General features: G+C 41.3%; 5 protein-coding genes across 21 annotated transcripts; 2 read left to right on the forward strand and 3 right to left on the reverse strand.

Moving 5' to 3' along the window:
* Nucleotides 1–104,202: 104,202 nt before the first annotated feature.
* Nucleotides 104,203–132,135, forward strand: chrd (chordin). Its single transcript, XM_048542327.1, has 23 exons — nt 104,203–104,344; nt 104,673–104,776; nt 106,045–106,193; nt 106,280–106,410; nt 106,699–106,810; nt 113,306–113,402; nt 113,487–113,628; nt 113,742–113,882; nt 114,213–114,295; nt 115,875–116,022; nt 117,547–117,653; nt 117,912–118,028; nt 118,110–118,266; nt 121,392–121,633; nt 123,294–123,407; nt 123,851–124,057; nt 124,169–124,262; nt 125,142–125,192; nt 127,970–128,073; nt 128,818–128,920; nt 129,289–129,443; nt 130,650–130,743; nt 131,727–132,135. The coding sequence occupies exons 1-23, from the start codon at nt 104,203–104,205 to the stop codon at nt 131,807–131,809; spliced, it is 2,877 nt and encodes a 958-aa protein (XP_048398284.1). The 3' UTR covers nt 131,810–132,135.
* A 59,548-nt stretch (nt 132,136–191,683) lies between these two features.
* Nucleotides 191,684–756,994, forward strand: clcn2c (chloride channel 2c). 4 transcript variants are annotated; one of them, XM_048542200.2, is made up of 24 exons: nt 191,684–191,955; nt 301,968–302,124; nt 429,116–429,247; nt 456,651–456,779; nt 477,053–477,186; nt 495,556–495,633; nt 510,342–510,420; nt 519,093–519,218; nt 519,342–519,426; nt 550,991–551,092; nt 552,486–552,570; nt 557,009–557,164; nt 622,735–622,804; nt 638,680–638,790; nt 638,916–639,129; nt 670,713–670,846; nt 679,310–679,500; nt 686,032–686,143; nt 696,808–696,878; nt 698,574–698,627; nt 728,635–728,673; nt 740,509–740,613; nt 747,296–747,382; nt 750,397–756,994. In XM_048542200.2, exons 1-24 carry the CDS (start codon nt 191,905–191,907, stop codon nt 750,589–750,591), a joined length of 2,697 nt encoding a protein of 898 aa, XP_048398157.1. In that variant the 5' UTR covers nt 191,684–191,904; the 3' UTR covers nt 750,592–756,994. The 4 variants fall into 4 exon arrangements, with proteins under 4 accessions (XP_048398157.1, XP_048398158.1, XP_048398159.1 ...); XM_048542203.2 differs by lacking the exons at nt 191,684–191,955; nt 301,968–302,124 and adding exons at nt 328,194–328,254; nt 328,356–328,410; XM_048542201.2 differs by lacking the exon at nt 698,574–698,627.
* Nucleotides 756,995–773,360: 16,366 nt separating this feature from the next.
* LOC125457401 (heat shock protein beta-7-like) lies at nt 773,361–786,772 on the reverse strand. Its single transcript, XM_048541560.2, has 3 exons — nt 786,469–786,772; nt 777,680–777,825; nt 773,361–774,650 (listed from the first exon to the last, which is right to left on the reverse strand). The coding sequence occupies exons 1-3, from the start codon at nt 786,662–786,664 to the stop codon at nt 774,465–774,467; spliced, it is 528 nt and encodes a 175-aa protein (XP_048397517.1). The 5' UTR covers nt 786,665–786,772; the 3' UTR covers nt 773,361–774,464.
* Nucleotides 786,773–805,632: 18,860 nt separating this feature from the next.
* On the reverse strand, nt 805,633–865,941 carry LOC125457999 (protein FAM131A-like). Of its 7 annotated transcripts, none has more exons than XM_048542837.2 (7): nt 861,053–861,139; nt 856,650–857,198; nt 856,306–856,445; nt 819,325–819,418; nt 814,175–814,357; nt 810,048–810,176; nt 805,633–808,255 (listed from the first exon to the last, which is right to left on the reverse strand). In XM_048542837.2, exons 4-7 carry the CDS (start codon nt 819,392–819,394, stop codon nt 807,756–807,758), a joined length of 882 nt encoding a protein of 293 aa, XP_048398794.1. In that variant the 5' UTR covers nt 819,395–819,418; nt 856,306–856,445; nt 856,650–857,198; nt 861,053–861,139; the 3' UTR covers nt 805,633–807,755. The 7 variants fall into 7 exon arrangements, with proteins under 7 accessions (XP_048398794.1, XP_048398796.1, XP_048398795.1 ...); XM_048542839.2 differs by lacking the exon at nt 861,053–861,139 and adding an exon at nt 859,517–860,677; XM_048542838.2 differs by lacking the exon at nt 861,053–861,139 and adding an exon at nt 858,393–858,915.
* Nucleotides 865,942–952,760: 86,819 nt separating this feature from the next.
* eif4g1a (eukaryotic translation initiation factor 4 gamma, 1a) lies at nt 952,761–1,080,623 on the reverse strand. 8 transcript variants are annotated; one of them, XM_048541978.2, is made up of 37 exons: nt 1,080,541–1,080,623; nt 1,080,339–1,080,402; nt 1,069,233–1,069,378; nt 1,060,735–1,060,797; nt 1,057,635–1,057,734; nt 1,056,543–1,056,656; nt 1,056,355–1,056,444; nt 1,048,641–1,048,670; nt 1,043,285–1,043,464; nt 1,041,104–1,041,197; nt 1,029,408–1,029,523; nt 1,019,889–1,019,981; nt 1,014,934–1,015,021; nt 1,011,028–1,011,801; nt 1,006,205–1,006,296; nt 1,004,687–1,004,879; nt 998,697–998,830; nt 995,170–995,286; nt 992,465–992,638; nt 986,290–986,487; nt 985,634–985,780; nt 981,202–981,438; nt 980,981–981,085; nt 980,227–980,386; nt 979,624–979,727; nt 979,414–979,519; nt 977,927–978,023; nt 976,959–977,269; nt 974,100–974,218; nt 973,427–973,599; nt 967,986–968,111; nt 965,793–965,874; nt 965,605–965,703; nt 956,549–956,692; nt 955,395–955,476; nt 955,131–955,274; nt 952,761–953,759 (listed from the first exon to the last, which is right to left on the reverse strand). In XM_048541978.2, exons 6-37 carry the CDS (start codon nt 1,056,612–1,056,614, stop codon nt 953,578–953,580), a joined length of 4,863 nt encoding a protein of 1,620 aa, XP_048397935.2. In that variant the 5' UTR covers nt 1,056,615–1,056,656; nt 1,057,635–1,057,734; nt 1,060,735–1,060,797; nt 1,069,233–1,069,378; nt 1,080,339–1,080,402; nt 1,080,541–1,080,623; the 3' UTR covers nt 952,761–953,577. The 8 variants fall into 8 exon arrangements, with proteins under 8 accessions (XP_048397935.2, XP_048397937.2, XP_048397938.2 ...); XM_048541980.2 differs by lacking the exon at nt 1,069,233–1,069,378; XM_048541981.2 differs by lacking the exon at nt 1,057,635–1,057,734 and having other exon boundaries at nt 1,014,934–1,015,018.
* Nucleotides 1,080,624–1,138,256: the final 57,633 nt, after the last annotated feature.

Genomic DNA, 1,138,256 nt, shown 5'->3' on the forward strand with positions numbered 1-1,138,256 from the left:
GGTGCTGTTTAAGAGTTTTTGATGAATTTCTGCAGTGAACCTTGTAGATAGTACACAATACTGATACTCAGCATTGATATGGAAGAAGTGAATCTCTGTAGATGTGGAGTCAATCCGCAGGCTGCTTTGTCCTGGATGGTGTCGAGCATCTTAACTGTTGCTGGACCTGGACTCATCCAGGCAAGTGGGGCATATTCCATAACAATCCTGACTTTTGCCTTGTAGCTTGTGGACAGGCTTTGGGAAGTCAAGAGGTGAATTACTCACTGCCGAGTTTCTGGCCTCTGACTGCCCTTGTAGCCAAGGTACTTACGTAAGTGTTCCAGTTTGAGTTTCTATTCAATGGTATCTCCCAGAATTTTGATTTTGAGAGATTCAGCAATGCTAATGCTATTGATAGTGAGGTGTTGATGAACAAAGGCCAAAGAATAATACAGCATGGGAATAGGACCTTTGGTCCTCTAAGCCTGTGCCAACACATTTTGCCCTTCCATACGAAAACTGTCTTCATTTGCAAGATCCATATCTCTCTAATCCCTTCCTAGTCATGTATTCATCCAGATGTTTCTTGAATTCTGCTATAGTGTCTGCCTCCACTATTTTCTCTGGCCACGCGTTCCAGGCCCTCACCATACTTTGTGTGAAAAACTTGCCTTGTACATCTCTTTTAAACTGTTCCCCACTCCACCTCCTGCACCTTGAACCGGTGTCCCCGCATAATTTGCCCCTCCACCCAGGGAAAAAGTCTCATACTAACCACTCTAACCGTGCCATTCCCAACTTTATAAATTTCTACCAGGTTGCCCCTCAACCTTCTGTGTTCCAGTGAAAACAAACCCAGTCTATACACCCTTTATTCACAGGTAAAATCCCCTCTACCAGACAACGCCATGGTAAACCTTTTCTGTGCTTTCTCCAAAGCATCCACATCCTTCACGTGGTGTGGTAACCAGAACTGAACTCAAAATTCCAAGTGTGATCTAACTAAAGTTCTATAAACCTGCAGTATAACTTGTCTATCTTTGTACTCAATGCTCCTTGCAATGCAGGCAAGTATGTCATACGCCTTTTTTACTATCTTATCTAACTGCACTGCCACCCTCCGTGATCCGTGGACCTGTACACCCAGATCTCTCTGCATATCAATGCTCCTACAGATACAGTTATTCAGTGTATAATTTCCAACCGGTACGTGACCTTCCAGAATGTATCATCTCACATTTGTCTGGATTAAACTCCATCTGCCATTTTTCTACCAATGCCTCCAACTGATTTATATCCTGCTCTATCCTCTGATAATCCTTCTCGCTATCAACAACTCCACCAACTTTTGTGTCATCTGCAAACTTACTAATTAAACATGCTAACGTTTTCATCCAAACCATTTATGTAGACCATGAACAGCACAGATCCCTGTGGAAGACCACTAATCACAACCCTCCATTCTGAAAAGCATCCTTCCACTGCTACCCTCTGTTTCCTCTGGCTAAGCCAGTTCTGTATCCACCTTGCCAGCTCGCTCTGGATACCATGTGACTTCACTTTATATACCACTCTGCCACGTGGGACCTTGTCAAAGGATTTACTGAAGTCCATGTGGACATCAACCACTTTTCCTTCATCAATCATGTTTGTCGCCTCCGCAAAAAACTCAGCCAAGTTAGTGGGGCACAACCTCCCCCCACAGAAAACCATATTGTCTGTCACTAATGAGTCCATTTGCTTCTAAATGTTTTCAGATGGTTACATTCTCTCTTGTTGGAGATCGTCATTGCCTGTCACTTGTTTGGTACATGTGTTACTCACAATCTATTGTTCAAAACCTAGACATTGCTCAGGTCTTGCTGCATTTGCACAAGGACTACTTCAATCTCTGAGGGGTTGAAAATGATGCTGACATTATGCAATTCTCAGTCAACATCTCACTTCTGACTTGATGACGAAGGGAAGGGTCTTAGATGATTGAGAGTAGACTGATGGGGTGGTAATTGGCCACTTGGATTTATCCTGTATTTCATGTACAGGGCGTACTTGGACAATTTTCTATGTTGTCAGGTAGACACCAATGCTGTAGTTGTATTGGAACAGCTTACATAGTTGTCCCCTGATTCCCATTGACTCGGGTTTCTCTCGGGATCTTCAATGCTGCAATCAGTTAAACACAGCCTTGATGACAACTTTTATTGCACCTCCGGATTTCAGCTCTTTTGTCCAAGTTTGACTCAATGTGGTGATGAGATCAGAAGCTGAGTGGCCCTGGCAGAATACAACCTGACAGTCAGTGAACATGCTATTGCTGCCTGATAGGATTGGTGATGACACATTCCATCACTTTACTAATGAATGAGTGGGTTGACTGAGGCAATGAGTGGCTGGATATAATTTGACCTGCCTTTTGTTTACAGAACATATTTTTCCACAGTGTTGGGTAGATACCAATGCTTGAACTGTATTGGAATGTCTTGGCTAATTGTGCAGCAAATTCTGAAGCACAATGTTCAGTACTGTTGCCCGAAAGTCATCAGGGCCCAAAGAATTCAGTGTCTAGTGCCTTCAGTAGTTTTTTGATATCTCATCGAGTGAAGCAAATTGGCTGAAAATTGGCAGCTGTGATGTTGGGAACCTCTGGAGTAGTTGGAGATGGATTATCTACTTGACACTTCTGGCTGAAGATTGTTGTGAATGCTTCAGCCTTATCTCTTTGTTCTGGGCTCCCCCCTTGCTGAGGTGGCGATATTTGTGGAACTTCCTCCTTCAGTGAGTTGTTTAATTGTCCACCACCATTCACAACTGGATATGGCAGGACAGCAGAGCTTATATCTGACCCATTAGTCATGGAACTGTTTCACATTTACACTTCCTGCTTATGCTGTTTAGCACACAAGCTGTTGTAGCTTCACCAGGTTGGCACCTCATTTTTACAAATGGCTTGTGCTGGTCCTGGCATACCCTCTTCCACTCTCCATTGAGTCAGGGTTGATTCCCTGGCATAATGGCAATGGTTGAATGGGGAGTATTGTGGGCTGTGAGTTTGCAGGTTATGCTAGAGTACAATTCTGCTACTGCTAATGATCCATGACAGCTCATGGATGCCCAGACTTGAGTTAATAAATTGGTGGGGAGAAAGTAGAGTTAATGTTTCATGACCAGTAACCCTTTCTCAGAGTGTTCTGAAGAAGGATCAATCGACACAAAACATTAACTCTCATATATCTCTTTGCAGATGCTGTCAGACCTGCTGACTGTTTCCAGCAGTGTTCTGTTTTTGTTTCTGACTTCCAGCATCTGCAGTTTTTTTCCCTATAATATCTCTATTCATCATTGAAACTTCAGTATTCAAACAAATTAAAAGAAAAGACTAAATCAGGAATTGACTGAATTGTAGCATTTACATGTAGTCTGCTCATTTAGTCATGGCACCTTAACAATAAAACAAAATTTCTGTGAAGCTCGGAGAACTGACTATTTTGTTTTGCTGATTTGTTTTTTTTTAGTTTGGCTGTTAATTTATATGGAGCTTGATGATGTATACAGATCTTAGATAATGTGTTACATCTGCTGAGATGTTTTGATTGATGGTCTTACCTTTGAGTCCCTAGGACTCAATATTGAGTCCCACACCATCAGAAAATGTCACCTCTCCTCTATTTTTATTACAATCCCCTCTGCTCTGCAACCCACCAACCCCACCCCAGTCAAGTCTGCGTCTTGTGGACTTTGCCCTCAGCTTTTCTTTTCACACCTACAGTTTATACCTATTTTACATCTGCAACACTCCCTTACCACCATTAGCATCCCTTGTCTTTCGCTCTTGGCACCCTCACCATCAGTTCTACTCTCTTTCTGTCTACACCATAAACCTCGCCACTTTATAGCCCCTTTTAATTCTGAAGAAGCCAAATTGGATTCAAAATGTTAGCTTTGATTCTGTCTCCACAGACACTGCCATGCTTGTTGAGCTTGATCAGCCATTTCATTTTTTATTTTGTGAGCTGATTATCCATCAGTTGGAAACTGATGAAGGTTGGGATCTTCAAGAATCAAATTTACAAGCAAGATGATCTATTAGATGCTTGTGAGGTTTGGTCAGATTTGAAATACAGATGTTAATCCGCAGAGGAATACATCATGGATTTTAACAGACAGTATAAAAGATTACAGAAATTCAACGCAGTATCTCCTCTATCAGTACTAACATTCAAATGGATTGTGCTAAAGTATTGCATATGGACAGACTCTTTTTAACTGACATCACACTTTCAGGAGACGCCTTTAGGATGGGTGAGCTGAAACTTTTTAAAAATGTTCTGGAGAAAGTAGCCATTTCCAGCAGCTTTGATGGTATAGATCAGACAGTCTATGGTGACACATCGATTGAGAGATTCAATGATTACCCCCTTCTGAAGTTACTCACATATGGAGTACAATTGTCTGAATAACAGTAGAGGCAGATGGAATGATTCTGAATCTCACAGCAGGTGATAAGATTAATGTAATAACAATGAATGACTGAAATATACAGTTGCCTCATATAAGTCTCAAGATCAAAATCTTTATGTGGTGAACTGCTCAATGCAAAACAACAGAAGTTGAAGATTATAATCAGTAAAACTTTATTTTAACCAGCATCTCATCAACCGGCCGTCTTGATGAACCAGCAAAAATTATATGCCCCAAGTACTGCAATGCAACTCGATGCCCAAGTATTTATGCAGTGAGTAAAGCATATCAGTGACACGTACACCCCCTGGATTACATTCCTATTACTTACTGTGTGTTTCAAAATTGATTTGAGGAAGTGTTTTGATGTTTTTACGTAGACTTTTTAAGGCATGTCGATGTCTTGAAGCGCCGCTTGGTGACGGTTTAGTGCTGTTACACATATCTCTTGCTTAGTCGGATTGGTTGATTAACCGGTGCACTCCTGGTCCCATGTGTGCTGGTTAAGAAAATGTTTGCTACTGTTGCAAGAAGCTTTAATTTTGCCATGATTGTATTAGATGCAGAATCATTTAATTTTACCATGTTATTACATAGTGTTTGCATCTTGACAGAGCAGAACAGATTGGTTAATGTGTTATTTAGATGCATTTACTTTTAAGGATTGAAGTAAAGTCAGGGAGAATGAATGTCCTTGGGTAGCAGGAATTGCAGATGCTGGAGAATCTGAGATAACAAGGTGTAGCGCTGGATGAAAACAGCAGGCCAAGCAGCATCAGAGGAGCAGGAAGGCTGACATTTCGGGCCTAGGCTCTTCTTTAGAAAAATTTTTCTGAAGAAGGGTCTAGGCCCGAAACGTCAGCCTTCCTGCTCCTCTGATGCTGCTTGGCCTGCTGTGTTCATCCAGCTCTACACCTTGTTATCTCAGAATGAATGTTCTTCCTGGTTCAGGAGTGAGAATGCATTGAGATTACTAAAGAATGGCGATTCCATGCAAAATAGCAGAGGAAAGGGACTTTTTTTAATACTGATGCAGCCTCCAATGAGATTTGCTACAGAGCAAGACTTCTATGAAAAATACACAATCAAAACTAGACATGGATCATGATAATGAAGCTGTTTTCTGGAAGGTCCATGCATCAACAGATATCTGCAATGTCAGATCTACAGATCTACACTATCAACCAGACAAAATGAGGATACTCACATTAATTTTGATTGATGTACTAATCACAATTTTATTCCAGATAAACTGAGGTGAGGTTGGGAGGACCTGTGTAGTGGTTCAGTGGTATTGTCACTAAACTGGTAATCCAGGGGCCCAGGGTAATGCTGACGCATTGTGGAAACTTGTTTAAATTCACATCAGGTAATACTGTATAACTACTTCTAATTGCAGTATAAAACCCATCTGATTACTTCTATCTATTAACGAGGAAATCTGCCATCCTTTTTGGCTCTATGAGGCCTATATGTGGCCTACCTGTGACTCCAGGTTCACAGTAATGAGGTTGTCTCCTAAACTCCCTCCAAAATGAATCAGCAAGCCATTTAGTTCAAAAGGAATAGGAATAGGCAACAATTGTTAGCCTTTTCCATAACATGGGAAAGTGGGTGAGACTATGTATATGAACAATATAAATAAAACTGATATAGAATGGCCAGGCAGCTCAAGACCAGAGCATGTGGGAGATTTTGTATACGATTGTGTCTCAGAGTAGACTATGGTCTCAGTGGGCTGAATGGCCTGCTTCCACACCGTAGGGATTCTATGATTCTGCTTGCAATAAATGTTTGAGGTTCAAGCAGTTTCAACTCAAAGTTTGAGCTGTAGGCTGAAGACCAGGCATGGTGATGTATCAGATGCAGAGAAATTTACTTGGGTTTTTTTTGTCCCAGTAAACCATTTAACTCCTTAAGAAAAAGTACTTCAGATTTGGGTTGGTGGTCACAGACAGGAGAGTATGACTGTAAGTGAGGTGGTAAGAAGACCAAAACAGCAGGAGTGTCAGATTCTGCATTGTCCAACAGGTTTGAGATGTTCTGTGCCTCATTTGAATGCTATCCAGGACTGCAGCGTGGATGAACAAAATGACCATGCAACAGGGGCACAAGAAGCCATTCAAGTGGAAGGAGCAACAAGCAATGTAGCATGAGGAGATAGTATGAGGAGTGGGATTCACATCATTCTCTGCAGCAAAGAGCAAGATTCCAAATAGCTATGTTGTCTGCCTAGTGCTAGAGTTCAGGACATTTGCTCAGGACTGGAAAGGAACTTGCAATGGGAGGGAAAGGATCAAGTGACTATGTTCTATGTAGGTACCAACAACATACATTGAACTAGGAAAGAGAGTCTATATAGATATTATGAGGAACTATGCACTAAATTGAAAAACAGAATCCCAAAAGGTGATCATCTAAGGATTATCACCTTAGTCATGTGCAAATTGGTATGGACTACATAAAATTAGAGAGATATGAAACTTTGGAATTCTGCATCATAGGTGAGGTAGGTGGTATCATTAAATATTTAAAAGTCTGAGATAGTTAGGTTCTTGCTAAACAGGGAATCAAAGGTTCTTGGAGGTGGATGTGAATTTGAAAAATAATACACAAACAGATCACCCCTGACCATCCTAAGTGGTAGAATAGGCTTGAGGTCTACTTCTGTTTCTTTTTTGTATATCCATATGTGAAATTTCACTGACTGCAAATTTAACTGAAGATATGAAGCTGTTCAAAAATGAAAACAGTTAATAAAACAGTCAATATCTTTATTCACATCAGAGCACAAATTCATTCTGTTCAAGGAACTGGATTACACATTTAATCTCCTAATGGACTACTATTTTAATGCAGGTAACTATTAAACATTTTTCCTCAGTAGCCTTTGCTGTACACTTTAGGTAAAAGATGAAAGTGAGGGGTCTTATTTGCTTAGTTGGCTGGATGGCTGGCTTATGAAATAGAGTGATACCAAGAGCATGGATTCAATTCCCATTCTGACTGAGGTTATCATGAAGGTCCTAACTTCTCAACATCATCTCTCACATGAGGTGTGGTGACTCTCAGATTAAACTCACCTCCAATTATATCTCTCAAATGAGAGAGTGGGACAATGATCACTCTACATTTTTACATTGTAACGAAAGAGACATAACAGTTCACTTTTGCACCAGCCTTCCTTCACTGCACTGCAGTCAATTCTGCTGTTTGGCTACATACACTCTGAAACTGAAATTATGATGTGACTCATAAGGCTACGTCTGAGCAGTTTGTGTGTTTTTCATGGAGATTAACTTCTGTTTTTAATCATTGATCAGTGGGGCATGTCTTTGGTTGCTGGATGTTAAGCTTCCCTCTGCAGATGGCTGGAGTGTTCCAAACCCAAGTGTCTTGATATTATTAGTGTCTTGTGTCTCGTATGACATCCCAGATCTTCATGAGCAAATAAATTCATCCTTTCCGCTAAATAAAATCTTACAATACATTGTAAACATTGTCAACAACTTCAATGAGTAATTTGATAGTTGATCAATATGCACACTTGCTGCCCAGTGGTGAACTTTACAAATTCCAATTTCACATGTTGTTTTACCGTGGTGATATGATGACTCACATTCAGATGGTAGTTAAAATTATTCAAAGTTAAGCTTTTAGCAAGAACAAGCTAAGGAGTCGAAATTTGCTGTGAAGATGATGTTTTAAATTGGGCCGAAATACTACAATTGTGTTATAAGGTGCTTTCAGAGAAAAGCATCAGGATGCAGTGTTAGGAGTGAATAGTGAAAGATTGACTGTAATTAGCTGTGCTGTACCTTACTTAGGTGTTTTAATACTGGAAAATGTCAAAATAAGAACTTGCACTTTTATGACCTTTTACTGTGAAGCACATCACAGGAATTTATTCCTGAGAATTAGTCAATATTGTAATGTAGAGAAATGCAACAGCTAATTTGCACACAGAAATGTCTATCAAACGGTGCAGTGAAAAATTTAGATAACTTGTGCTGTTTGTGGGCTAAATGTTAAGAAAAATAGTGAGAGCATTCCACTGTTCTTCTTCAAATAGTGCCAAGAATTTTTTTACATCTACCTAATCCAACTTGCATTTACGATCTTTGCTGAAAGTCACAGCTCTGACTGTGTCATTTTTGGACAGTAATGACAGACGCATCATCTTAGACTACCTATTGAAAACTGTCCTGCAGACTGAAACAAGACCTTCAAGAAGTGATAGTTCCAACACTGATAGATACCAAGAGAAAAATGTGTTGTTATCATTCATTTTAATGTTATAATAATGTAAATACTTCCATTCAAAATAAATTATGTTTTTTATTTTACAAATATTTAATAATTCTACCGTTCTACAAGCAGTCCATATGAATACTCGCACTAGTTCATGTTAATTTTATTTATTTATACAGAGTTAAAGGGAAATTTTAAAATTAACAGAAGCATTAACGTACAGAGGGATCAAGTTATAAAGGTCTTCAGTTCCGTAAATGTGGCAACTGAAGTGGATAAAGTGGTCAAGAAGGCGTATGGCATGCTTGCCTCCATCTGACAGGGTATAGAATATAAAAGTTGGCAACCTTAGTCAGGGCACATTCAGAATTTTGTGCACCGTCCTGGTTGCTGCTCGACCAGAATGATGTGGAGGCTTTGGAGAGGATACAAATATTGTTGCCTGGTTTGGATGGTACTAGCTATGAGGAGAGATCGGACTAATATGGTCTACTTTCACTTGAAAGTTGAAGGATGAGGGGCGACCTGATAGAAATTGACAAAAATATGACAGACATGAATAGAATGGATAGTTAGAGTTTTTTTTTTCCAGGGTAGAAACATCAATTACTTGGGAACATTAGTTTAAGGTAAAAGTGGGTAAGTTGAAAGGAGATGTTAGACACAGGTTTTTACAGAGAGTAAATGCCTGGAATGCACTGCCAGAGAAGGTAGTGGAGGCGGATACAATAACAATGTTTATGAGATGTCTTGACAGATATGTGAATTGGCACGGAATGGAGGGATATGGACCACAAAAGATTCTTAGTTTAGAAAGGCATCATATGTTAGTGCAGGTTTGGTGGGCTGAAAGACCTGTTCCTATGCTGCCATGTTCTCTATTCTTAGTGCTTTTTTAAATTGAGTGTAGGTAAGATCCACATTATTCCTTGAGAATCAGAGTTTCCAGCTGAATGCTAATTTGAACCAATCAGCCATTCTTTCCTCATCTTCTCACGTTTTAATGTGGAAGATTATGATCAATACCTGGCAGTGAATAAAATCATCCTGCAATAAATTGTATTTGATGATCTGGCATACAAAACTACCGCATGCTTCCAACATGCTCGCAATTTACCAGCAAATAACTGTAACATTACAAATTCAGTCATTTTTGGAATGCAAAATGCAACAAGTATATTTGTGGCTTTCATTGTAATTTGCGGTATGTGACCAGTCAAAATCTTTTCAAAATAAATGGAAAAGCAAGTACCATAGTGCCATTATCATTTAAGTAATAACATCAATTAAGAAAGTTAAGGCACAAAGAGAATTTTGGCAAGAATTCCAAAGCTATGCAAAGGATTAGAGAAATTGAAACTGGAGTGTCACTTTACTAGATAAGAAAATGTTAAATCCATCTGTTTATACATTCCCAGGAAAATCCCTTCTCCTTTGATGGGAAAAATAAAATCTCAGTCAGTATAATGGAAAGACGGGTCATGCTGCCAATGACAGACTATCACAGTGGTGCACAGGGCTAGTAACTGTCCCCAAGATAATTAAGCTTAAATCTGGATCTCACTCAGTCAAACAAAGGAGCAAGGAAAGAAATTCATCCTGTTTGGCTTGATAATGATAGTTTGAGAAAATTGACTATAAATAAGTTTTTTGTAAAACTGTATACAAACAATAGATTCTAATGGATATGCTTAGACTAAATGTCAAGATTGCTGACTGCATTTATTACACCATTTTGGTGTAATGCTTCAGCTGTCTAGCATGTGGGATCTCCTCTGAATCAATGATTTTCAAAAAGGCAATGTCTAGAATTCTATAATGGAAACCAATAGCCATGTGGATTGGAATCATGAATAGCCAGGAACTAGAAAGAACTAAAGAATAACTATTTTCTACTGATATTTTAGCATATTACAATTCAGCTTATTCTTGAAAGTAGCTACAGATACATCATTCAAGTCAGTTGAAATATAATCCAACCAATCAAGTCGCGAAAAACAATCATAACTCGAAATAACATGACAGAAGTGGAAAGTTTTCTGGGGCAAGGTTGAAAAATAATTATATCAAAGTTGATGCATTGAGTAATCCAACAGAAACTCAACAGGTGTCATCTAGCTATCAGTGCAGAAGTGGCCAGCATTTCTAAAACATACAAAGTTGTATTCTGTTCTGAAGATGTCATTTTGGATTCAAAACGATGACACTGTTGCTCTCTTCACAGGTGCTGCAGCCTTGCAGAATTTCTCCCAGATATTCTGATTTATTTCAGATCTCCAGCATCCAGAGTACTTTGCTTCTATTACAGTGTTACATTCCATCATGTCAAACATGTGCAATACACTGCCAAGTGCCTGCCAATGATTTCAAAAAGACTTCCTGAAAGGCCTGGGAAAGGCTAGCAATGGATTTGTTCAATTTTTAGTGGGAAAATGTATTTAATCGTAATCAACTATTATTTAAGATGGATTGACATGGGCAGAACTTCATTCAAGCACAGCAGAATCAATGATCTCCACACTGAAAAGGATCTTTGTGAGACACAGTTTCCCAGAAGAATTAGAATTGGACAATGGGCATCAATTCATGAGTGCAGATTTCAGGAAGTTCACTTTGGAGGCAAGCATTAACCAGCTGACAAGTTCTCAATTCTATGTTCAGTTAAATGGAGAAGGAGAAAATGCAGTCGAGACTGTGAAGATACTGGTTCACAAGAACCCAGACTATGAATTAGTTCTACTCAGTTACTGAGCAACACCATGACCTAGAATACACCTCCTCCCACCCACCCTCCTGCAAAAATTCCATCCCCTATTCCCAATTCCTCCGCCTCCGCCGCATCTGCTCCCACGATAAGACATTCCACTCCCGCACATCCCAGATGTCCAAGTTCTTTCAGGGCCGCAACTTTCCCCCCACAGTGATCGAGAACGCCCTTGACCGCGTCTCCCGTATTTCCCGCAACACATCCCTCACACCCCGCCCCCGCCACAACCGCCCTAAGAGGATCCCCCTCGTTCTCACACACCACCCTACCAACCTCCGGATACAACGCATCATCCTCCGACACTTCCGCCATTTACAATCCGACCCCACCACCCAAGACATTTTTCCATCCCCACCCCTGTCTGCTTTCCGCAGAGACCACTCTCTCCGTGACTCCCTTGTTCACTCCACACTGCCCTCCAACCCCACCACACCCGGCACCTTCCCCTGCAACCGCAGGAAATGCTACACTTGCCCCCACACCTCCTCCCTCACCCCTATCCCAGGCCCCAAGATGACATTCCACATTAAGCAGAGGTTCACCTGCACATCTGCCAATGTGGTATACTGCATCCACTGTACCCGGTGCGGCTTCCTCCACATTGGGGAAACTAAGCGGAGGCTTGGGGACCGCTTTGCAGAACACCTCCGCTCAGTTCGCAACAAACAACTGCACCTCCCAGTCGCAAACCATTTCCACTCCCCCTCCCATTCTCTAGATGACATGTCCATCGTGGGCCTCCTGCACTGCCACAATGATGCCACCTGAAGGTTGCAGGAACAGCAACTCATATTCCGCCTGGGAACCCTGCACCCTAATGGTATCAATGTGGACTTCACCAGTTTCAAAATCTCCCCTTCCCGTACTGCATCCCTAAACCAGCCCAGTTCGTCCCCTCCGCCCACTGCACCACACAACCAGCCCAGCTCTTCCCCCCCACCCACTGCATCCCAAAACCAGTCCAACCTGTCTCTGCCTCCCTAACCGGTTCTTCCTCTCACCCATCCCTTCCTCCCACCCCAAGCCGCACCCCCATCTACCTACTAACCTCATCCCACCTCCTTGACCTGTCCGTCTTCCCTGGACTGACCTATCCCCTCCCTACCTCCCCACCTATACTCTCTCCACCTATCTTCTTTACTCTCCATCTTCGGTCCGCCTCCCCCTCTCTCCCTATTTATTCCAGTTCCCTCTCCCCATCCCCCTCTCTGATGAAGGGTCTAGGCCCGAAACGTCAGCTTTTGTGCTCCTGAGATGCTGCTGGGCCTGCTGTGTTCATCCAGCCTCACATTTTGTTATCTTGGAATTCTCCAGCATCTGCAGTTCCCATTATCTCTGATACCATGAAATAATGAGTACTTTCTAGTAGAACTGTTGCTGAGAAGGAGATTGACAACATATGTTTGGCTTGTGGTTGTGTTGTAATCTCTAAAGACAAGAAAAAACCAAAGTAACTATAGAAAAGCCACTGCAAAAAAAATGACATAGGTGGTGCAACTGTAGGCATGGTGAAGAGTCTGACAAATGGGGTAGTATGTCTATAAGTTACAGAAAGCCAGAAGCCCCAATCATCAGAGAAGTAGATCAACCGAGATCATATATTGTTAGAATGCCAGGAACAAGAAGGAATTGAACTTGCCATGGTTAACTGAACTGATCCCTGAATTTTTACATAAGCTAGAGCAAATTGACATAAGACAAACAAGGTTAAAGAACTTAATGTGTGGTTTGAAGAGCGGTTTTTGAGAAGTGGACTCTGGTTTGTTGGTCTCTGGTACTAGTACAGGGAAAGTGGAATTTAATATGTGGGACAGTCTATACCTGAGCCCTAATGGGAATGGCATTCTGGCACAGTGTGTAACCAGAAAGTAGGCAGGGCTTTCAACTAAACAGTGGGGGCAAGGAATCAAATTTGGAATGATGTGGCAAATCAAAGAATAGAGACAAGGTAAAGCAGAAAAATATTAATGTGGGAAATGATAAACAGGCCATGACAGGAAGAGATAGAGAAACCAAATCTAAGACTAGCAGACAAGGCAGACAAGGCTAATGGCTTACAATAAGAATGAAAGGATAAAATGCAAGACTGTATTTGAATGCACAAATAAATGAAGGATGGAAGATGCTTAGGAAGGACAGGAATCTTGTGATGGTGGAGAGGGTGGCTCTGTTAATTAGTTTGCATGTTAGTACAGAAGAGAAGGATCATCTAAATTAGGAAACCAGGAATTAGGATTAGTTTTGATCCATATCTGGAATGAAAGGGTCAATAATTCATCTGTAGGAATTGCGTACAGTGTCCATAAGAGTAATCACAGAGAAGGATGAAATATATAGGAAGGAATATTGGGAACTTGTCAGAAGGGTGCAGCAATAATTATGAGAAATTTGGATCCACAAGTAGACTTGGAAAAATTAGATAGGAAATGGGAGGAAGGAACAAAAGAAAATTACAATCACCAAAAGTGATTCTGAGCAAGTTGTTACAGACATGGGCTGACAAGACCCTGGAACCCGATGAACTTCATCCTGGCATCTTAAAGGAAGTGGTTAGTAAGTTAGTTAATGCATTGGTCTAATTTTCTGAAAATTCCAGTGAAAGTGCCATTAGATTGAATGGACACAGAAAGCAGGAAACTGCGGGTGAATTGGCTTAGCATCTGTCATAGGGAAAATGTTAGGAGCTATAACTGAAGTTGTAATAGGACATTTACAAAATTCAAATTAATCAAGAAGTGTTGGCATGGTTTTCTAAAAGGAAAATCAGGCAGTAAAAAATCTCAAGAAAGGGAATTTGAGAGATGTCTACAGGAATTATTTTTGGATTAGTTTGCAGTAAAGCCCATTAGGGAACAGGAAATTCTGATGGAAATTGGTGATGTGTAATGAGGCAGACTTGTTTAGGGATGTTAAAGTGAAGGAGCCTTTAGGGGCAGTGACCACAATATGATAGAATTCACCTGCTATTTGAGAGGGAGAAGCTGGAATCAGATATAATGGTATTACATTTGAATAAAAGCAGGAGGGAGGAGCTGATCAGAGTTGATTGGAAGGGGATCCAAGCAGGGAAGAAGGTAGAAGGGATCACAACTATTCATGTTATACATTAATGATCTGGACGTAAGGACTGAGAGTAGAAGGCACAAAGATAGGTGAAGGAACAGGTAGTAAGGAGCAAGGGGAAAGCTTCAGAAGGAAAAAATTCATTGTTTGCTCCCTCCTTGGCTCCTGGGTTTGTGGAGTGGTTATGGGACATTGTCACTGAAGCTGCCCAAGGCCACCAAAGCAAGGATTTCTGAACCTGGCCCATGACACTTTCACTACCAAAGCCAGCACCGAAGCAGCTGCATTGCCACCATAGCAAGGCAGGACAGACCAGACCCATCATTTCAATACTTGCCCGTTATTCCAATTAGTTTTTCCTACCACTTAATCAATTTCCTATCCATTCAATAATTTTCCCTCAATTCTGTGGGCTTGCAGCTTAGCTGTCTGTCTCTTATATGGAACCTTATCAAAGTGCTTTTGGAAGTCCATGTGAATAACATTCATTGATGTACCTCTGCCACAACTTCTGTCACCTCTTCAAAAAACTCTATCAGGTCTATCAGGCATGACCTACCCTTTGTGGACACATGTAGATTGCCTTTGGTTCACTGACATTTTTCAAGGTGATCAGTTACCTTGTCCTTGATTCTAGACTTCAATAATTTCCCTGTTATAGATTTCAGGTTGATTGGTCTGTAATCCTCTGGTTTCCCTCTGTCTACCTTCTTAAAGAGTGGAGTGACATGAGAAAATTTCCAACCCAGAGGTACATCTCCTGAAAGCAGAGAACTCCGAAAGATTATGGTTAGACCATTGGCAATGTGTTCTTCTTTAACATTGTTGAATGGAATCCATTGGATCCTGGGGATTTGTCACTCTTCAGATCCATTTATTTCCCCACTATTAATAATTTACATTGGCAAATTTTATTTTGACCCTGTCCCTGTTCTTCAGGTAATTTCTTTGGGACTTCTGACAAAATATCCTCCTTTTCTACAGATGTTGTTTACCTGAGCTTCCAGAAGGCACTTAGTAAGATCTCACCTTAGAGACTGTTGACGAAGATAGAAGCCAACAGAATTGTTTATATTGTATGTTTTTGTTCTCACTTATATTATCAATATGACATCAACATAAATAGTGCCTTCTGCTTCATCTTACTCTCTATCTTTTTCATCTTACAAAGAGCACTGGTCTTGCCTGCCCTACCTTTTCCTGGTATTAATGCTCAACAGTTAATCCAGAGACCCAGATAATGCTCTGGCAACTCAGGTTCGAATCCCAAAGTGACAGATGGTAGAGGGTGATTTCAACAAAAGAACCTGTAATTAAGAGTCTAATGATGACCATGAAATCATTGTCAATTGCCAGGAAAAATCCTCCTGGTTCACTAATATCCTTTAGGGAAAGAAACTGCTATCTTTACCTAGTCTGGACTACACATGACTCCAGATCCATAGTATTGAAAGGGTAATAAATGCTAATCTAGCCAGTGATGCCCTCATCCTGTGAATGAATAAGAAAATGTGAAGTGCCTTTCACTTGATAGGTGCAGCTGGTTGAACTGACAATGTCCCGATTGATACATGCACAGTCTATGGTTCTCTGGACCTACGGGAATTCAGTCATTGCAAGCCTGAGGGCCTCATAAGTAGCAAGGTGGACACTCCTGGTAAACATGGTTTCAGTTAAACAGGGCAAGAGAATATGTGATGAGCAATTGGAACCTGGGAAGTACTGAAGATCAGAGTGACCTTATTGTGCATTCTCACCAGTCCCTTAAGGCAGATAAAGTAGTTAAGAAAATATATGGGACCACTGACTTTATTAGCAGAGAGATAAAATTTAAGAGCAGGGAGGTAGTGCTGGAATTGTACAAAATGTTGACTAGGCCTCAGCTAGCCAACATAGACGCGTTGGGCTGAAGTGCCTGCTTCTACACTGTAAGGTTTGTATGATTTGTGCTCTATGGAACCTCACATGATGGTATTCCTTCCTTGATTTTGAACTTGTGTCCACCCTCTCTGTCCTGTCAATTGGCCAATGACAGGGAAGACAGCTCAGGCTCTGTTGCTGCTATTCCTGAAACTCTTGAAAAAAACTGAAAGAACTGCAGGTGCTGTCCTGAGGAAGGGTCACCAGACCCGAAGCATTAACTCTGATTTCTTTTCACAGATGCTGCCAGACCTGCTGGGCTTTTTAAGCAACTTCTGTTTTTGTTCCTGAAACTGATGGTGCTGCTTTATTGGTGCTGGGATCTGTTAACTCAGTTGGCTGAATGGCTGGCTTGTGATGCCAACAATGCGAGTTCAATTGCTGTAATGGCTGTAGTTACCATAAACCTCTCTCCTTGCTTGAGGCATTGTGAACTCCCAGGTTAAAATCACACCAGTCATCTTTCTCCAATAAGAGAGTAGCCCTGTGGTCTGGATCTGTGAGACTTTACTTACTACTGGTGCTGTTCCTTTCCCCCCTTATCAGAAGTACCAAATAGAGTGGCATAAACTGTTCCTGGGCTGTAGTGAAGGCTGACAGCTGGGAAGAGCAGATTAAAATTGCAAAAAATGTCAGGACTGCTGAAATGACTTCAAGTGTTGGGAATCACTCCCAAAGCAGTGAAATTTCACTCTCAAAACAAGTCCTGTGAACAAATACCATTCGCTTAGGCAAACAAGCACTTCTCACAGTTCAGTAATTAAGGCTAATCGGTTCGTCAATTTGCAACCCCACCAATCCCTGTGTATCTTTCATTGCATTAACTCAGTGATATTTCACATTGGCTGTTCAAACCAAAAAGCATTGATAAAACTTCAGTCAGTTGCCACGTTTCTCACTATAATCACTAACAAGTCCACCTCCAATCAAGTACTGATTAAATATAAAAGGCAGCATGATTGTGTGGGGCTTCTCATGTAGTTTTTGATGATTCAAACCCTCACATGGGCTGACACCTATTACCTATGCCTCTGTGTCCCTCCCCCATTTCTGGATTAGGTAAAAAAATACATATTTCTGAAACAAAATACTCGTGCATTTTCATTTGAACCAATTACTCTCGATGTGTCCTATAAAATTTCTAATATATAACGAACCCCATATAATTTTTGTTAGATTTGTTCCTTTTTTTAAATAACAATGCACTTTTTAAATATAGCTTGAGACTATTTCTCGTCTAGAGTGAAAGCATAAACTGTCAAGTTTACTTTTACTGAATCCATAAAAATTCTGATTTCTTGGCTTCATACAAATTCTGGCATAAAACAGAAAGATTGTAAAAGTATCTATGAAGTGAGAGTTTTAAAATGGCACTTTTATTTCAAAAGGAAGTAAGTTCTGGCATAGAAAATAATGTGACATTTGCTTTATGTGATCCAAACACTAATCCACTAACAACAGAGTTTAGAACTATCACAACAATCCAAACATGTTTTGCTCCCTTATTCTGCAAATTCCGCCATTTGAAAGTTGTGACGGTAGAAAAAGCTAAAGGAGCAATTTTTCAATTCCTGTGGCCCCCCCGCCGGCCCCTACACCCCAGGGTAAAACTTGGAAATTTGGACACACAATTTTACAGTCCTTGTAAGTGCAATGCCATAAAACTTTCCCGTTCTGTCTTTTGATTCAGCTGCACAGCCTATTGATACACAAATGATTGCCTGCTAAAAATGTCTTTAGCATAAGAAACAATAGATAATTAGGCCCTCTATCATGATTCACTGAAGTTATGGCTGATGTGGTAACTCTGAACTCCACTTTCCAGCCTTATCCCCATGACCTTTCATTCCCTTACTGATTCAAAATCCATCTCAGCCTCTAATACACTTAATGAGCCAACCTCTATAGTCCTATGTGGTAAAAAAAAATTCCGTGTATTGAGTATGTTTCAGAGAAGCAATTCCACCTTATCCCTGTTTTAAATGGATTGCCCCTTACTCTGAGATTATGCCCTTTGGTTCTAAATTCTCCCAGATTAGGAAACAACCTCTCTGTATCTAATCTGTCAAACCCCTTGGAAATCCCATATGCTTCAAAAAGATTGGTTCTCATTTTAACAAAGTGTGGAGCTGGATGAACACAGCAGGCCAAGCAGCATCTCAGTGGACTTCACAAGCTTCCCCCCGCAGTGGTCGAGAACGCCCTTGACCGCGTCTCCTGCATTTCCCGCAACACATCCCTCACACCCCGCCCCCGCCACAATCGCCCAAAGAGGAACCCCCTCGTTCTCACTTACCACCCCACCAACCTCCGGATACAACGTACCATCCTCCGACACTTCCGCCATCTACAATCCGACCCCACCACTCAAGCTATTTTTCATCCCCACCCTTGTCTGCCTTCCGAAGAGACCACTCTCTCTGCGACTCCCTTGTCCGCTCCACACTCCCCTCCAACCCCACCACACCCTGCACCTTCCCCTGCAACCACAGGAAGTGCTACACTTGGCTCCACACCTCCTCCCTCACCCCATCCCAGGCCGCAAGATGACCTTCCATATCAAGCAGATGTTCACCTGCATGTCTGCCAATGTGGTATATTGTATCCATTGCACCCGGTGTAGCTTCCTCTACATTGGGGAAACCAAGCGAAGGCTTGGGGACCGCTTTGAAGAACACCTCCGCTCAGTTCGCAACAAACAACTGCACCTCCCAGTCGCGAACCATTTCCACTCCCCCTCCCTTTCCTCAGACGACATGTCCATCATGGGCCTCCTGCAGTGCCACAATGATGCCACCCGAAGGTTGCAGGAACAGCAACTCATATTCCGCTTGGGAACCCTGCAGCCCAATGGTATCAATGTGGACTTCACAAGCTTCAAAATCTCCCCTTCTCCCACCGCATCCCAAAACCAGCCCAGCCTGTCTCTGCTTTCCTAACCTGTTCTTCCTCTCACCCATCCCTTCCTTCCACCTCAAGCTGTACCTCCATTTCCTACCCACCACCTCATCCCACCTCCTTGACCTGTCCATTTTCCCTGGACTGACCTATTCCCTCCCTACCTCCTCACCTACACTCTCCTCTCTACCTATTTTGTTTTCTCTCCATCTTTGGTCCGCCTCCCCCTCTCTCCCTATTTATTCCAGTTCCCTCTCCCCATCCCCCTCTCTGATGAAGGGTCTAGGCCTGAAACATCAGCTTTTGTGTTCCTGAGATGCTGCTTGGCCTGCTGTGTTCATCCAGCTCCACACTTTGTTATCTTGGATTCTCCAGCATCTGTATTTCCCATTATCACTGGATCTCATTTTTATGTTTTTAAATTATCCTAAACTCCAAGAATACAAGTACAACCATACCCCTTAATAAAAATCTCTCAGAATTCTTTAAGGAGGTAATGAACAAGTTAGACAAAGGAGAACCAGCAGACGTGGTCTATTTGGATTTCCAGAAGGCCTTTGACAAGGTGCCGCACTGGAGACTGTTAAATCAGAGCCCATGGCATCAGGAACAAGGTACTGGCATGGAGAGAGATTGGCTGATCGGCAGAAGGCAGAGAGTGAGGTAAAGGGGTCTTTTTCAGAATGGTGGCTGGTGACTAGCAGGGTTCTGCAGTGGTCACTGTTTGAACCATAACTATTCACGCTATACATTAATGGTCTGGATGAAGGAACTGAGGGCATTGTTGCTAAGTTTGCAGATTACACAAAGGTAGGTGGAAGGAAAGGTATCTGTGTCATCCTGTAGAAGGGGATGTCAGGAATAGCGTCAGGCATACCTGAAAATGATGTGTCAACCCAGAGAAGCTGCAACCCAGGATTACTTGACTACAACGAACAGATCAGAGCTAAGCTCTGCAGTCCTGCCACATCTAGCTGTGAATGGTGGTGAAACATGCAAACGCCTCAGTGGAGGAAAGTGAGGCTCCACAAATATCCTCAATTTCAATGAGGGGAAGCACAGCACATCAGTACCAAAGATAAGGCAGAAGCATTCACAACAATCTTCAGCTAGATGTACCGAGTGGGTAATCTCCATATCATTCTCTTCTGATAGTTCCCAACATCACAAATGCCAGACTTCAGCCAATTTGATTTTCTTGACACAGCTAAAGGTGTTGGATACTGCAAAGGCAATGGGCGCTGAAAACATTCCAGCAATTGAAGTGAAGACTTATACTCCAGAACTTGCTGTGCCCAAGCTATTCCACTACAGCTATAACACTAGTATTGACCTGACAATGTGGAAATTGCCCACATATGTTATATATATGAGAAAACAGGACAAATCTAGCCACGCCAAATCCCACCCCATCAGCTGACTGTTGACTATCAGGAGAGGGAGCATCGACAGGGCTATCAAACAGCACTTGCTTCATAAAAACCTGATGCTGCCATTCAGTTTTGATTCCAGCCAGGCTCCTCACCTCCTGATCTCATTACAGATTTGGTTCAAACATGGACAAAGAAGCTGAACTCCAGAGGTGAGGTGAGGATTGACTGCCCTTGATATCAAGGCTACAATTGAGAAGAGCATTGTCTTAAGGAGTTCGAAGAGACCTTGAGTCAATTTGAATCAGGAGGAAATGTCTACACTAATGAGCTAGCAAAAGGGAAGATGGCTATCATTGTTAGTCAGTTATCTCAGCTTCAAAACAACATTATCAAAATTCCTCAGGGTAATTTTCTCGGCCCAATCTCCTTCAGCAACTTCATCAATAACCATCATAAGTTCAGAAGTAAGGCTGCTTATTCATGATTATCCATGTTTAGGGCCATTCTTGACTCCTCAGAGACTGAGGAATTCCATGTCCAAATGCAGCAAGACCTGGGACAATATCCTGGCCTGGGTTTACAAGTGGTACATTCATTCACATTCATTTCACACAGTACCAGGCAATGATCATCTTTTAAAAAGAGAGAATCTAGCCTTCACCCCTAGACAGTCTATAAATTGTCATTGCTGAATCCCCCAATTTTAACAGCTTAGGTGTTACCATTGACCAGAAACTGAACTGAAAAAAATCCATATAGCGTCATAGAGTCCTATATTATGGAGACAGGTCCTTTGGTCCAAATGGGTACATGGTGACCAAAACGTCCATCCACACTAACCCCATTTTCCTGCACTTAGCCCATATCTGTCTAAATCATTCCTATCCATGTATTCATCCAAATGCCCTTTAAATGTTGTTAATGTACCCACCGCATCCACTTCCACTGGCAGCTTATTACAAATGCATACCACACTCTGTATAAAGAAGTTGCCTCTCAGTTTCCCATGTATTCTTTCCTCTCTTACCTTAAACTGATGCCTTTTTCACCTCAATTCCCCAACCCTGGGAAAAAAAACTGAGTGCATTCACCCTATCCATGTCTCTCATGATCTTATATACTTCAAAAAGATCCCCCCTCAGTCTTGAGGCTCTCAAGAAAAAATATCCTAGCTTATTCAACTTCTCCCTGTAACTCAAGCTCTTGAGTCCTGTCAACATCCTTGTATATTTCTTCTGCACTCATTCCAGTTTAATAACACCCTTCCTACAGCAAGGTGACTAAAACTGAACACAATACTGCTAAGGCAACCTCACCAACATCCTGTACAACTGCAGCATAACTTCCCAATTTCTATACTCAATACCCTGAGTGATGAAGGCCAATGCACCAAAAGCCTTCTTCACTGCCCTATCTATCTGTGACTCCACTTTTAGAGGATTGTGCACTTACACTCCAAGGTCCCTCTGTTCCACTACACTCCTTAAGGCTCTACCATTCAGCATGAAACTAAAGCCTTAATTTGACTTTCCAAAATGTAATGTCTTACACTTATCTATATTAAACTCCGTTTGCCATTTCTCGGCCCACTTCTCCAGTTGATCAAGATAGTGCGGCAATTTTTGATGACCTTCCTCACTGTCCATAATATAAATACTGCAGATATGAGACCAGGCCAGAAACTAAGAATCCCACAGTGACTAACTCACTTCCTGAATCCCCAAAGACTGTTCACATCTAGCAAGGTACATATCAGGAATGTGATGTAATACCGTCCACTTACCTGGATGAGTGCAGCTCCAACATTTCTCAAGAAGTTAGACAGAAACCAGGACAACACCGTTAAGGACATAATTACTGATATGTTGGCAGCAGTGTATATTATTTTGAAGGTGCAGAAACTCATTAAAGCTCCTTCCAAGCGAATTAGCATCTGCAAGGACAAGTACAGCAGATTGTAGGAGAACACCACCAACTGTTGATTTTCTTCCAAGCCACTCACAACCCTGACTGGGAAATATATCATTGTTCCCTCACTATTGCTGGTTCAAAATCCTGGAACTTCCTACCTGTGGATTTACCAACAGCAACGAACTACAGTTCACTTGTCAAGTGCAATTAGAGACGACTGATAAATGATGACATAGCCAGTAATGCCCTTATCCCTGACTCAATGAAATAAACTGTATTCTAATTTGAAGGGCTAAAATTGCCTATTTAAAACTAATTGGAAACAGTTAATGTAGATGCAAAGGTGGAATGTTGTCAATGCATTATCGACACATCAAATAGATACTTGTGTTTCAAGAAATTAACCACAACGCTGCTAGAAAATTGTTAGCGAACACATTGACACTCATAATTTGCATGAGCATGAGCAGTTGTGTGTGTGTGTGTGTGTGTGTGTGTGTGTGTGTGTGTGTGTGTGTGTGTGTGTGTGTGTGTGTGTGTGTGTAGGAATTCTGGAGGTAACTGTGTGCCCAACGGACAGAAAGCATTTTCCATGTATAGCATAAGCTTTAATAACTTCCCTCTGTTACTGCCGGCAATGATACCATCAAGTAAGTAAAAACAGATGAAGTTGGAAAAAGCCTTTTTTTTTATGGAGAACAGATGTCAACTGCAAATGTTTTATCATTATATCATTAATTACAGCCCCAGTGCAGTATTGAAATATGCTCTAGAACTGAGAAGAATATTAATGAGGGTGGGATCTTTCGTTAACATTTCCTGCTACATTTGGAGTACCTAGCACTATTTGTAGCTTTCAAACTCCTCATAACAGATGTGAAAATGTTTGCATGATACCATGATGAGAGAAATAGTAGTTTTTTAACAGTTGATAGCAATCTTGCCTCTGAGCCAGAGGGTTGTGGTCTCAGGCACTCCTCTAGGAGTTAAACATATAAATCTAAGCTGACAATTCAGTGCTTACCAATCGAGTGCTCCAATGTTGGATATTGCTGTCTTTTCACTGTGATGTTAAACTGAGGCCCTGTCTCCCTATTTAGGTTGACATGAAAGATTCCAGAGCACTTATTCAAATAAGAGCAAGGAACTTTCCCAATGATCTAGCTAACTTTTAATTCTCAACCAGCACCCATTGATTCATTGATTGTTATTCGGGAGACTTTAGCTCATAAAGTGCCGTGTTGGGTTAGTTAATTAATGTTAACATTAGTTAATGCCAAGACCCATTTTTTGTTTCAGATCATCTCATGTGCACTTCTCCCCACTGAGAAGTAGTGGGCAAATGATGATAGGATTATGTTGATAGTGATGATCATTTTGTTGTACTGCATCATGACCCACAAGTCTCTGAAGTGAGAGTCCTGAGTGTTTCAAGCTTATTGAACGACAGCTACTTGGGCTAGGGCCAGGGATGCTACCAACTGGGCCTCTGTCCTATGTCCACTTAATCTCCATGATAGCAACTTTCTGAGATTGCAAGATTGAAACAGCGGGTACCCTTTACAACACAGCCATGATTTCTGTGATTAGAACAGGCTCCAGTATATAGATATTTTCTAATCATTCTGTTCATAGATGTTATTGCAAACCTCTGGAGCATGTGGAACTTGAACCCAGGCCTCCTGATCCAAGAGTAGGGACAATACTACTGTGCTATAAGAGTCCAAGCTCAGGCATATAGTGACAAAATGTTTCTTCAGAAGAATTTGTTCTGTCCTGTTTCTCTTGAAGGGAGGTGTTGTGAATTTGGAGCCAAGCTGTTTGTTCCACAGCTTTAGATTTTTTGTTAACAAAGCAAAAAAACATAAGTGGGTAGAATCAGGCTCACACAGACCCAGGATTTTTGTTTTGCTTTTGTTGTTGATTTGGGGTTTTGGAGTTGAAGGCAATAGATACAGTTCACTCACTGCAGATGCAATAGCTTGAGTTCCCTCTCTCACTGCTGCTAGATTGATACTTTCAGTTTCTTTTACCTTCACCTGGACAGGAGCAGATTGCTAGTGAGGGAAACCTGTTTTGCTGAATTAGTTTTTGCCATGGGTGTGTTTATGGGTTACTGCAAGAATGGGACTATTGATGAGTAGTATTTAATCAATATATTCTTTTGTTAAGTATTTTAATAGAGTTAAAGCTTTTCAAATTCTTTTTCTTTGGTCTGTATTTTAACTGTGATATAAGGATAAAATGCCTTTTTCTTAAAGCCTAGTAGTTTAACTAATCAAATCACATCTGGAATGCAGTACTGTAAACTTGCCTTTAAATAAGATAAAATTTAGGGCCAAGGCTATCTCCTTGCTATGTTTTGAATGAGTTTGGTCTGCCTCATTGTGATATATCCTTTACCAAAAGAAAAGGCTTACAAACTGCATCACAAGCAAGTGTCCACTTCACAAAAAAAAATCAAAGAGATAGTAAGAACTGCTGATTCTGGAGTCAACAATACCACAATGTGGAACTGGAGGAAGACAACAGGCCAGGCAGCATCAGAGGAGCAGGAAAGTTGACATTTCGCATCAGGATCCTTCTTCAGAGAAACAAAGAACTGTCGATGCTGGAAATCAGAGACAAAATCATAAATTTCTGGAAAAACTGAACAGGTCTGGCAGCATCGGTGGAGAGAAATCAGAGTTAATGTTTCCATGGTATTCACTATTCACTAAGAAGGATAGAATCAAGGTTAGAGATAATGGGAATTGCAGATGCTGGAGAATCCGAGATAACAAAGTGTGGAGCTGGATGAACACAGCAGGCCAAGCAGCATCTTAGGAGCATAAAAGCTGACGTTTCGGGCCTAGACCCTTTATCAGAAAAGTCATCTCCGGCATTTCCAGCAACTCATCCCTCACACCCCGTCCCTGCAATAACCGCCAAAAGAGGATCCCTCTCGTCCCCACATACGACCCCACCAACCTCCAGATACAAAGCATCATTCTCTGACACTTCTGCCATCTACAATCCGACCCCACCACCAAAGCCATTTTTCCATCCCCACCCTTGTCTGCCTTCCTGAGGGACCACTCTCTCCGTGACTCCCTTGTCTGCTCCACACTGCCCTCCAACCCCATCACACCTGGCACTTTCCCCTGCAACCACAGGAAGTGCTACACTTGCCCCCACACCTCCTCCCTCACCCCCATCCCAGGCCCCAAAAAGGCTTTCCACATCAAGCAGATGTTCACCTGCACATCTCCCAATGTGGTATACTGCATCCACTGTACCCATTGTGGCTTCTTGTATATTGGGGAAACCAAGTGGAAGTTTGGGGACCGCTTTGCAGAACACCTCCGCTCAGTTTGCAATAAACCACTGCACTTCCCAGTCGCGAACCATTTCAACTCTCCCTCACATTCCTTAGACGACATGTCCATTCTGGGCCTCCTGCACTGCCACAATGATGCCACCCGAAGGTTGCAGGAACAGCAACTCATATCCCGCTTGGGAACCCTGCAGCCCAATGGTATCAATGTGGATTTCACAAGCTTCAAAATACCCCCTCCTCCCCAATGCATCCCAAAACCAGCCCAGCAAGTCCCTACCTCCCTAACCTGTTCTTCCCCTCACCTATCCCCTCCTCCCACCTCAAGCCACACCTCCATTTCCTACCTACTAACCTCATCCCGCTCCCTTATTAAGTTCTTTGAGAAGGTGACCAAACAGGTAGATGAGAGTAAACCAGTTGATCTGGTGTATATGGATTTCAGCAAGGCGTTCAGTAAGGTTCCCCACAGTAGGAGGAATGGGATTGTGGGAGATATAGCAGTTTGGATCGGAAATTGGCTTGCTGAAAGAAGACAGAGGGTGGTAGTTGATGGGAAATGTTCATCCTGGAGACCAGTTACTAGTGGTGTACCACAAGGGCCGGTGTTGGGTCCACTGCTGTTTGTCATTTATATAAATGACCTGGATGAGGGCGTAGAAGGATGGGTTAGTAAATTTGCAGATGACACTAAGGTCGGTGGAGTTGTGGATAGTGACGAAGGATGCTGTAGGTTGCAGAGAGACATAGATAAACTGCAGAGCTGGGCTGAGAGGTGGCAAATGGAGTTTAATGCAGACAAGTGTGAGGTGATGCACTTTGGTAGGAGTAATCGGAAGGCAAAGTACAGGGCTAATGGTAAGATTCTTGGTAGTGTAGATGAGCAGAGAGATCTCGGTGTCCGTGTACACAGATCCTTGAAAGTTGTCACCCAGGTTGACAGGGCTGTTAAGAAGGCGTACAGTGTTTTAGCTTTTATTAATAGAGGGATCGAGTTCCGGAACCAAGAGGTTATGGCGAAGCTGTTCAAAACTCTGGTGCAGCTGCACTTGGAGTATTGTGTACAGTTCTGGTCACCGCATTATAAGAAGGATGTGGAAGCTTTGGAAAGGGAGCAGAGGAGATTTACTAGGATGTTGCCTGGTATGGAGGGAAGGTCTTACGAGGAAAGGCTGAGGGACTTGAGGCTGTTTTTATTAGAGAGAAGAAGGTTGAGAGGTGACTTAATTGAAACATATAAAATTATCAGAGGGTTAGATAGGGTGGATAGGGAGAGCCTTTTTCCTAGGATGGTGATGGCGAGCACGAGGGGGCACAGCTTTAAATTGAGGGGGAAAGATATAGGACAGATGTCAGAGGTAGTTTCTTTACTCAGAGAGTAGTAAGGGAATGTAACGCTTTGCCTGCAACAGTAGCAGATTCGCCAACTTTGGGTACATTTAAGTTGTCATTGGATAAGCATATGGACGTACATGGAATAGTGTATGTTAGATGGGCTTGAGATCGGTATGACAGGTCGGCACAACATCGAGGGCCGAAGGGCCTGTACTGTGCTGTAATGTTCTATGTTCTCCTCTATCCATCTTTGATCCACCTCACCCTCTCTCCGTATTTATTTCAGAACCCTCTCCCCATCCCCCTTTTCTGATGAAGGGTCTAGGCCCGAAACATCAGCTTTTGTGCTCCTGAGATGTTGCTTGGCCTGTTGTGTTCATCCAGCTCCAAACTTTGTTATCTTAGAATCAAGGTTAAATCAATTACAGAAAGAAATGATCAGGAAGAAATGAAGATTAGATTAAGAGGGAAAGAGGATCGAAAAAAAATTATTTCCTTTTTTAAATTATTTCCATCTTCAATAATTAAAACCTGAAGCACTGAGTTTCCATGTTTGTAATAGTTAACTTGAAACTTCATTTTCACAGTTTAACAGCAGAACAGCACATTTATGATAGAGTCATCTTAACTTCTACAGTCAATCATTTATCTGAACTCATGAAATAATTGTATGTTGGACTTAAACATTAGTGAGTGCTATTAGCTTACCATTATTTTGACTGCAAACTTTGGGCCCCAGTGTATTTTTGGGCTGCTTCCTTAATCTGCACAGAAATAGTGGTTACTCTGAAAACGTCATTAATTGAGTGTGCAATGTTGTGACATATCTGGAGGATGTAAATATTGTTGTGAAACACAAAAACATTAAATGTTGAGTGAGTGCAGAATAAAATGGCATAGAACTTTATTTATTGACAGCTAATGTATAAGCATTTGTTCCGTTGTTGTATGCACTAGTGCTTCGAAGGGTGGATTGTTGGCTGTAACTGTGTGAGAAGGGAAGATAAATTGATATATGATGCTCTTGACCAGTTTTTCCTCCCTTAGGGCTTGAAGCAGGCTGCTGTTCATTCCATTACTCTCATTGTGCAGGTTATAACACTTTACCAGAGAGCTCTGGGTGATTGCACTAAAATTCTCCAATCAGATGTGACTGGCAAGTGTTTCGAAAAATCATTCCTCAAGTCTTCGGGAAGGGCTCAATTAGTTTGCTAAGTGTCTAGCTCCAAGCAGAGCTGCTGATGGTGTTTGGGAAGGAATGCATTCCAAAGGTATTTTATACAAGTTTCAATGAGCAGATGCACTTTGCTGCAGAATGCATATATAGGAACAGCTGCTATTAAAATGGAGCAAGATGCAGTGTTATGTTAGCTCAGTTAAAGTTTCAGTATTGTTTTTCAAATGCTGCAATCATAGTTAAAGCTTCACGTTCAATAAAAATAAGACTTTAATTTAGATTTAGTATCCACAATGTTTATCAGTAAAACACCTGGCAGAAAGCCTCTTTTCAAATAACAAAGTATGTGCGTTTAATCAGCAGTATTCTTAAATTTGCAAATGCTATGAAAATCTATGCAGAGATTTGAAAATTGGTCTCGATACATTCCTGAGGGTAAACACCCATGCCTGCAGCAATACCTGCCCAACATCACTGCTAAAAATGTGAAAAGGCACACTGCTACTTATAGAGGGGAGGCAGTGCCAATCTGGCAACAGTTTTAACATTTCCCCCGAGGGAACAAAGAGGCACCTGGGATTGAGGACGGAAGGTATTAAGGACAGCAACATGGTAGTTCTGAATCTTAACTTAATTTGCATTTCTCATTACTTGACTTTATGTCAGAATTATGCCAATTCTCATGCCCGACTTGGAACTTCTGTCTTCATTGTGATAATGGAAGCTTTAAGATACACAACTAGGTAAAGCTACAAAAAGTCATTAGATTCCCAACAGACCCAGCAGCAGTAGTGGCTAGAATTAGGGCTGCAAACAATCCATCAGATTCCAAGACCAGGATCCTGGGACCAGGCAATGCAGAGGAGGGGTTAGACTCATGGCAGCAAGGAGCAGTAAGACCCAGGAATGATGTCAGGCAAGCAGGAATAGGGAACTTGTTGGAAATGCTGGGTGAAGTGATCATCTTCCAGAGATTAGATATTGGAGCAATGTCTCATGTGAAAAGGAGATTGTTGAGGGAGATGCTTTCCTTCCCACAGAAGTCTGAACAGGGTGACCTCCTGGGCATCCTCCGTACCCCTCAATTCCTCCTGCAAACATCAGGGTTGAGGCTGGGTGGGGGAGCTCCATATGTATCAATTGGTGTGAAGGCACTGGTCTGTCCCAGGTCTTGCTCATCCCATGTAAAAATGCCCAGAATATTGGGGGTAAGTGGCAGCAATGCTCCCTGGTCTCTCTTTATGGGTCTTCCACAGCAGCAAACTCACCAGTGGGGCACCATAGCATTCAGTCGAGTGCTTCGGCTTAATGATCTTGCTTAAAAACAGCAACGTCAGAGTTAATAAGGAAGGTAAAGTGTTCACACGACTGAAGGAATTATGGAAACAAAGCAAAAGATGCTGAAAAAACACAATTTTCCATCAGTCCTCCAGAAATACAAAATACAACAGATTAAAATCCTGAGAATACATTCTCCTCTGATATCTTCCATACTAGTTGTATCCAAACTCAGAATATTGGCCTGCACAATGAAAAGTTGAAAATCTGTGATACAGCTCACGTTGAAGTTACTGAAATTACTATTTAGATTAAAGACCGTGGAATGTGCCAGAAGAAGAGAAGATGCTTGGGCCAGTTATTACAGAATTGCTTTGCCAGAGACTTGGATGTTTTATTGCATTAAAGGCATTGCAAGGTATTATATAAATACCTGTTTCGGTTGTGATATTGAGATACCTTCTATGAGTATGATTTAGCAGATCTACTGTTCAGGAAATGTTTCCAGAACAGAATTGCAATAGCATATAACAGACAGATTTCACAAATTGAAAGGGAGGGGAGTAAATGTTGAATCATAAGGAGGTCCGGGGGGTGGGGGGGGGGTCACAGATGGAGAGACAAGAGTGAATTGCAGCAAAGTAAGCATCTAGCCTACTCTGAGAGACGTAGAATTGTTATCATGCAGGAGGATGCCTTGTTTGGCTTTCCTGCATTGAGGCTTCAATGTGTGAGTTGTTACATATACTTAATCTAAAGAAACAAAACTGAGAGTAAAATGAATTCCAGTCTGAGATTTCCATTGTCCTAAATTTTTTGGCCATTTATACTCTGGAGAACTCTCTGTAATAGATAATAATTGGTAATGTGGACTCTTCTTCATGCAATCATAAGATGTGGAAACAATGAGGATATCTGGCCCATTCAGTCTGTTCTGCCCTTCAATGAGATCATGCTAATCCTCAATTCCACTTTGTTACCTTTTCACAATTACCCTTGATTTCCTTAATGATTAAAGGCCTGTCTAGCATGAAGGGACACAATTCTTTGAGAACAACCATTGGTAAGAGGAAGTATAGAAAAGAAACCAGATAAAGGAATGCCCACAATCTCAAGACCAATCTCAGGGTCTGATGCTTGCCAAACTGTGGTTGGAGTTACAACTCTAGGTTTGGGCTTTTCAGCCAGGCAAGGCCACAGAGCCCATGACCAGTGACATTGAGTGTTCTAGGTGGACAATCATATGTGTTCGAAAGTGATTATTACCACTGCTGAAAGATCTGTTTATCTGTTTTGAATATACTTAATGATCCGGTTGTGACAGTCCGCTGCAATTTAGACTTCCACAGATTGATTGCCCTCTGAGAGAAGAAATTCACCTTCACTTCTGTCTTAAATGGGTGACCTCTTACTCTGAGATTAAGCTCTCTGGTCACAGGCTCTCCCACAAGAGGAAACAACCTCTCAGCATCTACCTTGTCCAGTTCTCTAAGACTCTATGCATTTCAATAAAATCTCTTCTCATTCTTCTAAATTCCAACGAGTACAAACGCAACCAACTGCAGAATCTCCTTCCAAGAAAATCCTTTCATATTTATGATCAATCTGGTAAACCTTTTCTGGGCTGCTTCCGTGCCAATACATCTTTCTTTAGATAAGAGGACTAAATCTGTTCACAATAATGTGGATATGGTCTAACTAGCATCTTGTGCTAATTTAGCAAGATATCACTACTTTTAAACATCGATCTCTTTGAAATAATGGCAAGATTCCATTGGCCTTCCCTACTGGCTGCCAAACTAAAATGCCTTCTTTTGATTTATGTATGAGGACTTCCAAATCCTTTTGTGATGTACCTTTCTGCCGTTGTATTACATAACATTTTCAGCTCCTCAATTTTTCCTGCTGAACTGCATTACCTCACATCTTCTCAGATTATATTCCATCTGCTAAATGTTTTCTCACCCACTTAACATGTCTATATCTCACTGCAGACTCCTTTCATGGAATCATATAGGGGTTTAAGTGATATATGTGGCAGAATCAGACAAGACGTCTGGAAGGTCCACCTCGACAGTGGGAGCATCTCGTTCCATCTTCTATGCTTTGAACCAAACAGTGAGTTTCTCACTAGGCTGTGATGAGTTGCAATTAATGGGGAATATTATGTGCTGAACAGTTTTTTGATGGACCAATTCACCCCAATAATATTCAGTTTCTATCTTACCGAACGCACCAAAAAAGCTAGATATCAAGAAAATTCAACATGTAAATCAGAAGGGTACCTGGAAAATTCAGCTCAACAGTTTACAGAAGAACCTCTGTATTGGGCACTTGGCCCCAACATTTCAAGGCATGTACCATAGGCACTGGTCATACAGGCCCCACCCCTACAGAAATTGGCATCTGACATGTGCCAGCCTCTAAGAAATCTTATGGCACATCTTTGATCCATTCACAGAACATTTCTGCATTATAGTCGTGCACTATAAAGAGACTGTGTGCTTAGGGACATGCACCCAGCTCATGGACCGGTCCGATTTGCATTTTGGAGCTTGTTTTTATTCACTCTGAGCCTACCTGGATGCTCACATCGCCTCTGCCTTGTCTTGCCTTTTTGCGCTTTGCCCTCTCAACCCAAGTCACTATGTTCATGATATTTCTGTCTAGTCTTGCCATTTAGTGCAGACTCAAAGCCAGGAAGCTTGTCATGGTTGTCAGCTGTCCTCAGTGAAGTTACGAGGGATAGGCTTTGGTCAGAATGTCCCAGCACAGTAAGTCAAGGGCAGCCTCAGGTAGCAGTCCAGGGTCATTAGCTACTTAGGGCAGTCAGAATCAGATTCCCCTCCCCATAGGGGAGCGTGTAGAGCAGCAGGTCACCACCCATCTCGACTCTTTCTACCCTATTCTGAGCTGTTTTCCTAATGGGATCAGAAAAAGGTGGCTATTAAGGGAGACAGAAGTGGGTGGCACAGCTGTTACTGCTGGAACAGGTGGAGGTTGAATGGGTAGAGTACAGGAGATTCAGGGTTAGTGATGCCAGGGATCGACAGTGAGTAAGAGAAGATGTTGTATGCAATAGTAAGAATGGTAGAGCATGAGCTTTGGTGGAAGCTGGTTACAGGAGCAGAGAAGGAGTGATTGTGAGCTATAAGAGAGAAGATGGTGCTACTTATGCTGATGAAGTGGAGAAGGACATTAACCTACTTCTTACAGTGCTGTTCTTTGCTTCAGATGGCTGAGATTACATTAACTCATGCATGCACCATCCTATCCAGCAGGACCTCCAGGTCCCCATCCAGAAAGCAATGAGCCTATTTTCACTTTATGCCATGCTAGGGAAAGATGTCAGGAACTATTAGGGCAGCTCCAGACTGACAGTGTTTGTTTGGGTGCACAACAAGATTTTAAATATGGCCCGAGTGAAGAGGATTCTGGGGTATCTACCGAGTGACGAGTTGTTCCAGGAATAGTGCATGATAAGATGGGGTTAGAATGTGACTTGAGAGGTTTCGTAGGGGTGGGTTATACAGTTAACAGGGTGAGTTTGGTAAGATACAATAAGAAACCTTGCATGGTGGAAATCCCTTGAGAAAATTTGAAGCAACTTGGATTTAGCTAAAACAAGATCCAGCCGCTTATGTCATCCTCTCCGTTTGCCTTTCTGCCTATTGTTGCTTCATCTGCAAACTTGTCAACAGCATATTCACTCATTTCATTCATGTTACTAACGTATATTGTAAATAATTGTAGCCTAGCACTGACTCTTGTGCCAATCCATCCATTACAGGTCTCCCCCAACTTATTCCAGCTCATTGTCTTCTGATAGTAGCCAATCCACTGTACATGCCAATAATCACAACACACCCACACCCACCACCCCCAACACCATGGGGTCTTTTATTATTAATAGCCTAATATCTAGTACGTTATCAAAATCACTGACTGCAAATTCAAACTTGAGAGGCAACTTTTTCACACAGAGGGTGGTGTGTATATAGAACGAGCTGCCAGAGAAAGTGGTAGAGTCAGGAATATATACGACATTAAAAGACATTTGGATAGGAAAGACATGGATAGGAAAGGTTCAGAAGAATGCAGGCCAATGGGACTAGTTCAATTTAGGAAACCTGGTCTGCATGGGGGAGTTGGGCTGAAGGGCCTCTTTTCATGCTGTGTACCTCTACCTCTAAATATACTACAAATACTAGTTCCCATTACCTAACTTTCTTATTGCTTCCTTAAAGAATTTGGCAGACATGATTCCCCTTCAAGAAGCCATGCTTAGTTGTACTATATACCTCTAAATGTTCTGCTGTATCCTTCACAAAAGACTACAAGGTTTTCCCAATCATAGGTGTTAATCTAACTGGCCAATAGATATCTGAATCATAGAACCCCTACATTATGTAAACAGGCCCATTGGCCCAACAAGTCCACACCATCCCTCAGAGTATCCCACCTAGACATTATGGGTAATTTATCACGGCCAATCCATCTCGCCTGCACATCTTTGGATTGTGGGAGAAAACTAGAGCACCCAAAGGAAACCCACAGAGACACAGGGAGAATGTGCAAAGTCTAAACAGACAGCTGCCCAAGGGTGGAATTGAGCCTGGGTCCCTAGCTCTGGGAGGCAGCAGCGCTAACCACTGAACCATTGTGCCACTTTTGTCTCCTTCCCTTTTCAAGTGAAGGCATTACAATAGGAATTTTCCCAATTCTTTGAAACTTTTTCAGAATCAAAGGATTCCTGTAAGGTTTCTACCACTACATCTGCTATCTCTGTAACAACTTCCTTTAATATCCTAGTATCATTCCCATTAGGACCACAGGACGTATCAGATTTGAACTCCATTGGTTTCCCTAGGACCTTTTCTCCACTGATAATTGTATTTATTTCCTCTCCTCCTTTTGCCCCTTGACTATTTGGTAAATTTGGAATGCTATTAGTGTCTTCCACTGAGATGACTAATGTAAGGTATTTGTTCAACTCCTCTGTTATTTCCTGGTTTTCCTTTATTATTTTCCCAGCCTCATTCTCTAAGGGACCTATGTTCATTTTCCTCTCTTTTCCTTCTTATACATTTAAAGACGCTTTTGCCATGTGCCTTCCAAGTTCACACTAGTTTACTGCTTGCAAGTTTACCCTCAGAGTTGTTTCTCTCCTTATTTATTATTATATGGTCATTTTTTGTTGGTCTGCTGGTTTGTTGATCTTCTGGCTTGGCATGAATCTTTGTAACGTTGTGTAACAATTTGATGCTGTCTTTAACTTTCCTGGTGACTATGGTTGGCTTATTCCTTCCTTGGAATCCTGGAGTATATCTTTGTAGTCATGAACTCTTTTGTTAAACATCTGCAATTGTTCAGGAACCATCTTTGTTGCTAATGTTTTTCAGGTCCACTCCAGCTGACTTTACCCTCATTCCTTTGTACTTCCCTTTAATTAAGTTCATCACAGCTCTTACCTACCAAATTTTCTCACTCTCACTCTGAAAGTTAAATTCTCCTGTGTTATGGTCAGTGTGTTCTTGGGGATATTTAACTCTGTGATCATTTATTAAACCTTCCTCATTATACATTAGCAGAATCAAAATAGCTTAACTAGTGACTGGATTCACAAAAAAGTCGAGTCATAGCATCATACAGCATACAAACAGACCCTTCGGTCTAACTAATACACACTGACCACATTCCCAAATGAAACTAGCCCTATTTGCCTACATTTGGCCCATATCCCTCCAACCTTTCCTTTTCGTGTACTTGTCTAAATGTCGTTTAAATGTCGTGACTGTACCTGCATCCAACAATTCCTTTGGCAGCTCATTCCACACATGATCAACACCGTCAAAATACATTCTATGAATGCTTCCCTGAGAGTACTTCTGCCAATTTGACTTTCCAAACTATGTGAACTCATCCGTGATTAATGTGCAATTTTTTTTTGCATTCTGTGCTTATTTCCTGATGGTACATGTCACACACACACTGTTAGGCAGTTTTGACACGGACTAGAAATTTGGCTGAAACTATTCAAAACTTATTTCAGATAGATATGTTGAAGCCAGAATGAATTATATTCTGGCATTCTGGTCCAGACTCCTATTGAGAAATAACCACATTTAGATAAGCAAAAGTCTTGGATGAACCTTTTGAGAGGTAGCTTCAAGTAATCCTTTCAAGGCTTAGTGTTCAGTTGTTTTATATCTGAAACTAGCTAATTCAGAAACAAAAACAGAAATTGCTAGGAAAACTCAGCAGGTCTGGCAGCATCTGTGAGAGAAAGCAGAGTTAACGTTTTGGGCCTAGTGACCCTTCTTCTGAGCATTGTATGCAGTTATTGTTTCGCCTGTGATTGAGGTTTAGAGACATTCAAAATATTTTATTTGATAAAATAAAGCTCAAAAATTTTTGCGATTGCTAGAATTGACATTCAATGGCATTACAATTTCTGAATTTGTCAATCAAACACAACAATGCAACAGTATCCTTACAATTTTAACAATAAGCATTTTCAGCAGGTTAGCCACTGTGAATTTTGCACGAAGTTATAGTTTTCTTTCGGACAGGCATGAAAGATGTGCAAGAGTTTGAAAAATTAGTCATGTCAGTATTACTTGTGTTTGCAGCAATTTCACTCCCAGCAATTTTCTGACCAACTCAAACTGTGTGCCAGCATAATTATCCATGTCTCATGTCGTAACCTCAATTAACATGCAGAAGTCTTGTAAAATTATTCAAATGAATACTTTGAATGAACTCCTCATTTTGCATTGGTTTGGGCTTATCTTCGGGTCAAGTGCCTTTAAGTCTCATTCTTATACTTTACATAGAACATACAGCAAATAAACAATTGGCTTAAACATAAGTCTTTCTAACCTACTTCATTCTTTAATCATAATCTTATGTTCAAACCTCCCTCATGCATTTGTCTAGGTTCCTGTATTTGCATCAATGCTGTTTGACTCAACTGCTCTGTGTGGTAGCATGGTCTATATTCCAAACATTCTCTGCATGATTTTTAATTGCCAGAGGGTAGTATCACATGCTGTGGAGTTAATAAGTGTGAAAAAGCTTGGATTTATAGTGTTTTCAATTTCATGTCTTTTTTATTTCTGTATTTTTTTAATAATATGATAAATTATTTTTTATTTGCTCATAAAACCTCACCTTTTACAAGAAGGAACAGAAGAATTCTTGCACAAGTTTGGAAAGTGAGCTGAACATCAATAATTAGCATAAACACATGCAAAAAATACTTGTTTTCATATAGGACTTTTAACATATGGTAAATAGATTTCAGGCAACTGATGAATTTGTAAGGTAAAATGAATGCTACCAAATCAGATCTTATTGGAAGAGATGGCCCTTGCATAAGGAGTTGGAACTTCAGCAGCATCTTAGAGGGGAAAGAGAGGGAGAGATAAAGAGTCTAGGGAAGGTATTACAGGGCAAGAAGGCCAGGTATAGCAAAGGATGCAGAAGAACCAGCATCAGACGAACCAAAGGGAGTTACTTAGAGGTGAGTAGGGAGGAAATTGCATTGCATCCTATATTGGATGTCTGATCAACAATATAAAATCATTGGCAGGGATAAAAGAGGTGTGAAAGGAGAGTTGGGTGTCATCAGGAAAAATGGGAAAGTTGGTCTTATTTCCACAAACCAATATGAGTAATTGGGGAAGAGGCCAGGATTGGATTTTTGAGGGACATTGTGGTCTAGAACAGGGAAGAAAGCTCTGGAGATTTTCTGCTTACAATCAGAGAATTGGAATGAAATGTGGATGATTCCATTGAGCTGGAAATGGAGGAGATACATTGAAGGAGATGGTTGACCTTGTCAGAGGGAGCAAAGAGGATAAGGCAGGATAATCAGAAATGATACTGACGGACAATTGGGACATAAGAAGAGTGGTTCTTCCAATACCGACTTATTATTATTCCACCAACCAATTATGCAGAAACGTAAAGATGAATTAGAACATGAGATAGCATCCAATTATAACATTTGATACAATTTTTGACCTCACTGCAATATTTAACTTCATTTCTTCAACATGTACTGCTGATTGTGATTGACTGTAGGAGGAACTCACCAGCGGTGCTATTTAAAGGAATACGTCCATTTTGCAAGTTAGATTTTAAGAGTAATAGGTTGTTGGAAAGGCTGTGACAAGTTGCATAAATCATTGTGGACAATGGTAAGGTGCTTTTTGCTTTTGAATAGGATTTTGTTTATTCATTCATGGGATGTGGGCTTTGCTGGCTGGGACATTTATGGCCTATCCCTAGGCACCTGTGAGAAGCTGTTGTAGTCCATCTGGTAGAGGTTTACCCACATTACTACGAGGGAAGCAGTTCCTGGATTTTGATGTAGTGACAATGAAGGAACAGCAATACATTTCCAAGTCAGGATAGTGAGTGGCTTGGAGAGGAATTTGTAGGTGGCAGTGATTCCATGTATCTGCTGCCTTTATCCTTCTAAACAGAAGCGGTCATGGGTTTCAAAGATGCTGTCTAAGGATCTTTGATGAATTTCTGCAGTACATCTTGTAGATAGTACACATTACTGCTACTGAGCATCAGTTATAGAGTCATAGAGTCATATAGCATGGAAACAGACATTGGTCCAAACAGTCCATGCCGACCATAATCCCAAACAAACTAATGCCACCGAAATAAAAATTGAAAGAACTGCAGATGCTGTGAATCAGAAACAAAAACAAAGTTGCTGGAAAATCTCAGCAGTTCTGGCAGCATCTGTGAAGAAAAAAGCAGCGGTAAAAATAACAGTGGACGAGTCACCAGACCTGAAACGTTAACTCTGCTTATTTCCTTCACTGATGCTGCCAGAACTGCTGAGATTTTCCAGCAACGTTGTTTTTGAAACTAATCCCACCTGACTGTGCTTAGCCCATACCCCTCCAAATATTTCTTATTTGTATACTTACCTAAATGCTGCAGAAGAAGTGCATGTTTAGGAATGTAGTACCAATCAGCAGGCTGTTTTGTCCTCAATGATGTCAAGCTTCTTGGATGTTCTTGGAGCTGTACTCATCCAGGCAAGTGGGGAGTATTCCTTCACACTCCTGACTTGTGCCTTGTAGGTGGCGAACAGGCTTTGGAGAGTCAGGAGTTGATTTACTTGCTGCATGATTCCTTTTCAGACCTGCTCTTGTAACCACTGTACTCAATGACGGGTCCAGTTCAGTTGTTATTGATATGACAATATGAGCTAGTGATTGCCTAGCACTTGTGTCATGTAAATTTTGTTTTTGCCACTTGTCAGCCCAAGCCTGAACATTGCCCAGATCTTGCTGTGTGGACTGGACACTGGGCAGTATCTAAGGACTCGTGAATGGTGATGAACATTGTGCAATCATTAGTGAACATTCCTACTTCTGATGTCATGATGGAGGGAAGATCATTAATGAAGCAGCTGAAGATGGTTGGACCTAGGATGATACCCTGAGGACCTCCTGCAGCGATGCCCCGAGCTGAGATGATTGATAGTTAACAACCACAATCATCGCAGAACCACAGAATACCTACTGTACTGAAAGAGCCCATTCAATCCATCATGTCCATACTGGCTCTCAAGCATTTTAACTCATCACCAATCTCCTGCCTTTTCCTTCCAACACTGCACACTGTTTCTATTGAAATAAACATCCAATGTCCTCTTGAATGTTTGAGGTGAATGCACCTGTAGCATTCTTCCAAACAGTTCATTCTAGATTTTAACTATTCAATACGTGAAAAGCCTTTTCACCTCATACTTGATTCTTTTGTTAAACAGTTTAAAACTGTGCCCACTTGTTCTTGATACATTTCTCAGCAAGGATATCTCCCTACCCACTTAGTACAGATTACTTGAACACTTGTATTAAATCTCCTCTCAGACTTTTTCTCTTCAAGGAAAGCAATCATCCTTTAGAACTAAAGTACCTCAAACTCTCAATCATTCTCATAAACCTCTCTTGCACTCTAGAATGATAAAGTCCCTACAGTGCCGAAGGAAGCCATTCAGCCCATTGTTGTGTTTTCTCTAACTCTCTGAAGAGCATTCCACCCACATCCTATCCCTTTTATCACTGCATTGCCCATGGCCAATTCACCTAGATTGCACATCCCTGGGCACTATGGAGTTATTTAGCCTGGTCAATTCATCTAGCCTGCACATCTTTGGACTGTGTGAGGAAACTGGAGCATTCGGAGGAAACCCATATAGACATCGGGAGAACATGCAAACTCCACACAGTCACCCAAGGCTGGAATCAAACCCTGAAATGGATACCTGGCACTGTGAGGCCACAGTACCAACCACTGAGCTACCATGCTGCCCTCCAACATGTTCACCTCCTTTCTATAATGTAGCACCCAGAAGAGCACACAACAGTCCAACTGAGGTCCAACTGGTACCTTATATATGTGTGGCCTATTACTCTGTACTAAATACCTTTTTACTGTATGCTTTGTTAAAAGTGCTCTAATGTCCTGCCATGTTAAAAACTATTTCTATTTACTGATATAGGTTTTGATGACCAGCCAGCATTTATTGTTGGTCCCTAGTTGCCCTTAAAAAAGTAATGGTAAGCTGTCTTCTTGAACCACTGCATCCATTTTCTGTAGCTAGACGCATTAAGCCCTTGGGGGGGATTTTGACCCAGCAACAATGAAAGAATGATGATATATTTCCAAGTCAGGGATGGTGAGTGGCTTGGAGGGCAACTTGCAGGTGATGGTGTTCCCTTGTATCTGCTGCCCTTGACCTTCTAAATAGTCGTTGTTGTGGATTTAGAAACTGCTGTCCAAGGATCTTTGATTCATACTCCCGGATCTCTCTGCTCCTGTACACTCTTTAGAATAGTGCCATTTATTTGACTTGACTCATCTCTGCATTTAACTTCATCTGCCACATATCTCCCCGCTCCCATAATGTCTCATAGTTCTTTTTGAAGTTTTACCCTGTCCTCCTCACAGTTCACAATTCTCCCAAGTTTTCTATCATCAAAACCTTTGAAATTATCGCCTGCATTCCAAGATTTAGATCACTTACAGATGTCAGGAAAAGCAAGGATCTCAATCCTAATCCCTGGGCAACTCCTCCACAAAACTACTCCTAGTGGCTTTTGTAACAGCAACTACGTTGCTGATATGGAGATATTTTCTAATTCTTTGTTCATAACTAGGTATAAAGTTATAAAGTTTTTGAACTGCATGATTGCCGTTGAGGTGTAATTGTGCTGTGAGCATACTTCTTTGCAATAGGAGTTAATCCTATTAAAGATTTGTCCATGAAAATATGCTAATTACCAGACTGCTCAAATTATATCAGCCACATATAAACATGGATAGTTAAATACACGTGTAGCCTGACAAATGGGATATGACTCACAATGTGATTCACTCTAGAGTTGGAGTTTATAAATAAAATACTGAGTAATCATGAAAATATTGGTTAACCCATTTGTCATGAGTCAAGCCTGCAAGAGCTGCTGGCTGCTTCATAGAGCTACAAAGGAAATGCCACATGGTATCTTTTCATGAACTGGAACTGCATTTGAAATTATTCCACATGGAGTCTTTTAAAGGAAAATGAGAACTGATAATTTAAAAGAAAAATCTTAAATTATACATTATTAAGAAAATAAATTAGGGCATAGTGTTTTTTTGTAAACCTCCGATCCATGGCATTTATTTTTACTGGCTTCTCTTCTCCACTTAGTGTGGTATTGAAATAAGAGGGGATTCAATGCAATCTTTTGTAAAGATCATTGCTAATTGGCATGACTCTAATACGGACTTTTGATGCTTTCCATCGGTGAAAAGCTGATACTATTGCATTGATGAAACTGGTGAAAATTGGATTGAATTGGTTTGGAGTGACCCTTGTACAGCAGACATGGTGAAAGTAAAATCAGATTTTATCATTTATTTTAAGCAACAATATTCCGGTCCAATTGAGTTTATCAGGCAGTGGCACATGGATAATGCCTAAAGGTGATGAAGCATAAATCCGCAGAAGTTCTGGAGTGCCATCTGCTGGAGGAATAGTATTGCACAGCCAACACAAGAGTTATGTGATAATGAAAAACATTTCATTATCTTGGATTCTCCAGCATCTGCAGTTCCCATTATCACTGATACAAGAATTATGTGGTTTGCCCAATGATGGAATGTATTTTGAAATCTGTTTGACTTAAACTGAAGTTGTTTCTTTTCGCTAAGAAATTGAGTGAGTTTTCTGCATCCACTAGAGTTCTGCAGTTCTCTCTTCATTTCACGAACTTGAGCTCCTTCTCAGGACAGAATCCTGAATTCTACCAGAACAATAAATGTCAGATTGCATATGCACTTGGTCAGTAAATTGTTCAGTAAAACGCTTATGCAATTGAAGCAGAAAATATATTTTCCACTCACGATTAAAAAAATTAGATCAAAAATGAGGATAGATGATTTCAAGAACTGGAAAACATGCAGTCTTTATGTCACATCCCTCTGAGATGGTTTGACCTGCTGAATTAATTTGCACGGCCTCGATTCTGACAAGCAGCTCCTGTTTGTAGATCATCCCGATCTTCATAACTTATGGGAGTTGCCTGTCTTTTACAAGGACTGGTCCAAGTTTGGCATATGTTCACCTCACAACAGAGCTCTCCCTCATCAGCAGTAGTAGCTGTAGATGGGGTGCTGCTGCTCATGAATCTATATGTCCCCTTATACAGCTTGGTGGCTGGCTCATGCTGCAGTGGTGACTAAACATGTGGGCATACCGAGTGATGGAGGTGTGGACTGGATGACATTGCCAGAACTTTCCGAGTGGCTATTTGTTAACATTTGACAAAAGCCATCCAGATTTGTGCAAGGGCATTCATGGTGTTGTGATGGGTTAAGTGTGTGGTAGGTTTCCATCTGTACTGATGTCTGTACAGGTGGAATTTCACATTGGCCCCCAGCCCCTGAAAACACCCTTCAGAACATGCACCCACAATTTGACCCATCTTGGACAATTTCCTTCCTTGTTGTTCTGTTTGGTTCAGAGGGGGCTTCTGTATCATGGATACCTTTCGCTTCATTACCTTTGTCCATCATCCATACACACCTTGCCATTCCATCTTCCTGTGTAGGACTGATGGAGGCCTCGAGTGGAGGGCCCTCTATAAAGGAGCCCTCTCCCTTTCTATCGGAGATGCCAGCTAGAGGATGTTGCATGCGGTTGCCCTGTTCAATCTTAGGTTAAAAAGGTTCAGAGACTCTGAGGCTACCTGTAATCTCTGGAGTCAATGAGTCATGTATGTATCAGGTCATTACAGGCTAAACCGCTCTTCTATTTTTAAAAGGAGTTTGTTTCTTAATTTTTGGCTGCCCTTCAGCCCCGTTCTCCTGAGCTTAGGGAGCCAGTCTGGAGACAGGCAGGTAAAATAGAGGATCTTCCTGCAGGTCTGCTCGAAGACCTAGCCAAGATAGCCATTATCAGATCCTTGCCCTTGACATGCTTGGAACATATGGATGGCCTGAGTCAAGCTGAAAAGTCAAAAAACTAATGTTCTAGGTTCAGAAAATGCAAAACTCCTTAGGATGAATAAAAATAAAAGGAACAGGTGCTTCTCTATACCATATTGCAATGGCACAGTCAACATATTGGTCAGAAGGAATTATCGAAGAAACATGAGATATGAAAACATTATAAATGCAATTGATACATATCTCACCCTTTGAAGAAACAAAGTTATAGAAGGGGGTATTTAATAGACTGGGAGAAAGCCCAGATTCCATCATTAATGATTTCTATCGACTTGCTGAGACTTATGAAGTCAAAGCGCTGAAAGATGACTTAATTGGGGATTGCATTGTCGTAGGAGTCTTCAAGACTATCAGATTTTCTACTGTCGAGGGAATAGTTAACACTATGAAAAAGGCATGCAATCAGTAACATAATCAGAATGGGAAAGCAAAACTGTGCATTTATTCAAGGCAACAGAAAGTTGTAGTAGAGAAAACAGATCGTCACAGTGCAGCTCATGGGGCACAGAAGATATCCCAAGGGGAAAGCACAGCAGATTTGGTAGCCATTACTACACAGTATTCTACCTATGGCAGGAAGAGGTTGTACCAAAGTGAAGGTCGTCCAGCTAAACATGCAGAGTGCCTTTCCTGTAAGGAGGCAATTTAAACCTACGTGCCACAGAAAATGCTATCTCTGCAGAATTGGAAAGAGAAACCTATTAAAGCAAATAACATTTAAGAATTCAAATTTTCTTACAGGCAATGAAGTGTGATTCTTGGGAGAAATTACAGTATCTAATAGCAAGTATAATCAACGAACAAACCAAACTTCAAACTTGACATAGGAAAAGGAGATCCAGTCGTAAAAGACAATGAAAGACTAAAAAGACACTGCTAAAGCAAGACTTTCTCCAGCCAGCAATAATGCAACTTCATGGAGCAGGGGGCATTCTGTTCAAAGTGAAGGAGCTGCTACATTTCAGCACAAAGGGAACGAAATCATAGAAGACTTGTGGTGATCCAAAGCAAGACTGTCCGCTATTAATCTGATAAAGCTTGCACAAATCTGCACCCAAAGAATTAAAAAGCTAAGGAAAAGAAAAGAAAGAATTCAGGACAGAAGTTCAAAAATTATTGAGAGATCTTGGACAACCGGACATCAGCATGTTTGATCACATCCTGGAAAATTCCACAACCCTTTATACAGAAGATGAAACAATAAATTGAATCAATGCTGCATCCAGATGTAACCTCACCCATAGTGAACCCTACAGGGTGATGCTTGGGTTTGGTTCCAAGCAGATGACTGTGAATCTGTCATGATCTCAATCAGTTAAACAAAGCTATGGAAAGGGAGATCCACTCAGTGCAGTTTGTGGATGAGAATCTGTCAAAGCTAACAAAATGCATAATTATTACCAAACTAGATACTAATTACTGCTTGTGGCAACTATCTTTAGATGAGCGATCCAAACTGCTGACAACATGCATTTCACCATTTGGGAGATACTGTTTCAACTTTCTACATTTTGACATTACATTAGCACAAATAATCTTCAAAGGGACAATGATGGGTATTCTGGAAGGATTTCAGGGAGTCTTCTGCCACATGAATGACATGCTGATTCATGGTTCCAGCATATCAGACCATGATGCCAGAGTGAGAGCTATGTTGCAACATTCACAAGAAGCAGCACGTACCCTTAATAACAAGTACAAGTTCCTGCAATCGGCTAATACATTTTTAGGCTACATCTTTCATGCATCAGGCATGGGGCTCATAATGAAACAACTAAAACAATCAGAGAATTTACACCACCTCACAATGTCTCAGAGATTCAATGAATTATAAGGATGGTAGACAATGTTAAAAATGTTCCTTATCCAATGAGGCAAATAAACCGGTTTGACAATTGCTTGGACAAGACCAGGTGTAATACTGGAGAGAAAATCAACATATTTCATTTGAAAGAATAAAGAAGATACTTATTTCACTATATTGGCTCAATATGAGCCAAAACTAATACAATTGTTGCTGCAGATACATCACTAACTGAACTAGGAGGAGTAATTTTCAAATTCCAAGTGATGATATACATTGGGCAGTATACTATGCATTCAGGTCTTCAGGTGAAACACTGCAAAGACGTGCAGTAATTGAAAAGGAAGCTTTAGCAGCTACATGGGATTGTGAGAAGTTTGCTTATTATTTCTAAGGTGTAAAGCTTATCTTTGAGGCACATCACCAACCATTGCATAGATCATTAAATGCTAGAATAAACTGGCAGGGATGCCAGCAAGAGTGCAAAGATTCCAGTTAAGATTGATGAAAATTGATGTTGCAATCAAGTTTGTCAAAAGAGAAATAACAACAGTCACAGGTGTATTGTCATGTGTTCCTATTGAGAAACCACAAAAAGAGGCTATAAATTTTGTCAAAGGTTGGAGTCCTATACTTCAAAAATGCCAAAATATCTTTGAGTAACAACATTAGTTAAATGACATTCAAAAGCCATTAAAAACAAATGAACAAAGTGCTCAAATCCATGAATACTTTATCAATAGGTGATCAAATAATTCTGTCCTAAATATGAGAACATAAGATCTAGGAGCAGGAGTTGGCCACTCAGCCCCTTGAGCCTGCTCTGCCATTTAATACGACCATTGGCTGATTTAATCTCAGACTAAACTCCACTCTCCGGCCTGGTCCCCATAATCTTTAATAATCCCATCGCTAATTAAAAATCTGCCTGTCCTCATCTTAAATTTACTCAATGTCCCGGCATCCGCCATACTTTGGGGTAGTGATTCCAGAGATTCAGGACCCTTTCAGAGAAATCATTTTTCCTCATCTCTGTTTTAAACTCACTATCACTTATTCTAAAACTGTGACCTCTCATTCTGGATTGCCCAACATGAGGAAGCATCCTTTTTACGTTTACTTTGTCAATCCCCTTTAGCATCTTATACATGTTAATTAGATCTCTTCCTATTCTTTAACCTCCAGAGGGTATCGGCCTAAACTGCTCAATATCTATTTGTAAGACGTACCCCTCATCGCTAGAATCAATCGAGTGAACCTTTTTTTTAAAGTCATTCCCAGGGCATCACTGGCTAGGCAGCATTCATTGCACATCCCTAATTACCCAGAGGGAAGCTAAGAGTCAACCACATTGCTGTGGGTCTGGAGTCATATGTAGGCCAGACCAGGTAAGGATGGCAATTTCCTTCCCTAAAAGGGATTAATGAGCCAGGTTGGCTTTTCCCCAACAATTGGTTCATGTTCATCATTATATTCTTAATTCCAGATATATATTGAATTCAAATTCCTCTATCTGCTCTGGTGGGATTCGGACACAGGTCTCCAGAATATTAGCTGCATCTCTGGACTAACAGTCCAGTGATAATATCACTAGGCCATCATGCCTCCTGTCGCCTGTTAACTGCCTCTAATACTACATCCCTCCTCAGGTAAAGGGGCCAAAATTCTACACAATACTTCAGGTGAAAACAAAAACAAAGTTGCTGCGAAAGCTCAGCAGATCTGGCAGCATCTGTGACGAAAAAACCAGAGTTATGTTTCGTGTCCAGTGACCCTTCCTCAGAACTGAGATAATGGGAACTGCAGATGCTGGAGAATCCAAGATAACAAAGTGTGGAACTGGATGAACACAGCAGGCCAAGCAGCATCTTAGGAGCACAAAAGCTGACATTTCGGGCCTAGACCTTTCATCTGCTGAAGGGCCTGGGCCTGAAACATCAGCTTTTGTGCTCCTAAGATGCTGCTTGGCCTGCTGTGTTCATCCAGCTCCACACTTTGTTATCTTCCTCAGAACTGAGTTCTGTTTCTCCCTCCAAAGATGCTGCCAGGCCTGCTGAGCTTTTCCAGCAACTTTGTTTGTGATCCTGATTTATAGCATTTGCAGTTCTTTTGGTTTTTACTTCAGGTGAAGTCTCACTGATGCCTTATACAGTTGCAAGAATGCTTCCCTACTTTTACATTCCTTTAACAACGAATTTCATTGTCTTCTGGTAGCTGGTTCAATATGAAGCTGGCTATGTGTTGATCTTAAGTTCGAAGAATCAGTTGTGGTCAATGATTGCTAGCTGGGTGTACCTGGGCTTAAATATAGTTGGTATTGTAATGGTGGATGTGGCAAGCTCATTTTGGTGTCTGCTAAAGGCTCTATAGTTCATTCCTTCCAAGTGTTTTTATGAGTTTTCCATAGTCAGTGTTAGGTTGTCCCACTAACTGTTGTGAGGCTCTCGAAAACAGTAAGCTAACTCATCGTTTACTCAACTGGAGCAATATCCTATATTGTAAATCTCCCTTTAAATGTATGCGATTCTTTCATTGTTTTTTAACCCATCTAGCACCATCTATGAGCTTGTATTTTTCATTGTTTCCTGTAGTTTTACTCCTGTTCACTTACCACCCCTCTACTTACAGATGTACATTGGCTTCCTTTCCACCAAAGCCTTGATTTTAAAATGATCTTACTTTAGTTCAAGTCACTCTCCATGGTCACATTTATCCTGATTGCTAGAATCTCCTAAATTCTCATAACCATCCAAGAACTGTGTGCTTCCCATTCTGAATCTTTCACTTCATTTGTTGCACTATGGCAATTGTGCATAAGTAATCTGGAACTTAAAGTCTTGAACCCCCTTCTTAAACCATTTTTGTCTCTCCATCTCTTTGCTTCCTCCTTCAAAATCCTCCTTTAAAACATACTTCCTTAAATAAATACAGGAACAAAAATAGAAATTGCTGGAAAAGCTCAGCAGGTCTGACAGCATCTATGAAGAAAGGTCAAAGTTAACGTTTCATATCTGGTGACACTTCCTCAGAACAGATTTCCTACATAAATGTCTGGTCTCTGGTCCGAATACATCTATGGTGCCATCGACAGGGTTTATTTTCACCGGTAGTCATAGCAAACAGAAAAAATATTCATCCTCCTCACTTTCAGTCTGAATCTGTTTTTCTTTACCGTTTCATACTACTTGTAATTCTGGAATTCACTATCCCAAACTCTTAATTTCTGTATTGTAGTATTCTGTGAGTAGGGCTGGTTAGAACCTGATATAGCTCTCGCCCCATCCCACCTCCTTGACCTGTCCGTCTTCCCTGGACTGACCTATCCCCTCCCTACCTCCCCACCTATACTCTCCTCTCCACCTATCTTCTTTTCTCTCCATCTTCGGTCCGCCTCCCCCTCTCTCCCTATTTTATTCCAGAACCCTCACCCCATCCCCCTCTCTGATGAAGGGTCTAGGCCCGAAACGTCAGCTTTTGTGCTCCTGAGATGCTGCTGGGCCTGCTGTGTTCCAGCCTCACATTTTATTATCATATCTCTCTACATGTCCATATAGGCATCAATTTATACCATTCACTGTCTGATTTAAAAGGAGCTAGACTAAAAAAAAATCCAGTGAAATGACACCATGAAAAGAATGAATGAATACAGATGCATCGAATAGCCCAAAAATCTAATGCACATGACATGGAGTTATTCACACCAAGTTTATTGCATTAAAGATCAAACTGGCAAAATTATATTAATTTTTGACCCAGCAAGAAGAAAATCATAATGTAGAACTAACTCTTAGTGAAGTATGGTAATGGTATTAAATGTATTTCTTTATTTTATCCAGAAATTCATCATAATTGATCTGCTCTGGGTTCTTCTGCACAGATAAAAAAGTTTGCCTTTTTAAGGTACATTTGATTCAACAATGGACCATGTCAGTTATATAACTCACATCCCCCATTCTACTGTCAGCTCCAAAGGAAACACAGACAAGATGCAAGAAAGTTGTGGTGAAGCTAAATCCATCTGTTTTTCTTGTGCTTTTATCCAAACAGCACATGATGACAGGACAAGAAACTTCCAGACGTTTTACAGTCTGGTCCAGGATTTCAAATAATTTTCAAGGCTGATCTTCAACATGCAAGGAAAACATTTGCAAAGCTAACGCTGCAGCAACTCGCTTTAACATTCCGCCTCATGAATTTTTGTTTTTAGTTTTGCATCAGCTTATACTCCAAAAGTGAATTTCAGCCCAACTAAATGTACCAAAGGTTGACATAAATTCAGGAAGTGAAAATTATACATGTTACAGCATAGGAAAAAACTGTTCAGTCTTATCATGTCAATGCCAACTCATTGTTAGGTCAAACCATAGTTAACCTGTTTGCACCTCTGTAGCTGGCATTCTTCAAACATTTGCCACATTTTCCTTAAATAATATAATGGCCTCTACCTTAACCAAAACCGTGATGAAATATTCCACACTTTAACAAAATGCTATATAATTTAAATTTCTTCTATATTCATTCACAATGTGAGTCACATTGAATTGATTTTGAATTGATGACTGCTCATCATTGACTCCCCAACCTTAGCAGATAATCTTCCAAGTTCATGCTATTGAAATCCTTCATAAATTTTAAATCTACTATTACATTTTCTTAGCCCTCTCTGAGCAATAGAAATAGTCCTAGTTTTGTGAAATGTCTCATAACTAATCTCCAATACCTGGCAAATCTACACAATATGTATGTTGCGGTTTTAGTTTACCTCCTTTAACAGGGTACAGATCTTTACCTGTGACCCAACCAATGCTTGGTATAAAATGTCCATTACTTCTTAACTCTTGTTGTCACTGTGATCAGAGATAATGGGAACTACAGATGCTGGAGAATCCAAGATAACAAAGTGTGGAGCTGGATGAATGCAGCAGGCCAAGCAGCATCTCAGGAGCACAAAAGCTAATGTTTCAGGCCTAGACCCTTCATCAGTAAAGCAGGGAAATAAGACCACAAAGCTATTTGAATTATTCCTAGTGGAAATACTTAAATGTTACTGGCGACTTCAAGCCCTATGGATCCTGTCAAAATGTGGGAAAAGAGGAGAGGATGCCTCATAAAAAATAGCAATGATGCATGTCTTTACCAGCAAGATTGTCCTGAATGCCTGCCAGTCAGGAATGGTTAGAAATCTCTGCAAAGGATTCCTGTTTCAAAGGCAGTTCACCAGATTCCACACCATTAAAACAAATCCCTTTTGTAAAGAAACAAAAGTCCTCACAGTTGTTTGTATAGGTATAAACAGCACTCTGGTCTAATGATTTACAAATTAACTCATTTCAGTTTAATCTGATATTAATCATGGGTCCAGTAGGTCAGTCTTTGTATAAAAATTCATCTACTGTTCAAAAATGTTTTTAAATTGTATGGAACAAAGTATAAACAGTGGTTGAGCACATAAAGTGACACTTCTGAAACCACAATTCAAAATATTTTAGCCACAAAGTCCAATATTTCAACAGCAATGATTGAAAATTTAAAAACATAGTATTTGTTGCAATATGAGTTTTCTGTTTAATCTATACCTTTTAAACAATTGTTCAACTATTTTTTAAAATCATCTCCAGGATACCCAAAGTAACTAGGTTGGAATGGAATACTCAAACATTTGGTATCCACTAGAAAAACAAAATAAAATCAAGACAGCATTAAAATACAATAGATTTTATAAAAGTTCAAAAGGATTAATATAAAAATATGAATGACATGATGAAATATTTTGGTTACAAATTTGTAATCTTAAAATTAATGAAGTAGGAGCAAAATTATCCAACAACGTTGTCAAATAGCAATATTGTGATGGCAGTTTGACAGAGCGGCTGGAACAATTATCTGGCTTGAAGAAGGAAGGAATGGACACTTAACTCAATAAACAGTGGAGGTCTACCATCCATCTGCAATAACTGTTGATCCTCCCTAGTTTGAAGGATGATGTCCACTCATTTTTTTGCGTTGTTGTCATGGGTTTCATTTGAATGATCTGGCTGATCCTTGACTTAAATGCATAAGACATAGGAACAGGAGTAGTCCATTTGGCCCCTTGAACCATTCAATTATATTATGGCTAAACCATGCAGATCTTTCAGCATGTACAGCAGATATCCTGTGAGTTAGTGAAATTGAGAGTGCTCAACTCTCTTCCTTTCCTTTCTTTCCCTGGGATTGCTCAGCATCATTAAGTCAATGCCATTCTGAACGATTGGGAGCAAGATTCTCCCAGCCACTAATGAGAATGGTGTCATGCTCCAGGAGAGCTTCGTAGTATCTTTGAATAATTTTCTTTGTTCCCCGCACCCCCATAAAATGTTGGCCATTTGAGAGTAAAATAAAACAAGACCTTGTGAGGGAGATAGTGGAGAACTGCAGATGCTGGAGAATCTGAGATAACAAGGTGTAGAGCTGGATGAACCCAACAGGCCAAGCAGCGTCTTCTGATACTGCTTGGCTTGCTGTGTTCATCCAGCTGTACACCTTGTTACCTTGTGAGGGAGAGAGTTTGCAGCTATCTGAATATGTCATTCCTTGTGATTTTGCAGGAATTTTGCTGGATTCTCTTGGCACTGGCTTCAAGAAGTACAGCCCTACTACTGTATCCAGAAGATGTGGAGGAGGCATTGTTGATGGAATTTCTGTATGTTTTATATGCCACTGATACGCAATGTAGGTCTCATTGCAGTATGAGATTGTGGTGATGCTGACTGCTGTATACAGAAGAACTTTCGTTGACTTTTGGGTGCGTTTGTTGGCAAACATTTGCTGTCCTACATGTGGGGTGAAATTTCCCTGGTTGCATGTAGACTGCAATGGTACAAGGTATTCTGCCTGCAGTAATAGCAAGTAAATAAATTTGGATGCATACTGCCACAGGTGAGGAAATTAGGTGTATGCGTTCTACCACAGGAGGTGCCCTGACATTGACTAATGGTATTAGTGCAAGAGCATTATTAATCTCGCCCTTTAATCTTTATCTGGCTATGAGTTTTGTTTTGGTTGTAACGCAGGGTAGACTGAGAGGTTACTGTTGACTGTATCTGCTTCTCTGTCCACAAGGAAGAGGGCAGGAAGAAACAAAAGCAAAGGATTAAGATATGCACTTGCACGCTGTTTATTCCATTTGTGCAAACATTTTGAAGAATCCTCAGTAACAGACTCGAATTTGCCCTTATGATTCTAGCTGAAGTCTCAACTCCTGGTCTACTACTTCAAATTTAGGCCATTCTGGTGAAATGTGTGGGCTGGAAGAATTAGTACCAAATTCAATTTACAGTTAAAAAATTTTCTGTAACCTAACCATGAAGGGTAAGGAAATTACATAATACCATGTCCTTTCGACATCCTGAAATCTCATTATATGACAAAGTGACTTTTATCTAACAAAGTAATTCCTTAGCTCCAAAGTCTGCTGAAGGATCATGCACAAGAATGGGGAAGCATGTGCTAGAGACATTTACTATGGAATTTTCCATCCTTTTATTTGCTTGAGTAGATTGATTTGTAAAAATAACATTGATTTTCTGTCACAAAATGTATGACTATACCATATACAGGCACAGATAAGTTTTTTCACTAGCCACTGTATGATTTACTGATTATATAATATCAACTAATTAACTATTTCAGCACTGTTTGTTTCTGCAAGATCTGTCAATGCTTTGCCTTTTAAATTTTCCTTGTAGGTCAATGGGCTATTATGACAGCATCATGTGTATCTGTTACCCATGGAGTGTATAAGCTATTGCATTTAAACCTTGGATACGTGACAATCCCTGTCATAGTTGTATAACTGCATGAGTACATTTACTGAATTTGCTAAGTCTGTTTTGTGGCAGGTGGTTTAACAATGAGCTGAAACAAGCCTTTGCTAACAGCTTAGTGATGACTTGTGAGTAGAACTTTGAGTTGTATGGAAGTCATGCAATGAATTTCCTCCTGTTTTTGACAGTTTAAGGGCACAAACTTAAAATTCTTCCACATATATGGCACCATTGGTACTATGGGAATCAAACAACTGTTTCCAATCCAGATGCCTACTAGGAAACTTTCCCATACTTGGCAAATGCATAAAAGATACAGCAAGATGCACCTGCTGTGATGATAGGCTGCGCTAAACTTCTCATCTGCTTCTGCCACAAATCTTGCTGTAGCTCATGTTTAAATGGACATTTATAAGGTTCTACCCTAAAGAGCGAATGACTGAGATATAGTTTTCACACTTTAGAAACTCTTGCTAGATCACTCGCCATGTATTACAACGAGACAGTGTTTGCACATTTGCTCTATGCATTAATGTGACCACACATTCCGCACCTGACAGTGAAGTTTCAGTGTTGTGTGACAGAACACCACACAAGAGATCATGTACCCACACACACTCTGAATTGTCACAGAGGTTCTCTAGCAGGCAGTACAATGAAATTAGAAATTAGTGGTCCAACCTTTACAGACTGAATTCAAAGGAAAGTTAACTTCCTTGCACTGGTGAAATGAGTTGATGTGAGCCATTATAATATTGATATTCATTTGAAAAAATTGAGAATTTTGATAATTTCAAATTGACAGCTCTATCTAAAGTCACTATTTTAGTTTGGAAAACTTGTCATATTTAGCCTTTTAGCCAGCTTCTATCAAACTACTCTGGAAAAGGCAACCAGAAATCATCATTTCAGTGTCTGTCTGGTGTTAACTGTGAAACTATTCACCTTTTTCCAACTGAGCTGCTGGTTTTCCCATTTATTGATTCTGCTGTTATCGCAGTCATTCAAAAAACTGATGCTGTATATCAACAACAAGCAAGTCATTTAATTGCTGTTTTATGGAGATATGGATAGAAAATTGTATTAATTCCTCAGACTGCCAATCTGTACTTTTTCATTATAATCATCTACTGTAAAATTATGCATGGAAAACTACTGTACAAGTGGTACAAGTTGCCGCTTAAGATTTTAGTGGATGAGTTTCTTAATAGTGATTTAAGCTGAGCGCTCATATTTTAGTATCCTGTATGGTCTTAAGTTAATCATGTTAAATTTTTAGTGAATAGTACAGAGTTTCTTTGTGCCTGTTTAATGGCACTAAAATCTCAAATAATTGCTACCTAGTGATTAATGCCATTATAGCTTTCCATTATTACCTGGACTTTTGAACTACCATAGTGTTAGAGTTGCTGAAAAATATAATTAAAGTCATTATCGTAGTTCCACGTTTTCTGAATGACAGTTTATTTTCTCACAGTTAGATTCCTGGCAGAATTATGATCCACTACTCCAAGACTGGTTCACATATTTGGGTCAGCTAACTAAATAAGCAAATCTACATTGTTCATCATAAGATCAAAAAATTCATCTGTCTGACCGTTGACTATTGAGATGCTTTTGGATCATGCATTTTGTGTGGCCAAGAGAGAAAATAATTGGAACCATGGATAAGATAATTCATTGCACATGCTTCATGTGAGAATTTCAGCATGTCATTGTATCTGAGTTGCTTCAGATTCGCTGCCATGTTTACTGCAACATTACCTAAAACATGCTGCACTGTACTTTGGCATAAAATCATCTCTGGAGCATCAGGGAGCACAAATACCTGATATTGCCCCAGCAGTGAACTCTCAGTCAATATTTCAATTCATTTACAAGCATGAAATTTCTTTCTTTACTCAGTCTACGTGAGTTAAAATATTGCACACCAGCAATCAATGAATCTGCACAACTGATTGACTTGGACCTGCAAAATACCCAAAATACCTTTACAAAATTTTTAAAGGGATAGACAGGGTAGAGGCAATTAAGATGATTTCCCTAATTGGGACAGAAGCTGGGGACACAGGGTAAAAATAAAACGGATGTCATTTTGGCCTAAGGTGAAGAGATTGTGTTTTACTCGGAGAAAAGTGGAGGTTTGGAATTTAGTACCATGGAACACTGTGGAAGCTGAGACTTTCAGTACGTGTAAGGTACAGATTAATAGATTTCTAATGGTCAGTGATGCATAAGGCTATGGGGATGGGGTAGATGGAAAACATTGAAATGTTTGATCAGCCATGATCACATGGAATGATCGTGCAGGCTCAATGGGCTGAATGGGTTTTGCCTGCCCCAATATTCCAAATTAGTACAAAACAATTTATATTTATATCTCAGCAAAAGAATTCTATTTGCATTATGGCAGGATATAATTAAATCTTTGGTTGTAAGTAAAAAAAACATGCTGGTAGCAGCACTTCAATCTCTAAATTAATCACTCATCCATGATTTCAGCATTTGAGTCAAGATAAAGCAGGAGAAAAAGGCCTTGATATCTGTCAAAGTGGTGCCAAATGGCTGACCTTGAACATTGGTGGTCACAGTTGGGGTGTGTGTGTGTGAGAGAGAAAAAGAAAGTGTGTTTGTGTGTGAGAGAGAGAAGGGGTGTGTGTGTGTATATGCGTGCGTGTGTGTGTGTTTGTGTGTGTGCAAGAAAGGATTAGACCAAGGCCTGTCCTGTGCATCAGCAAGTGTTATAAATCTCTGCTACCTGTGGAGCTCAAGGAGATTGCCCTCAGACTGATCTGATTAACATTAATAAGATTTTCCTGGATTCTTGCCATTCCAACTTCCTGTTAAACAAAAATATAAATGACAATTAGTTAGAGGGTTCCTGATGAGAGTTGACACATGGGATTTGCGACTGAGCATGTTAGTTTAGGTATTACTGAGAGCTGGAATGAGTATCTCAAACGTTACTACTGGAATGGGATATCTGAGAGCTAAAAACAAACATTTTAGAGATTACAATGACTGCAAAGACAAAAAGGGTATATTTCAATAAAACAAGGCTTCAGATCCTACTTTCTCGACTTGCAGTTAAGAAATCTTTGAGCTGTTTTGCATCTGCAGAATGTGTGTACAATTTCTAGCACAGCTTTACTCTGATGTCTTTGGGCAATAATTACCTCAATAGACTCATTTTTAAGGAAAGCATAGGTGTAGATATTTCCAAGAACAATATAAGTTACCAAAACTGTTGGCAAGCTATTCCTCTGATTTTGCTCTAAGGTGGAAAAATGTTTCCCTATAAAAAGTTGCCTGGTTCACAACAAGGCCTTAAAAATCATAACAGTCTCCAGCTGAATGGTTCAGCATAAACAAGAAAAATTCACTGAACTCGCAAGCAAATCCAAGGTTAGGTTCATCAAGTCCTTACTTAAAGTTGGAATAGTGCTCCTGAAGACCATGGCTTTAAGCAAAAATGCACTAATTGAATCAGGGGTTTTCTGAGGGGCCAGTGATAACCTGGAGTTTGATTCCTTCAGAAATTCCTCACCTGGAAGAATCAAAGCCTTGGTTGAGATGCCGTCGAGTACATGTACAGTACTGTGCATTCCAAGCTGAAATAGTTTGCAAACTAAACTAGATCGCTGAATAAGAAATGAAGATTGTATAGCTCCAAATTAGATAACACTCATCAGTCTGTTTTTCTGCTTAGACAGTCTCTCAGGTCTGGGGATGAATTGCTTCCTCTCTGGTTCAACAGATTTGGTGATTACTGATAAGTCTAAAGCACAGTCTCCAAACCACACCTTTTTTTATTCATTCTCGGGACGAGGGTGTCACTGACTAGTCAGCATTTATTAACTATCCCTAACTGCCCAGAGGCAGTTAAGAGTCAACCACATTGCTATGGGTGTGGAGTCTCATGCAGGCCAGACCAGGTAAAGATGGGAGATTTCTTCCCTAAGGGGCATTAATGAAACTGATGGGTTTTTACAATAGTAAACAATTTTTCTCACTGGTTGGGCAGGTGTTGCTAGGTAGATTAATTAGATGAGTTCTTTAGAGGATTTTGCACACACTGCGCCACTTTGACTTCACTTCAGCATGCTCCCATGATTGGTGCCAAAATGAATTAACATCTCATTTCGGCCAGTTACCACGAGTCAGGAGTGTTTGATCTCTTCAAAAAGTTTGAGCTTTTCACTAGAGATGTGTTTGAGTGATTAGTGCTTGAATACAGATGGTGACTGGGCAGATGGTAAAAGATGGGATTAAGGCCCATGCTGTGTATCAGAAGGTACTGTAAGTCTCTGTGTGAGAAAGACCTAACTCACCTGTGGCACAGTTTGATGAAAGCCAGACGTGGGAGATCTGAAATGTAGCCTGGATTGCAGAGTCAGCTTCCTTGTATTCATCAGCTTACAGTTGCATTTTTCACTCAATAAGCCCCATGACAAGGAAAGCAAATTTATCCATTTGTTAGACTTTAAAATGGCTGCTTCGCCTCACCTGGTCCTGCAACTTGCAAAATCCAAAAATAGGCCTTTTCTTCACAGAAAAGTGCAGCCCAATCATCAACTTTGTTATTGCAAACAAATCATCCTGTTGGTTTAGATATTCTTTCTTGAAGAGTTTGCTTCTCAGCTTTTAGAAAGTGGTTTCATTGAAGGTAAAAAATTTTGAGAAGATTTGTAGCTCAGGTTGAGGTTTTGGATGTGAGTTTGCTCGCTGAGCTGGAAGGTTAGTTTTCAGATGTTTCGTCACTTTTTTTTATTTAAAACAAATATACTTTATTCATAGAATGTACAAAAAATAAAACATATTTACACACCTACCCAGTCATGCAAGCCACTCCGGGTTACCCAGGAGGTACGTACACCAACTAAAGGAAAAAACAAAGCAAAGAAACCGCCCCGGCAGTCGTCACCCGGCACAGTCCCAGTTGGCCCCCTGACCAGTTGGGGAAGGCGCCAGCTGGGCCCAGTTACCAGATAGGGTTCTTTTTCCTTTTCTGGATGAGGGGGCTCATACGGTGGTCTTTCCCCACCGCGCCGTGGCGGCGGCTGCCCCAAGCTTTAGCGCGTCCCTCAGCACGTAGTCCTGGACCTTGGAGTGCGCCAGTCTACAACACTCGGTCGGGGTCAGTTCTTTCAGCTGGCAGACCAGCAAGTTGCGGGCAGACCAAAGAGCGTCTTTCACCGCATTGATGGTCCTCCAGGCGCAGTTGATGTTGGTCTCGGGGTGCGTCCCCGGAAACAGCCCATAGAGCACGGAGTCCCGCGTCACGGAGCTGCTCGGGACGAACCTCGACAAATACCACTGCATCCCCCTCCAGACCTTCTGCGCATAGGCACACTCCAGAAGGAGGTGATCGACAGTCTCGTCCCCCCCGCAGCCACCTCGAGGGCAGCGTGCGGTGGTGCAGAGATTCCGGGCATGGATAAAGGATCTCACTGGCAGAGCCCCTCTCACCGCCAGCCAAGCAATGTCCTTGTGCTTGTTTGAAAGTTCTGGTGATGAGGCATTCTGCAAAATGACTTTGGCAGTCTGCGTGGGGAACCACACGACGGGATCCACCCTCTCCTTTTCCTGAAGGGTCCCGAGGATACTACGTGCTGACCACTGCCTGACGGCCTTGTGGTCAAAGGTGTTTCCTTTGAAAAATGTCTCCACGAAGGACAGGTGGTACGGAACGGTCCAACTACTCGGAGCGTTCCGCGGCAATGAGGCCAGGCCCATCCTTCGCAACGCCGGGGACAGGTAGAACCTCAGTAAGTAGTGACACTTGGTGTTTGCGTACTGAGGATCTACGCACAGCTTGATGCAGCCGCACACAAAGGTAGCCGTCAGGGCGAGGGTGGCGTTCGGTACGCCCTCTCCCCCATTTCCCAGGTCTTTGTACATGGTGTCTCTGCGGACCCGGTCCATCCTCGACCCCCAAATGAAGTGGAAGATGGCCCGGGTGACCGCAGCGGTGCAGGTCCAGGGAATAGGCCAGGCCTGCGCCACATACAACAGTACCGAAACCCCTCACAGCTGACAACCAGGTTCTTACCCGCGATGGAGAGGGACCGGAGCGTGCACCTGCCCAGCTTCTGCTTCAATGTGGCGATACGCTCCTCCTAAGTCTTAGTGCATGCCCCAGCTCCACCAAACCAAACACCCAGCACCTTCAGGTAGTCTGTCCTGACAGTGAAGGGGATGAAGGAGCGGTCGTCCCAGTTCCCGAAGAACATGACCTCGCTCTTACCCCTATTGACTTTGGCACCCGAGGCCAGTTCAAACTGGCCACAGATGTCCAATAGTCTACGCACCGACCGACGATCGGTGCATAAGACGGCGACATCGTCCATGTACAGGGAGGTCTTGACCTGAAGGCCTCCGCTGCCTGGGATAGTCACACCCTTCAGGCTCACGTCCTTCCTGATGGAGGCGGCGAAGGGCTCCACACAGCACACGAACAAGGCAGGAGAGAGTGGGCAGCCCTGCCTGACTCCAGATCTAACAGGAAAACTGTCTGATTCCCTCCCGTTGATCGAGACTGCGCTAACGATGTTGGCATAGAGCAGCCGGATCCAATTGCGGATGCCCTCCCCGAACCCAAATTTGGAGAGGGCGTCCCTCATGTAAGCATGAGAGACCCTGTCGAAGGCCTTCTCCTGGTCCAGGCTGACGAGGCAGGTGTCCACCCGCCTGTCCTGTACGTAGGCAATCGTATCCCTGATGAGCGCGAGGCTCTCAGCGATCTTCCTGCCCGGCACAGCACAGGTTTGATCAGGGTGAATCACTGACTCCAGGACAGACCTGACCCGGTTGGCTATGACCTTGGCCAAGATTTTGTAGTCCACGTTCAAAAGTGAAATGGGACGCCAATTCTTAATTTCTTCCCTCTCCCCCTTCCTCTTGTAAATGAGGGTGATGATGCCCTTCCTCATGGACTTGCGCATTTCCCCTGCCCGAAGCACACTATCGTACACCTCCAGCAGGTCCTGGCCGACCAGGCCCCACAGAGCGGAATACAGCTTGACCGGTAAGCCGTCGCTTCCGGGAGTCCTATACCTCTGCAAGGACTTGAGGACTCTGGCCAGCTCGTCCAGGGATATCGGCCGGTCCAGCCACTCCCTTGTGCCGTCGTCTAAGACCTCCGTGATAGACGACAGGAACGACTCGGAGGCCGTGCTGTCCGTGGGCTTCGTGTCGTACAGTCCGGCATAGAAGGATCTGCTGATCCTCAAAATGTCGGGCCGAGACGACGTCACCGAGCTGTCGTCCTCCGTCAGCCGGCTAAGCACAGAGCTCTCTTTGTGCACCTTCTGAAAGAAGAAACGCGAGCACGTCTCGTCCTGCTCCACGGAGCGGACCCTGGACCGGAAGATTATCCTGGAGGCCTCCGCGGCGAAGAGCGAGGCTTGCTGGCCCCTCACCTCGCGGAGGTCCTCCGTGACATCGACCCCCATCAACTGCAGAAGGAGCAGGTTCTGCACCCTTTTCTGGAGTCGCGACAGCTTTCCCCGCCTCTCTCTTGCCTTCTGAACACCCTTGAGAACAAAGTACCTCTTGATGTTCTCCTTCACCGTCTCCCACCAGTCGCCTGGAGACTCAAAAGGGGTTTCATGGTTCTCCAACCGGCGTACTCCCTCTTAAGCTCCTCGACGTTCTCTGCGGTCAACAGAGTCGTGTTGAGCTTCCACGTCCCCTTGCCGGCCGGCTGGTCGTCCTGTAAGTGACAATCTTTCAGCAGGAGGCAGTGGTCAGAGAAGAACACCGGCTCGACGCCGGTGGACCTGACCGAGAACGTCCGTGACACAAACAGGAAGTCTATCCTTGAGTGGATAGACCCGTCTGGCCGCGACCAGGTGTACCTCTGCTGCGCTCCGTCTGCAGGGGTGCTGAAGACGTCGACCAGCTTGGCGTCCTTCACCGTGCCCATCAGGAATCTGGACGTGACGTCCAGTTGACTCCCCCCACCCGCTGTCCCCACGCCAGATCTTCCATCTGCATCAATGATGCAGTTGAAGTCTCCGCCTAGGATGTCCGGCCTGGACGTAGCCAGCAGGGGTGGAAGCCGCTGCAGGACGGCCAACCGCTCACTCCGTACCGCTGGGGCGTACACGTTGATCAGCCTCAGGGGAGCATTCCTGTAGGTGATGTCAGCCACTAGGAGGCGCCCCCCCCACCACCTCCTGAACTTGAGAGATGGTGAAGTCGCGCCCCCGCAGCAGAATAGCCAGGCCCGAGGAGCGACAGTCGTTAACCCCCGACCAGATCGAAGGCCCACAGGTCCGGGCACCGGACCATTTCCCGTACCTGCCGAGGTGCGGTATCCCGCACTCCTGCAGAAACAGGAGGTCCGCCTCGATGGTGGTCAGGTAGGCCAATGTGGATACACATCTTGCGGTTGACTTGACGCTGCGCACATTAATGCTCGCAATTCGTACCCCCATTGTGGGCAGTGACCGCAGTACCCTTCCCAAGTCCAAGGACCAGCCCCTCCATCTGTCCCTTCATGCCCATTGCCCGGGCTAACTGCTGGATGCTCTCCGGGCTCAGGAAACCGTCCGTGCTGCCTTCCGGGTGGCATCCCCCCGTCAGGGGAACGGAGGCAGGAGGGTCCGGCTCCGGGTCAGGCTGGGGATGCGCTGTTTCCCCCTTCCCGCCTGGAAGTCCCGGGGGGCCCTCCAGTGCTCCAGCGGCACTTGACTGGGTGTCGGAGGGAGCCTCAGGACGCCTCCCGTCACCTGGAAGCGGGGTGCTGCTTTCCTTCCCCCTCGAGATCTTTAACTTCTGCTTCGGGTGGCCCTCTACGAATCCCCATCATCAGAGGAGCTCTTATAGCGCCCCTGTAGCTGCCTCTTCCCGCCTGATGGTTGCGGTTCCTGGGCCCGTCGACGCACCTTCCTCCTTGCTTTCCGGACTGTTGTCCACTCCCCTGGGTCGCCAGTCGCCACCTCCATCGACTCCGGGTTGTCGGGGGGGAATCGGAGCCTGCAGGGGCGCTTTGCTGGCCTCGGGCCCATCCTGCGGGGCTGGGCCCTCCTGCACGGCCTGGCCCTCCTGCACATTAGTGGGGTCCTTGCTGGGCCCTGGTGCTTTCCTCTCCTCCGGGGGGTGCTGGCCCCGCATTGCCCCTGCCGGCGACCTGGGTGTAGGTGGTGGCCCGCTTCCCCGCAAAGTTTGTAGCTTTCCTCTTGGCGGCAATCCTTTGCAAGGTGTCCCTCCTCCCTGCAGTTCCTGCAGATGGTGGCTTTGCAGTCGGCTGCCACGTGATCTGACCTACCACAGGCATGGCAGACTTTAGGTTGCCCTGCATAGGTCAGGTAGCCCCTGCTCCCGCCGATCGCGAAACTGGACGGTGCGTGTATGACATTCCCGTCCACGCCCATCCTCAGCGTCACCTTGACCTGCCTCTTACTCGTCCAGATGCCAAAGGGGTCCACGATGTCAGTTAGGTCCCCTTCCACCTTCACGTACCTTCCGAGGAAGGTCAGGACATCAACTGCTGGCACATGCGGGCTGTACATGTGTACAGTCACCATACGGCTCCTCTGTGCTGGCATCACAAACAGCGGGACAGCGGTCAATACAGAGAGGGGGCCCTCACCTCCTTTCTCCTTGAAAACCTCCAGGAAGCGCTCGCAAAGCTTGGCACTCCGGACGGTCACGTTGTAAAAACCTCCTCCGGGGAAATCCTGCAGGCAGTAAATGTCCGCAGCAGCGAACCCACAACAGTCCAACAGGACCCTCTTCACGAAGAACGTGCGGTCCACAGGTGCACCTTCATGCACCTTCTTTTCAGAAACACGGATGGTGTTCCGGACCCCCTGACCTGGGGCACGAGCACTTGCCGCAGCCATCGTTGCAGGTTGGCTGCTCCCCTGAACCAGCGTTAGGCCGAAGCCAGCATTAAGATCCACTGGTCGCAAGGGTGCACAGCCAACCCGACGTCCTCCTTTCACCTCCAAGACAGCACTCTCCTCCTCTCAGTCCACAAGAGAGTGGGTCTTTATTGTGTTCCAAATGTAAGCTGGTTCACTGAGCTGTAAGGTTTGTTCCCAGATGTTTCGTCACCATTCTAGGTAACATCAACACTGAGCCTCCGACGAAGCGCTGGTGTTATGTCCCGCTTTCTATTAATCTGGTTAGGTTTCCTTGGGTTGGTGATGTCATTTCCTGTGTTGGTGATGTCATTTCCTGTTCTTTTTCTCAGGGGATGGTAGATTGGCTCCAAATCAATGTGGTTGTTGATGGAGTTCCGGTTGGAATGCCATGCTTCTAGGAATTCTTGTGCGTGTCTCTGTTTGGCTTGTCCTAGGATGGATGTGTTGTCCCAATCAAAGTGGTGTCCTTCCTCAACTGTATGTAAGGATACGAGTGATAGTGGGTCATGTCGTTTTGTGGCTCGTTGATGTTCATGTATCCTGGTGGCTAGCTTTCTGCCAGTTTGTCCAATGTAGTGTTTGTGACAGTTCTTGCAAGGTATTTTGTAGATGACGTTCGTTTTGCTTGTTGTCTGTATAGGGTCTTTTAAGTTCATTAAGTTCACTTTGATTGGGACAACACAACCATCCTAGGACAAGCCAAACAAAGACACGCACGAGAATTCCTAGAAGCATGGCATTCCATCCGGAACTCCATCAACAAACACATTGATTTGGAGCCAATCTACCATCCCCTGAGAAAAAGAACAGGAAATGACATCACCAACCCAAGGAAACCTAAACAGATAAATAGAAAGCGGGACATAACACCAGCGCTTCATCGGAGGCTCACTGATGATGTTACCTAGAATGGTGACGAAACATCTGGGAACAAACCGGCAAGCTCAGTGAACTAGCTTACGTCTCGAACACAATAAAGACCCACTCTCTTGTGGACTGAGAGGACGAGAGTGCTATCTTGGAGGTGAAAGGAGGACGTCGGGTTGGCTGTGCACCCTTGCGACCAGTGGATCTTAATGCTGGCTTCGGCCTAACGCTGGTTCAGGGGAGCAGCCAACCTGCAACGATGGCTGCGGCAAGTGCTCGTGCCCCAGGTCAGGGGGTCCGGAACACCATCCGTGTTTCTGAAAAGAAGGTGCATGAATGTGCACCTGTGGAACGCACGTTCTTCGTGAAGAGGGTCCTGTTGGACTGTTGTGGGTTCGCTGCTGCGGACATTTACTGCCTGCAGAATTTCCCCTGAGGAGGTTTTTATGACGTGACCTTCCGGAGTGCCAAGCTTTGCGAGCGCTTCTGGAGGTTTTCAAGGAGAAAGGAGGTGAGGGCCCCCTCTCTGTATTGACCGCTGTCCCACTGTTTGTGATGCCAGCGCAGAGGAGCCGTATGGTGACTGTCCACATGTACAACCCGCATGTGCCAGCAGTTGATGTCCTGACCTTCCTCGGAAAGTATGTGAAGGTGGAAGGGGACCTAACTGACATCGTGGACCCCTTTGGCATCAGGACGAGTAAGAGGCAGGTCAAGGTGACGCTGAGGATGGGCGCAGACGGGAATGTCGCACACCCACCATCCAGCTTCGCGATCGGCGGGAGCAGGGGCTACCTGACCTATGCAGGGCAACCTAAAGTCTGCCATGCCTGTGGTAGGTCAGGTCACATGGCGGCTGACTGCAAAGCCACCATCTGCAGGAACTGCAGGGAGGTGGGACACCTTGCAAAGGATTGCCCAAGAGAGAGAAGCTGCAACCTTTGCGGGGAAGCGGGCCACTTCTATAGGGCATGCCCGCGGCGGGGTACAACCTACGCCCAGGTCGCCGGCAGGGGAAATGCGGGGCCAGCCCCGCCCGGAGGAGAGGAAGGCACCAGGGCCCAGCAAGGACCCCACTAATGTGCAGGAGGGCCAGGCCGTGCAGGAGGGCCCAGCCCTGCAGGATGAGCCCGAGGCCAGCAAAGCGCCCTTGCAGGCTCCGATCCCCCCCGACAACTCGGAGCCGATGGAGGCGTCGACAGGCGACCCAGGGGAGTGGACAACAGTCTGGAAAGCGAGGAGGAAGGTGCGTCGACGGGCCCAGGAACCGCAACCATCAGGCGGGAAGAGGCAGCTACAGGGAGGCTATAAGAGCTCCTCTGACGAGGAGGATTCGGAGAGGGCCCACCCGAAGCAGAAGTTAAAGGTCTCGAGGGGGAAGGAAAGCAGCACCCCGCTTCCAGGTGACGGGAGGCGTCCTGAGGCTCCCTCCGACACCCAGTCAAGTGCCGCTGGAGCACTGGAGGGCCCCCCGGAACTTCCAGGCGGGAAGGAGGAAACAGCGCATCCCCAGCCTGACCCGGAGCCGGACCCTCCTGCCTCCGCACCCCTGATGGGGGGATGCCACCCGGAAGGCAGCACGGACGGTTTCCTGAGCCCGGAGAGCATCCAGCAGTTAGCCCGGGCAATGGGCATGAAGGAACAGATGGAGGGGCTGGACCTTGGACTTGGGGAGGGTACTGCGGTCACTGCCCACAATGGGGGTACGAGTTGCGAGCATTAATGTGCGCAGCATCAAGTCAACCGCGAGATGTGTGTCCACGTTGGCCTACCTGACCACCATCGAGGCGAACCTCCTGTTTTTGCAGGAGTGCGGGATATCGCAACTCGGCAGGTCCGGGAAATGGTCCGGTGCCTGGACCTGTGGGCCTTCGATCTGGTCGGGGGGTAACGACTGTCGCTCCTCGGGCCTGGCTATTCTGCTGTGGGGGCGCGACTTCACCATCTCTCAAGTTCAGGAGGTGGTGGGGGGGGCGCCTCCTAGTGGCTGACATCACCTACAGGAATGCTCCCCTGAGGCTGATCAACGTGTACGCCCCAGCGGTACGGAGTGAGCGGTTGGCCGTCCTGCAGCGGCTTCCACCCCTGCTGGCTACGTCCAGGCCGGTCATCCTAGGCGGAGACTTCAACTGCATCATCGATGCAGATGGAAGATCTGGTGTGGGGACAGCGGGTGGGGGGAGTCAACTGGACGTCACGTCCAGATTCCTGATGGGCATGGTGAAGGACGCCAAGCCGCTCGACGTCTTCAGCACCCCTGCAGACGGAGCGCAGCAGAGGTACACCTGGTCGCAGCCAGACGGGTCTATCCGCTCAAGGATAGACTTCCTGTTTGTGTCACGGACGTTCTCGGTCAGGTCCACCGGCGTCGAGCCGGTGTTCTTCTCTGACCACTGCCTCCTGCTGGCCGACTGTCACTTACAGGGCGACCAGCCGGCCGGCAGGGGGACGTGGGAGCTCAACACGACTCTGTTGACCGCAGAGAACGTCGAGGAGCTTAAGAGGGAGTACGCCGGTTGGAGAACCGTGAAACCCCTTTTGAGTCTCCAGGCGACTGGTGGGAGACGGTGAAGGAGAACATCAAGAGGTTCTTTGTTCTCAAGGGTGTTCAGAAGGCAAGAGAGAGGCGGGGAAAGCTGTCGCGACTCCAGAAAAGGGTGCAGAACCTGCTCCTTCTGCAGTTGATGGGGGTCGATGTCACGGAGGACCTCCGTGAGGTGAGGGGCCAGCAAGCCTCGCTCTTCGCCGCGGAGGCCTCCAGGATAATCTTCCGGTCCAGGGTCCGCTCCGTGGAGCAGGATGAGACGTGCTCGCGTTTCTTCTTTTAGAAGGTGCACAAAGAGAGCTCTGTGCTTAGCCGGCTGACGGAGGACGACGGCTCGGTGACGTCGTCTCGGCCCGACATTTTGAGGATCAGCAGATCCTTCTATGCCGGACTGTACGACACGAAGCCCACAGACAGCACGGCCTCCGAGTCGTTCCTGTCGTCTATCATGGAGGTCTTAGACGGCGGCACAAGGGAGTGGCTGGACCGGCCGATATCCCTGGACGAGCTGGCCAGAGTCCTCAAGTCCTTGCAGAGTATAGGACTCCCGGAAGCGACGGCTTACCGGTCGAGCTGTATTCCGCTCTGTGGGGCCTGGTCAGCCAGGACATGCTGGAGGTGTACGATAGTGTGCTTCGGGCAGGGGAAATGCGCAAGTCCATGAGGAAGGGCATCATCACCCTCATTTACAAGAGGAAGGGGGAGAGGGAAGAAATTAAGAATTGGCGTCCCATTTCACTTTTGAACGTGGACTACAAAATCCTGGCCAAGGTCATAGCCAACCGGGTCAGGTCTGTCCTGGAGTCAGTGATTCACCCTGATCAAACCTGTGCTGTGCCGGGCAGGAAGATCGCTGAGAGCCTCGCGCTCATCAGGGATACGATTGCCTACGTACAGGTCAGGTGGGTGGACACCTGCCTCGTCAGCCTGGACCAGGAGAAGGCCTTCGACAGGGTCTCTCATGCTTACATGAGGGACGCCCTCTCCAAATTTGGGTTCGGGGAGGGCATCCGCAATTGGATCCGGCTGCTCTATGCCAACATCGTTAGCGCAGTCTCGATCAACGGGTGGGAATCAGACAGTTTTCCTGTTAGATCTGGAGTCAAGCAGTGCTGCCCACTCTCTCCTGCCTTGTTCGTGTGCTGTGTGGAGCCCTTCGCCGCCTCCATCAGGAAGGACGTGAGCCTGAAGGGCGTGACTATCCCAGGCAGCGGAGGCCTTCAGGTCAAGACCTCCCTGTACATGGACGATGTCGCCGTCTTCTGCACCTATCGTCGGTCGGTGAGTAGGCTGTTGGACATCTGCGGCCAGTTTGAACTGGTCTCGGGTGCCAAAGTCAATAGGGGTAAGAGTGAGGTCATGTTCTTCGGGAACTGGGACGACCGCTCCTTCATCCCCTTCACTGTCAGGACAGACTACCTGAAGGTGCTGGGTGTTTGGTTTGGTGGAGCTGGGGCATGCACTAAGACTTGGGAGGAGCGTATCGCCAAATTGAAGCAGAAGCTGGGCAGATGGACGCTCCGGTCCCTCTCCATCGCGGGTAAGAACCTGGTTGTCAGGTACGAGGGGCTTTCGGTACTGTTGTATGTGGCGCGGGCCTGGCCTATTCCCTGGACCTGCGCCGCTGCGGTCACCCGGGCCATCTTCCACTTCATTTGGGGGTCGAGGATGGACTGGGTCCGCAGGGACACCATGTACAAAGACCTGGGAAATGGGGTAAAGGGCGTACCAAACGCCACCCTCACCCTGACGGCTACCTTTGTGTGCGGCCGCATCAAGCTGTGCGTAGATCCTCAGTACGCAAACACCAAGTGTCACTACTTACTGAGGTTCTACCTGTCCCCGGTGTTGCGAAGGATGGGCCTGGCCTCATTGCCGCGGAACGCTAAGAGTAGTTGGACCGTTCCGTACCACCTGTCCTTCGTGGAGAAATTTTTGAAGGGAAACACCTTTGACCACAAGGCCGTCAGGCAGTGGTCAGCACGTAGTATCCTCAGGACCCTTCGGGAAAAGGAGAGGGTGGATCCCGTCGTGTGGTTCCCCACGCCGACTGCCAAAGTCGTTTGGCAGAATGCCTCATCGCCAGAACTTTCAAACAAGCACAAGGACATTGCTTGGCTGGCGGTGAGAGGGGCTCTGCCAGTGAGATCCTTTATGCATGCCCGGAATCTCTGCGCCACCACACGCAGCCCTCGAGGTGGCTATGGGGGGGACGAGACTGTCGATCACCTCCTTCTGGAGTGTGCCTATGCGCAGAAGGTCTGGAGGGGGATGCAGTGGTATTTGTCGAGGTTCGTCCCGAGCAGCTCCGTGACGCGGGACTCCGTGCTCTACGGGCTGTTTCCGGGGATGCACACCGAGACCAACATCAACTGCGCCTGGAGGGCCATCAATGCGGTGAAAGATGCTCTTTGGTCTGCCCGCAACTTGCTGGTCTGCCAGCTGAAAGAACTGACCCCGACCAAGTGTTGTAGACTGGCGCACTCCAAGGTCCAGGGCTACGTGCTGAGGGACGCGCTAAAGCTTGGGGCAGCCGCCGCCAAGGCGCGGTGGGGAAAGACCACGGTATGAAACCCCTCGTCCAGAAAAGGGAAAAGAATCCTATCTGGTAACTTGGCCCAACTGGTGCCTTCCCCCACTGGTCAGGGGGCCAACTAGGACTGTGCGGGGTGACGACTGCCGGGGCGGTTTCTTTGCTTTGTTTTTTTTCTCTGTTTTGTTTTTTCCCTTTAGTTGGTGTACGTACCCCCTGGGTAACCCGGAGTGGCTTGCATGACTGGGTAGGTGTGTAAATGTTTTATTTTTTGTACATTCTATGAATAAAGTATATTTTTTCAAATAAAAATAAAGGTGACGAAACGTCTGAAAACGAACCTTCCAGATCAGCGAGCAAACTCACATCCAGAATGTCAAAAATCTCCAATTTCTCGCTCGCCCCATTGCATATTGCAAAAAGTAAGCATGTTGTGTTGTGATTACAGTAAGAGTATCTCTGTTCTATTAGTATCATCACTGGTTGCCACAAACTGAAGGCTTTTGAGATAGATGGGCTGAATCTTACCTCGTTTTGATGAAGTCCAAGTCAAATTGAACTTTTCAAAGTCGTTTTCACCAGGAAGCCAAGTGAGGTCTCTCACTGCACCTTGCCAAACCCACCGCATTAATGGCCTATCTTACCACTATTGTGTCTCTCATCTCTGATTTCCACTTCATCTTGTCATATGCCATTCCCAGAACAACTCCCCACTCAGTGAAACACCAGCATTCCTTGCCTACACCTTATTTAAAAGACATTGTGTACCTGCACTAATGTTTTGGAAGCCACTCTGCTCGGTGAAGGACTGGGTCTGAACAGTTGGAGAAAGGGCAGATGGGCATTGTGATTCCAAGTACTCAGGTCAGTGCCATCTCCAGGCTGTAAAAGAATGGCCAGTGGTGCAGAAAATGGGTCAATGACTTGTTGCACTGTTCTCCCTAGCACCAAGGTAAATGCTACTCTCTTTTCTCTTTGTCACTTCACACTTGTTCTATCTCTGCTGTTGTGCATACCGCATTTCGGAGAGCATGCTCCACCAGTCTCACTATTGCCTGCACATTTTCCCTCACCCAAGTTCCCCCTACACCCCCAACCTCCCACACCATTTATTCTGCATATGCTCTGTGCTGCATCCTCAATCCTTTGGTACATCTCACCACCTTCCCCATGCCAAGCACCCACACCACCAGCTGTGCCAACCAATTTCATTTCACTCATTTTCCCCTTTGTTCTCATTACAGGATAGGTCAGCTCACAATAGGGCAAAGAGAGCGAGCCTGTATGGGTATAGGTGTACCCCTGACATTAATGCCCACACCTCATACAAGGGGAGAACCCTGATCCTTGAGGGAGAAGTCTGGACTGTTCCAGTGGGGATGTCGAAATATCCATACCAAATTCCACCGCTGCTCTCCCGTTAACCCCACTGTCACTCTCAATCATGGCACACCAGGTCTGACCACTAGCCACAATGTCTTCCCTCTCTCTCTCTCTTATCCTGCAGGTTCTGCCAGCCTCATGAGGTCTGCAGAGAAATGCCTGGCTCCAGCAGTAGACACGTTCTCCTGGGCCTCTGAGGACAAGCATACTAAGAGGAAGCATCAGCAAAGCCCCCATTGCAAGGCTGCAGCAAGAACACCCTTCACACAGGGATCCAGCTCACCAGTTAGACCAGGCTGCATTTCAGGGCTGTTAGTTTGCTCTCTTAGCGTTCACTCACTTAGCACTTAACCTTCATGTTTGCAGTGTCCCTGCTTTGCCTTTGCCTTGACACACTGTGCTAATTAGCACAGTTGTATAACCAGTCACAGAGGCAGAAATTGCTGGAGAAATTCAGCAGGACTGGCAGCATCTGTGAAGAGAAAGCAGAGTTAACATCTCGAGGCCAATCACTCTTTTTCAGTACTAGCCATGCTCAGGCGCCCAGGCATCTTGCCTTGTTGGTCAGCAATCCTCAGTCTAGGGGATGGACATCTTGTTGTTAAAAAGTGTACCTCATCAATACCTTAGCTGCCTCATATCGAGGAGTTAAGTGGCAAACTCATGAGGCATACTCAGCAAGCAGGCAGCCATGTCTCAATGTCTTAGGGAAGTTGTTGTTGATGAGGTCCATGGAAGATTCCATGGGGTGTCCCAGCACAGTAAGTCAAGGTAGCTTCTGATACCACTCTATGAGATGGATCATACTCAGGTGTCCAGTCAGCATCCGGGGAGCAGATCACAGTCAGCCCTCTGGTTCTGTAGTGGCCAGACACTTGGGTTAAGGTCAGCATGGTAGGAGAGATATATAGGCGTCAGTTAAGGCTTGTGCACTTCTCGTCTGGAGATGTCTGGTTAGGCAACTCAGGGGAATGGTCATAGTCAGTTTGTTTGGTCTATTCATAGAAACTCGGGGGAAAAGGTGACACAGGAGGCAGCTGCCATGAGTAAAAGGCACTAATCATTGAGATTAGGGGCTGCAGGCTGAGGAAGGGGCAATGATAATTCTGAAAGGGGGCAACAGAATTTACAAGGGTTGAAATATGCTAAAGCACAGATGGGGATGAAACCTCACAAAAGGATGGGAGGTACTTTGACTGCAGACAGGAACGCCGTGGTCACAGAAGGCGGCAGTGTATGACTGCAACTGCCATCGCCACTATATCTGCCAGAGGCTATTGCAAACTCATGGGTAGGGACTTGGGGAGGTGCAAAGCCAAGTTTGTGGGAAGGGTTATCAGGAAAGCGATGTGGATACAACACGTTGAGGCAGAGACTGGAAGCTACTGACCAAAGAGCGTCACTGTCACCTTCCTTTGTGCTGGAAATCAAATAACACAATGGGGCGGAGCGTGGCTGCAAGTACACTTGGAGTGGGCAGGGTAGAGTCTCGAGCTGTGAGGGAGAGGCCTGCAGGAACCACCGATGTAAGGACACTTCAAGGGAAATGTCATTACACGCAGGCCAATCAACTGGGCGGTATACAGGTCAGCAGAGTCCCTAATCCATAACTATCCTCATTCTTCTTGTTTGCTGTACAATTCTCTGCCCTAAATATTATTGACCACCTCAATCACACTACCACACTACCACCACATTACCACTGGACACAGAGGCCAGGGAAAGAATAGTGATATTGTGTGATATGGGGTAATGGTGCCAGCATGACCCATTGCCTGGTTTATACCTTGTTCCTCCTGCTTCCACATGCTGCAGCAGGGTCTCAAAACAAGCATTGATCTATGGTACATCCTGTGTGCCCAGGAAGTTAGGCATCACGCTAGCACAGTTACATTTGTATCTAGGCAGAAAGGCAAACTCACAGATATAAGGACAAAACAGTGCAATTTCTAGAAATGCCCCATACAATGTATATTGCATTGTCACCTGTGATACCAAAGTGCCTTCAGTAAGTTTCTTGTTCCTTTCCTTTTCACTAAGTCTAGTGTAGTCCCTGGTTTCAGAGAGCCTGCTCAGCAGTGGAGCCCATTGGCCCTGGATATTTGGTCAGGCAATGCTGGGGAAATTTGTGTCTGGATGGGCCACACATGCTGATGGCCATCTTGCCAGAGGCCGTACAGACTTGGTTATGTTGGAGATTGGTGGTTGAGGGGAATGAAGCTCTTTTTCTGCCATCCTCTGGTGTTACTGCCCTGACTGAGGGAAGGAGACCTGTTCTGGGGTTCTGGAATCTGAAATAGGATCTGCCTGACTATCCAGATGAAGCTGATGGTGGATAATCATAGTCTGAATGTTTATTGTGCCCACTTAGAGAGGACACTGATGATTGTGTGCCTGTCTTCCTACTTGTTATGTTGGATCTTCCACAGGCAGCCTTATGGCATGACTTTAGTATTTTGTGGTGCGTCCTGTACATTTTCAATGTTTCAGCCCCATACTGTAAGATAGGGAATCGAGACTCCATGGGAGACTCTGAACTTGGTATCTGTTTTGAAATTGCAATCTCCAACACTCATTTCCTCAGGTGGGCAAACGTTGCATCAGCTGGTTTTCTTCGTTAACGTCAGCCTCCTGTGAAAGATGACTTCCAAGGTATTGGAAAGTGTGCCATGCAGGCTGGAGGACAACATCTTCTAAATGTGCTGGGACTTCTGAAATATTTGTGGCCGACAACATTACATACGTGTTCATACCTGTCACTGACCTCAATTGGATGTTGAATTAATCAATCAAGAGAGGACTGCTGCTAACCGCCAACTAGGAGGAATGTTGACTGTAAAGAGAAAACAAAATAAGAATTGGTCCTGACTGGGTTTGGCAGGAGACACTGTGATGTTGAAAACTTCTGGAAACTGTCTTTGTTTTGGTTTGCTCTCTCTCTCAAGTTTCTCTCCAGTTATCAAATGGTTGAATGTTCCAAGGAAAGAATTCCAGATCTGTAATGAATTGACAAATACTTCTAGAAGTCTGATGAAACTTTGTATCAACCAGTGATTTGGAATTCAAGCAAGTAAACAGTTCTACTTTCCTGTGAATAACCCATTGTTCAAGGATTTCATGAAGACTTTGGATGCATCATTTGATACTGTTTATTAAACTGGCAAATTACAATTATTTTATTTTCTTTCTATTTTGTTTCTAAACTGTACCTGTCTTTCTGTATGTGAGAAGGAATAATGATCAAAGAAGGTTGGGTTTTGGATCGTAGATATTGTTTAGATTACCTTGTTTTTTTATCTGTGTTTTGCTAAAGTTATGTTATAAATAATAAATTATTAATTTTTGTTCATTATAATTTTGATGTCTGTGATTAAGAATCACAGGGAAGTTTGGAGGGTCACTGAGAGTTTTAATTTCACTGGGTTTTGAATCCTGTGGTAGTGAGGCTGATTTGATTTGGCTTGCTATCCCTGTGTCAGGATAAAAGGCTTGTAACAACTGTGAGAGCTCAGGCATCGTCAGTGCTAACAGTGCACACTGCACAAGATAGCAAATAGCTGGGAAAGGCTTATTCATTCTTTTAAAGGTGAAATGAAACTACTTGGCTGGTCTTAATATTCATTCTATAACTGTTAGTGGTAATGCTGCAGAGCTGATAGGAGATTTCTGCTTTTCCTGGTTGGTTCCACAGATGCATGTGAAAGAAGTATCAGTCTCCATGCCACAGTGATTTGTAACGGCTGAAAATTCTGAACAATTCTAAAGCTGTAGCTATATTTCAAAAGAGGCCAGTTCATACTATCCTGAGAGAGGAAGATTTTATCATATAACGTTCTTTTATTTGGCTTCTGTCAAATTAGCCAGAGAAAAGGGATCAGAAATCAGCATGTGACTAAGGTGTCTGATAATTCCAGTGAAATCTTTCAGCCTTTTCAAACTGAGCTCTTTGTATTACTGCTCAGGTGACTTACACCATAGTGCCACAATAGTTCAAGAAGTTGATGACATATATCAACTGCAGGCTACTCATTGAATTGTTGTTTTATGCAGATATGACAATAGCTCTGGTTTCAATTATCATGAAGTGCTTTGAAAGGCTGGTCATGGTCCACATCAACTCCAGTCTCCCAACCTGCCTCAATCTCCGACAAGATAACAAAGTGGATGAACATAGCAGGCCAAGCAGCATCTCAGGAGCACAAAAGCTAATGTTTCGGGCCTAGACCCTTCTCTGATGAAGGGTCTAGGCCCGAAACATTAGCTTTTGTGCTCCTGAGATGTTGCTTGGCCTGCTGTGTTCATCCAGCTCCACACTTTGTTATCTTGGATTCTCCAGCATCTGCAGTTCCCATTATCACTGATTCAATCTCCTACAACTTGCCTACCGAGGTAACAGGTCCACAGAGGATGCCATATCCCTAGCCCTGCACTCATCCCTGGAACATCTGGACAACAAGGACATCTACGTCAGACTCCTGTTCATTGACTACAGCTCCGCCTTCAGCACCATTCCCCCATCCAGACTGATCTCAAAAGTGCGTGACCTTGGTCTCGGCTTTGTCCTCTGCAACTGGATCTGTAGCTTTTTGACCCACGGACTGCAATCAGTGAGGGCAGGTAACTGCACCTCCTCTACAATAACACTCAACACTGAAGCACACTGCCCACACCCCCCACCCCCCCCCCCCCACCCCCCAAGGATATGTCCTCAGCTCCCTTCTGTACTCCCTGTACACCTACAGCTGTGCTGCCAAATTCCAAACGAATGCCATTTACAAGTTCACCGACAACACCACTATAGTGAGAAGGCTATCTAACAATGACGAGTCAAAATACAGAAGGGACGCAGAGGGCTTGGTGACATGGTATAATGACAATAATCTGTCTCTCAACATCAGCAAAAGTAAAGAGCTGATCGTCGGCTTCAGAAAGAAAGGATAACATGCTCCATCTATATCAACGGAACCGATGCTGTAGGAGTGAAGAGCATCAAGTTCCTTGGAGTGACGATAACCGCTGACCTATCCTGGCATTCCCACGTAAATTTGACAGTCACGAAGGCACAACAATGCCTCTTCTTCCTCAGGCGGCTCAGGAAATTTGGCATGTCCATAAGGTCCCTCACCAACCTCCTCAGATGAACCACAGAAAGCATGATGTCCGGGTGCATAATGACCTGGTGTGGCAACTGCTCTGCCCAGGGCCGTAACAAATTACAGAAAGTTGTGTACACAGCCCAGACCATCACAAGTCAACCTTCCATTCATGGGCTCCATTTACATGGCTCGCTGCCGCAGAAAGGCGGCCAAAATCATCAAAGACCCACCGCACCGTGGTAGTGGTCTCCTACAATCTCTTCCATCAGGCAGAAGATACAGAAGCCTGAACACATGCAACAGCAGGTTCAGGAACAGCTTCTTTCCAGCCGTAAACATACTGGCAAATGGACTCTGACCTCAAATACTGTAACCAGCAATGTAACCTGAATGCCTCTGAGTCTTTTTGATCTGTACACCCTTTGCTTGCTGTGGCCTGCCTTACCACTCATAAACAAAGCTTTTCATGGTAGTTCAGTACATGTGACAATAAATCAATCAATCAAATAATGTGGGCAGAAGATCTGTACTTATTTTATTCTTTCCTTAGACTCGTAATGCAGCAACAAACATATAGAATTGGACCCCATATACAAACCCATACAGAACAAAACCAGAAATGACACTACTCACCATAACGGGCCAGACAATTCCAAGTGGAGTAGAACAACATCGCTTCATCAGAGGCCTCACTGATGATGTCACCTAGCACGGTGACAAAACGTCTGAGCGAGAAAAAGCCAGCTCGGTGAGCAAGTCAACAACCTCATCCACAACCTGAGCTATAGATCTTTGCCAAAACTTTTCCTTAGACTGTCACAGCTTGAGTAGAATTTTATTGAAACAATTACTAAACTTATAAGAATCCAATGAGACAGCTTATTCTTCGAAGCTATTTAAATGACACAGCTTAGTAATATTGAACAGCTCTTTTTCTGATCTTAAGGAATGTAGGACTGAGAGACATTTCTGGGGCAATGTTAACCAGGACATTGTGGCTGCCATCAACTCATTCTATTCACTTCTATGAAGTTGTCACCTGTTGAAATTATCTGAATCAGAAAAAAGGAATTCATGTTGGTTTTAGTGGCTATTTTCTACCGTATTGTTCAGCAATCTGCCTACACGACAGAATGAATCTGAGTTCATTCCGATATTTCTGACTATTCTCAGAAGCGTGTCAATAAAATGCTTCCTAACTTCTTTCTAAACAAGAAATTCAAGATAAAATTTCAAGTATAGACTGAGACATTGAATGCTTTTAATTTATGGCAGAGGAGAGCAGGTAGTACTTATAATTTCCAGGCCAGACTGAGTGTACATGGTGACTGGGGAAATGACAAAAAGGACAGGAATATCAGTGCATCAAAAGATACTGTAAACCTCCACTACCTGTGGAACTCAAGAAGCTAGCTCTTGGACAAGCTTGACACATATTAATGCAATTTTCCTGCATTTTTGCCTGTAACATCATCTAACTTGCTGTGAGCTGAGAATAATAATGGCAATAAAAATTTTCCCACAATCACCACTCATGTTTAGTTGATGAAATTTGAATTTCAATCAGCATGAGTCCTTTAATACATTGAATACTCAGCATTTCAGAAACACATATCTCTTCAGCCTCCTGTTTTTGTGTCGGTTCATTTGTTTCTCTAAACGATATTGTTCTAAAACTTAAGGGAAGGAAGGATGTTGTATAATGGCAGCTGCAGGAACAGAGGTAAACACATGATGATTAGTGCAGAGACCCAAAGGAAAATACACTGTTCTAGACATAATAATGACAATATGGTCATAAGCAAGCAAAACTGAAAAGATAAACAAGAAAAATCAGGTCTAAAATGTTACAGCTCCCCTGAGCAGTACTACAAGCACAGAATATCTGAAACAACAGCAATGAGAAGCCTCAAGTTATGGGAGCAAAGGGACATTTGGAACAGAACAAGTAAAAAAGAGAAATCATGGACACAACAGGCTAAAAACCCTGAAAAGAAAAACAAGTGAAACTGGGAAAGGCCCTACAGCCTTTATCCTTACAATTGTTCACTGTGGGTTGACTGAAGAAGCAACAGCCAATGAGACCTGTCAGTGTACTGCTCCCTTTTATAGGGGTTTCCCTGGAGAGCAAAGTAAGGTACACCACAGGCCAAGGGTCGATGTAGATATGAATTGGAAAGACGTATTTCTGGATATCGTGTTTCACTTTCTGGTCTGTGTCTTAGAGAGGTGCACAAATGGACTCGGGGGTAGAGAGGCCGGACAGGATTTTGGGGTTTGTACCTCAAGCTCTACAGAACAGCTGAGTGATGGATATCAGGCAGTCACACAAATGAGAATCAAAGGCACTTGTTCTTTTTTTTTGCAAAAGTCTTTGCCATATTAGCTAACATGCTCTGGGTGCAGGGCATTATAGACTGTACATATATTATGTTGAAAGCACCATATCATAACACAGCAGGCTTCTTTCACAGAAAAGGGTTCCGTTCAGTGGATGCACTAGTCATCTTTGATCATCAGTACCACATCATAGATGTCTGAGCCGAGCACCCTGAAAGCTGCTTTTTTACCTATCATCTTGATAACTCTCAAGTTCCTGCTTCATTTCAGGTGCCTTACAAGAATAGTTGTTGTGACACAAGGGCTACATTCTGTAAGCAGTGTTGAGTCTTAGTTGCCTAATCCTCTGGTTGAGGCCAAATGTAGATTCAATGCAGCTATTCTTCCAGCAGGGCCATGGTGGCACAGATGATAAGCTCTTGAGGAAGAGGCTCCAATGCTTGGATCAGCCTTGGAGGTTTGCAGCAAAGTCTAGACAGACTGAATTGCATATTGTTCTCATGTTGTGCTATGCAAAACTTCAGAAAGCAAAGAGTGGACATGATGGATGCCAATGAGCTGGGAGAGTGGCAACAGACTTCTGAGGAGTTAGGTGGCAGGCAGTCATCACCTCCATAATGATAGAGGCTTGCAGAGTTGAACACAAAAAAGTCAGCCAGGCCTTGATTAACAATAGTATCTCATTGATGTGAAATGGGTGAGGTCATCCTTCAATGACTGTAAATTTGTTTGAAAGGCAAGAAGCTGCTCTTTATTCATAGAAGCAAATGCAGCTCTTTTGTCATGCCTGACTTAAATGCTATAGACAATTCCGTTGTACTTCTAAACTGTTTCTGAAAATTCAAGCTTAATTGTGCTGGTATCTTGTTCGTTTGAATCTTTGAAGTGCTTGTGGCGCAGTGGTGGTGCCCCTACTGCTGAGCCTGGAGACCTGGGTCTCCAATGGTTCCAGAGGTGTGCAATAACATCTCTGAACTGGTTGATTTGAAAATAAAGCAGTTTCTTTGCCTTTCCTGGTGTTCAATAAAAGTTGGTGTTTTCAACTTTTCGAAGGTTTTCCAATGTATGATTCTCCCACATTGAGTAATGACAAAATGTTATGGTATACTGGGCATTATGGAAAGCATAGCATTCCCTTAAACCAAGTTCTAATGTGGTTCAGTGCTGAGGACAGTAATCTGTGCAGCTTGATTCTTACAGCTGCAGTTACAACAACAGTCAATCAGACAGGTGATGATGAAAAGATGCAATGCATTTACAATTGTGAAATTCTATTTCTAATGATGTGGTCACCTGTTCCACCTCCGTGCCCTCAGAAGCTGTCCTTTTTTGCTTCCATCCCAGCGTAAGTGCTGTGAAGAAGTATTCCGCGCCAGAAGTGACTGATCTGCTGGAGAACTGAGCTGTAATTATGGTGCCGATGATAGGAATATCAGAAGGCCCCAGCAGTGGCACGTACTGTTGAGCACAAGACAGTGTGCATACTATACTGTAGAGGTGAAGTGCATGTATAATGAGGTGAGTAGCAGACAATTGCTGTCAGATAACTTGCTAGAGCTCACGGAAAGAAACTCTCCATTAAACTCCCCAAAATTATTAGCTGATAATTTGTAAAATTCAGCTCTTGGGTTCAACTAATAATTTTTTTATGGGGGACTTCATCAAATGCCTTTTTGAAGCTTAGGTACACTTCACTGTCAAGCATTTTAATGTCTACTTAAGGTTTTACTTCCTTAAAGAAATTATCGAAGCTGTTCAGCCATGATCTGTCCATTCTGCCAGCTGTGTGCCCAGCATGAGACCCTGACTGTGATCAGAAGCAGAATGTTGGTTAATTACATGCACAGCACATTTTACTAATAGATACAGCAGCATAAGCATTACACTTCTGCAGCTAAATTGGATAGGCATAAATGACTGAATGTAATTGATTTATTCAGCTTTTAGATAGGCTAATTAAAATTATCAATAGTTTCTGTTACAGAATATTGTCTTTACTATGTCTTCAGAGTTCATGCAAAACAGTTCACAGCAAACTTCCAACATTATAATATTTCAAAGAGAATTTTGTGTGATATTTAGTCAATAGTATGATGTCCTGAGATGAGCATTATCATGTATTTCAGTTTTAGCTAATTTGATTATTTCATGTGATATCAAGAAACCACTGAACACAATGAATACAACAAAGTCTGTCAGTCTGAAAGCTTCCCAGTCACGGCACTGAACACTTGTGCTGCAGGATTAACCATTCCCCTACCCAAACTGCTCCAGTACAGCTGCAACATTACTATCCATATGGCAATGTGAAAAGTTTTTGTAACATGTACTGTCCACAAAAAGCAGGGCAAATCTAATCAGACGAAAGTGGTGATTTTTCTTTTAATCAATGATATAAAGTGGCACATATACAGCAACGAACTGCTCAGTTTGTGTCCTGCCAGGCCTATACAACTCCAGACCTCATTCCAACCTGGTTCAAACATAGATCAACAAGCTATTGAATTCATTTGAGATGAGGAGAGAACTTTCCATTGTCTGGAATCACAGCCAGCTCAAAAAACAATGAACAAAGAAAGAACAAAGAGCAATACATCACAGGAATTAACCCCTTCGACCCTCCAAACCTGTGCTAACACATTTTGCCCTACCATATTTCAACTGCATTCAATTACAGAATCCATATCCCCTAATTCCCTTCCTATTCAAGCATTCATCCAGGTCCTTGTTGAATTCTGCTACTGTGTCTGCTCCCACCGACTCCTCTGGCAGCTCGTTTCAGGCACCTACTAACCATTGTATGGAAAACATACATTGCACACCTCTCTTAAACTTCCCTCCTTTCACCTTGAACCTGTGTCACCTAATAATTGACACCTCTAACCTGGGAAAAAGCCTCATTCCAGCCAAAAAAAACCCAATCTATCCAAACTTTCTTCATAGCTGAAATCCCCACACCAGGCAACATCCTGGTAAACATTTTCTGTGATAACAAGACGTGGAGCTGGATGAAAACAGCAGGCCAAGCAGCATCTTAGGAGCAGGAAAGCTGACATTTTGGGCCTAGACCCTTCATCAGGAAACATTTTCTGTACCCTCTCCAAAGCATCCACATCATTCTGGTAGTGTGGTGACCAGAACTGTATGCAATATTCCAAGTGTGGCCTAACTAAAGTTCTATAAAGCTGTGGCATAACTTGTCTATCTTTATACTCAACGCCCGTTTCAATGAGGACAAACATGCCATAAGTCCTTTTTTATGATCTTATCTACGTGTACTGCCACCTTCAGTGATCTGTGGCCCTGCACACCCAGATCTCTCTCCATATCAACGCTCCTAAGGGTTCTGCCATTCACTGTTTAATTTCCACCAGTGGGTGACCTTCCAAAATGTATCACCTCTCATTTGTCTGGATTAAACACCATCTGCCATTTCTCTGTTCATGCCTCCAAATGGCCTATAACCTGCTGTATCCCCAGTGTCCACAACTCCACCAATCTTTGTATTGTCTGCAAACTTACTAATTAGGCCAGCTATATTTTCCTCCAAATCATTTATGTAGACCACAAACAACAGAGATCCCAGCACTGATCCCTGTGGAACACCACTACACACAACCCTCCATTCTGAAAAACATCCTTCCACCACTACCCTCTGTTGCCTATGACCAAGCCTGTTCTGTATCTAGCTTGTCAGCTGACCCCAAATGATTGTTGGAGATCAACAGAAATAACTGCAGGAGTTCTAAAGGTAGAGGTCCGGACTTAAGTATCTTCAGTTGCTTCATCACCGACTTTATATCTAGCAATAGGTTTGAAGTGGGGATGTTCAAATAATGTTCAGTTTCATTTCCATTTCTCAAATACCGATATAGTTGAAACAGTCCACGAAGTCTGACCTTAACAACTTTCAATCTTGTTTACAAATGGCAAAACAACATTTATGTCCTGCCAGTGTGAAACAATGTCCATCTTTAAATAGACAGTCTAGCCATCTTTCCTTGGCTTTCAATGACATTACTAACACCATCCAGAGGCTAACATTGACCAGAAACTGCAAGTATAAGACAACTCTGCCAAGCCAGATGCTCCCTCGAAGGAACCAGGAGGAAGCAAGTTAATTCACTGATACACAGGGAGAAGGAGTTCAACACTTCATCACCTTGCCTGAGGTATTGAAAGTACAAACAAAACATGTACCCAATCCAATCATGAAGATGTGGGATGCAGCAAACATTGTTGGTAAAGTTGAGATTCCAAGGGAAGATGAATCATTGATATCAAAGCTGGTTAGCAAATAAGAAGGAAAGAAGAGTCCATATTTACATAGAACTTAGAACAGTACAGCACAGTACGGGCCCTTCAGCCCACGATGTTGTGCTGACCTATTATCCTACTCTAAGATCAAACTACCCTGCATACCCTACATTTTACTATTATCCATTTGCCTATCCAAACGTCGGTTAAATTTCCCAAATGTTGATGTATAACTGAAAGCAGAAAAGATCATCAGCAATGCTAACAACATTGTTAACCAGCAAGATAATATTGTGGCACAATGTGAACAGCCAGAAAGTAGCACAACATGAACAACATCAAACACAATTCGAACAAACATCAGGAGCATATAACATCACTGGGCGGTGAGCCTACTCACCATTGAACAGTGATAAATACGAAACTTCGAGAAGGAGGCACAGCATTTTACCACCTGGCGATGTGAACAATACTTTTAGGAAAGGAAGTGACAAATAAAAGACAGTCAGAGCAGTCAGCATATTGATTATAAATCCTTTGTTAATTTTTAGGTAATGATTATACTGATGTAGGCGTGTTGTTGTTAAAGAAAGATTGCTGTTATATGGTGATATTTATAAAGAAATTAGAAATAATGTAACACATTTCATTTTGGCACTGTAGTGTAACACTATCAATTATACTGCCAATTACATGGAGTACGAAAAGAAATACCTTCAATAAAGCTGCATATTTTGAGTTGAAAGTAGATTTTTTTTTACTTATGGGAATCAGAAGGTGTAGAAGGGAATTATAGAACATAGAACACTGAACAATACAGCGCAGAACAGGCCCTTCGATGTTGTGCCAACCTGTGATCTAATCTAAGCCCCTCCCCCTAGACTATCCCATCATCATCCATATGCTTATCCAAGGGCTGTTTAAATGCCCCTAATGTGGCTGAATTAACTACATTGGCAGGCAGGGCGTTCCACGCCCTTACCACTCTCTGAGTAAAGAGCCTGCCTCTGACATCTGTCTTAAATCTGTCACTCCTCAATTTGTAGCTATGCCTCCTCGTACAAGCTGACGTCATCCTCTTCGGAAAAAGACTCTCACTATCCACCCTATCTAATCCTCTGATCATCTTGTATGTCTCTATTAAATCCCCTCTTAGCCTTCTTCTCTCCAATGAGAACAGACCCAAGCCCCTCAATCTTTCTTCATAAGGCCTTTGCTCCAGACCAGGCAATATCCTGGTAAATCTCCTCTGCACCTTTTCCGATGCTTCCACATTCTTCCTGTAGTGTGGCGACCAGAACTGCACACAATATTCCAGGTGAGGCCGCACTAGCGTTTTGTACAGTTGCAGCACGACATCATGGCTCTGGAACGCAATCCCTCTACAAATAAAAACTAACACACCATAAGCCTTCTTATCAGCACTATCAATCTGGGTGGCAACTTTCAGCGATCTATGTACATGGACACCAAGATCCCTCTGTACATCCACACTACCAAGAATCTTTCCATTGACCCAGTATTCTGCCTTCCTATTATTCTTCCCAAAGTGAATCACGTCACATTTATCCACATTGAACTCCATTTGCCACCTTTCAGCCCAATTCTGCAGTTTATCCAAGTCTTCCTGCAACCTGCAACATTCTTCCACGCTGTCCACCACTCCACTGACTTTAGTGTCGTCTGCAAACTTACTAACCCATCCACCTATGCCAGCATCCAAGTCATTTATAAAAATGACAAACAGCAGTGATCTCAAAACAGACCCTTGAGGCACACTAGTAACTGGTCTCCAGGCTGAATATTTTCCATCAGTCACCACTCGTTGCCTTCTTACAGAAAGCCAGTTTCTAATCCAATATTTTCAACAAATACAGAGCTTGTTCAAAATTGCACTAACATGACACCATTAATAGGTACTTGGAGGTGTGAAATTAGGGGTAGGGCCATACCCCAAGGTTTATGATTCAAAGGTAAGCATGATGTCAACTAGCTGGAGTGAGATTTTGAAAGATGAGAAAATATAATTGTAAATCATTCCATTATTCCATTAACCAGCTTTGATATCAATGATGCATCTTCACTTGGAATCTCAACTTTACTAACAATGTTTGGAGTTTGATAGCGGACACCTTCTGGCATTGTTACTGTTGCTGTTACGTAAAGGATTGAGATTTACACTGTTCTGAAAAAGAGGACTTGAAAAATTAAGATAGCAAGAACTGCAGATGCTGAAGTCAGAGATAACAAAGTCTGGGACTGGAGGAACGCAACAGGCCAGGTAGCATCAGAGGAGCAGGAGAGCTGACATTTTGTGTCAGGACCCTTCTCCATTTCTGAATTCTGAAAGAGGGTCCTGACCCGAAACTTGAAACATTAACTTGGCTTCTTATCCACAGATACTGCTAGACCTGCTGAGTTTCTCCAGAATTCTGTGTGCATATTTGAAATTCACAGTTGTTTATTACTTGACTGAACCTTTTAAAAATTACTTGATCTGTTTCACATTTACTATCTTGATGTGCAGATGTAACATTTGATTACTTTCCTGTGCCAACAATAATGCCGAAACATACTAGGGACATTTTGTTCCAGCCTTTATAGTAGATAACATTGTCTAGAAAATAATCTAAGTAATTTACATTAGAAAATACAACATAAGGGGGACAAAACGGAAAGTTGTAATTGCAGGAAATTCTAACGCCACCAGAGAAATTGTCTAGTCCTGAACAACTAAATATAACATAGATTCATTTTTAGAAAGAAATGTAGTTTTGGATTTGACTTTACTGAACTTGATGCTCAGAAATCAGCAACCATATTAGCAATTAGATCAAGGTTGAAGGAGGGTGATCAATGTAGTCAAAGGAAATTAGATCTAGTTTTTGTTTTAAATTTGGGTGAACAATAAATGTTGACAATTAAGGATAGAATATCTTCCAAACGTAAACTTAGTTAAGCCACAATAATTAAAGATTCCACATATTAGATATTCCAAGCCAAAAACCTACAGTTCTGTTAACAGGAGTTTGGTTTATCTTGCCTCACCCCCCGGAACATAGTTAAAAGAGGCAGCAAGATGCTCTCAGTGTACAGATATTCCTCACCAGGCTTCTCATGAAATTCTGTCACATTTGTCACCAATGCTCACATTGTTCAGGCCCCTGAATATTTTCTAATCAACTTTTCCTGAGATGTTGCTACACATCTCTGAAGTGAGTGGGACTTGATCTTGGGTCTTCTAGCCCAGAGTTAGGACACCATCACTTCACCACAAAAGCCTGTTGTTCAGGTCCCTATAAGATTCCACCCAAGCGATTCATCATAGATCATCATAGAATTGCTACAGTGTGAAAACAGGCCCCTTGGCCCAACAGTCCACACCAGCTCTTGGAACATTCCACCCAGACCCATCCCCCTAATCTACTCATCCCTGAACACTAGGGGCAGTTTAGCATGGCTAATCCACCTAGCCTGTGCATCTTTGGACTGTGGGAGGAAACCAGAGCACCCAGAGGAAACCCACACTGACACAGGGAGAATGTGCAAACTCCACACAGACAGCTGCCCAAGAGTGGAATTGAACCTGGGTCCTTGGTTTTGTGAGGCAGAGTGCTAACCACTGAGTCACTGTGCTGCCCCATTGGCAGAGATATTCTTAAATATTGGATTGCATCCATGGTAACAAAGTGATGTGTGGTAAAATTACAACCTGATTCTTATGTTGCACAAATCTCTCTCAGTTCTCTGATCAATGTTCAGGTTTACAAAAAACATTTTTCTCTATTGAGTACCATTGTGGTTGAGGTATACCAATCATAGTATGTTAGATATTGAGGTTGTATGGAGTTCTGATTTTTAAAGAGAATGGATATGATTCTCAGGAGCAGGAGTTGATCAAATTTGGGGAGAAGAGTTTTCAAGGGCTAAGGAGTTGATCCAAGTGGAAGGAATTCAACTCCCTCTGTGAGGACCCTGTCAAGTGGCAGTAATAGTTACCTTAGAAGGTGCTATCATTTCCATGCTAGTCACATCTCGCACGGGTTCCTGCACTTCCTCTCAGAGCCATTCAGTGGGTCCTTGGAGGCAAGACCATCTGAGGATCTGGCTGATGACATGTGAGGACCCCGTGGAATGATGCACTGAAAAGCTACACTAAGGATCAAATGACCGCAACGGGGATTCTTGGACAAGCCATTGCAGGGTTTGGACTGATCGGGGGGCAAGTCCTTCGGCAACTATGTTATCAGGATTTGCTGTGCTTTACACAACAGGGTGCTGCAGAGTGAAATAGAGCTGCAGGATGAAGAACGTGCTAAACAGCCAGCACCCTCCATAAGAAGGAGGAAGAGAAACAAAGGGAGAAGAAGTCCAATATGATCTAACTGTCTGGAACCATTCATCAGACTAGTCAAAGTAGCTCATGACATTCTTTTACAAGCAAGCTTCAGATGAATTCAATGCATGTAAATATATGACCTTGTGATGCTGAATACTAGGCACTTTGGCCCATCTCCCACAATACAAATCACTCCCAAAGTCATCAAACCCTCTTTCATTACCAGTCTTCTATTCTGTGGTCTTAACCATTGTCTTAAAGGCTGTTGTTTTTTGTAATTTGGAAGGTAACCCTGGAGATAGCAGGATAAAGTGCTCAACTCATTCACAATCCCACATGCATAATGACTTCGACATTGTTATGAACACTCCAGTCAATCTAATAGTCACACTTGGTGCTAGCCTGTGGCATCATAAGAGCTGGGACAGACTGATAGATCCCCTACTCTGACAGCAGAGATATTCTTAGTGGACATCCTCTGGGACTTGGAGCCTGTGATAACATGACCAAAGAATTTCCCAACTTCACCTGGGCAAGGTAAACCTAATTATTAAGTTAGGAGACTGCTTTGGGATTCTTTCTGCGAAGGTGCAGGGCTGAACAATGAGGCCTTGAAGAGACTCACCACTTTCATTTTTCCTTTCTCCATATCCTGTCTATTGGCTTCTTAACTCATCCCTTGTAGCCATGAGTGGTGGAGCATTTTGCTGCATTTCAGTGAAGCATTCAGTGACTGAGACATTCTGAAGTCATTCTGAGCCCTGTCAGATCATGTCAAATCTGCTAACGTGATATGGATTTTTGCCTCTAGCTGGGCATGTGTGACTAACAGACAGATTATGTTAGTTCCTATAACAAAAAAGTTAGATGTGAATAATGCAGTACTGAAAAATTTAGGACACATTTATTTACAATTTGTGGAATATTCCTATATTATAGGCACATCAGTGTCTGGGTTAATACTGAACTATTTGGTTACACACAGTTGCATGCTTTTCTCAGCCTATCATTCTGAAGAAACACACCTCATATTCCACTTTGGAAGCCTACATGCCAATGACCTAAATATAGAATTCACCAGTTACAAAATCTCCCCAACTCCGCTTCATTCCATGTCCAACCCTTCCTCTCATCACCGCCTCCTTGACCTGACACTACATGTCCATTTTCTTCTCCACCCATCTGCCCCACCCTTCACAGTGACCAATCCCCACTACTTCTACATGCATCTACCTATCACCAGCCCACCTACCTTCCCCTAGACCCACCCCTCTTTCCTCTATTTATTTCCCAGCCCTCCCTGCCCGCTCGCCAGTCCTGATGAAGAACCTAGGTCTGAAACATCCACTCTCCGGCTCCACTGATGCTGCCCGACCTGCTGTGTTCCTCCAGCTCCACGCTGCATTGACTCTGACTCCAGCATCTGCAGTTCTTGCTATTTCTATTCTTTGAGTGGTGCCAGTTAAGATGGAGTTTGAGACCTTCATGGTATCAGGTCACATGGCATCCTACAGTGGTAATACAATGAGCATGGCTCTTAAAGTCATGCAAGGTATTAGCTGTGAGACAACTACAGAACAGATAAGTGTAGGTCATCTCCCCATCTGTACCCTGTGATGGGTCAGGAAACCAGGAAGCCCTATGCTACTGCCATAGGGAGTTAAGGAGTCACAGACATGTCGATTGCTGACTTCCCTCTATCAGCTGAAGGAAGATAACAGCCAAAGTCTGACAATGCACAAATAATGCCAATTTCATAAGTATTTTCCTCAATTCAGAACCAGAAAACAGCAGTAGTGGGATGTCAAACATTTTGTCAATATCCAAGTAACTTGCTCAGTTGAAATGTGATTGAATTTTTCTGTTTCTGTTTCATTTTCATGTAGCACTTTTAGAGCTCTAGCAGAAACCTTGCACTGCATTGAATTGGCTTGACTCAAACCTAGTCCACCTAATAAAATTTTATGTAAAGTGTAAAGCCTGATACTTTATAGAAGTTGTTTAAATGTATTAGAACATATGTTTTGTGTTTACTTTCATTTTATTGTGCTTTTTCCACTGGAGGCTTCAATCATGTTACATCTAGAATTAACTCTTGCACTATTTGCTGAACAGGGACCATATCTTACTAAGTATTCTTATCTAACTGATTTCAGACAGTGGCTAGCTTGCTGAATGTAATTTCATTCTGATCCAGAATTGTAATCTCTTCCTACAGGATTACATATCATCCATGTCGACATATTAGTTATCAACTTGATAGCAATTTAGTGGCTGTTTTTGTCTGGTTGTCCAATTAATCAGCAAGCATTTATTCCTTTCACTGAATTATTCTTTTTCATTTTACACGCTTACAATATTTTGGCAATTTTGTTATTTTATATGCAACTGCCCTCTAGTGGAAATAGATATGCAGATTGAGTTTAAATTCACAATAAAGAGTATAACTCTATCAACGTCTGATAAACTCCCTCGGGGTGGAGTACAGCAAAACGACTCCAAAACGGGCCTGGAACTGAATACAATGAGTCTCAAGCTGCTATTACTTTGAGGCTTTGCAATGGCTTTGAAACTTTTCTACCACATTTGTCAAAATAGAAAGAGCTCCATGACCAAAACCTCTCAGACATTTAGTTTCGTGTTGGATACACCTGATAAATAAAAGGAAGACTTATTTTCCCAAACGTATGCTTTATTCATAAAATTTGTAAACAAATACAATTTACCTTGCACATTACAGAACTCGCAAGGAAGTTCAACAGGTCCCATGATACAATGTCCCACTCAATTCGATTATAACAATCTTAATATTTACGAAATGCATTCCATACATTAGTTACACATCCCAAGCTGAAACAATTCAACTTAAAATTATCTGAATGTGCAACAGATACAACATTCTTTACACACCACATTTCAGTTTGAGATATCTCAATACATTTTCAATATTCTTGGTTTACCACATACATTCTTTTTAAGGCCCAATGACTTCTACATTTTCCAGATTCATGGTGTACCGTGGCTGAAAGGCAGGGACCTTGCCCCAAAGCACCAGCTGCCTCAAACATTAGTGCATCCCCCAGTGCGTTGTCCTAGACCTGAGAATGTATCAGTTTGCAGCACTCAGTTGAGGACAATTCCTTGCACTGGAAGACCATTGAATCTTGGGCTGACCAAAGAACATCTTTTACTGAGTTCATGGTCCACCAGGTGCAGTTGATGTTTCTCTTACTTTGGTTCCTGGGGACAATCCATACAGCACAGGGTCCTGCAACGACAGAACTGTTTATGATGAACAAAAACCATTGCATGTCTCCCTGGTGATAAGGTATTCTGCCAAGTGACTTTGGCAGTCTGCTCAACAAAACATCTGATAGAAACAGTTATTTTGTTTTCCTGCATGACCTCAAGGATGTTACATGCTGACCATTACCTGATGGACTTGTGGCCAAAGATGTTTTTCTGCATAAACTTCTCCATAAGGGACAACTAATATAGTCGAACTACATGGATCATTGCATGACATTGTGAGCAGATCTATCTTTTGTAACACTGGGGCAAGTAGAACCTTAGCATATAATGACACTTGTTGTACGTTTGCTAAAAGTAAGATCAGCCTCAGGATCTGTTGTGTGAATGATGACCTGGGGAATCTAGGTCAGGGAAAAGGCCAGCTCTTCAAAAGCACTGCTTTTTAATTGGTAGCGATCCAACGGGACACCAGATTAATTCCTTGCATTGTATGACAGCAACACTATGCATAATTTGGCAACAAATCTGACATTTATGGAGTCCCCAAATTGATGGGTGCTTATGATATATCCTTCATGAGTTTCACACTTCTCAACTGTGTACTAATTGGGGTTCCTTCATTTACCCCCAGTCTGAGTGTGCAACAGATATTATGTTCTTGACACACCACGTGTCAATCTCAGGTATCTCAGTACGTTTTCTATATTCTTGAATGTACTGAGATATCTGAGATTGAAACGTGGTGTGTAAAGAACATTATATCTGTGGCACATTCAGACTCAGTGGAGTCCACAGCATAGAGTATGAGCAGATGGAATGTCAGCAGAAGTGCCAAGATTGTTGGCGCACACTTCACATTCAATGCTTTGTCACCCACTTTAAATTTACAGCCACAGTTTTGTTAGTAAGTAAAGTTTTGAGCTCATTGCAGTTTCCAAAAAGATTTTATGCTGTTTCTGAAAATGTAGAGATTGAAGTTCCAGTGCAGTGGTGAATGAATGCTGCATTTTTGAAAGTACCAACAGCTTTTGGTTGAAACATTAACCCATGATCCCAGCTGAATGTTAAAATCCCGGAATAATTTTCAAAGGTGAGTGGGCAGGCTCCCTGAGGTCAAAAAAACGGCTCAGAATTTGCACTTCTAATGATAATAGAACTGTTGGCACTCGTCATAACTTTGACAATAGGTTCTGTTGTTTGTGCACACATAGTTAAATGTGGAATAAACATAGGCAATGTATCAAAATGGTCTAGGTTAGACTTGCTGGATCTGTCTGCCATTCTTTATATCTAGTTAAGCATTGTAACTGGTAAGAAATGGTTAGCAAAGTTAATTTTGGGAGACTGCTGCTGCAAAAGGTTATGCACAATGTGAATGCATCCTTTGTATTTAAAGACCATGCTTAGTTGTTATATTGGCATATATTATGACACTTTTGTGTCTCTCTAAGGCTATAAAACAATAAATATTCAATTACTGGCCTTGTGCCTCTTCAAATCATCTGATATTAGTGAATTTTTCTCCAGAACAATGCTTATTTTATGGCATTCCTGAAAATCGTGCACCTCAGTACAGTATAACTTTTTAACCTGCTTTTTTGATACTAGTAGCAAGTTATCAATTTCATTACAGTTTGATCTTTACTGCATTAATCTTTTCCGTATGGAATCTAGTTTCATTTGTGTTCACATCACAGTTAGGTGTATATATTTGTTATGGTCACTTGTAAATTGTAATCAATTAGTTTAAAGCTCTGTATTCAAACAGTTCCCTTTCTAAACCAATGTAACATTTTGAAATGTTGCTTCTGGAAACTTTTGATCATCTACATAACTTTCTCTTCCTTTTTTGAGAGCTGAGTTATTATAATTGATGCTCCTGCACCTATTTTAGAATGAGTAAAGGTAGTGATATTCTTTTCCATGTCTCACCACCATACCACACCCCCATTCTTCCTTGCCATCCAATAGGGGTGGGAGGCATTTCAATGAATATTGTAGCTCATACAGCCCATTCCTGCTGGCATCTGAACCAGCATGATTTTTGTGAATGCCTTGAAATGGACATTGTAAGTCCCTGCCAGGAAGTGGTGTAAATCTCACAATTCATGTAGTATCAATAACCCTGTCACATATCACGTACAAAAGGTGCCAGCAGCTTGCCAATGAAATTTTAATTGAGTCAGATTATGAAAATGGACTGGGCCATAAGGCCATAACATGTTGGAGCAGAATTAAACAACTCAGTTCCTGAGGCTGCTCTACTATTCAATTGGCCAATATGCTTCTTCACCACATTCTCCTGCCTTCTCTGCATAACCTTTGATGCCCTTCAAAATCAAGAACCTATCTATCTCTGTCCTAAAAGTGCTCAATGATTTGGCCTTTACAGTCTTCTGCAGCAATGAATTCCACAGATTCACCACGCTCTGGCTGAAGAAATTCCTCCTCATTTCACTTCTAAAGGGTTGTCCGTTCAGTCTGAGACTGTCCCATCAGGTCCTGGTCTTTCCTACCAGTAGAAACATCTTCTGCATATCCACTCTATCGAGGCCTGTCAGTATTCTGTAAGTTTTGATGAGATTCTTCCTCATCTTTCTAAACTCCATTGAATACAGACCCAGGGTCCTCTACCACTCCTCAACTAACAAATCCTTTGTCTCCAGGATCATTCTTGTAAAACAACCTCAGCATCCTCTCCAAGGCCAGCACATCCTTCCTTAGAAAATGAGCCCAAAACTACCCACAATAATCCAGATATGGTCTGACCAGAGCCTTAAACAGCCTCATCAATACATCTCTGTTGATGTATTCTTGCCCTCTTGAAATGAATGCTAACTTTGCATTCGCCCTCCTAGCTTGCGAGTTAACCTTAAGAGAATACTGAACTAGGACTCCTAAGTCCCTTTGTATTTTAGATTTCCAAAGCCTTTCCCTGGATAGAAAATAGTCTATGCCTCTATTCTCCTTATGAAAGTGCATAGCCTCATACTTTTTCAAAATGTATTAAATTTGCCACTTCTTTGTCCACTCCCCTAGCCTGTGCATGTCCCTTTGCAGCCTTCCCACTTCCTTAACAATACCTATTCCTCCACCTGGCTGTGTGTCATCTGCAAGCTTAACAGCAATTCTCTCAGCTCCTTCATCCAGATTGTTGATGTATGGCATGAATAACTGTGGTCCCAACACTCACCCCTGCAGAAGTCCACTAGTCACCTGCTGCCATTCTTTGTCCCCACTGTCTTCCTTCTGCCAGTCAGTCAATTCTCTATCCATGGCAGTACCTAGCCCCTACCACCATGGGCTATTATCTTATTTCGCAGCCTCCTGTGCAGCATCTTATCAAAGGCCTTCTGGAAATCCAAAGAGATAAAATCCACTGGCTCATTTTTGTCTCAACTGCTTGATTAGGTGTCTAAATGTGACGCTGGGCTGACAGCAGGTTTGCTTCCCTTGCTTCTCATCTTATGAAAACAGCAACTTTAAAACTGAGCACTATTAACCCCAGTGTAAATCTCTTGTACTTGGAAATCATTGTTTTGATTTGGGCAATATTACAGAGGCACACAATGCTGTTTCCCAGTTGCAATTCAGAACCTATACAGCTCCTGAAGCCATACAGGCTGGATTGTTTCTCTAGACAGAAAAAAAGAAGCCCTCCAAAAAGAAATTGGAACTCAAAATAAATCTTCAGTTTTGTCGCCAATTTTTCATTGTTTATTTTAACTTTTTTTTTCATTTCTTTTCTTTTTTCTTCCCTGGATGCCCCCAGTGTGTCCAAAATATCAATTATACACAAAGGTAAGACTGCTTCACAAATTTGGCAATATTGTTGATTGAATTTACGGCTGGAGGTTTTCCACGCTGCTGCTTTCACTTTGGCAGTTCTGTGGAAACCTCACTTACGTAGATATCCTACAAACGACATTTCCATCACATTCTGGAAAAGTTTCAGTGATGAAACAGGAGAATCCTGAAGAACGTTCCTGGCTAAAATGTTCCAAACACTGTGAATGATATATTACATCAGGCTAGTTCTCAAACACCTAGTTGTAACAAATATCTATGTCCAACTCCTAATATTGCCGCGGCTTCTAGGGATTTCCAAGTCTGAAATGATAAATTACATTTGCAGGAAGTTGTCCAAACATTTCCAAAATAATTACTTTTGTTAGACTGAGGGAAAAATTTATAGTATAGTACAGGCAAACAGTGATTTACTGGCAGGTTTTTTACAACTTTCTACATTTACTGGCAACATACTCCAGAATAGTTTCTCTCCAGATATCTGCAAATTCTCATTCTTAATTCTGATCGGCATAACTTCCATTTGGGAAAATTTCTGGCCAGTCTTTTGTTGGCCAGAACATGATTCCCATGCAGTTTCAACAACCATCAATTTAATCAATTATTCAGGATATACCATCAACTTTATGGTTGTCATTATCCAGCATAACGAACAACAGCCCTTAACCGGGTTTGTAATCAATCTTTGGCAGTTCTCTTTACTGGCGTGATTTATTCTCCCTCAGCTAGCAATTGCTGACTAAAATGGATTTTGACTTGATTGCTACATTACTAAGTGAAGCATAGGTACTGGTGTAACAATGAATTATTTGGCAATGAGGAATAACTTGATTACTTAACAACTTATGTACCTGAAACATTTAAAATTAAATTGTATGCAACTTATTTCTGCCTCCCTGTCTTCTTTTTCTCTCCTACTCCAAGTCATAATTTTAAAGATGTTAATTCGTTAATTTTTATCAGAAGCCCAATTTTAACTGGCATTGAAATTACAGGGAGGTTCTGTTGGATATCTGTAGGAATTACAGTGAGAGCTGCAAAAATCTTAGTGAAACGGTTTAGATGACTTTATGCCATGTCTTTTTAATTTCTGCCAAAATTCCACTGAAGCTGTGGTGGACAAATGGGAAGATCCTGTGAAAAGTCAACTCCATTCTCTTATGAAAACTTAAAGATCTGTTTTCCATTTTTGGCTTTTAAAGCAAAAATATACATGCTGTTGAAATCCAAGAAATGTTAACATTTTAGACTAATTTTACTGAATTGGGAAAAAAATGGGATTATACACTAACTTAGTATCAGAGATAATGGGAACTGCAGATGCTGGAGATTCCAAGATAATAAAATGTGAGGCTATTCTAGGCCCGAAACGTCAGCTTTTGTGCTCCTGAGATGCTGCTTGGCCTGCTGTGTTCGTCCAGCCTCACATTTTATTATCTTATACACTAACTTGTCTGTTTCATTGCAAAATATGGTTTAATAGCAATACTGATTTCAGTGCTACACAAGAACCTAAAGGATCAGAGAACTGCTGTGGGACTTGCTCCTGACAAAATCAAGCATGTCTCGGATTCATTGCATTTTGAGAAGGGTAAGACCGTTGGCATTTCATCTGTTCACCAGAAACATGTAGAATGGGAAGATTGTAACCCTGTCAAAATGTAACATTGACTTGTCTATGCTATTTTAGACCCTAAATGTCCTGTTACTACCCTCTCTTAATTATTCATAGCCAAACATGCATGGAGCTGCACAAGGGTGATCCCTACTAGTGCCAGCATGGGACTTTCAGGTGAAGTGTTTTTGACTTTTTGTTATTCTTGCAGGGCTGGTATTGGCATTGTGTACTCTGATGTTGGAGTTCACACAAGCTTTTTAAGTTAGAAGTGAGTGCTATTGGACATTTGAAATGAGTGCAGTGATTTTGAAACAAAAAAGATATTCTCAGTTGTGAAGGGCTTGTTTTTAGTTCATCTTGGCAGTATGTCATTGACATGGAGATTAATGGCAGCAATATCTACATCTCAGGATCGTTCCAGGTCAGAGACAGCACCATCATCAACTTTTCTCATTTAACTGCCTCTGGTTAGTAACTGAACCTCTGCACACTAGATCAATGCCTTCTTTCTAAGTGGAGATTTGCCGGTCAAGCAGAAATATAGGTTTGCTAAAGTTTTGGGATTCCCAAATGGTGCAAATGACTGCACTCATCATGTACTGTGAGTGCCATAGATCAAAGGGAAGATATTACAGAATTCAAAAGGGTTCAAGCCTTTGAATGTGTGACTATGCACTCAACATCATGTTAATAAATGCTTGGGAACTGTCATGTTGCTTTATTTCAAGGCTGTTCCTACCATGCACAAGCCAGGGACTACTCTATAACTAGGACTACCTGCTGTACAATTGACTCAAGGCTCTCCACTACCCGACCAGACATCTGTAATGTTCCTACCAGATGGTTATGCTCTATAGAGCAGACCACTGGTTTTCTGAAACAATTATTCCAGTTCCTTGAACCATTTGGGGAGAACACTCCAACACTCACTGAAACACAGAGATTCTTTGCAATTTACTATATCTTCAAAAACTTGGCAGTCATGAGGGCATGGTCCTAACTATCAAACCTTTAGAAACTACCTGAGAGGGAGGAAGAATCTGGAAATTTATTTCTCTGGAGAAGCTGAAAGTAAGCATTTCCTCAAACTCCAGATTCCCAGGAAAAAAAGTCCCCAGGTGGTCATGTTCCACACTTTCCCCAGCTTGCATCCCGCTGCCAATGACTATTGGTCACAATCATGAACTAAAAAGTAATTCAAAATGACCATTTCATGCCATCTTTATCTAATAACACTTCCTATGATATCTATGAATTAACTATTCATTTTGAACCCTCAGAGCCAGTTTTGCTGGTGTCTTTGCCTAGCCTAGTGCTACTGCAGAATGCTACCCACAATTGCCTGAAACAAATTTGCTGAAATCATACAGATAGCCTTGCAGGATCTTCATAACCAACTCTGACCCTCGAACACCTCACTTCAGAATGTTTAGTCTCAGGACAGGCAGCAATAACCTGAAACAAAAACAGAAACTGCTGGAAAGGCTCAGCAGGTCTGGCAGCATCTGAAGAGGAATCAGAGTTAATGTTTTGGGGCTGGTGACCCTTCCTCACAAGTCTGATTTTGTTTCTGATTTACAACATTGCAGTTCTTTTGGTTTTGAAGCAGTAATCTGAATTGGTTGACTGAGAGGTCGCAGCTGTGCCAGGTCCCAGATGGCAAGGGCTCAGGACAGGGATCACAGCAAGTTGGGCAGTAAATGAATGCACAACAATAATGTTGATGGGGGAGGGTTTAGAAACTGCATATGTGTTGGTGGATTGAATAGCTTTTGAGTATGACAGTCACAACTGTTCCTGTGAAACAACATGAGTTACAGTCTTTTAGACTGAAACAAAAACTATCATGGAGAAATTAGGCTGAATGTTTGATATAGATTTTAAATTTCGGGAGAGATTGTAAATGAGATGCACAATGATGCAGAAGCCATTTTGCACTAACACAATGTGCAATACAAGTAAAGAAAGCATGCATTAAAGGACAAACTTCCCACTGTTTCATGTTAATTCAATCTTACTCTAAATTGCATCTCTTGTTTGAAGCTTTCTCTACCTGACTTATGCTCTGTGACAACAAAGCCAAGAAAATAAATCCTATTATTAAGAGTTTCACTCTCACCAAGGAGCCTTCAGGCCAACCCACATCCCACAACCTGCTGTGAAAAATCTGCTCACAATTTGACAGCTGTTGAAAATCAGTGACAGCAGCCGAGACAACTCATAACACTCAGTGTGGAAATACTGCCTTTTCACTCTCTCTCCCATTGGTAACAAATCCTCCAAAAGAATCTAGGATTTGGATTCATATTTATTTCTTTGTCAAAAATGAATTAGTCTTTCCTTAATCCATATGCTATCTGAACACTAGGTTTTATTGAAATCCTTTTTTAAGATATATTGGTTAAAGACGGGAAGACTAGGAAAGAAGTGAAAACAATCACCCTACCCATCTTTACTGATGGAAGTAATAACTGGAGATTCTTGGAATCATTTCTAGTGATTACTATGAAATTACAAGGAGGAAATAGATTGACAGCCCCTTCTATTTTGCACGAGTGATGAAATGATGCAACTAGTTCAAAGCAAACTTTTTAAAGTTCCATGGATAGCCAAAAAATCTGTGTTAATTGTGCACAAGGGTATGAGTGCTTATACATTGACTATCATTGCCCTGTACTGAACAGTAATATTAGTTGGCCATGTTCTCAATATTGAACTTCCTCTTTTTTAAAACTACAGTATTTTAAAGAGTTTTCTGGGTGGTTAGAAGAGGAAAATAGATCGGTGACATGATTGGCATTGATTGCTGGCTGTCAATAGGCAAAGTGATATTTCACTTTGATAATTTACTAAAAGCTTTATTGTTGAAAGTTTTGTTCTCTGTCAGTTTAGCGTATGAATTTTGAGTGATAGTTGCAAACCTTCCGACTCTAGAGTTTAGAATTAAGAGTCATCATCTCAGGATAAGGGGCCAGCCATTTATGATTGAGATTAGAAAATCTACAAAGGTTTTGAACCTCTGAGAAGGCTGTGAATGCTCATTTGTTGGCTATAGTGGGGTTCAGTTATTTCAGTTAGTTCAGTTGGCTGGACAGCTGGTTTGTGGTGTAGAGTGATAACAACCTCACACATTCAATTCCTGCACCAGCTGAGGTTATCTTGAAGGCACCAACTCTTAACGCCCTCTTTTGCCTGACCTTCAGGTTAAACTCACCATCATGACTCTCTAAAAATGACAGAGCAATCCTCTGGGACTAGGGCTATTTAACTTTATTTAAGACTGACAGTGATAGACTTTTGAGAACTAAGGGTTAGGATCAAAATGTATTGATATAAACATTGGGTTATTATCATTGAGAATGGGCTAACGATGGCATAATGTCTATTAGTTAATTCAGAGACTCAGGTGGTGTTCTGGGCTCAAATCCTGCCATGACATATGGTCGAATTTGAATTAAATGAAAATCTGGAATTAAGTGTTTAATAATGACCATGGAACTGTTGTCAATTGTTGGGATAAGGTCATCTAGGTTCATGAATATCCTTACCTACTCTGTGATTCCAGACCCTCAGCAATGATTTTCCAAGTACTTATTGAGGCAACACCTTGATGTACACAGACTTAATCTTGCATTGCTGGAAATGCTGTCTTTCCCCTGGAGTGATGAACTAAGGTGCTATTTGTCTGAGTGTGACATATTCCACAGCACTTTTGAAGAAGAACTAGAATTCTTCCAGTGAAAACATCCATCCATTAAACTTCCCATGTACAAATAAATTAATCATTCATTTGCCCCATTGTTATCCATCAGTACATTGTTATCTTTGTCTAATAAGCAGTTAGACTATTTTCAAAACAGTTTGTGAACTATGAAGGGTAATTGAAACATTATGGTAACATGAAAAGTTCTCTGTAAACCACATTACTTCTTTTTAATGGCTGGGAACATGTCCTTTAATCAAGACTTAATTTTCAGTTTCATCATTGTTTCTCCTTCGCACCTACCTTCAGTCCTTTCCTCAGTGTCTCTACTGTTCAGAAAAAGCTAATGGTGAGTATGTAGAATTGAGAGAAGATCAGGCAGTATGAGTCAGTTGGCTCCTAATGTTCAGGAAAGATGTTCTGATCTGAGCCACTGTCAGTGCTGATGTACCATGAAGCTCTTGTGGAGTTGTACCAGATTATAGTTTTATTCCTGTTAAATGTTGGAAGGAGCTACCTGTGAGACATTGAGGGAACGTTCCAGCTACTAAACAAGCAAACATGTGAACCAGGTATTCGACAGTCTGAACAAGGTCTTGGATACACATTTTTAACATGTTTCCTTCCCCTATACTCGTTTCACATTGGATCTTATCTGTGGTCATTACACTCCAAATGGATACCTGAAATGTAATTGTAACAGACAGGTCATAAAGTCTTTGGCCTTAATGGAAATATTTAGACAGAATATGATTACATTGTTTCCTTTGAATGTGATTTTGACAGAATGTTTTGTGTCTTCCTCTCTCCCTTCCTGAATTTCGGATGCGAACCAAACACAAATTACTCTTAATTAGAATCAATCTACACCTCGTTACCCTGAGGAAAGTGTCGGCAGTGTGGCTGTTCACATGGAAGGGCAGCTGTAGGAAATTAATTCGGAGGCTGTGTAATTGGCAATTGTATGTCAGCGATTCTCACGTTTTACTAATACGAGCCGCGTTTAGCATTTGCAAATTAATAATAAACATCGATTTATTAGGCGAGCATATTTGCTCTTGAACAAGTTTGACATTTAATTTGCAAGTTTAAGCCAAGTCCACACACTTCCCCTTCAAGCAGAGAACTTGGCAAAATAGAAATGAATCTGCACGTTAGATGTTACAGGTTAACACTTTTTAAATTGTGAATGTAAAACAAATGTGTTTTAAAGCTTGCTAATCGATTGGGACTCGTTCCTGTCAGTCTTTTCGAAGTTAGCAGATACCCTCTTGTAACAAACTCACAGAATGCGGAAAAAATAGAAAACGACTACAGAATCCGGTTAATTGTATCGAAATACACCCAGTGGCATGTTAAATCATATTTGTAATAAAATAACTAATTTAAGGAAATACGTTATGCGTTGTTGCAAATATTCTGTTCCGATCCTTAAACAAAATAATTTTTTTCGCAATTGAGATGTAGATTCATCATTTTTGTTTGTACTGATTATTGCAGTTGGATTATCGTTGTGAAAATAACCTGGAGCAGGTCTGGGAAGTGAGTACTGACTTAGCCGGAGCCGCAGGCAGGGTTAGCTCAAGTGTGAATGTGGTTCATCGGCGAATCACTCATTGCTGCCAGTTTAATTTTCGAGCTCTCATTTTTAAAAACATCAAATTTTAAAAGTTAGTGGAAAATACAAATCTCATGTCGACTTACTGAAATGCTTACCAATTGGTCTTAATTCCAGAAAGCACCGAAGCACTGCTTGTGAGGATGTATTTACCTGCAGATCTTTATAATATGCAGGTATGTTTGAATGTATAAATATGTAGAGAGAAAATAAACGGAACTAAACATGTTGTCCCTAAGGAATGGAAATAAAGGTATTCAAAAGGTAACCAATCCCACGAAAAAACATTCCTGTTACGTCTTCGATCTTTGTAACAAATAACAAAGTAACTGTTTGCAGATCAGCGATGATACAATATCAGCACCTTAATTGTGAAATCGTTTCTAATAGTTTTTGTGTAATGTTTTGTGTCTGACAGGATGCCACTGTACATTATACAGATGCTACCGCCCTTTTATTGTATGAGCAGGGACAGCACCCGTCTTAGGAGCCTTTACTGAATTTTTTAAAAATGTTAATTCTTCGTTTCAAACACCTCCTTGTGTTGCCCTGGAGCAATTTAGAAATGCAGTTAGATACTCGCTCTGATGCACACTTGATCAATAATATTGAAAAAGTTGAAAGCTTTTTCAGGAACTGCAAGTTGAAAGTGGCAACAACTTATTGACAGTGAAGTGGTAGCGCCTAACTGATTTGCTGTCTTTTCTTGACCTTCTAATTCGAAGAGGTTTGAGGCCTTTTTGTAAAGCAGTGTGCGAGTTGAATTGCACTCAGTGGTGAGCCGGTATTATTTATTATCAGCTCCTTACAAACAGCTATGGAGCTTCAGAACTGCATTTCAAAGAACGCTGGCTGAGTTTGCAGTTCCTTGAGCTAAAGAAACATTTCTTTCCAAATTCAACAGAAAAAAAAGATCAAGCCAGGTTCTGTTGTTGTCAGGAATTCCTGCCACTGCCCTGTGAACAAATATTTGCTTCTCCGCTCTGTGTATTTGTGTGGCGCTCTGTTCACCACATCTAGGGCTCACAGCTGGTCTCCAACATCACTGAACCTCTTCAAACCATCTCTCACCAGCACAGCTCGGCTCGTACCTTTTTACATTTAACAGCCGGGCAGAGCGGTCTAACTAACCTGAAAATAAAACAAAGAACTGGAGGTCTGGCACAAAACAGAAATTGCTACAGAAACAGAACTGGTGGAGAGTCACTGGATTCGAAAGGTCTACTCTGCTTTTCTCTCCACAGATGCAGTTAGAACTGCTGAGTTTCTCCAGCACATACTGTTTTTGTAACTAAACAGACTGTTTGAGAAGAACTTCCACAGGGACCAAGTCTACCAAACGCCAGAAGTGACACCGAATTAAAATCAGTGCAAACTTTAAAGTGAACCGTCCAATTTTGAGCCTAATCCCACTGACTGCGCCTGCAAATTTACTCAGCGCAACACGGTCGCTTCACAAGCCCGCGGTCAATGTTAGATTTCTGACTGTGCGTTTGTCTTGTGGTCCTTCTTAACCTTCAGTTTCGCTGATGTACATGAACAGTTTTAATTATTTTTAAAATCAATATAAATCTGTTTTAGAAAAGCAGAATCGGACGGGGTTCCCTGTTTAATATGTTGGTATTGGGAAGATCTACTTTTAGGATCATCCCAACTAAATGATTGGTGTTTGCTATTCTTCGATCCCAGAAGCTGAATGGTATCCGGAATTCTCCCCGAGAAACGGTGTCTCTGCTCGGTTCCGCCGTCCCGCTGTTCTACAGGATATAGTAAGAACTGCTAATGCTGGAGTCAGAAATAACAGTATGGAGCTCGAGGAACACAGAGGCCAGGCAGCATCAGAGGATAGAAAAATTGATCCAAAACATCAACTTTCCGGCTCCTCTGATGCTACCTGGCCTGCTGTGTTCCTCGAGCTCCACACTGTGTTATCTCTTCTGCAGGAGACGTGATCGTTCTCTGGGATCGTCCTCAGTTCCCTCTGCCCGGATCCCTTTCTGATTTCTGCATTGGTATGGCAGCAAAGCCCGTAACTGCAACCAGCGAGGATCAGCGTTGCCATTTCCTGCCTGGCGGGTGAAGTGGTACTCCCTTGACACGGCCCACTTGATTTTAGATTATTCTGAATGCTGCACCTATCAAATTACATGTATTTCAAAATATGATACTGAGGATGCCGGAAATTTGAAACAAACAGAAAATGCTGGAGAACTATATCCTTTTCCACCATAAGACATTACAATTAAGCTTATGGGATAACTCACAAACTGCCCTTACAAACTGTGCTTCTTTCGTTGGTGAAGTACAGTGATATAGGTTGAGGCAACGCAGCATTTAAAGATCGCACACAAATTTTCCAGAATGTGCAGGGTTCATGTGAGACAAGGCAGACCAATCTGTGTAGGCCGCAACATCTTCCATTGAAGAACTGTCTGCCGAAATACAGTTTATGAGTTTACGTTCAATTTCAGTATTGTACATGAAAATGCCATGGGATCTCACAGATTACGGGGGAGGGGGAGAGGTAATTAGTCGAGTTTCTGTTGGGTTCTGATGTAGAATTTAGCTCGGAGAGTGCTCTGAGATTGCTGCATGTCAGACTGGTCTAAACTTTCTTTCTAGATCTCCCAATTCCACTACTTCAGAGTGTGAGCATTAGTGAGCTGAGGAGAGATGTGAACAATATTACAATTCCACGCAGACGTATTGAAGTGAATAAATTGTACTAAATTTAGGCCACTTATGCAATGAGAATTCTGGAAGTGATATTTTTAAAAATCGTTGGGAAAGAGTAATTAAATATAAACTTATAGCCCAGTAGTTGGCAGTCCTAGAATGATTATGCAGTCTATCATTGGGTTAGTTATTTGATTGGCGGAGGGACTCATCTCCCCGAAATGGCCCGTAGAATTTCTTCGCGATATTACCCAATACATTTCGCATTAGAACCAACTTCATCGGCTGCCTACTCGTTTAAATAAATCAAACAGATGTGTTTCTTTGAGACCGGATGATGGACCATTCCTGTAGCCAGAAATCTTAGTAAGATATGTCTGGAATATTGGATTCGGGAAGAATCTGAGCTCATCATTATTTGGGATAGTCTCAGATTCACTTGTGCTTCAGGAAATATTCTCCTTGGCAATATTTATTCCTGTTTTATCCCAATCTAGATGATGCTACAACATTATATGCATTACATGCTTACAACACATTGTGCAGGCGAAACGAAATTGATTAAAATTTCGCGAACAAAGGCGGCCGCTTGTATAATGCATGAATCTGAGATTTCTCTCAAATTGGTGGGAGTGAAATCTCCCACAGCGTCGGCATCACACGATTCACTTAAATTCAAGGCAAATAAAGAGGACCGAGGAAACGAGATCCTGAACTCCGATCCATGTGTAATACACGTTGGATAAACTGTAAATACAATGGACCAGTCCCAGAAATGGAGCTGACCATTTCGATTGGAAATGTATACGGACAGGCCATCAGGGTACTCCGATACCTAGACAGTTTACAGGTACATTGCAAAAGCTACAAGGAAAGGCGTTGGCGCTCTAGACAGTAACACAATCAAGCAGAGTGTACTTTGCAGCTTTCTGGACTTGATTTTACAGACAATTTCCCCCCGTCTTGTTCTGCTTTGGACAAATGCAAATACCGCCCCGGGCTTTATAAAAGTGTATTTCACTGTTCAATTAACTCAATTTCGTAGTGGCAGTTCTCTGTTTTAAAATACACAACTAGATTCTCGGCTCCGAGTCGAGCCACGTCTGGTTTTCATTGTTTTAACACTTTCCCATTGAGTTTGAAGAGGATCCCACGCTGTGCCTGCTAATCATCTTTCTATGAGTCGATTTGAATATTCCACTGATTAAGGCTTTATTGACTTGGATGCATATTCAGGGCTTTGTTTGGAAGTATATAAAAACAAGGAGTTCGAGCACAGGGAACTATTGGAGTGCTTGCATTTCTTGTAGCCACAACAAACCGACACAGCTTTCAAAAGCTCCTCAAGGCCTCTCGGCTGACTGTGGTTAGTTGGAGCAAACCGTTGCCCAGTGAGAAAGTGAATCGTTGGACTCGATTGACACAATGAAAACAGAAGAGCTGGTTTCTGTGCTGCACCTTGTTTTTATTTTGAAATTGATAGATGAAGCAACCAGCTTGCGACTGAAGGTGCCTTCTCTACCCATTCAGGCAGAAGATGACCCCGTCCTTGGGAAAGAAGCTGCAGGTAACTCCGGTCGCCAAGACTGGTTTGTCATCTTACCATGTTTCAGGACTCTGCGGGAATGGGCTGCAACAATAACAGACTGATTGCAGTTTGTTCTCCAATTTACCCTGTCTCTCTCTCTCTCTCTTCAGAAGTGGCTCTTTTGTTGTAGAAATGTAACTCTGGGAAGTTTTTTAATCGAAAAATGCTCAAGTGTTTCTCTCCTTAGCAAATCGAATTCGAACTCCTAACTGTTGAGAAGAGGAGTGAGGATAATATTGGATTTGGGGGTGGGCACGTCGGCCAGAGAAAGGCCGAGCCCTCACATGTTCGCCTTATATCTCTGTAGGCTGCTCTTTCGGTGACAAGCTGTACGCGCTCCGGGATACCTGGCACCCTGACTTGGGACAACCCTTTGGAATCATGCACTGCGTCGTTTGCCATTGCGAGCCGGTATGTTTCTAATGGCCATCGGATGGTTTTGTTTTATTTGGGACAAAGAACTCAATGCCACTCATTTTATACATTATTTACCTGTGTGTTGTGGGGGGCGGGGGAGGATCAAATGCATCCCTTTGCTTCCTGGGTTTCTATTGTGCCAACCGAGAATTCAGTTAACTTATTTTACTGTCTCCAAATGTAATCTCCCTAGTCCATTCAGTATTGTCAGTAGATCAAATGTAATAATTCTTTGCTATATTCGCACCATCATATCTCCCTGGAACGCACACAATCTGTGGCATCTTCTGTACATCCCTTAACCAATAAGATCTACTTTACTGCTGTAGGGTCACCTTACAATATTCTTTACAACATAGCAGGTTTCCTAGTCTAGAATCTCCGTTATGGTCTTCATATAATACGATTTTCTTCTCCTTTATGATATGTGAGCTCTTTTCCCATAGCCTTGGCGGTATTCATTCGTTGTGGCCTAGAGTCTGCTTCACAGAATTCGTGGTATGGGGTATAGTCAGAAGTCAATGCCTGGCTTGCGTTTTCTGTGAATCAATAGAAGGAAATGTGCAGCGGCTCTGAACTATTCGACAAGTTCCCCTGTAGGGTTTTTTTTCCAGTAACCAGGGAGCTGAGCCACACACTGCATGCCCCATGAGGCCACGAATTAACAAATCCTAATTTTCCACTACATTTAACATAAACCAATTCTACTCGGCAACCTTTCTGACCACCGTCTGCAAATTACCTACAATTATCTGAGGTATTACTTCCGCATTAACAAGAGATTGGGAGCTCTAAGGAGACCAGTACACATTTCAGATTTTAGTAAAATGCCCACCTCCTCATTTTTAATCGTGTAGGTACAGTCTGATTGGATTCCAACCCCCCCACCCCGCCACACCCCCTCCCCAACCACCACCGTCCCTCCTCCCGGATACGTGTGTATTTGAATAACAAACGTGTTAACTATATTGCTATTAATCAGGATTGAGTTGTTTATTGGGTAAATCTTGTTATCAGGAATTATGGAACCGGACAGCAAATAAATCGATGCAAGGATATCCTTTCGGTAAATAAGGCGGTTTTCTCCTTTTGAATATGAGTGGCATCATCACTTCGTATGTGAGATCTCCCTAGACCATTCGGTGTTGTCAGTAGATCCAATATTGGGAGGCGTTAGATTCCATTGTTTGCAATCGGGTTATTTTTTGGCTATTTCAAACAACAAAAATATGATTTGTGTTTCAAATCTTTACCTTTTAAAGCAAATAAATCGAAGAGGCAAAGTTAATGGCAAAGTAAACTGCAGAAATATTAAACACGACTGTCCCGAGCTGCCCTGTCGTGCCCCTGTTTTATTGCCCGGACACTGCTGCAGAACCTGCCTGAAAGGTGAGCTTTTTAACCCTGATCAGTTGACAAGATCTTACCTTACAGAGCGTTTCCAGACAGCGCCAACAACCCTCCCTTTCTATCGGCAGACAACGCCAGCAGCTTCAGGAAGAAACCAGAGGAGATATTCGATGGATTTGAACATGTTCCTCTTGAAAAAGAGGACAATCTGCAAAAAAGCCCCAATGATCGTTCCTACATCACCTCTGAGGATATTTCAATGGACGACAGTAGAACAGGTAAAATACTAAACACCCAAACTAAAGCAGAAAACTGCAGATGCTGGAGATCTGGAAGATAAACTGTAGGGGAAGCTCAGCAGGTCTGGCAGCACCTATGGAGAGTTCATACCGGACTGGAAACACTCATTCTGTTTCTCCCCTCTGCTGCCAGACCTGCTGAGTTTCTCCAGCACTTTCGGTTTTTGTGATAATAGTAAATACTCTTTGTTTGGACAATAACCCAAGTGTGTAGTAATAGTGTGATGCTTGTGCTGGAGAATTCATTCAGCTTGTTGCCCTCTGTAGATTTTGTAGCCTTGCTCACAACATCTGGACGATCGCCAGCATCCAAAGGAGTGGCTAAGGCTCGACTTACTCTGGTCAGATCGAACCTCATCTTCGCCATTCATTATGAAAGGTATTTTCAATAGGGGAGAGGGTGTGAGGGAGGGGATATTATGGAAAGGGAGAGGAAGGAGGTCATACTGTTCTCCAGCAGCTCTAACAGCTTCTCACAACATTTGTGGATGCCCACCCTGTCAATATAAACATAAAAACGGGCTGTACTTGGGCCTATCTAGGTACTTTATGTACCCTTTTTAAAAAGTTGGTCGGATATCTTTTGAATGTTAGCAATGAGTCGTTGCTCCCCTTCCTCCACCCTGTAGTATTAAACTGAGCTGAGTAATGGGGATATACTTAAAGCCTCATGTACCAAGCTCCTTTGATTGTATCCAGAGGTGACCTGGTTGACACTCTGTAGATAGCCCAATACAGTTTCCAGTGTCAGTTAAAATAACTGAAGGAACACATAGAATCTGAGAGTCAGCATATATTCTTTCACTTCACACAACCCTCTGAAAATATGGAAAGACAACCACAACCCATCTCCCTTGCTCAATAACAGATTCTGCTTTTGCCAACAACTCTAACCTCTCACTGGCCAAATGCAGCTGAATTGTACCTGCTCATTGTTTTTCCTTTAAAATTATCTTGACAATTATCACTTTGTCCATCACCAAAATTTCCTCTTCCCATCTCTATGACATTAAGTGTCTCTGGGGCCAGGGAAAGCTGAGCAAAGTAGAATGGTCAAAACTTGAGATGAGTTGGTAAAATAGGCCGTAATAAAGATTTAACTCTTAATGGGAGTGAGAAAGGAAAATCACCATAGAACAGCATTTAGAACTGCTTCTCATTGTGCTGGTCTCCAATTACAATGGCACTGTTTCCATCCATGGCAAAGATTAACATGGTGGGACAGTGATAATACAAGAGCTGTATACACAAGCTCACATCAGGGGGTAAAATGCTAATTTTTTGCTGAAATTAAGAATTGTTATCTTCACGAAGAATTTCTTACAAGCAGGGCATCATTTGCGAGTTAAGTATTTTGGGCTTTACAATCTGTAAAAAGATAAGATTGGAATAGGAGGGTGACATGTGACATTAATGAAAGACACAATTACAGTTGGAGAAAAGGGATTCGGGAAGGTGGTTTTAATTTTCACCTGAACTGGGAGAGTCAAAACAGTTTAAGTAATAAAGGCAACGGATTTCTAAAAGGTACTAGCCAGTTTTCTAGAACAAAAGCAAAATATTGTGTATGTTGGAAATCTAAAATAAAAACAGAAGATCCTTGAAAGTCGCTTGAGGCACAAATGGAGAGCAAAACAGGGTTAATGTTTTAGGCTGGTGACCTTTTCCATGTTCTATCAATGGGTCATCCACCCAAAACATTAACTTTATTTCCATTTCCACAGATCCTGGCAATGTTGCTGAATGTTGCAGTTGCTCAGCCTTCTAGATCTACATTAAACTGCACAAGGAAACAGGTCATACTACATTCAGTGATGAGTAACAAAACAAATTAACTAACAATGAGACCATAATGTGACTGAATTTAATGTGAAATGGAGAAATAGGAGTCACAAACAGATATTAAATTTAAGTGAGACAAACTTCAAAGTGATTTGAAATGCACAGAGAGCAGTTACATGTGCAACTTTTAATGAGTAAACCTCTAGACAAGCAGTGGAATGTATTCAAGTAAGTATTTGCTATGATATAAAATGGACATGCCCTAAAAGATATTTCTCTGTGCAGTTAAGCAATCATCATGAACAAATTTATCAAATTAAAAGAAAAGACTTACAGGCAGATTAGAAATTCAACAGGGAGAATTATAAAAATTAGCAAAGGAGTTAAAAAGAAAGTAATATGAGATATAAAAAAACAAAAATAAATAAGATGCAACTCAAAATCAAAACTAACAACAAAAGCATTAGAAATATATTAAATGAAAACTGTGGATGGGAAGTTTGAAAATAAAGTTGAATTATAATGGACAATAATGAAACTGTCAAAATGAACACTTTGTATCCACTTTCACAGTGAGGAAGAACATGAGGAAAATTCTGGTGGATCTAACAAATATTTTTATATGTGAGAATGGGAAAATCAGACTCTTTATGATAGACAAGTCAGCAGGACCCGATGAGCCCTAACCCGTCATAACAAAAAAAAGGAATTTAAAGATGTTTTAGTCACAATTCTCTAAAATTGCTTTGATTTAGGAATAGTGCCATTGCATTGGAAAATTGCAATTGTCACTTCAATATTTTAGAAGGGCGAAAGGGAGGGAGAAACCAACTACTTGCAGATGCAACAATTTAACACGTCTGTGGAAGTTTACTGGACTCTATCCTCAGGGGTAGAGCAAATGAGTATTTGAACAAATATAAGTTGATCAAGAAGAAACTAGTTTTATGAAGAGTAGGTCATCTTTGATTGAAGGACTTTCTGACTAGGGAATTCAGGTGAGCATGTCACTCACATGTGCATTGGGAAATACCACAAATTATTGGTTAAATGGATTCACAGAACATATTTGATAAGGTTTTACACATGTGATTACTAGCTATTGTAAGTAATCATGTGTCAAGGATTGGCAATTGGGTGGGGATAAGAGATAGAATGTAGAGTTAAAGGCTTTTGCCCTTGTTGACAGGATGAGTGAATTTCGTATAAAGCCTCAATAATGCACTAATGTAGCCTCAATTTCTGTATTAATTTTTTGGATGAAGGACTAGTGTTGCCAATCCAAGTTTTCAGATGCCACTGAATTAGACAGCAGAGTAAGAGATTTGAATAGTTGCAAAAAGTTGTGCATGACCATCAACAGAGTAAGTCAGTAGATGAAAATATGACAGATGCAAAAAAAAAATGAGAGGCTTCCTATTTTGGATTTGTGAAAGACAAATCAAAACATTTTCTTAAAACATCTCTTAATATGTGTTACGTACGAACACAAGAATTTAACTATTTTTTACACAAATCACTAGCAGCTAATGTGCAATAACAACTTAAAAGGCACAGAGTATGTCATGGAATGCAGACTTTACCTGACTTGAAGTAGCTGGGTTGTCTTGTAAGGAAATGTTGGACAGGCAATGCTGGAGGTAGAGAACTAAGAGCCGAGTTGATTGAAACACATCCAATCGTAGGCATCATAACATGGTAGACATTGAAAGGATTTTCCTCTTGTCAGAGACACATGAACTAAGACCACTGTTTAAAAATAGGAGGTCACCATTAAGAGAAACTTTCTCACTGAGAGTTAGGTGTCTTTAGATCTCTTGTTCTGAAAAGGTGGTGGAAGCAGACACTTCGAATATTTTTAAGTTGGGGGTAGTTAGATTCTTGGTAAGCAAGAGAAGGAAAGCTTGTTGGGAGTGGGAGGTGGGGGTGCGGGTTGGTGAGTGTAGGTGGACATGCGGAGGAATAAGATCAGCTATAATCTTATTGAATAACAGAGCAAGCTTGAGGGGCTAAGTGCCCTCTTTCTGTTCTTCAATTGTATGTTGGTGTGTTCATAATGTTATCTCAAGGGGGAAAGATTACAAAAGTGAAGTTATTCTTTCATTATATAGAACCTTAATTAGATGTTAAGTAAGGTGGTGCATTCTGTTCTCAGGACTGCACATTAAGAAAGATATAACATACTTGCAGAAGGTATATCATGTTTTGATCAGAATATATAAATAGTTTAAAAGAAAAATGGAAGACTTGCATTTTACAGTGTCTTTCATAACCTTAGGTCATCCCAAAATGCTTTTGAGTCATTTAAATACCATTTGAAGTATAACCACAGTTGTGATAAAGAATTGAATTCCGAGAACAGGTCGCATCAATTTGGTTTGTAAATATTTTCCAGTCAACCTGTTTGGAAAAGTTATGACACACCACTGGAGCAGATCCACGAACACAAAAATATCTTATTTATGAATTTGTCACCCCTAAACTCAATTTCTTCGATGTCTCTCTTATCAGCCTCCCATATCCTGCAAATTTTGACACTTACTTGCCCATGTTCCATACTGCTTTCTATTTACTCATTGCTGTAAGTCTCATTGACATTCCATCCCAGAATCTGAAAATTAAAATACTCACCCTTCCCTATTTGAACTATATTACATTCCCTTTCACACCCTTCAGCACCCCTGCTTTACATTTTTGTCCATCTGTCCTTCATCCTAGCACTGAACACAGTGTCTTTAACTGTCTTTGGAATTACTCCATAAATCACTTTCCCCTGTCTACTAAATTTAAATACCTTCTCAAAACTTACTTTTCAAAAATGATTTTTTTGCTTAACTCTCCACTCAATACCACAACCCAAATTCTTCAATTCCCCTTTGTTCCTTTCGTTCCCCCTCATGCAAAGTACTGTCAAAACTTTTTGATGTTAAAAGTTTCTTTCTGTTCTGGCTATAAGTGTTTTCTGCAAAATTAGCTTCAACAGTCTTTAATAAGCTCCCTATGGAGCCAAATCAACCAGATTTTGCAGAAGAATGATCAATCTTATAAAATCAGATTAGGACAGTAGTTATGCCAATTTCCTTTTACAGCCTTAGTCCAGTCTATTTGTAGTCGTGAAATCTCACTCATATTGTTTATCTTACTGTGCCCATCCAGCTACTTTTTCCATGATGCAAGGATTCATTCTTCACCTGCTTTAATTATTCACTCACTCCACAATGACACCATCCTGAGTAGAATCTCAGTTTCAATGTGTGCCAATGAAATTCAACTCCATTCCAGTCTTCTTGTCATTGATACTAAGACTATCGCTATCCTTTTTTGATTGCTTGTTTGACATCAATTTCTTGTTGAGTCAAATGACGAGAACATAGCTTTTTATCCCATGCCCAGTTTGTGACTAAAGATTCATTCACTTCGAGAACAGTGCTTGCTTATGCCCCTGCCTTTTCATCCTGCCCTATCATTTAGGTGAGGTGATGGCCTAATGGTATTATCGCAGGACTGTTGTTCCAGAGATCCAGGTAGCATTCTGGGGACCTGTGTTTGAACTCACCATAGCAGATGGTAGAACTTGAATTCAATAACAATCTGGACTTAAGAGTCTAATGATGACCAAGAATCCATTGTCGATAATTGGGAAAATCCATTTGGTTCACGAGTGTCCATTAGAAAAGGAATCTGCCAACCTTACCTGCTCTGGACTACATGTGACTCCAGACCTAAAGCAATGTGCTTGACTCTTAACTGCCTTTGGCATGAGCAGTAAATGCTTGCCCAGCCAGCAATGCCCTCATCATGTGAATGAGTGAGAAAAAGATCCTAATCCATTCTTCCATCACCATCAGGATCTATTTATCTGTTTTCTTCATTAATATCCTCAAATCCAGTTTAGACAAATGTTTCAACTGAATGAGGCCTCCATGATTTCTGCTGTCTTTGTATTAAATCACACATGCCTATTATCCCTGTTTTTGCCAAGTTCTGTTCTGTCCTTGCATGCTATCAAATTGAGTTTAATAATTTGGTTCTCATTTTTATATTCTGCATTGTCTTGCATCCCATTACTTGAGTTATTCTCTACAGCCAAATGTCCCTATCTGAGAACCATGGTGATTTACAGACAGGAGGAAGTCAATCTCTTACCCATGTTGGCTCTACATTGACTGATTCAAAAATAATCTTAATGCTCTGCATAATGCCCATAGCTCTGTATTTTAAACTCTTCAAATGATTTGTACAATTTTCACTTAAAAATTACTGATACCTAGGTCAAAACATACCATTTTCAATTAAATCTCAGGTTAAAGAAATGTCTCTTAACCATTAGTCTCAATTTCTTCATTATGTTTTAATAGATTAAATATCACTACCCTATTAAAGGAAATCAACCTTTCCTTTTTGTTCTATCAAAACCTCATTGTTTACTTCCTTTGGATGTGAAGTAGCACCTGTTGCAAACATTGTTTGATTCTAATTTTTCTGGTTGCCCGCTGTCGGAGCCTTCAGCGTATTTAAACAGAAAATGACCCACAGTAGCACAGCAAGGTCCACAAAGAAAATAGTTTAATGAGAACTGTGAAATTGTCACAGTTCTACATGCACAGATTTTGTATTTGTTCTAATTTTATTTTAGTACAAACTGATGAAGCAACAGAACATAAATTAGCCACTATGCAAACTTGGTACTGAGGCTATTTGAATTGTGCTATAACGTGTATGTTTTATATTTCTATTTAATAAAACTAACCTCTCAATAAGGACTTCAGCACATTCCCATCCTACAAATGTTCCACCAGTATGTATCTGTTAATTTTATTAGCATTAACCCAAGTATTGAACCAACTGGAGGATTACAATGTGTTATTAATACATATCCACCAAGAAGGACTAAAAGTTGTGCACCTGGCACTATTGATGGATACAAGTTTTAATTTCTAAAGCATTGACTCACTGTTTCATACCAAAAGGAAGATGATAAGAATTAAGGGAACCATGTCAATATGGTCTGCTATTAACTAATAAATAGAAAAGTGGTCATTAAAGAAATCTATCTGAATAATCTAAAAATTACCCATTCTCTGTTCATTAGACTCAGCTGTCCTATCAGGGTTAGCTTTCGGGATCGTGATGGTAATGTTTTATTTGAACATCCTGTCCACAAGACATCTTCTCCACAAAACAATCTGGTAAGCTACATGTCAGTGTTCATCAAGACCAAATAGATGTTCTAATGTTTATGCTCTGATTCACGTATCTGGCTGTGTTTGTAGATCTGTGGCATGTGGAGGAATGTGCATAAACCTTACATCAGGCTCCTCAAATCTGATCAGCTCCATGTTGCACTGATGACACAACTCCAATCAGATGTTAGCATCCAAGGCAAGATTGTCAAACACAGAGCACTTTTCGCCGGTAGGTTGTAACACTCAAACAAAAGCCCAAAAACAACCTTTTCCATCCTAGTTAATTGAATGATGGACAGAATTGTGCAACTTGATATACTGAACCAGATTTTATTTCCTCAGAAACATTTAGCTCTGTTCTGGCTTCACCGAACCTCGATCGCTCAGGACTGGGTGGGATTGCCATGCTGACACTGAGTGACATTGAGAATAACTTACACTTCATCATCATGTTTGAGGGTTTGTTGAGGAGGAGTACAAAAGGTAAAAGCATTTACCTAAATTTTGGGTGATATATTGAATTCAAATTTTAGCTCAAAATACTGGTAGGAGCTTTATAACTTCCCATCATGGTATAATCCTACATCAAAGCATCCAAAATTGTATGAAATGCAGAAGATACCTGTCAATATGTTTTTCTGTACAAATTGGAGATTTTGCACTATCATGTTTAGGTTTTGGTAGCTATGTCTGATTTACTACTTCTCCATGTTGTGACTTTGTCTAATTGATAAAGCGAACTGCAAGCACCCACTTTATCACTACTTAACCTTGTGGACATTTTTTGCTCACGGTTCTGTTGATCCCTTGCAGATCATAGCATGGTGCCCGTGCGAGTGCAGCTGCTTTACAGAAACCAACCACTGAGAGAAGTCAGAGCCAACATAACAACTCGTGTAAGACTTTACCAAATATTCACAGCGTACGTTTGAAACAAAACATGCCAGGTTTAGGCTGAAGTGTAGGAATTATAGTCTGGAAATTCTGAATCCATTATCCAATTTCCAGAAAGCCTTTGACAAGGTGCTGCACAGGAGGCTTTTAAATAAGATAAGAGCCCATTGTATTAGAGGCAACTTACTGGCATGGATAGTGGATTGACTGCCTGACAGAAGGCAGAGAGTTGGAATAAAGCATCATTTTCAGGATGGCAGTGATGACCAGTGGGGTTCTACAGGAGTCTGTGTGAGGACCACAACTATTCATTTTATACATTAACAATCTGGATAAATGAAATGAAGGCATTGTTACTAAGTTTGCAGATGACAGAAAGGTGGAGGGACAGGTAGTGTTGAGGAAGTGAGGAGACTGCAGAAGGACATGGGCACGGTAGGAGAGTGGGCCAAGAAGTGGCAGATTCAATACGATGTGACACAAGGTGAGGTTATACATTTGGTAGGAAGAATAGAGGTGTAGACCATATTCTAAACAAGGGACGGCTTTGGAGATCTGAAGTACAAAGGGACCTTGGAGTCCTAACTTAGGATTTTCTTAAGGTTAACTTGCAGGTTCATTTGGGAGTCAAATGCAATGTTAGCATTAATTTTGAGAGATCGATAATACTTGGACAGGGATGTACTGTTAAGTCTGTATAAGACTCTGGTCAGATTGCATTTGGAATATTGCGAGTGTTTTAGGCCCCATAATCTAAGGAAGGATGTCCAGGATTTTGAGGGGCTACAAGAATGATCCCATGGATGAAGGGCTTATTATATGAGGGGATGGTTGAGGACTTAGGATCTGTACTTGACGGAGTTTAGAAGGATGGGGTGGGGGGTGTGATCTGATTAAAACTTATAGAATACTGACAGGCTAGGTAGCGTAGATGTGGAGAATATGTTTCCACTAGTAGGAGAGACTATGACCTGAGGACACAGCCTTATCTTGAAAGGACAACACTTTAGAACTGAGAAGAGGTGGACTGTTTTCAGTCAAAGGGGAGTTAAAGCTGTGGAACTCATTGCCACAGAGGGCTGTGAAGGGCAAGTCAGTGAGTAAGACAGAGACAGATAGGTTCTTGATTAGTAAGGAAATCAAAGGTTACAGAGAGGAGACAGGAGAATGGGGTGAAGAAACATATCGGCCACAATGGAATAGTGATGAAGACTCAATGTTAAATGGCCTAATTCTGTTCCTATATCTTATAGCCTTATTATGTGAGTGGTAATACATACACAATGCTTTTCATTGTACTTGCATGTCCATCAGACACATCACTGATTTATGGTGAGAATCAAAAGTCTAATTATGTTACATAAAAATCTATCCTTAGATTCAACCTGGTCCTGGTGCTGCATTGAACTAACTTTGGTAATAAATCTGAGGTCATTTTTGGTATGAATGTTTACTTGAATAATACTTAAGACTGTTCTATCAATGCTTTCAATAAGCTCCATTTTTATTACAAGACCTCAATCACAATAATGTCATTATTTTATACAAAATTCAGAAAAATATCTTTCTCCTTTCATCCAGGACTCTGATTTTGCTGAAGTGCTGACTGATCTCAGTGACAAAGAGATGTTCTTGCTTTCACGTGGCCAGCTAGAAATTGCCCTAGAGACTGAGGGCAGAAATCCAGATCGTATTTCAGGATTCATCACAGGCAAGAAAACGTGTGATAGTAAGTGGAAAATCTAGTTATATGGAAACTACTTAATACTTGAAATTCTGCAGTAGGTGACCCACTGAATTCTACAGTAGCTTGAAAGAAAAAGTTTTGGAAGTGCTGCTAAAATTGTACAAAGGCCAGTCGCATAGTTTTGCCAGATTTGCTGAGGCTCTCCAGTCAAAGTTACAGCAGCCAAGCATAGAATTCCCCTTGCTCTTAGACACTATTTATTTTACAGATGTGATATCATGTTACATCACGTTATAACTATATAATAATAGTTACTTATTATAAATGATGTATCATTTTCATGTCTTATAAATTTGGAGACAGAATTGTAACAATTGCTCACTATGTTCCAGGGCACTAGATATAGAAATGATTCTTGACACATAACCTAATTTATTGCCTATGGTCTTATTGGACAAGAAATATCATTCTGTCATCTCTATTCATCCCAAATAATGTCCCTAGTCGAATGAACTAATCCAATTAATAAGCCACAATCAAAACTCGCAATCTGAACCTTTCCGGAGTAAGTAACAGAATGTCTTGGAATGTATCAAAATAATGAAGATCAGCACCATTTCATATAATTCTCATCACCATCTTCTATTCACTCTTCAGAGTTTTAACTTTTTCAATTTAATATATGAATGTCCTGCAGTGGAGAGATACTTTCACAACTTTCCATTGGAACTAGCTTGGGTCCTGACTCTAGGTTTTCACTGTTATCATTAGTTGCTTTGATATTGCACTTTGAAAAATATTAGAGAATACAACTCTTGATGTGTCTGCCCCATGGGCTGGCATTATTGGGTGTCCTATCAGTAGTCCCAAAATAAAGTAACAGTTTTGCCATTCTTTAATGTAAATATGTCCTTGAAGAAGTTAAGACAAGAGACTGTACGCCTACCACGCGGAAAGTTCGAGTTAACTTTTCAGAAGGGTATAATCTCCTGAAGAAGAATCACTGGCTCTAAAACATTAACTCTGATTTCTCTGCATAGATGCTGCCAGACCCAGTGAGTTTTTCTGCAATTTCTGTTTTTGTTTCTGATTTCCAGCATCCACAATTCTTTCTTTATTTTTGCTTGTGTTTATATAGTGTTTTTCATATTCTAATGCATTTTGTAATAGTAAATCAGTACTGAAATATAACAATTCTTGTTTGTAAACAAACTGGCAATCAATGCAAAAATGAATCCTAACTTTGATTATTTTTCAAAATCTCTCTCCTTTCATGGGAGAAAGTCTGGAGAATTTTTTGGCCATACTGCAGGATGGATCTCTCCATCAAAACCAAAATTAAGTAATGGATGGAGGTTCACAGAAGAACAATGAACAGGAAAAATAACTTGCAGTCACAGAAGTTTACCCCCAATTAATTTAAAAATTCTTGCATGATCCAAATTAGTTCAATGCTTTTAAACAATCTTCAACTGTAGTACACTTCTGTATGTTTGTACATCAATCTTTGAATATACTCAGTATGATTTAAATAAAACAAAACTGATTTTAAATTCTTTCCACTAGCTATTCAGAGTGTACTATCGGGTGGAAATGCTCTTACACCAACCAAAACTGGTGCTGTTGGCTCAGCAAAATTTACTTTGCATGATAACGGTACTCTAGAATTCCAGGTAAAAACAAAATTCTGTGTTTTGTTCCTTTTTATTGTCTAAGAAGCGGCATTTTAAAAAACTGAAAAGAGAGTTTTCTAATGACGTGGATTCTCCCTTTAATTTTGTAATGTATTTCCTGTGTTGTTTATAGAAAGATCATTAGCATTCACTTTATTTATTCTTTCAAATTTAATTGAAGATGTTTCTAAGTATTTGAATATAACTAAGTAAAAGCGTCACAGGAAATAATCATGACAAGCTGTTGTTCCACGATAGGTACAAGTAGCTGGTACAACCAGTGAAGTCATAGGACTCACAATTGAAACTAAACCACGGCGGAAGAACAAACGCAATATTTTGCATGACATAACTTCTGACTACAGGAATAGTTTTGTAAGTACTTTTGAAAAGGTGCAGCCATTGATTAACAATTGTTGGTGCTTCAAATTCTAACTTCCTCTTTTGTGATTTTAGGCAAGTGGAGTTAGCAACAGGCTGAATGCTAGAGACATACATATGCTGTTGCAGAATGAACTTTTTATCAATATTGCAACAAAGGACTATGAAGAAGGAGAGTTAAGAGGACAAATCAATTCTTTACTCTACAGTGGTCTTCAAGCAAGATACCATGGTAAAGAAAATGAAATCTTACCTTATAAACATCTCCAGCTGTTCAATTGAGAGCAGACAACTGGGAGGCACTTACTAGCAGCCATGAATTCAAAGCAATGAATATAATCAGTTTGAAATTTTATACAAAGGTACATTTATTACAGGAATCCTGTGATATAAGATTTTTTAAAAACTGCAAATGCTGTAATCAGGAATACTCTGCATTTGATTCATGTTGCTTTAACAAAAGTAACAAAAAATGTAACCTCGAATGAGACAGCCTTTCCTTGATTGCGGGAAATAATATTAAAAGCTTTGATAAGGCATCATGTGGAAGTGCAGAAGCTGGTTAGCATCTGTTCAGAAAGGTTAAACCGCACTTAACTAAATTACTGGATTTCTAATGAGAAAGTTACAATTCTGCTGAATAAAAGACTATTATTTTTATCATTATGATCAATTTGGATTCTGTAAAGGCATTTTATATAGTCCCACATGACACACTCTGATTCATTTTATGCTACATGGTTAAGCATTGTGCTGCACTGAGAATGGGCAAAAGTTAGCCAACAAATGGAAGGTGGTATATACAGGGAAATGAAATTACTAACCAGCTTTCGCTGGAGTCCCACAGATCTGTGTCACTGTTCTTGCTGTTTAAAGCTTTTATTGAAAAATGTGGAAATGGATGGTTATGGAAGCCTATCGATGTCAATGTTAAAAGCCAATATGCAATAATCCAAAAAAGATCTCAGCAGACTGGTAAATAGGCAGAAGGTGGCAGAAGCATTCAACATAAGAAAGTGCACTATAATGAGTTTGAGTAAAAGAAGTGCAGGACATTGATGAGAAAACTTTTAGAATACCACATCAGCTCTGGTTGCCCTTCTATAGGAAGGATGTAAACTCGAGAGGGTGCAGAAAGATTTACAAGGATGTGCCTGGGACTGGAGGGTTTGCATTATGGCAAGGGGCTGAATAGGCTATGGCTTTTTTCCCAGAGCGTCGGAGGTGGAGGGATGACCCTATAGAAGATCATAAAATCATACGGGGCATGGATAGGGTGAATATCCAGGGTCTTTTCCCAAGGCTGGGGGAGTCCAAAACTGGAGTGCATAGATTTAAGGTGACAGCAGAAAGATTTAAAAGAGACCAGAGAGGTAACTTTATCACACAGAGGGTGGTGCGTGTATGGAAAAGGCAGCCAGAGGAAGTGGTGGACGTGGGTACAATTACAACATTTAAAAGGCATCTGGATGAGTGCATGAATAGGAAGGATTTAGGCAGATATAGGACAAATGCTGGTAAGTGGGAGTAGGTCAGACTGGGATGTCTGGTTATCATAGACAGTTGGATTGAAATGTCTGTTTCCATGCTGTATGACTTTATGGTTCTATGATTCAAATAAGAATGTTGACAACATATTAAATGGTAAAATAGAACAAAAATCTGGGGATGCTGGAATTCTGAAACAAGAACAGAAATTGCTGGAGCACCTGTTGGGCGAAAACAGAGTTAATGTTTTGAGTCCGGTGACTCTTCATCAGAGCTCTATCTCGAGTAATTTCTGTTTTGTAATTAAATAGTAATATGTTTTAAGTAACAGATCAAAAAATAGAACCTAGTACTTTTGTGAATGGATCATTGAAGCAAAAACAGTAACACGTATTTGTCTCGTCTTTTTAGCAAAAATAAACAGATCATTTGACCATCAGCAGTTCAAAGACAACCTGGTAATTAAAGAAAACATTCAGTTATGGAATTGGGAAGTCAAAAGAGATTATTTTGCAGTTATATTTTATTTTAATGAGAAGGCACCTGGAGTGCAATGTTCAGTTTTTGTTTCTGTATTACACAAAGAACTTCAAATTATAGTATTACTTTATTCTAGCAAAGGCCTACAAGTTGTGTTCCTAAATTTAGGGTTAAGTTACAAGAAAAGATTATCTACCTTGAGTCTTGATTTTCTTGAGAAGAACACGAAGACTCCTTTGAAACTTTAGACATTTTCACATTAATGTAGAATTAAATTCAGGAAAATTACCATTTTGTGGTACAGCTCAAAGTTGAGGGTGTCAGAAGGAAACAAAGGATTTCAGCAAAACATTTTCAATGGAAGATGATAGAAACATGGAATAGATTATCAGCAGGGAGAGGTGAAATAGAGCAATATGACATTTTAAAAAATGGGCTGGATGAATTTCTGTTCGTAAGGATGTTTCAGAGCTACTATTTCACAGTCAGAAACCAGATGGTAGGTTTCAGCAACTTGTTGAATATATTGACTTTTTTGTTGAAATTGTCTTGCATCATGCACAGTTAACTCTTAAAGAAAGCAGATTTGTGTGTTCTGACAAAAGGCTTAATCAGAATGCATATAGTTATGGAAGTCTTTTAATGAGCCTGTAATGGGTTCTCTTTAGCAATCAGTTTTGATGTGGTCATAAACCTTAACATTACTATGCTTTTCTTTCAGATACTACAAAATCTATGCTGTTTTTATAGAATGTAGCATCATTATAGCACAGAAGAAAGTCCTGCGGCCCACTGAGATTGGGCTCGCTCTCTGCAAGAACAACTTAGCTAACCTCAGTCTCCTGCTGGTTTCCTTTGCGCTTTAGGCTTCTTCACTTCAAGTGCTTATCCTATTCTATTTTAAAAGCTAACATTGAATCTCTTTAACATTGTGTTCCTGATTCTAAGCACCCTTTGTGTAAAAATCTATTCCCTCTTGTTATTTTTGGGGTTTTTATGCCAATCACTTTTAAGTCAATGTCCTCTGATTCCTTGTCCTTCTGCTAATGGGAACAGTTTCTCCCTATCTTCTCTGTCTGGACCCTTCATCATTTTGAACACGCCTATTAAAAATTCTCTTTTTTTTTGTCTTCTCTAAGGGGAACAACCCCAGTTTCTCCAATCAAATCATGTAACTGAAGTTTCCTCATTGCAGGAACCATTCTTGTAAACCCTTTTGGCATTTTGTGTTTCTTTATTTGGTGTCTTTCTTTTTGTGCTTACTGATTGTGTGCCCTGATTTTAGTTCTGGTGACAGGCCCTAGCCTCCACAATAGAAGCTGCAAAGTTCAATGTGCTGGTGATCAGACTCAACGTGAAATACTAATATAAGGAACCTGTCCTTTGCAGAGCTTCCAGTTCCTCTGGCTGGGCAATTTGTGGTGCCCCCTATAAAGACTGCCTCGGCAGGACATGCGTGGGTATCCTTGGATGAACATTGCCACCTGCATTATGAGATACTTGTGGCAGGGCTCAGCAAAGCTGAAGATATTACAATTAATGCACATCTCCATGGATTTGCTGAGATTGGGGAAATGGATGATAACAGTGGGGAACACAAACGCCTCCTTAAAGGCTTTTATGGATCAGAGGTACAGCACTGTTTAAATATTATTTTAAATTTTTGAAGGAAAATACCATGTAATTGGGAGAGAGGAGATTTGACTAGAGTTGGAACTCTCATAGGTTCAGAACGTTATTCAACAACAGTAACAGAGTGCAATTAATATTTTAAATTATTCTTTTGATTCTTGATCAGTTCTAATTTTGCTGATCTCAGTTTGGGCAGTGGTTCAGATGTTAATATTGACTAAGCATCCATAAAAGAGCCAAATTTGCTCAAGTTCCAAATCTAGATCCAGCACAGTGCAAGAAAAATCAGTCGTAGATAACTGTTGAGAACGGATTCGAGCCATGAAACACTTGCCAGGACTCTTAATTCTCACATTAGTAAACAAAGATCTTTAGGTTCTTGAAGAATCATACCAAGCCCAGGTGAACAGCTTCAGAAGAGGATAAAAGAAATATGAATGAGAAAGCAGAAACTGTTCTATTTCAACAGTAAATTAATGTGTTTCTCATTTGTCTTATGATACTAACGATAATTCTAATTCTGTTATAAAGTGACTGGGCCTTTGGTTCTGATCATCTACATATATACTTTAGCCTCTGCAAATAGAATGGCCTGGATTTATGCCACTTAGGTAGGTCCATCAAAAAATTTCCCAACCTGGCCATCCAACCTTTAAACCAATGGTTTAAAGGGCTCCAGTAGACAAAATCTTCATTCTCAGGTGATATGGATAGGATCAAGTCAGCTACATGACCTTAGAAGCAGATCCTAGGGAGCTCATTGGGCAGGCAAGTTGGTTACAAGGCCTGCCTTGGTTTTATGGGTTTTTCTTCCCCCAGTTGTTTTAACAGCTGTTAGGCCTTCGACTTCTCACCCTTCATACCCCTGCACATCCTAAGCCATCTCTCATAGCCTCTCCATGCCAAGGAATGTTCCTCTCCAATGATCCAGCATGCTCCTGTGCCACCACCATTGCCACTCACTCAGTACCTGTTGTGGACAGACTTCAAGAGCCATGTAGAGATGAACCTAATAAACTAATACAGCTATTATTCATACACACTTGACGGTGAAAACATCTTAACTTCATGAAACCCATTCAAAGCTATTGTGCTCAATCCCTATAACAACAAATTCCAAACTCACAAAGAGATTGAGCCTTAAACTGTCCATTTAACCCAGGGCCCTGTGCAAAAATAATTGTAGATTTTTTAAATTCAGCCAAGTATTCATAGTGACATAATACCCCATGGAAAATGTCAGCAAAGGACTTACTCACCTTATATCAACGGATGGGAATTTTTTTGTAGCCCACAGTGTTGATCTGGCAATCAAAGTAGTCTAGCAGATGTTTTACTAACTCTCAGTGACAACATAACCCTGATTGATTCAACCTTTCCCAAAAGACCATATTTACTCCATCTCACACCTCATTTTAATGACCACAGCTCTTACCTTTATATGATCATGTTCAAATGAGACATGTATGATTCCTAAATAGGGCAATTGTTTTTCACGTTTCCTTTCTGCAAAATCATTTACATCAACCTAGGATTTGGAATAATTAATTTGTGACAGTTCTAAATTTCAAAGTACCACAACTAATCATTGGTCATGCTTTGACATGCTGATATTTTTCTCAATTGACCTAATGAATTTACTTCGTTATGGTTATTTAGGCTCAAGGAATCTTAAAGGATATCAGCACTGACCTTCTAAGACATCTTAACAGAGGAACTGCATTTATACAAGTTAGCACGAAGCTTAATCCCAAAGGAGAAATACGAGGCCCGGTATGTAAAAAAAAATTGCCTGTATTCTTCAAAATGTGAACAATGTATAGAAGAACATTGTTACGGCAGATTAAAGAAACATCAGCTTAAAGAAGTATCCACAATGTTTAACAAGTCATTGACTCTTCCTCAAATTTTAGTACAATCTTCAGTAATTCAGTAAAATCCTAGCTAATGACTCTTGCAAAAGTCACTCATTTATGTATAATTGATAATAAGGTAATGTAGATATATTTTACAAAGGCTCTGTTCTGTAATACGATCACTGAAATATCTTACCATGAAAATCTATATTTAAATAAAGCAAGCAGCTGGATAAAGTCACTTTTTCCAAGTGATTGAATAAGCTCATTTTGATCATGATATATATTGTGAATCTTCTACTGATAGGGTTCAAATTTCAAAATTATTGTTGGTCTTATTGAAACTATCATTCTCTTCAGGTGCTAATTCAAAACGAGTGTGAATCGAAAGGATTTGTTATACCTAAAGAAACTGATTATGAAGAAAGCCTCTTTCAGGAAATTAAACCTGATCCAGAGGAGTTGAAGAAGGATCCAAATTCATGTTTTTTTGAAGGGCAGCAGCGAGCACATGGGTCTCAATGGACACCAAACTATGACCGGAAGTGCTCCATCTGTAGTTGCCAGGTGACAATGAAAGTCAGCTTGAGTGATGCAAAGAATTAGTTCTTATTTATTTTGATTCATTTTAGCCAAACCCAATTCATTCAACTTGTGCGCATTTTGCTTCTATTTCAGAAAAGGACTGTAATATGTGACCCTATCATCTGTGTTCCTCTGAACTGTTCAGAAATCATTCATGTTGAAGATAAATGTTGTCCTGTTTGCAAAGGTATAATTTACACTGGTTGGAAGTGACATGCTAGGCATGATAACAGTAACTGTCAATGCTGAGTACAACAGAGAAAAAGAAATATCTGGACTCTTGTAATTTATCTATTTATTTAAATATTAATCAATACTCCACAATCAATTACATTTTGGATTTTTTTCATTAGTTATTCCATGAGTTTCTCCTGCAATCGATTATTTAGTCCTTCTACGAAATTAAAATGCAAGTATTTTAGAAACTGTGTCTGCCAACATTATATTTTTAGCCTGTATAATCTTACTAAAAATTGGAGCATATTTATGTCCAGTAGCAGAATTTGTGTACTTGTAGCGAAGCAGTCATGTGACTTGTAACATCAAATAGAAAGTCACTGAAAGGAGTGGTTTGTCAAACAAATGGTGGTGTTCAAATGGTAGTTCTGACGAAGGGTCACTGGTCCCAAAACGTTAACTCTGATTTTTTTCTTCACAGATGCTGCCAGACCTGCTGAGCTTTTCCAGCAAATTACGTTTTCTTTCCCCCTGATTTACAGCATCCGCAGTTCTTTTGGTTTTTATTTAGGTGGTATTCATAGATTTAAAATCATGATTTAGTTTAATTACTTTGCATATCTACATAGTATAACTTAATTAAGTACTTTATCTTGCACACTATTGCGACTTTAGTATTCAAAGTTCAACTGCGATGTGTGCTGCCACATAATATGCTGACTTAGTGAACACTCACTGGGGAATAAAAATAGAATCTATATTAACACAAAATGATATGACAACCAGGGGATGCAATTCATTTCATAGCTCTCCAAATCGTTTTTATTAGACTACAGTAATAAGATTGATATTTATTTGGTTTTGATATTGTTTAATGTCATCCTGACAGATAAAGCAGAAACAAAAGTTTTAAAGAAAACACAAGTCGAGCAGGTTGAAGGTAAACTGCTAATATAATTTGATTATAAAATTAATGTATTAATTTTAATCAAGGTTATGCTGGTGTTAAGTAAACAATTAATATTTATTGAGGCAACAGCAGAAAACTGCAAAGTAATTAGGACTAATATGGGGAATTAATGTTTGAAGCAGTGAAAGGTATAGGGCTCTTGGACAGTGAACTAGTGGAATTGTCTTTTTTAAGAAAGTAAGAATCATGCAGGACCATGCAGTCTCTCAGGGCTACTCTGATATTCTATAAAATCACAGCTTTTTTTTTAACTTCGATTCCATTATTCCTCTTCTTCCATCAGAGTCTCCATGTCCTCTTCTTCCATCAGAGTCTCCATGTCCCTCAGAGTCCAAAAATCGAATTGCCTTAGCTTCGGGTATACTCAGTGAACATTCCTAGTCCTCTATGGTGGAAAATTCCAAAACTATGCCATCTACTGAATGACAAACCTTTTCTTAAATGTCAGAAATCTCATGACACCAATTTATAGTGCAATAGGTTTATTTGAAAACACAAGCTTTCAAACCCTCACTCCTTCTTCAGTCTAACATGATGATCTGTATCCTAAAATTATGCTCCCATGATCTAGACTCACCACTATGGAAACCAACTTCTCAGTGCCCTATCCTTTCAAGCTCCGTCCTCAGAATCTTATAAATTTTAATTAAATCACCTCCCATTCTTTTATACTCCAAAGACGATAGGCCCAATCAACTCATTCATTGATCTCAAAAAACCTTTGCATTGCAGGGATCAATCTAGTGAACTTGCATTGAACCTCAATACAAGCATAACTCCTTAGCTAAGGAAACCAAAACTGTACACAGTACCCCAAATATGGTCTCACTAAAGCCCTGTATAATCCTACCAAGTCTTCCATACTCTGGTACTCTATCCCCTTGGAACAAAGGACAACTCTTCCCCTTCCTAACTGTTTATCATTCCTGCATTCTAACTTGTACATATGCATTAACACCCAAATCTCTCCGAACATTGGCAAAAATTTGCTTTCCCACTCTTCCATCAGAGTGAATTAACTGACGTTTCTCTATATTATATGCTGACTGTCAATTCTTTGCCTACTCACTGAACCCTGTTCATATCATTTCACAGCCTCATTGTGTCCTCTGCCCATTTCCAATCCAACCTAGTTTATGTTCTCAGTAATCTTAAATACATTACTCAGCATTTCCATCCAAGTCATTCGTACAGATTGTGAATAACAGAGGTTGTTGGCAATTCACTAATTACAATTTGCCAGCTTGAAACTGCTTATTTCTTTCTAGTGTTTGCTTTCTGACAATTAGCCAGTCCTCCATCCAATGTAATAAATTACTTAAACTCCATGAGTCCTTATCTTGTGTAATAACATTTATGTAGTACTGAATGTCTTTTGAAAATCCAGATAAATTCCATTCACTGCCTCTCCTTTATTTAACCTGTTATCCATATCATCACCTCCTTAATAATAACTTTTATCATTTCTCTAACGACTGATATCAGGCTAAGAGTCTGTAGGTCCTTATTTTACTATCTCCCAACATTCTTGAATACTCTTGTTTGCGATCATCCAATCACTGTGGCTGCTCTATATCCTAGTGATACTACCAAAATGCTTGTCATGAAGCATTCCATGGGCAAGATTTCATTGGTGATGGTGGGAGAGCAGCATGTCGACAGCCAAGGTCAAACCAGCCTCACTAGCTTAGAAGCTCTGATCCTGTTCTGTGACCCTAGCCAATTAACTACTTGGCACTCAGGCTCCTATCCTTTCAGCTCCTAGAGCAGCCAACCAATCAAAGGGCTAGCTGCTCTTCTGTTCTAGCAGGAGCAGTGGTCATTCTGAGATTGTGCCTGGCCTAATCCTGCAACCTCGATCTGAGAGATAAAAGTCACTGGGACTTGTTAGATAAGGCCCATTGAGGGTGTGTTCATTGGTTAGGATGGGTGGAATGAAGTATTTACAAACAGCAACTGTTACTACAAGGGGGCTGTCTGTGGCCCATATGGAGCCTGCAGGGTGGCCCTCAGTTTCACTGAGAAGTTTCCCCTTATGCCAATAGGAAGAGTTCCTTAAGTAGCTTTTAAGTTGGATCAGTGTGGGAAGACTGTCCTGGAAATACTGTTCTCGTCATTGAAACAATTCCGTTGCGCCATGAAGCAATGGGCCAAATTCTTCCTACTTCATCTTTTGCTTTGTTTCAGTCAATATTTTTTCCATCATATGTTTTAGTTTGTTGATTAATAAACAGGTCAACATTTGCAAGTCCCAAAGGATGGTGCAATGGACAGGTAGCAAATGGGCAAAGTTAGTCTGTAGTACCTACATGGTGAATCTCTAAACTACACCTTAGGGGAAGGTGGAGTATAAATGCCAGCCTCCTCTCTTCTTCTTGATCCCATCTGGGCAGAATCAAGCCAGTCTCCAATGGCAAAATACTCTTGTTATTCACATATATTTTCCCAATGACCCAAACATTAGCACAGGGATGGGAACAGGTTACAAAGCTGATGTTATGTTCAAAGAGCAATGCTTTATCATCCTGGGATTACTTTACAGGAAGGCAAAATAAATACATTTCCAAATTGTGAGAAGACTCTGAAATTAATTCTAGAAAGTTTCAGCAACAACTTCTAGGAGTTTTATTTTATAGACCTACGCAAAAAGAATAGTAAAAGCCTCTACTGTAGTTTTGCAGTGATCCGAGAGAGACCAAATAAAGCTTCAGTTCTTCTGATAAACTATCCAACTCATTATATTTCAGGTTGCTATTTTGATGGGGACAAGAAATGGCATCCTGCTGGGACTACCTGGCACCCATTTGTGCCACCCTTTGGCTATGTGAAGTGTGCAGTGTGCACTTGTAAGGTAGGGAGCCCTCTTCTGACTCTTACAAGCTTTTATAAACCTGATGAGGATTTGGCCAATAAAAAAGAGAACTCTATCTTTAGAATATTTTGAAAGATTAAGTCAATGACCTTACTAATTATTCTGACTTCAGCAGCGTCTACCTGGTGAACATAATGATGATGTCATTCTTCTGAGCTGCTCCTGCTCAGCTGCTATCACGTTAAAGAAAGTATGGCAGGAACTCCTTTTACATTTGTCATCAGCATTCAAGTGTTCTACTAAAGTGCAGGATATTGGTGATATAATGAAATGTGAAGACGTTTGGACGTACAATGTGCAATGTTGCAGTGGTTAAAAAACCTATAAATTAAGCTAAGGGGAGACAACACACCAGGACCCTGAGGCTATATTACGCTATTACTCTACAACCTGGGATTCTGAAGTAATTAAAGGAAATGCAGAAGCCCTGGGAAATATATCCCAGTACTCCATTAAGTGTATGTCTTTGGGAGTATTGAAGAGTAGCAATGTATTTTAATTTTTCAGAAAATAAAATTGGACTATTCCAGGTAAATTGTGGTAAGTAGTTATTTGAATATATTAATTCGAAATGAAATGAACAAGCGTGTAGATTGTGAGAGTAATAATTTTATGAAAAAAAAGCAAAATAATTCAAATTATGTCTGAACGTTTTTGATATATGTGGCAATTATCATAAAGGTTATGTTTACTTTGATAATTTTTCTTATATTTCATTCATAGGGTGCTACTGGGGAAGTTCACTGTGAGAAGGTTCAATGCCCTCATCTACCATGTAGTCAACCTGTTAGAAAGAATGCATCAGATTGCTGCAAAGAGTGCCCAGGTTATTAATTTATTCAGATTTAATTTTCTACCATCTTTTATGTAACTTAGAAAAAGACTTGCATTTAAGTAGAAAATTTTCCAACCACAGGAGATCTCAAAATGTTTTGTAGCTGATAAGTTACTTTTGAACTGTCGTTACTGTTTCAATAAAAGAATTTTAAAGGGCCTATCAACTGAGATTTGAATTAATTAAGTAAAACTGTTTAATGGTTACTGAATGAACATTTGCTCAAATATGATTGACAGGCAACATCAGCAACATAATAAAACGTACCCCAAAGTACCCACATACATTGCCCATCTTGAATAAACTGTACATTTTTGTGGACCCTGAACTTTCTTCTGAAATTTGCTTTTTTACCACAGTTACAGAGGTTACCCCTTTTGACCATACAGACATGATGCAGGCTGATGGGCCCAGGCCCTGCAAATTTGGGCGTCATACATATACGAGCAATAATAAATGGCATCCTGAAGTTCCTCCGTTTGGGGAAATGAAATGCATTACTTGCTGGTGTGATGTAGGTATTCTATTTAACATTAAGAATTGTATACCTCAGACCACATCAAAAGTGCTGATATTGCTTGAAATGTTGATTTACTATCAGAGAATTTATGAAAATGGTATTTTGTATCAAAGGCATATATTTGTTCAATTTGTTTGAAGAGTAAGATAATGAATTATATAGTTCTACAATTTTCTGTGAGATGTCTAAGTATAATGCAAGTTCTATGCAATAAGCTCTTCAAGAATGCTTTTTGCTAGTTCTGTAAGTTAGTTCAATAATCAGAAACAATTGGTAGAAATAATAACTGGACAAAGATATATTACAGCTTCAGTGCACAGTGTCAATCTGAAAAGGAAGGGCATTGTTTCAGTTCCCACTTTATTCAGTTCCTGAGATTAGCCAAACTAGTTTCTGAAGACACAAAATAACACACCATCCTCGCTGAAAAAGAGAGGAAATCAAAAACAGAACCACTCTTGTACCTTTTTCTAGCTGTATTGGTAGAAACCCTGGAGAGGACTGACTCATAACTTTAGCTGGTATCTATCTTCAACTAACAGGAAAAAGAAAACCAGAGGGTAATGATGCTCTAAAAATTTCACTGTTTCTAAGCTAGTTGAAATGCAGTATTTTTGTACATTATTTTTGACATTTATTGAGAAAAGGTTCAGAAAAAAGTCTTTCAATAGACATTTCATGCTACAGTTCACAGTCAATGAAGTGCTTTTGAAGTGTAATCATTGTTGTAAAGAGAAATGTAGGAACTAATTAATGCAGAGCACAATTCCACAAAAAGCAAAGAGCAGGATCATTTGTCTTGGTAAAAATCAGGGGAGAAATCAGTAAATCTTGTCACAATAAATTGCACAGTATGTGCACAAATCTTGCACAGTAAATCAATAAGTAATGCCATGGTGTCAGTTAAATTCAGTTGAGAAGATAAACAGATCCTAGATTAACAATTTATCTGAAAGACAGCTTGTGGAAAAATTCAGCGCTCTTTCAGTACTGCACTTACAATGCACTTAAGTCTCTGGAGCCAGATTTAAATCAACAATTCTCTGATTCCATTGCAATAGTGCTACTGCTGAGCCAAAATTGTTAATGATTTTGTTAGACATGCAACTAAGAATAAAAGTGGAACCACTTAATGTAACTTATTAAACAGTGCAAGGATACAGCAAAACCCAATAATTGTGTTTTGTTTTGACATTTTAGGAAGGATCCACAAAGTGCCAACGAGAGAAGTGCCCAGTACTAACATGTGAGAACATTGTAAAGCAACGACACAAGTGTTGTCCAGAGTGTGAAGGTAAAGTTCAGCTTATTTGAAGCCAATTGTATTCCGTTAAACACTTCTGAAGCCACATTATGGGAGCTTGAGTCAGAAAAGTGCCGGACTGATAATTGAGAGCATGCAAGACAACATGGGCTCAGTCCACTTCACTTTGCACCCAGAGGAAGTTTGCAATAGATACAAAGGCTGGTGAGCTCTGGTATTGCTTGTTCACTTCATGTATGGAGAATATAATATAGTGATTCTTCCTGGTATTGAACCTTTGTTCAATAACTTTCTGTCACAATAATGGACTACAAATTGTGAGACACCACTGATCACACTGACTGTAACTTGGGAAGGCCAGTTGTGTAAAAGAATGAGTCACAATGACCTTGAAAGTCATAGGTAGTACTGCCTATGCCTTTGTAGAGATTTAAGTTGTACATGATGCAGGTCACATGACTCTGCCATAATCCTTTGCTTTGGCACTTGTGGAGCAACAACATATTAAATGTATTTCAGAATATTCTATGTACATTATTCATCAGAGATAAACAGAGAACCAATGACTTTGGCTATAAATCAAAGGATCCAGTGAATAGATAGTCTTTAATCTTTCTAATTGCTGAATTTATCATATTTTATTTTTCAAGGGGTAGGAATAATGTCACAGGAAGAAATGGAACTTGTGGTTTACTTTGCATAACTGCCTGCAGGATAAACCACATTGCTATTTCTCAGATCTATCTATGAGCTATCTAAGCTGTTAGAAGACAGGCCAAGACATACCATTCATCTAATTCATAAATGCCTTTGAAGTAGTACAGGAGCCAAGAGTTTCTCTTGATGAGGTGTTGGAAGAACAACTCCGGAAGAGTTGAAATGCGAGCACTGAAATTAGTCTGTTTCTCAATCTGTCATTAATAATGGTCTGCTTAATGTTTTTGGCTAGGTACCTTTAAATATTACCTACAGCACTCCTTTTCCAGTACATTAAGTACCTATTGTATCTTTAGATCTGACTTCATATTATGATGAAGATGGAGAGAAGTTAAAAAGCCGAAAGAAGGGGAAAAATAGCTGGGGTTCCAAACCATAGTTGGACTCATCTTTTCTGAAGGCCTTGCACACATCAATGGACAGAGTATGCATGTGATATGCAGTACGCAATGATGTCTTCTTCATTTGCTCAATCTGGGGCTTTAAGAACTTCATTTGAAAGCCCAATGAAGAAAAATGGTTAATTTAAACACACCCAGCAGATTCAGTGTTTGGTGCAGTTAATCAAAGGAAAACCAAGATGTTGAACACCATCAGCAAGTCTGTGATTTGCCCTTCATACGGAATTCATAATTGTTTACCTCATTCTCTGGTCCTTGTTTGAAGGAACATTGTCACAACCTGCAAGAATCCTATTAGTTACATGAAGCTCAGTTTGGAAGAGCTTTCAGATGTTGCATAGATGGGCTAAAGATGACATATCCATCTCGAAAGCAGCTCAGTGACCCATGATCAATCATTCATCCATCTGTTCAAGTGACATTGATAAATAAGGAATAGATTTTTTGGTATATTGTTAGCCATTTTTATTTTCAAATGAGAAAATTTTGTGCTTCTCACCTGTATGTTAAATGTTTCTTGAATTGCAAATAGACAATCATACTATTAAAGCCAAGAGAATCACATGGGAGTGTGAACTCCATCCAATGATGGATTTCCTGGGAAGGAGGCTCAGAACACAATGAGTCAAAGAAAGTGATTTTTTTGTGCTTTTAACAATTTGCTGATAAGTTTCTGTTGCAAATTCCAAGTGGAAGAAGCTGTTTCATTCACATGACTTGATCTCCATTACAATTGATCCTCTTTGCCTTCACTGTAGATGAGATATGCCTCTGTGAAAGCCAAGGGATGAAAGTGTCAGATAATTGATGTGTTAGTTTACGTGTACGAGGTGATTCACATGCACACCGTCAGCAAGCACCAGCTGCATTCTTCATAAATTCCTCATAAAGACTTCATTTGTAAACCTCAGGAAGGAGGCTTTTGTTGAGAGTGTTAAGTCTAACTATGAAATAGATTGAGTGTGGTGAAAATAAAGAAGGATTAGTGAAGGACTGTGCCTGAGGGCCACCTACTAACATTCAGTGTAAATCACAGCATTAAAATGGAAGTGTACCCTCCCTGCCTGTGCTGTATGTAACTGTATCAATGCGAATAATGACTGGACACTGCTGTAGGTGAAGCCACAGAATGTAAATAATATTAGTGCTTCAATTTTCGTTGTTTTCCTCAATATATTTCTATTTAATGAAAGAATGCCATAATTTACTTGCTGATAAAATAGAAAGAAAATCACCTCAGTGCTGGAGTATATTTGAAGTCTTGTTTTCTGTTTGTTGACTTTTCAGTTAATCATGCATAATAAAAAAGAGCCAACCTTCAGTTTTGAAACAGAGGCTGTCCATGAAGAAAACAGAGTATCAATAAAGAATAAAACAACAAATGGACAATTGAAAAAATAGTGATAAACAGAAACTCAGATTAAACAGACCAATTGCCCTATCCCGTTCCCAACCACTTCAGCCACCACTCACCCCACCCCATCCCTCCAGTAGTCGATATGCATACACAATGGTATAGTGCTAAGCCACAGGGAAGTTGCAAGTTCCAGATTTTAAAGGAAAGCTCGGTCTCTGAGTTAACCTATAGTATACAGACAACTAGCTGGCCACCTAACTCATACCTATGTGCAGGATCTTGCTCTGCAAATTAAATGTCATTTTGGCATATGCGACAACTTCAACATATCAGTTTGTTCCCTGGCCAACAGTGACTACATTTCAAAAACAATTAAATGGCAGGATTACATTTTGTTTCATTCTGAATGTGAAAGGTGTAACATAAATGCAATTTCTTTTATTTAAAATGTTTGAACCTCGATGGTCTTCCTTTAAACTCCTTTCTCAGCTTCTCTGTCAGAGGAGCTAGCCTGCTTAAGGTAAACTCTTCAATTAAAATATCATAAAGTGAAATTTTAGACAGGCTCTATAAGGGGCTGTGTTCTATAATCCCACTGATTAATCTTGGAATCCAAGGGTATAGAAGAGAATTGGACCTAACTTGAGCTATTTTTAACCTTTGACACTAGTAGTCAATATCCACTATCAAATTAACTAAAATCCACTCAATAAAGTTGAGATAACCTTTTTTGTGTAAAAGCATTTGCAAATCTTCAATGTGGCTTTCAGAAAGTTTCATGCTTTAATATCTTTATAACAAATGTGGTTTACTGGAGTGTGGGAGGTTGAGGGGTGACTTTATAGAGGTTTATAAAATCCGGAGGGACGTAGATAAGGTGAATAGCAAAGTTCTTTTCTCAAAAGTAGGGGAATTCAAAATTAGAGGGCATAATTTTAAGGTGAGAGAAGAATGTTTTAGAAGGAATCTGAGGGGCAACATTTTCACACAGCGGGTGGTTCTTATGAGAAATGAGCTGCCAGAGGAAGTGGTAGATACAGGTGGAGTTATAACATTTAAATGGACCGGTAAATAAATAGGAAAGTTTGGAGGAATATGGGCCAAACGCAGGCACATAGGACTAGAGATAATGGGAACTGCAGATGCTGGAGAATCCAAGATAATAAAATGTGAGGCTGGATGAACACAGCAGGCCAAGCAGCATCTCAGGAGCACAAAAGCTGACGTTTCGGGCCTAGACCCTTCATCAGAGAGGGGGATGGGGTGAGGGTTCTGGAATAAATAGGGGGAGAGGGGGAGGCGGACCGAAGATGGAGAGAAAAGAAGATAGGTGGAGAGGAGAGTATAGGTGGGGAGGTAGGGAGGCGATAGGTCAGTCCAGGGAAGACGGACAGGTCAAGGAGGTGGGATGAGGTTAGTAGGTAGATGGGGTGCGACTTGGGGTGGGAGGAAGGGATGAGTGAGAGGAAGAACAGGTTAGGGAGGCAGAGACAGGTTGGACTGGTTTTGGGATGCAGTGGGTGGAGGGGAAGAGCTGGGCTGGTTGTGTGGTGCAGTGGGGGGAGGGGACGAACTGGGCTGGTTTAGGGATGCGGTGGGGGAAGGGGAGATTTTGAAACTGGTGAAGTCCACATTGATACCATTAGGGTGCAGGGTTCCCAGGCGGAATATGAGTTGCTGTTCCTGCAACCTTTGGGTGGCATCATTGTGGCACTGCAGGAGGCACATGATGGACATGTCATCTAAAGAATGGGAGGGGGAGTGGAAATGGTTTGCGACTGGGAGGTGCAGTTGTTTGTTGCGAACTGAGCGGAGGTGTTCTGCAAAGCGGTCCCCAAGCCTCCGCTTGGTTTCCCGAATGTACAGGAAGCCACACTGGGTACAGTGGATGCAGTATACCACATTGGCAGATGTGCAGGTGAACCTCTGCTTAATGTGGAATGTCATCTTGGGGCCTGGGATAGGGGTGAGGGAGGAGATGTGGGGGCAAGTGTAGCATTTCCTGTGGTTGCAGGGGAAGGTGCCAGGTGTGGTGGGGTTGGAGGGCAGTGTGGAGCGAACAAGGGAGTCACGGAGAGAGTGGTCTCTCCGGAAAGCAGACAGGGGTGGGGATGGAAAAATGTCTTGGGTGGTGGGGTCGGATTGTAGATGGCGGAAGTGTCGGAGGATGATGCGTTGTATCCGGAGGTTGGTGGGGTGGTGTGTGAGAACGAGGGGGATCCTCTTTGTGCGGTTGTGGCGGGGGCGGGGTGTGAGGGATGTGTTGCGGGAAATACGGGAGACGCGGTCAAGGGCGTTCTCGATCACTGTGGGGGGTAAGTTGCAGTCCTTGAAGAACTTGGACATCTGGGATGTGCGGGAGTGGAATGTCTTATCGTGGGAGCAGATGCGGCCGAGGCGGAGGAATTGGGAATAGGGGATGGAATTTTTGCAGTAGGGTGGGTGGGAGGAGGTGTATTCTAGGTAGCTGTGGGAGTCGGTGGGCTTGAAATGGACATCAGTTACAAGCTGGTTGCCTGAGATGGAGACTGAGAGGCCCAGGAAGGTGAGGGATGTGCTGGAGATGGCCCAGGTGAACTGAAGGTTGGAGTGGAAGGTGTTGGTGAAGTGGATGAACTGTTCAAGCTCCTCTGGGGAGCAAGAGGTGGCGCTGATACAGTCATCAATGTAACGGAGAAAGAGGTGGGGTTTGGGGCCTGTGTAGGTGCGGAAGTGGGACTGTTCCACGTAACCTACAAAGAGGCAGGCATAGCTGGGGCCCATGCGGGTGCCCATGGCCACCCCCTTAGCCTGTAGGAAGTGGGAGGAGTCAAAAGAGAAGTTGTTGAGGGTGAGGACGAGTTCGGCTAGGCGGATGAGGGTGTCGGTGGAGGGGGACTGATCGGGCCTGCGGGACAGGAAGAAGCGGAGGGCCTTGAGGCCATCTGCATGCGGAATGCAGGTGTATAGGGACTGGATGTCCATGGTGAAGATAAGGTGTTGGGGGCCAGGGAATTGGAAGTCCTGGAGGAGGTGGAGAGCGTGGGTGGTGTCATGGACGTAGGCAGGGAGTTCCTGGACCAAAGGGGAGAAAATGGAGTCCAGATAGGTGGAGATGAGTTCGGTGGGGCAGGAGCAGGCTGAGACGATGGGTCGACCAGGGCAGGCAGGTTTGTGGATTTTGGGAAGGAGATTTTGTGGATTTTGTTTGGGAAGGCACATAGGACTAGTTTAGTTTGGGGAACCTGGTCAGCATAGACAAGTTGGACTAAAGTGTCTTTTTCTATCCTGGATGACTCTATTAAATCGGTCTTATTAAACTGACTAGAATTTAACCTTCAGCCATGTAATACAGTCTAGGGGATCAATTAGCTCAGTTGGCTGGACGGTTAGTTTGTAATGCAGAGTGATACAACAGTGTAGTTTCTATTCTATAGTGGCTCAGCCACCATGAATGCTTTGTCCTAATCAACATTGCTCCTCCCTCAAGGCATGGAGACCCTCACTGCCTACTACTCTGCCTTTGCTGGGACTATAGTGACTTTACATTTATAAATTGAAAAGTAATCAGAGCTCTAGATATTTATTTTGAAACATTCCGTGTGGTAATTTTGCTAAGCAAGTGAATTATATAGTTACAAGTTCAATATATTTTACGCTTAATATTCTGACAGTGATAATCATGCTTGTTAGCCATCGACACAATCAGAAAAATTGCTGGAAAATCTCAGCAGGTCTGGCAGCATCTGTGCACGGAGAAACTGAGTCAAATAAAAACTGCAAGAACTGTGGGATGCTGGAAATCAAAAAAGCTCTGCAACCTGGTTGCATCTTTGGAGAGAAAGCAGAGTTAACTTTCAGGCCCAGTGACCCTTCCTCAGAACTGATAGTAGCTAGGAAAAAGTTGTTTTTTTATATAGAAGGTAGGGTGGGGGAAGGGGTAAGGAGTAAAAGAAAGGTGGAGATAGAGCCCAAAGAGGAAGAAGAACAGTTGGACAGACAAAGAAGTGGCACTTCAACATATCAGTTTGTTCCCTGGCCAACATCTCTGTCTCAAGTTTGCTGCAGCACTGCAGCAAAGCTCAGTGCAACAGACACGGGCAGCATCTCATTTTCCACTTGGGAACTCTCCAGCCTTCTGGACTCAATATTGAGTTCAAGAATTTTAGGGCTTGAGGCACCTTCTCCAGTGTCTTTATCCAACCCCGAAATATAAGGCCTTGTTCTCACATTGTCTCCTATTACACACTGCAATAACCCCACAGAGGCCAGTAACCCATCTTCAAGTCACCCTTTATTTCCAAATGCATAGTGCTTGACATTGGTCCAACTTCCTCAGAGCCACCTCTTAGAGTGAACAAAACCTCTGATACTCCTGTTAATATCTATCAGCTAGGGCTCCCTGATTAAACCAGACTAACAGCCCCAGTCAGGGAATTCATATTCTATGAGGTCCACTTGGCTGATTTTGTTGCAATCACTACACCCACAGCCCATTTTTAGCTGTTAGTATTCCCATTCCTCTATTTATCCAATTGTTCTTCTCTCTCTTTGGGCTCTATCTCCACCTATTGTTTACTCCTTAACCCTTCCTTGCATCCTATCTTCTGCATAAAAAAAACCCTAACATTTTCCTAGCTACGAGATAACAAGGTGTAGAGCTGGATGAACACAGCATGTCAAACAACATCATTGGAGCAGGAAGGCTGGCATTTTGGGCCGAGAAGCATTTCTGATGAAGGGTCGAGGCCCAAAACATCAGCTTTCCTGCTCCTCTGATGTTGCTTGGCCTGCTGTGTTCATCCAGCTCCACACCTTGTTATCTTGGATTTTCCAGCATCTGCAGTTCCTATTATCTCTGATACTCTTCTTCCCAGCTACCATCAGTTCTGAGGAGGGAGTCACTGACCCAAAACATTAACTGTGATTTCTCTCCAGAGCTGCTGCCAGGCCTGCTGAGCTTTTTGAAAAACAGAGCCAACTCAGTTCTGAAGGAGAATCACATCTGACTCAAAATGTTTACTCTGTTTCTCTTTATTTTGGATTTTCAACTTTTGTAGTACTTTGCTTTAATACAAATACAATTAGGTTTGTTTTGTTAACTGCAGATGTCAACTATAATTCAACTTGAGTTTGCCAAACAGTATTTATGGACCACACCAGATCAAAATAGAACATCTGAACACATAATAAATATCACCCCATTCCAAACATTATGCACTTTATTTTTGATTATGTCAGGCACAGAAAGAAAGAAGTATGCGGATAATTGCCTCTGAGAATGCATCTACAGCTATATTTGTTACACTTGCATCAAGTATGTCACTTGAAATAGCTTTGGAGAAGATTAACAGCCAGGCATTCCAATTACTGTTCTGTACTGTAGTCTTCCTGATGAAATGTAAAAGACAGTTGGAGTAATTACTCAGAATTGAATGGACTGTCACAATTCTGAGCAGTTTGTTTCAACCTGAGGCACTTGGGGAGGGGAATGAAGTTGGTGGCAGTGGATGAAAACCATAATTACAGTCTTCCGAATGTTTAACTGGAGGAAATCACACAGGAATGGACATTGAACAAGCAGTCATGCATCACAGGGAAAATCATGTAGCTGCCAGGTTTTCTAGTTACGTGGGATAGATAAATATTGGCGATGAAACTGAGATGAATCTGATGATGAGATTTAATGAATATCTCCCTTATTTTCACATATTTAGACTGGCTTCATGTTCAACAGTGAACTTTCATGTCAAAATCCTTGCTCTTATTTAAAATGTCTCTGTAGTTTCACTCTGTCCTATGCCTGTACCTTCCCCACCTCTGCATCTCAGTTCCCATTCTCTCGCCACCTTTGACTCTACCATCAGTGACAGTTCCATACTGCTTTACATGCCTTTATGATGGAATTATTTCATTCAATTTCTTGGTTTTGTCTCTCCTACTTCCTAAGCCTGGCCAAAGGCTACTTGTTCATTTGATGGCATTGGTCATTGCTCATCAGTCTTCTCTGTTCAGCACAAACTAGTGTTTGCTTATGTTCCTTCTTTATGCACTCCTCTTCTCAGGTGAAATGACTTGGCATATTTGCAACTTTAAAAACTTGCAACTTCATCATTGATGGCTGTTGGTGTGTGTGTTGCAGGAAAATATTACTATTGACAAGAAAGCCTTATTGTTAAACAAGGCTTGTATATTGGGAAAGGAGGCTGTTGGTCACAATGGACTGGATTTTCCCAAAAACAGGCTGGGTGTAAGTTTTGGGGAATTACATGGAAGATTTCTATCCATGAGCTCTAGTGAGATTCCTCCCACACTTCTCTGTTGCTCACCTCATTAACTTTGCACCAGCCCTCAAAGCTGTCACCCTCATGTGATCCTGCTGTCACTCACAGTGGAAGTGCTCACCATTGCTTGCTATAGTTGTGAAGGGAGCAGCATATGACCATAAGACCAAAAGACATAGGAGTGGAAGTAAGGCCATTTAGCCCATCGAGTCCACTCCGCCATTTATTCATGGCTGGTGGGCATTTCAACTCCACTTACCCGCACTCTCCACGTAGCCCTTGATTCCTTCTGAGATCAAGAATTTATCAATCTCTGCCTTGAAGGCATTTAATGTCTCGGCCTCCACTGCACACCATGGCAAAGAATTCACACAGGCACCACTCTCCAGGAGAAGAAATGTCTCCTCATTTCCATTTTAAATTGACCCCCGCTAATTCTAAGGCTGTGCCCACGGGTCCTAGCCTCCCCACCTAACAGAAACAACTTCCCAGCGTCCACCCTTTCTAAGCCATGCATTATCTTGTAAGTTTCTATTAGATCTCCCCTCAACCTTCTAAATTCTAATGAATACAGTCCAGGATCCTTAGCCATTCGTCGTACGTTAAACCTGCCATTCCAGAGATCATCCCTGTGAATCTCCGCTGGATACGCTCCAGTTCCAGTATGTCCTTCCTGAGGTGTGGGGCCCAAATTGGACACAGTATTCTAAATGGGGCCAGACTAGAGCTTTATAAAGACTAGAAGCACATCGCTGCTTTTATATTCCAACCCTCTTGAGATAAGCGACAACATTACATTCGCTTTCTTAATTACGGACTCTGCCTGCAAGTTAACTTTTAGAGAATCCAGGACTAACACTCCCAGATCCCTTTGTACGTCTGCTTTATGAATTTTCTCACCGTTTAAAAAATAGTCCATGCCTGCATTATTTTTTCCAAAGTGCAAAACCTCGCATTTGCTCATGCTGAATTTCATCAGCGATTTCCTGGACCACTCTCCTAAGCTGTCTAAATCTTTCTGCAGCTTCCCCACCACCTCAGTACTACCTGCCTGTCCACCTAACTTCGTATCATTGGCAAACTTTGCCAGAATGCCCCCAGTCCCTTCATCCAGATCATTAATATATAAGGTGAGCAGCTGCGGCTCCAACACTGAACCCTGCGGGACACTACTCGTCACCAGTTGCCATTCCAAAAAAGAGCCTTTTATCCCAATTCTCTGCCTTCTGTCAGACAGCCAATCCTCAATCCATGCCAGTAGGTCACCTTGACCACCTTACTCAGCAGCCTCCCGTGAGGTACCTTATCAAAGGCCTTTTGGAAGTCTAGATAGATAACATCCACTGGGTTTCCCTGGTCTAACCTACTTGTTACCTCTTCAAAGAATTCTAACAGGTTTGTCAGTCAATGACCTCCCCTTACTAAATCCATGCTGACTTGTTCTAATCTGACCCTACACTTCCAAGAATTTAGAAAACTCATCCTTAACGATGGATTCTAGAATTTTACCAACAACCGAGGTTAGGCTAATCGGCCTATAATTTTCCATCTTTTGTCTTGATCCTTTCTTGAACAAGGGGGTTACAACAGCAATTTTCCAATCATCTGGGACTCTCCCTGACTCCAGTGACTTTTGAAAGATCACAACCAACACCTCCCCTATTTCCTCTGCCACCTCCCTCGGAACTCTAGGATGTAGCCCATCAGGGCCAGGAGATTTATCAATTTTTAGACCTTTTAGCTTTTCTAGCACTTTCTCTTTTGTAATGCCTACCATACTCAAATCTGCCCCCTGACTCTCCTTAATTGTCAGTAACACACACTGTCTAGAGAGCACTAAAATGTTGCCCCAGGCCGATTGGAGCATTGGGACCACATCTTGAGGAGGCCTTTCATCTGCTCCATCATGGCCCTGGTGGAACAAAGGGCAACACTGTATCTGTGCCCACCCTCATTCAAGGAGCTGCATAATGGAGTCATCAGCCATTGATTCTCAACAGCCATCCTTGAAAGGGACCTGGTCCTTTAAAAGAATCAGGGGCCTGAGATTTATCATGATTATAGATATTGTGGTAGCTTCTCTGGTACCTCATGAGCTCAGCTAAGATATGATATTGATTACAAGCGATGACTATGCACATCAGATGCACATTGATGAGATGAACACTTTTCTACTGATGACGTCGACCATGCTATGACATGGTGCTCTTAACCTGACCTGTGAACATCCTATCGCCCTTGTACCTGGGGATGCCAGCTACGTTGGCAAAACCCAATGCCTATGCTGCAGCACTGGCCTTGTCATCGGGAACTGAGACGATGCAGTGTGACCCGTTGCAAATTGCATTGGTAACTTACACATTTGTGAGTTGAGAATTGACAGAACACACACAGATCTCCAGTGGCATAGGAATTTAGTACAGCTGTCATCTTGATGCCACTGGATAGGAAAGCCACCCACTTCTTTTGGTGACAGGTCCGGCTACAGCTGTTAACATCATTCTGTGACAATGTCCCAGGCCAGTCACAGCAGCAGCAGCAATGCATCTTGCTCATTTGGAGAAAATGGCATCAAGTACAATAGGCTCTGAACCTCCTGTACCTTTTCTATACCCAGGGAGCACCTTCAGCTGTGAGGCTGAAGGCTGTTACATAAATTATCTGCTCTAATCATAGCCATCAACTCTATTTCTGATTATTCCGCTTTATTAAAGTAACTAAAGTAATCATCCCCTCCATAATGCTCAGTAAATGTTAATTTTCTTTGTGACCTTGAATTGGAAAGGAAAATCCTTGCTCACTCATCAAAAAAAATTAGCTTTGATATTTTTACCTTTAGTTCTTGCTAAATAATCAATTTCTTCATCTTGGAATTGTCTCTAATGCAGCTTGTGCATCTCGTCTAATGCTGAAACTACCCCCAAGAGGCTTGGTTTTAGACAGATAGTGTTTATTTCTCGGGTCCTTCCTTCTCACTGCAAGTTTCAAGCCAAAATTAAATTGTATCATAACGTAGCAACCACTTCACATTTTTCAACATTCAACAACTGAACATATGCACACATGTTGCAGTAATTTTTATATAGTTGTCAGGTTGTCATCAAAGATGCAGAAATGAGTCTGACTTCAGTCCTGAAGTATGAACTTTGCAATGATTTTGACAGCAATGTTGCTTATTCCTAAACCTGCAGCTGACGTTTTTCTGTGTTCCCAAGATTAATTGTCATGAGGTATTCTACATAATTACCGAGTGCCGCTAGAATCAATCACTATAATTCTCTCTGGCTGATCTGTTAGGCAGCTGTGGAAATTTTAAGTCATGGAAACTTTCGAAAAGTATTCATCTTAAATGCTGCACTACATTGTGATTTTAACCCTTTCGGGAATTTCAATTTTCCTGAGCCAGATAGCTTTCTAAACATTTCCAGCACATAATGTAAAACTGAAACTAGTGCAATCATTACATTTATAAAATTATATCATGTTGGCAGTTATAACACATTAATTGTATGCTGCTAAAATACTTGAGAAATGTACTTTGATTGAGAATTATATTATAGACAATAGACAATAGGTGCAGGAGTAGGCCATTCAGCCCTTCGAGCCAGCACTACCATTCATTATGATCATGGCTGATCATCCACAATCAGTATCCTGTTCCTGCCTTATCCACATAACCCTTGATTCCACTGTCTTTAAGACCTCTATCCATGTCTTTCTTGAAAGTACCCAGAGAGTTGGCCTCCACTGCCTTCTGGGGCAGAGCATTCCATATATCCACCACTCTCTGGGTGAAGGAGTTTCTCTTCAACTCTGTTCTAAATGGCCTACCCCTTATTTTTAAACTGTGTCCTCTGGTTCTGGACTCCCCCATCAGCGGAAACATGCCTCCTGCCTCTAGAGTGTCCATTCCCTTAATAATCTTATACGCCTCAATCAGATCCCCTCTCATCCTTCTAAACTTAAGTGTATACAAGCCCAGTCGCTCCAATCTTTCAACATATGATAGTCCCACCATTCCAGGAATTGACCTCGTGAACCTACGCTGCACTCCCTCAATAGCAAGAATGTCCTTCCTCAAATTTGGAGACCAAAACTGCACACAATACTCCAGGTGCGGTCTCACTAGGGCCTGTACAGCTGCAGAAGGACCTCTTTGCTCCTATATTGAACCTACTTGTTCAGATTCTTCAACTGGAAGATCTCTGTGGCAGTAAAATGCACTGAAAGATGCTTTAAGTGTTCACTTGGAATTTCCAATGCACGGAATTCTGGGGAATTGCTCTCTGACTTTAGCCCTCTGATGGGTAACTACTTCATGTTAGGCACCCTCAGAAAATGTCTTCAATTCTGAGTTAGAGTTGCAGACACCAGAATGTTACTTACCTAGGTAGTTATCCAGGGAAATTAGAGGGCTTAAAACCTGCCCGAATTTCTGCGTCACTTTAAAACTGATATTCCTCATTGATCACTGACCTCCTACAACCCAGCCACTCGACCACCTTTCTGCTGCCATAATCGCTCAGCTATTTAACTTACACAATAACCTTCTCTCATAGCTTGTCAAAATGCATTTGGGATTGTTCAACCCAAGAATATGGCAATTAGTGCTGTGAAAAGGGGGCTTGATTTAGCCTCAAAATGCTGATCCTGGATCAAGTCTGTGTTTCTGAAGAGACATGAATTGTGAGTTAAGGCCAGGAGGATGGAGTATCAGAACAGTGTAAAACTGAACAAGCAGAGCTGCATTCCAACTCTGACTGACAATTGAAAAGATTTGATACCTTATGAACTAACACTTATAAAAGTGTGAAGACTAGAAATAAAAAAAAGGTAATTTTCAAAATGCCTGCTTCAGGAACATACTGTGTGTAAAGAGATAGCAGCATCATTGAAATCAATTTGATATGGAAACAATTCTGAATAAAAGAATTGTAGTGCTTGGTATTTTTCAATAAAAAAGTTGCAATTAGAATCTCAATATACATAATAAATACTCCCATTAGTGTTTGCAGAATTTAGAATCCCTATAGTGTGGAAGCAGGTCATTCAGCCCAACAAGTCCACACCAACCCTCAGAGCATCCTACCCACACCTATCCCCCTATAACCCACTAATCTACACATCCCTGAACACTACAGGCAATTTAGCATAGCCAATCCACCCAGACTGCGCATCTTTGGACAGTGGGAGGAAACCCACACAGACACAGAGAGAATATGCAAACTCCACACAGACAATTGCCCAAGGATAGAATTGAACCCAGGTCCCTGGTGCTGTGAGGTAGCAGTGCTACCCACTGAGCCACCATTTAGATAAATAGACATTCGTTCTCGTCAAATGGTAGCTGTTAGACAGCTAATGCTATAGTTTGTACTAGGCAAATGCAAATGCCTCTGATTTATCATCCTGCCACGACTCAATCAAAACTTGACTGAATTAACGTCTTGTTAGAAATGAAAGAATTTAATATATTACAGGCAGATGGGATATGGAATAAGTGTTTAACTGGTTGTCATGTCCATGAATCCAAAAGGACATTTGGCACCTTCATTTAGAAGGAGATCATTATAAAGGCATGGCAATGACAGATGACTGAAACCTGCTGACAGGCAATCAGAGTTCCTTAACTTGTACTGAGATAACAAGATCTGGAGCTGGATAAACACAGCAGGCCAAGCAGCATCAGAGGAGCAGGAAAGCTGACGTTTTGGGCCTAGACCCTTCTTCTAGGCCCAGCTTTCCTGCACCTCTGATACTGCTTGGCCTGCTGTGTTCATCCAGCTGTACACCTTTTATCTCAGATTCTCCAGCATTTGCAGGTCCTACCATCTCCTTAGTTTGTATTAATAGCTAGAGGAGGCGATCACCCAACCGCACTTTGTCCAGTTCTTCAGTTCTGTTATTATTCTGAAAGTTAGTTTCATCTGAGATGACCACATGCCATTTTTAAAAACATGTTTTTGCTAATAACTATGTTCCTAAATTGCATACTTGTTAAGCTTCTCTGTTCTGATCATTCTCCTTCAATTTTGATTTTATCACTGTGTGTAGATTGGATGTGACCACTAGATGGTGCTCCACAGAAATTAGTTGGAATTGTTTCTGGGAATGTATAGTCATCTTTGTTGAAATATTTCATTACAGTTGGTTGCATCAATCTTTGTTTAATGGCACTTGTATAAAACAAACAAGCAGGACATAATTCTCTGTAATGAATTTCAGTCAATATTTTGGTGACCGGTGTTGTTTTAAGAATTAAGTGAGCTGTGCCAAAGAATTTGCTATTGAATGCTGGACTTGTGGATCAGGTTGAGCAGGTTTTGGGAGGTGTTATTGACATTTGATCTCACCTCTTGTTGCTTATATTCCTTTCTGCAGAATCTGTAAAATCTATAGTTGAACCAATCTCTCCTTATTGGACAGTCCTGCCATCCCATCACCCCAGTAAACATCCAAGTTCTGCTCACAAAAAAGATCCTGAACTATCTGTTGCCTGCCACTTTAACGCACCACCCCGTTCCCTGGTCAACATCTCTATCTCTGGCTTGCTACAGTGTTGCAGCGAAGCTCAACGTAAGCTGGAAGAACAACAGCACGTTTTTCCGCCTGGGGACGCTGCAGCCCTGCGGACTCAATATTGAGTTCAATAATTTTACGGCCTAAACTCTCCCATGTCCCAGCACCCCCACCCCACACACCAGCCCCACACCAGGCCTTATTACCACATAGCCTGTCATTACACACTGCCTATTGTTAGTCACTAACAGTCCCTATTAACAACTTAGTTCTGAGGAAGGGTCACTGGACCCGAAATGTTAACTCTTTTTTCCTTCACAGATGCTGCCAGACCTACTGAGTTTTTCAGCAACTTTGTTTTTGTTCCTGATTTACAGCATCTGCAGTTCTTTCGGTTCCCATTAACAGCAATTCAACCTCCTAGCCAGTTTGTTACAACTTTCTTCGTCTATCTAACTGCTGTTCTCTCTCTTTGGACTCCCGCTATGGTAAATACATTCTTCCCAGGAAAATGAGAAAAGCACACAATACTCAAGGTGTGATCTTACCATGGTTTTGTATAATTGCAGTGAAAGATCCCTACTTCTGAACACAAATCTTCCTGCAGTAAACACCAATAAATTATTTGTCTTCCTGATCATTTCAGGTAGCTCCACATTTCTGTAGGAGTCATGACTAGAGCCACCTGCTAGAAATTGTGGAGCTCTGTCTAAATGGTCAAATGTAGAAAAAGTAGAAGTGAATTGGCAATCTGTTGCAAAATCCAGCACGTGCAAACTAGAATATTGTGCAAGCTTCCATTTATGCATGGATACGGGGGTCATTGATCTCTACAATTTTGGTCAATCTAATTTGACGACCTACCATCCCACCAGCATCTACATCCAGAAGATCATCACATGCCGTTTCTATCACCTCCAGTGAGATGCCACTAATAGACACATTTTCCCCCTCCCTTCCTTGTCTCCCTTCCGCAGGGACCGTTCCATCTGGGACACTCTGGTCCACTCTTCCTTCACACCCAACAGCGCCCCACAGCTTCATGGCACCTTCTCCTGCGACCGGTGAAGGTATAATACCTGCCCATTTACCTCCTCCCTTCCTGATATCCAAGGGCCCAAACATACCTTCCCGGTGAAGCAACACTTCACCTGCACTTCCCAGAATCTAGTCGACTGCATTCGCTGCTCACAATGTAGTCTCCTCTACGTTGGGGAAACGAAGCGTAGACTGGGTGACTGCTTCATAGAACATCAAAGTTCTGCTCACAAAAAAGACCCTGAGCTACCTGTTGTCTGCCACTTTAACGCACCACCCTGTTCCCTGGCCAACATCTCTGTCTCTGGCTTGCTGCAGTGTTCGAGCGAAGCTCATTGCAAGCTGGAAGAACAACGCCTAATTTACCGCTTGGGGACCCTGCAGCCCTCCAAGCTTAATATCGAGTTTAATAATTTTAGGACCTAAATTCTCCTATGTCCTAGCCCCTTAAACACACACCAGGCTTTGTTACCACATGGCCTGCCATTGCACACCCCCTGCTGTTAGTCACTGACAGTCCCCATTAACAACTATTCACCCTCGCCGGCAGTTCGTTATCAACTTCTTTGCCTATCCAACTGTTGTCTCCCTTCGGGCTCTATCCTATTGTTTACTCCCTACCACAACCCCCACCCTATTTTCTGTACATAAACCAACATTTTCCAAGCTACTATCACATCTGAGGAAGGGTCACCAGAACTGAAACATTAACTCTGATTTTTTTCTTCACAGTTGCTGCCAGACCTGCCAAGCCTTTTCAGCAATTTCTGTTTTTGTTCCTGATTTACAGCATCCACAGTTCTTTCAGGTTTTATTTGGTTTGACTAAAGAATTAATACTAATATTATCCATTCTGCATGGCTATTAGGTACTGCATGTTAGCTTATTTCACATCAATACTTCCCAGAAGGCCTCAACCATTTGGTTCTCCTCGGAATCATTGATGTGATGAGATGTATTGTCAATATGTCAATATCATGCCTCCATGATGTGCCAGCAGCTTATGTGGCTAATGCCCTGCATGTGCTTTAGTCAAATGACTGTCTGAATGATTAAGACAAGCAGTCCCTAGTTTTGTAAAGGAGCAACAACTTCAGCCAGAGGTTGTCATTGCAGTCAGCCAGGAGGTATTGCCATAGTCTGTCACAGGGTACTGTCCCAGTCAGTCAGAGGGTACTGTCCCAGTCAGTCACAGGGTACTGTCCCAGTCAGTCAGAGGGTACTGTCCCAGTCAGTCACAGGGTACTGTCCCAGTCAGTCACAGAGTACTGCCCCACTCAGTCAGAGGGTACCACCACGTCAGTCAGAGGGTATTGTCCCAGTCCCAGTCAGAGGGTAGTGCCCCAGTCAGTCAGAGGGTACTGTCCCACTCAGTCAGAGGGTACTGTCCCACTCAGTCAGAGGGTACTGCCCCAGTCAGTCAGAGGGTACTGTCCCAGTCCCAGTCAGAGAGTACTGTCCCACTCAGTCAGAGGGTACTGTCCCAGTCAGTCAGAGAGTACTGCCCCAGTCAGTCATAGGGTACTGTCTCAGTCAGTCACAGGGTACTGTCCCAGTCAGTCACAGGGTACTGTCCCAGTCAGTCAGAGGGTACTGCCCCACTCAGTCAGAGGGTACCACCACATCAGTCAGAGGGTACTGTCCCAGTCCCAGTCCCAGTCAGAGGGTACTGCCCCAGTCAGTCAGAGGGTACTGCTGCAGTCAGTCACAGGGTATTGTCCCAGTCAGTCAAAGGGTACTGTCCCAGTCAGTCACAGGGTACTGCCCCAGTCAGTCAGAGGGTACTGCCGCAGTCAGTCAGAGGGTACTGTCCCAGTCAGTCAGAGAGTACTGTCCCAGTCAGTCAAAGGGTACTGTCCCAGTCAGTCAGAGAGTACTGCCCCAGTCAGTCATAGGGTACTGTCCCAGTCAGTCAGAGGGTACTGCCCCACTCAGTCAGAGGGTACTGCCGCAGTCAGGCACAGGGTACTGCCCCAGTCAGTCAGAGGGTACTGTCCCACTCAGTCAGAGGGTACTGTCCCAGTCAGTCAGATGGTACTGCCCCACTCAGTCAGAGGGTACCACCACGTCAGTCAGAGGGTACTGTCCCAGTCCCAGTCAGAGGGTACTGCCCCAGTCAGTCAGAGGGTACTGCCGCAGTCAGTCACAGGGTATTGTCCCAGTCAGTCACAGGGTACAGCCCCAGTCAGTCAGAGGGTACTGCCGCAGTCAGTCAGAGGGTACTGTACTAGTCAGTCAGAGGGTACTGTCCCACTCAGTCAGAGGGTACTGCCCCAGTCAGTCAGAGGGTACTGTCCCACTCAGTCAGAGGGTATTGCCCCAGTCAGTCAGAGGGTACTGTCCCAGTCCCAGTCAGAGGGTACTGCCCCAGTCAGTCAGAGAGTACTGTCCCACTCAGTCAGAGGGTACTGCCCCAGTCAGTCAGAGGCTACTGTCCCAGTCAGTCAGAGGGTACTGTCCCAGTCCCAGTCAGAGGGTATTGCCCCAGTCAGTCAGAGGGTACTGCCGCAGTCAGTCAGGGTACTGCCCCAGTCAGTCAGAGGGTACTGTCCCAGTCAGTCAGAGAGTACTGCCCCAGTCAGTCATAGGGTACTGTCCCAGTCAGTCAGAGGGTACTGTCCCAGTCAGTCAGAGAGTACTGCCCCAGTCAGTCATACGGTACTGTCCCAGTCAGTCAGAGGGTACTGTCCCAGTCAGTCAGAGGGTACTGCCCCAGTCAGTCAGAGGGTACTGTCCCAGTCAGTCAGAGGGTACTGTCCCAGTCAGTCATAGGGTACTGTCCCAGTCAGTCAGAGAGTACTGCCCCAGTCAGTGATAGGGTTCTGTCCCACTCAGTCAGAGGGTACTGTCCCAGTCAGTCAGAGGGTACTGTCCCACTCAGTCAGAGGGTACTGCCCCAGTCAGTCAGAGGCTACTGTCCCAGTCAGTCATAGGGTACTGTCCCAGTCAGTCAGAGGGTACTGCCCCACTCAGTCAGAGGGTACTGTCCCAGTCTGTCAGAGGGTACTGTCCCAGTCCCAGTCAGAGGGTATTGCCCCATTCAGTCAGAGGGTACTGCCGCAGTCAGTCAGGGTACTGCCCCAGTCAGTCAGAGGGTACTGTCCCAGTCAGTCACAGAGTACTGCCCCACTCAGTCAGAGGGTACCACCACGTCAGTCAGAGGGTATTGTCCCAGTCCCAGTCAGAGGGTAGTGCCCCAGTCAGTCAGAGGGTACTGTCCCACTCAGTCAGAGGGTACTATCCCACTCAGTCAGAGGGTACTGCCCCAGTCAGTCAGAGGGTACTGTCCCAGTCAGTCAGAGAGTACTGTCCCAGTCAGTCGGAGGGTACTGTCCCACTCAGTCAGAGGGTACTGCCCCAGTCAGTCAGAGGGTACTGTCCCAGTCAGTCAGAGAGTACTGCCCCAGTCAGTCATAGGGTACTGCCGCAGTCAGTCAGAGGGTACTGTCCCAGTCAGTCAGAGGGTACTGTCCCAGTCAGTCAGAGGGTACTGTCCCAGTCAGTCACAGGGTACTGTCCTAGTCAGTCAGAGGATACTGTCCCAGTCAATCAGAGTGTACTGCCCCACTCAGTCAGAGGGTACCACCACGTCAGTCAGAGGGTACTGTCCCAGTCCCAGTCCCAGTCCCAGTCAGAGGGTACTGCCCCAGTCAGTCAGAGGGTACTTCCCCAGTCAGTCAGAGGGTACTGTCTCAGTCCCAGTCAGAGGGTACTGCCCCAGTCAGTCAGAGGGTACTGTCCCACTCAGTCAGAGGGTACTGTCCCAGTCAGTCAGAGGGTACTGCCCCACTCAGTCAGAGTGTACCACCACGTCAGTCAGAGGGTACTGTCCCAGTCAGAGGGTACTGCCCCAGTCAGTCACAGGGTATTGTCCCAGTCAGTCACAGGGTACTGCCCCAGTCAGTCAGAGGGTACTGTCCCAGTCAGTCAGAGGGTACTGCCCCACTCAGTCAGAGGGTACTGTCCCAGTCCCAGTCAGAGGGTACTGTCCCAGTCAGTCAGAGGGTACTGCCCCAGTCAGTCAGAGGGTACTGTCCCAGTTCCAGTCAGAGGGTACTGCCCCATTCAGTCAGAGGGTACTGTCCCACTCAGTCAGAGGGTACTGCCCCAGTCAGTCAGAGGATACTGTCCCAGTCAGTCAGAGGGTACTGTCCCAGTCCCAGTCCGAGGTACTGCCCCAGTCAGTCAGAGGGTACTGCCGCAGTCAGTCAGGGTACTGCCCCACTCAGTCAGTGGGTACTGTCCCAGTCAGTCACAGAGTACTGCCCCACTCAGTCAGAGGGTACCACCACGTCAGTCAGAGGGTATTGTCCCAGTCCCAGTCAGAGGGTACTGCCCCAGTCAGTCAGAGGGTACTGTCCCACTCAGTCAAAGGGTACTGCCCCAGTCAGTCAGAGGGTACTGTCCCAGTCAGTCAGAGAGTACTGTCCCAGTCAGTCAGAGGGTACTGTCCCACTCAGTCAGAGAGTACTGCCCCAGTCTGTCATAGGGTACTGTCCCAGTCAGTCAGAGGGTACTGCCCCACTCAGTCAGAGGGTACTGTCCCAGTCCCAGTCAGAGGGTACCACCACGTCAGTCAGAGAATAGTGCTATAATTAGTCAGGGGCTGTCCAGTGCAGAGGTTGGTCACACTCAGGTTTTTGACGTTCCCAGTGTGTGAGGATCCATGTCTTTGCAGCCCAGAGACTGGGTTACAGTCAGTCCCGAACATAAAAGTCCTGGGATTACAAGTACATCAGTTGAGGTGCTGTGGAGACATCTGTCCTAGGTTGGACTGTTCCCCATCAAGCCTGGCCTCACAACTCAGTTTGGAGAGTGATGCCATGGTGTGCCCTCGGATTTGGTCCGTAACGCTCAGAGCTTTGTCAGGGAGCAATCCATGTAGTCTTTGGGAAAGTAAGTCCAACTCTACACCTTGTTAATTCAAATTGTAGATTGGGTTTCATTGGACTCGGTTGCTGAATGAATGGTTGTAGTGAAAGAGGACATTTCAACATAAAAGGGAGAAAATTCATAGAAAGATAGAAACATAAAAATCAGGAGCAGAATTATTTTATTTGCCCCTGCGAGCCTTTACCACAATTCAAAATAATCATTTCTAATCCTTTATTTTAATGCCATTTTCCCATTTTCTCCGCAAAAACATAGATGTTTTAGAATCTAAAAAGTTTTTTGTAGCAGAGAATTCCATAGGTTCACTGCCCTAAGTGTGAAGAGTACTGATCTCAGTGCTAAATATTCTACCCCTAAGACTGTGAACCCTGGCTCTAGACTCCCCAGCCAGGGAACATATCCTCTCTGCATCTAGCGTGTCCTACCCTGCTAGAATTTTATATATTTCAATCAGATCCCCTCTCATCCTTCTAAAGTCTAATGATTACAGGGCCAGTTTAACCCATCTCCCCTCAAAAGACAGTCCTGCCATCTAGGTATTAACCTAGTAAACCTCTGCTACACTCCCTCTATGGTAAATATACCTTTTCTAGGGAAACAAGAACAGCACACAATGCTCAAGATGTGACCTGTATAGCTATGTATGGACACAAATCCTCCCACAATAAAGACCAATGTACCAATAGCCTTCTTAGTCATTTGCTATGCAAAGGTCAGCTGATACTAACTTAAGAGTGACACTAGGCTTGGCATTTCCAAACCGTATTCCACCGCCACAACTGTAAGGCATTCACTTACTAAACTATTAGTGCACAAGCTTATGATATGCAAGTGTATTTTCTGGGGAAGGGGGAGCTATCATGGTGGCTAACTGCCAAAACTTTACTCCTCCATGTGGCATGCACAGTTTGGTTGTGAAACATACAACTGGATAAGGTTACCTACCAGAGTTCCATACCAAGAAATAATACCAAGAAATCTCCTTGTGAAACCTCCATGTCACTGTGTCAGAACAGAAGAAAGTGAGGCTTCATTGTGATTGATGTGCAGGCTCAAGAGAAATGAAACACTGCTCTCTAGAACATAGAACATAGAGCAGAGAATATTACAGCACAGTACAGGCCCGTCGACCCTCAATGTTGTGCCGACCTGTGAAACCAATCTGAAGCCCATCTAATCTGCACTGTTCCATTATCATTCATATGTTTATCCAATGATGATTTAAATGCCCTTAAAGTTGGCGAATCTACTACCGTTGCAGGCAAAGCGTTCCATTCCCTTACTACTCTCTGAGTAAAGAAACTACCTCTGACATCTGTCCTATATCTTTCACCCCTCAATTTAAAGCTTTGCCCCCTCGTGCTCGCTGTCACCATCCTAGGAAAAAGGCTCTCCCTATCCACCCTATCTAACCCTCTGATTATTTTATATGTCTCTATTAAGTAACCTCTTAACCTTCTCTCTAACGAAAACAGCCTCAAGTCCCTCAGCCTTTCCTCGTAAGACCTTCCATCCATAGCAGGCAACATCCTGGTAAATCTCCTCTGCACCCTTTCCAATGCTTCCACATCCTTCCTATAATGCAGCAACCAGAACTGTATGCATTGCTCCAAGTGCAGCCGTACCAGAGTTTTGTACAGCTGCAACATGACTTCATGGCTCCAAAACTCAATCCCTCTACTAATAAAACCTAGCACACCGTATGCCTTCTTAACAACCCTATCAACCTGGGTCGCAACTTTCAGGGATCTATGCACATGGACACAGAGATCTCTCTGCTCATCCACGCTATCAAGAGTCTTACCATTAGCCCAGTACTCTGTATTCCTGTTACTCCTTCCGAAGTGAATCACCTCACACTTTTCTGCATTAAACTCCATTTGCCACCTCTCAGCCCAGCTCTGCAGCTTATCTAAGACCCTCTGTAACCTGCAATATCCTTCCGCACTATCCCAACTTCACCAACTTTAGTGTCATCTGCAAATTTACTAACCCATCCTTCTACGCCCTCATCCAGGTCATTTATAAAAATGATAAACAGCAGTGGCCCCAAAACAGATCCTTGTGGTACACCACTAGTAGCTGCACTCCAGGATGAACATTTCCCATCAACCACCACCCTCTGTCTTCTTACAGCTAGCCAATTCATGATCCAAGCCGCTAAATCACCCTCAATCCCATGCCTCCATATTTTCTACAACAGCCTACCGTGGGGAACCTTATCAAACACTTCACTGAAATCCATATACACCACATCAAATGCTTTACCCTCATCCAGATTATCAGCTCATGAGTCTGACTTGGATATTTCTGTGGCTGGAATCTGTATGGTCATCCTTGAAGTGTAAAGGCAAAGTTGAAGGAAAAAGTGATTCCAATGCCATCAGTAAGCCTAACAGGAGGAGCAGCCTCCAGTGGCTGCCACTCAGGCTCCAGAGGGAGAAACAATGTGAGTGGTTCTCCCATGGAAAATAATCCAACTCCACATTTACAGATCTAGCTGTTATTTTGTACAGCTTTTAGATCAGAGTATAGTTACAGAGTCCGGATGTTGCCACCAAACTGTATGAGCAGTTGGACTAGGTCTTGTGTTCACAAGGGTAGGTGTCAAGCCCATTTTAGGGGCCATCAAGTGACAACTGCCATCAATTTTAATACCAGTCGCTCATGGCAAAAAACAGCATTGGCAAGGACTTTGTGGCATTGCCTAATCCTTGACCCGCAATGCATATGGTCCTTAATTGATGCCATTCTCTCCAGGTCCTAGCTTTTCATATCCATCACCTGGGGATGAGGAGTGTCCACCACCTCAGTCTTCTTCAAAGTACAGGGTGCAATAGATGGCATCCATATTATTTCAAGAGCACTTTATCACCAAATTGCAATACTTGTTAACCGAAAAATTCCACTCCATCATTGTTTAAGTTATCTGTGACCATTGATACTAAATTTTGGGTTGCATATCCTAGGACCTGCCATGATGTGCATATACTAGAAAACTCCCAGGTACCTGACTCCTGCTCAGGTCCTCAGGCCATACAGGGATGGCACTGGGAGAAAAAGGCTTAGATAACAAGGCGTGGAGCTGGATGAACATAGCAGGCCAAGCAGCATCAGTGGAAGCAGGAAAGCTGATGTTTCGGGTCTGGACCCTTCCTCATTTTCTGAAGAAGGGTCCAGACCTGAAATGTCAGATTTCCTGCTCCACTGATGCTGCCTGGCCTGCTGTGTTCATCCAGCTCTACACCTTGCTATGTCAGACTCCAATATCAGCCGTTCCTACTATCTCTGAGGGAGAAAAAGTCTTCCCTTCCGAACATCGCTCATGACAGCTTTACAAATGCTCAGACTTACACAAAACACAGATACAATTGTATCCATGTTTCTATCAGGGATTTAATGGAACAGACAAAAGATTGTACTGAAAATTTTGCTCCAGCCATGACGAATCAGGTGCCATGAGTCTCACTTGTAAAGACACTTTTAAATCAAAATGGGTAAATTCATTTGAATTCATGTTCAAGATCTTTGTTGTATGGTGAGGTGTGTGTATCATTGGTAAGGCTAGTATTTATTGCCTAATTACCCTTGAAATGAATGGCTTTCTGGGCATTTCAGAGGGATGTTAAGAGTCAACCATATTGCTGTCAGAGTGAAGTCACATGTAGTTCAGACCAGGAAAAGAATGGCAGATTTTCTTTCCTAAAAGGGTATTAATGACCAATTACTGATGACTATCATGGTCACCATCACTGAAACTAGTTTTCTATCCTTGGTTTATTAACTGAGTTTAAATTCCAGCAGCTGCTATTTCACCAGAGCATAAGACTGGGCTTCTGAATTACAAGTTCAATGATACCACCACTTCCTTGATGCAGGGATGTGACCTGTAAGGAATTACAATGCCTGCTTTATGACATGCCACATGGCGAATGTGCCTTGCCAAGATTTGAAAACGTGTTTACATCACAGGAAAAACGGCAGTTACCACCTCCATTTATTTTTCAATCACTTCAGTGAACCCCATGAAAAAATGTCAGATGGACCTATTGATCAAACAGCCTACTGGCACTAACTGATTAAACTCACGCAAGAACATTAGTCAACTGGGTAAATGCTGGACAACATACAGTGTCTATCAAATTATATCTAAGTCACCAGGTGAGATCAAGCCAAGAGGAGAGGAGAGAATTTGAATAAAAATTGCATGTTGTACCCTGAAGCAGGTTGTTCATCAATCTTTTCCTCTGTCCTGCTGATAAATCTGCAGCATTTGTAGCAATAATATTAAAATGCTGACTTATTGCAGAGCACATTAAGCCAAATCTAAAAACTATTTGCCTTGTGGTAAATTGAAATGTTCATATCCCATCACATTCATGTGTTGCAATGCCTCACAATAATCACAACACAGATATTTAGGGGTACTGAAGTACAAAGAGGTTACAATTTGTTAGGGTAAAATGTCTCTGATAGGACCTAAGAGAAAATAAGCAAGAATAATTAAAAGGCACAGTGTGATTTATTGAAACTGGAAGTTGCTGATTGGATTTTTAAATACAGCAGTTTACAGTTCAATAAACCTGATCAATACTAGCCATGGTGTGGACGCGCCGGTGTCAGACTGGTGGCCTCCAAGGTCAGTAGTCAGACGGCAGCAAATTATAGCCCAACAGGTCTATTTGAAATCACAAGCTTTTGGAGCGTTGCCAGTGAAGTGACAAGCGGACAACACTCTGAAAGCTTGTGACCTCGAATAAACTGTTGAACTGTAACTTGGTGTCATCTGAATTTTGATCTGATCAAGAGTATTAGTAACTATAAATCGTGTGAGTCCTCATTGGAAATATTACTGACCTTTAATACATGGAATCCATCGACATTGTTTCACAATATCTTGCAAGAATGGGTAACTGATAAACTCTAAGCATAAGGGTATATTGTACATGTTCATGAATGGTAGCACTATTGGTGGAGTTAAAAATGTGGCTCAAATCCTTTTAAGACAATCTTCCATAATGTTTTAGATTGACTTGTAGCGACCTTGCAAAAAAATTGCTTCATTGAAATAAGAAATTTAAATGCAGTGGGGTAACTTATTTGCTTTGGAAAAGAATGAGTCTCAACTTACTGTGTCCATCTGGAAAAAGACTTAAGGAAAGATCAATGGACCACAGAACTCTGAAAGAATGAGAAGAGTTTCAACTAATTTTGGACTTGCTAATTTTTCAGCATGTTCTTTATAATTCTTCTGAGTATTTCTGATTGAATATTTGAGAATTTTTTCTGCTAACAATATTGTGTTTACGTAGAGCCAAAATTAGCTAAATTGTTTGCAAGTGCACCAGAAAGCCTGATGGAATTGGAACATTGACAAGGATTCGGTAGAACAGGAAGAGCTTCCAACAGTAGGCATGAATTCAATACAAATACGTGCACAAACTCAAGGAGAAATGAGGCATTTTTGAGATGAGCCCAGCGACAATAAACTGTTGAGATAAAATTGATGATGGGCTTTGTTTGCACGCTGTATGTCAATGCTGAAACCGAATGATACAAACTGAAGAAAGACATATGCATCAGCCACAATCTTACTGCAGATCCCGTCTCCTTGAACTGAAAAGGCTTAGCAGTTGTCTAACTTTGCCTAAAATAAATACATCACACAATCTTTGCTTGCTGGCGTGAAATATGAACAATGGATAATTTGTTGTACACTGTGGCACTGTTGTTTTGGATTCACATGCTCATATCTGGAAACAGGCACCGAAATTAAGAAGTTGGTCCATGTTCCACATATTCCTATGCTTCCAACTTTCATATATTACCTCTATCATTTTTTATTTTGTATTAGTATAAGTGTTTAACTCCAGAATGTTTCTGTGAAATCCTTTCAGCAGTTTTTATTGTAGCTTTTTATGATGCAGATTTAATGCATTTGTTTTTAAAATAAGCACGCCGAATGTTAGTTTTGAACAGAAAAAAATAAACATTAAGCACATTAGAAAATAATTAATTTCAATATTCCACAGTACTCAGTTTGATGATTCCTGGCAAACTGCAATTTACAGATAATTATCTACACTGATGAAAGTAAATTTGTTTTGCATTTTAAAAATAGAGTGATAGCTACTAATTATTCATATTGTGCATTTTTAAAGTGTATCAGATTCGTGAAACTAGTATCTGACTTTATTTCAGTTAGCTAAGCAGGATGAGGATCAGATAGTAAATTAAAAACAGTTTTTGATGTTTACTTTTGATGTTAAAAGAAATATTGGCCAGGAAGATTGGTTATGTCACCCAATTATTAAACATGGCATGACTGTCTTGTGAGTTGAGCAAGATATTTTCCTTGGATCATCTGTGCAACTTATTATCAGGGTTTATCAAGTCATTAAAAAAAAATTCATTCAATGTGGTCACCTGTAACCTAATTTTCACAGCACATTCAATTTGCACTGCATGACCTGTACATGGATTATCACAATCATCACATGCTAATAGATTGAAGCAGTATTTTTGGCTGAGGCCCGCTCATTTAGCAGATGAGACACAATTTGGATATGTGTCTTTCTATCCTATCAACTAAGTTATTATCAGGTAACGTGCATGATTGAAACTCCAAATCAGATTCATCCAGGACAACAATAGTCAAATTCTACCAATTTGTTTACGTTTCCATTATTCCTACTCCATGTTTCCTGCTGCTATCAATTTAGATGATAATCTTTCTTAGATGTAAATGAATCAATATTTTCACAAATGAAGTACTTTGCTGTTTAGCTTAGACCAGTTCAAACATTTATTCCAGTTCCTCAAAGCAGTTTTCTGTATGCAAAACCATTGCATTGGTTTAATGGCCACTGGAAAGTTTTTTATATCACCAAGTGAAACTTTTTGGACTTGCCTCTGATGACAAAGTTGCCTCTTAGTAATCTAGTGCCATCAAAGGTGATCACACTTCACCTATTGATTAAAGCTCTTGTGCGTTTGTTTCCACGCCATTCATTTCATTCATGTTCATGCATACAACACAAAATAGCTTTCCTGATGAAAATATTCACAAACAGTAGGCTTAGCCTCTCCATCCTGATGAATACCCAAACATGAACATGCTCTTGCCTTCTTATAGCCCTGCCTGTCAATCCCATTGTCTTTGCGCTTCCCCATGACCCTACTCAATCTGTCTGTCTAAGTTGTCAACTGTCCATTTTACACTCCAGGCATACAATTAAACATGGGCAGTCTGCTACGAATTTATTTGCAAGGCTGGCAGGATATTCATGAAGTTGGACATAGGCCATGCATACTTCCAATTGCAGCTAGATGATGATTCCCAGAAGTACACTACAATTAATACCCATAGGGGCTTGTACCAATATATGAGACTACCGTCTGGGGTATCATCAGCCTATGCAATTTTTCAGCGAACAATGGGGATCATTTTACAAGGTCTACTTCAGGTCGCCATTTATCTGGATGACATGCCAATAATAGGGAAGACCAATAAGGAGCACTCAGAGAACTTGGACATAGTCCTTAAAAGTTTCTCCCAGGTGGGTGTATACCATAGAATGGAAAAATGTGTGTTTTGGGCACTCTAAGTGATCAACTTTGGCTTGAGAATCAACAAAATCAGATTACACCCTTTGGAAAATAAAGTGACGGGCGATCAAATGTGCCCCAGGTCCCACATCCGTGCTGTAGCTTAGGTCTTTTCTTGGGCTGGTGAATTATTATGGAAATTTTGTACATAGCCTGACCTCCATCCTGACACTTTTTTACAATTCTTTGGAAAATGTCAATGTTGGAAATAGTCGCATACTAAGCCATTGCTTTTAGGGAAATGAAAAAACAGCTATCATCCCCTAAGACGTTGGCATATTATAACCCCAAGTGGGATCTGGTATTGACATTCACTGCCTCCGGTGTGGGATTGGGGTAGTATTACCTCATAGGTGGCCCAGTGGAGAGTAATGTCTAACAGCATATGGATCCAATACTTAGGCTAATGCAGAGTGTAAATATGTCCAGAAGGAGAAGGAAGCTTTGGCAGTCATATTTGGGTTCAGAAGGTTCCACTAATACCTTTACAGATATAAATTTGTAATAATAACGGACCATGAATCCCTGCTACATTGACTTAAAGAGGTTAAGGCAAGGCCTCCCAGAGCTTCAGGCCAAATTCAGTGGTGACCTCTAATACTAAGTGCATATAATCACAATTTGGAATATCGTCCAGGAGGCCAAGTAGCAAATGTAGATGCATTGAGCTGCCTCCCGCTGGCAGATACATCACCGGTAGTACTTCTGCTGGAACAGTCTGTAATGGTTTTAAACTTTCTGGAGACACTTTGAGTCACAGCTGACAGTATCAGACTTTGGGCACAGAAAGATCCGGTCCTGGCAGAACTCAAACAGTTGGCAGTGAGGGGGAAACCAAAGGGCCCTTACAACCAGAATTGAAACCTTTTTGACTCCAGCTCATCACAAGGGACGACTCACGAGCGAGAGTGATTGTCCCGAGCAAAGTTGCTGCCAATGTCAGATGCAAGAGTTTGCAAAGCAAGAAAGACAGTTTACTTAGGGAGTGAAGTTTGGTATAGGACCCACAGGAATGGCCCTGCATGGGTAAGAGGCAGAGGGGACCGCGAGGTCACATCCAATGACATATAAAGTTTGGGTAGGCGCAACAGCCCTGAACAAGCACATGGATCACATGAAAGCTTCAAACTTGCAAATGTGCTCTGCAAAATGTGCTTAGCTGCTGGACAGCCTTTCTGACTGTTCCGGAACCTGTGATAGGGTTAGGGTTAGGGTTGGGGTTAGGATTAGGATTAGGGTTAACCCTAACCTTAACCCTAACCCTAACCCTCTCCATCAAGCTTTGAAGATACTTCAGAATCTGAGGTGGAAGCAACGGACGTTGCCACCTCGATGCCTTTGCTGCCTGAAGAAAGAGAATTAATTTTTTCCGAGCTGCTCCAGGTGCAGGAAGTGAGCTACAGTGTGTTACATGCTGCTGTATCTGAGGCAGAGTTTGAGAAACCTGACCCGGTGTGAAAAGGCCCCAAGAGAACCCATGAGAAAATAACCTGCCTATGTCCTCAGGTCTGGGGGAGGGTGGGATGGAATGATTGCAACAAGGTCAGGCAAGTAGATATCATAGGATATGAACTCACTGAATGGGGCTGTTAATCTGGCCCAATCAGTAAGCCCTGGTTGACCATTATAAACACGAAAGTCAGGTTCTGGTCACACTGAAAGCTGGCTCTGGGGAAATTGGACAAATGTCAAAGGCTTTCCGTGTACAGAAAGGGTTCCTGGGTGATAGACTACCAGCCTACAGAATTGTTTCATCTTGGAAGATTCAGCCCAGACTGCTTTTACTTGAAGACCAAGCAGGTTTATCAATGCAAGAAATACAAGAAAGGCCACAATCAGTACTATAAATTCTAATAGGGAATTCAGTTGATACTTCATTACCCTGTTAATGGTGACAATATGGAGTAGCTGATGTGAACTGTATGCATTTAAGTTGAGATCATAAACGTATGAGGGAGAAGGGAATACAAGGTAAGTTGAAAGAGTTCAATCTAGAGAGTTGAAGTGGGAAGTCATAGGAAGGTAGAACCGAATGGTCAGCTTCTGTGCTGTATATTCAGTGCAGTTCTGTACGGTTACAGGGAGCCTTGAAGTTGCAAAAACTTTGAAAGAATAACTCTGAACTGTTTGAACCATCAGACAGAAAGCTTTTTATATGCAAATCCTATTTTTTCCAAAATTTTCCTCTGTCCAGCTGTGACTGATTCTTTCCAGAATCCCAAGTGCCAATGTTTCTCAATGATTGACAATAAACAGAGAGATATCACATTTCCTTCCCCATTCAATATTTTTCATTTCCTTTGACTATAATATTGAAATTCCTCAGCTATCTATTCAGCATTTCTGAGCCTGCCTACAGTGTTCTTCTATCTGTTTCATAGTAATCACTAACATATTCTTCCATTCAATTGTAAACGGTCTCTGTGCAGACCCCCCAAGGCAGAACTCTCTCAAATTTAGCATAGATTGAAATTCTCACTGAGAACAGATACAGGATGACTTGCTGTGGGAAATACAAAAATTTACTCTGTTGAGCTAAGGACAGAGAATAAGTTCATTCTGCATTTAACTTTGCTTGAGTATAACTTATTGTAATACAGGAACTTATAGTATAACTTATCCAGTATAACTTATACTTATATAACTTATAGTAACTTATAATAATAACTTATAATAACTTGAGAATACCTATTTTGATGCAAAACGCTAGAATTTCCTCTTTTGAAATGGCTTCGAGCCAGGCAACCCTTCACAGAAAAATGAAGGCAGATTTTCCGTCAGGATCTGAATGCTCTAAAATGATTGACATCACAGCCCCAAGATACTGACAAAGCAGCAGTAAACTCATAAATATATTTGTTCCTCACAAAATATTTTCGTTCCACACACACAAAAGGCATTTGAATGCATTGAAAGTGTATTGCCTGGGTGCATAATAGCCTGGTATGGCTACTGCTCCACCCAGGACCGTAAGAAACTATAGAAGGTGGTGTATGCAACCCAGATCATCACGGAAGCCAACCTTCCATCCATGGATTTCATTTACATGGCTCACTCTGGTGGAAAAGTTGCCAACATCGTCAAAGATCCATCGCACCCTGGTAATGACCTCCTACAACCTCTTCCATCAGGCAGAAGACATAGAAGCTTGAATACAGCCACTAGCAAGTTTGAGCCTTGAGTTTGAATTCCACTTGGTTCACTAATGTCCCTTAGGGAAGGATATTATCATCTATATCTGGTCTGACTCCGGATCCTCAGCAATGTGGTTGGCTCTTAACAACCTTCTGAAATGGCTGACCAAGCCATTTAGCAATAATAATTGGTCATAAGTCTGAAAAAAAGGAATGCAATCGATGGACCACCTGGCATAGACCTATGTACCAGGAACGACAATGGCAAACACAACTCTGTCAATCCTGCAGAGTCCTCCTTTCTATCAGCTGGGTGCTAGTGCCACAGCTGGGAGAGCTATCTCACAGACTACAGAAAGAACAGCTTGACTTCATCATACTCACAGAATCATACCTCATAGATAACATATCAGACACAACCATCACAGTCCTGGGATGCGTCCTGTCCCATCACAGGACAGAACTAGCAGGGGTGGTATTGTAATAATTTACAGTAGGGATGGAGTTGCACTGGGAGTCCTCAGCATTGACTCGGGACATCATGAAGTTTCAAGGCATCAGTGCAAATGTGGGCAAGGCAACATCCTGCTGATTATCTTCAATCACAGCCCTTCAGCTGATGTATTCATGCTCCTCCCTGTTGCACAGCACTTGGGAAAAGCACTGAGAGTGGCAAGGACATGAAATGTACCCTGGGTGGGGGATTTCGATATAACAACAAGAGGGAAAAATATACTTGGCCTAACCCTTACTAACCTGCCAGCTACAGATGCATCTATCCATGACAGTATTGGTAAAGGTGACTACCTTACAATCCTTTTGGATATGCAGTCTCGCCCTCACATTGATAATACCCTCCACCATGTTGCACTATCATCGAGTTAAACAAGACAGATTTCAAACATGTCTAGCAGCTGAAGACTGGGTATCCATGAGGTGCTGTGAGCCATCAACAGCAACAAACCCGTTCCCCCAACCAAGGGTTCAATGGGGAGTGCTGGAGGGCATGCTAGGTATAGCTAAAATTGAGGTGTCAACCTGGTGAAATGACCAAACAGGGTATGCCAAGCAGCATGAGCAGCAAGTGATTTCACAACCAATGGATCATACTTAAGCTCTGCTGTCCTGCTACATCCAGTTGTAAATGGTCAGAGACAATTAAACAAATTAGTGGAGGAGGAGGATCCACAAATACGTCAACCCTCAATAACAGAGTAGATCAGCACTTTAGTGCATAATGTTAGGCTGAAGCATTCATAGCAACCTTCAACCAAAAGTGCCAAGAGGATGATACATCCCAACCTCCTCCAATGGTCCTAAGCATCATAGATGGAGTCTTCAGCCACTTCAATTTATTCCACATGATATTAAAAATCTACAAGGGATGCTGGATGTTGCAAAGGCTGTGAGCCCTGATAACATTCCAGCAATAATGCTGAAGACTAATACTTCAGAACTTGCCACTCCTCTAGCCAAACTCTTCCAGTACAATTACAACTCTGGCAACCCCAGACAATTTCACAGGTAGGTATTTCAAAAGTGGGATAAATCCAACCTGGCCACTTATCACTCCATCAGTCTACTCTCAATCATCAGTAAAGTTGTCATCAACAGTGCTATCAAACAGCTCTTGCTCAGCAATAACCTGCTCAGTGACACCCAGTTTGGATTCTGCCAGGCCACTCAGCTCCTGACCTCATTACAATTACAGATAAAAAGCTGAATTCCAGAGGTGAGGTGAAAGTGACTATCCTGGAAATCAAGGCCACATTTGACTGAATGTGAAAGAGCTCTACTATCAAAGATCCCTTGTAAACTGGATGCAAATGCGAGGGAGGGGAATACATTTCTGCAGGTTGGAATCATGGCACAGAGAAAGATGGTTGTGGTTGTTGGAGGTCAGTCATATCAGTTCCAGGCTATCTCTGCAGGAGTTCCTCAGGGTAGTATTTTATACTGAACCATCTGTTGCTGCTTCATCGTGATTTTCCCTCGAATGCAAGGTCAGAAGTGGGGATGTTCTTGATGATTGCACAATGTTCAATACTATTCACAACTTCTCAGATGCTGAAGCTCTCCATGGTCAGATGCTGCAGGACCTCACTATAGCCACACTTGGACTGACAATGGTAATTAACATTTGCACGGAACAAATACCAGGCAATGACCATTTCTAATAGCAGAGAATTTAACCAAAATCCCTTGACATTTAATGGTATTACCATCACTGAATCCCCCACTATCAACATCCTGGAGGTTACCATTGACAAGAAACTCAACTGGACTTGGCATACAGATAAAATGGTTACAAGAGAAAATCATAGGCTAGGACTCATGCAGCAAGCATGTCATCTCCTGACACCCCAAAGCCTGTCCACCATCTACAAGGCACAAGCCAGGAATGAGATAGAATACTCCCAGCTTGCCTGGATGAGTGCAGATCCAACATTACTCAAGAAGCTTTACAACATTGGCACCACATTTAAAAACATCGACAAAGGTCCACTACTTCCACTACTGCTGATCAATTGCAGTAGCATGTACTATCTACAAGATACACTGCAGAAATTCACCAAGGCTCTTTAGATTGCAGCTTCCAAACTCACGACCACTTCCATCTCGTCGGTCAGGGGCAGCTGTTACATGGGAACTACCACTTGTAAGTTTTCCACTAAACCATTCATCATACTGACTCAGAAATATTCCCTTACGTCCAACCAGTCCATGCCAACCATGAACCCAAACTAAAACTAGTCTCACTTTCCTGCACTTAGTTCATATTGCTCCAAACATTTTTATTCATGTACTTACCTAAATGTCTTTTAAATGTTATAATATACCTATGTGTTCACTGTCATTCAGTCAAAATCCCAGAAATCTCTTCCTTGTGGCATTGTAGGGGTATCTACAACACACGGACTACAGCACTTCAAGGAAACAGCTCGATACCACCATGTGAAGGCAACTGGGTACAGCAATAATTGCTGACCCAGCCAGTGATGCCCATGCCCCTATGAATAAATAAGAAATGTCTTGGGCAGACATTTAACTGTATTTATATCTGGAAATATGTTGAAGTGACAAAGACATGGAGACTGACTCTATATAAGTGAGGAAGGAGAGCGTGTGTTTTTAATGAGTCAATGTTTCCAAAACTAGCATGGTATGAGATTGTTAATGAGGTCAACACTATCTGAAGCACGTGAGAGAAATGACAGTTCTTAAGAAATGTGCCAAGGTAAAGCTGCAGAACAATTTGCCAAATATCTGGCTGAAGTTTGCAAACTGCATCATGGTTTCTTGGCAACACGCTATTTACTTTCTGTCACTTGATACAAAGACTTCATGCAATCAGAACCCGCTGAATGTTCATCATGCATGACCTTATTGAAGAATAATACAAGTTGTAATTTAAATGCTAAGTTTCTTCAAGCTGCAAAATGCATATTCATTCATAGACAAGCAGGATGTACTCCTTAAACCTGCAATCTCTCAGGACTCTTTCTCTGCTTGATTTAATCAGTAATTACCTAAAGTACTTCTACCTTTCCTAGCCTTAAAACCGTATTGTGTTTTCAAGTTTTCACCTCAGCCACCAGGAATTTCAACTAATTTGAGGAGCCTCTGATGAAGAGTCTAGGCCCGAAACATCAGCTTTTGTGCTCCTGAGATGCTGCTTGGCCTGCTGTGTTCATCCAGCTCCACACTTTGTTATCTTAGCCTCTGATGTCTGTTCAGTCTCTCCTGCTGAACCTTGACTCAGGACTGCTGCTATAGTTCAGCAGCACCTGGTTCAATCTGTAACTACATCAGTGTAACTAATGTTCCAACAGCATAGAGTTCTTAGCTCAGTCTTGTTGCTGCACATCTCTTACCAGGTCTGAAATGCTTTTTACTATTGACTGTAAATGCTGCCTTCTTCAATTTTGCTATGAGTTTCTCCTGTAGGGCTCTCAAATGCTCAATTTTTTCAGCTGCTGATTGTTTGCATGACACCATTATCCTAAAGCTGTGTCTGAAGAAGTGCTCAGATACCCAGCGAGTAAGAGGCAGTTAAATAGAGACTGTACCAATTGTTACCTTGTTGTAAAATGAACTTTTACCACTGCTCATCATGTTATATCAGCTATTTGATAGATTTGCTGCCACCATCCTCCTTCCTGGTAACAATCTACAGGGCAGTGGCCTAGTGTGGTAGAGAAAAACACTTGGTAAGGTAATCTAACAAGAAGATGCAGTTTATTGCATGATAACATCTATGACTGACATTGTTGTAGAGACTCGGAGAAAGACCCAAATGGTATGTCTGACTCCTTTGAGATGCTAAGCTGTTGTTCCTCAGAAGCCCATATGACACCATCATAATGGATGGTACATAAGGTGCGCCTCACTACTAACCCTTTCAGATGTTAACCCTCTTATACAACAGAAATCAACTTCAATTTTTAAAAATTCACACATGGAATGTCAGCATTACTGGCTGGACTAGCATTTTATTATCCATTTCTAGTTGCTCTTGAGAAAATGGTTGTGAGCTGCCTTGGCAGTCTGTGTGCTGTAGGTAGATCTATAATACCATTAGGGAGGGAATTCCAGGATTTTACTGCAGTGGTTTTGAAGGTAAAAGTCCAAGACATTTCCAAGTCAGCATTGTGTGTGACATGCAGAGGAACTTGCAGGTTGTGGTGATCCCATGTAGCTGCTGCTATAAGAAAAATAGGGAAAATTTCTTTAAAAATTGTAGTTTAAAGGAATTGTCCTGCTGGTACTGCCAATGGCTTTGAGCAAACCAATATCTTATGGCACTGAGTGTCATAACAACTTTCATTAGCACTATTACTAATACATAGGTGATGTAGATGTTAAGCTCAAATAAGAAAACAGAAGCACACAGGTAAAAAGGAACAAGTGAGAGAACAGGCCTTGCTGCCTGCAAGATAGCCCAGTTCCTTTCTCAGCAACATTGCCTGCAAATCTCGGCCTCCCAAATCCTGCCTTTAAAGTGAGATGGCTATCGTTTAAGTAGTTTGTTATGAGACTGTAGGTGACAGTGGAAAAGCCATATTAATTCTACCCCTGTGATAATGGGAACTGCAGATGCTGGAGAATCCAAGACAATAAAATGTGAGGCTGGATGAACACAGCAGGCCCAGCAGCATCTCAGGAGCACAAAAGCTGATGTTTCGGGCCTAGACCCTTCATCAGAGAGGGCGATGGGGAGAGGGTTCTGGAATAAATAGGGAGAGAGGGGGACGCGGACCGAAGATGGAGAGAAAAGAAGATAGGTGGAGAGGAGAGTATAGGTGGGGAGGTTTCCCACAACACATCCCTCACACCCCGCCCCCGCCACAACCGCCCAAAGAGGATCCCCCTCGTTCTCACACACCACCCCACCAACCTCCGGATACAACGCATCATCCTCCGACACTTCCGCCATCTACAATCCGACCCCATCACCCAAGACATTTTTCCATCCCCACCCTTGTCTGCTTTCCGGAGAGACCACTCTCTCCGTGACTCCCTTGTTCACTCCACACTGCCCTCCAACCCCACCACACCCAGCACCTTCCCCTGCAACCGCAGGAAATGCTACACTTGCCCCCACACCTCCTCCCTCACCCCTATCCCAGGCCCCAAGATGACTTTCCATATTAAGTAGAGGTTCACCTGCACATCTGCCAATGTGGTATACTGCATCCATTGTACCTGGTGTGGCTTCCTCTACATTGGGGAAACCAAGTGGAGGCTTGGGGACCGCTTTGCAGAACACCTCCGCTCGGTTCGCAATAAACAACTGCACCTTCCAGTCGCAAACCATTTCCAGTCCCCCTCCCATTCTTTAGATGACATGTCCATCATGGGCCTCCTGCAGTGCCACAATGATGCCACTCGAAGGTTGCAGGAACAGCAACTCATATTCCGCTTGGGAACCCTGCAGCTTAATGGTATCAATGTGGACTTCACCAGCTTCAAAATCTCCCCTTCCCCCACCGCATCCCAAAACTAGCCCAGTTCGTCCCCTCCCCACTGCACCACACAACCAGCCCAGCTCTTCCCCTCCACCCACTGCATCCCAAAACCAGTCCAATCTGTCTCTGCTTCCCTAACCTGTTCTTCCTATCACCTATCCCTTCCTCCCACCCCAAGCCGCACCTCCATCTCCTACCTACTAACCTCATCCCACCTCCTTAACCTGTCCGTCTTCCCTGGACTGACCTATCCCCTCCCAACCTCCCCACCTATACTCTCCTCTCCACCTATCTTATTTTCTCTCCATCTTCGGTCCGCCTCCCCCTCTCTCCCTATCTATTCCAGAACCCTCACCCCATCCCCCTCTCTGATGAAGGGTCTAGGCCCGAAACGTCAGCTTTTGTGCTCCTGAGATGCTGCTTGGCCTGCTATGTTCATCCAGCCTCACATTTTATTGTCTTTAATTCTAACCCTGTTTGTAGGGTAAAAGGGGTTAAGCCTGACTTTGGCAAGATGTACTTCCCTTATTTCAGTAGTTATTGTAAATATTCTGTAGTAGAATAAGATCAAGAATTTCGTTATTTGTGTGCGGTCTACCATGGCATCCATGGCAACACCATGGTATCTTCAGCACAGTCTATAATAATGTACATCCTAAACACAGCATATCTCCTTATGAATGCATGAACTGCTGTTATAGAATCACATCACTGCCATTTTCATCGAATGCATCAATGTGTCTGTATCAACAGGTCTATATGACAGTATACTGCAAATTCTCACCACCTCTGTAGATTAATTCCTCTTAAATAATTTATTTGGAGAGTTAATGGCTATTGCGTGTTCATTCTTCATCCCTCTGGACTCCCTGTGAGTAGAAGCATCCACTATATTAAATAACTTCATACTTTTCAAATCCTCTATCTGGTCCTTTCTTAATTTCTTTTTTAAGAGAAAGAAATACCACTCTATTCACTTCTTAACTAATGGTTTCATTGCTGCCAATTCCACTAACATTTTTGTTAGCCTTGATTGCATCTTTACAAAGTTTCAGTGTACATTGTGTGCAATGGAGTGCATAATTATATACAGTAGTACAGGTGCAATATTAACGTCATATTACTTCCTTGAATAATATTTTATGACTCTAGAAACAAACCATAGTGTTTTGTTACATCATGTATCAATGTGGAGCTTCATTCTAGAGCACACATTGACCATTTATGTTCATACATATCAGGTATGAAACCCAATACCAACTCTGTTCCTTACAGAATGGTAGCACAATTGCCAAAAACATAGAACTTTGCCATCATCTTTTCTTAAGCTGTCATCTGGTGAATGTCAACTGAAGTTGTCAATGTAAAAAATACATGCCAAAAGGAAGATAAACCTTGACTTTTTCAAAGGCAAATTTTTCAAAGACAATGACAAATCTGAGCTATTAGTGTGCTTCCATTTATAAAGGAATGATGAAAGGAATGTTAATTATCAGGCCTTCACCAGAAAAAATTTTAACGCTTGACCTTCACCACGAACTGAAAAATACCTGCATTGCTTGTTATTCACAGGCACGGAATAAGATGAGTCTAGCTACAATTCATGAAAAAAAAGTTGCCTTGCAGGAATGTACCAGAACCTTAAAATCTATTTTGTGTTTGGTTTTAAATCAATTATATTCCAACAGTTATTTTAATGCCACACTGTCCAGAGTAAAACTAATATCACTGCTACTGCAGGATCCAGACAAATTTTCGCTCCTTGCTTGCTCACATGCAATGGATATTTAACAAAGAGAATTCATCATATATTGCTAAATACACTTAATTCTTTGTTTTCCACTTAGCACTAATGATTTCTTATGATCAAAATGGCAGCCGGCTCTGCATTCCCAACCAATCACAAATGACTAACTTAGTTGTCATCACAAGGCAAAATAGATCACTGGTGCAAAATTAAATTGTAAGCACCAAATTTAACACTAAGACTATGAAAAGAGAAATTGCGCTTCACATTAAATTGCAGCATAGTGCCTTATATGATCAGTGATCTCTTCTCACTGTATATTCCATTTCTTTGAAATACTTCCCTCATTTTCAGTAGATGAAAATACATATAATATTTTGCTCAATAATGAAGGAAAAATATTATTGAATGATAACCAGCTAGAACATTCCTACTTCATCATTAAAGAAGAAAAGGTTTACACAGAAAGATAGGAAGATTTCTGGCACAGAAGCAAGTTGTTTGACTTCCATGCTATTTAATCAAATTTCACCTTCCAACTTCAGTCTGTAGGTGACAGCATGTCAAGGGTGTATCCAAATGTTTCTCAAATGTAACAAAGGTTTCTTTTATGATCCTATCAAGCAATAAGTTCCAGATGCCCAGTTCCTGTTGGTGAAAAGATTCATCCTCAACTTCCATCCACCAAATATTTTAAATCAATGACCCCTGGTAATTGACCTCTCTGCTAGAGGAATTGCATCCTTCCCACCCATTTTATTTTGATGCTTCATGATTTATACATCTCAATTAAATGTTTTCTAGCCTCCACTGTTCCAATTTATCCAATTTTTCTTATACTTGGAATTCACCTTTCCTGGAAATATGCTCATCTGTAGCTTTTCTCTGTTACATAGTACTATGCATAATGCACACCAGTTTCAGCCTAACTAGTGTGAGCAACAGTCTGAGCATAAACCCTCTCTCTTACATTCTAAGCTTCAGCAAAGAAGTGATAGTATTCCATATGCTTTTTTATCATGTTATTCAGCTGTACAAGTGAGCTGTGGACATGCACTTCACTATCACTTTGCTCCTCCACACTTTGCAAAATCGTGAAATCACTTGATTTGCTTGTCCTCCTCAAATGCATTACCTTGCACTTATCCAGATTTAGTTCAATTCCATTTGTCACTTTTCTCTCTTCTGGCCCTTCCATTGATTTAATCCCTTTATCTATAACTTTCTTTCTCAAAGATCAATAATATGACCGATTTTTATTCCATCACACACCCTTCCTTATCATGCCTCTACATTTAAATCTAAATCATGCAGTTACACTATGAATAGAAGGGACCGAGAACTGAGCCCTGTAGCATACAACTGGAATCAGCCTTCCACAGTCACAAATTTCTGTTGATCATAAGCCTCTGCTTCTTGCCAGGAGTAAGGTCAGCAAACACAGGCCCCAGTGCAGCTCAGGCCTACACACCTTGTTCCTGGCCTGAGAACAGTGTAAACCTTTGAGCACTGGCCCCTGGTTATTGGACCCTGATGCACCCTTCTGTCCTGGGCCCTGTTTCCTGTTACAGAGTCAATTTTGGATTCAATTTTTCAACTTTACTGTAGAATGTTTTGACAAATAATCTTTAACTTACTTTATTTAGTACAAAGCTACAGTGTTTAAACAGAAGAGGGCTTAGATCCCTCAGCCATTCTACCAGACACCTGTTTGGTATTTCATAAGCAGCGAGCTTCCATCTGGAAACAGTAAGGGCTGCAGATGCTGGAAGCCAGAGTGAATAGATGTGAAGCTGGAAAAGCACAGCAGGTCAGAAAGCATCCAGCCTTGATGAAGGGTTTTGTTTCGAATCATTGGCTTTCCTGCTCCTCGGATGCTTGTGATAGTTAAATACAATTGTGGGAATGTGAGCAGCTTGATTTAGCTTCAAGCATTTCAGGGAACAGTAGGAAGTCCTTGGCAAAAGAATGGATTTGGTGTCATGGGCAATGGCAATCAGCTTAGTCTTTTCAATAGTAAACTGGAGAACACCTTTGCTCATCTAGTGCTAGATGTTGGGCACATAGCCAGAGAATTTTGAAGAAAGGAGATGGATTAAGAGAGTTAGGGAGAGGGTGAAGCCACATGTCATCAGCATACATGGTGCAAACTGATGCCATGGTTTCAGGTGATGTTGCCAAGGACAGACAACAGAAGAGAAATTGTAAAGGGAAGGCTCTTGGGCAGATACCAGAAGTAACAATGTAAAAGCATGAAGAAAACCCAATGTAAGTGATTCAGTGGCTACGACAGGACAGGCTGGTCCTGAAACCAGGCAAACACAGTCACTGCATGATCAGTGGTGTCAAAGGTTGCAGATATGTTGAACAGGGTGGGGATGGAAAATTTGTCTTTGCCAAAGTGCCTAGAACGTCATTTATGACCTTTGGTAATATTAAAACGTAGAAGTATAACTGGAGGCATTTAGATGTGAAATTCCAAGAAAGACATCACTAATTCAGAAGACCACACACATTCAGTAAGTTTGGAGATGAAAAGGCATTACAAGACAGAACAAGAGTTTTCATGGGAAGATGGTCAAGTGTGGATTGTTTTAAGGAAAGGGATGGGTGACAGAAAATTTGAAGCTGAGGGGGCCAGTACTCTGAATATAGTTCATGTCAACTAATATCAAAGGCAAAAAGCAAAGCTGAATGTTAAGCAAATAGAGCTTCTAGGGAGAAAGAGATCCATCCCATCAACATAATAGAAAGCAGGAGGGAAACAAGAGAGAAACTAAAGAAAGGAGCAAATTCATTGCGAGGAATTTTTAGAAGGAAAACAGGCTTGGGGGCTGCTACTGGCAGGGAGGGAAGTATCAGAACCAGCTGATGAGATGGCAATAAAACAATCGTGGAGCTATTGCATGAAGGTAAAAATGGAAGGGATGTGATGGCTTAAGAAGCTAATTAATGGCTGTTAAGAGAAGCCCTGAGTTATCGTTTTCCTCTGGATGATCATTAAATAGCAAACAACTTTAATGATGGAAATCCTTCTCTACTAATGTCTCAAATTGACCAGCTAAAAATAGTAGCGAGATTGTTCATAAAGGATGTTCAAATTAGTATTCCTTGGTTTTAAGGAGCAGGGATGAAGCACTTACTCTGTGATTGACTAGAGTGGGCAAGAGTGACATTTCCATTGGAGAAAAGGATCAAAAGTGTTGGAGATAGTGTGATTTAGAAAATCTATAGCTACCAAATTGCCATGAACCAAATAAGAAAGATTACACAGTTGGAATTGGAGAACACAAAGGAAATTGACTTGGTGAGAAATATTTCCCCCGATCAGTCGTAGAAGGTGGAGGGGAATATGGATAAGGAGTGATACGAGATAATAATCAATGACTGCCATAACAATAATTGTCATGATGGGGATAGCAAGACTACATGAGATGATAGGATTAACAAGGATACCAGTTCTGGTCACCACTGTGCAAAGAAGATTATGCAGTCGTTGAGAGGACATAGGAGATAACACCCAGAATGTTTGAGAAGATAAAATGATTAAATTATGAGTGTGATTACTCCAATTGGCATGCTTTCACTGAAAAGTTAGAGCACCAGAAAGTTAAGGTGATATAATTGCTTCTCCAGGGATTATAAAGGGACAAGATAACATAGATCATCGCAAGCTGTTACATTTTGTACAGAACTGTGGAACCAGAGGACACTGCATGCAATCAGTGATTCAAACCTAACCAATGGTAAAATAATTTAACTGAATGCATGGTAAGTCTAGAGGACACCATCGACTAGCAGAGGATAAAAGTGGAATGTGTTGAATCATTCAAATTGAATTGGTCTCTTTCAGAAACTAATTTTCTGAGGCACAGTACAATAACTTGAGTTGGGACTTACTGTATGTTTTGTAATAGTCTCAGCGGCAGCATAAGCAATATTGTGTTTATAGTCTGTATGTGTCTGTACCTACCATAATAGAACCATTAAGCACAGCTATTTAAGTCACTTTGATCTCCCAGGAGCATTAGCATCATGATCCAGTAGAAATGGAAGCCCAGAAACCTTGGGAGAAGTAGATACTCTCTTTTGCTGTATGCTAAATGCGATGACTAATATGCCTATCAGACCTTGTTGCATTCATGGCAGTAAACTTATGAATGCCACAATTATTTCTCACACTTATCAGAAAAGCCAAATAAGATAAATGAAGGGCATGGTGACTCTGACATGCTGACTGAAAGTGCAGATCAAATTGTAGATATCAGGGCGTGATCCTTTAATCAGACAGTCCTAGTTAAAACTAATGAGTAGGAAACAATGTGTTCGGAATCAATGCAGCACAGTTTCTCATTTCCTATTTATTAATTTCAGTGAATTCAAATAATCATGGCTGGTTCTCTGAACTTTTCTGATACATGCTCCTTATGAATGCCTCTTCTTACTGATAGCAACAACACTTGGAAGCTCACCTCTTGTTTCTAGTTCTTCCTGTAAAAGTCAGCATACTTGTATGACTGACATCGACTTAAACATAGCATCCTAAGGCACTATTCTTCTATGAATTACTTGACCATCCTGGGATTGAGCAGAGAATTTAGTTTGTATGTCTTTGTCATCACATTCTGTCAACCTTTCCCATTGGTCCTGCTTGGTCAAGTCAGGAACATTTTGTCTTCTGAAACTGCACATTAGTATCATCATCAATTTATCCCAAACAATATGCTGGTTCATCTGTAATACCTGATTGACAGGACCAAAAGGAATGTAATGTATGTGCAATGTAACCGCATTACAACTTAAGACAAATTCCCCATTCACCATACTGTATGTTGGCAACAGCAAGTTAAGTTACACCAATGCACCAGTAGTGCGTACTTATGCATGGAAGAATCTTCCACTTTGAAGCAATTTGGTAAGGATCCCAAATTGATCAAATTATCATTACTCTAAAAGTTAGCAGTAAAGGAATTTACATATCGCCTTTCATAAGTTCTAACTAGATGCATTTAGTTGTAATGAGTGCTATGCCAATCATTTCTGGACACCTAACCAAGGAATGTTTATTTTTAGCTTGATAAAAATCAAGCCCAATAATTGTTTGTACACAAATAGGTAGGAATTTAGCTGTTTGGTGCTACACATGAAAGTGTGCTTTGAGTATTTTGAATAATTTGGAACCTTTTTCCATGTAACCACATTCAGAAACCATTTATATTATGACTATCAAAAATAAGTTGTCACTTTTTTTCTCCCCTTTTACCTAAGGAAAGCCCAGGAAATAGAATGTCACTTTGAGTTTACCTATGCTGTGTAGCTATTAATAGCAATATATTCAGAGATAATTAGGGACCCAATAACCATAAACATAAGGTATTACACAGCATATTCTTGCAATGATAAAACCAATGACACTGTTAATGTGACTGAATAGTACTAGACTTTGTTACATGAAAGCAGGTAACAAATTTGGTAAAGATCAAAGGGCTATTTTAGTTTGTGCTTTCCACCCAAGCCTTTGCTTGCTTTAATTTCAAACTTTTCTGTTTCTCCCAGTTGTCCAGAATTAATCTTGGCATCAAGAACTGAATAATTCCAGATTGTGCACCTTTATCCAGACAGAATAAGATAAAACTTAGGAAAGCAATGCTTTCTAGAAACTGTTGAAAGAGAATATTCAGCAGGAACAAAATTGCACTTTATGGTAAAATATCTAGTTACACACTGGAATACAACACATACTATGTTAATTTTAGATTCTGTTAGCTGTTTCTAAAAGATGTAGGAATACACTTTTCCCCCATGCAAACTATAACTTATTAATGTACACATGAATGTTGAGCCCTTTTGGATAATCAATAGGTCACTACTGTCAATGGACATGACTTTTATTTGGAAGCTCCTGGTGTGAGAGGGATCTAGGTAGTGCAGAAGCATTGTCTGTGTTTGCAAACTGCAAAATGACTATTAATCTATCTAACCCAAGAACTTAACTTGTTAATACATTTTCTCCAATGTCTGAAATTCTTATAGTGAAGTAACACACTCTGAAAACAGAACAAAACAAAATAAGGAAGTAAAACTACAGGTCGTGCAAAAGGAAATTTTTAAAAAAGTTGGAAATGCAGTCAGTAAGGCAGCATTTGTGAAGAGACTTGATAGTTATAATCAATATTTTCTGTAAGCTATCACAACTCAAATATTCTCATATTGACTTCACACATGTCAGTTGATTTAAGCAATTGCAAGAAAATAAATTGAAGGGGCTTTGTATTTAAGTAAGTCATTGTTGCCTTCCAAAAATAAATTTGAGGATTCCTCATACATGCTCATTTTAACGGAATAGATATGATGTGCACAAAGGGCTATTTTTCCCCAGATACAAATGGATTCGTTGGGCATTTCCAGCATTACCTGTGTTTTGTCCCCTGAACTAATACTGCAAATACTTTGTAGTAACTTTAATCTCATATGCAGTGAATATAAAATAGCAAAATTAATATAAAGCAATAATAAATAAATAGCAGAGATAGTAGGAACTGCAGATGCTGGAGAATCTGAGATAATAAGCTGTAGAGCTGGATGAACACAACAGGCCAAGCAGCATCAGAGGAGCAGGAAAGCTAACATTTTGGGCCTAGACCCTTTTTCAGAAATGGGGGAGGAGAAGTAGAGTTCCAAAATAAATGGGGGGGGGCACGGATAGAAGATGGATAGAGGAGAAGAAAGATGGAGAGGAGACAGACAGGCCAAAGAGGCGGCGATAGAGCCAGTAAAGGTGAGTGTAGTTAGGGAGGAAATAGGTCAGTCCAGGGAGGACAGACAGGTCACGGGGGTGGGATGAGGTTAGTGGGTATGAGATGCGGGTGGGGCTTGAGGTGGGAGTAGGGGATAGGTGGGAGAAAGGTCAGGTTAGGGAGGTAGGGACAAGATGGGCTAGCTTTAGGATGCGATAGGGGGAGGGGAGATTTTGAAGATTGTGAAGTCCACATTGATACCATTGGGCTGCAGGGCTCCCAAGTGGAATATGAGTTACTCTTCCTGCAACCTTTGGGCAGCATAGTTGTGGCACTGCAGGAGGCCCAGGATGGACATGTTGTCTGAGGAATGGAAGGGGGAGTTGAAATGGTTCGGGACTGAGAGGTGCAGTTGTTTATTGCGAACCGAGCGTAGGTGTTCTGCAAAGCGGTCCCCAAGCCTCCTCTTGGTTTCCCTGATGTAGAGGAGGCCACAATGGGAACAGCAGATGCAGTATATCACATTAGCTGATGTGCAGGTGGACATCTGCTGGATGCGGAAAGTCTTCTTGGGACCTGGGATGGGGGTGAAGGAGGAGGTGTGGGGCAGGTGTAGCACTTCCTGCGGTTGCAGGGAAAAGTGCTGGATGTGTTGGGGCTGGAGGAGAGTATGGAATGGATAAGGGAGTCACAGAGAGAGTGGTCCCTCTGGAAAGCAGATTAGGGTGGGGAGGGAAAAATGTCTTTGGTGGTGGGTTCGGATTGCAGATGGCGGAAGTGTCAGAGGATGATGCATTGAATCCGGAGGTTGATGGGGTGGTACTTGAGGATGAGGGGGATTCTGTTTTGGTTGTTATTGTGGGGAGGGGGTGTGAGGGATGAGTTGCAGGAAATGCAGAAGACACGGCCAAGGGTGTTCTCGACTACTGAGCGGGGGAAATTGCGGTCCTTGAAAAACGAGGACATCTGAGATGTACAGGAGTGGAATGCCTCATCCTGGAAGCAGATGCAGAGGAGATGAAGGAATTGGAAATGGGGGGTGGCACTTTTGCAGGAAGGTGGGTGGGAGGAGGCGTACTCTCAGTAGCTGTGGGAGTTGGTGAGCTTGAAATGGATATTAATTTCTAGGTGGTTGCCTAAGATGGAGACAGAGAGGCCCAGGAAGGAAAGAGAGGTATTAGAGATGGTCCAGTTGAACTTAAGGTTGGGTTGGAAGGTGTTGGTGAAGTGAATGAACTGTTCGAGCTCCTCATGGGAGCACGAGGTGGTGCCAATACAGTCATCAATGTAATGGAGGAAGAGGTGGGGTTTTGGTCCAGTGTAGGTGCGGAAGAGGGATCATTCCACGTAATGTACAAAGAGGCATGCACAGCTTGGGACCGTGCGGGTACCCACGGCCATCCCCTTTGTCTGTAGGAAGTGGGAAGAATTGAAAGAGAAGTTGTTGAGGGTGAGGACGGGCTTGGCTAAGTGGATGGGAGTGTCAGTGGAGGGGGACTGGTTAGGCCTGTGGGACAGGAAGAAGTGGATGGCCTTTAGGCCTTCTGTGTGGGGAATGCAGGTGTATAGGGACTGGACAAATAAACAGCATTTTAGATGTGATCAGAGTTACAAATTTGAACTATCTGGAATGTAACACAATGTAATTCTGGAGGCCTTTCACCCACAGTAGTTCACAGATAACTCCACAAAAATTTCTATTGATTTACTTATGGGATGTGGGTATCGCTGGCTGAGCCAGCATTTACTTCCTGTTCCTGGTTATCTTTGAGGAAGTGGCAGAAAGCTGCCCTCTTGAACCACATTTGGTGTAGACTCACCAACAATCTATTAAGGGGGGAGTTCCAGGAATTTGACCCAGTGACAGTGAAATAATGGCAGTAAGTGTCAAAGCCAAGATGGTGAGTAGGTTGAAGAGAAACTTGCAAGTAGTGATGTTCCCATATATCTGCTGTCCTTACCCTTCGAGATGATAATGATCATAAGTTCGGGATTACTAAGGACGTTTGGTGAATTTCTGCTGTGTATCTTGTAGTTGTGCACATTGCTGTTACCAAGAGTCAGTAGTGGAGTGATGGAATTTTTGTGGATGTGGTGGCAATCAAGTGGGCTGCTTTGTCCTGAACTGTGTCAGGTTTCTTGAGTGTTGTTGAAACTGCACTCGTTCAGGTAAATGGGAGTACTTCATTACACACCTGACTTGTGCCTTGTACAATCTGGACAGGCTTTGGGGAATCAGAAGGTGAGTTATTCATTGCAGGATTCCTACATTCTGACCTACTTTTGGAGCCACTCTAATATCTCTCTTTTCTTCCTGGGCCTCTCTGTCTCCATCTTAGGCAGCCACCTAGAAATTTGTGCGGTGATTCCACTTGAATTTCTGGCCTCTGGTAACCAGATATTCATAGGATAGTCATAGTGAGGGAATCATGATGGCAATGTCATTGAAAGTCATGGGGCAATGGCTAGATCATCCCTTGTTGAAGATGGTCATTGCCTGGCACATGTGTGGTGTGAATACTACAGGCCACATTGAGCCCAAGCCAGAATGGTATCCTGAATAGTGCAATTATCAGTAAGTGACATTATGATGGAGGGAAGGTCATTGTTGAAGCAGGTGAAGATGACCTAGAGCTGAGATGACTGACCTCCAACAACCATAACCATTTTCCTTTGTTCCAGGTGTGATGCCAACCAGTGGAGAGCTTTGCTTCGATTCCCATTCTTCACAGTTTTTCTGGGGCTCCATGCTGCCAAACTCAATCAAATGCAGCCTTAATGTGAAGGTTTGTCACTCTCATCTCACCTATGGAATTCAGCTCTTTTGTCCATGTTTGAACCAGGGCTGCAATGAGGTCAGGATCTAAATGGCCCTGGTGGAACCCAATCTCAGTGTCACTGAGCAAGTCTTCACTTAGCAGCTTCTGTTTCATACCAATGTTGATGACACTTTCCATTATGTTACTAATGATGAAGAGTAGATTGATGGGGCAGTATTTGGCTGGGTTGAATTTGTCCTGCTTTTTGTGAGCAAGTCACACCAGGATGATTGTCAGGTAGATGCCAGTGTTGTAATTATATTGGAACTATTTGATTAGGGTTTCAGCATATTATGAAGCACAAGTCTTCAGTGTTATTCCAGAATATTGTCAGACCTTATAGCCTTTGCAGTATTAAATGCCTCTAACCATTGTTTGATATCATGTGGAATGAATTGAATTGGTTCAAGAGTGTCATCGATGATGCTGGGATCTTTAGAGGGAGATAAAATTGATCCACTTGGCACTTCTGGTTGCAGGTTGTTGCACGGGCCTTGGCCTTAGCTGTTGTAATGATGTGTTGGGGTCACCATTATTGAGAATGGTGATGTTTATGGAAACACCTCCTGTAGCGAGATGTTTGATTGTCCACCGCCATTCCTGACTGGATGTGACAAGACTGCAGGGCTCAGATATGATCTTTTGTTTATGGAATCGCTAAGTTTAACCTGCCACTTGTTGCTCACACTTTTTGGCACGCATGTAGACATGTGCTGTAGCTTCATTTAGTCGCTGCCTTATTTTTAGATATACCTGGTGTTGTTCTGGGCATGCTTTCCTCTCCATTGAACCAACATGAATGCTGCCAACATAAACAGGGTGATGCATTTGGGGAGATATGACAGTATTGTCAAATTGGTTGAAAGGTGGCACACCTGACAACAGAAGATTTCCGTTCTTTTTCGGGAATTGTGGCTATGCAATCTAACACCAACGACAATACCACCCCTTAAACAAAAACTTAAAATAACCTTATCAAAAGATCAGATTTCAACAAGTGACTAAAGAAAAATGCTAATTTAGTCAAATTTCAAATTTTTAGCATTTAACAAAGTTTTGTATAACACCTTAAAATTCAAAAATTGCATGTTATTGTGTTTGCAACAATAATAATTGTCGAGAAAGTGGTTTGAACACAGAAATCATTTACATAGCATGTGATCAATTGGGTGTGATAAATGAATGCGTGGATTCTTATTGCAATAGTTTCACGGATCTGCTAACAAATGCATTTTTCACCCTCTATTTGGCTGATAGGATTTTACAAAAGGATATGTCTCTTCAGGAGGAACTCTTCAATGGACACCAGTGCTCCTCCTGTGGGCACTTGGGTTTTCAGATGCTCCTAACTATTCAATAAAGTGATTGTTTGCTAATGGCTAATTGTAACTTTCACATCTGAAGTATCAATGTCATAATCGGTGAAACTACCAGCTATGCTTAATGGAATATTCAAAGCAGGTCAACGTGTCCATTTGTGACACTAATAGGTAGCTTTGTCTACATTTCTCTTTAGCATACCCATGAAAACAAATAATTGACTACGCAATCTAACACACTGGAGGAAGAGACTTAACACTGCATTAAATAGAACTCCTCTGATGAAAAAGAATTTTACTCGTAAGATCTGTTACAAATGGATGATTTTAATCAACAGTGTCAGAAGGTTGTGCCAGATTTCACAATAGAGTTCTCAACTCTCAGTCAGAAGTATATGTGCTCAACAATCCCTTCAAGAGGCTGGAGCACAACATCTAGGCTGACATGTTAGTGCATTTGAAGACAGTAAGGACTGCAGATGCTGCAGAGTCAATAAATGTGAAGCTGGAAAAGCATTGCAGGTCAGACAACATCCGAGGAGCAGGAAAGTCAAAGTTTCGGGCCGAAACCTTTGTCAGGACTAGGGAGGGGGAAGGGATCCCCGAAGTATACAGAGGGAGTGGGGCGGGGCTGGGGTAAGGTTATGTGGAATGGTAGTAGGTGAATGCAGGTAGGTTATTGTGATTGGTCTGTGGGAAAGGTGGAGTGGATAGGTGAGTATGAAGATGGAGAGGTTAGGTCAGGTAAGATAGATGAAGAGGATGGGGAGGCTGAACATGGGATAAGGCTGGGGGCGGAGGGATTTTGAATCTGGTGAAGTCAAAATTGAGGCCATTGGGCTGTAAGCTCACAAGGTGCCACGGAGCGCAGTAGAGGCCGGGACGTTAAATGCCTTCAAGGCAGAGGTCGATAAATTCTTGATCTCACAAGGAATCAAGTGCTACGGGGAGAGTGCAGGGAAGTGGAGTTGAAATGCCCATCAGCCATGATTAAATGGCGGAGTGGACTTGATGGGCCGAATGGCCTTACTTCCACTCCTATGTCTTATGGTCTTATGGTCCTAAGGTGAAATAGCAAGTGTTGTTCCTCCAATTTACGTATGGCCTCACTGTGTCAGAGAGTACAGCATAAACAATCCTATTGTATTAGACAAAGAAAAGCGGAGTTTGTAAAGATTGTCACTTACCTGATTGCCAAACATGGGATTTTGTTTTGTTTTCAAATTGTCTGCTATATTTTCTGATATTTGAATTGCATCTACAACTCAAAAGTACTTAGTTGCCTCTGAGGTGCTTTGGAACTGTCGAGGACTTTAAAAGCATTATGTTGATGCACATCCTTCAGTCTCTGAATTATCCTCCTTGTTGATGGTTTTTACGATCCCAATTACGTGTTTGTGAAATAATAATGAAAAAGAAATGTCATTATTGTTTAGTAATCTCACATGTCATGGTCAGCTACAGTTTTCTGGTCCAATGTTGCCAATCTGTTAGCAATTCAAAGGTACACAAAAATGAAAATGATTGAGATCATTGATTTATGGGATTTGATTAAATTTACCGTGTTTAATGCATAACAAATTATGGGCTCAATTGATTGTATCTTACTCACGTAATCACAATTTGTTTCAATTTAACTTATAATGGCTGATCATGGGTTCAGTTTCAGTTACCAGTTCTTTTCTTTTTTGTGGTTTTAAACGGGTAAAGTTCTTGCCCTTTTTCTATGTGAACTATGTTTCAGCATGTTTAATTGATACACATGTTTGTTTTTCTCCATTGCTGCTCCAGTCTTAGATGGGCCAATTCAAGCTCACATTCTTGGCTCCTTGTAATAAACTTTAACGTTTATTCTGAAATTGAACAGTGTCAGTGATATATGGCTAAAGGCAAAATTGATACTCCCCACCTATGTCCGTGACACCACCCACGCCCTCCACCTCCTCCAGGACTTCCAATTCCCTGGCCCCCAACACCTCATATTCACCATGGACGTCCAGTCCCTGTACACCTGCATTCCGCATGGAGATGGCCTCAAGGCCCTCCGCTTCTTCCTGTCCCGCAGGCCCGACCAGTCCCCCTCCACCGACACTCTCATCCGCCTAGCTGAACTCGACCTCACACTCAACAACTTCTCTTTTGACTCCTCCCACTTCCTACAGACTAAGGGGGTGGCCATGGGCACCTGCATGGGCCCCAGCTATGCCTGCCTCTTTGTAGGTTACGTGGAACAGTCCCTCTTCCGCACCTACACAGGCCCCAAACCCCACCTCTTCCTCCGGTACATTGATGACTGTATCGGCGCCGCCTCTTGCTCCCCAGAGGAGCTCGAACAGTTCATCCGCTTCACCAACACCTTCCACTCCAACCTTCAGTTCACCTGGGCCATCTCCAGCACATCCCTCACCTTCCTGGACCTCTCAGTCTCCATCTCAGGCAACCAGCTTGTAACTGATGTCCATTTCAAGCCCACCGACTCCCACAGCTACCTAGAATACACATCCTCCCACCCACCCTCCTGCAAAAATTCCATCCCCTATCCCCAATTCCTCCGCCTCTGCCGCATCTGCTCCCACGATAAGACATTCCACTCCCGCACATCCCAGATGTCCAAGTTCATTAAGGACCGCAACTTTCCCCCCACAGTGATCGAGAACGCCCTTGACCGCGTCTCCCGTATTTCCCGCAACACATCCCTCACACCCCGCCCCCGCCACAACCGCCCGAAGAGGATCCCCCTCGTTCTCACACACCACCCCACCAACCTCCGGATACAACGCATCATCCTCCAACACTTCCGCCATTTACAATCCGACCCCACCACCCAAGACATTTTTCCATCCCCACCCCTGTCTGCTTTCCGGAGAGACCACTCTCTCCGTGACACCCTTGTTCGCTCCACACTGCCCTCCAACCCCACCACACCCGGCACCTTCCCCTGCAACCGCAGGAAATGCTACACTTGTCCCCACACCTCCTCCCTCACCCCCATCCCAGGCCCCAAGATGACATTCCACATTAAGCAGAGGTTCACCTGCATATCTGCCAATGTGGTATACTGCATCCACTGTACCCGGTGCGGCTTCCTCTACATTGGGGAAACCAAGCGGAGGCTTGGGGACAGCTTTGCAGAACACCTCCGCTCAGTTCGCAACAAACAACTGCACCTCCCAGTCGCAAACCATTTCCACTCCCCCTCCCATTCTCTAGATGACATGTCCATCATGGACCTCCTGCACTGCCACAATGATGCCACCCGAAGGTTGCAGGAACAGCAACTCATATTTCGCCTGGGAACCCTGCAGCCATATGGTATCAATGTGGACTTCACCAGTTTCAAAATCTCCCCTTCCCCTACTGCATCCCTAAACCAGCCCAGTTCGTCCCCTCCCCCCACTGCACCACACAACCAGCCCAGCTCTTCCCCTCCACCCACTGCATCCCAAAACCAGTCCAACCTGTCTCTGCCTCCCTAACCGGTTCTTCCTATCACCCATCCCTTCCTCCCACCCCAAGCCGCACCCCCATCTACCTACTAACCTCATCCCACCTCCTTGACCTGTCCATCTTCCCTGGACTGACCTATCCCCTCCCTACCTCCCCACCTATACTCTCTCCACCTATCTTCTTTTCTCTCCATCTTCGGTCCGCCTCCCCCTCTCTCCCTATTTATTCCAGTTCCCTATCCCCATCCCCCTCTCTGATGAAGGGTCTAGGCCCGAAACGTCAGCTTTTGTGCTCCTGAGATGCTGCTTGGCCTGCTGTGTTCATCCAGCCTCACATTTTATTATCTTGGAAACTGAAACAGTCCATTTACAAATGCAGCAACATCTGGACAATATCCAGATTTAAGCTGACAAGTGATAAGTAATACCCACATGACACATTTGTCAGGTAATTGCCATATCCAACACGAGAGGAATTAACCAGCACCCCATGACATCTAATGGCATTTTAATTTCTGAGTTCTCTTTCAAAAATATCCTGGAGGTCAGCAGTGACAGGAAACTGGACTAGATTCACCATGTGAATACAATGGCTACAAGAGCAAATCAGACATTAGGGATCATGCAGCAAATAGCTCACCTCTTGACTCCCGACAACCTGACCATCATCTATGTGACACAAATAAGGGATGTAATGGAATAGTCCTTACTTGCACTTGCCTGGATTATTGCAGCTCCATCAACACTCAAGAACCTTGATACTACCCAGGACAAAACAGTCCATTTGATTGGCACCTCACCCACAAACATCCACTCCCCCCACAGCCGCTGCTGAGCAATAATACTGTGTAGCATTTTCAATTTGCAGCAATTCAGCAAGTCTCTTTAGATAGTACATTCCAAACCCATGATCATTACCATTTTAAAGGACAAGGACAGCAAATACCATTAGAACACCATTACCTATTAGTTCCACTCCAAGCCACACGATCCTAATTTTGACATATATTTTTCAGTGTCTGAAAATCTAAATTGCTCAAAATCCTAGAACCCCCTCCCTGATAGCACTGTGAGTGTATCTACATCAAATGGTTGTAGTGGTTCAAGAGGGCAGCTCACCGCTACCGTCTCCAGTACAAGTAGGGATTGACAATACCTGCTGACCAGTCAGTGAAGCCCACACTCCCTGACTTATATTTTAAAGAAAAGTCTTGAGGGATTTTTTTTTTCCATTTTGAAAGGAGTCTCTCTCTGTTGAGTTTATTGTTTATTTTCGAGCACGCATTTTTCGCTCGGTGAAGAGAGGTTTGAAGAGAGGTTATTTGATGTGTGGGTGTCCTGGGTTTGCTGCATGGACTATCATTGCATCAACAAGTGAAATTACAAGTGTAATAGTTACAACGTGCCAGCAGAATTTTGTCAGGATGAAAATGCTGATATAAAATACCGCGCAAAAACAAAACATTATTTATTCATTTCATAGGATTGGACATTTGCTGGACACTGACTCCCCTGTGCGGTCCATCAAACGGAAAGACATTCGGCCCAGATTTTGCGGTAGACGTTGCTATTGGGAGTCAGAGCTGCACAGCAAAGTCCAATAACCACACGGATCAAAGTGTGGAGCAATCTTTGATGATGGTCCCTTTTGTGAGACATTAGGGACTCTGTCCTTGAAGTGGGGCTGGTTCCCCACAGTCACTGAATGGAACGTTGATTTACGCCGAGCTGCTTATTCTCAGCCACAGAACTTCCACCTGTTAACGTCAACAAAATTATAGCCAAGTATGTACTGCACTTGCGTTTCACATTCGAGGCAACTTTTAAACGATTTTGATTCAAACCAAAAGTAAATTGCTGTGAATCCTGAATTTTCAAACAGCGACTTTTAACCGTGAAAGCTTGTTTGACATCGAAGAGAGGCTGTAGCCAGCAAAACAGTGTCCTGACGTAGAGCACCACCCCGTATTCAGGGATTTTTTTCAGTCATATTAACAGCTTTGCCAATTTGGCCTTTGTAGTCAAAGATAAGTGAGACACACATAGAATTAATAGAACTCAGTATCAAATCCGATTTGGGGTTCGCGTGGTAGTGTCCCTAGTTTTGAGCCAGGAGGCCCGGGTTCAAGTCACGGGGTTTATAGTAACTGCTCTGAACAGGTAGATTAGGAAAATATCGATGCTGGGGCAGGAGGCTAAGTCCACGGGAGCGGGAAATATCCTTCTCATTCACAGCCCCCTGTGAGAAAGTGACTGTCATTCAGCACTTTATATTTTGTTTGGCACTTTATTTTCTATTTCAGAAACACTTTAGGACTACTAAAGAAAGGGGGGGCTGTACTTTAAAGTACACACCACTTTCAAAGATTTGATATTCATGTGTTAGGAACAATCAGAATGACGAGGAAAAGCCTAAACTCACTGAGCAGGAGATTTACATTTATCCGCCCGCATAGCACAAAATCCGGGCCGATGAAATGACATGTCCTTTGATGAACTGTGAGGAAATGTAAAAAAAAGTAGAAACTATAGACTGGGGGAATGCCAGGCCTGAATCCTTATCGTTCACCTGGCAATAGTGTATCCCGGTGGTCACAGGTTGCAGTAATATTGGGCCGAATTTTACATTCAACCGTAGAGCAGCGAAAATAGCCCCAGACCGTGCTGAAAAACGCGGAGGTACTTGGTTTGCTAGTCCTTTCACCAGACTACCTACATCAGTGAGAATCATTCCCAGTGCTACCACGTCCTTTAATGGCGGAGGGGCCAAAGGTATGTCCATTAGTTAGCCTTCAGAACAACCGAGTGCTTTAAAATGTTTATAGTAAACACTTGTATTTAAAACACATCTAAATCGTTTCAAATTTTGAAATACTTAAAAATACCAGAGAAATGAACAAAATGCTTTCATAAATTAAATTCAGACCCACCACATCAATTTCCCACGCCTTTTTCTCCTAGTTTGAAAACACACTGAAACTGACTAGCGTGTTTCACCAACCTCCTTCACTCCCACCGTTCACATGGGTGGCAACAAAAATATAGAATTTATAACCCTTATTAATAAGTTAATAAAAAGTACTTTCAGAAATAAAATATTAAATTTATAATCCTTTGATTTGGATTTTTTGATTCCTATGTTCAAATTTGATGTCTTGACCTTAAAAATGAATGGTACCCATTCATATTGACATAACAAACTTTTCATAGATTATATCCAGCTTTAATACTTTGAAGCCCAGTTATTTGTTGAGCTCAGATAAGAATTCCCTTTGTTAATTCACCAGCACAACATGAACGAACAATTCCTCTCTCCTGGCCGAAAATGAAATTGATTTCTGCCTTCACCTTGTCTCAGGATGGACACAGAGCTGGATTTAATATAGCCTGCTGAGCTGGAACCATGGTCTCTGAGCCCACTTAATCATGGGTGAGACCCTGTATCAGTCTAACAAGGGTGAGAAAACCACTCACCATTATATCACAGGACTCAATGAACACAAGTGGGAATTCTAAGCCAGTGGTGGGATGTCAACTAGAATAATTAATGAACTAAGTGAACCATAAGCTGTCAGCTCTTTACAAATTGCAAGTGATTCATGCGGGCAGCACAGTTTTCCGTGGAAGGATGTCCAGCAAAACCTGTCAGAATTGCCAGAGATCTTGTGGAGGTCCACTCACTATCAGGGACTTGGTGCCCAATCAAGAGACTTTCCATTGGATGTAGGGGTGGTGCTAGAAGCCATTCCTCATCAATTAGACTGACTCAAAACTCTGGGATACCCACTTAGTGCCATTCTGGGTCCATCTACAACCTATGGACTGCAACTGTTGAAGATTGCAGCTCCCCACCACCTTCTCAAGGGCAATTAGGGACAGGCAATAGATACTTCCCACATGACACCCACTTCCCACATGAATAAAAACAGGTTCTTTGAACCCACTTACCATTTCCACATTGGATTTGATTGTTTCTATACTTTTGGAGTTTAAATATGCATGTCCGCATCAAAGTATATGACTCTTTTGGGACAATTTCACATTTATCTGATTTTTACTCAGTGTTGATAATGTCCTGAATAGCAGTGATTCATTTCCTCATGGTTTTAAAGTTCATATCTCATGCAAATAACTTTGAAATCATGATCAGAACTTACCTTTAAAACTAACATGACTGAATATCTGTAAATATCGGGCTTGTTTCATTTCCCTTTGTTTGGAGCTAACAGAGAACAACTGCCCCACCAATTTTGTGATTAATTCTAATTTCTATAGTAACATTTCATCAAAGGTTTATTCTTTTGATTAAATATGATTTACCTTTGGTGTGACTCTGAATACATTACTAGTATGCTATAATCAACAGTCATTTCACAAAGAACTAGACATGCTGGATTTTCTTCATTTAAGCACAGAAAGCTTGGTGTGGCGTGGTGGCTCAGCAATTATAACACTAAGTGTGGAGATGATGGCCCAGTGATATTAATGCCAGTCCATTAACCCAGAAACTCAGCTAATGTTCTAGAGAGATACAGTAGATAGTGAAACTGGATGTCAATAAAAAAAATCTGCAATTAAGGATCTGCTGATGACCATGAAACCATTATCAATTGTCAGAAAAACCAATCTGGATCACCAGTGTCCTTCAAGAAAGGAAATCTGCCATCTTCACCCGGGCTGGCCTATATGTGGAGTCACTATGTGGTTGACTTTCAACTGCCTTCTGAAATAGCCTAGCAAGCCACTCAGCTGTAATGAAAACAAAAAATGCTGGAGATCACAATGGGTCAGGCAGCATCCATGGAGAGAAAGCAAGCCAACACCTTGAACCTGGTTGACTCTTCAATTGTTACAACAGAGAAATGAAACTGGATGGGCCATCTGGCATCGACCTATGCAACAGAACAAACAACAGCAGAAACAGCCCCAGGGATAGGTAATAAATGCTGGCCCTGTCCAGCAAAACCCACACATGAAAATGAATAAAAAATAGCATGAGTTATTCTCTTTATTGTTTCATAAAGATCTTAACATAGCACTAATAAATATAACCTCTGGACGCCCCAACAGTGTTATGACTTATCCACAGCACAGCAAATGAAAGACAAACAGTCAAGTTCAGTATCAGTGTTCAAGACTTCAGCATTCATAGTCATTTACTTTTGGTACAATTTAAATGAAAACTGTTGATAAATTGTCTTCCATTGTGAATTCAAGAAAGAAGATGATGAAAATGAGGAGCTACACATCAGTTAGCTTACGTTTTTCGTGATTGAATCTGAATTACATCTGTAAAATGATTCTGATTGTGCTGACAACCCGTTGAGGATTGTCATTTGGGCTCGCTGTGCAATATGTGTGCACTTGTACACAGGGCCCTATTCTTTGCAAAGATATTTTTAATCAACTTGTACAGAAATGATACTACACAACTGTGGAGCAAGAAGCACATGTACATTCTGCACCTGTTCTAATTCAACAAAGCTAATGATAACATTCTCTGGTTCATTTCTCAAGGCAATGCCCTTAAACAATCAGAATCCACCTGCCTAGTTTACTTTTAAACAAAGCTTGGTAGTTAACTGTTGGTCATTACCTAACTGGTATCAGTCAGGATCCACTTGCCAACCAAGCAGCACTCTCTTCTCATACAGCATAAAAGAGATTGTTTCCCCTTTACCTTGGTATTTCTTGTGAATTGTCCAGATGGGTGTAAGATGAAAAGCTTTGATAATTTTTTTTTCCAGGAATACTTCAGAATGTCTTAATGCACTTAGAAAATGATTGTGTGATCAGACAATGTCAATATGGTTTTATGAAAGAAAAACTATAGTTGAAAAATTTGATGATGGTTCAGTGGTTAGCATTGCTGCCTCACAGCCACTAGACAGGCTTGATTCCACCCTTGGATGACTGTCTGGGATTTGTACATTCTTCCTGAGTCTGTGTGGGTTTCCCTCTGGGTGTTCCAGTTTTCTCCCACACTCCAAAGATGTGCAGGTAGGGTGGATTGGCCGTGACAATTGCCCATAATGTCCAGGGGTGTGCAGGGTAAATGCATTGGCCATGGGAAAGGCAGAGTTACAGGGATAGTATGGTGGGGGTACTGGGTGGAATGATCTTTGGAGGATTGCCATGGATTTAAAGGCTTTCTTTTACACTATAGGGATATTTTTTTGAAATGGAGTTGAATGGAAGGATTTGTCTTGTGCTGTTCAACCCTATGATTCTATTTGAAGATGTAACTACTAGAGTGGATAAAGGAAAACCAGTAAATGTGGCATACCCGGATTTCCCAAAGTTATTCGATAAGATGTAACACAAAGGATCAAGTGACAAATGAAATTGGCATAATGAACAGAGGGTTGGTTAGTAGTCATGGAGCAAATTGTAAATAGTTGCAGAACGAGAAAATGTCTGTTTTTGTGACTGTAGAGAAGAAATGTCAAAATTCCAAATGGTCTGTTTTAAAGAACTGATTTAGAACCATTATATAAACGTATAGATGATTTTAATGAATAAAGTGTATTTTTGAAATAAAAACACAAGTTTGAAGCTGTCACAAGGATTGACTTTAAATCCAGCGCTTGTGGTCAATCAGCTCAATTTGACGAAATACGGATGTGTGCTGCTTTACACAGCAGCCTGTCGGATCATGATTGGAGGCGCCTCAGCAACACACTAAGACACTGCAATTCAGGACTTAAGCACAAGAGCGAGTGGTACAAATCGCGGTGCCGTCCCCGCTCTCTATAGAGGCAGTGGATCACATTTTTGTTTAAAAAAAAATTGTTTAACAATCCATGCACTGGTATCATGACAATGTGATGACAAGCATATTGTATTGCCCAGGAACATGCGCTGCTTCAATCCGCCACAAAGTGCTCAGCAAGTCCCTCCTGCAATGCTGCTTATAAATATCCGGAACTCGGTTGCTGTCGTGTTTCATTTCATGATAAGAGACTAGGGGTGAGCTAGGCTCAATCCGGATTGCTTAATCACACTGCTGGCAGTGGTAACGGCGGCAGCTCCTTGCGGCGGACTGTTGTGATGGGAGCTGACTGTGAAGGAGGAGCTATGGCCCGGGGCTGACCGCCCTCTCCCACCGGACTGTGTTGAGGGGGATTGTCAAGGCAGCGTTTCCCCTCTCCTTCCCCGGCAAGTGGTGCGCTCCGCAGGGCAGCTGAAATTGACGGAGTGCGAGTTTCCCTGGCAGATTCAGACATGGCTGGAGCCGAGGCGAACAGGGGGGCGCTCCAATACGAGCAAACTTTGGTAAGCACTTGTATTTTAACCGTTTTGGTCCCGTAAGCCAGTGTGTTTTTAGCATCACGCCGTCACGGTTAGCGGCGATCCCCTTCAGACTGTGGTTTTAGTGTTTCGCTGTCGATGTGGTTTTCCTTTAGCTTCCCCGGCCAGCCGGTCCAATCCTACCCACTGGCTGGGAGTCTCACTGACACCGTCTTCACGCCGTAGACGGGACATTATCAATGAAAGAACAGCTGTATTGCCAGATATAAACGCCAGCCCAACGCGCACTTTTTCTCCATTGAAAGTCCGGCCTTGATCATGTGTAAGGAATTAAAATATATCAAACCCACATAGTAAAACACAATGTTGTGTTATTCTGGAGTCAGCTCCTTTAGTGAAGTATAGATGAATAACCTTGCCATTCACAAAAGCTTTCTTTCAGCTCTGTTTCTCATTCATAACAAGATTGTTTTGAGATCAAAAAAAATATAATTGAAGCTCCCAAACAACATTCTTTCTTAAAATTGGAGTTTGTTTGCCTCAAAGGCCTTGTCGAATACTATCAACTACTGGTGTCACAAGGCTGAATTGATGGGACATCTTCTGAGCTATTCATTTGAAGGCGCAATCCCAGGACTGAACTGGGTTGAAACTCTCCGACCAGACTTTCGATTTATTTGCTGTGCACCCATGGTCATTCGTGAGAAGCGACCATTTCAAATGCTATCCAGTATTGTGATCTAGTAAAATGACATATTACCTGGGGAAAGTACTATTATAGTAGCAGACACTGCACGGAAGTCTGTACTTCGATCGTGTCGATCAAGAAGCCCAGGCAGTGTTTTACAAAATATAAGCTTTGGACTGCCCCAGAAAGACTCTTCAACTAAACGATGCCAAGATAGGAAGGACATTAGTTGAATTGTATTTGTACTTTGGCTCTATCAGTATGTCATAAATTATATTCAACAATAAACAAGTTGCATAGTGTATTGAAGTTGAGCACAACAGTTGTGTTTGCCCATGGGGTCCGGGTAGTAGAACTAGTACATGCTGCTGGATTGCTGTCCCTGCCAATGTTTAGTGTATTAACTAGGGTCTTAGATAATGTTTCTTCTATTTTGGTTAAGTATATCCCAGATATTGAATATTTAATTGTAAACAAAACTATGCAACTGGTCTCTGGATCTAATTCAGAGCCAATACTGCCAGGATGTACACAGTGCAAGTTGGGTTTTCAGTTGTTGGATCAAGAAGAGATATAGATGTGATTTGGAAATTACATTTGTTGGAGGGTTGCTGAGGTTTAATATTTTCTGCTGAGTCTGTTAGGGGTCTTGTTGCCTGATGATGGCGCAGACGTATATTTTCTTAACTTTCAAAAAAATCTTCAAAACACATATACTGTTGCTACGAGGCCATAGACCAAAAGCTGGAAAATGGAATTAAAGTGACTAACTTATTTTTGGCCAACTGAATCCTGCTCGGCCAAATGCTGAGCATCTATGTTGTAATTTTTCTGACGCTATATGCTTTATTTGCAAACCAGAACTGGGAACCTAATTATTTCCAGGTCCTGACCCCATGACACTAAATGCCATCTTCAAATGTGATGTGCCCTAATTGGGCCTGAGGTGAGCTCAGTGTCCCATTACTTTGAGACACTGCCAAAGCCAGTAATATCTGCCTGCAGAGTCGGAGTAGTAAGTAGGACAGCAGTGGTGGTGTAGTTTTCATAGATATCATAGAATCCTGACAGTGTGGAAACAGGCCCTTTGGCCTAACAGGTCCACACTGACCCTCAGACCATTCCCCCTGCACCCCCCCCCCCCCAACCTAGGCATCCTTGAACACTATGGGTAATTTAACATGGCCAATCCACCTAGCCTGCACGTCTTTGGATTTTTGTTTCAGAGAAAGACAGCCTTATCAAGGCCAACAATCTAATGGAAGCACATATTCCTGTGCATGATTCCTTGACCCCTGGAACTTCTCAATATCAAAAACAAGTTTTATCTTCCACCTGCGTTGATGTCAACAACACACATTTCAGTTTTATTTTGAATTTCACCATTTGAAAATTACACTCTTACCCACTCTGGGCATTAACAAATTCCTCAGAAAGTTTCATGCACCGTTTCTTGGGTGTGGTCGGTTTCCTATTTACTCTTTCTCCTTCTCCTCCCACCCCTGCCACATTTTAAAAATTATGTCATGTTCTAAGGTTAGGAGATCCAGTACCTTTGCCTGGCAATATAATTTCCAAATCACATCTGTATCTCTTCCTGGACCAGCAACAACTGAAAACCCAGCTTGTGCCGCATACATCCTGGCAGCATTAGCTCTGAATTAGATCCCGAGACCAGTTACATAGTTTTGTTTACAATCATGGTGTTGGGAGTTTAATGTAAATTTGTCTCTCTCTTTGCCTCCAGTCGTGATTCTCCTATGAACTGAGGTTCAATCGCTGATGGCACAGAGTGTCTGACCATGGTTCATTCTTGCTTTAACTTCGAATTCTTCTTTTGCAGTATAGTAAAGAATTTTTCTATGCTGATGAAATCTTATTTTTATGTACCAATTATTGCTCCCTTTTGGAAATGTACTTATTTAGTGTTTAGTATTTTGTAGTGAGTCAAAATAATAGAGAAAAATGCAGCAAAATTTCTGCCATTCCCAATTCTTCATTGACTTGACCAACATTAGACAGTTTCTAACAAGTCCCACTGTTCAAGGGCAGGGACAACCCCAGTATGTGTATGTCCAGCGTTCTTCCCCAAGCTATTGTAGTAGATGTTACCAGTCTAGCAAGTTTCAGCTGAATGGGTACATTTGGAAGATGGAAGTATAATATTCTTTTTCTGTATGGCTCATTGCCACACCAATATAATACCTTTACCCACTTCATCATGTGGAGTTGCTGGTGGTGGAATGGGGTTGACAAGGCCAGAAGTTAGACAACACCAGGTTATAAGTCCAGTAGGTTTATGTGAAATCACGAGCTTTTGAAGTATTGCCCCTTTGTCAGGTGCAGTGAGAGGGAAGCAAACAGGCACAGAATTTCTAAGTGCAGAGGTCAAAGATCATATGGATAGTATGAGTGGAGTGTCAACAGGCCAAATACTAGGTCTCTGCAGATGGTGTGAGTAAAGCAGCAACAGCTGAATAACAAGGAAAGGGATGACCTATAATTCGATTAAATGAGCCAGAGAGAGAATTATAAAAAAATTAAAAATAAGGTGGTGCTGGAGACAAACCAAATGACTGGAATAACATAGTAAGTATAAGAGTCTCAAGCTGAGGGTCTAACCAAATTAAGAAGTAATTGGCCGTGAATGCTCTTCCTTTAAATTTAAAAAAAAAATTCAAATTGTCAGATTTTTTTACAAAAATGCTTGGGGTTACTTTCTGGACAATGTCTTGTTTCACTAAGTCACATGTCTGTCAACCTTTTAATAGTTGGTTTTCATAAACAGCTATGGGTGTACAGCTAATGAATAGAAAGTACTTGTGAAAGTTTCAAACCCAGTTCAGGCCTCAGGTTATGTAGATAAATTAATTGCTCAGAAGATACCCTACTGGTTGTTCCTAGGAATACTCATTGTTACTGATACTGGGTGAGACTTTTGATGCAAACATCAAACAATTCTGAGTGCCTTTGAGAGTTTCAGTTGACTACTTTGATCACCAAATAATGGTGCTATGAAAGAAAAACACTTGCATGGCTTCTCACCAACTGTTAATGTTTTCTCTGTACCTTTTCCTTCCTCTGTTCTCACTTTTTCTTTTGCTCCTCATCTTTTATACCTTCTTTCTCCCTTTAATCTCTACTTTATCTCTTTTCTGTCTTTGAAAATGGTTGGTAATGATAATTGATGGCTGCAAATGGAGAAGAGAAGAACAAGAGGCCAGAAATGACTAGCAAGCAGGAAAGTGTTGTAATTGAGACAGGTTTAGGGCATTACAACTTAAGCATGCTGTGTTATGAAGGTAAGGGCATCAGTTTGCATGTGCAGCTTACTTTCTGGTGACTTCTTATTCATGACCTCGTCATCATGTGGATGTGTCTCTTCAAAGAAATGCAAAAGTTGGATTTGATTTTGCACTTGATTGTGACTTTTATAGAGAAAGCAAAATTCTGTAAGTAAACTGTTTGCTGGCCTTTAGCAGGTCGGTAATGGCACAGGATGTCCAATATTTATGGGAAGTGTAGCTTTTTTGGACAACTGTTGAGGATGCGAATACACTGAATTAGAGATTGTCCAAACTAAACTGAAAGAAAATGGATGTAATGGGTACATTTATCTTATTGGCTAAAAGTGTCAAGTGATGTTTTCCAGAGGCTGCTTCTGAGATTTCACATTTGCTTAATATTTTTAACAAGTCACCTTAAGGAACGGAGTCAGTAATTCATTTTTGTAACACCACTTCTTGTGCTGTCTCCTCCAGTGAGGTGAGGTGAGGTAAGTTTGTGTGGTGTTGCTAGAAAGGCACTATGTTAATAAGGATTCAAATATCCAAAGTGTGTATATGAGGAAAAACTTCTTCACCCAGAGAGTGGTGGATATATGGAATGCTCTGCCCCAGAAGGTGGTGGAGACCAACTCTCTGGATACTTTCAAGAAAGAGATGGATAGTGCTCTTAAAGATACTGGAATCAAGGATTATGGGGATAAGGCAGGAACAGGATACTGATTGTGGATGATCAGCCATGATCATAATGAATGGTAGTGCTGGCTCGAAGGGCTGAATAGCCTAGTCCAGCACCTATTGTCTATTGTCTATTGTCTACATATAAAATACTGTAGATGGGACCAGAAGGTTGCATAAAACAAAGCTGAGTAGAGTTCAATGACAGCAAGTATGAAGTCATTTACATTGGACTCGAAGATAAATCACAGCTTTCCTGAACTGGTGAGAAACTGGAAGTGAACCAGTTTCTCTATTAATTCAGCTGTGGTGTATGAGCAATGTTGGCTAGGTCAGCATTAGTTTCTCCTTTCTAATTGCCCTTGAAAGCTGCCTTTTTGAATTGCTACTGGTCATGTGGTGTAGAGACCCCATGAAACTCTTGGGAAAGGAGTTGCAAGATTTTAACCAGCAACAGTGAAGGGATAACAATATAATTTCAAGTCAAGATAGTGTGTGGCTTTGAGGGGACCTTGCAGGTTGTGGTGCTCCTTTGCATCCAAGCACATAAATCACTAAGACCTAACAGATATTCCATTGTCTTGATTTTTATAAAAGAAAAGCAGCCTTTATCTCGAGAGCTGGAATACAAGGCGAAAGATGTGCTTCGGGTGTGAGCAGTCATGGTCAGGCTCAGTCTGGTGTTGCATTCAGTTTGTACCTCACTTCGGAAGGAATGTATTGCACCATGAATATGATGCAGCGCAGATTTGCTAGAAATATATTAGAGCAAAGAGGGTTTAATATGAGTATGAAAACTGAAGGAGGCGATCTTGAGGTGTTTTAAAAGTACTCTAGTCTAGCTGATAGCGCATATCCCAGGGACTATAAACTAGTTAGCTCAATGTGTACCAGTAGAAAAGATAACGGAATCTTTTCTCAAAGATGCAATGGAAGAACAATCCAGAGATTAAAAATATCAATAGTCAGCATTGATTTTGAAAAAAGAGGCCAGGCTTGGCAAGCCTTATTGAAGAAATAAGAGTGCTCAAGGTTAATATAGTAATCTAAATATATTTTTAAAAAGTCTTCGATATGGCATAGCATCATAGACCCATGACTAAGGCCAACAAGGGAGTCAGGGGACTTGCGGCAGAAAGGATAACAACAGCAAACTGGCTACAAAACAAGCACCACACAACCAGCCCAGCTCTTCCCCCTCCACCCACTGCATCCCAAAACCAGTCCAACCTGTCTCTGCCTCCCTAACCTGTTCTTCCTATCACCCATCCCTTCCTCCCACCCCAAGCCGCACCTCCATCTCCTACCTACTAACCTCATCCCACCTCCTTGACCTGTCCGTCTTCCCTGGACTGACCTATCCCCTCCCTACCTCCCCACCTATACTCTCCTCTCCACCTATCTTCTTTTCTCTCCATCTTCGGTCCGCCTCCCCCCTCTCCCTATTTATTCCAGAACCCTCACCCCATCCCCCTGTCTGATGAAGGGTCTAGGCCTGAAATGTCAGCTTTTGTGCTCCTGAGATGCTGCTGGGCCTGCTGTTTTCATCCAGCCTCGCATTTCATTACTGTGTTAAATTGTTTGCTTACACCGTAAAAGGAGTGACATTTCACAGGGATCAGGATTGGGGCTGCTGCACTATATACATCAATGATGTGGGCTTTAATCAAAAGTATAGTTTAAAAATTAGTGGATGGTATGAAATTGAATTGTACCATTAATACAAAAGAATGTGCCATGACCAGGACATTTTAATAGGCTTATAAGAGATGTTAATTGGCAAATATGTTAGAATGTATTGATTTTTTTTCAAACAAATTACTTGTTATTTTTGAAAATTGCCAGCTACTTGCTGCTTCAAGCTGAAATGCTTATATCCTTCCCAGTGGTCTCAGCAAAAGTATTCTATACAACCCATGAAAACAATAGGGGAAAGACGATAGCTCTGCTTGACTCCAAATTTGATTAGAAAGCTTTCTGATTCTCGCCCATTGAGAAGAGTTTGTGTAGAGCAGTTTTAACCATTTGCCGATTATCTCCAAAAACCCTATTTATGAGAATACAACTGTCATGAAGGTGAGCAATATTCCGTCAAAGGCCATCCCCTGGTCCAGGCTGATGAGGCAGGTACCTACCCACCTTTCTTGCCCATTGACTATTGTGCTAGTGAGTAGGGTGAGCCTCTCAGATCTTCCTGCTGGGTACAGGTCAGGGCTGGTCAGGATGAATCGCCACCACCAGAGTCGACTCCACCTGATTGGCAGTGATTTCAGACAAAAGTTTGTAGTCCTCATTCGGCACTCAGGTGGGTCTCCAATTTCTAATTTTACCCTCCTCCCCTTCTACCTGCAGATGAGGATGATGGTGTCTTTCCTCATAGATTTGGATATGCTACCAACCAGAAGCATATTTTTGTACATCTCCAGCAGTTCTTGGCCAATCAAGCCCCTTGGAGATTAATGCAAATTGGCCAGTAAGCCTTTGCTTCTAAGAGTTTTGCTCATCTCAAAGGACTTCACACCGATCATCAGCTCCTTCAGGGTTAGCAGCTTGACTAGACTCTCCTACACACATTTATCTAAGACCTAGAACATGAGTAGTAGCACTTTCAGCCCCTCAAGTCTACGCTGCCATTCAATAAGATCAAGGCTGAGCTATGGACTAATTCCATGGCTGCCATGGACCAATATACCTTGATACCCTTGCTAAATATATTTATCTATCTCAGATTTAAATCTAACAATTGAAATAGCATTGAATGCTGCTTTGAGGAAGCATTCCAAAACTCTACTTATTTTTGCATCTAGAAGTGCTTTCTACCATCTCTTCCAGGTGGTCTGGTCCTAATTCTTGGACTATGCCTCCTGGTTCTAGAATCCTCAACCAGTGGGAATTATTTATCTTACCTACCCTGTCTTTCCTTGTTAATATCCTGAAGACATCAATTAGATCACCCCTTGGCCTTCTAAATTCTAGAGAATAAAGGCCTAGTTTGACTAATTTCCCCTTGTAACTTAACCCCTCAAATCCAGGTATCATCCTTGTAAAGCTGTGCTGAACTCTATCCAGGGCCAAAACATCCAGATGTGCTCACAGTGCTCTAAGAGAGTCTAACTAGGTCTTTGTATGACTGCAGCACAATGTCTGCATCCTTGTACTCCAGTCCTTTAGATATGAAGGTTGGCATTCTATTAGTCTTGATTATTTTCTGGCATTTTAAAGAACTATGCACTGGAATGCCAAATCTCATTAGACATCCGCTATAATTTAACTTTGTGCTTTCTGGAAAATACTCCAATCTATCCTTTCTCATTCTGAAATAGCCTCACACTTGCTTCTGTTAAAATCCATCTGCCACAGTTTTGCCCATTAACCTAACCTAACCTATCAGTATCCTGTTGTAATTTTATTTTGTTGTCAACACTGTCAACAATGCTGCCCACCTTTGTGTCATCAGACATTGAAAACAGGAACAACTAGAAGGCTAGGATAATAAAATGTGAGGCTGGATGAACACAGCAGGCCAAGCAGCATCCCAGGAGCACAGAAGCTGACGTTAGGCCCGAAACGTCAGCTTTTGTACTCCTGGGATGCTGCTTGGCCTGCTGTGTTCATCCAGCCTCACATTTTATTATCTTGGATTCTCCAGCATCTGCAGTTTCCATTATCACTCACAACTAGAAGGCTGTGTTGCTTGTTGGCTTCATGTTTTACAGTCAGGTATAAAAGTGTTTGTTGGTCCTCAATATCAGATTGCAGTGGCTGTATTGAGCTACCTTCTTCCTTCAGGCTCTGGATCAGCTCTTTTTGCGTACTTTCTGGAGAAAGAAATGAGCCCATCACATTATGCTCCACAGGCTGGGCTCTGGACTGGAAGGTAATACTAAATCATCTGAAGCCAAAGAGTGGGGCTTGATGGCTTTTTTTCTGCTTCTAGTAAAATGGTGCCCTTCAGTTGAACAATTCAAATGCAGCTTATTTAAATAAATGGGGTAGAGGGACTCAATGATTTGAGGGTACAATTTTGAATGAATGAGAGCTAACCTAATTGGAAAAGAGGATTCTTCAGGGGCTTGACAGGGTAAATACAGAGAGGATGTCTCTCTTAACGGGATCTTAACGAATCTAGGATATGGTCTCAGAAGATGAATACCAATTTAAGACTGATATGAGGAACTTCTTCCCTGAGGGTTGAGTCTTTAGAACTCTTTGACATAGAAAACTGTCGTAGCAGTATCTTAAGGCTGATATCGATTGAGTGATAGATTCTTGATCAGCAGGGGAATCCAGTAGAAAATGCAGGAAAGTGGATGTGAGCAATGTCTGATTAGCCATGAGCCTATCAAATGGCAGAGTAAGCTTGAAAGTCCAAGCTACTCATTCTATTTCTTGGCTTTAAATTGCTAACAGCACTGATTTAGTTTAATAAGTTAATTTTTGAAAACATCAATCAAGCATTGAGTTTAATTTCCAGAGGAAAAGGATTGAAAAATAGTTTAGAATTGCACTGTATCTTTGTTCGATTGCTTTGACAAGCTATGGACCATTCTCTTCATACAATAAAAAGGAAATAGTAGCAATGCTATAAGTACTGGAAAAACAGCTAATGCTGGAGGAGTGGTATTAAAACTAAGAGGAAGCAGGCTTATATATATTTTGCAAAAGTGCTGAATATGCTGGAGATGTCCTTTTCAGAAAAGAGAAGATTGAGTGGTCACCTGATTAAGATTATGATGAAATAGTGAGGCAAGCAGTATAGATCCAGTCGAGGGAAACCTCGATGAGCACGTGCATGAGAAAGGAATATACTGATGTGGCTAGATGAAGTTGATTTTGAAAAGGCTTCTGTGAATTCTACACAGACATAAATTAACTGGTCCAACAAGGACCATTCCTGTGCTCTACACTCTGCACGGTGCAAAGGGAAGGTGCTTTATAGTGTATGCATCAAGAGCAAGGAATGTAATCTCGTTCTTGAAACGAGAATGAAGTTATTCAGGAGTAAAATCAGGAAGCTCTTCTGCACAAGTTGTAATTGTAACCTGGAATTTTCTTCCTAAATGATGTGGATGTTGGAAAAATTAGCTTTCCAAATTGTGATAGTCCTTATAGTGATATGTATCACGGGAAATGGAGTGAAAGTTAGTAAAAGGAACTGAACCATGATGTACTTGAAGAGTGAAGCAGACCCAAAAGATGTAATCACATTTCCAATGTTCAAATGAAGTGGGCTTAGGGTTCTGAAAATAAATTGCTGAAGTTTAATTCCAAGCTTCTGATTTTTTTCAGAATGCCAGTAATATGTCTCTGTTACAGTTATCTTATTCTTTGCCAAATGGTCATCTGTTTCCAACATTGTTTAAGCTTCTACACATTTATTTTTATCGTTTTATTTTCATGCTATCATTTTGCAACTTGAAGACCACTATTGTTCAATTTCAAATTAATTTAGTAAGTGATAGACATAACTTAAAGACCAATTTGAGCACTTCAGTTCTTTGATAAATTTTTAGCAGATCTCTTCATGTCTGTAATATGATCACAACTGTATTTGGAGAATTGGGACAACAATTTCAATTGACTTCTGATGGCTCAGCGTAATCTGACTAACACCTATTTATCTGGTATTGTTTTGAGCCTACCTATTATAATTTGGATTCACTCCCAACATATTTTGTAAACTTAAAATTGTAGAAAAAAAAGTATTTTTCCATAAAAGGCGCTGATGCTTCTTTGATCTTAAGTTTATTCTTTCTGCAGACAATCCATCTTGATTGTAAATATGGACTTGCCCATTTACAAAGGCAGAAACGCCACAGTCTGCCTCTGTGTACATTCAATTTCAAACAGAATGATTACACTGATGCAAAAGAATGTGATGCACATAATACTTTAACCATCCTGAAAAGAAATTGGAACCTGTGTTTTAGAATATTTTCACTGAAACTGCAAATCGTTCAAATCCATGGAGCATGTCCTATACAAAAACTGTCAGCCAAACTAGTACTGATCTAAATACGCTGCACCTGTTTTCCACATATATTGTCAGATTTGTATTTGTGTCAAAGGGTGCTTTCTTTTCTGAAACTCCAGCTAATAACAATCCTGTCTCCATTAGACCTACAGTTGGGTAACTAGAGTACAAACAACAATCCCTGGCTGTCTGAGTCACCCACTTCAGCATGTTCCAGAACAGAGCATTTTAGAATTATTTCAGTTACATGCAGCAATTATAACCATGCAAATTTTCAGTTTTGCTGGATCTTAGAACAGGCAATACCAGATTGGCCATGCATTACACACCCTGTCTAATTTTGTCTTTTAATTGCCTGCTGAAGTCAATATAATAGGAAATCAGGTGTGGGGCAACAAGAGTCAATTGGTTGTCTATTTGTCCCATCAAAGTTCCACCCAACAACCATATCACAGAAACTTCACAATGTGGAAAGAGGCTATTTGAATCCACATTGAAGAGCGTTGCATCAAGACTCAGCCCCTTACTCTTTCTCCACAACCTCTTTTTTTTTTCATGGCTAACCCACCAAGGCTGCAGATCCCTGGACACTATGGACAATTTACCATGGCCAGTCCACCTAACCTGCTCATCTTTTAGGCTGTGGGATGAAACCGGAGCACCCAGAGGAAATGCACGCAGATGTGGGGAGTATGTTCAAACGCCCCACAGTCACCAAGGCTGGTATTGAACCCAGGCTCCTGGCACTGAGATAGCAGTGCTAACCACTGAACCATCATGCTGCCTTAAACCAAATGTACTTCTTAAATAAAGATGACCTCTTTTGAGGGTCTGATTACAGGTAATGAAAATGGCAGAGTGTCCCCTCTGAAATCAATGATTATCAAGAGACAAAGACCTCATTTAAAATGACAAAGGAACTGTTCTGAAGAATGGGGCTAATTTAAGTCCCATTTCAAAGTTAGTAATGTATTGCTCTGTTTAAACTTTCTTGTGGAAAGATATTTAGAAAATATTGTTGAAGATGAGATGGAGTGCTTGACACCTTTTTTATGACCATTTTAATCTCAATGCAAGGCACGTGGAAAAGCAATACAACTGCATTTAGTCAGTATCAGGGTTTAAATGTCAGGTTTATTTTAATAAAGGTCAGTCTAAACTTGACCTTAACCTGTGAGTTAGGAAGGAGCATTAAATATTTTTGTCATTAGCAGAGTTTGACTTTTTTTAAAATCAGAGCAATGTATTACCTTTAGTCTAGCAATGGAGTCAAACCTGAAGAAACAGTAATCAAAATTTTGGCTACTAATGAAGTACTACAGAACTTTTTAAAATCATGTTATCTTGGAATTTATTTCCAATTCCATGCCAGTACTTTTTAGGTTTTTGGTTGCTCTGTTGTATTGTTTGAATGGGGTGTTTTGCACCGAAGTAAAATTCTATGAACACAGTTGTATAGAAAAATGTATTCTGTGAATAATTTACAGAAATGTTTTTCCAAATCATTGCATGCTACAATTGAAGATAACCTAGATTTTAAAAAGTAACTTTGCATGAAATGATAATGCTAAAAGAGTTTTGACATAAGAGACATTATTGAAGCATATAAATCATGAGGGGCACATATATGGTGAATGACAAGGGCCTTTTCCCTAGGGTGGGGGGAGTTTAAAAACTAGGAGACATGTTTTAAAATGACAGGTGGAAGTTTTAAAAAGGAAGTGGGGAGCAGAGAGTTGTTCCTGTGTGGAATGAACTGACAAAGTGGTGGATGCAGGTACAGTTACAATATTTGAAAGACTTTTGGATAAGTTCATGAATGGGAAAGGTTTGCAGGGATATAGGCCAAGCGTAGGGAGGTGGATTTAGTTTTGTTTGGGAACATGGTCGTCATGGATTGATTGGATGAAAGCATCTGCTTCCATGATGTATGACTCTATACAAGATAAATTTAACCTAGTTCGTTGTGAATAATTAAAATTTAAGGGAAATATTACAATAATGAGGAATAAGTGTGGGGGTGCAGATGACTTTCAGTCGAACACAGAACCAAATGTTAGTTGAAAGCAAATGACGGGAGAGAAATAAAAAGGCTTGTAACATGGCTTAATTCTTCTAAACTGCTGACAACTGTAGTCTAATTTAGGTTTTGCTCATACTACGAGTCATAACTTTTTACTACGTTTCAATGATAGAAACCAAACACTAGTGGAAATGAATACACTGACAATGGAATTGTCCTTTTTCTTTTATATGTATATAGTACTTAATTACACTTAAACTTTAAACCTTAACAAGGCAATAACTCTTGATTTAAAGCACTTGAACCATTTTCACTGCAGCAATAAAGTTTTCATCAGCGCTTTTTAATGTATTGTCTATTCCTTTTACACTGTACTCATTTTATTTCTTTAAATTGCACATCTTGTCAGATTTCAGCTTTCAGTCTCCAATTGTTTTAATTATTGATCGAGCAAGGAGCACTTTTATTGTTCTAAAGGGACCAATAGCGCAGGTCTCTGATCTAAACCTATATTTATTTGTGGAAATTGATCCTCTGGACTTCAGCACTCATTCTTTTCGGATTAATTTACTACCGCACATGAGTTTAATTGTGTTCTGGCCTTGATGTTTGTTTGAGAGATTCTTCAACTCACATCATCAATACAAATAAAAGTTAATACTTAATAAATTTATTTATATTAAATATACTGATTTAGAGTAGATTTTATTGCTCAGTTTGAACTTAGGAGAGCACCGTGTTCAGAGATGCTGAGTCTTATTCATCGTGGCTGAGTGGCAACAAAACTGAGAAATGCATCTCCTTTTATTTTCATCTTACATTTTGAATACCTAGTAAATACTATATGAATCATTTTAACTATCAAGTACCTTGTTTTGATTATTTTTTTCAATCTCCTTCCATGTTTATCATAGTTTCAAACACATCAGGAGGTAAATGCAGCTGTAGATCTACAAAGTCTTATTGCTCACAACAAAATGGTGGAACTCTTCATTAATGCTGATTTTTGCTTAGCACAAGTGGCATGTCTGCACAAAATACACCTTACATATATATTACATCTTTGCATTTCTGAACTCTAACTGTATTAAACATTAACTCCTATCAATCTTAAAACTTTTAATGTATTGCAGCTCTTAAAACACTTTTGTTTGGACTTTATCTCAGAATAATTTAGCTGACATTAAGCTAGTGTTCCCATGATAACCAACAAATACTGAACTTTTCAGTAGTTCTGCCAACTATTATTTCAAAATTGTCTTTTATGCATCAATAGCTTTTAATGGGGTAGCAGCAGCTTAATGAAGCTCATGCATATCTGGCAATGATAGTAAGCTTGTGGGATATTTTAAGACTTTTATGTGTTTTCTTGACCTGCCTCCTAAGGCAAGTGAATGTATTATTCCAGTGTCAACAGCACAATATCACAGTGATATCATTATGTAACATAAAACTGTTAATACAAATTCACACTCTATTATAGTAATGTCCTCAAAACTTTGCAAGGGGACTGGCTAAAACATCACTGTCAATCTACCTCACAGTAAGTCTCTCAGTACTGTTCACTTACAGGAAGATCAGTGCCACAGATAAGTGTGGTAATAACATGGTGAATTACTTCCTTCAATTAAATATTGAGTAGGCTGAAACCAATGTTTTCCATCCCCATTCCACAATTCATCACCCACTGTCTATATCTTCCACCTTTCTACAATCTGAGCTTCACCCAGTCTATTGGTGACCTTGGTGTCAAATTTGGTATTCAGATGAGCTCTGACCAGGCAGCTGTGCCATCACTGAAACTGCCTATTTTCGCCTTCATGGCCTCACCCTGCCTTCACCTGTTGGCTGCTTAAGGTGATCTTAATGCTTTTGAGTCAGCTGTACCATTCCAACGCACACTCATGGTTGACCTCCCACATTTTATCATCTGAAAACTTAAGGTTGTCCAAAGTCTCCTGCCTGGCCCTTAACTTCCACCAAACTCTATCACCCGTCGCCCTGATTATGCTAATCTACAATGCCTACCAATCAGGCAATATTTTGATTTTGAAGATTCTCGTCTTGTTTTTAAATTCTACCCATTTCCTCTCCCCTCAGGCTCTGTCTCTCCCTCTCTGCCTCTAATCTTCTGTAGCCCCATAACTCTCCAAAACATCTGGACTCTTGAATGTCCCCAATTTCAGTCTTCCACTATTGGTGGCTGCATTCTCACCTGCCTAGGCCCAAAGTTCTGGATTTCCCTCTCCCTAACCTGTTGACCTTGCTTTCTCTTTTTGGACACTCCTTAAAACATCTAACAATGCTTATTGTCACTTTTCCTAAAATATCCTTAGGCTTGCTGACAGGTTCTGTTCTATATTGAAGCAAAATGCCACACGTGCTGGAGATCTGAATTTAAAAACAAAGTGCTGAAGAAACTCAGTAGGTCTGGCAGCACCTGTGGAGAAACAGCGAAAGTTTTAAAGGTTTTGAGTCCGATCAGTATCTTCTTCAGAATTGATCAGTTCTGAACCTTTTCTGAAGGAGTCATACTGGACTTGAAAAGTTAACTGTTTCTGTCTCTCTGCAGATGCCATCACAACAGCTCTAGCAATTTGTCTTTTATCAATATTCTATATTAGTTTGGTAAGGCACCTTTTGGGCTTTTTTAAAATTGCTTCTTAAAGCACAATATTAAAAACTTTTAAAAAAAATGTTTATTCTCAAGAATTAATCTTCCATCTATATACAAGTGGCCTCGTTCTTATTTTATGCGTGATTTATATAATGCTATAACCAAAAGGAACATTATGGTTTTCCAGACCTGGCAGTGACAAGCTGGCTAAATATTAAACATAAACAAAAAGCACTCACTGACAAACTATTGTGTTCATACTATGTAGATAGGATGGGGTTGTAGTACCCTATTGTCGTTAACAGCAGGAACACCTCTTTTAAAATCTCCTGGACTTTTGCATGACTCCTTGCCAATGGGCAAGAAAAGGAATTTGGTTGGTGGAACTTTTCCTGGGTCCTTGGGCACGGTACCTGCTCTTGATAGAGAGGTTCCTGGATGATTCTAATTGAATTCGGATATGGTGGTGGTTTCCCTATTATAATATTGGGGTTGGCTGCAGATAGAAAAGCTCAAAGACCTCCTTTTGAACATTACTGGTCTTCCTAACCCACGAATAGTTTAAAGAGAAGAAAATTTTGAAAGCTTATCTTTGTCTTCTCTGACAGTTGGCTATCCTTTCTAAGTCTTTGTTGCCAGGCAGCATGTAATACATGCTGCTCTCTGATGAAGGGTCTAGGCCCGAAACGTCAGATTTTGTGCTCCTGAGATGCTGCTTGGTCTGCATGTTCATCCAGCTCCACACTTTGTTATTATGTAATACATACACCCTTGATGTTGCTGTCTTGTTTTGTTGTGGATGATCAGCTAAGCTTTTAGCTCATGCTTAATGCAACATTTTAATTTGCAAGAGATATTTAAATACCCTCCTTTTATGATAATCCTTTTAGAATGTCAGCATTGTACATGTGACATAGAGTCGTACAACATGGAAACAGACCCTTCAGCCCAACCAGTCCATGCCAATCATGTTCCCAAACTAGACTAGTCCATCCTGCCTGCATTTGGCCCATACCCCTCTAAACCTTTCCTTATGCAAAATGTCTCTTAAATGTTATAATTTTAACTGCATTCACAACTTTCTATGGTAGTTCATCCCATACATGAACTGTACAAAAAATAAACAGCTTGTGCCATGTCCTTTTTTTAAAAATTAAAATTTCTCCTCTCATCTTTAAAAATATGCCGCCTAGTTTTGAACTCCCCCATCCAAGGGAAAAGACCCTTGCTATTCACCCTATCCATGCCCATTATAATTTTTATAAACCTCTGTAAGGTCATCCCTCCAAACTCCAGTGGAAAACATCCCAGCCGATTTCTAGAAGTCAAACACTCCATTCCCGGCAACATCCTGATAAATCTTTTCTGAATACGCTCCAATTTAAATATATCCTTCCTATAGCAGGACAACCAGAACTACACACAATACTTCGGAAGAGACCTCACCGATGCCCTGTACCATCTCAATATGACATCCCAACTCCCGTATTTCAAAAGGGCTGAATAATGAAGGCGAGTGTGCTAAATGCCTTCTTAACCACCCTGTGATATAAATTTCAAAGAATTATTTACCTGAACCCCAAGTCTCTCTGTTCTCAACACTACCCAGGGCCCCATCATTTGATGTACAAGTCCTGTCCTTGTTTGTTTTACCAAAATGCAATACCTCACATCGATCCAAATGAAGTCCATCTGCCACTCCTCAGCCTGTTGACCCAGTTGATGAAGAACTCTTTGTAATCTTAGCCTTCTTCACTGTCCACTGTACCACTAATTTTAGGGTCACCTGGGGTGGGGTGGGGGGCGTGCGTGCCTATTGGCTCTTCTGTACACTACATCACGGGTTGAATGTCTGTTTCACGTCTCGCTGATCAGAACTGACACAGTGCTGGAGGTGCCATCTAACCGAGGAGCTACTGACTTTGTTTTAAAAATGGTTTTACAAGTTGCTGCAATTGTTAAATTCCTATTGGGCTTCATTGGTTGTGGCTCTGAATTGGAAAGGCATGTTGATTATTGTGTTTAGCAAGACCTCTTGATGTCTTTCAATGGACTTACTTCAATACCATTCATTACTTTGGCGGGCCTGAGGCACTTTCTACAGTAAAATAACTGGAAGCTCCTTCAGGATGGTGGTGCCCCAGTAGGGGTTGTAACAAACAAAGACAAAGACATTATTGCATTTTGTAAAATGGCTGTTTCAACATTGTTTTATTTGTGATGTATAATGAAAGGTAGGCGGCAGCTTGTATGGACAATACAGTTTGGTATAGGTTTGGTGGTCCCAAATGACCTGTTTCTCTGCTATAGAATTTACAAAATTCTGATGAGTCATCTAGAAATCCTTCCTGACATTAATGATTTGGCAAAGCTTATTATTTATCAGACAAGACATTTTATTTCATATTCAATCAATATGTACTCAGGCCAGTATCCTTTTGAGATTTGATTACACAAAGTACAGAAATGAGCTGAAACATAATTCATTGAATCCTGACCAGAAATAATATTTCCTTCTGTTAAGCCTTTCCCTTGTGTGAAGAAAGGATCTAGTGTGAGCAATTAGACTTGGCCTAGGATAGGTAATGAGCCGTACCCCTATCTTGTTAGCTGTTATGTTCTCTGTACCACTTTTAGTTTCATTGATTTCCATCAAACTCCGTATTAGGTGTGGCCTGTAACAGGTCCAAAATCCACTTTGGGATGTTTTGCTTCTCCACTTGTGCCTAACTTCATCCCCATTTTGTATGAGGTTTTTAAATCTATTTTTATGACTGGATGGAATTTGATCACATCTATTTAAGGAAAGACATGAAAAGTTGATTGTTATCACAAGTTAAAGTTTATGTCCTATCTTTTGCGAGCTGACTACATCTAAACATTGGTTTAAGAGCTTACTGGATATGTTCCAGGAAACGCCAGAGGGTAAATTCCTGAGTAAGTAGCTATAAACATACTGATGAGATCTCAGAGATGCTTGATGGTTTAGTTTGGTTTGCTTTTTGATTTATTGGAACGGTTGCGGGGGGGGAAGAATGCACTGTTCCACAGGCTGTGGCTTCAGGAGATCAAAAACTATTTCTAATGAAGTGGTATGCTATTTTGTGCACCAGCTTATTTAGTATTTGATTTTTAAAGGGACACTGAAATAATGAAAATACATTTGAGTGACTATTACTGATGTTTTAGTTGCAGAATGTGTATAGGCTGGCTTTTCTCCTGAGAAGGTATCATAGCTGAACATTTATCTTGCTAGTGTCTGGAGAGTGGAAATTACTGGACAATTTTTAGGGATTGGAATCTAAGTATTCTCCTCTCCTGCCTCCATCCAATGGTTCCTCCCTTTCTGGAGCACTAGGACAAGGTGAACTCTGAATCTCTGCCATTCATGACAAATGCTGCATTTGCTTATTGCATTGTTTTGCAGTCTTGGCAATAACTTCAGATCAGCCAAGGAATTTTTTTCACACTTTAAGAAGCTTTTCACAATATCAGTTTAAAGTATCGGCAATATCCTCGACCTTATTTCCAGATGGGTTTGGCAATATGTTCTGTTCATCCATAATTAAACAGAATCTATGCAGGCTTATTGAAACTTACTGAGTGAAATGCAGGCATTTCATTGGAGAAGAGGGATAATCGCTGGTATAACACTTTAAATGGCTGTAACTTCCTGAAGTGTAGATCAAAAATTAACATACACGCTGATATACGTCCCAACCTGAGGTTTGGAGTAAATCTTCCATGCAGTATCAACACTTGGGCCTCCTCAGCACAGCAGAGGTATTCTTCCTTCAGGATTGAAATCATGTGCACTGAAGCCAGTTAACTCGCTAGGAGAGGAATTGGGTGACTGAATATACATAGAACATAGAACATAGAACAGTACAGCACAGAACAGGCCCTTCAGCCCACGATGTTGTGCCAACCATTGATCCTCATGTATGCACCCTCAAATTTCTGTGACCATATGCATGTCCAGCAGTCTCTTAAATGTCCCCAATGACCTTGCTTCCACAACTGCTGCTGGCAACGCATTCCATGCTCTCACAACTCTCTGTGTAAAGAACCCGCCTCTGACGTCCCCTCTATACTTGCCTCCAACCAGCTTAAAACTATGACCCCTTGTGTTAGCCATTTCTGCCCTGGGAAATAGTCTCTGGCTATCAACTCTATCTATGCCTCTCATTATCTTGTATACCTCAATTAGGTCCCCTCTCCTCCTCCTCCTTTTCTCCAATGAAAAAAGTCTGAGCTCAGTCAACCTCTCTTCATAAGATAAGCCCTCCAGTCCAGGCAGCATCCTGGTAAACCTCCTCTGAACCCTCTCCAAAGCATCCACATCTTTCCTATAATAGGGCGCCCAGAACTGGACGCAGTACTCCAAGTGCGGTCTAACCAAAGTTTTAGAGCTGCAACAAGATCTCACGACTCTTAAACTCAATCCCCCTGCTAATGAAAGCCAAAACACCATATGCTTTCTTAGCAACCCTGTCCACTTGGGTGGCCATTTTAAGGGATCTATGTATCTGCACACCAAGGTCCCTCTGTTCCTCCACACTGCCAAGAATCCTATCCTTAATCCTGTACTCAGCTTTCAAATTCGACCTTCCAAAATGCATCACCTCGCATTTATCCAGGTTGAAATCCATCTGCCACCTCTCAGCCCATCTCTGCATCCTGTCAATGTCCCGCTGTAGCCTACAACAGCCGTCTATACTGTCAACGACACCTCCAACCTTTGTGTCATCTGCAAACTTGCTGACCCATCCTTCAATCCCCTCATCCAAGTCATTAATAAAAATTACAAACAGTAGAGGCCCAAGGACAGAGCCCTGTGGAACACCACTCACCACTGACTTCCAGGCAGAATATTTTCCTTCTACTACCACTCGCTGTCTTCTGTTGGCCAGCCAATTCTGTATCCAGACAGCTAAGTTCCCCTGTATCCCATTCCTCCTGACCTTCTGAATGAGCCTACCATGGGGAACCTTATCAAATGCCTTGCTGAAGTCCATATACATCACATCCACAGCTCGACCCTCATCAACTTTTCTAGTCACATCCTCAAAGAACTCGATAAGGTTTGTGAGGCATGACCTGCCCCTCACAAAGCCGTGTTGACTGCATTTAATCAAGCCATGCTCTTCCAGATGGTCATAAATCCTATCCCTCAGAATCCTTTCTGACACCTTGCAGACGACAGACGTGAGACTTACTGGTCTGTAATTGCCAGGGATTTCCCTATTTCCTTTCTTGAAGAGAGGAATTACATTTGCCTCTCTCCAGTCCTCAGGTACGACTCCAGTGGAGAGCGAGGATGAAAAGATCTTCACAAGTGGCGAAGCAATTGCATTTCTCGTTTCCCAAAGCAGCCGAGGACAAATCTGGCGACTTGTCAATCTTAATGTTTGACAAAATTTTCATCACATCAGCTTCCTCTATCTCTATCCATTCCAGCATGCACACCTGCTCTTCAAAGGTTTTATTCACTACAAAGTTCGTTTCTTTCGTAAACACAGAAGCAATAAACTCATTTAGGGCTTCCCCTACCTCCTTAGACTCCACACACAAGTTCCCTATGCTATCCCTGATCGGCCCTACTCTTTCTTTGACCATTCTCTTATTCCTCACGTAAGTGTAAAATGCCTTTGTGTTCTCCCTAATCCGTTCTGCCAAGCCTTTCTCGTGCCCCCTCCTCGCTCTCCTCAGACCTTTTTTGAGCGCCTTCCTCGCCTGCCTGTAATCCTCTAGAGCTGAGCTTGACCCTAGCTTCCTCCACCTTATGTAAGCTACCTTCTTCCTTTTGACGAGAAGCTCCACCGCTCTCATCATCCGAGGTTCCTTTATCTTACCCCTTCTTGCCTGTCTCAGAGGGACATATTTATTCATCACTTGCAACAACTGTTCCTTAAACAGTCTCCACATGTCTATAGTGCCTTTACCATGGAACAATTGCTCCCAGTCCATGCTTCCTAACTCGTGTCCAATTGCATCATAGTTTCCTCTTCCCCAATTAAATATCCTCCCATTTTGCCTCATTCTCTCCTTCTCCATAGCTATGTAGAATGTGAGGCAGTTATGGTCACTATCACCAGAATGATCTCCCACCACAAGATCTGATACCTGCCCCGGCTTGTTTCCGAGCACCAAGTCTAGAATGGCCTCTCCCCTCATCGGCCTGTCAACATACTGAGTTAGGAAACCCTCCTGAACACACCTTACAAAAACAGCTCCATTCAAATCTTCTGCTCGAAGGAGGTTCCAATCAATATTGGGAAAGTTAAAGTCACCCATTACAACAACCCTACTGCGTCCACACTTTTCCAAAATCTGCCGACCTATGCTTTCTTCAATCTCCCTGCTGCTATTGGGGAGCCTGTAGTAAACCCCTAACAAGGTAACTACTCCCTTGCTGTTCCTAATTTCCACCCACACTGACTCGGTAGGCAGATCTTCCACGACAATGGAAGCTTCTGTAGCTGTGATACCCTCTCTGATTAGTAGTGCTACACCCCCTCCTCTTTTTCCCCCCTCCCTATTCTTTTTAAATGCTCTAAACCCTGGAACATCCAGCAACCATTCCTGCCCCTGAGAAACCCATGTCTCTGTTATGGCCACAACTTCATAGCACCAGGTACTGATCCATACTCTAAGTTCATCACTTTTATTCCTGATACTCCTTGCGTTAAAGCAAACACACTTTAACTGATCCCTTGGTTCCTTCCCACGAAAATCCTTCCCACTAGCTGGTCTATCTCTTGCTATTGCCTCACCTGCGTCAACTCTCACCTCCGGTATACAGCTCAGGTTCCCAGCCCCCTGCCATACTAGTTTAAACACTCTCTCGAACTACTCGAGCAAACCTTCCACCCAGGACATTGGTCCCCTTCCAGTTCAGATGCAACCCACCCTTCTTGTACAGGTCCCACCTTCCCCAGAAGGCATCCCAATTGTCTACATATCGGAAGCCCTCCCTCCGACACCAGCTGCGCAGCCACGTGTTAAGCTGCGCCCGCTCCCTGTTCCTCACCTCGCTATCTCGTGGCACCGGTAGTAAACTAGAGAACACTACTCTGTTCGTCCTGCTTTGCAGCTTCCATCCTAACTCCCTGAAATCACTTTTTATATCCTCAATCCTTTTTCTGGCTATATCATTAGTGCCAATATGTAACACAATTTCTGGCTGTTCGTCCTCCCCTTTTAGAACCTTATACACCCGATTGGAGACGTCCCGGACCCTGGCACCAGGGAGGCAACATACCTTACGGGAATCCCGATCCTGACCACAAAATCTCCTGTTGATTCCCCTAACTGTCGAGTCCCCTACCACGAGTACTTTTCTATTCTGCCTCCTTCCCTTCTTTGCCACAGTGTCAGGCTCAGTGCCAGAGAACTGACTACTATGGCTTTCCTCTGGTAGGTCATCGCCCCCAGCAGTATCCAAAACGGTATACTTATTGCTGAGGGGAATGCCCACAGTGGATCTCTGCACTGTCTGTCTGTCTGTCCCCTTTCCTCCCCCTAACTGTAACCCATCTATCCTTGTCCTGCTGAATTCTGGCTTTCTGATGAAGGGTCTAGGCCCGAAACGTCAGCTTTTGTGCTCCTGGGATGCTGCTTGGCCTGCTGTGTTCATCCAGCTCCACACTTTGTTATCTTGGGTTCTACAGCATCTGCAGTTCCCATTATCACTTTCTGGCTCCAAAGTGTTTGGTTCAGAACTTGACAGTTTCTGGCATGAGTTTGTGTTGATAATTTGGGCTGTTTTAATGTCACAATAATAGATTAGATTGAGCTCAAATGATCACAGAATTTATATACTATTTTATTTGTTGGCTTTTGGTACGCTCAATGATGCTATTTAGAACTTTGAGGTATTGCTGTGATCACATAACATTATAACCATGAATCCTCCAGTGAAGCTTTTTGGTTGTGTGGAACAGCCTCACTGGTGACGCTTGCTTCTATACCAGCTGATTCACATCATTTAGCGTTGGCTAATGCAAATAGTGTTGAAACTAAGTTAATTTATAAGCATTGTGCTGATCTCTTAGCAATAAGCAAGCAGATGTGAATTTGGATGGTTGCTGCAGCCTGTTGATGACCTTATGAGGATCTAGAACACTTGTCCTTTCAGCCATTCCTTATGAATAACTAGAAAGGGAACAATAGACTGGTGTGCCTGACATTGGTAGTGGACAAGTTGTTGAAAGGGAATCCTGTGGGACAGGATTTACAGTATTTGGAAAAGCAATGACTGATTAGTGATAGTCAACATGGCTTGATGCATAGGAAATGGTGTCTCACGAGTGTGATTGTTACTTCTTTCAAAAAAAACTCAGAGGATTGAGGGCAGAGCAGTGGGCGTGATCTATGTGTGGATTTCAGTAAGACATTCAAAAAGGTTCCTCTTGGTAGACTGGTTAGCAAAGTTAGGTCACATGGAATACAGGGAGAACTAGCCATTCAGATACAGAGATAATAAAATGTGAGGCTGGATGAACACAGCAGGCCAAGCAGCATCTCAGGAGCACAAAAGCTGACGTTTCGGGCCTAGACCCTTCATCAGAGAGGGGGATGGGGGGAGGAACTGGAATAAATAGGGAGAGAGGGGGAGGCGGACGGAAGATGGAGAGTAAAGAAGATAGGTGGAGAGAGTGTAGGTGGGGAGGTAGGGAGGGGATAGGTCAGTCCAGGGAAGACGGACAGGTCAAGGAGGTGGGATGAGGTTAGTAGGTAGCTGGGGGTGCGGCTTGGGGTGGGAGGAAGGGATGGGTGAGAGGAAGAACCGGTTAGGGAGGCAGAGACAGGTTGGACTGGTTTTGGGATGCAGTGGGTGGGGGGGAAGAGCTGGGCTGGTTGTGTGGTGCAGTGGGGGGAGGGGATGAACTGGGCTGGTTTAGGGATGCAGTAGGGGAAGGGGAGATTTTGAAACTGGTGAAGTCCACATTGATACCATATGGCTGCAGGGTTCCCAGGCGGAATATGAGTTGCTGTTCCTGCAACCTTCGGGTGGCATCATTGTGGCAGTGCAGGAGGCCCATGATGGACATGTAGATACAGATACAGATACAGAACTAGCTTGAAGGTAGAGGATGGTGGTAGAGGGTTGCTTTTCTGTCCGGGGGCCTGTGACCAACAGTGTGCCACGAGGCTCAGAGCTGGGTTCACTGCTTTTTGCCACTTAGGTAAATGATTTGCATGTAAATGTAGTAAGTTTGCAGCTGACACCAAAATTGGAGGTGTTGTGGACAGTGAAGAAGGTTACCTCTGCGTATAACAGGATCTTGATCAGGTGGGCTGATGGGCTGCGGAGTGGTAGATAGAGTTTAACGTAGATAAATGTGAGGTGCTGCATTTTGGAAAGGCGAATCAAGGCAGGACTAAGACACACTTTTTTAATGGCAAGGTCCTGGGGAGTGTTGCTGAATAAAGAGATCTTGAAGTGCAGGTTCATAGTTGCTTGACAGTGGAGACACAGGTAGATAGGATAGTGAAGAAGGCGTTAGGTATGCTTGCCTTTATTGGTCAGTGCAATGAGTATAGGAGGTAGGTGGTGATGTTGTGATTGCACAAGACATTGGTTAGACATCTATTGGAATATTGTGAAACTTGAATGGGTTCAGAAAAGATTTACAAGGATGTCATCGGAGTTGGAGGGTTTGAGGTATAGGGAGAGGCTGTATAGACTGGGATAACACCAGTGTGAAGAAAGATCCCAACCCAAAACATCAACTTTCCTGCTCCTGTGCTACCTGGCCTGCTGTGTTTCTTCAGCTCCACATTGTGTTATCTCTGACTCTAGCGTCGGCAATTCTTAGTTTCTCACTATAGACTGGGGCTATTTTCTTTGGAGTGTTGGAGGCTGAGCGGTGACCTTTATAGGGGTTTATAAAATCATGAGGGGCATGGATAGCGTAAACGGACTAGGTCTTTTCCCTGGAGTGGGGGACTCCAAAACTAGAGGGTGTATGTTTTAAGGCAAGAGGGGAAAAATTTAAAAGGGACCTAAGGGACAACTTTTTCACCCAGAGGGTGGTGCGTGTATGGAATGTGCTGCCAGAGGAAGTGGTGGAGGCTGGTACAATTACAACAGTTAAAAAGCATCTGAATTGGAGGGATTTAGAGGGATATGGGCCCAATGCTGGCAAATAGGATTAGATTAATTTAGATTATCTGGTCTGCATGGACAACTTGGTCGTAAGGGTCTGTTTCCATGCTGTACAGCTCTATGACTCTAACATGTTGATTTTAATCTGCTGCTCTGGTTGCATCAGATTTCTGTCAGAAAGGAATAAAATCTCCAAATGATCTTTTGGTTGTTCACTGCAAGCCCTTTGAGATGATGATTTGCCATTTTACTGTTTGCTGCAATTGCATTTGTTGTTCCAACAATTTTTGTTTTCTATTTGTGTGATCTTGAATGCGGGAAAGCTGATTGCTATGGGAGATAGTGGGAACTGCCAATGCTAGAGAAGCTGAGATAACAAGGTGTAGAGCTGGATGAACACAGGCCAAGCAGCATCACAGGAGCAGGAAAGCGGATGTTTTGGGTCTGGACCCTACTTCAGAAATGGGGGAGGGGAAGGGAATTCTGAAATAAAGAGAGAGGGGTGGGGGGAGGCAGATGGAAGAAGGATAAAGGAGCAGATAGGTGGAGGGGAGGTGAACAGGTCAAAGAGGCAGGGATGGAGCCAGTAAAGGTGAGTGTAGGTGCGGTGTTAGGGTATAAGTAGACCAGTCCAGAGAAGATGGGCATGTCAAGGAGGTGGGATGAGGCTGGTAGGTAGGAGGTGAGGCAGGGGCTTGAGGTGGGAGGAATGGATAGGTGGGAGGAAGGAGAGGTTAGGGAGGCGGGGATGAGCTGGGCTGATGGGGGGAGGGGAGATTTTGAATCTAGTGAAGTCCACATTGATACCATTGGGCTGCAGGGTTCCCCAGCAGAATGTGAGGTGCTGTTCCTGCAACCTGGTGGCATCGTTGTGGCACTGCAGGAGGCCCAGGATGGACATGTCATCTAAGGAATGAGAGGGGGAGTTGAAGTGGCTCATAACTGGGTGGTGCAGTCATTTGTCGTGAACCAAGCATCGGCTTTCCACAAAGCAGCCTCCAAGCCTCCACTTGGTTTCCCTGATGTAGAGGAGGCCACAAAGGGAACAGCGGATGCAGTATACCACATTAGCAGATGTGCAGGTGATCATCTGTTTGATGTGGAAGGTCTTTTTGGGGCCTGGGATGGGGATGAGAGGGGGGAGGTGTAGGGTAGGTGTAGCACTTCCTGCGTTGCAGGAAAAAGTGCTGGGGGTAATGGAGCTGGTGGGAGTGTGGAGTGGACAAGGGAGTCATGAAGAGAGTGTTCCGTCTGGAAAGCAGATAAGGGTGGGGAGGGAAAAATGTCTTTGGTGGTGGGGTTAGATTGCAGGTGCTGGAGTGGTGGAGGATGATGCATTGGATCTGGTGGTTGGTGGGGTGGTATGGGAGGATGAGGGGGATTCTGTTTTGTTTGTTATTGTGGGGTGGGGGTGTGAGGGATGAGTAGTGGGAAATGTGAGAGACGTGGCCGAGGGCATTTTCGACCACTGTGGAGGATAAGTTGTTGTCCTTGAAAAACGAAGACATCTGGAATGCTTGGGAGTTGAATGCATCACCTTGGGAGCAGATGCGGCGGAGGCGAAGGAATTGGGGATAAGGGATGGGGTAATGGAATATGGGAGAATGCTTTTGCACATGAATGGAGAAATCTTGAGCTTAATGACTTGCATGTTTCACAGGTTCAATGATTTGGAACTTGTTGATTCTGAAAATCAAAGCTGAAGCTCACATTTTAGAATTTTAATTATGGCTTATTTTTCTTAGTAACATTTGAATTTGACTTTGAATTAAAAACAAATCTCCTTACCACGAGTCTGTGGCAGAATATCAGTAAGCATTTTCCTTTCTGAAGCTCATCTGCCTATACACCAGATCCTTACAGTATTGTAACTGGAGGTCACTTTAAAGACAACTTTTAATAGACTAGCTTGGTACTTTCTGCCTCAGCGGTTTTTTTCCTTTGGATCAACAGATGTAATCTGTTTCTGTTGCAGACTTGTTTTACCACAGTGGTTTCATGGTTGACCAACAAATCTGATTGCATTATTCAACAAGCTTGACAATGTCAGTTATCAGCACTATTTCACTGCCCTTCCCCCTCAAAGCTGGTTGAAGTTTCAGCCAAGAATTGACTAACTCTCCTGACTCCGACATCCAGTGCCAAATAGCCCTGGAAATCAAGGCCTTGACCTTCTGGTTAGAAGTGTATTGCTTGAGCTGGTATACTTCTAGTGAGATCTGTGAAACTTGGAATAAGTATCTATTTGACTTGGGTCGATAGGTTAATGCTGTTTGGATTCCAGCATTGGAAACATTTCTTTGTTAACTTCAAATGAACTCCCTCATTTTGCTTCTAAGACCATGGCTAAACGTAAAGCTAAAAACAATTGCAAAATCTATTCTCAAAATATGAATTTACTGCACTGGGGCTAATATCGAAGACTTTATTAATGAGAATGTCCAAACCATTTGAATCCTTTAAGATTCTTATTCTAGATTTTTTAACACCTTTTTTCATCATTGTTATTTCCTCTTCAAATTGTCTAACAATGAATTTGATGCAAATGTACGAGCTCCACTTTTTAAATTACTTTTATTTCAGAAGTAGGATGAATTATTTTAATAATGAGATTTCAATAAATTTACTGGAAGTAATCAATTAAAAAGCAAAATAAAGACCATGCTGATTAATTGTAGATTTTTGCAAATGGGAAATTAATGGAGAGTAAATAGGTAGGCAGTTACATGTTGAATACCTCGTGAAATTATGGAAGAAAATCCTTGTAACTGGTCACAATTTTGATAATTGCCTTCAAAGCTTGTACATGTTAATTTTTTTTTGCAATACTTGGCTATTTTTTGCAGTTGTTTTTGTTTTTAAGGATTTCACTTTACTGCATCACCGTAGAAGAAGTCTTTTTTTGCTTTGGTTTAAAAAGGCTTCCTGTGAATATCTTGGCACAGAAGGTTGCACTAAATGCAGATTAATGCTGTATGTTGGTGGAAATGCAGAGCCAACAGAGCCCCTTCAGCATGTTGAAAGATGGCTTCAGATTAATGGGTGGTGTTGAAGCCACACAGAGGTTCCCTTTGTTTTCTAAAGCCATGTGATTACAAAGTAAGATTTGTTTAAGAAATTTCCCCCATGCATTGTATATGCAATATCTGTTTAAATTATTAAATTCATGAGGCATTTGAAAAAATCTGGAAGTCAGTAAAATTGCAAATAACAAAATAACAAAAGCCAAGATAAAAGAAAAACATGTTTCACCTTTTTAGGTTTAAATTTTGTACATTTGACCGAAAACAGTCCTGCCTGCTGTTTTATTTTCCATGAAATGGTCACTGCTTTTACATGCCTACACTGTGAAACTTTTGAGACCTAAATATGTTCATTTGAGATGTTTGTAATGAAGTAACAACTATGTATTGGAGAAGGGGTCTGTTTGCAGAAATATAGATATAAACCAGATATGTTCTTGCCAACTAGCAATTGAGATATGTCTAACAAAGTTGCTTATCAGTTTAAAAAGATGCACAATTTAATCTTCAGTTCCATTCCTAATTTACTTGTTTGCTATAATCCTTGAATGTTCCTCACATGTCCATCAGACAATCAATAAAAGAGCTGGAGAATTACGATCTAGTAATGAGATCATGTACTTTTTTTTTCTGTGGCAATACTGGGTGAGTTACAAGAATGATATCTGCCAAAAATCATAAATTAATCCTCAGTGCATCACAATCCTCAATATTCTCTTCTTCAATCGTCTACAGGTCATAATGGCTTAGTGGTTAGCACTGCGGCCTCACTGTGCTAGAGACACGGGTTTGATTCCATCCTTGGGCAACTGTGCAAACTCCACATGCACATTCTCCCTGTGTCTGTGAATTTTGTCTGGGTGCTCTGGTGTCCTCCCACGTCCAACGATGTGCGGGTTAGAGTGGATTGGCCATGCTAAATTGTCCGTAGTGTCCAGGAATGTGCGGGCTAGGTAGGTTAGTCATGGTAAATGCAGGGTAGGATGTGGGTCTGGGTGAGACGTTCTTCAGAGAGAGTCGCTGTGGGCTCGATGAGCCAAATGGCCTGCTTCTACACCGTAAAGGAATCATGCAGAGAATCATAGAATGCCTAATTCCTCCCTTCTGTTGTTCACCTGAGGTGGGACTGATCTAATTTGATGATGGTAACAGTCCATTCCAGCCCTCTAAGCCTGTTCTGCCACTCGGTTAGATCCTGCCAGGTCTGTGTTGCTATTCCAATTGACTAGCTCGTGTTCTTTTTATTTGTTAATGCCCTTTCTTTGTAAAAATGTATCCATTTTAGCCTTCAATTTGATTTGATGCTGTGCCCATAACTTCTGAGGGGGAAAATCCCAGATTTCTACTGGGCTTTTGTGACAATGCTTCCTGGTAAGCTTCTAATTGCTTATTTTTAATTTTTCAAATAATTCCCCTTGTTTTGCATTGCCCCACCAAAGTCATAGTTTATCTGTAGCCTTCCTATAAAATCTCTTAGCAGTCTGTTAGTACTAACCATTTTCTTATTACATTTTCATGCACTTGGTCAATAGACTTGCAGCTTACAGCTCTTTAGGAGCAGGGTTTCCCTTTTTAAATAAGTTGAGGGTTTTAGCCTCCAGCATCAAACCAGGCAGTGAAGTTCAATCACCCACCACCTTCTGGTGCAAAGTTTTTTGATTTTTCTTTTGAGTCTCCTCTAATCCTTCCACCAATTGCCTTAAACCTATGACCCTGGTAATTGATGTCTCCACTAGGCAATGTGGATCATTTCCATCTAGTAGCCCCTTAATAATAATTTTGATTAACTTCCATTGAGACACTCCTCAGCCTCCTCTGTTTTTATAAATACAACCCAAGCCTATGTGTTTCTGTGTGTCTCTCCATTTCTTCCTTTGGTGTGTCTCCATTTCTTCCTTTGTTTTCTTTTAATTTTCACATCTTGAAGCATTCCTGTAAATCAGTTGTGGAGTCTTTCCAGAGAAATTACATCCCTCTTGTACTGCAGTGACCAGAATCGTGTACGTAGTTCCACCTGTAGCCTCACCAACATTTTATACTGTTTCAACAGTACACCCTGTTTTTTTAAAATTCTCTTTCTCATCCACGAGAGGAAAACATTCTGAATGCTTTCCTTTCCCCTTTATCTGCTTGTCCTGCTACCTTTTAGGAACTTGTGGACAAGATCTCTCTCTTCCTCCCCCAACCTTCTCAATTTCCTCCCATTTACTGGGCATTTCTTTGCCCTCCACAAATACATTTCATTCACTCACTGGAATTAATTCCATTTGCCACTCTTCCAGCCACTTAACCAACTATTTTTGTTGTCTGTAGTCAACAGCCATCCTCTTATCTGTCAACTGTGTAGCCAATTTCTCAATTCCGTTGACTATTTTCAGTCCAAGTCAGTAATGTGCACAAAGAACAGCAAGGGATTCATGCTGATTCCTTTGACACTCCAGTGAAATCCAGCCTCCATTTACAAAAGCATTGACTGTTGCCATTTGTTTTTTCACTGAACCAAATTGCATCCAACCAATCCTGTTCCATGTATCTCAATCCATGCAGACAACATCCACAGCACTATTATCATCACTGTTCTGTTGTTTCCAGCTCAAGATCCAATTGTTACTAAGAACTTCCCTTTACAAAATCACAATAACTGTCCTGGATTTTAATCCATGCCATCTAAGTGACAGTTTATTATGTTTTTTCAGAATTGATTCTGATAATTTGCCCATCAAGAACACCAGATTGGCTGGCTTATAATAATATGGCCTATCTTTTATACCCTTTGTTTAAACAATGGTACAATGTTCTCTGATCTCCAATCCTCTAGTACCTCAGATGTACTTAGTAAGGATTCGAAAATGATCCTACCTAGTTTCATTTAACAACTTGGGATTCAATCCATCCAGTGCTGATGATTTATCTATCTTCAAAATTTTGGTGCCTCCAGTGCTTTTTCTGACATTCTGCTTATTGTATCAAATATTCCATATACCTTTTTTAAACTACAATTTCTGCATTTTCCCTTTCCTTTGTGAAGACAGATGTGAAACATTCATTTAAGAACCCTGTTTATATCTTCATACATCTGTGATAGGTCATAATACGTTGCAGGTGGTATGCGTCCCATGCCAACTTGGGTGCATTGGGAGATGGGGGAAGATGCAGCTGGTCACCGCCCATAAAAAAGTGTATGTGGTGATGTTGGAGATTGCTAGCTCCCCTCTTGCTCCCATCTTCAAGAGCAATGAGCTGGAGCACCTAGGCCCCATTCTGAGTTTCATGTTGGGAATCATTGCTGTTTAGCTGTTTTCCACTACATGGGACAACAGCAAACAACATGTAAAGGAGGTGAGAATAGGTAGATGTTCATGTATGCAAATAAGTGTCTCACTGCCCACTAGCGAGATTCGCACCTCGCCACTAAAACTTGCATGAAAATGACACACAACAGTGTTTTGCTGGAGGCGCACAGCATGCCACGCAGCATCACAGGAGCATGAAAGTTGACATTTTGGATTGGGACCCTTCTTCAGAAATGGGGAGGGGGTAGGGAACTCTGAAATAAATGGGGGGGGTGGGGAAGGAGAGAGCGAGAGAGAGAGAGGAGAGAAAGAGAGAGAATACGAGGTGTTGCTCCTCCAGACCTATCTTCAATTTCCTCTCGCTTTTGATGTCCTGATTAAAACATCTTTGGGATTTCCTTTAATTTATCTGTTAATGCTGTTTTATATCATCTTTGCTTCCCTAATTTTCTTTTTACTTCCAGTTTCTATAGTCTTCTAGGCTTTCTACAGCATTAATTCTTTTGTGACTATATTGTAAGCTATCTTTTGTAAGATGCATAACCTGTGTGGTTCTACAGTTTCCAGCTCCTCAACATACTGTAGCTGAGATAACAAGGTGTAGAGCTGGATGAGCACAGCAGGCCAAGCAGCATCACAGGAGCAGGAAAGCTGATGTTTCAGACCTAGACCCTCCTTGGGTTTTTTGAGATTTATTGCTAGAATTGTAGGTCAGGCAATTGAACAAAATTGACTCGGGGTTTTTAATTTGTAAAATGCTGAAAGACCAATTAGAACACAATGATCAATTGCTAACCCCCTGAATGAACATACAAAATTAAGGATAGAGCAAGGTCACCTAGCCCACTAAACCTGTCCTTCCCAATCACCCTGCAAATACCATCGAACCCCATGTCATCCTCATCGGGCAATTTCCTGGGAAAATCAGGGGAGGAAAAAACATAAAGCCGATTTAGGAAAGAAAATCTCTGAGAAATCTTCATTTGTCCACTGAAAGTAAGGTCACTGCAACTATTTTAAAAAAAAGGTCAAATCAGAAAGCATTGTCCACAAATGTGACACATTGAGGAATGTCTTCCTTCATCCTGTGTCACAACTTGAATTGATAGAAAGAAAAGCAAACATGTCTGCAATAACGTGATTTTAACAATCAATCCAAACTTGAAAATAATTTTCAAAAAGCCCTGTGATTTCTAATCCATGTACGAGTCCTATTCCTGTCCATCTCCTGGTCCACTGCCTTTCACACGACCCTCCTTAATCACAATGCTGCCTGAGCACCAATCCTGGATTTAAAAACACCTGAATTTATTCAAATTTGTTTGATCCAATTCAACTGCAAGTAGACAAGAATAAAATGTGATATTCTGTACTCGCGCAGTGATGATCCTAAACATTCACAACAAATGAGAAGGCTACAAACAATTCACTGGCACAGGATGAAATCTTCACAAGTCCTGAACAACATTGCGATTCAGTTGGGAAAATGCAGTGAGATCAGGAAAATAAGATTGTCAATTTTAACGACAAAGAAGTCTGATTTTCATGAAAATAGCAAGAACTGCAAATGCTGGAGTCAGACAACGCAGTGTGGAGCTGGAGAGCATCTGCGCTCTGTATGTGACAAATGACAGCACCCTTCTGGCCACCAACAATTTTAACTGCCCCCATCCCTGGGTGACATGTCCATCCTTGGCCTCCTCCAGCATCACAATGATACCACATACAAGCTGGAGGAGCAACACCTCGTATTCTCTCTCTTTCTCTCTGCTCTCTCTCTTGCTCTCTCCTTCCTCACCACCCCCTCATTTATTTGAGTTCCCTACCCCCTCCCCATTTCTGAAGAAGGGTCCCAATCCAAAATGTCAACTTTCATGCTCCTGTGATGCTGCGTGGCATGCTGTGCGCCTCCAGCAAAACACTTGTGTGTCATTTTCATGCAAGTTTTAGTGGTGAGGTGCGAATCTTGCTAGTGGGCAGTGAGACACTTATTTGCATACATGAACATCTACCTATTCTCACCTCCTTTACATGTTGTTTGCTGTTGTCCCATGTAGTGGAAAACAGCTAAACAGCAATGATTCCCAACATGAAACTCAGAATGGGGCCTAGGTGCTCCAGCTCATTGCTAGCTCCCCTCTTGCTCCCATCTTCAAGAGCAATCTCCAACATCACCACATACACTTTTTTTATGGGCGGTGACCAGCTGCATCTTCCCCCATCTCCCAATGCACCCAAGTTGGCATGGGACACATACCACCTGCAACATATTATCATGGCATATCTCTGGCTGTTACAGGATACAGGTCTCTGCCTCAAAGCTGCACTTTGGAGTGTACCAACAGTTTTCATTGTAATGCTGCATCTAGGCAAGAGAGAGAGCAATAACAGGTGGTATAGTGGAAAGCATTCTTCTTCTGAGGAAGGTTCAATATTTCAAGCATTAATTGATATGAGGGAAGCCATGCTCATAGAGGATGCTTACTGTAAACATCAGTCCTCCCCTGATACAGCAGTGTGACTTGCAAAAGAATGAACATTCTGACTTGTTTTTATTTTTCTCCCAACGAATGAAGGAAGAACTTTCTTAACTGAAGGACTATGAATTTATTTATTTATTTTTATTTATAAATGGTCTTATTAGAGTCAAGTCAATGCATCACTTGCATCTTTTTGACTGAATGTTGTGTAAACAGAATGTGACTGCTATTTGTGCCGACAACAAACAAAGTGCAGTAACGGATGAGGATGACCCATCTCATTCCAGGTTTTGGTCTGGTAAACCTTCCCTGAACTACTTCCAATACATTTTCATCTTTCCTTTAGATAAGGTGACCAATGCTTTGTACGTTACTCTTACCAGTGCCTGTACTGTATAGAGCATAAATAGCCACCTCCTCTTTTTATATTTAATTCCCCTGCTATAAACAATAACATTCAGTTTTAAATTTCCTAATTACTTGCTGTACCTGCATACTAATCTCTGTGATTTATGTACTGGTGCACCCACCATTCAGATAATATGCTTTTTAAAAAATTTTTTGCGTTTCTGGCATTAGACTCCATTTGTCAGAATTTTGCCTACTCACTTGGCCTATCTAAATATTTTTTGTATCCTCTCTAGTCCTCTTTACAAATTACTTTCCTGCTGATCTTCACGTTTTCATCAAATTTGACAACCATACCTTTTGTCACTTTTTATATAAGCTATTTATATAAATTCTAAACCGTTACGGTCCTAGTATTGATTTCTGTGACACATTGTGCCAACTTTTTTTTTTCCAAAAAAAGTGCTTTTATGTCTACCCTTAGCATCTTGTTAGGCAGCCAAACTTCTGCTTATGCCAATAAGGTACTCATTATATCGCAAGCTTTTTATTTTCCACAGTTCCCTTTTGATGGGGCACCCGATCAATTGCTTTCTGGAGATAGAGTGCACTCTATCAATATCCCTTCACTGACAACGTGTTACTACCTCCAAAGAACTCCAGAAGATTTGTGAAACTTAATTACCTTTCACAAAACCACGCAGACTCAACCTAAATACCTTGAACTTACCGAAGTGCCTTGCTATTACTTCTTTTTATAATAGCTTCTTATAATTTCCTGATGCTGATGTTGAGTGATCTGGCCTGTAATTTTCTGATTTCTTCTTCATTATCTTTTCCGAATAAATGAGTTACATCCACTATCTTCCCAACTAACATTTTCATCCCCAAATCTAGGGAGTTTTGGTTTTAATTTTCCAATGTGTCGATATCTTACTTGCCACGACCACCAGGACAGGGCAATTGTCACCCACAGATCCAATACTTTACTCAATACCACTTTACTGAATGTGTTTTTCCTCACTTTCTTTTTCTTCCTTTCCTGATTTTATTGCTGCCTCTGAGATTTTGCTTTTATTTCCTACAGTGAAGACAATGCAAATTGCCTGTTCAATTGATCTGCCATATCCTTTATTTTTCATTATTTTCTAGTTTTGTCTCATGAACTCTTAACATGCTAGAAGCTTGGTTGCTAATGACCAAGGCTGCTGTCCTTTTACCACTTGGCATTTTTTTTATTATAATGTTCAGGGTTGCATTTATATCTGAACCTTATAGTTTAATCTTTGCATGTGAGCAGCTGGAGCAAATTTCCTCTCCAGAATAAACCTCACTTTTATTCTGTAAGAATATTATTTACAATTATTTACGTTATTATATTACCATAGAAACAGGGCATTGATTCTGTCTGATTACTTTCATAGTCTATGGTCACACTTTAAGTGACTGGATATGCCGCGTGATTCATAATAACGCAGGCACTGAATTGCACAATATCTTGAGCTATCGTCTGGGGAGTGTGGAAGGCGGCGACAACAACAAGCAACATAGTTACACTTTAAATGTTACCACCGTTGGGCCTGTTTAGTTGTGGAGATCCTGATCATGGATTGAGTACAGTCTGTGTACGTAAAACAATAATCATTTGTGATACCGACTGTGTAACTTAATCAGCTAGTAATCAAAGCAGAGAGCTGCAATCTGCATATGTTGCCTTATCTTTGGCATTCTCATTGGGGAATGGGGATGAACTGTGTGGGAAAGACAAGACAACCACACCCATGCTTAGTTGATTCCATTAGTTTCATTTTGCTTAGAATCTTGAAAATAGTCTGGCAGTTGATTTTGACCACTCCTCGCCTGACTGACCGAGTGTGTGTGGTGGACTGGAGGGGTAGGCATGATTTTAACATTCATTAATTTGATTCCAGCTCTTTCAAGTAAGCAACGTATCACAAAAGCTTCGCTGCCATGTGGAATGTGACGGAGCTGAAATGACCCCCTCCCCTGCTCTGAGCATTGTGGAGGAACTCTGCAGTATTTGACAGAAACTGAACTGGCCTCAATGGGCAGAATGCAGATGTTTAAAACAATCATGCCATCCTAAGGGTATATCCCATGTCACAAGTGCATAATGCCAGCTAGAGAGGATGAATTATTTTGGAAGGGATGGCCATGCACGATCCATTCGACTGTGGGAGGGTGAAGGTAACTTTAATTCTTCATTCCCCAGTAGCCCCTTATTTTTGCCTTCACTCTGTCAGTAACCATTAGTGTTCCTGACTTTAATGTTGAAATGAAAGTGTCGCTGGAAATCACAAACTCAATCTGACTGACGGAATCAAAGCATCAATATTTTATATGAATGAGTCTCCCTTGAGTTAGATCTATCTAGTGCCTGTATTCTGTGTGCCTTTACTGATCCTAGTATTGCTGTGCAATGCTGCCTTGGCATCTACAACATGACTGGCTTTAATCCAGTAACTTTCAAGGAGGAGACTGCAGCTTACCTTGCTGGATCACCCTGAGCAACTCTAGGCCTTAAAATGCCTGGCTTTGAACTGCATAACATTGGAGGCGGGGGGGGGGGAGGCTGCAGTCTGGACTTTCTGTCTGATGAGCAACAGGGAAGTCACTGGTGATTGGGGTGATGAGAGGAGAAATGATGCTATCATTGACAGGACCGTGGGTGAATCGTGGTGACGCTGCTACTTGCCCAGGGGTGTACAGATTGGAGTACAGATTGCTGGATTGCTGTGACCTAAGACCTCCTTTTCTTAAAAAAAACATAAGAACAGGAGTAGACCATTCAGCCCCTCCAGTCTGTGCTGCCATTCAATAGGAATGTAGCTCATCTGACAATCCTCACGTCCACTTTCCTGCCCTTGATTCCCCTACTGACCAAGAATCTATCTGTCTCAGCACGAGACAGGTAGAGGAACGAGGTGGACAGCTTGGTGGCATGGTCTAAATATAGTAAAGTGAAGGAACTGGTCACTGACTTCAGGAAGTAGGGTGGAGAACATGCCCTTGCCTGTATCAATGGTGCTTACGTGGAGGTGTTTGAGAGCTTCAGGTTCTTGGGAGTAAACATCACCAGTATCCCTGATTCATTCATATCGGTGCTATGGTCAAGAAAGCACACCAATGCTTCTACTTCCTCAGAAGGCGAAGGAAATCCGGCATATCCATGATGACTCTTAGCAATTTCTTTCAATGCGGTCTACAAAGCATCCTATCCAGGAGCAACACAACTTGGTATGGCAACTGCTGTGCCCAAGACCGCAAGATATTACAGACAGTTGCGAACACAGCCCAGTCCATCATGAAAACCAGCCTTCATCGATGTCAATTACTGGCCTTCTCAAAAAGACGAAGGTAGGTGAGGACCCAGAAACAATCATCATTACAGAAGAGGTAGTGTTGGGCAAGCTAATGGAGCTAAGGGTTGATAAGTCTCCTGGCCCTGATGGAATGCATCCCAGGATACTAAAAGAGATAGCGGGAGAAATAACAGGTGCACTGGTGGTAATTTTCCAAAATTCGCTGGAATCTGGGGCCGTCTCAGCAGATAGCAAAACAGCAAATGTGATGCCACTATTTAAAAAAGGAGGTAGAAAAACGATGGGGAATTATGGACTGGTTAGCTTAACCTCTGTAGTGGGGAAGATGCTTGAGTCTATTATCAAGGAAGAAATAGCAAAGCATCCCAATAGAAATTGCCCCATTGGGCAGATGCAGCATGGATTCATGAAGGGCAGGCCATGCCTGACAAATCTTTTGGAATTCTATGAAAACATTACGAGCAAGGTGGATAATGGGGACCCAGTGGATGTGGTGTACCTAGATTTCCAAAAGGCTTTCGACAAGGTGCCGCTCAAGAGGCTGCTGCATAAGATAAGGGTGCATGGTGTCAGGGTAAAGTATGAGCATAGATAGAGGATTGGTTGACTAACAGGCAGCAAAGAGTGGGGATAAATGAGTGCTATACTGGCTGGCAATCAGTGACTAGTGGTGTGCCTCAGGGATTGGTGTTGGGACCGCACTTATTTACAATTTATATAGATGACTTGGAGTTGGGGACCATGTGTAGGGTGTCAAAGTTTGCAGATGACACTAAGATGAGTGGCAGAGCAAAGTGTGCAGAGGACTGTGAAACGTTGCAGAGGAACATAGATACAATGAGTGAGTGGGCGAAGGTCTGGCCGATGGAATACAATGTAAATAAATGCCAAGTCATACATTTTGGTAGGAGTAATAGTAAAAGGGATTATTACTTGACTGGTGAATTGTTGCAGCATGCTGCAATGCAGAGGGATCTGGGTGTCCTTGTCCATGAATCAGAGAAGGTTGGTCTGCAGGTACAACAAGTAATTAGGAAGGCAAATGGAATTTTGTCCTTCATTGCTAAAGGGATTGAGTTTAAAAGCAGAGAGGTTATGTTGCAGCTGTATAAGGTGCTGGTGAGGCCATACCTGGAGCACTGTGCAGTTTTGGGCTCCTTACTTGAGGAAGGATGTACTGGCACTGGAGGGGGCGCAGCGGAGGTTCACTCAGTTGATTCCAGCGTAGACTAGGATTATATTCATTGGAATTCAGAAGATTGCTGGGGAATCTTTTAGAAACATATCTATTCCCTTCATAATTTTATAAGATCGAAGTAGAGAGGACATTCCCACTGGCAGGTGAAGCTAGGACAAGAGGGCATAGCCTCAGGATTAGAGGGAGCAGATTTAGGACTGAATTGAGAAGGAACTTCTTCACTCAGAGGGTTGTTAATCTATGGAATTCCTTGCCCAGTGAAGTAGATGATGCTACTTCAGTAAAGGTTTTTAAAGTTAAGTTAGATTTTTTTTGAAGAATAAAGGAATTAAGGGATCCGGTAAGAATGGGGGTAAGTGGATCTAAGTCCACGAAAAGATCAGCCATGAATGGTGGAGCAGGCTCAAAGGGCCAAATGGCCTACTCCTGCTCCTAGCTCTTGTGTTTACGTTCTAATACAGGGGACATGGTTGGTAAGTTTGCAGATGATGCCAAATTAGTGATATAGTGGACAGTGAAGAAGTTGATTTGAAGATGACAAAGGGATCTTGATTAATTGGATTAATAGGCTGAAGAGTGGCAGATGGATTTCAAATTGATACTTGGGGTTCAGGTATATCATTCTTTGAAATTTGTGTCACAGGTAAACAGGATGGTTAAGAAGGCATTTAGCATGCTTGCCTTCATTGCTCAGACCTTTTGAATAGAGGAGTTGGGACATCATGTTGAGGTTGTACAGTACATTGGTGACCCTTCTGGAATACTGTATGCAGTTCTGGTTGCCCTGTTGCAGTTATTAAGCTGGAGATGGTTCAGAAAAGATTTACCAGGGCATCGCTGGAAATGGAGAGTTTGAGATATAATTAGACTAGAAAGGCTGGGACTTCTTTCACTGGAGTGTAGAAGCTTGAAGTGTAATCTTGTTGAGACTTATAAAGTCATAACCTTATTGACAAGCATCTGTTCTCTAGGGTTGGGGTAGTCAAAATTAGGAGGCATATTTTTAAGCTGACAGGAGCAAGATTTTAAAAAGGAAATCAGAGACAACATTTTTAGAATGGTTTGTGTGGAATGAACTGCTAGACAAAGTGGTAGATGCAGATGCATGTACAGTTTTAATGTTTAAACGACACTTGGATAAGTTCATGAATAAGAAGGGTTTGGAGGGATATGGGCCAAGCAAAGGCAGGTGGGACTAGTATAGTTTGGGAACATTGGAGTGGACTGGTTGGACTGAAAGGTCTGTTTCTATGCCATATGACTGATTCCATCTACACCTGCCTTGTGAAAACAGCCAACATAACCAAAGACCCCTCCCACCCTGGTTATACTCTCTCCCACTATCTTCCATCAAGCAGAAGATATCAAAATTTGAAAACATGCACCAACAAATTTATACCAGCGGGGAAGAAGCCGTTCTTAAGAGTTATGAACAGACCTCTCACACATTGAGTTGATCTTTCTCTGTACCTTCTCTGTCACTGTAACACTATATTCTGCATTCGGTTCTATTACCTCGAGATACTTGTGTAAGGTATGATTTGTCTGGTTTGCACGCAGAACAGTACTTGTCACTATATTGGTATGTGTGACGATAATAAATCTAATCAATCAAATCATTAAAAAGGAGGTTCCTTGCATACATTTAAACATTCCTTGGAACAGCGATACCTTCAACTCTGACCACAATCAAAGCTCATATGACTTAAATCTGAACTTCCATTGTAGTGTTAGGGTATAGGGTGCCACAAACAGTAGCTTAGTGATGGTGTTACTTGGCTCACTGTCCAGATGTATGAGTTCAGATCCCAACATAGCAGTGGAAATTGAAAATCAATTAATTTAAACAGGTATTAAATTAAAACTGATATTAATAATTGTGATCGTGAAATAACAAGATTACATCCTCTTCTTCAATATCTTTTCAGGTAGAAAATCTGCTATACTTATCCAGACTGACTGACTGCTTATGTGCCTTTTAGGGAAGAGGGTTGAGGGTCTATGTTTTGAAATAGTTTAGCAAACCACTATGTTGAATTTGCGAGGTTATCATTCAAAATCTGTTGCTTGTCCAGTGCAAGAGTTGCCCTTGACAGTCCACTGCAGACTGGCACATTCTAAGGTGTAGGACTACATGCTGAGGAATGCACCAAGGCTGTGGGCAGCTGCCACAGAGACACATTGGGGAATGTTCTCTATTTAAGGCTTTTCAGCAATGATATACACTGCAGGGTTGGAAACTATCGAACCCTCAGGCCCTGTGTATTGTGATAATTAATAGTATTGAAATGGTCTTGAGGCATCTTGGAGAGGAATATGTTGTTAGAGAATATTGATGTCAATTGCACTTTCTGTAAATCCCAATTTGAAATGCTTTTCCCTTGGGCTGCATACCTGACATGTATAGTATACAGACTATTATAATTGTTTTGAGTGGAACATGGGTTATGGAAATGTTGAATTTTACTTCAAATTCTCTAATGTTCAAGTTTGAAATCTTTTACAATTTTTATAAGTATATTTTCAGGAAAAAAAGTTAGTTACTACCACCTTGTGTAAAACGAGGGTTGGACAGAAATAGATATCAGCAACAACCCAATCTGTGAATGCATCTTGTTTCGGAAACACAGGTTTCAGCCTTCTTACTAACACTACCTTCCTGGTGGCCATTCTGATAATGAGTTGATGTGAAAACATACAGCAATGCCTGTCCCTTGCAGTTAGGTGCTGCTGCCTGCAGTCATCTGCTACTATATCCCACAAGGAAGAAGGGAGTGTAGCAGTAAGTGTGATCCAGTCGGTTTGGCTGATGCATCTTTCATGGCTGAATAGCTATCTTTGCAATGCTTGTCTGAGGGGCCTTCTGGCCTTATGTGGGTAGAGGACTTCTCTTGTTGCCACCAGTTCCAGTGCTGTGTCAAATTCTTAGAGTTCATTCTCTGAAGCCCCGCACCATTGTTCCATACTTTACCTGCTTCAAGCTTTTTGTAGGGTTTGCTCAGTTTTGGAATTGATGAAGACAAATGAAATGTGAACACAAGTGGCTAATGGTGCTTTTCCTCAAATGCTGTCAGCAGCTGCTATAACCAGTGTGAGGCTCCTTTATATTTTCTAAAGGATCGGATGACTTCGAGTGCCGCTGGCTTTGGATAAACTTGAAGGCCGCATACTGAACTGTGTTCAGTCGTTTTTCATTCATGGAATTAGGGCATTTGCTGGCTAGGCAGCGTTTGTTGTCCATCCCTAATTGCCTAGAGGGTAGTTATGAATCAACCACATTGCTGTGGGCCTGGAGTTACATTGTAGGCCAGACCAGAAAAGGGTGGTAGTTTCCTCCCCTAAGGGACATGAGTGAACTAGATGGGTTTTTTTCTGACAATTGACAATGGATTCATGGTCATCACTAGATTCTTAGTTCCAGATATTTAGTGAATTCAAATTCCACCATCTGCTGCGACAGGATTCAAACCCAGGTCCTGCCAATGTTATTGTACCACTAGGCCATCACCTCCCATATGCTGGCTTCATAGTACAATAATGATAAGTAATAAGCAGCATGAAGTTTGCCTGCTGTTTACATTTACATTTACAAAGAGCTCAGGCTAATAATGCATCACCATCCATGCATACGTTTTCAAGACTGTAAGATTGTGTACCAACTTCAGCTGAAGAGACCATTGTGCTGGAGGTGATGAGGAGAAAGGTAAGCAGCCTAGTTTGCAGCACAAAAGACCTTTTGGCCCATCAAGCCCGACTACATTAATCTCATTTTCCAGCATTTGATCCATGACCTTGAATGTTTTGACCCTTCAAGAGCTCATCTGCATGCTCTTAAGAGTTAAGGTTTCCTGTCTCAACTACCCTCCTGGCAAGAGAGATCAATGTCAGTAGAACAGTTCTATTTCTCCTTGTGTGATAAGCTAAGCAAACTTGCTGTATATTATTGGATCGTGTTGCCACTTTTCATTATTTCCTTAATCCTGCATTGAAGAAGCTTTGAAACATTGAAGGTGCCACTGAAAGTTTTAGAATACTCCTGGACTTGAAAACCAGGTCAGCGAGTGTGGTTTGATTTTTGTAGCCTAATTGCTCCTTCAGAGCTTTGTGGTACATGGACCAGGAGATGAGGACTATAGAGAAAATAGCAATTTTAATGATGTTCCCCAAAGCCTGAAAAATACCAGACATGCCAGATATCTGATTAACTGACCGACTGCATTCGCAACATCCATTGTATGTCATTTGAGAAAGTGTTCGGAAAAGGCTGGACAAGTTGAGTCAAAATGATCTAACAAATGAATTACAGTTGGCTAGCTGGTAAGAATTTTTGCAAAGTACTGCTTTACGTTTAATCAATTGTTAGACCTTGGTCATGGTCTTTTCAATGGTTTCTTTTTGATAACTGAACCAACAGCAATGTTCCAGAAATGATAAATTTAATAATAAACTTATGTCTGAGCAAGGTTCCACAAACAACAGTGAGATAAGGGATGATGGGATAATCTATTTTGTGATACAAATAGAAAATGCTGGAGAAACTCAGCAGATCTGGCAACATCTATGGAGAGAGAATGTGAGTTAATGAAGGATAGTTTCCTACTACCATCAAACATATATCTTCCACCTCCCCTTCACTGTCAGCATTCTGCAGTCATTGTTCCTTCCTTGACATACCAATCCATGCCACCATCACTCTTAACACTTCCTCGCTCTCTCATGGCATTTTCGCATGCAATCACAAAAGGTGTAACATTTGCCCAATGCCCGCCCTCCCTCACTGTCTATGGTGCTAAGCATGCTTTCCAGATGAAGCAGAGTTTCACTTGTACTTCTTTGAAACTAGTCTACTGCATTCAGTGTTCATAATGTAGTCTCCTTCATGCTGACAAGACCAAATGTAAACTGCGTGACTGCTTTGTGAAAAACCTACAGTTTGTCGACAGGAATAACACTGACCTCCCAGTTGCTTACCACTTTAATAAACCATCTTGCTGTCCTGATATTTCTATCTTTTGGCCTGCTGCAACTTTTCAACACAGCACAACACAAGCTTGAGGAACAACATATCAATTTTCTAGAATCAAACACTACAGGCCATTGAGCCACTTAAACATTTTACAACCTTGAGGTCTCATTATTGAATTCACTAACTTCAGAAACTGACTGACTGCATTATGTCTGTTCTCGATTTTACTTGTATTTCCCCCTCACTCACCAAAAAAAGCCTTGTCTTGTTTACATTGGTCTTTAATTGAGTTCTTTCTCACAACTTAATTTATACACATTTTACATTTTTTTGTCTTTTTTTTTCTCCACCATTCAATCCGTTTGTCTTTGCATTGGACCTCTGCTGTTGTCAAGTATATTTTATAAAAATAATTTGACAACACCCTTTCAATTCTGAAGAAGTCCTGTCAGATTCAAATGATTAACTTTGTTTCTCTCCCCACAGATGTTGCCACGCATGCTGAGGTTCTCCAGCATTCTATCTTTGTTTCAGATTTCCGGTACCCGCAGTATTTTCGCTTTAAATTTGCTTTGTGATGTTGGCTGGGGTGCAGTGAGGCCTTTGCTGTTCTTTGAAACCTAAAGCTCCCATCGCATTCTACAGAGAGGTCTGACTGACTCTCCATTTAACATTTTATCTTGGGAGCTTTGAATTTTGAGATTCACTGATTACCTGACCGGATCCAAGTCTGATATCAACATGACATGATGGCATGCTCTCCATTCAATTGGATGAGTGAAGCTTCAATGACCCTCGAACCTTGACACCTTCCAAGGTGAAACAAGCGATTTAACCAACACCCCATCAATTACCTTGAAATTTCACTCATTTGCCTCAGCATTAATAAGATACACTGCTGTAACTCAACAAGGTTCTTTTTTGACAGCTTTTCCTAACCTTTTGACTTCATTCAACAAGAAGGCCAAGGGCAACGGGCACATGAGATCACCACCACCTCTCAGCTCCACCTATTCTGATTTGGAAGTACATTGTCATGCCTTTTATTATCAGCGGGCTAAAATCCAGAAGCTGCCTCCCTAACTATACTGTGGGAGTACTTTCATGAGCCGGACTGCAATGGTTTTGAATTAGCTTGCTTACCGTCAGCTTATCAAAGACCTTTTGGAATGAGCAATTAGCACTGGCCTTGCCAGCAACACCCACATATTGTGAATGAACAAAATACATGCAAGTAATTTTTCAAACCTTCTTTTGAAGGACTGTTCCCTTTCCTATTGTCCGATTAGTTAAATTATTTAACACAAACAGCGCTATCACATTTTTTTATTGAACATCATATCAGAGACATTTGCTGAATCAACAGCTACAGATAAGTTAAAAAATGTAATGACCTTGTAGAGTCTCTTGGGTACAGGACCTCCAAGTGGGAACCTGCATTATTTAACTAAATAGAGAGCATTTGTTCTTTGCTGTACCTTCCCCCTTGCTCTGCCAGTAAATTGACTAATAACTGAATGTCTTGAAATGCTACCACTGCAAGCTGCTATCTTTAAACAATTGTATGATCTGGCCCATGTTCACAGAATATCAACCACCATGCACCAACCTATAATTACTGATCTTGCTACTTTTTGTCCCCCTAGGTGTTTTTCAACAATAATCTATGGTTAAATGATTATTACAAAGATTGTAATATATCTGGATGTGAGTTTGCTCGCTGAGCTGGAAGGTTAGTTTTCAGACGTTTCGTCACCATTCTAGGTAACATCATCAGTGAACCTCCGACGAAGCGCTGGTGTTATGTCCCGCTTTCTATTTATCTGTTTAGGTTTCCTTGGCTTGGTGATGTCATTTCCTGTTCTTTTTCTCAGGGGATGGTAGATTGATTTGGAGCCAATCTACCATCCCCTGAGAAAAAGAACAGGAAATGACATCACCAACACAGGAAATGACATCACCAACCCAAGAAAACCTAAACAGATAAACAGAAAGTGGGACATAACACCAGCGCTTCGGCGGAGGCTCACTGATGATGTTACCTAGAATGGTGACGAATCGTCTGAAAACTAACCTTCCAGCTCAGCGAGCAAACTCACATCCGGAACCTCAACCTGAGCTACAAATCTTCTCAAAACTCACTGCAATATATAAACTGATAACTTTAGCACACTGCATTTGTGTTAGTTCTGTTTAATTGGAACTGTCTATTCTAATCTTACTACAGTGTCTAGTCCCCATTTTCTCATTTTTCAGTTTCATTTAATTTTCATTCCCTTTAAATGATATGGCTTCTCACTTATTAGACACTTTTGTAAAGAATTGCATTTTCAAGTGGAGTATGAAAATATTGTTCTAGATGTTCTAATAATAATTCTTAGCCTAACAACCTTGTTACTGAATCACCAAAAAGTAGGAATAATATGTTAATATTTACATTCTGAAAAACTTTATTTTGAAATATTTGTTCACAGTGACTGACTGATTTGCAGCCTTGGGTGAAAAAAAAGGCTTTCTTGAAGATCCTTGAAACTTGATCTGTAATTAATTAATTAAATTGTTTCTCAATTTAAAGATTTAATCTCTCTTCAACTTAGATTGATATTGCTGGAAGGTAATGTATAACATTTTCAGACATGCATAATGAAACTGCCAAGCACTCAAATTGTTTTGTTAATGATGTGGTTTAGAATGGAAGCTCAGCTATGTGCCACATAGAGGACCGTCTGATAGGTAATTAGACATTGTTGGATCAACAACAGGCTTCTCCAGTATTTGTTCTCCCTTTTTTTAAAGCTTCTATTTGGTCTACTTTTTTAAATTACCAAATAGGGCTCGTGATACAGGACTAAATTACTGAACTTTGCATTTCAAAAATAAAGTGCTTCTAAAAATTGAAGGCAGTCACACAGCTATTCGTATTCTGGAATTCAAGGAACATTATACTCATGACTTGAAGCCCTTCATTAATTACAGATTATCCAGATAATGAATACCCTTTTTCATATCTTTCTGGATCAAGGATTCAGAATTGTGGGGGTAATCTTTCCTATGTGAATAATCCAGTAAAGATGGTTAAAATCCTATTTGTATACAATATTTTTTACATCCTTGTGACTTTGGAAAATGCTAAATAACATTATAGTGCAGCTCTTGCTGATGGATTTGCGCACGGTGATTTGTTTTTTTTTGCAAAAGAAGACCACATAACAGAGATAAAATGAGTGACTGACTAAATTACTTGTCATTCACTGAGGGCTGAATCCTCACCAGGTTCTCCTGAACTTGTTCAAAAAGGTCGATGTTTGTTTGAATTTGTTTTTCATTTACAGTTTCAAAACAGATATGTGGATCCTTTCATAATCCTTGTACCAGAAAAGAGACCTCTACTATTGTCCCGGCAACGCTTGATAACAGTGATAAAGAAATAATTCCTTCATTCAGCTGCCTCATTCTTAACACTAAATAAAAATGATTTACTTGTGAAGTGATATTGTGTAGCAGAAGCACTTTTTTTTAAAAAGGAAAAGCATTTTGAGAATTGTTTTTTTTAAAGAAAAAGGTTAAACTATATTTTAAATGCCGTTGGTAGAATGCCATAGCATTCTGAGCAATGTGGGCTATAATAACACGGCAGGACAAGTGCAATTGGGCCCATATTGACATCAGAAGCAACTTATGCTTTCTTTTAATATACTTTCATAAGTGGCTTGGTGAGATTCGTACTGGGGAGAGGGGAGATACCTGTTGATGGTCATTAACAAAGTGTGGAGCTGGATGAACACAGCAGGCCCAGCAGCATCTCAGGAGCACAAAAACTGACGTTTTGGGCCTAGACCCTTCATCAGAGAGGGGGATGGAGAGAGGGAACTGGAATAAATAGGGAGAGAGGGGGAGGCGGACCAAAGATGGAGAGAAAAGAAGATAGGTGGAGAGGAGAGTATAGGTGGGGAGGTAGGGAGGGGATAGGTCAGTCCAGGGAAGACTGACAGGTCAAGGAGGCGGGATGAGGTGGTAGGTAGGAAATGGAGGTGCAGCTTGAGGTGGGAGGAAGGGATGGATGAGAGGAAGAACAGGTTAGGGAAGCAGAGACAGGCTGGGCTGGTTTTGGGATGCAGTGGGGGAAGGGGAGATTTTGAAGCTTGTGAAGTCCACATTGATACCATTGGGTAGCAGGGTTCCCAAGCGGAATATGAGTTGCTGTTCTTGCAACCTTCGGGTGGCATCATTGTGGCACTGCAGGAGGCCCATGATGGACATGTCGTCTGAGGAATGGGAGTGGGAGTTGAAATGGTTTGCGACTGGGAGGTGCAGCTGTTTGTTGCGAACCGAGCGGAGGTGTTCTGCTTACTCTGAGCACTGATATCTTAGTGTGCCCTTTGTGGGCAATGGCCAAACATATCCCACGTTGGCATCTGAAATGTGCCAGCCCCTAAGAACCCGAGTTACATTTCTAGGATGCTCCTACACTTCACTGCTGCAAGTTCATTGTGAGTTCAGGGACATGAGCCATGCACATTTTTAATTCACTCACGGGACATCGGGGTTGCTGGCTGATTCTTGATTCCAGATTTTTTTTAAAAGTGAATTCAAATTCCACCATCTGTCTTGACAGGGTTTGACCCTATGTCAGCAGAACACTGGCTGAGTTTCTGAAATTAAACCAATAGACCATTGCCTCAAGCACTTTATCTATTGTCATAGTGTTGACTCACTCTGGGCCCACCATCATATCATATATCCCTGTTCTGCATTGCTTTTTTGTACTTTGCCCCCTCAACTAGAGATACAAATCTAATGTTACTGCTGTCTTGCCTTGCTATTTAGTGTAAGACACAAAGGTAGGAAGTTTGACACAGTTGTTAGTAGTCCTCAGTCATGCCAGGGGAATAGTGTTGACTTAGGGACTCTGGCACCATAAGTTAACTTAAGGGCAGCCTCTCTCTGATATCATTTCATGCCCTGCCTGAGGCAGCCAGAGTCAGATGCCTCTCCTCAAAGGGGTGAGCAGCCAAATGATGGACAGCCCACTGAGCAACTTGCACCTCTCTCATTCCATGAGCAAAATAGCCCACAATAGGGAAAGAGTGAGGCATGATGGGAGAAGAAAATGAATGGCCCAGCTATTATTGTTGGTACATGTGAGGAGATAACCTGAATAAATGAGTAGGCAGCCCACAGCGCATGCCAGATTAGTTTTGTCATGGGTTGGAGTTGGTGAGAGAAATTGATGCTGCAGGTAGTACTTGGGGTGATAGGGCATGTGTCTTGGCAGGAGATGGGTACAGTGGCATGGAGAGAGTGAATGTGAGGTATCAGATGATAATGGCAGTTACTCTGGCAGAGTGAAGATGGACATTGATGTTCTTATGTTGCTGAACATTCCTCCAGATGGCTGAAACTCCTTTAACCCAGGTGGCGACTTTGAACCAGGCTGGCTTGGCCTGGTGCTGTGGCCTCCAGTGCTGGCCCTGGTGGTGGTGGGGAAGTGGGGGGAGAGAAGAAGGAAATCATGTGTTAGCACCACCACGTCCAGCAAGAGGCCCAGGTACTTGTCTGAATGGCGGATGCACTTTCATTTTAATTCTCTTCTATTTTTCATTCTCCTGTTCCACTCCTCTCCCCCAACATCAGCCTGCCAAGGTTTTTTTTTAAATCTAATTCGCTCATTGTGTGTGTGTCTATTGCTGATTAGGCCAACATTTACTGCCTCTCTCTATTGCCCTTCAGAAGACAGCGGTGAGCTGCCTTCTTGAAATTCCTGCATTTTCTGTAGATAGATTCCCAATGTGATTTATGGAGGGAATTTCAGGATTTAGACCCAGGAAGGAACGGCAATATATTTCCATGACAGGATGATGAGTGGTTTGGAGGGGAAGAGTGGTCAGTGTTCCCATGTATCTGTCCTTGTCCTTCTAGATGTAAGTTGCTGTGGGATTGGATTGCGCTATCTAAGGATCTTTGGTGAAATTGTGTTGTAGATACTGCTACAACTTAATGATGGTGAATTCACTGTCTGTGAATGTGGTCAGTCATACAGCTGGGATTTTTTTTTGTCCTTGAATCTAAAGTTTTTTTTTGAACTGCATTCATCTAGGCAAGTAGGGAGCATTCCATCACACTGGTGACTTGTACATTGTAGATGGCCAAGCACTGGGGAGTCGGGGTGAGTTACTTACTGCAGTATTTCTAGCTTCTGACTAGCTGTTGGAACCACTTGTTAATATGTTGAGTCCATTTCGGTGTCTGGTTAATGTTACATCTTGCTCCAGGGTGATGGTGGTATATAAGTTGATGAGAGGCATGGACAGGATGAATAGGAAGCGGCTGTTCTCCTTAGTCTGGGAGTCAGCAACAAGGAGGCATAATTTAAAGTGGAAGGCAAGAGGTGTAGAGGGGATTTGAGGACAAACTTCTTCACCAAGAGGGTTGGAGTTGTCTGGGAGGGTATTTTGCAATGGAGAAACCGCAATATTTAATGAGTACTTAGATGAGCACTTGAAGTGACATAATATTCAAGACTATGGCCCTATTGTGGAAATGTGGGATGGTGTAGGCAGTAGTATTTTTTTGGTGGTACAGACTTGCTAGGCCAAAGGGCCTCTTCTGTACCATATGATTCTGGTAATAGAGGATTCAGGATGGCAACATCATCAAATATCTGGAGGCAGTGGTTAGATTGTCTGCTCCTTATTGGAGACCACTATTGCCTGGCATTTGTGTGGTGCAAATGTTACTTGCCACTTTTCAGCCCAAGCATGGATATTATCCAGGTCTTTCTGCATTTGAACATGGACTGCTTCAGTGTGTGAGGAGTTGTGAGTGGTGCCAAATATAGGGTAATCATTGAATATCCCCATTTCTGACCTTTTCGGAGGGAAGGTCAGTGATGAAGCAGCTGAACGTGTTTGGGCTAAGCATACGACCCTGAGGAATTCCTGCAGAGATGTGCTGGAGCTGAGATGACAGACCTTCAACTACCACATCCATCTTCCTCTGTACCTGGTATGAGTCCAACCAATGGAGAGTTTTCTGCCAATCCCCATTGACTCCAGTTTTACTTGGGTACCTTGATGCCAACTTGGTCAAATAAAGCCTTGATGTCAAGGGCTGTCACTCTCACTTGATCTGTGGAACTCAGCTGTTTCGTGCATGTTTGAATCAGGGCTGTAATGAGGTCCGGAGCCGAGTCGCCCTGGCGGAACACAAACTGGACATCACTGAGTAGATTATTACTGAGCAGGATCTGCTTTGATAGCATTATTGATGACACAGATCATCATTTTTGCTGATGGTTGATTGAGAAGAAACTTGACGGGCCAGTAAATGGCTGGGTTGGTTGTACACTTACAGAGCATGTGTCACGAACCGCACAGGCTGACTGTGTGCTTTTCCCAGTGCACAACTGGGGGCATTTAAAGATGGCACAAGTGTTTCCAGTTAACTCCAAGATGCCTGCTGGTTGAGTGGTGAGTTGTTCTGGCAACTGTGTGTGATAAAATTGGATGTGAGAATGAAGCGAGTGTGATGAGAAGCAGCGAGACATCCTCTTTGTTTAAAAAAAACCAACACCTTTTCTCAGAGATAATGGGAACTGCAGATGCTGGAGAATCCAAGATAACGAAATGTGAGGCTGGATGAACACAGCAGGCCAAGCAGCATACGATGAAGCGTCTAGGCCCGAAACGTCAGCTTTTGTGCTCCTGAGATGCTGCTTGGCCTGCTGTGTTCATCCAGCCTCACATTTCGTCAACGCCTTTTCTCAGTTAAGTTTGAGTTAATATTCAGCCCTGTTTCCATGATATTTTTGCGACAATAAATTTCCTGTGTGTGATGAGACTATGTTTCCTTCTCAGCTTGCAGGCATAAGTAAATCTGCAACAAAGTGATCTTTCTATTAGGGGAATAGAAGTTTGTCCTTTGTTTGGTTGAATATTAAATACCTGATTGTACAAATTCAAAATTAGAAAAAAAAGGCATGTTGGATATTTGAAACATAAAAAAGCTGAAGTTGTATTGTTAGTCTTCTCCATAGACAGACAATCAATTGAATTGATATTTAAGGGACAGACCTTTGTTTATTTAGAACAAAAAACTGTTACTGTGCCTAGGGTCCCAAATGTTATTCTTGGGTAAATACTAAACAAATTGTCTCCTTGATGATATAGTGGAGAAAGAATGTTAATTTGAGCTGGAGTCTGATATGACTACAGGCCTCTGTTTTCTCATCTGCACATGTTCTCTCACACACTTCTGCATAAAGAGTACAGACAGTCAAGAATAGAAAAGCACCACTTTTAAGATCATCATTTGTAGCAGAATGAGTTGACCCCATGAGTAGCGGGTATGTAAATGTGAGGGGCTTTAGATCCAATCACTGGGCTGTGCAGATTTTGTATCATTGGTGCGGTATAAGCACTGGTATAATTTTCCTTTTGATTAGAGAAGGTGAAATTGTCCAGGGTTGGGATTGTTGTGATCATGGATTTTCAGTAAAAACAAAAGTAAACATGATTTTGATGCTTGCTGGAATTGAACAGACCTTGGCAGCCTCTGGTTGAACAGTAAGTGATGCTTCAATATGTGAATAGGCAAGTCACAGAATCAGAATCCCTACAGTGCAGAAAGAGACCATTTGGCTCATCCAGTCAGCACTGAACCTCTGCGGAGCATCCTACCCAGACTCCACTCCTTACCCTATTGCCATAATGCCACACTTACCATGGCTAAGCCTCCTAACCTACACAATTTAGACTCCCCCTCCCACTCCCTGGACAAAATGTCCATCCTGAGCCGCCTCTAGTGTCACAGTGAGGCCACTGGGAAACTGGAAGAGCAGCGCCTCCTATTCTGCCTCTGGAGCCTAACAGCCCAATGGTCACAATGTGGACTTTACCAGTTTCAATATCTCCCCACCTCCGGCTTCATCCCATGACCAACCCTCCCTCTCATCCCCACCTTCCTGACCTGACATAACCTGTCTGTCTTCTCTCCCACCTCACTGACCAATCCCCACCACTGCCTACCTGCGTTCTCCTATCACCAGCCCACCTACCTTCCCAGCCCCACCCCCTCTTTATTTCAGAGTTCCCTTCCCCTCCCCCATTTCTGAAGAAGAGTCCTGACTCAAAGCGTCAGCTTTCCTGCTCCTTTGCTGTGTGACCTGCTGTATTCCTCCAGCTCCACATTGCGTTATCTCTGACTTTGAAGGCAAATTGTGTTGAACTGGCTTAGTATGACACACCAAATTGACAGCTTCTAAGCTCATTTTATCTGTAACTTGACCTTTTGGTTAGAAGTGTGTGGGATTGATGCAGGACACTGATTGCAGTGTATGTTCTTGCAATGTCATTGTATCACTTGAATGCATGTGAAAGCTGAAAAAAATTTTATTTTGCCAGCATAATAGTTTTCTTGTTTTAGTTTTAAATAAAACAACAATTTTGTGACAAGTTGAGTGCTCAGTTGGACAAAAAGAAACTGTACTAACTGTGACATTGTCAGGACAAAAAGGGTTAGGAATGAATACTAAAATCTGTATGCAATGCTTAACCTTTGGATAATTCCAGTTTAGTTAAACTGGGTATTATCAATGTATTGGTTTCTCTTTTTATCACAGACTCCTTTTAGTTATTAATTAGTTCACTTAAGCTGATTAATAACTAATTGAACTACCAAAAACATGGGGAAGGAACCATTGTTTAATTCTCATTCTTCCATTTAGTTGAAAGTTGTTATTAATAAAATACGAGAGTCCAGATTTAGGAGTATATTTTAAGGCTAGAATTGCTTTAACAGCATCCCCATCTTCCCAAATAATAAACAGTAACTTGTTAGGAAAAAGTTGTGGAGTTACTAAGACCAAAGTGGGCTCAGCACACTGTGTCAACAATGTTTTTAGTCACTTGGGTATTGAGCCACAATGACTTGCGTGTTCTGCTTCAATCTATAATTGCATCTTTTAACAGATGTCACTAGATGCTGATCAGGAATGGAACCTCAGGCTAATTCTGTATTCTTAAGGCAGAAACCTGAGACCAGCTAAACACACTCACTCTTGGCAAATGAAAGTTGCATGTTTGAGAGGAAATAATAATTGTGATGTATGTAATATTTTGCCTCTAATTCATAAAGTTAGCAAGCAGCTCATTCAGGCAGTGTAGAATTCAAATGTTTAATAAAATGTTTGTCAACTACAGTGAATAGCATGAGTAAAAGTACTGGAAAGCTAAATTCTTATACATTCTAAAATTGTATTCATCATGCTCACTTAGTGGGTAATATAAAACACTTGTGTGTGGTTTTTTTCTCTATCCGGTCTCTCTCGAACAAGGCAACTCATGATGGCAACATGTCAAACTATCAAATGTAATCCAATAAATTTTGGAGCTCAGTATATCTGGTAACTTAACATCTAAATCCAGAGCAGAATAATTGAGAGCCACTGGATTGCTGTAAAAGCTGAACTGGTTCAAAAATCCCATTAACAGAAGTAAAAATGTGGACTGAAATGGGCTAGATACTTCAGTTCGTGCATTCCTGATGACTCAAAATCTTTTATCCCTGGTGTATGTAATCTATCATCTGTGATCTTCTCCACCACCCCATTCCTCCCATCACTCCGTCCATATGTGGAGCTGACCCCTGCAAAATTATTACCCTGACTGCATCCCAGCATGCTGCCTTCAATCCCCTTATTCAAGATCCCCAGCTTCACTCCTATGGAAGAGATCTCCGATAAACACTTTTTTTTTAAACCCCCTTGGCTTTTCCAGGGCAGACCGCAAAGACTGACCATGGCTCACTCCCTTGACTGACTTGAACGGATATCCCTGGCTGCTCTCAGCAGCACTCTACCTGAGGTTGCACTGAGCTGGCTGTTTGCCAGTCTCTCCAGTCTGTAGAGTAATGGAACCCTCCCCATCCCTAACTGCGCTCAAATGCGCAAATGGTCATGGCCCAATCCCCAGGAGTAATATTGACACTAGCCTTGACTGACTGATTAGTGGGATCCCGTGATTGAAGGGTGTGTCTCCTTTTTTTTTGACCGAGGCCTGCTCCTGTCAGGCTTCGAGACATGGCTGCCTGCTTACTGCACATGTGTTTGCTGTACATGCTGCGGGCAGGTGCTGCAGTGTCAGATTGATACAGCACAGTGCCGTACAGTATCATGTTCAACCCTTTGCCTGTTCACTGCTGGCAACGATGACAAGCTGCCTGGATTTTTGTCTGCATGTTTTGAACCTGTAAACTCTGGCTGAGGGGTAAAATGCAAAATAAAAAGACGCAAGGCAAGGCAGTATGCAGTGAGCATCCAAGCAGGTATAAAATTTGTGAGATTAAGAAAGTGAGGCATTGCAAGATGTCCTCTGGTCTGATCCATGAGTTGGATCCCTATCACTGCACACAATTTCCTGCAGCATCAACTCAATGAATGATGCTGGTGTGTTTCAAAGTGCAGAAACAGCTGGGTGTACTGTGTGGCTTCCGTCTGTATTATAGGATTCAATTGAAATTCACAATTTAAAAATCACTTGGGTGTTCTGCCAAAAGAAGGTGGTGATAAAGGGACATTGGAGAATCAGAAATATATCATTCTTTGAGGTACATTGGTTTGGAAAGCAAATGGATTGGAAATGTGCCAAAAGGTGTGGTGAGACTGGTATGTGTCTATTACGAATCGCTGTGGACAGGGGTGTGTGTGCCACTAACCATGGAGTGTGCCTTGAGAGGTTGGTGATTGGTGTCCAAGATGGAGCTCTGGAGGAGAAAGCAACAAAATGGAGTCATCAGTTAAACCCTGACTTCCATGTCAGAAATTGTCACTGCCACTGCAACTGTCTACTTTTCATCAAACACCTGAAATCTGCCCTCTAGGTTGTGGACAGGCTTTGGTGAGTGATGAGATGAGTTACTCAGTGCAGGATTCTTGGTCTCTGACCAACTGGCAGTTGTATGTATGGCCTGTTCACTGTCTGGTCAATGGTAACCTCAGGATATTGTTTTTAGTGGGAGATTCAGTGATGGTAATGCCACTGAATGTCAAGAGGCTGTGGTTAGATTCTTTTGTTAGAGCTGGTCATTGCCCGGCACATGTGGTGCGAATGTGACTTGTCAGCAGTACTTGCTGCATCTGAACACAGACTGTTTTAACTTCTGAGTATTACAAATGATGTGGAACATTGTATGCTCATCAGTGAACATCCTCACTTCTAACCTTATGGGGAAAGGTTATCGATGGAGATATTTAGGGCTAAGACACTTAGCTGAGGAACGTGCTGAGATGACTGACCTCCAACAAGCACAGTTGTCTTCCTTTCTGTGCCAGGTATGACTCCAATCAGTGGAGAGTTTCCCCCCCGCCCCCGATTCCCACTTAGTGTAACTTTGCCAGGGCTTCTTGATGCTAAGCAGGGTACTCCCATGTCTCTGATATTAAGAAGAATAATGTTTGGCTTTGGTAGTATTTTGGCTACCTTCCAAATTTGTGTGCCTCAAAGAAGGATGTATTTCTGACTTTCCAATGATCTCCAGCTACCCCCACCCCCGCACCCCCCACTGCCTGAATATGCGGGCAATTTTCAAATTCTGTGAATTGCAATTGCAGAACTATCCAATTGCACAATATAGAAGTGAACCATGCAGTGTGCCCAGTTCCTTTTGAAGTGTCATGTGAAAACTTTAGATGCAAAATTAGCCATAAATATACTGTGAAAAGTATTTCACTTTTATTAGTCATATTGTTGTGGTACAGTTGGTCTTTGTTTCTCATTCCTAGTTGCTCTGTGATAAATACGTGGTTAGGTGTAAGGTGAGGTCATCACAGACTACAGACTGCTCTCTCATTAGAGAGAGACAACTGGTGGTGGTCTAACCTGAGGGTCATCACACCTCACGCTATACGAGAGCTTGAGCTGAGAGTCTGCATGGTAACCTCAGCTGGTATGGGAGTTGAACCTACGCTGTTGACATCATTCTGCATTGGAAACTGGCTTTCTAGTTATCTGAGCTAAAAGTCACTGAGTATGGAAACAACTGAAGCTCCATTAAAACTCTGGATGCACCAAAACCAGAATATTGGAACCAATTCTGCTTACTGCACTTGAGTAATGATGTAACGATCTTTTGATAAGGAGCAGAGATGATTTAACAATGGTTTCAAGGATTGCAGATTCCTAATTAAGGTCAGAACTTAGAGTCATTAAGTTATATGGCACAGAAACAGATCCGACCAGATATCCTAAACTGATCCAGTCACATTTGCCTGCATTCGGAGGATATTCCTCCAAACTTTTTCCTATTCATGTACCCATCCAGATGCCTTTTAAATGTTGTAATTGTATTAGCCTCCACCACTTGCTCTGGTAGCTCATTTCATACACACACCACACTTTAAAAGTGAAAATGCTGCCTCTTTTAACGATTCCTTTGTAAATCTTTCCCCTCTCACCTTACACCTAAGCCCTCTACTTTTGGACTTGCCTACCTTGGGAAGGAGACCTTGGCTATTCACATGATTTTTGTAGACTTCTGCAAGGTCACATCTCAGCCTCAGATGCTCCAGGGAAATGTCCAAGCCTCTCCCTGTAGCTCAAACCATCCAATTCTGGCAAACCCCTTATAAATCTTTTCTGAACCCTTTCAAATTTAACATCTTTCCTAGAGCAGTGAGAGCAGAATTGAATGCAGTGTTCTAAAGGTGGCCTCATCAATATCCTGAACAGCTGTAACATGACATTGCAACTCTTGTGTCCAATGTACTGACTAATGAAAGCAATCATACAAAACACCTTCTTCACTACCCTGTCTACCTGCAACTCCACTTCCAAGGAAATATGTGCCTGCACTCTTAAATCTGTTTGTTCTGCAATGCTCCCCAAAGTGCAATCATTAACTGTGTAAGTCCTGCTCTGATCTGCCTTACCAAAATGCAACACCTCACATTTATCTAAATTAAACTCCATCTACCACTCCTCAGCCTATTGGCCCATCTGGTCAAGGTCCTTTTGCACTCTGAGATAACCGTTTTGAGATTAATGTCCACTACACCACCTATTATACCTCCTATATTCGCTTCAAAATCATTTAAATAAATGACGAAAAGCAGTGGACTTGTCACAGGCCTCCAGTCTGCAAAATAATCCTCCACCACTGCCCTATGTCTGCGACGTTCAAGCCAATTTTGTATCCAATTAGCTAGCTTCCCCAGACCCCATGTGGTCTAACCTTGTTGACCATGTGGAACCTTGTTGAGTGCCTTGTTGAAGTCCATATTGACAACGTATTGGCAATCAGAACAAGTAACAGAATAGCAAGGTAAAAAATAAATCAGGGGTTAAAAGTAGCTATTCAGAGTGGTAAGAGAGATAATGGGAACTGCAGATGCTGGAGAATTCCAAGATAAAGGGTCTAGGCCCGAAACGTCAGCTTTTGTGCTCCTGAGATGCTGCTTGGCCTGCTGTGTTTATCCAGCCTCACATTTTATTATGCAGAGTGGTAAATTGTGTTTCACTGGGATGTATGTGGGATTGCTTTTATTCAATATTTAAATAGCTGATTTATTAATAATACATGAATAAATAACTCTGGGAAAATCAACTTGAATGTGGTGAGAATGGATTGGACCCAAATCGTATAGAATGGAAGGTTGGCTGGCAATATGGTATCTGAACAATGACCTTTTAGAAAAGAGATTCTCTCTGTGTCTGTGTCTCTGTCTCTCTGTACTCAAACGGGCAAGATATATTCCCACAAATTAGAAGGACAAGGCATAAAGATCCAGAGCACTCTAGATGACGATAGAGATTTAAGATGGAAAAAACAGTTATTGACAGATGTCAGGTGACAGTACAGTGAGAATCATGCTGATAGAAATTTCCAAGAGGAAGTGAAAGTGTAAGAATACTAAAGAGAGACTATGAAAAGAGACCAGCAGCTATAAGGGAAATTAAAGTAATCCCTAGTGCTCCACAAGCTGAAAGGGTAGAAAGGTACAATGGGGTTGGTTAGAGAGGAAGTATATGCATGGAGGTAGGGGCATGGCTGTCATTTAATTAATACTTTGCATGCGTGTTTACCTAGGAAGATGATGCTGTGTGAATCCCTTGAAGCATCTAAAATTGATAAGGGGGAGGTATGGAATAGATTGACTGTACCTATAATTGACCGCACAGGATCTAGACAAGGTGAGACCAATGATACTGAGAAGAGAGAATGGAATTTGCAGAACAGCTGCTATAATTTTCCAGTCTTTAGACTCAAGATGGTGCTAGACCACTTGAGAATAACAAACATTATACCCTTGTGTTGTTAATGTTCCTGTAAATATTTTAATCATAAAGGCATTACACTAAATGTTACCCGTTGTTCACTGGGTAAACCATAGTTTGCACTTGTAAAAGGAAGCACAATAAAATTCTATGTTGAAAGCTAAACTGGTCAGCATGCGTGTTGAATCAGGATTACAGTCCCTGAGTTCAGAATGCCATTCAGTGCTGGTGCTGATGTGATTTGGGCTCTTTCAGAAATCCAGCACCAACTGACACCTGGATGCGAAGGAGAAACATCAACTTTATTTTGGAAAAAACCAAAAACGAATGATACAAAACAGTAGACAAAATTGTTTTTGTAAAGTGAAGCAGAAAATAGAACTGATCTGATGTATATCAACGATGTTAATTTTCTGTAATGACGTACATCTGGAGAACGAAAGAACCGTTTTATATGAATATCCAAGTCTTAAAGTCATACAGTTTTGAAAATGATGTGACTTTCTTGTACAAAAAAAACCTCTTTAGCCTGCTAACATCTTTAATAAATCCTGTTTTGCATTGAACAGTTGTACCTGTTCAGTGAGGAAAGTATTGAGATTCCCAAAGACTAACTAAAGCCATGGAATTATTGTGGGCAAATAGATAGCATTGGATTCAGTAATTGACTTGTGACTTCACAAAGTCTAAGCCATGTCTAGACCTGAAGCCAAACCACCAGACAGTGGAGACCAGGATAAATAGCCTTCTGCTGTGTAGATAAGTGGAGGTTAAAATCTTAGAATCAATTGAATGTTGCGATAGGAGAAATATAATGTGCCTGTGGGTGGTCATCCTTATGTGGCATTTTTTTTTGATTTTATAAATATAGAATATTTTCTGCCTCCTTGGTAGTGAATGGAAAGTTCAGCTTTTATTGTCCAGAAGTACAAAAATTGAATCAACTGCATCATGGCTGTTTAAATGTAGAATTCTTCAAATTACTTTGTAAACTTTTTAGTCTCTATGTTTAGAGATAATGGGAACTGCAGATGCTGGAGAATCTGAGATAACAAAGTGTGGGGCTGGATGAACACAACAGGCCAAGCAGCATCTTAGGGTCTAGGCCCGAAACAACGTCAGCGTTTATGCTCCTGAGATGCTGCGTGGCCTGCTGTGTTCATCCAGCTCCACACTTTGTTATCTTAGTCTCTGTTTGTTTTGTTATCAGTATGTAATCTTATCTGAGCTTTTGTAATATCTGCTGCCATCACTTATCCGTTTACTCATCCATCCCAAGCTACTATGGCGACGAGGGGAGAGGCCATTCTAGACTTGGTGCTCGGAAACGAGCCGGGGCAGGTATCAGATCTTGTGGTGGGAGAGCATTTTGGTGATAGTGACCATAACACTCTCTCATTCTACATAGCTATGGAGAAGGAGAGGATTAGGCAGAATGGGAGGATATTTAATTGGGGAAGAGGAAACTATGATGCGATTAGACACGAGTTAGGAAGCATGGACTGGGAGCAGTTGTTCCATGGTAAGGGAACTATAGACATGTGGAGATGGTTTAAGGAACAGTTGTTGGGAGTGATGAGTAAATATGTCCCTCTGAGACAGGCAAGAAGGGGTAAGATAAAGGAACCTTGGATGACGAGAGCGGTGGAGCTTCTAGTGAAAAGGAAGAAGGTAGCTTACATAAGGTGGAGGAAGCTAGGGTCAAGTTCAGCTAGAGAGGATTACATGCAGGCAAGGAAGGAGCTCAAAAATGGTCTGAGGAGAGCCAGGAGGGGGCACGAGAAAGGCTTGGCAGAAGGAATCCGGGAAAACACAAAGGCATTTTACACTTACGTGAGGAATAAGAGAATGGTCAAAGAAAGAGTAGGGCCGATCAGGGATAGCATAGGGAACTTGTGTGTGGAGCCTGAGGAGGTAGGGGAAGCCCTAAATGAGTTTTTTGCTTCTGTCTTTACGAAAGAATCGAACTGTGTAGTGAATGAAACCTTTGAAGAGCAGGTGTGCATGCTGGAATGGATAGAGATAGAGGAAGCTGATGTACTGAAAATTTTGTCAAACATTAAGATTGACAAGTCGCCAGGCCCGGATCAGATTTGTCCTCGGCTGCTTTGGGAAGCGAGAAATGCAATTGCTTCGCCACTTGCGAAGATCTTTGCATCCTCGCTCTCCACTGGAGTCGTACCTGAGGACTGGAGAGAGGCAAATGTAATTCCTCTCTTCAAGAAAGGAAATAGGGAAATCCCCGGCAATTATAGACCGGTAAGTCTCACGTCTGTCGTCTGCAAGGTGTTAGAATGGATTCTGGGGGATAAGATTTATGACCATCTGGAAGAGCATGGCTTGATCAAATACAGTCAACACGGCTTTGTGAGGGGTAGGTCATGCCTTACAAACCTTATCGAGTTTTTTGAGGATGTGACTAGTAAGGTTGATGAGGGTCGAGCTGTGGATGTGGTGTATATGGACTTCAGTAAGGCATTTGATAAGGTTCCCCATGGAAGGCTCATTCAGAAGGTCAGGAGGAATGGGATACAGGGGAACTTAGCTGCTTGGATACAGAATTGGCTGGCCAACAGAAGACAGCGTGTGGTAGTAGAAGGAAAATATTCTGCCTGGAAGTCAGTGGTGAGTGGGGTTCCACAGGGCTCTGTCCTTGGGCCTCTACTGTTTGTAATTTTTATTAATGACTTGGACGAGGGAATTGAAGGATGGGTCAGCAAGTTTGCAGACGACACAAAGGTCGGAGGTGTCGTTGACAGTGTAGAGGGCTGTTGTAGGCTGCAGCGGGACATTGACAGGATGCAGAGATGGGCTGAGAGGTGGCAGATGGAGTTCAACCTGGATAAATGCGAGGTGATGCATTTTGGAAGGTCGAATTTGAAAGCTGAGTACAGGATTAAGGATAGGATTCTTGGCAGCGTGGAGGAACAGAGGGATCTTGGTGTGCAGATACATAGATCCCTTAAAATGGCCACCCAAGTGGACAGGGTTGTTAAGAAAGCATATGGTGTTTTGGCTTTCATTAACAGGGGGATTGAGTTTAAGAGTCGTGAGATCTTGTTGCAGCTCTATAAAACTTTGGTTAGACCGCACTTGGAATACTGCGTCCAGTTCTGGGCGCCCTATTATAGGAAAGATGTGGATGCTTTGGAGAGGGTTCAGAGGAGGTTTACCAGGATGCTGCCTGGACTGGAGGGCTTATCTTATGAAGAGAGGTTGACTGAGCTCGGTCTCTTTTCATTGGAGAAAAGGAGGAGGAGAGGGGACCTAATTGAGGTATACAAGATAATGAGAGGCATAGATAGAGTCGATAGCCAGAGACTATTTCCCAGGGCAGAAATGGCTAGCACGAGGGGTCATAGTTTTAAGCTGGTTGGTGGAAAGTATAGAGGGGATGTCAGAGGCAGGTTCTTTACGCAGAGAGTTGTGAGAGCATGGAATGCGTTGCCAGCAGCAGTTGTGGAAGCAAGGTCATTGGGGTCATTTAAGAGACTGCTGGACATGTATATGGTCACAGAAATTTGAGGGTGCATCCATGAGGATCAATGGTCGGCACAACATTGTGGGCTGAAGGGCCTGTTCTGTGCTGTACTGTTCTATGTTCTCTATGTTCTACTGATTGTTGGTGTAATCTTTTATCTCTTTATCATATCACCCATTTCCAAATTATTTTAGCTATTGATTTATGGTTTTCCAGATTACTATTTTGATTACGACTCTGCCATTTAATTTTTAAATGGTTGGAATGATTTGATATTGAATTGGAAATCTGGTGAAAACTTTGTAACTAACTTTCCATTGAAGCTTCATTCAATCTTAGAGCCCAGCAGGCTTTTCGTAACTTTGAAAGAGGGCAGACCAAGAACCTAGAAAGAAATTATGCCCTTTTATAATCTACTGCTATTTCAAACTGCTTCATGGGCATCAAAGTACTTTTGAAATGTTATCACTGTTGTAATGTAAGACAAAATGTTTACATACAGTGAGGTCCCATAAACATAAATGAGATAACTGACTAGATAGACGAACACGGCAGGCCAAGCTGCATCAGAGGAGCAGCAAGGCTGACGTTTCAGGCCTAGACCCTGCAGCATTTTTCTGAAGAAGGGTCCAGACCCGAAATGTCAGCCTTCCTGCTCCTCTGCTGCTTGGCCTGCTGTGTTCATCCAACGCTACACCTTTGTTATCTCAGATTCTCCAGCATCTGCAGTTCCTATTATAACTGACCAGATAATTTGGTTGACTTCTGAGTTTTAGTCAGAACACCATGTAACCTGTCCCACTGATGTCAAGGCATACAAATGCATTGTAACCTGACAAATGTAGAAACTTACGTGCATCATTACCCGTTGAGACTGAGCCTTATTAAATGAAATTTTTTGTCATAAATTAGAAAGAGATGGGAGTGTATGCTTAAGTACATTGCTAGACTTGATTATGTGAAAATCTTTACCTGCCAGAAGAATTCGAGTTAATAAAATGTGAGGCTGGATGAACACAGCAGGCCAAGCAGCATCTCAGGAGCTCAAAAAAACCCCTCTCTGATGAAGGGTCTAGGCCCGAAACGTCAAAAAAAACACACCACCAGCCCAGCTCTTCCCCCTCCACCCACTGCATCCCAAAACCAGTCCAACCTGTCTCTGCCTCCCTAACCGGTTCTTCCTCTCACCCATCCCTTCCTCCCACCCCAAGCCGCACCCCCCGCCACCTACTAACCTCATCCCACCTCCTTGACCTGTCCGTCTTCCCTGGACTGACCTATCCCCTCCCTACCTCCCCACCTACACACTCTCCACCTATCTTCTTTACTCTCCATCCTCGGTCCGCCTCCCCCTCTCTCCCTATTTATTCCAGTTCCCTCCCCCCATCCCCCTCTCTGATGAAGGGTCTAGGCCCAAAACGTCAAAAAGCTTTTGTGCTCCTGAGATGCTGCTTGGCCTGCTGTGTTCATCCAGCCTCACATTTTATTATCTTGGAATCTCCAGCATCTGCAGTCCCCATTATCTCAGAAGAATTCGAGTGTTGTTTGAGTTCTTACTATTCATTAATTCATGGTAAAAAGCCACAGAGCAGGCTTGAGGCTTTTTTTTTGTTGAACGATTTAGCGTGTTGAGTACCTTTTGTGATCTGACTGCCTTATTAGGAGTATTATTAAAAGTTCGGTTTTCATTCCAGCAACAGGGGCTGAGGCAGATGGGGGCATAGTTTCCCTACAGCATCCATCATGCAGACTTCCCAGTGTTGTTCTGGTTGTCAGTGATGTTTGTTTGTGCTCTGGCAAGGTGAGGAGGTATAATTGATTTGGAGTAATGACCAGTTAAACCTGTTAGAGTTTATCTGCTTGCCAAGGACTAGTCCATTAATTTTTGAGGCAAGGTGGAGGATCTGGAATCAATTCGGCCATTGGCCCACAGTTACCTTTTGGATGTGCAGAACTGGAAGAAGGTGGTTTCGGTTCACTTGCTGAACAGAGAAAGTTATGGCCCTTCAGGAATAAGCCATATTTAGAAGATATGGGGGAGGGGGTATCATGAGCATGAAGTGAAGCTGACCACAAACCATGCGCCTGTTGCAAATGGGGTTAAGGGACCGAGGAGTTAAGTGAATTTCTGGATTAATAAAATCCAGACAGATGCAGTGGGCAGAATAAGGACAGGAAAGCAACAGGGGCCCCATAGAAAATATTGGTCTTGCTAATGATATGGACATCCCATGAAAACATTTTTAAAAAAATTCTACACTGAGTGTAACACTGACAAATAGCTACTTAGATATGCAAGAGAATCAATGTTACAAGTGATTGCCCATCTCCCAGCTAAGTGCAATGGGATTTGTGCCCTCATTAAGGACGCATCTGCGAGCATTGCTCATCCTCAGCGGCCATGCCAGTCACTGTGACTCCAAGCATGTCTGCCCACTCCAGCTGTGGAACTTGCTGGTGTCTTCCAAGTGGCAGCATATCACTGCTGGTCACTGATCCCTGATTTGTAAAGGCTGTATAGCTCTATTTCATTTCAAACAGGTGTCTTCCAGCATAAAGCATAGTGGAATTTGACTCCATTGCAGAATTCCATCACATGTAGGACACCATCAATTTATGCACCTCATTGAAGTGTTGTGTGAGGAGCTAGTGAGCTTCATTAAAACATACGGCTTCTACTTCCTCCACTTTCAGCTACTCTGTGACCTAATAGGAATTTCCTGCACGGTGCATGCTTCCTTTCATTTGTAGGTACCTTGAGCCCCTCATTCTGTGCCAGTTGAAGGTGTTCTTGCAATTATGTCTTACCATCAAACCTCTGGATTCTAGAAGACAGAATTATGCCTTGAACATATGATAAATTGCAGCTTTTGCATGATCCTGAGACAGGGGCTTTACAATGAAAGGGATCTCTCGCAAGGGCCTCCATTGGGCAGGCCATCCATTTTGAAGATGCATTACCTTTGTCTGGACTAGTTGGATGGTGCTCTGTGGTCCATTTCTGCAAGGTCAGTAACTACCTGACATGTATTTCTACCATGCTTAGGAGCACCATTAGGCCACATGTTGCTCAGTTGGTGTGTCTGACTGTGGTGTGAAGCCTGTTATCTGGGTGTTGTATTCTCCTTGCTTTGCCAGATGTGTGAACCACTTCTGGCACTGCACACAGTGTCTCTTCACAGTGCTGTGGCTGCTTGTTTAACCACCTGTAGCCAGGTTTGTTTAGTCCAACTGCATAGCCTTCTAAGGAATCAAATAACCTTGCCAATACCCTCCATGTTTAGAGTGTTTATTTGTTTTTATTTTTAAACTCCATCATGGGCTATGGACATTGCTGGCTGGGCCATTCCGAGCTAAAAAGGTGGTGATGGTGAGCTGGCTTTTTGTACAACTAGTTTATTTAGTGTTGGTAGACCCAAGATGCCATCTGTTTTTGGTATTTGTAGGTTTGTTCTCAATACTTCTCCCTTTTGAGCATCTTTTGACTTCTCAAACTTGCTAATTCCTCTGATTTACTGGTAATCTTTGCCAAATATCTTCTTTCCTTTGAATTTGATAATGGCTTCTTTATTTACCTGGTTACCGCAGTCAGTTTATTGCTTTCCTGGAATTTTTGTTTTGTTCACTGGGCTAATATCTTTGTTCTGAGTCATGAACTATTCCAAAATCTGATGACTGTGCAAACTCCACAGAGACAATCTCCTCACGTCTGCCTGGGTTTCCTCTGAGTACTCTGATTTCCTCCCACGATCCAAAGATGTACAGGTTCGGTGGATTGGCCATGGGGGGAGAAATGCCAGGTTACAGAGATAGGGTAGAGGATACACCTGGGTTGGATGTTCTTTGAAGAGTTGGCCTCGACTTGATAGGCTGAATGAATTCCTACAGCATAGGAGCAGGCCAATGATTAAACATCTATCATTCTTAATCAACCATCTTTTCTGCTAAATTCCCTCCCCAGTCCACTCCAGTCAACTCTACCCGTCTTCCCATGTAATTACTCTTATTTAGGCACATTGTTTCTGACCCATGTTTCTCACACTCAAACTGAATGCTAAATTCTACCATGTTATGGTCACTGTCCCCGAGGGGATTGCTTGTGATCATCAATTGTATTGTGTATTAATTATTTTTTAAAGACTGCTTTATTACATGCCACCAAGTCCAAAATAGCTTGATCTCTGGTCATACCCATAATAACATAGGGCAATCATTTTCAACTCCTCTCTGTAATTCTTCACTGAGTGTCACTGAGCAGGTTGTTGCTAAGCAAGTGCTGCTTAATAGCACTGATGATGACACTTTCATCGCTTTACTCATGATCAAGAAGAGACTGATAAGGCGGTAAGAGTCCTCTTCTTGTGTACTGGACATACCTTGGAAATTCTTCGCATTGTTGAGTAGTTGACAGTATAGCTGTACTGCAACAACTTGGCTAGGGGAGCGGCAGGTTTTTGAGCACAAGTCTTCGGTAATATTGCCAGAATGTTGTCAGGGTCTACAGCCTTTGCAATATCCAGTGTCTTCACGCATTTCTTGTAATATGGAGTGAATCAAGTTGTTTGAAGCCTGGCAACTATAATGTTGGGGATCTCTGCAGGAGACTGATATGGATCGTCTACTGAGGACCTCCAGCCAGAGATTGTTGCAACTGTAAGGTTTTGCGTATATTTGTAGTTTGGGTAGTGGGTGTTGAGGCTGGTTGGCTTGTTGAGCTGGTTTCTTGTTTCGTAGACGTTTTGTCCCCATGCTTGGTGACATCCTCAGTGCAGCACTCACAACCCAAGCTACAAATCTACTCCAAAACCTTAGAGTCCAACAGGCGCAACACACTCAAATTGGCAAGAAAATGGGAAAACTACACCAAATGAGACAGCGTAACCCGCAACCAACTCTACTTCCTACAGCTGCACTGAGGGTGTTACCAGGCGTGATGACGAAATGTTTGTGAAACAAGAAACGAGCTTGGCGAGCTGACCAACCTTAACATTGTTACAACTGCTTTCATCTTGTCTTTTTGAGCTGATGTACTGGTTTCTCCATCATTTGAGGATTTTTTTTTTGGACCTCCTGATCCAGTGAGTTGTTTGATTGTCTATCACCATTCCTGACCTAGATGTGACAGGATTGCAGAGCTTAGACCTGACCCTTGGTTGTGGAAGCACTTGGCTCTGTGTTTCTTGCTGTTTTGGCATGAACGCAGCCATGAGTTGAATCTTCAACACATGAATGCCTTTTTTTTAAGGTATATCTGGTGATCATGGCATGTTGTCTTGCACTCCTCTTTGAATCAGGTGTGATCCCCTGGCTTGGTGGGAAAGGTAGGATAGGAAAAATCCAGACCATGAGGTTACAGGTTATGCTGGAGTCCAAATCTGCTGCTGTTAATGGCCCACAGCACCTCATGGGTGCCCAGTCTTAAGCTGTTAGATCTGCTGATGTCCATTTGATTTAGCATGGTGATAGTGCTGGATTAGATGGTGAACAGCATCCTCAAGGTTAAGGGAGGACTCCGTCTCCACAATGACAGTGTTCATCACACCTACCTATACTGCCATAGTGTTGTTGAATGTTGGAACTGCCCTTCCAAGAGTGCCTGACCTCTGCTCATCCTGCTTCTTGCCTCCTGCCACAGCATTTCAAAATCCCTGCTATTATCCTTTTAAACTGGGTTGGCAGTTTTAGTCACCCACACCTCTCACCCCCACCACACCTCCCCCCCCCCCCCCCCACCCCTTTCCATCCCCATTCTTCCTAACTTCCTAATTGCACCTCATGACTGCTTACTCCTTGTGCAGGGGTGGGACTTAGAGATGATACAGAGGCTAAGATCCCCTGTTTTATCTCATAGTTTGAGACTCTTGTCTGATAATGTTTCACCAGTACCTTTGGTAAATTGAGATGCAGATGACTGTCCAGCTGTATTCTTTACTAAGAACTGGCAGGGTTGGGCTTGACTTCAGTACCCACATTGAGTTTTTAAAATTTATTCACAGGATATGGGCATTAGTGGCTCAGCCAGCATTTAGTACCCATTTCTAATTGCCCTGGAGAGGTGTTGATGAGTTGCCACCTTAACTTATTGCAGGCCTTGGGATATAGGTAGACCCACTATGCTGTTAGGGGGTGATTTCCAGGATTTTGACACTGACACTGAGGAACTGTGTCAAAGTTCCAAGCAGGGATGGTGTGGTTTGGAAGGGGAGCTTGCAGATGGTGGTGTTCCTGTGAATCTGTTGCCATTATCGTTTTGAGGTGGTGGATGTTGTCAGTTTCTCAGATGCTGATGAAGATACCTTTTGTCAGTACGGCAGTGCACCTTCTAGATGGTGCTCACACTACTACTGTGGATTAGTAGTGAAGGGAGTGAATATTGAAGGTGGTGAATGAGGTGCCAATCAGGCAGGTTGTCTTGTCCTTGATGGTGTCAAGCTGCGAGTGTTGTTGGAGGCAAGTGGGGAACATTCCATCACACTCCTGACTTCTGCATTGTAGGTAGACAGACTCTGGGAGGTGGGAGTGAATGACTGCTGTAGAATTGCTAGCCTCTGACTTGTTCATGTAGTCACAGTGTTGACATGGCTGGCTTGGTTCAGTTCTCGTCAATGATAATTGTCAGGATGTTGATAATGGGCATCATATAGAACACTTGAGTTTAAGAGGATGGTGGATTATTGTTGACACTTTTTGTGCTTTAGTACAAATCCAGCCCAAGTTAATACATCCACAAATGCCCTGTTAAATTAATAAAAGCTTTTTGCTGTGTCTTGCAGTTTGTTATTTATTGTGCAGTGAGGTCAAATAGCCCTTATACCCGGGCCGAAGCAAAACACTTGCTGACTGGTTGATATAACAAATACCAACTTGAAAAACATAACTTATGCTGGTAGCTCTAAACTGTGACATTGACTTGGATGCCTGAGCTTGGCTCCATCTAAAGAGCTTGCCCTTTGCAAATTAGTGCCTTTTTTTTGTGTTGGAGTACCATTTATAGAGACGGTGCCAAATAATTTCCATTCAGTTTTTGTGTTGTAATGTTGGTTCACTGCTCTGTGTAACTGAGTCCTCAACAATTTAATTGTGCAGACACTAAAGATCCTGTGACACTATTTAGTTTTTGCTTTCTGTGTCTGTTTCTTTCCTGATTCTCCTTACATCATTTTCTCTTCCTCTTCTGTTTTTCTTTTCTCTCGGGCTGATTACTCACTTTTTTCGTAATTCTGAATTGAGAATATGATTGGTATCATATTTAAGGAAAACCAGATGGCCCCCTGGTGGCACTAAGTATATTGTAGCAATAACATTTGAAAGTGCCTTTATTTCATTTATTTGTTATTCTTTGGAAAAAAAGTTTGGAACGTGTGGAAACAATAGTTAATGCCACACCAATACCAATGCTATCTACCCACTTTTATGCATGTAACACCTCCCAGCACCCCTTCTCAATATCCTTCATTCTCTCGTGCTCTCTTTTTTTTAATCCCCATTCTTTCTTGAACACTTGCCCTTATTTAATTTTTCCCTGTTTCTCTCTACACCCTGATTTCACACTTGTAGAATATCGATTGAATATGTCCTTATTATTTAACTAGGATTAAACAAAGTTGCTTTCCACTGTGATCACAACTTTTTGGTTTTGATGGAAATGACCCAGTTTGGGTGCTTTAGATTTGACACTGTTGGAATGAATTTGCCTTCTAAAAGAAAACTTTGAACTGAGCCTGAAAAAGTGTCTTTAACCAAGTTAATTCTTCTCCCAACAGCAGTTGCAGTTTATCTTGATATGTGTCTTGGAACAGTCTCTGATTCTGATACAAAGGTTTAAACACACAAACCAACAAATTCAAAAACTGCTTCTTCCTCACTATTATTAGACTTCTAAATGGACCTCCTGAAATTTTAAATTTAATGCTGACCTTGCAGTTAGTGGACCTTCTCTGCAGCCGTAACATTATATTCCTTGCTCTGTTCTATTATGCGTATGAACTATATGTGGTATGAGCTGCCTGTACTGCAGGCAAAACAAAATTTTTCATTTTACCCAGGTCCTGGCAATAATAAGTGAAATCAAAAACTTGACTCGGAATTTGTAGCAGTTTATTTATGCAACCTAATTTTGAATGGATTAAGCAGGAAATTTCTGTCAATACAGCAAGTGACACTGAGATGTCTTGTGTCAATACACTGTGGAGCTGGGGGCACACAGCAGGTCAGGCAGCATTAGAGGAGCAGGAAAGTCGACGTTTTGGGTTGGGATCCTTCTTTTGGAACTGGGGAGGGGGAAGGGAGCTGGCAAATAAATAGAGGGAGGAGGTGTCAGGTTGGGGGAAGGTACAGAGGAAGAGGTGAGGGATGGTACCAGTATAACAGCAGAAAAGGGACTGTTCCACATAACCTACGAAGAGGTAGGCATAGCTCAGATCCATACAGGTGCCCAAAGCCACCCCCTTAGTTTGAAGGAAGTTGGAGGGCTTAAGGGAGAAGTCGGTCAGGGTAAGGATAAGTTCTGTTCGGTGAATGATTGTGTCGATGGAGGGGGACTGGTTGGGCCTGCAAGAGAGAAAGAAGTTGAGGGCTTGTAGGCTATCCACATGGGAGATACAAGTGTACAGGGATGGGATGCCCATGGTGAAGATGAGGTTTTGGGGGGCCAGGGAATTGGAAGTCTTGGAGGTGGTGGAGGGCATGTGTGGTGTCCTGAATGTGGGTGGGGAGTTCCTGGACCAGGGAGGAAAATACAGAGTCAAGGCAAGTGAAGAGGAGTTCAGTGGGGCAGGAGCAAGTAGAGACAATAGGTCACTCGGGACTTTATGGGCACTGCCTCGTGCTCCAATGAGGAGCTTGAACAGTCCATCAACTTTACCGACACCAATCACCACAAACTCAAATTCACCTGGGCCATCTCCGATACCTCCCTCCCCTTCCTGGACCTCCCTGTCTCCATCTCCGTCAGCTGCCTCAACACTGACATCTATTTCAAACCCACTGATACCCGTAGCTCCCTGAACTATACTTCCTCTCACCCACACTCCCGCAAGAATGCAAGCCTGTACTCCCAATTCTTACACCTCCCACCGCAGCCACTCCCAAGATAAAGCATTCCAAACTTCAATCCCATCAGCTCTTGCTGTTTTGACCTTCTAGTGAAAATAAACCCAATCTTTCCTCCTAAGGTAACCCCCAGTCATTCCAGGTATGGATCTTGTAAACCTCCTTTGAACCACCCATAACACATTTACAAGCTTCTTTTAAAAATAGTGTCCACACAGAATTTGAGATACGGTTTCACCATTTATCCATATGACTTCACTTCTATCTGAACTACATCCTTACTTTCATGTTCAAGTCCACTTGTAAATAAATGTTACTATCCCATTAGCCTTCCAGATTACCCACTGTGCCTTCATGCTAACTATGCACAGGAGGACTGTGTAACAGAGACCTGTGTCAACCTGGGTGACAGTGAGAGTGCCTTGTATCAAATGACCAGGTTCTTGTGAACAGTGGGGAAGGACTGTCTCTGCTAAGATGTGTTTTAGTTTCACCATGGCTGCATCATCCTATCAGACCAAAAGCTTCATCCACTTAACAGTGAAACTCAACTCAAGTAACTGTACTATAAAGTGACTGTTGATATGCCAATTTTTTTAGAATGTCAGACTGTCAAACTGTTAACATGCTGTCATCTTCCTTCAACCTGTTAATCCCAAGAGTTTTTGCGCATACACTTTAGGAAGAATCAGTATTAGCATATCTCATGTTGTTTCACAGAGTGTACTCGGACCTGGAATATGATTTGGAAGGCCTCTATATCAGAGAGTGTAGCCTGCTGGCTTTTCAACTCTTTGAGGTCTTCTTTGACATTTTGAAACCCTACAGTCTTGCACTCCTCGGCTCAGAGCTAGCTTTTGGCTGTAGTCATTGTTTAAAGCTTTCACAAAACCAGTGCCATGACTCCAGCCAGGAAGAAAACAACAGTCTTTGGTGAGCTCTAACCCCAGTATAGTAAAAGCTAGCAGTGAGGTGTTCCCTGCCACCAGTCTTCTACTGCCCAATCTCCACACAACTTGGAAATAAATCATATCTGTCAGTCATCTAGGGAGTACCATTGAGGATTCTTGCTTGCTAGATGAGTATGTGACGGCTATTTGCTGTAAAATTCCTAGAAATCCAGAATTCGGAAGCCAACTGTTGCGAGGACTTGTGTGAAGGATAACTTCCCTTCACTTCTTTTTCCACCTTCTTTTATTCTAGCATATTTTACAAACTATTGTTCCACTGATTTATTTCTGCAAACCTTTTATGTACTAAAGTCTTAGAAAAGCCATCTCAAATCTAAATAGATGACTGTTCGTAAGAACATGCACTTTTCCAGCCTTTACTGTTCTCTCACCCTTTCTCCATCTCTCACCCCTCACTTCTCTGAATGTGTAAAAGGAAGCCTGGTGACATCATTAGCTACCTTTTAAAATAACTTGAAGGCCCACAGTAAAACTTGGGAGATAGTACTTGAAAGTGAGTTTGAGTGAAACCAGTCAAGTTTGTGTCCTACCCGACAATAAAAATCTCTCCTTTTTCTGAAAGCAAACAATTTTGAGATTCCATCTACTAAAGTTAGCTTTTCAATTTTCCTTTTTGACAAAGTGCAATCGTATTTCACACGCGCACTGAATACATTTAAAGATTGATCTGGTCATACCTATTTCATAATTGAACCATTAAATTTTTCTCTTTTTTTTAAACTTCTTGGGTAAATGAGAATGGAAGAAGTCATCTGTGTATCAGTCAGCACCATCAGAGTTCGCAATTAGATTTAGTGAGGTGACTTCTTTTATTTTTGTGAACATGTCATATTATATCTCCGATAAAACCGATTCTGTAGGGTGGGGGAGAAGGTAAGGGTGTTATGTTCAAAGCTGTTACCACTGATGTATCTAACATGATGAAAGGATTGGAGCAAGCACAATGAAGGGATTCTTCCCAGCAGATGCACCTAACTGCCACTTCAAGGAAAACACTGACAGACAGCAATTTTCATTTATATAGTAACTAATACAATAAAGCATCTCAATTGAGACCTGTGCTTGGAGAATCATCAGATAAAGTTTCATATACAACCATGTGAAGAAATATTAGAGGAGATGGCAGTTCCTAGGTAAAATTTTAGAGAGTTATGGACAGTTCGAGCAGTTTGAAGTGGCATTCTGGAGCTTGGAGTCTACAGGCTGGAAGTAATGTCAGGGCAAAAGAAACCAGAATCTTTTTAAGCTGAGGAAACTTTCCTGAAACCATCTCCAGGTCTGAGATGATGCACACACATAAATAGTATATATATTTCTGGTTTGAGAACTTTTGACAAAATAATTATTGGGCCAATGCAAATTGTTTATTCACAAAGACTGAACCTCAGTAAGATGCTGAGTGAGGTTGGTAATTGTACAGAAAAGTGATTTTGTTCCCCCACCATACCACTAATGAGCAGTCTCCTATCTCCCATACCCCAGGGATTTATGCTGTGCCCTGTCAGATTATCAGAACCCTCCCCTTATTCTAACTACTGGGACTCTAAACAACTACTGTTGCAGTAGCTCAGACATGTATGGTAATCTTTTTGGAAAGGGATGTTATTCTACAGGATACCAAATTGATTGGCAAATTTTGTTTTCTTGTGTAACTGCTGATTATTTTTAAAAGTGTAGCTGGAGCTGTGCGTTTAAATCCCAGAAAGTCTAAATTGGCCAAATTTCTGGTTTGAATTTGATTTGACTATTTGGCTTGTTAAATGCTTGCAATATAATGATCCCCTCATCCAGGGGCAGTCAAATGAACACCTTTGAAATAAGGATGAGACTGTTGCAATATTTATTTTCTTTAGTTAGCACAAGCTTCCAGCAAGTACTTTCTTCCTTGATATACATTATTCATAATGTATGCAACAATGGTATTTTTTTGAGTAAAACAGCCCAAATTGATGCTTTTTGCATAGATCTTATAATACTGTACACACCTCTGCAGGCAAAATGCCGAATAGGAGAACAAGACTTCCCTCTCTCGCGTTGTGTCGGGATGAGGCAAATATTCAGGTGAATTTGCATGAGGGAGACACACGAGTCGTTTTTGTTACCTTAGCAATTCCATCTGAGTCGGGATGATTATTGACCCACCACCAATTTAACCCCTTAATTGGTTAATTAACAAAGTATTAAGTGCCTGAATCAACCTGAGATCCACCACACCCTCAGTTGGGGGAAAAACAATCACCTTTTGCTGGTCCCAGTCAGGTCACCACTGCCTATGCCTGCTACTAGCTCCAATTGTCGTGGAGCTTCGGGTAGACCTGATTTACTGATGTCTACCGGTCTCCCAAGTGTCTGGTCACCACTTGATCTGGCCGGTTTTATTGCTGGTAAATCAGGGAGATGTCGTTCTCGCCCTTAAAGATGTTTGTCTCAACACTGTCAGAAAAATGGAAAATCTTGGGCTCAGTGCTTCACTATTTACAACCTTATGTTCAGAAACTTCTACCAGCCATTTGAAAGCACTTTAGCTGATAAATAAAATTGTAAAAGAAGTCTTCATGCAGGCATATATTGTCTTTAGAGAGTATTAAATGCGACATGAGTTTGGAAAATAACAAGTCTCATTTAGCATTTATTTCACTGTCTATTTGGTCCTTGTTTGCATTTCTGATTATCAATATTTAATTTTGGCCATACTTGTAGTTCAGTAGTGTATTTGAAATTAAGATTTTGGTTAATTTGATCTGTGATAATGCCTTCCCTTGACAATCTTGCTAGTTGTTTAAATAGTGAGAACTTCACCTCCTGTTCAATGTTGATTGTAAATTTACAGTGTCACTCCAGGAACTTGTAGAAATTGAGTTTTTAATGTTGTAAGGTCTTGAGTATCAGCACACTATTTGGCCTGGGAAATAGGGTACAGAATTTGGAAAATACAGCTGTTTTGATTTTAAGTGTCTTTCTGTGGAAATGACCGGAAATGTAAAAACATGGAATTACAAAGTGTATTTGTGCATTGAACATGGTCAAAACAGATTTGTTTTTAATTTGTACTCCTGTTCTCAAATTATTTCATTTCCTGAGGGAGATGACTAGGCGCAGATAAAACTATAAAAATGAATAAAGCCAGCTGTAATTACTCCCTGATCTCTAGCACAATATTGTGAAACCCTCGGGTTAACAACCTAACTTTGTTTTCAACAGTTTCACTTCCACAATTGTTATTTTCCATGACTTCATGTATACAAGATTTAACAGAACATCTGATCAGCTGCATCTCAACTTCAATCTAAACCTGATCCTGTACAAATTTTGCACAATTTTATTTCTTTTTTTTATTTAAGAAATATATCTATAATAGCTGCCTGTGATGGAAGCTAGTTAGACATTAATTATTTGGCTAATTGGAGTCAACATTTCTTTTGATTGAAATCACTCCACTACTGGCAATTTGTGCCTTCATTTGCTTAGACCCTAAGCTCTCACTACACCTCTTCACCTCACCATCCTTTCAATTAAAGTATTCTCAAAACCTACTTCTTTAAATAAATTGTAATCACTGGCCCAATTTGATCTTCTGTGGCTCAGTGTCATATTCTTGTTTAACTTTTTAAGTACATAGGTCTTTGCATATGGTTAAGGCAAAATGTCAATTTAAAAAAAAGTTAATTGTCTCATTTAAGGCTTGTCAATGTTGCTGTAGTGTGTCTATTTAAATGTAATCAACTCTGGTATTTTCTTTGCTGTGACAGATTACACCATCAGCCCATCAATTTGCTTGGGTATGACTGGTGTGAAAAACAGAAAAAAAATTACAAATGCATCTGCAAATGTTTGCATAGGGGCTTAATTCTGAATAGTCTAAATGAGAGATTTTTACCCGGAAGATGCTGATTATTATTGTTGCGGATGTTCCGTGTTGATTTTGTCAGCCAAGACTTGCTTGAATGAAAGATTGCAATCACTCAATGACAAGCTCCCTCTAATGGATACCAGTACAACTGCTCCATGTAGTCTTTTGAGTATTATTATGTCTCTGCTTACCTGAAAAAGGCTAAAAAACGGATTCGTCATCTTATGAAGAATGATTATTAGTTATATCTCTCAAGATAAATTTTCATTCTCCCTGATTGCAGCATTTAGCTGAGCATGCCATTCCCACTTGGCTGACTGAAAATTCTGAACTAGGCCCCGAATCACATGTGGTGTGGCTAGCATGTGTTCCAGCTTGTTAATGTCTCATAAAGACAACTTGTCCCTGATAAAGCCGGGTCTTTTGTTGTCATAATCAAGCTACTGCTTTCTGGCGACAAGGACACGAAGTGAAATTAAGCACTAAAGAATGGAGTCTTCCAGGCTAAACAGAAAAAAAAACCCCAAGAACTGCAGATGTGGGAAATCCAGAACAAAAACAGAAATAGCTGGAGAAACTCAGCAGATCGGACAGCGTTTCTGGAGATAAAGCAGAGCTAAAGTTTCATGTTCAGTGGCTGCTCTTTGGAACTGATCATAGCTAGACAAAGATGGAATAGTGGGGGAAGAGCAAGAAGTGAATGATAGGTGGAGACGGCAAAAACCAGGAGCGACGATGAAAGTAATGATGGTCATCCAGATTCTTGGGTATGGTGTTGGACAATGTTTGTCCAAGGAACTGATTTGGGGGAGAGATGTTAACCTGGAAGTACTCTCCAAAGAATGAGGATAGGGAGATCAATCTCAGAGTCTCAGCCGAAGCTGCAATGGCAGGTGAAATTCATTGGCCTCATGTGATTAAGTTTTTAGTAGTCACGTGACATCCCCATCCCACTAGACCACCAACTGCGCAACGTGCCTCACTCCATCTCAATTATCTGTCTTCAATTTTGTAGCATTAACAACACAGATCTGGATTCAGATGCTCCACCTCACTCTTATATCAACACTAAGGCTGTCAGCCTTGCAACTACATTCCACAACCTCCATTTAACCCGAGCTGTTCAGTTGCAGGCTTTCATTGGCTTTCAACAAGACCATTGCAATGTTGATAACTTTGAGGATGATGTGTATCCCCGGGCCTTTACTCCAAATGTGCCTTCCCCTATAATCACCATCTGCTATGAAGTATGACCTGCCCATTGTGTGACCATGGGTCTCTTACATTACACCCCAACACCTTCCTTCACCCTGACATTTTCCTTGTTATTCTACTGTCTGATACCCATTGATCAGCTCCATCAACAGCCAATGCCAAGGGACTTGGAGGGGCCTGGCTCCAACAATGCACAGGGTGTCCTGCAGAGTCTGGAGTCCATCCTTTCCCCTGTGGAAGTGGTATCCAACTTCATGGCAGCAAAGCAGACAAAACCCCCGTGATGTAGTGTTTAGCCTGCCAGGTTTCACTGCAGGACTTGGAAGAGCCCCAGTGCTACATTGGATACTCCTGATGGCTAATGAGATGGGTATATCCTATTGCTCAGCAGGCTCCAAGATGTGCTATTGTGGTTGTGAATCTTGGTGCTTGAAGGAACATGTTGGCACATTTCTCTCATGTACTGCTAGGATTGCTGAGGTACAAGTGGCTTTGTGCTGTGTGAAATTGCTGTCCTCATTTGGGGTGGTGCAATTATTCTCCAGTCACTGACATTCCCCCCGGGTCCTTGCGATTGCCTGGCAGCCTGCTTCAGCCCATCACATGATAGAGGAGACCAGAGCAGGGCCTAGAGTAGTGCGGGTTCAACCTACAAGGCTTTCCACAGATCCCTTCACTATGGGCCAGCAGTCACTGGCATGGAATGGTGTTGGGAAATGCAAACAAGCAAATGCCAGCATTGCACAATGCACAAGGTGGATTTGTTCAATTTTAAAACATAAGATTGGAACAGAAATAGTCCATTTGGCCCACTGTGTCTGTTTTGCTATGCTATTTGCTCATGGCTGATCATCCAGCTCAATACCCTGTACCCACTTTTGCTCCTATCCTTTTAGCTCTAAGGAGCATATCTGTCTCTTTTTCTTAAAAACATTCAATATTTTAGCCTCAACTACTTTCTGGGGCAGAGAATTGTGCCTATGCTGGACAAAGATTTTTATTCTAATGGTTTTTTTCTTCCTGTTGGTGGCTGCTTTGTTTCAGCCACATTTGGCTAAGAGGACTCTGGGATGGGACAAAGAACCTGGATTGAAATGTGGGGGGATTGTGGAGAAGTGTTGATGATGGGCTGGGCTTTGTTAGTAAACCAGGGTCCAGTAGTTACTCGTGGACTGCAAAGCCTGACTTAGAGGTTCTACCTCTTTGGCTGACGTGGCTCCCGTGTGCTTAGTGCAGTGCCTTCATAATGGCAAAGTTGGGGCGAATGCAACAGGTCATGATGAATTTAGTGATATGCTACAGCCAGTGATATGGGACACACCTGAACAGTCTGCAGCATTGAGCCATTGCCTGAAAAAAGACGAACTTCATTTTCTCACCTCAGCAGATGAAAGAGATGGCTCATGGACAAGGTGTAGTGAAGAAGGACCCCCTCAACTCCAATCAGAATCCCCTACTTTATCATGGTGACCTAGGACAGCAGGAAAAGCATAGTGCCTTTGAAATGAATGAAGATGATGTGGCTACTGTCAGAGGAGTGGATAATCACTGATATAATGGACTGACCATTGTCACTCCAACTAACCAGTAATGAAGCACTAACCCTTGTGGTTCAGGTGCATCTCACCATTTGCCAGGAGAATCTACAGAAGCATGGGTGTAGTCAAGGGCTTCCTGCACCATACAGAATCCCATTATCCTGACAAATTCACCTCTTCACTTCTGTTTCTTTCTTGGTTACAGAGAAGACAATTAACTCTCCTGTCTGGGCACAGAGAGCCTCTAAATGGATGCCAAACTGGGAAAAACGTTCATAATATTGCCCACATCCTTTCCACTGGTGAAGATCTGATTGTGTAAAAGTGTTTTATATTTGCTCATGGGATATGAGCCAGCATTTGTTACCCATCCCTCAATGTTAAGAGTCAACCTTGCTACTGGTTTGAATTTTCATGTGGGTCGGACCAGATAAGGACAATAGATTTCCTTCCCTAAAGGACGCTAACAAACAAGATGGGTTTTTAAAATATAATTAATAATGGTTACAGATTTTTAGTTAATTCAAATTTCATTTGCTGCCATGGTAGAATTCAAACCCGTGTCCCCAGAACAATAACCTGGGGTTCTGGAAGATGAATGATGTTACCATCGTACCACCACAGTGGTTAGTTTATATTTGTCTGCTTATTAGTTGAAAATGATGATTACCATGATGGCTGTAATGAGAGCTCTTATAAAGGCACACCCCAATACAACCTCAAACTTTGTGACAGCTAAGTGTATTTAAAGGCAACTAGTTAGACGACTGAATCTTCAAATAACGGGATTGAAGGTGGTTCCTTCAGGAGTGAATTGTGCAGCTGAATGAGATTTTGGGCAAGTTTACAGAAGGTACATCAAAGGGGCTTTTGCACTCCAGTGGAAATGTCCCTCCCTCTGAACCAGGGGGCCTAGGTTCCAGTCCGTCCTGCTCCAGGGCTGTTAATAACATCTCTAGACAGGTTAATTGGAAATTATTAGAAGGTGCATCAAGTTGACCTTTTGTAAGGTTCTTGTGGCAGAGTGGTACTGTTCTTACCACTGAGCCAGAGACTTAGATCCAAGTCCCACCCACTCCAGAAGGGTGTCACGTCACACATTTGAACTGATTGATTAAAAATATCAAAGAGGCTGTTTGACAGGGACAGATTGCGATGTCAAAGTTTCTGGCATGTACACTCTATGCCTCCTCTTACTTGCCTTTCCTGTATGGGTCACTCTCTTGGATCATACCAAAATGTAAGTGCTCTTTTTTCTAATTTGAAGAAATCTAGGTTCCAATTCCAATGCAGTGATGCCAAATTATGCCACTTACATATCTGAGAGATATTTCTAATTTTGACAATGTTGATGATGCTCAAAGCCAGTGACACATATATAAACTACAGAGGAGCAGAAAGACTTAGTTACCTTTTTGCATGTTGCCGAATACATGAGGAAAGGCTCAAAAATATAACTGTGAACAGCACCTTCTGGAATGTTGCCCTTTGTCTCATTGGACTAACATTTAAACTGGTGGCAGTTGTAAGAGTTATTGCAAGTTGTGAATTAATCTGATGTGATCAGATGTGAGGATTGTCTCAGGGAAGAAATATTTATTGATCTTTTTGTGGGATTGCAATGTAGATTCTTGAGAATTGTATCCGAAGTTAAAGGGTTGGTTTTTGAGAACAGCTTGAGAACAGTGGTGTTGTCTTCTTGTACATTGAACACTTTAAGGGAATATTTAATAGAGTGTTTCAAATGATGTAAGGATTCGATAATGGAGATATAGAGGAACATAGAACAGTACAGCACAGAACAGGCCCTTCAGCCCACAATGTTGTGCCGACCATTGATCCTCATGGATGCACCCTCAAATTTCTGTGACCATATGCATGTCCAGCAGTCTCTTAAATGACCCCAATGACCTTGCTTCCACAACTGCTGCTGGCAACGCATTCCATGCTCTCACAACTCTCTGCGTAAAGAACCTGCCTCTGACATCCCCTCTATACTTTCCACCAACCAGCTTAAAACTATGACCCCTCGTGCTTCTTTTTCAAAACGATTTAAAACAGTACTGTCTGGTTCTTGCTCAGTTTCTGAGCAGGAACAGTTTCTCCTTGTTTACTCTGTTCAAATTACTTATGATCTGGGGACCTCTATCAATTCACCTTTTAATCATCTCCAAGGAAGACAGTCCTAACTTCTCCAGTGTTTTCTCATAACTGAAATGTCTCACTTCTGGAATTATTCTCATCAGCCTCTTCCATAGTCTCTCCATTGCATTCACATTATTCCAATAGTATGGAGCACGGGTAAGTACACACTGCTTCAATTGAATTCTGACCAATCTTACAAAAGTTGGTGCAAAAGTTGGGAGTTACACTTTGCCCTCTTGTTCAGGATTATCCACCATTTAGGCCATTTAGAAGTGAAATTAGGATTCACCGCTTCACATGAAGTGGTGGAAATCAGGAACTCTTTCACCCAAAAGACAGTTGAAGATCTAATGAGAGTTATTTTTATTGGTCGAGACTATGAATGTAAATGCAACAAATGCAGGTAAAAGCAATTGGGCTTCATTTCAAGATAATAAAATGTGAGGCTGGATGAACACAGCAGGCCAAGCAGCATCTCAGGAGCACAAAAGCTGACGTTTCGGGCCTAGACCCTTCATCAGAGAGGATGCCTTCATTGCCTTCATTTCAGCCAAGTTCAATCCCTATCCATCGTACCTCTATGCCGAAAGAATAAGACTATGTCTGAGGATTTTTCTATATTATGACTTTCTGACCTATTTGTGGTTGAAATCATGTTTCTTATTCTTGCTTAACCATGTGTGTTTTTTAAAAATTGACTTCAACCAAATCAGAATACTCTGTATCAATGCTGTTGTATGTCACTTGCATAGGTAGAGAAGACGGAAAACCATGTCTCTGACTCCTTGTTTTATTGTGGCTTTGGCAGCACATGTAAGGAATCAGATGGCTTCTTTGATTTTATTATAATCACATGCATCTACGTGCAGTGAAAAGATTTTGTTTGTTTTGCATGCAGCACAGGCAGATCATACCATACAAAGTTCATAGGGTGATTGAACAGTTACAAAGTTACAGCTGCAAAGAAGGCGAACAAAAGCAAGATCAACGTTGGATTTGACATTTGAGAGGTCCATTCAGAAGTCTAATAACAGTGAGGAAGAAGCTGTTCTTGAACCTGTTGGTACACGTGTGTAGGCTTTTTTGTTCCATCAGGCAGACGACAGAGGTTGAAAGAGATTCTGACTGGGTGGAAGGGGCCTGAAGTGATGTTGGCTGCCTTTGAGGCAGTCAGAAGTGAAGATGGAGTCAATGGATGGAAGGTTGGCTTGCGTGATGACCTGGGCTGTGTTTACAACTCTCCTGTAGTTTCTTACAGTCCTGCACTGAGCAGTTACCATATCAAGCCATGATGCATCCAGATAGAATACTTTCTATGGGGTGCGTCAATAAAAGTTGGTGATCTTCTTTATGGACATGTCGAATTTCCTAAGCCACCTGAGGAAGAACAGGTATGATTGTGCCGCCTTGACCTCCACATCAATGTGGCTGGACCCAGGACAGATTGTTGGTGATCACTGCTTCTTGGGAATTTGATGCTTTCAACCATCTCCACCTCAACACCGTTGATGTAGATAGGGGAATTCCCTCCTCTCTGCCTCCTGAAATCAATGATCAGCTCCTTATTTTTCATTATTTCAAGGAAAGGATTGCTACACACCATGCACCAAGCACACCATCTCTTTCTTGTATTCTGACCTGTCATTGTATGATCACTAGCCTACAGAGGTGGTAGATGGAGTTCAGATGAAATTTTGCCCCACAGTCATGAGTACCCACCCCAGCCCCTACTTACAGCAGCAGTGGTGGACAAACTGTTTAACAATTAGAGCCTTGGAGCAAATAGTTTGACTCTGTGATACAATGTCTGCTCATTTTACATACAATCCAAGGCATCAAAATGCTCCCTCCACCACCCCATTCTATTCGCTGAGTCAAATTTAGGGCTGATTGTGTTGCTACACCAGAATGCTGATGTGAAATCCTTGCAGAGTAAATCAAATCAGACAAGAATAAAAGACTGAACTTGTCTGAAAGCAGACACCTAAATCCTTTATTGCATGAGGTAATTAACAAGACAGAGGGACATTTAGAACTTAAATTCCGTGGGCATCATCAAACTATATCAGCCCTCAAACAAGTACTGAAATGTTGCAGGCAGTAAAACAGTGAAATTGTTTCCAATGAATACATATACATTTTATGTGGTTGTAGCACTAACAACCGTGCCATAAAATTGGTTTACAAAATGGGAGATATATTTTTTAAAAAACACTTTTATAATTACATCAGAACGTTTGTTTGTTTTTTTTTTCGGTTTTTCCACACAGATTCTCCAAAGTATAATGGGGGAAACATAATCACAGAAATATTAAGGTGCAGAAGGAGGCCATTTGGTCCATCTTGTCTGCACCAGCTCTCTGAGCATTTCAATCTAGTCCCAACCTCCTACATTTCATCCCCATATCCCTGCGCATTGATTCTATTTAAGTGCTATCGAGCTACCTGCACTGCTCTTCCAGGGAGTGCACTCATCTCTGAGCGAAACAATCCTTTTTTTTGTTCTTAGCTCACATTTGCTTCTTTTTCAAAACGATTTAAAACAGTACTGTCTGGTTCTTGCTCAGTTTCTGAGCAGGAACAGTTTCTCCTTGTTTACTCTGTTCAAATTACTTATGATCTGGGGACCTCTATCAATTCACCTTTTAATCATCTCCAAGGAAGACAGTCCTAACTTCTCCAGTGTTTTCTCATAACTGAAATGTCTCACTTCTGGAATTATTCTCATCAGCCTCTTCCATAGTCTCTCCATTGCATTCACATTATTCCAATAGTATGGAGCACGGGTAAGTACACACTGCTTCAATTGAATTCTGACCAATCTTACAAAAGTTCATCGTAAATTCCCTGCTGTTCTACTATTTGTCCCTACCAAATTTAATGACTTGTACATCCAAATCTCTCTGCTTAAGCTTATCCATTTACAGCTAACAACATGGAGAATAACCTCTCACTCAATTCACCACATTTAAACTTCATCTACCTCCTATCTGCCCACCCCACCAATAGGTCAATGACCTTTTGAAGTTCCACGCTGCCTGTCAATTTACCATTCTCCCAAGTTTTGTTATCTGTATATTGTTTTGAAAGTCATCTCACACCAAGATCTAGATCATTTATGTATGTCAAGGAAAGCAAGAGCCTCCAGACTAATCCCTTGGTAATGCCATTACAAAGTTACTTGCAGTCCAAAAATGAAATGCCCATTAACCATTACTGTTCCCTATTCCTCATCCACTTTGTATCAGCAGTACTACTGTCCCTTTCGTTGTATCAACTACAACTTTGCCTCACAACTGTTTGATGCTCTTCATGTCTTTTGGAAATCCGGGCACACTACTTTACTTTAAACAGCCTTGCCACTTCAACTGTCTTTGTTCCTCTTCTATCCTGAATAATTGTTTCCAGAAGTTTTCCCAGCATTGAATTTGAATTTAAATGGACTGGTCGGTAATCGCTGAACTGACCTTTACAACCTTTTTTGAACTGGGGCATAATATTTGCAATTCTCCAATCCTCCAGCACACCCTAAAATAAAGGGAAGATTGAAGGTTGTTGGCATTGACTCAAATTTTCGCACTCTTCCTTCTCTATCCTTGGATGTATCTCAGAGGACTTTGTTATCAACTTCTAAGTACCAAAGCTTATCCAACCCAACTTCCTTTTCAATTTTAGACCCTTCTAATAACTGACTGTCCTCCTTTGTCACCCTGGCCTAAGCAGTAGTTAAATGAATATTTTGCTTCTTTAATGCCTTCAGCCCTGCATCTTGCTTCTGTCTGAATCTCCTTAGTTCCTAATGGGCCTTATTCCTCCTGTTTGTCACCCTTTTACTATTGATAGGTTTATAGAAACTTTGGGAATTCCTTTTTATGTTAACGCCCAGACCTTTTTCATCATCCTCCTTTGCTTTTCACATTTTCTTTTCATCTCCTGTCTGAATCTTCAATATTCACCTTAGTTTTCAGCTGTGTTTAATGCCTGACACCTGTAAGCACACCTTTCTTTCCTCCTTTGTGTCCTTTGTCATTCAACGAGCTCTGGATTATCCTACCTTTCGCTTTTGAGGGGCTAAATCTTCACTTGTGCTCAAACCATCTCCTCTTTGAAGAGCACTCAATGCTCAGCTATTGATTTTCCTGTCAACCTTTGTTTCCATCTAGCCAACCCCGCTCTTATTATGCCCCATTGATTGTTCGCCTTGTGGGTGACCAATCATCTCATTTCTACCGTTATCTGGAACATTATGGTGCAAAGATCAAATGTCCCCTAAGTGTTTTCCCATTGTCACTTGTTCTATTTGGACCTCCTCATCCTTAAGAACCAGGTATGGCAGTGTCTCCTTTCTCATCAGATTGGATGTTTAATATTGGAAATTCTCCCAAAACCGTTGAGAAATGCTTGTTCCTCATTACTCTTGCCTCTACTGCTATCCCAGTAGTTTATGTTCTCCGTTGTAACTACTCTGATGTTTACACATATCTAATCCCCTTGCAGATTTGTTCCTTTATATCCTTTCTACTAGCTGTTGGTCTAACCAAGCAGTATAATTGCACTTTCCTTATTCCTTAGCTCTGGCCAAGACTGATTTCTGTCCTTAAGCTCTCTGAATATTCTTCTTCTAGTACAGTAATGCAATTCTTAACCAAAAAAGGCCACTTTCTTCCTGTTGCTTTAGTTCTTGCTAATTTTTTTTTCTGAACACCTTTCTACCAGGAATACTTAACACACAGTTCAGCCCTTAATGTCTCTCTTATCGCCATAAACACTAGAATGTCACAAGGCTATCTATACCTATAACTCTCCAACCTTTTATAAACCAAACTTTGTGCTTTCACATAAATCACAGAATCCCAACAGTGTGGAAGAAGGCCATTTGGCCCATTGAATCCATAATGACTGTCTGAAAAAAAAATCCCACCAAGACCCAACCCCCTACCCTATCCATGCATTTCCCATGGTTAGTCCACCTAGCCTGCATACTAAAGGCGATTTAGCATGACTGATCCACCTCAACTGCATATCTTCTGGAGGAAATTGGAGTACATGGAGGAAACCCATGCACACACAGGGGAAATGTGCAAACTCCACACGCACAATCACCTGAGGCTAGAATATAACCCGGGATCCTGGTGCTGAGGTAGCAGTGCTAATCACTGAGCCAACATGCTGTCCTTCAAGTGACTGTGTTTAGTTTAACTTAGCTTAGTGTAAACTTACTCTTGGACCAATGACTGTAAGGTCAGATTAGTATAAAATATAAATTCTTTGCTTTTGCTCACAAATCAGACCTTACCCTATGCTTATAAATTTTTACTTTCACTGTGCTAGTTTAGAAATTGATGTTTTGAGTCAAAGCACAATCCATAAGAGGAGCTACTCAACAAGTAACCAACTCCTGACTTTTCTGTGATATCACTTAGACGCTTGCTCAAACTTAGGCAAACCCCTGTAATGTAACCCCTTGCAGGTCTGACTCTTCTCACCCTTGAGAGTGAGTAACCTTTAACAGAATGAAAGAAATGGCTGTACAAGTAAAGCAGGTTTTACATTGAGCCATTCAATTAAATTTATAAACATGAAAACACATGAATTAAGAGCAGGAATGGACCACTTGTCCAGTATAACCTGCTCAGTCAAGAATAAAATCCTGGCTGATCTGGTTGTCATTTCAACTCCACATTCCATCCTCACTCTGGCTCCCTTTATTGGTCAGTAATCTATATACACCTCTGCATTAAAAATGTTTGATGACTTGGACTTTTCTCTCATCGCTCTGGAGAAGTGAGTTCTGAAGATTCTAAGAGACGACTTCTCCTCCTCCTCTACTTTTTAAATGGGAGAAACCCCTGACTGTTGAAGTGTATCCCTTAGTTCTACTCTCTCCCAGGGGATGAAACATCCTTTCATCATCTGCCATGCCATCTCAGGATCTTTATACTTCTAAATAAAATTACTTCTCATTCATCTAAACTCCAATGGATACAGGCCATGCCTAAGCAATCTTTCCTCACGAGAAAAACTCATTTCCACATTCCCTAGTATCAGTCAAGTGAAACTTCTAAAAAAATCTTTTTTTTTAATTTTCCTTTCTAACCTGATAGAATTTTGATCAATGGGTTAATATTTTGGCTTTTAAATTGATGGTTTTGAGTTCTAGGGTTAAAGACGTAGTTTCTGAGAATGCTAAATTATAAATTTTATTAAATTACCCCAAAGTAAAGTTATTTGCATTTCAGAAATTCTAATTAAGCAACATCATTTTTGGAGAGTTGCAAGCGTCAATTCTTGCTTTCCGATTAAATTGTTGGAGATCTTCCCACATTACAGTTATTAGACAGTCATTAAGCTTTATTGCTGTCTTAGACTCCAGGCCATAATCACCAAAGCATAAAGGTGCATTTAATAATCAGTTTTTCACACTGGCATCTATAGCTTTTCAAAGCAGAAAGTTTTAGGAATTCTTCATTACATTGCACTGTCTCTTATCAGTTTCTGTATTGTTCCTGAGTAAAAGGATGGGGTAAGGTGGATTGAAGGAGACAGGACTTTGTGTGACATATAAACACTATTATGAACTAGTTGGACTGAATGTACTGTGTGTGTGATGATTATTCTGGTGAATGTAATTCTGTCACTTATTAGTCAGGTCCTGCACCCAGTGAACATTGGTGTTTTCTTATCCTTTCTTTTAATCTTTCTTGAAATCCAACCTTGTGTGCACATCATGTGAGCAGTAAGCAAGTATAAATATCAGAGGCTGGAATTTTAGGTTATCTGTTTGAAAGATTAGCTCTCTTATGTTCAAGTTGACAAGCTGGTGTTGTTGCACATAATGGAGTAGATTTTGTGCAATGGTCTAAAATACACCACAGCAAATGAGCAGGCATTTTTAATGCTCCTTCTTTCTTGGTGTAATTATAAATGGCAATTGGGAGAGATAATTTATTATCATCCATCTTATGTGATTGCACAAATTTATCTGTTTTTGTCATAATCTAATGAGACTTTTCATTGGATGATTACCATTTATCCTTAAAATTTTGAAAGTGTGTTCTAAGAAATTGATCCATCAGTCCCCAGTGCAATCTGATTTGTAATCAGGAATTATGTGTACCAGTTGAATGCCATTTCATGCTTAAATATCTGTCAATTTATTATCTAAAGCAACAGATAAATTGACTCCATTTGGATTTTCACATTGATTTCGCTGCTGTTATTTCTTTTGCTGCATGGTGAGCCCTAATGTCAGCATATATGAATGTTTTGTAAATCCTGTGCCCTGGCGTGCAAACTGGAAATCTCTGACACATGATCTTTAACCCTTTTGAGTATTAAACAGACAATGCAGTGTAAATAATTGCTTCCTGGGCTGTTTGGATTTAATTCTCCTTTCATGTAATGACATATTTAGACTTTTATATGAATCAGATGGGACATTGTTTAACTGTTACTAATGTCATATGTAACAAATGTAGTTAAAAGACCACCATAATTTTTAGAAGTAAAAGGAAGATTTCTAACATTTACGGTGCAACCTCTACCTTTTTTTAGTATTATTGGTGTTAATTCAAAAGGTCAAGAACTTCAAAGATACTGAGGATGTTCTTCTCCCTCAAAATTGTTCTGTGTGGTGAGAGCAAGTAATTAAGTTCAATGCCTTGTCACCTACAGTTTGAAAATGTTCTCTACTTTCTCTAAATAAAGTGTAACTTTGCTAGATGGAAGAAAGGATGGGATCAGAAATCTGAACTGGTCCTGGTTTCTGCATTTACTTTTTCCCTAATATTCATTTTGAAAGTACTGACTCTTTTTTGCAGAGCATTCCATAATCATGATCAGTCCTTGATCAATTAAATGACTATTCTTCAGGTAAATACATATAATTAATTGCCTGGTTTTTTTGCAGTCAATAAATGATGTCTGGTGTACTGCCATTTCCTCTTCCAAGATCTTGACCCTGAAATTCATTCCATGGCGAAATAACTCTTCAGAGGCTAGTATGTTGTAACAAAGTTGTTTGTTATTTACATATAAGAGTTCCTTGACTCTAGTACAGCCTCAGACTGTCAGAATCTCTTATCTGTCAGCCAGGGCTCACAGATTGGACCAGATTAACAACCTCATTAAGGGAACTCATATTCAGTGAGGTCCAGCTGGCTGACCTTGTTTACAATCACTGCACAAGGCAAGATTGGTAAGCTAGTGATGAAATTCAATCCTCGGATTCTGGGCAAGAAAGTGCAACTTACAATGTTTTATTTACTTCAAACAAATCACAAAAAGAACAAAATAACAATTGAATTATGAGAGGGATATGATACAGAAAGGAAGAATAAAATATTAATTCTTTGAAAATCTCTCAAATCCACAGGGATGGAAATTCACTTCGTCAGAATAATTTTCATTGCTAGAGTGGTTGTTTGGCAATGATGCCTAAAAGTTCACTTTCACCCAAGTTGAGAAGCCCTAGCATTTTCTAGTGATAGTAGGAACTGCAGATGCTGGAGAATCGGAGACAACAAAGTGTAGAGCTGGATGAACACAGCAGGCCAAGCAGCATCAGAGGAGCAGGAAAGCTGACGTTTCGGGCCTAGACCCTTCTTCAGAAATGAAGAAGAAGGGTCTAGCCCAAAATGTCAGCTTTCCTGCTCATCTGATGCAGCTTGGCCTGCTGTTCATCCAGGTCAACACCTTGTTGACTCATTTTCCAGTGAATTCACTGTGTACTTATTATGCATGAATAGCAGCTTCACACCCTTCCAATGTGTTTCAATGTTGCCATGCTCACCAAGGTGGTGGTATAGCAAAGTTTCTGAAGGAATAAAGCAACCCTGACAGCAGCTCTCTGATCTTCATATTTAACCACGTACAAGAAGTTGCCAAAAGAAGCAGCTTTAGTGATGATGGTCACTGATAACCTCACTGTAATTTCTAGAATCCAGGTCATCAACTTTTAAGTTCTCATCCACACATACTTCAATCCATTTTTCATTAAAAATTCTTGATTCCTTCATCACCGCGGAAACTGCTTATGTAAATTGTGAATAGGGTAACCGAACTGTTTCACCAGTGACGAGACTAAAATATCTACATGGGGTGGGAGAGGAAAAGTGTAATTATAATCTTATAAGCTTATTTATGGGTTTTCTATTATAACTGTGATCATGGGTGTTTGTAAAATTTACAGTATATGTTTGCATATGTAAGATTTTTAAAAATAAGATACTGTTTGATTATCCAGGCATTGTATCCAGGAAGTCAAGACCATGTGCATACTTTGGGTGGGGTGCGATTAGACAGGAATAATTAGACCTCACCAAGCAAGTGCAAATTTTCCTTTTTTTTACAATTATGCCTTTTGTCCTGAATGTTTATACGTGTACTTCCATTTTAATATATTTTCCCATGGTTTGTTTATTGTCATTTTACATGTCAGTTGGCACTATAAGTTAAACATAAAGGGGCAGATTTTAAAGCCCTGTGTAGTCTGATGCAGGCACTTTTTAATATCAAGACTGTACATTATTCATAAAAATTTTTTGTTTGTATATAGATTTTTAAATAAAGTCACTTGAGTAGTTCAATTCTTTACACACTCTTTTTACAATGTAGGCAAGCAAATCCAAGGCTTTTCTTACTTAAACAGGACTGTCCTTTCCTACAGTGATAATGGGAACTGCGGATGCTGGAGAATCTGACATAACAAAGTGTGGAGCTGGATGAACACAGCAGGCCAAGCAGTATCTCGGGACCACAAAAGCTGACATTCCAGGCCTAGACCCTTCATCGTTTTGGGTCCGGTGACCCTTCCTCAGTTCTGAGTAAAGGTCACCGGACCTGAAATGTTAACTCTGTTTTGTCCTCCACAGATGCTGCCAGACCTGCTGAGCATTTCCAGCAATTTTGTTTTTGTTCCTGATTTACAGCATCTGCAGTTCTTTTGCTTTTTCACAAACATTAGTGTTTGAATCTACCCAACAAACAAACCCAAATTGCTGGAAAAGCTCAGCAGGTCTGGCAGCATCTGTGGAGGACAAAACAGAGTTAACATTTCAGGTCCGGTGACCTTTACTCAGAACTGAGGACTATATTTACATATGTTTGAGGCACTGGGAAGGTTTTGTAACTAATTGGGACCCCATTGAACTTTGGCAGAAAGATCTTGGATGGTAGTCTTGCCTCACTGCGCCTTGTCAGCAGCTGCCCCAAGCTTTGGTGCGTCCCTTGGCATGTAGTCCATGACCTTGGAATTTGCTAGACTGCAACACTTCGGTCAAGGTCAACTTGTTGATCTTCTAGACCAACAAGTTTCGGGCAGACTATATAGTGTCTTTCGTCATCCAGGCATAGTTGAAGTTTGTTTCTGTGTGCACCTTGGGAACAGAGTGCTCTTGGATGGTTATTAATATTAATGCAGAGTATTATTGTCTGTGATGCTGGATTACCACAGTCCACTTCCTAGTTAATGTTATCCACTAAAATCTAATGTTTTAGCTGTGCTTCTCCTGTGGAAATATGCTGTTATTGTTTTACTCCTTTATATTCAAGTTATATTTGGTCTGTGTGGTAGTCACTTGGTTCGTACCCATTACCAGTTTTGCTGCTGGAGATATGTTTATTAAAGTGACATATTTCAATTTCCTGCCACGACCACAGAATTGCCCTTTTTAACATATTCCGATTTCAGATTTGTCCTTGTTGAATTTATTTGGTGAGTTGTTTGCACTAAGTTTAGAACTTTAAGTAAGTAAGTTCCTTTAAATTCTTGTTTTGTGGTGGAGCAATTGATTACAATCATCTATTGTTACTGCAGTATGTTAAAAGTTCACTTAGGTAGATATAATCTTTTAAAAACAATTGAGCATTTCACAATACCTATACTTCTAGGAGAACTTCACAAACTGATAGAGCTAATTCCTGCAAAAGTAATTCCTTCAGTTGGAAAAGGCTTTGTTTGATGACCTGGTGCTGTTTTGTAGCAAAACTTTCTGAATTGAATCAATAACTGAGTATTATTTTAGGCATTTTGATAATGAGATTACAATATTATTTACTCCTCTTGGTGTCCCTTCAAGTTTATTAAAAATGTGATCACAGCATACAATTTTGCATTCTTTGGCGATAAAGTGGCATTAAGCAAGTCAGAATGGGAAAAGCCAAACCTGATGCATTTGAAATTTGAACAATATTTGGGGGATTTATCCTGTTTCCTAGTGACCAAAGAACAAACTTGCTTTTACACATTCCAGGACAGACATATCATTAACAGCTAATGACATTTTAAAGTGCAGTCACCATTTGCTAATTAGAAAAATGCTGCAGCCAGTTTTGGCACAGGAAGGTATCAGACAACACTGAGATGAATGACCAACTGGCCTGTGGGTATTAGTGAAGACTTGGAAAGATTTTTGAATAGTGCTTTGTGACCCAAGTTTAACTTAAAATCCCTTCTATTACTGAGTTAAAATGTGAACTGTTTTTAATTAGAGGCCAGTTGAGAGAATTTCAATTCATTTCAAAGACTCTAGACTAGAATGTTAACCTCATTAACGATAATCATAAAATTATAAAATATCACGAAATGCAGAGAATGGGTATCATACCACCATCTTGTAATGTTAACAATGTGACACCTGGGAGTTGTTGAAAGCTTCAGTATTTAGGCTCCACAATCGCCAAAATCTTTCACTTGATACAGAAACCAAACCCATCATAAAAGCAAGAACTTTTATTTCCAAGATGAGTAAAGACAGTAAGACTGAAAACACCAAACTATGACACTACCAAGCTTGCATCCACAGTGCACCACTCTTACAGCAATGAGACCTGGGCAAGGGAAAAGGCTGAAGAGTTTCCACATTCACTGTCTCCGATTGCATCCTAAGTGCATAGTCACCAACTCTCAGGGCCTGGATAGTACAAATTCCATCAAACACTGATTGCTAAACCAATGATGTTTGTATGGCTCAGTCACATTCTTCGGGTTGATGACAGCTGTATGACCAAAGATCTTTAGTATGGTGACCTGAATCATGACCTCCTGGGCAGTTGTATCTCTCTACAAGGCTAGAAAGTGAAATATGCAGGTGGAAGACCTGCTGACCAATTAGGACATGGTTGATAATGGCTGTGATCTCTGGAGACACCATTTGGATGGATAAACAGAAACACAAACCTCAACCAGTTAAGAAGACCTAACGGAAACAAGAGACTAACAATTCTAGATTAAAAACAAAGCAACTCTTTATCCTCTTAAGCGGAAGAGACTGTTATGCTAGGATGCCTGAACTTAGCATCGCCACAGTATTGACCACTCTTCTGAAGCACAAGGCTTGCCACTGTGTGAAAATACTGCTCTACAAATCTCCTTCACGGGAGAAAATCCTCCACTCCTGTCTGTAACTTTGGATTCATAGCAATATGTTTGACTCTTATAACTGACTTACAAATAATTCTCTGGTGGTTTCATAATTGTAAATGTACCTACACCACTTTAACTGCAGTAAAGGTGGATCACAGCCACCTTGACCAACCTGGGGATTGGCAATAAAATCTGGCTGTGCCAGTGATGTGTCCATATGAAGAATTAATTTTTTAAAATCTGTATAAAACTTATTAATGAGATCACAAACAAATACTGCAGTTCCCATCTCTTCAATAAAGGTTAGATATTGAAGCAATAGAGAGATACAGCACAGATTTGTTAGAATATTACTGGCACGAAGAAATGCAATTGAGAGGAAATAATTGGACTGTTTTTGTGAAAGCAGGACATGGTTCAAGATTGAGACTTGGTAGAGAGAAACAGTTCCCTGAGGATATGATTGTAAGATTAAATATAAGAACTTTGGAGAGAGCAGTACAAACAGAGGGCTGGAATTTGCACAATTTCTGTTGGTGGGTTTAAAGATTGGGGGAACATATAAAATTCGGTAGATGGGTCTGGCAACGGCTACTGCTCCCACCTGCTGCTGTTGGGGCTACAGACCTACTCTCTAAACTCAACTTCCTCTTGAGAAAAGGCTGGAAATCTCCCTAATAAAACACTTATTTTTGCTTCACAGTCAAATTGCTGTAGGGCGATCATTTGAATTATGGGCTGATACACTCTGACATTTCAGCCTTGGGGAGGGCATTGTGGGAAACCTCTGCTCCCAGTTAAATTGAACAGATTTTACACACCAGATTTTGTAGAGTGTAATACTTGATTTAATGATTGAGGCACAGACCAGCTGAATATTTTAACAGTGCCCTAGATACATGGTTGAACAAAGGGTAAGCTGATGATAAATATGAAGTGGGTGGTCATTTGGCCATTAGGTTCATGTTAACATTTAACATGGAGCGAGAACAGAAAATGGTGCAAAAACAGCAAGTCGGGCAGTATGTGGAGAGAATTTCTTAACATTCCAGGTCAATGTCTTATTTGTTTGTCAGAGCTAAAGCAAAGTAGAAATGTAATTTTTATTCAGTGGCAGGGGTAGGGACATGAGGGGGTGAAGAAAAAACAGAGGTCTGTTACTGACTGGAGGCCAGTGGAGATTAAATAAAGAAAAAAAACACGCCAAGCAGTTTATTTCTCTACTTTCTCCCAAAATCTATAAATGAGACTGCCCTGGTTGACCCATTGTTTCAGCCTTTCCTGCTGTACTGAGCTTGTTTCTTCCTACCTCAACTTCTTTTGTTTTCCCCTTGTTCAGTCTTTTCCGAACCACATCCATGATTCTTCTGATTGGCTTATGGTTTTTTTTAAATCAGTTTCCAGTTTCTTCTTTCTTTAAACACCTTCTCTTCATTACAAATGTCCAGTTCTCCATCAAGCAACACAAAGTTGTCTGGCTCTTCCTCAAAGGGAGGCCCAAACAGTTCCTGTCCTCCAACACCCTCCTTTGCCTATCCTCAGTCTGACTCTGTTTCAAGTCCACTTGCTTTCTCAGGCATGACTTTGGGTACCCACAGGGGTCCCTGTCACCTGCCTTTTTGAGGAATATGTGGAAGCTTCTGGTCCTACTCTGATTCTTTCCTTCTCCCCTTTGTCATTACGTTGGCTCTCTGGCCCCTCCTGCTTTCGCTGTGACCTTGAAAATCTCATTGACATTTTTCCAATTTTCACCATTTCCACTTCTTCACCTGGCCCAACCCTGACTTGTCTCTTTCTTTTAATTTATCTGTCTCCTTTTCTAGATATAGGTGATTTACTAATATTCAGTACAAATCCGTGGATTCTCTCAAACTAGCTCCACTGCAGTTCCTCATACCCTGCTACCTGTAAGGATTCCATTTCCATCTCTGTTTCTCAATCTATTGTATTTGTTCTGATGATGTGACTTTTCACACCAACGCTTCTGACATATCTTCCCTTTTCCCCATCTGTGGATTCCCAACCCAGTTTAGTAGACAGGTCCCTCCAAAGTATCTGGTCCATTTCAAGCAGCTCTGCTCGGACTCTTTCACACTCTGTCCCAGAACTTTTTATCCTCACTTTCCACCCCAAAAACCTCTTTATTAAATTAATCAGCCTCCACTATATCTGCCACATCCAGCATGATGTCGCTATCAAACACATGTTTGCTGTCCTCTCCACACGGGCAATTTCCTCCACAATACCCTACTCCACTCCTCAGTCACCCCTAACACTCTGTCCCCCAAGCCAGTTTTTCATGATAGCATAGGAGATGCCACAACTGTTCTTTCATCTCCTCCATGCACACTCTCAAAGGCTGCAAAGATTCCAATGAAATAGTCATTTATATAAAACAAGACAAAGAACATGTGAATGTTGGAAATCAGAAAGAAAAAACAGAAATTGATGGAAAAACTCATCCGTTTTGGCAACATCTGTGGAAAGAAAGCAGCATTAAATGTTTGAAATGCAGTGACCCTTCTTCAGGTGCAGCCAGACCTGCTGAATGTCTCCAACTATCTTTTTTTGCTTTTGCAGCGATTTTTCAGGTACTTGTTTCAATTTAGTTTATTATATTCATTGCTCATGAAGTGGTCCTTCCTGCATTGTCAACACCAGGCATCAATTGGATAACGGCTTTGTGGAGCACCTTCAGAGGCAGAGGCAGAATCCCAAGCTCTTGTTTTTACTTTTCAGTATAATTGTCTGTCTTGATCCCCTGCTGACCATTCTGCCCAGAATCTCCCACCGTTTTCCAGTGAAACTCAACGAGCAGCACATTTATGTCTTTTTCAAGTTGGCACCTTGCAACCTTTTGAACTTTGCTGGAGAATGTGCAACTATCATAGATTTCATGGGACGCCCTTTTATATTCTGGAGGATTGTCTAGAGCCAATGGTTGCTCCCTGTATTCCTGCCCCCACTTCCCCTCCCACGCACCCGACCCCGCTTCGCTCCCCTTGTCAATCTCATCCCTGTTCAGCCTAACAGTACCGAACCCCTACCTTCCCTTATGCTGTGACAGGTATGTGCCCACACTCCCCTGTATTGTTCACCCTGCTCAATATTACGAATTAAACAATTTTAGTTCATTATCTCTGCCTTCACTTTTTGTGTTGTTGCTGTTTTGTTTTTTTTTTAAGTTTTACTGGGTTGATCTTGTCTGGATGCTTTCATGTACATAATCCCTTCATGTTGCATTCAGATGGTTTATTTGTAGCAATTCACGTATCATTTGGACACCAACTTTGTTTCTTCATTATATCTATTATCAGTTGATTTGGCTGTTCCATTGTGAAATATTTTGTTGTTTAATCTCCCCTGGCCTCCATCCTATCGCACATCTCTCCCGTTGCCAATCCTATACCCCTTCCCTTTTCCACCACCTAAAAACTCTTGCATCAGAACTGAAGGGAACCAGAAATGTAAGTTCATCAAATTGAATTGTTAACTCCAATTCTTTCCACAAATGCTGCCTGATCTTCTGTGTTTTTTTCCAGTTGTTTTTGTTCTTATTTCATATTTCCAGCATTTGCAATTGCTTTTAAAGTAATTACCTACTGTTCAATTTTTGCAATTCCTCACCAATGACATATAATGAATGTATGATAAGGTGAGGTGTTACAATTTTGGAATGTTTGTACATTGCTTTGTGTACCGTGCTGATCTGAAGAATGTATTTTGTGAAATCTTAAAGTATAAGTTGTAAAGGTAACATCGGTGAGAATGAGGCAAAGATGCCATTTTCTTTGGTCAATACATGCTGTTTGAGAACCAACATTTTAGGGTCTGGAATGCTTCCTTCTGATATTCCTGATGAGCATTAGCTGGATCTTTGAACCAAGCTATCTAGAAAATAGGAGCAAATCTCTGCAGATGCTGGAATCTACACTGAAAATAAGTGCTGGAAGTCCCATCGGGTCAGGCAGCTGATGAAGAGTCATTTAGACCTGAAACGTTAGCTTGCTCTCTCTCCATGATGATGCTTGGCCCATTGTGATTTCCATATTTAGAAAATACAGTCTTTTACTGTACACCTATGAGCCGAACTCTGAATAGTCTCGGCATCCACATTATCCTTCAGTTTCTGGAATATGTTTCCTATCAACATGAACAACTACCAATCACTGTGAAGCCCCTATAACTAGTAGGAAAAGAGAAAAATAAATATTGGATAAAAGCTAAACAATTCCAGATAATGCCTGTCTCAAAGTAAAATTAAAAAAACTTAAAATTGCAAAAACTAGGCAGATATAGCTTTGGACTAGGAAATCCGTTCCAATGACCTTTGTATTTATTGAGTGGCACCATGCTCTTGTTTATACAGAAGTACTTGCCAACTTCATGCTGGTAGAACAACCCACTGGAAATCGTGTGACTGGGAAGCTATCACTTCACTTAATTTGTTTTTGGAACCTTAATGAGGCTCATGCCATCAAGCAGCAAACCTGCTCCTTCAGCTATGCCCAGCCAGAAATCTCAAGAACATGTTCAGAAGTAGATACCTCAAAGTTTTACCACAGTGTTTTATTTCTCAGCTCCTGTTGTGAATGTGTTTCATTGAGGGACTGGTGTAGAATTTTTAACTAAAAGTGCCCTTGAAGATGAGTGCTTGACATGGCCAATATATAGTTTTTTTGTTAAATGAAATCCCTGATTTAGACAGAATTAGCTGTTACTTTGTTTGAGGCTCAGAAAGGAGCACTGGGAAAGTGTACTCTTGTGAGTTTTCTTCAGGGTCTTGCCTTTCTGAGACTTATTCATATTTTTGTCGTCATTCATTCTTTTGATTGCATTATTGGTTAGGCCAGTTTTTGTTGCCCATCTCTAAGTTTGAGCAACCAGGGATGTCCTGCTTTCTTGAGTCCTTTCACTCCATATGGTGCGCTGGTGAGGAAGGCCAATCCAGGATTTTGACACAGCAATGAGGAAGGAACCATGAAATATCTTTAAGCCATAGTGATGTGTCACTTGGAAGGTTCGCGTGCCTACTGCCATTCTAAAGAAGTGCTCCGAAAAGAGTCACATTGGACTCAAAGTTTTAACTTTACTTCTCTCTCCACAGATGCTGCCACACCTGCTGGCTTTCTCCAGCACTTTTAATTGCTATTTCAATTGCTGTTTTTCTTCTTCTAGATCCTAGCGTTCATGGGTTTAGAAGGTGATGTGGATGGGGCCTTCGAGTTGTTGCAGTACACCATGTAGATGGTGCACACAGCTGCTACTATGTGCCTGTGATGAAAAGTGAATGCTTGATGTGGCACTTAGGGTGTTAATCTATTGGGTTACATTATGCTGGATAGCATAAGGTCTTTGTGTGTTTTTGGACTACAGTCTTCTAGACATGTCAAGAGTAGTCAGTCACTCTTTTAACTTGTGTTGTGAGGATGGAGGAGAGGCTTTCGTGTCAGGAGGTGAGTAATTTCCTACAGTGCTAGCCTCAGATCCAGTCTTGTAGCCACAGTTTTTATATGGCTGCTGAAGGTCAGTCACTGCTTATCTGTTAATTATTGGGGGTTTCATCGATGCTAATACCAGTCAATATCAAGGGGAGGTGGTTGATCTTTTTGTTAGTGAATGACAGTTGTGTGATACAGATGTTACTTTGCACTTAACAAACCCAGCTTGAATGTTGTTCAGGCTGTGTTGCTTGGGGGCACTGATTTAACTTCAGTGTCTGAGGAGTTGCAAATGTACTGAATTCTGTGGAATAAACAAACATCACCACATCTGATGTTATAGGAGGGAAGATCATTGAGGGAGCAGCTAAAGATGGCTGGGCCTAGGACGTGTCCCTGAGGCCCTCCTACAGCACCACTTTGGGCTGAAATTATTGGCATCCAACCACAACTGTCTTTTTTGCGAGGTACAAACCAGTGTGGAGGTTTCCATCATTCCAATGGGCTTCAGTATTGCTAGGGCTCTTTGATCCCAGATCCTCGCAAATGCTGCCCTGAAATCAAAGTTAGTCACTCTTTTTCATTTAATCTGCAATTCAGCTCTTATGTCCATATTTGGACTAAGGCTGAATTGTGTCCTGGATCAGAGTGATCTTGCTGAAACTCAAACTGAGGGTAAATTAGTAGATTATTGGTGACTAAGTATTGCTTAATGGAACTGTCAGCATCTTCTGTCAATTTGTCTGATCTAAAATAGGCAGATGTGTCAGTAATTGGCTGAATGAGATTTGTCCTGCTTTTAGTGGACAGGTTCTGCCTAGGCATTTTTGCACATTATCGGGATGATGCCATTGTTGTATCTGTAGTGGTATAGCTTGGCTGTTGTGGAGCAGAAACCTTTTAGACTACACGGGTGAAGTTGGAAGTCTATATAGCTCCTTTTGTGATTTCATTGATGCAAAAGTATTCTGGGATAACTTGAGGATTTGAACTGCATATCAATTTTTTTGTATCTGCTTTGTGTCTGCTGATACTCCCTACCATTTATTTCCACTTCACTGTTCACTCTTTTTTTTAAGCATTTCCTACAACTGAAATGAAAAATGAATCAGGAACAATATAAGAGAAGAATTTGATACCATCTCATTAATCTTAAAGAATTTCAAGTGTAAATGTATATCCTTAAGGACAGGATATAGGTGAGCATAATGCATAGACAATTGACAAATGGAACTTAGTTTGGGACGATGTGAGATGATGCGTTTCGACAGGAAGAATAAGAGGAGGCAGTGTAGACTTAATGGCACAGTTCTAGAGTGTTCAGGATCACAGGGACCTGGGGGATACATGAGCACTGATCATTAAAGGTGACTGGGCATACTGAGAGTGTAGTTATTAAAGTATATGGAATCTTGGACTTCATAAATAGAGGCTTTCAGTACAAATGCAAGGAGGGTATGCTGAATCGATTATAAAGCTCTGGCAAGACCATAACTAGTGCATTAGATCTAGCTCTTATCAGCACACTTTAAGTAGGATGTAATGGTCCTCAAGAAGGTGCAGAGAGGCAGTAGGAATGGATGATTTTTGTTATAGGATAGATTTCTCCAGGGAGAACACTCAACTTCTGTCAAAGTAGATTGAGGAAAGAATTGAGAGAGTAGTGAAATGTTAAAACAGTTATAGATAAGGTTGACCAAAAATAAAAAATGGTTTCTATCAGCTGATGGGACAAAGATATTACAGATTTAAGGCTTTGGGCAAGTGATGCAGAGGGTATTTGAGGAAGAAACTCCTTAGTGTGTCGTATTGACCTGGAACAAAATATCTCTGAAATGGGCAGGAGGCCTTACTGACATGGATTTCAAATGGAAATTGGTAGGTCACTTGGATGAAGAAAACATTCAGGATTATGGGGAATGGGTCTGATCAGATCACTCGATGGAGAGCTGCATTGACTCCAAATGACTCCTCCTAAGCTGTAAACCCCCCTGTGAATCTTGGACAGTAAATGTGCCAGCTGAAGTCTAATGCCTTTACAATTATGACCTTGAACCTTAAGGTAATGGTAGGGGGGGGGGGGGGGAGGCGCATGCAGAATCTGGAGTGACTGGAAAAGTGTCTGCCTCTTCATCCATGATATGATTATACTTTTAAGTAACCTTTAGAAAAATATGTCATGCCAAGTAACCGTAATTGTTTTATTTTTGCTCATGGTTGTATAATACAGGGCAGTAGGTTAATTGTGGGTGGACCTTTTTTCTGATCTCTGGAGTCTTTTTTATTATTTAAGCCAAAGCGTTTCAAACCAGGGGCTTAAATTTCAGATAAATATATTGCCCTTGGGACTGAGTGTACCTTCATTGTTCTTAGGCCAAAGTAAATTGCTCCATACAAAAGGCTGTATTTCATTTAGAATTATAAACGTGCACTAGGAAATGAGATTAGTGATTATCATTGCTCACGCACTATCTACAGGAAGTAACCAAACGCATTGCCGTCTAGGTTTGATTTGTTAATCATTTGAACATAATAGTAATTCAAACTATTCATGGTTGGAAATCCCTTATGATGTCCTCACTGTTGTAAATGTATTCCATTAACCATGGTGTTTTTCTCCCCCCCCCCCCCCCCCGCCACACAGTCAGCCTTGTCTGTTGGCTCTCCGCAGTGGCTTTGTAGCATGTAATAAGATATGTGGATTGAATATTTGTGGACATATGGTTTTCTGGGATGTAGTTGTCAACTGCCGCAGTGGGTGTAATCAGGGTAAGTAATGACTGGAGAAAATAACTAGAACGGTGTACTGTAAAGGTGCTGCGTAATCCCAAGAATTCCATGAGTGTATAAATCTGGGAAAGCAAGGAGCGATCCAATTGAGCAGTTGCCAGAATGCTCATATTGTAGGTCACATGTGGTGGCCATGCCATGTTTATCTTGTGATGTTATATGCATGAGGAATGTTTTTTAATGACTTTCCTCCAAATGATCGGTAATAGTCAAAATGTTTTCATTTGGTGACAAGGTCTTTGAAATACTTTCAGAATCAAATTAATCTTTCTGGATTAGACGCAACGTGTTTTGTAGCCACATTTACTTCATAGTTAGCAAATCTTTTCTGTCTTCTGAATGTGTCTGTAGTCTATTTGAAACTATTGTAGGATTATTTGAATAATTTTTCTGGCATTTAACAGCAGTGGTGATGGTCTACCTATTCTATTATGACATAAATAGGCAAAGAATATCTATTGTTTTAACAGTGCAATTTTTAAAAAAATCCAGATTCTGAAGTAAATTATTACTGCCAGTTTACTTCCTTTTAACCTCTTGATTTTATTGACTCTTAAATGTACGATTCAAAGAATAGATGGGTTAAGAGAACGGTTTGACTTAGTGTAGTAATAAATTGTTAGAGAGCAATATTCTTGGAGGTATATAATCTGGAACACACGTTATCAACATACAATGAAACAAAAGCAAAATACTGCAATTGCTGGAAATCTGAAATAAAAACAAAAATTGCTGACAAAATTCAGCAGATCAAGCAACATCCATGAAGAGAGAATCACAACTAATGTTTTAGGTCCAAGTGACCACTCATCAGAACTGATTAAAGATGGAAACTTAAGAAATTTTAAGTCGGTGAAGAGGGAAGTGAGCAGGAATAACAAAATGGAAGCTCTGCAACAGGTTGGACGACAGTGGTAATGAGTATAGTCAAGAAGCAGGTCATTTCCGTAGATGTATTCGTGGTTTTACAGTGAACAAATTGTGATGGCAAGGGAGCTGCTAGAATGCCAAGGCAACTGAATTCAACAATTGTTTAGTCAAACCATCAGTCAGTAAATATGACCCCCAATATCAGCAGGAGTCAGAGATGAAATAACTGAGGGATCATCCAGTGAGGCTTTGTGGGTGGAGCTAAGAAATAAGGGCTAGTGGTTTTATTGGGGTTGTACTATGGGCCCCCAAGTCAATGGGAATTGGAAGAACAAATATGCAGGGAGATTGCAGAGACTTACAGGAGCAAGAGGGTTGTCATTGTGGGGGATTTTAACTTTCCTAATTTAGACTGGGACTACCATAGAGTCAAGGGTTTAGGGTGGAATTTGTTAAATGTATTCAGGAAAGTTTCCTCAGGCAGTACATAGAGAGTCCTACTTGGGAAGGGGCAAAACTCAATGTACTGTTCAGAAGTAAGACACGACAGGTGACTGAGGTACCAGTGGGGGAGCACTTTGGGACCAGTGACAATTGTTCCATTAATTTTAAAATAGCTATGGAGAGGGACAAAACTGGTCCACAGGTTCACATTCTAAATTGGGGCGAGGCGAATTTTGAAATTAGACAGGAGCTTTTGCAGGGTTTGATTGGAGTACGTTTTTTTTGTAGGCAAAGGAACCTCTGGCAAGTGGGAGGCCTTTAAAGGTGTGATAGTTAGAGGCCTAGATGAACCAGTGAGGGTGAAGGGAAAGATTGACAGGAGTAAGGAATCCTGGATGACAAGAGATATTGAGACTTTGATCAGAAAACTGAAGGACGCATGGCTCAGCTACAGGCAACTGAGAACAAGGGAATCACTGGAGGTTTATAGATGTTACATGAGTTTACTGAAGAAGATAAGGAGAGCGAAAAGGGGCATGAGATAGTATTGGCTGTGAAGATTAAGGTGAAATTGAAGACCTTTTTTAAGTATATTAACGGAAAAAGAATAACTAGAGCGTGAATAGGACCCCTCAAGGATCAAAGTGAACATGTATGTGTGGAACCACAAGAGATGGGCGAGGTCCTCAGTGAATATTTTGTCCGCTGTGTTTGCCATGGAGAAAGACATGAAGACTTGGGGAAGTTAGTGGCAATATTTTGGGGACAGTCCATCTCACAGTAAAGGAAGTGTTGGGAGTATTAGAATACATGAAGGTGGATAAATCTCCTGGTCCTGATCTGATATATCCAAGAGCCCTGCAAGAGGCTAGAGAAGAAATTGTGGGGGCCCTGGATGTTATATTTGCGTCATAGTTAGCCATGGATGAGGTCCCGGAAGATTGGAGGGTAGTGCATGTCGTGCCTTTATTCAAGAAGGGCTGCAAAGAAAAACCTGGAAAGTATAGACCAATAAGCCTAGCGTCTGTGGTAGGTACGTTTACTTGAGAAGATTCTAAGGGATAAGATATACATGCATTTGGAAAGGCAGGGTTTGATTAGGAGTAGTCAGTATGGCTTTGTATGTGAAAGATCATGCCTCTCAAATTTGTTCGAGTTCTTTGAAGTGACCAGCAAGATTGATAAGGGCAGGGTGGTAGACATTGTCTATATGTATTTCAGTAAGGCCTTTGATAAGATTCCACATGGTAAGCTGCTCCAGAAGGTTAAACGTCATGGGATTATGGAAGAGCTGGTAAATTGGATACATGATTGGTTTGATGGTAGGAAGCAGAGGGTAATAGTGGAAGGATACTTGTCGGACTGGAGGCTGTGACTAGTGGTGTGCCTCTGGTCAGTGCTGGGCCTATTGGTGCTTGTTATCTAATCAATGATTTGGGTGAGAATGTACAAGGCATGATTAGTAAGTTTGCAGATGACACTAAAATAGATGGTATGTGGATAGTAAGGAAGGTTATCAAAATTGCAGCAGGATTTGATCAGCTGGGAAAGTAGGCCAAGAATGGCAAATGGACTTTAATATAGATAAGCGTGAGGTGTTGCATTTTAGAAGGGCAAATCAAGGTAGGAGTTTCATGCTGAGTGGTAGGGCCTTAAGGAATGCTGTGGAACAGAGGGGCCTTGGAATTCAGATGCACAGTTCTCTGAAAGTGTAGTCACAGGTAGATTTGGCAGTGAAGAAACATCAACTTTCCTGCTGTTCTGATACTGCCTGTCCTGCTGTGTTCCTCTAGCTTCACACTGTTGTACCAGGGATAACTCCCTGTTCCTTTGAAATAGGGCCACTGGATCATTTCAGTTCACTCAAGCAAACTGATGTGGTCACGGTTTAAAACATCATCCAAAATACGGCATCTTTAACAGTGCAGTGCTCCGTCAGTACTACAGTGGTGTGTCACCCTTGACATTTTGTCATATATCTCAGAAGATGGAATTGGACCCACAACCTAATGACTTAAGGGCAAGAGTGAGACCAACTACATTCTAGCTGATAATTATTCATTCACAGTATTTACAGTTTCTGGGCAAGACAACACTTGTCCAAAAAATATAGGCCACTAGGTAAGACAGAGTGTATCTGTGTGGCATCACAACTGCTGATCTGCAGACATGAGCAACTCCACACAAGTTGTGTACACAGATACCATTCGTAATACACTTAATTAATAAGATTAAATTAAACTCCACTACATATTAAGTTCCAGAAACATAGACAGATGTTTAATCAAATCTTAAAATACTCTGTATCACTTTTCTAGCTTGTTTGGGTTGTCTGGTAATCCAGTATTACACGTAACCTCAGAATGATACGATACTATTTCTGAAATAGTTGCTTGGACAGCATGGCGCTAAAGTGTTTACTTACTAATGTTAAGGAGCGAGAAAAAGATAATTTATCCAGGATAACTGCACAAGCTGAACGTATCAAACTTCAATGCATTCAAGCACATTCAAATGATGCTTTACAACCAAACTGTAGCATTAGTGGCATAAATACATTGCAGGTGATCTTGCTAAAAATAGCACTCTGAAGAGTGGTCATCTGTTAAATGTTTAGATGCTCTTGAACTGTAGTTTGATATACAAGATTGTACTTTAAACATCTACATGCCATAAGCTTCAATTATGTCATTAGAATGTGCACTGTCAAACGTGAATGCACTCCAGTCAGTGGGCTGTGCCTAAAAGGGTCATTACTTTCACCCCTCTTACAAATGATACAAAGCAAAATACTGCAGATGCTGAAAATCTAAAATCTAAACATAAGAGTTAGAAATGTTCAGAGTCATAGACTCCTACAGCACAGAGACAGGTCCTTTGGCCCAAACTGGTCCATGCCAATCAAAATGTCCATCCATGCTAACCCCATTTCCCTGCACTTGGCCCATCTCCTCCTTAACCTTTCCGTGTATTTGTCTAAAGCCTTTTAGATGTTGTTAATATACCTGCCTAAACCACTTCTGCTAGCAGTTCATTCCATATGCGTACCACCCTCTGTGTTAAAAAGGTTGCCCCTCAGGATCCCATTTATTCTTTCCCCTTTCAGCTTAAATGCCCTCTGATCCTTGATTTCCTAACCATGGATAAACGGCAGAGTGCATTCAACCATTTCCATGCCTCTCGGGATCTTGTATATGTCTACAAGGCACCCCTCAGTCTCTTACGCTGTAAAGAAAAATGTACTAGCTTGTCCATCCTTTCCCTATAACTCAGTCACTTGAGTGCTGGCAACATCCTTGTAAATGTCTTCTGCACTCTTTCCAGTTTAATAACATCCTTCCTATATCAAGGTAACCAAAATTGAACACAATATTCCAAGTGCATCCTCACCAACATCCTGCACAACTGCAACATTACTTCCCAACTGCTATACTCAGTGGCCAGACTAATGAAGGCAGTGAGGACTCTTCTGAAGGGTCCTCACCCGAAAGGTCAACTCTTCTGCTCTGTTCGCCCAGCTCCACACTGTCCCTCTGACTCCAGCATCTGCAGTTCTTGCAATCTGAGTTATCCCTGGTGCCTGGATGATATCTATCAATATCATTATCACATTGCTCTTTGTGGGAATTTGCAGTGCTGTGTCACCTACAGTACACTTCAAAAGCACTTCATTGGCTGTAAACTCTTTGGCTGTGTAAAGTGCTTTATAATTGCTTTTTTAAAATATTATTTTTCACTTGTATAATTAAATACATTCAAGGCTCTTTTCTAATGTGCAGATCTTTGAATTATGAATGAGTGCGCATTTTCTACCACTTTCTATATATTTCATAATTAGTCCTTTTTTAAAGCTGTTTCATTTGCTTCTCATGGAGGCTGGGTTTTAACTTTTTCCTCAGAGTCGTGTGATTTGGTAGAATGGCTTGTCACTGTTGATTTTGTAAAACATATACCTGCTTACTTCAATGGAATAATTTATACAATCTATAAAGGCTTGCATTTGAAAACTGCCTTTCACTTCCAGGAGTCTCAAAGTGCTTTGCAGCTTCTGACATGTTGCCACTATTGTAATACAGGAAAAGCAGCAGTCAATTTTGCACACTGTGGTCTCAGTACTGCAAGGGCTTGTCAGCTAAGCTTAAGCTTTGACAGCCCTGGTCTCTGCAGTAGGAATTCAAACGTCAGCCTGCTGATGCTGAGGTGACAGCCCCTACCACTGAACCGTGGTTGACACTAATGTAGAGGTGCCAGTATTGGACTGGGCTGGACAAAGTCAGAAGTGCCACTGCAAATCTTCCTTTTGTTTAGCCAGGAAAAGGAATTGTTTCTCCATATAAGGTCAATCTAATTTGATGGAACATAGTTAAATCCATAATTAGTTATCCTACGGATAGAATTCTGCCTTAAATAGGGGACTTCATGGCTATGTCTATATCTGTGAACTTTTGACCCCACCTATCTCCACCTTAGAGGCCACACTTTGGCATCTGGGTTTCTAACTTCCAGCCTTTATGAATGATTTGGTTAGAGAGGATCAGTTGTGTTTTTTTAAGCAATTTTAGTGTATATTGATTTCTGGGGGTATTCTGAACTTGAAAGAGATTTGGACAGTCATTCTGAATTGTGTGATTTTTTTTTAAACTGAGGATTGGAAGGCTCTTCTGCTTACAGTTCTTAGGCTAGCAGCCAGCAACATCCTACAGGAGAGATGTTTGAAATTCTACTTCACACTGCTGTATTTGAGAATTCAATTATATTTGACATCTGGAAATTATGAGCTAATCTTGAGAGTATTGAGTAATAAGTTCCCATGTTTCTGGATATCATCTGGACAGTCCAGTCTGTTCAGACCTTCAAAATAAATCCACCCCACAATATAAGAAGTCAAATCAATCCTTAGTACCTCTTGTCACAAGCAAGTTATTGGGGAGTTTGGTAAAGGGCATTCGATTGGCCCCTGTTCGTCCTCATTCCAGTTCAGCAAGAATGGGTAGTAAATGTAGAAAGTTGCTCTCGACATCTTATTTTTGACTATACCCATTCCAGAAAGAGATCTAGAGATAAACTGTGGCAGTTTACTTTGCCAGACATAATACAGTTTGTTTTGAAAAAGTAAAATTTTTGGATTCAATGCCTTGGTCTGACTAGAATATAAATGGGTAACGAAAAATTGATATATTTTTCCGATTTTTCAGTAAGTCTTTGTTCAATTAGTTGTTACCGCATAGAATGTGGCCATTCAGTGCATCGAATCCCTACAGGCGCTCTCTCATGGAGTCCAGTCAGTCCCATTGCCCAGTTATAACCCCAAAGCCCTATGAGGTTATGCCTTCTAATAGTTGCCTTTTTTTTTATTATTCTGCACTTTGGGAGGCAAAGAGTTCCACATCATTGCCATTTGCAGGGTTTAAAAAAAAAGTTCTTCCTGACATCCCATGGCCTTTAATTTGTATACCATACCTTTTGTGCAACCAACTAATAGAAACAAGTCTTTTATTCTGCTTGTGCTAAACTTGTCTTAATGCTCTAACATGATGGTGCAGATCACATTGAACCGTATTATTATATGGTGGAAATGTTATCCAGCCACTTACATATGACATCATAGGATTGAAAATAATCTACTGCTCCATTCTCCTATTTTCCCTCTTTCCCATAGCAAAGATAGTAATCTTTAAAAGAAACAAAATCCTATTTTAAAAAAACCTTGAGTCCAGAAATCAGCAGATTTGATTGTATAACTTATCTCACGAAAAGAAAGGGTTTGTGTTTATATCCTGTGTTTTAGGTGCTTGGGACTTCACAAGGTGCATCAAGTATTTTGTTGAAATAATACTGTCGGAAGTGTCATCATGGTTTTAGTTCAGGGCATTGCAATAGCCAATTTTCATGTGTCAAGATTCCATAACCTGCACAGTGGTGAATGACAGGTAATCTGTGATGGCCCGGATTGCATCTTCACATGGTCTGGATTGGGAATCCATGACCTTGTGACCCAGGTCAGAATTATTACCGCTGAGTCAGTGTAGCACTGTGAGTATCACCGGTACTCCCCTCAGCTTCCCCTCCTCACACATTGTCTGGCATTGATTGCAACATAATACTTTTCTTGTGTGCTGAGCACTCTCCGCCTCTATAAAACCATTTTATTATTTGTAGTTCCCACCCATTAACTTGTTTATTCGTAACAGCTAGGGTATGCATTTTTATTGAGTAAATGAGAATTAAAACTGGGTTTGTCCTTGTAGCTAACTGGTGTTTTGTCACAAAAAGTGATAATTTTACTCCATAAAATGTGCCAAAAGTGCAGTGGTAAAGTAACTATAATCATGCATCTCAGCAGCATCTGTCAACAGCAAATGCAATAATTCTAGACATCCCTCTTTGGAAAACCTGTCTGCAGTTGGTTCCGTTGTAGAAGAGAGTTGACCTGGTTGAATGCTTACCAAATCAACAGAGGTGAAGATAAACAGAAGCTTGAATTGGGATGGAAACATGGCCCTTCATTATTTTCATGTTAATAATGCTGTTTAGGTTTATGTTTTTACTTGATTCTGTTTTTCCATTTTCTTGTTAGATGTATGGCAGGTATACCCAAGACTTGGGTGTATTTGCCAAAGAAGAAGCAGCTCGTTTGCGCCAAGAAAAGGACCATGCAAGAATATTTTCAAGAGATCATGTCAAGCGTGCTGAGCTGATAGAGTATGATCGGAGCCGTTGTTCTAAATGTAGAAGTAAGTCATTTTGCAACAATATACATGTGGCCATGCAATGATATAGCTGAAATGTAGCAGCAAATACTAATATTTGGAATAGGTTATTTGACTGGTGACTATGTAATAGAAAGAAAATTATTAAATTGAACTACCGTTTTCATGATGTTAATTGCAAATGGATTGAACAATAATGGCCTCGTTGACTTTGTTGAATATTTAAGTTAAGACGACGCTGTGGACAATGGTTGATTTGTTACGCTTTTTCATTAGATGAGGACTTTGCGTTTGGGAAGTAAATTTTCTTTTATGTCTATGCCAGCATTGATCTTTTGGTCTTGATGCCATCATGAAGAATTCATTGTATCATGTTTTTAATAGGCAGATTGTATGTCTTACCTGACCTTCAATGCAATGAGGTAAATGTTTACTGGAAGATCACATTCCTATTTCTAAACAGACCCCTGTTATTAGTAATAACTTAAATCTGTCCTGAACGGAAAAAAGTGATGTTTTGAGAAAAACTTGTGTTGAAACATTTAATGGATTTGTTGGGAGTGGGGCAAGACAATTTACTTGTTGTTTAATCTGGCCAAGGACCACTTTGTTTGGAAAAGGGAAATGGGAAAGGAAGGAAAGTGATTTTATTCATCCTACGAGAAAGTTTTTATAATTGATAATCAGGAAATCCAAACAGGAAGGATGGGACAATCCCTGTAAGGGGATGGGCTTTTCCCTCCACAGTGGTGGTTATGCTTCTTGTTAAGTGGTTTTTTTCTTTAAAGGACCTTCTTGTAATCTATAATTATTTATTCTTAAGCTCAACTTTAAAAATAAAATTTTGAATTTTATGATGGCCATGTATTAGCTATATACACCTTGGGTGCATTCCAAAATATTCTGATTTAGTTCAGTGCATTCTAGCCAAAATTGCTGTACAGTAATCTGTTTAGCAAATAAAATTGAGAATGAGTTTCATCTTTGGGTGCAATAATCAGTCTGAATGTAAGGAAGAGAGGCAGGCTTTAACATTTATTGAATTCTTTTTATTTCATCGGTTAGTTCCGGATGCTTTACAGCCATTACAGTACATTGGAAGTAGAATCTCTGTTGTAAACTGGTGCAGATTGCAATCAAAATCGCATTAGCTTTGGACAGGGACTTTTCATGACTTTTTTTTCTCAAACTCCTTTACAAATTAGCCTCTGAACATAGAACATCAAGTAGCATATTATTACAGAATTTTAGAAGAAATATACTGTACTTTGGAAGTATTCAGAGTTACATTTGAGGTGGCAATAAGGCACAGTTTTGTTAAATACTTATTGTGACATGTTCAGCTGTGTTATGTCATCTGCAAATTTAGCAACAACGCCCTCAGTTCCTTCACCAAGATCTTTAATGTTGAATGTGAATTGTTGTGATCCCATCACCGACCCTTGCTGAAGTCCAGTAGTCACCAGCTACCATTCATGAAAAAAACCTCTATCCCCACTCTCTGCCTTCTGCCAGTCAGCCAATCCTTGATCCATGCCTGTACCTTGCTCCTGACACTATGGGCTCTTATATAGCAGTCTCCTGTGTGGCACCTTGTCAAAGGCCTCTAAAAAACCAAATAGATCATGTCCACTGGCTCTCCTTTTGTTTGACTTGCTCATTGCCTCCTCAAAGAATTCTAACAGATTTTTTTGGACATGATTTCCCTGGTGATGAAACTGTACTGATTCAGCCCTTTTTACCATACACTGCTACGTTGGGTGGCAGGGTGGCTTAGTGGTTAGCACTGCTGCCTCATAGCACCAGGGATCTGGGTTTGATTCCCACCCCCAGGAGGAGCTTGTGTGTTCTCCCTGTGCCTGCATGGGTTTTGTTCCACAGTCCCAGGATGCGCAGGTTAGCTGGGTTGGTAATCTGTAGTGCCCTGGGGGTGGGTTAGCGATGGTAATTTGTGGGATTACAAGAATAGTATGTGGGGCTAGGTGAGATGTTCTTTGGAGGCTTGGTGTGGACCTGATGGGCTGAATAACCTCTTTGCACACTGCAGAGAGTCTATGATTCAACTATATTCTGCAATTTCATCCCTAATAGTGGACTCTTAAAATCTTGCCAATGACTGAGGTCAGGCTAACGGTCAACAGTTTCCTGTCTTGTGCCTTGCTCCCTTCTTAGAAATGGCTACGATAATACCAATGTTTTAGTCCTTTTGGGACCCTCCATGATTCCTGAATGATAGCCACTGACGTCTATGCAATCTCCTCAGCTGTCTCCTTTCGAACTCTTGGGTGTAATTCTTCTGGTCCGGATGATTTATCCACTTTCAGACCTTTCAACTTCCCAAGTACTTTTTTCCTTCACGATGACCACTATACTCATTTCTGCCCCCTGGCTATCTTGTTATTCTGCTATGCTACTGGTGTCTTCCAGTATGAAAATTGATGTAGAAACCTATAAAATTCTAACAAGACTGGACAGGCTAGATGCTGAAAGGATGTTCCTGATGGTAGGGTAGTCCAGACCAAGGTTTATAGTTTACGGATAAGGGCAAGGGCAAGGGCTGAGATGAGAAGAAATTTCTTTGTCTAGAGAATGGTGACCCTATGGAATTCATTATCACAGAAAGAGATTTAGGCCAGAACATTGTGTTTTGAAGAAGGGCACTGATACAGCTCTTGTGGCTAAAGGAATATTGTGGGAGGGTGGGATTAGGGTATTAAATTTGATGATCAACCATGATCATATTGAATGGTGGAGCAGTCTCAGTGTCAAAGGCCTACCCCTAACTCCCACCTTCTGCTCTGTTTCTATGACTAGACTCATGGTTTAATCTGTTAATCTCCAGATTATCCAGGAGATTTTGTAAACTTTAAGTAAATGCTCTTCATTAAAGTGCATCTTGTATGTGATCAAAACAGAGTGATTGTGCAAGTCTGTACTCCGATTCCAGACAGTTGTCAAGACACAGTCTAACCTACAACTTGGCTGGGCATGTTTGAGGATGACTGCTTGATCTAAAGTGGGGGTTGGAAATGAGCACAATAACAATTACTAAAGGAAAAGCACTAGGGAAACTAATGGGCCTAAAGGTTTAACTTCCCTGGACCTGAAGGGTTGCGTCCTAAGATTTTAAAGGAAGCGGATGCAGAGACAGCAGATGCAATGGTAAAAATCTTCCCAGAATCCCTAAATTCTGGCCAAGTCATCATGTCTTGGAAATCTGTCAATGTAACACCCTTATTCAAAACTAATAGAGACAAGCAGCTAACTGTAAGCCAGTTAACTTAATGTCTGTCATTGGGAAAATGTTAGCGCCAGTTATAAAGGATGTAATAGTAGAGCATTTAGAAATACATAATATAATCAGATGGAGTCCGTTTGGCTTCATGAAGACAAAGTCATGCCTGACAAACTTATTACAGTTCTTTGAAGAGGGAACAAGCAGGATTCTTAAAGTAGATATCATTTATATGGATTTCCAAAAGACAATTGATAAGCTATCACATATTTAGGCCACTTTTAATAAAAGCCATGGAGTTGGGGATAGTATATTAGCATTGATAGAGACTTTGCTAATGAACAGAAGTCAGATTTGGGACAAAGGGGATATTTTCAGGATAGCAACCAGGGCCCAGTGGGGTACCAGAAGAATTAGTGTTGGCGAAACAATTGTTTACAACATATATTAATGACTTGGCTAATGAAAATGGATGTATTATCACCATGTTTGCAGACAACACAAATAAGCGGTAAAGCCATGGTGATGAAGACAGCTTCTCCAGAGGGATCTGGAGGAAGGTATAGATGGTCTGATGAGCAAGTTTGAAGATGACACTAAGGTTGGTGGAGTAGCAGATAGTAAAGGGGACTGTCAGCGAATGCAGCAGAATATAGATAGATTGGAGAGATGGGCGGAGAAATGGCAGATGAAATTCAATCCAGGCAAATGCAAGGTGATTCATTTTGGAAGATCCAATTCAAGATCAAACTATACAGTAAATGGAAAAGCCCTGGGAAAATGGATGCACAGAGAGATCCGAGTGTTCAGGTCCATTGTACCCTGAAGGTGGCAACACCGGTCAATAGAGTGGTTAAGAAGGCACACGGCATGCTCTCATTCATCGGATGGGCTATTGAGTACAAGAGTTGGCAGGTCATGTTACAGTTGTATAGGACTTTGGTTCAACCACATTTGGAATACTGCGTACAGTTCTGGTTGCCACATTACCAAAAGGGTATGGATGCTTTGGAGAGAGTGCAGAGGAGGTTCACCAGGATGTTGCCTGGTATGGAGGGTGCTAGCTATGAAGAGAGGTTGAGTAGATTAGGATTATTTACGTTAGAAAGATGGAGATTGAAGGGGGAACCTGATTGAGGCCTATAAAATCATGAGAGGTATAGACAGGGTGGATAGCAAGAAGCTTTTTCCCCAGAGTGGAGTACTCAATTACTAGCTGTCACGATTTCAAGGTGAGAGGGGAAAAGTTTATAGGAGATACGCGTGGAAAGTTCTTTATGCAGAGGGTCGTGGGTGCCTGGAACGCATTGCCAGTGGAGGCGGTAGGAGTGGGCACAATAGCATCATTTAAGATGTATTGAGACAGATACATGAATGGGTAGGGAGCAGAGGGATACACATCCTTGGAAAGTAGGCGACAGGTTTAGATAGAGGATCTGGATCAGCACAGGCTTGGAAGGCCGAAGGGCCTGTTCCTGTACTGTAATTTTCTTTGTTCTTTGTTCTAGTGGTAGAGATAAGTTATGCACACCCCATCTGCTAAATGTTAGAAAATGTAAGGTTCTGTACTTTGACAGGAAGAATAGAAAAACTGAGTGTTGTATAAATGAGCAAAGACTGCAGAAAGCTACAAAGAGTTGGATTTGCGAATTGCACTTGCATAATTGCCAAAAGCTAGCAACCAAGTTCAGCAGGTCATAGGGAAGGAAAATGGATTGTTAGCCTTTATTTCAAACGGAATGGTGTATAATTATAATTTTTTTTAAAAAAAGGAGATCTTGTGAAAAATTATACAAGACACTAGTCAAATCACAGCTGGAATACTATCAACAGTTTTGGTCCCCTTATCTAGGGAAAGATATACTGGTGTTGGAGCCAGCCCAGAAAAGGGTCACTTGGTTGATCCTGGGCATGGAGGACTTCTTTTATGAACAGAGGTTGAGTATGTTGAGCTTGTTCTCACTGGAGTTTAGATGAATGGGAGCTGACCTTTATTGAAAGATAATATTCTTGGGGGCTTGACAGGGTAGGTGCTGAGAGGTTGTTTCTGCTCATGAGAGAGTCTAAGACCAGAGATATAATCTCAGAGTAAGGAGTTCATTCATCTAAGACAAGTGAGGGTTTTCTGAGAGTTATGAATCTGTGGAATTCTTTACCACAAAGGGATATGAGTATTCAAAGTTGTGAAAATAAAGCTTTAATTAGTAAGAATGAATGATAATTGGAATAAGGCAGGAAACTGAAATTGTGGTGTATCAGATCAGCCATGGTCGAGCAAAGTCAATAGACTGAATGGCCTACTTCTGCCCCATGTCTTACAGTCTTATGGATAATAAAGATAGCTGTGCACATACGTAACACTTTTCACAACTATTGTGGGTGACAAAGTATATTCTAGCCAAAGAAGCACTTTTTGAAATGTAATCACTGTTATTGTTTAGAAAGCACAACTGACTTTGTGGACAGTATAGTCAACAAACAGTGATGGGATGATGACCCAACGATAGATGTTGGCCAGCACAATGCAGGTTTTTGTTTTGGAAGCGTGTCATGATCTCTCCTACGTCCATGGGAGGTGTAGGATGATATAATGATAGCATGGGGCTAGTGGTCATGTCACTGGGTTAGTAATCCAGAGCCCCAGGCTAATGTTCTGGAGGCATGGGCATGAATGTCCGTGAGGCTGATGGAGAAATTAGAATTCAATAAAAAATAAATCTGTAATTAAAAAGCTAGCTTAATGATAACCATGTAACCACAGCCAAATGTCATTTAAAACCTATCTAATGCCTTTTAGGGCAGGAAATCTGCCAGACTTGCATGTTTTGGGCCTATATGTCACTCCAGCCTCAGAGGATGACTCTAAATGCCCTTTGAAATGGTTGAACAAGCTACTTAGTTGAATGACGCAACAATGAAGTTTAAAAAAATGAAATCAAATTAGCATTGACCGTGGCACTGGAAATTACAGAATCCTCCTTATTAACGTGGGGGTTTGTCCCTGCCCCCTCGAAGCAGTACTCCTCCATGTTGTGCATCAGTCAGAGAAAGCAATGAGGGTGGTGAGGACACAGAATGTACTCTGGGTGATGGACTTAAATATCCTTCACATGTGGCTTGATGCTGACCAAGCTGGTCCCATCCAAAAGGGGATATAGCTGCTCATTTGGGTTTGTGGCAGGCGGTGAGGGCACCAATAAGCAGGAGAACCTTGCTTGACCTTGTCCTCCAAATCTACCTGTTAGTGTCTGTATCAGCAGGAGTGACTGCTGCACAGTCATTGTCTTTGAGGATACCCTCCATTGTGTGTACAAAATGGGACATTTATCAGACACATCTAGCAACTCCAGGCTGGGTAGCCATGATGCACTGTGGCCCATTAGTGGCAGCAGAGAAGCATTTGAGTATAATCTGTGATCACATGATTCAGCATATCTCTCATTCTGTTGTTACTATCAAATCATGGGCCAGCCCTGGTTTAATGAAGAGGGTGGGAGCGTATACCAGGAACAGCACTGGGCACAACTTTTGAAAAAGCAATGGCAACCTGTTGCAGCCATAACACCGGTCCACTTCATATCAAACAGTGGAAGCATCATACAAGAGATAGGGCTATGAAATCCTACAGCCATTGGATCAGATCTGAACTTTCCTGCCACATCAGCCATGAATGGTGCAGGACAATTAACCAACACACTGGAGGAAGTAGCCCCACAAATATTCCCCTCTTAATAGGGGAGGCCAAAAGAAAAGGTTGAAGCATGGACCATCTATAACATGGCTACAAGAGTAGGTCAGAGGCTGGAAGTCTGTCATGCCTAACTCACCTCTCACCTTTGCAGGGTCTGCCCACCATCGACAAGGATCACAGAATACATTCTAGTTGCATATATTTGTGCAGCTCCAATATCTCTCAAAGCTTGACTCGCACCACCTTCAACATTCACCCCTTTCAGCACTGACATGCAGTAGCAGCAAAGTGTGCCAGCCACAATATCCACTTTAGTAACTGGCCCAAACTCTTTCTAACACCTTCCAACCCTGTGTCTTTTAACATCTAGAAAAGGAAAAGGCAGCAGATGCACAGGGACGCCATCACCTGCAAGTTCCCCTCAAAGTCCTGACTAGGAATTAAATTGGATCAAAAATTTCAAACTCCTTCCTAACCCCCACACCTCTTCCTCTCCCACCACCCCTCCACCCCGTTCAAGACAGAAGTAGAACTGCTGCAGTTCAACAAGGCAGCTCATCACCACATTTCCCGGTGTAATTAGGGACGTGCAAATAAATGCTGGCCAAGGCTGTAATGTCCTTATCTCATGAACAAATTTTAAAAAAAGCCTGAGCGAATACATGGGAGCTCAGCTTAAAGTGAGAAAGTCACTTAGCATGCAGAAATCAAAGTAATAATTTAATTGTGTGGCTGGAAAAAGCCGGTACGTAAGGAATTTTCATTTTAATGAGAGAAAGATGAGCGAAGAAGTGGAGGAAGCTGAGGAAGGTAGGTCACTGCAGTTACTTATTGATTTTTGCCTGCATTTTAATTGCTCAACACTTCAGATGATGTGTCTTGCATCATACTGTGCAAACTCCGACCAAATTGGTAACAGTCATTGTTACCAAAGTTACTGTTCATTTGATTGCCTGGTTATTAATGATTGCTTGGATTTTTTTCATAACTCCTTGATCACTGTTCCCAGATTGTGTGCCAATCTTTTGGTTGCAACATTTGTAACATAGTATACCAGTCATAAATTTGTTTTGCATTCCTGAGAATGCAAGCATTTTTCAAAGTCCGTTTAAAACTCCATCATATCACCTATTCAGTAGTTATTTCCTTAGAATCTATATCATGGTCTCCAAATTATTAGTATTTGGAATAATCCCTTTACAAGTTTATTAACATATTCTCCTGTCCAGACTCTCTTTTTTTCAAAACAGATTTGATGTGATGGCAGGTATTGTAGAATTTTTTAACAGTTGCTTGTGTCTTGCTGAATTTTTGTGATATTTTTGGTGTTCAGCAATCAACATTTGGCTTTGAAAGAACGCAATTTCAAGCTAACTTTAGTCATTGGGTTCCTGTGTGTGTGTGCACGCACGTGTGTGTGTCTGCATTATCACTTTGAAATTAAGCTCCAGGTCTTTGCTGAAGTCTTTAAAGCAATTTTTTAACTCTTTCCCAGTATGAGTGCATCGCTGGCTAGGTCAGTATTTATTGTCCAGAGGGCAGTTAAGAGTCAACCACATTGCTGGGGGTCTGGAGTCATGTAAGCCAGACCAGGCAAGGATAGCAGCTTCTCTCCCTAAAGGACTTTGTGAACCAGATGGATTTTTCTGACAATTGACAATGGATTCATGGTCATTGTTAGAGTCTTAATTCAAGATTTATTTTTTCATTGAATTCCAATTCCATCATCTGCTGTGGTAGGAAGCGAACTGGGGTCCTCAGAACATTACCTGGGTCTCCGGGTTAACAACCAGGGTTGCCTCCCCCTACTGGGAAAATATTTATTTGACTAAACACCGTGCAAAACAAAGTCATCCTTACAACTAACTTTCTGCATTTCTGCATCAGTTAAGATCAATGGTGATATCCTTTAAATGTGGACCATTTTCCATATCTTAGGAATCTCCTCTCAATGAAAGCAGATGTAGAGTCATGCGGCACAGAATCTCAGATCGTTCTGCCCATGCTGACAGGATTTCCTAAACTGAACTAGTCCCCTTTGCCTGTGTATCCGTCTAAACCTTTCCTATCCATGTACCTGCCGTAGATGATGACAATTCATCATTGGCTCCAACGTTCCTGCTTAGTCTTCAACTGAGTAAAAATTTCTTTGCAGACTGGGATCTGAAGGCTGTAATTTACTAGGTAACAGCTCTCCCTTTGCTTCGATGCTCTTCAAACACTCGGTCAACACCGAAGCAGCTACCTCAGTACTGGAGAAGTACCATCAGTGGAATCCACACAAGATCCTCCACCAACATTCCCTGCATTGAGACATGAAAATCTCAAATTCAGCTCTCCCAGGTGGGATATGCCATTTGAATGTCTAACACCAGACTCCCAAAGCAAATGTAGTACGGAGGACTCCAGCATGGTATGCGATTCCTACGAAGACTGTAGAAATGTCTTAGGGATATTTTCATAACTTGTACCTAGGATGGCACTTTGTGTGGCGACATGATGCACCTTTCATTGTATTTCTGTAATTTTGGACTTGAGGACACATGGACAATAAAATCAAAATCAAATCATAGTACTGTAGAAGAGGTCAAATGTCCCTGCTGAATCTTGGCTCCTGACTGACAAATATGGAGAACAATTTTTTTGGGAAGGTCATCATCGGTAAATACTGAGGCCAAGTTGAGGTTTCAGAGAGTGCAGAAACATCTTAAAAAGATTAATCTGTCCAACCCTCCTAAACTGACCTGAACGTGGTCGAGTCCACAGATTGTGCATTGGATTCAGGCATGACTGATGATCACATCAAAGCTGAGTGGAAACAAATTGCTGTTGATCCTGAGTGACTGCCTAAGGATAGTTTTGTGTTCTTCTAAGATATGCAAAGGAGGCTTCACCGAAGAGACAGATTGATCCTGGATTTTCTATTGATCTATTGTAAAGTAGCCTTCAGTCTTTGACATGTCCGACACACAGGAATTCCAGCCACCTGTCCCCTCAGGCCATGCAGCAGGACATCGGTATGCACCAAAGCATTTATCACCAGGTCCAATTTAGGTTACAAGTAGTGCATCAGTTCAAAATTTATTTTGTTGTAACCAAAATAACCTGGTATGATAACTCTGACTCTTGTACGGACTGGAATAGGAAATCATTTGTGGATCTACAAAGAAAAGCAGACTTTGCATTTGCGAAGAAACTTATCACTCATCTGCAGTGTCTCACATTTTCACATGCACTCATATGCTGTTTCCCTAAAACTGGTCAAGGTAAGCCATATTGCGTGTGCCATGGATGCATATAAGAATCAAGGTGCTACAAGATACAATGAATAATTTGACTTTATGAAGCTTATGTTCTGACTTTAACATTGGGTGGAGTGCCTGTGAGGGAAAGGATGATTGATGCAAGAGGCTGAGAGATATAAATACTAGGGCCTCACTTCAAAGTTTACGAAGCAGGAGATTGCTGCTCGGGAGAAGCAAAAATGTACGGGGATGAGAAGAGGAATTCAACCCAACTTATCCATGTAGACATGATTTCATAAACTGAACTACTCCCATTTGTCTGCATTTGGCTCCTATTCCTCTAAATTTTTCCTGTCTGTGCACCTGTCCAAATGTCTTTTAAATGTAATCATACTCTCCTCTACTACTACTTTTGGCAGCTTATTCCATATACGCACCACCCTCTCTGTGGAAAAAGTTGCCCATCAGGATCCTTTTAAATTTTTCCCCTCTCAAATTAAAACTATGTCCCTTAGTTTTACACTGCCCTACTCTGGGGGAAAAAGATTCTTCTCAGTCACTTTATTTGTGCTCCTCATGATTTTATAAACTGCTATAAGATCACCCCTCCAATCTCCTATGCTCCAGAGGAAAAAGTCCCAGGCTGTCCCGTCTCTCCTTTGATAACTCAGACCCTCTGGTCTTGATAAAATCCTTGCAAATCTTTTTTGCACCCTTTGCCATTTGATTGCCCTGCTGTACGAGGACATAATCAGAACTGATCTCAAACCAAGGGAAGCTCAAGGTTTATTTTTTGTGGATCCCACATTTGACACTGTTGCTCTATTCAACAAGGAGACAGCACAATGTAGTCTTTTGTTTAGAATGCTGCTTTGGATTATACCGTTGAATTCTGCACAGTGCATGATGGTGGGTTTGACAATTCCAGTTGTATTGCAGCCCTTAATACACCAAAGAGCTTTGATGTTTTGGATGTTACCAATTCCCATGCCTCCTTGTGGTAGTTACTAAACATGTAATGGTGTGTTTCACTGATTTTAAATTTGAGGAGTATGAAGCTGGTGTTTGCTTGATTTCCAATCTGGTGGTGGTTGGCATAAACAAACAGATACCTGAATAAATTGAATTTTTCCAAAGAAAATAAATGCTCCCTGCGTTCAGGCCTGGTAATGTGTCAAGTTGTCACTGGGAGAGACAATAGCATGGTGCAGCCATTTGGCTTTTAAAATAACTAATGACAATCAGCATGTTGCGGGTTAAAAAGAATTGTCTAGGACCAAACAATCAACAGCAGCGACCTACATTTATCTATCACCAAATATCCTAAAGCACTTTTACAGAGGAGTGGATGCAGGGTCCAAAAGTAATGATTATGAGGGATAGTCACAAAAGCTTGGTTTGAAGGATGGTCTTCAAGATGTGGATAGGATAGAGGGATTTGTGTCATGAATTCCAGAATGCACATACAAGAAGCTGAAACAATGGAAGTACAGTCAGGATGCACTAAAATCCAGTGTTTTAGAAATGAGACATTCGTATGGCATGATGAACAGCAAGCCCTAACTTGGTGCAGGGTGAAATTTGAGCAGCAACATTTTGGATGACTAGAAGATGGAAAGGAAACTAGGACAGTTTTGGATTAAGTGAATCTAAAGGTGCTGAAGCCACAAGACAGTTTAGAAACATAGGAACAGGAGGAAGCCATTTGGGCCCTTCAAGCCTGCTCTGCCATTCATCACAATCATGGCTGATCAACAAACTCAATAGCCTCATCCTACTTTCTCCCCATAACCTTTGATCCCATTCACCTCAAGTGCTATATCTAGTCACCTCTTGAATGCATTCAAATGTTTGAACAGTAGATGAGATTAGACTGGGCAGAAACAGGTAATCTGAGGCAGAAAGTAATGGAGAAGATACAGAGACAAAAATCTAATTCTAAGTCAATTAGAAATCAACGATGCGCATCCTCTGATTCGAGCTAAGGCAGTCTTTAAAAGGGGAATGAAACCTGAGGTAGTGACTAATGTGGCTTATGTCTCCATTAAGTTTAAGTGAACAATGTTAAGGGTCAGAAAGATGATAGCCAGAAAAGTAATTGAGCAGGGGTTGGGAGTGGTAAAGCTGTATGTGTAGAATTTGACACAATGGTTTTTAGAAGAAGTCATCAAAAAGCAACATAAAAATGAGGACAAGTGGGGTCAAGCATACATCTTTTTAAAGTTATAAGTACAGACATAAAAAGACAGCCCATTGCTTGAGATCACTGCAATTGGATCAGTGGGGGTGGAAATAGACAATGGCAATACGGCTGATCAAGACAATGGAAGGAATGGGGCAGAATTGTTGGCCACACCAAAGACAACTGAAAGGTCAAGGAGAGCAAGAAATGATGATGTGCCTTGGAGACTCACATGGAGATTTCACAGATAACTACATTTTACAATAGCTTGTTTATACATGGAATTCCGAGTCGAATGCCTCTCATCTAAAAATTACTTAACTAGTTGCTGACAAGCCAAGTTAGTTATCTGCTTTGGATAGCTCTGATCAATAATTTCAGTTACCTACGAGCATGTCCAACTGATTGCTGAAGCACGTGGGGTCGATCTCCCTTCAACCATCATTCAATTAGTGGGAATTGTGTCTTGTAGGATGGATTGGGATTTTCCCCACTGAAGATGTTAGACCATCACAGTAATTCTTGTTCAGTTCCCTGCTTTTGAAAGATCAGAGTTATATTGTTCTCTCCACTCGTCCTTTATTTTTACTGACCCTAATTCTGGATTGGGAGGCTCGGGTTCAAGTTCCTCTTGCTCCAGAGGTGTGTAATAACGCCACAGAGTGATTAGAAAAATAAGTTAAATATAAAAAGATTAAAAACGGATGTGTTTTGTACCTTCAATTATGAAGAAGTCAAAATAAGATTTCTCATTTTCCGCTGACTCTCAAAGCGACTGTTTTTACTGGTAGTTTTTGGCATTTTAGAAATTGAACCTGCTGCTCGAAAATACTTACCATCCTTTTTCCATACCAGTGCAGGATCATCTTTGTGATACCTGATTAAAGGAGAAACGGTGTGAATTAACTTTCCTTGTTTATTAACATGTCTGCTTTTGGTAAACCGTGCCGCATCTTTTTTGTTCAAGCTGTGTGTAGAGCCTGCCACCTTCTGACTCACTGTTACTATAGCAGCATTAAATAGCCTTTCGGTGAACTTTCGGGTGTAAGATATTTACAATGGTTATTCTTGTGTGCTTAGCATGCTGAATATTCAAGACGATAAACAACATTGATGTCTAATTTTTAATTTGTTCATGGAATGAGGTGTCACTGAGAAGGCCGTCACTTTTTGCCCATACCTCATTGCCCTAGAGAAGGCAGTTTGTGGAACCACTGCTGTCCTTGTCGTGCACCAGCTCATGTGAAGGTACTGCCAGCGTGATGTGTAACTTGAAGTGGAGCTTGCAGGAAGGGCTGTTTCTAAGACAGTGGAATTGTTATTGAACTAATGCAGAGTGTCAGATAATGCTCTCGGGACCTGGGTTCAAATCCCTGTATGGAAAATAATGGAACATTAATTCAAATAAACTCGGAATTCAAAAGTCTGATAATGAGATTCCTGAAACCATTCTCAATCTGTTATAAGTGCCCACCCGACAGCTATATGTTGAATAAGTCAAGCAGCAGCCTAACACAATTGTACTCACAGAATTGTACCGTTAAATACCATGTTGTAGACTCTACTCACGACTACTAGTCTCATGGCACCAGGTCAAATGGGGGCAAAGAACCCTGTGCTTACCATATACTGCACCCCCAGCTGATGAAGTGTGTTGACCACCACATGGAGGGATGTATGGGCAGTGACAAAGGCACAGAATACACCCTGTTGGAGCACTTCAATGACCATTACCGAAATATGCTGACAGCACTATACTGACCAAGCTGGTTGGGTCCTAAAGGGCTTAGCTGTTAGACTGAGTCTGTTCAAGGTGGTGAGGACCCCAGCAAGAGAAAAATAAACTTGATCACATCCTTTCCAACCTGCCTGCCATGATTCATCTGTACATGATCGTATTAGTGGGGGTGACCATTGCACATTGCTGACGGAGACAAAGTCCCATTTTCATATTGAGGATAACCCCTATTTGTGCTCTGTGGCGCGATTCTCATACCAAATGGGGCGTGGATTTCGAACCGATCCAGCAACACATGGGGTGGTGTTGGCCATCAGCAGCAGAATTGAAATCAAACACAGTGTACAAACATCTGGCTTGGCATGTCCTCCACACTGTCACTTGACCGGCACCATACCCTCAAATACTTACCCCGTCCTTGACCAACACTCAAACAGTGATGTGTGCCACTCAGGAGATATAGTGTAGAAATTCATCACAGATCTATTGAAAGCACCCTCCAAACCTATAGCCCTTTTCATCTAGAAGGACAAGAGCTGCAGATAAATAGGAACACCACCACCGACAGGTTCCTGTACATACTGACTTTGAGATATATTGCCATTCCTTTCATGTTGCTGGGTCAAAATCTTGGTACTCCCTTCTTAACAGCATGTGGGTAACCTATACCAATGGACTGCAGTGTTCAAGGGGGTACCACCTTTTCCATGACAATTATTATGAATAAACCAGAGAAGCCCACATTTCCAGAATAAGCGTTTTTTTTTATCTAACCTCATTCTTCTAGCTGTTAGAGTTTGCAGGTGTGGAACAAGTATTGAAGGAGCTTTGTATTGTCCCAGTGTATTTTGTAGATGGTACGCACGACTGTCACGGTGTGCTGGTGGGGCTGGTGTGCATATTGATGGTAGATGAGATGCTGGTCAGGTGGGATGCTTTGTCTTAAAAGGTGTCAAACATTTTGTGTTGCGGGAGCTGTACTCACATCCAGGCAAGTGAGGAGTATTGCGTCACACTTCTGATTTATGTGGCACGGGTGGTATCTGACACCCTTCAGCTGAAGTTGAATGGGATGGTACACTGTGTAACCATCCATGAAGATTCTTGCAGCTGACCTTAATGATTTTGGATAGCTCACTGATGAAGTTGTCTTGGTGGGATCGAAACAAAACAGCGGTGAGTAACTGCCCACTTGATATCACTGTCAGCGTCACCTTACATCACTTCACTGTTGAGTTGAGAGTAGAATGATGAGGCAATAATTGATGCTGTCCTACATTTTGTAGACAGGACCAGTGTTATAGCTATACAAGAACAGTTGGTATGTGTAGTTCTGGAGCACAAATCATCTGTACTACTGCTGAAATATTAGTAGGGCCCATGCCTTTCTAGTATCCAGTGCCTTTGGCCATTTCTTGTTGTCACGTGGAGTGCATCGAAATGGCTGAAGCCGGACACTGTTAGCACTTGGGGATGGCTAGTTTAGAACCGCAAGACCTTTTCTGGCATGGTGACATCCTCCTGCCATGTCGTGTAGCAGTATCCTCAAAGCGAAGAAGGAACTTTTACTCCACAAGATCTGTGTAGTGGTCACTCCTCCTAGATTGGTCATGGATGGGTATGTATGCAATATCTAATATGGGTGAGGATGTGATTAAATGGGATTCTCTCTCTCACTTTTTAGTTCTCTCACCATCTGCCATAGTCTGTGCCCGAGAGGAATATCCTTTCTGCCTCAGCTAGTTCAGCCAAATCACTTTTTTTTGAGTATTTAAACCTCCTGTTCTGAGTACGTTCAGTGCTGTTGGCATCCTCACAAGTAAATGGCATGGAGGAGGACTGATTAATTGTTGGAGGGGAAGTAGTCAGTGGAAACCAGGAGTTTCCTTGCCCATGATTGACCCAGTGGTTCAAAACTTCATGGGATCCAGTGTCAATGTTGTAGACTGCCTACTATCTGTGTATGTACAGTGCATGTGTACATAAGAAAAAAGCTCTGGTATTTTACTGCTATTTTCTTGATCGTTTGAAATATTTGAATGGTTTTATATTATCAGCTATTCAATGATCTCCAGTTGAGTATAAATCTGTGTTCTGGTTACTAGAAAATCCTATTTCTAATGGAAAGTGCAGTAAGAATAAAAGATTAAACTCCTCATCTCTTTGTCATGCAATTGATAGGATTATAATCACTTATTTACTATTTTAATTTTGTACATGGTATTACGCATTGCTTTGAATGGATAAGGTGTAAGTTGATGAAAGCTTGTTGCTCTTGTGGGCAGCTAATGAAGGGTATTGCTGATCCATGGTCTGATACCAAGGCTATTTTTTTCGTTGAAGCAATATGATTAACTAAATGGACTAATAACGAATGCTTACGCTTCTCTTGAATTAAGAACAATAGAGTTGCACATGTCTACTTAAATATAGACTCTAAACTCTGTTCACTTGAACCCAACTTTTAGTGAAATGTTATTTAAATAAGAGAAACGTGGATAATGTACTGTTGACTCCTGCTACAATCATAATCTTGATTTTTTAAAAATTCAGCAAATTGTCCAAACTTTTTGCTATTACAAATGGTAAACTTTGATTTATTGCAGTAGTGGCCATGCTTCATATCACTTCAAACAAATGATTTCTTACAGTTACTTTAATTTTGGCTAGGTAATGCTGAGCTGCAAGTCTGTCTGGTAAGTTTGTTCCTGCTTGACAAGATTTGGCAATGCTGGTGACCGACTACTAGCAAGAAATAAAAGATCCAATTCTGGAATCATCATTTTATTTGGGCATCCTGTTCAAAATATGCTTAGGTTTGTAGGATATATTTTGAATGTCTGTAACAGCTAATACAGTCAAGTAAGATGCTTATTATTAAAGTGACTAGAGAGGGTGACTGGGAAGGATCATTTTTAATTTTTAATAATTAAGTGATCAAAAAGTGATCAACTCTTCGAGTCCAAATAAATTTGATGCACAGTTCACCAGGAGCTGATGTGTAATAGAATTTCTCCATGCTGACAGAGTCTCTGGGAGCATTGAGGTGGAAAACTTTTAATGCTGACTGAATACAGGTTTGTGGCATTGAAAATCTCAGTGCAAGGTTGAAGTCACCCACAGTCTCAGGAACAAGAGTCAATAATAGCACTAATTCAGTTGGTTTTGAGTAGCCAGCAAGAAAGTTACCCAACTGCTCTTTGTAAGTAATGGAACTTGTACAATTCAGTACGTGTTGATGTAAAACCACTCTTTTGTCTTTGAAAGAAAGAAATGTAATTTTAATTTGGGTTAAATTTTTGAATCCATTTTTGGGGGACATCTGCCTTTTACACCTCCAACCCAGATTGATTTTTAGTCAGGTTTACTTCAGAAAATAGAACAAGCAAGTGAATATTCTGCAAGAAAACACAAATTTGTTATCCCAAAGACCACAGGCCAAGGAATTGGATGAATTCTTAATTTTACGCTGTAAAACTTATAGAATCTCTATAGGGTGGAAACAGGCCCTTTGCCCCAACAAGTCGACACCGACTCTCACAGCATCCCAACCAGACACATCCCCCTAAAACTGACCTAACCTACACATCCCTGAACACTACGGGCAATTTAGCTTGGCCAGTCCACCTGGCCTGCACATCTTTGGACTGTGGGAGGAAACCGGAGCATGTGGAGGAAACCCACTTTGACACAGGGCGAATGTGCAAACTTCACACAGGCTTTCTGATAAACCACCGTGGGATTTTCCCTCCTGTTGTAGATTTATAAATAAATGAAGTCTGGCTGTTCTTACCAAATTGTCTTCTAAGTTACCCAATTTTAGACCAAAATTAATTGAAGCTGCGCATCCTTGGTTAAGGTTATCTCAAGCCGCAGAATGAAATAATTCTTGCCAAATCATCAAGGAAGAAACCAAAATAAGTCATGCATTAAACGCTATTTCAGCTACAATTCACAATTCAAGTTAGCTACACAACATTTTAATAAAATGCATCAATATATAGTCACCATTTGAGAGTTTGGTAGCAAATCGCTAATGGGTGTAATTTCACAGCAAAACTAATAGCAAAGGTTATATGAACTGTAATCATTTAGATTAGCTGATTACAGATGAGTGTGAGCTTGTAAATCTAGAGGTTATTTTAAGATTATTTAGCTGATAAGTTAATAACTTTTTATGCTTCGGCTATCTTATAGCTGAGCTCATTGTTTGTGTGAGTGGCAATATTCGGACTTCATGTAACTTGAGCGGTTGGCGATTTGATTTGTATTGACATGGGTCTTTGATTATGATTAACCTGCATTGTACATGAGTGATGAAATGTGAGGCTGGATGAACACAGCAGGCCTAGCAGCATCTCAGGACATTGACTTGGAGCCAATCTACCACCCCCTGAGAAAAAGAACAGGAAATGACATCACCAACCAGATAAATAGAAAGCGGGACATAACACCAGTGCTTCGTCGGAGGCTCACTGATGTTACCTAGAATGGTGACGAAACGTCTGAAAACTAACCTTCCAGCTCAGCGAGCAAACTCACATCCAGAACCTCAACCTGAGCTACAAATCTTCTCAAAACTCGCTAGCATCTCAGGAGCACAAAAGCTGACGTTTCGGGCCTAGACCCTTCATCAGAGGGGGATGGGGTGAGGGTTCTGGAATAAATAGGGAGAGAGGGGGAGGCGGACCGAAGATGGAGAGAAAAGAAGATAGTTGGAGAGGAGAGTATAGGTCGGGAGGTAGGGAGGGGATAGGTCAGTCCAGGGAAGACTGACAGGCCAAGGAGGTGGGATGAGGTTAGTAGGTAGGAGATGGAGGTGTGGCTTGGGGTGGGAGGAAGGGATGGGTGAGAGGAAGAACAGGTTAGGGAGGCAGAGACAGGCTGGGCTGGTTTTGGGATGCAGTGGGTGGAGGGGAAGAGCTGGGCTGGTTGTGTGGTGCAGTGGAGGGAGGGGCGAACTGGGCTGGTTTTGGGATGCGGTGGGGGAAGTCGTCCCCTCCCCCCACTGCACCACACAACCAGACCAGCTCTTCCCCTCCACCCGCTGCATCCCAAAACCAGTCCAACCTGTCTCTGCCTCCCTAACCTGTTCTTCCTCTCACCCATCCCTTCCTCCCACCCCAAGCCACACCTCCATCTCCTACCTACTAACCTCATCCCACCTCCTTGACCTGTCCGTCTTCCCTGGACTGACCTATCCCCTCCCTACCTCCCCACCTATACTCTCCTCTCCACCTATCTTCTTTTCTCTCCATCTTCGGTCCGCCTCCCCCTCTCTCCCTATTTATTCCAGAACCCTCACCCCATCCCCCTCTCTGATGAAGGGTCTTGGCCCGAAACATCAGCTTTTGTGCTCCAGAGATGCTGCTGGGCCTGCTGTGTTCATCCAGCCTCACATTTCATTATCTTGGATTCTCCAGCATCTGCAGTTCCCATTATCACTTGTACATGAGTGATTATCTGAAGCAGGTTAAGACTGGCCTTGTCTGAGCTAATGGCAACTATACTCTTATGGTATTACAACTTTAGCTTTCCCCCATGCCTAAGTAGTCCTTCAAGCATGAACTAGAAGTGTTATGACTTTTTTGTCCTTTTTCTTTTTGGCAAAAACGGTAGTCTTTTTGTATTAGCCATTTATCCCTTTTCTTTCTTTACTGTCTAATGCATTTCTGCCTAATGTGCTTGCCCCTATTTCAGTGTATGTAAGCATGGGTTTTGGATCCTTTCTTTGCAGGAATGATGTTGGAAAGAAAAAGAACTGTCTCTTGTACTCCTTTCTGTAACTAGTCCATACAAAAAAACTTGTATAGATCGCTTTGTCACAAATTAACTTCCTTTTGAGAAGAATTCACTGAGTGACTCCATCTAGCTGCTCAATATGTGTAGCTGAAATATTATTTGTAGGAACTGTACTGCAGAGTTCTTGTTGTGGTTCGGCATTTCATCAAACCAAGGTGGTAGGTGGACTTTCTTTTCATAGATATACAAAATCATACATCATCTTAATCTCTAACTGATGAACACTAAATTAAAGAAATGCATCCTAAGTTATTGTGCATCCTTTTGGGGCTCAGTTGGTGGAAGTTAAACTAGCCAGACACCTTTTGTTAAGATTCAAAAGGAAATTTTCAAAACTGCATCAACTGTCCAGAGATAGGGTTCCCTTGAAGTGAAGACTTTATTGATTGTAATGCATTTCACCACCACTGAATGTCTCAAAACTCTTAAAAGAAAATTGAATGCCTTTTGAAGTACTGTCGAAAATATGGGACTCGATTTGTGCGCAGCCACTCCCGGAAACAATCATTGGTGATGATCAACAAATTTTGTTTTTTGTTTGTGATTTTGATTGACAGATAATTATAGGGTAGGACACTTCTGATCACTCCTGTGCTCCTTTCTGAAATACTGCCGTAAAATTGTGTACATCCACCCAATTAGTTAGATGTCTCGTTGGAATTATAGCAACACTCCCTCAGTACTTTTTTGGGGTTTCAGTTTGAATTTTGTGCTCAGGCAGTGGAGAAGAGCTTAACCCCACAACCTGAGGGAAGTGTACTGCCCACCAAACATGGCTGACATTCCCAACTTTGAAGTTAAAATTTAACTCTTCTTAAGAGGCCACCATTAGCACCACTTCGCATGCTTCACCTAGGTACAAATAGTCTCATGATTGCAATTCTGAATTTGGTCCGAGTCGGTGAAAATGTGTCTAATTTGTGCTGCATACTTTTGTCTTAATTTATTTACATCACTGCGAGAAGGTCCTTTTCTTGTTCTAGACAGCCTTTCCCCTGCTCTTCTTGCAACCCACAGTTTTCCAAAACAAAGGCTGATCTATCTTAATGCCTCCCAGACAAGAGCACAGTTAAAATTGCACCATAGTTCCCAAAATGGTCAAGCTATGTTGTGTTGATGTGCTGATCATAGTTTCAGCTCTCTTGGGTATTCCTGTGTTTTGTTGCAACTGCAGTAGCATCCGATTACCCACACACTAACTAAAGTTGGGTAATTAATTGGTCATTTCTAATCCTTCCTAATGTGAAAATATAGATTAATGCCTTTTTAATTGACCATGGTGATGTTAATCATGTACACCATGATGCAATTACTACTAGTCCCTGTTCTATGTCAGTTTATTTTTCTTGTTTACCACTTAAACATCACAAAGTTTTGACAGAATTACCTTTATAAACCTTAGTATAGAAAAGAAAACTAAAAGTAAGAATAACTTTCTTGCTATGTTACAGTTAGTAATCTATGCTGACATTTAACCAAGGAATAATATCGTTACACATATTAACCACATTTCAATAATCAGTTCTAAAAATGTTTGAGTGTGTTTTAAAAATTATGCTTATTCAGTTTTTATTTTATTTTTCATTTGTCTTTTGTTGACCAAACATTGTCCTTTCAACCCTTCTGCCATAAATCATACTCTGCTGTGTCATACAAAGGTCAGACAAAAGTGAGGCATCGTTTCGAGAGCAGAAGTAGATGTTGCATCTGGGTTGATTGTAAAGCCTGTCCTTTTAGGTGAACTTGTTATGCATTCGCTTGAACAGTCTGAAGAGAAATTGCCACTAAACATACCCATAATCTCTCAAGAAAATTGCATGGGTTCACCCAGAGAATGCTAACCTGGAATGGCTTTAATATGTTCTGGCCTTGTCTAAGTTACACTGCTGTGCACCCAACAGCAAGCATGTATAAATTCTAGCAACTCACAAGGATAGTAATTCCTGTAGAGAGGCTAATCAAACAATGGTGACCATTAGTTCTAACAAATCACAAGACAATGTAAACAGCTCTGAACTTTTCAATGAGAGCAGTGATCGGTCATATTGTTGACTTGGGGAATGTGGAGGGAAGAAATACAGTGGAGGGAAGAAGTCCTCTAGATGAAACGAAATGATGCATAAGGAGGAATAAAAGTAAAAGCTCCAAAGGAAAATCTGTTGCATTAAGCATTTTAGCACTGTTTATTTGTATGCTAGCATTTTGTGTCACAGTGTGTTGGAGCATGTTTTTATGTCTTTGAATTTCTACAAAGTGATCTTGATCTCTCAGATATATTCTAAGATATGCTGAAGACATCTTCTGTCCTAAAGATGCTGGAACAAATAAGTTAAAAGATGTCATCTATAGGCATTACCAACCTTTACTAAGAAACCGATTGGTTGCTTATCAACTCTCTTGGTCACCATGGGATAAATTTTAAAAAAAGAATAATTTTGTTTTAAATCATACTCGAAAGTAGCAAGATATTCCACTGGAAGACGGAAGTGTTTGGTGTGATTTAGTCGTTCTCCTGGTTCATGGTGTAATGATACTTCTCCATAACGTTTCAGTCTGACCCCTTCGAACTTATGGAATTGAGGAAGAGGACCCACAAATCGATTTTGAATACCTGGATGAGACAACAGAATAAAGGGGAAGCTTTTAGTGACAATTATTTAATTCCTGTGTAGCCCAGCCCAATATTACAGTTCCCTACTGGTCAGTGCAGCTGTTCCTTGTTCAGCTTCCAAAACTCAGCAGTAAAACCTGTTCTAAAGATATGCTGTTTTGTGATTTTGAGAGAATCTGTTGCATTGCAAGACAATATTCTACTCTCATAACACTGGATGAGGTGTGAGAACCAGACCACAAAATACTTTATTCTCGTCTTAAGCAAATAAGCTTCCATTTTAGATATTTTAATTAGCCCATTCATAACATGTTACAACACACCTCTGCAGAAGTAGGACTTGAGCTCAGGCCTTCTGACCCACAGGTGCATTGCCATTATGCCATAAGAGCCCTTGAATCTTCCGTTTTAGATACTTAACTGTGCTAATCACATGTATTTGCTTCCCTAAGGACCTGTCAAGCAACCCACTGTTCCAAAAGCCAAGCACACAGTATAACAATCTCAGGAAGCTAGCTTTGTTCAGTTGTATCTTGCCTTTTGCATTGTCAGAGGTTTTATTTTGAGCATCCTGTGTCAGCATTTTGAGAACTGTTTATTAGCCTTTCTAAATTTGTGGGCATTTTGTTGGCACCTTTTTGGCACCAGATGAATGTACTATTGCTTGCTGAAGCATTTGTGAAAAGAAGTGTAGTGGTACAGGCCTTTTTACAATGAGATATACCAGAAAAAGGGGTACATTTGTGATTAATTAGAAGATCCCATAATTCATACAAAAGGGGATGGAAATGAATACTGGGAATTTCTGGGTTCTCAATTATTGCAGCAGTTCGAACCTCTAATGCTGCCCATGAGATAAAAAAAATTCTAACCATCTCTCAATACTGTTGATTATTGCCTGCAACTATCATACTGAAATGCGATTTTCATTGTAAGTTAAAATTTTAAGCAAATATGGAGTTTAGACTTTGGTTACATGATTCTTACACAGACCAATTTTTAACTTTTCTAAATTGAACAAATTTCCACAGTGCTACCAGAAAGGAAACTGCTGTAGAAGATTTAAAACTTTTCCTTATCACATCAAATGACTTGCAGATTAATTTAACGGGTGAAAGATCTTTTGAATAAAAAGAATACCTTTTGCTTTAATTGTGACTAACCTCTCTATTCCTTGCAAGACTTTTTTTTATCAATGAGCTTTTGTTTGCCATAGATTAAACATTATGAGCAAATAAGACCTTATTCAAAAATTATTTAGTGCTCTGCTGACAACTGTAATGGTTCTTTGTCACGTGTGCAAAAGTTCAAAGCAGAACATTCATTTTGAAGACCAGGCCTTAAGCATTATTAGTTTTCATTCATATTGTGTTTGTTCTCATTGATTCTTTGCTGTGAGTGTTTTTAGCCTTGGATAGCCATGCTAAATCATGAAATTTATAATGCAGCAAATGGTTCTAACATACCACACAATTATTATCACATCTGAAGCAACGTACTTAAACATGTGTTCAATGACTGTCGGACTATACAACATTTACTCTCACAATAAACACCATCTGATTTGTATTTAATTATGATATCTTTTACGAAAACGCACTCCTGAACATTAAAACTGTGGATAATTGAAAATAAGTTACCTTAGTTTTAACTTAGTTTTTCAGGTATTTGGCTGCAGTATTTAAGCAAAATGTTAATAGTTTGAGCAAGGATCCTTGTATAATCCCTCTGATGGAGCAGCATTCATTTTTAGGCAATAAATAGTACTAGATCCCACAGGACCTATGAGCAATGTGCGTGCACGAAGCCTGCCACATGTTATATTAATAATAATGCTCTCCTGAATCCAGTATTAGGTACTTTATTTGCATAAATTAAGGAGATGGAGTCAGAGTCTTGGAGTTAACTGTGCTTTAGGCCTTTCTGTGAATTTGGCCAAAACACTGATCCTTAAGACTTGGTGTTTTTACTTGTCTGAATGTGGAGTTGAGAGGAATGAAGTATTTTCGCTGCCTACACCCAGACACTCTTACCCACCCAGTCCTGGCATCAACCTGAAAGTCATGTAATGGATGGGGATAAAGAATTTGACATCTTTAATATGCTAAATATTACATCTATATCAAACTCTAATCTAGTACCACCTTTATAGAAGATAAATATATTATCTTCAACAGTACACGCAATTTTGTACTTAACATACAGCATACATGATCGAATGGACAATGCAGAAGCATTCTGTTATAAACAATGCAGTGAGGGAGATTGAGGAGGAGGGGTGTGTGCGCGCGTGCGGAGAGAGAGATACGCATTTATACACAGATTATTCCTATATCAATTTCTGCTAGTAAGATGAATCAAAGGTGAGAAATATCCACAACACATGAAATCCTCATTTGGTTAAACTTTCCAGGAGCGCATCTTCCAAATTTCTTTCAAAATCCTTTCAGCTGTAACATAAATGCTCACTCATTTCCATGCTCCAGAACTCCCCATTGCTGTGTCATAGTCTCCACACTCACTACAAGGTGAACTTTGAAAGATCAGTCTAAGTTACAAAATGCTGCAAACACACAATGTTGGAAAAAATAGTCCTTAATGTGAAGAAGCTTTTATAATTTAATTGAGTTTGGCCTGTAGCTGCTTTGGAACAATTCTTCATTTGAATCTTGGTGACAGTACAATGCATTGTTTCAATATTAATATTAGCTGAAATGAATTATGTTTTCTCTAAAATAGTATTTTATGTTTTCTAACCAAAGCTAAGTATATTGACAGCATTGATCTAGCTGTGTTCAAGTAGACTAGTGAAAGTAGCAGTCTTAGAACTGTTTTCCCCTCTGTCATCTGTTTGCCTATTGAAAAGACTCTCTTTTATGCTGCATGACTAGGGTATTGATAATGTTGGTTTCAGTTCCCTTTGGCAGATATTATCAAATTGCCATGAAAAGAATCTTCTGACATTTTTTAGTATTTTCCAGTCTCTATTTATAATTATGTCCTTTGGACTAAAGTTTTAAGAATATACAGAATGGGGAAATGTACAGCTTAAGATTTTCAGTCCAACATTTGACTATATTGATTAACTTTAACATTCAGTTGACCTTTCTTAAGCTAACACTCAAAACACTGTAAGAATCTGGTGCTCCAATGACAACATTGTAAACACTGGCTGCTTGAAATTCAAATTGGGAAATTACTTTAACTTGAATGTGCAGTTTCTTTAACTGATAGCGAGTAAGCAAGAAACATAAACCTGCATTAAGCATTTATTTATGGAACAGAATTCTTCTGGAATTTGGTGTGCAAGAAAAATACATAAATATGATATTAACTGAAGGTGTATAGAAATTGTTATGTTGTTTGATACTCAATTTTAACTTTTGGTCTCCACGGTATATTCCATGCTTACAATTTGATAGGCAATCTATTATTTCTGGTTGGTGTTAATGGTCACAGGTTCTGCGTATACTTAGTATTCATTTGTGAAGAGATGCACTCGTTGACGTCATGTGAAGTGGTCTTGCTTGTTTTCTTGGTGTCGGTTTGAACAGAAGTTTGAACAGTGAGTTTGCAGCACATGAGAGAGTACACGGAAAATAAAATGATGTCCTATTTGAAGAAATGTCACTTTTTTAAAGTTTGCCCAAGTAAGTAGGAACAAAACTCCAAATGAACAGGAATTTTATTGTTTTATTTTAATTCTTCTCCTGCTTTTTTTGTTTTTTTTTGCGTTTTTTCTTTTCCATAGTTTTTTTCTTAGCTATCCATAAGAATTTGGCAAATGAGATTTTTGACCTTAGAAGGTATGTACTCTTTATTTTTGGATGTTTGGTTAGAGTTATAGATCCATGCGCAAAGCATTTCCTCAGTGATGATATAATTGGAAATAATTTGATCCTGCTAAGTTCAAGCTGTTTCATGTTTACCAGGTAGTCAGGTTATCCAAAAAGTATATTTATCTTTGCTTTATTTGTGTAATGCTTTTACATTTTATAAATGCTAGTGTCCAGTAATCTGAACAATTTGCACAAAAGAACTTTTTGATTTGCATTTTGAGTTTGTTATTAATGTCTTTGATAATTTATTATTGGCATTTATTCTGTTCAATATGTTATTGTCTTGTGCCATCACTGTTCAGGCTAAAGATTTTAGGACTTGAAATTAAAACTGATTACAGCCTCAAAAAGCTCACTGCATTGATCACTGTTATGTAGAGATTTGTCTCTTGCGCAAAGACTAAACAGGTTGGGACTTGATTCACGGGAGTTTAGAAAAATCAGAGGCAATCTCATTGAAACATATTTGATTCTTAGGGGCTTGACAGTGTAAATACTGGAAGGATTTTCCCCTCAGGAAAGTCTAGGATCAGAGGGGATGGTCACAGAATGACAGGGTGCTAATTTAAAACTGAGATAAAGCGGATTTTTTTTTGTGTTGAGAGTCTTTTGGAACTCCTAACCACAGAGCACTGTGGAGAAGAGTCCTTTATTTATGTTTTAAAGCTCAGACAGATTCTTGATCAGTAGGGAAATCGAGAGTTATGGGGAAAATACAAAGTGGGTGTGAGGAGTGTTGGACCAGCCATGATCCTTTTGAATGGTGGAGCAGGCTCAAGGAGCTGAACAGCTTACTGCTGTTCCTATTATGGCCTTATGATATTATGGTCTGATTTATTTGCAAGTTTTGTAGAATGTTGAAGAACGTTGCTTTGTTCTGGACTGAAGCTTGAAACACAGCAAGATATTTTCAAGGAATGAGCAATTGGTCATTTTGTTGTACAGAACTTGAGTATTGTTGAAAAAAGACAGTTTGCTGAAGCTTTTTTTAATCTTGTACTCATGAGGACAGTTGACAAAAATATCAATAGCCACATTCATTAAACATGAGAGGAGAGTGCTGGTGGGTTGGTCTTGGACTCTGGTAAAGGTGTTGCCAGAGTGAATCTAACACTTAATGATGGGTGCCAGTTAACAGCCAGGCTTGTTTAAATTTTAAACCAGGCAGGTTGGCTCTGATTTTGGCCAGGGCTGTGTATTGAGAAAAACACTCAGTGAATGGCTATTATCTTCTGTCTCCACAGGGCCCTGTGTATTAATCTATATAGCTTCCAGTACACACAAGTGCACCACACTGTCAGTGTAATTCCTTGCAGCATCAGGATTGTCCAGCAAATATTGTCCAATTGCAGAACCACATCTGCTATTAGACACTCTGTCATGAATTTTACAAGTGCAAGCTGGTTGGTTATATTTTTTATGAGCAGCTTTAGGGATTTGGTGTTTTACTAGTCTGTGGGACAATTAGCCTTCATACCTGGCACTTCACTGATAATGAAATTCATGTACCATGTTACATATGGTCTAATAGGCAGAATACCCTTTTATGGTTTGATGGCAGCATTGTTTTAGTGGTGAACACCAGTTGTGCTAGTTTCATGTGTTGCTCAACCATTTAGGATACCTTTCTTTCCAGCATAATCTGAGACAGAATGGGAACTTCTCAGTGTCAAGAGTGACAACCTTCAGACCCTTTCATGAATTTGTATGATATACAAGAGAAACAATCTGGGCAGCTGTTACCCTGTGGGATGGTTTTGATGTGCCTGATTCAGCATCAAGATAGCATGTGACCAAACCGTCTGGGCTTTAATTAAAAGCTTGCTGGGAAGGCCAGTGAAGGTAGACGGTAGTAGAAGAGAATCCTTGCCAATCTTCACAACTAGGACATCAAGGAATAGGAACTCATTTGACTGTTCCTCAGATAGTGGGACTGTCCTGTGCTGAGAGATTAAGTGAACTGGGTCTGTATTCTAGATAATAAAGTGTGAAGCTGGATGAACACAGCAGGCCAAGCAGCATCTCAGGAGCACAAAAGCTGACGTTTCGGGCCTAGACCCTTCATCAGAGAGGGGGATGGGGTGAGGGTTCTGGAATAAATTGGGAGAGAGGGGAAGGCGGACCGAAGATGGAGAGAAAAGAAGATAGGTGGAGAGGTAGGGAGGGGATAGGTCAGTCCAGGGAAGACTGACCGGTCAAGGAGGTGGGATGAGGATAGTAGGTAGGAAATGGAGGTGCGGCTTGGGGTAGGAGGAAGGGATGGGTGATAGGAAGAACAGGTTAGGGAGGCAGACAGGCTGGGCTGGTTTTGGGATGCAGTGGGGGGACGGGATGAGCTGGGTTGGTTGTGTGATGCAGTGGGGGAAGGGGAGATTTTGAAGCTTGTGAAGTCCACATTGATACCATTGGGCTGCAGGGTTCCCAAGCGGAATATGAGTTGCTGTTCCTACAACCTTCGGGGTGGCATCATTGTGGCACTGCAGGAGGCCCATGATGGACATGTCATCTAAAGAATGGGAGGGGGAGTTGAAATAGTTTGCAACTGGGAGGTGCAGTTGTTTATTGCGAACCGAGCGGAGGTGTTCTGCAAAGCGGTCCTCAAGCCTCCGCTTGGTTTCCCCAATGTAGAGGAAGCCACACCGGAAGCCACATCCTCTCACCCATCCCTTCCTCCTACCACAAGCCGCACCTCCATTTCCTACCTACTAACCTCATCCCACCTCCTTGACCTGTCCGTCTTCCCTGGATGGACCTATCCCCACCTATATGCTCCTCTCCACCTATCTTCTTTTCTCTCCATCTTCGGTCCACCTCCCCCTCTCTCCGTATTTATTCCAGAACCCTCACCCCAACCCCCTCTCTGATGAAGGGTCTAGGCCCGAAACGTCAGCTTTTGTGCTCCTGAGATGCTGCTGGGCCTGCTGTGTTCATCCGGCTTCACACTTTATTATCTTTGATTCTCCAGCATCTGCAGTTCCCATTATCTCTGCCCCTGTATTCTCCAGAGTTTCAAAGAATGAGCTCAAAGAAATATAAAATCTTTAAAGAGAAAGACAGGGTGGATGCAGGTACGATGACTCGCGTGGCTGGGGAGTATAGAACCAGGAGGCATGATTTCAAAATGAGAGGATGCAACTTGGGTCTGAGATTTGGAGAATTTTGTTTCGACTGAGGACTGTGAATCTTTGCAGTTGTCTACCACAGATGGCTGTGGAAGCTCAACCTTTGAGTAAGGTAGAGATAGTTTTCTGTTTACCAGTGATTATGGGGATATGGTAAGTAAAAGGCATTTGAATTGTGCAATCAGTCATGATCATATTGAACAGCAGGACAAACTCAATGGGCTGAATGCCTCCCCCTGTCATGTCCCATTTCCAACATGAATTTGAGTGCAGGATGGAGCCCATTAAGACATGTTGAGAAATCATGGCTGTGGATTCAAGAATAGCAAATGTATCTTCTAAATATCGTAAATGTGCAAGGAATAGACCATAATATCCTAAGACCATAAGGAGTAGGCCATTCGCCCCCTCAACTTTCAGCTGGGTCATGTTGGATCCCACATATCTCATATCCACTTTCCTGTATTTTCTCCATAACCCTCTATTTTCCCCTATAGATCAATAATCTATCTATCTCGATCTTAAATCTACACAAGGACTCTGACCCCACAGCACTTGGTGAGCAGGAATTCCAAAGACATTGAACCCTTTGAGAGAAGAAAGTCCTCCTCATTTCGGTCTTAAATTGGTGCCCCTTTATGCCCTCTGATCCTAGACTCTCCTAATAGAGGAAACATCCTCTCAGCACTTACCCTGTCAAGTCCCTTAAGAATCCTATACGTTTCAATGAGATCACCACCTCTCATTCTTCTAAACACCAGTGAGGAGAGTTCCAACCTGTTTAGACTTTGCTCATAAAACAATACCTCCATACCAGGGGTCATCATAGTGAACAAAAACAAAGTTGCTGGAAAAGCTCAGCAGGTCTAGCAGCATCTGTGAAGGAAAAAAAAATCAGCGTTAACGTTTCGGGTCCAGTGACCCTTCATCGGAACCCAAAACGTTAACTCTGACTTTTTCTTCACAGATGCTGCCAGACTTGCTGAGCTTTTCCAGCAACTTTTGTTTTTGTTCTTGATTTACAGCATCCGCAGTTCTTTTGGTTTTCATTTGGTTGTCATTATAGTAAATGTTCTCTAAACTGCTTTTCTTTCGGGGATAAAAACTGTTCACCGTATTCCAGACGTGGTCTCACCAGCACTATGACTTCCCAACTGTAGTACTCCAACCCTGATTACCTGCTGCAACTGTGTGCTGGCTTTCAGTGTTTCACCCGCAAGTGCCCACAAGTTCCTTTTGTGTTGCAGCTTTCCGCAGTTTCCTCTCCATTTAAATGATATTCTGTTCTTCATTAGTTCTCCCTTCCAAAATAAACAACTTCACGTTTTCCCACATAATACTCCATTTTCCAATGTTTTGTTCACTTAACCTGTCTCTCCATAATCCGTTTGTATCCCTCTTGCTTACTTGTCTTTCCACCAGATTTGGTGCCGACTGCAAATACGGTAAAGTGAGAGGGAGGCAATGGCCTAGTGGTGTTATCGTTGGGCTGTTAATCCAGAGACCCAGGTAACATTCTGGGGATGCAGGTTCGAATCCCTCCACAACAGATGGAGGAATTTGAATTTTAAAAAAAAGAAATCTGGAATTAAGAGTCTAATGATGACCATGAATCCACTGTCAGTTGTTGGAAAATCCCATCTCGCTCACTAATATCCTTTTAAGGAAGGAAACTGCCTTTCCTGCCTGGTCTGGACTATATGTAACTCCAGAACCACAGCAATGTGGTTGACTCTTAACTGTCCTGTGGGCAATTAAGGATGGGCATTAAATGTTGCCTGGCCAGCGATGCCCATATCCCGTGACAAAAAGAGAACTGGTAAATGTCAAAGTAGAGGCATAGCCAAGCAATGGGTATGAAGAACATCGCTAATTTTAAAGGGAAATTAGTATCCAAATGCTAGAAACATTTTCAGTTTTAGACCATGAAAATTTGAGGGAAATTGGAGTAGAATTAGAAAAAGTGTGCAGTACGCCTGCCCTGTGTTACCTGTACCTACTCCTCCCAGGAGATCTGATGCCATTCCTGTTCTTCTCTGTGATGGAATCCTTTCACATTCAATGGAGCTCAGTGGCAACCACTCTGTGACATCCACTGCACCGATGTCAACTCCTTTTTCTGCCACCATCCACTTTTAAGAAGCGTCTCAGTAGCTTTTCAGCTCTGATTGAATGGCTAAAATACTGCCTTTTTCTTTGTTTTTCACTTTAAGTTCTTAGTAGGGAGAAAGAAATTCTTAATGCTCTTGCAATCTTCAGCGCCTCTACATTTACCTTACGGCGTGGAAATTGTACTTTTAACATCTGCCTTAACACGCACATTTCAAAGCTCTCTACTACTTCCATAGATTTCTGCCTTTTATCCAGGTTTCTGAGGCAGACAGGAAAGTGGGCTGACTATGACATCTTAAAAAGCTTTTTCTCCTTTTCAAGTATGTTTTGTTTTCATGAGACAGCCAAAATCTTCAAAACAAATTATTTCTGGCATGTCTTTTGCTCTTTTGACTTCAGCTTTGCACCCACTATCTTGCCGATTATCTGTCCTAAGTATATAAACGTATCCATTTGTTCCAGTTTGACACCTTCCACTTCAATATTTCCAGTTTCTCCTCATGCCTTATAGTATTGCGACTTTATAGCATTACTGTCTGATAGCCACTGAGCTTTTAAAACTTGAAGCTGGAATCCGTTGACTGGAAATAGCAGTTTCAAAGATGGCTAAGACATTTGTCCAATTGTACCCGATGCATTCCAAAGCCATTTAAATGGCATCAACCACAGCAGACACCTTACCTTGAAGATATGTGATTGGGATTGTCTCCTAATCTATTTAGAGAACATCAAAACATTCACACGGGTAGAGTTTATGGATTAGTTGTAACGAAATCATCTCAGACAATGAACTAGAGATAACAAATTGTAGAGCTGGATGAACACAGCAGGCCAAGCAGCATCTTAGGAGCAGAAAAGGCTCTCTGGTTGAGAAAGAAATTCACCAAGCTGTAGATTATTTTTTAATCAACCTGTTCAGACATATTATATATTTCTGGAGCACTTGGGATTTGAATCCTGGCCTCCTGATTCAGAGGTAGGAGCACTATCACTATCCCACAACTGCCCTATCACCCAGCCATAATCTAATCCAAGAACCTGGAATCTATTACCATTCCCATACTTGGATGACTGTTCAGTTTGGAGAGAAAACCATGTGAGAAGCCAGCAAGCTTTCTCTTGTGTTTCAGAAACTGTGTTTTTTCTCTTTTGAGCAGAAGTTAGAACATAAGGAGAGGGCAGGAATAGGGACCCTTGATGGCCCCCTCTCTCTTCCAATGCAGGTTTGAGCTTTATGTGCTACAGGCAGATTTTTTTTTTAAGGATTCTTGGAGAAATTGTAAGAAACAAGTGTATTTGTGCGCGTGCAAGTTAGATCATTTTTACTATTTTAGTTTGATAAGGTACAATAGTTTTATTTTCAAGAGAACTTGCAAATAAGGACTGTGTAGAATATAACGTAGGAAACTGTGAACTTCTCCACTTTAGGAAACTATTATTTAATGGGAAGAGGTTAATGAACAGACGAACCTGGGTGTGTCAGTACATGATGCCCATAAAGTTAGTAAGTAGATACAGCAGGTGATTTAAGAAAATAAATGTTGTACTTTATTACAAGGTGAATGAGACCTGGGTTGGGTGTTAATTTAGGAGGTGTGTTTAGACAGATTGGGCCTGTAATTGCTGGACTTTAGAAGAATGAAAGATGATCTTATTAAGAAATGCAAGGTCCATGGAGAACTTGTCAAGAGATAGTGAAAAATGGTGCTTTTTGTGGGAGAAACTAGAATCGGAGGCACTAAATTGTTTAAGAATGAGGGGTGTTCCAATTAAGGCAGATGAGGACAACATCTTTCTCTGAGAGTCATGAATCTTTGGAACTCTAGGGAGTGGTGGGGGCAGTTGTAGAATATTTTTAAAGCAGTATTTAGGTAACTTTTTTGACTTCTTTGTTAGATAGGAATCTATTAATGTAGGCTGGAATGTTGGGTGAGACCAGTGTCCAATCACCACGAACATCCTGAATGATTGGTTGATTGATTGAGTGTACAATGGAGCAGGCCTGAGGGACTAATTTGGCCCACTCCTGCTTCTAATTTTATGTTCAGAAGTGTAACTTCTTTTGGAAAACCCTGTTGTGTTCATGCATGAAATGGAAAAGGTGAGGAGACATCCTACCCTTCCCCACCTGATTGTCACAATTCCTCCAGGAGTATATTCATGCATAACCAAAGTTGTGAAGTGTTACTCTCCATTGTACAACTGCACAAAGGAGAAAGAGTGTGACTGATGCTGCTTGGCCTGCTGTGTTCATCCAGCTCCACACTTTGTTACCTAAGAGTGTGACACACACAGTTATAGTCTTTCTATAATAAATTGCGGGACAAGGCACAAGCAGAGGGAGGCCGATACTTAATTTGCATATCTGTTGCACGTTTGCAGTTACAATCTACTTCGAAAAGAGAATCAATAACTTGTTTAAAAAAAAATAAAATAAGTTGGTGATGTTCATTACTCTGTAGTAAAGAAACTATTGTTGGAAAGTGTTGTCATGTTTTCTGAGCTAAAATATAGGAGTTGTTGATTCTGCTGCAATAGGTTATCGACTGTTGTGCTGTCTCTGTTCTACTTCTATAATGCCTTATAATGATGATTAGATCAGAAACAAACTCCAAAGCTGAGCCTTGTTGCATTTAAAGTTGTTCGCAGTGTTAGAATTCCCAGTGTTTAAAATTGTGCCGCTTTTCCAAAGGGAAATTTTCCTTTTACATTTTTATCCAGACATATTTACATAATTACAAATGCAAAATTGTCCATGAGTCAGCATAGTCAATAGATTATAAAATTGTTTTTTAAACTCAAATCATGAAGTATTTAAGTGGTAACCTGGTATAAATTTAGTATTATTACTGGAAATAGTTTATTTGCTTAAAAAAAATCATAAGAATGTTTTGTTTCATCTTCCATCTGTAAAAATCACCAAAAAATGATTGGGCCAAAAATTGGTGTACATCAGTAATTTTCTTAATTGTCTTTCTTAAAAGAAAAATGCTAAAATCTTTTAAAACATGCTGACAGATTCCCAAGTCCCCAGTTAAACTAGTTCCATTTGAAGGTTTTGTTGAGTAAATGTGATTGGAAGAAACTCTCCAGGCTCATTGTTTCTGCCAAGGACACAGACAGTTTAGAGACTAATTGCAGTTTAATATTTGTCAATCAGTGTTAAAAATCACAGAACCTTGATTTTACGCTTGGTGTAGCTTGTGTTTTAAATTCCACAATCGTGCCTGCTGATTTGATTTGTGTTCAGCTCTAAAAGTCCACAGACAGACCATTGTGTTACGAAACCATTCTTAGTCCATAGTTCCTACTGATTTGCGTGATGTAGCTCTTGGAGAAAACTGAGAAATTTACTTTTGAAATGTAGACAGAAATCCCAACAAAGTAACCATTTATACTTAATAGTCTAAGCATATCAGGATATTTACATCTGTCTGCATATGAAGGTTTTGCTTATAAAGGTTACAGTTTTACTCAAGGAAAAAGCAAAAGGTGCAATTTGGTCCCCCATCCGCCCAAAATCCCATTCACTTGCACAGTTATAGTTATTGCACTTTAATATCTATGCAAAGGCAGCCATTCATCTTCAAGGCCAGATGGCCTGGATTGTACCTGAGTGAGCTTATTAATCCATATTTCAATCTCACAACCTGTCAACAGGAAAAGATTGCACTCTTAAATTGCAGCATATCTGCCACTTACATATGCTGTGAGGTGCTGACTGTGTCCAATGCACAGTGACCTCCTCAGAAGCCTCTTGGAGAGGAAGAGAATTTGCAGTCTTGCCCTGATGAGAGTTTGCATCTAAATCAACAAAAAAAACAGTGATCTGAGAGATTCAAAATCTTTTTCCTTAGGTAGTTTTGAAAGAATAGGACAAAGAGGAAATGAAGCAAAAGTTTATCATGAATCTATGGCATGTCTTCCTATATTGTCTGACTCTAACATCACGCAGTCACCCATCCTTCTTGAGATCGATGTTTCTTCCTCATTGGCTGAAAGCCCAGAGATTGGAATGCTTCAGCCCCTGACTGCGCCCTTGCTCAGGAATTATGTGCTTGGATTCAAATATTGTTTTATATGCAGGTTTTTAAAAATATTTTATACAATAGGAAATGCCCAGATCAATTTCATTAATTCGCATATGCAAGGATAAGAAGAGACAAATTACTTGTTTGAATGCATGTTGTAATCATTATTTGCTTAAATGTTAGGTGTCTGGTGATGTCTGTAGTGACTTATCAAAGGTCACAAAAAATCTGCATCAAAACTTGGCAACTTTGATTCTGTCTGCCCATGCAAATTAATATATTACTTTAACGTAAGAGTATTTATTCCCAATGCTCAACTGATTTTTAAAAATGGGATTCCTTGGAATTGTTCCTATTTCTTTTTCACATGAGAAACCAAAGTCATCTCAGGGAATTTCTGGAAGTCAAAGCCTGAAGCAATCTGCTTTGTTGAATGACCTTTTCTATCTAAATGCAGTCTGCCTAACTCACTGAGAGAACAGGTTTGCCGTTTTCTTGCACTGTACCATCTAGCAGGACCTCCAGGTCCCTGTTGGTTGAGCAGGGCTATTCCCTGGACAAAGTTTACAAGCTCTATCGCACAACTCTGGAATGGTGCGTGGTTGTGTTTTTAGTATAGCGTTGGTGGTAGGAATCTTGAAGGGTCTCAACATTAGTATGTGCTTCCCTCTGTGGTAAGAGGAAACTCTGCACTAGGTAAAGAAGTTTTGGAAGACATTGAGAAACCCTGACTGGGTCCACAGACACAAACCCTCCAAAATTGACAACGTAGATGATTTCTGATAAAATTCAGCCCAATAATTTTTTTTTTGCAGATTAAGTTCAGTAATGGCTTTGTCACTAACTTCTGTTTTCCTGCAACACAACCACCATCTTGGAATAATTCCAAACATTATTTCCCAATTTGCTTTGACAACGTCAGCGTTTTCTTTTGTTGAATGTATTTGGTCATTGCAAACCTTACTGCTTTCTGTTCAGATTTGTTAGACGTGCCAGTGGCCTTTGTGTGACAAAGCACAGAATCTCTCTTCTTGTTCCCATGCTACCAATGTGCAGTCTAAAGAATTTGACGGAAGAAAGTGGGAATAGTACTAAATTAATGAATCACTGAAGCAGTGATAGTTCATTAAACAACTGTTACATCTTGTGAAGGAAGCAGATTAGTACAAAACTGTTGGCTGTACCTATTTTTCCAACTAGATCCTTTTCAAGGAACTAGTAAGCAGCACAAACCATTTAATCCCCATGCTGTATTGGCAAGTAACACAGTAACAAACAGAAATACCATGGGTAAACGAGCTAACAAACTTTGTTTAAGTGTGTTATGTAATTTCATTTTTAAAATTTTTGGATATTCAATGGAATTTGAAAATTGCATGCGATATGAAAACCGACATGTGCAATGAGATTTCAATTTGTGATGCAATTGCCAACTAATATACTGTTAATCTGTTGAACAGGAAATCTCTTGACCAGAACAAGATTGGGCAATCTCAAAGTCTTTATTCAGCTTGAAGCAAACGGTTTAAGATGTATTTATGGAATTCACATACTTCGTAAAAATATATTTGTACGTGTGTAATTTTGCTTTTGAGAATTTACTCATTAGAGGTAGGTAGATGTAATGTAAGTTGGGGCAAACTTGCTTGATCAAAACTAATTCAACGAAAGGAGATAAGAGAGCAGAGATAGATTCTCCAGCATCTGCAGTTCCTAAGATAACGAGGTGTAGAGCTGGATGAACACAGCAGGCCAAGCAGCATCAGAGGAGCAGGAAGGCTGACGTTTCAGGCCGAGACCCTCCTTCAGAAAAGGGGGAGGGGAAGGGGTTTCTGAAATAAATAGGGAGAGAAGGGGAGGCGGATAGAAGATGGATAAAGGAGGAGATAGGTGAAGAGGAGACAGACAGGTCAAAGAGGTGGGGATGGAGCCAGTAAAGGTGAGTGTCACTGGGGAGTTAGGGAGGGGATAGGTCAGTCCAAGTAGGATGCGCAGGTCTAGGGGGCAGGATGAGGCTAGTAGGTAGAAGATGGTGGTGGGGCTTGAGGTAGGAGGAGAGGATAGGTGGGAGGAAGGACAGGATAGGGAGGTGGGGACAAGCTGGTTTGGTTTTGGGATGCTTTAGGGGGAGGGGAGATTTTGAAGCTTGTGAAGTTCACATCGATACCATTGGGCTGCAGGGTTGCCAAGCGGAATATGAGGTACTATGCCTGCAACCTTCAGGTGACATCATTGTGGCTCTGCAGGAGGCCCAGGATGGACATGTTGTCTAAGGAATGGGAGGGGGAGTAGAAATGGTTCACGACTGGGAGGTGCAGTTGTTGAGTGTGAATCAAGCGTAGGCGATCCGCAAAGCGGTCCCCAAGCCTCTGTTTGGTTTCCCCGATGTAGAGGAGGCCACAATGGGAACAGCTGATACAGTATACCACATTGGCAGATGTGCAGATGAACATTTGCTTGATGTGGAAGGTCTTCTTGAGGCCTGGGATGGGAGTGAGGGAGGAGGTGTAGGGGCAGGTGTAGCACTTCCTGCGGTTGCAGGGAAAAGTGCCTGGGGTGGTGGGGCTGGAGGGGAGTGTGGAGCAGACAAGGGGGTCATGGAGAGAGTGTTCCCTCCAGAAAGCAGATAAGGGTGGGGAGGGAAAAATGTCTTTGGTGGTGGGGTCGGATTGCAGATGGCGGAAATGTCGGAGGATGATGCATTGTATCCGGAGGTTGGTGGGGTGATATGTGAGGACGAGGGGGATTCTGTTTTGGTTGTTATTGTGGGGAGGGGCGATGTGAGGGATAAGTTGCATGAAATGCAGGAGACACAGTCAAGGGCGTTCTCGACTCCTGGGTGGAGGGGGCCGGTGGAGTTGGGAAGTTGCAGTCCTTGAAAAACGAGGACACCGGAGATGTTCGGGAGTGGAATGCCTCATCCTGGGAGCAGATGTGGAGGAGGTGAACAAATTGGGAATGGGGATGGCATTTTTGCAGGAAGGTGAGTGGGAGGAGGTGTATTCTAGATAGCTGTGGGAGTTGGTGGGCTTGAAATGGATATCGGTTTCCAGGTGGTTGCCAGAGATGGAGACAGAGAGGTCCAGGAAGGAGACAGAGGTATCAGATGTTTCAGGTGAACTTAAGGTTGGGGTGGAAGGTCTTGGTCAAGTGGACAAACTGTTTGAGCTCCTCATGGGAGCACGAGGCAGCGCCAATACAGTCATTATCACCCCACTTCAAAAATTGGGCTTGTTGCTTATTTATCCTCTTGCCTCTACTGGTGATTTTGTAGCTCTGGATGTAATGGGTGAGTATTTAAGAAGCGTATTTTTCTCTAGCTGGGAGGGGTTGAAAATAAGGAGACACAGGCTCTGCATAAAGATCCAGCATTTAGAACTGAGTTGAAGAGGACTTCCCTCACTCGGGGTCATAAAGCCTTAGAAATTGCTGCCCCAAAAGGTTGCAGAAGCTCAGTTATTGAGTATGTTCAAGACTGAGAAAGGTTCATATTAAAACAGCAAGAGTTACAGGGTGTTTCAGGAAAATGATGATTGATGCAGAAGATGAGCCTTAGTCATATTGAATGGCAGAGTGGGCTGTAAAGGCTGGACGAACTATTCCTGCTCATATTTCTTTGGTTCCCACGTATGTATCATAATGCATAGAATGGCGTAATTAAATGGGACCTGTTAGATAGACTTGTTTACATTTTAGTATATCATATTATAGTCAGTGGTGAGCTCCAAAGTATATTGTGCATATATTTATACTTCAACACTGCTTTACAGCATCATTCCAATACACTACTTATTTTTCAGCCTGACTTGGAGTTGTACATAATGGCATTAAAATAAAGATTTTGCATGTTTTAAGATGCTTTTTTTAAGTATGAATAGATATTCTATCTGTTCCTTAAATTCAAAAGTTTAATTACTGTGGTCAAGTGCCCGTGGCTTTTTAATACAACATTACAGAGGCATACACTTCAAAATGCAATACAATGCATCCGAAAGATGGGTACTCCAAAGTACTGTGTAATATTGAGTTCAGTATTCTGTTTGACCAAAGCTTGCAAATCCAAAACTCATTACAGTTTGCTGCATATTAAGTATTTTATGACCTATGAGTTCCTTATGAAAATGTCACCAGATGGGAAGCTACAGAGATATGATTGCATTTTGTTCACATTGTAGATTCGCATTCTTAAACTGTGGAGTTATGAGTGATGAGTACTTTTACAATTATTCTAATGATTGATAAGGGTGATGATGTAAACCTGCTGCTTTCAATTTTGTCAGGCTCTTGTGTCACCTTCACCATGTGGCAGTTTCATCCTTTCTTCGGTTTTCTGTAAATTGCTTTTCTAGCCATTTGGCAAGATCAGTGGAATCTACTTACAGTATTATCTTACACATTTTTCTCATATAACTTCTATTAATTGACACATTTATTTATAAATCTGTCCTTAATTCTATACTATTCAGCATCTGCTTGATTTTGCGTGCACTTCCACCCTCTGCAAATGCAGAAACCTTTATTGACCAAATCCCATTTAATAGCTTTCCATTTACACAGCTGATTGTTACCATCACATCCTATTGTCTAGCGCTCCCCGAAACATAGGAAGCCAGTATGCATCATTTCTGTTTGACTTGCTTCTGTGTGGGTCCGATATCATCCATCAATCTTGGTGGATGGAAGCATTATTCAACTTTAAACCAATCAGTTCCTAGGCTTTATAATCACATCATTATAATAAAAGTAAACTTTGAACATGGTTACAAATGTTGATGATGGAAGAGATTCACTAAAGTTTCTCATCTCACAAACAAATCAACTCTGTGTCCCTATCTTCAATATAGACTTCTGACTAGCACTATCAAAGCGACAGCATAGACTTTTTTGAAAAAATATTGTTTGCGGAACGTGGATGTCGCTGGCTGGCCAGCATTTATTGCCCATCTCTAATTGCCTTCAAGAAGATGGTAAGCTGCCGCCTTGAACTGCTGCAGACCACCTGCTATGGGTTGACCCACAATACCCTCAGGGAGGGAATTGCAGGATTTTGCCCCAGTGACAGTGAAGGAATAGTGATATATTTCCAAGTAAGGCTTTGAGGGGAACTTGCAGATGATGATGTTCCCATATATTTGCTGCCCTTGTCTTTCCAGATGGAAATGGTCATGGGTTTCGAAGGTGCTGAGGATCATTGATGAATTTCAGCAGTATACTACACACTACTATTACTGAGCATCGGTGGTGGAGAGACCGAATGTTTGAGGATGTGGTGCCAATCAAAATAGTTCTATATTCTTCCTAGAATCTGCCCACTGTTTACTGCCCACTGACTTATTAAAAGGGAGCATGGAACCTGTGTAAATGTATGTAAAATTCAACATAATATGTATTGTCAAAATAAAAGGATAACTGTGTAAGAATGGAAATTCATGAAATTAGCATTTCATAAAAGCCATGAACTTTCTTTTAAAATTATTCATGGCCAGCACTTGTTGCCCATTCCTAATTGCCCAGAGGGAGTTTAGAGTCAACAATGTATTTTGTGGGTCTGGAGTCACATGTAGGCCAGACCAGAAGTGGATTGCAACTTCCTTCCTTAAAGAACCTTAGCCTACCAGTTGGGTTTCTACCGACAATTGGCAATGGATTCAAATCCGGGTGCCCAGAACATTACTTGGGGTCTCTGGATGAACAGACCAGCAATAATATCATTAGGCCACCACCTCTCCATACTTTCAAATTCATTCCTCTGGTATGGTGAGACTGAAAACTAGTCAAGAAGCAAGTGGAAAGAGCGGTGGTTGGAGTATAAACCAAGCTGCTGACTCACCATCACCCAGTTTGCACTGAGATCAAAGATGATGTCACCCTCATTAATTGCTTAGAATCTCAGAGAGGTGGCAGTTACTATTTCTATTAATGTTGCTCTATTTTAAAACTTGGCAATTCAGTGAAATGTCTAGTATTATCCTTGAAGAGTGTTTATTTAGCCTGTAATTGTAATCTTTATTAGATATGTCACATTGTCCTTTCACCAGCAGGAGATGTGTTGCAATATAAAATGACTGCTTACGGGATACACGTCCGTTGGTGGGACTGATTTCAATGTTTACTGGAAAGTTAGTAACAGACGGTCTTTCCCTCTTGAAGGAAACAGCATGGTAATAGCTAAACACTGGAAAGTCAATACTGCCCTTTTTTATAAACATCAAAATTGGAAAATTGACTCTGCAGTTTGTCTAATGCTGGAATTGGTGACGTGGTGCGTGACCATACACAGAGCATTGAATTAGTGAATGCCCATACGATGGGAGCATTCTTAAACTGACTGCCTTTCCTACTGTGAATGGGTCACCATATTAAAATGGAGCTGATAGTTTTGAGAAAAGGAATGTCCTCTAGTCACCTAGTACAGACTCCACTCCACTATTTGACCATGTGTACAACAAGAGCCACACAAGCATAACGAATGTCTGGTGAAATTGCCCTGAAGCAATTTTTGGTTTTGTCTGGATTGCTGATGGGGGGCACTCCAGTTTTCCCAGAGTGAGTGTCAAAGGTTGTGGTAGTTGACTGCATTCTTCACAACCATTGCTATTGTGAGGGAACAGCTGTAGCCACCAGGAATTAGGAGGCCACCCCACAGGAACAGGAGGAGGAGATTGCATTCAGGACCCCATTGCTTTAGATAGGTTAGAATGTTCACGAACAAGATTTCATCCCACTGTCACCGTTGCTTTACAGTTCCACATCTTTCAATCTAATTGCCATGTCCTATTCTACACACTAATCAATGAATTAAAGGCTTAGTATAACTCTGTCATTTTGATGAGATCATGGCTGATCTCACAGCTTCTCCTACCTGCTGGCGCTTTACTTTCATTCCTTTGATTGCCAGGAATCTGTCTCCCCGCCTCCAAAATATTCAGAGTCGGCTTCCACCTCCTTTCAGGAAGAGAGTTCTAAAGATGTGTTACTTCCTCAATGAACTCCAGAAGATTAATAAACTTGATTTCCCTTTCCCAAAAGTGTGTTGACTCTGCCTGGTTGCCTTGTACTTTTTAAGTGCCCTGTTGTAATGTCTTTATTAAAACTTCAAATGTCTTTCCTATAACAGCTGTTAAGCTAACTGACATGTAGTTTACTGCTTCTGTTGTACTGTCTTTTGAATAAAGGAATTACTTTCATTATGTTTCAATTTGCTGAAGCTGCCCCTGAATCTAGTGAACCTTGGAAAGTTAAAACCAACATATCATAGTGATGGCAACGTATCACAGTGATGCTCTAGTGGTGTTATTGCTGGACTATTGATCAAGAAACCAAGGTAGTGTTCTGGGACCCAGCTTTGAATCCTGCCATGGCAGATGATGGAATTGGAATTCAGCTAAAACCTGGGGTTAACAGTCTAATGGTGTCCGTTAAACTACTGCTAAATGTTGGAAAAACCCATCTAGCTCACTAAAGCTATTTAAGCAAAGAAATTATCATTCTTACGTGGTCTGGACCACACATGACTCTAGACCCTTGACTAACATCTAGAATGGGCGATAAATGCTGGCCAAGTTAGTGATGCCCTCATCCTGTGAATGAATTTTTAAAAATTCAGCTGCCACTCCCTTGAAGACCCTAGGAGGAAGTCCAGTGGGAGCTAGGGATTTGTCACCCCACAGTTCCAGAAATTTGCACAGTACCACTTCCCTTCTGTCTGTAGTTTCCATTTCCTAATTCCAGGATGTTGCTAGTCTATCAATGAGAAATATCTGTTCAATTTATCTGCCATCTCTTTACATTATCAATTCCCCGTACTCGCGTTCTATTTGACCAGTTTTAACTTTTAATGCTTACTGTCTGCTTTTGTATTATTAGCTTGTTTTCTAATTTCCCCATAATAATCTTTTAATTAGTCTTAGTTACTTTAAATTATCTCAAACCACCTGACCAATATTTACACTATTAATATGTTTTCTTTTAAGTTAGATGCTTTCTTTAACCTTTTAGTTAACCATAGATGGTAGCTCCTCCCTTTGAAATTTCTGTTTTGTTAGAATGCATCTATTTGGAGATATCCCCTTAAATTATGACTACTGCATTTCTATTGGCTCATCCTTTCTCCTAATTAGCCAATGCGTTTTAGCTAGTTCTGGTTTCATGCAATCGTATTTGTACTGATTTAAGTTTTAACTTGCTAGTCTTGAACTCTCTCCTTCACGCTGAATGTAAAATTCAGTGCTGTCTGATTGTTGCTTCTGTAGATGACTTCATTGTATTTATTTATCAATCCTATATCTTGCCAAATATTCAGTACAGTTTAGCCTCCTTCTGGTTGATTCCTATATATACTATTTTAAGAAATTATCCAGAAAAGGTTCTTCTAACTTTTCACCCAGGTTCACTTTGTCTATCTGATTTTTCCCATCTCTATGTAAATTAGTCCCCACAATTATAACTCATCCGTTTTGTTTTTGTCAAGCTCTCAATATTTCTTCTTTTAAATACTATCCTGCTGTCTGATCACTGATGTCTGTAAACACTTCCACAACTGCCATCTTGCTTTTATCGCTTCACACCTCTAACTGTATTGCTTCTGGTTTCCTGAACTTGGTTCATCCTGCTCTTTGGCCTAATACCATTGCCAATATACAGAACAACACACTTCCACCTTTTCCTAGTTTCATGTCGTTCCTAATTGTTATGTACCCTTCAATGTTTAGGTGCTAATCTATATCATCCTGCAACCTCTAGCTCTGCGATGGTTGTCAGATTGTGCTTAATTACTTCTGCATTCTCTTGGCCAAAAAGATACTGAAATAAAAGGTGCAGGTAAAGAAAGAACCTCTACCTTACAACTGCAGGTAGCAGACTGCGCTGCTTTGTTAAGAGGTAACAGCAAAGATACAAGATGGATGCTGCCGAGCTAAAGTTTTATACAGCTGCAACATGATTGAGCAAGGTGACTAGCAGGTTCTGCTGCAGAGGACTCCCATAAGGATTTAAGAGATCTCATGCACCAGACACAGATGTCAATGCAAACAGAGATGCTTGGCACATCTGAAGTCCTGAAGAACAGTCTCCAGGTGGATAAGGTGATAAAGAATACATACAGCATGCTTACACTTAATGTCAAAAACAAAGTTGCTGGAAAAGCTCAGCAGGTCTAGCAGCATCTGTGAAGGATAAAACAGTTAACATTTCTGGTTCGGTGACCCTTCCTCAGAAGCGGAAAGGTCCTGAAACGAAATAAAACATTAATTCTGTTTTTTCTTTCACAGATGCTGCTAGATCCGCTGAGCTTTTCCAGCAACTTTGTTTTTATTCCTGATTTACAGCATCTGCAGTTCTTTCGGTTTTATTTTATACTCAATGCCCTGACTGATGTTCGCAAGCATGCTGTATGTATTCTTTATCACCTTATCCACCTGGAGACTGTTCTTCAGGACTTCAGATGCACCAAGCATTTCTGTTTGCATTGACATCTGTGTCTGGTGCATGAGATCTCTTTTAAATCCTTATGCGTCCTCTGCAGCAAAACCTGCTAGTCACCTTGCTGTTCTGTGAGCTGATGCACAAACTATTCTTTTCTCTTAGATAATGAAATGTGAGGCTGGATGAACACAGCAGGTCCAGCAGCATCTCAGGAGCACAAAAGCTGACGTTTCGGGCCTAGACCCTTCATCATTCTCTTGCCTGTCCAGTGATTCACCACTTGTAGATCCAACTCTATATTAGTCTCTAGCATGGCCAACTAGCTGGAGATATGTGGGACGGGAATCAATCAAAGATGTGTGAGGGTGCATGAAGTAACTGAATATTAGCTATGAGACCTGATTCCTAAGGATTGCTGATGTTGAGTGATCGGGGTTTGGTGTCTTGAGAAACATGAGCTGATGGTAATAGGTATCCTTTTGAAGATTGAATCTAGGCAGGGTCAAACCAGCAATCACAAGTTTAAACTTTTATACAAGTACAGTGAAATTCTATGTATTGGCAGGTGTATTAGCAACCTAAGTATGGATGTTTGCCATTTCCCATATCTGAAAATTCAGGCTAAGTTATAGAAAATTATCCAGTTTGAAGGATTTGGTTGCAATGTGAGGTATGAGAAATAGTACACCAGGCAAAAGAGATGAATCATAAGTATTCTGATTGGCACTGAATGGAGACACTTATACCCAAGGTAGAAAACAGGAGGGAAGCAATGTTTTTGTGGAGAACCAGGAGGTCTTGAAAATATAGCTGGAGAAGATAATTGGAAGGCCTGGTCAGGCAAGGTCAGCTCCCAAAATCTGGTCCCAAGGACCTGGCAACGATATTACAAGAGGTTTAATGAGCCGCACAAGGCTGCTCAAGGTAAGTGGAGTTGGAGTGTGCAAGTTTGGTGATTGACAAGTCCACTAAAAAAAAATTACTGGAAGCCAGTGAACTGAATCTGAACAAAAGAGGCATGTCTTCAGTTGGTGATAATGGGAACTGCAGATGCTGGAGATTCCAAGATAATAAAATGTGAGGCTGGATGAACACAGCAGGCCAAGCAGCATCTCAGGAGCACAAAAGCTGACGTTTCGGGCCTAGACCCTTCATCAGAGAGGGGGATGGGGGGAGGGAACTGGAATAAATAGGGAGAGAGGGGGAGGCGGACCGAAGATGGAGAGTAAAGAAGATAGGTGGAGAGGGTGTAGGTGGGGAGGTAGGGAGGGGATAGGTCAGTCCAGGGAAGACGGACAGGTCAAGGAGGTGGGATGAGGTTAGTAGGTAGCTGGGGGTGCGGCTTGGGGTGGGAGGAAGGGATGGGTGAGAGGAAGAACCGGTTAGGGAGGCAGAGACAGGTTGGACTGGTTTTGGGATGCAGTGGGTGGGGGGGAAGAGCTGGGCTGGTTGTGTGGTGCAGTGGGGGGAGGGGATGAACTGGGCTGGTTTAGGGATGCGGTGGGGGAAGGGGAGATTTTGAAACTGGTGAAGTCCACATTGATACCATATGGCTGCAGGGTTCCCAGGCGGAATATGAGTTGCTGTTCCTGCAACCTTCGGGTGGCATCATTGTGGCAGTGCAGGAGGCCCATGATGGACATGTCATCAAGAGAATGGGAGGGGGAGTGGAAATGGTTTGCGACTGGGAGGTACAGTTGTTTGTTGCGAACTGAACGGAGGTGTTCAGCAATTACTTCTGCACCTTTCCAAAAGCTGCTTCCCAATCTGTTCCTCTGTTGAAGATCTTTATAAGTAAGATTTTCAAAAAGGTGAAGCGTGCAGAGAAAGGCTGGATTGAATCTGCTTTCATTCACAAATCTCTTATTAAAGTATGTAAGGATCAACTGAATTTTGTATGCTGATCTTTTTGGTTATTTGTACTAAATATTTCCTACCATGTTTTATTTATTTTAAATTTATTGACTGTAGGACAGAATATTGATATATTACCCATTCAGAAGTGATAGCATTGTCATTCATACAACACTACTATGAGAAAAGTCATTGAGTGTTTCTGCATTCAGAATCATAGGAACATGACAAAATAGGAGAAAATATAAGCTTTTGGCCCCTGCCCCTGTCATCTTGGGGCCTGGGATGGGGGTGAGGGAGGAGGTGTGGGGACAAGTGTAGCATTTCCTGCGGTTGCAGGGGAAGGTGCCGGGTGTGGTGGGGTTGGAGGGCAGTGTTACAATCCGACCCCACCACCCAAGACATTTTTCCATCCCCTCCCCTGTCTGCTTTCCGGAGAGACCACTCTCTCCGTGACTCCCTTGTTCGCTCCACACTGCCCTCCAACCCCACCACACCCGGCACCTTCCCCTGCAACCGCAGGAAATGCTACACTTGTCCCCACACCTCCTCCCTCACCCCCATCCCAGGCCCCAAGATGACATTCCACATTAAGCAGAGGTTCACCTGCACATCTGCCAATGTGGTATACTGCATCCACTGTACCCGGTGCGGCTTCCTCTACATTGGGGAAACCAAGCAGAGACTTGGGGACCGCTTTGCAGAACACCTCCGCTCAGTTCGCAACAAACAACTGCACCTCCCAGTCGCAAACCATTTCCACTCCCCCTCCCATTCTCTTGATGACATGTCCATCATGGGCCTCCTGCACTGCCACAATGATGCCACCCGAAGGTTGCAGGAACAGCAACTCATATTCCGCCTGGGAACCCTGCAGCCATATGGTATCAATGTGGACTTCACCAGTTTCAAAATCTCCCCTTCCCCCACTGCATCCCTAAACCAGCCCAGTTCATCCCCTCCCCCCACTGCACCACACAACCAGCCCAGCTCTTCCCCCCCCACCCACTGCATCCCAAAACCAGTCCAACCTGTCTCTGCCTCCCTAACCGGTTCTTCCTCTCACCCATCCCTTCCTCCCACCCCAAGCCGCACCCCCAGCTACCTACTAACCTCATCCCACCTCCTTGACCTGTCCGTCTTCCCTGGACTGACCTATCCCCTCCCTACCTCCCCACCTACACCCTCTCCACCTATCTTCTTTACTCTCCATCTTCGGTCCGCCTCCCCCTCTCTCCCTATTTATTCCAGTTCCCTCCCCCCATCCCCCTCTCTGATGAAGGGTCTAGGCCCGAAACGTCAGCTTTTGTGCTCCTGAGATGCTGCTTGGCCTGCTGTGTTCATCCAGCCTCACATTTTATTATCTTGTCTTCAGTTGGTGATGAGAAAAGGGGACATGTCTTCATTGGAAATGCCACTTGGCCTTCTAGCTCCATCTGGATTCAAATTGAAGCTGGGACTGGAAAAGTGCAAAAGTCCCACTGTAAGATGGTTAAGTGGTCAGTTGAAATGAGGCAGTGATCGGTGTACCCACTCTGCTGCCGACTGGAAGATCTGGACCAATAAGTACAGTTGCCTTTATAGGGGATTTGGGTCGTGGAAGGTTGGATTTGGGACGTGTAGGTGGCTGAAATGTGCACTGGCACTCCAACTGCATTTCCCCTATGTGTGTGCAGTGGGGCGGTAGCACAGTTTGTGCTGAGCTGCATGCTAGAATTGCTCATTCCCTGTCTAAATGGCATGAGGCAAGAGGTAATCATTAATCATAGGTCCTGCAGCAAAAAAAAACAAATGTACTTTGCTCAAAATTACATCCAAGATCTCATGATTCACACCGGCAAAAAAACAAGTGGAAATAAATTTGTGGTTCTATATTCAATAGTAGCACCCTTTCTCACTACCACATTAGAATGGGTGAAATTGTAGCATGCAAAGAAGCCACATGGCTTATTGTGTCTATGCCAGCAAAACACAAGCCATCCAGCCTCCTCCTACTCTGCAGCATTTGGTCTGTAGCCCAGCAGGTAAAGTGCATTTCCAGACACCTTGTAAACAAGTTGAGGGTTTCTGCTTCTACTACCCTTTGTCATGTCGCTTGTCCCAGATCCCCACCACTCTGGATGAAAAACAGTTTTCCTTACCTTCCCTTTAACCTTTCTATCAGTCACTTCTAAATCTGTGCCCTCTGGCCACTGACTCCTCTGCTAAAGTAAGTAGGCCCTTCCAATCAAATCTGTCCAGGTGTCTCTAATTTGTACGTCTTAATCAAATCTCACATCAGCTCCATAACAAGCTCCAGTCTGTCCAATCATTCTTCATAGCTGCATTTTTCCTGTCCTGACAAAATTCTTTTAAACCGCCCCTGCACACTCTCTATTGCAATTACATCTTTCCTATAATGTGATTGCTAGAATTACACACAGTACTCAAGTTGTGGCCTAACTAATGATATTTATATAGTTCCAGCGTAACCTCCCTGCACTTGTATTATATACTTTGGTTAACAAAGGAAAGGATTCCATATGCCTTTGCTAGTTTATCAATCTGACCTGCTATGTCCCAGGACCTGCGGTCATTTACTCCAACGTCCCTAATTTCCTGCCAATCTCTCCATATTTTTCCATTCATTTGTGTATTCCCTTTGCTCTTGTTTGACCTCCCCAAATACATTGCCTCACATTCTCTGGGTTAGACTCCCTTTGACTCTTTCCTGCCCACTTGGCCAGTGATATCATGGTGAGAGACAATGGAGTATTATCACTGGACTGTTAATCCAGTGATCCAGGTAATGTTCCGGGGACTCGAGTTCAAATCCCACCACAACAGATGATGGAATTTTAATTCAGTAAAAATCTGGAATCAAGAGTCCAGATAATTATTAGAGATGTCCATCTGGCTCACTAATGTCCTTGGGGAAGGGAACTGCCACCTTTACCTGCCTTGGGCTGTATGTGACTCCATGTGTGGTTGACTATTAACTGCCCTCATGGCTTTTAGGGATAGGTGATCAATTCTGGCCTAGCCAGTGATGCTGTCATCTTGTGAATGAATATTTAAAAAATACTTGTGCAGCCTACAGCTTCCCTCCTCAAAACCAACCGCACGGCCTATTTTTGTTTTGTCTGCAAACTTCTTAATCGTGCTCACTACATTTGTACCCAAGTCATTTAATATATATCACCGAAGCAGAGGAGCTGGTGTTGATTCTAGTTGAACCCCACTGGAAACCGCCTTTCAGTTGCAAGATACTAATCAACAATTATCCTTTACTGCCTGCCACTGAGGCAATTTCGTAGTCAAATTGATAAATTCCCTGGATCTCATTGGCTTTTATTTTTTAACCACTGTATCATGTGGGACTTTTTCAAAACTCTTCTGAAATCCGCTTAGACCACATCAAATGCATGACCCCCATCAATCCTCCTTGTTACTTTCTCAATAAGTGCCATCATGCGTGGTGGGTCAGTACTGCCTCTCAACACTAGGGACACTGGTTCGATTCCATCCTCGAGTGACTGTCTGTGTGGAGTTTGCACATTCTCCCCATGTCTGTGTGGGTTTCCTCCAGGTGCTCCATTTTCCTCTCATAGTCCAAAGATGCGCAGGTTAGGTGAATTGACCATCCTAAATTTCCTGTAGTGTCCAGGGATGTGCAGGTGAGGCAGATTGCCATGGAAAATGCAGGGTTAAGGGAGTGTGTCTGGGTAGGATGCACTTCCGAGGGCCAGTGTGGCCTGCTCCCAAACTGCTTACTTCTCTTCACTCTTTTCAAATTTGGTGACTTTTGCAATTTAACTCACTCTGAATTCGAGCATACATTTTCACACTTGGGTCTGAAATGTGAGTGAATGATTTGAGTGTTACTGTAAGGGCACCACACTATTCTCATCAGGAGAAAGTTGCAAATATGTACAATGCATGATCAAAAATATGAAAATAAGTTGTGTGTAATTGCTTGCCAAACAATCACTGAGTATATTTAAAACTACAATACTGTGTATATTTTAAGTGGATTGTGTAAGACTAATAAAGTCAAACTCAAACTATTGCAGAATACTTGCTGTGAATTAGTACTGGATTATACATGCAGTGATCTTTCAACATTTACTACATAATTTAGAATCTTAGTATAATTATATTCACATGGTCATTTAAAAAAAAACTTTCATTATTTGTCACGAGAAATTGCATGATTAAGAATATTGAATGTATTGGCAATTAATTTAAAAAGTGAGCAAAATAAACTGTCAAATAAAATAGAATTTTGACTTTTTAATATCTTAGTATTGAGTATACGCAATTAGAAATAACATTAAGCAGTCAGCTGTTATCAGCACGGATGAAAAGTCACCGCACTGAAAACGTTAACTCTGGTTTCTTCCCACAGATGCTGCCAGTCCTGCTGAGTTTCTCCAGCAACTTCTGTTTTTGTTTCAGATTGCCAGGATCTGCAGTTCTTTGCTTTGTTGTATTATCATTAGTGTGATGGAATCTGCAGATACATTAATATAATCTACATTGGACCCAGCTAGATTCAATACTTCATGTTAAGTAAATTCACTTTATCCTGTTGCATGATTATAGGCGGTCCTGCTTAACTTGTTGAACCTGTGTAACTTATTTGGACCTCAAATTACGAGGTGTTCAAAATAAAGTGGCTGGCTTACTCATAAGTTGTCAGGCCTTTGACCAGGACCTGAACACATACAACTTAATTTGCATGCTGAATTTCTGTACCATCTATTCTTGATCATTAAAAGTTCCTTTACTGTCCCAAAATGATGAATTTCCAAAATAAACTATGCACATTAGGCAGAAAGCTGAAGATTAGTGTTTAAAATGTCTGAATAAAATGAAATGAGTTTGACCTCAAAATGACACTGTTTAATTACCTGTTTTACTTGTTCAAAAATTTATGTGACACAGGATGAAAATGATTTACATGTGTTTTTTTTCTTGCATCGTGCATATGGCACTTAGCAACCAGAGTATTAGAATGAATCACAATTTTTGCTCTGTGGGAGCGTGTTAGCCTGAGATGTGTCTCTTTTGAGTTATGACACTTTCAATTCATGCTGCCCAAAAGATATAATGCATCAAGATAAGAGAAAAGCAGGATGTAGGTAGAATGAAACTTCAATATAAGTTAGGAATCCTTACACATTTTCAGCGTATTCCACGTTGGAGTTATTGATCAGTTGCTTCTTGAAAGTTGCAGTAATCCTCTTCCTAGGCATCACTTTTTTTTTAAAACCAGATATTGCCATCACAAGTGGTTTGATTTTTGATTAATGAAAGTAGTTGGAAATCCAATATGGACAGTATGTCAGTGCCACCTTAACCTATTGCTATCAAAGAACAAATGTGAATAATTGATCTATATTCAAGTAACACCATTTTATTTAAGAATTAGCATACTTTGGAAATTTTGAAATCATTCACTATTATTAATTTCTGCATTTCTATTTAACCTTGACAAATATACATTATAACCTCGCATTTCAAAAATACCCATCTTTTCCACCAGGAGGTGTAATTAGGTTTTAATACATTACATGCGAAGAAGTAATTGATCCTACAGTATTTTCTCCAGAGGTCCAATTTATTTTCCACGCCTGCCAACATAAATCTCTTGCAGATATTTGTTATTATTTAAGTATTATCTTAGATTTCCATTCTGGGAGGAAAGACAAGAATCTTCGTAGTGTTTTATGTTAGCTTTATGATAGCATGGAGACATTTATTAGTTTGTTTCGTTTCCTATGATAGAAATCGTACATAATTCACATTTGACTTAAACTTATACAGTAATTAATATTTATTAGATTTATTTACCACCATCTTCAGCTTTGTGCCCAAACTTGCTGCAAGTGTGAGCTAATAATATTATGGCAATGATAATAGGATATCTGGAACAGCAGGATAAATAGTATAACTCCTTTAACCAATTAGATAGTATTGAAAATTTAACAAGGGAATAACTGAGAACAGGGTGAATTAGAGTCAAATCAGGTGTGGAAGGACTGAAAGGAATAATGACTTGCATCTTAAGTAGTGTGTTTCACAATCACGTGATGCCTGACTGCACTTTACAGTCAGTTAAGTACTTTTGACATAGTAACTATTGTAATGCTGGAAACGTTTTGCTCATAGTGAGTTCCTGTAACCAGCAATGGCCAGAATTTGTTTTTGTAATGAAACAACAGATTGCTGGAAAATCTGAGCAGTCTGGCAACATCTATGGAGAAAAATCAGTGTTAATGCTTTGATCTGTTAAGTTCTGTTTTGTTTCAGATTTCCAGTATCTGCAGTTCTTTCAGTTTTTAATCTGTATTTGTAATATTGATGAAGGATAAATGTTGTCTGTTCTTCAGATAGATCTTTTTTCCACCACATAACTCATTTAATGTTTTGTCGGTAAGGTGGCATCTCTAACAGTGCAGCATATCTTCTATACTGCATTTGAGGGTCTGGCTTGATCTTAGTACATAGCTCTTAAACCTAGCGCTTTCTGATACCAAAGTTCCAAATGCGACCAACTGAGCAACCGACTTGGAATGAATGATTTGATTAAGAGTGAAAGATACAAAAGTGTGGAGGAAAAAAAAATTGTTTTTAAGATCTCCAGAAACAATTTACTGCATGAAGGAAAGAGACTCCAAAGTTTAAATTGGTAGTTTTCAGCACCAGGAAAGTTGATTGAAATCATTAAAACGATTATATCATTCAAAAGAGTACTTGTACTGTGCATTAGTTTGCTTTAATCACCCAGTAAGGTCAAAATTGTGCACAAATGCAACAAGCTCTTCAAAGCAAAGGCAGACTAAGGGTAAGATGATGCCCAGAAATTCTGGAGCAGGTGTATCAAGCAACAGGTCCCGAAAATTCTTAATTCATCATTTCTTAATTCCCTTTGTATGCTATTAACTATGCATCTTGCCAGTGTAACTTTTTGGACAAGCTTTGTATCATTATGTCTCTGCAGAAAGAAACCTGAAATCTTTGTGCGGATTTTGTGGTAAATTTTGTTTTAACTTTTCATTATTTTATTTATTTATTTATTGTCTAAGTAGGTGTCTTTTTACATTTTTCATAACTGTTGTGGTTTGCTGTTAGCATCATTCTGTCTCCATTGCTAGAATTACCCTCTTGGAAATAATTTGAAATTCCGAAACCTAATGGTTGTTAAGCATTTTACAAAAAGAATGTCTATCTCTGTCTTAGGGAATAGAGGTAGATTTCATATTTTCTGACGAATATAAAACAGACCTTGCTGTTTGGCTGTCCAATACAGAGAACCATTGTGATTTTTGTTTCCAAGATCAAGCCCGTTGCATTAATTCACAGCATTAGATGATGCAAAGAAATTATGAAAAGGATACTATGCACAAAACAATCAAACATGGAAGTAAAGGAATTGAATTGTATTATTAGAGCCAAAAAGGAGTATATGTTCCATTTACCAGTGCTTTTTTTCCAGTCATAAGGTTTCAGGTTCAAGTCCCACATTTGAATTTAAGTGTGCAAACCAAAGCTGATGCATTAGTGCAGTGCCACATCTAAACCGCACTAAGTGCCATCAGGTGACTGACCTTTCAGGCGAGAGAGCTTGTTTCCAAAAATGATCATAACTCTTTAAAGTTTTAAGATAGCTATGAATAAGGATAAGTCAGGACCTTATGGCAAGGTACTAAATTAGGGGACAGCAAATTATGTCAATGTTAGGCAGGAGCTGGGGAGTGTTAATTGGGAGGAGCTGTTATCAGGCAAATCCACATTTGACATGTGGGAATTGTTTAAAGACCTACTGATGAGAGTTCAATCCCAGCCTGTTCCAGTAAGGAGGAAGGTCAAGGATAGCAAGATGAGGGACCCTTTCACAATGAGGGGGTTTGTGAATTTCGTCAAATGATAAAAAGAGGCATATGTAAACGTTAGGAAGCTAAAATTGGACAAGGCCCATAAGGAATATAAAGAAATCGGGAAAGAACTCCAGCATGGAATTAAGAGAATAAGAAGGTGCCATGAAATGATCTTGGCAAGTAAGCATTCTATATACACATTTAAAACGAGGATGTCTATGGAGGAGGAAACTTGTGCTTGGAGGCAGAGGATGTGGGTGAGATCCTAAATAAGTACTTTGCATCAGTATTCACCCAGGGGAAGGACATGGAAAATATCAAGGTTGGTGTGGAGCATGCTAATATGCTACGGCATTTTTGAGATCAGGAAAGAAGTAGTATTAAGTCTCTTAATGAGCATTAAGCTGGATAAGTCCCCAAAGCCTGATGGTATCTATCCCAGGCTATTGAGGGAGGCAAGAAAGGAGATTGATGGGGCCTTAACCAAGATCTTTGTATCCTCATTAGCCACTGGAGAGGTTCTGGAGGACTGCCAAGTAACTAATGTTGTTTCTCTGTTGAAGGAGGGAAATAGGGACAATCTAGGAAACTATAGACCAGTGAGTTTCTCATCAGTGGTTAGAACATAGAACATAGAACATAGAACAGTACAGCACAGAACAGGCCCTTCAGCCCACAATGTTGTGCCGACCATTGATCCTCATGGATGCACCCTCAAATTTCTGTGACCATATGCATGTCCAGCAGTCTCTTAAATGACCCCAATGACCTTGCTTCCACAACTGCTGCTGGCAACGCATTCCATGCTCTCACAACTCTCTGCGTAAAGAACCCGCCTCTGACATCCCCTCTATACTTTCCACCAACCAGCTTAAAACTATGACCCCTCGTGCTAGCCATTTCTGCCCTGGGAAATAGTCTCTGGCTATCAACTCTATCTATGCCTCTCATTATCTTGTATACCTCAATTAGGTCCCCTCTCCTCCTCCTTTTCTCCAATGAAAAGAGACCGAGCTCAGTCAACCTCTCTTCATAAGATAAGCCCTCCAGTCCAGGCAGCATCCTGGTAAACCTCCTCTGAACCCTCTCCAAAGCATCCACATCTTTCCTATAATAGGGCGCCCAGAACTGGACGCAGTACTCCAAGTGCGGTCTAACCAAAGTTTTATAGAGCTGCAACAAGATCTCACGACTCTTAAACTCAATCCCCCTGTTAATGAAAGCCAAAACACCATATGCTTTCTTAACAACCCTGTCCACTTGGGTGGCCATTTTAAGGGATCTATGTATCTGCACACCAAGATCCCTCTGTTCCTCCACGCTGCCAAGAATCCTATCCTTAATCCTGTACTCAGCTTTCAAATTCGACCTTCCAAAATGCATCACCTCGCATTTATCCAGGTTGAACTCCATCTGCCACCTCTCAGCCCATCTCTGCATCCTGTCAATGTCCCGCTGCAGCCTACAACAGCCCTCTACACTGTCAACGACACCTCCGACCTTTGTGTCGTCTGCAAACTTGCTGACCCATCCTTCAATTCCCTCGTCCAAGTCATTAATAAAAATTACAAACAGTAGAGGCCCAAGGACAGAGCCCTGTGGAACCCCACTCACCACTGACTTCCAGGCAGAATATTTTCCTTCTACTACCACTCGCTGTCTTCTGTTGGCCAGCCAATTCTGTATCCAAGCAGCTAAGTTCCCCTGTATCCCATTCCTCCTGACCTTCTGAATGAGCCTTCCATGGGGAACCTTATCAAATGCCTTACTGAAGTCCATATACACCACATCCACAGCTTGACCCTCATCAACCTTACTAGTCACATCCTCAAAAAACTCGATAAGGTTTGTAAGGCATGACCTACCCCTCTCAAAGCCATGTTGACTGTATTTGATCAAGCCATGCTCTTCCAGATGGTCATAAATCTTATCCCTCAGAATCCTTTCTAACACCTTGCAGACGACAGACGTGAGACTTACCGGTCTATAATTGCCGGGGATTTCCCTATTTCCTTTCTTGAAGAGAGGAATTACATTTGCCTCTCTCCAGTCCTCAGGTACGACTCCAGTGGAGAGCGAGGATGCAAAGATCTTCGCAAGTGGCGAAGCAATTGCATTTCTCGCTTCCCAAAGCAGCCGAGGACAAATCTGATCCGGGCCTGGCGACTTGTCAATCTTAATGTTTGACAAAATTTTCAGTACATCAGCTTCCTCTATCTCTATCCATTCCAGCATGCACACCTGCTCTTCAAAGGTTTCATTCACTACACAGGTCGTTTCTTTCGTAAAGACAGAAGCAAAAAACTCATTTAGGGCTTCCCCTACCTCCTCAGGCTCCACACACAAGTTCCCTATGCTATCCCTGATCGGCCCTACTCTTTCTTTGACCATTCTCTTATTCCTCACGGAAGTGTAAAATGCCTTTGTGTTTTCCCGGATTCCTTCTGCCAAGCCTTTCTCGTGCCCCCTCCTGGCTCTCCTCAGACCATTTTTGAGCTCCTTCCTTGCCTGCATGTAATCCTCTCTAGCTGAACTTGACCCTAGCTTCCTCCACCTTATGTAAGCTACCTTCTTCCTTTTCACTAGAAGCTCCACCGCTCTCGTCATCCAAGGTTCCTTTATCTTACCCCGTCTTGCCTGTCTCAGAGGGACATATTTACTCATCACTCCCAACAACTGTTCCTTAAACCATCTCCACATGTCTATAGTTCCCTTACCATGGAACAACTGCTCCCAGTCCATGCTTCCTAACTCGTGTCTAATCGCATCATAGTTTCCTCTTCCCCAATTAAATATCCTCCCATTCTGCCTAATCCTCTCCTTCTCCATAGCTATGTAGAATGAGAGAGTGTTATGGTCACTATCACCAAAATGCTCTCCCACCACAAGATCTGATACCTGCCCCGGCTCGTTTCCGAGCACCAAGTCTAGAATGGCCTCTCCCCTCGTTGGCCTGTCAACGTACTGCGTTAGGAAACCCTCCTGAACACACCTTACAAAAACAGCTCCATTCAAATCTTCTGCTCGAAGGAGGTTCCAATCAATATTAGGAAAGTTAAAGTCACCCATTACAACAACCCTACTGCGTCCACACTTTTCCAAAATCTGTCGACCTATGCTTTCTACAATCTCCCTGCTGCTATTGGGGGGCCTGTAGTAAACCCCTAACGAGGTGACTACTCCCTTGCTGTTCCTAATTTCCACCCATACTGACTCAGTAGGCAGATCTTCCTCGACAATGGAAGCTTCTGTAGCTGTGATACCCTCTCTGATTAGTAGTGCTACACCCCCTCCTCTTTTTCCCCCCTCCCTATTCTTTTTAAATGTTCTAAACCCTGGAATATCCAGCAACCATTCCAGCCCATGAGAAACCCATGTCTCTGTTATGGCCACAACATCATAGCACCAGGTACTGATCCATGCTCTAAGTTCATCACTTTTATTCCTGATACTCCTTGCATTAAAGCAAACACACTTTAACCGATCCCTTGGTTCCTTCCCAGGAAAATCCTTCCCACTAGCTGGTCTACCTCTTGCTACTGCCTCACCTGCATCAACGCTCACCTCTGGTATACAGCTCAGGTTCCCACCCCCCTGCCATACTAGTTTAAACCCTCTCGAACTACTCGAGCAAACCTTCCACCCAGGACATTGGTCCCCTTCCAGTTCAGATGCAACCCGTCCTTCTTGTACAGGTCCCACCTTCCCCAGAAGGCATCCCAATTATCAACATATCTGAAACCCTCCCTCCTACACCAGCTGCGTAGCCACGTGTTCAGCTGCGCCCGCTCCCTGTTCCTCACCTCGCTATCTCGTGGCACCGGTAGTAAACCAGAGAACACTACTCTGTTCGTCCTGCTCTGCAGCTTCCATCCTAACTCCCTGAAATCACTTTTTATATCCTCAAACCTATTTCTGGCTATATCATTTGTGCCAATATGTAACACGATTTCTGGCTGTTCACCCTCCCCTTTCAGAACTTTATACACTTTTTATATATTTGGTTGTGAAGCCATTGGAGAGAATTCTTAGGGATAGGATTTATGCGCATTTGGAAAAGCACGGCCTAATTTGGGACAGTCAGTGTGGCTTCGTGTAGGGGAGATCGTGTTTTACTAACTTGGTTTGAATTTTCCCAGGAGGTGACAAAGGTGATTGAGGGTAGGGCAATGAATGTTGGCTACATGGATTTTTGTAAAACTTTTGACCCTCATGGTAGCCTCATCCAGGAGATTAAGATGCATGTGATCGACGGTGACTTGACCACGGGGATTCAGATTTAGTTCACCCATAGAAGACAGAGTAGTGGTGGAAGGATTTTCTTGGGCTGGATCTCTGTGACTATTAGAGTTCCACAGGAGCCTGTACTGGGACCTCCTATTGCTTGTGATGTATGTAAATGAAATGGATGAAAATGTGGATGGGTGGGCTAATAAGTTTGCAGACAGTACAAAGATTGGTGAAGTTGTGGATAGTGTAGATGATTGTCAAAGAGTTACAGTGAGATCTAGATCAGTTGCAGATATTGGCAGAGAAATGGTACATGGTACAAAAAATCCAGTAAATGAGGTGCTGCACTTTTGGAGATCAAATAATAAGGAAATGCATTCAGTTAATGGCAGGACCTGGAACAGCATTGATGTACAAAGATATCTTGGGTTCAAGTCCATAGCTGCTGAAAGTGGCCACACAATTAGATAGGGTGGTAAAGAAGGCATATGGCATACTTACCTTTATTGGTCAGGGAACTAAGTACAAGAGTAAGATGTCATGTGGCAGCTTTAGAAGACTTTGGTTAGGTCACACTTAGAGTGTTGCATTCAATTTTAATTGCCATATGACAGGAAGGTTGTGGAACTTTGGAGAGGGTGCAGAAGAGGTTGACCAGGATGCTGCCTTGATTAGAGGGTATGAGCTGTAAATAGAGGCTAGAAAAACTGGATTGTTTTCTCTGGAGTGGCAGAGGCTGAGCGGAGACTTGACAGAAGTCTGTAAAATTATGAGTTGCTTAAGGAGGGTTGATGGTCAGAACCTTCTTCCTGGAGTTGAAATGCCAAGAACTAAGGGACGTGCACTTAAGGTGAGGTGGGTGGGGTGGGGGTTGGAGTTCAAAGGAGATGTGAGAGGCAAGTTTTACTTTACACAGAGGAAGGAGTCTGCAACACACTGCCAATGGAGTGCCGAAGATAGATGTGATAGGGGCAATTTAAGTCTGAGATGAGGAGCACTTTCTATGAGGGATATGAGCCTTTGGAATCCCTTGCCACAGGGAGCTGTCAGTGCAAGGCTGAGAGTTTTTTTTTTATCAGTAGGGAAACCTAAGATATATAGGGAAAATGCAGGAAAGTGGTTATGAGGAATGTAGGATTAGCCATGATCCTATTGAATGTTGGAGCTGGGATCAAGGGGCCGAATGGACTACTCCTGTTTTTTGTGGTGCCAATGTCACTGGAGATGTCGTTTCTCAGAAGAGACAGTAAATCAAAGCCCATTGGTTGCTTGGTACATGTAAAAGATCCCATGGCACTATAAAGAAGAATGTTGGATTGTTGCTGGTGTCTGCTGGCTATTATTTTCATGTTCAGTCAACACCACAGAAAAACAGCCTGTCTGGTCATTTACATATTGTTCGTGGGGGTTTGATTCATAAATTGCAAAATTGTCTGCCATGTTTCCTGAATTACAGCAGGGGCGACATTCCAAAAAGATAGTACTTCATTGATTGTAAAAATGCTTAGAAATGTGCATTGGTTTTCATAACCAGCAGACATCTTTGTTTTAGAATCAACCATATTAAAAAAGGCTACAGACTTGGTTCATGCATTCTTGAACCTTTCCACCTCATTTGATGCTGACAATGCTCACCAATCACCTTCAGTCACATAATGGAACTTTTGTTGTGAATAGTATGTTGGATGGAATCAGTTTGGAAATACTGGAAGAAATGAATTTTTGTCAGTTTGAGGCTGTTATTCACTGAGGAGCAATTTTTAGTATGTGTGCTTCAGGAATTGTCAGCATGAAGCGTGTGTTGCATTATTTATTTGTTGTGTTCCTTCATTGCTTCTATGTCTAGAGAGGGGTTTCATTTCATGCTCTGTGGGTTTTTCCAAATGTATTTCCCAAGTGAGAACAATGGATATCTTTACAATTGAAACACATGTTAATGGCCATCTGTAATTTACACCAGAGCCAAAATTAGTTTAATACGAAGTGTTAATTATTCTGTGACAAGCAGTATTCTCTTTCTATTATTTAGGTTTGCAAAATCTGCATTGTAAATTGCATGAAAAGAAGTGCTGATTTTGAAGAATCTGAAGTTCCAAAATGGTTATATATGGCAACAGATAATTGTTCAAAGCCAGAACTGTAAAAGATTCTATCTTTCTGAAGGGAAAAATATTGACAGGCTTCCCATGACAGGGAGGAAAATCTATCTCTCACTGGAGATTCCAGCACAGGGGCAATTTAAGTCTGAGATGAGGAGCACTTTCTATGAGGGATATGAGCCTTTGGAATCCCTTGCCACAGGGAGCTGTCAGTGCAAGGCTGAGAGTTTTTTTTTATCAGTAGGGAAACCTAAGATATATAGGGAAAATGCAGGAAAGTGGTTATGAGGAATGTAGGATTAGCCATGATCCTATTGAATGTTGGAGCTGGGATCAAGGGGCCGAATGGACTACTCCTGTTTTTTGTGGTGCCAATGTCACTGGAGATGTCGTTTCTCAGAAGAGACAGTAAATCAAAGCCGATGCAGATAGATGAGCCAAGTCCTAATCGAGCATCAGCAACTAACTTTATTTTAATTCTCTAAAGCTGTAGATCTTAATTAATAACATTATTAACTGCATTCAGGGCAAAGTGAGGCAAATAACATTTATTTCTCTGGGAAATTTTGTAATGGCAATAATATTTTCACAATAACGTGTGAAGATTGTGTATCTAGAAAGATACAGCAGAAATTCACAGTCTTAAATATATCAAGGGATTTGGGGACACTGCAGGAAAATGGTTTTTGAGGTAGACAGTTGGCTATGATAAGGGTTGAATGGAAGTGTAGCTTGAGGGGTTATCAAATTTTAATGTACTCGTAATTTCAACGGGTACACCGTAATTAGAATCTGAATTGATCTCAGGCCTTTGGGTGCACAAGTTGTGCCCTAGTTCTCAGAAAATCAGTGCATTCAGATTATAACCCAGCGTGAACATGATTAACGACTTGTCAAAATGGCATGGTTCATGTTGGGTTTCCAATTGAATTGGTTTGTAATTATTGACTTATCAGCTTGCATGTTATATTCCAGTCACAGCAAAGCTGAAGTGGTGTGAGGCTGCCTTCTAATGGATAGTCCCAAAATCACTTCTTCTGAATGGTTTACTTTCAGGCTGCTTGCTCTAAACTGCAATTGTACAACAGATTTCATGCGACATTAAAGCCACCTTGATTCAATATAAGTTTATGCTGTAGTTGGCCGATTGTAGGGACAGTGTATCTTATAATTAAACAGATCAGCATTATTTAAGTAGTACATAATTGGGTAGACAAGAAATTGAAGGTTATTTTCCAAAATCTTGATCTCTTGATGTAAGCACCAGAACTGACAATAGCAAACACTCTGGAGTAAACCTGTGAAGTCCTTCTTACTAACATCGATGACCTTGTGCAAAATTTTGGAGACCTGACTTGTAGACAGCTTAATGTTGTTACACTCATCGATCATAGCTTACAGTGAATGTCCTTCTACTCCTCTATCAGCATTCTTGTGTATAACTTGACCCAGAAGTTCGGCACAGTGATAAACAGTCATGGGGACTAATCAAGATTGACACTGACCCATGTAATCTCACAGCACCAGGCAAAACGTGAGCTAGGGAAATTCTTGCTGATTAACACCGCTGATGAATCGGAGTTCATTATTGCTAATGGTGTTTTTCTTCACTGCATTGATGATCGAGAGTAGACTAGGTAGAAGAAAAACCTGAAGGTAGTAAGTCCATAGAGTGGACATGAGGGCCTCCAATACCCATCAGCAAAAGTGATTCAGTGGCATGACTAATCACTAGTGGCCAAATTCTTAAGGATGCATTGTTCAAACTGGTGCCTGCAATTGGTAATGAAGGAACAAGTGGGAAAAGCCTGCCTGGCCTAACTCTCTCCAGTCTATTTACTGCAATTGCATCTGCCCATGTTAGTATTCATAGGAGTTAAAGATCAATGGTAGCCATGAATTTAAGTCAGGTGTTGCAAATTTTACAAAATAACTTTTTGTCTCTAGATTCTCATTAATACAACACACAAAATTTCAACAGAATGTGTCTTTTGTTTAGCTACAGCATCTTTAATATTTGAAGAAATGTGACTCATGCTGATCTATTATTTGGCCCGTTGCCCATATGAATGGGTTCTTCGACAAGTGTAACTTTTTTCTGAGGCTTGAAAACATTACTAAGGCACCGTGGGATCTGATGCAACCATGGCAACTTCTGTTTCCCACCGTTAATTGTTAAATGCCTCAAGGTGACAAAGTCACTTTAGGGGGGATAAAAAATCTCTCACACTAAATGGTTCCCGTAGCAACTAAAAGGAGATGATAACAAGGTCCAAGTTTGATTAATTCGTCAGCTGCCAATTTGTTAAAAAAGAATGTTGCTGGGAAGCCATTATTTTCATATGAGTTGGGAATATTGATGATTTGTTTCCTTTGGCTCAGTGCGGTAGGCAGTGTGTCAATCAGTGTGTTGCGCTTTAGAATTTTGAAATAGGCAATGTGAACATGTCTGTCACAGCAAGTATCAGCATTGGATTTTTTAGGGGTTTGGAAGATCTGAGAGAACATAGGTATTAACTCATTTGATTTGTCTATGACTAATCAGCGTCTGGATTCAGTTATTAAAGTATACTGGAATGACTTAATTTGAAAGTGTATAAATTCCATTCTCGCAACAAAACCTGTCTGGCACAGGGGCTGATGTTGAAATCAAATTTATCCTTCACCTTGGACTGATGTGATCACAAATCTACTGTAGTGGGATCTTTTATTATCTATTTGTGCAATTACATTTAAAGCACTTTCAACTGGTATTTTCCTGCTCTTGCTTAATTGGATAATTTTAATATCCTTTTAGGTAAGTATAAAATTTCCATTAAGCAATATAATTTCTTTTCATTTTTGCTGCTAGAGTCAAGGAATAGAGTTTTTTTGCCCAGGTTCGGACAAAATGAAATGGAAGCCAAGCCGCTTAAAACTGCAAATAAAAATAAACTTAAAAAACATCTCGAGCTCCTCTGGCACAATATCTCAACCTCATGTTTTCTTTATTGAAGTGAGATCAGCAGCAATATCTTCAACCAGAGAGTGGTGAGCCTTTTGGAATTCTATGCCGTAGAAACATTTTGAGGCATCCAAGGAGGAGATAAACTTGGACTCAGTTCTTAGGGCTAAGGGGATAGGGTGAAAACAGGAACAGGGTGACCGGCTATACTCGTAAAATGGCAGAGCAGGCTTGAAGGGCCAAACGGCTCTATCCTGCACCTATTGTTCTATAAGAAAATTATTTCTGTCCTTATAATTGACTTAGATTAAAATCTTGAGCCAGAGCAGCTAGGCTTCCAGAACTTCCTTTCCAAAAAAAGGGTAGAAATAATAATTCTCCAAGGCTGCCTCAAAGTCATCCAATGTGTAAATAAGGGGCTGCCTTTGCATCGATAAATGACTGAATACAGTTTTAGATACTGTCTGGGATGGAGCAGATGTTATACCAGTAATGTTTAATTGCTCTGGGCATGAATGCATCCTTGCAAGTCATTGACATGACAGAGGTAGGCAAACATTTCAGCTTAACTTTGTGAAAGCTAGTGTTGCATGCCTTCCACTTTGCACCCAGGGCTACTGTCGGCTCTCCACCATCCCCTCGTGGACAAGCCACTACTGCTGAATCAAGTGGTTGGTGTTCAGCTGCTGAAATGGGGGGGCTACCGGTGCAGATGTGACAGGTACCTCAACTTTCCCCAATTTTTCTTTTGAAGTTACTGTTAGTTACTTAATTGACCGACTCTGGTCCAGGTTAATTTTGCTCAAATATGCTTGAGCCTGTGGGTGTGAAATTCAGATCTGTGACACCACTCGCATGACTGTCCAAAAGCCAGCGCCTTCCGTGTGGATCCTACTCCATCTCCTGTCCCCTCTGGCACAGGCTGAGATGCTCTGTGGGAGGGGGAGGGTAGGGCCTTTCGCAGTTGGTGGATTGATGGAATCTAAGTGAAACTTGCAGATGGGGACATCTCAGGTATGTTTGTGTGCCACCTCTGGTACACTGACTGCATCACAGTTTGGTTTCTGCTCCTTAGAAATGTCTGCAGAAGCTCCATGCTCTGTCCTTTGATCTTCCTGTAGGGCTATGTCCCAGTGCCATAGAATGGTGTACACAGTGCAGTACGCTGCCGTTATTTTGGAAGCCCTGTGAAAGGAAGGCTCCATCTGGACCTGTCCAGGCACCTGGTGCGTCTTCAGCATGTCGAAAGATGCATCTGGGTTGTCATGTGGGTTGTTATTAGTCTTGGCCTCACTGAGTTGATTCCAACCTCTGCCTCCCCACGAGGTGCAATCACATTAAAATGCCTCAGAGTAGCCAGCCAGTGAGTCTGCTTCCAGGTAAGAAGAGAACAGGGAGACTTACCTGCCCCGTAGTGGAAACGTCATGACTATGCACACCACAATAAATATTATCTTACGGTTGCACTTAGCTAGACATTGATGGAGTGAAATGAAAACCATACATATTGGCAAAGACTTCTGAATGGTTAGGTGCTTCATATATGCTTTGTGCCTGAGCTGCGCACATGCAAAGGCTCCTATTCTTACTGACTGATGTCACCAGTGGCCAAGTGGACAGAAGTAACTGCACCGGGAAAGCAGGCTTCAGTCACTCATCTTGTGCCTCAATTGCAAATTCCAGCTCATGTCCTTGGCAGAGCCCTGGAAGGAGCTGGATAACAAGAGGTTGATGCTGATTGCAACTGACTAACACTTAATGGAAATGCATGGCCACCAGTCCCACTTGGCCATCAGATCTCTGTTCTGATAGGTTGCAAACATCTGCTATTACCTGACACAACACCTCCACATCCTAAGATACTAATGTTCCAACAAGTTGAGGAAAAGTGTCCCCTGCTGGTACTCCGTGTTGTGAGCATGGCCTCCTGTGAGCTGTACCACTCTGTTTGTCCCCTATCTCCTCAGAGCTGCAGGTCTGTGGGAAACAACATGTTCTTGCTCCTGCTGGTGCACTTCCTGCAACCTCTCCTCCAGTTGGTCCTCATCTGAGATCTAAAGTGATACAGTGTAAGTGGTACTCATCTGATGGGATCAATCAGAACTCTAGTGTGGAGAATGGATGTATAACCTTCCATAATTGTCACTAATCCCTCAGCACAGATACTGTGGAAAAGATATTTTACACAAGGAGCAGAAAGGCATTTTTGAAGTTATGATACCTATTGCCACAATTTGTTTTCCTATATTCAGTAGCCTTAATTGCCTTTGTGTTCTTGTACTGCTTTAAGCAGCAAATTCCTGGAAGCCTGGGAAACCCACGGATCCACAGTTAAATTAGCTAAAAAGCTATGTTAATACCACAGTAATTAAGTCATTAACATATTGAAATTGACAACCTGCCTCTCCTGAATGCGTTGTTTGCATGCAGATTAATGAGGTGCCGTTAGATGTGGGAGTTGGTGGGTTCCAGCCAGTTTGTTGACATGCTGTCAGTTTTCTGGCATTTAATCCCCCACCCACTCTGAAACCCACATGCTCCTGCACATTAAAATCCAGCCCCAACTGTCTTGGGATTTTGTGAAAACAGTACTTTAATGAAATCTGTTATTGGCGTAATCCATGAAGAGTTCTCCTAAGTTTTTTTTGGAAGAAATTCTGTCCTTCCATTTCAACACACATGTTTAGTGAGTTTAAAAGGGATTTTATTTGAAATTGAAAAGAGGTTGCTGATTGATCTGATTTACAGAAAACCTGATATTTAAGTGGCGATCAGTATAAAATATGTTTACTTTAATTCTTTGGTGTGCTGCAATAATTAGTGCCTTAATTTCAGGAATTTCACTCATGGAATGATTTAAGGCTCATTTTATGAATGACCAATATCCTCTCATTTATCAGTTTTGATTAATAAAAGATTTTAATCATTGGCAACATTGCACAGATTAACTAAAGCAACAATTTGCATTTGTATACCTTCTTTAATATAGAAGCAAGTTACAAAATAATTTAGAGGTTTTTATTTCAAACAAAAATGGACCCCACCCAAAGAATGAAATGTTTGGGTGTCTGGCTGAAAGCTTGGTTGAGATGGCTTTAGGGAAGGTCTTAACAGACAAGAGGGAATTAGAGATCTTAAGCAGTAAAATTCAAGAGTAAGGAATCTAGATACTAAAGGAACCACTACTAATGAGGGGAGGAAGTGATAGAGTGAAAGAGCTAGAGACAGTTTAGAGGAAGGTGTTGTGGGAAATTGGTGAGAGCTGAGTATCAAATTGAGACAGGAAAGGAGCAAAAAAAAAATGCCCAAAGGGAAGAGAGACTAGGACGAGAGACTGGCAGTTATCATAGGAAGTACATCGGTCATTTGTAGACCTATAAATAGTGAAATGAGGAATGGGGATCAAATAGGGAGAGAAAAAGTGGTTTGTGTATGGAGCTAGAGGTTATAGCTGAAGTTATAAGTGAATATTTGAATCTGTCTTTACAAAAGAGGAAATGCTGAGGCCATCTTGAAAGAGGAAGTATTTGTGGCACAGGAAGAGCGAAGACATAAAGAGGAGGTATTAAAGACATTGGTTAGAGCCCAATGGTACTGAGGAAAATAAGAATCAAACTTGCAGAATCACTAATCATACTCTCAAGTACTCCCTCCTTTTGGAAGAAAGTGAAGATATAAGAAAATGAGTAGTAAATATTTGGAGAATATTGTATGGATGAGGGACTAACATCAATAGATCTGACAAGCCGGTCCTATTCTCCTCGAAGAGAAGCTTTAGAGCTGATTTGAGATATCTGTCACTGTATCTGATTTGGATGCTGTTTAAAAAGTCTTCACAATCATGGATGTGAGTTTGCTCACTGAGCTGGAAGGTTAGTTTTCAGACGTTTCGTCACCATTCTAGGTAACATCATCAGTGCGCCTCCGACGAAGCGCTGGTGTTATGTCCCGCTTTCTATTTATCGGGTTAGGTTTCCTTGGGTTGGTGATGTCATTTCCTGTTCTTTTTCTCAGGGGATGGTAGATTGATTTGGAGCCAATGTGTTTGTTGATGGAATTCTGGTTGGAATGCCATGCTTCTAGGAATTCTCGTGCATGTCTCTGTTTGGCTTGTCCGAGGATGGATGTGTTGTCCCAATCAAAGTGGTGGCCTTCCTCATCTGTATGTAAGGATACTAGACATGACACACTATCACTAGTATCCTTACATACAGATAAGGAAGAACACCACTTTGATTGGGACAACACATCCATCCTAGGACAAACCAAACAGAGACATGCACGAGAATTCCTAGAAGCATGACATTCCAACCGGAACTCCATCAACAAACACATTGATTTGGAGCCAATCTACCATCCCCTGAGAAAAAGAACAGGAAATGACATCACCAACCCAAGGAAACCTAACCAGATAAATAGAAAGCGGGACATAACACCAGCACTTCGTCGGAGGCTCACTGATGATGTTACCTAGAATGGTGACGAAACGTCTGAAAACTAACCTTCCAGCTCAGCGAGCAAACTCACATCCAGAACCTCAACCTGAGCTACAAATCTTCTCAAAACCCGCTCTTCACAATCATGATTGACCTGAACAGAATAGATGGGAAAAAGGGTTGAGAATGAACAAATAATTTGATGTAAATGATTTTTCATGCAGCATCAGGAAAGAAGATGGAGGAAGTCAGAGCAATTTATTTTTTGGGCCTTCAAAAGGCATTTTGATAATTATCTGAAGAGAAAAACAAATGAGGGCTATGAGAAAGGATGAGAGTGTGGAACTATCCGAGTTATTCTTGCTGGAAGCCAGCATGGACAGATGGTCCAAATGGCCTCCTGTTCTGTAACTATTCCATGATTTTATGATAAAGGGAGGGCTGTGATCATATGAGGTTGATCTCCGAACACAGTTAAGTGGGAAGCAAGATAGCTTTAGAGCTGAGGAGAATAGCCGTGCTTCTCCTCATCCATAGCCACTGCTGGAAAAGCACTTGCGTCTTCCACGTGGCAATTCCCACTTTGCTTTTAACTGTTGAGATCAAACCAGCCAGGGTAAAAGACAAAAGAGAAAAAAAATTGAGACAGACAACCTCATTAAGATACTTAAATGAGGACCTGTCTCCTGAGAGTGAACCGGTCGTTTGCATACATTTTCTAAATTTAAAATAATCCCCATCATATCTGTCGTGTGTATGAGCCACTTTATTCAAATTACCTTGGAATGGTTTTTAAATGACTAGTCTGTGCACTGTAGTTGCTTCTCTACCAATCACATCACACATTATCTGACTGTCATTTCTGAATTGTCTACAAGTGATTTGTGAAAATACTGTGTAGAAATGTGGAGATTTGAATCAGTAATTTTAGATTTGCACACATTCGTTTCAAGCAAATTATTGACTTTTTCTTGTTCCTTGGGAAATTGCAACAATGTACACCCCTGCTCAATTATATTACAAAACAATTATAAATCACTCCCTCCAAATTGCTAGGTACTGTTCTTTATCTGAAATGAGACAATTTTCCCATTCCTTAGATAGTCCTGTTTCTCTAATATTCTATGCTCATGTGTTAAGACACAACCATGTGCAAAGACTGTACTGAAATGCCTCCATAATGGTTAATGTAAATAAAGTATATTCTAGCAATTTTTTAAAAAATGTGTTAACACACAACTGCCCTAAATTTTTCAGATGAAGGGTCTAGGCCCAAAACGTCAGCCTTCCTGCTCCTATGATGCTGCTAAGCCTGCTACGTTCATCCAGCTCTACACCTTGTTATCTCGGATTCTCCAGCATCTGCAGTTCCTAATATCTCTGCCCTAAACTGATTGAATAGAAAATTGGTATTCTCATTCTGGCATTTCTACAGACAAGAGACTCCTGAAATGCATGGCATAATGTAATTAGACAGTCAATACCCTTGCTTAAACCTTTCAGCCACAAAAGATAGAAATCCAATATTTTAACATGGGTAAAAAATAACTGATCATTCAGATTAGATATCTTGCCCTGTACCTGATAAAGATGCTGTTTAAAATATCTTCCGAGTGTTAGTTGTAAGTTTAAGCATTTTGAAAATTACTTTGATGATTGGTATTGATTTGATTTATTGTCATGTGTACCTACATACAGTGAAAAGCTTTGTTTGTTTGTACGCAGTACAGGCAATCATTGTGAGCAATGACATACAGATCATAGGGTGCTGAGAGTGAGACATACAGGTTACACTGCACATGGAGGTGCGCAAAGCGAGATCAACAGAATATGAAGTTAGAGAGTCCATTCATCAGTATAATAACGGCAGGGAAGAACTGTTCTTGAACTCATTGGTGCATGTGTTCAAGCTTCTGTATCTTCTGCCTAATGGAAGCAGTTGTAGAAGAGCATCATCGGGGTGGGAGGGCTGTTTGATGTTGGCACTCTTTTCTGCGGCAGTGAAGTGTAAATGGAGTGCGTGGATGGGAGGTTGGCTTCTGCAATGATTTGGACTATGCACACAACTTTCTGTACTTTGTTACCGTCCTGGGCAGAGCAGTTCCTGTATCAGGCCATTATGCACCATATAAAGCATTCATTATGGACATGCTGAATTTCCTGAGGTGCCCGAGGAAGAGGATGCATTGCTGTGCCACCTTGATCATCTGCATCTGTGTGGGATATCCAGGAAGATTATCAGTTATGGTCATTCCGAGGAACTTGATGCTGTCAACCCTCTCAACATCTGCTCCATTGATATAAGTGGGGGTGTGTTCTCCTCCTTTCTTCCTGAAGTTAATGATCAGCTCTTTAGTTTTGCTGACATTGAGAGAGAGGTTGTTATCATTGCACCACAACGCTAAGCCCTCTATCTCCTTTCATTTTCAGGAATGTTGAGAGATAATGAGGATGTGCAGATCATGAAATGCATTTCACTGTCTACAGATGATGCCAGAGCTGTTGAGTTTCTCCAGTAACTTCGGTTTTTGTAAGGTGCAGATCGTGGTGAGATGTTAATGGGATAATATCCCATCAATATTTATTAGATTAGATTAGATTACCAACAGTGTGGGAACAGGCCCTTCAGCCCTACAAGTCCACACCGCCCCTTGAAGTGTCCCACTCAGACCCATCCCCCATAACCCCCACACCCCAGGCAATTTAGCATGGCCGATCCACCTAGCCTACACATCTTTAGACCGTGGAAGGAAACCGGAGCACCCGGAGGAAACCCACGCAGACATGGGGAGAATGTGCAAACTCCACACAGACAGTCGCCCGAGGTTGGAATCGAACCCCGGCCCCTGATGTTGTGAGGCTGCAGTGCTAACCACTGAGCCACCGTGCCGCCCAATCTTCCTTATGCTCCTTATCTTCCTACACGGGGGTGTGTCAAAACTGTCTTAAACTTCCTGCCTGAATAGGATTGGGTGGGAAACGTTTGTAAAGGGGTGAGACATACGTAATTCTGTAAGAGGGTGAAACTTCTGTAAAGGAATGAAACTTCTGTTTATACTGAAGTGGCCAGGCCAGTGACCTTTTGTTCAAGCCAGACACTTTGGTGGCTTGAGAGATAATGGGAACTGCAGATGCTGGAGAATCCACGATAACAAAGTGTGAAGCTGGATGAACACAGTAGGTCAAGCAGCATCTCAGGAGCATAAAAAACTCTCTGATGAAGGGTGTAGGCCCGAAACGTCAGCTTTAATGCTCCTGAGGTGCTGCTTGGCCTGCTGTGTTTATCCAGCTTCACACTTTGTTATCTTACTTCAGTGGCTTGAAATCGCATTCTGTCACTTCGGCAACTTGAAAACGCATCCTGCCGTTAACAGTCACATTGCGAATGATCAATGCTGTATCCTGCTCTCTTTATGTTCCGAATGTAGTAATTGTTTTTTTGTTTTAGCCAATTCATACATAGAGTATAAAAAGCAGGGACTGTCCGCTGTTCGGGGAGAATCACTTATGAAACTCCTAGCTCTGTGCTAGGTTGAGTACAGCGACCCTCCACAGCTTGTACTTGCTAAATAATAAAGACTTGTGTTTTTGCAGCCAGATCAGTGTCTTGCTAATGCATCAAGCCAGTGAGGGTCTCCAAAAACAAACCTGACATCGGTTGTTTGAAATGTTTGATGAAACATGTTTTCTACATGGGTGTGAGATCTATGTCCTTTCTGTGACTAAATTGTATTTGACTTGGTAACTTTACAAAACAAATGTGCCTATTCTTGAATAAAGCTACATGTTCCAGCAAGGCTTATTCCCTCTTGAATTTGTGATTTGGTAATACAGCATTTAACTAGATGTTCACTGTTCCACATTGGAAGAACGATTGCTTCACAGTTCTAATTACTTCACATACTTTGGATTTTGGTTATTTCTGTCTTGGAGATCAGAATAGGTTTCCAGATATCTGCCTTCTCAATCATATTTTTGTCTGATTACTTTATGACCAATGCCTTAAAAGCGGAAAACTGTCAGGAATCCATGAACCAGTCTGTAACAGTGACAAGGTAGCAGTGTTTGCTTGAAAGGCTTAGTTCTTGTTCTCCCTCAACCACCTCAGTCTTTTTTAAAAACCTGTGTTACATCTAAAATGATGCAATACTTATTTCCTCGCACCAGTAGATGGAGTACTAACAAAATAATATTGTGGCACCATACAAATCTCCAAATGCCTGTGCACTAGGTGTAAGTGGTAACACTGCTAATGTGATAATAAGGATCAGAACATCTTTTATCCCCACATTGCATCATCTTATATTTTATATCTTATAGCTCATGATTAGGTTTACCTCAGAATTAATTCAGTACCTTAATTTTTATAAAAGAACAGTGAAATCTAAGCATGATATTAGGGTGAAAATCATACATGCTGTAAATGTGTAACCAAAACCTTCTGTATCTGAATTTTAAATCTTTATCCACTGGTGTTTGATATTTTATAATCCACACGTTTAGGGTTTCTTTCCTCTCCAAACAAATAATGAATGAACCAGTTCTTATAAATGTAAAAGTATATATATTTCTGCATTCATTCACTGGGAATAGGTCTCCTGTTAACTTGAGCATTAAGTATGTAAGGAAAGAACTTTCCTACTGAAATGTGTTCTACTGTGCTTTCTTTCCACTGTGTGTGTGTGTGTGTGTGTGTGTGTGTGCGCGCGCGCGTGCGCGAGTGCGTGAGAGAGAGATCGTTCCATGTGTCAGGATTGAGCCAACTGCTGATTTTGGAAACTGAAGTAAAACCTCTGAATGAAGTTAGTTTCAATTAATTTTCCTACTTTGTGAGAAGAGTGCCTGAATACCCGATAAAACTGTTGTGCTGCTTAGCATGGCCAGCCATCAGACCAATAACATCATCTTTCCGAATTCTTGGGAACATTTCTCCCTGCCTGAGAGAGTCCGATGACATGAATAGTTACAATTGTTTATGCAGAAGCCAAGCTGATCACTTTTAAGACAAAATAATTAATTGGCCCAGTGAGAGCTTCTCAAAGACTGCTTATTACCAGATGTTTAACAGCGATAGCTGTGTGCGTTGTTAATGTCCTGTTGGAAATGTTTCTCAATAATTAGAATTTTAATAGCTTTCTGATCAATTAAAAATCTTACAGTAGTTTTTGTTAATTTCCATTTCTACTAAAGTGTTATTATTTATTTTCTTTCAAAAGAAAAAGTCTATGGAGATAGTAGGTACTGCAGGTGCTGAAGAATCTGAGATAACAAGGTATAGATCTGGATGAACACAGCAGGCCAAGCAGCATCAGAGGAGCAGGAAGGCTGACGTTTCGGGCCTAGACCCTTCTCCAGAAAGAAGAATGATTTCTGAAGAAGGCTCTAGGCCCGAAACGTCAGCATTCCTGCTCCTCTGATGCTGCTTGGCCTGCTGTGTTCATCCAGATCTATACCTTGTTATCTCAAATTGTGTATATCTAGGAATGAAAGGACAATATATTGTGTATAAGTTGCATGATTATAATTCCATTATTTCCACCCCCACAAAAAAAGGGCTTAATTCCAATATTAGAGTAGGACTAAAATGATGTTTGCACGCTGGCCCAGTTATCCATTGCACTCTAAAGTTGGTTTTCTTTAAGATCACACATAGTTTTCACTTATGATAATATCACAGGAGATTAACTAATCCTGTGTACAAATAAAATATTGGAAATTGCACCATATACTTGCAGGTATTCTGAAAATGTTTTTTGATCTTTCAGCTTTTTTGTTCAGGCTGTTTCAATTCGGACCATAAAAGGGGAGGAACAGAAGTAGGCTATTTGGTCCATCGAGTCTGTTCCATTATTTAGTGAGATCATTGCTGATCTGAAAATCCTCAACTCCACTTTCTTACCAATTCCCCATAACTCTTGTTTCCCTGACTGATTAAAGCTGTAAAAGCTGTCTACCTCAGACTTAAATTTTCTTTTGTACCCATTCACGAAGCTTTTTGAATATTGTAGTTTGTCATGTATTAATGACTTCTTTGCCGTAAGTTTACAGTCACCTTCAGGTCAATCCAAAATCTCTTCGACCTTCTTGTCACCAGGGCATGTCATGTAGACATTACCTCAAAACATGTGATGGTTTTAGATTAGATTCCCTACAGTGTGGAAACAGGCCTTCGGCCCAACAAGTCCACACCGCCCCTTGAAGCATCCCACCCAGACCCATCCCCCTATAACCCACACATCCCTGAACACTATGGGCAATTTTAGCATGGCCAGTCCAGCTAGCCTGCACATCTTTGGATTGTGGGAGGAAACACAGTCCTCCAGCACCTGGAGGAAACCCATGCAGACGCGGGGAGAATGTGTAAACTCCACACAGACAGTCGCCCGAGGTTAGAATTGAACACTGGTCCCTGGTGCTGTGAGGCTGCAGTGCTAACCACTGAGCCACCGTTCCCCCAAACATTTTCCATTAGTGTAGTAAAGATGTTCAAAGCTCTGTTCAAACGTTGCTGTCAACTTCACTGTCATTATGCTTTCTGACTGCTTATCAAATACCACGTCATCTATTATTTGACCCTGACCTACTTTGCAACACACATTATAGTCCAACTTTAGCCCTTGCCATAGATTCTAGAATGATTATGCTTTCCTATGCCTCTTCATTTTGAAGAACTTCCTCAATCAGTATCTGTTTGAATGTTTCATCAGTCACTTCCTCTCATACTTTGCCTCAACATCTGCTTTCACCTCTGAACTGCTTTGGAATGTTTTACGACATTGAGTCTTGTCCTTACTCTTACCTTTGTGCCGCAATGCAGAAATACTTTGTCTTGGAATTGAACAAACAGTAAGGTCATATTCAAAAGTTGAACATTTTCTGCCATGAATATTTAACTTTACTCAGGAGCAGCTTGAAAAGAAAAAGAAAGTACATTTATTAACTCTGATGAAGGGTCTAGGCCCGAAACGTCAGCTTTTGCGCTCCTGAGATGCTGCTTGGCCTGCTGTGTTCATCCAGCTTCACACTTTGTTATCCTACATTTATTAACTTTTTGTTTTTAGAAGCTGTGCTGCACAATTCATAAAATCAGCAGATCTGTTCATGATCAAAAGCTAAGATATGTCATCATTATTAGGATGGCTTTCGCAATTCTGTCAATACCTTGAAGATGTGCTGTGAAAATTGCATGTTGTATTGATCCACACAGGCTGTAGATTTCTCACTAATGCTTCTTTACCTTGGTGTGGTTCCTAATGAGGCTTCTGACCTTTATCTGCCTCAGAGGAACATTGTGCAGCAGTCAAAAATTCAAATCATACACTGATAGATGACCCATCTTAGCTCAGCATTGTATAGTTTGCTCAATTTTTTTTGATGTAACGTTTCAAGAAAACCTCCTATATTTTTTAGCTTTGTACATTTGCTTGGCTGAAAGAATCTTTCTAGCAAACTAACATTGCAACAAAGAGCCAGGTTCAAGTTCTTTGAACATATTCCTCCATTAGTTATATCATGGCTGATCTATCAACATCATATCCCAGCCTTTACCCCATGCCCTTGTTATCTCTGCTTAACAAGCCTCTATCAATACCAGACTTTGAAATTTGTGGTTGCCATTCATGGAAGAGATTTTTAAAACTCCTACCATCTTTTGTGATTAGCTTTGTTTTCTAATTGCACTCACAGAATCACAGAGCTGTTGAAGTGCAGAAGGGAGCTATTTGGCCCATGTCTGTACTGGCTTTCCAAATGAACGTTTCAACCAGTGTCAATCTCCTGCCTTCTCCCCCAATGCATTTTCAGATAGCCATCTAATTGCCTTTTGAAAACCTTGGTTTAGCATGCCTCGACCACACACTCAGGCAAGTGCATTCCAGACATGAACAAATCCTCACAGGAAAGTGATTTTTCCTTTTATGACTTTTTTGCTACTTTTAATAATTTGCTTCAACTCTCTCCTCTTTTTGTTTTTGTTCATTTCACGAGTGGTAATTTTTTTCTTCCTATGTACTCTGTCCACACTTCTCATGGTTTTGAATTTTCCAATCAGATCTCCTCTTGGCTTTCTTTCCTCCAAGGAAAATAACTCCAACTTTTCCCGTCCATCTTCGTTACTAAATGTCCTCATTCGTGAAAGCATTCTCAAGCTTTTCTGTACTTGTCTCCAATGTCTGCACATTCTTTTTAAAGTGTGATGCCAGAGTTGAACATCTTACTCAAACTGAGGACAAACTAATCTGATACACAAGTTTTAACATACCTTGTACTCTGTGCCTCTATTAATAAACCCCAGGATTCTGATTGCTTTATTAACTGTTTTTTCAACTTGTCATGCCACCTTAAATCACTTACAAGGGTATTTTTGTTCCTGTGTCCTCTTTGTAGTTATACTCTTTGTTTTACATTGTCTGTCCATGCTCTATCTATTCTGTGTTGTCCCTGAATATGTTTCAATTCCAGGGATTTCTAAATTCCCTTCTTTGTGTCACGTCTCCTTGTAAGTTAACCCTTGAGACCCAGATATTGTTTTGCTAAAGCAAAAGGAATTGCTTTTATGAAAGAAAAGGATAGTGAATTTGACCCAGAAACCAAGTGTGGCTTAACAAAGGTTTTAGATGGTTGAAGCATGACTCCTATCCTTTTCTATTCCAGTCCCTGACATGAAATGTGGTAATTCACTATCATGTTCTCGTGAATATACAATGATTGATCATCCATGTATGATCCTTGATTGGGAAAAAAAGTAGGCTGTTTCACTCTGCAGTCTTGAATTTTATCCTCCAATGAACCTTCGTTACTTATCTATGGTTTTTAAACCCTAATGACCAAATGCATATTTGGACCGATTACATGCCCATTGAGCTCTATCAAACAAAAAGAAAGGCATTGAAAAAATGTTTGTTATACATTCGTCCTGGAAGAAAAACGGCATAAGTTATTCAAGGCTTTTACGAAAATTTTCTCCAACACTGTTTGTGAAAGAGAGTTCTTGATAATGCATAGTAGTGACGACGTTAGTTGGATATCCGAATATCATCAGGTGCTAACGTAAATATTTAATGCAAAAGGAAACACAATCTAATTGAATTACTTGGGAGGTTGCATTCTGACATATATATTTAGTTTTAATGATGCGGTACTTCGTTGCCTGCTTTTGGGGGTGTTATGCTTGGCCCCTAGATGAAATTCCCACGTTATAATGGGTTCAGACAGAATACCTTCACTATTAAACTCCTGGGTGAGGAGAAATTATTAACCCCCCTCCTTCCTTCATCAGTTGCCTCAACTGGGCACGCACGCTAATCCAGAAACATGCGTCCGCCCAATTCCAGACACACGTCAGCACGTGCAATATGTGATGTCATATGCAAAGGATACAGTGCAGAGAAGAAGTGTGCGTGACTTCAAACAGGGTTCAGGAGATTAGGAGGAATGTGAGGACTTTTTACTTGAACATGCAGTATCTTACGTGGATTTCTTGTTTACCGATATAAGATGCAACGTGTTACAGCTATTTGAAAATACAGCTGTTAATGGTAAATGATCGGAAGTATAAAAATGTTCCTTAATGCCGTTATATCTGCACTCTCTCCATGCTCCATGATCGAATGGAGATGAGAAGTGAAGATTGAGCATCTCTGTCAGAGAAAGACAAGTCAGAAATGCCTGTGTTCAACCAAAATACTTATTTAAACTAACATCAGGCTTTGTATTCTGTGGGAAACACCACGCTGAAAAGATTCTGTTTCAACAGTTCACAAAACTGTGTCCATGAGACTGAAGGTAGTATCATGCTTTTAGTTTGGTCAGATTATATGAATTTTAATTTTCGGAGAAATAACCTAACTTTTCCCATCAAGGAATATAATATCAAAATGTTGCTTGAAAGCATTGCAATGTACTTACAAGACAAGAATTGCTATTGTTTAAAAGCTTTCATTGAAAATGAGAGTCGGAGAAAAGCAAATGATGCAGATGCTGGAAATATGACATAAATCCATTGTCAAAATCCTGTGCTGATAAAAGATCATTGACCTGAAACGTTAAACCAGTTTCTCTTTTCACAGATGTTGCATTGACTTGCTGAGCATTTCCAGCATACTTGTTTACTATCCTGAGTTTATCTGACCATGAATAGAAAGTTGTGATGGATGCAGATCTCCTACCTGAAAATATCCAAGTGGGCACCATAATGACATTTCAAACATTTTTGACCATTTTTTCTTCACAAGGAGTTAATCTTTTCAGCAATATGTGTACTCAAAGTTTTCATCCTGTGCATTTTTCTTTAAAAGTGGTTAAAATTGTATTTTTGTATATTAATCTACATGGTCTTAATGGATCTTTAATCAATTAGAAAATGCTTACAAATGACCAATGTATTCAATCATTGTATTCAAAGGTGGCTGTTGAGTAGGCTGACAGTACCTCTTACAAATGCTTTCCTGAGAAAAATATTAATATCATTTAACTAAACAAAGTTGAAGGAATGGCAAAGGTTAATGAAGCAGAAAGAATGTCTAAATGTTGGATAGAAATGCTGTGTTTGTCTCAGTATCCTTCAATGTTTTAAAAGTCTGGGGCTGAAAATAAGAAACTCACTCACTTAGATTTGAAACTATAATAATTAATGTTCCTTATCAAAAAACCTCCTTCCTAACTGAGAAATACAACTGGCTTATGTTAGTGTGTCATTATTGGTGAGGATGTGGGTGGCAAAGTGATGATTTCAGTTATTTCCCTTGTACTTGGCTCTATTAGAAGTAACTGTGTTTTCATCTGGGGAAAATAAGGTGTAGAGTTGGATGAACACAGCAGGCCAAGCAGCAGGAAAGCTGCTGTTTCGGATCTGGACACTTCATCAAAAAATGTTTTTTTTCTAGTCAACTCAAAACAAAGAAGGCACGGGAAAATTGACCAATGAGCAACACCTCTTGTAGAATAGCAAAGAAAAAAATCTGCCAGAACACAAATCATAATATTCAAAACCAAGTTAAGAAAAAAATCTGTCATTTCCTTGGCTTAGCAATGCTTTCTGACCCCATGCAGCCACAAAATGGTTTTTAAAAAAAGCAAAAATGGGAAATATTCTTTCCTTGTGATTATTGGTAAATTTCAGATGTAAATCTAAGATATCATCACTACCTCAAACCCTGGACAAGGCAATCCTGAATATGTAAATAAAAGCCGAAGTGCTTAACTAAACTTGCATTGATATCCGGAGACACTTACTTGAAAACAAATGTTTGACAATTCTGTTATATTGTGGCTGCCTTGTCCAAATATGTTACTAGTGATTTATGATCTTTATCCTTGTTAGCTGTTGTAATGCAGAAAACCTGGAGTACAAAATGATTAACCGCTGGAAAATCTCAGCACACCCATCCAGTTCCCTGAAGCTGTTGTTTTTATGAAAATCATCAGAGCCCCTCGTGCTTATATGAATTCTAAGGCTGCCGGACAACATGCATTTCAATGCCTATCTGTGTGTCAAAACTGAGTCATTTCAGCACCACTATAAATCCTGTTTGGTTTAAGTTTGAAAGATTTGCTCAAATTAGGCTCAATTTTAGAATTCTTCAACCCAGGCAGAGCAGGTTGGAGATAAAAGCTTCACAAATATTGATACTTTTATTATTGAAAGCTGATGAATGGCTATTATAGAAATGCAGGTATCGAATTGCAACCATTCAATCTGAAATAATTAGAAGTTTTAAAATTGCTAGGTAGACTTCTTTTGGGGAAAGAAAAGGACAAAGACTCCAAGTGATGTTGGTGAAAGACCACTTCATATTTTCCTAGGATATTACTTGTCTTTTATTTCAGTTGAGGTGTCAATCCATTTATATGGCTTAATGACTGAATTAAATCGCTATTGTTGTAATTTTCAAAACACCCACTACCATTCAATCATCTTGTGACTGTTCTGAATCCTCTATTCCTGTAGGATGAGGAGAGAATGATTGATTCAAATATAGCCTGGCCTTCCTCTAATTACAGCAGGTCATAGACCTGAGTGATTGTATTCCTCAATGATGCAAATTTCTCAGTCACTCCCTATATATAAAAGTAGCTGAAATCTCAGGGATAGAACAGACCATTGGCTCTGCCAACTTCAGGGAGAATTTTGGGTGCTCCGCCACTGAGCTCCTATATTTTGAAAGGAACTTGAAATAAAAGGCTCTCCTCATGTAAATGTTGGAGTGATCCTCACTCTCGTTGTTTGGCTTGGCCCGTAGTGATTTAACAACTATCAGGCTATTAGTTTTCTTGATTGCAAGATCCATCGTCACTTCCTGAAGTGGTCCCTAGCATTACAGATATCAGTATTTGTCCAATTCGATTCACTCCCATGATATCAAGAAATGGTTGGAGGTACTGGATACTGCAAAGGCTATGAGGCGTGACAACATTCTGGCAACAGTAGTGAAGACTTGTGCTCTAGAACTTGCTCATGTTCTATGCACACAAAGCAGAACAAATGCAAATCAGCCAATTACAGCCTTATTATTTCTACTGTTGATCATAAATTGATGGAAGGTGTCATCAACAGTCCAATCAGACAGTACCTGCTCAGCAGTAACTTGTTCCGTGACACCCATTGGGATCACTCAGCTCCTGACCTAATGACAGCTTTGGTTCAAACATGGACGAAAGAGCAGGATGCCAGAGGTGAGAGTGAGAAAGCCACATTTGACCAATGTAGTATCAAGGAGCCCTAACAAAACTGGAATCAATGGGTATTGTAGATAAACTGTCCACGGGCTGCAGTCCTCCCTAGCACATAAGAAGATGGTTGAGTTGTTGGAGGTCTGTCTTCTCAGCTCAAGGATCTCCCTGCAGGAATTCCTCAGGGTAGTGCCCTAGGCCCAACCATCGTCAGCTGCTTCATCTACCCATCATAAGGTCAGAAGTGGGGATGTTCGTCGATGATTTCCACGACCTTCAGCACCGTTCACAAGAGATAGAGGTTCAAATGCAACAAGATCTGGACAATACCCAGGCTTGGCCTGACGAATGGCAAGTAACATTCATGCCACAGAAAGGTCAGGTTATAAACATCTCCAATGAGAGACCATCCCTTGATATTCAATGGCGTTACCAATACCAAATTTCCCCACTATCAACATCCTGGGGGCTACCATTGACCAGAAACTCGGCTGGACTTGTCATATAAACAAGTGACAGAGTAGATCGAAGGCAAGGAATAATGCGGCGAGTGACGCACTTCCTGACTCCCCACAGCCTGTCCACCATCTACAAGGCACAAGTCAGGGGTGTGGTGGAATACTCTCCACTTGCCTGGATGAGTGCAGCCCTAACAACTCTCAAGAAACTTGACACCATCCAGACAAAGCCGCTCACTTGGTTGGCACCAATTCACGAGCATTTACTCCCTCCACCACCAACATTCAGTAGCAGCAGTGTGTACTGTCTACAAGATGCACTGCCGAAATTGACCAAAGGTCTTTAGACAGAACCTTCTCAACCTACAACCACTTCCACCTGGAAGGACAAGGGCAGCAGATATGTGGGAACATTACCACCTACAGGTTCCCCTTGAAGTCACTCACTATCCTGACTTGGAAATATATCACCTTTCCTTCTCTGTCATTGGGTCAAAATCCTGGAATTCCCTCCCTAAGGGAATTATGGGCATACCTACAGCACATGGACTGCAGCGGTTCTAGGTGGCAGCTCACCATCAGTTTCTCAAGGGCAAATAGTGACCGGCAATGAGTGCTGGCCTAGCCAGCAACAGCCACATCCCATGTGAATAGAAAAGTTGAGCCTTTCACTCCAACTGGGGAGGAAGTCCCATCTTTGTGCACCACCGTCCAATCAAGCCAGTATGCTGGTCCCCGCAGTGCCACAGGGAGCAGTGGCCTCTGCAGAGTCTCCTGAAGAGGAGTGTGTGAAACCCAAACTTCAGGGTACATCATTGTTCTTCCTGGGGTCAGGCTGGCAGGCCCTGGTGAGAGGGGAGAGATCTGGCATTGTCTAGGCAAAGAGGGAAAAGTGCCCACTGTCCTACTTAAAGAGGTCATTGAATTCAAGCCAGCTTTCAGCTAATGGGAGTTGTGTCTACCTGTGGAAATAGACATTATGCAATGAATCTAAAACAAAGAAACAAACAAAATTGAAATAGTGGGATCATTGTACTATTTCTGCCTCTTTGTCAGTTTATGCTGAAACTTCAATAAAATTAAATTCCACTCACATCAAACTGATTCCAATGGGATATCACCTCTTGGGATTGACACTAAGATGGCACATAAGAGTGCACACTGTGCATTGCGTTCTGCTGTTGGCCTGACTCAGCAATTTATATTTGCTATGCCTACAGAAAAAAGGCTGAAAATTCACATCAGCCGATCTGTTTGATGTGAATTCCCCAGTTCGCTCTGTTGCTCAGCTATGACTTCAGCTAGCAGGAGATTTTGTTTTGTCAGAATAAGATGAAGCTGAATATTTACACCACAACACACAAGTATAATGTCATCGTAGATTCAATATACTGAAGGTATAAATTGAACGTAAACTTGGCTGAGACGAAGAACAGTTATACAAGTGACAAATGCAAATATGCTTGTAGATGTGGGTCAGCCACCAAATGGAACTGGTCCAGGATTTAGGAGGTAACTAACTCCTAATTTAGCATCTACATGGATCAGTAATTACAACAACAACTTAGTGTATTTAATTAGCACCTTTTAACTCTGGACAATGTCCTGAGGAATTCATGAGGCAGAAGCTGCCTTACTAAGATGAAGAAGGGACCATTCAGATAGGCAAGAGAAGATTTTAAAGAAACCTAGATGGCGAATAGGCAATGAGGTTTAGGGAGGAAATAGAATTTTAAAAAATGCATTTCAGCTATTTTGGATTTAATTAGTAGGATGTAGATATCACTGGCTGGTATGAGTGGCTTGGATGGAATTTCCAGGTAGTGGTGTTCCCTTGTAAGTAAAATCATAAAATCCCTACAGTGCAGCAGGTGGCCATTCAGCCCATAGGGTATTCTCTGACCCTCCCAAAGACCATGCTACCCCACTGTGGAATCAAACCCAGGTCCCTGGCGCTGTGAGGCAGCAGTGCTAACCACAGTGCCACCAAGTTGCCAACTGTTTACCTTTGATTAATTATTAAAATCATAGAATCCATACAGTGTAGGAAGAGGCCGTTTGGCCCATTGAGTCTACACTGATTCTGCGAAGAGCACCCCATTCTATCTCTGTTACCTTGTGTTTGCTATGGCTAGCCCACCTAACTGGCACATCCCTGGACACACTGCGGCACTTTTGTCCTGGCTAACCTGCTGTTCCTGTGCTTCCATGTGGTGGCGGTGGTTGTGGGTCTGGAAGTCATTAGTTGTGTTAGAAATTAGTTCAGTTCTCACCTTGTTGGCCACCTGCCCATTCAGATCTCAGTCCTGCTCCAGCAGACTACACATTTCTGTAATGGTTTCCGAAGATATTCTCAGTCTGCAGTGGCAATATGCCATGCTCCTGTGGAGGAAGCAGCATTGAGGAAAATAGATTCTTGGCCCGTCGTATCACATCCACGTTGCGATGGGACTTTCAGCTGTGACCTTTTCCATGTGGAGGCCCCTGAGGCTACTGCTGTTCCTGGGCCTTCTGAAGCATCTGTTCCTCCTCTATTTCTCTGCCACCACAGTGATGATAACCCTTGCTGTGGCTGGATTCATCATTCACCGTTCTAATGAAACTGCACGGGGAATACCATTAACAGAATGGCTCCATAGTAATGTGAAGTCAGTGTTCACATTCAGCATGTTCCCACTTAACTCCTACTTCATCATTTAGACCATGTCTTTGTCTCCTAACATTACCCACAAGCCCTCAGGCTGCAGTTTACTGATGCCGGCCATTATTATTCATTTTACATCCCCAAGGGTTGGAGGTGAGTTGGGGCGGGGTTTAGGGGGTGTCCATCAGTTCCCCTGTCTCGCCTGCAATAATCATGTCCCCCAGTGCTAATGGGAACTGCAGATGCTGGAGAATCCAAGATAATAGAATGTTAGGCTGGATGAACACAGCAGGCCCAGCAGCATCTCAGGAGCACAAAAGCTGACGTTTGAAGGACCTAGGCCCAAAACGTCAGCTTTTGTGCTCCTGAGATGCTGCTGGGCCTGCTGTGTTCATCCAGCCTCACATTTTATTATCTTGGATGTCCCCCAGTGCACTAGCTTTTCTCACACTTACCCTGATTTACATTCTGTTACTCAGGCATTGGACATGAGCGGACTGACTATGACCCATTCTCCGGCCTGTAATGAAGCAGAACTCCTGAGCTTGGACATCCCAAGTGGCTGACCACCAGTGTCCGAGCCCCTGGTTTGTGACCAGGCTATGGTCTTGACTGACTCTGTCAGTGCTCCCTGACTAACAATAATTCCCCTGATGCTTTGTAAAACTTTTTAGACTTGCCCATTTGGTTGAAGCACATTCATTGTGTTTGCTGATGTGCTGGTACAGACTTTGGGTGTGACAGTAGGGCCTGTTTCCATGCTGTGTGACTCTTATTGGCTGTAAATGATTTGATCTCTTTCTCAGATGCCATGGTACTGTAAATTGCAATAACAAACAATTATGTGATTCTTTAATGTGTCAATCTTTATTGTCAAAAGAAATTCTTAAGAGTGTAAATACCTAAAACTGCATCCTTTGACTTAGCCCCTACAGTTAACCAGCTGGAAAAGTTGACAAGCGAATAAACAAACTCATTTAGAAAGGGATAACAAGGTGTAGAGCTGGGTGAACACAGCAGGCCGAGCAGCAGGAAAGCTGATATTTCAGGCCTAGACCCTCCTTCAGATTTTTTTGAGATTTATTGCTCGAATTGTAGATCAGGCAATTGAACAAAATTGACTCGGGGTTTTTCATTTGCAAAATGCTGAAAGACCAATTAGAACACCAATGATCAATTGCTAACCCTCTGAATGAACATACAAAATTAAGGATTAGATTAGATTAGATTCCCCACAGTGTGGAAACAGGCCCTTTGGCCCAACAAGTTCACACCGCCCCTTGAAGCATCCCACCCAGATCCATCCCCCTATAACCTACACAGCCCTGAACTCTGTGGACAATTTAGCACGGCCAATCCACCTAGCCTGCACATCCCATGTCCAACCCTCCCTCCCATCCCAGCTCCTTGACCTAATACCTGTCCATTTTCTCTCAGACCCCTCCCAGTGATCTATCCCCACTACCCCCTACCTGCATTCACCTATCAACATCCCGCCTATCTTCCCCAGCCCCACCTCCCCTCTCTCTATTTATTTCAGAGTTCCCTACCCTCTCCCCATTTCTGAAGAAGGGTCCCAACCCAAAATGTCAACTTTCATGCTCCTGTGATGCTGTGTGGCATGCTGTGCACCTCCAGCAAAACACTGTTGTGTGTCATTTTCATGCAAGTTTTAGTGGCGAGGTGTGAATCTCGCTAGTGGGCAGTGAGACACTTATTTGCATACATGAACATCTACCTATTCTCACCTCCTTTACATGTTGTTTGCTGTTGTCCCATGTAGTGGAAAACGGCTAAACAGCAATGATTCCCAACATGAAACTCAGAATGGGGCCTAGGTGCTCCAGCTCATTGCTAGCTCCCCTCTTGCTCCCATCTTCAAGAGCAATCCCCAACATCACCACATACACTTTTTTATGGATGGTGACCAGCTGCATCTTCCCCCATCTCCCAATGCACCCAAGTTGGCATGGGACACATACCACCTGCAACATATTATCATGGCATATCTCTGGCTGTTACAGGATACAGGTCTTCGCCTCAAAGCTGCACTTTGGAGTGTACCAACAGTTTTCATTGTAATGCTGCATCTAGGCTACTTTGTGTGGAGGAACAGGTACTCATTTCCTGGCTCTTCGCTTGCTGTCTTAACATTTGTACACTTGGTGTTTACTTGGATATTGTTTGCCTCTCTACCTTGCCCTTTTGTGCTTTGATGCCTCACTCCAAACTTACTAGCGCACAGTAGTTCTGTGTTAGTTTGCCTTGATCACATGCAAAACCAGGCAGCTTCTCATGTTGACCAGCTGGGATCACACAGGAGGTTAACATTGGGCTGTATTGCCCAATGTTAGGCTTTAACATGGCACCAGTGGCACAACCCACAAAGTGCCACAGTGGTGAGCACTTCCATTGCTCGTGAGCTCATGGTAGTGAGAGTACAGTGGTATAGAAGCCTGGTGTGGACCTAATGAGATGAACAATGGAGAATTGCCTGAGAGAATTCACCAGAGCCCATCCAAAATCCACATTGAAAGTGGCCAATTTTTTTCAAAATTTCCCATGTGATATTCCACAATAATCTTAGAGTTGAACCGCACGTGGACCAATCTGAGTGAGGAGAAGAGGGTGATGGTGGTGGTGCAAGTGGGGTTGAAGGAAGGACATGGGTTTTAAGGGTGGGTTGACTTGTATCTCCTTGGTATACTGACAGCTTTGTGGCAACCAAAGCACAAAAGTGCATGTTTTGAAAAGTGTAAACATGTCTTCTTGCAGTTGAGGGGCCATAGTCATTTTCAGACAAAACCTTGCTTTGTGGTGAGGCAAAGAAACTTTTCAGATTGTTTTCTATTTTGCTGTTTGTCTAAGTTTGGATGTTTCAGTAGATTTGGTTATCTGAATGATCTGATTCAATGCTGCCCACTCAACACGAAACCCGACATCTAACGCTCTGGAGCTGATCCAACATTTCTTTCTTGCTCAGTAGTGGGGAGAAGTAGAGCAACAACTTTTCTTTTAATTTGTTTTACACTAGCATGAGGTGGAACTCAACACCACCAAATGATTAATTAAGTTTTATTAAAGTTACACTTCTGTTCCATTTTAGTGATTTTCTTGCTGCTCTAAAGTGCTGATAAGAAATGGGAATGCTAATTAACTAGGATTCTTTTTGTAGAAGAGCGAGATCCATTTATAGAAGGACTCAGCATGGATTATTTTTGCATTTCCACCCAATCCTGAAGTTATTTCAATTCATGGATCTGTTACAATTGAGTGTCATCATTGTGCTATCCTTGGAGTGAGGTTTTGAGTGTTGATAGTGAAAGCCAGTTCTGCAGATGCTGATGTCACAGTCGCTCTTAAACTGGATTCATGAACACTTAGAAGAGATCTGTAAAATAATGATGGCTGCAATTAAAGCTTCCAAGCGTGCAGTACAAATTGAACTTGGTGCCTCGACTGAAGGGAATGTGCACATGGAGCTTAAAAACAATATCCTTCAAGCGCTACATGTGAAATCCAGAACTCTTTACTTGTAACACTACAAATGTAATGTGCAAGTATAATTCAGATGGAGAATCCATACTTACTAATCCATTTGAAAAGGGTCCTTCAATCAAAACATTTGAGAAACACTGCTGTTAAATTGAAAAGGACCTGTCCCTGCTCCCTAGGGATGATGTGCCATGTTAACTCACAGATTGTGATTAGATTTCTGTGTACAATCTCAGACTGAACCAGGTGGAGGCAATTTATGCCATCTGCAGTTCTATAGCTGACTCACCCTACCCCTTTAATAGAGGCTCAGTGTGAAATTCCTGTGTTGTTGCCAATGAGGGAAGCAGAAGGATGAAATAAATTGCTTTTTGCATGTTGCTAAACAACATTAGCAACAGATAGTTTTGTTTTAATGTATTTCAGATGGCATAACAGCAGGGTGCATACGGAAGTAACTGTAACCAGGACAGATGTCTGATACATTTGACCCTCTTGGTCACTGAGACTGAAGAGACATTTAGAGGAATTGTGCAGGGAGGTGTAACTGGCAAGCCTCTTTCCTCATACCCTTGTTCATGATGATGAGGTTGATTCCAGTATTTTAATTTCTGCAACAAACATCACAGCTGCAGGAGCCTGAAATTTTAATGCTTCTGTTCTTTTTGCAATGATTTAAAAATCTTGAAGTATAACTTTAGTCAAACTGTTTTGCTCTTGGCAGAAAATTTGGATGTTTTTTGTCATTGTAGAGAATTAATCATCTACATCTCAATCTTATGGCACTGTAATGGGTAGATAGTGGCATATTATGACTGCACACACCAGGTGCATGAAAAAGTTTGATTTTGGTTTGTATTGAATGTAGGAGAAAACAACCTATTAAACAGTGTTCCAATATTAGTCACTGGCCAGAAGTATAGTTCTGTACAGTCCTGACATTTATGATGCTGACCAGCAATGTAACTCATTTAAAGGATTCTTACTAACATTTTATCGGTTCCAGTTTCCTTTTGCAAAGGAGCTGAATGTTTATAATTTGGGAAGAAAAAAGTGCAGCTTTGGAGAACAGAGGCTGGCACTTTCTATCATCAATGGCTGTAATCACATTTGTATACATTATGTAATTGTATTGGATGTGACGAACATCTTAACCTGATATAAATGAAGCAATGCTTTCATGGAAGGCTTTCATTGGACTTTTGAATGTAATATTCACAATAATGTATTTTCCCTGATTGTTCCTACCTTGTAGCATTTACAATCTCTACCAGTGTGTGATACTGAGCAAGGTTTGTTTCAATTAACAAAGTGTGGAGCTGGATGAACACAGCAGGCCAAGCAGCATCTCGGGAGCACAAAAGCTGATGTTTCGGGCCTAGACCCTTCATCAGAGAGGCTGATGCTGCTTGGCCTGCTGTGTTCATCCAGCTACACACTTTGTTATCTTGGATTCTCCAGCATCTGCAGTTCCCATTGTCTTTGTTTCAATTAGTTCACTGCTGCTAATTCTCCATTGCCTTGTCCTGTCTTGGGCCCATCCAGTGATTAATGGTAGAAGATACCCCACCATTGACTATATCAGCAGAAGAAGCAGTGTTCTTGATCACAGAACTGTTTATTACAGTAACAATAAGTATGATTACATTTGATCAGTCATTATTATTAGGACATTCGGGAGCTGGTACAGATTTATCTGTTCCTTCTGAAAACTTTAAAAAAAAGCTTAGAAATAATTAAACCAAGTGTGAGGTTACACTGAAGTGTTGCTCAGAAGTGTTTTCTTTTACCTTCAATTAGGTCACTAAACCACGTGAGACTTTCCTTCCACGTACATAGTATATTCCGATTGACATGCACACTTATTATGATTGAATTTATTGATTAGCTTAATAAAAACCGAAAGAACTGCGGATTCAGTAAATCAGGAACAAAAACAAAGTTGGTAGAAAAGCTCAGCAGGTCTGGCAGCACCTGTGAAGAACAAAACAGAGTTAATGTTTTGGGTCTGGTGACCCTTCCTCAGAACTCAGTGTTACTGAGCAGCTTGCCTGGAGACCTATATGTTCTGTTCCAAAGAAAGGCTTTTTCCTGGGCCCCCCATTTTGAGTCAGACTTGTCATATCCTGTTAGAGAGGTAGGATATTCTGAAATGTTTGCAGCCATATTTCCAAATGCAGTGAGACCACTTTTACTAATCACAATGCCTCCCCCTTTAAACTACTATAATAAAATTTGAATTACTGCTTACCAATGGGCATTGTTCGCATTGAGAGTTTGCCTTTATTATGTGAACAATGGTGACTTCAGAATCTGAATGGGTGGAGCAGATTCTCAATTCAAACCATTCTGATTCTGGTTTGGCTCAGCCCAAATTTGTGTAAGAACAAAAGTAGATCTGAAAGCAATGACTCAAGATCTAGATGATTTTTCATTTGAATTTTGCACCTGTAATCTTCCACCATGTTTAAACTTTGTGTATGTTAATAGCATATGATTAACTTTAGAAAGCTGAGGATTCTTTTGCCACGGACAGTTATGATGTCCACAACCATTCTACTCTGACCATACTGATCTCGGAAATTAAACAAAAATCGATAGAACTGCGGATGCTGTAAATTAGGAACGAAAATAGAAGTTGCTGGAAAAGCACAGCAGGTCTGGCAGTATCTATGAAGAAGAAAATCAGAGTTAATATTTTGGGTTAAAACTGACTCAGAGATAGTAGGAGCTGCTGATGCTGGAGAATCTGAGATAGCAAGGTGTAGAGCTGGAGGAACACGGCAGGCCAAGCAGCATCAGAGGAGCAGGAAAGCTGACATTTTGAGTTAGATCCTTCATCAGAAAATCAGCTTGACTGAAAATACTTATTGGACAGCAATAATTAGCATAAAATGATGAGCCATTTTGACTCATTTTCTGAAGAGTCCAGACCTGAAACATCAGCTTTCCTGCTCCTCTGATGCTGCTTGGCCTGCTGCGTTCATCCAGCTCTACACCTTGTTATCGCTTAACATTTTGGGTCCAGTGTTCTGAAGAAGGGTCACTGAACCCGAAATGTTAACTGATTTTTTTTTCTTCATGGATATTGTTGGAAATTAAAGTGACTTTTTAGGCCTGATTAGTACTTGGATGGTCGTCCACCTGTGAATACCGTGTGCAGGTTGTACGGTGCAATGGTAGTGTCCCCATTTCTGGCCCAGAAGATCTGGGTTCCTTTCCAAACTGGGGCTTGAGATGTGTCACAAAGGGTTGATTGAAAATACTTTTTGGACAGCAATAATTAGCATACAATGATGAGCCATTTTGACTCATTGTGTTAATACGAACAGATGAAATTATTTTTTGGCTGTAGTTTAGGAGTTACATTCCACAGAAGGAAGTTGACTGTGAAATCACAGCAATCTCAATGGTTCTTAATGAAATTACTTAGTACTTTTTTTAATAGATAAACCATATGCTTCCAAGGCAAATTAACATTCAAATGTTTCTCAGAATTATTTTAACTGGTGAAAAGAAATTGAGGAATAGATCATGCCCAGTAATCACATTTTGGAGTTATTCACTTGCAACGTAAGTGGGTGGACTTTTATTTATATTTATTTGTTCTGGCAACATAGGTGATGCTGGCAAAGTATTTATTGTCTATCCAAAGTTGTCCTTAGAATTTGGAGATGGGCTTTATTGAATTAATGTAGTTCTTCTGGCATTGGTGCTTCTACAGTTTTGTTACATGGGGAATTCCAGAATTCCGACACAGCCACAACATAGGAATGTAACATATCTCAAGGTCAAGCGTGGTATAAAATGGGTTTTCCCATAATGCTGCTGATCTTGTCTATCTTTCTGGTAGTAGTCACGTAGGATGGAGTTTTTGTTGATGTTAACTTGGTGACAACCTATTGTGTATCCCTTCAGGGTTGAATATTTGTCCTGAGGCAGGAGAATTAATCAAGCAATACCTTCCTGCTGTTCACATATTGACCAAAGATTTTTTTAACACGTCAGAAGAGAGAAATGGAGACTTTGTTTGCTGTTTTGTCAGGAGCATAGCATCTTTAGCAGTAAAGTACTTTCAATCAAATCTGAAGTGGCAGGTTGGAGTCTTCAGCTCAAGCCAAGAATGTTTTCACAAGATCCATGTTGACCCCTCTATTACTGAAGTCAATCTTTGAAGTATGGCCAACAGCATCTTGCTGGGAGAACACTTCACATTGACTAGTTTTGAAGATGCTTAAAATAACCCAACACTCACTTGTGATGATAAGTTTAAATTATTCCAAACACCAACTTGGAGCAGCAGTTATATTTGGTATCAAGTTAGTTTCCATCTAGAATTTAAATGTAATAAAGATAGTCTTTGTGATTCACAGTATGCTGGGGCCATGCTGACATACTGCCAAGCAACAGAGTTTATGAAATCTATTGAAATAAGATAATTACATTGAAATTATTCTTCTGCTGAATCAGAATTTTCAGTTTTTAAAACTTCTAACAAACTTCTTTTGTTTCTTTATGCGATTTTTGTATATTTGCAGTGTCTGGGAGAGTGGCGTAAAGACATAAGTTGGACTTTTGGGTGGGATGGCTGGGTGGATAATCATCAAAGGTTCTGACAGGATGGTGTAGGTGTGAGAACCTTGGTGGATAACATCTTGACAAGCATGGCACTTTTATCTACCTACTTATGTGAGATGCCCTGCATCAGTCTCCTGGTGCCAGGAGAGTATCCCACTGCCACCTACCCTGGGCCTGTGAAAAGAGCTGACAAATAATTTCCAGGTACTGGCTATAGGGTATCAGAGAGGCTTATTAATGAGTCAGTTATGCCCCTTATCCCTGAGCCCATTGCAATTTTGGTGGTGGTTTAATGATTACATGGGCATTTCACAGCTTTCCTGTGCCCTCAGAAGGCTACCCAGCAAAACTTCAGGGTTTACCAGCGGCCTCCATGTCCTTCATATTTGGTCTCACTGCCACTGATCAAAGCACCTGGGATTGGGCAGAGACCGCCTCTGACCTCTTTCCTTCTGTCTTTCCCGTAATGTCCAGCCTATGACCCCATCCTGCCCTCAGCCGTGTGTTCTCTAACATTCCTGAGTGTTGGACGTGTGCATTACCCCAAGCATACATCTCTCCTGACAGCAATGGTCAGCTGCTGGCCGCTGCTCTGTCAGGGCTCTTGGTTGTTGGGTGACCATTTGCCTCTGGCTTCTCCCATGGAACTGTCTGTGAGACTCCCTGCCAGGTGTCTGACTGGAGGACAAAACCCTGACCAAATTCTGGTTCTTTCTCTGCTAATGAGAGTTGTGAATGGTATATACTTGGATTTTCAGAAGGCTTTTGATTAGGTCCTCCACAGGAAGCTGGATAGCAAACTTAAAACACATGAGTTAAGCTATTATTTACTGGCACGGATTGAGAATTGGCTCATAGACTAGAGTAGGACTAAATAGGTCCTTCTTGTGTTGACATCTGGGGCACCACAAAAATATAGTAAATGTGAACAGTTGGGGTCCAGTCTAATATCAGTGATTTAGGTGTGAGGATCAAATGTAAAATTCCATGGACAACACAAAGTCAGGTGAGTTTGCAACTTTCAGGATGATAGAACATGGCTTCATTGTGATTTGGAAAATAACATAGCAGATAGCATATAATGTGGAAAAACATAAAGGATGTCCACTTTTGTAAGAAGAACAAATGTGCAACATGTGTCTTAAATAATAAGAGCTTCAAAAAGTGCAGAAATACAACTTAGAAAAACCTGTCAAATATGAATGTGCACACAGTTGTCTTTCATGTAACAGCTGCATCACTCCGGTCAGTGAGATTCCAATATTTAGGGGGAAGTGATGGCCTGGTGGTATAATTGATGGACTGTTAATCCAGAGACATAGAAAATGTTCTGGGGGACCTGGGTTTGAATCCAGTCACAGCAGATGGTGAAATTTGAATTCAATAAATATCTGGAATTAAGAATCTAATAATGAATATGAATCCATCGTCGATTTTCAGAAAAACCTATCTGGTTCATTAATGCCCTTTCGGGAAGGAAACTGCCATCCTTACCTGGTCTGGTCAACAAGTGACTCCAGACCCACAGCAAAGTGATTGACTCTTAACTGCCCTCTGGACAATAGGGGATGGGTAATAAATGCTGCCTAGCTAGCGACACCCTCATCCCATGAATGAATAAAGAAATGAATAAAAGAAATTACATTGTGAAGATAGAACTATACATTTGTAGAATCATCCAAATTAATCCTTCATTTGAAATCTTTGGACAAACTGCAGTCTTGCAGTTGTTATTGATTTCTAAGTGGGATACAACATTTGAAAGTGTCTCTATCAAAGATGATGAAGATTTGACTTTGTATGACATAAGCTAGCTACTTCCCTTATTTCCTCTTTCCTGGAAAGCAGATGTGAAAGAGTCAGGACATTGTAGACTGTTGTGGTTTACAATAAGATACATGTTTCTCATTGTACTTGTTTGAACTGAAATCAGAATGGTGTAATTCATCACGTTATCCCTGCCTCCTGCAAAACACTCTAATGTACCTATTGACCTGAAGAGTTCAATCAATGAACATCAGCTGAACAGATTGCTGCCACTCTAATGTGTCATGTGACTCTGACCTGCCTCTCTACTATGCAAATTCTATAATGAAAAGTGATTGCAATCTAGGCTAGTTCAAGTCCTGCAGAGAAATTCATGCAAAATAAGCCTTTTATGACGTAAGCTTGCAAAAGGTGACATTAATTTTCAATCAGGATTTTGTCTATATGTGCAAAGTAGCATGTGCCATTCAGTTACATCTTTTAATTTCCTCAGTTCATTCCTCCCTATTTGTTTATTTGTGCTATTGTCTTGGCAGAGAAGTGAACCGCAAGTTACAGACATCAATACGTTAATGGCAAGGTTTAACATGTTTTTATTGAAAGGTCATTCCTATAGCAACCAAAGTAGTTGCCAGGGTGAGGGATGTCCATTGGCGCTGTTTCCTTTTAGGGATGGAGAAGAATAATTGTACTCTGCCACACTTGAGTTCAGGTGATTGTGGCAACTTAAGAGTTGATGTCTGCTGCTACTATGGAAATTGGAGTCTACGCGAAGATTAATGCTAAGCAATAGATGTTCAGTCTCCATGACAACACAAGCAAATGCTCCAGGGAAATCAGGCTAATCACAGTCGACTGTTTTTCATGCTTGAGCTCAGTAGATAAAAGGGTTGCTGCGTTTATAAATTTGCTGAGAATTACAATCACAATTTCTAATTTTATGTGATATTTGGGTGAACAGTGTTATGAGGTCCATGTGAAGTATTAAGTTCACAACTATTGGTTTGATGAGTTAATACATTGTGTTTACATGTGGTAAATTTCCACTCCTGGTGGTCTTGCAGTTATTGGTATTTTTAATATACAGTGATACACATTGTGAAACAATGCATAGTTGTTTTGAAGACTAAATTATAATAAAATACTAGTGCCATGTGCAACTTGAACCTTTTTCACGATTCACCTCTACAGAAATGCAGTGTACAGAATGTCAGTTGATCTGCAAATATGTTATGCTGTATTCTGCAACTGCAAGAACAGAAAAGCTTGCTGTTATAATTCTGGTCATATCAAGCCAAATACTGTTAGATTTTTAACTTTTATCCATGCTGTTCCAATCATCTACATGGTTTATTGGTTTCATTCTGCAATTGGGGACAAAGCCTGCCGTGACAAAAGATAGGTAGATTTATTAGCATTGTCTGATTAATATTATAGAGGACAACACATGTCTAGTAGACATTACGACTATTTGTATTCCTCTAAAAATTGCTACCATTATTCTGAAATAAGAACAAATTGCTGGAAATACCTACCAGGTCTGGCAGTATCAGTGGAGAGAAAGCAAAGTTAACGTTTTGGGGCCCAAAGACCCTTCCTTGAAACTGATTTGTGGTTAGGAAAAGGTTAGTATATAGTGTACATATATGAAGATAGTGGGGAGAGAGTAAACATTAAGTGGAGATGGAGCAGAGTGAAAACAGTGGTTTGGACAGACAAAGGTAAAGGGCAGCCTGGGAGAATGAATAAATGTTAATGAGGACCATTGGTGGCTGATAATGGGTTGTTTGTGGTAGCTAAGTCTGAATTGTTTCATAAACTGTTAGATCACAGCCCAATAACAATCTGTTGGCATGCATCAGGAGTTCTGAATACACTTATCTTGTTTGGTCCTAAAATTTGATCTAACCATTCTTTCTTCAGGCTTTTCTGGCATCTCTTTTGGTCATGTTGGTCAATGCTAAGAGTACAAATGAAAGGATGCTAGAAAAGAAACATTAAAGCCAGATCCATTTTTATACTGTATCTGCCATGAAACAATTTTTGACAGTGTAAAACTCGTTAACCTGCGTATGTTGATTCTGACACCTCCTATGTTTGGAGCTTGTGTGCACCAATGAATTTGTTTGCCTGCCATAGTGCTTAACATTTTCGTATTGTGCTGTCTTAGTGCATTGTTTCATTTGATTGAATGAATGAATGAATGAATGAATGAATGAATGAATTTTGATTGAATGTAGTGGCCTGAAGACAAGTTTGCACGTCTCTACCAATTTTTGTATTTGAGAAATTAATGAGATAGAAGACCCAATTTGTTTCATTAAATTTTGTTCTATTACTGTGTTTTTCACTTGTTTAATTAACAAGGATTTGCTTTAAGTTATGTTTTATCACCCTGGCCTCCTTTGTAATTTATGTAGAGATCTGAAACTGACATATCTTGCACGTCAAAAAAGACAATGACTGGCAGAATCATTGCAAACCACATGGACACTTTATTTCTTTAAACCACACTGGTGTTGGTTGAGTGCAGCAAGTCCAGCTAATTCACAGTGGCTCAGATTCTGTCATGAAAGTAATAGCCTGCCTCATTGCTATTAAAGTGACTTCAGGCAACTGCACATGCAAAGTATGGAAACCATAAAGTTGTTAACTTAAACATTAAGAACTGTGGATGCTGGAAATCTGAAACAAAAGTGGAGAATGCTGAAGAAATTCAGCAGGTCTGGCAACATCTTTTGAAAAAAGCAGTTAACATTTGGAGTTAAGTGACCCTTCACCAGAACTGAAGATGGCTGGAAAAGGCTGGTATTTACGCAAATGAAAAGTGGTGGAAGGTGTGCAGTGGATGAATGGAGTGCATGGGAACAGGGCCCAGACAGGGGTGGGTGATGGTGGTGGAGACAACAAAAAGACAGAATAAAGGAATAGGCAAAAAAAGTAACAACTGATGATGAGCTGACAGTGCAATAAATGTTGGATCGGGTGCTAACAAAATGTTGTGAATAGTTTAAAATGGGTTGGCTCAGCAGGGAGCACTGATACACCAATGGACTTAGGGCTGTGGAGGGAGGGTCACCAGCACAGAGGAGGGTGGTTATATTCTGCAAATGTTAACCTCAATATTGAGTCTGAAGGCTGTAGTGTACCTAGGCAGAAGATGAGGTGGTGTTCCTCTAACTCACAGTGAACTTTGTTGAAACACTGCAGCAAGCCTGAGACAGAAATGTTGGCATTGAAATGCTGTGGTGTGTTGAAGTGGCAGGCAACTGGAAGTTCAAGGTCATTTTTACAGACTGAGCATCGTCATTCAGCAAAGCAGTCACACAGTCTGCATTTTGTCTCCCCAAGTTACAGGAATCCATGTCGTGAAAGTGAATGCAGTAAACTAGATTGGGTGAACTGCAGGTAAATTATTGCTTCACCTGGAAGGTCTGTCTATTGGCCTTGGGTTGTGCCTTAGTTTCACCTTCACCTGGTCCATCTGGCTTCTCCCAAAAAAAGTCTGAACGAACTGCACTCCGGGTGCTAATTTGTGGAGATGACACCAGCCTCACCTACTTGCTAACGAACCAACAGGAACACTGTTTTCCCTGTTGTACGGAAGGCTTGCTGAACTAAATGCCACTACAGCATTTATAAGGCTAGCCGCACGTCTTCACCAGAAGTCATGGTGACTGAGGACATTTGTGAGACTTCTGAAGCAGATTTATTCCTATATTTCAAACATCAAAGTGTCCTGTATTTTAACATGCGCTCTTAGTGTCATTTGTGATCACATTTTGGCAAACCCATCATCAGTTTCAATAGTCTTGGCAAAATATAAATGCTTAATAACTAAGCTGAAAATTTAAGGAACATGGAGCCCTTTTATGAAGGAGGAGGAATGGGCGTTGAAGAGTACGCAGTAAATGAAATTGTGCAGATGCCATGTCCCCAAATACTTTTGAGAATATTATTGCAAATTAAATTCTGCAGGTGAACTAGTGGGATTTTTTTAAAAAATTTCTTTCTCTGATGTAACATGTTTCGATTAAACCAAAACGGCTCAGCATTGGTCCCAGTTGCTACATGCTCAATTTATCTTTGCATGGGATCAAATGTATGTTTGATAGGTTTCAAATGAAACGTAAGTAATTTCTGAAAAAGGCACTGTCATATTTTCTTGGTAGTGATGTCGGACAGTGTAAGTTGAGGTCTATGCTCAGTTGAGTCAACTTGAACAGGATGTATTGAGCACACTTTATACAGCAGAGGATGAGGGGGATGTCACTGAAACCCCACTGACTCATGTTCCAAGTCTCTGCAATTGCATACGTACAGATACATCTTGGCTCTAAATTATTTTGTTTGTTAACCAAATGACTAATGAGCCCTAATTTCTCCATCATCTCAACTTGATAACCTAAAACTAGACTTTGTCCTTGGGGCTTTTCTGTGCATCACCTGCCAGGGTGGTATTAATGTTTCTGTTGTATCTTTATGATCAAAATTGGACATAATGCTTTGTCATTCTGATCTGAGCACTGTTCATATTTAGCACCACATTCTCCAATGAGTTATAAAGATTTGGCAATCCCTTTAGCATTCAGTTCATTTCCCTGTTGCTGCTCTGCAAGGACTTGGCATGTAAAGCTTTGTCTATTGCCCACGGATCTCTTTCAATTAGATTTAAACCATCCATAATATGCATGTGACACTCAATTTCACTTGCAGTTTGTGTAACCTTGCACTTGGCTGCATCAAATTCCATCTGCCACTATTCTGCTCTTTTACAGATTTAGCAAAAAGACATTGGTGAAAGTTGTAAATTCCAAACTGAGCACAACTTCAGTGGAAAACAGAATCAAGTAGAAACAAAATGTTCTAAAGAATATTTTTATGCAAAACAAGCTGTGAAAACTTCAAATAAGTTGAAATGCTATGGATCAAAAGAAAATTTCTCATTCATGTATCACCAATAATTATACATATCTTGAATCTGGCCATTTTGCAAGGTTTGGTGCAGAGTCTAAAAGTACAAACTGCCATTTTTAGTTAGGTAAACGCTGCACGAGTTATATTAGCAGAAATAGAATATTGTGACTTTGCAATGAAATCAATCGTATCAGGTAGTCTTCAAACACTGATTTTCAGATCCATGAAGTAAGTCTTGGAACTTTAACTGAAAAATTAATTGATTCTGTAGTTCTGACTTCTTTCCTTTATAGTTACTAGAAGTGCCTGTGCAGGTAATCCCCTTACTGGGAACAACATAATGGATCAAATGTATTCTGAGCAGCTGACTGTTTAATAGTGTTGCTGGGATAATCTACCAAACAAGGCAATAGAGGAAAGCAAATTCAGTTCATATTTAAGAACGATGAGCTTTGATGGGCTGAATGGCTTACCATTCCACCACCTACCCTTGATAAGCTTGAAGGTTTCTGAACATCTGATGTTCTACTTACCTGTGATCCCTAACCTACACTGGCCCCCTGTTCAGCAAAGTCTTGTCCTTTAAAGGCATCATTCTTGTTTTCAAGTTCCGCCATTGTGTCAACCCCTCTCATGCTCTTGCTCTCAGCCCTCAGCCATTAGTGCACTTCTGTGTGGTCTCTTGATTTCCTGGTTTTAATGTGTGTGTTAAAGGAAGAAAGACTAGTGGGAGAAAGGCTTTGAGAGGAAATGCAAGACTTTAGGGTCTAAGCACTGCTACCAACATTGTTGGTTACTTAGCTAATGTGACTTCTAAATTATACTGTTGCTGTCAAGTGTCACAAGCTACTCCTTATGTTGATGGGGCTGTATAAGTGCAAACTGTTCTTGTTAAATGATGTTCTCACACCTGACATTTATGGGCTGGATTTTCAGGGCCAGGGACACCCCTTGGGTAGGTAGGAGATATTGACAGCTAAGACCTTATTGTGGGCTTCCTGACCCTATTGCAGGAACTTTCTATTTTCTATTTTAAGGGTGTGGGCTGGTTCAGATTGTGAGTCTGTACTTTGCACTACCGACATCGTCAGCTCCGTTGTGGAAATAGACATGCCCTGGTCACGTGCAATTTTCATTGAGTCCGGCCACCTCTTAAATGACTGCTAATTCACAGCACCTCAGAAGCGTTGTGAACCCTAGTCTGCATCATGATCAAAGTAAATTCAAAGAACCTTACCAGAGACCTATTAGCCAAGCTGTTGGCACCCATGCCAAACTATGCATATCCACCCATTCCCCATGTCCTTTCCTCTATGCCAGGCAATGACATTTCCTTGTACATTCACCCACTGTATAGAACCACTGAACCCTATGGTGACCATGTGTTCAAAAACAAAACTGCAAAATTACCAGCCATTAACTTGTAACTTTTCGCCTGCTTTTTCCTTTTTTTAAAAAAAAACTGATTTTAGTACATGTCAATCATCCAGGTCATTTTAAAGTATTAATAACAAAAACTGCAGCAATAGAAGCCTTTTGTAAATAAATGCTGTTCAACAGACAGAATAGATCAAAGAACCAGAACTGTAATTGATGATTTATTTGGGGCTTAGCTATTTTAACACTCTAGTGGATGTCTGGTCTCTCAGTCAAGAAGGCACAACAAGATTTTACTGAGAACTTTTGTATTCATTTGAATGTTGATACAACTGAGCCTCCGAGTAGCTTGTTTGATTGGCAGTTCTGGTTGTGATCTATTCTATCAATTGTACGTTGTTTATTTACACAAGATCTAGTGGTGCCAGTTGCTTGTGGTTTCCCATTGACACTTTAAAGATTTTGGGTAAATGACCCAATTTAATTAGTCTGTCGTAAAAGTCACTTTTATAAAGAGATTTTCAAGTTACAAGTAAATGACTTTTTTTAAAGAAACATTGTTAACATATTCTATCTTTGCCAGAAGGCTCATTTGTGTTTATGGGGGATGAATTGGTGTAGAAGTGTCACAGCTTGGCATGGAGGGTATGAAGATCCATGAAGGAGGGCTACGTGAGGGCATAGCATGGCATGCAGGATGTGAGAGAATGTAGAGGTGGGCAGAAGGGCATGAGTTAGCATTGGTGAGTACGTGGGGATGAGTGAACGTGTGAGGTAAGGACGAGAGAGTTTCACTGTTTTTATTGTAATAGGGAAAAGGCACCACAACACTGAACTGAGCCTGTCCTGGCACCTGCCTGTGGCCCCTGTGGCTGCCTCCTTTCTCATGTCAACTAACCCACAGGTGACAGCTCCCACCTCTGTTGGGAATTAAATTTCTGTTCCTGTGGGCTCCGCCTCCAGAGTTCGATGTGCCAAATCAGGAAGTGTCCTGACTCCTGTTCTCCAACTTGAGCGTGAAAACATGGCCCATTCTTTACATTTACATGTTCGAAACAAAGTTCTGCATTTTCACTTCTTAAATGATTACATAGTTTGGATTCAGGATTTCAATAACTCTGAGGTGCCAAGATGAGAACATGGACAGAAATGCTGCTGCCTGTTGGATGTGATATAAATTATAAAATTTACTTCTGATCATTAAACCTCCAGCTAAATGGAAATGTGCTGCGTAGTTTCACAGTCATTTTGAAAGCATGTATATTTCCACCGTTAGTATTTATTTAATCTACTGAATAGCTATTATAATTATACATTCTTCATAAAGGATTCTATTAAATCCCACAAATAATATCCTTTTGTTTTAGTTTTTGTTACTTAAAAATATTCACACATTATGATTTTTGCATCTATAATTTATATCTTTCTTTGCTTATGTTGCATACTGGAAATATCCTTCCTCAGCTGTTGTTGTTTTTGAAAGCCTTCATTATTCAGGTGATTTTATTCTGATGTTTAACATGCCTGTCTCCCTCATATTTAATTCCTGAAACCAATTTCTTTTACCTGAAACTAGCTTCTCACCCACCTAACCCTCCAGTGGGATTCTCTGCTCCTGTTTGTTCCTATTGATGTTATAAAAATGTCTTGAGGTGGAAGTTATTTGATGTGTTTGTGAGAAGGATACAAGGGCTTCAAACCTATCAGAGCAATTGCTTTTGGCAGTTTGCATGAACAAAAATAAGTGATTTCATTTGGCTGACGATATGGCAGTCAGAGATGGGATTTTTTTTCCACTAATAATTGCATAAAATTACGTGGTCTACTATCAGTTGGCCTTGAGGCAAACCATATCACACATTCATTGTCAGAAGAGAAGCATGACAGATAGGAAAGGTCCGATGCAACAGCAAAGCGCAAGAAAGAAGGCGAAATATAGTTTCATCAAAACACAAATGCACAACAGATGTCCGGATATCCAAGAGTGTAATTTCTGACCTTTTAAGGCAGCTGATTCTTTTTTTAAAAAAGTAGTTTTAATCTCTAAATAAAAACCAAAAGAACTGTGAATGCTGTAAAGATCAGAAACGAAAATAGTAGTTGCTGGAAAACTTAGCAGTTCTGACAGCATCTGTCCCTTCACAGATGCTGCTAGACCTGCTGAGTTTTCTTGGCAACTTCTGTTTTTGTTTCTGTATTTTTAATCAACCTGTTCAGACATGTTACAAGATAGCTGCAGGGGTATTGGGCCTTGAATCCAGACCTTCCTCCCAGAGGCAGGGTCACTACCATGGCACCACAGCACATTAGCCAGCTGATTCTATTTGGGTATTTTCATTGTTGAATCAGGCCTGTTGGAACCTGCAGATAATGGGTGATTGCTTCATTTAAGCAAATATTCCCACTTGTTGATTGCTGTTACAAGGCAAGTAAAACTCTTTTTTAACTCTTTGAATGGAATTCAGTGGTTAGCCACTAAAACTTACTTGGCAAATTTATAAAGATAGTCTGGTGCACTAATTTATGTGTAGCATCGGTGTTTAAAAAATTGCAAAACTACAGAATGTTAACATTGCTGCTTGCAATGTGGTGATATCACATTGCTTATCATTCCAGGCCAAAATGGTATTAGTTTTTTACGGAGCTTCCATAGTTTTCTTAACTAAAGTACTGCATCTCTAACCTATTAAAATGAATCACATGGATGATTCATTTGTTTCTAGATTTACTTTTCACTTAAGATCAATCTTATCTGTGCAATCCAATCGAGTTTAGGTTCTGCACGGTTAAGCACTGCCAGCAAGTGGCACTGTAGAGCACTTGAATTTTCTTTCTAACAGCATGGGCTGTGAAAGAAGTTTTATATTAACAGAAATTATTGACTGCAGTGCATTAGGGAATTATTCAGAATGCAGTGCAGTTGTTGACAAAGCATTGTTGAGTTGTGTATAATGGGACTTTGAAACACAATACTATTGTGTAAATTAATACCAGAAAATAGATGTGGTTTGACAGTAGCCATCTCCTGAAAGCTTCTATGTCATCTGTCGACAAATGCAAAAACCATTGCTTGGATTTTACAAATGCCTGATAACAACTTCTACAGCATAAATGGGAGCATGGGGACAGTGCAGAATGCCTGATGTAGCAGACTCTTGGAAACTGCTCAGGAAATTGAAGATTCTAATGGGTAATTCTTTACACCTGGAACTCTTCCCCCCGCCCCCTTGAAACGCGCTCAAAATGTATACTTTTTAAATTAGAGTTTGGTAGGTTACAGTGAAGTTAAATAATTAACGACTCAGGATATGTTAGACTATCAAATACCTGGTGTAACTCCTGAGTAACCAACAAACTGACCTCTCCCACCACTAAGAGACACAGAGACACTCTCTCTAGACTGAGCCCTCCCTAGACTGCACCCCACCTTCCTTGCCCTAATTGGACCCCCTCCCACCCTGCCTCCAGAAGCTGAAGACGCCTTCCTCTCTTCCCAAGACCTGACACCTCCCCACTCTCCCACTGCAGGATACAATTTCTCCTGCTGCTAGACCGGGTGAACCCCACCTAAAATCTGAAGCATCTTGTTGCAACATCCCTTCGCAGCCTCCTGACACCCCCCCAACTGGATCTGCTACCTCCCAGGACTGAAGAAGGGTAATATCAGAAACATTGACTGCTGCCTTCCTCCAGATGCCTGGTCTGCTGTGCTCTTCCAGCCTCCTGTTTGTCCACCTGGATTTCAGCATCTGCAGTTTTTTTGTCTCTAACTGTGGAAGTCCATGTGGTTGCCTGGCAATAACAGCTCTCTGCTTGCTTCTTTGGGCCTTCTTGCATCTCCATCCTCACCACACATCTCTCCATCCTCCATACACCATTCTCCTTGACCCTTCATCCAGACATTGGCAATCTGGCAGCATCACCATATTTGTTGTTGGCCCAATATTCTCATCATTTCAGTCCTTCTGGACTTCACTTTGAAACTTCGGGCACCTGTGGCATGCATGCTTCTGCCAGGTTGCTTTGCATTTAAGGACATCTGTGGCTCATGCATCAACACAAGAAATATCTTACAGCTCTTAACTTTATTTCTTATCATTCGCACACTCTCCGCTTACTTAAAGGTTGCCACCCCTGTGGCTAGCCTTGCTTTTTGGCAAAGGGAAAAGGCAAGCAGTCTGAAATGGCCGGAGCACTGAACGGTCACAGATGCATGCTATAGTGTACAACACTGTGCCACATCAGTTTGACCAGAACAGCATGTGCCAACAACAGAATGCGTGTGCACTGGTCATGTTTGTAAGTAAAAGGGGAGCAGTCCTTAGTGGGGTCATGGAGTGCCAAGATATTTGACCGTGGTCAGTCTGGAGCTTGGGCTTACCCGGAGTTTGGCGATCTTGCTAGTGTCGGTCCTACAGGTCAAATACAGCTACTCTGGAGATTACAGGTACGTCTGTTAGGCTGCTGCAAAGACATCAGTCCAGGAGCTGGGATAATATTTCCTGCACTGAGACAAAGGGAGTGATTGAGTGTGATCAAAGTGGCAGAGTCATTAGTGGTGATATAAGAGGAGTAGAGCGAGTGAGCTGTCCTGAGTAGGTGAGCAGGAACTGCAGGAACAGGAAGACTATTGACTTGGAAGGATGTTGACAGGGGGTAGGGGCTGAGAGAGGGCCATTAAGTGAACATGATAGATGCAAAAGTGAGTATTATAATCCATGAGCCTTGGTGAGACACATGTGCAGCGGTAAAGTCCGAGTGAGTGTTGATCCCTTTACTGGGAGATAGCAGAGTAAAGATGGTGGCACATCCTCTTGAAGAGTGCAGCAGATTGTTGATCTTTCTCACCTGGAACACAGCATTGACCCAGGCTGCATGCTAAGTCTAGATGGCTCGGTCTGTTGGCATAGGATCCTATGCCAGTCAGCAGGATGCAGCACTGCCCTGTCTCCACCATACCCTCCACCAGCTTCTCCAGGTTCCTATCAGTGAATTGAGGAACTAGCTTCTCTTTCTGGTTTGAGTTAAGATAACAAAGTGTGGAGCTGGATGAACATAGCAGGCCAAGCAACATCTCAGGAGCACAAAAGCTGATGTTTCAGGCCTCGACCCTTCATCAGAGATTGTGCTCCTGAGATGTTGCCTGGCCTGCTGTGTTCATCCAGCTTCACACTTTGTTATCTTGGATTCTCCAGCATCCGCAGTTCCCATTATCTCTACTGGTTTGAGCTAGTTGTGTCTGAAGTAGTGGGCAGCTGGGCTTTAAATATGGCAGCATGATTACCAGAAACTCTGAGTGGCGAGCTCTTGATATGGCTACCGTGGATCCTGGGTGTTGAATTTAATGAAGTGATTCACAGGAGATTACATGAGAAAGGTCACCCCAGACGTGGGGGCGCGAAGCTCCCTTGACAAACCACTTTGTCGGAAAATGGGGAAAATTCATTCTTAAGTGCCCAAACCATCTCTTCTAGGCTCAGAGACAAGTTGAGTGTGTTGGTTAAGGAAGAGGTAGGGAGGCAGTGTGGCGGATGGAGTAGTGTGCCAGTTGGGTGGCTGTTTGTCATGGGTCAAATGGCAGATGTGTGAGAGGCAAGAATGAGTGGATGATAAGTGAAGGTGAGTAGCTGGGTGAGGTTTTGGGGTTAAGGTGGCACATGTGGCAGTGTTGAGGATGGTCGGACGATAGGATTGGAATTCAGCTGGTTGGTCATGCTCAGTAGGGGAGGGGAGTGTGGGCGATTGGGGATCGGAGATGAAGGAGGTCGGAGATATGTATTTAGCTGGGGGTTAGAGCAGGTTGAAGTCCTCTCACTTATTTTGGAACTATTGTCTGGGTGAATGAACTGGAATCCCCTAATGTCTGCAAATGGAACTTAGAGGTCAAGCTATTTTTGGAGGATTCCAAAAGGCCAGGTGATTGCCCATTATACATGTAAAATTTCCAGGTAATTGTCAGTACATCAGCACTTTGGAGGTGTTCTGACATGCATCTGTTGGTTTTGTCCAGTCTCTCTCCGTCTGCAGAGCAGAATATCTAGATGTCCATTAGACACTGCGTATTTAATGATTATAAGATACACAATTACAGTGATTCAAAAGAATATGATCCCAAACAACTGGTGCAAAGAAGGTGGAAGACAATAAAACTAAAAGAAAAAACAAGCATAGAGTGGGGACTGTACAGTCAGAGTGATAAGCAATTCTTGTTTGAGGCAAATCAGATTATTGGAGTAGATATTGTCACAAAGCATAAAGTAACTCAGCATCATTGTTGGAACTAAAATTGGAAACTATAATTGAAGAAAAAAATATTTTGAAGTTGCTCATAAATCTGCTGCAGCGTAAATGTGGGATAGCAACTGAACTGTCAAATTTAGAGGTGTTTTTGTCAACAATTGTTGTGTGAACTAAAGTCCATGAAATTTCATTGTTGTTCTTTTAGCACTAAATAGTGCTTGATTAATTGAAGTAAGCAAATACCAAATGAGAAATTGAGGCTAAGGCAATTAGTTTAATCAGTTGACATATGTATTTAAAGAGACAGAAGGAGAAACTAGGAAGAGGGAAACGATGAGAAATGAACATGAAGACCGTGCTCAGAGATAATATTATTCTTTTAATTGAAAGTGTCTGAGGCCATTTCTACCATGCAGTGGTGGTTCCATGTTTCTGAGGAACACTTGGTTGATGATAATAAATTAATGTTGATGGCTGATAGTTGCCTGCATAGTTGCTCCAAGTTCAGTCTAACTATAATGTCCAAATTAAAATTACAACATCTAGTAGCCATTTATTGGATTGAGCAGAGAGGTACTGGATCATTCATTTATGTGTGAATTTGAATCAATTTAACTAGTGAACTAGGAGGGGTTTCGGGTTAAAGTGAGGGAGGGAAGTTGCAGATTTACGAGCAACTTCAACATTTTTTTTCTTCAATTATAGTTTCCAATTTTAGTTCCAACAATGATGCTGAGTTACTTTATGCTTTGTGACAATATCTACTTGTAGATTTTAACCTGCAGTTTTACAGAGGTTTATGATGTTTGGGACAGCAACAAATATGAAGATAGAATGGGCAACGATGGTTATGTTGCAACCTCCCTGGTCCCACTAACTCCCACAATCTTGCACTCCCATCATTGCTCCGTCCACTAAACAAAGCCCATATACTGACATCTAGCCTCTCTTGGAACGCCATTGACCATTGTATGCTCAAAACGTATCATCGGGTGCAGCATCCCTGATTGTTTCCTACCAGCAGCCTGCCTGTGTCCTCCTCAGTCTGTTCTAGGCATAAACTGTACCGGTAACACTTAAGTGAGGTGCAGGAGTTAAATATCGCAAGTTTTATATCAGTTTTATATTATTTCAAAATTCCCCTGAGCCCCCTCACCTGCAATTCACATTCTGAGTATTCATGAGGTCAGTTTTAATTTTCCCTCCCCCTCATGAACAACACTAACTCTACCAGTGATTGAGACATGTCATAGCTGGAACTCGTAATGCTCCACCATTGTGCATTTGGCTAAGTTTTTTTTCTCTGATTTTGCTCTGGTTAGCGGCATTTGTTTTCTTCAAAATGGATTCTTTGTATTTTTATTACTCTTTACCATCTTGCAGAGATTAAGTTTTCCCACGAGTTTCAGAGACAACAAGCAGATTTTTCTCTGTTTGCAGGAAACAAAGCTTTGAAACAAATGTTATAGAAACATAGAAATTAGATGCAGAGGTAGGTCATTTGGCCCTTTTCGTCTGCACCACTGTTCATGGCTGATCATGCAATTCCAGTATCCCACTCCTGCTTTCTCTCCATACCCCCGATTCCTTGAACCACAAGGGCCACATCCAGCTCCCTCTTGAATATATCTAATGAACTGGCCTCAAAGCTTCATGTGGGAGAGGTTCATAAATCTTTGAGTGAAGAGATTCTTCCTCATCTCAGTCCTTAAAAGCGTACCCTTTATTCTTAGATTGTGAACCTTAGTTCTAGACTTCCCCAACATGGTGACCATTCATCCTGCATGTAGCCTGTCCAGTCCCATCATGATATTGTGTGTTTCTATGAGATCACCCTTCATTCTTCAAAATTCCAATGAGTATAGACCCAGTTAATCCAGTCTTCCTTCATATTATCAATCCTGCCATCCTGGGGATCTGCCTGGTGAGCCTTCACTGGATTCCTTCAGTAGCAAGAATGTCCTTCCTCAGACCGGAAGACCAAAACTACACACAATGCTCAAGGTGTGGCCTCAACAAGGTCCTGTATAACTGCAGCAAGACATCCTTACTCCTATAATCAAATCCGCTTGTGATGAAGAAGAGCATACCATTAGCTTTCCTCACTGCCTGCTGCACCTGCATGCCAACCTTCAGTGGCTGTTCACCCAGGTCTTGTTACACCTCAGCTTTTCCTAAACTGCCACCAGCTATCTTTTTCATTTGGATTTTTATTTGAAAGTTTAGAACATTTAGTAAGCAGATAGAAGAGGAGCATTTGGAAACCAATAAATTGCTGAAATGAGAAATAATGTTATATGCTGTAATTTCTATCCTTAGTATTCCAGAGAGGCCAAACACTAACCAAGTCTTCAGTAGTTGCTACGTTCAACAAAATGGAGAAATATTAAAAATAATTATGCTTTTAATAAAATCAGTGTGTGTCTCTTCTGATAAATTAGTAGAATGAAATTGAGCATAATGCAATAATAATTTTTACAGCCTTGCTCCCTTTTAAGTTTATCATGCTGAATATTCTAGTGTAAATCATGGAAGCAAAATGAATGGATTACCCACAATAAAAAATACAACAGACAAGAGGGAAATTTGCAATATTTTGATGTACAAAACCAGTTCCTATCCGTGAATCACTTTTTCAAAAAAACCTACTTTTCAAGTCATTAAAAAGATATTGACCTGAAAAGATGTAAAGTAGCCTTGACTCCATGCGGGTAGATTGCTTTTGAAAACACCAAACTTGCTATTTCTAAAACAAATAGCCAGAAAAACTGCTTTACAGAATGAAAAGCAAGAATAAGGAAGCCAAATAAAATACTTTATTAAGATAAATGTGAAAAATTAAGCATAACAGTGGGTTCAAGGTAATATTACAAAAGTGTGAGAGAGACAATGGCCTAGAATTTCCAATGTAGGAAACTCATTTCTGCAGTGTCGATGGGAGTTGCATATTCTGGACCCTGTAGAATCCCTGATGTAGCAGAATCAGAGTGAATTGCCCAGAAAATTGAAAATTCTGCTGTGGAAGTCGATTGTGCCTGAAACCTTCTGAGTGTATCTATTTCTATTGGAGATTCAGACAGTTCAACTGCAGTTAATAGTGCCCCAGGAAAAGTTAGACTATTCAAGACCCAAATAAAATCAAGAAAACATAGACGTCTGAAAAAAAACACAAGATGCTGGAGAAACTCAAATGTGTCTGACAGCATCTGTAAACCGAGAAACAGATTAACATTTTAAATCTAATATGATGTCTTCACAGCTAAGAAAAGCTGGAAAATGGTATGGCCAGGACAGAAGTGTTAGCATGGGAAAGATATTTGATTTAAGTGGCAAGCAATTGGAAGGTCAGGGTCAATCTTATGACAGAATATACTGGTTCAACAAAATTGTCACCCAGTCTGTGCCTGGTCTTGTCAATGTAAAGGAGATCAAACGGTAAGTCACAAATATGGTAATAAAGTGTGAGGCTGGATGAACACAGAAGGCCAAGCAGCATCTCAGGAGCACAAAAGCTGACGTTTTGGGCCTAGACCCTTCATCAGAGAGGGGGATGGGGTGAGGGTTCTGGAATAAATAGGGAGAGAGGGGGAGGCAGACCGAAGATGGAGAGAAAAGAAGATAGGTGAAGAGGAGAGTATAGGTGAGGAGGTAGGGAGGGGATAGGTCAGTCCAGGGAAGACGGACAGGTCAAGGAGGTGGGATGAGGTTAGTAGGTTGGAAATGGAGGTGCGGCTTGGGGTGGGAGGAAGGGATGGGTGAGACGAAGAACAGGTTAGGGAGGCAGAGACAGTCTGGGCTGGTTGTGTGGTGCAGTGGGGGGAGGGGGCGAACTGGGCTGGTTTTGGGATGCGGTGGGGGAAGGGGAGATTTTGAAGCTGGTGAAGTCCACATTGATACCATTGAGCTGCAGGGTTCCCAAGTGGAATATGAGTTGCTGTTCCTGCAACCTTCGGGTGGCATCATTGTGGCACTGCAGGAGGCCCGTGATGGACATGTCATCTAAAGAATGGGTGGGGGAGTTGAAATGGTTCACGACTGGGAGGTGCAGTTGTTTATTGCGAAACGAGCGGAGGTGTTCTGCAAAGCGGTCCCCAAGCCTCTGCTTGGTTTCCCCAATGTAGAGGAAGCCACATCGGGTACAATGGATACAGTATACCACATCGGCAGATGTGCAGGTGAACCTCTGCTTAATATGGAAAGTCATCTTGGGGCCTGGGATAGGGGTGAGGGAGGAGGTGTGGGGGCAAGTGTAGCACTTCCTGCGGTTGCAGGGGATGGTGCCGGGTGTGGTGGGGTTGGAGGGCAGTGTGGAGCGAACAAGGGAGTCACGGAGAGAGTGGTCTCTCGGGAAAGCAGACAAGGGTGGGGGATGGAAAAATGTCTTGGGTGGTGGGGTCGGACCAATGGTATCAATGTGGACTTCACCAGCTTCAAAATCTACCCTTTCACCCACCGCATCCCAAAACCAGCCCAGTTCGTCCCCTCCCTCCACTGCACCACACAACCAGCCCAGCTCTTCCCCTCCACCCACTGCATCCCAAAACCAGTCCAACCAGTCTCCGCCTCCCTAACCTGTTCTTCCTCTCACCCATCCCTTCCTCCCACCCCAAGCCGCACCCCCATCTACCTACTAACCTCATCCCACCTCCTTGACCTGTCCGTCTTCCCTGGACTGACCTATCCCCTCCCCACCTATACTCTCTCCACCTATCTTCTTTTCTCTCCATCTTCGGTCCGCCTCCCCCTCTCTCCCTATTTATTCCAGAACCCTCACCCCATCCCCCTCTCTGATGAAGGGTCTAGGCCCGAAACGTCAGCTTGTGTGCTCCTGAGATGCTGCTTGGCCTGCTGTGTTCATCCAGCCTCACATTTTGTTGTCTTGGATTCTCCAGCATCTGCAGTTCCCATTATCTTTGCTTAGATTGTATGTTTGGGTCTTGGACAGTGAGGAGAGAGGAGGTGAAAAGGAAAGAGGATTTCCCCATACTTCCCTCTCCCCATCATCACAATTGACAAGATCCTCAACCATGTCCAGCCCATTTCCTACAATTCTATCCTCCTCTACAAGGGCACAATTACATTTAATGTGCATTGCATTTCTGTGGGGTCCGTGATTGGAATCACCAGCCAGAAATGCAGAGCTCACTGTTCCTGTTATAACTAGCATCTAATTATGATTGCCACATCTCTCAAATTTAGTCCCATTTATGAGATACTGAAAAATAAATGAATACGAGTGGAGTGTTTATCTTTATGCAAGATTGTGACCCAGATATTACTTGGTAATTCAGGTTTAGAAATAATTGATATTGCAGTAAAAATCTGTTAGTGTCTCTGGTTGTAATTTTGATTTAGTGTCTGAACTGCAAACAACAACAATCCATCAAAGGGGATGGGAGTTTTCAGAACCAGCCTTTATTGTGGTCGTTAAAAGTGTAATTCTGTGATGTTTGAGTTCTTGAGAACATAGGATATAGAACAGTACTGCACAATGCAGGCCCTTCAGCCCGCGATGTTGTGCCAACCTATTATCCTACTCTAAGATCAAACTACCCTGCATACCCTTCATTTTACTATCATCCATGTGCCTATCCAAGAGCCGCTTAAATGTCCCTCATGTATCTGACTCTGCTACCACCACTGACAGTGCATTCCACGTACCCAACACTCTGTGTAAAGAACCTACCTCTGACATCTCCCCTATTCCTTCCTCCAATTACATTAAAATTATGCCCCCGTGTAACAGTCATTTCCGCCCTGGGAAAAAGTCTGACTATCCACTCTGTCTATGCCTCTCATCATCTTGTAAAATTCTATCAAGTCAACTCTCATCCTCCTTCGCTTCAATGAGAAAAACCCTAGCTCCCTCAACCTTTCTGCATAAGATCTGCCCTCCAGTCCAGGCAGTGTTCTGGTAAATCTCCTCTGCGCCGTCTCTAAAGCTTCCGCATCCTTCCTATAATAAGGCGACCAGAGTGAATACACTATTCCAAGTGTGGTCTAAACAGAGTTTTATAGAGTTACAGCATAACCTTGTGGCTCTTAAATTCAACCCCCCTGCCAATGACAGCCAACACACCATACGCCTTCTTAACAACTCTATCAGCTTGGGTGGCAACATTGAGGGATCTATGGATGTGGACCCCAAGATCTCTCTTTCCTCCACACTGCCATTAATCCTGTATTCTGCATTCAAATTTTACCTTCCAGAATGAATCGCTTCACACTTTTCTGGGTTGAATGTCATCTGCCACTTTGCCCAGCTCTGCATCCAGTCAATATCCTATTGCAACCCGCAACAGCCCTCCACACTATCCGCAGCTCCACCAACTTTTATGTCATTAGCAAACTTACTAAACCACCCTTCCATTTCCTGATCCAAGTCACTTATAAAAATCACAAAGAGCAGAGGTCCCACAACAGATCCCTGTGGAACACCACTGGTCACCAAGCTCCAAGCTGAATACTTCCCATCTACTACCACCCTCCGTCTTCTGTTGGACAGCCAGTTCTCTATCCAGACAGCCAAGGTTCCCTGAATTCCATGCCTCCTTACTTTCTGAATGAGCCTACCATGGGGAACCTTATTAGATGCCTTTCTAAAATCCATATGTACCACATCCACTGCTCAACCTTCGTCAATGTATTTTGTCACATCCTCAGAATTCAATAACACTTGTGAGGCATGTCCTGCCCCTCACAGAGCCATGCTGACTATTTCCAATCAAACAATGCTTTTCCAAGTAATCATAAATAATATCTCTCAGAATCCTCTCCAATAATTTCCCCACCACAAAAGTAAGAATGCTCTGTAATTCCCAAGGGTTATCCAAATTCTCTCTCTCGAACAAGGGAATGACATTTGCCACCCTCCAGTCATTTGGTACTACTCCAGTGGGCAGTGAGGATGCAAAGATCATTGCCAAAGGCGCAGCACTCTCTTTCCTCCCTTCCCATGGTAACCTTGGGTATATCCTGTCCGGCCCTTCTATCCTTATGTATTTCAAAATTTCTGGCACATCCTCCGTCCTAACATCAACCTGTTCGAGCATATCAGCCTGTTTCATAGATAATAAAATGTGAGGCTGGATGAACACAGCAGGCCCAGCAGCATCTCAGGAGCACAAAAGCTGACATTTCGGGCCTAGACCCTTCATCAGAGATGGGGATGGGCTAAGGGTTCTGGAATAAATAGGGAGAGAGGGGGAGGCGGACTGAAGATGGAGAGAAAAGAAGATAGGTGAAGAGGAGAGTATAGGTGGGGAGGTAGGGAGGGGATAGGTCAGTCCAGGGAAGACAGACAGGTCAAGGAGGTGGGATGAGGTTAGTAGATAGGAAATTGAGGTGCGGCTTGGGGTGGGAGAAAGGGATGGGTGAGAGGAAGAACAGGTTAGGGAAGCAGAGACAGGTTGGACTGGTTTTGGGATGCAGTGGGTGGAGGGGAAGAGCTGGGCTGGTTGTGTGGTGCAGTGGGGGGAGGGGACGAACTGGGCTGGTTGTGGGATGCGATAGGGAAGGGTAGATTTTGAAGCTGGTGAATTCCACATTGATACCATTGGGCTGCAGGGTTCCCAAGCAAAATATGAGTTGCTGTTCCTGCAACCTTCGCGTGGCATCATTGTGGCACTGCAGGAGGCCCATGATGGACATGTCATCTGAAGAATGGGTGGGGGAGTTAAAATGGTTTGCAACTGGGAGGTGCAGTTGTTTATTGCGAACCGAGCGGAGGTGTTCCGCAAAGCGGTCCCCAAGCCTTTGCTTGGTTTCCCCAATGTAGAGGAAGCCACACTGGGTACAGTGGATGCAGTATACCACATTGGCAGATGTGCAGGTGAACCTCTGCTTAATATGGAAAGTCATCTTGGGGCCTGGGATAGGCGTGAGGGAGGATGCCCTTGTCTGCTTTCCGGAGAGACCACTGTCTCCGTGACTCCCTTGTTCGCTCCACGCTGCCCTCCAACCCCACCACACCTGGCACCTTCCCCTGCAACCGCAGGAAATGCTACACCTGCCCCCACACCTCCTTCCTCACCCCTATCCCAGGCCCCAAGATGACTTTCCATATTAAGCAGAGGTTCACCTGCACATCTGCCAATGTGGTATACTGTATCCACTGTACCCGGTGTGGCTTCCTCTACATTGGGGAAACCAAGCGGAAGCTTGGGGACCGCTTTGCAGAACACCTCCGCTCGTTTCGCAACAAACAACTGCAGCTCCCAGTCGCAAACCATTTCCACTCCCCCTCCCATTCTCTAGATGACATGTCCATCATGGGCCTCCTACAGTGCCACAATGATGCCACCCGAAGGTTGCAGGAACAGCAACTCATATTCCGCTTGGGAACCCTGCAGCCCAATGGTATCAATGTGAACTTCACCAGCTTCAAAATCTCCCCTTTCCCCCACCGCATCCCACAACCAGCCCAGTTCGTCCCCTTCCCCCACTGCACCACACAACCAGCCCAGCTCTTCCCCACCACCCACTGCATCCCAAAACCAGTCCAACCTGTCTCTGCCTCCCTAACCGGTTCTTCCTCTCACCCATCCCTTCCTCCCACCCCAAGCCGCACCTCCATCTCCTACTACTAACCTCATCCCACCTCCTTGACCTGTCCGTCTTCCCTGGACTGACCTATATTCTCCCCACCTATACTCTCCTTTCCACCTATCTTCTTTTCTCTCCATCTTCAGTTTGCGTCCCCCTCTCTCCGTATTTATTCCAGAACCCTCACCCCATCCCCATCTCTGATGAAGGGTCTAGGCCCGAAACGTCAGCTTTTGTGCTCCTGAGATGCTGCTGGGCCTGCTGTGTTCATCCAGCCTCACATTTTATTACCTCAGATTCTCCAGCATCTGCAGTTCCCATTATATCTCTCTCTCTCTCTCTCTCTCTCTCTCTCTCTCTCTCTCTGTCTCTCTCTCTCTTTCTCTCTCACACTCACACTCACACTCACACTCACACTCACTCTCAGCCTGTTTCATGCTGTCCTCACAAATGTCCAGGTCCCTCTCACTGGTGAATACTGAAGCAAAATATTCATTAAGGACCTCCTCACCCTTCTCCGACTCCAGGCACAAGCTCCCTCCACTATCCCTGATCGGCCCTACTCTCACTCTGGCTATCCTCTTGTTCCTCACTTAAGCATAGAATGCCTTGGGGTTTATTTTAATCCTACCTGCCAAAGTTTTTCATGCCCCCTTCTAGGTCTCCTAAGTCCATTCCTCAATTCTTTCCTGGCTACCTTTGTAAACTTCAAGACCCCTGTCTGATCCTTGTTTCTGCAACCTTAAGTTTCTTCCCGTTGACTGTTCCATCTGTCTTGTCATCTAAGGTTCCTTCACCTTATCATCTCTTCCTTGCCTCAGTGGGACAAACCTATCCAGAACTTGTAGCAAGTGCTCCCTAAACAACCTCCACGTTTCTGTTGTGCATTTCCCTGAGAACATCTGTTCCCAATTTATGCTCCACAGCTCCTGCCTACTAACATTGTAATTCCCCCTCCCCCAATTAAATACTTTCCCATACCATCTGCTCCTATCCCTCTCCATGATTATAATAAAGGTCAGTCAGTTGTGATTTCTATCGCCATAATGCTCTCCCACCGACAGATCTGACACCTGGCCTGGTTTATTGCCAAGCACCAAACCTAATATGGCCTCCCCTCTAGTTGGCCTATCTACATATTGAGTCAGAAATCCTTCCTGGACACACCTGACAAAATCTTCTCCATCCAAACTGTTTGCACTTCGGAGGTTCGAGTTGATGTTAGGGAAGTTGAAGTCACCCATGACAACAACGCTATTACTTGATAATAAAATGTGAGGCTGGATGAACACAGCAGGCCAAGCAGCATCTCAGGAGCACAAAAGCTGACGTTTCGGGCCTAGACCCTTCATCAGAGAGGGGGATGGGGGGAGGGAACTGGAATAAATAGGGAGAGAGGGGGAGGCGGACCGAAGATGGAGAGTAAAGAAGATAGGTGGAGAGGGTGTAGGTGGGGAGGTAGGGAGGGGATAGGTCAGTCCAGGGAAGACGGACAGGTCAAGGAGGTGGGATGAGGTTAGTAGGTAGCTGGGGGTGCGGCTTGGGGTGGGAGGAAGGGATGGGTGAGAGGAAGAACCGGTTAGGGAGGCAGAGACAGGTTGGACTGGTTTTGGGATGCAGTGGGTGGGGGGGGAAGAGCTGGGCTGGTTGTGTGGTGCAGTGGGGGGAGGGGATGAACTGGGCTGGTTTAGGGATGCAGTGGGGGAAGGGGAGATTTTGAAACTGGTGAAGTCCACATTGATACCATATGGCTGCAGGGTTCCCAGGCGGAATATGAGTTGCTGTTCCTGCAACCTTCGGGTGGCATCATTGTGGCAGTGCAGGAGGCCCATGATGGACATGTCATCAAGAGAATGGGAGGGGGAGTGGAAATGGTTTGCGACTGGGAGGTACAGTTGTTTGTTGCGAACTGAACGGAGGTGTTCAGCAATTACTTCTGCACCTTTCCAAAAGCTGCTTCCCAATCTGTTCCTCTGTTGAAGATCTTTATAAGTAAGATTTTCAAAAAGGTGAAGCGTGCAGAGAAAGGCTGGATTGAATCTGCTTTCATTCACAAATCTCTTATTAAAGTATGTAAGGATCAACTGAATTTTGTATGCTGATCTTTTTGGTTATTTGTACTAAATATTTCCTACCATGTTTTATTTATTTTAAATTTATTGACTGTAGGACAGAATATTGATATATTACCCATTCAGAAGTGATAGCATTGTCATTCATACAACACTACTATGAGAAAAGTCATTGAGTGTTTCTGCATTCAGAATCATAGGAACATGACAAAATAGGAGAAAATATAAGCTTTTGGCCCCTGCAGCCTGATTTATCATTCAACCAGATCATGCTGATCCCGTATCACAACATTATTTTCTTGCACTATTCCCATGTCCTGTTGTTTTCTTTGAAGTCTGGAAATCTTTTGATCTCTGTCTTTAACCGAATGATGGAATTCTCCAGAAAGAAATTGCAATGATTCACCACTGCCTATACTGAAGAAGTTCCTACTCATTGTTCCAAAATAGCTGTCTCATAGTTCCAGAATATGTGCCCTGGTCCTAGTCTCCCAGTCAGGCAAAACATCTTTCCTGTCGAGGTCTGTAAGAATTTTACATGGATTAACGAGACCCTCCCTCTTTCTTACAAGGCTTAGAAAATATACATGTTGTATTCTTAAACTCTTCTCATGGGAGTATCCTACCATCCCAGTAATTGTTCTGATAAATCATTGTTTCACTCCCTCTATGGCATGAATTTCCTTCCTTTGACAAGCAGACTTACTTCATACACTGCAAACACTACTTCATACATGGCTTCTAAACAATTAGAGCAATATCTCTTCTGTACTCAAATCATTTTACAACAAAGGGCAACATATCACTTGTTGAATCTCACCCTACCATTACTGCATCCAATTCAGTTTTTATTTAAATGTTTCTAGGGTTGTCTTGCAATTCCCTGCAATCCATTTGAAGTGTTGATCACTTATGGACCCAGAATCTGATGAAAAATAACTGTACACTCATTATCACTGTACAAATAATAACCATGTAAATCACATACCTCATTACTGTACAAACCTCACAGATTTCTGTAGAAATCAGATATTACTGTACAAATAATGACTAAGGTTTACACTGATCACAATTAATGAGACTTATTGCATTTTGTGCTGTTAATTAGACTTGCTCATGTATGCTTATGTTTGAAATATTGTACAAACAGTCCTGTATGAAGTATGAACTGTTAATGACACCGTGAGGGAGACACTATAACTGGAGTCTAGGTGGATAACCACCCTGCGTGATCGTCACATATCTAAACTGCAACTACATTTTGAAAAATGAACTCAAATCTAGATTATTCTAAGTCTGCTTTCTGTGTTGTCTTCTGTGAAGTCAGACAGACACAAATACTAATGTTCAAACTCTCTGCTATCTCCGAGCTTCTCACTATCAAATTCCCCAGTCTTGTCCCCAAAGGGGCCAATGCTAACTTTAGTTGCTCTCAAAAGTGAACTATTTGGAGTGCAATTTATATTTCTGCATGTATTGAATTCTTGGTGATACCAATTTTTAAAAGAATATGTTTGCTTTTTTTCCTCTCTCTAAATTCAATATTATCTCCCCCTTTCTGTTTTATCTTTCTGTATCTGATTTGACTCTGAATTATCCATTTTAATTCCCACCCCTTTCTTTGCCATTCCTACCTATTTTTTTGTCATCTACTGATCATTGATTCAAAAGCAATGCACTGATAGTGTTGTCGTCCACCGAGACTCTGGATGTAGTGATGCCATTAACAGTTTGGCAGCTAACCGATTGGCAATGTGACAAAAAACAGATGATGCAATGTTTGTAGACTAGCAAGACCACCTTGGTACAGTCCCTGGGAACACTATGCAAGGAGAACTGTAACTAGAGAAGTAAGGATGGAAATAATTTTGAGAAGAAAAGAGCACCCGGGGTTTACAGCAAGAGAATGGTCTCCAGAAATGCCTGGGATATAGATAATTGATCTTTCAGCTGTGGTTTGAAGTACCTTTTACATCATGGACTGATTCTGAGAGTATAATACAGTAATCTAAACTAAATATGAAGTGGAAAATTCAGGGAGAAAAATTGAATTATGAGCCAAAGGAAGGATATTCTTTTGATAACAAACAAGACATTCAGTGATTAATGCATTACTGGATGAATCTGCCAACATGCAGTGTTAGACAATGGACGCATGTTTAGCGTGTATGGAACAGACTGGCGAAAATGCTGTCTAGACTGAGTAATAAAACAAAGTTAAGGAATTTGAAAATTCCACCAGTTTGAGATTTTGTGATGACTATACATTAAGACATTGTAAAATACTGTCATGACTTGAAAATTGGTCTGAATCAATCACTTTGAGTATGGATAATAAAATGTGAGGCTGGATGAACACAGCAGGCCAAGCAGCATCTCAGGAGCACAAAAGCTGACGTTTCGGGCCTAGACCCCTCTCTGATGAAGGGTCTAGGCCCGAAACGTCAGCTTTTGTGCTCCTGAGATGCTGCTTGGCCTGCTGTGTTCATCCAGCCTCACATTTTATTATCTTGGAATCTCCAGCATCTGCAGTTCCCATTATCTCTGATACTACTTTGAGTATGGATGTAGTTTACTGTGAAACGTCGCTGTTATGAAATAGGTCGTAAATGAAGGAAGCATAGATAATATTGGCCAGAGCAAATTAGAAAGTTACTGTTTTTGGACAATGCATGAATTTTTAATTTACACAATCAGAACAATATTTTATTCCTTTAATGGAATATGCCCTCTGAGCTAAAGAAATGGAAAAAAAAGTGTTATAGACATCAGCGAGCAAATATTTAGAAGATGAAGCAAGTCAGCTGTGTTTAAACTGCATTTGTGAGATTTGTAAGAAATGCCAAAACGTACCATCATAGCCTATAATAAGTATTTTTGTAGCAAATGATTTCAGTGAGGTAATGCAATGAATTTAAAGGTTTGCGATAAAGAAAAGCATGAGATTTTTCCAGTCAACAATAATAAATAGTTAAGACGAGAAAATAATTATGGGTAATGCAATGGAAATGTGGATGGGGACTGGACGTGGATCACCAACAAAATTTCTACTGATAAATTGGGGGTGGGGGAGATACAGAATGGGTGAAATTTGCTAAGAATGAATTTAGAGATGTGTGCACAAATATGAACCAAATAATTATGAATACAACAGCAGAAAACCTTTTTAGCAGTGGGCTGTGTGAAAGAAATCACATAGTAATAGATAAATGGTTCATAAAATTTTGGCAGATCAGACAAAATGTACATTATCATCTGCACTAGTATGGATTGTCCATGCAAAAAAACTCATTGCAGATGGTCATTGGATACAGTCTGAATCAATTAGTTTTTATCAGAAATCATAGGGATTTCAATTAGCTGTACTTTATCAGAGCTTTTGAATGCAATGCATATAAGTAGAAAGGCTTTAATGAAAGCTTAAATCTCAGGAAGAATTCAGGTGAGCCTTGAGAAACTTGGGTAAAGCCATTCAAAACTGTTTTGAATCAGGGAGGCATGGCTCATTGTGTGTGAGAGAGAGGACAGTTGAAAGAGAGGAGAGGCTCAGCAAAGGTAATTGGTAAAGACTGAAAGATAATAATTGTACAGCTTAGGAATCAAATTGATTGGGTATATCCTCGATATGGATTACAAATTTACAGATTGCAAAGGAGTTTCAAAAAGTAGTGAGGAGCCAGGTACCCCTCAGCCACAGCTAGCACAGTGATGAGGCTCAGACTGTCCCAGTCACCAGTTTGTCTGTGATGGACAGATCAGTTCTGATGATCAAAATGAAGCCATTGGTACCAAAGGTCAATTACCAAAAGTGGATAATAAAGTCCATTCTTTTGCTGGATGGGGCTAATCAATGGAGAAATATGACTTTAACAAGTTGAGCAGGGAAAGCCACTATACAATGTAAAAGCCAGATGAATGCATAGGACCAGGCCATAGCCCATAAGAAACAGGAACAGGAGTAGGCTATTCAGCCTTTGAGCCTGCTGCACCGTTCAGTAGCATCATGGCTGATCCAACTTTCCTCATGTCCACTTTTCTTTCCCCATAAACCTTGATTCCATTACTGATCAAAAATCTATCAATCTCAGCCTTAAATATACCCGATCTCTGACCTACTGCTCTCGGTGGCAAGGAGTTCCAAAGACACTCAACTCTTTGTGAGAAGAGAATCTTCTCATCACAGACTTAAATTGCTATCCCTTATTCTGGAGATTATGCCCTTCTGGTCTCTCACAAGAGAGGAAACACACTCTCAGCATTTACCCTGTCAAGCCCCTTTGGAATTCCAAATGTTTCTCATTCATCTAAAGTCCAGTAGGCAGAGTCCCAATCTGTTCAGCTTTTACTAAATCACAAGTTCTCCATAGCAGGGATTTTCCTAGTGAACGGTCTGAACTGCCTCCAATGAACTATTAATATCTTTCCTGGAGCCACACTGGCTTAGGCTGATGATGGATTGAGTACATGAAATACAGGAATAAAAGGCTAGAAAATACAGTTTAAGTTCATTCAAAGGGCTTAGGAACAGACATGCCCTGTAAAGAGATTGCATAATGGTAACAGGAAGGCGGGGGGTGGGGGGGGTGTCAAACAACAGCAGTCCAGAAAGAGCGAGAAAGCAAGTTCAAGAGCATAGTTTAACAAGCTCAAGAAATATTGCACGACCTCAATGTGTATATAGAGGTGCCAGATAAGAGCAGCCAGCCCGACTGCATGTATATGGAAAAGGCTTCCATGTTCTGACTTATGCCTCTTTATTGTCCTGTGGCCCCTTTTACAGTGTTTCTATATCAGATCTCTTCACTGGTGACTTCCAACACTTCAGATTAAATAGTATTTATTCTGAGGGGTTTTTTTGTTTCATAGATGTTGGGCTTATCTAACGCTTCCATATTATATGTGTCAATTACATGACCTGGGTACTTTAATTTTATGAACTATTTTATGGAACAAAAAGTTGAAGTTATTGAGGGGTGATAGATTTAAGACAGATGTCAGAGGTAGGTTCTTTACTCAGAGTGGTAAGGGCATGGAACACCCTGCCTGCCAATGTAGTTAACTCAGCCACATTAGGGGCATTTAAACAGTCCTTGGATAAGCATATGGATAATGATGGGATTGTGTAGGGGAAGAGGCTTAGATTAGATCTCAGGTCAGCGCAACATTGAGGGCCGAATGGCCTGTTCTGCGCTGTATTGTTCTATGTTCTATGTTTCTTCCTGACTACACATATAACTCTGTCCTGAGATGCCAGTGGATCCTTTCTTGATTTCATGATTGTTGCTTTTTGAATATACCACAAACGATTACATTCAGCGTACGGACAGAAATGGCACTGTGCTGAAACATTAGCAGAGCAATTCTTACAAGTGGATAAAGTATTGGGCTTGCAAGGTAGGGTAATAATAATTTGCACTAAAATTGTTGCAAAATGATAGCAGCATCCGACCTTTTGCTATTTAAGTATAGGATAATCTTGCTCATTTCTGCAATTGGTCACAGAGCATAATACTGCTAAGCCAAACACTTGTTGGCATCCTACAGTAAGCCCATATAATATTTCAGACATAGTTCAGCATGTCACACAGAACTAGACGTATAACAAGACAAAACTGACATAAACAAGAATCTCTTATGTGTGGTGGTTGAAATAAGTGGAATTCAAGATTTACTTGTGAAAACTTTACCATGTTGACAACAGTATCATTTGAAAATCTCTTCCCACTTTAACAATCCATTCCCGTCAATTTCCAGCAAGTAGCAATTATTGCCTAAAAAAGTGATCAATTTTGTCACTCAACGTAACTACTGAAAGTGCAAAAGAAATAGACCGGAAACTTGTCTGGGCTGTATTGCATTTTTGTTTTACTGCTGTTAGTTATGTAAAGCCTGACAATATTCTTTTTTATTTCACACTTTTGGATATTTAGATTCAAAACCTCTGTCTCTTCCTGATAAATGGTTCAGTTTAGAGTGTCATTATTATAATTTCTTGTAAATAAATACAAAATGTTGAAGAGGCATCAACAATATGAATTCAGAAGCAGGAAAACAGGGATGATTTTTGGACAATGATGTTAACATCAATTTTAAAACAAGCTTGAATGATATGGATGCAACAATCACATCAATTAGTGTACAATTAAAGCAGTGATTAACTGATTAAAATGTAATCATGAAGTTAATCAGACTTTAAAAACACTTGACAAGCCTAATTATATAATTCACTCAATTGGTGCTAAATTTTGTAATTTATTAATTTGGTCATTTAGATTTTTAAAATTCAGCTCAGTGATTGCATTCAGTCATGACATTACAGCATATTATTAACCAAGTTGCTTATTACACTTATTAAATAAATGCCTGCATTTGATAATTAAATTACCAAGGTATGTTTTCATAAATTGGAGACAATTCACAAAAGAATTGAAAATAAATTCCATCTGAATTTACTAATTTATAACGTCAGGTCTGTTTTCTGATCTTGTACATTTGGTCCATGGGGATCAATTAGTTTTGAAGGCAATGGAGAAAGAAGTTTCTCATTTACATTTACATATACAATGGCTGCTTTGTTTTACTGTTTTAACTCAAATTTTTCATTATGCATTAATGAAGTGGACGCTGGTAGATTTCCACTTTAGTTGTTGAATAATGGTTAAAGTGGCCAAATTGAGCATCAATTAGTTGTAAGTACATGTTAACGTGCTTTCCTAGACAACATTGATCGCAAGACCTTTGTTTCTAGTTTCCCACATATACTTGCCAAATGACTTGAGCACTTATTAACTCTTCTGGTTTATCAGGAATTAGCAAAATGCAATTTCTAATATTGTATACTAAACTGTTTTTTCTTGTGGCCATCCTAAAGCAGGACTGGGCACTGTACATGTGTAAATGACAACACTTGCTGTCTGACCCTTTGACTACATGGACCCTTCGGTTCAACCAGTCCATGCCAAACCTAATCCCAAAATACAGTAGCCCCGCCTGCCTGCTCCTGACCCATATCCCTCGAAACAATTTCTTATTCATACATTGATCCAAATTTCTTTTAACCGTTGAAATTATACCCACATCTACCACGTCATCAGGAAGTTCATTCCGCACCAGAATCACCCTCTGTGTAAAATATTTGCCCCTCAAGTCTTTTTTGGATCTCACTCCTCTCACCTTAAAAATGTGCACCCTAGTGTTGAAATTCCCAATCTTAGGGAAAAGACAACTACCATCAACTCTATACCTCTCATTATCTTACAAACTTCTCGCAAGTGAACTCCCAACCTCCTACACTCCAATGAAGAAACTCCCAGCTTTGCCATCCTTCCCTTATAATTCAAACCTTCCGTACCCAGCAACATCCTGATAAATCTCTTCCAAACCCTCTCCAGCTTGGTAATGTTTTAAATTGATCAATCCTCATTGGAAAACATACTCTTGCTTCCTCAATTCAAGAATCTTAAACGCTTTGTGGTTCACCACCAACAAAGCAATAATCCTGAGGGTCACTGATGACCAATCAGCAGCCAGCATCATGTCTGCTTGACCTTGGGAACTTACCGAAGGTTTTCTGCCAAAGAGGGGAAAGACTCAAAATTCGGGTGCCAACAACTGAATTGTTGAAATGAGGTGTAGGGCCCAATTTTGTCTGAACCTTGGGCTTCCTGCTCGAAATGCATGCTAATAGTTATGCACCTGATGGGCATTATAAAAGGCCTCTACTCTTTTTGTTCTTTGTGATGAAAAGCACATTTCACTGGTTCACTTGCTACAGTCTATAGATGCAGTTTTGTTAACATCTGCTTGTAACAGACATAATTTGACACTACCCATTGTAGCACAGGATCAAGAGTCTGAGAAAAGTTGGTTTTCCTAAAGTTTGAAACATTTTTTTCTGCTTTATTTCACTAAAAAATTACATCTGTGATGTAATAATGTTTTCAGTATTGCATACATCAGCATTTTGTAGATCACAAACAAAATGTACACTCTGGAAGACTGCTAATGTTGATTAGGTGCTGGCATAGACATAGTATCACTCTTAAATCCCAATGTCTTGCAGTTCAGGCTCTGGTTTCTGACCATCCATACCATCACATTTATGCCAACAGCACGTATATTGAATCAATGAAGGGCCCTGCTATATAGTTATGTAATACTTCGCTGTTTTAAAATAGTTTTGTACCATTTATAGTAGGTAAACTTAAAAAAAAAGAATAATTGATTATCTCCTAGTGTTGGCTATTGCAAAATAAAGTGCATTGAAGGGATTCTGGCTGGTTCCAGCAAAGGAATATAAATCTTTTTTGTGTTCCATTTAGCATGGCAGATGCAATGTGCCAGGTGTGCCCATAAAGATAGTATTTTTGCCATTGTGCTGTGCAAGTCATTTTCATAATGATGAGGACTGTGCCATCTACCTGCACTTAAAGTAATTTTTGTATTTAGGGTCAGCAACTATCCAATGGTACATATTTACTGTAAGAGACCATTGAAATACAGACAGAGAGCGTAGCAAGAATTAATCAATTTAATTTCAGTTTGGTTCAATGTCCCAATCTGTTACTCCTCTGTACTATAAGGTGTAAATTTCAGTATAAACCTTTTTGATGTTTAAAGAAGATTACCACATCTGAGTTATCGGCAAGTATTCTTACTATAACAGTAAGTTGCCTTTTATGAATCTTTGCTATTGCAGTTATTGCATTAATGTTTGCATCAAATGGTGACATGTTACTGCTGGCCACTGATCTTGAAGAAGGCTGTCCTGAAAGTTCTGGTGATGTCTGTGGATTATTGTATCTGGCTCCAAGTCAAAGTGATCTCCAGGTGTACAACAGCTGTAATGTCATCAAGCAGGATAAGCATCCTAGGGAAAATTGAAGGATTCTCAGACAGAAAACCAGAAAGTTAAAAGTACTGATGAACTTAGCCTTTTTATGGTTTCGGTTAGTGAAATATGATCACATTTTAGAAGATAAAATATCAGCTGGAAGTTTTCATTTTGGAAACGTTGACTTTTCAGAAATATGCAATTGGCTGTTAATGGCCAAGGAGGATGTATGACTGTGAGTAATAAATTAGTACATAAATTCCTAGTAAATTAGATCTCATTTAACAGAGTGAGACCATTTTCAAGAGATTTTAGCAGTGGTAGTAACATCATAGAAATGAAAGTTTCCATCAATTCATTGATTTCTTAAAGGCTTCACTGTTGGGTTTGGAAGATACGGAATGTTTCTACTGCACATCTTCTGGAGAAGCATACAATCACTTGTGCAGAAGCAATGTAAGGATCTCTATTTTTGACTACACACAGACTCCAGTAGTTCTGAGAGTGTCAATTTGACACATGGAGTTATTCCTACTGGAAAATCTGGGGCAAGAGATTGACCACAATCTTCTTTAAAAATATTTAATTGTTGAAATTAAAAGGAATATTTTTATTAGGTCTGGTTAGTAGCCCATCACGAAATTTGCATTCTTGATCATCACAGCCATTCGCCATTTATATTCATTAATTGTTTGGCAAAACACAACTTTAATTCCTAAATTACAATTCATATTCCAAAACACACAAACCATGAATTAGATTTTCACAACAACATATGTGTAGTGAAGAAATTTCGCACTTAATTTGTATTGAGGTAGCAATATAGTTCATTAAACTGTTTTCTACTGAACATACAGACTTACTCCATTTTGCTAGTTGGTTACCTATTAAATTAATCATTTGTGAGTTGTACTATTTAATAATCCACTATATTATGTAATAATTGTCCCCTCATTTGCCCACAGTATGTAGTGTGCGATGTCAAACATTCCTTATCTCAAAAGTGGGAGAAGATTGGATCTTCCTGATACTGCTTGGATTATTGATGGCATTAGTCAGTTGGGCCATGGATTTTGCTATCGCAATGTGCCTTCAAGGTAAGATTAGGACACTGCTATTGGTGAATGAAGATATCGACCTTCATAGGAACATAGTTACCTAAAAATACTGCTAATCCTTTGTCACATGGTTTGTTCTGACATATTTTGTGTATTGCTCATGTTTTCTCATCCCATGTTCACAAAAATCAGTGTTAATTTGTTTCTTTGTATTTGGGAAAGGTAGATTTTCTGTGTGTCTTTGTCATTTGGTATATTCTAAGAAAGGGTCACTGGACCCGAAATATTAACTCTGATCTTTTCTTCTCAGAAGCTGCCAGACCTGCTGAGTTTTTCCAGCAACTTCTCTTTTGTTGTTGTTTGTCATTTGGTAGTTGGTTGTTTCGCATTAACGTAGCGGCTCCTAACATTGAATGGGAAAATTTGATTACTTTTGGAAATTTTACTGATATTCAGTACTTTTTGTTTAATCATTCTCAATTTGCCATATTTGGATGTCATTTAGTATTTGTCAGGGGATTCAGAATAAGCCAATTTCACAGTTTCAAAGTTGATTCCACAATATTGCGACTGCAGTGGACATAGTCATAATATGAATTAAATCATTGCCATATCCTGTGTTTGATCTTGGATGACCCAAATAAACCCTCTTAAACCATATTTGAAATCAGGATCAGGATTCATCTGACTGCCTTCAGATCTGACGAGGAACCTGGTAAATTGTAGCTACTTTGAAGTGACAAGTTACTTTGGTTATGATTAAGTCATAGATCAGATAACAATGTCAACCTGATACTTATAACTTGCTGAAGTGCAAGCATCACTTTATTTTGTTTAGTGTCAGTTGTTTAAAAAGATTTAAAATATTTAATTTTGAAAATTGCAAGATGCTATTTTGTTTTGAGCTTGTACATTCCCAGCCTAATTCTGGCAACTGGGTTATGAATGCCCTTTTCAGTATTGATAAATATACTGAAATGATGAAGAATGGGTTTGTATTTTCCCAGGGAAGAGACTGAACAAAGATTAACTGTTTGGGTCTTGGAGAGAACAAAATGCTTATATCACAATTTGTTTTTGTCTTCAATGAATGAATTTGCCCCAATATTTAGTGGGAAGATGATGTGGAGAAACCAAAAATCCCACATGTAACTGTGGATTCTCATTGTTATTTTCATCCACTTCCCATTTAAGCTGGTCAGATTATCAGTTTTGGGGATTTGCCGGTTGATTGCAGACCAGATTTAAGATGAAGGTAGAGGAGAGTATCCATCAATCATGGCAGGGTATCGATCCTCTTCCCTCCAACCTGCATATTGGAGAGATTCAAAGCTTGGTATCTCCCATCCTGTCAACTGAGAGACGTACAGTAAAGAGGTAACCAGAATGATTCAACTAACCAATACGTGAATTAAACCAAATGACAGTTTACTTCACAAGGCCCGGCATATTTTACTCAATAGAAGTGAATCTCTCAGCAGACACTAAATGGTATCCAGAAATATTTTTTAACAATGTATGAAAATCTATTTTGTTTTGTGTAGATTCTTGAAAAATTAAAGTATATTGATAAATTTGTTGTTCGTCTTTGAATCTGAAAAGCAATCATTGGGCAAGAGAGTCGTTCTTGATTGTGACCTCAAGTAGCCCTTGCTGTTTGTAATACCAAATCTGGTTTGAAGCTGAAATCTAATATTGTTCTTAAACTGTCATTAGTGTTCCTTTCTGGTTTTTACACGACATTGCAAATGTAATGGAAATGAAAGACAGGTTTTGGTTAATGAAATATCAAGACAAATTAAGGTATCAAACCATGGAACATCTCGATTCTGTTGTAAGCCAAGCTGTAAAAATGAAAAGGTGCCAGGTACAGCGCAGTAATTAAGATAACAAAGTGTGGAGCTGGATGAACATAGCAGGCCAAGCAGCATCTCAGGAGCACAAAAATAACCTGAAGAAGTTACCCTCCTCCCTCCGGACCAACCTCAGGGAATCTCTCTCCCACTGCAACTCTCTCGTGGTTCTCTCCATCTTCGGTCTGCCTCCCCGTTCTCTCCCTATTTATTCCAGAACCCCCTCCCCATCCCCCTCTCTGATGAAGGTTCTAGGCCCGAAACATCAGCTTTTGCGCTCCTAAGATGCTGCTTGGCCTGCTGTGTTCCTCCAGCTCCACACTTTGTTGTCTTGGATTCTCCAGCATCTGCAGTTCCCATTATCACAGCCCAGTAATTAGCGACATTGTAGTGTTGTGTAAACTGACTTTCTATAACTAGTCTGACAATGGTTTACACACACCACCCTACCAACCTCCGGATACAACGCATTATCCTCCAACACTTCCGCCATTTACAATCCGACCCCACCACCCAAGACATTTTTCCATCCCCTCCCCTGTCAGCTTTCCGGAGAGACCACTCTCTCCGTGACTCCCTTGTTCCCTTGTTCGCTCCACACTGCTCTCCAACCCCACCACACCCGGCACCTTCCCCTGCAACCGCAGGAAATGCTACACTTGTCCCCACACCTCCTCCCTCACCTCCATCCCAGGCCCCAAGATGACATTCCACATTAAGCAGAGGTTCACCTGCACATCTGCCAATGTGGTATACTGCATCCACTGTACCCGGTGCGGCTCCCTCTACATTGGGGAAACCAAGCGGAGGCTTGGGGACCGCTTTGCAGAACACCTCTGCTCAGTCCGCAACAAACAACTGCACCTCCCAGTCGCAAACCATTTCCACTCCCCCTCCCATTCTCTAGATGACATGTCCATCATGGGCCTCCTGCAGTGCCACAATGATGCCACCCGAAGGTTGCAGGAACAGCAACTCATATTCCGCCTGGGAACCCTGCAGCCATATGGTATCAATGTGGACTTCACCAGTTTCAAAATCTCCCCTTCCCCTACTGCATCCCTAAACCAGCCCAGTTCGTCCCCTCCCTCCACTGCACCACACAACCAGCCCAGCTCTTCCCCCCCCCCCCCCACCCACTGCATCCCAAAACCAGTCCAACCTGTCTCTGCCTCCCTAACCGGTTCTTCCTCTCACCCATCCCTTCCTCCCACCCCAAGCCGCACCCCCAGCTACCTACTAACCTCATCCCACCTCCTTGACCTGTCCGTCTTCCCTGGACTGACCTATCCCCTCCCTACCTCCCCACCTACACTCTCTCCACCTATCTTCTTTACTCTCCATCTTCGGTCCGCCTCCCCCTCTCTCCCTATTTATTCCAGTTCCCTCTCCCCATCCCCCTCTCTGATGAAGGGTCTAGGCCCGAAACGTCAGCTTTTGTGCTCCTGAGATGCTGCTTGGCCTGCTGTGTTCATCCAGCCTCACATTTTGTTATCCTGGAATTCTCCAGCATCTGCAGTTCCCATTATCTCTGACAATGGTTTAGTTCTCTTTTAACATTCATAGTCTTGGTCTGTAAATAAATCGTCACTCTGGTTACACAGAGCTGTGAAACCTAAAACCTTTAGAAGTCTTCGCATTTTAGGGTTCATTTTAAATTGGTGATTTGCTGGTACAGTTGTTGTTCCATAAGCTAAGTTGCATTGAAAATATTCACCTTTCAGTCTTTTCCCCAAGAGATTTAAGCAAAAGTCATGATCACACAATTTGTCTGTGCTTTCAAAGAAAAGTATTTTCAAATTAATTTACATTAAATTTCAGATATTTGCAATGTTAGCATTTAAATGTAATTAAATGCTGAGGGAGGACTGGCCACTTCAGTATGTTCCATCATCCCTTCACTGAAGATTCAACATATTTCATTTTTTAAACTTATTCCCCTGCCTATCCAAAAGTTAGCTCTGTGCCATAACTTCTTTCCACCCTGAAATTTCCTCTTAAAACATTTGCAAGTTTGGATTTCTTTTTGGTATCAAAATTTGCAAGAAAGGAAGAAGTAGGGCAGGTTTTATGTGACAGTATTGTGGTGTAGTTGTTGAATTTTGTTAGGAGTGAGGGACTTCACACATGATGTAAAATGATGGAATACGTTTGGTTAAATTTTTTTCTGAAGAAGGGCCCAGACCCAAAACTTCAGCTTTCCTGCTTCTCTGATGTTGCCTGCCTTGCTGTGTTCATCCAGCTCTACACCTTGTTATCTCAGACTCCAGCATCGGCAGTTTCTACTGCCTCTGAATATGCTTGATTAACTTTTTTTTTAATTGTCATGTCTATAATGGGATGAGTGCACTGATATTTTTATCTAGTCCCACTACTCCACAAGTCACAATATATAGTATATGTAATCATAGAATCCCTACAAAGCAGATAGAAACCATTCAGCCCAATAAGTCTGTAACAACTGTCCAAAGAGCATCCCATAGCCCATCCCTGCCCTATCCCCATAACCTCACATTTACCATAGCTAGTCCACCTAACATGCCGTCTTTGGACTGTGGGAGGAAACTGGAGCATTTGGTGGAAACCCACGCAGACATGAGGACAACATGCAAACACCACACAGACATTTAACCGTGGTTTTACCCAGTCCCCGATATGACTAATTGAACACATTCTCTATTTTAGATTTAAAATGAAAAGATCTATCCACCAAGTTTGCTTAATAAACACAGTGGGAGCCGACAGCCAATTGGTATTATCACTGGACTGTTAACCCAGAGAAGCAGATAATGTTCTGGAGACCGGAGTGTGAATCATGCCACAGCAGATGGTGGAATTTGATTTCAATAAATATCTGGAATTGAGAATCTAATGATGATTGTTAATCCGTTGTAGATTGTTGGAAAAACCCATCTGGTTCACTGATGTCCTTTAGGGAAGGAATCTGCCATCCTTACCTGGTCTGGCCTACATGTGACTCCAAACTCTCAGCAATGTGGTTGACTCTTAATTGCCCTCTGGACAATTAGGGATGGGCAATAAATGTTGTCTAGCCAGCAACACCCTCATCCCATCAATGAATAAAACAATTCAAAAGAGGTTTAAGACACATAATATTTATATTACAAACTGGCTACCCCTCTAAATAACCATAAACAAACACACCCACGGTAAAGGGGTGAAGTAAATGATATCTCTCAGATATTCAATTTGGGAAGAAAACACTTCCGGCCAATAAATCTTAATCTTTGAAACACAAAGCAAACAAAAAGTAAACTAAGATGCTCAAGCTGTCAGACTAATGTTCTGTTGCATAAAGATAGGTCTCACCAAAGCAAACAGATGTCTCCATCATTCTTCTCAATGCAACTTGCTTGGGAATCGCAGCATCCGTGGTGTTTGTGTGTGTGTGTATGAGTGTGTGTGTGTGTGTGTGTGTGTCTGTGAGTGTTTGGTTGTGGGTTTGGGGAAGCTTGGTGAGAGAGGTTGTGGTGGTGGGGAGCCCACTTCAGGGGGGCAATCCAAGATGAAATAGAGCCAGGGTAGCCAGTGTCCCGCTGGATCCCCAACAGTAGGAGACCTGGGATGAGATGATCCTTTCCTTCCTGAGGCTGGCTATCAACGGAAAAATTCAAATCAACAATCTCCCAGAGTAAAAGCTGCAGCTTCAGGGTCATAGATCAAAGTCAGAGTCCATCAGTGAGTAAGCAGTTATCACAACAGATATGATTTTCCACAACTGCCTTGTTTGAAAAAAAGTTTCAATGTCCTTTCATTGACCTCCTAATAAAATATTCCAGGGATCCACAATCCTTCAAATTTAAGTCCACAAAAATGATGAAATCTGAAGTGCTTTCATAACAATGTCAATTTCATGCACGAAAAATATAGACTCTGTTATTGAAATTCTATCAATTTATTTTAGAAATGGTTTATATGTTGAATTTAATAATAATGGTTATCTGTGCTGGTGAATAAACTTGGGGCTAGATTTCATCCCATGAAATTTTGGCACAATGCATTTAAAATATGGTGGGGTGCTGCACACCACCTCCCCACCAGCCTCTGACCCATTCCCCACAGTATACTAGGTCGACAGGTGCTGAAATTGTCAGCCTGTCCGTCATTTTCAAAACAAAAAGCAATTGAGATTATTGGCAAACCAATTGATTCAAATAGTACACTAACCATTCCATAAAATAGTTGATGTGGACAGGTGGGTGAGATTCAGAAGGCTATTGTTTAAATAATTTGTGGGAACAACAGGATCTTTTGGGGTGTGCCCTGTGTGCATCGCGGGTATCTCTCCTAAAGATGGTACTCATTCTTTTCTCCTTGCTGTTATATTGTGAAAACCCTGCCACTTACCCCTCATACGCATACCTGGGCTCCCTGACCTCTTCTGTGCTTATGTGTGGGTAGATACTGTCACTATTTCTCTTATGGGGAGAAATTTAGGAGAATAACTCAGGAAATCCAATAAGACGAATCTCGATGTTGAGAGCAAATTAAGTTCTTGGCATCAAGGTGAATTCTTGCTAGGCAGCAGCAAGTTCCTATTAAGGGGGATTAATGCTTCTTGATGCGATTAACTGCAGGTCTCACTTCATTTCATAAGCAGCTTTTTATCCTACCACGTGTCATGAACAAACTAGTTATCAACAGTTCTCGATATGGATGTCAGAATGGGGATCTGATCACATCAGTTCACCATTTGATCCAAAGGACTGGACACCAGGTACCAACATGTTGAGGTACAGTCCATCCTCAAGGTGATGAGCTACATGCACCCCACAACCATAGACATTGGCACTCAACATATACCAGTCTCTAAGGAACCACTTGGCACATCTTATAACTCATATTTTTTTAAAAATAGAGGTTGTCCATGTAAGACAAATGGTAAACATTTTTTATGAGGGTTAATGGGTTTTGGAATTGCCTTCCTCAACAGACAGCAGACGTAGGGGCAGGCAGGGAGAGTGGTGTTGGGGGGCAGTGTGGATGAGAGTGATTGGGGACAGTGTTACTGGCAAGAATGAGAGTGCTGGAGCTTGAGCCTTGCTGGGAGGTTGGTACAGTAGCGCTGATAGAGCAGGTCAGAGGTCAGCCCTCCTGCACTATCCCATCCATCAAGGCTTCCAGGACCATGTTCACAACGTGGATTAGCAATTTTACTTTTGCTGCCATGTCTACTGCAAATGTGAGGAGCTGTGGAAGACAGCTCTGGATCTGTGCTGTCTGGGTGCACAATGACCTTTTAAAGATAGCAGTAGGGCCGGGGATGCCTGTGCGTTCTGAGTTGACCTGTCAGTGGTGAGTTGTTCTGGGCAGAACAAATGGTGGAATTGGGCTCGTGTCAAACAAGGCAGGTGTCATCAAACATGGTAGATTTTAGTGAGGTAAGTTTTGCTAAGATGCAGTGAGAGGTTTTGCTGGGCTTCATGCAAAGAAACCCACTATGAAACTCTAGAAATTGTCACAGCCAAAAAAACAACCCTATAAAATGCAGCCCTTCGCTATTTAGCCACTGGGAAATATAGAAGACATATCTGAAACTTTTGCGATCCAGAGGTATTCTGATATTCTTATCCAAGTCTCCCAAACCTGGTGTCACTTCAAGTCTGTTCTATCTTGTCAATCTACACCACCTATTTGGCCTTCCGTCTGCTCCTGGACTGCTAATATTTTGAACCCCCCCCCCCCCGCCCCGCTCCAATGATACAAGTTTCTTTCCACAATTCACAATCACTTTCTGTGGACATGTTCTCTCTCGGAGCCAGTGTCTGAGCTTACTCAGTGCTTTCTTACTGTACATTTTGACAGTTAATGTTTGTGAATAGTTGCTATATATAACTAATAGTTTTATTTCAGAGTTGCCTTCTCTCCTGTGCTTATTATAGTTGAACTTTTTCTGCTGGCTTGCCCCTCGTGGTAGACATTTGACATTAGTACCCATTTTTCGTAGTTGTCCTTTGGGACTGACCACCTCATTTTGATCATCAGAATTTGTTCATTTTTGTATGTTTTGCGATTGTGGGCAGGATGGGTAAGTAAATACTGTGCATTTTTTATAAATAGCCAAATGAACATGCTGTTTGACAGCAGCTGCCAGCTTTTGGGATGTTATGACCTTTGGACCTGATATTACACTGTCAGTGAAATTCATATACCAACTTACTCATTTGTTTAGTCAGTACAATGCCCTTTTATCTTGGCAGCTGCATCCTATGAACTGTGAATGTTACTGCATAGTAGCATGATGAAACAACTAGGTTATCCTGTTGCTCAGAATTTGAGCTACCTAACCTTAGGGTAATCTGGCATAAACTGGGCACTTTCAGGATCAAGAGTCACCACCTTTATAGCTATCCATGGGTTTTTGCTAATTTTAGTGAGAAATGATCTGATCAGGGTCATCATTACCCGGTGGGTGGGGTTTGATACTCCCAATTTTAGCATCAGGTTCGCAAGCTGAACAAGTGGTTCAGGCACTATTTAAAAAGGTTTCTGATTATCTAACTTTATCATGTATGGAACATAAGAATTGTGAAGTATATACTGACCAGTGGGGGTCCTTGTGGTGCAGTGGTAGTGTCCCTACTTCTGAGCCAGGAGTTCTGAGTTTGAGAAGCACCTCTCCAGAAGTGTGTAATAACAACTCTGAACAGGTTGATTGGAAAATATCGATACCGACCAGTGAAGGGAGCTCTGTAGTACGTAGTAATAGAGAATCCCCTGGCTGATCTCTCAACTAGCATATCAAGGAAAGGCAGCTCAATTAACAAATCTATTTCAAAGATGAATTTATGCACAGGATAGCACCTGTAGAGAGGCATATAAGGAAATTCTTTCATGCACCTTAAGACTTAGATAAAGCAAACATATCATCCACATATTGGATGTACATGAGAAATAGGAGGTTAGGTACCATTACATCAAAGACTTGTTTCTCATGGAACCTAACAATGATATTTCTGAGCACTGACTCGTGGAATCCCATGGCAACAGTGTCTCTTTGGTCAGACATGGCGTTATTAAAACAACTCATCTGCAGTAGTTGCTGACCTACCAGATGTTCATGTTGCCTGTGAAAATTGGACATCATTCATTATCCTGCAACATGTTTGTGCTAGGTTTTCTAGGCACATCTTCAAATTGAAGATTTACTGTCTTCAGTGGACACTGGTTTGTGGCAATATAGCTGGGAGTTGAGACGTTCAAACTCTAAGCATCTCTTCTTGGTTGATGTGCGTTGAAGGCATAACAAAATTGAAACTAGCTTTCTGATGGTATGTAGAGAGATTTACTGTATGTTCAGTGGTATTATTAATTGTGTTACCAAGCCACTTCAGCCTAAGTGATTTAATGTTGTGGGCATGTTTTAAATGGGTAATGTTTATGGTGCTGCATCAATTAATATAGTGGCATAGAGGGATTAAATTGGGAAATAAATTTGAGCACATTAGACCAAGGCACGGTGTAAATTAGTGACCCTATTGCTAATATCTTCAGCCTCATCTCACACAAAAACCCGTTCAAGTGTTTGGGACTGTCTCTCACTTCAGCATTGTCAGTACGTTTCAAAATGAAACCTGGCAAACACATTGGGTTTAATACACTCTTGGAGAATTCAATAAAATACTTTCATGCTCTTAACTTACCTGTAGGTTGGACTATTTTGTTAATGTTTTGAATTTGGTCTTTGTTGTACCTGATTTTAAAAAGTTAAAGTTCTAAAATGGAGTAAGGCCAATTTTAATGGTATTTGGCAGGAAATTTCAAAAGTCGATTGGGAGAGGCTATTTGCAGATAAAGAGATGGTTGGAAAGTGGGAGGCCTTTTAAAAATAAGGCAATGAGAGTTCAGAGACAGTATGTTCCAGCTCGTATGAAGGGAAAGGCTAGGAGGTGTCGGGAATGTTGGATGACAAGAGAAATTGAAGCTCTCGTCAAGAAAAAGAAGGAGACATATGTCAGGTACAGACAGCTGGGATCCGGTGACTTCCTAGAAGAGTATAAGGGCACTTAGAGTACATGTAATTTGGAAATTAGAAGATAATAAGTGGACGTGAGGTAGGTTTGGCAAACAGGGTTATGGAGAGTTCAAAAAGATTCTACTAATAACACTAAGGACAAAGGAGTAACTAAGGACAGAATAAGAGTGTCAATTTGTGGAACAGGAGATGGTTGAGATACTAAACAAATATTTTGTGTCATTATTTACTGTGAAAAATGATATGGGAGGTAGAGAACTTGGGGAAATAAATAATGAAATCTTGAAAAGTGTCCATATTCTCGAAGAGGAGGTGCTGAATGTCTTTAAATGTGCAACAGGTAGTTAAATTCCCAGACCCTGATCTGGTATCTCCCAAATCTTTGTGGGAAGCTAAGGAAGAGTTTGCTGGGTCCCTTGCTGAGATATTTGCACTATGATAACCTTAGATAAGGTGCTGGAAGATTGGACGTTAGCTAATGTGGTGCCACTATTTTAAAAAGCATGGCAAAGAAAAACCAGGGAACCATAGATGAATGAGACATCAGTGGTGGGTAAGTTATTGGAGGGAATTCTGTGAAACAGGATTTATATGCATTTGTTGAGGCAAGGATTGATCAAGGAGAATTAGCATGGCTTTGTGTGTGGGAAATCGTGTCTCACTAACATGTTTGACTTTTTTGAAGAAGTGGTAAAAAAGATTGGCAGAGCAGTAGATGTTGTCTTATGAAGATATGAACTTCAAAAAAGCATTTGACAAGGTTCTGCAATGAGGACTGTTTAAAAAAAGGTTGGATCATGTGAAATCCATGTGGAACGAGCCAATTAGATATAAAATTGGCTCTAAGGTAGGACACAGAGGGTGGTGTAGAGGATTGTTTCTCAGACTGGAGACCTGTAATCAGTGCTATGCTGTAAGGATCAGTCCTGGATTCACTGCTTTTGTCATTTATATGAATGATTTGTATGCAAAAATAAGATGCACGGTTAGTAAGTTTGCAGATGACACCAAAATTGGTGTAGTAGCCTGTGAACAAGGTCACCTCGGAGTACAATGGAACATTAATCAGATGGGCCAATGGGCCGAGGAGTGGCAGCTGAAGTTGAATTTAGATTAATGTGAGGATGCTGCGTTTTGGTAAGGCAGATCAGGGCAAAACTTTTATACAATTTAAAGTAGGACCCTGGGTGATGTCAAACAAAACAAGTGTAAGTACATAATTCCTTGAAACTGGCGTCCCAGGTAGACAAAGTGAAGAAAGTGTTTGGCAGCTTGCCTTCGTTCGTCAGAGCATTGAGTTTTGGATTTGGGATATCATGTTGCGGCTGTACAGGACTTTGGTTAGGCCGTTTTTGAAATACTGCATTTAACTCTGGTCTTCCTGCTTAAACTTGAAACTTGCATAAAAGATTTCCAAGGATGTTGCCAGGATTGGAGCGTTTGAGCTACAGGAAGAGATGGGCACATCAGATGCTGAGAGGTGACCTCATAGAGATGAATAGCCAAAAACTTTGTCCCAAGTTGAGGGAGTCCGAAACTAGAAGGAATATGTTTAAGGTGAGAGGGGAAAGGTTTAAAAGGGACCTGAAGGGCAACATGTTCACGTAGAAGGTGGTACCTGTATGAACGAGATGCCAGAGGAAGTGGTGGAGGCGGGTACAATTACTCAGGCATCTGGATGGTACATAAATTGGAAAGATCCGGAGGGATATGGGTCAGTGCTGGCAAATAGGACTTGTTCAGTTAAACATACGGGTTGGCATGGACAAGTCCCTAAGCCCGTGACACCACCCACGCCCTCCACCTCCTCCAGGACTTCCAATTCCCTGGCCCCCAACACCTCATTTTCACCATGGGCGCCCAGTCCCTATACACCTGTATTCCTCATGCAGATGGCCTCAAGGCCCTCCGCTTCTTCCTGTTTCGCAGGCCCGACCAATCCCCTCCACCGACACCCTCATCCGCCTCGCTGAACTTGTCCTCACCCTCAACAACTTCTCTTTCGATTCCTCCCACTTCCTACAGACAAAGGGGGCGGCCATGGGTACCCGCATGGGCCCAAGTTATGCCTGCCTCTTTGTAGGTTACGTGGAACAGTCCCTCTTCCGCACCTATACAGGCCCCAAACCCCACCTCTTCCTCCGTTACATTGATTACTTTATCGGCACTGCCTCTTGCTCCCCAGAGGAGCTCGAACAGTTCATCCACTTCACCAACACCTTCCACCCCAACCTCAAGTTCACCTGGGCCATCTCCAACACATCCCTCACCTTCCTGGACCTCCCAGTCTCCATCTCCGGTAACCAGCTAGAAACTGATGTCCATTTCAAGCCCACTGACTCTCACAGCTACCTAGAATATACCTCCTCCCACCCACCCTCCTGTAAAAATTCCATCCCCTATTCCCAATTCCTCCTCTTCCGCCGCATCTGCTCCCAGGATGAGGTATTCCACTCCCGCACATCCCAGATTGTCCACATTCTTCAAGGACCGCAACTTTCGCCCCGCAGTGGTCGAGAACGCCCTCGACCACATCTCCCGCATTTCCCGCAACACATCCCTCACACCCCGCCCCCGCCACAACCGCCCCCAGAGGATCACCCTCGTTCTCACATACTGCCCCACCAACCTCCGGATACAATGCATCATCCTCCGACACTTGTGCCATCTACAATCCGACCCCACCACCCAAGCTATTTTTCCATCCCTACCCTTGTCTGCCTTCTGGAGAGACCACTCTTTCTGCGACTCCCTTATCCGCTCCACACTCCCCTCCAACCTCACCACATCCGGCACCTTCCCCTGCAACCGCAGGAAGTGCTACACTTGCCCCGACATCACCTCCCTCGCCCCTATTCCAGGCCCCAAGATGACCTTCCATATCAGGCAGATGTTCACCTGCACATCTGCCAATGTGGTATATTGTATCCATTGTACTCGGTGTGGCTTCCTCTACATTGGGGAAACCAAGCGGAGGCTTGGTGACCGCTTTGCGGAACACCTCCGCTCGGTTCGCAATAAACAATTGCACCTCCCAGTCGCCAACCATTTCAACTCCCCCTCCCATTCCTCAGATGACATGTCCATCATGGGCTTCCTGCAGTGCCACAATGATGCCACCCAAAGGTTGCAGGAACAGCAACTCATATTCCGCTTGGGAACCCTGCAGCCCAATGGTATCAATGTGGACTTCACAAGCTTAAAAACCTCCCCTTCCCCCACTGCATCCCAAAACCAGCCCAGTTCTTCCCCTCCCCCCACTGCATCACAAAACCAGCCCAGCTCGTCCCCTCCCCCAATTGCATCCCAAAACCAGCCCAGCCTGTCCCCACTTTCCTAACCTGTTCTTCCTCTCACCCATCCCTTCCTCCCACCTCAAGCCACACCTCCGTTCCTTACCTACCACCTCATCCCGCCTCCTTGACCTGTCTGTCTTCCCTGGACTGACCTATCCCCTCCCTACCTCCTCACCCATACTCTCCTCTCTACCTATCTTCTTCTCTCCATTTTCGGTCAGCCTCGCCTTCTCTCCCTATTTATTTCAGAACCCTCTCCCCATCCCCCTTTTCTGATGAAGGGTCTAGACCCGAAACGTCAGCTTTTGTGCTCCTGAGATGCTGCTTGGCCTGCCGTGTTCATCTTGTTATCTTGGACAAAAGGGTCTGTTTCTGTTTTGTATGACTCTATGGCTCTATTTCAGGTATACACGTTATTATTTGGTAGTTCAGGACTTGCTGAAAAAAGACACATTTTGTTGAATGTTTTCGCCTTACACTCATTAGACGGTGTTTAATATTAGTTGTGACTCCAGCAATTGAATAATGTTTCTTACATAATCCTGAAGGTGCAAGGAATTACTCTGACAACCCATTTAAGATTATCAGTTTGTCTCATAAAGAGGTACAGTTGCATGTGCTGATTGTATACATTAACATGTAACAACGCATGTCAATACACTGGGTTCAACTTGGCAGTCAGAGAATTTTTCACACAGGTCACCTGTTCAACTCAACAAATAGTTCATTTGATGTTTCATTTCTCAGGGCAGTGCCCTAACTAATCACAGTCAACTTGTCTGATTTAAAATTTCACAAATCCTAGCTTTTAACCTGTCAATTAGCACTGATGGGTGTATTCTTCATGGAAATTTTTCTGATAATTATATAAGATAGCCACAGCCCACTTGCCAACCAATCTGCATTCTCCACCATGCAGTATAAATATTGGTTTTGTCCTTGAGTTTGTATTCTTGCAAATAGTCCTGATACGTATAAGGTGTAAAGCTTCAACAAACATCTTTGTCAATTTTTTTCGAACAGCACTCAAGTTAGAGACTGCCCTTCTACCGTTTGCTGTAAATTATTAGCATGGACAGCTGTTGCGAATACAGCCAATAATTTTTCAGTTTGTCTGTCCTACTTCCTGCATCCTTTACGAACATTTTTCACCTTTTGAATGATGAATGGGTAAATTGCCTATGTAGTTTTAACACAATTGACCTTTTGTCTTCTAAACTGCTGCCTCCTCATGTCAATAACACTTCTTTAATTATTATTAGCTTATGGAGCTTATCTTCCATTAAAGCACCCCAATTGCATAAATTAATTTCACAGACTTTTCCAATACAGAACTTTGTCATTTTCCATATCCAGCTTTTTCTGTTCACTTCATGAATTACTTATTTAATAGCAGTAATAGTTCTCTGGATACTATATCAGTACAAATCAAATGATTGTTTCCAGCTATTTTGTAACAAATGACAGTTTTTCTTAAAAAGATTTTAGTGTGTTTTCATTCCATATTCCGAAACTGGATGGAAATCTCAAATTCCTTAACTTTATTCCAATCCTTATTTCTCACTTCAGGCAGCATTTGCCAATGTGTTCCACATAGTGTAGATATGGACCCATTGCCAAATACTGCACAGTTGAAAGATTTTCCACCAATACATTCATCACTTGGCTGAAACTTCTTGTAACCAATACAATTCCCTATCTTTTGATCTATATTTCTATCTTTTTCCTCCTAATCCTCCATTTCATGTTATGGTTTAAAAACTTCATTATGCTGTTTGGAACAGTTGTTTTTTAAAATAGCAGGTTGGTATTTTGAATCACATTTTAATTGATTGACCAAACCCAAGCAGTTTCTGAGGTTCAGTTTTATATTGTAAATTCCAAATTCCCTTTGCTTCTCAAAGTTGTCAAAAGTATTTCAGTCTTCGTTTCTTTTATTTTACGTTAACTTTTCATGCTGTCTCCTGTTACCTGTATCGAGATGATCTCACCAGCCCATTAAAATTTTATCCTCTACCTTCCCTCTATTATAGCACATTGTAATTAATAGTCCTTTGAGACAATTATTTCTAGAGCCATCCTGCCTCTGTTCTTGTCCTGGGGCACTGATGGCACCTGAAAATTCAACTTTCAATTTATAAACACTGGTTGGATCAATCAATTCAAAGTTTATACCAATCAGATATACTGGAAAGTGCTTTATTTGTGGGCAGCAACCCTCATCCTTAGAAGTACATTAGTATTAGACAGACATGATATTTCCATTCATTTTTTTTCTCCCGATCCTTACCACTGGGTGAGATTGAAATGTTAGTTCTGGATAATGAATAATTCCATTCTTTGCACACTCATCCACTGGGAGCAGATTTAGATTGCTCAGAATTAATTCCAATTATAAATCATCCATTATCGGCATACTTTGTGCATAAGTTTGAAAACCTTTCCTAACTTTACTCCAAACAGAACATTAGATAAATAATGTGTAGATATTCTTTTCATTGACCTTGTAATAGTTTGGACATAACATAATGGAAAAATCAACAATATAACTAAATCTTTATTAGAGTCATAGAATCATAAGGGTTTGTTTCCTTGCTGTGCCTCTATGTCCAACCAGCCCATGCTGAACATGACCACAAACTAAATTAGTTCCACCTGCCTGTGCTTGGCCCGTATCCCTCTAAACCTTTCTTATTCATGTACTTAGCCAAATGTCTTTTAAATGTTGAAATTATACCTGTATCCATTACTTCCTCTGGAAGTTCATTCCACGCACAAACCCCTCTCTAGTTTTAAAAAAAAGTTGCCCCTCATGATTTAAAAAAAAACTTTCTCCTCTCACCTTAAAAATATGCCTCCTAACCTCAAAATCCCATCTGCCAAAATCCCATCTGCCATTCACCTTATCTGTGCCACCCATGATTTTATGAGCGTTAGTAAGGTCACCCCTCAACCTCCTATGATCCAGTGAAAAAGCTCCAGCCTCTCCTTTATAACTCAAACCCTCCATTCCCAGTAACATCCTGGTAAATCTTTTCTGAACCCCGTCTAGCTTAATAATTTCATTCCTGTAACTGGAGAACCGAACTGGACACAGTATTCCCCAGAAGAGGCCTCATCAACATCCTGTACAACCTCAACATGATGTACCAACTCTGATAATCAAAGGTCTGAGCAATGAAGACAAGTGTGCTAAATGCCGCCTTAACTACCCTGACTGCACGTGATGCAAACTTCATCAGAACCTCTAGGCCTCTTTGTTCTACAACATGACCCAAGACTCCCGTTTTAATTGTATAAGTCCTGCCCTTGTTTGTTTTACCAAAAAGTGATGCCAAGCATTTATCCAAATTAAATGCCATCTGCCACTCCTCAGCCCATTGACCCAATTGATCAAGATCTCTTTGCAATCTTTGATTATCTTCTTCATTGTCCACTATACCACCAATTTTGGTATCTGTAAACTTACTAACCATGTCTTCCATATTCTCATCTAAATCATTTATATGACAACAAAAGTAGACTCAGCACTGATCTCTGTAGAGCACCGCTGGTAACAGTCCTCCAATTGGAACAACAACCTTCCACCAACTCTTTGTCTCGTGCTGTGAAGCCAATTTTGTATCCAGGTTCACCGTGGATCCAAGTGGTCTCACTTTACTAATTGGTGTTCCAGGCAGAACTTTGTCAAAGGTTTTAGTAAAGTCCAAGTAAACAAAGTCCAATGCTCTGCCCTCATCAGTCTTCTTGGTTACTTACTCAAAAAACTCAATCAAGTTTGTGAGACACCATTTCCCTCTCACAAAACCGTGCTGACTATCCCTAATCATTCCTTGCCTCTCCAAGTGCCTGTAAATCATATCGTTCAGAATCATCTCCATCAACATACTGACCATCTAAGTCAGACTCCCATGTCTATAGTTCCAAGCTTCTCCTTACTGCCTTCCTTAAATAAAGGCACAACATTAGCCACTCTCCAGTCATCTGGCACCTCACTCGTAATTATAGATGAACAAATATTTCTACCCCACAATTGCCCTCTGGGTTTGCCAGATAACTATTAGCTTGTGCACGGGAGGGCTGAAATTTATCCCTGGGGTCTGGAGGTAAAAAGATTAGTGTTATTACTTATATTGCAAACTCATATTTAGTTTAATTGTTAATGTTTCATCGATACATTTATATGCCTGAATCCAAGTTGTACATTCTTGAACGATGATGATCTAATCCACTCGGGACTCCCACCATGCAGTGTTAATAGTTTCAAATTTAATTTTTTTGATAGTCACAACACAAAATGGTAAAAAGACTGCTGAAAGTTCAAAAACAGAATTTTTTCTGCAAATAAATGAAACAATAGGATTAATTGCATTGCTCTTTTGTAGACCTGACGAAGTGGGCCAAGCATCATCCATCAATACGCTGGTCCTGTGAAATAGGAAGGGGATCAAAAAATGTGGGTCTAACTTTAATATTTCCCTTAACATCTTTTGAACATCTCTCATTGATTACATACTATAAACTTCAGACAAAATGGAAATGCTGTCTAGATCGGAGTTCTGAAGATGGTTGGAAGAAAACAAACTTACATGAGAAATATTTGCTGGATAACCGCATTTTAGAAATCAACCTTTTCAGGATAGTGATATTAGTTTTTTTTTGTTGATTAGACTATTTTAAAATAACATTACCACGCTAGCTTCATGCATTATAGTAAACCATGGATCAGTTGTTTAAGCTCTGAAGTTGCATTTTAAATTAGCTTTCCTGTACATCAAGTAAATTAGCACAATGTAATTAAATTGTCATCACAATGACTGAGAAGAATTATCTTCCTCATTCACCAACATTTTCTACTGTGATATTTTGATATATTCTCAAAGGATGCCATAGACCAGTCTTTTTTTCTCATATGCTGCATGTTATTTTAGTAACTCCCCAAAAAGAAAAATGGTACTTAAATCATTTTTATCATTTGAAGCAACACATAAGAGATACGTCAAATCTTGTTAATATCAACTTTTCTCAATGGATTCCAAATCATAGGGCAGTTTCCCAGTGCTTTTTATTTTTTGGATGACATTTTAAAAAAAAGACTATGACTCTTAATTTTATGATTTAAATATAAAACAGAACCTCTAAAACTGTTGCTTATGCAACCAGGCATTACAAAGCAGAGATAATGGGAACTGCAGATGCTGGAGAATCCGAGATAACAAAGTGTGGAGCTGGATGAACACTGCAGGCCAAGCAGCATCTCAGGAGCACAAAAGCTGACATTTCGGGCCTCGACCCTTCACCTTGTTTTACCTTGAATTTTTATTTGGTAATTGCAAGCCCTCTTCACTCGGTGCTGATAGATATACAGCAACCCACAAAAACTGGCACAGCTCAAACTGACCAAATATTATAAATTATTTCAGCAATTTATGATTCAGTTTGAATAGTCAATGTAAATAATCATTATAGTTTACAAAGGTGATTCATCCTCAGAAATGCCATTTTTATTTCTCAGAAGTCTGTTTTGGTAATAAATTAATAGGGCATTTGTAGGTAAAACTGCAGTTCACCTGACACACCCAAGATAATTTCACTTCAAGATATTGTCCCAATCAGTTGATAACTGAATCCTATGATTTTACTTGACATTTTGATGGGAAGAAAATGAAATCGGAAGACAAAGTTTCCTATATTCAGACTGAACCTAGTAGGCATGTGACCACAAGCTTCAGAGACCATGTGATGATAATATATACCTGTTAACAATTAGTGAAATGTAACTGCTAAAAATATTCCAAAATTATATTTAATGTACACATTTCTGCAAGTTTTAACTGTGAACATAATGAAAATGGCATGAGTAATCTGATTACCTAAACTAATGTTGCTGTCAAGCATGTTAGAAATATGACGTAATCATTCCTGTTGAAGGAAGTACAGCGAAGCAGAAAAATGCAACAAGGACCAGGTTTTAATTTTGGAGTTAATTCAAAACCTTCGGTATTGTAGGAACTAAAGAAAGAAAAAACGAATATAAGTTCATAAATGTGCAAGGATAGCTACAAGTTAGAAAACAAACAGCCAGAATAAAAGAACATTTGAGAGCCTTTCATTCTGTGTGAAGAGCATGCTGTGGTTGAATTTTGGTCCTCATTGAAGACTTCCAATTCTGACAAAATATCTGAACAGCTGAATAGCTAGCCCCACCTTCCTTTCTCTTCAGGTGCTGTGTAACCTGCTAAATGTTGCTGTTATTGTTTTTATTTCAGATTTGCCACATATGGAATATTTTTTGAGCTGCTTTGTGTTTGACAGAGCAGGAGACCCATTTGTGACCTAAACAACTTAAATACCCATTCATCTTTATTGTAAAACCTAAAGTAAAAGCCTGCATTGGATCCTTTACCCATATCTCTTCAGTTTTACATAGGCTGCATTGTTGGAAATTGGCTCCATTTTGAAAGATTATTTACACCTGACTTAAATTTGTTAATACAAATTGCATCCAATGGCATCTGTGTTTACACCAGCAATATAATGTCATTGATGTCTTACATATTTTCAGGAAAGGCAATGTTTTTGGTGCAAAGTAGTTTTCTCATTCTTTGGAAACAGTGTATCTATAAAGCACAAAGTAAGTATCAAGTTCTGGATACTTCTGAAGATCGTAGAGACTCTTCTATATTGCAAGGTTCTTTGAAAGAGCAATGGAGTCCAGTTCTACAACTCCGCTTTCTCCCTGAAACCCTCCAAATTAGTTTTCATGGAATATGCATTCATTTGCCTTTTACAAGTTCAAAAACAGCCAGGTTCTACTACCATTTCAAATAGTGTAGAATTTAACAACCCTCCATGTGACTTATTTCCTATTCATTTCCAGTCTAGTTTCTTTGCAATTTTTTAGTACTCATGCGATATGGGTATTGTTGGTTAGGCAAGCATTTTATTACACATCCCTAATTCCCCAAAGGGCAAGTAAGAGTCGACCACATTGTTCTGGGTCCGGACTCACATGTATTCCAGTCCAGGAAAGGATGGCTGATTCCTTTCCAAATGATATTAGTGAGCCAGATGGAGTTTTTTTTACAACAATCAACAGCAGTTTCATGGCTAGTTTTCTATTATTTCTGTTCTTATTGAATTAAAATTTCACCTTTTAACAGGGTAGGATATTTACCTACATCCCCAAATTGTTAATTAAAAACCACAAGAACTGCGGATGCTGTAATCAGGAACAAAAACAAAGTTGCTGGAGAAGTTCAGCAGGTCTGGTAGCATATGTGAAGGAAAAAAGAGTTAACATTTCAGGTCCACTGACCCTTCCTCAGAACTGATGATGGTTGGGAAAATGTCAGTTTTATGCAGAGAGTAGGGAGATGGGTGGGGTAGGTAGTAAACGATAGGATAGAGCCCAAAGAGAGAGAAGGAGCCCAAAGAGAGAGAAAGGCAGTTGGATGGACAAAGGAGTTGCTAACGATCAGGCTGGGAGAGTCAATGGTTACTGGGGACTGTTAGTGAGTAACAACAGGGGGAGTGTGATGGCAGGCTATGTGGTAACAAGGCCCGGTGTGTGGGGTAGGGGTTTGGGTCATGGGAGAGTTTAGGTCCTAAAATTATTGAATTCAATTTGAGTCAATAGGGCTGTTCCCTCCTGCAACAGTGATAGGGTTCCCCTTATCCTCACCTACCATCCCACCAGCACCCACATCCAGAAGATCATCAGACACCATTTCTGCCATCTCCAGTGAGATGCCACCATTAGACATACACTCCCCTCCCCTCCCTGGTCTGCCTTCTGGGACTGTTCCTTCCAGGACACCCTGGTCCACACTCCCTTCACCTCCTACACCCACCACAGGCCTGAGGTACCTTCCCCTGCGACTGCCGAAGGTGTAATATCTGCCCATTTACCTCCTCCCTCCCCAGTATCCAACGGCCCAAACATACCTTCCAAATGAAGCAACATTTTACCTGCGCTCCACAGAATTTAGCCTACTGCATTCACTGCTCACCGTGTGGTCTCCTCTATATCGGGGAAATGAAGTGTAGACTTGGCGACCGCTTTGCGGAACATCTATGTTCTGCTCGCAAAAGAAAAGCCCTGAACTACCTTTTGCCTGCCACTTCAATGCACCACCCTGTTCCCTGGCAACATCTATGTCTGGCTTGCTGCAGTGTTCCAGCGAAGCCCAACGCCAGTTGGAGGAACAACACCTCATTTTCTGCTTGGGGACCCTACAGCCCTCCGGACTCAATATTGAGTTCAATAATTGAAGGCCTAAACTCTCCCATGTCCCAGCCCCCCACCCCATACACCAGGCCTTCTAACCACATAGCCTGCCACTACACACCCCCTGTTGTTAGTCACTAACAGTCCCCATTAACAACTATTCACCCTTCCAGCCTGATCATTAGCAACTCCTTTATCTGTCCAACTATCTTTCTCTCTCTTTGGGCTCTATCCTATCATTTACTCCCTACCCACCCCCCTCCCTATTTTCTGCATATAATCTGACGATTTCCCGTCCACCATCAGTTCTGAGGAAGGGTCACCGGACCCAAAACATTAACTCTGTTTTTACCTTCACAGATGCTGCCAGATCTGCTGACCTTTTCCAGCAACTTTGTTTTTGTTCCCAAATTGTTAGCCCAAAGTTCTGGATTACTAGTCGGTAACATTACACTTACACTTCCTCTATCAATTGATCAATCCTATAACCTCCAGATATTGACTGACTTGTCAAAGGAAATAGTTTCTTTTCGATTGCTCAATAAAAACCTTTAATAATAAAAACCTTCAATAAATTTGGAATATGTTAGGTTGCTCCAGTTTTGGTGCTTTTAGGAGAACAATAGCAAATTTTACTTCTGCACATCAGCAGCACTTTATTCCTGATATCACATAGATAAATAACCATTCCGAAATGCAGTGCTCAAATTTGTTCACAATACTCCAGCTGGGGCCTCATCTGTGATTCATAAAACATGAGACAACAGTGTGGAGCTGGATGAACGCAGCAGGCCAGGTAGCATCAGAGGAGCAGGAAAATTGACGTTTCAGGTCAGGACCCTTCTTCATAAAACGTGACCATGTTTTGTATTCAAAAACCAAATTTGTAAAAACAAACAAGTATTTCCTGTGCTGTTTTAAAAATCTCCTCAATTTGCTGTGACCCCTTGAATGACTCAGGAATATATGCACTTGTACCTCTATTCTTGTACACTTAAAAATATCCCACTTAGATTATACTGGTGCTTCAAGTTGTTTCTTCTAAAGTACATCACTTCATACTTAATCAGTATTAAATTGCATCTGCCATGCACCTTCTGTTCCATCGGTCTGTTTATGTCCTGCTGGGCCTCCAACTATCCTACTGGCTATTTATTAGATTGTTGATTCTTATGTTTATCTGCACACTTTGAAATTGTACTTCTTCTATCCATTTTACTTTAATCGTCAGTTCCGCTCTGCTTGAAATAATCTTGAGGTATAGGGCATTTATCACAAAAATTAAAAATTTACATTTTTTTATGAACAATGCTCCTTCTCTGGTTGTAGTACATTTGTCAGAGACACAGCCTTTACAGCACATTAGGCACTTTGATTCAAGCAAAGCAACTACCAATTTTTCAAATTGACAACAGCATTTCCATTCATGCTTCAGATGTCAGCATTTCAAAGGGGGAAATATCTCTTCTCCAACTGAGATTAAAGGTCATCAGACAAAGAAAGCCAGATGGAGGACAAGGCTGGTGCTTTTGTAACCAATCATAATCACTGTTTATTTTCATTTAGGTTATTCGCTGCATGAAATTTGATTGTGGAATGCTATGTGAAAGCAGTCAATACCTATAATTATCAACATCCCATTACCTGGTGCAGATCATCATTGTCCTATTACCTTAACTCTCTTCACAGATACTGCTTAACCTGCTGCGTATTTACAGTGATAAGAGATAATGGGAACTGCAGATGCTTGAGAATCCAAGATAACAAAGTGTGTAGCTGGATGAACACAGCAGGCCAAGGAGCATCTCAGGAGCACAAAAGCTGACGTTTCGGGCCTAGACCCTCCTTCAGCTCTGATGAAGAGTCTAGGCCCGAAGCGTCAGCTTTTGTGCTCCTGAGATGCTGCTTGGCCTGCTGTGTTCATCCAGCTACACGCTTTGTTATCAAGTATTTACAGTGTTTTCTGTTTTATTTCGGTCTACCAAAAAAGCAGTATTATGCAGTTGATTATCTCTGATCTGGTTTCAGGTTTTAAATGCAGAAAATGTTTTAAGCTGGAAAGGCTAATTAAATTTTTGGTGTAAACTTAAAACTCAACTTTGATATCTTGTTTCAATGATTCACCTCATTTCGGTCCTTTTTGAAGCTATATAAATTTGTGGGAGCATAGTTTCCACACATAGGTTTTTGAATTATTTTGACTGGTAAATAGCTGAAAATGTTTACTGATAACAATGCAGCTGAGAAAACTAGGCATCTGGGGCTTGGGCAAACAGGATAGGCAACTGCCTATCTGCTAAACAAATCAAATTGAAACTATCAGCACACAGATTCAAGGACCTATAAAGTCAAATGGGTGAAGGTTTATTCAGGTGCAGAAAAGGAACTAACAAGAGAATGAGAGGATGGATTAAAAGCAGAGAAGTGACTCAGGAAAGAAGGTAAAAATAAATTTAATTTTTCTATGTTTATAATCACTATAGGAACCTGAGGGGATGAAACTTTGTCGTTAATTTTCAGTGCCATCAAGGATGTATAAAAGCAAATAACACTTGTCAATATCATTGTAAATATCCTTCTAATAATGTGACAAGTTAATTTTCTGAGTTTAGTTCACATCTAAGGTGCAAATATGTTGCAATATTGATGCATTCCAAGAGACGCTGTTTTCGTGAGTATAATTGTGGTGTGATGTAACTCAAAAGACAATTATTGATCTTTGCGTTTAATGATGCATTTTATCCCTTGTCTGAAATTTCTGAACCCTGTATGCATAGATAACAAGTGCAATTAGTGTCACTGTTATTTTTGCCAGCTAATTCTGGCTGATGGTGTTTGGCTGAAAACTAAATCAGCATGACTTTTATTGAGGTAATTATAGTTACCTCCAGCCTGACGTAAGTGTGGGACAGTGCTAGATGTGATATTGAGCTGGGTTATTGTGGATTATTGTAAATATTGGTGAAGTCTTGTAGGAGCCTTGAAGACGTGAGCTATGATGTGAATTTTGTGAAAAACCCAGCAAATCTTGTCTTGATGTTGCATCTTTTAACCAAGTTCCAGGCATTGAGACCAAGTTCTCACTAGGCAATGACGGTTTACCTATCAAGGAAAGGTGGTATGGCTTGTTAATGACATCATTGACTGCAGGTCTCTCCTCATCAATATGCACTTTTCTATCGTGTCACACAGCATGAGCAAACTAGACACTGAGAATTGTTGTCATGGAAGTGAGAAGGGTATCTGGTGACTTTAGCTTGCTGCTTACTGGGCACCAACTACCATTGCCTCAGGGCACAGCCCATGGGCACTGGCTGCACTCCATAACAACATGTCCACGGTTCTTTAACATGTGCCAGCCTCTGAGAACCTTCCTAGCATGTCTCTGATGCACTCACGGGATGCTTCCGCCCTCCAATGCTGCACTTGGGCTGTACCAGAAACTATCATTGTAATGTTGCAGCAATGACACTGTGCACTCAGGGACATATGCCCAACCCCTGGGCTGGACTAGGCTGCATCACCAGGGGGTTCACTTGCTCTCTTCACACTCAACTCTGAGCATACTGAGTCTACCTGAATGCTCACGGCATCCCTGCCTCGCCTTGAGTTTCTGTGCTTAGAAAGAGACACCAGGCTCACTGTGCTAGAATATTGCCTTTCCATTTAGTGTAGATTCCATGCCAGGAAGATGCTTGTTGTTGTCATCAGTCCTCAGTCAAGGCAAAGGTGATAATCTTTGCTTGGGGATCCTGACACACTACCTTAAGGGCATGGTCAGTCAGTCACTCACAGGGCAGTCAAAGTCAGGATCCTCCCCTCCTAAGGGCTGAGAGCTGAATTTTGGGCAGTTACCGTCCATCTTTATTCTTCGTGCCCTATTGTGAGGTGCTTTCCTTTCAGAATAAAGCCGAGGCAGGTATTACGAGAGATGAAAGTAGGTTGCATAGCTGTGACTGTCAGTGCAAGTGGGGAGGTATATCAACTGAGTGAATTAACAAAGCAGCTTGCCTGGTTTGTGGTGTCAGGTATTGGGGAAGATAAGATCAAATGGGGAAGATGTTGCAGGCAACAGTGAGATTGATAGAGCATGAGTTTAGCTAGGAGGTCAGTGTAGTAGCAGAGACAGAGTGAGGGACTGGAGAGAGCTCTCCTCCTTACCTTGCTGCATATTCCTCCAGATGGCTGAGACTGCACTGAATCTCAGTGGGCAACCTCAAACATGATCTGGTGCTGTGGCCACCCCAGTAGTACATTCTCTACCGCAAGCACTATCTCTGCACCATCCTGTCTAGCAGGACCCCCTGATGCCTGTCCATAAAGTGGTGTGCCCTTCTCTGACATGTCCAGGTCAAATGTCAAGACCACCACACAACAGCTCCAGACTAACGGACACAAGGATTCTGGGGTATCCTGGCAGTGATGCATTCTTCTGGGTATGGTGAGTGGTGGAGTCAAGCTAGTGTAAAAAGTATAGTAAAGATATAGTCATATTTCCATAACTACTTTTAGTTAGATAATGAAAGTAGTTATTTCTTTTCCATGAAGGAGCAAGGTGGTTTTAAAAACGGTTGAATTATAGAAGGCTTCAAAATGTTGGAAACAGCATCAGATAAAACGTCAAAAAGTAACAAATGCAAATGTGAGTATGCATGTTCCCACACTGCACTTGTCTGCAAAATTGTCACGTTGGAGCATTAGGCCTACTCGGGCTTGTTGTATACCCTATAAACTGACACTACCAGGTAGTCTTTCTGGTCTTGTGCATTTGCTTACTATTATACAATTAGAAAAGAAAGAAAGTGGAAAGCAATAGCATAACCTTTAGTTTGTAAATAATATAGATTCATCAATATGTGATCTATTTTAATAATTTTCAAACTAAAACTACTTTTAAAAAAAATCATCTAAAGCTCCGTTTCATGAAAGTTATCTTTCCAGAGGTCTGATTTTAAAGTCCCACCACACACTATTTACTTCATGTTGAGCGTACTGCTCATCCCTCACTGAACGTCTTCCCCAAGTTCAAATAGAACCTTGAGATTCATTGAAAACAACTAATCAATGTCATGACACTGTTCTTTGGAAAGGTGAGCTTAAATTCAATATCACAAGTTAATGAGAATATAGGAACCACTGACCAGAGAAGTGGCAGGTGTTGTTTAGTTTAGATAAATGCAAGGTAAGGCAAACCAGGGCAGGACTGATACAGTTAGTGGTAGGGCCTTGGAGAATGTTGTTGAACAGAGGCGCCTAGGTACATGGGTGCATAGTTCTTTGAAAGTGGAATCATAGTTAGACAGGGTGGTGAAGAAGGCAGTTGGCACACTTGTCTTCATTGGTCAGAACATGTTGGTATGTTACGCTGCAGCAACAAAAGACATTGGTAAGGCCAATATCAGAATATTGTTTACAGTTCTGTTGCACTGCTACAGGATGGATGTTATTCAACTTGAAAGAGTTCAGAAAATGTTTACAGGGATGTTGCTGGGACTGGAGGGTTTGAATTCTAAGGAGAAAATGGAGGGGCTGGGACTTTGTTCCCCAGGAATGTCGGAGGCTGAAAGGTGACGGTTACAGAAGTTTTTAAAGTCATGAAGGGCATGGATAGGGTGAATAGCCAAAATCTTTTTTCCGAGGATGGTGGAGTCCAAACTAGAGGGTGTGGCTTTAAGGTGAGAGGGGAAAGATTTAAAAGGGACCTAAGCGGCAACTTTACAGAGGGTGGTGCAGTACAGAATGAGCTGCCAGAGGAGAGGCAGACACCTGTCCAAATGTCTTTTAAATGTTGTAATTGTATGTGAATAGGAAAGATTTAGAGGGGTATAGGCCAAATGGGAGTACTCAGTTTTGGATACCTGGTTGGCATGGACAAGTTGTTTCCGGGCTGTATAACTATATAATTTCTTTATGCATTCTCTAAAAGGTAACAAAACAGCCTTTTCCATGTGTTTAATCATATTGTGTATTTCAGTATATTAAGCAAGTAGTGTGATCAGATTTAAAGATGCTTACACACAGCCCCCAGGAATTTACTTTAACATTGTATAATTGCTTGTTTCCACAGCTCAGAAATGGATGTATGGTGGCCTAGAGCACAATGTTTTTCTGCAGTACTTGGCCTGGGTCACTTACCCTGTTGTTCTTATAACATTCTCAGCAGGATTTGTCCAGATCATTGCTCCTCAGGCTGTAGGTATGTGCCACTTTTTATAATATTCATTATCTAAAACATGTTCATGATTGTGCACCAATCTAGCTTAGTATTAACCAGTTCTTTATTGTGATTTTCCTATAAATAATTTGAAATTATTTTGCATTGCACTAAATGTCTAATGTTAGATGTGATTCCATAACTGAGCAGCAATTGCTGAATAATCCTGAATGTGGTGATAGCTGGAGTAACCAACTTAGTATAATCGAGCTCTTTAACATGGCTTATTCACTCATGCTAGAAGCGAAAATCATTTATATGCAAAGATTTGGTTACTACAAACAAATGGAATATTCTCAAGCCTCCCTTTTTTGCATTGCCCAGAAGCATGGGAAGATTATAGTTCCCCTTCCATTCTCCGAGTAAGATCTTGGCGATCACCAGAGGTGACTTGCCAACCAATACACACCACTTTTCTACTGCAGTATAAATTGTTGTGATAATTTGGCATGTGGCATTCCATCAGTTGTCCTTGAAAAAAAGCTTTAAGAGCAACTTCAGTTTTCAGCACTATTCAAAATAGTTTGTACCTTCTTTGTTAATCAACACAACCTTGTTACCCTCCGAGGCGGATTTCAGTTAGTTAGCATTTTCTTTTAAGATCTGAACTGCAAATGTAAATGGAGCAGTTTCTTGCCAAGTTATTAATACAGTATTTTGTACATTGTCTTAAAATAATTTCTAACACTGCAACAAGTTTCAAAACAGCTTTAATCTCATGTAGCATTGAGACATTGCTGAAATTGGGAAATTGCTGAATTCATCAAGCAACGTTATCCCATATAGATGATGCTAGTGAAGCCAATTTGGCTATTGTTTCAACCCATCTCGAACAAAACTAAGTTTTATGTTATTCCTGGATTACCTTTGTTCACGATTCCATTAGTAGTGAGTGGTAACTCACTTGTCTAACTATGTATGTGCATTTCTTTTCAGGGCAACTGCTTTTTTCTTGTTGTAATTATACTGACATTTTCAGTTTGTTACAAAATAATATACAAAAGAAATCTTATTCTGTGGATAATTTAATTTGAAAACTGGTTGTAATAAAGAAAGACTTTATTTTACAGCACATTTCAAGACCACCAGATGTCTCAAAGTACTTTGCAGCCAACTTGGTAGTTTTGAAACTGTTACTATTTAATACAGGAAAAGTGGCAAATAACAAGTGCAGAACAAACTCACAATTAGCAATGCGATAATGACTGGGTGATCTGGTTTTGTGATGTTGACTGAGGAATTAAACATTGGCCAAGACACTAGGGATAACTCCCTTGCTCTTCTTTTGAAGTAGTGCCATAAGATCCTTTACATTGAACCAAAGAGACAGATGGAGCCTAGGTTTAGCAGCCTGTCTGAAAAATGGCACCCTCTGTAGCGCACTAGAGTGTCAGCCTTGATTTTTGCATTAAATTCCAAGATTAGGATTTGGACGCAGTACCTTGTGGTTTAGAAGCGAGAATGGTACCAATTGAGCATTCATTTGTCATTTTCACTCATTAAGAATTACGTCCATTCTTTTGATTTGATATTGGCCCAGTGATTGCTACATTTATAATGGTAAGATAGTTGTTGCTGTTATTATATGGTAGAGCTGACAGAAACTTCTAAAGTACACTTGTGATGCAGTTAAAATATGGAGGTGCAGAAGTTGCTCTCAGACACCTGCTCCCCAATAAGCTCTGTTGTTAAAGTCATTACAGATAGAACTCATGTGGAGATCATTGCTTTACCTCAAATTTGGACTAACTAAGCAGTGTTCTCACAGTGAAGACAAAAGCAAAACTTAGGCCTTATTCAATCAGAAATAACTTCTGTTTTTAATGGCACATTTGCAACAAGTATAGTCATCCAACCACTTTGGCCTCAAGTTAGTATTAGAATTGCAAAATCTCCTTTCTTTAGAAAGAAGTTAACTTGCATGTTTTTATTTTTGTTTTTGTGCTTCTGTCTTAATCCTGATTTCTCTGTCCAACCCTTTACATAGCTTCCTATACATTACTTAAATGCAATTTTATGCTTTTTTAAACTTGTGATTTGCAGTCTTATTAAGAACCCTGCAGTTTGATTGACTGATTAGTTTCTGTGCTGACAGATGCCAGTTCCCCTGTAGAGGGGGCGCATTGAATCAGATGCCTGCACAATAGTAATTACAACTGAAATAAAAACAGTGTTTGAGAAACTTAGCAGGGTAAAGGCAGCATCTGTGAAGAGAGAAAGAGTGTTAACATTTTGAGTCCAATAAAGTCACTAGACACAAAATGTTAACTCTCTTTCTCTCTCCACAGATACTGCCTGACCTGCTGAGTTTCTCAAGCACATTCTGTTTTTATTTTTGATTACCAGCATCTGCAATATTTTGCTTTTATTTGATAAATTTCTATTGACAAGCAAGAAAATATTGCTGGGTAACTTCACAGAGTGAATAGCACAACCGATTATTTCTATGCACTCATGAAAATCTGGACAAGGATAACCAGTTGATTACATTTAAAAATGAAAGCATAAACAAATATCTGTTTGTATAAACTAATCTGCAATCTGTGAATAATCTCAATATGACTCTGAACATGATTTTGGTGCTGACACAATTGAAGCAAATTCAGAATTAGTGTTACAAATCATGATTCAACTGGGAACTGCTACTGCTCCTCTCTCTTTGTACCAGAAAATGTTTGGCACATTGCCTTAAATAAAAATCAATACATAAAACTGAACACACTGTCTTGCCAATCCAAAAGAAAAACACCTTGGACGTACAAAAATAAATTGATATTCCAATTGTACCCTGAAACTAAAAGTTGTTTGTTTAGTGTGTATAAATCTTAATAGCATGACCTATCACTATTCTGCCTCACCAACTTAACCATTTTGTTTTTAGAAAATGATAAATTGATCAATGTTAGCTGACAAGTTTCAGTGCCATGTCTTGTGACAACTTTATAAATAATCAACGTGGGAACTTGGATGTTCTGAGTATCTGCTGGCAATCTAGTTAAACTTATTCGGGTGCATTTAATGTCATTCTGATACAGAATTAAATTGCCTTTACACAAGCTTGTCAGAATCTATTTATGAAGTGGGTCCGTGAGAAGTGGCATGTCAATGGGAACTGGGTTTGCATCATGACTTGTTGACCTCAGCTAATGCATTGCAGAATACCCCATTAAAAAGGGAGCTATGTCTTCCACAGGAAAAAAAAGTGAAAATTGGAGATAATCAACTCTTTGACTGTCTTTTAGTACTGATTTACAGAAAGTACTTTGTAATGAGAATACAGGACAAGTCAGGTGTTTGTTCTGCCTTGATAAACCATAATTATTTGAAAAAATATGATGCATTGAAGTAATGGAGGTACAAAAGTGTGGGATTCCAAGGTTGCATTGAAACACCATAAGAATCTTTACTGGGCAGAGTTTAAATAAAATAAACATGAGTGATAATCATGAAATAGATAAACTGAACAAGTAAGATGTTTCTTGGTGATATGAGCTTCCACCTTAAACTCAATCCAACAGACTTGTTCCAGTTTACTTGATTTATCACAGCCTTCCGTTCAATAGGCTTTAAATATAGTATATTCTGCATCTGGCAGGTGATCAAGGAGGTGGGCAAATTGAGGCCTTTAAGCTGTTGCTAGTTGACCACTAATTGCTGGCTGTTCGAGAGGTTCTACCATGGGCCTCCTTGCCCAGTTCATAATTTCTGAGGTGGTGAAAAGCAGGCCCAAAAGCAGTACACTGCTTAGCAAATCTCACGCTAGCTTCTTGGCTGAACAATTTATCCAAAACATATCTGCTCCAATTTTTACAAAAAACACTGCTATATATTTATGCTTCTCACCAGCTCAATGTGATAATTGCATCTGGAGATGTTGAACTAATGCAGAGGTTTCTAAGACTATTGTCAAAAAATTAGAGCTTAGTCAACAGAGAGATAAATGTTCCTCATTCCACTACAATGCACCATTTGGATCCAAATGTTGATGTTAATAATCACTGAGAGATTACGAGCCTGGTTAATGTATTACTTCCTCCCTCTCCAGAGCACCTTGCATTATCACTTTATCACTTTAGATTTCCCTTTGTTTACTTGTTCAATCACCGTAAACCTACAAGTCTTCCGTACTTTGTTCCATGTAGACCATACATCATAAACACAGCACATTGCCCTCCAAGCCACTCACCATTCTCACGTAGAACCAAATCACAGTTCCTTCACTGTCACTGTGTCAAAACTCAGAAACTTTTTTTCCTAACAGCAAGTGTCCTTGTAGCCTAAGGATTGCAGTGGTACAAGAAGACAAGTCACCACCACCTTCTCCAGGGCAATTAGAGGTGAACAATAAATGCTGGCCAATAATGGCCACATCCCATTAACAAATGTAAAGAAGCTAGAAATGACAAACTTTGAAAGAAAATATTATTTTAGAAGGAAATAGTGAATTTTCATAAAAGGACACAATTTCACTTAGCAAATCTCACACTGTTTTCTTGGCTGAGTAATTTATCTAAAAACATATCTGCTACTTTTTTTTTAAAAGAACACTGCCATTCGAACAGAATTCAGCATCAAGTTACATTTCAAAGCACAAGTTTGATGCTTTTGTTATCTGTTTGTCCTTATATCCAACTGCAACTGAACTACCACACCCACCTTAGACGTTCTAAGCATCCTCCATCAAACTTCTGCAACTCGTGATCTGATCTGTAGTGTGTCTGACAGAATTGTCAAGAATGATGATCCATCACTCGTTCCTGACTTATGTTGAAAATGAAGGCAAGACACCAACCATGTTGGCCATTGCACCACTTTTAATTTTTGGTGAATTTTAAACTAAATTGTGTGTGACTGTATTAAATCCAAAATCCAACTTCAGGTAAGTGAAGACTAAAATTAATGTGATGGTATTATTCCCATTTGAACATCTTCCCTAGATAGTGCTTCTGCTCTCTGATGGGGGGCACTGGAGAATGAATATAATTGTTTTGTATTTGTTGCTACAAGTTAATGAAGCAGAGCTGTGTGCAAGCACAAAGACATGAATGCCAATTATGCGTCTGACACACAGCACAAGAATGTTGCAAATTATTATTGGGTATGAATTCGATTTTTTTTTGGAATGTTGCCATTTTTGTTGCATTTTGTTAGTTCATTAATTGCAAATGCATAGCCATATTGCTTTCTAGCTGCTCTGACAGTGTGTGACTGATGAAGAATGACAGCTCAGGATCTTGCTCAAATAATGTATTATTGATCCTATTTGGGAAAGAAATGAAAATTGAATCTTAATAATATAGTTTACGTGACTGATACAGAATGTTTCATCAAACAAGTGGTTAGATTAACATAGGTTCTGTGCAATATTAGCAAAACATGTTGACTAAATTCCAAATCCATTGAATAGTCTCCTGATAATTAGCTGCTGTATAAAATACAGGAAAACACCACGCGCAGTTAGGTTTAATTACATAACTGTAAATTGAAAAGGAGAGCCTTAAGTGCTATAATTCTGAATTAAAAAACCAAAGAATCTGTAAATAATCAACATACACTAGGAGTAAAGACAGGTTATGATGTGGGCCCATCAACAGTTGTTAATAAGGGGTGCACGCCTATAATGTCATAACCTATTTTATTTTACTTTTTATTGATGTTAATAGACCTAATTATGTGTTGGTTTTTAATTTGTTTTTCTGTGCTCACTTTTGATTAACATTATAATGGCATTTCTTTTGACGTACAGTTACAAGAGTATTTTGTGCTGTTTCTTGCAAAGCTGCTCTGCCATCTTTAATATACTGAAAAGGGCTCAGGCATGACAAAGCTTTCTGATTGATTTCACCACAGGGCTTGGGTAAATTGAAACATTTCTTATTTATACCAAAATACAAAGACAAAGACTGACTAGGAATAGTCAGCATGGCTTTGGCATGAGTGATGGGAACCTAAGCAGTGGCTCTAAGTTAGCTAGAGTGAGAGCTTAATGAAAAAGAGACTCATGACCATAAATAAAAAGCCAGAAGCAGCTGAGCAGTGTCGCGCTAAGATGAGTGGAAATCAAGTAGTGACAGAAAAAGAGAGAATGATTTAATGGCCATTACAGAACGTGGTTGTAATCTAGTCACTGCTGGGAGTTAAATACCCAGGGGTATCAGACTATTCATAAGTACAGACAGGAAGAAAAGGGAGGTGGTATAGTTCTGATATTTAAGGATGACATCAGGGTGGCAGTGAGAAATGATATAGGTTCCATGGACAAAACGTTTGAATCAATGTGGGTGGAAATGAGAAATAGTAAAGGGAAAACATCACTAATAGGCATAGTCCATTGGTCACCAAATAATAACATCATAGTGGGCAGGCAATAAGCAAGAGAAAAAACTGATGCATGTAAAAATGGCATGGCAATTATCATGGGCGATCTTAATCCACATATTGATTGGTAAAACCAAGTTGGCCAAGACAGCCTTGAGGAGGAGTTCACTGAATCTGTGACAGTTTCCTCCAAACAGTATGTAATGGGCCCTATAAGGGAGCAAGTTATCCTAGATCTGATCCTGTGTAATGAGACAGGACTAATTAATGATCTCATAGTTAGGCATCCTCTCAGAAGGAGCGAGCACTCACTGTATGGTTGAATTTAAAAGATAAAATCCAATACCAGTTTGTTGTGCTTAAACAAAGGGCACTACAGTTGGATAAGGGAAGGAGTTGGTTAAGGTAGACTTGGATCAAAGACCGTAGGGTGGGACAATTGAAGAACAGTAGAGGACTTTCAAAGCAATTTTTCACAGAGCTCAACAAATGTATATACCAGTGAAAAGGAAGGACTGTAGGAAAAGGGATACTCAGCCATGAATAACTAAGGAAATAGAAGATGATATCAAACTGAAAGCTAGTGCATTCAAAGTGCCAAAGATTAGAGGGAAACTTGAGGATTGGGAAATCTTTAAAGGCCAACGAAAAGCCGCAAAAAACGATTTAAAAAAAGGTAAGATAGATTATGAGAGTAAACTAGCTCAGAATATAAAAGCAGACAGCAAAAGTTTCTACAAATATATGAAACAAAGAAGAGTGGCTAAGGTAAACATTGGTCCTTTAGAGGAAGAGAAGGTGGATTTAATAATAGGAAGTGAGGAAATACTGAGGCATTAAACAGGTATTTTTCAGTTTTCACGGTGGAAGACACAAATAACATGCCAGTAATTGACAAGGAGGCTATGGCAGGTGAGGATATAGAAGCAATCAATATCTAAAGAGGTAGTGCTGGGCAAGCTAATTAGCTTAAAGGTAGACAAGTCCCCTAGCCCTGATGGAATGCATCCCAGGGTATTAAAGGAGACAGTGGGGGAATAGCAAGTAGCAATAGCACTTGTTGTAATTTACCAAAATTCAGTGGACTGTGATGAGGTTCCGGCAGAGCAGGAAAACAGCAAAACTGATGCCACATTTTTAAAAAGGAGGTAGACAAAAGGCAGATAACTAAAAGCCCATTAGCTTAACTTCTTGTGATAGGGAAAATGCTTGAATCTATTATCAATGAAGAAATAGCATGCCATCTGGATAGAAATTGTCCCATCGGGCAGATACAGCGTGTGTTCATGAAAGGCACATCATGTTTAAATAATTTACTGGAATTCTTTGAGGACTTTAAGTGCAGTGGATAATGGGGAACTGGTGAGTGTGGTGTATCTGGAAATCCACATGGCATTCGGCAAAGTGTGGCACGAAAGGTTGCTGTATGACATAAAGGTACACGGCGCTACAAGTAAAGTATTAGTATAAGTAGGGGATTGGTTAACTAACAGAAAGAAAAGAGTGGGGATAAATGGGTGTTTTTCTGAATGATGATGAGTGGTCTATGGTGTCCCTCAGGGATCAATGTTGGGACCGCAATTGCTCACAATTTACAGAGAGATGATTTGGAGTTGGGGACCAAAGGTAGTGTGTCAAAGTTCATAGATGACACTAAGATAAGTGTTGCAGCGAAGTGTGCAGAGGACACTGAAAGTCCGCAAAGGGATATGGATGGGTTAAGTGAGTGGGCAAGTGTCTGGCAGATGGAGTATGATGTTGGTAAACGTAAGGTCATCCATTTTGGTAGGAATAACAGTCAGATGGACTATTATTTAAATGGTGAAAAAATTTGCTGCTGTGCAGAGGGTATCCTTGTGCATGAATCACAAAATGTTGGTTTGCAAGGGCAGCGGTTAATTAAGAAAGAAAATGGAGTATTCCCCTTCATTGTGAGAGGGATGGAGTTTTAAAATAGCAGGGAGGGTATGCTGCAGCTGTTTAAGGTGCTGGTGAGGTCACAACTGGAGTACTGTGTTCAGTTTTAACATAGATAATAGAACAGTACAGCATAGGAATGGGCCCTTTGCCCCATGATTTTGTGTCAAATGAAACTAATTGCTTCTGCCTGCCATTGCTCCAAATCCTCCTATCCCTTGCATATTCATGGTCTTATCTAAAAGTCCCTTAACTGTCCCTATTGTATCTGCCACCACCACCACTGCTGGCAGTACATTCGAGACTCCTACCACTCTTTGTGCAAAAACCTTGCCCCTCACATCTCCTTTGGACTTTATCCCTCTAACTTTCAATGCATGCCCCTAGTATTAGACATATCAATTCTAGGACAAAGATTCTGACCGTCAAGCCTATCTATGCATCTCATTATTTCATGGACTTCTAAAATGTCTTCACTTAGCCTGCACACCTCAAGAGAAAACAAACTGAGTTTTCTAGCCTCTCCTTATAGCTCATACCCTCTAATCCAGGCAGCATCCTAGTAAATCTAGTATCAGAGATAATGGGAACTGCAGATGCTGGAGATTTACTAGGATAATAAAATGTGAGGCTGGATGAACACAGCAGGCCAAGCAGCATCTCAGGAGCACAAAAGCTGACGTTTCAGGCCTAGACCCTTCATCAGAGAGCTCTCTGATGAAGGGTCTAGGCCCGAAACGTCAGCTTTTGTGCTCCTGAGATGCTGCTTGGCCTGCTGTGTTCATCCAGCCTCACATTTTATTATCCTAGTAAATCTCTTTGGCACCCTCTCCAAAGCCTCCACATCCTTCCTGTAATGTGGCAACCAGAACTGAATGCAATAATCTAAACGTGGCCTAACTAAAGCAACATGGCATCCTGACTCTTATACTGTGTACTCAGTTCCCAACCAGTAAAGGCAAGCATGCCATATGCCTTCTTTGCCACCCTATCTACTTGTGTGGCTGTTTTGGTTTTGCTGTCTATACTTGATAAAGGATCTTCTGGCTGTGGAGGAGATTCACTAGGTTGATTCCAGAGTGGAGATGATTGGCTTATGAGGAGAGATTGAGTATGATCGTTGAAACATTAGAAGAATGAGGGTGGATCTTAGAGAAACTATGAAATTATGAAGGGAATAGGTAGGGTAGAAGCAAGGAGGTTGTTTCCACAGGTGGGTGAAACTAGAACTATGGGGCATAGTCTCAAAATGATTGGGAGCAGATTTGGGACTGATTTCAGGATTGTGAATTTGTGGAATTCCCCGACTATTGAAGCAGTTGGGGCTACCTTGTCGAACATTTTTAAAGTAAAATAGATTTTTGAACACTAAAGGAATTAATGGTGATGGTGAGCAGGCGCATAAGTAGAGCTGAATCCACAAAAAGATCAGCCACAGTCTTATTGAATTGCAGAGCATGCTCAAGAGGCCAGGTAACCCACTCCTGCTCCTATTCCTTACATTCTTATATTTGTGCGCCGTAAATTGTCTCACAAGTTTGATTTAGTTTTTTCAAGGATGTGACCAAGAAGATAGGTGAGGGCAGAACAATAGACATTGCGTAAATTGACTTTAGTAAGGCCTTTTGACCGAGATCTACATGGTATACTGGTTAGTAAAGTTAGATCACATGGGATTCAGAAGAGCCTGCCAATTGGATACAAAATTATCTTGACAGTAGGATACAGAGGGTTGTGGTGGAGGGTTGGTTTTTGGACTGGAGACCTGTGACCAGTAGTGTTCCGCAGGGATTGGTGTTGGGTCATTGTTGTTTGTCATTTATATAAACAATATGGATGAGATTATAGGAAGCATGGTTAGTGAGTTTGTGGATGACACCAAAATTGGTAGTATAGTAAACAGTGAAGAAGGTTATCTAAGATTACAAAGGGATCTTAATCAATTGAGCCAATGGGCTGAGGAGTAGCAGATGGAATTTAATTTAGATATAGGTCAAGACTTGTTTTGTTAATGATATGGCCCTGGGGAGTGTTGTAGAACGGAGAGACCTACAGTTTCAGGTGCATAGTTCATTAAAAGTTGCGTCACGGGTAGACAGAGTGGTAAAGAAAGTTTTTGGCATGCTTGCCTTCATTGTTCAGACCATTCAGTATAAGAGTTGGGATTCATCTTATGATTGTACAGGATGTTGGCAAGGCCACTTTTGGAGTACCATGTATAGTTCTGGTTGCCGCACTATAGAAAGGATGTTATAAACTGGAGATGGTTCAGAAAAAGTTTACAAGGATGTTGCCAAGACTGGAGGGCTTGAGTTATGAGGAGGTGTTGAATAAGCTGGGACTTTTTTTCACTGGAATGTAGGAGGTTGAGGAGTGACCTTAGAGGTTTATAAAATCATTAAGGGCATAGATAAGGTGAGTAGCAAAAGTCTTTTCTCTCGGGTAGGCAAATTCAAAACTAGGAAGCATATTTTTAATGTAAGAGGAAAAGTGTTTAAAAGGTGCCTGAGGGGCAACTTTTTCATACAGAGGGTGATCTGTCTGTGGAATGAACTGCCAAAGTGGTAGATGCAGGAACAGTAATAACAATTAAAAGGCATTTGGACAGGTACATCAATAGGAAAGATTTAGAAGGATATAGGCCTAATGCAGGTAAAAGGGACTAGTTTTGTTTGGGAAACTTGGACAATTTGGATTGAAGTGTCCGTTTCCATGTTGTATGACTTGATGACTATGAAATTTGGGACTCAAAAATCATGAGACGGGGTATTCTGTACAGTGTTACCTTCGCAATCCAATATTAGTAAGCTGAAATGGCCTGCAGGAAGTTGTTCATTCTGAATACACCACCACTTACACCAGCTTAAAACCCAAGTTTGCTAAATGAAGTTTTTTTTTCCTGAGTTGGTAAACTGCACTTCATATTGACCAATGGTTAACTTCTTATTATCCAGATGTATTTGTTGAAGCCTATCTGGTTCACAAATGTCCTTTAGGGAAGGAAACTGCCATACTTCCCTGGTCTGGCTTACATGTGATTCCAGGCCCACAGCAGTGTGGCTGACTCTGATGCCCTCTAGGCATTTTGGGATGGGCACTAACTGCTGGTCCAGCCAATGACCCCGTCAGCCTGTGAATGAACTTTAAAAAAAATGTATTTGGAGAGATAACCCGATTCTTTCCTAGTAATTAGCTTTGCAGTACTTGTAGATCTCTTAAAGTCTGATTTTGCTACATATTTCAATGATAAATAGTGCACTGTAAATTAGTATTTTACTTGTAGTCCATTGAATGCAACATCAAAGGGGAAAATTCTCCCCTTTGGGATTGATCTTTGCAGGGGCATTGGTTCTATCCTTTCTGTACTGTTGAACCGGATCTGAAATGTGCTTCTCAGTCATAGTTTGTTCCAGATGCAGAAGTATATTCCAATAAGAGTCTGCTGGCATTAAGACGAAGCAGTAAGTGGCAAAAACAAGGAATGTAGGAAATCTGGGCTTGACTCCTGTGTCACCAGCAGTGGGAGGAAGAAGAGGCGGTCCTGCTGAGGGCTAGGGGAGGAAATTCTCAGCTATGGTGCTAGTAGACTTTGCCATCTGAATATTTTTACCTTCTCTACTGAGACTGTGCCTATTTTGGACAGGATCAGCAAATCTTAATAGAAAGTTGCTGCAAGTAGCCATGGTAAATGAGGGGTTACGGTGATCGAGTAGAGGGATGCTGCTTGGAGGGTTGGTGCAGAGTTTTTAAAGTAAACCTCTTGGGTACAGTTGGCATGGTAGTTTACCTATTCTTTGCAGCTCTAAAAATAACTTTGTAATGCAACAAACATGTGTACGATCAACAAATCAGCTAAAATCATGGCTTGCCATTAGCACATTCTATCTTGCTCCAGTTGCTTTTCTTTTATACATAATTGCTTGTTCTTAAATTGATGACTTACACATTGTACATAAATGTTATTCTACTCTCTACTTCAAAGCCATACATGTACCATTCAAGTGAATTATTTCTGCAATTAAACGTTCGAAATGTTGCAAAGTTGTAAAATGTACTTTCTTCCCCCACGCTAACAAAACAGCAACATTGCAGTAAAGTGGGTAACTGCAATTATGTCATTGCGATTTGACAGCACACTTTGCAGTCATTTATGGTTTGGTCTTGTAGCCTAATAGGATCCATTATTGAGCAGTAAGACATAGCATTGCAGAACACGCCTGCAGCAGACTAGCTAGGTGATGTTGTCACTTGCTGAGATGAATTCCTGTTAACTAGCATTAACTTTCACCAGGAATACCGCTATGTTTCTCTTCTACCTTGATAAGCTGATCTGAATTTTTCTACATTAAAAATGCTGTTTAAAGGTCAGGAGTTGTATTTTTACCTCAATTAATGAATTACAGTTGGTGTTAGAAGTTCAAGTTGATTCTGCTATAACACATGTTCTGACAACACTAATTGCCTGTAACGTGACTGGCGACTAGGGGAGCACTATTTCTAAAATGCCAACTTGTGTTGGCTATAACACAATTCCGTTGGTGCCCGGAGGAGCATGCATCAACATCACGTGATTGTTTCACAGGCTTTGTCCTGAGCATGCTCAACATTAGCACTGAAAGAGTCTCGGCGCCAGCATCATATGATCAAATAAACAACATAGCAACTTCAAAACCTCCTCCACATCGAGTCATTTTGATATTTTTTCAAGGTAAGCTGTTAAATTTGCTTTTAGCCCATTATTAGCTATGAATTAAACATTTATTCAAAGTGTGTTATCCTTTGTGTTGGGCTTTTGAGAGATTTTTTTGGTGGCCTCCCCAACCCCATTTTTCCCATAGGCCCCATTATTTCTGTAGTGCAGTTTTCTACAACATGATGTTGCACAGGAACACAACTATTGTGTCATAGCAGAACTGACTGCACTATCCTTATTATGGCAATGCCATAACTAAACTTACCAAATGGCTTCTCCAGAAAGAGGTGTGGAGCTAGGTAATTTGATTTCTTTGTCTTATTTTTAATGAAAGAAATGTCAGAAAGGACACTGCGAGGCCTACCTGTTGATTGAATAATAAAATAGTTTTAAGGAGATCATGAGAATGATTGTTGAGGGATGGGCAGCAGATGTTGCCTATGTGGATTTTGTTTAGGCACTTTATATGCCCCCTTATGAACTGGGATGAATTGGCTAGATGGGTACAAAGCTGGCTTGGCTATTGAAGACAGGGAGTAGCAGTGCATTTTAGAATGAAGATCAGTAGCTAGTGGTATTCCGCAGGGACCAGTGCTAGAACCTTTGTTGTTTGTAACATATTCATAAATCATCTGGAGGAAAATGTAGGTGGCCTGCTGTGTAAGTTTGCAGATGACACCAAAATTGCTGGTGTTACAGATAGTGAGGACTGTTGTCAAATGATAAAGTAGGATATAAATGGATTACAGATTTGGGCAGAGAAATGGTAGATGGATTTTAAACTAAACAAATGTGAAGGGACGCATTGTGGAAAATCAAATTCCGGTGTGAATTTTGCAATAAATGGTCAACCCCTTAAAGCATTGTCATACAGAGGGATTTAGATGTACAGGTCCACAGATCTCTGAAAGTAGCAACACAAATGGATAAGATTGTCAAGAAGGCATGTAGTATGTGGATGCCTTGGACAGAGTGCAGGGAAAGCTTGCCAGGAAGTTGCCTGGTCTGAAGGATTTTAGTTATGAGGATTGTTTTCATTGGAAAGGTGGAGGCTAAGTGGCAACCTGATAGGAGTCTACAAAATTAAGGTGCATAAATAGGGTGGATAACCAGTGGTCTTTTCCTAGAGTGGAAAGCTCAACTCACAAGAGAGCATAGGTTCAAGGTGAGAAGGGTAAGTGTAGGGGGGAAGTGTGGGGAAAATTTTTCAGAGAAGATGTTGGGTGCCTGGAACACACTGCCGGTGGAGGTGATGGAAGCAGATATGATGGCAAAATTTAAGGCATATCCTGATGGACACTTGAATGTGAGGTGAACAGAGGATTAGAAATTGTGTATGGGCGATACGGACCTAAATAAGGGCTAGGAATTGGTCAGGCTTGGTGGGCCAAAGAGACTGTTTCTGTGCTGCATTATATTGTATTGGAATCAATGATATCGCCTGTGATATAAACTTTCACAGATCTGGAAGTAAAGATTCTTGTGAAAGTTGACAAGTCAAGTATTGATCAGGTTGGTTTAGAAGTACCATAAATATGTAGTTGCATAGATAGTAAAAGAAGGCCCAGGGAACAAGGGAAATCATTAAACCCCAGAGCCAAATTATTCATAACTGTTATTATGACACCAATTGTCTTTGCAGGGTCTGGAACACTTCCTCATGCTCAGGTCGTATTATAACGTGTCCATTTTGCGAGCATCAAATATGTGGGTGTTTCATCTCTTGTCCACAGACTATCCCCAATTTGTCCATTACTTTTTTTATTGATCTAGAAGATAAATCGGAATGGAAATTCCCTGATCATGCCCTAACAGTACTAAACTGGGCTTGATGGAAGATGGATCAGAAAATTAGCATTGCAACGTAATAATGTCTAGTCTGTCCTCTGTTGGAAGCAAGATGAATCAACTCAGAGCAGGACAATGAACGTGCAGAATACTTTTATTGAAAGCTTTCTGGCTTTCTTCTGCTACATTTTAGTCACTCCATTGACCAAGTCCCAGCTCCAAGCCCAGTTTGTAAAATTTCCTTTCTGAAGTGTGTTAACTTGATGACTAAAGAACCAAAGGGGGATGGTTGGGGCTAGATAGCATTGTAGTGGTCATGTTATTGCAGTAAAAATTGAGAGATATAGCTTGAATACATTGGAAACATGAACACACGTTTCATCACATAATTAGTTATTTTTAATTTCTGTTAATGATTATGCAATATATAGTTGGTTTCAGCAATAGGACTATGAAACTAACACCTGAATGGTGGGGAATAAAATCATTTGATGTACTTTGGGGAAAGAAATCTGGCATCTTTACCTAGCCTGGCCCACATATGGCTCCAGACCTGCTGCAATGTAATTGACCCTGAACTATTGGGAATGGACAATAAATGCTGCCTGTCAGTGAAGTCCTCATCCTGTGAATGAATTATAAGGAAGGAGAGACCCCTTGGGTGGAATTCCATGATGATGACACATAGAGAAATGTTTGCAGAAACATTTAGGCTGATACAATAGATAACTGTGGGAACAGGTGGGAGGACAGTCTTAAGGTAGACAGTGGAGGAGAGGCATTATAAGATGATGCTGTGGTTCCCTCCCCTGCTGAAAGCTACAATATTGAGGAGAATTGGGTGAGATAATTCACCAAGACTACATTCAGGAAAAAATGTTGTTCATGATGTTGGATATGAATACAGCTAAGGAAATTTAGATGAATAAGGTTTGAGATTCTTTATTTCAGCAATTCTGAGTTTCAAACAGGAACTCAGCACCCACTGCTTATGCCAGTGCAAGTATGGCTTTTCCAGTCTCTGATCTCACTGGTGTACACCAGGTATCTGTAAACTGCCTCAGTTCCTTGAACTTCCTCCTACACCCTTCAGCAATCCTTTTGTTGCGAGCCTAAGGGAGCAGTAGAGGGTTCCAGGAATGGAAAGTTGAAGCATGAGGAGTGAAAAAGTGCAGTAGAAGGGATAGGAAGGAATGTGAAAAGGGCAGCAGTAAAGTGAGATGGGAGAGAGAAACGATAGTATTGTGTGTGCTTTTCTGTCTGTCCTTGACATACTGTTCTATAAATTGTCACAAATTTTATAAATGTATAAAATCCCAAAAAGACCACCAAGCCCAATTTGCTTGACTGACTGCTACCCCAGACTAAAGCATACTAAACCAGGTTTTCCTCAGTAACTGTAAAAATAATTCTATTTAATGTGCAAACTTTATTATAACAAATACAGTGAAAGAAAATTCTAATGTATGCAACTGAAATGATACCCCTTCAAACACACACACAATCGTGTTTAACTCAGACAAAAGTCAAACTGTTTGTAAATATATTATGGATGGAAAAAGAATATAAATGATGTAAACAAAATTCTGAAGATCAGAAGTCCAGACCATGAAGCACAAAGTCCTTCTTTTAGTTTTCAGTCCTTTGGATTTTTGCAATGATGAGATGCTGTTGTCTGTTTAAAAATGGTGATGTGTTTCATGATCAGGAAAACACAAAACTTACAATACAACACAAAAATTACTGTGCTTCATCCTCATTCACTCACTGTACAATATTTGAACAATCCCCTGTCATTCACTTCCCAAATTCATGAACTGCATTAGTACAATTGCATTCTGCATACTGTCAGCCACTGTATTTGCTCTTTTGGCAATTTTAATAAAAATGGTTTAACAAGTAAATAGAAGATTCTTGAATTTTTAGTGTTCAATTTCTGCACAAAAACAATTGGCTTACTATCTATATATTAGCATTTCTTTGCAACCATAACTGACATAGATTTCAAAACATTGAAGAGCCATGATAATCGTAAATCTCCTTTTATGCTGTAGAGTAATTCTTCTGATATTGATTTACTTCCTGAAAAAAGTATCGTACTGGCTTCTCTGTCCCCCAGTACATCATTTTGCTATAAGGTGGCACCTATCCCCAAGTGACTAGTATCAACTGACATCTTAAAAGGTTTCATCAAGTTGGGGACAGCCAACACTGTTTCATTTATCAGGATTGCCTTCAGCTTCTCAAAGGCTGCTTGCCACTCTGCTGACTATACCATCATTGCCTGGTTTCATGACACATCTTCCAAAGGTACAGTTGTTATGCTGAGGTCAGACATGCACACTTCAGTAAAAACCCACATCTCCCAAAAACCTCATTATCTTGAGGTTGTAGACGTGATCGCTGAGCTGGTGGGTTTGTTTGTAAACATTTCATCACCTGCTAGGTAACATCCATCAGTGGTGGCTCCAGAGAAGCGTTGGTGTTATGTCCTGCTTGTTATTTGTATGTCTCAGTTCGCTGGGGTGTTTGGTCCCACTTCTGGTTCTGTTTCTCATTGGTTTGTACACAGGGTCTAATTGAATGTGTTTGTAAATGGAATTCTGGTTGGAATGCCAGGCCTCCAGGAATTCCCTGGCATGTCTCTGTTTGTCTTGTCTGATTATGGATGTGTTGTCCCAGTCGAATTCGTGTCCCTCGTTGTCAGTGTGTAGTGAGGCAAGTGTCTCTTGGTAGCTAATTGGTGTTCATGTATCCGTATTGTTAGTTTTCTTCCAGTTTGGCCTATGTAGTGTTTCTCACAGTCCTTGCATGGTATTTTGTATATTTACTGCTGTTTTGCTGGTTTTGAGTATGGGATCCTTCATGTTCATCAGTAGCTGTTGTAGGTTGGTTTTTGGTTTTTGGCTACCCTGATACCTAGGGGTCTGAGTAGTCTTGTGGTCATCTTTGAAATGTCCTTGATGTACGATGGGGTGATTAGTGAGTCTGGTTGTGTTGTGTCTTCCTGTTGTGGTCTGTTGTACCTAGCTGGGTGACGAAATGATTGCAACCAAACCCACCAGTTCGACGAGCATGTCTACAACCTCATCCGCAACCTGAGCTAAAAATCCTCTCAAACTTTAAACCTCATGATTTTCATTTTAGTATTAGGAATGGGGAAATCCACCAGAGCCTCCACCTTTGCTGTTACTGGCAATGCTTGCTCTTGCTTTATGATTTGTCCTCACTTTGAAAATTCACTTTTAGCAAGTTTGATTGCTAACCCAGATAACTGTGATTGTTTCGATAGGTCTTCAAGTTATTTCAGTTTTAACCAGTATTCCTGTCTATTGCGACATTGTCTAAAATAAACTAAAGTTAGGAACTTCAGCCAAAACTATTAAATTTTTGGATTACGACTGAACATATTGAAATACAAATAGTATGACTTGATATTGATAGAATTCTTCTAGTGTTACAAAGGTGGATATCTCTTTAACCCATGATGGTCCTGGCACTTGACTACTTTTACAATATATCAACCATAGACAACATAAGATGTAGGAGCGGCAGTTAGCATTCAGCCCATCGAGTCTGCTCCTCCATTCAATGAGATTATGGCTGATCTGATCATTTTCAATATCTCATTCCAGCATTTTCTTCATAACCCTGATGCTCTTACTGATTTAAAAAGCTGTCCATCCTAGCCTCAAATATAATGACCCACCTCAACAGCTCGCTATTGTCAAGAATGCCACCGATTCACTACCCTCCGAAGAAATGCCATGTCATCTCTGCCTTAAATGTGCGATCTCTGATTAGGCCTTTGATCTGAGAATCTCCCACTTGGGGAAAATAACCTTTCTACACTTACCCTGTCAAGGTATCAAAGTATCGTATATGTTTCAAGCAGTTCTCTTCTCGTTCCTCTATATTCCAAAGGTACAATCTATTCAAACTCTCCTCATCAGACTGTGCTCCTTAGCAAGAAATGAAGCACTGTTGATCCTGTTGATACAATCTTTTAACAGAGGGATTGGGTTTGAATCTGTTTTTGCTAATGCATTTATTTTTTGTAAGCTATGCCAGAATCCGACTTAAATGCTAATGCTATTGGTAAACTTAGCTTCTGCGACCAGGCTCAAGCAACTTTACAGATATGTTAAAGAAGTCTGAAATTTGGATGGAATGGACTTTGTAAATCATTGCTAAGTCTTTAACTACCAGTGTAATGTAGTATATTCTCATTGTTCATTCAGAAATAAACACTTTGTGTTGACTGAATGTGTTCTAATATTTCAGGATGAGAAAATAATTTATGATTGTAAATTAATGAACTTTTGACACATCAGGGTAAATACTGGAATTCTGAGGAAGCATAGTGGAGTTGTCAGCAGCCTTTCTTTTACTGTATTTGCATTGACCGTAATGGTTATGTTAATAAAACACATTGAATCCTGTCTGCGTCAAATGTTTTACCTCTGGTGGTAGTTGATAAGTGGAAAAACAAATTAAAACGTTAGGGTACATTGTGTATTTTTGTGTGCACGGTGAAATTATTCTCTAAGTATCAATGTTGATGCTAAAAATACATTGGTGGATCACTAAGCAAGTGATTACAGTAAATTCACACTTGATGATGGCAGTTATTAAGTTCCCATTGCAGATGGGCAGCTTACTCACTGCATTCTTTCTTTTTGAATTTGCTTCCTTGAAATGGAAATTTGCATTGTTGCAATTGAATGATCTCGATATATTATATTTAAAATTTTATCAATGTGCAACAGTATGAGTTCACCATAACGATTGTGAACTGGATTGCAATTAAAATTCTCCTTTATTTTAGAGCTTTAAAAGCCAATGCATAAAGATAATGTGAAAAATCATGAAGGGCATATTGGGCAAGCTCTGTTCTGAGATTGTAATTTTTCCATCCCAAGTTTCCTTCAGGCCAGACAATACCATTCGCCCTGATGGTATCCATGCAAATTTATTACACTGGCTAATAGAACAGGCTACTGGCAGTACACAAAACACGGAAGATCTTTCTTAAAGCCTTTAGAGAGATCTGGATCAGTTCCTGAGATCTAGTTTAAGAATAGTGACAAAACTGGTCAGGCTGAATTTGGAAACAGAACCAAGATAGGGCAGAGTAGCTGAACAATGTATCGTATTGCGATCATAACCATGTGATAATCTTTGTATACAACTGTTTTTCAGTTGTGAAGACAAGGATTTGCATTGTTTGCTTTTGACTGTGCTCAAGATTTGGTAGGGTACCTGCATGGTTATTAAGGCCAATTTGTAGCCAGTAGAATCTGCTGCAAATAGCTCTTATGTGGGTATGCATATGTAGTGGAACATGAAATACAAATAGCCCTCTTGCACACCTTCAGATGGCATTGATGAGACATTTCAGACCACTAATACTATTTGAAGACAACCTTTTGGAGATGATTTTATGCTTTATTTTTCTGTACTTTTGCCAAATGCTTATTATAGTCAAAAATGCCGATCTGTTCACTTCTCAAATGCTTTATATATATTTTTATTACAGGATCTGGGATACCTGAGATGAAGACAATCCTTCGTGGAGTGGTGCTAAAAGAATATCTCACTTTAAAAACTTTTGTAGCCAAAGTGATAGGCTTAACGTGTGCGTTAGGAAGTGGGATGCCTTTAGGTAAAGAGGTAAGAAACTTAAGTACACATATTTTTGTTTCGGACTTTGGACCTTTTAGCCAACAAGTGATTGTTGGTTAAAATTATTGATTTAAAAAGTGGATTGAGGACTGCAAGAATTAATTTCTCAATGTCTAGTGCCCTGTTCAATTGTGTTTGATTGAGGAGTAGATTGTTGGGACATAAACACATCCAAATATTTAAATAAGCCAATTGTTAAATAAATCAGTCCAATTATTAAAACTGTTAACCATATTGGTTTGAGACAATGAGCGGGGAGAATGATTGACACATTCCAACATCTGCTAATATTTATGCATATGGATTTGGATATTTTCCCAGCTCTCTACATTTTTATGAAGCTATGATAGTGTCCAAGTCCCCAGCCATCTGTATCCCAGGATATCCCTATCTGTTTACCCACTGACGTTTTAAAGCTGATTCTGTACATTGCCTGCATCAGGAAATGATCTGAAAATTTAAAAGTTTCACAAAACGCTTCATTCTTTAAAGATAATGTAATTGGCATTCACTTACATTACTTAAAGCTACAGTTTCTCAGCAAGTAAAGGTATATTGTGAAACCTGCTGAGACATGGATTTTTGTCTGGTTCCTTTCCAGGCTATTAGATAGAAGCTAACATCTGCGGTTACTCAAAAACAGGGATCAATAGTATAATTTCCGAATTGCTTGAAGTATTACTCATTATCATGTCAGAAAGCACTTTGAAACTCATACAGAGAGACAAAAAAAAATTGGTGTTATGTTTGGAGGAGAAAAATACTGGGAAAATGGCAACAGCCTTAGGATTTGATAGGGTGTTAGTTTTGTTTCCCAATGTCTTCAGTTCTTTGCTGTTTTCCTCTGGGTTCTTACACCCCTTCACAGGAGGCACAAAGTGACCAGTGCACAAATTATAAAGTCTCCCTAGCTGTCTTATCAGTTAAAAACAGCAACAGTTCACAGCAGCTGATGGGGAAAAAGCAACTGGCTCTCTTCAGCTTCCGTTCATTACAGAAGAGAAGGAGACAAACCCTACCTCCCCCCTCCCCCCAACGCCATCTACCTTTCTGAAGTCAAAGAGCCTCTTCTTAAATCATTTACACTCACAAGTTGCTTAGCTACCCAGCAACCAATCAGTACTTTTATCAGGCTGATAACCTTTGGTATCCATGAGTGTAAATGATTATACAAACCAATCATCAACATGTTGCCAGTAAAATCTATTTTTGTATATACACTTTTTCAATCTGTGCTATCAATTTGCACTTTTCCCTACTGCTTGTGAAATAGCTATGTAAATATGCTGTGCAAAGAGCCTCAGTAACTTCCTCCCTCATTTTTTGTCCCAAAACCGTCTTTTGCCCAATTCGATCCACAATCAAAAATAGAGTAAAATGAAAAAAATGTAGTCTTTGCAATGGATGAGCTGCCAACAGAAGTAGTCACAGAGATATCTTTAAGCCCGTCTTTAGATTATTTCTCTTTCAGTGTACATTATCAGGATTGTCATAGCAAAGCTCATTTCTGTTATAGTTAGTGCTAGCCATGCAAATATTGGCAGAATACGGATATTATTATGCGATGATACAATTGGAGGAGAAGTAGGTTCTAATTTTCAGGTTCTTTGAAACTGAGGTGAGTAAGAACATTGGGGGAAGAAAGATAGGTAATGAGGAAGGTGCAAAAAATTGCATGTGTATCCTGCCACAGGATTTACATGCCACAGTAGATATGTTACTTTTCCCCCAGTGTTTAAAAATGCAATGATTTCATCTTGACATCATGACAGAGGTACATTGGATGTTGGATGCTAACTTAGTTTTTTTCCCCAGAGGCACTGCATTATGTGTGATTGCAGTGATGACATCAGCTCTTAATTGTTCTGCTTCTTGAAGCTTCTAGGCAATCTCTAACATTATTTACTTCAATCAGTCAAAATCTTCTGATATAGATAGTTGTCTTCTTCATCTGAGTGATGTAATAAAGTCTGTTTTTTTTGGATGCTATCATTTAGCTACTCTAATATTATCAATTTCGGAGTGACTATTTAAAGAGAAACATCAAATGAGAATGATCAGAAATACATATTTTTGTTCTTACTTTACTTTTTCATTGTGCCAAATTGCTACTGCTGTTTCTTGTCATAAGAACTAAGAGCAAAAGTAGACAGTTCAGCCTCTGGAGCTGAATCGTGGCTGATCTGAACTCCACTTTCCTGCCTGCAGACTATCTCCCTTTCACCCCTCAGGAGTTTAAGATCTGTATACCTCCTCCTTAAATTTACTCAATCTCCCAGCATCCAATGGACTCTTGGGGTAGTGAATTCCCCAGATTCACGATCCTTTTGAGAAAAGTAATTTCTCCTCAACTCTGTTTTAAATCTGCTATCCCTTATCCCAAAACTATGATCTCTTTCTAGATTGTCCCACAGGAGGAAACATCCTCTCTCTGTCTACTTTCTAATTCTCTTGAGAATTTATTTACCTTAATTATATCTCTCATTCTTCTAGTTACATTACATTCCTCTAATTATGGCTACTCTTTAAGCTTAAAACTCTGTGCATGATCTCACCCTCTTATTCCACATGGTGTTACCTCATTGTCATTGTAGCTGGGACTTCATCAATGAAGCCCTTAAGGAGTAAGATAGCACTTAACCTGAATGAAATTGAAGAACTTGGTGAAATGGTACTCTGTGGAAAACTTAAGATGCCAGTTTGGTTGAAGAGTCACACCAGACTCAAAATCTAAAGTCAGCTTTTCTCTCTGCTCAGATGCTGTCAAACTTGTTGAGCTTCTCCAGCATTCTCTGTTAATTGGCAAACCAGTGAGGTTTTTCAAGGCTGTCACCAGCAGAATAGATAAGGGAAGCAGTGGATGTGCTGTACTTGGACTTTTAGAAGGCTTTTGGTAGGGTCCCCACACAGTAGGTTAGTAAACAAAATTAGAGCATGGCCTGGTATGGATTGAGGGTTGAAATAAATAGGTCATTTTCATGTTAGTGGGCTATGACTGGTAGGATACTTAATGATTAGGCCCTAGCTATTTATAATCTGTATCAATAATCTAGGTGTGGGTAGGCCTGCAAGCGTAATTTTCCAAGTTTGTGCATGATACAAAACTAGCCGGAGATATGATGACAATGCAAAGAGGATTTATTGGGATACGGACAGGTTGAGTGAGAGGGCAACAAATTGGCAGATGAAATACAAATAATTTGGATAAACTGAAGGTTATCTGTGGTACAGCAGGCTTGAATGGCTGAATATCCTACATTTGCACCTTTGTTCCTAATCTCACGGAGGTGTACGTGAGATTGTGGGATCCAGTTTCTATAAAGAAATTTTCATTGCTATAATGCTGAGATACTGACCAGATGAGTAAGGCAGCAAGAACCAACTTACCAGAGGAAGATGGCCAACACAAAAGCAAAATATTGCGGATGATGGAAATCTGAAAAGAAAAGCGCAGAAGACTTTGTTATCATGATTCTTTCCTGGGAATTGGATATTGCTGGCAAGGACACCGTATATTGCCCATGCCTAATTGTGCTTGAGGTGGCGTTGGTACTGCACAGCCACCTTGAGCCACTGCAGTCCATCCAGTGCCGGCATCCTTGCAGTGCTGTTGAGAAAAGTGTCCTAGGATTTGATCTCTCAGTTGTGGTGGAATGGTGTTCTAGTTTCAAGTTCGGTTGATGTGTGGCCTTGATGGGCATTTTTGGATATAACAGTGGTGTTTCCATGTATCTGCAGCTATTGTCCTTCTAGATGGTAGAGGTCTGTGTTGGAAAGGTGCTGTCAAAGGGGACTTAGTGAATTGCTGCACTGCATCAAGTACATATTGCTGCCACTGTGAATTTGTGGCATAGGGACCGAACATTTACTGTGGTGAATAGGTAGCTGGATTAACCATGGGAAATGTAGGGTTGCAAGGATAGGGAAAGATGGAATGGTCTCTGGGCAGTTGGTGTGGACTCAATAGGCCAAATAGCCTGCTTCCATACAGTAGGGATTCTAGGAAACCTCAAAATTCCCAGCTTCTGACCTGGTCATGTTGTCACTTTATTTATATAGCCAGTTCAGTTCAGTTTCTGGACAATGCAAACACCAGGGTGTTGATGGTGATGGTAACACCATTAAGTATTGAGGTGAGATGGATAGATTCTCACTTGTTAGAAATCTTCATTACCTGATAATTGTAGGCCCATATGTTTCTTGTCACTTATTGGACTAAAATTAGATGTCTCCTAGGTCTTTTTAAATACTGGCATGTGGATGCTTCAGAGAATGATACTGAATGCTTTGCAATCATCAGCAAGCATCCCCACTTTGACCTTATGATGGAAAGAAGGTCGAGGCCTGAAACGTCAGCTTTCCTCCTCCTATGATGCTGCTTGGCCTGCTGTGTTCATGCAGCTCTACACCTTGTTATCTCAGATTCTCCAGCATGTACAGTTCCTAATATCTCATGGTAAAGAACTCCACAGCTTTACCACCCTCCAATAATAAATACTAGTCATCATTGTCTTAAATGAGCAATTATTTATTCTGAGATTATGCTTCTGCCCCTATGTTGTTTGACAAGGGGAAACAACCTTCCTATATTTACCCCAGCAATCCCTTAAAAATGTAATAATATGTTTCAATACAATTGCCTGTCATTCTTCTAAATTCCAATGAGTACAGGCCACACTAGTCAATCTCTCCTGGTAAGAAAATCCTGCCAAAACCAGAATTAATCAAGTTAACCTTTTCTGGACTGTTTACTAATCCAGTGCAGCTTTCCATAGGTAAAGGGACCAAAACTGATCACAGTATTGCAGATGTACTCTGACTATTGCCTTGTATAGTTTTAGCAGGACTTCCTTTTTTTAAATCTATCCCCTTTGAAAGAAAGGCTGGCAGTCCGTTTTCCTCACCTGGAACTTGTAAATTCTAGCTCTTTGTGATTCATGTATAAAGACTCCTGCATACCTCTGTGCTGCAGCTTTCTACAGTCTTTCTCAATTTAAATAATATTGAGCTCCTCTACTCTTCCTGCCAAAGTGTGTGATTTCCACTGATCACAAGTTGTCATCCTGAAAATGCCCTTTTTTATCCCAACTCTCCCTTCTATTACTCAGCATAAGTAGCCTAGTGCGTGTTACCTTATCGAATGCCTTTCAGAAATCCAAATGTATTACATCCATACTGACTCTTTATCTAAAATGCTTGTTGTCTCCTCAAAGAATTCTAATAATTTATCAGACATGATTTTTGCTTCATTAAGCCATGCTGACTCTGCTTGATTATGTTGTGCATTTCTAAATGATCTGCTATTATATCCCTTATAATAAACTAAGATTTTGCTCATGACAGATGTTAACCTAACTGGTCTATAATTTCCTGTTTTTTGTTTCCTTCCCTTTCTGAATTTGGATGTTAGATCTAATTCTCTGGTGCTTTTTCAGATTCAAGGATTCTTGGAAGATTACTACCAGTGCATCCATTGTCTCTTACCCAAACCCTAAAACTAACTTTTTAGACTATAGACCATAAGACATAGGAGTGGAGGTAAGGCCATTCGGCCCATCAAGTCCATTCTGCCATTTAAATCATGGCTGATGGGCATTTCAACTCCACTTCCCTGCACTCTCCCCATAGCCCTTGATTCCTCGTGAGGTTCAGAATTTGTCGATCTCTCTCTGCCTTGAAGGCATCTAGTGTCCTGCCTCCACTGCACTCCGTGGTAATAAATTCCATAAGCCCACCACTCTCTGGCTGAAGAAATGTCTCCTCATTTCTGTTTTAAATTTACCCCCTCGAATTCTAAGGCTGTGCCAACGGGTCCTAGTCTCCCTGCCTAACAGAAACAACTTCCCAGCGTCCACCCTTTCTAAACCATACGTTATCTTGTAAGTTTCTATTAGATCTCCCCTCAACTTTCTAAACTCTAATGAACACAATCCCAGGATTCTTAGCCGTTCATCATACGCTAAACCTACCATTCCAGGGATCATGCATGTGAATCTCTGTTGGACACGCTCCAGTGCCAGTATGTCCTTCCTGAGGTGTGGGGCCCAAAATTGGACACAGTATTCTAAATGGGGCCTAACTAGAGCTTTATAAAGTCTCAGAAGCACATCACTGCTTTTATATTTCCAACCCTCTTGAGATAAATGACAACATTACATTCGCTTTCTTAATCACGGACTCTGCCTGCAAGTTAACTTTTAGAGAATCCTGGACCAACACTCCCAGATCCCTTTGTACTTCTGCTTTACGAATTTTCTCACGTTTAGAAAGTAGTCCATGCCTGTATTCTTTTTTCCAAAGTGCAGAACCTCACATTTGTTCACGTTGAATTTCATCAGCCTTTCCTGGACCACTCTCCTAAGCTGTCTAAATCTTTCTGCAGCTTCCCCACCTCCTCAGTACTACCTGCCTGTCCACCTATCTTGGTATCATCGACAAACTTCACCAGAATGTCCCCAGTCCCTTCATCCAGATCATTAATATATAAGGTGAACAGCTGCGGCCCCAACACTGAACCCTGCAGGACACCACTCGTCATTGGTTGCCATTCTGAAAAAGAGCCTTTTATCTGACTCTCTGCCTTCTGTCAGACAGCTAATCCTCAAACCAAGCCAGTAGCTCACCTCAAACACCTGGGCCCTCACCTTGCTCAGCAGCCTCCCGTGAGGCACCGTATCCAAAGGCCTTTTGGAAGTCTAGATAGATAACATCCACTGGGTTTCCCTGGTCTAACCTACTTGTTACCTCATCAAAGAATTCTAACAGGTTTGTCAGGCATGACCTCCCCTTACTAAATCCATGCTGACTTGTTCTAATCTGACCCTGCACTGCCAGGAATTTAGAAATCTCATCCTTAACAATGGATTCTAGAATTTTACCAACAACTGAGGTTAGGCTAATCGGCCTATAATTTTCCATCTTTTGCCTTGATCCTTTCTTAAACAAGGGGGTTACAACAGCAATTTTCCAATCATCTGGGACTTTCCCTGACTCCAGTGACTTTTGAAAGATCACAACCAACATCTCCACTATTTCCTCAGCCACCTCCCTCAGAACTCTGGGATGTAGCCCATTGGGGCCAGGAGCTTTATCAATTTTTAGACGTTTTAGCTTTCCTAACACTTTCCCTTTTGTAATGCCTACCATGCTCAACTCTGCCCCCTGACTCTCCCTAATTGTTGGCATCCTACTCATGTCTCCCACTGTGAAGACTGACGCAAAGTACTTATTAAGTTCTTCAGCTATTTCCTTATCTCCCATTACTAGCCTTCCAGCATCAATTTGGAGCAGCTCAATGTCTACTTTTGCCTCTCGTTTGTTTCTTATGTATTGAAAGAAGCTTTTACTATCATTTCTAATATTACTAGCTAGCCTACCTTCATATTTGATCCTCTCCTTCCTTATTCTGTCTTTGTTATCCTCTGTTTGTTTTTGTAGCCTTCCCAATCTTCTGATTTCCCAGTGCTCTTGGCCACTTTATAGGCTGTCTCTTTTTTTTGATACATTTCCTGACTTCCTTTGTCAGCCATGGCTGTCTAATCTCACCCCGGATAATTTTTCTTTTCTTTGGGATGAACCTCTGTACTGTGTCCTCAATTACATCCAGAAACTCCTGCCATTGTTGTTCTACTGTCTTCCCCTCTAGGGTCTGCTTCCAGTCGATTTTCGTCAATTCCTCTCTCATGCCCCTGTAATTACCTTTATTTAACTGTAACACCATTACATCCATTTTGCCTTCTCTCTTCCCTTACTTTGAGATCTTTTATAAAGTCAGGCTCATTTCATAGCACTAAGTCCAGAATAGCCTGATCCCATGTGGGCTCTATCACAAGCTGTTCCAAAGAGCCATCCTGTAAGCATTCCAAGAATTCCCTTTCTTTGGATCCACCAACAACATTATTCACCCAGTCCACCTGCATATTGAAGTCCCCCATGATCACCGTAACCCTGCCTTTCTGACATGCCGTATCTATTTCTCGGTGCATCTTGCGCCCCTGGTCCTGATCACTGTTAGGAGGTCTGTACATAACTCCCATTATGGTTTTTTTGCCTTTGTGGTTCCTCAACTCCACCCACACAGACTCCACATGCTCTGACCCTATGTCATTCAGTGTTGTAGATTTAATTTCATTTGTAACTAACAAGGCAACCCTGCCCCCTCTGCCCACCTCCCTGTCTTTTCGATAAGTTGTGAGTCCTTGAATGTTTAACTGCCAGTCCTGAACTCCCTGCAACCATGTCTCTGTGATGCCTGCCACATGGTAATCATTCAAGAGGATTTGTGCTGTTAATTCATCTACTTTGTTGCGAATACTACGAGAATTTAGATAAAGTGCCTTAATGCTAACTTTCTTATCATTATTAGAGATATTGGGAAATCCTAAGATGTCTTAAGCTATCCTACCTTTTTGCTGTATTCCTAGTCTGCCTCGAGCTTAAACCCACCTGTGCACATGCTATCCTGTTGTTTATCTTTCCATTTAACTCCATACGCCCGGTCACTTTCACTTTCCCTTCCCGACTCAAAAGTTTAAAGTCCTCCTGACCACCCTATTTATCCTTTTCGCTAGAACACTGGTTCCAGATCGGTTCAGGTGGAGACTGTCCCAACGGTACGGATCCCCCCCAGTTCCAAAACTGATGCCAATGTCCCATGAAATGGAATCCCTCTTTCCCACACCAATCCCTTAGCCACATGTTTACTTCCCTAACTTTCTTATCCCTATGCCAATTGGCACGTGGCTCGGGCAGTAATCCAGAGATTATGACCCTTGAGGACCTGTACTTCAATTTCTTTCCTAGTGCTCCATTATCCCTGAACAGGTCCTCTACCCTAGCTTTGCCGATGTTGTTAGTCCCAACGTGGACCACAACAACTGGATCCTCCCCCTCCCACTCCAACATCCTTTCAAGCCGGTCGGAGATGTCCTGCACCCTGGCACCGGGCAGGCAACACACCATGCAGGACTCCTGATCCGGCTTGCATAGGATACTGTCTGTCCTCCTAATTATAGAATCCCCTATAACAACTACCTGTCTTTTTGCTCTCCCCTCTTGAATGGCCTTCTGCACCACGGTGCCATGGACAGCTGGCTCATCCTGTCCGCAGTCCTTTTCCTCATCCTTACAGGGAACAAGAATCTCATACCTGTTGGTCAAGGGCAAGGGCTGAGGCTCCTGCACCCCTGAACTCAGAATCCCCCTACCTGCCTCACTTACAGTCACCCCTTGTCCCTGAACACTTTTTGAATTTGAATTGCTTAATCTACTGGGTGTGACTGCCTCCTGAAACAAAGTGTCCAGGTAACTCTCCCCCTCCCAGGGGAGAGTTTTTGTAATATCATAGGATGTAGTTCATTAGGTTCAGGGGGCTTAGTGGCCTTTAGTCCCGTTAGATTCACTAATGCTTACGTTTAGCTATAGGTTTCAGTAGAGGGGCAGCTAGCTGAGGAAGTTGACAATGAAACTTCAATCCTTGTGTTGACTGTTCAAGACTGCTGCTTTTGCTTCTTGATGGGCAGTGGTGTTCTCAAGTATGCAACCAATGCTTTCTTGCCCCTCTCTCTGCCTCTCTCCCACTAACGGAGAGCGATACCTTTGGTCCTTTATACATATTTCTACAGCTATTATAGACATTTTTAATCAACTTGTTCATGTATTATGACACGCTGCTGGAACAGGTGAGATGAACCTGGCATTCTGGTTCAGAGGTAAGGACACTGCAAGTGCATTGGAATTGCCCTATGGTCCTTTACAGGCTGTGGGTAATTATCTCATTCTCATCACAAAAAATGTGGACTGAGCAGGTTATGTAAATAGTAGAACATAAATGTACTTAGTACCCAGTAATTTCTGAGAAATTGGTGCGCTTAAAATATACTTAGTATATTTGCTGTTTGCATGCTGTACTGCTTTACAAATGAAATGTTCCAACATATCCCCATCAGTGACATAATCTCAGATATAATTGACTTTTTGGAGTTCTACAAAGTGGCACTAAGTATGATTTTCATCTGCCAGAAGAGCGCTGAGAAGCATCAGCAAGTAGTCAATCAATTAATGGAGAAATTGGTTGAACTTTACAAGTCCATATGTATTGTTTGCAAATGTAATACAGCACGTCTTTGAAATGTGTGATTTTTGTGGGTTATAGCCTCTAATGGTTCCACTATCCAGGGTCAATGCAATTAAGTAATTGCAATTTGTCTTACTGTTGCTGAAATGAGTAAACAACATATGTTGTAACTCTAAAAATAGATAGGCTTTACCAGTTTTTAAATAATTTATCTTTCATAAAATTAGCTGTTTTGCCCACTTAGCCCATTTGCTGAGCATTACAGTACTAGAAACATTTACGTCAATGGTGACAACTTATAGGCATCTGGTGTGTTGCATATTGTATAAGCTAGGAACAAAAGGTGCGGTTTTAATAGCAATAGCATGAAACAAGCAACTCCTAAATTCAAGCTCCATCAAAAAGATTTTCTCCTTTTAAAAGCCATTTTGTTTGACGTTTGTAGGAAGTAGACTTGAATACAAGAGAACCGGAGGAACCAAGAGTACAACTTAGGAATTTAACCTTTTGCTAAGTTGATTAACATTTAGGACTGGGTAGTTAGTGGGTTGATGGTCAAATAGCAGAAATGCAAATTCAGCAGATCTTCAATGATGCCAATAACGTAACTGCCTGACATACATTGAAATTAGCGTCCTTATTTACAAAAATATTATCAAATGTTGTAAATTAAGTTTGAATAAACAACATTTTATAGTCTCATTAAGAACATGATTAGCTATTTGGTCTGTCAAGTCTCCTTTGCCATTAAAGTACACCTTTTGGTGATGTGCATGGAACTCCATTTACAGTTGTGTTTGTTCCATTGTACCTCTAGCAACAAAAGTCTGACCTGTCTTGACAGCACCAATGGTCTCATCATCTGTTTTTTAGGGAAAGAGAATTACACCTCTCCACCTCTGTTTCAAAACAAATCCTGATTTCCCTTTGGGCCTTTGCTGTTATTTTAAGATTATATCTCCCTGATCTTTATTAGCTACCCCAGAGTGATTAATTTATCCATATCTGCCAGATCAAATCAGTTTAACATTTGTTTAAAAAGAAAACTCCTCGGAGGTATAGGCACTTATTTTTACTTCTCAGACCAACACAATACTCGCTGTACTCACCAACGTCCTGTACAACTCAGCATGACATCCCAACTCCTCTACTCAATGGTCTGAACAAAGAAGGCAACCATATTGAGGGCTTTTGCAAATTTGCAGAATGTATAGTGAGAAATTATTTAATTAGACTACCCATTATGCCCTTCGATTCATCCTATTTCAGCATCGAGCTTATGCATTGAACAAATGACTCAAGCCATTTTTACAACGTTGCTGGTGAGGCCAATCTTACAGTGTGGGAAACCAATGCAGATATTAGGCAGTGAAGTTGGATCAGTAGTAGGTAGGAGTTGGTACCCCCAGGGATATTTTCTCATCAGGGACACAGAGGAAAATGGGGAGATAATTTGACTGGTCGATTTCAAACGTGAATTTGAGTGAAGGATGGAGCCAATTAAGACAAGGCAATTCCTTCATACTGTAGTGCATTCAAAAATAGCACTTGTATGAGCTACACAATCAGAAATATGCAAGGGATAAGAGGTTGATGAAATACTTAAATTACAGACTTTTAAAAAATGCTCAACTCTAACAAAAGCATATATATTAACTGAAGTAAAAGTGAATATAGGAGGTACAAGTTGGCCGTTTTGGAGTACTGTGTATTTCCTTCCTGTACCGTCCTATAGGAGGGATATTATTAAATTGGAGAGGGTTAAGAAAAGATTTACAAGAATGTCTTTGGGATTGGAGGGTATGAGCATATAGCGAGAGGCTGAATAGGCAGGGCTTTTTATTCCCTAGAGCATTGGAGACTGAGGGATGACCTATTGGAAGTTTATAAAATTATGAGGGGCATGTGGTGATTGTACCAGCCTCCTCCACTTCCTCTGGCAGCTCATTCCATACACTCACCAACCTCTGCATAAAAAGATTACCCCGCAGGTCCCTTTCTTACCTTAAACCCATGTCCTTTGGATTTGAACTCCCCCATCCGAGGAAAAAGACTTTGGCTATTTACCCTATCTATGCCCCTCATGGTTTTCAAGAAGATTTGTAGTTCGAGTTGTGGATTTGATTGCAAATGTTTCGTCACCCTGCTAGGTAACGTCGTCAGTATGCCTCTGGTGAAGCGTCGGTGTTCTGTCCCATTTGTTAATTATATGCCCTTTTGGTGTGGTTGGTGCCCTGGTTTGCAATAAGGACACCACCATAGAACTACAAGATCGGTGCTTCACAACACACATGACCTTCAATGACAGCATTGGAATAGCAATGGCATCCACAATATCAGGACTGATTGCAGAAGCAGTAATGCAGAGGTTAGAATGGACAGCACTTCCTGCTGTACAACCCAAATTTTGGGCCTGATATTAGATGACACCTTTGTGATTACTGAGCGCACAAAACTGGAAGAAACCCACTGACACACAAACCACATCCTTGCCAGGATAACATTCATGAAAGAAGAAGAGAACAACGACCGATTACCCTTCCTGGGTGTAATGGTAGAGTGCAAAAGCAACAGGGAGCTCCAGATTAGCGGGTATAGAATGACTACACATACGGACCAAATACTCAATTACACTAGCAACCACTCCAACACCCACAAATGAAACTGCATCAGGACACTGTTCAAACAATATTTCGACAACCTGGAACTGAGCAAAGCAGAACAGGAACACTTGTACGAAGTCTTCAAAAGAAATGGCTACCCGAAAAGCACAATCTGACGTTATCTCTGAAACAGACCACAACAGGAAGACACAACATGACCAGATTCACTAATCACCCTACCGTACATTAAGGACATTTCAGAGATGACCACAAGACTACTCAGACTCCTAGGTATTAGAGTAGCCCACAAACCAACAATCACCCTACGACAGCTCCTGACGAATGTAAAGGATCCTGTACTCAAAACCGGCACAACTGGTATAATACACAAAATACCATGCAAGGACTGTGAGAAACATTAGGTAGGCCAAACTTGAAGAAAACTGACAATAAGGATACATGAACACCAACTAGCCACTTGTCTCAAAACACATGGGCAATGAGGGACACGAATTTGCCTGGGACAGCACATCCATAATCGCACAAGCCAAACAGAGACATACCAGGGAGTTATTAAAGGCCTGGTATTCCAACCGGAACTCCATCAAGAAACACATTGAATCAGACCCTGTGTACAAACCGCTGAGAAACATGACCAGAAGTAATACCAACCTCCCCAGCAAACCAAGGGATATAAATAACAAGCGGGATAAAACACCGATGCTTCACTGGAGATGCACCAACGATGTTACCTAGCAGGGTGGCGAAACATTTGCAACCAAATTCACTGGCTCGGTGAGCATGTCTGCAACCTCATTCATAACCTGAGCTACAAATCTTCTTGAAAACCATGAGGGGCATAGATAGGGTAAATAGCCAAAGTCTTTTTCCTCAGATGGGGGAGTTCAAATCTAGAGGACATGGGTTTAAGGTAAGAAAGAGACCTGAAGGGTAATCTTTTTACGCAGAGGTTGGTGAATGTATGGAATGAGCTGCCAGAGGAAGTAGTGGAGGCTGGTACAATTACAACATTTTAAAAGGCATCTGGCTAGGTGTATGATTCAAAAAGGTTTAGAGGGATATGGGCCAAATACTGCCAGATGGGACTGAATCAGATGGGGATGTCTGGTCAGCGTGAATGAGTTGGACTGAAGGGTCTGTTTCTGTGCTGTATGAAACTATTACTCTATTTCCTTCATTTTGGTTTATTCACACTAGCCATTTGCAGTAAATTAAAAGAAATCTTTTCTATGTGTATGCTTTCCATTATAATTTTTCATATCAATATTTATAATAGAAACTCTTGATGTACAAATGAACAGGGACATTTATGCTGGATAAACATAGCCAGCTTTATCATTTTTATTACTGATGAGTATCATGAGCATCATTCAACAGCAGTATGCTACTTGAGTTCTGCATTTCTCAAAGTACTGGAAAGAACCAAATGTTCCACTGTAACCTTTCAGTGGAAGACATAATAGCATGATGCCGTTCAGTAGCTTCCTTAACATTTTCTGTTTTCTTCTGCGGTTGTTCCCAGGTCTTATGGGTGATGAACACAGCATGAAGACAAGATCATAAAGCCAACACAATAGGTTCAATCCCCATACTAGCTATCTATGTAGTTCACGGAGACCCGCTTCCTTATCTTACTCTGCGTTTTGGATGCCCTCAAACCACATATGTAAACAATTGTTTCTCACTCAAGGGTAGAGGTTCCTTTGTCTACCAAGGCCTCATACTATACAAGCCTAAATCATATCTCTTGTCAGCTATGTTACAGCATTTTCCAGAATAGCCCACTTCACACTCTGCTCATATAGCAACAGCTTGGCTAGGCGAGTTTGCATGCTGCACCACTTGCAACCAATGACCGGATGTTCTAATTCCCTGTTTCTTACGTATTTGTCTGCTATTGATTTTTTGCCAATGACTGGTTTGCCTCATTGCAACCTTTGAGAAAAGCCTTTTAATTTCCCAACATTCTGGATCAGCAGTGCAAACTCCATATATATTTTACGCATCTACTTTATGGAAGTAGCCACTTACCTGTGTTGCAGTTTCCTTTTATATTCTTTCCACAATAAAATGTGGCCTGATGATGTATGATTTCCTGTAACAAGCTGGCGTAATTGAGCTAGGAGACTTGTGTGCATAAAACCAATCATGAGAACACCTTGCAATCTGACGAGTAGCATTAGCAATTTAGAAGTTTCAGTCTGCTAAAGTTGTAAAATTTCTGACATTATGGAACGTCTTCTGATTAAGAATGCACGATTAGACTAAATGTTAGCAAATACTGATCTTAACTGTTGGCTCATCATGAGATTTCAGAGAGTTCCAAAGCCTGGCTATGTTAATATTGATCACGTGTATATAATGTTTAAACTTCATCACAAGCCTTCCATTTGTAAAACCAATAGAATGACTATTACTGTACAAATCCAGTAAATATCTTGGTGCAATTATCTGCTGTAAAAAGCGAAAATTGCTTTTAATTTTTGATAATATTTATAGATCAGTTTGACAAAGAATATTTTGCAGTTTCAATGTGGAATAGAGTGATGGATATTGGGAGGTATTATTAAATGCAGGATCTCTTTTCCTATGATCTGTTTGCCAATTTTCATCAACTTACAAAAGTCAATGAGCCAGAACCATTTCCGAATAACGTACTTCAGTCAAGCATCCTTTTAATGTTTATTTAATGCTCAATGACCTAAGTGAAAGAAGTTAAGTGAAAGAAGTTTGAATTTAAGCCTGTGTATCGGTTTTGAGTAAGTTAACAGCCTCAATTTTCACTGCATTGAAGAGCCCCTCTGCAGCAAAAGTTAGAGTGTTAGAAATTCTGCCTCTGAACCATTTTTATGTGTGTTTGGGTAATGTGCATTTTGCTAAGGCAGCTGTCCATTTCAATGATCAGCTGCTGGCATTTAAATTGGAGTTTGGAGTGCCTGCACCTGGAACCAAGAGTGTGAAGCTGAGGTCAAATCGCAGCAGGCCTGTTCTCAGTACATTTCTCTGGGTAGGCTGGATACTCCTTTGGAAAGCTGAGCCAGCATGGTCAATATGATCCCAGGGCGCACAGGGAATGGGATTCAGCGGTACTTTGGGAAAGGATCGGGTTCACATATATTTTGGGGGTTGGATTCAGAGATATTTTGGAAGGATGATTCATTGTTAACTGTGGAGAAAATTGTGTAAAATGTACATGATCTCTTGGAACCACTGGGAAGGGCCAGCCTATTGAGAAGCGTCTACAATGGGTCAGGTGCATCAGTCAGCCTAACCTTAAATTGAAGGGCAGGTAATTGATGGTATGGCTGAAGATGTTTAGGCTTAGGACACTGCCCTGGGGAGCTAAGGCTGTCTTGTGGTGCAGTGGTAGTGACCTTACCTCTGAGCTGGGAGACCCATGTTTAAGTACCACCTATTCCAGAGGGGTTAAACAACATCTATAAGCAGATTGATTAGAAAATGTTGAAAATATCTACCCCGTGGTTCTCCTTAAGTCATTGACATTGAGCAAAGATGATTGGCCTTCAATAGCACAGTCATCTTTCTTTGTGCTAGCTCTGATTTTAACCAGTGGAAAATTCTCCCCATGATTCCCATTAATTATTAAATTTTGCTCTGGCTACTTGATGTCACACTTGAGCTGAATGCTATCTTGATTTTAAAGGCCAGTCACTTCCAACCAAATCTCTTAAATTTAGTTCTTTGTCCATGTATAAACCATAACTTTTACTGTGCTCTGGACTTAAATGTTCTGTCATGAATACAGTGGTCATTTAAAATAAAGGAATTAGAGTGATATATCAGTTATTTTCACTAATTGTGCTAATGGAAGAATGGATATTATGTGCAAAGAAGCATGCCCTTTGAGCCTTTCGTTTTCTTTAATTTTTGTTCATTTGTTGGGTGTGAGATGTGGGTGTAGCTGGCTGGCTAGCATTTATTGCTCATTCCTAGTTGCCCTTGAGAAGGTGGTGGTGAGCTGACCTCTTGAACTGCTGCAGAGTACTTGCTGTGGCTTGACCCACAATGCCCTCAGGGAGGGAATTCCAGGATTTTGACCCAGTGATAGTAAAGGAATGATGATATATTTTCATGTCAGGATAGTGAGTGGATTGAAGGAGAACTTGAAGGTGGTGGTGTTCCCAGGTATCTGCTGCCCTTGTCCTTCTAGATGGAAGCGGTCAAGTGTTTGGAAGGTGCTGACTGAGGATCTTTGAATTTCTGCAGTAGATCTTGTAGATAGTATGCACTGCTGGAGAGAGTGGGCTCTTGTGGATGTGGTGCCAGTCAAGCAGGCTGGTTTGTCCTGGATGGAGTCAAACTTCTAGACTGTTGTTGGAACTGCAGCCAACCAGGCAAGTGGGTTGTATTCCATCACACTCCTGACTTGTTCCTTGTAGATTGTAGACACACTTTGGGGAGTCAGGAGGTGAGTTATTCATCTCAGTATGCCTGCCCTCTCTCCTGCTGTTGCAACCGCTCTGTTTATATGATGAGTCCATTTGGGTTTCTGGTCAATGGTTATCCCAGGATGTTGAGAAAAGGGGATTCAGTGATGGTAACATCATTGAATACCAAGGGGTATTGTTTCCCATTGGTGTAGTACTACACCATGGTCATGGCCTGGCATTTGTGTGACATGAATGCCACTTGTCAGCCCAAGCCTGGATATTGGCCAGATCTCGTTGCATTTGAACATGGACTGCTTCAGTATCTGCGGAGTCACGAATGGTACTGAACATTGTTCAATCATAAGTAAACATCCATACTTCTGACCTTACAAAGTAGGGAAGTTTATTGATGAAGCAGGTGCAGATGTTTGGGCCAAGGACACTACCCTGACGATCTCCTGCAGGGATGTCCGAGAGATGAGATGACTGACCTCCAACAATCCAACAACCAGCTTCCTATGTGCCAGTTGTGACTTCAGCCACCAGTTGGAAAAACAACTTGCTGGATTGGTACCAAATCCACAAACATCCACTGCCTCCATCACCAATGCACAGTAGTAGCTGTGTCCACCGTCTACAAGATGCATTGCAAAAAACCCCCAGTTTAGACAGCACTTCCTGAGCCCATGACCACTCCCATCTAGAAGGATAAGGACAGAAGATCATGGGAATACCACCACTTTCACTAATCATCCTCATTTGGAAATATGTCACTGTCATTGGGTCAAAATCTTGGGACTTGCTCCTTAATGCCATTGCGTGTCTACCTATGGCACATGGACTGCAGCAGTTCAAGGAGACAGCTTATCATCACCTCCTTAAGGCAACTAGGAACAGGCAATAAAAGCTGGCCCACACTCCATGAATGAATAAGTAAAAAATTGGAAATAATTAGCACAATGCACTTTTTTAATGTATAGATTTGGCACAAAATTGAAAATCCCATGACTGTACACTTCATTCAAAACTTTTAATTCAATCCTTCCAGAATGTGATATTTTATTACAAATCTGTAGTGAAGAAATTGCCTCAAGCTGCACTAATATCTGTATATATTTTATTGGTTTGTGATGTGGACTTGGCCCGAAGTGGGGCTGCAAATGACGTAACACTTCCTGACTTTTCCTTTCATAATCTTGCATTTTTGACCTTTGGTTATAGAATAGTGTCACTCATATTTCTCCTTTTTGCTTCTTCTAATCCACAGGGACCTTTTGTTCACATTGCAAGTATGTGTGCTGCATTGCTGAGTAAATTCATGTCACTATTTGGTGGGATTTATGAGGTAAGATTACTCACATATTCTGGAGTAGTGTTTGAAGTAAAAGAAGCACAATCTGTTTTCTGAACAGCCATTGTACACCATTCCTTACACACCTGCCCCTTTGTCTTTGTTTTAATTCACTGTCTTCCTTAGAACTTCTGCAAATAATAGTTTCTGAAATCCAAATGATGCTTTTTCAAAGGTGCTTTGGTAAAATATCAGGAAGATCTACACAAAGTATGCAATCGCCATTAGAGCATGTCCTGGAGCAAGAGCATTTAGAGAACTGACCAGAGCATAGAGTACAAAAACAAAGAAGTTATGATTTTTTTATAAAACTGTTGTAAGATTCGGAGGTTCGCTTTTTAACATTGCTTGTAAGACCTATGTCACTTACAATTATAGACTGAGTTTGAGTGTTATTTTAAACTAACCCTGATTAGTTATAAGACCAATTCCAGGTACAAATTTTCAGTTTTAAAGATTTTATTAAGTTTGTCATAACCAGTATAAAATAAGTAATAGTTAATAAATGCAATGGTTTTCACTTGATCCCCTTACTACACCATTTCATGATGCTGGTTGACTGGGGCACAGATCTCTCATTCTGTTCTCCTGACTGGGTAAAATCATTTCAAGCAACACATGATTTGGATCAAAAATGTGTTGTCTGAAAATTTGGTAGAGGCTGATTCAATAGTGACTTTAAAAACGGGATTAGATAATTATCTAAAGAGAAAAAGAATTGGAGGTCTACAGGGCAAAAACAGGAATGGATCTTGCTGTGTTACTCTCATAGAGAGCTGACAATGGCATAACGGGATGAATATCTTATTTGTGTGTTGTCACCATTTTGTGATTCTAGGATTATAGTTGGCAATTTTCAATCTGAGGAGGAAGGCATACCCTTCATATCCAAGGACAAACAAGTTAGTTGGCGTGCAGTGACATTCATTCAAGGAATGTGAGAAGAATTCTGAGAAATTTGGGTTGACCTCAACTATGACAAAGATTGAACCCTGTGCTGTTGGCACCAGTCCGACCCACGCCAACTGCTGATGGTAGCAGACCCTTCCACATGCATACTGCATATCTAGAGCTACGGCTGGGGTTGGGAGTGGCTCCAATTCTTTCCTCATGTAGTTGATGACCGGAAATCTTTCCTGCTCTTACTCTTAGCATTGGTGTAGGCTGCAAAGATTTACAAGTTGTTGCTCAACCTATTTGGTCACCTTCGCCATCAGGTTGTGAACTTCAGATTCAGAAACATACCTCAAAACCATCAATCAATAATGACTAAACCCACTGTGAACCCTGCCTTCCACAAAATGCATTTAAATGAAGAACACAATGTAATGTTGTCCTTGTTAAAACACTTACTGCTGTGGTCTTGGAATACCTCATGTTTCCAGATACAGTTCTTGATTTGGTTTAATACATAGAATGAAAGGGATTGAAGCAGGCCAATAGGACTTCATAGAGTCTGTGTCAGGCTGAAAGTGGAGAGTAACAACCTGGAAGAATATCAATCCAGCTGTGTTCATAGTAAAAGTTGATATTTCTGCAGAGGTACAAGCATATCAACCACTCGTGGAAACATTGGGTTAAATGAAGAAAGGTCTACGAACATTGGGGTCTATGGGTGTGGGGCTGGAAAAGCACAGTAGGTCAGACAGCATCAGAGGCACAGGGTAGTCAATGTTGACTAGGAGTAGGAAAATGGACAGGTCAGGCCAGGCCAGGTCAGGTCAGGGAGGTGAGGAGGAGGGGGTGAGCTGGACATGATAAGGCTGGGGGAGAAGCTGGTGAAGTCAATGTTGAGGCCATGGGTTTAAGCTCTCAAGGCGAAATATCAGGTGTTCGTCCTCCAGTTATGTTTGGCCTCACTCTGACAGTGGAGGAGGCCAAGGATGGACATATCATCAGGGGAATAGGAGGGGGATTTAAAATGGTTGGGAACCAGAAGATCAGGTTTGTTGATGCATGTAGACCTGACCTAACCCATCCGTCTTCATACTCAACTGTCTGCTCCACCATTCCCACGGACCAATGACAATAACTGCATCCACCTATCACCATCTCTTCTACCCTTCTCCCCAACCCCACCCCCAGCAGCCACCCCCTCCCTCTTTTTATTTCTGGGCTCCCTTCGCCTCCCCAGCCCTAATAAAGGGTTTTGGCCTGAAACTGTGACTTTACTGCTCCTCTGCTGTCTGACCTATGCTTTTCCAGTCTCATACCTATAGATTCTGGCTTCCAACATCAGCAGTCCTTATACCCTTTAGGAACATTGGAACAGGAGTCGGTCATGCAGCCTATCAGGCTTGCTGATCCATCTGTAAAGAGTGGAACCTAAATCGGATTGACCGATCGATACAAGTTAAAATTCAATTAATTTTAGCCTTTAATCTTTAAGTTCAAGATTCAATGCAAGGAAAATGCAATTTAATGCCTGTTAAATAATAGCAAAAAGGCATGAGCAAATCAGCAGTCATTACAGTGATTAACTATTGTACTGGAAGTAAAACAAATTTTATTTTACCAATGTGGAACAGGACTCATTGGGATTATTTCAGTGTGTGAAATGCTTGAACAGGTCAAACTTCCAAAAAGCCTACAAGAAAATACATTTACTGACAATGCATCAACCCTATAAATAAAATGTAATTATTTCATTTATATGGCTTGTCAAAAAGAATGCTTATTCAGAACTTTTCAGCAGAGACTGCAAAATTGATAGTGCTGTGTATCAAGCTCTAGGATAGTGTTGCTTGGCTACAGCAAGTTAGGATCAGATGATTCTCTAGTTTAATATTTGTTTGCACAGTGATTGTGAAATTGCATCACAGTATCTTAATTTAGCAAAAGTAACCTGCTGCTTACATGTAACATCTCGACAGACTCCAAGAACTCCTTTAGAGTGTTGTACTTATTCAGTTTTGTATAATTGCCCAGTTTTAATTGCAAAGCTGCAATTTTCAAGTGTTGTATTGGTGGACTTGCTGGTATCAACATTTCATTAAACTTCTGTTACTGCTTTCTCTTTTTTATGCTAGAATTGAGAATTGACAGGATATGGTCATTAGAACCAAATAAATAGAATATATGAAATCGTGTTTTTGTTTTAACCGGTTTCAATGCCTGGAAAGAACTCAAAATCTGAGCCATGGGGAGTGAGTGCATTTTCTGAATGAAAGGCTGCCTAGGTTTCCGAGATCACTTTCTCTCCTCCTAATAGCACTTAATATTTCCTTCTACATAACAAAACAAAGCTTCAATATGATTAATTACTGTAACAGTGTGCTCTAATTTGTCCTCTTTTGGTTGACAAATAGTGGCACCAACTGCTAATTTTAATCTTTTTTTTGAAGGTGATAAAATGTACTTCAACACCTGCTTTATGCTGGTATTAAAATAAATGTAAGAATGAATTGTTCATCGTAGACATTAAATCGCAAATTTTAATGGGGAAAATCTGGATGACTGCGTTCAATTAAATCTGCCAAACTGCAATTTCATTATGTACAAAGGATTCTGATTTTATAACAACCAAAGCTTACTGAATTTATCAATAAGTGGCAAAGGAAAAATTGAAACTTCGATTCACTGCCATGTCTATTGATAAGGCAAGCTGAATTACTGAGGGATTTAACTGAACTTAGCCTAAGCTAATTTGGGAAGGATATTATTCTGTGCACTTTAACAATGTCTGATTGAGATGCAAGCAGAAACGTTTAGAAGTGTAAAAAATGTTAAATATGTAAATATAGAAGAAAAAGCACTTCAATCTTTGCCACTGCATGAGTGCTGTATGCAGCTGACCAGTTGTTGGATTATGCAAGAGTAGCTCAGCCCGGTGTGTCAGCAGTGACCTTCCATGTATATTAAATGACATTTTAATAAAGGGTATAGTTCTGTTCTGCATTTTTAGTAGGAATATCACTTTGCCTTTCCCAGTATTTGATGTGATTTTGGAATTTCTACACTTGTTTTGTTGATAACCACTGCCAAAGTTATGCTTGGCAAAGACTAGCCATAAAATTTGATAAGTGGTACAAATAACAGCTTATGCTTTTCCACCAGGGTTTTCATCACAGTCATTGCAGAAGGCCAGGACTGATCCCACAGAAATTCTACTCTATAGATAATACTATTTAGCATCACTTTGTAGAATTGTGAGCAGTCAATCAGTGCTTGAAATCAATGGATTGCAAATCCAAAACCACAAGACCATCATAAACAAAATCTAATTTGTTTCCTTGGAATTAATATCTTGGAATTTGGAATAATATTAATCATCATGAATCATATTACTAATTTACAGTCATAAATTTAAATTAATTTTAAAAAGTAGCTTCTGATCGATATGTTCCTTAGCAACTCTTTATTTTAATAATAAAGATTCATCCAGGAACACACATGGGTTTTTCTACCTACAATCTGAAGAATGAGTATTTTGTAAACTAAGCATCTATCTTCCATTAGCAACTCCTTTGTCCGTCCAACTGTCTTTCCCTCTCTTTGGGCTCTATCCTGTCGTTAACTCCCTACTGCACCCACCTCCCTATTTTCTGCATATAAATTGATGTTTTTCAAAAAAAAGTTCTGAGGAAGGGTCACCAGATCCAAAACGTTAATTCTGTTTTCTCCTCCACAGATGCTGCCAGACTTGCTGAGCTTTTCCAGCAACTTTGTTTTTGTTCCATCTATCTTTCCCGTTGATACTATATCTCAACTGTCCATCTATTTTTTAAAATATACCTAGCGCTGTCCATCAATATGTGAAGTCTGAACAGGAGCAGAAGGGGGCCATTCAGCCAATCAAGTCTACTGTGCCTTTTAATGAGATCACGGCAGATCTGATAATCCTCAACATCACTTTTTCCTGCTGTTTCCCTGTAACCCTTGATTCGCATAATGATTAAAAATCTATCGATCTCAACCTGAAATATATTTAGTGACCTAGCTTTGACAGCCCTCAACACTGGCAAAGATTTCCTCAGATTCAGTACCCTCTGAATGGAAATAAATTCTCTTCATCTGGTCTGAAATGTGTAACCCCTTATTCTAAGAATATGCCTTCTGATCTTGGACTCTCCCATGGGGAAAAACAATTGTGCTGCATCTACATTGTCAATTCGCCTAAGAATCTTGTATGTTTCAATAAGGCCGCCTCTCATTCTTCTAAATTCCAGCATGTACAGGTCAAACCTACTCAACCTGTTTTCATAAGACTGTTGTTTAATATCTGATATCAGCTGAATGAATCTTCTCTGGACTATTTCCGATGCCAGTATATTTCTCCTCAGTAAAGGGGCCCAACTGTGGTCTGAATAATGCTTCATATTGTTTTAACAAAACCTCCCAGATTTGGTACTCCATTCCCTTTGGCTTCCGTATTACCCATTGGACTTAGATGATAGCTTTTTGTGATTCATGGACCAGGGCTCCCAAATCCCTCTGTTCAGTAGCTTCCTACAGTTTTTCTCCAGTTAAACAAATTTCAGCCCCTTGATTTTTTTTTTCCCTGCCAAAATGCATCGCTTCACACTTTTCCAATTATATTCTGTCTACCAAATTTTTGCCTACTCGCTTAACATGTCTATACCACCCTGCAGACTCTAAAATCCTCACCACTTTCCTTCTTGCCTATTTTTATGTCAGCTGCAAACATGGCAACAGTGCATTCACTTTCTTCATCCAAGTTATTAGCATATTTTATAAATAATTGTGGCTCCAGCACTGATCCCTGCAGTATTTTGCTAGTCATAGGTTGCCATCATGAAAATTCCCTCCCCTGTACTAACTTAGTCTTCTATTACTTAGACAGTCCTCTATCCATGCTAATATCTGAATCGAACACCATGGGCTCTTGAGTTGCCTAATGAATGGTATCTTATTAAATGCCCTCTCATAATCCAACAAGTTGCATCTTCTGCTTCCTTTTTGTCTACCCTGCTTATTAACTCTTCAAAGATTTTTAGTAAATGTGTCCGGCATGATTTCCCTGGCATGAAGCCACGTTGACTTTGCTTGATCAGATGACGTATTTCTAAATTCTCTATTATTACATCCTTCACGATAGACTGTAACATTACACAAAAACAGATGTTAAGCTAGTTGACTTATAGGTAACTGGTTTTTGCCTCCTTCCCTTTTTAAATAAATATGTTACACTGTCAATTTCCAATCCTCACTTTTCCAGAATCGAAGGTCTCATGGACCATTGCTGCCATTTTATTGCTGTAGTTACTTCCTTTAATATCTTGGAATGCATCTTATGAGCTCCAGGGTGTTTATTAGTCTTTAGCCCTGTTAGTTTCCTTTGTACTTTTTCCCTACTGATAGGTATTGTAACTATTTCCTTTCTTCCTTTTGCCCCTTGTTTGGATAATTTTGAAACATTATTAGTGTCTTTACTGTGAAGACTGATGCAATGTATTTATTCATGTCCTCTGCCATTTCTTAATTCCCCGTTATTGTTTCCCCAGCCTCACTCTCTAATAAGTTCACTTTGGCTTCTCACTTTTCCTTTTTATATGTTTAAGGGAGCTCTTGCAGTTCATCTTGATATTACTTGTAAGTTTACCATCAAAGTTGATTTTCTCCCACTTTATTATTTTTCTGATTTATGTTAGGTTGGTTTTAAATCTTTCCGAATTCTATGGCTTACTATTAATCTTTGTCACATTATAGGTCTTTTTTTTGCAGTTTCGTGCTATCTTTAACTATCTTGGTTAACCACAATTGGCTTATCCCCTTCCTAGGGGATGTCCTTCGTCCCCGTCCTTCGTCCCCATCCATCTGTCATTCTCATCAGAACATATTGTTGTTATGAAGCATGAACTATTTTCATAAACATCTGCTTTGTTCTTCAATCGTCTTTGCTGCTAAATTCCTTTCTCAGTCCACTCCAGACAGTTCTTCCTTCATTCCTTTGTAATTTAAACTTAGCACAGTTGTTTCTGACCCAGGTTCCTCCCATTCAAACTGAGTGCAAAATTCCACCATTTTATGGTCACTGTTTCCTAGGAGAACTTTTACTTTGACATCATTTATTAAATCTGTTTCATTACATATTAGTAGCTCAAAATAGCTACTATTAGGAGGCCAATAGATTACTTCAACCAGTATCTTCTTTCTGATTTTATTTATAACCTCCAGCAAGATGGATTCTAAATCTTACAATTCAACATCCTACTTATTGTATTTGGTCCATCCTGCACCAACAGTGTACCCAACACCTTTCCTCCTGCTTGTTCTTTCAGAAAGTCACATATCCCTGAGTAATTCTAGATTTTTGATCTCCTTGAAGCCTTGTCTCTCTTATCGCTGTGAGATCATACCCATTATGAGCTTTCTTCCAAATATTACATGCATTGGATTAAAGAACCATTAAGTTTGCCCTTTTTAAACTGTTACTTCCCCTTTTGACTCTTGCTATTTTTCTATTTTTGTCTCATCTGTACCTTCCTGTTCTACTCTGGGTATCGATATCCAAATAGTTGCCCTGCAATATTGTCATGCCCTCTTGCTTATATTTCACTTCTGTTCTAATTATTTTAAAGTACTGTCTACGTCCTTAGTTACACTCAATATACCTGGACCCTGAATTGTACTGTTCCCAGTACATTTCAAGGGAAACCTGTCCCATTGGAACGGCTCCTTTCTGCTGCAGTACGGGTCCCAGCACCCCATGAGCTGAAATCCATTTCAATTTTTGTACCACGCAATTAACTCTTTGACGTTATTCATCTTGTGTCCACAGCTCTGGCCACATTGCAGAAATTATTATCTTGGAGTTTTGCTTTTCAGTTCAGCTCCTAACCGTTCAAAGTCTTGCAGCAAAACTTCCATAGTCATACCAATGTTGTTGCTGCTAACAATGTTGTTGCTCCTTCCCTCCCAGTCTGAGCTCTTCTCCAGCCCTGAGGAGATGGCACTGGACAGTCAACACAGCCTACAGGACATTTGCTACTGCTGCAAATAATACTCTCCATCCTCTTAGTTACACTATTCCCTACCATAACTATATTCTTATTTTCCCCTTCCCTCCACTTGTATGCTCACTGTACCAAGGTGCCATGGTCAGTTTGCTCATTCTCTCTACAGCCCCCATTCTCATCCCTGAAGCTTACAAGGACCTCATACCTGTTTGACAATTGCAAGGGCCAACGTACCTTAATTTTAACCCATCGAGTGCATATAGCTGACCTACCTGCAGTCACACCCTCCTGTCCCTGATCGCAGGTAAATTTTGAATTACTCAGTCTCAGTTTTATGACTACCCTCTGGACCAACATTTCCACGCAACCTTCCCTGTGGCACAATGTCTGCAGCTCAGATTCCAGCTCTTCATTTCTGATCTGGAGTTCCTTGAGCTGCACACACTTAACTACAATAATGAAATGTGAGGCTGGATGAACACAGCAGGCCCAGCAGCATCTCAGGAGCACAAAAGCTGACGTTTCGGGCCTAGACCCTTCATCAGACCCTTCATTCTTGGATTCTCCAGCATCTGCAGTTCCCATTATCACTCTCACACACTTAACTGCAGATGTGTTTGTTCTGGTTCACATTGGTGTCCAGCAGCTTCCTCATGCTGCAGCAACAACGCATCACTCATCCTGCCAGCACTATTGTATTTGATTTACCTTCGAAATGAATGACTTCATTGTAATGATTTTTTTAACAAACCAGAAAGAGGAAGAAATAGCACCACAATCAGTCTAAACTGTGAGCAGTTTTTTTTTAGAACACAGAAGAAAACGTTGAAGACTGAAACACAAACTGAAGACCTTGCTGTTACTTTGGGACTAGAAATATTCATCAATCCTCTTCACTTTTCAGCTGGTTTTCCTGCAATTGTGCCACACTATGGGCTGTAGTTCACACTTCAAGTCGGCCTCTTGACCCACACCTTTAATCCTTTCTCACTCAGCTCTTGGTCTGGAGAGTTTACTTCTTGCAGTAGATCTGAGTAAGAGTACCTCTGTTCCCCTTTGTACCAGATTTCAGTGGACAATCAAAACCTTGGTCAAGCAAGTAGCTTTTGCATTTAATCTTAAATGAGGGGACAGGAGTAAAGTGCAAAAGATGGAGGAAGGAATCCTGGAATGGGGGGCTTGAGCCTTTCTGATTCTTTGTTCTGGCCCTTGTTTATTTGTGTTTACAACCGTAACAAGATACGCCGCCAGTGACAAATACACAAAATGCTGGAGAAGCTTGTCAGACAGCATATGTGGAGAGAAACAGAGTTAACAACTTGAGTCAGGTATGACTGTTCTTCCAACCCACTATTTGTATTGCAAGGTTGGATCAGAAGTGACAGAGGCTGAGAAACTGGCAGAATGAAATAGAATCCTTACAGAAAGCAGGGTGTGAGTAAGTCTAGTCAAGGCACCTACTAGAATAGGTAAGTTGTAATGGATAAAAGTGTACAGCCTAGCTTGAGAAATGGAAACGGAATAATCATGTGAGGGAACAGTCCGTGACTGATGAGAGAAGGATGGAATTTGGATGCAAAATCCATGAGTTCTTCTAATTCTGAATGAGGGAAGAAAGCATCACAGACGATGATCTGATCATATTGGAGAAAGAGGTGTGGTAGGAAGCCCTGAATAGGACTGGAGTAAGGAATGTTTCCCCTTCCCCTACAAAGGGGCAGGCATAACTGGGACCCCAGATGGGTACTATTTACTCGGAGAATGTGAGATAAATTCAAGGAGAAATTGTTCAAAGTGAAGATCAGCTCGGGCAGGTGAGGGAAGGTGATAGTGAATAAGGACCATTCATGCCTTCTCTCCAGGAAGAAATGAAGAGATATTGGATTATCCTGATGGAGGATGAATGTGTAGAAGGGATTACATGTCCATGGTGAAGAGGAGGAGGCTGAGGCCAGGAAACTGGAAGTAGCAGAATCGACATAAAACATCAGAAGAATCTGAACGTAAATGGAAAGAGATTGGATAAGAATAAACATAGAGTGAGTCAAGATAGAAATAAATAAGCTCAGTGTGGCAGAAATTGAAATTGGACAGACAAGTGACCAGAGGTGGGTTCTAGATGGAAGGAGGTATCAGAGACAGATGAAAAAGCTCAGTAGAACAAAGGCAAGATTTCTGCCTAATAAACAGGAACGGAGAGGAAGGTGATGGGAAAAGAATCATTGTCAAGCTGTACCTGCAAGTCATTGAGATGGGGACATAAATATATAATCTGAGTCAAACAAAGAAACAAAGAAAGAGTCCTTTAGTGAACACAGATTACTCAGCATCAGAGTGTGGAAGGCCAGAGGGTATGGTGGATTAGGTTGAATAGAGTTTTATGTGGTTCAGTGTAAAATAATCAATGAGAGCAGCTACCAAGAAAGGAAAACGTGTTAAATTGAAAATTCCAAATGGTTCAAATAATGATTCTACGGACAATAATTGATAAATCCATAATGCATAATTGAAATATTTAAAACTGCAATTAAAAAAGGCATGTAAGAAAGTTGATTTAATTAACAGTGATAAAGGGCCAAATTTATAAATCTTCACAGAAGCAGAGAGGTTTTCAACTTCTTACAAGCAGCCATTGTCTTCATCCTTGAACCTTCATCTCAATATTTCATTCTGAGGTGATCATAAATGAAAGTTTCTGACCACAGCAGCACATAAACTATTTGTGAATTAAAAGTCCTGTTCACGTTACTCAGCAGAAACTGACTGGAATTTTCAGTCCAGAGTGTTGAGAAACATGCCGAAACATGGCCAAATGATGGAGCTGGCCTAAAGCACAGTAGACCTTGCTCAGGAGGGTTGCCAGAGTCCTGCCTGTGAGAAACCTGTGATACTGCTGCTGTCAGGAGCATTGAATTGTAGAAACTGGGTATAGGCCATTCAGCCCCTTGGGCCCTCTCTGCCACTCCAGATCATTGCTGGCCTTTTACCTCAGTGCGTTTTTTCCAATTCTATCACCACATCCCTTGATGTTGTTCGGGCTCAATAGATTTCTCGATACTATCTTGTGTGTAATTAATGACTGAATGTCGTTAGCCTCTGGGGTAGAGAGTTCCAAAGATTAACTACCTTAGAAATGAAAACATTCCTCCTCATCTCAGTCCTAAGTTGTTTGCTCCCTTTCCAAGGCTCCTCTACTGACTGTAAACCTTCCCCAGCCCAGGGGAAGCCAGCTTTCTGCACCAAGCCTGTCTAGTAATTTAAGAATTTTCCTAGTTTAAATGAGGCCTCCTCTCATTCGTCTAAGCTCTACTCAATACAGGCTGTGTCCTCACATAGGTCAATCTTGTCAGCCCAGGAATTTGATGATTCTGTGCTGCTCTCCCTATTGGAAAGGTATATGTTGCGCCGACCTGTGATCTAATCTAAGCCCCTCCCCCCTACACTATCCCATCATTATCCATATGCTTATCCAAGGACTGTTTAAATGCCGCCAATGTGGCTGAGTTAGTTACATTGGCAGGCCGGGCGTTCCACACTTCCCTACTCCTAATCTCAGGCTAACAGGCCTATAATTCTTAGTTTTTCCCCTTTCCTCCTTTCTGAAGCAGTAAGGTTACATTTGCACCATTCCAGACTCTCTCTACAATTTTGACACATGACCACCAATGTATTCGCTTTCAATATAGTCAGCTTTCAGCATTCCATATGTAAATTATCAGATGCCTGGAATTTGTCAGTCTTCAGTTTTCACAATTTCTTTGATCCTATTTCATTTTTACGAATACTAATTTCTTTTAGTTCCTCATTTTTACCAATCCTTTAGAACACAGAACAATGCAGCGCAGAATAGGCCCTTCGGCCCTTGATGCTGCGCCGATCTGTGATCTAATCTAAGCCCCTCCCCCTACACTACCCATCATTATTCCATATGATTATCCAAGGACAGTTTAAATGCCCCTAATGTGGCTGAGTTAACTACATTGGCAGGCAGGGCGTTCCACGCCCTTACCACTCTCTGAGTAAAGAACCTGCCTCTGACATCTGTCTTAAATCTATCACCCCTCAATTTGTAGCTATGCCCCCTTGTACAAGTTGAAGTCACCATCCTCGGAAAAAGACTGTCACTGTCCACCCTATCTAATCCTCTGATCATCTCGTATGTTTCTATTAAATCCCCTCTTAGCCTCCTTCTCTCCAATGAGAACAGACCCAAGTCCCTCAGCCTTTCTTCATAGGGCCTGCGCTCCAGACCAGGCAACATCCTGGTAAATCTCCTCTGCACCTTTTCCAATGCTTCCACATCCTTCTTGTAATGGGGCGACCAGAACTGCACTCAATTAATCTTTGGATCTATATTTCTAAGATCTTTCTCCTTGAAGGCAGGCACACGGCAATTATTGGACTTCGGTGCTATTTTGTAATTGTCATGATAAATTTTCCTGTCTTTGTTTATAATAGACCCACATTTGTTTTTGATAATCTTTTCCATTCCGTATACCCACAGAAGCAATTTGTTTTGTGTTCCCCACTAACGGAGATATTGCTCTGCTAGGATGAAGTTTTGGCAGCTGGGGCTTTTTTAAATACTCTACATTCCTTCAAATCTCTTCTGATTAAGTTCCTCTATCTTGAGGCACCCTCCTTGTTCTTCAGGCAGTGCTGTTGCAATATATAATTTCAGGAGGACCACTCATCAGCTGTTGTTAGTTGAAGGGTGACTGCACCCTCTGATCACTAATTGTCCTGCTCATCAAAAATCAACTTGGAAACAGGCTAGTTTGTGAATCTAGAAATAGATCAAATGTCAGGCTCCTGCCCCAAATAAAAATTCAGTTTGAAGTATTAGACAAAGGATTATGTTGCATTTCTAGAACTATTTGAATCAGAGGTAACACAGGATAACTTATTCATTGGAACAAAATTATTACCTTTAAGAGATGATTCTGGATATAAAAACATTAAGTTGTGATAGAAGGAGGAGTTGTTTCCTTTAGAAATAGTTAAATTCAAACGTTCCTGTAGTCTTTGGAATCAGGTTATCTTATTGACAAAGATCCTTGATTGGGGTTGTTAACCTGGGCCAATCAGGCAGCCCTGGCTGAAAGGCATAAACAGAGAATTCAGAGAGATTCCTGATTTAAGGGACTGAGTCCGAGGTGGCTGGCCAAGGGTGACTTGGTGATGGGATACCAGCCTGTGTGCAGCTCCTAACAGAAGCTTAAGAAATCATGACCAAGTTGATCCTGGCAAACTGCTCATCATGTCAGGTCAAAAGTTGGCATCAAAATTTTAAAATAATGAAATAAGGAGCAACAAGTGGTGTAGAGTTTCACCTGACTGGCAAGAGGTCTGGAGCATGTCAGTAGGGAAGGCTGTGGAACAGTAAATTTAAAAGACAGAGTAGAATGTAATACTCCCATCCATAATATGTTTCTCTGGGCAGAGACGTTTAACTGGGGATCAGTAGGTGGGGATTCAAGACCTTATCACCTCTGCCTGATTAAGTCCATGGTGGAAAGGCCCATGGAGAGCCTTTCTGCCCCGATCACCTGTTGAGGTGGATAAATAAGTCATTAATGCCCAATTAATGAGCACCTACTGATACTGTTGGTATTAAACCAGTTGCAGACAGAGGTCGGACCTTGCAGTGAGCATGAGAAGCAAACCATGTGCAGCAGTATTTACAGGGTGCTTTGGGGTTGTCTCCTGGTCAAAGATCTGACATTGGAAAGTGGCGGGGAGTGGCACTGAGAATCATCCACTATCCTTCGCGTCTTCACCAACCCGCCCCCAGTGACCTCCAGCCTACAGAATCCAGCGGCAATACCAGGCCTTTGGCAGACACTGCATCGATCACAGCCGCTGTACTGTAGTGGAATAGCTGTTCTGTAAGCTGCCAGCCTCTGATTGCTGCAAGGTTGGTCTCTGTTTTCCTCCAGGGAATACTGTTGCTGGCCAGGGATAGGCCCCAGTTGCAAATAGCTGCAGAAAGTCAGAAGTGAGAAGTTTGGCTGAGGGAAGGGAGTTGGGGTAGAAAACAAGAGGCCTATGAGCAGATTTTTTGGCATTCTAAATAGCAGGGTGAAGGTGAGGTAAGAGTTTATGTGGGCCTGTGTTGTCATCCTCAGTATATTCAGTGATGTTGGAGCCACAGACTCTGTCATAATCAGCCCCAGTGCTGCCAAGAGCCATCTCTGGTGTAAAGGACAGCAAGGGCAAGTATCCTTATCCCCCACCTCCCCTGAGCCTACATGAAACTGATTCAACACAAAATGTTCCAGTCTGGAAACTTCTGTTTGCACTACTACCTAATTACATTAAATGCGATTTTTCACTTGTCCTAGATTTTGTTAATTTTTAATATATTTAGTTCACTACTTTTGTTTAAGAAATTCTAGTAATATGATGCAAAATTTCCAAGGTTTTTCAAACAATAACAGCCCTGTCTGTATGGAAGTGGCCTGAAAACAACCAGTTTAAATTATAGATGATAAAATGTGAGGCTGGATGAACACAGCAGGCCAAGCAGCATCTCAGGAGCACAAAAGCTGGCGTTTCGGGCCTAGACCCTTCATCAGAGATATATGGCAAGATATTGAAATGAATTAAAAGTGATGATGAAGGGTCTAGGCCCGAAACGCCAGCTTTTGTGCTCCTGAGATGCTGCTTGGCCTGCTGTGTTCATCCAGCCTCACATTTTATCATCTTGGAATCTCCAGCATCTGCAGTTCCCATTATCTCTGATACTAGTTTAAATTATACCTTTGTTTACTTTTTATTTAGAATGAATCTAGAAACATTGAGATGCTGGCAGCTGCTTGTGCTGTCGGAGTTGGCTGTTGCTTTGCTGCACCAATAGGAGGTAAGAATATTATGTTTCTCTCAAAATGTTGAAAGGAATGTAAAATGCATGTACTTCTTTACAAGATACCGCAGACCCATGCAGGCAGTGTCAGTTCTGGTATTCGTATTCAAATTTCACAGATTTAGAAAACACAATCAATTCGTGAAATTGAAATTTGTCTTCGTCTTCAGGGTTAGGTTGCTGTGGAATTTGAATATCTCAGGACTCCTCTTACAAGAAACAATCTATTTAAGATTCATTAGGATTAAAATTCAAATGTCCATTTTTATGTTAAAACATCTGCCAAAAATTTAAGATATTTTTGTAGAACATAGGAAAACATAATCCATGTTAAAATATATATATGGCAAGATATTGAAATGAATTAAAAGTGATGAAAATAAAACAACACAAAATAGCGTACTGAAATTGGAGAAGGTTTGAGATTTGTAACCATTTTTCCTGTCTCCAACACATCCTGTCCTGGTTTGTATGTAGATCATGTTATAGATCGATGAGTTACGTGTGCTCTACAAATAACCTTTGAATCACGAAAACTGAACAAGTAACAAACTGTCACATATGGATGTAACAGAATGCTTCACCAGCCACTTTGCAAATTCATTAAAAGATATTGTATAGCTTGGTTACAGGTGAATTAATATTTTGATTTTGACAACAATTTGGAAAATGTAATTTTTAATTTTTTGAAAGTAACGTTGATTTCAGGTTCAAAAACACATTTGCTTGCCAGTATTTCTCATTGGCTGGTAAGTGCGAAAATAGGCTGAGACTGTAAGCAGCTGCAATGACAGATGTCTCGCAATAACCCTGGCTGTTGCTGACAGCAGGGAGACTCGGTGAAATTAAGCTGAGAGGCCAATTGGCAAGCCTGAGATTGTCCATTGCTTAATAATGGTGTAGCAACTCTGTTTCAGTTAGTAATGGTTCACTCTGCATTAAACTGCTGGATACAAGAGGCAGGGACAGAGTTCCATGACATTGCTCCACAGGCAGAGAGTGTTATATGAGGAACCTTGTAACTGGTACTCTGTATACAGTTTCCAAACACTGAAGTACAGCTGCAACAGCTCTTGCATTTCCAGCGTAAACATTAAAATCTGCCTTAACAATTCATGTGCTCCAGTGACCTGTTTTGTAGAGAGCAGACAGCTGGATGCTGCAGGGAATGGATCCTGGCATTGAATTCTAATGAGGAGCAACTAGGTTTTGGACCACATTAATATTTATCCATTGCATTTTAGAAGCTAATATGGATTCTGTTTTCCATCATTTATTGGTTGAAGGATGCTCAAAGACATGTCAATTTTTTTCTCTACAACTTTCTGAACATCGTGATGAATTTGATTCATAGTTTTTTTTAAAAAAAACACAGGAGTTACCAATAGTAAGAAACGGGGCCAAATTTTGTTGAAAGTTGCAATCCTTTATAAGTTTAACAATTCCCTTTTGCTGCTTATCTGGCACAGTATAAATCAAATGTGCACCACATGTTTTTACATAGTCTTGGTTGAAAACACCAGATTACACGCAATAGGCCAGTCCTTCTGTAGTCAGTCAGAATGGTTTAAAATGGTTCTAAACAAACCAGTTACTGGCTTTCTGCTCATTATCTGCTCATTCAGCTGTCAGCACATTAGAATATTTCTAAGTAAAGCTTTGGTCACGTTCAGGAGCCATATTATTTATGGGAATTCAAAATTGTCTGAAAAAATAGGGAGCAGATGAGTTTCTAAACTCCATAGACTCCATACAGTGTGGAAACAGGCCATTTGGCCCAACGAGTCTCAAACCAACCCTCCAAAGAGTATCCTACCTAATTCACCCCCTACCCTCTTCCTGTAACCCTGCATTCCCCATGGCTAATGCCCTAGTCTACATATCCCTGGACACTATGGGCGACTTAACATAGTCCAATCCACTTAAGTAACACCCCTTTGGATTGTGGGAGGAAACTGGAGCACCTGGAGGAAGTAGATACGGAGAGAATGGGCAAACTCCACACAGACAGTCACCCGAAGCTGGAATTGAACCCGGGTCCCTGGTGCTCTGTTAACCACCGAACTCATTGAGTATTGCCTAAGACTGAAACAGAGGATGGTTGAATGTTTTCTATTATTTTTCCACAGTTGGAGGCATGGTGACTAACATGCCACCCCGATTAGTGAGGTAGCTTGCCCAATCACCAGCCAATCAGCTCATCAGAGTTGACAGGCGAGTGAAGAGCAAAGGTCAAAAGCCTTGACTGGAGTTGTCAGCAGCTGCCAGTCAATTGGAAACAGGGGCAGGCGAGTATCTTTCAGAAGCCACTAAATACCCCCAGATTGGGGCCATTGGATGCTGTGCCATGCAACACAGTAGGTAGTTTGTTATTGTTTCCAAGTCAAAAAACTAACCACCTTCCTAACCTGCCTGGGAGAGGGAATATTGGGAAGGTGGTAAGTTAAGACCCTTAAAGTGATATTGTTTAAGCACTTAAGGCCTTAATTGATAACCATTTGAGAAAGTCTCCACTGAATGTCTTTTGCCCAGCTAAGGTGGCAAGAAAGGGGTGAATTTCCCTCGAGGGCCACTTGTCCAAAATTTCCCTCTCACTACCTGTCTTCCCACCTCTGTGGCTGGGGGAGTTGTAGACAGAACCTACGGCATAGAAACAAGCCATTCAGCCAATGTTTAAGCCCCACTAGAGTATCCTCCCACTCTGTTTATCTTGTCTCATTCCAACAGCATTAAATGTGATAAGAGGATTAAGAAATGATGGGCAGAAACCAAGTGCAGGCTAGTGTCGTTACAACTCATGATCTAACCCTGTTTGATAACTGCTAAGATGATGCTGTACAATGTTGTGAGGAAGTTGGCCTTTTGGCCATTGCTAGCCACCATCACCATTGCTTGACAATAGCAGCATGGGTGGGAGGAGATGAAGATAGGTTAAAAGCACCCACAGACTGTTATTGTTGTAAGTTGTGCTTGTTCTGGCTGTCTACTGATTGCGCCATGTAACATAATTCTCCGTGGCTATGCTGGTTCACTGTCACAAGATCTGCCTTTACAGTTAGCAGTTTCTTGGCAGATGCAACTAATGAAGTTGTGCTGGCTATCACTCATCCTAGCACTCCGTTCTCTTGCAGCACTCTGATAGCATGATAGGGGTGGTTTTAGGCAATATTTCAACATATTGTTGCCTGAGTTTAGAGGATGAGATACCATTGTTGTTTATAGGGAATATGTGCATCATCTAATCATCTGCTATGGTGAGGTGCAGTTGTCTTTGTTCTCGGATGTGGCTGACAAACACATGAGGATGAGAACAGAGTACCTCTGATATGATCTAATTCCTCCACATACTCTTTTTCCATACACTCCAATTCGGGACCAGTGGTTGGGGGTTGAGGAGTTAGACGGGTTGATATTAATGTTATACTGATGAAGGTGTTGGTACCAGTATGGAGCTGGAAGCTCATGATTTAGAACAGTCAGAACTATTGTTGTCTCATGATCAGGAATGGCAACATTATCACTGCCAGACAGAGAGAAAAAAAACACTCCCTGTAACCACTGCATCAAATTGGAAAATTTCTTGTTATACGTAAAGCCTTGATATTCAAAGTCATGAATCTGTGTTGAGAGGCTGTTTACCCTATGAACTCCCACTGTCGTTGCTGTTTTATTTATCAGTACCATGCTTTGCTATGACTGTTGATTCCAACTGCTGCAATGTCTTGATTTAGAATTCTCATCCTTGTTTTCTAATCCTTTCACAGACTTTCTCCTCCTTGCATCCATAACCTCCTCCAATCTTGCAACTCCAAGATTTTTGTGCTCCTTCAATTCAACCCCTCCTGCACATCCACAATTGAAATTGTTCCAGACACAGTTGTCCTTCTTTAACCATTCGATCTTAAACTCTGGAATTCCTTCCGGGAACCCCACTGCCTTTCTCCCCTCCTTTTAAGACATTCCTTAAAATCACCCCTGACCAAATTTTTGATCAAATGTCTAATCTCCTGGTATGGTAGATGTTAAATTTTGTTAGATTACTAAACTGTGAAGCACTTTAGTATATTTTATGCTAAAGGCAAAGAAAATTTTTAAGCTAAAATGCAAGTTGTTGTTGCATGTTTTTATTCATTCTTGGGATGTACATATTGCTGGTCTGCTAGAAATGATCATCGATCTCCCAGCAAAATATGTGAATCTATACAACTGAGTGACATTAAAGAGTACAAAGTGTGGAGCTGGATGAACACAGGCCAAGCAGCATCTTAGGAGCACCAAAGCTGACGTTTCGGCCTAGACCCTTCATCAGAGAGGGGGATGGGGTGAGGGTTCTGGAATAAATAGGGAGAGAGGGGGAGGCGGACCGAAGATGGAGAGAAAAGAAGATAGGTGGAGAGGAGAGTATAGGTGGGGAGGTAGGGAGGGTATAGGTCAGTCCAGGGAAGACGGACAGGTCAAGGAGGTGGGATACGGCTTGAGGTGGAATACGGCTTGAGGTGGAATACGGCTTGAGGTGGGAGGAAGGGATGGGTGAGAGGAAGAACAGGTTAGGGAAGCAGAGACAGGCTGGGCTGGTTTTGGGATGCAGTGGGGGGAGGGAACGAGCTGGGCTGTTTTTGTGATGCAGTGGGAGGAGGAGAAGAACTGGGCTGGTTTTGGGATGGAGTGGGGGAAGGGGAGATTTTGAAGCTGGTGAAGTCCACATTGATACCATTGGGCTGCAGGGTTCCCAAGCGGAATATGAGTTGCTGTTCCTGAAACCTTTGGGTGGCATCATTGTGGCACTGCAGGAGGCCCATGATAGACATGTGTCTGGGGAATGGGAGGGGGAGTTGAAATGTTTCGCGACTGGGAGGTGCAGTTGTTTGTTGCGAACTGAGCGGAGGTGTTCTGCAAAGCGGTCACCAAGCCTCCGCTTGGTTTCCCCAATGTAGAGGTAGCCACACCGGGTGCAATGGATACAATATATCATATTGGCACATGTGCAGGTGAACATCTGCTTGATATGGAAGGTCATCTTGGGGCCTGGGATAGGTGTGCGGGCAAGTGTAGCACTTCCTGTGGTTGCAGGGGAAGGTGCCGGGTGTGGTGGGATTGGAGGGGAGTGTGGAGCGGAAAAAGGAGTCACAGAGAGAGTGGTCTCTCCGGAAGGCAGACAAGGGTGGGGATGGAAAAATGTCTTGGGTGGTGGGGTCGGATTGTAGATGGCGGAAGTGTCGGAGGATGATGCGTTGTATCCGGAGGTTCGTGGGGTGGTATGTGAGAATGAGGGGGATCCTCTGGTGGCGGTTGTGGCGGGGGCGGGGTGTGAGGGATGTGTTGCGGTAAATGCGGGAGACGCGGTCAAGGGCGTTCTCGACCACTGCTGGCGGAAAGTTGCCCTCCTTGAAGAACGTGGACATCTGGGATGTGTGGGAGTGGAATGCCTCATCCTGGGAGCAGATGTGGCGGAGGTGGAGGAATTGGGAATAGGGGAGGGAATTTTTGCAGGAGGGTGGGTGGGAGGAGGTGTATTCTAGGTAGCTGTGGGAGTCAGTGGGCTTGAAATGGACATCAGTTTCTAGCTGGTTACCTGAGATGGAGACTGACGGGTCCAGGAAGTTGAGGGATGTGTTGGAGATGGCCCAGGTGAACTTGAGGTTGGGGTGGAAGGTGTTGGTGAAGTGGATGAACTGTTCGAGCTCCTCTGGGGAGCAAGAGGCGGTGCCGATAAAGTAATCAATGTAACGGAGGAAGATGTGGGGTTTGGGGCCTGTGTAGGTGTGGAAGAGGGACAGTTCCACGTAACCTACAAAGAGGAAGGCATAGCTTGGGCCCATGCGGGTACCCATGGCCATCCCCTTTGTCTGTAGGAGGTGGGACCCGGTGTGGCTTCCTCTACATTGGGGAAACCAAGCGGAGGCTTGGTGACCGCTTTGCAGAACAGCTCCGCTCTGTTCGCAACAAACAACTGCACCTCCCAGTCGCGAACCATTTTAACTCCCCCTCCCATTCCTCAGATGACCTGTCCATCATGGGCCTCCTGCAGTGCCACAATGATTCCACCCAAAGGTTGCAGGAACAGCAACTCATATTCCGCTTGGGAACCCTGCAGCCCAATGGTATCAATGTGGACTTCACAAGCTTCAAAATCTCCCCTTCCCCCACTGCATCCCAAAACCAGCCCAGTTCTTCCCCTCCCTCCATTGCATCACAAAACCAGCCCAGCTCGTCCCCTCCCCCCACTGCACCCCAAAACCAGCCCAGCCTGCCTCCGCTTCCCTAATCAGTTCTTCCTCTCACCCATCCCTTCCTCCCACCTCAAGCCGCACCTCCATTTCCTACCTACCACCTCATCCCGCCTCCTTGACCTGTCCGTCTTCCCTGGACTGACCTATCCTCTCCCTACCTCCTCACCTATACTCTCCACCTATCTTCTTTTCTCTCCCTCTTCGGTCCGCCTCCCCCTCTCTCCCTATTTATTCCAGTTCCCTCTCCCCATCCCCCTTCTCTGATGAAGGGCCTAGGCCTGAAACGTCAGCTTTTGTGCTCCTGAGATGCTGCTTGGCCTGTTGTGTTCATCCAGCTCCACACTTTGTTATCTTGGATTCTCCAGCATCTGCAGTTCAGTTAACCATGTTGACTATGTGCATGTACCTAGGCATATTGGAGAAAACTTAGTGTTGTAATTATAGTTCAGTAGCTTAAATTTCCAGGTTGCAAAACTACATTCTATTGAGTAATACAAGTCATGCATTTTGTGAATCCCCAAAGCTTGCCCATCATTAACAAGACGAAAGTCAGGGGTGAGATAGAATAATTCCCGCATACCTGGATGGGTACAGCTCCAGCTACACTTGAGAACCTTGACATCATCCAGCAGCTCGCTTGATAGGTAACATATCCACAAGCTCCATTCCGTCCACCACCAACACTTTGTAGCAGTAGCATGCACTATCTGTAAGATGCACCATAGAAATTCACCAAAGATCCTTAGACAGCACCTTCTAAACCCACAACCACTTCCAATTGGAACGACAAAGGCAGCAGATACAAGGAAATGCCACCACCTGCAAATTCCCCTCCAAGCCACTCACCACACTGACTTGGAAAATATTGCCATTCCTTCAGCATGACCATACTAAAATCCTGAAGCTCCCTCCCTACAGCACATGGACTGCAGTGGATGAAGAAGGCAGCTCACCACCACTTCCTCGAGAGCAGCTAGAGATGGTAATGAATGCTGGCCCAGCCAGTAGGCCACATCCGATGAATTTCAAAATGCTGCTGGACTTGCTGAGATTTTCCAGCATTCTCTGTGTTTATTGTAGATTTCCAGCATCCACAGAGTATTGCTTTCATGTGAATGTAGATCAAGAAGTGGCTAGCTGATGCAGTTGGAGGATTGCTCTGTTTTGTTTTTACACAGCAGTTAAAATTTACAATTTTATAATAAACAGTAACTGATTATATTTTGAAAAGGAAAATAAAAATCAGCATTTTGAAGAAACAACAGGGTAGTGGAGTAATTGAATTTTTTTTGAAGTTGTAGCCCAGGCATGATGGGCCAAATGGCCACCACCTGTGCTTAAGAATTATACAAATCTATGATTGTAAAATTGGAAAATGCAGATTAAAAAAAGCCAATTCTCTTAAATGAGAATGAAAAGTATCTGAAGGTTATGGTGATGTACAATATTTTATATTTTCAAGTTTACAATTGTATCTTTTATTTATACGATGTTTTTGACATAAATGTCTCAAGACATTTCACAGGAGGAATATAAAAAATATTATGACACAGGATTACACAATGAGATACTAGGCGAGCTGACCAAAAACTAGGTCATACAGGTAAGTTTTCAGGAGTGTCTTAAAGCTGGAAAGTGAGGTCGAGAGATTTAGGGAGGAATTCCAGAGCTATATGACTAAAGGCCGGATTTAGAAGAGCACAATTCTTTGGAAGGTGTTTGGGTTTCATGATTACACTGAGACAAGAACTTGTGGAGCTATTTAAAACGAGGATGATTTTTTTACAATGAATATGTTGCTTGATCAGAAATCAGTGTTGGTCATCAAGAATACTGGTGATAGTAGGTTTATGGCAACCAATAGTTCGGCATAATTGTGGTTAATCTAAATAATATTTAGCTGAAATTATTAGTGATTTACTCACTTGCTAATAATACTTCTCTTTTTCTGACTCTTTTCCTTTTTCCCTTTTTTAACAGATTAACAACGTTAAAAGCAATGATTTACTTACCATATCGATTTCTTAATTCATTTGGCAAAGTCAGTATTTTTAATCCCTTCTTCATTTAGCTTCTTTAGAATCTCGACTAATGGCTACAGATAGTGGCCTTGTGGCTTTTCTGATCTTGCAGCTTTCGCTTATAGGTTAAGAGTTGCCCCCTTTATTTGAATGTTGGCAGTATTTTGCCCTTTGACCTATCTGCTGTGGCTGATTTGGTGCTGCTATGTCTGCTCACAAGTTTATTTGCATGAGTTGGCAATAGTCGTCGAAAAGAACACATTACATGTTTGCCTTAGATTTTATTTTTATTTTTAACATTATTTTTCCATGAATGTTTCCCTGTACCTACCTTTTATAAAGTATAGAATTAGATTTAATCCCAAATGTTCCATTTTAATAGCTGCTAATTGTTTTGTTCTGATTTCCTTCCATATAGGTGTCCTTTTTAGTATTGAAGTAACATCAACATTTTTTGCTGTCAGAAATTACTGGCGTGGTTTCTTTGCTGCTACCTTCAGTGCCTTTATTTTCCGCGTTCTGGCTGTGTGGAACAAAGATGAAGGTATCTTAACATAGCAAATAGATTATGAAAATATAATAATGTCCAATACTAAAGAGATTTTGTACCATCTGTCCCCTGAATATTTTGATCTCTAAGAGAGGAACTTTGATCCATCTTTTGCAGAAACCATCACTGCCTTGTTTAAAACTCGATTTCGTCTAGATTTTCCATTTGATCTTCAAGAACTGCCAGCTTTTGCAGTCATTGGGTATGTTTTTGTCACTCAAGCTGATATTGTGGTTAAAAGTGATCATATAATTATTGTACAATTTATTATAAATGCAAGAGGTCATTAAAATGATTCAGTGTAACTGTACAGGCTAGCATCCAGGCCATCTTCGCAATGGAACTCCCATGCATGACATTTTCCTGCTGGTACTGATCAATTAACTTGCAGTAATGAGTTACATTGCCTGATTGCAGTTCTTTCATATCAAGGCAAACAGAAGCTTAGGCATGTGTTTTCAAAGTCAAAACTGCTCAATTCACGGTAGTTTGACCTCAGTGGTTTTACAAATCAATACTACTTTGGTATGATATTTAAACTATAATGTACTTTTTCCTTAAGTGTCACAGACCTAGAAGGATTGAAATACAGACATGTCTCATAAAATCAGTCATTGGGAGGGAGTGGGGATGGATGCATCGTATTGCTTTCAAATAGAGGGGCAATAAATGTGCACTTATCCTTGAAACATGGTGTTTTGAAAATATTTGAAAAAGAATTTAAGAATGTAAAGAAACAAACTTCCTAAAATTATGGCTGGTATGGTATACATTAAACAAAGGACCTATATTGTGAGTTTTCTGGATCGAAACTAGGCTGGAGCTTCCACCAGTGCATTTTTAAAATTTGAGTTGTCCTCAGATGGAAATTGGAACTTTTAAAAGAATAATTTGAGATTTGAGAAACATATTTGAGAAACCTTGTTTGGAAAAATTGAGAATCTTATGTAAATTGTGGATATGAAGATAGCGTAAAATCCATTTTATGGTGAGAAAGCTTTCTCTTTAAAGTGGAGATATTGACAGAATATCAGCATGTCTTTGCAAAATTAGAATGATTAGCATGCAGGCTTCTAATGCTTCAAATTCCTGTTTTCATTATTCTGGTCATCAGATGAGCCTCAAAAGCAGCTCACAACTGGAATATCAATTAGTGTGAGAAGACAAAGTATGGAGCTGGATGAACAGAGCAGGCCAAGCAGCATCTCTGATGAAGGGCCTAGACCCGAAACGTCAGCTTTTGTGCTCCTGAGATGCTGCTTGGCCTGCTGTGTTCATCCAGCTCCACACTTTGTTATCTTGGATTCTCAAGCATCTGCAGTTCCCATTATCTCATATCAATTAGTGTGACATTGCTGCTTCTTCATTAGTGAGGATTCCTGAACGATGAAAGATAAGGTTCCTCTTTTCTTTATCTGTGCCATTTTGTGTCTATACAACAAGGTATGAGAGGTGGGTGGTGAATAGTCCTCACCATTGAATAAATCTCTAATAAATTTGGACATCTATGAAACTATCCTACAATGTTGCTAGTACTTGGGAAAGAGGAGAACAGGAGTGTGGTGATTGCGGTATATAGATTTGCACCATTTGCACATAGTCATGTAATCAGTTTTTAATAGATAATAGGTGCTGGAGTAGGCCATTCAGCCCTTTGAGCCAGCACCACCATTCATTATGATCATGGCTGATCATCCACAATCAGTATCCTGTTCCTGCCTTATCCCCATAACCCTTGATTCCACTGGCTTTAAGAGCTCTATCCATCTCTTTCTTGAAAGTATCCAAAGAGTTGGCCTCCACTGCCTTCTGGGGCAGAGCATTCCATATATCCACCACTCTCTGGGTGAAGAAGTTTTTCCTCAACTCTGTTCTAAATGGCTTACCCCTTATTTTTAAACTGTGTCCTCTGGTTCTGGACTCACCCATCAGCGGAAACATGCTTCCTGCCTCCAGAGTGTCCAATCCTTTAATTATCTTGTACGTCTCAATCAGATCCCCTCTCATCCTCCTAAACTCAAGTGTATACAAGCCCAGTCGCTCCAATCTTTTGACATATGATAGTCCCGCCATTCCAGGAATTGACCTTGTGAACCTACGCTGCAATCCCTCAATAGCAAGAATGTCCTTCCTCAAGATTGGAGACCAAAACTGCACACAGTGCCAGGTACGGTCTCACCAGGGCCCTGTACAGCTGCAGAAGGACCTCTTAGTCCCTATACTCAATTCATCTTGTTATGAAGGCCAGCATGCCATTAGCTTTCTTCACTGCCTGCTGTACCTGCATGCTTGCTTTCATTGACTGATGTACAAGAACACCTAGATCTCGTACTTCCCCTTTGCCGAACTTGATTCCATTGAGATAGTAATCTGCCTTCCTGTTCTTGCCACCAAGGTGGATAACCGCACATTTATCCACATTAAACTGCATCTGCCATGCATCCGTCCACTCACCTAGCCTGTCCAAGTCACCCTGTATTCTAATAACATCCTCCTCACATTTCACACTGTCCCCCAGCTTTGTGTCATCAGCAAATTTGCTAATATTACTTTTAATGCCTTCATCTATATCATTAATGTATATCGTAAACAGCTGCAGTCCCAGCACCGAACTTTGTGGTACCCTGCCATTCCGAAAGGGACCCGTTTATCACTACTCTTTGCTTCCTGTCAGCCAGCTAATTTTCAATCCAAGTCTGTATTTTGCCCCCAATACCATGTGCCCTAATTTTGCTCACTAATCTCCAATGCAGGACTTTATCAAAGGCTTTCTGAAAGTCCAGGTACACTACATCCACTGGTTCTCCCTTGTCCATCTTCATTGATACATCCTCAAAAAATTCCAGAAGATTAGTCAAGCACGATTTCCCCTTTGTAAATCCATGCTGACTCTGACCTATCCTGTAACTGCTATCCAAATGAGTCGTAATTTCATCTTTCAGAATTGACTCCAGCATCTTTCCCACCACTGATGTAAGGCTAATCAGTCTATAATTTCCTGTTATCTCTCTTCCTCCTTTCTTGAAAAGTGGGACAACATTTGCCACCCTCCAATCTGCAGGAACTGATCCTGAATCTAAAGAACATTGGAAAATGATCACCAATGCGTCCATAATTTCTAGAGCCACCTCCTTAAGTACCCTGGGATACAGACCATCAGGTCCCGAGGACTTATCAGCCTTCAGACCTAACAGTCTATCCAACACCATTTCCTGCCTAATATAAATTCCCGTCAGTTCGCCCATTACCCTAGGTCCTTCAGCCACTATTGCATCTGGAAGATTACTTGTGTCTTCCCTAGTGAAGACAGATCCAAAGTACCTATTCAACTCTTCTGCCATTTCCTTGTTCTCCATAATAAATTCACCCGTTTCTGACTTCAAGGCCCTTCAATTTTAGTCTTAATCATTTTTATTTTCTTTTTACACACCTAAAAAAGCTTTTACTGTCCTCCTTTATATTTTTGGCCAGTTTTCCTTTGTATCTCATTTTTTTTCTCTGCATATTGCCTTGTTAGTTATCTTCTGTTGCTCTTTAAAAGCTTCCCAGTCCTCCGGCTTCCGGCTTATCTTTGCCATGTTATACTTCTCTTTTATCTTTATACAGTCCTTAACTTCCCTCGTCAGTCACTGCTGCCCCTGCCTTCCCTTAGGATCTCTCTTCCTCTTTGGTATGAACTGATCCTGCACCTTCTGCATTATATCCAGAAATACCTGCCATTGTTGTTCCACTGTCATCCCTGCTAGGGTGCTGTACCATTGAACTTTCGCCAGCTCCACCCTCATAGCTCCATAGTTCCCTTTATTCAACTGCAGTACTGACACTTCCGATTCTTCCTTCTCCCTCTCAAACTGCAGATTAAAACTTATCATATTATGGTCACTCCCTCCAAAGGGCTCCTTTACTTTGAAGTCCCTGATCAAATCTGGTTTGTTGCACAACACCAGATCCAGAATTGCCTCCTCCCTGGTAGGCTCCAGTACAAGCTGTTCTAAGAATCCATCTCGGAGGCACTCCACAAACTCCCTTTCTTGGGGTCCAGTACCATCCTGATTCTCCCAGTCTACCCACATGTTGAAATCTCTCATAACAACTGTAGTGATACCTTTGTGACAGGCCAATTTCAACTCTTGATTCAACTTGCACCCTACCTCCTGACTACTGTTTGGGGGTCTGTAGATAACTTCCATTAGGGACTTTCTACCCTTAGAATTTCTCAGCTCTATCCATACTGACTCTACATCTCCTGATTCTATGTCCCCCCTCGCAAGGGACTGAATATCATTCCTCACCAACAGGCCCCCTCTGCCAGTCAGTCTGTCCTTTCGATAGCACGTATAGCCTTGAATATTCATTTTCCGGGCCCTGTCTACTTGAAGCCATGTCTCAGTTATCCCCACAACATCGTACTTGCCAATTTCCAACTGGGCCTCAAGCTTATCCACCTTATTTCTTATGCTTCGTGCATTCATATATAATGTTTTTAATTTGTTTCTCCCTTCACCCTTCCTATCAATCCCTATTTCACTTAGCCATACTCTACGATCCTTTCTTAAGTTTTCTGCTCTGTTGATTCTGTTGTCTTTCTTGACTTCTCTTATTCTCACTTTCCCTTTAACTTCATTCTTAAATTTCCAGTTTGGCCCCTCCCCCCCCCCCCCCACTACGTAGTTTAAACACACCTGCTGTATGTATACAGCAGAATTTGTTTGTGTTTTTTCAGTCCCTCTCCAAAATGCTGACAGCCACCAGAATAATTGCTTTCTACTGAGAAAAGTGTTTCTTGTTTCTAAATCAACTCTTCAAGCAAGACTATGAAAGCCATGCAATTTGATTTAAAAATAAATGCCCATTGTCCTTGGTACAACATGCAATGTGTCCCTCAAGAATAGCCTGTATGTTCCCACAATGCTGCAGTAAAGCCAGCATATCTCAAGGTATTAAATGGATTTTTTGTTATGTTCATTTGTCAAGGGTGGCCACAATAGGCATGGATTCAGAAAGAATAGATTCAGTGTTTTGGGGCTCAGAAAGCTGTGCTGATATTTTGGAGCTCAAAGCTTGAACTGAATCCTCCTCCTCACTTCTCGCAGCGAAAAATTTATTCAGCATCAGGAAAGACACGATGACCAGTGCTGCTCAAAAGCATGACCAACTGCATACAGACGTTAAATAAAAACCGAAAGAACTCTGGATGCTGTAAATCAGGAACAAAAACAAAGTTGTTGGAAAAGCTCAGTCGGCCTGACAGCATCTAAAGGAAAAAACAGAGTTAACGTTTTGGGTCCAGTGACCCTTCGTCAGAACTGATGGTGGCTGGCAAAACGTCAGCTTATATACAGAAAATAGGGAGGTGGGTGGGGCAGGGAGTTAACAATAAGATAGAGCCCAAAGAGAGAGAAAGACAGTTGGACAGATAAAGGAGTTGCTAACGATCAGGCTGGGAGGGTGAATAGTTGTTAATGGGGACTGTTAGTGACTAACAACAGGGGGAGTGTAATGGCAGGCTATGTGGTAACAAGGCCTGGTGTGTGGGGTGGGGAGCTGGGACATGGGAGAGTTTAGGCCCTAAAATTATTGAACTCAATATTGAGTCCGGAGGGTTGTAGGGTCCCCAAGCGAAAAATGAGGTGTTGTTCCTCCAACTTGCTCCTTTTCCTCCTGGAATACAGCGTAAAGTAATAGCTGCGTAGAAGCACATTAAACAGGACAAGGTGCTGAAAGATGGAGGTGATAGAGGATTGTCAGCAGCAGTTCTTATCTCTATGAGGTTTTCAGGGAGCATTGCTCCTAATTAAGGTGAAATGTGTGTGGTGTCGGTGCCTCAGGAAAAACATTTTTAATTGAGTTCCTCTACATTCTGTAGCTACAGCCACAATTTCAGAAATGGGCAAGACCTGTTTGCCAGTGTCTATGAAGGTTGTTGCCATTATGAAAAATTGTATGTCTGGCTCTTCCATATAGTTGCACCATTTTGATACTGTCCACTGAGACACTCTGTTGACTGAAAGATAACTGCATCTCATTCGGTTTCGCCAGATGGAGCAGACGCTTAGTTTTACTAGTGTTGCTGGCTTTCACATGGTGGAGAGTGCCATTGAGTGCAGACACATGACTTTGCTGCATCTTGTTAACTTCCACTCCCGTAGTTTCAACAGGTGTGTGAACACCAACAAAGAGTCAAAGTTTTCCAAGAAGCTCGGGAACATGTGATCTATGTAGGTCTAGCAGAAACAAGCCATGTTTTCAGAGAGAAACCGAATGAAATGTGCGTTGGATACCTGAGCCATCAGTGACAGAGTGGGAAATTATTAGAGCACAAGAAAGCAAACTAGTGATCAATTATGGGAGACACTAATAAGCAAGGGTGTAGAGTTTACCTGGAGGAGACATTAATGGGTTTGTGAGACTGTGATAGAAGCTGGAAGAAAATGAGACAGTCAGTAATAATGCATTGACAATACTGTTTTTAAATAGCTCCTGAAATTTTTTATGATGATTATATGTATGAAATGAGAGATAGTGAGTGCCGGGCTTGATAGGCTGAATGGCCTATTTGTACCTCTGCTTCTCAGGTCCTAAAGAAAGTGTATGCTAATTTGGTGCATACGTGCCAACCCTCAAAACATAGAGCATCCTGTGCACACCTTCCTAAATGGCCAATTACTGCCCAAGAAAGAAGATAAATTTGAATAAAATGTATAATAACAACTAATACTTCAAAGTGACTCCTTTACATTACATTGGACAGCAAGCTTTTTCATGGAATTGCGTTCCTCAGTTCAGTTGTTCCTTGAAAATTGAAACCTGGTGGCATCATCTCTGATATTGAAAAGTAATTAATTACTGGGACTGCTGTTGGACATGAACTTGTCACGATGTAAGCTGCACCTAAAGCTAATATCCAAACGGATGAATTGTAGGAAAAATATAATTGTTGCAGTGATGGATTTTGAATTTTTAAGGAGTGAGGTGGGTTCTCCTGTAGTGAAGGACCATTTTTTGGTTAGGGATGGGGGAGGATGACGGTTCAGCAGTCAATTCGTGTAGTCTCATTTCTTCAATTTTCAATATTTGGATCTTTCTTGATGTATTTTAAATATCACCAAAGGAAAGCTAAAATATAATGTTAACTGATCATGGCACTCACTGAATTCAGGCAATAAGATGTCAACTCATAACATTAAATACTTACTTGCTCCAATAACAGCTCAGCATAAAGTGCTGTCAAATTTTTAAAAAGTCTAAATTGAATACGTTCACATTATGACCTGAATTCTGCTGGTGATGGGAGTAGCAATCTGTCAGGACATGATCATTTAGCGTTTCATTTTAGCATTCCACGACTAGTAAGGTATTGATCGGGGCACAGAAATACAAGTGGCAGCTTATAACCAACAAATGTACATTAGTCTTGGGTAAATGTCAGACTGTCAGCATTGTCAGAGCAAAAGAAAGCTCTACCTCGGCAATAAGCAGCAGCAAACACTACCCCACCCAAATCAGCTATTTTAATAGAATAATACTACTTTAAATTTCCTGTTGCTTGGAGTTTTGGTTATTTAATTCTAGCATAGATACGTTTATGTCTGTTGAACTCCTGATCCAGCACATATGAGTGTCTAGATTTATTTAATGCTCAGGTTAGGCAAAAATATTCTTGTTGACTGAGAATCAATGTCAGTTCTCATAGGTATTCAATTATTTACTCCAATATCATGTTCTCTATTATGCAAATAAAGTCAATCATAAAAGCGTAACAGAAATATATTATGAAAAGTACTTTATTCAAATCAGAAAGTCTGTAAACAAAGCTGCATAGATGTCACAGTAGATTGATATGATCGTGTTAGGATTCTTTAAATGTGAGCAGGAAGTCTGAACACTCTCAAATGAACAAACAAAGCCATATTGCAAGACTTCCATTCTGACAAAGGGTCTCTCGACCTGAAATGTTAACACTGATTTCTATCCACAGATACTGCTAGACCTGCTGAGCTTTTTCAGCAATTTCTGTTTTTGTTTTTGCAAGATTTCCTGTTTCTTAAGAAAGCAGACTTTTTTATTGGCTATGTAAAGAGAAATGAAAATAACGCTAGCTCTATTAACACAAAAGGTTATAAAGGTTTGCATTATAAACTCAGTTCTACTTTATGTTCCTCACCTAACACCTCTATCCTTTTTCCCCCCACTCCCAAGCATTCTCTTATCTTATAACATCTAGAAGGTTCATCACTTGTCCTGAGAACAACGCAATTTACTTAATACTTCTTACTAATTGGGGATCATTTTAGTTTTTTTGGCCAAGTGATCCTCCAATTTTCTTGAAAGACCTGGTGCGACCACTGTGGTAATGCATTAGAAGTAAAGCCCCACTATTCCTATAGTTGTCAGAAATGTAAAAAGATTTAGTCAAATTTTCCAAAGTTCACAAGCTACCAGACTAATAATCTCAAGTTAAAAGAAAATGCCCACCAGATTTCTGTATTTTATATGAAAATAACTTTTGTTATGAACAAATTCTCTTTTTTAACCAATAGCAACTAGGAAATATGAATTGCTAAATTATTGTTTAACAACTTAAAACTCCGTGCCTTCTTAAATTCCCCCTTCACAAACAGATGAACCCACAAAGACAGACAAATTAAAGATATTAAGGGAAGATAAATAAGAAAAATAATCAGAAACCCTGCTCGAAAGCACCAGCCTGTAGTCCAGGATTCGATTAGTTTCTGTCAGCTTGCTCCAAAGCCTTTTAGTTCTTTGCGGTTATTAGCATTCTGATGCTATCTCTCATTCACTGGTTGAGAATTTGTCACTGACTTTAGAGGTGTTTCATTCCTCATTCAACAGGCGATTTGCAGAGAAGAGTGAGTTGAAGATAGCTAGCTATTACTATAGACTTACTTGTACACACACACACACACACACACACACACACACACACACACACACACACACACACACACACACACACACACACACACACACACACACACACACCCTTTCCTGATACATTTTCTTTGTAGACCGACTGGTGTTCCACTGTACTGCTCCCACATAAGCTATGGTTGCTTGTTTCGGAGTGAATGAGAACATTGTTATCAAGCATTTTCCCTTTAATTCAGAACCTGTTAGCTCCATGGAGACCTCCTAGTACCATTATGCTAACATAGAGGATGACACGGTGGCTTAGTGGATAGCACCGCTGCCTCCCAGTGCCAGGAACCCAGTTCATTCCAGTCTTGGGCAACTGTGTGAAACTTGCACATTCTCCCTGTCTCTGTGTAGGCTTTCTCCCACAGGTTCAGTGGATTGGCCATGTTAAAACGTCCAGGGTGTGCAGGTTAGGTGGGTTAGCCATGGACAATGTAGGGTTACAGGTATGGGGTAGGGGGATGGGTCTGTTTGACATGCCTTTCAGAGGGTTGGTGCAGACTCAGTAGGCCAAATGGCCTGCTTCCACATTGTAGAGTTCTATGATTATGTGATAGAAGGTTCTGAGGAAGATTCTAAAGAAGGGTCTTGACCTGAAAAGTCAACTTTCCTGCTCTCCTGATGCTGCCTAGCCTGCTGTGTTCCTGCAGCTCCACACTGTGTTACCCCTATAATCTATTGCTTTTCCTACCCTTCCCATGATCTTGTAAAATAAATGTATGTTAGCTTTAGGCTGTAATTAACTCCAAGCTTATTTGAACTGAATTTACGTGAAATCCTTCACTTAATCATGGTTCCTGAACATTGTGAAATAACTCTGAGTGAAGCATTACTTGTCGCAGAAATTAATGTTAAATCCAGAATTAGGTGCCTGGAGATCTTTTTCTTACTCAGAAAAAAAACAATTTACAAAATGAAATACTGTACTATACTTACGTAGTACTATGTAATCCAGGCTTAAATAACTTGCAAACTCAAATAAATTATTAGATATAAAAGAAGCACTGCATGGTTTAGTACTTCAGGATCTTTCTCAGTAGAAACAGTTTTTAAATGTTACAAGGTGAAATGGCGTGAGTTCATGGGTAAAAATATTGATATGATACAGTTTAAAATGTAGGAGAAATGCATTATGATTGCTATTTGCTATGAATAAATGTTAAAAGTAAATATATCTGATAAATTTTGAATTGTCTATTCTCCATCTAGTGGCTATAGTTTGTCAGTGCTGGCAGAGCCAATTACGCTGATTAGTGTCTGCCATTACATGAAGCGATGGACTTCATTCCAAATTTGCAATGATGGACAGCAGAGAAAGGTGTCAGGCCAGATTTAACAGTAAGAGCTTTAAAGTTTAAGACTTTAAAAAGGCGGGAGCTGGTACTTGGCTGACAAAGAACTGTGGGCAGAGGCAGGCCCGCGATTAAGGGCAAGGGCAAGCGAATGTGGGAGAGGAAGCCTGGAGAAAGCTCTTGATGGCGGGCAGGCATGCACACGAGGTCGTGTAGAAAACAATGTTAAACTAAAACTCACACTATTAAACAGATGTGTCATTTTTGCCTTTATTAAAAGCTTTAAAATGAAATTATCTGATGTAAATCAACTTTAAATGAGGACTCTCTGTACATCAAGGTTGTTCATCAGTTTTACAATTAAATGCCCCAATTTATCTGCAGTTAAAATTTTAATTCCTAAAACTAAAAAAAGTATATTCCAAAACACATGAGCTATGATCAAGATATTTGTAAATACAGCAATAAACTGTTCAGTTCAACCAACACATTCCCCTTCACTGTTAGCAAATAATTCTAGTCATGTTTGCCCACCCTGTTCTTGACTTCCCATAATTCCTCTTCCTTTATACACCTATCAAATCTATGCTGAATGTTGACTTAGGTCAGAATCTTATAGAAGATGAGCTCTGATGAGATTTGTGGCAGGGTCACAAGAGTTGCCCAAAGAGGCCTATCTCAGTGTTAGGAGAGACCTGCTCCATTTCTTTGAATGTATTTAAATGCTTGGCTGGGCTTCATAAGGATACCTCAGATCTACTTGATCCAAGGAGCATTGAAACTTCTGAAAGCATGAAGTAACAAAATATGTCTTTTACGGTTTCTTGTTTGCTTAAAAATATAATAAGGATTATGATTTTTTTTCCCTTGGGCGTTTTGATACAGTATTATTCATACTGAAATTGAATTCACAGTTTTCTCATAATATTGTGGGTTGAATGGTATTCCAGTAGTTTTTAAACAATTTCGATCACTTTTGCATGATTCCTGAATGCTAATGACATGTTGGTGTGTAGCTGTGGAGGATATATATGACATGAAGGAATGTGAAAGGACATGGGGTGTCTTGAGAGAATGTGAATGGAGTAATGTCTAGAGAGTCACTCAGTAGTGTTGGGAGATGAGCTGCTATGTTAGAGAACTGAGCCATGACCAAAGTCAGGCACATGGGGGCATGGAAGTGGGGTGGTGAAATTGGAAGGAGAATGGGATGTTATGAAAGAATGAGAGGGGAACGTAGATGATTTTAGAAAATTTTTAAATGTTGTTGGAATTTGATGTGTTATTGTGTTGAACAACTAAGAAAAGTGTTTTAACTGAACCCTCACTACATGATTGCTCCCAATGCATTCTGTTACAATCCACAAATGCATTACAAACTCAACACCTTCCCTCCGAACTGACTGCGCTCCATACACTCAGATCTAACCCTGACTTTGACATTAAGCCTGCCGATAAGGGTGATGCTGTTGTAGTCTGGCGTACTCACCTGTACCTTGCAGAAACCAACACTGAGAAACCTCCTCCTACTTTCCCCTGGATCATGACCCCACCATGGCACATCAGGCTGTTGTATCCACCACGATAACTGATCTCATTTCATCTGGTGATCTCCCCCCTCAGCTTCCAAGCTAATAGCCCCCAACTCTGTGCAGCTCGTTTCTACCTCCTGTCAAAAATCCACAAACAGGACTGTCTGGGCCGATCCATTTTCTCAGCCTGCTCATGCCCCACAGAACCCATCTCTGCCTACCTTGACTCCGTCTTCTCCACCCGGTCCAATCCCTGCCTACGCATATCCATGATTCCTCTGATGCCTTATGTTGGTTTGAAAACTTCCAGTTTACCAGTTCCAGCCACCTCCTGTTTACCATGGATGTGTAATCCCGTTACACGTCCATTCCCCACCAGGAAGGTCTTAGGGCTCTCCACTTCTTCCTGGAGTAATGACCTGAACCATCCCCACCCACCACCACCCTCCTCTGCTTGGCCGAGCTTGTCCTCTCCCTCAGCACCTTCTCTTTCAACTCCTCTCATTTTCTCCAGGTAAGAAGGGTTACCATGGGTACCCGCATGGCCCTAATTATGCCTGTCTCTTCCTGGGGTATGTGGGACATTCCTTGTTCCAGTTCTATTCCGCTCCTCCCCCCCACAACTCTTCCTCCAATACATCAATGATATCATCAGTGCTGCTTCCCTCTCTCTTCTAGAATTGGAAAACGTCATCAATTTCGCCTCCGATTTCCACCCTGCCATCACTTTCACATGGTCTATCTCTGACTTCTCCCTTCCCTTCCTTGACATTTCTGTTTCCATTTCTGGGGATAGACTGGCCACTAATATCCATTACAAACCCACTGACTCCCACAGCTACCTGGACTGTACATCCTCAAACCCCACTACCAGTAAAGATTCCATCCCATTCTCTCAGTTCCTCCATCTCTGTTGCATATGTTCAGATGAGACCAACTTCGACAAGGGAGCCTCTGAAATGTCCACATTCTTCCTCAATTGAGGATTCTCCTTTGTCGACAGGGCCCTCAATCAGGTTCGACTCATCTCCCGCATTTCCGCCGTCACCCCTTCTGTTCCCTCCCACAACAGTGATAGGGTTCCCCTTATCCTCACCTACCATGCCACCAGCATCCACATCCAGAAGATCATCAGGTGCCATTTCTGCCACCTCTAGCAAGATGCCACCACCAAACATACATTCTCCTCCCCTCTCTTGTTCGCCTTTCGCAAGGACCGTTCCCTCCTGGACACCCTGGTCCACACTTACTCAACACATCCCCACAGCCCTACAGCACCTTCCCCTGTAACTGGTGAAGGTGCAACATCTGCCCATGTACCTCCTACCTCCCCGATATCCAAGGGCCTAAACATACCTTCCAAGTAAAGCAACATTTCACCTGCACTTCCCAGAATCTAGTCTACAGCATTCGCTGCTGACAATGTGATCTTCTCTACATTGAGGAAACAAAGCGTAGACTTGGTGTCTGCTTCGCAGAACATCTACATTCTGCTGACAAAAAAGACTCTGTACTACCGGTTGCCTGTCACTTAAAGCACCATCCTGTTCCCTGGCCAACATCTCTGTCTCTGGCTTGCTGCAGTTTTCCAGTGAAGCTCAGAGCAAGCTGGAGGAACAAACCTCATTTACTTCCTGGGGACCCTGCAGCCCTCCAGACTAAATATCGACTTCAATAATTTTAGGGCCTAAACTCTCCCATGTTCCAGCCCCCCCACCCCACACACCAGGCCTTGTTACCACATAGCCTGCCATTACACACCCCCTGTTGTTAGTCACTAACAGTCCCCATTAACAACTATTCACCCTCCCAGCCTGATCGTTAGCAACTCCTTTGTCTGTCCAACTGCCTTTCTCTCTCTTTGGGCTCTATCCTATCATTTACTCCCTGCCCCATCCACCTCCCTATTTTCTGCATTATAAATTGACGTTTTCCCAGCCACCATCAGTTCTGAGGAAGGGTCACCGGACCTAAAATATTAACTCTGTTTTCTCCTTCACAGATGCTGCCGGACCTACTGAGCTTTTCCAGCAACTTTGTTTTTGTTCCTGATTTACGGCATCCACAGTTCTTTTGGATTTTATTCACTACAAACCCAAACCTGTTGAAAAGATGAAAATCCCTTGTAAAGCCGTGCGTGGGTCTTGTGTGCACTATGTTATGAAAGTGAATCAGATGGATTTTTTTTAACTCCAGTTGGAAATTCAGCTGCCACTATTTTATTTTCTTCTAACCAATTTTAAATTGCTTCTCCGCTCTTATTCCAAACCTTGTTTCTTCTTCAGTGGCTTCTTGTGCGATATTGTATCAAAGGCTTTTCTAAAGTCCATGTATATAACATCCACTGCGCTTTACCATATACCATGTTTGTTATCCCCACAAACAGATATGCAAGTTTAATAGCATAGAGCTATCCCTTTTGGAATCTGTGCTGGAACTTCTATTTTTTTTCTTCCATTTTTAACTCAGTCAAACTTCATCAATAGCTCAAGACTTAAACATTCCCCCATGGCTTGTGTCAACCCATTCATTCTGTTTGCTTTTATGTGAATTGGTACTACATTTTCTACTCTCCAGTTGCCCAACACACCACACATTTAATAGAACCTTCCTCCCTCATCTCCATCTGCTGGGTCCTAGCACATTTACATCCTTTATTCTAACTAACTCGTCAGATTTTCTTTCTCTTCCATCAAGGTAATACTGTCTAGATCCACTGTTTGATACTTCTCATGAAATCCTGCTTAGTAAATGACTTCAGTAAATGTTTAATGACTTGGAAGAAGTGAAAGTCCAGGTGAAAGAATTGGAGTTGCCAGATTTCCAATGATGACAGAACTTGAATGAATCTTAGATGACAACTTGACAAAACCGAAATCATTTAAGGTTGTTCGGTAGATGGGAGACATATGGCAGAAGTGTGCAATCAAATGGAATAGAAAGTTAATGGCCTGGTAAGTTGAAGTTGAAATGAAGCAAAACGACAGAAACTGATAAATGACAGCAAGAAACCTCTCACAATGATATAATTATTGAAAAAGTATTGATCTTCCCAATGATGGGAATAAAGGAGCCAAGAAAAATTATTAAATTCTACCTGCAGTGTGAAACCAGTGAGAGAGACATACATTTGAAACTCCATAGACCTAAACAAAATATTACTGGAGAAGGTAAAAATGAAACACGTACAGAGAATGCTAATGAAAATTCCGGGCGGCACGGTGGCTCAGTGGTTAGCACTGCAGCCTCACAGTGCTAGGGACCCAGGTTCGATTCCAGCCTCGGGTAACTGTCTGTGTGGAGTTTGCACATTCTCCCCATGTCTGCGTGAGCTTTCTCCGGGCTCCAGTTTCCTCCCACAATCCAAGGATGTGCGGGCTATGCTAAATTGCCCGTAGTGTTCGGGTGTGTGGTTATAGGGGAATGGGTCTGGGTGGGATGCTCCAAGGGGCGGTGTGGACCTTGTTGGGCCGAAGGACCTGTTTCCACACTGTACGGAATCTAATCTAATCTAAATCAGCAGCTTTGACAGAACATACAGAGAGAAGCATTGTAATGTTTCAAATCTGATAGGAGTCACATCTGTTTCTCTCTCCACAGATGCTGCTAGACCTGCTCGGTTCCTGTGCATTCCCTGTGTTTCTCTAGCAATCTCTGTCTTTCTTTCATATTTCCAACATCGACAGTATTTTGCTTTTATTAGGTAAAAATGAAAGTTTTTAGTAGAAGGCACTAGAATATGCACAGAGAGCCTCAAAATAGCTGGCTATCTGTCAAAAGACTGGACAGTTGACATCTGTGTTGATATCCGTTAAGGAAGAAGTGAGATGAGCATCCTGTGGCATGCCAGGATGTAGCAGGAGAAAGTTCAACTTATTCAACAAGGAAAAAAAAATCACAAGATCTTTAAGCATTTCATGACACTATTCAGAATTGTAACACTGGAGATTTTACAGTTTGATTTTTGTGTCATTTTACTTACATTGGTTTGTTTGGGAGATGCTAGGGTCTTGAGGTGCTTCAATCTGGTTGCCTAACCAAGTAAGGGGAAAGAGACTTGATATCTTCAAATGGTGGCTAGGAAACAGCCAAACACACCATACAGATTTCAATAATTTACTGGTAAGTTCAGTGCTAAGTAAGTACCTACAGTCTGAAGTGTTAGTGGCCAAATATCTTCACGAGCCAGTGCATAACTCAACATGGGGCTGTTTTGCAAGCTATGTAGTCACATTCCTAAAATCTCACAGGGGGAATACTTAGTCCCAAGACACTTCAATTTTCTGGGTTTTTTTCAGTTTTCACTGTGTTCATTTATAAAGTTCACATCATTTTGATGGTTGTAACAGAATGTACATCAATATAAAGTCAATCATGTGATGCAGTATTGATGTCTGGAGGAACACATTTAATTATTACTAATAATTAGTTCCAGTGCCTGTATTGGGATTAGTGGTGTGTGCAACAAAAAAAAATGGAAGGCCATGACTATTCCCATCAAGAGAAAATCTAACTAATGCTCTTTGATGATCAATTACACTACTATTGCTGAATCCTCCACTATAAACATACTGGGAGCTTACCATTGAATAGAAGCTGAACTGGACCAACCACACCACATACTATGACTATAAGAGCAGGTCAGAAGCAAGGAATTCTGCGGTAGTTAACTCATCACCTGACTTCTGAAACTTGTTCCATCTTTAAGGCACAAGTTGGGAGTGTCTCGAATACCCTTTACTTACCTGGGTAAATTCAGCAGCAGCAACAGGCATGAACCTTGACACTATCTAGGACAAAGCAGCCCTCCTGATTTGACATCCCATCCAACAACTTCAACATTCATTCCCTTCACAGCTGATGCACATTTGCAGTAGTGTGTACCATCCATAAAATGCCCTGTAGCTACACCCCATGGCTGCTTGGACAGCACGATCCAAACACCAATACGGAGGGCAAGGGCAGCCAATGCATGTGAGCTCCATCATCTTAAAGTTCCCCTCCAAAGCACACACCATATTTGCCAATACTTTATAGTGACTGTATCAAATCCCTAGAACTCCTTTCCTGCCTTAAGTGTATTTGCATGCCAAGGACTGCAGCAATTCAAAACAGTGTCTGACTAGAATCATTTTAAAGGTAATTAGGTATGGACAGTAAATGCTGGCCCACCTACTGATGCCCACAACCCATGATTGATTTTAGGGGGGGAAAAAATGACACAATACCAGATGAGTCACAGGAGTATTAATAAACCTAGAATGCTGCAAAATCTCAGAATTATGAGGAGACAACCAAAGGATTGTTCAAAAAAAAAGTGAAGCTTTATCTTAAGAATAAATTTTAAAAAGTTGAGCAACATATACAGTCACTTACACAATACCATAACATCCTTAGATATTGACACATGCAGCTGGACATGCATTACTATAGCTCTGCAACCAATGGTGCAACCACTAAACTCAATGGTGATGTTCTTGTGGAGTGCTACTCTTCCAGATAAAGGTTAGTATTGACTTTCAGCTGGCACAACATTTACACCAGCTGAACAACAAGCCCTTTGAAGGGATGACAGTTAATGACAATGGATTTCTGTGCCTGAGATTTTTGCGAAGCTTGAAGAAAAGATCATGCACGATATCTTCCCAACAGATTCAAATTACCAGCTTATAATTTTATTTGGAAACATCTAAGCAATTTGGATATTTCCCTTAATCAGTACAAGGCTGATGAACTCAGATGTAGTCTATTCCTTTTAAATTATATTCACATCTCTACTCAATGAATCGAGTCAATTTCATGCAGTCGCTTGTATGCTGTCTACACACATTGATTATATACTTAATAATTAAGGGATTGAGGTAAAGATTTTGGAAATGCCATAGTTTCTAGATATATGGGGCACATGGAAAATTACTGTAGAAACCCAGCAATGGAGGTAGCGGAGAAGATCAAGGCCTTAGCTGTGCAAATGTTAGCTGTGATTAACTGGAAGGTACAAATTTGGCAAATTAGCATATTAGACAATAAATCATCCTTCAGTATTTATAATCTTTTTTCGATTAGGTGATTGATCTTCTAATCAATGCAAATATCTTTTTATCAATGGCTATTTTGCTCTATTCATCCAAAAGTGAAAATAGTTGTACAAACAACATTGAAATTGTTGTCCAGATCAGCTCATGAAACCATTAGGATGATGTATAGAATTCGCACATAGAACTTAGAACACAGAACATTACAGCACAGTACAGGCCCTTCGGCCCTCGGTGTTGTGCCGACCTGTCATACCGATCTGAAGCCCATCTAACCTACACTATTCCATGTACGTCCATATGCTTATCCAATGACAACTTAAATGTACTTAAAGTTGGCGAATCTACTACCGTTGCAGGCAAAAGTCTTCCATTCCCTTACTGCTCTCTGAGTAAAGAAACTACCTCTGACATCTGTCCTATATCTTTCACCCCTCAATTTAAAGCTATGCCCCCTCGTGCTCACCATCACCGTCCTAGGAAAAAGGCTCTCCCTATCCACCCTATCTAACCCTCTGATTATTTTATATGTCTCAATTAAGTCACCTCTCAACCTTGTTCTATCTAATAAAAACAGTCTCAAGTCCCTCAGCCTTTCCTCGTAAGACCTTCCCTCCATACCAGGCAACATCCTAGTAAATCTCCTCTGCACCCTTTCCAAAGCTTCCACATCCTTCTTATAATGCGGTGACCAGAAATGTACGCAATACTCCAAGTGCGGCCGCACCAGAGTTTTGTACAGCTGCAGCATAACCTCTTGGTTCTGGAACTCGATCCCTCTATTAATAAAAGCTAAAACACTATATGCCTTCTTAACAGCCCTGTCAACCTGGGTGGCAACTTTCAAGGATCTGTGTACATGGACACCGAGATCTCTCTGCTCATCTACACTGCGAAGAATCTTACCATTAGCCCAGTACTTTGCCTTCCGGTTACTCCTACCAAAGTGCATCACCTCACACTTGTCTGCATTAAACTCCATTTGCCACCTCTCAGCCCAGCTCTGCAGCTTATCTATGTCTCCTGCAACCTACAGCATCCTTCGTCACTATCCACAACTCCACCGACCTTAGTGTTGTCTGCAAATTTACTAACCCATCCTTCTACGCCCTCATCCAGGTCATTTATAAAAATGACAAACAGCAGTGGCCCCAACACCGGCCCTTGCGGTACTCCACACTGGCATTCAAATGCTGCAACATACAGGATATAATTTTACCCTTTTTCCTCGTATTTGTCTTTGTGTAGGATTAGTATTGTCCGAGATTGTATTCAGCTATTTGATTTTTCCATCATCAATATTAAAATTTTAAATCACTTCAGAATATACTACATCAGGTGAAACGAAAAGTAGATTTAGGGTGGCATTGTGGGAATTTGGGAGAAGGCAGAAATAACTATCTTTATTGGGGGAATATTTGTTTGTTGTGTTTCAGTTATCTCGTTCACTCTTTCTTTCTCCAACCCCCCACAGTTTAACCTCATCAGTAAATCAGAACACTCAAAAAACATGATCCCAATCTTAGGCTGTGGTCCTGAATCACAGCTACTAGGTGAGGTAAATTTTTTTGACCTTCTAGACTATGTTGGGTTTTTGCCTGGACCTCAAAATAGCACTGCAGCTTTACCAGACTGCACACTAAGTTGGTTTAGAGGATCTTCTTTAAAACTTGCAAATTTGTTTTCAGCCCTTCTCCTATATTTTGTCTGTTTTTCTTGTGATTTCTATTTTCTTTGTTATTTGATATTTTCTCTTCCCCCAAATTCTTCCAATATCTTTTAAAGCTATCTGCCTGGCTTCCTCAGAACCATATGAATCTTGCTGAAGATTGGAGGATCTGATGCTACATTGAAGATCATTGTAGAAGCTAAACATTGAAAGATATGAACTAGCAATGAAACTAGGTGACTTGGCACGTTGGCACAGCTCTGTCAATAAGTAACATCATGGCTGATCTGATTAATTCACATTTCCACCGATCCCCAATAAACTTTCACCTCCATATTTGTCAATCTACCTCTGACTTAAAAATATTCAGAGCTTCTGTTTCCATTTCCCTTTAAATTGTCATATCTCTCAATCTATTGTGAAAAAGATATTCCTCTGACCCCCATCTTAAACAGGCACCCCCTTAGATATTACTTATTCGGAAGATGTGAGTTGTGCTGGCTGGGGCAGCCTTTATTTGTTACCCTTGAGAAGTTGGTAGTGAGCTGCCTTGAACCCTGTAATCTATCTGGTGGAAGTACAGGCATAATGCTTTTAGGGAGAGGGTTTGATCCAGTGATGCTGAAGGAATGGCAATATATTTCCAATTCATGATGAACAGTTTGGAGGGGAATATGCAAGTCATAGTATTCCCATGTACCTGCTACCCTTGTCCTTCTGAATGATGGTGTTTGCTGCTTTAGAAGGAGCTTTGATTAGTTGTTGCATCTTATAGTTTATTAACACTGCTGTCACTAAGGTTCACTGTTGGAGAGAATGAATGTTTATTGATGGGGTGCCACCTTCCTGGATAGTGTCTCACTTCTTGAGTGTCATTAGAGCTGCACTCCTCGGGAAAGTGTGGAGTTTTCCATCATACTATTGACGTGTGCCTTGTTAAATGGTGGATAGGCTCTGGGGAGTCCGGTGGTGAGTTACATGCTGCAGTATTCCTAGCCTCTGACCGAATCTTGTAGGCTCAGTATTTTTATGGCAAGTCTAGTTCAGTTTCTGGTCAATGGTAACCTACCAGATGTCAACAGTGGAGCACTCAGTAATGGTAATGCTGTTAAACTCAGGTGACAGTGGTTAAATTTCATCTTGTTGGAGATGGTCATTACCTGATACTTATATGTGATAATTGTTACTTACCACCTGTTATCCCAAACCTGGACGTTATCCAAATCTTCCTATATTTGGACATGATTGCTCCAGTATCTGAGCAGCTACGAATGGTATTAAACAGCGTGCAGTCATCAGCAAGCATTTCCCACCTCAGACATTGCAATGGAGGGAAAGGTAGTTGAAGAAGCAGCAGGGGATGGCTAGGTTCAGGACACTACCCTGTGGAATTCCAGCAGAGATGTCCTAAAGCTGAGATGACCAACAGTAACTTTGTAGCAGTTTGATACTGGCTTGCATGGCCATGTCAGAGGGCAGTTGTGGGTCTGGAGATATATATAGGCCAGACCAGGTAAGGATGACAAATACTCTTCCCTAAAGTGTAGACATGAATCAGATGGACTTTTACAATGACCAACAAGGTCTTTTAATCCCAATTTTTAAAAATTCAGATCCACTACCTACTGCGGTAGGCTTTGATCACAGTTCGCCAGAACGCTACCTGGGTGTCTAGATGATTAGCCCAGTAACTATACCACTGTGCTATCACTTCCTCATTTTAAACAGTGACCCTCTATTTCTAGATTCTCTCACATGAGGAAACATCATTTTCAATTCAAGATAACAAAGTGTAGAGCTGGATGAACACAGCAGGCCAAGCAGCATCTTAGGAGCACAAAAGCTGACGTTTCGGGCCTAGACCCTTTTATGATGAAGAACCTAGGCCCAAAACGTCAGCTTTTGTGCTCCTGAGATGCCGCTTGGCCTGCTGTGTTGATCCAGCTCCACACTTTGTTATCTCGGATTCGCCAGCATCTGCAGTTCCCATTATCTGTGATATTATTTTTAACGCACAAGGTCTTGTATGCTTCAATCAAGTTGGCTGTTACTCCTCTAAATTCACGATGAATTAAGTGGTTATTAAAAATGACAAAGACTCTTCTACCAGGCCTTTCATCTTTTTGGTTTAGGAAGAGTTTCATTTGTTTTGCTGTTTAAACAAAAACATGATTGCTGTCAGTATGAGAATAGAATATTCAAAGTCAGGGTTTACCAGAAGGAACTGAAACTAATTGTCAGCAGGAGAGTTTGTTATAAATGCCTCTGGATGCACAGTTGAATATCCATCCAGTGAATATAACATGTATATCAGCACATGCATTTAAACAAAGGCACATTGTTGGGGCCTGTCAGTTCAATAATCCAAGCCCAAGTTCTGAGGAAGGGTCACCAGATCCAAAACGTTAAGTCTGATTTTTCTCTTCAGATGCCGAGCTTTTCCAGCAACTTCTGCTTTTGTTCCTGATTTACAGTATCTGCAGTTCTTTCAGTTTTCATTTTGATAATCCAAGCCCATGTTTTAGATCAGTGAGCAGTTCACGTGGGTTACTTTTATCACCGCAAATAGAGATTTCTCTAGAAGGAATCCAAACCATCCACCGATCTAATTCCTTTATATGTTGCTACCCAAGACTGACTGACTGTAGACAAATAAAACGTGCCAAGTATGATGGTGGAACAGTCAGTTTGCACAAACATGAAGGATATAAGTACTTTGATCCAATTTGACATAAGAATTTTGCTCAATATAAGAGTGAAATTTAAAGATGGTTTTTAAAGAAAATTTTTTTCGTAAGAATAACTCAAACATTGCCAAGTATAATAGTGTTCCATGGTGCCAAATAGCAGGTTTCAATGGGAGAGATTACTGCTTCTGTAATGGTTTGAACTAAGCTCATTGCTGGTGTTAGTCATTTTTGTGATCCACAGTAATCCTGATTTCATTCTCATTTCAGCATTAAGTATTTTGTTTCAAATACAATTACAAGTTTGAAATAAAGCAATAATATCTCATGGATGTGTTATAGTAATTTTCCTTCTGTCTTTTGCTAGGCTAAGAACAAAGTTTTAAACTGAATGCATGTCTCAATTCCCAAAATAAATTCTGTACATCTCTTCAGACTGAGCATTTTAGTTCATAGGAATATAAACAGAGTGCAAACAAATAGCAATAAACTAAATTCTGTGCTTTTAGGAAGGGAATACTGTGCAATACTTGGCAAATAACAAAATGCAAACCAGAGTGAATTAAATCACCTCTCACTGATCTAAAACATGGGCATGGATTAGCAAATGGATTATCCCTGGAAACTGATATCTATTTCTGGCCTACCAAGTCCCACAGCTCCCTAGAGTCTCCTCTCCACCTCCTTCCTGTAAGAATGCCATCCCCTATTCTCAATTCCTTCATCTCCACTGCATCTGCTCCCAAGACGAGGCATTCTACTCCCGGACATCCCAGATGTCTTCGTTTTTCAGGGACTGCAATTTCCCCTCCGCAGTGGTCGAAAACACTCCTGACCGCATCCCTCACCTTTCCTGAAACTCATCCCTCACATCTCCTCCCTGTAATAACAACAGACAGAATTCCCCTTGTCGTCATGTATCACCCCACCAACCTCCGGATCCAGCACATCGTCCTCCTCCACTTCTGCCACCTGCAATCTGACCCCACTACCAAGGGCAGTTTTCCCTCACCATCCTTATCTGCCTTCCAGAGGCACCGTTCTCTCCATGACTCCCTCATCAGCTCCACACTCCCTACTAGCCGCACGTGAACTGGCACTTTTCCCAACAACCACAGGAAGTGCTACACCTGCCCCTACATCTCACCCCTTATTCCCATCCCAGGCCCCAAGAAAACCTTCCACATTAAACAGATGTTCATCTGCACATCTGCTAATGTGGTATATTCTATCTGCTGTTCTTGATGTGGCCTCCACTACATCGGGGAAACCAAACAGAGGCTTGAAGACTGCTTTGTGGAACACCTACACTCGGTTCATGACAAACAACTGCAGGTTCCAGTCGCGAACCACTTCAACTCCGCCTCCCATTCCTTGGACGACATGTTCGTCCTGGGCCTCCTGCAAGTGCCACAATGATGCACCCGAAGACTGGAGGAACAGCACCTTGTATTTTGCTTGGGAGTCCTGCAACCTAATAGCCTCAATGTGGACTTCACAAGCTTCAAAATCTCCCCACCCCGACCTCAACCCAAAACCAGCCCATCTCGTCCTTGCCTCCTTGAACTGTCTGCCTTTTCTCCCACCTATCCGCTCCTCCGTCCTCACTGACCAACCCCCGTAACAACTCCCTACCTACACTCACCTTTACTGGCTCCACAACTGCCTCCTTGAGGCAGTTCTTCTGTCTTCTCTCCATCTATCTGTTCCTCTATCCACTTCCATCATCGCCTCCCCCACTGTCTATTTACTTCAGAGTCTCCTTCCCCTACCCCGTTTCTGAAGAAGGGTCCAGACCTGAAACGGCAGCTTTCCTGCTACTCTGATGCTGCCTGGCCTGCTGTGTTCATTCAGCTCCATACCTTGTTATCTCAGACTCCAGCATTGGCACTTCCTACTATCTCAGATTCTCCATTGCTGCCCTTCTCCTATACTTAGTTAACATGTTAATGATTCTCATGAACATTGTTCATATCACGATCAGCTATAACTATATAGCTGACCAACAAACTGACATTGCATTGAGGGGGCTGCTCGGCTTCAATGATTGCACGTCATCTTTAAGTCTGTTCTGAAATTGTTTTGTTGTCTCTTTGTGGAACAGATTTGTATCAAAGAGTACTTCTTTTAAGCAATTTGTTTCTCACGCAGGACTAGAATGAGAATATTTCAATAAATGTGTGCATCAAGGTAAATATATTTGTGTTCACATATTTGTGACAGTGGAGTAAATTGTACACCACTGTCTTAAATTGCCAATATTGTAGTGGTGTGTGTTGAATTCTAGAGTAGATACAACTTTTGCATCTGTCCAAATGGAATAATCTATTCTCCAGCAATTTCCTCAAGTAAGGTATTGTCATTAGCACAGCATTGTAATTAATGTTGCCCACATAGATAGGAGGCTCCTTACACCCCAGCACAGATTTTGGGGGTGAGTCTACCCCAGCTTAGCCAGCTTGCCCCACTTTAATTTTCAGGCCACAGACTTTTACATAGTATAAAGGTCGGTTTTTCTTCCACTTCCAGGAGGATGTGCTACTTTGTGTTTGCTGACTAGTGGCATCAAGAGAAGTGTTGGCCGTAGCTGGTGCTTCAAGGAATGGCCTTCAGTGATGGACCCATACGTTGAGAGAAATCCAAGATCTCTATGCAGCCAGGCATGCAATCCACAGCAAATGGGGAATAGGAGCATGTTGGAAAGACAGTGAAAGTGGCTTTCACTTATCAGTGGCACCTAGGTTTGAATGTGCTTGGCCACGTTTTGGGCAGAAACCTCACACCCATCTGTAGTATTGGAACAGTGGTTGAATGAGAGCCTTTAGTGGCCACTGATGGTTCACTTCAGAACCTCGGTTGGGTCAGGCTTATCTTCGTTTATTGTTGGAAGACTTTGTTGAGTTAAAATATGATAGTGCTACTTGCGTTTGCGGATATAGCAGGTTCAAGTTTAGTATATGACAGAAACTGTGGGCTGAATTTTAAAACCTATCCATTGACTTTTTCTGTCCATAAAAATTATGATGCGTGTGGATGCACCAGCAGCAGGTAAGACATCAAGAGCACACACTCTAATTTACAGGCTCAGCTGCCTGTTTTCCTCCTTGGATAATCCTTTAAAATATAGCTCATAGTTTCTGTCATCCTGTAACTTGAAACTCCTACATCTGCAACCGCCATAAGTGATCCTGTCAGCATTTTAGCTCAACATGACCTTTCGACAATAAATGAAGATAAAATCACAAACTAAGTTCACTTTGAAATTTCCCATTCGTGTACAAGCCTATAAAGTGATTTCTTTGTGAATATCACGTTCATTAGCAAACACGATAGATGAATACATGCACGATACAATCTAAAATGTTTCGATGGAGAAATAAGGTTAGATGGATGAAATAAAAACAGAAAATGCTTAAATCTGGCAATATCTGCAGAAGAAAGAAACAGAACTGGCCTGGTTGTTCAGTGAAATTAAAACTGGGATTAATCTTTATCCTCAAAAATGCCTTTGTACCTGGCATCAGAGGTGAGGACCATCCAAAAAAGAGAGGGGGGTATCATGGAGTGGAGAAAATAAATTTGGGATTGATACCAAGGCGTGCAGAATGATTCTGTGATTATAGAAATGTTTAGAAGTAGAAATGGAGAGGAGATGATATTTCTTGTGGCTTGGATTGACCTAACAGTTGAGGGTTACATTCTGGAATTAGTTTTCTTTTTATCCTTTTTGTGATATATATTTTGAGGCCAGCATTTGTTGTCTTGGGTGATGATCCCTCATGTACTAGTAACAACGAGATGAGAGGATTGATGGCGAATGTGTGGAAGAACTGGGGAAGTGTTTTATGGAGGTAAATCTGCTCATAGTGGAAGAGAGCAAGAGGAGGAGTATCTCCAAGCAAGGGGTCCATAACCATTTTCAGATTTTCACACCAATCTCAGAATTTGAACCTGGTGAGGGAAGGATTTCAGTTTAAAACTGTTCTGGACTGGTCTTAGTGTCGCTGCTTTTCACATGAATTCCTGAGGCTTCAGTTGCCAGACGACTGGAAAGATGTGTGACAAGTCTTTTCCTCAGAGGGCCTCATTTTCATCTTTGCCGTGATAGCCATTCTGATAACCACTGGTAATGCATGCCAACTTGGTCCAAACTGAAAGAGTCCTTGCTCCAGAGTTTGAAAGATGTTAGCAGCAGACTGCTGTGAAAATCTGAGCTTCCTGTGACATGTTGAGGAAGTGGATTCTCTGTATGTATGCCTTGTGTTAGAGGTGTCACCTCAATCATGCTGACCTATGTGTTTATCCACTCTGTTGATAGAGGAGAAAGCAGCTATATCTGCTGTTGTTGGCAGGCCTGGCCCTCATGTTTTCATCAGAGGTCCATGGCATAGATATGCCATGGCATAGATAAGCTGCTCCTAAAATGACCCTTCAGTTTTTAAGGCATTATCCGATATCAACGAATTTCATAGCCGTGAAAGTTATATATGGCAATTTATGCAATGGGTTTCCTTTCTATCCTGAAAGCAGTCTAAATTATTATATCATATAATTGCAAAACATGAAATGTTTGATAAATTGCACTGTCCAATAAACTAATGTCACGCCTAAATTTAAAACAAAATCCAGTCTAAGTCTAAATAACATTTGCCATGGCTTGGAAGATGAAGTGAGGGCAGTATTGTGGTAAACTGAACAACTTTTATCTCATATATAATGTATTTCTGGCCAGAGTGCAAAACACTGTTTCGTTTGACTGTCTTTTTGCGCGAATTTGACGTAAGGATGTTGACTTGAGAATGAGTCACTTGGCACAACAATTTGAGCCTTGGGAACATTAGTTGAAGTAACACACAAGTGATTGTTGTTGCCATGATGACCACATCGTACTTGATTTAGTAATATTGCTGCATGTGCATAAAACTGTGCCCTTCAGAGTCACCTCTGTAGCTATCCAGCTTTTTATGCTGGAATGCTAGCAGTCAGTGAGTTTGAAGCTTAAATGATTCAACTCACACACTTTTTCTTTCCAGAATTGAAGATTTTGTTAAATTATATTGACTGCTTTGGTAATTTCTTCAGCCAAAAGTGGTTATATGAGGAGCAACAGTAATGATGGTTGAAACTTGGCTTGGCCACTGTTGAAACCTGCAAAGTGCACTGAAATATTTGCTGCTTGTGTTTGATAAATTTAAACTGATCCTATCAGCATGATCCATCCAATGAAACATTTGCAAATTATCTATTCATAGAATTATTGCATCTCATTGTCTTGCTGGCATTTTTGCTGAAAACTTGAATAGCAATGCCTGTAAATAGCCCTCAGATACAAGGTTCATTGCTCAAGATTCACATCACTTATTTTCATGCAGATTTATGCATAAATTGTCAGTGTTTGTCACAATACTTTTTTACTCCATTCCCAACCACCTGAATGCATCCTCTGAATCCATCATGGAAGGGGCCTGTACCAAAAGCCTAAGATAATGGCTCACTTGTTTTTGGATGTTAGATGTCGTCTTGTAGCAGTATTCTTGCCTCCGAGCCAGAAATGTACAGGAAAGAAGGTTTCATCAGATACTTCAGTTAACTTTGCCTCCGGCACTGTGCTACCATTCCAATACAATAATTAGAGTTTTTTGCTTTCCTTGTTCATGGGATGTGGACATTGTTGGCAAGGCCAGTATTTATTACCAATCCCAAATCCCCAGCTGGCAAAGGTGGTGCTGAGCTGCTACCTTGAACAGCTGCAATCCTTCACATGTCAGGAAACTCTGTGCTGGTAGGCAGAGATTTCTAGGATTTTGACCTAACAGCAGTGAGAGAACAGCAATATGGGTCCTAGTCTGGTTGGCGTGTGTCGGAGGGATTTTGCAGTTGGCCATGTTCTCATGTACCTGCAGCCCTATTCAGAGGTGGTATAGGTCAGGATGAACCTGTTGCAAGAGCCTCGGGACAAAAGGAATTAAATAGAAAGTGGTGGATGAGGTGCCAATCAAGCAGGATACTTTATCCTGGATGATATCAAGCTGCTTGAGTGGTGTTGGAACTGTGTCTTGTAGTTGGCAGACAGACTTTGAGGAATCAGGAGGTGAGTTACTTGCTGCAAAATTCCTAGCCTCTGACCTGCTGTTGTAGCCACTCTATTTACATGGCTCAACCAATTCAGTTTCTGGTCAATGATAATCCCAAGATGTGGGGGATGTCATTGGTAATGCAATTGAACATCAAGGGATGATGTTTACATTCTCTCTTGGAGCTGGTCATCGCCTGGCATATGTGGTGTACCAATGTTACCTGCTGCTTATCATATCATATTCCATTCCAGTATCTGAGGAATTATAGCAAATGGTGCTGAACATTGTGCAATCAGCAGCAAACATCCCCACTTCTGACCTTTATGATGGAGGGAAGGTCATTGATGAAGCAGTCAAAGATGGTAGGGCCTAGGGCACTACCCTGAGGAACTCCTAAGAGAGGTAGGTTCTTGACACAGAATAGTGGGTGCATGGAATGCGTTGCTGGCATGGTAGTGGAGTCAGGTACGTTAGGGATATTTAAGTGGCTCTTGGATAGGCAGATGGATGATAGTAAAATGTAAGGTATTTGGGGTAGTTTGATCTTCGAGCAGGATAATAGGTCGGCACAACATCATGGGCCAAAGGGCCTATACTGTGCTGCACTGTTCTCTGCCCTAAAGTCAATATGATTGACGTCCACCAATCACAATCATCTTCGTTTTATAGCAGGTACAATTCCCACTAACTGGGGTACTTTCTCCTCAATTTCACTTTGACTCCAGTATGTCCAGGCTGCTTGATGCCACACTCCTGTTTAATGTGGCCTTGATGCCAATGGCAGTTATTCCCACTTCGGCTTGTTGGCCATGTTAGAACCAAGGCTGTAATGAGAGCAAGAGAAGGGTTGCCTGGTGGAACCCAAACTCAGTTAGCATATAGATTATTTGTTTGCTTGAGCTGCTTGATAGCACACTAGATGATTCTTTCCATCGTTTTGCTGATAATTGTGAGTATACCAATAGAGAAAAGGAGGAATTTCTTCACTCAGCCTGGCAAACCTAGGGAATTCTCTGCCACAAAGAGCAGTGAAGGGAAAAAAGTTGAATATTTTCTAGAAGGAGTTTAAATATAGCCTTGGAGCTAAAGGGTTCAGAGAGTATGGAAAAACAGCACAAATAGGGTACTGAGTTGAATGATAAGCCATGATCATTTTGAATGACAGTGCATGCTTGCAGGGCCAAAATGACTTTGCGCTGCACCTATTTTGTTGGCCAGGTTGGATTTGTCCTCCCTGTGTAAAGGACATACCTGGACAATTATCTACAGTGTCAGGTAGATACTAGCATAGCTATCCTGCAACAGCTTGGCTCAGGGCGTGGCTGTTTAGAAGCATACATCTTCAGTGATGCCTGGCACCTCACTAAGAGCGTAACAGCAGTCATTCTCTGTGCACTGAAAGGCTGGGCTCCCCAGTCTTTGAAGCTGGGGAATTTGTGAACCCTACGCTGCAAGTGAGTTGTTTAACTGTCCACCATTCAGGCCTGCAGAGCTTATAATTGATCCATTGGTTGTGGGATTTCTTAGCCCTGCCTGTTGCATGCCAAACACCTTAAGCAGAATGCAGGTTGTTCTCTGTTGTAGTGCCACTCGGTTGATACCTCATTTTTAAGTATGTTTGGAGTTAATCTTGGCATGACCTCATGCTCTCCACATTGAATTGAGGTTGATTTTTCTGCTTGATGCTAATGTTGGAATGGGAGATGTGCTAGGCCATGAAGTTATAGAATGTATTTTTGTGCAGATGTGCTACTGCTGATGGCTACAGTATATAACGTGTGCGCAAGCTTAAGTTACTAGATTTGTTCAAAGCCTTGCCTTCTGCCATGGTGATGCTGCCAAGCATCAGAATTGCGGATATCCTCAGTATGAAAGTGGAATTTCATCTCCACAAGAATTCCCACTAATACCATCGTTATATGGGCATGTCTGAGACAGGTGGATTGGTGAGGATGAGGTTAAGTACATTTCTTCCTTTTGGTTCCCTCACTATCTGCCACAGTCTGAGTCTAGCAGCTATGTCCTATTCATCCAGCTCAGACAATTATGGTGCCACTCTTGGTGTTGAACACTGAAGTCCCCAAATCCAGCCTATCCATGTGTCCTTACCATAAACAATTCTTCCTCCAGCTATATTCAACTACAAGGCATACTGATTCACCAGCCAAGGAGTTGGGAGTATAATTCCTCCATATATTTGACCTGATGTCACAAGACTTCATGGGGTTCAGAGTCATGTTGAGGCTTCTCAGGGCATCACCCTCCCAACTGTATACTGCTGTGCCACCATCTCTGGTGGGCCTCTCCTGCCTGTGGAACAGGGTGTACTCGAGGATGGTGAAGATGGTACCTGGGATACAGTTGTACTCAAGGAATATTATCTTACAGGCTGTTGCATGACCCATCAGTGGGACAGCTTGCCTGGGATTGGCACAAGCCCCAGATGTTGGTAAGGAGGACTTTGCTGGGTTGACGGAGCTGTGTTTTGCCATTATTGGTTTCCGATTTATATGTTGATCCTGGATGGTCCAGCTGGAGTACTGTCAGAGACTCTATCTTTGAGATAAGTCATTGAACTCAAACCCGTCAGCCCATTCAGATGGGTACAAAAGAATCCCTGGCACTGTGGAAAGCTGAATTGAGGAACCCTTCTATATCTGTATCAAAGATAATGGGAACTGCAGATGCTGGAGATTCCAAGATAATAAAATGTGAGGCTGGACGAACACAGGCTTGGCCTGCTGTGTTCGTCCAGCCTCACATTTTATATCTGTATCAATATCGCCACGAAAAATATCCAGGTGTCATTTAAGAACTTTGTTGTGTCTCCCTGTATTGTAAAGCCAACTACATGTCAAAAAGATTATGAAGATGCTATATAATGCAAGTTTGTTCTTTCCTTCTGCAGAAGTCATGCCTCCTGCAGCCCTTTAAGTAAAATAATTTGTGGTAGGCGGTGGAAAAAAGCTTCCATTCATCCCATCTTAGTTTCTCTTGTTTGAGTTGAGTGTGCAAAACTTCAAACATCCCACTTTTTCAGTAGGTTTTCCGCTGCCTGTCCCTCTGCCTGCTGAAAGTATGGCAAGTCAGACAGGGAACAACTCTTTTTGATCATCTACTTCCACATGAAAGTATGCTTAATTGACCCAGGAAATCCTGAGGAATGAACGTAAGTGAAGGGACAGAAGCTTGATGTAATGGATAATAAAATGTGAAGCTGGATGAACACAGCAGGCCAAGCAGCATCTCAGGAGCACAAAAGCTGACGTTTCGGGCCTGAAGGGTCTAGGCCCGAAACGTCAGCTTTTGTGCTCCTGAGATGCTGCTGGGCCTGTTGTGTTCATCCAGCCTCACATTTTATTATCTTGGATTCTCCAGCATCTGCAGTTCCCATTATCTCTGATGTAATGGATACTTCCTTTTTGTTTTGCTTATATTTGCAAACTGTTTCACAGGAGCAAAAACAAACTAGCAGCTGTGTCTCACTAATCTGAATAATTTTAAGAAATAACAATGCAGTCTTCCTTTTCCTTGCAGGATTGCTAGTGGTTTTGGTGGTGCCCTGTTTGTCTACTTCCACAGGAAGATAGTGGCAATCATGAGAAAACAAAAAACCATTAATAAATTTTTGATGAAAAAGTAAGTGCTAAATGCTGCGACTTTTCTTAAATTATTAAAGATTGTTTGCATTTTCTATGTAACTTTAAATTTCCCCTCTAGGTATTTGCACTCACGTTGGCTGTATTAGCAAACACAATTTCCTGGGTACAAATAGTGAGGATGTGTCAATGGTGCTGCCCAGGATTTATTTTTGTTTCTTCAAGCCTGTTTTCTCACTCAGATGTCATCAGCATTGTCAAAGGAAGTGTTTCAACATCAAATCATGTCATTTTGGGCCATTTTTTTCTCATTAATCTATGACCATATTGCAGGTAAAATTTCTAAAAGCCCATAAGTAATTATTTGAGCTAAAAAATGGGTTTTAATTTTAAAGTTCCAGTTATGTTTGTGGTTTTCCAATGCAATGAGACTCCTGGTGCTGCAGACATCCATAACTGTGAAGTACTGACACTTCATTTAAACAGTTCTTGGTTTTTTAAAACAAGAGCTAGCTCCAAAATAGTCTGCAATCCAATTCAATTATCAGACTGAATAAATTACTAATGATTTACTCAATTTTAAATATACATTTACCAATTCCCGACAGAAATAAAAATCTATTTAGCTTGCTCGTGCAAATTGAGTGTGAGATGAGCTGAGCTGTTATTAAAAATAAATGTTGCCAGTGAAAAGGCACGTTTACATGTATGTCATATATTTATACAGTCTGGCCAATATAACCAGCCTGCAGCTTTTGACAGCTGTCAATACATGGTCAACGTGTATCTACTATTTTTGTACTACTGAAGTTCTGAAATAAATTGAATAAAATTACTGAAGGGAAAATGAAACAAAATTGTCCATCATTTATAAACTTAATTCTTACTTTAGTCACTGATAGCCATCTAAAAAAGCCTTCAATATAATCTGAAGTCAGTGGAATGGTTGAATTGCTATGTGTCAGTTCAGATCTATCGACTATGATCCTGGTCCAAGTCAGCTTACAAAGCTGGAGTGAAACTTTTAAAATCACTGCCACATATGCCCGGATGCTATAAGTTTCTCTGAAAGTCACTCGCAATCTGATTTTTTGCATCAAAGGTTTACTCAATTCAGAACTGATGTTTTTAGGGGGCAAGGTAAACAAAAACTTAAGTCAGTCCCATAGAAGAGCCATATCGCACTTGAAACGTTAACTCAGATTCTCTCTCCACAGATTCTGCCAGACTTTTCAAGTTTCTCCAGCACCTTGTGGTTAATAAAAACAAAATAAAATCTTCTCAAGATATGCTACCAACTGAATCAAGTTTTATATTCATAATCATTTGGTGCAGACTGAGAAGAATTTAGGACAGAGATAGCGGGTTGAATGCGTTGGATATAATACAGAGTCTGGTCCTGTATTGATTGAAATACCTTTCTTCTTTCTTAGGCGGTTGCTTTATCCAGCATTGGTGACATTGCTTATTGCCACACTCTCATTTCCTCCAGGATTTGGTCAGTTCATGGCTGGAGAGGTGTGTTTTGCATTTCCTTGTAATTATGTACAGATCTTTATAAAATCAGTCAATCAGCTTTTAGTCAGTCTTGAATTTTGAAAGTAAACAGGGTACAACTGCTAAATTTTAGTGTAATGGGAAAATATGATTGCACTAGTTGTTTTGGAACTTTCAATGACTGTATTGTGTAATATTTGAACCATTGATTGTCACATGTACTGAATATCGGTGAAAAGCTTTGTTTGTGAGCAGTACAGGCAGATTATAGTAAGCAAGGATGTAAAGACTTAGAGGCAGACGGGTTACACTGCACAGGGTATGCAGAGGCAAGACCAATGTTAGCAAGATCAGAATTATTTGAGTCTAGAGAGTCCATTCGCCACTCCAATAACAGCCGGAAGCAAGCTATTCCTGAACATGCTCATACGTGTGTTTGGGCTTCTGTATCTTCTGCCTGACTGAATGGGTTGTAGGAGGCCATTACCGGGGTGTGATGGGTCGTTGATGTTGGCAGCCTTTCCATGGCAGCAAGCTGTTGAGTCCATGCGTGGAAGGTTGGCTTCCATGATGGGCTGGGCTATGCACACAACCTTTCTTACAATCCTGGGCAGAGCAGGTGCCATACCAGGCTGTTGCGCACCCAGGCAGAATGCTTTCAGTGTGAAGCTGTAGAGATTGGTGAGGGGCCTTTATGCACGTACCAAATTTCCCGAGCTGCCTGAGGAAGAAGGGGTGCTGTTGTGCCTTCTTGACTGTTGTATCTACATGGGAAGTCCAGGTTAGGTTATCGGTTATCATCGCTCCATGCAACTAGATGCTGTCCACCCTCTCAACCTCAGTTTCCCTTACACTGGTGGGGGCATGTTCCCCTTCTTTCTTTCTGAAGTCAACAATCAGATTGTTACTTTTGCTGACGTTGAGAGAGAGCTCATTTTCATTGCATCACATCGCCAAACCCTCTATCTCCCTTCTGTATTTTGACTAGTTGTTGTTAGAAATCCATCCCAGTACGGTGGTGTCGTCAGTGAACTCGTAGATGGCATTCGTTTGATTTTGGCAACACGGTCGTGGATGTACAGGGAGTATACTAGGGGGCTGAGGACATATCCTTGGGACACTGCAGCATTGAGAGTTATTGAGGAGGAGGTAACTTCACTGATTGCAGTCTTTGGGTCAGAAAGCTGAGGGTCCAGTTGAAGAGCGTGGAGCTGAGACAAGGCGACAGAATTTTGAGATCAGTCTGGAGGGGATAATGGTGCTGAAGGTGGAGCTGTAGTTGATGGGCAGGAGTCTGATGTAGGTGTCCTTGTTGTCCGGATGTTCCAGGGATGAGTGCAGGATGAGGGATATGGCATCCGCTGTGGATCTGTTATATTGGTAGGCAGGCTGGGAGACTGGAGCTGATGTGGGCCATGACCAGTCTCTCGAAATAATATATGATTATGGATGTCAGAGCCACTGGGTGGGAGTCATTTAAGACACGTTGCATGTGCTTTCTTAGGCACAGGGATGATGGTGGCCTTCTTGAAGCAGGCGGGGACTTCGGCTTGTAGGAGGGAGAGATTGAAGATGTTGGTGAATATCTCCGCCAGTTGGTCTGCACAGGATCTGAGTGCAGGCTGGGGACACCATCCGGGCCCATTACTTTCCCTGGGTTGACTCCCAGGAAGACCAATCTGATGTCTGCAACGGTGACAGAGGGGCAGGTGGCTCTGAGCTGCTGGCGTTTTGCTTAAACCGAGTGTAGAAAGCATTGGGTGCATCAGGGAGGGATGAGTCTTTGTCTGCTATCTTGCTCTATCATTTTGCTACCATAGTGTTGTTTAGACCTCGCTGTAGGCGGTGGGAATCTGTTTGGTATGTTTGGGTCTCTAACTTGGTTTGGCAATGTCCCTTGGCATCCCTGATGGTTTTGGAGTTCATAACTGGGTTTATTCTATTGGTCCGGGTCACCTGACTTGAATGCTGCATGTCTGGTCTTCAGTAGGATTTCCTGGTTCATCCAAGGTTTACGGTTAAGGAACACTCGGATTGACTTCTTTGGTCCACAGTCTGCCACGCATTTTCTAATGAAGCCTGAGATGGTGGTGGCCTACTCGTCTCGTGTGGGAATGGGAAATAAAATAAGTTAGCCAAAGCAGTAATTGTGTCGGAGCAAACAGACAGGCCAAATACAAAATGCAGGATCTAAACAATGGCAAAGCAATTTGTCATACTGCACAGGAGTTAGCTTTGCAATGTGCAAGATTTCAAAACCTGGATGCATTCATTGTTAATAAGATCGTGTTAATTCATTTAATTTTTATGATGTTATTGACTCAGATGTTCTGGTCTCCTCTGAGATACATGAGAGATGCCCTCCGTGTACCTTTGGAAGTCCCAATGTGCAGGTTATCCATTTATTGCACGGAAAGTTTAAATTTCCAATAGATAATTGTGCTGCATCTGGAATTTCCAAAAATGCCTTCAAATCTGAATTAGAGTTTGGGACGTTTTCATCTCACTCAAAGTAAAAGATAAATGAATTTAAAAACTGCTGTAACTCTGAAGAACTGTAAAGATTTACCCCACAGTCGCTCACACTGACCGTGACCCTCCTCACCCAGCACCTGATTGCTGTCCCTGCACCACTGCAACACCCTGGCACCAGATCCACACAGGTGGAGTACTGGCTCTGTGAAGGCTGTTGAAGATCCAGTAGCTCCCATGATCAATGTGGAATGAGGTGTAGCAAAACACTGGGTTTACGTTTCGTCCCAGGCCAAATCCAAGTATTAAAAGACTACATTACCATCTAGAGTGCATTGCTGAGTGAGACAGACTTGAGATAGATACAGATTATTTCTAATCAGCCTGTTCAGAGTTGGTATTACATATATGTGGAGCAGGCAGGTGGGCTTAATCCCAGGCCTCCTGTTCCAGAGGTAGGGACACAACTGCTGTGCTGCAAAAGCCCTCAAGAGTCAGACATAACATGTCACTATAACATTAACGCAAAGCAGTAATTGCTTCACAATCAATCCTAAACTGGCAATTTCACTGCACACACAAGGACCTGTATCAACTCTTGTACAAAATTTCATGTACCTAGTTAGATGTTGGCTGCTTATGTCAACTGAAATTAATCTGGCTAATTACACAGCATTTATTCAAACAAAATGATCTACCATGCCCTGAACATTGAGAACGAAATGAGTAAAATAAAAGAGTTTGCATCTTAAACGGTTGATGTCTTCAAGTTATTATCCAATCTGAGTAAACCATCAATAGAGCTAGTATCCCATCAATTCATTATGTGCTCTGATATTCCCCTCATGTTTATTCGATATTTCAGTTGAATACTATAAAAAGCACAGACCTTTATTGGAAGCATTTAAAAGATATCTGTGGCTTAGAGGCTGCCACGAAGGAGAATTAATTTATTTTGCAAGCTTTTGAAAGAAACACAGGGAGCCTTTAAATTTCAACTACATAAGCTATTGAGAACCTGCATGACTTTTTGGGAAGAAATTAATTGGCGTCCGTACTTCTTGCATATTTGACATTCGCATACAATTTATATACTACCAAGCAGAATGAATGATTTTCCTAAGCCTTTAATCTTCCATTTCAATTAACATAGGATATGTGAACTGGGTAGTTGGCAGCCTGTTTGTCAGTTATCTGCCTGATGACTCATCACTGCAGTGCCCTTTTTTACAATCCCTTTCACAGATTGCCTTGGGCAGTATTTTAATCAGATGAGTTTTAAGATCATATTCTTTTACAACTGCTCTCATTTTGAAAGCCGCTAAGTAAATGCATATTTCTTGAAAATTTGGAGCAGATGGCTACAATTCAGTTATTATGCTGTTTTATAATTAACTATTTTATACAAGGGAATTCAAAACAATGAGCTGAAATTGCCCAGCACCATCCATCTAATTGGTTTGCACGTCAGCATAGCATTGCTAATGAAGGGTTGATTAGGCTATCACATATTGATCAGTAGAAGAAATTTTCACATTGTTAGTTGCAATGTTGGTTACAAAAATCTTACTATTCTGAGTAAAAAATGAAAATTAAGACAATTTATCCTCCAAAATGACAACACATGGCATTGAGCTTTGAATCGCAATTGTATTTATTAAACAGAGTAGAGCAAGGTTACTCATAAGTTTGTGAAGTCCATTATTTGCTGAGTTTACTAAAAGTAAATGTTTACACATGAAGAATTTGGTATTAATCCCTTAATAAAAACATACAACCCTGCAGCTTTTTATGTTCATCGTTGCATTTGAGTTTGATGCTACTGAGTTGATTTTAATATGTGTCAAATTGTTAAACAGCTTCACAGCAGCTGTTTATCCTTAAAGCCAATTCGCCTGCTTCTTCTTTACTCTTCACTGATTTGTTTTTCATTTTTTGATTTGTTTTCTATAATCTATTAACTGAATTCACTTTGTTTGGTCTCTAGCTCACACAAAAGGAAACACTGGTCACTTTATTTGATAACAGGACCTGGGCCAAGCAAGGAATTGCTGAAGAATTTGACTACATTGGGACTTCGGAGGCCTGGAAGCATCCGCGAGCAAATGTCTTTGTAACCTTAGTAATTTTCATCCTGATGAAGGTAGGCCATTAGTTTTGTCTGCCTAATGGTGTACATTGACAAACAGGACATGGTAAGGTTTCCTTCTGTGAAATAGCAGATGCATTATTTAACGCTTAACAGTTAATCTCTTGGGTGGCATCCCTGCATCATGCAAGAAGCTCCAGGACATGATGATCAAATCAGTTGTTTATCAGCTTGTAAATCATTCCAGCAGTTCCCAATGTCGAAGCAGGAGAAATTTGCTGGGGTGAAATTGGAGCTTCTGGGATCACTGTTCAGAACTCCTTCCTATAACATACATGTAAAATGTACGTTGCCGCAGCAGTTCATACTCTTTGGGGAATCTGTTAACTTGGGTGTCTGGATGGCAAATGTAGATTAGTTTGGTGGTCCCCGCCTGTGGTTCGAAGCCTTTTCTGCTCAGGTTGGAATTGGTCCCAGCCTCTTGCCCTACTTGTGGTGGATGTCGTGTCTCTGAATAAGCATTGGTTGAAACACAGTTGGATCAAAAATGGAGCATTAATTTCATGTCATATTTCCCATTAATGATTTGGGGTGTTTTGTTTAAAAAGCCAGATGTTCTATTTTTTCCTTTTCCTCAGCCCCTCCTTTGTTTACTTTCCAAATATTTAAATTTCATTGGTCCAGGAAATACTCTATTGAATGCCCTCCTGGCCTGTCATCCACCGACTCTCTCAGGAACTTTGTAAAACAAAATTTTGATTTGAGGTGTGATGGAAGTTTAACAAATGACAGACAGATTAAATACCTCACTATAGAAGTAATCCAATTGATTAACAGACATTCAAAATCTTGTGCTTCCTGTTTTCGTTTATATTTTTATTTCTAATTCTCATTTTAAGTAGCATTTATAGTCCATACCTTGAAAATAATTTTATTTTAAAAGACATTAAGTCAGTGCAAATACACACAAGGACATTCAACATTAGAAATGCAGGCAGGAAAGATAATTTGAATTTCTGTTTTGTGTAACCATGTGACGCAGAATGCATAAACAAGGAAATTGTGCTTGATTTGTGTAAGTCATTGGTTAGAAGCATTGGATGTAATTGTTGGAATTCTACTTTCAGAAGGGGTTGAGAATGATAAAAGGCACGCAGTAGTGGTGCACTGAAATCGACGAGATCTGAGCAACTGTAGTTACAAAGAAACTTGAGCTTTACATTGAAATAGTAAAAATTATCAGCGGAAATTTAAGAGATCGTCGAACTATTGAAAGGCTTTTGAATAAAACATAAAATATGGTTTCAACTAATTGGAAAAACAGTAGCGAGGGGCACTAATACCTGAAGAAAGTAAATGGAAGTGAAAATGATGGCCTGTGCCATCTCCCCCTTCCTCCCTCCCTATCTCTCCCTCACCTTTGGTTATCTGCATTGCCCTTAATGGGCTTTGTATGTAAATTATTCAGTTGGAAATAATGGATGATTTACTGATGGTGGTTAAGAGATGAAAAAATACCATGGGTGATTTGGTACTCCTAAGTAACAGTGAATTTGTTTTAAATCCCCTTCACCAAGAATACTTCTGGATATATAAGAAAAACAGAATGAAAATAATAGCCAGATCATGCAGTCTCCGAATGCCTTAAGAGCAGACATATGAACTGTGACAGACAGACATGCACGCGCACACACACAGATACATGTGCAGATGCGCACACACACCCCTTGTGCACACAAACACACATGCATGTGCACACACACAAGCTCCCTGTACATTCAATGTTTCATTCATTCACTCAGAACACACTGAGAAGTTATTTATATGTCCCAAAACTTTGCAGCATAAAATGGACTGAACATGTACAAAATATGGCTGTTGGAATCTCCTTTCTGATTTCATTAATATTGGAGTGTATAATGCCCTAGATATTTCAAATTTACTTTGTGGGAATTGACCCAATCGGTTCAGCATTCTGAATGCTGAATGCAGGATTTAGCCATCTACTCCCAAATCATCAAAAAAGAATTTCCTGAGTTTTGATTCTCCCTCAAATTAAATGACAAACCATCAGAATGAGTTTTGTTCGTGCTGTTTTTACAGATGATATTCATGAACCTACTCAATGAATCAAACTTTCACTTCTTTATTGTAGGTGAAGCTCCTCTGGATTTGAATCTTTTAATGATAAACTCATGTTGGTTGCACTTTAAAAGTTGTTTGTATGAAAGCTGTCAGGTCACATAAATATAAAGGTTAGCGTATTTGCTGTTTCAGCAGTAGTAAATCCATGGCTTCGATTAGGTCATTCAAATTATTTCCGTCCTTGATGCACAAAAATAGCAATCCATTTCTTTGTGCCAAGATCGGCTCGTGAAGTTGATGCAGCACTTCATTAATTTTTTTTTAAAAGCCCCCTTAAGCTAGTGTTTTCTTTAAAAGCAGAAACTGAGTCATAAAATAGGATTTTTTTGGCAACAAAATGAGTTGAGAATTGTGCAAACTGGCCAACAGAAGGATCAGTGAAATGAGCAATTGCTTTAGCTAATTGCCTATTGGACAAATAATTATTCTTTTGTTTTTGTAAGTCAAAGACACTATAGGGTTAATTTTAATGCCATTGTTCTAGGCATCCTGTGGTATTTCAGATGTATATTAGCTTGTTTCAGCACATTGGAAAATCATTTACTGTCTCCAGTATACTCAAAAGAAAAACAAAGATTAACACTTCAGTAAATTAAAGTTGGACAAATCTGAGCTTTGTCAGCAGTTCACAATATAGAAAATATTCCTGCACAAATTTGTAAACTATAAGTGATGACCATATTCCCACTGACAATTGACTGATAGCTCAGAGATAGTAAGAACTGTAGATGCTGGAGTCAGTGTGTAGCTGGAGGAACACAGCAGGTCAGACAGCATCAGAGGAGCAGGAGCATCAACATTTCGGTCCTACACTCCACATAAGGACTGATGAAAACTCCAGGCTCAAAACATCAATTCTCCTGCTCATCTGATGGTGCCTGACCTGTTGTGCTCCTCCAGCTCTGTGCAGTACTGACTGACAACTCACTACTCAAAAACGAAATGAATTTTGGGTACATTTAGGAAACTTTTACTATTTTATCTGCTCAATACCAATTTCCACAACAAGTTTAAATACAGGCCCACATACATCTGTTCAGGATACTCTTATACTGGCGTAGTTTTAACTTATTTTGCTGTTGTCAAGTTCCTAAATGCCTTCAGTTGAATTTTCAGGGCATTCCAAATCTGGGAACAGGGTTTGGGACTGCAAAGTCACTGGTGCCAAGTGGTATGCCACCTTTGATGCCAGAGCTGGCAAACATTACCAGAGCAAAACATTGGGTTAAATATCCCAACTAAGTCCAATTAAAATTGTTAAACAGTGGTTTGAAGCTTGGCAGGGATAAAGTTACAATTTATCTGTACCTTCAGAAACTGACCAACTGACGCAAGTGGGAGTAGAGTGAAAGCAAACCATTACTGCCCAGGGCATCCCCCCATGAGTGGGTCAGCAGGGCAAAAAAGGTAACTGGGCAATTGGTAAGGGTGATTTCAGAGAGAGTGAGCCCTTAGTGCCTATTATTTGAATGTGGTCGGAAGTAATTTAGCATTGCAGGAGCAGAAGCACAAGTCACAATGCCAACTGGGTGGTCACCTACCCAGAAGGAAGACTTCATCTGGAAGTAGGAGCAAAGCTGTATGATTCTGAGCCCCATTGCAATGAGGGAAAACACCCTTTGCAAAATGGCTAGAATTTCAGGCATCTGGGGATGTAGGAGAGGAACAGGACAACAGGGGTCAAACCTTCAACACAGGATCTAATGCTGAAGCTAGAACTAACTTGAAATATCTGAGACCCAGTGCCACAGGTGAATGTGACTGTCCAGACAGATGGTCAGAGATCTGTGTCCTTGAAGTAGGGGATCTCATATTTCAAAGTACTGGATGCCAAGCTCTGCCAGTAGCCATAAAAGTCACTTGTATCTTCAACTCCCTCACTTCTGGCTTCTTCCAAGGATCAGGTGTGGATCAAAGTGACAATGCAGAATGGCTGTAGACCACTGCACCTTGTTGGCCACTGATGCTGTCTTTGCCAAATATGGACAGGGCCAGGAATCATACGACACCAGGTTCTAGTCCAACAGGTTTATTTGGAAACATAAGCTTTTGGAGTGTCAGTCCTTCTCCAGGTGTTAGCTAATTCCTGAAGAAGGAGTGACACTCTGACAGCTTGTGTTTTCAAATAAACCTATTGGACTAGAACCTGGTGTCATATGATTTCTAACTTTGCCCACCCCAATCCAACACTGGCACCTCCATATCAAGATTTGCACAGCACATTCCCCTTTAATGGTCTTACATTGACAGAGGCAAACACAAGAGCAAGGCACTGTCAATAGTCCCTATGTAACCATCAAGATAACCAGTATCTGACTAGTGGGATCTGTCATGCCCTCAATGTTCAACTGGTCTGAGAGGAAAAACAAGAGTGTCCTGTAAATATACTGTCATTTTCCTGCCAGCTACATATCATCTGCATCCTCTGCCAGTCCACAACATCTCAGACTTTCGATCCAACAGCCAAAATATTTGATAACAAAGTGTGGAGCTGGATGAACACAGCAGGCCAAGCAGCATCCCAGGAGCACAAAAGCTGATGTTTCGGGGTCTAGGCCCTTCATCAGAGAGGCTGATGCTGCTTGGTCTGCTGTGTTCATCCAGCTCCACACTTTGTTATTTTGGATTGTCCAGCATCTGCAGTTCCCATTATCACTGAGCCAAAATATTTGGATAGGTTCCAAAGGACAGGGGACATTTGTTGATGAGCTGGCAGTTCTTCTCATTATGAGAGCCCAGTCAGAGGCAGAGAGGTGAAATGATCAGAACCACCAGCTCACCAGAGCAACCATTGTAGATTCCACCTTACTCATGAAAATACAGATGCCTGGAGTGGTCAGCAGGTCCCCTCAAATATCCTGCTGCAATCGTCTCAGTCTTTGTGATGATCTGTTGTGATTTCAGTAACATGGTCCTTCAGACATATGGAGCTTGAGGACCACGAGGCTCTGGAAGGAGGCAGCTCAGATGGAAGAGCAGGTGAAAGGAGATGGTGTTGAACAGAGGAACTCCCGCCGTGTGTAGAGTTGGCTACCTTCTATACGCCTTCGGGAAATGAATTCCCTTAATGGCCTCCGGGTTAACAGTTATGGAATGAAGGTCTGTCCTGCCCTTGCTATCATTGCAGTCAGTTTGCTTCATGTTTTGGTGCAGTGAAAGGTCGTGTGTAATTCACAACTTTAAGCAGTTGCCTACTGGCCGTGGACCTTTGACTCCAAAACACAACTGGTTTCAGTTCGCTCTTTCAGCATTGAAACCTCAGTCCCATGTGTTTACCCTAATAAAGATGGTTCCTTTATCCAGAAACAGCATTTTTTATTTTTTTTAAGGATTTCAGAGTCTGCCACTTGCTTTGGGGCTTTGCTTGCTATTGTATAGGCTTATTTTGCAGAAGTTTGTTTCTGTGCTGAATCTGTTGGCTTCTTGGACTAATCATCACTGTGCCACTGATTTCTTGAGCTTTCATCTGCTGGCCTATGGATTTGTCACTGCTCTTGATTTCTTGCCTCTTGAGCAGCCATCACCAAATCTATTGCTGTTTGCTTGGATCAGAGTTCCCCTAATATCTACCTCTGCACTCTTGAACTTGATGTAAATTAGTCAAATGTCTTTTAAATGAATGGGAGGTAAACCAAAGCCATTGTTTATGGCTCAGTCAGAATCTCTGCTTCTTTGCTGATTATACGCATTGTTTGCTTAGGCTGAAGTCAACCATGTAAAGGCATGACATTCTTTTCAACCCAGACACCATTCCCAACCATCAAGGAGGTCATTTAAGTAAAAGCAAGAACAGTGGCTGCTGGAGATCTCAAGCAAAGACAGAAATTGCTGTAAAAGTTGGCAAGTCTGGCAACATTTGTAGGGGAGAAAAAAAGCATTCTGCTGAATAGTCATCGGACTCGAAGCATTAATTCTGCTTTCTTCCCGCAAGTGCTGCCGGCCCTGAGTTTCGCCAGCAATTTCTATTTTCGTTTAAGAAGATCACATAATTGCTTCCCTTGCATCAACCTCACCTGCCTCTACCTACATTGCCCCTGTAATCCAATGCAATTTTCTAACTTGATTCCTCGAATGTCCTTTTTGCCAACTTTTTTATGCCTCCCCTCAAATTCCAAGAGTTCAGAACTCAACTGGCCATGCTTTGTCCAGCGTTAAGTCCCACTTAAGCATCACCCATGACTGGATTGCATTTACTCTTTTTAATATATTAAAATTAGATACTCTCTTCACCTTGTCATCTATTGAGACTCACCACACCCCATTTCTGTAGCTTCATTTGGATTTATACTCACCCTGCACCCTGTCTTTTTGTGCATACCCTGCTTTGTTTACTCAATATTAGTGCCAAAGCCTACAACTACCTTTGCCCTTCTTTGGAATTCTGCCTGTCAACCACTCCAGTCTCCAAACTTAGTAACCACTCTTAAAATCTTCTCAAAATTCACTTTTTAAATCAAATCTTGTTAATCTCCCTGCATGGTTAGTTATCCATTTTGTTGATTCCTTCTTTTGATGTTGTATAAAGCTTCCTGGAATGTTTTGTACCGCAGACACTATACAAACATAAATTAATAGTCGCTGTTGGGACACATGAGTTGGAGGTATCAGTGTAAATGGAGACAGTGAGATCATAGATGCTGGTATCCAAAATGAGCTAGTGCTGATATAAAAGACACACAGCACAATCAGAAATTCCAAACTTTGTGTTAAATTCTGCATACTTATGTAATTTGTTTTTGTTTTACTCTGTATGAGGTTTGGCTATTAGAAAATACGTCACTATTGTGCTTTCTGAGATGAGAAATGCTAAACTACACCAATTCTATTTTCTCCTGCTGACATGATTAATCAAATTTCATGCAGTATAATGTTTTGAATGCATATCAATAAAATGACCAGCAGACTCCAGTTGCATAAAATTATTTCATAGGTTACTATTCAGTGATTGATAGTAATGGGGGGAGCGAAATTACGTTCAAGCTGTGAGAGTGGTGTTACGTATTGAAGAAAGGTTTGTATGTTATAAAAAAGGAAATGAATCCTGAAACTTGACTGTAGTTTTAAGTCATTTTTCAGTGGCTTTGAAATCATCTATTTATTCATCAGCATTGACTTGGTTTAGGCTCTTCTTTGTCTACTTTGGAGTATTTTGAGGACTTAAATGTCTTCCTTAAAATAAAACTAATTATAAATACCCCCGAATAACTGTGCTTTATATTGACGTCAACCACAGCAGGATTATAACTACCTAATTATTGCAGTCCTGGTATTCATATAGTCCTGTGTCAGATTTTGGACCATGTTCCCTACAGATAGAGCGTCAAAATATTCAAGGCTAGAAGCAATGGTACAATGAATACAAGTAACAACACATATTTGTGGTGCTATTAACTTTTAGAGGTGAAATGCATGGACTAATTATACAGAAGAGCAATATGACTATGGAAAACAATAAAAACATACGTTTAAGAAAGTCAAAATTGTTTGTAGTTGTGTTAACAAAGATATTCCTTCAAGTGGAATGCAGAAAAATGACACCCAACTCCTTAGAGAGTTGCTGCTATTCAAAATTAATTTGCAAACAATGAGGTTACAATATGTATTTTCATAATTATTTGCCCTCTACCACATATATATAACATTCGTAAGGGAGGAAAGAAAATATTCAAGCTCTTCAAGAAGGTTAAGGAAAAGAACACACTAAGATAAAGAATAAAATTATAAAAATTTTTCCTACAGCTTGATCATTGAGCATTTTGAAGAGGGTCTTGTAGAACATGAATGTGTGGGAGTGTAAGCTAAAATTTCAGAGTATGAAGCCTTGGTGGTTGAAGATACAGTTGGTCCTGGCAAGGAGAAGGAAATAGATGCCCAAAAGCCAGAATACAAGTTACGAGAAGTTCAGGGGATTGTAGCACTGAAGGAAACATAGGAGGATAATTCAAATTTTGAGGTTTTGTGAGTTCTAGAAACGACCAAATTGTAATTAATACAAGTTAAGACAGATAGCTGGATGTCTCTTGTGTGGAAGGTTTTAAAGTCTATCATTAAGGAAGTTATATTGGGCACCTGGCAAAATTCAAGGTGATTGGGAAATACCAGGATGGTTTTGTGAAAAAGAAATTAAATCTAAATAATTTATTGGCATTCTTTGGAGTATTGACATGACTGTGGGTAAGAGGAAGCCTATTGACATACTGTACTTGGATTTCCAGAAAGCATTTGACAAGGTGCCACAACAGGTTAGTGCACAAAGTAGAAGACCATGGTATAGGTCTAACACACCAGCATGGATTAAAGACTAGGTGACTGGTAGAAAGCAGAGGTTATGTGTGAATGAGTCATTTTTTTCCTGACGTGATGAATAGGCTCTCTGCTGGGGCCACAACATTTTACAATTTATACCAAAACTTGGATGAGCAGAGTGAAGATCTGGCCATGAAATTTATGGATGACATAAAGCTAGGAAAATATTTTGTGAAGGGGTTTTCAGGGAGTTGCAGATTGATTTGGGTAAAAATCTGACTGACTGAGTGTAATGTGAGGAATTTTGAAATTGTTCACTTTGGCAAGAAGACAATGAAAGCAAAGCATTGCTTAAATGGAGAATGACTGAACAATTCAGAGGTGAGAGGGATCATGCATTCATCATAAAATGTTAATGTGCAGGCATAGCAAGTAATTAAGAAAGTTAACAGAGTACCGTCTCTTATCGTTAGTTGTCTACTTTTTGCAAGAAGAATGAAAAATCAGAGTTTTCCTTAAATGGAGAATGACTGTGGATTTCTGAGATGCAGTGAGATTTAAATGTTCTAGTGTGTGAGTCACAAAAGGTTGATATAAAGGTACGTTACAATCTTTTTACACGAGGAATTGAATCTGTTGAGACATTAATGAAAGCATAATCTCAATAGTGTGCACTGTTTTGGCCTCCCTATTGAAGGAAAGATGTAAGTGTATTGGAGGTGGTTCAGAGGAACTTTATTAGACTGATACCTGGAATGAATGGGTTGCCTTATGAAAATAGGTTGGACAGATGGGTCTTGTTTCCACCAGTGTTTGGATGAATGAGGGATGATTTGATTGTAGCATATAACATCTTGAATGGTGTTGACAAGGTGAATGTGGAAAGAATGTTTGCTATTTGGGCGAATCCCGAACTAGGCAGAATGGTTTAAGATTGGGGTCGCCTCAAAAGACAGAGATGAGGAGATATTCTTTTCTGATTGTTCTGTAACATTGAAACTCTTCAGAAGGCAGGATCATTGTACATTTTTAATATGAATGATAAATGGATTTTTGTTAGTCAAGAGAATGAAAGATTATTAGGAGTAGATGGAAATGTGAAATTCAAAACGCAAACAGATCTGTCATTAATGGTGGAGCAGGTTTGAGAAGTTGAATGGCCTAGTTTTCCTCCTAATGATTGTGTGCGGTGAACTAGTTCATGCTGCAGGGTTAAAGACTGGAGGCTGCCCAGGAATGTGAAGGTGACAGTCTTGAGGTGAAAGAAAGCTGTCAGCAAGAATTGTAGGATTAAAGCCAAATGATGCCACTACCACAAGAAAAATCAGTGTTGTTTTCGTACTCAGCCGCTGCCATTTACTTGAGTCAGATTATTGCAATGACAGAAAATTTGAATCCCAAACTTAAAGGATTTAAAGTGTTAAAAGGCAAAATTTCAGTCCCAAATTTCCCATTTCCCTTTTAAACATAGGCTCTGTGTGTGTGTGTGTGTGTGTGTGTGTGTGTGTGTGTGTGTGTGTGTGTGTCTGTCTTTGTCTTTGTCTGTGCCAGTGCCTGTGTGTGCAATTTACCAATCCACTTCCAGGAACAGGCATGCTATTTAGCTATTATAATTCTGACTGGCAGGCCAGGCAGCTAAACTACGATGAGGAAATTCGAGATCAAAAGGCAAGTGCCTTATCATTTTTCAGCTGGATCAAGCAAACCACCTCACTAACACTCCAACACAATCTGCACATATAGTCCTCCACCTCTGACCTCTCGAAGCTTCCAACTCCCCACCCCTGGGCTTCGATCAGCTTACCTCCCCCAATCTTTGAAACTCTCATTGATGTCTCACATGTCAGTTATTTAGAAATCCTAAGCTAATGAGGGAATCCCATTTTCCAGGTTTGAGCCCCACCCAATGCCAGGTATCCAAGAAACTTAATGTTCTCCCAAATATCACTGTGGTATTTGGGAGAAATTAAGAGTATAGCCCCAGGAGTGAGCCGTTTGCTTAGTGAAAGCAATCCTACCATTGAACCAGAACGTGCAAGGTTCAAAGTTTGCCCCAGTCATTGCCAGAGCTCTGGGTCTGTGTTCAGGGTTAACATCCAGTGGCATGGCTGCATTTGATGACTAGGACCTTGGGAATAGTGTAAGAGAGAGGATATTAAAACGTGAAAAGAAATTTTTAAAAGTAATGCTTATATTGCCTTCCCATATTTGGGTTGTAGCTCTGTTGCCCAAGCATTCCTTTTAACAAACAGGAATTTCCCACAGGTTATGAACTATTCATGTGCTTCAGATGGAAAACAACACTTGACTGCCAACAGCCTCATATCTTGCTGCTGTAGCTGGGGGTATTGCAGAAGGAGTCCAAGTCAGCAGATGCTTGCACTGGCCTTGTGTGTTCCATTAAAATGCTTCCCCCTGACTAAGCCAAGAGTTTTTTTTCAGTTTAAAGTACTTTAGAGGGCCTTGTTGTCTTCACTGCTTTATATGGTAGCACGGCTAAATGAGGAGTGTAGTTAAACCCCAAAACTGCATCAAAACTCAGGCATTAAAATACAGAATTGCCAGAATAGGGTAGGAAAGCAAGATGTTCAGTTTTAACTGAGCCTCACTTTGTATCTAATGATCAGGGAATGTTATGATACCCCTGTGTGTAATCTGTCAAACTTTAAATTCTAAGTTTGCTGCATGAAAAGCTTCAGAGATGCGAAACACTTTGACTCGGAGAGGTTGTGAATGTGATCACCTTAACCAGTAGCCTGTAGTTTTATAATTACTTGAACAAAGCAAGTAATTTCATGAGCTGCCATGGAGAAAATTATTGCTCATTTGTCCATCACTTCTGTTCCCCTCATTCCATTTGGCACAGAAGTTAACAGCACAGAAAAACCCAAATCAGCTTTTAATTTAATTCTTGTTCTGGTCGCTTTTATTTGAAAAATACCTGGGCTGTGCTACATGAGAAATGAATTTTAGCTATAGCCGTAGATACTGTTTTATATAGTTTCTGTTTTTTCAATTACTATATGACATCAGTTCACAGAACAGTATTTAATACCAGAATGGACTGCATGTTCTGTGTAATTTATTTTAAAAATGGTCAAAAACTAATAAATGGTTTATCTCTTCTGGTATTATCTATTGGGTGAATTCTACACACTTTGCTAGTAAACCAGGAAGCTTTACACTAGCTCCCACTGTATTCTGACTAACAGTTGTGATAAGTTATAACAAATCATCTTGTTTATGGTTATCATCTATTTCCTCAATCATGCTAAGCACATTCATGCATTTGGTAAATTGTGAAGTGTTGAATTTAACACTGAATTTACGAGAGAGATGGTGGATGAAATCTTATAGGGGTCTGACCAAATTGGACTGTGGTGATGTGTGGCAGATACAGGTGAGGAATCTGGCAAGGCTCATTTCAACATCAGGAACATGTCACTTCCACTTTCCTCTTTTTTGTTAAGTGGTGAAGTGAGTTTCTTGCTAGGCAGTGGTGAGTAACCAGATAAGGGGACTATTGTTTGTTAAAAACCTTGTTAATGGTCCAACTTGCCTCATTAATATTAGTGCTTCCTCTCTATGTCAAGAAAACTTGACTGAATTCGGAGCGGGTACCTGACGAGTTCAGCTCGCTGTGTGCTTCAAAGCACCTCTATGTTCTGTGTGGGCAAACAACATTACAGAGCATGATCCACAGGCACCAAGAACATTGCTCCCTTTGTCAATGGTCATTTTCAACATTTGGCAACCTTTCACAACCATCGTGGCACCTTTCCAAGACACTGGATGCTCTGGAAGCAAGGTGCACTGGCAACTAACATTGAAAGGCTGTAGAGGGAGCCCTGTGTGTGTAGGGACAGGATCCAACTTAAGGATTGAACTAAACTGAATTTCAGGCCAGGTCACTTGCTGCCTAAATGCTCATTGACTCATCACCTTCCTATATGCTGACAGCATTCATGCCTTTCTTTGTCTTGATGTGCCAGTTATCACAGTCACATGACCTGTCAGTCCTTCATCAAGGAGGCAGACAGCTTGCTGTGTTCTCTTTCAATCTCATACCTGCTCACTGTTCCAGAAGCAAACACACACAGCATGTACAGCAAGTAGGTATGTCTCAGAGGAGTAGTCCTCACCAAAGGCTTTGGAGGCACCTGTCAGCAAGGGATGCCAGCTTAGTAAGTCAAGGGCACCAGTCCAGGAGACGACTTGGGGTGTTCTCGGTCAGTGCCTGTTCAGTCTGGGGAATTGGTCACGGTTAGTCCTGTGGCTCCATAGCAGCCAGTCCAGGAGGTGCAGAGCCAGTACAGTCAGGGAAATGTACCACCGTCAGTCTGGGGCCTGGGCAGTTGTCATCCAGGTTAGGCTGCTTGAAGAGGTGCATCACAGTCAGTCTGTGGAAACTAACAGGGAAAAGGATTGGAAAGTGTGGGGTGTTGTCTCTGGAAGGAGACTTGGCAATTTGTTCTTTTATGTTGGGGGCTTCAGACTGGGGGTAATGTTAGCTGCGAAGGTGGTGCAACATTAGTTTTAAGGTGGGGGCTATGGAAAAACAGTAATGGGAGGGAGGAGACAAGCGGGAGTGATGTTCCTCCATAGTTAGGAGCACTTGGGCAAAGTGGTGTGTGTGTGTGTGTGTGTGTGTGTGTGTGTGTGTGTGTGTGTGAGAAAAGCTGGGGTTCAGGGATAGGTTCTTGCAGACACATTAGGTGGGGTGCCCCCAGGAAGCTGTGAAGCCAATGGTGTTCACTGGAAGGGCTATCAGGAGGAAGAGCTGGATGGTCAGGACTCACGAACACATTGAATCAGAGACCACTGGCCAAGGAGCACTCTGTCACCTTCCACCATGCTGGAAATTGAAAGTGCATGATGGGAAAAAGGATAGCTACAACTACAGTTGGAGTGGGTGGAGTAAGCCATGATGTATGAGGGAGGGGGCTGCTGTACCCATCACTGATAGAGGTTTTAAAGGAAAAGAACATTACACACAGACCCATGACACAAGCCTGCGAGGTTCCTAATCCCTGGCCATTATAAGACACTGCCCCATCCTGTTTGTTTAGCACTCCCTGCCTCAGACATTGCTGACCAGCTCATGTGGACACAGGTTGGGAAAGGTTAGACATGTTGAAGGATGAGGGCTAAAGGAATGAACAGCACCCATTGTCCTGTACGTGCCTCGCTCCTCTGGTTTCCAGATATCGCAGCTTGTTTTCACCACATGGCGTATCTGCGGTGCCATGAAGCTATGCGTTGTGCTGGAACAATGATATTCAGGGCCACACAGAGAGACAATCTATCAGATGTAAGGTGAAAGAACAGCCGCATGTAAAATAGTGCAAAATAATGTACAATGCATTGTTAGCCATGCCACCGAATTTCCCTTGACAAGTTTTCTTCTTTCTCTCCTACAATGCCTCCGTATACTCCGAAAGGGAGCAGGCAGGGTGGAGGTGGATAGCCTGAGTGTCCTGAGCGAAGACATGAGGAGCCTGTGTATGGTTCCACCTCCAGCCGGCTGCCTCATGGCTGCGTCCTGTTTATGCTGAGGAATGGGCACCAGGTTTCCCTGCCACTGTGCCTTCCCAAGTTTTACAGAGTATTGAGAGGCCTGGATAAAGTGGATGTGGAGCAGATATTTCTGCTGATAGCAGAGTCTAGGACCTGAGGCCATAACCTCAGAATGAAGGGATGACCCTTTAGAACTGAGGGCTTTCTTCAGCCAGAGTGTGCTGAATCGGTGGAACTCATTGGAACTGAAGGCTGTAGAAACCAAAGCATTGTGTGTTTTTAAGACAAGAGATAACTATGTTCTTGATTAGTAAGGAGAAGAAGGGTAAGGGGAAAAGGCGGGGAATGGGCTTGAGAAGCATATCAGCCATGATCGAATGGTCGAGCTGACTCAATGAGCTGAATAGCCTCATTCTGTCCCTATAGTTTATGGTCCTATGGGGGAACAATGTCTGTAACACTGGAGGACCAGTTGTGTACGCCTCTCAAGTGGATCCTGAAACTGACAGGAACAAAAACAAAAGTTGCTGGAAATGCTCAGCAGATCTGGCATCATCAGTGAAGAAAAAAATCTGAGTTAATGTTTTGGGTCTGATGACCCTTCCTCAGAACGGAGACTGACAGGCTTGGCTCTCCATGGCAGCAGCTGAACAGCTATATGATCCACTGCACTGTTGCAGTTTCTGAGCAAGGAGGGCCATTGTGTCCCACATCCCTAACCGCTGCTCCTGTTCCTGTCTCTGCCTTTGAATGAACTCCCTGATTACTGATCCCACAGGCAGCTCTACTGCCTGGCACTGACAGGAGACTAGTCTTGGATAGTGCCAGTAGTCTGGAGCATTTCCTCTACGGCTGGCTTTGGAGCTATCACAGTGAAGTACTCACTGGATTGTGGTCCCATGCTTTTTAATCTTCCCCCTCCCAAGGTGGGCTGGTGAGGATGCAGGAAGCAGCTTTGCTTTAATCCTCAGAGGTCAAGGAGGTGGCTCCTGAGCATGCCAGCTGCTTCACCTTGGAGGTGGTAGACATGCTGGTGATATCTGCAAGATACAAAAGAGAAGTCATTGCTGTCAGTGGGTGGAAGTGCGTGTGCAATGAATAGCTATGAGGGTGGCTCAATGTGAGAGTGTAGTGGAATGAACAGTGGTACTTGGTTGGAAGGACTTTGTCTGTCCATCCTTGCCAGAAGGATGCAGGTCTTCTCCTGTGAGTGTCAGGGGTCTCCTGGTGTATGAGGTAAGGATCATATTGCCCAGCATCCCTCTACCTGTCTGAGCTCCGCTCGCTTTGTTATGCACTGCCTGCTCCTGTAATGATAGGAAGGCAGGGATAGAGAGGGAGATGAAAGTGAGTGGCATGGCAGCCATTGCTGGTGGTGGGTGAAAGGTGATAGGGTTTCCGAGTGTGTGAGTAGGGAGTGCAGAAGACGGGCGGAGTTAGGGAGCTTGGTAGTGTGAGTCAGCGAAAATGTTGCAGGCAATAGTGAGAGTGACAGAGTACGACCATTAGTGGGAGGTGAATTCAATAACTCAGAGTGAGGGGTCATAAAGAGGAGTGTACCCCAACACAGTGGAGAAGGTCATCAATGGAGATCATCCCTCCACACCTTTTGAGATGACAGTGACCTGGGTGGGAACCTCTGAGCAGGCTGCCAGTGTCTGAGGAGTACCCACCTCTGCCATCCCTGTGGGATGTGGATTGCTCTCCTTTGTGCCACCCTTTTGACCAAGATTTCATGTCGCTGTTGGAGAATCGCAATGTTATCTTCCCCTTTCTGTCAATTTCTGTAGCTTTGGTATGCCTGCCAGTGCTCATCCAGATGCATAGCAGCCTTTTAAAGATGACATAGTGCAAGGGATGCCAATCTGTTGTCCTGGCTTGTTCTTCGAATGGCGGGTAATAAAATGGGAATGGAATCAAACATGATGGATGCCAAGGGGTGAGGCAGGTAGTCAATAAGACAGGCTTGGTAAGTTACAGTGAGAAAACCAAGCATGCCTCGTGGTAGAGTTCCCTGCATAGAACTTGAAGCAATTCCAATCTGGCCCAGAAAATACAAAATTCAGCTCTCTGTCCTTTTGTCATACTTGTGTTAAGATTGTATAATTTCAGTGTTTATTTATTTGCATGGGCAATTAGTAACCCATTGAACCTATACTGTAAACCTCCTGTACAACATGCATAAGTATACAAAGGAAACAAATAACACTTTCGGCAATTACTTAATATGTGCTGTAAGTGAGCCTTACTGTTACAGAGCCAAAATTTGAAATGCAACATTAAACATATGACCAGGAGCTTAATGGTGAACACACGAGTTTTAAGGATATTGTACTCATCATAAATTTCATGCAATACTAGTGCAAATAATCACAGTCATGACTAAGAATGCTAACTATTTACAGATATTTGAATGTGGTTTGCAGCTTTCTGGTACCAACTCCTTATTCCAATCAGCTCTGATTTAGTGAAGGGAGCAGGCACACCATGAACGGTTGTCTAAGCCACTGGCATACTCATGAAAGAATATTGGACTTCCAGTGTCAGACTTACTTGACCCCCTCTTTGTAAAAGTAGGAATGAATACCCCAACTCATTGTGAAGGGAAGGTTGTGCCTCACAAGCCTTAGAGTTCTTTGAGAAGGTGACCAAACAGGTAGATGAGAGTAAACTGGTTGATGTGGTGTATATGGATTTCAGCAAGGCATTCGATAAGGTTCCCCACAATAGGCTATTGTACAAAATGCGGAGGAATGGAATTGTGGGAGATATAGATCGCTATGACAGGTCGGCACAACATCAAGGGCCGAAGGGCCTGTACTGTCCAATCAGCTCTGATTTAGTGAAGGGAGCAGGCACACCATGAACGGTTGTCTAAGCCACTGGCATACTCATGAAAGAATATTGGACTTCCAGTGTCAGACTTACTTGACCCCCTCTTTGTAAAAGTAGGAATGAATACCCCAACTCAATATATTTGCTGATTATGCCACCATGGTAGAATGGATATCAGACAATGATGAGTCAGAATACAGAAAGTAGAAAGAGGGCTTGGTATCATGGTGTAATGATAACAGCGTCTCTCTGTCAGTAAAACAAAAGAACAGTTGATTGACTTCAGAAAGAAAGGAGGAGGACACACCCCCATCTATATCAACATAGCTGAGATGGAGAAGGTGGAGAATGTCAAGTTCCTAGGAGTAATGATAACCGACAATGTGGCCTGGACGTCCTGTGTAGATGTGACGGTCAAGAAGGTCATAGGTAGGAAGAGAGATGGGGATTTAAGGCAGAAATTCAGGGAGCTAGGATGGAAGCTGAGAGCTCGGACGAACAGAGTTGTTGTCTCTGGTTTGTTGCCCGCGCCACATGCTAGTGAGGCGAGGAATAGGGAGAGAGAGGAGTTGAACACGTGGCTACAGGGATGGTGCAGGAGGGAGGGTTTTGGATTCTTGGACAATTGGGGCTCTTTCTGGGGTAGGTGGGACCTCTACAAGCAAGATGGTCTTCACCTGAACCAGAGGGGTACCGATATCCTGGGGGGGGAAATTTGCTAAGGCTGTTCGGCTGGGTTTAAACTAATTCAGCAGGGGGATGGGAACCAAAATTGTAGTTCGACTATAGAAAAGGTTGAGTAGGGTGGTCCGAAATAAAGTTTCAGGGAAGCAAGATGGCACCGGCAAGCAAGAAGTTGGATTGAAGTGTGTCTACTTCAATGCCAGGAGTGTCCGGAATAAGGTGGGTGAACTTGCAGCATGGGTTAGTACCTGGGACTTCGATGTTGTGGCCATTTCGGAGACATGGATAGAGCAGGGACAGGAATGGTTGTTGCAGACGAGCACTTTAGTGATAGCGATCGCAATTCTGTTATGTTTACTTTAGTGATGGAAAGGGATCGGTGTATACCACTGGGCAAGAGTTATAGCTGGAGGAAAGGCAATTACGATGAGATTAGGCAAGATTTAGGGAGCACAGAATGGGGAAGGAAACTGCAGGGGGTGGGCACATTAGAAGTGTGGAGCTTATTCAAGGAAAAGCTCCTGTGTGTCCAAGATAAGTATGTACCTGTCAGGCAGGGAGGAAACTGTAGAGTGCGGGAGCCGTTGTTTCTGAAGGAGGTGGAATCTCTGGTCAAGAGGAAGAAGGAGGCTTATGTTAGGATGAGATGTGAAGGCTCAGTTAGGGCACTTGAGGGCTACGAGGTAGCCAGGAAAAACCTAAAGAGAGAGCTCAGAAGAGCCAGGTGGAGACATGAGAAGTTGTTGGCGGGTAGGATCAGGGTAAACCCTAAGGCTTTCTATAGGTATTTAAGGAATAAAAGAATGACGAAAGTAAGATTAGGCCCAGTCAAAGATAGTAGTGGTAAGTTGTGTGTGGAGTCAGGTGAGATAGGGGAAGTGCTAAATGAATATTTTTCAACAGTATTCACTCTAGAAAACGACAGTGTTGTCGAGGAGAATACTGAGATACAGGCTACTAGACTAGGTGGGATTGAGGTTCACAAGGAAGATGTATTAGAAATCCTTCAGAAGGTGAAGATAGGTAAGTCCCCTGGGCCGGATGGGATTTATCCTTGGATCCTCTGGGAAGCCAGGGAGGAGATTGCCGAGTCTTTGGCATTGAACTTTAACTCGTCATTGTCTACAGGAATAGTGCCAGATGACTGGAGGATAGCAAATGTGGTTCCCCCCTTCAAGAAGGGGAGTAGAGACAACCCTGGTAATAATAGACCAGTGAGCCTTACCTCAGTTGTTGGTAAATTGTTGGAAAAGGTTATAAGGGATAGGATTTATAATCATCTAGAAAAGAATAAATTGATTAGGGATAGTCAGCACGGTTTTGTGAAGGGAAGGTCGTGCCTCACAAGCCTTAGAGTTCTTTGAGAAGGTGACCAAACAGGTAGATGAGAGTAAACTGGTTGATGTGGTGTATATGGATTTCAGCAAGGCATTCGATAAGGTTCCCCACAATAGGCTATTGTACAAAATGCGGAGGAATGGAATTGTGGGAGATATAGATCGCTATGACAGGTCGGCACAACATCAAGGGCCGAAGCGCCTGTACTGTGCTGTAATGTTCTATGTTCTATATAGCAGTTTGGATCGGAAATTGGCTTGCTGAAAGAAGACAGAGGGTCGTAGTTAACGGGAAATGTTCATCCTGGAGACCATTTACTAGTGGTGTACCGCAAGGGTCAGTGTTGGGTCCACTGCTGTTTGTCATTTTTATAAATGACCAGGATGAGGGCGTAGAAGGATGGGTTAGTAAATTTGCAGACGACACTTAAGGTCGGTGGAGTTGTGGATAGTGACAAAGGATGCTGTAGGTTGCAGAGAGACATAGATAAGCTGCAGAGCTGGGCTGAGAGGTGGCAAATGGAGTTTAATGCAGACAAGTGTGAGGTGATGCACTTTGGTAGGAGTAACCAGAAGGCAAAGTACAGGGCTAATGGTAAGATTCTTAGCAGTGTAGATGAGCAGAGAGCTCTCGGTGTCCATGTACACACATCCTTGAAAGTTGCCACCCAGGTTGACAGGGCTGTTAAGAAGGCATACAGTGCTTTAGCTTTTATTAATAGAGGGATCGAGTTCCGGAACCAAGAGGTTATGGTGAAGCTGTACAAAACTCTGGTGCGGCTGCACTTGGAGTATTGTGTACAGTTCTGGTCACCGCATTATAAGAAGGATGTCGAAGCTTTGGAAAGGGTGCAGAGGAGATTTACTAGGATGTTGCCTGGTATGGAGGGAAGGTCTTACGAGGAAAGGCTGAGGGACTTGAGGTTGTTTTCATTAGACAGAAGACGGTTGAGAGGTGACTTAATTGAAACATATAAAATAATCAGAGGGTTAGATAGGGTGGATAGGGAGAGTCTTTTTCCTAGGATGGTGATGGCGAGCACGAGGGGGCATAGCTTTAAATTGAGGGGTGAAAGATATAGGACAGATGTCAGAGGTAGTTTCTTTACTTAGAGAGTAGTAAGGGAATGGAATGCTTTGCCTGCAACGGTAGTAGATTCGCCAACTTTAGGTACATTTAAGTCGTCATTGGATAAGCATATGGACGTACTTGGAATAGTGTAGGTTAGATGGGCTTGAGATTGGTATGACAGGTCGGCACAACATCGAGGGCCGAAGGGCCTGTACTGTGCTGTAATGTTCTATGTTCTAATACTTTTCATTGAGACAATTCGGCATTTAATGTCAAGGCATTCTGGAAGTTAGTGAACTATATTATGAATCTTGTATTAGCAAGCACAGCCTTTTAAAACAAAATATTATTAAATGATAGCTAATGCTCTGAATGGAAACAGTGAATCTCGTGTAAAGATTGCACTAGATTTAACAAAGAAGTGTTGCTGTGAACATAAGAACTCGGAGCAGGAGGTAGGCAATTCAGCCTTCCGAACTTGCTCCACTATTCTCAACCCATCCCCAATTTCACTTTCCTGCCCACTCCCCATAACCATTAATCCCATTATTAATTAAAAATCTACTTACCTTCTCCTTTAAATTTATTTAGTGTTCACACATCCCTGTGTAGGGCACTCCACAGGTTCATGACTCTTTGAGAGAAGTACTTCTTCCTCATCTCTGTTTTAAATCTGCCATTCCTTAGCCAAAAATGTGATTGTTTGTTCAAGATTGTCCCCCAAGGAGAAATATCTGCTGTACATCTAGGTTGTCAATCTCCTTTAGCATCTTATAATACCGCAAGTAGATGTCCACCCATTCTTCTCATCCCTAGTGAATATGGGCCTCCTCAAAAGATAAGCCATTCAACTCTGGAATTAATCTTGTGAACCTTCTCTGAGATGTGCCCAATACCATGAAATCCTTCCTCAACTAATAGTTTGGATACTGATTTTATTTAATTGTATGTATAATTATTACATAAAACCATTACAGTATGGTTATGATATAGTGTCAGATTGTCTGGGAATCCTATTTGCATGCACTTGAATGAGGCATTTAAAATTCTTGAGGTGGGTGATTCTGGGCCTTAGAAACAAGGGTAGAAAAGGGGAAAAATATGAGCTGCTTCCCAGCAACAAGATGTGCTGTGAAATATGGAGACAGAAACAGAAATAAGTTTTCTTAGGAAGACTGATCTTCTGGATGGTTCTATGAGTATGCAGGTTTCTTTGAGAGAAATGGATCATTCATGAAAAGGTCTGTAAAAACAGAAGCACTATTTAACAGTTTCCAAAATAGTCAGGACAGAAGAAAGTAAGCTCTTAGTGGTTTCATCTCGGCAAAGGAAAAGCTCAAGAAACGAACACCGCAAGACAAGTTTGAGGAAGCCAGGTTAAAAAAAAAAGTGACTTGTGATTGCAATTTGTTTAAAAGTCTTGGAAATCAAAGTTAACTAAAGATGAATATTAAGTAAATGCAGATATTTACCAAAAATAAATCAAATATGATCTTACCCATTGGACAACTTCAAAGAGGGGACTTGATGACCCTTCAAAGGTTTAAATAGGGTTGTTGTTCAGTGTAAAAAAATTTGAATCTTTATTTTTGATATTTATAATAATATCATTTCAAAAATGCTTATATAGTGTAAATATAGTTGTTTTATTTTATTTTGTATAATAAACCTCTATTTACTTTTGTTAGAAGTAGAAAGACAGCCTTTAGTGAATATATTCAGTGACTGACCACATGATAACTTAATAGTAAAAATACTTCTTATGCTATATATAGGCAGGTTTCACTCTGAGACCTGACTGACATCAGCTGGGATCTAAATAATTGTTTTTGGTAAATGTTATTTTTCATAATATTCTTTAAAAATGGAGTTTTCCTTTTAAAATGCTATGTTTAGGAACAAAGAGTAAATCATTAACAGCTTCATGTTTTAAACCTTCATAATTACACCAGATAGATTTTGATTCAAATAATAGACTTTGGGGACTAGATAGATCTTCTCATTAACAAAGAAATATGATTTGGAGAAACTCCCCGATCAAACAAAGTAATTAAAGGATGTGACAAAAAGAGTGGAAGTTCAGAGTGCTGAAACTAATTCAGGGCTTGAAAAGTATTTTTGTGTGGCTTTGAACGCAACAGACATAAGTATTGCCAAGCAGGTTAAGTTAAGAATGACTTGCAATTAATTGATGACTTTATAGCACTTTGAGACAACTGTAAACTAGAATAAAGGGGCACCAATTTAAGACTGAAATGACGAGGAATTTCTTCTGCGGGTTCTGAGTCTTTGGAACTCCTTGCCACAGACAGCTGTGGGGCCAGAGTGCTTGTGTATATTTAACACTCAGATTCTTGATCAGATGTGTAATTGAGGGTTACAATAAGGGCAGGAAAGTAGACATGAGGAATGTTAGATCAGCCATAATCCTATTGAATGGTAGAGCAGGCTAGACGGACTTTTGGTGTGCAAGTCTTTGCCATTCTTCGCTTCTAATAATTGCTTGTATAAGTGCAATTGTTGACAAGTGACCCAGCACAATGTTGTGTGCAATGCAGCAAGTCACACAAATGAGAAATAAGGTGATTTGCTCCTCTTTGAGAAGTATCATGGATTATTTTTGACCGTTTCAACTTCTGGAGCAGGTGAATACGATCTTGTTTCATTCATCTCACTATCAACGCTGATAATGTAGCGAGCCCTCAATGTTGTGTTAAGTTCTGGTCGCCACATTGTAAGAAGGATGTGGAAGCATTGAAAAGGGTGCAGAGGAGATTTACCAGGATGTTGCCTGGTGAAGGTCTTATGAGGAAATGTTGAGAGACTTGAGGCTGTTTTTGTTAGAGAGCGGAAGGTTAAGAAGTGACTTAATAGAGACATACAAGATGATCAAAGGATTAGATAGGGTGGACAGTGAGAGCTTTTTTCCTCGGATGGTGATGGCTAGCATGAGGGGACATAGCTTTAAATTGAAGGGTGGTAGATATAGGACAGATGTTAGAGGTAGGTTCTTTACTCAAAGAGCAAGAGTGTGGAATGTCCTGCCTGCAACAGTTGTAGACTCGCCAACTTTAAGGGCATTCAAATGGTCATTGGATAAACATATGGATGATAATGGCATAGTGTAGGTTAGATGGGCTTCAGATCGGTTTCAGAGGTTGGCACAACATCAAGGGCCGAAGGGCCTGTACTGCGCTGTAATTTTCTATGTTCTAAAGTGTCAGCTTAAATTGCGCACCCAAGTCCTGTAATTAGCCCACAGCCTTCTGACACAAACAACAGTGTTTTGGGCTCAGCAAAGCTGGTAAATTATGTACAATGAGTTATATCTATCTGAGAGCTAAATTATTTGAAAGGTTATAAAGCTTTAGGCCTGAACAAAAATCATCCCAACCTATTAAAATGATTGAAGTGGAGTTGATGTGTGGCTGCAAATCTCCGGTGGGCCCATTACATATGAACTTGAGGTGTAATCTCATTGCAGAGTCCGCATCAAACACACTTGGGAATTAGCTACAAAATATGTATGTGTCGGGAAATACTTGTTGAATCTTTGTCAACAGTGTACCATAACTTCCTTCGAAAATTCATTCACTCCAGTTTGTATTTCTGATTGTGTTCCATGATACATTTTCCCATCTGCACTGTGTAAGGGAATTCTGTGTGTGTGTATTTGTGTGTTTCTGTCAGTAAATCACTGGATGATTGGACTTCTTTTTAAATGTTACAAGTCCCAGATAGGATCATAGCAGCTGAATTTCTTAAAAAGTATTTTCCCCACAGGTATTATGTATTTTTTAATGTTCAGTAGCACTGGAATATTCTGCTTGGTTGCCGTAGCAACTTTTGTGAATTAATTTGGATCAGGGTTAAAATCACCACAAAAATGGCATTCCCCTCAAGCAACGATGTACATAATTTACGAGAAGTTATAGCTTCCAAATCCTTTCTACCAGGTGATCCTGTGGCATTAATTATTTTGATGCATCTCTCGAATATTCACGGTCTGCATCAGCAGGTTGAAAACTAAGATTCACTCACTGTATTCATTCTTGCATTGTGTATAGTTTCAACTGGGCTGTCACCTTCAGCCTAACTTATTTATTGTCAGCCTGTCTCTACACCCAGAGCAGCTAGGGGTGCAGCTACAGATGCGTTCAACACATCAGATGTCAACTCATCAACTTGTTACTGAAGCTTTTCCTCTTCCAAAGATATGAAATGCTCATCACTGCCCTTTCCTTGATTTCCAGTCCTTGTTTCTGCGCTATACTCTGCGAGGCACAGATGACCATAACTGTTCTCGAAACCCTGGAGGTGCATACCGAGGAGCACCACAAAGTACCAACATCACACCTTCAGCATCCTCACTGACCATTCTCATGCTCTTGTGACTTCAGTTGTATTATCCTGAGTGAAACTTGTAGGCCCCCATAGATGTCATTGGGCATACCTTTAGAGAGCTGCCATATGTACAAGGAATCACCTTCTGACTCTACATGAGGCAAATTTGATTGGAGCAGGATGAATTGGCCAAGGCAGCTCTGAGCATTAGGTGACATGAGAAATGACCTACCCATGGTTGTATAGCAGCTATGACTTGTTGGACTGGAACATCTTTAGCTTAGTAAACCCAGAGGATGATCTGAGGGCACCTTGATCACCATATGTGTGTGCAAATATGATTCTTGTCTGTGAGAATCTAGTCTGTGCACTTTATACTCAGCCGTGTCCAGGAAGTAATCTTCCGATGTATCCTGCCTTGATGGGTTCTGCAGCTTCCAAATCCTGGTATATTAATGTACTAACCAGATAGAAACCTACTCACCAGGCATTTCTGTCTCTAAAGCCGTGTCTCTCTCTCTCTCTCTCTCTCTCTCTCTCTCTCTGTGTGTCTCTGTCTCTCTCTGTGTCTGTCTCTCTCTGTGTCTGTCTGTCTCTGTGTCTGTCTGTCTCTCTATCTCCCACTCTCCCTGTCTCTGCCTCTGTCTCCCTCTCTCTCTCTTCGCCGCCCCCCCTCCAACCACCGTCCCTCTCCCATGCGAGCACAGAGCCGCTGCCCTCGCCCAGGCCTAGGTACCTGGAAGAGGCTGAGGGTATAAGCTTACTAAAAAGACAAAGGAAAATTTGCTATGAATTTAATCAAACAATTACAAAACAGGTAATTTGTTGAAATTTAAATGGTATTTAAACCCTTTGAATATTGATTTTGAATATTGGAAATTGCAATTACTAAGAAAGAAAAGGCTCATAAACTGCAATTACAATTACTAATTGGAATAGCTAGTACGTCAGAGCAGCAAATTTTAGACACAAAAGCTGCAGGCATCAGTTTCCACAGGAAATGAGTTTTCATGTACATGATTATAGTTGTTGAACTTGGCACCTATACTGTTCCAACTACAGGATAGTCTGATGTTGATGCGTTTTTGGCTTGTTTAATGATGAAATCCAAGACTGCAAAGCTGAAGGAATGGACGCTATCCATCAGCGTGTTAACTCTTTTACTGCAAAAGTAGATGCGTTCAAATCAGCTGTGCTGCTTTATTATGAAATACAAAAACCTTGGCCCTGTTCCAACTTATTGAAATAATTGGTTTTGTTAGTAGTGACTGTGGAGATGTATTTGCTTCCACTTTAACGGTGTCATAAAAGCAACTGCATTCAATAGCTCATCCCTATTCCAAAACTCAAGCATTGTATTTGAAATTCAGAAACATTAGCATTGCAGTTTCTCTCAAAAACAGGTAGAAAAATGTGCGGGCTTTCAGCTTGATTTTGGTGTACCATTTACTGAAGTCAGAAAATCTTAGTGCAATATTAGAGATGTGCGCTCTCTTTTTCAGGCGAATACAGTAATTCCTTGTAGAGCATGGTAGTGCTACTCTTGAATGTCAATACATGCAACAGTAAATAGCTGCTGTGACAATACATTGGCTTTAAGAGCTGTATTTTGTCCTTTTGTTTTAGAGAGGCTTTGAGCTGTGTTCCTAAGCTGTCTCTTCCAAGCCAATAAAGTAAACAGTTTGTGATGCTTTGAGTTTTGTTTTAAAGTTGGAACAATAGTAGCAGCATGAATGGGTGGAATTGGGCTCCCAGAGAACCAGGGTTTTAGTTTAGCTTCAGCAGTTGTTGGGGCTTTGAGCTTGGTTCGGAAGCTGCCATACCTCTTTCTCTACCAGAATTTTCTCTGACTGATCTTTTCTGCTGGACTAGAGAAACATCACATGTGAGACAGTCTATATTGAGTTTGCCTTTGTCATGGTTGTGTTTAGGGTGTGTTACTGTATTGGAACAGTTGTTGTTAGTAGTTAAATAATCTGTTATTCTTTTAAGTTTTTCAATAGAGTTAAAGTTATACCAATTTGTCTTTCTTCTGTTTGTATTTTAAATGGAGGGTAAAAATAGAGTGTGTTTTTCTTAAAGCTAAATAGTGTAGCCAATCAAATTACATCTGGAACACAGCACATTACACTTGCCTTTAAATGAGATAAAAGTTATGATCTAGGCTATTTCCTTAATATATTTCAAGTAAGTGGCTGGGGGCGGGGTGATGGTGGGAGCTTGGTTGGTCTGGTCCATAACACTGCTAAAACTCAGTTGTCAGGTCACATTTTTATAACTCAGCATTAGAATGAAAAGAATTCATTTTGTAACAGCAGTAAATTTACAGCATTATTATAGTGTTATTAGATTTAAGGATATAAAACTGTGTGATCTAGCGTTAGTCTGGAGTCAGATTATGCCTTACCTTCTGACTTACATTACAACTTTAAGGCCAAATGCTAAGCAAAGCCAGTTTACTCAGTAGCTGCAATTGCAATGTTAAGTTAAAATAAGTCTTAGAATCATATAAAACTGAAGGAGTACATTTGGCATGCACCTACACTGGTTCTATAAACACGATGCAAATTAGTGCCACACTCCTGTTCTTTTGACATAGACCTGTTTATGTTTTTCTTCCCCTTTTTAGAAAGGCACGCCTTTTAGAAGTTATTAAACATTCTTCCGCCTCCTCCTCCTTTCAGACAATGCATTCTAGAGCATCACGATTTGTTGACTTTTTATATTAAAAGAAAATCCGTCTCATCTTTACCTTTGGTTTTGTCAATTATTTTCAAACTGCACTTTCTGGTCACTAGCCTCCTTGCCAGTAGAAACAGAACCAAAATGAAGTTAAAGTTTCAATTTAAAACAGCAATAAAGTGTTCATTCATATATGATCTATCAAGTACTTGTCACTGTTATAAGTATTACACAAATAAATAGCCCTTGATAATATATTTCCATAAAGGAATTCGTTGTTGTCATTCAATAATATTACCAATTGAATTGCAGTATATTTAGAAAATATTGCCATCCTGTAATATTAATAAGTCTTTAATAACTGCCTGTAGGATTTCCAATAATATGAAATGGAGCTAGGAAAACACATCAGATCTTAGAGTAGATGTCTTACTAGTTGGAAGCTGAAAAATAAAGCATCTATCCATCCATTGATGGGGTTTTAACTGCTTGTTTTTCATCTCCAACCACATTTGATGGGCGTGGTATCTGTTGCTCTTCTTTCTGAGTCTTCTGGCCATTTTGGAGCCTCAAAGAGTCCTCCTAGCACATATTTTAAACCAAATAGGTGGTTTGGGTAGCAAGAACATAGAACATAGAAAAGTACAGCACAGTACAGGCCCTTCGGCCCACGACGTTGTGCCGTGGAATAATCCTAATCCAAAAATAAAATAACCTAACCTACATTCCCCTCAATTCACTGCTGTCCATGTGCAAGTCCAGCAGTCGCTTAAATGTCACTAATGACTCCGCTTCCACGACTACCTCTGGTAAACTATTCCACGTGCTCACAACTCTCTGGGTGAAGAACCTCCCTCTGATGTCTCCTCTATACCTTCCTCCTAACACCTTAAAACTATGACCACAGGTCAATCCTGCCCTGCGGAAAAATCTCTGGCTATCGACTCTATCCATGCCTCTCATTACCTTGTACACCTCGATCAGGTCACCTCTCTTCCTCCTCCTCTCCAGAGAGAAAAGTCTGAGCTCAGTCAACCTCTCCTCGTAAGACAAGCCCTCCAGCCCAGGCGGCATCCTGGTAAACCTCCTTTGCACCCTCTCCAAAGTCTCCACATCTTTCCTATAATAGGGCGATCAGAACTGGACACAGTATTCCAAGTGTGGTCTCACCAGGGTGTTGTAGAGCTGCAGCATAACCTCGCAGCTCTTAAACTCAATCCCCCTGTTAATGAAAGCCAAAACACCATATGCTTTCTTAACAAACTTATCCACCTGGGTGGCAACTTTGAGGGAGCTATGCACTTGAACACCAAGATCCCACTGTTCCTCCACAATGCCGAGAATCCTGCCTTTAATCCTATATTTAGCATTTAAGTTCGACCTTCCAAAATGCATCATTTTGCATTTATCCAGGTTGAACTTCATCTGTCATTTCTCAGCCCAGCTCTGCATTCTGTCAATGTCTCGCTGAAGCCTGCAATAGCCCTCGATACTATCAACGGCACCTCCAACCTTTGTGTCATCAGCAAACATACTAACCCACCCCTCAACCTCCTCATCCAAGTCATTTATAAAAACTACAAAGAGCAGAGGCCTAAGAACAGAGCCCTGCGGGACACCACTCAGCACTGACCCCCAGGCAGAATACTTACCATCTACAACCACTCCTGTCAGACAACCAATTCTGTATCCAGACAGCCAAATCACGCTGTATCCCATACCTCCTGACTTTATGGATGAGCCTGCTATGGGGAACCTTATCAAATGCCTTGCTGAAGCCCACGTACACCACATCCGCTGCTCGACCCTCAGCAACCTGACTCGTGACTTCCTCAGAGAACTCAATAAGATTTGTAAGGCATGACCTGCCCCTCTCAAAGCCATGCTGACTCCCTTTTATCACACTATGCTTTTCCAAATAGTCATAAATCCTATCGACTCCCGTGGAGAGTGAGGAAGCAAAGATCTTCGCCAGCGGCTTAGCAACCTCCTTTCGCGCTTCCCGGAGCAACCTAGGATAAATCTGGTCTGGCCCTGGGGACTTATCAATCTTAATGTGTGCCAAAATTTCCAGCACATCAACTTCCTCAATCTTGATCTGTTCAAGCTTGTTTTCCTGCTCCTCAAAGTTCTCATTCACAACAAGGTCCCTTTCCTTCGTGAAAACCAAAGCAAAAAACTCATTTAGGGCTTCCCCTATCTGCTCAGATTCCACGCACAAGTTCCCTACGCCATCCCTGATCGGCCTTACCTTCTCCCTGATCATTCTCTTATTCCTCACGTATGAGTAAAATGCCTTCGGGTTCTCCCTAATCCTTCCTGCCAAGCCTTTTTCATGCCCCCTCCTGGCCCTCCTCAGTCCATTTTTGAGCTCCTTCTGAGCAAGCCTGTAATCCACTCAAACTGTGCTAGACCCTTGCTTCCTCCACCTTATGTACGCTGCCTTTGTCTTTTTGACAAGAAGCACCCCTGTACCCGTGATCCAAGGCTCCTTAATCTTACCCCTTCTTACACTGCACTTTAAACAGCCTCCACATGTCTGCTGTGCCCTTTCTGTGGAACAATTGCTCCCAATCTGTACTTCCCAACTCCTGTCTGATAGCGTCAAAGTTTCCTTTACCCCAGTTAAATATCTTCCCCTGGTAATTGCTCCTTTCCCTTTCCATGGCTATGGTAAATGTGAGGCTGTTGTGGTCACTGTCGCCAAAGTGTTCTCCCACCACGAGATCTGACACCTGTTCTGGCTCATTGCCGAGCACCAAATCCAAAATGGCCTCCCCCCTCGTCGGCCTGTCTACATACTGAGTAAGGAAACCCTCCTGAACACACCTGACAAAAACGGCTCCATCCAAACCATCTGCACTAAGGAGGTTCCAATCTATATTGGGAAAGTTGAAGTCACCCATATCAACAACCCTGCTACGTTTGCACTTTTCAACAATCTGCCGGCCAATGTGTTCTTCAATCTCCCTACTGCTATTTGAGGGTCTGTAGAAAACCCCCAATGAGGGACTGCTCCCTTGCTGTTCCTAACTTCCACCCATACTGACTCTGTCGACAAACCTTCCTCAGCAACCTCAGCCCATATCATCTCAGTAGACGAGCCCTCATTAAAGGTTCTTTCAGCCACCGTTATACTGTCCCTGACCAACAAAGCCACACCTCCCCCTCTTTTACTACCTCCCCTGACCTTAATGAAAGATCTAAACCCTGGAACCTGCAACATCCATTCCTGACCCTGCTCTATCCATGTCTCCGAAATGGCCACAACATCGAAGTCCCAGGTACCTATCCAAGCTGCAAGCTCTCCTACCTTATTCCGGATACTCCTGGCATTAAAGTAGACACACTTCAATCCAGCTTGCTGTCTGCCAGCACACTCCTGTGACAGTGAGGCCCTGACCATGTCCTCCCTACGCTCATCCTCCTGTGTACTAGGCCCACACCTCAGTTTCCCATCCGCCTTCTGAGCTAGTTTAAATCCACCTGAATAGCACTAGCGAATTTCCCACCCAGGATATTCGTGCCCTTCTCATTCAAGTGGAGACCGTCCTGTTTGTAGAGGTCCCACCTTCCCCAGAATGAGCCCCAATTGTCCATGTACCTGAAGCCCTCCCTCCTGCACCATCCCTGCAGCCACACGTTCAGCTGAAATCTCTCCCTGTTCTTTGCCTTGCTATCACGTGGCACGGGTAACAAACCAGAGGTGACCACTCTGTCTGTTCTAGCTCTCAACTTCCACCCTAGCTCCCTGAAATCCTGCCTGACATCCCTATCCCTCTTTCTACCTATGTCGTTGGTGCCTATGTGGACCATGACTTGGGGCTGGTCACCCTCTCCCCTCAGGACCCCAAAGACACGATCCGAGACATCATGGACCCTGGCACCTGGGAGGCAACACACCAATCGTGAGCCTCTTTCGTTCCCAGCAAACCTTCTATCAGTCCCTCTAACTATCGAGTCCCCAATAACTATCATTCTCTTCCTATCCCCCCTTCCCTTCTGTGCAAGAGGGACAGACTGTGTGCCAGAGACCTGCACCCTACTGCATGCCCCTGGTAAGTCGTCCCCCCCAACAGTATCCAAAACGGTATACTTGTTTTTCAGGGGAACGACCACAGGGGATCCCTGCACTGACTGCTTTATTTCTCCCTTCTAACAGTACCCAGCTTTCTTCACGCTTAGGAGTAACTACTTCCCTGAAACTCTTGTCTATCAGTGACTCTGCCTCCCATATCACTGACTCTGCCTCCCATAAAATATAACCTTGTCAAGTGCAGCTGCTACTGACAGCCATTGTTCACATTGCAGATCAGTTCCCAGGGTTCATTTATCTGTACTAGTGTGAAGAAACATGAGTTAGTTTCCATTACCTTCATTAACATACTGAGCTGCAGGTTTGTTTATGATGAAATTAAAATTGATGTAGTAGTAGAAGTGTGAGGAAAGTAACTGTGGGGATGGTTGAAACAAAAGAATTTGAGGAGGCTTTTGAAGATGACGAGAGGTGCAGGATGATGGAGGAATTTGACAGTTCTAGAGTAGAGCCAAGATATGTGACAGCTCTTCAATACAAGATGGATTGAAGCTATGAAGACAAGAGCTAAAGAAGAGAGACCTACACTGGCACATAAGGTTGGAAGAGCTTACAGTGCAGATGAAAACTTACTTCCATTGGTACCTGACAAGTCCATAAAAGGCTGAGTACCTAAATCTTATCCAGTTAGTTAATGGTGTGCATCAGAGCTCTGCATGCTACGGATGTTTCAACAGAGTGTCATAGCAAGTCATCTGGCCTAATCTTAATAGCTTCCTGTTTTAAAAGCCTCCTCCACATAATTAAATAAGATATTAATTGGAAATCTGAAAGCTGATTGAATATTAAAGCTAACATTTGATTTTTCAATACATATGCAACAGTTTAATCTGAAATTAAAGTCAAAAATTTTGTTGTTTTTAAATAACGCTATTCCAAGGTTTGGATGCATGGGCTTCATAATATTAAATCCTGTAAGAGGAGTTAGATTAAAAGTCAAATATTCAAAGCATTTGTGGATTGTTCAGCATGTTCCAGTTGGGAATTCATCATTCAATTGCTCCTTTACTTTAAAAAAGACCAAGTCTAGATCAGTCTTAGTTCTAAGTTGTGTAAATTTTCTTCGCTAGCTGAAAGGTGCTATAAGATATCAATTTGCATATTCTTAAATCTGTTTCCATTTGTATAAACTTGGAATTGAGCATAAATTGCCATGAAATTAGTAATCTCACTGCACATCCACAGGTGTGGTTCATGTAGAAATTAGAAATATTTCATGCAGTTGGATTGATGCTTATTTGCATCATCAATTTCTGAGATTATTAGAATGCACGCAGAACTGAAGGAGCTTAGTTGAGTAATGACCTATGAAGTCATAATGTTACATAAGATAATGTTATAAATATCGAAGCAGGACTTTTAACATCATTTAATTTATAGATCATCTAAACAGTTGCCATAAAATGAAGCAAACAACTATCAATCTATCTGATTGTATTTATAAATTAATTTAAACAATCATATGCTGTAAATTTATACCACTTTCAATGCTTCTTTTTGATTTTGCTTCTTTAATATTGTGATAGTTTATTAGTCAGCAGTTCTCAGCAGCAGTCAGTGATGTAGAAGTAATAAAATCAATATGTTTTTGTTTTCATCCGCTCAGTGTATTACTTAAATAAATTTTGAAATTATGGCTACTAGTGGAGAGCTATATTAAGAAATGTGCAGTAAGAGTTTAAATTTTGATAGAACATGCTGAAACCTTTGAAGTAGCAAGTAACCATGTCTTTCTACTGTCTAGACTGAAGAAAACATCCAGAAGCAAAAGGTGATAGAATGATCGAAATTTGTCTTCAGGCCTAATCTGAATAATTGGGGTGATGTGTTTGTACTGGTTGTAACTGCTCAGGCAAGTTACCCATTGGGAATTTCACTTCTGTATTCACTGCTTCAGTGGCAGCAACCTTCCAGGCAAAGGTTTGGATCTGACTGTGGTGAGAAAGCGAGGAACAATCGTGATTCTTGTGGAGTGAAAGAAACACGTTTTATTCTTCCTGGCTCCATAACAAAGGGTTTCTTTCAGGGAAGAAATCCTTAAGTGCTTCATAAATTGGAGTCATACTTCACAGGAGGAAACATGTAGTTAACAGACTGGTGCCAGCTATTTAAAGGACAATCAGTCCCATTCCTCCACTTGTTCTTCATTGCCCTGGAAATCTTTTACCTTCAAGTATTTATTCAGTTCCAGTCTGAAAGTTAGTTCTGGATCTGCTTCTACTACCTTTTCAGGCATCCCATTCCAGATCATAATCCAACAAGTTTTGACAAGGTTCTCCTACCAAATACTTCTATAATTTGTATTTGGCTAATGACTGCAAAGTCAGTTGAAGACTTCTGATCAGAAAAGGCCCATTAGCAATTCCTCCTACAAATGTTGAGTTGCTAATTTACATATTCCTGTATGGATATCCGGAGAAGATGTCTAGAAAATGAGCACCTCAGATTGGATGTACGCTTTGACAACGCTAAATTGGCATGAGTTTTACACCACCTAATCAGGCCCAATGTATAACCATCTGTTCCTAATTATATTTTCATGTAATTTTTTGAATATATGTGAATTGGAGAAATTTGTCTCCACTAGACAGTTCATTTAATCAATACCTGTATATTGCTCAAAGGGTTATGAGTTTGTGTTTGTGGTCTAATAAAACTAATGCCAGGAACAGGCCACCAGTAACCATGAAGCAATCCCAGTAAAAGTACTTGAGAATGACTTGCAATGAAAACTCCGTTATCAGTTATTTTCCACCAACCATAATGATAATACTACCTCGCCATTATGAAAGTAGTCCCTCTTTGCAGCTATGAATGTCCTTATTTCTGAAGAAAAACTGCAAGTCAGCACATCGGACTTAGGCATGTCTTGGAATTTAAAAAAGAAATTTTTAAAGTACAAAGCGGCTCCTCGCCTCACAATTAAGACTATCGTGGAATTTTAAAATATAATGAAATATCTTTGTCTAATACACTTCGCTGCTATCTCAGCCTTTAATAGATTTCCTTACTCCTGACACAATCTCCTGAAGGTTTATTAAAGACGCTTTGTGGAAGGACATTTTTTTGTTTATGTCTTGGATGAAGTATGACACAGACTGACCCTATGGCATACAGATGCTTTTGGAAGGGAATATTAGATCTCTGACACAAAAGGCCAAGGGATACTGATCATTATTTTTTAAATTAGCCTATGCTAAGAATGAACATCTGCACTAGTTTTTACTTCAAAATTTTGATTGTTTATAGAAGAATATTTATAAGTGGTGGATCTTGGAATAAAGTTCCAAAATCACAGTGAAGGCTGAACATTCATTCGCCGAGACTCATGTTGTCTCTGATCATGAGAAGTGAATATTTGATCACCACAGCCTCACGAGCAGGTCAGAAGCTAGGATTACTCTACTCTGGTGAGTAACTCACCTCCTGACTCCCCAAAGCCTGTCCATCATGTATCAATGCACAAGTCAGGAGTGTGATGGAATATTCCCCAATTGCCTGGACGAATGCAGCTCCAACATTACTCGAAGCTCAAAATCATCAAAAACAAAATGGCAATGTATACTTCCTGCCAAATGCATTGCAGAAATTTGCCGAAGCTCTTTAATCAGCACCTAACAAACCAACAACCACTACCAGTTGGAAGAATGAGGCAGTATATACATTGGAACAATGCCACCTATTTGTTCCTCTCCAAGTCACTCACCATCCTGACTTGGAAATAGATCGTCATTCTTTCACTACCACGGAGTCAAAATCCAGAATTCCTTTTCTAACGGTATTGTGGGTCTGTCTCCAGCATATGGATTGCAGTGGTTCAAGGAGGCAGCTCACCTTCTCAAGGGCAGTTAGGAATGGGCAATAAATACTGCCTCATCTATCAGTACGCCCCTCCTACAGGTGAATAAAATAAGCATGAATCAGTCCAATTAAGCTTCCTTGAGCTGGAAGTCTGATTCTTCTTGAGATAGCTGTGAATGAACCTGCAAATGAAATCACCTTTACCCAATTTGCAGATCGGGGTACTTTGAAATATTATGTAAATTTTTCAGAGGGGTGGCATGTTTACTGTAGGGGTTCAGGTTAGCTGCATGTGTGCATGGTTTTGCAGGAATCTGAAAAGCTACCACACAGGCCACTAACAAGCGGCTCCTGAAAAGATGCCATATATGACAGAGTAAGTCGTTTAAAGATACTACATAATAAAATAAGCAATGAAAATAAATTAAAGGGGAGACTGTTTAAGACCAGTACACAAACAGCTGTACAGGGCCCTGGTGAGACTGCACCTGGAGTATTGTGTGCAGTTTTGGTTTCCAAATTTGAGGAAGGACATTCTTGCTATTGAGGGAGTGCAGCGTAGGCTCACGAGATCAATTCCCGGAATGGCAGGACTATCATATGTTGAAAGATTGGAGTGACTGGGCTTGTATACACTTGAGTTTAGGAGGATGAGAGGGGATCTGATTGAGACGTATAATTAAAGGAATGGACACTCTGGAGGCAGGAAGCATGTTTCCGTTGATGGGGGAGTCCAGAACCAGAGGACACAGTTTAAAAATAATGGGTAGGCCATTTAGAACAGAGTTGAGGAAAAACTTCTTCACCCAGAGAGTGGTGGATATATGGAATGCTCTGCCCCAGAAGGCAGTGGACACCAACTCTCTGGATACTTTCAAGAAAGAGATAGATAGAGCTCTTAAAGATAGTGGAATCAAGGGTTATGGGGATAAGGCAGGAACAGGATACTGATTGTGGATGATCAGCCATGATCATAATGAGTGGTGGAGCTGGCTCAAAGGGCTGAATGGCCTACTCCAGCACCTATTGTCTATTGTCTACTGTCTAAACACCTATGGATGAATTTTAACTTTTGCACAGATGATTTTATTTAGATGGAATTGATAAGCTATGGGTGGTAAATGGACATGCCAGAGCAGCAAGCTGGATTCTGACAAACCCTGTAATGAGTAGACAGTGGTCATGGCCAGTCATGTTGGGGGACAAGGGAGCAGTCACCAAATGCTGACCCCATGTTGGCAGCTGTCTCCACTTACGAGGGTTGGAAGAGCTCAGCTGGCTCCTCCAGGCTCCACAAAAATATGTAAAACTTACTCTTCTAATACCTTCTCAGTTCTATTGCCAGTGAGACTAATTGAAGAAAACACAACGTTTGATTCAACTGGTAGAACATTCAGCCACCCAGAGTGCATTGTCTGGATGTGGCAGCAGGCTGATTGGCCAGTACTAATAATCTTGTAAATGTACACCACAGTTATTGCTGATTCTGGCAAGTTAACATCAACTTTGTAGAATATGATGACAGCAACCTGCGTATAGAACATTACAGCACAGTACAGGCCCTTCGGCCCTCGATGTTGTGCCGACCTGTCATACCAATCTGAAGCCCATCTAAACCACACTATACCATGTACGTCCATATGCTTATCCAATGATGACTTAAATGTACCTAAAGTTGGCGAATCTACTACCGTTGCAGGCAAAGCATTCCATTCCCTTACTACTCTCTGAGTAAAGATGAGTATATGTAGAGCAGACAGATTTATTCCTGAGAAAAAGATAAATGTTTGGGTAAGTGCCTAAACATCAAACCAATTACACTTAAACATCAGCTGAAACAACAGTTGCCTGAACTGGCCATAGGTCAACTTGTGTGAAGTGGGTATCAACTGCACACAGGGAGACACAATGTGCAAAATAGCCTTGGGTCCAGGATGTATGTTGTTTGATTAAAAAGTGCTGAAAATACAAGAAAAAACAATGCTTGGGGTGATTGGTTTAACTAGGGTTGGGGAGGGCTGGTTGCCCGATCAGAGCAGCGGTTTACTTGTGGGACTAGGACAAGCAGTCATGCTTAGGCTGGTCCATGAGCAGTTTGAACAGAAGCAGTTACCTGCTTGATCTGGTTGATTTTGTCTCCCTGGAACTGTCATATTTATCAAGCCTTGGGAACCCCAGCAAACCTGCACGAAATTGAAGACAGAACCTCAAATGCTGTTTGGGGACCTGATTTAAATTCGGTCATTTGAGGTCTTACGTCTCAAATGGGGCAGACTTATGGCATGCTGTCAAAACCTAAAAACTAGTGTTGGCTGTTTAATGAGTATGTTGTGATCATATCACACAATATCACATTTTTAACCTCCATCCGCACAACCCAATACTCTCCCACACATTGTGGATGGGGGACGAATTAAAGTTCCTATCCGTTAGTGGAGCCAGTAATAATTTCTTGTCTGTAATATGTATGACTATTTGTAAAATATTGTTACTCATACTGCCTGAAATACGTTAGTTATGTCATGAAAACAAATATTAATTTTTTTTAATTTGAATGACTCACAGGAGGGTAAATACTAAGCAGAAAATTGTAGCATGATAAATAGGAAATGTTAATCTCTATTTCAAATGTAACTTTTTCATAACGCATTTACTATCTCGAACGGTAGAAAATAGAAGTTGGACTCTTTCCCTGAGAATTGGCTTTGTTAGTTTTAGTTCAGCTCTGATATTTCATTATGATTGAGTTGTGCGTAGGGCATGGCTATTAACAACACTTAAGTTGTTGCTGGTGCTATCGTAACATCTGAATCAGAGGTAACTGAGGAAACAGTATTATTGCACTGACCCCAATTTAAATTAAAGTTTTAAATGTTAGCTTAACAAATTGACAGCGTATGCCTCCCAAAAAGATCTTCCCAATAAAAAAATTTGAGCAAATGGTACTTGACAATTAGTTAGTTGAAAAAAAAATTACAATGGAATCATTACAGTATTGAGATGATACAACATACCCATTCCACCGTTCTTTTCAATTTAGGAAGTAAGCACTCCTGCCCAATCATATGAAGCATAATCTTCTAAAATCTGATTTATTGCTTGGTAGTACAGAACTGCCAGAAAAGCATTAAGCTATTGAAACTTTCCATTTTGTATTCATCAGGACAGAATCACAAGAATATCAAATCCAGAAGGGAACAGCAGTTTCTACTTCAACAGTAGAGGGAACTCTTTTCCATGTGCCAATTGTTTATTCATTCACTTAACCTATTTTTGTTCTTTTGCAGACTTTCTACCACCCCTGACAACTTAGCTTCTTACCTCTTTTTTGTAAATTCAGCAAATTTGGGTACAACATAATTTCAACCTTCATCTTCGTTCTCAATAGAATATATCTTTACATATCTACTACTGCTTTCATTATCTTCTTACCTTTTAATCTATTTTCCAGTTCTACTTTGATAACTCTATCCTTGTACCCTTGTAGTTGCCTTAAGTTTAAGACTCTAGTTTCAGATTCAAATTTCTCACACTCCAACTGGATACGTAATTCTACCATGTTATGATCATTCTTCCCTTGAGGATCCATGACTAAGAGACCGTTAATTAATCCTGGCTTGTTACATGTTACTAGGTCTAGAAAATCCTATATCTTATTTGGTTCCAGAACATGGTGTCCTAAAATTATTCCAAACAAACTCTGTAACCTCATCCTTAATTTATATGAAAACTAAAATCTCCTCAATTATTGCAGTATCTTTCTTCTAAGATCTCATTATTGCTTGATATGTACCTATCCTTACATTGCAGCTACTGTCAAAGGGCCTATAAACAATCAGCAACTTATTTCCTTTGCTATTCTTATCTCCACCCAACGTGATTCTACATCTTGTTCCTACAAAGCAAAATGAATTCTTGCTGCTCTACTAATCTTGTTGCTAACTGACAGAAGGGCTCCACTTTGCCGTTCCTCTCCTTCCAAAATATACCTTTGAATATTCAGATCTCAGGTATGGTCACATTGTAGTCATGCTTGCATAATGGTAATCATACCATATTCATTTATTTCTATTTTTACTGTCACTTCATCTAGCTTCTTATGAACTTTGAATGCATTTTTACTAATTTTATTTTCCCTACTCTAACCTTACTTGCTAGTATATTCTTATAATTGTATACCTGTTTCTTCCTGCCATACACCGGTTGTCATCACTCATCTTGCTACCCTGCAAGATTGCTTTGTGCTTTTCTCTTTTGAACTTTTCAAATTTGCCCATATTATTCTGCTTAGAGCCTTCCCTACAATCATAGCCATAGAGTCACTCAACATGGAAACAGACACTTCAGTCCAAATCATCCATGATGACTAATTCCCCTAAACAAAACCTGTCCTATTTTACTACTTTTGGAATTTATACCTCTAAACCTTTACTCTTCATGTACCTATGCAAATGTCTTTTAAATGTTGTGGTATATACAAGTATAGTCACTTCCCCTTGCAGCTCATTCCACATATGAACCACTCTCTGTCTGAAAATAGTTGCCCCCAGGTTCCTTTTTGAAATCTTTCTCCTCTCACCCAAAAATTATGCTCCCTAATTTTTAATTCCCCTCCCATCACCACACCCCCCCCGCCCAACTGTAGGGAAAATACCTTTTGCCTCTCCATGCCCATCATGATTTTATAAACCTTTATAAGGTCACTTCTGTGCTCCATTGAAAAAGGTCCCAGCTATTCAACCTCTCCTTGTAGCACAAACGCTCCAGGTTGGCTAAATCCTTGTAAATCTTTTCTGCACCCTGTCCAATTTAATAATATCCTTCCAAAACAAGGTGACCAGACCTTTGCAGAGATGGCTTCAATAATTCCCAGTACAACCATGACATGAAATCCTGGCTGCTGCACTGAATGAGCTAAGCAATGAACACAGATGTGTCAAATACCTTCTTTACCACCCTGTCTATCTATGATTAGATTTCAAGGAACTATGTACCTTCAGTCCTCGGTCTCTCTGATAAACAACGCTCCCCAGGGGCTTACCATTAACTGTGTAAGTCCTGCCATTGTTCGTCTTAGCAAAATGCAACACTTCATATTTGTCTGAATTAAACTCTACCTTCCACTCCCCAGTCCATTCATCAAGATCATTTTGTAATCATAGATAACTTTCCTCACTGTGTACTATACCACCAATTTTGGTGTCATCCACAAACTTACAAACCATACTTAAACACCTTGCTAAGTCCCTGCTTCTGTTTAGATGGTGGCCACCCCAACAGTATAGTATCCTTGAAGAAAAAACATCAGAGCTAATGTTTCGGGTCTGGTGATCCTCCTTCAGAACCAGACCCGAAACATTAACTCTGATATTTTTCTTCAGATGCTGCCAGTCTTGCTGAGCTTTTCCAGCAACTTCTGTTTGAGTTCCTGATTAACAGCATCCACAGTTCTTAAAAGTTTTTATTTAATACATCATCTTTGTTCCCCTTGCAGGGGCTATTTTTTCCATAAATCGAAGCTCAATTCTCTCACACCAATCTTTGAGGTGTGCTTTGGCTGTTTGAATTTGCTTATGCAATATCAATAATATCAATTTTCCTTCTGGCTCCATTATCCAGAGATGATTAGTTTTGTGGTGCTGCATTTCAACTGAATCTCTAGTCTGCTATGTGAGAGTTCTGAATGAGCATGCATACTGCGGAGTTACGAACAGAAATGTGATAGTTTGAGGCCTGTGCGGTGTAAGTGGATGGGTAAGTATGAGATATGATGTAAAGATACATTCACTGACCTTGATGGTATATGTGATGATATTAAACATTTCTTGTGCTGCTGCTATTTCTTTAGAACCAGCCTACAGCATTGACCTCTCTTGCCACCTACTTCTACTGTCTTCCGAGTGTTGGTCTTGAGAGCCTCCTGGTTCCCGAGGATAAACTGCCCTCTCGCTTCCTGTCCACTTTGGTCATGGATGCCTCCAGAGCTGCATCAGTGTTCTCGGGAGCGCTGTCTTCTGTTCTATTTCTTATTCAGATTGTGTAAATACCAACATGCAAGAGGCATCGTTAACATGCAGTTTCCCTTTGAAGCAATGGACTGCTTTTATGAACTGTAGGCTAACCAGGCTTTGTGCTGGTTTCCCACATTCTTGCACTCTCTGGGTGTGTAGTCGAGGGTCAAAATGGATTGCCCTCCCACCATCCACACCAGGAAACAGGATGAAATTTGTGTGCTACCAGCTGATGCCTGCTATCAGGTCATGAAACACAATCTCCACACCCAAAAAGGGAATGACCAATTTCAGGATCAGTAGTGAGGATTGTGAGGACAGTTTGTAAGAACTGTGTCCAGATGAATGCACTGCAGGGTAGCACTTTTTTACTTTTGTCTTCCGATTTCTTTTCTTAGTAGCCTGAGAGACTTGAAGGTTGCTCAATATCCAGAGGCCTGAAATGCATTTTCACTTTGCTGTATTCATTCTCTACAGGGACAATTGTTTCAAATCTCTCAGAACTTGCAATCGTTAATTGCATTCAGCTTAAACAGCTAATTTTGGTGGCCAAAATGTCCCCCATTTGATATCAGTGTCATTTTAGCCAGAGATGCATTTATGATCCTGCTCACTGCAGGAACAATATGCTGTGCATTTTAAACACCCCTGCTGAAGTGATATGTTATTGGATTTGATGCCCCAGTTGCAGTGCCAACAAGACTGGGGGGAAAAAAAATCGATTTTGCAAGCTGATTCCATTACATCGTCACCTTCTGATTTTTTTAAAACTCCCATTCCACTGTTCTGAAACACATGCCATTATTATTTGTGTAGTTGTGGATTTTACAAGCCAGAGTTTAAATATTAGTTGTTATCTGTAGTCCTTGCATGAGATCAGTTGAAGTATAATGCTACTTAAAGATAAGTTGCAATGTTGTTTCCTTTCTTGCCTATGTGTCTTTAGAATTTCTGCAAACCTGTGACAGCTTGCTATCTATTTTACAAACCTAAGCAGTGTAGTTTGCAATGTGGAATAATTTCAAAAGCCATTCTTTCTTACTTCGTCCTAAACAATGGTGTTACATCATTACCTGAAGTGAAAAGTCTGTTGTGAAAAAAATGCCGACAATTTTTAGTTGGCTTCTTAAGGGCTGAAAACTTTTGTAAAAATATTGAGTGTTTAATATCAAGCAACAATACAAATGATATAGGAGTAATTCCATTTGCAAGTAAATTGTCTTTAATATTGTTAGTAACCTGCAGCTATTATCACCAGTAGGACACATACATATACAAAGCAGATCATGGGCCCTGTAATGGTGTAGTGGTAGTGTCCCCACCCCTGGACCAGGAGGCCTGACTTCAAGTCCAACCTGCTGCAGAGGTGTGTAATAACATCTCTCAATAGTTTGAGTAGAAAAATAAGTGGGAAAAAAAAATACACAGCAGATGATGCAGATTGGCATGACTCAGAAAATGTTCTTTACTCAATCATTGGCATTGCTACTTACACTCAATTAGGCTGTAGTACTTTTCCCAAGAAAAATCCTCTAAATGTACTTCCTAAAAGAGAATGGAAACAAAGGGATACAGGCATGGCCAGACGAACCAGATTTGGCCAGCACCCACTCCTGGTTATTCCTATTTACAGATTAAGAGACACTACCTACAGTTATTGATAATGTTGCAATTCACAAGGGAAACTGTAAATGAGTTCTGTAAAGTGTTTTGTGACATGGATTAAGTTCTAACTTGTTTACAGGAGCAAGTATTATGAATGGCTTATACACAGGAGCCAAAAACTAATTTGGGGGTGTCAATGTCAAATTTAGGAAATCCTGCATGCATTGAGTGAGTGAGCATCAGATCACATGAGACTAAGGCTCCAATAATACAAAGCTGATGAATTGTGATTCTTGCACATCCACCCAAACCCTTTCTCATCAATTTAGATAATGTTGAGTTTGAGCGACCAATGTGCATTCAACTATGTGGACTGTGAAGTCAAAGTGATCTCTCAGATGGGATTACAATGTGTGTTAAATGCCTATGAGAGCAATTGGAATGTGTCACATGCTGTTTTTCAAGCATTACAGTGTGCTTCACAACTGGCTTATTAACTGTGTTTAATTGTTATGTAAGGCCTGTTGTTGAAAGTACTGTGCCTGTTTGGAGTGCCGGATTTGCTAAGGAGTCTGAAAAAAAAGTTAGATTAGATTTAATAGTCAAGTGTACCTGAGGTCAAGAGTACAGGAGAATAGTGTGAAGTGTGCAGAATTGCCATTCTCTGCTCCATCTTACAGTACAATATTTAGAATTATGTAAATAAAGTCAAAATTAAAACAGAAAAGAAAATGTTCACAACACCCTCGCTGCCACCACCATGTGTCTTGAGTTGGGTTCACCAATGCCCCCTGCGCTGGACCCACCATCACTGCAGTGCCACCACAGAGCAACCATCACTTCTCCACTGCCTCAAGTCACGTGCCTCACCACCACCTTCACCAGACCCACCAACATTGAAGCCACCACGTTTTGGTGCCATCACTCACCGATGCCACTGCTATCTTGGAATCAATTGGACTATCAGAGTTGACGACCCTCCTGAACAAGTACAAAAGTGTAACCCTTTGAACAAGCGCCGACATCAGAACCGCTACCGCTGCCAATGCCATCACCACTGCCTTGCGTTCTGTGCTGGGCCCACCAACATCAAAGCTGCCACACTCCATTGCCATCTCTCACTGCCGGGCCGACACTCACTGTCACTGATGTTGCTTGTTCCGCCACAGCCGAGCTCCCAAGGGCAAAAGGTAAGCGAGAACTATAGAGAAAGATAGAAATGAAAGGAAAAAGAAATGAATGGAAGAAAGCAGCAGATGAGCAGGAGCCCAAATGCTGCTGCTCTGCCACCACTGAACATTAAAACAGATCCTTACTAATGTGCACTGAAGCTATTCTGACACAATCAATCAACTGAATAGGTGGTCCCCAGCTGCTGAGTTGGTAATAGCTCCGGAAAAATCACTGGAAAGCAGCAAAGAATAGCTTCAGTATCATTTTTAATGTTATGCTAACACAGAGCCAGGAGAAGAAGTGGCACTCATGGTTCTACAAAACCCATGGGGTCGCTATTGATCTGTGCTCACTCTGCCTTGCGCAGACTTGTCTGCAAATAGGCTCTGCATTGTAATTGGCTAAATTCTCCAGGGCCCTGACCAGTGAGCTGCAGAGAGATGTCATCAAGCATTGACATCGAAATTCCTCTCATTAATTAAAATTCTTTCCATGAGTTCACAAAGGCATATTCTTGCAGGCTTATCTAGGCATATGTCCCAACTCATGTACTCTCTTAACCTAGCCTACTGTATAACTACAGTACTGTCGGTGTCAGCAGCCATCAATTTTCATGACTTTACAGTTTGGACTTTCTTCTCAAATCTTGGATTGTAATTAATGGAAGGAGACAGAGTTGCTGTAAAGGGATTTGATGAATCATAAACTATATATGTAGCTCATCATTAAATCACTGAATTGGCTGAAAAATAATCCCCCCCGCCCATTATCCAGTCAATTGGTGCTGGATTAGTAACATCTTAATCTAAGTTCGTATAGGTTAATAAAAGCTATGTGTTAATATTTAAGTTGATTATGCTGTATTACCCTATTTGAATACTGTAGATGAGTTAATCTGTTTCAGTCATGTGCAACCTGCAACTAAATTATTCTAATGAGAATTAATTTGGTATGATTTTGGTCAACTAAGTACTGCACACAAACCTGAGGCTCACCACTTGTCACATGACTGGAGAGGTTGCGAAGGTGGGGCCTTCATGGTGACCTCAGCCAGTGCAGAAACTGAACCCAGTCAACATCACAAATCAGCTGTTCCACAAACTGAGCTAACTTTCTTCCATGGACTATTCACACATTACTCTTTCTTTTTCTTTCCTTGCTTTTTCTCTCTCCCTCTCCCTCTGCAACTGTGGAGACATAAGGATTAAATTCCATCTGCTCAACTGACCAATCTGTCCCAGTGCTGCTGAAGTAATATCCAAAAGTTGCGCCAAATTTACGCAGTTTAACATTTGATTACGTATTAACTATTTTATGTTTCTTTTCATTGACAATTATTCCTTTCCTTAAGAAATAATGAAAAAAGATTGTGTTTATGTCGTACCTTTTCATGGCCTCAGGGCATCCCAAAGCACTTCAAAGCTAATTAAGTATCATTTGAAGTGTAGTCACTGGTGCATTAGGCAAGGAAGTCAATTTGAACACAGCAGGCTTGTGCAATAGAAAGAAGTAAAGAAGAAAGAACCTCTTTCAAAGATGCTACTGATACATTATGGCACAAAATTATTTTCTTTCCAATATGTTTTTTCTGTATCTCAAAGTAATGTCCTCATGTTGAAAACCTTTCTTGCAATGCTTACATTTCAGAAATACTGAGCTTTTGTATTCAAGCATCTGACTAACAGTCCCTGGTTCCTTCCTTTATTCTAAAAGCTTACAGTCAAAATATTGAAGGAGAAATCCATCATTGCGTAAAGTCGAGAATTAAGTAAATTGGCTTTCATTGCAAAGTCATGAATCTCTGTGTGAATAGTCCATGGAAGAAAGTTAGCTCAGTTTGTGGAACAGCTGATTTGTGATGTTGACTGGGTTCAGTTTCTGCACTGGCTGAGGTTACCATGAAGATCCCACCTTCGCAACCCCTCCAGTCATGTGATATTTGGTGAGCCTCAGGTTAAACCCACTACAAGCTCTCTTTTACTCTTTTTTTTCTTTCCTTGCTTTTTCTCACTCCCCGCTTTTTCTCTCTCACTCTCCCTCTGCAACTGTGGAGACATAAGGATTAAATTCCATCTGCTCAACTGACCAATCTGTCTATATACCACTATAACCTAAGCCTAAGACCTGTCATCTTACTGTCAACCATCTTGCCAATCATTGTGCCTATATGTATATCAAACAATAAGGACCCAGCACTGATCACTGTGTGTGTCTCTGGACACCTGCCTTCAGTCACACAAACAGCCTTCTACCACCACCCTCTGTTTTCTGTCACTAAGTCAATTTTGAACTTGGCAAGTTACCCTGGATCCCATGTGCTTTTTCCTTCTTTATCAATCTCTCCTTGCAGGATCTTTTAAAGGCTCTGCTGAAACTGGTGACCTGATTTCAATCCTTTCTTACAGGCAGCAAACAGAATGCCTGCAACCCGCATGTCATAAGTACAAAGGGGCAACTACACTTGACACTTCATTATGGTAGACACTGTCTTTGATCTAAAAGATCTGACCTGTCCATCCTGGGCCTCCTGCAGTGCCACAATGATGCCACCCGAAGGTTGCAGGAACAGCAACTCATATTCCACTTGGGAACCCTGCAGCCCAATGGTTTCAATGTGGACTTCACAAGCTTCAAAACCTCCCCTCCCCCCACTGCATCCCAAAACCAGCCCAGCTCGTCCCCGCCTCCCAAACCCATTCCTCCTCTCACCCATCCCCTCCTCCCACCTCAAGCCGCACCTCCATTTCCTACCTACCAACCTCATCCCGCCTCCTTGAACCTGACCGTCCTCCCCGGACTGACCTATCCCCTCCCCACCTATAATCTCCTCTCCACCTAGCTTCTCCTCTACCCATCTTCGGTCCCCCTCCCCCTCTCTCCCTATTTATTTCAGAACCCTCTCCCCATCTCCCTCTCTGATGAAGGGTCTAGGCCCGAAACGTCAGCTTTTGTGCTCCTGAGATGCTGCTGGGCCTGCTATGTTCATCCAGCTTCACACTTGGATCTCCAGCATCTGCAGTTTCCATTATTTCTCTCACCTCCTGGATTTAAAAGCCCCTGAGGCAAGAAATTGGCTGTCTTCAGGAAGAAGACTTCACTTGCTGTGAAGTCCACTTCTCTCACCCTAAAGCTGCACCCGAATAATACTTGGAATGGGAAGGAAATTGAAAGAACAAGGGTATCTTTTATAGAGTGAGTGGGGAAAAATCTGGCAAATGGAGTAAAATGTGAAATTGTTCACGTTGGCAGAAAGAATACAAATGCAGAGTATTATCTCAAGGGAGAATGAGAGCAGAATTGTGAGATTCAGAAGGATCTAGGTGTTATCGCACATTAGTCATTTTTTAAAAAAGTAAGTATACAGGGCAGTAAGAATTAAGAAGGCTAATAGAACGCAAAAATAAGGATGTTATACTTCAATAATACAAGACATTGGAGTGTGACCATGTCTTGTGGACTGTGTGCAATTTGGTCTCCTTGTTTATGAAAGCATATCAGTGTGTTGGAGGCAGCTCAGAGGAGGTTTATTTGATTGTTACCTGCAATGAGTGGATATGAGGACAGGTTGGACCGGGCTTGTTTCCACTGAAGTTTGGTAGAATGAGGGGTGATTTCATTGAAATGTATAAGATTCTGAATGGTCTTGACAAGGTGGGCATTTCCTCTCGTGGATAAGTCCAGGATTAGATGACACTGTTTTAAAATTAGTGATTGCCCATGAAGACGAGGAGGAGGAGAATCTTTTCTGAAGGTTGTGCAGCTTTGGAAACGCCAGCCTCAAAAGGTTGACGGGGCAGGGCCAATGGATATTTATGGCAAAGGTAGATTTTTGTCTGGCAAGGAAATCAAAGGATAGTGAGGGTAGGTGGGAATGTGGAATTCAAAACAGAAACAGATCAGCCATTATCCTATTAAATAGTGGAGCTGAGTCGAGCAGCCTATATCTGCTCCTAAGCCAGATGTTGGTATGTTTTTGCACCTTTTGTAATTTTACATGTCGAGAACTGGAATGCTTTTTATAACTTCTGCTGATCCTCAAACAATTGAGATCCACCAGTCAGGAGAAGGCCATTGAAACACAAGAACTAATATACATAACAATCTAAATCTAATCCTCCCAGCAAGCTTTGCTTTAAATATTTCTTCAATAGTGGGGTCTCTCCATCTGCCAAAATGAAATGGAAGGGTATGTTGGTGGGTCTAGATGAGGAAGCTTATGGGAAACATAAACCCACTGTGGATCATTCCTGTGCTGTGAATATAAGATACTACCAGTAACGGTTCCCTTTAAGCGACCATGAGGCACCCAATCGTTTGTGCACATGATGCACACAATTTGACTTTTATATGTAAGTGTACAGGCACAACCAGACACAAAATAATTAAAGGATCAGCAGATTTAAAGGAGTCAGCTGTGCACTACAAAGGAAGTTGGAGGGTACGTGCAAAACTGGTGGATATTTTCGAATTTACTTGTTCAGAGATGGTATCACATGTTTTAAACAAGTGGGGCTTGAACCCAGGCTTTGGCTCAGAAGATAGGAACACTACCTATTGACTTTTTTTGTCATTGAAATGTGCAAATATCTCCAGGTCAGAAAAAACATGTCCTGAAAGTGAAGATAATTATTTTGTTTAGACAAATTCATTCCTTTATGTTCAGTAATAAAAACAACAATTAATGACCCAAATTATGTTGTCACATTTGCTTTTGGTCAGATTTGTTTGTGCACATTGAGGTTAATAATTTTTTTTGCTTTGTAAGTTGCTGGAAGTACAAACTGCTGACACCATGAGGAGAGAATCAGGGCATTTGGGACATGAGCAACCAACTGTGTATCTTTGTGCACTGTCAAAGTGAAGTACTATGCCATAAAGAGAGTCAGGTAGAGGAAAAATAAGTTACAGTGAGTGAATTCAATGTCAAATCAGAAACAAAAGGAAGTAGGAGGAAAATGATATTAGATTAAATGAGAAACAAGAGATGGTAATGGAAAATAAGGGCTGAATCAGGTGGTAGCTGAAAATAAGGGCTCTGAGCAACGTGGGCTATGACAAGATTTGTAACTGAATCGGATGGGAATTCCGGTGAGACCCATTTCAACATTGGGAGTAGCTTGCTGCCCCTTTCATCCTTTTCACAGGCAATCTGCAAGCTTCTCACTAGGCAGCAAATTCCCAACGAGGGGGAATCATTGCTTTTTAAACACTTTGCTAGTGGCCCAACTCACCTCATTAATAATCAGCTTTCGATCTTGCCAAACCCACCAAACAAAGTAACTGTCGAGAGATAATAAAGTGCAGAGCTGGACAAACACAGCAGGCCAAGCAGCATTAGGAAGCTGACATTTTGGACCTAGACCCTCCTTCGGGGAAAAAAAAGCGTCCCTTTTATTTCTGAAGAAGGATCTAGGCTCGAAACGTCAGCCTTCCTGATCCTCTGTTGCTGCTTGGCCTGCTGTGTTTGTCCAGCTCTGCACCTTGTTATCTCAGATTCTCCAGCATTTACAGTTCCTGCTGTCTCTAAATCTCGAGACAACTTGAATTGGAAACCAAACCAGGCATGTAGTAAATGTAGCCTGCTGTTTTCTCTGAGCAATCTTAGTGTTGGACACTGGCCACTACGGGCTCTGGCCACACACGTGCACGGACATTGGTATTCCATATGTTATCCTCGTGATGCATCGATGACTTACGGACAGAATGTTGTATGTCAGGCTGCACTGGTAACTATCATCATAATGTTCAGCAAGGTCACTGCTCAGGGACATACACCCAGCTCTTAGACTAGACCTGGCTGCATTGTCACTAACTGTCATAGCACTCGCTCACGCTGACCCTACTTGGATGCTCACCATGTCCCTGCCTTGCCTTTATGCCTTTTGACGCCTCAGCCAGAGATACAGGGCTCATATTGCTCCCCTCTTGCCTTGTGTTTAGCACAGACATGATGGAAAGAAACTAGTCATGGTTATCAGCAGCCGTCAGGGTGGTTAGCTTTTATTAAGGGAGTCCCAGTGCAGTAAGTAAAGGGCAGCCTCCGATGGCATTCCAGGGCTTGGAAATGGTCGGGCAGTTAGGACTCCGTCCTCAGAAAGGTAGGGGTCAGGAGCTGAATACGGAGTTCTCCACACCAGACTTTACTCTTCCTTCTGGAATGAGAGGGGTGTGTAGTCTGGGAGATGCAAGTGGGTGACACAGCCGTTACTGTTGGTGCAGATAAGGAGGCATCCAGAGTCAGTCAGTAGGCAGCACAGTTGGCATGTCGGTAAATGTGTTAGGGGTTGGGGCAGATGAGAATGGGCGAGGGAAGGTGATAGAGACAGGAACGAGAACTTTAGAGCAGGAGCCTTGGTGAGAGGTGGGCATAATAGCAGAGATCGAATGAGTGTGAGGTATCAGAGAGAAGATGGTGGTACTGACACTGGCAGAATGGAGAAGGTCATTCACTTTATTCATAAAGTGCCGTTCATTCCCTCAGATGGCTGAGACTGCTTTATACCAGATGGCAATCTTGGACCAGACTGGCATGGTCTGTGTCATTGGCTTCCACTGCTGGTCTGCAGAGAGGAAGAAGTCCCTTTTCTCCATCACCCCATCTAGCAGGACTTGTTGATGCCTGCCTCACAAAGTGGGACACCATTTTCCCTTGCCCACTTTGTGTGCAGCAAATACCAGGAGCCATGCAGGGCAGCTCCCAGTGTTTGTCTGGTGCACAATGTCCTTTTGATGAGATGGACTCAAAGGTGAGTTCTGGAATATCCAGTGAATAGCGAGTCATTTTTGGAATGGAATGTGGTCAGCTGGGGCTGGAATTGGACATGAAAATGAAATAAAGGTAGGATAGATAGTTAATGAGATGAGCTTAATAAGATACAGTGAGAGAACTTCCGAGGCCTCATGGTGGAAATCGCTGTAAAAATTCATTGCAACTTGCATTTAGCCAAATAAAAGTTAAGATTTGGCCTGAAACTTAAACTGAAGGAATGAAATTATGAACGTGTAAAAGCTAATTTTCAGCATTAGGAAGGTTGATTTGCACTAATTTAACAATAAACATGTGATGAAACGAGTACTGACGCTTGGTTTTATGTGATGGCTTCAGTTTGGTAGACTTTGAAAGTCAGAGCTTTTTTATTCACTGGTGGGATGTGGGCTTCGCTGGGTGGCCAGCATTTATCACCCATCCCTAGTTGCCCTCAAGAAGATGCTGGTGAACTGCCTTCTTGAACCACTGCAGTCCATATGCTGTAGGTGGACCCACAATGCTGTTGGGGAGGGAATTCTAGGATTTTGACCTAGACGCAGTGAAGGACCGGCAAAATATTTCTACGTCAGGATCGTGAGTGTCTTGGAAAGAACCTGCAGGTGTCCCCATGTATCCACTGTCCTTGCCCTTCTAGATGGAAGTGGTTGTGTGTTTACAAGGTGCTGCCTGAAGATCGTAGGTGGATTTCCAGAGTGCAACTTGTAAATGGTACATGCTGCTGCTACTAAACATCAGAGGATGTTGGACAGAGAGGATACTTGTGGATGGGTTGTCAGTCAAGTGGGCTGTTTTGTCCTGAATTGTTTCAAACTTCTTTTGTTGGAGTTGCACCCAGCTGGGGAAGTGAGGAGTAATCCATCACACTCCTAACTTGCGCCTTTGTAGATGGCGAACAGGCTTTGGTGATTCAAGAGGTGAGTTATTCATCTCTGTATCCCTAGCCTCTGGCTTGCTCTTGTAGCCAGACTGGTTGAGTTTCTGGTCAGTGGTAACTCAAAGAATGTTGAATTAGGGGGATTCAGTGATGGTTATATCCTTGAATGTGAAAGGCCTGTGATTAGATTGTCTTCTTATTGGAGATGGTCATTGCCTGGCATTTGTGTGATGGGAACGTAAATTGTCACATCAGTTCAGGACTGGATGTTGCATGACTGTAGATCTGATCTGTTACTTGCGGTATCGCTTCGCTCTGTCTATCACTTGCTACTTATGCTGTTTGGCGTGCAAGCAGTCCCTTTTGGTGGCTTCACCAGGTTGATACGTCATCTTCAGGTATGCCTGGTGCTGTTCCTGGCATGCCATCCAACACTCTCCACTGAACCAGGGCTGATCCCCTGGCTTGATGGTAATGGCTAAGTGGGCAATATGCCTGTCCATGAGGTTACAGATTGTGCTGAAATACAATTCTGCTACTGATATTGGCTATGGCACCTCATGGATGCCCAGTCTTGAGCTGCCAGATCTGCTCAAAGTCTGTCCCATTTAACACGGTGATAGTGCCACACAACATATTGGAGGGTATTTTCAATGTAAAGGCAGGACTTCATTTCCACAAGGACTGTGCAATGGTCATTCTTACCAATACTGTCATAGAAGATGCATTTGCAGCTGGCAGTTTAGTAGGATGAAGTCGAGTATGTTTTTCCCTCACATTGGTTCCCTCACCGCCTGCTACAGGCCCAATCTAGCAGTTATGTCCTTTAGGAGCAGTCAGCTCAATCAGTAGAGCTGCTGCCGAGCCATTCTTGATGGTGAACTTTGAAGTTCCCCACCCAGAGTACATTTTGTACGCTTATCACCCTCAGTGCTTCCTCTCAGTGTTGCTCGACAGGGAGGTGAAATGATTTCATCAGCGGAAGGAGAACAGCACGTGGTAATCAGCAGGAGGTTTCCTTGCCCATGTTTAACCTGAAGTCATGCAACTTCATGGTGTCTGGCATAAATGTTGAGGACTCCCAGGGCAACTCCCTCCCAACTGTGTACCACTGTGCTGCCACCTCTGCTGGGTCTGTCCTGCCAGTGGGACTGGACATATCCAGATATGGTGATGGTGGTGTCTGGGACATTGTCTAGTTGGTATGATTCCATGAGTATGACTGTGTCAGGCTAATGCTTAAATAGTCTGTGAGACAACTCTCTCAGTTCTGGCGCCAGCCCCTAGATATTCATAAGGAGGAATTGTGGGGTCAACGTGTCTCTGCCATTGTCTTTTCCAGTGCCTAGGTCAATGCTAGGTGATCCCTCTGCTTTTATTTGTTTGTTGACACTTTTTGAAGCAATGGAGAGGCTTGCTGGGCCATTTCAGAGGGCAGTTGAGAGTCAACCAAATTGCTTTGGGTCTGGAGTCATGTATAGACCAGAACAGATGAGAATAACAGAAGAACATGTGTGAACCAGATGGGTTTTCTGACAATGGACATTGGTTTCATGTTCATCAGTAGATTCATAATTCCAGATATTTTAACATTGAATTCAATTCTGCCACTGTCTGCTGTGGTGGGATTCCAACCCAGGTCCCCAGAACTTTAGCTGAGTTTCTGGAATAATAGTCTAGTGCTAATATCACTAGGCCATCATCTCCCTAGGTGCTGGTGGAGACAATACATGCCAAAGTTATTGAATAGCCACATTCAACTGCAGCTGAAGTTGCTGAATGATTTACAATTTTAAAAAATGGTAGTTATTAACCTCACCATTATTTTGACAGCAAATGCTTAGCATGGTAATGTAATGTGCCTCTATCATTACAAAACAGAAAAAAGGTTACATCTCTAGCATTCACAATGCAACAGGGATTTCTTGGGAATGCACTAATAGTCTGTTAGAAATTGTTTACAGACTTCTATATGTTTCCAGCAATGAAGCAGCCTATTTCAGCCAATTGCAACCAAGCCCATTGACAAAGCTCTGACTATATTAATCCCAGTTTCCATGTTTTAGCCCATAGCCCTGACAGTTACGGCAATGAGAGGGATATCTAAATACTGCTTAAATGTTGCTAGTTTCTGATTCAGTCACCTTTTCAGAGTCATGAGTTTTGGACTCCCACCACCTCCTGATGTGAAAAAAGATTCTAGCTAGCTAAGATTCTGTCCCATTACAATAAGTTTAAAAATTATACAATCTGCTGCTTTGATTTAGTGACTAATTAATCTAAATATATTTCATTAAAAATATTGTCAGCACTTTTGTATTAAAACCTGTGGGTTTGAGTCCCACCCAGAGTTTGATGGTCCAGAAAGACATGTTTATAATTTGGTTCTCCAATGAAGGGCCGTGTTGTCAGTCGACAAGTCTTTCCAGCTGACAGCAAGGACAGTTAGAAAGTTTTGGAGAAATACCTGGTTAGCATGTGATGGAAAGTAGATCGGAGCCTCAACTGTCATGATCCATAGCTCAGACTACAACATGCACATAAATTCACAGCAATGCAGACTGTGAATGATTTCTGAAACCAGGACATGACTTTTGATTTGGCTTCTTTAACAAAAAAGGTCAGAAATTAATTGCAAATGCACATGTAAATGACATGCACAGTGCACCTCTAAACAGTTATGTTACCATTTCTGTGCTGATGTAAAGTGCTTCAGGATGCATATTACCATGAATTTGGCAGAATGTTCCAGGAATGGGCAGCTGATGTGACTTGGGAGTACATTGAAGGAGCCAAGTGTTATGAGAATGTCTTTTCAGATTGCAAATCCCAAGCAAGTTGGAACATCAGTTGCAATGTTACACCTGGTAGCTACAAAGTCATGCTGTCAGGCCGGTGCATTAGATCTTCTGGGAACTCTTAATCTTCTTGTGGGACTTGTTTAACATAACACGCACATCACTAAGTTCAGTCTAATTTATAATGAGATTCAAACAGGAAAATGAATCCAACCTGGCAGCTGTGGATTGCTCGTATACCTGGCAAGTAATTCTCTATAAAGTAGCATCAGCTGTGAGCTTTGCCATTTTCACCAAGATTTAATGCTTCCATCCTTCTTCCTGTTTACCTAAGTTCTCTTGCAGATATTTTTCTCTTAGCTCTTTGCTTTTCGTATTAACAACAGCAAGTAGATATGAACTTTTGACAACAAGCTGAATGTGAAAGCTGTCCAAATATAATTAGCTGTCGCTGCCACCCAGCTTGATGAATAATTTATTTCTGCTTTCAAAGGGTTTGACTGTGAAAACAGCAACTACTGTTTGGATTAATCAGGGACATTTTTTGGTGTTGCCAGCATTACTATGCTAGTAAAGTGTAGAGAAGTTACAGTTCAGAAAATGATGGTTTGTTTCAGTTTTGACGACTGCAAAGACACTCAGTCATCAACAGATTTTTAAAATGTGCCAGGGAAATCAGTAATAGAATGTGACTGTTGCTCCTTAATCCTTCAGTGATCGCACAAGCAAAGGGGGGAATGCCTCACCCCTCAACGAGAGCCATGTATGGCTTCTTGTCAGGATGAAGAAAGCAAGAAAACTGCAGTTAGAAAAGCAACACAGATCTGACTTCCAGATTTATCTGATGCACATTGCAGGTTTTAAGGAAATTCCTGTAATGCGGTTTGTGATTTAAATGTGTAGAAAGCTAACTGTCTGATGATTTAACCCTCAGCTTTGCTGAGCAGTCTGAAACCTGCTGGGGATTAACAGGACTGTGAAATTAGCAAACTGGAAACCATTTAAAATAGCAATCTGACAATTTTTCGTATAGGATTTCTTCCAAGAGCGTGCTTTCACTGCTTTCAAGGTGATTTTAGGTTTGAGGTCATTTCTGTTACTTTAAACTTGCTTTTGACTGGATCTACAGCAAAACCTTTACTGCAGTGTAAGAATTGAGTATGCAGTTTGACGTAAGATCTGTGACAACCTAGAGGATCAGCACTTTGGGCAGTGGGAACACAGCTAGTAGGTATAGCACCTATCTCGTCAGCTACCTGTAACTCTACAGGGGAAATGGTGTGGAGGTGCCGGTGTTGGACTGGGGTGGACAAAGTAAGAAGTCACATGACTCCAGGTTATAGTCCAACAGATGTTTTTGAAATCACAAGCTTTCGGAGCACAAGCTCTTCGTCAGGTGAAGTGAGAGGGAAGCACACAGACACAGAATTTTTGGGGAGAGTGGTCTGAAGATCATACAGATGGTGTGAGTGGAGTATCAAATAATAAGTCTCTGCAAGTCATCGGAAGTGTTAGATAGTGCGAGTGAAATGTTAACAGCTGAACAACAAGTACCACGGTGTCTCAGTGGTTAGCACTGCTGCCTCACAGTGCCAGTGACCTGGGTTCGATTCCACCTTCGGGCGACTGTCTGTGTGGAGTTTGCGCATTCTCCCCATGTCTGCGTGGGTTTCCTCCAGATGCTCCAGTTTCCACCCACAGATGTGCAGGCTCAGTGGGTTGGCAAAGCTGAATTGCCCGTGGTGTTCAGCGATGTGTAGATTAGGTGGGTTGTAAGGGAACGGGTCTGGGTGGGATGCTCTGAGAGTCAGCGTGGACTTGTTGGGCCGAAAGGCCTGTTTCCATGCTGTAGGAGTTCTATGATTCTATGATGAAGTGAAGAGGTGACTTATAATCTGATTAAATAAGGCAGAGAGATAAATTACAAAGGTAGTGCTGGAGGAAAACTGAATGACTAGAATAACATGTTGGGTAGTGTAATCCTATGCCAAGGTTCTAACCAAAGTAATAATTAATCCAAAACTGTACAAACTAACTAAGGTAGAGAGATCATAACAATTTATCAAGGTGATGGTATGAACACAGGACGGTAAGGAAGATTTTACAGATACAGAACACTGTGGTGGCATCATAAGTAGCACAACATGAACCCAAGATCAACAGTTGAGGGAGTCTTCATGGGCATGGAACTTGGCTATCAGTCTCTGCTTGGTGTTTCTGCATTGTTGTGCATCTCAAAGGTTACCTTGGAGAATGCTTATTCAAAGATCAGATGCTGAATGTCCTTGACAGCTGAAGTGTTCCCGACTGGCAGGGCACGTTCCTGTCTGGCAATTGTTGTGCAGTGTCCATTCATCTGTTTCTGTAAGGTCTGCAAAACCTCACCAGTATACCATGCTTTGGGGCATCTTGTGATTTCAAATAAACCTATTTTTGCTATAACTTGGTGCCATATGACTTCTGAGTTTGTCCACAGGAGACAGGAATGAGTACATAGCTGCAGCTCGCAGGAGCTGACACCAGCAAATCGGTGAACACATACAAAGGATCAGCTTTCCAGACATGACATCGCAAGGCACAGAGATAGTAGGAAACTGCCGATGCTGGAGAATCTGAGATAACAAGGTGTAGGGATGGATGAACACAGCAGGCCAAGCAGCATCAGAGGAGCAGGAAAGCTGACATTTTGGGCCTAGACCCTTCTTCAGAAATGGGAGAGGGGCAGGGAGTTCTGAAATAAACAGGGAGGGGGGGGGGAGGCAGATGGAAGGTGGATAAAGGAGCAGATAGGTGGAGAGAAAACGGACAGGTCAAGGATGCAGGGATGGAGCCAGTAAAGGTGAGTGTAGGTGGGGAGTTAGCATGGGGGTTGGTCAGTCAAGGGAAGATGGACAGGTCAAGGAGCAGGGATGAGGCTGGTATGTAAGAGGTGGGCACAACAGGAACAGCAGATAGAATACACCACATTAGCAGATGTGCAGGTGAACATCTGTTTACTGTGGACATTTTCGTTGGGGCCTGGGATGGGGGCAAGGTGTGAGGTGTAGGGGAACTTCCCGTGGCTGCAGGGAAAAGTGCCAGGTGTGGTGGGGCTAGTGGGAAGTGTGCAGCGGACAAGGGAGTCACGGAGAGAGTGGTCCTTCCGGAAGGCAGATAAGGGTGGGGGGGGGGAACAACGTCTTTGGTGGTGGGGTCAGATTGCAGATGGCAGAAGTGGCCCAGGATGATGCGTTGAATCTGGAGGTTGGTGGGGTGGTACTTGAGGACAAGGGGGATTCTGTTTATGTTGTTATTGTGGGGAGAGGATGCAAGGGATGAGTTGTGCGAAATGCGAGAGACACGGTCGAGGGCGGTTTCTACCACTGTGGGCAGGAAGTTACAGCCCTTGAAAAACGAGGACGTCAGGGAGTAGAATGCCTCATCTCGGGAGCAGATGCGGTAGAGGCGAAGGAATTAGGAAAAGGGGATAGCATTCTTGAAAGAAGTTGGCTGAGAGGAGCTGTATTCTAGGTAGCTGTGGGAGTCAGTAGGCTTGAAATGGATATCAGTTTCCAGGTGGTTGCCAGAGATGGAGACAGAGGCCCAGGAAGGAGAAAGAGGTATCGGAGATGGTCCAGGTGAACTTAAGGTTAGGGTGGAAGGTGTTAGTAAAGTGGATGAACTGTTCAAGATCCTTGTGGGAGCATGAGGCAGCGCTGATACAGTCATCGATATAATGGAGCAAGAGGCAGGGGATGGGGCCAGTGTAGCTGCGGAAGCGGGTCTGTTCATCTGCACATCTGCTAATGTGGTATATTGTATCCACTGTTCCTGTTGTGGCCCCCTATACATCGGGGAAACCAGAAGACCACTTTGTGGAACACCTACACTTGGTTCACGACAAACGACTACACCACCCAGTAGAGAACCATTTCAACTCCGCCCCCCACTCTTTGGACGACATGTCCATCCTGGGCCTCCTGCAGTGCCACAATGATGCCACTCAAAGGTCACAGGAACAGCACTGCATATTCTGCTTGGGAACCCTGCAGTCGAATGGTATCAATGTGGACTTCACAAGCTTCAAAATCTCCTGTTGTGCCCACCTCTTACATACCAGCCTCATCCCTGCTCCTTGACCTGTCCATCTTCCCTTGACTGACCAACCCCCATCCTAACTCCCCACCTACACTCACCTTTACTGGCTCCATCCCCGCCTCCTTGACCTGTCCGTCTCCTCTCCACTTATCTGCTCCTTTATTCACCTTGCATCTGCCTCCCCCTCTCTCCCTGTTTATTTCAGAATCCCCTTCCCCTCCCCCATTTCTGAAGAAGGGTCCAGACCTGAAACATCAGCTTTCCTGCTCCTCTGGCCTGCTGTGTTCATCCAGCTTCTACCCCTTGTTATCACCAGGCACAGATTTTTTTTCTCTCTGCAGGTCATTGTTGACAGCTGCACCTCTGGCAGCAAAATGACACAGCACTGAAATTCTTTACTTCCAGCTTCATTTGGAAATTTGGCGACATCCACTCTCCATATCCAATGGCCAAATACTCTACATGAGAAATTATTTGCCCTGATTAAAATGATCTATTGCTTTAACATAAGTTCATGTTTGGTCAGTCTACAAATTGAAGGCAACATGTTGTCTAATGACTTCCTCCAAAGGCCAATGTCTTTTAATTTGTAAGAGTTCAATACACAGAATAATCAAATATTGAGAGCATTTAATATTAAAATAATGTGACATTGATGCATTTAGTATCATCAACTATTTGCATTGATCAGAATTGCACAATTGGCCAAGGGATTGTGTTTGCTACCTAATTAACTAATTTCAAGTCACTTGTCTTGTACATGTGGTGATGGGTGCAATCTAATTCTAACAGCCTGCATTAGCAAGTAAAATAATTACATTGAAAACTAAAGTCCTCCCTTGTTTACAGTCATTTTTCTTTACCTTTATTCATAGAAATGGAAGAGACAATTAGAGCACTTGAACCAGGTTTATGTCATTATGCCAGAAGTTGTTCGTATACAGGTCTTTAAAGGTTTGAAATTACAAAGGAGCAAGCTATGTGTACTCGATCTTATCGTTTCTGTTGTTATGACGGAATAAACCTGAACATAGATTCAGCCCTTGCCATTCCTCATGGCTACCCCAATTTGCCACAGATGCCGCAGTGAGAGACACAACCTCCGCTAACATCTGGAGCAATGGCCTTTCTGAAAGGGAAAGCAGGAAAGGAAGTCAATGGCTGACTTGTGGAGAATTAGTGAAGCCCAGGGAATTGTGCGCTCCGTCACAATTGAAGTTCATTCAGAAAATGACATTTGAAGTAAGCGTGCAGAAGAAAGGTTTTAACTGACCCTCCTCCGATAAAATCAAATATACCACTTTTTCAAATTTGTAAATAGCAAGCTAGATATAAAACAAGAGAGAGCGCACAAGTATTAAGAGTACATACTCAAGACTAGCAGAAGACAGGATGTGGTGTTCAACAGGGATTTACATTAATGGGCTGGATTTGGAAACAAAGTACAATATCTAAATCAATATAGAATTTCTAAATCTGTGGACAATAGCAAATTGATAAGGAGTGTAATTAATAAAAAGAAGATTTACAATGAAAATGTAAGAGGGCAATTGTAGACCTGGTGACTGGATCCTTAATTGGCAATCAAATAATATGTAGATAAAAACGAAAGTCTTGCATTTATGTGGTACCTTTCCCTGGATATGCCTAAATGCATTTCAGTCAATGCAAATATAACATGATAGTTTGTACGGAGGAAGCCATAACAGACAGCAAATAATCTGCTTTTGCAATGTTGATTATCGTTAACTTTCCTCTGAACCTAGGGATAATTCCTCTGCTGTTTGAAAGAATTTAATTTAACTTTTTCACATTTGCATGGGTTGGCAGGTGGGCCTTAGTTTACCATCTCATCTGAAGGATTACACCAAACACCTTCACTACTGCGCTGGAGTGATAACCTTGACTTCTGTGCTCACAACCCAAAGAGGGACTTGAACCTACAACACTCTGACTCGGTCTTCTGAAACTCCTGGTAGACTTCTCAATTAGCACTTCATGAAAAATGCGGTCATTTGAGCTCCATTTCAGTGGTTCGGGATTCCTACGGTTCCATTTGCTATGACTGGCCTTATTGGCAGCATCATTACTAAGGCCCAAGCTAGTTGCTCACTATGCAAGCGTGATGCTGAAATAGAATGCATAAAGCCATCCTTCAAGATAATGGCTACCCTAGTCAGATCACTTCGCGATGTGTATTGTGCAACTTCATGACTATGCCTAAGGCTGCCACGTTCAGTCCTGAAAAGCACCTCATCTGCCTTAGATTAACCCGGAAGCGTAGGTATCACAAAAGCTGTAGCTAGATGTTTCATGCTGCTATTAGGCAGTAGTAACATTAGTTGTATTGAACATTAACATGATGCTGCTGTGAAGCCAAAGTGACATTTTACTTCACACAATGAGTAGGGTGTTGTATGAATTTCAGTGCTAGTGTGATAGATAGGTGTCCCGTAGATTGAGATCATATTGAGCAGCCTGTCCATTCAGCTGTTTGCAACAAGGAAGAAGCTAACCCTACCCAGCCAGACTGTTTAGAAACTCTAGGCAAAGTGACCCACGTTTAATGTGATCCTGAAATTGGACAGCATTTGCTGAAGAATCTTGATTGTGCTAAGAATTAATCTAACAATCAATATATGATTGTCAGTCCAACTCAAAATGTGTTTGCATTTGCGTGTACTGGAAGCTACATCTATTAAGACACAAGGCCATATTCTTTGCAGACAGAAAGCAAACATAGACACTGCCTATATTTCAACCATACAATATAAGCAACAACTTATCTCTGGTTCATTCTGCATAGCAATGTCTTTACCAATAAGAGTCAGCCTGCTTGGCTTAAATTTAATCAAAGCTTAGCAGTTAGCTGTCAGTCATTTAAATCATGCATTCTCCATAGCAACACTTGTATGAATCAGAGTCCACTTGCTAACCAAGTAGCATGATCGCCTCATGCAGTAGTTCCCCATTACATTAATATTTCCTGAATTGTCCAGACGAGTACATTGAAAGCTTTGACAAACTGTGCCCAAAGTAGTATTTAGTTGATGCTTTTAGTTTCTCTCTCAACTTAAAACCGTTCAGTCAATCATTGGGAATTCAGAAATATTTTTTGAAATTATTGATCTCGATGGAGTTCACAATAGAGCCAGTTAATTTCTTTTGGAAATGTAAGAAACATTTGAGGGATTGAGTTTTGGAGCCACGAAGTCATGTTGCAGCTATACAAAACTCTGGTGCGGCCACACTTGGAGCATTGCGTACAGTTCTGGTTGCCGCATTATAGGAGGGATGTGGAAGCATTGGAAAGGGTGCAGAGGAGATTTACCAGGACGTCGCCTGATATGGAGGGAAGGTCTTACGAGGAAATGCTGAGGGACTTGAGGCTGTTTTCGTTAGAGAGAAGAAGGTTAAGAGGTGACTTAATAGAGACAAACAAGATGATCAGAGGATTAGATAGGGTGGACAGTGAGAGCCTTTTTCCTTGGATGGTGATGGCTAGCACGAGGGGACATAGCTTTAAATTGAGGGGTGATAGATATAAGACAGATGTCAGAGGTAGGTTCTTTACTCAGAGAGTAGTAAGGGTGTGGAATGCCCTGCCTGCAACAGTAGTAGACTCTCCAAGTTTAAGGGCATTTAAATGGTCATTGGATAAACATAGATAATAATGGCATAGTCTAGGTTAGACGGGCTTCAGTTTGGCTTCACGGGTCAGCGCAGCAATGACGGCTGAAGGGCCTGTTCTGCACTGTAGTGTTCTATGTTCTATGTTCTAAATGCAAGGAAGTGATGAAGAGAGAATATGTTACTGAAAGGAAAATTCTATTTTTTAATGGATTTTACAGTTGAGCCGTTTGCCTTGGGCAATCATCATCTTGTAAATATTTATTTCATTTGTTCACAATATAGATCAAACGACAACCCATAAATGGTAGTACAATTTTAGTAATTTGCCATCCATCAAGTGAGTGAACATTACAGTACAGATATTAAATGTCACAATTGTTTAGTTTTAAGCCTCTTCAATTAATTTTTGATGAAATTCCATTGCAAGAATTAAATATATTCAGTGGAGACTTTAATGAATTCAGTGGTAGCCACTAGATTTGTTCCAGTTTGAATTTTTCTAAAGACATTATCCATTTTAAAATTAATTTATAAATAAACATTCATTATCAAAAGCCAGTGTGATTCACAAAACACTGAGTGATAACAAAATGTTAGCCTACATAACTGCCGTGCTATATTTTAAGCCGATGAATATCAATTTCCAACTCATTTCAACTATATAGTAACCAATACTAACTATTTTAAGATTTATTTTATTAAACATCAGCCTCTATTTGTTACTCTGAAATGTTACTCTTATTGAGCTTTTGGAAATTTTACATCCCCTCATCTGTTTATATAGCATTCTTTTTATTTAATTTTCATTTTAGAGTCTCTCAGCACAGACCTCCATCTGTGGAACATATGACCACGAAGTGAGGCCTGATACTGTGACAATGCTATTTGGCCCTACATAGAGACACTTGTTAAAATTCATTTTGTGGGATGTAGGTATCACTGGCTGGCCAGCATTTATTGCCCATCCTTAGCTGCCCTTAAGGTGGTGGTGAGCTACCCTCTTGAACTGCTGCAGTCTACCTGCTGTAGATTGACCTTCAATGCCATTAGGGAGGGAATTCCAGGATTCTGACGCAGTGACAATGAAGCACATGTTGGTTTGGAACACACAAATTTAAACAAAAGTCCATGTTGATTTATAACCCATTTTCACACATGGTGGCACTGCTGCCTCACTGCGCCAGGGACCCGGGTTCAATACCACCCTCAGGTGACAGTCTGTCTGTGTGGAGTTTGCACATTCGCCACGTGTCTGCGTGAATTTCCTCCTGGTGCTCCGGTTTCCTCCCACAGTCCAAAGATTAGCAATGCTAAATTGCCCATAGTGTTCAGGCATGTGTAGTTTAGGTGGGTCATGGGCGATGGGTCTAGGTGGGATGCTCTGAGTGTTGGTGTGGACTTATTGGGCTGATTCTATGAAAAGCCATCTTTGTCCCCTCTGGCACCATGTCTCCGTGTACTCCATGGTTCCACAGCTGGGGTGCAGGAAATGGCTTGACATTGGAGCCCATTAGCACTGGAAGGTTGTTTGGGAAACCCCAGGATTCTTTGTACCTGGAAGGTTGCCTTGCCAGAGGGAAGCAGACTTCTCTAGCATGCACCTGGAAGGAATGGAGGTCTTGGGTCATCTGTGGAATGTCCTAAGAGGAGGCTTTTGAGGGGGTTATGTATGATTCCTCCTCTGCCTAGATGCCCCTTGGCACCACTGTGCCTCCTTGTGAGGACGGGGTGCCTGCGGTACATGCTGGGTTACCTGTATCTTTTCACCATGGCTGGGGAAACATAAGCGACACAAAAATTTGTAAACCTCAGAGGAAGAAACAGCTAATGTAATCTACTCCTTACAATTTGTTTTTACAGTAAAAGTATTATTCAATTTCAGTGACTTGGAAATTGCAATGTTAAAAAAATGACAAAGTAGAAACATAGTGCAAAAAATTGATTTTGCCAGTGAAATATATTGAATTAAGCAGAGTAGACTATTATTTAAAAGACGTGAGGATGTTTGGTAAATAAAAAGAAAATGTACAATGTGCAGTGGTGAACTGTAGAAAGAAGGTAAGGTGTACTCAGGTCGTGGCTGAAAAAAACTGCTAATTTGGGATGTAATCTGGTGTCATGCAATATGTTTAATCATGTACTTTTGTCCTTTTGAAAGCTAAGAAGAAAATATAGAAACATGAGTCAATTGAAACAGAGCTAGTTTTCAGATGGATGGTTTGGAGTGGTTAAAAAATATTTGAATATTTAATTAAGCACATGTATTGCTATCAGTTCCATTGTCACTCGTGGGTACTTGAATGCTGTTGTTAAATTCAATCATATACAGTAATAGCTCGGTTTGTCATGTTATTAGGAACATCAGGTTTGTGCTTTTGAATCCAAATACTGTGCAGCTGCCTTGCCAAACATACCTATCCAGGGTCTCTGCCTCACTATATAGGCTTGTAAATTGACAGAAATTTTTATTGGTAAGGATTTGTAGCTGATTTTCAGGTAATATTGCATTTGGAACTTATTCCTTTCTAAAATACAGTACCCTCGACATATTTTAATCATCCCGATCAGAGCTCTTATTATACACCACTGAAATAGGTAGGACTTGAACTGGACGTCCTAGTTAACAGATAGGGAGATTGCCAATGCACAGCCACAGTCCTGAAACCTATTGCAAACCCAGAAAGTCTCCCATCCAATTACTAACTAGGCCTCAGGCTGCTCGGCTTCAGAGATCAGATGGAATTGAGCATTTTCGGACTAGCTTGGCTGTAGCCACTGCCCTTATTATTTGCTAGTGGACACTGCCAAAAAATTCAGCTATGAACAGCGGAATGATAGTGCAATCTATTCTTTAATTTGTATAGGTATTCACTTAAAGCATACTGTACCAGTTACAATGAGGATTTTATTTCCATAACAGATAAAATTCAACCTGGAAAAGTGAGAAGTGATTCATTTTGGAAGGTCGAGTTTGAATGTAGAATACAGGGCTAATGGCAGGATACTTGGCAGTGTGGAGGAAAGAGCGATCTTGGGGTCCATGTCCATAGATCCCTCAGAGTTGCCACCCAAGTTGATAGGGTTGTAAAGAAGGCATATGGTGTATGGCTTTCATTGGCAGGGGTATTGAGTTTAAAAGCCACACCGTTATGCTGCAGATCTATAAAACCCTGGTTAGATTACACTTGGAATACTGTGTTCAGTTATGGTCGCCTCATTTTAGGAAGGATGTGGAAGCTTTAGAAAGGGTAGAGAGCAGATTTACTGGGATGCTTCCTGGACAGGAGGGTAGGTCTTATGAGGAAAGGTTGGGGGAGCTAGGGCTTTTCTCATTGGAGCGAAGAAGGATGAGAGGTAACTTGATAGAGGTGTACAAGATGATGAGAGGCATAGATAGAGTGGATAGTCAGAGACTTTTTCCCATGGCGGAAATGAGTATTATGAGGGGGCATAATTTTAAGGTAATTGGAGGAAGGTAACAGGGAAATGTCAGTGGTAAGTTCTGTACACAGAGTGGTGGGTGCATGGAATGCACTGCCGGCAGTGGTGGTACAGTCAGATACATTAGGGACATTTAAGTGACTCTTGGATAGGCACACGGATGATAGTGAAATGCAGGGTATGCAGGATAGTTTGATCTTAGAATAGGATAATAGGTCAGCACAACATCATGGGCTGAAGGGCCTGTACTGTGCCTTATTGTTTACGACCTGTTCTTAACCATATTTTGTTTTAACTACCTGGTGATAGAAGAATAGATTGCTATTATTTAAATTGATAGATCTGTCAGTGAATTTATATTATAATTCTGTTGTATATTTTGATTACAGTGGAGTTTTATTGACGTATCAGCTTTGGCTTTGTTATCCCAAGAAGTTCTATATCTCAGTTATTTTTAACAGTAATCAAACCATTTTTGTTTCAGTTTTGGATGTCTGCACTAGCCACAACTATTCCTGTGCCATGTGGTGCCTTCATGCCAGTCTTCGTTATTGGTGAGCTATTTTCACTTTAGATCCTTCAGAGCTTTTTTTCAATTATTTAAAGTGCATGAGATATTTAATTGCATTTTTCCTTTTAATTCATCCCCGACTTTATCAATTTCCTTTTCAATTTATCATTTTGGAACATCCTTTATGTTAGTCATGTTTCCACTTGGCCTTTCTTTAACTGAGATAAATTGTGTGCAACATCCTCTTTGATCACATTCACCATTCACCATTCCACGGCTTTTTATCTAATTATCTCTTTGCATTACATTTGGGAATTCAGACCATCATTGAAGCAACATCCCTGTTATGATTAACAAGCAACATGATGCTACATTTTAACTTATTTAAGTTGACTCTGGGGCTGTTACCTATTGCCATTATTTTATCAAATAAAAATGATGTTAAGTGCCTTTTATTGCATGTCTGACCTTTTCAGCATTTCAAATTTATTTTACCTTTCTTTGTTGAGGAGTAGTCGACTTTGATTTCAGAAGAAAGAAAGGATTTATTTGTTATCTAAACAAAAAATCCACTAATGACCATCTCTGTGAAGCTCTGCACTTCATTCATTTCAACATCTATACCATACAGCTATGAGCTGGGCCAGTGGTGGTGCTGATTTAAGCCAGAGATCCCGACTTCGGGGTGATAATTTCACAGCTGTATCTTTGTATCGAAATGCTAATGCACAGTAGATTGTGGGGAAACATACATAACTGTCTGAGAACAAACAAAGTAAAATTGATCAGCAAGAAACATGCACGTTTCAAGTTGAGCATATGCCGGTTTATGTAATGCCCAGTACCTTAATGGGAAGTTGAGGAAAACCTTCTATTAGTTGAAGACAGATGCAGTACAAACCTAGATAGCTGGGGTTATTTGAGGCCAGCCACCTCAGCTTCAGAACATCTTGAGCAGGAGATCCATCAAGGCAATGTCCAAACCCAACCAATTTCAGCTGCTTCATCAATGATCTTCCCTCCATCAAAAGGTCTGAAATGGAGTTGTCATTGTGCAATCGTCAATGTTCAGCACAGTTTTCATTTCCTCCAAAGTATTCCTCATCCACATGCAGCAAAATCTGGATAATACTTGGGCTTGGTCTGAGAAGTCACAAGTAAGCATTCGGAAATAGACATCTCCAACAAGGGAATCTAGTCACCTCCCTGATACTACTTGGCCTGAATGAGTGCTATTTCAACAACACTCACGAAGCTTGACACCATCTAGCACAAAGTAATCTACTTGACTAGCATCCCATCCATGACTTTAAATATTCATTCCTTCCATCACCAGCACCCAGTGGCAGTAGTGTGTGCACATCTACAAATTGCATTACAGTGACTCACTGAGATATCTTTGGCAGCACATTTTGAACTAGCAACTTCTACCAGCTAAAAGGACAAAGGCAAGAGGAAGAGATAACACAGTGTGAAGCTGGAGGAACACAGCAGGCCAGACAACATCAGAGGAGCAGGAAAGTTGACGTTTCAGATTGGGACCCTTCTTCAGAAAGGGTCCTGACCCAAAACATCAACTTTCCTGCTCCTCTCATACTGCCTGGCCTGCTGTGTTCCTCCAGCTCCACACTGTGTTACCTCTGACTTCAGCATCTATAGTTCTTGCTCACCCCAAAGGAGGGAGCAATGTAGACGTAAACCTGCTTGTTCCCCTCCAACCTGCAAATAAGTTTGATCTGGAACTATATCACCATGGTTGCTGAGTTCAAAACCTGAAATTCCAACACTACTACATAGCACGTGTTCCAGAATTTGAAGCGAGTGGCTCAGCAATATATCCCCAAGGGCAACTAGGAATTAGCCTTGTGTGCAATACTCATACAACATGAACAAATTTACAAACGCCAACTTCTCAACATATCTCATAGAGATGCACTGATGAAGAAACCAGTTTGGGTGATTTTGGTGTGTGCACATAACTGTGCCAACTGTTCATCAGATTAGTGTGAGCAATGAGTTTGATTAATCAGTTTTATAATCAGTTTTTTATAATCAACCTATTCAGAGATGTTATTAAACACATCAGAAGAGGTGGAATTTGAACCCAGGCCTCCTGGCTCAGGGATTGGATGCCACCACACTATGCCACGAGAGCTTTTTTCAATCTGGTTTATCTTGGGCATAATGTATAAAGATTTAATCATTAAGCTCCCAGCAGAAAACTGTAACCCCATCGGAAATTCATACATTTGGAGCTGGGTAACTGGGTAGGGAAACCAGTTTTGCAGCTGAATGGAGTAGCTGCGTTCATAGTTAGGATTTTAAAAAAAAAGCAGACTGTGCAGAGATTGGCAACATGTACAAAAACCAACATATCTATGATGCATGTTTGAGACATCTTGAGCTGCGAAGTCCATATGTACTTATCAGGACTTTGTCTTCATATGTCCCATTCCGCTTAATTTGACAGCTGAGGATCAGCTCATTTATCACTAGAAGTGGCCTCCTGCTGACTTGTTAGTTAGTGGGTGGAAGTGACAACTGTCAGTAGTCAACAGACAGACACGTAAATGGTAATGAAGTGCATCACCGGACCGATATTTGCATATGTTTATTCGGCTCCCAGCTCTTTCCAATTGGTGATTCAGCCACCAAGATGCAATTTCACCTGAAATTCAAGATAGATGTCAACATGGGTGAGTCAGTATGCTTCTCGCCTTATTTTTAAGCACAAGCAAGGCATCAGTGACATAAAAATTATCCCTTTGTTTAAAAAAAGTCTTTGGACACATCCTGTGATAAATGCCTAATGTACCATTCCAAGTGCTTCCCGCACAGTTACATTGACCTTTAACCTACGTGGTTCTACAATTAGCTTCCACTTCACATTTAGTTAAAATAGAACTGTGTTCAGAGAACAGCTGAAATGTTATCAGATTCCTTTCTTTATAATTGCTAAAATCAATATCCATCACTATAGACACACATAAGCTACAATTTAATGATTTTTTTTCTTGCTGCTGAGGCTTCTGGTGCTCATTTGTAGCATTTCACTTTACATCTAACTCAAACCTCAAATACTGATGTTCTTGTATGTCAGAAACACACACTCCAGTGTAGCTGTCTTCTTGGCTGTTTTTCATCAATGTTCTCTGTATAGGTGTGACACTGTAATATGATTCTGATTTAAGTTTTAGTAATGAGCCTTGAAACACCTACTTATGTATAGTAAAATGAATCTTGGACACAGATGTCATGGATAAATTTCTCAGAACAAATGTGGAATGATTTTATAAAACAGTGTTCATTAATATAGGTTTAAGCAAGATTGCATGCGGAAGTGTGTGGTCTCCATGCAGTTTTCATCCATTGACCTTTCTGCTGAATTTTGGATCGTGTTCACAAAGTTCATAAAATAACCTGTAAAAAGTTGAACTCAAATCAGTTAAGGACACTGGACTGAACTTGTCTTTGTTAAACTGGAACATGACCAAGTATAGAACCTGACTGATTGGATTGAATTAATCCAGTGTGATCACACAGTGAAGAAAATTTGTGTGATATTGATTAAACTGGCCTGACAGATTTCTGTACAACATCCAACTGCCTCTGGAATATGACTAAGCCCTTTAACCACAACACCCCGGGCAACAGTTTATTCCAATGGCAGAATGTTTTACATTAGCAGGAGTATAAACTGGCCAATTTCAGAACATTACACACTGCCCAATTTTCCCCTTCTGTTAAGCCATATTTGCTTGCTTTTGTTTGTCGCCAATGAATCCATGCACAGTTAAAATAGTGTGCACGCCTGAATGTTGTAATCAGTTGGCAATCTTTTTTCATTTAAATTACACTCCCATATTTGTGGACAGTTGAGCCCTCCATGCCTGACAAATGAAGTTAAGATCGTACAGGCTGGATGGTAAAGAGAGAGAAACTGTTATATGTAACGTGGGAAAATATGATGTTCGTTTTCAAAGGAAAAAGAAAAGAACAGTATTATAGAAAAGTTGCTGAAAGCTGCAATACAACAGGACTTGTACATGAATCATAGAAAGCGAGTACACAGGTCCAGCAGATGATCAAGAAGGCTGGTGGAATGTTGGTCGTTATTTCAAGGGATTTACAGTATAAGAGTAAAGAAGTCAGACTGCAATTGTACAAGGTGCTGGCGAGACCACATCTGAAATGCTGTGAGCAGTTTTGGTCCCCTTATTTACGGAAAGATATCTTGACAGAGTTAAATGCTGAGAGGATATCTCCCCTCATGGGAGAGTGTAGGACCAGAATAAAGTCATGCCAACTTAAGACTGAAATGAAGAGGAATTCCTACTCTCAGAGGGTTGAGTTTCTTTGGAATTCCTCGCCACAGACAGCTTTTGAGGCAAAGTCCTTGTGCATATTTAAGGCAGAGATGGATAAAGTCTTGATCTGTAGCGGAATTGAGGGGAAAACGCAGGAAAGTGGGCATGAGGAATGTTGGAACAGCCATGATCGACACGTGAAATGGCCTACTTCTGTTTCTATTTCTTATGGTCTCAATGTTATATTCTCTGTCAACTTTGTAAATAACAATGTTTTTCATATACCTGAATTTTATTTTATAGCACCTTTCTAATTTTCTTGAGGATTATGGCAGTTCAGAACTCTAACTGGTCAATTCTTTTCTCCAAATGTATATTTTTGTGGTGTTTGTCGCTTTAAATTCTTTAAGTTTTAGTGCCAAGTAGAAACTGAAGAACATCCAAATACAGTATCTGAAATTAGCAATTAGCAATTTAAATTAACTTTGAAGCTTCTTACTTATGAAACCTAAATAAAGGCTTCAACAGAAGCACAGTTGCAGAAACACACTGTAAAAGCAAATTTGTTCATCACTTGAGAAATATTTTGTTCACATTCACACATGCACATATGACTTTTTAATCCATTGCGATTGTCTCTTTATAACCTAGATCTATAGATCAAATGTCACAAGTGATCATTTCTAATTCATTATCTTTACCACTTCTGCACCTCAGGCTCCACAGTATTTGTATGGTATAGATGTTATAAGCTGGAATATTAAATTTTAAATGGAGAGCAAAGGGGCATGAATTGAACATGATTGTACTGTGGTTGAGATAAAAGTATACGCCCTCTAATTTTTGCTGGTCGTGAAAATGATCCATTTCAATTAGTAACTCTTTTTTTTAAACTTTAATGAAATTGATAATAAACGTATTCCACCAGTTAAAAGCTCCCAGATATGGGTTACAATTTTAGATAACAAAGTGCGGAGCTGGATGAACACAGCAGGCCAAGCAGCGTCTTAGGAGCACAAAAGTTGAAGTTTTGGGCCTAGACCCTCCATCATAAAAATTTCTGATGAAGGGTCCAGGCCCGAAACGTCAGCTTTTGTGCTCCTAAGATGCTGCTTGGCCTGCTGTGTTCATCCAGCTCTGCACTTTGTTACCTTGGATTCTCCAGCATCTGCAGTTCCTTCTATCTCTGGGTTACAGTTTAGTTTGGCAGAGAATTGCAAATCACAATCTGCTTGTGCCCATTGCCATGCAGGTAGAGAACTGGCAAATTTCGTGCTGTCTGCTCATTTACTGGATAGTACTGTTGGTTCAAATGGGGTATATGCTGCTGACTTCTCAACATTGTCAAAACAGTGTTCACAGACAGCTTGCTCTTCTTAAAGGCAGCCCCACCTATTGTAAGGAAGTTTTTAAAGAGAGAGAGAGAGAGAGAGAGATGGCATAATTCTGGAGGGGCCAAGCAGGAGATCTTCAGGGACCAACCTTAGAGAGGAAGGTATGCAGGTGGCTAGGCTGTTCAGTTTCACACTATTTCATACCACTTTACTAACTGCTTGTATGTACTTTATATATAATTTTCAAGTAGTTTCTTGATTGCTAACAAAGTGATCCTATTGAATCTCTAAATATATTGGATGAAATGCTGTGCACTCATAAACATAGACAAGATATTTTTTCAGCAGTCAAAACTGATTTGCATTTCCATGTTCTAATTTGCATTGTGTTGGCATCAGACATCTGACAGGATGTTTGATTTTTTAAAAAAAATTATTAGTTTGTAGCATGTGAATATGCCTGTCGAGGTCAGTACTTACTGCTGCTACTATCTCAGTGGTGAAGTAAGTGAATGTTGTAGGTGGTTGATTTTACCAGTCAAGGGTTTGCTTTGTCCTGGATCCGACCATGGTTTTAAGAATTGTTTGAGCAACAAGGCTTCTAATACTCATAATCCCATTAGCTTCTGTCAGCAGTGGAGTAACCACACCGAAGGGACATTCTTTTATTCTTCTTGAAACTGTCATTGATTCTCAGATGACTGGAAGACCTAACATGCTACAACAAAAGCAGAAAGTGCTGGAGAAACTCAGTTAGTTTGACAGCATCTGTAGAGAGCAAATAAAGAAGCGTCACTGTTTCCAATCCAGTGACCCTACATCAGTACTGAAAATAGCTGGGAATGAGCTGATGATGGGGTGGCATGGGCAGAGGAGGTGGTGGTGGTGGTTGGGGAGGGCCGGTCTGGGGTGGGTGGGCACAGCAGCAGTTCGATGAATAGAGTACATGGATACAGTGCTTAGAGAGAGAGGAAAGAGGGATATACCAACTGAAGTTGCTGACAAACCAAGAGGGAGAGATTTGCCAGGTTGGGTGTTAATGAGCAACCCATACAAAACAGGACCTAGGGTTGTGGAGTGAGCTAGCAAGTATAGAGGATGGAGATCATGTTTTGAAATTGTTAAATGTAATGTTGAACTCTGAAGGCTATAAAGCCCACAAGCAGATGGTGGTGTTCCTGTAGCTTGCGTTAAACCTCACTGGAGTATTGTAAAAGACCTGAGACAGAAATGTTGACATAATAACATGATGTTGAAGTGGCAGGCAACTGGAGGCTTGGTGTCATTTTTACTGACCAAAGCGCAGATGTTTGGCAGCAATATGTTCACTCAGTGAAACATAGGAGCAGGAGCAGGCCATTTGGCCCTTTGAGCCCGCTCTACCATTCAGTGTGATCATGGCTGACCATCCAGCTCAGTAGCCTGTTCCCACTTTTCCCCCCAAATCTTTTGATCCCTTTAGCCCTAAGTGGTATACCCAATTCTGTCTTGAAATTGTACAATGTTTTGGCCTTGGCTAATTTCTGAAGAGAATTTCATAGGCTCACTGCTCTCTCGCTGAAGAAATTTCTATACTAATATGAACTTCTTCACATGATTGAGTGTGATATTTTACTTCATCTGTCCCTCTGGGAACCCTACTTTTCTCTATTAGAAAACCATAGTTGTACTCCCTATAACTTTACAATTATTGAATTTAATGGACATAAAATCCTAGGCTATGCACCCTCAGTGTTGCTGTATTCTCGTTCTGCAGCTGAGACTCCCCATCAACAGTACAAAGTTAGAACATATGCCCTTGTGTAATTTTCCTGATCATTTGACAGTTATTAAGTCTCAGTAAATCCACTTTGTATAATGACTGACATGTCGATCATTTGGACATCACAGAAAAATGTTGAGTTGTCAAAAAAATGTGGACACTCTACTTTGAATTCTGTTCTTCAGCTAATGGATAAAGTAAGAGGGAGAGGATTGATCAGTGAAAATGCCGTAAATACTTTTCAAAGCAATGTCACTTCCATCTGGAAGGAAAGGTACGGCAGATGTAATGGAACATCTCCACCTGCAAGTTCTCCTCCACAAGCCACTCACCATCTGAACTTGGAAATATGACACTATTTCTTCACTGTTGCTGGGTCAAAATTCTGGAATTCCCTCTCTTAAGGCGTTGTGAGTCTGCCTAAATGGATCGGAGAGGTTCAAGAGGCAGTTGACCACCTCGAATTGGACTCTCTACAGTGTGGAAACAGGCCCTTTGGCCCAACAAGTCCACACCAGCCCTCAGAGCATCCTACTCAGAACCATCCCCCTATATCTGACCTGACCTGCACATCCCTGAATACTATGGGCAATTTTAGCATGGCCAATCCACCTAGACTGCACATCTTTAGACAGTCGGAGGAAACCACATCCTCCACCTTGCTTAAGTTTTTCTACACAACTTTAGATTTCGTGAGCCAAAACGTCTGCTGTTATTTATTTCACAAACCCAAATAAATAATACTGATTGAATTGGCTTTATCTACCAATGATGTCGTATTCTCAGAAGGATTTAATTCATTGCTAAGTTATGACTCTTCTTTCCTAGATCCATGCGACACTTATCAAATTTAATCCTCCTGAAAGCTCAATAATTCAATCCCATAATTACGGTAGAAATATTTCTTGCAGTTGATGTCACCGTCCATCGTTCCTTTCGCTTTTCTGTTATCCAGATCATTTAAAGCCGTCATAGTTGTGATGAACTTTAGAAGCTTTTGGCCATGTTTCCTATCTCCTATGTTTATTTCTTTTGAGGTTTGTACTAAAGGCATTGCTAAAAAGAAACATTTCAATTGTGATTCTGTGTTAGGATTAACAGGCAGATAGAGAATTGACAACTCCTCAGTGTCTGCTGGTGAGAGACAGGTTTACCTGTCTAGAAATTTTTTGTATCAACCTGTTCAGAGATGCTATTACACAGCTCTGGGGCAGGTGGGACTTGAACCTAGGCTTCTTGGTTCAGAGGCAGGGACACTACAACTGTGCCTCAAGAATCCTGATTGCTTTGCATTTAAAAATAAATTCTAATTAATCTTTTCAGAATGCTATTACATACCTCTGGAGCAGATGGGACCCGAATCTGCACTTTTAAAAAAAACTTTCTCTCATGGGATGTGGGTATCGCTGGCTGGGCCAGCCTTTATCACCCATCCCTAGTTGCCCTTGAGAAGGGTCACACAGTGGCTCAGTGGTTAGCACTGCTGCCTCACAGCACCAGGGGCCTGGGTTCAATTCCACCCTCGGGCAACTGTCCGTGTGGAGTTTGCACATTCTCCCCGTGTCTGCGTGGGTTTCCTCTGGGTGCTCCGGTTTCCTCCCAGTCCAAAGATGTGCAGGCTAGGTGGATTGGCCATGCTAAATTGCCCATAGTATTCAGGGATGTGCAGGTCAGGTCGGATATAGGGGCATGGTTCTGAGTGGGATGCTCTGAGGGCTGGTGTGGACTTGTTGGGCCAAAGAGCCTGTTTCCACACTGTAGAGACTCCAATTCGAGGTGGTCAACTGCCTCTTGAACCTCTCCGATCCATTTAGGTAGACCCACAATGCCTTAAGAGAGGGAATTCCAGAATTTTGACCCAGCAACAGTGAAGAAATAGTGTCTCTCTGATGAATGGTCTAGGCCTGAAACGTCAGCTTTTGTGCTCCTGAGATGCTGCTTGGCCTGCTGTGTTCATCCAGCCTCACATTTTATTATCTTGGATTCTCCAGCATCTGCAGTTCCTATTATCTCTATCCCCAAGAAATAGTGTCATATTTCCAAGTTCAGATGGTGAGTGGCTTGTGGAGGAGAACTTGCAGGTGGAGATGTTCCATTATATCTGCTGTACTTGTCCTTCGAGATGGAAGTGGTTGATGCTTTGGAAGATGCTGTCTGGGGATCTTTGGTGACATGTCATTAGGGACACTACCACTATCATTACCATTGCACCATCAGGCCCCTTAGATTTTCCTGCACAGATATTCAAATAGATTATTTTCACCTGACACCAATTGAAATTCAAATCTTGACAATGGGTGAATGTGGAGCTTGGAAAATGCTTTAAAAATAGTATTAAATCATAATATTTCAATTATTTTGAGGCCTCCTCAGTAATTTGGTATAATGGGTGTAATTATTTGAAAAGGTTCAAATTTGCAAAAATAAGAGCATGTCAATGATACACCCCTTGCTATATTGCAAATTAGCCAGCTATTGCAGCTTTGCAAAAACAGCACTTTGCTATTGACTGTCCTGTGATTTTTATGAAATTGATGCATTTGGATATTAATTATCCATTACGCCCATGATAGAAAGTTAAATCTTTATTGTTAAGTCATTGGATCAGGTCAAACATGAACGACAAAACCTCACTAGTGCCACTACTGACCAAGCTAGCCAAGTCTTAAAGTGCTACAAGTTGCAAGTCTGGGTTTACAGCCAGTATTGAAAGAATCCACAAGAGGGAGAAAACTACTTGACATTGTTGTCACCAATCTACCTGTCACAGATCCCTCAGTCTGTGACAGTATCAGTTAGCAGTGACATCACTGTGTATGAACCCCAGCTTCTCATTGAAGATGCATTCCATTCTTTTGTATGGCTCTACTATCATGCTCATTGATTTTTGACCAAATTTAATAGCTTAAAGTGGGCATCCATGAGACACATCATAATAGTACTCAACTACAATCTTTCACCTCACACCTACCATATTACCTCTCTACCATTGCCAAGTGGGTAACTTTAATGCTGACCTAACATATTGTCACAAAAACATTGAAATCAATTATTAAGGAAGTAAAACTAGAACATTTAGAAAATCATAATCCAATCAAGTAGCGCCGTCATGGTTTCCTGAAAGGGAATTAGTGTCTGACTTAGAGCTTTTGAGGATGTCTTAGCCAGAATGGATAGAGGGGAGCCAGTACATATGTTATGTTTAGATTTCCAGAAGGCATTGGCAAGGTACCTGACGAAAGGTTAAGTCACAAGGTAAAGAGGCTGTGGTATTGGAGGTGATATATTGGTATGGATAGAGAATAGGATAGTGGACAGGAAACAGAGAGTGGGAATAAGCAGATTTTTTTCCAATTGGCAAGCATGTCCAATGGGGCTCCACAAGGATCAGTGCTGGGTCCACAACTGTTTACAGTATACTTATTGACTTCGAGGAAGGAAGTGAATGTAGTGTAGCCAAATTTGCAGATAACAAAAACACATGAAAAGGCAGGTTGCAAGAGAGATACAAACAGTTTACTGAGATAATTATAGGTTGAGTAAGCGGACAAAAAGTTGGCAAATGGAGTAAAATGTGGGAAAATGCAAAGTGTTAATTTTGGAAGGGAGAACGAAAGAGCAGTATTATTTAAGTAAAACTGCAGAAAGCTTCAACACAAAGGGACTTCAGGGCACTTGTACATGTAATACAAGAGTCAGCTCACAGATGGCACAAGTACTCAGGAAAGCAAATGGAATATTGGCCCTTATTTCAAAGGGGTTGGAGTATAAGACTGTGGAAGCCTTACTGCAATTGTACAAAGTGCTGATAAGATGTCAATTGGAGGACCGTGAGCAGTTTTCATTCCCTCATTTAAGAAACAATACCATTCTATTGGAGGCAGTTCAGACAAGGTTCACAAGGATGATCCCTGGTATGCAGTGATTTTCTCATGAGCAAAGATTAAATAGGTTGGGACTCTACCAACTGGAGTTTAGAAGAATGAGAGGTGATCTCATTGAAACGTATAGGATTCTTAAGGGGCTTGACAAGGTAAGATGTTGAGAAAGCCTAGCACCAGAAGGCACAGCTTCAGAATAAAAGAATGCCAATTTAAGACTGGGATGAGGAGGAACTTCTTCTCTGACGGTTGAGAGTTTTTTGGAACTCCCTGCCACAGAGTTGTGGGGGCAGAGTGCTTGCGGATGTTTAAGGCTGAGATAGATTCTTGATCAGTCGAGGAATTGAGGATTATTGGGAAATGGCAGGAAAGTGGATGTGAGGAATGTTGGATCAGCAATGATCGTATTGAACGGTAGAGCAGGCTCAAGGAGCCAAACAGCTTATTCCTTCTGTTCTTAATTCTTATGGTCTCAGTAAGTCAGAGAAACACCCTGGTCCAATGAAGAGTGCAGGGACATAACAGGAGAAGCGCTAAGTGTACCTGAACATACCAGGTGTCAATCTGGTGAAGTTATAACACGTGACTACTTTCAGTCAGACAGTGGAAACATGTGATGAACATTGCTAAGCAATCCCGCAACCAAAGTCTGAACTAAGATCTGCAGTATGACTAAATGCAGCCTTGAATGATAGTGGTTAATTAAACAATGAAGAGGGCATTGACGTTTCATAAATATCCCAGCCCTCAATGATGTGGGAGGTGAGCACGAAAGACAAGGCTGAAGTATTTGATTCTCCTTCAGCTAAAGCTGCCATGGAGATGATCTATCTTTGTCTCTTCCTGCGGTCACTAGCATTGCAATACCAGTCTTCAGCAGTACAGTTCACTTCATGTGAATAGCTGAAGGCATAGATGGCGAAAGGCCTGTGGGCTTAGGCAGTATTCTGCCAATAATACTGAAGATGTGCACCAGAACCCATGCTGAGGCCAAGCTGTTCCTGTAAAGCCGCAAAATTGACATCTACCTGATAATGTGGAAGATTGCCTGGTTACATCCAGCCTACAAAAAGCGGTAGAAATCCAGACCAGCCAATTACCACCCATCAGTCTCCTCTCAATCATCACAACAGTGATATGAGATGTCTTTAACAATGCTATCAGTAGTACTTATTCAGCAGTATTGTGTTTACAGACACTCAACTTCACCCCATTTCAGCCTTGGACAGAACATGGACAAGAGAGCTGGACACCACAACTAGTGGCCTCTCCAGTGCCACGCACATCCTATAAAAGAAAAAATAGAAAACAAATGCTCTTAACAACATTAGTTATCAACTGGAATGTATTAGGGCTCAAAGTGACCAAGCTAAAAGAGTAGAGTCTCATTTCCTCAAGTAGTAAATTACCACTGGACGTTTTAAAAGTGTCAAATTTTAGGATTTTTCACTTCTTACTTTGTCTCTCTTTAATCTGAAATTTATTTCTCTACCTTTATTTATCTTTTTATCTCTAAACTTGACATAGAATTCACATATCTTGTCATTCCTCAATCTATATATCTGCTGGATGAAGGGAAATGCAAATGGTCCCATTGTTCACTAATGTCTCAGATACCCTCTTGGTTTTGTCAGTGCTTTTCAAGTCATGCTTCAGCTAACTCTGTTAAGTCTAGATGTCCAATTAACAATGCACACGATGTATAATATGCACTAATATTTACATACACCCTTATTGTAACAGTCATGCTGTGCAAATATCAGGCAATGACCATCTTCAATAAGATGTATTCTAATGATCATCCTTAGACATTCAATGGCATTAGCATCACTGACTCCTCCAATATCAATATCCTAGTGGTTGCCATTGATCAGAAACTGTACTGGACACAGCGTATAAATACATGGCTACAAAAGCAGGTCTATGGGGTACTGCAGCAAGTAGCTCACATCCTGACTCCCTATAACCTGTTCACCATCTACAGGGCACAGGTTAGTAAGGGAATCAAGGATTGGGTTATAGGAAGAAGGCAGGAAAATGGAGTTGAGAAACATATCAGTCATAATTGAATGTGGAGCAGACTCAGTAGCCAAATGGTGTAATTCTGCTCCTGTATCTTATAGTCTAAGGCAGGAGTGTGATAGAATACATCCCACTTTTGCCTGGATGCATAGAGCTCCAACAACACTCAAGAAACTTGACACCATCTAGGTCAAAGCAGCCAGTGTAATTAACACCATCTCCACAAACAATTAGCCTCTCCACCACCACCACTCAGTAGCAGCAGTGTGTACTGCATTACAGAAATTCACCAAAGATCATTAAACAGCACTTTCCAAACCCACAGCAACTTCCATCTGGAAGGACCGAGCAGCAGATACATGGGAACACCACCATGTGCAAGTTCCCATCTAAGCCACTATATCGCTGTTCCTTCACTGTCACTGGGCTGAAATGCTGGAGTTTTCTCCTTAATGGTGTAATAGGTCTACCAATAGCAAATGGGCTGCAGTAATTCAAGAAGGCAGCTTGCCACCACCTTCTCAAGGGCAATGAGAGATGGGCAGTGAAATGCTGGCTACATCAAATGAGCAATTTTTCTAGCTCTTTGCTTAAGTCCTATACATTTAAACACAGTGTCTCTAAACTGTTAGTTTATGTTTTCTTCTACGTATTAATTATTGTGTAAGCCATATTTCCTAATTTACATTCAAAGATATTCCTTGTTTGTAGGAATAGTGTCAAATATTTATTGCAAAACTTGCAGATAGTTAGATTATCACTGCTAAAACCATTACATTGGTGATACTGAGCTTCATTTCAAGATTGCAGTGATATTACATGTGTTCAGATAGCTTGAATTAGTCCTGTTTGTACTTTTACTATCTTCAATAGTAAAGAAAAAATTAACAACTAGAAACTTATATAAACATCTTCCAAATCTGTTTACGCTTTAACTTACAAGAGACAATTCGCACTCTTTGAGAAAGCGTTGTAATTCACGCAAAAAGAATTTTCACCCAGTGCTTCCTTCTATCCTGTATTCAGTTTCCATATGGTTTTGTTATCTCTACATACATTAAGGTTTTGCTTCAGTGCATCTCTTAGATTTGTTTGAATTATTTTGATTTTTTAAAAAAAAATTTAGTAAACAGCTAAAGTCCATTGTATAACAGTGCTAATTCTTAGGTTATTATGCCACAAAGGTCTGAGACAAATAAGTGGAAATTTAGAAGTCAAAAGATATCCAGCTTACAGCATTTACAAATTTTTAGATGATAAAAATAAGAGAAATCGATAGCGATGTGCTGACCATCTCATCCTAACATCAGGATGCATATGAACAACCCTTTTCAACTGTATTTTGCAAATTCCAGATGCATCACATCCAGTGTGACATCAAAGTTGTGAAACTGATCTCTTCAATGTCATCTTGTACTATTTCTCTCTCAAATTCAGTGAATGTGCATACACTTTGCACAGATACAGACACACATTTACAAACAAGCATCCATGCACACTTCCCTTTACATTCAGTTAATATTGACAATACTCTGAAAAGCTCATCTGTAACTCAGTTCAGTTCAATTTTGATTAAGACCATTTCTATAGTATGTTTGATCCAGCTTCCCAATACTCAGAACTAGTATTAGAATTAGTGATTTAATTGCTTCTCATGTCATTGCTTTCGTGGTTCATCTGACCTGTTTCAGGTTTGTCTATGTTCACTTTCTCAGTGCTAATCCCATAACCCCACATCTGTGATGATTTGGGGATGCTTTTCCACCCTTTTTCACAAACTGTTGTCCTTATAATTTCTCATTACCTTTAATTGTTTTCTCATTCTTACTGTTTGTAGTTGCAGTCTGATTATTTTAATTTCATGAATCATAGTCAACAGTTGCCTTTGATTATAAATGACAGCATGAAAGTGTTTGATGTGGAACTCGCACCAAGGTAGTACAGAACTAATCAATGCCATTTTTAATTTTAATGATTACCGAAGTAAAACTAATTGTTGACACAAACTCATAAAATAAATGAGTGAAAAAGCACACAACCAGTCAATAGCTCATAAACAAGAGAAGAAACAGAGGAAAATTGAAGAGAGAATACATTCTGAGAGAGTTTCCAGATACACTACACAGCAGGACGTTGAAGAACTTGGGAGAAGTTTGTTCTAGTTGAACATTAGTGCATTCACAAGAATGGTTTCCAAATACATTCAACTGGGTTAGCTTCTTAAAAAATGATTTTGCATTACTTTTCAACAATGTGATTGATCACACTGCCAGTGGTCTAGGTGGTTTTGGTAAAATGATTTAATATTTTCCAGCACTAGAAGTTTGAATGTGAAACAGTTTGTTGTTAGATTTCTTTGAAGAAAGTAAGAATTAATCAGTAGCAACAGGGTCCAAATGACCTGCTTTGGGTCAGAATCCTGATTAACCAAAGTGGGAAGTCTTGTTATGATGGCAGTGTGTAACAGCAAAATGAAAACTTTCAAAATGTGAGCACAATAACCAGGCAACTGTTTCTTTGATATTTGATTTGAACAACTCTGCTCACATTTCTGTCAGTGAGCAGTGATTGTTACCCTCACGTCATTTTTTTTGTATTGGCTTCTCTTTCAGGGGCTGCATTTGGTCGCCTTGTTGGAGAAAGCATGGCAGCCTGGTTTCCTGATGGTATCCATGCAGATGGTAGTATTTATCGTATTGTGCCAGGTGGATACGCTGTTGTAGGTGAGGCTTTTTCTGTCTGCCATAATTATTTTTGGCTGCCAGAGAAGAATAAATAAAGCACAGTTTATGCCAACATGAGTTGGGACATTTCTGCCAGCTGCTTCATTCCTTGGTTTTCTCTGCAGGGGCTGCAGCGCTGGCAGGTGCAGTGACTCACACGATTTCCACCTCCGTGATTGTTTTTGAGCTGACAGGCCAGATCTCCCACATCCTTCCTGTGATGATAGCAGTCATTCTAGCCAATGCCGTTTCCCAAAGTCTGCAGCCCTCTGTCTATGACAGCATTATTCGCATCAAGAAACTTCCATACCTTCCTGAGCTTGGTTGGGGACATCTTGAGTGAGTAATCTTTCCAATTACGTCTGTTTAAAGGGATTGGATACACGCAGGCATGTAAAGCTTCAGAATTAATGTTTCATAACAAACGGGCGTGGATTAAGTTAACATTTAGTGCCATGGATCTTGATTTTTGTGTTTGAGTATTTACCAAGAATCATCAAGACTGAAATTCTGAGGATGAACTTTGTGGAAGCAATGAATTTTGGTGGTCTTTCAAAAAGATGTCCGCTTTATATGGATGGTGAAACTTGATGAATGTTAGGCTAGTGTGAAATGTCAACATTGTGTTAATTAATTGTTTTCTCTTGGTCAAAACCTAAACTCGCCCTTGTAATGGAATATTGGAATTACATTCAGACAGAAGCTGTTGTGAGCCCTGGGGTCAAATGTTCTTGACAGAATACAAACTGAGCATTGTTGAGTTACATTTTGCTGAAGCTTCCTTTTTGACAAAACCATTGAGGCCTACTGGAACTAGGGGGCATAGCCTCAAAACAAGGGGGAGCAGATTTGGGACTGAACTGAGGAGAAACCTCTCCCATAGGGTTTGGGATCTGTGGCATTCCCTGCCCAGTGAAGCAGTTGGGGCTACCTTGTTGAATGTTTTTAAGGCAAAGATTGATTTTTGAACAGTATATGAATTAAGAGTAATGGTGAGTGGGCGGGTAAATGGAGTGAAGTCTACGAGAAAGATTAGCCATGATATTATTGAATGGCAGAGCAGGCTTAATGGCCTACTCCTGCCCCTATTTCTTAGGTTCTTATGTTTAATGATATTGAATCTCCCTTTACCTCTGGGTTGGACCTTATAGTTTCTGCTGAGGGGAGAGTAAAATGGGAAGTGTATGATCTGCTTACTCCTACTAGTGTATGGAGTCTTTGACGATCAATGATGCTGCCTGGAAGCTCTCCATACTCAGTTAGGCACCTAGGTCAGGGCGCAGGCAGAATATAACTGGAAGTGAACTGCATGTCGATCATTATCACCAGATTGAAAGCCCCTTGCTCCCTCCCTCTTTCTGTAATGATGGCAATGCAAAAATAATGAATAAATAAAGTCTAATTATGACCAAATGCTGCCACCTTCAACAGACTTTGCTAATACTGTCTGCAAGCTTCATCCCCTATCCTTGTGTCTCCTCCTCATTGATTTTTCTCTAATCAACCCGCTCAGAGATGTATGGAGCTGGTGGAACTTGCACCAGGGCCATATAGCTAAAATGTAGGGATGCTACCACTGGACCACAAAAGCCTACCAACACCTCATATGAAGATTAAACCATGCCCAAGCATTTTTCTACCTGACAACCAAAGAAATTGTAGCCCGATAACCTGTTATTGAGTCACAAAGTCAAACATTATTTTTTTGTTTCAAAATGGCTGGTGCGCCTCCAGATTTGGCACTCACTAACCTTCTGTAATGTTAGAGGCTGATGTGATGACAATGAATTGCTTGCCCAATGTCATCAGACTGTATTTTACAAAAGTGTGGGGAAAGCCCACCTAGTCTTTTAATGTAACATTCAGTCCTCTCCCTTGTCCACATTATCCCCCTTCAGCATGTGTTCACAGTTCTAACAATTTTACTATTCCATTTTTATCCAACATGTAGGAGGTGAGTTTCTGCTAATGCTATTAAGGCTAAATATTCCTGAAAAGTAATTATTTTCAGTTTTCCAAAACCTTTCCATCAGTCTAAAAATTGCAAAGCATCCTACTTAACCATTTATTTTATCCTTTTAAAAAATAATCCTGCACTTTCCCCATTCCCTTTGTCACCATTGGGGTCTACCTTACCTTGACTGCAGCCTTTAGCCAACATACAACTTGTCTTGACATTGATAATTTATTTATTTCTCTTCAGAACTCATATTTTTATTCATTCAGGCATGTAAACTTTGTTGGCTGGGCCAGCATTAATTGCCCATCTCTAATTCCCTTGTGGTGGTGGTGGTGAGCTGCCTTCTTGAAGCAATGTAATCTGCTTGGTGCAGGTACACCCATAGAGCAGTTAGGGAGGAAGTTCAAGGATTTTGACCTAGCCTTGTACTTTGAACAATGCATTCATATTGGCATATCCCTGACTATGAACTAAATCCCACAAAATGGCTATGTAACTAACTCATCGCCAAAAACTGTTCTGTTTATTAGCTGCTGCCCTTAAGTTAAAATAAATTCAACATTTAGGACAAATGCAATATTTATGAAATATAGACGTAGGAATCCTACTTAGGAATGATATTTCCTTAGAAAAAATGCATGGTTTTGTCAGCTTACTTGATAAGGCATTGCATTCCTAAAGGCTAGATAGGCCCAGGTTTGATCTTTGTTATGAGTGATGTCAGATCAAATAATGATTGGTTACTGTATGGTCTCAGTCCGCTGTGTTGGTTAGGCTGTTGAACATTAACCATTGTTCTATCCTTGATGGCTTTCCAGTAACCACTGCTAGAGATCTAATGTATGAATATCAGCCAAATCAACTTCAGTTACAATCTGATCACCAACAGCATCAAGTGTACCTTGGCATTAATAGTACAATTATGAGCTAAACACTTTTCCTGAAACCGTAATCCCAAAAGACTTGCCTGCTGCTCAGTTACTATCCCATGCCCCTGGGTGATGAGTTAGCAGGCAAATATGGTATAAACTTGAGTTTTGCTGTGCATGTCACCTACCCATTCCACTGGGTATGTTCCCCTTGGCTGGGGGAACAATCGATGGCCTGCTCACCCATGGTCCAACTGAAATCATTGAGTAGCCGTCACTGTGATTTTCCCTGGGTCAGAGTAGGCACATGTCACATATGCACCTCACAGCCCTGTTCCTGCTCTTGGGGTTGTTTCCTCTTTGGGCACCTTGGGCCATCAGCGCCCAACCTCCTGAGTTATTTTCGTTGTTATGTTCCCAATTGGTGGTATTGCTGGAGAAGTCAGATCTCAGAATGAAACCAGACCTGATAGCAACAAAGATAATGGGAGAATCGAAGATAACCAAGTGTGAAGCTGGTTGAATACAGCAGGCCAAGCAGCATCTCAGGAGCTCAAAAGCTGACGTTTCGGGCCTAGACCCTTCAACGTCAGCTTTTGTGCTCCTGAGACGCTGCTTGGCCTGCTGTGTTCATCCAGCTTCATACTTGGTTATCTCTGATAGCAACAAATATGTTTTATTTGCTTACTGTGATGTCAGTCATAGAACATCGACAAGATGCTGCCAATGTACCTATAACTAAAGAATATCAAAGTTTAATACGGACAAACGGAAAACCCAGACTATTTTTTTTACAATATAAGACCTAGTTGAAACAGCTTTGTTACAAATATCAGAAATAAAGATTCAACCTTCTTGCCCTCAACAACAAGCTTATAGGTAGACAAACCTCAGTGAAGGGTCATCCTTTCCCCTCTTAAAGTTCCTTGTTCACTTGGTAAAGCTTGCATTGTTACTTTCCAGCAAAAATCAGCATTCGTTCAATGTTATTTCTTTAGTTAATATCTCAGCCTGGGACGCCTGTACAAATGGCTAACACAGCTCACTTATTTACTCACTCCTAGACATCCCAGATGTCCTCGTTTTTCAAGGACTGCAACTTCCCCTTCACAGTGGTTGAAAACGCCGTCAACCATGTCTCTCGCATTTACACCCCCTTCCCGCAATAATAACCGAAACAGAATCCCCTCGTCCTCACGTACCACCCCACCAACCTCCGGATACAACGCATCATCCTCCGACACTTCTGCCATCTACAATCTGACCCACCACCAAAGACATTTTTCCCTCCCCACCCTTATCAGCTTTCCGGAGGGACCACTGTCTTCATGACTGTCTTGTCCGCTCCACGCTCTCCTCCAACCCCACCACACCCGGCACTTTCCCCTGCAACCGCAGGAAGTGCTACACCTGCCCCTACACCTTCCCCCTCACCTCCATCCCAGGCCGTAAGAGCACCTTCCACATCAAACAGATGTTCACCTGCACATCTGCTAGTGTGGTATATTGTATCCGCTGTTCACTTTGTGGCCCCCTCTACATTGGGGAAACCAAGCGGAGGCTTGGGGACAGCTTTGCGGAACACCTATGCTCGGTTCACGGCAAATGACTGCATCTCCCAGTCGTGAACCATTTCAACTCCCCCTCCCCCTCCCACTCCTTGGATGACATGTCCATCCTGGGCCTCCTGCAGTGCCACAACAATGCCACCTGAAGGTTGCAAGAACAGCGCCTCATATTTCGCATGGGAACCCTGCAGCCCAATGGTATCAATGTGGATTTCAGAAGCTTCAAAATCTCATCTCCCCCGACTGCTTCACAAAGCCAGCCAAGCTCATACCTGCCTCCCTAACCTGTCCTTCCTCCTGCCTATACACTCCTCCCACCTCAAGCCCCATTCCCATCTCCTACCTACAAGCCTCATCCCACCCCCTTGACCTGCCCTTCCTCCCTGGACCAACCTATCCCCTCCCTAACTCCCCACCTATAATCACCTTTACTGGCACCAACCCCACCTCTTTGACCCGTCTGTCTCACCTCTACGTATCTTTTCCTCTATCCATCTTCTATCCACTGTCTTCTATCCTCTATCCCTATTTATTTCAGAATTCCCTTCCCCTCCCCCATTTCTGAAGAAGGGTCTAGGCCTGAAAAGTCAGCTTTCCTGCTCCTCTGTTGCTGCTTGTCCTGCTGCGTTCATCCAGCTCTACACTTTGTTATCTCGCTTATTCTTAACATGGATTTCTTAAACTTCTCTTCCACAGCCTTCTGTTTCAGGAGCTTCTTGCTTAAATTTACCATTCATGGCATTTTTTTTTGATTTCCTTTCTCCTGCCCTGACTGTTAGGGAGAATGCCAAATTGCGTTGTTTTCATAAGCTTTTTCCTCCCTTAATGACTTGATTCTACCTGAAAGAAAAATGCTCACTCACTGACTTCTGCATGGTTCTCTTTTTTGAAGGAAACTATTTCTATCTGCCTATGTCATTGAACATCATGCTGCTGGAACCAAAATCAAGTTTTTTTTTCTTTTCCCGCCTTGTTTTTCCAAACCACTCCAGGTTCCTTTTTTTATTAGTCAGAAGGCCTCATTTAAATGCAAGTAAAGGCATTTCCAGGCATTCCCACATCACTCTAAGGATGCAAAAGTGACACTAAAACCATCCCTTCTTAATTCACAAAATATAGAAGTCCAACCACACCGAAAGCTATCGATGACTCTCTCCAAATTAGAACCCAAATTTCCAAATAGTAATGAAATACGATCAACGTTTATCCCATCCCCCAAGTTTTCCATATCTCTGCCTTCCTGAACCTGGTGGTGCTCACCCAATTGCCAGGGCATGCCACAGCTGGTGAAATGCCACCAGGATCTCATGGTCCGTCCATACAAAGCTAGGTTCTGTTTTCAATCTAACATCAGTTTAATCCTTGATCTTAGAATATTCTGACTACAATCCTTACAAAAATCCGCAAGGAGAAAGGTTTTAATTGTAATAAACCTTTTTTAAGAGAGGCTTCAGACAGGGCAGGTTGTTTTTAGTGATTATTTTCCCACTATTACCCCATTCCTGCTGAGGGTTTCGGCTAGTGACAAACCAAAATTGGCTTCTGTAATCTGGTAAATTGCTTTGTCAAAATAGTCTCCACAACAAACGTCAAGAGCGTAAATTCTTTGAGATTTATCAGAACCTACAGTTTCCAGGCAGATTGCACTGGTCCATTTACAACTTATCTTAAATAATAATAGTTGGCAGCCTGTGTCTACCATACTACATCTAATTTTCAACTCTCAATGATCTATCACATATCAAAATTTCTGCCATCTGGAATCTTTGCCTTACTGAGTGATCATCACTGAAAGGAAACGGTGGGTAACAGTGACAATGCACAGATCCGTGTGTTACTAGAACACAAATTGATTCCCCAGAGTGTCCTCAGGGTCATGTTTGCTTTCTGATTGGTATCTTTCTTGGTCATGACATTCCTGTACAACCTGAATTGCATTCTGCTTCCCAGATTGGGGTAGATATAAAACTCCCTAGAGGAGGAGACGTGAGTACACTGCACATTTTCCAGACGTGAAAAATTGGTGAAAATTTATCATGCCAGATGTTCATTTGCCCAGCATCAATTTTCAATTAATTACACACTTTAACAAGCAGGAATTTACATTCAGAAATGATTTGAGGATAAGGTAACCTGCACACAATTTCTGGCATGCAGTAAATTGTTTCTTGACCACAATGTTTTACAGAGTGCAGGTATGCTTTTTTAAAAAAAAAGTCGGAAGAATGGTACATTAAATAGGTACATTTTGAGAGTTTCTTAACAGTTTTTCATTATTTTGTTTTACCTCTGATGGCAGTTATGTTCCCATGAACCTTTCTGCTATTGTGCCTTTTCTTGTGACCCGAAGAATTTTTTCTTTATTCATGGGTGGTAGATGTCACAGGTTTTGAAGTTGTTGGAGAGCATAGGTAGGTTGCTGAATTGCATCTTGTACATGGTACACATAGCTGCAACTGTGTGTCAGTGTTGAAGCTTGTGAGCAGGATATCAGTCAATGGGTTACTTACACCCAAATGGTCTTAAGGTTCTTGGTTGTTCTTTGAGTTGTACTCATCCAGGCAAGTGGGCAGATTCTATAACTCTCCTGATTTGTGTCCTATAGTTGGTGGGCAGGCTGTGGTGAGTCAGGATGTTAGTTGCTCACTGCAGAATTCCTAGCCCATGAGCTGCTGTTGTACCTGCAGTAATTATATGGTCGGCCTGATTGGATTTATGATCAATGATGACCCTCCAGGATGATGATTGTTGACTAGCACCAACAAAGGGTTATCATAAAGTTGGAAAAACAGCATCTCATTTTCCACTGGGAGACCCTGCAGCCTTCAGGACTCAATCACAAGTTCGGTAATTTTAGGGCCTGAGCACATTCCCTCACGTCTTTACCCCAAACCACGTTTTGTCATTGCACTGTTTGCCACCACAAACAACCTACTGTCAGCCACTAATGGTCCTCGTTAGCAGCTACTGATTCTCCCAGGCAAACCATCACTGATTCCTTTGCCTGTCCAACTGTTGTTCTCTCTCTCTCTCTCTCTCTCTCTCTCTCTCTCTCTCTCTCTCTCGGCTGTACATCTACATATTGTTTACTCCTCCTTCCTTCCTTCCTTCCTTCCTTCCCACCCACCACATCTGCAACATATATGCCATCTTTCCCAAGCTACAGTCAGTTCTGAAGAAAGCACTGGACCTGAAACATTTATTCTGCTTTGTCTACTCAGATGCCAGACCTGCTAAGTTTTTCCAACAATTTCTGTTTTTGTTTCTGATTTCTAGCATCCGCAGTACTTTGGGTTTCTTTTTCCCCAGCTGAGACGTTTTGTAAAGGAACACGGTGATTAAAACAAATTACACTGTATGAAAGGAGCATTGTACCCTTCAGCTGGGGTTAGAACACTTGCATCTAAAAACAGAGTTGCACATTCCTTGACTTGCCAGGTCATTAATGCGTGCAGAGGTTCCTATTCTCAAAGGATGCTGCGAAAGTTTCATTAATTATAATGATAAATGCTTTCCAATCCCAAGATGTCATATTTTGAATGGCATTGCAGTAAAACAACATGAGTGCAATCAAAAACTTCAAAGAGGCCAGCAATTAAATCTGCAGATCTTGGTGTGTCAACCTGACAATATCTGTAGGGAATGCTTGTCACAAAGCAGTGATATCTTTGCCAAAGTCCTGAAAGTTCAGAGAAATAGACATTAAAGACATTAGCAGATGTTCTTTGACAATTCACAGGAATGCCATGCTAAATTGTTCTTTGCTATGCTCAAGCTATGCAAAGAGTATCTTCCTGACAGACATTTGCATTCTACTGAGATGCCCAAAAGATGAAAGTTATGGAGCGCAGAAATGGAAGTTTAAAGCAATCTGTTGCATAAAAGATAAACGCCTCTTTCAGAAACAAGAGGAATTGTGGTCAAACTTGCCAATAAATTGCCCTTACTCAGAAAACCTGCAGTGCTGTCAAAATGTTTGCCCTTCAGGACATGTTGGGCAATAAAACATTACATCATTGACGAATTTACTATTCTGCCACATGAATTTAATAATCTTTATATTAAATTTTAAAATTCAATCAAAATAAGCAACCCAAGATATATTGAATCACTTAAGGCATTATAGTTTATTCACATTTTGTAAACTCTTTTTACAGGGATGTAGGCAGCGCTGGTTAGGCCAACATTTATTGCCCAGCCCAATTGCCCTTGAGCAGGTGGTGCTCAGACACTTTCCTAAGCCACTGCAATCCATCTGGTGCAGGTTCACTGACAATGCTGCTGAAAAGGGAGATTCAGGATTTTGATTGCACGACAGTGAAGTAATTAGCAGAGAGACTGTTCCCTGCCAGTAGAGTCGGCTTTGAGGTGAACTTAGAGATATTATGTTTCCATGCATCTGGTGACATTGTCCTTCTAGATGGTACAGGTTGCAGTTTTGGAAGATACGTTTAAGCACCTTAGAATTGTTGCAGTGCATCTTGTAGATGGTACATACTGCTATCACCGGTCTTTTATGCTGGCAGCGTTTCCATGGCAATGAGTTGTGTAAATGGAGTCCATGCATAGAAGGTTGGCTTCTGTGATGGTCTGGGCTGTGCATAGAACCTTTTGTAATTTCTTGCGGTCTTGGGCAGAGAAGTTGCCACACCAGGCCCTTATGCACCCAGACAGTATGCTTTCAATGGTGCATCTGTAGAGGTTGGTGAGGGACCTTATGGACTTGCCAAAATTCCTGAACCAAGAAGATGCGTTATTGTGCTTTCTTGACTGTCACATTTATGTAGGAAGTCCAGGATAGGTTGTCGGTTATTGTCACTCCAAACAACTTGATATGCTTCACTCTCTCAACCTCAGTTCCATTGATGTAGATGGGGATGTGTTCTCCTCCTTTCTTTATGAAGTCAGTGATCAGTTTTTTAGTTTTGCCGATGTTGACGGAGAGGTTGTTCTCACTGCACCATGTTATCAAGCCCTCTATCTCCTTTCTGTATTCTAACTCATTAGATAACTGTCCTACCACAGTGGCGTCATCAGCAAACTTGTAAATGGCGTTTGTTCGTAATTTGTCAACATGGTCATGGGTGTACAAGGAATACAGTAAGGGACTGAGGGGCGGCATGGTGGCTCATTGCTAGCACTGCTGCCTCACAGCGCCAGCGACCCGGGTTCAATTCCACCCTCAGGCAAGTGTTTGTGTGGAGTTTGCACTTTCTCCCCGTGTCTGTGTGGTTTTCCTCCAGGTGCTCCGGTTTCCTCCCACAGTCCAAAGATGTGCAGGCTCGGTGGGTTGGCCATGTTAAATTGCCTGTAGTGTTCCAGAATGTGTAGTTTACGTGGGTTATAAGGGAATGGGTGTGGATGAGATGCTCCAAGGGCCTGTGTGGAATTGTTGCAGTGAAGGGCCTGTTTCCACACTGGAGGGATTCTGTGTGAAACAATGTGAATTTTATGCATCCTTGACAGGCTCCAGTGTTCAATGTTATCATGGAGGAGATGCGGTTGCCTACCTTCACTTTTTGCAATCTGTGGGTCAGAAAGCCTGAGGATCCAGTTGCAGAGGATGGGGAGACTAGAGTTGATGTTGGCTATGACCAGCCTCTTGAAGCACTTCATGATTATGGAGATCAGAGCCACTGGGTGGGAGTCATGAAAGCACATTGCATGTGCTTTCTTAGGTACGTGGAGGATGGTGGCCTTCTTGAAGGAGGTGGAGACATCTGCTTGTAGGAGGGAGAGGTTGAAGATGTTGGTGAATACCTTCGACAGTTGGCCTGCACATTGTTCATCCAGGCACTCTGTCTGGGCCTGTCACTCTTCTTGGGTTAAAACCCAGGAAGACCAATCTTACGTCTGTATCGGTAACAGTGAGCACAGGTGGATTCAAGTCAGGTAACACTGCGCCACTGGCATCCTGCTCAAACTGAGCATGAAAAACATTGAGCGCATCAAGGATTCACTGTGCATTGGCGGTGGGGAGAATGAATGTTTAATATGGTGGATGGGATGTTGATTAAGTGAGCTGCTTTGTTTTGGATGGTATTGAACTACTCAAGCTGGAGCTGCACTCTTCCAGGTAAAGGAAAAATACTCCAAAACACTCTTGACTAATGGCTTATAGCTAGTGGACAGGCATTGGTAAATCAGGAGGTGAGTTACTAACCTCAGAAGTCCTAGCCTCTGACCTGCCCTTGTTGCTATAGTATTTAAACAGATGATTCAGCTCAGTTTCTGGTCAATGGTAACCTTAGGATGTTGATCGAGGAAGATTCAGTGATAATAGTGAACGACAAGTGGAGATATGGTTACATTCTGTCATTGGAGGTGTCATTGCCTGGCACTTAGATTGCACTAATATTGCTTATAATTCTTAGCCCAAGTTAAATGTTGTCGAAATATTGTTGCACTTAGGCATGGACAGCTTCAGTATCCGAGGAGTCCTGAATGGTGCAAATACGATGCAATCATCAGTAGGTATCCCCACTCCTGACCTTCAGATGGAATAAAGGTCATTGATGAAACAGCTGAACAGGATTTGTGTCAGGAACACTACCCTGAGGCACTTTTACAGCAATATCAATGGCCACAAGCATCACGTTTTATGATGGGTATGGTTGCAATCAGCCAAAGGTTTTCCCCGATTCCTGTTGACCTCCATTTCCCCAGGGCTATTTGATGACCCATGTTTACATAAATGAAATATATCTTTCTTCCTCCATTGGTGCCTCAACCACCTCAGTGCTGTTCAACAGTTTAGCAGGAATCAAGCCTCGTGCAAGAATTTCCTTTAACATAGCACCCAGCATTCTGCCATTATCCTGTTTGTTTCCTATCAGGAAGCCTCAACCCCTGATTTATTTCCTTTCCATTGCTATTTGACTCTGAATGAGCCACATCATACAACCACAAAAATACCTGTTTTAAAGAGTCACAATACTTTTAATTTCAATATGTTCAAGCTATCCACCAGTCGTCTTGTCATATATAAATTGCAGTTCGTCCAAAATTCTGCTCGTGTGTACCATAGCCTGCACTATCTTGTTTCTCTATTATCTATATCTTTGGAAACTTTTAATGTCTTGTCAATCCTCAATGCATCAATTGTCCTAATTAAAGTTTGCAGCATATTTCTAACGTTTGTAACCTTCTGTGCCTGTATTCCTACGTACATCCTTGGTATTCTCCCTGTGTCTGTGGGTTTCCTCTGGGCGCCCTGATTTCCTCCCACAGTCATGCTAAAAAGAAAATTGCCTTATGGTGTCCGGGATGTATATGTTACCTGGGTTAGCCATGGTAAAAGGCCTATGCGGGGTTGGGGGGTGGGATGAGGCCCTCTTTTGAGGGTCAGTGCAAACTCGATGGGCCAAATGGCCTCTTTTTGTACTTTAGGGATTCAATGATTCTTGTCAAACCTGACTAAGCGGCTACAACTTTCAATAATCCATGGAGAGGTGAATAGGATATCATGCACTTTGAAAGTAGCACTCCTTGATGGCGAGTTGCTGCACAGCTACCTCCTGGAATTCACTGTTATTTCCAATGTGAGTTTTGTGGGCAAACTAAAACATCTTCATCTCCAATTAGCTGACCGTTCAGTTCGTCAAGCAATTTGTCAGTAGGTTGAAGAGGGCTAGAAGGCACTTCTCAAATTGTACCAAACTCTCACAATATGAAGATAGATTTGGGTTTATGAATTTGGAGCAGAGGTAGGTGCTCGGCCCATCCAACCTGAACTGCAATTCAATAAGGTCATGGCTGCTCTGATTACTCCATTTTCGAATAACTTTTCATGCCCTTGCTTTTCGGTAACCTATTTGGCTTTGTCTTGAAGATACCCAAAGATACTGTTCCAATGCCTCTTGAGGAAGAGAAATTCAAAGACTTGCGCTCCTTGTCAGAGAAAAAGTATTCTTGTCATCTCTGTCTTAAACAGGTGACCATCTTAGATAGTGATCTCTGGTTCTGGATTCCCATAGTGGAAACATCCTTTCCATATCTAATCTGTAAAGACACTTCAGGATCTTGTATGTATAAAGTCACTTCTCTCTCTGTAAGATCCAGCAGACACAAACCTAGTCTTCCCAACTTTCCTGATAAGATAGCCACCTTTGCCAGGTATTTGTCTTGTAAACCTTCACTGAACACCTTCCAATGTATACATCCCTTCTTCATGAAGATTATTACTCTACACTGTACTCCAGACAGGGTCTCACCAACACATTGTAAAGTTGAAGCATAACCTCACATCTTTTACATTCAATCTTGCAGTAAACAATAAGTTCTTTTGGCTTTCCTAATTACTTGCTGTAACTGTGTATTAAGCTTTTGAAAATCATGCGCAATGACATCCAGAAATTGTTGCACCAAGAGCTCTGCAATCTCTCACCAGATAGGTAATATGCTGCTACCTGTAGAAATGGGCAAGTTATGTATTTAGCCAGAAATGGAGGTAGAGCCTTTGACTCTATGACCGTCTACTCCATTTGCCAGATCCTTGTCAATTCACCTACCTAAACTGTACACATTTGTAGATTCTTACTATCCTCTTCACAACTTACTTTTTACTTATTTGTATCATCAGCAAATTCAGCAAAACCATACGTTTGGATCCTTTATCCAATTAATTTACATAAATTGTAAAAGGTTGAGGTCCTTGTAATAATCCCTATGGCACAGCACTTGTTACATCCTGCCAATTGGAAAATGACCCATTTATGACTACCTTCTGTTCCCTATGAGATTGACAATCTTCTGTCCATTCCCGTATGTTAACCGTAAGACTGTGACTTTTATTTTCTGCAACTACCATTGATGTGGCACCTTATTGAACAACTTCTGAAAGATCAAACGCAATGTATCTCTCGTGTATCCAAAACACACAGTACTTCCTCAAGGAAGTCAACTAAATCGGTTAACATTATTTTGCCTCTTACAAAGCTACGTTGACTTTGCCTAATTACTTCGAATTTTTTTTAAGTTCCCTGGTATAGCCTCTTTAAAAATAACATCTAACATCTTCCCTATGGAAGGTATTAAGTTAACTGGCCAGTAGTTTACTGTTTACTGTTTCCCTTGCTTTCTGAATAAAGGCGTTAACATTCACTGTGTTTCATTCTTATGGAACCTTGCCCCAAATCTAGTGAATTTTAAAAGTGATGGCAAATGTTATCCATGCATTGGACACTTCGAGCAGTTTATGTTTTAAAAACACTGAGTGTGGCAGACGAAGGGATACCATTTGATTTGCAGTTCAATTCAATTTTATTAACAAAATATTCATTATTAATAAACACTGTCAGCATTTCCCAAATTCCCACAAAGTTACTCTTTATCTAGCTCTATCCATCTGAGAAAGCATATTACGCACAACGATTCCATGTGTATGAGTTGGGCTGTTGGAGCCTCCTTCCTCTCCAGTGTAGGGCTGGCTGTTTTCCATGAAGGTGTCCTTGTAGATCGGTGGGGTGGGAGGGGGTGGGTAATATTCTCCTGGGTTGTCTTGGGTTTCCAAATGGCCTTCTACCACAGGCCTCACTGCAAGTCTCCACTGAGGGAATGGCTTCCAGGTGTGTGTTTCTATCCCCCTTGTCCTGAACTTTCCAGAATGTTCTGAGGCCTTTGGCCAATGAGGTCATGAGCAAGATTCTGGGCATCCAATGTGGTTGTGCCAACACAGTTCAGTATTGCCATGCCAGGGTGGTGTAAACTGCACATCCTCAGGCATTGACCTGAAGTCAGAAAGCCTGATCTTACCGCATCCAATGCACAACTCTCAGGCTGGTTGTGACTGGTTCCCCCAAACTTTTGTGATCTCTTTGACATTGGTTTGCACTGCTGTCTGTAGCCAAAAGATCCAACAGGTAGTACTATGGCCTCCACCATGGGCAAAGCACTGAGGCAGATCCTGAATCTATCAGGGAATGAAAATCAAACTTTCTGTTGCAACAATCTGTACCATTTGATCCACATCAACAATCCAGCAACCTATGCCAAACATCCCCAAGATGTCTGAGTTACAATGCGTACTTCTATGTGTGTGGTTATAGTCCTGGAGCTATGGTCAGTAATGGTACAGACTTCAATTTTAGCTCTTTTATGTAGTTGGCCAGGATTCTTTTTTGCTTTTACTACCTTCCATTGATGTATGTTGGAAGAATTTAGAGGTGGGTATTCAATCTGATTGATGGTGTTATGGGTTCACCTTTGTTAATCAAGTTCTAGAGTAGGAATGGAACCTAAAGCTTCTGGCTCAGACACAGGCATTCTATCCACTGTGCCACAAGACTCAAAATTATGTCCATCGCCTCACCTTTTCATCTTATGGAACTTAGTTCCTCCTGGAACAACTCCCTTACAAAAAAACAAATCTTTATTCTGACTATTTTCTTGTCACACAGAAGCCACTTTTCTCTCCCACATAGTCTGAATTCTGTGCATTTCACCATCCAGGGAGCCTGTGATTGGCCAAATCTATCTGAGGCCTGGAAAATTTGAACTTTATGCAGCCAAACACAAGCCCCAACAGTACCGCATGGATGCCTATATAGCAGAGAGGAAGCTGTCCCTGTTGCAACTGTAAATGCTGTAAAAATATTCACAAATCATACTTTTTCAAAATGCTACACACTGTAGAGACGCAAGGAGGTAAAATCCCATTCTATGGAATTTTATAAAAACAAGGTGAATAGAATTCCAAGAAACTCAATGTTTAACAAGTATAGCAATGACATTTACACTTGAGGTTTCTGTCCATTTTGTAGAAATGAGTGGATTGTTTGAATCTCATTTGAAGTGTAAACAATGCGGTTCATCCATGCCTGGCTCACTGTGGTGACTGAGCAAGTGTCTTCGTCTTCACTTTCTTTTCACCATAAACTGTGGTGAAATGAAACTGATCATTGTTCAGGAGAAACATTTTGCAGCAACTTGGGTAATTTTAAGGTCAGGCATTTCAAGTAATTTTATTTTGTTTTATAAAATGCACATATATTCCACTTCAGCCATGTGTAGTGGTGAGAACTGATTGTTCAGTAGCCATTATGTTGGCTGGGTATACAAGCAGGAGGGCTTGAGGCATTCAGATTTTGCTGCTGTTTTCCTGCTGATAAAATTGCCCTGAATTATAAGATCTATCACCAGGAGAACAAATTACTTTCAGAAGAAGCTGTGCATGATAATGAAGCATTAGTTTTGTATGAGTATCTGACCATATCAATCCATTCCTTAAAATAACTAATAAACATCATTACTGTGGTGTGTTGTTTATCCAAGTACTCTGTTCAAAACACCAGCAGTAATCAAACCTTTAACAATGTGATCAACTTATAATTTAGGTGGCAATTATATTGTCAGTACTATTCTGTTATCCACTGGTGATGAAGTGCAGTAGAAGGTCTAATGGCTAAAGGGCAAGCATACTTGACTCTGAATAGCGTCAAAGTGGTGACCATGAAGGGAGTGTGTATGAGAGCATCTATGACATAATGTATCAATTTATTTCATGATGGCTAGTTTTAAGACAGTAGGGGTGGAACAGTTTGCTTTCTGCTCAAGAAGAATAAATCCTTATAAATGTTAACCAATAGACAACTATAAAACAGGATTATACTAAGCTAGTGAAAAGTTGAAGTGGTATGTAATGCTCTGCCACAATAAGCTTAAACCACTAAGCTTTATTGCATCTGAGAGTTGGATCTAACCACGGGCTTCAGGACCATTTGGAAGTTCCAAGTCCATGGTCGTTTGGCAACAAATTCAGTTCGGCAATCACCTGGGTCACAGCCTCCTGAGAGGTCAATGCCATATTAAGGATTGAGATGAGTTTGGATGTTGCTAGTCCTGTAAGAGAATCTGAGCTTCTAAACAGTTCATATAGCCCACTAGGAGAGGTGGGCCCTAATGAGACAGGTTAGGGCTCCTGAAAGTGGTTGAACATGGAAGTGCCACCTGAGGTAGACATTTAAATAAAAAATCTGAAGGGTGAAGCTGTAGATTCTTTGAAGTGGAGGAGAAGCCTTTTCCTGGTGAGTAACTGTGGTCACGCGGAAATAGCAAGAACTGCAGATGCTGGAGTCAGAATCAATACCTGATGGGTCTTAACCCGAACTGTCAACTTTCCTGCTCCTCTGGTGCTGCTTGACCTGCTATGTTCCTCCATCTCCACACTGAGTAATTTTGGTCCCTGGTGCTGTCTTCCGTGTTTGCAACCTTTTATTTGGCTCCGATGATCCCTTATGCCAAGTGGTCCTGAAACCCCACACCTCAACTCCAAAATACCAATGAAGCCACAAAAGAACCCCTCAGTAGGGCCTTGTCAGTGTTAACCTGCTGCCAGGAGGGGTGTGGTCATAATTTCAGCCCACTACTGGGGAAGTTATCTTGGAATAGGAATGCTGACATGTGATGGGAATGCAACAGGGAGCTATCCCTACATGGCTGTCAATGCTACAAAGAGATATCATGGCCCTGGTGGTTCTGGGCCCCTTATATCCATCCCCACCCTCATTCTTCCCCTCTTGACAGCTTCTTTGAAGCCTCTGCCTGATGCATTTTGGCTCTTATAACATAGAATAGTTCAGCTTTCAATCATCAGATGATGCAGTCAGGTACTAATATATTTAGACTCAAATCAAAGTCATAGAGTAATACAGCCTGGAAAGAGGCCTTTCGGGCCTAACTGGTCTAAATTATTTTCAATCTCATTCAAAACCACATTCTCAAAGTCAACAGATCACAGCCATTCCCATGAAAATGAGGAAATTAAATTGCTTGCAAGAGCATTTTAATAAATACAAATTGTGGCAATGGTGATTTATTTAAAAATTGATAAATGTTGTCAGAAATTAAATGGAATGGAATGAATGACAGGCTGAATGTCCTTATTTTCTAATTGCTGTATATAAACTCTGTAAATATAGTCATTATGTCAAACCAACCTAACCCCTGACTCCTTTAGTAAACAAAGGTACAGTTTCCCGCACCCATATACCCATTCTTGCCCGAGAAGAAAATGGCATTCAATAATATGATAAACTCTGAATCACAAATGAAGTGAGGAAAGGCAAATTTTTTTTTATTGTTAAATCATTCTTGCTTGCTTTTGTTTTCAAATAATATTGCTAATCACATTTGCAAATGTAACATTTATTTCAGGCATTAGGAAGAGAGATGATAAAATGTATTATTATTTCTGAATATTTACTATCTTCCTGTCAGTGAGTTACTTGTTGCAAAATTGAAAATTATACAAATTCCAAATCAAAATATTACCAACTCCATACAAATTGCTAAAGTGATTGATTTCATAAGTATGACTTTTAATTTCTGAAAGAAGTAATGAATAAGCCCAGGAGTTACATCGAGGTCATGTTAACATCTGATTTCAATTGTCCAACATACTCTCAGAATCCACACCAGTTCAAATATGGATGCCCGTTTGAAATCTGTCTGACATCTGTTTATGAAGCTTGAAGGTTTTTTCTAGCATTGTGAGTTTGTTTTGAGACAAGATGCTGTCATTTATAGGGATAATAGGAACTGCAGATGCTGGAGAATCCAAGATAACAGGGTGTGGAGCTGAATGAACACAGCAGGCCAAGCAGCATCTTAGGAGCAGGAAAGCTGACGTTTCTGGCCTAGACCCAAAACGTCAACTTTCCTGCTCCTAAGATGCTGCTTGGCCTGCTGTGTTCATCCAGCTCCACATCTTGTTTTCTCTATGCTGTCATTTATGTTGAATTGCACAGTGGAAATGTTTTTAATTAATATTACATGTTATACCAGCCTTCACAGTATTATGCAAACATCCATCAAATACTACTGTAAGGAAACATTGCGCTTACAAATTTAAAACTGTCCTTACATTTGATGATTGATTATTTGTGTAAACTAATGGCAGCATAAGGTAATTGAACATAGAATTTTAAACATAATTCAGCAGTATATTCAAATAAACATTTGTTACACTACAACTAAAGTAAGTGAACACATGTAAAAAGGTTACATTTGTAGTGTCAATGTGATTATAGTTTCTTGGCTTACAGTTTGTAATGAGGAAAATTCTCAGGTTAATGGTGCTCAGTGTTATAATTGAATAAATCTGACAGCAACATTCAACATTCAGCATTCACATATGCAAATCCAAAAAATACTGTCAGAGATACCCTGCTCCTCCATACGATGCATTGTTACCTTCATCACCAATAGAGTTAACATTGAAATGGCTCCAACTGCATGAACCTGTCCCTCTTGAACACAAGTTTCACACTGGAAAGAATTTCAAAACATTAGGGCTGGTGCATTAGGAGTCAGTGAATGAGTTTTTAATGATAAGCAATGTAATAGTGACTGCTGAACAACCATCTGTCCTCTAACTATAATTTTATAAATGTGGAACATAGTTGAAAAGTCAAAGTTTGACCGAATAGATGAACTAAGTATGTAGAGCAAATTTGGGAGCAACTGAAGGCCCCATTCCCTTGCTGATTGTAGCAGCTTAACCCTCAAAAACTCTCCTTTTGATTTCTGGATATTTTTGTCTATGACTCCCGATTGCAGAAAGAATGCCTAAATCTCTCATACTGCTCATACACATTTCAGCTGAGGAGTACAAACAAAGAAAAGAACAAAGAAAATTACAGCGCAGGAACAGGCCCTTCAGTCCTCCAAGCCTGTGCCAATCGAGATCCTCTGTCTAACCTGTCAGCTATTTTCTAAGGGTCTGTGTGACCTGGATCTGTCTTTGCAGGTTCTCCTGAGGTCTCTGTACAAATTGGTTGTTTCCGCCAGACTTAATACAGTACAAAAACCAAAATTGCTATTATCCCAAATAGACAAATTATACTTTTCATTTTGCATCTTGATTTAGGGCCAGGTTTGGAGCATTGCTGCACCGTTGTCTTTTAGCCAAGGTAATTAATGCTTAACTGCCACTGCCATTAACTTGAATAGATGCAATTCTTTCATGTTTGGTGTGCTAAGAAGACCTATTAATGCCTTTAGAGAAGCCATTTTCATTGAGTTTCTGATTATCCTTGTGGAAATGCATTTGAATTCAAACGATTCTTGTTATCCACGTTCCCAGTAAGCTGTGCAGCTGCATGGCCATTCCAAGGTTCCATGCATGTGGAATCTAGTTGGCATTACCAACATCTTAGCTTCCAGATACAGATTTCGATGCCGTGCACAGGCCATAGAAGTCCACATACCAAAAACAAAACTGAGAGGGCCTATTGCTCGCAATCCTTCATGAGGTAAGTATGGTCTAGTTCTAATCACAATTTAATCCACAAGAGAAGTCGAGTGACTTTTGGTATGGATGCTTCAAAAAGCTCCTCTGCATCCATTTCTGAAATGAGTTTGCGGCAAAATATGTAATGTCATAATTACACATTTGCAGCATGAGTGACTTTTTCATCTCAGTGTGCAGGCCGTTTTAAAATAATTAACGTGGTAATGCATGTATAGTGACTAAAGAGACCGACCTGTACTTAGCCTACTCAGGGATCCCTGGGTTAGTGCGGATGTAACATTGGTTAAGATACACCACGTTCCAAAAGTTATTGAAATTCTTGGGAAGGAAGTATTTGTATCTTGATATGCCACCTGATTAAACCTTAGTTTTAAAGTATTCCACATGGGAAATTAATTTTTTGGAGGACAGCAACTCATTTACATGTAAAGGCATAATTTTTTTTGTTGGATTTTACTGATCGAAAATAATGATAGAGTTCCGGAAGGGTAAGGGATTTTAGTCGTGATGGGCAGCATGCTGGTGTAACTTGAAGGGCTGAAGGGCCTGTTACTGTGCTGTAATTTTCTTTGTTCTTCGTTTTTTTGTTCTTATTACTCAATTGATTTATATGTGTGGTTCGCAATGATATGGTATCATTATGGAAGGACACCAAAAGAACTGCTGGCTTATCTTTGAGTAATGCCAAGTGGATTTTAATGTCCATCAGAACTTTCAACAGTGTGACATTCCTTCAGTTTTTCAACTTTGGAGTGCCAGCCTAGACTATGGGGTCAGACAAACAACGGCATACAAACAACATCAAAAACCATGAATTCTAACAACTAAACCAAGCCAAAAGTACCTCCCCATTATAAGCAAGATTTAGAAATTTTTAAAAAATCATATTGTAGTTTCTCTTGTTCTCGACTGATTTTTTTTTCCTGTTAAATTTAGTGGAAAAAATACTTGACAAATGTCCCAGTTTGTAATGCATTTGTTTGTGAAAAGAAATTGAAACAAAAATCACTCTTTTTGCTTATAATTCACTTGGATTTATATTATGTTTTGGTACTGACATCTGCATATAGAGCAAGAGTTTACTTTGAAGGAATCAGTTACCTAGAATGTTACTTTATAACGTACAATATGGTGTTAATATTTTAGCATGAACCTTACAAAGCTAGGATTCTAATAAAGCTCTGGACTGTGAAATCAGAAATGTGCATAATTTGTTGAGCTGAGTCCTTCTGAGAGATGCTCAGTTGTATTTCTGTCAAATGTAATCTAAATGTCAAATGTTAAAGGAATGCCTGGTTAATCTGTTATGTCCTTGAAATAATGTCAGTACTGGTTAACTGCTTAGGGTAAGAAACAAGTTTCACTCTCTGTATCGTTCCATTTACATCATATTGATTAAACGTCTCAAAAAATATTTCTTCAAGTATTTTATGATTGAAATTTCAAATATAATTGGTGTGAACATATAAAGTAAATCTGTATTTATGTTGTGTTCACATGAAATAATATGCATACATTTGTTCTCCAGCACTGCTAGTTAGCAAGAGAATGAACAATTGAAAATGAAAGATTTTCTTTAATCCCTTTCATGATTTAAGGATGACCCAAAGCACTTTACAACTAACAAAGTGCTTTTGAAATGTAATCATTGTTGTAATGGCAGAAACACAACAGCCAATTTACATGCAGCAAGATCCCACATTTAACATTGTGCTAATGAGCAGTTAAACTGTTCTTTGGTGAGCAAAATCATCCTCTGAATAAACAAAATACTGTTGTTGCTCACAGAGGACCATGACGACAATAAACATGTTAATTTCATTTGATTTTAAAATCATTGCACGATTCATTTGGGAATTCAATACACAATTAAATTCAATATTTTTGAAAAAGTGAAAAAAAAATCAGCTCATTGGTTGAAATAAAAGCCTTTCAGAGTGATGTACTTACCCAAGCCAATTCAGATGTGCTCACAGCCATCTTCATCTGCTTTTGTGCGTTTGTTATTTACAGCATAATGGAGGGCAACATTGATCATGCCTTGAACAGTGAGCTCAGCTTCTCCATTCTAGTGAATGCTCAAACATAAACATCCCCTTCTTGATAGGAACAAAAGCAGAAGCTGCTGGAAAAGCTCAACAGGTCTGGCAGCATCTGTGAAGAAAAAATCAGAGTTAATATTTTGGGTCCGGTGACTCCTCCTCAAAACTTTTTTAATAGACCGCTCTGTCAAACCCATAGGCTTTGTATTTCCCTGAGTCCCCATGCAACCACTTCTACCTGAGACTTCACTGTACCATTCCCTCCCACAGCCCATTAGCCTCAGGCGCCTCAAGTAAAACATACCAGATATCACAGAACCCCTACAGAATGGAGATAATGGGAACTGCAGATGCTGGAGAATTCCAAGATAATAAAATGTGAGGCTGGATGAACACAGCAGGCCAAGCAGCATCTCAGGAGCACAAAAGCTGACGTTTCGGGCCTAGACCCTTCATCAGAGAGGGGGATGGGGAGAGGGAACTGGAATAAATAGGGAGAGAGGGGGAGGCGGACCGAAGATGGAGAGAAAAGAAGATAGGTGGAGAGAGTATAGGTGGGGAGGTAGGGAGGGGATAGGTCAGCCCAGGGAAGACGGACAGGTCAAGGAGGTGGGATGACGTTAGTAGGTAGATGGGGGTGCGGCTTGGGGTGGGAGGAAGGGATGGGTGAGAGGAAGAACCGGTTAGGGAGGCAGAGACAGGTTGGACTGGTTTTGGGATGCAGTGGGTGGGGGGGGAAGAGCTGGGCTGGTTGTGTGGTGCAGTGGGGGGAGGGGACGATCTTGGCTGGTTTAGGGATGCAGTAGGGGAAGGGGAGATTTCCATTTCCACTCCCCCTCCCATTCTCTAGATGACATGTCCATCATGGGCCTCCTGCACTGCCACAATGATGCCACCCGAAGGTTGCAGGAACAGCAACTCATATTCCGCCTGGGAACCCTGCAGCCTAATGGTATCAATGTGGACTTCACCAGTTTCAAAATCTCCCCTTCCCCTACTGCATCACTAAACCAGCCCAGTTCGTCCCCTCCCCCCACTGCACCACACAACCAGCCCAGCTCTTTCCCCCCCCCACCCACTGCATCCCAAAACCAGTCCAACCTGTCTCTGCCTCCCTAACCGGTTCTTCCCCTCACCCATCCCTTCCTCCCTAGAATACACCTCCTCCCGCCCACCCTCCTGCAAAAATTCCATCCCCTATTCCCAATTCCTCCGCCTCCGCCGCATCTGCTCCCACGATAAGACATTCCACTCCCGCACATCCCAGATGTCCAAGTTCTTTAAGGACCGCAACTTTCCCCCCACGGTGATCGAGAACGCCCTTGACCGCGTCTCCCGCATTTCCCGCGACACATCCCTCACACCCCGCCCCCGCCACAACCGCCCCAAGAGGATCCCCCTCGTTCTCACACACCACCCTACCAACCTCCGGATACAACGCATTATCCTCCGACACTTCCGCCATTTACAATCCGACCCCACCACCCAAGACATTTTTCCATCCCCTCCCCTGTCTGCTTTCCGGAGAGACCACTCTCTCCGTGACTCCCTTGTTCGCTCCACACTGCCCTCCAACCCCACCACACCCGGCACCTTCCCCTGCAACCGCAGGAAATGCTACACTTGTCCCCACACCTCCTCCCTCACCCCCATCCCAGGCCCCAAGATGACATTCCACATTAAGCAGAGGTTCACCTGCACATCTGCCAATGTGGTATACTGCATCCACTGTACCCGGTGCGGCTTCCTCTACATTGGGGAAACCAAGCGGAGGCTTGGGAACCGCTTTGCAGAACACCTCCGCTCAGTTCGCAACAAACAACTGCACCTCCCAGTGCAAACCATTTCCACTCCCCCTCCCATTCTCTTGATGACATGTCCATCATGGGCCTCCTGCACTGCCACAATGATGCCACCCGAAGGTTACAGGAACAGCAACTCATATTCCGCCTGGGAACCCTGCAGCCATATGGTATCAATGTGGACTTCACCAGTTTCAAAATCTCCCCTTCCCCTACTGCATCCCTAAACCAGCCCAGTTCATCCCCTCCCCCCACTGCACCACACAACCAGCCCGGCTCTTCCCCCCCACCCACTGCATCCCAAAACCAGTCCAACCTGTCTCTGCCTCCCTAACCGGTTCTTCCTCTCACCCATCCCTTCCTCCCACCCCAAGCCGCACCCCCAGCTACCTACTAACCTCATCCCACCTCCTTGACCTGTCCGTCTTCCCTGGACTGACCTATCCCCTCCCTACCTCCCCACCTACACTCTCTCCACCTATCTTCTTTACTCTCCATCTTCGGTCCGCCTCCCCCTCTCTCCCTATTTATTCCAGTTCCCTCCCCCCATCCCCCTCTCTGATGAAGGGTCTAGGCCCGAAACGTCAGCTTTTGTGCTCCTGAGATGCTGCTTGGCCTGCTGTGTTCATCCAGCCTCACATTTCAAATGTCTTGGACTTGTTGCATTTCAACATGGACTGTGTCAGTATCTGCGGTGTGACGAATGATGCTGAACACTTGTACAATCTTCAGTGCACATCCCTATTTCTGACCTTTATGATGGAGGGCCAGTCGTTGATGAAGTAGCTAAAGATGGTTTTGTCTAAGACACTGCCCTGATGAACTTCTGCTAAGACTCCCTTAAGCTGAGATGTCTGAACTCCATCAACCTTAACTATCTCCTTTGTGCCAGGTATGACTTCAGCCAACAGAGTTTTCCCCTTGATTCCTAATGACTAGTTTTTCTAGGACCCCTTGATGCTTTCTTCGATCAAATGCAGCCTTGATGTCAAAGGCAGTCACTGTCACCTCACTTCTGAAATTCACCTGCTTGTCCATGTTTGAGCCAAGGCTGTAATGAAGTCAGGAGAAGTTCTTTTTGATACAGCTAATTTGGTCAATAGCTAACGAACCCCCTGGAAACCAGATAAGGTTTTATGACAATTGATAGCAGTTTCATGGTCATCATTAGACCTTTACTTCCAAATTTTCATTGAATTCAAAATTCCACCATTAGCTGTTGTGGGATTCAAGCCCTGGTCCTTAGAATATTACCCAAGACTCTGGATGACTAGCCCAATGACAACACCACTGTGCCATTGCCTCCCCTTAAAATCCCCACCACCCTTCAGCATTGTGATCCCCTCTGCACCCCAGCACTAAAACCCTGATCTTCACAATGAAGTTCCCCAACCTCCTAAGTGGTCCCTGATAATCCCCCTTAACTTTTAGTGGATGGACTCTCAGGACATATCATGGCCTTAACTGATAACATCAAATGATGATTGACCAAACCCTTGACTGCTTGCTGCACAGCCTCTTGCCTATTTTCCTGTGAGTTCCCAGACTAGTTGCACTGGACCCACAAAATTGACTGTGGCCCACATCCCAGACTGTGAAGGTGACACTGTGACAGTGATCATGCAGACTACATTCCTGGACAATGCTAGAGGCCGCCTTTGAATTAATCTGCTGGAACTGCTTGACTGAAGAGAGTCTCCTGGGCTTGACTGAGGACTACTCCCCGTAGACCTTGAGACATGGCCACGTGTGTGAAGCACACAAACTCTCAGACTTTTGTGTCATGAGTTCTCCACATTTAGTCTCTTTCTAGTGTGTGGAAGAATAGTAGCCTGCAAACTAATGAGATATTAATGATGGTTATCATGATCGATAGCCCCCATTAATAGGCCCGTCACCACTCACTTGTGAGAATGTTGGTTCAATGTTCAAGACTCGGTTTGAGATTGCAACTTTTTCCACTTGATGTGGAGAAGGGCCTCATTGGATTTCTCACCTGATTTCCCAAATTCCGCAACATAGCTAGTGTAATTCTGCGTAGAAAGATTCTGCCACTCAAATAGTGAAATCCCTCATGCATAATATTACTTAATTGATTTTTGGGTTGACTATTACATCAACAACCTTGACAAACCTGTGGAGGCAGTATTTCTAATTTCAACAAAATTTATTAGCTTGCTAATGTTTGGTACAAATAATTTCAGTACTCCAATGCTGTTCCCATGATGTTTTACTGTGATCAGTGTTTTGCTTTTTAATTCTAAGTTAGAGTGATTTCATTTCAGTTGTCTGTATTGTTTAACATCTTGTCTCTACTAGATGTTTTATTGTCTTCTATACAAAAGTGCTCATTGTTGCTAAGCAACCAATAAGCATTACCCAGTATAAGCTGTTTTTGTAGGCTGAAGGAATTTATTTTGGTTAGTTGTTCAGAATGTGGTTTGAATATTGTTACCTTGAAAGTTTGGAGGCAGGATTTTCTGGGCATAGATTCCAAAAAAATAGCTGCTTTGACACCAGTTAAGGAATTCTTTTAGTTCAGGGACTACCATATTCAGATAACAAGCTGATTCTTGCAAGAAACAGCAACAGTTTTGAAAGGAGGCTTGGAAGAGAACAACATAAATAAGCTATGACAAACCATTATAGGTCACTGATCATGCCTCAGCTGGGGTTTTATCTGTACACCATCAGATTTTAGCAAAGATCTCAACGCCTTGCATAGATTTACCAGAATTACACCAGGGATAAGGGAATTTAGTGATGAGGAACTGGAAAAGTTGTGGTTGTTCTGCCTAGATGAAAGAAAATTAAGGAAAGACTTTCATCAGAACTGAAATCCCATTAAGCTAAAGCATGGGCTGAAATCCAGTATTGTGGAAGGTTTAGGCCTGGAGGCAAGAGGAAATTTACTTTCGTGGAACGTTGGTTTACCAAAATTGCACCACTTTACGCCCTTATTGTATTAAATTCTAGAAGGCCCAAACTTAGCCACGCTCTCCCACTGTTAACTGAAGTGCTTAAAAGGCCGATTAATGAACTAGTGGCCCATTCCTGCATAGGCTGCAGTAATCTCTGCATTAGGTGATATAGAAAGTGCTGGCTTCCCTGACAGGGCTATCCATTGCAGACAGGCAGTCAGCTCAGGCCAGGGGGCTCAGAGGGTATCATTTTACTTGCAATTATCAGCGCATAGTCGAGAGACTGGACAAAGACCAGGAGGATGGTCACAGCCTCTCAACCCAAGAGTGACTTACTTAATCCTACCTTCTGAGGTGGGCTTAATGCGGGGGTGTGGGTGGGGGGGTGTGGGTGGGGGAGGGGTGGGGGGTGGGTGGGGGGGGGTGTGGGTGGGGGAGGGATGGGGGTGGGTGGGGGGGGGGTGTGGGTGGGGGAGGGATGGGGGTGGGTGGGGGGGGTGTGGGTGGGGGAGGGATGGGGGTGGGTGGGGGGGGGTGTGGGTGGGGGAGGGATGGGGGTGGGTGGGGGAGGGGTGGGGGGTGGGTGGGTGGGGGAGGGGTGGGGGGGTGTGGGTGGGTGGGTGGGGGAGGGGTGGGGGGGGTGTGGGTGGGGGAGGGGTGGGGGGGGGTGTGGGTGGGGGAGGGGTGGGGGGGTTGGGGGGGTGGGGGAGGGGTGGGGGGGTGGGGGTAGGGGAGGGGGTGGGTGGGTGGGGGAGGGGTGGGGGGGGGGTGTGGGTGGGTGGGTGGGGGAGGGGTGGGGGGTGTGGGGGGGGGGTGGGTGGCTGGGGGAGGGGTGGGGGGGTGTCGGTGGGTGGCTGGGGGAGGGGGTGTGGGGGGGGGGAGGGGTGTGGGGGGGGTGGGTGGCTGGGGGAGGGGTGGGGGGGTGTGGGTGGGTGGGTGGGGGAGGGGTGGGGGGTGTGGGGGGGGGTGTGGGTGGCTGGGGGAGGGGTGGGTGGGGGGTGCGGGTGGAGCACAGATGCGCCACCAATATCCAGCAACCCCCAGCCCCTATACCTGCCTCAACCACACCAAAACTCCAGCAATGATTGTCTGTGTGTCTTCATTCCATCAATCCCCACGACAACCCTCTCCATCCCCCACTACGGAATGCTCTACTGATTCCTCAACAGGTGGGTGGAGAACCTCATCATTGCAACAGAATCCCAGCTTCTGTTTCTTGTGCAGTAACCAATTCTCATTCATTGCTACTCTGTTATTCCTAATCTCATGAGCTCTGCTCTTGTATAATGGCCATGTGTGTGGCGCTTTATCGAATACCTTTGAAAAATTAAAATCTACTTCAAAATATAATATGTAAGCTTGTGAAAATATAATCCTTCAAACGGTGACAGGAAGCTATGACTATGAAAAATGTCTATGGACCCACTTCTAATAAAGCATGATTAATCAAACTGATATTCAAACTGGTGATTACCTAAGCTAGAAAGTGTCTGGCTAATTTACTTGCATTAACTTCTGAATGCCTAAATCAAAGAAAGGATAAGGGATTCTATCACACTGGTTCTGTGACTCAGTGACCACATGTGGACCAACTTGAACACAGAATGAAAAACAGTTCAGCACCATGTTATTTCGTCCTATTATTTTGCATCATATTAATTCCAGGCTGTCACGGATCACTGGGGTAGCATGCTGGAAATCAAGCCCTGCTATTCCTGGAGTTATCACAAAAGCTAAAGATTTTAAAATATGTGCACAGAATTTTCCAAAATGCCTTATTTACAGATCCAGGTGGATGGCAAGCATGTATCAGGGTCACACTTATTTACATATATACATACACACGCTCTTGCGCACTATCACTTGCTCGCATGCACTCTTAAACATACACAATCTCTCTGCAGACAGAGGAAAGCTTGAAGGCAGTTCAGTAGTTCCTATTCAAGGGTTGCTGAGATGATCCTTATAATGATCAGAACATTGTTTTTCAGTTTCTCTTTGGCTGCATCCACTGGTTTACAAGAGGCACAAGGTGAATGGTTCACTTACAAAATGTTTCTGATTCATCAGTTCAAAGTCACTGCTTACAACTGCTTAAGGAAAGTTGAACTGGTTTTCTTCAGGTTTACAATGGGTTTTGATTGTAGAGAACAAAGAGACTGTTCCAGAGCTGGTGGACGTCAAAACACTGCTTTCCATCTTCTTCCCAGACCCCAGACTATTCAGTAACAGATAACTGGTCAGTAGTCCTTAAACCAGTCAACTTCTTGCTGCCACCTAGCTGCATCTGTACACAAACGCTCAGCCCCAATTCATCTGCAACCACTTTAGTTACAGATGGTTCAAACAGCTGTTAACAGCACACAATGCTTGCCATTGCTGTAAGGTTACCAGCTTTTCAAAGCATGCAGCAATCCTTGAAAACACTGATTTTAAAACATTTCTTATTTCAGCCTGCAATTTTAAAATATCATAAAAAATGTAGTCATGGTCTTTGCAAGGTAGAGTTTTAAAAAAATTCAATTAAACATATTCAATTCAATTGTTTAATAACCATCACTTAAGTATTTGGGTAGCCTTCTTGACTTCTGTGCTAAGAAATTTCCCATCATCCAAACAGGAACGTAGTTTATTTGGCATTCCAAGTAAACTGATAAAGTGGTATTATTGGACAACTGTTTGATCCCCCTTTGCAGAATGGACAGAATCGGTGGTGGGGTGCTTCTTTGATCTGAGATGGTTCTTTCCTGTGGTTGCAGCTCAAAGCCGTTCTGTAAGAGTTTCCTTTGGCGGGAATGCCAGGAGTAGGCCTTCTGCAGTTTTGGCTGGGAGCTGGGCCTTTCAAGGTTTTTAGTTGGGGAGAAGGGAGCAGCAATAGGGATGTCGGTAGGTGGAGGCTGCGATGGACGGGTGAGAGGAGGCTTGCAAAGGACAGAGGAAGAAGGTATAAAATCTGTCAACAAAGAAATCGTCAGTTAACTGGGAGCTAGAAAAACTTGACAACAAGAATTCCTTATCAATGAAGGTAGTTTAAGTCTAGTAAGCTCAGGAGCTACCATATGAGGAACAACACCGGATGCTGTTGTAATGGACAGTGTGTGCCAATTAAATTTTAAATCTGAGGTTGAGATCTGCTATAAAATGGGCAGTGACTGCCTGGTTGAAACACTACAACCCTGCACCGATCACCAAGCAATGATTTCCTCAGATTGGGCAGTTAGTGACCATAGGGCAGCTTCGCTGTTTGCCTCAGAGTAGTGTCTGGCCTATCAAAACTGGAGACCCAATAGGAGACCATTCAGTTCAGCTCAGAAGAAGCTACTGCTTTCATTCAAGTAGGAGGGAGAGAGGGATCTCCAACTTGAAGTGTCCTGTCTGCAACTTTTGAAAATGTTAAGTTAAAACATGAGCTTGCCAATCAGTCCAGCATTGTGGAGGTGGAGAACTTTATAGGATAGCCTGTGGCTTCAGCAGGGGCCCATTGGATGGGGATGCCCTTGAAACCTGACTGGAGTGTTTAATCCACACAGCCTGTTTCTCAGGAGAACGAGACTACCTCCGACCTCTTGGTAGACCCACAGGCCAATTGGGAAGTTCCAGTCAGCCTCTGGCATTAATTGCCATTGATTGGCTAGCTACTGCCTGTGTGTGAGTGGCCTTTCAAAACTCCATATCACCTCCAGAAAAATGGGCTGGGGGAATGATGGTTTCAGTAAACTGACACACAAGGTGAAAGTGGGAATGTGTACAAACCACCCACCTCTGTGAGGGTGAGAATTCAGCCCCCATGTTGTTTTGAGAGATAAGGAGGAACACGTTGTTGGTATTTTCTGATGATTAAATCTGTGCTAATTGCACTTTGTTTGTGGTGCCTGTGTTGTGACAGTTAATTGATTTAAATACCTCCATGTCAGAAACATAAGTACACTGTCATAAATAGATTTTTAAATAGGTTAGCAAATCATAAAGCATCATAGATATTTGTGCCCAAATGCTGCAAGCATTGATTTGTTTTATTTTTCAGAAATACAAGTGGAAATATGCTGGAAATATTCAGCAGGTCAGGCAGCATTGGTGGAGGCTTCCTGTTTCAGATTAGGGTAACCTCTTGTCAGCGAATCATCTCACCCTGAAATATTAACTCTGTTTCTCTCTCCACAAATACTGCCTGACCTGTTGAGAAGTTATAGCATTTTGTTCTACTTCAGATTTCCAGCATTTACAATAGTTTGCTTTGTTCGATTATTTTCAGGAGATGTTATTACCTTTCAGAATTAAAGTTCCATAATTCCACTTGAATGTGATGGATGACTAGTTGTCCCCTGACTGTCAGTAATAGCAGTATCAATATCAAAATATGCAGGTGACGTGTATAAGGTGACCTAAATTCTGGGAGAAGGGTAATGAACTGTCAACATTTCTAAGGATAATAATTCAAAGTTATTAAGTTTCCAAATTATCCCTTAACTCATTTGTATTGCCTATCAAGCAGGCACTAACCCATTTAACGTACATCCTTAAACTAATGCTACAGGATTTAGGTCTATGAGTGCTATAGAAGAACATGAGGTAAAATTTAGTCTCGTCTTCTCCTCACTGCAGAGGCAGGCAGGCACTATGACCCAAACGGCCTGAACATGTATAAAGATTCATTCACTGGATTCAGGTGAATGATAGGAGTAAGCTGGTGGCTGGCTGCACAGTTATTACCCAATGAGAGAGAATAAATTTAGGGCCCTCTGCCTCATGAACCACAGACTTGTCAAAATTCTGGAAAAGGAAGAAGTTGTTGGAGTCAGCCACAGGAGGATGAGTTAGTTGCAGTGCAGTGAACTCAGAAAAGTCACTTGACTTTATTGGCAGCCTCCACGGAAGAATTCTTGAATGGGTGAGGCCCAGTACCTTGTCTGTACTCTGGGAGCTCTGTTTAGAGAGGCTGATCCAACAGGGGTCTTTTGATATTTTGGGCTCCTACCAAGACACCTGAAAAAGGGCCCCATAAATTCACCAGTAGGACTAACGCAGTGCAGATTGCACACAGGCCATCTGTCCGGGTTTGAGTCTGTCTTTCACCAGAAACCTCCTGTAATAAATAGTAAGAGTCCAGGAGCAGGCCTGTTGGCCCTTTGCAGTTTTGATCGTGACTGATCTGTATCTTAACTCTTTTTTTTATTTGCCTTAATAATTATTGATACCCCAATTTTAGAAAAATGTCTGTTGGTCTCAGACTTGAAAATACACTACCATTTGGTTGGACAGAGTTCCAAATCTGTGCGAAGCAATGCTTCCTAAATTCATTTATGAGCAGCCTAATGCCAATTTAAGATTATACTTTGTTATAATAGAGAGAAAATTCGGACAAACACACTAAAATAATGTATATCGTGAAATATTTTTCAGTGTCTTAGTTTTACTGCCATCAGACATAAACATGCTGAATTCTGTTGATTTCAAGCAGGGGAATACTGTTTTGTTCAGACCATGGCTTATAAAACAATGTTCTTTTTCAGGAAGTATAACATCCGTGTTGAAGACATAATGGTAAGAGACATCCACTTTGTCATTGTAAACTGCAAGTACAGAGACCTGCAAGATCTCCTTCACTGCACAAAACTCAAACACCTTCCTCTTGTTGAGTCAGCAGGTAAGAAGAATAGCCTTTAATAATTTTTGACATATGCTTAAGAATGAGACACATTTCTCTGTGTTAAAAGGGCCAAGTTCTAACTCCAGAGTATGAATTCAGGCTAATTCCATTTCTTTAGATATAACATTTGGTTTGCTCTAACATTTTTTCAAAAACCAGAATTAGATCATCTTCCACACTTGTCCATCTGGAAATTACCTTTGTTCATAACAGCTGAAAGAAGACACAAAATTGGAGATTTGGCAGAAGCTCTTCATTTGAAGTAAAATTAGGCTACTTCAGAAGTTTTTGCTTCTTTACCCGAGAAACTGTTCTTTTTGCGAAATCAGCCTTTGAAATCTTCGTAGTATAGAGGTACAAATCAATGCTATGTGTGTATTTACCTGAAATGCTATAGGGATAAGACTAAATTTTGGTGTTGAACCTTTGGGATGAAATGGTTGTTATATGATCTGATGCCTATGATATCATCTTATGTAAGGAGTATGGGCAATGGTGAGGGTCATTTAGCTCAGTTGGCTGATGGGCTGGTTTGAGAAGCAGTGTGACACACACAGCGTGGGTTTAATTTCCAACATCAACTGAGGTCATCATGGAGGACTCTTCTGCTCAACCTCTCCCTTCTCCTGAAGTATGGTGGCCCTCAGATTAAATCACTACCTGTCTCCCTCTCTCTCTAATGAGAGAGTAAACTGTGGCAACACACATGGACAGTGGTTTTAGTGTTGTTGATTCTATGCAATAACAATAGCTAACATTATCCCTATAAATAAAATTTTAAAAGTCCTATTTGCTGGCCTCTTCATTTGTGTTCAATGCTGTAAACAGTGGAGCTCCTTTGACATCATTATACTTAACAAGCAACATTTATGTATTTTGTGATATTTTCAGTTTGTGTTTTTTATTTAGTTCTATTCAACAGTAGGAGCTATTTAAAGTTGTTTATTTGGTACTTTCACCGTGGGCCAGATTGAACAAACAATGGGTAGTTAATTGGTTACATGAAAGGTGTGATTAGCTGTTCTCTGGTTTTCTTCTCCTGTGGCAATTTAGGTTGTTGTGGAAACTGAGACAGTATAAAATTGAAAACGGTTGCAAGAGCTCAATCTTGGCCTGAAAGAAGCCAATGTCGGGGTTAGGGTTGCAGATACATTTTCACCTCAGTGGGACTTCAACCTTGAGCTGTCATTAGAAAACCTTTGTTTCCTATAATTGATAATTGATTGAAGTGAAGGGGTACAATTCTTGAGTTTGGTATTTGTCAGGATTCGAGCTACATTTTAGATACAGGTGGTAGCACAGGGTATCCTTTGTAATATCAATGAATCAATCATTTTATGCCTTCTAAGTAGTGGCATTGAGGTCAACAAAGCTAAAATTCCAAACTCATGCATAAAATGGATAAGACCACACAGTATAGTGTACAGTTATTGGCAACTTATTTCAGAAAAGATGGTGATTTGTCATGATGATGCCAAGAAAGTGAAACTATAACAATGAGAGCCTTAGTAGAATCTTCAGAGACTAAAGCCTTTATCTTAACTAGGAGTGGGACTCAGTTGGTCAGCGGTTGAGGGACAGAGGATGAAGGAAAAGCCAAATCCCCTTAGCTTTGGCAGCATGAGGATTGGGAAGATTTAATGTTCAGAATTCATCTGCATGCCACCAGTCACATGCCCACCCAAAACAGGCAGGGAACACTTAGGAGGCAGAAATCATAATATGGTAGAGTTCACACTGTGGACAGGACTGAATTTCAGACAGCTGGATGTTGTCTGATGGTGAGAAAGGAACAGCCGCTGATAATAGGATGGGTCACCGGGCAGATGGTCCCATGGGTCATGGAGGAACATTCCTACCTCTAACCCATCTATACAAACAAAATCAAAATACAAGGTACTTGTTTCACCCTGTTCTCAGGCTTAACATATTCCCATGTAAGATAAACCAAAATGCCGCATTAAATTCCATTTTCCATATTTAAAGAAGGAGTTTCCCCGAATTCAGGAGGAACACCTGTTTGGAGGTTGAAAGTGAAGCTAGTCGAATCCATTCAAAACATCAGTACAAAGATACCCAGCCAATTTTAATGGCTGCCTGTCAGATAGAGCAAAAATCGCCTCTTGGAATAATTTCCCCTGCAGCAGAGAATGCTCAGAGAAGATGTGATAAAAAAAATTTTAAATCATGGTGGTTTTTGACAGGAGATAAAGAACTACCTTTCATCTGGTTGGGGAATGAGTGATGATGGACCACATTGATTTAAACTAAGGGGATGGGCCAAGATTATAAGTACTAGAATGGAAAGGTATAATTCAGTGATGAAAAAGAGACTTTCATCCAAATTACTATATTGATTTTTAAGATCAGCTGCTTCGCGGATTGCTGTTTTGAGTACAAATGGGTTCTTAATTTTATTGCCATTTAGCAGGTAAAGGAGCAACAGTGAAGACTTGAAATTAAGTTTATGGCTCATTGGTGACGAAACTGAGACAGAATTAGAGCTCTAAACACAGAAGTGATTTCCCAGTCAAACTGTGTGGTCTTTCCATTGGTCTGGCAGCATCTGTGAAGAAAAAAATCAGAGTTAGCGTTTTGGGTCTGGTGACCCTTCCTGATAAATGTTGAGAGGAAGGGTCACTGGACCCAAAATGTTAAGACCCAAAGAAAGGAATTCATGGAATGTTTACAGGATGGCTTTTTGGAACAGCTTGTGATGGAGCCCACAAGGGACCAGGCTATTCTGGACTTAGTGCTATGTAATGAGCCAGACTTTATAAAAGACCTTAAAGTAAGGGAACACTTAGGAGGCAGCAATCATAATATGGTAGAGTTCAGTCTGCAGTTTGAAAGAGAGAAGGCAAAATCGGATGTAATGGTGTTATACTTAAATAAACCTTATTACAGGGGCATGAGAGAGGAACCGACGACAATCGACTGGAAGCAGAGCCTGGGGGGAAGACAGTAGAGCAACGATGGCAGGAGTTTACGGGTGTAATTGGAGACACAGTCCCTAACCCTATCACAGGTTCATACCAAAGAAAAGAAAGATTAGCCAGGGTTGGGGGTGGGGGGTTTACACAGCCATGGCTGACAAAGGACGTCGGGAAATGTATCAAAGAAAAAGAGACAGCCTATAAAGTGGCCAAGAGCACTGGGAAATCAGAAGATTGGGAAGGCGACAAAAACAAACAGAGGGTAACAAAGAGAAAAATGAGGAAGGAGAGAATCGAATATGAAGGTAGGCTAGCCAGTAATATTAAAAATGAAAGTAAAAGTTTCTTTCAATACATAAGAAACAAACAAAAGGTAAAAGTAGACATTGGGCCGCTCCAAATTGATGCTGGAAGGCTAGTGATGGGAGATAAGGAAATAGCTGAAGAAATTAAGGAGTACTTTGCGTCAGTCTTCACAGTGGAAGACATGAGTAGGATGCCAACAATTAGGGAGAGTCAGGGGGCAGAGTTGAGTATGGTAGGCATTACAAAAGAGAAAGTGCTAGAAAAGCTAAAAGGTCTAAAAATTGATAAATCTCCTGGTCCCGATGGGCTACATCCTAGAGTTCTGAGGGAGGTGGCTGAGGAAATAGCAGAGGCGTTGGTTGTGATCTTTCAAAAGTCACTGGAGTCAGGGAGAGTCCCAATTGATTGGAAAATTGCCGTTGTAACCCCCTGTTTAAGAAAGGATCTAGACAAAAGATGGAAAATTGTAGGCCGATTAGCCTAACCTCAGTTGTTGCTAAAATTCTAGAATCTATCGTTAAAGATGAGATTTCTAAATTCTTCGAAGTGCAGGGTTGGATTAGAACAAGTCAGCATGGATTTAGTAAGGGGAGGTCATGCCTGACAAACCAGTTAGAATTCTTTGAAGAGGTAACAAGTAGGTTAGACCAGGGAAACCCAGTGTATGTTATCTATCTAGACTTCCAAAAGGCCTTTGATAAGGTGCCTCACAGGAGGCTGCTGGGTAAGGTGAGGGCCCATGGTGGTCGAGGTGAGCTACTGGCATGGATTGAGGATTGGCTGTCTGACAGAAGGCAGAGAGTTGGGATAAAAGGCTCTTTTTTGGAATGGCAACCGGTGACGAGTGGTGTCCCACAGGGTTCAATGTTGGGGCCGCAGCTGTTCACTTTAGATATTAATGATCTGGATGAAGGGACTGGGGACATTCTGGCGAAGTTTGCCGATGACACGAAGTTAGGTGGACAGGCAGGTAGTACTGAGGAGGTGGCGAGGCTGCAGAAAGATTTGGACAGTTTAGGAGGGTGGTCCAGGAAATGGCTGATGAAATTCAACATGAGCAAATGCGAGGTTTTGCGCTTTGAAAAAAGAATATAGGCGTGGACTATTTTCTAAACTGTGAGAAAATTCATAAAGCCGAAGAACAAGGGGATCTGGGAGTGCTAGTCCAGGATTCTCTAAAGGTTAACTTGCAAGTTGAGCCCATGATTAAGAAAGCGAATGTAATGTTGTCATTTATCTCAAGAGGGAATATAAAAGTAGCAATGTGCTTTTGAGACTTTATAAAGCTCTAGTTCGGCTCCATTTAGAATACTGTGTCCAATTTGGGCCCCACACCTCAGGAAGGACATACTAGCCCTGGAGATTCACACGGATGATCCCTGGAATGGTAGGTATAACGTATGATGAACGGCTGAGGATCCTGGGATTGTATTCATTAGAGTTTAGAAAGTTGAGGGGAGATCTGATAGAAACATACAAGATAATGCATGGCTTAGAAAGGGTGGACGCTGGGAGGTTGTTTCCATTAGGCAGGAAGACTAGGACCCGTAGGCACAGCCTTAGAATTAGAGGGGGTCAATTTAGAATGGAAATGAGGAGACATTTCTTCAGCCAGAGTGTGGTGGGCCTGTGGAATTCATTGCCACAGAGTGCAGTCGAGGCCGGGATGTTAAATGTCTTCAAGGCAGAGATTACTTACGTGAGGAATAAGAGAATGGTCAAAGAAAGAGTAGGGCCGATCAGGGATAGCATAGGGAACTTGTGTGTGGAGCCTGAGGAGGTAGGGGAAGCCCTAAATGAGTTTTTTGCTTCTGTCTTTACGAAAGAATCGAACTGTGTAGTGAATGAAACCTTTGAAGAGCAGGTGTGCATGCTGGAATGGATAGAGATAGAGGAAGCTGATGTACTGAAAATTTTGTCAAACATTAAGATTGACAAGTCGCCAGGCCCGGATCAGATTTGTCCTCGGCTGCTTTGGGAAGCGAGAAATGCAATTGCTTCGCCACTTGCGAAGATCTTTGCATCCTCGCTCTCCACTGGAGTCGTACCTGAGGACTGGAGAGAGGCAAATGTAATTCCTCTCTTCAAGAAGGGAAATAGGGAAATCCCCGGCAATTATAGACCGGTAAGTCTCACGTCTGTCGTCTGCAAGGTGTTAGAAAGGATTCTGAGGGATAAGATTTATGACCATCTGGAAGAGCATGGCTTGATCAAATACAGTCAACACGGCTTTGTGAGGGGTAGGTCATGCCTTACAAACCTTATCGAGTTTTTTGAGGATGTGACTAGTAAGGTTGATGAGGGTCGAGCTGTGGATGTGGTGTATATGGACTTCAGTAAGGCATTTGATAAGGTTCCCCATGGAAGGCTCATTCAGAAGGTCAGGAGGAATGGGATACAGGGGAACTTAGCTGCTTGGATACAGAATTGGCTGGCCAACAGAAGACAGCGTGTGGTAGTAGAAGGAAAATATTCTGCCTGGAAGTCAGTGGTGAGTGGGGTTCCACAGGGCTCTGTCCTTGGGCCTCTACTGTTTGTAATTTTTATTAATGACTTGGACGAGGGAATTGAAGGATGGGTCAGCAAGTTTGCAGATGACACAAAGGTCGGAGGTGTCGTTGACAGTGTAGAGGGCTGTTGTAGGCTGCAGCGGGACATTGACAGGATGCAGAGATGGGCTGAGAGGTGGCAGATGGAGTTCAACCTGGATAAATGCGAGGTGATGCATTTTGGAAGGTCGAATTTGAAAGCTGAGTACAGGATTAAGGATAGGATTCTTGGCAGCGTGGAGGAACAGAGGGATCTTGGTGTGCAGATACATAGATCCCTTAAAATGGCCACCCAAGTGGACAGGGTTGTTAAGAAAGCATATGGTGTTTTGGCTTTCATTAACAGGGGGATTGAGTTTAAGAGTCGTGAGATCTTGTTGCAGCTCTATAAAACTTTGGTTAGACCGCACTTGGAATACTGCGTCCAGTTCTGGGCGCCCTATTATAGGAAAGATGTGGATGCTTTGGAGAGGGTTCAGAGGAGGTTTACCAGGATGCTGCCTGGACTGGAGGGCTTATCTTATGAAGAGAGGTTGACTGAGCTCGGTCTCTTTTCATTGGAGAAAAGGAGGAGGAGAGGGGACCTAATTGAGGTATACAAGATAATGAGAGGCATAGATAGAGTCGATAGCCAGAGACTATTTCCCAGGGCAGAAATGGCTAGCACGAGGGGTCATAGTTTTAAGCTGGTTGGTGGAAAGTATAGAGGGGATGTCAGAGGCAGGTTCTTTACGCAGAGAGTTGTGAGAGCATGGAATGCGTTGCCAGCAGCAGTTGTGGAAGCAAGGTCATTGGGGTCATTTAAGAGACTGCTGGACATGCATATGGTCACAGAAATTTGAGGGTGCATCCATGAGGATCAATGGTCGGCACAACATTGTGGGCTGAAGGGCCTGTTCTGTGCTGTACTGTTCTATGTTCTATGTTCTATGTTCTATGTTCTATTGATAAATTCTTGATCTCGCAAGGAGTTAAGGGCTACGGGGAGAGTGCGGGTAAGTGGAGTTGAAATGCCCATCAGCTATGATTAAATGGCGGAGTGGACTCAATGGGCTTAATGGCCTTGTTTCCACTCCTATGTCTTGAGGTCTTATGGTTAACTGCTGCCAGATCTGCTGAGCTTTTCCAGCAACTTCTGATTTTGTTCCTGATTTACAACATCCACAGTTCTTTCGGGTTTTATTTGGCCCTTCCCTTCCTTTTCCTGAGACTGTTATGTGGTGTGGCCCCTATGGATTCAGCTGTGTTAGAGATGGGCTGTTCATTCCTCTACTCTTGGCTGATATTCCTGAGTTTGAGACCCATAAGATCTCCACGAAAGACTAAATCACTTACACTAGAGTAGGGCCAGACTCGCACAACAGGACTGCAGATGGCTTGTGGGGCACTGATGGAGACAGGGAGAGAAGCAAGGAAGGGAATAATCAAAGTTGTTCTCTCTCATGGTACACCTATATGTCTTTGTTGACCAAGAACTGGGAACATTTTGTCATGGTTCAGCGATGCACTGAATTTCCAAGACAATACTTTCCACCCTGCTGTTTAAAGGCGTAGAGAGACAGGCTAAGTGTGCAAGCCATCAGTGAGGGCCAACGTGTCTTCAGTTGAGATAACAAGGTGTAGAGCTCGATGAACACAGCAGGCCTAGGAGCAGGAAAGCTGACGTTTCGGGCCTAGACCCTTCTTCATTTGGACTCCCTTTCCGTGGACATGGGTATCAGCGCATTGGTCTGAGATATTATTGCATTTTAGAGATAGGACATTGAGTTGAATGATCAGCCATGATCATATTGAATGGCAGAGCAGACTTGAATGGCTGAATGGCCTACATTTGTTCCTATGTTTCTATGACTGTAGGCATCTCTCTATCAGAGAGAGACACTTATGTGTAGTTATATGTAGTTTGATGAGCAACTCACTGCAAGCGTAGGGCAGGGCTCAAAAGCCTTTAAATAATTCAGAAGGATAGTGGTTTCATAGGCTTGTGTGTTAATTTCATAAATCCCTGTTGGTCTTGTTCTACAAGGTAAACAAGTAGATCCACTGATGAATGTAAACAAAATAGCTCCTTAGCTCTGCAGGTTGGCAGTTTGTACACTCTTAATTGTGACATTAATTAATAAACTTTATATTCCAAGTTAAAGCAGGTGACTGCAGCTTCCAACATCTGTGGTTTTCATACTTTTTGCCATGAATGTCTGTCAAATTTTGAAAGCTAGACAATATGTGATTGCAGAGTTGCTGTATTGTAATCTTATTGTGGTGTAAGATTTATCCAGCTGGAAATATTCTTACAATTACATGAAATAACACTAGGTAAATATTCCGTTTTCTAAAATGAATATTCATTTCTATTCTGAATGCAGTGTGCTCTAACTTACAGCTAAATGAAGTATAACCTTTCTATTTTCATTTAACAACTGTAAAACACTCAACACTGACTGGTTGTTAAGGTGATTTGTTTTCTTTATCTTAATTATTGCTGCTTATTTACTGGATTATGCTGGTAAAACAAATATGAAAGCGGATGATTGCCAGTGTGTGACTTTAACAAGCGTAGATTATTGAGGCTAATCACGTGTGTTTCAGTGTTCACTGCTGATGTTCAAGGTGTTGGCTTTACTGTGCGTAAATATGCAATGAATTCTTGGAACTGTTTTTGCCCTTAGATTCCATGATTCTTCTGGGCTCCATTGAAAGGAGTCAGCTGCAAAGTCTTATTGATAATCAGTTGAGTCGACGGCGGAGGATGGACTATCTGAAGGAGAAAGCTCAGAGTGAGAAGAAGGTGGATGCTGACAGCCACCGAATTATCAATGAAGGAATGAAAGATGTGCATGATTCTGGGGTCAGATTTGAGGTAAGAAGTTGGAGCAGAAGTGAAGAAGCCTTTTGATCATTGAATTCATAATGCATGTAGGACCAACCAATTTATTTCCGGATCTCATCTTACAGACACATTAATTTTAACAGTCAAAATAGAAAGTAGCTTGTATTTATATAGTGTTCTTCATGTCTCACAAAAGTCTGAGTGAACCTGCACCAGATGGACTACAGAGTTCAAGCTGATAGTTCACTACCACCTTCTCAACAAAATTAGATGTAGGAAGAAAATATTAGCTTCATCAGAAATACTAACACCTAAGCAAGGATGTAAAATAGTCCTAAACATTCATCATCACTGAGCGCAATGACCTAAACTGGCCACTAGTCAAGCAAAGTCTTGATTTGAAAATTCTCAACCTTGTTTTAAAATCCCTCTGTGGTTTCATTTCTTTGTATCTCTAGCTTCTTCCAGCCTCCAATCCCTCTAATGCCTCTATGTTGATCTAATTCTGACCTCTTGAGCATTTAACTTTCGTCGCTCCATCGTTGGTGGGCTTGCCTTCAGTTAGCTGCCCTCTAAGCTTCTGAACATTCTCCCTACACATCTCTCTCTCTCTCTCTCTTTCTCTTTCCTCTTTTTCCAGCATACCATAAATCAGATTTCTCTGATCAAGATTTTGGCCATCTGACTTTATGGTTGTCATATTGTCGTATACCATTCTTGTGATGCATATTAGAATGTTTTTCATGTTAAAGGTGCGATGTAAAGATAGGTTATTGTTACATAGAAAGCACCAAAGCCAATTAATGTGCAGCATCCTCCCACAATGTGGTCATGACCAGATAATCAGTTTCTGTGATGTGCATTATGTAATCTATTGCTCAGTTTAACTCTCTATTCTTCAAAATTGTGCCATGAAAACATTTATACCTACACAAGAGAACATCAAGAGCATCAATTTAACTTCCTCAGTGCTGCACTGGAGTGGCAACTTAGTTTTAAATGCTTAGCCTTTAGAATGGGATTTGAACTCACAAGTTACTCACTCAGAATTAAAAATGCTTTCGATGGACTCAGAACAGATACCATAGCTTGAATTTTCATGCAGTTGGAGAGCCGCTGCAGCTTTACAGAAAATGGCAATGTCAACCCAAATCTAGTAGTGCCATCCCCACATATATGACCTACCATGTTTGTGGGGTGGGTGGTTGCGGGCCAGGTGCAGGGGCAGTGGGAGAATTGGGAAGTGTTCTAATTTCCACATCTGCAGTTACTAGAACCCACTACATTGGGGAGATGAAGTACAGTCCAGTGACCGCTCTACGTTATGCCCAGAAAAATGACCCTGAGCCTCAAGTTGTCTACCATTGTGTTCCTATGCCAGCATTTCTGTCTCAGGCTTGCAGCAGTGCTCCAGCAGGACTCAGTACAAACTGGAAGAACAACATTTCATCATCCACTTGGAGACATTACAGCCATCAGGACTCAATATTGTGTTTAATAATTTTAGAGCATATTGCTATTGGTAGGACTTCTCTGACACATCATTCTGCCACACTTTCTATATTATAACAGTGACTACACTTTAAAAAAGTACTTCATTGAAAGTTGTATGACATCTGGAACATTTTGTCAATTCTGATGCATTTTCCATGTCAGAAGTTACTGAATCCAAAGCCTAACATCTTCATTGTGGTGGGTGTTATTGCTTAGAATAGACAATCAATTCCTTTACCTTGCTCTTAATTATTCTGTTCCACCCACACTGCCAGGAAACTGTTTTATCAGTGTCAGCAAATTTCTTTACTTGGATGAAAGCATTGCTACCAAATAAATCTATCATGGAATTGGGAAGCTGCTGTATAATTCACTGAAATATCCATCTGCAAGTGTTAGCACAAGAAATACAAACATATTGACATTAAACAAAAAATATTGAGGTGCTTTTCAAGCTTGTATAATAATTCACAAATAACACTGATGAACCCCCATATAGAAATCTATTTGGTGTACTACATGACACTAATAGGACTGAAGTTATTCACAAATCTAAATATTCCTTTTGTCTGTGAACAGAATTTCAAGTCTGATTACGTTAAACAATGTCTTTCTTCATCTGTTGTGAACTGTTTGCATGGTGGCCTTGCTAAGCACCAGGATAGGTTGCATTTAATTTCAATTAAACTGTGATCCATAGAGCAACTAATATCCCGCAGAACTCCATTTTATGGTTGTCTCAGAGAGGTCCCTATATCCTTTCATGAAACATTATGAATGTCATTCATAATAGATTGGCTTTCTTTCAGGACATCATAATCTATCCAGATCTTTGGCATTGTTGTATCACAGTTGTAAATTGAAGGGAAATACATTTTATCTTAGAATAATTTTCCTAATTCTTTTAATTTAGTTTTTGACATACCTCCCTCCCAATCCTGCTCCCACCGTTTCTAATTCTTCATTGCATAAATTTAGTTTGTCTATTATAACAGCTTGGATGACACGATAGGCTTTGTGCTTTGAAAACAAGAGACTAGATTAAAATATCCAGAAGAAATGCAACAGTCATTCAGCCCATCAAGTTTGCTCTGTCATTCAATAAACTCATGACTGACCTGATAAACCTCAACTCCAGCCTCCTGCCTTTTTAGCTCAGTGGCCTGGATGGCTGGTTTGCAATGTGGAGTGATGCTGACAGTATAGGTTCGATTCCTCTACTGACTGAAGTTACCATGAAGATCCTGGCCTCTCAACCTCTCCCCTTGTCTGAGATGTGGTGACATTTGGATTAAATGCACCACTAGTCGCCTCTCACTAATGAGAGAGCAGCTCTGTGGTCCTCTGGGATAATGGCGATTTTTAAAAAATCTAAATAATTATGGCCTCAGCACTAATCCCTGTGGCCGTCCAATAGTTGCAGATTGTCTTCTATAAGTTAGCCAGTCTGCTACCTGTGCTAATATAATATATCTTAGGTTCTAATTTTATTAAGTAGCCTTATGTGTGGGACCTTATCAAACACCTTCTGGAAATCCAAACATATAACATCCACTTTACTAGCTTCAAAATCTTTCCACTCCCGACCTCATCCCATGACCAACCGTCCCTCTCATCCCTGCATCCTTGACCTGTCCATCTTCTGTCCCACCTATCTGCTCCTCCCACCTCACTGATCAATCCCTACCACTATCTACCTACACTCACCTATCGCCATCCCACCTACCTTCCCCAGCCAGACCTCTCCTCTCTTTCTTTATTTCAGAGTCCCCTTTCCCTCCCCCATTTCTGAAGAAAGGTCCCAACCCAAAACATCAGCTTCCCTCCTCCTCTGATGCTGCCTGTCCTGCTGTGTTCCTCTAGCTCCCACTGTGTTATCTCAGACTCCAGCATTGGCAGTTCTTACTAACAATAATATCCACTGTTCCCTCTTTATCATACCACCCTATTACCTCCTCAAAATAACTCATTTGTCAGGCATGATTTCTTCTTGATGAATCCATGCTGACTCTTTGATTAAATTGTATATGTCTAAATGTTCAAACATTTTGCCAATGTCAAATGTTAAGCTAACTGGCCTATCCCTGTTTCTTGCCTTCCTCCCTTTTTGAATTAGGGTTTTATATGAGTAATTTTCTAACACTCTGGGAAATTTCCAGAATTCTAAGAATTCTTAGAAAATTGCTACCCAGGTATCCACCATCTCTGTATGATTTCCTTTATTATGCGAGGATTTGACCCATCCGGTCCAGGGGACTTATCAGCCTTTAGCCTCATTACACTCTCTTATGCTTTTTTTTAGATTAGATTAGATTCCCTACAGTGTGGAAACAGGCCCTTTGGCCCAACAAGTCCACACCACCCCTTGAAGCATCCCACACACCCCTGAACAGTACGGGAAATTTAGCATGGCCAATCCACCTAGCCTGCACATCTTTGGACTGTGGGAGGAAACCGGAGCACCCGGAGGAAACCCCCGCAGACACTGGGAGAACGTGCAAACTCCACACGGACAGTTGCCTGAGGCTGGAATCGAACCCGGGTCCCTGGTGCTGTGAGGCTGCAGTGCTAACCACTGAGCCACCGTGCCGCCCCTTTTCTGCAGTGATAGCGACTGTATTTCCTCCCACTCCAACCTCATATCTTTTTCTTCTTTCCTTTTGAAAAGTCACATACTCCTGAATATGTAATTCCCAGCTTTGATATCCTTATAACCATGTCTCCATAGTGGCTATAAGATCATTCCAAGTAACATCTATTTTTGTTGATATCATTAAATAAATAGATGTTCCACAGTGTGGTCAAATCCGCTTGCTTTACATATCCCTTCCCCAGAGCTCGCCTCACCTCTACTGAGTTTAAATTCCTCTCTACAGCCCAAGGTATTCAGTTTTTCCAGACTGTGGTTTCAAGTGAAGCCCTACCCACTGGAACAGCTCCCTTTTACCCCAGTATTTGTACCATGAATGGAATCCCCTTCCTCCCACACCAATTTTTGAGCCCCACGTTTGAATCCTTGATGTCATTACCCTCTGACAGTCTGCCTGTGGATCAGATAGTTAGCCCAAGAATTTTAGCTTAGAAGCTTTGCTTTTAAATTTAGAGCTGAACTGTTCAAATTCTTTCAGCAGAACCCCCTTTCCAGACCCCGCCATGTCTTTGGTGTCAATGTACATGACAGCTACTTGATCATTAAATAGTGGCAATCCTGCTAATTACACTGTCCCCAGCCCCAACTACATGCCTATTTCCCAAACCGCACTCCCCCAACTTGATTGTCTCCCTGTACCGAGGTGAGGTGGTCAGTTTATTCATTTTCCCTTCAATTCCCATTCTCATCCATGCAGTTTGTAAGAACTTTATATCTATTGGGCTGTTGCAGAGGCTCATTGAATGCTACCCCTGGGTCCCTATAACCTCACCTGCAGTGATACCCTCCTGATTACAGACCACATTTGAATTCCTTAATCTGAGTGGTGGGACTGACCTCTGGAACAATGTGTCCGAGGAACTTTCCCAGCTCCCAATCCTCCTTTTGCCTCTTTCGTCTAGGGTCCGTCCAATGATCAGTAGCAGAGGATCCACAACGGTAGAGGCTTCTCAGGAGACTCACTATTCTTAATTGACAAGACTGTTTATTGCATGACAGCAATACTGCATTAGAAGTCAGGGTAGGTATTAGGAATCTTGGTAGCTGAACAGAATTTACATGCTCCCTAGAAAGGCTAGTCTAGAACTCTCAGCTTTTATCACATGACTACATCTGTGTGAGGTTGTCTGAAAGGTGGAGCACAATGTAACAAAGGCACAAAATCTCACCAAAGCATTCCTCATTATTAACCGTTATATATAGTGCATACATGATAATAATATTACCTCTACTACGACTCCATCTCCTTCCAGGTTTTGGATGTCATAAGGCCAGGCATCCTGTGCACTTCACAGTTTTCCAAGAATGCCCTCCCTTCAGACACTTTTCCTCAAACTCTGTTGACCTTGGTTCTAATTCATGGATCATTTCTTCATTGGAGGAACTTTTATCTCTGCACAATCCTTTGAGGAGAGGATTTTCATTTTCAGTTGGTCATTATCTTATCCAAAGGATTTCTATTCTCCTGAAGTCCTTTCACTGAGATGTTCTTCCCATGCAGCATCTGGAGAAGCATTTTAATTCTGCAAACATTCTGCCGTTCAGACTCCATGTATCAGTCTCACTGCTGTAACAAGAACATTGTCTTACACTCTTAAAAATGGCCACAACTTAAATTTTGCCAAACCCCCATAGTGTGTCAACTCCCTTTTAGTTTGTAGACCAAAAGGGAAAAATATATAGTAAAGTATTATTATTTGTTCAAAACAATGGAATCATGTGGTTTACTCTGTTATGAATTACCCTGGATCTCTCATTTTGTCTGCTTTACAAATCACTTGTACTTATCCTTCGCTGGATGTTTACATACAGGCAGTCTGGTCCTGGCTTGTAACAGAATTTAGATTGCACTAGCTTCAGTGGTTAGCCATGGCAGCCTGTGTCCCCATACGGTACTCTGGGCCTCTAGAATAGTAACCCATTGAGGGCACCATTATTAAGCCAAATTCTCAGCTTACAAAAGAAAACAAAGATTATGCATTTTGGATTTATGTTTCCCATTATTTACTATATTTTGGGCTCTGAATCTTTTTCACTTGCTGTTTTGTTGCAATATGCTATAATATTTTGAATTTAGCGATTTGATGATGGTCTCATTTTTAATTATGTCTATGATAATCTCTCAAACAGTGACTATACTTATCAAATGAACAGTATTTTGAATCAATATCTAGCTAGTGTTGTCAAATCAGTCAAAAATAAACTCAGCTCTGCCAATGAAGAAATCATTTTTTTAAAAAGGAGACAACTTCTGAAACATTTGTCACAGTTCTAGTGGAATTCAATACATAGAAAATTGGCTTCCTGGTAGAGGAATGTATTAGATCCGAGGATTGAATTTGCAGAAACGTTTGTTTTAAGGTACCACCTTACTAATACATGCATTTCTGACGCACCTAATGTTTGTTTCCCCAAAGGTTGGTACCGAGGGGTCGTCATTTTCTCCAACTCGAAATGGATCACAGAAGCCATTGAAACCAGCTTTAAAACGAGTTCCAAGTAGTTCTCATGATATTGCATCAGGAACAGGTAAGCTTGCAGTGAGCAGAAATGAAGAAGTTCTCAGCCATAATTCTGTTTCCATGGAAACAGTTCATCAGCTTTTTAGCACTTTAGGAAAAATCCAAAGGTCTGCTCTTTCAGGCTATGTATACCTACAGTAACACAAGCCGCTGTGCTCTACGTCATGTGGGAAATTATGCAAAAATATTCATTACACTGATGTACATCAGTTAACTAGGCCACATTCAAGAAGTTGATGTTAGGTTCAATAATGTCATTTTCAACTTAGAAGACATGTTCCATGAGCTTAACTCTGGTCATAATGTTTAACCTGTTTCTGTCCATTTTGAAAGCCATTGCTCAAACATCTGTGCAGAGTACGGCTGTGTGTTCAAAGAATTATATCTGTGCAAACTTCTGTCCATTGCTATCTATTTACACTCCTAGATACACAATTTCAAAATAAACTGTTAAACAAAATGTGTTGAGAAAAAAAATCACATCCCACCCCTACTTTACGGCACTGCCACATGGATGAAAGCCAACATGTCAAGTTTTTATTTTAAATATGGATGTAGAAATAGCAATCCCAAAATATGATTAGAATCTATTACTTTAAAATCTTAAGGTTCTGAGGAAGCATTACTCAACCTTTAAATGTTAACATTGGGAAATTAGGGATGGGCAATAAATGCAGGCCTAACCAGTAACACCTCCATCCTGTGAATGAATAAAGAAAAAACACGCACAGATGTTGCCGGACCTGCTGAGCTTTACAGGCAATTTCTGCTATTGTTTCGGATTTACAGCATCCACAGGTTCTTTCAGTTTTTACCTTTAAAATCTTGACTGAATGTTGACTGCGTGCCCAGTTCACACCCTCTAAACCTGCTTCAGCTGAAGACTGCAAAGGTCTATACCAAGCTGCACTTAATCTAGTGCCTTTAGGATAGTAAAACATTCCAAGGTATTTTAGAGGACCATTGTGAAACAACATTTAGCTATGATGCAAATAAAGCATATTTGACAAGAAGATGAAAACCATGGTCAGGGAGAATGGTTTTAAAGAAGGACAGAGAGGTATAGAATCTGGGAAATTTAGGGAAGGAATTTCATGTCAAAATGTTCAGGCATCTATAGACACAGGCATAATGGGGCACAATTAAAATCCGGGTTCTCTCAACTTGAGCAGAATTGAAGATGCGTAGATATCTCAGAGGGTTTGGGGATGGAGAAGATTAAACGTAAGCAGGGGTGAAACCATATACGATTTGAAAACAAGGATGAGAGATGAAAAATGGAGCTGTAACCTAACTCGTGGCCAGTGTATTCAGTGAGTTCTTAGCTGCTGGACAAGCAGGACTTTAAGGAGTGGAGGAGGAGAATTAGGTTAGGGCCAGTAATGTTCTGATAATGTCACGTTTTCAGTAGGGAGAATATGGGAAGCTGGTTTGGAATGAATTGGAACAATTGAGGCTGGAGGTTAAAAAAAAAGAGGAAGGTTTCGACAGTAATAGGCTGAGGCAAGTGTGGGAAAGATGTTTTTTGCAGGTTGGAAATAGACAGAATTGGCAACGGTGAAGATGTGGGATTAGAATCTCAGCTCAGACTCATATAGAAGATTCAAATTTCAAACTGTTTAATTCAATTTCAGATGGTAGGCATAGAGGTATGTGAAATCCTGGAATTTTACGGAATGCTGTTCCACAGTTTGACAGTTCTGAGGAAGGGTCACTGGAGCCAAAACATTAACTCTGCTTTCTCCTCCACAGATGCTGCCAGACATGCTGAGCTTTTCCAGCAACTTTGTTTTTGTCACAGTTTGACAAAGGTCTGTCTCTCTTTATCGATTTATGTTTGCAGTCACTAATTCTGCCCAAGCCCATCACCTCACATATTGCTTGCTTTCATTGCCTTCAGTATTAAATAGCTATATCAGATCCCCACTAAGTCTCTGTTTGCAGTGGCAAAATCTGAGGCATTGTCTAACCCTCAGTCCGGGGAGGCAATGGCCTAGAAGTACTGTTGCTGGACTGTTAATCCAGAGACCCAGGTAACATTCTGGGGACAAGGTTCGAATCCCGCCACGGCAGCTGGTGGAATTTGAATTCAATAAACATCTGAATTTAGGAATCTAATTATGGCTATGAATCCATTGCCGATTTTCAGGAAAAACCCACCCAGTTCACTAATGTCCTTTAGGGAAGGAAACTGCCAACTTTACCTGGTCTGGCCTACACATCCTAACTCCAAATCCGTAGCAATATGATTGATTCTTAACTTCCCTCTGGGCAATTAGGGATGGACAATAAATGCTGCCTAGCCAGTGACGCCCTCATCCTGTGAATAAATAAAGAAAAAAGCCTTCAATATAAGCAGATATTTCTGGAAATATTCAACAAATCAGGCAGCATCAATCCTCACCTTGCTTACAAAAGTACCTGAGGAACTGGAGAAGATAGAGCAGGTGTTAGAAGAGCGAATGAAGTGACCTGCAGAAAGCAGTTCCTGCAGAGGTTGGAGTGAAAGCTGTGTTAGATTATGAAATTAGCTGAGGTGGTAGAAATGGTGAGAAAATGGTCTGTTGAATGCAAATGTGCAGGCTGATGTGATGGAAAAAGAGCGCAGTGGACGGGGTGTGCCTAAACTTCTGGTGAAGAAAAAAATAGAAATGAAACATTGTGGTTGTAGGTCCAGCAGTTTAGCAGGGAATCTTTAACTGAGGAATAAAGTGAGATATGTCAGAAACTTACATGTGGAAACTGGTGTCATCAATGGGAGGGAGTACCTAGTGTATGTGAATTGAATCTTTACATGAAGCCAAACAGGAAGAGTTGTAATGCAGTTAGTTGTAAGTGTTGACAGACTTGTACTAGATGTTAAAATCCGTTCTCAGAGATATAGAGAGAAAAATGGACAGGATAAGAGATATAAAAGAAAGATGTGAGTAGAAATTTGAAGATTAATTGAATTCAGAGCAAGAGTGATGCGAAACATTTCTGTGCTGTACATCTCTATGACTCTATAAAATAATGTTGATTTAAACTCTTTTAATACAAAATGAAGGGAGAGGTCACACAATGCACCTCTTTACATCACTTGTTATGAATTGTTCCACATGCATTTCTGCTCAAATTTCACTCTTTCATTTCAGTGATCGCCACTACCTCCATGATGCTCAACATTCCTTCAACTGCGTAATAAAATTCACCTTCTCCTCTCTGCAGTGCCATATGCTCAGTTGGGGTATTTATTTCCTGCATCATCAATTCATTCACAGTGTGATTGTCTATCTTCACAGCTCAATGATCATATGCCAAAGGGCTCATCATTGCTGCCCTTCTATTAGTTTCTCCAGAAACACATTAGGAAACAAAACCTAATGATGTAAGGTCAGGAGGGGCTACCTGCATTAAGCAATGCATGATTGGGTATAGATGTTTTGTTATACAAAATTATAGTAGGATTATCAAAGCAGAATTTCTTCTGCACCACTTTTATTCGTAACTGCAATATCGCTTAAAATATTGTAGAAAACAAATCAGATAATATAATAGCTCAAATTAAATCCCCTTAATGTTAATTTTCCAGTCACATGATGCTTTGCCATAATATCAAACCTTGGACTTCAAAAAATATAAAATCAACTTAGATTTTATTAGTTGATTTTCTGCTTTGTAATACCTAATGTAAATGTAGCTGTTATACTGCACAACCTTTCAGGCAAAATTTAATAAATTTTCAGATGATTTGCAATTCAATCAAATCATAATATTGCAGCTGTACAGGCAGCTATAAAATTTTAGGTGACTGCCAGATGAATTTGCAATGGGCTTAGACAGATAATTCAAATGTCAAATAGTTTAAAAGGTAATACATTGAAATTCACTTCCATGCAAATCTGAAATGTTAACTCAACCCAACTGAAAGTATATTAGTTAAAATTTTCCCCTATTTATTGCTGCAGGTCTTAGTTTGTCAATACATATATACCCCAAAATTAATGCTATAGAGCGTTATGCCAACTTATTTCCATTAGAATAACTTCTGAAGTAAGATTTTTGAAAATTTATTTATGGGATGTGGGCTCTGCTAGCAAGGTCAGTGATTATTGTTCAGCACTATGAAGGAAGCGGCGATTTGCTGTAGTCCATATGACAAAGATGCTGCTCTAATGCTGTTACCATGTAAAAAGATGATATATTTCCAAGTCAGGATGTGATTTGGAGGGATACTTTCAAGTGATGGTGTTCCCACATGCATCTAAAATTATCCTTCTAAAAGGTAAAAGTTTCAACTGTGGGAGGATTATGAAGAAGCTTTGGTGAGTTGCTGCAATGTGTTTTGCTATTTGCAGTCATTGTGCATCATTGATAGAAAATTCAAAAGTTTAAAATTTAGGGTCCAATCAAGTTTTATCCTGGATGATAGCAAGATTCGTGAGTGTTGCTGGCAAGGAGCACTACATCAGGATTATAAGAAAAAAATGGAGCTTTTAAGTTTTGAAATGATATATTATGAGAAAACCATGGAAGTATATAACACAGCTTGAGGAAATTATTATGTTCTGGCCAATTAAACTATTACAATGGACAAGGAAGCAAAGTTCAAGCCAGAAACCTACAAATTTAAGACAAGTGTCAGGAACTTCTTAATACTTACAATGTACTCTGAGAAAAGAGAGAGAACAAACTCTGGAATGAGTTAACAAATAGCTGAATTAAAATACTGAAAATGTTTAAAAAGTGGAAAGTAGATATTTGACATATTGGGGAGTTGAGAAGCTGAGGCCTGGTGCAAAGCAGCCATGATCTTGAATGATCTTTAAACAAGTGAATGACTGTCTCCTTCTCTATTTCTTGTATTGGTATGTCCTTACGTCTGTGATTAAGCTAGGCTTTTACCTCTTAAGTGAACCAAGCTCATAAATTTATTGAACATATATTTTCGTCCTAATCAACCTTACCATACCTTCCACAGAATGCATGAAATTTGCAGGACTATTATGCCATTCTTTGCTGTCCCCTTATTCATGAAAATCCAATCACAGCCCATCACTAAATTTCAGTCGGCTTATTCTTCTGTTGGAGGACTCATGAAAGTTTGGGTTCAGCTCCCACCTGCTCTAGAGGTGTCAGAACATATCTGAACAGGTTGCTTAAAAGTATGTGTACTTTGACACTGGAAAGCCTATCTTGTTCCCTTTGCAAACAATTTACAGATCTAACAATCTCTCCTCTGTAAAAATTAATGTGTACTTAACAACTGTGTATGCAATGGAGATCCTTTTATTGGGTTCTTAAAGCTAACTCTCTTCTAAAAATCGAGCTTCCCTTCAAATGATTCAACTTTATTTCCTCTGGTATTTTCCCCCTCCCCGTTGTTACATTTCAATGACTGATTTGCTGATTAGTACAATCTTACATCTTTCAGTGAATCCTAGAGCTGTCAAAAGTTTGGGACTACCACACACACTTCATACATTTATTGGTGGTAGTTTCCTCTTAAGCATATTTGTATTTTTCTCTTGTGGGAGATGAGCTATGTTGCCATGTAGTACTAGCTTTCTTTTGAAATCTGAACCAAATGTTTGTATCTTTTGCATCAAACCACCAAATACAGACTGGACAGGACAAGTTTTGATCTAAATTGTTAAGCTGCACAATAAGGTGAACATGTCAGTGCAGCAATTAAAAATTCATTTAATTTTAATTTTGTTACACAGAAATATTGCTTCCGTCCAAGCTGTCATGCACCATCATCTTGCTTGAGGTGATTTCCTAAACCTGTTTAATTAGGCTCTGCATTATTTTTGCAGCAAGTTATTCCATGAGTCCATCAGCCCAGGGTCCTGGTGTCTCACATTTTAATAAAATTTAACTGCTGCATTCCTGTTCCCACGCAGGATGAACATCAACCAAAAGAACTAGCCAAGCTTTCACCAAGCAATCCTGTTTTGGAACTAACTTCATTTAGAGCATGGCAAGAAGGAAAATATATTTTCCCCTCCATTTTGATTGTTAGTTGTTGCTTTCCTTCCCATCATTCAAGGTTATTATATCAAGATCTAATTCAAGTACACACTCAGTAGCCTGTGGCCATTATTCTGTAGAAAAGTGGTCCAAATAATACAGAAACAAGCCAAGGAAGTTGATTTAAATCCAGATGGGATGATTTCCTTTGTGTATGATGTATAATAAAGTTATAAATAGATTCCTTACATCTTGGAGTTATGACTGCACTATACACGACAGAGAAGACCCTTCACACCAATTGTCTTTGTACTTTTCTTAACATGTGCATTTGGGATGTAGACCATCTAAAACTGAGAAGGTTGTCTGTTTTCCGTCATGATGTTTATTGCACGTAAATGACGCTTGAATGAATGAATGATGATTGATTGTCACTTGTACTCTACAATGAACAACACAGTAAAATTCAGTGAAAATCTTTAACTGTCGCCGTAATCCAGCACCATTTTGAATTATTTAAGTATATAAAGAATAAGAAGACAGAGCTGAAAGAGAGTTGGTCTTCATTCTGCTGCCTCTGCCATGTGTCCTGTGCCCAGAGCCAGCTGAGCAGCGGCACATGCCACCACCCCTCAGCTGCACCAATGTCCGAGTCACTGTGCTTCAGGCACCATCTCTGCACCACTGGGCCCACCTCACCACTGATGCCAGGCCCTATGTTGGACCCATACTTTCATTGCTGATATCTTGGAGCCCCCACTCCAGGCCCATCCCAACCAGGAGTCTCTGGCTCCTTTGCCACTGTCTTGGTGACACCTGGAGTACCCGTTCCAGGCATACCATACTGCTGCCGCTTCAGCTGCTGCCTTGCCAATGCCTGGAGCCCCCAGTCCAGGCTACCACAATGAGGAGTTCCTGGTTCCACTGCCAGGCCAGGCCTCTACCTCAATGAGAGTCCCACTCTGGCCACTCTCCTCCGCGATGTCACCTCCGCTGCCAGTGCCAGGAAAAAGATGAAGAAAAAGAAAAGCGTCAAAAAGGCTAAGGATAGAAGAGGGGAAGCAGCCAGTCTGGAGCAAACGGCCTCAGGAGCCCAAATGCTGCCTATCTTTGCCAGTACTACTGTCTTGGAACTTCATCCTTGAGCCAGTTCTCATACTTTCTAATTGCACAAGTAAATTTGTTTTGCTTCATCTCGTACCACAAAGATAATCCTTATCATTTTTTGTGAGCTCTTTACTCTGTCCTTAAGGCTTTGCACTCTTAACTATCTGAGAAACCAGACAGTCAATCTATTCTTTTGCCTGGTACGTGACACCATTAGACTGCTTTTGTAAATAGAAATCTGCAATGAATTTGATATTTTTCTTTTGAATAACCGCCATCGAAGTTCAGCCGTGCATCTTGTAATCATAGTTAATTTGATTTGTATCTGCGTACACAACATTCATTTATTTGCATTAAACAGCATTAGCCCAACAGCTGAGGCTCTCCAGATCCCTTTGAATCATCATGCATTTTGACATCCCATGCCAGCGATGAACTTTAAAATTGTGCTTTTGCTCTATCATCATGTCTAGATCGTACATTCAGCCAAGTCATTTGAACAGAAGCACATTAAATAATGTCAGTTGAAAATCAATATTCTCTTTTGTACTTTGAAGATATCTTCTTTTATTTAATAATGCTTACAATGCTTTTCATTTCATAATAGCACCTGTCTAAGATGAACACACAGAGCAGCATAATACTGAAATGTTAAGCATGTGGGGCCACAATAGTTTTGACCAAAGGTCATCCAACTGAGGCTTCCTGTCTTCATCATTGCTCGCAGACCTGCTGAATATTTCCAGCATTTTCTATGTTGATGTCTGCACAAATTGCTTGTTGAATTTGTTTTAGCATTCATTTGAATGCTAAGAGTGAATGGTAAAGAAATCTAATAAGATTTAAACCAACTCTATATTTACAACAAAATAAAACTAAAATGTTGCAGACACTGGATATCTGAAATAAAAACAGGGAGCGTTTGAGATTAGGGGAATATTTTCATGATTGCTCCAGCTAGTTCTAAAAATATTACATTCTCAAATACTTATTAAAGTAAAGAAAGTTGCCATAGTCCCAGAGGACCATAGGGGTGCTGTCTCTCTTGTTAGAGAGAGAGAACTGATGGCGAGTTTAACTCAGGGTCACCACATGTTAGGAAGTGGTTGAGGATCATCGTGGTAACCTCTGCTGGTACAGGAATTGAACCCATGCTGTTTGTGTCACTCTGTAATGCAAATGAGCCGTCTTGCCAACTGAGCTAACCAACCCCCTTTTTTAAACATGCAAGTCTGTTAGAGCAGCATAGGTAGAATGTATTGTTGATACTGTTTGTTGTTACAATTATTATACTGAAGTAGAAAAGTACAAGTCTAATTTTCTTTTACGATAACATCTTTGTAGAAAAAGAGAGATCTCCTTGTTTTGTTTTTGTGCATTAAGCAGGAATGATAGATGAAAAAATGATGAAGACGGTGTATTGCTTTTCAGCTGAAGACCTTAATTTTCTTTATTTCACTGGCTTTAAAAGAAGCACCACAATAATACAGTTATCCGACATGCAGCAGAGCAAGGAAATTTGCCATTGTGCCATTTGTCATCGGGTGTTCATGTATACTTTCTGTGATAACATAGAGCAAGGATGCTTCTTTGCCTTGACAATCATCTACTGCAATAGCATTAATGTTGGAAAATCAGTCATTCCTCGCAGAAATTTTAACTGCAGTTATCAAATTCTCGGCCACACCAGTCCAAGGTTCATGCAACATCTGTGGGAAGGTTAAGGAAATTAAGCTCATTTCTTTCACTTATGTTGGAAATCCAAGGCTAGCAAGAGCATTCAGTCTAGAGTTTGGACTTTAAACCATATTTTTCTTATACTTTATCTTCTAGGACACTTGTTTGTATGTTTCACCATATTGTTAGCATGTGTGTGTGTATGTGTTGTGAGGAGCAGTGGATGGTAAGAGAAATGTAGTTTGTTCTGCTTCCCATTGTGTTGGATCCATATATTGACATCTAAACAAGGAAAACATTTGTTTTAAAGATTTGTTCATTCTTTCTTGGAATGAGTTGAAGAGGATTGTTGGATTCCTCTTTCTGGGTCTTATTATCTACCCAATCTAAAAAATATTATTGCCACTACTGTTTTCTGATTCTTAACAAATTTTATATTGATATTGTCACTGTCCCTTTAATTTTCTGGGCTTTAATTTTCCTAATAAGGCCATCACCTAATATTTTATCAATTGTTTTTTGAAAATTAGTTTCACAAACTTGAATCACATTCGCCCGACATTTCCTGAACCATCCTTGAACAAATCTGTGTTAGCTTTCATTTATTGAGTTATACGTCTCCAAATGTCAATTAATTTGGTGCCCCTAAAATTATCCCAACTGCTAATGTTAGGCTAGATGGCCTTTGGTTGCATTTGCAATCCTCTGGTATCTACCATTTTCCAAGGACATTTGTCAGATTATGTTCGGAGATTCCACAACAGTACTTTTGCTTTTCTTAGTAATGTCATGTGCAACCCAGACAGAATGGATAACTTCTCTATCCTGGAGACTACCAACCTCTCATCAAATACTTCTTACTTATCTATTTCTATCCCATCCAAGAATGTTACTGCCTCCTTATTTCCTGTTACATTCGCAGCATACCATCGTCAAATGAAAACAGATGTAAAATACTCCACCAACGCTTAGTAGCTTTGCTCAATGCCATCCAATGTATGTCATCAAATCAACACCTCCCTGAACTAAATTACATTTACAAATATTCGTGTGATGTTTTTGCAACATATTTTGGCCTTCCTGATGTCTCCCCCATAGGTTAAATATTCTGATTTGGAGGTAAACATCTCAAACAAAGATTGTATTAAAAGGAAAATATTACACATTATTTTGAAAAGTGCCAGGATGATTTATTGTGGAAAAATATATTTGCACAATAATTTTGAAAGATTCCTTTTGAAATACATATAATATTTTGTCATATAAATATCTCGGACTTCCCAGGCAGAGATTCACCTTGAAAAGAAAAAATTAAATATCTGAATGAGTTATCAAATCAATGTAGGAGATGCTGCTGAGAACACTGACTCACACCTTTAACTGTTCTGTAGGAAATGGCTCTGTTTAAGTTGCTTATGGTTGCCATCCATCATTGTGGCTTTCTGAGATAGTTACTTTCAAACATTATTTAAGAGCGTATACGCCAGGTTTTAATTCTGATGAGTTCATTTCATCAACCCAGACCTTAATTTTAAACTAAAGCTATCTGTAGCACAGAGTGAATATTATGTTAAGTAATATCAGTGCAGAGCTCGTTGAAGCCTGATGTTTCAAGTATAAAATAAAAGACAATTACATTTCCTGTTTTGTTTCAACTTAACCTTTAAACTAATAATGAAACTCTGTTGCCATTGCGTGGACTAGCAATACATGAGTTTACTCACTCTGTGTGAAATGAATTCTTGTTAAGCATGTGAGGCTGGAGGAATTTTAATCCTAATGCCAGCCTGGTGGAGATGAGTGAATCTTTTAAGAAGGAGGGATTGATTTACATGCTGGCTTCCCATGCCAATATGACAGGTGCAGTTTTTTTTTAAGAGGTCATTTCATTTGTCACAGGGGAATTTTTAATAAATTTGAATTTATTTTCTTCAGGTCCCCTGGATCAAACAGGAATTGCGCTGAAAAGCCTGTTCTGTGTGAACCCAATGGATGAACCAGGAGAGGTAGGTGTCTCCATCATCAAGTGTGCTCCATATTCAATTCAGTTAGTCGTGCTGACTGTTCAAAGTACATATACCGCTTTGTGAGATTTCAGATAGTACTTCTGCAGGTGTCAAAGAGTCGGCTGTATCTATAAATCTTTTTTGGAAAGGATCACATTATTCCCTCCAGCAAAGAAAAGAGTTTCCAGAAAATGAGCACTGAGCAAATCCTTGTGCCTCATTTCTTCTTGTAAGTTTCACAAGAAGTTTTACAAGTGCTTTCTCTCCTATTTAACAGGATTTGGTAATACATGAAGGGATTTCTGCTATCACCTTTTCTGGTTTATGATCGAGTCATCTAGCTTGTTTGATAATTTGAATATGTGCTCAAATATAATAAATGTTAATTGCAGTTTCTAGAACAACATTGACATAACTCAAGCAATCAATGAAGTATGCTTGGTTAATTCTCAATAGAACTACAGCACAATGTTACTGCACCTTCTCCAGTATATTTCTGAACATATAAGACTTAAAATGAAAAGTAAGATGCCAAGAACATTTAGCCAGCAGTTAGTTTATCTCTGATACACAGGAGTTATGAAGTGACTAGTGGATAATTAATGGAAAATATCACATAAGAACTCTCCTAACTCAATTTATTAAATTTATATTTAAAATATTTAACATTCAAGATATGCTAGTTTATCTAATGCCAATGAATCATGGTGCTTTAATGGGTGTGGAGTTAATCAGTCGTGATGCTGGTGTTGAACGCTAAGTCATATAGTTGCACAGTAGTGCATAATACCTTATGAAGCTTTTGTCAGGAATTTCCTCATCAGACTGAAAAGTAGTGATATAATTTATTCTATAGGAGATGGAAAAGAAGACATTGTTTAATTCTTTCGCCCTCTGGGTCATACTAGTTTTGAAAAAACAATGGTGACTCTTCAATGTGAGTTAATGGTAATAATTTGTCTTGGCCCAAAAAGGCCGACAGTAAAGGGAACCAATTTCTATTCTAATTACTCCATTTTGGAGATATACCTCATGAATTAAACAGTCACTTATTTTAGTTATCCACACGTAAAACAATACAAGTTAACAGAGTTGGAAGGCTACTATCAAAAGGTTGATTTGTTGAGATCACTGTTTAACAAATTTCTAACGAATAGGTGCCGCTTCAAATTTATTGGACTTTGCTTTAAATTTTCCCCTAATTTGAAGGCTTTGGAAGTGCTGAAAATACTGTGAATTAATGTGCTGACTTTATCAAAAGTCATGCTGCTTTCTATTCTGTGACTGCAGTTCTTGATGACAAGTTAAAAACTAACTTCACTCCTCCTCATGTGATGTGCTGTGTTTATATTATGTAATATACATTCTGTGCTGCTACATTTGTATCATATCTGTCATCTTACATAAATTGTGGCAGAAAGGCTAAAAGATCTTGTTGTGGTATGCTGTCTTATTCAGACACAACTTCCAGTGATTATGAGATGTTAAATAAAACACAGTTTTCAGACGGACTTTCTTTTTTAAATCAAAGTCTAAGCGTGAAGGAAAAATACGCCTTTGCAAAATTCAACTGATTAAAAAAGAAAACATCTTTGACTGACTAATGTTCAGCAACCATTAAGCGGATGTAGGGCTTCTACCTGGACGACACCAAATGAGATGTATAACCTACATTATCCTATGTTTCTATCAAAGAATCAGGCATTGTCAGAATTCAGAAAGTCGAAACGTGTACGAATATCTATAGTGGTAAGTGAGGAAATGACATGCGGTCAAACCATTATCATCAATATATAACCGCATTGTCCAATCAAAATTAATCCAGATTTTTTTCTTACTTCACTCAGAATATCATATAAAATCATTTAAATGTCATCCTTTGAGCTCAAAAGGAAGATAAATTGACAGAGCTATGCACCTAGGAAACAATATCAGTGGCCTTCTCTCGATTTGAGTTTCTGTTATGAGGATCCAATTTGGAATTAATAGGAGACAACACAGAACATATTTCATTCATAAATAATTTTATGACAATAATCTTTCAGCAAACTACTAATTATCACAATGAATTTACTTTATATCAAAGTGGCCTAATAGATTATTAAAAATTGGTTTAAACAAACAACCTTGTAAATTCCATTCTGCTTAAATAATCAAACCAATTTTGCCAAGTTCAGTGGACCTGTGGTCTACTTGTATGTACTGTAGTTGTTTGTCCTTTTGTAAAAAGATTGACTTTTTTAAAAAAGAATCTGGTATTTAAAAAAGAAAATGGCACACTTCCCTAAATTTAAGAAAGCTACGAATACTGAAAACACTCCTACAATCTCTGAGAATGCTAATTAGTCTCAATCCCCAAATGCAACAATGGTTATAGACCATTGTTGCACTGTTGAAGGAGATTGTAAGATTGCAGTCTACATCAGACCCAGGTGTAATGGTACATTACATATTTCAATAATTGTGGAAGGGCTCATAATTGGATGGAAATTTGTTTCTATCATAAAAAAAGATTCTCTTTAGAGCTCATGGGATAACAATTTCAATAAATACTTACACGCATAAAAATCATTTTCATACTGAAAGAGACATTTTCTACAGTGCTGCAACAGCACTATGTCAAGAGGAGAGATGCTATTCAGCACTGTAAAACCTTGGGAAAAAAAAAATTATCCATAGCTGACTTCAAGCTGTGGCAGCAGCAGCACTCGAAATGGTTGCTGTCATCATTAGTGCTGACTGTTGAAATGCTGATGATTCCATCTAAAATAACCAAAACAACCAATTAATGAACAAATACTGCTGATTCTAAAAATAGATCAGTTTTGACCATGGCTGATTTGTGAATTACTTTGATGTGACCTTGATGTACTTGATTGTTTTTAAATCATAGATTCTCATAGTGACTAACTTGTTTTGATTCTATATGGCTTTGAAACATTATTTGGAAGAAAACATACTAAGCTTCTGAATTCCCTGTTCAATGTGTGTTTTAATGACTCCTGTTCCACTTCTATCACTATTAACGTTGGTATCAACAAAGATCTATCTCAGACTCCTCCTACTTCTCATCTACAATCAGCCACTGAGTGACTTAATTTGAAAGTACTGTTAGTTTCACAGGATAACTGACTACACCCAGCTTTACCTCCCCATTGCTCTCTTTGACTCTTCTGATGTCAGAAAAATTTGCAAAATGTTAATCTGACATCTATAATTGGCTGATCATAAATTTACAGCAATTAATATCAGAAATTCTGAAACTATTGTTTTTGTTACCCACACTAATCTCTACTCCCTTGCCTTGTACTCCATCCATCTCCCTGACAGCAGTCAGTTAGTGCAATGTGCTCTGAGGCTGTAATTGACCCCACACTTCTGCACCTTCCATAAGATTGCATATTTCTATCTTCGTAATATCTTTCTGTCTTCGTAAGATTTTGTTACACCTAGACTTAACTATTTCTGTAGACTCCTGTTTGGTGCCAATTCTGCAGACTTGAGGTCAGTCTGAACACTGCAACCCAAGTCTTGCCTTGCTCAAAATCTAATGGACCTATCACCTTCAATTTCCTGATCTTCACTGGTCAATCCCAGTTATGCAAAGTCACTTTTGTAATTTTCACCCATACTTTTGGATCTTTCCTCCCCATTCCCCATCTCTGTTACTTTCACCATCTCCATGACCCCCTCAGACATCTGCCCTCCTCTGCTTTTAAAGTGAGCATTTAGAATTATTATTGCACTTCCATTGGTAGCTGCACCTCCGTTGTCCTCTATATACCTCTTCCCTTTCCACCTCTCCTTCCTTTAAAATATTACTTCAAACCTACCTCTTTGACCAAGTTTTTGGTCCTCTGAAATCTCATATCCATTTACATGGTAACATTGTATCATGTCTTATCATGCTTCTATGAAGCAGATGTCGATCTTTCACTACATTACAGGTAGTTTACAACTCCATATTGTTGAGATATTAAAAATGCTGTTTTCTTCTTGTACAGCGTTCAGTTCTCAGTCACTACATACTTCGTCCTGTAGCATGAAAACAGAATTATCTGAACCGTAGATTTGTCTGAGGCAATTTGCAATGTTCGTCTTTGACCACAAAGTTTGCACCAGGAGGATGAGATTTATCCATTTCATTACGCTACATTTCTCTTCATGATATAATGTTCCACTATTGCCTGATACTCCCAATTAACAGTCTTACCAAAAGCTGGGAGAGTCTGAATATCAATCAGGGCTATGTTTCAGTTTCAGGCAATGTGAATGAAGCTAAAATTTGTTACTTGCTGTTGAGTTTATATTTTTGAATTCTACCCATTTCCTGGTCTGGATCAGGGACAAGAAATGCCACGGCTATGGTACGCCTATAGGAAATGTTAGCTTATGGCTGCAAACATGCAGAGTGGTATCCCTTTCTGTTGACCTAGAATTCAGGCTGATACAAGCTTCAAGAGAACTTTTGGAATCTTGGGCCCAGGGATAGCCTGTGGTTCAGATAAAGCCTGTGTCATTCTGTTTCACATTTCTTCTAGAGGGGAATGGGATGATTGTATTCTGCCTGATATGTTAAGCCTTGATCCCCTTCCTGATACTGTTATGTGTCGCAAACTGCAGTGCGTCTCTCAAGTCACCAGTTGCAACTAGTCTACATTGCTTCTATTCTATATGTTTGTTTGCAGCGTGGAATGACCCTGTTACGTAAAAATTAAGGGCCATGGTGAGCTTAATAACTAAGTGCAATGCTGCCTTGCCCTTTTCTGAAAATCCTGCTGTGTCAGGTATCTTGAATTGCATCTTACAATTGAGGAATGAGAAGCACTCTCTGACGAGTTGCGCAACATTCTCCTTCTGTCAGCTACATCACTTGTCTCTTGTCTTCTCTGCCTCATCCATCAACCCCAATGGCAGACTTACTGTACCACACAGCGACTGGAATAAACTGGTTTATTAATAGTTCAGCCCTAGCAAAACATTGTTCCCCAAAATCAGAATTCATACATGGAACATTGAAGGTAGATCAACAAAGCTGTCTGGAGGACAATGCTGCAGCTAAATGGGTGACAATGGAACCGCTGAGCCCCTTAAAAGCACTCCCAAGAGGGTTCTGAATGTTGGACTGACCCAGCAAAACTTCGCATGACAAGTCAGCAGTTAGGGCAAACCAATTTCATGAAAAAGTCTTGCATTCAGTTTAGGCAAATTTTGTTTAAAGATTAGAATGAGTTTTTTGAAGTGCTGCTGGATGCTCAGGAAGCCAACAGTGCAGTCCAATCCAATGTGGCAGTATTAGTGTGCATGTGGATTAACCATATTGGGCTTGAAGGCTCTAGTTTAAGTGTCTTAAAAATGGGAACATTATGAAAAAATTCTAAGCCCGTATTGCCAAAATCTCCTGTTTCTTATGTGTAGGATTACAGGGATATGGTGGGCTGTTCTTCGGAGGGTCGGTGTACTCAATGGGCTGAATAGCCACACTGTAGGGATTCTATGATTCTAATTGTCACTCTGAACCAGTGTTAATCAGACATTGACAGCAACTTTGTAAAACATTGAGAACTTCACAAGATGTTGGAATTTTAAAAATGACTTTACTGGAACCTGATGAGCATATATTATATGTGACTGGAGGCAAGTGTCCAATGGCGTACGACAGGGATCAGTGCTCGGTTACTTATTGTTTGTGATACGTGTAAACAATATAGAAGAACATGTGGGTGATGATAAGTAACTTTGAGGATAACATGAAGGCTGGCCAGGTGGCTGGCAGTGAGGTCTTAGGTTACAGGAGGATATAAATGAATTGGTCAAATGGGCAGATCATTGGCAGAGTGAATTTAACCCTGATAAATGTGAAGTGATGCATTTTGGAAAAAGTAACAAGACAAGGGAGTACTTAATGAATGGCAGGACACTAGGAAGCTCAGAGGAACAGAGGGATCTTGGGGTGCTTGCCCCTCGATCTCTGAAGGCAGCAAGCCAGGTTATTAGTGTAGTTACTTTTTCAGAAACTTTCCTTTTTCAGCCATAGTTTAGATTATAAGAACAGGGAGGTTATGTTGAAACTGTACAAAACTATGGTTAGGCCACAGCTGGTATACTGTGTGCAGTTCTGTTCAGTGCACTATAGAAAGGACATATTTGCACTGGAGGGGTGAGCAGACAAGATTCACCAGGATGTTTCCTGGGTTGAGCAGTTTTTCTGTGTAGAGTGAGTGGATAAGCTTAAGTTCAGAGATAATGGGAACTGCAGATGCTGGAGAATTCCAAGATAATAAAATGTGAGGCTGGATGAACACAGCAGGCCAAGCAGCATCTCAGGAGCACAAAAGCTAACGTTTCGGGCCTAGACCCTTCATCAGAGAGGGGGATGGGGAGAGGGAACTGGAATAAATAGGGAGAGAGGGGGAGGCGGACCGAAGATGGAGAGTAAAGAAGATAGGTGGAGTGAGTATAGGTGGGGAGGTAGGGAGGGGATAGGTCAGTCCAGGGAAGACGGACAGCTCAAGGAGGTGGGATGAGGTTAGTGGGTAGATGGGGGTGCGGCTTGGGGTGGGAGGAAGGGATGGGTGAGAGGAAGAACCAGTTAGGGAGGCAGAGACAGGTTGGACTGGTTTTGGGATGCAGTGGGTGGAGGGGAAGAGCTGGGCTGGTTGTGTGGTGCAGTGGGGGGAGGGGACGAACTGGGCTGGTTTAGGAATGCTGTTGGGGAAGGGGAGATTTTGAAACTGGTGAAGTCCACATTGATACCATTAGGCTGCAGGGTTCCCAGGCGGAATATGAGTTGCTGTTCCTGCAACCTTCGGGTGGCATCGTTGTGGCACTGCAGGAGGCCCATGATGGACATGTCATCTAAAGAATGGGAGGGGGAGTGGAAATGGTTTGCGACTGGGAGGTGCAGTTGTTTGTTGCGAACTGAGCGGAGGTGTTCTGCAAAGCGGTCCCCAAGCCTCCGCTTGGTTTCCCCAATGTAGAGGAAGCCACACCGGGTACAGTGGATGCAGTATACCACATTGGCAGATGTGCAGGTGAACCTCTGCTTAATGTGGACTGTCATCTTGGGGCCTGGGATAGGGGTGACGGAGGAGGTGTGGGGGCAAGTGTAGCATTTCCTGCGGTTGCAGGGGAAGGTGCCGGGTGTGGTGGGGTTGGAGGGCAGTGTGGAGCGAACAAGGGAGTCACGGAGAGAGTGGTCTCTGCGGAAAGCAGACAGGGGTGGGGATGGAAAAATGTCTTGGGTGGTGGGGTCAGATTGTAAATGGCGGAAGTGTCAGAGGATGATACGTTGTATGCGACGCATCATCCTCCGACACTCTACACTGGGGAAACCAAGCGGAGGCTTGGAGATCCCTTTGCAGAACACCTCCGCTCAGTTCGCAACAAACAACTGCACCTCCCAGTCGCAGACCATTTCCACTCCCCCTCCCATTCTTTAGATGACATGTCCATCATGGGCCTCCTGCAGTGCCACAATGATGCCACCCGAAGGTTGCAGGAACAGCAACTCATATTCCGCCTGGGAACCCTGCAGCCTAATGGTATCAATGTGGACTTCACCAGTTTCAAAATCTCCCCTTCCCCAACTGCATCCCTAAACCAGCCAAGTTCGTCCCCTCCCTCCACTGCACCACACAACCAGCCCAGCTCTTCCCCCCCCCCCACCCACTGCATCCCAAAACCAGTCCAACCTGTCTCTGCCTCCCTAACCGGTTCTTCCTCTCACCCATCCCTTCCTCCCACCCCAAGCCGCACCCCCATCTACCTACTAACCTCATCCCACCTCCTTGAGCTGTCCGTCTTCCCTGGACTGACCTATCCCCTCCCTACCTCCCCACCTATACTCTCTCCACCTATCTTCTTTACTCTCCATCTTCGGTCCGCCTCCCCCTCTCTCCCTATTTATTCCAGTTCCCTCTCCCCATCCCCCTCTCTGATGAAGGGTCTAGGCCCGAAACGTCAGCTTTTGTGCTCCTGAGATGCTGCTTGGCCTGCTGTGTTCATCCAGCCTCACATTTTATTATCTTGGGATAAGCTTAAGTTGTTTTCTTTAGATCAGAGAAGGCTGAGAGGAGACCTGACTGGTGTATTTAAGACTGAGAGTGCAGAAAGCAGCTGTTCCCCTTAGTTAACAGACCAATAACAATGGGACATAATTTTAGAAGGGATTTGAGGAAACCATTTTCGCTCAGAAAGTGGTGGGTATCTGAAATGCACTACCTGGGAAGCTAGCTGAGGCACGAAACCTCGCAATCTTTAAAACGTATTCAGATGAACACTTGAAATACCATAAGATTAAAGGCAATGGGCCCAGTATTGGTAAGTAGGATAGATATAGAATTAGAGTTGTTTTTGTCAATGCATATTCAATGGGCCAAATAGTCTCTTCTGTGCTATATGATTCTCTGATTCAATCGCTATTTTAATGAGGCTGTCCATCCTGTCATAATGAAACAGTATGGGCCTCCTTAAAATAATGATTTTTATTCCTCCTCTTTGACAGGATTCGTCCTGAAGCATAGAACTCTCGAGGAGAGTTAAAGACAGATGTAATCAGTATTCTGAATGTGAGTTTGCTCGCTGAGCTGGAAGGTTAGTTTTCAGACGTTTCGTCACCATTCTAGGTAACATCATCAGTGAGCCTCCGACGAAGCGCTGGTGTTATGTCCCGCTTTCTATTTATCTGGTTAGTAATCTACTGTAATCAGTATCTCCAAAGTTAGCTTTAAACATAGGGAATATTCATGTTTTGAAGCGATCTTTCAGTACATCTTGAACATGGTTGACAATGTGGTATTTCTCCCTGGCATCAGTTGAAAGGCAGTAACAAATTAGAGGTGAAGAGGAGTAGATTTATGCAGACAGCTAGGTTAGAGCTCCCCTTTTAGTAAGGAGCTTCCAAGGGAAAACAGGTAATCAGTAGTGGATTATGTAACAGGACATAATTAAAGTTCAGTTTACCTAAAAGTTGATGATGTCAGTACATTCAGCAGTATACTGAGGTAACTGATTGAACAGAAAGAGTGCTTTATAAATGGTTTGCAATTATATAACAGGCAACCAATTCAATCTCATCCATTTTGTATTATCGCCAAATTTGACAGCTTCACCGAGTAGTTTAATTGCAATGATGTTTATATAAGCTCTCAAAATTAAGATCCACTCTGAGCCACACTGCTAAGGGAAATTAATTTAAAAATTTGCACCATGACGAATTGAGCGCATTAGTGCCTAACCTTTTTTGGTGTGACCTTAGCGTTCCACAATGCCTGCAAAATGCATAGATAGAATCAGGAGCACGGGCAGGTCAGGGAAGAGGAGTACGAGTGTGTTGACAGTCAGAGTGGGAGCAAGTCAAGTGCAGTAGAGAACAAAAACAAAAGTTGCTGGAAAAACTCAGCAGGTCTGGCAGCATCTGTGAAGAAAAAGATCAGAGTTAACGTTTTGGGTCCAGTGCCCCTTCCTCAGCACTGTAGAACTTGTCAGGACTGGGAGAAAGTCTCACGAGGTGGGAGTCAGAGCTTCAACATCAAAAAAATGTCAGAGGGCAGCAGGTGGCGGAGTTTAATGTTTTCTCTTTAAATTACATTCAGTAACTGCTTGGTTAAAATCTTTCAGTGTTGTACATATGTGAATGAAATCTGTGATCTCACTTAGAAGATGTGAATAGAATAATTGCTGTCTGCTTATTGAAGTCTTGTCAGTTAATTTGTTTTAAAAAAATGCTTTTGTTGCTAAGATAACAAGGTGTCGAGCTGGATGAACACAGCCGGCCAAGCAGCATCAGAGGAGCAGGAAAGCTGACATTTTGGGCCTAGACACTTACTAACTTGTTTCTATTTTCTTGTGCCAATTTAGATCCTATTGCTCCATTAATTGGTGCTTTTCTTGTACACTGTCTCTTTGTTTAATGGAGAGTTAATAATTTTTGAGAATACAGATGAATTCTTGTAATTCTGCTTCTGTGAGAGTCTAAATACCGCTACTATCACTCAAATACACAAAATTTGGTTACAATGCGATTGCATCATCTAATGAATGAGTTAATGAGAAGGAAAAAGAAACCCTGAAAACGGGAAAACGTAGGCCTCAAGACAATCCCTAGAAAGCAATGTTGTTTTGACCCTCAGAGTTAGAATCCCTATGGTGCAGATGGAGGCCATCTGGCCCATTGAGTCTACACTGACCTTGTGAAGAGCATCCCACCCTATCACCATTACCCCACACTTACCATGGTCATTCCATCAACCAGCATATCTTTGGACTGTGTGGGGAAACCAGAGCACCCAGCAGAAACCCATGCAAACATGGGGCAAATGTGCAAAGTCTGCGCAGATAGTCGCCCAAAGCTAGGATCAAACCCAGGTCCCTGGTGCTGTGAAGGTAACCACTGAGCCACCATGCCATTCTCCTCCTTGAACTAGGGTTGAAATTATAAATACTGCACATAGCCAGGAGGAAGAAAGAGCTATCTGGACATTTTGTACCACGAGGCGGTCACAACCCTTAGGCTGTCCCACCTGAGCAACTGGAGGTACTGACTACATCGGGCATGTGGTGATCCAGAATATGATGATGGAAGAGCCTCAGCCTATCATATGAGCGACCTGCTACCTATTTGGATGAGAACAAAGTGGATGAGCAAATTGACCACAATATTGTGCTGCTAGGTGCCATTCACAGCAGGAGACGTAAAAGAAAATGTGGTGGTGAGAGGATTTGTCAGGAGAATAGAAATTGTTCTCTGAAACCACAACAAGAGTTGTGAAGGCAATGTTAAATGTTTGGCACCTAAGTTTAGAAATATCTCTTAACCACTGAAGGAGGCCTAAGGGGGAAGAGAGGAGAAGGTCCCATTGCAGTAGCCCGTGAAGAGACCAATGACATCGGAAGAACTAAGAGTGCGGTACTACAAAGGGAGCTTGAGGAACTGGGTTCAAAGAGTGGAATGGGCAGAAAAATCTTTGATTCATGCCCAAGAAGTAGCTGTTCCATTGGGATAAGGTCTACTTAAATTGCACTGAGATTTGTCTCCTGGTGAATCACATTCTAACGTCTTAGTGTGCAATTTAACTTTTTGTGGCAAGTCATTAAAATCGAGGCCGTGTAATCCTGGCTGTAAAAATCAGGATAATAAAATGTGAGGCTGGATGAACACAGCAGGCCCAGCAGCATCTCAGGAGCACAAAAGCTGACGTTTCAGGCCTAGACCCTTCATCAGACAGGGGGATGGGGTGAGGGTTCTTGAATAAATAGGGAGAGAGGGGAAGGCGGGCCGAAGATGGAGAGAAAAGAAGATAGGTGGAGAAGAGAGTATAGGTGGGGAGGTAGGGAGGGGATAGGTCAGTCCAGGGATGACAGACAGGTCAAGGAGGTGGGATGAGGTTAGTAGGTAGGAGATGGAGGTGCGGCTTGGGGTGGGAGAAAGGGATGGGTGAGAGGAAGAACAGGCTAGGGAAGCAGAGACAGTTTGGACTGGTTTTGGGATGCAGTGGGGGGAGGGGACGAACTGGGCTGGTTTAGGGATGCGGTGGGGGAAGGGGAGATTTTGAAGCTGGTGAAGTCCACATCGATACCATTGGGCTGCAGGGTTCCCAAGCGGAATATGAGTTGCTGTTCCTGCAACCTTCGGGTGGCATCATTGTGACACTGCAGGAGGCCCATGATGGACATGTCAACTAAAGAATGGGAGGGGGAGTGGAAATGGTTTGCGACTGGAAGGTGCAGTTGTTTATTGCGAACCGAGCGGAGGTGTTCTGCAAAGCAGCCCTGGTCGACCCATTGTCTCAGCCTGTTCCTGCTCCAACGAACTCATCTCCACCTATCTGGACTCCATTTTCACCCCTTTGGTCCAGGAACTCCCTACCTACGTCCATGACACCATCCACGCCCTCCACCTCCACCAGGACTTCCAATTCCCTGGCCCCCAACACCTCATTTTCACCATGGACGTCCAGTCCCTATACACCTGTATTCCGCATGCAGATGTCCTCAAGGCCCTCCCCGTCTTCCTATCCCGCAGGCCCGACCAGTCCCCCTCCACCGACACCCTCATCCGCCTAGCCGAACTCGTCCTCACCCTCAACAACTTCTCTTTCGATTCCTCCCACTTCTGACAGACAAAGGGGGTGGCCATGGGCACCCACATTGCCCCCAGCTATGCCTGCTTCTTTGTAGGTTACGTGGAACAGTCCCTCTTCTGCACCTACACAGGCCCCAAACCCCACCTCTTCCTCCGTTACATTGATGACTGTATCGGCGCCGCCTCTTGCTCCCCAGAGGAGCTTGAACAGTTCATCCACTTCACCAACACCTTCCACCCCAACCTTCAGTTCACCTGGGCCATCTCCAGCACATCCCTCACCTTCCTGGACCTCTCAGTCTCCATCTCAGGCAACCAGCTTGTAACTGATGTCCATTTCAAGCCCACCAACTCCCACAGCTACCTAGAATACACCTCCTCCCACCCACCCTCCTGCAAAAATTCCATCCCCTATTCCCAATTTCTCCCCCTCCGCCGTATCTGCTCCCACGATGAGGCATTCCACTCCCGCACATCCCAGATGTCCAAGTTCTTCAAGGACCGCAACTTTCCCCCCACAGTGGTCGAGAACGCCCTTGATTGCGTCTCCCGCATTTCCCACAACACATCCCTCACACCCCGCCCCCGCCACAACCGCCCAAAGAGGATCCCCCTCATTCTCACACACCACCCGGCACCTTCCCCTGCAACCACAGGAAATGCTACACTTGCCCCCACACTTCCTCCCTCACCCCTATCCCAGGCCCCAAGATGACTTTCCATATTAAGCAGAGGTTCACCTGCACATCTGCCAATGTGGTATACTGCATCCGTTGTACCCGGTGTGGCTTCCTCTACATTGGGGAAACCAAGGGAGGCTTGGAGACCGCTTTGCAGAACACCTCTGCTTGGTTCGCAATAAACAACTGCACCTCCCAGTCGCAAACCATTTCCACTCCCCCTCCCATTCTTTAGATGACATGTCCATCATGGGCCTCCTGCAATTCCACAATGATGCCACCGGAAGGTTGCAGGAACAGCAACTCATATTCCGCTTGGGAACCCTGCAGCCTAATGGTATCGATGTGGACTTCACCAGCTTCAAAATCTCCCCTTCCCCCAACGCATCCCAAAACCAGCCCAGTTCGTCCCCTCCCCCCACTGCACCACACAACCAGCCCAGCTCTTCCCCTCCACCCACCGCATCCCAAAACCAGTCCAACCTGTCTCTGCTTCCCTAACCTGTTCTTCCTCTCACTCATCCCTTCCTTCCACCCCAAGCCGCACCTCCATCTCCTACCTACTAACCTCATCCCACCTCCTTGACCTGTCCATCTTCCCTGGACTGACCTATCCCCTCCCTGTCTCCCCACCTATACTCTCCTCTCCACCTATCTTCTTTTCTCTCCATCTTTGATCTGCCTCCCCCTCTCTCCCTATTTATTCCAGAACCCTCACCCCATCCCCCTCTCTGATGAAGGGTCTAGGCCCGAAACGTCAGCTTTTGTGCTCCTGAGATGCTGCTGGGCCTGCTGTGTTCATCCAGCCTCACATTTTATTATCTTTCCAAGTGCTGATTTGCTTCCTTCTTCAAGTATCATTGTGGTTTAATTAGCTATAATTCTTTATTTTTAGTTTCTAAATAACTTTGTGGAATAAAAAGCAATCCAAACAGCCATAAATAATTTCTCAAAGCTCATTCTCAATGTGGGGTTGGGTTCAAAATGTGCCATATAATTCTTGCTGACAACAGAAGTACTGTGAGATAACAAAATTGCCGATGCTGGAGTCAGAGACAACACAATGTGGAGCTGGAGGAACACAGCAGACCAAGCATCATCGGAGGAGCAAGACAGTTGACATTTTGGGTCGGGACCCTTCTTCTGCAGTGCTCCTCTGATGCTGCCTGGCCTGCTGTGTTCCTCCAGCTCCACACTGTGTTGTAACAGATGTTTTACTGAAAATGCCTTGCAAGGTAATGAAGAGCTCCTCACTACCACAACTTGCCCACCAACATCGGCATTTCACAAAGCCTGATTTTGCAACCTGTCTTGTATCATCACTGAGCTCCAGTAACAACATAATTGAATTGTAACAAGTTTTCATGTATTTCCAATATTTAATATGAAAATAATTATTTCTGGCCACTTTTCACAAATTATTGTAACATTAGCTATTAGTTCAGTATGAACGTATTACAAAATTAGAACATTTGAAGCAATCTCTGTGAGCTAAATTCATGAGAAGGAGAAATATTGAGACTAGAAGCATACAATATTTTATGTTAAGATATCTTGTGCTAAGATATGTGGATGGAATTTTGGCACTAAAAGCAAAGTACGGTGCATGGAGGTCTGAAATGAGAAGGGAAAGAATTGTGGATTTGATCAAAACGCAACTATGAAAACATGTCATGTGCCCTTGTAAGGATTTTACAATTTCAGCAAAAGTTGGCCAACCAAAACTAACAAAAATATTGTCATCATTGTTGGACAGATGAAGCATGAAATCAACTTGGCAGCCCATACCTCCAGGGAAGTGTGGTTCAATATCCAATGCATCTCTGGTTCCAGTGACTCTGCCTTTCGGGCACATCACACATGATTGTATTAGTCAAACAGCACAAATCAGCAAACGATTGATAAAGCCAATCTTTCAGTTGCTGGAGGCTACTAAATTTCAGACCAAGATCCAATTCAAGTAAGAGATGACAGTCAGTTAGCTCAGTTGGCAGGATGATTGATTTGTGATTCAGAATAATGCCAACAGAATTGGCTGGGGCTCCTGCAAAGTACTCTCCTTCTCAACCGCACCCCCCCAACCCTTGCCCAAGGTGTGGTGATGGTAAAATCTCTGCAGTGTTAGAAGAGGCCATTTGGCTCATTGAGTCTACATTGATCCTCTAAAGAGCATCCCACCACACCCAAGCACCCACACTATCCCAGTAACCACACAATTTACCATAGCAAAGCCACCTAGCCTGCACATCTGTGGGCTATTGGAGAAAACCAGAGCTCTCGGCAGAAACACTTGCAGACACAGGGAGAAGATGCAAACTTCACACGGTCACCCAAGGCTAGAATTGAACCTAGGCTGTGAGGCAGCAGTGGTAACCATTGAGCCACCCAGATGCTACGGTCCTCAGGTTAAACCGCCACCAGTTGTCGCTGACTAATGAGCAAGCATTCTCATGGACTGTAGTGACTTGAATATGCTGTCAGTTCATGACAGAGACCACTTATTTGCTAATAGAGTCATAGAGGCATACAGTACGGAAACAGAACCTTTGGTCCAACCAGTCTCTGCCAACTGTAATCCCAAACTAAACTAGTTCCACCAGCCTGCACTTGAGCCATATCCCTTTAAACGTTTCTTATTTATGTATTTATCCAAATGTCATTCAGATGTTGTAACTGTACCTACATCTATCACTTCGTTTGGAAGTTCATTCTACACACTGTAAAAAAAAATTGTCTCTTACGTTTTTTGTTTAAATCTTTCAGCTCTCACTTTAAAAATATGCTACCTAGTTTTGAAATCCCACACCAAGGAAAAAACACCTGCCTTTCACCTTATCCATACCCCGCATTGTTTTATATTTTGTTTTATGGGGCTGGGAGAGGTGAGATCTGTACAAGTTGATCACAAATTTTTGTAGGACTGCCATTAATTTCTTATGAAGGTAAGGAATATATAGCCTCTGCCAGTGCAAGTGCCAGTGATAATATAATGTCCCTCTCTTCTCTGGGTATAAAGTAACATTGTAGGGTTTCCACAGCAGAGAAATATCAGGCAAGACATTGGGTGGTAGGCATCTCCATCAGATGCCTCATGCAATCAATGTTTGTTGCTTCATTACAACTGCCAATGTAGCACTATTTGCACTATAGTGGCATTGCCTCTCATATATCTACCTCGGCTCACTGTTCAAACATAAAGAAAGCTACAACACTCACAGCTCATATACTACCTGCTCACTGACCTTTCATAACAACCAGGAAAATTACACATCTGAGAGCTTTCTAAGAAAGGCTTGCATTGTTTCCTTGTCCAATGACAAAAGATGGCCTTTTGCATTGAACCCTGTTGCCTGCCATGGTCAAATTTGTTGGCATCAACTGTTGATGTTGCATCAACTTGGGCAAACTTCTTGGTCTGGTCAGCTGTCATCCCCATCATTGTAAGCATTAAACAACAAAAGCCTGCCTGCACGTGAGAGATATTTAATGAGCTGATCAATATAGAGTGGTTAGCCCTAATACAATAAGCATTTGTGCAAAGACATGCCTTGATTCTGAAGGGGCCAAATTAGAGAAGAAGCTTATCCACACTGGAACTTGAAGCAATCAGTTCACCCTGCCAGGTACGTACCTCATTTATGTAGCTACTTTGTAAACACACCTGATTCCAGTTTTCAAATCATAAGTTTGCACATGTGAATATGATCCCAGAAACCTGGGGTCTTGGTGAGTATTCGAGACATCCTAATGAATTCAAAATAGGCCCCTGACAGGAAGTCTAGGAAAGCTAACTGCCTGTAAAGAAAAAAAATTATTATTGTCTTGGACTTAGTCAAAATTCAAGTTGATCAACTTCTCTGGAATCTGAGGTAGGAACCAAAATTAGCTTGCACCATATCGTGGTGATCAGCTCGTCATTCTTCACTAATACTCTGTCCTAGTATGGAGATCTGCTGACCTCCAAAATAAGAAGCAGCCATCTTTTCCAGCTCATAATATTGAGCTGTTACTAAATCATGCCGTAAAGAGGCGCAGAAATAACAACTCAACTTGCCGTGTTACAGAGTTTTCCAACAGGAAAGACAAGAGATTGAAAAATGAGGGGGCAAAACGTGTGAGGAGAGTTGACTCACTGGGAAGGACCTCGAATGAGGCCAAATGATTTAACCTATCCAATTAAATATGACATTACAGGAAAAAGAGTGATACTTGAAAATTTAGACATCATTCCCCTCCCATGTAAATCACGTAATGTGAAAGAACCTTCAAGATTCAACAAAGAAAAGATGTTCTATTTTAGACAACAAACACATCAATACTGCTGATAACCAAGAGTAGGATGAAATAAAAAACAAAATTAGAAACCTGAAGGAAAGAATGAAAAAAATAAAAATGGTAAAATCAAGATAAATCCAAGGATGTTTGCATAACAATTTATAAACATGTAAAGAAAGAAATGATAATCAAGGAAAAAATGAGGCCTATCAGAGACCATAAGGGTGCACATAAAAAGTTGCCATAGTGCTGCCCGCTAATTAGAGCGATGACTGGTAGTGAATTTAATGTCAGGATCGCCAGAGGTGAAGGGCAAGTTGAGAAGGCAGGACCATCATGATGACCTTAGCTAGTACATGAATTGAACCTACAATGCTGGCATCACTTGGCATTACAAACCAGCCAGCCAGCCAACTGAGCTAACTGATTCCCATATTAGCAAGTTTTGAGAAGATTTGTAGCTCAGGTTGAGTTTCTGGATGTGAGTTTGCTCACTGAGCTGGAAGGTTAGTTTTCAGACGTTTTGTTACCTTTTTTTATTTGAAAAACAATATACTTTATTCGTAAGATGTACAAAAAATAAAACATATTTACACACCTACCCAGTCATGCAAGCCGCTCCGGGTTACCCAGGGGGTACATAAACCAGCTAAAGGAAAAAAACAAAGAAGGAGAAAAAAACAAAGCAAAGAAAACACCCCGGCAGTCGTCACCCCTCACAGTCCCCGTTGGCCCCCTGACCAGTTGGGGAAGGCGCCAGCTGGGCCCAGTTACCAGATAGGGTTCTTTTTCCTCTTCTGGACGAGGGGGTTCATACGGTGGTCTTTCCCCACCGCGCCTTGGCGGCGGCTGCCCCAAGCTTTAGCGCGTCCCTTAGCACATAGTCCTGGACCTTGGAGTGTGCCAGTCTGCAACACTCGGTCGGGGTCAGTTCTTTCAGCTGACAGACCAGCAAGTTGCGGGCAGACCAAAGAGCGTCTTTCACCGCATTGATGGTCCTCCAGGCGCAGTTGATGTTGGTCTCTGTGTGCGTCCCCGGAAACAGCCCGTAGAGCACGGAGCCCCGCGTTACGGAGCTGCTCGGGACGAACCTCGACAAATACCACTGCATCCCCCTCCAGACCTCCTGCGCATAGGCACACTCCAGAAGGAGGTGATCAACAGTCTCGTCCCCCCCGCAGCCACCTCGAGGGCAGCGTGCGGTGGTGCAGAGATTCCGGGCATGCATAAAGGATCTCACTGGCAGAGCCCCTCTCACTGCCAGCCAAGCAATGTCCTTGTGCTTGTTTGAAAGTTGTGGCGATGAGGCATTCTGCCAAAGGACTTTGGCAGTCTGCGTGGGGAACCACACGATGGGATCCACCCTCTCCTTTTCCCGAAGGGTCCCGAGGATACTACGTGCTGACCACTGCCTGACGGCCTTGTGGTCAAAGGTGTTTCTTTTCAAAAATGTCTCCACGAAGGACAGGTGGTACGGAACGGTCCAACTACTCGGAGCGTTCCGCGGCAATGAGGCCAGGCCCATCCTTCGCAACACCGGGGACAGGTAGAACCTCAGTAAGTAGTGACACTTGGTGTTTGCGTACTGAGGATCTACGCACAGCTTGATGCGGCCGCACACAAAGGTAGCCGTCAGGATGAGGGTGGCGTTCGGTACGCCCTTTCCCACATTTCCCAGGTCTTTGTACATGGTGTCCCTGCAGACCCGGTCCATCCTCGACCCCCAAATGAAGTGGAAGATGGCCCGGGTGACCGCAGCGGCGCAGGTCCAGGGAATAGGCCAGGCCTGTGCCACATACAACAGTGCCGAAAGCCCCTCGTACCTGACAACCAGGTTCTTACCCGCGATGGAGAGGGACCGGAGCGTCCACCTGCCCAGCTTCTGCTTCAATTTGGTGATACGCTCCTCCCAAGTCTTAGTGCACGCCCCAGCTCCACCAAACCAAACACCCAGCACCTTCAGGTAGTCTGTCCTGACGGTGAAGGGGATGAAGGAGCGGTCGTCCCAGTTCCCGAAGATCATGACCTCGCTCTTACCCCTATTGACTTTGGCACCCGAGGCCAGTTCAAACTGGCCGCAGATGTCCAATAGTCTACTCGCCGACCGACGATCGGTGCAGAAGACGGCGACATCGTCCATGTACAGGGAGGTCTTGACCTGAAGGCCTCCGCTGCCTGGGATAGACACGCCCTTCAGGCTCACGTCCTTCCTGATGGATGCGGCGAAGGTCTCCACACAGCACACGAACAAGGCAGGAAGAGAGCGGGCAGCCCTGCCTGACTCCAGATCTAACAGGAAAACTGTCTGATTCCCACCCATTGATCGAGACTGCGCTAACAATGTTGGCGTAGAGCAGCCGGATCCAATTGCGGATGCCCTCCCCAAACCCCAATTTGGAGAGGACGTCCCTCATGTAAGCATGAGAGACCCTGTCGAAGGCCTTCTCCTGGTCCAGGCTGACGAGGCAGGTGTCCACCCGCCTGTCCTGTACGTAGGTGATCGTATCCCTGATGAGCGCGAGGCTCTCAGCGATCTTCCTGCCCGGCACAGCGCAGGTTTGGTCAGGGTGAATCACTGACTCCAGGACAGACCTGACCCGGTTGGCTATGACCTTGGCCAGGATTTTGTAGTCCACGTTCAAAAGTGAAATGGGACGCCAATTCTTAATTTCTTCCCTCTCCCCCTTCCTCTTGTAAATGAGGGTGATGATGCCCTTCCTCATGGACTTGCACATTTCCCCTGCCCGAAGCACACTATCGTACACCTCCAGCAGGTCCTGGCCGACCAGGCCCCACAGAGTGGAATACAGCTCGACCGGTAAGCCGTCGCTTCCGGGAGTCCTATTCCTCTCCAAGGACTTGAAGGCTCTGGTCAGCTCGTCCAGGGAGATCGGCCGGTCCAGCCACTACCTCGTGCCGTCGTCTAAGACCTCCGTGATAGACGACAGGAACGACTCGGAGGCCGTGCTGTCCGTGGGCTTCGTGTCGTACAGTCCGGCATAGAAGGATCTGCTGATCCTCAAAACGTCGGGCCGAGACGACGTCACCGAGCCGTCGTCCTCCTTCAGCCGGCTAAGCACAGAGCTCTCTTTGTGCACCTTCTGAAAGAAGAAACGCAAGCACGTCTCGTCCTGCTCCACGGAGCGGACCCTGGACCGGAAGATTATCCTGGAGGCCTCCGCGGCGAAGAGCGAGGCTTGCTGGCCCCTCACCTCGCGGAGGTCCTCCGTGACATCGACCCCCATCAACTGCAGAAGGAGCAGGTTCTGCACCCTTTTCTGGAGTCGCGACAGCTTTCCCCGCCTCTCTCTTGCCTTCTGAACACCCTTGAGGACAAAGAACCTCTTGATGTTCTCCTTCACCGTCTCCCACCAGTCGCCTGGAGACCCAAAGAGGGGTTTCACGGTTCTCCAACCGGTGTACTCCCTCTTAAGCTCCTCGACGTTCTCTGGGGTCAACAGAGTCGTGTTGAGCTTCCACGTCCCCTTGCCCGCCGGCTGGTCGTCCTGTAAGTGAAAGTCGGCTAACAGGAGGCAGTGGTCAGAGAAGAACACCGGCTCGACGCCAGTGGATCTGACCGAGAACGTCCGTGACACAAACAGGAAGTCTATCCTTGAGCGGATAGACCCGTCTGGCCGCGACCAGGTGTACCTCTGCTGCGCTCCGTCTGCAGGGGTGCTGAAGACGTCGAGCAGCTTGGCGTCCTTCACCGTGCCCAATCAGGAATCTGGACGTGACGTCCAGTTGAATCCCCCCACCCGCTGTCCCCACGCCGGATCTTCCATCTGCATCAATGATGCAGTTGAAGTCTCCGCCTAGGATGACCGGCCTGGACGTAGCCAGCAGGGGTGGAAGCCGCTGCAGGACGGCCAACCGCTCACTCCGTACCGCTGGGGTGTACACGTTGATCAGCCTCAGGGGAGCGTTTCTATAGGTGATGTCAGCCACTAGGAGGCGCCCCCCCCACCACCTCCTGAACTTGAGAGATGGTGAAGTTGTGCCCCCGCAGCAGAATAGCCAGGCCCGAGGAGCGACAGTCGTTACCCCCCGACCAGATCGAAGGCCCACAGGTCCAGGCGCCGGACCATTTCCCGTACCTGCCGAGGTGCGGTATCCCGCACTCCTGCAGAAACAGGAGGTCCGCCTTGATGGTGGTCAGGTAGGCCAACGTGGACACACATCTCGCGGTTGACTTGACGCTGCGCACATTAATGCTCGCAATTCGTACCCCCATTGTGGGCAGTGACCGCAGTACCCTCCCCAAGTCCAAGGTCCAGCCCCTCCATCTGTCCCTTCATGCCCATTGCCCGGGCTAACTGCTGGACGCTCTCTGGGCTCAGGAAACCGTCTGTGCTGCCTTCCGGGTGGCATCCCCCCGTCAGGGGTGCGGAGGCAGGAGGGCCCGGCTCTGGATCAGGCTGGGGACTTGCTGTTTCCTCCTTCCCGCCTGGAAGTTCCGGGGGACCCTCCAGTGCTCCAGCGGCACTTGACTGGGTGTCGGAGTGAGCCTCAGGACGCCTCCCATCACCTGGAAGCGGGGTGCTGCTTTCCTTCCCCCTCGAGACCTTTAACTTCTGCTTCGGGTGGGCCCTCTCCGAATCCTCCTCGTCAGAGGAGCTCTTATAGCCCCCCTGTAGCTGCCTCTTCCCTCCTGATTGTTGCGGTTCCTGGGCCCGTCGACGCACCTTCCTCCTCGCTTTCCGGACTGTTGTCCACCCCCCTGGGTCGCCTGTCGCCGCCTCCATTGGCTCCGGGTTGTCGGGGGGGAATCGGAGCCTGCAGGGGTGCTTTGCTGGCCTCGGGCCCATCCTGCAGGGCTGGGCCCTCCTGCACGGCCTGGCCCTCCTGCACATTAGTGGGGTCCTTGCTGGGCCCTGGTGCCTTCCTCTCCTCCGGGGGGGCTGGCCCCGCATTTCCCCTGCCGGCGACCTGGGCGTAGGTGGTACCCCGCCGCGGGCATGCCCTATAGAAGTGGCTCGCTTCCCCGCAAAGTTTGTAGCTTTTCTCTCGTGGGCAATCCTTTGCAAGATGTCCCTCCTCCCTGCAGTTCCTGCAGATGGTGACTTTGCAGTCGGCCGCCATGTGACCTGACCTACCACAGGCATGGCAGACTCTAGGTTGCCCTGCATAGGTCAGGTAGCCCCTGCTCCCGCCGATCGCGAAGCTGGACGGGGGGTGTGCGACATTCCCGTCTGCGCCCATCCTCAGCGTCACCTTGACCTGCCTCTTACTCGCCCAGATGCCAAAGGGGTCCACCATGTCAGTTAGGTCCCCTTCCACCTTCACATACCTTCCGAGGAACGTCAGGACATCAACTGCTGGCACATGCGGGTTGTACATGTGTACAGTCACCATACGGCTCCTCTGCGCTGGCATCACAAACAGTGGGACAGCGGTCAATACAGAGAGGGGGCCCTCACCTCCTTTCTCCTTAAAAACCTCCAGGAAGCGCTCGCAAAGCTTGGCACTCCGGAAGGTCACATCGTAAAAACCTCCTCCGTGGAAATCCTGCAGGCAGTAAATGTCCACAGCAGCAAACCCACAACAGTCCAATAGGACCCTCTTCACGAAGAAGGTGCGGTCCACAGGTGCACCTTCATCCACCTTCTTCACGGAAACGCGGATGGTGTTCCAGACCCCCTGACCTGGGGCACGAGCACTTGCCGCAGCCATCGTTGCAGGTTGGTTGCTTCCCCGAACCAGCGTTAGGCCGAAGCCAGCATTAAGATCCACTGGTCGCAAGGGTGCACAGCCAACCCGACGTCATCCTTTCACCTCCAAGACAGCACTCTCCTCCTCTCAGTCCACAAGAGAGTGGGTCTTTATTGTGTTCGAGATGTAAGCTGGTTCACTGAGCTTGAAGGTTTGTTCCCAGATGTTTCGTCACCATTCTAGGTAACATCATCAGTGAGCCTCCGATGAAGCGCTGGTGTTATGTCCCGCTTCCTATTTATGTGGTTAGGTTTCCTTGGGTTGGTGATGTCATTTCCTGTTCTTTTTCTCAGAGGATGGTAGATTGATTTGGAGCCAGTGTGTTTGTTGATGGAGTTCCAGTTGGAATGCCATGCTTCTAGGAATTCTCGTGCGTGTCTTTGTTTGGCTTGTCCTAGGATGGATGTGTTGTCCCAATCAAAATGGTGTCCTTCCTTATCTGTATGTAAGGATACGTGTGATAGTGGGTCATGTCGTTTTGTGGCTAGTTGATGTTCATGTATCCTGGTGGCTAGCTTTCTGCCAGTTTGTCCAATGTAGTGTTTGTCACAGTTCTTGCAAGGTATTTTGTAGATGACGTTCGTTTTGCTTGTTGTCTGTATAGGGTCTTTTAAGTTCATTAGCTGCTGTTTTAATGTGTTGGTGGGTTTGTGGGCTACCCTGAATCACCTATACAGCATATTCAAAAACAATGGGTACCCTATGAACACAGTCCACCGATTTCTCAGCAACAAACCCAAACAAACAGACAAAACGGGCCCAGAAACCATAACCACTCTCCCCGACATCAAAGGCATTTCCGAAATGACTGCCAGACTACTCAGACCTCTTGGCATCAGGGTAGCCCACAAACCCACCAACACACTAAAACAGCAGCTAATGAACTTAAAAGACCCTATACAGACAACAAACAAAACAAACATCATCTACAAAATACCTTGCTAGAACTGTGACAAACACTACATTGGACAAACTGGCAGAAAGCTAGCCACCAGGATACATGAACATCAACTAGCCACAAAACGACATGACCCACTATCACTCGTATCCTTACATACAGATGAGGAAGGACACCACTTTGATTGGGACAACACATCCATCCTAGGACAAGCCAAACAAAGACACGCACGAGAATTCCTAGAAGCATGGCATTCCAACCGGAATTCCATCAACAAACACATTGACTTGGAGCCAATCTACCATCCTCTGAGAAAAAGAACAGGAAATGACATCACCAACACCGGAAATGACATCACCAACCCAAGGAAACCTAAACAGATAAATAGAAAGTTGGACATAACACCAGTGCTTCATTGGCGGCTCACTGATGATGTTACCTAGAATGGTGACGAAACGTCTGAAAACTGATTCCCATATAACTGTGTTAACTGACTCCCGTATATAGGCACATAATATAGATGTGGATTCTGAATGAATATTTTTAAAAGTAACAATACAAATGCATTGTATTCCTTCCCATGATTTGGGGTTGATTTTCAACTTCAGGTTGGGCATTCTTGGCTTTGTGTACCTGCCTCAGGGATAAAATTGCTCCCGAGGCATGGTTTTCATTCTAAGGCTGGGGGAGGTAGGTGCAGGCTAGGCCGGGGCCAATTGACTTGTGGAAATAGCTTGGAGATTGAGGCGGGGTGTTGTTTTTCTACCTAAACACTACTTTGTCTCATGAATATGCCACCCTGCTACACAAACTGTGCCAGCTTCTCCCTATGTGACAGGCATCAGCTCACCAGGAGCAAAACACTACCGCGGCAATAGTCACCATACCATCAGCAGTATTCTAAAGAGTCTATAAAATGATCCACAGTTGGAACTCCTTGAGTTTGGGAAATGCTGCACATCTGATTGGTAGTGAATTTAACCTCTGGTTTGCCAGTTGAAGGGCAAGTTGAGAAAATGCTCTGGTAGTGGACTAAGTCAGGGAGTCAATCCAATCTGGCTCTATGTGGGTTTTTCGATCCCATTTATTCGCTGGGGACTGGTAACATCGCCGCCATTGTAGCTGTAGCAACCATTCTAAAGAAATAGGATAAAGCTGAAGTGGCATAGTCCTCTGGATCAGATAAGATTCCCTGAATACAAAAGGAGTTCTTAAATCTTGAATGGGTTTCACATTTCAAATAAGTTAAATGCTGTTGTGAGGAAACAAAATGTTGTCGTGAGAAATTAATGTTCCTTGGAAGCACTTTTTACAATGAAGGAGCTCTGGGAATTCCACTTGGAACGGTGAGGCCAAGAATGTAGGTTAATGAAACAGGGCTAGAAAAAGTTCCATCAAAAGAGCTTGGAACAGGATTTTCACTTGAGTGCAAAACCAGGATGAACTCATAAGACCACACTCAGCTGGAGGGCCAGACTCTTTTTTAATTTCCGGGGCTTCATTTTCATTTTGCAAACAATGTTCCTGCCTTCAAGCTCAGGGAAATTATAAGGTAATTAGATGGCTTGCAGGTAAGAGAAAATAAAGTCATGCAGTGGACCACTCTCAAAAAGCCATGGAAATGGCTTCTGACAAATACTAAAAGAATGGAGGAGAGGTGGGAGAAGGACAGGATCCAAGATGATCACAGGAAAAGGGAGGAAAACCTGGGGCCGGACAGACTAAGGTTTGTTTGTAGGATCAAGAGGAGTGTACCTTCTCTGCTTGGTGCACAACCCCTAGTACAATTGAACACTTACATGGGTCTTTGCTGGCTGTGGATCAATACAGTGAAAGCTTTTCCTGACCAGTCAATGGGCTGTGCTTTGTATCATCAGGATTAACATAGCAATGCAAGTGAGGTGCTCACTTAACTGTACACACCTCACCAAAATCAGGGGTAAAACTTGTGGCCAGAAATAGTATATTGCAAACATGGAGTCAAAGACATTGCTGCAATTTTAACTACCACATACCCTGTTCTCATCAAAAATAAGAGATTAAAATTGTCATTAAGAAAGTCTTTAACACATTGCAGGCCGTGGAGGAAATCAATGACAATGAGTCAGCCACAGCAGTCAGAAGAAAACATGGAGTTCACACAGCATATAGGGATCTTGGCCTTTATCAATAGAGGTATTGAGTGCTAAAGCAGGAAATTTAGGCTGAACCAGTATAAAAACTCTGGTTATGGAACAACTAAAATACACACTTCTGGTAATCGCACTTTAAGAAAGATATGATGGTGCCTGAGAGGGAACAGAGGTATTTGGCTAAATTGTTCTAGTGATAAAGGGTTGTATTAAAACGGTTAAAATGGAGAAGCTGGAGTTGTTCTTCACAGAAAGGAAGTTGAGGAGAGATTTGATAGAGATGTACAAGATTCTAACATGCTTTATAAAGAGGGATGACAAAGAAGAGCTTGTAGATCCCTTACCACATGTTGTGGACTCTCTCTAACAGTTACGTCCTTTAGGATTCAACCAGTTCAGTTAGCACTGAGTTTCAACAGAGCCAGTCTTGGTGAGAAACACTGAAGTCCCCAGCCCAGAATACTTCCTGTGACTTTGCCACCTCAGTGCTTCCTTCAAATAGTGTTCAATGTGGAGGAAGTGCATTCAGTACGATGGTAACGAGCAGGAGATTTCTTCGCTTGTGATGGACGTGCTGCCATTGCAGCTTCACGAGGCCCAGAATCAATGCTGAAGAGTCCCAGGAGAATTCCTTCTCTATTTATATGACTATTGCCAACCAGTAGATCTATCCATTGTTGGAATTGGACATACCCCGGGCTAGTGACGGTGATTTCAGGGACATTATCTGTAAGAAATATTTCTGTGAGTACGACTATGTCAGGTTGTTGTTTGACAAACCCTCTAATTTTGGAAATTTCCTCCAATTTTGGCGTAAACGCTTAGACATCACTATGGAGGATTTTGCTGTATCCACATAGCTGTGTTTGCCATTGCTGTTTCTTCTAAGTGGAACAATGCCAGATACTCAGTCCACTTTCACTCCTTCGTTTAGATTTCATATCAGTTCAGTATAACTAAGCAGCTTGCTAGGTCATTTCAGAGGGTAGCTATGAGTCGATCACATTGCTTGAGGTCAGGAAACAAGTGTAGGCCAGATGAGGTAAGGACAACAGAAGTACATTCTTGAAACTGGTAGGATTTTCTTTACTATAATAGTCATGCTTGCCATTAGATTAGTTTTTTTTTAACATTCAAATCCCATCTTCAGCTGTTGTGGGGATAACACAGTGTGGAGCTGGATGAACACAACAGGCCAGGCAGCATCAGAGGAGCAGAAAAATTGACATTTTGGATCAGGACCCTTTTTCAGAAAGCCTCTTCTGCTGTGGTGGGATTTGAACCCATGTCCCTAAGTAAAAGGCTGGTGCTTTAAATTATTAGTCCAGTGCATTTACCTTTATGCCACCACTTCCTTGAATAAATTTTAATAGTTTGTACGCTACCAGCCCTGTGCATCAAGATCTAGAAGAGAGAAAGCCTCCTGAACCATTTTCTTCATTTCCCAGTATAGTACTACTGTTTCTGAGTTCAATTATTTTTCAGCAGGTCATCTCCAGTTAAGTACCAGTGGTGAAAATCTGGATGTGCTGCTTAAACCCAAAATTTGCTTGCTTCTGTTCGTTCATTCCATTATCAAAACTGCATGGTCTCAATATCATCTGCTTTTATCCTACCGCCCTCCTGCTGCAACTAAAACATTAGTCAGTATTCAGAGTTGCTTAAAGTGCAGCAGCTATGATGTGTTTCTGGCCAGCCTCTGATCTCTACTCTGCAGCTCACCTTTTCAACACCGTGGAAAATCTACAGTTTTGTAGTATCATCCTGCTGCCTATGCAAATGCTCATTTTCACTTCCCTTAATGATCTTGCCTACGAAATCTCCAACCGTACATATATGAACTCATACTCTATTTCTTACATCATATGGCCCATTCCCCCCACAACACTACTGGGGGCATCTATTTCAGTCAAATTCCCTTGCCTTTGGGAATCCACTTTTTTATGGCCCTTACCATCGTAGCCTTCATCTCTGCCATTCTCAAGTGCCGATTTCTCCATCCAGCCTTCAGCAATTTTCCTTTTGGGAATACCCTCAGCAGCCCTCATTCTCCTTTTCTTTGAATTTTCCTCCTCAAGGTCCTAAAAAGTTATGTTGGCTCACCATTACTAGCCCTTTATGTGGAATTCTGGAATGGGTACATTCCCTTTATCTCTGGAAACAGCTTAAAATGTTAGTGATTTTTACACAACTTTCTTATCAGGACAGAATTGTCAACATTTTGGATACATACAGCTTCCGACAGTCCAAAAAGTCTGGTGGACAATATCCAAATTCAGAGTTCTGACCTTAGCACAGTAGTATATCGAAATGTTTCATAAATATCTGAATTTTAGATCTTCAAAATAGAGCCTGAGGGTTGGTATTGAAAACATGATATTCGCAATGACTTTTCACTTCTTGATTGTGTTATGACAGTTTTATTTCCAGAATTGGCAGTGTTGGATTTCACAGGCTATAACGGATTTCCCAACAGCCTGCTCACTGATGAACCAGGATGTCTGTAAAAGATTAGGTTTTGGAGCTGTGGGCAATTGTGTAGTTAAAGCCATTCTAAATTAAAATCAAAGTTTTGAACTAACCTCCCACTCATACCCTGAAGGTTTATTAAAACTGCCATATCACCCACTTACACTTTCAATTTGATGCTGACATGATAACAGTTCCTTGTAGCATTCAATTCTAATTGCGCAGAAGAAATAGATTGTTGGCTCCGAGAGCATCACGCTATTAGCTAAAACATCTTCCAAGGCAGTTCTACTAGCCATTCTACTACCCATGTATTTCATACACTTTGATAGACCCATCCCATCTTTGCTGTAGTAGTGTTTAATTATTTCTGACATGATTCCAGAATTTTAATTTCCCCTTTATCGATCTTTATTGAATTGTTACTTCTTATTACTTCATTCTTCATGTAAAGAATTTGCTGCTATCAGTCCAAGATTTACATTTTAATAGTTTAAACCTGTGTCATGATCAAATGGCAGAGCAGATTCAATGGACCAAATTGTTTTATGGGGTCCTTTTCTCCGATTTGTGAATTTAGATTGAATAATGATCCCAATATATACATTTCAATGCGTTTGCTATCTTGGGTACCTTTGTAAAATCAGCTCTCAAAATCCCCTTTTAATAGCTGAAAGTCCAAATTTCTCTACTTACAGTTTGGATCTCTGATGGAATACTCCTCACTTACCTGGATGAGTACAACTCCAACAAAACTCAAAAAGTTTGTTTGGTCAATTTGATTTCATTGTCATGTATACCAAAATAGAGTGAAAAGCTTTGTTTACGAGCGGTACAGGCAGATCACAGCAAGCAAAGGGTGTACAGAACAAAACAACATAGAGGCATACAGGTTACATTACAGATTATAGTATTTGAGGCTAGACTCCATTCAACGGTCTGATGATTGCTGGGAAGAAGCCGTTCCTGATCTTGATCATCCATATGTTTAGGCTTCTGTATCTTCTACCTGACAGCAGAGGTTGTAGGAGATCATTACGGGGTGCGATGGATCTTTGATGATGTTGGCTGCCTTTCTGCGACAGCGAGCCATATAAATAGAGTCCATGGATGGAAGGCTGGCCTCCATGATGGTCTGGGCTGTGCACACAGCCTTCTGTAGTTTCTTGTGTTCCTGGACAGAGCAGTTGCCATACCAGGTCATCATGCACCTGGACAGTATGCTTTCAGTGGTGTATCTGTAGAAGTTGGTGAGGGACTGTATGACCATACCAAATTTCCTGAGCCGCCTGAGGAAGAAGAGGCATTGTTGTGCCTTCTTGACTGTTGCATTTACATGGGAATGCCAGCACAGGTCAGCGGTTATCGTCACTCCAAGGAATTTGATGCTCTCCACCTACTCAACCTCCTATCCGTTGATATGGATGGGGCATGTTCTCCACCTTTCTTTCTGAAGTTGATGATCAGTTCTTTAGTTTTGCTGACATTGAGAGACAGATTGTTTTCATTGCACCATGTCACCATGTCCCTTCTGTATTTTGACTCGTCATTGTTATCTGTCCATCCCACTATGGTGATGTTGTCCGCAAACTTGTAGATGGCATTCATTTGGAATTTGGCAGCACAGTCATGGGTGTACAGGGAGTACAGTAGGGAGCTGAGGATGCATCCTTGGGAAGCTCCAGTGGTGAGCGTTATTGTGGAGGAGGTGCAGTTACCTATCCTCACTGATTGTGGCCTGTGGGTCAGAAAGCTGAGGATCTAGTTGCAGAGGGCAGAGCCGAGAGGACTTGCAGGATATTTTGTGACAGAAAGATGGCTGTGACCAGCACCGGATTGAAAATGAAGATGGGGATGAGGTGTGAACTAGCAAAGTGTGTTAAAGGAAAACCATCAAGAGCCAGGTACCACCTGAACTGGAACAAAAGAGATTCCAATGTGACAGGATTGGTGGCAGAGTCATGCTGCGCATCTTCCCTCATTGAGGGAGAAACTAGGTCTAAGTAATTAAAACATTGCTTGGGAATCTACAAACAAATTAGGTGATGTAATGTGTAGCCATTCCCACATTTCATCAACTTTATCTTGAGGTTTCTTAGGAGAGAAATTTCTATGATCTTATTCACACAATGGTCTTATTCAGAGGATTTTTTTTACCTCTTTTTGTTACAGCAGGACAAAAAGGCAAGCAGGTTTGGGTGGCTCATGAAACAATTGAATATTATGTTACCAATTGAAAGTAAAGTTATCAAAGTCCCAGAGGACCATACGGTTGCTGTCTCATTAGAGGGAGATAATTAGTGGTGAATTTAACCTGAGAGTCACCATGCCTCAGACAAGTGTTGAGGTTGCAAATGGAGAATAAAATGAGGAGGAATTTCTTCCCTCAGAGGGTTGGGAGTCTTTGGAACTCCTTGTCGCAGAGAGCTAGGGGGACAGATTCCTTGTGCAGATTTAGGGTTCAGACAGATTCTTGATCAGTGAGGGAATCAAGGGTTATAAGGAAAGTGTAGTTGAGGATTTTTGGATCAGCCATGATGCTATTGAATGACAAAGCGGGCTTGAAAGCCTACTTTTGTTCCTATTTCACATGGTCTTATAAAAACAATGAACTCCCCAAATAACCAATTCATTTCAATCAGGTTGAATAATTTGAGATGATATGGGGGCAATTTGGCAAATGTGGCATTCTGTTGATAATTTGATCACTTTACGTTTTGTTCACGATGGTCAGGCAACAAAAAGGATCTCACTCATGAATATTGCAATTCTGTAGTAATACCTCAATATGATTGGAATAGTAGTTAGCTTAGGAAAAAAAATCCAGCACAAGGTTTAAATCAATATTTGTTATAGTATGAAATAATATTGCATTTTATCTTTTGCATATCACCCGTATATTCTTAATTCTCCATTGTACTTCCATAATGTCCAGGTGGCCGAGATACAACTGAAATTTCCTTGTGATGACAGATGGGAAGGAAGCATTCCTTTTATGCAGCTTGTCAAACAAAAGGGTTGACTTTGTGTCTACGTAGCGCATTAAGTAAATACTCCTTAGCAGTGTAATGTGGCCATGACATCTGAAACACAATATCATTACCATACCAAATTTTGTTCCGTGAATATTTTAAAGTGCTGTCTATTAGGTACACTGAGAGTACAAATTGATTGATGTTGCAGAAACCTAAATTAAATAGTTGGTCTCAGTACTAAGGAAAAATCATTATCACTGTGCTCCCTGATCTAAAGAAGCTGTCAGGTTCTCTTTATTTCAATTGTACAGAGACTTTGGGATGTGTAAATAAAACATTACATGGTATGTACATAAAAATATGAATTAATGGACAGCTGCTTTATGTTGTTTTCTAACTTTATTGTTGCATCAAGAAATTTCTTTGAAAGGCTTTGAATTGTTGCATAAACCTTAAAATGCATATGTGTTTTTTAAGCAGTCACTTGTATCTTAGACCAATGAAATTGATCAATACTTATTTTGGTCCAGGATCAATACGAAATTGAAGATGACATGACTGCATCAGAGGTGAGCCATCTGTTAATGCTGTTAACTAATTCATTAAGTAACTGCACTAGTATCTCTCAAAGAATGAGATAGCAGGTTATATGATAAATTAGACTGTGTTGAATATATTCTATGTCAATGATATTGGGAATGATGCAAAACATTTGCATCAACAGGATCAAGAAAATGTCATGTACAATTCAGCTGACCAGGGCTGGAGATTGTAGCCTGTAATATTAAATTGATGCTTCTTTCAGCTAGTATCTGTTTATAATGCCCCATCAGTCCACCCAGGATTGTCAGCAAAGTGATGAAGAAGTCATCAACAGCATTATCACGCAGCAGTTTCTCAACAATAAACTGATCACTGATACACATTTTGCATTTCACCAGGGCCACTTGTCTCCGGACCTTATTACAGCCTTGGTCCAAACATGGACAGAAGAGCTGAACTCCAAAAGTGAGGTGAAAGTAACTGCTCTTGACATGAAGGCAGAATTTGACAGAGCGTCAATAGCCCTTAAAAAAATAGGTGCAGTCAGGGGAAGTCTCTCTACTGAAGAAGATCATATATTGCACAAAGTGAGATGGTTACTATCATTGGATTTCAATTATCGCAGTTTCACAGCATCAGTGCAGAGGTTTCTCAGCTGCTGTTTGCTGATGATTGCATATTGTTCAACACCATTCACAATACCTCACTTTCTGAAGCAGTCCATGTCCATATGGAGCCAAACGGAGACAATATCCCGGCTTGATTTAGAAAGTAGCAAGTAGCACCGATGTCACACATGTACCAAGCAATGACTGACTGCAACAGGAGAAAACCTAGCCATCTCCCCCTTAGCATTCAATGACATTGCCATCACTAATCCCCCACTATCAACGTTCTGAGGGATTGCAGTTGATCAAGATCTGAAGTGAACCAGCCATATATATACTGTGGCTACGACAGTAAGTCGGAAACTAGGAATTCCGTGGCACATAACTTACCTCACCAAAGCCGAACGTGCTCAATGGATGTAGTTCAAACAATATGTGTGACAAGGTAGCTTGATTGGCATCTGATCCACCACCTTCAGTACTCACTTCCATTACTACCAGTGTACAGTGGCATTAGTGTGTGCAGTCTGCAAGATGTCCTGCAGCAACTCACCCCAGCTTCTTCAGCATTACCTTCCGAACCTGAAACCTCTGCCAATTGGAAAGACAAGGGCAGCAGATGTAAAGGAACATTACCACCTGTATATTCCCTTCCCAGCCACAAATTGTCGTAGGGTCAAAATCCAGGCCATCCCTTCCTAACAATACTATCGATGTACTTACCTCTTTTGGGATGTAACAGTTCTACAAGGTAGCCAGCACTACCTTCTCAAGTACAATTAGGGATAAGCAATGACTTCCGGACTAGTCGGTGATGCACACATGCTGTGAACAAATAAAAAAAAAGTCCCTTGTGAGGATTCTGAAATCTTTTCCATTGGAAGCATTCAGTACTTTGGCCCCTTAAATCACACCCTGAGAGAAATTAGGCATGCAAGTAACAAAACTGAAAATCCTCATAAAAGAACAGGAAATTTCAAAATCTTGCCATTTTCTGTTATTTTAAGACACAATCATTGACAATAAGTTAAATTCACCATAATTGAATGCAGTTCACCTTAATTGGCAAAAAAGCTAGGAAATCCCAAGCATGTGCAGGTGAATAGCTGGACTGCCAGTAGGAATTTAGGCAATCAATTAAAAGATAGTCACTAGGACTGTTGTTGTAGTTTAGGATAGAGTCATACAGCACAGAAACAGACCCATCAGTCCATCTCATCCATGCCAACCAGGTTCCCTAGACTGAACCAGTTCCATTTGCCTGTGTTTGGTCCATATCCCTCTAAACCTGTCCTACCCATGTAACTATCAAAAAGTGTCTTTTATATGTTGTAATTGTATTTGCCTCCTCCTACCGGTCATGGAGGAGCTGGACGTATTGCCGACTGCTGATGAGCGGAGCAGAACCATCGACAGCTTACCCACTGGGAAGCAGCAGGGTTGGATGGCATCCTACCAGCGGTCATCAAGTGTGCAAAGGGAGTTCTGCTTAGCCACCTGCTGGAACTACTGTGCCAGTGCTGGGAGGAGGGAACGGTGCCGCAAGACATGAGAGACTGCAACATTGTCACCCTCTATAAGAATAAAGGGGACAGAAGCGACTGTAACAACTAGAGGAATCTCACTGCTGAGCATCGTTGGGAAGGTCTTCGCCCGCGTGGTCCTGAACAGGCTACAGAAAATCGCCAAAAGGATATACCCGGAATCCCAGTGCAGTTTCCGGTCAGAACACTCCACAATCGACATGATCTTCTCGCTCCGACAGCCACAAGAGAAATGCCAAGAGCAAAGACAATCACTCTGCTTCGCTTTCATTGACCTCACGAAGGCATTCGACCTTGTGAGCAGAGACGGCTTGTTCAAAATCCTCACCAGGATTGGTTGTCCTCCGAGACTCCTCAGATTAGACCAATCGTTTCACGTTGATATGAAAGGCGTCATTCAATTTGACGGCTCTTCTTCGGAGGCATTCAGCATCCGCAGCCGTGTGAAGCAGGGCTGTGAGCTTGCCCCCACCCTGCTCGGCATCTTCTTCGCAATCATGCTGAAACACGCGTTTGGAACATCAACTGATGGTGTCTACCTCCACACCAGATCGGGCGGAAGGCTGTTTAGTCTGTCCCGGCTGAGGGAAAAATCCAAGGTTCGTGAAGTACACATTAGAGACATGTTGTTTGCAGACGACGCAGCGTTGGCAGCACACTCTGAAGAGCAACTGCAGCGCCTAATGGACAACCTCTCAAGAGCCTGCCAGGAATTCAGCCTGACCATTAGCCTGAAGAAGACCAACATGTTGGGTCAAGGCGTTGAGCACCCCCTCTGTCATCACCATCAACAACTACAAGCTGGAGGTAGTCCACGAGTTCACAAACCTCGGCTCCACCATCACAGACAGCCTCTCCCTGGACTCTGAGATCAACAGGCGGATCGGACCAGCAGCCTCCACATTCGCCAGGCTGACTGAGTGTGTCTGGGAGAACAAACAGCTGACTACGAACACCAAGATTGCAGTCTACAGGGCGTGCATCCTCAGCCCACCGCTTTACGGCAGCAAGACTTGACGGAAAGAAAGCAACACGGCAACACTAGAGGAGTGTGTCTTCAAATACAGTCGCTGCAACCGAGACTGTCACTCCCTTGTGGGCCTGTACAGCCACAACAGACACTGCGCTATCATTAGCAGCTGAATCAAAACTCTCCAGGTGCAGATCCATGGTCTCTCCAGACTGACAGATGCCACAACTACAACCAATTTGCCTCAACCACTTCCTCTGGCAGGTCATCCCTTATATGCACACCTTCTGCATGAAAAAGTTGTCCCTCAGATCCCTTTTAAATCTTTTCCCCCTCACTTTGAAGCCTTCTAGTCTTGGACTCCCTTACCCTGAGGAAAAGACATTTGCTATTCACTTTGTCTATGCACTTCATGATTTTATAAAACTCTACAAGGTCACCCTTTAGCCTCCTATGCTGCAGGGAAAATGTCCCAGCTTATCAAACTTCTCCTATAACTCAAAACCTCCAGTCTCGGCAACATTGTTGTAAATCTTTTTTGCACCCCTTCCAGTTTAATACCATCCTTCCTATAACAAACGTACCAAATGCCTTCTTGACCACCCCGCCCATCTGTGAAACCACTTTCAAGAAACTACATACCTACCATCCCCAGGTCTTTCTGTTTAACAACGCTCCCCAGGACCCCACCATTAACTGTATAGGTCTTGCCTTGGTTTGTCTTACCAAAATGCGACACCTCACATTTATCTAAATTAAATTCCAGCTGTCATCCCTTGGCCCGCTGGCCCAGTTAATCAAGATCACCTTGTACTCTTAGATAATCTTCTCCATTGTCTACTATACCACTAATTTTGGTGTCATTCGTAAACTTACCAACCATGCCTCCTATATTCTCATCCAAATTGGTTCTATAAATGTTGAACAACAAAAGATTTAAAAGGGATCTGAGGGACAACTTTTTCATGCAGAAGGTGTGCATACAATGCCAATCTTTGTGACCCACTGCTGGTCACAAGCCTCCAGTCTGAACAACAACCCTCTACCACCACTCTCTGTCTCATACCATCAAGCTAATTTTGTATCCAATTGGCTAGCTCTCCCTTGATCCCATGTAATCTCACCTTATTAATCAATTTACCATGCACAATCTTATCGAAGGCCTTGCAAAAATCCACATAAACAATGTCTACTGCCCTGCCTTCACCTATCATGTTGGTCACCTCTTCAAAAAGACTCAATCAAATTTGTGGGACACAATTTCGTATGCACAAAGCTATGCTGACTATCTCTAATCAGTCCTTGCCTTTCCAGACACATGTCAATCCTGTCTGTCAGAATCCCCTCCAACAGCTTACCCACCAATGATGTCAGGCTGACCGGCCTGTAGGTCCCTGGATTTTCCTTGCAGCCTTCCTTGAATAATGGCAGATCATTCGCCACCCTCAAGTCTTCTGGCATCTCAACCATCGCTGTAGATGATACAAATAGTTCCACAGTTTCTTCCCCAGCTTCCCACCATGTCCTGGGACACACTTGGTTGGTTTCTGGGGATTTATCTACCTTTGCGTTTTAAGACCTCCAACGTCTCCCCTTCATTAACGTGGACTCTTTTCAAAACATGGTGGCTCACATCTCAGAGCTGCTAACCCAATCAGAGCACCAGGGGCTCTATAGCTTTAATAGTGTCACCAGTAGAGCTGGCTGCTGCTGAGGCCTACTTCCTCCGGGTTGAGGTGATCTCAAAGGCCAGCTAAATGATTTATGTCAGGGTCAGGCACATAGACCCCATGATTGGAAGCATGAGCCTCCAATTCATCCCAGTGTCAGAGCCTCAGGGGTAGTCATTGCCACCAAATGCCTCTTTGTTGTTCTGGGTTAGCCGTTAAACCCCTTCATACTGAAGGCTTGCTCACAGCCAGCCAAAGTTTATCTGGAAGTCTTCCCACATAAAGGAACCCATTCTGAAGTTGGTAATATGTCGACAGTTGCAGGAAATTGCTGCTAATTGGCTAATGAATTTCATTAGTCTAACTGACCATCACTCTCCAATTAGCCTTTGGTAACCTTGTGGTAGTTCCTGCCCTTAAGAAAATCTTATGATGGAGTAGGTATTGGCTCCCTTTGTAATGCCTACTGCCACCATTTTCTGCTCCCAGCTCATCTCCAAAATCCTGGAAAAGTTGCGTCCTTTGATTCAATGCACTTTAAACAATTGTGACCAACAGACTGAATCAGAATATATGCTTAGCCTCCATAATATTCAGAAAATGTGGGTAGCTAGTCCAAAGCCCTGAGTTCTTGACATAAAATATTGTGTTTAATTTACTGCAATAATAGCACCAACAACTTGTAGAACTTTTCTCAACTTGAAGTTAATGTTACTCCCTGGAATCTGGCCCTTATCTACTGCAGCTGAAGTGCTGAATTTGCTATCGCTGAATTGAATAAGTGTAAGGAGGTTTATAAAGGAACTTTGATGTGATAGTAGGCTTGCTATTTTCAATGTTGAGATAAAATGACAAAGCCATTAAATATTCTAGGACTACTCTTGAATATTGATATTTAAAGTCTAGGAAGTTGAATGAAATTATACCAGTCAATGCTTTTTTTTAAAACAGCATTGGATTCAGTTCTGCTTTGAACAAGGAAAACATGCATAAATTGAATATGTAATGACTGCTAATGACCTTCACTCAAAATGCTTGAAAGAAGTCAGACATGAGAGAACAAAAATTCTGGTCACTATTTTTCAGCCACCTTTAAATATGATAAAGATGTCACTGGATTCCAGAATCACCGAGTTTTGAATTCTCTGTCGGATGATTGTGAACTTATATCATTGATGCTGACATAGAATCAGAGAATCCCCGCTGTGTGGGAGCAGGCTATTCAGCCCATTAAATCCATTCCAACTTTTCAAACCACATCACACCCAGACTCACACCACTGCCCCCCCCCCCCCCCCCCCCCACTCTTTCCCTGTACCCTGCCTTTCCCATAGCTAATCCACCTCACCTGCACTTTCTTGGACATTGGGAAGAATTTGGAGCACCCGGAGGAAACCCACACAGACACTGGGACAATGTGAAAACTCCACACAGACAGCCACCCAAGGGTAGAATTGAACCAGGGTCCCTGATGCTGTGAAGCAGCAATACTAGCCACTGAGCCACTGTAGTTTCCCCTAATCTTAAAATCTTTTAATGACTGCTCCTCATAAGGTAACTCCTGGAATGCAGGTATTTTTACTGCACTGCTCTCCCCACAATGCCAGAAGATTTAAATTTCCCCAGGTATGCTGCTCATAATTACTCTCAGTCTTTCAGATAAGATGCAACCAGAGTTTCAGCATAACTTCTCTTTCCTTATGAGCTAGTCTCTTTGATAGAAAGGCCACTATCTTGATATCCTTTTTGATTATTAATCTTATCTTTGTGACATTTTAATTATCTGTTTCCCTCGATTCCTAAGTGTTGTGGACATCCACTGTTTCTAGCTTTTCCACAGTTTTGAAAGCATTCTGTTTACCTCTCTTTCACGTACAAACTGGAAATCTCAAACTTGTGTGGAAGCCCTTTTGCTACAATTTTGCCCATTCATTTAATTTATTGATATATTTTGTTATGTCATGATTCCTTCTACAATGCTGCTTATTGCACTGATATTAAAACACCTGGTTGACAAATCTTTTTTTTGTTTAAACCTTAGATGTAGAATATTTTTCATTTAATTAATTTGGTAACAGTGAAGTTTTGTTTTGCTTTTAAGATCTGTGGAGCAATGGGACAAGAGCAATTATTTCCCCATCTATCTCCTTTCCCCATTCCTCCTCACCAACTCAAGTTTTGGTCATTACATAAAATTAAAGGCTTAGCCGTGGCACTCCACACTTTTATATAGACATGTGATACTAATAATTGGTAAAGGGTGAGGGGAAGCACACCAGCTTTTTACTCCATCATTATATCAAAATGGCTTTGGCAGTTGCCAAGACTACTAAAGGTGGAATATTTACTCCCGAAAGATTTGAAAAGATTTATCCAGGGTGGAATGATTGAATTTGCTGTGAAGGTAGGGTTAGAGTTAAAATAGGACCTAGGAAGGCAGATGTAATTAATCTAACAGGACAGCATTTGAAATTGGAAGAATGGTTAATGCAAACCAAATAGTGAGTCAGTTGAGCTGGTGAAAAAGATTCAAAAGCCAATGAAACAGCTTGAAATAGAGAAGGAAATGGGATTTCTTTTTTTTAAAATATAAACTTGAGCACTTCAGATGGAGGGAAAAGAAAGGGAAAGAGCAGTTTGGGCAAAGGAGCATGATTACTGGCTCAAGAGACTGGAGCTAAAAATAGTGGCCACTGACTCCAGGGAACATTCTAATGAGGAAAGCTTTGAATCTAATCCAAGATCGAGCTGATTAATTTTGTACAGCCCCTCCCAAAATTGGATGATGGTGTTGCCGAGTCATGCATCACTTCTTTTGGAACAAATTGCTGAGCAAGTGAGGTGGACAAGAGAAAACTGGACATTACTCATGCAAAGCAGGCTGCCAGGAGGAGCTTGTGAAGTTAGGTCTTGATTTTTTGAGGAGGCACCCAAAGACTATAAGCTGCCAAAAAGTCCTCTCTTGGTGTATACGAATAGTTACCAGATAGATTTGAATGTCCATTAGCAGCCTGGACAAATTTACTGTAAATTGGGAGAGCAAAGCAAAATATCTTTGACCCATTTGATGAAAGCATTAAAGACAGTGACTATAAGTGAGACCCTAAGGGAAGTAATTCCCCAAAAAGAAAATAGAAATTCACTTCCTCCATTAGTATGAACTTACATGGAAAGCCGGAAATTTACCACAGCAAGACCTGCAGAGAAAATGGCCGACAATCATAAGTTGGACCGCAAATCCAAACTGCTTGTCTGCTACTCGCATAAACTTGAAGGATAGAAGTTGGAAAGCTGAATGGAAGGCAAGGGAACCTGGGTCAAGGAGAGACAACCAGAAAGGCCCCAGGATCTCCTCCACAGTCCAGAAAGGAAGGTGCTGAGGGTGGAAGTGATGTCCAAAGGCCTAAGTGTTTTCATTTGTCTGAGGTAGGACACCTTCCTGCAGTTTGCTGGAACTTGAGATGAGGGATACACCAACTTAGTGCAGAGAGAGAAGCCCCAACTGCCAGTATAACAGATCAAGTTGCAGCTCTGAATTCTTTTATATCAATGAGCTGAGGGACCTCTGAAATTAATCTCATAAAAGTTTTATTTCTAGGACTGAAGAATGAATAATAAAAGTTAGACTATCTACCTTTGGTCTGTGAGTGGCTTAAAGGAGCCTGAAAAGATACTTTAAAAAAAAAAGACAATCACAAACAAGCATTAAATAAGCATTCTCAATCTCCAATATTTCAGTCAGAGGATATAGTGCTAACTTACTGCCATTGAAAATTCAGTGGTCGAGCAGGTGAGACTTGAACCTAGGTCTCTTGGCTCAGAGGTGGGACACCAGTACTGTGCCACTAGAGCCCCAAACAAAAGATTGCTAAAGCATTGACAGCCCAGGTCGCTGCAAAAAGAATTAGCTGCATCACACCATTATGTTGATACGTGAACACTGTCAGGAAGAGGAGAAGCAAAAGGTGGAAAACTAGACAATTTCCAAGGTGAACCTCTGACTATCTGGTTAGATAACCTCCATAAGAATTCAGTGTTTTCATATTTAAAGGTGAATGAATGAAAAGACCTTTCACTCTCAAGAATAGCATATTGGCCAAGGTGTTTACTTTCAGAAAATCAATCTCTAAAGGATATGTGTGTGTTTTGGGATCAAAATTACTGACCAGTGATTGCATACTTAAAGAATAAGTTTTGTTTATTAACACAATTTTGAGTTTGAACATGCACACCAAATCCCTCTGATCCTCTATACTACCAAGGGTCCTTTATAGATTGTGTATTCCCTTGCTTTGTTAGTCCTCACAAAATGCATTCATTACCTTACACTTTCCAAGATTAAATTCCATTTGCTATAGTCTCAGTCATCTGACCAGCCTATCTGTATCATCCTGCAGTTTAGTCACTTCCTCCTCATTGTTTACCACACAACCGATTCTCATGTCATCTGTGAGTCTACTGATTAAGCCTCCAACATTCATGTCCAGATCATTTTTGTACACAACAAATAGCAAGGGAGCTAACACAGAACCGTGGTATATGCCATTGGAAACAGATTTCCAGTCACGATTTCAAGCTTCAGTCACTCCTCTCTGCCTCTTACCACTAGGGCAGTTTTGGATCTAATTTGCCCTGGATATCATGGACTGTTACCTTTCTGGCCAGTCTCCCATGCCAGATCTTGTCAAAAGTCTTCCTGAAGTTAATGTAAATTATATCCAGTGCACTACCCTCTCCACACATCTAATTACCTCAAAAACTCAATCAAACATGTCAGATATGACAGTAGTTCTAAGTATCCTTGATTATTCCATGCCTTTTCACGTGGAGATTGAGAAAGTGACTTTCTCAAAAACACAGAACGGGGAAAGAAAAGAGACCGGGGGAAGAGTGGAGAGAGAACAAATGATTATTCTCACTTTAGATTACCAAAGGACAAAAAGGCTGCACTTCGTGTGGGACTCCAAATCACCCGAAAGTGTTTGAGATAAGTAGGAGACTGAAACACTGTTTCTGGAAAGCTAATAGAATACAGAAATCTGAACAGAGTTTTTATTTTGGGTGGGGGGGGCACGGAGATGCATTAGAATGGAGTAGATTGGACTCCAATTAAGTCCAATAAAGGAAAACTATAAGAGTCTGTGAAGTTACAGAAGGAAATGACCACATACTCAAGTGATTGCTGAGTTTGAGAAAGTAGCATTGAAAGATGTTAGTGTAACAGAGAGTTACTGTTATGAGAATAATTTTATTATAATGTTTTGAGTGTTTTATAGTGAGCAGTTTTCCAGGGTTATTCTCCTCCAACCCAATATACAGTAGTATACTAATCAGGTCCTGCAGAGATTCTTCAACCTAATTCAAATAAAAGCCTCACTGTTCATGCCCTACTCTCAAATGCAACAAATATGCTATTGAGGATATCTTATTGAATTAAACACCCAGGAATAGAAAGTTTGTGTTCAGATGTTGGTGTAATTTCTGTGAGCTACTGTAGGTGTGGTGAACTACAACCTCTTTGTCATCAATAGCAAAATCTGAACCAAGAAATATTCAGGTACATGTCTGCTGTGAAAAGGACTTTTTACAAGATGCCAAATATGGACATTTTGCCTTTGAAAAAACACGTTAATTCAATGTTGCCAGAATAAATGTAACTTTTTGAGAGTGCTCAAAGTCCACAGATTTCTATTAACCCCATAGCCTCCTAACATTATTATTGAAGGTGGAGGCTCAACTTTCCCCTGAAGCCAACTCAGTTCAATTAAAGTAATTAATTCCACCTCTGTTCAACTTTCTCAGAAGGTTGTGCCTATAGGTGAATTAATACCATCTTGCTTGTTAAAAAGACAATACAAGTGGAAAATTATAGTTAGACAAATACCAATAGTCTTTATTTATTCATGAGTTGCGGGTGCTGCTGTCTAGGCCAGGATTTATTACCCATTCCTAATTGCCCTTCAGTTAATGATCTCTCAGATGCCTGATGATGAAATAAGTGTAGATGATGGTTTGCTAGTGTCTATCTAGTAATTATAACCCTGCTTCTTTAATGCATAAGATTGAAGATAGTGTGATAGACAATGCAACAAACATATTTTGAATTCTGTGACAATGGGAACTGCAGATGCTGGAGAATCCAAGATAATAAAATGTGAGGCTGGATGAACACAGCAGGCCCAGCAGCATCTGTGCCCCTGAGATGCTGCTGGGCCTGCTGTGTTCATCCAGCCTCACATTTTAATATTTTGAATTCTGTTGTTAATTTTAGCTAAATCTGTGCTGATGTCCCAACATGTTTTGCAACCTAGTAACAACTTTTTTTTCAGATCTAACATACACAAGTGTTATTTCTATTGATGCCCATGTGACCAGTTCTGATTAAAAATATGCATAAAATTATTACTTGCATGCCGAATATTAAGAATAGATGCTTATATTTATTTAATCTGTACCAGTAGAGAATATGAAGTTCCCAAAAGAGTATTGATTTTCTTAGCATATCTGGTATTTTGTACTGAATTCAAGTCCTTGACAGAGTTATTTCATGTTAAATATGTAACGATATTATGTAAATGCTTACAAATATTTTTACATACTTCCCAGTAAGAAATCTGCTTTCATATATAACTGAAAATGTAATAATAAACAAATATTTTAGGTAATTTCCCTAAGTCATCTCCTGCATAATTATTAATGTTTGTGTGACATTGAAGCAATTAAAGAGACTGACATGTTGATTGGCATTTCCAACTTGGATATCATAAGTCAGCATCACAACAAAACATCAATAAAGGTTGGTTGAGTAAGTGTGGAATTGCTATTGGTAGATAAAAATTATAATTTATAAATAATTATAAGCTATAAAATGATAACAATTATAATTTCTATCCTCTACTTCGTACCTCGAGAACTAATGGATGGATCGCTAGACTGAGTCGTTCACCAAGTACCGAAATGTCATGTGCAGTTGTCTAAATGAAATTCTATTTTCTTTTGCTACACTGAATTCATTTTGAGAATCTTTTAAAATTGTAACAGAAATTTAATATTAATAATAATTCCATAGATTGCTGAATGGGAGGACAAACAGTTTGAAGAGCAAGTGGACTTCAACAATTGTAAGATTGACCCAGCGCCCTTCCAACTTGTAGAATGGACATCACTACACAAGGCAAGAAAAATTAAGTTGACTTCATATTGTGAGAGCCAGTTAGTACATGTTTTGCATCAGTGGATTCGAATCATCCCAGTGACTGCAGATTATTGGTTCAATAATTATTCAGGGCTCTAAGTTTTAGTTTTGTGTTGGTCCATAAATTTCCATTAGATGTTACTTGAATTTTAGTTGTGTCTTTGAAAATTAATTATGGCATTTAGAAACCATTGTCAATGAAGCATTACACCTGAAAAATTGGCACTGGCTTTGCTTGTGAATATACAGTTAACTAGGAAGTGGACCTTATTTTGTGGAAGTGTTGGAGTATTACTTACCTTAAATATTAAGCAGTGGATTGTTTCTCTGCTGAAGAATCCAACTGGGTTATGGTATAGGAAGAAACTTCTGTTTTGAAGAAATGTTCAAACCCAAAATAGTAGCATGTCACTTCTCTCTACCTGAGTGGTTAGTAGTTTGAAGGCTATTCATTCTTTGTTTAATACCAGCACCCGCAGTTTTCTTTTACTTTTAATTAGTTAAGATTTCTGCATGCCACGGTTTCTATTCTCCTTGCGTTCTGTGTTCAAAGGTAGGACTTTGGTAATTATTTGCGAAACTGTGACAAAATGCCAGGGTTTTTACAGCATGTAGGCTAAGGAGGCAGGCCCCATGCCTGCCTCAGCCATAATAGGGACCTTCCCTGCACTATTGCCTTTAGCTGATCCACAAACTATACTGTCAACTGGAAAAATGTGGCTACCTGGTTTCCTTTAGTAGTACCAGATGAGTATCTTGAAAGAATGCTTGCAATGTTACTTCATTGCATGATGGATGATTTCCTGTTGACTGCTGCAGTGCACACTAAAAACTGCTCCTTGTAGGAATGATTCTACTCTTAGTATTTTCACTGGCATATACATCTCCTGTAATTGTTATTAAACAAGTTTCCTGCAAGAAAGGATTTCTCTTTACAATATATTTATATGCTTTAAATCCTGACTAGGTTAAATAGAACTTTTAACATTTTGGATGTGAAGTACACAATTAGTATTGGAAATTAAGGGTAACAATTCTATAAAACGTACAGACATTGAAATTGTACAGTAGAAGTGATGCATTTTCCCAGCGGCTTTAAACAAACATTGCTACAAGTAAAAGTAATTGCCTAAATGTGGCTAATTTATCATGTAGACAACATGGAAGTTACTGTCTCAATGTTTAAGTCTCTGATTTGTGAGTGTGTGTTGCAGTAGTAGGCAGATTATGCATCATGTAGTGTAATAACACTGCAAACAATGCTGTGTAAAACTAGTGACATAAATACTTAAAAGAAGAAGTTAATAAAGTAACAAGTTGCTTTTGCCTCCACAGAGTTTGGAGTATAATATAAATAAATTTTAAAATGCAATTATGCATTGTTTTCTTTGCCTACAAGCTCGACAGCAGAGTTTTAATCATTAGACCTATTTTACGACAATATATAAAATGCACAATTGATTCCATTCAGATCACTGCATTGAATTCCTTGTGACAACATGTGCAACGGCTCATCAGTTAAATGACCAATAATGCCTTCAGAACTGGATGTTGGGTCAAAGTATTGCCCTTAAAATGAGTAAACTCACAGGGAAAATTTCACAGAGACTATAAATCAAAACAGTGTGATTATCCAAAGCTGATGGAAGCTGTTGATATTTTATCACCTCTGAGAAAGTGTTCTTTTTGCAGTTTATGGAACATTGCTTCTACAGTGTAGCCATTCCTTCCACCTTCGTTGGAGTCAAAATGAAAAACGATAATTTTAGAATCGCTACCATATGAAAAGAGACCCTTCGGACCATTGAGTCTGCACTGACCCTACAAAGAGCATCCCACCCAGAAGCAGCTCCACACTGTAACCCTGTATTTACCATGGCTAACCCACCTAGCTGCACATCCCAGGACACGACAGGGCAATTTAGCATGGACAATCCACTAACCTGCACATCTTTGGATTCCGGGAGGAAACCAGAGCACTCGGTGGAAACACCAACAAACTCTGTACAGTCGCCCGAGGCTAAAAATGAAGTCAAGCCCATGCCAATGTGAGGCAGCAGTGCTAACCACTGAGCAACCAAGCCACCTGACCAAATTTTACTTAAAGATTCAATACGATTTGATGTTTTAAATTCATTCTGAAGCAAGTGATATTTCCATCAATTCAGTTGAAGTTACCCATCTGCCAGACAATCTCTGAATCGTATTAATGGTTGTCATAGAGAAGTTGGAGGTTCAAATCCTTTCTATTTTCATAGTGCTTGAGAGTGAACAATGATGAAAGACTATTGTAGATGAAAAGTAATAACATGCGTTTTGTTGCAAACCAGAATAAACACTCATTTTTTTCATTGTAATCAATGGTCCACTAGAGATATCATGGGAGTATGCAAATTTACAGGTGGGATGTGAACAAAGTCTGAGATATTGTCAGAATGCCATTGTGCTGACTAGGATAGTACAATAATATTGTTCCTTTAATGGACAGTATAATTACTGAAAGGAAACACATTTTGTCAAAAAAAATTTGTCTTTCACTCATTAGAACAATTCACAAGCAATACCATTATAACGGGAAGCAACATTTTATACTGTATGAGAAGTGACTGCTAATTGATTGGCAATAGATCTATGCTTAGTAGATGTATTGCCAAGGAGAACGTACCAGTTAGATAATGATGGACAGTTAACTGGCAAGCTTTATTTCAATTTAAACTAGACAGGTTTGGTTGAGTCTTGCTTCTATTGCTAAGTCTGAGACGCTTTTTTATGTCACCATAGCCCACATCACTCAGGCCCCTGTAAGGTTCCAAGCACTGACTCTGATTAGTCAAGGGATAGCCCTGAAAATAGCTGTCACCAGTTTGGTTAAGTTGAGACAGGTACAACACATGAACATGTTAGTTTTGTTTGCAAAGGCCAGTGACTGGTGTATTAATATATGTAGCTGTAAGTTAACAGATGTATGGCACACTGCATGCCTTGCAGTTGAGGATCTTTTTCACTCAGGATTATTTAACCAATGTTGCCTGATCGCAGATCACATCTAACGTTGGACACATGTTTTGAGTCTTGCATGTATGGGTTGGGTGTGCTAAGAATTAACTGTCCATTTCAGAGAGCTGTTAAGAGTCAACTACATTGCCACATATCTGGATTCTCATGTATGCCAGGCTAGGTAAGGGTGCCTTTACATGGTCCTTATGACTATTGATGACACTTCACAGTCATCATTGTTAGTTTCCAAGTTCCAATAGCAGATGCATGGAAACACCACCAACTTCCAAGTTCCCCTCCAAGCCATTCACCTTCTCAACCTGGAAATATATTGCTGGGCCTTCACTGTCACTTGATCAAAATCCTGGAATTCCCTCCCTAAGGGCATTATGGGTCAAAATACAGCAAAACGATTGCATTGGTTCAAGAAGGCAGCTCACAACCTGCTTCTCAAGAGCAACTAGGGATGGGCAATAAATGCTGGCCAGCCAGTAACACCCACATTCTATGATTGAATGAAATGGAATAGTTGAATTTGAATTTAAATTTCACCAGCTGGCATGCTGGATTTGAAGCCATATTCCAACAGCACCTGGGTCTCTGGATTATTAATCCTGTGACATTACCATTATGGCACTATTGCTACCTGATATTTCATCAGGGAAGAACGCTATGTAAATCAGGCTTTTCACTTCTCTTGCCAAAATTTCTCACAAGCTTAATGTGGAGCAAACAATTTCTAATTTGATTTTGCAGCTGAAGAGGGCTCTAAGTATTGTCCATTAAAGATAATCTACATTTCTATAAAGTTCCTTGGGTGCACAAAAATGTCAACAGGCAAAATTCAACTACTTTTCTTGATTTCTACTGCTGGAATTAATCCATCAACATAGCATCCCTGGCCAAGCTGAAGTAAAAATGAGAAACAATTAATAGAACATTCATTAAACCCAAACATTTCATCATTCATTTTGAAAGCACAAAATCTAGCCATAATCCCCTAATTCAGATGGAATATAGTGAGCAGCAATATTAGGAAAGTAGGTGCAAAAGTACTCTTAAATGTCAGAGATATGTTTTACTTCTTTCAGTAATTTGAGAAGATTATATGATTTCCAGTATTATGGTGATTTATAATTTTCAAATACTCTAAATTAAAAGAATTAAAAGATATTTATTCAAGTGAACAGGATTAGACCTAAGTAAACATTGCTGGCAAGTTGTTATTGCCACCATCAATGTTAAACATTGATTAGAAAGATGCTACAGCACTATCCAACCATACGACTCCTATGATGGTGAAGAGTGAGATCAACATTATTGATCCTGTCTCTGTTCAACTTAATATATTCTCAAGCAGAAAACATAAGAAATTGGAACAGGAGTAGGCTATTTGACACGTGGAATATGCTCTACCAATCAACGAGATCTTGGTTGATCTGACTGTGGTCTTAAATCAATTTCTTAACCCCCTCCATAGCCCTCAGGTTCCTTGTACATGAGAAATCTATCTAATTCATTCTTGAATATATTCAATGACCCAGTTACTACTGCTGTCTGAGGCAGAGAATTCCAACGATTAATGGCTGTCTCAGAAGATCTTCCTCCTAATCTCTATCTTCAATAGCAGTTGTCTTAGTCTTAAATTTTAACCTCTAGTTCTGGATTTGCCCCATCAAGAGGAAATGTTGTCTCAGCAGGCATTTTGTTGAGCTCCTTAAGAATTGTATGTTTCAATAAGAGCGCCTCTCATTCTCCTAAACCCCAGTATAAGTCCAACCTGCACAGCCTGTCCACACAAGGTAACCTTCTCATCCTGGGAAGCAGACTAATAAAACTTGTCTGAACTGCTTCCAATGCAACTACGTATCTTTTTTTAAAAAGAAGACCAAAACTGTACATGGTTCTGTAAATGTAGATTTATCAATGCACTGTACAGTTGTTCGAAGATTTCCCCACATTAATACTCCAACTACTTGGAAATAAAGGCCAAATTTCCATTTGCCTTCCTAATTTTTTTTTACTGTACCTATGTGTGTTTCATGTACAAAGACTCTGTTTTGCAACATTCTGCAGTTTCCCACCATCTAAGTAATACTCTGCTTTTCTGGTTTTCCCACCAAAGTGGGCATTCTCTCATTTCCCCAAATTATGCACTAGCTGCCAAGATTTTGCTTATTCAGCTCAATCTAACTCTCAAAGAGTTCTTTTTCAAACACTTTCTGTCTTCACAATTTGCTTTCCTACCAGTCCTTGTATTGATAAGCACATTTAGCTATAATGCACTCAACCCTTCATCCATGCCAGTAAAATAAATTGTAAATAGTTGAAGCCCCAGCACTGACCACCACCCCCCCCCTCCCCGTCCCACCATGTTAAGCTATATCCTACTGGTTACAGCTTTTCAACGTGGAACTGATCCATTTTTCCTGACACTGCTTCGGGTTAGCCAACCAATCTATGTTCTTTCTATGTCCTTTATCTATGTTCAAACAGAAATTGCTGGTGAACCTCAGTAGGTCTGGCAGCAACTGTACAGAGAAAGCAGAGTCAGAGTTTGCCAACAATTTCTAATTTTGTTTCAGATTTTCAGTGTTTTATTTATTCATTATCTGTCCTAATCAATACTCCCAACACATTGTGCTTTTGATTTGTGTAAGAGCCTTTTATGTGGCACCTTCCTGAATGCCCTTTGAAAATCCAAATTGACAACAGCACTTAATTTCCTAGAAAAGGACAGGTGTGTAGCCTGGCTTGTCTAACAGTAGTAACATATGCCCATGAAAGTAGTTAGAGTAGTGGGTATTCTTCATAGAATGCCAGTGCTGTAAATTCTAACACTTGATGTAGTTAATTTCTACTTGAGGTTTGGTCTTTTATCTTTGTAATCAACACAAGTTCATGAAAATGACAGTTGGCCATCACACACAAGTTTCATCCCATGCAGTGGATTACTCTGAGGGCAGGGTCCCCGCATCCCAGTGGAAATGTTGGGTAGGAGCCTGCCTCCACTTGGCCAGTTTGGCCTATTTTATTTTTTTCAAGTGGCAGCCTTTAAATAATGAAACGGGACTTCCGTCTGTCTCCAGGAATTGGATAATAGTAGCCCACTTAAGGGCTTCAGTTGGTCCACCAGAAGGCAACTTATCCAATTCTCAACATCTCTTCAAAGAAGTAAATCTGCAAATGCTGAAAATTCAAAATAGAACACAACATTTTGAGATTCCGTAGCCAGTCAATCAATGTTTATTAGGTTAGGGTATGTGATTTTTCTTCACCAAAGTAAAAATTAGCAAGAGGTTCAGTTATATTAATTCTAATAAAAATATGCATCCAACATATCAGGGTCTGTTTCATCTGTTGGAATGCTGGCTGAAAAGTTGTTTTATTTTCTCATGAAAGAAGATTTTCCTTTTTCTCCCAAAATGATATCACCAAAACCTTTGAACTGACTGTTACTGATAATGTGAAGAGTACATTGAACAAGTAATATTGATTCACACTTTACTGTGAAGAATGTGTAACATTAATATTGTTTTAATGTTGCAAAACTGCAATTGAAATGTATCCACAAGTTTAAGAAGTGTTGAACCTCTGTGTTTAAGTGCAATATTCTGTTCAATTACAGTTGATTATCTGATCAAAGATGCTTGTTTCTCTTCAGACTCACACCATGTTCTCTCTCTTGGGACTTAACCATGCTTATGTCACCAGTATTGGAAAGCTGATAGGAGTGGTAGCTCTTAAAGAGGTATGTTATTCTACATTTCATTGGCAATATGAAGGTCAAGAATTGCAGTAAAAAGACAAGATTCCTGTTTAAACCTGATTCCTAGTTAGAAAATGTCAGGTCCTGACTGGTCTCTTCACACCCCACATTTCCTGGTCGCAGCTGTTCCAATATGAGCAGGTGTAGAGTCGATAGCAGGAACAGGAAATGCAGGAGGTAAGATCAAAAGGATAGCCTACCCAACAGTCCTATCTTATAGATCAGTGTGGTGTTAACAACTGCCCCTCCACCCCAAAGGACTTTCTTTCAACTTCCCTTGACTGGATTAGCAAATAGAAAGTGAATTAAGTAATAAGTAGGCTAACTCAGAAACTGACATTCCACCGTAGTAACCCTCTGCTGGTACCACCCAAGAAAAATGGAAAAAGAAAATAATAATACTAGCATTGCCAGCCTGTTTATCGTCATGGTGAGATCAGCCATCGTGTGTGTTATGAATTTGAATCTGCCATAGATATTTCCTTGAGTTCAGTAAAATCATCTGTGCCGCTGACTTTTTTAGGAGTTGGCTCGACTTTGTCCTGGAGGTATATGGTGACATATCCTAGAGAGGTAACAAAAGAACTCTCCTATAACCGATAGCCATGTTAGTTATATTTGCATTTTACTTTGTATGTCTGGGCAGAGATTAACTTAAATTAGCCAGCTGCATTATTCAGGAAACTTGCAAATAAGGAGCACCAAGGCATGTCTCACTGCCTGACGGGCTAGGCAATTCTCCGTTGGAATTTAAAATGGTGTCAACGTCCCAGCCCCGGGCTGGGGTGGAAAGAACCTGATTCGTAGATATTTAACTTCTGTATGGTCATTCATTGCTTTAAGGCAGGACTTCAGTTTCATCTGAACAGGAAATCCAATCCCTCAGCTGCCAACTGATCATTAAGCTGGCAGTTCACTGGTCCCAGAAGTGACGGAGCTGCGCTTGCAGCAGTCTCCAGCAGTCAGGAGCCAGGCACAGACTAAAAAGAAATTGTTGGGTTGGGGTAAGGGGGGTGGGGGTAAGTGGCAGGAGGGTGAGGGGAAGCAGTGTCTTTGTTGTGGTCAGGATAGAAGGCACTGGTGACAGGGAGGACAAGGACAGGGTAAACGGGCCATAGATTTGGAGAATGGTCTGAGAATGGTCAGGGAGACAGTCCCACCTTTATTCCTACAAATGAGCGCATTTAAGTTGCTAGTTTAGATGTTTAGTGTGGACTTCTTCTTCCGCTGGGTAACTCCAAGTGGTAGTAGGCATTGGCTGTTAATTAGGCACTTAATTAGCCTTAATGGCTTTAATTAGCACACAGGCACATGTACCTAAATGCACCTTTCCTTTTATCGTAATATTGTGGCCAGGCAGGGGGCTAGGCTGCTGGCCTGGTGCACTGAGAAATACGTGGACTATTTCCCTGCCTGCAAACCCACTGCCAACCCAATCTAATAGGTTTAATGTGCTAATATGTATCAAACATATTAAACAAATGCTTAATATTGTCTATCTTTGATGAAGCAACTTCTGAGTTTCATATTAAGTGGTACATGGTGTATTTGTTGCAGGACTAGTAATCCAAGTCCTCAACTATTTATCCAGAGACATGAAACAGAGACAGATCACCCAAGCATTAGAAATGGCAAGGACCTATTCCGGTACTGTCCTAACTACCATCTTTGGCTTCTGCCAAAATTGGAAGAGCTGTCCCAAAGAGCAGTCAATTGATAAGCTCGGATCGCCATGCTGTCAGAATTACACCTTACACCAACATCCCAGTCTCCTGAGTTACCATCTCAAGTTTCACTACTCTTCTCATGATGTGCAAATTCTTATCCCTGAATGACAAAATGATTATGCAGCTTTGATTATCCAACAGTAATGTTATCAAACTTCCCCTTTTAAAAGGGATGGCCTTCCAATGTTGCTTGGACTCCAGATATGGGCAGAGGATGTGTACACAAACATGGCATCTGAAGGAGCCATTCATGATCACCCTGCAATCATGGAAACGAGGTGCATAGATGAATTTTGCCCATCTTGTAGGCACACTGTAAATTACAAACCCCACACCTAAAAATCAGGGGACCTGAATCTTCTGACATTACGCTTCCCTGTGAATTCAGTCCAGATGATTGGAAAGGATTGATGCTTGATGTTATTAGTTCACCATGAATAGGTACAGATGCTAACCTGAATTTTTAGTGATCAGTGACCCAAGCTGGGTCATTTCAGATTTCTTTGACTGTATTTCAGTTAACAAAAATAGTTTGTTTTTTATGGTGTTGACCTTTTAGAAAAGAAAAATGATCAATCTTCCACGTAATTACCAAGATTGGCAGTGGAATATCCATGGAAAAGAGTCAAACTTATTACTAATCATACATGTGAAGGGCTTGAAGAAAATCATAACATTTGACACTCAGGCTGCTTTTTATGAATTAGACTTAATTGTAGAATGTCCCTGCAGCATTAAGAAGTATGATTTACAGTGACACCAGAATTTGTTTTGCATTTGAAGTCTAAAACGCCTCCATATAAAGCACAGGTGTCACTAGTATTTCACACATTGCATTATAAGGCAGTTATTAAGAAACTAGTGAACTAAACACAACAACATTTAGTTCATGCAACAATGCTCAACATTGTTTCTTAAACTAATAAAATGGGCGTAAGGTTTAATTTTCCAAATGCAGGCTCCTGGCATGCAGCCTGTACAACTCGAGGCATATATTAGCATTACTGTGCACACTGAACTCAATCTTTCATTGCACGAAGCATTGCATCAAAAGGTAACAATTAAAAATGTTACCCTATATTAACGAGTGAGTAATACTCAAATAGAAAGAAATTCATAAATCACAAGTGGCTGCTACTCCCATATTCAATTCTTATGTTTCAGTTAAAATTTATGTGTTCATTCGAATTAACTCATCCTGCTTGTAGAGTAGATCATTGTTTTATCATAAGAAAAGCTTTCAATCTCTCTATCTTTAATTTATTTCAGTTGAGAAAAGCCATCGAAGGATCAGTCACATCAAAAGGTGTGAAGATGCGTCCACCATTGGCTAGTTTCAGGGAAAGTGGCAATAGCAGCAGTGAGTCAGATACCACAGAGATTCACAAACTGTGGGACAGAAGGGAGAGCCTTACACTTCCCCGTGAATCCAGTCCATCAGACACAGATGACAAATCACACTGAACAAGCCTTCCAGGGAACAAATTGCCTCAGTATAACTGCACTATTCACATTTAATGCACTTGATTTTGGATGAGGAAATGAAATCTTTCTTTCAGCTGTTGACAGAAGTGTTGGGAATTGTGTGGTGCACTTCTAAACAGTAGACTAATTTCAAGTTGATAAACCTTAAAAGCACTGATTCAACGTCATGTTGACAAGTTTCTGGAGTTCTCTTCTAGTCAGCACATGTTAGTAAATATCTTTTTTTCAAACTTGTATGAAACCCAATCTATTAATTGATAAGTTAATGTCTGAAAATAATTGTATTGAGTCTTTGAGTTTGGAAATGCAATAGTTGACAAAATGATTTCACTTCCACTAGGTATTAATATGTGGACTTATTTCTCAGCAGTTTATGTCTTGAAGATATCAACACTTGGTTTGTGCCAGTGTTTAATGAAATAAGCTTGTATTATGTGAGGTGATGCACTCAAATTTCTTTTTAAATGGAAGTTCAGCATTTCAACTGGTCAGTTGAAGCGAACTGTGGGAATATGCTGTGTTGAAATGATGTGTGAGGCCAATTCTTGTGTCTGACCAAACATTCTAGTGTGCCAGTAAAATATGCCTATAGGATGAGCTGTATCAATGTGCAAATTTTTTGTTTGCATAGAAGCTGCACACCTGTCTGATCCAGAATATTATTTGACTGCACTTGGCTACTTTTCAAGAAATGTTATAGTCTAATCGTAACTATGTAACATACAGACCCTTCTGCCTAATAACGTCAGGAAGATGTTTTGAAGATTTTATGAGTGTGGTCTTTTTTGCCTTCCAGTTAGAAAATTCCACGAAAGAAATTGAATCTGGTTGCTGTTAGGACAGCAGCTAGCATTTTGGCAAAGCTGCCACACATGCTGAAGTATTCCCAATGTAACTTCTGCACTGGTCAGAATGCCTATTTCAAGGAAAATTATTCCACAGGCATTGCAGCAGGTCTGATTCAAAGTTAATACCTCATAACTTGCGTATCCAGGGAAGGAGTTATTGGCTACTGTATCTTATTATAATCAATACAGCTTCTGATCAAAATTTAACACAGGACAAATTACTTATGGATTCCTACTTTAAATCAAAACTTTTCAATTTGAATTTTAGTCCAGTTTCATTTATGTTTAAAGTATTGGCTTTCTCCCAATGTTTGAATTCTTGTTCAGAGCAGGTGAGATGTATTTCCATAAGCGAACCAAGTCACCTATAAAGAGAAACCTACTTCCTTTTGCTCGCGGTGATTATTTTCTTTCAAGTATATTCCGTTGTTGGTTGATTCTGCACGAGTTAAATAGATACTGTACTGTCCTGGCTTGGGTTTTGCAGTCATAATTAGGCAAACTGTCAGTGTTCACTGTCATTACTCAACCTAAATTACAGCTTCGGGAGCCTGCACGTGTGTTGTTAAATTTTGAGACCCAGAAGTTGCTGTCCATGATTCAGGGGTATGTTATCGATGTCCTCACAGACAGTGAACAAGTACAAATTACTGAACTGAATAAAACACATTCTTTTAAGCTGTTAGTTGTGCTGTAGAAACTCCTGGAAAACTCACACCTTGTTGGATATAATGTAACTGGATATTTAGTAGAGTTTATAAATAATGCTAACCAGCTCCATTATCACTGAAAGACTAATTTCATATTAGTGGAATATCAAATGTCTCAATTATGATAAAATTGAATTTTCAACCTCTTTTAAGAAAGAAATTTGTTAATGATATTTCAGTTTTAACCCTAATTCAATGTTTGTCCCAATTATCTATTGTTATTTGCAAATTATAAACACTGAAAATATCATGCATTTTATTTCTTGCTTGCTGCTCTTTGAATGGCTGAAGAGCCCCTTAGCTTGATGCCAGATTTAGAGTGATGTCAAGAATGAGGAAATGCGCTAAGATTGGATTTTTATGGGCAATCTCCTTCAAGTTCAGCAACAAGTCTTGTTACTTTGTCACTGACTGCAATATGTGAGCCATTCTGTTCAAGCAAATTCTAAATGTTGGATATATTTACAAGTGAAATAATGCACAGAAAGCAGTAAGGATGGTTATGACATTGAATGTACAAACAAAAAAGATAAATTCAATCTATGTACATGCAAGATAATTATAAAACACACAGATGGTATGCTATTGTTTGACTGAAACAGGCCTTTGTAGCCATTTCTATGCATACAACCATGGATGAGCCAGTTCCTAGGTGAACGCTAGAATTCAGATTCACAAATAAACTTATAGTTGACCCACTACTGCCTTTTTTCCAAAACAAAATCCTTTCTTGTCCCTGGTATTAATGTTTAGATCTTGGAATAAATTCAACAAAGCAGAGAAATTCAAGATTAGGAAAATATGAGCAATAGTGTTGTTAAATGACTTATCTTAGCCTACTCTCCTATCTGACAATGCGTAACACTGAAAGAGGAATCTTTCTGAATTCAACCAAGTGACCAACTCTTCCAAGGGTTTCTTTCCTGCTAATAGGGGTAATGAATTTGCCTGTCTCCTCAATCTTTGAGCGTGAATACATGCATCTTTAAAAGATTCACTGTCCAGGCACTGAAACATTGCTTTAAGTAATTGTTTTTTAATACAAGCCAAGTCGACAACAAAGTCAATGAGAAGATTTTTGGTAGAAGCATTGATGAATATTTTTACCTATAAATAAATCTCTTGGCACAGTGTCAGCAAGCTGTAAAATATGCCAAAGGCCAACTTCTAATGAGCCTTTATCATGTCTATACTATGGACAAAATATAATACAGAAACCTCAACATCCTGTCATAGATTAGTCCTGCCTGCCTTTTCCAAATTACATAAGTTAATGATCTCAAACTTTGTTTAATATGGATTTTAAGAGCAGAAAATTAACACTTCAAGTTTCAATTTAAGATTAGTATAATGTTCAAATGATTAAGTGATGATGTAAAAGGTGACTTCTTGCCATTGATGGTTTTTAACAAATTACTGAATGTGGAACAAAGAAAATTAATGTTCACATGGTGTCTTTAGCACACTTTAGCACGTGAACTAATGACGTTAACTGGCAGCATATTGGTTCTGCAGCAGCTCTTCATTTATTGCAAACATGAGTTTACCTGCAGAGACAAAGGGCTCCACTGCAATCATTGAATAGTTGAGCAGTTTCTCAGACAATGCTGCAAACAAAAAGGATACAACTTGACTTAGCAATCTAAGTGGACAGTACTTTTCTATAATTGACAGGGTACACTGTATTGCTGTTTCTCATATCCAAACATTTAATTTTTTGGAGTTTTTATCCCCCAAATTTGTGTGAGAACATCCTCTCCTCTGTGTTTCTACCTCTTTTTGCCCTCCTGAAAACATTGTGCTAGTTAACATTTAATCTGTTCTTGTAAATGTACAATCTACAAATACAGCTTACAAATTCACCTTTTAATAAGAAATTCTACGTGTTTCTCAGTTACACAATTCAGACATGAGAGGCATCTATTGCTGTTGATTGAAAATGCACCTTTTTTTACAGAATATTTAACATAGTTAATTATTGTGGATCTCGTGCTGTAATTCTTCGTTTATTTGTGTTTTCCATGAGCCTGTGTTTCTTTAAAACAGTCTTTAGTATCATTTTCTACTCTTGGCTGACTAGTGAGTACTAGGTATGCACCTAAAATCTTTTCATTCCATTTCTGTCCATTCAAGCTGCAATGCTGTTCTACCTAAAAACTATTTAGATTTGTATTCACATTTCATTCCACAAGAAATTTTATTTGCTTAAATGTCTATTATAGATTACTGTGTCTAAAATTGCATATAATAGATAATCATATGATTTAGATTTGGAATGGTCATTTATAAAGTTTTAATAGGAAATATTACTCAAATAAAGTTATAGAAATGAATCTGATTTTAAAGAGATCGAAAAATCCAAAAATCTCATTCAGGCCTTAACATTATATTTGTAATAAATTAGCATATTAAGTAAAATAAATACAAATTAGTTGCCTAATTATCAAACGTGATATGTTGTGTTAAAATCTTACACATCATAAAATGGCAATTTTATTTTAAATTTAAGAAAATAACCATATCATTTTAAATCTATTAAATAATTTAAATAAATCTATTAAGCACACACACTATGAATAGATGAAATACAAACACCTCATGAATGGTCATGTAGATTTAATACATTGTGTGTTATTTACATATGCTATTCTTCTTATTAGTTTAGTTTCAGTAATTTGGTATTCTGCAGTCTTTTTTTCCTCGTGTGTTCATTAAATAATATTTGTGCACACTGAACCAGTTATGGACTGCAGATTTGTATCTTTCATTTTTTTCTCCCAATTACTTTTTATGTTTACGCTGCACTTTGCCTATATACTTATCTTTTATATCAATGTCATTAGAAAGGCATTCCTAAGCAGAATCTTGACACACTTGGCTTATCAACGATTTTTCTTGAATTATGAATCTTTCTTTGGACATTTGCCGGAATCCTTTGACAACCGAATACAGTTTACATGATCAGACTAAATTAGGATGTAACTGTCATTCCACAGTAGAAACTAATCCAAACATGAATGTGATTTTGGTTCACTTTTTCTTCTTTGTATAAAAATTACTAATTTTACTACCTTTTTTTGCACTCTTCCTCAGTGGTCACTTTCATTACAACTTTGAGAAACTGACAGCTAACTACTATGCATCGCTATTTCAACATTTTAGACAATAGGAAACACAACTGCTGTTGAGTAATTAGGTAAGCTTAAAGTCACAAATAGATATGCAAAGTAAGTTTCCAAACTGTTGCACTGCCACCATCATATTAGTTGCTGCTTCCTTGGTACAAGTTAGCCTTTCTAATGCTTAGAGTTTGCATGTAGAAATACAATGTAAACTCAATAAGCAGACTTTATTCCAGGGAACTTTGGCCCTGTTTCTGGTTTGGTTTTACTGAAAATTTCACAGGTTGTTATTGCATATTAAGCATTTACTGCACGAGATATCACTACCATACATTTCATAAATAATCTGCTTCATACTAACTTGTTTGAACATACATTCTGGATTTGTTTTGAATTGTTCTTACTCCTGACCTTCAAACCCACCTGTTAAGATGTCTGCTGCTCCTACTGTTGACCTCAAAACATTTCTTCAACAAGAACTCATTTCTCAAGATTTCAGCCTTTTGCTTTGAATTGCATTGTGCGTAAAGACGGTGGTGTAACAATCATTTCATTTAAGCCTTTCTTATAATTATTATTTAGTGCAAAGGAAGCATTTGGTGAATGGTGTTAAAAGCGTGGCTTGAATACAGAAGATTACCTTGGATGGCCTTATAGCCACCACAGTAATTCTAATTATATCTAATTTCCTCCCATAATGACATTATATCTTTTAAGTATAATTTCTATTCAGAAGAGATGAGCATTGCAATGAACTGAACAAAGGATTTATGAAAGAGTGACAATAATATTCTGAAAAATTAGATTATTGATAAGGAAGATTGTTGATAAGGAAGTTATGTGAACTCTGCAAAGTTTGCTAAACGTAAGTGAATAATGGATATGAATCAAGTGTTGCAAATATTCTACAGTCTTATGGAATTTCCTTTTGAAATGGTGGCTAAAATCAAAAAATCAACTGCAAATCTGCAAATTGTAATAACTTTTATAAAACTTGTGATGAACACTGTGATGAGTTTTCCAGCTTGCAATGTTCATGCAAGTATTCTAAATTATATGTTATTAATTATTTGACCAGTTCCTGTTTAGTTGGTGTATAATACGTATTGTAGTAGCGTGCCAAGAAACAGTTTTCATAGTCCTTCTAGAAATGTGATTCTTAAATGAAGGCAACCTTTTTAAAAAAAAGTTCAACTGAGCATTTTTAATAATCTTCTAAATACCAAATAACAATGTGACTTCAAAGACTGGAGTAATTTAACTAAGATATAACAATTGGATTGCATTTTAATGTTGCAGTAATTTCAATATCTTTTCTATATAATATGGATCAGTGCTCTTAAACAGAAGCTGTGCTTATTCAGGTCTTGTATAGCTTTTCTTAATTAAAAAAAATTACATGGGTACTCCATGCTGATAATATTAGCCTCAGAATCACTTGTGCAATAATTATTTTGTATGGCAAATTTTGCCTAACAGTTCCATGAATGGAGTTAATTCAATTAACTTTACTTTTGGTATCAAGAATCGATGTCCATTTAAAGTACCAGTTGTAATTGATCAAAGTTTGGTCTTTAATTTTGTTTTGTGCTATGAATGTTCTGATTATATTTTCTGATCCAGAATTCAGTAAAATAATATCTGTATATTAGAGTGAGTTCAGAGTTTAACAAAAATGTCAGTGTTATTTAAAAATAATCTGTTTGTCTTGAAAATACAAGAAATAATAAATTTTAACCAATATATATTGTTGTAGATGTTCTTTCTTGAAAATGTTGAATTTCTTTGTTCTTTGCAAATTAATTTTGTAATAACCCTGTGCAAGATTGATTATTATTGCTGGTACAATACTTACAATGCAATGTATCATGAGCTTTACACAAAAACACTGTGGATGTTGAAGATTTGGAATAAAACTGAAAGTGCTGAAGAAATGCAGCAGGTCTGGAGGGTCTCTGGAAAGAGAAAGACAATCAATGTTTTGGGACCCGTATGACTCCTCTTCAGAGCTTTACATAACTTTGCATAAGTCACGATTGAAAACAAAGGAATATTACATGATAAGGTGCAGTAATATATTTAAGGACAGTTTGTGCTGCTCTTGAAGCTCGAATGACTACTGTGACATCTTGCAGTACTGTTATGGAAACTTGGAGTCCTGTTACCTTGGCTTTTGGGCCTCTGTTGAAATGAGCTTCTAGTTCACACCCATTCTGGAAAAGGCTATTAGGGGTGCTGACACAGCACATGAGCCTGCCTGTTCCATGCCAGTCAATTCGCCAAAGCAGCAATGTTGATTATGCGTGAACCAGCCAGTACAGAGTGCTGCAGCTCAGACTGAAATGCTACAGTTAGCAGCCAGACATCAAGGTGCAGGGCAGCTGAGGTGTGTCTTCCAAGGCCATATGAAGCCTCTTTGATAAAATTCCAGCAGCATTGGACGCTACAACTTGTAGCCATGAACCATCTTGTAAAAACCCCATTCATGGTAGTAGGACTATAAGCTTTTCTCACAGGGGATTAGTCATTTTTGTTTCTGCTTAAGGAATACCTCTCCTTTGAATTTGCAGAAGAAGGGGAAACCAAAGGACCTATTTAATGATGGCATGCTCTCGTCTAAGTCCCAAGTCAACAGAAAGCACGTTAAATTTTGTTTGATAAAATGAACCCATAGCAAGATTATTCACCCAGGTTTTGCATTGTATCAATCTAAGAGTCCCACTGCTGTTGTAATAGCTGCAGTCCTTCAAATGTTTTGGCTGCTGTTGCTGCCAAAAGATTTTCGTTTCTGAATGAAATGCCCAGTATTTTCTTCTTGGCAAAATATATAATGCATTAACACAAATTGCACATGATTTGGTCTGCTTTTGTTTTTATTTGGATAGCTCCTATATCCCTGGTTTTAGTCCTTCATGATAACTACCAGACTCACCATCATTTGTGAAGGTTCATGCTTCTGACATGGAACAATTGTACTTGATGCTGTGCAGATTCACTCAAGGGGACAAGATAAACAATAACGTTTCTGCAGGTTGTAATCCAAATGATAGCTGCAGAATGATATTTCAAACAGAACTTTATTGATCAATTTTTTAATGTAGGGTTTAGCTAATAGAACCAAACTTCTGCTGATATTCTCTCAAAAGTTTGTAATAAATAATTCATTAATATACATTCATCAATTAGTTCATTAAGGGATATAATGTTATGAATTTATGCATTTTAACATGGTTTGTGATTCAATCGAAAAATGAATAAATGCATGTATTTTAAATCATTTTTATATTAAACTCAGACTAGGATATTTAATGATCCATAATATGTGGGGCTGTATTAAAATGCCACATAATAAAATGTGGTTCCACATCCATGCTTGATAATTACAAGTGTAGCATTAATATTTGCACGTTCCGTTGTTAGCGAAGAGAAACAAGCAATCTCCGGTGGAGGTTTAGTTTAAACTGTTAGCAATGAGAAAAGGGAGTCTACAATTTTCTGTGGATGTTGGAGCACAACCAAGAATTGAAAGATTTTTTGGTTTAAGATCTGTTTACATACTGGATATCTCTGGTTTATTTTATATGATTCTGCTAGTTATTATCATACACAGTGCTCAGACTTCAAAAGGTCTGTAAAATGTTTTCACTCTATTCTTTATGAAAACAAATCTTTTTCCTATCCTCTAAGTTCTTCATCCATAAAGTGCTGATGGTGTCATGGGACACATTTCTTCCTGGCAGCATTTCTGTGTTTCAATGACTAAAGGGGTGAAGCGGATTGGAAGAAAGTACGGTTCAGCCAGGAGATATGGAAAGTAAAGACAAAGCAATTTGAGGCATCATAAATCAACCAGGATAAATAATTCCCAGTCTTGACCTATCATACTAAGAAACCTAGCATTTGCATAGTGAAAACCTCGAATGAAGGCAGTGGCAGCATCACCACAAATTGTCTACCTGACCAGTACACTGCAAACGTCAGCTGGGTAAGGTGAATAAATCCAGGCTCAAATGAATACAACACAGTGGGTGGAAGTAACTGATATGGCATGAGGCAGTAACCAGCAGAAAGGCATGGTGATAATATGGGCTGAAGGATGAGTGCACATTCTCATGACTCCACGTTCAAGAAAGTAATTTTAAAACCAATCCTTATGAAGGGTCTAGGCCCGAAAGGTCAGCTTTTGTGCTCCTGAGATGCTGCTGGGCCTGCTGTGTTCATCCAGCCTCACATTTTATTATCTTGGATTCTCCAGCATCTGCAGTTCCCATTATCTCTTACCAATCCTTATAAGCACAGGCTCTGAACACAATAGGCATGACCCAGACAGCAACAAATTCAAGAGGCATGGAAGGAGACAGCAGTGATCACTAAAGCAGCTTTCCGTGGAGTATAGAGTTCATCACACCTATACTCTAAAAATATCAACTCTTTGAAAGGTGCTGTGTCATTGGTGAGGTCAGATCACATAGAGCTGCAGCGTGAGTCTGGATGTTTCCTCTCCTACCATGCTTTGTAATAGCTGTGTTTAATAACTCTTGTTATTGTTCACTCGGATGAATGTACATCTCACCGCATACTGGCAGCAGTGACCAGACCAATGCAACCAAGGGTAAAGAACGTCTGAACTGAAGTCCCACGACAATAAAGTGTTATGGGTGAAGGATAGAAACACAAACTAGGAGCAAGAGTAGGACATTTAGCCCTTGGAGCCTGCTTCACCATTCAGTATGATCAGTGAATGATTGCAGTGCAGAAAGAGGTTCTTCAGTCTACTGCACAATCTCCTGCCTTTTACTTTCAACATGGCAACAGTGGAGAAGGGAGCATTCTGGCTTCTATGCCTGGGCTGGTCCTCCTTCTCTGCATTTTTCGTTTCCCTTTTATCATTCTACGCCTTTTGTCTTTCTCAAACTTAGCTGATAAAGAGAGCTGTTTGGCAGCAGGTGGGATTTTCCGAGGCAGCGTGGCTACCGAGACGGTCAGTCAGCCTGTGAAGCCTGCAGCTGGACTTTTGCCTCAGCGTGGAGTAGGCCCCTGAGAGTATGGCATGGGCTGGGAAGCCTGGAGTAGGACACTCTCTATGGCATCGTGTTTGTTGGTATGGCCTGGAGTGGGACACTCTCTATATAGCATGGCATGGGTTGGAAAGCCTGGAGCGAGGCTCTGAAGGTGGGACGTTACAGCAGCGGAAAAGGAAACATTGAACTTTTCTTTCAGTTTTTTCTATTTTCGTCTGAGAATGGTGTTTATGTACAAGCAACCATACACACTTTTCACTATATTTTATGTTGAAAGCACATGACAATAAAAGATATTCAATTCAAATTCACATCTGTAAGTACTTGCTATCCCTCGAATGCCTCAATTGAACCTGCCTGCTCCACATTTCTAGGCAGTACATTCAATATTCTAACAAGCTGCTGCGTGAAAAAGTTTCTTCTTATATTACCCTTGCTTTGCTTGCACATCACTTTAAGTCTATGCCCTCTCATTCTTGTTTCTTTTATAAGCCAAAACAGCTTCTCCGTATCTACTCTGGCCAGCCTGATCACAATTTTGAAAACCTCAACCCTCTTTCCTGTCGGCCACCTTCTTTCCATGGAGAACAGTCCCAGCTCCTTCAGTCTATCCTCATAGCTGAAGTTTATCACACCTGGAACAGTAAATGGGCATCTTTCCTATAATGTGGCTCCCTCAGCTGTGCACAATACTCCAGCTGAGGTACAACAAGTGTAAAAGTTCAACATCACCTCCTTTCTCTTGTAATTTATGCTCCTATTAATAAAGTTGAGAAGACTATGATTTATTTATTGCCCCCTCTAGCAGCCCTGTCACTTTCAATGATCTCTGCAAATATACACCCAAGTCCCTCAGCTCCTGCACCCCTTTTAGAATTGGACTCCTTGCTTAATGGCTGATCCTCTAACTCCATCTCATATTACTACTCTCTCCTCATGCCTCTTGATGTTGTTAAGTTATAAAAATTTGTCCATCTCTTTCTTGAATACATTCATTGACTTGGTCTCCACAGCCTTCTGTGGTGGAGAATTCTATGTGTTCACTAACCTTTGAGTGAAGACATGTTTCCTCATCTCAGTCCTAAATGAACTAACCCAGCCAGGAAAATCACCCTCTCTATGTCAAGTCTGTCCAGCCGGTTAGAATGTTATACATTTCAAACAGACCCCTCCCATTCTTCCAAAAGATGAGGCCAGATCAGTAATTTGACTGCAGAGGTGAGAGAAATATCTAAAGAGAAGCCCAGCAGCAAACAATGGACTTTAGAACCTATCTAAGGATCAAACTGCAAAGTGAATTCCCGCATAAAAGCTAAAAGGTTGGGAAGGAAGCCCCCAGTAGACAATACGACAAGCAGCAACAGAAAATCATTAAGCCACAGTGAGTAAATCAGAGGTACATGCATGGATGGGGAGGAATTGTGCACTCAAATCACACGCATGGTGAGCATGTAAAAAAAATTAAACAGTCTCAGAATTTGTCCCAGAACTAGAGACAAAACAAAACTCAAAGACCTGACTGCCCACATCTTGGAGTTCTAAAAGAGGTAGCATTGGAGAGAGTGCTCAGGCTATAATTTTCCAAAACTCCCTAGATTCTAACATGTTGCCATTGAATTGAAAGATAGCAAATGTAACAATTAATAAGAAAGGAAGACAAGAGAAAACAGAACTTCTAGTTATTTAGCCTGATATCAAGTGTCTGAAAAACCTATTCTTAACAGTTTTATTGTTAAAGTATTTTAATAAAAAATATCCTAGAATCAAAACGAGTCAATGGTTTAACAAAAAAGAAGTGTTTAATAAATATATTACTGTTGTTTGAATGTGTAAGTGCTAGAGCACCAGTAGCTATAGTATACATAGATTTCCAAAAGGAATTTGAGACGTTTTTGGTGTAATGTGTTAACGTAGCTGGAGGGTTAGTTAACAGGTAGGAAGGAGAGATCTGGGATAAATGAAACATTTTCAATTTGGCAGGCTGTTACAAATGGAGTGCCATAATGATCAGTACCAGGCCTCTGATATTTACAATCTATATTAGTTACTAAGATGAAGATAATGGATCCAAAGTTACTGATGATACAAAGCTGAGAGTGTAAGCTCTGATGAAGACACAAGGAAGTATAGACATCGAGTTTTGAGAAGATTTGTAGCTCAGGTTGAGGTTCTGGATGTGAGTTTGCTCGCTGAGCTGGAAGGTTTGTTTTCAGACGTTTTGTCACCATTCTAGGTAACATTTTCACTGTGGAAGAGCTGTTTCCAGTGAGGAAACTAAAACAATGTAATAACAATTACATATTAGAATTAGAATTAGAATTTACTGTCATGTGTCCTCAAGTGTAGGAATATAAGAGTACAGTGAAAAGTGTACAAAGTCACCAATCTCCAGTGTTGCATTGGTTACAAGACCAGAATGAAGAAAAACTGAATAAATAAATTAAAAAAGAGCCAAAAAGTATGAAGATGCCCAGATCTTAAAGTCTGAAGTTATATCTCCATAGAGATTTTTGGAACTCCCAGCCACGGCCTAGAGTCTAGGTCAGCCAGCGAGTCTTGAATCAATCAATGAGAGAAAGTGCATTTTTGTTGCCATTGGTAATGCCACTGCTACTGCCTCTGATCACCAGGAAGAGCTTTGCTAGCACTGCCGTCCCCAAACGCTCAAAGTCGCTGCCACTGACACCACTGCATTCAATCGCCGGGGCCGCCGAGAGGCTGTCGCCATGTGGGAAAATCCAGAACTTATTATAAAACATCTTAATAGGATAGGAAACAATCCCTGTGACGCATATACACTGTCGTTTTATGAGCTCAATAATTCCTCACTGGTTTGAATCAAAGAAAATGATTGCTCATTCAACCTGAAATGTCTGCACACACAACTGCACTTAACATGTCCAGAAACGATGTAATGTTTTCTCTTGTGAAAGCCAGTTCAGGTTCTGTTTTGAATGCATGAAACGTTTGCTGTAGTAATTAAAAAATTGACAATAATGTTTGGAAGACCTTGCATGGGATCATTTTCTCCTTCAGCAACCTAATTTAACATGAATAGAAAAAGTAACAAGTTGACAGGTAAAACCCGGTAAGCTTGTAAGCTGAAGCACTCGGAGATAATGCCAGTAGCTCTCCCAAGGCAACCTCCCAATTTGCTTCAGTATCATTAAACAATATTGCCAAACTGTTTTGTCAGCGTGTATTAGACTTAACACTGATTACATCTCACAGCTGCGGATAAGAGGGCCTCAGTTTCGAATATATTTACATGTCTTCCTAATACATTTGCAGTTGATGTTATAATGGAGAATGTTGATTATGTGGAGAATACAACTTTACTGATTGAATAAAAGAAAAAAACTGTGGGTGCTGGAGATTTGAAACAAAAACAGAAATTGTTGGAGAAATTCAACAGGTCGAGTAGCATCTGTGGGGAGAAAACAGAGTTAATGTTTTGATTCTATTAATACTTCAACAGAATTGAATTATCTGTTTAAAAATATGAGAAATAGGGGCTGGAATAGACCAAATGGACCACTGAATCTGCTTTGGGATTTAACACAATCACAAATGATTTCCTGCCTCAACTCCTGCCTTTCCCTCGCCCCAAACTCTCTAATCCTCGAAAGATCAATATCTGTCCATCTCAGCAGCGAACATACTCAAAACCAACAACCTGCTGGGGAGAGAATTCTAAAGAATCTCAACCCTCTGAATGAAGAAATTTGTTTTCATTTCAGTCCCAAATGTTTCAGCCCATATCCTGAGGACTCATTCTAGGTCCTTCAGCCAGGGGACAATGTTTCAACACCCATACTGTCAAATGCCTTTAGAATCTTGTGTGCTTTTTAAGGTCACCTCTCATTTTTCTAAACTATGAAATGCATCAGGCCAGTTTATTTGATCCTTCCTCATTGGCCAACTCTCTCACTGAGGGTCTTCACTGTCTCCGTGGTAAATATAGGTTTCTTTAGATATGGGGCCCAATACAGCAAATGCCCTCTCCAGTTGTGATTTCACCAAAACCCTACACAACTGTAGTATGGCTTTGTTTACTTTTGTATATCAGGCCCTTGCAATAAAAGCTGATATGTCATTTGCCTTTCTAATAGCTTGCAGTAGCTAGATGCTAATTTCTGTGCTCCTTGTACTAGTATATCTAAGTCTCTCTATACATCAACATCTAAAAGTATAATGCCCTTTTTAAAACAAATGCCTTCGCAGACATCACCAAAGTGAATAACTTCTCAGTTCCCCACATCACAGTCTATCTAGCACCTTGTTATCAACTCATGAATGATGTCTATACCTAGATGTGAGTTTGCTCGCTGAGCTGGAAGGTTAGTTTTCAGACGTTTCGTCACCATTCTAGGTAACATCATCAGTGAGCCTCCGACGAGGCAGGCACCAGTGAAACCCAATGTGTAGGTCAGAGTAGATAACTGGCAGCTTCAACTTCTTGCCTGCTCTGAACAGCATCCATCTTGTGTTCAGTCAAACAGTAGCCCAGAATTCACTCAGTTACATGCACCCTTCATCTATGGACATTAGCATCTGGCAGTTGCCAACCACTCACAATCATCACAGAACTTTCCAATACCCTGTGCAGTGCCAACAGACACTGAGAATGCTGCAGCAGAGACTTTTGCACAAGTGGAAAGGACCCAGCTCACGGATTGGACCAGTTGCATTTCAGGACTGCTTGCTCATGTATCACCTGTCTGGATGTTTGCACCATCCATGCTTTGGCAGGAGCCAGCAGCCATCTCTCAAAATCTTAGGGGAGTAGCCTTCACTAAAATCCGTGGAGACACCCATCAGTCAGGGGGGCCCAGTACAATCAGTCAAGGGTAGTCTCTGATATCTGGCCATGGCCAGGTGTCCAGACAGGGCATTCTTAGTCAGGATGGTCTGTACCTCTGCAGTCGAGGAGTGGGTCTTGTCTATGGCGGAGGTTTTGGAGAATAGAGTTCACACAAATGAGTTGTAAAGCTACCAATCAGGAGTCTGGGCACTTTTCATCAGAGGGTGGACCATGGTCAGTCCGTCGTCACTATCTACAGAAACTAAAGGGACAAGAAGCTGTGAAAATGGGGGAAGATGGGTCAAGGGTGGCCATTGCTCTGAGAATGACACTTGGAAAGTTAGTCTTTAGGACTGAGCGCTGTAGGCTAAGGCAATGCGGTGGTGACAGATGTGATAGCATCTGTAAAGGGGGTGTTACAGTAATAATGACTGGGAAGGGAGTCATGCAGGTGGAGACTTCATTCAGGTGTATGTCCACATGTGGCATGGTCACCTTATATGCTAAGGGCTGAGGTGGGTGGTATGGTGGGCAGGTGCCATTTCAACTCCCCCTCCCCTGGGTGACATGTCCATCCTGGGCCTCCTCCAGTGTCACAATGATGCCACCAGCAAACTGGAGGAGCAGCGCCTCATATTCTGCCTTGGGAGCCTACAACCCAATGGCCAAATGTGGATTTTACCAGTTTCAAAATCTTCCCACCCACAGCCTCATCTCATGACCAACTCCCCCTCTCATCCATGCCTCCTTGACCTGACCATCTTCTCTCCCAGCTATCTGCTCCTCCCACCTCACTGACCAATCCCCACTACTCCCTACCCGCACTCAACTATTACCATCCCACCTACCTTCCCCAGCTCCACCAGTCCTCTCTCTATTTATTTCAGAGCTCCTTTCCCCCTCCCTATTTCTGAAGGAGGGTCACGAACCGAAAAGTCAACCCACCTGCTCCTCTGATGCTGCTGGCCTGCTGCGTTCCTCCTGCTCCACACTGAATTATCTCTTAGGTCTATCAGCATATGTCTTTTACAGAACACAGTACAGAAGGTATATTTACAGCAGATGAGCGTTTACATAAATTGTCTTGAAATAGTTTTCACCAAACTTGATGCCAATAGAGGTTTCTGGCAAATGCCATTAGACAAGCCGTCATTATTGCTTCCTACTTCTATTGCTGCATTTAAGAAATTTTGCTCCTTTTCTGCCATTTGGGATCATCTCAACCCCAAAGATGTTCCAATGGTCTATATTCAATATTTTACAAGGTTTAGGAGGAGTCATATATCATATGGATGTTGTATTGAACTATGGAGAGATGATCAAATAACACAAGCAGAAGGTCAATATTGAAATGCCAGTATGCAATAGGTGTATTCTGAAAACCAGTGTGAATTTTCCAAACAATTTATTTGCTTCTTGGGACATATCATCAACAAGGTTGGAATAATGCCAGAGTTGCTGGAAATGAAGGCTTTTAAGAAGTTATACTTCAAAAATTGTCATGACCTACAAAGATTTCTTGGTATGGTGAATTAGTTGGCAATATGTTTGCCTCATTTGGCAGTATTCAGTGAACCCTTTAAGGGAACTTCTCAAGAAGCCACAAGGATCATCCTGGGACCGACATCAGGAGGACACTTACCAAAAGGTCAATAGTATTCTGACATCCACAGATATCCTGGTTCACCACAATCCATCTTTCTCAATGATCATAACTGCAGACTCTTCAGCTCCAAGCATAGGGGCAATGATCTTTCAGGAGCAAGTAGATGGCTGGCCAAACTAGTATTTTATCCTTCCGAAGCATTGACAGGCACAGAGACACATTGGTCAATTATAGAGAAGGAGGTTGCTGTGGTCACATGAGCATGTGAAAGATTTTCAGACTACTTCCTTGGTCTGAACATGCTCATGCAGCTGAAACATAAAGCGATGGCCTCCCAATTGGATAAGAAACAGTGGGCAAGGAGGACACCATGGGTACAAATGTTCCAACTCTGACTCATGAGGTTTGTCTATGAGACAAAATATGTGCGGAGCACACATCAGGTGATGGTGAATGTGCTGTTCTGAAATGACTATAGACAGCCTTACAATGCATGACAAGGAATTTGTTGGAGAAATCAAATTCTATACTCAGGTCACAGGCTATATTGGCCAGCGAACAAAACAAGTTCAATAAAATACCACAGGAACAAATGAAGGTCAGAGAGAATGTGTCAAATGTTGGCCAAACCAAAGGTCCAGCAGGTTCCCCATAAAGATCCATCAGAAATTCAGTTATAGATGGCTTGATGAGAGACTGCTCATTCACCTAAACTGCAGCAAGCTAGTCAAGACATCCAGAGATTACCAAGTGAAGAGCAAGGGCTCGATCATCTTTGGAGTGGCCCAGGATCTCAAAGGAGACCGAGAACCTAGTAGCTGACTGTAAAACTGATACTGGCTGAGGAGTGAAGCCATTGATTCCCCATAATGTCCCCACTGGAACAAAGGGGAACAAATCAGTTTATGTTTGATGAATGGTTTCCTTATTGCTGTTGACCATTTTCCTCAGTGGAATGAGGTGAAAAAATTACATGTTACCACTGCTTTGGCAGTTTTTAGGAAATGATCACTGTATATGGAACACTATATGGCGTGTCAAGCAGTGGATCACTGTTTACTGACAAACCTTTCAGCCAATTTGCAGCTCATCCTAGATTTGAACATGGGATACCCACAATGAAATGAGGAAATGGAACATCAGGTCCAGACAAGCAATCAGTAGCATTTACAGCAGAAGGCGAGAGGAGGAACACAAGATAAGCAATCAGTCAGCAGCACTTAGTGAAACAGGTGAGTTGAGACACAGAGGCAGTCAGTCAATCTTTTGTTAAATATTTTTATACCCCATCCAAGAGTTTTGGGTCCAGATAAACTGGTCAGGGAGAGATGTCTTTGGGCTAGAGTAACGTTCCAGCATTTTTTTTTGCACGTTAATATTAAATATTATAATTCATAATAATCAGAGATCTACCAAATATATGTTATTTAAAAAAATTGATACACTCTATCGCCTAAGGCTAGTTAGTTTACTCCACATGCTTCCCTGCACGTGTTTCTGTTTGCCAATCCAACTAACTCCACCCACACTGTGCTATTTATGCCTAGTGGAGCAGCTCCATGACATCATTGCAAGGTTGCTTCAGAGTCCAAGAACACTTACATAACACCACTTCCAAAGTTTTCCTTTGCTGTCATTAATATTTACACACTTTGTCAAAGGATTACTTAGAATGTTTTCTTCTATGGCATTTACAGAACATTTTTCCCTTATATCTCCAACCCCTCCCCAAGTTTTTGACTTGATCAAATTGTGTTGATAGGTGACTCAGGAAGGTGTATGACAAAGTATAGAAACATACAAGGTAAATTTAACAAGCTCTCTTTTTCTCTGTTGGCCTCCCTTAGATCAGAGATTTAATAAATCTAAGATAACAAGGTGTAGAGCTGGATGAACACGGCAGGCCAAACAGCATCTTAGGAGCACAAAAGCAGATGTTTTGGGCCTAGACCCTTCATCAGAAATGGGGGAGGGGGAGAGGGAACTGAAATAAATAGGGAGACAGATGCTGCTTGGCCTGCTGTGTTCATCCAGCTCTACACTTTGTTATCTCGAATTCTCCAGCATCTGCAGTGCCTATTATCTCTGATACAATTTAAACTCACTGCGAAACTTCTTCTAGGGATGCCTAACCTGAAGAAGTTACCGTCTTCCCTCCAGGCAAACTTCAGGGGATCTCTCTCCCACTGCAACTCTCCTGTATCCATCCTTGATCCGCCTCACCCCCTCTCTCTATTTATTTCAGAACCCTCTCCCTCTCCCCCATTTCTGATTTCCTCAATCTAGTTGTGTTACCACAGACCCTGAACCATGGAGTGTGGAGAAGATAGTGGAACTTTGTGGTACACCATGGCAATGCATAATTTTGTTTCTGCTCAGCAGGCAGTTCTTGCAGTCAGGAAGACGGATGGATAGGCTGGAGCAATGAAATGAGGTGATAGCTGTTGCAAAAGATATGTCCTTCGATGCATCTAAAAAGTACATTGGGGCTGCCCAGGCAATAGTATCCTTTCTACGAAAGGTCCCTTATCCAGACTGGTTGTTATGTTCCAAAGTAGGTGATGCTCTGTGTGGTGGCGTTTATTATACTTCTTTGCCTGCCTACTCCAGAGTTGCCATTCCTTCTGGAAGTGATCTGGGTTGCTCTATTATTGTCCCTCGGAACCAAGTTCCTCAGTAATGTAAGAAGTTTCATTTGTGCTCCATTAGTAGTTCACATCATGTCATCTTGTTATCTGTGAGTGTAAGATTAACAATCTGAGAAAACATGAATTGTAAAACATATACTTCCTGAAGCTCTAAGGACCTTTGGTATTATACGAAATAAATATCCATTTTCTCTGGAATTCAGGTGGAAGAACATTGCCAATTGTCAATAACCTTTCAGAGAATGCTCTGTCAAATCTTCCGTGTGTTTATTTCACAGCTGGTTGAAAATAGCGTGCCATGTATACATTCAAGATTATTGGATCAATCAGTTCTGCTGAATGAGAAAGAAAAAAATCTTATTCTATTTCTTGACATCAGTAAATGTTTTCCCAAGCACAACTGGAGGGATTTATTTGAATTCTTTGGTAATTTTCAGAAACATGTAAACCAGGCAGCACAATCATTAATCAGACCCACATTTTATCCAAGAAAACTGTTATGTTTACCTGTATTACAATCATGTCTATACTTAAATGTGGTCTAACAGTAAAGCACTTCAACATGGGAAAATAGGAAAGATGATGTATGATATGAATACAAGTTTTAGTTGTCACTTTACACTCTTGACTATAATTAGACATCATTGTTGATGATTTCTTCTTCCCAGTTTACAATTTACTCTACTTGCAATGTTAAGTGAAATGTATAGATACTTCAGTGTGCTTAGCATTCTCGGCTCTTGCTGTTTTGTTTAAAGATGAAACATCTCCCAAATGACATTGTACAAATCTCAAGGATTCCTAAACCTAAACTTATGAAGTGGGGTCAGAGCCCTATGAGAGTTGATATTTTGGAATTGTGACTCTAAGGCAGCAATGATCACCAGGGAGACCTGACCAAATTATATAACTATGCTCCTCTCTGACAGATCTCCACTCTCATAGTTCTCACTGGGAAACCTTGACCAAGATACTGTCATAAACTAACCTGAAAGGGTTTAATCATTATTATTTATATTCAACATACACTTACTTCTGTGATGAAAGATTTATGATTTAATACATTTATTAAACATATATATTATTTTTGTGGTTTGGATTTCAAGCCAGTGGCATATGGTGTTGGTTATGTTTGTGAAGGGTCTTAAAAATAAACAAGGTCAGAGAGTCCTTTCTGAAACATCAGAATAATTCATTATTTGTTACAGAGTAGGTAACTGAAAAGCCCCTGCAGTGTTGATACAGTGGGTGTTAATGGGTAGAGCGGAGCAGGGGAGTGAACATTGAAAGGCAGTGCTTGGTCTTGGTTCAGAGTAATCAATTATTGATTTTAGCTTAGAAAAAATGAAAGCATTTCGGGCAGATTAAAGTGGACATGGCAACAGCTTCTCTCCTAAAAAAATCAGTATAGGACAATTTAGTAAAAGTACAGAGATAACAAGGTGCAGAGCTGAATGAAAACAGCTGGCCAAGTAGCATCAGAGGAGCAGGAAGGCTGACATTTTGAGCCTCGACCCTTCTTCAGAAATGGGGGACCAGAAGAGGGTTCTGAAATAAATAGGGAGAGAGGAGGAGGTGGATAGAAGATGCATAAAGGAGAAGAGAGGTGGAGAGGAGGCAGACAGGTCAAAGAGGCGGGGATGGAACCAGTAAAGGTGAGTGTAGGCGGAGAGTTAGGGAGGACGGACAGGTCAAGGGGGCGGGATGAGGTTAATAGGTAGAAGATGGGGGTGTGGCTTGAGGTGGGAGGAGGGGATAGGTGGCAGGAAGGACAGGTTAGGAAGGCGGGAACAGCTGAGCTGATTTTGGGATGCGGTAGGGGGAGGGGAGATTTTGAAGCTTGTGAAGTCCACATAGATACCACTGATACTGCTGAAACCAAGCGGACGCTTGGGGACCACTTTGCGGAACACCTATGCTCAGTATTTGCGTAGAAATTGCAGATTATTAACTCATTGAAAAAGTCCATGTAAGAAAGGTGTCACTACTCACAGAAGTGGGGAGAAGCAGTAATGTTATATCTAAAGATTTCATACAAAAGGGTTATTTCTCTGGATCTGAATCACTGTAAAGTGGTGGTGTTGGGTTATAGAGAAGACTGTTTTATTGTGATTTTAAGTTCTTTCAAATAATGTTCTGTCCTCAGTTTTTTTATCCCTTGTAGGATTTGGGTGCCATTAGCTTTGCCAAAATTTATTGCCGGTGAGAAGCTGGGGATGAGTTGTCTTTCTGAATTGATGTAGTCCATTTGTTGTAGACAGACCCACAATATTGCTGGGGAGGGGGTTTCAGGATATTGATCCAGTGACAGTAAAGGAATGGAGATACATTTCCAAATCAGAATAGTGAGTGGCTTAGAAAGAAACTTACAAGCGATGGTATTCTCATGTGTATCTATTGATCTTTAGATGGTAGTAGTCATGTTTTTAGAAGATATTGTCTAAACGGTCTTGGTGAATTTATGCTGTGGATCTTGTACATGGTACATTCTGCTGCTATTGGGTGTCAGTGGTAGAGGGAGTGAATGTTTGAAGATAAGTGAGCTACTTTGTCCTGGATGGTGTCAAGCTTCTTGAGTGTTGTTGGAACTGCACTCATCCAGGCAAGCCGACAGTATTCCATCACACCCTTCCGAGACCCAAAATGTTAACTTTGTTTTCTCCTTCACAGATGCTGCCAGACCTGCTGAACTTTTCCAGCAACTTTGTTTTCGTTCCTGATTTACAGCATCCACAGTTCTTATGGTTTTACTTAGTATTCCATCACACTCGTGTCTTAGCCCCTTGTAGATGGTGGGTAGGTTTTGGGGAGACAGGAATTGCATTATTTACAGTGGGATTCCTAACCTCTAAGCTGCTTTTGTAGTCATAGTATTTATATGGTTATGCCAGTTTCCGGTCACTGTTAACCCCCAGAATGTTGATATTGGGAGATTTCAGTAATGGTAATGCCTTTGAGAGCCAAGGATGATGGTTAGATATGAAAGGGAAGTTGGAGATTGACTTTGCTGGGCATTTGTGTTGAATGACTGTTATTTGCCACTTAACAGCCCAAATTCAATATTGTCCAGATCTTGCTGCACTTGAACATGGATTGCTTTAATAACCGATGAATTGTGAATGGTGATGAATGTTGTACAGACATCCGCGAACCTCCCCACTTCTGACCTTACAATGAAGGGGAGGTCATTTATGAAACAGCTGAAGATGGTGGGGTCTAATTCAATCAACCGCAACCTGATGTCAAGGGCTGGTACTCTCACCTCACCTCTAAAATTCAGCTCTTTTGTCCATGTTTGAATCAAGACTGTAATGTCAGAATTGAGTGACCCATGGGGAACCCAAACTGAACATTAGTGAACAAGTAAGCAAGTTCTGCTTGATTATACTGTCAATAAACCCTTATATCCCTTTACTGATGGTTGAGAGTAGACTAAGGAGGCGATAATTGCCTGGGTTTGATTAGTCCTGAGTTTTATATACAGGACATACCTGGGAAATTTTCCGCATTGTTGGGTAAATGCCAGTATTGTGGCTGTACTCGAACAGCTTGTCTCTTGGTGTGGCAAATTCTGAAGCACAGTTGTCAGTATTATTGTCAGAACTTTTGTTATATCGAATGCCTCCAGCTGTTTCTCGATATCAAGTGGAGTTAATTGAATTTACTTGGTTTGTTTTATTTTGTACATTTCCTTTTGTAAAAGCAACTGATGTTTTATTGCTGAAGAAAACCTGCAGCCTCGTGTACCGATGTTTCAGTGAATGACCACCAGAAAAAAAAACAATGTATCATTTGGAGAATTGACCTGTCCAGTAGTGGGATCAAAACACTTCTTACAGGTGACTTCAGCCAATGCAGGAACTAAACACATGCTGGTGCTACCTTTTCACCTCACCTGAGGCTTGGTGACTGTCAGATTGAACTTACATACAGTCGGCTTTCTCTAATGAGGCAGCAACTTAAAGGCTTCAGGGACAACATTGATTGAAATAACTCCATAGTGGCTATTATCCTGTCACCAAGTCATGCTTTATTTAAACATAGAAGGTCCTTGACAATAGTCCGGCTTCCTCACAGCCAGCTCTCAGAGTGAACAGAACCTCTGAGACTCTCTTTTATGTCTGACAACCAGCGCTCCCTGATTGGACCAGATTACCAGCCCATTCATGGAATTCCTATGTTGTCCAGCTGACTGAGCTTGTTACAATCACTTTTCATCTTCACTTACTATAAGATGTAACACAGCCACCTTAGAAATGTGCCCTCATTTAGGAAATTGTTATTTCTTTCTATGCTGAATTGTGATTTCATTCATTTTTACTAAATTTATATTGGTTGAATATGTTGCTATTAATATATTTTTCCTACATTGAGAATGGCCAATGTTAATCCATTCCTAATAAAATTGGCAAAGCAGATTTCTCCACATCTGCCAGAGAGTTAAACAACCTCCAAACATGAAGTTATCTGTTAGTATGAGAACCAGAGTCTTAGCAGTTTTGAAAATTTACTTTCATTGCTGGGAAACCCCAGAATCCAATTACTGATAGATAGTGAACACACATCTTAATGAGAATAAAGCCTTTCTCTCCGTGCTCCATAAATTCAAAATACAATCAATACTGGTTCAAGACAGGGACCTTATCCCATTACTATCAGGCTGCTGAATGATGATTGTCTGTGTATGATTTTGATCATTTTTCACCACATTGATTGTAGATATGTTAAAAAAATAAATCTACAGTAGAGAAGGGAATTGAAATGAAATTGTGGTGTTTAACTTTTCTGATCATAAATGTAATTAGCAAAAGCCATAACCAGTACACACCTTTCAGTGACAAAATAAATGACTTCCCTGCAACATTAGCAAAATTACTACAGTCAAAGTGCAATTAGCTTTTAGAATCCATTATTTTCTCCCGCAGAAGAAATATATGCCTGTATCTATTGAATTAAGTACATATCCTTAGAAGCATTATGAAATTACTAAAATAAAATCTGCAACATTTGTATATGAACATTCGTCATCGTTTTAATTAATGTTGATGAGGTAGCACGGTGAATACAGTGCCACAAAGCCAAGGTATCTATATCTACGGCTTAACTTCACTTCTATAAACTGGCTGAGATGATTCTGCTTGATTTAGTTGACTCCTCCTAATATTGATGATCAGAATGCCAACATCAGTCAGTGAACAGCTCACGGACATTGGGTCCATATCTTCAGGGAGCTGTCTCTTCTGAGTGAAAGTGTTTAGAATTGTTCCATCTTCAGCCACCTGTAATCAAGAAAAACAAACAGCCCATGAGATGACAGCCGCAAACATTTCTTCTCGAAAACAAACAGGTTTATTTTAACAAATGATAATTTTATGTAATAATCATTAACGTTCATTCAGATGCTTTTAAGTTTTTTTAGAATAATGTAGTAAACCTACATGAGAAGTAATGACTCTTATTGGTTCAAAAACAGTTTATCACTTGGCTGAGTGTGAAATTAACATTGAACTGAATTTATTTTGAACCATTGAAAAATGACATTTTTGCTGTGAAGTTATATTTTACTTTGTTCAGCTTTGTGTTGCAAGAATAATAATGCTTGGACACTACAAGTGCAGTCAATGGCATATAGATGGATTAAATGAGTAAGCTAAAATTTGGCAGATGGATCAATGTTGGGCAAAATAAGATTGACTTTGCTTTAATTTCTGTTTTTCTATTCTTTCCGCAAAGCGTTGGATAAACTCAATAATCTGGTAGCATCTGTTGAGGTAGAAATAAAATTAATATTTTGAGTCCAAAGCAAATCTTCTTTGAACTGAAGGGAGCTAGGAAAAGAAAAGTTTTTATGTTGTTGAAAAAAAGAGTAAAATGAATGCTAATGGTAATAGCAACATGGATGAAAAGGAGAAGTTAACAGCTGAAACCAGGTGAGAGTAAAACCATGCAAATAAGACTTGGAAAGGGTGTAATCAAAATGAAGAACAGAGTTCATGGTCTGAAGTTATTGAACTCTGTGTTGAGTCCCAAAGACTGTAGAGTGCTTTCCATCTACATTCCCTCGATTTCCTTTATAACACATTAGTCCACTCTTCTGCCACTCCAAACAACTCTTCAGTCCCCATGACACCTTCCCATGCAGTCACAGAAGATATAACAGTTGCTCTTTTACCAGCTCATGATCTAAAGCCCCAAGTACACTTCCCAGGGATAGCAGCAATTTACCCGTATGTTTTCCAATCTCAGCTGTCATAGTTGCTGTTCACAATGCAATATCTTTTGCCTTGGTGAAACCAAAAGCAGACTGGCTGACTGAGGAACAACACACTCTTCATGAGAATGATAGTTGATTGTTATTTCAATATTCCAACTATCATTTCTGTCTTTACCAGTTATACTTAGGCATCTTATAGCTTTCAGGACTTAACTTAGAATTCAGCAACTTCTATCTCCCCATTTTGAATACACTTGCACTTCTTGAGCCACGATGAACTCCCACTCGCACCCATGTATCTTGTTTGCATATCTTTCTTTTCAGCAGAACTGACATGTTTTCTCATCTTAACAGCTACTGTTCATCTACAGCCTTTCTGTGTCACCAGCAGCACTAACTTTGTACTTTGCTCAAAGCACACACAACTGTTCCACTTGCTCATCCTTTAGGCCTCCCCACTTTTTGCAAAAGCATAATAGCTATCACTTTTCCAGCCCTCTTCACTTCCAAAGATTAAGCCATATCGGACTTGAAACATTAAGTTTATTTCTCTACAGATGCTGCCAGACCTGGGTTTGGGTTTCTTCAGCATTTTGTCTTTATTTCATATCTCCAGCATAAGCAGTACTTTGCTTTTATAGAAAACAAATATTATTTAAATGGAGAGGGAGTGCAGAGGATCTACATAAATCACAAAAGGTTAGCAGGCAAACAGAATATTGACTGTCATTGCAAAGTGAACAGAGCAGAAAAGTAAGGAAGCCTTGCTCCAATAGAACAGAGAATTGATGAGATTGCATCTCGAGCAGTGTACAGATCTGTCCTCCCAATTAGGTACGGATATAACCTGCATTGGAAGCAGTTCAGAGAAGGTTGAATAAGCTGATTCCTTCCGCACACGTATTGTCTTTTATGGAGAGCAGATTAGTCAGTATTTATTGGAATTTACAGGGACAAAAGTGATAGTATGGGAAGATTCTGAAGCGACTCCATCTCATAATGGAATTTAGGAATAGAGGAATGCCTTAAAAACAAGGCCTCTCATTTAAGAGGAAGAGGAAGTGGATGCTTGTTTTCTTTCAGCGTGTCATAATTGCTTTACCTGTGCTTTAAAATAATGCTACCTGCACACAGAACTCCCAGTCTGGAGTATCTTGGCCTGCAAATGGCTGCTTATGTAGAGTCCCTAAGATTGCTTGTCGTTTATCCCTAAAGTTCTTCAGCTCCTCATATGTCGTGACGTTTTATTTATGTAGTAGGTAATCATCAAGCGCAGCTCTCTAGTCTAAGATCTCGCTCTTCACATATTCATTCCAGATTGGTGTCTTCTTTGTACTGTGTCAGATGATCAGTATATCCTAATGGTTTACATAAACCTCATTACACCACCATTGGTCTTTGGAATGCCCTTCCACAGAAACCAATAGAAGCAGGTTATTAAATATATTGAAAGGCTAAGTTCGAGGTTTGTAGTCACCAAGGAAATAAGGGGTTATGGAAGGGAGAGGTGGATGGAAAGTGGAGGTGAGGCTTTGCAGTGCAATCTCAATGGACTGACAGGGGTACATGGGCTCCTATTATGGTGAAGTTTCATCAGCTGTGAATATTTACAAACACCAACTTCAGGATATCAAAGTCCAAATCAAAAGCATTGCAGTTTTTAACTCTTTCTCTACTCCTCATGAAGAGTTGGCGACATAAATTTCATTTGTCTTGCATTTTGTAAGCTCTTCATTTCAGTGTTCCAGTCATAAGTAGGCATCTTTCGGTTCACTCTTCCTTTGTGACCTGTACAGAGTATTTATCCTGCAGATTGTATAGCTGCTAGTTCTGTTTTTTATCGACCATAAATACAAATAAAGTTCTACATTTAAAAGGTATGTTTTCTGATACAATGCAAAAATAGTCTGTTGATTGCATATGTAAACAAATAGGTTTTTCTTCCTCATGTGAACTGTTATTTTTGAACGTTTACTTTTAAAATTTACACATGCAAATCCATACGTAGCTACATACAAATTTATAAATACATACAAAATGTGTGAATTGTGCAAACTTAATTAGGAGAATGCAAAAAAGTGTAATCATTTGGACCTTTTCTGCTTTGATGACAACGTGGTAATTGTACATTGTTACAATAACTTCTTCCGGGTCAAACTGACTGACATCAGCTGTTACTTGATAAATATCTCCAACAGTTCTGACATTGCCAAGACTTCCTGGACGACCAGACACTGGAGCTGTAGTGTTTTTAAAAAAAAATTGAAATGCAAAGAGGAAGAGGGAAGAATTAAATACCAAATATTCTTGAAATACTCAGCAGGTCTGGCAGCATCTGTGGAAAGAGAAAGAACAGAGTTAATAGAGTGAATTTTCTTGGCCTAACAGATGAGACTTATGCCATTAAAAAAAAGTTGCCCAACAGAGTATTCAAGCATCTGACGTAATCACAGCCATGGAGTCAAACCTTTCATAGATGGTGTCGCAAACATCATCATTACTACCCCTGGTATGTCCTGTCCCACCTGCAGGACAAGCTCACCAACAAGGAATGCCAATTTGTATAAAGTCAGGCAGGAGATCTTAATGTTTCACAGCATCAGGTCAAACATGGAGCAGAAAACCTGCTGCCGATTGCCACCCAGCATCCTCCCTGAGCAGCTGAATCAGCGCTGCATGTTGAACAAGGATGGCAAGGGCAAAGAATGAATTCTTGTGGCCAGAATTCTATGTTTATCACCAAGAATGGCTCAGAGCACTATTACCAAATTAGTTGGTTAATCCTACAGGACATGCGTTCCCCACTGAGCATACAGCAAGTGCTGCAGAAACCAACACTCTTAGAATCAGATTCACCAGAGAGGAGGAGAAGAACAAACAGCTCCCATTCCTGGACATCATGGTAGAGTGCAGGACAAATGGAGAATTCCTAACAAAGGCAGACAGGAAAGTACTGACACTGACCAAGTACTGAATTTCAAAAGCAACCACCCTAACACACACAAAGTTGTGTGAGAATATTATTTAACAAGACAACAACACACTGCAGCAGCACAGAGCTATGTTGAGAAGAAGAGCCCTCTTCCAGGTATTCAAAGACAATGGATACCCAAAAAACTGGGTCAGAAGATACCTATTACACGAATGGCACCTGGAGATACTACATGCCCCTAAACAATCACCACACTACCTTACATCAGGAACACATCTGAACTGACCATAAGACTTCTATGACCACTGGTCATCTGAGTGACACATAAACCTACATGTGTGAAAAACTATAGTGCTCATAGCTTTTGGCATCTAGGTCGCTGAATGTGCGGCAACAGGAAGCTGGCCCTGAGTTGTCAATGGAATAGTCAATTCTCCAGGTTACAAAGGCTACAATGAGACACTCAACAGCTTACATTATAATTAAGACATGTTTTACATTTCTGGGAAATAATCTTGAGTAGTCTCTGACATTTCTGGAATTTTATGTAGACTAAACAATTTCATGCAGTATAAAATCTTCCAATAAGTCACAACTTTCTACACTCCAAGTGGAATTTTCCCCTCTACTGAATGTTGCAAATGATGGCAAGAAAGTTGGGGAAATAGTCAAAACAAAAAATACCAATTATCAAGGCAGAGAAAAGTTTTCCCCTCAATCTTAAAAATGGCAACTGCAGAATCTTTCTGCTAATTAACAATTATCTTATTTCCCTGAATTCACATCTTATTAAAGTTCAACTCACCTTATTTATACCCACTTCCAATTCTCTTCTCCTTCCCAGTAAAACTAGGCAGCGCCAGTCCCTGAAACATGTAAAAATCAGAGCAGGTAGCTGGCGCTGCAGCTCTTACGGTGTCACCATCATGTGAAGGATTCTTCACAACAATGTCCCTCTGCATTCCATGGTCACTATCCTCCTCAATCATTTGTCAATGCAAGTTGGCATCGACAATCCACCAAACTCACCACTAAAGCCTGGGGCAGTTGTGGCCAAGGCACAGTGGGGAAAGTCTGCCATCTAAGGTCTTTCTGCTAAAGTATAATGAGGGTCCATTCAGTTCAGTCAAACTCTTGTTACCTCAAAATGAACATAGTTTCCTGCATAAGTGCCTTTGTTTCTGCAACTGTAAAGAAGCTCTGAAAATGTCAAATTTCCAATGTTTTGTCTGTTTTCTCCATTCTGAAAAGACTGCACAGAACTGATTTACAACTTCTGTTGCCGAAAAACTTATCTATAAATACACAATATATATTTTTGAAATAAAAAATACATCAGACTCATTAGATCATGTCTGCTTTTGATCAAACATTCATACCACTTCAGCCTTTGAGGACTTTACTTTGGACCTCAGGGACACTTATGACGTGCATGCTTCTGTCATCCATTTTGTGCAGAGTCACATGTATCTGCACAAGATCCTGGCTCTTAGCTTTGTTAGCACTCTCTCTGTTTACTGCTTACTGTTTACTCTATGCTTCACAGTATGCTTCTTATGCATTTATTCGCTGACTTTAGCACTGATTTGCAGGCTGCCTGTGACTCACATTGTTTTCACAGCACACAGGGTCCGTACTGCTCAGTTACAGGCTACCAGTCAACCCTCTCTGTAGAGCAGAGGGTGAGGTAGGTGGATTGTGATGGCAGAGAACACTGAACAGTCAATGGAGGAGGATAAGCTGCTGTCCGGCAACAATGCTACATTAACGGAATACCTGGAGTAATGTGCCAACAGTTTGTGTGGCAAATAGATCACCATTTGCTTGAAGCACATGCAGTGTGAAAGTCAAAGAAGGTTGGGAGGGTGGGCTGGCCTTAGTGGGGTGAGGAGGCCTAGTATCAGTCAAGCCATTACATCAATCAAGCCATTACATCAATCAAGTATGAGTGATAATGGGAACTGCAGATGCTGGAGAATCCAAGATAACAAAGTGTGGAGCTGGATGAACACAGCAGGCTAAGCAGCATCTCAGGAGCACAAAAGTTGACGTTTCGGGCCTAGACCCTTCATCAGAGAGGGGGATGGGGAGAGGGAACTGGAATAAATAGGGAGAGAGGGGGAGGCGGACCGAAGATGGAGAGAAAAGAAGATAGGTAGAGAGGAGAGTATAGGTGAGGAGGTAGGGAGGGGATAGGTAAGCCCAGGGAAGATGGACAGGTCAAGGAGGCAGGATGAGGTGGTAGGTAGGAACCCGTGGGAATCCACTTGGGAACCCTGCAGCCCAATGGTATCTTCTGCTTGGGAACTCTGCAGCCCAATGGTATCTTCCGCTTGGGAACCCTGCAGCCCAATGGTATCAATGTGGACTTCACAAGCTTCAAAATCTCCCCTTCCCCCACTGCATCCCAAAACCAGCCCAGCTCGTCCCCTCCCCCCACTGCATCCCAAAACCAGCCCAGCCAGTCTCTGTGTCCCTAGCCTGTTCTTCCTCTCACCCATCCCTTCCTCCCACCTCAAGCCGCACCTCCATTTCCTACCTACCGCCTCATCCCGCCTCCTTGATCTGTCCAACTTCCCTGGACTGACCTATCCCCTCCCAACCTCCTCACCTATACTCTCCTCTCTACCTATCTTGTTGTCTCTCCAAATTCGGTCCGCCTCCCCCTCTCTCCCTATTTATTCCAGTTCCCTCTCCCCATCCCCCTCTGTGATGAACGGTCTAGGCCCGAAACAGCAACTTTGTGCTCCTGAGATGCTGCTTGGCCTGCTGTGTTCATCCAGCTCCACACTTTGTTATCTTACATCAATCAATTAGCTCTTCTGATTCCAGTTCAGGCACTTGGCCACGGTCAGTCAGATAGTCCTATCAAAGTAAAGAGACATGTGTACTTGCAGTCTGGGTTTGGGTCAGTCCTGGAGTTTAGGTCAGGGGTCATTCCATGGAGATTTGTAGGAATTGGGCAGCTCAATTCTGGCCATGAGCTTCATTGCACTGCGTCTATGAAGGAATGGTTACATTGATTGGAGGCGACTGGAGATAATAAGGTGGAACCTCAGGGAATGGGAGGGGACTGAGTGTCCTCCACATTGGTCAAGAGGTGTAGAGCCAACAGGGCATGGGAATCTGCAAAGTCATGGATTTGAAGAAAATCTAGGGTACATTGGTACATAAAGAGATACAACAGAAACCAGGGGAGGCTGTTTGGTCTTTCATTGGAGACAAGACACAAGAACAGTAATATAAAAAGGAAACAGGAAGAGGTGATAGATGCAGTGGGAGGCGTTTTGTGGAACTTGTACATCACAGATAGAGCCTGCATGTCACTCTCAGTGAAATGAAGTTGAAACTTTGCCACATCAGAACAAAACCTAACTGCACTAAATGGCTGACAGCATGTGCAAAGTGAGCAAGTTCAATTACTGCTTTATTAGTCAGAGCCACATTAAAACTCTGGGAATTAGAGGCTTTTTTAGGGACAGATTATGCCTCCACTGATTCACTCATCTGGCTTTAATTTGCATTGTATCCACAGATCACTGATTGTCCAGGAATGCATATTAAAATTTATGGCTTCAAGCACTTATGATCATTGCACTGTGTGTTCTAATTGACCCCTTGTCTTGCCAGTGAACCAACTGTAATAAGAACAACATACTTAAAAGCGGAAATTGAAGAACTCATTTCGCAACCATATTCCATAACAAACACTAGAAGACAACACTTTGCAGCTGTCAGATTCATATGCTGAGCTATATGTAAGTAAGGACAGGGTCCGGTGATGCAGAAGGGAGCTCATTTATTTAGGGTTGAAGAGGGGGGGAAGCTATGACAGCTTACTCATAGAATTCTGCTTGCAATGTTGCATGAAAACGTTGGGTATGCAAGTTACGATTGGACAAAGTCATGTACCTCATAGCTCCTTACCAGGGAATGTCAATGACTTGTTTAGGAAGGCTCCATGCCACAATGAAGGCAAAACATGAAGCTTCATTGTCACAGATGAGAGCACACAGGAGGTCCTTCAATAAAAATCGCATTATCCTCCTGACATTCCACACAGATTAGCTAGTCATGGTTCTCAGGACAGCGTCATGGCTGGGGTCATTGTGGCCTTGGTGTAACGGTAAAGATAACATAGAAGGAGACAGTGATTATTACTTCATCAGCAAGAACCTCCTGCACAGTCTCCAGAAGGAGAGAAGATCATCCAAGCACGTGGAGCTGCATGCTGTGACCCTGAATCTGTAGAACTCACTGTCATTTGCTCCAACCTTTGAAAGAAAATACAGGGGCCATTAAGGCTGTTCCAGTCCATTTGTGTCATCTGCTGGATGAGGGGCAGAAAGACTGGGTGGCAATCCCATCCCAATAGCCATCAGGGTCACAGCTCTCCTGAATTTTTGTCTCAAGGAGCAGCTAGGGGCCTATACAGCATCTCACAAACCACCATTCGTGTACGCATCTAGGATGCCACTATTTTCTCAAAGTACAGCTATTCATATCCTTCCCCTGTGAAATGGAGGATGCAGTAGCCAAGGCAGTGGAATTCTCCACAATGTTAGCTTTCCCTCGGCACAGGGTATTAGTGACCACAGCCACATTTGGAGAGCACCCTATCACCAACAACCTGCAAAGTTCAGCAACAGAAAAGGTTTCCCTTCCATCAAAGTTCTAATTATGTGGGACCATCAAAACCAAATTGTGGAGGTCTGCCGGGTATCCTGGGAGCCGCCCTTAAGAATACACCCTAGAAATTCAAAGGGTCCTGAATCTCTCCAAGATTCTTGATCTGTGTAAGGATGTATACTGAGATTCTAGTGTTACCCCTTCTAAAACATGCTACATGATAACTTTAAAAATCCCTCAGACTAAACACAAAAGTACAATGCTGCTCATGTTTCAACCAAGGCGATAGTGCAACTGACCGTAGGCCACTTTAAAATGAGGCTTTGATGTTAAGGCCATCCTGGTAGATCCTTGCACTATAGCATGGGTTCCCACATTATTGTGGCATGCTGTGTCCTTCGCAATTAGTTTATTTTATTTAATTGTGGGTCATGAACATCGCTGGCTGGACCAGAATTTATTGCCTGTCCCTACTTGCCCTTGAGAAGTTAATGGTGAACTGCTACCTTGAAATACTGCAGTCCACATGCTGTAGATTGACCCTATGATTCTATGATCGTCAACACCCTTAAGGAGAGAATTCCACGATTTTGACCCAGCAAGTGAAGGAACAGTGATATATTTCCAAGCCAGGGGAGGGTAAATGGCTTGGAAGGGAACTTGCAGGTGGTGGTGTTCCCATGTATCTGCAGCCCTTGTCCTTCTAGATGGAAGTGATTGGTGGTTTGCATTGGTGCTTTCTAAGGGTCTAAGGAGTTGAAGCCAACAAAGTGTGGGTGGAATGACTAGACGAGGATGAAGCTAGGGCTCACACAGATGTGACTCAATCGTGTCCAACAGCAAAAATTATAGACACTATAGACTTTTTAAACAGTGTTAGTGAAGACATATTTACAAGATAAAATGATATTTATAGTGATGTTTCCCCTATACCAACAATGTATCACTAGGTTTCTCCTTCTTCATCATCTGACTATGTCGAGTTGCTGGCCCACCTTCCACTGTCAGAATGGAGGTAGCCTGTTCTGTGCTGGCCCAGGCTTTTTAAAGAATGTCCTCCCCTGATACAAGCATGCCCTCCTCATCTTGAACTGCTACAGGCTTTAGGATGCTACCAGGGCATTTCTGGAGTCTCCTGAGTGGCCTGTGTTACTCCTTCAGCCTATGAGTGCCTATTTGCACCTTGCTATCTCCCCAAAAGGAAGGGGAGCCTACGGTGAGGTTAAAGTCCATCAGCCCTCTTGCCTTGCCATTGATTCTGAGCATCTATGACCAGAGTCATGGAGTGCAGGTCTGTATGCGTATCTGGAACACAGAATAATGGTCCTGTGTCTCTAGGATGTTTGCCAACCTGCCCATGGAGACAGTCAGATGTACACATGCTGATGCCAGCTCCAGACTCCTTCATCCTCTAATCTAGGTTACTGAATGCCTCAGATAAACCTACCTGGTATGCATTTTGATGGAACCATTAATGGTCATGTCTGGGGGCTCACCTTGTACCAGAGGCTGGGCTGGTATCCGGTCTCTGGCAACCTTCACAGTTTGTCAGGGCCTGGGATGTTTCCTCCTCAATCTGGCTGCAGAGATATGTCAGTGATGTGTTCACCAGATTGTGCTCCCAAATCTAATCTGGAAAGTGTACGCATCAAGGTGAAAGTCTTTGAGCTGGGGTGGGAGGTTGTGTAAGGTGAAAGTCTTACTGATGCCTGCTTTGAGGGTTTAGTGGCTTCCTCCTCAGAGGTAAAGGTGAAACAGAGGATCTCTGGCACTGGCTCCTTTGCAGATCTTAACTGGGTATTACAGGTGCCAGTGTAGAAGAGGGGCTGAAGCTTGTGTAGATGAATAATGAGTGAGAGAGAGTGCAACAGAGCACAATGAAGCTGATTGGGCCATTGACGTCTCTCTGTTACCACGAGTCATTCTTCCTCTTCTCCAGCCAAATCTAGAACATTCCTTTTGTAGGTAGAAGTGAGCTCGATGGTGGTCACCCTACCCCCACTACTCTTGATCTGATCATGGGATTTATGAAAGTGGACAAAGGGAGAGATTAAGTACCAAAACCTGAAACCACTAGGAGAGTTCAGCAAGTCTGGCAGTATCTGTTCAGAGAAATCAAGAGGTAATATATCATCAGGTCAAGCGTCCCTTCCTCAGAAAGGACTACGTACACTGGAAGTTGATGGAAGAATTGTTATTGGTGATGCAGGAGCAGGAGAGTTGGTGAGGTTTCTCCACTGACTGAGTAGGAAGCACAGAGAGCAGGCAGGGTCAGTAGTTTAGAACGATGAGGTGGATGTGAATTCTTGAGTGAACATTATGCCTGTAATAGTGATAGTTGTAGTTATGAGCTTTGCTGAGATGTATGCGCACCGCCAGCATTAGTGAGAGCTCTGGCCTTGTTGAGTGCAATATAGCAGTGATAACACGGTACAGTTACCCTGCAGTTACAGAAGAATCTTGACCTTTATCTTGTGCTGCTAGGCATCCTAATTCATCCAGGACATAGCACTGACCATGAAGCTGCTATTCGAGTTCAGGCTGGCTGGAACGCTTGGTGTAGCCTCATATGACAGTCAGCTTGAAAAGGACTGCCCTCCCTTCCCCCACCCCATGCACCAAGACATTTAGGTCCCTGCCTGTGAAGAGGACAACAAGCTTTGTTCCTGAATGTTGAAGCTCCAGCACCACAGTGCCACGAGTGGGTGTGTGTGCTGCCCAGTTCTGAATATGGCACCAGGATCCTGCAGGGTGAAAGGTCCCACCAATGGCAATGCTTCTGCTTCACCAACAAGACATGCAATTCCTTGAGAAATGTGCCCAAGAAACCCATTGCAAAATTAAAGGTCAAGTGTGGAAGACTGCTTGAAGAGAGCCACTGAGCAATGAAACTCCCCCAATCACATTGACTGAAACTAGGAAATTCCATCCATGGTGCCCTGATGCAATTTATTCCTGATATAATTTGAATTTACACAAAAACAGGAGCGGAAATAAATAATGAAATAATAATTTGCTGCAAGAAACATTTCTCTTGATCATGGTTAAAACTGTTTATTTAAACAGTACTTGGCACGCTGCGAAATTTGAACAATCCTTTTTTGTCATCTGGTAAAAATTGGTAGTTAACATGCTTCCCTCTTATAGTAATGATATTTTAATAGATGTAACAATGGGAGGTAGAATTTATTTTAATTTGATAGATTCTTTAAAATTAAGTAGTTTTAATTCAATTGTTACAAAGTAAATGCCAGTGATCTGAAAATTTTATGATACGTCCAAAAGAAAAATCAAAGCACATTAGAAACATTAAAAGCTAAACCTGAGTATCCAAAGGACTCGTTCCGTGGTCTTGAGAAGTGTCCATTTCTGAAGGATGGAGATTTTTCTACTTCATCTTCAAATAAATTGCGTGCAGCGTTTAGGTATTGGTCGAAGCAGGGATCACCCGAGGATTGTCGCCTGTAGTTGCTGTAAAGCTCAGATCTGAAAGTGGAGGAAGAACTAACAGATGACATCGTTTCTGAAGCAGTGTTACAAGTACAGAGTCCGAGTAATGGATAGTCAGCACGGACAGTAATGCAAAGTTGTACAATCCTTCGCTTTCCAAAGCTTAAGAAGGAACACTTGATAGTAATTCTTCAGTCATTTCCATATATAGAAACTATTAATAGTCTCCAATACAAATAAGCATAAAGATACAAGTCAATTATGATAACAAAGAAAAATGAATGGTGTTCATGGAATGCAAGATAGGACAGCTTTTTATGTTATCAGCAAAATGTTGTTGAAAGAACAGTCTACAAAATTTCAGTAGAGGAACCATAATCAGAAACTGTTGATTTTTTTTTCAAAATAAACGTTGAGGAAAATGTTTACCCTCTGATTAGAATTTATATATTTTTGTGAGGAGTGGGGGTTTGTCGCAGTAGAAGAACTGGGAATATTGCTCAGTGTTGAAAGGAGTTGGGTATAAAAAGCTTTACAAGTACAAGTGCATCATTATTACTGAAATTAAAGTATGAGATCACAATACAATCATAGCTAATGTGTATCATAGCATCAAATAGCAGGACTTTCTGAGAAATTGTATGATACACAAATATTAAAAAAGGAACAAGGCAGCTGAGTAACAAAAATGTTTAAAATAAAATAATTGGATTGAGAGTGCTCATTATTTTTGTTTTGTAAATGCTTTCCTTCTAAGTTTTGCAGCAAAATATGTTGCATGTTAAGAAATAAAGTACTGAGATCGCTAATCAAATTGAGGTAACATTGGGTATGTGCAAATAAATGTCCAAGTTTTCTTCCATGCAGAATTCAACAACTGGAAATAATGATTCACCATTACCATACTATTTTGACAGGAGACTTACTGCACACTTTTGCACACGTGCCTTATCTCATTAACTCAACCAGACCAGAACCATATACTAGAAGAGTACTTTTGTCACTAACTGACAAATGTGAATGTATTATCCATCCGCTTGGTGTATTGATGTTGATACGTTGTACTTCCCAAAATAAATATTTTAATACTCTATTATTTCATAAGTGCATACTGTTTTTACTTCTCTGTTGAATCTCCTTTGCTCATGTTGAGTCAGAGGTTTCTTCTTAAAACAAAAAGAGAAATATTACGCCAAACAAAGTAACAGGAAGCTGATCGTTTGGTTATCTCCCCATCCCCCAGCTTTAAATAAACTTTTAAATCTTTATGTAAATGTGGTAAAAGGGGAAAGGCTTCAAAATCTGAAGGACAAAAGGACTTGGGAGCCCTAGTTCAGGATTGTCTAAAGGTAAGCTTGCACATTCAGTTGGCCACTAGGAAGGCAAATTCAATGTTAGCATTCATTTCAATAGGGTGAGAATTCAAGAGCAGAAATGTACACTGAGGCTGTCAAAGGCTCTGACCAGACCACATTTGAAATATTGAGAGTAGTTTTGGGCCCTGTACCTAAGGAAGGACATCCTAGCATTGGAAGGGGTCCAGAGGAGATTTACAAGAATGATCCTGGAAGTGAGGGGGTTTGTCATGAGGATTGGTTGTGGGCTGCATGTCTGTATTTGGTGGAGTTTAGAAAGGTTGGGGGGGGCGCGGTGAGGCGAGGAAAGAATCTCATTGAAACTTACAGAATGCTGAGAGGCCTGGATAGAGTGGACGTGGAGAAGTTGTTTCCACTAGGAGAAGTGACTCGAACCAGAGAGCACAATCTCAGAGTGAAGGGACAACCCTTTGGAACTGAGATGACAACCCAAAGAGTTGTTAATCTATGGAATTCAATGCTGCGGAAAGCTGTGGAAGCCAAGTCATTGGGTGTACTTAAGACAAAGATAAATGGGTTCTTGATTAGTAAAGGGATGACCGATTAAGGGGAGAAGGCAGAAGAATGGCCTTGAGAAACTTATCAGCCAACAAGAAGGAAGAACTTATTAGAACTTATCCTCACCTGCCTTCCTGCTACGGATGCATCAGTCCATTACGGAAATCAGTAGAAGTGATCGACACACAGTCCTTGTGGAGACAATGTCCCCTCTTGACATAAAGGATATCCTCTATTGTGTTGTGTGGCATTATCACTAAGCTAGATCTAGCAACTCAAGACAAGAGATCCATGAGATGCTGTGCACCATCAGCAGCAGTAGAATTCGATTCAATCATAACTTACGACCTCATGGTCTCACATATCTCCACTCAACCATTAATGCTGAGCCAGTGGACCAAACCTAGTTCAATGCAGAGTACAGGTGGACATGCCAGGAGCAGCATTAGGCATACCTAAAAGTGAAATCAAAAGCAGAAATTTCTGGATAAACTCAGTAGGTCTGGCAACATCTGTTGAGAGAAAGCAGAGTTAATGTTTCAGTTCCACTGACCCTTCTTCAGAATTTCATACCTAAAGTGGTGACAAGACAGCATACGCAGGCATTTGGCAGCTACTCTGTTACTCGGCATTTGCATGCCGAACATCTTTAGCAGCAAGTGATAGTCAAAACTAAGTAATTCCATGACTAATAGATCTTATCTTCTCTTAAAGCTCTGCAGTCCTGCTGCAACTGGTCATGAATGTTGGTGCACAATCAACAAACTCGCTGAAGGAGGCAGCTTCACAAATATAACCATCCTCAGTAACAGGAGAGCCCAGCACGGCAATACTAAACACAAGGATGAAACATTTGCAACCATCACCAGTCAGACGAGCTGTGGCAATGATCCAACTCGCCTCCTCTACAGGTGCCCAGCAACACATGGTAGCCTTCAGCCAATTCAATTCACTCCATGCGATATCAAGAGCCAGCTGAAGGCACCAGATGTTGCAAAGATTATGGGCCCACACAAATACCAGCAGCAGTACTGAACACTTGTGCTCCAGAACTTGCCTCATCCCTAGCCAAGCTCTTCTACCACAGGTATAATGCTGTATCTATCCAGCAAAGTAGAAAATTTCCCAGGTATGTCTTATACATAATAAGTAGGAAAAATCCAACCCAGCCAATTACTGCCCATCAAGTGGCTCTCAAACATCAGAAATGTGATGGAAGGAGTCAACAACAGGGCCATCAAACAGCAGTTACAAGAACCTGCTCACTGTCACTCAGTTAGGTTTCTGCTAGAGTCACTCAACTCCTGACATCATTACAGCATTGGTTCAAACATGGACCAAAAATTCAGCAGAATTCCAGAGGTGAGGAGATAGTGACTGTCCTTGATATCAAGGCTGCATTCGACTGAGTGTGGCATCAAGGCGCCTCGGCAAAACTGAAAAACAATGGAAATCAATAAAGAAAGATGTCTAAATAAAAACCAAAGGAACAGCAGATTCTCTAAATCAGAAACAAAACCAATGTGCTGGTAAAGATCAATAGGTCTGGCAGCATCTATGAAGAGAAATCAGAGTTAACATTTCAGGTCAAGTGACCCTTCCTCAGAACTAATGGTAGCTAGGAAATTATCCGTTTATATGCAGAAGATAGGGTGGGAAAAGGGGGTAAGGAGTAAACATTAGGTAGGGATAGAGCCCAAAGAGACAGAAGAACAGTTGGACTGACAAGGGAGTGGATAACGATCTCTGGGAAATATCTCTGCTTCATGGTCATACTTAACACAAAGGGAATATGGTTGGTGCAGGTCAGTCATCTCAGCTCCAGGACAATATGTGCAGGTGGTCCTCTGGGTTATATTCTAGGCCCAAGCACCTTTAGTTGCTTCACCACCTCCCCCCCCATCATGAAAGTCAAAATTAGAGATTTTAGCTGATGATTCCACAACTTTCAGCATTATTTGTGACTCCTCAGATGCTGAAATAGTCCATGCCCAACTACAGCAATACCTGTATAACATCCAGGCTTGAGCTCAAGGGCCAAGTAACATTCATGTCAGACAATGAGCATCTCCAACCAGAGAGAATCTAACCATCAAGTCTTGGCATTCAATGCTGCTATTGCCACTGAATACCCCACTTTCAATGTCCTGTGGTTATCATTGACCAGAATCAGATCTGCACAAATTATAAATATTGTGGCTACAACAGCAGGTCAGAGGCTAGGGATCTTGCACTAAGTAATTCACCTCCTGACTTATTATCATCTACAGGTGCTGATTAGGGATCTTATGGAATACTTTAGAGATAATGGGAACTGCAGATGCTGGAGAATCCGAGATAACAAAGTGTAGAGCTGGATGAACACAGCAGGCCAAGCAGCATCTTAGGGGCTTTTCTGAAGCATCAGCTTTTGTGCCCCTAAGATGCTGCTTGGCCTGCTGTGTTCATCCAGCTCGGCACTTTGTTATCTCTTATTATGGGATACTCTACCCTTGTTTGGATACATACTGCTCCAACAATATTCAGGAAATTTGACACCCAACCAAGACAAAGCAAAGAAACAGAAGAACAGTTGGATTGAAAAGGGAATGGGTAACAATCTGATTGATACCATATCCTCAAACATCTACTCTTTCTACCACTGATACATAGTAGTAGAAGAAATCTACAAAAGGGATACAGGTAAATTGAGTCCAAGGGCTAAAACTTAGTCGATTGATTCTTCCTACAAAAATCTGAGGGCAGACTTTCATTTAAATGGAGACTCCGAAAAAAAGAGAAAATAGCTTCCAAAAAAAAAGTACAACACAAAGGGATTTGCACTTTCCTGCACCTGAGCCATAAAATGAGCATACACCTGTAACAAGTAATTAAGAAAGAAAAGAGAGTTTCAGCCTTTATTGCTAGGGATTCGGAGGTTGAAAACAGTAAAGTCTTGTTTCAATTGCAAAGGGTGTTGGTGAGGCTGCTCCTGGAGTACGGTGTACAGTTTTAGTCCCTGTATTTAACAAAGAATGTGCTGGTATTGGAGACAGCTCAAAAGCGTTTCACTAGGCTCATTCCTGGGATAAAAGGGACTGACTTATCAACAGCAGCTAAACAGGTTATGAAAGTTCTGTTTTAAATTTGTTACGTTTGAAATATCAGGTAGTTGAGGGCTTTGAGCAGCTACAAAAGAGGAGTTGAGGCCTAATCAACCATGACCTTGTTGAATGGTGGTGCAAGTTTAAAGAATTGAATGACATACTCCTGCTCCTCCCTCTTATGTAATGCTCTTCCAATTCCTTCCAACTGTTAGCTGATGACAAGCTTGTGGAACACACCGATTCACAGTCTTCTATTCACTGGTGCAGAATTCAGCCTCTGAAGGTGGTTTATCCCTCCCTTTTCTTTCGTAAGGAGATTGCAGAGGAAGCTATTACAGAAGAAAAGATGGAGCATCTATGAGGGATTTATTTTTTCGATTTCACCACTCAAGGGAAAGAATGGAGATAGATCCTTTATCTCTGCAGGCTAGAGGTTTCTGCTGTGTTGACCAAATGCAAAGCTGTTATCACCTGACCAGAAACCAGTCAAGATGTTACTATGCTGAACTCTCTTGAACCTAAAAGCCAATTAAAAGGAATTGGCCTTTACACACTCCGACAGTGCCAATTTGGCCCGAATTCTCTCTCTGCTCCAATCAGACAACATTGTATACGCAACTCACAGTGTGTTCCAATAACTTGCTTTTAAAACTGTAAACACCTTCTTATACAGCCCATTTAGTTTAAAGCTATATCTTTTCCAATCTTTACTGCATTCCTCAAAGAAAAATTTAAAATTGCCTTTGTAAATTGATTTGGAAATGGATCATCATTCCTTCAGTATCACTGGGTCAAAACCCTTTAAAAAAAATCCTTCCTACATCACTTGGAATTCACCAACATCTTCTAGAGGCAATTAGGGGCAGACAATAGATCCTGGTTTAGCCACCAATGCACACATCCAAAGAATGAATGAAGAATTCAGTAGAAGTCTCTGACTTCAAAGACAGCTGGAGATGAAGATAACAGCAAATATCAATGACAACACAAAGGAGAACCTGCAAGGCATTCCACAAGGTTAAGGTTGCACACAGCCTGGCCCCTTATGTGTTGGAAGGCTGTGTGCCTACTATCCAACTATCTGATTTAACATCAGGGCACCCAATTTGGACCACACAGACCCACGCACTGTCATTTACTCATTAATTCATGAGGTCCAAACTGCAAGATGAAATCCAAATAGTGCTTTATTAGCAGCCAGGCACTCAAACTGCAAGGTAAGTGATTTTTCTGTGGTTCCCAAGTGCCTGGGCATAATCTAGAGCATTGTTGGAAATCTTGTGATGAGTTCCTAGATTTCCCAGATAGTATAGCTACATCGTTACTGGGCTGATTGAGATCTGTGTATACAAAAGCTGCAAAATCTCGGGGAACAGCATCGACAGTGCCTCTGGGTCAACAACATGGCAGAATATCGAGCAGAGGTAGCAGTGTGCGTTAAGCTCTGAACAATGACTTTTGCCTAACCACAGGGTAGAGTCTTCCATGTGGCTTCACATTAACCGCATCAGATGTCCAGGCCAGCCCAAGTATCCAGCCAGCTCCTTGGTGTGTGTACATAATGCTCTCCTATATGCTGCTTCATTGAGATCTCATCAAAGCCATCTAGCGCAGAACACCTCTGTGAACATGCCTCTCAGAACTGGCAAACAAATCATCCACTCTCCCCACTCCTAGCCTGGCTCCATGCTTGGGATGTCTCAGCATATGCTGATCCCAACTCTATTGTAGCCTCTAGATCGAGGATACTTGCTGCACCATTATATGAATGGGTCGCTCCAACTGGCAGATCAAGTGATGAGAATTCATGAGTGCTTTCTCTCTCTCTCTCTCGTTCTCCAGAGATTGCTGTGGCAAGGCAAGCAGCAGTTCCTGGCTGTTTAAAAGCAGGAGCTCAGAAGGGAACAGAATGTGTATGAAATAGGGCAGGGTGGAGTGAGAAGGGAGGACGATGGTCACATTATTTGCAGTGTACTCATCATTAACAGAGGGTGAAGGTGAGAGTATTTGGGTGTTGAGAAAGGCCAAAAGGCTGTCATCCTCGATGTTCTCAGTGCTGTTGGATACATTGGGGTCCTTTACAGTAGCCCCACAATGGTAAGAATCGCCTCAGCATAGGGCCAGAGGATTCAGGCATCCTTAGCTCACACCAATTCTGCTCTGCTATTATGTCTTACCTTGTTCCACAAGAGAGAGAACAGAATGGCAGTTCCACTTGTGGGTGATGGGCAAGCTATAATGGTATGTCTGAAGGTACATGGATACAACAAGAGATGGTTGTGATGCATTGGGAAGAATAAGATGGTGAAGTAGGCTATTTGGATGTTAGTTGCATGTGGGGCATTTGAAGATATGGATCGTGAAGTAGACAGCAGAAATTGATGGTTTGGAACAGGAGGCATCATGTGAACATGCATTCACTGGCCTAAACCATTCCAATCTCAGAACAATGCTATTTCGTCCTTGACTGTGAGCAGAGGAAGCTGACAGCACAAAGCACGTACTTGCAACCCCCAACTTATTTAGGCTCATGATACTGACAGATTAGTCAGGTGGAAGAACCAAGTCAGCAAGTCACAAATCACTCGCCCTGTGTGCAAAGGGGAGCAAAAGAAAACAAAATTGGTCCCAGAAACTAATAGTTACTGAGCAGAAAAGACACATAGAAACATTTCAAAATAAAACTTTGAGTTGTTGAATTTGTGCACTTTGTGTGGAAGAATAAAAAAATTATCTAAATGCAGAGAAACTGCAAATTGCTTTGGTGCAGAGGGACGTAGATCTCCTCATACATGTGTTGAAGAATGCTTGTATGCAGGTAGAGCAGGTAAAAGGAGAGGAAACAAAATTTTGGCAGATATTGTGAAAGGAATGGAGTATAAAAGTAGGCAAGTGTTGTTGCAAATGTACAAGCCATTCCGCACCCAGAGTACTGCATACAGTGTTGGGCCCCTTACCCAAGGAAGCAAGAATTGGAGGCAGTTCAGCAAAAGTTCACTAGATTAATTCTGGCAATGAAATGCTTGCCTTCTGAGGAGAGATTAAGCAGTTTAACCTTATACTTGCTCAAGTTTAGAAAGATGGGAGGTGATCTAATTGGGAGGTACATAAGATGCTGAAGGGGATTGACGAGTAGATTCTGAGCTGATATTTCCTCCTATGGGCAATCTCTGGGCACTTCCCAGAATGCAGTGGATCCAGGAGACTGATTAAATTTAAGGAGGAGATAAATTTTTGATTAATAATGGGTTAAAGATTCATGAGGAGAGAGTAGGAAAGTGAAGTTGAAATTGGGATGAGATCAGCCATGATCGTGTTAAATGGTGAAGCAGGCTCGAGCAGCTGAATTACCTACTACGACTTCTGTTCTTATGTTCAAGGACACCCATGACGTACATGGTTATTTATGTGAGTGTTTACATAAGAAATATTCAAATTTTTCAGTTAATCTTCTCCTCACAAAGACTTAAACCACAATTTTCAATCCTACACTTTGGCAAAAATATTTGACTCAAAATCAGTTCCAAGAAGTAAGATATATTGACAGTGAGTATCACACGTATGGTTGATAGTATGTGAACTATTTGAGGAAATTGAGATTGAAATAAAGATGTTGATTATAAAGATTAGTTATTAGTAGCTTGAAAGATAAGAAGCAAACAATTTTCCAGGGACAATGACAACTACATGATATGCGCAACACAGCAATCATGTTGTAATATTGCAACTCAATGAACCTTCTAAAGAATTCAACATTACAACAATGAAAAACAATGTTTTCACTGTCCTTTCTACACAAACTATGACATCACTTGCATGAAACCCAAAATCGCGCAAGATGTGAGAACGGGAATTTACAAATCTACTCAGAAGCAGTTAAGTCTACAGTGGGAAAGCAATTGTGTTTATTTTGTACACACACCAATTATCTGACATGTCTTTATGTTGTTTGCATGTGTGCATTTTGCACCATTTCTCAGGGTTGGGCATCATTGGCATGTGTGTGTCTGCACAGATGAAATGTTCCTGTCTGCTCATTTATTTTATTTAATCCAGGGCGCGTAAAGTGTGATTAAATTCTATTGAAGATTAATTTTTTTGAAAATTAATGCCATAACTGAAAGTTTACAGTTACCAATATTTGCATATACAATTTTCAAATTCCCACAAAAGGAACCAAAATTCTGATGACATAGTATAGTATGACAGATTGTTTGCAAAATATTTACAGACATGAGTTCCACCCACATTGTTTAAATATCCAAAATAAATTTGTTCCTATTTTATTTGTCTTATTACATAATTGATATCACCTTCCACCATCTGTCAGTCCACCTGCAATAACAAAGGGGCATTCCTGTATCTATTTATCATTACAGAATCTCATTATTGAGTGGCCTGCTTGTATACTTGCTGCTGAATAAAACTTTGCAAAATAAGCAAATGTTTTGCATCCATCGTACATATTCACTTGCAATTCTATAAAGTTTGACCGATTTTTCAGAGGCTCCATATATGATCACTTAGTCTCACAAAAAAACTCCATACTTACCAACATAATGACAATCATGTCAGAGTCATCAAGTTTTTACAGCACAGAAAAATGGCCTTTATCCAATCCTGCCCACACCAGTCATCAAGGATCTATCTCTTCTTGTTCCATTTTCCAGCATTCATTTGCTACAGTATTTCAAGTGCTCATCTAAATATGTTTTACATGTCATGAGCTTTCCTGCCTCTATCATCCTTTTAGGCAGCAAGTTCCAGATACCCATCACCATCTTTTATTTTCTTTTCTTTCCCTCGAATCCCCTCTAAATCTCTTCCTCCTTACTTTAAAACTGTGCCATTATAATAAACCAATAACTGCTATGCTGGAGATCTGAAAACTCTACTCCCTAGTGATTGACCCTTCTACTAAAAGGGGAAAAGTTTTTCCTTATCTATTCCTCAAAAATACATGCATCTCAATCAAATCTCCTCTCAGCCTTCTCTGCTCTAAAGGAAATAATAAATTAAATTGAATCAACAACCCAGTCGATCCAATCTCGCTTCATAGCTGAATTGTTCCAGCCCAAGTAACATCTTGGTGTATCTCATCCGTACCGTCTCTAGTGCACATTTGCTCAATTACTCTCCTTTATAAAAGAAAGTACCGCTCATTTGAAAATAAGCATTTTAGTCACTTAACTGAGAGCAGAATCCTAACGCCAATACTCTTTGTTCTAAGAAACCTGTGTTGAAACAGTCTATTTTTCACCAGAAGAGGGCTCTATTGCTGATGGAGTGCAACCAAGATATGGATGCGAGAGCTTGGCCATAAAATGAAAACAATGTTATTGGTATAAATTCCTAATTGAAACTAATCAAAGCAAATCCATCATTTGCTTGGTCTACATTTGTTTTATTTCTGATGTCAATTATTATTACTTGACCACGTTTATTGTCTGAAGTCAAATCAGTGTTTGTAATAGTGTCATGCTGGTGCACAGTGTATTGTCCAATGGATCTGACTGTTTGCCAAAGACCTATGGAGGTACGTTTGAAGCTGTGCACAAAGGATGAAAATATCCTTTTAGCTGTATTTAAAATTGGCTATAACATTTTGATAGGATACCATGGATACAGTTCACATGTGGTGTTAAAAACTTTAAAAATGAGTTACGCAATGGTATATTAATCTGAGTGGAATTAACCTAACCATCATCTTAAAAAGTTAAAGTTTAACAGGGATGTTAGAAAGTGACAAAACAAGGGCTAGAAAAAATGATATTTGGCTTCAAGTGGTCGGGTTCATCGACATTTGATTGCAATTGAGTTCAGTATATCAAAATTAAAGACAAAAACTGCAAAAGATGTTCAACTGGGAAGTGGTATAAATGCTTGGGAGGACAATATATCAGATGCAAATGCTTCATCTGGCCTGATGAAGAGTCTACATCTATATCATTGGCCCAAGATTATTCTCTTCTCTTTCAAAAACTGACGGATCTACACTAGATTCGGAAAATGTTTTGAATTGTGCCCCACTCAGTTTATCTTTCAGCTTAAAATTATAGCAGTACCATTATAATAAATTGGTTTCACCACAAGGTAATGGTAGTAGCACACCTCTACGGGTCCGTCGTGATCAATCATGGAACTGTATCCCTGGTATCCTATCAAAATATAACAGACAATTTTACATTCAGTTAGGAGGAGATTTTCTTCCTCCGTGCAAAGCTTCAAATCTTCCTCCGTAAGCCTTTGGCAAAGATACTGTCACATCCATAAGACAATAATTGTGCAAACCTTTCAAGCACTGTGTACCAGCATGACGCTATTACAAGCACTGATTTGATTTCAGAAAATGAATTAGACAGCCATATAGCCCACAGAGACTAATCAGAACTTTGCAAATCTTGTGTACCCTTTTATGATTTAAACTAAGAGTGTGTGATAACATTCTGTATAATTAGATAACTTAAAACAACATATTTTTAAATTCTTGAAGCTCAGATCTTACAGGCACATTTGCACTCTGGCCAATTTACTGATAAACATGTGGGGACAAGGAGAGTCAACCCTATTGGTCTGTCATAGCTGTCTCTTTACAAATCTATGCCATCTCTTTGATGAATCCATGTTATTCTTAGTGAACACTTGTCCTGCCCTTCAGAAAACTTCCCAATAATTTTCCCACTACCAATGTCAGTCTGACTGGCCTGTGATTACACAGACTAATGCTTGTTGTCCTTCAGTATTCTGGCATTATCCCTGTAGCTAGAGTGATTGATAAACAACGGACAGCGTTTCCACTAGCTCTTCTCTTGCTTCTCTTAACAGCCTCGTATTTCATATAGGCCTTGGTATTTGTCCACTTTCAAAAACATTAACCCTTCTGGTCTTGTGCCAATTTCATCTCATTTTACCCTGATTGCAATGTGTATACTGTCGTACATTTTTGTAACAGCTGCAAGGTATTCATTAAGAACCAAATTCCTCCAAAACCACACGCAGGTTACCCTTGTGATCCATAATTAGTCCCATACTTCCTTTAGTTATGCTCTTGCTTTCTAAGTATGACAAAAAAGTTTTTTTTTCTTGATTGGGCCAGTAGAATTTCATGTATTTTCTTTGTTGTCATGATTTCTTTTTCAATTTCACCTTGCTGCCTTCATACTTAAGGTTTTCTGCAATATCAAGCCCTTTACATCTATCATAAACACTTCCCCTTTCTTATTCTCTTCTTTAAAGCCCTTGCCATCCAAATGGTTCTGGATTTAATCCCATGCTTTTCTAGGAAATGAGCCTGTACTGAACCCTCACTATCCCCCCTTTAAATGTCTCCTATTGATCTGGCATTGATTTACCTTCAGGCGGCCAGTTCCAGTTTGTTTTAATTCAACTACTTCGCAACTTTGCAAAGTTTCTCAATTTGGGAAAATCTAATTTATTTCTGGTCTAACTTGCTTTTCCATAACTACCTTAAAATTAACGATATCATAATCATTTCCATCAACTTGTTTCGTAACGGATTGCTCGAAAATGAAGTCCTCCTCCTCTCTTGGACTTTTTACCTACTGGCTAAAAATGTTCCGTGAATATATTTTAAAAATTCTGTTTCCTGTGTTCAGAATTTTCATTATTTATGGTAGAAAGTAACTTGACACTTTAGTTTGCCTGTTTGATTTTCTTCTACCTTCTCCTCTCTGTTTCTCTAAACCTTTAGATTTCTGACTGTTGAGTGACAGCATGCACAGATATTTTTAAAACTACAGTCTCTGTTAGACAATAGCTAAGGAATGTAAAGAGCGTGTTACATTGTAGAAATTCTCACTGCATTTATTCTTCTCGGTAAATTCACCAAAAGATTTTTGACTACAAAAACCACAACCTTTGGGAAGTGCAAAAACATTTGCAGATGTCAAACAGTCAGATAGACAGAACTTAAACAAATGCTCAGAAATGCCTCCAAATCGGAGTTGGCAAACCAAATGCAACCTCAAAATAGCAAGGGATAATCAGAGAATTTACACATCGAGTGGACTGGACTCAATGACTCGGCAGGGTGAAGGAGATTGAACAGAAATAACGGGGCCTGCTTGCTCCTGCATTGATAGCCTCTATTCATCCAATCAAACATTGGTGAAGGCTAGTTACTGACTGCCCAACGAAGAGAAGGTTTTCCAATGCAAACCCTACCCTGTACTCCTTCTACGTTGGAGCTATCAGCAAGGCCACTTTCTCCTGCTTGCTTTTAGATGTGATAAAATAATCATTTATGATTTAGAGTTAACATGAAAAGAAAAGTGATGAGTTGTCAATACTTCTAAACTGAGGAATATGAATATAAAAAAAAACTAGTCTCAGTAATGGTGACCATGATACTATCATCGAATGTTGTAGAAATCTATCTACTTTACGAATATCTTTTCAGGGTAAATCTGCCATCCTTACCTGATCCGGCCTACTTGAGATTCCAGATCCATAGGAATGTGGTTGACTCTGCATTGCCTACTAAAATGGCCAAGCATATCATCAAGTTAGAAGACAATGCTGCAACAATCATCAGGGGTATAAAAAAGGGCAATTGGACAAAGACAGGAGAGCTAACTGCCATCTGCCAGAGTTAACAGCTTTCAGCCCTCAAGAAAGAAACACTGGCTCTCACCGACTCCTACAAGTCTTGAAGAAAGCACCATCTAAATATCAAAGATGCCAATGGCACAACTAGTTAATAATCCTGACAGGAGAATTGACAGAGGTTGCATTCCTGATGGAACATTTGATTAAGAAAAGGCACAAAGCATTCTGGAAAACACATAATCTGACTGTAATTTTAAGAGACTAACTTTTACTTTTTTAATTTTTATTTTATATAAGTGAGACTTGGATTCATTGAAATAGTACAGTATTAGACTCTTATTTGATGTGGGAATAGTTAGTGGTTAGAAGGGGTTTATTCAGTTTGTTAATAGTTTAGTTAATTTGTTCACTGTTAGAGTTAGATAAGTGAATTGTTACTTAATAGTTGCAAAGTGAGTGTCAGAGGTTTATTTTGTTTAACCACTGGAAATTGCTGAAAGGCAGGTTACACCACTTTTCTCACTCCTTTTACAGATTATAGGGTGGGGTGCTTTTTTTGGGTATTTCGGTTTTAGTTCACAGAGGGGTGTCAATTGTGAATCCTCTGTGAACTAACAGTAATTAGGGACAGACAATAAATGTCTTGCCAGTGACACCCACATACAATGAAAGAACAAAGGAAAAGAAAATGCTTTGTTGTAAAAACATAATTTGTGGGCTCTGAGAATCAACACTATCGGATGAGATATGATGCAGCAGCAGTGAAATGCTGCAATCATCCAAATGGCACATTCAACCGCTGTCCTGGTGAAAGGGTTGTTTTTCCCTACTGGCCTTGTACTGCCTCAATTTAGCATCCATAACAAATCTGCAACCATTCCTGCATCCAATGCCCAAAAATTGAGCAGCTAATGAAAAGTTGCAGACAATTGGGTTGTTAACAAGGTTATTAGCTGGCTGGTTAATGATTTCAAACTAGTGTACATTAGGCTGATTTTAGCACCTACCCTCCATCTGCTGTTTGGAGACTGGCAGAATGATAGGAGGTTGCCTGACATCATCACACTGAATTTTTCACCAGCACGATGGGGGGAGCAGTGTGCTCAATTTAGGAAGGTAAAATCTGACTGGTTATTTAATTAAAACTGATAAAATAGTGACAATGGAGATGCCACAATCTGTGCAATCAGCATGAGTGCGAATTTAACTCTAAAGAAATCACTTTACTTCAACAATAACCACATGTAAAAAGTTTTTTTTAAAATTTTGATCAAAAAGGCATGACAGAAATGCAAATATTCAAAACAATAGATCTCCTCCGGACTGTGAGATTGTATGCAGTCTTCACTCTCTTTGTGGCCTACAGACTTAATTATTTCGACACACTCCCAGTGGGTGTCCCACATTCTGCCAAACCTTTACAGCCCATGTCTTAAGCTGAACCATTCTGATCTATCATTCCTGGCAGTCAGTCAGTGCTTGCCAATCCACATTGAAACCAGTGAAGCGACAAATCAATTCTAAAATTCTCATCCTTGGCCCCATCCCTTTCTTTCTTTGAAATCTGCTCCAGTCCAACAGACTTCACACCTAGCAGAATTTATATCATTCTGGCTCCTTTTTTTTAAGCCTATTTTTGTAATCAACCTGTTCAGAAGTTTTATTACACACCTCTGGGGCAGGTGGGATTTGAACCCAGGCTTCTTGATTTCAGATTTTAATCACTTCACTTGGGTGGCCATGCCATCAGGTGTTTAGCCCCCAACCTCAAGAATTCCCTCCCTACATCTCTTCATATTCCCCGATCCTATACATTTGTCTATTGTTGGGCACCAATCAAAAACATTTTGAAAATACTGGGAAATTACATCTACTATTACCAATCACCATTGGCTACACTCAAAAAAAGTTTAAGGTGAGTGTATGTTATGTCTACCCATCACCATTTGCTGTATATTTGTCCATTAGCTGTATATCTTACTTCTCGGATTTATCTTACAGCAATGTAGAATGACTCTGGTTCTAAATCCAAAGAGTTTGTTTACAGAACTTTAAAATATCTTAGAAACTATAGGTTTCAACATATACATGACCTTTAGAGAGCCCCAAGACTTCCTTTTGTGTGTGGAGTCAGTCACAGGCTTAAACAACCAAGCAGTTTGGTGAACAGATTGATATAAACAAATACAGATCAATTACCATTAAATACTACATTATTTCAGAAACAGATTGATTTGTAATATACAGTGGGGAAACAGTAAATTCAAAAGGGAGTTGAAAGCAGTCTTGTGATTACTTAACTCAAAGAGATCATGGTTCACACTGTTTGTGATGGCAATCAGGAACTGGATGGCACAGCAATGGCTTTAAAGTGAGAAAAGTGAAGATTTAGATGTTGGTGTGCAACAGAATACACATAAAAGCTAAATCTGTACTTCCACATGATGACAACGAAAGGACTGCATGAGAAAAATGGAACAAAAATCAACCTGTACGTGCAGAAGTGGAGAAGCCATTGACAGAAATGTAAAAGACATTCACTTCAAAATAATCTCCTCTTAAGACATTTATGTGATACATCATATTAAATTGCATCACAAAGAGGAGATTGAATATGATAACAGAAATGATTTTCTTCGTGGTTTGAGGCCCCTTCATATTTAATATAGCTAGAACCAATAATGAGACACAAAGCAATTTTTTAAGTAACACATTTTATAAGGACATCTGGATGTGAGTTTGCTCGCTGAGCTGGAAGGTTAGTTTTCAGACATTTCGTCACCATTCTAGGGAACATCATCAGTGAGCCTCCAATGAAGCGCTGGTGTTATGTCCTGCTTTCTATTTATCTGTTTAGGTTTCCTTGGGTTGCTGATGTCATTTCCTGTTCTTTTTCTCAGAGGATGATAGATTGGCTCCAAGTCAATGTGTTGTTGATGGAAGTCCGAGTAGTCTGGCAGTCATTTCGGAAATGGCTTTGATGTAGGGGAGAGTGGTTATGGTTTCTGGGCCCGTTTTGTCTGTTTGTTTGGGTTTGTTGCTGAGAAATCGGCGGACTGTGTTCATAGGGTACCCATTGTTTTTGAATTTGCTGCATAGGTATACGCTCTTGGCATCAGGGTAGCCCACAAACCCACCAACACACTAAAACAGCAGCTAATGAACTTAAAAGACCCTATACAGACAACAAGCAAAACGAACGTCATCTACAAAATACCTTGCAAGAACTGTGACAAACACTACATTGGACAAACAGGCGGAAAGCTAGCCACCAGGATACATGAACATCAACTAGCCACAAAACGACATGACCCACTATCACTCGTATCCTTACATACAGATGAGGAAGGACACCACTTTGATTGGGACAACACATCCATCCTAGGACAAGCCAAACAAAGACACGCACGAGAATTCCTAGAAGCATGGTATTCCAACCGTAACTCATCAACAAATACATTGATTTGGAGCCAATCTATCATCCTCTGAGAAAAAGAACAGGAAATGATGTCACCAACCCAAGGAAACCTAAACAGATAAATAGAAAGCGGGACATAACACCAGCGCTTCATTGGAGGCTCACTGATGATGTTACCTAGAATGTGACGAAACGTCTGAAAACTAACCTTGCAGCTCAGCGAGCAAACTCACATCCAGAACCTCAGCTTGAGCTACAAATCTTCTCATAAGGACATCTGTTTGAGTTTGAAATGTTGTTAAAAATGTACTCACCAAAACATGTTTTCATCTTATTTGTGTGTTGAAGGTAATTAGACAGCTTTTGCTCCAGAAATTAAGATTGTTTCTGACACTGTATTCATGGTCAATGCCTATTTTAAATACTAATCATTGTGTCTGCCTTCTAATAGTAAAATTGATCGTTTACATTGCATAATTATTCTATTAAAATAAAAGGATAGGGTATTAGTAATATTTGTGAATTCTCTAATTGAAATATTTTTTGTGTGTGATTAATTAACATGGCTTTCACTCAGCCATTTGTTTGATCTGCATGCAGTTCTATACCAGCAATTGTTTTCGTAGTTTCAGTTGGACCAGTCCGTCCATAAGATTTCTCTCTCTGAATTCAATGAATAGGTGAGATTAAATATATGCTCCCCAGCACTTTTGTGCATTTTTATTCCACATGTGGCATGCCTAGCTTTTCTTCATTAATCTTTACATTTTGCATTTCTGCTCCCGATTCAAAAATTATACTGTTAGTACAAAGGAAAACAGAGATTTTTGACAGGCCAGCATTAATTGCATATTCATATTAGAGTAGAATTATTCCCACGAGCTTATTTGTTGAGACTTCCTCAAGACAACAGGAAATATTCCTCACTAAGTCTTGCTGTTTCCAGTGTAGTGACAGCAGAAATTAGACAGTTGCCATTATTTGTGATAATGGGAACTGCAGATGCTGGAGAATTCCAAGATAATAAAATGTGAGGCTGGATGAACACAGCAGGCCAAGCAGCATCTCAGGAGCACAAAAGCTGACGTTTCGGGCCTAGACCCTTCATCAGAGAGGGGGATGGAGAGAGGGAACTGGAATAAATAGGGAGAGAGGGGGAGGCGGACCGAAGATGGAGAGAAAAGAAGATAGGTGGAGAGAGTATAGGTGAGGAGGTAGGGAGGGGATAGGTCAGTCCAGGGAAGACGGACAGGTCAAGGAGGTGGGATGAGGTTAGTAGGTAGATGGGGGTGCGGCTTGGGGTGGGAGGAAGGGATGGGTGAGAGGAAGGACCATTTCCACTCCCCCCCCCATTCTTTAGATGACATGTCCATCATGGGCCTCCTGCAGTGCCACAATGATGCCACCTGAAGGTTGCAGGAACAGCAACTCATATTCCGCCTGGGAACCCTGCAGCCTAATGGTATTAATGTGGCTTCACCAGTTTCAAAATCTCCCCTTCCCCAACTGCATCCCTAAACCAGCCCAGTTTGTCCCCTCCCCCCACTGCACCACACAACCAGCCCAGCTCTTCCCCCCCACCCACTGCATCCCAAAACCAGTCCAACCTGTCTCTGCCTCCCTAACCGGTTCTTCCTCTCACCCATCCCTTCCTCCCACCCCAAGCCGCACCCCCATCTACCTACTAACCTCATCCCACCTCCTTGACCTGTCCGTCTTCCCTGGACTGACCTATCCCCTCCCTACCTCCCCACCTATACTCTCCTCTCCACCTATCTTCTTTACTCTCCATCTTCGGTCCGCCTCCCCCTCTCTCCCTATTTATTCCAGTTCCCTCTCCCCATCCCCCTCTCTGATGAAGGGTCTAGGCCCGAAACGTCAGCTTTTGTGCTCCTGAGATGCTGCTTGGCCTGCTGTGTTCATCCAGCCTCACATTTTATTATCTTGCCATTATTTGTGCTAAAGAATGTCTAGTAATTTAAATTCTATGTTTAAAGAACATTTGTATTTAATTAGACATAAGTGGTAGGTTCAAGAAGTTCAAAGTCTGCCATATACTGAAAGAAACATGAAGAAAAGTCAACAAGCTGTTTGAAGCAAACAAAGAAACATTACTGATAGTTTATTTGGAATTCTTAATTATTACTATAACAAAGAAAATGATAGACAAAAGAAGACACAAGTTATATCCTAAAGAACAGTACCACATACTACATTTACAATATTACAAAATAGATGAGTGCAAGTAGAATTCATAGGAACATTCACAGTGGCATCTTCCATTGAACTGGGAACTTCTAAAATTTTTAGTGTTACAAAACCTTTGCACAAATAGTAATGGAGAGATCTGCAACCTCTGTTAACGCCTATGTGGAAAATAATTTGAACAGCTTTATTCAGCAAGGTTTATTAGAACCCCAGTTGTAGCAAAATAGCCCTGCTCTTAAGCAAAAAGACGATCCACTTTCACCCTGTCTATACTTCGATTCAAAAGTAGGAAGTATGACAAAGACTAGCAATTACTTAGTTGCAGACTCAAGTACATCCAAAACAATCAGGCAATATGATCAAATGTTTACAGCCAAATTATGACGGATCTTGCAGCTTTTTAAAAAAATTACAGAGCTTGATTTCCCAGTTTTGGTCTGTAACAATTGTTACTCGGTTTGTCTATGTCTTAGAAGGAGAAAAAACACATGCTTTCTTAACTCTCCTGAGATGCTGTTAAAGCATAATCAATCAGGCCACTTCAGTATTCTGAGGAGGGTCAGGTAGAGGGGCGTGAGGGCTCCAAACATTAATGCTGTACAGTCTGGGCCATATCAAGCCCTGAAACATTTTAGCAGGCATTCAAGGTAGGTGATGTTTCTTGGGAAAATTAAGAACATTTACAAATCATATCCAGCAAACTCCAAACGAAAAGGCAGACCCAGTCAAACAAAACGGTTGCTAATGAGATGTAACCAAGTCATAGTTATGGGCAATCTGAAGCAAATGAATTGCTCATAATTTTTCAAGAAAACAGCCACAGCCAATTAAACATTGCATGGAAGTTGTTTTTTCCACTGCCAGGCCATGACCGTGCCAGGAAAACAGCAATAACACAAAAAAAGGAAGCCATTGGCAGAGAACCTTCACCAATTAAAACCTTCCTCACATGAGTGAATGATTGAAGCACCTAGCTAGAAACTAATGAGTCCTGGTATACCTTTCCGAATATAATTTGAAAGAAAATAGATTAGATCCATGTATCATCATCATTACATTGGCCGATACAGTCATCAAATTCACGCACTTCCAGATGGAACTTTCTTGTAATTTTTAGAAATTAATGCTTTGAAACTGCCACATCAATTGGTATTTCAGGCACTCACGCGTGACTTTTATTTGAGTGGGATATTGACTGCATTATTCTTGTATAATATATGTTAAACTTGCAGTTTAAATGGCATGACAATGAAAGTCAGAAATACCACAGTATTCTTTGTTTGTAGACTATATCACACAGTGATAACAAAGAAGTATCCTACAGCAACAGCACTGAAGCCCCGTGCAATCCAATTTACAGCAATACCTCACAAGATGCAGACACAAATACAAAAATATAAAATTTGAACCATAATGCACTTTTCCTTTACTGCATCAGTGGAAACTATTTTATCCAAAATTAGATTCAACTGTGGGAATTTAAAAGATTTAGAGATTTGCATGTTTTTCATTTAGACCATTGAAAATCAATTTATCATCTGACTATAATATGTTGAATGGTATAAAACTAGAAGGTTAAAAGCAAATACCTCTTATGTGAAATATTTTTAAAAAGACATGTCGTCTGTTTTTAAGAACATTCCAGCAGCTGCTTAATCTTTTACGAAGATTATAATTTGGCCATTTTAGCACAAGACATAGCCATGCCATTGTGACTGGAGAATGCTTTCCAGCATGAAAAATAACATAGCATGTAATTTAAAGATCAGTACGAAAGATTCTCAAAGCTTGAGCTACATACCGTGCTAAGAACATTTCAGCAAACAGTTCCTTTTGGCACTTCATAGCATGCAAACCTGTGAAGTGCTTGAACCTTTGCATCAAACCTCAGGCAATTATTTGTGCAAAGGCTATTTTTACAGTCTTTTACAAAATACAGACCGATTGTTTGGACGCCTCACGACCAGTATCAAAGGGAGAAACACATGCCAGGGTCACAAAGGATTCAGTGATCTTCTGCATCGTCCTCATCCAGAGATACTACACCTGAGGAAGCAACGTCTGATACTTTTCTACGTCCCTCATACTCACCATCCTCCTTCTTACAGATGGTTTTGTAATCTTGGCATGACAAGTCATCTTCCTCTGGGGTAAAACAAGATTCAGCATAAGACACAGAATAAGAGGAGTCCTCACAGATAAGGTTCCTAAAGGCACATTCAGTGTTGCTGTTTGGTTGCAGCTGAGTGATCGTGTCCCTGTGATCAGTCATTGCACTGATCTGACCAAACAGTTTTGTGGCTAATTCGGTGGGGGACCCCAGCTCCATTTTAAGCAAAGGGTGATCTTCCAGGCTGCACAGACTTGAACAAAGGGTCTCTGGGGAGACAGTTTGGGAGGAATCACTTTCCTGCTCACATGATGCCTGTCTCACTGTTAGTTTGCACAAATGGCTATGCAGCATATCACTCGAATAATTCAGTTGGGGGTATTGTCCAGCTGCATCTGAAACAATAAGATAATTGCAGTTCAGAAATACAGTGGTATGATTGGATATTACAGTCCTACAATTTCTTGATTATTGGACAAAAGTCATATACAGTAGGTAGAGATTTAATGCATTCACATACAGTATTTGATCATGCGTTCTAAAGATAAAATCTGAAAAAGACAGAATGCATTCTAGAAAGCTAATAAATGATTAAAAACATATTTTTTAACTTTTCCCTATCAAAACTGTTCCCTAAAAAGCCTCAATGCTTGCAGAACTGAATATTTGGTACCATCAATCCTTGTTTTACTATCAGAGGCCAAACTCTAAGGTGTAACAGTCAAAATTATTGATTTCTTTCAGCTTCACAGAGTATCAATAGAAACATTCCAGATGTACCACATGGACAATGGCTAAAGACTGGTGAAGCTTATGTCACAAGTAATTTGTCAGCCTTTTTCAGCAATCACAGTATAAAAATACCAGAATTGGATTAGACCATAATGGCCCATCATAATGGTCCATTGCTCAATCTAATCATGGATGGTCTTAGCCTTCAACCTGATCACCTAAGGGACCATAAATAGATGTTAAAAATCTTCTGGCGTGCGGAATTCTAAAAATTCACAATCCTTTGAAAGAAGTAATTTCTTCTCATCGTAGTCCGAAATTATCAGAGTTTTATCCTGAGACCGTGCCCTCACTTCTTCAATTGTTCCAACAGTGGAAGTCTGTACTTGAAGTAATTAATTCTGCTCCCAGTATTAGATTGTTAACAATCTTTCAGGATCATGGGTAGTGCTCCCACTGCTCACAGGACCTCTAACATCCATTCTATACATGTTCCCAACCACTTAGAATCTGACACACTTAAAATTCATGGGGTGGCAGTACACCCAATTCTTAAATCATTTATCACTTCAATTCTAGTCAGAAATCAGCAAAGGCAGAATGAGAAATCTAGTCCTGATGTGACAGAGATGATGCATCTGGTTTCAAGGGCCCACATTAAAGTCAGGAAAACTGATAAGTCTCTTTCTTCTGATATTAGAAAATGGCCCTCTACTGGCAGTGCTTGTGCCTAGATGTTAAACAAGGGGAAAGAATGATCCTAGTTGTGAAGTCTTCCATAATTAGATAGCCTACATACAGATGCTGTCAAGGATCACACACGAATCATGCTTATGCAACATACAGTGACAACCAGCCATGTAACAATACTTCAGATGTTCTGACGAAGTCATCTGGAACTCGAAACCTTGACTCTGTTTCTCTCTCCACAGATGCTGCCAAACCTGCTGAGTTTTTCCAGCAATTTATGTTTTTACATCAGATTTCCTGCATTTGTAGCATTTTGTTTTTATATAAAAAGGGCCCTTTGAAAAATGACAGTGGGAAGATGTTGGGGGGAGATTTAAATTGCAAATACGTGATGACATGCAAAGTTAGAAAAATAACAGTAACAGTAAATAAGCCTTGAAAAGTATCAGAATTATAATCAAATGATAGGAAAAAAAAGACTAAGAGAAACAGACAGAACAAGAAAGATTATTCATGACAGTGCAGATGCTGTTATTTACAAACATGTTTTGAATTATAATAATAGTTTAATTGGCTCCATATTATTTCTGCCTCACTCATACTTGAATGGACACAGGTAATATATGTAAGGAGAATCATGAAAACACAGAAAAAGCACGAAGAACAGTTACGTCTACAGCAGCACCAACATCATATAATTCAGTACAAAGTGATCACCAATACAATGATAGCAGAACAAAAAAGTGATTTGAAAGGGACCATTACCAGCTGGCAGCGTGCTGTCACTAGTTGGTACAAAATCTTCATCATACGAGTCATCATTTGAATCATCGCCATCGACAGACGACCACGCTTTGAGTTTAGCCTCTGCAATCTCAAATTGTTCTGCCACTCCTGAAATGCAAATACCTTACTTAAAAATCATTGCGTGAACAGAGTTTAGTAAATACCTGTGTGTGCTACCAAATTAAAGATTTCATAAGATATGCAAAACTGTATGATATTCATCCTTGAACTCCAACTCATTCTTCAATATTATGAAATATTTTTGAGAGGACATTATCTGTTTTTAAGAACATATGTAAAGAGGACTAATTTAAATAGTGATGTTTCTGTTAGTATCTCAGCGATGATGTGATATTACAGACCAGTTGTAATCTTGCTACCAAATGTGTTATTAGTAAATGTTTTATCAATTTAAAATTTGCACAAAGTGTCATGGATGGAAATAAATTTGCAATGGTGTGAAAAATCAACTATCTTCACAACTGTAATCTATTTTCATTATGCAATCCAGCAAATCTCTATATTCTTGTTTGTAAAATTATACAGTAGTGAATTTAATACCACACAACACTTAAAACTCTGCATTTGTCCTGAATTATTTGAATGCATTTATAGTGTTCTAAAATGGAGAGCACGTTTAAAAAGTACTTTTAAAATCTTCTTCAAAAATTTATCAATATTTAAAAATCTGCCATACCAAATTAATATTTACAAAAAAAAAACAGAGAAACCATTCTTATGATGGAATTGTATCTACTGGAGCCAAAAGGCTAAAGGAGATGTTATGGAGATTTACCCTCACCTCACAATTGATGCCCTTGTCCCCAGCAAAACAGATACTCTCTCCCATCCTAGTCATTACCCCAGTGTGACCCCCATTTTTGCTCCTTCAATTCTGAAGTGGTACATATTTGGTTTAGCCATCCATCACCAGATCTGGCCAGAATATATCAAGAGAAGGAAGAAGTGAATTTCATGGCGCTTAACGTCAAAATGGATTTGACTGAATCCAAAACATGTGTTCCAATTGAAAATTTAATTTATCAGTATTAATTACAGTATGTTCAAGAAGCTACAGGCATTGAGAATATGATAATCAATGTAAAGGAAAAATAATTGGTATTTAGGCATTCCTCTGAAACATTACTAGGCACTAACCCTCATCTTTAATGCTCAATACTTGTTTAACACAAATCTTCCCAATAAACTGGTTTTCTGAATTGAGACTACCATGTAGAATTTGTATGAAAACTTAACTGATGTTCAGGCTGTCTTCAATATACAAGAGAACAACAAGTTTGTTAATCAGATGACTAAATTTATTGCATAACAAGAAACAGAATTCTATTCACTTGTGATGAGGTTATAAAAAAGAAATTTTGTAAAAGTAGTTTGTTGCTAAATAAACTATGTCAGTTCTATATTCCTCCTTATGATGGTAATGGTTTTATACCCAAGTGCACACAAAATCTATTTCGTGTGTTTGCCTTAACATGTAAGGTTCAGTTCAAAGTCTAGTGACCATTTGTCAAGTGTTTAAAAGCTGGAAAACAAATTTGAACTTCTTTTCCTTTTGTTCCGAAATGGCTGATGTCTACCAAAGTCTGATTTCAAAGAAATCCCAAAAGCTCTCAATGATCCAAGTATTTTATGCATTAGATAGACAACAAGAATCAGCAAGCTCCACAACTATTGAAAATAACACATTTAAGACTCAAACAAAAACAGAAAGAGCTGGAAAAGGTCAGTAGGTCTGGCAGCATCTGTGAAGAGAAATCAGTTAACATTTCGGGTCCAGTGACTCTTCCTCAGAATGGCTCTCCAGCAATTTTGGTTTTTGTTTGTATAATCTGCAGTTGCTGCCTGAGATGAAATCAGACTATTTAGCACAGATTAGCTATTCTGTCTTTATGATTGAGGGCTACACTGAGCAATGCGCTGATGCACAAGCTAAGGGGAAGTCAGGGGAAGTCCAGTTCCACACTGTCAACCTAAGCTTTTTCTCTGCCCTATCGGACATCAAGGACTATAAGTACACCAAACTTGCTCATGCTGAGCTCCAAACACAGACCTCCTCCACCACACTAAACCCTAACCCTATCCACAACCTCATTCTTAATTTGCCCAGCGCTATTAGCCATGCAGCCACCTCAGCCGCTCCCACTGATGCTGTCAACGAAGGCACTTCCACCATTCACATCAACTACGTCATTTCTGCCGCTGACACCAATGACATCACGTCCGCTGCTGACGCTGCTTCTGCCACCAAAATCAATAACGTCACTTCTGCGTCCACATATGTTACCATCCCCATACACACACCTACTCCCAAGATAGTCTTCACCCCAACTCTCAGCTCCAGCTCTAAACCCAGCCCCAGCCCTACACCCTGCCGGGTATTTACCATCCCCCACCCCAGACCTCCCCCTCACGAGGACAAATGGTCAGGCCACAGAAAAGGACTCACATTCATTCCCTTGCGCCGACCAAAAAAAAGCCCAGCTCTGATGAAGGGTCCCGACCCAATATGTCAACTTTCCTGCTCCTCTGATGCTGCCCGGCCTACTATGTTCCTCCAGCTCCACACTGTGTCGACTTTGGTTTCATGGAAAGTGTTATGATGATAGTCGGGTTACTAAGCAAAATTTTGTGGAGGTAACCAGAGGCTCGGCCGCTGGCTAAAGAACTGGCAAGAACCATGTGTCATTTCTTTACCAGTAGACTCATCACATCATATGTCAATCAGGCCCTTGACAAATCAGCAGTGGCCTTAGCCAGTATCAAGGACCCAAAATAGAAATCATACCCACGAACGGCAACTGCTGAGTCAGGACAAGGAATAGATGGTTGCTATCTGCATCACACTCAAGACCTAAGATCATAGCTAGATCCTAGAGGAAAAAGGTAGCGGCTTAGGGGTTGCAGGGGAGACAGATACATCTCTTAATCAGGCACTGAGTACCTTTGAATGAGGGATGCCTCTTCAGAAACCTGCCTGTAATCCACATGGGTTTGCGCGTCATACTTCCTGCGAGCTCCCCATTGGGTCAATACAAGTAGTGGCAGGATGAAACATTTAAGTGGGCATTAATTAGCCACCTAAGGCCTTAATTGGCTACGAGGTAGGAAGGCCATTGCATCATGGTGGAGGTGGAGACCACAACCTCATCCTTTCAGCTACCAAACTCGCCTCCAGAGAGTGCACAAGATTCCCCATCTGAAAATTATTTCCGCTAGTACAAAATAAGAGAGAGGAGATTATAAAGATTGACTGATTCCACTATAATTGATACCCAGTTAAACTCTTTGTCTGCTTCACCCTGGTCATTCTCTTTTGTACAGCCCCAACTATTAGTTCATTCAATTTGAAGGAAGCATAGTCGGTTTAACCAAATGTTACTATAGCTAGAACACTTCAAGGAATAACAAACATCAGCCTTGTACCAGAAACCTACCCATTACTCTAAGATTGTCATGGGGAACAGAGGTATTTTAGGGGATTATTTTGCATCGTATTCATAGCAACTTTCCAAATGAAAGTTGAGTTGTGCCGCACAAATGGAAAAAAAATGTCATTGATAAAGGGCACCAGACTTTAGGCTGACACTTCAGTGCAGTACTGAGCAATTGCTGCTTTGTTTAAAATGCATTATTTTGAATTAAATTAAGATCCCACCTGGATGTTCAAGTTAGTTCATAAAAGGTCAGCTGGTGTCTTCAGAAAAATGGAAAATTCAGAAGGATGACAAATTTAAGATCATTTATTATACATAAAAAGAAAATTTCTAAACTGGCATTAAAATGACTGAACCAATTATGATAATTCACCTAAATTATTCTAAGCCTTACCACTGTTTATCAAGTTCTCACATCGTGCATGTGGCTCGTCTCCTAATTTGTCTTTTTACCAATATGTAAGATCAGTGCTCGATTCATGTTGACAATAGAATTGTCATTCACAGTACTTATCAAATATGTGACATTCACAACCATACACCATGTTTTACTATGAATGATCAAGCAGTTTTTTAAAAATGTCTTTTATGGATCAGGCAGCTGAATAAATTATATAGACATGTAATAGCCAAATTTAAAAGTTGATCTACCTGCTGCGAATCTTGCTTCTTGTTCACCTTCACTTAAGTCGGAATAGGAATTGAAATCAATCTCCAGAGTCATTGGAGATTCCATAGGCTTACACCAGCCCTTCCATTCTATGAGGTGAGCAACTCGACCCTGAGCCATGGCAGTAGGCTTGGTTACATGGTCTTTTACAACCTGGGAGAAACCTGAGGAAAAGAAAGGAAATTGGCTCAAAAGGAGGGATGTGTAGAAAATAAGATAATTTTGAACAAATCAACAATTTCAATGAAAAAATTATTTCAGTAACACAGTCCACTAAAAAGAACTTCCAAGGCTCCTAAGACAGTACCTTCCAAACTCATGACCAGCAGGTACCTGGGAATGCCATCAGCTGGAAGTTCTACTCCCAGTTACTCACCATCCAAACCTGTAAATATTTCATCATTCCTTCATCATTAAATGAGTTATGTACACATACACCGAGGTTTCTTGCTTCTGCACACCTTTTATAATAGAGTAAAACGAAGAATTCTGGCTATCCATTTCCTTTGTAGCATCATTCCATCCGCACGGTCAAAGTTCTAGAACTCCCTTTCTAATGGCAGTGTGGTTCTACCTTTACCAAATGTACAACAGTGGTTCAAGAAGGCAGCTCATCAGCACCTTCTCAACAGCAACTAGAGTCGGGAAACAAAATGTTGATCCAGCCAGTGACACCCACATACCATGAATGAATAAAAAAGTCAAACCTAAACTATTAGGGTAAAGTAAAATCAAACAAATTTTAAAAGTATACACATTCCAGAGTTATATTTGAAGCTGACGTGAGTAAGAAGGGTGCAGCGATCAACACATCATTATTCCCTTCCTTTAGTGAATGGATTCTTACGATGATCAAACTTCAAAGGTATGCCAACAGTTGCATGGTAAAATCCTTTGCGATATTGAGAGATTCGGAAGGGCATTGTATGTCTTTCTTCTTTGCATTGGCTTTTATTTCCTGTTTGAAAAATTTGTTAAAAACTTAAATTTTGTTGGTAACTTAAATGCTCAAATACTGTCGTTGGGTGAACTGTGTCCTGAACTCGGAGACATTAGGAAGCATCATAATAAGTTAGTGAGGCCAATTTCCAAATCAGGACTACAATGCAACAGATGCTGTACTAGGCCATAGGGAAAGCCAAAGACCCAGCTGAGCTTCCTTAATCTTGGCTTTGCCATAAGCAAAAGGCTGTAGAACATTGCTCAATGTGCCTTTTATGTCTAAAGAATAAAAATATAAAGTAATACAATGCAAACATGAATACAGCAGGTGGTAATACTCTATAAAGATTATAACAGAATGCTAATTAAGCACCTAGCCCTCAACTAAATGTTTAACATTCAGAATTGTTGGGTTTAGGTGTTATTTACATAACAGGTTAGAGGTACATTATTCAGAACACAAAGCAATTTCATGGCATCACAGAAATATTATGTTGCAAAAGGAAGCCATTCAATCCCTCATCTACACCATTTCTGAGCGTTTGAACAGTATGGAGCTCCTGCCCATTCTCTTTAATGCTACACATTGCTTCTGTTTAAATAATTATCTAAATACTTTCTATTTCTTCCACAACACTTCCAGTCAATGCATTCCAGACGTGTAATACTTGCTGTATGAAACGAGGTTTCTCTCAACTCACCTTTGCTTTCTTTGCAAAACATTTTAAAACTGTGCTCTTTGCTAGCGAGTTTTGAGAAGATTTGTAGCTCAGGTTGAGGTTCTGTATGTGAGTTTGCTCGCTGAGCTGGAAGGTTAGTTTTCAGACATTTCATCACCATTCTAGGTAACATCATCAGTGAGCCTCCAACGAAGTGCTGGTGTTTTTCACATCTGTTCTGAACCTCTGTATTCAGCGTGGTTCTTAATAGTGTTTACTTTGTGTAAAATGAAGAACTCTGGCTATCCATTTCCTTTGTAGCAAAATCTATCACTTCTACTTCTCTGCATTGAATTTGGTTTACTATCTACTTACCCACTCCATCAAGCATCCTCCCAAAGTTTACAATTCTCCCAAGTTTTGTGTTATCCATAAACTTTGAAATTGTCTCCTGAACATCAAAATCTAGATCATTTAGACTCATCAGAAAAGGCAACGGTTTCAATATCAACCCCTGGGGAACTCCACTACAAGCCCTTTCCCAGCCTGAAAGATACCCACTGACCATCACACTGTTTGCTATTCCACAAGTAACAGTGTATCTACATTGTGACTATCCTTCTAATCCCATGGCCTGTAAATTTCCTCAAGTTTGTTTTATGACACAAAGAGAATGCCTTTCAGAAATTCACATACACCAGATTAAATGGCTTTTCCCTCTCTTACTACCTCAAAATAAATTCCAGCAGTTTAATTAAATATGATTTTCCCTTAAACCCATGCTGACTCTTCCAATCAACACTTTTTTTTAATGTGACTATTAATTCTATCCCAGTGGCTCAATATTTAGCACTGCTGCCTCACAGTGCCAGGGACCCAGGTTCGACTCCAGCCTCGGGCAACTGTCTGTGTTCAGTTTGCATGTTCTCCCTGTGGCTGCGTGGGTTTCCTTCCACAGTCCAAAGGTGTGCAGGTTAGGTGGATTGACTATGCTAAATTGCCCAGGATGTCTATGGTGGAAAATGCAGAGATAGGGCAGGGGGTGGGTCTGGGTGGGATGCTATTTGGAGGAGGATGGGCCAAATGGCCTGGTTCCACACTCTAGGGATTCTATGAATTGTTTCTAGAAGTTTCCTCACCATCAAATTTAAAACTGACTGGTCTGTATTTTCTGCGCATATCTTTACGAGCTTTTTCAAACAAGGGGATATTCTTGGATGCATCTCATTCCGCCCTTGTGTCTTTACAACTTTTAAGTATGAAATGTTTTCTACTACCTCCTTATCAATTTTAAGCCGGTGACTGGGTTTCCTCAGTCATCATGGCCTGAGCACCATCTGCCTCACAGACAAAGACAGCTGCAAAGTATTCATTTAACACCTCAGCCATGCCTTTTGTTTATGCGTGTGAATGCCCATTTGAGTCCTTAGTCAATCCTCACCCTCCTTTTACCATTCTTTTACTCTCAATGTTCTCAAAGAAGTCTAGGATTTTTCTTTATATTAGCTGCCAGCCTCTCTTCATAATCCTTCTTTGCTTCCCCAATTTACTTTTTTTCACATCTGTTCTGAACCTCTGTATTCAGTGTGGTTCTTAATAGTGTTTACTTTGTGCCACCTCTCATGAGTGCATTTTTTCTTATTTTACTCAATTTCTATCTCCATTGTCATTCAGGGAACTCTGGATTTGTTCACTGTGCCTTTCCCTTTTCAGGGAACATATCTTGACTGTGCCCAACACATTCCCTCTTTGTGCTCAACCAATATTCCTGATAACCTTCAGTTTTAGTTTCTCTGGCCTAGCTCTGTCCTTGAGTAATTGAAATCGACTCTTCACCAATTAAACATTGTTACTCTGGATTGACCAATGTCATTTTCCTCTATCATTCTAAACCTTAAAATACAATAGTCACTGCCCCCTAAATGTTACTCCATTGTCAGTTTATTCATTTGGCCCACCTCATTTCCAAGAACTAGGTGCCTCCTTTCCTTTAAGTTTGGATTCTTACTGCCGTACAAAATTCTCATGAACACGTTCTCGGAATGCTTACTGCCCCATACGTACTGCTACCTCAGGTTATGAGCGGTTAATTAAAGTCCCCCATTATAACTACACAATGATGTTTACACCTCTCTGTAATTTCTTTGCAGATTAATTTCTCTATATCCTTCCCAGTACCGGGAGTCTAAAATGTTACGCAGAGCAATGTAATGGCACCGTCCTTATTCCTTAATTTGAACCAAGTCAATCTCATCCCTGGACCATCTGAAACATCCTCTTTGTCCAGTACTCAATACCAAAGACATTGCGCCTTCTCTTTCTATACTTTTTCTGAACGCCTTTTAACCAGGATATTTAATACTCATATCTGCCCTTCCTTAAGCCAGATTTCCATTATCGCCACAACATCATAATCCCACAAGTCAATCTGTGCCTGTAACACTCAACTTTACTAATTTTACCATAATTTTAATTTAACCATACTGATTAGTGGTAATACATAGTTTACTGCTGCCATTTGTAAATGCTGCCTCTTTTATAGGCCACGTAATCTGGTTTTATCTGCATATTGCTGAGGTCATTTTGAGGAGAATTGCTTTTCAGCTGATCTTTTCAGACATCAAAACAAAATTGCCAGAAATGAGTAATTTCTTTCTCTGGTTAAATACATTTTTTGAAGTTTGATTAATGGACGGATAAGGGACACTGATAGCTACTTTGCATCTAAATGGAGTATGATTCAGGGGCCAAATGGATCTTGCCCACCCAAAAGCTTTCTATTTTCTGTTGTTCACATTATTCCTGAAGTCAATTAAGGATTAAGTTCTGGAACCAGGGAAAATTAACCTGACAATTGACAGATTTCAGAGATAGTAGGAACTTCAGATGCTGGAGAATCTGAGATAACAAGGTGTAGAGCTGGATGGCCACAGCAGGCCAAGCAGCATTAGAGCTGCGGGAAAGCTGACATTTCGGACCTAGATTTACTTTCTTTTAATGGTGTGTCAAAGTAGTATTTACAGGTTAAAGTGTGTTCACTGCAACTCAAAATGTATGTTTTCATTTTAATTACAATTCTTTGTAGTTGACATAGTAAGCTAATGATTAGTAAATGACCTGAATATTATAATAGCGTATTCATAATATCATAGCTAGTTTGACATTTTGTTGGAATATCAGATATTTCTATTTGGCCAGAGTGTCAGAAGAAATGTCGAGATGTCTTGAAGATGTAGTACGAATTTGCATTCAATTCCAAAGTCTAATTATTGCAGTTGATGGAGACAACCACTACAGTCTACATCTCTCCTGGTTTCCTTGCTGTAGACCCACACCAGCCTTTTGAGTACTTCTATAATCACTGAGAACAAATCTTACATAAGGTGTAGTGCACGTACAAATTATTTGGGACGTTCACTTATATTTGTCCGAACATTCATATTTTAGTGAATTTAAATTACAGATTTCCAACCCCAAAAATGTGATTTTATGCAAATAATCATCCTTATTTATTAGGAATGCACACAAACCATGCAAAGATGATCTTGCAAGTGCAGCAATCTCCTGGATTGTAAGTGCGCGTCTTGATTTCGGTAACATTTCAATAGTGTCTTCAACATTTACCTGCAAAAATAGAGAGCAATCTATTAGCACTCAATACTGAATCTTACAAGTGAATAATACTGTCAATACTTTATCAGTAATAACATATATGTAAGTTTAGTTTGCTCCCCACCTCTAAAGCGAATCACGTTAGAAGACGGAGCAGCTTATTTAATTTGCTTTTAATTTTTTTTATTGTACAACAAACAATATAAAGTTTTACTTTTAATAATAAAAGTTGGCACATCTGAAATTGTTCACATGTGACGGTTCTGAGGAGGCAGAGACTTTCAGAAGAAAGAATATTCCATTTTATGGCAAAATATCAAAACGCAATAGCACATATTGGAGATTTCATGAACATTCTTTCTTCAATGCTTGCTACTGTATCAGTTTAAGTTGAAAACGAAAGCTCAATATTTTACCTCTAAGTTATTCACTTGACTTGTGAAGTGCACAAGGGACTTTTACTTTACCATTTTATTATGAGTCAGTATAACTTTTAACACCCACAAGAGGAACTAATACTGTCAAACAATTTCAGATTATTTTGTAAGCAATATAAATGTTCCCACAGAACAAGAAATATATACTTGCAAACATACAGATCTATGTACATGCATGGTCATTCATTTGTAACAACGTTTGTGAGATCAGTTCAGTATAAATATCATAATCAGTACAGATTTATCAAAATATTACATGGTGATATTTTGAGCACTTCTACTCAAAGCACTATATATTAAGGGAAGCAAATGGATTAAGAGTATACACACCCTTGCACATTTCTTTATACCCATCATATACAATTGCTTTTGACTTCATTGAAGCTACCATCTTCCCAGATCTAACCAGTCATATCATTATGCTGACTAAAGCCATCAATTCAGGGCCATTAGACGATTGCTGCATAGAGGTAATCATGTCTATCATAAAGTGTTATCATAAAATGCCCACCCTTTGGTATAAGTGAATACTTGACTGTCTCAAAGAATCCATTCCAGTCCATTCACTTACCTCCCATGCCTGAACTCTAACTACATTTATTTGTCTATTAAACAGAATGCATAGAGTATGATAACATGTGACAAGTTGCGGCTATAGTTTACAATATAAGAACGCAATAAATTAATAGGGACAGGAGTAGGCCACTTGAACCCTCAAGCATGCTCCATCATGGTTGATCTGATTGTAGCCTCAATACATTTTCCTAACCGCCACCCCGCCAGGTCTCAATTCAATTGCCAGTCAACAATAGGTCTAACTCAGTCTTGTACAAAGTAAATGGCCTAGCCTCCACTCCTTATTGCAGAGAAAACAAAGATAGCTCCAAAGACTAATGGCTCTCTGAAAGAAGAAATTCCTTCTTATCTGCATCTTATTCTGAAACTGCCTCCTGGTAGTTCTGGATTCATCCATTTGGAGAAAAATCCATTATGCTCAGTCATGCTCTAGAATGTTATAATATTCAATACAGAGCTGAGTCTTACAATTTTTGGATTAAGTTTGAGTTGCATCAAGATTTTTTTTTAGGAGGTTTGTTGCCACCAGGCCCAGATGGTTCTCTTGCCATACCTTACCAATCACCTCATTAAATGCCTCCCGCACTCCACAGCATCCTAAAAACCCAATTTTCACCCCATCTTACTACATATTGATCCTGGAACAACGTAGCACTCAGCGGATATCCACTGAAACACCAGGTCCTGAAGATGGTGCTGAATCAAGAGGGGTGGGGAAGTGCCAATGTGGGATTTCCTCCTCCCCAGGACCAGCAGTGAAGTCCAAAGCACCAGACCATGCAAGCCAGGTATGACGTTCACATTAGATTAAAGCAGTATCAATCATCTGGAAGAATGCACAGCTACGTAGGAAGATAGCCAATGTCCTCCACATTACCAATGTAAGTACCATATCTTCTCTCTGATACTTCATGCTCACTCTACCTCTGCTATACCTATCTCATACTAAGGCCCATGCTCCACCACTCTCACGACTGCCAGCACCATCCTCCCTTCGCTCATTTTCACCCAAATTAACTCCCTACACCACTCACCCTGCATGCCCTCTGTACTGCCTACTCACTTAGTCAAGACACCTTCCCACCTACAAGAAATGTAACAGCTATGCCACCCACTATCATCTCTCACAATACCAGCCTCTCTCTTATTCCAGGCAAATATAGTCCACAACAAGGAAAAAAAGAGTCAAGCCAGGTGGTGAGCTGCCAACATTCATCTCCTCACCCTTTATGAAGAGAGGATCCTGACTCTGATCCTACACAGGATACGGACTGGTATCAGACGCTGTCTTTTACTTACTGTGCCAGGGATCCCTGAGTAAAGGACATGCCTCTTGACTGGACTCAAACCTGCTGATGGCCATGACAACATTCCTTACTTTGGTATCTGCACTAAACAGCAGTGGACAGCAACAATTATATAAGTGATAAAACAAAGAACTGCAGATGCTGAAGATCTGAAACAAACCCCACTCCCAAACACTAAACTTGTCAATGATATAGGCTGCTTTCAGCACCGTCAAAATAGTCTCTCCTATTCTTAGCTCTCTCTAACTTTTTCAGCTTCTCTCTGTCTGGCTTTACTAGCAACCAATCCATTGTTTGGCTATCCTTTCAGATCTCTCACTTTCTGCACTCTGTAATAATTGTATCAAGGTGAGCCAGGTGGACCTCAAAGTGTGAGTTCCCTGATTGGGGTTGTTAATCTGGCCCAGTCAGGGATCTCTGGCTGACTGATTAGAACAAGAGTGCCAGTGGTTCTGGGGGAACTGGGCCAGTGTGAAGAACTCTCCACATGTAAATAAAGTGTGACTTGGTGACTGGATACCAGCATCTGTGAATTACTTCAGGCGCTAATCTCCATTTATCCGTTTAGTTCTCCCCCCAACCCCCAAACACCCCAACCCCATCCTGATCGTAAATACCGCATCTTCCTAGCTGCTATTTGTTCTGATGAAGAGTCACAGGACTCGAAATGTTAAATCTGCTTTCCCCTGCAGATCCTGCCTGACCTGTTGAGCTTCTGCAGTGATTAGATGAACCTGATATCTCTGACTGAGAGGGAAAATTGCAAATCGGCAAAGCAAGGTAACACAAGGCAGGAATTCTATAAAATTATGCAGGTAATTCAGAGAGAGAACAACACGAGAGCAAATAAAAAGTCCAGAGATGCAGTCAGGTCTAGTTCCAGATCTGGATGAATGTCCCTGAGCACACAGGGGCCTTGCTTTAGTGTTCCAGTGACAGTTACATTTGGAGGTAGAAGGTGGACTGAATTCAAAGGAACATTATGTATAAAGAACTGGACAAAGTGGGGAGAAACACACCCAATGCTACCCTCCCCCAATGGCCACGTTTGTGTGTGGTTGCATCAAGCTGTGCATACATCGTCAGTACGCAAACACAAGTGTCACTACTTACTGAGGTCCTACCTGTCCCCACTGTTGCTAAGGATAGGCTTGGTCTCGTTGCTGCGGAAAGCTCCAAGTAGTTGGAGCGCCTTGTATCACCTGTCCCTTGTGGAGACATTTGTGAAGAAAAATACCTTTGACCACAAGTCCATCAGGCAGTAGTCGGCACGTAACATCCTCAAGACCCTTCGGGTGAAGGAAAGGGTGGCTCTTGTTGAGTCGTTCCTTGCACAGACTGTCATAGTCATCTGGCAGAATGCCTCATCACCAGAACTCTCTAACAAGCACCAGGACATTGCTGGGCTAATGGTGGGAAGGGCTCTGCCTGTGAGATCCTTCATGCATGCCCAGACACTCTGCGCCACCACACACTGCCCTCGAAGTGGCTACGGAGGCGACGAGACTGTCTCACACCTCCTTCTGGGATGTGCCTATGCAAAGGAAGTCTGGACAGAAATGCAGTGGTTTTTGTTGAGATTTTTCCTCAGTAGCTCCATGACACGGGACTCTGTGCTCTACGGTCTGTTTCCTGGGACACACACAGAGAAAACGTTAGCTGTATCTGGAGGACCATCAACACAGTAAAAGATGCACTTTGGTCTGCCTGAAATTTGAAGGTGTTCTAGTTGAAAGAGTTGACCACGACTGAGTATTGCAACCTGGCACATTCCGAGATCCAGGACGACGTGCTGAGAGACTCACTAAAGCCAAGGCACAGTGGGGAAAGACGACCATGTAAGGTCCTCCTGCCAATCCATAACGGGGGTCCATCCACTTATCGGACCTTCCCAGAGGCCTCAGCTAAAAGCCAAGAGTTTAATTGTAAATATAGAGAAAGCTGAACCCCAATGATTTTTTCATTCTCTGCAAGTAATAATAGCACAGATCAGATTGACTACATTAACTCTGTATGTACACAAAGATTTCCTTCTATGAATAAAGTACATCTTTGCAATATAAAAAAAATTCCAGTGACAGTTACCAGTGCAGACCAATATACAGCATTGAAAGTCCTATATGTAGATCACAGATGTGTCTTGAGAGTTCTTAGAAGCTGGTGTTTGGCAAATGCCAATGTCCATGGAAGTGGGGCACTTGGTACTGCTGCCCACAGAGTAAGGGGAGAGTTGAATTTGCCAGATACCTGCTCAGCTTCCTAATGTCAAGCTTGTTTAGCGAGTTTGGTAAAATAGGAATCTAAATATTAATGAAGCTGTTGTGGAATTACCAAGCTGTTTACCAAGTGTTAATCCCAATTAAATGGCATCTTGACTGTCTAGCAAGAGCCACGTCAAAAACATAAAAGCCAGAATGAGAGATCTCGACATGGAGATGGGCTTTTATCGCTCAAACTCCAATAAAGATTCTGATCAAGATAATTTCTTATTCTTCTAAATTACAACATGTATAGGTCCAACCTTTCCCACTCTTCCTTGTAAGGCAAACACCTCAAACTCGGATCAGCCTAGCAAACCTTCTCGGAAACATTCCCTACAAAATTTTGTCCTTTAAGTAAGCTAATCAAAACTGCACACATTATTCTAGAGATAGTAGAAACTACAGATGCTGGAAAATCTGAGATAACAAGGGTTAGAGCTGGATGAACACAGCAGGCCAAGCAGCATCAGAGGAGCAGGAAGGCTGACGTTTTGGGCCTAGACTCGAAACATCAGCTTTCCTGCTCCTCTGATGCCGCTTGGCCGGCTGTGTTCATCCAGCTCTACACATTATTCTAGAATGTGGTCTCACCAATGTGGTGTACAGTTGTAGGAAGGCTTCTCTGATTTTTTACTCCTTATTCCTTTCAACAAAGTCTAACATTTCCTTCGTTTTCCTACTTACTTGCTAAAATTACATGTAATCTTTTGTGATGTGTGGACAAGATTAACCAGATCCTTTTGTTCCACAGAATTTTGCAGTCTATCTCCAATTAATTTCTATTTTTGATTCTTCCTGGCAAAGTGGGCAACCTCATTCTTTCCCACAATTTTTTTGCCCACTCACTTAACCTATCCATATCCCTTTGTAGCTTCCATAAAACTTGCTTTCCTACCCATCAGTTGAGGCCTCAACAATGATCCCTTCGGCATTCTACAGTTTTCAGCCATTCTGAAAATGTATTTTTTAATTTATTCCAACTATATTTCTCGTTATTTGCCTATCCTGTTTCCATGCTAATATATCATTCATTACATTATAGCGAGACTCTTGATTTATAAATAACATGCTGTTTAATGTCTTTTGGAGATCCAAATCCAATACATCCACTTGTTCTTCTTTATCCACTCTCCTTGTTCTACCCTCAAATAGGTTACTAATTTGTCAGGTCCAATTTCCCTTTCTCACAGCCATGTTGACTTTACCTGACTGTATTATCATTTTCTGAAAGATATACACAAGAGCAAGCACTGCTGAGAAAATTGATGGGCTTTAATTAAATGTCAAGGTCTGCGCATGCTTAGAGAACACCTTTATGCTTTTAATTTTAATCGCTCACCTCAGCCGAAGTGCAGTCATACAAATTTCTTGTATATATTATATTAAATTTATAATGTAGGCCATCATTTTAAATCTGGTCAAAACTTGGTAAACTGAAGCCTGCCTCCTTGCTAAAATTAAACAAATGTGCCAAATTCATGTGAAGGCAGGAGAAGGCTTGAGTACCACATTTCAGGAGCCAATGTGCACTGCCCACTCTCACACATGAATTTTAGACACTTGAACACAATGGGCCACTGCTGCCCATAGAATGAATCCATAAAAGATATAACACCTTCAGCAGAAGTGAAGGGAATGGTAAATAAAGGAAAAGATATTTAAACAGAATTTAGAGGTTTTAGAGGAATGCACTGTCAATCAAGCCCAAGTACTCCAGCAAGAGATGACTGAGAGGGAGAGGCATCACTTTGGTACATACATTACAGCCTGGAAGCAGTCACCTGCACTGAAGAGCAGATGTACAAGTAAGCTCAGGTAAAGTCCTTTTAACTTTCTTCCTCAATCTTAGAGCAATTGAGATGGCAGTTAGGGCTTTGACATACCCCTCCTGATGACTATACTTGTGGGAAGTGCACCCAGCTGCAGCACCTGGGAGACAGTGTTAGGGAACTGGAGGTGGATGCATTCAGGATCATCTGAGATGCTGAGCGGATCACAGATACAAGTTTCAGGGAGGTGGTCACACCTAAGGTGCCGACAGAGAGTAACTGGGAAAGGCAAAGGGAGTAGGCAGAGAGAGCTGGAATCCTCTGTGGCCATTTCCCTCAAAAACAAATATACCCTTTTGGATATTGTTGGTGGGGATGACCGTTTGGGGGAAAGCAGCATTAGCCAGGTCAGTGGCACTGCGACTGGCTCTGGGGCACAGCAGGAAAGAGTAACAGTAAACAGAACCTTAGTGATAGGAGAGTCAATAGTTAGGGGGACAGACAGGAGATTATAGGGCTGCAGACAGGAATCCAACTTAGCGTGTTGCCTCCCAGGTGTCAAGGTCCAGCATGTCTCGTAGTGGCTGCAGGACATTCTCAAGGGGAGGGTGAGCAGTCAGAAGTCATTGTGTATGTTGGCACAAATGACATAGGTAGAAATAGGGATGATGTCCCGTGGAGTAATTATACAGAGCTATAAAAAAGGTTAAAATTCCAGGACCTCGACGGTAGTAATCTCCAGGTTACTTCCAATGCCACGTACTAACAAGGGTAGGAATAGAAGGATATGGCAGAGAGCTGACAGGTAAGTCTGATGAACTCAGGGCATGGATAGGTGCTTTTGGCGAGACGGAGATGGAGGAAAGAGGGGACAGGTAGTTGCATTATTAATTAAGGGCAATATCACAGCAGTCAACAGAGATAAAACAACTGAGGAATCATCAGTGAGGCTTTGTGGTTAGTGCTAAGAAATAAGAAGGGGATGGTGACATTATTGGGATTGTACTATAGGGCCCCAAATAGGCAATGGGAATTAGAAGAACAAATGCGCAGGGAGACTTGCAGGAGAAGTAGGGTTGTCACAGTAGGGAATTTTATTTTTCCTAATATAGACTGGGACTGCCATAGTGTTAAGGGCTTTGATAGAGTGGAATTTTGTTAAGTGCGTTCAGGAAAGTTTCCTCAAACAGTATATAGAGGGTTCTACTCGAGAAGAGGCAAAACTCAGGAATTTACTGAAAGAGATCAGGAAGGTGGAAAGGGGGCATATGATAGCTTTGGCTGAGAAGATTAGTTTGAATCCAAAGAGATTCTTTAGTGTATTAAAGGAAAAAGAATAACAAGAGAGAGAATAGGACTCCTCAAGGACTAAAGTGGGCATATATGTTTGGAACCACAGGAGTTGGGTGAGGTTCTCTGAATATTTCTCCTGTGTTTACCATGGAGACTACAATTTACCAAGGCGACTTGGGAACTTCGGGAAGTTAGTGGCGATATCTTGGGGACAGTCCATATCACAGTCAAGAAGTGTTGGAAGTATTAGATGTATGAAGGTGGGTAAATCTCCTAGTCCTGACCAGATATATCCAAGAACCCTGCAAGAGGCTAAAGGGCCCTGCTGATATATTTGTATCATCGTTAGCCATGGGTGAGGTCCCAGAAGACTGGAGGGTAGTGAATGTTGTGCCCTTATTCAAGAAGTGCTATAAAGAAAAACTTGAGAGCTAGAGATCAATAAGCCTAACATCGGTGGTAGGTAAGTTCCTTGACAAGATTCTGGGGGAATAAGATATACAGGCATTGGGAAAGAGAGGGTTTGATTAGGACTAGTCAGCATGGGAGATCATGCCTCACAAATTTGATGAAGGCAGAGCAGTAAATGTAGTCTACATGGATTTTAGTAAGGCCTTTGATGTGGTTCCACATGGTAGGCTGCTCTGGAAGGTTAGATCACATGGAATTCAGGGAGACCTGGCAAACTGGATACACAAATGGCTTAATGGTAGGAAGCAGAGGGTAATACTGGAAAGATGCTTATATGACTGGATGCACATAACTAGTGGTGTGCCTCAGCGGTCAGTGCTGGGCCCACTGCCTGTTGTACAAGGCACAATTAGTAATAGGCAGTATCATGGTCAGTGAGGAAGGTTATCAGAAATTGCAGCATGATCATGATCAGCTGGGGAAGTGGGCTGAGAAATGGCAAATGGAGATTAATATAGATAAATGTGAGGTGCATTTTGTTAATAGTTTCATGGTGAATGGAAGGCTTTAAGGAGAGTAGTAGAACAGAGGGACATTGGAGTTCAGGTACACAGTTCTCTGAAAGTGGAGTCATAGGTAGACAGGGCAAAGGAGGAGGTTTTTGGCACACTGGCCTTCATCAGTCAGGGCATTAAGTACAGCAGTTGGGAAGTTATGTTGCAGTTGTACAGATCATTGGTGAGGCCACGCTTGGAGTATTGTGTTCAGTTTGGTCATCTTGCTATAGGAAGGATCTTATTAAACTGGAAAGAGTGCAGAAGAAATTTATAAGGATGTTGTCAGGACTCAAGGGACTGAGTTATGGGAAGAGGTTGGACAAGCTAAGACTTATAGAAGTATGCAAGATCATGACAGGCATGAATAGGGTGAATGCACTCAGTCTTTTTCCCAGGGTTGGGGAAATCAAAGACTAGAGGGCATCAGTTTAACGTAAGAAGGGAAAAAATAAATGGGAACCTGAGGGGCAACTTCTTTTATTAACAGAGGGTGGTACCCATACAGAATGAACTACCAGAAGTGGTTGAGGCGGGTACATTAACAACATTTAAAAAGGCATTTGGATGACTATATGGATGGGAAAGGTTTAGAAAGATATGAGTCAAGTGCAGGGAAATGGGGTCAGCATGCATGGGCATTTTGGTTGGCATGAACGTGTCTCTGTGTTATAGGACTCTGACTCCATGACTCAATAAATCACACCATCAATATAAATGGTTTCATTTAATCACCAAAATGGTCAACTGTCACCTGTTGTACTATTACCCAGAAAAAGAGAATTCTGCTGGGCCACTTTATAATAAATGGATTCTTCAGAGTTCATTAAAACAAAACTCCTTTTAAGAACAAATAGGAAAACTGGTTAACATCCAAGCAAAATCAGGAATTAGATCTGTATATCCTTTTGATTCTCGCGCACTCGCGCACACACACACGCACACGATATTGGCCAATGGTCTGAAAATTAAAGGTAGATTTTGATGAATTCACAATTTATAAATTTTCTTGTTGATGAAATTGAAATGCTGACAAAAATGACTGATGAAAAAATCTTTCAATCAAGCTTTAGTTCAGATGGAAATTAAGTTTATTCCAAGTCCTTTGAAAGTGGCCACAGTTCAGCTTCTCAGAGTTTGCAAGATAATTAAAGCATTGAGATTCACAGTATTTATCAGCTTCGATAGAGAGAGAGAGAGATAGATAGACAGAGAGAGGGAGGGGGAGAGAGAGAGAGAGAGAGAGAGAGAGAGAGAGAGAGAGAGAGAGAGAGAGAGAGAGAGAGGAGACTTACTGCAGCTTTATAACTCCCTAAGTTTGTGAAACATAAATCAAGTACAGAAAGGATTGCACGGCAGCCAGCAGGACAGGGACCCATGTTCTTCCAAAGTCAGGTTTTTACCAATTAAAATCTGTTTTTTTTTTCTTTCCCTAAAGTGTTACTTGTCTGATTTTCCACATACTTGACATTCTGTAATCAGCAGGTAGACAGTTCATAGTTCATATTAAATTGCTGAACTCATTTCAAAGAACCCACATGGGTTCTTCAATTCCTGTTTCACCCACAGTCTTCAAGCACTTCAATCTCTTACAGTCCTTTTTTCATAGACCATAAATATGTATGTGTTCCCAGCAATATACCGATAGCATTTATTCAATTGCTTAATTTATTCATCTTGGTGCAAAAGGGAGACAAACCAACTGAATATTTTACTTTAGAGATTAAAACACCATCTTCTTGTACTGAGATCACATTGACTGTTTATAATTGGTGAGTTAATTGAGATGGGGTATAACTTCACATATCGGCCAAATGGGCTTGGCGGGAATAACCCCATAAATGTGAATTTTTTTCAGTCTAGAAATTTAGCAAATGGGTTACAATTCTGATGACGTAGTTAAGCTAATTTAAAAATTGAACAGTTTGCAACCAAAATGCCCTTTCTTCCTGACTGTATTAAAATATTGAGGATGTGGGGAGAGAATAGAGGATGGAGTGTGGAAAATCCAACAATCTTATTCAAGAAAGTTCCTGACGACTGTCTTAACAACTAGAGGACAGTTTGTTTCTAAAATCTTACACTGTCAATGTTAACTATCTTCAGGAAAATCCTCAACTAGCACTGAGAGAGATAACTTGGAATAATCAACACATATTTGTAAAAGGCAAATCATGCTTAACCAATTTCATTAGATATTTGATGAAATAACAAAGAAAATGAGAGAAGGAATTACAGTGCATGTTGTTTATGTGGATTTTAAGGAAGCATTTGACAAGTATCTCTAAAGAGAAGACCAACTTATAAAATAAAGGGTCACGGAATTAGACTGTCAGTGTCCAATTGTCGTTAAGACAAATATTTATTACTTCAAAAAAAAAGTCACCGCAAAATTTTTTTTTAAAGACTGAAACTTGGTAAATAGTAATGCTCCCCAAGCATCACTATTGATCCTTTTGTCTTATATAAATGAATTAGATTTTGGGATACAGAGTCAAAGCTCAAAATTTGCCAATACCACTAAATAAGGAGGATGATATGAATCACCTTCAACAGGCTTGCAGAATGAGAAATAAAGTAGCAGATCGAGTGTAATACAGAGAAGTGTGAGTATTTTAGCAGAAGGAACACAGAGAGTCAATGTCGACAAAATGGGAGAGCTATGAAGAGTGTACATGAACAGAGTGATCTGGAGTTGCATTTGTATCGATCGATGAGGAGGACAGGTCATATTCAGAGACAGTGTGTAGAAAAGCATGCGGATCTTCAGCTTTATAAATAGTAGCATTAAGTACAAAAGCAGAGACATGTTATGCTAAATCAGTCCAGGGCTCTGATCACACCACAACTAGCATATTGCTGGTCAGCACACTTTAGGAATAATTTCAGGGTCTTTGAGAGGCTGCAGGAGAAGATTACCGGCAAGGCTGTAGGTATAGGGAAGTTCTGTTCCAATGTTAACTCGGAAAAGCTGGTTTGTTCTATTTTGGGACACAGGAAATGCAGAGAAGATTGGTTACAGATATGGACGAATTATGACAGGTTGCAAAAAGATATTCAAGGAAAACAGTTTCCAATTAGTTGATGGTAAAAGGACCAAAAGACACATACTGATAGCCTTGGGCAAAAATAAAAATACAGGGAATATTCAGTAGAATGTTTTTGTACAGTGGGATTTTTCCCCGCCCCTGAATAACGTGGGTAATGGTAACTCAGTTGGGAAAATCTAGCGAGGTCAGAAATTCAGATTTTTGACATTGAGAAAATAAAATCCAATTTTCCACCCATGGTTTTAATGGAGAGATGAAAATCTCACTCGTAAGCAGTGAGGACCTGGCTTGCATTCATTAAAATCTCATTATTATCAAAACTTGTGTCAATTATATGCCTTTTGATATTTTCCCAGGCAATGGAGCGATCCAAGACAGGCACAAATCCTGGCATGAACAATTAAGCAGGAAACTGCTGGCTCCTCTAGGCCACCATCTTGGCCAGTAACCCCCAAAATCTCAGAGCACATTCCACAGAGAATGATCGCCTGCATCCTTCATCCATAGAATGTAGAATCAAATACTCTAACCTTATCACATCATCATGGTACATCTCTAACTCACGTAAAATAAAGTGCACCACTTCAGTACTGCACGTTGCAGCTCACCACACCTTACATTGCAATACTGCTTCTAGACCACTGTGCACCACAGCAGGGTACATATCAGAGCTTTAAGTTTGCTCTCTTAATGCTCACTCATTTTGAACCTACTTGGTCACAGTATCTTGCTTTGTGCATTGTGACCTCACTCAGAACTTAAAGCCTCTAAGACAATGCTTGATCTCAGTCCAGATGCTTGCAGACAGCCTGACAGTTCAATTAGAATCAGGGGTTCCATATTGTTACAGTCAAGAGAATAGGCCAGAGGCAGTTATGCAGGTGCAGTGCAATCAGTACAGGGAATGGTGGTCAGACAGGCAGGGAACCACACAGAGACCAGTCAGGGGTCTGTTCACTAACCAGTCCTGGCTGTCATTCCAAGTCAGCCATGGTTGGGCCATGGTCAGTTCAGGGGGTTTATTCAGTGTATTGACTCCTGATAAGCCCCTTGTCTTTCAATGATGGGCACATTTGGAAAATCAGTTGTAAGGATTGGAGGCAGCATGCTGGGATGCAGAGTGGGCAATATTAAAGAAAGATTTGGGCAGGGGGAGGGAGATGAACATAAGAAGGTGGGACACGATACAGCATTGTGAGGAAGTAGTTACTGCAGACGTTAGGGTATAGACAACAATGAGAAGACAAAGCATCACAATTGTTGACACGGCTACACTGTAGGCCTGGGGCTCACCGAGTAAACAAGAAACCAGAGACTGTCAGCTCTTTTATTTAAAAACTTCTCAGACCAGCTAACGGATACTAATGAATGCTAATGATCAGCATTGGTGTGTACCTGATTTCAATGATGTAATTGTAGCACTATTCCTATGTCTAGCAGGCAAAGGAAGAATTTTCCAGTTTGGCAATCCCAGCTACTTCCGCACAGGACAGGCATGCAGATTGTTTGGGAGGAGGTAACATGGATCAGAATCTTAACATAACAGATCCACCAACAGTGGTGGAAGGTAGAGTGGCCAACGGCTTTTTGGGAGTGGAATCAGATTTGAATCAAACTATAACATGGTTCTCCAATTCAGCCATGGTATTAGCATCCGGGCTCACCACCTTAAACATGCACTCACCCCACCGCCTATATACAATAAAAACAGTGTCTACCATATGCAAGGTACACTACAGCAACTCTTCAAGTCTCCTTCACAGCGCTTTCCAAATCCTGCCATCGCTACCATCCAGAAGGACAAGCGTAGCAGATAATGGAAAAAGCACCACCAGCTGCAAGTTTCTCTCCAAGCCAGTCACCATTTTGACTTGGAGCTCTATCATCATTGATGCTGGTCAAAAAATGATGGAAGTCCCTTCATAAAAGCACTGTGGATGCACCCATACTAGATGGTACGCAGCAGTTCATGAAGATGGCTCATCACTGTCTTCTTCAGGGCAATTTGGGATAGGTGACAAATGCTAACATTATCAACAATACCCATATCCCCGAAAGAATAAAACACCTCCAAAAAACAATTTTGAATTCCAGTGCACAACAACCATGTAAGCTCTGCTTTGAAACCAGCATTCTGAACTTGGGTAACAAAGTATGGAGCTGGATGAGCACAGCACCCATACTCTCCTCTCCACCTATCTTCTCCTCTATCCATCTTCAGCCCGCCTCCCCCTCTCTCTCTCTATTTATTTCAGAATCCTCTCCCCATCCCCCTTTTCTGATGAAGGGTCTAGGCCCGAAACTTCAGCTTTTGTACTTCTCTGATGCTGCTTGGCCTGCTGTGTTCATCCAGCTCCACATTTTGTTATCTCGGATTCTCCAGCGTCTGCAGTTCCCATTATTTCTGAACTTGGAGCTCACTTTTTGTAACCATCCCCTTGAAATTCAATAATGAGCTGCTTGTGGCAGATAGAGAATCTGATTGTTCTATGTAAGAAGTTTCTATATTATTAGTGTCTCTATGATTTTGGACTAGTCATTTTGAATGAAATTATTGCTGACATACTCTCCCCAGGCTGGTGAGCCTGCTTATTACAGACAGGTGCACTTTAAAGACAGTATTCCTATGCAGACGTATTTTGATTGCAAGCCAAGTAGGAATCAATTACAGGCTGATTATCTCATTCATACTAGAATCAATCAACATTAGAATGTTTGGTAACAATTACAAATGAGTCAGAGTCCTAGAAAGAGAATCAACAATGGGAGACACTCTAGGAGGAGGGCAGGGGAGGTGTGCAGTGATATTAACCCTAAGTACATGGGCAATGTTCTTTACTATCTCTAAAATTGTTCAGGTCACTCTTTTCGTTAGCTCCTTCATGGGAAGTGGGCGCAAGTGGTTGGGCCAGGGCTTGTTGCTGATCCCTAACTGCCTCCTTAACTGAGTGACTGCTTGGGCCAATTCAGAAGGCATTTAAGAGTTACCCACATTACTGTGGGTCTGGTGCCACATGTAGCCCATACAAAGTAAGTGCAGCAGATTTCCTTCCCTGGAAGGGACATCAGTGAATCACGTGGGTTGTTATGACAATTTACAAAGGTTACCATTAGACTAGCTTTAAATTTCAGATTTTGTTTTAATTGAATTTAAAATCCCATAAGCTATCATGGTCAAATTATGGACTCATCTCCCCTCAGCATTTACCTGATTCAGCTGTTACTAACTTAGGGGCAATGTCCCTGTGCCACCATATTCATTCACTTTGCAGCTGTTGTGAATCAATGGTCCCAACATTTAACTTGCTCACTGGAGAGAGGGGCTGTATTTTTATATCCTTGTCATGACCCTCCACAAGTTTTGTTTTAACCCGATTGCCTGAGTAGAAACTCCGGTGGCTTTTCTTCCAAGTGAAGACAGTGAAGAAGCAGATATCGGCCAGTGTACGCCCAAACTGGTTAGTTTTTAAAACTTTACTTTTAGATTTCATCTAGTTTATGATTGATCGGAGCTCCGCAAAGATAGTTTTGGCCCCTCCTGCCCAGTTAGGACAGAGATGAGCAGCTATTTCGGCTTTCAGAATGTAGTGCATCTGTGGAACTTTTGTTTTAAACCACAGAGGGGTTGAAAGGCTGTATCATCAGGAATATTCAAGGCAAGGTTGGAGTTTTAAATCAGTAAGGAATGAAATGTCTGGGGAAAATGTAAGTGTGTAGAGCTAAGGATTATCTGATCAGCCACGAACTAATTGACAAGCAGGGCAGGCTCAAATGGTCGAATGACATACTTTAGCTCCTTTGTCTTATGATCTGACCCATTCCTACCACTGAGTCTTTATCCAGCTACTGAACTCTAGGTTATGTTTTCTGCTGCTTCCAGTAAAAGTCAAAAATTAGCTGAGTGTATTAAATAAGGTACAGGAGTTAAAATAACTCCCCTTATTTCTGAAGCAGGAGCTACATTTCTACCTCATACCTTTACCCTACAAACATTTGCTTTGATACTGTAACTTACTATTTAAAGAAACAACTGGTATATGCTATATGAACTATTTTTATTCACACCGCTTATTGATATTCATCACTGGTTTTACACTGAAGGAGAGTGCTGAAGCTCAAAGCTCTGTAGAGAAAATGGAAACTGAATTACGGTTCCTACTGTTTAGCTGATTTTTTTTAAACAAATCTGTCCTGCACGTCACAGCCTACAACATTGGAAAATAAAATAAGTATTCCATAAGACAAAGAATGGGAGATCAGAAGAGAGTTTGTGCTATCTGCAAGGTAAGTAGAATTTAAGAACTCTGTTCAATCCTCAGTCAATACTACATTACCAGAAATAATGTGTATAAAATCATACACCAGTCTGCAGGGAGGAAGGGGTAATGGGAACTGCAGATGCTGGAGAATCCAAGATAATAAAATGTGAGGCTGGATGAACACAGCAGGCCAAGCAGCATCTCAGGAGCACAAAAGCTGACGTTTCGGGCCTAGACACTTCATCAGAGAGGGGGATGGGGTGAGGGTTCTGGAATAAATAGGGAGAGAGGGGGAGGCGGACCGAAGATGGAGAGAAAAGAAGATAGGTGGAGAGAGTATAGGTGGGGAGGTAGGGAGGGGATAGGTCAGTCCAGGGAAGACGGACAGGTCAAGGAGGTGGGATGAGGTTAGTAGGTAGACGGGGGTGCGGCTTGGGGTGGGAGGAAGGGATGGGTGAGAGGAAGAACAGGTTAGGGAGGCAGAGACAGGTTGGACTGGTTTTGGGATGCAGTGGGTGGAGGGGAAGAGTTGGGCTGGTTGTGTGGTGCAGTAGGGGGAGGGGACGAACTGGGCTGGTTTAGGGATGCAGTGGGGGAAGGGGAGATTTTGAAACTGGTGAAGTCCACATTGATACCATTAGGCTGCAGGGTTCCCAGGCGGAATATGAGTTGCTGTTCCTGCAACCTTCAGGTGGCATCATTGTGGCACTGCAGGAGGCCCATGATGGACATGTCATCTAAAGAATGGGAGGGGGAGTAGAAATGGTTTGCGACTGGGAGGTGCAGTTGTTTGTTGCGAACTGAGCGGAGGTGTTCTGCAAAGCGGTCCCCAAGCCTCCGCTTGGTTTCCCCAATGTAGAGGAAGCCACACCGGGTACAGTGGATGCAGTATACCACCTTGCAGATGTGCAGGTGAGCCTCTGCTTAATGTGGAATGTCATCTTGGGGCCTGGGATAGGGGTGAGGGAGGAGGTGTGGGGGCAAGTGTAGCATTTCCTACGGTTGCAGGGGAAGGTGCCGGGTGTGGTGGGGTTGGAGGGCAGTGTGGAGCGAACAAGGGAGTCACGGAGAGAGTGGTCTCTGCGGAAAGCAGACAGGGGTGGGGATGGAAAAATGTCTTGGGTGGTGGGGTCGGATTGTAGATGGTGGAAGTATCGGAGAATTATGCATTCTAGCATACACCTCCTCCCACCCACCCTCCTGCAAAAATCCCATCCCCTATTCCCAATTCCTCCGCCTCCACCGCATCTGCTCCCACGATAAGACATTCCACTCCCACACATCCCAGATGTCCAAGTTCTTCAAGGACCGCAACTTTCACCCCACAGTGATCGAGAACGCCCTTGACCGCGTCTCCCGTATTTCCCACAACACATCCCTCACACCCCGCCCCCGCCACAACCGCCCAAAGAGGATCCCCCTCGTTCTCACACACCACCCCACCAACCTCCGGATACAACGCATCATTCTCTGACACTTCCACCATCTACAATCCGACCCCACCACCCAAGACATTTTTCCATCCCCACCCCTGTCTGCTTTCCGCAGAGACCACTCTCTCCGTGACTCCCTTGTTCGCTCCACACTGCCCTCCAACCCCACCACACCCGGCACCTTCCCCTGCAACCGCAGGAAATGCTACACTTGCCCCCACACCTCCTCCCTCACCCCTATCCCAGGCCCCAAGATGGCATTCCACATTAAGCAGAGGTTCACCTGCACATCTGCCAATGTGGTATACTGCATCCACTGTACCCGGTGTGGCTTCCTCTACATTCAGGAAACCAAGCGGAGGCTTGGGGACCGCTTTGCAGAACACCTCCACTCAGTTCGCAACAAACAACTGCACCTCCCAGTCGCAAACCATTTCCACTCCCCCTCCCATTCTTTAGATGACATGTCCATCATGGGCCTCCTGCACTGCCACAATGATGCCACCCGAAGGTTGCAGGAACAGCAACTCATATTCCGCCTGGGAACCCTGCAGCCTAATGGTATCAATGTGGACTTCACCAGTTTCAAAATCTCCCCTTCCCCCACCGCATCCCTAAACCAGCCCAGTTCGTCCCCTCCCCCCACTGCACCACACAACCAGCCCAGCTCTTCCCCTCCACCCACTGCATCCCAAAACCAGTCCAACCTGTCTCTGCCTCCCTAACCTGTTCTTCCTCTCACCCATCCCTTCCTCCCACCCCAAGCCGCGCCTCCATCTCCTACCTACTAACCTCATCCCACCTCCTTGACCTGTCCGTCTTCCCTGGACTGACCTATCCCCTCCCTACCTCCCCACCTATACTCTCTCCACCTATCTCCTTTTCTCTCCATCTTCGGTCCGCCTCCCCCTCTCTCCCTATTTATTCCAGAACCCTCACCCCATCCCCCTCTCTGATGAAGGGTCTAGGCCCGAAACGTCAGCTTTTGTGCTCCTGAGATGCTGCTTGGCCTGCTGTGTTCATCCAGCCTCACATTTTATTATCTTGCAGGGAGGAAGGGCTTGTTTATGAGCATCATTTGTGGCTCACAACACAAAAGGAAATATCAGAATATAACTTAATAATAATATAACACAAGTCTCCACCACCCTTATGGCTGCCTAGAAGTCTGCCTTCACAGATCATGAGCCTGCTGACGATATGCCCAGAAGCAACGACACAGTGCAAACATTACTTTCAGTGGGATTACATACACGTCTCTTAGCCTGCCCTGCATCTGTGATCCCAAACTCACACTGCAGTAGATGTGCAAGACAACAGACAGTTGTGGTCAGCTACTGCAGCAGTGAAGGTGGTGGAAATAAATGATATGGGACTGTCCAAAAAAATCCTGCATAAAAAGACAAAGGATCGCCACTGAAACAGGGCAACCAGCTGTCTCAGCTACTCCTGTCACGAGGCCACGTAAAAATAGCACTATGCTAATTTTTCATTCTCATGTAAGTACAATTAGTTTAATCCTAAAATAATTGCAGTGTAATTTATGCAACAGCATCTTTGGTTAGTCTAAGTGACTGTTCCATGAAGAACCAGTTCTTAGCATCAGCCTTAAAGTTGCTCACTGCTGTGAACCTGGAACCAATGGTTCTTTTCTATCCTAAATATGCTTTATTCCTAAAAAGATCTTTGTATACATCTGTAGCCACCAATGCAGTTCTGTTCTGTACAGAAGCATATGAAGAAACAAACAAACATTGGATTTTGACTCTGTCCAAACAAATCCAAGGCATTCCTTGCTTGCACAAGAATATATTTACATATAATTGTGGCAGAAAAACCTTAGATCGTGGTCTTTCCCCAATGTTCCTCGGGAGAAGCTTCCCCAAGCTTTAATGCATCCCTCAGCATCTATTCCTGTACCTTGGAATGTGCTAGGGTGCAACATTCGGTCACGGTTAACTCCTTGCTTTGGAAGACCAACAAGTTTTGGGCAGATCACAGACAGTCTTTCACTGAATCGATGGTCCTCCAGGCACAGTCAATGTTTGTCTCAGTCTGCATCCCAGGGAACAAACTGTGGAGCACAGTCCTGTGGTCCTGAGTCACGAAGCTGCTGGGGACAAACCTCCACAAAAACCACAGTATCACTCTCTCGACTTTCTTTGCAAAGGTACACTACTTTTGGTCTGATTTGATCAATTGTTGTCACACGTACCCGAGTACAGTGAAAAGTTCTGTTTTGCAAGCAGTACAAGCAGATCATAACAAACAAGGATATACGTATCGCAGGGTGCTCAGACACAGCGAGACATACAAGCTTACAACTGCACAGGAAGTGCACGAGAGCAAGGTTAACTTTACATTTGAAATTAGCTCACAGAATCCCTACAATGTGGAAACAGGTCCTTCAGCCTAACAAGTCCACACTGACCCATCCCACTATAACCCGCCTCATCCCCACATCCCAGAACACTATGGGCGATTTAGCATGGCTAATCCACCTAACCTGCACATCTTTGGACTGTGGGAGGAAACCAGAGAACCCGGAGGAAACCCACGCAGACACAGGGAGAATGTGCAAACTCCACACAGTTGCCTGGCAGTGGAATCAAACCTGGGTCCCTGGCGCTGTGAGGCTGCAGTGCTAACCACTGAGCCACTGTGCCGCCCCTAATAGAGAGGCCTATGCAGCAGTCTAATAGCAACAGAGAAGAAGCTGTTGAGCCTATTGGTGCATGTGTTGAACTTTCTGTTTCTTCTGCCTGATGGGAAGAGGTTGGAAAGGTGTATTACAGGGGTGGGAGGGGTCTTTGATGATATTGGCAGCCTTTCCATAGCAACAAGAGGAAGACTAAACAAACTCCATGGACGGGAGGTTGGCTTCCATGATGGTCTGGGCTATGCACACAACTTTCTGTAGTTTAAGGCCCTGAGAAGAGCAGTTACAAACCCAGATAGTATGCTATGATGCATCTGTAAACATTAGTGATGGTCTTTATAGACGTGCCAAATTTCCTAAGCCTCCTGAGGAAGAAAAGGCATTGTTGCCCCTTCTTGACTGTCACATCTACATGGGAGGTCCAGGACAGATTATTGGTTATTGTTCCTAAGAGTGACTTGACACACTCGACCCTCTTCACCTCAGGTCCACTTATATAAATAGGAGCATATTCTGCTCCTTTCTTCCTGAAGTCAGTGATCAGTTCTTTTGTTTTGCTGACATTGAGAGAGAGATTGTTATCATTGCAGCAAGCCCTCCATCCCCTTCCTGTATTGAGTCGTCATTGTTTGGTATTCCAGCAAGAGACGAGGCCACACTCTGATGGAGACATCTTGTGAGCTGACGACATTACACCATTTACACTGCAAGTATGTAAACAAAGAACTGGCTTGATAATGAAGGAGCCATGAAATGGGAGCAGTATATATTAACTGGAACTTGAATAAAACAGACCACCCCTCCCAATTCCAGCAAGAGATGAGGCCACCATGCTGTGGTGCAGACAGTCCGTGTACAGACGAAAGATCTCACCACCAGCCAAGCCATGTCTTGGTGCTTGTTGGAAAGTTCCAGTGATCAGGCATGTAATTCTGCATAACTCCACACTGATGCTCCTCCCAGAAAACTGACCATATGCTTACATATGGCACAATTCCCAGGTTCCTCAAATATTTATATCCCTCACCTCAAATCATTTCCAGGCACCTCTGTGATAAGGGAAACATGGCTAATGACCATGGTGTGAAACACTCTGATGCCAACCAAGGCCGCAAAGCTGCCATTCATCCACTATGAGCCCCAATAGCAGCATCTGAGGTAAGAAATTAGAGTTAACATGTTAGATCCAGTGGCCCTTCCTCAGAACCCACACTCTGATGGAGACATCTTGTGAGCTGACGACATTACACCATTTACACTGTAAGTATGTAAACAAAGAACTGGCTTGATAATGAAGGAGCCATGAAATGGAAGCAGTATATATTAACTGGAACTTGAATAAAACAGACCACCCCTCCCAATACACACCTCTTACATACAGTGGGATTTGTTAACAGACTGATATTTCATTTTTGTTGAACAAGATGTGAATGTAATTCCCATGGGCTGGACTGTTAATCAGTATTCATGGCACACCAATGAATGCAAAACAGATTCCTGACTCAGCTGGAAAAGGGCCTGAGAACTTAATAACCAAACAGTAATCCACTGTTTGGAAACAGAGCATTTGCCTCCCACCCAATTAGGTTCCTCTGCTAAAAGCTCTGGTCTAGCCCAGAAGCTGCCACCCAATATTCTCAACTTGGCTTTTTTAAAAATATATGTAATTTACTATTTTTCATACTTTTATAAAATAGATTCTTACGTTGTACATCAGAAATGAATATCCAAGTGTCTCCAAACTTTCTCCATACAGCAGAGCTGTCACTCAAGATCAGCTTTAGGAAGATTTTTAGAACTGCCTTCTACAATTGAGTTCCTCTGAATAACATATACTGTGATTGGAGGACTATTCTCACCAAAGTATGACTTTTAATATATTGTACTTTTAAAGTTTTGTGATTTAGCTCAATATGCCATTTGTTTGACTGATTGCTACTTTTCATTGGTTGAATACATTAGAAGTTAAGTTGACCAAGATTCCTCAGTCTCCTCAACTGCTGCTGCAGAATTTACCTTTCTAGGGTGTTTGTATGTTTCCTATTTTTTCCTTCTTACAGGCAGCATATTGGCAAGCAACTCCAGACGGTGGGATTTCTTCCCACTAAATGGAGAAGTCTGACTCTCCACCCACTGGGAGACTCACCTGTCCTGAATCCCAACTGATGCATCAAGGGCTGGAGAGATAAGCATCCGCAATATCACTATGACCCACCCCTTACCCCTTAGCAAATGTCTACACTCTGTCTTTATAACAGCCTTCAACAGGAAGAATGCCAAAATTAGAGAAATAATGTTAAACTGCAGCAAAATCTCTAACTGGGATGTTATATTATTTTGGTCAGAATTTCTTCCATCTATCATCAGGAAATATATCACATCTAATTACAAGAATGACCAAGGTTTTCCACATTGATTGTGGAATTATGTAAGCAATTGCATTCAATTTTTTTAAGATGATTGGCTTGGATTGAATTAATTCTGACAGATAAAATATAAACTGTCATAACTGAAATGATTACAGCTTCACTTTCAAATCTTAATTCTTACCAATCAAAATATAGAGTGGATCAGAATAATCTTTTCTCCATGACAGACATGTCTAAAACCAGAGGGTCTCAGTTTAAGATGAGGAGAAAGTGATTTAGAGGGGATCGGAGGGAAAATGTTTCACTCAAAGGGTGGAAGAAATACAGAATTCACTGCCTGAGAGCGTGGTGGAGGCATGCACTTTCACAATATTTAAGCAGCACCTGAATGAGCACTTAAAATGCCAGGGCATAGTAAAGTCTGGACCAGTTCAAGTAAATGAGATTAGTATAGTTCAGTGTTTGATAGTTGACATAGGCGTGGTGGGCTGAAGGGCCTGCTTCTATGTTGTACAACTCCTTGACTCAACAAGGAGGCCTAAATTGCATGAGATTACTTGTAGTAAAAATTACCCTTGATCCACAAACATTTTGACACTGATATGTTTGCATTCAGGCAAATAACCACTGGTTTAGATTTCACTAGTTTAATAGTGGGATCCTTTCTTTCAATGGCACTTATTACAGTTAAGTACGTATGATAGATTAGATTAGATTCCCTACAGTGTGGAAGCAGGCCCTTCGGCCCAACAAGTCCGCACCAACTCTTGATATATCCCACCCAGACCCATCCCCCATAACTCACACACCCATGAACACTACGGGCAATTCAGCATGGCCGATCCACCTAGCCTGCACGTTTTTGGACCGTGGGAGGAAACCAGAGTACCCGGAGGAAACCCACGCAGACACGGGGAGAATGTGCAACTCCGCACAGACAGTCACCCGAGGCTGGAATCGAACCCGGGTCCCTGGTGCTGTGAGGCTGCAGTGCTAACCACTGAGCCACCATGCCGCCCCAAATAGGGGGAAATAGAGTTCCTGCATTGGGTTCAGTCAGGAAACCATACCCAACGTATGTTTGAATTTTGTTGGCCGCATCATGTTTTAAATTTTTCCTAAAATTAATCTACATAATCACAAATCTAAACGTATGCCCAAGCCAGAACAATTAGCACAGCAATAGAATATGATTGAAAAAGAAAAAAGGTTTTTCCTCAACGTATTTTAAAACAATAACTGTTTTATTAGCAAAACTGATGTAATGTTGATCACCAAAAATAAGTGTTCACACAACTGCACATTGAATCCCAACAATTAGTTTCATTGTTGCCACAACACCAGAACAGTTTGTATTAAAGTCAAAAATGACATCCTGTATGTGATCGATAATTTATTCCTCCTTGTCCTTCTCTAACTCTCTTGGGCTTTTAACATGGGTGATCACACCATCCACCCCTGCCTATCACCTTTCCAGCATCAAACTAGCTGGGACTACTTCCATTCTTATTTATCTAATTGCATGCAATAGTTCCTCCTCCCTTTAGTTTTGCTGTCTCTTGAGATTTATCCTTAGGACAGACTATTTTCTCATCCAAACTGCTGTTCCTCGCAATATTTAATCCGAAATACAGCATCAGTTTTCACGTATGCACTAATGATACCCATCTTACCACCTCTCTCAACTCAACTATCTCCAAATTAGCAGGCTCCTTATCAGACATCAGTACCAGATGAATAGGAATTTCTTCCAATTAAGAGTGGCTCAGTGCTTAGCACTGCAGCCTCACAGTGCCAGGGACCTGGGTTTGATTCCAGCCTCGGGTTACTCTCTGGCGGAATTTGCACATTCTCCCCGTGTCTGCGTGGGTTTCCTCCGGGTGCTCCGGTTTCCTCCCACAGTCCAAAGATGTGCAGGCTAGGTGGTTTGGCCATGCTAAATTGCCTGTGGTGTTCAGGGGTGTATGGGTTACATAGAACATAGAACATTACAGCACAGTACAGGCCCTTCAGCCCTCGATGTTGTGCCGACCTGTCATACCGAGCTCAAGCCCATCTCACCTACACTATTCCATGTACGTCCATATGCTTGTCCAATGACGCCTTAAATGTACCTAAAGTTGGCGAATCTATTACCGTTGCAGGCAACGCATTCCATTCCCTTACTACGCTCTGACTAAATATAGTTGAAGGGGGGGTCTGACTGGGATATATCAAGGGTCGGTGTGGACTTGTTGGGCCAAAGGGCCTGTTTCCACACTGTAGGGAATCTAATCTAATCTAAACATTTGGAAGATGGAAACCATTTTGTTCACCACCCCCTGCACTCCCGCCTTCCACTACATTCTGTGTCCCAACTCCATAAATTTCCCCAGGAACTGTATGGCGTTTCACAACATTGAAGTCATAATTAACACCAGAATGTATATTCAATCACATATCCACAGCAAAGAATTTGGCTGTAAAACTTGCAGAATAACCCAGCTGGCTAAAATCAAAGCCAAGGTGATATGCAACAGATCATAAACAGCGATCACAAATACCAGTTCTTCCCATATAAATATTAGGCAACTATTAGCATGATAGTTATGTTCAACACACAGAACTGCAAATACTCAGAACTGGACTCAAAACACTAATTTTGTTTTTCTTCTCAACAGATGCTGCCTGATCTGCTCTGTTTCGTTAATACTCTACCACGTTCAAGAAAAGCAATTATGCTCTTTAAAGTCACTACATTGAGTGAAAGTGTTATTTGAAACAAAAACCAAAAGAACTGCATTTGCTGTAAATCAGGAACGAAAACAAAGTTGCTGGAAAAAGCTCAGCAGCTCTGGCAGCATCTGTAAAGGGAAAAACAGAGAATTAACATTTCGGGTCCAGTGACCCTTCCTCAGAACTCACTGTTATTTGCAACATATATACTCATAGAAACCAATGTAAATGTTTGGGATACATTCTTGGAAAGTCAAAGTTCTTCCAGCATACAAGCACAAGGCCAATATAAATCACCAAAATATGCAAAAATAAAAAAAATACTTTAACATTTCTTGCCTCAAACAAAAGATTGCTTATCCAGGAGGTGGAGAACTGTGGATCATCATACATCTCATCTGCACCTCTAGAAATGGAAGGTTGCAGGGCATCAGACTGCTCTTGAGCTGCTCTGAATGTGGAAGATTGAGTGCCATTGCTCAAGAAGAATACCAAATGCCGAGTCAAACAACTTGAATACAAGCAGTACACCTCTTTGATTTTCTTGTTGAATTCAGCATCCAACAAGCCTTTCCAAATCCTCCAATAGTTTAGGATGTGCACAAATTATTTGAGTTGAAGTTAACTGAGTTATACTTTTGATACTCAGTCTAGTTTCTCAGCTTTACATCAAACTGTATGCAAAGTCAAATCAGTGAGACCCAAAGCTCTTTGGATATCCCTGTTCATTCACTAAGTTCAAAACTGGACAGCACATCTAATATATCACTTCATGGTATGATTTATTAGCCACATTTCTTTCACAGCTAGAATGCTTAGGACCCATGGTTGATAGAGATGTCACTCAGGGTAGGCAACAGTCAAAATAAGCTGAATAAACATGAACTTGCCCAGGAATGCTGAACTTAGGCACTCATTTATCTTTCCATGCTTTTAAGAAGTGGGGAAAGAGCTGCATTATTGGGAATCAGATACGTGCTCTTGGAACGATGGGTATTTACAGTGACTCAGTGGTTAGCTCTGCTGCCTCACAGCACCAGGGACAGGGTTTGATTCCAGCCTCAGGAGACTGTATGGAGTCTGCACATTCTCCTTGTGTCTGCATGGTTTTCCTTCAGGTGCTCCGGTTCCTTCGCACTGTCCAAAGATATTTGGGTTAGGTGAATTGGCCAAGGTAAATTGCCCACAGTGTCCAGGGATTAGCCACAGGAAAAATGCAGGGTTGCAGGGTTACAGGGATAGGGTAGGGGCGTGGGTGAGATGCTGTTTGGAGGGGTGATGTGGACTCAATAGGTCAAATGGCTTGCTCCCACACTGTAGCAATTCTATAATTCTAAAGTAAAAACCGTATTATGCTGAAACCACATTGATCCAAACTGTGTTAATCAAAGACTATATGTATCCAGAAAATGGGAGGATACCCAATCGTATCAAAAGGGTATTTTGAAAAGTGGGGCGATGATAGCCTTGTTCTTATGTTTACAGTGACTATTTTTTGCTGAAGTATACATAGTTACAGAGCAATACACATTTTCAGACTCTTCATTAATGGATTGCACCAAGGCAAAGTATTGGATTCTTGGAATATTTCCTTTAGGTTCCCAATACTCTCCATTACAGAGATAGTCTTCAATATCACTGGCAATGCAGCCAGTTGAATTTTCCTATATGTGTTTACTGACCAGGTGACACACCTCAATTGCAGGCTTCCTTGTAAACCCAAGTTTCTGCCAGGATGAAATCACTGCTTATGTTCCAGCAAGATTTCTGCCCAGGATAGGAATAGTGCAGGTAATTTACATTCAATACTCTGCATCCTTGGGCTGTCTTGCCTCCTCTTCTATCTCATCACTCCTTTGCAATGTAATTATCAAACCTATATACTTGTCATTTTTTTTCAGTGCTTCAAGATCTTTCAAAACTGTCATCCATAAACATACTCCTAAGCTATCTGTAGATTTGAAAAGTGTTGATATACAGAGAGTCATTGTGCCTGTATGCACAAAATAATTTAAGATGGCAGGCAGAGTTACTTGGATTTATAACAGAGGAATAGAATATAAAAACAAAGATCAGGCGAGAACTTGGTACATCATTGTTCAGGCCTCCATTGGATACTGTGGGCAATGATGGAGAAGTGCAGAAAATTTATCATTCTAAGGGTATGAAGGAGGCATGTAAAGAAAGTTACAAGGGATGAAAAGTTTTAACTTTGATTGCAAAAATTAGGGATATTTTGGTTGAATTAGGAGTGATATTGTTAAGATCCCAGCTAATATGACTACTTAAATCCGGCATGACAGGTCATATTTTGTCTTTTTGTTTTAACAAGGCAGTCTTTTACTGAAATTCAACATGCAATATCACAGATTCAGGTTTAAAAGTAAAACAGAAGGTTATTACACAAAAGCAATGAAGATAAAATATATATAAACAGTTTAGTTTATTCTAACACAAATTTGAGGATTTTGTAATACACAATGAAATCCTATTAATCCCACAGTACTCCTTTTCAGTACCAGAGAGTTTCCATCTTTTTCACTCCCTTACAGCTTAAGTTAATTGCGCTTCAATTCCCTACCTTGAGAATCTGATGGACCTGGAGCCTTCATACAATTGAATCTAGATTTTCTCAGCTTCAAATAATCCTTCTGCTTTTAACCAAACACTTCTGGTCTGGAGGTTATGATTTAAATTCTACACTGAGGTAACTAACTTCCTGACACTCCTGAAGTACCTCCTTTTCATAGGACAACTGTTGTGCACACCCAGCTTCAGCCAACAATGCTATAAATTGAAAGCCAATATAATTTTTTAAGCTTTCCCCACAAGAGATTTTCAGAATCTGTTATCTGAAAGTCTAATGCACTATACTATTTAATTTATTCACCAATAAACTCTCCCAATATAAACAAATTCCTGTTAGCCTCTTTGAATGATATCTCTCAGACTGCTTTAAAAAGAAATCACCATGGCTACAAAATACCTGCAAGATAATCATTAAAGACCTTCATTCACTTAGAAACTACATATGCCACTTGTTCAAAATTCAAAAAAAAATCCAAAATAAATGATAGCAGAATGTATACAAATCACACATCAGACTTCAGGATATCATAGAATTTCAAAATGATGTGTAGTTTTCCTCACTCACGCCCCCCCCCCCCCCCCCCCCACAAAGAATAGTCTGGGAAAAGCCTCCCCCCGGCGAGTAAGTCAGAGTTGAAATTTTGACACAAGTTAATGAGAGGTGATGACAATTCTTTCACTCATTTTCAGGATCCAGCAAGTATTTCTTGGAAAGGCAATGGAAATGAATTCCATAAGTAATTTTAGAGGAATTGGACAGATACTAAAAAACTAGATCCTTGTGTGATTAACTTTCGTGATTCTATAAAGCACAGAGAGAAAATTCTCACCTGGTTATAAATCCTTCAGCCGGATGAACCCAAGACATTAACAACAGCCTCATTCAGGATTCTAACATTGCCAATGATCAACTAGTGACAAATGAAATAAATCAGAACTTCCCGTTCAGTGATGTCATGTTTTTGAAGGTCCTTTGATTATTGATGGAAGGAAAAACCAAGGGTAACAACATCACATAAATGGTTAAATCAGTAAAGCTTAGTTATAATAATAATCATCTTTCTCCAAGAGCTTATACAAATCGAAGGATCAAACTGAAAGTGTTACAGCTATGCTTTTATGTTTCACTGTTAATCCATACTTGTTCAATAAAACAAAAAAAACTGCATATTTAGGTCTATGTTATATTTTATCTGAGCCAGCGGTGCAGCCAAAACTGTGTGTCTCAGCCTCCTTAGGTCAAACAAATAATAGTTAGAGGCTGGAAGAGCATTAAGCTATCCACAAAACCAACTAAAATCCATACAAATGAAAATGGTACTTCAAGCAACAAAAAGGATCTCCGCCCTCTGAGCAAGGACAAGAATTACCAACCATCAGACAAGAATAGCTAAAGACGACAGCCTAGAAGGCAGATGAGAGAATGACCAAGCTCAAATTACTAACTTTAATATTGGTAATCTGACATGGAAGAAAGTAACTGACCCAATGAGGAGTAAAGGAAGACAAATCAAGAGTCTCCAGGAAACAAGGTGAAATGGCAACAAACCATGAGGAAGTTTATAGTGGTCATAAACATTACTACCATAAACAGGGTGGAACAAGAAATGGTGTTGGATTACAAGGTGAGGAAATGAAGGAGATGCTGGCAATGGACAGAATCATTGACAGATGTTTGCCAATGATTTCATAACGGTCAGCAGTGTTTGAGAAACTCCTCAGTTTTAAAGCAGTCCATGTTCAGATACAAGATCTGGACAATATCCAGGCCTGGGTCGACAAGTGTTAAATAACATGTGCATCACACAAATGCCAGGCTGTGACCATCACCACTAAGGGATAATCTAACCTTTGACTTTCAATGTTGTCACCATCCATGACTCCCTCACTATCAACATCCCAGGGTTAACATTGACCAGAAACTCAACTGGACACGCCACATAAACACTGATTACAACACCAGGTCAGAGGCTGGGAATACTGCAACGAGTAATTCACCTCATCACTCCCCAAAGCCTGTCCGTCATCTGCAAAAGGCCCAAGTCAGGAGTGTCATGGAATAGACCCACTTGCCTGGGTGAGTACAGCTCCAACCACACTCAAGAAGCTTGATCTTTCCAGGAAAAAGCAGCCCGCTTGATTGGCACCATGTCCACAAGCACCCACTCCCTGAACCACTGATGCTCAGTTGCAGCAGTGTTCAGAAATTCACTAAAGATCCTTAGATGGCACTTTCTAAAATCACAACCATTTCAATCTGGAAGGACAAGGACAATGGATACATTGTAATACAATGACCTGCAAGTTCCCCTCCGAACCGCTCACTACCTGAACTTGGAAATATAAATCGCCATTCATTCAATGTCGCTCGGTCATAATCCTGGAATTCCTCCCTAATGGCATTGTGGGTCAACCTACAGTAGGTGGATTGCAATGATCCAAGAAAGCAACATCACCACCATCTTCTCAAGGGCAACTAGGGACAGGCAATAAACACTGCCCCAGCCAGCAATGCCCACGTCCCACAAGTCAATAACAAAATAAAGTAACAGTGAAAACAGTCAAGGTTCAAAGAAGATAAAAAAAGCATAAAAATTAAAAGGAAATTAAATCAATTTGTTACTAAGAGAAAGACTTCAAGTCTTGGAAGAAACATGGGAGCATGGACACCAAAAAGAGACAAAATATTCAAAATTGCAGCTGCTGGAAACAAGTTAACAAAAGATGTGAGCATCTTACATACAATCAAGGATGGAAGTGAGTAACTATTGTCTAAGAGGATCAAATCAAGGAGATGTGAGGGTCAATACTCTAATTCTGAATTTCAGGTACATAAAGCTGCAGAACTCAAAGTTCAAAAGACAATGCTATGTAAATAATAGCTCTAGTTAACAGCTGATTGCATCAACACAGATAATCCACCTATAAAATGATCAATTTCAATTAGTTAAGACGAGATAAAGGCACCTCCAAAATAATTACCGCTCCATCAATGGGTCTCCCTTCACTCTGATGCAGTGTCGGTTATTTCAGAGATAGTAGGAACTGCAGATGCTGGAGAATCTGAGATAACAAGGTGTAGCACTGGATGAACACAGCAGGCCAAGCAGCATCAGAGGAGCAGGAAGGCTGACATTTCGGGCCTTTCTGAAGAACGGTCTAGGCCCGAAACATCAGCCTTCCTGCTCCTTTGATGCTGCTTGGCCTGCTGTGTTCATCCAGCTCTACACCTTGCATCAGTTATTTCTTTATTCATTTGCATCAGTGTTCTTTCACAACATGACATATCCCTCACTACAATGGTACATTTCATATTAACTTGAAACCATGGACTTAATTCTCCCAGTGACTGCTGAGATTACAAGCAGGTTAGACAAAGGACATGATCTATTTGTGCTTCCAGAAAGTGTTTGGCAAGGTACCAAACAGAAGGCTGCTAAATAAGAGCCCACAGTGTTAGGAGCAAAGTACTGGCATGGATGGAGGTTTAGCTGGCTGGTAGAAGGCACGGCGTGGGGATAAAAGGGGGCTTTTTCATGATGGCAGCCAGTGACTGGTGGAGTTCACAGGGATCAGTGTTGGGACTATTCATACTATACATTAATGATTTGATCAAAGAAACTGAGAGCCTCACTGCTGAGTTTGCAGATGACACGTATAGGTTGGGGGAAAAGGAAGTGTTTTGGAAGTGGGGAGGCTGCAGAAGGACTTGGACAGGTGAGGAGAGTGGGCAAAGAAGTGGAAGATGTGGAAAGGTGTCAGGTAATGCAGCTTGGTATAAAGAATAGAAGTGTAGACTATATTCTAACTGGAGAAAGGCTTTGGAAATTGAAGCATAAAGGAGCTTAGGAGTCGTAGTTCAGGATTAAAATGCAAGTTCAGTTGGCAGTTAGAAGGCAAAATGAATGTTAGGACTGGAATACAAAAGGCAGAAACGTACTGCTGAAGCTGTGTAAGGCTCCGGTCAGATGGCACTTTTGGGCCCCACATCTAAGGCCAGATGAGTTGGCCTTGGAGGAAGTGCAAAGGATGTTTACAAGAATGATTCCAGAAATGAAGAGCTTGCCATAGGAGGACTCTGGGACTGTATTCAATGGAGTTTAGAAAAATGAGAAAGGATCTCAAATGAAACTTATGGTATGCTGAGAGACCTGGAAAGAGTAGACATAGAGAAGGTGCTTCCACTAGCAGGAGACACTCACTTGAGGACACTGCATCAGAGTGAAGGGAGACCCATTACAACTAAGATGTGGAGAAATTTCTTCACCCAGAGGGTGGCTAATCTGTGGAACTCATTGCCGTAAGAAAGCTATGGAGGCCAACTTGTTAAGTGTATTTAAGACAGACAGATTGGTCCTTGATTAGTAAGTGGAATAAAGGCGATGTGGAGGTGAAGGCAGCAGAATGGAGTTGAGAAACATATTGGCCATGATGGAATGGTGGAGCAGACTCTATGGACTGACTGGCCTAATTCTACTCCTACATTTTCTAGCTTTTTTAAAAAATAGAATTCCTACAGTGTGGAAATGGGCACTTTGACCCAACAAATCCACGCTGACCCACAGAGCATCAGTATCAAATTCCAAATCTACACATCCCTGAACACTACGGGCAATTTAGCATGGCCAATTCACTCAGCCTGCATATCTTTGGAGTGTGGGAGGAAACCGGAGCACACTCAAGCAGACACGGGGAGAATGTGCAAACTCCACACAGACAATTGCCTGAGGATTGAATCGAACCCAGGTCCCTGGCACTGTGCGGGAGCAGTGCTAACCGCTGAGCCACCATGCCACCCCCTTATGGTCTTACGAGACAGACATTCAACTGTAAAATTGTATTTACTAAATTAGCCCTGGATTCCTTTTTGAAATATAAAATTGAATTGGAGGAGATGAGCACTGTTTGAAAAGCAACTTGTCTAAATCCTGATGTTGTAAAAGGTAATCCAACATTATTGTAGCCTCTATTGCAATTGTAATGCACCACAAATTGTTGTTTAAGGAGCCACCCAGTGGTTAAGCAATGAACAGCAATAACAGTAATTTTATTGCATATAGAGGAAATATCTACAATCTTGTCAGCTCGGTACAAAACCAATAGATAAATGTACTGCCCAGTGTCAAACATAAAAATACAGATGCCAGTCTGCTAAATTAGCTGTTCTAAGCGAGAGGCACCTGGTGCAACCCCAAAATTGAACACGTTTTGCTTCACCCCCACCCGCCAAGTCAGATCAGAGACAAGAACGATGCATTAAACAAAAGATAATCAGTGACTTTTGAAGGAAATGGTACACTTGGATATGACATCAGGTGAGGAGAGGAAGGAACTCATCCGATTTCAACACTAATGAGGGATCATGGCCAAATAGCCTACAAATGTCCAGTGTTTCAGTTGACATCGAGGGGCCAGAATCCATAGAAATCATAGCCAAACAGAAATCAGACTTCAGAGGAGGAAATGTCTTAAGGGTAAATAGTTGAGATAGCTGGGTGTTACATTCAACATATGTTTTTCTATTGCTGTTGAATTTTTATTTTCCTCATTGTTATCCACTGAGTAATCCAACAAGCCATTTCTTGAAAACATACAAAAATAGACTCAATTTATAGATTTTCTAAATTAAAGATGCACTTAGAATATTAAAAGTGATGCATTCAAAATGTATTTCCTTCTGAAGGCACTCGTGATTATCAGATCTAATATAGCTGAAGATAACAAATAAAAATCTAAAAGTGCTTCTGCATGCAATCCACCAACATTTAAACACATTCTGTGCTTGTTTATTCTGCAGCTCATCTGCACGAATCAGTCTTTTCATTCCCAAAGGATCTGTTTTACACATGGGTCCTAACTCTCCTAGGCTTTCAGTGTATTTCTAAATGTCAGTCGGATTTTTATAGGAGCCATGTAACGCAGATATGTTCATATCATGATCCAATACAAAGAGAAAGGTTTCATGACTCTCTTTGTAATGTTTAATATGGCCAGCTGAAATGAGATCTGTACTTTCCAAAGAATTTATGCGCCTTGAGAAATTTTAAAGTCATCATCTCACACTCTGCAAAGTTCAACAATTATTACCAGTGATGTTATATATTATTGCATGAATAAAAATGTTAAGATGAAAAACAAATATAAAAACTTTACTTCTGAACTGCCTTCCAACTCATTGTCTTTGACATCTTTAATTATTAGAAACTGTTTTATTAGAAATTAAGTTACTCCTCTTTCCCACCAATCCATATTGCTTAATTCAGTCTCTAACATGAAACACTATTAACTGGTCGCGAAATACTGTAACAAAATTAAATATTGTAAGGTGACATTTCTTCATTCAGCTTAATGATTCTAACTAATGAAATAGCTTATTACTTAGGAGAAATGACTCTAAAAGGGGTTCTACATTTCACCATCACTTCTTGGGGAGGTTAACTGATGGAACATATTTCCAAATCATTTTTTACAATCATAATGGAAATGACGCTTGGCCTAATTCTATAATGGAAAGGCAATTCACTCCACTGGACTTGCTGGCAAAATGATGAAAAAGAATATTAACTCATATTATCTTAGCATCCAAATCAACAATTTTGAATGCAGCTGCTGGAATTGGCATAGGAAATTGACAAATATCACATTTTGAACCAGCAATTCGAGCAGCTTTTCGAGACAGCGGCGAAAATATATTGAGTCAAGAGTAGCAACCTTAACAGCAAAGCTAATTGTCCTCTCTGTATTTAACGTTCAAACGGCACAGCAATTCATCATACTGCCAACTCTCCTATAAAATGTATTGCATATTATGGAGTTTCTGTGATTATGTCAAGTTTATTTCAAGTTCAAAGTTTAATAATGTGTGTTAATTCCTGCAAATCAACTCTTCTAGCACTGAAACTTAAGTATTATGTATGCAGAATCTCATGCCTTATGGTTTTAATAGTAGTTAGAGTGAAAATCCTTAATTCTTTTTAAAAAGTTACTGTCTCTTTTGTTCTCTTTTAATTCAACCATTGTTTTCTTATTCCTCTCTGTACCCTACCTGACATCAAACTCACTGCTCCCACTTGCACTTTCTTGTTCAGACATAATGCTGTTATTTCATAATCCTGTGATCCTGTTTGATTATGGAGACACCGATTTGCTTTCCCAGATCCCAGACATCCTGTAGAAGGCTCTACGCTATTTCCATCCTGCACCTACATCAACTAGCCACATAAAAGATCATTGAGTGAAGGGTCGCAAATTTAGAATGGAGAGAAGGAGGAATTTATCTCAAGAGGATAGTGAATCAGAAGAATTCTTTGCCACAAACAGCTGTCAAGGCTGATCAGAAAGAACACTCAAGACTGAGGAAGGTGGGGTTTTGTTTTGAATGATTGAAAATCTAAGGAATATAGGGAATTGGAAAGAAAGTGGGTTGAAGATTATCAGATCAGCCAATGATATAATTGAAAGACAGAGCAGACTCGTTGGTTGAATGGCCTACTTCTGCTCCTATGTCTCAAGGCCTTATGATCATTAAATAGGTGCTACTTGTTGACTTGCCACTCCACTTTTTGAGCCATTGTTATGATCAGTTGGATGGAGCCTGAAACTGCTTTGTCTGCCAACAATGAAACACAAAAATGACAATGTGCTCTCTTTCCAAGGGATTCTTTGATCTGCACAGACACAAAATGCTTATTTTGTTGGGAGTTTCAAGAACTGAGGAGAATGCACTCTTTTAATGAATACTCCATTTTAGGCAGATTAGTAATTGCATTAAAGAGACAGAATGAAAAGTAACTTCAAATCAGTGTGTTACCAAAGGAATTAAGAATCCCTGTTGAACATTGTCTCTTCCTTATGTATATGTATTAGGCTTATGAAGTTGAAAAATAAACAGAAACTATATTATTAAGACCTGCCTAGAACTGAAATAGATTGTTGAAGCTAAATAAAAACTGAAAGAACTGCGGATGCTTTAAATCAGGAATTAAAATAAAATTGCTGGAAAAACTCAGCAGGTCTGGCAGCATCTATGAAGGAAAACACAGAGTTAAATGCTTCGGATCCGGCTCTGAAGAAGGGTCACTGGACTCAGAACGTTAACTGTTTTTTCCTTCACAGATGCTGCTAGACCTGCTGAGCTTTTCCAGCAACTCAATTATTGAAGTTAGCTGAGTAGCTCTGTGAGGTTTTAAGGACATAAGACGGCTTTTCTGTTCACAAAGGAAATGTCACAGTAAATAATAACTTACACAATTAACAAATCAAAACAAAAATGTTCTGGGCTCGCTGTTTTAGAATATACCTTGGTTCAACAAAACAATGCCAAGATACAGGATGGCAACAAGAATTAGTCTTAAATCAAACACATTAGTGAGATATTGGGAGTTTGCATCATCGGTTATTATGTTGATTATTGTCAACACATCCGTTAGATGTCATATGCATGAATTTGTTTTTCATGATCTAAGTATTGAAACCAGAGAACACTCATGAAACTCAAAATTAAAAGACCTCTACAACAGCAATCAGAATGAATTTTATAAAGGAGGATAAAACTTAGTTAAACTATGCGTATAAGACTAAAGTCACTAGCTTCAGAAAAATTGTATTAACAACATTGTGGCATTACTTATAATAAGCATGTTCACTTATCCCCAATTATTCAGTTAGCCAGAGTCTGAACCAACCAGTAAGAAAGATTGTATGAGAACTGCTGCCGCCAGACCTTTTTGACAGAGGATGTAAATTTTTCACGATGCAAGGCGAACGTTTAATCAGACTGGCTCAGTATTTCAAAATCCACACAATGATTGGCTGCTGATATCCAAAGCGATGCCTTTAAAACTAATAAATAGAAAATTCTGAAAAGATGGTCTTCCATTCCAAAACTAGAATCCAGGACCATCTACTGTATCGTTCAATTGCAAGTTCATACATCCTATTGGAAGGCAAACTCAAAAGTACATCAATAGCAAATCTCAGTCAAAAGATTAGTGTCAATTATTTAGACTTTTAACATTAAAGTTTTCTAATTTTTTTCAAATGATTGAAGCATCTGATTCCTCTAATTCCTCCCAATAAATTAGATAGAGGCTACTATTTGTACAGGAATGATCTGCCAGGCAAAGTTTAAAATCGGTATTAGTGTATTACAGTCATGGCTTTATGGTTACTTCTTTTGCTGTATAATTGCACACCCAAAAGAGAAAAAAAGCAGCACCTCAGCGGTTTCCGGGCTGTCTACTGATGTCTGGTGTGCTAGCCTTCGCACTAGAGAAGTCGTAGTGCTTCCCAATGGAAAGAGAGCTGCAGCTGACTTCACTTCCTTCCACTCCACACGTAAGGTAGTATCAACTGCCACTGAGGAAGACAGAAAGCAACACTACATTCATCCAGGATATCGAGAAAATCAGTGTTTAGCAAAAGGTGAAATATACAACTAACTGTTCTGGCGGAGGTCCCCGAATCTTCTGTAGTTAACACAACATTAAAAAGCCACATGCTATGATTAATACCAACCAAGCAAGTTCCAAATTCTTAAGTTTTAACAGATGGAATACATACGTGATTTCACAACAAACTTGAGAACGAGCACTGCCTTGATGTTCCAGTCCCTGTATCTTGCAAGTTAATTCGATGTATTTGAATCAATGGTGTTTGTAAAATAGACGTAGGTATCGCAGCATCTCCTTTTGCTTTGTGCGCGCCGGTCTAAACAGTCCTGCTGACTCGCTCTCTCCAAAACACAATAGCGTGCTGAGATTCAGGGCAGATTAGCACAGTGCTGGAACACGGCAATGCAGGTTGCCAAGGAAACCAATCGATTTGCAATTTTATTTGCAACTGCCACACACGCAAGTGTATAAAGGAAGCGAGGGGCACAGCGAGCAGGTTCTGAATACTCAGAGTAACGGCTAAGTGAAATTTCCATAGGGTCCACTCAACGGGCTGGAATCAACACTGAGCACAAAACATTGACACGTTTGGAATTACGCAGGTGATGTTTAATAATTAATCATGGACCATCAGCTCTCCTCTAACACACCGCTGGCCTGATGTTTGTTCTTCCTGTCTCATTCTAAAACAGCAAGACTAGCTGCTTTGTTCCTTCTCCTGTAGTCATGAGAGACAATTAACACGGTTGAATAAACACTGATTTCGTTATTAGATGTATGTTTGCAACTGAAAACCGAAACAAAAAATCAGGCTGTCGCTTAAACTGAGCACCTCTGAAGCTTTACACCTCCCCCCCCCCCCAACTAACCTGTGTAAAAGGTAGAAATCAGATATCTAGATTATTTATCAGCTCCCATCACCATACCTCGCCACTTCCAATTAGAAATGTGTCTGTGAAAGATGTTGTAAAAGGTATACTGCCCGTGATGAAGATAATTTCTGCACAAATGTACTTGTACATTTAAATTCTTTACCACATTCCGGTATTTTTAAAAAAATCCACGCTGATCCAGATCACAGTAAGTATAGAAAAACATTAAGTCAAACACAAGCAGGGCCATGTTTATCATTGTATTCACTGACTTGATAATATTACAATAGAAAGATAACACGAACACTATTATGCTGGGAAAGACTGACCGATTCAAATTAAATTTCAACGTTTTGTTTTTCAGTAATGTATTCGCCCGTACTTTATCTCTGCGATTTTCAGGTAGATACGGTCAGGAAAATAGCACCAAACAACATTGAAGGGATTTACTGAAAAAAAACCTCTGAAATCGATGTCCTGAAGGAACATCTTCGGTCAGAGTGAGTAATGTGTCGGAGTCACAATGCAGTTGCTCCGAGGCAACTAATTGCCAAAAACAGCAGGAGTGGCCCACCGCTTTCTCCCGTGCCTGAACTTTTCTTAATTCTTAAACACTCCTAATTAGTTAGTAGTGCAAAGTCAAAAGTCCCACTACACCAGGTTACAGCCCAACAGGTTTACTTGGAATCACACAAGCTTTGGCAGCGCAGCTCCTTCTTCACGGCACCCGGCAAGGGGGCTGCGCTCCGAAAGCTTGAGATTCCAGATAAACTTGTTGGACTATAACCTAGTGCTGTGGGACTTCTGGCTGTTCCCTCCAGTCCAACAGCTGCCCTTCCACAGCTGGTGTGGGCAAACAAGGCAATGTCCTTGTATCTGTTCACTGGTCCGAGATACGCCCTGTACTCTACTTCAAGTCGATCTCCGGAAAGTTAAAACGGGACACGCGTATGACTGGTTATTGCATTCGATAATACCACGTCCATCGTTTCTTCCTCGTACTAATTAATAACGTGAAAATATTTCGGTGTTATTATCACCTTTTCCTTTACAATCACGTCGTTTCAGCAAATCTTTCCCGTAATCTTTCATTAGAGCAGCGCAGTTATACAGGCAGATCAACAAGTAATCTTAACCACAGTCTCTGGCACTTTCCACAGTCAATGGCATAGCATGATGTCCCTCAAAGGCCTATATGATCCTGCCTGACTCCCCAGACCTCAATCCTACACACTGCCTGCAGGGAGCTCAACGTGGCGAGACTGAATTTCAGGTGAGGGTGGTAAGGAGCAGGCGAATCCTCAGGCGTGTGTTTCCAATTCAGTCCATGAAGCTGTTAAAACAACTGGGCTTTATTCACGTTTTTAAAAAAAGTGAGGCGGGAAAACACACATAAGGTATGAATATAACAGCTGTAGGTGAACATTTATTGGTGCAAGTGAACCTGCGCGCACACACTGAATACCAGTTGATCTGAAAAAGTCAAACCCATCAGTTGTGACCGCATTTGCTGTTCGTTCAGCACGAGGCTGTCTGAAGTCATTTTCAATCCTATCAATGAAATTACTGCAGTTCCGTAAGTGGCATCTTTTCATTAAAAGTAGGCACTTCAATAACAACGTCTCCGGCTGCAATCCTAATAAACCTGCATTTCTCAGAATGAAACAAAAAGACGCGCGCGCGAAGCGACGCATCCAAAGTACCCCCTCAGGAGCTTATCCATCTAACAAAGGACGATGGCGTGCCTCCCCGTGTGAACAGTTTTCATGGTAACCGTATTCTGTTACTGATGAAAATTCTCAACACTCCCTCGACAGAAAATGGCCGCTTATTACCGCCCGCGGTGTTTTAAGAGTAAACCGGAATTATCCGCACAGACCGTGAGGAAAACCAACAACACTTAACGCTTAGTGATTCGTTGCCTAATTTATGCTAATAACCCACAGCAAAACATCTCGCAGGCTAGGCAATGAAAAATCTAGATTGGTTTCACATAACAGCGTTTAAACTGTGCTAACTTTGTCCAAATGCGTGAGAATCAGCATTTTAAGACAATGTAACAGGGACATCATTTGTCCCAGTATTGGCAATGGAACGGGGTATGAAGGAAACTGCACAATTGGGAGATGGTGAGAAGACATTTCCCGATGGCAAAATATCTTACTATGTATTTAATCAGGGTTTCATTTATCTGTTTGACCGCACATCCAGGGCAGCATGGTGGCAGACTGGTTAGCATTGCTGTGTCTCAGCATCCGAGTTCAATTTTAGTCCTGAGTGACTGTTTTGTGCGGAGTTCCCTCTGAGTGAGTCTAAATGGAGAGCTCTTCAGAGGGTCAATCTGGACTCGTTGGGCCGAATGGCCTAGCATTTGCAGGAACGTCAGCTTCGCCAGCCTGTGAATGCATCCTTTCACCAGAGGTCACTGCTCTCCCAGGCAGCGGTGCGGGCCTGTATTAAATCGCCTCCTCTCCGTGCATGGCTGTGTGCGGGGCTAGTGAAATGTGCCGTCCCTAGAAGAATCAGCCGCTTCAAAGATGTGCCACGCCCAAAGGAAAGATGTCGCTGGCTGTGGCCATCATCAATTCTCTCCATGGTTGACCGATGTAAAATTCCCAGTTCGGGTCTTGGAATCTGCGAACCAGTGATTCGATAAAGTTCATTTCTCCACCGCATCTAATTTCCTCGAGGCCGTTATATCCTCTCACATAAACCCCAGGCGCCAGCAGGGACTTCAGATCACAACATAATATTACACAACATCAGATGTACACACACACACCTTACTACTAGCTGCACCTTTAAGAAAGCAAGTGTAAACACAATGCTGCGATGTGAAGTACATTGAATCGGGTAAGATGATCTCACCCTGTAAATGTGACATGCTTCTTTGAAACTGCAAGTGATATTTAAACATTTAAATGAGACGGGCTTTGCTCCGTTATTGTATCAACACAGTCTGCTCTCTTTCTCATTCATTTTCTTCAGCGTGTTTCCAGACTCTCAATCCACGATATGCGCTGAAGTATCTTTAACTGGCTAAAAGTACTGAGCCCGCCGCTTCTTCGAGCCCGAGCTTCAGTAAAACGAAGTCAAAGACAGCCTGGCCCTCGCTGTCCATGCGGTCAACCTGACGCTGAAACACGGGCGCGCTCTCGGGTTTGAACCGGCGATTCAGATGAGGCAATTGTGGAGAAATGGAAGGTCGATTTGCGACAAATTGTTTCGAAAAAAAAGTGTTTATTAAAATTAAAGTAAGTCTGACTGACCCCGTCGCCAGTGTTGCGGCAGGAAATAGCTGCCAGGTTCTGAGTGAGTGAGGGAGGGAGGGAGGGAGAGAGAGAGTGTGAGGTTACTTGTAAGGGAAATCTGGCTTGCATGCTAATTGATTCCGCGCAAGACAGGGCTTAGATTTAGGGTGTCTACTTTTTTAAAAAAACTCGGGCTCATGCAGTTCAGGGTGTGCGGTTGTTTAATGAGAGAGACCAAAATAAACAGCATATTGTTTCTAGAAGCCAGCCTCATGACCAATCGTATCAATGAATATTACCCGTGCGGTCCGCTTAAAACTAGACTGCAGCTAATAGCCAGCAAAGCTGCTCTCCCCAGTCGAGGAGCCGCCGCCTCCAGCCCTCTTGCTCATGATTTACTGCATCAGCGGTACACCCTGCTCTGGCCACAATAAGAAAGCAAAGCTTACCAATAGTTGTTTTGGAGCCTATACACCCCATAATCGGCGCTTTTAGATGAAAAATTAACCCTTGTTCCAGACTGGAAACATTTCCACAGTACCTCATGGAAATTGAACTCGCTGGATCTGAACACTTAATACTTTCCCGGCAAAGAATGCGCAGCGTCGGGGGTCTTAAAGAGTGGCAGTGAACGGAGAGTGCAGTCGCCTCCTGTTGGGTCTGCTCTGGCTCTTGTACAATCAATCGGCCTGGCACGTACCAAACGCCACTTTACGTAGTGGTGCGGCTAACTCCTGAATCAGCCGAGGCTACCAGCGTGATCTTTCATGGGCGGCAGTACTGAGGGATGCTCTCTCTCTCTGTTTCTGTGTCTGTCTCCTTCTGCAGCGTGTTGGGATTGGACAAAGAGCGACTGACAGTCCCTATCGGCAGCCTGCTGAAAGTACACTGCGAACCCATTGGCAAAGACTAACCCAACTCGGACATTTCAGCACGCACCCTTTTGCTTGAGGTACTCTACGTTGAGTAGCTCAGAAATCTTTCCCCCATACCCCAGTCATTGCATAGGCAGCTTCCTCGTGCGTGTATGAGAAGAGGGGGGAGGTTGCTGCCTCTCGTCTGTCTGTTAATTAGACTTTAATGCCGTGCTGAGTAAAAGTACTGCCATCAATTAAGAAAGTGAGTTATCTTGTCTGCTGGAGACACACAACCCTGGGTCGTCTTAACTGCAATGTATTTTGTCATTGTTTTCTCACGCTTGCACTAAATCAAGCCACTGTCACTGTCACGCACGGGTTCAATGAACAGGGGTCTGAATGGCCGTGGGTATTTATACAGCACAGCTGACCAGAAAAAAAATCAACTTCGATACATTGCAGCTTGAAATTCAGTAGCGTTTATATACCTTGATGCGGGAAAAAGTAGGTGTCATCGTGCTCGAACTCCTCCTGATGGGATTTGGGGAATACTAGAATACTTCCTTAAGGTGTATTGGAACTTGCACTTCGTTTCGAGGCTCACTGCATTAACCACAACGCAATAACAGCAGTAACCTCTTTTCTACCCCAGGATACTAAAACAAAGGGGTTCTCCTTAGTTGGATAGATTAAAGAGGAAGTCACTAATGTGAGTGCTTTAAGCCCACCGGGAAAAAAAACTGCTGTTTCTTAATATTCTAGATTAGCAGAACCTTAAACATGTATCAGGCTGTGCCCCTTCGTCGCTGAACCTAGTTCCAGCAGTGAAATTGTTGTCTAATGCACAATGCTTCGCTGAAGGTCATCCTACTCAACTACAGACTGACACTGTATCAGAAGAGTAACCGCAAACAAAAATAAACATTTCGAAGTCACATTCAAAACATTAACTGCTTCTCTCTCTACAGATACTGCCTGACCTGTTGAGTTTCTCCAACACTTTGTGTTGTTCAAAGTAAAAGCTCTTTCATCATTAACCCAGCCATATTGAAACATGATTGTCAATATGGAGCCGTGTGGTTAACAGGTTCTTACAAAGTTTCTTTGGCCATTTTGCTCATCGTGTTCAGTCATAGCTTAATGCTTCTACTATTATAAAAAAACATTATAAAACAAATTTCAAAATAGCACATTAGTGAGTTATCACTGAACCGCATGTTTTGGAGCTGTTCAACTGTAGGTTGCCAAGCGAAAATTTGAAACAGTGGAACAGAGAGAGTTTGACCCACACTCACTTCCAAAAAGAGAGTAACATGTTTTCATTATCAAAAATGGAATTAGCATTGACCACTTATGAAGGGATTTGCAAATGAATGAAATAGGGCATGGAGTTAAATCATTTTCCCCAAGATGGTGGATTATAACAAAAAAGTTTAAAACTCTTGTAGAAATTGCCAATGTGTCGATTTCTGTGCTCTCTAGCATGTCTGGTTTAAACATCCAGAAGTCTGATCTCACACCTAGCAAGCAGACATGACTACTCAGTGCTAGATCTGCACTGTACCATGAAAATAGAGTAAAATAATTCACGTTGTTTCTGATATCACAATAGCTTTGAGCTTTGTCTTTTTGCAGCTTCATACCTACTGCCATGTGGATTCCAAAAAACAAACAAGGTTAGCTTCACTCCATTGGGTTCAAGTAGTTCCTGCATCAGCTGATGAATGTCAGGCATTGAATTTATTCTCTGGCACAACTCCTCAGTGAGAAGTGACTTCTGTACACTTGCTATTTGAGCCTAGTTTCTAGGGGAGGAGCATTTGGTTATTTTGGACAGGAGCTGCTACACTGGTCTCAGGTGTGGAAACTGCTCAGAGCACCTTACGCAAGTTGGCTATGTCACCGGTTTCAGAAAAAAGAAAAATAAAACACCTGATTTTAAAGCAGATGATGTTTACCCAACAGGAAAACAGACTTTAAATTGTAAGTGTCCCTCTCACGTTGTTATCCCTTGCACCCATCTTTACCAGGAGGCATATGGTGAGGAAATACCATGTTTATTTCCTTCATTTACACCAAATATATTCTGCCAGCCTCAAACATAATGCAAATTCTGATGAGTAAAAATGGGCAAAAAAAACCAGGGCTGCCCTAAATACCACCCAGATTGTTTTGTTTCCTTAAGCATATGACAGAGAAAATCCAGGGCACTTGGTTGTAATGTTATTTTTAATGTGAATACGTAACCCCCAAGAGCAACACATATCAACAAATACAATTGATTTTCCATTTCATTTCACTGCCGGTTTTCTCCCTCTTCTCCTTAACATGGTAGTTTCAAATACAGTTATGCATTTATCAGTTATCTTCTTGCACTTTCCCAAAATGGAAATTCTTTAGAATTCCTCCTTCTTTCTCATGCGTACAATCCTGGTAAGGTGAGATAATTCAGCACAGACAAAAAAACTTACCCCTAGGAATCTCTTGATTTTCCTAACGGTTAGACATAGGAATTTGGGAACCAGGTGGTTACGCTAAAACCCTGTAATTTTATCCACCCACTTAAATATGCATTGCATTTTCAGTGAATGCATAATCCGCCATGTAGATGGAGAAAATACATTATTTGTGTTGTAGCAACACTCGGAAGGGATGGAGAATAATCTGTAGCAATATGGAAAGCCAAATAAATTGAAGATATAGTTTTTTTTATTGATTTAAATTCCTAGAGCAGGCAGCCACTTCATTTGCAGTAACAAATAAACTGCCCCTTCCTCATTTTACATAGTACACCAGTGTTTTGGATGGCTCAAATGCCCATCTGAGAAATACCACTGCTCCTTAAACTTTGTACTAAACAAAATGCTGCCAGAAACTGACCTGGCATGAAGCTATTGACACCCACATCCCATGTATAAACATTTTTTTAAAAAGAGCCCATAACTGAAGTTTCCAACTGTAAACCAATGAGAAGCAATTCACTAGTTTTCAAACAATGCTATCAATTAAGATTGTAAATAGTAAACACCAAGTAAGTGCAGTTCACTAGTTTTGGGTTCAACTTCAGTTGGATTTTTAAAACTTGTTCAGTTGTTTGATGCTCCCTATGGCAACATTACTTCTATGAATTTAGTCAATATCACATTTAGAATTTTTAAAAGCAAAAAACAATATGTTATTGTGTCTCAACAACAAGGAGGTTTAAAGATAAATTAAATTTGTGGTGTTTGATTTTACAAAGTCAAAGACTATAGCATTGCAGACAATGGGATGATGCAGTTCTTGCTCAGCTGATCCTTTCCTATAAGTAGCTCCATTCGTTTTATTTATGCTGTCAAATAGGTTTTTAAATCATTCAATCAGATGTTGACATTGTACAAATATGTTCACACATTGAAGTACACGTGTGCCTATGCACTCTACGTATACAAATCAAATGTTTTACTGCACTGATGGCAGTATAAAAGGCACACAAGAAACGATGAAATGACACATGCTTGAAAGAGATATACAAGGTATCAAAAACTGCCAAAAATAAACTTTTCAGTGCAATAAATTAACTTCATTGGTATACATATATCCATTACAGTACGTCCATTTCATGCTTTTGATCATTGCTGAGAGAGTCAAATGCACAGGAATGACCGCCAAGAAAGAACCAATGATCTTGAGACAATTGTGAGGAACAAATGGGAACACCACAGCCAGCTCAAACTATATCCTCCAGCTACCAAAGAAGTCATGGACGAATAAAAAAAACCTTTCAAAACTGTCAATGGTGATGTTACTGAATCTGATAAATGAAATATTACATGTAAATTAATATATCCACAAATACATCTTCTAGTTGTGAAGTAAATATTTTTATAAACTGGAGGAAGTTGATTCGAGTTATAAGATGCAGTCTTTTTCAACACATTCGCAGGGTTCATGGCTAGGCAAGCATCTATTCTCTTAATTGCCCAGAGTGCAGTTATAAGTCAATAATAATGGTGGTCTGCTGTGGCGGGATTCAAAGCCACGTCCCTGGGACATTAACCTGGGGCTCTGAATTACTAGCTTAAGGACATTGCCACAAAGCCACTGTCTCTCTTTTTTGGAAATGGAGAGGTTATGGAAACTCCACGTGACGTTAAAGACAGTAACGAGGCTGAGGTATAGTGTGGCTAATATAGAACTGGCAGGTATGGGTCATAGTACGGCCACACCTACCAACTAGAGCACACTAGAAAATATCATTCCCCATCTTAATTGATTTCACGTCGCGGCTGCCCCCATACTGTTTGATCAATTTCATTTGTTACTTAATTCGGAGACAAATCCAGATCATCGCGACCATTTTACATACAGGTGCTCCTGAAATTTGTAGGTTCAATAACCAATCTGCTCCCTGTAAACAGAAGAATTTCTACCTTGTTTGAAGGTGCAGTATCAGGCTCTCTGTGGATACTCAATGCTCGTACGAATTCTGTGCACTCTACTGTATACTAGAAAAAATATGGGATTGCAATGACGTAAATCTGACTTTGGTATGCTTACATAATCCAAGTGTGATTTATAACAAGTAGATTTTTTTTGGAAAGCTGCGTGTTATTTATCTTGATAAAAACACTAATTAATGACATGTTGCTGGTGTTAAACGTTTAAATTAGTCTTAAATTTACCACAAAAGATGTAATTCGATCCTTAAATTACCTGTAAGAACATTTGAAGCCTTTGGCATTAGGTCGACATTAAACTTCTGAAGCCCGAAAATAGCTCTCCAAGGTAATTTATAAGCTTTTAACATTAAATGATTATGGCTACGGATACTATAGTTCTTGCATTAATATATCAATAAATAATGTGATCAAAGCCATCCAAGTGTTAGCTCACAATTCAACATCATTTCGAACTTGTGTGTTTAAGATGTTAAATGAATGTTATGACGTAGTTGATTTATTTTTGTTCCGTCCATTATGCAATCTCTATATTAATTGATTTAGAGTGAAACTGGCACTATCACCATCAGCCGATCTTTGCTGCCTAGAATTTGTAGCACCTCTTGAGGCCGATTACGTTCAATAACCGAGTATCACTCGGTCTTGAATTCATCACTTTAGTTCACCGTGTAAAGCTGTGCAGTTTACAAGGAAATTGTGTTGCAGTAGTGCCCCCTATGGAATTGAAGGCCTTATCGCTGAAGACGATTTATAAAAGCTTTGACCTGGGGTTCAGATTTTTTAAAATTAAAGTCTTTCATGTACGCTTCTCTTAGTAAGCGTGAATGTTTACATATTTGATTTTAAGGTAAAAGCAATGGCCGGACTGTAAATTCGAATGTAAAGCGCTAGACAACGCTGAAAAAAAAATCTTCTCCTCCTCGTGACTCTGAGGCTCCTCCCAGGCCACAATTTTAAAAGAAACAAGATCTCTTCTGTTTCTATCAAATTAAGGTAATCAGTCACTGCAGGATTTATTGCGTGTCTGAACAAAGCTGTTTTTAAAAAGAACGTCATTCTCGGACACGGAGGTCGCTGTTTTTATTTATTGTCAATCCCTAGTTGTCCTGGAGAAGGCGATGGTGAGCTGCCTTCTTGTAAAAACGCACTTTATTCATAAAATTTATAGAAGTACAGCATATAACAATCCTTGACTTTACCTAAAGTGCAAAGGAGATCAAGTTTCAAACGGGTTCCCTGAGTTGTCTCTGTACAATTACTGTTTGAATTTACGATATTAATTTCACGTCAATCATACAGCCTGAGAGACCTTACACGGTTTCCAGCCTCTCAGTGTGTACGTTTTAGACAGACCAAAGTGTACTCTGGTGCTGTTAATGTTTATCTTGGTGTGCCTCCCTGAGATAAATCGGTAAAGCACAGAACCACACGCTACGAGAGCTGTTCAGAATGAACCTCCATAAAAGCCCCCAAATCTGCTTTGCAAAGGCATATTTCAGTCTTGGGATCATGTTCAGAGAGGGTGACACTCCAGGCAAACAGGACGGAGCTGACAGAGATGTTCCTTTTCACCACCAGTCAAGTTGCGTCTCCTGTTTTTTTTAAATGAGGCATTTTGTGAAATGATTTTGACAGTCTGCTCAGGAAATCAGCTTACAAGATCTACTAGCTACGTTTCCGACAGAACCTCGGTGATATTACATGTGGACTACTGCCTGACGGACTTAAGATCGAAGAAAGTTTTCTGCATAAAATTTTCCTAACCGTCAACTTTCCACTGTACTCATTTGAGTACATGCGACAATAAAGCTAATTGATAAAGATGGTATTGCACAGTTCAGGTGAAGCGAGCGTTCATTGACAACTTGCAACATTAGAACAGGTGGAACCTCAGCATGTGGTCCAGCAGAGGGCTGTGAAGACGCTGATTGGCAGTCGTGGTGTAGATTTGCATCAGTACAATCACCACTACCAATCAGTGGTTTGCAGAGAGAGTGTTGTCAAAGGACAGATAAGCGAGGGAACATGAGTGGTTTCGTTTTGCTGCAGGTGACTAAAAGAAAACGATTTGGAGAGAATGGGTTATGGCAGGTGAATTCTCTCAACTTTCATTATATGGGGTTTTTTTGGTTTTTAACCTGTATTGGTAATATGCAGACCAGGAAAGAAGGGGTACAAGTAACTGGATTTGCTTTAATTTAACATAAAGTACTCTCTAACCTATAATTTAAAGCAGTAAACTATGGCGGGACAGCTCATCAAAGTCTTGGTTTGCTCCTCTTGCTCTATGTGGCAGGCTGGCGATGGTTTCATGAGTATCTTAGGAGCTTCACACTTTTTTGTTGGATTCTCCAGCATCTGCAGTTCCCATCATCTCTGGACACAGTTTCAGCCCCCTGGGTCAGGTGTATGTGCATGAAGTGCCTCCAGCTACAACTCCTGGAAGCTTGAGTTTTGGGGCTGGAATGGCAGCTGTGGAGCATTGGTGAGGCAGAGAGCATTGTGGGTAGCATGTATAGTGAGGTGGTCACACCACAGGCTCTGATTCTACAGGCAGGAAGGGAATGGATGACCACCAGTCAGAACAAGAGATATAAGCAGGTGGTGCAGGAATCTCCTGTGGCCATTCTCCTCTAAAACAGATACTGTTGAGGGGAATGGCCTCTCAGGGGAAAGAAGCAGCAGCCAAACTCATTGCACTAGAGTTGGCTCTGCTGCAGAGGGGAGGGGTAAAAAGTGTGCCTGGGCAATAGTTATAGAGGACTGAATTGTAAGGGGAATAGACATGTCATTCTGTGACTGTAAATGAGACTCCAGGATGATATGTTGCCTCCCTGGTGCTAGGGTCAAGGATATCTTGGAGTGAGTACAGGATAGTTTGGAGAGGCAGGGTGAACAGTGGTTGTGGTACGTGTTGGTACAAAACAACATAGGTGAAGAAGGGTTGTGTCCTGAGAATACAGGGAGCTAGGAGGAAAGTTAAGAAATCAGACCTCCTAAGGCAGTGGTCGCAGAATGCCATGTGCTAGTCAGAGGAGAAATGACAGGATATGTTGGATGAATACGTGGCTGCAAAGATGGTGTCATGGGGAGGGTTTCAGATTCCTGGGCGTTGGGACCTCTACAAACTAGACGGGTTACGCTTGGGCAGGATCGGGACTGATGTCCTGGGGCAGTGTTTGCTAGAGTGGTTGGGGATGGTTAAACTGATTTAATTATAATTAATTTAAATTAATATGCTGTGGGGATGGGGTCCTATTTGAGGAGTCAGAGAAGGAGGGAGCAAGGACAAAAGCAAAAGGTAGAAAAGGAATAAGGAAAGTGATAAGCAGAGAAACCAAGGACACCATTCAAACAGGGCCATTGAGGAAAAATACCAGTGAGACAAAGTCTTAAAAAGACAAGTTTAAAGGCTTTGTGCCTTTAATGCATGAAGCATTTACAAAAAAGTGAATGAACTAATCGCACAGATTTAAACAGGAATGATATAGCTAAGGTTAAGGCTGCAGGTGACTATGGATGAGAACTGAATGTCTCAGGATGTTCAGTATTTAAGAATGACAGGCAAAAAGGTAAAGGTGATGGTGCAGTATTGCTGGTTAAAGACAAAATTAACACAACAGTGGAAAAAGGATATTAGCTCAGACAGTGGAGTCTGTGTGGGTAGAGTTGAGAAATACCATGGGGCCAAAAATAAATTGTGGGTGTCATATATAGATCCCCAAACTGCAGTGGTGATGTTGGGAATGGCATTAAACAGGAAACTAGAGATGCAAGATAACAAGTGTGGAGCTGGATGAACACAGCAGGCCAAGCAGCATCTAAGGAGCACAAAAGCTGATGTTTCAGGCCTAGACCCTTCATCAGAGAGGGTTCTGGAATAAATGGGGAGAGAGGGGGAGGCAGACCGAAGGTGGGGAGGGGATAGGTCAGTCCAGGGAAGACGGACAGGTCAAGGAGGCGGGATGAGGTGGTAGGTAGGAAATGGAGGTGCGGCTTGGGGTGGGAAGAAGGGATGGGTGAGAGGAAGAACAGGTTAGGGAGGCAGAGACAGGCTGGGCTGGTTTTGGGATGCAGTGGGGGGAGGGGAAGCATGTGAAAAGGAAGTATCAGTGATCGTGGGTGATTTTAATCTGCACATAAATTGGGCAAATCAAATTAGCCACAATACTGTAGAAGAGGAATTCCTTGGAGTGCGTATAGAATGGTTTTCTTGACCAATATGTGGAAGAACTGACTAGAGAGCAGGCCATCTTAGGCTGGGTACTGTGTAATGAGAAGGGAATCATTACCAATCTAGCTGTGTGAGACCCTTTGGGGATGAGTGACCATAACATGATAGACTTTTTTTATCAAGATGGAGAGTGAGGTAGTTGATTTGGAAATTAGGGTGCTGAATCTTAAGGAAATTATGAAGATATGAGTCATGAGTATGCATTGATAGATTAGGGAGACTTTCTTCAAGGGATGACCGTAGATAGGTAATAGCAAGCATTCAGGGAAAGCATGGGGGAATTGCAACAATTCTTTATTCCTGTCTGGAAGAAGAGCAACATGGGTAAGAGGCCAATCCATGGCTTACAAATGAAATTAGACATAGTATACAATCCATGGAAGAAGCTTACAGATTGGTCAAGAAAAAGAATGTCTGACGATTCAGCATTTAGAATTCAGCAAAGAAGGACCAAGGGATTGTTTTAAGAAGGGGAAAATGCAGTAAGAAAGTAAGCTTGCAGGGAACATAAAGACTCTCACTAAGAGGTTATAGACATGCTTGCTGGGGCAATGGGTTTGGTTGCAAATGCTTCGTCACCCTGCTAGGTACTATCATCACTGTGCCTCCAGTGAAGCGCCCATGTTCTGTCCTGCTTATTTATATGCCTCTGTTTGCTGAGGAGGTTTGTATTATTTCCAGTTCTGTTTCTCAGTGGTTTGTACACAGGGTCTAATTCAATGTGTTTGTTGATGGAGTTCTGGTTGGAATACTAGGCCTCCAATAATTCCCTGGTATGTCTCTGTTTGGCTTGTGCAATTAGGGATGTGTCATCCCAGTTGAATTTGTGTCCCTCATTGTCCACATGTATTGGGACAAGTGTCTCTTGGTGGCTAGTTGGTGTTCACAAATCCGTATTGTCAGTTTTCTTCTGGTTTGGCCATTTTAGTTTTTCTCAGTCATTGCATGGTATTTTGTGTATTACTTCAGTTTTGCTGGTTTTGGATATAGGATCCTTTACATTAGTCAGTAGCTGTTGTAGCATGGTTGTTGGTTTGTGGGCTTTTCTGACACCATGGGTTTGAGTAGTCTTGTGGTCGTCTTTCAAAATGTCCCTGATGTATGGTAGGCTGATTAGTATGTCTGGTCATATTTTGACTACCTGTTGTGATCTGTCTCAGAGGTAATGGCCGATTGTGCTTTTCGGGTATCTATTTCTTTGAAGATTCCATATAGGTGCTCCTGTTCCTTTCTGTGTAGCTCCAGGCTGCTACAATGTGTTATGGCTTGTTTAAGTAGTATCCTGCTGCAGCTCCATTTGTGGGTGTTGGAGTGGTTGCTAGTGTAATTGAGTATTTGGTCCGTATGTGTGGTCTTTCAACATACGCTAGTCTGGACCTCCCCATTGCTTTTGCATTCTACCATTACACCCAGGAAGGGTAATCAGTTGTTGTCTTCTCTCCTTTTGTGAATGTTATTCTGGTAAGGATGTGGTTTGTGTTGATTAGTTAGTTCTGTCCTTTTTTTAATCACAAAGGTGTCATCGACATTTCGGATCTAGAGTTTGGGTTGCATAGTGGGGAGTGCTGTTCATTCTAACCTCTGCATTATTGCTTCTGCAATTCGTCCTGATATTGAGGATCCCATTGGTGTTCCACTGATGTGTTTGTTTGTGTTGAAAGTGAAGTGTGCTGTGAGGCACAGATCTGGTCATTTCATGGTGTCCTTATTGATGTTGGTGACCTGGGGTGCCTGCCTACTTGATTTGCCCAGCAGTGTAGCAATCGTTTATTTATTTGGCTGGGCCGATATTTATGGATCTAATAGTGCAGTTAAGTCAAAGGATATCATCATGTTGCCCTTTTCTATCCTGGTGATCTTGATAATGAGGAATTCTTGCAATGGGCGGATGGAGCAGGTAGTGTTATCCACTAAACTTTTTTAAATTTATGTTGTAGTTCCTTGGCAAGTCTTTATGTTGGTGTACCTGACAGTGAGACAATGGATCTGAGGGGAACCCCCAGTTTGTGTACCGTTTGGGTGGTGGGGGGGGGGGGGGGGTGCGGTCAGTAGAATCAGGGTGTGTTGGATCCCTCTGGCTTCATTTTTTTTGGTAGTCTGTCTTGCTGATGTCTCTTGGGTTAATATAGTTTCTTCAGGGTCATTGTAATCCAGTTTCCTAGCTGTGGGGCCAGGTCTGTCGGTAGGTGTTGTAACTGCTAGTAGTGCTTTAGCTTTCTCGATGAATTGGGCTCTATTGAGGATTACTGTCATGTGTCCTTTGCCTGCTAGTAAGATTATAAGTGTTCCTGTCTTGAGTCTTTCCAGGGCTTTCCTGTCTTCACTGGTGAATATGTTCCACATTCCTCTCTCTTCGCTCAGGGTTGGGTCTACTGTCTGTCTGATGGTCTGCTGTACTTCTGAGAGTCTGTTGCTCTTTAATGTTGATTCCAGCGCACTCAGGCAGTCAGTCTTTTTGGTGTCTCCATAGTTATAATTTAGTCCTTGTACTAGGACGGTCTTTTCAGTGTCTGTAAGTGGTCGGTCCGAGATGTTTTTAGTGCGTGAATCTGTATTGTCTGTATTATTGATGTGGGTGATTTTGGACAGTTTTTCTTGAAGTGCTATTCTTTTTGTTCTGGTCTTTTTTTTGTATACTGATGGCTTGTTCCAGTGTGGATGTCCATTCCTGGTCAGTTATGTTGGAGTACAGAGTTTTTTGGCATGCAATTTCCTGCTCATATTTGTAGACAGAACAGTTAGGGGAATGAAAACTTTAAATTGACACTGAGTTTCTACAGGTACATGAAGAGAAAGAGATTGGTAAAGCCAAATGTAGGTCCCCTGCAGACAGAAACAGGGGTATGTATAGTAAGGGACAAATAAATGGCTGAGCAACTGAATATATACTTAGGTTTTGTCTTCACAAAAGAGAACACAAATCAGATCCAAGAAATGTTGGAGAATGCAAGATTTTAGTGAGAGGGAGGAATTAAGGGTGATCAATATTATTAGAGAGATGTGCTGGAAAAATTGATGGGATTGAAGGCGGATAACCTACCTCCGAGTGCTTAAGGAAGTGGCTCCAGAAATAGTGGATGCATTGGTGGTCATCTTGCAGGATTTTATTAACTCTGGAACACACAGGCTTACTGGTTTATACCAGTTTTCTAACATCAGTAGTGGGGAAAATTCTTGTATCCGTTATCAAGGACTTTATCGAGGAACATTTTAGAAAGCAGTAGAAGGATCAGACAGAGCCAGCATGGATTTATTTAACCCCTCAGCGTTTTCTTCCCTACTTCCTCTAACCAAAAAAACACACACATTCCACTGTGGGGACCAGAAGCAAGGGAAAAGGAGAGATCCAGAGAGCATCCTAGGAAGGTGAGTGAGGGAAGACCTTCCTTGGGTATTCGCAGTGATACGTAAGGGTAAGTGTTTAATAAATTTTCTAAACAGCGTAATTGGTGATAGAAATGTCAGTCAGTGGGGTGAAGTGCTGCACTTGAGATGTCAGAGGTCCGCAATGCTTCCAGCATCTCGGGCATCTACATCTGCAGAAAATGTACCCGATTGCATGGATAGGTTGGAGTGGCAATTGGATGCACTTAGCAGCATAAGAATGGCAGAAAGTGTCATGGACAATAGTTTGAGATCTGGTGGCAGATAGTTGGGTGACTGCTAAAAGGAGCAAGCAGCTAGTTTGTGCCCCCCCTTGCTGCCACTAACAAGCATACTATTTTGTATACTATTGGGGGTGATGATCTCTCGGGGTAACAGCAGCAGCAGCCAGACTGGTGACAACATGGCTGGCTCTCAAGATGGCAAGGACAAACAGCACTGGAGCAGTAGTTATAGGGGACTCTATAGTTAGGGATACAGATGAGTGTTTATATGGATGTAAAAAAGACTCCAGTATGGCATGTCACCTTCCTGATGCAAGGGCCTAGGATGCCTCTGAATAGACCCAGCATTCTGAATGGAGAGGGTGAACAGCCAGAGGTCGTGGTATGCATTGGTACTAACAACATTTTTACTACAATTATAACATGGGTTTTATGACTGCATTACTAATAATAATCTTCCGCTCCAGATTTATTTATCAACTAAATTCTAATTCCCTAGTTGCTCTGGTATGGGGTCTTTATGAAAGCCGTGTCGGAAGAGGTACCACTGCTTTAGTGCCAAGAGATACACTAATGCTTTAGAAGGATTGACAAGCGTTCACTCCCTCCACCACACACACTTTGTAGCAGCAACTATCTACAGGATGCACTGCAGAAATTCACCAAAGATGCTCAGACAGCACCTTCCAAACTCCCAGCACCTTCCATCTAGAGGACAAGGGCAGCAGATATGAGAACACCACGGCCTCCAAGTCACTCACCATCCTGATTTGGAAACATTATTGCTTTTCCTTCACTGTCACTGGTTCAAAATCCTGGAATTCTCTCTGCAATAGCATTGAGTCAACCCACAGCAGGAGGACTCCAGATGTTCAAGAAGGCAGTTCACCGCCACCTTTGCAAGGGCAACTAGGACAGCCAATAAATGTTGGCCAGCCAGCGACACTCTCATCCCATGAATGAATAGAAAAGAAATGATAAAATGGGTGAAATTTTTTGGGTTATTCAGGCACAGCACAGACATTGAGTTGGATGTCTAGAATTGAGCCTCCAGTCTTAACAGTGTAACACTCAATGCTGTTTATGAATTCAACTGGTCAATTTGGCAAGGAGGCAAGCACATCCAGGGAGTGGGAGGGGCCTGTCTGCCCCAAGAAGCAAAGGTGGGTATCAGTCATATTGGGGGGCTGTTGTTGCTACATTGCTGAGGAGTGTACATAGCCCCTTGAGTGTCAGCATCAGCAACTGGGCTAAACGGGACGACAGAAGATCCGTCACAGACAGATCTGGCACAGGCACAAGATCCCAGCATTAAAAATACAGGAGAAATCGGACACGTGAACTGTCTCTGACCCTGTGGTGAACCTGACAGCTATACATTAATGCACATAAAACTGTTCAAATTCACTGAAATTAAGTTCTATTCTGAAATAGTAGGAGCTGCAGATGCTGTAGAATCTGAGATAACAAGGTATAGAGCTGGATGAACACAGCAGGCCAAGCACCAGCATAGGAGCAGGAGAGCTGACGTTTTGGGCCTAGACCCTTCAGAAATGGGTTTGCCCCTTAAGATTCTTGAGGAGCTTCAGGAAGTGTTAATTGGCTTTTTTCCCTCAAAACCCCAAAGCGTGCTAACCCTTTCCCTCGGCATTCTCAGGATCCCAAGTTCACTCTAAGCCTATGATTTTTTTTCAAACCTCACTCACAACAGGGCCTAAACCCCTCATTCTTTGAAAATTCAGACCTGGGGTGGGATGGACTCACCTATTACAATGGACCTAGCCAGATTTGAGATGGCACTTAAATTACACCAACAATAACAATGTAAATTTAGAAAAGAGGAAGGAAGTCTCCACAGGAGGTCTTAGTATTCAAATTCCAACATGCATTGGACAATCCACCTGATTAACTTGGCCTAAAACTCCAAGTTAATTTTTTTAAATTTGAAGAAGGGTCTAGGCCCGAAATGTCAGCTTTCCTGCTCCTCTGATGTTGCTTGGCCTGCTGTGGTCATCCAACTCTACAGCTTGATATCTTACATTAAATAACACAGTGACTCTTCACCCAAATTAGTAATTTTCATGGGAAAGGAAAAATGATCTAATGCAATATGCTTTCACTGAAGCAATGATGGTTCTCTGCAACTACTGCCTGTTCTTCCAAATTACTCATTAACAAAGTTCCAAATATTTTCTCCCAAACTGATAAAACATAGAACTATGTGCCTTTATGAGGACTGATTCATTGTCCCTTTTAAAGATTGGTATGAGAATTTTTACTTTCCTAATCATAGAGATGTTATCTCATTTAATTATGCATGAAGCATATTGACTAGCTGTTCCTCGCTTCACAATATGGATCTGTAATGATTCTAGTTATAAAATATAATAAGGTGCACTTTAAAATTAAATTGCTTGTTTAAGAACATGATATTGTTTCCAGATCTTACCAATTATCTGCACAAGTTGAGGCAATTGTTAAACATATGTTTTGTGTTTATAGAAATTTCAAACAGGATTACCACCTACAAAAGTCTGTAGAAATCTATTTTGATCATTTTTGCTACTATAGTAAATCAGTTGTCCTGCAATATTACTTTTGCACTTTATTACATTTATTATAGTAACACAAGACATAATCACCCAGTAGCTGGTCTTACTCTTCTGCACATAAACATGGCCTTTTCTGTAGCAACAAAACTCCTTTGAAAGAATGTTCTGTAGCAGTGATAAATTTTTTTGTTTCATGGTTGTTTAATTCACTCTTGTAGCAGATAGGGAAACAGTTAATGAATGCTCAGTTTGTTTCTTTTATGTTCAATCTTATTATTTAATTGCTATTAGAAGTAGTATTATAAATTACAGAACATTACTCAAATATAGATACCATATTACTGAATATACACCAATAGCACTGAAGACGTATGTTCCCAAATTTGCTGCATCCCAAGCCAATCTATTCCAGTTCAAATACAATGCTGGCATCTGCATGCCAATGTGGAAAATGCCAAGGTATGTCCTGCATGCACAAACAGCACAAAACTAACCTAACCAAATAATTCCCCATCAGTCTACTCTCAAGCATCAAAACAAGAAGGTGTCACCAACAGTGCTGTAAAGTAGCACCTGATCAGTGATGCCCAGTTTGGGTTCTGCCAGGGCCACTCTGCTCCTAACCTCATTACAGCCTTGGTTCAAACATGGACAAAAGAGTTGAGTTCCAGAGGTGAGAGGGAGTTGACATTGAGACTGCGTTTGACTGAGTGTGGCATCAAGGAATACTTGCAAAAGTGGAATTGATGGAAATTGGGGGAATACTTTCAATAGTTTCAATCATACCTGTCACCTGAGAAGAAGATTGAAATAAAAAAACAAAACATTCACTCATGAGATGAGGGCATTGCTGGCCCATCCCTAACTGCCCAGAGGGTAGTTAAGAGTCAACCACATTGCTGTGGGTCTAGAGTCACATGTAGGCCAGACCAAGTAAGGATGGCAGTTTCCTTCCCTAAAGGACACTTAGTGAACCAGATGGGCTTTTCCAGACAATCAACCATGATTCACAGACATCATTACATTAATTCCATATTTCTCTTTAATTGCATTCAAAATCCCCTATCTACCATGGCCAGATTCCAACTCGGGGGTGGGGGGGGCGCAAAACATTATTTGTCTCTGGGTTAACAATGCAGTGATAATACCACTAGGCCATTGTGTCCCTTATTGCAGGTCAATTCAGCTCTGCAAAGGTTCTTCAGCATAATGTTACACACATTTTCAGTGGCTTTTCAGAACTGGAGATGTTTGCCTTCAGCAGCTGTAACAAAGCTTGATAGAAACTGAATATTGCTCATTTACATATGTTAGGGCAACTGATAACAAGGAACAGGAGATGAGTAATGAAGACAGCATGTTAAATCTTACTTGGATCTAAAGCAAGCAAGGAAACTGTTTGGAATGGATAAGGAAAAATAAAACTTTCCATAGCTTCATGCAAGCTCCAACACATCTAACTCAATATATAGATGGCAATCATTTATAAGAAGGTGGTATCAATGGAAGGGTACAACAAATAATTGTTTCACTGATCAGTCAGACAAATATAAGAGCACAAACTTGATCAATTGTTTCAAATGTGGAATTTTTTAACTACAGACATACTAATGTGGAGCCCATCAATTTTTTTTGAAGGGAGAATGAAATGGTTGATTGAAAAGGATAAACATTAAAGGAATTCAAGTGTGAGCATGTTTCTACTATGTATTTATGGCTGGATCTCAAAGCTTGAAAGTTTTTTTTTGCTGATTCAAACTCATTTCCCAGACCATCTGAGTCTTTTCTGACCTATTGTTTCTCCTGGTGCGGTTTGAGTTTCATTAAAATGCCAATTCACTGGCATTTTGAAACAGAAGGTGAGGAACTTACTGAATTGAGGTAGAATAGGATTATATTCTACCAATTTTCAAACTTTCAATCTGTAATGTCAGCACCAAAGATAACACACAAGGCTGAATTTTTACACTTCATTTCAGCTAATTGAAAGTTGAATCAAGGGTCTATTGTCGCAAGGCCCAGCAAGTCCTCTTGTTGCATCTTACAAAACTAACCTCATCAATTACTTACTGTGTCCCACGACATCACTCACGTCCAATTTTGGCTCCATTTTACCTTGTGCTGTTCCCAGAACAACACACCACTCAGCAGGTACCTCATAATCCATTGGTATGTATCCTTGATATCCATAGCAGTGTTAAAAGCCCTTTGTGCACCTGGACAAACACTGCATGACCAGATCTGTCCCGCAGCATTCCTGACATTCACCCTGGATATAGCAGATGGAAAAATCAGCACCCCTCTGTGTGGCCAAGTACTTGGAGCTCCTGCAGGATGAGTGGTGCAGATTTTCTTGTTCCCCAGGACTAGAAATAGAAGCCACAATACCATCTTGTGCCAGCATGATCCAAGATTGCCACCAGCATTGAGCCAGTCTTGACCACCCAGAGGGATACCCAGCACTCCAGGAAGAAGCTCAATGTCCTTCTCCAATCTGGCAGAGTAAGTGCCACCATCTCCTCTTTACCTTGTCACCCTCACTCTATCTCTGCAACTCTACCCAAACCCCAACAAGACTCAAGCTCCACCACACAAGAAAAATAAAAAGAACAACAGATGCTGGAAATCAGAAACAAGAACAGAGGTTGCTGGAAAATCTCAGTGGGTCAGGCAACATCTAGAGCATAGAGCACTACAGCACAGGCCCTTTAGCCCATGATGTTGTGCTGACCTATTATCCTACTAAGATCAAATTACCCTGCATACCCTATGTTTTACTATCCTCCATGTGCCTATCTAAGAGTCATTTAAAAGTCTCTAGTATCTGATTCCACTACTACTGCTGGCAGCACATTCCACATGCCCACCACTCGGTGAAGGACCTACCACTGACATCTCCCCTATTCCTTCCTCCAATCACCTTAAAATTATGCCCCCTCATAATAGCCATTTCTGCCCTGGGGAAAAAGTCTGACTATCCACTCTGTCTATGCCTCTCATCATCTTGTACACCTCTATCAAATCACCTCTCATCCTTATTCATTCCAATGAAAAAAAGCTCTCAACCTTTCCTCATAAGACCTGCCCTCCATTCCAGGCAGCATCCTGGTAAATCTCCTCCGCACACTCTCTAAAGCTTCCATATCCTTCCTATAATGAGGTGACCAGAACTGAACACAATATTCCAATTGTGGTCTACCCAGAGTTTTATAGAGCTGCAGCGTAACCTCACAGCTCTTAAACTCAATTCCCCCTGCCAATGAAAGCCAACGCACCATTCACTTTTTCTTAACAACTTTATCAACATGGGTAGCAACTTCGAGGCATCCATGGACATGGACCCCAAGATCCCTCTGTTCCTCCACAATGCTGAGAATCCTGCCATTAACCCTGTATTCTGCATTCAAATTCAACCTTCCAAAATAAATCCCTTAACACTCTTCCAGGTTGAATTCTATCTGCCACTTCTTTGCCCAGCTCTGCATCCTGTCAATGTCCCATTGCAACCTACAACAGCCCTCCATGCTGTCCACAGCTCCACCAACCCTCATGTCATTGGCAAACTTACTAGCCCACCCTTCCACTTCCTCATTCAAGTCATTTATAAAGATCACAAAGAGCAGAGGTCCCTAATCTCCAAATTAAGTTACTACAATGCAAAAGAAAGGCACTCGATGTATGTCTACTAAGACAACTGACCTATGAAGTGGAAATCTGCGTTGCAAATGAACTTGTCAGGAGACCAATCAAACAAAGGGTACGTGGTAACTCAGTGGAAATTACCAAAAGTGAATTGCTTGGTCAAACCAATTGCATATATGCCAGGTCTGTTTACCAGAGTTTGCAGAAATTTATCAGTTTCACTGAGTCGGTTTGTTTCATTTTGGAGCAAAAGGAACACCAAACTGAGAAGTATCTTGCAATAATGGGATCTGCATTAGAAATATTATTTCTAGTTTCAGTGGCTGGTAGCTATTGTGAAAAATGTTATCTGCATTCCTTCAAACATGAAAATGCTGCCAGATTTGGATTTCACAAGGGCCACAACTTTACACAAAAGATGGCAGATGCACAACCAGATGTATGTGAGCTGTCAATTGCTAATTGCTTTGAAAAAAAATGAGACAGAATTGTGTGAACAAAATATTGCTCTGGAAAATAATCCTTTTGAAGGAAGGTAATCTTTTGGATAATGTTGACAACCCAGACGTGTGTGATGAGGAAAATGAATGCTGTAATTACACAGCCCGTGGATTCCTGATGGAGTAATTTTTGACAAAGCTGAGACATCTGGTGATACTGAGGACCGGATACCTATTGCAGAAGGCTACTGGAAAGCATGTATCGAGAGAAAGCAGAGTAAGTGTTCCAGTTCCAGTGACCCTTCTTCAGAACTATATAAAGGCAAAGCACTGTAAGGCATGGATGCTGTGAGCAGGAGTTAACACAATGAGAGCAAGTAAACAGCACAGAAATGTAGCCTGGGCCAGTCCATGAGCTGGCTGCGGTCTCTGAGAACAGTATCCTTGCTGCAGCATTATAATTGCTGCCACTGCTCATGATACAGTAATAAAATGTAGAAGTAATCTGAAAGTGAATCATAGATGTACCATGAGGGTTCTTACAGGCTGGAACATATCAGATGCCACTGTCAGGGGATCGGGGGTGTATGTGGCTGGTGCTTATGGAGATGTTGGTGCCCAGTGTCTAACTTAAGGTGGTTCGACCAAGCAATGAGTTAAATCCATTAGGTACCCAGTCTTTTTCTTGCCAAGTTTTCCCAAAATCAAACTTGTTTGGAAAGGTGGGAGTCTGAATATTTAATACAGTGGGTGGTGGCATTCTGAAGACATTCAACAAGCAATAACAGCCTGTCATTTGGCCACTGCTGAATGAAGCTCTCACCATGCCATACGAAGAAAGTGTAAAAAAAGGAGGAAGATGATCTGAATATCAAGATATCACTTGTCACACATGACACCTGATTGTCCCACACATTAAGCCATTGTTCAGGCCCTTTTAAGAATCTTCACAGGTGACGAAGTTCATGAATTTTATATTTTGTGACATTAATCATCAAAAGCAAGAACTACAATTTTAAATTAAAATTTAAATATAACTTGCAGCATTCTGAATATTCGACTAAAGTGTGATAGAAAGGAAATTATTTGGGTCTGTTGTGGCACAGTGCCAGTGTCCCTACTTCTGAGCCAAGAGACCTAGGTTCAAGTCTCACCTACTCCAAGGATGTGTCATAATATCTCTGAACACGTTGATTAGAAAATGTTTAGCGATTCTTTTGATCACTGAATTGTGCTTTCACTGGCTCACCTTGTAAAGACAGTAAATTAACACAAGATCATCTGGCTGAAATGTTAGGGATTGAACATGCTTATTTCATGGTTGTTTGTGATCCTCTAGGTTTTGGCTTAGTCCAAAGTAGGTAAACCCTAACACATGTTAGAATTTTTCAAAAATGTGATCGTGTGGATGAGGGAAGTTCAGTTGTTGTAGTCTACATGGATTTTAGCAAAGCTTTTTACAAGGCACCACATGGGAGACTGAAAGGTGACGCACATGGAATTCAGGGAATCTTGGCGAGATAGGTCAGCATTTGGCTGAGTAATGAGACACAAAGCATAGAAGGCTGTTGGAGTAACTGAAGGCTAGTGACGAATAGTGCACTGTAAGGATCAGTACTGGGACCTTTATTGTTTGTTTGTTGCATGTGATCTAGATGAAAATGTGGGGGGATTTTTAAGCAAGTTTGTAAATGACACCAAGATTGCTGGGCTTAATAGTGAAGAAAATGTTTGTAGGATTCATGAAGATTATAGATGGGTTGGTCAGATCGAAAGATGGTATTTAACCCTGATAAGCAAGGTGATTTACCTTGGAAGAAGAAACAGTTGAGGGAGTATGTGAAGAAGAGCAAGACATTGGATAGCTAAGAGGAACAGAGGGATCTTGGTAATTATTCACAGGTCCCTGAAGTTAGCAGAGCATGTGAATAGGATATTAAAGGAGACGTAGTGACCCTTGCTTTCATCAGTTGTGGCATAGACTGTAAGGGGGAAGAGGTAATGTTGAAATTGCACAGAGTTGGTTAGGCCACAGCAGGAGTACAGTGTGTTCTGGTCACCTTTAGTGCTAGTTGTTGTTGATGCAGACTCGACGGGCCAAGGGCCTCTTCTATGCTTCTACTCTTGCTCTATGACTTGTCATAAACACAATCTCTATCACAGCTACAGCTCACAAACCATGACTCGTAATTCGTTATGTGTACTTGCAGAACTAAATAAGCCTTGAGAGATGTAAGTTAAGGTAAAAATGGTTTTCAGTCTCTAAAGAAGAAACAAGTAGAAAGGAAGAGGAAACCTGCCTACCAGCTATAGGACTGAGATACATTTGGAAATGTATCTACTAATAATTAAAATGCATGTCATGTATTGAGTTAGCTCCCTATGGTTCATAATTATAATTATTAAATGCAGCTGTTTGCTAACAAAATTATTTTCTATCCTTTTCTCAAGTCATGCAAGTTAAAGATACTCTCTAAATAAAATACCTTGCAGGTGTCAATTCAAGATCTCAATTTTCTTAAGTCTTTCTGTTTAGCATGTCATTTGAAAAATGTTTTAAATTATATCTTTGGATTTGAAGTACTGTACTGAAGAGTTCATCAACTCCACTCTTTACTTTCAATACTAGATATCTTCTCTATAAGATGCTAGCACGATTCTAGGTATGCACGACTGTATTTATCATCGTAATGTCTGTTCTGTGGAAAAAGTTGCTTTTTATCACAACAGCCTGAATTTCTGGAACAGTTAAGGAATTTACACTGATAATTGTTCCAGTTCTGTACCAACACTGAAAGTAACTTACACTAAAATTTCTTGGAAACCTCAAATATACATGTACAAAGCAGTATAAAATGCTAAACTCCAAACAAAGTATCAATAGGGATCATCATTGGCTGTGTGAATGGCTGTTACGTGTCCTAGTTTCAAAATGTATTCAAAATGTTTAGTTTACGAATGAAAATGCTCGGTGCTTCCTTCAATAATTCTAATAGATTTTGTGCAGTTAGTGTTGTTCAGCACCTGATTGTGCGACTGCTGTAAACATGGCAACCTCAAATTCTCATCACAATTAGTTCTGATTTCTTTACGTATGAAAATATAGTTTAAAAATATACAATGTCTCTATGCCTATGAAACTGCTCCAATCAGTTTTATAGATTATCTAAAGAAAATTAACAATTAACTTTTTAAAAATAAACTGAACAATTTAAAATTCTTCAACAGATTTTTGTTCTCATGAAATATTATTCAGTGTTATATTGGGGTAAAACAGTATTGCTTATGTTGGAAATTCGGATCCCTTTAAAACTGATATTATTTACTAATCCACACTTTCATATTTTCTATGTGGAATGGGAACTTGTTATGATGTTATGATAGTAATTAGCCTTCCACAAACAAAGGAAAGATGACGGGTCACAAATCATGATGTTCTATTGAATTGACATCATAAATTTATTAGGTGCACACTACCTTAGCATGAATGCAATGTTTGTGACAATGGGATGTTTCGGTCCCAGAAGGAATCACATGTAATCTACACGTGGAGCTGGGCAAGGGTCAATGGTCATCCTGACGTCATGTGTAATTGCCTGTGACAATTGGTCAAAAGGGTTCAGACGTGATTGACACAATCGATGTGCCAGGTCCCAAAATTAGGTTTACCAATAGGGGTAGGTGGGAAGTGAGAGAGAGGAAGCAACCAGGAAATGTCGTCATCATCTTGAGAGAAGACGCAGGATTTTGAGGGAGATAAAAGACTTGGGCTGTCACCAAAGATTGTGAAACATCCCTGATGAACACCCTGCCACAACAAACTGTAAGGGTTGACTCCAGTTTCTTCATTCTTTAGCTTCAGGTTCTAGCTCACAGTACCACTGTCTTGCCATGCTGTTTAACACCAATGCAAAGCTAGGTAGATTCTCATTGTTGTCAGCAGTCATCTTGGGGTAGACAAGTTGCTGTATGGCACGATTTAATGTCAATCTCCTACCTACAGTGCTTGACCCATATGTGCCAACACCTCGGGCACTTCAACCACATGGCCATGTCTCACACTCTTAAACGGAGTAATCCTCAGTCAAGTCAAGAAGGGCTAAAATCAGTAAGGGATACAGGAAGTCATCCAATCTCCTTTCGGGTGCTCGAACGTGGACAGTCAGCCACTTAGTAGAGTCAGCCACTCGGTGAAGGAGTGTTTTCTTCCAGCCCTCAGACAGTGACCTGAAGATGCAAAGCAAACAATCAGGGGGTTTACAGTAAGTCAGTCAGGGACTTGAACACAAATTAGTTAAGGTGTGGTGACTTATCAATCAGGACTGCCTGTCCAAGTTGGTCAGAGGGGTTGACCACAATCAGTCCTGAGTGGTCTGAACAAAAGACATGGGAGATCCCAAGGGGCACTGCTGTGATGAACAAGTTGGCAAAGTCGATTATTGTGATTGAAGGCAGAGAACAAGGATGCAGATGTGTCAAGAATTGAGAAGGACTGAAATTTACAGTATAGTTAGGGGAGACAAAAGTGTGAGAGACGATATGAGATAGTGTGGGAGGCGTATTTACTGGTGATCACTGCTCCTGTAGGATAGGCCAGGGTAATATTCTTTTAGTGTATGTTAGCCAAAGGGCATCCTGATTGAGCTGTACAAGATTGCAAGGGCCATGGACAGAATGGATAGAAAATAAGTGTTCCCCTTAGTTGAACAGTCAATAACAACAAAGGGTCATAATTTTAAGGTGAGGACAGAAGTTTTAGAAAGGGCTTGAGAAAGATATTTTTCATCCAGAGGGTGGTGGGAATCTGGATTATACTGCCTGAGAGGGTAGTGGATGTGATAAACTTCATGTCCCTCAAAAAGTATCTGGATGAGCACTTGAAACATCATAATATTTAGTGATGAGTCAAGTGCTGGAAATGGGATTCATGTAGATAGAGTTCTTTTCATTGACTGTGGACTCCGATGGGCTGAAGAGACTCTTCTGTGTTGTATGGTTCTATGCCCTCGACATGGGAACTGTGCAGGACATTGGGCATGACCAAACTGTAGGGCTGAGTTTGGGATTGGGTGGGGGTTAACAGTGAGAGATGCAAAGCTAATTCCTATTGGCATGTAGGAACATGTGGAAGATCAGTACTGATGGTTGGCCAGGGAATATCTGGAAGAAAAGACGTTGGTTTCTGATTTGACTGCCAGACTGAAATTGACACTCATGGTACCAGATGTAACCTGCATTTGCTTTCTATGTTCAATCATTGTAAATGTGCACTGCAAATGGAAAATGGTTGCCACCATATCCAGAGTGGTTGGAGTCAGTGTTTGTTTTCTGTCTGAACATGAGCTCTACTGGTGAGTGACATGAGACCCTTCGAGGGACAATGGCATTAATCAGGCACTTGCACAGCGTGGGTGAAGTAATCTGTAATTGTAATATTGCGCTTGTGAATTCCATGTAGTATTCAACTGTGTGGGGTGCAAATGCTGGTCACAGGTAATGTCAATCACATCGCTGGTCATTACAGATTGAAGACAATCATTTCTGTGAAGCAGAGGTAATCACAGGTAGCCTTAAGTGCCAATAGCTGGACACAAAGCACAAAGACGCTGCAAGATTTTGTAGGCTGCACAGGCACAGAGAACTCAACCCCTCTCACCTTGAACTGAAAGGATTTTGCTGATGTGCTTTTACATTCAATGATGCCTTTCTCAGGTGATGGAGTTCAGAAAAGACAAGGTCTCAGTACTCTTGCAATCTCTCAGTCTCTTTGTGACGCGGCTGACAGCAAGTTTGTCCACAGAAGGTCCTATATCAAAGTCCAGGTGGGGGTGCTCCACAGCCCCTTGTCAGAGTGTTCTATGTCCCACTGTAAGGACGAGTACATTAGGCTAGCATTTGTGAAATGAATGCTGATGGCTCACACTATGAAGGAAATGTTCCTCTTTCTGCGTGGGTTCATTGCAAGTGTGACTAATGGACCCAGCCACAGCCACAGCAGGACTATAGTCTCTACTGCTGTGATGCAACAAAAGTGCGGAGAAACTGAAGAGCAAAAGACACACCCAGGAACAGCAGCAACCTCCAGCTGACACTGAACACCCTCCTCATGAAGTGATTCCCTCAGGATGTACAGAAAGCAGAGAAGGCACACAGTCTATCATCCTCACTGACATTTCCTCCAGGGGAGCAAGGTGCTATGTCTCTGCAGTCTGAGGGGGTCTCAGGAAATGGTTACAGAACTATGCCAACTGCTGCAGCAGGAAGAAATGTAACATGAAGGAATGGGTGACCATCCTATCCCAGTTACTGTCAAGGTGACAACTGTGTTGAACTCTTATGCATATGGCTGCTTCCATGGAGCCACTGGAACACTGTTGGATCTTTCATTTGCTTGTGCACAAATGTATTAAGGCTGTATCAATGCCATTTGTGCTAGATCACACTGGTTCATCTCATTTCTCCATGACAGGGTCATTGCTACAGCCAGGGCAGTATAGCTGTCTCTCTCCAGGTGTAGGGGGCTATAGACTGTACATACATTATGTTGAGAGGCCCTTATCATAACACAGCAAGTTTCTCAATAGAAAAGGCTTCCGCTCTACGTATGTACGTACCACTTCCCAGCAGCTCCCAGGATACCTGACTCAAAATGCTATGTTGCTTATGTCCTTGAGAACTTGCGAACTTGCATGTTTCTGCTGTGTTTCAAAGACTGGATGCCTCACAAGGATGGCTGCTGGGATACGAGGGCTACCCTGTGTGATCATGGCTAATGGCTTTGTTTTACAACCTCCTGACTGAGCTGGAATGTCGATGTAAAGTAGCCTGTTCTTCAACCAGGCCCACAGTGCAGCAGATACTAGGCCTCATCAAGATGAATTTCTGATGTTGGGATGGGGGAGGCATGACAGTGTATTCTAGACAGTGTGCCACATAATCCTAGCCTGTGGTGTTCTGCACAACTAGACCAGGCAAAGAGGTTGTATAAAAGCTAAAGAGCTGGGAGAGCAGCAGCTGTCCTTTGAGGCAAATATTGAGCAGGAGGAGCATCACCTTCTGCAAGACAGATGCAGCATCGTCAAGTGTTACAAGCCAGACAGGACGTCATTGGCACCCAGCTCCAGCCAATGTGATCACTCAGTGACTACAAGTTTGTTGTGCTCAAAGGCAAGCAGTCTGTTTTGGTTCCGAAAGGTAAATATAGCGTCTGGCTTTTTTTTTGTTTACTTTTTCTGAATAAAAGTGAATGTTTGTTTTTTTTGAATTGTTCAAGGCTTTCCAGTCTGATGGTTCCAAAATGAATAAAAAGATGCGAGACTACTCTGGACACAAGGGGAGTAGCATTGACATAGGTTTGTTAGATGGAATAAGACTAAGGACAGGCAAACTGTGTGATCAAATTCAAAATACTGTCAATGCTGAAAATTTGAAATCAAAACAAAATTTTTGAATTCTCATCCTTTCAGCCTGAATCATTGAACCATTTAAAGCACCTTTTTACCAGGGACGATATTTTTGTTTTTACTCACAATATCTTTCTGCTCACTAGCTGAACTTGGAATCAGGACCGTTCTCTGCATCTCTGCCTTGGAGCTGCAGATTTTTTTCTGTCCCATCCAGATCAGAAATATTTTCTGTGCTGTTCTTAGTTCTCTGTACTGAACAGTACTTCTGCCACAGAGTACTTTGGTGTTTGCTGTCCTCAACAATCAGCAATATGCATTTTCCTTGACATTTTCTAGGTAACCAGAAATGTTTGTCTTGTTGGGACTGGTGCTGCTAAATCCAGCCTTCCCATCCCATTGATTATGTTGTGTGTGCTGTCATCCTAAATGTGTCTACGTTCTTTGGAAATTTACATGTTTGAAAATTTACATGTTTGAATGTGTACAAGGATAGCCATCTTAAGGTCTAACTAAACTAAAAGATCTTGTCAGCAAGATATATCTCATTGCATCACTGCAACCATTTTCAGGTTATAAGAATTGGTTCTACATTACTACAAAGACTAGTAACAGTAAACCTAGCCTGAGGGTGTCTCCCACAAAATCATGCTTTAGACTTTCACCAGCTCGTCATGAAATCTTCACTGTAGGTGCACGTTGCACTCAATCAAACATTAACTTCTTTAGACCTTCCCAGAACCATGTAGAACACCAAACTATGGGCCTTTTAGGAAGAAATCAGGCTGATGAACAGTCTGCTCTGAAACATGAAGGCCAAGCTCCCTCATAGATTTTTCAGGTCACTCTAGAGAAAGATGGCTCTGATTCTGTGTGACCCGGCTGACAATGTAAGAATCTCCCTTTCCCTTTCCTCTCCCTTTTTTTCCAATGGTTAGACCTGGACCTAATTGCAATACTAATATTTTCCCTGAAGATTAACTGCTGAAGGAAGGACTCAGATTGAGGTGTAGCAGCAAAAACTGGTAACAGATTTTTTTAAACAGTACAATGGACAGTTCATTCTGTTTAGATTTTGGAAATCAACTTTATTTCTTGATTTTTGCTCAACATCACTTGATCCTTCTTATCTAATTTAAATTCTAAGGCTTGAAAAAGTCCAATTGTCCCAATATCCAATCTGCTGGGGGAAATGTCTTCCAAACCTCAGCTCAGTTCTGCATAACCACAATTCTTCTTTCTTGGCCGCCAGTTATTACCGTAGTTGTGTAGAATGACAGTTAATCAAAAAAGGAAAACTTTAGCAAGGAAGAACTATTTAGCTGAAGCTATGAGGAAGTCAAGAATCAAGAAGAGTTAGCCCACATGCTCAAATTAAAGAAGGAAGGTTATTTTAATCCTGTGTTTCTGTGATGCCAGGAGCAATTTTTAACTGGTTTTGTGCATAACATTTCATGAGTACAATGTGTCCCTTGGCTTCCTGCCCGGCACATTGTGACAAGCGTTGAACCTTCTACTATCTGATAAATTACCCAAGAATGCTGCCGCTGAAGGAAATACTAAGTACAGCAATTCTAAGTAAAGTTCCGCTCTGTTGGGTTGCACACATATTGAATAGCGAAAGAATGCCATTGATTTTAGATCCTATGTTGATGAATCATCCTCAAGTCATTGAGAATAGTTTACGTTCTATATAAGACAAATTTGTTCTAAAGTGCCTCAAGGTATACATATTTTTTAATTCGTGTATTTTAAAGGCAATTGATGTGCTAAATGCAAGAAAGAAAGTACAAACCTTTATTCTCTTAGCAATGCAATGCTATAATAAATGCCTTTCCTAAAATAGTGCACTTCTCAACCAGTGATAATGGGAACTGCAGATGCTGGAGAATCCAAGATCATAAAATGTGAGGCTTGATGAACACAGCAGGCCCAGCAGCATCTCAGGAGCACAAAAGCTGACGTTTCGGGCCTAGACCCTTCATCAGAGAGGGGGATGGGGTGAGGGTTCTGGAATAAATAGGGAGAGAGGGGGAGGCAGACCGAAGATGGAGAGAAAAGAAGATAGGTGGGGAGGGGATAGGTCAGTCCAGGGAAGACGGACAGGTCAAAGAGGTGGGATGAGGTTAGTAGGTAGGAGATGGAGGTGCGGCTTGGGGTGGGAGGAAGGGATGGGTGAGAGGAAGAACAGGTTAGGGAGGCAGAGACAGGTTGGACTGGTTTTGGGATGTGGTGGGGGGAGGGGACGAACTGGGCTGGCTTTGGGATGCGGTGGGGGAAGGAGATTTTGAAGCTGGTGAAGTCCACATTGCAACCATTGGGTTGCAGGGTTCCACAGCGGAATGAGTTGCTGTTCCTGCAACCTTTGGGTGGCATCATTGTGGCACAATCCGACCCCACCACCCAAGACATTTTTCCATCCCCACCCTTGTCTGCTTTCCAGAGAGACCATTCTCTCCGTGACTCCCTTGTTCGCTCCACACTGCCCTCCGACCCCACCGCACCCGGCACCTGCCCCTGCAACCGCAGGAAATGCTACACTTGCCCCCACACCTCCTCCCTCACCCCTATCCCAGGCCCCAAGATGACTTTCCATATTAAGCAGAGGTTCACCTGCACATCTGCCAATGTGGTATACTGCACCCATTGTACCTGGTGTGGCTACCTTTACATTGGGGAAACCAAGCAGAGGCTTGGAGACCGCTTTGCAGAACACCTCCGCTCGGTTTGCAATAAACAACTGCACCTCCCAGTCGCAAACCACTTCCACTCCCCCTCCCATTCTTTTGATGACATGTCCATCATAGGCCTCCTGCAGTGCCACAACGATGCCACCCGAAGGTTGCAGGAACAGCAACTCATATTCCGCTTGGGAACCCTGCAACCCAATGGTATCAATGTGGACTTCACCAGCTTCAAAATCTCCCCTTCCCCCACTGCATCCCAAAACCAGTCCAACCTGTCTCTGCCTACCTAACCTGTTCTTCCTCTCACCCATCCCTTCCTCCCACCCCAAGCCACACCTCCATCTCCTACCTACTAACCTCATCCCACCTCCTTTGACCTGTCAGTCTTCCCTGGACTGACCTATCCCCTCCCTACCTCCCCACCTATACTCTCCTCGCCACCTATCTTCTTTTCTCTCCATCTTCGGTCTGCCTCCCCCTCTCTCCCTATTTATTCCAGAACCCTCACTCCATCCCCCTCTCTGATGAAGGGTCTAGGCCCGAAACGTCAGCTTTTGTGCTCCTGAGATGCTGCTGGGCCTGCTGTGTTCATCCAGCCTCACATTTTATTATCTCACTTCTCAACCAACTTTTTGATAGAGGTTCTTATTAATATTTATTTTTATCATTGCTTTGCTTTTATTTTCCAGGTGGATGTAGTGTTAAAATGCAGATGTCACTGTACTAACATTCCAGAGCATCTGGATGGCACAGCATAGCAATTGCTAGAATTTAAATTCTACAATAGACACCTGAGATTTGTAACTTGACATCAATAACAGTGAGTGTGAAGGAAATCTACCACCTCATCTGGTCTAGTCTACATTTGACTCCAGATCTATATAATAATGTGATTGACTCTTAACTGCTGTCTACAATGGCTCTAGATGGCACTCAGTTTAAGGGCATTTAGGGGTGGCCAAGAACTACTACAAAAACAAAAATACATTTCATTGAGCATGGCACTCTTAGATGCCTGTATCCAAATTAGAACATTTTAATAAATATAATTTAAAAAACCATTTAATTTTCATTACAATCTACAGGGAACTTTATAAGGTAAGACTCTTGGGATACCACTGCACCAAGGTGGCAGCTGCCCCAACCTTTAGTACATTGGCATGTGCCAGCCTGCTACATTCGGTTCAAGGCAACTCTTTGCACTGGAAGGTCAACAAGTTTCAGGCAAACCAAAGAGCGTCTTTCACAGAGCTGATGGTCTTTCAGGTGCAATTGATATTTGGCTTGGTGTGTGTTGCAGGGGACAGCCCATAGAGTACAGAGTCCTGCATCATAGAGCTACTCAGATTGAACTTTGACAAAAGCCACTGCATCTCTTTCCAGCCCTCCTTTGCAAAGGTACATTTCAGAGGGAATGTGTGATGGTCTCCTCTCTACTGCAGCCATCTTGAGGACTTGACATGGTGGCACAAAGATTCTGGGCATGCCTGAAAGATCTAGTAGGTAGAGCCTGTCACAACATTAGCCAATTTAAAAAAAAACCAAAAGAACTGCGGATGCTATAAATCGGGAACAAAAACAAAGTCGCTGGAAAAGCTCAGCAGGTCTGGCAGCATCTGTAGAGAAAACAGTTATCGTTTCTGGTCCAGTGACCCTTCCTTGGAACATTCACAAAACGCTCTGAGGAAGGGTCACCGGAGCAGAAACGTTAACTCTGTTTTCTCCTCCACAGGTGCTACCAGACCTTCTGAGCTTTTTCGTCGTCGTCAACATTAGCCAAACTACATCTTGACTGGAATTCATCCCTCAATTTCCAAAGATGGAGCTGGAGAGCCTCCTCCTTCAATTGGCAGAGTCCTTGCAGCAATAGTCCTCCCCTATTTTATATTTCACGATGCAATGATGTAAACTAATCCAAAGTGCATTTTAAATGATATTCCATATTATTTATTGCTGTAAAAGATCATGCATTTCTAAACATGAAAGAAAATGACAAACAAAGGCAATGTAGAAACTTAGCAATGAAACCTCCAAGGAAACTTGTTAAATTGCCACGGTTTCACAAGAACACTTTCATCACCCTTATTACTGTTAATATTGATCAAGTAATTGAGTCTTGTCTTTGAATAGCTCAATGTAGAGCATAGGGGTCCAGATGTCAGCATCATTAATGTATGCGTTTGGGGGCATGGAGGACAATTGGAGATGAATTTCAATATATGATGGGTCTTCGCATGGGAGGATGAGTAAAAATGGGCAGTTGGGATAGTACAAGGTGAAAAGGGATATTGAGGCTCGGGGTGGGGGGGGTGCGGTGGTGCGGGGAGCACACCTGGCAACAAGGTGGAGCCCAATAATGATAGTGTCTATCACGAGCTGCATTCTCTGCCAACATTTGCCATTCTGTAGATGTGAAATGCAACTGAAAAATGGTTAGGAGATGCCCAGGCTGTCAGAGTCAGTATCATTTTGATGGGCAAAGGTGTGAGATCTACATCTTTTGGATGCTAGGACACTGAAGGGGCAAATATATGAAACAGACATTTGCAAACTCCAGCTATATTTTATTTTCAATCATTTCAGAATTTGTTTAAGTTCAGATGATGATCAAAGACTATTTGCACGATGCCGTTGTTCCTTGCAAATGGAAGATTAACATCTTAATGATGTTGAAGTTTGCTGCAATGTTTCATTAAGAGGTGAATGATGTCTCAAAGTAACTCATCACTTGTGCAACTCCCAAGGGTATTGCAGGAGGCAGGGACCTCACTTAATCCTTTGCCAAGTAAGTTTAATAATAATCTGTACTGAATTGAAAATGAAGTAGAATGATTAATGTGGGTCTGGAATGGGAAAGGATCTGAGCACAGCAGAACTCCCTTTTTGATTTAATGTGTTACTCATTCACTTGGTCAAGTTGATACACACACACAGAGGCTGAAGCTGACTGAATGATAGAGAATTGGCCTTCATTAATGGGGTGCAACATATCTCACTAGGTGGAGGGCGGTGTGCAGCCCATCTTTGGAGTGGGCCACCACTGACTCTTCTGAGACTTAGAAAGCAGTCAACTAGTGACTGGATGCAAGACTGTTGCTGGAAATGATCTATGTTGGAAATATGAGAAACAGAATAGTTTCTTTACAAGGTGAAGGCAGATACAGAGGGACCAGGGCTGACACGAGTCCACTGTGGAGAGCTAGGAACACAGCTCAGGCAGAGGTACAGCCCCAGGGCCCCTCTCGGATGTGAGTGGTCTGCAGGAAGACCACAGTATTTCTTAGGAAATGAAATCGGGGCCTAAGTATGAGTGAGGGACTGTGTTGTGCAGGCTCCATATGCTCATGAACACTGTAACAGAACTTTGCCAGATGCTGGAGTGGGACCCAAGGGCCCTGGGGGTGGGAGGCATCATCTCCCAGTGGTTTTGAAGCTGACTACCATTTTGAGCATCTACAAGACTGACTCCTTCCAGGGAGCAACCAGTGACCTATGTGGGATCTCTATCATTCACCCACAGAGGCATCTGGACAGTGACCAATATCATCTGCGCAGTTCATTTCTTTCCCCAATGATGAGGTCAGTGCTGCAACCTAAGCAGTAGGGTTCAGGGTCCATCAAATTGTACCCGTGACACAGAGAGCCATATCACAATAGTGTGGAATTCATCAACAAGGAGCTCCATGCCATTCGTCTTCAGGTGACCAATGATCACTGCTTCCTGAAGGAGGGAGCCCACTACCCTGGCACCTGCTATGATGTGCTCTCATATACCTAGCATATTTGAGGATGTAGGGGCCTTACGAGGTTGGTTACTAGGGTCAGGGCTACCCACTGTTGCTATGGATCGCGATACAACTATGAGAAACACCATGACTGATATAGCACACAGTGCAGCCCATGTCTCTACCAGGGCCATCACAGAGCAGAGCATAGGGCTGCTGAAGATGTTCTGCTGCTTGGACTAGTCTGGGTGGGGGCATTGCAGTAGAGTCCAAACAGTGTGCCACATCAACCTTGATATGATAATGTTATAGGTGAAGAGGAGCTGGGGAAAGGACAGCAATCTTCCGAGAAGGAGAATGACAATATTGAGGAGGATGGATTTTGCTTTGTGCATGGTACAGCTCAGCTGTGTCAGGTGCTACAAGCCAAACAGGACCCGTTCCAGTGGATCAGAACTGGATGCAGCTGACCATCATGGACTGTTAAATGGTTGCTGGTCGTGGTGTCAGCCTTTGGGTTGCTTTGAGGTGACAAACGGCATCACTTTGTTTTGTTTTTTGTTTTTGCTGGCTGTAAATAAAAGTTCAAGTTTGGAATTGTCCGAATGCTTGCTGACAGTTGTCCAGGTGCAAAGGAGGATTTTTGAAGAAGGTGCAGGTACAAGAGATGTTGACTGTTGGGGGATATCCATTGTAGCAAGTTGTTCTGGGATCAATGTGCAGTAAGATGGTGATGTTGGATGAGAGGGGACACCATAGGGATGGGGCACATACTGAATGAGGCAAGTCTGATTAAGCTTCATAGCAAAAATCCCTCTTAAAAACTTAACCCACTGGCACTTGGCCAAAAATCCTAAGATTCAGCCCATTATCCTTTTTACAAATTTATATTATGCTGTGGTAGATGTACAAGACAACCTGATCTAATCCTTATACAATGTGACTTCCTCCATTCCGAGGGAAGGGTCACTGAGCTCATGACGTTACCTCTGATTTTCCTCCTCAGGTGCTGCTGGACCTGCTGAGCCTTTTGCAGCAATTTCACTTTTCTATTTCTGATTTCCAGCATCCACAGTTCTTTCGGTTTTGACTTGAACTAACATATTGCTCAAGAGCCTGACGAGTTTGTTCAGGCCACCCATTGGTGACGAGAATGATCTTTCTGAGCTGTTGCAGTTGGCCACCTGAATCTGTTTTGCCTGGCTGTGACCAAATGAATGAGAATGACGTTGCAATCTGGAAACTTTTCATGTTCTAATCTGAAAGCTCATCATAATATGTAGGTCCATGTGGCCTGGCAGAAGAATGAAGAATGCAGTTATCAACCATGTAAAGGGTTTCTGGTGTCCTTCGCTGAGTTGTAATGACATTGACAAAGGAAAACGTGGCTTTCAGACCCATAGTAAGCAGCCAGCTCATCATGTATGGCTAGCACTGCATGATCTGACTTTATCATTTGTAAGTTCATAAAGAAATGATATTTACACTCGTACCAGTAACAATCTGGGCATTTAGTGTGCACTGTGCTTTTTGGTGTGTCATTTAGATGAAAGCAAAAGCTTTCTCTTTTCTATTGGTGTCAATGTAGCATGTCAAATATACAAGTCTGACTGGAATCTGCAATCTGTGATATTGCAGATTCCTCATTGACATGCTTGCATACCGTAGATGGAACTTTGGAAATATCCCTGACCTCTTTTCTTGGTTGACTCCTCCTTCACATGCTGCAGTAGAGCATTGTATTGTATTTTAGGTTTCTCTGGGCAATTGGATTTCATGCACATTTTTAGCCTCATGACCTCTTGTAGATCACAGCATGCATATGTCATGAAATGACAGACACTGTTTTGGTGGGTGAGACAAGCTATATATCATAATGAGATTAGGATGGCAAGCTGAAACTGTTGCCAGCCATAATAGTCATTGTAGTCAAGTATCAGAAATGTTCCTGGCCAACTACAATTGTTTTGAACTTTGCTCTGCTAGCAGAAGGATACATGATATGTTCTTTGGGTTTGGCAAGTGCCCATGTGAAGAACCTAATGTGTGGAGGTAATAACTAGTTCCACAAATGTTTCAGCTAAGTCATCTTCAACGAACTCAAGCCTGGGCAACCCGATGTTGACTTGAACTTTAAGTTGGCCTTCTAAAATCTGGAAATTGTCAGTATCTTTGCAGTCCTCATGAGAAATGCTTCAGCATTTGACACTTCCTAACTCTTTCTTTCGTTAGTAATAAGGACTTTGACTGCCTGTCTTTTTCAATATTGCCTACGTGGTACAGAAAAAAATTAGTAATTTCAAGAACTGTAACTCTGGGATATCCAACAATTGGCAAACCATGCTCTGAGGTAGTTTTTATGCTGCCATCTTAAACAGCACATAAACATATGTTGCAGTATTTTGCTTTTTCTGTTTTTAATTTGTCGTTGGCTTTTTTGTTGATGCTTTAAAAGTAGCAGACGTATGAATGTAGTTAGTGTTTACACCAAAAAATAGTAATAACATCACAAGCTTTTTTGTTTTTGTGCTGTTTCTTAAGTGATGGTGATATCAACTGACATTTAGATATAGGAAAGGCCTTATTAATGTAGAAAATAGACTTTGTTCTTTTTCAGCACTTTGTTTTAGAAATGGTGTTTTTTTTATAATTGGAGCTCTTCTTAGAACTTGTAAAATTCTCCTTTCTTAATAAGAAATCACTTGTGATACTCCCTTTGTTTAAAGTTTTTTTTTTGTTTTTTTCTCTCCAGTTGAGATTAGTGTGCATCAGTGGTAGCTGTAGTTAGTTTGTTGTAAATGAAAATTCAGCTCTAGACTCCAGGTAGATGAGAAGGAATAACTTGTACAAAAACAAAATTTCACAAGTGCCCCAATGCTGTGTGATAGCACCAATTAGCTGTCACTGACAAACACTCTCTCCATTAGACGACTCAGGTATAATCTAACATTAGCAATGCAACAACTTGTAATCACCCCACTACTCTCTCCCAAATTCATGGTTTGTCACAGGTTTTTCTTTGGTGGTTTATGTCGGATAAAAACAAATACTTTTGTAGATGATTAAATACAATCTATTTTTTACACATTCTTGTTTATGACAAGTTTCATTCAAAACCCACTGACTGCAAACAGCCTTCGATCAATAAACAAGCAACAGGAATGGTTGCGTTTCACAGCCTGGTGTTGAAGCCTATGTGCCACAAATTTAGAATCCTCTAGGAAGCAGGGATTAAATTATACACTTGTAAATTACTGTCAGACTATCATAGACATAAGAGCTAAGTGCAGAAATCAGCAAGATTGTGGAGTGTTACAAATCAAATCTCTTTAATGTGTGGAATTGCAAAAGACAAAACTTTGAGCCTTTGTCATTGAAATTGAAGTGGCTGAGATGATTCTGCTGAAAATGTGCATCCGCTCAACACTAATTTCTGTTACCAACCTTAAGTTAAACTTGAGATAACAAGGTGTAGAGCTGGATGAACACTGCAGGCCAAGCAGCATCAGAGGAGCTGGAAGGCTGACGTTTCAGGCCTAGACCCTCCTTCAGATCCTGATGGTGCCCCCCAATGACTCTATGAAGAGTATATGGGAAGGTGCATGCTCAAAACATTATCCTATGTTCCTTAAGTACAAATTTAGATTTCAGATTTTACATCTTACATGTACTGAAGTACAGGGGACAAGAGTACAGTGGAAAGTGTACAATGTTGCCACACACAATATCATAGATACAAAATCTTAATTGTAGAAGTAGAAAAATAAGCAAATAAGTTTAAGAAGTTCAGCATTACAGTTTTCTTCGTATAAAAGTAGAAAAAGTTTAAAATGTCAATATTACTTCCTTGAGCCATAGGCCTAAGCATGTTCCAAGCTGGGCTCTACCCAAGAGGGCTCACTCTCCCCAGCGCTAAGCTAAGACCCATGCGGGGATGCCAGGTTTTGTCACCGCTTGCAAGGTTTCGGCCCTGACCATTGCTGATCGCTACCTTGCCACTGCTGCCATCCAGGCTTGTGCTGCCCCCCAGCTGTGGCCATGCTCCTTCACTGCTGCTATCTCCATGGCCTCCAAAATGTAACGATGAAACACTAATTTTTTTTAAATGTAAAGAAGAAAAAGAGGAAAGCAGGCGGAGTGGATGAAATTTGGTCGCAAGACCCTGGGTGCTGGCTACCCCACCACTGCCATCTTGTACCTTGTATACTATACAAGGTTATTGTTTCTGTAAATTATACAATAGCTTCAAAAATATGTAAATATATAACCGTGAACAGCAGCTTCATAAAATGCAAATGGCTATCCCTAAGAACATAATTTAGATCATAAATAAGAGAGAATGTTCTGCCCAAAGCTTGGCAGCCCATGCTATGTCTAAGTTGCTCTCTTGTATGTTAAAGGAAAATATTTCTTCAGGTGGGATTTGCCCCTAAAGCCAGTACTGCAAAAACACTGCCATTCCACTCCCATGTACAGTCTACTGTGTTGATGGGCTCTGGTATTTGCAAGCACAGTTACGTTTGTTTTTGCAGTTCCACAAGAAGTTGTATATGTCCAAGTTACTAAATACACTTTTCTTTTACCTCAGGAAATTTTTCAGAAATGAATAGTTATTGACGTTTATGGGATTGTCATGGTTTGGGGGGATAAAAGAAAAAATTAAGGTTGGAGATGTGGTGAACTTCGTTAATTTTATGGCCAAGTTGTATTTCAGATTTTACTACATGCTGCATTATGACATGGATCATGAGCCTTCTTCTAGATGAGTTGAGTTTTATGTTGCAATTATTTTACACCTTGTCCATAAGACACAGGAGTGGAAGTAAAGCCATTCGGCTCATTAAGTCCACTCCGCCATTTAAATCATGGCTGATGGGCATTTCAACTCCACTTCCTTGCACTCTCCCTGTAGCCCTTGATTCCTTGTGAGATCAAGAATTTGTCGATCTCTGCCTTGAAGGCATCCAATGTCCCGGCCTTTACTGCACTCCGTGGCAATGAATTCCACAAGCCCACCACACTCTGGCTGAAGAAATGTCGTCTCATTTCAGTTTTAAATTTACCCCCTCTAATTTTAAGGCTGTGCCCACGGGGCCTAGTCTCCCCGCCTAATGTAAACAGCTTCCTAGCGTCCACAACTTCTAAACCATACATTATCTTGTAAGTTTCTATTAGATCTCCCCTCAACCTTCTAAACTCTAATGAGTACAATCCCAGGATCCTTAGCCGTTCATATGTTAAACCTACCATTCCAGGGATCATCCGTGTGAATCTCCGCTGGACATACTCCAGGGCTAGCATGTCCTTCCTGAGGTGTGGGGCCCAAAATTGGACACAGTATTCTAAATGGGGCCTAACTAGATCTTTATAAAGCCTCAGAAGCACATCTCTGCTTTTATATGTCAACCCTCTTGAGATAAACGACAACATTACATTCGCTTTCTTAATTACAGACTCTACCTGCAAGTTAACCTTTAGAGAACCCTGGACCAACACTCCCAGCTCCCTTTGCACTTCTGATTTGCGAATTTTCTCACCGTTTAGAAAATAGTCCATGCCTGTATTCTTTTTTCCAAAGTGCAAAACCTCACTTACTCACATTGAATTTCATCAGCCATTTCCTGGACCACTCTCCTAAGCTGTCTAAATCTTTCTGCAGCTTCCCCACCTCTTCAGTACTACCTGCCTGTCCACCTATCTTCGTATCATTGGCAAACTTCACCAGAATGCCCCCAGTCCCTTCATCCAGATCATTAATGTATAAGGTGAACAGCTGTGGCCCCAACACTGAACCCTGCGGGACGCCACTCGTCACCAGTTGCCATTCCAAAAAAGAGCCTTTTATCCCAACTCTCTGCCTTCTGTCAGACAGCCAATCCCCAATCCAAGCCAGTAGCTCACCTCGAACACCATAGGCCCTCACCCTGCTCAGCAGCCTCCCGTGACGCACCGTGTCAAAGGCCTTTTGGAAGTCTAAATAGATAACATCTACTGGGTTTCCCTGGTCTAACATACTTGTTACCTCTTCAAAGAATTCTAACAGGTTTGTCAGGCACGACCTCCTCTTACTAAATCCATGCTGACTTATTCTAATCTGACCCTGCACTTCCAGGAATTTAGAAATCTCATCCTTGACAATGGATTCTAGAATTTTACCAGCTACCAAGGTTAGGCTAATCAGCCTATAATTTTCCATCTTTTGCCTTTGATCCTTTCTTAAACAAGGGGGTTACAACAGCAACTTTCCCTGACTCCACTGACTTTTGAAAGATCACAACTAAAGCCTCCGCTATTTCCTCAGCCACCTCCCTCAGAACTCTAGGACGTAGCCCATCGGGGTCAGGAGATTTATCAATTTTTAGACCTTTTTTAGCTTTTCTAGCACTTTCTCTTTTGTAATGCATACCATACTCAACTCTGCCCCCTGACTCTCCCTAATTGTTGGCATCCTACTCATGTCTCTCACTGTGAAGACTGATGCAAAGTACTTATTGAGTTCTTCAGCTATTTCCTTATCTCCCATCACTAGCCTTCCAGCATCAATTTGGAGTGGCACAATATCTACTTTTGCCTCTCGTTTGTTTCTTATGTATTGAAAGAAGCTTTCAGTATCATTTCTAACATTACTAGCTAGCCTACCTTCATTTCATCCTCTTCTTCCTTTATTTCTGTCTTTGTTATCCTCTGTTTTTGTCGCCTTCCCAATCTTCTGATTTCCCAGTGCCCTTGGCCACTTTATAGGCTGTCTCTTTCTCTTTGATACATTTCCTGACTTCCTTTATCAGCCATGGCTGTTTAATCTCACCCCGGATAATTTTTCTTTTCATTGGGATGAATCCCTGTACTGTGTCCTCTAATTACACCCAGAAACTCCTGCCATTGTTGCTCCTATTGTCTTCCCCTCTAGGCTCTGCTTCCAGTCAATTTTTCGTCAATTCCTCTTAAGCACCTGTAGCTACCTTTTTATTTAACTCTAATACCATTACATCTGATTTTGCCTTCTCTGTCAACCCACTCCTGGTCATTGCCATTGCTCAAATGATCTGATCTTCATCAGAATCCCTCATTTTCATTCTGATCAGACAAAATGTTGCCCACTTATCTTTTAGAAGTTCTCTGGTAAAATGTCTAGACCAAATGCCTTCTCAGCCCAATCAAGGGAGCCTAGTGCAGCAAACTACACAGACAACAGATTGGATCAGCACTGACCATGTGCCCCTGTTTTCTGCAGTAGCTGTTACCTTCCATGGTGTAAAGATGCTAAAGCTTACTCAGAAGGCAAACGAGGAGTAAGGTAGTATGTTGGTCAGAGAGAAGATTAGGGTGCCAAGTGGGTGGGGGTTATTGTGCCAGTTGGTGAGCAGTTAGGCTAAGTTAAGGAGATTGGGTTGGATGCAGTAGTTGAGGCTTTTGATGCAGGTTTGGTCAAAAGGTTTTGGACAAGGAGGGAGTGGGGTTGTTGGGGTGGAATGACAAAATGGTTCACTTGACACCCAGGAGTTGACTTCCAGCAGAGTTCATTGATTTAGATTAGATTCCCTACAGTGTGGAAACAGGCCCTTCAGCCCAACAAGTCCACACCGCTCCTTGAAGCATCCCACCCAGACCCGTCCCCCTATAACCCACACACCCCTGAACACTACGGGCAATTTAGCATGGCCAATCCGCCTAGCCTGCACATCTTTGGACTGTGGGAGGAAACCAGAGCACCACGCAGACACGGGGAGAATGTGCAAACTCCACACAGACAGTTGCCTGAGGTGGAAATCGAACCCGGGTCCCTAGCGCTGTGAGGCTGCAGTGCTAACCACTGAGCCACCGTGCCGCCCCCACGTCCCACCAGTGGGAGAAAACCCTCTGAAAATCCAGAGAGATCTTTACCAAACAAAGAAAACATACACTTTAAACATTATGTTTCATCTCACCTTTAACATTTACAAACCAATCATTATTAATTAATTAATACATTTGCAATTACACTAATCATTTAACTGAACAGCTGGAGATGGACAGGCCTGTGGGCAACCACTGGTCCTCCATGGTTTTGTGATTATTCCTGGACACACTTATTACCCTTCCAGGGGCTTTTCCCGGTGAACACTGTATTCATGAATACAAAGTGTGGGGCTGGATGAACACAGCAGGCCAAGCAGCATCTAGGGAGCACAAAAGCTGACGTTTCGGGCTGAGACCCTTCAGAAAAGGGGGATGGGGAGAGGGTTCTGAAATAAGTAGGGAGAGAGGGGGAGGCAGACCGAAGATGGATAGAGGAGAAGATAGGTTGAGAGGTAGGGAGGGGATAAGTCAGTCCAGGGAGGACGGACAAGTCAAGGGGGCGAGATGAGGTTAGTAGATAGGAAATGGAGGCACGGCTTGAGGTGGGAGGAGGGGATAGGCGAGAGGAAGAACAGGTTAGGGAGGCGGGTCGAGCTGGGCTAGTTTTGGGATGCAGTGGGGGGAGGGGAGATTTTTGAAGCTGGTGAAATCTACATTGATACCATTGGGCTGCAGGGTTCCCAAGCAGAATGAGTTGCTGTTCCTGCAATCTTCGGGTGGCATCATTGTGGCACTGCAGGAGGCCCATAATGGACATATTGTCGAAGGAATGGGAGGTGGAGTTAAAATGGTTTGCGACTGGGAGGTGCAGTTGTTTATTGTGAACTGAGCGGAGGTGTCCTGCAAAGCAGTCCCCAAGCCTCTGCTTGGTTTCCCCAATGTAGAGGAAGCCACACCATGTACAGCGGATGCAGTATACCACATTGGCGGATGTGCAGGTGAATATCTGCTTGATGTGGAAAGTCATCTTGGGGCCTGGGATGGGGGTGAGGGAGGAGGTGTGGGGGGGCAGGTGTAGCACTTCCTGCGGTTGCAGGGGAAAGTGGCAGGTGTGGTGGGGTTGGAGGGGAGTGTGGAGCGAACAAGGGAGTCGTGGAGAGAGCGGTCTCTCCAGAAGAAGGCAGACAAGGGTGGGGATGGAAAAATGTCTTGGGTGGTGGGGTCAGATTGTAGATGGCAGAAGTGTCAGAGGATGACGCGTTGTATCTGGAGGTTGGTGGGGTGGTATGTGAGGACTAGGGGGATTCTCTTTGGGCAGTTATTGAGAGGGCGGGATGTGAGGGATGAGGTGCGGGAAATGTGGGAGACACGGTTGAGGGCATTCTCGACCACTGTGGTGGGGTGGTGGGGGGGGGGGGGTGTGGTGGGGGAGGGAGAAGAGAAGCTGTGGTCCTTGAAGAACGAGGACATCTGGGATGTGCGGGAGTGGAATGCCTCATCCTGGGAGCAGATGAGGTGGAGGTGAAGGAATTAGGAATAGGGGATGGAATTTTTGCAGGAAGGTGGGTCGGCAGAGGTGTATTTCAGGTAGATGTGGGAATTGGTGGGCTTTAAATGGACATTGGTTTGTTGGTGGTTGCCTGAGATAGAGACAGAAAGGTAAGGGATGTGTTGGAGATGGTCCAGGTGAACTTGAGTTTGGGGTGGAATCTGTTGGTGAAATGGATGAACTGTTCACGCTCCTCTTGGAAGCATGAGGCGGCGCCGACTATAGTCATCAAATGTAATGGAAGAAGAGGTGGGGTTTTGGGCCAGTGTAGGTGTGGAAGACGGACAGTTCCACATAACCTACGAAGAGGCAGGAATAGCTTGGGGCCATGCGGGTACCCATGGCCACCCACTTTGTCTGTAGGAAGTGGGAGGAATCGAAAGAGAAGTTGTTGAGGGTGCGGACGAGTTAGGCCAGGCGGATGAGGGTGTCGGTGGAGGGGGACTGGTCGGGTCTGCGGGACAGGAAGATGCGGAGGGCCTTAAGGCCATCTGCATGAGGAATGAAGGTGTATAGGGACTGGACGTCCGTGGTGAAAATGAGGTGTTGGGGAGCAAGAAATTGAAAGTTCTGGAGGTGGTGGAGGGCGTGGGTGGTGTCACGGGTGTAGGTAGGGAGTTCCTGGACCAAGGGGGAGAAAATGGAGTCCAGATAGGCGGAGATAACTTTGTCTCCACCGGTTCCTGTCCCACCAATGGGTTGGCCAGGGCAGGCGGGTTTGTGGAGTTTGGGAAGGAGATAGAAGCGGGCCGTGCGGGGTTGGGGAACAATGAGGTTGGAGGCTGTGGGTGGGAGGTCCCCTGAGTTGATGAGGTCATGGATGGTATTGGAGATGATGGTTCGGTGTTCGGGGGTGGGGTCATGATCAAGGGGGTGGTAGGTCGTGGTGTTGGAAAGTTGGCGTCTGGCCTCAGCAAAGCAAATGTTGGTGCACCATACTACAACTGCGCCTCCCTTGTCTGCGGGTTTGATGGTGAGGTTGGGTTTAGAGTGGAGGGACATTCCTGCCCAGACAATTGCCAGATGCGTCCAGTTAACTGCCAATTAACTGGATACCTGCCTATGACTTAAGGATTTTTAAAATTCCTTGTTATTGTAATTGTATTTCCTGTAAAGCTTAGATTTTTTACTAATTGTTATAATATCAGTTCCAACAATGTTAAATGCTTATACCTAATGTTAGGATTCTTTGGCTAACAAGTTGTGAGCGGTTTCTTTCTTACTATATTTACTTGACACCCCTATCTTTATCCTTGGGTGCCCTGTAATGTGTTCCTTCACCTGACGTTCCACTTTCTGCTAGTTTCTGTACTTATATCATTACAGGGAAAAATGGATCATGGGGGTGGGTGCTTTTACTGTCTGGTTTGCTCTTGTAATTTTATTTAAATCTTTCCCCTAAAGCTTTTAGTGATTTTTTTTTGTATGTTGGTGAAGCTATAACTACTATAGAATCTGTCTATGATGATTTGAAGGATCTTAACTAAAACTTAGTTTACTAATGTCTTATGCATAAACAACTGCAGCTGCATATTCTACCTCAGTTCTGTTACCTTGGGTCAACAGAGCTACTATTGTTCTACTTGTAAAGACTACATTAATCTATCACTTTCGCAAGCTTTCTAAATACTGTCAACCATTTCCTGCTGTTAATGTCACAGATAGCAGTCAGCCATTTTGTACAGCTCAGTCATGGGCATTCCTAACAGGGTTCATTCATTTGGGTTGGGAGGCAAGAGTGGGAGTCCAGGAGACAAACGTCTGTGGGAGATCAATATTCAAGTCAGAAAGAATGACAGTTCAGGGAGTGTTGGGAAGTGGGCAAGTCAGAACTTGAGTCAGGGGACGGGGTGGTCTGTATGAGGTCAGGGATGGATTGGGTTGGATGCAGGGGTTTCATGTATCCATGGAGGAGTTGGGAACAGATCAGAGAGTTATCTGATCTCCGTAGCATTGGGCAATCGGGTGGGGAGGGGTTGTGAGAGTCAGGTGTTAGGGCAGGGGGATGCTTTAGTTGTCATGAGGTTGGATTTTGTCAGCGGTTAATTGAGGGTGAGGTGTCAGTTTTATAGTTAAAACTTAGAGCAGGTTTCAATTCCTCAAACCTTTCCTGTCTAACTATTATGTCCATCAGAAACCTCCAAATGCCACAGCATTAATTCAGAATTTATCGGAGTGTTCCAGATTGTCCGCTGGAAAGTTTTTAGCTTCTGGATAATTTGTACAGTATCAGTTGAGACAACCGAATGGTCCCAATGTGCAGCTTCAGTCTGCCATTCAGCAAAGACTACCTTGCTATCAGAAGATCTAGCTGTATGTTACCACCTTGTACCAAAGGAGGTACCAGTAGTGGCCACATTCAACATTCAAGAGAAAATGCAGAGATAAGTGTGGAGCTGGAGGAACACAGCAGGCCAGGCAGCATCAGAGGAGCAGGAAAGTTGACATTTTTGGTGCCAACTTTCCTGCTCCTCTGATGCTGCCTGGCCTAGTGTGTTCCTCCAGCTCCATATTGTTATCTCTGACTCCAGCAGCTTCAGTTCTTGCTATCTCCAAGAGGAAATGTAAGCAGTTCAAGTTTATTGAATTTGCTTTCTATATTCAAAGTCTCCACAACTCCTATTAGTATACCAAAATACACCAGCAAAAAAATTAGGTACCAAAATTTTCTTAGCTGGAGTGTATTGAAGAGTGGTTATGGTCCTAGACTAACAGTAGAAAATTAATTTGTAATAATTCACCATCCACAATCCCTCATTGGTCATTTTGAATTCACTTTACTACAAACTGTTTTTAAAAAAATTTCATTTTACTATAGCTCAGATAACAACAATGATCCCATATTGTACTGACTTCTTGTGATGGGCACTTCCTCTGGGTTTCTCTCACTATATATTTAAATTTTCATGCCTCAGCAGGGTTTCTACAAAATTTCCAGTAAAGTTACAATAGTGGAGCATAGAGTCATACATCATGGAAACAGACTCTTCAGTCCAACCAGTCCATGCCAAGTATAATCCCAAACTAAATAAGTTTCACCTGCCTGCTCCTGGCCCATATCCCTCAAACCTATCCTATTGGAGGTGAAGCTCTGAGGAAAGTCAACCCCAACTCTACTTAAGTTTCCACATAGAACATTACAGCTCAGTACAGGCCCTTCAGCCTTCGATGTTGTGCCAACCTGTCATTACCGATCTGAACCCCATCTAACCTACACTATTCCATGAATGTCTGTATGCTTGTCCAGTGATTACTTAAATGTACCTAAAGTTGGTGAATCTACTACCATTGCAGGCGAAGCGTTCCATTCCCTTACTACTCTCTGAGTAAAGAAACTACCTCTGACATCTGTCCTATATCTTTCACCCCTCAATTTAAAGCTATGCCCCCTCGTGCTCGCCGTCACCATCCTAGGAAAAAGGCTCTCCCTATCCACCCTATCTAACCCTCTGATTATTTTATATGCCTCAATGAAGTCACCTCTCAACCTTCTTCTCTCTAACAAAAACAGCCTCAAGTCCTTCAGCCTCTCAAGACTTTCCCTCCATACCAGGCAACATCCTAGTAAATCTCCACTGCACCCTTTCCAAAGCTTCCACATCCTTCTTTATAATGCGGTGACCAGAACTGTACGCAATACTCCAAGTGCGGCCACACCAGAGTTTTGTACAGCTGCAGCATAACCTCATGGTTCCAGAACGCGATCCCTCTATTAATAAAAGCTAAAAACTGTATGCCTTCTTAACAACCCTGTCAGCCTGGGTGGTAACTTTCAAGGCTCTGCGCACATGGACACAGAGATTTCTCTGCTCATCTACACTATCAAGAATCTTACCATTAGCTCAGTACTTTGCATTCCGGTTACTCCTACCAAAGTGCATCACCTCACACCTGTCTGCATTAAACTCCATTTGCCACCTCTCAGCCCAGCTCTGCAGCTTATCTATGTCTCTCTGCAACCTACAGCATCCTTTGTCACTATCCACAACTCCACCGACCTTAAGTGTTGTCTGCAAATTTACTAACCCATCCTTCTACGCCCTCATCCAGGTCATTTATAAAAATGACAAACGGCAGTGGACCCAACACCGACCCTTGCGGTACACCACTGGTAACTGGTCTCCAGGATGAACATTTCCCATCAACCACCACCCTCTGTCTTCTTTCAGCAAGCCAATTTCCGATCCAAACTGCTTTATCTCCCACAATCCCATTCCTCCACATTTTGTACAATAGCCTACTGTGGGGAACCTTATCGAACGCCTTGCTGAAATCCATATACACCACATCACCTAGTTTACTCTCATCTACCTGTTTGGTCACCTTCTCCAAGAACTCAATAAGGTTTGTGAGGCACGACCTACCCTTCACAAAACCGTGCTGACTATCCCTAATCAAATTATTCTTTACTAGATGATTATAAAATCCTATCTCTTTTGTAACCTTTTCCAACACTTTACCAACAACTGAGGTAAGGTTCACTGGTCTATAATTACCAGGGTTGTCTCTACTCCCCTTCTTGAACAGGGGAACCACATTTGCTGTCCTCCAGTCGTCTGGCACAATTCCTGCAGACAATGACTAGTTAAAGATCCATGCCAAAGGCTCGGCAATCCCCTCCCTGGCTTCCCAGAGGATCCTAAGATAAATCCCAATCGGCCCAGAGTACTTATCTATCTTCACACTCTGTCGGATTTCTAATACCTCTTCTTTGTGAACCTCAATCCCACCTAGTCTAGTAGCCTGTATCTCAGTATTCTCGACAACATTGTCGTTTTCCAGAGTGAATGTTGTCGAAAAATATTCATTTAGTGCTTCCCCTATCTCGTCTGACTGCACACACAACTTCCCACTACTATCCTTGATTGACCCTAATCTTACTCTTGTCATTCTTTTATTCCTTAACTACCTTTGGAAGCCTTAGGATTTACCCTGATCCTATCCACCGACAACTTCTCATGTCTCCTCCTGGCTCTTCTGAACTCTCTCTCTTTCTTTAGGTCTTTCCTGGCTACCATGTAACCCTCAAGCGCCCTAACTGAGCCTTCACATGTCATCCTATCATAAGCCTTCTACTTCCTCTTGACCAGAGATTCCACTTCCTGCGTAAACCATGGCTCCCGTGCTCTACAGCTTCCTCCCTGCCTGACGGGTACATACTTATCTAGGACACACAGCAGCTTTTCCTTGAATAAGCTCCATGTTTCTAATGTGCCCATCCCCTGCAGTTTCCTTCCCCATCCTATGCTCCCTAAATCTTGCCTAATCTCATCGTAATTGCCTTTCCCCCAGCTGTAACTCTTGCCCAGTGGTATACACCTATCCCTTTCCATCACTAAAATAAACATAACAGAATTGTGATTGCTATCACCAAAGTGCTCACCTACTTCCAAATCTAACACCTGGCCGGGCTCATTACCCAGTACCAAATCTAATGTGGCTTCACCCCTTGTTGGCCTGTCTACATATGTCATAAAGGAGATTCTCAAGACAAGTTCCATTGTATTTTTAGGAGATGGGTTTGTTGTTTCTTTTAAGCTTTTGCAAGTTTTGAAGATTGGCCTGTATGCTATCCCTTACCTTTTTATTTTATTTTCACTGTCCATTTAAAACATGACCCACCCCCAGGTAATGTACCAATAGATTTGCTAAAACACAAACACTTGGCTGATTTGAAGACTTTTAAAACTTTTAATCTTTAATGTTTTCTTTTGTACATCTATAATAATGAGTAGGGTGAGGGATTTTTGTTTTGCTGAGAATGAGGTAAGACTGATGAATTAAACTGCATTTATTTCAATGCAAGAGACCTGATAAGTAAGGCAAATGAACTCAGGGGGACCAGGATATTACAGCTATTACAGAAACGTGGCTCAGGGAGGGGCAATACTGGCAGCTTAATGTTCCAGGGTATAGATGCTACAGCAAGGATAGAAGGGTGGAGTGGTGTTTTAGTTCGGAATAACATTATGGCTGTACTTCAGGATGATATTCCTGCAAGAACATCGAGTGAAGTTATTTGGGTGCAACTGAGAAATAAGGGATGATCACCTTATTAGGATTGAACTACAAGCATCCCCACCTCTCAACTGTCAACAGGAAATTAAGGAGCAAATATCTAAGGGAATCTCATATCATCTGTAAGAATTATGGTGTTGTAACAGTTGAGGATTTTAACTTTCCAAACATAGACAGGGACTGCCATAGTATTAAGAGCTTGAAGAGAGAGAGAAACTTGCATAGTGTGTATGAGAAAATTTTCTTACACAACACATGGATGTATCTACTAAAAGAGCAAAACGTGACCCTTTCTTAGGAAATAAGGCAGGGAAAGTGACTGAGGTGTCAGTGGTGGAGCACTTCGGATTCAGTGATCAAATTCTATTGGTTTTAAAATAGTTAAGGAAAAGGATAGACCTGATCTAAAAGTAAAAGTTCTAAATTGGAGTAAAGCCAATTTTAACAGTGAAGAAGGTTGTCTCAGAGTACAACTGAACCTTGATCAGATAGGCCGATGGGCTGAGAAGTGGCAGATGGAGTTTAGTTTAGATAAGTGAGGTGTTTCATTTTGGAAAGGCAAATCAGAGCAGGACTTATACAGTTAATGGTACAGTCCTGGGTAGTGTTGCCCAACAGAGACCGAGTGGTGCAGGGGCATAATTCCTTGTAAGTGGAGTCGGAGGTAGACAGGATGGTGAAAGCAGCATTTGGCACATGTCTTTATTGGTCAGTACATCAAGTATGGGAGTTGGAATGTCATGTTGCAGTTGTACAGAACATTGGTTAAGCCACTTTTGAAATACTACATACAATTCTAGTCTCCCTGCTATAGGAAAATGACGTTAAACTCAAGGCTTTGGAAAAGATTTACAAGGATGAAGCCAGGATTGGAGGGTTTGAGCTACAGGGAGAGGCTGAGTAGTCTGGGGTTATTTTCCATGAAGCGTTGGATGGTGGAGGGGTGACCTTTTTATAAAGATTTATAAAATCATGAGGGGCATGGATAGGGCGAATACCCATGGTCTTCCACCCCGCCCCCACAAAGTACAGGAGCTCAAAACTTGAGGGCGCAGGTTTAAGGTGACGGGGGGGAAAAGATTCTTTCTTGGAATGAACTGCCATAGGAAGTGGTAGAGGTGGATACCATTACAACATTTCAAAAGTCATTTGGACTGGACAATGGATAGGAAAGGTTTAGAGGGATATGGGCCAAATGCTGGCAAATGGGACTCAGTCAGTTTAGGATACGTGCTCGGCGTGGATGAGTTGGACTGAAGGGTCTACTTCTGTGCTGTATGACTGATTTTGTTACCAGTTTTAGGTCTACCTCAAGTTACTTAGGTTCTGGCATACAGGTTCCTCCCACATGTGATTCCCAAGTTACATTGTGGCATGTGTCTGCATTCCTAATACCTGATCAATAATATATCCTGGGGCTAGTAACAGCAATCCCTTGTAATCTAAATTATATATTATCTTTCAAATTGTTCACAATTAGCTGAAAAAACTTTTTAGTGGAAAATAACCAGATACAAATCATGAATTGTTTTAAATTATGGTCACCAACTTTTGATATCTTGTGGAGCCCACAATTACAACAGGAAGGAACTGATGGACAAGAGTTTTGCTTTAGGATTTCTTCTGTAACTAACCAAAATCAACACAGATCAAACATCAATTAACAAGCAACTGGCATGTCAAACTAATGAGAAATGAATGTATATAATTAGTTAACGCAACTGAAATCCACTTTGCCAAACAAATTTACTCTATGCAACACTTCTTGCAGATATTTAACATTAAAGAAAATCTCAAAATCACTGTGAGCTCTCCAGCTGAGAGTACTTTTCCCTGCCAAACCAGATCAAATCTTTTTGTCCATAAACAATTGTTCCATTTCACCCAGTTTTCGTGATCTGATTATCACCTACAAGGCACTTCAGAATAACCCCTCATTCCATTAATTTTCAACAGCTCCATCTACTCTGATCCCTTTCTTGTTAACAGAAACTTAACTCTTAAAAGTGCCTTGCTTATGCTTCAACATCATTTTCGCTGCATCTCTTTTTTTTTTCTGGAATCTAAATCCAGGGATTGGCAAGTAGTTACCTGCCTTAGGATAGGTTGTTTTAAAAACTATCCACTCTTGTTTTTAAAAGATAGGAAACCAGATGTTCAAAGGCACACCCTCCTTTATTAGATGTAAAATGTACAAAGTGGTCAAAGTTAACTTGCAGTGCGTGTCCATACTTATTAGTCTTCATAGTGTTGGAAGTCACGCTTGCGCAAAAGTCATGAATAACCTGTTCAGATCACAAGGGGACATTATTTTTAAATCGCTGTGGGGCTAATTTGTACTGTAAGTTGATGCAGTATGTCAACTCCCACAAAAGTAAGACATATACATGAGTGGTTGATACCATCAAGTCCAGGATGCTGTCCATGACAACCTGAATTTATAATGTCCCTCTTTGCCTTTAGGAGCTTGGACTTCAATGCTGCATACATTTAGTACTGCCCTGTCATTGACTGTAGCTATTCTCATCTTGCTTCTTCATTTAAAATAAACAGTAAATACAAAATCTAATTCCAGTAACATTCTATCAATAGAAACTTTCACCTATTATTTACTTCAATAGTAAAGTAAGTTTATTGTTGGATTCTAAAGATGCTGTTTTCTGAAACATGCCTATTTGTTAGACAATAAATTTCTACGCAATGTTATCTTCTGCAGTAATGCTCTGAATAATCTTAAAACATGTTCACATTATTAATTCAGTGTAGAGCAAATTTGTAACTGCAGGAAGAATATAAAAATTAATTAGAGGACAGAAATCATTCAGCTGGAATTCTTTGTTATTCTTGCCCTTGTCCTTAATTTACAGGAGTTTGTGTGCCACAAATTGCTGTTTCAGCAAATATCTAAACAGTATGGTACCCTTGACAGAAAATCTGGGGCTTAGTTTAATTTAGCTAATCAGTCTGAGGAACTGATGTTACAGAGCAAAGAAAAGCCTAAGCCATGAAGTTCACCCAACTTCACAGTGTTATCCCAGGAAGTTCCAGTCAGGTTAGCCAATCTAAAATCAAATTCAGTGAGTTAAGGGAGGAAAATAAAGGCAAACGAAATTGGGAAAGTGTGGTTTAATTTTTTTTCTCCCAAAAGTTCCAAAAATTTTAAAGCTGAAGGAATGAAGATTCATGTTGGGAAACTGGTGACTGTTGCTGCCAGAGGTTAATTGGCAATAATTCAAATTTATCAAACTATTTAAAATTAGATAAGCTGTAACTTTTGGTAGCAAGTTTAATTTGTATTTATTGTCTAAATACAGGAATGGCACTCCATTCATTTGCATTTGAATTATGAGTCAGACAGTGAAGTGAGAGGCTAACAATGCAACAGTGCATTTAAACAACAGTTTCCTGGGTTTAGTGCTTGTCGTGGCATCTTTCTTCACTTGAAGCCACTACAAAGTTTATGTTTAAATAAGTATGAAAGCTGTTAAACTCACAATTACTTTGAGAGTAATTCTAATCCATTCGGCACTTTTGCCTTAATTGTCTGCAGCTTCTCCCATTCCTTTAGCAACTAATTCCATGAATGTCTGAATTATCATATGTTTCTGTTTCATCAGAAATTCCTATGGATAAAACTGCTGCAACTGATTCTCTCCAAAATATTAATTTGAATTTGAATCATGACTATAAGCTCATTGGAAAATTGACAATATTGAGTGGACAAAGCCATTTGATTTTAATTTACTAACTGTCAAGAAAATTTGCAGTAATTTTAGATCTGCATATTCATAGAAAAGATCTGGACCAGTAATCCAGAATGTCACACTTGTGTTTTGGGGACATGAAATCAAGCCCTTGCGTCAGACGTGGTAAAATCTGAATTTGATTAAAAACCATCATAATGAGGACTGTCCAGCTATTGTTAATGGCTATAAAAGCCCACCCATTCATTAGTGGGGTCCTTGAGGGAAAGAAATTCACTATCCTTATCTAATTATATTCTCTAAAGGACATCAAATGAACAAGGATGCACACCTATAACAGTCAACGGTGGCTGCATGATCACCATCAGGTTAACTTCATATTCCAGAATTTTTCTGGCCTCGTGGGAATCAATTCCACGTTCTCAGAACATTAGCCTGGGATTTGGATCTCAAATCCAGTGACATTATCACTAGTCACTCTTTTATTCCTGACATACCTATTGAAAGCTTTAGTGATGTCCTTGATCCTACCTGCCAAAGACTTCTCATGTCCCCTCCTGGCTCCTCTTATCTCTCTCTCGCTCCCAGCTAACTTGCAACTCTCAAACGTCCTAACCGAACCTTCACGCCTCATCTTTACATAAGCCTCCTTCTTACTCTTGACAAGAGATTCACATTAGTAAACCACAGTTCCCTCACACGACCACTTCCTCCCTGCCTGACGGGTACATATTTATCCAGGACACACAGTAGCTGTTCCTTTGAACAAGCTCCACATTTCAATTGTGCCCAGCCCCTGCAGTTTCCTTCCCCATCCTGTGCATACTAAATCTTGCCTAATCGCTTCATAATTGCCTCTCCCCAGCTATATCTCTTGCCCTGCAGTATACACCTATCCCTTTCCATCGCTAAAGTAAACCGAATTGTGGTCACTATCACCAAAGTGCTCACCTACTTCCAAATCTAACACCTGGCCTGGTTCATTACCCAGTACCAAATCCAACGTGGCCTCGCCTCTTGTTGACCTATCTACATACTGTGTCAGGAAACCCTCCTGCACACACTGCACAAAAACTGACCCATCTAAAGTACTCAAACCATAGAGTTTCCAGTCAACATTTGGAAAGTCAAAGTTCCCCCATAACAACTAGCCTGTTACTTTCGCTCCTATCCAGAATCATCTTTGCAATCCTTTCCTCGACATCTCTGAAACTTTTTGGAGCCCTACAGAAAACTCCCAACAGGGTGACCTCTCCTTTCCTGTTTCTAACCTCAGCCCATACTACCTCAGTAAATGAGTCCTCATCAAACATCCTTTCTGCCACCGTAATACTGTCCTTGACTAACAATGCCGCACCTTCCCTGATCTTACTGAAACATCTAAAGCCTGGAACCTCCAACAGCCGTTCCTGTCCCTGCTCTATCCATGTCTCTGAAGTGGCCACAACATCGTCCCAGGTACCAACCCATGCTGCAAGTTCACCCACCTTATTCTGGATGCTCCTGGCATTGAAGTAGACGCACTTCAAACCAACTTCCTGTCTGCCGGTACACGCCTGTGACTTGAAACCATAGTCATAACCTCACTACTCACAATCTCTCTCTCTCACACTGGAGCTACAATTCAGTTCCCAGGTTTAAACCCTCCCAAAGAGCATTAGCAAATTTCCCCCCAACCCAGGATATTGGTATCCCTCTGGCTCAGGTGTAGACCACCCTGTTTGTAGAGGTCCCACATACTTCTCAACTCGCTAGTCCCACATACACCAGAATAAGCCCCAATTATCCAGGTATCTGAATCCATCTCTCCTGCAGCATCCCTGTAGCCACGTGTTCAACTGCTCTCCCTATTCCTCACCAGCACATGGCATGGGTAACAAATCAGAGGTAACAACTGTTTCTTCCAGCTCTAAGCTTCCACCTTAGCTCCTTTTTGAAGTTCTGCCTTACATCCCCATCCCTTTTCCTACTTATGTTGTTGGTGCCCACGTGGACCATGACTTGGGGCTGCTCCTCTTCCGCCCCCACCCCCCCGCCGCCCAAAGGATCCTGAAAACATGATACAAGACATCACAGACCCTGGCACCTGGGAGGCAACACACCAACTGCGTGTCTCTCTCTCTCTCTCATTTCCATAGAACCTCCTATCTGTTCCCTCCCCCCTAACTGTGGAGTCCCCAATGACTAATGCTCTCCTCCTCTTTCTTCTCTTTCCCACCCCCGCTCCTCCCTTCTGAGCAACAGGGACAGCCTCTGTGCCAGAGACCTGTACCCCAAGGCTTACCCCTGGTAAGTCAACCCCCCCCTCAACACTATCCAAAATGGTATACTTGTTATTGAGGGGAATGGCCACAGGGGATCCCTTCTCTGTCTGTTCCCTTTCAGTCCCCTGACAATAACCCATCTTCCTTTTTCCCATACCTGAGGTGTGACTACACCCCTGTAACTCCACTCAATTACCCGCTCAGCCTCCCGAATGATCCGAAGTTCATCGAGCTCCAGCTCCCTAATGCGGTTTCCAATGAGCTGGAGTTAGGTGCACTTCGTGCAGATGAAGTCAGTGGGGACACTAGTGGTGACCCTCACCTTCCACATTCTACAGGAGGAACATGCAACTGCCCTAACATCCATTCCCACCGTTCTGAATTCCCAGACTATAGGCGGGGGGGCAACTAGTAACCTTACCAAATCGGTGCTCAGACCCATTTTTTTGGTTGGAGGAGGATGGGTGGGAGACACTGCCTAAATAGTGTTTCGGGTAAAGCAACAGCCCAAATATATTACCTCACCTACTCAGCCGTCCTGTGTCCGCTCCCGCTCAGCATGCGCTCCGCCAATTCACGAGGTAAGTTTTTATACTTCCCGTCAACACTGTCTCTCTGCCTCACTTAATTGGATTATAGGTCATCCCATAGCTTGTTGTTCAGCTTTATTACACTTTATTGACTGTCTAACGTTCTTGGTCACCTGCAGAGACTTATCTGACACTCCACTCACACCAGTTGTATGATCTTTTGATCTCTCTGCCTGTAAACTCGGTCAGTGTGCTGTTCTCTCTCATTGTACCTGACGAAGGGGCTGCACTCCAAAAGCTTGTGATCTCAAATAAACCTATTGAATTATAACCTGATGCTGCATGACTTGTCCACCCCAGTCCAACGTCAAAACTTCCACATCATGTTTCAGCTCACACATGAAAAGTGCTTATAAACTGCTGAAGATCACAACGGGTCAGGCTCATCCATTTGAAGAGAGCAAGCTAACGTTTCAAGTCGAGATGACTTCTTCAGAGCTGAAGTGAAGTGTGGAGGGGACAACATTTCTGCAATAGTTGTGGAGGGCAGGTTTGGAGTGCTTGGGGGAGAAAGGATGGTGATAGTTCAAATTAAGTGACTGGATTGTGAGAATGGCAGAACAATGTGGAAAGAACAGACAGTCCCACTGGGGATGGTGGGGAGGGGAGAGAGGACATGGTAATGGATAATTCAACAAGTGAAGCTAAAAGGGAGGGAACAGGTTCACAAATTGAAGGTGCTGAACTCCATATTAAATTCAGAAGGTTGTAAAGTGCCTCGTCTGAAGATGAGATGAGGCTCTTCTCATTTTCATTGTGATTCACTGGAGCATCGCAGCATGTCAAGGACAAAGTTGTAAAATGCTTTTAAGATAACTTCTCGGGGAAGACATCTAGGAACCAAGTAGAATGTAGTTTAAATTAGACTTTTAAAATGTGACAGGAATTAATTAATGCAAGTAAAGTAAAGGCACCCTCACAGAGGAGTGACGATAATATGCTTGAATTTTACATCCAGTTTGAATGGGAAAATATTGATTTTTAGGATTAGCTCTTCTTAGAGAAAAAACACAAAGACGACCATCTATATGGGCATGAAGCGGACCCAGGCTGAATTGAACTGGCATACCAGGATAGGGGACATTTCAATGGAGATACAGTGGCAGACATTTAAGGGGATACTTATTGCTACTCAGAATAAGTATAGTGCTGCCATAAATAAAAATTTTAAAGAGATGACCAACCATCTATAGCTCACTAAAGAAGCTAGTATTATGTTTCAGCTGATGATATTACCAGAGAAATTAAAGCCGATTTTAGTTTTGTTTATTTCAATGAGGTTTTTTTCACTGAAATACAAACAGGCAATGTTGTAGATTTGGTTTTAATAATAACAGAAGCCTATTATGCAAAGATACAAGGATAAAATAGAATAAAAAAGCTAATCATATATGACACAACTTGAAGGATTTCAAAACAGTGAAAATACATCCCATTTATCCCAAGTAAATCACTGGAGAGTATTCAAACATCAGACAGAACTTCTTTCTCTATCACATTATATACTTAACTTATCTCCTGGTCTTGAAAGTTTGATAATGTTTTCCTTAATTAGTCACAAAATAGTCACAAAACTGAGCTTAAACTTTTTTACCTTCAAATAGACTTCCTGAGTTCTAACCAAATTCTTGACTCAAGTTTTCAACTACAACCATTACACTGAGGTAACTTACTTCCTAGCTGTTCTAAACCATCTCCTTTCTTTATCAGAAGCAGCGTTCTTATTTTGACACTAACCAGGATTTCTGCAAACTTATCCAAAAAGCTTTCATTGAAATTGCCATGCCTTACTGGCACAACACTATGGAAATAAAAGCCCAATATATTTGGAACAAACACAAAATTAAAAATTTAAACAAAGCATTCAAAATTCCCAATTTAACTGTGAGATCAACCCAGAAAACACAGAACTAGGTTGAACACTAATATGACAAAGTGTGGAGCTGGATGAACACAGCAGGCCAAGCAGCATCTCAGGAGCACAAAAGCTGACGTTTTGGGCCTAGACCCTTCATCAGAGAGGGGGATGGGGAGAGGGAACTGGAATAAGTAGGGAGAGAGGGGGAGGCAAACCAAAGATGGAGAGAAAACAAGATAGGTGGAGAGGACAGTATAGGTGAGGAGGTAGGGAGGGGATAGGTCAGTAGGGAAGATGGACAGGTCAAGGAGGTGGGATGAGGTGGTAGGTAGGAAATGGAGATGCGGCTAGAGGAGGGAGGAAGGAATGGGTGAGAGGAAGAACAGGTTAGGGAAGCAGAGACAGGCTGGGCTGGTTTTGGGATGCAGTGGGGGCAGGGGAAGAGCTGGGCTGGTTTTGGGATGCAGTGGGTGAAGGGGAGATTTTGAAGCTTGTGAAGTCCATATTGATACCATTCGGCTGCAGGTTTCCCAAGCGGAATATGAGTTGCTGTTCGTGCAACCTTCGGGTGGCATCATTGTGGCACTGCAGGAGGCCCATGATGGACATGTCATCTGAGGAATGGGAGGGGGAGTTGAAATGGTCTGCGACTGGAAGGTGCAGTTGTTTGTTGCGAAGTTGAGTCATGGAGAGAGTGGTCTCTCCGGAAGGCAGACAAGGGTGGGGATGGAAAAATAGCTTGGGTGGTGGGGTCTGATTGTAGATAGCAGAAGTGTCGGAGGATGATGCGTTGTATCCGGAGGTTGGTGGGTTGGTGTGTGAGAACGAGGGGGATCCTCTGGGGGCGGTTGTGGCGGGGGCGGGGTGTTTGGGATGTGTTGCGGGAAATGCGGGAGACGCGGTCAAGGACGTTCTCGACCACTGCAGGGGGAAATTTACGGTCCTTGAAGAACGTGGACATCTGGGATGTGCGGGAGTGGAATGCCTCATCCTGGGAGCGGATGTGGAGGAATTGGGAATAGGGGATGGAATTTTTGCAGGAGGGTTGGTGGGAGGAGGTGTATTCTAGGTAGCTGTGGGAGTCAGTGGGCTTGAAATGGACATCAGTTTCTAGCTGGTTACCTGAGATGGAGACTGAGGGGCCCAGGAAGGTGAGGGATGTGTTGGAGATGGCCCAGGTGAACTTGAGGTTGGGGTGGAAGGTGTTGGTAAAGTGGATGAACTGTTCGAACTCCTCTGGGGAGCAAGCGGCGCCACCGATACAGTCATCAATGTAACGGAGGAAGAGGTGGGGTTTGGGGCCTGTGTAGGTACGGAAGAGGGACTGTTCCACGACAGCTTTGCAGAACACCTCCGCTCAGTTCGCAACAAACAACTGCACCTCCCAGTCGTGAACCATTTCAAGTTCCCCTCCCATTCCTCAGATGACATGTCCCTCATGGGCCTCCTGCAGTGCCACAATGATGCCACCCGAAGGTTGCACGAACAGCAACTCATATTCCGCTTGGGAACCCTGCAGCCGAATGGTATCAATGTGGACTTCACAAGCTTCAAAATCTCCCCTTCACCCACTGCATCCCAAAGCCAGCCCAGTTCTTCCCCTGCCCCCACTGCATCACAAAACCAGCCCAGCTCGTTCCGTCCCCCCACTGCATCCCAAAACCAGCCCAACCTGTCTCTGCTTCCCTAACCTGTTCTTCCTCTCACCTCAAGCCGCACCTCCATTTTTACCTACCACCTCATCCCGCCTCCTTGACCTGTCCATCTTCCCTACTGACCTATCCCCTCCCTACCTCCCCACCTATACTGTCCTCTCCACCTATCTTGTTTTCTCTCCATCTTCGGTCTGCCTCCCCCTCTCTCCCTATTTATTCCAGAACCCTCTCCCCATCCCCCTCTCTGATGAAGGGTCTAGGCCCGAACCATCAGCTTTTGTGCTCCTGAGATGCTGCTTGGCCTGTGTTCATCCAGCTACACACTTTGTTATCTTGGATTCTCCAACATCTGCAGTTCCCATTATCACTGAACACTAATATGAAGTATTTACTGCAACTAAAATGACTCTAACCAATGTAAACAACTACAAGCTTTCAACATATAACTACTGGTTAAAAGTCTAAGCCCCTTCTAAAATCTCTCTACATATATAAAGATAGGCAGACAAAAACATTGATGTTATGGATAGAGGGGAAAAATATTGGGGAAACCGTGCAAACTTTGGGGTTTGATACAGTGTTCTATTTGTTTCCTTCAATTTTTTGATCATTTTCTTCCGATTCTTTCACTTCGTCACTGGAGGCACAGAACAACCGGTTCATGAATAACAAAGTCTCTGACTTATTGGTTAAAAGCAACAGCTTGCAGCAACTGGTGAGAGGAAAGAACTTGGTTTTCTTTAGCCTTTAGGTATTTCACGAGAGAGGAAAAAAAAGACACACACCATCAACAATTTGAAAGCATATGCTAGTATTGTTTACACAGGAAGTGTTCAACAACCCAAGAGCCTGTTAGTAGTTGTCAAGCTAATGGCCTTTGACATTTTCAACTGATCACAACTTCCCAAACCCAGAAAACTTGTTGCTGGCCAAATCCAATTTTGTATAAATCATCTGGTACTCGCCCTGTCTATACACACGTTCACGTACTGCTTGAACATAGCAGAGTAAAAATAACTTACAATGACTTCAGCAGTTTACTTGTTAAAATCAATTATTCCCACAGTCCTTGTTTTAAAACAGTCCTTCTTGCATTTCAATCTGTAATCAAAAATGCTGAGAAATATTTAAATTATGCGTTTTTACACTATGGATTTTTCCCTAAGCGAAAAAAATTGCTTGCATTGAAAACAAATTCCCATTGTCACTCCAGAGGCTCTTCCTCATATTGGTTTATATAAAAAAAGACATGGCTCCAGTTGATAAGTTAATTATTAAACTCTCTTAGACAACCTGACTAAGGCATTCATGCCACTAGTGCAACATTCTAACCCATAAAATAAAAAAATTCATATATGCAAGTCACACTTTACACTGAGGGAAAGCATCATGCTTAAGGAAAAAGCATATAACTCTGCAAAGATGACTGGCAGGTCGAATGACTGGGTCAGAATATAAAGAACGGCAGAGGATGCCTAAAGAAGTAATCAGATAGGAAAATGTAGAATATGAGCTGAGCCAGAAAGAGACGGAAAAATGGAAGGCAAGCAATTTTACACATACTTAAAAAGGAAAGGAATAAGTAACTGACTTAATCCTCTAGAGAGAGAATGGGGAGTCAATGGTAAATAACAAGGAAATGGCAAATGAAATGAACAAACATTTTGCTCTGTCTTCACTGCAGATGATACAAAAGCATTCCAGTGTTATCTGCACATCAGGAGATATAAGGGAGAGAGGAACTTATGAGCAATAATGGAAAATAAAAGTTCATAGTATAGAACGAACATTTCATGTGGATAGGGGATTGGCTGGCTGACAGAAAGCAGCATGCATCAGTTGCTTTTGTCTGATTGGCAGAACATGGTGAATAGTGGGCTTGGACTCAACTTCCTACAAATTACATCAATTACTTTGATGAAGGGAGTGAAGGCATAGCATCCAAATGTTGAGATTAAAATGAAAATGGTAGGAAATTATGTTGTGAGGAAGACATTAGGAGAGTGGAGACAGACAGCAGGTTGTGCTATTAGGCACAAAATCTGGCAGATGTTGGGAAATCTGAACTTGTTCACTTTTGCACAAAGAATGAAAAACCAGACTGTTAGTTAAGTGGAGAATGATTCCAGAATTCTGAGGTGCAGAAGGATTTAGGTTTTTAAGTGTATGAGTCACAAAAAGGTTGATGTGCTTGCCCAGTATGTAGGTAAGGCAGCGGATGGGAGGTGATCCTTAGGAAGACTTAAACATAAAAGTAATCGTGTTGTGCTTCAGTGAGACCGGTTCTCATATTGTATGCAGTTCACTCTCCTTATTTAAGGAAGAATTTCAGCCACTAGACACAGCTCCCAGAATGTTTACTAAATTGACACCTGGATCGAATGGGCTGTTATGAGGCTAGATGCCACAGGCTGAATTTGTTTCCACTGGAGTTTAGGAGGGTGAAGAGTGATATACATCTCCTTCTGGAATATGCCTTTGCAAAAGAAATCTGGAGGAAGACGCAGTGCTTTTTGTCGAGGTTCGTCCTGAGCGGGTTCATGATGCGGGACTCTGTGCTGTACGATCTGTTCCACGGCATGCACACCGTAACAAGCATTGACTGCACCTGGAGGACCATCAGCTCAGCGACAGACACTCTTTGGTCTGCCAGAATCTTGTTGGTCTTCCAGAACAAGGAGTTGACCCTGACTGAGTGTTGCAGACTAGCAAGCTGCAGGGGGGGAAAAGACCACTGTCCAAGGTCTTTCTGTTGAAGGTAAATGGGGGTCAGTTCAGTTATCAGGTTCTCCTGGTGCTTCAAATATTTGTAAATATTAGTATAGTGTAAGAAAAGTGGAGTCAAAGTTCAACATTTTGTTTGTTTAATACAGAACAGTGACAAAAAGCAGTTCAGTTCTGTAACGTACATATACAAAGATTTTTTATAAATAAAGTACATGTTTGAAAGAAAATAAAATAAAATCTTGCATTATTTTGCTAAGTACAAAAGGCGAAAAGATGTTTCTATGGCAGGCCAGTCCAGAAATAGGGGGCACTGTTTTAAAATTAGAGGTCTCCCTTTTAGGGCAGAGAAGGAGAGAGTTCTTTTTATTCAGTTTGCCTCAGGGGACAGGGTCATTAAATGTTTTTAAGGCAGAGGTAGGTAGGTGCTCGTTAGGTAAGGGATCAAGGTTTGGTTGGCAGGGTGGGGGGGAATGGGTGGTAGATGGGAACAATGAATTCCAAAGAGATACAAATGAGCCGTAATCAATGAATCAAAATGTTCACATGAATGTAGAGCTGGATGAGCACAGCGGGCCAAGCAGCATCAGAGGAGCAAGAAAGCTGACGTTTCACTCCTAGAAACTTCGTCAGAAACTTCTGATGAAGGGTCTAAGCCCGAGACATCAGCTTTCCTGCTCCTCCGATGTTGCTTGGCCTGCTGTGTTCATCCAGCTCTGCACCTCGTTATCTCAGATTCTCCAGCATCCGCAGTTCCTAGTATCTCTGTTCACATGAATGGTAGGGTTTGTGGGCTAGTGTAGCTTGATTACCAGCACAACTCCAGCATAGAGCTGAACAATAGAATTTAATTCCTTCCTTGCTTGATCAAGTCACCATTGGCAAATAAATTAAACATCAAGGAATTCCAAAGACAGATGGGCAACTTACTTTATAAATAATCTGAGTTTTTGCATTGTCTTGACTTGATTTTATTCAACACTGCCTTATTCCACAAAAACTGCTCAACAGGAGAAAACACGAGTCATGTGTCAACGTTCAGAGGAAAAATGAGCTGGGATAAGAGTGAAAATTCACTATCTATATATGTTTCCTTATTTTTTTAATAAGGCTTAATGAATAATATTTAATTTGAATGTTTTCATGTTGCTGTACATTGCAATGAATTTTACATTATAAATATTTAGAGTATTGTACTTGATGCTCCACTTGCCACACATTTCTAAAGCAGTGGCAATTTTTGAAATGATTTTTAAAAAATACTTGCTAATAGCAATAAACTCTTGGCTGGTGTCAGGTCAACAATGTGATATCTCTGGGGAGCAGCATGAACGCAAGATTCAGATTTCTCACCAAGTACAGTTCCAATGGAAACATTCTGAAAATAATTTTAATCACTGGAAATGCGGTTCTAAAAGTATTTTTTCAACACTTCCTCCCATTCTCCCATCTACTACATTACTATCTCAGCAACAGCTCCTTTTTAATTCAGAGCCCTTTGGATTTATGTGACTAGTGCTTTCTTTTGGCAACAATTATGGGGTTAGAGGCTGTTTAAGACTGAGACATGGTGGTCTAGTAGGCTGAATGAGTTTACGGTGGGGGTGAGGACTGAAGTTTGGTTTCCAGAGCATGAGAATACCAAGATGAGGGTCTTTGACTACTAGGCTGTGTCTTGTATTTGGGAGCACTAAAGTTGATCCTGTGATTTGCTGTGCTGTTCCAGATCCTGCAAAAGTGAGCGTGCTTCCAGACTGTAGCGATATTGGTAATGGTCCCAGCATTAGTGAGCACCAGGAAAAAAATTCCAGCACTTGAGGTTGCAAGCAAGAACAACCTATGATCTGGGAAAAGGAAGGGGGTACTGCTGGACCTGGAATACTGGGGGAATAATTCTAGAGAATAAGAGCATTGTGAAAAGGGGTCCTCTAGGTTGTGGACAACTGGGAGGAACAATGTTGATGGAATCTCCTGACATGACAAATAAAAATCCAGAATTTTGGGACGAGTGAGCAGAGAGCCAGACGTCCGTTGATCCCATGGTCTGGGCTCTGGCAGTAGGACAAAACTTCAGATTTCTCTCAGGAAACACCAAAGTGGATTGATTAGTCATTCATCTTATTCATTGTTCTGGGATCTATTTTCTAAGTTTAACTCCTGTATTTAGCAACATTGGCTCTGTTAACCTCAAGTCATTTCCATCATTCATCAAGATCATGGATGATAGGCATATAATAGAGCTCAAATATGAAGTATCAATTTTCAACTTCCATCATGTTTTTAATATCTGACATGTTCCATGGACTAAATTGGATTCATAAAGAAAAAAATTGACTTAAGACAATTGTAGCAGTCACTTAACCAAGTTCATGAAACCAATGTGAGACAAAATACTAATTTTGCCTCAGACTGTCTTTGTTTATCACCAAGCACTGCAACTGAGAGATATGATGAAACTTTTATCTCCTATTTTTGATTTACATCTTTCTGGAATTTTACATTGTAGAATCAAAGTAACTTGAGGTAAAGTTTGCCTCCTGCAGAATATTATTCTGTAGTTATTGTACTATTTTACAGTTAGCTATCATACCGAAACATTACATTTCCAAGAATATCAATGCCTGAGTTACAATTAAATTATAAAGATTACTGAAGAATATGCTCTATTAGCACGTCATGCTTCAAATGAACCAAATTAAGATGGTGTACAAGACTGTCAAATAATGGAAAATTTAATGAAACAATCCATCAAAAGAATATAATCTTCCCTGTCTGCAGTTCTATTGTTATTTTCATCCAAGGAGTGGATGTGGAATATCCCTCTGCTGCTGAGATTAGTACATTTGGAATGCCTCACATCCATTCACAAGTTGTTGAATATCCTGATACAAATCTGGCCTGTACACACATTCACAGATCAGCCATCCTCTGCATTTAATACCCACGCATCTTTGATGTAACAAGGCCATATCTTGGCACATTTTGTACTGGGATTTTTCTGCCCTTGTAAATGACTTGCTGTGATATACCAAGTTGGTTTCCACATGGTCAAAATAAACAAATCCTCACCGAGTCATGTTTTAACATAGGTAGGCCACCCTGGATAATGATCTTTTGCAATTTTTGTGGTTGCTCATCTTTAGCAGTTGTCAATTGCAAATGTTCACACTGGCTCTGGGCAAAGTTTAACATAACCAACCTAGAGATCGTCAAAGTCTACAGCCTCACTGCGTAGATCAAAGGGAATATTTTGGTCTTTGTGTGGGTTAAGCAATCTGCTGTGTGTCAGAAGTGATCATCTTTGAACTTGGCTTGGTTATCATTTAAAAATAAAACCCTTGCACTTTGACGAAACACACGGCATAACATGGCTATGCACTCCTTAACAGTTTGTGGCAGATCGTTCCCCTTGGCTTATGATAAGTCTGAGCAGTGAATTTCTTGATAAACCAAATTGTCAGAGAAACCACTTAGTGTCAAACACCTAAGCTATTGCCACATCTTTTGTATTAGAACAGTTGCTAGCACAGATGACAGGGTTTTTGAATTAAAACCAATAAGGTTTCTCACCTTCTAGAAGCCACGCACCACAGCATTTTATCCTGCAACCATTTAGAGATTCATGGCTTCCCTGCAGTTGTGGTATTGTAGTTGAAAACCATTTTTCTGATAGAACCTGCTTGAAAAAATCAAAGATGTATCCATCTTGACCAAATCGCTCAACAGAGATACCTTATATTCCCACTTCAGGGAAAAGGTGAGAGAAAGTTGAAAAATTGAAGGCAACCCCTTTACACCCTGTGGGCTTGGCATTTGTTTAATATCCTCAATTCTCCTCAGATTGGGATGATGTCCATGGATGGAATAAGTGGACTTGAAGAACTTTGAATACTGTGGTCATGCTCTGCCTTTGTCTCATCCACGACTGTGTTATTGTCAGCTGTGGCATTACAAATAGGTATATTCCAAATAATGCTATTGCTGTACTGCTGCAATAAGTTTTCCTTTACTGATAGATCAAATGGTAACCAAAAACTAATGTTAAAATGGCATCCGAAATGTCACGACCACCTGGGACTCCTCTAAGTGAACAGACCAGTAGCCATGCTTTGCATCTAATTTCATAAAGGATCTGGCTTTGGAACATTAAGAATTGAATTATTCCAGCATTTGTATTTTATGAGGACACCTTTTAAGAAAAAGACTGAGGTGTCTTATATTGAAGCACAGCCTTATTATGCCATCTTCCTTTTAAACACATGATGGAGCTATACCAAGATAATAAAATGTGAGGCTGGATGAACACAGCAGGCCAAGCAGCATCTCAGGAGCACAAAAGCTGACGTTTCGGGCCTAGACCCTTCATCAGAGAGGGGGATGGGGGGAGGGAACTGGAATAAATAGGGAGAGAGGGGGAGGCGGACCGAAGATGGAGAGTAAAGAAGATAGGTGGAGAGGGTGTAGGTGGGGAGGTAGGGAGGGGATAGGTCAGTCCAGGGAAGACGGACAGGTCAAGGAGGTGGGATGAGGTTAGTAGGTAGCTGGGGGTGCGGCTTGGGGTGGGAGGAAGGGATGGGTGAGAGGAAGAACCGGTTAGGGAGGCAGAGACAGGTTGGACTGGTTTTGGGATGCAGTGGGTGGGGGGGAAGAGCTGGGCTGGTTGTGTGGTGCAGTGGGGGGAGGGGATGAACTGGGCTGGTTGAGGGATGCAGTGGGGGAAGGGGAGATTTTGAAACTGGTGAAGTCCACATTGATACCATATGGCTGCAGGGTTCCCAGGCGGAATATGAGTTGCTGTTCCTGCAACCTTCGGGTGGCATCATGGTGGCAGTGCAGGAGGCCCATGATGGACATGTCATCAAGAGAATGGGAGGGGGAGTGGAAATGGTTTGCGACTGGGAGGTGCAGTTGTTTGTTGCGAACTGAGCGGAGGTGTTCTGCAAAGCGGTCCCCAAGCCTCCGCTTGGTTTCCCCAATGTAGAGAAAGCCGCACCGGGTACAGTGGATGCAGTATACCACATTGGCAGATGTGCAGGTGAACCTCTGCTTAATGTGGAATGTCATCTTGGGGCCTGGGATGGGGGTGAGGGAGGAGGTGTGGGGACAAGTGTAGCATTTCCTGCGGTTGCAGGGGAAGGTGCCGGGTGTGGTGGGGTTGGAGGGCAGTGTGGAGCGAACAAGGGAGTCACGGAGAGAGTGGTTACCTTTCTCAGCACCTGCCTACGGAACCAGATCATCCCCAAGGGACTACAGTCCACATTTCAGCCTTCCCAATTTGGCCCCAACCGTGACCACCTCTACACCCAGAATATTCAGACCCTTCAGAAGCGGTTCTCCCTGCGAGTCCTGAAACAGACACTCGCAGCCATGCGCCGGCACCTCCAGGCACTGCAATCCAGCCTGCCCCAGCTCAGAGCCTCCCTCTCCCAGACCTGCAAAGGACCCCTGCTGTTTTTTATCCTCCGCAGGATCCACAGACTGAACACCCAGTTCCACTCAGCTTTACTGGACACCAAAAATCGTAAGTACAACCAACTCACTGGCCCCTGCCACCCACAAGAGGATTCCTGCGCCTCCCAAATCCCGACTCTGTCCCTGCCCCTCCCCCACCATGCACCCGCCGCCATTGACCATGAGGACACGGCCGGAGACCCCACCGATGACGTCACATCGGCCTCCGCCGGCCACAGAACTTCCGGAACCGCTGCTGCAGTCACCACCTCCACGTCCAGGTACTACAGCCCACAGACCACCCTCACCTCAGCTGCTGCCGCCCACCCCGATCCTCCCACCGCCGACGGAACCCCGCCCACGGTCGACGCCGACGGAACCCCGCCCACGGTCGACGCCGACGGAACCCCGCCCACGGTCGACGCCGACGGAACCCCGCCCACGGTCGACGCCGACGGAACCCCGCCCACGGTCGACGCCGACAGAACCCCGCCCACGGTCGACGGAACCCCGCCCACGGCCGACGACATCATCGCTCCGCCCACAACCTCCACAGCCTGTAACCCCAGAGGAGACAGCCACACTGAGCCCTGCCGCATCTTCACCATCCCCCCAGACCTCCCACTGACTGAGGACGAACGGTCAGTCCTGAGCAAGGGGCTCACCTTTGTCCCCCTACAACCACACATCAACGAATACCAGTCACGGTCGGACATAGAGCAGTTTTTCCGCCGTCTTCGCCTGCATGCCTACTTCTTCAACCGGGAACCCAACCCTCCTTCCACTGACCCCTTCACCCGCTTCCAACACAAGTCCTCCTCCTGGACACCACCCCCAGGCCTCCTACCCTCCCTCGACCTCTTCATCTCCAACTGCCGTCGAGACATCAACCGCCTCAACCTCTCCACCCCTCTCTCCCACTCCAACCTCTCCCCCGCAGAACGGGCAGCCCTCCGCTCCCTCCGCTCCAACCCCAACCTCACCATCAAACCCGCAGACAAGGGTGGCGCAGTGGTAGTATGGCGTACTGACCTCTACATCGCCGAGGCCAGACGCCAACTCTCCGACACCACCTCCTACCGCCTCCTCGATCATGACCCCACACCCGAGCACCAAACCATCATCTCCAACACCATTCATGACCTCATCACCTCAGGGGACCTCCCACCCACAGCCTCCAACCTCATTGTTCCCCAACCCCGCACGGCCCGTTTCTATCTCCTTCCCAAAATCCACAAACCTGCCTGCCCTGGTCGACCCATCGTCTCAGCCTGCTCCTGCCCCACCGAACTCATCTCCACCTATCTGGACTCCATTTTCTCCCCTTTGGTCCAGGAACTCCCCACCTATGTCCGTGACACCACCCACGCCCTCCACCTCCTCCAGGACTTCCAATTCCCTGGCCCCCAACACCTCATATTCACCATGGACGTCCAGTCCCTGTACACCTGCATTCCGCATGGAGATGGCCTCAAGGCCCTCCGCTTCTTCCTGTCCCGCAGGCCCGACCAGGCCCCCTCCACCGAAACTCTCATCCGCCTAGCGGAACTCGTCCTCACACTCAACAACTTCTCTTTTGACTCCTCCCACTTCCTACAGACTAAGGGGGTAGCCATGGGCACCCGCATGGGCCCCAGCTATGCCTGCCTCTTTGCAGGTTACGTGGAACAGTCCATCTTCCGCACCTACACAGGCCCCAAACCCCACCTCTTCCTCCGGTACATTGATGACTGTATCGGCGCCGCCTCTTGCTCCCCAGAGGAGCTCGAACAGTTCATCCACTTCACCAACACCTTCCACCCCAACCTTCAGTTCACCTGGGCCATCTCCAGCACATCCCTCACCTTCCTGGACCTCTCAGTCTCCATCTCAGGCAACCAGCTTGTAACTGATGTCCATTACAAGCCCACCGACTCCCACAGCTACCTAGAATACACCTCCTCCCACCCACCCTCCTGCAAAAATTCCATCCCCTATTCCCAATTCCTCCGCCTCCGCCGCATCTGCTCCCACGATAAGACATTCCACTCCCGCACATCCCAGATGTCCAAGTTCTTTAAGGACCGCAACTTCCCCCCCACGGTGATTGAGAACGCCCTTGACCGCGTCTCCCGCATTTCCCGCGACACATCCCTCACACCCCGCCCCCGCCACAACCGCCCCAAGAGGATCCCCCTCGTTCTCACACACCACCCTACCAACCTCCGGATACAACGCATTATCCTCCGACACTTCCGCCATTTACAATCCGACCCCACCACCCAAGACATTTTTCCATCCCCACCCCTGTCTGCTTTCCGGAGAGACCACTCTCTCCGTGACTCCCTTGTTCGCTCCACACTGCCCTCCAACCCCACCACACCCGGCACCTTCCCCTGCAACCGCAGGAAATGCTACACTTGTCCCCACACCTCCTCCCTCACCCCCATCCCAGGCCCCAAGATGACATTCCACATTAAGCAGAGGTTCACCTGCACATCTGCCAATGTGGTATACTGCATCCACTGTACCCGGTGCGGCTTTCTCTACATTGGGGAAACCAAGCGGAGGCTTGGGGACCGCTTTGCAGAACACCTCCGCTCAGTTCGCAACAAACAACTGCACCTCCCAGTCGCAAACCATTTCCACTCCCCCTCCCATTCTCTTGATGACATGTCCATCATGGGCCTCCTGCACTGCCACCATGATGCCACCCGAAGGTTGCAGGAACAGCAACTCATATTCCGCCTGGGAACCCTGCAGCCATATGGTATCAATGTGGACTTCACCAGTTTCAAAATCTCCCCTTCCCCCACTGCATCCCTCAACCAGCCCAGTTCATCCCCTCCCCCCACTGCACCACACAACCAGCCCAGCTCTTCCCCCCCCACCCACTGCATCCCAAAACCAGTCCAACCTGTCTCTGCCTCCCTAACCGGTTCTTCCTCTCACCCATCCCTTCCTCCCACCCCAAGCCGCACCCCCAGCTACCTACTAACCTCATCCCACCTCCTTGACCTGTCCGTCTTCCCTGGACTGACCTATCCCCTCCCTACCTCCCCACCTACACCCTCTCCACCTATCTTCTTTACTCTCCATCTTCGGTCCGCCTCCCCCTCTCTCCCTATTTATTCCAGTTCCCTCCCCCCATCCCCCTCTCTGATGAAGGGTCTAGGCCCGAAACGTCAGCTTTTGTGCTCCTGAGATGCTGCTTGGCCTGCTGTGTTCATCCAGCCTCACATTTTATTATCTTGGAATCTCCAGCATCTGCAGTTCCCATTATCTCTGATACTATGGAGCTATACCAATCTTTGTAATGGTCAACCTTCTGAATTGTGCCATCTTGCTCCATTGCAAACAGTTCTACTTACATGTTCTCCTCAATTGCACTTTTCACTTTCTTGGAATATCAAATAACTGTGTTTCTATGTTATTAAGGTATAATATTGCATCACCTTAAAATTGCCAATCACTACAAATCAGCCGGGTACAGTTATTTAAGATTATTGACTGTTGACAGTACCAAGTTCTGTGTAAGATAACAAAGTGTGGAGCTGGATGAACACAGCAGGCCAAGCAGCATCTCAGGAGCACAAAAGCTGACGTTTCGGGCCTAGACCTCAGCTTTTGTGCTCCCGAGATGCTGCTTGGCTTGCTGTGTTCTTCCAGCTTCACACTTTGTTACCTTGGATTCTCCAGCATCTGCAGTTCCCATTATCTCTCTCACCAAGTTCTGTGTATCCTGGTCGTCTTGCAACTGCTGGACCATTGGTGTCTACGATGCAGAAGATTTCAGGAAATCAAAGTGAGCTTGAATATTATCACTGCAGTGAGGTATTTACCAATATATGGGATTATTGATGTCACTTCCTGTGAGACAGTCTCTTGGAGGTTGTCCACGAAGTGCCACTTGCTGAGGTACATCTCTTTCAGGATTGGTAGTGATAAAACAGTTGACCTGCATTTCCAGACAATCGGAAACTAATCGTTGTAAAAGCTTCTGATCAGTTTAAACTGTAGTGCATGAGGCTAACAATATGGAAAGCTTGTCCTTCTGAAATTTGTTTTTTTATTTGATTGACTCCAAATTTCACTGATGTTCTTGTATTTGTGCCCCGGATTTTTTTTTCTGCCCCCAGTGTATCGTACTGTCTTGTGAGTCACCCATGTTTTGTTCTGGGGTCTGGCTTGACGTTTGGGCAAGCACATGCAGGAAATCGGGTTCCAATGTTCTGTGGTATATGTAACAGATATCAAGAAAAGCTAGACAGCTTTCTGGTAGTTTGCACAAAGCACCTGTTACAGACTTTGTTGGTTTGGTGCACTTTGATGGCCAAAGCAATTGTTTTGGTTGTACATCAAACATTTAAATCCTGTTAGCCTGTCACTGTGGCTTCACTATATTTTCCAAAAAAAGTACCAACATTATGGAGTCGTTTTTTTAAACATAGATAGCCACCATCGCTAACAGTGATGTGAGTTTGCTTTCAGAATTATTTTTTTTAAACCAGACATAGCAATGCTTCTGTGATCTCACATAATGCAAGAAATTATCCATGCCTAATCTGGTATTAATGGTATTAAAAGTTTCAACACATTTATTACAGCTGGATATTACATACAGATGTTTAATTCACAGGCACATTAGTGTCTGGGCTAATGTTAAGCTATGTGTCTATAGCAGCACAGCGAGCTTCTTGTGACATATGGTTCAAATGATCCCAAATAAGATGGCACGAGACCTTTATACTCTCAGCTCAATCTATGATAAATACACAATATCATGAACCTGTCTATTGAAGGCATACTGGTACATTACAACTTTTAAAAATATGTTGACTATAAGACATACGTGCAGATAATCCAGATCTGAGAATATACAATTGAAGTGTATTTCAGACAAAATTTTTGGGTCAAACAGCCCTTTTACAATTTTTCTTTCCTATCAGTGTCTCTCTCTCTCAATCCTGTCTCGAGAGCAGGAATATGCATTTCTATTTTCTATGCACTATGCTTGGTTTTAGCAGTACCTATTTTGCAATTTTCTCTCTCTTTTAAACTGAATAGTTTTAAGGTCACAGATAATGGGAACTGCAGATGCTGGAGTATCCAAGATAACAAAGTGTGAGGCTGGATGAACACAGCAGGCCCAGCAGCATCTCAGGAGCACTAACGCTGACGTTTCGGGCCTAGACCCTTCATCAGAGAGGGGGATGGGGTGAGGGTTCTGGAATAAATAGGGAGAGGGGGGGAGGCAGACCGAAGATGGAGAGAAAAGAAGATAGGTGGAGAGGAGAGTACAGGTGGGGAGGTAGGGAGAGGATAGGTCAGTCCAGGGAGGACGGACAGGTCAAGGTGGTGGGATGAGGTTAGTAGGTAGGAAATGGAGGTGCGGCTTGAGGTGGGAGGAGGGGAGAGGTGAGAGGAAGAACAGGTTAGGGAGATGGGGACAAACTGGACTGGTTTTGGGATACAGTGGGGGGAGGGGACAAGCTGGGCTGGTTTTGAGATGCAGTGGGGGAAGGGAAGATTTTGAAGCTTGTGAGGGATGTCCCTCACCTTCCTGGACCTCTCAGTCTCCATTGCAGGTAACCAGCTAGAAACTGATGTCTATTTCAAGCCCACTGACTCCCACAGCTACCTAGAATACACGTCCTCCCACCCATCCTCCTGCAAAAATTCCATCCCCTATTCCCAATTCCTTCGCCTCCGCCGCATCTGCTCCTAGGATGAGGCATTCCACTCCCGCACATCCCAGATGTCCACATTCTTCAAGTACCGCAACTTTCCCCCTGCAGTGGTTGAGAACGCCCTTGACTGCATCTCCCGCATTTTCCGCAACACATCCCTCACACCCCGCCCCCGCAACAACCGCCCTGAGGATCCCCCTCATCCTCACATACCACCCCACCAACCTCCGGATACAACGCATCATCCTCCGACACTTCCACCATCTACAATCTGACCCCACCACCCAAGCTATTTTTCCATCCCCACCCTTGTCTGCCTTCCGGAGAGACCACTCTCTCCGTGACTCCCTTGCCCCCACACCTCCTCCCTCGCCCCCATCCCAGGCCCCAAGGTGACTTTCCATATTAAGCAGATGTTCACCTGCACATCTACTAATGTGGTATACTGTATCCATTGTACCCGGTGTGGCTTCCTCTACATTGGGGAAGCAGAGGCTTGGGGACCGCTTTGCAGAACACCTCTGCTCGGTTCGCAATAAATAACTGCATCTCCCAGTCGTGAATCATTTTAACTCCCCCTCCCATTCCTTAGACAAGATGTCCATCATGGGCCTCCTGTAGTGCCACAATGATGCCACTCGAAGGTTGCAGGAACAGCAAGCCATATTCCACTTGGGAACCCTGCAGCCCAATGATATCAACGTGAACTTCACAAGCTTCAAAATCTCCCCTTCCCCCACTGCATCCGAAATCCAGCCCAGCATGTCCCCGCCTCCCTAAACTGTTCTTCTTCTCACCTGTCCCCTCCTCCTACCTCAAGCCGCACCTCCATTTCCTACCTACTAACTTCATCCTGCCTCCTTGACCTGTACGTCCTCCCTGGACTGACCTATCCCTTCCCTACCTCCCCACCTATACTGTCCTCTCCACCTATCTTCTCATCTATCCATCTTCGGTCCACCTCCCCCTCTCTCCCTATTTATTTCAGAGACCGCTCCCCATCCCCCTCTCTGATGAAGGGTCTAGGCCTGAAGGGTCTAGGCCCGAAACGTCAGCTTTTGTGCTCCTGAGTTGCTGCTTGGCCTGCTGTGTTCATCCAGCTTCACACTTTGCTGTCTTAGTTTTAAGGCCACATGCAACTTTACCACTTAAACCCTTAAGAATAAAGGGTGACTCTACTGCACCAACCACTAGCAAAAAAAGTCTAGAGAAGACCTCTAAAGATGAATAATCATCACCTCAGGTGCTTGACTGAATGAGGAACTCTCTCCAATTAAACAAAACTGCAAAAATGAAATCATGAAGGCCTGGCAGCAAACATTCCTCTCTCCTGAGAAAATTGGTAAGGAAGGTGTCATAAGGTGCCATTTTATCTTAGCAAGGAGCCATGAAATAATAGACACTAACAATCATGAGAGGATGGTCCTGTAAATAATTGGCATTTTCCAGCACCAAAGGATAATGGGAAGTGACATTGTTCAATGACCTTTGCCCTCAAGGACTAATCACACATTGATTAGGCATATCCCTAAGCAATTAGGGATAAGCCTAACCTCACCTAGGCCAATCAGAACACAATTTTATTGAAAATGCTGAGAGTTTTATCTTGGAAAGAGATAAGATGCAGTAGTTTTCATTAATCAAAAACACATGCCCCCCCCCCCCCCCCGAGGGGCTCAATACCTCATACGCTCAGTTTCAGCAGAATGGTGTCACCTGGTCTGACTGCCCTGGGTGCATTTGTTCACAATCTGTCACTTGTTGCAGACGTCAGACTGGTCTTCCTGAGAGTCAACTCAAAGAAAGCAAGTATCCCCACCGTGCACTTAAAAAATTGCAGACCAGCTGGTGGAGGTGCTCACTGATATCTTCAACCTCTCCCTCCTTCAAGCCGAAGTCCCCACCTGCTTCAAGATGGCCATAATCATACCAAAGGAAGCATATGCAATGTGTCTTAATAACTACACCCAGTGGCTCTGACCTCAGTAATCATGAAGGGCTTTGAGAGCCTGGTCATGGCCCACATCAATTCCAGACTCCAAGTCTGTCTCAATCCTCTAAAGTTTGCCTACTGATGTAACAGGTCCACAGCGGATACCATGTCCTTAGATCTGTGCTCATCCCTGGACATCTGAACAACAAGGACTCCCAAGTCAGACTCCTACTGTTCAACGACAGCTTTGCTTCAACACCATAATTCCTTCCAGACTGATCTCAAAACTCCAAGTCTCAGCTCTGTCCTCTGCAACTGGATCCTCAGCTTCCTGACCCAAAAACCAGTGAAGATAGGTAACTGCATCTCCTCCATAATAACACAACACCGGATTCCCCCAAAGATGTGTTCTCTGCCCCCTACTGTACTTCCTTACATGCACAACTGTGTAGCCAAGTTCTGAATGAACGCTATCTACAAGTTTGCTGACGACACCATCATGGAAGGACTGATGTCAAACAATGATGAGTCAGAATACAGAAAGAAGATAGAGGGGGTAGTGTCATGGTGCAATGGTAACAACCTCTCAATGTCAGCAAAACAAAGGAACTGATCATTGACTTCAGGCACAAAGGAGGAGGACGTGCCCCCATCTACATCAATGGAGCCGAGGTTGAAAGGGTTGACAGCATAGAGATCTTGGGAATGATGATAACCAACAGCCTGTCCTGAACTTCTCAAGTAGATGAGATGGTCAAGAAGGCATAACAATGTCTTTTCTTCCTCAGGTGGTTCAGGAAATTTGGCACGTCCATAAAGGACTCTCACCAACTTTTACTGATGCACCAGAGAAAGTATACTGTCCGGGTGCATAATGGCCTGGTGTGGCAACTGCTCTGTCCAGGACCGTAAGAAAATAAAAAAAGGTGGTGTGCCAGGCTGAAGCCATCACAGAAGCCTGCCATCCATGGACTCCATTTACACTTCTCATTGCCGTGGAAAGGCTGCCAAAGAACCCTCTCACCCTAATAATGCTCTCTTCCTACCTCATCTATCAGGCAGAAGATAGAGAAGCTTGAACATATGCACGAGTTCAAGAACAGCTTCTTATCTGCTGTTATTATACTGATGAATGGACTTTCTAACTTCACATAATGTCGATCTTGTTAACGTTGATCTTGCTTCACGCAGCTCCTGTGCAGTGTAATCTGTATGCCCTGCTCTAAGCATCCTACGAACTATGTCCTTGCTTACTATGACCCGCCTATACTGCTTGCAAACAGAGCTTTTCATTGTACTTAGGTACACTTGACTGCAGTAAATCAAGTTTCCAAAAGTTGATGTTCACTTGGAAGTGGACAACTATCTCTTATTGCTTCAATGAAGAAGCTCTCGAATGAAGTAACAGAGCAGAATGAGTTGTAACCCGAAACTTACAAAAGCAAAAGCAAAAGCCTGCAGTGAGGCACCTGGGACAATCACAAAATAGACGCAAATTGTAAAGCGAAAACCATTTTAACAAGAAAAAACTTTTTCAATGATAAATCAAGCTTTTCTGCATGGCACAATTTTTGTAAATTATCACAGAATATTGTAATTTAAAAACAGTCAGTGAAACTAGTTAATCGCGTTGCAATAGCTGAGCGGCAGGAGTTTTCCCTGCTAATCCCATTTCCCTCCCTCTGAAAAAAGTATCCACATACATATGTCTGATGAAGGGCCTAGGCCTGAAACGTCTGCTTTTGTGCTCCTGAGATGCTGCTTTGCCTGCTGTGTTCATCCAGCTCCACACTTTGTTATCTTGGATTTTCCAGCATCTGCAGTTCCCATTATCTCTCTCCCTTGATTTCTGGCCCTAGTCATTCCTATAACCATGCCACTAATAACTATGTGCTCTTCTTTCTGTCAATATATATATTTTGATATCAACATCATGAAGAGTGGATGAAAATATTAACACACTTTCAACACTATGCTGTCTGTCTGCTAAATTTGAATTAGAAAGGAAATTGTGCTAATGAAAACAATGCTGGAGAAACTCAGCATCTGTAGAGAGGGAAACAGTGTTAATGTTTTCAGTCCGACATGACTATGTGTCTTTTTCCAAAATAAAACTCCACCAGATTTTTGCACAGTTCCAAAATGAAGTTTTCAGAAAATACTTTGATTCAGAAAGCACACTTAAGCACCTATTTTTAGATAAAAGCCATTTAACATAATTGTTTTAGATTACTAACTTTGTGCATTGGCTTCAACGAGAAGGACCTCCAGATTTTATATAATTTATATATTTTCTCAGTAAGATTTAAGAAATGTTCAGTTCTTCAGAGTCAAAAACACACTTTATAGAAAATGTTAATGCTGAATTGAGTGACTACAGCCAAACTTATATAATTTTTTAAATACTCCACTGTTTCAGTTCTGAGATGTTTGCTTTCTCAAAATCTTTCCAAGATAACCAAAACTTAAAATTCCAAAAATTGACAGTCATATTTAAAATATGAAGGACAATGCTTACTTTAATTAATACAGTGCATTGGAAAAATACGTTTCTAGACTATATATACCACCATAGAAAATGTTGAAATAATTACTTGGTGAGAAACTGAAACTTTGTTAGATGACGAGAAGTGAAAGCTTCATCTTGCACCATCAGGATTAATGCATAAGAGTCAAACTTTTAAAAAGGTAGCAATTTACACAGCATGAGTCACAGAATTGCTACAGTGCAGAGAAAAGCCATTTGGCTTGTCATGTCTGTACTGGCTATCAGACAAGCATTATGACTGAACAACTGTTCGCCTGCTCTTCCCCCTACTCTTGCATATAGTTTTCATTCAAAAACATAATCACCAAATGCCCCCTTAAATGTCTCAATTCATTCTGCCTCCAGTTCACTTCCAATTCATAGAGTCATAAAGGTGCACAGCATGGAAAGAGACTCTTTGGTCCAACTCGTCCACGCTGACCAGGTATTCTAGATAAATCTAGTCCCATTTGCCAGCATGTGGCCCATATCTCTCTAAACCCTTCCTATTCATATACCCATCCAGATGCCTTTTAAATAGTGTAATTGCACCAGCCTCCACCATTTCCTTTGGCAGTTTGTTCCATACACACAACACCCTCTGCAAAGTTGCCCCATAGATCTCATTTATACCTTTCCCCTCTCACCTTAAAACTATGCCCTCTAGTTTTTGACTGCCACACCCCAGGGGACTTACAATGGAGACGTGAATCATTCAGGTAATTTTTTTTTCCTCAGATTTGCAGATTACTTTAAATCCGTAACCAAAAATTCCTGATCCTTTAATAAGAGAGTGCTGATTGATTGAGCTGAATTGGCATGGAGATGCAGCAAGAACATCTTGCCGTCAATCCTAGTTCTCATAAAACCAGCCGGGTAAACTGTTCAGTGTTGCAGTGGCAATGCAGAGATTGGTAGTGTTCATGATCCCTTTTAAACTCCATGAATATGGCGGTCCACCAGTTGAACATATGTCCAACATATCTGGTATCCCATTCACACTGAAAGAGCTTGTGATGCAATGTATTTTTCCATGTTAGCAGCTACATATATTAGTAAACAGAATGCTGTTTTATGTAGGTAAAAGGAGTTTGTATATTCACCTTTTCCATTGCTGGATTCACATGGCAACACTCTTAAGAGACAATCTATCTGCCTAGTTGCATTCTAAGATTGACAGTTGTGTTCTTGCTGCATTTCCAGTCCAATGATGGCTCAGCCAACCTACCCCTCCCTCATGTTCTGAGGAAGGGTCACCAGAACTAAAACATTAACTCTGATTTTTTTTTTCCTTCACAGACGCTGCTAGATCTGGTGAGCTTTTCTAGTAATATGTTTTTGTTCCTGATTTATAGCATCTGCAGTTCTATCAGTTTTCACCCTTTTCTCATGCTGTTTAAGATTGTACCCCTTTTTGCAGGCGTTTGTTACATCCTGGACCTTTTGATTGAATAAAGAATTTTTTTAAAGAACATCAGTTTCTGAAAAAAATAAATTCAGCATATTTCATAAATTCAGAAATCTCTCATTAAAAAAGCTAAAAAGAAAACATTTGAAATTAAAATAGTCATGAGAAAATTTAATTTACCATCCTTAAAGAATTCAATTACATTCTTCACCTTCCTTGTGGATGGAAAGGACACATTCTTCTGTACTTTCTCCTTTGCCAAAAAAGAGAAATCCAATAGGTGGTACTTTTTCAATATCTACAATATGAAGATAACTTGTAAAATATGTCAAATACAAATGTGTTTCCAAACAACTATAGGCGATCCACAAAATTACACATTTAATCAAAAATAAGTTTAAATAAATATTAAATGCAGTAAAATTATTTATAGATAATCATTTGAAAACTATTTGCTGAATTAAATCAAACCTTATCAACGACAAGGTACTGAATCCTATAAAATTGTCAAATTCAAAATAAAAAGTTGTTAACTGTTTTATTTAATCTTCAATAATTACTACACTTGCGAAGTACATTCTTTTTGAATTTAATAAAATACAGGGCTTGTCAGTGTTTTGGGTGGTGACGGAACATTAATAAAATGAGTAAGAAAAATGGCAGAGAAAAATCCACAAAATGACTCCGAAAGATTAAAAAAAGGTTTTTAAAAATATATAAAATTAGCTGGTAAACCAAATACATTCAGCACTGCCAATATATTGGGACACATAACCAAGGACCTTCGAGTTCACAGTGGTCAGGCTTTTAAGTAAAGACACTGCAAAAAAAGAAAAACTTTTTAAAAAAAATTATTAATGAACTAAATCAGACATACTGTGGTTACAAAATCCCTAACATTGGTTGTGTTTTCTTATGCACTTATTGTTATAACAGAGGTGTTAAATTAATCTTATTACAAAGCAACTTATCTGCTTCAACTGCAAATTGGAGACAATGCCATTATCACAACATCCTTAGTCCTATTACCTTCTGTTTATAACTGAATTTTGTTCAAAAAGCTGCTAAGAAACATTGTCTTTGTTATCTATGTGCACTTGAATCTTACTTTAATTTCTGAATGATATTATATAGTGTGTAAGGTTTACGAATGATTTGAGTTTACCGCTCAATTTAGCACGTTGATCTCTACATGCAAGATTTTGTCTGCAGCATAATTCTCAGGAATAAATACTGACCACAAAATTTTATATATAAAAACCAAACTTGTGTCCAGTTCTTCATTTTGTAAGCTTAAACTTAATAAGTGTATCCATATACTGAATAAGCAAGTTATAAATATACCATATTGTTGCAAGTATTTTATCAATAATAAGCTGAAATTACAAGGTATTATTACAATTGAACTTGAAATTATTGATGTTGAGTTTAATTCATCAAAATAATAGAAAAATTGGACATGGCCCAGAATCTTTTTATGGTCCTTAGATAATTTAGTAAGGAAATGCTAACTTTTGGCAGCAAGTTACTGATCGAAATTCCTATCTTTGGTCGTGTTGCTGGTTATCAGCCATCACACCCACATGATACAGCCCCACATGGGTGACTGACAGCAAGGTTAAGAGTCCACAGGATCAAAAGGAAATTTGGCAAATTGAATCCAGAAGTGGCTGAGTAGCAGGAGACAGAGGCTGATGCTTGAGAGGTGTTTTCCTTACTGGTGGTTTTGTCCAGGAGCGTACCACAGGGGTTAGTATTGGCCCCACACCATTTGGGGTTTATACCGATGATTTAGACTTGAATGTTGGAGAGTTGATTATTAAGTTCACAGATGATATTAAAATTGATGGACGACACATAGTGACAGGGATAGCCTTAGATTGTAGAAGGATATAGATGGTCTGATCAATGGAAATCAGTCTGGATAAATGAGAGCTGATGCACTTGGGCTGGATAAACAAAGCAAGAGAATACACAAAGCAAAGATCAAAGGAAACTTTGGCATGCACGTACAATGTTCCCTTAGCCTAGCATAGCAAATGTATCAAACCCCTTATTGATTTTTAATTTCTTAAAATTCTTTTATCAATTTTGGTTTGGAGCTGTGAGTAGAGGGTGACTTCTGAACTTTGTGAAACAGCATATGGTAGAAGAGGGTTAAAAAAAATTAAACAAACTTTTATTTGTTCATGAGGCTATGCCTGGAGGTGAATTGCAGGCTGAGTTTGGACCAAAAGAATTTCTACACATAAAGCATCTCCAGGAAGAGTGTATCAGAGATAATAGGAACTGCAGGTGCTGGAGAATCTGAGATAACAAGGCTTACAGCTGGATGAACACAGCAGGCCAAGCAGTATCATTGGAGCAGGATGGCTGACATTTTGGGCCGAGACCCCAAAGGGTCTAGGCCTGAAAGGGCAGCCCTTCCTGCTCCTATGCTGCTGCATTCATCCAGCTCTACACCTTGTTATCCAGGAAAAGTGTTTTGTCTGTTTAAACATAAGGCGGCTATTACTAGATCAGTATCTGGGAATTGGTTCTGGCAAGTCTGGAAGAGACCCTACATTCAAGCAGATGGCAGATACTGACGGGGAATTGAAGCCTCAGGAAAATATCTACCGTCTATTTTCAGGGCAGAAGCAGTTGGAGTTGTGTTTGAAATGTTTTCTGAAGATGAGCTTGGCTGCAGACAACACAGCATAAAAATTTGAAAACCCCCTGCTTAATCTCCCACACTAATACTCAGAAGACCAGAGAAGAGAAAACTGAGTTAGAAGTATTAGTATCTGGACCCGAATGAATGGAGAAGTGACCCTAATCGACAGTTACAGAAAAACAACCAAGGAGTATACAGCTATGTCTGGTAAACAACATTGTGAGAGCCATTAGTAATCTGGCCAATTTTGTTAGTTAATTTATTCCTTAATTATGCTTTTGAGAGATCGTGGCCAATGACTGGAAACTGCTAGAGTTTTTGAACATGGCAGTTGTTTCCCTGGTGCAGTTATAGGGTACAACTAAAGTTAAACAAGCAGTGTTACGCAGCAGACTGGAAATAAAACTGCCACAGCAGACATTATAGATTTAACAATCAAACAGTTTGATTTAGTGGGAATACCGAGGCCAGGTGGTACAGGCGATACATCTGATGCTTCAGTGAGCTTTCACTTGGAGTTCAGGTAAATTGACATGAGAAAATTGTAGTTGCAATTCCAAAGGGAAGGAAAAGAAAGGGGATCCCAAAGAGATAGGGGCATAGATTTAAGGTAAACAGTATAAATTTAAGGAAAATCTTTTGTCCCCACCCAGAGTGGTGGGCATCTGGAACTCATGGCCCATACGGATGGTGGAACAGAAATCATAATATTTAAGTATCATTTACGTGTACGCTAGTGACACCAAGATATATAAAGGTGCAGACAAATGCTGAAAAATATTATTAGAATAGTTAGGTGGTTATTTTTGACTGGTACCAACGGAATGGGCCAAAGGGTCTTTATCTATACTGTCGATTTCCATGACTCTGACATCCCTATTTCCCAATCAGACTGGTACAATTAACTGTTCTATTTGGACAGAATCATAATTTCATTGCTCACAAAACTCTATTTCCATCAAGAGAATGAACAGCTGAGATCGCCCAGAGAGCAGGATAAGCAGAGGATTCAAAGATGGCTGAACTTTTAACTTGTTTGGGCATTTTTCTAATTTAAACTATGAAAGACTTAATGTTAACTATACAATTGCATTTGTTGCTAGGGGTTCGGGCATTTGATTATATGGAAGCTGCAAGTGTTGCAGTGAAGGTCCAGTGAAGTTATGTGGGTGAAACTGAGAAATAGGAAAGGGATGACCACCTTAATGAGATTGAACTGTAGGCCCCTGATTAATTAGCAGGAAATTAGGAAGCCAATATGTAAGGAGATTTCAGCTGTTTGTAAGAACTATATGATTGTAATGGCAAGGGATTTTAATTTTTCAAACACTGGGACTGCCATAGTGTTAAGGGCTTGGATGGATAGAAAGTTATGAATGTACAAGAAATGCTTCTTGTTCCATACATGGATATGCATACTAGAGAAGGAACAAGATTTCACCTCCTGTTGGGAAATAAGGCAGGGCAAGTTATTGAAACGTCAGTGGGGGAGCACTTTGGGGCAAGGGATCATAATTCTATTTGTTTTAAAACAGTCATGAAAAACATCTAAAAGTTAATATTCTAAATTGGAGTAGGACCAATTTTGATGGTACTAGGCAGGAACTTTCAAATTTGATTGGGGGATTTGAGGTTCCGCTGTTCAAGAAGGGGAGTAGAGACAACCCTGGTAATTATAGACCAGTGAGCCTTACCTCAGTTGTTGGTAAAATGTTGGAAAAGGTTATAAGAGATAGGATTTATAATCATCTAGAAAAGAATAAATTGATTAGGGATAGTCAGCACAGTTTTGTGAAGGGAAGGTTGTGCCTCACAAACCTTATTGAGTGCTTTGAGAAGGTGACCAAACAGGTAGATGAGAGTAAACCGGTTGATGTGGTGCATATGGATTTCAGCAAGGCGTTCGATAAGGTTCACCACAGTAGGCTATTGTACAAAATGTGGAGGAATGGGATTGAGGGAGATATAGCAGTTTGGATCGGAAATTGGCTTGCTGAAAGACGACAGAGGGTGGTAGTTGATGGTAAATGTTCATCCTGGAGACCAGTTACTAGTGGTGTACCGCAAGGGTCGGTGTTGGGGCCACTGCTGTTTGTCATTTTTATAAATGACCTGGATGAGGGCGTAGAAGGATGGGTTAGTAAATTTGCAGATGACACTAAGGTCGGTGGAGTTGTGGATAGTGAAGAAGAATGCTGTAGGTTGCAGAGTGACATAGATAAGCTGCAGAGCTGGGCTGAGAGGTGGCAAATAGAGTTTAATGCAGACAAGTGTGAGGTGATGCACTCTGGTAGGAGTAACCAGAAGGCAAAGTACTGGGCTAATGGTAAGATTCTTGGTAGTGTAGATGAGCAGAGAGATCTCGGTGTCCATGTACACAGATCCTTGAAAGTTGCCACCCAGGTTGACAGGGCTGTTAAGAAGGCATACAGTGTTTTAGCTTTTATTAAGAGGGATTGAGTTCCAGAACCAAGAAGTTATGGTGAAGCTGTACAGAACTCTGGTGCGGCCGTACTTGGAGTATTGCGTACAGTTCTGGTCACTGCATTATAAGAAGGATGTGGAAGCTTTGGAAAGGGTGCAGAGGAGATTTACTAGGATGCTGCCTGGTATGGAGGGCAGGTCTTACGAGGAAAGTCTGAGGGACTTGAGGCTGTTTTCATTAGAGAGGTGGTGGTTGAGAGGTGACTTAATTGAGCCATATAAAATAATCAGAGGGTTAGATAGGGTGGATAGGGAGAGCCTTTTTCCTAGGATGGTGACGGCGAGCACGAGGGGGCATAGCTTTAAATTGAGTGGTGAAAGATATAGGACAGATGTGAGAAGCAGTTTCTTTATTCAGAGAGTAGTAAGGGAATGGAACTCTTTGCCTGCAACGGTAGTAGATTCGCCAACTTTAGGTACATTTAAGTCGTCATTGGATAAGCATATGGACCTACTTGGAATAGTGTAGGTTAGATGGGCTTGAGATCAGTATGACAGGTCGGCACAACATCGAGGGCCGAAGGGCCTGTACTGTGCTGTAATGTTCTATGTTCACTATTACCTATTTCTTTATTTTTCTACTGTTCAGAGTAATGTTTAACTTTTTAAAAACTCTTTCGGTACTTTGTACCTAAGGGTTTATTTTGTACCTCGGCACCTTGGTACCTAAGGTGGCACCATATGTGGCAACATTATACACTTTTCACTGTACCCCAGTACTCGAGTATATTTGACAATAAAATCTAAATCTAAACCCTAGATCTAAAATTTAAGAGACCACCTTCAGAAGATGGTACAATGGGGGAAAATGGAGATAAAAGTGATCGCTCACTAATGTTCTGTCATCATGGCAAGGTAAAGAAAATAGAATATAAGAAACAAGATTCTTTGCTCTGCTTTGGTAACAGTTGGAGGCACTAGACTTTTTAGCAAAAGTATTAGAAAGGCCACTGGAGTTCACTTATTATACCCAAAATATTTCATAAATATCAGTCTCATTTTGAGTTCTCATTACATTTTTGTTTTCACTGACTTGGTCAGATTTTTAAGATGTCAACTATTAAAAGGAATTTTCCTGAACTATTTTTCACCTGGTTTAAATGTAACTACTGGTCCTACATTCTGATCTTACAGCATCAGGAGACTCAGGAGCCATGTCAAACTCAAGCATCTCTTTCCTCAAATGTTGATGCATTTGCAATTTTATCAAGAGTCACTGGTTAATGGACCCGGCATGGAATTTGACTCAAAATCGATCATAAGCATTCATCTGATTCCAGACATAACTCTGCAATTTTTTTTTAATATCAGGCAGCCAATTTGTTTTTACTGATGTGCTGGAGCAACTCAATCAGTCTAGCTGCATCTGTGGAAAAAGAAAGAGTTAACATTCAAGTACAGTATGACATCGTGATAAAGAGTCAAATTGAACTCGAATCAATAAACATTCCTCTCTGCTGCCAGACTGGCTGAGCTGGTTTTCATTTCGGATCTCCAGCATCAGCACTATGGCATTATAATTACATCATCTGGGCTAAAAATCAAAGGCTTCACAGATAGTGACCGGTAAAAGGCATTTTCAGGAATCGGTAGCATGTACTTCAGAGAAGACCAGTAATAGGTGGATTGGCATTTGTGGAGTGTAATAAAGACAAAGACTATAATCATTCACAGGGTAAGGTCAAAATCCAACCAAATATACCTCAATCATTCTGAGTTGCACAACAGTTGGAGGAACTGTACAAGTGCATCAATGCATTTAACCTAGCGTGTTTCAGTGCTACTGTCATAAGTGCTTAGGCACTATGTACATGGACTGTTGTTGCTGTTATTCTGTATCCTTTTTGTACTATTAGATGTGTAAAACTACAATGATCAGCCTGACATTAATAGGGAGGATTACTTCAAAGACTTTAAAAACAAAATTTCTGTTACATTGGTTTGTACAAGACTGAAGGGTCTCTTGACCAAACCTCAAAGTGAACAGAATGCTTGCCACAGCATCCCACAGGGAGACCAACAGAAAAAGAGAAAGACTGAGGATGTAAACAAGGTGAAGTAGAAAGAGGAGAAATCAATGATGACAGGACAAATAAATCTGAATAATTGATCCATGGTTGATAAAGTGTTGCACACTTTCTTGACCATTCTTTTTGCCTTGATATCTGCACCTCTCATCACTCACCTTCTTTGAAAGCCAGCTGCGAATACTAAATTGGAATCTTCAATGCTGAGGTGAAGTTCTGGTAAATCAATTACTCTGACTGTTACATTAAACGCAGCCCATAACAGTCAGATTGGTGTTCTGCAAAATGGCTACAGGAATGCATGACTAGGTCAATACAGATTTTTGAAGAACATTCACTAAATGGAATTTCTCAAAGAACATAAAGACATCATAAATAGCTTCTTTCACAGGGACACAGTAACAAAAGGATAATTATGCATGCTACAAGCATTAAACTTTGGTTTCCTCATCAGAAAGACATTACAGGTAGTTACTGTCTTTGTTGCATGCAGTGACACTGAAATTAGTAACAGATAATGTTTGCTGGGAAGTGGGTGCAACCACACAGCCATGGTTTGAACTCTGCATATACTTAGCATGTTACAGAACCCAATTTTTCGATGAAGAATGATATTCATGTATTCATAGTAGCAAGGTATGTTTGTCAACAACTTCACAAGCCATACAGAGAACTGCTAACTTAGCAACGCAGACAAATTGATATTCCTATTGGAGGTTGATAATAAGCATGATTCCAATGCATAAACAAATATACCACACTAAGTGAATATCAATTACACTTCATTTTGCATAAAGCATGAGCAGAATTATCTTACAGATCAACAATATTTGAGCAGTTAAAAATACCAAAATTGTACAAGGCAATCAACACTTAAGACATACTGTTCTCTGTACTGGATTACAATGTTCAGCTTGAGACTAATGCTTTTTCGGTTCCTTAGAGGTGTACTCTTTATTAGAACCTAAATTTTCTAGATTTTGTGAACTGAACATTATTGTCTCGTCATTGAATTGTCGTCAGATTTGAGACAGGATATTTAAATGAGTGCAACCAGTTTTAAGAATACTTAAAATGCCTGTTAACAAGATTAACATCAGCCCAAAAAGGACATTGGCACCTTTTAGATCTAAATCATCTTCATTTCTAAAAGAACAAACAGTGACATTATTTATCTAAATGAAAACACAGTAACATTTCAGAAAGCAAATGCCTGCTCAGATGATGAACTCATCTGTGGTAAGCATTGCTTCAGCGCATACAGCACCGAGTCCTGGGTCTCGAAACCAGATTCATGGAAATGTAGCCTTCCAGAATATTACCAGGGCTCTAAAACACAAATGTAAATAAATTGAGACAACAAGGTGTAGAGCTGTAGAGGGGGTTCTTTCAGAATCCCCTTCCCCTCCCTCATTTCTGGAGGGGGGTCTAGGCCCGTAACATCAGCCTTCCTGCTCCTCTGATGCTGGCCTGCCATGCTCATCCAGCTCTACACCTTGTTACCTCAGATTCTCCAGCTTCTGCAGCTCCTACTATCTCTGTAAATAAATTGTACTCTTTATTTTCAGGTTAATTTTTAACTGCCAGGAAATTTCAGAATCTCAGGCCATTTGTTTGGTATTGTTTTACCAACGAGAAGTTAAATTATGAACTGTCACAAGCCTTCACAAAGAATTCTACAAACAGCAAACTTAGGTTTGTGCAGGCAGTTAGTTCTAAGGTCATTTTCGTTGATACTATGACATCAGAAATTTTGCCAAGGATGCACTAGTTTTTTTGGGAACGTTAGAATATTTAAAATTTAATCAGTGGGCAAGTAAACCTGGCGCTGATGTAGATAAATTGGTGCAAAGCTTAAAAAAAGTAGAAAATAAAACAGTAGAGTCTACAGCAATGCAGTGTAAAAACAAGAATTCGAAACAAATGAGATTACCTCAAGGTAATCTACTCAAGATTTGAACAGATTAACAGTATGGTTAAAATCCAGGCATCATGTCACAGGCCATTCCAATTTAAATGGCACATGGCCCAAACAATGTTAAATCAAATCCTCTATTTTCAGTATTCAATTTATTGTGTAAGTATGGGTAATGGTGTCTTGCATATGCAAAACAGAAAGGACAAAGTACATAATGGTTGGAAATACAGACAGGGCAATAAGGTCACAATCATTGCTGTAGATGATCTGTGTTCTGTGCAATTCAAAATCTACAGCAAAAAGATACAACTGTGGCAGGAAAACCCTAAGTATAAAATTTGGCAATCATTGAAATTAGCTGGATGAGAAAAATGATAATTTGGGTTTTATAACAAAAGTGTAAAAGCTATATTCTGATGCAAGTTAGAAGTGATAACCTTAGTGTTAGACACTTGGTATGTAGAAGCAGGTATTAAGCCAAAAGCAATGTAGTACATTGAACTTCTAGAATATCTATGCAAATAATAATGCAAAAAATAAAGTTCCATGAGTAGTATGGCAAATTACACAAGGACACCCAAAGGTACTCAAAAGGTAAATTGCATGTGAAGCACAGTTACTAAGTACATAAATAGTTAGAGGCAGTGACTATAAAATGTGATAACAAATATTACTGCATTCCTATCTTGTTGTATTGCTGAACTTTAGATAAAGCAGTGAAGCCAATTAAAGAATGTCAATTGTTAACCTAAAAATGACATATACACAATGAGAACCAGGAGACATACAATGTAAAACACCACAGAAACAGGCTCTTTAACCCATCATGCCTGTGCCAACCATGATGCCATTCTAAACTAATTCCATCTGCCTGCACATTCTCTGCATCCATTCCCTTTCTAATCATTTATCTGTCCAAATCGCTCAAATATTGCAATTGCATATGCTCCTACCACCTCCCCTGCCAGCATATCCCAGGCACCTATCAACCTGTGTCAAAAACACTTCCCTTGCACATCTCCTTTAAACTTTCCCCCATCTTACGTTAAACCTAGTATTTGACATTTCCACTCTGGGACAAAGGCTGACTATCTAAGTGTCTCAATTTTATTTACTTCTATCAGATTGCCCAAGCCACAGACACTTTGGTGAAAACAATCAAACTTTGTTCTTTCAGCTAATACGCTCCAATTCACTCAACATCTGAGTAAACCTCTTTTGCACTCTCTCCAAAGCCTCCGCACTTCCTATTTGGAATCAGAGCACCACACAATATTCCAAATGTAGCCTAGCTAAAGTTTTATTCAGCTGCAACTCACCAGCTTCTATACTCAATGCCTCAAACAATGAAGGTAAGCATTCCCTGTGCCTTCTTTGAGACTTTATCCACTCGTTTTGTCACTTTGAAAGCTATGGACTTGCACCCCAAAATCTGTTTATCAATGCTCTCAAGGCTGCTGCCATTTATTGTATACTTTCCCATTTGACCAAGATGTATCACCTCACACTTGCCCAGATTAAACACCATCTGCCATCTTTCTGTCCAACTTTCCAACTGATCTATATCCTGCTGTATCTTTTGACAATCTCGCTATCTACAGCTATGCCAATTTTCTTAACATCTGCAATTTTAACCAGGCCATCTACATTGTTCAAACAAATCATTTATGTACATTATAAACAAGAGGTCCCAGCACTGGTCTTTGTGGAAAACCATTGGCTATAGATCTCCAGTGATTTTTAAAAAAATGCACCTCCAATTACCATGTCCTCTATGACCAAGCTAATTTTGCTTCCAACTTACCACCTCATCATGGATCTATTTGACTTGAGCTTCTGGTACCTGTACCATTGAGGAACCTTGTCAAATGCTTTGAATCCCTATCCGCAATCATCTTTAACCCTTTCCTCAAAAAACCTCTCAAATTGCTATCTGTAATAAGTTCATTCTTTTCCAAATGTGAGCAAATCCAGTCTTCAAGTATCTTCTCCAATCATTTCCCTACCACCCATATAGTTTCCTGGATTATCCCTGCTGTCCTCCTTAAAACAAACGAGCAACATTCGCTATTCTCCAGTCCCTTGAAAGCTATGCATAATGAGGCCAGAAAGATTTCTGTCAAGACCCCAGCAATCTGCTCCCTTGTCTCCTCAGTATCCTGGGATAGATTAATAATTAAACTCTCCAGCCAACTCAAAAAGTCTAAAAACAATTGTGCATCTACACAAGCCCCTCCAAAGTGAAAAAGCATCTCATGGAGGCTCAAATTCATAATGAGTCAAAAATTCAGATGCTGACACAATGAGGTGACAGTGGAAGGGTGCACACAAATTAAGTTTTACTAAGGTCTTAAAAGAAGTGAGAGGTGGAAAGCAATAGGACAGCTTTTAGAACTTTGGGGCTTGGTGGCAGAATCAAGTCAGCTAGTGAGGAAAGAAAGGTGAAGGGTTCAAAATCAATAACTGTAAATTTCAGGTGGTAAAGGTTTAGGGATGGCATAAGATGAATATTTTTAAATAAACCAGAGGGGATGGGAAATTAATGCTGATCAGTGAGGACAAGGGTTATGGATAAGCAGACTTTGTGTCACTTAGATACATACAACTTTTGATGAGCTGACACGGAGAGTAGAAGATTGGCACGGTATTGCAGTGGAACCTTGTTTATGATCAGAGAAAATGAGAACTGCAGATGCTGGAGAATCCAAGATAACCAAGTGTGAAGCTGGGTGAACACAGCAGGCCAAGCAGCATCTCAGGAGCACAAAAGCTGACGTATCGGGCCTAGACCTGGCCTGCTGTGTTCATCCAGCTTCACACTTTGACCCAAAGTCAAAGATGTTGGGCTTTCTGACATTTCACTGAATAAAACTGCAATTCGTTCAAGGTTAAATATTGGAAACACAGCCTGATAGTATTAGGACAGGAGCTGAATTCAAAGGAAATCAGATGGGTCTCAAAATAGAAAGGGATATGGTTGTGACACTCATTTGACTGGTTGGACTTGAACTCAAGCCTCCTGGCCCAAAGTTAGGGACATTATCACTGCACAACAAGATTCCTCACCCAGTTTCTGTGGAACATGTTGAAAGAAGTCACCATGCAACTGAAGTGGAACAAACCAAGGACAGGGGTTTCTGGAAATGACTGGGCAGAGGCTGAAAAAGAAACCTTTCAGCACATATTCTGACCAATGTTAGGTAGTTAAAAATAGAGCAATCACAACATGATCTCAGATACACAAGACAAACATGTGTTATATGACCCAATGACTGACAACTAAGTTTGTAGATGACGAGAGTAGATTGGGGGGCGGCGGGGGAAGAATGTCGAACCAGTATCAGGAGTAATTTGTGATTTTGAGTAGAACATTCCTCTGACATATCACAGAAGTGCAAATCTGATGAGAGCTTAGTTTAAAAAAAAACATGGATATAGATGCAGGAAAACATTCAAGGATTCTGGAGGTGGAAGCAAGGTTCAAGATAAAGACAAGATAGTCAAAGATGGCTGATGAGCAAAGAGGAAACCAACAGGAACAGCTGAATGGATGACTTCGATCTTTTGAGTAGTTATCATTTTTGGCTGAGGACACAGCAGCCTAAACAATGTGGTCAGGCATATCTGGCAATGGTTTCTTACAAACCATTGGTTTATGTCAAGAGGATCAACCATTAGAATAAAAGGTAAAGGTTTTAATTGGACAAGGTGTCTCTGAAGATGATATCAGAATGATTAAGCAACAGACAGGTGAAAAGATGCGCATTTGAATGGGAAGTCATGATTTGGGGGAACAGGTTTCTGTACTGACAGAGACACAGAAGAAATTAAGTTACAAGATACAAGGAGGAAGTGGGTAGTAAAGCTTAAAGCAATGCAAGTTGTTTTCTTTGTTGCTCTTTAGACTGTTAAAATCAGTAAGAAGAATGAGGCAGCCACTTAACGACACAACGGTAACTGCAGATATTCAAGTAATTTTGTAACTGAACAAAAGGACTCAATGCCTTTCCTTTAGTTTTAACCAGAACACAGCATACACTTTGAATGGTTTATTTTCAATTAAATGCCAAGATCACACAGTTAGATCAACCCACTGCCAGACTGCAATCCAAAACAAGAAGGAAAAATCAGACTTGTTCAATGCTACAATCTTGAAAGATCAAAACTTGTCACTTGGACCAAAAGGACAGTTTTTGAAACCAATGGACACCTGGGTGATCTTGCAGACTTAATTATCAGTTCCACCTCACATCAGTTAGAAGATGATGTCAATATTTTTCTGTTGCTTGCCTTGCACTCTACAAGCAGGTCTCGAGAAGGCAAATATCTTGCCACATGAGAAGTAAACACTACAAATTTTTACATTGCAATATGTTCTTTATTTTCCAGTTTTGGATGTGAAAAGAGGCATTAATTTTTAATTAAATACTTAATAAAGCAAAAAGTATTTACACATTCATTTTAAACTGTAATCAATGAAGGATTCATTCTTGTTGATAATTACAAGCACCTTATGAACTCAGGAATTCTATAAATACAGGAGACACTGCTGCACTTTATCAAAGACAGCAGAAATAACATGGCATTACATTAGCAGTATTGCGGAACATTTATTTACAGAACTGTCCTAAAACTGTTCTACATTAAGTAGAATCACCTAGGAACTGTACTGTTTTACGTTGTCTAATTAAACTGTTAAACTCTTACTGATTTTTAAAATCCACTACAGGCTTGTTCAAGGCTTTTATACAACTCATAGGCATAAGAACAGAGGGTTTAGAGGCTGAGTGCCCCTCCCCTCAAAATAAATCTAGCTTAGGGAAGCCAAGTTGATATATCCTGGAATCCCTAAATTTGTTTGCATCGTTGGTAATTTAACACCAACAAGGTAGCCACCATTCTTTATTAAAAATCAAAAATCCCCACCACTTTCCTATGCCCATGACAACCACCTAATTTTAAGGACCATCTCAACAGCCCTAATTTTTTTTTCTAAATAGTTATATTTGTTAGACATGAACTGATGTTAAAAAATAGATAAAACCTTGAAGTACCAAGGGTTTATTGAATAGACGTTCTCAGAACCAAGCACTTGATTGTGCAAAAACTCAAAGGACAGTTCTCATCTGCCTGATGCGTTCGCTATGTGATTGACTTCGGTCAATCATGATTTCTAATTGCCTTCTGATTCTTCTTCAGCTTCTCTTAACCAGGTGAAGAAAGCTGTCACAGATTTCAAAGCTACTCCTTTTCCTTGTTGCTCAGCTGGGTCTTTACTTGACTCCCATTTGTAAAAGGCTTCTTCAGATATAACATCCTCATCATACAAAACATCGAAAAATGTCCTTAATAAGTCTGCAGAGAACATACAAAATAAATGAGTTAACAAAGCACGGTTTCTAAATTGCACAGATGTTTAAGAGCTCTTATACCCAGTATCCAAAGAAACTGCAGCAAAATTGCACATATTCACCTTGCCAGGATTTTTAAGAAAAGTTACTGTGGGTTTTCCAAATGAGTGTAAAGTACCAAAACATGATTGCATGCTTGCACCATATCTTCACCATCGCTCAATTCAGCTTCAAGTACTAGGCACCAATTGTATCTACATTACTGATACAATTAGCAAAGGAAAATGCCCTTTGTTTCTCTCTGAAAAAACGTGGGAAGACCGAAACACCAAAAGGGTCAAGGATCTCTGACAGAAACACCTTCAAGAGACAAACGAGGTCAGAGAGTCAGACTGGAGCAGAACATATTCCTATGGGAAAAACTCTTCACAAAACAGAATCTATAATTCCATTAAATGCCCAATTATTTTTGTAATGTTTGAAATGCCTTATGCTCATGATATTTTCATCTTCTGCTTTATGTTCTGTCCTTTAAAGTAACTCTTCTCTCATATTAGTTTAAAGAATTGGGGCGGCACAACTTGGCTCAGCAGTTAGCACTGCTGCCTTAGTGCCAGAGACTCAGGTTCGATTACAGTCTCAGGGTGACCATCTGTGTGGAGGGTGCACATTCTGCCCACGTCTGGTAGGCTTCCTCTGGCTGGATTGTAGGAGGAAACCGGACCAAAGATGTTCAAGTTAGGTGGATGAGCCATGCTGAATTGCCTAGTGTCCAGGGACGCACAGGCTACGTGGATTAGCCATGGGAAATATAGGGTTACGGGGATAGGTGTCTCTGGGTGGCATGGTCTTTGGAGGGTCAGCGTGGACCTGATGGGCCAAATGGTTTGCTTCCAGACTGTAGGGATTCTTTGATTCTAAATACACAAGGAGAACCATCAATTGTGTTAGAAAACATTTGGTGCACGTGGTTTTTGGGGGGGTTGGGGGAGGGTGACGTGCAGCATTGAGGAATAAATTTGAGCGCGGTCTATAGGCAGCAGCCACTCAGTTGCAACTTGCAATATTAATCATTACTACTACTGCCTGAAACAGTTATTCCAAATAACTGAAGTTTTCAGGTTGTGCCTAGACTAAGGATGGTATTAGAATTCAACATCCATGTAATATTGGTGGCATGAGCTGAAACTCTCAAAACTCTTATGGGAGCTTTCAGAAGTGATCAGTTGTATGGAAGGACATCTATAAGGGCGCAACACTCTGTTCTCCCTCCTGAGCAAGATGCCTAAAAAAACTTCGCTGATGGAACTCTGTAAAGTGGTTTTATCTCCATTTCATGGTGCAGATCGAAGGTCCAATTGTATACAATACTTACTTGGTGGCTGCTCTAATTTGGCCATTAAGGCCTGAAGGGCATAGAGTGCTTGCAGTTCACGCTGGGGATCAGAATCCAGGTATTTAGTTAGGACCTTTACTCTGTTTTGGATGACCTCTGTATCCACACGAGTTGGGTTTTCAACTAAAACAGGCAGGAAAAGAAGTGGAATATATTAAATGCAAGTAAGTTAAAATATTAACACAAGTATCAGTAGATATTCTCCAAAAGTATGTTTCTTTAAAAATCAAAAAGTGCACTTACATACAACAGCAGAGTGGCAAACAGATTTCATTAATGCTCTAATGAACACTGATGACACAATTTGCTTTTCGTCAATGTTGGCCTGCAACAGAAAACAATTCAATATAGCAACCAAAACTCCTACATTTGCCTGTTATGCATGTATATACATACTGTAGCTATAAATCTCCAAAACACACATTTGTACATATAGAACACATTTCTCCACCAATCCCTTTTTTTAAAAAAAGGGAAGTCTCACCACAATATCAGTCGTAACTAACTTGAAGCACTCAGCCAGAAGTTTGATGGTTCAAATCCTACTCCAAGAATTGACGTGACATTCCAAATCAGTACTGAGACAGTGTTGCTCTGCATGCCTCATCAGGACAGCATAAAATATACAAGCAAACTATTTTGAAGAAGAGCCTTAGTTTATACTTAACACGTCATTCACACCATCAGGGACATGGATCACCTTTGATTTTCATTTAAAAAGACATTATACATGAAATGTGGGCATCATTGGTTAGGCCAGTAATTACTGCCCATTCCTAATCAGCCAGAAGGTAATTAAGAGTCAATCACAATGCCATAAGTCTGGAGTCATATGCAGACTGGGCCATACAGGGATAGCACATTTCCTTCCCTTAAAGGATACAAGTTTTACAACAATCAGCATAGGAGCAGAGGGACACAGATCCTTGGAAAACAGGTGACAGGTTTAGATAGAGGATCTGGATCAGCACAGGCTTGGACAGCCAAAGGGCCTGTTCCTGTGCTGTAATTTTCTTTGTTCTTGGTCACCATTAAGGAAGCCTTTCTTTTAAAAAATTCCAGACTTTATGAATTTGAATGTCACCAGCTGTCACTCAGGGATTCAAACCCATATCCCCAGAATATTAGACCTCGACATTCTGGATTACTAAACTGACTTTACCACTTCCTTCCCAATATGGTTACGTGGTGAAGCCTGCTATGCAGAAATCACATGCTGCTCGATTTCTTACATTTGTCACTAAGTACCTATGAAATAAAATCTTTGTAATGTATTTAGGGATGTTGTGTGGTCTTGGAAGGATCTTAAAAAACCCAAGTCTCTTTCTTTTCACAGACTTCTCTTGCCCAACTGATTTCCCTTCCAAAAAACAAAAACCATAATTTTGTAAACTTACTTCAATCCAGTCAAATATTCTTTGGTTGTCAGCTTTCTCCTTGATCAACTTATCAAATCGTTCACACAAGTCATTGAAAGATACTTCAGTTTTGCTTGATGATTCCTCATGACTAGATTCATTTCCCAGAGTAAACTCCACTTTCTATTAAATAAACAGTGAAATGTAAGAAAAAAGTTTTACTCTGGTTTTTCTTGCACATACCAACTAAGAAAACAATGGAAAAGGTTTAAAGTTAAGTCAAAGGTCAAAGACTGCTTTGGGCCACTGAACAGATTGCAAAGGATGTGCTGGAGATCTCAGGAATACTAGTGACTACTCTGAATCAGTCTTTACTCCTGAAGATGACATTGAAACCATGAGAATTGAACAAATACAATCAGTTATTAAAATTAAAGATGAACAATGTATTGTTTCAAAAGAAAAAATTAACTTAAAAATACACAGCAACTGAGCCAATTATATCCACCTGAGGATCCTCAGGGCAACAGGACATGTTCTGTGCAAGGTCAGCTTCTATTTTTAAATAGCTGACTGCATTCTGACTTCATTCTCAGTCAATGGAGTCTTCACCTTTTAAAAACATTATGAAGTTGCACCTGGATGGATTATAGGTATCAACAACAATAACAGAAAGACTGTGGAAATCAAAACCAATACAAAAGGATGACTTAACAACAATAGAAAATTAGATGAGAATAATCTTGCCACAAATATGAAACCTGAAGCTAAGTGCTTCTACTAAAGTATGAAACGACTAGCTAACTTGAAAACGTTGAAGAAATAATTAAAGTGGTGAATCAAGAATTGGAACAAAGATTTGTATCTGTTTAAAGTAAAGAACACAAATCAGACGATAAGAAGAAAATTACAAGGCAACATAGGAATAACTTAAAACAGTAACCACTAGACAGAAAATGACAGGAACAAAGTGGTGGATAAACTTAGGTCTAACAGTATCTGTGCAGAAATCCTCAGATATCAGACTCAACTGTTTCTCTTCATAGATACTGTCAGGAGAGAATTTTTCCAGTATTGCATATATTCCAGATTTCTGAAGTATCTTCCTTTTAAAATGGAGCGCAAGATAGAAGTCCCTGGACGATATAGCCTGCTTCTTCCAGTCTTGAAGAAGTGGCAGCAGGGATAGTAGTTCTGAACCGTTTCAGAACATAGAACAGAACAGTACAGCACAGTACAGGTCCATCGGCCCATGATGTTGTGCCAAACGTTTTCCATAATCCTAAAGGTCTATCTAACCTCCACCCATACCTTATACTATCATCCATATGCCTATCTAATATCCGCTTAAATGCCCCTAATGAGGCTGACTCCACTACCCTCTCCGGCAATGCATTCCACGCCCCTATCAGTCTGAGTAAAGAGCCTACCTCTGACATCTCCCCTATATCCACCTCCACTCACTTTAAAACTATGCCCCCTGTAACAGCTACCTCCACCCTAGGAAAAAGTCTCTGGCTGTCTACTCTATCCATACCTCGGATCATTTTGTACACATGTTATGACAGTTAAGAGTTTATAAGAACAGACAGAGAAGTGGGTTTGAGGCCATGATCTTACTGAATTGCAAAGAACCCTGCAGGACTTTACAGCCTACTCCTCCTGAAGATCTTCAAACATGATCGCTTGGAAGAAGTGTGACACAATAAGGGGTACCACATAGGTTCACAAAAGGTCAGGATGATCTTATAAATAAAATTGGTGGATGAGGAGAATCCACTTGGCATTGCCCTTAAACTTGTTGAAAGCTTTGAAAAAGATATCACACTACAGACTTATTTATAAAGCTTGGAAATCATCAAAAACATAACGGTGCTGAATGAAAGCAGACAGCATGTAGGCAAAAAGATGATATAAATGCACTGGATCGCCAGTGGAGGACAGCAAGGATCAATGTGAGAAGCTCTGACCAGTACTTTTATTGATGTCTGGATGAACAATTTGAGGCACAGTCTGAAGATTTGGAGATGACATCCTGGGAGACTGGACAGGAATAAAAACTTTCTCACCTTGTCTTTTTCCACCTGTCCACACGCGATACAGCTGATCAAACTATTCTTTTCTAGTACCTCACCATTACTGTCCAGCTGGGTGGAACTGCTCTCCTCCAATCCTATTCTTACCCACCTAATCATAGCTTGAGTGTCATTTTCAGTGGCATATCTTGTTCACCCAAAATTACTTCTGGTATCCCCAGGTATCTGTCCTTGGCTCCCTCTAATTCACAATACACACTGTCCTTGATGCCATCATTTAAAAGCATGGCATTAGCTGGCATACGTTTGCTAGATCCGTAAGACCTACCTCACTGCAACCTCGTTTGACCCCTCCACAAAACCCAAGAAACAAAACAAAATTCCTCGTGAAAAATATTGTTTCAGCTCCTGCGCCAAACTCAGTTGTTCAGTTATGGACTTCAACCCTCTCCATTTCAACAGTCTGAAATTATGCCAAATTGTTTGCAACCTTGATATTCCATTTGAGCTCAAGATGAATTTCTGACCTCATTTCTGTAATTAATAAGACCATCCACACTCATCTTCATAACATTGGTCCAAGTGCGCCCATCATTAAATTGCTAACCATCAAGATCGCAGGGGTTACCATTTACCATAAACTAGAGTAGCCACACAAGCACTGTGGCTACGGAGCAGGTTGAAAACTGAGAATACTGTGGCAAGTAACTTATCTCCTGATTCTCCAAAGTCTGCCCACCATCTATAATGCACAAGCCACAATTCATAAAGCTTTGCATGGAAACAGTACCTTTAGTCCAACATGCCCATGCTGAACAGATATCCTAAATTAATCTATATCATTTGCCAGCATTTGACCCATATCCCTCAACTTTTACTATTCATATACCCATCCAGATGCCTTTTAAATGCTGTCATTGAACCAGTCTCCACTACTTCCTCTGGCAGCTCATTCCATACACACACCACACTCTGCGTGAAGAAGTTGCCCCTTAGGCAATATTTCCCCTCTCACCTTGAACCTATGCCTTTTAGTTCTGGACTCCCCCCACCCCAGGGAGAAGACCTTGGCTATTCACCCTATCTACACCCCTCATGATTTTATTGACCTCAATAAAGGTCACTCCTCAGCCTCCAACGATCCAGGGAAAATAGCCCCAGCCTATTCCAACCCTGGCAACATCCTTGTAAATCTTTTCTGAACCCTTTTTCAAGTTTCACAACATCCTCCCTATAGCAGGGAGACCAGAACCGCGTGCAGTATTCGAAAAGTGGCCTAACCAATGTCTTGTACAGTCACAACATCACCTCCCAACTCCTAAACACAATGCAGTGACCAAATGCTTTTCCTCTCCTAGTTACCTGCAACTCCACTTTCAAGAAACTACGAACCTGCAGTCCAAGGTCACTTTGTTCAGCAACATTCCCCAAGACCTTAGCATTAAGCATGAGTCCTGCCCTGATTTGACCTTCCAAAATGTATTACCTCACATTTATTTAAATTTAAACTCCATCTGCCCATCTGATCAAGATCCCATTGTACTCTGAGGTAACTTTCTTCAGGGCCCACTACACCAATTTTGGAGTCATCTGCAAACTTAGTAGCCATACCTCCCACGTTCACATCCAAATCATTTATATAAATGGAAAAACGCAGTGGACTCAGCACTGATCCTTGAGGCACACCACTGGTCACAGGCCTCCAATCTGAAAAGCAACCCCTCACTACATTTGTGCCAGTTCTGTATCCAAAAGACTAGCTCTCCCTGTATTCCACGTGACATAACCCTGCTAACCCGTCTGCCAAAGGCACCTTGTTAAACCCCTTACTGACGTCCATAAGATCACGGCCACCATTCTGCCTTCATCAATCCTCTTCACTATTTCTTCAAAAAAAAGACTTAAGTTAGCAGATGATTTCCTGTGCACAAAGCCATACTGACTATCCCTAATCAGTCTTTGCCTTTACAAATACATTTAAATCCTGTCCTTCAGGATACCCTCCAAAAACTTGTCCAGCACTGATGTCAGGTTTACCAGTCAACAGTTCCCTGGCTTTTCCTTACTATTTTTCTAAAACAGTGGTATCACATTAGCCAACCTTCAATCTTTCGGCACCTCACTTGTGGCTACTGATGATACAAATCTCAGCAAAGGGCCCAGTAATGACTTCTAGTTTCCAAAGTTCTAGAGAATACCCGATCAGGTCCTCGCAGAAGGACAAGCACAGTAGGGTATATGGGGACACTACCACCTGCAAGTTTCCTCAAAGTCACTCACCACCCTTACTTGAACCTATCTTGCCATTCCTTCAGTGTCACTGTGTCAAATCCTGGAATTTCCTCCCCAAACATATTGCATGTGTACCTACACCAAACAGACTGCAATTCAAGAAAGTAGTTCAAAATGACATTCTCAAAAGGTAACCAAGGATGCTGGCCCAGCTAGTGACACCCATGTTCCACGAATGAATTTAAGAAATCCTGAGGGCATTCCAAGTAATGGCATTTAAGTCAATAGGGAAAGGTCTGTTTCAGCTTTGTTCCAATAAATGGAAAGATCGGGAGTCAACTGTATAATGTATTTGAGGGCAGCACAATGGCTCAGTGCTTAGCATTTCTGCCTCACAGTGCCAGGGACGGGTTCAATTCCTCCTTGGGCAACTGTGCGCATATTCTCCGTGTCTGTGTGGGGTTCTTCTGGGTGCTCCAGTTTCCTCCCACAGTTCAAAGATGCGCAGGGTAGGTGGATTGGCCACGCTAAAATGCAGGGCTGGGGGAATGGGTCTGGGTGGGATGTTCTTCAGAGGGACGAGTTTTGTTGGGCCAAATTGCCTGTTTCCACACTGTAATGGTTCCATGAACTTCTATGAATGAGATCTAAGTTAGATATCAGAAATTAAAGTCTTTCTACAAAGTAGTTTTTGGAAGAGAATAGTTTAAAAAGCTGATAAATCACAGGCAACATTAAATCCAGTGACATTGTAGGGAGTCAGAGTGAAAACTGTGGAAGGACTAATGATAAATATCGAAGTCACCCTCAGATATGGAGATGTTGCCAAGGGACTAAAGAGCTGCAAGAGCATAAACTCAGCTACAAGTCAGCCAGTTTAACTTCAACGATGGAAGGATTTCAGAAAATATAATCTTAGAATCCCTACAGTATGGAGGCAGGCCCTTCGGCCCAACAAGTCCACACCTCTAGGACTAAATTAGCAGTCATTTACAAAAAAAACTGGATTAATGAGCAACAGCCAGCACAGATATATCATGTTTAGCTTAAGTGTTTTGATGAGGTAACTGAGGGAGCTGAATTGGTAGACAGAGTTACACACAGCAGTTGATAAAGTGCCACTAGAAAGCTTCCAAACAAAACTGAAGCCTACAGAACAGAAATAACAGGGTAGCAGGATCACAAAGTTGCGTGAGCAAATCGAAGTTCACAATGAATCATTCTTTTTTGGACTGGGGCAAGATGTACAGTGCGTTTACTGTAAGTAGTAGTACTCAGCCCAGTGCTTTGCTTGACCCACACTGGTCTAGCCTGGAAGCATTATGAACCAGGAGGCGGAGGTGGAGGATAATAGACTTCATAAACAGACAGACAGGGCGAATGAGTTTGGCAGATGAAAATAATTCAGAGAAGTGTGACATGATTATTTTGGTGCAAGGTACAAGGTAATATCAAAGGAGCATAAAATCTTAACAGGGATGCAGAAATAGAAACCAGAGGACAAATGCGAATCATGGAAATTGGCAGGGCAGGTTGAAGGAGTGGTTTAAAAAAGAAACAGGACCCTGGATTGTACAACAGAGGCACAAAATGCAAAAGCAATGAAATTATGAGGGACCTTTAAAAAACAAATTTAACTTCAAATGGCGTACTGCGTTCATTTCTGGGCAATAGACAGTGGGAAAAATGGAAAGCATTAGAAAGGGTGCAGAAAAGATTCAAGAACAGTTCTGGAGACAAGGCAAGTTACTTGTATAGAGAAACCAGGGAAGCATTATTTTTCCTCAGAAGGGAAGAGGAGAAACGGTAATACAGACATTCAAGATCAAAGTGGTCTAAACAGAGTACAGAAAAAAATTCCCCATCACAAGGGTCAGAAACTAGAGAATATTCATTTTAGACAAATGCTAAAAGAATCAACAGCAACAAGTAAAACATTTTATTTTTAAAATGCGAGTGGTTAGGCTCTGCAATGCATTGTCCAAAAATGAGAGTCAGTTTATATTATGGCTTTCCAAAGAAAATTGGAGAAGCAACACAAGCAAAAAGATCTACAAAGCCATGAGGAAAGAACAAAGCATCACTCCCTAAATTTGTCATGTAAAGAGCCAGCATGGACAAAAAGAGTGAACAATTATCTTTTCACAGAGCTGCTACAATGCAGAAAGGTGGCTATTCCACCCATGTCTTCAAATGCCCATCATCAGCAAGTCGCCAGCTCATCTTTTCCCCTGTATACTTGCTCACCATTGCCATCGACTTACTCGAAGTAAAAGCTCTCATCACCTTTGTTTCTTTTGCACATAACTTTAAGTCAGTGTTTTTTGTACTCATTCCTTTTATCAATGGGAGCAGTGTCTCGCTATATACTCTATCTGTACTCCGATGATTTTGAAAGTGTCTATCAAATTTCCCCTCAGCCTTTTTACCCTCAAAAAGGAGAACAGTTCCAACTTATTCAACCTATCCTCATGACTCAAGTTTCTCATTCCTGGAACCGTTCATATAAAATCGCTTCTGCATGCTTGCTTGATTAACTGGTCTTTCCACTTGTCCTGCCAATGCCCAATGCACTTCCATCCAAATCCCTCTGCTCTGCACTGCGTTGTGTTTAGAAGGGGTTATTCTATGACAAGAGGTTATTACACTAGGCATTTATTCCTTTGACTTTAAACACAGCTAAAATATAAATTTTTAGAAGGGGCCTTGCAGGATAGAGGGAGTGCTTACCTGGGTTGGAAAAAAATCTAGAACATGGGGTAACAGTGTCCTTCTAATGGAATGGTCATTTGGATTGACATGAGGAGAAATGCATTCACTCAAAACAGCTGTGAATCTTTGGAATCCTCTATTCCTGAGAATCACTTATCAAGTTTAATCACAGAGGACAAAGGATTGCTGTGGAGGACACTTAATAGGAACCTGAACAGTGCAAAGTCTGGGAACATCACACAACAAATTGGGTGAGGCCCTTCTCAACATTTAAAAATGCAAAGACTTGCTCCCGAAGACAGGTGCCAAGACAAGACTTACACAAGAAAGCAACGAGATGCTTGATGGGGACTACTGCTTTTTGTCAGCCAAATTAATGAGGCAGGATCTGCAATTAATATGCAGCTTTCCATCCTACTTCCCACTGTCAGGAACGCAGACAACAATTCCAGATACAAAGGTCAGATTGGGTATTTGATAGCTTCACTACAGCATTTGCTCTTTCAGGCCACTATGATTGGAAAAGCCAGCAATGTATCAGGGCACATTCCAGGGCATCAGCTGCATGCAACTGTCTATGGAAGTTGCTATCCAACATCTATGAACTTCTCAGAACCCTTGGAATCTTTCCAAACCACACTCAGGATACTTTTGCAGTACATAGCTGCACATGGACAACCAGCATTGGACAGCTGTTTCAAGAATATTGTGCACACAGGGTCTGCCACCCAGCTGCTCATGGGCTGCATCTCAAGGCTGTCTGCTTGCTGTCTTAGCCCTCAATCTATCTCGAGCCCATCTCAATATTCACAGCATCCCTTCACTGTCTTTTAGCACTTTGTCATACCAAAGCTACCAGGTTCGCATTATTTCAATCTGGCTTTGCTGTTGAACAATGACACAAAGCTAGGATATTTCTTAATTGTCAGCAGTCCTTAGTCAATAGAGACTGCCTTCAGTGGGTCCCCGTACAGTAAATCAAGGACAGATTTTAGTTACAACCTAGAAGCTTGGGCACAGCCAATCAGCCACTTGAGCCGGTCAGGATCTGGATCCTCTCCTCAGAGCAAGAAGAGTTGAACATTAGCAGCCTAACAATAATTTTGACTCTGTCTGTCCTACAGTTGGCTGTTTCCCCTGGAATTAGAGAACCAAATGACAGAGCGATAAGAAATGGGTAGAGCAGCTTGTTGATACTGCAGCACGAGGGAAAGTTGGCAGGTTACTCTTAGTGACTGAGTCAGTGGGGGGGGGCGCAGAGGGCATGTAGACTGGTGATATTAGGTGTTGGGGTGGATAAAAGCATGAGCGAAGATGTTGCATACCACAGTTAGGGTGGTAGAGGATGAGCCTTTGTGGGAGGTGTGTGCAGTAGCAGAGATGCAGTGAGTGTGAAGCAGCAGAAAAGACAATAGCGTAAAGTAGAAGATGACATTCTATACTATTAACCATTCCTCCAGATGGCCGAGAGCACACTGATCCAGGTGGCAACCTCAGCCCAGGTAGGCTGGGTCTATCATCGTGCAGGGCAATTCTGAACTGACCAGGCTGCACATCAGGATTTTCATGAAGGCACAGCACTTAAGATAACAGGCTATTCCACGCTATCTTGGCAATGGTGAATTCCTCCAAGTGCAGCAAGTGGTACAGATGGGTTAACATTGTAGCATCACCATAGGGCCAGGCTATATAGTTAATGAGGAGTGTTTGAGTGCACAAGTTTTAAACAAGTACAAATATAAACTGTCAACCTATACATACATTAGTTTTAATATATGTCATTAAACTGAACAAATAGGCTCTTTGCAATAAGTAGCGTAACTTTTTACACACTAGTGCTGCACCAAAAAAGGACTCAAAATCGATTAAAGGATTCAAGCAACTTGAGTGGGATACAAGTCACCAAGTAGGACTTCCTCAGCAACAACAGTACTGCATGTATGTCCTAGAAGGTAATGTTTTCTGTGGCAATGGACCTATTGACAAACATTACGCCTATCAAAAAGCTGCATGCACCAAAGCAATACTCAAAACTCAGTACCAAATAAAAAAGACATGTACTACTGCCCCTTGGGCTCACAAATATAAGACATATTAGATGTAAATTATAAATACCTTATCTGTGACAAATTGGTTGATGTCTTTTTCCTCAGGAAGGAATTCCTTCCAGCTTAGACCACCCTCTCTCCACAAACAGCCTGCCTTCTTACGACTCTGCAAGATTGACAAATTCAATGAGAGACCTATCAACTTTAAACAACATGGACATAAATATGAACTTGCATCAAATAATCAAAGCTTACCATTCCTTTGCAAAGTAAAGATAGTAAATCAGCAAGCAGAAGGCCGGCCTTTCCAATGGTGATCAATGGTTTGGCCACTTCTCTGCGAGGAAAACAATTTAAGGAAAAGTTAAAAAATTAATTTCACGACAATTCATACAAAATCTTGTGATACCAAGTGATGCAATGAAGAACCCCTCAGAACATTTTGTGAGAAGATATAGGACACATGTTCAGTTTTGGAACCAAAAGCATGCTCAAATTCAAACAAACATTCTGTCAACTGAAGTACTTCTTCCTCATAACAACCAGGTTGAAAAGCTTTTCATACTCAGGAAAATCATCTTTAAATTTTAACCTAATTGAGGCCCATGAACTAGCATACAAAGGAATCTGTGCCCGTTCATCCTTGAAATAAAAGGTCATGTACTCAATAATCACTGGATGTGAGTTTGCTCGCTGAGCTGGAAGGTTAGTTTTCAGACGTTGTGTCACCATTCTAGGTAACCTCATCAGTGAACCTTCAATGAAGCGCTGGTGTTATGTCCCGCTTTCTATTTATCTGTTTAGGTTTCCTTGGGTTGGTGATGTCATTTCCTACATTGGTGATGTCATTTCCTGTTCTTCTTCTCAGAGGCTGGTAGATTGACTTGGAGCCAATGTGTTTGTTGATGGAGTTCCAGTTGGAATGCCATGCTTCTAGGAATTCTCGTGCGTGTCTCTGTTTGGCTTGTCCTAGGATGGATGTGTTGTCCCAATCAAAATGGTGTCCTTCCTCATCTGTATGTAAGGAAATGACATCACCAATGTAGGAAATGACATCACCAACCCAAGGAAACCTAAACAGATAAATAGAAAGCGGGACATAACACCAGCGCTTCATCGGAGGTTCACTGATGATGTTACCTAGAATGGTGACAAAACATCTGAAAACTAACCTTCCAGCTCAGCGAGGAAACTCACATCCAGAAACTCAACCTGAGCTACAAATCTTCCTCAAAACTCGCTATCTCAATAATCACATTTGCATCACAGAAATATGAATATGCTCACATTAAGCCATGCATTTACTTGACAATTGGTTTTGAATGGGTCCAGACAGTATTTCAGCCTTCCAGTCATGTAGCAAATGATCACAGCTTTCAATCACCTCCAAAAACATACTACTTTGCAACAGAACAAGACCCAATAAACAGCTGTGGAAATAAATAACCAGCTACCATTTTGTTTTAGTGATCATGACCAAGATCGAAATGTTGGCCTACAGAAAAATCTGTCCTTGAAGTGGTACAATTGCATTTTAACATGAGCCTTTTCCTGCTGCCCCCACCCTCCAAGTCTCATCTGAAGAATGGCAACGCTAACAAATTCAGCACGTAATGGAGCATTAGCTCAGCTCGAGAATGGATTCAGAACCCACACGTGCCCATCTAATCTGGAGGGAAGAGCTTTACAGTTTCAAATTTCCAGTTAACACAGACTGATGGACTTGCATTTGTGAGTTCATCATATTCAATCTATTAAATATACCTACTAAAGGTAGGTGAACTTTTAGTCAGAGATAATAGGAACTGCAGATGCTGGAGAATCCGAGATAACAAGGTGTAGAGCTGGATGAACACAGCAGGCCAAGCAGCATCAGAGGAGCAGTCTCTCCTGTCCTAAACATGAAACTGGAAATTCAATATCACATCTGAACAGCATTTCTAAAAGCCAGGAGATAATCTACTTAAACTAGTACTCCTCAGTCAGAAGTTGATAATCTTAATTCAATAGTAACAGTCTCTCCAGAATCAGGGTGATGGGTTAAAGCTCTATGCCAAGACTCATGCTCTAGCGTGAGCATTCCATTGAATTGCTGCTGTCTTACTGATGTGCAACTTTTCAAATATGACTTGAAATGAACATGGAACTTCTAAACACAGTATTCATCATGCAACTAGGGCCAGGGCAATTTAACGACTAGTATCTTACCTCTTAGCAGAATCAACCCAATTGATCCATCATTCTATTCACTGCTCCTTGGTACACATCTGCACCAACGTTTGCCTTAATTTTTGACATTCACAGGCTTTAAAGTGCAGGTTACGATCAAGGATTTTAAAAGACTATTTTAGAATAGTAATTCATTTATATTTACTATTTTTCTGTTTATGCCACATTAATGCAATTTTCATTGTTTGATTAATTCCTAACATCAGCAAAAGTTATTACCTGAAAAGATCTCCCATTGGTACGCCTCCATCATGTAGCATGTGAACAATTAGTTCAGCAAGATATTGCCATATATGTGGGATATCAATTTCCATATCTTCCGCTATTTCAAGGATTTCATGTAGTCTGTGGTTACAAAAATAAAAAAGTATTAAGTTATTGATTAGGTAAAACTGCTACACAAACTAATTATATTGGCATGTAAAGATTGGGGCATTAAAATGCACAACCAAATTTTGCAGATCTAATAATTCTGTAGCATTACTGATCTCACATTCACAAGTTAACATGAACGCAAAAATTTCAGTCATCATATCTGGCAAAACAGTTGAGGAAAGAAAAGAAGATGCAGAGTCATAAGTAATGGAATTAATGCTTTTTGAGAGTTATTGAATAAAAACCTAAAGGCACAAGTCCTCACAGCAACTGAGGAATATAGTTGATGCAGATACTAAACTAGTCAAAGCTGTAGTGTCTCAAAAAGTACAATATTGAGAATTTCTTTCAAAATATATTTTGTCAAAGCTTTTCATCTTGCATTCATCAAGATAATTCACTAGAGAAAACAGATAAAAGGAAAACCATGTTTTAGATTATATGAGAAAAGTGCTTATTTATTCCAAGTGGACTTTGACTAGTGCACGATTGCCATTGAGAATGCACAGACTAGATGACAAACAGTTAATAGCAAAACTATGTTTAAGTTTTAACTACAGGTCGACTTGAAAGATGAATCAGAATAGCTATCACTTGCTCTATTAATTCAGAACAGGTGCAATGTGTGCATAAGGTCTTTCCATCTGCAAAGAACAAGACCTTGTGTATTAATATACATAGCTTCCAGTAAGTGCAAAAGCATCTCACTGTCAACCTGGCTGGCAATCCTAAATTAGCTGTCAGAATTATTATGAGCACACTCAGGATTATTCAGTAAATACTGTACAATGTTTTTGTTGGTGGCTGGGCGTGAAAACATTTGAAATATCTAAATGAAGATGAAGATACTGGTATGGTAAGGCACAGCAAGGGACAGGTGTTCCTAGACTGCATTCATAAGAGTTGCCCACAATAGTACGTTTCAGTCCAAGAAGAAAGGATGCATTGTACAATCTAGCACTTGGAAATGAGGTGGGCCAAGCAGATCAAGTAACAATGGGGGAAGCATTTCAAGGAGTAAGTGATCATTGTCTCAAAGTTCAGGACGGTGGTGGAGAATGATACGCAACAATCCAAACAAGAAAAATAAACTAGTAGAGAGCAAACTTCAGTGGGACATGAACACAGCTGGGCAGGATTGGCTGCACCAGGAGGTTGCTGGGTAAAACAGTAACTGAACAGTGTGCTACCTTCAAAGAGCTGATGTTTCAGGTACAGTCGAGATATATTCCCTCAAAGGGGAAACATAGGGCAAAGAGTTTTCTGGATGGTAAAGGAGGGAGAAATTAACATTCGAAAAAAAGTTCACTTAACACAGGTAGAAGGCAGAAAATACCAAGAGAACCAATAAGAAATGCTGAAGATTTCGGGGAGAGGCCAAATGCAAATAAGAGAAGCAAACAGAAATTATGAGAAATGACCAGCATCTAACAAAAAAAAGGGAATCGCAAAGCATTCAGTAGGCACATACGTAGCAAAAGGAGCAGCTGAGAGGAGCAAGTCCAAGTGAAGATTAAAAAGGGGATTCACACCTGTATGACTGAACTGAAAAATGAAAACTTTACATCTTTCATTATGAAAGAGGATTCTGATGTCGGAAGAAATTCTGCCACTAGAAGACTTCAAGAATTCATAAGAAAATAGTGCTGGAAGTGATAGGTACTTAAACTTGACAAGGAACCAGCTGAGACCCATCTGCTGATTTTAAAGGGAGTTGTGGGCCAGAAGACTGGCGAATTGTCAACATTGCACAGTCTTGTTCAGGAAAGGCTTTAAAGAATAAACCCAGCAACTACAGACTAGTCAGTTCAACGCTGGTGATGGGGAAGCTTCTAGAAACAAATACTCAGGATAGAAGTAGCAGTTACATGGAAAAAAGATAAGGCGATTATGAACATCCAGTATGGATTTCAAAAAACAATGGCTCAATAAGGGTATGCTGGTGATATGCAGTTTACAAACTTGCAATTTCCAAGTTTTTGATACATTGTTACACAACAGACTTGTAAAATGTTATAGGTACAGGTGTTACAGATCACAGACAGAAACAGAGGTCTAAAATTGGCTGAGTGATGGGAAAGAGAGCAATGGTCAATGGATACTTTAAGACCAAAGGAACGTTTGTACTGGAGCTTCCCTGGGTTCAATGTCAAGATCTTTGCTTTTCCCCCCAATATATATTATGATCTGAATCATCACTTGCAGGTGACAATTTCAAAATCTGCAGATGATGGAAAAACTTGGAAGAAATGTAAACTGACAGGACGGCAGGATGGAACGCCAAAAGGACTTTGATAAGTTGGAGTGGGCAGATAGGTGACAGATGATGTTCAATGCAAAGAAAAAAGTATGAGCTGATGGATTAGAATATGGCTAAAAAGGTAGAAAACAGAGGATAGCTATAGACAGATATCTGCCAGATTAGAAAAGGAGTCAAAACTGGTGATCCCCAAGGATCAGCGCTGGGACTCTTGCATTTTCTGTTTTATATAACAATTTGGTGATGGGTGTTGAGGCAGAAATCTCTAAATTTGCAGATGATACTAAGCTAGGGGGTAAGTGAATTGTCAAGATGATGCTGAGCAACTTCAGAGATTGACAAGTTGGCAAAATGGGCAGGCACTTGGTAGATGAAATTCAATGCAGAGAAATACGAGGTAATGCATTTTGGTACAAGAAACAGAGGCAATATGGTACAACTTTGAGGGGAACACAGGAGCAGAGGGACTTCAGGATTCACATGCATAATTGAGGTGGCCAGGCAAATTGAAACAGTTAAGGCAGCTTTATATGATCCATGGGTTTATAAATAGAGGCAAAGAATATAAAAAGCAAGGAAGTGATGCTACAACTCTACAAATTATTGGTCAGACCACATCTGGAGTACTGTGTTCAGCTATGGATTCCTGATTTAAAGGAGGGATGGTGAATGCCCTGGAGAGTACAAAAGGATATTTACCAGAATGATACCATAAATGAGGGATTCTGCACATAAGATTAGAAAAATTGAGTTTACTCGCCTTGGAGCAGAGAAGATTAAGAGATGACTTTTGAGGTGCTCAGAATTTTTAAAATAATTAGAGTTAAGGATATTCCACTTCCATTCATTGGTAGCACAGAATCCTGATCAGTGTGGAAGCAGGCCATTCAGCCCAGTGAGTCCACATTACCCTCTAAAGAACATTCCACCCAGACTCTCATACATACTCAATCCCTGTAACTCTGCATGTCCCAACAGCTATACCACCTAGCCTGCACATTCTGGACACTATCTTTGGATAGTGGGAGGAAACCAGAGTACCTAGAGGAAACCCACACAATCACAGGCACAATCTGTAAACTCCACACAGATAGTCACCCAAGGCTGGAATCAAACCTGGGTCCTTGGCCACATGAGACAGCAGTGCTAACCACTTAGTTACTAATATCTGGGTGGTACAGTGGCTAACAATCACAATTTCCAGACTGTCAGAAAGACAGTCTTGAGCTAGATGAGGGGAAATGCCATTAGAGTGTTGTTAGGATCTGGACACGCTGCCTGTGAGCATGGTGGAGGTGGATTCCACTGGAGGTTTAAAAAGAGAGCTGGATACACATTTGTAAGTGATGAGCTAGTGGGCTAGAGAATGGGACTAACTGGGTAGCCAAACAGCCGCGACAGACATGGTGGATCAAACGGCACACCTTTTGTGCTGTAAATTCTAAAATTCTACGCACTTTGGTCATAAGAACACTGAAAGGCAATGTAAGACAGGCAGTACAATACTAAAGGTGGTGCTGGTGCACCATGTGTGCACAGAAATCATTAAAGGTGGCAGTACAGATGGGGAAAGCAGTTAATACATTGTGCCCCTAATAATGTTGAAGACAGTACAAGAGCAAGGAGGTGATGTTGAACTTGTACAAAACATCATTTGACTTGAGCTGAAATATTAAATATGGCTGTTGGCACCACATTATAGGGAAGATGTGAATGCACTGGAGAGTGCAGGAACAATTCACAAGAATGACTTTAGGAATGAGATTGAAAGCTGGGTTATCAGGATAGATTGAATAACTTTGGACAGTTCTTGTTGCAAAGGTGGCAGCTAATAGGAGATTTGGTTAAGAGGTTTTCAAAATCATGAGCGGGCTGAATAGAACAATAGGAATAGGCTGCTTTTGCTTGTGGAAAGAACAAGAGGGCATAGATTTAAAGTGATGTGAGAAAGCAGCAAGGATGATGTGAAAAACAACACTTAACACAGTGAGTAGTTAAGTTATGGGATGCTTATTTGCATATAGTGTACAAATATATAGAGAAGAGACAGGAGATCAGTACTACGTCATGACGCTCACTGTAGAGGTGTGCAAGCACAACAGACTGAACGGCCTTCTTTTGCACCATAACAATTTCATTGGACACTGGTTTTGGCCAACAGCTTGCAGGTAGCAAACAGCCAAGGACTACACAGTTTTGATTTGATCCACTATTCTTTGGGACATAAGAGTTATCATATACACCATACCAGCACTGAAATTCATATGCTCTATTATTCACTAGTGATCATAACATCTGTTAGTTAAGAACAACACTCATGTTATTAATGCATATTGAACAATCATCAAGCTTCACTTGTTGCTTTAACCTTACTCTTCCAGGCTAATTGAACAGTGTATCCCTTAAGGTGTTTGCAACAGGTATTGTCTCTGTTCAGCCAGCCTCTCAATATTCAAAAAGGTGTCCAACATTAAACATGATTCCACAATTGAACATTTGCCAAATAATGCAGCATATACTCAAATATGCAGACATTTTAAGATTAACAGTCAGGGTCACAATGTGGCACATTTATGCAAACTGGAAGATATTTATTAACACAAGGCCTGATTTTCTTTTTACTACCACTGCATCTGTTTCAAATCATTACATATGTGACAGTCATTCGCTGGTTCATTTCTCAAAATGATGTCTTCTTCTTCATAGTCAATCTGTCGTATTTAAACTTGAGCAAAGCCTGGCAATTAGCTGTCAGTCATCTAACTGGTGCATTGCCCATGGCAACATCTCTACCAAACAGAAAACTTGCTAACCAATCAGAATCCATTTGCCAATCAACACCATTGTCTTCTCAGTATAAAATCCTGTCTTCCCTTTACACCACTGCTTGCAAAGATCCTTTTGCATGCAAAATGAAAACGTTCAACAGAATGTGTCTTTTCAGTAGTACTCTAGTTCTGTATTACCAAACAACCAAGTTCAATACTAATGTCTTAAAAAATAATTTATTGGGTCCAATATTTACCCTTTGAAGTACTGTTCCTTTGACAGAATACCAGCTTTTACAAGGTGATATAACAGAATTCCCATGTGTTCTCTTGCTAGCGCACTTCTCTCCAAAGTTGACTCGATGCCACTTCGAACAAAGATGTGCAAAGTCTTGGGTGATTCAAGCTCCTGCACACACTGCGATGCTTCCTACAGAAAATTAAGCAAACTTGCAATTTGTTTCAGAAATTCCACACAAACCAATGTTTTATAAATTTGCCTAAATGTTACATTTGTGTATGCACAATTGCCTGTTATCAGTAATTACATTATTCCGTTCCTGAAGTATGGCTACACAATTGAAGGTTATTAGAAGCTGTAATCATTGCACAATTTTCTTAATTAATTAGTAGCCTAGAGGCATTGTGGTTTGGGTAGTTGCTACAGTTGGGGAGGTAGTCTACAAATTCTCAATGTTTTCCTTAGTACAGTTGTATTTTTGACAAATCCACAACACACACAGCTATGCTACAGCTAAGTTGCTGGCTGTTATGGGGTCTTTGAGACAAACACTGTATAACACTAAAAACCATAGCACTGAAAAGCTGAGCTAGTTTTAAAAAAAAAGTCCATTGTATAATCTAGAATAGCATAATCATCTGAACCAACTCCTTTGTCTAATCAAAAGTTGCATGCTTATTTGCACTTGCCTTTATATCATTGATATGCAAATATTCTTCAATGATTGCCTTGGATTTCTTCTCAAACTCTTCCTCAGACAGGGCAGGCTTATCAGGTGTCACAGATACAGAGACCGGTTCAAGCTTAACTATTAATTTAAAGAACACAATTAAGTTTTTTAAAGCATTTAGCTCAATTAATGCAGCTTTTCTACAGCTCAGATGACTTTAAAGTTGATAATCCACCACATAGTATATCTACAGCTCTCAAATAGCTGATAGCACAGGACCATCCAGCCTCCTCTTTGGTCCCACGGTCACTAAATATAATTTTAAAGCAGTTTTACAGCACTTCGGCTCAATAGTGTCTGCACCAGTCATCAAGCAGCTAAGTACTCTGACTCCATTGCTCAGCACTTGGCAGATAGCCTTCAAGTGTTCAGCTTATTACTTAACTGTGTGATGATTCATCTTGAGTTTTCTTGCAAATCCTGTAAATGTGTAGATTGAAATACTTTTGTAATAGATCTTGTTCAAATTTTATGAATGAAATTTTTTTTTGGGAAAGTCATTAAATAAGCAACAGCTTTCCAAATGTCTAGACAGGAAAGTTGCTTTCATTAAACCTTGAATACTCAAGTATGTTTTTGAAAACTTTGCCCTTAATTTTTTCCACAATTCAACAGCCATCTACACACATTTCACGCAGAGATGTTTTCCCTTCAGGAGCTAAAGCATTCGTGCCTGTGCCAATGGAACCACTGAGCCCTACAGCCAAATACAGCACCACCTACTCTCATACCCTCAAAATGTTTGTTCCCCCAGAACTCATTTTGTTAAAAACTCAGTTGTCACTGGAAGCATCTCATTATACATTAAGACACAAGATCACTATAACTGCTTTATTTTTCCTGTTTAAAATGTTTTTTCCCCCCAAGCTTCTAAAATTATAAGACTGCAATTTGAAGATTGAAAGGGATTTTGCTCCATGAAAAAAATGACAGCATTAAAAGAATACTATAAGGTTGGCAAGGCTAGCTTCAACAGTAAGGAAATGCCCACATTACTGGTATCAATATTAACATACTGCTCCATCACTGGGAGCAAGACACACTAAATGACCTAACCCAATACCTGTTGCTAGAACAGATATTTCAAAAGTGATAAATGTGTAATAATTGAGTAGGGGTGTTCTACAACTCGTGTTGAATTCAACACAGCTCTAACCAGGTTTATTTAGCGAATATGGAACTAGTAAAATTAAGGGTAGCTAACTTCTGGAACACTTCTTGCACAAATAGCAGAATGGAAACTAGACTCCAGCAGCCACTGCAGTACAAATAATTTTATCCAATTACTGAAGAGGTTTTCTCACTAGGCAATAAGTAGTTACTTGAATGACTTGAAATCCCATGAACATAACTAAGCATTCCAGCACTATAGTTGACCTTAAATTCCACTTCCAATAAAATGAAATTGGTGGGTAAAAGGCACAATCTCTCAGGCAAAACAGTTTTGAGAGAATAATTTTCATGCTAATGCCACATTATTTTCATACAAAGTCAAGTCAGATCCCCAAGCCAGTAGTCAACAACAGCTGAAACCAATGTGACAAACGACTTTGGGAAATTAGAGTTCAGGGCTCTTGGGGTATAGTGGCATTTTCCTACCTGTGAGCCAGGAGGCACAAGTTCAAGTTCCAATAGCTTCACAGGTGTTTAATAACATTGCTAAACAGGTCAATTAGAAAATATCTTGACCACTGTAGCTACAGGCTCTTATGATGCAGCTGTAGAGCCAGGAGGACAAGATTCAAGTCTCAGTTACTCTAAGTGTGCAGTAACATCTCTGAACAGCTTGATTAGAAAAATATTTTGACAATATGGCTACACAGCTCAAATAACTCAGTTGACAGAGTGCTAAGCTGAAGATCTAAAACTTTCTGGTTTTGACAGTGAATCCCCTCTGTTTTGGGGGCTCGAGGTTCAGTGGTAGTGTCCCTATCTCTAGGCCACGAAGCCTAGGCTGAAGTCCTGCTTGCTCCAAACGTACGCAATATCATTCCTGAACAGGTTGATTAGAAAATTTCTTGAACAGTGTGGTCAAGGTTCTCATGGCACAGTACTGGTGTCTCTACCTTTGAGGGAGGCGGCATGGGTTGAAGTTACACCTATTCTAGAGGTAAACTAAGTTTATTAAAAATATCTTGATCACTGTGGCCAAAAAACTTAATATGCTGTTCAAGTAGAAACATAAATCTTCTTGAATATAACTGACATATTAGCACCTATTAGACCAGATAAAAATTAGTGACAATAACAACAGATTATGGATTTAAAATGATCAGGGCCAGTGATCTTTTTAATCTTATCATCATGAACTGCAAAATGTGATGAACCTGCACACATTGAAATCAAGATTGCGCAGAACTGACAAGAATATCACAGTGGGGGGTGATAATGACATACAATATCTATTGATTTCTCACTTTTGTGATCTGACTTTCATTGCCTGCGATTAAAATGGTTTACCAAGACCTCTCCACCCGGACATAACATGGGGGAAAAGGTTATGCGTAAGGGAACAAAAACAGTGCATGTGGACTCAACGGTGCATATAAAGGTATTCAGTTAAGAACAAATTTGTACAACAGAAGCAACTCCAGCAAATCTTGCTAGCAAATGCTTAAAACAAAATCAGTACAAATGCAGTTTAGGACACATAGCCCAGCACAGGGTTCTGTGTATAGGAAATTTTTATTTCCAAAAATCCTGTTCATTAGAACAGTATTTCAACAAGAGATAAAGAAGAAGTTAATTTTTTTCTCAGAATTCTATTTGATATTGCATATTCTCTCGTTTTAAACTGCAACATCATCATACAACTTACCAGATTCTCTGCTCTGATCTCGCACGTGTCCTCGATCTCTTTCTTCTGTCATGCTGGCTACACGCCTGACTGGTTCTTGAGAGCTTCGTCGTTCTCGCTCCCTGCTTCGGTCATCTACTTCTTTGCTGTAGCTTCTCTTAGTAAGTTGGGGTCTGTTACGATCACTTCTCTCAAGTTTCTCAGCACGGTCACTTTTGTCACACTTTTCACCATGATCAATTTTCTCATTTCTGTCATGACGTTCACTCCTTTCAAATCTGTCTCCCCTCTCACGCTCCCCCTTTTCACTTCTATCGCGACTTGAACTACTCCTGTTGCCAACACCCAGGAGGGGAAAAAAAAAATCAGTATTACACAATGAATCAATCACAGTTAACTCAAATCTGACTAAATATTATTGTATGCAACTTATTTCTGTGAGATTCACTTGTAAAACAACTTTAGTTTGAGAAATAAAAAGGAGTTTTGCATTTATCCTTTCTGTGGGGCTCATCTTAGACAGGTACGAACCACTTTTTCCATGAACCTCTTTTTCCGATAAAGCACTGAACTTCACTGATATCAACATCCAATTTTTCAGCAACAGAAATACCCAGATGTAACAGTTGCATCCTTTGCATTTGCCCATATAGTCTACTTAAGTACTATAGATTATTTATTTCTATTCCTAAAGTACTGCTTTGGATCTGGCATCATATCATTTGAAAAGCAATGCAACTGTTTTGGTTTCGTTTTTTTAAGGGTACATTTTACGCACAGCTTAACAATCAGCATTTGTTCCTTACTTTCCAAAATGAGTTAATTCAAGTCATATAGTGCTGCAGTTTCCAAATTAAATAATATAAACAATGAAGTACACCTATTTAAGAATTAAATTTGCATTTCTAATCGATGTAGTGGAGTTGAGTTTTAACAATTGAAAAACTTTTAAAAGAATGCACCAGACTTAAGCTCAGTCACCAACTTGCCTGGGGACAACTCTCCGTGCATCAAAATTGTCTGCAGACGATGACTGCTGGAGAGCTGAAAATCTGTTCAATGTGGCTGGCCTTCCCGAATCCACACCTAAGCACACAAATGGGAAATAATTATTCATGCCTAAAGACAACTCAAGAAATCAATACACAGTGATACTTGATTAGATTTCACTTTGACAACAAGGTGCTACATCACAGGAAGTTTTTTTTTCAGAAAGTTAAAATACAGATGCATCAAAACACCAGGGATTAAAAGTCAAAAGTTGCTTAGGCTTGGCTCACATTCTCCAGGGAGTCTAGGTGGCTGTGGTATCTAATGGCTGACCCAAGTGCCTGAAGTGATAAGATTTGAATGAATGGATATAGAGAAGATGCTTTCACTGGCAGGGGTTGCATAACAAGAAACACAATTTTGAAGTTATGGACCACCAACACACATCTGATATGAAACACCCTCCTCAAATAAAAAATATTGTGGACAAATTAAATGTTCGAGACAGAAATTAATACATCTTTATTCATAAAAGCCATTCTGGAGTATGTAGAGGCAAAGAGTTTAGTTATAAATGCAGGAACAGACTCAAGAAATACACATCCCTCTGAAAATTTTACTTCTAATTCAATCAACTGAGATGCAAATCAAATCAAAATTAAAACTAGTAAAAAAGTCTACGAATTTAAAAAGTGGGCAAATCAAAAAAAGTGTGTTTAAAAAAGGCTGACAACAATTAATGTGACAAATTCCTCAATTTGTTCAGTCTCTTCTAAAGTTGTGATAAACAGTAGGGCATTTCAGTCACATGCTTCGATCCTTACATCCATTTCCAATAAAGTGACCCTGGATTAGCACCGACCATATATCAAACCATGGTCATTCCTGGTCTGTATGGCTCAGTGTTAAACATAACATGAAGCATACAGGTGTCAACAAAGAAAACCGCTGCTCAAAATTTCACCCTAACAAAGTAGGGAGATAACACCTTTAAAAGGTAAATTGAACATATCAAAATTAAACCAGAAATGGAAAAAGGGGCTAAGATAACACAGCGTGGAGCTGGAGGAACAATGCAGGCCAGACAACATCAGAAGAGCAGGCAAGTTGATGTTTCGGGCCTGACGAAGCGTCCCAACCCGAAACATCAACTTTCCTGCTCCTCTCACACTGCCTGGCCTGCTGTGTTCCTACAGCTCCACAGTCACCTCTTATGATCTCCGTGGAAAGAATGTTTTCCACTTTACCTCCGTACCAGTTTATTTCAGGGGATTTGTTTTCGCAAATTAACATTAAAATTGGTAACAAAATTATTCTCAATTGTCAACAAATTTAATTACCAGGACATTACAGCAGTTGCAATAATATTGGGAGTATGCTCAGTGAATCTATCACTAACCTAATCATGGCTGAAATAGTCAGTCGAATCTGTTGCTATGCTGGCCAAGAAAGTCATGTCAGAACATTGTATTCAGAGAGAAAATACCTGTGTCATTAGGTTTGCTTCCAGATCCACCACTGCTTCCTTTAACCCAGCCGCCAAGTCGACCTGCTGGTGCCAGCACTTGATTACTGTAATCCATGGCCCCTGGCTATTTACAGAAATTGGGAAGAAATTCTGGTAAAGAAGAAATTGCTTATATTTAACATACCAAAACATGCAGTTATAAACTTCAAGAGGACAACAGCCCCGCACCTTAGTAATCTTGCTTAGCCGATTAGTATCGATTGGTCTACTATTTTTTGCGATTGGCACAGTATTCCATCCAGCTTCATCAATGCCTTGACTTCCTCGGCCACCTAGGGACATCAGATATTTAACTTTTAAAAAACTCAAAGCAAATGTCATGTTAAAAATCATAGTTGAAGACCAGCTAGACCAGCAGCTCCACCGGATGAGGGTTAAAGACCATCTGCTACATTAACGAATTTGCCCTTGTGTTGCACAGGTATGAATTAAGAGCTCAATGTCATCTAGTTTTAAGAAATGTACAAATTGCTACTTTCAGTGAGCATCAGCTGAGTAAGATCATTTATTCATTTAAACTGTCCAAATCGCGTAAGTCTATTTGAAATAGTGCGTGCTGGAAAGCAATCCTCAAATTGGTGAGGATTCCACTCTCAGAATAAACTTAGAAGTTGGAGAAAAGTACCTTTTCTAAATTGTATTAATTGCCTGCACACCAGGACATGGATTGAAAACCATTTTGAATACTTGATATCTCATTCTTTTTACTTTTCAAGAATGAGCAATTTCTCCAGTATTGATTTTTAAAAAAGGTCTTATAATTAAACTCACCAGCACAACTGGTGCCTGGAGCACCTCTCCTTTTATCCTGTTTGGATAGGAGCTGCTGTTGCACTCTTAACTGCTGTTGATGTTCTTCTATCTGAGCATCCCTGTGAATCTGTTCCAATGTCTTGGGTCCCTGATCACCTCTTCGTGGCACCCAGTTATTCTAGAAATTAACATATTTGTTTATGTCATATTTCAAATAAGCAATCAATATGATTTTTTATCCCAAAAAACTTATTGCTCTCATCAACCAAGATATCCCTTGAAAATAATTTAATACCAAAACATATTTAAAAAATGGAAAATACAAGTTCTCAAGTATGAATATCACTATGGTAAAATTTTTGCAGCTTTTTCATGATCATTTTTGTTATGCTGCGCAGCAGTTCAGAATTAGATACTGGAAAAGGCCAATCTGTCAGAACTATTGAAACATTAACATGGTTATCCTCTGGCTACGATAGGTGTTTGATACAGAACAAGCTGGATACACACGCAGCTAGCAATTTTTAAACTGTTTATATTCAGTAATGAATAATGGAAGTACTGAGCTGATACTGGGTTATTTCTGACCAAGTTCTTTTTTGGGAAACAGCAATAATATTGGAAAAACAGAAAATGCACTTTTCTGAAAACATCAGAACGTAACTATGCAAATACACAGCACAAAAATATTCAGAATGTGTTTGTGGCGTTTTTAACAAATCAATATTAACACCTTTACAAGTCAATTACCATCTTAGTCAAGTGAACTCACTTGTCGAAGATCAATCACATCCTGCACCATAAAGCGAATCCGAGATGAAGTTTTCCTTTCTTTAATAATTTTTTCCATCTGATTAAAATATTGATCCATTCTAGGCTATAGGTAAAACACAAGGACACAAGGTTACTTATTCAAAAGAGAAATCAAGTACATTAATAACTAGTTATTACTGTACTGAGTACTTTGGACAATTTTTTTTTAAAAGAACTTACTTTGGCTTTTTCAAAATCCAAGTCTTTGCCTATTGTTGTTAATAACCTACATAGGCATTCCAGTGATTCTTCATCATGGTTCTTTAGCAGCTTCACTATACAATCGTGCATAATTGGTTCTGTTAACATTTTCAGTTTGAAAAGTTCACCAATGAATTTGATATTGCCTAGTGATCGACGCCTAGCTTTATCTCTTGCTTCCTTTAGCTCTTCTTGCAGGCGGGCTTTCTCCTCAGACTGGAATAAAAAGAATTCACCTATTACAAGTTTAAATCAAAACCATAGCTCTGTAAAAATTAAATTCAGTAACACGACAAATTACAACAGAGCAATACAGTGCAGAACAGGCCCTTCAGCCCTCGATGGCGCACCAACCTGTGAACTAATCTAAGCCGATCCCTGATACTATCCCACCGTCATCCATACGCTTAGCCAAGGACTGTTTAAATGCCCCTAATGTGGCTGAGTTAACTACATTGGCAGGCAGGGCATTCCACACCCTTACCACTCTCTTGAGTAAAGGACCTGCCTCTGAACTTATCTTAAAATCTGTCACCCCTCAATTTGCAGCTATGTCCCCTCGTACAAGCCAACATCATCCTAGGAAAAAGGCCTTCACTGTTTACCCTATCTAATCCTCTGATCATCTTGTATGTCTCTTTTAAACCTCCGCTTAGCCTTCTTCTCTCCAACGAGAAGAGACCCAAGTCCCTCAGCCTTTCCACATAAGACCTCCGCTCCAGACCAGGCAACATCCTGGTAAATCTCCTCTGCACCTTTTCCAATGCTTCCACATCCTTCCTGTAACGGGGCGACCAGAATGACTCATCTCTGGAGACAATAAAGACTGCAGATGCTACAAGCCAATGTCTGTAGGTGAGAGTCTGGAAAAGCACAGCTGGTCAGATCACATCTGAGGAGGAGGCAAGTCCAAGTTTTGGGCTGAGGCCCTTTGTCAAGACTGAGGGGTGGGGAGGGGGAAGAGACAGAGGAGAAGAGAGAGAAGCCCTGAAGAATATAGAGAAAGGTGTTGGGCTGGAGGAAGGGTAGGAGAAATGACCATAGGTGGAATATGGTCAGGGGTTATTGCGATCAGTCCATGGGAAAGGTCAACTAGATATGAGAGTGTGAAGACAGACAGGAGGGACGGGGACCAGACATAGGATAGGAGGTGAAGCAATTTTGAAGCTGGTGAAGTCAATGTTAAGGCCATTGTGCTGTAAGCTTCCAGGGTGAAATATCAGATGTTGTTCCTCCAGTTTACATTTGACCTCACTCTGACAGTGGAGGAGGCCAAGGGTGGACATGTTGTCAGGGGAGTTGGTGGGGGAATTAAGATGAATGGCAACCTGAAGGTTAGGTTGATTGTTGCGTGCAGAGCACTGATGCTTCATGAACCGATCCCCAATTCTGTGTTTGGTTTCCCAGATATAGAGGAGATCATATCAGGGGCAGCAGATGCAATGCATAAGGTTGGATGAAGTGCAGGTGAATCTCTGCAGGATCTGGAAAGATTGTTTGGGGCTTCTGATGGAGGTGAGAGGGGAGGTGTGGGGGTAGGTGTAGCAGCTCCTGCAGTTGCAGGGAAAGGTATGTGGTGGAGGAACCGGTGGGCAAGTGTAGAGTTGCCAAGGGAACCACAGAATCAATGGTCCCTACAGAGAGCTGGTAGGGGTGGGGAGGGAAATATCATTTTGGTTGTGGGATCTGATTGTAGGTGGCAGAAATGTTGGAGGACAATGCAATGGATCTGGGATTTGGGATTTGGTGGGGTGGTACATGATCAGGGTGGCCTGTCAGGCCATTGCGCTGTAAGTGCCCAAGGCAAAATTTGAGGCGTTGTGCCTCCAGTTTACATTTGGCCTCACTCTGATCATGCGAAATATGAGTTGCTGTTCCTGCAACCTTCGGGTGGCATCACTGTGGCACTGCAGGAGGTCCAGGACAGACATGTCATCTGAAGAATGGGAGGGAGAGTTGAAATGGTGTGCGACTGGGAGGTGCAGTTGTTTAGTGTGAACCGAGCGTAGGTGCTCTGCAAAAGCGGTCTCCAAGCCTCTGCTTGGTTTCCCCGACGTAGGAGGAGGCCACAATGGGAACAGCGGATATAGTATATCACATTAGCAGATGTGCAGGTGAACATCTCCTTGATGTGGAAAGTCATCTTGGGACCTGGGACGGGGGTGAGCGAGGAGATGTAGGGGCAGGTGTAGCACATTCTGCGGGTGCAGGGAAAAGAGCTGGGTGTGGTGGGGCTGGAGTGGAGTGCGGAGCAGACAAGAGTCCTGGAGAGAGCGGTCCCTCTGGAAAGCAGATAAGGGTGGGTGGGGGGGGGGAGGAGGAGAATGCCTTTGGTGGTGAGGTCAGATTACATGGTGTACTGCATCTGCTGTTCCCTTTGTAGCCTCCTCTACATTGGGGAAACCAAGCAGAGGCTTGGGGACCACTTTGCAGAACACCTATGCTCAGTTTGCACTAAATAACTGCACCTTCCAGAAGTGAACCATTTCAATTCCCCCTCCCACTCCTCAGACGACATGTCCACCCTGGGCCTCCTGCAGTGCCACAATGATGCCACCCAAAGGTTGCGGAAACAGCACCCCATATTCCGCTTTGATACCATTGGGCTGCAGGGTTCCTATGTGGACTTATAAGCTTCAAAATCTCCCCTCCCCTTACCACATCCCAAAACCAGCCCAGCTTGTCCCCACCTCCCTAACCTGTCCTTCCTCCCACCTCAAGGCCCACACCATCTCCTACCTAGTAGCCTCATCCCACCCCTTGACCTATCCGTCCTCCCTAACTCCCCACCTACACTCACCTTGACTGTCTCCATCCCTACCTCTTTAACCTGTCTGTCTCCTCTCCACCTACTTCTCCTCTATCCATCTTCTATCCACCTCCCCCATTTCTGAGAGTTTAAGCCTGAAACGTCAGCTTTCCTGCTCCTCTGATGCTGCTCAGCCTGCTGTGTTCATCCAGCTCTACATCTTGTTATCTCAGATTCTCCAGCATCTGCAATTCCTTCTAAGTTACACAAGACATAGTAATAGTGCTTTTGCATGATAGTAGGATGTATCAGCATGTACTGAACAGAGTCTATTCAAATTCTTAGGGAATGGAAGAAAAACACTTGTACCATATACATTTTTTTTTCCACTTCCCAAATAGAATGCCACAAAACTGATCTCCCGGATATATAAAAGCATTGGCATTAATGACTGGTTTTCAAATTCGTGATCATTCAAAATAGCCACAATCTATCCATTAAGCTGCACTATGCTTCAAATCCAAATGCCTTAATGATGAGGCAGAGGAAGAAAGGGGATCGCATCGTCTTGTGGGTCAAGGCACCGCGTGTTTCCAAAGATTTGTAGAACAAGATAATTATTTCTTATTTCATGCAAATTCAAACAACAAAAAGAAAAAGAAAGAAAATAGGGTCTGAAGAAGATAGAGTCTGGTTAAGGGAGATTAGGGAGTAGTAGGCTCAGGTTGGATTTGTCCTATACTTTTTGGACAGGACACACCTAGGCAAACTTCCACATTAGCCAGTAGATGCAGTACTCTAGTCACATTAGAACAGCTAGGCAGGGACAATTTTGGAGCACAAGTCTTCCGCGCCTTTTTGAGGTGGAAAAAAAAAACAAAACTGATCATGGGAGGTGGGCATTACTGTCTGGAGCAGTACATATTCAACAGTTTCTCTTACGGCTTGCCACTACAACCGCTGTTCAACGATCATGTCCATCAGCACTGTCATTACATCTGCACCAGGGAGACTGGGGAGGATAAGATCAAGTATTTTATACCCCATTAGTTCCTTCAAAACCTGCCACATCCAATCTAGTAGCTAGATCCTTTAGGATTCAAGCAGCTCAGTCATAGTTACTAAGCCATTTGGTGATGGGCACTGAAGTCCTTCAGTCAGAGTATGTTCTATGGCCTTGCCACCCTTCACACTTCTTTTGCGATTCAACCAGGAGAATGGACTCAAGGGCTTCCCAGACAACTCCTTTTGATGTGAAGACCACTGCACCACCACCTCCGGTAGCTCCATTCTACCAGTTTCATGCAATTTGAATTTTCTGTAGTATTGTGATACAACTGAGTGACTTAGTAAACTATTTTAGACAGCTTTTACCAGATGGCTGTGCATGTGAAGTTACACACAGCGCAGACCAGATTACAACAGTAGATCTCCTTCACTAAGACATGAGAACCAAATGGATTTTTACGACAATGGTCTCGTGGTCACCAGTGCTTGGCCTGCCATTTAAATTACTTCAGTTTCCTCAACGTTACTATACAGATAATTTAAAATGTAGCAGAAATAGAAAAAAAAGCAAGACAAAGCACATCACACCAGTATTTATACATGAAAGCATCTCAATCTCACTCAATTCTACCAAAAATACACTAAATTAATTACCGTAACAGCAGTATCAATTTCTTTCTGTTTTTTGTCTATTACTGCATCATCATCTTTGTCTTTTTCAAATTCCTTTTGACATCTGTTTAACAGCAACTTCCGAAAATTTACTGTTGCTCCAGGTTTATCTGGTATTGGAACTTTGAGCTATTAAAAATACAGGAGCAATAATTTAATCTTAAAGTACACAGCGCATATGATCACGCATGCATGGTTTTTAATTGCAAATACAACTTAGATTGCTTCTCACATTGTAAAGTTACACATCCTATACAATAGGCACAGATTGAAAGGTAAATGGTGTATAAGAGTATAAACCTCTCTGGTTTATTTGGGCAATTGGAGGTACAGATAGATATATCTATTAACAAACTAGAATTGAATACCAAAGCTATATTCTTCAATTCAACATGCTTATCAGGCAGCTTTATAACTTTCTAGCCAATTTTTAAAAAAATTATACTTATTAATAATTTATCAAACATTGGAAAACTTCAGATGGGAGATACACTTTACATCTAAAAGAAAACCCAGATGAGCTGCATTGTATTTTTCATTTATTGTCTATATTTCAGCTAGATGTTGATTGTGTTCTTAAAAGTCACAATTACTGTTAGCATACTTCCAAAGCAGAAACAGGAGGTCAAGGCACTTACTGTTGTAAGACAGCGGCACATGTTGGCATAGGCAACAGAGAAGTTTGGTTCAGAAATAGCTTTTTCAAAGACCAGATCAATTACTCCCTTTAACCGCTCTTCATTGTCAATCGTCAAATCTGCCACTTGTTTCATCAACTGCTGGAACATCTGAGGGGTCAATTTGTTCAAAATACTGCGAACCTTTCGGAACAGCTCCTAAGCAAGAAGCAGAGTGCAGTGAATACAATTTTTAAGCCCGTGTATAAATACACACACAGTAACAGAAATAGGACTCTGTTTCAACCGATCATTTGCAAAAACATTTACAGCACTAATGCAGAAATTATAACAATGAAAATTGTGCAACTTTGCACCAATTTTTCACACTGCGTGATCACGAAAGGTTGGCACTGATTGGAGGGTGAAGACAGAGTATACCACCATAACCATCTTTGCAGTTGTACATTTATTGCTTCCTCCAGCAAGGTGTAGTTAAAACAGACTTTAGAATAGTAGGATAGCAGCTCAATTTTCATCCTGCAATTTCCTAATGAGCAAGAGCCATATATTTCTCTTGAGGAATAGGAGTGAGGTAGGGGAGAAAAAGGCAATTGCTGGGAATCTCTGTACACACAAAGTACAATTCACAATTTCCTTCAAGCAAATAGTGCAAGAAATTCAATTTTTTTTTCAACTGACAAGGTTAGTCAAAATGATGAGTCTCAATGATGGACAAATTATTATGTAATAATAAAAAGTATTTAACCTTATAGTTGCAGTACAGAGTGAAGCCAAATAAAGTTCACGTCTCTTTTAATAACAAAGAATTGCTGATGAGAATCAAAAATATACTGACTCAAACCGCATTTATTTTCAACACAGTCAATATAGTTTGGAGCTGAAGGACCATGGTAGACTGTTGACATTCTGGGCCCAGAACCTTCAAGGATGTCCTGATGAAGGGTCTAAGCCCGAAACATCAATTCTCCCGTTCCTCTGATACCACCTGACCTGCTGTGTTCCTCCAGCTGCACACGTTGAGTCTGACTATAGCACCTGCAGATCTTGCTATCTCCAAGTGATTTATTTTCAACACACGTCCAATTCAACAAATTTACAATATTCCCAAACTGTCAATAATGAAAAGGAGCGAGTTATCCCAAATCTTTCAGAAATACTTATTCTCCATTATATTGTATGGTTCATATCCCAGTCGCACACCATTAAAAACTCATGTAAGTAATGTGCATGGGACATTTTGATACAACTCCATTAACTACAATTGAGGCTAAACAAAGAATCGTGCTACGGACCAGGGATAACTGAGCTGAACATTAAGTAGTTTCTCAGAAGCAGACATATCCAAAAATCAATTATATGCAGATAAACAGAAACAATGAAACCATCAGCCCAAAAAAGAATAAAAAACTAGCACACGATCAAAAACAATGACAATACAATTCCTCTAAACAAAAAAGATACTTTGCATAAAGTCTGGCTAAATAGTTCCCCTTTCAATCTATATTCCAGGGCACATGCAAAATTTGTTTGAGGCTTAGTAACAAGAGATATGGTTTGGATTTACATGCCTATCACTTTCAAAATGAGATTCCTGATGAAAAACATACAAATTCAAACTGCATTTGTTACACAATTTCCATTAGTGTTTGAAAGTCACAATACAATTTAAGGGATTCCATCATTCTGTTACCTAAGGTTGATATTTAAAAGAATATATTACTTCACACGATTCACAAAGAGGCACCAGCATGACAATGACCCATCTACTTAAGCAATGTCTGGCTGCAATCAGATCAGCCATGCAATGGCTAGATCCAAGATAAGTGGCGTGTGAATAGCCAGCAGCCAAACACTACGTATAGTGCTTTGGATTGTACGTTTGAACCTCTTCCACAAATCCAATTTATAACAAGTGGATAATTGGTCTAAAAAAGTGAAGCTCATTAAACTTCTATAACATTGTTACAATATAAGCAGAAAACCATTGCTCGTGAACATATTAAGCATAAAGCAATGTAACTGTCAGCAAGTGAGATTTGTTTGTCTGAAGTTTTTGACATTGCACCCATTAATGTAATACCATTCACATGCAGGCAATGTGTACCATATAAGATCTGTGTGAAACAGGAGTTAATTTCCAGGAAACAGCACATATATGGTTACACTTATTTGCCCAATTAGAAGAAACTACTACTAATAAGCTTGCAAATAAATCACTGAAATACTTCAAAACAAGAAAGCGTAATTCATATGCATTATCAAATGTGCAAAATTCAGTTGGCTTGTACAGTCATCTCTATTTTATATGATCTAATAGGGGCTTAAGAAATAGAAGCCTTCCCTGCTATTCAACAAGATCATAGTCGATTACCCCAGGCTTTATTTCCTCTTTTGCGGCACCACAGCATAGCTCAACTCTGATATTTCTAAAATCTACTTCCTCTTTAAACACTTTCACTGATCCAGTCTCCGAAACTCCGCAGTAAGGAATTCCAGACATTCATAACCCTCTTGCAGAAGAGATCCCTCTGCCTCAGTGTTAAATGTGCCCTCCTATCCTGTAACCACGTATCCCCACTGGTCGAGACTCTTCCACAAGTGGAAACACCTGTTTGTCAGGCCACCTCAAACACTTGCAGATTATACAAAAACAAAGGAAATCAGAACAGTAGGCCATTTGAGCTTGCTCCACCTTCGTGATGATGGCTGATCGATCAAGTCAGTCCCCTGCTCCTGCTTTTGCCCCACTCCTTTAACCCTAAGAACAATATCTATCTTCCCCTTGAAAATATTCAATATTTTGGCCTCAACCACCTTGTGGCACAGAATTCCACTTATTCACCACTCTCTGGGAAGAAATGTCTCTTTTGTCATAAATGGCCTACCCATAGTCTCAGTCTGTGACCCCTCGTTCTCGGGTCCCTGGTCATCAGGTATATCTCTTCAGAGTTTATCCAGTCTCATCCTGTTAGGATTTTACAGGTTTCTATGAGGCTAACTATGTATAAGCTTCCTGCTTCCCAACTCCTTCCTATCTTAAACAGGAACATCACACTAGTGGATTATCCAATCCGCTGGAACACTCCCAAAACCCAGTGAAGTCTGGAATGTTTCAACAAATGCTACTATAGCCAATCCCTTTAAAACCCTTGGATGCAGGACTTCAGGTCCTGGCAACCTGTCTACCTTTAGTCTGTCAAATACTTTGACCCTCATGATAGAGGCCGTTCGACCTGGTTTACTTGTTATTTTCAAATTTTATAGTGCATCCACCATGAAGAGCAATAAAAAATATTTGCTTAAATGGCTGACTATTTCCTTATTCCAGTTTATTAATTCCCCAAACTCGGTTGAGCTACAGTCTTTACATACACATACGGGCTCCTGTCGTTAGTTTCAGCATTTCTGACCAATTTCACTTTCCTGCCTCTTTTCGCTTTTCAGTCACCCTCTGCTGGTTCCTAAAGAAAATTCCAATCCTCTGGTCTACTTCTAGCTTTCACTGCTTTGTGTACCTTAGTTTGACTGAGTGCTCTACCTGACCATATCTCTGAACCACAGATGTTTTCTTCTTCTCATCCAACTTTTTGACCAGAATTTTTTTTAACATAACGAAATCGCCTCTTGAATTTCAGCCACTACTCACTCATTCACTGACTTTCCCCTTAATCTATTTTGCCAACTAGCTTTAATTAAATTACAGAGGTGTGAAGAAAGAGTTAAGCTGTTTTTTTACTTTGAGGACACTAATTTGAGACCATCTCTTCCTCAAACAGAATTTGAAATTCGATGTTCAGATCACTACCTTCTGGAGAATCCTTAACTATTAACCCCACTATTATTACACATTATTAAACCTAAAACAGCTTGTTCCTGTGTAGTGGTGCAATGTACTGCACTAACGAACAATCCCTGAAGCATTCTACACATTCATTTTCCCTGTTACCCTTGCCCATCCGTGTCAAGTCAACAGGCAGATTAAAATCACCCATGATAATTTTAGGGCCCTTCTTACAAACCTCCATTGTTTCCTGGTTTATACTTTGCTGTACAGCGAGGCACCTCTGTGAGGGAATAGAAACAGCAGCCATGACTAGGTTGCTATTCCTAATTCTCCCCAAACTGGACCCACATTATAATCAGTTACATCTATGCCATTTCTGAAGACAGCACAACCATCTTCCTTTGTTCACTAAGCTCTCTCACGTCCTCCTTTTTGGCTAGCTCTTCCAGCTCTAAAGCCCTTGAATACAGAGTTTCAAACCCTGGGCATGCTGTATCCGTATCTCCGTTAACAGCTATCAAGTCAGTCATTTATTCTTAACTGTCACCAACTCACCCACTATTTGAATCCAAGCAGCATTTGTAAAAACCACCTTAGGCCTCAATTTATTTCACTACTGTTACTTAATTACTATGATTTCTGCTGCACTCTTGAGCATCTTTTCCACCCCTATCATACTTAGATTATTGCTCACCTCTTCACTACTCTGCACCTCTGCTCGCTCACTTCATTTTCCTTTTTAAAAATTATTCCCCTTCAACTGAACCTTCCACTCATACTAGTTTGTTTAAAGCTCCATCTACAACCCTAGATACATGAGTCATCAGAACACTAGCCCCAGCATTGTTCAAGTGAGGTCTGCCCCATGAGGACATCACTTCCCTCAGTAATGCAAGTATCCCATGAATCAGAACCCATTTGTCCCACAATCTTCGACTCGGGCATCTATTTCACTACTCTTACTTACCTTATGTCAATTTTCAATTGGCTCGGTAGTAATCCAGAGATTACTACTTTATGGTTCTATTGTTTAATATAGCCTGAGCTGCTCATAATGCCTCAGATCTCTTTCTAGTACAACCTATATTGTGGATTCCTACATATACCACAACTGGACTCTTCCCTTCCCACTCCAATTTACTTTCCAACGCAGAAATGTCTCAACCTTAGCACCAGACAGGTAACAGCCTTCAGCGCTCCAGCTCGGACATATAAAACAGCATCTATTCCCCTTTCATCCCTGCTATTCTTACATTTTGTGTTTCTCTAACCAATTAATGATGCTCTGGAACGCAGTGCAGCAGCCAGTTTGCTTTCCTTCCCTACAGTCCGCACTCCCATCTCAATTTACACCACTAGTCAAACAAAACAGAACCAGAATACCCAAACAGCTACGTGATTTCCTGTGATGTCAATAGTAGAAACAGGCTAACATGGTTCTTAGGTGTCTGTATGTGTCAAGGCTACCCTTTTGATGCAGGTATTCTTCCCTTTATGAAGCTATTCCTTCTCTTTTCCATGCTTTGTAAAGCTGCCACTCTGTTCCAGAAGCACAAGGACCATCCCTCTCTTTCTTTTAGGTCCTTGTGATTGCCTCTGGGTCCTCCTCTCTTCTACTATTTCAGATGTCAGTGATGGTCCCCCTCTCTTCTGCTCCAATGATCCTGTTTATTATCAGATGTTGCTCCAGACGTTTGGTCAGTCTTCCTTCCCTGCGATTTAGTTACATAATTTCTTTATACTGAATTATGGGGCTTCCCCATTAGCTAGATAATCACAACTTGTCCTACTTAATTTTTCAGATCCAACACGGTCATGTTCTTTGTTTAACTGGAGACATACTGAATGCCACTATATGCACATATTCCATACACTTACTCTACCATAGAAGTTCTACCTACTTTTTTGAAAAGCATTGAAATTTGATGACAGATTTGCTAGTTTACATTATAACCAAGACTCAATCAGCTTAATTAGTACAAACTTCCCTTTGTGCAACACTAAATACCAATAAGTCATGCTTTCCAGTGAGCCATTTGTGAAACAAATAAAGCAAAAACAAAACACCGTAATTCTGAAGTTTGACCAAGGCTTGAATTTCAAGTGGTTTTTTTTAAATAAAACATTACTACTCCTATCTTTGCCTTGACAAAGGTACAAACGTACAAAATTAAAACGATCTACAAAAGGTATTTATCTGTTGCAGAAATCAGGCAAGGGATTGTGGACTTGGGCTTACAAACACCAATATTTACCTGATTAGTGTTTTCACCATCATCTCAGTGACACTTATGAATGTAATTTACAGTAAGACAGGAACACAAACGTAACTGCTCAAACTTCTGCAGCATTATCATCAAATGGTCCAAAACTGTGTCAAATGGTTACCTGAGTTTTTATCATATCAGGGTCATCCTCCTCAGTTGGTTTCTTTACAGAAGGTTTCCAGGCATGTTCTGCTTTCTTAAGTTGTATGTCATCATTTAGAGAGACGGTTGCAATAATTTTGCGTGGCTCTTTTCTTGGGCCTTGCTGAGATCTTCTCGCACCCATACCTGAAGGCTTGAAAATATTTGAACGTGCATACAGTTAGTCTTTCAGGAAAAGATTTTTACATTTACTATGTGCAAAATTCAAACTGCTTCAGGCAATAAATGGACACAGCTAAATTTGAAGTAAAATCCTAAACCAAAACGGTAACAGAGACAGAGACAATGTCTCTTTTTAAGTCAACCATTTAAAACCAGGAAAAATGCTCACCAAGGTGAGTTGACTGTACTTACAGCTTCCATAAAGCTGTGGCTAATGAAAAGTTTAATCTCACCTTGCCTCCAAGCACTGGTTCAATATTCAGTCAAATTGAGGAAGACAGCCACAAACAACAATTAATAACAGCAAAGATAATGGGAACTGCAGATGCTGGAGAATCCAAAGATAATAGTGTGAAGCTGGATGAACACAGCAGGCCAAGCAGCATCTCAGGAGCACAAAAGCTGACGTTTCGGGCCTAGACCCTTCATCAGAGAGGGGGATGGGGAGAGGGAACTGAAATAAATAGGGAGAGAGGGGGAGGCGGACCAAGATGGAGAGAAAAGAAGATAGGTGGAGAGGTAGGGAGAGGATAAGTCAGTCCAGGGAGGACGGACAGGTCAAGGAGGCGGGATGAGGTTAGCAGGTAGGAAAAGGAGGTGCGGCTTGGAGTGGGGGAGGAAGGGATGGGTGAGAGGAAGAACAGGTTAGGGAGGCAGAGCCCAGCCTGTCTCTGCCTCCCTAACCTGTTCTTCCTCTCACCCATCCCTTCCTCCCACCCCAAGCCGCACCTCCATTTCCTACCTACTAACCTCATCCTGCCTCCTTGACCTGTCCGTCTTTCCTGGACTGACCTATCCCCTCCCTACCTCCCCACCTATACTCTCCTCTCCACCTATCATCTTTTCTCTCCATCTTCAGTCCGCCTCCCCCTCTCTCCCTATTTATTCCAGAACCTTCACCCCATACCCCTCTCTGAAGGAGGGTCTAGGCCCGAAACGTCAGCTTTTGTGCTCCTGAGATGCTGCTTGGCCTGCTGTGTTCATCCAGCTTCACACTTTATTATCTTTAATTAACAACAGCAAGTTTGCTTTTAATTTTTGAAATGGAATTCCCAATCAGATAGCCTTCCAATTTGTAATAAGGTAGGTGAGAAGTGAGGACAAGTTAAAAATAAAGGGTCAAGAGGAATGGCAGAATTGAGAGATCAATTCACATACTATTAAAGGCTGAAAGATCAAACAGACACTGAGGCCTAAAGATGGCTACTTCAATATGTTGTGACTACGAACAATGGAGAACAGAAAACTGAAGCAGAGAAGAGGAAAGCAGATTTGTACTCCTTGTCAGTTACTGGGGGTCAGAAAAGATGCTAATACACATTAGACATGGAAATTCAAAATTTGACTATATCTTTCAGCTTGTAAACCATAAGATGCATTTAGAACATCAAGTCCCAAGCATTTATATGGCTAGACTGGAGAAGCTGGGATAGGTTTTATCGAAAAAAGAAAGTTGAATGGAGATTTGAGGGGTAGTATTCAAAAATCTCATGGGTAAAATGTAAATAGCAAGGATAAACCACTCACACTGGTGGAAGAGAGTTGACAGCACAGGACAACAGTTTGAGGTGAACAGCAAAGGAACAAGTTAATCAGAGCAAAAACCTTTTCAAATGGCAAATACACCAAAAATGTGTGACAGAGGCAGATTCAACTGTGGTTTTCAATGTGAAAAACTGGATTATCAGAAGCAAAAAAGTACAGAGGGATTACAGGAAAAAAAGAAGACTGGATCTAGGTTAGCTTCTCTTGCAGAAAAAGTGTGTTGGATTACCAGTAAATAGCCTATGATAAGGTAATAAAATGACAGGCTGGATGAACACAGCAGGCCAAGCAGCATCTCAGGAGCACAAAAGCTGACGTTTCGGGCCTAGACCCTTCATGAAGGGGCTAGGCCCGAAACGTCAGCTTTTGTGCTCCCGAGATGCTGCTGGGCCTGCTGTGTTCATCCAGCCTCTCATTTTATTATCTTGGATTCTCCAGCATCTCCCATTATCACTCCTATGATATAACATTGGTTGAATTCTTCAATCCATATTGACAATTCAAACAGCAGAACTCAGTATTTTCATAATTTCCACTAAGGTTCTACTTTGGACATCAAGCAGTATATATTGCTTTTGGACAGGGAAGAAAAGATATATTTACTGTGTCACCTGTGACACTAGCAGATACAGCATCTTTCACTTCGAATCAAAAAGAACTGCCAAACTCACGTAAACGTCCCACTGAACTTCTAATAAGTGAATGAATTTGGTACACAAGAAAACAGCAAAAATCCATTCTGTTTTTGGTTAAATTATTACATAATTAGAGCACCAACAGCCTCAAATTCTGTTTCACCATTAATACACAGATAGATGTCTCGTCAAATATTTTTATCACTGGCACTTGGAAAAATTAAGTGTTAGTTGACATGTCAACTTGATGACTGCTTAAATTATGCACCTTAGAACATGCCACCTTTGTTACTTGACTATAAATTACCAAAATTCAACTTACTAGGCCTCTTCCGATCGGCTGCCTTCCTAGATTAGCAAAAGGTGGTGTGAAGTCTGGGCCACAGTTCATTCCAGTCAATCTGCTTGGGTCAAGGGGACGAAGTGGAGTCTTGTTTGCCTGCAAAAGGGAAACAAAATTTAAAATCAAAAGCACCAGAGAATGCAAAATTGACTATTCCCAAATATTAAACTGAGCACATCATTTTGGTGCACCCATGTAAGTTTAAGCTGTGATATTTATATTCTAAATCTTGCACTTCTCAGCCTGCATTGCTAGCAACATTCTCCTTTCTAGCTTTTGCTATGTATCTGTTGATGCATCAAAGGCTTTTTAAAAATTTGTTCTAGGGACATGAACATCACTGGAAAGGCCAGTATTTGTTGCCTTTTCCCTAAACCACTCAGAAGGCGATGAAGAAACAGCTCTGCACAGCAGCTTAAAATAACACTGCCTCACTAAGGCATTTCACAAGTCAGTAAAGATTCAAGCTCAACGTTGCTATTCTGGAGTTAAATACATACAAAATAAAGACAAAATATTGCAAAATGCCAAAAATAGACCATAAGACATAGGAGTGGAAGCAAGGCCATTCAGCTCATTGTATCCACTCCACCATTTAATCATGGCTGATGGGCATTTCAACTCCACTTACCCTGTAGCCCTTCGTTCTTTGCGAGATCAAGAATTTATCAATCTCTGCCTTGAAGACATTTAACGTACCGGCCTCCACTGCGCTCCATGGCAAATAATTCCACAGGCCCACCACACTCTGGCTGAAGAAATGTTTCCTCATTTCCATTCTAAATTGACCCCCTCTAATTCTAAGGCTGTGCCCACGGGTCCTAGACTCCCCGCCTAACGGAAACAACTTCCCAGCGTCCACCCTTTCTAAGCCATGCAGTATCTTGTAAGTTTAGAAGGTTGAGGGGAGATCTAATAGAAACTCTACTGAATACAATCCCAGGATCCTCAGCCGTTCATCGTACGTTAGGCCTACCATTCCAGGGATCATCCGTGAGAATCTCCACTGGACACGCTCCAGTGTCAGCATGTCCTCCCTGAAGTGTGGGGCCCAAAACTGGACACAGTATTCTAAATGGGGCCTAACTAGACCTTTATAAAGTCTCAGAAGCACATCGCTGCTTTCATATTCCAACCAACATTACATTTGCTTTCTTAATCACGGACTCTACCTGCAAGTTAACCTTGAGAGAATCCTGGACTAGCACTCCCAGATCCCTTTGTACTTCAGCTTTGAATTTTCTCACCGTTTAGAAAATAGTCCATGCCTGTATTCTTTTTTCCCCCCCACAAAGCGCAAGACCTGACATTTGCACACGTTGGATTTCATCAGCCACTTCCTGGACCACTCTCCTAAACTGTCAATCTTTCTGCAGCCTCCCCACCTCCTCAGTACTACCTACCTGTTCACCTAACTGTGTGTCATCAGCAAACTTCGCCAGAATGCCCCCAGTCCCTTCATCCAGATCATTAATATATATAGTGAATAGCTGCGGCCCCAACAGTGAACCCTGCGGGACACCACTCGGCACCAGTTGCCATTCTGAAAAAGAGCCTTTTATCCCAACACTCTGCCTTCTGTCAGACAGCCAATCCTCAATCCATGCCAGTAGCTCACCTCGAACACCATGGGCCCTCACCTTAAGTGAAATTAAAAAGTGCTTTAGAAATTTAGCAGATCTGGCAGCATATATGGAGGCAGATACAGGGTTAATGTTGCAAGTCTCTGAAGAAATCAGGCTTGGCTCAAAATGTTAACATTTTCTCTCTCCACAAATAATGCCAAATTTGTTCCATATTTCCAGCACTCAGGTTTTATTTCACATTCATTGCAAGATTGGTAAAAGTTGCAAATCTTCTTCACTAGAATATTAATGAATCAATGCAGCATTTACACAGACACCTTTGCCAATATCAACTTGTTGAATTTAATAATGGACTTGAAAAACAAAATTCAAATTCCTATGGATTACTAATGCAGTGACATCATCAGATAAAGGCAGGCGATCAATGTGGATAAGGTTGAAACAGGGAGAGGCAAGACGGAGTGAGAGGTGGAGTACAGAAGGTTTGGGGTGGTGGGGGGAGAAGGGGAGGAGAGTAGGCGGGGCAAGGGGAGGAGAGTAGGCGGGGCAAGGGGAGGAGAGTAGGCGGGGCAAGGGGAGGAGAGTAGGCGGGGCAAGGGGAGGAGAGTAGGCGGGGCAAGGGGAGGAGAGTAGGCGGGGCAAGGGGAGGAGAGTAGGCGGGGCAAGGGGAGGAGAGTAGGCGGGGCAAGGGGAGGAGAGTAGGCGGGGCAAGGGGAGGAGAGTAGGCGGGGCAAGGGGAGGAGAGTAGGCGGGGCAAGGGGAGGAGAGTAGGCGGGGCAAGGGGAGGAGAGTAGGCGGGGCAAGGGGAGGAGAGTAGGCGGGGCAAGGGGAGGAGAGTAGGCAGGGCAAGGGGAGGAGAGTAGGCGGGGCAAGGGGAGGAGAGTAGGCGGGGCAAGGGGAGGAGAGTAGGCGGGGCAAGGGGAGGAGAGTAGGCGGGGCAAGGGGGAGGGGGGAGGTGGTGGGTGGGTGGGCCAAGGCGGTACCGGGAGAAAGAAGCATGGACCAAATGTGCCATACTCAACTGGACAGCAATTTCAGATTTGGCACATGCAAACCAGATCGAATGACATCTTCTACATTGTGAGGAATTATGGAATGTTTACAGCACCAAAACAAGTTATTTAGCAAAACAGGTAAGTTCACCCTCATTTTTCAGCTCTTTATAAACCTCTCCCACTGTTCTTCATCTAACGCCATCAACATACTTTCCCTATTCCTTTGAATATCACGTGTTTTTCTATCTTTGCCTCAAGTACAGCAGCTCCCTACCACCATTTCTTGTGGTAGGAATTCCACATTCTAACCACTCTCCGGGTAAAGACATTTCTTCCAAATATCCTATAGGAATTCCAAGTGACTTGCCTAATCTTATGGCCATCTCAACATCATTGCTGCATCTACCATCCAACACAGTAACCCTCAGTCATCAATTTCACGATGGGGTCTAGAAACAGGAGGGTATACCTGTACAACTTTCTATATGATTGGCTGGGTTTAGATAATATCTTCATTAAAACAGGCCAATCAACAAGAACATTGTCACAGTTTTAATTTGTTCTTTTATAATTTATGAAAATCTTTTATATTTCTTTTCAAATTTTTGATGTGTGCCAGGGTGAAATCCTAGAACTTAAAATGCTTCCAAATTACAAATGCCAAATATTTTAGATTCTGGAAACTTGAAAATAACAACAAGTGCAAGAAATAAAAAGTCAGATCAGACAGCAGATTTTCTGCAAGGTGTTAAAAGTTTCAGGCTGATGACCTGCTGCCAGAATTCAATCCTGAAATCAATCAACTGTATACATCCACAGAGGCTGTACGTGATCTGCTTTGTACTTCTGTCATTTTCCAGACTGTCATTTTAAAAACTTACTAAAAAAGAACACCTGTCATCTAAACAGGAAGGGCACTGCATACCTTATCCAACACAACATCGCTAATTGCAGGTAGGCCTTCAGGTTTCTGCATGCTGGCAAAGATAAACTGGAAACCCAAAAGAAATTCTCGGTCGTATTTCTTTTTGTCTTCAGGATTAAGCGGTTTCCAATTCTCTAATGGAGCAAATAACAATAAGTAAAAATAGTTAGAAAATAAAGTTCACATACATTTCAACTTTGTACCCATTATATAACAAACAAGTATTTAATTAGCAGCGTGCTGTTCAATCACAGTTTCAAAGCTTGCATCTTTGAGTCCGAGCAGAATTGAAAAAGGGAAGCCATGAAAAGGACATCCTGAAATCACCATTCACTTTCCCTAGTGACTTTCAGAAGCTGATCTTGTTCACAACTTTGGTTAATGAAATTTACGCAAGTAATGAACTTCTAGCCACACATTCAGCCATTATACCAAGACTGCCTACATTTACCAACTAAACACATTCCTACGTAGGCCTCGTTTCTGCTCACATACTGTTAAAATATTCTTTCACTTCTTTGTCACCATTACCAATTACATCCAGCATTCTCCTGGTCAAGTTCTATCTTCTATTCTAATAAAATCTTGAGCTCACCCAAAGCTATGCTTTTTGAATTGCAAACCTCGCTAAATCAATTGATTCTTAAACTAACTCAACAAAACTAACTCCTGGTCTGGCAAAGTCTCTGCACTAAAATTTTCTTCCGAATACATTAATCCTTCCACGACTTCCTTCCTCAAGACCTGCAAACATTTAACCATATTCAACCAGTTCTAGTTCCTGAGACAGCAGGAACTGCAAATGTTGGAGATTCTGAGAGAACAAGGTGTAGAGCTGGATGAACACAGGGCCAAGCAGCAGAGGAGCACGAAAGCTGACGTTTCAGCCCTAGACCCTTCTTTAGAAATAGGGGAGGGGAAGGGGGTTCTGAAATAAATAGTGCAGGGTTGTGGCGGGGGGAGGCAGATAGAAGATAGATAGAGAAGATAGGTGGAGAGGAGACAGACAGGTCAAACAGGCAGTGATGGAGCCAGTAAAGGTGAGTGTAGGTGGGGAGTCCGGGAGGGGATAGGTCAGTCCAGGGAGGTCGGATAGGTCAAGGGGGCGGGATGAGGTTAGTAGGTAGGAGATGGGGGTGGGGCTTGAGGTGGGAGGGGACAGGTAGGAGAAGTTAGGGAGGCGGGGACAAGCTGAGCTAGTTTTGCGATGCACTAAGGGGAGGGGAGATTTTGAAGCTGGTGAAGTCCACACTGATACCATTGGGCTGCCGGGTTGCCAAGCGGAATATGAGGTGCTGTTCCTGCAACCTTAAGGTGGCATCGTTGTGGCAATGCAGGAGGCCCAGGATGGACATGACATCTGAGGAACGGGAGGGGAAATTGAAACGGTTTGTGACTGCGAGGTGCAGTTGTTTAGTGCGAACCAATCGTAGGTGTTCCGCAAAGCAGTCCCCAAGCAGTCACTGGCAACCACTGGAAACTGGTACCCATTTCAAGCCCACCAACGCCCACAGCTACCTAAAATACACCTCCTGCCACCCACCTTCCTGCAAAAATGCCACCCCCTAGTCCCAATTCCTTCGCCTCTGCCACATCTGCTCCCACGATGAAGCTTTCCACTCCCAAACATCTCAAAAATCCTCATTTTTCAAGGACCACAAATTACCCACCACCAGACACCCTCCCCCCCGACCTCACGTACCACCCCACCAACCTAGAGATCAAACACATCATCCTCCAACACTTCCGCCATCTGCAATCGAACCCCACCAGAGACATCCTTCCCTCCCCACCCTTATAGCTGCTTTCCAGAGGGACCACTCTCTCCGGGACTCCCTTGCCCGCTCCACACTCCCCTCCAGCCCCACCACACTTGGCACTTTTCCTTCAAACCACAAAGTGCTACACCTGCCCCAAAAACTACCCCCCTCACCCCCATCCCAGGTCCCAAGACCTTCCACATCAAGCAGATGTTCACCTGCACAACTGCTAATGTGGTATACTGCATTCACTGTTCCCATTGTGGCCTCCGCTACATCACGAAAACCAAGCAGAAGCTTGGGGACTGCTTTGCGGAACACCTACGCTCAGTTCACAGTAAACAACTGCACCTCCCAGTCGCGAACTATTTCAACTCCCCCTCCCATTCCTCAGACGACATCCATCCTGGCCTCATGCAGTGCCACAATGATGCTACCTGAAGGTTGCAGGAACAGCAGCTCATATTCTGTTTGGGAACCCTGCAGCCCAATGGTATCATTATGGACTTCACAAGCTTCAAAAATCTCCCCTCCCGCTACAACATCCCAAGACCAGCCCAGCTCGATCCCGCCTCCCTAACCTGTCCTTCCTCTCTCCTATCCCGTCCTCCCACCTCCCTACTAACCTCATCCGGCCCCCTTAACCTGTCCGTCCTCCCTGGACTGATCTATCCCCTCCCTAACTCCCCACCTACACACTCCACCCATCTTCTATCTGCCGCCCCCTCTTTCAATGTTTATTTCAGAATCCCCTTCCCCTCCCCCATTTCTGAAGGAGGGTCTCAGCCTGAAATGCCAGCATTCCTGCTCCTCTGACAGTTCTAATTCCTTGCACTTTCCCTACTGCAATCACTCCACTATTGACAATCATGCTGCAACATAATGAGGCCCCATCAAATGCCCATTTTTCTCTTCTTCCAACAAAATCTAGAAGTCAAATGGTAACCATGAAACAAATGTAAAAACCCATCTGGTACACTGACATCCTTAGGTAAAGAGATCTGCCATTCTTATCTCGTCTGCCACATCTGACTCCAAAGCCACAAGCTCTGAGCTGCTCTCCGAAATGGCTAGCAAGCCACTAAAGGTCTCAAAATGAATGAAACCAGGCAGGCCAACTGGTTTTGATCTGGGCACTGCAACAACAGCAAATTCAGCTTTATTGATGCTGCCTACCCACACATCAATGCACTGTTAGATTCAAGTCAGCATTGCCCAGTGATTAACTGCCATTCAATATCATTTTCTTTCCAGCTGGCCAGTCTAAGGGAACTTTAATCTGCACATGGCCATTCAATTTATAGTCATGAATTCAAGATCTGGGTAATACCTCTGACAAAAGATATCATATCCATGCACAAGTTATCAAATATTAGTAAGTGTGGAGGTGGAGGAACACAGCACACCAGGCAGCATCAGAGGAGCAGGAAAGCTGACGTATCAGGTCAGGACCTTTTTTTCTGAAAGAGGGTCCCAACGCAAAACACCAGCTTTCTTGTTCCTCTGATGCTGCCGGACCTGCCGTGTTCCTCCAACTCTACACTGTGTTACCTCAGATCCAGCAATCGGCAGTTCTTACTATCTCTTGTCAAATATTGAAGCAGTCCACATCAAAATGGAGCAAGGCCTAGACAATATTAAGGTTTGGGCTGACAAGTGGCAAGACATTCATACCACACAACTACCAGGCCATGACCATCTCCAACAGAGATTCTAACTGTCGCCACTCACTATCCAGTGGGGAATTCAACAAGGTAATGCTATCATCAATATCCTGGAGTTATCAGTGACCAGAAGTTAAACTGGAATAAACATACTGTGGCTAAAAAAAGAGATGGTCGGAGGTTAGGAGTCCTACAGCGATTCATCTTCTGATTTCCCAAAGCTTACTCACCAAAGGCAAGAGTCAGGTGTGATGGAATACACCCAGCTGACTCGAGAAGTGCATCTGCAACAGTCAAGCACCTTGAATTCATCCAGAATAAAGCAACCGACTGGCACCACAATCACTCCCTTCACCATGAATGTTCAGTAGCAGCCTGCAAGTACTATGCACTCGATACACTGCAAAAATTCATCGGGACTCCTGACAGAACCTTTCAAACTGAAGGCTACTTCCAACTAGAAGTACAAGGGCAGCAAAATAAAGGAAACACCAGCACCTGCAAATTCCCCTCTGAGCCACTCACTATCCTGACTTTGAAATATATTGCCAGACCTTCACTGCCACAGGGTCAAAATCTTGGAACTTCCTCCCTTGTGGCCATACATATGCCAAATGAACTGCAGTCGTTTAAGAAGGCAGCTCACCACTACATTCAAGTGCAATTAGGGATGTACAATAAAATTAGTCCAGCCAAAGGCCACATTATGTGGTTGAATTTTAAAAAGACTTGCAGCTTGCTATCAAATTTGGTTTGATAATGTTTCTGCGGCATGCTCTGAATACTTGCAGCAAAAATACCAAATAAAACTAAGTTTATCAAAAGTACATTGAATTCTAGATGGTTCTGAAGCAGAAAGACAGTAGCCAACACCAACCCAGCATCAATACATCCAACCAGTGCTGAGTGATGACAATCAGAACTCTTGTACGTACAAGTGAAATGGCGGAATACTAAAATTGACACTACGCCAAAGATGAAAGATCAGGCTCAGTTTAGTGAACAACAGGATTACAAACCAATTAAGGAACAAAGTAAACATTACACAAATTGAAATCAGCTAGTCTGTTGATTCACTAGAGATTAAGTTTGAAGGTCATTTTAGAGTCAAAGATGATTGGATTTAATCTGAGCAATTAGCTGATATGAAAGATTTGGATTTGAAAGAAGGGCATAGCACAAAGCTTCTGATGAAATGGAGCAGAATTATTTCAGAATCTCATTAAACTAAAGAAAATTCCAGTTCAAAAAGACCTCAAGCTTCACCAGGATAATAAGATCAGAAAGCAGAGATCATGGATCATTTAAAAGCTAACCTTCAAGGAAACAATCTTCAAAGTTTTCACTACTCATTGTCTACACCGACACAGAAGGCACCTCAAAATAGTTTGGTATGTCAGATTTATATAAAGAGCCTGGAACTGGATTCAGGCCCTTTTGACAGGCCACACAACGTTGGAATACAGTAAAGGCAGATTAAGTGCACACAGGTGCCACTTAAGACTTGTGGAACTAAATGGAAATATTGTAGTAACTTGGTTGCTCTCAGATAGATAGTGTCAGTGGAAAATTCCAAACTCCTAAACTACAAGATCAAAACTGGCAACAGTGAATAATTATCCCAGTAACAAAATAAACCTGGGTAGTACACAGCATACCAAGGCGCACAAAATTTTCTAACAGAAAGTTGAACATCAAAAGTGTAGAGAAAAAAAAAATCGTGTGCTCCATTGTATATCAAGGACATTAATTTTGAAGTTATCATCCCAAGAGTTTCTCTCATCTCTAAACAGGTGCGCCACCATCCACTCTAAAAATCAAATGCTTCCTATATGTACACAATTAAATGAGAAATTGAATTTTTCTTAAAGTCTTTAGTACCAAAAAAATTGGAAACAAAAGGACATATCATAGCCACTCCTGCAAATATCTGCAACATTTTCAGCGAATAGCGAGTTTTGAGAAGATTTGTAGCTCAGGTTGAGGTTCTGGATGTGAGTTTGCTCGCTGAGCTGGAAGGTTAGTTTTCAGACCTTTCGACATCATTCTATCATGTCATCACCAACCCAACGAAACCTAACCAGATAAATAGAAAGCGGGACATAACACCAGTGCTTCGTCGGAGGCTCACTGATGATGTTACCTAGAATGGTGACGAAACGTCTGAAAACTAACCTTCCAGCTCAGCGAGCAAACTCATCCATTTTCAGCAAACGTTTGGCTACCTAGAACTACTTCAACTTATCCCTACCTTGTGGCCAGAGACCACATAACAAGACAGATAAGTTACAACATTATAGACAGCCAAGTACAGTGGTATGAGGAACAAAGTTTAATGAACTACGATGTACACACAACAATGAAAACACTGGAAGAGATCCGGTTAATTATACTGTTCAAACAAAATCTCAATCTCTGTACCAGAGTCTTTAATATAATTAAAACTGTCTTTCTTCCGAAGTTTCTACACAAATGTAAGTTCTACTTACTTTGTAATATTGACACAAGTCTTTCAGATTCACAATTGCATCAGTTTTAGAACCTTCAAATTATACTGCCAACATACCTTCCTTATATTGATATTTTTGATCTAACAATTTTATTCCATCTGGCTTGATGTTCTCTACATCTTGCTTGTCCTCCTTTTCTTCCCATGTTTCCTCTGGCTCATCACGGGTGGAAGCAACTGCTTCAGTCACTTCAACAGGTACAGCAGCAGGCTGGGCATCAGTCTCTACTACAGGTTCTTTTACTTGAGACTACAGAAAAATAATTTATTTTGAATATGAAAATCCTAATTTATAGCTACAAATCATTTTGAATTACTGGCATTTTTAAAAAAAAACTAAATACCTGACAGCATGCTTTTGGGACATGGCATTAATGGTTCATCATTTCACCAACATCAAGTTTGATTGGTGCATAGGGCCTTCTGCAAATATACCCTAGCTATTATCGAAATCCAGGGTTATTTAAGGATTTGTGACACATCTATTGTGATAGCAAATTATCAGGGCCAGCATTGGGAAGGTAGGCAATTACAGCACCACTTTCCAACTATGCAAAAATTAGAAATACAAAACATCCTGCCATGCTACAAACCAGGAAATTAATTTGAAAGTAATCTGAAACTATTTTGCTGGAATTAGAAATTTGAAGTAACTAGGAAATGTTTTGCCCCTTACTGCAAAAGGAAAAATAATCCCTTAGAACTAAAACAAACTGAGAAATGGTCTAAAGAAAGGATTCTTAAAGCAACATACCACCATTGAGGACTTAATTCTTAATAGAATCTTTGTTTGAAATCTGTACTTATGCAAAAACAGTTTTCTGTTTAGAAGGCAATTTTCATTGCTACAAAGTGAAAATGAGCTGCTTTCTAACTGTAATTTCTCACTGAAAAGCAAGAGAAGAAAGAATGAAATCAAGGGCTAATAATGGGCCATGTTCCACAGCCAGGCTGGCAATACCACTTAAAGAAAAGGAAACTATCAAGTGTTAGGTTAAAGGGGAAGCAAGGTACCAATGGCCCCTGACTCATGCTGCTGAGAACTCGTATTAATTTGGTGAGCTTTTAAAATAATTTGTCTTAACATTTATTTCACTTCTTAGCACACTGTGCAGCCCAAATTTATCCCACAAAGAATTCAGAGTAATTACAGAACAGATGGACCACACAGATTCCTCTGTTCTACGTCAATAACCATGAAGGCATGTTTCATTCAAAGGCATATGCCAATTTCTTTTACAATGACTGACAATCTCTGCTCCATCATCCCACATTGGGATACTTTTCCAGGCCAGCACCACTGTGTAAAAAGGTTCTTCCTTACAACCCCATGTCTGTCTTCCAAAGTCTTAAGCCTGTTTTCTCTTTAGTCTTGGTATGATCAACCAATTGGAATAACTGTCCTTTGTTTACTTGTATTTAAAGAGCACCTCACTTTAGATTAAAAAGTGATAAAAATCCAGTCTTCACTTTTTTAAATGAGCAAAATACAGATGCTGCCAACTTCCCTTAATCAAGTACAGTACTTGGTAATTCAACCTTGTGCTCCACTGCTTTATAAAACAGAACAGGTACCTCTTTGAAAGCATCTAGAAGATCACCAACTGCTTCTTTCTTGTTTAAGTCCTTTAATTTCCTTTTCTTCTTTGGCACAGATACAGCTGCAGCTAAGGGGAAAGATGTTTAGAAATTATCCCACTACCGAAGGATCAATTCTAGAGATAGATGTAGGTAAAGCCTATTGAAAGGCTAACATGACTAATATCAATCTTACTATAGGCAGAAAGTCAACACAATTAAGCTTCTGATCATTAAGTTTCCAAAACTGCAAAAGTGGCTTAAAAACTTAGAACTGAGCCACTGATTGGGGCAAAGGAAAATAAAAATGATACAGGCATAGGTATTTCTAAGAATCAATAACAGCACTAAGATATCATAAAGCCAGTTCTGGCACATTGAACGATTTCAGCTAAAATGCAGCACGCTCATTTTATTTGCACTGTTGTGATTAGTGCTGTAAAGGCTGTTCTAGTTTTGAATAATTTACCCACCTGCTTTACAATTTCCAGCACTTAAAAGCGCACGCTCCGGCTTGTGTCAGAAGACTCGAAAACATACAAGTGGAAGGTAGCTTACTGGTTTGAGTATACATGCAAAGGTTTACATAAAAGGCGGCATTTCATAGCAATGACGTTATAAAGATGCCTCTCCATTTACATTTCTCTACAAGCAACAGTAGTGCAAATGTACATAGCAACCCTTATGCAATTAATGACAGATTTATGAACAGATTTTTTTTAAAAAAAAGTCAGCCAACTGTCTGTGTGAAGTTTGCATATTCTCCCTGTGTCAGCGTGGGTTTCCTCTGGGCGTTCAGGTTTCCTCCCACTGTCTAAAGTGCAGATTAAGTGCATTGGCCGTGCTAAATTGCCCTGTCGTGTTCATGGACATGTAGATCAAGTAGGTTATAGGGGGATGGGTCTAGGTGGGATGTTCTGCAGGTTGTTGTGGGCTTGTTGGGCTGAAGGGCCTGTTTCCACACTGTGGGGATTCTATGATCTGAGCTAAAGACAGAAGGCTGACTCATGGGAGAAAACACAGTTGAGCAGCACTTGCTCAAAAAGGATCGTAGGGCGGAAAAACAGTGAGGTAAGGAGTCACTAAGCTAATTTAATAAATCACATGGTCAATTAACCGCAAACGTCACTGAACCATGACATATGCTCACAAGCACAGGAATACAGTAAGCTAACAAGATGTAGAGCTGGATGAATGCTGCAGGACAAGCAACAGAGGAGCACGAAAGCGGAGGTTTCAGGCCCAGATCTGTCTGCAGAAATGGGGGAGGGGAAGACGGTTCTGAAATAAATTGGCGGGGGGGACGCGCGAGCCGGATAGAAGATGGATAGAGGAGAAGATTCATGGAGAGGAAACACACAGGTCAAAGAGGCAGGGATGGAGCCAGTAAAGGGGAGAGTGTAGGTGTGGATTTAGGGAGGGGATAGGTCAGTCCAGGGAGGACAGGCAGGTCAAGGGGGAGGAATGAGGCTAGTAGATAGGAGATGGGGGTGGGACTTGAGGTGGGAGGAAGGACAGGTTAGGGAGACATAGAACATTACTGCACAGTACAGGCCCTTCGGCCCTCGATGTTGTGCCGACCTGTCATACTGATCTCAAGCCCATCTAACCTACACTATTCCAAGTAGGTCCATATGCTTGTCCAATGACGACTTAAATGTACCTAAAGTTGGCGAATCTACTACCGTTGCAGGCAAAGCATTCCATTCCCTTACTACTCTGAGTAAAGGAACTACCTCTGACATCTGTCCTATATCTTCCACCCCTCAATTTAAAGCTTTGCCCCCTCATGCTCACTGTCACCATCCTAGGAAAAAGGCTCTCCCTATCCACCCTATCTAACCCTCTGATTATTTTATATGCCTCAATGAAGTCACCTCTCAACCTTCTTCTCTCTAATAAAAACAGCCTCAAGTCCCTCAGCCTTTCCTCGTAAGACCTTCCCTCCATACCAGGCAACATCCTAGTAAACAGGAATATAGGGACAAGCTGGGCTGGTTTTTGGATGCGGTAGGGGAAGAGGAGATTTTGAAGCTGTGAAGCCTCTTCTACATCGGGGAAAACCAAGCAGAGGCTTGGGGACCACTTCGCAGAACACCTACGCATGGCTCGCAATAAACAACTGCACCTCCCAGTCGCGAACCATTTCAACTACCCCTCCCATTCCCATTCCTCAGACATGACCATCCTGGGCCTCCCGCAGTGCCACAACGATGCCACCCGAAGGTTGCAGGAACAGCACCTCATATTCTGCTTGGCAACCCTGAAGCCCAATGGTATCAATGTGGACTTCACAAGCTTCAAAATCGCCCCTCCCTCCCACCACATCCCAAAACCAGCCAAGCTTGTCCCTGCCTTTCTAACCTGTTCTTCCTCTCACCTATCCCCTCCTCCCACCTCAAGCCCCACCCCATCTCCTACCTACTAACCTCATCCCACCCCCTTGACCTGTCCGTCCTTCCTGGACTGACCTAACCCCTCCCTAACCCCCCACCTACCCTCACCTTTACTAGCTCCATCCCTGCCTCTTTCATCTGTCTGTCTCCTCTCCACCTATCTTCTCCTCTATCCATCTTCTATCTGCTTCCCTATCTCTCCCTATTTATTTCAGAACCCCATTCCCAAAGAAGGATCTAGGCCTGAAAATGTCAGCCTTCCTGCTCCTCTGATGCTGCTTGGCTGATGTGTTCATCCAGCTCTACATCTTGTTATCTCAGATTCTTCAGAATCTGCAGTTCCTACAATCTCTAATACAGTAAGCTATTCAGCTCCTCATGCCCTGTTATTCAATGATATAAAGGTGGTATGCAAATCATACTGTATTTATATACTTTTGATCTATATACTAACATAACTAGGAAAAATTGATCTCAATCTCAGCAGTGAAAATTTAAAGTGACCCAGGAATCTGTAGAATTTTGTGGGAGAGTTCTAGATTTCCAAAACTGCGCCCATATTTTACTTCTAAATGGCCCAATTTAAATTTTAAGATCATGCCGAAGAAATGGACCATCTCCACTGACCCCTTCAAATGCTTTGTTTTGAACATCAATGAATTCATCCTCACTAAACACAAGGGAATATAAGTGCAACCACCCAATATCATTCTTGAATGTTTGCAGTGTACTTTGTTCAAAACTGTTGCATCCTCACTAAAATCCCATTTCTTTCTTTGAGGTTAGACCGAAACTTAATACAACCGAAACTGAACTTTACATTAATTACAGTCCAGTTTCACGGACATTAAAGACCAATGTTTCATTCATACTTTTCACTACATTTTCTAGATATGAACTACAGTTTGGCGATTTGCACATGGCATTCAACATTCTGGACTCCTCAAACTGCTATAAAGAAAATATATCAATTGATCTTCAGATTTAAAATGGAGGATCTCTAACATCCGTACCTTGAAGGCCACATGCTACAGTTCTATCCGTACATCCAAGTTTTCTGTTGCTGCTTGTGAAATTTGATATCAAATACTATATCACCTAACTTGGATATAAATATTTTATTCAATCGAATCATTGATTAGCATAGGTAAAGGCTGAGGCCATAATTTGTATCCCTGGAAAACATGGCAACTGAGAACATTCTTTTTATCATCGGGAAGTAGGAAACGAAAAATCAATTATCAACTTACAGTACAAGGTTACCACCAAAGTGCCTTAATGATCTCTTGTGCAAAGTCTGAATAAACTTTTTTAGGATCACATTTAAACACTCATCTATCCATATTAGCGAAGATCTGTCAAATAAAGTGAAGCAGACTATCGAGTTGTGACCTACCATTCATGAGTACATAACACACTGATACTTGATACTGTCGCTAACACTTAACAGCAGCTTCCAGAAGAAGAAGAGTATTAAACTTGTGATAATTTACTCCCTTCTAGCCAAAATTGGGACTTACAATTCTTCCATTCCAAACAATTTTGGAAAGTTTGCATCTGCAATCTCCCAACCCATCAAAAGAAATTTAACAATAAAAACATACAAAAAAGGCACAAGCTTACCCTGTTTCACTGTAGTGAAATCATCAGGTCCAAAATATTTATCTCAGTTCCTATTATTTTCTTCATTACCTTTAATCATTTACTACACACCACAAATCAGTAAGTTTCCCAGGACTTATCTTTAGGGTCCCAGACTAGTTTTTTTTTCCCCTATTCATATTCCTTTGGGCACCCCATTACTTCACTAAATCCTCCCAATTGTTATTCCAATCTGCAGGATTTCCACTTTCCTTCACGTTTGTGAACGAAGGTTCAAGCTTAATACAGTCTCTCCCTCAGAACCAAGTTGGCCTTTTATTTATTAGATTTATTTCGGAAGTACCAAACACCAATTGTTTGCAAATTACCCATAAACAGCTCAATCCCATTAGTTACAATTTAATAATGCTGTCAGGTTTAGCTTTCATTAAAACTAAGGAAAACAACTGTCATTTTTATGTGAACAAAAATAGAAAACTATTTCCCAACAGCAATGTTCTGACTCCAAATGTAACATCAGTTGTTTGTCACCTGCTACTCTAACAACATAGTGACTTTTTCCAGATTAGTTGATAGTTAAAAAGGTTAAAAAATACACTTTAACCTTCCAATTACTTAAATTCTACACAAGCCAGCATTCCATACATAGTTGGTCAATCTATATTGAAAAAGCCAGATGAATGCTCCAACCATCTGTAAAAATGTATCATTATGGTTATGTTGAATTCTAGACAAAAAACAATAGTTTAGCTACAACACTGAAATATGCACACTATCATTCCAATGATCTTTGCTAAAACTGACATTTATTATTATTAATACCTTGCATAGGATTGTCATTCATCTGGGATAAAGCAGCTGTTGGTGAGGCATCCTGTGATTCAATTTCTACAACATCCTCCTCTTCCTTCTCCTCAGATGTCAAGCTAACAGCGCACTCTTCAGTTTTAGTTGCTTCAGGTTCAGAAATTGGGCTGACATCAGATTCCCGCTGAGATTCTAAAACTTCTGAATCCTGCTCTGTTGAAAGCTCCAGGCCATTAGATACCTTCAGTTCTTCAGGTTGTGCAATGGGTGAATCCATAACAACTTCAAGTGGTATTTCAAATGGTGGTTCAAGCAGTGGTTCAAGCGGTGGTTCAAGAGGAGTTTCAAGTGGAGTTTCAAGTGGAGGTTCAGAATTTTGACCAGGCTCATCTACCTGTCCTGCTATAACACCATTACTTTCCACAGCCAAATCTTTTGAGCTAGATTCATCTACAATCACTGCCTCCTCTTTTTGTAGTTCTTGTACATTCTCTGCTTCACTTTTCAGCATTTCATTTGCTACAGGTGGCAGAGATACAGGTTCGGGCAAAACATTAATTTCGTTATCACCATCAGATTGTGCAGAATCTGTCACAGCCACATCACAAGAGACTACACTGGGTTTGGCGTCATCTGGTTCAGTGACCGGAACTTTCGATAATTCCTCAGAGTCTGTTAAGTTAGTGTTGAGTTCAGGCTTGCTTTCCATACTTTCAGATGTAATAGATTTCTCAAGTTTGTTCAACTCTTCTACTGGTTTAGTTGCCATTGCGGGAGACTTTGGCTTATCTAACAGTGCAAATAAATAAAAAGAATGTTTAATGTTAGCAGCATGAAGTGGTTTAAAGATTGCACAGCGCAAAACCGATCATAGCTTAATGTGGAAACGTTAATACACTGGATAATGACATTGATACAGGTCAACAAACCACAAGTTATAACCTACTAGGGTAAACAATTATGGTAGCTTGATTTACTTAATCATTATCAGTAACTTAGGCACTTCAATAATTCCCATTTCAGCCATTATTCAAGCTTCTGCAGCCAACCAGCCTTGATAGAAAAATATCAAAGTTTAACAATGCTGTAGCCATGACTACCTTCTAGCAAATCAATTGGTGGTGTTAAATGTTCAGAGTTTCCAAAATGTTTTATCCCTCAGGCGGTCGTAACTACAGAGAACAGCCGAAAGGTTAGTGTGCCAAGCCACTGACTGGGAAGATCTGTGACCCTTAGAATTATAAAACAATACGACCAATTATTACTATTTAGCCAAAGTAGGGTCAACTCAACTGCAGCTGTATTTTGTTATTTGAAATGCAAATTCACCATGTAAATGGCACAAAAACTTGAAAAATTTAAAAAAGTAAACTCTTCCTTACATTTTAAGATTTCTGTAGTAAACTAGCTATTTAGCAATAAAAGTAGCTCAGAAAACAAGCATAATCCAACGTTGGTGGCATAAACTTAATGGGAGATCATAACTGACCACTTATACTTTCTTGAAAAGGTGATATTACCATGGGGACCCTAACATGCAAATGGCAGCCTGTAAGAAACCGGACTCTAAAATTAAGAATATACAATTTTTATGGAATTAAGTATTGCTAGGAGACATTTTATCAGAGCTTTACATCTAACACTCATCAGGGCAATTTGCAGGAAATATCCACGTGAAGGGGAAACATGTACTGCTTGAGTGGAGAATAATACGCAGTTGTCAGGTCAACTTTGACTGGTAGAGGCATCGCCAAGCAGTTAATGATGACTGAAAGTTTATCAGTAAGCTAAGTTTTGAAAAACAGCAGGGTGACTATGATTGAGCAAGGTAATACCTTGAGAAATGAACAAGAGAATAATGGCCACTTGTTAACGGTGAACATCATTCATGTTGCTACCGCATAGTAACAGTGTTAAATATCTGAATTTCAGTAGGAAAGTGCAACATCAAGAATATGGGCTGTCCACCCCAAAGACTGGTGCATCATGTTAAATAACATATCCCTTCAGCTGTTCACAACAAGCAAAGTACTGACTATATCCAACCCAGACCACACTTGTGAAATACACAACTGTGCAACATTAAATGTGATTCTTCAATTGGACACCATTTGCTACTAATTAAGTTAGTTTGCAGTGCAGCATACTCAGGCACACTGGAAGTTAAATGAATATGCATAGCCTCGTGTTTTTTTTTACAAATTTTTGGGATGTGAGCATCGCTGGCTGGCCAACATTTATTGCCCATTCCTAGTTGCCCTCGAGAAGGTGGTCATGAGCTCCCTTTTTGAACCACCTCAGTCCACCTGCTGTAGGTTGACCCTCAATGCCATTAGGAAGGGAATTCCAGGATTGTGACCCAGCAGTCAGGGAATGGGGAAAGATTTTCAAGTCAGAGTGCCAAGTGACTTGAGGAGAGGAACTTGAAGGTGGTGGTGTTCCCGTTTATCTGCTACCTTTGACTGTTTGTGGTCATTGGTTTGGAAGATGCTAAGGACCTTTGGTGAATTTCTGCAGGGCATCTTGTATGTCACACACACTGCTGCTACTGACCATCAGTAGCAGAAGGAACAGATGTTTGTGGATGTGGCGCCAGTCAATGGGCTGCTTTGTCCTGAATGGTGTCAAGCTTCTCAAGTGTTGTTGGAGCTGCACTCATCCGTTTACGTCCAAAAACATTTGATACAGACAGAAATACCAAGCACATGCCCTTTCAACCTGAAAAAACAGGTGACAGCCGTTCTCTAACCCATTTCTCCGTGCGATACCCTTAACAATCACAGGCAATCTGCTAGTTTACAATTTTATCAAAACTGACAGTCATCATGCATTCTCCATAACATTTCGACCAGTCAACTCACCAACCAATCAGCACCCCTCTCATAATATAAAAGTGTGGTTTTTCCTGGTGAATTGCCCTGTCAAGTGCAAAACAAAAATCTTCGAAAAAATATGCCTTTCTTCAGCAATATTCAAGTTCTATGATCAAATGACTCTCTCATGAAATTGGTAGACACAGGGTAAGGCTGCCTCAGCAGGGAAACTCTTACCCTTCTGAGAAAACACAAAATCACTAGAATTACAAAGATCTAATGATTAAGTTGAAATTCAGAAGTCAACTGCTACTTTATACCTTCTCATCTGCAAGTGTCCAGTTCGGGTTAAGTATGCAGCAAACTAAAAAAAAGTGATCTTTAGCTAGTAACATTAGGGTGAAATGACCAATGATTCCCAAGGTTCACAAACAACATGGTGCAAACTATCAGCTCCAAGAAATAAAGCATATTAGCAAATGCCCTTTGACAGGTATCAGTCCTCATTCCTCACATAAGAGGTGGGTCAGGAAGCTTGGAGGGAAATTAGAGAAACAGTTCATTAACACTTCAGCGAGACAGCAGAGTGCTGCCATCAAAGCTGCTCTCAAATTATCGGGGCACACTACTTCTATTTATTTAGCTAATATGTAATATCTAAACTGTTCATAACTAAAGCTAATAAATTTCCTTAATATAAAGTTTAAATCAGCTAGGAATATGGTTCCTTTCTTACTTTAAAAACAATGTTTGGTCATGTCAACGACATACCAACTTTGCCCCCTTTCCCCTTAGGTAGAATATGAACCTTGATCTCTGGTCCAGTGATGGGTGCATAATTACAGTGCCACAAAACCTTATGGCTTCTTATTTAGCTTTTAACAATAATAGTTCCAAAGAGCCTGCAAAACGAAATTGCAAAATTACGTTAAAAATAAAAACAAATTGTTGGAAAATCTCAGCTGATCTGACAGCAGCTGTGGAGAGAAATCAGAGTTAACATTTCGGGTCCAGTGACCCTTCTCCATCCATATCATAAATATACCATCTCTTTTAGTTACATGTTTTATCACAATCTAACAGCATACCGATCACTTGCTCAAATTACCTGGTCGGATAATGACTGGCACTGGATGAGGATTTTCCCCGTTGGTCTGTACATTCCCACCTCCCTCCATATTTCCTATTGCAGACTGCTGAATGGAAAGGAGAACTGATTAGTATAGGGCCTCGATAATTTTTATTTTAAATGCACAATCTATAGTAGCACCATAAATTATTGTCTTATGTTCAAATCTTTAGGGCTGCCTCATTGCGTACAATAAACTAAACAGCGATTTATAAATCAGAACTATTCACAAGAAAAGAACATAGTCTAAAACAGTGTTGTCCAAAATGAATTGTTTAATCACTACTGCTATATCTACGGTGACAATTTTAATGACTGATTTTAATAGGTAATCGCTTACAGCCACATCAAGACAGTTAGACAACACTCATGGAAGGATTCAACATGTGAAACAGTTTCTAATCTGGTTTTATTCAACTGGAAACATACAGGGCATATAAATGTAACTGTAGTTTGGGTTTCCAAAACATCATACACAGATTCATAATTCATCACGAGACTGGTGGATAATGAATTGGTCATAATAGGTCTAACGGCTGAATAATTTTTTTTGGGAATGCAATTATTAGCATTCTCAGCAGTTGCCATGTGAAATACATACAACGAAATGCAAATCCGAACAATGCAATGTATTTCTAAACAGTTTAATGACAGCACTTCAATTATTTTGGAACAACTCAGCATCAACCTGAATGTAGAACATCCAATTCCAATCTTAACCTATGAATGTTACTGCTCAGGTGGCAAGTTAATTAGACCTAGCTCAGCTCACTAAATGTCAGTACCACCTCTAGTTTTGTATGCATTCCACATTCAGTTTCTGACTTTTCTTTTCTAGTGGTGGGCCCACACAACAGGGGTATTTGTAGCAGACAGAGGTGGCCAGATTTGGTTGTTTAACAAATGAGTGAACAATTAAACAGCATCATAATGCTTCCTTTGGAATAAATGGTATTCAAAAATCATTTTCTTTATTCCTCCATGGGATGCAACCATCACTGACTAGGCCAGCACTTACTGCCCATCCCTGCTTTTCCAGAGGACTGTTAAGAGTCAAGCACATTCATGTGGATCTGGGGTCCCACGCAGACCAGGTAAGAATGACAGATATTTTTCCCTAAAAAAGACATTAGTATACCAGATGGGTTTTTACATCAAATCGATAATTCGTGCATGGTCAACATTAGGTTTTTATTCCAGATTTTACTGAATTCAACTGTCACCACCTGCCATGATGGAAATTGAACCCAGGTCCCCACTGCATTGCTGGTCCAGTGACACTACCACTACACCACTGTATTCTCCTAAAAACACATACAGGATACAAATAGTTTAAAATTATCAAGGTGGCGAAATATGACAAGCCTCAAGAAACACAATGAAAATCAAACCATTATACTGAAATTAGCTGGCTGGTTTTACTGTTAAGTCTGTTCATTGCTGTTCAAACTTGGTCCAATCTTTGCTGCTAGATCCCACACAATTTTTATTATCCACTGTAAAAATGCTGCTTGTTAATGGATGGCAGTGTTTGGTTTTTTTTAAGGATTAGACAATGGACAATGACACCATCCACTCCAAATAATTGAAGAAAAACCACCTTGGCACTGATCCCCAAGACTAGCAAAGTTCATTATTAACCAAAATAGATGAGCACAAGTAGAAAATCAATAATTCTTGATTTTATGAATACACAGTGCCTATAAGGCACATTCCTCATTATTATTTCCTGTCATCAATAATGCAAGAGGGGATGAAAAATTGCATCGATGAATTTCACTTAAATGACCTGCCAGTGTTTTCAACAATGTTCATGGACAATTCCTATAATTTTCCAAATTCTGCAAGAAGGTATACTTCTGGTGAGAAGTGTATTCTCCTGGTAGGAAGTGTCATACATCACTGTGTAACAATTTTGAACTATAGGTCAAAAGGTCTTAGGAGCAGCTAGTGCAATGCAGAATGTGAAACTGCTTTCCACTCATAGCAATTATGAATTTAAAAGTTAGCATTTTTTATTCACAACTTTTGAAAACAGCTACAATTTTGAAGTGCGGACTTCCTTAATTAACCTTTAACCTTGTCTTAAAGCTCTCACATTATTCAAGATCTTTGATTATATTGATGCACGTGCAAACCCTAACAGCTTTGTACAAGTTATTACATCAAAATGGAATAAGCAATGGAATGGCTCGAAGTCTTCTTGAAAGGCAGTAGAAAATCCTTAATCAAGTGCGGTCCATTTTAATTCTTCATTTGCTAAGTCAGAGTTACAAAAGGCCTTCAGTTTTAGCACCAATATGAGGAGAATGTTTAGAAGTGATGGGGTCTGGTGGAAGTGAAGGAACTAATTTGCTCTCAAGTTACCTGCATGCGTGACATTCACCGGAAGATGAAAGTCAAAGCTAAACAATTATATGTTATACTTATTCAAGGTTCACAGAGGTGCTGCAAGCATTGCCTGTAAATTCTTGGAATCTTTATTCTGTTAGCCACAAAAATAGCAAAGAGACTTCTCAGTCTTTCTCTCAAAAGAAACTTGATAAACAAAGTATTAAATAAAAAGATGTCCAGATCCCCCAAAAACTTACCTTTTAACTTTTCATATTCTCAAATACAGAACTGTGCAACTTACTGCTGACTTACAGGTCTTAAAATTAGTCAGATTAAAAGCAGTTGCATGTACACCTGGGCTGGATAAACTTCAAAAAGTGTGCATATGGATCAAAGCAGTGGAACTTTTCTATCCTGCATTGTAAAATCTTTCTGTTCCACTTCAAAAATGATCAGTTCCCGCAAGTCCTCCATTATTTACTGGTCAAGGTCTCTACAAGTCTTCTGCCATAAAATTACTATGAGATAGCTTTCAAGAACTGAAAATAGTTGATGAGAAGGCCAGTCAAAAATAGCATCTTGACCTGCGTACTTTTCAGGGGCTGTTAGAAAGAAGGAAAAAAATAGATACACATTCTAATTGTCATTTAATTACTCAAGCAGAATAGCTCACAAAATTGCAAGTTGAAAATAGTACTTTTTAAACCATGTTTCTAATTGTAGCCTCTCCAAAAGGGAAACATCCTTTCAGCATCTACCCATCAAATTCATGCAAGATTGCTTGTCAAATGAAATCACATTCTACGAAATTCCAAAATAGGACTAGCATGACCAATCTTTCCTCAGAAGATGAACAACTCCAATTTCAAGGGAGGTTAACTACTAGTCAAGTTGAAAATGTAACTTTCATCTTGTCTATTCTTTTGACCATTTAATTCCAAGAGCAAAGTGCTAAATTTGGAAACCTAAAGCAATGCTATCAAGATTACTCACTAGCTAAAGGGAAGCTTCCACAGTACTTTCAGCAAGAGTCAATCCTGGAGGAGTAAGTATCAAAACATACCCCAAGACTGCTGGAAATCAAATGCAACGAGAATCATATTTTGGAAATACAGTAGTTAGCACATCACCAAGTAGTATAGACATACAATCTCAACGGAGCTGTTAAAGTCAGGGTGCTATAGAGCTACATTTGTTAAGTACCTTAGGAACGGGCATGGAATCTTTCTATATTCTAGTTGAGTCATTAAGTGCTGGTCAATCTATTGACATAATACCAAAATATGAAGGTATCAAGACTGTAGAAAATCAAAATCAAGCCACCCAAGGCAGAAGAGGCTTGACCATCATGTCTATAAGATAGTTAGACATCTTTGGGATATTAGCTTATCATTACAGTTAAAGACTCTTTTGTTAATTAGCCTACGTCGCCTACATACAAGTGTGTCTACACTGTGAAAGTACGCTAGCCACTAAGCTTTTTGGCAGCTGAAGGCACTATGAATGCAAGCTTATAATCACTAAAAAGTCAAAAGCAAATGGCCTACGTAGCTTTCAAGTTGACTTGAACAGTTAAAAATCTAGGACTTAATACCAATGAGAACACCTGGATGTTGAAATCCCTGATAACCAGATGAAGGATGAAATCAGAACCAAACCACCACTCACTTTCGATTTACGTCAGAGTGAAATATTACAAATATCTCTCAATTCTTTGCTTAACCCAGTGTCAGGATGTATCTCTTTATATACATTCAAATAACGCAATTAACGTCCTCAACCTTCAAACAGTTAACCACAATTGGTATAAGATTAACAGGTGGCACCTGGCAATGACAGGATACCAAGAATGGAAGCTAGCAAAGTACCAACTGAGAAAGCATCCACTTCAACACTTGTGCAACAGAAGCAAAACAATGCACATGAACATAGTTCCTACTTTAGAAAGAGGAACTACAAGCAAAAGCAGAGAAGCTCAATTTTCATCAAATGATTTCTGGTTTAGAAAACTGCATTTTAGAAAGTAAGCATTAGATAATATCACTGATGTTGTAAATGGCAGATGGAATCATGGCTAGCTGGAAATGGTAGAAGTAAAGCAACAACTCATGGGAAGGGCTCTCCTTTTGAACAATGTGGGCGATCCAAGCTCAGTTTTGAAATTTCAAGAAACATATGCACTGTTGTTGTTCATGGTCTACGCCTGCAGTTTAATGACATTATAAAAATCCAAAAGGGACAAGCCTACCAAACAATGCAACTGACGCAAAGTCAAGAGCAATTACAAAAAGCAAAGCATTTTGAGAAGATGCAGCCAGCTATTAAAACAGAAGAGATTATATATCAGAATCTTTTTTCAAAATGTAAAGATAAGTTCTTTGATTCATAGTCTGAGGGTTTCCTATATCAAAGGCAACGAAAGCACAATAGTATGGAGAATACTGAATGGTACAGAGAACATCAGCTATGTTTTCAGTAGGCTTTTAATGCTTCCAATATCTATAGACTAAAAAGTAAAGTAAGGTCAGAACAGAAGAAACAAATCATTCCCAGTTTCTGCAATTAGGGCAGCAAGAGCATTGACCCAGCAAATTACTTGCCTGTGGCGGTGTCGGTGTCGAGCCCGATCTTCCTCCAGACATAATCTCTTCTGTGATGTCTTTTCCACCCTGGTTTGGATCCCTTATCCGGATCTAACAAGCAAAATATCCACAAAATAGATAGGTCAAACAAGCAACTTCCTTCCGTCAAAATAGTTCTCTTCATTGTTTGGGTATGGCTCATCTGCACACATGGACACCATCAAATAAGAGAATTGAGAAATCAGTTTGAAAGAATTACTTCAGTGTTTGAACTTCCCACAATATAAGTGGGTCGAGTTTGGCCCTCTTTCAATGCTCTGACATAGAAAAAAGGCCAATGGGAAGAAACAAAAAGAAGAGACTGTTTAACCATTTCCAAGATGGAAGTGAAACAGAGGAAGAAATCAGGGTTTTTCCATACGTGTAGCATGAACTTCAAAACTTGAAAACCATACTATAAAGAACTTATTTCTTCCTTTATTTCTATCCAATCAACCCACAAAATGCATAACACAGTACAAAATAGGTACAAGAAATAGGTGAGAACAATTTAGAAAACAAGGCACCAAGCCTGGGCCAAGCAGATGTTCACATACACAACACAATGAATATTGTTATAATTTATTATTACACCTCCTATAAATATTCAATTAAGTGGTTCTTTTAGACAGGAATTGCAAATACTCCCACTTGTGGGCTTTGTTCTAATTTGGTAATGTGTTCAGACTCAAAAATCATGCAATAATCTACGACAGGCACATTTGTTTTCATATTTCAAAATTTATGCACAAGCCATATTTTCAGCAGACACCGAAACCTTCATGTCATTTTTTCCAGTCATTTACGAAGTGGCTCAAAAAATTGCCTCAGCTAGCAAACCCCCAATACATTTCTGTCTAAGAAAACAGGTTATTCTCCCACATTCTAGGTTCTCTGAAGATTTTCACTTTTATTACTTTTTAAAAAGGGAATTTCTTGTATGAAAACAATCAGACCATCTACCATCTGAATTGTCACATGACAACAATTGCTGCTTCCACCTAGTCATAACAATTTATATCTACTTACAACAGATCCAAATATAAGGTGAGGAAAAAACGCGTGGTGGAAAACTTTAGAAACCAAATAACTCGAGTCACCTGCTGTTCTCAATCAATGCTAAATTTGCTGTGCGTCATGTCCCATTACTCAGATCCAAAGTATCCAATTTGCATAGTTGCCTTAACCTATCCTATCCTGGCAAGAGTGCAACTTCTACACACCAACATGCCCTACACAAACATGTAGTTTCTTGGACAAGGCAATATTTAGGGGTCAACTTATAAACAAAAACTGAGAATATAATATCTAAAGGCTGTAAGATTCCAATAACTGTCAAATGCTCGAGAAAGAGAGAACCAGGTTCAAAAGTAACACCGTATACAAAGAGTCAGCAGCAATCTATTTGCTCATTTAATGGTACTGCAAAAACAACTTGCCGGTCTAAATATTTATATTAAATGCTCAGCAAAATTTAATGACAAAAAGAAGTGTTTTAAAATCAGCCAGTCTATTGCTTAAGTTAGTACAACTCCACGACAACTAAATGAGCGTTCTAGCCTTTTAGGAATTTAATATTAAAAAATACGTAGCTGAAAGCAAAACTGCTTCAGCTAACAGCAAGTATGCATGTAATCCTAAAAATAAATTCATGATTGGTGCATTAGGATATGGTAGAACAACTATCAAATGTTATAGCAGCTGATAGTTGACACTCAGTTTTAGGAATCCTGAAGAAGTGAAGTGTACAAGAATACATAAAATACATATACTCAAACATTGCTGTAAATGCAGAGGACTGAGTTTCTGCAAACTCTTCACTTCCCTTATATGAAGGCACGAAAATCTGTCAGCGCTAGCTAAGTTCAGAGGCTATACCATAATGTCAATTTTTTAGAAGTTACATAATGTCACCCAATGTTTCCACCCACAAGTTACCATGCAATTTCTTGGAAGACAAAACAAGAGAAATCCCTTAGTCTATTCAGGGAGCGCAGGAACTCTTATGGTACAGTCCCTACCTTTGAGCCACAAGGCCCCAGGGTACAAGATCAGCCTGCTCAAAATAGGTGAAATAAAATATCTGAACAAGCCGATTAGAAAAACTCTTTTCAGGGGAACATATTATACAAAGTGTCAAGATGTTAAATTTTCCCCACAAAGATGGGCAAGCAAAGTCTTAACCCTTAAACATATTTAAGGCAATGAATGATCTCATCTAAATTAAAAGACTAGGTTCTGGATTAGAACACAAATGCAAGTATTATCCATAGCCCAACAAGAAGATTGAATACTTTATGTTAGCAAAGACAAAAACTTGAAATATCTAGGCATTCACAATCAATGCCAGTACTTGAGACCCCCATTATTAATACCAGTTCAAAGCACCACTTCTCTGGCACATTATACCAACATAACTACAATTTGCTATTGGAAGATGGACGACAGCAGATATATTTTGAAGCAGTGAATTTGAGCATAAGCATGCCATCAAACAACTCACATGTGAGATGAAACTAATTCAATGTATTCGCCTTCAGGCAAATTTTCTTGTTCAATTTTCCTCTTCTCAGTAATTATTATTAACACTGCATGTTTATTATTACATGCAAGACAGTTTTGATATAGATTTTAGTATTTGTTGTGCTACTAAACCAATAAAATTAAGAGATGCTCGAGAAATTTGGTAATTGTTGATAATGCTTTTAAGATAGTAAACACTTGTATGGGTACTCTTTTACATGTCTCTATATGATGGAACTAATTGATAATTTTTTTTAAAAAAACTATGAATCCAATCTAAGAACAATTTTCCTCTTTTCATCCTGGCCTCTTCATGCAACAAGAACCTACTGCAACAGTTTCATACCAAAAGATGTTGAAAATTCTATAAGACTCATTGGTGAGAAAATGATCAGATTTTTAAAAAAAGTTAGGGCAGCAGGAGATCCAAAGTGAGATATGCAAGATTTGATTCACGCTTACAGTATGTATAAAGGTTGGCTAGCAGCAGTTACACATAACCACAGAGATGACGATGTTGTATGAATATTTCAGTGCTGGAGCAATGGATGCCCTGGAAGTAAGAACAGAAACTATTTGAATAAATCAAAGAAACAATCGAGATGCCTTGACAGAGTTGACTACGTCAACTATTGGGAAATTAAAGGAACAAAACAATCAGGGATACTACAAATCTGCAACAATATAGTACTGAGAATGGGGGATTTAACTCGGATAGTAATTGCATAAGAGGGTAGACAGGAAGAGGATGTTCTCATCATTACATTTCCAGCTCAAACAAAAAAGCAACATTGCCAGATCTAATTCTAGGGAATGAAGCAGGTCAAGTAAATTAAATGTAGACAGGAAAATGTTCAGGATTCAACAGCTAGTACCTTGTACCATAATTGTAAAAGGACAAGGAGCTATGAAGAATAAAGCAGCACTTGATTGAAGGGTTGATTTTAAAACAGTTGAAATTGAGCCTGCCACAATAAATGATGAAAAGGCAAAGCCATAACAGAATAATGGGCTGTGTTTAAAAAATAGATAATTGGGTGCAGTTAAGGTACACTGTCACAAGCATAAGTAGTCAAAGCCAGAGCACCTTTAATGACGAAAGAGAGAAAACAGCAGTTCCAGCACAGCAAACTTTGTTTTAACTCGCACTCTTGATAAAGCAGAAAAAATTATATTCCTCAAATGCCACACCGTCCAGGCACGTATGACATGAATGAAAGTATAACAGTGATGTGTATAGCCCCTGCATTACATTTCTCTTACTTGTGACTATAGAGGTGCATGACATTTTTAAATGATTTGAGGAAATTTGATGTCTTAAAGCATCACTTGGTCAGGGTTTACTGCGATTATGCACACCTTTTAATTATCTGGAATAACTGATCAACTGAAACTTAGTAGCATGAGTGCCAGTTGACATCTGCTGTATTTTATATCTGTATCTGCGGCATCTGCAAGACTCCACCTACCGAAGCAATCTGTCACATGGAAACACAAGAACTGAGCTCAATATTGAAGTTTTAGAGGTTCAATAACAAAGTATATTGGAAAATAAAGTGAAAACATGAAAAAGGGCTGGCATTTAGCATGAAAGGGAAGCCAAAACTCTGACAGGTACAGGCATAGTAAAGGGCAATAAGAGATAGGGGTGAATAAGGACCCAAAAAAGACTGGAGGGAGAGGGTATAGTAGAGGTCTTGTATGTATTCTTTGATTCTGTTTTTACCATGGGAAAAGATAGCTCTGAAATCACGAAGAAAAAAGTTCATTAAGATGCTTGACGAATTAAAGACTGATAAAGCAAGGGTACTGGGAAGGGTGACTATTTGCTCTGACACCAGGACCAGACAAGATTTTTGACCATACAGATGAAATTAAGGGTGGATATTTTGAAATTAATAAGCTTCAATGCTCTTTAGATATAAAAGGTGCTGCCAGCAGACTTGAGAATTGCAATATCATACAAAAAGTGTTCCAAGAATAAAGCCAGCGAGCAGGAAAGTCAAGTATTATTCAGCTAACAGATATTTTAGCTACCCAATCGTGGTGTACTTAAACGCTCTCTCATTAGCATTTTCAGGAAACAGATCCAATCTTTGCATACAGAAGCAACCATGGGCCATAAGAACATCCAAGCCGAGGTATGAACTCTCGAGCTCCTGCTCGGTGTGCCTTTGTCTAAGCTATGCTACAACTACAATACTCAATGCAGAAAATTATCCAGCTAGGTCCTGCTTCAATCTACTGCCAATCAGCAAAGTGATGGAAGGTGCAACTGATGTTATCAAGTAGCATTACATAACAATATCCTTCTCACCAATAGTTCAGGTTCCATCAAAACTAATCAACACCAGAAATCATCTATAGCCTGGGTGAAACATTACTAGGGCCTGAATCCTATGAGCACATTGAGAGTGACTGCCTGAAATCCAAAATAGTACATGACCTGACAAAGCATTAGGCAAGACTAAAATCAACCAGAATCAGGAAAGATTTTGGACTGGATGGCCAGTATGAAGATCATGGCTGCAGTTGTTGGAGGTCATGCATCTCAGTCCAGGGAGGTCACGGCAGGAGGTCCTCGGAGGTGTACCTAGACACAACCACCTTCAGTTATTTCATCAATTACTTTTCCTGCAGTTTAAGAAGTGGAGATGTTCACTGACTGCAGAGTAATATAGAAGCAGTCCACGTAGCACAGCACTTGCATATCTAACCCTCTCACCATTAAATTTAACAGCTTTGTCATTTCTGACTTACCCATCATCCGCATCTTGAAAATCACTGACCACGAACTTAGGTGGACTAGCCATATAAAAACCACAGTGCCTACACCAGGTCAGAAGCTGGGAATTGTGCTATAAGTAACTCTATGATTAAGTGAGACAGTCATGAGTAACAGCATGGAAACAGACCCTTCAGTCCAGTTTGCCCAAATCAAACAGATACCCTAAATTAATCTCATCTCATCTGCCAGCATTTGGCCCATATCCCTCTAAACCGTTCCAATTCAGATATCCATCCAGATGCCCTTTAAATGTTGTAATTGTACCAGGCTCCTCCACTTCCTCTGGCAGCTCATTCCATACATGCACTGTCCACTGTGTGAAGGTGCCCCTCAATGCCCTTTTAAATCATTCCCCTCTCACCTTAAACATATGCCCTCTAGTTTTGGACTCCCCCACTGCAGGGACAAGACCTTGGTTATCCAGCCTACCAATCCCCCTCAAGATTTTAACAAGCTTCCATAAAGTCGCTCCTCAGCCTTCAACACTCTACAGCAAATAGCCCCAAGTCTATTCAGCATCTCCCTACAGCTCAAACATTTCAACACTGGCAACTTCCTTGTGAATCTTTTCTGAATCCTTTCAAGTTTCACAACATCCCAAGAGACCAGAACTGCACACTGTATTCCAAAAGTGGCCTAACCAATGTCCTGTACAGCAGCAACATGACATCCCAACTCCTGTACTCAATGCACTGACCAATAAAGGCAAGCTTACCAAACGCCTTCTTCACTATCATATCTACCTGCACCTCCGCTTTCAAGGAACTACAGACCTTGGTTCCAAGGTCTCTGTTCAGCAACACTCCCCAGAACCTTAGCATTAAATGCATAAGTCCTGCCTAGATTTGCCTTTCTAAAAATGCAACACCTCACATTTATCCAAATTAAACTTCATCGGCTGCTCCTCCAACCATCAGCCAATCTGATCAAAGGTCCAGCTGAACTCTAGGCAACCTTCATTGCTGTTCACTACACCTCAAATTTGTCTCAACTGCAAGCTTACTAACCATACCTGCTATCTTCACATCCAAATAGTTTATATGAATAACAAACAGCAGCGGATTTAGCACCAATCTACATTGCACACTGCTGGTCAGACTTCTAGCTTGAAAAGCAACCCTGTCTCCTAACTTTGAGCCAGCTCTGTATCCAAATGGCTAGTTCTCCCTGTATTCCATGTGATCTAACCTTGTTAGTCAATTTACCATGTGGAACCTTGTTGAACACCTTATTGGCACACATACAGTTCATGTCCATTGCTCTCTTTCATCAATCCCCAAAAGCCTGCTCACAATCTTAGTTTGATTAAATAATCTCCTCTTGCCTGGATTACTGCATCTCCAACTCTCAAGAGTCATCACAGACAATCCAAGACAAAGCAGTCCATTTGAACAGCGCATCCATTCAACAATCAACATTCACTCCTCCCACCATAAACTGTGACAATGCGTATTATCTACAAGATACATGCCATGACTCATCATGATTCCTTTGCCAGTAGTTCCTAAACACCAACAAGGACTGATGGCAGCTGATGTACAGGAACGTCATCCCCTGCAACACTCTACTTTGAAATAAATTGCACTGCACATCCCCGCCCTAATCGCTACTTTGGTTCCTTGTGCATGAAGTGCAACAACGTAAGGTGCCTTCTCAGGGGCAAAGAAGTGATGAAAAACTTACCAAGTCTCAATTCCATTGAGAATCCACAAAAGCAAAGCAAAAGACATTGTTACAGTAGTATATTTGTGTTATTAGTCAATAGCCTTGACTGCCACAGAAGAAAAACAAGCACAAAATTACAAGTGCAAAGGCCTTCTGAAGAAAACAGACTCAATGGTTTTCAAGGTCTAGGGTGATAATGCCTTAAAAGGGATAGAGAACAGTATATCGTTATTTAAGTGCAGAATCCACTGGATTTGGTAACTGATTAAGTTATTACTGTTTCTACAAATATTCCAGCACAGTAGTCAGCAAATAAAATAGAAAAAAATCAGAACCATCTCTAAAGTTCACTTTAAATATTAAAACCTCTGTTGGACAAATAACTGCAATTCAAAGATAAGCGGACAGCTGCACTGTGATCAGAACAGATTTCACTTTAATGGAACTAGCATGCAAGTATTAACAGTATTCAGGCAGTCATAGTCTCCACTTAACTGCAAACGTAATTGTGTACCACAGTGCAAGCAGACATGATGACATGGCTTAAATGCATGTAAGTATTTAAAAAGGTGAAAAATTTACTACTACATTTTTGCTTACTGGTGTTAGCATGCTAGAGTGCAAACTTCAATTAGGCAAAAGAATATAAACCAGAAAGACTTTGTTTATATAAGGGGTATTAATGGGATTTACACAGGATTTACCACCACTGAAAGTGTCAATTTTTACATTCACAGACAAATATAGCAAACTGCTTTAACAAGCAACTTATAAAACAGCATTTGCAATTAACAGAAAAATTATATCCCTCAAATTCCACAATACGTACTTTTGCAATTTTCCACAATGTCCGAGTAGTCAATTAAGCATACGAGTGAGAAGACCCTGTGCCAATAATTTTTAGAGCAAAGTTGCTTTATTATGCAAGTGATTTATGTTTGATTGAGTGTTCCATTGATTATGTGGACCTCATGACCAACTGGAAAACACTTGGCCCCAAAGGTTCCGGTTAATAAAAACCTTGCTCTGTCTAATATTCATGGCTAATGTCAGAAGATAAAGAAATGGGGCCAGTTTGGAGTTCATTACCAGCACATGTATGGCCAGCTGAGTGTCTCTGGTATAAAAACAGCTCCTGCTTCGAGTAGCATTATGTAACTTATGAGTACTGAAGGTTTGGCTAAGTGGGAATACAACTGATTCAAAATAATGGTTTCATGTCCCAGTAAAAGGAATTGTGCACCTAATCTCAGCTTATATTTCAGCACAATACTGTGGGGTAACATGGGAGCAAGTGTTTCATTACCAGGAGTGTCATTATTTGAACAAGATGTTGGGTTGTAGTGTTGCCTCAATTTAGGTAGTGGTACGAGATTTCATCTCATTAGCTGACAATCCCTCAACCAGATCTAGAAAACACACTAACTCAGAATTTACCAGAAAATTATGAGCTATATATGGATGCCACTATTAATCCATTTCAAAAGGCAAGTTATAACAAGGAAATGCTCAAAGTTGCAAATTATCAATTTGCTACTGCTGCACATTTAACCGTGAAAAAGAGCAACTCAACCATGAGTCAAGAAGTTGCTGCATTTTCACTATCAAATTAAACTTCACTTTTTTTTAAAAATAATGCAAGGAACTCTACAAGTCAGAGATTTATATTCTGAAAATGTTCCACAACTTCTCCAGGCATGAAGAGGGGATAAACAAACAGTTTGCACATTCTTCCCATGGGTTTCCTCTGGGTGCTGCAGTTTCCTCCCATAATCCAAAAATGACCTGGCTAGTTGGATTCGCCGAAGGAAGCCCCAGAGTTACAAGGATAGGGTTGGTCTGGGTGGGGTGTTCTTCAGAGGGTCAATGTGGATTGGAGGGGCCAAATGGTTTGCTTACACCCAGTACAGATTCTATGATCCTGTGATGATACTAATTAGATATAAAGAACTTATGAAGAAGAAACTAACTTCCATGAGATGCCCTCCTCCAGTATATTCCAGACCATTACCTGGCTAGTTGAGGAACTATTTATTAAAAAGAAACAACTGACCACCATCTTTGCCTGCCTAACAGTGATGGAATTTGCAAAGAACTGAAACATTATCAGAGGAAGCAGGGCTGCTAGAAGGCCGACTGTTTATCTTAAACAAGTGAAATATTATAAAAAGGTAAACAAAAAGCATTATTGTTGATACAAATCTAAAGTGCCTTAAATGATTGGTTGAAGCTCTGGAGTTCTTACAATTCCTTTAATTCAAAACCGTACATTAACAATACTGCATCAAAACAAAAATGAGCATTGTACATTATTTTATGAGGTAACAAATGATGCCACTGTTTGACATGTTAGAACGAAAAATGGCAATTTAGAAGAAATGTACAAACGATGAACAGTTTCACTCGAAACATCTAACTAACAATGATCTAAGTTCACCCAACACCAGTATATCTGGATTTTATTCATGGTTAGGTCCTTTCACAACACCAAAAAAAATGGCAAATTTAAATCGCACACCTACCTGTTTACGTTCTCTTTTAGGCGGCATTTGTGGCTGCGCAGGATTTATCATAACAGTGGGTGGTGCCACTGGTGCAGAATACTGTTGCACACCCTGTGTTGCTGGGTAATAGGTTCCTGGAAAAACAAAATTTCAGGGTATATTATCCATCAGTTTGCAAGATTGACCTCTGATAGTTATTAAAAACTATCCAGTGTTCATTACAAAAAAAAATCTTTTAACTCATCACAGATAATTAAACGAAAGCAATACAAATCTTCTTTACTCCTCTCACAGTTTACATTATGAGAGATTTAGGAAAAAAATCTCACTACAATGTCTTAATGTTTAAAAAATTAACATACACACTTAATCTCCATCTTTTGTTGAACACACATGCTTGTCTCACCCAAGGCTTTTATTGTTATTCTTATTGTTAATACTGGGCACCCTCCAGCATCTTGTCTAAAATGATCACATGCGTAAGCATGAGTGTAACTATCAATGACAAATTATTCTGCAGATTACTTGACACAGGAATGCTACCAATAGTAGTGAAAGAGGTAAATGGTGATCAGAAGAGAGAAAAAACAGCCAATTTCACATCCTAACTCAGGATACCAAGTCATGTAGTACATTTACTTATCAGCTAACCCAGCATAAACTAGAGATGGAATTGAAACCTTCATCATTGTTCTATTCATATCTGGTCAATAGAATAACTGAACCATAAAAAGGATACACTCTCGAACCTTTTGTTTAGCTTTTTTTTAAAACAACACACTGATGGCCTAATTTTCATCTATTAAAACATCACACATTGTAAGGATTGGAGTTCACAGTTCTCCAAGTGATTAGCATTTTTAAAAAGATTTTTTAAAAATTCCATTATACAGTACAGTAAAATACAGCTCCACATGCTTAGGAACTAGCCAACCTTAATTCTCTGTACATTGTCCATGTGAAGTGCAATTATCTACATCAAGATATTATTGTAGTTCCGTTTCTTATGTGAAATTGAGAGATTTCAGAAGTTTTTTTAAATTTAAACTTCGAAAGTCAGCGCAACATCGAGGGTCGAAGGGCCTGTTCTGCGCTGTATTGTTCTATGTTCTATGAAAGCCCAGTACTGTGAATAGGCAGACACAGACACACACAGAGACAGACGCAGCCTAAATCTTATGACAAGGTTACCTAAAGAAATCAAAGTCCAATTCAAATAGGTGGATAGCTTTTCCATCAAAATACTTCAGAAAACATCAAATATTTACCTCTATGTTAAAGGAAATTACAAAGCTACACTTGAAGTCAAATAAAATTCTATTTCCATGTTTTAAGTTTGGAAAGTAATTTGAAATACACAACCTTCAAATGTCTACTTATTTTATATATCATATAGCATAAAGTCTGAAGTAGCAAGCAGACTTTAAATTTTCATAAATAAACTTAAAATCCAGTCACAGACGTCAAGTTTGCCAAACTAAACTGAAACAGAGAGCAGCAAAAATTTCCATTTCGAAATCACTGAAGCACAAAAAAATTTAAAAGTAAACAAAAGATATTTTGCGCCTCATAAAACCCTACATAACCACTGAAATTTCATTACAAATCATCTATTATCAAGTGAAAAATATCACTGGCACTCGCAAGCTACCTTTAAACAAATATACACATGTAAATATTTCAGATGGAAATCCTCCTGATTGCAAATAAGAAATATTTCATGTGTACAAATACAAAGATATCATTTGAATGAAAATTCCAAACAGTGCTGCAAGATGTTTAACAATAACAAATGCAACAATTCATTAACCTACCTTGCATAAAACGTACTGCTCAATTACTTTCCCTTCCACTTAACTTTTGTTTTTAAAACTGTCTAGCGGCGGTGGAAACATGGAGATCTTGTACTCAGATGACTGCAAAGTTGAATCCAAAGAGCACAAGCTATATATAGATACATCAACAGCATGAACAGTCATGTAGTTCAACAGAAGACCCATTTCAGACCAATTAATTTAGCATTAATATTTGCTGAGAAAAGTATTCGTCCTTCAAATTAAGTCAAGCAGGAACAACTTGATTCAGTAATTTTCTTCAAATTAATGTAGAAGATACGTGTGTCAAGTCAAAATTGTCCCATTAAAATTCAACTGCAATCACCGGCAGTACACTAATCAAGCAAAAGCGCACAATAGGCAAAAAATAGTCTACACGACATACACAACATCTACCTCATTAAACTCAAAGCACCTTTCTTCAATAGAATTTTACTAAAAGCTATTGTTTATAGATCCAATACACTAACAAATGTACTCCAAATAACAAAAGAAGAAAACTGTCAGCCTTAGGACATACTTCACGACATAAACAAGTGATGAAATTTCATGAATTATCAAAAGGCTCAAGGAAATATTTCCAAGTTTGAGGTGATTCAGAAAACAAAAGGATGTGGTTAAAAAGTAACTTTGCAATCTTCATCTTCAAGACCCCAAATTTCAGCCAATTTTACAGACAAAGGGATAAATGGTAAACATTAACAAACTAAATTGAAAAAAGGTCAACTATTGAGATGTGCAAGCGTTTGAAAACAAATTTATTTGTGTGCGTACAACTTAAAATTATTGAAATCTGTTTTGTAAATGTAAGTCAATTCTTGCAGAGGCCATCAGAACACCCTTTGAGATAGCTAAATTAGGTGTCAAAAGTTTTGCTGTGTTTCCAAATGATAAATTGTTTTATTCAAAAAGCCACCATAGGTGCAAACAATTTCCTGCTTTTATCACTCTTAAATGGAGAAAGATAATGCTAACATCCCTCCTCATCGGGATATATTTTGCATCCATAAAACAACAAAAAGCATTTCACACATTCAAACAAAGCCAGCATCTTCATACACAAACATTATAGTCCCACAGCAAACAACAGAATATTCTTTAAAAAAACTTTAAACAGATGTTGTCTGGCATAGCGGTTTCTATCTAACAGCTAAAATTTGATTTGATCGTGCCTAATCCATTCGTTGCTTCAACTCAACTTTGCTGCTTATCTCTTCGGTTCCGACAGTCAATAATCTATCAAACTCTGTTTTATAAATATTCAAGGACCTGCCTCAAATATTCTCTAGGAATTCCAGAGAATCATGATACTCAAAGAACTTTTCCTTATTCAAATTTTAAATGGGAAACATTTTTAAACTGTCCCCTCTAATCCTTGCCTCTGCAAGAATGGGAAATATGCTTTCAGCATCCAGCGTCTTATGGTTCAATAAAGTTACCTCATTCCTCTAAATGCAAATAGATACAGACCCAGTCTGTACAATGTTTCCTCATAAAACCGGAGGCTGGGAGATTTTGGGGTTCAGGCAAGTCAATCTTCTCTGAATTAATTCCAAACTAATTGTCCTTCCTTCAATAAGGAACGTAAAACTGGACACCACTACTCCAGATTTGGAATCAACACACTGTGCAGCACAGTAAAACTTTACTACTCTTATATTCCATTTCCCTTACAGTAACTAGCACATTCCATTGACCTTCTCATCACTGCATGCTAACCATGAGATTCACGTAACAACACAAGTAGATGCATCTCTGCTACCAAATCATGCAATCTCTCCCCATTTAAATAGTATGTAGCTTTTCAATATTTCCTGCCAAAAATGGCCAGGATCCACTCTGTGCTCCATCTGCCAAACTTCTGCCCACACACGTTGCCTGTCCATCTCTCAGAGTCTCTACCTCCTCCTGACAACTTAGTTTCCTAATAACTTTGGTGCCACCTCATCCGAATTATTGACATAAATTGTCAACAGTGGAGGCCTTTGGCAATCCAATAATTATAGCTCACCAAATTAAAATGACTTTTATCGCTAATCAATCCTTTATCAATGCTAGTATATTAGCCTCAGCATCTTATGCAGCTACTTTTGATGTGGCACCTTATCAAATACCTTTTGGAAGCACAAGTACATCACATGACTCAATATTTCCACACGATTGTCAAATAACTCCAATAGAATAAACAATTCTTGTTTCACAAAGAAATGCAAGTGGCTGCCTGATCACATTTGCGCTTTCTAGGTACCCCCTTATGATCTCTCTAATAATGCTTTCTATCTCCAAGTTCTGAGGATGGGTCAATGGACCTGAACTGTTAGCTTTGCTTTCTGGCAGACCTGCAGTTTTCCCAACAATTTCTGTTCGTTTCTGATTTCCAGCATCCCCAGTGTTTTTTTTTAAGTGTTATATTTTCTTGATTCCAACCTGCCAAATATTTTCAGAATCTGAAGAATTCTGAAAGTTGACGACTGATGCACTGACCCACTGACCCTTAAATTCAACAGATCACTCTCTGCCACTTTCAGTGTCTATGCTATCACCGAACACATCCGCCAATTCCATTCCCAGGGAACGATTCCTTCCATAAAACAATCAATCACTCTTCAGAGATCCCAACAATCAATTTCCAAAGGCAGCTTTCCTAGAAAGTACAGGAAGTACAACAGCTTTTACTTAATCTCTTACCATCCAAAGCCCTAGTGAAAGACTTTTTTTTTGTATTTTCAATGCTACATTCTATATTTACTGTTCACAATATAGTCTCCTCTTTATTGGAGCTGAACAAATGCAACAATCAGTACCCACTTTATAGAATCGATATCCCATTTTGTTTGAAGTTTCTTTCCTGGTTTGGTTTTCAGTTTCATCTCATTTTTGTTTTACTTTATATTTAAAAAATAGCAACCTTGCCATTCAGACCTCTCTAAACATTCATACATGTACTTTATTCATTAGCATATCCTTTAGCCTTCCACCAGAAAACCTTTGCTCATTCAATTTTGTCTGTTCATTTCAATTGCACAAAACCCACTATTTTCTAACATTTTTTCCATTCTAATAAAAAGGTCTTAGCCAAAACAAGAATTTCTTTCCACTCTTCGCTAATATTTTCAGCATTTTGTTTTTATTTCAGATTGTTTCTTTTCACCCTTCTTTCTAATATTGGGTTTTTTTGTTTGACAAAAGATAGACACTGGGCAGTCACGCAGCTGCACATTTGTGTTGTTTAACATCTACAAAAGTTGCCACAGGGTTCTGAATTTTGCTAATGCTCAACTCAACTTGATTTTGTCCAATTTCATGGTAAACTTCCTTGGCCACATTTGCTAGATAGAAATCAGAACAAAGTGTCATGCCCTTCCCTTGCCTAGGACTAACCCAAAGACACACAACTGCTACTAATTGATCATGAGAATGAAGGCAGATGCCAGACTCTCAATACACAGGTCCATTAACCAAGACTTCTTCCAAAGATGCCATTAAGCTAAAGTACCAACATCCAAAACTAATCAGTTTTTCTTTTCAGCCCATGCATCATGACAAGCTTCTGCTCAACTAATGAAACAAGTTACGAGATGGCAAATCAAAACCACTAAACTTAATATAAAATGCATGAAGAGAAGTAATCCATCCCCATCTCCCTCATTATCTTCTATAAAGAAAATCATTCAGACAATCAACTATCCGTTTCTAGGACATACCTACCAAAAACTAATACAAAAGGTTTTTGAATAGAAAAAGCTTAAAAAAGCCTTCCAATATTCAGGTCTACAAACTGCAGCTCTGAAGCAAACAAAAACTGTAATCTACTAAACTAATTGTTTCTATTTCATAAGACCAATAATCTTAATGATCATTTATTTCCAGAACTCCCATGAGCAAATATCTAATGGCCATGTTATCATTTCAATACAATGCTGCATGGCCTTCTTAGCCAGCAGAATGATATAATTTGCAAGCCTTGCAATTAACTTGTAAGTTGTGTACACATGTATGTTTCAAAACTTCTGCTTGGCCAATGATTTAATAACTAAGAGCAACTTACTTCAAGGAGTATCAGCTCTTATATAATCAATGACCTTCAAAGCATCACATTATTCAAAAATGCTATCTGGTAACCAAGATTCAAATAAAAACAGACAAGTTTTATTTTACATACTGTAGTTTGTGCAGCTATGACTGCAGTTTACTACCACTAGAATTATTTTTCATTTACTTGCATGTTTGCTTTTCCAAACTATTCAAGAGTTATTCGTGACACAACACAAAAGCTGACTTTTCCCCTTTTCTATGTGCACTATGCCCCATTCCTTTCAAAGAGTTTACAATGCTGACAAAGGGTTTAATCACTCAAATCCAGCTGACTTTTAAAAAGATCCAACATCTGTATCACTGTTCACTACAGTGGAGATGAACAAAGACATGCTTCATGGGCATGATAGGGGCATGGGATCAGACCATTAGTATGTTTTTGAAAATAAGCCACAAGGGTCTATTCTGATGTGATCATCAAGGTTCCAAAATAAAACGCTATCATAAGACCACAGACGGACAATCCCAAGGAAATAAACAAACTGGAAGGGAAGTGAGCCAAGGTGGGCAGTTGAGAACACGGCAAAAAAGGGGAGGGAGTCACAAGACTCCCATACTAAGCAAATATGCATTAGACTGAACATTATGACCAGACTTCCATGGTACATGACACCCTCACTTGGCAACACCAGCAATCTAAAGGGACTTAACATACTGAAAAGTTTCTAAACCAATTTTTACTGCTATAGCACATAAAAAACACAAATTTCACAAAGAGATAATGGGAACTGCAGATGCTGGAGAATTCCAAGATAATAAAATGTGAGGCTGGATGAACGCAGCAGGCCAAGCAGCATCTCAGGAGCACAAAAGCTGACGTTTCGGGCCTGGACCCTTCAGAGATGGGGATGGGGAGAGGGAACTGGAATAAATAGGGAGAGAGGGGGAGGCGGACCGAAGATGGAGAGTAAAGAAGATAGGTGGAGAGAGTATAGGTGGGGAGGTAGGGAGGGGATAGGTCAGTCCAGGGAAGACGGACAGGTCAAGGAGGTGGGATGAGGTTAGTCGGTAGATGGGGGTGTGGCTTGGGGTGGGAGGAAGGGATGCGTGAGAGGAAGAACCGGTTAGGGAGGCAGAGACAGGTTGGACCGGTTTTGGGATGCGGGGGGGGGTTGAGGGAGAGAGAGAGAGAGAGAGAGAGAGAGAGAGAGAGAGAGAGAGAGAGAGAGAGAGAGAGAGAGAGAGAGAGAGAGAGAGAGAGAGAGAGAGAGAGAGAGCTGGGCTGGTTGTGTGGTGCAGTGGGGGGAGGGGACGAACTGGGCTGGTTTAGGGATGCAGTAGGGGAAGGGGAGATTTTGAAACTGGTGAAGTCCACATTGATACCATTAGGCTGCAGGGTTCCCAGGCGGAATATGAGTTGCTGTTCCTGCAACCTTCGGGTGGCATCATTGTGGCACTGCAGGAGGCCCATGATGGACATGTCATCTAGAGAATGGGAGGGGGAGTGGAAATGGTTTGCGACTGGGAGCTGCAGTTGTTTGTTGCGAACTGAGCGGAGGTGTTCTGCAAAGCGGTCTCCAAGCCTCCGCTTGGTTTCCCCAATGTAGAGGAAGCCGCACCGGGTACAGTGGATGCAGTATACCACATTGGCAGATGTGCAGGTGAACCTCTGCTTAATGTGGAATGTCATCTTGGGGCCTGGGATAGGGGTGAGGGAGGAGGTGTGGGGGCAAGTGTAGCATTTCCTGCGGTTGCAGGGGAAGGTGCCGGGTGTGGTGGGGTTGGAGGGCAGTGTGGAGCGAACAAGGGAGTCACGGAGAGAGTGGTCTCTCCGGAAAGCAGACAGGGGTGGGGATGGAAAAAATGTCTTGGGTGGTGGGGTCGGATTGTAAATGGCGAAAGTGTTGGAGGATGATGCGTTGTATCCGGAGGTTAGTAGGGTGGTGTGTGAGAACGAGGGGGATCCTCTTCGGGCGGTTGTGGCGGGGGCGGGGTGTGAGGGATGTGTCGCGGGAAATGCGGGAGACGCGGTCAAGGGCGTTCTCGATCACTGTGGGGGGAAAGTTGCGGTCCTTAAAGAACTTGGACATCTGGGATGTGCGGGAGTGGAATGTCTTGTCGTGGGAGCAGATGCGGCGGAGGCGGAGGAATTGGGAATAGGGGATGGAATTTTTGCAGGAGGGTGGGTGGGAGGAGGTGTATTCTAGGTAGCTGTGGGAGTCGGTGGGCTTGAAATGGACATCAGTTACAAGCTGGTTGCCTGAGATGGAGACTGAGAGGTCCAGGAAGGTGAGGGATGTGCTGGAGATGGCCCAGGTGAACTGAAAGTTAGGGTGGAAGGTGTTGGTGAAGTGGATGAACTGTTCGAGCTCCTCTGGGGAGCAAGAGGTGGCGCCGATACAGTCATCAATGTACCGGAGGAAGAGGTGGGGTTTGGGGCCTGTGTAGGTGCGGAAGAGGGACTGTTCCACGTAACCTACAAAGAGGCAGGCATAGCTGGGGCCCATGCGGGTTCCCATTGCCACCCCCTTAGTCTGTAGGAAGTGGGAGGAGTCAAAAGAGAAGTTGTTGAGGGTGAGGACGAGTTCAGCTAGGCGGATGAGTGTGTCGGTGGAGGGGGACTGGTCGGGTCTGCGGGACAGGAAGAAGCGGAGGGCCTTGAGGCCATCTGCATGCGGAATGCAGGTGTATAGGGACTGGACGTCCATGGTGAATATGAGGTGTTGGGGGCCAGGGAATTGGAAGTCCTGGAGGAGGTGGAGGGCGTGGGTGGTGTCACGGACGTAGGTGGGGAGTTCCTGGACCAAAGCGGAGAAAATGGAGTCCAGATAGGTGGAGATGAGTTCGGTGGGGCAGGAGCAGGCTGAGACGATGGGTCGACCAGGGCAGGCAGGTTTGTGGATTTTGGGAAGGAGATAGAAACGGGCCGTGCGGGGTTGGGGAACAATGAGGTTGGAGGCTGTGGGTGGGTTTCACAATGTCAGTTAAACCAGTATAAAGCAAAATTTCCTCATCTGAAGGGCTTCCTTACATTTCTTCCATTTACATATTTCTATTCATCACCTACATTCTTAGCTGTTTCAAGAGCTGCAAGACTATTTGAACAGACAAAATTCGTTGCAAAATTTCAATCACAATGGTTCGTTAAAACAAAATTCTATTAACCAATGGGTTTTATTAACCAAAATCAACATCAATAAAATTAGCTTCAAACTATCAATTTTAATTACAAAATGATGTAACTAAATTAAACTTTATCAAAGTATGCAATTGCTAATTAGTTACTACACAAGGGAAAATAACCACAGCTTGCCAATTTAAACTTGAAGACCCATCCTAATATAGTATTGTCAACAGCATGGCAGGCATGCAGAGCCCTGGTGCCCAGAACGAATCACGAATAAAATAACTTACTCTAAACAGCCAATTATTTCTTTAACTGATTGCTTAGATCATCACAGTCCACAAGAGGATGCAGTGAATGTTAGCTACAGAAAATTATTAGCTTGTTTGCAAGCAATTCAAATGAACTCTGAATTGTGCAAAAGCAAAATAGATGGATGCTGGGAATCTGATATAAAAGCAAATAATGTTGGAAATACTCAAGTCAAACAGCATCTGTTTAAAAAAAAGGAACAGATCTAACATTTCAAACCTGGAATACCAAAATAATTCTCTCTCCACAGATGCTGATTTGTTGGGTATTTCCAGCATCCTGTGTTTATTATGGCTCTCACCTCAGTTTTATTTCCACAGAATTCCTAGTGTGAAAACTGACCCTCCAAAGACCACTGCACCCAGGCCCATCCCCCTACCCTGCCCCTATAACCCTACTTTTCCCAGGGTTAACACACCTAACCTACACATCCCTTACTACTATGAGTAACTCAGCGTGGACAATCCACCTAACTTGCATGTCTTTGGACTTGCCCATTTTAGATCTAGAAAATGAATAATATAAGGTTGTTCATACCAACAGTGCTAGAAATGTTTTGTTACAGCTTATATTGCTATGCAGTTTTATTCAGAAGAGTAGTGTCACCGTTAACAATTGTATTCCCTCACACTCAAATGGCACAATATTGAAGCTATTCATAAATGCACTGTTGGGACAACCACATACGAGGACTTGGAGGAGCCACCTGCATTACCCAAGACCAGAAAATATATTCAGACTGGTTTTACGGATGCAAAAAAAACCACGTAATTGTATCCACTAAGGCAAATATTTACTGCCGTTCAGCATATCATCCTGACAACAAGGAGGAACTCACCATATTATGATACTGAACATAAATCTATGCTCTGACATTCCATGGCGCAGTACACTGGCACACGACCTTTATCTAACCCACCTACAGATTTTTTGTAAAATACAAAGTTTCTATTTTATACAATTGTAGGCATAAGTCCAAATAGCAACCCTAATTTTCATGCCCTGTCTAAAACATCTTTACATATGTAAAACAGTTACACCATTATGACAAACCACATGACACTAAATGTTATCTGGTATTGAACTACATATATCAGGCTCAATATCTAAAACCACTATTCATTGTAAATATGAAATTAAAAAACATCAATACCTAATTTTTGCATCAAGATTGAGATGACTTCACAGAAAGTGGTCAAGAAGTATCTATTGCAAACATACAAGTTTCTGAACTCTGGCAGAATACATTAAGCTCATCACATGGTTGAGACAAAGAACATTAGCAAAGCATCCTTGCTGTGGTGTATTTAAATTAAGTGTTCTAGCAATTTAAATCCAACATTAGGTTGTAACACAAGTTTCAACTCAAAACTGTTAAATTGTCTGCAACGGTACTGTAGAATGCAAAGAATAGAGGAATATTTATAGACTCTTTTTGCAATAGTGATATTTATTGTGCAAAAAGCAACAATACCCAACCAGAAATACTGAAAAAATTTAAGCACACAATTACATTAGTGGAATTGTACTAGCCCCATGAAACACACACTGAATTCACATTAGATTTCAGAAAAACAAATGAAAACTGAACAGCTTTGTAAGCTCTGGAGCACAAAACAGATTTACTCGAATAGCAAGAGGGAGAAAGGAACATTTCTGCATGGACAGTCCGGATAAATTGGTATAATAAGGAAGAGAAGAAACTGATTGACAGTTGAAGGGTATCAATAAACATGGAACTCTTTCCAAAATGGTTGAAGGGTCAATAACGAGGCACTAATTAGTAAAGTATCAGAATTACCTTGACAGCTTGCAATGCAATGAATAGTTAGAACCTGCAATGCTAATAGGGTAGTGGATGCCAGTTCAATGTAAGCCCTTGAAGAGGAAATTTGAAAAATGAGGGAAAAAGAAGAAACAGCAGCTGCACTGGAAAAGAACAGGGGAGGGGGCCAACTGATTGCTCTTTGAATGAGTCCATGGACTGAATTATCTCCATCTGTCCCACAATATTAAACAATTCTATGATTCACCGAGACGTGGCTCTACCCAAATTTCTGAGCACAAGGCCATAAAATGAATAATGCGCCATTTGATCCCTTTTACGGTGAATGTAAATCCATTAGGAGTTGGCTGGATAACTTACTAAACAAAACACTCAGAGTCGATTTGAATCATTGTAAGAACCATGAATGCACAGCATATATTTATATTCCATCAGCTGGTCCCCAAACATCAATTTGTAACTAAAACATTTCAATGAACTTAGAGAGAGTGAGTTATACATGATTATGTGGAAATCAGCATACCTTGACCCAATCTTTCTCATTCATAGAGTAGCTACCACAGCCAGTGAGCTGTGTAACTGAATAAATACTTTAAATCCTTATTGAATATTGTAAGCTTACCAAAAGGGTATTCCCCAGGATTTGGGTTTGAATAAAATCCAGTTCCAGGTGGAACAGGATACTGCTGAGTTGGTTGTACGAATGACGAACGAAACTGTGAAAGAAAAACAACAAATTTCATTTTCCTTCACATTTACTTTCAGCTATAAAAGTAAGTTTATCATAGAAGATCAACTTCTCCATCAAATGCAAATGAATACAGAAAAACTTCCACTTAGTGTCCACATTAACATTAACAGTCTACAGCTATCAATCCATAACCCTGCATGTGAACATATTTGATACAATGTGGAATTACCTACACAGTAGGAAACTACACTAAGCAAATCTCCAATTTAAAAGTGAACAGAGGTGGAGAACTAGAAAATGAAAAGATCTGAAAGGTCAGATCAGTGACTAAAGAAACTTACCAGCTAGTACACAAGCAGTTCATTGTTTTAGAAAACTGTAATTAATGATGCTATATGAAGCAAGTAATTTCTGAGATTCTGTCACTTCTGATAAAGTGGTAACATTAGCATGGTTCTAATATTTGCTTCCTATCATTTAGGAAAATGAAGTCCTGCAGATCAGTACATTGACCTCATGTTATGTTTTCTCAAATTATCTGTCAATTAAGAGGAAGAACAAACTGTAAAAAACATAACAGGTTTATAGAAAGGTTAGGACATGACGATGACGATGATGATGATGATAAACATCAGCATTCTTAAAATAGCGCAGAGCTCATGATTTTAGTTACACCGAGTTGAAAGGATTGCAGGTGGAACAGTATTAGTGACTGGCTTTTTTTTTAAAATATGAAAAGAGATAGTTAAGTGGCCATTTTACACTGTCCATTTTAATTCATTCCACTTAACAGTTATCCAGTTAACAGGATCCATATGTGCATCCAGAGTTTCATTTTAAAGCTGTTCCTTCGGGCCAGATGGGATATAGAACTGTGACCCAGGACTGAGAGATCCAAATGGTGTAGTTTGAAGCCTGTCACTCACTGAATCCTCCCAGCTTGCGGCCTCTGCTACTCCCTCTTGCTGCCAACTCTCCAGTCAACAGTCTCTGCATTCCTTGATCCCCTCTCTCCTACCAGAGGTTTTCTTGCACCAAATCTGATCTACACTCCGCTTTCTTTTCCCCAACCCTCACTCTGAGCAACAGTTCTGGAAATGAAACATAATTAAGTAACAAGAGGAGCTCTGACTTACAGGAAGTGAGCCTCCAGTCAAAAATTCAGCAACAAGAGGGAAGCTCATGGAACAGCTACAAACTAGAAGGAGGGATAGTCAGTTGGGATATGCAGAACAGGCAGCAAGTGGGAGGCTATACAGAAAAGGAGTAGGACAAAAATCAAAAATCACATGACACAGGATCTAAGTCCAACAGGTTTATTTGAAATCACAAGCTCTGAAAGTTTGAGATTTCAAATAAACGTGTTGGACTAGAACCCGGTGTTGTAAGATTTTTGATTTTGTCTGCCCCAGTCCAACACCGGCATGTCCATGTCATAGAAAAGTAGAAGATTTTTCTTCTATCTTTAGATATACTACTTACATTTACCAATAAAGGAATATAACAATGAGAGACATTTCAATTTAAGGCATTACAATTAATGTTTCTACTGATGACAAAGGTACTACTGGACTTAACTAAAGATTTACCATTCGTTGTCAGAGGATTGATTTGCTAGGGTTTTCAGTTTTTTTTAAAAAAAGGACAATTAAGAACTCATTTAATAAAAAAAGAAGTATGGGTGTTGAACTGGTACAAGACATTGGTCTGGCCATAACTGGAATATCAATGAGAATTTTATGCACACCATTATAGGAAATATTGAGAAGAAACAAAAGTGTAATATACTTCTGCAAATCTGGACCGACCTAGACAGAGATTTGCTCGAATCGATCCAGATGGTAGAAAATAGTACCTGTCTGGTGGACAGATTTTACCTCCAACAAAAAAAAAAAGAACTGACCAATATATTAAAGGCAGTTCTTATTCTAACACAATAGATGGGACAGTTATTAGGTTAACAGCATATAGATTCAAGTCTTGACCTGCTGCGAGCATGGATTTCCAATACTATCTTTAAAAACATGGCAGCTTAAAAAAGTTTTGGAAAATAAGTCAGCATCTGAAAGTGAACTAGAAAATTAGCAACACCTATGTATAAAATATTCTTGCCTGGTTAGGAACATAATAAGGTCCTGATGATGGATATGTAGGTATCTGTTGCGCCATCATCATAATGGTCTGTGAACCAGGTGGGTAGACATGGGTAGCAGAGGCCACAGGTCGAGTCGTTGCACTACTCTGAACCCTGGAAGCACTACTCTGTTGCTGGGCTCTGTTTGGGTAGTATTGCTACAGAGAAGAAAAATCACAATATAATCACAGGCTAGAAATATACTATTGAATATTAATGCTAATCAAAAATTTGTCATGTTTTTCTGTACAAATCTGACATGAAAATTAAATGCAACTGTACAAAACTTGATTGCATTCTACAAGAATTTTAACTGTCAGGATAAGCTAAGAGAGTTCTGGAAATATTAGCATGTGAAAGAATACTCCTAGCAGAACATAAACTATACGTGAAAATGGAAACATGATTTGGCCAAATTTTCCACAGGATCAACTGTACTTTGAAAAATGATGACTGTTATTAAGGTTCACGAGTTTCCACTTTGCCTACAACTGATAATCAGGATCAATATTGTACTAGTTTTAAAATGACCCCTTTGTTCAAGCTCTGCTCGAATTGAAATCGCCAAATGTAAATTTTAATCACAAATGAAAACACAAACTGGTATTTGAGAAAATTAACTTCAAAATTTACATTGAAAATACTCTAGTATATTCAAGTGATAACCTGATGCATTTTAATACATGTTAGAATGCATGAATTACCCTCAAAAATAAGCAGCCTCTAACCCATCAGTAACATTGCAGAATGGCTTGAAAAGTCATTTTAGTTACTTTAGCATACAGTAAATTAAGCTGCTCTGACAGAGCAAGCCAATGAAAATTCCTGTTCAATAAATTTAAATGAAATCACATGGTCACAGAATCAGATTATCCTTAAAAACTAACACCAGAGGAAATTATGAACTGTGAAATACAGAATTCACTAAAGGAAAATCAAGCATGTCTTTGATATATTTGCCATTGCAGTGTTCCTCTTCATTCATAGGTACTACTATACTGTACAATGCAGCATAGGAGTCAAACTTCCAAGAAGTCTCTAAAGACCCTAAGAATAGGGTTTACTTAAAACGTGAACTGCTAGTGTTGGTGTCAGTGGTCACCGTTTTGGAATGTGAAGAGATTGCTTGTAATTGAAATGAAATCAAACAATGCACTTTATTAGTGATAATGGGAACTGCAGATGCTGGAGAATCCAAGATAACAAAGTGTGAAGCTGGATGAACACAGCAGGCCAAGCAGCACCTCAGGAGCACAAAAGCTGACGTTTCGGGCCTAGACCCTTCATCAGAGAGCTCTCTGAAGAAGGGTCTAGGCCCAAAACGTCAGCTTTTGAGTTCCTGAGGTGCTGCTTGGCCTGCTGTGTTCATCCAGCTTCACACTTTGTTATCTAACACACTTTATTAAATGATTTAGTTCTACAAACATTAAGAGTTTAAGAAACAGTAGGTCTTGAGAAGCTCAGAATCGTTATGGCTTTGATCATCATAACACTCCCAACTCCAAATCTTGAGTTCATCTATTAAACTGGATATTCCACTTTTTTGAATGACCCAATGATAGTTTGTACACGATGAGGATTTCTCAACTTGATGGCAAAAACACAAAACAATATATATTTGCAAGCACATTTCCACTCATTTAAAAAATTTCTTCTGTCAAACATCTACCTATTCTAACGAGCACAAAAATGATCTTTGAATGGCTTGAGACACATATCCAAAAGGTTGGACCACAGATGTCAAACCATCTGTGCATGGGAATTTTAATGAGGAGCAGAACTTTGACTTCACAGGTTCCCTTACTGCCAGAGTGCATAATGTCTACGAGGGGTTGATGTCTAGCCATGCCAGTTTCTGCAATGAAGACATTAGGTCCAGACTGCAACCAAACCACACCCCTAAAAGGCTCTGCAGCAAAACAATGTCCACAAATGGGGCCAAGAATCCTAAAGACATGGCCCAAGCAGCACTTTTTTAAAAAAATGGTCTTGTTAAAAGAAGCCTAAAAGGGAATTCCAACCCTCCCTTTTCACTATCTCCCCATCACCCCCAAAAGTAGTTACACCTACTGTTAAATTAGTAACAGTTTTTCTGGCACACAGTACCTCAAAATACTGAGTGACCTCTAACTGCAGAACAAATACCTATGCCTATGCATACTCACCTACATCAACAGCTAAGAGACCACCTTTCAAAAGGCAGCAAAACCTTTCAAATCAATCCCAGGTGTAACAGAACCTCAACATTTCAAGAGTGCAAAACAAGACAGTTTGTTTTTAACACTGCAAGACGAAACCATGCCCCAAAGAATGAACATCAAGAGGAGGGGTGAAAAATATCTATGCTTTTATTTTAAAATGCCGTGATGGGGAAACACTAGTAGAAACATTTTACTGTTTCTGCGGTGACAGGTACACATTAAAAGTTTAGTTGTATATAAAGTTCTGCACTGTTTCAAGCAATATTGTAAACAATTTTTCTAACAACACTGAGCATTTGTGTAATCTTGGTTAACTACCTTCTCATGATACAGATTTATTAGTAACTTCCATGTATTCAGGGAGTAAGTTTTTAAAAAGTAAAACTGCTCAGAAGAAAACTCTACTTTCGATTCCAGTGATACCGAACAGCACCTGAACAGTACGGAAGGACTACCACACTGTTGACAGTGGTGACAATAAACTTTCATAAAGCTAATGTCTTTAGAATTCATCACAAGTCATTGCATTTACTTTGGGGCACAGTCCAATCAACATGGTACGTGACACCAACTTTTTCAGTGGAACTTTGTTTCAGGTTACCACACTTATCTGCAAGGTTTGCATGTATATGTTAATAATTTTTCACAGCTGCTGGGTATCAAAATATTCCTAAGACGGTTTCCCTGCAGTGAGACCTGGACTCCAATGACAGGCCAGGCTTGGTGCTGCAAATAGAACGTGAAATATGCAAGGATTCTCAGGCAACGGCTGTATGCCTTAAAATTTATTTCATACAAAAAAAGACTTGTGACTTTGAGGCTTCAGATTTCAGGAGACAAACTGTTTGCGCAAACAGAAGTAAACATTCCAAAAAGATTTAGTAACTTACAATTATGCCTCAATTTTCAAAATAAAATGTAGGATCGAGAAGAAATCCTAGCAATATCACTCACTAAAAAAGCATGTTTGGTATTTTAAAAAGGGGCCCAAACTGCCAGTGTATACTATCTTTAAAACAATGCAAGTTGTTTTACTGGCCTTCAAATTTTAATCAAATGCAACTGATCATTAACACTCTACAAAAGATATCGCACACTACTTTCGCATACACTCAGTAAAGTGTTAGATGCATTTACATCAATATTTTCTTAATCATACTTAATCATAACAATGAACATACTTGCTCATTCAAAATGAAAAATCAATGTAAAGTTAAGAAATTGTTTCAATGCACAATTCCAGGCTTCAGCTTTGCCATTAAGTACAAAATTCCAAGACATATCTTTGAAATGACTATTCATCAGAACCAAAATATTTTGCTAAAAAATACAGAAGATACACTCAAGTTTACAGTTTGGGATAAACTTGTTAATTTTTCTCACTATAAATATTCAAAGGAATTTTTTTTTTCCTGGTTCTTCAAATAATGTGACTAATGTATATACGTGCGTATAAGGTGAGCCATGGACAAGACAACTGTTGTAGTTTATCCCTTCGCCTCATCAAATATTCAACCTGAAAAAGAATACCTACCCCTACTCCAGCACTTTACTGATTCACCAATTCTTTAACTTTATGACATCTGACATCCAAAAGCAATTTTTTTACAAACAATTTTCATTAAAAGATATCTATGGTTATTTACAATTACTTGCCTCTCCAACATCAATATTTATACAACATCTCTTTCTGCCAGTTTGAGCAATGGGTCCCAACAGTGATTGTTTAAAAAATTATTTTGATCATCCTGGGATATCTCAAATTTAAAATTAAAGCTCTTAGGCTTCAGTCACCTTCATGGCACAAGTTTTTCTAAAGAGATACCCAACACAAGCTAAGAGAAATACAAGATTTTTTACTGCACAAGCAGAAAGCATTTCAAGACCTTGCAAACAGGTGAAAAAAAAACCTGTCTCCAACTAAGTAAGCAGCTTATGTACATATCCCAAGCCAACATTTGATGTGTCACTCACTTTCTACCCCACAAGTGTCCACGTCTTAGTAAGACATTTGTCTACAGATGTTAAGGTAGCAGATTCAAGTTACACTCAAACTTCATTCTGTACATCAGTACACTAACAGATCAAAAGGATTGTGATAAACAACAGTTACTATCCTTTTTCAAGTAACTGGTCAGTTCTAGTAACAGTAAAAAGACTCAAATATTACTCAGAAAATAGTTTTAAAATTAGGTTTTTGCCCACTTTCCTCCTTCAGACAGCAGATTAAACTGATTGCCCAACGTGCTGTCAATGATTTTCATTTTGTGGGAAGTAGCTGCTCTATTTGCCTAACAATCACAAAAATAACATACTTTTATCATGAAGCACCTGAGCATGTGAATAATGTAGTGAAAAGCTTCATAGTGTAATTTCAAATTAGAAAAGTGTCACAGAAATGATTCAGTTAAGAAGAATGCACTCGATTATTCCAGCACTTGTCATTTTTAAAAAGAAATTACCAAACGTTCATCTAGATTCTGTTGACTCAAATTCTAAACTGTTCAGAAGAATAGCTTCAGAAAAAGCAGATTTTAAATCAGCAAGAGCCAAAACGGAACTTGGGAGGAAGAGGTGCCAATTACATTTTGCACTGCTAGAGGATCAGAGTGCATTTCTACACTCAGCTACGCCAGTGCTGTTATATTTAAATGACTTTTCCTTCTGACTCCCTACTTCAGTCTAAGCACCAACTGCTGATTTTACATTTGTAGACTGACTGCCCAACAAGATCAATGAAAAGAAATCAGCAGCAGGAGCCAGGACTCACATTGAGAGGGTGAGTTGCCATTTAAGTATCATCTCACTGGAGGGCTGAACAACAGCTGGCAGCAATGTGCTCATATGGTGGTGCAGCTGCTGGATCCATCTTTCTAGAAATGCTCTGCGAGGAAGAAATCTGAATGAGGGCATCACCCAAATACGACTTTTATTCCTAAAGCCCTGCCAACAACCATTCCCTTTTTCAGCAGAATATAAATGTCTCATCTTAAGTCTAAGTATATACAGTAACAGAGAGGGAAGTGAAATCCAGACATGCACCAAAGCCACATTTTAAAATATTAGCATTTATAAATTTACATGGAATTGCATGGAGCATGCAATTTCATGCAGTCTGTTAACTGATTAGTACCTGATGTAAAGCTCGAGGACCTGCAGCAAACTAGGGAAGTAAGAAATAAAAGTCAAATTTAAGGTTAGTCGAGTAGGATCAATGTAAACAAAAAACAGACAAGTTTCTCAGGTTACACGCTAATGCTGAAAGATTGATATCTAATCATTGTTCAAGATGGCAGGAAAAAAGAAACAAAATTTCAAAAATCAAGACTTCCAGCTTTCTCAAATCCAGCCAATGATACTCACACAGAAATGCCAACATCTTTGTATATGCTTCAATTGATCATTTTTAAGAATGGCTTTATTCAGTTTATACCCTTTGTAATTAAACCATCTGACCACAAGGATCAACAGAAAACAAAGTCATGAACTTTATGAACATAACAAGCGAATTCATCTAACTCAAAATATTCCCATTGTTCAGGACTAGGCCATATTCAACAAATATGAAGAAAGATTTTTATCGTATGCAGTTTTTCCCTCGTCAACTAGTAAATATTGCCCTATTTGCAAGACCAGCTATCCTTGCCTATAATGTAGTAAAAAGGGTAGTCTTCCTGACGAACATTCATTCAGGTATCTGTAAAAGAAACTACTGGCAACATTTTAGATAGGAAACTAAGGTTATTTTATTGCTAACCCAGTATCATAAATTGCATTAGATTAGTTTCAATTTTCTTTAGTCAGGTGCTCAACGCTGTCACACGTACTTAATGATAACAGTTCCTCTGCCCCTCCTTAAATCAGAAACAAAGAACATTTACTCATTCTCCTCTCACCCTCATGCCTTTCATTTTTAAACAAAACTCACCAAATCTGACAGATGTGAACACATTCACCTGGTACACTATTCATTCACTGGAGTTAACACACACTAAACTCAGCATTAGCACAATAATAGTCTCAATGACGCAGGAAGAATAGTTGTGAAAACTAAGTCAGGAAAGAAGCAACAAAGGTTGACAGTCTAAGTTTTCCAGTAGACCCCGATAAGACAAAAAAGGCTTGAGCAACCAAAAGTAGCATGCAACAGGGAGACTGTTTTATCTCTGCCTGTCCACATACATACATACACACACACATACATACAAGGACAACACCCTGCATTAGATGTTATGCATTTGTAACTTAAAGGACCCTGCCAACACTCAAAAGGACAGATTCAAAGAATGACCACTTGGGTGAAATATTGAAGGGCTACTGGAACTCATGAATCTAAAGTTCAATAGTAGGCAAGACTTTCAGAAGAGATGGAGAGAAAGAGAAAATTAAAGCTAGTCAAGAGGTTACAGTAATTACTGTGTGTTGGTTAATACTTACAATCCACTTTGCACAATATTTAGATATACTAACAAGCCAAGTTGCCTAAATGGAATGAAATACATAAACTCAAGAAATAAAGCAATTCATTTTTAATTTCAGAACGAACTCCAATAGTGGGAGTGTCGCACTTCAATTATAAAGTATGCAACAGGGAAAATCAAGATTGGGCGGTTACAACTAAGCCATAGCATACGATAATCTTAACTGTGAAGTGACAATTTAATAGGTTCATAAGATGGCAGCTTTGAGTATTTCTAGAGACATATGTTCACAAACAAAATGAATTAGGTGCAGGACAGACGACTCAGCCCTCATGTATTCTCTACAATTTAGTAAGAGGATGGCTGTTCTAATGACTCATATTCCCACTTACCTCTGATAATCAACACACCCAATCTACCCCTTGTGGCATAAAATTATTCAGGAAGCTATTCCATTGGGCTATCTTCTTTAAAAGGCAAAGACTCAGGATCCCCAATTAAGTAACTGTCATCTTCATTTTAAACTGGTTAACAGCTTACCTTTAAAATAGCAAGCCCTAAGTTTTAGATTACCCCACAAGAAATATTCACTCCATATGCATCTTTTCAAGGCCCCCCATGGTCTTGATATTTCAAACAAGACTCTTCTTGTGCTTTTACACTCCAGCAGCTACATATCTAATTTGCCTAATGCTCTTTATAAACCAACCAACCTGTACCAGGTTTGAAGTCTACCAAACCTACTCTGAACTATTTCCAACACATTCAAATCCTTTCTTAAATACAAATAGCCATAAACAATATTCCAACTATTCCTTATCAGCATCCTGTATAAATAAGGCATAACACATCCTCCCACTTTTCCATTCAATTCCTCTTCAAAAAATGATTACACTCTATTTGTTTCTCTAATTACTTGCTGCATCTGAATGCTAACCCTTTGCAATATGTTTGGACAGCCAGATCCCCCACATTGATGAGATTGCAGAGCTTATTTCATATCTGCCTCGCCTTTGTCCACTCATTTAACATACTTATACCTCTTTGTAGCATCTTTTATAGTGTCTTCACAACTACCTGCACCAATGGCAAATTTAACAACCCAAGTCATTTCTAAGTTATAAACAGCTGAGATGCAGCACTGATCCTTGTTGCAACTACACATTACATGTTGCTAATTAGGAAAATAACCTATTTATGGCTACCAGTGCCTGTTAGCTTGCCAATCATCCATCCATGTCAATATCTTGCTCCTACAGCACAAGCTATTATATTCCCATTACAGCCTTTGAGATGGATTTCTTGAAATTTGGCAAGATGCCAAGTTCAGTACATCCATTGCTCCCACTTTATGTGCATAACAAAGAACTCCAGTAAGACATCGTGCAATTGCAAGCCATCACCTTTGTTGCCATTTGCATTATATCTTGTGATTAATTATTCAAAAAAAGAAAATTTTACTACAACTTACTGTAGTAATTATAATGAGGTCTGCCAGGGTGACCTCACAGAATACAAGTTCCCTGATTGGGGTTATTAATCTGATCCAGTCAGGAAGCCCTGACTGACAGCTATAAACAAGAGTGTCAGACATCCTGTTCACTGAGAGCAGGCTCAAAGAGCCGGATCAGTGTCAAGAACTCTCCAAGTGTAAATAAAGGGGGACTTGGTGACAGGATTCCAGCCTGTGTAGAGTTAGTTCAGAGGCAATGAGAAAAAGCTCATTCCTGAAGAAATTCACTCAGAACACTATTCTGACTTGAATTAAGGATTTCTGGCATCATGCTATTATACGGGAGCACTGACTAATTTGATGCCACCAAAGACTGGGTCCAGTATGTGGAAAAACATGTCATTTTGTCTGGGAAAATGACTGAGCAGAGGAACAGCAACAAGTAATTCTCCTGATAGCTTGTCGACCTTCAGCCTTTTCAGCTTTCCTTGAGGTACCAGATACTAAAACTTTTCAAGAGTTGACAGATTTAATTAAGGAACATTACAACACCAAGCCTCCTTTAATTCTGAGACACTACTGGCTTTACTTGGCAGTTCAAGAACCAGGAGAATCCGTATCAGGATTTCCGACAAGGTTAAGACTACAGAGGCACATGACTTTGGTTTAACCTTTGAGTTGCTGAGAGAGTTTGGAATGCGGGATTAATGATGTAAATATGCAAAAGCACTTACTAGCTGAAGCCCAAATGGACTTCTAATAGACACTAATAGGCTCTAACAATGAAAAATGCAGCAAGTGAAGCTTATGAGCTGCATGGTATGCCAACAGAAGAAGTGACACTCTTACCAGGCCAACTGAGCTGGAGGAGCACCACTTGAATGAAGGCCAATGCATTGCCTCACCAAAGGCATAACCTGAACAGAGGGACTCGAGGTCAGGCCTCAGCAAAACCACAAAACAAAGCCAAGCCTCAGGCAAATGGTTAAAATTTTCTTCATGATTCAGGCCGGCAAGCCATTGTATTTGCTGCTGGTATGCAGACTCAAGACAGCAAAAGAGTCACACTATATCTAAACTGAGTAAAAGACCTCATGAGTCAATATCCAGCAAAATTGCACATGTTTGCAACCGGCTTATTTCCGATTCGGAAATTAAATTGGTTCTGACTTGGATGTTGGCAAACAATCAAAATACACATCTGGTAAAACAGTCACTGGGTTCTAATGGTGGTTGATACAAGCACGGCCATTTCAGTATCCACTGAGCCAGTCTTCAACATAATTTGTTCCAGACTCCAACCCTAAATTTACGCAAGGCCTCAGCTAGAAGTTTTACTGGGAAATCCTTACAGATTAAGGGTACATCTTTGGTTTCAATCTCCTTTGAGAAGCAGCTGGTTCAGTGATTGTAGTAAAAAGGCTTGGGCCCAAGCTTGATGGGGCGGAACTGGTTGAAAAACATTTACCTAGATTGGCTCAACATTTTTCAATTAGAAAATGGCTGCCTGAGTGAAATCCCAATTAAATACCCAGATAGTCTTCAGAAAGGTCTAGACACTATCAAAAGGAGCCAAGTCCATGTTGCATGTTAACCAGGAATCAACTACATCATTCTGTAAGGCTCACCTACAGCCATTTGCCTTACAGGCAGAAAGCAGAGGCAGAAGTCAAAAACAATCAACAAACCAGTCCAGTTTGCGGAACAGGCAGCAAATCGTACCAATTGTAAAGTTCGACAAATCAGTTTGCCTTTGTGAGGATTTTAAACAAACGGCAAACTGCCTTCCATAGCTGGATAAATACCCATCCATTCCCTTGCATACAGGATTTATATGCAAAGCTGGCAGGGGGCAATCCTTCACAAAGCTGGACATGAGTACTGTGTACTTGCAATTGCAACTAGATAAGGATTCCCAGAAGTCTGCTACAATTAATACCCATAAGGGTTTGTACTGATAGACGAGACTAACATTTGGGGTATCATCAGCCGATGCAATTTTTCAGGGGACAATGGGGAACATTTTACAAAGTCTACTTGTGCCACCATTTAGCCAGAGGATGTGCGAATAATAAGGAAGATCAAGAAGAAGCAGTTATAGAACTTGGACACAGTTCTTAAACACTTCTCCTCAGGAGGCATATGTTTCCTCCAAAAGAAAGCAAAAAGGTGTTCCAGGCACTCCAAGTGACGTACTTGGGCTACAGAGTCGACAAGACTGGGTGACACTTATTGGAAAATAATGCAAGGGTGACCAAAAGTTCTCCAGTTCGCACATCTGTACCAGAGCTTATGGTTGTGTAGCCAAGCCATAGCCTCCAGAGAAGTGAAGAAACAGCCATCATCCTCTGAGATGTGAGCATTCTAGATCCCAAGCGAGATCTGGTATTGACACGGGATGCCTCCCGGTAAAGCATCAGGGTAGTTTCAGCTCATTAGGTGGCCCAGAGAGGCCAATCACATATGCAGCCAGGACTTTGGCTAATACACTGCATAAATATACAGCAAGAGAGAGAAGGAAACTTTGGGAGTCATAAGTTCCAATGCCTTTTACTGACAAACACTTGTAATAATAATGGACCACAAACCCTGACTAGGTCTTCTTAAACAGGACAAGGGAGTGCCATCCATAGCATTAGTGTCCACAGCAAAATTTGGCCTGAAGCTCGGTGCATATAATCACAACTTCAATCACTGTCCAGGAGGCTAAGTAGCAAATGCAGATGTATTGACCTGCCCCTGACTGGTAGATAGACCACTGTGGTACTGCCATCGGAAAAGTCCGTAATCGGTGTCAAATTTTTTTGGGCGCCCTTCCAGACACAGCTGACAATATCAGACTTTGAATACAGACAGGTGGGTCCTGGCAAAACAAACAGCTGGTGGTGAAGACCGAAACCAAAGGGCCATTACAACCAGAAATAAAATCTTTTTGGACCGGAGAGACCAGATCACAGTAGAGAACAGCATATTATGGCAAGCAAGAGTGACTGCCCAAACAATGGTTGCTGCCAGATACTACTCCACCAGGGTCATCCAGGGTTGCCAAAATGAAAAATGTTGGTGAGAAGTTACGTATGGTGACCAGGATGGGATGTTAACACAGCCATGTTGGTGGGACGAAGCCCAGAGTGCCAACAAGGACAAAAAAAAATTAGCGGCAGCAGATACCCCGCATTCATGGAAATGTCCAGATAAACCCTGGGCTCAGTTATACATTGAGCCCATGAAAGGACCTGCATAATCAAGAATTCTTAGTCACTGTGGACACCCACTCAGTGTTTGGGCGTGCACAGAGTTCATTTGTCAAATATGGGGACCTGTCATCCAATGGTCTGGAAGAAACAGCTGTCCAAACTTCGAAGGCAGGAATAAAACCAGCCCACAGGTTCACTAGATACCAAACTGACCTGCTTCATATTTGGTTTTAGGCCACCACAGGGATAGCTCCAGCAGCATTGCTCATGGGGAGAAGCAACTACACCAGGTTAAATCTATATTCCCATATTTGAGGGTAGAGGTGAAAGGGCATCAGGAATGCTAATGCCAGACACAAGACTCCATGAAGCAAGAGAGACAGTTTATTCTAGGGACAAGGCTTGGTGTAGGAACCACAGGAATGACCCTGCATGGGCAAGGGGTATTGTCAATGCAAGGTTAGGTCTGATGACATATAAAGTTCAAGTAGGTAGGACAGTCCTGAACAAGCACGTGGACCATACGAAAACTGCAAACGGTATGGGAGCAAAACGTGCCTGACTCCTCAACAGCATTTCCAACTGTTCTGGAACCCATGGGTTCCCACTCTCCATCAAGCCACGAAGATACCTCAGAATTTGAGACGGATATGGCGGATGGTAGTGCCTCGACACCTTTGCTGCCCGAAGAGGAGATTGAATTTCTTCAGAGACTCTCCGGGTGCAAGAGGCTACATGCTGCACATATTGGAGGCAGAGTTGGAGGAACCTGACCCAGTGCCACAATGACAAAAATTGAGGTGTACAAGAAAGAAAAATACCCAGCCTATGCCCTCAGACTGTGCACGTACAGGTTACTATATGGTCAGCCAGGTGGACCTCCGAGAATTGGAGTTGTTACTCTTGTCCAATCAGAGAGCCCTGGCTGATAGATATATACAGGAGCATCAGACATCCTGTACACTAAAACGGCTCAGAATCAAGGACTTTCGACGCGTAAATAAAGGGTGACTTAGTGGTGGGTTGTTGACTTCTGTGGAGTTATTTCATTTACTATATTAACTTAAACCTTGGAATTCAATAAACACTACCATTCAAGATAAATAATGCTTCAAAGTGCATTGCATTAAAAATAGCGACAAATAACTTTTAAAGGTAATATTCTGAATACTGATATATAAAAGTGACTTGTAATGCCAAAATGTTTGACAACCATTTCTCTTTTAATGAATACAGAAGCCTCAAAATCTAAATTTGTCAGAAGGAGTTCGGCAAACTGATGGCAATTAAAACGCTATTCACTTCAAACTCGAGTGTGGCTCCCACCAAAACATCCCAACCAGTTGGCATGAAAGGCCGTTCATTACTTCTCCCCTGGGCAGTGAGACGTTACGAAAGACAGAATACGCAAGTCTTGTCCTAGCAGTACCAATAATCTGCTTGCTGATCTAAACTGCAGCATTAGCCACAGCCACACATAACCAGGTAGATTGTTTTTACCCAAGACAAAAGAATAGTCGTAACGTAAAAATCAATAAAATTTGCCGCGCGCGGCGGGGGGGGGGTCCTTTTCAAAACAATTAAGCTAAAATTTAAGCCAATTTTTAAAACGTTCCCATGATGCAGGAAAAATAATTCAGTGCTGACCTTGTACTGTAATTTGCTTAAAACTGCTCAATTACAACATATTGCTATTATCTGAGGGTACAGATGCTTGTTCTAACTGAAGTTAGACTATACTTTTGACAATTCTGCCAATCAAAAACCTAATCTTACCTGCCGTGGTTGAGGTTGAGTGTTCATTTGTGGAGCTGGCTGTGATGCAAAAACTACTGGAGCAGTTGTCTGGCCAGAGGGATAGGCAGTCTAAAAACAATGACAAAGGAAATTTGTCATTGTGGGACAGTGACAATCACATGACAGTACTTCATACTTCAAAACAAGAAAAAAAATCTTTTATTCACCTGAGAAATCCCAGAAGGGGAGGGATGTGGGGCAGCTGGAGGTCCTCCAATAGGCTGGGGCCCTTTATTCATTTCATGTGGCACTGCATGTGGAGCCCCTATTCGTTGAGAAATCTATGGTCAAAGACAAATGAAATTTGTGATATTGATTAACAAACATTTAGATTTATAATACAACAGAATAAGAATGTTACAAGCCTAGAAACTATGCAACTATAAAAAGTAGTTTATTTCACTTTAAAGCAAATGAGAGTTCAAAATCCTGCCTGTTCAACTGACAATGATCAACAATGGTTAAAAGTAAACACCAAATTTGATATCCAAACTATTTTGCTATTAAATGCAACTTCCTGTTCAAATCACATTATCCTAAGTTCAGACATTTTAAAACCTCTCCATTGAGCCAGTGAGGAAATTAAATTTACATTAATAGCCTCACTCCAGACATTTTCATACAACAATGACCCCATTTTGATCTTTTATACGTGATAACTGAAGCTAAATGGATAAAGCCTTGACTAAAATAAAGTATAAGCAGAACTTCTAGGATTGCATATTTTAACTTCGATAGCAAAATATTCTGGGTTTAATAACACAGAAGATTTTCACAAAAAGGGAACTGTCCATCATGATTAATTCCCTTCATTATTTTTCAACAAGATATTTATACAATTAAGAATGCACTATTATAGATGTCAATAAGTAGAACATTTGTATTAATATTACCACATGACTTTAGAGAATGTGTAGAAAATTTTCTATTCCACTCAAATAACAGATCTGCTACTTAAGATGAAGAGGATCAACTTAAAAGTACCATGTTGTCGCCATGACAGGGCAAAGAGAGGGAGAGAAACAAAAAAGAAAAACAGGACAGTTTTGTTCATGCATTCTGGTACAGCATCCAAAAACCTTCCAAACTATTTACCAAAAGCAAAAGTTGATTTGGAAGATAAATTCCAATTTTCTAACATTCTCAAGTAAAATTCAAAATGGAACACCACTGCAACTGAATGCACATAACATTACCCAGAGCCTTAACCTTATTCCATTTAAAATGGAAGTGAATGCACTGTTCAGTGTGGAACTTACCCACACAGACCATAAGTTCCCATCCCTGATCTGTACTCAGTTAGCTGACGTCAACTGAGGTGGCAGCTGAAGTGCTACAATTGGCCTCAGCACTCCTGGACTAGGGAAGTCGAGAGAAAAAAGAAATCAGCTAAGTACTCCTGTTCTTGACTGCTATCCAGTGACCACTGCTAGAAAACATGTATGGAGGACAAACTCAACAGAAATATCAAGTTGTCTCCTTACTCACACCATCCCACTCTAGTCATTAGAAAATACAAAAGTGAACCGCAGCTATGAAAGATACAGTTTCAGTCATAATGCTCCCTAAAGTGCTACACAGTCTGCAGGATTCATTGGCTGGGCTCGTAAATGAAGAATACAAGGGTAGGGCATAAGAAAGCAACACACACCTATGAAACCAAAATGGTACATGCATTGCATCACATGTAAATTATCATTATTGTTGCAAAAACAAATGCCCACTGGGTTCAGTGGAATGTGGCAAGAAGTTACAAAATTGTCTCACTGTCAAGAAACACAAGATAACTGTTCATAGGTGTTTTTGCAATAGGAAGGTTAGTTCCAGTCAAGTTCTGCAGGATTCAATACTAGGGGCACTTGTTTTTTGTGGTATTTTACTTTAATGATCTAAAAGTAAATGAAGGGCAACACAAAATTTGACTGCATGGTTGACAGCGAGAAAAATAGCTCTAAATTGCCAGAAGGAATCAATGAACTACTAAGTGGGTAGAAAAGTGGCAAATGGAATTCAACCCAAAGTAGTGCAAGGTGATGAACGTTTAACAGGTCAAACAGGCAAAAGAATATACAATTAATGGGTGGATATAGAGTGCTGTTGAGGAAGGTGAGGGATTCTGGAGTGAATATCCAGAAACCTAAAGATGGCAGGACTGAGGAACAGAATATATCAACAGGAGGTTTATGCTAGAACTCTACAGACCATTAATTAGAAAACAACTTAAAACCGTGTGCAGTTCTTGTCACCTCATTACTCAAAAGATGTAACTGCACTAGAAAGTGTTCGAAGGAGATTTAGAAGTATGTTGCCAGGATCAGAAAGCACAATTCTAAAGATAAAATTGGACAGACTGGGATGATCTCCTTGCAGAGGGGGGTGACGGGAGATTTAACCGAGATACACAAGGTTGTGAAGGGCCCAAACAGAGTGGGTGGAAACGATGTGGTGGTTTCAGCAGTGGGGTTGGTGACTCAGAGGCATAGATTTAAAGTGAATAGTAGTAAGAGGTGAAATTGGGGCATCTTTCTGAACTTGGGAGTGAAATCCAAACTCCCACAGACTGTAATGGTGGAAGAGGCAGAAAATTCCAACTAATGTCAAATGGTGTCAAGATATGCACCTCAACTGCTTTCACCTGCAGGGCTATGAATGTAAGATTAGGATGGGTGCCTCCCTTTTTGGTCTTTCTGTGCTAGAAACTTTCAGAAAGTTAAATGATAACATGCAGGTTTATAAGGTAGTTAGGCAGCAAAGACACTTAAAATGGGGGATATTCAGGCAGAATAATTTTCAAATTGGTTTCATAGTTTTCAGAAGTCAGTTTCTTTGTTTAGTGCTAATGGATCCCTGAAGAATTACAAGTTTACACAAGTTTTACAGTAATCCACCAAGATTATTCTGGAAGAGTGCGGTACAACCGCACAAGCCTACATGATCACCTTTTCAGTCAGATGGGGGCTGTCACAAACCTCAAGTTTAGAATTGCTACACTTCCATGATCTTTCCCCCCCTTTTCTCTCACAAACCCCTCCAACGCTGTATTTTCTACTTCCTTTCCCTCTTCAAGGCAAGGGTTTTTCTAGGATTCTAAATGGCTCTAGTCACAGCATACTCTATTGTTGTAATACAATTGTTTAAAACAACACCAGATCGCTGTTGTAGCCCATACTTCTGGTACTCTTCTCCCACATAAGCATATGTTCTACAAAATATATTTGACAAAAAAAAATGAACTTTTCATCAGAATTAAATAACTTATAATGTTTACACAGAACAAGTAACAGTAATTATTACATAGACCATGTGCAAAAATGCTGAGTATTAAAATCAAACAATTTCTACATTAAAAACGGAATAAGTATTTAGCAGTGAACAAACATGTTAAGAATGAAAACACACAGGGCAAAGAAACTGATGTTAATTAAGGAATGGATTTAGCCTAAATAATTTAATTAAGTGATTACTATCATCTTAAAAGGTTGAAGCTGAAATAAGTTATGTGCATTATTAAAACCCTTCTGCATGGACATTGATTTAACTGTAAATGAAAAATGACAGTGAAGGAAGTGTTACATGGCAAAAAAAGTAGTTCTGAGACTAAAAAGAAAAGCAGTTGCACATAGCTCAGAACTGTAATACAATGACAGTAACCTTTCCAATTTTAACCTCAATTTTGGAATAAACCGTGTCAGGTAAAGTAATTAACATTAATTGCAACATGAGAAGTTAGACATAAACAATTGCTAGGGAGTTTTTGAAAAAACTAACGCACTTGAGAGAATCCAAAGATAGCGAGATATAATGGTCCAAGCTCGATTTAAATGACATTTTGCATTTTGATTTTTTCCTTCTATTGCACTGTTCTTTCATCATTCTTCCAACTAAAAATGTTGTTGCTTGCAAGGCAACTCTTCCCTTTCTCTGTTAGGCCTCCAATGAAACCAACAGATCTGTGGGTCTAGTGCAGCCTTGGCTGTATCTTCCAAGAGAGGAGAACTCACCATTTCCTGATGATACCCAGAGTGACAATTGGGCAGATCAACCATGATATTGTTGAATCACTGGGCAGGCTTATTGCAGGTGTTGCAATAGCATATTCCTGGCTCCTATTTCTTATGCTCTTCTGACATATCAGGACAACAAATCAGATTTAAAATGGCACTCAATTACACAATGCAATAGTTGCAATATTTAGAATCAGAAACCAAATATTTCCCTTTGCAAAAATCCACAGCATTAAAACGAGCAAGCTTTAAAAAGTTTAAAAAAAAGTATAGTAGTACTGGAAGTACTATTTACATTTAGAAAAATCTAATTCTAATGACAAGTTAATCAAAAAGTCACACTAAGCATGCATACCGTGTTGCAGCAGGAGGGTATGTAAAGAGCCGTTCGTGTTTATCAATGTTGATCTTCTTGTAACTGTTAAGTCAACAATAAAAAGAAAAATTTCATATCTCATTTCATTAATGAACAAAAAAAAAAACACATTTCACACACTACTATGGATTATCAATGGTCAGTGGTTAGTAGTCACACATTAGTTCATTTCTTTAACAGGAAACTATAAATAGTAAATTATATTAAACTAGACACTTTCAATGCAAACTAAAAATCTTCTCCATTTGTAATGTGGCCAATCAAATACCCCTCAAACATTTAACAAACCTACTATTCTCACCTAATCATGCTATTTGAGACGGATTTATATGGCTCCTCCGTGAGTATCTTCCTCGACTATAAAGTACGTTGTGACACCGTGAAATCATCTTTGACACAACATAAAGTGTAATAATAGTGATGAAGGTTTTGCATAGGTTGACAAATTTTAGTCCAGGTGTGCTCCCTGCAAACCATGCAATTTTCCATTAATTTAGAGGGCAGCTCAGTGGTTAGCGCTGCTGTCTCAGCGCCAGGGACACAGCACCGGATGACTGTGTGGAGTTTGCACGTTCACCCAGTGACTGCGTGGGTTTCCTCCCACAGTCCACAGATGTGCAGGCTAGGTGGACTGACCTTGTTAAAAAAAAATTGCCTACAGTATTCAGGGATGTGGAGCTTAGGTGGGGGGTGAGTCAGTGTGGACTTGTCACGCCAAAATAACCTGTTTCCCCAATGTAGAGATTCTATGAACAAATCCTCAATCAGGTCTTAATAATAGCTTCTAAACACAACACAATGCAATACTGTCACGCTTGGTGCAACATTGTCCTTGAAAATGGAAGAGCAATGCCAGACTCCAAATAACAAAGGCTTTTACAGTTCGGTTTTACTATTGGTAGTTATTGGATTTAACTTTCCACTCCTTCTGTGGACCAAAGCATAGTCTCAATTTGGCAACTGCACAGTTACATGATCTGATTCAGAAGCTCTCTGAAATAAAAAAAATTAAAGTTTTATCTTTGCACATGGCTACTGTTTCCAAAGGGTATTTTGCATTAGTACTTCTACAACCATACCACCATATCCTAAACATCCAAAAACATCTCAAATTATTACTGAACCAAGGGTCATTAGCACACATGAAACTACCTCATACTTAAAACCGTTGGCTTGGGACAGCAAATTCGTTACTGATATTCTGCCAAATATTGCTATGACACAACATATCAGAGCAAAATCACATTTATAGGAGAAACCTCAGAAGTTCTAAACCTGCAGCATTTTCAGCTTGTGTTTATTTCAGATTTCTAGCATCTGCAGTAGTTTACTCATGTTTTACATTTATACGCACACAATCTCAAGACCCACATACATTTCACACAACTCAGTTACACCTACAGAATCAGAATGAAAAGGCAAAAAAAATTGACATACTTGGTGCAAAGCTACAGCTACTGTTTTTGCCACATCACTGGTACAGGATGAAGCTTATCTGCCAGTCTATTCTCAAGCACTGTGAAAACTTTGATTACAATACAACACTTAGTTAATGTACATCTACATCTGTGCTTCCAGCATTCACCTTTCTCCTCTTCCAAGTCAGCTTCATGACAACCATTAACCCTCCTGGCTAATAGTTCAGTCTTCCTAAATGGGACAAGCTCCCCAGAATGCATCATTTAAAATGTTAATTCAACTGCCACAAGGCTCGATAGACAGCCAAAAAGTGCCAAGTATCTGGAGATTGCAAATCCCCTGTGTGAAATTGGGTGACAGGATAGAATCAAAACCAGGATTATAAAGGCACCCCTCTAAATACTCACTACCACGGCCTTACGCAGTCATATTTTAGCAAATTATGTCACATGACGTAGGAGTAAATTGCTGCAGATGCTGGAAATCACAGGAAGTCGGGCAACATCCACGGAGAGAATAAGCTAACTGAGTCCGGCTGATTCTTCAGACCTGATTCTTATCCGCTGAGGAAGAGTCATCTAGACTCGAAACGTTAGCTTGCTCTCTCTACACAGTACTGCCTGCACCACTGTGATTTCCAGCATTTTTTGTTTTTTTTAAATATGATACCAGGGTCACAGTAACAAACCATGCACTGCAAATGTATTCCACAAAGTATCTACCCAATTACTGACTCATTTGCGCCCCCCCCCCCCCACACTAAACTTGAACTGTCAAAAACTATCATAGGAGTTTTGAGTAGATGTCACCAGTTTACAAGCATCTCAAGTCAATACTTTGGCAAATGCAGAGGTGGCAGTTCTCAGAAAGAGTAGCAATAGGTCCACAAATTCGAAATTGGACATGCAAGGACTGGCAGGACAGAAAATTATTCAGTACTGAACTGTTAACCTATTCAACAATGCTTAACAGAACACATTTCCTTTTACCTCAAGTATTAATGAGATCGTGAAATCCCAACTTTATGCCAATATATTGTCAGTATGAGATAACATCCAGAAATAAATAACTACCAGTAGTGCTCTTTTGCGACACAGGAGGAGGAGAACAAGAAATACCAAACTCCCAAAATCATCACCATTGTAGATGAATCCAGACATTCTAGTCAGAAGTATTAATTTCAAATATTTGAGTGCTACAAGGCAAGATAGGCCATAAGTGTCATTAATGGAATTTTAAAGGCTAGGCTGAAGTGCGAAATGGAGTGAGTGACATCTTAATTTTAAACAAAAAAAAAAGGACATTTCAGCAAGAATCACTTTCATATTCAACTGTTTCTTAATTAACTAAGTAACTCAACTATTAAGAACATGACTTAAAAGTAGTAAAAAAGTTTTGTTAATCATATTTTGAAAAATAACAATCATTTTAGGGATGTTTTATTTCAAATCAGCACCTAAATGATGCCTCTAGGGGAAGATGGCAGGCACGGAATTAAAAAAAAAGGGTGAAAAAAAATCTTAGGAGGAAGAAAGACCATTGCAGGTGCATGGGTAGAGAAGTAGAACAGTAATATCTAAGACTATTCCTCAAATGGAAAAATGACTCCAAAAACAAATCATGTTCTCCTCACATATTTGTGAAATGAGATCATAAGAAATAAATATACCATATAATCATCAAGCCTGCTGAACTATTTAAGATGGTGATTACGGTTTATCTGGTTGTGGACTTATCTCCAATTTCCTTGTAGATCAAAAACTTGAGTATAATCAAGACTGTTAGACAATAGACCAGTGCTCTAGTTCTCAGTGTAAAAGAATTCCAAAAGATTAATGATCCACCAAAAAAAATTCCTCATCACCTTAAATGGAAGGCTTTTCATTTTTAAAAGCTCAACCCAGAATAGCAAACATCCTTTCATCATCCACCCTGTTAAGCACCAGAATCTTGTATTCAATAAGATCATCACTAGTTCTTCTAAACACCAATGGGGAACAAATCCAATGTTTTCTTATAAATTCACTCATGGGATGTAGGCATTGCTGGCTAAGTCAGTATTTACTGTCCATCTCTGTTGCCCTTGAAACAATGGTGGTTAGTTGCATTCTTGAACCATTGCAGTCCATGTGCTGTAGATTCAACCACAATTCTGCTAGGGAGGGAATTTCAGGATTTGGATCTAACCGGCTCAATCTTTCCTCATAAAGAGAGGAGAACTCTTACACAGCCAACTGTGCTTAGTGAACGTTCTTTGAACTGCTTCCATTGCACGTGTACTTACCCTCCAGTAAGGGGGCCAAAAACGTACACGGTACTCTGTGGGCAAACTCACCAACACCCTGTAAAGTTGCAGCCAGACTTTGCTATTTGTATACTCATTTCCTCAGCAATAAAATTAGGTAAGATCTATATTCCAAATTCCCTGAAAAGGTACTACAATATCTGCGCTAAATCCACAAAACTATTTTTTTTTGTTAAAAAGTTTTGTATGATGGACGGCACTAAAACAGGAATTGCAATCCCCATATACAGATCTATTGTTCCTACATGCTTAAAACTATAAACATTTCTTAAAATATAAAAATGTGAAAAACATCAAAGCAATTCAGTGTACTGTTGGAACGTGCATGTATAAAATGAGAGACTCAAGGTTTTGAAACCACTGAAGTCAAGTGACTTAGGGTTCCAAATAATCAGCATATAGTGCAAACGTGCTGTCTCCCTGAAATGGTTGCAGGCCCATTTCTTGTCATAATGACCTGAGGTCAGTAGAGTACTTCATTTGATCCTCCGCTGGTCTTTGTGGGAGCATCAGTCTCCTCAGTGAGGAAGGAAAAGGTCAACCCAAGTTCCGAGGATCAGTTTTTTCTAAAAAAAACTTTGTGGTGCAAACTTACAGCTCATGCATATTTCTCATAAAATGTTATCCTAGATTTTAAGCTAAATATTGCAGCTCATAGGAACAAGATAACACCCTCAAGGTGCCTCCTAATTTTTCCACTGCAACTGGAATTTTGACATCCAAGGACCAGTTGAAAATTAATAACATGAGCACAGATATCAGTGATTAAAAAAACAAAGTATTGCAATGCTGACAACCAGAATATAAAATAAAAATGTCAGTATGTGCCATTTACAAGATTCTCTGCAGCATCTAGATTAGCCTCCTTTGACAGCACTTTACAAGTCTGCAAACTCTACCATCTAGAAGAATACAGGCTGAAGACACATGGGAACACTACCTGCAAGTCACTAACATTCCCTTGAACGTTTTTTTCTCCCCCCCTGCTGCATCAAGTTCCAAGGTCCATACACAGCAGTAGCTTCCACAAGTAGAAGCCAACGCACTAGAACACAAAGCAGCATGCACTAAGTGAATGGTGAACATAGATCAAGCTGACCTGGAACTTTAACGCTATAGCTCCTATGATACGGCTTCAAAATACTGGAACAAACAATATCACAGGTGGCCTTAACAACCTGGACTTTAACAATTTGAAGAGGTGGCAAGGTGTCTTAAGGTGAAATGATGAACAACTTCTGCCATAGCCAAACAGATTGCATTAATAAAAGCATTTTAAAAATTGAGCATTAGTGCCAAACCAAAAATCCAATGAATGGCATTACACTTCCTCAGATTTTTCAGAAACAATTAAATTCCAGCCCACTCATCCCTGACTTGTATCAGCTGTTACAAATCACGTGCTGTTTAAATGGAGCATGAATCAGCACAAATACTTTCCATTTCATTTCGACCACATTTCCTCTGAAAAGGGCCACGTCCTATACTAATTTCAAAATCACCAAGAAAGATTTCCCCACTCAAGAATTTTCAAGTAATCTATTCTCTCCCTAGCTTTTGAAAATAAGTGGCAAAATGCATAAAAGTGATACATTTATAATGAGGAGGTTTTCATACAGGTGCCATTAAGAACAGCTACAAAATCTTTGACAAAAATGAAATAAACTTTGCATTTACACGGCATGGTCACTTTGTTCAAAGATCCAACCAATTTGCACAGTTCAGGAGCCCATAAAGAAATAAAGACAGACCTGTGGGTTTCTGGTACTGATCAAAGAAGAAATTAGTCTAGACTGCATATCAGTCTTAAATAGTACAATAAGACTGCTTGTTAATTTAAGATAGGCCTCAAGTTCAACATCTCTCTAAAAGCATTTCCTAGACACTGCTTTGAAGTACTACCTTAAAGTTACATACCAAAATGGGATGATGGTCTAGTGATATTATTACGTGGCTATTAATCAAGAGGCTTGATAATGTTCTGGGGACTCGGGTTCAAATCCTGCCACGACAGATTGTGGAATCTGAATTCAATAAATATCTGGATTATCATGTCTAATGCTGACCATGAAACCATTTGACAACCATCAGAAAAACTCATCTGGTTCACTAATGTTCTTTCGAGAAGGAAACTGCCATTTTACCTAGTCTGACCTACATGTGACCTCAGACCCACAGGAAATTGGTTGACAATGAATTGCCCTCTGCCGCACCCAAATCCAGTGCACCTACATCTACAATTCAATTCAACTCCAGTGAAAGTTCGACAATGTTGGTCATTGTGAAAATCAAACTTTCAAAAGCTAAAGTTTTCAGATGCTGTCTTACAATGCTGCATGCAAACAAAAACGTTTTACAAAATATAATGCTGCAATGTTTTCACATTTTAACATTCAACAACTTTTCTTTAAGCCATCTCAAATTACGCTTTGACTGAATCCAACTTCAATAGTTTAAACTAAACAACATACAGGTTCTGTCTCAAATTTTTCCCCAAACAGCACTTCCACAGGTAACAGCTATTAATAAAAATATAATTATTAATAATGGCTAACATTACAGGCAATTCACCCATTTTAGTTCAGGCAGATTGAGAGCTCAATCTACCCAGTAGGAAAATACATTTTCCAGATGACAAGTCCATACAAAATTTCATCCAGCATCCAACAAGGTCAACAACCAGAAATGTTTACAGACAAGCTCTTGAAAGAAAAACACAACTGACTGGGAATGACAAGCGAGAGACTTGGAATAATGATTTGTGTAATATTCCCTCAAAAGCATCACTCCAGAGACCAACTGGTGAGTTGAACAAGCACACTAAGTTTTTAAACCATATTTTCAAAAAACAAACCAACCCCCTCACCCACCCAAAAAGTGAGATAATCATGACAGTAATCATTATTGTGTATTAGATGCCTGCATTTACAAGTCATTCCACCTTTTGCAAGTGAATTTAAACCCAAGTTTAAAGTTGGTGAGAAGCATTTGAGAACATACACAGTTGTCTGCAATCTCATCTTAAGTCTTAAATTCAAGACCCAGAATAGACTTGAGCACTAAAAATAAACCAAGATTAAAACAACTGCAATATTGAGGAAGTGCTGCACAGTCACAGGTGCTTTCCAACAAGACATTCAACAGGAAACCTGTTGTCCCCACTGGTGGATAAAGAAAGGCCCCATGGCAGCACGGTAGTTTGAAAAAGGATCAGGGGAAATATTCCCATTGTCCTGGTCTATATATTAGGATTTAAAAATGTTGGTCTTGACATTTTGGGGGTTGGGGGACCATGCCACGTTTCTTACAAGAGGTTTTGAAGCACTTTGGCACACTTTGTAGCATGATTCAAAGGCCAGTCTTTCTTCCTATTCCCAATTCTCATTTCTAATCAATTCACAATTGAAGTATACAAGGCTAAAGCACAAATGTTATCAAAACTTTCTGCCGTGTACATCCTAGTTTACTAGTGGCATCACATCAGATCAGGTATCACTCTGCATAACCAAATACAATTAACACCTGAGAGAATAATGAGTACAAATGGCTCTGTACTAGGAAGATGGTGTCTAGTACCATGCAGTAGACTGCTGTATCCCCTAGCAATCACTATCAGTACCATAATCTTGCGAGGTTAGGAGAGGGTGGGTCATTGGACCTGGCTGACAGTGACAAATAGTGCTGCTGATAAAAGGTAGGCAACTCATCTCAGTTAAATGGGACAGTGGCTACTGACAACTTTTAAACCAGTCAAAGGGAGGCAACCAGCAACAGCCAGGAGTTTCATAAATTACGACAGACAGCACGTGGAATACAATTCATTTAGGTAGAGATGAAAGTGAATCAGCAGAACGTTAAACCCCCAAGACTAATCCACCATCCAAACAGATTATGGCTGTGATGCTGCCATTTTCCTGCACTCTCCATATTGATGTGATTTTTTTTAAATATCCAGAAATCTGTTGATCTCCATCTTATGATGGATATATTTATGATGGACTCTCCACAATCCTGAGTTAGAAAGTTCTAAAGATTCACCAGATGCAGGACTCCTTATTATCCCAGTCTTAAAATAACCTAACCCTAATGTGAAACTACGTTCCCTGGTTCTAGGCATCCCAGCGTGGAGAAAAATCCATCCAACATCTACACCATGAATCCCTGTAAAAGTTTTGTATATTTCAGCAAAATCCCTCTCATTCATTTAAATACTAGTCTTCTCAATCTATCCTCAGAGAGCAATCCGACCATTACAGTCTGATGATCTCCTTCTCTGGGAAGTATATCCTTCCTCAGTAAAGGAGACAAAACTGTGCAAATATTCAATATATGATCTCATCACGGCTCTATACTATTTCAACAAAATCTCTAATCCACTACTAAAATCCACTTGCAATAATAGTAGTGTCTTCATATACTGTTGCATCTAATTGGCTATAATCACTGTATTGCCAGAGATAAAAAGTAGTGTTCATAAATTATTTTATTACTTCATCTTAACAAAGATAGGCACATTTAAAGATCAATTTCCTTTTAGTCACGTATCTAACACCAGTGTAAGTGAACATGTGATGGACATGATGTAACACTACACGGTTAAAAAACTCTACCAGTTACACCTACAGGCTAAACCAGTATTATAGATAATGCAGTGGGTTTTTCATACAGCTATGGTCGTTAGCATGCATCAAATTTAATACATACAAAAACAAGCAACTACATTAAAGTGATCATCTTTGTCAAAAATACTTACATCTGATAATTCAATAACAGATCAGCTGCAATGTTGGGCAATACGTGTTCCCTATAAAGCAGCAATCCCTCGTTAAATTGTTCCTACAAGCCAGCAGTCTTTCCATTAGAAGTCTGAGGAATTAATCCGTAGCTGAGTAAATGTTCCTATCAAACAAATATTACTATTAACAGGGTGCAATTAACCGGCATGGACTGGTTTGATGTGACCACACATACATTAGCATCTGGCTAAAATATAGTACATCAGGAAATGCATTTTAAAAAGTGCAATCTTATTTCTTGAAACCGCACAGCAAATCCAACGCGACAGTTAAAATATTGCATTTACACTAAAGTTGTAAAAAGAATAGAATCATACTTTTGCAATTCTGCCAACTGGATATTTTAAATGTTTGTAACCACTATTGTCAACTAATGTTATAACTTGGCATCCAATCATGCCGAGTAAGCTGGTAGGTGCATGTTCCAATTCACCTGCAGTCTTGCCCAGTTTCCTGGGCAGCACATGCTAGTTGCATGTGATTGGTGCAAATAGCACATCACAAAATGACAACAGGACTTTTAGTAAGAAAAGCAAGCACTTTTAAGAGCCATAGTCAGTCATTTACAGCTATCAGAATACAATCAAAATGAAAATCCAGAACTGTAGCAACTTCATGTATTCACTGCAGTAAGTATGCACACTGATATAATACAAACTGGAAATACAAAAAAAAATTAGGAAGTTTATTCTTTTGCTGCAGGTTGTTTTGAATATTATGTTTTCATCAAGTGAATTAGTTTGCAGGAATAACCGGAAATTCCTTCAAGAAACCAAAGGAATTAAATATGCAACTCTTACACTTGGTGATATTAGACTCAATTTACTAACTTAATCCAGTAAGAAGGCTGAACATATAAATGTGCTTTATATCAAAAAGTTGATTAGAGAACATTTATAATGCAAAGTCATAACTTTTTTTGTTGCACACCAGTTTGTTTAAAATACTTATTGTGAGATATGGACTTTACTGACTGGGCCAGCATTTGTCGCTCATCCATAGCTGCTCTCAAGGAAGTGATATTGAGCTGCCTTGCTGCAGTCCATTTAATGTAGATAGACCTACATGCAAATCAGGAGGCAACTCCAGTATTTTGACTCCATGATGCCTAAGGAATGGTGATATATTTCTAAATGAAGGTGACATTGAGGGAAACGTGAATGTGCCAAGTACCTGCTGCACTTGTCCTTCCCCTTTGTAGAGATCATGGTTTGGAAGGTGCAATTAAAAGAAGATTAAGTGAGTTTTTGCAGTGCATCTTGCAGATGATGCACATTGCCTTTCCTGGTAGTCTAGTGGTTAGGATTCAGCACTCTCACCACCGTGGCCTGGATTCGGTTTCCGGTCAGGGAAGTCAAGCCGTCCTTTGCTAGTTTGTGGTTAGCATTGCAGCCTCACAGCACCAGGGACCCAGGTTCGATTCCAGCCTCAGGCGACCATCTGTGTGGAGTCTGCACATTCTCTGTGCCTGTGGGTGCTCTGGGTTCCTCCCAAAGTCCAAAGATGTGCAGGCTAGGTGGATTGGCCATGCTAAATTGCCCGTAGCGTTCAGGGGTGAGTAGGTTAGAGGGGGTTGGATCTGGGTGGGATGCTCCAAGGGGCAGTGTGGACTTGTGACAAAGGGGCTGTTTCCACACTGCAAGGATTCTATGATTCTACGCTGCTACTTTACGTCAGTGGTGGATGGTGCAAACAGGTTCGCAAGAGTCAGGATACAAGTTCACACATTCCTAGCCTGAACTGCTCTTGTAGCCACTATATTTATATGGCCAGTCCAGTTCAATTCAATGATAAGAGATAATGGGGACTGCAGATGCTGGAGAATCCAAGATAACAAAGTGTGAAGCTGGATGAACACAGCAAGCCAAGCAGCATCTCTGATGAAGGATGTAGGCCCGAAACGTCAGCTTTTGTGCTCCTGAGATGCTGCTTGGCCTGTGTTCATCCAGCTTCACAGTTTACTTCAATTTCTGGTTAAAAGCAACCCCAAGATGGTGGCCATGAAGAATTCAGTGATGGTAAAGCCATTAAGTATCAAGGGACTCCAAGAACCACAACCACCTCTCTTCAGGCCAGGTATGATTCCAACAGCAGAAAGCTTTCCCCATTATTACCAGTGACTAGTTTTGCTGGGGTCTTTGATGTTGAAGACAGGAGTCTCATCTCACATCTGGAATTCAGCTCTTTGGTTTAAACCAAGACAGTAACAAGGTAGGATGCTAAGTTCCTTACTTTATCCATTGTGCACTTCTTCTGGTTTGATTTTTTTCTTAAAAATATCTGAGTTTCAGCTGAGTAACTGATCAGTAGATATCTATATAGCATTTCTACAATAGTTGTTAGGAAAGAAGCTTCCTTCTCTCTCTCTCTCTCCCTCTCTCTCATGGAGAGATGTTAAAAACACCAAGTCCAGATTTCAGGGCTAAGAAATCCAAAATCAACATGAACGATTGCACATGTTCCCTTCCCACATACAGTCCAGAAGTTGCATGTGTATAATTTGAAATTTAAAAAATACGAAACTCGTAGCTGATGCCAAAGATCTAGAAGCAAACCTCAATACATTGAAAACAATTAGCCATTGCTGCATAAAGCAAGTGCAACAAGTTGAAACCAAATGAATTAAAGTCATTGTCAGATAATTAGTAAGCAACTTCATTGCATCTCAGCTGTTAATTCAGCACTTGAGGTGGTAGGTGTAAGATACAAACATGGGATCCAGACTTTTCCATATCATATGAAGAGACTCCTTACTTCAGGTGCAATGCATCAACAGGTGATTGCCTGACAACCTAGATTTCTGTTATACTATTTAGACAAGCGGGAGCAGACTGAATTTGGGATACTTCAGAAGTTTCCTTACAAAACACTACATGTTCCTCAATTATGGCTAAATGAAATTGTTAACAGTAGGGTCTACATAGAAATTTAATATATTGAAATTAGATGCAAACATTGGCATCTATTTTAACCTGTTTAGAGATCAAACAGCAAAGCTTCAAAGGAACAAAGACATTAGACATGATCCAGTGTAAAATGGGCAGGGTTTGTCTCCTACAACTACATCCTCAGATTGAAAATCACAATTATACAGGACAAGTATTTGTATCTTTGTAACTTGAAATCTGAAACAATTATGAATTAAATGCATTGGGTTAACACGATCAACACATTCCAGAGCCTGCAAAGTATAACAAGCAAACAGCAGTCACTGGCTACCAATGTTTAGGGTATTAATCCACTGTCTGGTATGGTTCAATGGCACAGATCAGAAAATCTGTTTTATCAGCCGTTCTTAGTCAGGGCATAATACAGGCATAAGGGAACTTTTCAGGAGGAAGTAGCAATGAAAAAAATCTTTTGACACTATTCGAGGGTCTGCACAGGAGCATACAACAATGCTGCTCAACGTGTGAATCTTGACAGAAACAAACACTAAATTAACCAAGTTAAAGAATAATTCACAACTCCATTTCTATTGGAGCTTAGCATCTTGAAAATTTTTGTTAATTAAATTATCGATGCTAACATCAATTTTACTGCTAACCATTTTGTGCAGGGGGCGGGGGGAGAAACCTATACAGATAAATAGAAAGCGGGACATAACACCAGCGCTTCGTCAGAGGCTCACTGATGATGTTACCTAGAATGGTGACGAAATGTCTGAAAACTAACCTTCCAGCTCAGCGAGCAAACTCACATCCAGAACCAATTTTTAAGCTATGAAGTATTCTGCACTGAGAAGGATAGCAATGAATCTCAAGTGGACATTGACTGGTGAAACAGAATGACAAATGGTAGCTGAAATTTAATGCAGAAGCAATCAGATTGGTTGGTGGACCAAGAGTAGACAGCTTGAAATAATGGTGAATTTCTACAGGAGTTACAGAAGCAGAGAAACCAGAGGGTGCATGTGCAAGCATTTGCATGACAGGTCAAGAGAACAAAGAAGAATACATTACAGAAACAGGCCCTTCAGCCCACCTAAACTGCTCTGATACATGATGCCTTTCAAAATTAAAAAGCTTTTGCTTTTACAGGGTGCACCTCCCTCTATTCCCAGCCTATTCCTATACCTGTCAAATGCCTCAAACATTGCTTTTCTATTTGCTTCCAACACCACCTTTGACAGCACATTCCAGGCACATTCAACCCTGAATAAAATAACCTTGCCTCTCATCTCCATTAAACTTACCCTCTTTAAATTTAAACCTATGTCCCCTGGTAATTGACACTTTTACCAAGAAAAGGCCTCAATTATCCATTGTATCCATGTCTCAATTTTGTAAACTTCTATCAAGTTGCCCTTCATCCTTTGACATTCAGGTGAAAATAAACCAAATTTGTCCACTCTCTCCTCATAGCTAATACCCTCCAAACCAGATAATATTCTAGTAAACTGTTTCTGCACCCTCTCCAAAACCTTCAGACCATTTTGGGAGCGAGGCAACTAGAACAGTACAAAATATTCTAAATGTGGCCTAACTAATGTCCTACACAGCTGCAACATAACTGCTAATTTTTATAATCTATGGCCTGGCCAATGAATGCAAGCATACAATATGCCTTCTTGACCAGCTTATCGATTTCTGTTGCCTTTTCCTTCAGCATTTAATAAAGCATGTGGTACTCTGGGTTTATGAAATAGGCCACAGAGTACGAAAGTAAATTCTGAAAATCCTACATAAAGCATTGACTGAGCCTTAAAAAGGAGTGGACAGTTCTGGAAATAACTTGTCAGAAGGGTGCAGAGGCATTTGAGAGGATACAAAAATATTTGAGAATGATTCCTAGGACAGACTGCAATTGCAAAGGACAGACTGCAATTGCAAAGGATAGACTGAAGTAGTTTGGGCTTTTTCCGCATGTAGAAGTGGCTAGGAGCAGAGAGGTGTCCAAAATTATTCTATTGACAGTGGGATAAAGAACTAGAAGACGCTGAATTAACTTAATAAGGTGAAATAAATAACATCAACAGGAGGAAAATTTTACACCACAAATGGAGGAGATATAGAATAATTTGCCTGCAAGTATGATGGAGACAGATTAGACCAAAGCTGTCAAAAGAGAACTGGGTAATTGTCTAGAGACAGTTTTTAAAAGGACTATGGGGATTAAACGATAAACAATTTGTTCAGGCAAATAGCTGGGAGTGGAGTGGGGAGGAGAGAGGATTCTGTTTTACAGTATCTGTAAAATTATTGGTAAGGCTCAACCAGGACCAGTAGATGGAGCACTATATCTAGAAGAAAACTGCAGGGAGAGTTCTACCAAAAAGAAATGCAGATCTTGTTGGCAAATCTTAGTCATTTGCAGAGATGTATGGTATGCAACTAAAATCATCCCTGTTGAACCAATCCTTCAGAGGAGCAGATTCATGAAAGACAAAAAAAGCCAAACAACAATTACGGTTCAGTAAATGTAATTTTGAACAATTCCTCTACATTAATTCTCAAATGTGAATTCATATCAAATCAGATCATTTTACATTTTCCTGCAAGCACTGAAATCCTTTAATTAGCACATTCACATGACTCAGATACAAGTAGTGCTTATGTAAGTACCAAACAATTTACATCATAGGTCTACTATACTCAAAAATATTCAAGGTTGCTAAAATGAAATGATAATCATAAGTATAAAAACAAAGTGCTGTAGAAACTTTGTCAGATTGAACACAGGTGCTAACATTTCAAGTCTGATACGACTCTGTACACTGCCCCAGCAGTAAGACTTTATAGAATTGTGCATAATGCTTTCGGACAGATGTCAAGGTCTTGGAGAAGGCTAACCAGGATGATAATTGAGACGAACAACTTCAGTTATTTAGATTGATTGTTGAAACTAGAACAATACATGAAGACATGTTAAGAGGTATTCAAAATTATAATGGATTCCCTACTTGCTGCATTTCCTCTACACGCAGTCCCACAGATTTTAAATAATTGGCAAGCAATAAGGGGAAAAAAGTTAGGCAAGATCTGGAAACGACACATTTCACAGGGCATTCTAAAAGACATTCCAAGCCGACATTATATTAGGGCAAATGCTTAAATAACAAATTTTTGATCAATGCCTTAGAGGCGAAAAAACAAGATGGACAAAAAAAAAAGAGTTCACAAAGGGAATTTCAGCATTTAGAATCAAGCCAAGAGACAATAATGGAGGCTGTGATTAAAGCTGTAGGTGCTTAACAGCCAGAATGTTACTAACATATATCTCAAATGGATTTGGGCCTAGAGGAAGTTACACAGTTAGGCAAGAGAAAGACCATGAAGGGATTTGGAAAAAGGATAATTTTAAAAGCTGGTTCTGCTTGAATGGGAGGCAACATAGATCAGCAAAAAGAACGCTGACAGATGAATAGCGTTTAAAGGCACATTAAGATAGAGGTAAGAAGTTCAGAAGATAGAAGGCAGAAGACCAAACCGAGAGAAAAAAAAGTGAAAAGTCAAATCTAAAAAAAAGGGACAAAAATTGAGGATTCAGGAATATGTGATGGAATACTCTCCCCTTGCTTGGATTCCCACTTGATTATCACCCAATCCACCACCCTGAACATTCAACCCATTCAATACTGTGGACAGTAGCAGCCGTATGTGCCATCATGAGGATACACAGAAGCAAAATTGCTCAGGCCTCTCTGGCAGCACCTACTAACCCTGCAACTTCTACCAGTTAGAAGAACAAGGGCAACAGATGCTTGGGAATACCACCACTCCAAGTTTTCCTCTAAGCCACGCACAATCCTTACTTTCAACCATTTCTCCATTCTGTTACCCGGATGCGGGAACTCCAGCATCTGGGCATCCCTATACCCACAAAGACTGCAACGATTGAAGAAAGCAGCTGGCCACGACCGCCTCAAGGCAATTAGAGAGGAGAAAGAAACACTAGCCAACAAACACCCACACCCTAGGAATGAATAAAAGAAATACTAAGTGGAAATAGATAATTGTAATGATGGCACTGATGTGGTCAGAGGTTTTTTATAGAGACAGACACCACTCAAATGTTGCAAATAGTCTTATGAAGATGCTTAAGTGAAGATAGTAAAAGGAAACAGTTTGAAGCCAGGTCCAAAATCAAAAATTACAGTATTCCCAATGTTCGATTGGAGGAAATTTCTGCTCACCCAGTAAAAAATATAAGTGCCATATTCTTACCAGCTCTCTCTAAAGAGAGATACAACTGGTGGTGGTTTGACCAAAGACCACACCTCAGGCAAGGAGAGAGGGTGAAAGAGATAATACTTCAGGCTAACCTCATTGTTGGATATTAAATAAGCATTTGATAATTTACCACAGTTGAAGAGTTAGATGGCAGTGAAAGTTGAGCTGCATGCTGTCAGCACAAATGAAAACCAACATCAAGCCTTCAGACAACGTCTCCACAGGACACCATGCAGATGAGATGTAGAAGAGGTCACCAGAATATATATCTTTGAGAAGCAAAGTTAACAGTGCAAGAGTAGGAACTCAAACCGCTACAAGTGACATTATGGTTATGGTCAGAGAGATTAGAAAGGAACCAGCCAAGAGGAGGCACACACAAGGGATGAGAGTGGAGCCAGATGACATGAACTGTTGCAGACAGGTTGAGAAACAGCAAAGAGGGATTATTTACCAATGTCATTATCACACTGCATGTCTTGTCAGGAGCACAAAGCCATTCACAAAGTTAAACATGGGGATCTGGGAAAAACAGACACTCATTTGGGACTTGACATCATGTTCACCGCTGCTTGAAAAGGTGATGGACGCCCACTGTATAGGAGCTTTCCAAAAGCAAATGGGACACGAAGTTGAAGAATAACAACGCGCTGGGTTTTGGGGAGAGAAGAGGTGTCGAATAATTGGGCACTCCTTACAAAGAGTCTACATAGGCTGTACAGATTGACTGGACTTTTACAGTCATCCAAGATTCAGCAAGTTTAAATTAGATAAGAATTGGTTGAGTGCCTGATGCCATTTTTAACTTTTAAGTCATATTAAAAAACAAGAGAGTAAGTAAAACAAAAACTTATGCTAAACTTTAAGCCCAAATAAAAAAGGTAGTTATTCTTTGAAAAATCTCAATGCAATAAAAACTCAAACTTTTAGAAGCCAATTCAACCTGATCAACTGAGTTTAATTTAAAAAGTGCCAAAAAATTTAGCTCCTACTTTATTGAATCTGCATTCACACAATATCCTTTTAAGTTTATGCGATCTATTCCCAGTCAACCAATACAGTAATTCATTTTATCACAGAAAAAGTCTGACAAATGCAGACTATAATTTCTGCTAAATTTAAACTCAAGAAATTAAAAATCCATAGTTTGAATAAAATCTGCCTAAGCTACAGGTGATTATGTAGACTTCAATTAAAACGCTGTAAAGCTAACCAACTAATCAAGTTGTTTAAGAGCAAATTACTGCAGATGATGGAATCTGAACAAAAACAAAAAAATGCTGGCGATCTCGGCAGGTCAGGCAGCATCCATGGACAGAAGGCAAGCTAACATTTCAAGTCTAGCTGACTCTTCATCAGAGCTGATGAAGAGTCATCGAAACTCAAAATGTTAGCCTGCTTTCTCTCCATGGATGCAGCCTGACCTGCTGTAAGTCAAGTTGTTTACCAGGTAGCTCATTTCAAACTTGTTTCACTTTTTGGAAAAAAGATAGATATATTACTAGACGAACAGAACTGCTAACAGCTGTAATGTTTAAACTCACTTTTATTTCTACTGTTCAAATATGTAGCGCATTATTTTGAGTTATCTAAATTTGCCTACTTGAAACCTGGCATGAAGTTCTTTGGTATGATGCAGGAGACCTATATATTTGGATTATTTCAGTGGTGAATATTTGACACTAATTCCAAACAAAATTAGACAACAGATCAATTCAGGCAAGTTCTTTACCAAAATAGAAGGCCATAATAAATGCAAGTGTCAAGTGCATTTTAATTTAGACTCAATTCCAATGGCTATTGCCACTTCCAAAAATCTCAGACTGCACACAACTGATAAAAAACAGAAGACACCTGAGGCAACACTGTGATATCAGTATTAAGAAGTCTCATTTCTTCTACCAGACACACAACGTTCTCTCATGTATACACTACGAGACGATTATTAAACCTTACAGCCTGTTACTGCAGTGCAGAGAGAAAACGCACAAACTGTAATGAACACCAAAACCACACCCACTGCCAGGGAGCAGCAGAGTCCATGTGAAAATGTCATATGAAATGTGACTATTGTGATCTTTGTATATGCATTGATATTTGCCACACATTCTCAAATCATTTAATTTTTCATGTATGCAAACTGCTTTACATCTCCATATTTTGCATAACATCCACATCAAATCAAATGTCACAGCATTCATTTCAAACTTACAGTCAATCCAAAACCCATATCGTATTGATGATATGCCCCCTTATAACTTGATAACTAAGTGTTTTTGTACTTGAATTAACACAGACTTTTTCAGTGGCAGGGTCAAATCAGATGAGAAATTATTAGTATTTACAGTGGTGAAGGGCAGATTTCAAATATCTAAAGTACTTGCCCTCACCATTTAGTGAGAAACTTGGGTATTAATTCACAACACAATTTCATAAATACAACTAAACGCTCAATGATTTTTACACGTTTCGCTAGCAGCAATCGGGCATTTCAGTCAATAAACTTTCTTACTATGTGTTTCAAAAGTAAGTTTAATCTCGAATGATAATTGAACGTTGCAATGCATTATCTCTATCTACCCACACTTGCCCCACCCCCAAAAAGCAATCCTTTTCCTCGAAAACATAAGGATCGGGTCTTCAAACTGAAAGCAGACATCGGGGGCTATAAACAGGAATTGACTCAGCACTTTCTAAAACTTGCTATTCGTATCCTTCATGTTAGTAGCTTTAAAATTAAATAAATCTGTTCCAACACTTTCCCATTACGCCATCCTTCAAAGTTGCTACTACTTATTAAACGTAATTCCCAAAGATGGTTAAAACTTCAATGCACTTCCGTTTTTGAAAAAATCCGAGCCCTCACTTTTTTTTTAAATGGTCACATGGCGATCTTTCCTCAGTGTTGAGTGAATATCTATATATAGTTAAAGATTAAGGAAGAGTTTGCAACAGCGGAGTGCGATGATGTTTGTGCAGTAAGAGCCGGCAGCACTCAACCGTGTGGGGAGGTGACAGTGACTCACTCGCTTGCGCTATGCCTCGGAGACCAACCAACAGCCGCACATGGTTCCTCTTTTACCGGCTTTTTCCCTCCTCCCCCTCCAGCACAAACGTGTCATTTCAGACTCAGGCTACAAACGCGCTAACACCCTACACACGCGCGGCAGAAATATTAATGCAAATACTAATATATACAATATACAGCTAGAGTCAAAGCCCGGCCGGTGTCTTCCCCAACTCCCCCACCCCCCACCCACGACACTCTGAGCCTGGGGCGGGGGTTACATTCCACCCCAGGGCAGCGACGTAGCTTCCATATGGTCAAGGGCCTTACTACCAAAAGCAAGCACAACCGAGAAACAGAAGTTAAAACCCAGACTTTGGTTTTAGCCAGTCCCTCACCTCTCCCACTAAAAACTTCAAAATGACATGAGACTCTTGTAGGCTGGGGCCTCCTCTCCCTTGGCTGCAGAGGGAGAGAGGGGTGGCTCAGGCTGGACGGCCTGCTCTCTCCCCGTCTTTTTCCAGAAGCCGGGGAAAACCAGTATGGGGGGGGAGGGAGAGGAGAGAGACTGGGGCCTGGCTGCCACTCAACCCGGGCTTTAGGGAGTGGTGGGGCTAAAAGGCTATGGCCTTCACCCCAACCCCAACCCCAACCCCAACCGAGTGGCGCCGGCCGCGGGCTTGAAAGCGACTCGATATTCCCAGGAATCGGGAGGTGGAGATGATGGGGAGGAATATGCTGAGGCCGCTGTTGCCTGCCCCCCCAGTTAGAGAGAGGGGTTTCTCTCCCTCTCTCTCTCTATATAGCCGTTCCTTCACCTTCCCTCCCCTTTCCTGCAGCCCCAGCCCTGGGTGTCAGCAGAAACACGTCAGGCCACCCCTTACCCGGGAAGGACTGGGCTCCTCCTCAAGGTGTAAGTGTTTTTTTTCTTTCCTCCCTTCTTCTGTCCTGTGAATCAGAAAAATAAAACAATCAGGCCGAAGCACAGAAGGCAGGACAGCCACCGGGCCAGTCAGCAGTGACTGCTTGCAGTCTCCATGCCGAGGATGGAGACGGATAATAAAAAGCGGCCCAGTAATGGCGTACCTTCGTCCTCAGTCCGCACAGCCGGACGATCGGCTACTTTCGGAGATTTCCGCCTCTAGGGTTCCGGAAAGGACACGTGACACCGCCAGGGAGAGGGCAGCCGCGATTCACTCCTAAATCACAAGCACTTAGGTTTAATATTGTTGCAATAACACATTCTCTTCCACAGTTCCAAAGCATGCACGCACCACCCGGCTGGTGTTTCCTTGCCTGCCCCCAAACCCCGCCCCTCCCCGAAATTTAACAGTTTTGTGGCGAGCAAATTATCCTATTTCTTCGAGAAATGTCCGGAACTGTACTTCATATTCAATGAATTACTTGGAGGTGTAGATACTGACGGCACACCACTCCCCACAAGAAAAAAAACAAACAGTAGTTGCGTTATGTAAAAGTTTACGTTTATGTAAAGCAACATGAAGAGCCAACTCGCATACAATCCAGTAGACAGGTCAGGGAAACTCAGTTGAGCACCCTAATGCCATGTAGAAATTTGCTCATTGTAGAATCTCTGAGCCCACAGACTCGAACAAAGTGATATCAAATAATCTGATATAGACAAGTATTAACATAAATTTCAGAAACATCTAAAGGGCATGATATGAAAATATAACTGCTAATGCAAAAAAAATCTGCTGGAGATCACAGCTGGTCAGACAGCGTTTTTCAATCTAGTTAACAATTCACCAGAGCTAATACAAATTCTGTTTAAAAAAAATAATTTAAACAATCTCTATAGCTTGTGGGCTGACAGAGTGGGAAGTCAAATTATTACAGAGTCAGAGGAGATATCTTACACAATTTGTTTCCCTTTTTCTCCATGGGTAGGAAATAGTCCCAACCTGTCCTGATCCAAATGAAAGACTAAGTTGAGAACATGTTATGAGAATTTCCAAGTTCACATACACTTGTGTAAAACAGTACATGAAGGTAAGGGTGCATGACAGGCCCCACCCCACACAGAGTGCCTTACAATTATCTTGCAAAATGCATCAATAATATTTCCCAACACTGTTCCATATGCAACTCAGCAACCTTTGTAGCAAAGCATGCATGATACAATATAACAAAGTATGAAGCTGGATGAACACAGCAGGCCAAGCAGCATCTCAGGAGCACAAAAGCTGACGTTTCGGGCCTATACCCATCACCAGCATCTGCAGTTCCCATTATCTCTTATCCATGATACAATATAGCCACTATGAGCCATTCAATGGTATCAAACAAGCAAAGAGCAAGTTATAAAGACATTATAACATGGTTATATTCAGTCTCTTAGTGAAGGGATCATAATCAATGTATTATATCAGGGCATTATACTGAGTAGCTACTGTCTTTATTCACAGTGTGCAGAAGTCAATTTCTGCATAGAGCAAGTTCAGCATGGCAAGAAAGACTTATTTGTATCAGGAATTGTTCGCAGAATTCACCCTTGCACTGTAATTGATTAAACCCAAAAATGATATATCAGGTTGTACTGCTCCTAAATGACACTGGAGAAATCTTCAGAGTACATCAGAATAATGTGTTAAAAGCTACAACACATATATAGATTAGTTAGTAACTAGGTATTCTCACTCTTTTCCATCACAGTCTGTACATTGGAACTGAAAAGGTCTTTCTGATAAGAGGAATTGCTTGTTCTTAACAAGAATTTAGTCTCATTAAACAAATGGGGAGTATTTACATATTTACATTATTTACAAGTTTCCTTATCCAAAGTGAAAATATTTTTAATTATGTCACAATGTACCAATCTGATGTCAGCAGCTTTCTCATGACATCATAAAGTCACTCAACTGCCTTCATAGTTTAAATTTTAAAAAGTTAATAATTATAAACAATTGTTATTTATGTAATATGCTCAGGTATGTTTTAAGTAAGAAGGAATGAACATTATTAAATACATTTTGGTGCAGCCTGTATCAACATATCCCAATTCCTACATTCTGAGTACTGTAATTTTCTGCAAAGAAATATAAAAGGATCATATGATACATCCATCTGTGTCATGATGAATATCTTCACGAGTGAGGTGTATGGAATAATATTTATGAGTGGGTTGTGATCAGACTTGTGAACAAGTGTATTTATCATACCATACTGCAGCCCCTAGGGTATGTTCTACTTTATAAAATTGCAAGACTTTTTCAACTAAAAAGATGAATTTGGATAATTTTGTAGGACAGAAAAAGCAATTCCGGCAGCTTTGTGATGTAACTTGTCATTCTGATGTCATTACAATAAAATAAGATTCACTTAAATGTCAATTGAGCCTCAGTTGGTGGTACTTCCACGTGAAGGCTCTGAGTTCAGGTCTTACTCCAAAACCTACAGCACAAAACTTAGATCTGTTCTCTAGTGAAGCAGTGAGGCATTTTTAATTGTTGGACGTGCCACCTTCAAGTTGAGGTGTTAAACTTAAGCCTCAACTCAACTCTCTGGTGGATGGTACAGATTTCGTGCTATTATTTGAAGAAAGATCATGTGAGATTTCCCCATTCTCAGCCAACGTTCTTTCCTCAACTAACATCATTTCTAAAAGCAGTTTAACTGGTCATTATAATTTTGATATTTGAATCTTGTTGTATCTTAAATGCTGTATTTGCTACATTACAACATTGGTGACACTTAAAATTTCATTGGCTATAAAACACTTGAGATTTCATACAAGGTGTGAGTCTCTGTTAAGTAGAAGCTTTATCAGCATGTCGTGAAATGAAATAACTACCTCCACAGAGGACTGATTTACCAAGTGTTATGATGCTCCTGTGAAATGCTTGGGACATTTAGGATCTAAAAGACCATAAAGTCATGCAGTCATACACCATGGAAAGAGACTCTTCAGTCCAAACATTCCATGCCAACCCAAATCCCAAATAAACTATACCTACCTGCCCGTGCTTGGCCCATATCCTTCCAAATATTTGTTGTTCACTTACTTATCCAATTGTATTTTAAACACTAACTGTACCCGCATTCATTAGTTCCTGTGGAAGTTCATTCCACACATGAACCACTCTCTGTGTGAAAAAGTGGCCCCTCATGTCTTTTTTAAAATTGTTTTCCTCTCACCTTAAAAATATGTTCCCCAGTATTGAAATATACAACCCTTGGGAAAAGACACCTGCCTTCACCTTATCTATATACCCTTCTTGATTTTATAAACCTCTGTAAGGTGAATTGAATTGAGTCAGCCTTTATTGTCATGTGCACTCAGATGAATGAAGTGAAAAGTTTGTAATGTCAACTCTTTTGGTGCCATTTTAGGTACAGAGTACCTAGGGACAGAATTCTTAAGTACGCGTTAAAGACATGAAAGAATCATATATAAAAGTGCAGCACAAGAATAAGAATGTTTTCGTTTATAAAGTACTCAAATTGTAGTCTTTCCACCAAGCACCCAACCTTCAGCCTGCCCAGGCGAAGTCTCCAGATCACGCTGAGCTTCAAACCTCGAGATCTTGCTTCCATTTCCCAAAGGCCTCACCTCCACTCCAGGACTCACCGTTCCAGTGCTAGACTCAGTATACCTCGCTTCCTACACTCGAATGAAAGATGTCCCAGCCTCTCCTCATAACTCTTACCCTCCATTCTTGGTAACATCCTGGTAGATATTTTCTGAACCATCTCCAGCTTAATAATATCTTCCCGATAATAGGGCAACAGTACTGGACACAGTACTCCAAAAGAGGCTCCACCAATGTTCTGTACAACCTCAATGTGACATCCCAACCCCTATACTCAAACTTCTGAGTAATAAAGGCAAGCATGCTAAACATCTTCTTAACCAGCCTGTCCACATGTGACACAAACTTCAGAGAACCAAGGTGCCTGAAGCCCTGGTTCTCATTGTTCTACAACACAATCCAAGCCCCGACTTTTAATTGTATAAGTCCTGCCCTTATTTGTTTTTCCAAAGTGCAATACCTCAAATTTTTCCAAATTAAACTCAATTTGCTACTCCTCAGCCCAAATTGATTTTGTTGTTTTTGGGTTCACTGTCAAAAGTGGGTTCAGATCTATTTCATAATTATGCAGACAAATTGTCATTTAAAAAGCCAGTCATGGCACATTTTAGTTTTGATATTTTGGCTATGCTTCTACAGAAATGATTTTAATAACATAAAATTGTATTAACTGTGTAGAATGCATTTTTAACCCAAAACAATTCAGTCTTTCACTTTTCTACTGTAATATGGTGACAGAGGGAAAAAGAAGTTTATTTTGATTGATATTTCTGTCAGCAAGCATTTTTTCAACATTCCTCTTTCAACATATTCAGAATCCTCAGGGACTAAGCAAATATAATAAACAAGTATCTCAAACTTACAGGAAAAGAAAGACTAAAATGCAATGGCCACTCTCTGCTGAATTATATCATTTCAACAGGTCACAATGATAGAGGGCTTTACACACTGACGGCAGGGGCTGTTGTGGTGCAGTGGTAGTATCCTGCCCCTGAACCAAGAGGCTTTGTTTCAAGTGCCCACTTGCTACAGTGGTACATAAGAACATCTCTGAACAGGTTGTGTAAAAGTATTCACAATTAGCTGCAGCTGGCACCCCAACATAGGGTACCTTTTCCCTTTCCAATGACCAACCCTAAAGTACATATGGTGATACACCAATATTATGCTAAATTTTGATGCTATTCACAATGAAATAGCTTCCTGATAGTTACTCGCAATGTCAGGGGTTTTGAAATGTTTTGATGTCAAGGGAACTTTACAAGTACCAGCATGCTACGAAGTACTGTTTGTCCTGATTTCCAAACTATCAGTACGTATCCCAAAATACTCAGAGAGCAAATTGAATTGTAAGCTAACCAAGTGTGGAGCTGGATGAACACAGCAGGCCAAGCAGCATCTCAGGAGCACAAAGGCTGATGTTTCTGGCCTAGACCCTTCATCAGAGGCCAAGTTAACATACAGAAAATCATGGCATAAAAAATTCTAAAGACTCTGCACATATTGCAGCAGTATTCCCGCTTCTAGACAAAAAGTTGTTGTATGACCCGATGGCCCATCTGATGTCTCCTTACAACCTTAGTCTGAAATTATTGACTGTAGATGAGAATCTCTGCTCACAGAATCATTGACATTTACAACATGAAAGGTGGTCAATTAGCCAAATTTGTTTAATTAAGCTGGCAAATAGCCATCCAATTTACTTTCAAAAACCAGCTTTTGGACATATCTTTGACTCCAGTTCAACTGCATATCCAAGTATTTTCATGATGGTGTCTGCCTTTACCACATTGACAATGATCCAGATCTCACCATCCTTCGGTTGAAACTAAATGCCTCACCTCTGAACTTTTTACATTATGCCCAAGAGCAAGAAAAATTGGGCTTCCTTATCCATTCTATAGACCTGTCCTTAAGTTATGCACAACAATTTTGTTCCCTTCAACCTTCCCCATTTCAAACCAGCAACTCTATTCAATCCATTCTTTCCTCATCACTGAAATTCTGCAATCCAGGCAAAATCTTTGATAATTTTCTCTGTACTCTCTGTGCAATCATATCTTTCCAATAGTGTGATGATTACAGCCGCACGTAACATTGCAGATCTAATATTGCACGTGTCACCAAATAAAGCCATAATTCCTATAGCTAAAGGTTAGAGTATAGCGACCAGAAGTTTTGCAATTTCCATCTTTGATTTCCTCAGTAACCTTGGACATAGGTGGATTTTCTACTTTTTGCACAGCCAACATTTTGAGTATTTTCACTTTCTTTTTTTAAAAAATATTCCACTTCCTTTACTTTGACATTGGTTAAAGCCTCATCTTTAGTGACGATAAACACAACATATTAATTTAGTATATCAACTGTCCTTACTGCCTTGACAAGAGGATTTTCATTTTGGTCCATAATTGGCTTAACACTTCCTTTGAGCTCTATTTATATAGTTATAAAGGATTTCTGCTTTCTCATTTATGTTATCCAATTATCTTTCTTTGAAACTGTCTATGCTTATAAGGCTTACTCCTTAGCCATGTCCAAAATGCCCAAACCATGCACACATCTTAACCAGGACTAGGCATGTTTAAAAAAGTTTAGTCTGCCAAGAGTTCATCAGCATTAAGATAGAGATGCCCTATCATTTTCTAGGCATCCATGGGGTCCGTTCTGTCAGTGATACTGCCAAAGCTGCTGATCTGTTGACTCACTCAACGAGTCAGCAGCTCTAAGGGACAGGTCCCCATCCTTAACTCTAGGGTAGTCCACGATCAGCACTATTACCACTATCAGCAAATTCCATTGTCACCACATATGGAACCAATAGGGTCTCAGGACCTGCCATTAGTGCCAGCTGTGGGACAAGCAATGTGTCAGTAAAATTCTGGCTGTATTCCTTGACAGCCTTGAGTAGAAAAGTCTCAGTTTTGAAATTTCCAATTGCCTAGCACCCATTGTCTTTTATTGGTGGGGGGGGAGCGTGGTGATAATTCCAGATTTCTACTACAATACATTATTGAACTAGCGATGTTAATTAATTAAATGAGGAAACCTCTGGTAATGATGATGCAGCAGTTTCAAAACCAGTAATCCCATCACTAGAAAAACAGTCACAACTGTTCAAAACTTCAAACAAACACTAACTGGAAGAAATAATCAGTTTCCATTTGTTGACAGGATAGGAACAGCATGTGTTGAGAAAAGAAAGCAAATAATATGATTGCACCCATACTGTGCAGATTTAAACAGGAAAAGAATGTTGTTCAATAAAAATTATGATTTCTTAATTTTTTAACACAACAACTTAACAAAACGTATTACTGTGAACACTCTGATATCATGTTATTATCTGTCATTCTCAAGGACCTTCATAATAATAAAAATCAACTGTAATTTAGTGCCAGTAAAGCGCTTTGGAACATCTTAAGATTAAGTTATTCTATAAAATGTAAATTTTCTTCTTTTTAAAAAAAATTCATCCCATATAAAAAGAAGTGTATTGGTCATAGCTTGTTAGTTAAAATGACCTGGATCCTTACTGATACAATTATCTACTACATCAGCAATAAGTAAATTAAAACATTTCCTATTTCTTCAAAAAACCTAAATACAAAGATGGAAACGATAATAATGAAGTGCATGTTTAATTTTTTAATTATATAATTTGTCATCAGATGACCATGTCATTTCCAGAGCTGTCAAGTTTATGATTTAACATTAAAAACCTTCAATATAATAATTTAAAGGGGAAAATGTACAGACAATAGACATTAGGCAAAGATTTAGATTTCATTGCCACCAAAATGCTTTTGTGAGCATAAGAGAGCACAACAGCATTCTTAAAGCAACTTGACAGCAAGTTGTATTGAAAGGTAAAACCAAATTACATTAGTCTTACAGGCCTTAGGAGTTGCATTTATATAGTGCCATATTGTTCTTCCAGGAATGTCTCAAAACCCTTCAGTTAAAATTAATCACATTTAGAACGCTTTAATTATTGTTATGAAGGAAATCACTGAAACCATTCTGCAGACAGTGATATTCCGTATAAAGGAATGAAATGAATGACTAGTTAATCTATTTTTAGTTTTATTAGTTGAGGGAGACATGTTGGACAGGAAAACTTGCTGTTATTCTTCAAACAGTGCCACAGAATCTTTAATATCTGTCTGTATCACTAGAACAGGCATACAGGAACCTGATTCAACAGACTTTCTTGCATAAAGTACTAGTCAGTCATTTTCATAATTGTACTCATATCGACCTTTATCTTCTGTACTTGGAATTTGTATGTTATGTTGATTTTCTGCAAATTCCATGCCCAATAAACTGTATGCAAGAGTTTAACTGCTGATGTCATTTAAAAATCAGCACTTTTGTCTGGGAGAGTGGTCACCCTGTTACAGGAATGATATTATTAAACTGGACAGGGTTCAGAAAAGATTTGGGGGCGGCACAGTGGCACACTGGTTTGCACTGCCACCTCACAGCACCAGGGACTCCAGGTTTGATTCCAGCCTCAGGAATCTGTCTGTGTGGAGTTTACACATTCTCCCTGTGTCTGTGTGGGTTTCCTCCAGGTGTTCTGGTTTCCTCCCATAGTCCAAAGATGTGCAGGTTAGGTGAATTGCCTATAGTGTTCAGGGATGTGTATCCTACATGGGTTTTAGGGGGATGGGTCTGGATGGGATGCACTGGGGTTTGGTATGGACTTGTTGGGCCGAAGGGCCTGCTTCCACACCTTACATATTCTATGATTTACAAGAATGTTGTTGGGATTGGAGGGTTTGAGTTATAAGGAGAGACTGGAAATGCTGGGACTTTTTCATTAATCATAGGAAGTTGAGGGGTGACCTTATAACGGTTTATAAGATCTTGGAGGTTATATATAAGGTGAATGGCAGGTGTCCATTCCCTCGGAGGGAGGATTTCAACACTACAGAATATATTTTTAAGCTGAGAGGAGAAAGATTTAAAAAATACACAGGGACAACTTTTTTATGCAGAAAGTGGTTCATGTGTGGAATAAACATCCAGAGGAAGTGGTAGATGTCAGTACAGTTACAACATTTAAAGGCGTTTAGATAACTGCATGAATAAGAAATGTTTGGAGTCATATGTGCCAAGCGCAAATAGGTGGGACTAGTTTAGTTTGGGATTATGTTGTCATGGACTGGTTGGGCCAAAGGATCTGTTTCAGTGCTGTCTGCCACTATGGCTCTGTAAGAAGTATAATAGAGACTTCTCAAAGTGAACCACTGGATGTTAATGTTACACTAAAACTGGTACTACAGGAAATGCAAAAAAAGGACTCAAACGGAAAAGGGTGCCATGTTCCATTGTGCTAATTACTTACATATTTAAGTGTCTCTGAAGGGAATGTTCCACTAATACTAGTGTGGGAAGAGATTGTTAGTAGCGTCAATGTTGCCTGCACTGCAACAAAAACTGCTATAAAGTAGCTCTACAGAATTTTCTATATCCAAGTCTGTGTGGTAGAAGGGATTTTCTGCTAACCTTCCTCATTTCTCACTGAAAAACATTCATATAATTTCACAGCCAAATGAATGTTTCCCATTTGCAAACATACAGCAGCAAATTAAGTTGCAACTTATATTTGAAGCTGAGAACATCCAACATTGCATGAATCCAATGATACAACACTCATATCAAAGCAATTCTATTCACTTGGACTAGGAACAAAAAACAGGCCTTTAATCTCATTCTTATGCCACCCACAATGTAGATGAAGTTGTGGCTCATAGAATTCCTACAGCACAGAAAGAGGCCATTCAGCCCAACAAGTTTCCACCAACTTTCCAAAAATCATCCCACCCATACCCACTCCCCAACCCTATCCTCATAGCCTCACATTTACCATGGCCAATCTACCTAACCTGCATATCTTTGGACAACGGAAGAAAACCAGAGCACCTGGCAGAAGCCAAATCAGACACTGAGAAACATGTAAACTCCACACAGACAGAAATTGAACCCAGATCCATGGCACTGTGAGGCAACATGCTAACCACTGTACCATCATGCCATCTGTTTTGATCTGTGACCTGGCTTCGCTTCATATAATGTAATAGGGTGCAAATGCTTTCCAAGTGACCCCATTTTAACAATTGAAAATTAACATGGCTCCCAGACAGAAACAAAAGTAAAACATCACAGACGGAGTGTAGTAACATCCAATATATAATTACTTACATTCAATTTATTATGATTTTACAATCATAGAATGGTTACACCACAGGAGGAGGCCATTCAACTTGTCATGTCCGTGCTGACTGTCTGAAGGAGAAATTCACCTGGTGTAGTTCACCTTCCCTCTCCCCATAGTGCTGGACATACTTCCTTGCCTCATGAATGCCTCAAATGAATCTTACTCCACCAAATGTTCACGCAGTGCATTCCCAAACCGATAACTCATTGCATAAAAAAAAACTTTTTCATGCCACTATTACTACTTTTACCCATTACTTTATCTCGGTGCCCTCCACTTTTCACGGGGACAATTTCTTCCTATCTACTTTAGACATAAAATGCAGGAAGATCAGCCTGAGCAGCAACAGATAAAGCTAAATATGAGGTACCAAATGTGGTGAAGTTACAACACATGACCACTTGTATAAAAGCAGCATGTGATTGATAGAGCTAAGCAAGCCCACAGTGATCGGATCAGATTTAACTTCTCCAGCCCTGCTACATCCAGTCATGAATGGTGGTGAACAATTAAACAACTCACTGAAGGATGTGGCTCCACAATTAGCCCCAACTTCATTGGTGTTTGGAGACCAGCACATCAGTACAAATGACAAAATTGAAAAATTTGCATCGTCAGCCAGAAATGAGAATCCATCTCAGCCTCTTTCCTGAGATCACCTGCATCACAGATGCCAGTCTTCGGCCAATTTGACTCACTCTGCACATTGTCAAGAAATAGCTGAAAACACTGAATACTACAAAGGTTATGGTCGCTGCAACATTTCAGCGATAATATTGAAGACTTGTGCTCCAGAACATGCTTTTCCCTGAGCTAAGCTGCTCCAGTACAGTTATCCAGCCACGTGGAAAATTGCCCAAGTGTGTCCCATCCACAAGAACTAGAACAAATCTAACCCACCAAATTCAAATAAATAGCAAGTTGAAGAGATAGGTCAGGCTGGAAAATGACAGGGAGTGAGGAATGCCTGCTGGATTAAATTGCATCAATTCCAATGTAACAGGCTGAAAGGTAAGGCCAATGAACACAGGGTGACAGCTAAGTGGGATTGGAATATTATAGCTATTACAGAAACATGGCTAAGGGAGGAACAGGACTGGCAGCTTAAGGTGCTAGAGTACAGATGCTTTAGGTGGGACAGAGATGAAGGAATGTGGGGAGGAGGAGTTGCATTTTTGATTAAGGGGAGTATCATAGCAGTAGTTGGAAATGAAATAACTAAGGGCTCATCCAGTGAGGCTTCGTGGGTGTAGCTAAGAAATAGGAAGCCAATGATAACATTATTGGAGTTGTACTACAGGCCCCTAAATAGTCAACAGGAATTAGAGGAACAAGTATGCAGGGAGATTGGGGAGACTTGCAGGAGCAATAAGATTATCATTGGAGGGGATTTTAATTTTCCTAACAAAGACTGGGACTGGCATAGTGTTAAGAGCTTAGATAGGGTGGAATTTGTTAAGTGTGTTCAGGAAAGTTTCCTCAAGCTGTATATAGACGATCATACTCAGGAAGGGGCAAACTCGACCTACTCTTAGGAAATAGGTTAGGACAGGTGACTGAGGTGACAGTGGGGCAACACTTTGGGACCAGTGACCATAGTTCTATTACTTTTAAAATAGTCATGGAGAGGGACAAAACTGATCCACAGGTTCAAGTTCTAAATTGGGGCAAGGTGAATTTTGATGGAATTAGACAGGAGCTTGCAGAGGTAGATTGGAGTAGTTTGTTTGCAAGCAAAGAAACTTCTGGCAAGTGGGAGCCCTTTAAAAGTGTGATATTCAGAGTTCACGGCCTAAATGTTACTATGAATGTGAAGGGCATGGTTGGCAGGAGTAGGCACCCTGCATGACAACTGATATTGAGGCTTTGACCAGATAAAAGGAGGTATGGCTCAGGAACAGGCAGCTGGAAACAAGGGAATCCCTGGAGGTATACAGGGGATACAGGAGTTTACTGAAGAATGAAATCTGCAGGGCGAAAACAGGGCATGAGATAGCTTTAGTTGAGAAGCTAAAGGTGAATCCAAAGAAATTCTTTAAGTATGTTAAAGGAAAAAGAATAACTAGAGACAGAATAGTACTCCTCAAGGACCAAAATGCATATGTATGTGTGGGGCCACAGGAGACGGACACAGTTCTCAATGAATATTTCAATGTTTACTGTGGAGAGAGACATGAAGACATAGGAACTTGGGGAAGTTAGTGATGATGTCTTGGGGATATATCACATTTGACGAAGTGTTGCAAGTATTAGAATGTATGAAGTTAGATAATTCTCTGATCCTGACCCGTTATATCCTAGAACCCTGAAAGAGGCAAGAGAAGGAATTGCAGGGGCCCTGGTTGATCTATTTGCATCATTGAGTTAGGTCCCAGAAGACTGAAGGGTATCAAATGTTGTGCCTGTATTCAAGAAGGGCTGCTAAGAAAAACCTGCGAACTATAGACCAACAAGCCTAACATCTGTGGTAGGTAAGTTGCTTGAGAAGATTCTGAGGGATAAGATATATACGCATTTAGAAAGGCGGGGTTTGATTAGGAGGAGTCACAGCATAGCTTCATGCATGGGAGATCATGCCTCACAATTTGTTTGAGTTCTTTGGTGACGTGACCAGGACGTTTGATGAGGACAGGGTGGCAGGCACAGTCTACATGGAGTAGAGTAAACCTTTGCTAAGGTTCCACATGATAGGCAGCACTGGAAGATTAGATCGCATGGAATCCAGGGACAGCTTGCAAATTAAATACGCAATTGGCTTGATTGTAGGAAGCAGAGGGTAATAGTGGAAGGATACTTGATGGACTGAAGGCCTGTGACCAGTGGTGTGCCTCAGGGGTCTGTGGTGGGCCCATTGATGTTTGTTATCTCTATCAATGATTTGGGTGAGAATGTACAAGGCGTGATTAGTAAATTTGCAGATGACACTAAAATAGGCGGGATCATGGACAGTGAGGAAGGTTGTCAGAAATTGCAGCAGGATCTTGGTTAGCTGGGGAAGTGGGTCAAGAAATGGCAAATGGAATTTAATGTGGATAAATGTGAGGTCTTGCATTTTGGTAAGTCAAATCAAGGTAGGGATTTCATGGTGAATGGTAGGGTCTTAAGTAGTGGAACAGAGGGACCTTGGAGTTCAGGTGCATGATTCTCTGAAAGTGTAGTCACAGGTAGACAGGGCAGTGAAGAAGTCTTTTGACACACTGGCCTTCATCAGTCAGGGCATCGAGTACAGAGGTTGGGAAGTTATGTTGCAGTTGCACAGGATGTTGGTGAGGCTGTACTTGGAGTATTGTGTTCAGTTTTCGTCACCTTGCTATAGGAAAGATGTCAATAAACTGGAAAGAGTGCAGAAGAAATTTGTAAGGATGTTGCCAGGATTTGAGGGACTGGGTTATGGGGAGTGGTTGAACAAGCTAGGACTTTTTTTCTTTAGAGACTAAGTGGGTATCTTATAGAAGTGTATAAGATCATGAGATAGGGTGTATGCACCTGAGCCTTTTCCCCAGGACTGGGGAATCGACGACTAGAGGGCATCAGTTTAAGGTAAGAGGGGAAAGAATAAATAGGAGCCTGAGGGTCAACTTTTTTATACAGTGGGTGGTATGCACATGGAATGAGCTGCCAGCAGAAGTGGTTGAGTCAGGTACACTAATAACATTTAAAAGGTATTTGGACAAATACATGGATAGGAAAAGTTTCAAAGGATATGGGCCAAGTGCGGGAGAATGGAGTTGGCATGGATAGACATTTTGATTCATAGAATGATAGAATCCCTCCAGTGTTGAAACAGAACCTTTGGCCCAACAAGTCCACACTGAACTTCAGAGCTTCCCACTCAGACCCGTCCCCATATAACCCACCTAATCTACACATCCCTGAACACTTTGGGCAATTCAGCATGGCCAACCCATCTAACCTACATATCTTTAGTTTGTGGGAGGAAACTGGAGCACCTGAAGGAAACCCACACAGACATCGGGAGAATGAGCAAACTCCACAGAGACAGTTGCCCAAGGCTGGCATTGACCCCAGGTCCCTGGTGCTGTGAGGCAGCAGTGCTAACCACTGAGCCACTGTGCTGCCCCTGGTTGGACCAGTTCAGGCTGAAGGCCCTGTCTCCATGCTGTAAGACTCAATGACTCTATGACATTTCTGCTGCCGTTTATAACAAGGCAGCATCTGACTGGATATGGCATGAAGAAGGCTTAACTAAACTGGAGTCATAGGAAATTTGGGGAAAACTCTCTACTGGTTTAAGTCATCCCTGGCATGTAGTTGTTGGATGCTTATAGGACATTACTGTAGGCATTCCTCATACCCAACTATCTTCAATTGCTTGATCAATGATCTTCCCTCCATCATAAAGCAGGACACACAGCCTGGGGCACCTGGTGATGAGAGTGGGAGCAGACTGCCTGGGATGGCAGAGTGAGCAGGAAAAGGCTGCAAGGCAGTGAGAGCAGGCAGCCCTAGGTGGCAGTGAGAGTAGGAAAAGGCTACAAGGCAGTGAGGGCAGGCAGCCCTAGGTGGCAGTGAGAGTAGGAAAAGGCTACAAGGCAGTGAGAGCAGGCAGCCCTAGGTGGCAGTGAGAGTAGGAAAAGGCTACAAGGCAGTGAGAGCAGGCAGCCCTAGGTGGCAGTGAGAGTAGGAAAAGGCTACAAGGCAGTGAGAGCAGGCAGCCCTAGGTGGCAGTGAGGGCAGGCAGCCCAGGGTGGTGGCAGGGGTGAGATCACGTCCAAAGCAAGGAAGATTGAGCCCTTCTGAGGAGTGTGAACACAACATGGCTAGGCACTTACAGACTGTGATGTCGAACTTTTAACTGTTTCTTTGTTTTTATGCTTTTGAGCAAGAAGGACTGTTAAGTTTAACTTTTTAACCATGATTCTTTATTCTTCTGCTTTGTACACAAGATTCTGTACCTAGGTACCTCTGTACCTAAATGGCGTCATAAATGTTGACTTGCAAACTTTACACATTTGAGCACAGTACATATGTGCCAATAAACCTAAACCTGAAGTCAAAAGTGTGTATGTTTGCTGATGATTACACAATGGCCAGCACAAGTAGGCTCCTTAGGCACTAAAGCAGTCTGTGTTTAAATACAGCAAGACCTGGACATCGTTCAGTTTTAGGCTGATAAGTGGAAAGTAACATTTGTGATACAGAGGTACCAGGCAATAACTGACTGCAGCAATTTTTGTTTTTGTACCATCTGTACGAAGCACTGGAACAACTCATCAAGGCTAAATAGAGCCAATCTCACAAACTCTAACAAGGAAGCTTTGGGGTTCAAATACATAAGAACACCACCATTCACAAGTTTCCATCCAGCCCACGCACCATCCTGACTTGGAATTGTAATGCTTCCCTTCACTATTGCTGAGTCAAAATCCTGGCACTCTTTCCTTGGTAGCATTGTGAACATACCTACATCAAAAGGACTGCTGTGTTTCAAGAAGGCAGCTCACCACTACCTTCTCAAAGGCAGTTAAGGATGGGCGATAAGCGCCAACCTAGCCAATGGCAACCACACCCTGTGAAGAAATTTTTAAAAACTTGGTCCAGATTCTCATGATTTTGAATACCCCAGTTCATTGTGGATTCTGCTGCATACATTGCTATTTAAAATAAAACGGATTTAATTCACAAGGTAAATAACTGACCTGGCTATGTCATTGTGTCATCCTAACCCGGAACTGGGATTTATGACAAAACTAAAGGTTTCTGAAGTGATGGAAGTCTGGCTCTCAGAAGACATGGTAGCTTTAGCCTGAGCAAAATGTGGGTACGAACCAGCAGGTAATATCGAAAATAACAAAAGCCCTGGGCTAAAAGACCCCAGTGTCACGATTGGAGCTAGTTAAAAGATTCAGTGGGAGAAGAATGGTGTTGGGAATGAGGAAATCATTGACTCATGAGACAACTCATTCATATTGTTGGCACCAGGTAGCATTTTTCTCAATGTCTCAGAGAGAGAGAGAGAGACTAAGAGAGGAACACAATATATTACCTGTACCCCACAGTTAGTGCGCTCTTGCAGTGGGATCGGGGACAGGTGGAGGGAGTAGAGGTTGTGGAAGGACAGCTGATGGCACTAAGTTGTGTTTTTACAACACCAATTAAGGCCACAATGCATAGTTTGGGAATGCTTGCCTTAATACTTTTGTTTAAATAAACAATCACTCTAGCACCAACTGGCATTTGCAGAAGAGAACTCCAAAGTTCTATGAAACTTTGTAAGCAATCCTGTTTCCTAACTTCACTCCTGAAAAGCCTGGCTAAGTCTTCTAGTTCTCAGCTCATGACGAGAAGTTGCAATGCACAGAAATAATAAACCAACAAAAACAGAAATTGCTGGCAAAACTCAGCAGATCTGGTGGCATCTGTGGAGAGAAATGATAAAATGATGTTGTGAATAATAATGTTGATTTTAATTCCAAATACAATATTGTAGTGAACTTATTTGTTGAACCAGTGGTCAACTTATAATGCTTCTTCTTACAAGAATGTCTTTTAGCTGTAAAGGGTTCACTCCAGTGGTTTGAGTGGAAGTGGATTTGAAGAAAACGGTGGTAGCAGCTTTTTGCGAAAGGATCAAGGAATAGACCCATGCCCATGTATTTGTACTGAGAATGATAATTTTAAAAAAAGGAAGATTTGAGTTGATGTTACCTCTCACGACCTTGGGACGTCCTAGAGCATTTTAGTGTCAGATCAGTACTATCAAAGTCTATTCATTCTTGTAATATAGAAAATATGATAATCAATTTACAGAAAAGCAAATTCATACAAACAAGGTAAGTGAACCTGTGTCATTAGTGATGTCTGTTGAGAGATACTGCTTTAGTATGTTTGTGTGTCAAGATATGTCTAATTTGACTATCCATTCACTACTATTTTAAGATGTTGAGAAACTGTGCAACAGTGTTAATGGCAAGTTGATGTGATGAATTTCACAATATGGAACTCCTGGCCTCAAAAGTACTTTGGGCTGTTCCTCAGTGTCCGTTTGTGGAGCAGAAAGCTCTCGCCTTCATTCGTATGTTCATTTTGTTAATGTTTGAGAGTGTTCAAAGCCATGGACCTCTGTTGTTGTTTGAGTAATAAAGGTTTACTTCTTTATGTTGGTGATAATGGGAACTGCAGATGCTGGAGAATTCCAAGATAATAAAATGTGAGGCTGGATGAACACAGCAGGCCCAGCAGCATTTCAGGAGCACAAAAGCTGACGTTTCGGGCCTAGACCCTTCATCAGAGAGCTGATGAAGGGTCTAGGCCCGAAACGTCAGCTTTTGTGCTCCTGAGATGCTGCTTGGCCTGCTGTGTTCATCCAGCCTCACACTTTACTTCTTTATGTTGCCTGTTTCCCATAATTATGTCGAGCTGGATATGGGTGGATGCTAGCTCTTCGAATTTAAGCTCTCCTTTCCTAGAATGGTCTTAAGTAGTAGAAATGCTGACCAGGGAAATGTGAAGAATTCCTTTACACTTATTCAAAATTCAAGATTTTCTTCATGATTATTTGAAAGGTACTCAGATAAATGGTTTATCTAAAAGCTTACATCTCCAACAGTGTGCACATCACCAGTACTGGAGAGACAATGTTAAATTTGAGCAAATGTTTTTCTTAATATAAACACCATAACATGATAACTCAGAGGCAAAAAAAATGCATCTTATTTCTCACACATGATCAGGCCATGTTAAAATTTTGGGAATTGCTAAAATTGTTGGGGGAAGAGAGAAAAGACTTTTTCCATGAGATTTTGAAAGAGGTGGGGAAATCCAGGACTATCACTAACTTTGTACTCGTGAGGGGTGTTTGAAATGCTTCCTGCACTGAGTTCAAGTCCTGGGAGTACTAGTCCTACAGCTGCCAATCTCAGTAACTTGTCTCTTTCAGGATCCCCTTCTCCTGGCCGAAAATAGATCATCTATCTTCTTCTCACTTCTTCCATCCACACCTGTTGGGAGGCCTCAGAGAACCTAAGGACTCGCCTACAACTTATTCCTGACCAATATTCTTTTCTGGTAATTTCTTACAAAATCTTGAGAAAATGAATGCACTCTTTCTTTTAGGAGTGACCTTCTCACTTTATGTAAGTTTCTGTTTGGCCAATCGCACTTTAAAAACAACAGCTTTCCCAGTGGATCAGGTGAGAAACTAAAAACCAAAACTGAAATTGCTGGATAAACACCACACCACAGTTTTGGCCTCCAAATTTGAGGAAGGACATTCTTGCTATTGAGGGAGTGCAGCGTAGGTTCACGAGGTCAATTCCTGGAATGGCGGGACTATCACATGTTGAAAGATTGGAGCAACTGGGCTTGTATACACTTGAGTTTAGAGGGATGAGAGGGGATCTGATTGAGGCGTATAAGATTATTAAGGGATTGGACACTCTGGAGGCAGGAAGCATGTTTCCGCTGATGGGTGAGTCCAGAACCAGAGGACACAGTTTAAAAATAAGGGGTAGGCCATTTATAACAGAGTTGAGGAAAAACTTCTTCACCCAGAGAGTGGTGGATATATGGAATACTCTGCCCCAGAAAGCAGTGGAGGCCAAATCTCTGGATACTTTCAAGAAAGAGATAGATAGAGCTCTTAAAGATAGTGGAATCAAGGGTTATGGGGATAAGGCAGGAACAGGATACTGATTGTGGATAATCTGCGATGATCATAATGAATGGTGGTGCTGACTCGAAGGGCTGAATGGCCTACTCCAGCACCTATTGTCTATTGTCTATTGGCAAAGCAGAGCAGCTTGCCTACCAGGCGGCATGATCCGGGATATAGTTGGATGGGATGGGGCTGGCTGCTGAATAACCCCACCTTTCCATTGCTTCCAACCTCACTGACCCCCATTCGCTACAACCACCACCCACATTGCAACCCTTCCCACCTGAAAAGTTACATGCCACACCTTTCTATGATGTCATAAAACAGGAAAACAGACCTTTCATCCCTGCTGACCAGACATCACAGTCTTATCTACTTCTATTTGCCAGCATTTGGTCCATATCCCTCTAAACCTTTCCTATTCATATACCCATCCAGATGTCTTTTAAATGTTGTAATTGTACCAGCCTCCACCATTTCCTTTGGCAGCTCGTTCCATACGTACACCACTCTTTGCATGAAAAAGTTACCTCTCTGGTTCCTTTTAAGTCTTCCCCTCTCAGCTTACACCTATACTCTCTAGTTCTGGACTCCCCTACCCTTGGAAAAAGACCTTTGCTATTCACCTCATCCATGCACCTCATGATTTTACAAACCTCTATAAGGCCACCCATCAGCCTCAGATGCTCCAGGGAGAAAAGTCCCAGCCTGTTCACCTTCTCCGTATAAGTCAGACCCTCCAGTCCCAGCAACATCCTTGTAAATCTTGTCTGCACCCTCTCAAGTTTAACATCGTCCTTCCCATAGAAGAGCATCTCCTGGTCTTTGGTGGCAGTGCTGCTAATAACGGTGGCTGCTGGACTCTGATTGGCTGAGAGCTTCAGTGGGCAGCATGTCACCATCCCAAGAAGTGGTGGCACTTAGAAACTTGTTGGTTCCAACTTAAGTGCCTGACAGGCATTTGGTCCAATGGGGCAAGTCCTTGGTGTGGTGGTGGGGCGGGGATGGCTTTTGCAGAATGTGCCCACCTCATACTGAAGAAAATGTGAAAAACCTATCTTACACGAGACCAAATTGCCTGGGCTAGTGATTGAATTTGACACTAATCCTCCAGCAACTCAACTAGAGTCAAAATGTACACCTTTATGTTTAATAAACTGTGTAACTGTGCTAAGTTTTTCAAAGAGTTAAATGGTCTCCAAGGATTTAGGTGGGTGGTTTATTTGTACAGCAGCCTGTTCTACCAGTTCTGTACAAATGGTTGAAGCATTTGGATACTTTTTAACTACACTGTAAATCTTCAAGGGCAATCAATGACTATTGCTTTACGGATAAGAAATGCTGAGAAAAGCTTGAGTCACCCACATCACAATTACATGATGTAGAAGTAAAATTATGATGTTTTCATAACGTCAAGTGTAGCATCATATTGTATATTTGGTAAATAGAGAAAAAAAAGGAAAATTTGTCATTTTTGTTACTTAGAAATCCTCAATGTCATTTCTGGATAAAGCAATCTTCTATGAGTCCAACATTTCAGAGAATCACATAAGCACATAAAACAGATAGACAGCAGTCTACTAAATCTGTACGACCAGGCTCCAATCTAATCCCACCTTCCAGCTCTTTATCCATTGGTTTGAATACTTGAATTGCTCATTCCTGTTATTTTTCAATGTGAAGAGAGTTTCTGCCTTTGCCACACTCTCCAATGGTATGTTTCAGACTCCCATGATCCTCGAGCAGAAGGCATTTCTTCAAAACTCTGAGACTCCCTTCTAATTCCTACCAATCACTTTAATCTTTGCCTCTAAATATTAACTGCTCTGTGAGGTAACTGGGTCCTTCCTATCCATTCTATCTACACCCCATATAATCTTAGACATTTGATTAAATTGACCCTCAATTAAAAAGAAACAACTACACAATCTTTCCTCATAGAAAACTCTCCACTTTTGGAAACTTCATACAAATCTCCTCTTTAACCAGTTTAGCACAATCAACAATAACAACAACAAAAACAGAAGTTGCTGGAAAAGCTCAGCAGGTCTGGCAGCACCTGTGAAGAGAAATCAAAGTTAACATTTTGGGTTTGATGACCCTTCCTCAGAACTGATAATAGCTGGGGAAACATCAGTTTATATGCAGAAAATAGGGAGGGGGTTGGGATAGGGAGTAAATGATAGGATAGAGTTCAAAGAGAGAGAAAAGCTGTTGGATGGACAATGGAGTTCATAATAATCTGGCTAGGAGGGCGAGTAGTTGTTATTGGGGACTGTTACTGATTAACAACAGGTAATGTGTAATGGCAGGCAATATGATAATGCCTGATGTGTTTGGGGTAGGGGGCTGGGACATGGGAGAGGTTAGGCCTTAGTGGCGGCTGGTGTTGGTGGTGAAGGAAGAGTGGACCAGGGTGTCCCCAAGGGAACAGTCCCTGTGGAAGGCAGACAAGGGAGGGGAGAAGAAAATATCCAGACTGCCCTCTTTATTACTTTATCTATCTTTTCCACTACATTCAAGGACCTGAAGTCAGACTCTTGAAGGTCCCTCTGAATCTACAAATCTCAGTTTCCTACCAAGGCCCAGATATTGCAGTTTCTAGAATTCGACGATTAGACCAATGACCCAAGCTGCATTTCATGACCCTATTGAAATGTCAATGTGCTGACCACTGAGGGAATTGCCGGAGAATTTTCAGATTCCAAGTTAGATTCAGAAACTTTGGACAGTTCTGATGTAATTACCTGGATAGTTACCCAGGAAATATCTAGATAGAAAAAGCCTAGCTTGATTTCTGACTAATTAGGAACTGATTTGAAGCACTCACAATGATCACCTGGCTACATCCCCTGACACCCCAAACTCCGAGTATCTCTAACACATTGACTGCCCCCGAACTGGACTCAACTGGACTATCCCTGCCAACCAAGCAACTATCCTACTGTCTGTCTTCCTGACCGTCAGTCTATCCCCTGATCCAAACCGACTAATCTTCCCATACACATAAACCCCTAACCACCAAATTACCCCAATAACCACACTGACCTGTCCCTGATCTGTCTTCCCTCTCAGTCTGACCCAACTGCCATGACCCACGTATGAACGCCCATTTACATACTTCACCCACTTGTTATCTTGCCCTCTTGCACCTTTATCTACTTACTTCACTCACCTCATTCATTTCCCTCAACCACCTACTCAACCTACTACCCTATGCATCCACTCCTTCATCCACACATCCATTCATTCATTCACTAACTCATACTGGACAGTTAAACATTCCTTAAGCAGCTAGTATCATAAAAACATAATGTGTCCAGTCTTACCCCCAAAGGAACAGATCTGCATTGGGATTTTTGATGGTCTGTGTGCTCTGCATTACTGGAGAAGCTAGGCTTGGAAAACTCTGTCAGAGTGGTAGAATTGTGATGAGGTGCAAAACAGTTTGAGTGGAGCAATAATCTAATGGTGATTACTGTTTTGCAGAAGTTCTAAGCCCATGTCTTCATTGCCTTATTCCCTTCCCATTGCACTACCTCACGTGTATCCAAATTGAATTCCATTTGGCACTTCTCTATTGACATAAATATTTCATTCACATTTCCCTGTACCATACAACTTTCTTTCTATGAGCATGGCTAATTGTTGTATCATCTGCATAACCCATAGTCATGCCAGTGTGGAGCTGGAGGAACACAGCAGGCCAAGTTGGGACCCTTCTTCAGAAATGGAGAGGGGCAAGGGAACTGGGAAATAGAGAGAGAGGGGTGGGGCTGGGGAAGGTGGGTGGGATGGTAATAGGTGAGTGCAGTTAGGCAGTGGTAGGGATTCCTGCCTCGAGAGCCTCCAGCCCAATGGCCTAAACATGGAATTCGCCAGTTTTAAAGTCTCCCCACCCCCCGGTCTCAACCCATGTTCAACCCTCCCTCTTAACCCCGCCTCCTTGACCTGACAGAACCTGTCCATCTTCTCTCCCACCTATCCACTCCTCCCACCTCATTGACCAATCCCCACCACTCCAAATTTTCCTGACAATCATATTCTACACAAGTTCATTTTGATAATGACATTTCATTTCTTTGATATTGATCTTGACCAGACATCCAGTATAATATTGTCTTTTCCCATAACATGAGTGATGTTCAAATTGTCTGGTCATAATAGTAAATGCCAATGTAATTTTTATTATGGAAATACTGCGGGAAGGCTGAAGTATCATGGTACGTGTAAATAACGGGCTTTGCAGAATTGTGCAAACTACAAACTGTTGCAGAGAAAAGATCAAGTTTCAAGTCTCTTTCTCCACCCTGAAATATTTCTGTTGACGCAATGTATCTTGCGTGAAAAATAGCGGACTGGCTTTTTGATCCCAACTCATCTTCCTTGTGTAAAACTCGTGTAAAACAGCACGCACACTGACATCTTTAGCATTTAAATGCTTTATCATAACTTGCTGCAGTTCAAACTGGTGCTGTGGTCAGCATGGCTTTCAATTTGTCATACGCGCTCAGACATTCTTTTGTCCATTTATTGTCTTGACTTTTTTAAAATCAAATCTATCAAAGGAGCCAGAACAGTGCTGAAATTTGGAACAAACATGATTAAACCTACTCTTGCCGTTATATATCGAATTTCCCAATGTTGTTTTAGGTGTAGGAAAATCCAACATGACCCTTACTTAGGATTCCCTTTGAATTACTTGGACATGTCCCACAATGTGGCCCAAATCACTTCTGCTTTGGCATATTCACATGTGGCCAAATTTATGGGCAAATTCCCAAATAATAATACATATAAACCTGTATCATGGTGTAAATAGTTCTATGCTATAAAAGGAAGGGATTGATGACTGAGCTCAGTCAAACCCCAATAAAATAGCATTCCTGTCATGAAATGCACCTTAATTACGGTGATGTCTTGTCATTCAAGTTCATCCCATTTCCAAATTCGCTTATCAGCATAAAACATTCTGTGTAGTATTTCACCTACTGTGGGTCCAAGTGTTCCCTTATCCATGCTTACCAGGAAGCAAAAGAAGAAAAGCTGGTGAAAATGTCAGAAAAAATGAAAATGCTCATAAATTAATAGGAAAAAAAACTAAGATAAGAAAGGTGTCCATAATGTACTGTACTGTACTTCCTGGACTAGAAAGTGCATTCTGCACAAGCATTATCTGCTGATTTGCTTACTAGAGTGGTTGTAAATCGTTGCTCTTTTTGTTACGTTCATCATATTCTGCCCAAGAGCATTATAATGAGGGTAAGTGTAGCAAATATTGGACATTTCCAATTTTGTTAAACCAGTTTTCTAGTAGGGCATACTTATATGTATTATAAAAATTGTTTTTATTGTATCTTATCTTCTACTGTGCACTGTATGTATCAATTTTTTGGATAGCTGGAACTTATCCAATTGACTCCCATTGTAAATTATGTTTACCACATGCAAGGTTTTCCAAGAAAGAAGCCCATGTGAATTGTGGAACTTTACTGTATTATCCTTTGCTTCCTGTCATTGAGCCAATTTTATGTCTAAATTGCCACTTTTCCTGTGGCCCCCAACCTAATTCTTTCCGTAGTTACCATAACTCTTCAGGTCTTCATCACACATCTTTGGATTTTCTTTGTAAGGTAATTCCACAGAAGCTGGCATCCTGTCACCAGCACACCCTTTATTTACATATGGGAAGACCCCCCGGGTACTGATCCAGCTCCCTCAGAACCAGATGTCAGGGTGAACGGAATCTTTGACACGCTTATTTATATTTGTCAGCCAGGGCTCCCTGATTGGACCAAATTAGTAGCCTTAATCAGGGAACTCACATCCTAGGAGGTCCACCTGATCTCCCCCTCTTAGTCCAAGGACATAACGCAATTGCTTTTTGTGCAGGTCCTCCTGGGCCATTTCAGCACTGGGTCCTAAACTCTGTCTCTGATACAGGAGGTGTGTAACACACAGCGCTCGCCTGTTGATCTCAGAGGGTCTTGGAAGAAATTTGTTCTCCTCTTCAGACAGCAAAGGCATCAAGATGGTGACATTCACCATATCCATCTCAGATACCAAAGTATCTTCAAGGCTTGACAGACAGGGAGAACCCAGGGGTTATGGAACAGTCAGAAAGGACGTAGAGGAACTGGGCATGTTTTGCTCCTACACTGTTTGTGGATTTACAGCTTTCATATAATCCATATGCTTGTTCAGGACTGTCGTATCTACCCAAACTTTATATGTCACTGGACCTGACCTCACATCACCCATGCCTCTTACCAGGCAGGGCCACTCCTGTGGTTCCTAAACCAAACTTCTTCCCTTGAAGTATACTATCTTTCTCACTTAAAGGAGTCTTGTGTACAGCATTGGCATTCCTGATGCCATTTCACCCTCCTGCCTTTCCGGAAAGTCAAGTTTAACCCAGTGCAGAGTCTTTATCCCTTTAGCTCGTACTTTCCCTGTAGTTGCATGAGGTGTGATCCTATAATCAAATAAGAACCAGGATAGTTTGGTATCTCGTTAAACTGTAGGCTGTTTCTTCAAGCCTACCTTCAAAGTTTGGAGTGATTTGTCTCACGGTACGGAGCTGTCCTTCTATGATGAATACCACTCAACATTAGGAAATTCTCAAATTCCCAGCTGGCAAACAATGGCCTGTTATCTGTGACCATTTCCAGGAGCCCGTGTATTGCAAAGCACGTGCGCAGTTTTTCTATTGTCATCCCCGTGTTTGATGAATGAACTCTATGCATGTCCAGCCATTTGAGTGGGCATCCATAATGACTAAGAACATTGAACCCATGAAAGGGCCTGCATGGTCGATGTGTAGTTGAGTCCTGGGTTTTACCTGGTCAATCCCACGAATGTGGATGATCTGCTGGTGGTAGGTTGGGTCCTTATTGACATTCTGGGCCACCAACGCAGCTATGTCTGCATCCACTCCTAGCCACCAGACATAACTTCTCACCAACATTTTCATTATGGAAATTCCTGGATGACCCTGGCGGATTTCAGCCGATATCTGACAATGACCTTTGCTTGGGACAATCATTCTTGCTCTGCAAAATAATATGCTGGCCTCTACTGGATCTGGCCTCTCCAAGTTGAAAAAAGATTTCAGTTCTGGTTGTGACGGCCCTTTGGTTTCACCCATTACCACCAGCTGTTTCAGTTTTTCCAGGACTGGATCTTCCTACTTCCAAAGTCTGATATTGTCAGCTGTGACTGGAAGTGTGTCCAGAAAATTTACAACCATTATTGGATCTTCCAACAGCAGTAGCATCGATGGTATATCTGTCAGTGAGAGGCAGCTCATTTAATCCGCATTTGCTACTTGGCCTCTTAAACAGTGATCTAACTTGTAATTATACGCACTTATTATTGGAGTTCACAGCTGAATTTCGCCAGAAGCTACGAGTGGCACTGCCTTGTCCTCTTTAATCAGACCAAGCAGGGATTAATAGTCCATTATTATTACAAATTTACATCTGTAAGAAGTATTGGAATTTCTTGACTCCAAATAAGTCAACCACAGCTTCCTTCTCTGTCTGAGGGGTATCTACACTCTGCATTAGCCAAAATCCGGGATGCATTTGCGATTAGGCATCCCTCTCCTTTGGGTCACCAATGAGCTAATGTTATCCTGATGCCTTGTGGGAGGCATCGCGTGTCAGTACCAGATCTCACTTGGGATTACGGTGTGCCAACACCTTAGAGGATAATAGCTGTTTCTCCACTTCACTAAAGGCTATGGCTTGGCTATGCAACCATTTCCAAGGCTGACCCATTTTTAATAGTTGATGCAAAGGTCCCAGGATGGAGGCCAGGTGACGTGTGAACTTTCCATAATAATTCATTATCCCGGGGAAGACTAAGCCTTGGTACAGACATGGGAACCAGGGCACCCTTTGATTGCCCTCACTTTCTCTTCCAACAGGTGTAACCCAGTCTTGTGAACTCTGTAACCCAAGTAGGTCACTTGCGGTGCTGAGAACACACATTTGTTCCTTCTAAGCATACACTCAGTTTGGAGGAATGTCTAAGGACTATATCCAAGTTCTCCAAGTGCTCTTATTGGTCTTTTCTGTCATTAGCAAGTCATCCAGCTAAATGGTGACCTTGGGTAGACTTTGTAAAATGTTAGAACATAGAACGTAGAACATAGAACAGTACAGCACAGAACAGGCCCTTCAGCCCACAATGTTGTGCCGACCATTGATCCTCATGTATGCACCCTCAAATTTCTGTGACCATATACATGTCCAGCAGTCTCTTAAATGACCCCAATGACCTTGCTTCCACAACTGCTGCTGGCAACGCATTCCATGCTCTCACAACTCTCTGCGTAAAGAACCTGCCTCTGACATCCCCTCTATACTTTCCACCAACCAGCTTAAAACTATGACCCCTCGTGCTAGCCATTTCTGCCCTGGGAAATAGTCTCTGGCTATCAACTCTATCTATGCCTCTCATTATCTTGTATACCTCAATTATGTCCCCTCTCCTCCTCCTTTTCTCCAATGAAAAGAGACCGAGCTCAGTCAACCTCTCTTCATAAGATAAGCCCTCCAGTCCAGGCAGCATCCTGGTAAACCTCCTCTGAACCCTCTCCAAAGCATCCACATCTTTCCTATAATAGGGCGCCCAGAACTGCACGCAGTATTCCAAGTGCGGTCTAACCAAAGTTTTATAGAGCTGCAACAAGATCTCACGACTCTTAAACTCAATCCCCCTGTTAATGAAAGCCAAAACACCATATGCTTTCTTAACAACCCTGTCCACTTGGGCGGCCATTTTAAGGGATCTATGTATCTGCACACCAAGATCCCTCTGTTCCTCCACGCTGCCAAGAATCCTATCCTTAATCCTGTACTCAGCTTTCAAATTCAACCTTCCAAAATGCATCACCTCGCATTTATCCAGGTTGAACTCCATCTGCCACCTCTCACCCCATCTCTGCATCCTGTCAATGTCCCGCTGCAGCCTACAACAGCCCTCTACACTGTCAACGACGCCTCCGACCTTTGTGTCGTCTGCAAACTTGCTGACCCATCCTTCAGTTCCCTCGTCCAAGTCATTAATAAAAATTACAAACAGTAGAGGCCCAAGGACAGAGCCCTGTGGAACCCCACTCACCACTGACTTCCAGGCAGAATATTTTCCTTCTACTACCACTCACTGTCTTCTGTTGGCCATCCAATTCTGTATCCAAGCAGCTAAGTTCCCCTGTATCCCATTCCTCCTGACCTTCTGAATGAGCCTACCATGGGGAACCTTATCAAATGCCTTACTGAAGTCCATATACACCACATCCACAGCTCGACCCTCATCAACTTTTCTAGTCACATCCTCAAAAAACTCGATAAGGTTTGTAAGGCATGACCTACCCCTCACAAAGCCGTGTTGACTGTATTTGATCAAGCCATGCTCTTCCAGATGGTCATAAATCTTATCCCTCAGAATCCTTTCTAACACCTTGCAGACGACAGACGTGAGACTTACCGGTCTATAATTGCCGGGGATTTCCCTATTTCCTTTCTTGAAGAGAGGAATTACATTTGCCTCTCTCCAGTCCTCAGGTACGACTCCAGTGGAGAGCGAGGATGCAAAGATCTTCGCAAGTGGCGAAGCAATTGCATTTCTCGCTTCCCAAAGCAGCCGAGGACAAATCTGATCCGGGCCTGGTGACTTGTCAATCTTAATGTTTGACAAAATTTTCAGCACATCAGCTTCGTCTATCTCTATCCATTCCAGCATGCACACCTGCTCTTCAAAGGTTTCATTCACTACAAAGTTCGTTTCTTTCGTAAAGACAGAAGCAAAAAACTCATTTAGGGCTTCCCCTACCTCCTCAGGCTCCACACACAAGTTCCCTATGCTATCCCTGATCGGCCCTACTCTTTCTTTGATCATTCTCTTATTCCTCACGTAAGTGTAAAATGCCTTTGTATTTTCCCGGATTCCTTCTGCCAAGCCTTTCTCGTGCCCCCTCCTGGCTCTCCTCAGACCATTTTTGAGCTTCATCATCAGCTGAAAAGTTGCATAAGCTGATGATAACTCAGATGGTAGTCTCGCATATTGGTACAAACCCTTATGGGTATTAATTCTAGCATACATTTGGGAATCCTCATCTAACTGCAATTGCAAGTTCACATAGTTCATGCTCAGCTTTGTGGAAAATAGCCCCTTACCAGCTTTGGGTATAAATCCTCTATGCGAGGGAATGGGTATTTATCAAGCTGTGAAAAGCAGTTTGGCATTTGTTTAAAATCCCCACAAAGCCCACAGACCTGCCAGGCTTCATGAGCAGTATGACCAGTGCTGGCTGTTCCACAGACTGGATTGGTTTGATGATTCCTTTACTTTCCAACCTTCTGATTTTGGCCTCTGCTTTTGCCTGTAAAGCAAATGACTCTGGGTGGGCCCTGCAGAATGATGGAATTGATTCCTGGACAACATGCAAGATGGCCTTGGCTCTTTTGATAGACCCTAGACCTTCCTGGCAAAACTTCCAAGTATTTAATCAGGACTTCACTCAGGCAGCCATTTTCTAATCAAAAAATGTTTAGCCAATCTCGGTGAATCTTTATCAACCAAATTCACTCCATCAATCTTGGGCCCAAGCCTTTTACTACATTCAGTGGTAACTGAACCAGCTGCATCTCATAAAAGACCAGAACCAAAGTTGTACCCTTAATCTGTAAAGGTTCCCAGCTATATTCTCAGTTTAGCCAAGGTCTTGTGCAAACTTTAGGACAGGTGAAAGACCGGTTCTGCAATCACTGAAACGGCTGCACCATTATCAACCTTTATTAGAACTGGATGACCATTTAATCAGATGTTTGTTTTGATTGGTTCTGATTTGAATGTTGCTAAGCATGTTACTTGTTCAAAACCAAACGTAGGTGGACTTTCCAGGGTGTGCACTCTTGTGGATACTGGCCAATGAGTTCTCTTTTTCAATTTAGTTCTAGTAGGACTTGTTTGCTGACTCGAATCTGCTTACTGGCAGAAAATACAATGGCTTGCTGGCGCTTGCTGGCCTGGATCATGTAGAAAATTTTAATCGTTTTGCCAAGGCTTGACTTTATTTTGGGGTTTTGCTGTGGCCTGACCTAGAGTCCCTCTGTTCAGGACATGTCCACAGAGGCTGGTATCCCGTCATCAAGTCACGATTAATTTATGCATCGAAAATCTTTGACACTGAACCAGATCCCTCAGAGACAGCTCTCAGAGTGAACAGAACCTCTGACATTCCTGTTTATGTTTGTCAGCCAGGATTCCTTGATTGGACCAGGCTAAAAGCCCCAATCAGGAACTCATATTCTATGAGGTTTACCCAACTCACCTCTTTACGATCACTTTGTTTCGATTCCACTTGCCAATATTGGCTCACACCCTCTGTTTGCTCTCTTTAATTCTAATTTTACCTTTGAACTTTTTACACTCCTCCAGGTTTTATTGACAATAAGATCTTGATACTTAATGTAAGTTTTCCTTTTTTTGCTTTATCCTATATACTCTTTGACATTCAGGGTGTGGATTCTACTGCTATCAACTTTGGACTCCCTTTCCCTCTCTCTCTTTGTGGAGGCATATTTGTTCTAAACCATCTCTATCTGTTTCTTAAATGCTTCCCATTGCACTGATAAATATTTACTGTCAAGTACATGTTTGCTGTTTACTTTCTCTAAATCATATTTCGGCTTAACAAAATTTGCCTTCCTCCAATCGAGAACATTTACTCAGGTTTATCTTTGTCCTCTTGCATGTAGCACAACTGATTCATGATCATTGCTACCAAAAATGTCTTCCCATCGATAGCCTTTCCACCTGACCAGCTTAATTTCCTAAAATTAAGTACAAAACTTTACCTTATTTGATAGGGCTTGTTTGCTATACACACAGATTAAAAAATCCTCTTAAGAATTTTTCCTGCAATCAGCATAGTTCAGCAGCATACCATTTCAAGGTTTTGATATCTAAAATGCCATTACAAAGCTTCAAAAGTTCTTAGACGTGCATAAAATCCCAGCCTCACTCTTTCAGCTCACAAATGAGGCTGGGTCCTGCTAAACCTAACTCTACCACAATGGGATACAATTGCTTTCAAACTAAAGGACAAAGAGAAGAAATAAAATTAAGCAACGGGAATCTGATTTGTGTAATTTCAATCATTTTGTTATATCACATAATGTCATATATGACATAATGTGTAATCATTAATAGGAGCATCAATAGGATGATCTTTAACTCACTGCCCAAATGCAAAACAAGCCTTGCTATATAGACTTTATGACTCTAGATGTTTTAAAATCTTTAGAAATGACAATCATTTTCCATAACAAGTAGAAAGCACTCATGAGCAACTTCGCACCTGCAAGGCAAATCAAAAATCTAACTCTGTAATTTCAATGGAGAATAGTTGCATGTTCAATCTGTTTGAATTTTTTATTGCAATTACACGCTTTTCCAATTTTGTATCATTTGTTTTGGAGAGAATTCCCACCCTGTCCCCCCAATCCTCACATTATCTTGACTTGGAACTAATTTGCTATTTCTTCACAGCCTAATGAAGGATTAGTTGGCTCTGATGTGGGACATGAACATAAATTCATTTGTTTTTATAAGAAACTTTTAAAGTGCACTTAAAATTTAAAAAGGAAACTTTGAATGTATTTTCCCAATTGAGAATTTTTTATCATCAGTATTAAATTAGATACTTTAAAACTTTATATTATTTCACATTCATGTAGCTGATGGGTCTGTCCTGAGTGGAGACTGATACAACATGAGTTGGTATGAGTTGCATGAGGAACATATAAGTCCATGGTGAGTAGTTAGCAGAAAGGCATTGTCCAGTGGTAAAAGGTGCCATGGCAGCAGGTGGAGGTCATAAATTGACACGAGGTGTACAAAGGGTATGAGCGTTTGAATGGGGAACATGAGATGGGATAAGTTATGATAGCTTGGAATGGTGGGTGCAAGGGGTTATATGGGGTGACTGGGGATGATCATTGAAAGGGTCTACATTGTTGTAGCAGCTGGCAAAGTTCAATCAAACTTAGGAAGGTCTTCTAATTATCCCACCTAAACGTTCAACTGAAACAAAACAGAAATTACTGGAGAAACTCAGCAGGTCTAGCAGCATGTGTGGGAAGAAAGCAAAGTTAATTTTTCAAGTCTGGTGAAGAGTCAACAAAGCTCTCCTGCTCCTAAGATGCTGCTTGGCCTGCTGTGTTCATCCAGCTCCACACCTTGTTATCTTGGATTCTCCAGCATCTGCAGTTCCTATTATCACAGACTTGAACTATTCTGCTTTTTTTTTGCCACAGATGTTACCAGGCCTGCTAAGTCTCTCCAACAATTTCTGTTTTTGTTGCAAATCTCCAACATCCTATAAAATCCACCTCATTAATTAGCTATCACCCATCTATATTGTCTCTCATGTTCAAATTCTACCCCTTCTTACCATACACTGTTCCTAGAAAGATTTTCCACTCAGCAAATATCCACCAAAAGACCAGCATCATTTATGCTCATTCCATCCTTTTAAGCATCTGATGTCCCCACACAAGGTCTGCCAGTCTGGAACTGCCCTGCGCAGTTCCTAACATTCCTGAGCATGGCAGAGGGAAAGTGATGCCTTGATTTGTGGGCAGCACACTAGAGGTCATGTTGGTAATACCAACACTGGATTTCCTCCTGCCCAGGACTAACAGTGGAGGTCACAAAACCAGACCATGCCAGCCTGGGCCAAGGTGACCTGCTGGCATGAGTTTCAGCTATCTAGAGGAATGCCCTGCACTGTAGGAGGAAGGTCAGTGTCATTCTCCATTCCACCAGGGTAACGTCAGCACCCATCTCCCATACTTCACACTTGCTCCACCTCTGCTACTGTCCTCATTTCCCACCAAGTGTCATGCTCTACCATTCTCACCCTTGCTACACCATCTTCCCCACTTACTATCACCTACCCCAACACCACGAAAACTGCATGCCATCTATGTGGCCTACTTACTCACTTGCAACCACTTTCATCTCCTGTAATACATGCCTCACCCTCATTCCTAGCACACAATAGGGCAGGAAAAGTCAAGATGGGTGGTAGACTGCCTGTCATTCAGCTCCTGACCTCTTACAATGAGAAAATCCTGACTCTGAGCACCCCAGGCAGGCCCTGGTCTGTGATCAAATGCTACTCATGATCCACTGAGCCAAAAACTCCCAAACGTCTCAAGCAAAGACTATCTCTCTTAACGTGACTGAGAACTGTTGACAACCATGACAAGCTTTCTAGTTTTGTGTCTGCCCCAAGCAGCATGGCAAGGCAGCAGTAATATGAGATTGGCATCTCAGGCTGAGAAGGCAAAGCATGAAAAGGCAAAGCACGGTGATACTGGGAGCATCCAGGTAAGCTCAAAGTGAGTAACTGCTTCAAGTAAAAGTGCACAGAAGTTGGAGATTAAGCCTGGTCCAATCTATTAGCTGGGTGTGTCCCTGAGCACACAATATCGCTGCTCTAACATTGCACTGATAGTTGCTGCTGGGCCTGTGGTGCAGCATTGAAGTGTAGAAGTGTACTGTAGGTGGTTTGGAGATGTGGCATGAGTGTATTTAGAGGCTGGCAGGTATCGAATGCCAATGTATGTGATTGTGGGTGACAAGTGTCTGTGGAGCTTATCCTGAGACGTTACTTTCTAACAATCAGGCTGTTCACAACAAACAGTCCATTGAACCTGTCAGGTGCTTGCTCTGGTTTTCTTGTTGGGTTTAACAAATGTTCGGGATATTTGTCATGTTTGGCCAGATGGGAGGCTGAATGAATTGAGATGAGTTGGGCAATTAACAAGGTATTTATCAAGCTTTAATTAAGCATTAATTGGTAACATATTGCTGCCTAGTGAGAATCTTTAAAAGTTTAAAAGATGGGATAAGTTGCTCTCAACATCAAAAAGGCCTTGCCACACATGTCAGCTGTTTCTGCCACACATCTCACCAACGGTTACATCACTCAGACCCCTATTAAATTCCACCCATCATCTCCAAAGTATTTTGACTCACACTAAGGTTATGAGTTTCTTCCTGTTTTTCTTTGTTTTCCTCTTTTGTTTGTCACTTATATAAATGAGTTAGATGAGAATATAAAAGGAGTAGTTAGTAAGTTTGCAGATGACGCCAAGATTGGTCGTATAGTGGACATTGAAGAAGGTTATCTAAGATTACAAAGCGATCTTGATCAATCGAATCAATGGCCCGAATAGTGGCAGATCGGGTTTAATTTAGATAAATGCAACCTACTGCATTTTGGTAAAACAAACGACAGCAGGACAGTATAAATCAAAGTAGGGTCTTAGGAAGTGATGTAGAACAGAGAAACCTCGGGGTGCAGGTACATAATTCTTTGAAGTCTCCATCACATATGGACAAGATGGTTAAGAAGGTGTTTAGTGAGTTTGCCTTCTTTGCTCGGACTTTTGAGTATAAGAGTTGGGATGTCATGTTAAGGATTATACAGGATGTTGCTAAAGCCCCTTCTGGACTACTGTGTCTAGTTCTGGTCACCCTGTTACAAGAAGAATATTATTAAGTTGGAGGGGGTTCAGAATAGATTTATCAGGATGTTACTGGGTTTGAGTTATGGGGAGGGGCTGGATAGGCTGGGAATCTTTTCACTGGAGCATGGGAGTTTCAGGGTGAGCTTATAGAGGTTTATAAAATCATCATGGGCATAGATAAGGTGAATGGCAGGGAAAGATTTAAAATAGACATGGGGACAAATTTTTTTATGCAGAGTGGTTCATATGTGGAATGAACCTCTGAGGAAGTGTTTGATGCAAGTACAGTTACAGCATTTGAAAGAAATATAGATAAGTGCATGAATAGGAAACACTTGGAGGGATATGGGCTGAATACAGCCAGGTGGGGCTAGTTTAGTTTGAGATTATGGTCAACATCATCTGATTGGACCGAAGGATCTGTTTTGTATGACTTTTTTTCTCCTTTACTTTCTTTTTCCTGCTTTTTTTCTTCCACTTGCCTTTTCTTTTTCTTTCTTTCTTCCTTCCTTGTTCTCCTCCTTTCTTTTTCTCTTATGGTCTTTCTTTCTCCTTCCTTTTCTCTCTCTCCCTCTCCCATTCCACATAAGCAATTACCACTGAGTCAGAGGTAGTGAAAGCCATTATGTAGTATGTGAAACTGAATATATGTAATACATGAGGATGAATATGTGTAGGCTATGATATTCAGTATTTGTAAAATGTCTGACCAGAATTAATACTATGTTGATCAGCACAATAAGACAATCACAAGCAAATTCCATAATGTATATCCAGTCTTAATACCAGTGAAATTGCTACTATCAGGGAAAACATACATTCTAATAAGTTTTGTATACCTTCCGTTTATCAGCAGACAATTAAATACAGAGGAAAGTAGGCATGCTTGTTTATTGTTGTCAAAAAAGTATGCATTCAGTTAAGGATTACAATTATATACCATTCTAGCATTAAATGCTAAGAATATTATCATTGTTCTTCCAATTAGGTAGATTTGTTTCAAGGACATTTTCTATAAGAGAGCATTTATGAAGAAGTATAGCCTATAACTATATACAAAGATATAGTGCATTATGCCATATTCACGCAGTGATACAAAGTATCAGACTACAGCCCATTAGCAGACAACTTTTGTTTCAGCAAGTTATGGCTTTATATTCACTTTACAACCATGGATCCACAAACTTAGCTTTGTTGCCAAGTTCAAGCAAAATTTCACAACAAATGTGATACTTTTGGTACATTCCCAGAGGGACAACGGAATTGGCATTCTATTGCTGAGGAGTTCCTGCATCCCATAAAACACAATACTAAGAAAGGGTGGAGCTCCAAATTTGGCTGAATGCACGTTCAAACAGACAGTGACATACAATATGGACATATTGCATAATTTATCATTTTGTCAGAGAAACGTTCTGTAAATTTTTTAAGCACATGCCATTTACCAATGCAAACTAACTCTTTGCAAGCATTTTGCAGCATTAATCTACAGATTCTTGCAGTTAAACCCAAACTATACTAGCTGTACCCTCCAGTACTGACTCCTGTCACAACTTGCAAGATTAGTGGGAAGGTAACATGTTTTCAGACAGCCAGTGTATGCCTGTTACACTACATGTCTCAGACACCTGCCGGAATCTACATTACCCAAGAACTATTTTCTGACGGCAGTGTAAAAGATCCGCCCTGAAGTTTCCATTCTGCCGTGTTTGCTCTCCCGTGTAAGAGGGCTAATATTACATTTTACTTTTAAAAAATTCTACTTTTGGATGTCCAAGCCACTTTTCAGAACTGAACCACTTCATGCCCTCCAATGACTTAATGTGTGGCCTACTTCAGAATTTTGGACATTAGCATGAGTCAGACAACTCAGCTTCCAGTGCTCCATTATGCGGGATCTCTTCCTGATCAAGGGAGCTGGAATTCCCTGCGTAATGTGGCCCAGCCTCCTTTCCCCTCCCAGTATCTCTGGTCTGAATTAAGCAACTCTTGCAAGCTGACCTTGGTTTTTGAATATTTGTCAGGATCCAGCCTCAGTAGGACCCCCACAGATTTCTGAGCTGTTTTAGGGGATTTCTGTCAGCTATGGTTGGAGTCTAGAAGAATTGCTGAGGAATTGTTTCCCCTATATTTATACAAAATGCTCAAACTTCAAATTAATGTTCTGTTAAGAATAATGCCATCAGTCCCAATATGTGTATGTTAGGTGGATTGACCATGGTAAATTGCCTGCAGTGTCCAGGGATATGCAAGTTAAGTGGATTAAACATGTCAAATGTGGGGTTACAGGGATAAGGTGGCTTGGGGTGGGATGCTGTTTGGAGAGTTGGTGCAGACTCAATGGGCCAAATGACCGCTAACTGTAGGGGTTCTATAACTGCAGAGCTTTTTTACCCAGTTCATTCCCAGATCTGTAACAGAGAATTTTGCAGAGAAATTAGGAGCAGAAAAGGAACCCTGACTGATTTCTTTGATTTCTTTTGACCAGGGACTCTACAATCAGTTATAATCTTTTCATCACTGCCCAGCTGAAGTCAGCCAACACTGCAGCAACCTGGAATCCTTTTGGTTTGTATGGCTGAAGGTTAGAGAAAATAACTTATCAATAACCAGATACCTGTTCATGAACTGCCTATTACACAACATGCTTCTATTGCGAATTATAAGCACCCTTTTGTCCTCCTTCACCTTTTCAATTAAAATAATTAATCCACATTAACAATCTAAACCTGTAATTTCTTCGCAAACCCTAAACAAGTCACCCCAATATGTCCTTATCGAAAATATATAAACCCAGTCTATAGAGTCTGGATCACACTATCTTAACTGAGCTTTTTGAAGAAGTAACAAACAGGATTGATGAAGGCAAAGTGATGGACCTGATCTATATGGACTTCAGTAAGGCATTCAACAAGCTTCAGTACACTAGACTGCCTAGTGAGGTTAGATCACATGGAATACAGGGAGAACTAGCCATTTAGACGTTTTTTTCTTTATTCATTTACGGGATGAGAGTGTCACTAGATGGGCTGCATTTATTGCCCATCCCTGACTGCCCAGAGGGCAGTTGAGAATCAACCACATTACTGTGAGTCTGGAGTCACATGTAGGCCAGACCAGGTAAGGATGGCAGTTACCTTCCCTAAAGGGCATTAGTGAGCCAGATGGGTTTTTCCCCCAAAAATTGACCATATATTCACAATTATCATTAGTCTTAATACCAGATATTTATTGAATTCAAATTCCACCATCTGGCGTGGAGATATTCGAACCCAAGTCCCCAAAACATTACCTAGGTCTCTGGATTCACAGTCCAGCAATAATACCAGTAAACCATCACCTCCCCTTCAATTACAGAGTTACAAAAAATACAGAACTGGCTCAAAGGTAGAAGACAGAAGGTAGTGGTGGAGGGTTGCTTTTCAGAGTTTTCAGATTTGGGTGTGAATATTGGCAGTATGGTTAGTAAATTTGCAGATGACACTAAAATTGGAAGTGTAGTGGACAGAGAAGAAGGTCACCTCAGAGTACAACAGGACCTTGATCAGATGGGGATTATTCTTGTGACCCTCCTCTGCACTTTACAAAGCTTCAATATCCCTAGCTACTTGAAATGATCAGAACGGAGTATAGTATTTTAACTGAGATCAGGCTTATAGAAGGAGAAAATATCGTGCTTTGCTTCATGGTGAATGGTCCTGTAAATGCACCAGAGAATTCTGTTTGCTTTAGCTACAGTCAGAAGATTTTGAAAGAATAACAAAACACAACTGCGAAAAACAGCTGTGTTTATTGACAGGTGCAGTAACTGCTAATTTTGAGTGCATTTAAAATTGTGTTCTCATATATCCATGGCATGAAAAAAAAACAGAAAAAGTTAAATAATTATGTTTATCTTCAAATTTTTGGTATCAAATGTTCATAAGTTGGAATAATACATCAGATTCTCATTAGACGATAGATCATACAACACTTCTGCAAGCTCTTCCTTGATGGTACAACATTTGATGCTTTTAAAGTTTATAGTGGAAGTATCTTTTTGGATAAAGGCTCCATAGCTTTTGTGACAGAGACAATGCTAGCTGCAGATGCTGGCGAATCCGAGATAACAAAGTGTGGAGCTGGATGAACACAGCAGAACAAGCAGCATCTTAGGAGCACAAAAGCTGATGTTTCAGGCCTACACCCTTCATCAGAGAGGGTACAAGTACAAGATATTATCGTCCACAGCTCAGATGTGCCCACCTTGTTGGGATCAGCGGATAGTTGGGTTGCTACATAGCACCTTGCACACCACAAGTATGCAGAAGACAACGATGAAGATAGGATCAACAGTAGGGTGAACCCACATGACCTTCTGAGCTCAGCTGTGCTGGTTTTAGATGTTTAGTGTTTGGGCTGTTGACAAAGAGGACAAAACTTGAGCAGAAGCAAAAAACATTAACTGCTCCAACAGCAATGTATTCAATCAAAGAGAAACTGGAGGAACCTGTCTCTGACACATGTACCATGATCAGGCTTTCGTGTTGATATCTATATCCATGCAGATTGTGACCATCTGAATGATGAATAACCAGATAGGAGCTGGTCCTTACCAAGGGCCTGTGGAATCAAAAGCGTGGATTTGTTTCTGAAGCAGGTGGGAAAAGTTGGTACAAAAGAAAACGTGCACCAAATGAGAGCATTTTCACTTTTGAGTGGGGAAAAGGGAAAAGGTTTGGGGTTGTATGCTGAAAAGTCAGATTCGCCATGCCTAGACTCAGAATGGGAACCCTTCAAAAGGGGCTGCAGAATTTACTGAGCAGGATGAGTTAGAAGGCCAGTCTTGGCTCTCTGAGGCTTCATCCCAGCTGTGTTGTTAAATATTTGGCCCTCCATTTCTCACCAGCCTGCCCTTGAATGCCAACTCATGTCACCCACTTAACCCCAACAGCTCCTTACAGCTTAATGCCAACCAATGGCCGTCCATTCATCTTCATGGTCCCTTGTAGTTTATATTCCAGTTTAGTGCCACCTAACCCAACTCTACCCTCCATCTTTTGCCCCTGAACCTTCCACACCTAAACATGCAGTATTCATCATGAGCAGAATTTAAAAGAACTGCAATGAGATGAAATACAATCTATATTGGATTTCATTATATATAGAAAACACTCATTCATAAAAACCCTTTCACTCTGCTTGCCTCTCTCAAATATGCAATCCCTTATTTAAAACAAAAGGCCTTTGCATTTATAATCCCGTATCTAAGACAGCTAATCCTGTAATGACCGCTTGGATCAAGCAAGGGGTCACCTGTGCAATGTACAATCCAGGAAGCACTCATTCACCCAGATCCTCCACAGTGACTTTTACTGCCTCACAATCTCAGGGATTCTGATTTTGAGCAAAGGGAGCTAGAAAAACTTTCTACCAGATAGTCCCCTAAGATGTGAAATGTCCTTAGGTTCCCAGATGGTGCAAGAACTGCTAGCAACAGGTCTCAGATGCCCATCCGAAAAACCACTCTATTACCTCTTTAAAAGTCTAGTTAGTACCTTGTTTAAACAATTACTTTTATTTAATGCCTCTGGCTCTGCTTTGCGCTAATACTCTTATTCAATTAACTTACTGTTATACTTACCCCATCAAAATCTTTAAATTCTCAGCTCCCAATTTGAATTATTGTCCCTGTGTAGAGAAAGGGGAAAAATACTCACTTGCCATATGCCACTCACTTGCCTGTTTTCCCAAGGCATCTTTGATTCTTTTCTCCAGCATAGTCAGTTAGCTCCAAAACTTTGTATCTCCAAGTTCTGTCATCATCCCACCAACCTTACTGTGCTCTTGGTGAGGGTACTGCTGTTGATGCTCATTGCACAGCATCCTCAACATCCCAAGTGTTTTCCTTATCACAGCCCTGGTGGTTAAGCAACTTCTCTTTATAGCTTTGCTGGGCATCAGGAGCAGGAACAAGAGAAGAAAGAAAACAATGAGGTAGAAGAGGAGAAATATGTGGAAGAGGAGGAGGCAGCAGAGAAGGAAAACTAAAGGAGGTTGCAACAAGACAGACCTGTTCCGTCTGGGCTGTACAAGAGCAATTAATCCAGTATTAGCAGCCTAAATTCCAGTTCATCAACAGTCCAATACCCCTATATTCTGTTTACCAATGAGCATCACATTGTTGATGTGTGTCTAGTCTGTGCCCCTTTGGAAGGGTTCCCATTTTTCAGATGTCCTGAAGGTTACCTAGGATAACATGCAACATACCACCTACAGGAAAAATATATAAGCTTCTGTGTCATCTTTTTAAAAATGTTGAATGTCAAAACCTAATCGAAAGAGGCGTTTGTGTTGTATGAGTTAGTATGTGTGTACCAAACACATTTGCAATTATGATAGAAATGGCAAACAGATGAAAATCTCTCCTCCAGGTGTTTTGCCTACATGCACATGTTCAGCTGCTGTTTCTAATTTTTCAATATCTATTGTACATCATGCCCACATATATCGATTTTTAAACAGAGACTATGTGGGACGGGACAAGTAGATCTGATTATATGGCAGAGATAATGGGAACTGCAGATGCTGGAGAATTCTAAGATAATAAAATGTGAGGCTGGATGAACACAGCAGGCCAAGCAGCATCTCAGGAGCACAAAAGCTGACGTTTCAGGCCTAGACCCTTCATCAGAGCTCTCAGGAGCACAAAAGCTGATGTTTCGGGCCTAGACCCTTCATCAGATTAAATGGAAGCCTATTTGCCAGAAGCTTCAGGTCAACACCTTAGAACTGATGTCTGTAATTCAATACTTCTTGGTATTCTGGCCTGTTGCCCCACTTGTCTATTTCAGAAATGTTTAAAAATATAGTTCAGATGAATTTTGGGCTTATAGCTAATTCCATAGAATTTTAGTTGTCACATTTTTAAACTGCCTTTCAATTTTGTGTGCTGAAGTGTCCCAAGTTTAATTCAACATAAACTTCATTTTTGTAGTGTTAAAACAGATTGGCACATTTAATGCAATTTTTATTCCTCATTCTCATTTTTTTTCCAATTGCTTTCAGTTAGACCACCTCCAGACATGCAGTTATTGCTGCACCTTGAAACTACTTTGATGCTTACCAATGGAAACACCCGTAACATAGCTACTGTGCTATTGTTCTGTAAGAAGTTAATCGGTTAAGTCTGAATGAAGGGGTCATCTAGAAATCCCAGTGAAAATATTACTTACTTAGATCTAGTTCCTCTAGTCCCAGTGCAGGTAAATGGACAAGAAGAGTCTGCTACCTATCTTGTTCCATCACCTTCTTTCACTCCAGCCAAGGTAATATTCTGCTCTTGTAGGCCTTAAGTGTATTTCACCAGGTCATTTTAGCCAGCATCATCTTCTTCTGCCATTTTATAGAGTTTTACAGCATGGAAATAAGCCCATAAGCACAATAATTGTGTCCATGTTAGTCATCAACCATCTATCTATATAGTCCTACTTTTTCACCACCTAGCTTATCGTTGTATGTTGTGGAACTTCAAGTGATCACTTAAATACTTCTTCAGTGTTATGACAGTTTCTGGATCTACCTTTTCAAACAGTCAGATACCCAGATATCCATCACTCTCTCCGCAAAATAATCCTTCCCTAAGTCTCCTGTAAACCCTCTGCCTTTTACCTTAAACCTATGCCCCCAGATATTGATCCCGCTCCTAAGGGGAGAAGGTTCATCTTACTGTCCCAGCCATGCACCCCTATCAGGACCCCTAAGAAACGCTCTAAGAAAGGCTATCCCAGCCTTGTCTAATCTCTCTCTTCATAGCCGAAATACATCAGCCCAGGTAAATCTCCTTTGCAGCCTTTCTAGTGCAATCACACACATCCTATAGTGTGGCAACCAGAACTGTACACAGGGCTCCAGCTGTGGCCTAATTAATGTTACATACAGCTCCATTATAACATTCTCGCTCTTATATTCAATGCCTTGACTATTAAAGGTGAGTATCCCTTATTCCTTCTTAACCTTATCCACCTGTCCTGCTGCCTTCAAGGATCTATAGATATTATACCCATGTTCCTCTGATCCGCATACTTCTGATGATGCAACCATTCATTGTGTACTCCCTTGACCCTCATCCGGTAGTCCAAGGCTTTCTTTCTCACTATTTACCATAACACTAATTCTCATGTCATTAGCAAATTTACTGATCAAACGTCCTACATTCTTATCTAGATCACTATCGTACACCACAAACAACAAGGAACCCAGCATCAAGTCTTGCGGTATACCACTGGTGACAGGTTTTCACTCACAAAAAGAATCCTTGACAATCATCCTTTGCTTCCTGCCTCTGAGCCAGTTTTGGATCCAATTTGCGGAATTGTCCTGGATTCAATGTGTTTTTATCTTCTTGACCTGTCTCTCATATGAGACCTTGGTAAAAGCCTTACTGAAGTCCGTACAGACAATATTCACTGTACTGCCCTCATCCATGCATCTAGTCACCTCCTCAAAAAATTCAATCAAATCTACCAGGCATGATTTTCCCCTGACAAAACCACACTCATTATTCTTGATTAATCCTTGCCTCTCCATGTGAAAATTAATTCTGAATCTCAGAATAATTTCTAATAGTTTTCCTGACACTCACTGGCCTATATCCCTGCCACTCTTCTCAAATAATGGAACCATCTTAGATGACCCCTGCGGTCTGGAATCTCTCCTGTATTTAGACAGAATTTGAAAATTAACAACATAAGCCCTGCAATCTTCTCCCTTACATCACACAGCAAAATGAGACATATCTCATCCACACATGGGGACTCATAAAAATTTAAGCCCACTAAAACTACTAATACCTCCTTACTTCCAATTTTAGTTTGTTCAAATTACAGTCTTCTTCCTTGATTTTCAAACCAACAATGTCTTCTTTCTAGTGGATATGTTTGTAAAGTACTCATTTAAAATCTCACCTGCATCTTCCAGCTCCACCCACAAGTTGCCACTTAGGCCCCTAATGGGCCCCACTTATCACCTGGTTATTCCGTTACCAGGTAAATTGCATTTGCATTTTTCTTTATTTTACCAGCCAGTGCTTTTCATTTCCCTCTCTGCTTTCCTAATTTATTTTTTAAGTAGTTCCCCGTATATGTCTATCTCTGGTGGCCTGACTCTTCAGTATTTACAATAAACTTCCATCTCGTGGTATCCATTCAACTATCACTCAGGCAGGATAGGTGTCTGGAAGATGAAATATGTGACCAATCAGTTTTACTTATATCTCTGCCACAACATCTTTTAGGCACCTCTGAGCGGTCCTATATAGCACTTCTGCGTTGGTGATGTTATCTTTCCAAATGACACTGCCAAAGAATTAAAGTTGTCATAACCCGACAACCAGTCTTGAGAGTATTTCTGCCAAGATTGGTCTATGCATCCATTGTGAAAAGACCAAAGACAACCATAATGAGACAGCAACAAAGACCCTGCAACACCATTTGGCAACAGAATATCAAAGACATTGGTCACTTCTGGCTCGTAAACAACTCCAACCAGGGCAATGAAAGATCGATATCCATATAAGAATTAAAAAGTAGTATTGGTCTTCCAGTGATTCCACACAGTTTGTACATCTAACACCATCTGCACAGCTATGAAGCTGTAACCCTCCATGCCCATTGTGGTGCCAGTCACAGTGAAACATGGAGGGGAACAGCTAAAGTGTTATGTAAGTTGAGCATCTTCCATCTGAGTTGCCTGCAATAGATCCTTGGGGCCAGATATTAAGCCAAATCTCAATTTGGAGTAGGATACGATCTGCAAGAGACATATGGTTGGCATCAAATGAAGTTTCACAGCCAATTTTAAATAAACAGTAACCCTTCAATTTAACCTTTAAACCCTGGTTTTGTTCTGGTGAATTTGTGTTGCACTGCAAACTGTAACAATGTCTTCTTCCAAAAAGTGAGGAATTCTTTGTTGCAATTCGAGGCCCAAAATCAAATGCACTTCCCATCATGAAACCTGGCTAATGTTGTCTCTAACTGAAATGTTATTAGCATTTGAAGGAGGAAAATGAGGAAGGATAAGGGGTGGGGCTGGCGGTCTCATATTGAGCACGGATAATATTATGGATTGGATGGACTGAATGACGCATTTAGAATCTGTCTACTCCATGTAATTCTTGAGAAAAAAGGCTAACATTTACCTGCATTTTAAATTTTGTTTTGTAACTTTACACTAAGTTTTGATGATTGTGTACATGGACACTGAAGTTCCGTTCTCACCAGAGCTCCTGGTTTCTCATCATTAAGAACACTTTCTGATTTTCTTTCTTATATCCACATTTCCTGGAAAATGTTCCTTTTTCCCTGTTCTGCTTACTTCACAATCAATCATCAAACAATTCAACACACTTTGAATTTTGATGATAATCTTTTCTGCAAATAGATGACAGCCATAGCTACTCCACTATCCCCCAAGATTAAAACCACCTCAACATATTCAATTACATTAATCAGACTTGGCCTAACTTCGACAAATCTGTGCCATATATGTTTGAATTGTCCTGCTGTTCAGTCATTCTGTTTCTGAATTTGAGTCCAATAATTTCTCCAAAGCTGATCTTGAACAGTTAGGTCTGTGTTAGCTGATTTCGACCCCCAACCTCACTTCGTTAAACAAAAGAGTGACATTTGACATTTTTCATTAATGTCAGCTGCAAGTTAAAATGGTACTCGCTTTAGGCAGAAATTTCATGATCACTCCCAGCCCTCAATTAGAACTGTACACACATAAACTCTCAAGTTAAGATGCAGCCTTGGTCCATTTATATCATGGAAGTACTCAAATCACAAGCCACATATTCTCTTTGCCATGAATGTCTAAGTGATTCATCAAGCAGAAATGTAATACAGGTATTAAATATGAGTTTTGTGGTTTGTTGGTTGGCAATTTTTGCTTCTCAATTGCTGAAGATGTTGCTGTGAAGATTTCACTTACCAGTGGAGATCTGAATAGATTGGATCCAACTTTCAGTGCACACATATCAACACAGAAAGTTGCCAAATCATTTGCAACCTTTGTACTGTAACCTTTTGTTGTTGGCATTTTGTGCAGAGTGCATGTATGTGCACTTACATGGAAGGATTTTGGAATTAAAAGTTCTGAAACCATGTCATCTCAGGATAGAGCAGAACTGAATTATTAAGGGTTGGGATGTTAACTGGTGCATGTCAGGCATCTTTGTGGATGGTGTCTTCAGTGTCTTTCGCTGTCAGCGTAAAATTAAGCTGACTCTGACTAACCTGTTTTGTGATGTGGAGGTCAATTATTTTTAGGTCATTGTTTGCTTACAGCTGCTGAATTTCTCAATCTTTTGGCAGGAGGACTTCATTGGCAGAAACCTATGAAAAAGCTGTTTTCCAGCTACCCTGGCCCAAGATGTCAACTTGGCTTAGGTTAATTAAGGAGGAGAACATTTCAAAAAGGAACTGGAAGAAAAAAAGTTAGGAACAAGTCAGGTTTGCTTATAAAAACTGAAAAAAACTGCTGATGCTGTAAATCAGGAACAAAAACAAAGTTGCTAGAAAAGCCCAGCAGGTCTGGCAGCATCTGTGAAGGAAAAAACAGAGAGCTAACATTTCAGGTCCAGTGACCCTTTCTCAGAACTGATGGTGGCTGGGAAAACATCGGTTATATGCAGAAAATAGGGAGGTGGGTGGTGTAGGGACTAAATGATAGGATAGGGCTCAAAGAGAGAGAAGAGACAGTTAGACAGACAAAGGAGTTACTAATGATCAGGCAGGGAAGGTGTTTAGTTGTTAATGGGGACTGTTAGTGATTAACAACTCCCTGGCCAACATCTCTGTCTCTGGCTTGCTGCAGTGTTCCAGTGAAGCCCAATGCAAACTGGAAGAATAACACCTCATTTTCCGCTTCGGGACCCTACAGCCCTCCGGTCTCAATATTGAGTTCAATGATTTTAGGGTCTAAACTTTCCCATGCCCCAGCCCCCTACCTCACACCAGGCCTTGTTACCACATGGCTTGCCACTACACACTCCCTGTTGTTCGTCACTAACAGTTCCCATTAACAACTACTCACTGTCCCAAACTGATCGTTAGCAACTCCTTTGTCTTTCCAGCTGTCTTTCTCTCTCTTTGGGCTCTATCCTATCATTTACTCTCTACCCCACTCACCTTCCTATTTTCTGCATATAAATTGACGTTGTCCCAGCCACCATCAGTTCTGAGGAAGGGTTGCTGGACCTGAAATGTTATTTCTGGTTTTCCCTCCCTCCCAGATGCTGCCAGACCAGCTGTGCTTTTCCAGCAACTTTATTTTTGTTTAGGTTTGTTTATTTTGGAATTTTTTTAATCTGAATGAGTTTAGCAGCTTCAATTCTGCAACAGGCCAGAATTTTTACCCTGGCAAAATCTGGGGAAGAGAGGTTTGTGATGGCTTTGGGAAAACTGGCAACTATGTGAAACCAGACTCCAACCTGTCATCAATGAGCCTATGGTTTTACTGCAGTGGATTTGGAATCATCTGAGTAAGCTATACAGGTAAGACAGGTCAGTGATTATAAGATATAAATAAAGCTCTGTTATTCAGTGTTCAGGAACTTTTAAGGGCTATGGGCCACGCAAGGCTGAGGAAACCTGACAGTTAATAGGAGGTGGGAGCTGCCAATTTGAGAAGTTAAAAATATTTCCAGCACGGCCTTTTTGGCAGGAGCACAATGCTTTCTCCCACTGCCCCAGTGAAATCTTCTGTCAGAACCTGCATACTCTCTCTCAGGATCTTCAAGTGCTGAATGCTTTTAGTATATTTCATTCTTTTTCTATTGCTGTACCAAAGATTTTGTACTTAGGTACCTTTTGTATCTAAGATGGTGCTAGGAATGGCAATACTGTGCACTTTTCACTGTGCTTTTGTATTCTGTACTTGAGTACAAGTGACAATAAAAGTATACCAAATTAAAACAAACTCCCCTTCTAACATCACTCCCTCACTGTAATCTCTCCCAGCCTTCTTGCTGCCACATAGTCCTCCTACCATCCACTGCTATTGTCAGGAACTGTTGGAGGTGGACTGTGCCTACAGTCCCTATCCAGCAGTGGGTAGCCCTCTCAATACAGCCATCTTCTAAGTGGGAGGTGGAATAAAACAATGAAAAAAACACTAAGGTTCTGTCATTGAATTCAGCAGGACTCTGTGTTCCAACATTTCCACATACCTCAGCCCTGCTGTTTCCCCATACTCTGCACTAGTACGATCTATGATAGCTGTGACATCATCAGCGTTCACATTTTAATTACTTTTATTGTTGCAAAAAAAGTTTAATTTGCTCAAGGTCAAATAATTTTGCAAGATTTCTATCATAAGATTGCATCTTACATGAATCTTTGAAAGAAAAGCTTCCAAGAAATGTTGTATGAAAGTTAAGTTGATTTGAACAAGTTTTATATCTACTGATGTGAACATGAGACCTAAAATATACAGAGAGTTTTTCTCAGCATTTGCATTCATTTAATGTTCTGAACTGGAGTAGCCTTTGAATAATTGAACCAAAGCAAAATCGGTTACCACAAGTCTTCCTGATTTAGACTGTACACTAAAATATCACACCCACACATCTGCATAATCACATACAAGACAACAATTTCATTCACTTTTAAGAGCTGTATCACAATACGTAATAGGCATGCAACTGAAAAGTGGACTTATATTTAAAACAGAAATTAATTGTGTTCAATAAAGAATGATTGATAAATAGTAGGAACACACAAGCTGAAGAAGACCATTACAGCATTTATGTTAGCATATAATTTAGAACTTTTTAATATATTGGCATTGATTTTATGTCAATTCTTAATGTTTTAAAAATTAATAGCTCTTTAATTTTATATTTTCATGCTTTTTAAGGTGTCCTCTATCAGAAGCTATTCTCCTGCAAGTATTAAGGCTCAAGCCTGCACCATTTTTGAACATACTGTCCAAGGAAGTGTATCAACAGGTGACGATTTTATGGGGTCGTGATGGACCTCTCCAACAACCTGGAAATTTGGGTGTGACTGTTGTGCTTATGAAAGTCATGACTAGATTTGAACAAGTAGCTAATTGCTTGCAGTTGTGGCTTGAATCCTGAAGAGTTGAGACAATTGGATAGTGAACAACTGGGAGGGGTGGTCACAGTTAGAACTGTAGAAGCCTCTAAAGCAACAGCTACTGAGAAAATACAATTTGCAGATAAGGGGTGTCAGTGGAGAGGGGTGGTCTCATGGGCCTTGGGCTACCCAATCATGATGTCATCCTCAAGCCCATGAGGAAGCTGCCATGATTTACTTATTGGCATTGCCATATAACATAGTACCTAGCCTAATGGTGATCATGTAACTATTGTCAATTCACATTGCCCTTTATAGAGGGGAATGGGTAGCACAGTGCTGTCTAAAAGTAATAGGGACCCAGGTTTGATTTTAGCTTTGGGCAGTTGTCTTCGTGGAGTTCGCACATTCTGCCTGTGTCTGTGTCAGTTTCCTCCCACAGTCCAGGGGATATGCAGGCTAGGTGGATTAGCTATGGGGAAATGCAAGGTTAATGGGAGAGGGAAAGAGGATGGGTCTGGGTGTGATAGAACATAGAACAATACGGCATCGTACAGGCCCTTCAGCCCACGATGTCGTGCCGACCTACTAAGATTGATCTACCCTGCATTTTACTATCCTGTATGTGCCTATCCAAGAGTTGTTTAAAAGTCTCTAAAGTATCTGACTCCACTACCACTGCCGGCAGCGCATTCCACACGCCCACCACCCTCTGTGTGAAGGACCTATCTCTGACATCTCCCCATACCTTCCCCCAATCACCTTAAAATTATGCCCCCTCATAATAGTCATTTCCGCCCTGGGAAAAAAGTCTCTGACTATCCACTCCTATCTATGCCTCTCATCATCTTGTAGACCTCTATCAAGTCACCTCTCATCCTTCTTCATTCCAAAGAAAAAAGCCTTGGCTCCCTCAACCTTTCCTCATGAGACCTGCCATCCATTCCAGGCAGCATTCTGGTAAATCTCCTCTGCACCCTCTCTAAAGCTTCTACATCCTTCCTGTAAAGAGGCAACCAGAACTGAACACAATATTCCAAGTGTGGTCTAACCAGGGTTTTATAGAGCTGCAGCATAACGTCACAGCTCTTAAATTCAGTTCCCCTGCCAATGAAAGCCAACACACCGTGTACCTTCTTTACAACCTTATCAACTTGGGTAGCAATTTCCAGGGATCCATGGATGTGAACTCCAAGATCCCTCTGTTCCTCCACATTGCCGAGAATACTGCCATTAACTCTGTATTCTGCATTCAAATTTGACCTTGCAAAATGAATGTTCTTCATCATCTTCTTCTTGTTGTTCTGATCTGATGTTCTTCAGATGGTCGGGATGGGCTGGCTTTCACACTACTTTCACACTGTAGGGAATCACTGATTCTGGTCAGCCACAAAAGTCAGCCCTTCCAGGATCATCCATTTGACAGCTGAAACATTTCATAATGGACTAATCATGGACAAGCCAAAGACTGTGTCTTTCTTTTTATTGTTATTTGTTGGACTCACCTCTCATATCTAATTACGGTTTCTCTTTCTTAGTAGCTAATAAACTCTTGAACTCAAAGAAGTTTGGTTAAATCGAGTCCTCTTAGAACATAAAGGTATTTAGGTTTGGGAAAAAAATATTCACAAGGGAAAGGATTTTTAAAAACCTTACCCTGCTTCAACAGACTGAGGTCGAGTAAAGAAAGGAGCTACCTCATTGCTCCTCATCTGGTAGCCTAACCATTTGAGGCTATCCCATTTCGAATTATAACAAATTTGGGAATCTCATCCACAAACCTGGTATTAACAGGGATAATCAATATTTTACATTTTCTTCCTAATGAGTTGTATTTGATCTATGTTACTGATGATATCAATGTGGACCCTTATATCCATTTTCTCAATCCTGTTTTAAATTTCATAATTTTTTTTCCTGCTCTTACAACATTCTTTAACTTCCCTTCTTGCCATTTTTCAATGCCTTGTCAATCAGTGCCTTGCCATTATACAATGTGGGAAGTAGTCATAGAGTCATAGAGATAAACAGCATGGAAACAGACCCTTTAGTCCTACTCATCCATGCCAACCAGATATCCTAAATAAACTTAGTCCTATATGCCACCATTTGGCTCATATCCCTCTAAACCCTTCCTATTCATATATCCAATCCAGATGCCTTTTAAATACTGTAATCGTACCAGCCTCCACCACTTCCTTTGGCAGCTCATTCCATAAATCACCACCAAAGCATACCAAATGCATTCTTTACTATCCTACCCTACTGCAACTCCACTTTCAAGGAACTATGAACCTGTACTCTGAAGTTTCTTTGTTCAGCAACACTCTCCAGGACCTTACCATTAAGTGTATAACTCCTGCCTTGATGTGCCTTTCTAAAATGCAGCACCTCACATTTAGCTAAATTAAGCTCCATCTGCCAATCCGAGTTATGGCATGTGGATGATTTTTTTAAATAAAAACTTTACTCATGCAATGTAGACATCTCTGGCCAGGCCTGCAGTTATTGCTCAGAGGGCAGTTAAGAGTTAATCACATTGCTGTAGGTCTGGAGTCACATGTAAGCCAGACCAGGTAGGAATGACAGATTTTCTTCCCCAAAGGGCATTAGTGAACAAGGTGGGTTTGTCTGACAATCAACAGTGGATTTATTGTTATTGTTAGACTCTTAATTCCAGATTTCTAGTGAATTCAGATTCCACCATCTGCTGCAGCAGAATTTGAACCCTGGTACTCAGAACATTAGCAATAATACCACTAGGCCCCCTCCCCTTTGTCACTGTATTAATTGTTGATAACTACAAACTATGGTTTTGGCGTTGTGGGTTGAAATCTCACCAGGTTAAATGGTCAAACATGAATTAAATAAAAACCTGATGTGTTTTTTTTGAAAGCCTAGTCTATTGGTGACCAGGTAACCATGGTCATTTCATAACTGCCCTTTACAGTGGCACAGTAGCTCACTGGTTAGCACTCGTGCCTCATAGCCCCTGGAACATACGTTCAGTTGCAGTCTTGGGTGACTCTCTGTGTGGAGTTTACACATTCTCCCAAGTGCTCCAGTTTCCTTCCACAGCCCAAAGATGGGCAGGTTAGATGGACTCACCAATCTAAATTGCCCGATAAGTGTCCAGGGATATGCAGGCCAGGTTGATTTGCCATGGGAAATATGGAATTACAGGGATGTTGGGCCTGGACAGGATGCTCGTCAGAGGGTTGATGCAGGGTCAATGAGCCAAATGGCCTCTTTCTACCATGTAGGAATTCAACAAAATCAGTCATCATATCTGGCTTGGCCTGGCACACATTTGATTCCAGAACATGCCATTTTGTTGACTAGTTTGTCCTTAACTGCTCTACCTATGATCAGAAATTCACTATGTGGGAAATTAGAGATTCACGAGCCTCAGGCATGTACAATATTTTTACATGTAGTCAATTGTACCATTTCATGTAAATTAAGGCATAATTTTAAGCTCAGGGATCGTACAAGCCACACTCTGATGCTCTCCCTGTTTAAATAAGCCCATTTCCACATATGTCCATGGGCTCCTTTTAAGAGTCAGTATATTTGAATGAGTAAAGCAAAATGTAGTTTTAATCTTGCAATAGCATCAAGTCTAATGGGGATGCAGAAGATCTGGCCAGCAGCACTAGGATGCGATTAGATCTGTTGTAATCTACCATACTTAGAGCAACAGCAGTGCCAAATGTTGCAGAAAGAACCCTCAGGTAGACAAACCATTTCCTCCATAATGACTGTGTTGCTTTAAATGCTCCAAATGCTGTCATAACAGATTCACCAACGGGTGTTAGGTTGGTAAGGATATGGTCATGTACACCAATCCTTTACATTGATTCACTTTTTAATTGCTGTGAGCCCATTCTAGCCTGACTCTCCAAAGGTTGTCCATTATGTACAAATCAGGAATGTGATGGAATTATCTCTATTTGATCAGATCAGTGCAACTCAAGAAGCTTGACACCATCCAGAACAAAGCAATCCTCTGAACAAAACAGCGCACTGCAGTAACTCACTAAGACTCCTTGAACAGCACATTTGAAGCCCATGATCTATCTACAATCTAGAAAGACAAGGGTGGCAGACACATGGGAACACTACCACATGCAGAATCCACTTCAAGCCATACATCAATGCTTGAAACTAAATCACTATTCATTCATTGTCACTGGGTCAAAATCTTAGAACTTCCTTCCTAATGGGACTCTGGGTGTCCTTACATAACATGGACAGCAGCAACTAACTCATGTGCCTCATTGCTACTTTCTCAAGGGAAATTCAGGATGGCAATAAATGATGGCTCAGCTAACAATATTCCCATCCTGTGAAAGAATAGGAGAATGTTCTTCAGGGCACAGCTAATGGAGATACAATAAATCTTTTCTTAACTGGCACTCTCGACAAACCAATGAAAATTATAGACTCAAGTGCTGCAGTTTACTGTATTATTCTGTTTAATTATTATAGTTTTTAAATTTATGTACCTCAATGTAAATATACTTGTTCAATTGAATGGTTGCATGAAATATCAACAGTAGTTTCAATTTCAAGTCAATTTCTCCTCAAATACTGCGATGTAACCTCAAATGAGTAGTCAGTTGAGGGTGTGAGTGAGAAGCTTCTCTGCCAGTTGCATTATTATTTAGAGATAACAAGGTGTAGAGCTGGATGAACACAGCAGGCCAAGCAGCATCAGAGGAGCAGGAAAGCTGATGTTTCAGGCCTAGGCCCTTCTTCAGACATGGAGGAGGAGAAGGGGGTTCTGAAATAAATAGAGGGAGTGGGGGAGGTGGATAGAAGATCGATAAAGGAGAAGATGGGTGGAGAGGAGACAGGCAGGTAAAGAAGCAGGGATAGAGCCAGTAGAGGTGAGTGTAGGTGGGGAGTTAGGGAGGGGATAGGTCAGTCCAGGCAGGATGGACAGGTCAGGGGGTAGGGGGGGGACGGTGGGATGAGGTAGTAGATAGGGGATGGGGGTGGGGCTTGAGGTGGGAGAAGGGGATAGGTGGGAGGCAGGACAGGTTAGGGAGGCGGGAACAAGCTGAGCTGGTTTTTGGATGCAGTTGGGGGAGGGGAGATTTTGAAGCTTGTGAAGTCTGCATTGATACCATTGGGTTACAAGCAGAATATGAGATGCTGTTCCTGCAGCCTTTGGGTGGTATCACTGTGGCACTGCAGGAGGCCCAGGATGGACATGTCGTTTGAGAAATGGGAGGGGGAGTTGAAATGGTTCGCGACTGGGAGGTGCAGTTGTTCATTGCGAACTGAGTGTAGGTGTTCTGCAATGCGGTCCCCAAGCCTTCTCTTGATTTCCCCGATGTAGAGAGAGCACAAAAGGAACAGCAGATACAGTAAACCACTGGGGGTGGGGGTGACGTGTGGGGGCGACGTGTGGGGGCAGGTGTGGCACTTTCTGCGGTTGCAGGGAAAAAGTGCCAAGTGTGGTGGGGCTCGAGGGGAGCGTGGAGCAGACAAGGGAGTCACGGAGAGAGTGGTCCCTCCGGAAAGCAGATAAGGGTGGAGAGGGAAGAATGTCTTTGGTGGTGGGATCAGATTGCAGATGGCGGAAGCGTCAGAGGATGATGCGTTGGATCTGGAGGTTGGTGGGGTGGTACGTAAGGACGAGGGGGTTTCTTTTTTGGTTGTTATTGCAGGGAGGGGGTGTGAGGGATGAGTTGCGGGAAATGCAGGAGACTCGGTCAAGGGTGTTCTTGATCACTGAGGGGGGGGAAGTTGCAGTCCTTGATAAACGAGGCCATCTGAGATGTTCGAGAGTGGAATGCCTCATCCCGGGTGCAGATACGGAAGAGGCGAAGGAATTGGGAATAGGGGATGGCATTTTTGCAGGAAGGTAGGTGGGAGGAGGTATATTCTAGGTAGCTGTGGGAGATTTAAGTAGTTTATGCTGTAAATAAAATATAAAAGTGGCATGTAGACACCTCGCATTACATTTCTATTACTTAGTGTGTGCTGTTACGTTGATTATGTGGCCCTCTTGATCATCTGGAATATTTGATCAATTGGCATACTCCTGGTCCTATGCGTGTCAGATAATAAAAAGTATGCTGAACTAACAAAGCTACTCTTCATGATGGACATCGAACTCCACTACCCAGCATACACTGTGCTCTCCTTAACTTCTGTACTTCCTCAAAGTTCTACCTAACCTCAAGGATATCGATTCACTTTCTAAGTAGGAAAACAATTGGCAGTCAGCTGGGGTCTCTTGCCTCTGTTTGAGCTGAGATTTCATGGCTTGAACAGCAATGTTGCAGATTCCCAGGACCTTTCCCAACAACTGTAGAGCAGTTCTCTCACCTCTGTGTGATAGGATAATGTAGACAATCAGCCTTTCAGAGAAGGCCTGATTCCACAAATATTACTATGTCATTACTATGTCCTGTATGTAAGACAGTTCCCAAAATTGGCATCAGTTCACAGTCAGCGTAGAGGAGATCTTTGCAGAGTTAACAAGAATGGGTGCCCTCATTTGATATCTTGGTTTCAGCAGAGTGGTCCATTTCCATAGCAATTTGATACAGCTGACTTATTGGGCCACTTCTAAGAATAGGTTAAGAGTCAATCCTGTTGATGAGAGGCTGGAGTCACATGGGCACTAGACTGGGTTGGGATTATATTACATAGCTTCCACTGATCTGCAGAGTTACTTGTACAAAGACACCAAAATCTATTTTCAGTCCCACATTTCTTAATGTTGCTTATTAAGAAAATATTCCCATTTTTGTTAGATCCAAAGTGAATAACCTGACCTGTCGTACATTGAACTCAATTTTCTACAATTTGCCCATTCATTAAGCTATCCAAGGCTCAAGTCATCTAATCTGGGTCAGAAGTAGTAATTCTGACCAAATTGGATGATTTGTTAATATTTGTTAGTAGATGGTTAGAAGGCAATTTTTAAAACTGATCTGGATCAGAAGTAGTAATTCTGACCCAAATCAGTTTAAAAAATCCCTACTAACCATCTCCTAATTCATCAGGCATGACTTCCAATATGGGATCCGTTTCAACAGACGGAGTCCAGCAAATACGAAGGCAACTTTGGAGTGAATCTTCACAGATCCCAAAGCCTCTTTGACAGCTGCTGAGCGGAGTTAAATGGGTGAATGCAAAGGGTGACAAGTGGGTAAATAAGGCATTAGGTTGCCAATGTGGTAAGGGGAAGGATGCCAGATGGGTGAGAGCTCAGGTGAAAGATGAGTAAGTGAATAGTTAGGGTGGTAGGTAAGTGGGTAATGGGATAGGCTGGCAGTTGGGTGGTGTAGGGTGACAGCTAAGTAGGATGAAGGAAGAAATAGAAGCTAGGTGACGGGATAAGGTGGACTGCCTGTTGATGAGAGTCCAGGGTGGAAGGTAAATGGGTGAAGCAGTAGAATGACAGATATGCAGGGTTGCTCAGCCATCAGGAATGAAATTGGGGGATTAATTTGGTGACTGCATGGGTCTGGGTAAGGGAGAGGTGAGAACACCCAAGATTGGTTTAGGTTTAGAGAGAGGATTGACTGTTGGATGTGCAGAGGCAGTGGAGTGATGGTAGAATATCAGGGACTTCACATCAAGTGTCCATGGTGAGGGAACGGGAAAGGGGAATTTTTCAGTTAGCTTGAAATTCAAACAGATTTCAATTCCTCCAACCTTTCATGGATAACTGTTAAGTAATGCAGAATTCTCTACAGCCTGCAACTCTAACTCAGATTTGGGGATTTTATCAGAGGTATGAGGTACTCACCTGCTTAAGTTTAACGTGGCAGTTATCAGTCCTAGAATAGGACTTCAGCAAGGCCCTGACATCCACTCTTCAGAATATATTATTCTGCTGTTGTTATATTCGAAAGATAGAGCTTCTATGATATGCAGGTTAAGCTGGTCACGTACAAAATGTTTCTTCAAAGAACTCTCCTTCATTCTGTGGAACTCCTAGGCAATGGAAGGTCTTTTTCAAAGCCGTGTGTTAAATTTAGACTCAATCTACAAGCTGTAATTGTTGTAAAAATGTGAAATGGGACAAAAAATGAGCCTCTAATTTATAACCATATACTGCTGAGAAGGATGAATAGTACAACAGGCTGGAATAAATGCATGAGGGCTGTTAAATGAAATACAAAGCATTTGACTTGGATGGCAAGAAACATTGTATGTGATCCTGTTTACATTCTTCTACAATACTGATGGCATTTTTAGGCATGTAGCTAATGCTGGTAGTTGTTTGGCATAACGGCAGCTAAAAGGCTTACATGAACATTGGGTTTAAAAACACATCCTTATAGATCTAGCACTTGACTACTTGCATAACTGGGTTAGTGTGAATTGAGCTTCTGCTGCTAAAGCATTTCACTTCCAACCAGTGATGCTATTTATTACGTGGGATATTATGCTGTAGTCAAAAATAGTCAAAATTGTAACAATGAACTTACATGTTTCATAGGGAAATGATAACATTTCATGTCCTCAATCTAAAACTCAAAACTGCACTCATTCATTTAATCATAACGTTTAGAATTCAGGCTCTCAACATATTTGCTTTTCTGGATTAAAGAAAATATTTCAAGTGCAGAACTCTTATGATTTGAAAGATGAAACCTTATACATAATGTGACTGCTAAAGGATGGCCAAGAACAACAATCATCATAATCACTGCACAAATCCTGTTGGTCACATGGAATGACTACAATGTTTCCTAAGGCTTTCAAATATCACAATAGTGGAGATATGCAAACAAAATAAAATTAATAGATTCCATAATTTTCAGAATACAGAGAAGCATTGAGACAAAGCAACATAGAGTGCACTATTTCCGAAGAACAGCAACACTTCCTACAAGGATCAAAGTGAGCTTTTATTTTGTACAATGATTAATTTGTTGACATTTAGAGGAAAGTCCTTCTGTGCATCTTTCAACCGTGACAAGACGCAATCTTTTAGACCATCCTTTGTGCTTCTCAAGTGCTTTAGGTACATGAACAAGCCACTAGATGTGTAGCTATTTAACGTAGATGAAATCACGTCTAGGTTGAGTAAAATACAAACCAATAAAATAGAACCAACTTTGCTTTTGCTAAGAGATGGTAAGAACTACCGATGCTAGAGTCAGAGATAACACAGAGTGGAGCTTGAGGAACACAGCAGGAAAGCTGACATTTCAGGTCAGGACCCTTCTTCAGAAATCCAGAAATCATTTCTGAAGAAGGGTCCTGTCCCGAAATGTCAGCTTTTCCTGCTCCTCTGATGCTGCCTGACCTGCTGTGTTCCTCCAGCTCCACACTATTTGCTTTTGCTAACGTCTTTTGCACCCTCAAGACACCACAAAACGCTCTCACAAGTACTTTTAAATTGTAGTTTATGTTGCAGTTGGGTAACAGTGACTGATTAAAAAGAAACTATAACCCTCAAACTGGTCGGTGACCAGTCTGTCATGTGATTAAGCACCCAACGGAGTGGAAATTCTCCCTCAGAGCTGCCTGACAACCTGAGCTTGGAAGCTTTCTATTGCCAACAGCATCAATGGGAGTGGTGGCTGCTGCTGGTAATGTGCTGAGGGACAGATTCAAAATCTACTCTGGATCACAGGACATGGCAGGGAGAGGGACAGGGACAGGGGCGCCACAGTGGCTCAGTGGGCAGCAATGCTGCTTCACAGCATCAGGGGCCCAGGCTCAATTCCAGCATTGGGTGACTATGTGGAGTTTACACGTTTTCCTGTATCTACGTGGGTTTTCACCATGTGG

The sequence above is a fragment of the Stegostoma tigrinum genome, chromosome 14 (genome assembly GCF_030684315.1).
Source record: "Stegostoma tigrinum isolate sSteTig4 chromosome 14, sSteTig4.hap1, whole genome shotgun sequence".
NCBI classification, from domain to species: Eukaryota; Metazoa; Chordata; class Chondrichthyes; order Orectolobiformes; family Stegostomatidae; genus Stegostoma; species Stegostoma tigrinum.

Coding starts and splice junctions, on each gene's coding strand:
- LOC125457401 (XM_048541560.2), bottom strand. CDS start 786,664: ATGTCATCTGTTAGTTCTTCCTCCACTTTCAGATCTGAGCTTTACAGC. Junction 777,826..786,468: donor CGAGTCCTTTGGATACTCAG/GTTTAGCTTTTA, acceptor AAAACACTACAG/CTCCAGTGTCTGGTCGTCCA. Junction 774,651..777,679: donor TTGTCATCAAAGCAGAAAAG/GTCCAAATGATT, acceptor TCTTGATTACAG/GTGGCTGAAGATGGAACAAT.
- LOC125457999 (XM_048542836.2), bottom strand. CDS start 861,149: ATGAGGTACTGTGGAAATGTTTCCAGTCTGGAACAAGGGTTAATTTTT. Junction 856,446..861,052: donor AGGCTCCAAAACAACTATTG/GTAAGCTTTGCT, acceptor TGTCTTCCTCAG/TGGCAGTTGATACTACCTTA. Junction 810,177..814,174: donor AGAAGCAAGATTCGCAGCAG/GTAGATCAACTT, acceptor TTTGCATTTCAG/GAGTGGCAGAACAATTTGAG.
- eif4g1a (XM_048541979.2), bottom strand. CDS start 1,056,614: ATGAATAAAGGGCCCCAGCCTATTGGAGGACCTCCAGCTGCCCCACAT. Junction 981,086..981,201: donor TGGATTTTGAAAAAGCCAAA/GTAAGTTCTTTT, acceptor TTTTACCTATAG/CCTAGAATGGATCAATATTT. Junction 965,704..965,792: donor CTTTACTTTGCAAAGGAATG/GTAAGCTTTGAT, acceptor TCAATCTTGCAG/AGTCGTAAGAAGGCAGGCTG.
- chrd (XM_048542327.1), top strand. CDS start 104,203: ATGAAAACAGAAGAGCTGGTTTCTGTGCTGCACCTTGTTTTTATTTTG. Junction 124,058..124,168: donor GCTCCATCTGTAGTTGCCAG/GTGACAATGAAA, acceptor CTTCTATTTCAG/AAAAGGACTGTAATATGTGA. Junction 125,193..127,969: donor ACAAGTCGAGCAGGTTGAAG/GTAAACTGCTAA, acceptor ATTATATTTCAG/GTTGCTATTTTGATGGGGAC.
- clcn2c (XM_048542200.2), top strand. CDS start 191,905: ATGGCTGGAGCCGAGGCGAACAGGGGGGCGCTCCAATACGAGCAAACT. Junction 552,571..557,008: donor GTCAGTTCATGGCTGGAGAG/GTGTGTTTTGCA, acceptor TTTGGTCTCTAG/CTCACACAAAAGGAAACACT. Junction 747,383..750,396: donor GAGTGGTAGCTCTTAAAGAG/GTATGTTATTCT, acceptor AATTTATTTCAG/TTGAGAAAAGCCATCGAAGG.